Source organism: Acinonyx jubatus, chromosome D3 (assembly GCF_027475565.1).
Source record: "Acinonyx jubatus isolate Ajub_Pintada_27869175 chromosome D3, VMU_Ajub_asm_v1.0, whole genome shotgun sequence".
NCBI classification, from domain to species: Eukaryota; Metazoa; Chordata; class Mammalia; order Carnivora; family Felidae; genus Acinonyx; species Acinonyx jubatus.
The window spans coordinates 34,679,270-35,826,605 of record NC_069392.1 but is presented as its reverse complement, the minus strand read 5'-3'; the positions used below and the strand labels follow the sequence as shown (position 1 = coordinate 35,826,605).

At 41.9% G+C, this 1,147,336-nt stretch overlaps 1 protein-coding gene and 2 long non-coding RNA genes across 8 annotated transcripts; 2 read left to right on the top strand and 1 right to left on the bottom strand.

The window, feature by feature from the left end:
* Positions 1-172,003: 172,003 nt before the first annotated feature.
* Positions 172,004-182,641, bottom strand: LOC113602191 (uncharacterized). The gene is made up of 3 exons (XR_003423553.2): positions 182,216-182,641; positions 178,305-178,504; positions 172,004-172,224 (listed from the first exon to the last, which is right to left on the bottom strand). It is a non-coding gene; the product is annotated as an uncharacterized LOC113602191 (long non-coding RNA).
* Positions 182,642-256,955: 74,314 nt separating this feature from the next.
* Positions 256,956-273,361, top strand: LOC106965558 (uncharacterized). Its single transcript, XR_001428636.3, has 4 exons — positions 256,956-258,865; positions 262,868-263,006; positions 263,422-263,562; positions 273,175-273,361. It is a non-coding gene; the product is annotated as an uncharacterized LOC106965558 (long non-coding RNA).
* A 10,875-nt stretch (positions 273,362-284,236) lies between these two features.
* Positions 284,237-1,072,011, top strand: PTPRM (protein tyrosine phosphatase receptor type M). Of its 6 annotated transcripts, XM_027068512.2 has the most exons (35): positions 284,237-284,788; positions 480,113-480,235; positions 582,058-582,329; positions 610,290-610,368; positions 630,726-630,841; positions 654,906-655,080; positions 660,980-661,273; positions 761,237-761,545; positions 767,849-767,958; positions 776,997-777,198; positions 780,200-780,302; positions 804,358-804,631; positions 805,696-805,732; positions 812,279-812,353; positions 842,279-842,411; positions 923,581-923,732; positions 928,062-928,136; positions 928,367-928,393; positions 932,490-932,501; positions 933,210-933,397; positions 970,404-970,491; positions 987,253-987,329; positions 990,072-990,108; positions 1,013,789-1,013,886; positions 1,040,211-1,040,327; positions 1,041,048-1,041,098; positions 1,045,370-1,045,524; positions 1,045,840-1,045,975; positions 1,047,921-1,048,070; positions 1,048,798-1,048,971; positions 1,049,984-1,050,115; positions 1,053,524-1,053,649; positions 1,055,584-1,055,747; positions 1,062,461-1,062,596; positions 1,071,258-1,072,011. In XM_027068512.2, exons 1-35 carry the CDS (start codon positions 284,716-284,718, stop codon positions 1,071,309-1,071,311), a joined length of 4,524 nt encoding a protein of 1,507 aa, XP_026924313.1. In that variant the 5' UTR covers positions 284,237-284,715; the 3' UTR covers positions 1,071,312-1,072,011. The 6 variants fall into 6 exon arrangements, with proteins under 6 accessions (XP_026924313.1, XP_026924315.1, XP_053061662.1 ...); XM_027068514.2 differs by lacking the exons at positions 928,367-928,393; positions 932,490-932,501 and having other exon boundaries at positions 284,238-284,788; XM_053205687.1 differs by lacking the exons at positions 812,279-812,353; positions 928,367-928,393; positions 932,490-932,501 and having other exon boundaries at positions 284,239-284,788.
* The last annotated feature ends 75,325 nt before the right edge of the window (positions 1,072,012-1,147,336 follow it).

The following is a 1,147,336-nucleotide window of genomic DNA, read 5'->3' as shown; positions in this document are numbered from 1 at the left end:
TCCGATCGGTGGAGAGCCAACAGCTCAAGTTTTGGGCCGATTTGTCTACAGAACATTGCACACAATATTGAGACTTAGGATTTGGGGTTGCTGCCAAGGCTTGTCTGACTTCTTAATACCCTTAGTTTAATTTAGTTAAAATTGTACATATTTTTTAAAACTTTTAATTAATTTATTTATTTTGAGAGACACGGAGACAGAGAGGGAAAGCATGCACGAGGAGGGGAGGGGCAGAGAGAGAGGGAGAGACAGAGAATCACAAGCAGGCTCCTTGCTGTCAGCACAGAGCTTGATGCGGGGCCCGAACTCCCAAACCGTGAGATCATGACCTGAGCCAAAACTAAGAATTGGACACTTGAGCGATTGAGCCACACAGGCGCCGCAGTTAAGCTTCTGTTTCTTAGCACTTTCTGTAGGCTGGACACTGGGCTGGGAGTTCAAGAGGACTTTTTCTACCAAGGAGCTCAGGGTCTGGTGAAACAGACAGACCCACCTGAGTTTCTACAACGTGCAGCAGATTGTGAGCCCTGCTGAACGGATATGAAAGCAAAGGCCACAGTAAGGTTGACATACTGGATGGTGTAGGCTAGACTGAGCGCCGAAGCCTCAGTAACCAAAGAACGGTGACCAAAGGACCTGACTGGGATGAGCCAGGCACACCCTCCGTTCACTGCAGTCATCTCGGCCCAATCCCGTCCCCCATCCCCCACCTGGGAAAGAGTGGCAAAGCGCTGGGGCAGCTGGTAGTACCCTCTCAGGTCCTGAGCTTAGGCAGGTTTAGTGTGGAGCTGCTCAAAGGGAGTCCACAGAATTTATTCATAGGAAAAGTGATTTTCCCAATAGACTCCAAAGTCAATTTTCCCATCCATAAAAAGGGAAGCCAGCTCCCGCGGTTATCATCAGATACCGTAGTTCCATTAGCACATTTGTGCATGAGCTCCTCTGCTGAGCCACTGCAAACAGATCTTACCCGTGTCACTGGGAGGCAGCTGAAGAGGTCCTCTCTAAACTCCCCCTCCTGCAGCACCGAGATCTGAGTGTCCCTGCCAGGCACACACAGGCGCACTCCGGTAGCCTCGCCCACATTAGCTTGCCGAGCCAAGGCTATTTAAAGACTTCAGTGGAATTCTTCTTTGACCTCATGACTCAGTGGGACATTGTGGGGCGAGCCTTCCTCCGCAGGGCAGAGCTGGGCAGATCGCTCACTGAAGCTCTTTGGCTGGAGCACAGACAGCTGTCAGACAAACACCCGCAGGTGCCAGGATCACGGCCGTTGCTGTCGGCTGCTGCAGAACCACAGGCTCCCACTGAATCCGCACGACCTTGCATTGGGAAGGGAGGCAGGCCGGGACAGCGGCTCCGCGCTTTTCCTGCTGAACCATCCTTTTATTTCCTTTCCTCGCTTTTTCGGTCACTTGATCCCACAGTAACTCTACTCCAGGGAAAGAACGGAACCCTATTTTGAAGGTGACCCAAGAGCTGATTACACCTTCTTATAAGAAAAACCTGGTATCGATTTGGTTGCCAGCTGTCATTGTTACCTTTCACAAGTATAGTAGCAAGGAGCTTTTGGGTTTTTGGTTTTTTGTTAACGCTCCGGAGGAGCATGAGGGGAGCATGAGGAAATCATGAAAGTCAGAGTAGTTGCCCAATACGCTTTAGGTATTGATTCTTTGTGAATGCTCCTTTTCATTGATAAAGGGGAGTGCTGAGCAGAAAAACCTGGTGAACGCGCTTAGTTATTCAAAGCACTAACGTGGAGGGAATTTCATACAACCTTCAGTGTCTTTGCTGTCAAATTCTGCAGTTTGCTGACTGACTGTGAAAACTTCTTGCTTATCTTTTGTAGTTCTAATATTGCCACATTCAAATAACTCCCAGGTATTTCTAAGGCTTCGGCAATCAAAGCACTGAGGACAGCTGCACCAGCTGCAAAGTGTGTTTAGCCAAAGAATACGCACTAATTGGGTGCTTGATGTGGGGCGCTGGCGGCTCGCATTCCCGATGATATTGTGGTTTTCATGTCACTTGGCTCTCGGTACGGTGCGATCTCATTGGTGTGTTCAGAAACACCTTTTGACGCTGGTACAGACAACAAGCATACAATTAAGAAAAAATCCTATGTTCACGCGAAAGTAAGACGACTTTGAAAAGACACATCTGTTGGAGAAATAATACTGCTAAATGCAGAAAACAGCTGCATATTCGAAGGAAAAATGAAGCCATTTTTCAGCTTGTTGACTTAATAAATGGTTAATAGAAGAAATGTGCTCCATTCTTGGGCTTTAGTTAATAGACTGCCTTGTCTGTAGTCACCTAAGATAGAGTGACTTTGGAACGGTGCACCTGTATTTCACAATGAAGTTGGGCTGGCCTTGGAAAGGGAAGGAGGGAATGCTGTTATTATTTGCAGGGACACATCAGCGTATACCCCTCTCTTGCGGTAATGGATTATTGCCTTTTAAGATTCCATTTCATATGCCTCAAAGCACATACTGGATATGCATTTTGGTAGCTATGCATTAAAAACAGAGGAAATTTAAAGGACTGTGGGCTGGGTCACTGGAAAACACAGGCGGGTATCAGCATCCTGAGATTACCAGGTGCATGAGGCTGGGCTGGGGTGTTTCTCTTCAGTAATATAAACGGGCTAGGGAGACTATGAACTGAGATTCTGTTACAAATGATGAGCAATAGTTCAGAAAATGGTCTCAAAACTTTAAAAAGGCAGAAATTCAACCTACTAGATTGAACTAACATGAAGGTCCTACTCGATTGTTCCATCAGTATCTACTTAAGTATCTATGTGTGCTCTACCTTATTATATCACCAAAGAATTATTTTCAGTACTGTGTAAGAAACAACATACCGAGCCTACACGGAATGTGCAACTAAGTAGCAGTACCCAGTAATTGTGATTCAGCCAAGAACACCTAAATACAACACCTTCATATATTTTAAGAAAACAAAATAAAATTCAGAGAACATGAAAGCTTATTATAAACAATAATGGGAACAATCTTGACCTTGTTGAGAAAAGAACTTTTACAAGTGTTCCTTTTAAGTTACCTGTCAAGTTATGCGTTGAATCCAAAGCATTACTAATTAAAAAAAAAAAAAAAGGACAGCATAGTAATAAAAGGGAAGCAGAGAGGGCTCATAATGAATTTGTAAGAGCTTGGGCGTCATTAGGCAAACATCACTGAAAGCTATTAGCATGAAGCTTGCTATGCAGATTTTTAAAGTAGTGTCAAAGGAATCTACTTGCAAGGAGAGAGCTTATTTTCTGCGGCTTCTGGACTCACTCCTTATTTCAGCACAAGACAGAAAATTAAAAAAATGAACTGGAGTCCATCCCCAAAGTGTCAAAGTATTTCCTGATGTTCTGGAGAGAAACATACACTGTGAAAACCACAAGACTCTTGGCTTCCATCGTACAAGATGGAGCTGCCAACGGCACATTGTATCATCGTCCATGTTCTTTGATCTCTGGAGTGTCCCAGAAGCCAGTGTGCTGGGACATGCCACTTGGGAGAAGCCTGTGTCCCTCTGTCTCCTGAATGTTACGCTGATCACTCTTACGCACGCACCTGGGGAGAGGTCCTGAAGGGGGATAGGCAAAACTCTGCACTGAAAGTTGGACGTGTCAATTGCATGGCATTTACTGAGCATCTCTGTGTCCTAAGACTGTGCAGGTGTTGGGGACGTGAGAAGGGAACAAGATCCCCACCCTCCAGGAACTCCCATGTCCAGGGGCTCAGAAGATGAGGCTGAGCTAAATAAACAGCTAAATCCTGGGAGGACCGTTTCCTTAATAGGTGCGTAAGTGAGCGCAAAGGCATGTGGGTGAGATTATAGGAGGGGCAAAGGTGTGATGTGATTGATCCAGTGTTTTGTTTTGCTTTTTCTTGATAGAAAATTTGTGAATCTCACAATTCCAGAGAGGTCTGCTTTGTAACCCCTTTGTGGCATATTTTTCTCTACCCGAATCTAAGATGTGGGGCAGCCACACAGCAGGAGAGAGGGCAAATCATGAGACTGGCAGCACCATGTGCCATGGGTTCCAGAGATACTCCCAGGCCTCTCCCTGACTTCATTATGGGAAAAAGTCTTTCCTGAGGGTTCTGGAAGGACCCAGGTTGGCAGTGGTCCTCAATACGGATTACTCGTCAGAAGCCCCCATGGGACTTCAAAAAAGAAAGCCTCAATTTTAGAGATTCTGATATAGTTGGCTTAAGTGGGGCCTGAGTTTCTTATTCTTTTTAAAGCTCAGTAGATAATTCTGTCCCTGACTCTATGCTGAGAAATGCTGATATAGGCTCTTACCTACACAGTGTGATGTGGGCCTGTTAAGCCAATCGTGGAGCCTACCCACGGAAAGAGGCCGGTAAGAGGTGAGAGATCTCTGAACCTGGCGGGAAGCCATGCTGGTGCACTGTGATGGGATTCATCTGGGCACTTGTTAAACATTTAGAATCCCAGGTCCCTTTGGTATGCCTTCAGATTCAGGGGGTCTAGGGCAGGGCCTGCCGGGTGTGGGTCTGACAAGCACTCTAGGTGATTCCTATCACATGGCAGACTGGAGAAAGCCTGGGCTAGCAGAACATGCCCCACTGGAAAATGGGAAAAGTTCTGTGATTCCAGACTCAGCTAGGACTTGGGCACTGCTGATTTTCCTGACTGACTCTGCCACCAGACTTTGCACTCTTTGCTGACTTTTATCTTTGCATCCGGGATATAGAAGATACTCGATAATGGAGTATCACATGAATGAATGAGTGAAAAAGAAAGTGAACCAGGTACACACAGACGATTTGACTTCTCTGGGCCTCAGTTTTCTATAGAGAGAAACAGTTAAATTTATTTTAAAGTGAATCACTTTAAGCTTCCTTCAGTTTTAAAATTCTGATTGTAATTTTTTTTTTTTTTTTGCTTTGTCTTCCCTCATCTAATGCCTCAGTGAATAGATGGCCAAGCTTATTATCATTGTGCAGCACCATAGAAAATACCATTTAATTCTGATTGTAGTTTGCAGACCTCTGAACTGTCTGGATTCCATCTCTAATTTTTATTGGATTGGAGGCTCAGAACAAATAGTTCTGTTTGGCTTTGTCGTTTGGTTGATTTAAAATTCCTCCTGTTTTTCTGGAAGACAAAACTATCTGTTTTCCATGAAAAAAAAAAAAAAAGGTCATCAGATCTGATTCAGTAACATGATTTGGGCACCTAGCTGAAATCTTTCCTCTTTGAAAAAAAAAAAAGCGTATGTGTTCCAAAGTGTGAGTTGAACTCCTGTGACAAAATTCACGCTTCTTCCACAGCGAAGTCTGTCCACACGTGTAGATGAGTTGAACTTGAAATTTGGTATACATTTTCAAAAGCGACTTCTGCAAATGAACCCATATAAGGCTGCAAGATAGCTCTCCCCTAGGTTTCTCTGATTCTTGGTAATGGTCCTCTCTCTGCTTCTGCCGCTTTGGTCAAAGCAACAAATTGATAATATCTATATTGTGGAAATTGGAAATTAACAACTGGAATTTGTTTTGTAACCTTGCTTGTAAGATGGTAAGTTACGATTATGTTTGATAAGAATTCTTAAATAATTTTGTTGCCATATGTACTTAAAGACTTCAAAGCATAGTTCTGGTATTATCCTCCTGGGCCAACATAGAGAAGACAAGGCTGGGGAATGTTTTCCTTCTGGAAATCACAGAAATACTCTAAACAAAGAAATCTAGCCAAGAGGGATACAAGTCTTCATTATGTTTTCTTATTTTATACTTTCTTATTGTCATGATTTAAAATGTCCACTGTAAATAACTAGAAATCTGTTTAATCTCCCAGAAATGTATATAATATGTTTGTTATAGAAAACTTTCATTGTTCATCTGACCATGTAATACGCTGGCTCTAGAAAATTGAGTTTAATCACTTAGTTTGTAAATGACCTTTCCAGGCTGTTATTATTAATTCACTACTGCAAATAGCATTTTAGTTGACCCTCTCCTGTGGCTGAAAGAGGAAACTACGCTTCTGATTGGTCAGAATGAACAGATGCAGGAGAGCCTGGGTGGCTCCTGTCAGTTGAGCATCTAACTTTGACTCATGTCTCATGAGTTCAAGTCCCACATCAGGCTCTCTGCTGTCAGCATAGAGCCCGCTTCAGATCCTCTGTCCCCCTCTCTCTCTGCCTCTCCCCTGCTTGTGCTCTCTCAAAAATAAATAAACAGTTAAAACAAATAATGAACAGATGCATTTTTTATGCCACATGAGGCCGGGTCCTTCATAGTCATCATCCATTGTGCAAAGACCCAGGATGAATTTGATGAAACCACAAGGCGTATGTGCAATAAAGTGTTGACTCAGCAGGTGTCGGGTGTTCAAACTCTGCACATTTCAAAGAAAAGCCTGGCCTTTGACCAGGTCCTGGGAAATAACCTCTAAGCCCTTGCAGTCCCCTGTTCCGATGAGTGTCTTTGTATGTATCTGGGCCACACCAGATAGTCTACGCTCACAGTATGATTTATAGTGCTGTCCTTGGTGACATGGTGTCAGTGTAACCTCTGGAGAGGCCAGAGACAGAGGAGCTAAGTCAGCCACAGGGGAGCTCCTCGCCTACATGACAACTCCCACTAAAAATCAAGCAGTCACCAAGGCTCAGGTGAGCTCTCCTGGTTGCAGATGCTCTGTCCATGTCACACACCATTGCCAGGAGAATTAAAGCACTGTCAAACAACTCCATTGGAGAGGACAGCAGGGAGCTTGTGCCTGGTCTCTCCTGGACTCTGCCGTATGCTTCCTTATCTTGGTTGATCACAAGTCAAAATCATAACCATGAGTGTGGCAGGTACATCTCTCTGGCAGAGAACTCACTTCTTTGATTGCTCTCCCTTTTTATGGGGAAATCTTGAGCACAATCATCAGACCGCTTTGGTGCCTGCCACAAGCAGGAGTTGTCTAAGAAAGCCAGCCACAGAGCACCAAAAATCCTTGCCCATCATGGATTTTCCACAAGGATGAACCTCACCAGTCCCAGGGAAGACAGCCTAGCATACCATTCCCTCCTCCAGAAAAAGGTCCCACTAACTCCTTGTCCGGGCCAGCCGGAGGGAGCTCCCACATAATTTTTAAACATTCTTGCTCCTCAAACAACTCTTTGTCAAGATATTAGGCATATCACAATATCCAGCTACTGTGTTAGGAGGTCATTGGTAGGTCGATCTCAGTTATCCAGCATAGAGCTGAGATCCCAGAGTTAATATCAGACATTTTATTCATTTATTCATAGGTGAGAGCTTTAACCATCAGATAATGAATGAGTGCATGCACGTGCACACTCACACACACATGCTATGTTAGACAATGATAAATGTATGGAGAAAGACAAAGCAGTGAGAAGGAATAGGGCTGGAGAGGTGTTTGTTAGCACATTGTCAGGCAAGTTGCAGAGAAAATCATGTTGGAACAGAGACTGTAGACAGTAAGGCAGGTGGGTATTTCAGGAGAAAATATCCCAGACAGGAGAGAAAGCATGTGGAAAGGAGAGTGTGCCCAGCGTGTCCATGAATGAAGTGGGGGCCAGGAGAACCCTGAGGTCATACTGCTGGATGGACGGCTCATGGAAGGCTTTAGCCCATTGGAAGATCTTCGGCTTTCGCTCTGAGTGAGGTGGGAAGCCATTGAAGGTTTTAAATGGAGAAACACATACTAACTTAACATTTTAGAGGCGTTACTTTGCTGGATTGAGAATACACCAAGGGGGAAGAGTACAGATTAATTTTAATGTTTTTAAACATGTGTTTATTGCTGAGAGAGCATGAGCAGGGGAGGGGCAGAGAGAGAGGGAGTCGCAAACTCTAGAGTCAGAACAAACAAAACTCAAAATTCATCTAATCTAAACTTCTTCCTCCGCACATCTTTTTTTTTTTTAAAACATTTCTTTATTTTTGAGAGAGAGAGAGAGAGAGAGACAGAATGAGCAGGGCAGGGGCAGAGAGAAAGGAGTCAAGGATCCAAGGTGGGTTCTGTGCTGACAGCAGAGAGCCTGATGCAGGGCTGGAACTCATGAACTGTGAAATCATGACCTGAGCTGACGTCAGACACTTAACTGAGCCACCTAGGCGCTCCTCCCCACGCATCTTGTAAGAAACATTTGTACTCAAACCCAGGACCTGGGGGCTCACCCATATGTATACAGTCCAGTCCATTGATTTCCTGATATGTTTCTCTTAAATATGATCCTTGCACCTTGTTCTCTATCTCAGTAAATGGCACCTCCATCCACGAGCAACCTGAGACTCATTCTACCCATGTGGCTCTCTTAATCCTTTTATCGAATCTACTACCCAGTGCTGAGATTCCACCCCCGATCCCTTTGTCCAATATCTGCTACTATCCTGTCCATGCTATCATCACGCCTCATTCTGATCTCCCTCTTTCCTTCCCTTGGCCCCCTTTTCATCCATCTACCACTCAAGCACTAAGAGGGATAACTGGATCATGGTAGGCCCCTGCTTAGTCTTTTAATATGCATTTTCAATACAATCCAAACTCCTTAATATGATCTACAAGGTCCTGCAAACTTTAGCTCCAACTATTTCTTCAGACTCATTGCCTACCCCTCTATTCTCTCACGAATGGGCACCCATGCTGGCCTTCTTTAGCTCTGGAAGGTGCGAAACACTGCCCTATCTTAGGGCTTTCAAACACACTGTTCCCTCCCTGGGGAATGATCTTGCCTGGTTACTCACCCTTCAGATTTTAGCTCAAATACACTCAGAAAAGCTTTCTCTGCCCCTTTTCTTCATGATTTTTTCTTCATAGCGCTCACCACAATTGAAATTATGTGCATGTGTGTGTGCGATCACATGCACATATCACGTGTATATGTAATTACGTGTATATACGCCCTGATGTATAATGTATATAATATCTGTATATAGTATCTCCCACCTCAGGACAATGGGAAGCATATTTGTCTCGTTTAATTGCTGTGTTACCCCACATACAACTTCCTTCCTGGCCCACACTAAGCACTTAGTACATTGTACAGAATGTATTCATGTGCAATTATTAGAAATCATTAATTTGAAATTGTGTCTTAGTTGAAATTTGTTTTATCAACCAAATGGTGTATGTGTATCCCTGATTAGGAAGTGCCTTTTCGTATAAAACAAAGTTACGCTCATTAAAAAATATCATACTTGAGAAGTAAAAAATAAACATATGAAGTGCTCATCACTTATTTAGGTTAACTTTAACATTAGCAGTGCATGCATAATTAAACTCACAGTCATGAGTTAAATAAATAAATGATTAGCTTGGGGACAGAACGGCCACCATCGGCAGTATCATCTCTGTTACTGTTTGTTTGACAGAGGACATTATCCCGTTGCTGTAGTTTAGCTACATATGTTTTCTAGCTGGTGGTACGTGGAATAAATAATAATAAAGATTAAATATGATAATAACACAGCATAAGTTACGTTCATTGAGTACTTACCACAAGTCAGGTCTATTTAATTCTGACAAGATCTCTATCTATTGGTAAGTACTCTTATTACCCCATTTTACAGGATGGAGTCTTGGGAAGCAGAAATTACTTGTCAATCTAGTAATTGAAGGAGCCAGTCATTGACTCCAAGGGTGTCTGGTGCCAGTCACTTTGCTCATAACTATTGTACTATGTTGTGTCTCAGGTACCTTGACCTGATCTCCCATCAGGATGGCATCGGGTTTGTGACAGCAACGGACCCCCTTCCTTTGCACGTAAATACCTCCCCTGAACAGCACACACCAGGGTTCTTAATTCACAACTTTGTAAGGAAAGATTGAAGTGAAGAGAGCTATGCAGTTTACTGAAGGTTAAATTTAGCTTGTAACCTGCGTGTGTATTTAAGAAAGAGATCACTAATATTCGAGCATGTCCATGGTAGTTTTTGGTATTGCTATGAATTTCCCTAATATGGCTGTGCTGAGTCCTCGTTTAGGAACTGACCTACATTGAGTAACTACGGAGTGATGTATCTCTCCTGATTAATTCCTACAACAACCCTGTTAGTTGGTTACTTTCCATTAATGAGGGAAGTGGGGCACAGAGTGTGCCCACGGTCATGTGTCAGAAGCGGCAAGCCTGGAGGAAGCTGCCTCTCCTAGCCTAGGCTGTGACTCGGTGAATGCTACCATAGGGAAGTGTCAAGATCCACTTGAACAGGAGGCGTCACTCAAGGCCATCAAGGCCATTTCCACCCTTGTGGAGAGAATTGGAAGTCACTGTGAGTCGAAGCCAGAGAAAGTAAGAGAAAGGAGGGTTGGGTGGGAGCAGAGGAAACCAGAGTCAGGCTGGACTTCACAAGCTTCCAGCACGGTGCCAGGGGTGGGTAAAGGTCTCTAAGGAGCTGGGACAGGCAGGCTGAACCCTGCCCGAGCTCATTCCCCAGCCATACAGCCAGGAGCCTTTGGGGGCAATCTCCGTGTTGCTTCTGGGAAGCCACCCTCCTTTGACATTCTGTTTCCTCTTTTCTCACCTGCACTGTCCCTGCTGTCACTGTTAGAGAGGCCCCTTCTTGTAACAAAACCAGTGTGCTCCTCCAAGATAGCTGTTAACAGTTTTGCCCTCATGGCCAACCGTTAAATCCTCCAAGGACAGACTTTGCACTTCAGCCGTATGCAGCACATCCCCCCAGTCACATTTCTCCCGGCAATGATCTTTGAGTTCTGGTGGTCAATGTCCAACCTCGTACCACCCAGGAGTCAGGATGTCTTCCCTGATGTGTGTCTTCCTCCCTAGGCTCCGGCGTGTCCACGCTCTTGTGACCACATTCCCAGACTTCCTCGGTATTTGCTGGGAAGTGAATTCTCATCTGGGGTGCATGCTGTCATTGTCCAGGCAGCCTGTCTCCTCTCCCCACAAGCATCTTCCATGTGACTCTTTGGGCTGAGGCTGGAAGCTGTCTCCCCAGGCTGAATGCCGACAGGGACAACGCTTCCAGACCTCACTCCAGGCTGGACAGAACGGTTAACTGCATGAAGCCTGCTGCAGCCCCGAGCCGCAGAGCTCCAAACACGCCGACCTATCCCGATACAAAGTCTGTCGTTTCCAATTCAAGCATTATGCAAGTGTTTTACTGATTGCTTTTTCCAATAAATGCATACAAATATTTTTACACTCTGGTTTCAGTTGTAGCAAGTCTTACAATGTTTGGCTGTGAAAATCGAAGACAGTTTAAGGCATGTTTTAGACATCAACTCAGCCCTTCAATAATGCGTTCGATACCTCTAAAAGTGACAGCAAATCAAGGATGAAATGAAACAGTAAACAGAGCGAAGGCAGATTTCACATATGGTGGCAGCTCTGTCATTTCAAGCCTCAGACGGAATGCTGGATCAAAATGCCGAATGTGATGGATGATGCTCGCACGTCCCAGATGGGTTGCTTTGGCTGCTGACATAGAGCCTGCTTTTTGCACTATGTGTTCTAAGTCAGAAGAAAAAAATATTAATGTAGGGCCAAGTTTAGTCTCATCCCATGGGGACTTCCGCGGCCCGGGATATTCTCGTGAGAGGTGCAAATCCAGGCATGCTTTTCCGTGCTCTGCCCCTCTCTGGGGGAGAACAACAGAGAACAGGAAAGAGGTCACAGCTCCACCGGGGCGCAGGGGCACGGGGGCGCCTGCCGCAAGCATCTCATGTGCTAGCCCCAACTCTCAGAGGCTGATTCTGCCCCTTCCTGCCTCCTAACAGCTGCGCTCAGCCATCTCAACCCCAAGGCACTGTCCTCTAGGGCTCGCCTCCACCCTGTTTCCTTAAGGTCTCCATGAGTTAGAGGTTCACTTCTCTGCGCACTGCTGTCTCCCCCGGTTCCATATCTGCCTCTGGCTTCCATTCAGACTCCTCTGAAGTTATTTTGCTCTGCTGGGTGCTTTTTTTTCTTTTTAGTGTTTATTTACTTTTGAGAGAGAGAGAGAGAGAGTGTGTGCATGCAAGCAGAGGACGGGCAGAGAGAGAGGGACAGAGGATCTGAAGCAGGCTCTGCCTTGACAGCAGTCAGCCTGTCGTGAGGCTCGAACTCACGAACCCTGAGATCATGACCTGAGCTGAAGTTAGATGCTCAATGACTGAGCCACCCAGGTGCCCCTGCTGGGTGCTTTTGTTGTCGAGGTCCAAGTTAGCCACTGCTTTCTCTGATCCCAGGACCCTCCCGGGGATCCCATTTCCTCTTTTCTGAGATGTCCATAGTTCTGGGATAATATGTCCCCACAGGCTGCACCTTTGAAATGCTGTTCTGGGATTCCTTGTTACGTGGTTGAAGGGGATTAGTGTCACTCACTTCTTATTCTCTTGCTGTGCTTCTAATTTCAAGAGTCATGGGGTAGAACCACCTGTCTTCCACTATATTAATCAATATAGTTAGACAAAGCTAATCCCTCTACTGTACTGGGATATCACCCAGGGGTATCCCAGCCCCTCCAGGACTGACATCACAGCATTGCCTTAGCACAGTTGTAGGTATGAGCCTGTGAGATACACTTGTCAAAAGATGGCACCTAGTTGAGTGGCCAGATCCTTCTATGCCTTGTCTTGGTGACAGTAACTCTGTGGCATTGTGAACGCCATATGGCAATGTGTGAATTACCTGGCAGAGCCCCCTACTGCCTAAAATAGTTCTAGCACGTGGTCACCAGGGTCAGTTGCCACAGAGACTGTATTATAGGAGGGACTTTCCAAGTCCGTCAAAAAGCTGGAATTCCTACTCTGAGATGAAGTAAAGCATCTCCTCTTAATTCCTTTTAAACTAAATCAGGGTCAGTAAATTATGGCCTATGCATCACATCTAGCTCACTGCCTACTTGTGTAAATAAAGTTTTATTGGAACACAGCCCCACTTGTTCCTTTGTATATTGTCTCTGGCTGCATTCACCTTACAACAGCAGAGTTGAGTCGTCGCAATATAGACCTCTGGACTGTGCCATTGAGGTTTGTTCCTTTGGGAACACTGGACTCCCTCCATGTTGTGAATACATTCACAGGATGTGATCTTTACTTCAGTAGAATTCGGTTGCTACAGTAGTTGTGAAGAAGATTAATCTGTCCCAAAGAGACAGACATCCATCTATCAATTATCCAGCAGTGGCTTGAGGAAAGAAGCTAATCAACTTCTGAGTTTTCCATTTGCCTGCACTTCTAAGGTTAATAACCACGGTGCTCCAGAACTGGTGCTCTGAATTCTATACAGAACTGAGATGATCTTTTTCTACTGTCTATTTGGTCCTACAGGTGTATTTTGTTTTATTGTGCTTCCCTTTACTGTGCTGCACAGATATTGCATATTTTTCTTTATAAACCGAAGGTTTGTGGCAACCCCACGTCGAGCAACTATATCAACACCAGTTTTCCAACAGCCTTTGCTCACTTCATGTCTCTGTGTCACATTTTTGAAATTCGCACAATATTTCAAAATTGCCATCATTATTATATTTGTTACGGTGCTCTGTGATCAGCGATCTGTGATGTTACTATTGTAATTGTTGTGGGTACCACGAACCACACCTATATAAGAACATGAACTTAAGGGTGCTTGGGTTGTTCAGTCAGTTGATTATCTGACTTCGGCTCAGGTCATGATCTCACGGTCTATGAGTTCAAGCCCCGTGTTGGGCTCCGTGCTGACAGCTCGGAGCCTAGAGCCTGCTTTGCATTCTGTGTTTCCCTCTCTCTCTCTGCCACTCCCCCACTCATGCTCTGTCTCTCTCTCTTTCTCTCTCTTTCAAAAATAAATAAACATTTAAAAAATAAAAATAATAATAATAAAAAGAACATGAACTTAATCAAATGTTATGTGTGTTCTGACTGCTCTACCGACCTGCTGGTTTCTGTTTCCCTCCCTCTCCTCAGGCCTCCCTATTCCCTAAGGCACAACAATATTGAAATTAGGCCAGTTAATAACCCTAAAATGGCCTCTACGTGTTCAAATAAGAGGAAGAGTCACACGGTCTCTCATTGTAAGTCAAAAGCTAGAAATGCTTGAGCTTAGGTGAGGAAGTCATGTCAAAAACTGAGAAAGGCTGAAAGCTAGGCCACTTGTGCCAAACAGTTCAGTCAAGTTGTGAAGGCAAAGGAAAAGTTCTGGAAGGAAATTAAAAGTACTACTCCAGTGAACACATGAGTGATAAGGACGTGAAACAGACTTACTACTGATATGGATAAAGTTTGAGTGGCCTGGATAGAAACTCAAACCAGCCACGACATTCCCTTGAGCCAAAGGCTAATCCGGAGCAGCCCCTGACTCTCTTCAAGTCTGGGAAGGCTGAGAGAGGTGAGGAAACTGCAGAAGAAAAGTTGGAAGCTGCCAGAGGTTGGTTTGTGAGGATTAAGGAAAGAGGCTATTCACATAACATCAAAGTACACGGGGAAGCAGCCAGTGCCGATGCAGAAGCTGCAGCAAATCATCCAGAAGGTCTGGCTTAGATCATTCGTAAAGGTGGCTACACTCAACAACACATTTTCAGTGAGGAAGAAACAATCTTCTGTTGAAAGAAGATGCCATCTAGGACTTTCAGAGTTAGACAGGAGAGAGAAGTCAAATCCTGGCTTCAAAGCTTCAAAGGACAGGCTGAATGTCTTGTTAGTTGCTAATTCAGCTGGTGACTTTAAGTTGAAGTCACTGCTCATTACCATTCTGGAAATCCTAGGGCCCTTAAGTATTATGCTAAATCTACTCTGCCTGTGCTCTCCAAACAGAACAACAGTGCCTGGATGACAGCACATTTGTTTACAGGATGGTTTACTGAATATTTTAAGCCCACTCTTGAGACCTACTGCTCAGGAAAAAAGATTCCTTTAAAAATGTTACTGTTCATTGACAGTGTACCTGGTCACCCAAGAGCTCTGATGGAGATGTTTGAGACGAATGTTTTCATGCCTGCGAACACAACGTCTATTCTGCAGCCCACGGATCATTTTGGCTTTCAAGTCTTGTTATTTAAGAAACACATTCTGGGGGCACCTGGGTGGCTCAGTCGGTTGAGCGTCCAACTTCGGCTCAGGTCACGATCTCACGGTCCGTGAGTTTGAGCCCCGAGTCAGGCTCTGGGCTGATGGCTCAGAGCCTGGAGCCTGCTTCCAATTCTGTGTCTCCCTCTCTCTCTGCCCCTCCCCTGTTCATGCTCTGTCTCTCTCTGTCTCAAAAATAAATAAACATTTAAAAAAAAAAAAAAAAGAAACACATTCTGCAAGGCTATAACTGCCATAGACAGATTGCCTCTGATAGATCTGGGCAAAGTCAATTGAAAACATTCTGGAAAGAGTTCACCATTCTAGACGCCATTAAGAAGATTCATGGAAATCTTGGTTCATGGAAAGAGGTCAAAATATCAACATTGCCAGGAGTTTGGAAGAAGTTGATTCCAACTCTTATGGATGACCTTGAGGGCTTCAAGACTTCAGTAGAGGAAGTCACTGCAGATGTGGTAGAAATAGCAAGAGACCTAGCATTAGAAGTGGAGCCTGCAGATGGGACTCGCTGCTGTGATCTCGTGATAATACTTTAACACATACATGAGGAGTTGCTTCTGATGGGTGAGCAAGGAAAGTGGTTTCTTGTGATGGAAGCTACTCCTAGTAAAGCTGCTGTGAAGATTGTTGAAATGACAACAAAGGACTTAGAATATTCCACAAACTTAGTTTTTAAAGCAGCAGCGTTTGAGAGGATCGACTCCAATCCTGAAAGAAGTTCTACCGAGTAAAATGCTATCAAACAGCATTGCATGGTGCAGAGAAATTGCTCATCAGAAAAAGAGCCAATCAGTGTGGCAAGCTTCAGTGCTGTCTTATTTTAAGAAATTGCCACAGCCACACCTGCCCTCATCAACCACCACCCTGATGAGTCAGCAGCCATCAGCGTGAAGGCAGGACCCTCCACCATCAAAAAGATTGCAACTCGCCAAAAGCCCAGATGATGGTTAGCCTTTCTTAGTAATGAAGTATTTTTTTAATTAAGGTATGTACATTGTTTTTTAGACATAATGTTATTGTACACTTAATAACTATAGTATAGTATAAAATAACTTCAATAGGCACTGGAGAACCTACGAATTCATTTGTCTCACTCTACTACAATACTCCTTTTATTTGCAGTAGCCTGGAACTGAACCCACAATATCTCTGAAGTGGGTTTCTACTTGTCCTGCCATCTACAATTTTCTTCTTTCCTTTCTTGCTTTATTTCTATTTATTCCCCCCCCCCCTTGTTTTACTTTCCCCGCTACTAGTTGGGAACTCCTAAAATACATTTTTTTCCTAATTAATATTTGTTGAAGTCTAAAGTAAATCTATGTCTCTACTGTCTTATACAAGGTCTTCAAAATACTTCTGATGACCTCTGTCCCTGCTTATTATGCACTGTTACTCACATTTTGTATTTTAGTACCCACGTGCATTTTGCATTTTAATCTCTTTTTAAAATAAATCACGTAAGACATTTAAATTATTTTTAATGCAGCCTATGGTTTAGTTTTGCCCCAATATTTAGCATTTTTTTTTTCATCATTCTATTGTCTAGCTCAGATTTCCCATCTGGGAATCACATTTTTTCTTTAACTAACGTGCATCCTTTCAAATTTCCTTTGGTTAGAGTATGCTAATCATTATTGGAAAATGCTATTACTTTTTATTTATCTAGAAATACCTTTGGGGCAATTGGGTGGATATTTTGGGGGGCATCTGGGTGGCTCAGTAGGTTAATAGTCGGACTCTTGATTTTGGCTCAGGTCATGATCCCAGGGTAATGGGATCAAGCCCTGCATCAGACTCCACACTCAGTTTGGAGCCTGCTTGGGATTCTCTCTCTCTCTCTCTCTCTCTCTCTCTCTCTCTCTGCTCCTCTCCCTTGCTTCTACTCTGTCAATCTCTCTCTCAAAAAAAAAAATTTTTTTTTATCTTTGTTTTTTTCCTCATTATTGGATGACATTTTTTGCCAGGTCTATCTCTAGGCTGATTGTCATTTTCTCTTAGCATGGAGTCTTTTTTCCACTGTGTCTTGTCTTCCATTGTTTTGTTTTGTTTTGTTCTGAAAAGTCAGATGTCGGTATAATTGCTGTTTCACTTTTTTTTTAAGGCAATTCATCTTTTATCTGTGACTGTTTTCATGAAATGCTTTTCTTTGCATCTGTTCTTGGACACTTTCATTATGATGTGTCTTTAGAGTTTTTATTTCCCAGGCTTGGTTGGGATTCACTAGCTTCTTCAATCTGTGAATCGATATTTTTCCTCAGTTCTAGGTAATTCTCAGCAGTTGTAAGATTGCCTCTCTCTATTCCAGCCACTCTTTCTGAAACTCCAGTTCAGAGTTTGTTAGATTTTTCACACTCTATCACAGTCTTAACCTCGTTTTCCTATTCTTCATCACTTTTTCTCACTAGGCTGAATTCTAGACAATTTCTTCAGATGTATCTCCTACTTAATGAGTTTTTCTTCAGCTAAGTCTCGATTACTTAAACAACATTCAATGCTTTTTTCATTTCAATTGTTATATTTTTAATTTCTAGATATACTACTTGGTTCTTAGTCCAATCTCCTAGATCTTTCTGTCTAATATTTTCCTTATTATTATTTTTGATCCTTTTTCTTTCCATGTCACTTAACATATTAAACATACTTATTTAAAAAAAATTTTTAACATTTATTCATTTTTGAAAGGCAGAGAGAGACAGAGCGTGAATGGGGGAGGGGCAGAGAGAGGGGGAGACACAGAATCCGAAGCAGGCTCCAGGCTCCAAACTGTCAGCACAGAGCCCGACGCGGGGCTCGAACTCACGGACCGCGAGATCATGACCTAAGCCGAAGTCAGCCACTTTACCGACTGAGCCACCCAGGCGCCCCTAAACATACTTATTTCTATAATCTGATCATTTTAATATCTAAGGTCTTATTCCAGTTCTGCTAGTTTTTTGCCAAAGGCAACAGAAATGATCATCATTGTTGTGATTTTTGACTGTGAAGCTTTATCTGAAGGAACTGGAGGAATCCCTTGAAACCTAGGATGAAGGTGGGGAAGAGATTCCTCCAGAAAGGATCTGCATTTGCTTTTGTTGGTTCTTGCCGGCCTTGCCTGCCTGAGATGGCTTTGTGCTAATGAATACAACTGAAGCTTCACTACCCAATTTGGGGCTGCATACCTGCTGGTGGGCGTATTTTTCACTACCCTACCCAAATCTGTAGGACAGGATATTTCTATAGCTATCCCCTGGAGAAAGGATTATGGGTTGACTCCCAGTTCACCCTTATCTTGAGGGTTAGCCATTTGGTTGGATTTGACATGTTTTGCAGGGCAGTGGGCAGACTTCTTTCTCCCTTTGGGCAGACCCCGGGCTTTGCCTCCTTTTCTCTTCCCCTAAAAACTATGGAGATTTAAGCTCAGGTTCATCTAGGTTTGGCAAATGCTTTGGTTTTAAATACCTGCCTCAGTGACTCCCTCCCATCTCTGAATTCCCACTTCCCAGGTCGCTGCGGCACATACAATTTTTTCTTGAGTATGACACCCAGAATTTTTATTTGTTTTACATGGGATCATCACTCAGGTTTGGCCGTGGATACTTGAGACAAAAGCCCGGAATTGAGGCCTTATGGAAATGTCAGCTGACATCTGCAGCTTTCAAGTGACTTCATGTGTGTATGACATACATTGTAAAGACAAATGTTTTTGGTAAATTTCATCAATTAAGCCTTAATAAGGTGTTTATTGTATTTGTTCTGATTATAATATTTTTAGGTGCTCATTACAGACACTAAATGAGCTGGAAAAGTATCAGTGAGAAACTTAGCATTACCCCCTTCATCTCACCATCTAGAAGTCACCACTGTTCATATTTTGTTAAATCTATTTTTTGAAAAGTTAATTTATTTATTTTTAAGAGAGAGAGAGCATGAGCAGGGGAGAGGCAGAGAGAGAGAGACAGAGACAGAGAGATAGAGACAAAGAAACAGAGAATTCCAAGCAGGCTCCATGCCGTCAGAGTGGAGCCCAATGTGGTGCCCAAACCCATAAAACCACGAGATCATGACCTGAGCCAAAATCAAGAGTCAGACACTTAACGGACTGAGCCACCCAGGTGCCCCTTAATCTACTTTTATCCAGCTTTTGGTATGCTATGCTGTCTTTAAATAGTTGAGAACACATTGTTTTAAATGCATGGCGATCATTCATTCATTTAAATGGAAGGCGATCATTCTTTTTTGAGATATAAGTCACAGGACACCATTATTTCTCTCCTCGTCTATTCTGAGGTCATAGTGGATCAGTTAACTGCTTGTAAGATATACTACATTGCTCGGTGTAATCTATCCTGGTGGGTCTAATCAAAAGAATCCACTCAGGAAACCATGAGGGAACAGTAATTGAAGAAACAGTGGAGGGAGGGGTGGTAAGGCATCCGGCTTTACCTTGCAGAAGGACTAAGACCATGCAGCAGGGGCAAGGCCATGTTTTACATGCTGTTGCAAGCTGTGTCTGAGCTCCATTTAGTAGAAAGGGTTGTATGATTGCACCTGGGACCGAAAGGATCCTTTGTACTTTACAAATAAAAATGCCTCAAAATAACAATGCGGTCACAATTACAGAAGTTTCACATTAGCTCAGACCTCTGTGGGCCTGTCTCTGAGATACAGATAGAATTGTGTCCACGTCATGCCCCATGCAAAGATCTGAGCAAGCCCATCTTGACTCGCTGTAGTAGATAAGGGCTTTTTTATCCAAGTTACTGAAAAAAGAAAAAAACTCTGAAAAGGACAAATATCCACAATTTATCTGAAATAATTTGATCTATAACCATGCTTTCCTCTTCACTGAAGTCTGGAAAAGGGCCTCCCAGAGTGAACGTAGACCCAATTTCTTAATGGGTGGAGGTGTAAGGGTACAGAAGACAGTGGAATTGGATTCCAACAGAAAAACCCAAGGTCATAGATGTGAGCAAGGCCACGGAAACCCTGAACACCTTCCTTAGACCTCAATGAGCACAAAAGATAGTGTCGTTTTGTAATTCCTTCAGCCAGAAGTCTTAGGTGAATATACACAGACTCTGTGGAGCCAAACGAAGGACGACAGTCATTATGCTTTACTGAGGGGGTGTAGGACCTCCTTCCATGACAAAAAAGCACAGTCTCTGGTGTCACAAAGATCTGAGTCCAAATGTCAGGCCAGTGGCTTCCTGACTGGGTGAACTCACAAGAGGGATTTAACATCTCATCCGCAACGTAGTGATGGTAAGATCCATCATTGCAGGGTTACTGGAAGGATTGAAAATGATCTCTCTAATGAACCTGGCATGAGATAAAAGGCAGAGATTTCACCTGGCTGTGTAAGTCCATTCCTATAGCTTCGAAAGTAGCTAACATGAGTAGGTGTTCTGTAAATAGTCATCAAATGAATGGGCAAAGCATTCAGGTGTAGAACTAATTGATCTTGGTCAAAGGTGTGTTACTGCCTTATCAAGAAGCTTTCACTGGGACCAACCTTGTTGATGCTTTCTGACTGGGGTGTCCCGACAGCTGCAAGGATGAAAGTTGTCCGTTTTCTGCGCGCCGCAGCCTCAGACATCTGGACCTTATGGCCATGCTTATTGCCTGAGACCTGACTCTGTCCGAAGGAGACCAGATGTCTGGTCCATACCAGCTCTGATGTACCTTCCCCTCCCTTTGCCCCTTCCCATTGACTTCTCAACCCGTCCATCTGATCCATCACCTCCCACATACCGCTTGTGGGAAAGAAGAACCAGATGGAAGCAAAAGGGAAGAAACGTATTTGCAGGTATGGCAGAGGAGGACATTGAAAGTTGAGCCCCACTGTGAGAAATGATCAAATAGTTTTACCAGGAGGCAGATTTAATAAATTATAGCAGTGAGTCAGTAGCGTGATGTCAGACAAATGAAATATTTAACACGATGTAATAATCCCTCCAGTAATGTTAGAATGTTTGCATTTGTTAATCTAAAGCACTCCCTGATGAGACAGCTGGATGGTGAACATGCTGGAAGACTTCTCTCTAAATCATGGCATCCCCTAGAGTCAGAGGAGGGATGTCCTCTTTCCAGGCCTGCCAGGGTGGTGGGATTTATCCCTCAATGTGGCATACTGTCTTCTAATTAACGAATAATGAGTTGAAGGACACCTAGAAGATTACTCTCCTGCTCTCTCCCCTGTGAACAGAATTTGTACATGCCTCTTGCACATGCCCTTCTCAGGTGGGGAGGCTGGTCAAGGACCTCTGCTTACCTCTCACCCTGTAATTTGGTATCTGCTGTGAATGGAGGAGACATACAATAAGTATTCCCCAGCCTGGTGCTCAGTTTTCTTGTCCACAAAACGGACCTGCTGAGGCTTAGTCAACATTCAGGTTTCTACTTAATGGCATAAAAGAAAAAAAAAGAAAAAGAAAAAGAAGAAGAGAAAGAAAAAAAGAAGCCTTTATTTAGAATTCCCAGGCTCTAAATGTCCATCAACTGATGAATGGATAAAGAAATTGTGGTTTATATACACAATGGAGTACTACATGGCAATGAGAAAGAACAAAATATGGCCCTTTGTAGCAACGTGGATGGAACTGGAGAGCGTGATGCTAAGTGAAATAAGCCATACAGAGAAAGACAGATACCATATGTTTTCACTCTTCTCTGGTTCCTGAGAAACTTAACAGAAACCCATGGGGGAGGGGAAGGAAAAAAAAAAAGAGGTTAGAGTGGGAGAGAGCCAAAGCATAAGAGACTCTTAAAAACTGAGAACAGACTGAGGGTTGATGGGGGGTGGGAGGGAGGGGAGGGTGGGTGATGGGTATTGAGGAGGGCCCCTTTAGGGATGAGCACTGGGTGTTGTATGGAAACCAATGTGACAATAAATTTCATATATTGAAAAAAAAAAAAAAAGAATTCCCAGGCTCACATAAAATAGAGTTGTTATTTCAAGACCAAACTGCTTAGATAATCAACTCACGGCACTGTTATTAATTTACGTATTAAGTAGTTGGTATCCATTTCTGGATTACTTTCATTTGTTAATTAAACAGTACCTCTAAGGGAGACAAAGACAATTGAATTGTCACTATGTCCCGGCGGCCCCCTTCGCTGACTGAGAAGTCTTTCCACAACACAATTGCAAACTCACCAAGGGCCAGATTACTGCATGTGACAGGGACAGGTGTTGCTCCGGCCACCTGTCAGTCACTGTAGGATTCCTCTGCCCGGCCCTCCCCACCTCTGCTCTGAGAGCAACACTTATGTCTCCCACTTGCAAAGGAAAACCAGGGATGTGGCTTTTGGTACAAACGATACATTGATGACTTCTTTTAAGCCTGAGGTGAATTTGGGGGTTATTGGTCAATGCAGTTAGGTCATGAAAATTATCTAATTAGCCAGACCCAGGGAGCATATACCTCCCTGTGTGGTCATTCAAGAGAGCTGTATCTGTAGTATTTCTGGTTGATAGAAGTAGAGGATGCCAATTATACAGTTTGGGGCAGTGGCCAAATATCCATCAAAGGCTGGACAATAATCGGCTCTATTATTTGCAAGCAAAGCGGGTTTGGTCACAGCTTCCAGAAGTCAAAGGCTACCAATTTTACTGGCTGCATCCCTGAAATGTTTCTATTTAGACAAAGAGCTGGCAAGGACCATATTCCCTTACTTTGCAGAAGTGGCTAAAACAGCTGTTTTAAGACGTTCTTCTGGAATGGCAGACAATGACAAACTCTCAGCTGCCCTGTGGCTTCTGGGACGCTCAAGGCATGCTGGAATTGGGAAGGCTGTAGAGCGAGCACATATATATATAGTTATTCCCTGGGACACTTGCTTGTTTGTTTGTGTATCTGTTGGCTTATTGCAAGATCCCCGGAGAAAATAAAAAAGGCTTCTTGGTAACAGTGTATCTTAGGAAAATTCTGATAACGTTATGCACAGAATTCTGGAACATTTTTACTTCTGATGCACAATTTATCCCTGATTCAACTACCCAGAACCACTAATGTTCCTTTGGGAGTGAAGGGCAGTGTTTCCCTGTTTATTATGCTACAATTTCTCAAACTCTCCCTTCCTGTATAGCAAGGTGCCCTGCTCCGTTTCTGAACCCTCAGCCCCGTGACCTTATTCTCTATCTTTTATTGGTTTCCCCTTTAGATCTCCTTGAGTATTTGATCTCTTTCCAACTGCATCTCAACAATGTAAAACAATTAGGGAATGTTCTAAAAGGAAAAGTGAGAAGTTTGATATATTTTCAAGTAGTGACATACTACTGGTAACAGGGAGAGGAAAAGGTCAATCAATATTCATTTCTGGTTTGAGAAGGATGAAGCTTGATTGTTTGAGAGGATCGCGTCTCCCATAGGTACAGGATTCACTGGGTTCTTCTCCTTAACAGGTGGTGTATGGAAGTGAGCCCGAGGGGCAGGGAAGGAATGGGGCATCCCTGGTTTGCTCCAGTAAGCCAATCAGAAAGAACTGTTACCAGATCCAGAATCCTGGGATACCCCCAAAGCTCTTTATTAACAGAGTCAACCCCAAACGCCAGCAGAGGAGTGTTCCCCGAGCTCTTTGGGAACGCAGATCTCCCGAAGGCACATCATATCCCATCATCTCCCAAGCCTCCCTGGTCCCCAAAGATATTGGGGGAAGTCAAGGATCAGGGCTCTGTTACTGGAGGTCACGTTTGATAGGTTTCCTTCTGTTGGGAGATTTCTGGGACAAGGAGAAAATACGGTCATCATTCCTACCCTTTTGGCTGGCTGGACCCCAACGGAGAGGACACTCAGCAAAGCTGGCACTTCTACTCTGTACGAGGCTGTTAGGTGCTGTCAAGTGTTTCTCTGCCATGCCATCACGATTTGGCTGTGAATAAATGCCAGAGCTAAGAGTTTGCACTTAGGATCTGTTGCTCCCAAAGTCCCTGTCTTTCCAGTAATGGGCTAAGCCCGACATGTCAAGGATCCAGGTCCCGAGGACACAGCACACGGTGAAAGAGATATTGGCCACCATTTGGGGTTTCAAGTCAATTCCTTAGAAGGGTTTATGGCTGACTTGGGGGGGGTTGTCTCACGCCCATGGACAGACCCAAAACCACTTGAGGTGAGGTCCCCCCCACCTTCCACAGGGGCAGGCAAGGGGTGGGGGGGCACAGGGAGCCCTGGCCTCAGCCAGGAAAGGAAGCAGCGTTCAGGTAGGAGCTAAAGCCCACTGGACAGGCCACACATGTTATCTTTTTTTAAGTATCCAGAAAGTTCAGGGCGCCTGGGTAGATCAGTCGGTTAAGTGTCCGGCTCTTGATTCCGGCTCAGGTCGAGATCTCACAGTTTGTGAGATCGAGCCCCATGTCAGGCTCCACACTGTCAGCTTGGGATTTTCTCTCTCCCCCTCTCTCTCTGCCCCTATCTCATTCACTCGCTCTTATTCTCGTTCTCTCAAAATAAACAAATAAACATTTAAAAAAAAGTATCCAGAAGTTTCAATAAGAACAGGCAGTAAAGCCCGGATTTCTGAGTAGTTCATTGTCACAATTAATTCTCTCACCAGGTGAAATAGTGTGAATACTTTTTGCTACTTCATTTAATCCCCCTCCTCACCTAATACCCAGAAGGTTTGAATGACCCCCATTATGCAAGGGGATAAAAGGAATCTTGAAGTTGTTGCAGGTAGATGCTAGCCCTAGAACAATGAGTGTTCCAGACAGCCCAGGGCCCCCCAGGGTAGGCCTTTCGGTGGGGTCATGGGGTGGGTGTCAGGGACAGCATTTGATGAGGGTGCTGATAATGACGGGGTGGGGGGATCTTCTCACTAACCAAGTATTCTGCTCGCTGAATGTCATCCTGGACTCCCTCGAGGGATCAGGACCAAGAGAAGCAGAGCACGAGTTTCCCCCTGGATTTTCTCTCCAAGGAGGTGCCCCAGCCACAGATAGACCAGGATGAAATACTGTTTTTTTTTTTTAAGTTTATTTATTTCTTTTGAGAGAGAGAGAGAGAGAGAGAAAATGAGAGCAGGCAAGGGGCAGAGAGAGAGAGAATCCCAAGCAGTCTCTGCACTGTCAGTCCAGAGTCCCATGTGGGGCTTGAACCCACCGACAGTGAGATCATCACCTGAGCCGAAACCAAGAGTCAGATGCTGAACCGACTAAGCCACCCAGGAGCCCTCCAGGATGAAATATTCTTATGGGGCAGTGAGCACTTTATGACATCCTTATCATTCATTCCTTTGGTCTGTTTATTGATTAGACACTTAAAACTTTCAATGTTTAGTCTTCTTGGAGCTGGTCAGTGATGCAAAAATTTTTATACTGGGGGAGGGAAATGCAAAGAAGGTTTCTCATTGTAAAACGTCATCTGATTCCATCCCCCTAAGGTCCCATTAAAATAATGATCAATTGATAAGAAAAGGATATATTCACAACCCCCTCTTGCCAGAATTTGGAAAGACTTTCCACAATCTGTAGCACTAATGTGATTCAGTGGAGAAGGTGGTAGCTGGCCCATCCCAGTGGGGCCCCCAGGAATGAGCCATCCTGCTGCCTGGGACGATGTAGCGTCCCTTTCATCCCTCCCACAGTCAGCCCCGGTTCAGACACTCTGCATCTGTACCAAACAGTTAAGTGTAATGCCTTGACCCTCTCGATGGTACTTTTTGACACAATCAAAATCTGTCTTCCTCCTCCCCAAAGAAGTACTTCTGTTCTTAGATAGGGTCAGGAAATTCTGGGGCACCTGAGGGAGAAAGCCACATTCTGGAGAGAGAGAGAGAGCACAGATAAGGCGCAGTTTAACCACAAATTAAAGATGACAGAGTCGGGCGATCCCTGTGGTAATGCATCCTGAGGGCTGTTGCTTTTTAGGTTCTCACATTTTACAAAAGGTCAGAACGTCAGGCAGTGAGGATAGGAAACATAGAGTAGATGCAAACCCCATAGACAGTGGAGAAGAATGTGCGTGTCCCCTGCTCTTACGGGGTAAAGAGGGGACAGGGCACGCAGCATGTTCATTCTCCTTCTCTTGTGTTGGTGGGAGCTCTGTGTTCTTGGACAAGGAAACAGGAAAAGGCGAGAATGCCTTTGAAAAAACCTTGCGGACCAAAGGCAGTGAACCTGTTGCCAAAATTTCACTGGAAGAAATGTCTTTCTAAACCACTAAAACATTTTAAAGAAAAATTATCATCCTTCCTAGGATGAAAACCTACGTGGTCTTTTTGAAAGCAGAACAAATGTCAAAGGGAGAGGAACCAATATGGACCCAAGACAGAATGTAAAGGAAAGGACGATAATGAAAGAAGGAAATATTACTATTACAGAGAACTAAAAATTCAAGGCTGTATTAATCCACTTGGATACAGTCAAGAGCAGAAGTGGCACCTTGGAAACAGGTCAGGAGTGAGGAAGACAAACCTGAGATGTTCTCCCAGAACCAAGAGAAAAGGGAATCATGCATAAAAACTGGGACCAATGCAGATTGGCAGGTAAAAAGGAAGGGCAGTGTGGGGGTCAAGAGCATGAGCCTCAGGGTCACAGACATGCCCTTGGAGCTCAGCCCCAGCGCTTACTGTGTGTGTGGACAGGGACTCATCTTTCATCTGCCAAACAGTGATGACAAGGGCTTCTACTCATAGTGCTGTGCTGGGGATACCACACCAACGTGTGTAAGAAATCAGCATGAAAACGGCACATGTGAGCACTCAGTGTGGTTAAAAGGAGAGAGAGGCAGGGGAGGAAAGTCATGGCTGTTCCCCACACAGAAAAGACCAAGTGGGACACATGGAATAATCATCAAAGACATAATGGGGGGAGTGGAGGATAATTCTACTGAGTCTGAGCTGAAAAGAGGTCCTGAGTGTGATTTAAAAGAGATCACCAAATGAAGGCATCAATAATATGAGATGTCATTATAACATTTCTGAATTGCTAGGCTTAGGGAACAAAATGCAACAAGCATTCAGGCAGAAAAAATAGGTTACCCATGAAAGTTCAGAAATTAGGATGGCCTCAGACAATCATTAAATACCAGAATCTGATGATGGAAGGTCGGCCATTTTGAAGGTAGGCAATTGCAAACCCAATATATACATCCTGTGAAGTTACTTTTCATATGAAGACAACAGAAAGAGATTTCTGAATATTTAAAGTTTAGGAAATAGGCATTAATGAACTACTGCTTTATTTTTTTTTTATTTTTTTTAACGATTATTCATTTTTGAGAGATGGAGAGAGACAGAGCATGGGTGGGGGAAGGGCAGTGAGAGAGGGAGACACAGAATCCGAAGCAGGTTCCAGGCTCTGAGCTGTCAGCACAGAGCCCGATGCGAGGCTCAAACCCATGGACCATAAGATCATGACCTGAGCTGAAGTTGGACACTTAACAGACTGAACCGCCCAGGCGCCCCAAAGATCTACTGCTTTAGATGTCCTCTGGCCAACCAAGAAATTAACTACTATATTGTGATATAAAAAAAACTAATAATGAACAATGAAATCTGTTAAATAGAGAACAGAATCTATACATTTGTTATAAATGTAGCTTGAAAGCATTCTGGAAATTTCTAATTTAATGTAGAATTATATTTGATAGAAAGGTAATAATTTAATAAGAGGGAACTGGTCTAAAATCCCAGACTTAATTAATAAAGTCTGGGATATAGGAGGTGATACTGAATTAAAGCAATGCTAAATTCATCATCTTATATGGGATATGGGGTCCAGAAAAGCTGCCATGTCACTGTTTTGCTCTGAAACTTAGGGAAGTACACATAAAGTAATACTTTGATAGCTTAAAAGAAAGCCCTCGTTAGATTTAAAATAAGGTAGGACTTCCAGATCTTTGGAAATAATGTAAGCAGGCAAAACCCAGTGTATTAACAAAAAACTGAAAACACAAGACTAAGCAAAAAGCCATACAAAACAGTAAATTTTTAAACATGAGGGAAGATATGCAGAACTTAATCTATAGACACAGTGCGGTTCTAACCTTACTACGTGTGTGCACCTGTGTGGGTGGAGGTCAGGCTAACATTTGTTAGTTTCTAGAAGAACATACATTGTTTTTGCATTTAGAGAAAACCAATAATATAAGAAGAACAAAAACAACAAAAGAAAAAGTGGGCCAAGATGTAGACAGGCACCCAGGACGTGGCCAGGCCAAAGCCTTGGTCACCTGGAGGTGGCCGATGGGTGCAGGGTTTTTGCAAAGGGCTTCGTGAGTGGGCAGGTCTGTTACCACCAGCCTCTGCTCCCAGCTTCTCATTTCTTTGTCAGAGAGCTTGGACTCAGGTCTTTGCTCCTGTAGATTTAAATTGTATATAAGATGCTGACTTAACTTCTATTCTTCCAATGATATGTATGCCTTAATAGGTATACGATTTAAATTGAATAACTTTCTAACGGTGGGCATCCAGGAAACAGAAAAAAACACTTGTGTGGAGCACCCTTGCTTAACCTTCTGAACCCAGGCTCACCTACCCATTTGGTGCAGGAGGCACTGTGCTTGGGCCCACTAAAGCTTAGGGGCCCATGGAAATGTTTAAATTGTGACTTCTTTTAAAAGCAGAAGCGAATCTGAATATAATAACAAACATATAATAACAGATCCAGCCAGTATGACCTTTGTCTTTTTACCAGCACAAACGTACAATATTATTTTAAATATTTTTTTTATGGAGGAAGAGGCACTTGGAGGCAAAAATGTCCAGGGTTCCTGGAAGTGATAATGCAGGCCTGTCACGAAATCACAGCACCCTGAGTTCACTGCACCCCTGAACTGACAGCTCCCCTCGGCTCATAGATCAATAAACTCATGGCACCCTGAGCTCACGGCACTCAGATCCTAGCATCTGTGAACCCACAGCACGCCTGAAATCACAGCACTCTTGGGCTGACTGCAGCTCTAGAGTCTATACACTTTAATTTGAAAGGCTGCAGTTACTAGAAGGTAAGAAGCACTCGTCCAAAGGATGTGTTCAATAATGTGAGACACACAATTTGGCAGGAAGTGAAGAGTTAGGAAGGTGTATATGGCTTAACATGTTTCATTTTTATAAATACACCATGCAGGGGCGCCTGGGTGGACCAGTCGGTTGAACGTCCAACTTCGCTCAGGTCACGATCTCACGGTCCATGAGTTCGAGCCCCGCATCGGGCTCTGTGCTGACAGCTCAGAGCCTGGAGCCTGCTTCAGATTCTGTGTCTCCCTCTCTCTCTGGCCCTCCCCCGTTCATGCTCTGTCTCTCTCTGTCTCAAAAATAAATGTTAAAAAAATTTTTTTTAATAAATAAATAAATACACCATGCATAGCAGTTACAGCACCGACTAAATTAACAAGCGTCATTTTGTATAAGCCAGAAACATCTGGGTTTACTTAAAATGGAAAAAGAAAGCCGGGATTAAAAAAAAAAAAAACCCAACATATATATTGACACAGATCTGTTTGACCATTAGTCCTGGCTTGGCAAATAATTATTGAACAAGTAGGCTTCTAGTCACCGAGGATTCAGTAGCGAATGAGACCAAGTCTTCCCCTCACAGACCTCACCTCCTCCAGGGACAGAGACAGGGCCGACAAGAAAAGAAATGCCTAACAGTGGTGTGTTCATGGGTGTTTATTATGTTATTTTGCTGTATCTCCACTATATATTATTCCGTATAGTATTAACAACTATGAAGAAAAATAAAGCCAGGTTAATGGTGTAGGTAGTAATTCAGCATGGAGGGGTTGCAGAAGGGGGCAATTTTCGACAAAGTATTCGGAGAAGACGAGGCCACATCTTTTTTGCTCTTTCTCTCCCACAGTGCTGAGGATCAAGTGGGAAGCACTATAGGCTCTGCAGATAATTTCACCAAGTCCGTGTTATCACTGTCATGAAACTATCTATTAGGACTGACACACTTTGATATTCCTTAATAATTATTTGAGATTTACCTTAAGGTACATTTCTGTCACCCCGAAAGCCTCCAATTATCATGGTAATGAAAACGTTTTATCAGCGTAGACGCTAATTTGACTTTATTGGCTTCTATTGCAAATGAGGTAGACGCATACGTGGAAGGGGAATTCTGGTTAACGGTGAGTCAGCCAGTGTCACGCGTAGCAATGCTGGTGTTCGATGTTAGGAAATTGGGTCATAAGAAAATATACTTGACCCTAAAATTTCACTGAACATTGTCCAGTCATGGACGATTCAGAAGCACCTTGTGGTGGGTCTCTGGACTCCAGTCATGTGCCAGGGAGTAGAGCGTCATGATGAATTACACGGTAGACAGCAGAGAGAGGACATGAACGCATGTGGACCAAAAAGGGGGAATTCTATTGGTGGTAGGACAGGGGAAGAATCCCGTTATCTACCAAAGTTGCGAAATCAGTTCCCCGGGAAATAAAAATGAAGCGGTAAAAAGTTGAAAAGAGAAACAGAAGGTCTGCTTTCTTACCACGGTATCAAGTTATCCTGGGGGTTATATGCATCATTGACTTTGTAAGCAGGATTGTGGCTACCATGGTCCCCTCCTTATGCCTTCCTGAGCCATGGTGCAGAGGGGCTGAGCTGGCAGGAAAACGAAGAGGCAGGGCCCCTTCTGACTGTGGATATCTGAGATCACCCGTCCTGATCACATGATAGTGAGGTGACCTTGTCCTGACGCCGCCCCAGTCTTCGGTGTTTCCTTCTGACCCCTTGACTTGATCGCCGTTGCCGATACTTTTTGTTATCTCTAGTTCACCCATGCCAGACGCATCCCCTCACACACATGCGCCCTCCAAAACTGTTTCAAGAAAGAACTTGATTTAAAACCCTTTGCTCTTTGGAGTGACACAGGTGAGTCTGTGTTTTCTTGTTTTCTGGGGTATTTGCATTTCAATCCTCACCTTTCATTTTGTTTAGAAGAGCTACAGTCTCTTGTTAAAAGGTTTTGGAAACTAATTGGGAAAGGTGGTCTTTTTTCCTCAACCTGGGAGGGGGTAACAAATAATATTCATCACCCATCCCCACTACACACTTTCAAAGCTCTTTCATAGGCACCACCTACGAAATGGCCTAAGATGGCATCTATAAGCTGTCAACCACTTCCCCTACTTTGGAGACTCTTGTAAAAACTATTCTGAGATCCCTCCTTGTTTCCAGCATCCTACGGGTCACTGATTCCATGGAACAGGTTCCCATGACCGTATTCTATCTAATCCACAACCCAAACTACTTATTTGCATGCATGAACTGTTCAGTTTCAATTTCATCTGCCAAAGACCTGGATGCCGGAGAATAGGACCCCCCCCCCACCACACACACCCCCCAGCATCCCTCTGGACACATGGTCAGTCCACCTGCTCTTAGCAGGGCCAAAAACTCTTGTGGAAACTATGACTTGGGCAGTCACGCAAATAAGCCTTCACATCACGTTGACATAGAATGTTTTGTCCACAATTGTACAACTTTGGGCATCGGTCCGCTTCAAAATACCCACGACGGCCAGGTCTGACAATGGACAGCAGGTGGCGCTCTCGATTTAGGATTCCAGCTCCTAAGCAAGGCAGAAACAAGGGGAAATTTCAGGTGTGTTTGAAAATTTATTTATATATATATATTTTTTTGTCTGCCAAGCCAGAAATGTACTCCATTTTCTTTAATAAGGTTTATTTGCTTCCTACTGTGTTACTTCAATTGGGTAATAGTCAACCTGACATTTCCCCTGGCTATGTTCTTTCCTAGAACAGAGTGTGAGGTTTGAGATTTACCAGTTTGGGAGTTGAGAGTGCAGGTCTGGCATAGACAGAAATGCTGTATGCACGTAGAAAGCTGGTTGTCCCTGCTAATAGCTCCAAGTGGCTTTGCGCAGACACTTCCTTGGCCAGGGACATGTTTACCTTGGGGGTAGAGATTGCTGCTTGTCCCTGTCTGAGGCAAGGGAGCCCAGAGGAGGGAGCTGGGAAAAGAGTTTTCCCAGAAACCTGGTGGGGTTGGGGTGACTGACAGGCAAGAAAGCATCCTGGGAACATTTCCCAGGGGTACCCCCTTGGCTTTCCAGGGAAGTACTTTTGTTCACTCCCACCAAGCATGCATCAGCATAGCCTTTGGTCAATTACAGAATAGCACTTAGGAGCACTGGTTCATTCATTCATTCATTCATTCATTCACTCATTCAGCAAATGCAAGAACTCCTATATTCCAAAAGTGCTATTTGGTCATAGCATCAGCCAGCGTCTAGTCAGGAGACAGAAACCACACCAGTTATTTTAAAAGAGAAAATGTAATATAAAAAGTTGTAAACTATGCATAAGGGCGTTAACAAGATAACTAAACAGACAAAGGGAGAAGAGCAGACACCAGAGGTGGTGGCTGCCAGCCCGGTGGCTGCGGTATCCCCCCGAAGGCTCAGAGGCACCCCGTGTTGTGTCTAAGTCTTTGGGGAGAAAATTCTGCTCGGTTGATGCTGGTCTCTGAGCTGATGTGAGAAGGGTGGTTCTGCAAGTATTATAAGAACCAAAAACTGGATTCAGCCACTGAGACAGAGAGGAATTGCCATCCTGGGAGGAAGTGTTGCTGGGGAACACTCAGAGGAAGGGGGAGCAGACAGGAGCCTCCACTACCTCTTTGCCAGCTCTCTCTCTCTCTCTCTCTCTCTCTCTCTCTCTCTCTCTCTCTAGCGCCACCCACTGGCAGAGCCTGGCGGGAGCAGGGACACTTGCATTCCCAGAACCTGCCCCACGGGGCAGGGTGTAGAGACAACAGCTGAGCCACTGGCACACGCACAGAACTTCATTCCTCCACCCCATGGACTCACCAGACGTGAGCAGGAAGTACCAGGGACCGAGGTATTGTTCTCTGTCCTGGGGCTCCAGTCCAGTGGGGAGAATGTGGTCAGTTCACTCATTTCTTTTTATTGCTCCAATGTGACATAAAAGTTCACAAAAAGTAGCATAGCTTATGAACTTTTTTTTGTTTGGAGATTCAAGTAAAATTCCCTCCACCCCGCCCCCACCATTACCTCCTTGTGTTTTTTAGCATGGTTTCACTTTTCATGAAAATTGGATACAAGAGTCAGAAAAGTATGTCAAAATGTCATCGCCGGTCTTTTGTTAAACAAGAAATGGAAATGTTGAATTGAATTAATGCACTTAAAAAAATTTTTTTTTCAATATTTATTCATTTTTGAGAGAGAGAGAGAGAGAGAGAACAGGGGTGGAGCAGAGAGAGAGGGAGCAGAATCCGAAGCAGGTTCCAGGCTCTGAGCTGTCAGCACAGAGCCCGACACGGGGCTCGAACTCACAAGCTGTGACATCATGACCTGAGCTGAAGTCAGACGCTTAACCGACTGAATCACCCAGGCGCCCCTGAATTAATGCACTTTTAAACTAGACAGAGCTACTACATCTTCAAGGGCTTTCATTATGATGGTAACATCTCTGTTGTCAGATCTAATACATTTGACAAACATTGGCATTCCCATTCTTTGTTAGGATGTTGACTTATGCAATATTTTTTTAATCAAGAAAAGTAGAGGAAAAAAAGGAAAAGAAAAGTAGAGGTGGAAGGGACTAGAGAGGTTTGGGTCCAAAGGAGAGAAAATAGAAGTGGGTGGAGAATCATTTTGAAGACTATTTGGTCACTGATGTTCATCTAGGAAATGCATTTATTTAGGACAATAAGCACTAATCAGGACTGTGTGGTGGCTGGAAGTTAGGAAGGCAGGTGGTTGGTGAAGGAAAGATACTAAACTAGAAATACTTAAGGCGGAGGTTGGACTGGGTAATATCTCTGAACAATATGTCTCCTCCTATGTTTTTTCTCAAGTTTCACAGGCCAGAAACTTGGAAACTACATCTCCCCTTCTCCCTTGCAAGAAGTATTCTCCATACGCTTTAAGTTCCACCAACGAGATGAGCTCACATGATATTTGGAAAGTGGAAGGGTGACAGGAGCCATTTCTTGTCTACCGTTGGAAGTCATGGTTGTGGTGTTGCCAGACATGAGTTATTAGTAGCTTCAGCCCGGACATCTTTTTGGCTTCCTACCTATGGAGGATCCTCTATGACACCAGCAGCAGTTGTCTGTGGGTTCTTTTTTTTTTTCTTAATGTGTATTTATTTTTTGAGAGAGAGAGAGACAGAGTGCGAGTGGGGGAGGGGCAGAGAGAGAGAGGGAGACACAGAATCCGAAGCAGGCTCCAGGCTCAGAGCTGTCAGCACAGAGCCTGACGTGGGGCTCGAACCCACAAGCTGTGAGATCATGACCTGAGCCGAAGTCAGCCACCCAGGCGCCCCAAGTTGTCTGTGGGTTCTTGACTAGGGGCCACATCTGAGAGCAATGACTCTGACAGCAAACCCGATAGGTGTGGTGGCCCCGGATTTTCTCTCCCTTGGATTCCACTGGTTTTATAAGCACCAGCTTCCCTCTATCTGATCCCTTCCTGCTTGACCTCCTAGAGGGGTCTCTGCTGCCTGAGCAAACACATACTGGTTCAGAGGTGTGGGGGGAGTACCGGCCCATCACTAGGCACATTCTACCATACAGTTATTTTCCCCCAATAAGTTCATCTTATTTCACCATGTTCACCAGCTAGGCAACTTTCAAGAGGCGCAAGAGATTATATTCTCTACATTTCTTCCTAACCAAAATTAGGTTCAGACAAATCTGATAGATTCAGAAACCTCTTGGCCCTGGTACAGAAATAAAATATCCTTCTGGTATCTTTAATACCCAGGGGATGGCTGAGGTGACTGGGAAGAAGAAATAAGTGCCTTTTTCTGCGGGTGTGAGCCAGGCAATCCATATCAGAGGCAAGGAGAGGGTGTTTTTTGCCTGCAGATGACATTAACTGAGAGTCACTTTTTATGCAGTAGATCTGACTCAAGTCCTTTATGGAATGTGAAATTTAATATTCACCCTTGGAATGAAGATTCATCTCTTTAAAAGCTGTTCACTATCTCACTCGAGGTGTTAGTACTCACATGGGATGGATTGAGATGGTTACATCAATTCTGTCTTCCCAGGGGCTCTTGATCTGTAGGAAGAGAATTTAGTCTCGGAAACTTTAAATTGTTTTGAACAGTACTTGTCGCAAATGTATTTCTTCTCTTTTCTCTATTCCCACTCTTTATCTTTTAAAAAAGATTTTAATCTGTCTTAAATATGCATCATTTTATGAGTTTAGAAGAATAACATGATTTTATAAACTGCAGACGGTTGTATGCATGCTTTAGTATCATTTCCCATTCACAATTTCTTGAACAAGTTCTTCCCTTGTAAATACTGAAAAGTAAAAGGGCCCGTGAGCATCATTCACAGTAACAGTCTGGATGGAGGCCACCTAGTCTATCCGGTCATGGCATTTCTGGAGCAAGGACCATACTGAACCATGCAGATCAAATCTTCAAGGCTATGGTCTTTTCATTTGGGTAATATAGTTGTTGTCAGAGCTGAGAGGTACTGACTGATAATACTTAGTGTCTGTTCTTCTTTCTTTCTTTTTGTTTAAGTGTTTTTATTTATCTGGGAGGAGGGGATAGGACAGAGAGAGAGGAGACACAGAATCAGAAACAGGCCCCAGGCTCTGAGCTGTCAGCACAGAGCCTAATGTGGGGCTCGAACCCATGAACCATGAGATCATGGCCTGAGCCGAAGTCAGTGCTTAACCAACTGAGCCACTCAGGCAGCTTTCTGCTCTTCTTTTCTTGGGTGTTATCACCAGGTCATCTTATCAGTTGGCCTCGATAATACTGTGAGGTAGTTAGAACAGTTAGTAGCATGCCCCCATTTGACCACATGGGAGATGCACTTTTCCCTGTAACTGTGAGAGCTCGGTGATTCAGCTTGGTGAAAAGTCAGAGTTAGTGCAGGGTCTGCTCTAGGGTGGGTGACATACTCACTGCCATGACCAATCGCTGGGTGTGGCGCTGGTGCTGTGATTCTTCGGCCAGGCTATCTGGAACCATGATTGGTGGCCCCGCCAGGAACAGGAACCGAGGCAAAGGAGTTTTCCAAAGGAAGGGGCTGCTGTTGACATCCACATCGAGTGCGGTTTTCCTGAAGCATCAACGCACTGGTGCAGCAGAATTCTTCCCGCTCATGAAGGAGATGATGAAGAGAAGGAATTATTTGACCCCACATGGATACACCCCTCTGCGCCACTCCCTACTGGCAAAATTCTGCCAGGGTGAGTAGTGGAAGTCAGTTCAGAAGCCATCCTCTTTGACAAAAACACATAGGGAGGCATCCAACGTGACCATTTCAGCCCTTGGTATTATGCCTGATTGAAGCCAATGCTGTCACTCAGTTTCAGGAACATCTGACACACCTTTTCATGCTGAGAGCTAATTGCCCTATTTTCAAACCTGGAACTGTCCCTCTTGTGATATTTTTCCAATCGCAGTGATATATTTGTCTAGCCAGCAAGCACTGCCAAAGCCATAGCTATTCTGGAGAGGAGTCAGGGTAGGTAGCAGGGGAATTATTCCGCAACACAGTAAACAAAAGGCAATTCTCTCTGAATCAAAAGTTCCAAAGCAATAGCATACTTTCCTTAATAACACATATATACTAATAAAAATGGTTTGCTATCCATTTTTAATCTTCATGAAATGAATACACTCAATCTTGGAAGTTATACAGAAACTGCTTACTACAAATAATGCAACGAATACATTACAAAAGTAATTAAGTGAGAACCCCAGTGAAGTGAAGCGGAATTCTATACCAATGCTTCTTCAGAGCCAGATAGAAAAACAAAATATTCACAGGTGAGACACAAGAAATAGAGAAATAAAGAGCAAGACAATAGGTGCCTAAAAATGAATAAAATTCATTGTAGAACATGGAGCTAGATGCCACACTTCTCTACACCTCAAAATATCATTTTTATTACCAAGGAATGAGACACAATAGGTACTCATCTTAACCTGTACTTTGTTAATTTATTAGTAATAGTTACTGATTGCTTGCTGTGTTTAAAACATCCTTTTGGCAAGAAGTATAAAGAATACAAAAAAAAAAAAGTATGAAGCATGAATCCCTGTCCTCAAGGAGAATAGAGTCTAGTCGAGAAGTAAGATTGTGTCAAGTGCACATGTAATTATAAAATTAAGTGAGGTGGGTTCTGTGTCCTATGAATAGACACCATTTTCCCCTGGAATTTAGGAGAAAAAGAAATGAAGCTATGCCTTTTTTGGAGGGGCCAATTGGCCCTGGCCTCGAAATGGGGATTCCATTAATGGAGATATGAAGGGACTGCAGGGGAGGGTATGCACAGGAAAAAGCACGGTGGTGTATGACAAACAACTGAGTATAAAGAAGGAGAAAATTCAGGTGGGAAGTTAAGGAAGAAGGAGGTAGAAAGGGAGATGGTAAAATTGCGGAAGCCTGAATGTTAGGATGATTTTCAAACTTACTCAAGAGGGAGAAGGGGTCCATTGGAATTGTTTGAGAAGGAAAGTGCTATCATCAGTGTAGTGATTTAGGAAAATTATTCTTGGTCATACAGTAGGACATTGTCATTGGAAGGGAAGAGTCTGGGCCACGGGAAGTGGTTAGCAAACTGATTTGAACTTGGAGGTTGTGTTAGTTTGCTAGGACTGCCATAAAAAATTACCCACAGACTGGGGGGCTTAAACAACAGATATTTATTTTCTCTCAGTTTTGGAGACTGGAAGTCTGAGGTCATGGCATCAGCAGAGTTGGTTTCTTCTGAAGCCTTTCTTCTTGGTTTGTAGATGGTCGTCTTCTCCCTCTGTCTTCATGTGCTCTTTCCTCTGTGTGTCTGTGTCCTTATCTCTTCTTATGAGAAAGAGTCATGTTGGGTTAGGGCCATCCTAATGACCTCATTTTACCTTAATTATCCCTTTAGAGGCCCTTCTTCCAAAAAGTCACATTCTTCAGGAATGGAAGTATGGACTTCACCATATGCATTTGCAGAGGGAGTACTCAATTCAGCTCATAACATAGGCAACGGGAGCTAGAACTGGGATGGCTTCCTTTGGCACAAAGAAGGAGAAATAAATGTAGAGCCCAGAGGAAAGTAGAACTAATAACTCTGGATGAGAGGTTGGGTGTGTGCAGAAGGAAGAAGGATGCTTGGTAGAGATTGCTTTTTCTAAAAGATAAGGGCTGGAAGGAAAGGAAGAAAATGAATAAGGATAGTGACCACAGATAAAAACTTTGTTTTTTGTGTAGAGCAGAGTTCAGCACATTTGGAGACAAAGGGGGAGAAGACGGGAGACAAAGAAGCCAAAGATGATGTAGGGAGGCATAGCAGAGAGATTAACACAAGCAAAAGAGAATTAGCTCCAGACACTTCAGGGGTTATCTTTTCCTTTTAGTTACAAGAGAAAATGGAGACAGCACAGATGATTCCAGAGATCCATTAAATGTAGAGGATGGACAACAAGGGAACTCACAACTAGTGGTCTAACTTTTTTTGGTAAAGCTCAAGGCAAAATGTTCTGAAGACATCTGGATCAGTGAATAAACTCAAGTTTTATGTTTGAGAGTCAGATATAAGTTGCTGGAGTACCAGCTCTGCTATGAGACCGTGAGATCTCCCTTACGTGTTTGCCTCTCTCTACAACAGGAATGCTAGCTCTCCTGAGTACAGCTAAGATACGTGTTTACAAACATCTTGCAAACTGGAGAATTCTCTAAAATCATTGGCTGTTATCATTATTTTATGTATTTATTATGTGAATGTGAAGACTACCCACAGATTCTTTAGAACCATCCTGGATCCAAATGGATTTCAACCTTTGGATGTCCTGGGGCCCCCTCCTCGGGCCAGACTAGGCTGAAATAGACTCACTCTCCACATATGCTGGGCAGACCCAGAACTGGGCTGGAGGCCACTTTTGACTATTGGACCTTGAACCTGATGCTTTCCTAACACGACGTACTGAAACGTCTCACCACAGCGTCCAAAGTAATTTAATGCCCATACGGTGAGATTTAACATGAAGCTAGCTGCTGGCACTTCATAAATTACTTCAGTGTCTTGCATTTTTATATACCAGTGTGTCATATTCCCTTTTAATCTAATATATCACTTCAGGATACAATGTCACTCTCAAATTTTTGAAATATTATAGAAAAGGTTCTTCACTTCTTTGGTTCATATCAATGACTTATTATTTAAAAATTGCCAGTATTACTCTAGAATTGATGAACAGGTTGGCTTCCAAAAGCTCTGTTTGAAGTCAGCTGTTTTTCCCAAGATGCAAGAATTCTTATTGTAGGAACGATATACATGTTGGTTAGGTTTCTGGGTCAACCTGCAGAAATCTATTTAGCCCGAGAAGAAATGGGATATCACAGCCTTACACCATCCTTTCCAAAGCAAGTAGAAGCTTCTTTCTCAGACACACACATCTCATTGTTCCCAGTTAGGTCATGTGTCCACTTTTAAACACTTTCTCTGGGATGGGATGTGCTCATTGACTTCAGCTGCTCAGGAGGCAGGTAGAGTAAGGTCTCCCTGGACCTAGCAGACTAGGGGCAAGGGCTGATAACTCAATTAAAAAGGAAAAGGAAGGGAGGATGGAGGCTGGATGGCTGAGAACAGCACTCCTATTCACCACTCAAGTTCTCGAGAAACAAGCAAGAAAATGCAATGTCTTCTCTCCATTTTCTTTAGAAGACCAGCCTCGACTGGGCGGATGGCTCGGAGCCTGGAGCCTGTTTCCAATTCTGTGTCTCCCTCTCTCTCTGCCCCTCCCCCGTTCATGCTCTGTCTCTCTCTGTCCCAAAAATAAATAAAAAACGTTGAAAAAAAAAATTAAAAAAAAAAAAAGAAGACCAGCCTCGAAACCTCTAACTTCCTTCTTCCTGTGTCCTGCTCTTCAGCACACCCAGGCTTTCACTGGGGCCACACTGAAACCCATGTTTTGAAGACTAGTGCACAATAAGCCATCCAGTTCCCCCGAGTTCTTCACACCATGCGTTCCTCTCTCCCATGATCCTCTACACTGGTGTTACTCTTGCCAGTTGACTGCAAGAAGGAGCTTGATAGATTAAGACATGCTGGACTGATAGGACAATGACTCAGATATTTGTGTTTTTAGGATACATGATTATTTCTACCCCCAATGCCCCAATTAATCACAGATCAGTGAAATTTCGGGCCCTATAACCAGAAAGAAATAATAAAGGGACGATTAACTGGAAGTAGAGATGACAAGCAGACCAGCAGGCCTGGGTGTCTTCCTCCACATACACCTGCCTTATTGTGCCTTCTATTTATGCGACCTTCACTTCCCCCAATTCTGGGTCCACTCACAGTGTCAAAGCTCTTAGGAGACATCTAAGAACCTGCATGACAGTGGCAGCAGGGTAAGGGTGTGTCACGTTTGATATAAGTTATGAACTCTGTCCGCATTCATTCATCAAGTAAAGGCCACTGCGTGGAGTTATAGATGAGTTACTGGATAGACACATGACAAATGATAGATACAATATACACTGTACTCCATTAGCTTTAAGTCATCATCCATTATAAGAAGCACTATTATTTCACATAACACCAAAAAAAAAAGGGAAAAATACTGCCAATCCCAAGAGCCATCAGTGTTAAAAAGGGGAAAAATGTGCATTCTAGAATTCATGGAATACAGTAGGCACATCCTTTCCAAAATTAGATTATTTTGTAACTAACTGCAGTTGGAAATAAGTAGGTAAGAGTCAGGCCAAGAAGGTGTCAAAAGAAGCTCTCATGGCAATTCAGGAGTAGCCCTGCAGATGAAGATTTGAGGAGTTAGTTTTCCTTTTTTATCAAAAGTCCAAGCAGATCTTCCCATTCCTGGGCCTTTTTGACTATCCATTCAAAAACCCATTAATAGCATCTGAGCACATGCTGCATAGAAGTCCTTGTGCTAGGACCTGTGGGGGGCACAAAGAAATATAAAAGATAGTAAAAGCCCTTATAACTTAGCTGTCTGTAACTTAGCTGAGAAGAGAAATCACACAGGGTAACAATAAAAACTTAAGAATCAGAACAGGTAGTCATATTGTATTCCAATATGGAGGGCCTGGCACCACAGCAGGGTCTTTGGACTTGAATTTGGCCTTGTGATAGGGCAAGATCTGGAGAATGGTGGTGGGTATTCTGTGCTCCACCAGCAGAGGAAGAGCACAGCGCTCAGATACGGAAACTCATCAGAGACCCCCCCTGGAGTCAGTGGGCTGCTTTACCCACTCCCCCTCCCCCCCCCGCCTCCATCAGGGAATCCACCTAGATGAACAAAGGAGTAGTTTGATTTAGTTTTCTCTGCCTACACCAAGCTTCTCTCTACAATCATCTGGCTGAAGAATCTCAGTGTGGATCTTCTGATTCAATTCTTAGCCATGCATCCTGGCTGACTAAATTCTCTTTATGCTCTTATCATCCATATCATGGAACCTACTAGTAGACCTGTTATATGGTCAGATTGGAAGCTACCAAATGGTACTTTGAGGGCACTTGCTCAAGGGGCCAGGACTCTTAAAACCCCACCATTGATGACAACTCCCTCCTAAGACTCCGAGGATCAAGGACAATGATTAGCAAATTGAGATCTGAGGAATATTTATGTTGCCTAGGTCTGTGGCCAAATCCCAGTGCAGAGCTCTAATAGGGCTGGGCTGGATCCTGGTAAACACTCATTTGTCCAGGACTGAGGTCTACGTAGCCAGTTTTCTCTCTAGCCTAAACCTCAATTTCAGATTTTACTGCTTCAAAAGACAGGGCAAATATATACATTTCTGACAGATAAGAACTGGAACAGAGAGTTTGCATTTCCTAGTAAAAGCTTATTCCTATCTTCAAGCTCAACCCACCTTAAGAAGTGGCTTTATCCACTGGGCCAGCAGGTTTCCTTCTTGACAGTGAAGTCAAGGGCACAGAGATGCCTCTCCCCTAGAGAGTCCCGGGAGTGACCCTCATTTCTAACACCCAAATGAGAATACACGGACTGGCCAAGGAATAAAACTAAAATCACATAAGGTGCTCTTTCAAATGAATATCATTTATTGAAAAGAATAAATGATTTAAAAATCGAGGCACTACAAAGACCAGGGAAAGAGGTAAAATAGTCTGTAAATTTTCATATATGTAAGCAATCAGAATGTTTCAGGTTAAGATAAAATAGAAAACTCTTTTCTTCAGAAACAAATTGGGGAGGGGAAGAGCAGAGACCTCCCAAAATACGGGAATTACTACAATAGCTCAGCACTTGGCTTTGTCCTTTGGGCCATGCAAATATGGACAACTAGGTCAGCCCCTAGCTTGAAATGCCTCCTCTCTGCCCTTTGTGCTTTCCCTATCACGTACAGCCCTCATCCCCCACTATTATGACTCAGCATCTCTGCTTTGTCTACAATGTTAAATAGTGAAAGGTCCCAGAGAATTCCTGACTTACTCTTTGTTTTAAATCCATCAACCAATTCTAGAAAATAAGGCTACCCATCATGTCATTCTATGGTAACAACAAATTATGGGTTCTTAGTCCTTAAAAAAAAAAAGATTCTAGCCAAAATTTTATTTTCCTGCTACATTAAAAACAAACAAACAAATAAAACAAATGAACAAAAACAGAACCAGCAAGACTTGCATTTTTCTGCACAAGTTTCTGGATAGCTCCGAGCTCTGCCCACTAGAAAATGCACCAAATCCCCAGCTTAGGATGGGTATGTCTGATCAGCACTGCCCTCCTTGAGGGCTGAGTACAGGAACTTAGCGGGAGCTAGATGCCTGAGTGGTTTTCCTCTTCTCTGAAGCCAAGTGCCAATCTCAAAGCCGCTGGACAAGGGAAGGGAAGAGTCATACTTTCTCTGAGCTTTCCACCTATGCCTTTATTTCCCAGCACGCGTTCTCTGACTTCCACCCACCCGCCCATTTCCCACCATTGCTCAGCCCCTGCTTTTCCCACAGCCTTTCATCCTGATGCTTCTTACTTTGGCTGACTGCATACCCACATCCACCATAGTCAGGTCAGAGGGTCATGAAAAGACTACACGTAATGGTCTTACGACGCACATGCACGTGCAGGCACACAGACACAAACATACACATACACACAAAAATATGATTTAAAAAAACATCATTAGGGATACTTTCTTTCAGAAGCAAATTCCTGGCTCTCCCCCCTGGCATTTCTGTTTGAGTTTACAGCGGATGGTGTTACAGTCAAATGCTATAAATAAGAGTCTCCAACTAAATGACACCTGCTAGAAAGTTACTTCTTTATGGGTTTCAGAATGCAGGTGGGGAGGGGGGTGGAAACGACGAAAGATAGATTTGAGCTCTTCAAACATCATTCTATTGATTTATGTATGAAAAAATATGGAATCTGTCAAGGCAAACAGCACTATGTTAAATGTAAAATGTAATACGAGCTGTGGTGGCCACTGCTGCCAATACATATATTTCAGGAAGTCAATTTACTTTTAAATGGAATTTTAACATTGGTGAAAGGAGTCACACTGAATCCCTTATTTATATGAAAACTGCCTTCAGCAGAGAAGAACAAAGCATGTGTTCCCGCAGTCCACCGGGACAGCAGAGTGAGCAAACTTCAGGAGACAGATTTGTTTTCTCAATTGTTTCTTTACATCTAGATGCAGTGAACAAAGAGAAGGGGGTGGGAAAGGGGGTGGGGGGACAGGAGGGTCCACCTCACAGGCCCGGCAGCGTCCCAGTTCCTGGGGGTCTATGACGGGTGCTTTTGGCTGGAGCTTTTCTCCAGCACAGCGTGAGTGGCCCCCTCTGTGGGACTTGGGGAGCTGTTTTTCTCAGGGCATTTGGAAGAAGGTGATGGCTATAGAAGCCACATTGCCTTGCGGAAGGACATCAGTTCTCTAAATCAACTCTGCATGAGAGCTGTGTGATCACGTGCCCATCGCTTCACCTCTCTGGGCTCAGTTTCCATTGAGTGGAGGCAGCATAACCCACGTTTTGGGGATTTGGGGAGAATTAAACAAGAAGACAAGAGGCACAGGTCCCAGTAGAACTGGTAGAAAAAAGGACTACTTCCCTTCTCTCTTCTTTCTTCCCCTGGGTGAAGTGAAGAGTTATGTCTTGCTCAAAGTCCCAGAGGAAGGTGGATGAGGCCCACCCATCTTTCTGATTCACAGGCCTCTCCCTTCCTCAGAGGCAGGAACCTAAGAGGGACTGAGACTGGTTAGCACCAATGACTCAGGTGAACTGGTTAAATCTACTCACTCAGTTAGCAGGGGCACCCATTTGTGCCGGCACAGGGAAATTTAAGAGCTTAAGTAAAAGTGTACGAATAGTAAGCCAGGAAATCTCTGTGGCCGGGCTGAAGATTACCTAAGTAAATAGCAATTCTGATGATTGCGTATTTTCAGCATCACGAAAGGATCCTCTCCCTAGGCAGGAACAGCAAGTCCTGTCTCTCCTCTGCCTTGTGGAGCAGGGGTGTGTCCTGTGTGGAAGATTATAGAACAACCTCTTCAAGAACCATCACGGAGCAAGAAGGGAGTTTAAGCTTGCCTGTCTGGTTCCCATCTGATGCCTGGTCCCAGCATCCCATGGGCGTCTCCTGTGGCTGCGGTGAGGGTTCCTGAGCTGTGTTCACATGCACCGGTCTGTCCTGAGGCCCTAGGATCTCACAGGAGAAAGCCATTCTTTCTGGTAGCCAGCTTTGGCTCCCTGACTCCTTTGGAAATGACATGAAAATGGAGTTTTATTAATATTATAATGTACAAGATAATCCACGTGAGTTAACAAGAATCCACACAGCTCATTTTGGTCCTAATTAGAATCTGGAAATAAATTCTCCACTGTGAAATCCGTATCATTTAATCATCGAGTTATGTATCCAGTCCACATTAGTGCCCAAATTGTGGTGCCTTTAATATAAACATCAATATAGAACGGATTACATGCTTCTAGTTTGAGATCATGAACAGTGATACGTGCTTTGGGAAAGATTATAAAGAAATCACTTCAGCATCCCAGATGTCCCCCAGCCCTTGCTCCGTCACCCATGTAGGCTTTGGTGAGATAAACACAAGGAAAATGGGCCTCTGCCTCCCATCATCCCAAAGCAGCTTTGACACATATATGACTATGGTTCCTCTCTCTCTCTCTCTCTCTCTTTCTCTCTCTCTCTCTCTCTCTCTCTCTCTCTCGGCATAAAAGGCAAAAAGGCAAAACAGACCCCCAAGTAATTCATTTCAGACAATACACATCTATCAGAATCACAGGGAATGTAGGATCCATTCTATCTGTCGGGTTTTTTTTTCCTTCCTTTGTAGATTGCATGTGCCTTGGTATATATTGTATTATAAGCTGATTAATTTTCTCCATTTTGGTTCTAAGACATTTAATTCAATGCGTTGTTTTGAATTTCAAAGCTCGGCCTTTATGGACAGGCAAAAACTTTGAGTTTTCACAACAGACTTCTTCTGGGCTATTATTTTCTGTCTTAATCACGGTGAAAGAAACTTCATGCCATGCGCTCTCCAACCCCACTTTCTCTCTGACCTTAGCAAATCTGAACTTGAGGCTGGAAAGACTGAAACTCAAAATCCAAACTAATGGAGATGCAGGAATGAGTGTGGTGCTGTCACTCTTCTTATACGTACTTCCCATAACCCAGCACTTATCCTGTCAAGAGAGGGACCCTCTGTTGCCGGCCCCTGAGAAGATTCCTTCCTTCGTGAGTGGTACTTGGTCTGTATCTCTCAGCTCTGTACCTACTAGTGGAGTCACTAGTCACTTAACCTTTCTCAGCCCCGATTCTCTCATCTCAAAAATGGTAATATAATTAATTGCACCTATCTTATAGGGTTGTTATAAGAATTAAATGAGGAACTCATGGAACATGCCTAACATCATGCCAGGTACATGGCAAACATTCTTACATTCTTGTCCCCTTGAAGGTCCCTCCTCCAACTGAGTCATTAGGATTCTTCTCTCTGCATCTTTTGCCCTCCTCCCCCACCACTGATTCCCACTCCAGTCTCAGGGTTGGGGTTTGAGAGTCTGGGCTGGCTGAGGGAGCAAGGGTCACTCCTTCCAAGAAAAAGATGATCTACCACAAGCAACAGCCAGTCATGAAACCAGAACAGAAGCCCCAGGTGACAGGCTAGGCAGAGAGAGTGCCCAGAGATACGGCAGGTTGTGTGGCCTGGGGACCCGAGACCAAGAGGAGTGAGACAATCCCAGAGCAAGAAGGTTTGAGTGGAGCGCAGGAAGCAGAACCTGGAGAGATTTCCAGAGCAGCTGATGTCATCTGGGGGAGCCTGACATATGGGCTGGGAAGGGGGAAGAAGCCATGCTAAGTAGGTGTGCAATGGTATCTCACTGTGATTTTGATTTGCGTTTCCCGGATGATGTTTAGCATTTTTCATGTGCTTATTGGCCATTTTATATCTTCTTGAAATGTCTTTTCAAATCCTTTGCCCATTTTTAAATTGGGCCGTCTTTTTATGTTTATGAGTATTTTTATACTTACAAGTCCCTTATCAGATACATGATTTACAAGTATTTTCACTCATCCTGTGAATTGTGTTTTCACTTTCTTGATGGTATGATTTGAAGCCAAAAGTTTTATTTTAATTTGTTTATATTTTCTTTTGCTGCTCATGCTTTTGGAGTCATGTCTAAGTAACTGTTGTCTAATGCAAGGACACAGTGATTTATGCCTATGTTTTCTTCCATGAGTTTCATAATTTGGGCTATTAAAATTAAGTCTATGATCCATTTAAAAAAATGTTTAATGTTTATTTATTTTTGAGAGAGAGACAGAGTGCAAGCGGGGGAGGGGCAGAGAGAGAGGGAGACACAGAATCTGAAACAGGCTCCAGGCTCTGAGCTGTCAGCACAGAGCCCCACACAGGGGTCATTCGTGTACCATGAGATCATGACTTGAGCTGACGTGCACACTTAACCTACTGAGCCACCCAGGTGCCCCAAGTCTATGATCCATTTTGAATTCAACTTTGTAGTAGTGGTCCCCCCTTCATTCTTTGGTGTTCTTGTTGAACCTTGTCGAAAATCAATTGACTGTGAATAGGCAGGTTTATTTCTAGACTTTGAATTCTACTTCATTTACGTTCATGTCTGTCTATTGTTGTGCCAATACCACACATCTTCGTTACTGCAACTTTGTAGTAAGTTTGAAATTGGGCAATGTGAGTCTTCAACTTTGTTCTTCTTTTTCAAGATTGTTTTGGTAATTCTGGGTTCCTTGCATTTCCATATGAATTTTAGGATCAGCTTATCAATTTCTGCAGAAAGGCAATTGGAATTATGATTGAGATGGTTTGTATCCGTAGGTCATTTTGAGAAGTATTGCCATATTCTCAAAATTAAGTCTTCCAATTCATAAACATGGGGCATCTTTCTATTTATTTAGGTATACTTGAATTTCTCTGAATAATGTAGTTTTCATTTATGTATAAGTCCTGCACTTCATTAAAGATGTATTCTTTTTGATGCAATGGTGAAGGAGATTTTCTTAATTTTACTTTTGAATTGTTTATTGTTAGCATCTAGAAATAGTTGATTTTTGTGTGTTGGTCTTATATCCTGCAATCTTGCTAAATATATTTATTAGCGTTAATAGACTTTTTGTGGATTCTTTAGGATTTTCTATATACAAGATCACATCATCAGTGAATACAGATAGATAGTTTTACTTCTTTTTTTCCAATCTTGATGTTTCTTTCTTGTTCTTACCTAATTTCTCTGGATAGAACCTCAAATATAATGCCAAATAGAAGGGGTGAGAGTGGACATTCATATCATGTTCCTAATCTCAGGGAGGAAGCATTTAGTATAATCACTATGGTTATGATTTCATAATTTTGTTAGCTATGGGTTTTATCAAGTTGAAGAGGTTCTCTTATGTTCTTAATTGGTTGATGTTTTTAATGGGAAAGGATATTGGATTTTTAAAAAATGTTTCCTCGGAATATATTGAGATAATAATGTATTTTATTGTCCTTTATTAATATGATGCATTACACTGATTGATTTTTGTATGGTGAACAAACTTGTATTCCTCGGATAAATTTCGCTTGGTCATAGTGCATAATCCTTTTTTATATGTTGCTAAATAAGATTTGCTAGTATTTTGTTGGGGATTTTGCATCTCTATTGTATGATATACTGGTTTATAGTTGTTGTTGTTTTTTTTTTCTTGTGATATCTGTGTCTGGTTTGAGTTATACTGTGTCTGGTTTGAGTTAAGGGATGTATTGGGAAATGCCCCTCCTCTTCTATTTTTTGGAAGAGTTTGTGAAGGAGTGGTATCTGTTTTTTTTTTTTAATGTTTGGTAGAGTTCAACAGTAAAGCCATCTAGTATGCTATTTTCTTTATGGGAAAATTTTTGATTACCCTTTCAGTCTTTTTACTTGTTATAGACCTATTCACATCTGTTTCTTCTTAAATCTCTTTTGGTAGTTTGTCCTCTTAGGAATTTTTATTTATTTATTATTTACTTATTTTATTTATTTATTTTTTTATTTCAATCAAGTAATAAATTAATTAATGTTAACTAGGCTTCATACCCAACACAGAGCCCAATGTGGGGCTTTAACTAGCAACTGTGAGATCAAGACCTGAGCTGAGATCAAGAGACAGACTCTTAACAGACCAAGCCACCCAGGCACCCCTCTAGGATTTTTTTAATTTAATGTAGGATACCTAATTTGTTGATTACTATTGTTCATAGTATTCCCTTATAACTGGTTTTATTTCCATAAGGTTGATAGTGATGTCTCATTTTTCATTTCTGATTTTAACATTTTGAGTCTTCTCTCCTTTTTTGTCATTCTAACTGAAGTTGTGCCGATTTTGTTGATTTTTTTTCAAAGAACTAACTTTTAGTTTCAATGATTCATTCTACTGATTTTCTATTCTTCTTTTAATTTATTTTCAGTCTAATCTTTATTTCCTCCTGTCTGTTTGATTTGAATTTAGGTGACTCTTATTTTTATAGTTTATTAAAGTATAAGGTTAGGTTAATGATCTGGTGATTCTTTGTTTTTAATATAGATATTTGCAGCTATAAATTTCCCTCTTAGCACTTCACTGAATTCAACAAATTTTCATATATTGTGTTTTCATTTTCATTCAACTTAAAGTATTTTCTAATTAATTTCTGCTGTGATTTCTTCTTTGACTCATCCATTATTAAGGATCATGTTATTTAATTTCCACATATTCATGCATTCTCCAAATTTCCTTCTATGAATGATTTCTAATTTTATTCCATTGTTGGAGAACTCAATTTATGATTCCAATAGTTTTGAATTTATTGAGGCCTCTTTTTTAGCCTGTAATATGGTCTGTCCTAGGGAATGTTTTATGCGCACTTGGCAACAATATGGAATTCTGCTTTTGTTGGGTGAAGTAGTAATATATTTGTTAGTCTAGTTGGTTTAGAGTGTTTTTCAAGTCTCCTATTTCTTTGCTGATCTTCTCCCAAGTTGTTCTGTCCACTATTGAAAATAGGGCATTGAAATCTCAAACTATTATTGCTGAATTGTTTATTTATCTCTTCAGCTCTGCTAGTTTTGTTTCATGTATTTTGGGGCTTGTTGTTAGTTGGATATGTGTTTATAATTGTTCTACCTTCCTGATGAATTGACATTTTTATTATTATAAAATGTCTTCCTTTTTCTTTATATCATAGTTTTTGTCTTAAAGTCTACTTTGCCTGACAGTAGCTCCAGCTCTCTTCTGTGTACTGTTTTATGGTATATTTTTCCAGCTTTTTACCTCTCAAATTCAGCATTTGTGATTTCGAATTTAAAGTGTGTCTCTTGGAGATCATATACAGTTAGATGAGGTTTTTATTTCCATTTTGCCAATCTTTGCTATTTGATTGAAGTGTTTCTGCCATTTACATTTAATATAATTACTATAAAATAAGATTATGTCTGTCATTTTGATATTTGGCTTCTGTGTGTTTATGTCTTTTTAATCCTCCATTACTGCCTTCTTTTGTGTTAAATAGATATTTTCTAGTGGTATCATTTTCATTCCCTTGCTGTCTAGTTTACTAGACACTTTTGAATTATTTTGTTAGTGGTTGCACAGCATAGCTCAAACTAATACTAACTTAATTTCAATAGTACACAAAATATGCTCCGATATAGCTCCATTCCTTTCCCTCCTACTTGTTATTATTGTCAAACAAATTACATCTTTATACTACCTTATAAACCAATTCAGGCATTTTTATAAATATTGACTTAAGTGGTTTTCTTTTACATCAGAAAGGAGAAAAAAGAGTTACAAACAAAAATACATTTATACTGTCTTTAAAATTTTTTTTAACGTTTATTTATTTTTAAGAGATACAGAGACAGAGTGAGAGTGGGAGAAGGGCAGAGGGAGAAAGAGACACAGAATCCGAAGCAGGCTCCAGGCTCCGAGCTGTCAACACAGAGCTCTACGTGGGCCTCAAACTCAGGAACGGCGAGATCATGACCTGAGCCAAAGTTGGATGCTTAACCGACTGAGCCACCCAGGTGCCCCTATACTGTCTTTTATATTTAACTATATTTTGAGGCTTACCAATGTTTTTTATTTCTTTGCATAGATTTGATTTTCTCTCTAGTGTTCTTTTATTTTAGTTTGTAAAATTCCTTTAGTATTTCTTGCAAAGGAGGTCAACTGGAGACAAATGTTCTGTTTTTGTTTTCTGAGAATGTCTTAACTTCTCGTTTGTTTTTAAATGATAGTTTTCCTGGACCTAGAATTCTTGGTTAACAGTTTTTTTCTCTTCAGTACCTGAGTATATCATTTCATTGACTTTTGGTCTCCATGGTTTCCAGAGAGAAGTCAGCTTTTAAACTTCTAAAAATCCCTTGTATGTGATGAATCATTTCTCTCCCACTGCATTCAAGATTCTTTTTTTTTTTTTACAACTGTGGCAAAATATACATAACGTACGATTTATCATTTTAACCATTTTTTAAGTGTATAGTTCTGTGGCATTAAGTGCATTCACATTGCTGTGCAACCATCACCAGCATACATCTCCAGAACTTTTCATCTTCCTAAACTGAAATTCTGTACCCATTAAATAATAATTCTCAACTTCCCATCTCCTCAGCCCATGGAAACCTCCATTCTACTTTCTGTCTCTATAACGTTGACTATTCCAGGTACCTCATGTAAATGGACATAATATTTTTCATTTTTTGTCTGGCTGGTTTCACTTAGCATAATGTTCTCAAGGCTTGCCCATGCTATTGCATGTGTCGGAATTTCATTCCTTTTAAAGCTAAAAAAATTTTCCAGTGTTTATATATACATCTTGTTTATCCATTCATTCATCAATGGACATTTATATTGTTTCCACCTTTTGGCTACTGTGAATAGTGCTGATATGAATATTGGTATCATGCCTTGGCTTGTGATAGTTAGACTATACTGTGACCAGGTGTGGATCTCTTTGTGTTCATTCTGCGTGGAATTTATTAAAATTCTTGAATGTGTAGATTGTTGTTTTTTTATCAAGTTTGGGAAGTTTTCAGTCATTATTTCTGCAAATATTCTTTCTGCCCTTTTCTCTCGTATCCTTCTGGGGCTTCCATTATGCATGTGTTGGTACACTTGATGGTGTCTGACAGGTCTGTGAGGCTATTCATTTATCTTCATTCTTTTTTTCTTTCTGTTTCTCAGACTGAATAATCTCAATTCACTTGTCTTTAAATTCATTGATTATTTCTCCTGTCAGTTCAAATCTACTATTGAATGCAATCATGGATTTTTCATTTAATTATTTCACTTTTTAATCCCAGAATTTCTATTTAGTTCTTTTTATAATTTTTTCTCTTTAGTGATAGTCTATATTTGGTGAGACATCAATCTCATAAATTCCTTTAATTCTTTAAACATGGGTTCCTTTAGTTTTTTGAACCTATTTATACTAACTGATTTAAAGTATTTTTCTAGTAAGTCTGTTGCCTGGACTTCCCCAAGTAAAATTTGTATTGGCTGCTTTTTTTCACCTCTGTGAGAGCCATACCTTTTAATTTATCTACCTGTCTCACTTATGTTGTAATTGGTGTTGCTGAAAATAAGACATTTAAAATAGTATAATGTGGCAACTCTAGAGATCAGACCCCTCTCTCTTTTCCAGGTGTTGTTGCTGCTGCTGTTGCTGGTTGTTTGCCTAGTGACTTTCCTGGATTAATTCTATAAAATTTGTATTCTCTGTTGTGTGTTGCCACTGAATTCTTTGTTGGTTAACTTAGTTTTTTAGTTAATGATTGGATAGAGATTTTCTTGAACAGCTTGAACCAATATGTTTCCTCAGCTTTAGCTGAAGGACTCTATGTACATGTTGAGACATGGCTTCAAAGATCCAGTGGGCCTGTTTTGGATTCTGTGTCTCCCTCTCTCTGACCCTCCCCTGTTCATGCTCTGTCTCTCCCTGTCTCAAAAATAAATAAAAATGTTTAAAAAAAAATTTTAAAAAAAACAAAAAAACAAAGATCCAGTGTTTACAACTGTGCTTTAGCCTTTACTTCCTGCTTGTCTAGAGCCTCAAGGTGAGTCAGAGGTGAGAGTTTAAAACCTTCTACTTTTTATGGGCAGGCACATAGCCCTCATATGTGTATTGTCTTTTAGACACCACAAAATTTGCTGGAACTTTTCAAAGCCCACCACAGACCTCCCATACTCAGTTCTTTTTAATTTTTTTTTGTCAGCTTCTTGTTAACCCAGAGTGCTAACAATGCTACAGGAAGTTGCAATGTTAAACAGTTGCTTTTAATTGTTTTCAACAACTTACCTGAAGATAGTGCTGTTCATACACATGGAATTCTGAGTCAGATAAAATAAAGTAAAGCAATGAGAATGGGGTTTTTCAGTGACTGGCCAAATAGGTCAAATAGTAATAATTCTCTAAGGATGGGGCTTTGAGGGATCTCCACATCTGATCTGCCTCCTCTAGTGGCTGCTAGGGTGCTGATTTTGCAGCTATCATAGTTGTGAGGCTGTTGGTCTTTAATATTATAATGATGGTAGTGAGAGGGGGATAGGATGAAGGCAAGTAAAAACACTACAAATCTTTATGTTCTCACTTAGATTTAGTTTTCTTGAATAAACTCTCTTCAGGCTGTTGTAAGCCTCTGGTTAATTTCCAGAATTCTTTTTTTTAATGTTTTTATTTATTTTTGAGAGAGAGTGCATGCAAGGGGCAGAGAGAGACAGAGACTGAGGATCTGAAGCCAACTCCGCACTATCAACACAGAGCCTGATGCGAGGCTTGAACTCACAGACGGAACTGTGAGATCATGACCTGAATCAAAGTCAGAGGCTTCACTGACTGAGCCACCCAGGGACCCCTTTTAAAAAATTTTTAAGTTTATTTGTTTGAAAGAGAGAAAGAGAGAGAGCATGAGTGGGGTAGGAGCAGAGAGAAAGAGGGAAGAGAGAGAATCCCAAGCAGGCTCTTCACTGCCAGCACAGAGCCCGATGTGAGACTCGAACTCATGAACATGACATCATGACCTGAGCCAAAATCAAGAGCTGCATGCTGGATGCCCAATCGACTGAGCCACCCAGGCACCCCTCCAGAATTCTGAAAAAGTTGATTTTTGGCAGTTATTGCAAGTGTTCTCATTGCTTTTTTGGAGGAGTGGATTTATAGGAGTCCTTATTCTACGGCCCTGAAGAATTGAATCCTGTGATGTTAGTAGAAGTCAAGCACGTAGAGAAGGTAATTAAGAGTGTTCCAGGAAGTAGGGCTGGCAGCACACAAGACTATGATCCATGAAGAGCTGTTTGGTATGGTTGAAAACAGGGGGTTTCCTTAGGAAAGCTTTGGGAAAATGAGACTGAGAATTCAGGCAGTGGCCAAAATACAAGTGCTTTCTATCCAGATTATTTACCTCTGGTTTTTAAAATTTAGGATTTTTAGATCATAATAGGGAAAAGCTGCAGTTTCAGAATAATTATTCCTTTGTTAGCTATATATCTCCAGTTGCCTACCCGTTCCTCAGCCCTTGGGCTCTATACATTACAACCTGACACCTGCCTATTTTCTCTTCCTCAGGAACAAGGGAACACTATGTAGACCTGGGCCCCACAGCCTTGGGCTTACCCCTGGGAGGAGTCTGATCCTCACGCCTTGCCTCAGAATGCCATTTCTGCCTGAAACCAGAGTGTGCTTTCTCTGGGCAAACATAAAGATGTTGTATTAGGTATACTGATGGAAGCAACAAGATTACAAACAGAAAAATAAGGAGCCATCGGTGTATGAGAGCCGGAAGAAGCTACTTCTATATTAGGCCTTTCCCTTCCTTTTATTTTCTTCCCATGAGTTCTAAAAATTCTTAACTTGATATTGATAGCATGACCACTCCACGGTCTGGCCTTCACCCTCCAGCAACAAGCCACAGTCCAGATGAGCAGATTTCTGACAAGGGGCATTTCACCTGAGACATGTAAGCTGTGAAGAGAACCTTGTGTGGGGATCAAATCTGGCTCAAATCCGTCTGATCCACCCCTGTGAGCAAGTTACTCCCACCCTTCCCATCTGGTATTACAGCTCCCTCTCTTATCAGATAGCAATGATGACCCCAGCCCCTTTCTGACCTAATGCAGACTTTTAAAAAATGACTTGGGACCACAAAGCTTTAAGCTCTCCGACAAAATGTTCCCACTTAAAGACAAGGCTCTTGCCTCATCCCTGCAAGGATGGTTTCTGGCTTAACAAAGATTTATAAATATCATGAGTTCCGGCTCTGGACTCTGCAGCTCTGTCCTGACCTTCCAGAGGGGAAGGAATGCCCTGTTATTAAGACTTCAGTCCAGGGGGCGCCTGGGTGGCGCAGTGGGTTAAGCCTCCGACTTCAGCCAGGTCATGATCTCGCGGTCCGTGAGTTCGAGCCCCGCGTCAGGCTCTGGGCTGATGGCTCGGAGCCTGGAGCCTGTTTCCGATTCTGTGTCTCCCTCTCTCTCCGCCCCTCCCCCGTTCATGCTCTGTCTCTCTCTGTCCCAAAAATAAATAAAAAACGTTGAAAAAAAAAATTTAAAAAAAAAAAAAAAGACTTCAGTCCAGACGGGGGAGGGGGCCGGCTGCGGCAGGTGGTAGGAAAGGACAGAGGTGGGGGAAGTGACCCCAGCACTGCTGCCCTGGTGCTCCAACACTTACACCACACAGACCAGGCTTGTATTCTAGAACTAGACGCAGCCCTTTAGAACCACATGGGAGAAATGCAGTCTCCTTTTATTTTTTCCATGAGAAAATAGCCCATGTTTAAAAAGAAAATTCCTGCTTAAATTTTGCTTAACCCTCAAGGAAGCTGTTTAGGAGGGCGGCTCATTAGCCCGGCCCCATGAGCTGCCAGCACCGCTAGGCAGAGTGCCATGAGCAGGCCTGCATTCTGTGTGGTGCACAGGTGGGGCGTGGGGGACAGCTTCGAGGGGACTGTGCTCCAAGCCACGGCGGGTCAACCGGGATGCTGCTGGATTGACCTGGGCTGTGAACACAGCATGGAGTGGAAGGAGCATGCCCCGTTTAGGAGGTTTACTTGACTGACTTCGTGATTTCTGGGTGTGGGGCACAGTGGGAGAAGGGAACTAAGGATGGCCCCTGGGCTCTGGTTTGACTAACCGGGTGTTGGTCCCATTTACTGAGACAGTGAACAAGCCTGAGGAGGAAGGTGATCTTGGTTTAGGCTATGCGGAAGCTGGTATTTCTTGAATATTCAAGTGCCTGGGTTCTACAAGCAGATAGATAGATATAGATATAGGTATAGATCTATAAAGAGAGAGGGAAAGAACAAAGGGTATTTGTATTGTTTCTCTTTTCTTTTTTTTAAATTAAAAAAAATTTAACGTTTATTTATTTTTGAGAGAGAGAGACAGAGCACCCGCAGGGGAAGGGCAGAGAGAGAGAGGGAGACACGGAATCTGAAGCAGGTTCCAGGCTCTGAGCTGTTGGCACAGAGCCTGATGCAGGACTTGAACTCACAAACTGAGAGATCATGACCTGAGCCGAAGCTTAACCAACTGAGCCACCCAGGCTCCCCATCTTTTCTTTCTTTTCTTCTTGTTTTTGTTTGTTTTGTTTCATTTTGTTTTTTAGAATAATCATCATAACAGCTAAGCCTTGTAGAGCTATTTCTACAGGTCAGTCACTATTTTAAGTACTTCATACGTATATAAATGCACGTGGGCCTCACCATATGATACAGTTCATACTATCATCTTGAGAGGCTGTGGGAAGACAGCCAGGACAGAGGAAGAAGTTGAGAGCTTAGTGAGGCCAAGTGGACAAGGAGGTGGAATGTAAAAGCAGATAGAGAGGGTGGCAAGGAGAACTTATCTGCAGAGACTTAATAAAAGAAAAATGTCTGTGTTTACATATATGAAGACGTGCCTTATGGTTGGCATGTCCCTGTCAAAAGAGGGACAACAAGGGAGGTGGGGTTGGGTGAAGGGCTTGCAGAGAGTGCTGAGCTATGGGACAGCCTCTGAGGACAGAGAGGGAGATGCTGAGCAGGAGACCATGTGTTTGCAGTGGCCCCCTCTGGAGCAGCCTGGGGGTACAGAGGGAAGAGACCGTGGGTTGTCTAGCCCAGATTCCATTTCTCACTCTCCTTACTAATAGAGCCCTGCTCTGCTTAGAGAGGCAATGTGACTAGCGAAAGCACTTAGGTGAATCAGCCTCCCTTATCCAGGGGTGGCCTATGACTGGCCAATGAGATGTAAGCTCAAATCCCTGGGTGGTCCTTTTAAGAAAGGGCTTTTTACAAATTTGTTTGTGAGCACACCCAACTTGCACATGCCCTTTGCCCTATATCCTTCCCCTTTTCCTGCCTGGGATGCAGTCACAGTGCTGGAGGTAGAGCAGCCATGTTGTGACCAAGAGGCAACGGGCATGAGGGCAAAAGCCCCATGTTAACAATGACTGAATGAGGAAGAAAGACCCTGTTGGGAGCACTGTTCATGTGCATATCAGCCCTGTAGATTTCTTCTATGGAGGAAAAAGTGAAACCTGTGTTTAATTAAGCCACTGATGTCAGATTCTATTACATACAACTAAAGGCAGTCTCAGCTGGTATGATAGGGAAAGCAGGTGGTGGACTTGATGTAAGAAAGGTTATATAATCAGCCATGGGGTCTAGGCTGGAGAAGGAAGGAATGAAGAGGAAAATGGCCAATGGCACACAGGGGTCCACATGTTTAGTATGAGAAGGCTGGGGCCCCGTGGGAGGATAAGAATTTGGACCTGAGTGTTGATTTCTGATGTGAGTTGTGACAGGTATGACAAGACCCCAGACAGATGGAGAAGAGACACAGGTCACTGAGGAGCTGTGGAAGCCAGAACCCACTCCCAGCAGTGCTCACAATGGGTAACCTTCTCAGGGATGCCTGAGACATTCAATCAAGATCAAAGCCATCTTGTTCCTCCTTTCAAAACTTGCTGGGTTTGTAATAACCTCATCTTGGTCCCCGAGGACGTCATCTGGCTCTGTTCTTAGCCTTCCTTTACACTTCTTTCTTTCCCCCTTCAAAGATAATTCTGGTAGCAAAGGTGTTAATGGACACTTTCCAGAAACTGTTAAGGCTCTGTCAGTAATGTCTCCCATAGGACTGCAAATACAAAACTACAGGCTCCAAAATACAGTAGCCTGGTAATAAATCATCATATCCTCTTTTCCAAAGAAAATGCCACTTCCAGGAGACATAGCCACTTTTGGTTGTTCACAAAATGATGAATGGCCCCCTGCTAAGGCAGCCATTACATAAACCAAGACAGATCTTGATGCATAATCGAGGGAGAGATTAGTGAGTTACCAGCCCCTGGTTAGTGAACGCCAGCCCCTCCTCTCTGAGCTCTGCCCTGGAGACCTCAGCCCCTCATGCCCCACTTGCACTGAACTGCCCCTTCCCTGCATGCCCTCCTTACCGTCAGCCCGCTCTTTGCTGTTCCCACAGCGTTACGAAGAGGCTAACTTGTAACCCAAACATTTATGTTCTGACAGCAGCTCCCTGTGTTTCTGTCTGCAGGGTCTCTATGGCAGTCTCGAGAATCTTCTGAAATCTCTCTTCAGACTCATTAGCTGGAAAGTGATAAAGCTCTAAGCCATAAGACTGGATGATTTGTTACCTTGGAAAACATTTCATTTTAATTCTCTAAGAAATTGCTCAGGGTGAATCTTGGAGGGGGCGGGTGGTTAGAGTGAAAACTGTGGTTGAATCTTTTCATACTCAAAACCACTTGCTGTTAAAATCATTGACTACATTTTTTTTGGAATGCTTGACTGATTGCATGCACCCTTCTCTAGAAATATTGACGGATTCTCAGGCTGTGTGTGTTCCCCAAGCACACATAACACATAATCCTTGGCAAAATTACTAAAGGAATCATTTATATGGGCTGGAAGACTGCAGCTCTGCCTGGAAAATTGCATTATTTCTTATCTCAACGACACTGCTGTCACTTTCCAAGTGGGCCTGCTGCATGGCTCCCTAGAGACCTCCCCCGGCAAGGTCGTGAGGCCGACTGCAGCCACCTCCCCAGATGGGCTGTGCATCAAGGGCGAGATGCAGAACAGACGCCCCGGTGTTCCTTCCCCTCCAGAGAATGCTTGCTCTGCCCCAGGGGACACCGAGGCCACATGGACTCTGATGCGACACTTAAGCAACAGAGAAATGGCTCACAGGGCAGGTTCAGGACTGGTGCAGGCCTGGCTTTGGTTGAATTAGTTAGCTTCTGTCTGAGCCTGACATCCACATCTAGAATACTGTTACCTACCTCATTTGATTCATAGGAGGATGAAATCCAGTCAGGCAGCTGAAGAGCCAAAAACAGTGCCTCGCACATCATAAGCGATCCATAAACAGTCACTGTCATCCTGGCACTTAACGACCAAGTTCTCTGCAAAGCTAAGACAGTCTTGCTCCTGCAGCCAACTGGAAAAACATTTGTTCCTAACGTGCACCCGAATCCTGGCTAGCTGGAAAACCAGTGATTCTCAACCACATTATGTAGCTAGAGCAGGGAAAGGAAAGAGAGAAGGAGATCTCTCAGATTTATAATACAAACAAGCAGAAACGAACCTCAACTGATTGTTCTTGAGGTTGGGGGTTTCCTAAGACGGAACCCCATCTCCAATGTGTGTGTTGTGGTGTGTGTGTGTGTGATGTGTCCCAGAGAGGGTACTGCTGGGAGATTTCTATGTTAATTAAATAAAACATGGATTTAAAATTTGAGCAACATATATACAATGGAAACATTTTATAGCCCAATGCTCTGGATTTTTTTTTTTTTTTCCAACAGGTATCTATTAAACATCCAATCAACCTTCTGAATACTTTCCAGAATAGGAAGGAAATACTTCCCATGCTTGCTGTGTTCCTTTCTGGCCTGACCTCCATGGGCACCGGGCAGAAGGCTCTGCTCACAGAAGAGTGTTGTTTGGAAAAGACCTATCAGATATTTATTGAGCACACACTGTGGGCACGGTATGACAGCAAACAGGAGACAGTGTCTACCCTGGTGGAGATAGATGTAGTGGAGAAGACAGATGCTAAGTAAACACTAAATAATGTAATTTAAGATGGTAATAGGTGTCCCTGATGAAGGGCATAAAGAGAAGTCACAGAGCAATTCCTGTATGAGGTAGGAGTGGTTGTTTTTAAATAAGACAGATGGTGATGGCCTGTCTGAAAAAGAGAATTATAGTCATGGTAATAGATGGGCAATGGGAAGATCCAAGGCAGAGAGAATAGCGTTGAACATTTAGGATAATTTTGGTTATAGGCAAAAATTTCTTCTCACCCATGCCCGGGTGGCTCAGTGGGTTGAGCATCTATCTGACTGTTGATTTCGGCTCAGGTCATGATCTCATGGTGATGAGGTCAAGCCCTGCATCTGGCTCCCTGCTGAGTGTGGAGCTTGCTTAGGATTCTCTTCCTCCCTCCCTCTGCCCCGCACACGCTCGCTCGCTCTCTCTGTCTGTCTCTCTCTCAAAAAAAATCTCAGAAAAAAAATGTCTTCAGTAATAAGGAAATCTCTCACATAACAGCAAGTCTGGAGACATTCCCAACATTGGGGATGGTTGATTCAGCGGTTTAACAATATGATGAGATCCTTTCCCTCGTGTTCAGCATGGATTTCATCCCCAGCCTGCCATCCCATAGGACTGTAAAAACAGCTGCCAGCAGCCTTATCCATCTCTTCCGTTGGCTCTCTTAGAAGTGAGGACCTTCTTCCCAGATGTCCCTCTGCTGAATTCCCCTCCCTTCTCATTAATCCAATTTGGTTTAGGCTTGTCTGATCTGATCCAATCCCTGACAAGGGGAATACAATTACCAAGAATGGTCTGGAATAATCCCCTGGAGAACCAATGTAGGAGAATTGAGGCAGTCTCTGCTCTAGGCAAAAGAACACTTGGCAAGTTTGTGTTTAAAGAAGCCCAGTGAGCTGAGGGGGAAGGGAGGAGAGGTGAACTTAGAGGGCAGATCCTTTAGGAATTTGTAGGGGAAGCTATCTCAGGGTTTATGCAGGGAGGTGATAAAATCTCATTTGCATTTAAAAAAAAAAAGAGGATGCTTAACACTCATTCCCCTGGATGGGACAGAAGAAAAACAGCCTGGAGGGGGAGAGGAGGTAGGGGCCAGAATGTGTTGCTTGCTATTTCCCTGTTAGGTGCAAGGAAAAAGATGGGTTTGACACAGGCTGGAAAGGGAGAAAATCTTCCAACTTCTCCAAAGAGGGCAGAAGTACTGAGTTAAAGAATGACACCATCATCTCCTAAACTAGGTAACCTGTAACATCAACCTAAAGCCATAATGAAGAATAACAACCTCAAGTTTTGCCAAAGTCACGAAGCCACAATTGTTCTTGGTAGACAACTGGCCCAGGACATCCATCCACATCAAAAAGGCTGATAGTCAAACCAAAGAGTTCTGGAAAGTGATGTGAAGCACATGAAGCACGTACCAAATGCCCTCAGTTTGGACCAGGAAAAGATGCTAGAATATAACAGCCATCTGAGATGCCAGCCAGTCTTCCTGCTCTGAATCAATGAGGATCTGAGTATCCGTTCCATTATCCTATGTGGACACAGTCCTTCCATGTCCTAAGTAGGCATCATATGGTGGTTTATGCACCTGGTTGAGGATCAGAGACACCTGGGAAATTGTCCAAAATCCAACTTCCCAGGCTAGACCCCAGATGTAGAGAATCCAAATCTTCGCAGGTGAGCTCAGGGATCTTTAACAAGGATCCCAGGTGATTCTGATGGTTGGTTAGAAGTGGGAGCCCTTGCACCACCAGGGAACATTCTAGAGGAGCTGTGGTCAAGAAGTCTGGCAGGGGAGGCTGTGAGACTGGAGGGCTAGAGAGATCGGGTACTGAACTGCACTGTCTACATTTAACTTAAACTCCTATTAGCCTGTTTCTGCTTTGCATCCCTTTCAGCTCTCAATTCTATGATAATGGGATTCCCTATGGAAGTAGAAATATTTGCATTACTCTATGCATGCTGGACTCCATGATAGAACACAAAAGCACCAAAGGAATTTTATAAGTCCAGTGGAAATAGGAGCGAATAAAGTCAGTGGGATAGTTTAAAACTGTGCCCCAAAGGGTTAATGAAGTTAAAACTAGCAGAAAGTTTAAAGCTGGTTTTTCAGAGGATGATTTCCCCCTCATCAGCTATTATGTCTTTTCAGACCATACTAACAAATCTGCTAGTTGGCTCTGCAGAAGCCTGGGCTCAAGGTCAACTGATGTGGTTCCAGCCTATGAACAAGCAAAGCCCTGAGTTCCTTACTGGAGATTGATGGAGCCCAAGAAACCATCCAGTTTATACCAGTTCCCAGAGCATGCCCAGAGCCCATTGCTTGACAGGTACCTCGGCCTCATAATAAGTGTTCTAATCTCCACCCAGGGAGGAACCCAAGCAGCATTCACATAACACAGGAGACGTGTATAGGCAAATTTTCTAAGTCTGTGTGCACAACCTTCTGGCAGCCTTTACCTGGGATGACAAAACTCCCCTTTCTGAAAATTCAGCCTAACCCTACATAACAGGAACCCACTCACTCCTGCCCAGGGAGTCCTGGCTTTGAAAGTTATTCCTCGTAATCTTCGCTGCAGATAAAGTTCCTTTGGTGCAACAACTACTGCTGGTGTCTGCCTGTAACTCATCAAGGAGACGACTCACTTTCCTTTGGTTACAGTTTCAGGCACTCCTGATCAGGTGCTAACTCTATAGTCAAGGTGTGACATGGATGCTCACAGGCATTATGCCACAGAGGAAGGTGTCCCCTGCATCCTTGACATCATAAAAATGTCCAACACGTATTTGAAGGAGGACCCAGTTTTCACCTTATCTACCTCCATTTTGATCTCACTCTGTACTTTATAACTGAGGAAGTTCCTCTTTCCAGCCTATTTTTCAACTCAGGCAAAAGACCCCGCCTCAAAACATCCCGGGAAGGAGACCGTGTGGTTCACCCCAAGACAATGATCGACCTGACCTTTACTGCCCAGTTGCACATGCCCACCGACCTGTGTCCCGCATTTTCCAATACAAACCTGAAAGTATTTTCAGCACTTTGGAGACAGGCTTTACAACACTAGTCTGCTGTCTTCCCCGTGTGGGCCTCATTGAAATAAAATCTTGTTCCACCACCACTCATCATTCTGAGACCAAACCTGGTCCACTTGGGACCCCAGGGCCCAGGTGCCTTTGCACCTTGTGCCCTGGTTACATTTTTTCTGGGCAAGCAACTCTTCCCTTTAAACCTAATAATGACTGCAACACGGTGCTGTGCTAGGAGCTGGACTTGTGATCTAATCCCCTATAATAATCCCAGGAGATAGGGTTATCCCATTTCGTGGAGAAACAAATGAGTCTCCTAAAGTTAATTGGCTTACCCAAAGTCACACAACAGAGGAGGATTCCAGCACAGCTGGTCTCAAGCCTCTAACCCTTGACCACGGCCACCCCTACCCCTCCACCCACTGCCTCCTGGGTGGGTGGAGCCAGGACAAGCCCAGACCCTTAATGCCAGCTCCAGGGTGATGGGGGTGATCAGTGTCCTGAGCTAGCTGCATATCTGAGGCCCTGAGAATTAGCTTGTAGTGGCATCAGGATGTCCATCTGATCTCGGGAACTGTAGGAGAGGCTCCCTTTCCTTGAAGCGCCCCCTGTGGTTTGGTGCTGGGTATTTCTCCCTTCTCCACTTTCACCACCTGCTCAGAGCTCTGAGGGCTGACCTTCTGGGGCCTGTAGGTTTGGGCCAGTGGGTGGCAGAGGCAGGAGACTGGAGAGTGGGAGGAAAGTGAGCTCAAGGGGCCCTTCTTTTCTCGGTTCTTTTACCAAAGGCCCAGTTCCTGTGGGCCAGCCCACTCCTGCAGCCACCAGTCCCTCTGCAGGCTGGGGCCCACTCCCTCCTGTGACCCTTGGGCCTGAGGGTGGCGCTCCTGTCTGCTGTTGCTGGCCCCGGGTGCCTCAGCACCTCTTCCTGGTTTCCTGAAACTGGGCTCTTTATTGTAAATCATCTGGTCAGGGAAGTCCCCTGAGTCCCCATTTAGAGTGTGATGCCTCTTTCCCGGCAAAATGCTGACAGATACGAACCTATATTCTGGATGCCTTCAGGAGGACGCTGGCAACTCCCAGGGGACCATTTCCCTGTCCTGGCAACCTAGTGCAGTTGCAGTGCATTCTGGGAAGGGCTGGGCATGAGTGTGTAGCAGCGTGAGTGTGTGAGCAGGGGTGTCGGCATGGGTGTGAAGTGTGAGTGTGTGCGTGCATAAGCAAGCATGAGTACATGTGTGGGTATGAGTGTGCGAGTGTGTGGGACTGTGTGTACAAGTGTGTGGGAATGTATGGGAGCCAGCATGAGAGTGTGTGTGAGTGTGAGTGTGTGGGTGTGTCCACACACTCCCACGGCAGTAAGTTGGTAGGATTTCCAGGCAGTCCTGTCAAGCCCCAATACCCCCTCATGCCCTGCCCAAGCCGTTGTGGGGCCACACCCTCCAGGGCTACTCCTACCAACTGGAAACCCTCTTCTCTGCCTCCCATGGCTCCCCAGTGGTGGTCCCTTGAGGCCTGTACCTGCTCCTTTAATAACCGTGACCAACCCTGGCTGATCACTCTGTTCCGGATAATATGCTCGGGGACTTTCTGTACATGTCATTCTACCTCACTAGCAAGGTAATATGGCGGCTGTCATCTCTGCCAACCAAGCACACCTTCTTCCTGCAGCCCCCTAACTCTGAATGGGGCACCCTGGCAGCATGTGGGACCATCAAATTATGTCACAGCCCTGATCCATGTTTGGTTCAGGGGTGACCTTGGGGCCCAAGCCAGCCTGATGACAGCCTTCCTCTGGGCACTTGTGACTGGTGCTGGCAGGACCCCTCTGTTCTGCCTCTCGGACCCACAGCTGGTAGGGGTGTGAGCTCTCTGTGCCTTGGTCCCGCCAGTGTGCAAGGTGCAGTAGGAGAGAACAGGGAGACATAAAGAGGGAGCAGGAAGGCCAGAGATTCAAGCCCTGGTTCATGTGTCCCCAGCTCTACCTCTGCCTTATAGCATGTGAGACAATGCCCCCATTTCTGCTTAAGCAAACTTGAACAGAGGAAGGGAACCCAACTAGTACATGGAGCTGTTATTATTTTGTCCATTTTGCAGATGAAAACACTCAAGCTCAGAGAGACCAAGTATTTGCCAAAGGCCCCACTCTGATGTGGGTCAGAGCCAGACTGGGACCCGGTGTTTGCTCACAGCCCCTGCTGTCAACACCATGGCCTTCTAACCCTCCTGGGGACAGCTCTCAGCTTCTGTCCCAGCAAATCATGTCTTCTCTGTAGGAAAATTATACCATCTTGGAAAACTGGTGAATAAAATAACAGAGGCATAGGAGTGGGGGCAGGGGTGATAGGGATCTATGGTAGGAAAGAGGAATCTGCCAGCACCCTGCATCTCAGATGACACGGCTTACAGGAGGCAAGATACACCGGGCTCCTTAAAATTTCCTGCAAAGCTTTTCTCTAAGCGGTGTGTGTTGGGGCTTCTATGGGCTTGAAAGGCAGCGAAGCACCATGCTGACCTCCCTTGATCATTTCTCTGTATGCTGAGCACTCTTCACCAGAGGAAGGAAGATGGGACCCAGCTCTCTGCCGTAGCCCCATTTGTATCATACCCTGTGAACACAAAGTGAGTGAAGAAGTAAAAGAAAAAAAGCTGGGTTTTAGACCCCAGAGCCCTTGAAAAGGCAACAAAAAGATTTAGATTATTTTCATTTTCTCAAAAATAAAAAAACTCACCACCAGTGTTTAAAATGCCATACAAAGGTGGTTTTAAATCCATCCATCAGCAGCTGCAAAAATCATGTTGGTTCACTCCAGAAAAACTGAAGGAGAATAAAATCTCCCCAAAGAAGGGATGATTTGCTTGCTCTCTATATAGACTGTTTGCTATGTCATTTAACACCTGCAAATATTTCTACTACTGAGCACTGCTGAGGTCAGATTGGATAAAACATGTTTAGATGCAATCAGATCAATTTGTATTCAGAAGACCTTCCAGGAGAAGCCCTGCTTGTTGTCCTGAGGCTGAAGCATTCCAGGGAAATGTGATGGGCCCAGGTTTGGATTTGTGGGTTTACTAGGCATTCATGCTGAGCAGAGGGGAATCTACTGTGTGTTTACGCCATCCTGACTTCCTGCGACGTGCAGAGAATCTAGGAAAATCTGTACAAAGTCTGCTTAAGCGCATAGCAAAAATGGACTCATGCATAAGGGGGAATTTTTTGTGTCTTTTGTAGTTTTCTTAGCATCCCCTGCCAAGCATTCTCTGTTCCCCACCATCACGGTGGCTTAGGAACCCATGGCTTAGGAACCCATTTGCTTGGCTTTTCCCCAACCGTAATTGCTACTTGACTTCATCCACCCAGATAGTAAGGTTGACAGGAGTGGCAGGGTCTGGGGCCTAGTACGGAAGAGCATAGTGCCCTTTATTAGTGTCTGAGTTCCTAATCTTTTTGTGCCTTCCTTTCCCCATCTATGAAGTAATGAAAGTTAACAAGGCTGCTATGAAGATTGATGGAACTAATCAAGATGAAGCAATTAGGTGCTTGGGTCATGATTAACAACCAGTAAAGGTAATTGGTAATATTACTATTTTTCTCAAAGGCCATTTTTATTATTTCCCACTTTTGCTTCAAAAACTTGTCATCGTTTCAAGGTCTTCATTCAGCTGTATCGTATTCCAAGCTATACCACTATCTCTAAATGTCCTCGACCTAATTTTTCACTTCTGTCTTAATTTGCATCCTGGAGGCCTACTAACGTCTATATGCCCTCATTCAACATTTACAGAAATTCCAGTTTGTGCCCAGCGCTGTGCTAGGTGAGGTGAAATAAAATGAGTCACAATATCTTTTTCTCCCTGGAGATAACAAAGGTCTCCCCCACTGTTCTGCTTTATTAAAAGTCACTGGTGGTCTCTGTTTCTCATTTCTGATTGATACAGTGGTCTGGAGCTGCTCTCCAGTGTAGAAAGAGATGTGCTGTGGATTATAATGGTGAAAATAAGTGAATGGATAGAAGAATTGAAGGACTGTAGCTCAGTGGATACGTCATGCCCTGTGCACGTATTCATTTCTCAGGATGGCCAGAGAATGTGACATCGGAGTTTTGGTGTTGAAGTTTAATTTGGGATTCAACTCAAGTTTACAAAGAAGCCACGATCCATAGAGGTGCATTGACTGCGTATCAAGGTTGTGGCCTTGGGTCTCGACCAGTGATCCCGGGGAAGGATGGAGGTGGCAGACCTGTCCCCTCAGGGTACATAGCACTCAGCACATGGCACTAGCTACACCTTCATGTGTCTGTCTCCCGATTAGCCTCTGGGCCCCATAAGTACAGGGCCACTGTCCTATTGACTGTGATGCTTGCAGCACTGTAAAACTAACCTTATGGACACAGAAAAGGTTGAACACACCCATTCATCTCAGAGAAACACTGCCGGCTCCTATGAAGGACAAAGGAAGTATCATTTCCTCAAAAAGATTCCATGAGAAAATAGAGCCGCCATGTTTGTTTCTTCTATCTGCTCAAGGATGGAATATGGGATTTGCCACTCACGCAAGCAAGGAACACAAACTTACATCTAACCCAATGCCTCTACAATGGAATGGGTACACCTAAGACATACAACATGATCACTGGGTGAGAGAAGAAAGGATCAGGATTTTCTATTTAACTTAACATCAGCTGTTAAACATGTATATTTTATAATGTTCATAATCTTTTACCACAATGGGGCATGTAAATAATATAGAATATATGTGTATCTACTGAGGATGCTTAACATTTATTATGGAGGCAGGTATGATACAAATGTTTGGGAAGTGTGGATCTGAATATTTATATTCAACATCTGAATTGTATGAAGGAGTATTAATAAGCATCTAAATACATGTATGATGTCAGTTGTGATTTGCCAATGGTTCTTTCCAGTCTCTGGGCAATTTCCTCTTCCTAAGATGGGTAAACATGAATTCTCTAGGTGTACAGGTAGGTGACGAGGTGGAGGATGGACCTACAGGAGGTCCCTGCATGAGTGCCAGGGATTCTCAGAACCCTTTGAAACTACACAGAACATACCCCTAGAAGATTAAAAACCACTGGTGAAATAAATATTGGGGGAAATTTTTAGGGAAGTTTTTACCAGCTAATGTAATCAAATGCGCTTAAAGACATTTTATTCTCCAGGTAATATTTATTGATTATGATGACCATTCATGTAGCAAGATTGTGCCATTGCAGGACAACTGGAACAGAAAAGCAGCCCCCTGAACTGGAGATTTTTATATGAGGGAGAAATAGGAACAAGACAAAAACGATTGGGGAATTGTGTTTTATCTTTGCCATAAATGCAATTCAATCCTAAATCACAGGTTGTAATGTTTAACACCGATCGGCATTTCTTTAGCATTTATTTATGACATTATTTTACTTTAAGAACCTTGGCCAAAGATGATATGCTTTCAATTCATTTATTTATTCAGCGTAGCAAATGGAGTCAAGGGCCTAGCAGGGTTTCTCACTCACAATGGGTTATCTTAAAATACCTGTCCCAGTGAATGCCTCCCGTCCCCCGGCTCAAGGAGCCTTATATGGAGGGCCTACTGCATGAACGTGATCCATATTCCCGGATACTGGTGTGGGTCAAAGGGCTGGGGAATCTTCTACTCAGTCCCGAGTGCCTTGTCTCCCTCTCTGTTAAAATTTCAGCAGCAAAAAATCTCACACACCATGATAAAGCCATCACGATGATGAACAATGGTCTTAATTGGTATTAAAGGATATTTATGTTGGGATGACTAAGTTAAAACCCCTAACTGATTGGAGCACTTGAGTAATAGAATCCACGGAGTCCCATTAGTATTACATTGACATATTAGCTTATCTTTGTACTTGATGGCAAGAGGATACAGATGAGAGCCTTGTACTGTAGCACATCCAGGGTAAGATTTCTGACCTTAGATTTATGTTATCTAAAGCAACAAACCCAGCTGCCTACTTCATGGTCTGAATTACAGATTTTCCATTTAGCTGGACAACATGAATCTGCTGCCACGATTATGTCTACAATTACAACTCCCTTGAGTGCCCACAGTATTCTAATGCACTTGTTTATTTTAGCCTCTGGCTTTCCCTTCAAGTAAAAGCGCCTGCTTCCTCAACCCTGGAAGGTGCCGTACCTCATTTCTTGACACTCAGCAGAGCTGTCACTGGACAGATGCCTGTGGTACTCTTGGGAGTGACTTCCTCTGCTGTTGTGCTCATCGCTGCCTTTCTCTCTTTAAAGGAGACTTTCTTTCATCAAAACTTTTCAGTCTTAGAAATAATGTGCTCAATACTCCCCCTCCGTTCAGGGAATGCACTTTCCCAGAGCAGAGCAGAGAGGAGCTTTTTAAATTTAGTAAGTATTAGCTGAGCCCTGCATTGCTTTGGGCACTAATGACTCCTACTCAGTCTTTAGAATCATGGTGTGTGTGACCAGCAATGTGTCTGCTCCAAGGTTTTCCTCCCAAACTTTCCCTCCAGTCCTGTAAGTTTGAGATATAATCTGCATCCTACATCCAGTCTCTAGTTCTGAGTCCTTTCTTTTTCCAAAATAAAAATATGACCCAGTTATGCATGTGGTTTTATGATCTTCTTTTTAAAAATGTAAAAATTTAAAAAAAGTTTTTAATGTTTATTTATTTTTGAGGAAGAGAGAGCACACGAGTGAGGAAAGAGCAGAGAGAGAGGGAGACTCAGAATCTGAAGCAGGCTCCAGGCTCTGAGCTGCCAGCACAGAGACCGACATGGGGCTCGAACCCAGGAATTGTGAGATTATGACCTGAGCCAAAGTCAGACACTTAACTGACTGAGCCATGGAGGCTCCCCACAAAATGTAAAAATTCTAACTGCAGTGGTGCTACATCTTTATTTTGAAAGTTTATATATCGCCTAAATATATGAAGTTAAGTCTTCAAAGAGTATTTCCAGACTATTTGCAATGTAGATATAAACACAAGCATTAAAATATAAATACACTCTTCAAAAGTCAAAATGAAATTGTAATATACATCTTTTTCTGGAAATTGATATTTATTTTTTTATTTAGCACACTGCGGATATTTTCCCCATTAGCAAATTACACCTACATCATTGTGGATGCACAGATCAGATATAGAATCATTTATTTAACACATCTTTCATTGTTTGATATTAGAATGTTTCCTATATTTTGCCATCATAAATAATAGTAGGATGAGCATCCTCTTAGTTGAATCTTTTATTCCTTTTTGCTATGGGAAATGTGAAACATACAAAACTAAGGATAATAGTATAACGAAACCTCACATATACATTTCCAAGTTTCAAAATTATCAATACCTTGTCAGCCTTGTTTCATTTATCTTCCTTCTACCAACACACACACACACACACACACACACACACACACACACACCCCTCTCTTTTTTTTCCTGGAGTACATAAAACAGATCTAACACTTCCTAAATTCTTTTGAAGAGATGTATAAGAAAAGACCACCAGATAAGACTGCCTTCCTTCCTCCCCTCTGTCTTGCCCACCTCTTTGAAGGGTGCCGGGTGGGGGGAAGCTGAGTGTGTATCCTTGCTTTTCTTATAAAATTAAAGCAGCAGGTGTGTTGTGCATTTGACACAAACTGTGGAATCAGAAAGATGTATGTTCCACTCTTGGTTTCCTCACTCACTGGCTTCTTGAATTTAACCAAGTTACTTAGAATTCTGAGCCCAAAGATTGGAATTATAATAACTAGCTCACAAGATTGTATTGGGAAATGAATGTGATCATAAATGTGAGCAAAAAACCAAGTGCAGTGATAGGCTTGAACAAGAAAGTATGCAATCAGTGTTAATCCCTTTCCCTTAGGAAAGCAGGTCAAGCAGAGGCTCTGGGCACCTGAGCCTTGACCATGAAGACAGTGACTCTGCAGCACCAGCATGTGTCCTCACTTGTCACCAAGCCACGAAAATATTGAGTGTATAGCAAAGCCATGCCACACCATCAGTGTGACTGTGATATCATCAGTCCATGCCAAATGGGGAAGTTAACTACGAATGACTCCAAAGGCAGTTCGTCTGACAAAACTATAGTTGGTTACATTGCATCACCCATGATTGCAGTTCCTTGGTTGAGCACCACACAGATATTAACTCCTGCTCTGCACCCTGTGAGTCTTGGCAAGTCGTGTCACATCTCTGGACCCAGTGTCCTCAGCTGTGGAACGAGGGCACTGGATTCTGCCATCCTTGAGCGTAGCCCAGTGAGGAAAACACATCTAGAACCTGAAAATGCCTGATCTCCAAGCTGGCTTGAGCCTGATTATACAATGGAATATTCACACACCTGTTTATGTATTTTGGGTTGTGTGGTTGAAAGCATAGGCTTTAGTCAGCCATCCTATGTTTAAGACTCGTTATTCACTAACTCAGTGACTCAGAGAAATTCTTTCTCTCACTAAGCTTCTGCTCCCTCAACTGGAATATAGACACAACAATGCCTGCATCACAGGGTTCTTCATTTATTTATTTGTGTACTCAGTTAATTCATTGAATGAACTAAATGCAACTGTCCTAGTTGCTGAAAGGACAGTAGTGAACAGAAGAACCAAAGTCCCTGCCTGTGTTCTTGTGGGTATGCAGAGAGCAAATGTCACATTTTTTTTTTAATTTTTAAACAATTATTTATTTATTTTGAAAGATTGAGAGCAGAGGAGGGGGTGAAGAAGAGGGAGACAGAATCCCAAGCAGGCAGGCTCCATGCTGCCAACATAGAGCCCAATGCAGGGCTCAGTCTTGCAAACCATGAGATCATGACATGAGCTGAAATCAAGAGTCAGACACTTACCCAACTGAGCCGCCTAGGTCCCCCATGTCTTTTATATAACTTATCATTCATTTAGATGTTTTAAGAATCCTAAGCTATTATAGATGTGTTTGGGGGTAGAGAAGCAAACAAAAATCAATTGTAAAATAAGTAATAAGTTAGATGGAGATAATGCTAGGGAAAATATAAAGTGGGAGGGAGGAGATATGGAGTAACAAAGGAGCAGTGAGAGAGTGAGAGAAGAGACAGTGTTGCAGGTAGCCAGAAGTAGCCAGGTAAGACCTCACCAAAAAGTTGACATTTGAGTAAAATCCCAGAGGAGATGAGGGAGCAAGCCATTGGGATATCAGGAGGAAGAGAATTCTGGAATGAGCAAATAGTAAGTACAAAGGCAGGACCATGCCCAGAATTTTTAGGAATGAAAAGGAAACCAGCATGGCAGGAACAGAGTGAGTGAGGGGGCTACAGCCGGGCAGGTAATGGGGGGGGCAGTTGATGTGGGCCCTTTAATACCATTGTAAAGCCTTTGCCTATTATTCTCCCTATGTCTGGAAGGCTTTACCAGGTTCCAAGCAGAGGCATGATATGGTCTAACTTAGCATTTTTCAAAGTTTGGTATAAGGACCTTTGGGAGTTCCTGAGACCTTTCCAGGGACCCTCTCGAATTCAAAATATTTCATAGTAATGCAAGAGATAATTTGTCCTTTTCATTCTCATCTTCTCATCAGTATACAGTGGACTTGTCTAGAGGCTACATGACAGAACCAAGTGAAAGTAGGAGCAGGTAGGAGAATCCATTTACTTTTATATTCCATTAAGATAGACATTAGTGAGATTGGCAGAATATATTTTCAAAATGTATACTGTTACTTTTCTCACTTCATTTTAGGAAAGAGTTACTTTTCATAAAATTATTTTACTTATGGTAACATGCAACAGGTTTATTATTATTTTTAAATGAATTATTTTAAGTTTTCAGCCTTAGTTTATAAAACGGTAAATATATATAGCACACCCATCAAAAGGTTTTTGGGGTCCTCCATTGTTTCCAAGGACATAAAGTGTTTTGAGGCCAAATGTATGAGAACCACTGGTCTAACACAGGTTTGAACAGGACACCACGTGTTGAGTGGAGATTGGTGGAGCAGTGTTGAGAATAGTATGGTGGGTTGACTAGGATGGGTGGGCAGGTGGAGAAACGGAAAAGTGTTTAGATTCTGGATATATTTTGAAGGTGAAACTGACAAACTGCTGATGGACCTTATGCAGATTTGAAAGAAAGAGTCAACAAGTACTTCTTGGTTTTGATCTGATCAACCAAAAGGACAGAATTGTCACTCACTGCAGTGAAGAGGACAGAGGGAAGCAGGCTTCAGGGGGTAGGTTGGGAAGGAGTTGGGGGAGATCAGGAACTCCATGTTGGACATGATTAATTTTAGATGTATGTAGATAGAGATTTCTTTTTTTTTTTTTAAGTTTTGTTTATTTTGAGAGAGAGTGAGTGAGTGAGGGAGGGGCAGAGAGAGAGAGAGAGAGAGAGAGAGAGAATCCCAAGCAGGCTCTGTGCTGCCAGCACAGATCCCAATGTGGGGCTTGAACCCACAAGCCATGAGATTGACCTGAGCCAAAACCAAGAGTCAGACGCTTAATTGACTGAGCCACTCAGGTGCCCGAAATTTCAAGTAGGTAGATGTACATGTAAGTCTGAGGTTCCAGAGAGGGATCCAGCCTAGAGATATAAATTTGGGGTGTTACCAGCATACAGATTAATTTAAAGTCACACAACTGGCTAAGTGCTCTCTGGGATAGACACAGATCTATGTCTATAGTATGGATAGACAAAGGGAGGCATCCAAAGATGCTGCAACATACAGAGATAGGAGACAAGAGAAAATAATTACAAAGGGGTCTGAGAAGGAATGGGAGAGAGAGAAGGGCTGTGGATTCCAGGTGTGTCAAGAAGGGAAAGTGGGCCATAACCTTGAGCAGTGAGTACTGACTTTGAAGTTCACAACTATGGATTATGGGTGCCTTTGATGAGAGCAGTTTCTGCAGGTGGGTTGGGTGACTGGAGTCAGAAGGTGGAAGAATGGGGGAAGTGAGGACAGACAATTCTGTGGAGTTTGCTGTTATGGGAAGGAGAGCAGTCAGGGGGTGGTGGAGGGAAAGCATAGATCAGAGAGGGCTTTTAATTTATTTTTTTGTTCGATATGGAAGGGGGAAAGGTATATTCACTTTCCGGATGAGGTAAAAGAAGTAGAAACACAGGTTTTGACGAGACCAGAAAGAGTCTGGAGGATGTTAATTTGAATTACAGGAGGGAATTCTTAGAAAGGGAGGGGATGGGGTGTGGTGAGAGGTGCAGTAGCTGACCTCGTCCAGAGCTCCAGGAGGGAGAGACAGAACAGACACAGGTGCAGGGGAATGGACGGTGTACAAATTCCATTCTCTCCCTTCTATTTCCTCAGAGAAATCAGAAGCAAGTGCATCATTGAGAGTACAGATATGGTAGAGGGTGATTCTTAAAGAAAGAATATGTGAGATAGTTATCTTGGTAATTGTAAGACCACATGATATTCTTTTGTGCTGGGCAAATGTTTGATGCTATTTATTCTTAACTGGAGACGTGGGAAGGCAATGCTATTTTTCACTGTGTCTTATGCGTCCCCAGCATAAAGGGTATTATTATTCTCTACAGGTCATACGCACACATTCAGCAGTATTTGTCTCCCTATTGACACCTTTCCAGATTTCCCATTGTACTCTTCAGGTCTATAGACATGTTGAGAGACATTGCTTTATAATGTGTGCGCTAATGTGATTTTGATGACAGATGATGAGAAATGGGTTTTCTAAGGTTCCATACCTCTGGCCCATAGTTACCCATCAAAGAGCCTGGTGGAATGAGATAAATTAAGTTGCTCTATGCAATGTCATTTGGTTTATGAAGGAAGTGACTGGCAAAGGCCACCTTGTGTGTACCTTCAGAGCTGTGGTACCTGTGGATGGAGGAGTGCCAAGAAAGGAGGGTAAGGAGGATATTAAGCCATGTGTTCTCTTTCCAGTCAATTTCTCTATTAAGTCCCAAGGGCCTTCCTCCAGCCCAGGCAGCTAGCAATAATTCATCACTGTCTTCGGAGGAAGTTGCCTTGCAGAATCAAACAAAGGCAGTAAATTCTTGGATTTTAAGTTCTAGAGACTTCTCTTTCCATGTCCCTCCTTCAAGCTTGGGAAGAGGGAAAGAGAGAGGCGAACACTGGCTGCTTCCCCCTCTGGCCCACATGGAAACGAGGACCCAGGGACAAATGGAGATCACACCAGCAGGAGATGGCAGCCATAGATCAGGAATGTGGCAAGATGGGTTCAGACCAGGAGAGTCCGTCTCAGGCTCAGAAAAGCCAGGGAGAGCTTTCACAAGTTTCCTGTGTCTTTACAGATGCCTATGGTCAGGACAAGAAAGATGCAGAGTGGAGACAGCCTGTTAGAGGGGATGATACAACTCCAGTGGATGCCTGTAGGGATCACGCCGTCAGAGTACCAGAGAGGACACTGCATGATATAGCGACTACCAGCAAAATGCAAGTCAAGTCCCAGCATCTACTACGGCTCCCTCCTAATGGACATCACAGTCCTGTGCAAATACCCCTCTACTGAGTGAGCAACCCTGAACTGAACTGACTGAATCCAAGCCTCCGGATGACCAAGTCTCTTCATTACAAAATTAATCAGGTTACAGAAAAGGAGAGAAATCAATACTTCTGCCCGCCTGCTTCACTTCTCTTTTGTTCTTCTTGCAAAGTGGAAATATTCTTTGAAGAAAGAACACATTAAGTCACTAACATTTTAGTATGAATCAGCTTGTGACAGTGGTTCTCACACATGGGAGACTTTGCTCCCGGGGGACATCTGGCAATGCCTGGAGACATTTTCGATTGTCACAGCTCGGGGACAGGGGTTGGTTCCTACTGATAGATATCTAGTGAGAAGAGACCAGGGCGGCTGCTGAACATGCTTCAGTGCACAGGCAAGATCTCTACCACAAAGAATGATCTGTCCCCAAATGTCAATAGTGCTGAGGCTTTGAAGCTCTTAATTTCTTTACTGAATCAAAAGATAGGTTCATCATAAAATGACTGAATTCCTCAGGGATGAAGGTAGTGCAGATGGACAAAGGATATAAACTCAGAAAGAGAGAGAGATAAATTTTAGTCCACTCCAGATTTTGGTGAGTGTGAGTTTCAGCACAGTAAGTTCTTATATCTAACCAAGAGAAGCAAGAAGTTCATGGCTAATTGCACCCTACTTTCAATAGTACACAAAACAAATACTCAAGCTACCGCCACGCACACAATACAATAGGCCCACTAAAAATTTGTTTCATCCCCACCTGGCATGCACAACAAATACTTTGTCTGTTAAATTTGTCCAGAGTCAGGCCTTGTTAGACTTACAGATTAGTGAAATTCTATTCTTGGAGGTTAGGGAGTTCCTTCCAATAGTCAAAGGTGAGATACACTTTATGGCTCTTTCTCATTTACCTCTACATACTGCTCAGATTCTGAGGGAGTTGATTGATTACTTTTCCTCTAAAAAGCCCGGTTTCATTGTAGCTCCAGGCAGAAAGAAATGACTCCTGCACACACATGGCCTTTCCCATGCCTTGCTTCAGCCCTCTGGCCTTCCAGAACCTGCCGCGGCCTCCAAATGGGCTTCCTGCACCCAAGAACACGAGGCTAGGAAGCAATCTCCACACCCACAGAGCTTGGTGTCTCTCCTTATGTAGTTGCAAAACAATCTGGTACAAGTGAAACCTTTTGACAATGGAGAAATTTACATGGGTCAGAGGTCACCAATCTAACATTCTTTTCCATCCCCCCTTACAGCATTCTGCACTCATGAGCTGGTCATTCTTGTCCTGGTTTTCATGATTCTGTCATTTTGGTCTAACTGAATGCTCCCTTTTGGTCTTCCTGACCTCTTCCTCTTCCTCCTGCTATTCCCACTTTTGGTCCTGATCCTCATCCTTTCCTTCACTCTCTAGAACCCACCGGAACCTCTTCGCCTCCGCCACCTCTTCCTGGCAGATAATTCCTGGATGATTGTCTGCATTCTGAATTCTCTCTTGAGGTCGAGGCCTGAATTTTCAGCTGTTTACTGGTCATATGACTCCCTCTGCCCAGTTTCATCAGATAAAATGAGGATAATAATAGTGCCTACCTCATAGGTTTATCATGAAGAATAAATGAGTTAATACTTGGCATAGAGTTAGCATTCAGAACATGTTGGCCATTATTATCACTCTTCTCTTTTCCTCGTAAGAAACCCTAACACTGCCTTAAACTTATATACACAACCAGACTTATGTTCTTCCAAAACCTTTTTATTTTTCTCTGTCCACCCTTCCAGGCACTCAACTCAACATAACCTTTAACTAGGGTGATCGCACCATTTATTGTCTAAACTGGTACACTTGTAAAGAGAGTGTTATTCATAATTATACCAGAGTGACAGGCTGAAGCCACAACTGTCCCTGGGAAACTGGAGGGGTGTGTGGGTCTTCTGTCTCTAAACCTCTTCTCTCCCCACTAGTGGGGACTTAATCCAGATCACCACTCCCTCTAATTTGGATTAGTACACTATTCTCCTCACAGAGTTCCCTCTTTCCTACCTCTCCCCTTCCATTTTATCCTGTGTGTCCTTCCCTTTCAAAACTTTCAATGTTTTCTAATGTCTTAAAGAATAGGACATTGGGGGGCTCAGTCAGTGAAGCATCAAACTTTGGCTCAGGTCATGATCTCGTGGTTATGAGTTCGAGCCCCGCGTCCAGCTCTGTGCTGACAGCTCAGAGCCTGGAGCCTGCTTCAGATTCTGTCTCCCTCTCTCTCTCTGCCCCTCCCCTACTCTCTCTCTCTCTCTCTCCCTCCCTCTGAAATATAAATAAGCATTAAAAAATAAAAAATAAATTAAAAAAAGAATAGGGCATAAATTACTTAGCTTAGAGTTCAAGGCTTTCTGGGATCTCAGCCAACACTTATGACCTTATTGCTTAGAACGAGGCCAATCAAATAGCACCATCCACTAGTGGCCCATAGATCCATCCTGAACTTCCCCTTCCCTTTCCATGCCTTTGCTCTGGAATGTTCCTCTCCTCCCCTTCCTGAAGCCATGCCTTATCCACCCTCAGAACTCATCTCCCCCAGGTTCTCCACAAAGCCCTCCTACAAGCATTTAGCATGTAAAGGGGTCTGATTTCCTAGCTACAGGTAACTGTCTCTTCTCGGAGCTGAAAGGATACTTAATTTATATCTCTTTTGTGGCACTTATCCCCTCCCAATTATGATTATCTAGATTCATGCATTTATCTCCCCTTAATAGGCCGTAAATTCCTTCAGAACAAGGAGGTGAATTCCATTTATCCAAGGAACTTGGCGCTTGACAGATGCTCATCAGATAGTTGTTGACTATGTGATACTTCCATAGGTTTTTTTGAATATTTTGTATTGCCTGCTTGTAAAAGTACAGTTACTCAATTTCCTTAGTGGTTTTGTCATTAGGTAGTTCCCACAGACTGCAGTCCCCAGAAAAGCAATTAAAGGTCCCATCCCTTTTTTTTACCTTAGGGGGTGGGGGTAAGGGAGCATGGCCTATGAGGTGCTTCGAGAACACTGGAAAGAGAATCTCACTGGTATTTATTTAAGTAAATTGTCCTGAGGTAGTGACAGTTTTGTTGGCAGATAGGCAACTGAGGCTTGGGAAGTATAATATGGCTTTGCACAGCTGTGCCAACCACATCCGGGGAGCTATTGCTGAGGCTCTGAAAGGTTTTCTCATCCGCCCCCTCCCTTTTACCTTCAGAGGAAAACTTGATGGCACCAAGAGGTGAGAGGACTCCCCCAGGGTCACAGAGAATGTGTGACAATGAGAACCCCTGGCTCCTGCCCTAGATCGTTTGCATCTTTAAAGACCAACATTCACGTAAAAGAGATGAGTCACTGCTTTGCATCTATGTGAAGCAGAAAGAAAACATTTGGAAACTATATAATCTCAGTAAATGAATGACTGTTCCTCAAGCACAGCTGTGACTGGCACGGTTGGCCTGAGAAGACAGGGGCCCCCTGGGCACGTGCTGGACTGGCTGGCTGGTCACTTCCCGTGGGTCACAAACAGGAGTCGGGGGATTGCTTACCCCAGGCTAGGCACAGAGCAGAGTGTTTTTTCCTTACACAACTCACAAGCTCCCTGTTGGAAGAGATTAAGTACTTGCCCAAAGTCAGGCAGCTGGTAAGAGGGGATTTGGGATATGAACCCAGGCAACCTAATTTTAATAGCCAGTATGCCATCTGCACTGAGAAGCTGGAGAGAAAGTTGCTGACCATGCAGGCCCGGGCCCACGGCCCAAGAGGAGAGCCTGGCTAGGCCTAAGTGGCAAGCACACTCACCTCTCTGAAGTGCATTGAGGTATAGGCACACTCCCTCCAGAAGCTTCTTCCTTTTGTTCACAGTATGTAATTTCTGCACATACCCACAGATAAGCAGGGCCAGTCAGTTGTGAAACTGGGACACTCCTCAAATTGTTTCTAGCCTTGCTTTTCTCTCAGTACCATCTTCTTCTAACCTATACCAGGTGACCATTGTTTTTTCTACATTTTAAAGTCTCTTCTGTCACAGCTATTAAGACCTGATATCATTTTATACTGCTTGCCTGAAATTTATTCACACTTTCATGTAACCTCTCCCAGGGATTTTGCATATTTGAGCTTTCTTGCTATCCCAGCAGAATGACTGGTGTAACTCCCCTGAAATGAGTCCTCGGCAACATTCAGGCCTGAGGGGAGATATTTGGGTGGTCATGGAGCCCTCCAGTTAGCCCTAAAATTATCCTCTGCCTAAGGCTTGCCCTGAAGGTAAACCCACTTTCCTTACTGGCACACCTGGGGGCTAGGGCTGGGACCTGGGAGACGAGAGCCTGGACCGCCTCTCAGCACCATTAAAGCAGGGCAACCATGGATCCTTCCAGCACAGGGAGAAGGCACAGCACAAGCAAGTGTCCGTCTTCACTTCCCGTGTTACATTTGTCTCCCTGAGCAGTGGTAGCAATGATCATAGACTAGTGATTCCGTTTATTAAGTACCTATTGTGTGTTGGGCACTATCCTCAGTCTGTGATGTACCTTATCTCCAAAGCTGTAACAGTTGAGTGTTTGTACTTGGGTATCAGTTATTATAAAACTTAAATATTTGCTACAAGAATAAGTGAAAAAGTATGTGTATGTGTAAATACTTGGCACAGGGACTAGTATATAAGAAGTGTTCTAGGGGCATCTGGGTGGCTCTGTCAGTTAAGCGTCCGACTTTGGCTCAGGTCATGATCTCACAGTTTGTGGGCTTGAATCCCGCATTAGGATCTGTGTTGACAGCTCACAGCCTGGAGCCTGCTTCAGATTCTGTCTCTCTCTCTCTCTCTCTCTTTCTCTCTCTCTCTCTCTGCCCCTCCCTGACTCATGCTCTGTCTCTCTGTCTCAAAAATAAATAAAATGTTTAAAAAAAAAAAGTGTTTTGTAAGTATTACCCTTTCCGAGTAGGTGTTGATATCTCCATTTTGTAAGTTTGGAACCCAGGGCAGAGAAGTCAAATGTCCAAGATTATATAGCTAGAAAGTAGAGAAGTTAGGATTTGAACCCGTAAATATCTGATTTTCTCTACTACTGATATTGACCATGTCTATTTGGTATATTGTAGCGGCTCATTGGTTGGATCTCTTGTACGATCTCAGATGAGGAATTTTCCCTTCTATTCTGATAAGGCAATATGGTAGCTGTTTTGCCATAAAAAACACTTGTATTTTCACAATAGTAATTTCACCTTTCAAAATCTTGAGATCATATTTCGAAGACCATTCATGCAAAAAACTGAACCACAAGCCCTGTTCGTTCCCAAGTCAGAGCTCTTGCACATGGTAGGAGTTAAAGGAATGGAAAGTGATGCATTTGAGGGGAGTCATCCTGGTGGTCTATATGTGCACAGAGAACAACCTATAAATTGCAAGGACAGGGTCACCTTGAAGCCCACCCAAGAAGCTACAAAAGCTATTATAGCCACTTTAGTACAAAAAAGGCTTTAGAAGGTGTTCTGATTACTGTAACCCAAGGACAACTGAGTCAGGCCCATTCCATTTCAAGTAAGTGGTGGTACTTGCTCTATTTTTATTAGTAAAGTTTGCATAAGGCTATCTAACTACCTCTCTTCTAACCTGTTCATCAATATCACACTATCCCAGAGGACGACTCTTATAGTCATATAGAGATATGAATCCGCAGTCCCTGCCACTTTTGTTATGGGTGTTGGAGCCATTAATTCACTGTGGTATACTCTAATGCACAGCTGTGGCTGGTGATTGTAAAATAATATTACTTTTCACAGTTAACTCATGACCCTCTCAGTAGGCATATGCTCAAAATAAGTATCAGTGCAGCTATATTATTTACAGCTTACACGGCTTTGATATGTCTTTGTTCATCTTGTTTTCCAGATAGCATTGACTCTGCTGAGTACAGGAGTACCTCCAGAGACAAATGCGAGGCACTCAAATCCTGTTTTCCAACTCAGTTGCAAAGGGATATTAGAGCTCATGTTATCTCCCTGAGAACATGTTCAGGCCAGACAGTATTTTGCAAGATTTGGGCTTAAGAATTTCTGGAATCATCCAAGGAAGTGCTTCTAGAAGTATATGTGTTTATATATCAGTTTTTAAAATAACTTATAATCTATTGCATACCGATACTTATTTTAAATACAATAAAAATGACTTACTAGAAAAATTAAACGAAAAAGGACATAAAAGCATAAGCCCCAAATTTAAAATATTAGATTGAGCAGAAATAAAATAACTGTCAGACTGCTACAAATATTTCTGAATGCTTACTCTCAATTTCTGGACTGGCCTCCTCATGGATCGGAGACAAATTACCGACAGGTCCCTTCCTCACACTGCAATTGAGTATATTGGTATGTGTTGGGCAATGGACCATGATGCTTCCCAAGAACCACCCCCTACCCTGCCCCGATCTGACATCCAATTGTGCTGTGTCTATCTTAAGACCCAGCCCAAGTGTAGACTATCACTTCACATTGAGCAGAGCAGTGGAGGACAAGTTCTCCTTCTGTGGCTGAACAGCCTTCAGCTCTTAAATGATGACCCTGATTGTATCAGTATGTGGTTCAAGAGCACGGCTGACTGTATCTACTCTGTTCATGAACACACAAATCACGGCTTTCCTATCTGGTCCCTTAAGAAGGAATGCCTTGCTGCTCTGATTAATTATGCATCAGTTAATTAATTTGTTGGCTTTAGTGAATTGAATCAATTATTTAAAATGGCTTTTAATTGTTAATATATGCATTTTAGCAAAAGACAAAAGCTGTTAATAGAATTCAACATGAAAACCTCCCAGGACAGGAGATGGCCTTGTAAAAATCATTAAAGTTTCCCAAACGTTTTCATGACTTCTGAAAAGCCAATGTGTCTGAGGCAAAATGGGATCCTATTCAAGGGTCCTTTTAGAAGTAGTTAGGGGCGCCTGGATGGCTCAGTCATTTGAGCGACCGACTTCGGCTCAGGTCATGATCTCACGGCTCGTGAGTTCGAGCCCTGCGTCGGGCTCTGTGCTGACAACTTGGAGCCTGGAGCCTGCTTTGGATTCTGGGTCTCCCTCTCTATCTACCCCTAACCCACTTGCATTCTGTCTCTGTCTCTCTCAAAAATAAATAAATATTTTTAAAAATAAAAAAAAAAGAAGTAGTCAACAAGGTGTGAGAATTTATCGAGAGATCATTGTCGTCCACACAACCATTGCTAAGCTCCTGCACTTAAGGGTCTCAGGAAAACCAAAAGGCTCCATGAGAGCAGAGTTACCTCTATTCGATGGTGTCAGTCCCATCTAGAGCCCAGTGTCGTGTAGCTGAGGTGTGCACTAAATGTCTGTTAATGACAAGAGTGGCCTGGAGGAGTCTGGATTCTCTCTGACTTCAGGAAAGAAGACAAGTGAGAGAGTGGAGTCTGGACAACACTGGGCTAAGGGTGGGGACAGAAGAGTTTCTTCCTGTGACATCAGGTCTTGTCATCTAGTTTAGAAGTCTGCAACCCGGAAACCAATGGCAGAAGACATCCGTATAGCTCTGCGGCTTCCTGGGGAGGGACATACATCCCTCTCCTACTTCTGCTCCTGGGTTTTCTCCATGGGAATGAGAGGAAGAGGTCATTAGGAAAGTCAAAGAAGGGGCTTGAAGCAGTTGGCAGTCCCCTTCCTGAAAGACCTCTAGCAGCAGCCACAGGGAAACTCTTCAGTGATGAGCCAAAGTAGCTCCTTGACTAAACTTCGTAGACGGCAATAGTTTTTTACTGGAAATTCAGAGCTGATCCATAAATAAGTCTTATTTAATGGACTTATTCCTGCTTTTGAAAACCTCTGTTCAGATGTCCAAAGAAGGTAATCAGGAGAATAAAATTGAGTAAGTGTATTTTCTAAACTATTTTATTTTATGAATTCATTTAACTGCTCAAACATTTGAAAGCCCCCACTCATGGGAGCGGGTCATATGCTAAGTGCTGGGTTAAAAACAGAGAACTGTCTGTGCTTTCAACGAGATGAGTCTCTGGTAACAGATATTTGGAGCAATAAATACTACAAAGAGGCAAATAGTGGGAACTGTACTTACTAATGTATCAAAATTAAACCAGGCTAGCAGAGTCATGGAGTTTTCATAGAGGGGATGAGTTTGGAAGGACAGGGTAGGAGCAATTAGCTAAGCAAAAAATCAGGTCAGAGTAGGAAGGCGTTCGACAGAGAAAGAACCTGAAGATGTGTGAAATCCCGGCACCAAGTCTATGGAGTTTTTCGGGATCAGAGTACAGCTTGGGTGGATGTCCTGACTGGATCCCACAGGTGATGAGAAGCCCTTGAATGGTATTACGATGAAGAGTGGCATGGTTTATGTCTGTGTTTAGAAAGATCATTGCAGCAGCAGTGTGGAAATGGATTGGAGAGAGGTGAAGACAGCAGAGAGATAAACTAGGACCCAGCTGAAGCAATTCAGGAAAACAAGTAATAAGAACCTCAAATAACTGACTTGTAAGGCTTAGGATGGAGACTTGGGAGTGGTAGGCTGTGGGCGGATGCTGTCATATGCCACCCAAATGTTCTGTCAATGAAGGACTTGCTGCCCTGGTTACTGGAAATGCTGTGAGCAGATCGTCTCCAGCTGCCAATCCTTCAGAGATGGTGGAGGTTGCCCAGAGCCCCTTGCCTGAGGCCACTTCCCATCCAGGTCTATCCAATGACTGAGTGAAGCAAGGGCATAAGGGCTTGGCCAGCTTGGTCCAGTTTGGGGTCACTCTCAGGGCTGTTCTGTATCCAGGGCTCCCTGCGGAATCATCCAAGGTGGTGTGCAGCTTGACTTCTCCCTCTGTCTGCTCCTGCTTCATTCTCCTCCCTTCCACGGGGCTGTTCCCAGGAACCCAGCCGACACACTAAACTCCATCTGAGTCCGCTTTCTGCAGAACCCACACTGTGACTTGATTCATAGAAAAGGCAGAGAAAAAAGTCGAGGACAATTCCAAGACGTCTAGCCTAGTTCTCTCAGATAGGATATAAAGGAAGAAGAAGAATTTTGGAAGGGAAGTGATGTATCCAGCCCAAGTGACAGCTGTCTTAACTGGTGACACCACAATGTTTGGGTGTCCTTGGCTTGAAACCCTAGACTCTTAGCTCTTCCCTTTAAACCCAATTGTCAATAAGTCCTAGCAATTATTTTCTTCATATGCACCTGTGATTCAAGTCTTCTACTTTATTGCTAATTCTTACTTCCAGCTATTCCAAGTGCCATTTTATGTCTGAACTGTCACATTAGCCTTTGAATAGAACTTCTTGACTGCTGTCCCTGCGCCCTTGATTCTAACCAGCTTTCCTAAAGCACCATTTTCAGTGTGCCACTTTCTAGCTTAACCTGCCTAACATTTAGGGCCATGTAATAGATATTGGTAAATTTATTGTTCCAGCTCATTCAATTTGATTCTACTCAAGAGACCATGCTTGAGCTCCTGCTACAACCCAGGGATGATACAAGGAGTTTGGGGGACCCAGTATGAATAAGACATAGTACCTGCGTTATACAAATTTTCAGTTTAGTAGAAGAGGCTAACAAATAATAGTGAAAATGTGATGAAAGACCAATTGAGACAGAGGTTTTTATAGAATACAAAGTAGAAAGGACTTATTTCTGTCAAAACTCTTTCTGATGTGCTATCATCTGGCTTTACCCTGCCTATCCAATCTAATTTTCCTACTCCCCCAAGTTGGTGGATTCACTCACTTCCTGTGGGTGGTGATCCTTGACTTCAGATATTCATGTCCTATGGCCTATCCTTGGCCCCCCTTCCCAGCACACACATGTTGGAGAGGGCAACTTTCTCAAACCAGCAGGTTACTGTGGAAATGATGAAGTGTAATTTCTGGAACTAGGTGTTAAGACATCATACTTTTTGTGAATGAAATATACCAGCAGGTTACTGTGGAAATGATGAAGTGTAATTTCTGGAACTAGGTGTTAAGACATCATACTTTTTGTGAATGAAATATATGATGCACTAGCTTTCAAGACACTGGGCATTAGCCATAAAGGAAAAGTCAACCTAAATTCTATACCTAATGAAAATATCTTTTAAAAATGAAGACAAAACAAAGAAATTTTTAGACACACAAAAGCTGAAAAAAATCCATCACCCTGGGAGACCCAAACTATAAGAATTAAGGAAGTTCTTCAGACAGAAGGAAAATAATGCCAGATGGAAATCTGGATCTACTCAATGGAATGAGGAACACCAGAAATGGTAATGATGAAATATGTGATCATTTTTCTTATTATTTAAACATGTTTAAAATATACTTGATTTTTAAGCAAATATCATAACAATGTGTTGTAGGTTTTATAACATGTAAAGGTAAAATAGTGAGAGCAATAGCACAAAGGCAGGCAGGGGTCATTGGAATACAAATCACAGCTCTTATAATACATGTATTATGGACTGAATATTTGTGTCCCCCTGAAATTCATATGTTGAGACCTTAAGCCCCAGTGTGATGATATTAGGAGACAGGGCCTTTGGGAAATAATTAGGTCTTGTGGGTCTGTCCTCATGAATGAGATTAGTGCCCTTATAAGAAGAGACAGGTGAGTTTGTCTCTCTCCTTCCTTTCCCATGGGGGAGCACAACAAGAAGGCCATTGGCAAATCAGGAAGAGTGTCCTTACTAGACACTGGCTACACTAACATCTTGATCTTGGACTTCCCAGGCTCCATAATTGTGAGACATAAGTGTTTGTTGCTTCAGCCCACCTAGTCTATAAGGAATCCTGGTTATAGAAGCCCAAATGATCTACAACAAAATGTGAAGTAGTGGAAAGTCACCTGAAGGCCAAGGAGGATAGGCTAATGATGTATACTCTAAGCCCTAGAACAACCACCCAAATAACAAAATAAGGAGTTAGGGCTAATAATCCAACAAAGGAGATAAAATGGAATAATAAAAATATTTTTATTTTTATATATTTTAACCCAAAAGAAGTCATAAGAAAAAGGGAAAAAAGGAAAAAATGAAAAAACAAAAGACAAATAGAAAATAAACAGCAAGATGATGGACATAGACCTAAAGACATCCATATGCACAGTAAACATTAATGATTTAAATGCCTCACTTGGAAGGCTACAATTGCCAGATTGGATTAAAAAAGTGAGACGCAACTATATGCTGGTTACAAGAAACACATTTAAATATAAACAAATAGATTAAAAATAAATAAAAGAAAAAATATTTCCCATGCTAGCATTAATGAAAAGAAATTTGTAGTACCTATATTAATTTCAGACGAAGTAGATTTCAGAACAAAGAATATTACCAAGGATAAAAAAGGTCATTTCATATTGATAAAGGGGTCAAACATCAATAAGACAATCTTCAATATGCACCTTGTAATAGAGCTTCAAAGTACATGAAGCAACAACTGTTAAAAGTACAAGGAGGGAAAAACAAATCCACAATTGCAGTCAAAGATTTCAGTATCCCTCTTTCAGTAATTGATAGAACAATTAAATAAAAAATCAGTAAGAACACAAAAGACTTGAATACAATCATGAACCAACTTTACCCAACTGACATTAATTAAAAATAGATGTATATCTAAAGATAAAACCTAAAGCTATAGAAATTCTAGAAGAGAGGAAAAAAACTAGACTTGAGTAAGACAAATATTCCCCGTATATGACACCTAAAGCATGAGCCATGAAAGAACAAATTGATTAATTAGCCTTTACTACAACTGAATTCTGCTCTTCGAATGACACTGTTTACAGAATGAAAAACGAAGCCACAGATGGAGAGAAAATATTTGCAAAGCGTGTCTGACAAAGGATTTGCATCCAGAAAATATAAGAAACCTTCCAAGCAATAATAAGAAAACTAACAACCCATAAAAAAAAATCAGCAAAAGATCTAAGGGAACATGTTATCATTAGTCATTGTAGAGATGCAAGTTAGAACTTCAGTGATATGCCACTACACAACCACTGAATGACAAAAATGAGAAGAGATTGAACATATTGTAGAAGATATGGAGAAACTAGAAATCTCATTCACTGCTTGTAAGAATGTAAAATGATACAAGCATTTTGGAAAGCAGTTTTGACTTCTTAAAAAGGTATCCACATACCTGGTGTAGGATCCAGCCATTCCACACCTAGGTATTTACCCAAGAGAAAGAAAGCATACACCCTCCATAGAATTGTATACCAATGTTCATCTGTAGCTTTATTTATTAAATTTTTTTAAAATTCTTTAATGTTTATTTTTTAGAGAGAGAGAGAGACAAAGTGTGAGCAGGGGAGGAGCAGACAGAGAGGGAGACATAGAATCTGAAGCAGTGTCCAGGCTCTGAGCTTTCAGCACAGAGCCCACTCAGAGCCCAACACAGGGCTTGAACTCACAAACCACAAGATTCATGACCAGAGCCAAAATCGGACACTTAACTGACTGAGCCACCCAGGTGCCCCTGTTCTTTGTAGCTTTATATGCAAAAGCCCAAACCACTAAATGACCCTATGTGTCCATCAACTGGTGAATGGATAAACAAAACAACAGTATATTTCTACAATGGAATACTACTCAGCAACAAAAAAGGAAGGAACCATTGATATACCAACAATATGGGCAAATCTCAAAGTAGTTATGTTGAATAAAAAAAAACAGGTGAAAAAGCACATACTGTTTGATTCTACTTACATAAAATTATAAGAACTGCCAACTAATTTATAGTGAAAGAAAGCAGATCAGGGGCGACTGGGTGGCTCAGTTGGTTAAGCATCTGACTCCAGCTGAGGTCATGATCTCATGGCTCCTGAGTTTGAGCCCTGCGTCGGGCTCTGTGCTGACAGCTTGGAGCCTGGAGCCTGCTTCATGTTCTATGTCTCCTCGCTCTCTGCCCCTCCCCCACTCATGCTGTCTGTCTCTGTCTCTCAAAAATAAATAAACATTAAAAAAATTTTTTTAAAAAGACAGCAGATCAATGGTTGGATGCAGGCAGTGGGGGGTGGGCGGGCTCACTGAGGCCCAAGGATACTCTAGGGAAGGAGGGATATGCTTACTGTCTTTATCATGGCGTATGTTTCACTAACAGATACATATATCAAAACATCAAATATTACACTTTAAATATGTATATTTTATTGTATATGAGTTATACCTGAATAAGGTGGTTTGAGAAGATAAATTGTGAAACTCACTAATGATATTATAATTTTAAAGAAATTTGACCTGGCTATGTGAGCAGCCTCCCTAAGAAACACCTAAGCGACTATTCCAGTCTTTCTCTGCCAGAAAGTGTGGCAGCGCTGAGGGGCTGGCATCAGGACTTTTTGCCCCGTTAGATTACACACCTGCCAGACCCCAGTGCCCTGACTAAGATTGCAGTAGCAGAACTGGCCCTTGTTCACAACCTTTCAACCTTCAGCCCAGCATGCAGAACCATCTTTCTCTGGATGTTTCAGGTTAGCACCGGTGACTGCGGAATTTCCCCAGAAAGCCCACATCGTTGTAACAGCTGGGCTGGGCTTCAACGGGTCCAGAGAGCCCCTCTTCTGCCTGCCCTGCAGACACACAGTTGTTCTCCTTTACTGCTATGTTCAACCCTCCTGGCATCCAGCCACCACTCTGTCATTCTAATGATGCCAAGCACCATACTGGATCACTGCCAGATACCGACAAGCTCTTCAAGGAAGGGTTATGAGCTGTGTCCTACCCATCTTGTACTCCTAGCACCAAACGTAGTTCCTGGCTCAAGGTCGGCAGTGAATAAATGTTTATTTTATGAACGAATGAACAGATGAATGTTTACCACGAATAAGACACATTTCAAGGTAATTCGAATGTAATAGTATCCACAGTATGAACAGGTTATGATCTAAATCTTAATTCTTCAGAAAGTTACTTAGGGGTGCCTGAGTGGCTCAGTTGGTTGAGTGTCTGACTCTCGTGTTCTCTTGGTCATGAGATCGAGCCCTGCATCAGGGTCCACGCAGGGCATGGAGCCTACTTGGGATTCTCTCTCTCCCTCTCTCTCTACTCCTCCCCCACTCAAACTCCTATCCTCAAAAAAAAAAAAAAATAGTTATTTAGAATTAGTGACATATTTGCCTACATCATAATGAGAGGTAACATTTACCACATGTCCACTACAGTAGGCACCTTTCTAAGCACTTGCCTCATGCATTATCTCACAGAATCTTCAAAAGCACCTGTATTCATTTGCTAGGGCTGCTGTAACAAAGTACCACACGCTGGGTGGCTTAAACAATAGATACTTATTTTTGCACCACTCTGGAGGCTAGAAGTCCAGGATCAAGGTGTAGGCAGAGACCGTTTCTTCTGAGGCCTCTCTCCTTGGTTGGCAGATCGCAATCAGCTCCCTGTGTCTTCACATAGACTTTCCTCCGTGCGTGTCTCTGTTCTGATTTCCTCTTCTTATAAGGACATCAGTTATATGGAATTAGGGCCCACCCATAGGAGCTCATTTTACTCAACTACCCCATTAAAGGCCCTCTCTCCAAATACAGTCACATTCTGAGATTCTGGGAGTTATGACTTCAACATAAGAATTCTGAGAAGACATAATTCAGCCCATAATAGTCCCTATGAGTTCCATTACAATTATTGTTCTTATTTTACTGATGAGAAAAACTGAGGCAAAGAGCAGTTGAATTGTTTAAGTTTACACCCTTAACAAATGTCAGAGCCAGGAAATTAACTGAGGTGGTCTGACTCCTCCAGAACCACATTCTTAATAATTATGCTGTACGGACTCACCATTGATCCCAATGTTCTCACCGGTGGACAGATTCACAGGCTAGCCTCAACAGCCTAATTTATCACAGTTGGAATGGACACAGTTGGACTACTACTCAGGGTATTCCAAAGACCTGAGTGCTGGGGGCCTTAAGGCATAAAAAGGAGAAGTGGAAATTGGCAGGCAGCACTCGGGGCTCCTTAAGCATAGCTCTGGGGTGTTGGTAGGGTGAGAAGTAGCCAGGACCTTTGGTGGCCACAGCCCTGTGACAATGTCAGGGGCAGAGAATTAATGGCTGTTTCTATGCAAAGGCCTCTTATTAGCCAAGCGGTTTAATTCTGAGACTGCCTATATTTACAAAAGAGACAAAATGAATAGAGCAGAAGGCATAATTAATATGCCACTGGGATCTTGAAATAATATGTGGATTGTTTTAGGGCTTTTAATTTACTTTAACTTTCTTAATGTACTGTATGTAATATACTACATAGATATATGCAATATAATTTTAAATCACTGGAGGCTTTCTTTTCTGATAGGAATTAATTTCACAGCACAGCAATATTTCTTAGACTAAATCTCTCAGACAGCAGACAGCATGGATTCCTTTTCTCCTCCACTTAAAATGCACTCAGGAAAAAAAATGCACTCAGGAACCTATTTCTCAAAACCATTTTTTCCTGGCTAGTTTGAACCCTATGCAACATTTAGGTTTGCCAATCCCAACTTTTTTTTCATCTCTATTATGACGTAATGCATGTTCTGGAAGGTATTTATGAAAGAGCCAATACAAAAGCTAAGATGTCAAGGCATATCCCCCATCCATGTAGTTTCACTTAAATATTTGGGCATGATTCTAGGCATTGGAAATGTAGCCTTCACATGTAGCCATGAGCCTTCCTCTGGCTGAGGCTGACTTTTAGTGCTGTACCACAGCTAAAGACAGGCCTCTGACCTAACTCTCCAGCGTGCAAAGCTCTTGGCCACTGATGAATGTGTTCCCCAGGGGAAACGCCCAATGCAGGGTCTGCTGAGGAGAACGTCTAGAATATGAGAAATTGTGAGTCACTGGGAAAGCTCTCTGGTCAGCGTTGGTCTAGCATCTGGCTTCTTCAAGCCCAAGGGTCCCAGGTTGGTGGATTTTAGCCTAGGTGCCCGGGCAGGCCACAACCAAGAGGCAGACAGATGAGATGGTTTATTTCTCCACCAGAAGGAAGAGTTTCATTCCATGTAAACAACCCAAATAAAGTGGAACTTTCAAGTTCTCAGTACAGCGTTCATTCCAAAGGAACACTGATCACATAGCAAAAGAAGCAATTAAAAGCAATTTTAACATCCTAATACATTTTCAAAGAGGACCAAGAAGGGATTTCACTCATAAAATTTGAGCAAAGTTGTTACAAATCCTCTTCACCATGTATCCCCCCCAAAAGCTCCACTCTACAGCACAGCAGCTGCCTCACTTGACTTCTCAAGCTCCTGCCAGAGGAGGGGTGGAGGCAACGAGCTACATTTACGATTCCAGTCTAGCCTGAAAGGTACCCTCAAATGCAGGCTGGCTTGATTCAGAGCAGAAGCCTCCAAATTCAGTGCCTTCCTCTTGCTCTGGGACATCTCTGCTGGGTTCCCAGCCTGGGTCCCCTGGAGGTGTGGGTCCCACCCATGCCCTGCACAGCCCCTCCTATGGAGCCCCACTCTTGCTGACCTTCTCTCCTTGTCAAGAGAGTGAAATCACTGGAGGCTTTATTTCCTGAAAGTAATTAATTTCACAGCATGGCAATGTTTCTTAGGCTCAATCTCTCAGGACGCAGACAGCATGGATTCCCACATGGTCAGAAACTCTCCATGGGTCCCCTGACCCCCACACCCCACATACCGCAGGATTGGTAAAGGCAACAGAACTCAATTCCCTTGTGCCCACATTTGCAATCACATCTCTTCAGGAGCACCTCCTTTCTCTGTTTTCTGAGAAATCTAGGGCCAGCAGGATGGACTCCTCCCTCCCTGCCCTCCTTTTCCCTTCCCTCCACCCTTTTCTGCCTCTCCTCCTTCCTTACACAATAATGAAGTTTGCTTAATTGGAAGTTGGTTTCGACTTTCAATTACCACATCTCTAATGTCTAATTTCATCCCCGTGGGCCATGTCACATGTTGGGCATTTTCCTGGGATACTGGCATTGTCAACGTGAGAGTTTGGTCTCTGTTGCATTATTTATAGTGACCGTTGCTGTGTGCATCTCACTGCTTCCTTCTAGATTTATTTCTCTTTTTGAAGATGTACATCCTTCATCTTTGTAGCTTAGAAGTTATCTTGCCCTTGTTCTTGAGTGATAATTTAGTTCTGTGTGGAATTCTAGGTTGACAGTGTCTTCCTTGAGCATATGGATGACATTGTCTCCATATAGTCCCTACTATATCTGATGGCAAAAGTACGCTCTCAATCTAGCTGTTATCCCTTTGTGGGTTTAGGTTTTTTCCCGCCTCTCTGGTATCTTCTAATAATTTCTCTTTTTCTTGATGATCTGCAGTTATATTTTGATTATCCTTATATAGGATAATTATATCCCTATACAGGATACTGTACCTTATACAGTATTCTGTGTTCTTTTTATTTGAAGAATTGTATATCTCTTTATTCTGAAAATCCTCAGGCATTAGGTCTTTGAATATTGGCCCTCCACCACTCCCCTCTTCTTCCCCAATAAGTAATTCCCCCACTTCTGGAATTACTTATCGATGTATGGTGGTGCTTCTCTCTCACACATCCCAACGTTTTTCCTTTTTATTTCATCTCTTAATCTCCTTGTGTTTATTCTGGGTGGATTCCTCAACATTTAATTCATTGTATTACATCTTCTTTTCTGTTGTGTCTTATGTAGACTTGATGGTATTTGTTGAGTTTTTCTTTTCCATTTTGGTAACTATGTGTTTCACTTCCTGGATCCTAATTGGTGCTTTTCCATATCTACTTACTGGTGACCACTATCTGTCAGCATTTGTATTTTTTTAAAAAAAGTTTCTCCTTTTTATACTGAAGATACTACCATACTTACTTTAAATTCTTTCAGATTTCTGGGGCACCTGGGTAGCTCAGTCAGTTGAGCATCTGACTCTTGTTTTGGGCTCAGGTCATGATCTCATGGTTTTTGAGTTCAGGTCCTGTGTCAGGCTCTATGCTGGCAGCACAGAACCTGCTGGGGTTTCTTTATCTCCCCCTCTCTCTGCCCCTCCCCAGCTCATGCTTTATCTCTCACTCTCAAAATAAATAAAATAAACATTAAAAAAATTCTTTCATGGGAATGCAAGCTGGTGCAGCCACTCTGGAAAACAGTGTGGAGTTTCCTCAAAAAACTAAAAATAGAACTACCCTACGACCCAGCAGTTGCACTACTAGGTATTTATTCAAGGGATACAGATGTGCTGTTTCGAAGGGACACATGCACCCCCATGTTTATAGCAGCACTATCAACAATAGCCAAAGTATGGAAAGAGCCCAAATGTCCACTGATGGATGAATGGATAAAGAAGATGTGGTATGTATGTATGTATGTATGTATGTATGTATGTATGTATATATACACACACACACACACACACACACACACTGGAGTATTACTCGGCAATCAAAAAGAATGAAATCTTGCCAGTTGCAACTACGTGGATGGAAGTGGAGGGTATTATGCTAAGTGAAATTAGTCAGAGAAAGACAAGTATCATACGACTTCACTCATATGAGGACTTTAAGAGACAAAACAGATGAACATAAGGGAAGGGAAACAAAAATAATATAAAAACAGGGAGGGGGACAAAGCAGAAGAGATTCATAAATATGGAGAACAAACTGAGGGTTACTGGAAGGGTTGTGGGAGGGGGGATGGGCTAAATGGTAAGGGGCACTAAGGAATCTACTTCTGAAATCATTGTTGCACTATATGCTAACTAATTTGGATGTAAATTTTTAAAAATAAAAAATAAAATTAAAATTAAAAAAAAGTCTTTTAGATTTCTCTATTATTTTCATTTCTTCAGGAATGAATTCTCCAGTTGTTGAGATTTGGGGCTTCCTTTTGTAACTTTAGTTTTCCTCATCTGTTCTGAAATGTTGAGTATAAGTTCTTCTCTTGTATCCCCTCCTCACATCTAACATTGAGGTTGCCACTTCCCAACACTGCCCACTGCCTAGTTATAATTAAGTCTTATGCTGACAGCTTGAGCCCTTATACGCAAACCTAATCCCTTTGCCAATATGTAGTTGAATATTGGAGAGCTGTTGCTGTTTCTTTTCTTCTACCTAAGCAAAAAGCTAGTTTCCACCACAGCTCCTAGCTGGAACTCATTTCAGCCTCTGTTCTTCAACAGGGAGCCCTGGAGCATCCTTGCCTGTTTGTGAGGGGGAACCCCTTTCTCCCATTGGGGATGAACTCCTGACCACTTCTGCCTATTCTGCTCCTGGTTTCTAGCAGGCCTGAGACTTCATCCCTGCCAATGGTTCTGTGTTCCCCCTTTATTCCTGGGTTATGTAGATGATTATGCTGTTTCTTGAGGACTGAGGTTGTTGTTGATTTTTTTCAGTTGATCCTTTACCAAAGTAAGCAAATGTGCTCTTAAAATTACTTTATTTCTTTTGCTGTTAATTTTTTTTTAACATTTATTCATTTTTGAGAGACAGAGTGTGAGTAGGGGAGGGGCAGAGAGAGAGACAGGGAGACAGAACCTGAAGCAGGCTCCAGACTCTGAGCTGTCAGCACAGAGGCTTGAACTCACAGATCAGGAGATCATGACCCAGGCCGAAGTTGGACGCTTCAGCCACCCAGGGACCCCCAAATTATTTTATTTCTTATAGCTTTGTGTTTGAGGTGAAATGTTGGTTTCTGCAGGAACTTGCTCCGTCTTCTTGACCACCTCCCCACAGATTCAGGCCCTGTCCTCCTCTCTAACAAGACATTCCAATGAATGAATTGGAGCTCAATTCTGCATCATTCCCATAGAGCATATATTCTTCCATTTATTTGACTTTTAATCCCCATCATTCAGCTCTGCCTGAAACTAAAGGAAAGCTGGCCCATGGGGAGAAGATGGGAGCAGGAGCAGTGTGGAGGCAACAGGCTCAGGCTTTGGCATGCCCTGATGCCAAGTGACATCTAAGCTCAGGTTTGAGTGTAAATGTGTTGTAGGCTTTTTAGGTTGTCTTCCAGTGCTGAGTCGGCATCAATGGGAAGATATGTCTATGGGTCCATCTTCTTCCTTTTCTTGGCTTGTCCCTTCTATTCCTTCGTGTCTATCAAAATACATCATTTTGGAGGATTCAGCCTCTCTTCTCCCTGTGGTCCTTCTCTTCCTCCATGCCACCAAGCCTTAATTAGATCTTCCCTCTCACCCCTAAACCTGCAGTCTATAACTTTGTAAGCCAAGATTACTTTTGCATCAAGCTCTGCCACACCACGACACCTGGTAATGTTGAAAACCTGCTTCCAGGGGCACCTGGGTGGCACAGTCGGTTAAGCGACCGACTTCAGCCAGGTCACAATCTCGCGGTCCGTGAGTTCGAGCCCCGTGTCAGGCTCTGGGCTGATGGCTTGGAGCCTGGAGCCTGTTTCCAATTCTGTGTCTCCCTCTCTCTCTGCCCCTCCCCCATTCATGCTCTGTCTCTCTCTGTCCCAAAAATAAATAAAAAACGTTGAAAAAAAAATAAATTTAAAAAAAAAAGAAAAAAAAAGAAAACCTGCTTCCAGACCTTGTCAAAAGCCAGGGAACTGGTAGGGTTAGAAAGCCTCATTGAAAACCTTTGTATCTTAATAAGAATGAATGCCATTATGTGTATGAAGGTCAAAGATAAATATTCTTTGATTGATTGCATTAAAAATGTCAACTTGGTACTAATTACAGATATTTGAAACTAACAAGGTAAGAAAGAAGAAGATTAAAGTTTTGATTCATTGGTTTTTTTTTTTTTTTTTTTATGGGCTTCCCACCAATTGTGCCTACCTACTGCATAGCACAAAAATAACCATGTATTTCACTGAATGTGCCATATTAACTTTATCATAAGTTTCATTTCATTCCTAAAATTAAAGGAGTATTTATTATGGAGAGGGACCTAAAGTTAATGATTTCTACTATGCTGCACTATGTATGCATAATATAAATGTATAAATATTTATACATGTATAAATATATATATAATATATTTTACATGTATAGATACATGTATGTATACATATATAAAATATATATACATACATGTTTGCTATAGTTTGTCATATATGTATCGGGTGTTCTGATAGTGCCGTTGTATTCTCTGCTCAAAACTATAAACATTTAGAAGAAAAAGAATTTTCCAGTGGCTCATTAAAAGCTAATCTGATAAACTAATTTTAGCAATGGACCAAATAGTTCACGGTGGCTAAGGACTTGCCACACCCAGATAATAAAGTGCATTTTAATAAAAACCCTCCAGCTGCTTATCTAAAGATTGAGCAGGAGAAGAAATTTAATTATCTATGTTAGGCTACCTTGAAGAAATGTTGTAGGATTTTTCAGTACACTTCAAGCCATGCTGCAAAGACAATTCAGACATATTTCCCTATTCATATGGATCTCGTGCTTGTCCTAAGGAAAACAATGATTACAGCATGCCAGTGAAGGTTGCGATAAAAAAAGTAGCCTTTTCAATTTTTATGTTTTGCAACTTGATAGGTGAAAAATGGAAATGAAGCCTCAATGCTTTTACCTTGCATATCTTTAATGCAATTCAACATTTTATTTAAAAAAAATTTTTTTTTAATGTTTATTTATTTTTGAGGCAGAGAGAGACAGAGCATGAACGGGGGAAGGTCAGAGAGAGAGGGAGACACAGAATCCGAAACAGGCTCCAGGCTCTGAGCGGTCAGCACAGAGCCTGACGCGGGGCTCGAACTCACGGACCACGAGATCATGACCTGCACTGAAGTCGGAGGCATAACCTACTGAGCCACCCAGGCGCCCTAGAATTCAACATTTTAATATGTCTTTGGCCATCTATGTTTCATTTTATAACTTCTCATCTCATATTCCTTGTCTGTTGTTTTTACAGGCGTTTGCTTTCGGGGGCACCTGGGTGGCTCAGTCGGTTAAGCATTCAACTCTTGGTTTTGGCTCAGGTCATGATCTCATGGTTGTGAGATGGAGCCCCAGGTAGGGGCTCCATGCTGGGTGTGGAGCCTGCCTGAGGTTCTCTCTCTCCCCCTCTCCCTGCCCCTCCCCCACTTGTGCTCTCTCTAGCTCTCTCTCGCTCTTTCTCTCATAATACATAGAATAAACTTTTTAAAAAGGGGTGCTTGTCTTCTTTTGGACTTATAAAAGCTCTTTGTATGGTAAAGGTTATTATGATATTTTAATCAATGGATAAAATCATATCATAGATGTGATATAGGTATAAAACAAATCATAGATATAAATAAAGAGGCTTCATTTTCTTATTTTATAATAACACATTTCTACTTTTGTCGGTTTGCAAGGGTGGAAATTGACTACAACTGAATGTAATACTCTCTTCATCCTGAACGTGGCCTTCCATTGTTGAATGAGCTACCTCCCCCAAAGGACTGCACATGGCGTTGTTCTTCCTCCTCTTTGATATTTAAAATTTTTATAATTTGGCCAAGATAAAAAGACTAGAAAAGAAAACAGATCAGGTTGCCACAATGAATCACCCACAAGAGATTTTTCTGCTGTGTGACTGGCATTATATTTGCATCAAGTGAGAGGTTAGGACATGTGAAGTGTTTGATTCATCAGCAAAAACAATTTCCAAATGTCATATTTATGCTGTCTTTAACTGTTAGCCAAATATGTAACGCAGCAGGACCCCGCACTTTGAAGAAACCATTCTAAGGGAATCTTAGAATCCTTCCCCAGTCCCATGGACCCTTTGCCCTTTCCGTTCCTATGCTAAATTAGTCTTTGTCATCCATCTTTGTCTTATTTGTTAGGGAATACTTCACACATCAAAAGCCCACGGGGACAAATTCAGCAAATATCAATTTGTCCCTGTTCAACTGAACCGATGAATATCACAAATGCAGTGGGAACTCCTTGTATTGTTCTTCATCCCAAATATCCTGTCCCCTCCCCACCCAGTGGTAACAGCAATCCTGGATTTGGCACCTAGTGATCCCATACTTGACTAGACTTTTGTTACGTGTGCACATACCTTTAAACGATATACAGAACTAACTGGTTTGCTTATTCTTTGAAGTGTATGTAAACAATACAATCGAATATGTCACTTTTATACTCAACATTATGTTGTTGAGATTTATCCGTATGGCTGCTTATAGCTCCAGTTCATTTCTGTCGCTGCTGTATAGTATTCCATTACGACTTCCCACTCAACTCACTGGCCTTGAAACTTGTCTCCCACATTAATTTTCCTTTATAAAGCCAGGAGATGTTCAGTGTCCCCCATTCATTTCCACCCTCATGATTTCAGACCATTTCAAGAGAGGAAACACCTCCTCCAATGTTAACCTTTCAAAATACTGTTCAATGCCTACAGGTTTTGTTGCAATTATTTTACCCTTTTGCTTTATCTGCTTTTACCTCCTCCTTGTCCTCTATCGTGGAGGTAGCAATGAAATGGAAACTGTTTTTTCTGGAAGCCCAAAGTCTTATCACTGTTCCCTCATTTGTATACAGCTGAGTGTTTAGCTACCATCAGGGCTGTAGAGTTCCCAGGCTGATTCATACTTTACTCTGACTCCAGCAACTCTGGCATCTGGCCCTTGACCTCATGACTTGCTTCCATCAGACACAAAGTTATGAAGTGTCTACAGTTTGTCATCGGGAACACAAGCCTGAGTTTTGGACTCTTTCTCTCATTTAAAATTTAAAGGAGTTTTGCTTCTTATCACTAATGAAAGGCTTTGTTTAATGTTTTAGTCTCTATCACAGAACTTCCGTCTTCTGCAAACAAGAGTCGGGGGCGGAGCGGTGGCGGTCGGGTCTTTGGTGGGGTATCATTGCTCCTTGAAAAGTGCAAGGGTGTTGCAATCAGAGAAAGCCAACTCCCATCCCACCTTGAGGCATGCTCGCTCTCAGTATAGCAAGTTACTTACCCTCTCTCAGACTACATCTCATTTAAAAAAGTAAACTTCCTTTCAGGATCTTACAGGATTAAGTATATTACATATGCAGAAAGCAGGCACCTAGAGCAGAATAAATAACTAAAGATTTGTTCATTTTCTCATTTCCTTTCTCCTGGGCTTATTCTCCTTGGAGTTCTGTTCACATACAGATAAGACCTGACTTCCTCTTCTCCCAAGTATCCAGAGTGGCTGGGAGCTAAATACGCTTGCGTCCTCATACCACTCTTTAGAAAGGGCCTCTCTTGTTTCTTAAACTTTAACTAGAAAAATTATAATAAAAACTAAAGGAAAGATAATTCCCTGTTTAGACTCAGTCCTGTATCGTACCTCATGACAGAGACAACAGAAAACAATCACTCCAATGCCAAGCTTCTGAAGTCGTCTATAACTGCTCAGACTTGGACTTCAGGGTGCACCCGTCAGCCTCCTCTCCCTAAATGGCTTTAGGCTCTCTGGAAAACCATGGCGTCTGGTCCTCCTGCTTCTAACCCTGTCCTAGCTCTTAACCAAAGATCCAGACATGTGTCCATTTCCTTCATGTTGCGCCTTATCTGGATCAATGCCCAGCTTATCTCTCATATTTACAGCACTGCACCTGCTTGTTCCTCCAGTCAGGTTCCAGAGGTGCAGGTCTCCCTAAGACTATTTAAGAAATTTTGCATATCTGAGAACATTAAGAGGATTTGTCGGTTTGTTTGTAAGTGAATGAAATTCAGCTTAAACCAGCAGAGGGGAAACCAGCATGGGCTGGGGCTTTACTGGGTCCTATAACTCTTAAGGCCAAAGGGTATGTGGAATCGGATGTGGCTGAATCCAGGGTCCCAACTATATACTTAGACCAGGCCCTCCACACCCTCTGTGTGTGAGTCTGTCTGTCTAACTTAGCTTTGCTTCCCATCGCTTGCTGGCCTCATTCTTCCCTGCCACCGACGGCTGTTGAGAAAGTGGCTGCTGTCAGCTCAAGCCCGTTCCTTTCAGTTCATAATCCTACAGAAACCGAAACCAGCCCTGATTGAATTAACATGAATTCAAGAACTCATCACAGACCATCCCACCAGGGCCATTAGGGGTTGAGATAAAGAGGGTCTAGAATAGAAAGAAGGTACTGGGTGGATGAAAAGCACCAGATAGCTTAGGGCCCAAGGCACTCAAGGCTCTATACTCTGAAAAAATAACGATAGCAATAAAAGGCAGCATAAGTGAGCATCTGAAATCAGGCCCAATGAACCTTCCTGAGCCCCTTTTCTCAGTACCTATCAGGATGGACGATGTTATTAGTGTTCAGTGAGGTTACTATTCTCCTTTCCTGAATGTCAGGGAAGAGCCCACTGCCTGCCTCCTTGAATGAACTATGGCTCCTTGGTTTACTTGGAGTAAGGAAATAGAAGTGCTGTGGGCCGCTCACGAGGGGAAGTACTCAGGATTCAGTGTGCAATTTCCCACATTTTCTTCCAGGGCAGCCACAATCAGGAAGGAATTCTTATGGTTAGAAGAAGGAATTAAAAGACCAAAACGGGCAGGGGGAGGAGCCATGATGGCAGAACAGCATGGAAGGTGTCTTGTGTCCATGAAATACAGCCAGACCAACACTAAACCATCGTGCACACCGAGAAAACTGATCTGAGGATTAACGCAACAATCTGCACAACCTGAACCACAGAATTCAGCAGGTACGCGGCGCAGAGAAGTGAACTGGGGGAGAGAGAAGCCGCAAAGGGCAGGGAGCTGCTTTTTTGTGCAGAGAAAGAATGGAGATGGGGGGTGGGGGAATAGGATGGAGATGGGGGGTGGGGGAATATGGGAAAAGCACCCCCCCCAAAAAAAAACAGCTGGAGAGAAAGTGGAAAAGTGGAAGCAGCTACAGGGACTGAACTAAAAAGGGAGAAAGCAGAAAGGAGAGGGTTTAAATTCCGCTAAGACCATAAACAGGGGGAGGGCAGAGTCTGAAACTCCGCAGCTCCATACCTGGTGGTGCTCTGGTAAGACGGGCGAATCCCCAGGAGCAGAGTGGAGTCCGGGGTTCTTCAGGCCACACGGGGAGAGGCGGTTCCCCTGCTGGGAGGACACCTGGTGGAGGCTGTGTGGGTCCCCCAAAGGCAAGGCCCCAGTGGACCTGTGAGAACAACCACATTCGCTGGTGCTGGAACAAGGTCGTTAAGGGTGAAGCCTGGTGCCAGATGTGCCTTGTGATTTTCCATAGCCCCTGAAACGCTGCTGCTACACTGTCTCACGAACTTTTTCCGGGGCGGGCTGGCACCCGGCCGCAGTCTCTGGGCGTCCGCAGCAGCACGGCCCGCGAACGTTCCTGGGAGCGGCGGGCACCCGGCCGTTGCTCCGTGAGACCCTCCCGCAGACGGGCAGATTAGGTCAAAGCCGCAGTCCCTCTGAAGTAAGGGGCCGGGAAAAACAGCCATATTGGAGACAAAACTCAGGAGGGAGGTATTGCCTGGGGCTTGGTCACGGACCGTGTAAAAGCAAGGAGTGGACGGAAGGCGAAGATAAAGGACGGGTGCACGACTGCTGGTCGGGGAGAACAGAGCTCCAATATTAGAGGCTGGGGAGCTGGGTGACGCATTTTCACTGCTCCCGCGCATGTGCATACGCACCTACGCCCGCCACAGCAATCCACCCCAGTAGGCTAGTGGCGCCATCTAGTGGAGAACGGAGCCATTACGCTAAGTCCCACTTAACTGGGCCAACCTGGCTCTTCAGGAACACAAATCTCTCTGCCTGCTTAGTTTACAGACTATAAAGTGCTTCATAGTTTGACTTCTAGGGGAAAACGAAGTAATTTCAGTAGCATTTCAGTCTGTTCGCCGGTCCATCTATTCAATTTTCTTTCTTTCTTTTCTTTCTCTTTTCCTCTTTTTTGTTTCTTTTCTTTTTCTTGAATACAGAAGGAGAAAATTTTCATTTTTATTAAAAATATTTTTCTTTAATTTTTTTCTGTTTTCTTTTTTCTTTAATTAATTTTTCTTTAATTAATTTTCTACTTTTGTGTAAATTTTTTCAAATTCTATTTTACATCCACCATTTCATTTTAGTCTACTTCAGTGTATTCATTTTTTGAAATTTTCAAACGATTTCCTTTTTTTTCTTTTTTTCCTTTCCCCTTTTTTCTCTATCAAGCCCCTTTTAACACCCAGACCAAAACACACCTAGGATCTAGCATCATGTATTTGATTTTTTTGTGTGTGTATGTTTTTAATTTTTTAATTTGGATTTTTTTTAATTTTCATTTTTTTACTCATTAATTCCTTTTATCCCTTCAAAATGATGAAATGAAGGAATTCACCCCAAAATAAAGAGCAGGAAGAAAGGACAGCCAGAGATTTAACCAACACAGATACAAGCAAGATGTCTGAACGAGAATTTAGAATCACAATAATAAGAATACTAGCTGGGGTTGAAAATAGATTAGAATTCCTTTCTGTGGAGATAAAAGAAGTAAAACTAGTCAGGATGAAATAAAAATAACTGAGCTGCAATCTCAAGTGGGATGCCACGGCAGCAAGGATGGTTGAGGCAGAGCAGAGAATCAGTGATATAGAGAACAAACTTATGAAGAATAATGAAGCAGAAAAAAAGAGGGAGATTATGGCAAAAGAGCACAATTTAAGAATTAGAGAAATTAGTCACTCATTAAAAAGGAACAACATCAGACTCATAGGGGTCCCAGAAGAGGAAGAGAGAGAAAACAGGGGTAGAAGGGTTATGTGAGCAAATCATAGTAGAAAACTTTCCTAACCTGGGGAAAGACACAGACATCAAAATTCAGGAACCACAGAGGACCCCCATTAGATTCAACAAATACCGACCATCAACAAGGCATACCATAGTCAAATGCACAAAATACTCACGCAAGGAGAGAATCATGAAAGCAGCAAGGGAAAATAGTCCCTAACCTACAAGGGAAGACAGATCAGGTTTGGAACAGACCTATCCACAGAAACTTGGCAGACCAGAAAGGAGTGGCAGGATATATTCAGTGTGCTGAATCAGAAAAATTTGCAGCCAAGACTTTTTTATCCAGCAAGGCTGTCATTCAAAATAGACGGAGAGATAAAAAGTTTCCCAGACAAACAAAAATTAAAGGAGTTTGTGACCACTAACCCAGCCCTGCAAGAAATTTTAAGGGGGACTCTCTGAGGGGAGAAAAGATGAAAAAGAACAAACAAATAAATAAATAAATACCAAAAGCAACAAAGACTAGAAAGGACCAGAGAACACCACCAGAAACTTCAACTCTACAAGCAACATAATGGCAATAAATTCATATCTTTCAGTATTCGCTCTAAACATCAATGGACTCAATGCTCCAATCAAAAGACATAGGGTAACAGAATGGATAAGAAAACAAGATCCATCTATATGCTGTTTACAAGAGACCCACTTTAGACCTAAAGACACCTTCAGATTGAAAATAAGGGGATGGAGAACTATCTATCATGCTAATGGTCAACAAAAGAAAGCTGGGGTAGTCATGCTTATATCAGACAATCTAGACTTTAAAATAAAGACTGTATCAAGAGATGCAGAAGGGCATTATATCATAATCAAGGGGTCTATCCACCAAGAAGACCTAACAATTGTAAACATTTATGCGCCAAATGTGAGAGCACCCAAATATATAAATCAATTAATCACAAACATAAAGAAACTCATTGATAGTAACACCATAATAGCAGGGGACTTCAACACCCCACTCACGGCAATGGGCAGATCATCTAATCAAAAAATCAACAAGGAGGGGCTCCTGGGTGGCTCAGTCAGTTGAGTGTCTGACTTCAGCTGAGGTCATGATCTCACAGTTCGTGAGTTCGAGCCCCATGTCGGGCTCTGTGCCGGCAGCTCAGAGCCTGGAGCCTGCTTCGGATTCTGTCTCCCTCTCTGCCCCTCCCCTGCTCACACTCTGTCTCTCTCTCAAAAATAAATAAATATTAAAAAAAAAATCAACAAGGAAACAATGGCTTTGAATGACACACTGGACCAGATGGACTTAACAGATATACTCAGAACATTTCATCCTAAAGCAGCAGAATATACATTCTTCTCCAGTGCACATGGAATGTTCTCCAGAATAGACCACATACTGGGACACAAATCAGCCCTCAACAAGTACAAAAAGATCAAGATCATACTGTGCATATTTTCAGACCACAGCGCTATTGAAACTCGAAATCAACCACAAGAAAAAATTTGGAAAGGTAACAAATACTTGGAGACTAAAGAACATTCTACTAAAGAATGAATGGGCTAACCAAGAAGTTAAAGAGGAAATTAAAAAGTTCATGGAAACCAATGAAAATGATAACACTACAACCCAAAACCTCTGGGACACAGGAAAGGCAGTCATAGGAGGAAAGTATATAGCAATCCAGGCCTTCCTTCAAAAGGAAGAAAGATCTCAGATACACCACCTAACCTTATGCCTTAAGGAGCTGGAAAAAGAACAGCAAATAAAACCCAAAACCAGCAGAAGACAGGAAATAATAAAGAGTAGAGCAGAAATTAATGCTATCAAAACAACAACAACAACAACAAAAACAGTAGAATAGATCAATGAAACCAGAAGCTGGTTCTTTGAAAGAATTAACAAAATTGATAAACCACTAGCCAGTTTTATCAAGAAGAAAAAGGAAAGGACCCAAATAAATAAAATAAAATCAAGAATGAAAGAGGAGAGATCACAACCAACACAGCAGAAATACAAACAATAGTAAGAGAATATTATGAGCAATTATATGCCAATAAAATGAGCAATCTGGAAGAAATGGACAAATTCCTAGAAACATATACATTATCAAAACTGAAACAGGAAGAAATAGAAAATTTGAACACACCCATAACCAGTAAATCGAATTAGTAATCAAAAATCTTCCAAAAAACAAGAGTCTAGGGCCAGATGGCTTTTCAGGGCAATTCTACCAAACATTTAAGGAAGAGTTAACACCTGTTCTCTTGAAGCTATTCCAAAGAAAAGAAATGGAAGGAAATCTTCCAAACTCTTTCTATGAAGCCAGCATTACCTTGATTCCAAAACTAGACAGAGACCCCACTAAAAAGGAGAGCTATAGACCAATTTCCCTGATGAACATGGATGCAAAAATCCTCAACAAGATATTAACCAACTGGATTCAACAATACATTAAAAAAATTATTCACCACGACCAAGTGGGATTTATACCTGGGACGTAGGGCTGGTTTAATATCCGCAAAACAATCAATGTGATTCATCACATCAATAAAAGAAAGGACAAGAACCATATGATACTCTCAATAGATGCAGAGAAAGCATCTGACAAAATACAGCATCCTTTCTTGATAAAAACCCTCAGGAAAGTAGGGATAGCGGATCATACCTTGAGACATAAAAGCCATATACAAAAGACCCAAGGCTAATATCATCCTCAATGGGGAAAAACTGAGAACTTTCCCCAAAGGTCAGGAACAAGACAGGGATGTCCACTCTTGCCACTGTTATTCAACATATATTGGAAGTCTTAGCCTCTGCAATCAGACAACACAAAGAAATAAAAGGCATCCAAATCAGCCAGGAGGAGGTCAAACTTTCACTCTTTGCAGATGACATGATACTCTGTATGGAAAACCCAAAAGATTCCACCAAAAACCTGCTAGAATTAATACATGAATTCAGCAAAGTTGCAGGATATAAAATCAATGCACAGAAATCGGTTGCATTCCTATATACCAACAATGAAGCAACAGAAAGAGAAATCAAGGAGTCGATCCCATTCCCAATTGCACAAAAACCCATAAAATACCTAGGAATAAATCTAACCAAAGAGGTAAAAAATCTATACACTGAAAACTATAGAAAGCTTATGAAAGAAATTGAAGAAGACACAAAAAAATGGAAAAAGATTCCATGCTCCTGAATAGGAAGAACAAATATGGTTAAAATTTTGATACTACCCAAAGCAATCTACATATTCAAAACAATCTGTATCAAAATAACACCAGCATTCTTCACAGAGCTAGAACAAATAATCCTAAAATTTGTATGGAACCAGAAAAGACCCTGAATAGCCAAAGCAATCCTGAAAAAGAAAACCAAAGCAGGAGGCATCACAATCCCGGACTTCAAGCTATAATACAAAGCTATAATCATCAGGACAGTATGGTACTGGCACAAGAACAGACACTCAGATCAATGGAACAGAATAGAGAACCCAGAAATTGACCCACAAACATATAGCCAACTAATCTTTGATAAACCAGGAAAGAATATCCAATGGAATAAAGATAGTCTCTTCAGCAAGTGGTGCTGGGAAAACTGGACTGTGACCTGCAGAAGAATGAACCTGGACCACTTTCTTACACCATACACAAAAATAAACTCAAAATGAATGGAAAGACTTCAATGTAAGACAGGAAGCCATCAAAATCCTCGAGGAGAAAGCAGGCAAAAACCTCTTTGATCTTGGCCACAGCAACTTCTTACTCAACACGTTTCCAGAGGCAAGGAAAACAAAGGCAAAAATGAACTATTGGGACCTCATCAAAATAAAAAGATTTTGCACAGCAAAGGAAACAATCAGCAAAAGTAAAAGGCAACCAACAGAATAGGAGAAGATATTTGCAAACAACATATCAAAGGGTTAGTATCCAAAATCTATACAGAACTTACCAACTCAACACCCAAAAAACAAAGAATCCAGTGAAGAAATGGGAAAAAGACATCCATAGACACTTCTCCAAAGAAGACATCCAGATGGCCAACCGACACATGAAAAAATGTTCAACATCACTCATCATCGAGGAAATATAAGTCAAAACCACAATGAGATACCACCTTACACCTGTCAGAATGGCTAACATTAACAACTCAGGCAACAATAGACGTTGGCAAGGATGCGGAGAAAAAGGATCTCTTTTGCACTGCTGGTGGGAATGCAAGCTGGTGCAACCACTCTGGAAAATAGTCTGGAGGTTTCTCAAAAAGTTAAAAATAGAACTACCCTATGACCCAGCAATTGCACTACTAGGTATTTATCCAAGGGATACAGGTGTGCTGTTTTGAAGGGACACGTGCACCCCAATGTTTATATCAGCACTATCAACAATAGCCAAAGTATGGAAAGAGCCCAAGTGTCCATCAATGGATGAATGGATAAAGAAGATGGTGTATATATATATATATATATATATATATATATATATACACACACACAAACAATGGGGTATTATATTACTCAGCAATCCAAAAGAATGAAATCTTGCCATCTGCAATTACGTGGATGGAACTGGAGGGTATTATGCTAAGCAAAATTAGTCAGTCAGAGAAAGACAAATATCATATGACTTCATTCATATGAGGACCTTAAGACACAGACCAGATGAACATAAGGGAAGGGAAGCAAAAATAATATAAAAACAGGGAGGGGGACAAAAGATAAGAGACTCTTAAATATGGAGAACAAACAGAGGGTTACTGGAGGAGTTGTGGGAGGGGGGATGGGCTAAATGAGTAAGGGGCATTAAGGAATCTACTCCTGAAATCATTGTTGCACTATGTGCTAATTTGGATATAAATTTTAAAAATAAAATTAAATAAATAAATAAATAAATAAAGTTATGTTTAAAGTACATGAAAAAAAAAAAGAGAGAGATCAAAATGGGCTGAAATTAAAGGTCGCTGAAAGAAGAATCGTGCCCCAGATCGTTTTCCAGATCACAATGGGATCTGGAGTAAGAAAGAGACCTTTGTGTCTCAAGCCATTAAGACTTGGAGGCTGTTGCTGTAAACATTACCTATGTATCCTGAGTGTTGAAAAACTAGGTTCTACCTTTTAAAATAGTTCTGTGGACTTGAACCCTTCACTTGCTTCCTCTGAATATAAATGTAAATTTACAAACTAGTTAAGATCATTGCAGAGCAGAGCGTTAGCTAACTCTTAGGGAGAGTGACCGTCTGAAATCATGTCCAGGGTGGCAGAGACTGGCTGGACACTCATCAGTACCATTTACTTGTCCTGGCCCTCAAGAAAACATTTCCTAGCCTGACTGGCAGGGGGGCTGGGAGTGTGTGACTGAGTTCTGGCTGATGGAATGTGGGCAGAACGGTATCCTTACCTTCCAGGCTAGTCAAAGAGTATCATGAGTGACCTTTCTGGCTTTCTTCTCTCTTTCCCATTTGTGAGGCCCAGATATAAGGACTCAGTAACCCAATCTGTGGATTATCATTTAAGGAGAAACTGGAAGGTGCTGTCCTTGAAAATCACCTAACCCACACGGTAAAACCTCACCTACCCTAAATAATGCTCCAAGTAAGAACTGTGTCAAAGCACTGGACCCCCAAGTGTGAGAAGGTAGGCCGGGAGTTTCCATGATTAAAGTGAGGAGCGTGCAGCCGCCATTGTAGTCTGAGGGCCTGAGAGAGGACCAATATTCCAAACCCCTGGCTTTGATTCAATGATGAATGAACTCAATGGAGTGGATACCGACTTTGAGCAAGGCCCTCCAAAATCAAAATGGAGCACACTCCCAAACTAGTACCTCCAAATTTGGTGTTTGCTTGCCTGTTTTGCTTGGGCTTCGAGGAGCACCTGTATTCATCTGGTCTGTGCTCAGAGGACTGTCCAGAGTGTTCTTTCTCCTGAGGGAGGTTCTTTCCATGATCCAGACTGAGCCACAGCCAGCAAAGAAGTGTGGGCCCTGCCCTCTCTGCTACCCGCCCACCCGACTCTCATTCAATATACCCATTTCGCTTTCTCTCCCCTTTGTCGTGCCTGGATGCAGTAATCAACGATTAAAATAGTATTAAACAATATTTAATTTTATTAATGTATTATTATGTTTTTAATGTTTATTTATTTGGGGAGGGGAAGAGGCAGAGATAGAGGGAGACACGGAATCCAGAGCAGGCTCCAGGCTCTGAGCGCTCAGCACAGAACCTGATGCAGGTCTCGAACCCACGAACTGTGAGATCATGACCTGGGCCGAAGTCGGACGCTTAACTGACTGAGCCACCCAGGTGCCCCCAAAGTATTAAACGATATTTTAAAAGGCCTTTGATCAGGTTCTAGATTTACCCTTAAATACTCCTGGGGAGAACACACCTGTTACAAAGGAAAGTTTAAAAGCTTTAATTAGGGTTTTGAAGTTCAAACCTAAGACGTGCCATATATATCCACCGGGGATTTCACCCGCATGTGTCCAAATACAAAACGTCTGCGTGTTCCAATATACCATGTTACAGTTGAAACAGGACTTGCCTTTAGGTCAGTATGCGTCAGATGTCGTGCTATGTGCTTCACACGATGGGCTGGCTGTTATTAACACCAGTGAAATTCCTTCCCAAGTGACACAATCAGTCCTTGATCTGTAGCCTGAGTTCAGAGTCACTTGTAACTGCCCCGTGCTACTATTTGCTTCTCTGCTGTCCAGATTTTGTTTCTTTCAGAGTTGATGAAAGCCACCAAGACCAGAAGGCTTTCCTCCTACAAACTGACCCCAGGTGCGGCAGGGTGGTCGGCTGGACAGGCAGTGCCAGTGTCTAGGGTAACACAAGATGTGATGGGGAGGCAGGGATGGAAAGCATGAATGAGACAGAAACAACCCAGAAGTGCTTGAATCCGCGATTATTCGACTTCTGCGAGGGTAGCATTCAAGAATAATGAAGCATGCCTCTCATCCGGTTTATTGCAGAATCAGTAATTTAGTAAACACAAAACAAAGCTGCTGAAAGATGACTTTAAAGCAGTTTGTTTCATGGGGCATAAAGGGTGATTTGGGGGCAAGCATGAAAACTGTTATCCTGAAGCAATGATAGACGTAAGTGACCTCAGAGAAGCTCAAGTTAGCAGCGGACTTTGCCCAAGAAGTTTGAGGTGTGGAGGGCACAGTCTATTCTTTTCGACCACAATGCTCCTTTGCCCTTTTCCGCACTGGAAGAGAAGGAAAAACGTCTAGAGCTACTCCTTACGTCTGCATTCCTCTGCCTGCTGCGTTGGGGGTTATTATAAGGACAATAGAGCAACACCCCACAGCTGTGCTGTGGTTGAGCAAGCAGTGTTCAGACTTCCGGGACAAGAGAGACACTCAGTTAAAGATCTCATCACACGAACCGCTGACAAGTACTGACCTTAGTCTCCATGTGAGGCTTGCTGCAAAGTGCTTTCCAGCGTGATGTCACGTAAGCCCCGCCACCACCCTCAAGGGTGGGCACTTTGATTGTCCGCATCCCACAGATAGGGAAATTGTAGGTCAGCTCCTAAGTGGCAAAGAGGGGGCCTGAGACATGTCGTTTGAGCCTAAACACAGAGCCACAGGCCCGGGCTGCAGGGACCGGGTGCCAGATTGTCAGGCCAGAGGGCCCTGCCCTCCCTGTGCTGTGTTTGAGCAGGCCTCTCCATGGCCCAGCGTGGCCTCGGTCTTTCATCTGTGGGTCCCTTGGGGAGATTAGGTTAGCCCCCAGGTAGGAAGGGCAGCGACCCAAGAAGGGCACGACCTAACAGGCTGTGGTGCTACTGGGCCACATGCCATGGCACTCAGCCCTCTCATTTCAGCTGCTGCTGTGGGTGATGGGTTTTTTTTTTTTTCGATGCTGTTGGTGGGGCCATTGCATCGTTCCCCTCCTCCATTCTCAGGGTTTTCTCCAAAGAACAAGGCAGCCCAGAAGTGGGGGGCGGGTGGTGGGAGGTTGAGGCAGCCTTTACCCAACAAGATAGGAAATCAGTGAGCAGAAAGAAGGAAATAGAAGGAAGATTCTGTAGCATGTTCTGTATGTTCCTTAGTAGATCCCTGGGAGACCAACCCATTACCCGCAGGTTAGGCACCTCGACAGTGGTCACCGTGCAGCTTTCATTTGCCCCCACAGTACTCTCCCCACTTCTTAATCCTGTTCCTGACATCACCCAACAAACTCCCTGCACCCCAGCTAAGCCCAGAGGTACTAAGGATACAGCCGTTCCACGGTCACAAACACAGTGAAGAAATCACAAGAATGGGGTCCAACCTGCTCCCTGCACAGTCGCCTCCAGGACCCCACGCAACCCCTGCAGCCGCTCTGCAGGTGGGTTCCCTGAACATACATGCTAAGATGGAGTGTGGAGGACAAGATGTGGATTGTGAATGGGCATCTGTGAAAGGAAGGGCAGAGCAGGACTGGGGACCAGTGTAATTCAGCCCCTACAAAGCCTGGCTCCAGCCAGCAGGCTCTGCAGCAAACAATTGAGTCGTCCTGCATTGGACCTTTACCCCCCCCCAGGCTCTCTGAGTCATGGGAAGGGCATGACCTTGGATGTGGGGCTGTCTGCCACTGGGAAGCAAATTCTTCCCAGAGCGGGGACCTGGTGGCCATCTCCCCATCTGCCACACTGCAGGATGGTGTTGTTTACTCGTGGACTGGTCTGTACCCCGACGTGCAGGGAGAGAATGAGGGCAGTGACTTAATGCTGTTTTGTCTTCAACAACCAGCACATTGCCTGAGCCAAGGGGACGGCCAATAGCTCTTAAAGGATTTAATATTAAATATCAATGAATGAAAAAGCTCCTAGTACATTCTTCATTTTGCAGGAAGAAAGAGCTGCAGCCCAGAATGATGAAGTGACCTGCCCAAGGTCACACAGCATGGGGGGGCGGGGGCGCTGAACAGCCTCTAATGCACATATTTGATTCCAATTCCCTTACTCCCTTTCACTGCTCCCAGACACCTGGACCAATAATATAATATGTTTTCTCATTTTGATTCTCTGCTGGACACAAACAGCCAGGCAGATTTACAGCCATATTAAAAATAATAATGAAGGAAAAATCCAGAACCACTAACTCCTATGAGCCCCAGGGCTGGAAGACACAATGATAAGGCTCCATACCCAGAAAGGAGGAGGAGGGGAGAGGGTGAGTTCGACGTCGCCATGTGTGTGTTGAATGGAGCCAATCGCCATATTTCTTGAAAGGCAATCTCAAGCTCTACTTTTAAAACAGGCTGCTCTAGATCAAGTCTACATACTTACATATGATCTTGCCTCTGGGCTGATGAAATGATGCACTTTCTCCGCCACCTTCCCAAGCCTGGGGAGGTACATTCAAAGGAGGGCAGGTCCTTTGGGACAAAGTTATAGCAGGGCTAGGGATGGCCAGGGATCAAGAAGGCTGGTGTGTTCATCCACTGGAGTGCTCCAGTATGGGGCTCCATGCCGAGGCACAGGGATGTGCTTTTGCGGTGTCCCAACCATTTAGAGATGGAACCCATGCTGTTGTACGGACTCGGTCTCTCACAGACTCTGCTGGAGCCCAAACCCCAAACACTGCCTTATCAAGCCACCAGCTGCCATTCCAGGGGAATCTGGTGATTAGTTCCTAAGTTTGGCCATCTGCAGGATGTAAGAAGAATAGAAGGAAGCTGGGGTCTTGGCAGCCACATTTATAATTAGCAATGTGATGATTTTCAGGGTGCTCTCTGAATGGAACTTAAACATTCGTGCAGCACCACCGCATTGTGATCGGGCGCTTGATAATTACAGCGGTTTGTATAGAGCCAAGCACCTATTCCTACAAAATAGCTGCCCTGTATGACTTGCTCATCAAGTTTAGCTACGTTACCATGACAGGCAGGCAGGAAAGCTCGTAAGTCAGTGGCATGAAAGGGCACTTGGCATATTTTCCATGCTGACATCTTATGTCCCTTATATTTATGCACTTGTTCTTCTGTGTCACCAGTCAAACTCCATTTCCCTGAAATATTTCTGAATCTTGGAGGCAGGTGGGGGCGGGGGGAAGAAGCTGGAGTAAAGCTGGATCCTTTTATCTCTCTGGGAAGCAACCCTCAGAGAAGTTTGCAAGCCTTAGACACCACACTGCGTGGAGGCCATGGGCTACCTGTCGGGTCTCTTCACATACCAGTCCTAAAAAAGACGGCATTTGGAAACAAGTCCACTAGGGTCAAAAGGAGGCCTGTGAGGCCATTACAGTGTCTCTCATGGCCAGCCTTGTCCCTGGCTGTGCAGGACGCATCGACAGGTTCTCATTTTGTCCCTGTTAAGGCATTTTCAGACAGGCGTTGGGTGTGGCTTCCACTGAGGCCAGGGAGACGCAGGTAGGCTGTGAGAACACCTTTGTAGCGATGCGTTGATCTAGGTGTCCGGCGAGGCTGTGAAGATGACAGATAATCACACCCAGGCACACAAATGCAGGCACACCTTCTCCTTTAATGAGGAGATGCAAGAAAGCATTAAGGTCAGTGAGAGTGTGGAGAATCTCAGGGTGTGGAGGGAGGAGGGGGACAAACAGGGGAGGAGACTGGCCAGCAGGAACTCCATCCTCCTCCAGAGGGAGTGTCCAGCTCACTCCAGGGAAACCTGAGGGTCAAGTTCGCACCTGCCCTGGGCTGTGCTCCCAGCCCTTGTCTGTGCATCAGGGGACCCTCCTGTCTGCTTCCCCTTGGAGGGCTTTCCACCTGGGCTCCCTCATCCACCTCATTAATGTCACGTAAATATCACACTGACCACTTTCTCCACGTGATTTGTTCTGCAGCAAAACACTGCAAGGGAGTCAATTAAAGCTGAACTGAGATGGGAAAGGCCTGGGCAGACAGGCAGCTAAACAGCAAATTGTTGTCACCGGGGAGTGGGGGGAGGGGGAAGCAGCGTACCCCACGCTGTGCCACCCGGAAATGCTGGCCTTTGGGTGCCAGCGGGGCCTGGTAGCTGCTGCCAGGCCAGCCTCCATCAGGGCACAGCAACACCCCCCAGAAAAGTGACCCAGCGCCGACTCTGGTGGGAGTGCATCCCGACAACAGGGAAAAGTCATGGACTTTGGGGAAAAGACGTCATTTTCTCCCAGCAGCTGGGGTATGTGTGCGGGGTGGGGGGAGGGATTCAGAAAGACAGGCACAGCCAGACATGGCCAGCGTTTAGAACAAACATCTTATGGGTTGTTTAAATTAGAGACAGTCACAGATAAAGACATATTTCATCCAGCTGTTTGCTCAGGACTTAGCCCTAATTCTATCTCAAACGCTGTTCATTGTTTAAAGTCTTTATATTCAGAAGTTGTTCCCAAGCTTATCTGCAGGGGAAGAAGCAGAATGCTGATAGCATTTGTGAGCTGTGCTGGCTGGGCTGGGTCTCAGGAAAAGAATGAGATCAATGCTGGAGTGGGAGGGCGCCACCCCCACCCCCCACCCCAACTCAGTGACCGGATTTTGTGCAGAGGCGAGACCTCAAGCGACCCTGCAACTCCAGGCTGCCCCCACGGTCCCGCTGAGCCAGGGGCCAGGGAAGCTGCGACCACCAAGGCCTTTTCCGGAGCCAGGTCCTGGCACTGAGGCCAGGTGGAGGAAGAGGAAGAGGAGTGGTTTCCCGTCTCTGCATATCTCTCCCAAAGTAGGGCCTGCTGGCCCCGGGGGCAGGAAAAAGATGGCCTTCTCTGATAGGAATGCTGTTTAATTGTTTGGAACAATAGATTAGAGTCTTGGTAAAGGCATTATTTGAACTCAACTATTTTGTCGCGTTATGAGAAGGGTTATTATGTGATCCTGATCTGATTAGTGTGGAACTGAGCTAAGTGATAGATGAAGCAATTGCTTTTCTGCAACACCAAAATTACAACCAGCTTGGATTTAATCTTTGCAGGCATTTGCTGGGATTTCTGAAACAGTTGAGGTCAAAGTGCAAGATACTATATTAAGAAGAGAGGGATAAAATAAATTTGTGGATGAGAACCTCATCCCTCTATATCCGCAAAACAGCTCGCATAGGAAGGGCCCCAGCAGCCCACAGGTGTATGCAAGCAGAACACATTGCCTGCTGAGCCAGGCCAAAAAGCTGAACAGGAAGACAAATGTGGGAGTAAGAACGTAGCTGTAGAAGGAGCCCAGGAGTGAGAGCAGTCCTTCATTTTTCCAAATGAGGAAACAGAGGTGAAAGGTCTGGCCCCAAGGCCACCAAGCTTATCCAGGCCCAGCCAGGTCCCAGGCCCACTTCTCACTCACAGTACTGTGTTCAGGGAAAAGTCGAGGAACAGGGGTTCTTGAAGGCTGGTTCTGTTCCCAGGGTTGTGCCTCATTGGGTGTGGGCGAACTTGGTGAAAGAGAGGAGGTGGGGGCGGGGGGTGGGGGAGACTGAATTGGTGGTCCAATTGCGAAGGTTCATTGGAGGTGAAGACGACGAGGAGATCAAATGGAAGAGTGTGAGGATAAGGAACGAAGTCAGGAGAGGTCAGAGAGGGCACAGGGCTGGGAAGAGGGGGCTGGCAGCATGCTGGTTCATAGTGGGTCGCCTGAGGTTATCACCTGAGTGACAGGCCTAGATTCTATCCCGTCACGTATGGCCACGGTGAGGGCACTGTAGCCCATCATGAAACAGCATCATTTAACCTCTTTGTAAAAGACTGTTGGAGACGTGAAGCAAATCCAGTTGTTAAAGTAAAAAACAAATTACCTACTATTCCTATATAAATTGCATACCTGTCTGAAGGGGCACCTGAAGGGCCCAGGAGCTGATCTGTGAGGTGGAGAATGATTAGGGGATTATTCTTCTTCCCCTAGGAAAAAAACATTTGCTCAACAGAAGCCAGCTGAATATGTGTTTATGCCCCATGAATATTCATGATGGATAAATCCTAGCTGAGATAGGTATGTGAAATCAGTCTCCAACGATGACAGAACTCTAAAGTGGAAGGTCTCAAACTCCCATGCCTACCTGGAACTAGGCAGAAATAATAATAAGTAGAAAACAGGCTTATTTCATAAGGAGTCTATTTTGGTTATCAATTGCCACATAGCAAACCACACCCAGGGCTTAAAGACTTAAAGTGATGGTTTATTATTATCTCTCCTATTTCCATGGGTTGACTTGACTCAAAGTCCCAGAATGTTACTTCCTTATTTTACTGGTCAAGCAAATCACTAAGTTCAGCCTCAGATTCAAGGACACTATCTTTGTTTCTTACTCTCTGCATGCTTGCATCTGAACTTCTTTTCTTGATGTCCAATCTCTCTCTCTCTCTCTCCAAGCTTGCATTCACCAGCCAGGCACCACTCTATGAAGACAACTAGCTCCCAGGACCCCCTGTTCCTCAGCTTGCTTTTACTTTTCTGTGAGCATCGTACTGGGATCAGAAAAACTGAGTCTGTGGCCAGATTGGGCTGTAGATCATCGGGGTGGCCTCCCAGCAAGACATTTCACCTGGGTTTGCTCATCTGTAAACCCCAACCGTTGTCAAGGGTTGACAGGTCATGTGACAGAAAAGCCTTCGGGAAGACAATGCCACAGAGGCCATCTTTGGTGAAACAATCCACCGCGGGGTCTTAAATTGTATTCTTTCCAAGTGAATTCACCTTGCTTTGCACATCAACTGCATCGACGTATTTTGTACAAATAAGAACTGTACTCTTACTTTTCTTGAAATACACAACCTCCGTGTCTAGTTTCTCCTTTTCCTTCTTTTGATAGAGAGGTAGTTCAATAAATATTCCACTTTTTTCTTTAACACATCTAGGATAAAAAAAAATGACAGAGCAAACACGATGACAAATGGCAAATAAAACGATTGCAGGGAGATTCTAGGGAGTAGTAGGGACTGTGGTGAAGTGACGTGTGCGTGTCCCCCCTACCAGAGCGGTGGGCACTCAGCTGTGGCTGATTATTATCGGGTGAGAAAGAGTGTTGATTATATTGCCTATAATTTACTCTGAAACACTTCAGCACATTCTGCGTGATACATATGTGTATACAATTTAATTTCAATCTATGCCTTAGGTGCAGTTAGTTAACATTTGAAGTGCCCTTCAAATTAGAAATCCGTACTCCAGGGCTGGTTAGTTACCATTTGAAAGACCCTAATCAGAGGTCTATATTCCAGACACAAACACTTCAAGTATTGCTATTCGAGTCTGCACCACATGGTTCACGAATAATCCTAAGGTGACTCTACCTCCTGGTGTCGCTGGTTTACAGCTGATGTTGGGGCATGATTGCACACGGTGCGTGTTCCCATCTTGGCCTCTGCAACTCCAGGATCCCATCAGCACCACTGATATCAGGGGCCCCGTTTGCATGACCATATCGCCTGTAGTCATACCTGGCCTGCAAATGAGAGCAACTCTAGAACTTTCCACAGATGCAGGCACTCCCTTCATACTGCTCAATGCCATGGTGAAGGGAGTGTCTTCCGACCCTCCTGCGGTAGCTGTGGGTATGGGCTGATGTGCAGCTCACATGTGGTAAATCCAGTTCCAAATTCCTATCTCTCTAAATCCTTGGATTCCCTCTTCTACATTATGCCAGGGATACTCTGGCATCTCAACTTCATTAAATGTAGGCCACTGTTGAGTCCCAGCTTCAGTTCACCAAAGAAGTCCATTGTTACAGCCACCTCCAAAGGCAGGAACCAACACATGAAATCCAAAAACCAGTAAATGTGCCGATAGCAATGGGTCTGTTTCTGTCTGCTGTTATATTCCTCCCTGCCTAGCCTATTGTCCTTGGAATGCACTCTCACATTTGTTCCTCAGGTTTCCATGGATATACATTAGAAGAGTATTGCAATCCTTTTGGCGTATAACCTATTTCTCCCTGGGCCATACTATGTGCCATACGGCTTACTAGCATTGCATCTCCCATTACTAAACACACAGTAATTTGTATAGGAAAAGTTTAATATAAAGAATTAGTCACAGGAGACTAGGACAACGGGAATTGGTGAGAGTTAAGGAAAATTCCAAAGAACTGCAGAATTGCAGGTATTTGGTGCAGCCCTGACCCTAAGGCTGAGATATAGCACCCAGGAAAGAGACATAGCCTCTCACGTCCCAGGCTTGAGTTCCAGGCCTCCTTGAAGGAAAGGATGTGGCAGTGGTTCACTGATGTCTGAGCAAGCAATCACTGTGGTGCCATGTCAATGGAACTTGCTGGAATTCTGCACATGCTGGGGGAAGCTGTCCATGAGGAGCTGTTTTGCCTCAGAACTTTGCTACATGCTGGGAGGGGATTCTTTAGGGCAGCCACACACAGAGAGGTGACTCCCCGGTGACACTCAACTACACAGTTGCTCAAGGCAACTTGGGGGAAGTTGCTGGCCACTGGGCATTGCTGGCCACCATGTGCCACTGACCCAGCTTCTGGAGAAATTCCATGTGCAAAACCCTGGAGAGGACACACCTCCTCCCCCAGTGTCCCTCCAGCGTTATGTACTGACAAAGCATCACCGCACCGCAGCTGACTAAGGAGAAACATTCACAAGGTTCACCTGTATTCTAGAAAAGCAGGCAGGGAAGGATGGATTTGAAGACAAGTTTCAATAAACTGAGAAATGGAACAATCACTTTCACACTTGCAAGAGTCCTAGTTTAGACAGTAAATTTTGTTATTACCCTGATCTTATTATTATTATTATTATTTCTTACAAATAATGTCTTATAAATGTAACGAGTAAATTGTATGCATGCTCTTCCGTCCTTCCGTGAATGGGCTTACAGAATCTCACAAGCCCTATAGCCCAACATTTTAGGGGTAATACCTTCTGTCTGCATCTGTTTGATTCTTTGCCTCATAATTTATTGCGTTACAATCTTGCCTAAGCTCATCAGAAGGGGAGGTGAATCTACTATTAGAATACTGTGTCATTTTGGTCTCAGAGTGCCTCAGAGAAAAGAGTTGGAACCTCGTGCATGCTCACTAATCAATGTTTACATTTTACAGCTTAGTTTTGCTTACCATAGGGTCCAGTGTCATCAAATCTTCCAGATTTAAAAAAAAATTTTTTTTAACGTTTATCTATTTTTGAGACAGAGAGAGACAGAGCATAACGGGGGAGGGTCAGAGAGAGAGGGAGACACAGAATCCAAAACAGTCTCCAGGCTCTGAGCCATCAGCACAGAGCCCGACACGGGGCTCAAACTCACGGACCACGAGATCATGACCTGAGCCAAAGTCAGATGCTTAACCGACTGAGCCACCCAGGCACCCCAAATCTTCCAGATTTTAAAGAAACACCACAAAGCTGGATTTTTGTGCGTATCTCCAAGTTGGTAAACATTGGCAAGTGAATTCAGCCCATGTTGTTAGCTGAATAAAATCCACATCGGTATAACCACGTGTAGTTTACTTAACCTCTCTGTGGTTCCATTTCTTTATCCGTCAGATGAGGCTAATAATAATACTACTTCATAGGGCTCTTATGACAAACATGAGTATATACTTAACATTCAACAGGGACTAGGCAATGATAAGCACTATGTGCGTTGACAATTAAAAAATAAATACGCACATCTCTGCCAGTCGCATATCCAGGAGTTGCCCACTTTTGACCTGTCCTTCCCAGGTTTCCATGTTGCTCATTCATATCGTTCCGTCAGCCTGACCTAGCTGATCTATGGAGGGGGCAGAAGAAAGACTTGCGATAAAAAATACAGTGAAGGAAGTGACTTTTCCAATGAGCTGGAAAAGTGTACACACGGGAAGGAATCTTCAGAACTCACTCTTCCCAACATGACTGCCTTCTCTTCCCTTCTGTTGTTCCTCTGTCACGAGGCTAAACGCAAATATGTGCACTGCCACGGCCAGACACTCGGAGTTGACTCAGTCCAGTTCTGGGCACAGGGTAGGTGCTCAATGAAAGTGTTGACTTATCTGGACATAGTAAACACATATGCTCATGCGAGCTCAAATGCCAGATGCTTCATCTGGAAACCGTCTTCCCCTGGTAGAAATGTCGGCCCAACCCTTTGGCATGAAAGCCCCAGAAATCAGTTTAGTATTTCTATTTGAGCCTGGCCCACTGGTTAAAACCTTGAAGCTCTAATCAAGGCTTTTAATCTTTCCTCCATAGCAGCCGGAGTGGTTACCTTAGGAACAGAAAGGTCAGAACCTTGAGCACAGGCAGAAGACTGTGGCTTCTTTAGAAGCCTTATTACTTCTCCCTTTTCTCATTCCTTTTGTCTCTGAGAACTGAAGAAAGGTAGAAAGAGGTGAGAGAGAGAAAAAGCAGATTTGCTACAAGGACGCTTGGTATTAGTGAAGAAAGGAATTATCAGAGGAGGCAGGACATCTCTGAGCAAGGCTTTTGGGTCTTCTTAAAAAAAGGTTTGTTTATTTATTGAGAGAGAGAGAGAGAGAGAGAACGAACATAGAAAAAGGGTAGAGGGAGAGGGAGAGAGAGAGAATCCCAAGCAGGCTCCATGCTGTCAGAGCAGAGTCCGACATGGGGCTCGATCTCATGACCTGAGAGATCATGAGCTGAGCTGAAATCAAGAGTGAGATGTTTAACCAATTGAGCCACTCAGGCGCCCCAAGGCTTTTGGCTGTTAACAAGATGGGTAGGAAGTAGGACTAGTCAACCTCTTGGGGGAAGCCATGCATGGAGTGGCTCCATCGTCTCAAAGCCTTTGTGTGCTCACACGGGTATAGCTGTGATATGCGCAGTGGTCACCAGAAGACTAGAATACCTGCTATGTCTTCTCCAGCTTCCCATGGGGTGACTCCACCCCACCCCCCATGCCCCAGGATTGCAGGCAGTTTTCCTCCGGGCACTGTTTCAGGCCCCAAATGATGCATAACATTTTGAGCCAATGACTTTCTCCGCTAACATATTTGGTAGCAAACAGAAATACAGGTCTCACTTCTAATCTTCATACTCAATAGTCAATCCTTAAATGCTTGCACAGCACTCCTGAACCAGAGGCAAAGTCAATAAAAAGGGGTTTTGGCTAGGGACAGGGAGGGATCTCTTATGAAAGGGAGGCCTTTTCCTAAAAACCTTCCTGCCACCACTGACCCCCAATCTTGAAAGGACCCAAGAAGCCTTTTATTCACAAGACACAACTGGCCTTCTAGTTCCAGATCCTCAGAGGAAAAGTGATCATTTCCCGGAAGGGAAAGGATCCCTGAAATTCAGTCCCTCCAATGCGTTAATAATACAAAGCCAGTGGGACCATTTCATTCACGTTGGAGAAAATTCCCAGGAGAAAGCATTCATAATATCAAATTTTAACTCAGTGTCAACTCTACAAAGCATGTTGATTCAAAGCCTGGATTTTAAGTCAGTCTGCCTGGAGTTGCATGATGGCTCTACCACGTTTTAATAGTGAATAAACTTCCCTCTTCTATACCTTGGTCCCTTATCTTTGGAATAAAGACATTAATAGTACCTCCAATATAAGATTCTGGTGATAATTACACGAAACAACAGACATACAAACATAAGCTTAGGGCAGTGCCTGGCACACAGCAGGTGCTCCTTAAGTGTTGCCTATCGCTATTGTTGCTGCCACAGCTCCCATTTTCTATTTTTTATTTGAGTAAGGTGAACCGGTTTGCATAGGGCATAAAACTGTGGGTCTATATAGAGGTATTGGCTTGAGCAGCAAAATATGGAGTTTAAAGTAAAATAGAAAAGATAGAGGAAAGGGACCTATAATACCGTTGAAAACCCCTGAACTGGATTCAAAAAGATGCATGCATGTTTTTAGAGAACAAATATGTTGACTGGGTGCTTAAAACTGGGAATTTCAAGCTATGCTGGGAATGAAAAGATGAACAAAATGCAGGGTCTACTTCCCTCCAGAAGCTCATCACCTCATATGGAGATTCACGGGTAAATGGGCCATTAAAGCACAGCACAATATGCCATTGCTATTATGTGGTATAAAATGGGAGGTGCCAGCTTGTGAACAATGATATCTCAGCTCCTTTCAGGTTGGGGGCGGTGCTCAGCTGTAGGAGGGCATCAGGGAAAGTTCTCACTTGTAGGAAGTTCCTCCCTCTATCTCTAAGTCTATGATGGATTTTATCTCTGGTTCAGGAATGCTGTGTAAGCATTGTATGAGCAGTATCCTGGAAAGGTATTTTGAACAATCTTTGAGCAGAAGGAGCTTCTTAAAGGAAATGGCATCTAAGCCACAAATCAAAGGTGAATTTGAATTAGGCGTAGAGTGGGGAAGATTTTTCTGGGCAGGGAAAGAAATCTATGCAGATGGCCAACAAGAGACAGGGTGGTTTAAGGAAATGTGAGTGGTTCAATATGGTCAGGTGGTTGGAGCTGCAAGGATTAATGAGAAGAATCAGACCACCAAGGGTCTCCTTTTTTTTTTTTTAATTAAAAAAATTTTTTTTTAATTTGAGAGAGAGAGAGAATGCATGAGCAGGAGAAAGGGGCAGAGGGAGACAGAGAATCTTAAGCAGACTCCACACTCAGCACAGAGCCTGACATGGGACTCTATCCCACGACCCTGGGATCATGAGCTGAGCCGAAATCGAGTGGTTACTCAGCAGACTGAGCCCTTGAGGTGCCCTCCACCAAGGGTCTTCTAAGCCATGTCATATAGCTTGACTCTTGTTTGAAAGTGGTAGGGATCCAGCGAAGGTGGTGTGACATTTAAATGTCACTTTATTGCTCTGGGAGAATGGATGTGAGGCGCCAGACAGAGGCCTCCTGCAGCAGTCCAGGTTAGCGGAGAATGGTAGCCTGCCACATGGTGATGGAGTCAGAATGGAGAATGATGGAGTGATCTGAGAGGATGTTTATAAGTCAGAACCAAAAAGACCTGGCAACGTAATGGAGATGGACTGGGAGCAAAGGAAAACGAAGGGCTAAGGCAGGCAGCCTTAGGTAGCCTTGGCAGATGAGCAGATGGCTTTCTCAAATAAGGAAAAAGAAAGAACAGACTTGGAGGGAAACAATATGGGTTTCGAGGATGTTCTACAAGTGCTTATGGACATCCAAGGAGAGATGAGCCATTGGATATATGACTCTGAAGTGCGAGAGTTCTGAGAAATCTCACACACACACACACACACACACACACACACGCATGGCTTTGTTCCCATGGCTCCATGAAATGTTGTCATCAAGGCCATTGGGAGAAATCAGTTGGGATTTCGATTGTTGGGTGAGTACCTCTTCCTTCCAAAACCACTTCTTCAAAGGGACTATGGTGGTCCAGAGGATGGATAGTCTTTCTCAGGGATCCGGTTTCTTATCCCCATACCCATCTGATGGACAGCCCCATAGTTCGTAAAGCTATCATCCCACAACTAGTCACCGTTCAAAGCAGAGAACTGCCCTTCTGGGACAGGATGGGGACACCACCCGTGCCCAGTGGTGACGCGTTCCGGCAGTAGGTGACCCCACGTGGGACAGACCCCCCCCTCAGTCCTGGCCGCTCCTTCTTTGTCTTTAAGGGATGAATCAGCTCCAGTAGGGCTCCCCGTACGATCCCCCATAACTGCAGCCCGGGCTGATTAGCTTCCTCAGCCAGCATTAAAGCATGTTAAATGTTTGAGGGAATGATCTCTTTGCTGCTTAAAGCTCACTCCCACCAAGCACGCTCCAGGAGTCCAGGGGAAAAAGAAGTCCCTTGCCATCCACCAGATGTGTTTATTGCAGGAGGAAGAGAAGCCTAAGCAATTCTCCCCAAGTGGTCAGAATCTTAACAAGGGTGGTAATTCCCTTCACATTCGGATCCGGCATTAACCGCATCCATAAACTAAATCTAAAAACAGCAGAAATATAATAAAAAGATATTTATGGAGGCAATGTATGAGAGGTAATAGTGAAGAGACTCCCTCCCCCTCGTCAGTCCCAGAGCTCTGTGGTCCTGAGTAACTGGCAACCCTCCATCCTCGTAAACTCCAAGCACTGCTGAGTTCCCAGCACATGGCCTGCTCCTCCGGGGCCGTGGGTTCCTCACAGAAAGGCCCAGCATGCATTCATTGCATTGAAACAGAAAATGAAAGAGGTCTTTTGCTTTCGTCCTAAAGCAGAAAGCTGCCCCCGAGTTTATGGGAAATTACCATTGTTGTGGGTGTTCTAAAGTTTTCATTTAATTAAAGAGCAAAATTTCAGATCTGCTCATGGGGCGGGGGGGGGGGGGGGGGGCGCGGAGGCCATCCCCAGGCCAAAAGGACGGCCACCTGCTGTGAGGCATGCAAAGCCAGAGGCTTGGAGGTGAGGGTGTTGTCTGGGGGGCAGCAACGGTTTCCGAACGAAATCCTGGAGAACAGTTGATGGTGAGGAAGGGCAGGGCGCTGGCAGAAGTGGGGGAGAAAGGAACACAATGCTTTACGTTCAAATTACACCTTTTGTTCCAGATTTCAAAGCTCTGCACGTTATCAATGAAACCTGGAGCATCATCCGAGGTCAGCATCCTCACCCCATTTCACAGATGGGCATGGAGGCCCTGTGAGTGACAAGAGCAGCCACACCAGCAGGAGAGCTCTGAATAGAACATCTCCTCCCCCTCCCCGGACGCAGACTGCTTCCCTCTCTTCTGAGTGAGTTGGAGCCAAACCTCAGACTGGAACAGGAGCAAAGTCAACTCAGCCTTTCCTCCCTTCCCTGCTTCGGAGGGGGCTGGGGCTCACCCCAGGGCTCCTGCTTCTGCTGGGCTGAAGGGGTCCTTGGAACCAGACCTCGGAGAGTCAGGGCTCCCATCTGCTCTTTGTGGACATTTAATATCTCGGGGTGATTTCCGCAGAGAACAGTTTATTCCAGGCCCAGGCTGGATGCTCCTTTTACAGATGTGCAGGGGCTGTGTGCTCTCTGTGTTCCTGGCCATTACTCTCCCACCCTCGAAGAGACTCGGATGAGAAGCAGATCAGGTGGCTTCTGTGGGTCGGTGGCTTAGAAATGATGAGGGGGTGGCAGAAACACAAAGTAGGATCCTCATCTTGAATCCCGCACCGGCGCCAGCTGGTAATTTGCTTCTGTGGAACTTTGGTTTCAGAGAGGATGATTCCATTTGAAAAGGACTTGGTGTTTTCCCATCATGCTGATGAAATTGACTTCCCTGGATGGTAGGACGCCTGCAAATTTGAAAACAGGAAAGCATTTTGCTTTGCTGCAATTCACTTTTTGGTTAAATAATATTCAAAGAGGTAGGGAGTTAAAACTCATTTTGTCATTTTCCAGTCCTGAGGGAAAAAAGAAAAGAAAGAAAGGGGTAGCAAAATATGTAAAATAATGCAATAGTAAGAGCCCAAATGCTGGTCTTGGCTACCTCCCATTTTCTAAGGAAACTTCAAGCAGCCACTTAATAAACCCAGAGTCTAAAATAGACTCTGATTTTGACACTGTCAATTTGTGTGGAAAGTGATGAGAAACAGAAATCATAGCAAAGCTATTAGGGCAGTAATTATAGAAACATTTGAAGTTCTGTAAGAATGATTCAGAAGCCCTGTAAGGAGTCGTGGGCGGCTGTCCACTGCCGTGCTGGAGGCTGTTGGATCATCAGTTGTTTTTCCCTCTTTCTCTTTTGTTTTCCAAACGTAGAGGTCAAATGCAGAGCAGCAAAGCAGGCAAAAAAACACATGTTTCAGTTTGGGGTGGGGGGATCCTATCCCCTGTTTGTCTCTCTCCTTCCTGCCCCCCCTCTGTCGATTTCCCTCTTACTCTCTGTAAATTTTACCTCCCCCTCCCACCTTTCAGTCATTCCTGTCTTCAGATATTTGCCTTTCTTCTTGATTTACTAACATAGTATATATCTCAGCTTTTCTCTGGACTGATGATGTTCTGGCTAAATAAAATAGATATAGATGTAGATAGAGATATAGATATATAGATTGATATATCTATAACTATAATATCTATTGATATAGATATCTATAGATCTATAGATATATAGTGACATAGATAACTATATATAGATTGATATATCTATAACTATAATATCTATATCAATAGATCTATATCTATAGATATCTATATCTATAACTATATCTATAGATCTCTATATCTATAGAGATCTATAGATATCTATATCTATAGGTCTATATCTATCTATAGATATATCTATAACTATAATATCTATATCAATAGATCTATATCTATAGATCTATATCTATATTGATATAGATACTATAGTTATAGATATATCAATCTATATATCTATATCTCTATATCAATGTATGCTGGGATGTTATGATGTCTCTCTAAAGCCAGCAGAATTTTTCTCCATCTTAGAAGATATAGAGACATATAGGGAGAAACGCATCTGCAGACTGCTGCCACATCAGGGAGCATCACTTCAAGGAGATTTCAGCTGTGATAAAATCGCAAAACAATAACACTGTGTGGACCTTGCCTCCCAAGCTGTTATAACCCGAAGAACAGAGGCACCGACAACAAAGCTGCTGGGCTCCTTCACGACCACCACACACTGGACTCTCCAAACGATGCGTCTGGAATGAAATGAATTAACAAGTAAATAGGAAGGCTGAGGATGGTGGGAGGGATTGAGAATGAAAGCTTCCAAAGGCATATCTACACTTGGTTGAGACTCTTGGTCTCGAGATAGGACATGATGCTTCTGCACGAAGATCTTTCACAGAATAGCAGTGTCTGTGATGCACATGTAGATGAGAAGGGCCTGATGGAAACAGTTCCAGGACCTTGTCAAGCCTCTAGGAGAGGAATTCGCAGACTGTGCCCTTAGTTTGGGCATGCCACAAATAATCTCCGGGACAAAGATTCAAGTGCAATTAGCTTATCTGGGATGGTACCCAGGAAGCACCTATAGGACAAGGAAGCAGGACAGAAAGGAAAGGTAGCAAACAGGGGGCAACGTAGTTCCCACAGTGGGTGCCTTGGACTCCACCTTGCTGTGGAAATGCGGGAACCAGGGTAGAAAATGCACTTCTAGGGGCGCCTAGGTGGCTCAGTCGGTTGAGCTCCGGCTTCGGCTCAGGTCATGATCTCACAGTTCGTGGGTTCGAGCCACACATCAGGCTCTGCGCTGATAGCTCGGAGCCTGGAGCCTGCTTCAGAGTCTGTGTCTCCCTCTGTCTCTCTGCCCCTCCCCTGCTTGTGCTCTGCCTCTGTCTCTCCAAAATAAATAAACGTTAAAAAAAATTTTTTTTAATAAAAAAAAGAAAGAAAGAAAATGCACTTGTGGATGTACCCAATAGGATACAAGGGCTCCAAGGACATATGTATCCCATGACACTTTGGCTTCTATTCTGGATGAACAAAGGTCACCCTGGAGGTCAGTGAATGCCTTTAGGGCAAGATGTGTAGCTGCAGGCAGCTGGAAGCCCCGCCCACCCAAGTTTTGAGGGCAGTAGGTGTGGGCGGGGCACTCACTGGCAGCCCTGCCACAGCCTGAGATGGTCCCTCGTAATTTCTAATTTCTTTGTTACAACAACTTATTAAATAAAATCTAGAGTCACGTGGCTCTTTGGTTGGCAATGATTGTAAATGGTGATCCCAAATTATGGAGATGGGGAATACTCAGAATTTAGAAGATTTAGTCGCTGGGGAGACTCGGTGGCTCAGTCAGCTAAACTTCCGACTTTGACTTAGGTCATGATCTCACGGCTGGTGAGTTCAAGCCCCGAGTCAGGCTCTCTGCTGCCAGCACAGAGCCTGCTTCACTTCCTCTGTCCACCTCTCTCTTTCTCTGTCCCTCCCCTACTTGCACTCTCACTCTCTCAATAAATAAATAAATAATAATTAAATTAATTAATTAATTTAAAAAAAAGATTTAGTGGTTGAATGGTCCATGGAGGGGAGAGCCTCACCTGAGAGGGGCTTTGAGTCTAAGTGTTCCTGTTCCTGTGCATTATTCCATAGGTCCTACAGAAAAAGAGCCACTTACCAATTGCATGTACATTCATTCTTGTGCATCCCTTTCTTCTCAGCACACTTTGAACCGGTATTTGGTGAATAGTTAAGTGTACCCAATAAATGACTGGTAAGTGAATCAATGAATGAGTACTGAGTCATAGCTCTCTAATGAAAAGCCTAGTCCTTGACAATTTGGCAGTGACTTACCTGGAGATTTATGGTAATTTGGTATAACCAGGGTGACATAGGATAGCAACAACCATTAGCATTGGGCTATTATGTCCATCAGTCATGAGGACAAGCCTATGAGGGTGGGGGTAATGTTGACCTTGCTCACCATTGACTTTCTAGGGTCTTGCAATCAGGTTTGTTGGATGAAATGAATGAATGAATGAACAACCGATGTGAAGTCACAGGATGGTTTGGTTGCCAAGAGTGCAGATGTGGGAGTTAGGTTGCCTGGGTTCAAATCCCACCTCTGTCCCTTCCTAGCTCCATGATTTTGAGCAGAGTATTTAAATTCTTGGCGCCTTACTTTCCCCTTCTATAAATGAAGTCAACTGTAGTATCTCTCCCACAGGACTGTTGTAAGGATTAAATTATTTAATGCATTTAAAGCATTTAGAACAGTGTCTAGAGAATAGTAAGCCTCATAAGAAGTTGGCTGTTATTATGGAAGATCAGAGTCTCCTGAACACCAAGAATTATTTTCCCAAAAATGATAATATGACCAATGTGGCCATTGCCTTAATAAATTCTAAGTCCTACTTTTATCGTCTGCAGAACTTTGAGATTTCAGAGCAGAACCCTAGGCAAATGAGTTTCTGCAACTTCAAAACATTTGAAAAATGCAACCCTTATCAAAATCCCAATGACTTTTTTTCAGAAATAGGAAAAATCCATTTCAAAAGTCATACAAATTTTAAGGGACCCTGAGTAGCCAAGACAATTTTGAAAAAGAACAAAGTTGGGGGCCTCACATTTCCTGATTTTAAAACTTATTACAAGCTTACAGTAATCAAAACTGTGTGGTGCTGGCATAAAGACAGACAGTCCAATGGAATAAAATGGAGAGCCCAGAAATAAACCCTTTCATATATGGTCAAATGATTTTTGAGGAAGGTGTCATTCAATGGGGGAAAGGATGGTCTTTTCAAGAAATGCTGTTGGAAAAACTAGATATCCACATGTAGAAGAACAAAGTTGGTCCCTTACCTTATGCCATATATAAAAATTAACTCAAAATGGATAAAAGACCTAAACATGAGAGTTAAGTTATAAAACTCTTAGAAGAAAATGTAGGAGAAAAGCTTCAAATATTGAATTTCACAGTCATTTCTTGGATATGACACCAAAAGCACAGTCAACAAAAGTAAAATGTAATACATTGGACTATATCTAAATTAAGAACATCTCATGTTAAGAACATCTCATGCCTCAAAGGTAGCAATCAAGAGTGAAAAGGCAACCTGTGGAAAGGGAGGAGATATTTACAAATCATACATGTGATAAGAGACTAATATACAAAATATATAAAGAACTCCTACAACAAAGAGCAACAACAAAAACTCAAATAACTTAATTTAAAAGTGGGCAAATAACTTGAACAGACATTTCTCCAAAAAAGATACACAGATGGTCAATGAATACATGAAAAGATGCTTGACATTATTAGTAATTAGCAAGTGCAAACCCAAACCTCAATGAGATGCCACCTCATACCCATTAGGATGATTACCATCAAAAATGAAAAAAGACAGAAAATAACAAGGTTTGGGGAGAATGTAGAGAAAATGAAACCCTTATGCGCTGCTGGTGGGAATGTAAAATGGTATGGGAAACAATATGGCAGATCCTCAAAAAAAAAACCAAAGAAAACTAAGCATAGAATTATCATATGATCCATAAATTCCAGTTCTGAGTAGATACCCCAAGTAATTGAAAACATTCTTGAAGAGATTATCTGTACAACTATGTTCATAGCATTATTCACAATACTGAAAAGGTAGAAGTAACCCAACTATCCATTGATTGGTGAATGGATAAACAAAATGTAGTCTACATGCACAACAGATTATTATTCAGCCTTAAAAAGGAAGGAAAGGGGGCGCCTGGATGGCTCAGTCGGCTAAGCGTCCGACTTCAACTCAGGTCACGATCTCGCGGTCCGTGAGTTCGAGCCCCGCGTCGGGCTCTGGGCTGACGGCTCAGAGCCTGGAGCCTGCTTCCGATTCTGTGTCTCCCTCTCTCTCTCTGCCCCTCCCCCGTTCGTGCTCTCTCTCTGTCTCAAAAACAAATAAATGTTAAAAAAGTTTTTTTTTTTTTTAAAAAGGAAGGAAAGTCTAACTCATGCTACAACATGGATGAGTCTGGAGGACACTATACTAAGTGAAATAAGCCAGTCACAAAAAGATGAATACTTTATGATTCCATTTATATGAGGTACCTAGAGAGGTCAAATTCAGAGACAGAAGGTAGAAGGGCGGATGCCAGGGGCCAAAGGCAGTGGGGAATTGGGAGTTGTTATTTAATGGGACTAGAGTTTAAGTTTGGGAAGATGAAGAAAGTTCTAGAGACTATTTTTACAGTGATATGTATATACTTAACCCTATGGAGCTGTTCAGTTAAAAATGGTTAAGGTGATAAGCTTTATGTTATGTGTTTTTTATTTAAAAACTTTAAAACACACACAAAACTGAAAAATACAGGGATAGAAAGCTAGACCGGGTATCAGGAGATTTGAGTCCCTATCTTGACTTTGCTTAGTGCATACCTTAGCTAAAACATGTGAGAAGCAGTATTAGAAAAGCATTTGGAACATTTTTTTAAAAGATGGTATTGTTATTAACGATCATCAGCATAATTACATTATTAAAACACTGTACTATCAAGACAAATGTTTTTTTTTCCTTGACGGATTTTAGGCAAAAACAGATGATAGAGAAGGTATCCTGTTGGTTCAGATTAACACCCTAATAGAAGAAAGAGGGCAAACCTGAAAATGGCAGTAATTTACTTAAAAGCAATTCTAAAAGCAAAAAATAATAATAGTAGCAGTAAATCTGTGACACAGACTTCATTTGCTATTAGGAGTGAATTTGGATGGGTCTTGGAGCCTTCTACCATAAATCAAAACTAATTTGAGTTTGGATGATTTTCTTTTTCATATGGTGTATTTAACTCTTATCAGATGGATATATGGCCAAATAAGTAATGACATGTGCACAGTAAATTAAGCTAAAGTCATTTTCTTCCTTTAGGGATTTAATGTGGGTAAAGCATCATACAGGGATGATTTCTTCAGACACTCACCCCTGTCAGAGACTGCGGGAGACCCGAGTTATTAACATAGCATAAAAGAAGGAATTTGGTCCTTTTACCCACGTGCTCCCCCTGAGCCCTGTTAAGTGGACTCCAGTGTGCCCCTATGTAATGGGCTTGTTGCTAGGTAACAGACACAGGGACCCCAGAAAGCATTTCCTCGGGGCTGTATATATTTTCTACTGAAGCCCCGGCTTCTGCAGTCTGGAAACTGTTTCCATTACTCATTGTCTCTGTCGCTCTTCTTCCCATTTGTTTTTGTTTACAGATCCCAATTTAACAAATGAGTTCATACATCTTATGCCATTAAACAGCTGTGTAAAATAGAGACCCGACTTTAATGGTACTGGTTTACTCCAACAGGTAATTTAATAAAGAGCATTTGGCCACTGGTATTTGTCCCCGCTTTGTTCAAAGAAAAGTGTTAGGAAAAGCATGCAACCATATTAAAATGTTTCATTACAATGGAAGGCAATACAAACCAAATACGGGTTTGACTGACTAAATAAATAAATAAATAAATAAAATAGCTATTTCAGAGCACAAATGTTTGGGGGCAAGTGGAAATATTTGAAAATGTATCAGGCATTAAATAATATTCAGGAATATTGTTCAGATGTTAGATGTGGAAATTGCATCGTGGTTATGTAGGAGAATGTCATTTTCTGGAAGATGGTGCAAACGGTACAAAATCCCATAATATCTGCAAACTGCTTTAAAATGATTCTGCAAAAAATATAGATGAAGCAAGTATGACAACATATCAACAATTATTAGATCCGGATGGTGTGATACACGGATGTTCATTGCCCTAGTCTTTATATTTTTAGATGTTTGGAACGTTTTTTATATAAGCAATTCATAATAAAAACAAACAAACAGACCCGCAGCTACCACGGGTGGAAGATGGTGTGACATGGAAGGTCCATTTTTTTCTGCTCCTGAAAAGAATGAGACGAATTGTAAAGGTGGTGGAGTAGCAATCTAGTAGGAAAGGGCTGGGGGAGGCTGGGAGAGAAAAGTTGCAGGCCAAGTACGCATGAAGTGAAGCGGCCACTAAAAAATCCCCAGTGTTGAGCGAACAATGACTTTGGCATTGCATTTGAAAACGTTCATGTTTCTGAAATGTAACTCCCTCCTCTATGAAACACAGCCATTCAGCAAGTTGTGCTCTACTCAAAATGGCTTGTGAGGGTGAAAAATGAGTCCAGTGTCAACTTCTATGTTGTAGAAAGAGTCAATGGGGCTGCCCATAGACTTGCCCATTTCCATGGAAGCTGGAGCCAGGGGTGATCATGAGAATCAAGATCCTTGAGAATTCATGGAAACCTTTGGAAAGGGTTTGAACTTCTACGGAGAATGGAATCTGACTTGATGCAATCTCATCTAAATCTCAGGGGCTCAGCTTGCGTTGGGGCAATAAAACTGAATCTTTCCTGAAGTCTCAGAAAATTGAAATAAAGTGCTATATTGGGGCATCTGTGTGGTTCAGTCAGTTAAGCGTCTGACTCTTGAATTTGGCTCACGTCACAATCCCAGGGTCATGGGATCAAGCCCTGCATTGGACTCCTTGCTAAGCGTGGAGCCTGCTTGAGATTCTCTCTCTCTCCCCCTCTCTCTTTCTCTCTGCCCTCCCCACCCCCACTTGGGTGCTCTTTCTCCCTCTAAAAAATAAAAATAAATAACAAAGAATTATATTATCCCATTTGCAACAATGTAGAACATACATTAATTTATCAATTCATCAGATCATAAAAATAAATATTTTTATTTATATATTTTTATAATATATAATATATGAAATATATATTTATATTTAAATATAAATCACACACACACACACACACACACACACACACACACACACACATATATATATATATATATGATGATGCCACCGGGGTGGACCTGAGCAACAGGCGGACTGAGTTATTAACTGACATGGGGAAGACCACGGGAAGAACAGGACTGGGGAGAATAGAAGATCAGCATCTGGATGTTTTAAGTGTGAGGTACTATTTGACATCTAGGGGCAATGTTCACAAGGTGGATGGACATATGAGTCAGGCATTTATGGGGGAAGTCTGAGGTAGAAACATAAATTTGGAGTGTGTGTGTGTGTATGTGTGTGTGTGTGTGTGCATGTTTGATTATAACTATTTTAAAGGTACCCAGGATTTGTTTAAATCAGGTATGGTGAGACATGCAGGTGTGGAAATGACTATCACGAAGGAAAAAATTTGTTATACTCACAACTCTCTAGAATCAGGAGGCACAGCACCATGAGGAAGAACCAAGCTGAGGTGGAGGCACAGAGAGAGAGAGACAGAGACAGAGACAGAGACAGAGAGAGAAATTGCAGGCAAGAACCTTTGTTGTGGGGGCGTCTGGGTGGCTCAGTCGGATAAATGTCCAACTTCAGCTCAGGTCACAATCTCACGGCATGTGGGTTGAAGCCCTGTGTAGGGCTCTGTGCTGACAGCTTGGAGCCGGGAGCCTGCTTCGGATTCTGTGTCTCCCTCTCTCTCTCTGCACTCTCTTGCTCCCTCTCAAAAATAGATACACACTAAAAAAATTTTTTTAAATAAAAAATAAATTAAAAAAAAGAACATTTATTGTGATTTTCATGGAAAGGGGTGGATAAGACGGGGTAAGCAGGGTAAGATAGCACCAGCTAGTTGGAATATTTCAGCAGGCTCCGAGCATGGGAGCTGTAGCTGTAGGTCTGGGCACCTGCCCCTGGGATGATTAGGGTGGGTGGATAGCGGTTCTGGATTGGTTAGTTTGTATTAAAAGGCAAGCTCATGGGCAGGCGAATTGTTTACTATCTCTAGGACTTGGCTAGCCATGAGAGGAGCAGACCCTTCAGGGCCAGCAAGGTCCTAGATGTCAAAGCAGCAGCATGCAGAAAATAAAAACCATGATTATTATTAACAACATTTAAAGTCCTGAGAGTGGAAAAGATCACAAAGGGTTGGAGCCCTGGGCATGCTGCACAAGAGGTCAGCAAGATGAAAAGGGTCTAGCTAAGAACACTGATAAAAGAGAAAAAAAGAAGCCAGCAGAGAGTTTGAAGAGAAACCAGCAGAATGTGGTATCCAAAAGTCAAGTGAATAGTTTCTAGGAGGAGGGAGTGAGAAACTGTGCCAAACGCTTCTGATCGTCCAAGTAAACAGGGGGGGTCATTGACATTTGCAAGGGCAGTTCTGGTGTAGCAGTGAGGACAAAAGCTCAAATGAATCAGATTTAAAAGAGAATAGGAGGGAGGGAGGGAGACAGAGTATCTGTCACTCTTTTGTGGTGTTTTTCTGTAAAGGGAACACAGAAATGAAGTAGAGCCTGGAGTGGGGTCAATAGAAATTCCTTTCTTTCTTTTTCTTTCTCTTTCTTTTCTTTCTTTCTTTCTTTCTTTCTGTTTTTTCTTTCTCTTTTTCTTTCTTTCGTTCTCTTTCTCTTTTTTCTTTCTTTCTTTCTTTCTTCTTTCTTTCTTTCTTTCTTTCTTTCTTTCTTTCTTTCTTTCTTTCTTTCTTCTTTCTTTCTTTCTTTCATATGGGAAGGAAAACTGCATGTGATTAAAGGAACAGGAGAAGGAAGATCCTGGCGCTTTGCCCCCACATAGACAAGAGAGGCCCAAGAGGAGGGTCCAGCCTTGGATGGGAGCATGGACAGTTTAGTGGTAGGGACAGGGTAAGGAGGGGCACACAGGCCAGCTGGCGGCCACTCTGAAGATGCGGTATGCTTCTTGTGGCTTCTGCTTTCTCAGTGTCACCATGATTAGCTGGAAGCTTATTCTTTTCCCTGATGCTGATTTGATGGTCTTCCTTAACTGCATGGGATTCATTTGGAGTGAGACAGGTATCCCATCTCCTTTCTTTATTGTTGGCATGGCATTGTAAAAGAAAGAAATTGAAAGGAAGAAATGCAGACCTAGAAATACAGCAACATAAACTAGACAAGTATAATCCTGATTAAACTGCTCATACATCTTGTGAACAAGCGTATGTGGGAAGAGAAAGATCTGGATGTGATAACCATAAACATTTTAATGCTTCTTGCCATAAGCCAAAAGTTAGTTACTTCCCAGAATATTCTAAAGGTAAAATGGGAGAAAAAACCCCCAAAAAATAAAAAACTGTGGATTCAGCACTTGACTACATCAGGAAAAGCTTAACAGCCTCCCAGGGAGTTCCTAAGAAGTGGTTTAGGAGGAAGATACACATGCACACATACCCTCTGTACTTAACATGCTTAACCTCTCAAATCCCTGACAGATCACAGTCTTGGGAATTACGTTCCTGGGACGGGGATGACTTTATTCAGGCAGCTTATGCTTCTGACCTTGCAGTTGTTATGTGCCAGTCACAATGACATGTCCTCTGCTTTCCTCTTATAAATAAAGGCAATTTACTCATCAGCTGTCAAACAGTGCCCAAAGACACCTATTTTTTTTTTCTTTTTTCCCCGTGTTTGTAATGGGATCCTCTAAGTAGGTGGGGTAGAATTCATGGAGATGATGGGATTCAGAGCCTATGAGAAATCCTAATGTGCTCCCACTGCCTGTAAAGATAATCTTTGAGAGCTGCCTGTCCAGTGCTGCCGGTGCATCTGGCCACATGCCCTGGGCACCGTGGGCCGTGGTGCTACCTGCTGATTTTCCCAGAGATCTTTGGGGGAAGCTGGGCCTCATCAGTGCTGTTCTCCATCCAACTCACCCAACCAAGGGTTTACGGGCAGTGACACGGGCGACAGCTTTCCTCATCCAATGAATCCCCCCACCACTTCCAAGAACTTACCTGCTTTTCAGATGCTCTGTGAGCATTTCTTCCCTTCCCTCGTGTGAATATTTGACATTCAAATTCTAATTGACTCACCTGGGTCTTACAAGTCATTTAACCTTTAATTAACCCATTTGCTGCCCAGGAGGCAGCCATTTTCAAGCCAAAGTTTCTCACCTGGATCATGCCTGTCTCGTGCAGAGACAAATCACAGTTAGCCCTATCACCAGCAGAGATCTGGCAGACACAGGTTTTATTTGTACAGAAGGCCCCTCTGTTCTCTTTCTGCTGGTCACAACTCTTCTTTTTCCAGGCGTCCTTCTCCATGACAAAAAATGTATCAGAGTTTAGAAAAAGAAGGTTCCCGCATCTGGAGTCCTCTGAGGTCCTGATTTAAACCACGGGTAGACTTTACTGTCTCCCCTTTCTTCCCTTGGAAACAGAATCCACAGTGTGCAGCAGGGAAGGGAGTTGTTAGTATTTTCCAATGGGGATAGCCAACATTGTTTCCTGGTTCTCCTTTTCTGGGTGTGGATTACAGATCAATTTTTATTCAGGCACAGAAACTCTTGATTTATGTCACTAATAAGTATGTGCATTGTGTTGCAGCCAGTGTGAACTGCTCAGAATACGTGATGTGCCGGTTGTAAATTGATGACCATATATTGTAGATCATGGGGAGCTTGGAAGAAGGAGACAACAGTGTGACTCAAATTCATGTTATATAGCCTGGCCTTGGTATGCAAATCCCAGTTTGAGTGGTCAGGGTTTCTTAGGGTAATCCAAGTTACTGGGCACATCATCTCCATCCATTTTTTGATTTCACTAAGAACACACAGACCCTTTTTCACTTTGTCATGAGTCTTGCTTATGAATCAAACTCCATATTAAGAACCCTGATCTCACAAATGAGGAATTGCTCCATTATCTGCCAGTCTTATGGGGAAACAAAGGTGCCAGGGCATTAAGAGGGAAACTTCAAACACCACATGAATAAACTTGGACTTCCTACAGGCAGGTACAATGCCTGTCCCCCAGCTCCAAAGAAAAACGTGTCATTTCCACATGAGAAATAACAAAGGCACCTGGAAATCCAGCAAAGCCCCAGCACATGGACGTTATTCCCTTCCTCCAGCCTTTTTTCGTAGTTCGCTTGCTTTCGCTAATCAAGATCTCACAGGAATGTGTTAATGGTTCAGTCTTGTTAATTGCTTCATCGGGCTGCTTTTCAGAAGAATTTGCAACAGTCCTTGAAATGGAACACAATTAATGGAAAGTCACAAGAAACATTAACGAGGTCGAGATGCCTTTGCATCCATACTGAAATTCTGAGACCCCCTGGAACTTCATGTTTGTCCAGACAGCTCAGTAATAGAGCTTTGCACGAAGAATGGCATGAGATGAGCGCTTGCGGGCTCCCATAAGCTGTAGGAGAGGTGGTCCTTGAAGTGATTACAGGCTGGCCTTTGCATGATTGCTAGAGTTGTCTTGGAGTGATTTTTAAAGTTTATATCAATGACAGTTTTCCCCAGAAAACAGGCGGCATTGCAAGCCTGGTTGTCCTTTCACACTGTGCGCCCAATAGAGACGATCCCACCTTTTCTCAAGTTCTGAATCATGAGGTTAAATAGCACAATAAAATACAAGCGTGGCACTCCACCAGGACTGTCAGCTGAGATAGAAAACCTGATTAGCAGCAAATTTGGCACCTGAGACTTCTGTAAATGGGATGAATTGCCAAAGGCGTGTCTCGCTGAGAGAACATTGCCTTTCCATTCGGTTACAGCAGAAGTATGTGTTGCTAGATATGCAGCATTAATTGTTTTCTTGGGAAGCTGCAGTCTAAATATAATTTTTAGTACGTGCCTTTGTAAGAGGCATTTTATGTAGCTGGATCTATAGATCATAGTTCACTATTTTATTAAATGGTCAAACTTTTAAAGAAATTGTGCCATGTTTACAAATTATCTGTACTAGCAAAAACCATACAGGGCATGCTTAGGTTAATTACTACCAGAAAGATTCTGCAGGTCTTGACATATTTTCAATTTCAATAAGAAAAACTCCACATTGCTAGGAGTGTTATGCCAATAACTAATTTCTTTAGATGAAAATATATTGCTACGTAACACTCAGCTGTCAAGATGGATGGTTTAAGTCTGTAACGACACGGCTTACTTAGAAAAGTAGGAATTTTGCATGAAAAGTTCTGGAAGACACGAACAAGGTCAACTAACTCATTCCCCCGACTCTGTTTATCACCATAGCGACTATATCTCAAACGTTTATGTTTCTCGTTTCCTTATAAAGTGAAATACGAGGCCAAGGTGATTACCACATCTGGTAAAGGATAGCAATGGAGTTCACAATTAAAAGTGTAGCACTAAGTGTATCTGATACAGCATTTTTGTCACTGCTCTTAAAAAATGACACACTTTGTCACCTACCTTCCCTGAGACTTAAGGTCTGCTACAGATGTGTCAGGGGCCATTACAGGACGCAGCTGGGGAGAGCACACAAATTGTCCCTGGGTCTCCCGCTTGTCATTTTCAAAAGAGCAGCTCCACATTTATCTCCCCAGGATATCTCCCCCTCTTAATCCCAGAGTTTAAGAAGGACGCGTTGTGCTATTTAAAAGAGTTCGAAAACAACTGGGTTATTTTCATCTATTTAATACCAATTAGACATTAAAGGATATAACAGGAAAAATATTTTCAAACAAGGAAACCTATTCATGACATATTGTTAAATTCAAAACCAGTAAAAAAAAAAGTGTGATCATCATAAGTCCTTTTCGCAAATATGCTCACATTTACACACACACGCAAAAAGATGATAAGGCAAAAAATCTAAGTCAGAGTGAGAGCTGAGTATTAGGGAGAAGAGAATTTGTATTTTATTATGTTTTCTGTTCAGTGTTTCTGTAGCTTTTTGTTTTGAAAGAATTCTAGATTCACAGGAAGTTGCAAAAATAGTACAGAGAGGTCCTTTACCCCAATGTTGACATCAATAGAAACAGAGTGATAGCAACAATATCAAAGCCAGGAAATTAACATTGGTACAACCCACAGACCTTATTCAGATGTCTCCAATTTTGCATGTATGTGTGCACTCTCTGTCCCTTAAAGTTTTCTTTGCTCTAAAGTCTGTTTCATCTCATGTTAATTTCCTCTCCTGCCTAGGATACTTTAACATGTCCTCTATATATATATTGAGAACAACATGAGACACTGTTATAATTTTTTGCTTCAGTCGACTAACATAATTTAGAGAATTTGAGAGAAGTATAATTTGTAATATTTACCCTCATGTTTGTTTTCTACTCTTCTTTCTTCTTTCTTCTTGTTCCATGTTCCTGTCTTTTATCATTTCCTTTTTGCTCAAAGAAGCTTTGAAAGAAAAAAGTTTTGCCAGAGATGTCTGCTCTCCCTTAGCCACAACTTCAGTGCTCTGCACAATTTTGTACTCTGTCCTCCTCTGCAACGTATCAGCTGCCATCTTGGAACAGTGATGGAAACTAGGGATAGCCAAGGTCTGCAGCGGGGATATGAAGACACCTCAAAGCACTCCACTGCTTCCTGACCTACATCAGATTAGGACCAAGAACAAAGGGCTTTCTCTTCAGGGTGGTGTCAGTATTAATGCCAAAGATAACCCTCTGTATAAAAATGACAGCTCCAAAAGCCACCAGCTGCTCTGTCCAGGGAGCAGTCAATAGTGATATGAGGAAATTAGGTATTTATTAGATCTCAGAAGATCCAAGTTCCAAGTCCTGTTCTGACACAGTGCGTGATCTTGTGTGACCTCTTTGAGTCTGCATCTTCCCATCTTTAAAATGGAAACAATGAGTATCTATTTATGTGGTTGTTACGAGCTGAACTTGGTCAGTATTTCAAGACCCTAATTTCTCTATCTGTAAAATGGAGTTAATTATGCCCACCCCTCCTAACCCGCTTTGGGTGAGTTCTCCAAAGGGAACACTTTGGATCATAGAACTCCGGACAAATGAGAAACAGCGTTATGGTCTTTAGTCCTCATGCCAACTTTTCCAGAGTCGGGGTAGTCAGAGTCCTCAGGTGATCATTTTTAGGTAGGTTCATCAAACTGATCCAGTAAGGGGCCTACAGTTAATATTTTGGGCTGAGTGGGTTACAACTATTCAACTCTGCTGTTGTAGCATGAAAGCAGTCATAGACAATACATAAATGAATGAGTATGGCTGTTTTCCAATATAACTTTATTCATTCATACTCACTGAAATTTGAATTTCATACAGTGTTCACAGGTCATAAAATGTTATTTCTCATTTGATTTCTTTTTGAACATTCAAAAACTGCAACAAAAAAAACTCCTAGGGGGAAAGTCATACGAAAGCAGGTGGAAGACTGGGTTGGCCCATGGGCCATAGTTTGCTAATCTCTGTTCTAAAGAAATTCCCCTGTTACTGATCAGATCTCTAGAATAGCAAAGTCTCTCTCAAGGGTCATTTAAAGATATGGACATGAAAATTGGGAATTCCAATGACTTCATGGGAAGAACAGTTTTAGAACTTGTACAAAGGGGTCATTTGGGGCAAAGGAATATTGAGCAATCGTTGATTACACTTTTGAAGGTATTGATTAAATAGCATTCTTAGGGCCAAGCATAATGGATGAAAGAAGGATGTTCACTGAAATCCCATCTGTCAGAAAGTAGGAGAAATAGGATCTCAATTGCTTTTAGGAGAAAAATATCTTTGGGCAGGAACCTCAAGTAAGTCACTAGGAACATGCTTTTATGCATTGTTAAAAGAATACTGCCATTGAATCATTTGATATCAACCTGGATTATTTTGGCTGAAGACACTAGTCATTGACCAGAATCTTTTCTAAGCCTGCACACCTGAAAATTTTTTTTTGTTTGTTTTCTATTTATTTTTGTTCGGTTGGTTGGCTAGTTGTTTTATAGCCGCTACTGAATGTATTCTGCTGCAATTTTCAATAAGAGCCCTGGCTTTTTGAGGCCTCTTAATACCTTTGTTAGGAAAAAAAAATAGCGTGTTAGTATAAAACCAAAATAAAAAGTAGATTAAAAAAACGCATATCTGCATTTGCATCTCCTCAGATTTCAATCATTGCAATGTGTTATTTTTTTATTCTTCATTTATTTTGCTTTGTTTCAAGAAGTCATTGTGAAATAAACCCCATCTGTTAGAAAATTACCTTAAGTCTCTCCGTCTGTACTCCAGACCTGCTCTTCTCAGTGGCCCATGGAGCAATGAGTGCTTTTGTGCTTTGGGGTAAGCTGAAGGCTACAAAGCTTGCTGACATCCACAGTGAGCTCCGTGGTCATAAATCCACTGGATGTTTTCAGTCCTCATTTTGCATGGCCTGTCTCCTGTATTTTCCAGTCTGGGCCACTCCCTCCTTCTCCGGCTTCCATGAGGCCATACCTTTTTCTCAATCCTTTTTGCCCACTCACTGCCCATCACCCAGCTATTAATGTAGGAGTTCCTCAAGGCTGGGCTTTCCCCTTCACTGTATATGCAGTCTCTACTCTGGGGCCATCTCATCAATAACTTTGACATTAGTAGCAACTATCCACCAATGACCCACAGCTCTATAGGTCTTCGGGCAAGACCTCTCTTCTTTGCCCCAGACCTAGCAATCTGATCTATTCTGTGTCTCTCTTTGGATTCTCAAAAGTGTCTCAAATTCATTCTGTCTAAAACTGAATGAATGACGAAATCTATCACCACTACTGCAACCTCTATCTTCTTGCGGTCACCTCTCGCAGTGAACAGCATGAGCACCCATCCTCCAGGGCAGTCCAGAAAGGTAGGAGTTCTCTTTGAAGAGCTCCTTTTCTTATGTTCCTCCAGATCTAAGCTGTTATGGAGGACCATGGACCTTACATTCTAAATGCCACTCAATCCAGCATCTCCTCCCCATTTCCACGGCTACGAGGGAGTAGCACCCTACCATGCACCCCATGCTGGCCTCTCATGAGCATGCTTGCTCTTCCCTAGTCCATTCCCCAAACGCCGACAAAAACCATCTCTAAAAATGCAAACCCGCTCCTTTCGATGCCCCCTGCAACATGCATACACGCAGCAACCATCAGAAAGAACCATTCAGTAGTTTCTTGTTTCCCTTGCTCTGGACTAAATTCCTTCATTTGGTTTTAGCTCTGCACAATCTGGTCCCTGCCTACGTCACCAGGCTCTTCTCTGCTAATGTTGCTCCTACCTTTGTCCTTCACACATGCTGGGCTCTCAGGGTACACTTCCTTACTCCCTTCTTTACCCACTTACTTGCTTCTCCTCCTCGTTCTCATGGTCTTAGTTCAAACAGCAACATTGCAGTGGAATCTCTTCTGATTTCCAGTTTAGGTCTTAGACAGCTCTCTCTCTCTCTATTTTTTTTTTTTCTCAGCAGTTATTATGTTTGTGATTACACACTGATTTGTGTAATCATTTGGTTAATTTCTATTCCCTCATTAGACTGTAAGCTCCAAGAGAACAGAGACATGGTAGCTTCGCTCACCATTGTATCCAAAGAGGCATGGTGCCTGGCATGTGGAAGGCTCTGGGGAAGCGTCCCATGAAAAGAAGGAGGGAGAAGGGGAAGAGGGGAGAGTAGGAGTGAAGGTAATGAGGGAGGGAAGGAGACAGAGAGGGAGCAGAGTAAAATAAAGAACAAATCATCCCTAGAAATGGTGTTCAGGGAACCACACCATCACCCAAACTCCATATAAAATCCCTTTTTTGGGGGTGCCTGGGTGGCTCAGTCGGTTGAGCGTCCGACTTCAGCTCAGGTCACGATCTCTCAGTCCATGAGTTCGAGCCCCGCATCGGGCTCTGGGCTGATGGCTCAGAGCCTGGAGCCTGCTTCTGATTCTGTGCCTCCCTCTCTCTCTGTCCCTCCCCCGTTCATGCTTTGTCTCTCTCTGTCTCAAAAATAAATAAACGTTAAAAAAAATTTTTTTTAAATCCCTTTTTTGTACTACAAAGAGGAGCTGCACATGCCCGCATGTCTACTGTGGAAACCCTCCCCACCTGGGCCCCGCAGGCTTAGAGAGGTTTGTCCCTTTCACCGTGAAAAGCTCCATCTACTAGGACTGTGCTCATGGCATTTCTCAGCCCTTTCATTGTGTCACTCTGGTGGAGACAGAAAGTACAAGACTTGTACCCCTTTACAGCAAACCTGGTGTCCCTGAGATTCTGGAAAGACAGAAGATGAATAGACGTGTCACTACTTCTCACCAGGAGAGTCATCTTGAGGCCTAAGGGAAGTTCTTATTAGAAAATGTCAGGCAGCAGAGAGATGGAATGATTTACTGTACGTGAAAAATGCTGAGGAAATCCTCCAACAAGAGCCTTTGCAAGAATTATTTAGAATTGGAAGATAAAAAATACATATTCTGGAGGGAAAATAATTTTTTTAGTACCTGGTAAACAAAATTTGCTATTGCACTTTGATAATAGTCTCGGTAGCCCCCTTTCTAGGAAGATTTGCTATAAACTGTGGACCTGAATATATGCATGAGGCCAGAGGCCTTGAGATAGCAGGTGCAACATCTCCTCTTTGTCTTGATCAGGGTTTAGGACTCAGGGTTGAAAAATTGAATTCATTTTCTGGCCTTATAAATATTAAAATGCAGTTTTTAATAGAACCTGAGATCTCCTTCATCTGCATCCCTCTCCAATTGGTCTGTGTGTTTCTACATGAAGGATTGTCCCTGGTTTCTTCCATGAAGACTAGAGAGGCAGTCCCGAAGGCAGTACACAAGTTCACACAAAATAAGTGCTTCTGGGAAAAGGGAGGTTTAAAGTTAGAGAATCTTAGGAAAGCAGGATTAGGAATCTTAGGAAAGCTGCGTGTGTAGGTTTGAGACACTCAGGGAGACATCGGGGCCAAAAGAGGCTGAGAGTGAGACGAAGGAAGCCAGAATGTGACAGGCATGAAGGGAGATGCTCTCCTCACCAGCCTGCTTGTCGTGGTTTGTTTTATTAAGACAAAAACAAAACAAAACAAAACAAAACAAAAACAAAACCCCACAGTTTTAGGTTCAGAGCAAAATTGAGCAGAAGGTACAGCAATTTCTCGGGGCGCCTGGGTGGCTCAGTCGTTTAAGCTCCGACTTCAGCTCAGGTCATGATCTCACGGTTTGTGGGATCGAGGCCCACATCGGGCTCTGTGGTGACAGCTCAGAGCCTGGAGCCTGCTTCGGATTTTGTGTCTCCCTCTCTCTCTGTCCCTCCCCTGCTCATGCTCTGTCTCTCTCTCTCAAAAATAAATAAACATTTTTTTTTAAAGTTAAAAAAAAGAAGGTGCAGCAATTTCTCATATAACTTCCCACCCCGTCCCCTCCCCACATACACAGCCTCTCTCATTATCAACATCCCCCACCACAGTGGTGCACGTGTTGCACATGATGAACATACATGGACCCATTATCACTTGACGTCAGGGTTCGCTCCTGGAGTCGCACATTCAGTCTATGGGTTTGGACAAACGTATGCCATGCATCCACCCTACAACGTTTACACTACCCTAACCATCTCTGTGCCCCACTGTACATCCTTTTCCCAGACCTGGCCTTTTCTTCCTCTAATCAAAACTAGAGCCCCAACGTTGATCTAATTAACCACACATGAGAGAGAGTAAACTTGGTTTGTCCCCTACAAAAATAGGTCCTCTAGAGATTTTTTTTCTTCTTTTGAGGTTGAAGGATAAAGCAACTTAGTGCCAAACAACTTACTAGTTCATATGTTGAATTTTCCAGTTAATCATATCTCTTTGGGAAAGGAAGGCATGCCAAGCGGCTCCTGGTCGCTGGCCTTTTTCAATAGGAATCAAGGCTGGAACGTGCCTTTGCTTTCATCCTCTTAGCAGAAACTTAGTAATTATTTGTGACTACATCTAAAGCCCCGAATAGATTTCATCTCCTTTTTTAGTTGATGCCGGAAAGCTGAAATATGGAGCTCTTGCTGCCAGTCGTGTCTTATGTTTTCAGAATTATCCAAAGATGTAAGTCCATGATATTATGAACTTCCTAACACAGAGTTTTGTCTGTAGTTAGTTTTCATTATTAATTTAACAAATGGGAACCACTGGAAGCAAGACTGCAATCATGTGTTGTTGCCCTGATTTGCTAAGTGACTACTCTTTAAAGCATTAATTGAAAGATAATAATTATATTTTAAAACTAACAATCAGCCAAATGGGGTTCATTCCTAAAGTGCCAAATGCAAAGGTGTTCAGTATAATAGAAACCATTAGTACAATTCATCATGTTAGAGACAAAAGACAGAAATGACCTGTTAACAGATGCCAAGAAGCCAGCTCCTAAATTCTTCCTTTTCTGAAACATTGTGGTTACATGTACACATATAAAAATTAGAAACAGCAAGCATAATGGTAAGAAAAAAACACCCTTTGAATTACAGTGAGAATCGATTTAGGATTTGCAGATTTCTTTTGACATTAATTTAAACATGCTGACAAGGGGGCACCTGGGTGGCTCAGTCGGTTGAGCGTCCGACTTCGGCTCAGGTCATGATCTCACAGTCTGTGGGTTCGAGCCCCACGTCGGGCTCTGTGCTGACAGCTCGGAGCCCGGAGCCTGCTTCGGATTTTGTGTGTCTCTCTCTCTCTCTGACCCTCCCCCATTCATGCTCTGTCTCTCTCTGTCTCAAAAATAAATAAACATTAAAAAAAATTAAAAAAATAAACATGCTGACAAAAAAAAGTGAAATAAGAGGTATTAACAATGGAAAGAAGGAAGCAAAACTGTTGTTATTTTTTGATGACACACTTTTACATATTGAAAACCTGGGATCAACATATGAACAAAAATTGGGAAGAATAAGAAACCTTGTAAGGTGCTGACTTACAAAAAAATATTGAAAAATAAGATATTAAAAGGAATGATGTCATTCTCCCTAACTTAATCTCTAAATTCAATATGGATAATTCCCGTATACTTCCAAACAGGATGACATTATTGAACAAGATGGTTCCTTATTTTAGCCGGAAAAAAAAAATGCATGAAGTTCACCATAAAATGTCTGAAAATAAGAGGTAGTGGTTAGCCAGGATATGTGGGAATATAGTGTATTGCCTGGTTGACATCTGTATTAATGGGAGAATATTTGATTATACAGTAAAGAAAAACAATATATATCCAATAAACACATGAAAAAAGTTCAAAGTCAGTACTAACGAAGCAGATACAAATTAAAACAGTTGATGGGAGTGTAACGTGATACAATTTTCTAAAGGCACTTTAACAAGATAACCTCAAGGTGTTTCGATCACTATCATACTTCCCCGGAAGCCTCATGGAGGAGAAGTACTGTCACATCAGCTAGGTGTGGTCCCTGACTACTCCCTGTTGCAACATGCAGCATCCAATCTGAAAGGAAGTCATGTTACTTCTACCTTCCAATTATACCCAGAATTGTCCCACATCCCACCACTTCCTCCTCTTCCACACTGGTCCAGGTACTATGATATATCACCTGAATTATTGTGATACCCTTCTGGCGGATCACTGTGTTTTATGAAGTTACACACATGCTTCCATATTTATTTTCAGCACTATGATCAGGAGGGTTCTTTTAAAGGACAAATCAGATCACACTGCTCCCTGTCTCTATACTCTGAAGCATCTTAGCTCACCAAGATGGAAAAAAAAAAATTGAGTCCTTAAAATGGCCTATAAGGCCCTCAAGACCTGGTAACCAACCCCAGTTCATCCAGCTCAGCCTCTGTGACCTTACATCTCCTTACACTCACCTGCTTACTCATTTTGTTCCAGCCAAATTGGCCTTGTCACTGCTCCTCGAGCAGGCTGCGCAGGTGCTCACCTCAGGCCCTTTGCACTGGCTGTGCCTCTGCCTGGAAACTGTGTGGTTCCCCCTCAAGTCTTTCTAGTCTCTGCTTAAATGTCACCAGCTCAGTGAGGCTTATCCTGGTCACTCCCCACTTTCCCACACCTCTTCAACCTGTTCTGTATTTTTTTTTGACACCTATGTATCATTTTCTAACTGACTAATCCATTTTCAATCTGTGTTTATTATAGTCTGTCTCCACTGGATTATAAATTTCATAATGGCAGAGATTTTTGCTTTGTTCACATAGATCTGGCCCCAGCATACAAGCAGCTACTCAGGAATATTTGTTGCATGAATTGCTGAACAATGTTTGCCAGAAGCCTTCCTGCCTGGTAAGGTGTAAATAAAGCACTATAATAATCAGATGGAACTCCTAGAAGCATGGTGCTGTCTGACAGGCTCCAGGAAAGCTGGGGAAGGCACGAAGGAAATGGTTGATGTTTTCCTCTTCAGTTCTAGGTAGTTATCTGTCATGTCTTCCAAAAGATTCTCTGGCTGATTACACACTCACACCAACCTCCTACCAATAATAATAATAATAATAATAATAATAATAATACAATCAGAACTATAACATGCAATTAGTCCCTTACATTTATATCCCTTTTCACAACTCACTATGATTTTACACTATCTTACAGGATCCTAATGAGAATTTGTAAGTTACGTAGGCAAGGTAGAGGGCAACTATGTGATGGATTAAAAATACTACTTTATACCTTGAGTCTACTTCTAGTTTTTGATTACTATTATCATCTTTGTTTTGGATTCACTGTATAAGAGGTTAAATTATACTGAAAGGATATTATGTAAGGTAAAAATGGTTGATGATGCTTCAGAAATTCTCCAGAACAAATGGATAATGGTGGAGAGCTTTGTATTTGTCATTTTTGCCACAGATAATTTGTTCAAAGCTGAGAATTTATATTTGATTTCAAAGCTACTTAAAAGCTCCAAAGAAGATTATTTTTTGACTTATTTTGAAAGTCCACTTTCTGAAAGCAGCCACAAACTCGTGAAAGTTTTACAGAAACCTTAAAGATGATTAGAAGTCTGAGAAGGCTTGACTTGTAAGTGGCCCCATGGGTTTGGAGAGGCTACGTCAGGGGCCAGGCTGAAGGGGGAAGCAGAGAGGGAGAGTGGGGGGCTTTTTGTTCCATAGAGACCACCACTGACAGACCTGCCAGCCCCCTGGAGTTCTGAGGCTGTCCTTACAAGCTTCAAAATAAGCATAAATGTCGCCATTTTGTTTTATTCTCTAGATGTCCTACAACAGGGGAGGACGTCTCCTATTTGCTAAATTTGCTAAAATTTATGAGGCTATTTCTCAAAAAAGGCTTTCAGGTAGACTTTCTGAATTTTCCTCAGCATGGGAGATTAAAGTTAGAAGACCAATTTACTCATTTTTATTTCTGAGTCTAATGCATTAGCAAACTAATCTCAGGATTGTGAGTTTACGGTTGCGAGTTTATGGCACAGCAAAAGCAGTTGGATTAAAATGGATCCTGGTATTTTAATCATTCAAACATTTGAATCCAGTTGGTGCCTCTAATCCCCTTGGTCACCAAGGAATGTGCACCTTGTAAGTAAAAGCTGCTTTTGGCAAAGAACTATTTTCAGATCTATATGTATTTGATCTTTGATAAGAGGAGAGATGGGGAATTTGGAAATGGGGCATGGAGAAGGTAGAAATGAATTATGTTTTCAAGAAACATTTGAAGTGGCAAACTTGGGAGGAAATTATCCTGGTTCAGGCCAAAGATGTGAAATGTCAGTGTGTGCACATGAGGTGTGTGTATGTGTGTGTGGGTGTATGTGTGTATGTGCATGTGCTGAGAGTATTATCAATGAAAAACTGGTGTTTTATTTGTTTAACCTTCAGAATCAACTGATTAATCACAAATGATCTGTTGAGAATCTCTGAGAAAAATATTTGCCATTAATTACCACATGCTTAACATTTAACAGAACTCACAACCTAACTGTATATAATGTTAGAAAAATAAAGGTAGCCAAATTCCAACTTGATGAATCGAATGATGTTCGAGTGTCTTCCTGTGGCCTACTGGACACTGGGTATGGCATGGCTGAACTGGAGCCACCCTCACACTGAGCCATCACAGTTGGAGACGTACCTATACCCACACATGCCCTGGTCATTTTCAGTTTAGATTCTAGTTCAGCCATGGAACTTTCACAAATGGAGTTCTAAAGGTTCTCCAAACCTCCAGAGTGTTTATCTAGCTGAGACCACCCTGCATAACACAAGAACATAAAGGGACCCTGCTGGAGAGGGCTAGGCAGAGGTTGAGCAACACAGATGGGAGTAATAAGTTAAGGAGGCAATCAGTATTTTGTAGTGCATATCCAAGCCAAAACTTCAGGTAAGTTCATTGGAATGCCAAGGAAATGCATAGGCATACATAGTCATGAGGGCTTTAAGACAAGAAGAGGCCATTCCCAACAGACAAGAAATAGTCTTTTCTGGAACCTGCAGTGCTGGTGGCACACAGAAAGATGGAAGAACTTATATGGGACCACAGCAATGACACTGAAGCCACAAAGACCCATGATCTCTGGGTTATGGGCACAGAACCAGGGTTCCAAGGAACCCAGTCTGAAATCCCTTTTTTTTAGATAATCTATGAAGTTCCTCTGGCTATCTCTGCACTGTGAGACTTTAAATAGTACTTTCTGGTTATTAAACACAGTTCTTAAATTTATGTTACAATTTACAAAGGAACGGCATCTAAATGAATGACTGGCCCTTTATATCTCTAATGTTTCCCCATAAAACATGGAACCCAGGCTCCATTGACGTACCTGCATGTTTACTTAATGGCTACCAAAATTCAAGCCAGACGACAAAAAACAAATACTTGTTAGCCTCTGCATCTTGGAGGCTATAAAACAAAGAGAGTTGAGGGGTTCATGGCTTTTGAAAAAACTTATTTTCACAGCCGCTGTAATAGTGCTTCCATACACAATAAATATCCCCATGATAAACCACGACTACATATGTTGCCTCCTTTAATCCCCAGACAGCTGGATAAGGTAGGTGATAATATGTTTCCCCTGTTACAGATGTTTAGTATGAGGCACCAAGGAGTGGAGTCACTTGCCAGAGGCCCACAGCTGGAAAGGACAAGAGCTTGATACTGAGCCCAGACCATGTGATCGCATATCGAGCGGCTGCCTTCCTGCATCGTTCACCCCCTTGCCTTACAGTCTGATTTCCCAAACTCAGAAATGCCTCCTGAGGCTTGAAATCTTTAACACAGACAAGTGTTAAAACAAGTTCCAAATGTCTTGTCAATGCTAATTTCCACCCAAAATGTATGTCCTCCTATACTTGTGTGTTTCAACAACTGAGAACATAACTTTCCAGTATACTTCAGACCATTTGGGTAAATAAATTATGGATTCTCAAGAAGATTAGCAATGTGCCTTTTATGTGCCGTATGCTAGTCTAGAGGCTGGGCCTACAAGGGTAAATTGTTCCCTGTTTTTGAAGAATATAGGTGTGGAGATGGAGGCTGAACATGCCATGTCAGCACCATGCGCCAGGTGCTGTGAGAGCAGTTTGCGCAAGGTGCAATGGTCTCACAGAAGGAGGTACCAAACCCAGGTGTTGAAAGGAGAGGCGGCATTAAAGTTGAGCATCAGAGTACAGTAGGAACAGGTCAGGATGAAGAAGGAAAACACTTGGAGGGGGCGGTGTGGCTGAAAAAGGAGGTTCTTGAAGGAAACACCATAAAGAAAAGGTCCCAAGCAGGAAAAGCCAAGGTTTTTGCTGGAAATGATGAAGATGTGGACGCTGCTGGAGCTTAAAGGGTTTTCAGGTATCATCCTAAGTGTTAAATCCTCACAGGTGCCTTTCCAACCACCAAGCCATTTAAGTCCGTTTGTTACGGAAACTGGTCTGGATCACCCGGCAGAGGAACCAAGCGGCACTCGGAGATCTTGGAAGGCAGTAGGTTCATTTTGCACCGGTGGGCTCAGAGGAGATCATTCTCCAGAGGGCTGAGACCAGAGCATAAACAGAAGGAACAATTTATAGTCTGTTACTTCCGCATTCCTCATTAGTTGCGCGACAAGCAGGGTGGGAAGAAGAACCTGGAAGGGGAGTCTTCGGGCAGGGACTGAGTTTCCCTATCAGTCCTGTTGACCATCTTGTAACAGATTTTTCTCTGTCATGTTCCCCTCCTATTCCATGTCAGAACATCGTTTTCAGCTCTTTGTGATGTACGAATTTCCATGTGTTTGTGCATCAGCTTTATTTCCCTCCCTCTGGACTGTGAAATGTATGATGGCAGAGACCAGTTTGTTTTGGTGCCCTATGGGAAGCCCATGCCCACCTCGGCCCCTGTATGCAGCAGGTATCTGCTAAATACTGGGCCGTTCTGCAACCGGACAGGCAGTTGAAGAGGTTGGCAGGTAGAACTGCTTCCAGCCTGAGACATTAGCAAGAAGACAGAGAGAGAGGTCAATGCCATGACACATGGTAACCTGAACCTTGGGTATGGCCACTAGAGAACATGGCTGGAAACTCTGTCTCAATCTCAGTTTGTGAGATCCTCAACAGCTGCTGGGAGGATGGTTTTCTCTGAGATCGTGCGACATCTGAATGTGCATTCATCTGTAAAGTTGCACAAAGGTGAAATCCATACTCAGGTATGGCCCTGAGTTAAGACCCAGCTGCACAGAATGCAGAGCACACTTGCAATCTCTGTCCTTGGTGAGCTGATGTCCAAGGATAAATCAATGTCATGTACCAAGTCATGATGCCCTGAATGTCAAACGCCCCAACTCAAGAATCTCTTTACTTTGAGCCAAATATTAGTAAAATGGCTATCTTTATGAAAAGTAAGCCATGAACACACATAACTCTATTCAAAAATAAATGAATACCAGCAGAGCTAGATCAAACAAGCCTAAAATTTGTATGGAACCACAAAAGACCCATAATAACCAGAACAATCTGGAAAAAGAAAAACAAAAGGGGAGGCATCATGATTCTGGTGTTCAAGCTATATTACAAAACTGTAGTCATCAAGACAGTGTCTACTAGCAAAAAACAGACACATAGATCAGTGGAACAGAACTAAAAACCCAGAAATGGACCCACAGAAGTAACGGAAGTAACAGACTATATTGTCAACTCATATTTGACAAAGCAGGAAAGACTATCCAATGGAAAAAAGACAGACTCTTCAACAAATGGTGTTGGGAAAACTGGGTGGTGACATGCAGAAGAATGAACCTGGACCACTTTCTTACACCATCCACAAAAACAAATTCAAAATGGATGAAATACTTCAATGTGAGAAAGGAAACCATCAAAATCCTAGAGGAGGACACAGGCAGCAACCTCTTTGACCTCGGCTGGAGCAATTTCTTATTAGACACATCACCAAAAGCAAGGGAGACAAAAGCAAACATGAACTATTGGGACTTCATCAAGATAAAAAGCACACCGAAGGAAGCAGTCTACCAAATTAAAATGCAGCCTACAGAATGAGAGAAGATATTTGCAAACAACATATCTGATAAAGGGATAGTATCCAATATCTATAAAGAACTTATCGAACTCAGCACCCAAACAACAACAACAACAACAAAGAACCCGTTAAGAAATGGGCAGAAGACATGAACAGACACTTTTCCAAAGAAGACATCCAGATGGCTAACAAACATGAAAAGATGCTCAACATCACTCATCATCAGGGAAATACAAATCAAAACCACATTGAGATACCACCTCACACCAGTCAGAGTGGCTAAAATTAACCACACAAGAAACAACAGGTGTTAGGGTGTGGAGAAAGGGAAACCCTCTTGCACTGCTGGAGGGAATGCAAACTGGTGCAGCCGCTCTGGAGAACGGTATGAAAGTTCCTTAAAAAAACTAAAAATAGAACCACCCTATTATCTAGCAATTATACTATCAGGTATTTACCCAGAAGATATAAAAATACAGAGTTGAAGGGGTACATGCACCCCAATGTTTATAGCAGCACTATCAACAATGGCCAAACTATGGAGAGAGACCAAATGTCCATTGACCGATTAATGGATAATGAAGATATGGTGTATATATGTATATATATAATGGAATATTCTCAGCCATCAAAATAATGAAATCTTGCCATTTGCAAGGACATGGATGGAGCTAGAATGTATCATGCTAAGTGAAATAAGTCAGAGAAAGACAAATATCACATGATTTCACTCATATATGGAATTTAAGACAATACAGATGAATATATAGGAAGGGATGGGAAAAGAGAAAAAAGGGAAACAAACCACAAGAGACTCTGAATGATAGAGAACAAACTAAGGGGTTGATGGAGGGAGGTGGGTGCGGGATGGGCTAGATGGGTGATGGGTATTATGGAGGGCACTTATTGTGATGAGCACTAGGCATTGTATGTAAGTGATGAATCACTGAATTCTACTCCTGAAACCAATGTTGCATTGTATATGCACAAACTAAAATGTAAAAAATAAATAAATAAGCAAAATTATTTTTTAAGAAATGAATGACAATACTTCATCCGAAGACAGAATTTATAAAACTTCCAGGTGAGTGAAGAGTGGCCTGGAGCAAAGCCCCCTTGCCGGAGGAGAAGCCCTGAAATCCTGGTTCCACCCTCTCTGTGACTCTGAACAAGTTGTGTCACCTGCTGGCCTCATTTTCTCACCCGTAAATCAAGTGATGGGTTCAGCTGAACTTTCTGGCCTTTGTAGATGTAATCAACACCTTACGAGTACAAAGGCTTTTCTCACATTTTACTTCTGAGCTCGCAATAGTTTTGTAAAACATCATAATCTGAGATCACGTCATTTGGTAATATCATATGAAATTTACTGTTTGCAATTCTGCCGAAGTACAGTGTGATCATATAGGCAGCACCCTTGTATTGGAGCTTGTCCGTCCTTTATGAAACACTAAATTCTACACCTTTATGCTCTCAGCCATCTCTTAAAATCACTGGCAAAATGTAGTTAACGCTCAGACACACAAGTCTGAGCTTATAAAAGAACTCATAAAAAACATGCTGAAATAATTCCAAAATGAAATATAAAATTGCTCCTAACTCCTGAGAAAAGAGAGGCCCAAGGCCCGAGCTTTCGAAATGTCCCTACTCTCCCGTGCAAGTGTATTCCCACACACGTCTGCACACCCCATCGTACGTTTCCTAAGGATGGAGACTTTCCCCTGTGTCCTTGAGCCAGCTCCCTCCTGCCTCTGCAGAGACCTTGCTTTATTATTTATCCCACTCTCCCTCCTGATGTATCTTCATCTTTATCAACTGTCTGTCGAACAGTTCCCTCTACTCAATCTATAAACATCCCAGCTCTCACTTTCTGAATATGCTGTATTTCATCAATTCTAAGACATACATTTTTCACATTTAACATCTCTGAAATCAGAATGTTTCTTACAATGAAGGACTCTTACAGTTCTTAAGAAGGATTTTTTTTTTCTTTCTTGGAACATAAAATGGGGATGTGCCTTACAACTGATGACATTTTAAATCGGATGCACAAAGCCCTTCTTGGTCCCCTCATAACACCTGCCTTGGGTTAGGCTCTTTGAGACGGTCCTTTGGGTATCCTTTGGATATCTTAGTTAATGAGGATTTAGTATAAGGCGCCATAGACAGAGGAAATAATCCCAGCAGTGTGCCAGCCAGGAGCACTGGAAGGTTGTGGCTCATTGGCGAACAGCAGGTACTCTAATGATTCAAGACAGCGCAGATGGTCCAGAAGCAGCCCTGGTGCCAGCTCATGATTCAGCTGCCCTGTCTTTTCTTCTAGAAAGTCGGCCTCACATTCAAGATCCCTAAGAGTAAAGATAAAGTCAGTTCGGCCAGTCACTACCTGTGCCATCAGGAAGACCCTTTTGCCAGGCTAATGACAGCTTGTATAGATTAGACACCCACCCATTCCAGATTGAATTAGGTGTGGCCAGAAGAGAGACAAGAGGTGGCACCCTACAGATATGTAACTGCTCAGAAGAAGCTGTGGGTTAGGACATGTTCAGAAGCTAACAGGTTTATCTACACACGTCCCTCTAGCTTATACTCTATTTTCAGATTCCCTTTTCATTCCCAGTTTTTAAAAAGAGTGGTCTAAACTTGCTGGTCCCAGCTCCAGTCTTCAACCTGATTCAATCAGGTTTCCCTCCCAATACCTCTGCACAAACTGCTCTGGTTGTGCTGGTCCTCAACCTGACCCTGTGTTTGATTTTCCCAAGGAACTGGTCTCTATCATACCAGTCACTGGGGCTGCCGCAGACGCCAAGGTAATCCTATTGATGGCCCCCTGGGACTCCCTTCCTCAGGCTATACACCCATCCACTATGGATTCCCCACACTGACTGCTAAGGGCTCAGAGCAAAGTTCGCTCCAGAGAACAGCCCTGAGCTGATGGGAACGCACAGGTGACCCCTGGCTGATGCTGTGGGGGCTGGTCATGCTCCAGAGTGTCATATGGGGTCAGGTTGAGGCCAGATGCTAACTAACCCCTCATCTACCCTTTGTTGCTTCCCCTGCTGGTCCTTTGCCCCTCACTTCTTATAGGTTTTCTCTAAAAACAATCCTTCAATAAATCACAAGCCCAAGAATGTCCACCTCAGGCTGTTGAGAGAGAGTCAACTAAGACACCTCGTGCCTTGCAAATCTCTGCTGCATGGACTTCCTTATTTCCGTGTTCCCCTCCTGCCCCATGTCCCTTAATCCTTAGTGTCTCTTATAGTGGCAGGCTCAACCCTCCCCTTCTCTCACACCACAGCAGTGGTCCCCAAACCAGCAGACCTGACCCCCTATCTAAATAGCAACCATTTCATATCACTGCCTTTACTATCCTGAAGCAAAGTTCATAGATAACATCACTGCCTTCTACAAGTCTCATTTGCTGATAAGTGCAACTGTGTGTGTGTGTGTGTGTGTGTGTGTGTGTGTGTGTGTGTATGTGTGTGCGTATAAGCATCAGTAAATGTCAAATAAGATTTGAATGTAAACATATGACTTGAATGTAAATGTAATTTTATCAGTTCCTTATCAAAATTCAGAAAATACTTTGGGGGCACCTGGGTGACTCAGTCAGTTAAGCCTCTGACTTCAGCTCAGGCCATGATCTCACTGAGTTCAAGCTCCGTATCGGGCTCTCCGCTGCCAGTGCAGAGGCTGCTTCTGATCTTCTATCTCCCTCTCTCTGCCCCTGCCCTGCTCTCTCTCTCTCCCAAAAATCAACAAACACTTAAAAATTTTTTTAGAGATTCAGAAAATATGTTTTTAGAAAATGCTTTGAAATATGAGAAACCAAAATGTAAATTAGAAATTAAAAATAGTATGGTAGTGGGGCGCCTGGGTGGCTTAGTCGGTTAAGCATCCAACTTCAGCTCAGGTCGTGATCTCGCGGTCCGTGAGTTCCAGCCCCGCGTCGGGCTCTGTGCTGACAGCTCGGAGACTGAAGCCTGCTTCGGATTCTGTGTCTCCCTCTCTCTCTGCCCCTCCCCTGTTCATGCTCTGTCTTTCTCTGTCTCAAAAATAAAATAAGACATTAAAAAAAAATCAATAGTATAGTAGTGAAGAACAAGAGTTCTGGAACCAGACTGCCAGGGTTTGAATTCCATAAATTTTATTTTAATAGCTGTGTGGTCTTATGCAAGTTGCTTAACGTTTCTGCACCTCGATTTCCTGTTTACCTACTTGAAAGAGCTTTGTAAGAAGCAAATTAAAAAAAAAACATTTATGGGGCGCCTCGGTGGATCAGTAGGTTAAGTGTCCAACTTTGGCTCAGGTTATGTTCTCACTATTCGTGAGTTCGAGCCCCACATTGGGCTCTGTGCTGTCAGCACAGAGCCTGCTTTGGATCCGCTGTTCCCCTCTCTTTCTGCCTCTCTCTCTCTCAAAAGTAAATAAACACTAAAAAACAAAAACAACATATTTACGTATGCCTGGCATAATGTGAGTTTCAATGTATGTTTTGACACTAAATCATATTTTCTTTTGTTTTAGCAATGTTGACAACCTCTTATTTTTTTTAAGATTTTATTTTTAAGTAATCTCTACACCTAACATGGGGCTCAAACTCACGACCCAGAGATCAAGAGTCACATGCTCTACCAATGGAGCTAGCCAGGTGCCCCGATAACCTCTTCTTTTTCCACAACAAGGCCGGATGGTAAATAGTTCAGGCTTTGTGGACCATATACAATCTCTGTCATACGTTTTCCTTTTTTTTTTTTTTTTTTACTACTATCCTTTAGAAATGGAAAAGTTGGCTGTGAGCCTTAGCCTGGCGACTCTGTTTCAGTTAAAGACCACGCATAGGTAACATGCAAAGAAAAGATTCCATGTGCACGTACCGTTTTCATTCTTGTCAAACCTGTACAAACAGTTAAACGTAAAGAAAAGTAAGGAGAGAAACATGATACTCATGTACTCTTCATCCAGTAATATAAATGTTAAGTTATGGATATTTACTTTGCTTTTCCTCTTTTCCTGACCACACGGAGCAATACTCACAAGTTACTGTGTACCCTCCCCATCTGTGGCAAGTCACCAAAATCGGTGACGTTTTCTTCTTGGACCTGAGGTTAAATACAGTCCCCAGACTTCCATGCAGTTAGGTGTGAGCACGTGACTGCATTCTGGACACTGGAACCTGGGTGTCAGTGATTATGTCACTTCGAGGCCCAGGTCGTGACTTGAAGATGTGCCTTGCACATGGTCCTTTTCCCTACCTGTCACCTGAAGATGAAGGGACCAAGAGCCACAAGATGGAAATGGCCAGGGTTCTTGAACGGCCGTGAGGAACTAGGAATAACAGCAGTAGATTGTGACATTAACTAGAATAAATAAACATTGATTGTGTTAAAGCCATCAAAATTTCAGGGCTTATCTGTTAGAGCAGCTGGCCTTCTATGAATTTCAACATGATCCATGGTTTCATAATTTTACTAAATGTGCATTTATCCATATATATAATATATGGCACCACTTTATGCTTCAAACATTTAAACAAATGGCAAAAAAAATAGTATGTAGCATTCTACAGTTTGCTTTTTTTTTTTCGCTCAACAGTATGTCTTTAACATCCATCCCCATGGGTAAACACTCATACTTTATCAAAGTTAGTTATTTACGCAGTTCATTTTTTTTTTTAAATCTTTTTTTTTCAACGTTTATTTATTTTTGGGACAGAGGGAGACAGAGCATGAACGGGCGAGGGGCAGAGAGAGAGGGAGACACAGAATTGGAAACAGGCTCCAGGCTCTGAGCCATCAAGCCCAGAGCCCGACGCAGGGCTCGAACTCACGGACCGCGAGATCATGACCTGGCTGAAGTCGGACGCTTAACTGACTGCGCCACCCAGGCGCCCCTAGTTACTCAGTTTAAATAAGCTCTCTTAAGTCTATAAAAAAGAATTGCAATGTTTTAATTAATATTAAAAACGATAATGTGTTCAAATCTCCAAAAGGCTTTATTTTTTTTTAATGTTTCTATTTATTTTTGAGAGACAGAGCGCGAGTGGGGGAGGGGCAGAGAGAGGGAGACTCAAAATCTGAAGCAGACTCGAACTCACAAATCGTGAGATCATGACCTGAGCCAAAGCAGGACACTTAACCGACTGAGCCACCCAGGCGCCCCTCCAAAAGGTTTTAAATTGTTTTCAGCTAGCCTGGGATAAGCCCTCAGTAAGCTCTTGAAGTCCTTTGGCAAGGTCACTTGTTTTATATTGCATTCCCCCGTATCTCCTTTTACATCCTTTCCCCCAAACCCTGCTGGTTAAAGAAGACAAGCAAAGCCGTGAGGAGCTGGGCAGAGAGACATGAAGAGCCAGCATTTGGAGGCAGAAGCATGAATTCAAACTCCAAGCACCAGCTAGTTCTGTGACCTGGGGTATGTTGCCTGACCACTCAGCCACTCAATATATATTCCTCTCTAAATTCAGGGCATACAGTGAACATTCACCAAATGGCACCACTCTAGCCCCCTTAGAAGAAAAATGTGATTCTATTACACGTAGTTAATATAAAACTACCACTCTGGGCACACAAGCTTACCGAAGGCAGCCACGCTGAGTACCCTGACAGACTGTTTTCTGGGTCTTTCCTCCATGTCTCTCCATCGTGCATTCATTTGGTGTCCCCTGGGATCCATTTACAGCTACTAAATATTACGGGGTTTGGTTTTCAACTGGGAAGCAAAAATTAAAAATTTCAAACATTGGCCAGTTTGCGATTTTTTCCGAGGGGATATTCAAAAATCATGTCTCCCGTTAGTGAATTTTCGCAGTGGTGCGTGGGACCCAGGTCCCCGGGCCTCACTGCTGTCCTGAATCAGTGACACACCTTAATTGTTCCTCTGAAGAATCCTTATTGACTTGAACCCAACCTCTTATTACAAATGCCTCACGCATGGTTTTTCTTTCTCAGTGATGAGTGCTTTTTCTACTTCTTTCCTTCTCCAGGTTAAATCTCTAAGTTCCTCCTATAACATTTTCATCCCTCTTTACACCTCCAGATGTGAGAGTCTGATTCTGATTTGTTGTCAACTGAGATGTCGCTGAAATGTTAGCACCTGCTCTTACTCTGTTCGGTATTAGTGGTCTCTTAAAACCAGATCTGTACATCAAAACTCTGTTGTTTTTTTGTTTTGGTTTGGTTTTCTGAGTTTTTTTTTTCAGAGGGGGTTAGGAACACATAATTTTATTATTAAAAAAAATAAATAAAACATCATTTCACAGTCATACCACTAATGGCACGGAGTTTGGCCTTGACCAGGTCCTTCGAGTCCAAAGACATGCTATTTCCTCCAGGCTCCACTCCTTCCCTGAGCAATGCTCTACAGTTCCTAAAGGGGCATTTGCTCATGTCCACAGTGTGATATGTTTATTCCCATAATAAAAGAATACGCTTTTATTCAAGCTAGCAGGATCATGGAATTTAAAAGTGGGTGGCGTCTCTAGAAGTCAAGGACCGAAATGTCAACCCAGCAAGTTTCCTATTAATGAGGCTGTTACATCATTCCTTATTGACTATGAGCTTTACATATATTGTATTGTCTTAATAACTTCACGAGGTAGGTAATATTCTCCCCTAAGGATGAGGAAACAGTTTGAGTAAAGGCAACATGTGTGCCCAAGGTCAGATAGGTAGCAGAGTTTGATGCGTATCCACGTGCGTCTGACTTCAGAGTTCTCAACCCCATTCTGCCTCTCTTAAACACCGGCACACATAACACAGTGCTGTGTTAGGACGTTTGCCACAGTCTGTAACATTTGTCCCCTTTCTGATCTCCATTCCACTCTCAGGCACATCCCTACTTACTTTCCTTCTTTATGTACACAGCTGAAATATACATATGGGGGAATTACATACAATATTACCTTATATTATGGAAATATACAAGATCAAAGGGAAAACTAAACCACCACACAAAGAATCAGTGATAATCCCAGAGGAAGGGCTTCAGAGAGAGAAAAATCTAGCTTGTTTGCCTAATTTCTGATCATTTAATTACTTACTGTCCTGGATTCTCATGTGTCATACTTATAAATAGGACAGCTTCTACAGAGAAAGACAACAGGTGAGCGAGGACAGAAGGAAAGACGTCTTGGGGGGGGCAGAAGCGATGGGTGCCCTGGTCAGTACATGCCAGGTGAGTGAGACCCTCTTGCTGGCCCAGCCCATTCCAGCACTGCTTCTGCATGTGGGCAGCATCTGTCCCAGAGGAAATTCTGTTATTTAAGGACCCAACAGACTGAGCAAAAGGCCTAATTGGTCTGACTTACTCTTCCCCATGTGCAAGTCCACCCATTCCATTTAATGTCTTAAACGTGTAATTCTTTCCTTTTGTATCACAGGAGCAGCACCATACAATTTCCATGGCATTTCAAGAGAAATATTTCAGTTTTTGCGTTGCTTTGACTCTGTGCCTTCCACACCAGCCCAATCCAGGATTCAAGAGATAGTATCAGGTTTAGGAGCATCAGGTTGCATGAAAATAGGGCACTACATTTAGACGTTGTCCCCGGAGACGCTGGAGACGGATGTGAAATGGCATGCCTAAAGATAGACGTTAATTGACGAACTTGAGATAGTTGACCAGGACTGTAGATTAATTATCTGGTGTGAGGGAGAAAGGGAGACTACTGGATAGCTGTGTATTTTTAGATATCAGGTCAAATGGAAAATAAGTAAAGGAAAGTAGTAAGCTCTTAAAAGTTATTTCTTTTTTGTTCCTATAGACTGAGGTGGACACTCTGGTCAGCAAAGAGGTAAAAAGATAGGGCTCCTTCCTTCTCACATCAATGGAGATAAGTTTCCAGCCCTTTCCAGGGTAGGAAAGGGAAGAGTCTTGAATTAAATTCATCTTTCTCACACCGTCTTACCGTTTTAAATGTACTGATACTCAGAAATCATTCATTTCCCATGTCACGGAGATAGGTGGTTTTCCTCTCTTAAAACTACCTACGATAATCTTTTTTTAAAGTTCTTTTTATTTATTTTGAGAGAGGGAGGAGGGAGAGAGAGAGAGAGAGAGAGTATGAGTGGGGGAGGGGCAGAGAGAGAGGGAGAGAGAGAATTCCAAGCAGGCTCTGCCATGTCAGTGCAAAGCCAGACTTGGGGCTCGATGCCACAAACCGAGAGATCATGACCTGAGCTGAAACCAAGACTCAGGCATTTAACCAACTGAGCTCCGTGGGTGCCCCCTACCTTAGGATAATCTTACAAACAGTAATAGAGTCTATTTTACTCATTACATAACAAGAGAAATAATAAGATAGAAGCTTTTCTCAGAGGATCCCTAGCACAGTTTCCTTAAACTTAACTTTATGAATAAAGTATACATGTACAAAAACGGAGTCTGTCTAAATGTGCAATTCCACGAGTTTTGATGGTTATGTACACCTGAGAAGCCACCACCACAAGGAAGATACAGACCATTTCTGTCACCTCCAACAGATTCTTCCTGCGCCTTTATTGTTTCTCCCTCCCTCCCCCAGCAGCCAAACACAGCCGCTTGTTTCCCCCACAATTATTTTTAAGCCAGGCATTGGTACCCACTTCCGGTGAGGAGTACAAAATGGACACAGGGCCATAAAGAACTTTGGGGATTATTGTGAAAGGCTTCTAGTGCCTACATCGTTCACAAGTGCTGATTCAGTAAAGGTTGGGGAGAGCTCCAGATACTTTGTGTTTTCATAATGCCGGGTTGGACAGATAGGGCAGAAGTCAAGCAGTAGCTCCGGGCATCTGAGGAAAGAGCTACTGTGGGGAGACCAGACACACCCTCTTTTCTCTCTGATACACCAGTCAATGCAAATTTGATAGCTGCATGTGTTAGCATAAGTGTGTGTTCTAGGGGGTGGGGAAGAACGCTGGGCTACGTCAGGTGGTTTCTACCCGTGTGGTTTCAGATAAGTAATTCCACTTCCCCAGTCTCTTTCACTTTACCAGTAAAGTGAGGAGGTAAGGACCGAACGATCTCTAAACATTCCTGTGTCATTCTCTCCCTAGAAAGTCATATCCCAGCAATGGAACTTCTGCCCCGGTGTATACCACCTGTACATACATTGTATAGGCCTTCGATAAATATCCCAGAGAACAGATACTGTGTCTTTTTAATTTTCCTAATGCTAAGTCAGACAGACAGGGCCAATTTGTAGACCCAGAGAACAATCACTACTCTTAAGCACCTTGAAACTATTTCTATATAAATTGTTGTAAACCTTTTCAATGGTTGGGATGATGGTGATAGGATAAAGCAGCTTACTAAGAGGACATTCCCCCAGATTTTGTAAAATAATTTTGATCGACAAATCCATGTTCCATTGTCAACAAGGCCTTTAAAACACCAGTGACTGTGGATTGTTGTAAGTCAATTTAAGCAATTGGAATGAACGCAGAGAATGGAAATTTTGCTTAAGAAATATTTGTTAGCATTCCTTATGTCTTGGAGAAATTCTCCCTTAACTGGGGCTGCCTGGGACAAACATTAGTTCAATTGTCTTTCTTGGCTCTTTTTAACCTTTATTTTAATGATTCTATCACTATGACCTTGCTTTGAAAATTAAGAGGAAAATGCATAAAAAGTAAACAACATTAATGTCTCTGTATCTTGTTGAAAATCCTATTTTTTTCCTGAAGGAAGTATTATGTTTACTTTTTCTGTAAGGCTGCAATATTTTAACTCTGCTGCTGGGTCACTTTTATTTCAAGAGGCTTTGAAACCAATTAATACCAAAAAAAAATTACAATTTTCTAAGACTTATTTTAGCAACTAGAAGAAAAATATATAAAATAGATTTAAACCCTTTCAGAATATCCAACAGCAAACAGATGACCCATAGAAGCAATTGTAATACTGTTTCAAGAGAGTATATAACTAAAGTTATAACTAAAGTTATAGCACCTGTTTTCTTTTAATAAGAAAAAATATTCAGAGAAGGGGCGATTCAAACTTGAAAAGCACTTTTCTGCCTTTTCAGAGATATTCCTACATTATTTTTTAATTCTTGCAGTTTCTAACTTTGGAGACGTAAATCTTGCAAATGTACAACTCGACTGGGGGCGTCTGACCCAGTCTGTGAATTATATCACTTTTGTCTTCTCTTTATGGTTATCCTCTGCTATCTCACATGAAAACTCAAGGAAGTCCACTTTGCCACTCACTGTTATAAAATATTTAATGGAATGAAACTTGAATCTTTTAACTGTGATGAAATTCGTGGATTTTTGGCAGCAACTTTTTTTTTTTTAATTTTTTTTTTTTCAAACGTTTATTTTTGGGACAGAGAGAGACAGAGCATGAACGGGGGAGGGGCAGAGAGAGAGGGAGACACAGAATCGGAAACAGGCTCCAGGCTCTGAGCCATCAGCCCAGAGCCCGACGCGGGGCTCGAACTCACGGACCGCGAGATCGTGACCTGGCTGAAGTCGGACGCTTAACCGACTGCGCCACCCAGGCGCCCCTGGCAGCAACTTTAATGGAGCCAAAAGAAGACACAGGAATTTTTCACAGCCTCAGTCTAAATCAAATCTAAATGACATATATATTTTTAAAATTTAAATCATTCAGCAAACTGATGACAATGACAAAAATCTATTTTAATGGCAAAGTTAAATATTTTCTTTTAAATTTTTTTTTTAACATTTATTCATTTTTGAGAGACAGAGCATGAGCGGGGACGGAGCAGAGAGAGGAGACACAAAATCTGAAGCAGGATCCAAGCTCTGAGCTGTCAGCACGGAGCCTGACATGGGGCTCGAACCCACGAACCGTGAGATCATGACCTGAGCGAAGCTGGACACTTAACCAACTGAGCCACCCAGGAGCCCCAAAGTTGAATATTTTCTAACATCATTTTGGAACATGAAAATAATTTCTGAACCTCAATGAAAATGATACTCATTTGATTTACACATCATTTATACAAATCTACAGATTTTATTTTGTTATTATCTCATTTAAAAGTTCATGGATATATCATCCTTTAAAGCTAACTCTATGGTTTTATTTTTAAAGAGTCATATTGGTATAAATTATGCTCATGCCACAAAGAGTCATATTGGTGTAAATTATGCTCATGCCACAAAGTTGTATATTAATTCAGAGACTCAAACAGGTATGTGTAATGTATGCGTGTATATGGATATAATGTAATGTTGCTATGTATATATACACCCTACATAGAGCTTATAAAGTTTCATACAAAGACATTTTAATGGTGTATATACATTCTTTTGTGTGCTTTTTGAAATCTCTCCCTGGTGGTAGGCAGAACTATTTCTCCAGGACTGTGGAGTATATTGGAAATTTTTGGTTAAATTCTTACTTGTCCATCAATTCATTTTAGAGGAGCTCAATTTCTTTCAAATCCTGAGTTTATAAGCCTCTGCTAATTTGCATAGCTGTTCATGCAATCTTAAATGTGAAAAAGATTAACAGTAGTGAATTGGAACTTACTGAAAGAGGGGTCAGCAACTTTGGTTGGTTCATTACCCACGGGATGTGGGAAGGCGATGTCTCAGGTGTCGGGTCTCTAACTCACACCTCTTATCGCTGCGATTTGTTGGAGGCAGACAATGGGCTCAGCCCGCACCAGCCAGCATGCTCCAAGTCCGGGAGCAGAAACACCAACAATGCCTTTATTCACACACTTCTACACACTAAGTAGGGGCAAAGACACACTAAAGGTCAAGAGGGGCTGTAGCTATCAAGACAGATGGGCTCAAGTGCCACACTGAAGCCAAAAACTTGTAGCCGCCACAACAGCAGTGATCAGGACGGATCATCTCACTGGCGGGGCCTTCCTGCCCTGCCGTGACAGTCTCTGTGCTGTGGGGCCACGGCGAGCGGTGTTGAAGACTGTAAGGTTCTAGACACAATCTCAGTCCATCAGGTCCTTGGCCACGGGGGATGAATATTTGAAGCGATATTATTTTAAGCTTGGGAGTCGCAGTTGGTTAAGCGTTGGACTCTTGATTTCGGCTGGGGTCATGATCTCACGGTTCGTGAGATCGAGCCCGGGTCAAGTTCTACACTGACAGTGAGGAGCCTGCTTGGGATTCTCTCTCTCTCCTCTCTCTGACGATCCTCTCTCTCTCTCTCTCTCTCGCTTTCTCAAAACAAATAAATAAATAAACTTTAGAATTAATGTCAAGAAAGAGCAGGGATTCATTACACATCAGGAAACTTATCCTGAGGGTGGTCACCTCCTCTGAACAGTGTGCCTGGACAAACAGGATTTCAGCCTCCTGGAAACCATGTTCCATCCATGATGACGCAAATCGATTAGATTCTTTGTAGAACTGTTTATTGACTGCATGCTATAAAATGTGAATATTTATTGAGTACTCAGTATAAAGTGCGATCTCCATGAGCTTTTTTTTTTTTTTTTTTTTTTTTTTGCAGGGGGCGGTGTGTATGATTTGCACAACACCTGGCTTGTCACTGGCATTCAGTAAATACGTGTTGGATGAGTGATTGTTTGAAACACTGTCTATGGGCTCTAATACTTTACATACATTATTTTGCTTAAATTTCAACAAGTCAAATTACACAGATATTATGTACACCCCAGTGTACAGATGTGAAAACTCGTCACAGAGAAGTTAATTTGCCCAAGATCCTACAGCCAGAGACGAGAGCCTTAGAATTCAAGCCCTAGAAGAGTGTTTGCAGAGTATGGACTCACAAACATAGGTACATCGGCTCTCATCTTAGTAAGTCATATGTGACATTTATTTTATACCAAAACATAACCAACCTTATTCTGCCCCCAATATTTCATGACTAGACTGGTTTCTCTGTATCTGGAATGTTTACTATAAATGTTCTGACCCATCAGAAATATCGCCTTTCAGGTATGCCTTTCTTCTCTGCCTGCCCTTTTAACTGTCTTTGTCTGGGTCTCCAGTGAAGTTTGAATTGACCAATGTGAGGAAGTTAGCTTATAAAAGGCAAGTAATGACAGACTTCAGAGATGGCCAAATTTTCCACGCTGTGGGGAGTCCTTACTCTTACCTGGATCACAGACTTGTACTAATGACAGAAGATGAGTCACTTTTCTTTCAGAGTCTTTGAATGGGGCTGGCTCTGAAGGCGAATGCTAGATTGGAAGCCCTGGAGAAACAAGTTTCTTCCGTTTGTTCTCACATGGGGACCGTGTGGCCAGGGCCACAGTCTGTTACAACTAATGAGCCCAAACCCTACCCGGGAGTGCTCACTGGAAGAAAGGGCGAATGGCCAGGGCTCCCATGGCTGCTTCCTCCTGAGCCTATGGTGGCGGACAATAGCTTTTGTATCACCAGGCACTTGAATTAGGAGCTGGACTGAGACCATACGGGCAGCAGAGTGGCTATAAAGCAATGTGATTACTTCTGGCTATGATAGGACTGGGCCATGTGAGCCACAAGTGATAAACTCTATAACCCATGAGTGCTTCTCAATTTTATCCATTTTCCATATGAGGGTATGATTAGCTTTAAAAATTTTTTTTCTTAAAGGATTACCTTCACATGAAGATTGTCTTCTTCAAAGTTTTATAACAGTCTCATTTGCAGTAAACTTCATTTATGTTCTGGGAGTGAGGCTTGGATTTGCAAGCAAAATAACGCAGAGTACCAAAGAAGGAAAGGATTATAATCTACCTCCAGGGCTTTTTATTTATTTATTCATTTTTTAATATGAAATTTATTGTCAAATTGGTTTTCATACAACAACCAGTGCTCATCCCAACAGGTGCCGTCCTCAATGCCCATCACCCACCTTCCCCTCCCTCCCACCCCCTATCAACCCTCAGTTTGTTCTCAGTTTTTAAGAGTCTCTTATGCTTTGGCTCTCTCCCTCTCAGGGCTTTTTAAAGTAATAGTCAAGATATACAGAAAGAGGAACAGGTTATTTTCACCTACAGAATTCATGCCCCACTGGAAACAATATGAACTGGGCACTCACACCAGCAACAGCTATTTGTATTTTGGACATGTCCAATGCATAGAGATTAGAGAAGAAAAATGTATTACAATTTACCAATCCATAACCATGAAAACAAAGTACTCTGTCTGAAAGTCAGCCTGAACTATTCTCCTCTATCTTATTTCACCCAACGATCAAAAAAATCAGGAGAGTAATTTAGAAAGTTAAGCTAGAGAAGGGCTAAAGTTTATTCATGGCCTCATGAAATAAATATTACAGGATACAGGGACAAAGAATCATGTGTGAGCTCTAATCAAGATGTGATTGTTGGTGGACCCGAGAGGATAGGCTGTCTTGAAAAGGCAGTATTAGATGTGTGGGGGGCACCTGAGTGGTTTTCTGAGGAGAGGGTCCATAACTTCATCAGGCTTGCCTGGATGGTTATAATATATTAGCTTAGGAATCACTGCTCTAGCAAAGTGTTGAATCTTTCATGCTATGACAACACTTACCTGTGAGGCATCTGGCTGGGATGTCTGAATGTGATGTTTAGATTCTAGCAGTGCCTCCAACTTCTTCCAGTAAGAGTCAGACCTGGAACCGGGGTGAGCTACACCGTGGGAGTAAAGTAATACCAGACAAGGCAACGCAAGTAAACTTCTCAGGGCGTTGTTTAAATTTTTTTTTTTTAACGTTTATTTATTTTTGAGAGAGAGAGACAGAGCATGAACGGGGGAGGGTCAGAGAGAGAGGGAGACACAGAATCTGAAACAGGCTCCAGGCTCTGAGCAGTCGGCACAGAGCCTGACACGGGGCTCGAACTCACGGACCGCAAGATCGTGACCTGAGCCGAAGTCGGACGCTCAACTGACTGAGCCACCCAAGCGCCCCGTCTCAGGGCGTTGTTAAGCCCACAGAAGAAAAATGGTTGTGGCCCTAAAAAAAGTTGATTTCGCTCACTTGATGAGCAGGTCCCCCTCAGAGGTATCTCCAGGTGTCATTCTGACCCTGTCCTGCACACTAGAGCAAAGCAGAGGAGGGTGAGAATTAATTTTTTTCTCTCGGCACTACCCTCGCTCTTCCTGGTCCCAACTCCTGTGACCCCTCTGTCTATGGATGAATGGACACACCAAATGTATGTCTATACAACGAACTTTAAAAGGAAGGTACCTCTGAGACATGCTGCAACGTAGATGACCATGGCAGACATTATGCCAAAAGTAGTAAGTCAGACATAAAAAGACAGATGCTGTATGGTTCCACATATATGAGGCATCTAAAATAATCAAAATTATAGGGACAGTAAGGATAAGGGTGGTTACCAGGGGGTGGAGGGAGAGGGGAATGGGGAATTACTGCTTAGTAGGCACAGTTTCAGTTGAACAAGGCGAAAAGAGTTCTGGAAATGGATGGGAATTATGGCGGCACAACTCTGTGAATGGACTTCCTACCACTGAACTGTAGACTTAAAACAGTCAAGATGGCAAATTTTATTGTCTTGTGTATTTTATCACACAGCCACATGGAATTGGAAAAACAAACAAAAAACGAAACCGTGGGGCCACCTGAAAACCATCACATCAGAACTCCAGAGGACAGGGCCTATACATTTTGTTAAAGCTCCCTGACACGATCATGACATACAACTAAGGTTGCAAAGTACTGGTTGAGAGCAGGATTTCTCAGCGTGGCACTATTACCATGCTGGATCCAATAATTCTTTGTTGTGGAGGAAGCAGGCTGTCCTGTGTGTGGAGGATATTGAACAGCATCCCCGGTTTGTGCCCGCTTGATATTCGAAGAACCCTCCCTCTACCACCACTGGGTTGTAACAAAACTGTCAGGCAATGCTAAATGCCCACTCGGAGGGGCATGGGCTGAGGCATAAAATCCCGTGGCTGAGAAAGAGAAAAGCTAGTATTGCTAAAGGGGCAAGTAATTTTCTCAGTTCTTGCCTGGCCTCTGCACTTTGAGAGGGGAAATTTTTGTCCCCTGAGACTGGGTTCCTAGTGGACCAGTGGACCTTCTTTGGTTGTACAAGCACCCAAGTCTGCTCCCCTCCTGCAGTATAGTGTACAGGGAAGGTTCAGGGCAGGACTAAGAGATCTGACAGAACAAGTATTCTCACATTTTCCTGGGAGAATGAGGGTTGTTTTGTTTTGTTGCGATTTGCTTTGTCTGCGTTAAAAGCTGGGAATGTGACTTTTTCTTTTTTCTGGTTCAACTTTCACTTGGGATTAAAAGGCCTCAGGATTAGCAGATCATTAAAACATGGAGAAGGTAAAAGGCAATGTGTGTGTGTGGGGGGGGAGAGAGAGAGAGAGAGAGAAAATTTGGGGGTACACATCAGTTAATTCTTCTGAAAATAATCTCACCATATATCGTAGCATTTATTTAATTTAAAAAAAAATTTAATGTTTATTTTTGAGAGACGGAGAGTGATAGAGTGTTAGCAGGGGAGGGGCAGAGAGAGAGGGAGACACAGAATCTTGAAGCAGGATCCATGCTCTGAGCTGTCAGCACAGAGCCTGACCTAGGGCCCGAACCCACGAACGGCGAAATCATGACCTGAGCTGAAGTCAGATGCTTAACTGACTGAGCCACCCAGGCACCCCATATGTATCACAGTATTTAATCCTCACTAAAACACCATAAGGGAAATACTTATAATTTGATAGGAGAGAAACGGAGGCTCATAGATACTAAATAGCATGTAAATATATCGCATCTAAACGATCGAAAGGTTGTAGATGGTGTGTCTGGAGCTCAACCCAGATCTGTCAGATTCCAAAGCCTGCTGTTTCATTCATCATAGCACGCTGCAGTGGTTCCCTTTATCCAGGAACTTTTCATCCACGGTCTGGACAGTGTGTTGGCATCTCGTCTGCCTGTCCCACTACCATTTGCTTCACCAACGTGGAGATGTAACACCCATTAAAACAGATTCGCTACCGAGGCATGCCAACAGGCAGCTTCCAGGGAAGGGCCTTGACTGCATGCACACAGAGGAGCAGTGGCCATTAGCTCTACAGGGATCGGATGGTATTTTCTGCTTAGAACCTATAGCCAATCTGATAGACAGATCTTGCAAGGGCACAGGCATCAGTGACCATGACCGTGCATCCATTTTGTATCCCCCAAAGCGTCCCAGCATCTGATGGCACACACAGGACTCTAACGGAACCGAGCAGCCATCTATCATTTAATCCATCCATTTGGCAGTACTTTCTCCTCCAAGAGCAAAAAGACCATCTTAGGTATGTGTGCGAGTTGCTGACACTGAGAGTAAACCGTCCCCGTGAGAGCTCTGGAGCACCCTGAGACCCACCCGTCTGGAGCAAAAGCACCACATTTGCAGACGCCTGTGGTTTGCCTAATTACATTTTCACAAACCCTCAGAAACCAGTGAGCGCTTCAGCTGCACCTTGTGCGTAGTCTAATGAGGTTTCTGAACCTGATGTTATGAAATTGTCACAGGTTATTTGTCAGGAAGCGGCTGCCTCATGAATCTAGCAGACTTAAAATTCGGGGTGCCCACATTTTAATAACAATTCTTTGCAATTGTAAAAATACCACAGGACTTCAATTACATGCAACAAGCAAGTATTCTCTGAGCATTGATTTCAAACGCACCTGAGTTTCTCAGGTCTGTTTGTTCCCTTGAGCATCCTGGAGGGATTGAAAAGAGACAGCCACTGCTACCCACGTCCTTAAATTTGAGAAAGAAAGAATGGTTTCCTAATGAAAATAGAGATCTTAACTTGAAATGAATTGATCAATATTGATTTCCTTTCCTTGTAGATGGATTAACTACCCTATGCTCTGAGGTTTGCCCTTTCCACAAATTATTGTATTCTTATCATGGTCACTGCATTCATTCCTTTTAAAGTGTATTTAATGTAAGTATCATCATCCCTTGGTTATTAAGGGATTGATGATCTGGTGGGTGGATTATTCTTGCCCTTGGCTGGCGGGTTATGTTTCCTCCTTTCTTTCTTTTTTGGGCTCCTTGCTTCGCAACCCCGCTGTTGCTAATTATGAGTTCTCTACACCAACTGGAGCGGTGCCACAGCATCACCTGTCTGCCCAGGCTCAATAACACCCCTGTGGCCAGGGGAGCCTCCCATCAGCGATGCCTCCAGACCTCATCTCAGAGCCAGGAACCGCAGTATTGGCACCTCTTCCCCACTAGCGGGTGGGGTTTGGAAATAAACTTGTGTCATGCTTTGTCCTAAGACCACACTCACTGCCTGGGGTTTTTGAACATTCGCTGTTTACAAAGCCCTCAGTGCAGAACTTCTCCAGTCTTTGTGGGGGAAGGGTTATCTCATTGTCCATACTCCTTCTACAGGAATCTCCTGGGTACTCAGTGCTTTGCTGTCCTGCTCTAGGGATAGCCCAGCCTGTATGCCAGAGGATAATTAAGTTAAATTAGTAATACATGTTCACTATACAGAATTTGGAAAATGCACGAATAAACACACACACGAAATCAGTGTAATGGCATGACCCGGTGATAACCCCAGTTTTCAATCTCTGTATATATGCCTATGTCTACTTTATGAAAAGGGATTGTATCATAATACTGTTTTATTAACTGATTTTCAATTAACATGTCTTATTATTATTTTCACGTGACATGAAACACGATGCCAGGTGACTGCCAAGTTGTGCATCGTGTGACGGTATCCTTACATCCTTAACACATCTCCTACGGCAGCCTGCTTAGGCTGATTTCTTTTTTTATTACAAGGAGCGTGCAATATAAAAAAATTATCAAGGATACTTGTGCACGTCTAGTTATTTCCCAACGATGTACTTCCAGAAGGGGAATTGCTGCATGAAAAAGGAAGTACATTTTAAATGAGGGCTCTCTTCTTGACCTGATCCTACCAGTCCTGCTTCCCAGGCCTGGGTGTTCCTCGTCCTGTGTTTGCAGCTCTGATGCTCAGACTCCCCTCAGCAGAATTACGTGCAGATTCCTGGATGCCCTACCCCCATCACAGGCATTGCCCAGGAACAGGACGGCCGTGAGCCCACCACCCAACCTCACACGGTCACCCTGTTGGGTTAAAAGTACTGGGGATTTGTTTCGATCAGGTAGAACTGGACATAAGACACAGAAATGATCTGTCATGAAGGAAGAAGTTTCAACTCCCAGATGCCTGGAGCCAGCACACACACTGAGCCAGGCAGGGCCACATGAGAAGTACCAGGTCCATCAGGAGACAGAAATGAAGAGGGGAGAGCATGACCTAGAGCCTGTGTGGGGTTTTCCAGGAAGGGAATGGGCAAGGCAGGGTAGGTAGACTGAGTCAACTTACGGTTGGGGAGTTTGAATAATTCCAACGGGCTCTGGGCTATGCAGGGGTGATTTCTAGTTTTCTGGTCCTGGAGTAACTCAGGGCAGGGGCGATATGATCACGACCTCCTTTGGAAATAGGGAAATAGTTGTTTACTAGAATTGAATGAGAATTTTGCCTACCTCTCCAGACCTGATTATACCCCCACGCCCCCAAATTTCCCAGCCACTGGCACCAGGGCTTGGCTTCTAGCAATGCCCACGAAGGTCTCCTGACACCCACAAGGGGCCCCAACGGAGCCTTCCTCTGGCAGAACAGCCATGACTCGGCTGGATTCACCTCTGTGTCAGTTCACCCCCCATTAGGTGCAAAAAAGCTAAACTAGCCAAGCCCAAAGCACGTTTGCTTCAGTCCTGTGCTCCATATAGAGAGGTCTCCTGGGGTAGGAGCTGAAATTCTTGGCAAGATAATATTTATGAATTAGCTGTGAATTTCAAATATCCCTGCATCCATATCACTTCATTAGTATGGAATCAAAAATTCTAATTATGGAGTAAATGTTTTTTCAAAAGGGAGAGAAAAAGAATTTTCGCCATAATCTTTGTTATTTCTCTTGTATAGGAAAATCTAAAATTGGACCGAAAGGAAACGGGACTATGAGCTTTCAGCATTCTCCCTGTGACTGGATTATACTACATATTATTATTTCTATTCATAGTTTACATTGCTTTTGTAGAGCTGTTATTACTGGAAACAAAAACACAACAATAACCCTTTGAAATCTTTTCCAGCAAGTTCTCGAAATAGGTAGGCATCTTCCCATCTCATTTCAATTCTTTTCTGAGAGGTCAGCTAATTTTACCTATTAAAACCATTGATATTTAAATCCCCTATTTTCTTTACTGTTTAGTTACTTGCCAGGAAATTGTCAAATCTCATCTTGAGCACTTAGGTGAAAATGTCCTTAATCTGTTGTCCAGGAGGCAACTGTTCTCTGTCATCCCACTGGGGAGATGGCGGCACCTTTGCCCTCATCGTGGGCAGCCCCTGTTCTTCCGGCCTCACCGGCGTCCCTCCAGGTGTGTGAGGGAACTGAAAATTTCCTGTGTAATTGGCCTGTGGCCTCTGTGCCCTTCCTCAGCGCGACAGCCCCAGGCCTGGGAGAGACATCAATAATAGCACAGCTGCAGGGAAGTTTGCTCCTCATTAGCCTTTGCAGAGCTGCAGGGCTCAAGCACCAGCCCTTTCCATGGACTGGCAACAGGTGAACGGACCTCACAGCCTGCAGCAACCTTGGCGCTTTGATAGAACTCCTCGAGCGCGTTCACGGTGCTCACATACGTGCCAGGCCGTCCTGGCATTTCAGTGGCATAGACCACATAGGCATGGCTTTCCTCTCGAAGGCCCTAGACATCTACTGCTTGCTCCGTTCCAGGCATGAGGGCTGGGTGCTGGGCTGGAGCCATCCCCGTGGCTCCCCTCCCACCCCCTGCATGTAAATCAGCGCCCCCACCCCCCACCCCGCCGGGAGCAGCGGAGCAGCAGACTCGTTTTTAAGCAGTCTCTTGAAGCTGGGTTTGATGTAGCAATGTCCTTGTCAGAGATGGGTTTCTCTTGTCCCTTTGTATATCAGTGAAAAAATCCTCGAACAGTAGCCCCGAGAAAAGCTTTTCTTTCCCCTCGCCCCTGCCAATGTTCCTGCGGATCGCGGATATTTCTTCTGAGGCCTGCCGCAGTTCACGGGGGCCCTCGCAGCCAGCCGGCTCTCTCTGTTCCTTTGATGGCCACGTGAATGTAGATTCCTGTCTATTTCAGCTGCGCTTCCTCCCTCCCTCATTTAGACGGTTCCTAAAATGTTAACTGCTGAACTCCAGCCAGCATGAAGCCGTTTCATTCCGCTTCAGCCAGACCCCAAATACTAAAGCTCCCGCAAAGACATTCAAGCCGTGTTTTAGAAACAAGAGAAAGAAACACAAGTTTTAGAAGACTTTGCGGGAGCGAAATTTCGAGCTTGGCAACGTCAGGTTTCACTCGCGTTTAGAACAGGTTGCGACATAATACAAACTGGATTCAACTACAGAAAATGGTACAAAAAGTCGCAGACATGCCATTATTCAGTGTTTTTAAAACGGCATGGAGAGGGCTTTTAGCAGGATTTCCCCCTGCTTATAAAATGTGTACGCTCACGCCAAGAGGAAAAATGTAAGAGCAGATTACATCTTCTGTCTGATGTGACAGTCCCTTTCTTTACTGCCTTCGTGCTCTTTGGCTCTGCAAACACCAGCAACATCATGTCAACTGCTTGTTCTACAGTGAAAAATGCTCCGCACAGATCTCACTTGTAAACAGGTAATCAATCTCCCATGTGGGCAAAAAGGGGGTGACCTCCCAAATCTATACAAGCTTGTCTCTCTGTCTCCTTTGAAAGAATCTGTGTACTCAAATCTCCGGTGCTTGTCTGCAGCGTGCGTGGAAAGACATGCACATGGAAACGGAACATATATGATCCAAACATGTTGTGATAAAACCAAGTGATATTCGGGGGACTGAGCCCCGGCAGGAAGGAGGGAGAAAGCTCTTCCTGGGGAAGTGGTTTGCGGAAACATGTTGCTTCCTGTCCTGTGGTTTGGGAGCAAAACCTGGATTGCAGGAGGAAGCCTCCTTTTTTGGAGCTCGCTTGTCTGTCGGTCTTGCAGTGCAGAATAATTTCTGTTATTTGCTTTTTGGGGAACGGAGCATCAAAGGCTGGGACACGTGGCTTTTTGCAGGCGTCTCTGGAAGGGAGGGGCTGGCCAGGGCTCTTTCCTTCTTTGTCATCTTTGCTACCCAGCCAGGATGGCGCACAAATCCTTTCTGATCTTAAATCCTTATTATTTTATATTTTGGTTAGACTCTGGCTAGTTTCTGTCCTCCCAAGGAAACAGCTCTAAGGAAGTATGTATCCATGCCTCCAGGAAGTAAAGCAGGAACTTGCATTTTGGACAAAGGGTTTGAATATGAAAAGAAAAAGAGAAACAAAACGCAAACACATATTTTCTAAAGCCACGTGGTTGTGATGATCTCCATTATTGTAGCATATTCCACTTGTTTTCTTTGTCTCTATACGGTACTAATAATAAATGTGTTAGAGAATGGTGTCACTTTTTAAGATTGACTTAAAATTTTTCAAATTTAACAAACGATCAACATTTAAGTAATTGGATGAAACTAGTGGTACGAATGTTGTCAGATGGAAAGCTTGTAGTTAAATAAACATGGTTTTTTCTAGGCAGTTTAGTAAAGGGCATTATTTCTAACCCAGGAAATTGTAGCCATTCACATTTCATGGCCATATCGCTGTGCACAGTTAGCTCTCTGGCCTAGTGCATATTATAGCGTGCCCAGTTAGTGAGTTGGACTCTTCAGAGCTTGGAAATGAACATTCTCAGGGTGCCTGGGTGGGTCAGTCATTTGAGGATCCAGCTTGGTTTCAACTCAGGTCATGATCTCGCGGTGAGTTCAAGCCCGGCGTTGGGCTCTATGCTGACAGCGTGGAGCCTGCTTGGGATTCTCTCTCTGTCTCCCTCTCTCTCTCTGCCCCTCCCCTGCTCACATGCTTTCTGTCTCTCTCAAAATAAGTAAGCATTAAAAAGAAATTTTAAATGCTGCTTTAAACGGCAGCTTTGCTTGGCTGAACATGGAGCCCCCATCAGGGCCTGGAGACAAGCTCAGAGGGCATCAAGGTACAATTTGCAGCAAGATTAAGAGCTTCAATTATGTACCAATTATACTTCAATAAGAAAAATGATAACAGAATGATAACAGAATAGAAATACGTAAAGGCTAAATGATGTTTGACTTACAAGAACGAACACCTGGAAGCTGGGATAATTTTAAGTTCTTAAACTCACAGAAATCAAACTGAAATCATCCAATTGTTTATTTGAAGGTATAATCGTATCAGCGTAGTTTGTTACAGTTGTTAAAATTCAGCAAGTCTTCTTTTGTGTGTTGTCAAAACAACCGGAATAACAAACAGTACTACACAGTTAAGTGTCTTATGTCTTCTGTGTGTTTGTATCATTTTGTTGTGTTCTTACAGATGTGGGCAGAGCACATACACCCAGAATACAGTTTGTTCTAATGATGTAATTTTCTAGCTTTTTTTTTAATGTTTATTTATTTTTGAGAGAGAGAGAGAGAGGCAGAGCGGGGGGGTGGGTGGGAAAGAGACAGAGACACAGAATCCAAAGCAGGCTCCAGGCTCTGAGCTGTCAGCACAGAGCCCGATGTGGGGTTCAGACTCACGAGCCATGAGATCAGGACCTGAGCCAAAGTCAGACGCTTAACCGACTGAGCCACCCAGGCGCCCCCTAATGATTTAATTTTAATTTTATTTTTTATAATTGTTTTTGATGTTTATTTACTCTTGAAGGAGAAAGAGAGACAGAGCATGAGCGGGGAAGGGGCAGAGAGAGAGGGAGACACAGAATCCGAAACGGGCTCCAGGCTCTGAGCTGTCAGCACAGAGCCCGACGTGGGGCTCGAACACACAGACCGTGAGATCATGACCTGAGCTGAAGTCGGTAGCTTAACCGACTGAGCCACCGAAGCGCCCCTAATGATTTAATTTTAAAAAGAAGAGTTTCAGAATGTTCGGCAACGGTAGGATAGACTTTCACTTACCAACTTCTTCATGTCACCCGTCAGCCCCCTTTCTTGTTTCCCGACTTGGTCTAAATTTGGAACGGTATAAAGACAAAGGAGAGAAACAAAAGCAGTGTGTCTAATAATGGGATTGTATTTTGACAAGTTAATTCTCCACAGACATCTGGGCTGCCAGTCTACCTGCTACCTTGGCTTCATTTCACAATACACTCTTAAGAGCTACTTACCAGGAACATCCTTTTTGAAGACAAAACAGAGTGTCATCTTCCATCAGAAGAAGGAAATACCTGCCTCTCAAAGATACTCTCTGTGTGGACAAAGTAGCTACATCCCGTGTTTAAAATATCAGACGGGATTAGGAAATTAAGAACTTCTTAGCCACACAAGAGACAATGTGATTGGGAACGGCTTCACAATGCTTAATTTTCGGCGGCCTAAATGGAATTTAAACTGCATGCAATAAATCAGTGACACCTTTGATTCATTATAGATAATCAAGAGGAAGCTCCTCTGATTATCAGTGCTAACGGATTCATAGCTCCTCATTTTCTTCAAATGCCACGATCGGTCAAAAGACGGGACTGGCCAGTGGCGGAGCTGGGGACAAGCGTTAGCTGGTGGGTCACGGCCACCGTTGGTCAAGCGTCCAGTGGGATCTAGGTGCTTTAGATTGATTTGCTGCAGCTCAACGGGGTGGTGGTCATAACCCCCAAAACATGGACTGACTACGTTTGAGGCAGGATGACCTGGCCTGTTATTCACCTTCTCTGTGAAATGAGGGTGACGATGGTACCTACCTCCTAGGCTTTGATGAAACCTGTCCACTCAGCCTAGGGCCTCGCACAGTCTGCTCTCAGAATAAGTAATCTAGTCACCACAGAAGGGGAAACTGCGGTTCAGAGGGACTAAGGCACTTCCGAAAACTGCTCAGGCAGTAGTCAGCAGAGTTTAGACAGAATCCAATCCTTTCTGAGCCCAAAGCCAGAACTGTGAGCCCCTGGAGCCTTGATCCCTGAGGGCTGCGGGCCCTTTCTCATCTTTTTCAGGTATTCACACCGCTGCTTTCCAGACTCAGTGCACCTTCTCCTTGAGAAAGAACTTGATGGAAACTCCTGCAGATAGAGGCCAGCGATTTTCATATTGGGGGCAGGCAGCCTCTTATTTGGGGGTTAGGTTTTAGGTTGCTGGGTTTTTTTTCTCCCTGAAGAAGCTCTAAATTATTACACTTGGAGCTGGACTGTCTTTTCCACATAGAAACCTAGCTTTTGTGTTTGTCTGGTTCTGTTTGTTTTGACCAATGCGGGGCATGAACTAAGCAGTGTGCCATCTCTCTCAAAAATAAATAAACATTAAAAAAAAAAAAAAGCTAACAGACGGGCCAGGCCTCGGCCCTAAATGAGAACACACAGCCCCTGTATCAGAAAGACCATGGACAAGGTCACCTGCTAACAGGCTTTCCGAATATGAGACTTATCTCTGGAGAGAGTCAGCACAAACAGGGGGTCTGCAAGCTGGCAGTTCCCTGGGCGTGAGATTAGTACCCTGAATGGAACAGCCTCACCTTTCCCACGAATTCATTTCCTCTTCCTGGCCTTGACTGGAAGCACCAGCAGCTCCAATCATGGAGAAGGAAGATTTCCAAGGCCATGATTATAATGTCCTTGACATGGAGAGAGGTTTCTGGTTCTTTCCCTTTGAAGGTCAGTCCCGTTGGTTTATTTACTCATTGGACTCATAGATGGGTCACCCTGATGGCAAGTCCTGTAAAGAAAGATATAGGAAGGTTGCAAAGAAAACATTAGTTCAAAACACTAGACTCTTATTGAGCCCCTGCCCTGCGTAGAGCGAGAGCTAAGAACAGAGGTGCCCGAGTGAGGAAGCTCATGAGGGACTTACATCAATACATCCAGGGAGAGAAGGGGTCAGATGCCGTGAGAAATAAGCGAGAAAGAATTTTGCAAAGTGTTTTTCAAAAGTGTCTGAATTTATAAGGAGAGATGGTCGTACGGAGGAAGAACTGGAAACAGGTTCCTGGAGAGATGGCAGGTGATGAGACGGGCCACAGGGGCCCAGCCTAAGCCCAGCCTGAAGATCACTGCTCCCAGGAGCAGACCGCCTGCTGCCATCTGATTGCAAGCTAGGGCCCAGACACCTCCCCACCCACCCTCGTGCAGGCCCATCCTCCACATCACGGAGAAACCCCGGTAGACACTGACCCTGGGGCCTTCCTAGGGCACATCCCTAGAAACCCCTTCATCCTACCTGCCGAGTCCTTTCTGCAGGCTCCTATAGACTTTTACTGAAAGGTAGCTTTTCCTGCAATGTTATTTTTGCCTTTAAAAGTTCAAGGCTCTGCTAAGCTTCCCGCTCATTTTCCTCCGGGAAGCTGCACAGAATAGCATAAATACTTTTTCTCGTCTACTCTAAGATACTTCTCCACCTCCTCCCATGTTCATGTATTCACATCTCCAAAAGCAGGACGTGCCTAGGTTGATAGCAGTTTCACAATTCGAACTGGCGGCAACTTTTAAAATCAGTGGTACACGTCGCTCCTCATCAGGGAAACACAAATCAAAACCACACTCAGATATCACCTCACGCCAGTCAGAGTGGCTAAAATGAACAAATCAGGAGACTATAGATGCTGGCGAGGATGTGGAGAAACGGGAACCCTCTTGCACTGTTGGGGGGAATGCAAACTGGTGTAGCCGCTCTGGAAAACAGTGTGGAGGTTCCTCAAAAAATTAAGAATAGATCTACCGTATGACCCAGCAGTAGCACTGCTAGGAATTTACCCAAGGGATAAAGGAGTGCTGATGCATAGGGGCACTTGGACTCCAATGTTTATAGCAGCACTTTCAACAACAGCCAAATTATGGAAAGAGCCTAAATGTCCATCAACTGATGAATGGATAAAGAAATTGTGGTTTATATACACAATGGAATACTACTTGGCAATGAGAAAGAATGAAATTGGGCCTTTTGTAGCAACGTGGATGGAACTGGAGAGTGTGATGCTAAGTGAAATAAGTCATACAGAGAAAGACAGATACCATATGTTTTCATTCTTATGTGGATCCTGAGAAACTTAACAGAAGAGGGGGAGGGGAAGGGGAAAAAACAGTTAGAGAGGGAGAGAGCCAAACCATAAGAGACTCTTAAAAACTGAGAATAAACTGAGGGTTGATGGGGGGTGGGAGGGAGAGGAGGGGTGGGTGATGGGCATTGAGGAGGGCACCTGTTGGGAGGAGCACTGGGTGTTGTATGGAAACCAACTTGACAATAAATTTCATATTAAAAAATAAATAAATAAAATCAGTGGTACATAGGATAATGACACATTCTACAATTAGCGGCATCTTCGATTTAATCAAATACAGCCCATCTGTAGATGCAAAGTAGTGCCTGGGCACAGGGGCAGCACCCCGTATCCCTGGGACAGAGCATCCAGACCCGAACATAGCTGTGGAGTCAGGGAGCTGTGCTGCCTCCCCCACCCCCCACCCAAAGATACGAGAACCTCTGCATGGCAACCAATATTTCCTCTTGTTTCCAGAGCAATCGTGAGCATGCGAGTCAAAAGACTTTCGCAGCTCTCATCATACAAAGGGGGAAGGCTGCAGTCTAGACATAGACGATAATTACTATTATTATTTAAAGTCACTGAACCTCCTGACTTGCAGAAAAGAGCAAAGAGGCTCATATATGTCAAAAGCCCTATTATGGTCCCCAGTAAACACCCCCCTGTTTCATGTGACATCTATTCCACCCTTTGTGAGAGGTGCTGATAAAAGAAGCTACCAGAATCTCATAGAAGTTTGTGGTTGATATAACCCGAAGACAGTATTTCTTTAGTAAGCTTTTTTTTTTTTTTAAGTGCTCTCAATTTAGTTTACTCTAAGGTCAATTGAAGTCTTGAAATAACCGTGCAAGGCAGCCCACCATGCTGACATGAACAAAGAACTTGTCAGTATTTCATTACATTTGTGCAATTGTCAACAGATCCCACATAATGCCCCTGCTTTTGTAGTTTAAGAAATACAACATATGATTCCTACTTAGATCTATGTTGGTCAGGGCACAACGTTTGGAAAACAACCATAAGACTGTGGCAGCGTATATAAACATTGCAAACTGCTTTTGAAAACAATTCGGCTTCCAACATTTTCCATTTAGCTGCTTTTAAGCGTGTTGATGAATGTGTTTTCTCTTCTTGCTGACATCTGTCTCCTTCTGCTTCTCTCAACTGCAAACGTAGCTCCCTTCATGGGAGGACTGAGGATCCCCGGGTGGAGGTCTGTGAGACCCCCGAGTGGAGCTGGTTCCCATCATACCATTTGGCTCATTTCCGCCATGGCATCTCTTCCCAGCCATGGCTGACCCCACTGGTCTCCCCCTGCAGGGAAGGCCACCCTCATCTCCCCAGGACCATCCAAATCTACAATGACACATAAGTCCATCTTTGGGGACTACACAGTAGTCGTACTCCTGCCAGGGTGCTCTGGTTCTGATACTGAGGTTCGACTTGGCCCAGGTCCCAGGGCTCTTACCCCACCTCCCACTCTTATACGTGGATGCTGGGTTCCCGGTGAGCTGTCTCATTGCCTCTGACTCCTGAAAGGACCTTGTCTTTCCCACCTCCCCTCCCAAGGCCCGAATCTCTCTTTCCTGAGCCCCAGCTGGGTGGTGGAGACCGCTCCCTCATACAGACCTGCTCGATGCCGTTGACTTTGCTGCCTCACCTCCTTGAGGATGACGTGCCCTGCGTCCCGCCATTACTGTTTTTCTCTGCTTCTTGGGACCCGTTGCTGTGTTGTGTATGTCATCTCAAACCAGAGTCCTTTGACTGGGCACTGCGTTTCCTTCAGTTGCCACCAATATTACAGCAACTCTGTGGATGCATGCTAACCTGCTATATCTATGCTTTTTTTTTTTTTTTTTTTGGTAGCACCTGGTGCTGGGTCTGTCCTTCGGCCCCTGTCCCCAGTCTTCTCATCAGCAGTGTGGGTCAGACCAAGGGTAGCCAGAATGCATTGATGGCAAAAGGAGGAAACTGAGGCAGGTGTGTGTGTGCTGTATGAGGGAGCTGACAGAAGATCAAGCTAGATGGGCAAGACCATCCCATGAAAGGAAGGCAAGATCAAAGTAGGCCCCGTTCTAGAGGGTTGGAGTAACAGATGCGCACCCAAGGGACGCAATTACTGAAAAGAAGGCTACAAGGTACCATTTAGTTGGAACCTTAGCAAAAAACCAGTCATAGAAACCAAAATGTCATATCAGAAAAGGATCAACACCTCTGTTCAACGCACTCTGAACCTCATGAGTTCTTGACCAAGGCCTTCTTATGCTACGCCATTAGTAAGAGGTGGTGTTTGCCCCAGGAGCTGAGAAAGTGACTATCTGAAACACCACACTGCTGTCTGCTTTTGCTCTGGTCTAGTAATTCCCAGCTTGCATTCCACAGAACAGTACCTTCATGAGATGATATAGGTGCTCCAACTGAACTCATTTCCATGGAGATGTCTGGGAAATGCTATGCTCATCAGTCGTGTGGTGTTTGTGTAGTCTCTCTGCCTGATTATGACATTGCCCGCACATCACTTCAGGTGACTTCCGGGGGTGTGGTTCCTTATGGTCTATGATTTAAGGGTTTCTAGAATCTGGAATCCCATTCACATTCATGTCTTATGAGTTTCTAATTTCAGGTATCAATTTGTGTCCCCACAATGTTACAGAAGTGTAACATTTTGATTTCTTTGATTTCCTATTTGAAATGGTAACTACATAGCCTGTTTATGAGCGCGTAAATGGGTAAACCATTCCGGAGAGCAATTTGGTGGTATTTAGTGAATTTGAAAACGCCCATAACATTTTGCTATGGACTGAATTGTGTCTGCAGCCACTTCCAAATTCATATGTTGAGGCTCTAACCACTAATGTGATTGATTGTAGCTGGAGATAGGGTCTTCGGGAGGTGACTGACCAAGGCCTTCTAAGAGAAGGAGAGGGAGCCTGAGAGATCTCTCTCATGTGAAAACACAGCAAGAAGATGGCTATCTGCAAGGCAGGAAGAGAGCTCTGACCAGAAAGTGACCATGCTGGCCTGATCTCCTAATTCCAGTATCCAGAACTTCGAGAAAATAAATTTCCACTGCTTGGGCCTCTCCCAGTCTGCAGTATTTTATTATGACAGGCTGAGCAGACTAAGACACCTCTAATATAGAAACTCAGAAATTCAAGAAATCCAAGGAGTCGTGTCAAAATGGAAATCCAACTAATTATTCATAAATAGAGGAATAAAAGAATAAATTGTCTTACACTAATACAGTATCATACCATAAAGCAGTAAGAAATAGCTAATCTCCTAATCTGCAGGTATTATGTGACTATATTATGGAGTGAAAAAGTCACGTTGCACATGAACATGTCAAATATGATTGCATTTGTAAAAACTTTAGAAACACAAAGCATTTTAAATATATAAATATGCTTATGTAGTGGAATACAAAACTGTGGTGGAAAGGATATTCACCAACTTTGAAACAGTGATTCACTCTGAGATGGGAGGGAAATGAGAAAGGTAAGGGTATCATGAAGGCCCTCAGGTGTATTTGTATTCTGTTTAGTTTTTAATACGTGAGTTAATCCATCCCTGTTTCCTTCCATCTACTCCTGAGCTCAATTCAATCCATATTTTGCCCTGACCACAACACTGAAACAGCTCTTGTGAAGATATCCAATCACTTCTGTGTTGACATTTCTGTTTGAATTTTACTTGACTTCAGCAGGATTGACTCCTCCCTTCTTTTTACACATTTTTAAAAAATGTTTATTTATTTTTGAGCGAGAGAGACAGAGTGTGAGCAGGGGAGGGGCAGACAGAGAGGGAGACACAGAATCCGAAGCAGGCTCCAGGCTCTGAGCTGTCAGCACAGAGCCCAATGCGGGGCTCGAACTCATGAAACATGAGATCATGACGTGAGCTGAAGTTGGATGCCTAACCGACTGAGTCACCCAGGCTCCCCAAACCCCTCCCTTCTTGATATCGTTCTGTCACTTGACTTCTGATATTACTTGATTCTTTTTCAAGCTTCCGTCTTAGCCCCTCAGCCAACAGTAGAATGCCCATTCATCATTCCTGGCTTTCTTCTACTTTACCTAGCATGTATCTCCAAGTATTCTCATGCCATCTACATGTTAATGCCTCCCCAAGGCATACGTCTTTCCTTGAGCTCTTCACTTGTATCTGCTATCAACCTGACATTCTGACTTGGATGTTTACTAAGTATCTCAAACTTAATGTATTTTGAACTGAACTTCAGGAACAGCATGCACCCCCAAACCTCTTTATCTCCTGGTGTTCTTGATCTCATACGTGCCCCTATGTCATTCCATTCTTCATGTCGAGGGGTCGTACTTGATTCCTCTCTTCAACTCACTCCACCAATGCATCACCAAGTCTGGTTGGCACCACCTTAACTTTTCCCCGTCTCCACCATTTCTTGTCTGGATTGCGTTAGTCAACCCTCCACTGGTTATCTCTGCTTTCCCTCTTGCTTGCTTGCCACTCTCCACAAGCAGATTAAGGAATAATTTTTGTTTATGACTGTCTGTGGATATTAAATATTTCATAATAACATTCTGTAATGTAAAACCAACAGCAACCCCCAAACCCCCACATCTATACCCATATACCCACACAGCAGCTTAAAAGATAGAATATTTCAAACGAGTGAAAGCCTTTGGATAGTCCTCTCTCATTTTTCTCCCTTTCATCACCATCAAAGGTAAGCGTGCAGCTGAATTTTGTGTTTGTCATTCACATATAGTTCTATATATTGTTATCTTTGTTTTTGATTTTCTTTTCTTTTTCTTTTTTTAGAGAGAGAGAGAGAGAGAAAGCATGCAAGTGGGGGAGAGGGGCAGAGGGAGAGGGAGAATCTCAAGTAGGTTCCATGCTGAGTGTTGTGGGGCTCGATCCCACAACCCCAGGATCATGACCTGAGTCTAAACCTACTGAGCCACCCAGGCTTCCTGTGTTTGATTTTCTAAACAACATAAATTTTTTGTGTATTTTGGGATGCCATAGTGGCTCAGTCGGTTAAGCGTCCGACTTCAGCTCAGGTCATGATCTCACCGTTTGTGAGTTCAAGCCCCACATCGGGCTCTGTGCTGACAGCTCAGAGATAAAATAAACATTAAATAAAATTTTTTTAAAAATTGTATATATTTAAACTTTATTTATGAGTATCATATTAGCTATATTTTTCTACAGTTTCTTTCTTTCCACAGTATGCTTATGAGATTAAGCCATTTTGACATTTTGATACTGATGACTCTTATTTATTCATTTTTTACCACTGTATAGCATTCCAAATATATAAGATAATTTATCCATTTTTCTGTGGATATTCGTTTCTTTTACATTATTTCAAACAATCCTATCTATTGCTATTGACTGAATGTCTCGCCCAATATCCGTATGTGGAAAGCTAATCCCCAAGGTGATGTTATTTGGAGGTGGGGCCTTTGGTAGACAACTAGGTCATAAGGGTGGAGTCATCATGAATGTGATTAATGTTCTTTTAAAAAAGACCCCAGGGAGCTCCCCGTCCCTTCTTCCATGTAAAGATACAGCAAGAAGTCAGTGTCTGCAACCAGAAAAGGTCTCACCAGAACCTGACCGGGCAGGCACCCTGATCTCCAACTTCCGGCCTCCAGAACTGTGAAAAATAAGTACCTGTTTACAAGCCACAATGTCTAGGATGCTTTGTTACAGTGGCCCAAACATCCTCTCCTGCTTTCTTATGTCAGCCAAACCTGAGGCACCTGCTGTGAACATACTTAAGATTTTCCCTGCATCACATGCGAGAATTTATCTAAGGTACATCTTCTATGGTGGAATTTCTGGATTGAAGAGAATCAAAATCTTTAGCTTTTCTTGATCTTACCAAACAATTCTCCAAAATATGTTTCACCAATTTATTATCCCCCAGCAGCGTGTGAGTTCCTATTGCTCTATATCCTTTCCAACACTTTATATTGTAAGTCTAATAATTTTTAACAGTCGGATGGGTGTGAAGTAGTTTCTTGTACCTTTTTAAGTCTAAGTACCAGTCACAGGGAAGCATCTTTTCCCGCTTATTAACTTCTATTTTCCTTTTCATATCTTCAACCCATTTTTCTACTGACTTTTTTCCTTCCTGTTGATTTTTAGGAAAAATATTTCTATATTCTACATACTCATCACTGGTTGGTTTTATGGTTGTAGACTCATTTTTTAAATTATGTTTTTTGATAATGGGTTTTTTAAAAATTTTAATGCAGTGCGATTTATACATCTTCTCTGTTATGATTTGCTTTTCGTGTCTTGTTTAAGAAAGCCTGCCCTGGGGCACCTGGGTGGCCAGTCGGTTAAGCGTCCGACTTCAGCCAGGTCACGATCTCGCGGTCCGTGAGTTCGAGCCCCGCGTCGGGCTCTGGGCTGATGGCTCAGAGCCTGGAGCCTGTTTCCGATTCTGTGTCTCCCTCTCTCTCCGCCCCTCCCCCGTTCATGCTCTGTCTCTCTCTGTCCCCAAAATAAATAAACGTTGAAAAAAAAAATTAAAAAAAAAAAAAAAAAGAAAGCCTGCCCTTCCCTGGCCTTTTGCCAAATGTCAATCATATCACATTGATGTCCTGCTCAAAATCCCGCACTGACCACCCTCACCATGAATATGAAGTCCAATTTCCCTCCTTGCCTACTTCTCTGACGTTGCTGCCCCACCACTCCCTTGCTCCGTCCTTGCTGCCTTCTCTTTGCTCCTCAAACATGGCAAGCCCATTCCCGTTTCTCCCTTCTTTTTACTTCCGGTTGCCTCCATGGATCTCTGCCTGCCAAGTAACATGGCTGGTTTCTTCTTATCACTTGGGTCTCAGTTTGGAGATCACCTCAGGGAGACCCCCTTTGACCCAAGGGTCTAAAGCTCCTCTGCCATCTCCTTCTAGAACATTCCTCCCATTTTATGTTTCTACGGCACTGTTGAGTATGAAATCACCGTGTGTATTTATCTCCGTGGTGAGTTGTCTGTCGGCTCCGCTGGTAGGTGAGCGTCTATACCACAGGGGCTTTGTCATCTGCTCCCCTCTGTACCTTCAATCATAGTGCAGTGACTAACATACTCAAATCTCTGGAGAACTACCTGTCAGCGAGTAAATAAACAGAGAAGACATGTGAGAAATCCTTACCAAAAAATTGGGAAAGCAGGGGTCTGTAGAAGTGATAGATGATAGATATGAGGTACTGACCAAGAGACCCAAGATATGTGTAACTCTTACTTCTGAAGAACATGCCAGAATAAATTGAACAAAAGCAATGAAAGATGTAATGAATTTTTAAAAAGTGTTTCTGAAGAAAAGGAGGAGATGAATCTTCCTGTATCCTAGTCTATTCTTAACACAGCTGCCGGAATGTTCCTTTTACAGCACAAGGCAGATCAAGTTCTTCTTTGACTCAAAATCCTGCAGTGGCTTTCATGTCACTCATGTCAAACTAACCCCAGGGTCCTGTGGGATAGAGCCTCCAGGACTCTTTAACATCCCCTCTCTCTCCTCCCCTCCCTTCTTTGCCACTGCCACCAGGAAGGCCTCCTTGATGCTTCCCCTCCACTCTCCCTCTCCCTCTGCTTGGTCTGTCATCCTCCAGGATAACAACATGGCTCTCACCTTCATCTCCTTCAAGTCTTAGCTCAAATGTGGCTTTCCAGTCAGGCCTACCTGAACCAACCTATTTAAAATTGCAGCCCACCTCTATCCTGCAGGCCCTTTACACTCTTCCAGAGCACTGATGCCCCTTCAAAACACTATTATACCCTCTTTATATTATGTTTACTGATCGGCTTTCTCCATGAGAATATCATCTCTGTAAGGGTGTGTGTGTGTGTGTGTGTGTGTGTGTGTGTGTGTCTGTTTTGTTCACTGACATATCCACAGCACACAGTAGGTGCTTAATATCTACTTGCTGAATGAATGCATTCATTCATTCACAAACCTGCGTCCTGGGGGAAAAATGGTACAGAATGGACAACACTGAGACACATTTGGATAAGTTTACAGAACCCCAATTTCAAAAAGAATCCTATGGAGATCCAGGCAGGAGAAGAAAACACATTACGGGGGAGGAGAAGGAGAGAAGAGGAACATCGGCTTTTCCCCCACCATCAGTGCCAGCAGAGTGGGCAATGCCTACTGCATTCTGAAGCAGAGAGAGCACGGCACCCGTATTGTACAAGAAGCCACGTTGTTCTTTGTGTATAAAGGCAGTGCACTCTCTCAACCAGCCAAGAACCCACAGGAACTGGAACGGCCTGGCCATCACTTTCTTTTCTTTCTTTTTAAAAAACATATCTAATTGGCTTCATTAAACGATTCATGAATTGGGCAGCATCCCATCTAGCGAGTAGAGTGGTGCTCCAAGGACTTGTACAAAATGGAAGGTTTTTATAGAAGGAGGGTGGGGCAAGGAAGCTATTAGCAAAAGGAAAGGACTGTTTCGGACAAGGCTGCTTTCTCTTAAGGGAAAGGCAAGGGGTCTTATCATGCCGATGACCTCATCTTTCGTGGGGGGCAGATGGAGAGGACCCAAGTGGCAGACTCATTGGCATTGGTTGAAAAATTCCTGACCGATCAATTAAGACCACATTTCTGGGGGGAGGTCCAGACTGCAATTAGCTGATACATTAAGCCCTGGCTTGAGAAGTCAGTCTCAGTGACACCGTTTTGGGCCTGTCAGCCACCACTGTCTGAACTACTCTGTTGAGAATTGCACGTAGGAAGGAAAGACCACATTGTTTGCTCGGTGATGTCTCTGTTCCCTTAGAGTGGTTGTATCACTCTAGCCTGGGACTCCAGGGCTATCATTTATTGAGTGAGTGATTGCTATGGGTCAGGACGTTTCACTGGGACTTCCTACCCAATGAAAACCTCACACTCTCATTTATGAGAAAGATAGCCCCGTTTTATACACGAGAAACCCAAAGCAGAGAGGGGTGAAGCTATCCCCCCAGGGTATGCAGTAGCAGAACCAGGATTCAGTGCTACATAGCATTATCAAAACTAACCTTGTACCCACCAAACTTTGGGGTGGACACTACCTTCTGGCCTCCTCATAAAGCTGAGACCCCCATCGTGCAAAAATAGATTCCAAATATCTACTTCTTCAATTTCAAACTGCTCAAGAAAATGTTAGAAAGCAGAATCCCTTCCCAGAAATAATACGGAGAGGATTAGGACTTTCCATCCAGAAAAGAAAATACAAATACAGGACCTCATGAACATAATTTAAAATGGTTTTTTTTTAAATTTTGTTTAACGTTTTTATTTATTTTTGAGACAGAGAGAGACAGAGCATGAACGGGGGAGGGGCAGAGAGAGAGGGAGACACAGAATTGGAAGCAGGCTCCAGGCTCTGAGTCATCAGCCCAGAGCCCGACGCGGGGCTCGAACTCATGGACCGTGAGATAGTGACCCGGGCTGAAGTCGGATGCTTAACCGACTGAGCCACCCAGGCGCCCCTTAAATTTTTTTTTTAACATTTATTTATTTTTGAGACAGAGACAGAACATGAATGGGGGAGGGGCAGAGAGAGAGGGAGACACAGAATCGGAAGCAGGCTCCAGGCTCTGAGCCATCAGCCCAGAGCCCGACGCGGGGCTCCAACTCACGGACCGTGAGATCGTGACCTGAGCTGAAGTCGGACGCTTAACCGACTGAGCCACCCAGGCGCCCCTCATGAACATAATTTTAAATGTTGTGAGTGTCGTAGATAAAGTTGATGCACGTTAAAACTTGAGAACAAATGAGATACAGTGATATAGTCAGTTATAGTCAAGAATACTATATTTTAAACTTCAAAGTACCTAAAAGACTAAATCTTAAGTATTCCTACCACACACACACACACACAAAACAGCAAATAATTCTGTGACCTGATAAAGGTGCTACTAATGCTATGGTGGGAATCGTACCAAATCAACATGTTGTGCACTGTAAACTTACACACTGGTAAATGTCAATTCTATTTCAACGTAAAACAAAAAAGAGGGGCGGTACTCAACAGTCCATGATAAACCTGTATAACCCTTACCCAAAAAGTGAGAGTGGCAGGAAATATATATAGGGGCAAGCTCTTTGGACAAGTTGAGGAAACTATTGCCCTAACTGACTATTTCCCAGGTGTGTGTGAAATTCTCAGCAGGAGGACTTTGCAGTCAGAAAGACCTGTACTAAATATTCTTATTTAATACATCTTTTCCCTCACCCCACATGCTTGCTGTTAGAAGAGAGCAATAATTTCTTTCACTCTCCTCTCATGACTGACTTCATTTAATTTATAAGGAATTATTTATTTACATCATTTCTGTTGCTAGTTGATAAAGAAATATTGCATCTTTTAGGAAATGGTTGGGAGCCCAGACAACAAAACAATAAAGAAAACAGAAATATAGCAGAAATGAAATAGAAGTAATTAGACTTGAATCTGACATCCCTTTCTTTAGCTAACACAATACATTAGTACAAAAGGGAGAGTAATAGTTTTTCATTCACTTTAATATTTATGATCATTATGAAAAATCACATAATTATATTTAGGGAAATCCCTGGTTTCAGCCAGTGTATAAAAAAGGTTTTTACCTGAGCTGCATTACACTGGTCCATTTCTGAGCAAGTCATTTTTCTGCACGACAAAAAATATTTTTGAAAAAAAAATGTTACAAGCATTTTAAATTTATATATTTTCAAATAATGATGCAATATTTGCCACTGTTCCCAAATACTCTCTCATTACTTCTGCATCACCAAACAATATCCTTTTGGGAGTTAAGATTTCAGAAATTACTGGTACGTTCTGGAGTAACTTGTCACTTGTTGCCCTTTAAACACATTTTGTTGTTGAGTAAGACACTATGGAATTTGGTTTATTTTTACTTCCCTTAACTGGAACTGTATTATGAAATGAGGTTTGCTTATTACCTCTTACCATTATTTTTTGTTAACTTAGAATTTTGGAAACTATTATTTAAAATATTATTTTTAAATTTCTGAAAAATTGTAAGCTTATGAATTGTAGTGTAAGCAGCCTAACAAAAATGAAATAGGAGGTATTATTCCTCAGCTGAGGAACTCCACGTCTCATGCCTGAGAAGGACAAAGGGAAACAAGGAGGAAGCTGAGCCTGGAGCTCAGAGCCGCCATTGTGGACTCTAGCCGGCTCTTGTCAAGCCCCTCAATCCCAGATTGATCTCCTCATCTCCTCTCTCCAAGCATAGCCATCAGGATGGGTACAGCAGAAGCAGCCCTTTTTGAGGGCTTGAAGGGCTCTGAGGGCCCTATGACCCATGACCAGTGCAGATGTTTGGACCAATTAAGGCATCTCACTCATGTGCCCCACCATTTCTCATTCCCCATCATCCTTGCAACACAAGGGGCCTAGAGTCAGAGCAGGAATAAGCTAAGTTTGGTGGCCACCTCATGGTGCTCTAGAGCTGCACTCTCTGATAAAGTAGCCACTAGCCACTGTGGTTTTTCAAATTTAAAGTAATTAAATATAGATAAAACTTAAAACTCAGTTCCTCAGTCTAACTATTTCACATACTCTATGGTCATACGGGGCTAGTGGCTGCCATATTGAATAGTATCAAGTAGCTCCACGCAGAAGATCATAGAAGAGCAGAAGGTCATCCCAGTCATTGCAGAAAGTCCTCGTGGACAGAAAGTATTATATGTCTTACAGCTGATGATTTTGGGTAAGGAGTGCTGCTAGGTTGGTCTCAATGGAAGAAAGCCCTATCTGTTGTGACTCTGTCACCAATCTGGCTGTGGATTGGGGTAAGTCATCTCCTTACTTAATGCTTTCTGGAACTAGATTTTGGTTCATGATAGAAGAAGGGCAGCCTCACATGGCACATGGGTCCTAGATCACTTGTTTCTGCATTGGCTTTTTATAGCATTAGTTTTATTGAACTGTGGTTTTGTATCATGTCTTCCACTTATGTAAGGACAATCATATAAAATTCAATACTGCATTCATTTCAGGGATATTTTTTAATATTTAAAAATTATATTACATAATTTTATCTTTATGAGACCCAATGGGGAAGTTTCTCTCCGGCCTCAGGACCAGGACAAAATGTGCTCCTTGTAAACAGCTAGTGGGCATTTAGGTTTTAAAACAATGTGAAGATTGTAACTAATCTCATTTTCCCTTTCGTTTCACTGCAAGGAGGCTCAAAGCAGTAACATTATAAGCAATTAGGTTGCATTTGATGGTATTCATTCCTCTTTCCTAGTTGTATCTCTAATAAAAGCTCTTTTCAAACCATCAAAATATTTGGGAGAATGAATAGGAATTGGAATAAATTATTTTGTTAGGTGGGGGAAATAAATGTTTAGAACCTCCAAGCCCTCAAATACATAAGCATATGTATATGTATATTTGAAATATGTATATTTGAAATATGTATATTTGAAATATGTATATTTGAAATATGTATATTTGAAAGGCATAACCCGAAGTCCATGCTAAGAGAATCCATCTGTTGGGAAGATAGCCTTACAAAACTGTGTTGTAAGCAGACTTGACCTTAGATTTGGAAGTTTGATAGATACATATTTCTGGAATATAGCAAAAACCTAAAAGAAATTAGCGTGCCTGAATTTATCAACTCTAATGTTCTGAAGACTGAAAAGTGAAAATATATCACTTTGGTTTTAAGCAGAGGGTTTTGTTGTTCTGGTTAAAAAATGTTTTTGAATGCTTCTAAAACTGTTGCATTAAAAGAGTTCTCACCCGGGGCGCCTGGGTGGCTCAGTCGGTTGAGTGTCCGACTTCAGCTCAGGTCACGATCTCACGGTTCGTGAGTTCGAGCCCCGCGTCGGGCTCTGGGCTGATGGTTCAGAGCCTGGAGCCTGCTTCCGATTCTGTGCCTCCCTCTCTCTCTGCTCCTCCCCGTTCATGCTCTGTCTCTCTCTGTCTCAAAAATAAATAAACTTAAAAAAAAAAAAAGAGTTCTCACCCTTCTTGCACTAAGCATGATCTAAGAATACACTACTTATTCCTAAATTAAGACATAAAAAACAATACTGAGTATTATTTTTATTAAACATCTGAGAGTCTTTTCATATTTATAACAGAAATGAATGATCGCTAATATATCTGTGTCTTCTTAATCGTTGTGCCAAGTAACGGAGGATTAAATAATAATAAAGGATGTTTACTGAGAATTTAGTATGTGCCATGCGTTCTAGATTAGTGAACTATGGGTAAGGTGCCACTTATGCTCTCATTATACAATAAATAGATGAAATGTGGGGGCTAACTTCTCTGGGTCCACAGCCCCTCAGTAATAGATGGGACTCCTGTCTGAGACTGACTGCTTAGCTATGACTCCATGTAGTCGGCAGCAGAGTGTAAATGACCTGACTACAAGTTAAAGGTGGAGTTGAGAAAATCTGAGAGAGAGGATCCCGTTCTCACCAACCTTATACCCAGAAAACCCTTCTGAGCTCCTTCTCCACTGCCTAGAATGAATGAGAGTGAACCAAAGGCATGCACACAAAGACCCAGGACAGGGGAGCCAAGGGTGGCTCAGTGGGTTGAGAGTCGGACTTCAGCTCAGGTCATTGTCTCTCAGTTCATGAGTTTGTGCCCTGGGTCGGGCTCTGTGCTGACAGCTCAGAGCCTGGAGCCTGCTTTGGATTCTGTGTCTCCCTCTCTCTCTGCCCCTCCCCCATTCATGCTCTGTCTGTCTCTCTCTCTCAAAACTAATCAACATTTTAAAAAACTAAAAAAAAAAAAGACCCAGGACGGATGGCTACCCAAATAACTAGAAGAAACATTTCTGACCTGGCTTCTTATCATCTACTGTTGAAGAGAGAACAACACGTGATTAATTTCCCTTACACGTGATTAATTTGTTTATCGCATATGTAATAATAATCATTCTGATTATCCAAGTATTCTGACACGAGATAGTTGCCACCCTGAGCAGGCTCAGTTTTCCTATCTCTCCACTTCCAATTCTATTAAACATGGACGGATAAAAGGATTTCTTATCAAAGTACCTTAGTATTTGATGGTGAATGCAACAAACAAATGCTGAACCGCTTTTGTTTCCAGCTTAAAAGGCAAGAAATTTTCCAGGGAAACTTCTATCCACATGTAAAGACCTAATCCAAGTGCAGCTTCTACAACATAATTAAGAAATCATATTTGAGGGCAACTTTTTATCATTCAAAAATAATAAATGCTAACAACTGCCTGGACATCTCTCTACCGATTGTGGTCCACTTCATCTTAGAAGATGCCTCAGTTATCCACTGAATAAACACAGGCATGTTCATTTTCAGGTGACCCATCTTCCTTTTCAAGTTGAGTAGAAGTGGTTGGGGTGTTAGTCAATTTTTCTATCCGTGTACCAGTATCATACGATCTTAATTACCATCGTTTTGTAAGACGTCCTTGCTAATCTAATGGAAAAGTCAATCCCCCACTCCCACTCCAGTCTCTTTTAGTGTTCCTCTACTCTTCTTGGGACTTTACCCTTCCATACATATTTTATTTTCTTAAGGATAGCAAAATTGACTAACAGAACGAAAGTGCCTAGAAACAGCCTCAAATGTATAGAAACTGATATATGACAGTATTGCAGATCACTGGAGAAAGAATGGGCAATTCAATACATGGTTATCCATATGGGGGAAAAAAAAAGTGGATGGGGTAGGGGGAGGATGGGTCAGATCCTTTTTAATTCAGTGTTTGGGAACTAGAGCATCTCAGCCTGAAGGGGGCTCTGTGGGCTGCCCCAAACTTCAATGCAGCCCGAGGGGATGGGACCACCTCTTCGAGAAGGAAGGATGCCAGGCTGGACTCGCCCAAGCCCTGAGTGCTGGCAGCTGCCTCTTACCGTATAAAGGTTCTTGCTGGCCTGCAGGACCGCCGGGTAAGCAGCCCCGGAGGAGCTATAATTCAAGCATGTTTATGATACTATCCAGCTCTCTTGGGATCTTCCCCCACCATATTTAGACTTTGGCTTCTATAATTCATTCCAAGTGAAAGCCGAGCAATTGCCTGCATTTTGGTCTGAGATTGCATTTGCTGTTATAAATCTCGGTGATCCATTATTGTCTGTAAATATATAGATAACTAGTTTAGATACATGTATTTGATTAACATCTGCTGGGCTCCCTTCACGTCTGTTACTTTAGCATTCCCTCGTGAAAGTGAAGGAAAATAGTGTTCCCTGGGCTCCCTTCTCTCTCTTGCTCTCCAGAGGGGGGAAGAACTTGTCTTTAGTTGACCAGCTACCAGCTACCAGCCGATGTAATTCCCAAACCCCTCATCAACCAGCTACCTCCCACCTCACCCTACACCTCATTGCTCAGAGACAGGTGTGCTGAAGCATACCCTGAACTTCCCATGCATTCCAGCTTTGCAAAGTCTGGCAGTTTTGCCATAGAGCAAGGCATGATTGAGTGATGAGCCAACGTTAACAAGAAATACTTCCAGGGGGAACTTGTATGGGTCCTAAGAGGACCCTCTCAGAGAGTTTGCTATAGAAGGGCCCTCGGCAGACTTGGATGGTTCTTTCCATCCAAGCAGGCAGATCAAAAGCAAAATGATCAAACAGAGTCTTAACAAAGACATCGCGCCCGAGTGTGGTGAAGTGTGAATTTGGGAGCTCTGCTTATGTTCCAACTCCTTGGGGAGTCAGGTACAAAGGCAAATTTTATTGCAGTAATGAAAAAAGCCATTGATTTACATGATACTGGCAATGCATCTAGCCAGATGAAAGAACTCACACAAAACAAGAACTAACACGCTCTCCCCCCTATCTCCTCACTCCTCCTCCTTTCGGGAATGTGAGTTTGGGAGAAAACCCAAAATTATGATTTGCGCATAAGGCTGATAGCACCGGGCAAACATCGGATGCTGCCTGGTCCCACCCCTGGATTCATCCTGCTGGTCATCAATACGGACAGAGTGGCAGGAGGAAGGCCTCTTGCCAACTCTAGCTGTCCTGTCTCGCCCTGGTCCTATGTTCCATTTTTGACAATTACCTGGATAAAGATATAATAGGCATGGAGAGTGTAAATTTCCTGCTTTCCCTGCCTGGCATCTGAACCCCCTTCTTATGTTAGGGGAATTGCTTCCATAACAAGCCCTGATGGGAGGCAGAGCTCACCTCCAATACTAGGTCCTGAAAGTACCAGATACTTGCATTCCCATCTTGGGTGCAGGTAGGTAAGCTAGGCCGAGCCACTCAGGCTAATGCACCCCTAGTTTTGAGCCAGAGCATGGGAACTCAGAGAAGTGACAGAGGCAAATCCTTTCTGGTGGCAGGAGATGGGCCGTGGCAGCAGCCTCTGGGTTTCTGGGCAGCACTGGCACACCACGGGGCCTGTGTCCACGATCCAAGGCCACGGGCCAGGCAGGCTGGGCCACCCAGGCATAAGAACAGTGACATCCTCCATAGTCGGGTTTTGCCCCCTGGTTTGTGATGGCATCTTTCTTGGTGCTCAGACTACTCTTTCTCTGCCATGGCCCCAGTTTCCGTGGCCTTCCCAGTGAACCTGTGAGCCACCCTCCATCTTGGCAATCAACCATTTCTCTACTTACCTCAGCCAGAGTTGACTTTGTTGCTCGCAACTGAGAACATTGGCTGGTAGCATGCTTTTTAAATCTGCCAAAGGCATGAAGCTGGAAGGAAAGCAATCTATTGGATGACAGAATGAAGATTAAAAAGATTGTCGGGACTGAAACCTAAAAGGGTGATCTCAAACAGGAATAAATGCATGTGCCCTGACGTTGGACCCAAGAGCCAACTCTGAGATCAGATTTGAGCAGTACTTCTCTGGCCTGAGTTGGAAAATACACTTTCAGGAAACAAAGGGACCCCCTTCAGGGTTGATCTGAGTTGTTTTTTTTGTTTTGTTTTGTTTTGTTTTGTTTTGTTTTATTTTGTTATTGCGTTGCTACTCAAATATAAAGAAACATAAAATTAGGTATGAAGTCCTTATGATCATGGCTCATTTACAGTTATGAAACCAAAACAAATTTACAAATTAATTACAAGGAGAACTACAAAAGCAATAACATTCAAATTAACATCATTAATTTCATGGGAGAGATGATGATGTTTTGCTGAAACTGGATCATTGCTCGCCACATGGCTCTGGTACCAACTGCTGTGGCACAGGAGGTTTCGAAATGGGGGAGGCCTGTCTGCAGGCTTCTAAGCCAGGAATCCACTGAGCCCAGGGCATCCTCATATTCATCACATTTCTTCGTCTTCCTAATTTTCGACAAGGGTGTTCTGTCCTTAGAGCTGGGCTTTTATCTTGCTGCTCTGACTTGCACTGAAATTCCTTCTTCCCTCAAATGAATCCCTCCTTAACTGAGTCTTAATGCCCTGGGATGGAACTCACTGGCCCATCATGAAGTCAATGTTGGCTCCTGATCAAACCAACCGAGGCCAGGAGACAAGATCCAGTGGTGCTAAGACGATGGCCGCCTCAGCATTCAGAAGGATGGGGAGGGGGGGTTGCAATACAGAGCTGGACACCAACTTCAGAGAGTAATATGCCACGAAGAAGTCCTACATTTTTACTCTAGAACTAATGCCACGGGAATTCTGATGCATGGCCATTAGGAGACATGCAAGAGGATCTTCGCTGAAGCATTGTTTGTGGGGGCAGGGTGTTGGAGATGACCTGGTTCCCGTTGCTGGGAAGGCAATTCACAGCAGATATGCACCATGGTCTACTGTGTGACAGTTAGAATCAATGGAAGTCCTGCTCACCAACAAATGAGACAAAAGCCATTTGAGGGCCAATGATAATGATGTCCCTGAACATTAATGCTTAATGAGTGTTTACATCACCAATCTGTGCCCAAGGTAAAAAAGAAGAAAAAAAAAAAAAAAAAAAGAAGGGAAAGAAGAGAAGAAGAGGAAGAAGGAGGAGGTAAGAAGGAAGAAAGAGTTCTAGATACTCCAGGTATCTGCCACACATACAAATTACAGAGATTCTTTCTAAAATCTTATTTCACAGAACAAGAAAACGTATTTTCAAAGTTTCCATTAGCAATTCTGGCTTTAAAAGGCAACAGGAATATTATTTGAACCCTAATTAGGAACAGCTCTTTGCTGTAAAAGATGTAGCCTGACTGAGAAGAAGGTATCATGGATAGATAAAGATTGGGAGAGTGTCAAACTTTTCAGATTAAAACATTTTTTCTTGATTCATAAAAATTACATTTAAATCCCCCCCTCCCCCATAAAAAGAACAGCTATTTGGACTTTAGCAGTGCCTACCAAAAGCCTGCCTAACTTCCCACAAATCTACATCTTAAAAAGTAACCCAGCTGTTACTCTTTGATGTGTCCAAATGCAAGTCTACCAACCCTGATTTGAACATAATGAACATGAAGCTATTGTTTATTGCATAATAAGTTCACACACAGCTTTATCTTTTCAAACCCGAATAGGCTGTGCTATTTCAGTTACATCTGAGAGAGACACTCTAGTCATGATTCATAAAAACATTTCATTAACTGATGGTAGATCTTGTCGCTTTGGGGGTGGGGGGGGGGACTGAGACGTGCACTCCTGACCTGAAAATCCTTCCGTACAGATGGAGTGACATACCAAGTGTCACAATGGGTGGCTAGTAAGAGATGCTAAAAAAGTGACATTTCTTTCTAACCAGACATCAAACACATATTCAATAAGGAAATGACGTCCATAGTCATCTTGGGATCGATGAAAATCTTTTAAGACTTTGCAGAGAAGTTTTAAAAATAATGGCTTTGTGTACACAAGAATCACCACTGGTTGATACTTAATGCCAAGGCATAAAAATAAGCTTGTTATGGTTTGGCACTGAATCGAGGTTTCATCTTAAATTAAATCATAGCGATAAGGTCCCTATTCTCAATATGCAAATAAATTGTATGACATCTTTCAGCTGCATGCAACAGCTACTGTCTTAAAACTATCTTCTGTGAGGTCCCATACTAGGTAAAGTCCCCATTTATGTAACTATCTGTCATATTATTCACGGCATAAATAGTTTGCTTCAATATCTATGTGCTGTTCCAATGTCCCAGTTGCTTGCAATTAGGCAGAACCAATTTTTCTGGTCAAAAGGCTGTGAGTAGGAGTGATGAGAGTCACATCTGATCTAAGGAACTTAAGACCTGTTGTATGGAGCTCACCTGTGAGTCATTAGAGCGTCTGTCAGCCTGGGTCTCTGAGAAACCATGACGGGCAAGCTCCTCACTGGGTAAGGAGGGTGGATGAGAAAGAAACCCCTGTTCTGTTAAGACACCGAGATATGAGGGATATTTGATTATTGCAGCATAACCTGGTCTATACTGACCAATATTCAAATTGAATGGCTTAATTAACAAATAACCTAATTTATCCCATCTTGGGAGAAACAAAACAAAATTTAAAAGATAACTGGCATTGGAAAGTTAAGTGACAATTTTTTAAAAAATACAGAAGAGGGGGCCCTGAGTGGCCCAGTTGGTTCAGCATCCAACTCTTGATTTCGACTCAGGTCACGATCTCACAGTTTGTGGGTTTGAGCCCTGCATGAGACTCCTCATTGACAGTCACGAGCCTGCTTGGGATTCTCTCTCTCTGCCCCTCCTTTGCTCTCTCTCTCTCTCTCACTCTCAAAAATAAATAAATTTAAATAACACAGAAGAAAAAATTCTTGAGGTGCCTAAGTGAACAGTGAGTAAGGGCTCCAAGTTCAAAAGAGGTGTCACTGGGCTGCAGGGCTGGAGTAAGATTAATAAAATAAGGTGGGCTTTAAGCTAAGCCTTGTAATTTAGGCCAAATTTGGAGAGGCTGGAGCAAGAATGTGAGTAAGGATCTGCAGTTAAGCATGGACCTTCAGGGGTCCCTTGGTGGCTCGGTAGGTTGAGCATCTGACTTCGGCTCAGGTCATGATATTATGGTTCATGAGCTCAAGCCCCACATTGGGCTCTGTGCTGACAGCTCAGAGCCTGGAGCCTGCTTCAGATTCTGTGTTTCCCTCGCTCTGCCTCTCCTCCACTCATACTCTGTCTCTCTCTCTCTCCCTCAAAACTAATTAAACATTAAAAAAAAACAAAACAAAAAAAAACAGACCTGCAGTAGTCCAAAGAGAGTGGAAAGAGAGCTTCTGTTAGAAGAATAACTGGAAATAATGTTTGAAGATATTTTAATATCATAATGTGAAGCCCACTGAAAACTGAGCTAAGGATTTTGTACTTATATTAAAGGCAACAGAGAATATTTGGCTTTTCGAATATTAAGCTGAAAACAGAGTGAGAGAGAGAGTGGGGTTCACTTTCAACGGTAAGTGAAATTTAGGAGCTTAAACTGACATTAACGTTCAGGGCAGATGTGAGGACTGGACTGGACTCCCACCTGGAAGTTGGGAGAAGGTTCCCTGGGGTTATGGTAATGAAAATAGAAGGCAAGACAAGACATGAAAGTCATCATGAAGAATCTATAGATATTAGTGACTTAGCAGATGCAAGAAGAAGGGTGACTATCAAGTCATTCATTCATTCATTCATTTATTCATCATCAAATACATAGTACCCCCCACAAGTCAGACGCTATTCCTTGGAGGGAATGTGGGGTTTACAGGACAATTTAATGAGAAATATGATAGCATTCTTTTATACTGATAGGCGTGGTCTACTAGAGGAGGAAATTTGACAGCGCAAGAGTAAGAAGAAATAATTACAGCAGAAAACTCCTTGAATAGGTAGAAGGCAATAGGATCCAGAGAACTACTGGAGGCCGTGTTAAAGAAGACAATTTTATCTTATAATTTGAGGGATTATTTCAGTTTTATTTGTTTCCTGTGTCAAGTTAATAATGGAGTCTCTGAATGTTACCTCTACTTTCTATTTTTGACTAAGCTGAATTTGTATCTATGCTTCTTGTTGGCAACTATGATGAAAAAATTTAATGCTTTAAATGCTTTAGAATGCCTGTTTTAGAATAGTGGTGGGGAGATGATGTGGGAGAGTGAAGAACACTTTTCAGGGATATCAATGTCCTTTGATTGGTGATATACAGAAATTGGATGATTGATCTAGTTGTCCAGTGGAGTGCTTCCAAGGAAGCCAAAACATTGCTTTACACATACCACACCACCTTAAAAAACCTCAGTCACTGTCAGTATGTAATGGTTTTGTTTTAATTGTGAAACTCCTCAGTTTATCTACCAATGCCTCTTCCAATCTTAGTTGTACAACTTCGGACATATTCCAATTTCCTCATTTGTAAGATGGGGGTAGTAATACTTCCCTGACCAAAGGTAGGTGCTCACCGAATGCAATATTAGGCCAGCTGTTATCGACTTATAGGACATTCATTCCAACTCTTTCCCTTTGGGGAGAAACCATGTTGTTTTGATAGTACTAATTCTACTTCCAGCTCTCTCTTTCTCTTTTAGGAAGAAAGCATCTGGAAGTCACCTTGAATCCATAAGGGGAGTCAATCTTAAGATAAAGCTGAGAAAGACCGAAGAGAGGTAGGAAGGAACCAGATCTATGATGACATGTTTGAGTTACTAGGATCAAGCCAACATTTAAGTCAGTTATAAGAATTAATTTTCATTGTTTTAGCCCATATGAGTTGGATTTTCTATTACCTATGTCTTGAGGGAAATAAAGAAACAAATACAGACTCAAAGTATACAGTAAGATTTTGTCATTTACCAACAGCTGAATGCCAGAGGGCAGGAGGTAGCCTTCTCCAGGCAGACCCAAGGAGACCATTACCCTCTATTTCCTTGACTCGCTGTTAGATTAGAAGTCTATATTCACAAGTATGGCGGGAGGTGAGTAGTGGTGAAGGGCAATAGGTTTTTTCGGTCATAGTAACTCCTAAGAATAGCTCATTATGGCAAAGGGTCATAACATAGCAAAGTGTGTGATTTTGAATAGAAGGCAATCAACTTGGAGAGCTCGTTACACAATGCTGATGAACACCCTGGGCAAAGGAATCACAATTCTGTCCAAGAAGTTTAACACCCAAGGCTCTTCGTGTGTTCAGGCTTTAAACTTTTCTCAAACTATGTGCTGCCTAACTCTGTCTGTAACGGGGATGATAATAACAATAAAAGGTTCTAATTGATACACAGAATAAAGTCCAAACTCTTTCATCCATCTTCCCTGTGACAGCCACTGGGAAGGATGCTGGGGGAAAATAATGAGCAAGATGAGAATGTCTCTGTTCTCATGGAGCTTACGCTGCAGTGGAAGACACAGACATTTACATTCAAAGACTTACAAATCCAGGAATCATACACACAAACAAAATATCAGACCAGTGGGAGAGCTATAAAGGAAAGACATATGCTGTGATAGCACCTAAGTGGTGAGTGACGGCCCTAATGTTCCCTGACACACTCTCCTATGAATGGTGGTAGTGGCTTGTTACCCATGCTTTGTCTCTTATCCTTCACCAACTATTTGAGTAACTTGTCACTGATGATTTCATTAACTGTTAACGTCGTTATTGGATTGTCAGTAGGAACCTTCAGGTAAATCATGAGTAAGTCAATTTAAGTACCTGTGAGCAACTCTTTTTTTCCCCCCCTTGAGAGGGTTAATGTCTAATAGCACTTGGTTAATTTTTATTTATTCAGTGGTTAAAATATGGAAGTATTGGTAAGCGATGAAGAAACAGGCCTACTTCTGCAAAATCAGAGAAGACGTAAACTGATACAACCAGTTTCAAGGACTATTTGGCAATAGCAAAATTATGTGTATAAACTTCAAATGTATATTTTGTAACACAAAATTTCCATTTCTAGGACACTCCCCTACACAAATATTGATGGGTATACACAAAGGTTCTTGTATACAGGTGCCCATTGCATCATTGCCTTTAGCAGCTAGGTATTAAGCACAACTGAAATGCCCATCTATATAGAAACAGGTAATTTATAGAACATCTATATGGTAAAATACTGTGTAGTTTTTAAAAAGAATGACAATTTTTGTAGAGGGATATAGATCTCCATGGAATATTGGGTAAGAAAAGCAAATCATAGAACTGTATCTTGTGAGTTTTCATTTTTGTAAAAAGTAACTAGAAGCATGTTTATCTGTGCATGTATATATGTAAGAAAGACCCGTGAAGATAACAGCTACCTCTAGGATGGGAGGATGTTAAGGGAACCTTAATTTTTCACTGCAATCTTCAGATGATTTACACTACTACTAAAAGATTTCTTTAAAGACTGGAAAACAATAGTTACTTGCTTAAGCATGTTCTGGGGGTTCTGGAGGCTCTAGCCAGCATAATAAAAAAAATTTAAAGCAATTAAATATACAAACATTAAAAAAGAAGGCAAAGACCTGTACATTTGTGATAAAATGAACATCAATTGGCAATTTTATTTTTATTTATTTATTTATTTATTTATTTATTTATTTATTTATTTATTTATTTTAAACGTTTTATTTATTTTTGAGACCGAGAGAGACAGAGCATGAACGGGGGAGGGTCAGAGAGAGGGGGAGACACAGAATCTGAAACAGGCTCCAGGCTCTGAGCTTTAGTACAGAGCCCGACGCGGGGCTTGAACTCACGGACCGCGAGATCCTGACCTGAGCTGAAGTCGGACGCTTAACCGACTGAGCCACCCAGGTGCCCCTCAATTGGCAATTTTAAATGGAATCAATGGGAAAGTAGTTCAATGGTAGCCACTTACTAAACACCCACCCACCCACCCACACACGTAAGTAAACCATGAGTATGCATATATGCACACATAATCACATTATGCATATAATCATATATGCATACATACTTTATATATGCATATATACTCATACATATAATCATATATGCACGCATACATGCATGCATTATCACACACTAATGCAAAACTTTTAAAATCTATTGGCCAGAAGAGGAAGGAAGAGAGGTGGAACCAGGCTTGCAATCCTGCCCAATACACCCGAAACCACACTGAAAAGTCAGTAAATCCCTGAAAAGTCTCACAAATGTCTCCAGATCTAGAGAGAAGGAAACAGTCTCATAAATCATTTTCTTTTTTTTGACTGAAGAATTACTAAAACACCTGCTGGGATGAAATTGGCAGATGTGGAGCAGACATGGGAGGACATGGCACAATGCTAATCCTCAGCCTGATACATAGTAGGGGAAAGTCCTAAATCTGAAACATGGTTTTTTAATAGCATAATGATGCTGAATGGTTAGCATCATTACTTTTCTGAATTCCAGAGAAAAATTTTCTAAAACAATGTATGTTGAGACAAGGACATATTTATAGAAAAGCTAACGATTCTTTGTGGGTTCACTGCAGTTCCTTTGTTCTATTATATTCAGGTAAAATTTGTTAGTGTCAGGCGTTGTGCGGGGTGAAGATAGGAGTTAGAGTCAAAAAGAATTTTTGCAGTTTAAGGCTTTATTGGGAACTAAGGTTCCGGGCGAGGTTCCGTGACTCAAGGAGGGAGTCAGGAAAATCGCGCCCGGGTATGGTGGGATAGGGTATTTAAGCTGTAGCAGTTCCGGGTTTAGTGCTCGGGTGGGTCTTTCTCTCGTGCCATGTTGTGCTGTCGCTCGGTAATTGGTTGACCTTCAGTTCCTTCTGGAGAGCCGCTTGGGGCTTTCCCTTCGATTGTGCTGGCGCTCGGTGATTGGTTTACCTTCAGTTTGTTCCGGCGCGCTGGCGAGAGGGCCGCCCCCTTCCAGGGACATCCTAACATTCCAACCTCTTATTGGTGATAATGGGCGATGGATCTGCTCTGGCTGCTTCCTGCGGTGTAAGGGCGAGGCCATAGTATGTGGGGTCTGAGGTTGGAATGCGGGAATAGGGCCGGACCACCATCTGATGAAATGCGACCTGGGAAACTTCCTGAATTTGTTTCCGTACGAAACGGAGAAAACAAGGTAAGAACATATTATACAGATAGCAACTAGTGGGGTGACTATGGGGAGGAGCCAAGTTAAGAGGAGCGATTGCCACCAGGAGGTTAGGGGGTCTGAGGATCCTGGGCGGGTGGATAGAGTTTTTTGGATTTCCTTTAGGTGTTCTATATTGGTTTCAACTAAGCCTGATTCATTGAGGTAGTAGCAACATTCTTCCCTCAGGAACAGGCATGTTCCCCCTTTTTCTGCTGTTAGGAGATCTAAGGCTTGTCGGTTTTCTAGAGCGACCTGTGATAGGGACTTGATCTTCCTTTGTAAGGCAGATAGGGAGGTTGCTGAGGCTTCTATTGTGATTTGGAGCCTATCTGACATGTCCCTGGAGGAGGTAATGGAGTGTGCAAGGGAGCTGGTCCCAACCCCATAGGGACGTGGCTAGGGATAGTCCGACCATTAGTGGGAGGAAAAAGGCTCATTTTTGGAGACGGAATTCGAGGAGTTGATGGAGTTCTTCCTGTCCGTATAGGGTGAGTTGGGGGATAATGGCGACTGGGAGACAGATAAAAGCATTTTTGGGCATTTGTTTATAAGCTGTGCCATTAACACCAATAGAATCCCCCTGGGGGAGGGTCGTGGCTAGGCATAGGCAGGGGGGAGGGGCAAGTTGGGGAGGCATGAGAGTAGCAGCATATTGGGTGAGACGTGTTGCTTTGAGGGGTCTCAGTGAGGATAGGAATCTGTAGAGAGATTTGACTTCTGGGGTGGTTGATGGAGTTAGTGGTGTTGGGAAAGGGGGTGGGTAATGGGACAGCTATTACTGGATCCCGCTGAAGTGATGCACAAAGAAAGCAGTGTGACAGGTTGGTTAAGCCTGAGTGGTTGAGCAGGATCGCTCCTTGTCTGATTAATGTAAGCCATGAGAAGGGATGTTGTGCAGGGGGTGTCTGTAGTTGTGTGTTGAGCTGGTCTTCTTGGTCCGTGATTACTTGGGTAAGATCTTTAAGGTTGGAGAGGGAAGGAGACACAGAGGGCTCATAGGTTCGATAGATGGTTGAAGAGGAGATGGGGTTAGAGAAATGGCTGTTTTGATACAGTTTGCCCTTTATTCCGGTTTGCCAGCGGGTATCCCATGGATCAGGGACAGTAAGGGTAAAGTTGCCATTTTTTAAGCAGAAGTGGACCGTCCTTGGTCCTGTGAAGCAGTATAGGTTGAGCCAGTGTATGTTACAATAGTGATGGGGCATCCTCCATATTGGTTGGGGGAGGTTTGGGAGCATATTTTGTTGGTTCGGTCATATAAAAAGCAAATGTCGGGAGTAATCCGCGTAGAGGCTTGGAGGGTGTTGAAAGAGGGGAATTTAAAGGTGACTTGATTTAGGCACCCAACAATGGGGCAAGGGATAGAGGATATGACAGAGGTGTGTCCATTAAAAGTTTCGGATAGGTAAAAAATCCACCTATAGGAAGGTTGTGAGGGCATAAGGGGGATGATGTTAACAAGGAGTAACAAGGGAAGTATCATCATGATATATAAGTATGGTTAGTAAAAAGGTAAAGAAGGAGATTTCGACGGGGGAGAAATCGGAGAGTTCCCTGAAGCCAACAGTCAGAGACCCAGGAGAGAAATAAGGGGAGGGTGATGGGGTCGGATGAGTGGGAGAGTTGCAGCTCGTGTAATATTGTGAGTGTGAAGGTGGAAAACCGAGGGGAAGGGTCCGTCATGAAGGGGCCTGTCGGGTTAGTTTGAGGGTGAGGGGGCCGGTTGGTTGGGAGGTCCATGACTCTTCTGGTATAGGGGGTAAAGGGGGGGCCCGTTTGAGGTCGGAGGTGTGAACCCACGGGGTGTGGCCCAATAATTTAGCAGCCATGGGGGTTGTGAGTATGACTGTGTAGGGACCCTCCCACCGGGGCGCAAGGCTTGGTTTTTGTCTTACTTGAAGGAGCACTGAGTCTCCTGGGTTTACAGATAGTGAGGGAGAGGAGAGATCGATGGGAGCTGGTAGAGTGAGGTCAGCGTACTGTCGAATCAGGTGTCGGAGCAGGCTGAGGTAAGGGAGATAGGCAGCCAAAGGAGGAGGATCTTTTGGTAGGGGTTGGGGTAACAGGAAGGGTCGCCTGTATAGGAGTTCAAATGGGCTGAGGCCTGTGGGTCCTCGGGGAGCGGCTCGGAGTCGGGTGAGTGCTATAGGTAGGAGCTGAGGCCAAGAAAGCCGAGTCTCTATGGGGAGTTTAGTGAGATGGTCTTTTATGAGGCCATTGGCCCTTTCAACCTTACCCGAGGACTGGGGGTGGTGTGGTAAGTGGAGTTTCCAAGTAATACCCAAAGCCTTGGAGACCTGTTGGGTGACTGCTGAGATGAAAGCGGGCCCGTTGTCAGACTGTATCCTTCCCGGTAGACCAAAGCAGGGAATGATGTCCTTGAGTAGGATCTCAGCCACTGTGGAGGCCCCTTCAGATGAGGTGGGGAAGGCTTCTATCCACCCTGTAAAGGTGTCAATTATAGTAAGGAGATACCGTAATTTTTTGTGTTTTGGCATGTGAGTGAAATGTAGTTGCCAGTCTTCGCCTGGGAGATGGCCCCGCATCTGATGAGTGGGGCCTGGGCGCCTCATTCTCCCTTGGGGACTGACTGCGGCGCATGTGGTGCATTGTTCGTGTTTTGGCCATCAGCTGTCGTAGGTGGGGGTGGTACATAATGGGCTCAAGGAAGCGGAAGGTGGCCTCCGGCCCAATGTGTAGGGTTTTGTGGATTTTTGTTAGTAGGGAAGGGACTAGACTATTTGGGAGGGCCAGTTGGAGGCCCAGCATTATCCAGCCTGCGTTGGTGTGGGCATCGAGATGGGCCATGTATTGTTTTTGTTCATCTGGAGTATAATCGGGAGTTGTATCTTCGGTGAGGATGACCATAGGAACTGGGTCAAGAGAGAGAGCTGTTTGTCTGGCAGTGTTGTCTGCCTTGTGAATTCCTATAGCTATCTCTGTGGTTAGGGGTTGACGGCCCTTGCAGTGGACAATGGCCACTTCCTGTGGGAGTTTGAGGGCCTCAACGAGTTTCGCCATGAGTGGCCTGTTGATGACGGGGGTACCCCTTCGTTGTGAGGAATCCTCTTTCTTCCCATAAGTGGGAGTGTGTGTGTGCAATAAGGAAAGCGTATTTTGAGTCTGTGTATATTGTGACCCTTTTGTTTCTGGACAGTTGGGGAGCCCTAATGAGGGCTGTGAGTTCAGCCTTCTGGGATGTGGTTCCTGTGGGTAGTGTCTGGGTCTCTAGAGTTTGGTTTAATGTAACTACAGCATACGCTGCTCGTCGGTGGCCCTTGCAGTCAACTAGTGAGCTGCCGTCTACAAATAGAGTGAGATCAGGGGAAGTGAGGGGAAGGGCCTTTAAGTTAGATGAAGGTTTGGAGAGAATATCTACAAGTTCAGTGCAGGAGTAGAAGGGTGGCTGTGAAGTGTCTTTAGGGTTGATTTGTGGAAGTAGCGTGGCAGGATTGAGTCTGGGGGGGAGTTGGAGAGATATTTCAGGATTTTCAATAAAGAGCAGATGGAACAATTGTACACGTGATGGGGAGAGGTGTGCCAGGGCCTTATGTGTAAGGAGATCAGATAGACGGTGCTATGAAAGTACCATTAGGGGGCAGTGTAGGGTGAGTTTGAGTGCGTCTTGGGTTAGAGTGGCTGCTGCTGCAAGTGCTCTGAGGCAGGGTTGCCACCCCCTGATGGTAGGGTCCAGTTGTTTAGAAAGGTAGACGACAGCTTGTAACTTAGGGCCACACGGTTGGGTTAGGAGCCCTGTTGCAATTCCAGCCCTCTCATCTGTGTATAAGAGGAAAGGCTTTGAAACATTAGGGAGGGAAAGGACCGGCTGAGTGACTAGAGATGTGACCAGCCGTTGGAAGGCCCTTGCGACCGATCCCGGGCTGGAGAGTGGGCCTTGGGGGGTTTCTTTGGCTGCTTTGTATAGGGGAGCTGCGTGTATAGCAAAGTTAGGGATCCAGTGTCGGAAGAAGCCTACTAGACCCAGGAAGGAGAGGATTTCGTCTGCATTGGTAGGTGGGGACAGGGTCTGGAGGGCTTGGAGGCGATCTTGGGTTAGGGCCTTGGTAGTAGGTGTGAGTGAGACTCCCAGGAATGTGACTGCATTAGTCCAGATTTGGGCTTTGTGTGGGGAGACTCGATACCCCAGGTTAGCCAGGAAATTTAGGATTTGGACTGTATCTTGTTTGGTGTGGTCGAAAGAGGTTCCACATAATAGAAGGTCATCTACGTACTGTAGTAGAGTACAGTGACTGGAGAGTGGGGCTTTGAGGCGATCCCTGGCCAAGGCCTGCCCAAAGAGATGGGGACTATCATGAAATCCTTGGGGAAGTACCGTCCGTGTGAGTTGGCAGGCCAGAGAAGTGACTGGATCTTGCCATGTGAAGGTGAAGAGGAATTGGGATTCAGGATGTAAGGGAATGGTGAAAAAGGCATCTTTGAGATCAAGCATTGTAAAATGGGTCACGGATGGGGGGATTTGGGAGAGGAGGGTATATGGGTTGGGCACTACTGGATGGATGGGAATTACAGCTTCATTGCTTATTCGGAGGTCTTGAACTAGTCTATATGAGCCATTTGGCTTTTTTACAGGCAAGATTGGGGTGTTGCGGGGGAATGACATGGGATTAGAAGGCCCTCCTTGAGTAGGCGATCGATGATGGGCTTCAGGCCTAGTCGGTGGGTGTGGGAGATTGAGTATTGGGGTCTAGACGGGAATTGTGATGGGTTTTTGAGTCTAATGAGGACAGGTTGGTGATGAGTGGCGATTGTTGGGGTGGATGTATCCCATACGATTGGGTCTATTGGGAGGTCTGGGTGTGGGTTAAGGCTGTGGTCTGTGTCGTCCGTGATAACAGCCAGTAGATGAGTGGGGGAGGGAGAGGAGCAAATAGCTGGTAAATGTATAGAGGCTCCTAATTTACGGAGGATGTCTCGGCCCAACAGGGGGATGGGGCAGGAGGGGATGACTAGGAAGGAGTGGGAGAAGTGGAGGCCATCCAGGCAGCAGGTGAGTACCCGTGTGCATGGGGGAATGGAGGGGGTGCCATTTATGCCCATGACCGAAACGGAGGATGGCGTGGTGGGGCCGGAATAGCTCAGCAGGACGGAATAGGTAGCCCCCGTGCCCAACAGAAAGGAGATGGACTTACCCGCTACCTGGAGTTTTACCCTGGGCTCAGCGTGGGTCACCGGAGTTACTGAGTCTGGGCCTCGTCAGTTGTCGTCCTCCATCTCCAGCAGTTGGAAGGCAGAGTCCAATCCGGGTGAAGCCTCGTCACGTGGAGGCATTGCGAGTCTGTCGTCCCTTGGGTTAGGACAATCGGATTTCCAGTGGCCCATTTGTTGGCACAGTGGGCATGGACTGGTAGGCTTTTTGGGATGGGGACACTGACGAGACCAATGGCCTTCTTGGCCACATTTAAAACAAGGCCCCGGAGGGGGCCGTGGTCCAGAGGGCTTTACTGCGGCTGGCCTCAGGGCAGCTACCAAGGCTTGGGTTTGTAATTGTACCTTTTGTTGGAGACGGGCCTGTCGCTGTTGTTCTTGAGCTTCCTCTCGGCCATTAAAAACTTTAAAAGCCATCTTTACCAGGTCGGCCATAGGGGTTTGAGGGCCGTCTTTGGCCCTTTTTAGTTTTCTTCGAATATCAGGGGCTGATTGGGAAATAAAATAGGTGGCCAATACCGTGGCCCCGGCAGAGGTGGTAAGGTCTAGTCTGGTATATTGGGTAAGTGCCTCTGTGAGCTGGCTAAGGAAGGCTGCGGGGCTTTCACGGGGGTCTTGTATTATTAAAGTTTGTTAAAATTTACTGATTTGTTTGAGGTTGCCCTCATGTCTGCTAGTAGGCATTGGATCATCTGGTCCCGGCCCCGGTGACCATTGCCTGCATGTTGGCCGTTCCAATTGGGATCCGCCGCCAGGACCGCATCAGCTCCTACGGGCATAGTGGGGTCGGTCATGTGGGTTTGGTCTGCATGTTCTCTGGCTGCAGCCTGGATGCGCTCCCTCTCCTCAGGGGTGAGGGTAGAGGTGAGGATCACATGAATGTCATGCCATGTGAGACTGTAGGCTTGGGCGGGGGATTGGAATTCCTTAATGTATTGGGTGGGGTCTGCTGAGAATGACCCTAGTCGCTTTTCAATGGTAGACAAGTCTTGGAGGGAGAAGGGGACGTGAACGCGAACCAGGCCTTCAGGCCCTGCCACCTCACGGAGAAGATGGCCGCTGGGGGTAAGATGGCCGTTGGGGTCTGTTCGCTGGGAGGGGCCTGAGTTCGGGATGATATGGGAGGCGAGGGCGGGACGGCTGGAAGTTTGGGGTATGGAGGGGGGCGAGGGCCGGTGGGTGGCGTGGCTAGATCCTCTAACGGGTGGGAGATCGGAGAAGTTGGTGAGGTGGGGTCATCGGGAGGTTGTGGGCGGGCAAGGAGCACACATGCAGAGGGGCAGGAGGAACATAGGTGGGGGCGAGACCTGAGGTCCCAAAAGGCCACAACATAGGGTATTTCTCCCCATTTCCCCAGCCGATGGCAGAAATTGTCCAGATCGGTTAAGATTTGGTATTGTAAAGACCCCTCAGGTGGCCATTGAGAATCATTATCTAATTTGTACTGAGGCCAGACTACAGTGCAAAGGCAGACGAGTCGGTTACGACGAGGTTCGCCTTGTAAGCCTAGGAGCCGGAAGTTTTTTAACAGCATTGGACGGGGGTAAGAGATCGAGGCGGTTTAGACTCGTTACTCCCCATTGGCGTGGCAAGGCGAGGCGTCCCTCGAGTTTCGATAAGGGGGCCTTGAGGCGTGCGGAGGAGAGGAGACTGACTTGGGAGACGTCTCTCGTGGGTGTCAGCCGTAGCCGGAAGGGGGGAAGGAGGGGTCTGTCCTACTTACCGGCTCCTGTAGGCTCTTGAGAGTAGGGTGGTTGGCATCTGGCTTGGTGAGGAGGGGGGAGTTCAGCCGAGGGAGGCGAGCTACCACCTCCTCCCGGGTTTCGGCACCAAATGTTAGTGTCAGGCGTTGTGCGGGGTAAAGACAGGAGTTAGAGTCAAAAAGAATTTTTGCAGTTTAAGGCTTTATTGGGAACTAAGGTTCCGGGCGAGGTTCCGTGACTCAAGGAGGGAGTCAGAGAAATCGTGCCCGGGTATGGTGGGGTAGGGTTTTTAAGCTGTAGCAGTTCCGGGTTTAGTGCTCGGGTGGGTCTTTCTCTCCTGCCATGTTGTGCTGTCGCTCGGTAATTGGTTGACCTTCAGTTCCTTCTGGAGAGCCGCTCGGGGCTTTCCTTTGGATTGTGCTGGCGCTCAGTGATTGGTTGACCTTCAGTTTGTTCCGGCGCGCTGCTTGGGGCTCTCCATTGGGTTGTGCTGGCGCTCGGTGATTGGTTGCCCTTCAGTTTCTTCCGGCGCGCTGGCGATGTTTCTTCCTGTGTGCTGGCGAGAGGGCCGTCCCCTTCCAGGGACATCCTAACAAAATTAAGAGTACTATTTGTATTAACAGCATTTTCCCAACTGCCCACCATTCTGAGCACACGCATGGACAGGTGTCTACAACAATGTTCACTGAATGGCATTCAGCAGTACTTTTAGGACTTAAGATAGCATTTTACATTTCACCTTCATACTTTTCCCACATTATGAGTTGTTTATAATGATCGTGTGTCACTTATACACAATTAGTGCAATCAGTAAAAGAAAAATTTCCTCTCTCTTTGAGCGCAGTACACTTTGGGTTTTCTCTCCTCTTACAAAAAATATATATATTGGTCTGGTCTATTTTACAGGCCCCCTATAATCATTTTGTAAAGTCACATTACGTTCTTTTTTTTTTTTTCTTCTTACATAATTTTCAATTATCAATTACTATAGTACACTGCTGAGAGATAGTATACTATCTAGATAAGATGAGTAGATAAGAGGACAGACTCTGGGGCCTGACTACCTGTGTCCACTGGACTTACTCTGACCTTGGGCACGTACTTCGTTTCTTCAATTTCCTATTTGCTATGAACAATATCTACCTCACAAAATTAAGGAAGTCTCCCTGTGCAGAGGAAACGTTCACAACAGTTCTCTGTGTTTACCATTGCAATGCTTTCTCTATTTTATTTTTATTTTAATAATATAAGCAAAATACGTTCACTTTAGAAAAGAAGTAAATCTCAACTAAGCAAAAAGGACAAAAAAAAAAAGATTTCAATCCCTTTACCTAGAAATAATTATATCTCATTGTGGTACTTATGTATTTACTTATACCTTTATCTTAGTTTCCTTGTGTTGTGATTCAGGAAAAAAGAAAAACTAGAAAGTACTTTTTCTTTCACATTTTCTTCAGGAAATTACCTTTTGACTAGGTATTAAAGGCACACAGTCGAAAAGTCAAAAGGTACAACAGGGTCTGTCTACACTGGAAGGTAAGTCTCCCTCCATCTCCAGCCACCACCCAGTTCTCCTCTCCGGAGGGAACAGATATGAACGAATGAATAAGTGAGTGAATGAATGAATACACTTTTTTGCTTCTAATACTTTCCTAATGGATTTTTTAAATGTTTATTTATTTATTTTGAAAGAGAGAGAGAGAGAGAATGAACAGGGGAGGGGCAGAGAAAGAGGGAGAGAGAGAATCCTAAGCAGTCTCCATGTATCAGCGCAAAGCCCTACGCACAGCTCAATCCCAAAAACCATGAGATCATGACCCGATCTGAAATTAAGAGTTAGCTGTTCTACCAACTGAACCACCCAGGTGCCCCGTCCTAATGGATTTTTAAAATTGAAGTATAATTAACATACTTCAGGTTTCAGGTGCACATCATAGTGATTAGATATTTTCATACATTACAAAATGGTCTTCGCAATAAGTCTAGTTACCATCTGTCACCATCTGTCACAAAATTACTACAATATTATTAACTACTTTCCCTGTGTTGTGAATTTCATCCCATGACTTACTTTATAACTGAAAATTTGTACCTCTCAAGCCCCTTCACCTATTTTGCCCAGCCCCACAACTCTTCCCCCTGTTCTGGTACCCACCAGTTTGTTCTCTAGGTCTATGAGTTTGTTTCTGTTTTGGTTGTTGTTTTTTTTTTTTTTTTTTTTTTTTTTTTTTTTTTAATTCCATATGTAAGTGAAATCATATGGTATTTGTCTTTCTCTGTCTGACTTATTTCACTTAGCGGAACACCCTCTAGGTCCATAAATGTTGTTGCAAATAGAAAGATTTCATTCTTTTTTATGGCTGAGTAATTTTCCTTTATATACATAGAATATATATCATGTATATATTGTAATATATAATATATATTGCTTCCATGTCTTGGCAATTATAAATAATGCTGCAATAAACATAGAGGTACATCTATCTCTTCAAACTGGTGTTTTCATTTTCATTTGGCTAAATACCCAGAAGTGGAATTGTTGAATCATATGACATTTCTATTTTTAATTTTTTGAGGAACCTCCACACTATTTTCCAAAGTGTCTGCGCTGACTTATATTCCCACCACCAGAACACAAGTGTTCTTCTTTCTCTATATCCTTGTCAACCCTTGTTATTTCTTATCTTTTTGTTTCTAGCCATTCTGATGGGTGTAAGGTGATGTCTCATTGTGGTTTTGATTTGCTTTTCCCTGATGATGAGTGATGTTGAACAGCTTTCCATGTGTCTGTTAGCCATCTGGATGTCTTCTTTGACAAAATGTCTGTTCAAGTCTTCTGCACGATTTTAATCAGGTTGTTCATTTTTTTGATAGTAAGTTGTATAAATTCCTTATATATTTTGAATATTAGTCTTTATTGGATGTATGAATTGCAAATATCTTCTCCCATTTGGTAGGCAGAAATTTGTTGTTGTTGATGGTTTCCTTCACTGTGCCTAATGAATTTGTTTTTAATCACACTCATTTCTTCATGGAGAGGGCAGAGGAAGCAGTTTCATTTACCCACGGTCAACCACAGTCCAGAAGCAGATGATCCTCCTTCTGACATATCACCAGGTCAATAGCAGCCTAACGCTGTGTCACATGCCCACATCATTCACCTCACTTCCTGTCATCATGAAGGCATGTTGTCATCTCACATCATCACAAGAAGAAGGATGAATACAGGACAATAAGTTATTTTGAAAGAGAGAGAGGACCACATTCACATATTATTGTTGTATATTGTTATAGTTGCTCTGTTTTACATTGTTGTGGTTAACCTCTTACTGCGCCTAATCTATAAATTAAACTTTATCATAGATATGTACAATTAACCCTTGAACAATGCCAGCTTGAACTCTGTGGGTCCACTTATACACAGATTTTTTTTTTTTCAGTAAATACAGTCCAGTACATATAAATGTATTTTCTCTTCCTTCTGAATTTCTTAATCCCATTTTCTTTTTTCTAGCTTTACTTTGTTATAAGAATACAGTAAATAATATGTGTAAAATAGACAACGTGTGTTAAGACCTTTATGTTGTTGGCAAGCCTTCCAGTCAATAGTAGGCTATTCCTAGTTAAGTTTTTGGGAAGTCTAAAGTTATATGCAGATTTCCAACTGTGCAGGGGTCAGCCCTCCTGATCCCCCATGTTGGTGAAGGGTCAACTGAATGGGGTTTGGTACCATCTGCAGTTTCAGTCATCAACTGGAGGTCAAGGGATGGACCCCCTGCAGCTAAGCATGACTACTATATCTGACCAGTTCTTTCCTTTGCCTTCTCATGAATATTTGAGAAATTCAGGAGAGATCTTTGGCTTCCCCAGGCACAGTCTAAAAAGGAGTGGCTGCTCGCTCTAACCTAGGGCCTTCCCAGATCATCCCTCCCTTATGATTTGGGGGAGATTGCTAGCCACAAATCTCCTCCACGTCCTCTCCAGACAGGATTTCAGGGTGGCACAGCCAGTGAACCCTCCTCCCCTAAAAGATACAAAGTTCTGAATCCATTGTTCTTTTATCAACCCTTAATGTGGAGTTTCTTTCTTATTGTAAAAGTAATAAATGCTCATTCATTTAAAAAACTGGCAGAAAACGTATCACAATATGAAAAATAAAAATAAATGTCTGAATATGTGTACATTCTACCATTTATAGCATTGGGGTTCATTTTTAAATATTAATATGGCTACTGAGCTACTAATTGAAAAGATACTAAAGCAAACAAAACAGGAGAGTTTACACCACATCTCAAAGTCACAATACAAAGAAGGGGGCGGTGAAAATGTCTTAAATGAGGATAGCCATTATTTTACTCATTTTAATAAGCAAGATTCTAATGTGATATTTGGGCTAACTCAAGATTCCCTTACCCCGCGTCCTTTCTTGACCAGGATGGAAGCATTTGAGAGTGATAAATATACTCCTTGAGGGTTGAATTTTAAAGCATATCAGCTGTGCCAAATAATTATCATATGTGAAGCCTAGTCTCATTGCATTGTTGGCATGTGGTTTGCTGAGCTCCTTTGTAGAAGTTAGACAAGATGCTTGCCCCGCCTTTCTTTCTGTGACTCAACCTCTTTCTATTAGACAAATCAGAAACTAAGATTGTCACTTCACAGAGAGAGGGAAGACAAGGAAGTCAAGCCGCCAGGGTAATTCAGATTCTGTGTGAGGACCGTGACTACGTGTGGCTAGGGGCTGGTTTTCCAAACAACTCAGTCGTCTTTTACAGCTACTCTAACTTAATAGCTCAATCAAGATAAAATGTTGTGAACATTTATAATAACAAGCCGGCCTCACTTATTTTTTGGAGTCAGGTAACTCTTATTTGTTCACTATAAACAACTATTTTTTTAATCCGTGTTTATGTTATGCATAATAATGACCTGAACGCTTTCACATCGTTTCAAATGAAATATTCTGGGTTTTCTCCCAACCAGTCCAAAATAGTGAGATTTTTACTGCATCCAGTGTTCCAGGAAAATGCCTTTTTTTTCCTTGTAGTTCTTATATACATTTTTAATTACACACGGTATGTGTCCATTGTAGGGGAAAAAATGGGAAAAATAGCTATGTTTTAAAATATAAGATTTGGAGGTCTGAACTTGAGCCAGAGGTGAGAAATAAAGTGAAGATATCTAACAGAGATATTAAAATGAAATTTGAGTTAGTTTACCAAGACTTAGGTATTTAGAAAGCACAGATTTATCAGACACCTTTATTTTACTTTAAAATGATTTAATGTAGGGGCGGCTGGCTGGCTCCGTCAGTGGAGCCTATGACTCTTGATCTCAGGGTTGTGAGTTCAGGCCCCACAGGTGGCATGGAGTTACTTAAAATTTTTAAAAATATTAATAAATAATATGATTTCATGTTGACTGTTATCATCAAAGTTGCTCCTATTTTTTTCCTCTACTAACCAAATAAAGATGTTGACTAATTCATCCCATAGGCTGAACTATACCCAGTTAGTCAGAAGCAAGTGAGTTTTAATTCCATTTATAAAATATGCAAGGGAAAACATTCCTACTTTGCCCAAATAATCTGTTACTGTATTTCCTTCCTGCCCTGAATAGCTCTACCATGAAGAAGCTTTTCATTACAGTTCATTTAAATCTCTTAAGCCACATCTTCACCCCATTTCTTGTGGGAATCAAATGTATTTGAATCTATTGCCTGTGACTTTCACTTCTGTCTGGGCATTTGTCTCAGTTTCTGGACTATTTTGGCTTTTCCTTGCCTGTAATCCACTTGTGTTTATTTGTTTGACAGAAACGACTGTTGGAGTCGTGTGCTTGTAAACACATAACCACACATTCTACTTCCAAGCCCAATTTCTGAAATTGCTGGTAAAAATTTGTAAAACCTTGTAAAAATTCCACAAGAAATACACAAATACATTCTTACCGTAGAAGATACACTTCCTCTCACCACATTGATTTCCTAAGCCATTTACTGTCTATACTTTCCACCCAGTTCCTACACATTGTCAGCCTGTTTTGATTTTTTCCCCCCTAAGACTTAAGCAGGATTTATTTTCTCTGTCTGTATAACAGTAGAATACAGATCTATAGAATCAAAATAAAGTTCATCATCAGTAGATAAAAGGTTTTTATGTCCTCCCATGGAGGCTGGATACTCACATCTAGTAGCTGTTACTTGACCCAGACCTGCTGAGTCATACCAATGGTCCACTGTCTTCAGTGTCCAGTCTCTGATAATTGAACCAGGACTCAGACAGAAGAGCTTGGTAGATATCCTTAGCAAAACCCCACCTTAGCCCCCCACCCCTCAAAAAGCACGATTTAGCTTCAGTTACCCTTCACTTCATTGAAATAGTGTTTCTCTCCATTAACTAGCTGAGTGACTTTGGGAGCATCACCTAACCTTGGGGGCCTCATTTTATTATGTACAAATAGGGACACTTGGGTGGCTCAGTCAGCTAAGCATCTGACTTCGGCTCAGGTCATGATCTGACAGTTTGTGAGTTCGAGCCCCGCATTGGGCTCAGAGCCTGGAGCCTGCTTCAGATTCTATGTCTCTCCCTCTCTGCCCTTCCCCCACTCATGCTGTGTCTCTCTCAAAAAGTAAAGAAACAGTAAAAAAATTTTTATTATGTATAAATAAATCAGGTAGTCAGAGGATGCCATTTCTAAATTTTCTCCCTGCTTCTAAAATTCTTTTATGTCCTTTACTTATCTCAAATGAGAGGCTAAAAATAAGATAATGATATTGGTAACAATGATATTGGTAACAATAACTTATAAAAACATAGCATGTATTTTTCCCTAAGGAATTTTCACTTTGTTTCCCTATTGAAAATATTGATCAAGAGATCTTGACATCAGCAATCTAGAAATGATTCCTATGCTGGGGTCGGAGTGAACCAAGGAGTCTGAGAGGACAAGTCACTGAGAGGACAACAACCAAAGGGCAGACTGGATTCCAGTTTGAGAAGAGAAGCAAAAGTTCAAAGTTAAGAAAAATTTGTCAAAAGTCAAGTTCTGCAGAGGAGGCGAGGCCATAAAAGGGAGAGAAAGTCACGTTTCAAAAACGATCAGAAATAGACTGGGTATCAGAGTGGGAATAAAGATAGTGTCATGGTGGACCATATGAGGCTTTTCACATTCTATACTGGTTATCTATTGCTATATAACAAATTACCCTAAAATTAGCTGCTTGAAACAACAAACATTTATCTTCTCATGTGCCTTCTCAGGGTCAGGGAACTGAAATGACTTAGCTGGATTTTGTGGCTCAGGGTCTCTCATGAGGTTGCAATCAAACTGTTGTCTAGGACTACAGTCTCTGAATTCTCTGAATTCTTGACCAGGGCCAGAGGATCCGCTTCCAGGCTCACTCACATGGCATTGGCAGGTGGCTTCCTCTCCACCTGGGCTTCTCCATGGGGTTTCTTACAACAGGATTCCCCCAAGCCAAGTGATCTGAGTCAGATGCCCAGTCAGAGGGCAAGAAAGAGATCAAAATGAAACAGTAGTGTCTTAATAATGTAATGTCAGAAATGGCAGACAATCACTTCCGCCATATTGTTCTGGTCACAAACACCAACCCCAGTACAACAGAAAGAGAACCACATGGGGGTGTGAAGGCCAGGATCGCTGGGACCATCTTAAGGGTTGGCTGCCAGAAGTCCCATGCTGCAGCCTATCTGTTTGGGGATAGCTTTTTATGGTGTCAAGGGAGAAAAACTCAGAGTGGACTTAATAGATGAACAAAAGCTTCACAGTGTTAGGAGCTAAGCTCAGGCTCAAAGGTAACCAATGCTAGGGGCTGCCAAATGAGGGGAGGTGGACAGGACTATAGGAATGAAAAGAGCTAACAGAATACAGTAGAAGTTGTCACACTTCTTGTGGAAAGGTCTGGATAGAAAAGATCCCAAGCTTCATGGGCCCTACAGTCTCTGGTGGCAATTACTCAGCTTTGTGTTTGTGGTGTGAAAGCAGCCATAAACAACGTATAAAGGGATGAGTGCGGATGTGTTCCAATAAAACTTTCTTTGAGGACACTGAAATTTGAATTTCATATAATTTTCATGTGTCACAAAATATTATTATTTAGATTCTTTTTAATCATTTAACACTGTAAAAGTCATTCTTAACCCGTATGTCCTACCAAAAGAGACCGTGAGCCAGATTTGGCCAGTGGCCCTTGGTTTGTGGATCCAGAATGAATGTAGGCTAAGCATGATCTGACTGAAACATGAGTAATATGGCAAAGTGCTATTTTTTGATAAAAGTTTTAATCCTAGTAATATGCTGAATACCTAATGTGCCTCCTCAAGTAGTTCAAACTCAAAATATGTAAGATCCCCTAAAAATGTTCATTAGCGCCCTTAAACTCCTGCTGTTTTAGTTAGTAATGTTGGAGGAAATGGAACCAAAACCGGACATGGAGGAGACCAAGGTTTAATTAAAAACTCATCTCATCTGTTTCGTTCATTTATTTTCTTTCTGAAATTCCATACAAAACAAACAAAGACGGGGCGCCTGGGTGGCGCAGTCGGTTAAGCGTCCGACTTCAGCCAGGTCACGATCTCGCGGTCTGTGAGTTCGAGCCCCGCGTCAGGCTCTGGGCTGATGGCTCAGAGCCTGGAGCCTGTTTCCGATTCTGTGTCTCCCTCTCTCTCTGCCCCTCCCCCGTTCATGCTCTGCCTCTCTCTGTCCCAAAAATAAATAAACGTTGAAAAAAAAATTAAAAACAAAACAAACAAAGACACAAACAAACAGAAAAAACAAAGACAAGCAAAAACCCAGACTCTCAAATACAGAGAACAAAGTGGTAGTTACCAGAGAGGGAGTGGGGCGATGGGGGGATGGGTGAAGTAGGTAAAAGGAATTAAGAGTACACTTACCATAATAAGCCCTGAGTAACGTATAGAATTGTTCCATCACTATATTGTACACCCAAAACTAACATAACACTGTATGTTAATTATACTTCAATAAAAAAGAAAAAAAAACATCACATCATCTTTTAAAAATGAAAATCCAGTAACTGCTATGTAAATATTTCATTTGATCACATTTATTTGTTGCAGATCTTTTCCCCATATTTTAATAAAATAAAAATAATTTAAGAAATAATTAGAGTGATGTATGCAATTTAAGCCAAATTTATTTCCCTAGGATAAGCAAAGAGTCATAGGAATTTGAGATCAAGAACTAATCTTTAAAGCACTGAATTTTTGAAACCAATGTGATTCCCAAACAATAGACACTTTGAATTCATGAACCAATGATAACAGGATAGCAGGACCATTCACTGAACATTTCCAAGTGTGCTATGATGGCTTAGGAGAAAGTTAGTGCTAATGTCTGAACTCTTGCTCTTCTGAATTTTATTTTATCTTTTATAAATACGAGGAATACAATAAGAAAAGTTATTGTGCATATTATTTGAATTTTCCAAATTGGAAAAAGAAATTGAATTGGTCTGTTTCCTTTGATGATTACTTAGATTTCATTTTGAAAACATGCTGAATGCAGGTCCCTTTAATACAATAATAGACAATAAACCATCTGTTGGGTAGTATCTTCCTAACGACCAGTGGCCTCAGAGCACGGAGCCCTCTCTACCATTCCCAGGGCAACTCATCTGAGAAGAAAAGACCTTGAACTGGCTAAATTGCCACAAAGCTATGCCACCCCATTTCTCAGTCTCCTTCATTCATTCTTCCCTCCTTGATCCATCCATTCAAACAACTACTGTTGTTTTCCCAGCCCTGGGCTCCACATAAAAGAGCTTCTCTCCAGTGCAAATCTGACCTAATCTCAGCAAGGCTACAGAGCCCTCATCTCTAATAAGACTTTTCTCACTTATGTAGTCAGAGAAACTCAATTCATCTGTTTGCTTTGATGTCACCTATAATAAAAGTCAGTGCCTTCTTCATTGACTTAATCTTTGTTGTTTTTAAATGTTCCTAGTCAAAACTAGGAAAAGCCCAATAGCACATTCTTATACTGATTCATAAATGAACCTAGTATTTATATGCCTAACCTAGTACATATATGCTTACCAACTAATAAACTGTAGCATTAAATTAGGGGGGAAACAGAAACAGGAAAAAAAAATCTTTTTTTAAAAAAAAAAGATTTTATTTTTAAGTAATCTCTCTACCCAATGTGGGGCTTAAACTTACAAACCCAAGATCAAGAGTCACATGCTCTACTGACTGAGCTTGCCAGGCGGCCCCAGAAACAGTGCTTTAACAATTCTTTTACCCTAATCAGGGTGTCGCATAATAAAAAAAAAAAAAAAACGTCTCAGTTAGCTGGACAGCATTCTTAGTTCAGAGAATCTGTACTTTTAAGTGGACAAAAGGACTGTCTGGGTATGCTGCCTGGTACTATTCTCACTTCTCACATCCAGCGAGCCAGCGTGATATGTCAAAGACGTGAGAAAACGTGCCGAGCTAGAATTGAGGACTCTGCTCTTAAAATTGTACAAGCATTGTCAGTTATCAGAAGGAGTTATTTTAGTTGGAGAGGCTATTGGAATGCCCTAAGGAAATCTTCTGATTCTTTGTTGATTTAATTTGGTCAGGAGATACACTGCTCTGTGAACCACTGACTCGACTTCATTCTTACGAGGTGGAGCAATTAGATAGAAAGAAAAGAAATGTACTCTTTGAAGGAAAGACCATGAAAAGGGACACTCCCTTGCTCGAACTCCTAACAATCCATTAGAGATCAAATGAAAGTTGGCATCTTTTATAATATCGGAGCGGGGATGGAGTGTGAGAAGACAAACACCTCTGGGTCATCGCTGCCTACCAGGCCCTCCATTTTCCCACGCGAGCCTGTGCGGCCATTAGCCCAATGTCCTCCAGCTCATTCCTCTTTCTGCCACATTCTGACCTCTGGAAAATTAGGTCCGTTAGTACTTTGGGACATTTGTCCTAATGATAGTTCTGAACTGATTTAGATAAGGAAGAATGCATATAATTTTAAACAATTTCTTTTATCATGCATGATATATTTATCCATCGTCATAACTGAATGAGAAGAAGAAAGGGCGTTCGTCATCAAGTGAGGAAAGAAATATTTTCACCATTAGCAAAAAAGCTGTATATTTGGTAAGCACCTAACTGCATATCAAAGAGACTTACACATCTTGTTTCTTGTCTTTGAGGAGCTGCCCATTCTGAGAGGAAATCATGTAAATGAAACAGGAACTTTGGCATAAAGGTAATAAACCAATTCATGAATATGCAGTGCCTTATTTACATCAACTCCAAGTCAAAAATGATTTAAAGATAGGGATTATGAATAGCAGTCTATCTGGGGTAGGACTGGGGAGCTTGGGGGTACAATTTCAATTCTAGTCAAGAGGGAGAAGTTTTAAACTCTTTATAATCAATACAGAATTTTCCTTGACTGTGTACCTAAAACAGCAAACTATGATTCGAAATGATGACCCGAGAAAAGGGTCATCATAGTTTCTTCTTAGAGTCAAAGAGAAGACAGAGTCCCCTTCTTTTGCTCAGAGAGGGCCTACTCTTGCACCTGGGGAACTCACCTGTGTGTACTCACAGACCCGAGGCTGAAAGCCTGAGGCTTTCAGTGTCTTAGACTGGATTTGGGCACAGTAGTTTACTCTGGGGGTGACCCTCAGAAGCAGAAGTGAGGGGAAAAAAGTGGGCAAGACAGGAGGAGCAAGCCACTATGGGGTGTGCTATTGATTGCTTCTCTGGACTTTTAAGGCTCAGCCTTATTGTAGGAAATGCCCTGAAGCCCCATGCGGAAAGTAAGTCTAAGTCATAGCACCCAAAGATGGGAGGCTGGTCTATTCATTTACGACAAAGAAGCCAAGAATACACAATAGAAATGATAGTCTCTTCGATAAATGGTGTTGGGAGCACAGAGCCTGCCTTGGATCCTCTGTCCCCCTATCTACCTTCCCCTCCCCTGCTTATGCTCTCTTTCTCTCTCAAAACCAAATAAATGTCAAAAAAAAGTTAGGGCTGCCTGGGTGGCTCAGTTGGTTGAGCGTCCAGCTTCCGCTCAGGTCATGATCCCGCAGTTCACAAGTTTGATCCCCATGCTTCCATGCTTCATCTGGAGCCTGCTTCAGATTCTGTGTCTTCCTCTCTCTCTCTGCCCCTTCCCCACTTGTGCTCTGTCTCTCTGTCCCTCAAAAAATAAATAAGCATTAAAAAATGATGCTGGGAAAACTGAAGGGCCACATGCAAAAAGCCGAAACTGGACCATCTTACACCATACACAGAAATAAATTCAAAATGAATTACAGACTTGAACGTTAAGACCTGAAACCATAAAATTTCCAGAAGAAAACATAGGGGGTAAACTCCTTGACATGGATCTTGGAAATGATCTTAAGAATTTGACACCAAAAGCCAAAACAACAAAAGCAAAAAAAAAAAAAAAAAAAAAAAAGAGGATTACTTCAAACTAAAAAGCTTCTGCACAGCAAATTTAATTATCAACAAAATGAAAGGCAAACTACTGAATAGGAGAAAATATTTGCAAATCATATATCTGATAAGGGGTTACTATTCAAAATGCATATAGCACTCATACAACTCAATAGTCAAAAAGCAAAACAAAACAAAATAAAACCCAAATAATTCAACTGAGGAAGTGAATAGATGTTTTCCAAAGAAGACATACAGATGGCCAACAGACACAAGAAAAGATGCCCAACATCACTAATCACCGGGGAAATGCAAATCAAAATGACAGTATTACTTCATACCTGTTAGAATGGCTACAGCCAAAAACAAGAGATAACAGGAGTTGGAGAAAATGGAGCCCAGGAGCACTGTTGGTGGGGATGTAAACTGAGGCAGCCACTATGGAAAATAGTATGAAGGTTTCTCAAAGAAATTAAAAATAGAACTATCAAATGATGCAGGAGTTCACTTCTGGGTATATACCTGAAGGAAATGAAAACAGAGCCTCAAAGAGATATCTGCACTCCTGTGTTCATTGCAGTGTTATTTACGACAGCCAAGATATGGAAATAACCTAAGAATCTATCAATGGAGGAATAATGAAGATGTCACACACACACACACACACACACACACACACACACACACACACACAGACAGTGGAATATTATGCAGCCATAAAAAGGAGGAAATTCATTTGCAACAACATGGATGGGCCTTGAGAGCATTATGCTAAATGAAATGTCAGAGAAAGATAAATATAGAAACAGATTGGTGGTGGCCGGAAATGGGCAGGGGTTTGGGGGGAAGGTGAGAGAAATGGATGAAAGTGGGAAAAAGGTACAAACTTCCAATTATAAGATAAATAAGTCCTGGGCATGTAACGTATAGCCTGGTGGCTATAGTTAACAATACTGTATTGCGTATTTGAAAGTTGCTAAGAGAATCAATCTTAAAAATTTTTTATCACAAGAAAAAAAAAGTGTATGTTCGGTGATGGATGTTAAACTTACTGTGGTAATCATTTCACTACATGTGAAATCAAATCATTGTGTTGTATCTCAAATCATTATGTTGTAAATCTAAAACCACTATAATGTTACATGTCCTTTATATCTCAATAAAAGTTGAAGAAAAGCAAACATAGGAGGCTGGGCATTATCAATTAGGTTCTATCTTCTGTTACTCTGGGGTGGCTTCTGAAGGCATTAAATCCCTCGAGTTTTCCAGCTACGACGTCCCCACCTGAGTGAGCTCGCGCAGCTTCAGAGAGAGTTCTGAGGTAGAGAGAGTTCTAAAAGGTGCTTGAGACAGGACCCTGCAGCATAGATCGAACTGTCCACTGCTCCTGTGGCGAGAATCGGAGGCAGGAGGTGGGGTATGATAACGAGCACCACTCATGTCTGCTGGCCAATCTCTTGCAGCTGTCAGATCTTGTCATGTCCACAGTGGACCAACTGAGTCGGACTCGCCCATCCTGGAGCACTTACGTGATGCCCCAGTGAATTCCCTGAATTCCAGATATGCGTCTCCCTGTCACATTGCAGCAGCAACAAGCAGCTTTTCATGATAATCAGAACTGATTTCTCCTGCCGGTACGGGAACTCCTTCCTTGCCTGGTAGTCTCCCATCTTGAGACCAAAATGCCCAGGCCGCCGACTTGCTACAGTTTAGCTTCCATGGAAGCTTTACTGTGCTCAGGTCAAAGCAATCATCTGGAACCAGAATTTTCAATCCGTTAGAACTTAGAGTCACAGGACTGACGGGTGCTGATGGTGGTGGTGAGAAGGGCAATCCTACTTTTATCCCTTCGTCCCTGGACCCATGAAGTCTGGCTATTAGAGACACAGCACTCTGCACCAGCCAGCAGTTCATCCTGAAGGACAGAATCCCCAAGCTCATGCCTTTTTGAAACCTTGAATAAGCCATCCCAACGTTCTTACTGCTTCCAGGTAATGGGAGAACCCACTGTATGGGTGGGACAATGGGTGCCCTTTGTCATACTTCCTTTGCCATAAAATGGGTCTTTTGGTGCAAGACAATGTTAATCTGGGGTCCCATGCCTATAAATGAAGCACTCTGTAAGCACTCAGACCACTGCACTCACAGACGCACAGCAGGTGTGGAGTGGAAACCCATATCCAGGATTGCTGTCAGTTCCAATAGGAAAAGATCGCTCCTCCTTCCAGAATGGACTGTGTCCAGTGTAATTTACTTGCCGTCAAGTGGCTGGCCATTCAAACATATCAAAAATAGAGCTCCTGATATTCTCTCTCAAACCTGCTTTTCCTTGATTTTCCCCATAGTAACTTATGGCAACTCTATCCTTCTGGTTGTTCAGGCTAAAAACTTTGGGAACACCCTGGACTCCTCTCTTTTTCTCACATTCTACTGCTGATGCACTAGCAAATCATGTTGGCTCAGCTTTCAGAATATATCCAGAATATGGCTTCTCCTTCCCCATTTTACCTCCCACTCCAAATTTACCTCTGTCAACTTTTATCTGGATTATTGGAATAGTCCTTAACTGGTCTTCCTGCTTCTGTTTCTAGCCCCATGAAGTCTATTCTCAACGTGTCATCTCAACCCAATCAACCCTGTTAAAACACAATCATATTATGTCATTCCTCAGTTCAAAACTTTCCAACGGCTCCCAGTCTCAATCAGAGAAAAAGTCAAAGTCCTTACAAGGGCCCATGTATTCCCTATGTGATCTGAGTCTCTGTGGCAGACAGACTCCCAGGGGTCCTCATGCCTTTGTGTGTCCATGCCTTTGTGTGATCCCCTCCCTTTGACTGCTGGTGGGAGCTGTGACTGGCTTCCCCCCAACAGAATACAGCAAAGGTGTCAGATGTCACTCCCGTGATTACATTTATGTAACTTTATGTAGCACTCCTCTGCTAGCAGACTCTCTCACTCTCCTGCTGGCCTTAAATAAGCAAGCTACCATGTTGTGACCTGTCTATAGAGTAGGCCATCTGGTAGAGAATTCTATGCAGCTTCCAAAACTGAGAGTGGGCTCTGCTGAGGCCCAACAAGAAACCCCTACAGCTCTCAGTCTTACAGCTGCAAGGGAATGAATTCCAACAACCTGAGTGAGCTTGAAAGTGGATCCCTCCCTAGTTGAGTCTTCAGATGAGAACACGGCCCCACTGCCACCTTGACTAGAGCCTTGTGAGACCTCAGCAGAGGACGTTAGGCTGAGAATGGACTCCTGGCCCAAGAAAACTGTAAGCTAATAAATGGGTGTTGTTTTGAGCCTCAAAGTCTGTGGTCATTTGTTAGCAGCAACAGGTAACAAACGTAGTCCTGTTACTTTTCTGAACACATCCCCTCCTACTGTCCCCATCATACACTCTGCTTGAGCTACTTAGTCTTCTTTGTTGTGTCTCGCACGAGCCAGGTACGTGCCCATCACAAGACCTTTGCGTGTGAAGTGTTCCTCAGCTTGGGATGTTCTTCCCTAAGATGTACACATAGCTCTTTGTCCTCACACACTTCTTGTTTTCACATAAAAGCCATCTTCTCAGTAGGCCAGCTTATCTAAAACTTTACAACCTTCCCTCATCCCGTAACTTCCTTCCCTACTTTATGTTTTCTCCTTGGAATTCATCTGTAACTCCATGCTATAGCTTACTCTATACTTTAATGCTTTATCCTACTTACTGTTTTTTCTCTCTCCCTAGAACGATAGCTCCACGAGGACTGGGATCTTTGTGGTTTTGCTATATTCACCCCACAGAGAATCCAGTGTGTGTGGCGGTGTGATTCCTTTCTGCCACGCTAACTCACTCTGCAGCAGGTACAGATTTAGAACATATCTGGGTTTAGCCAGGGTTGGCGTATGATGAGAAGACAGAAGGGCAGCAGGGCAGACAGGCCGTGTGTTTTCTGAGGAGCGGTGACGCGACAAGATCAAGCGTAGGAGGGAAGGAGGGACATTCAGGAAGTGGTGTGTAATTTGAGGTTTCATTAACATCCGGGAATTCCTGGGCTGGGATTACTAGATATGCAGGAGACTAGGAGGTGATGTTTGGAGAGGTGGCGTTTGAAACTGAGATGGTGGAAATGCGCTGGGTAATAAGGTCTAGGACGTGGCTTTGTGATTGGGTGGCTGAGATGAGGTGGAATAAGAGATCAGCGGCTGCGAAAGAGTCAGGAACTGAGAGACCAGTGTGTTGGGTGGATGGTGTCTGAAATTCTGAAGTCTCCAAGAATGGTGTGAGGGTTGAGAGAGAAGTGACTTAAGTGTTCAAGCCACTGAAGAATAAGGCACATAACAGAGAGATTGGCAATTCCTAGCTGTGATTTAGGACAACTGCAAGAGGGAGAAACCACCTTCGCCTGAAAGCTGAGGCAAACAGGAGTCCTGTGGGGGGTAGCCAGGTTTTTGTTAGATCAGGGATTGGAAAGCTACCACCCTTGGGCCAAGTCTGGCCTGCCCCTGGCTTTGTACATAAAGTTTTATTGGAACACTTTGTTGACGTATTTTCTCCAACTGTTTTTGCACTAGAATGGCAAAGTTAAGTAGTTGCAACAAAGACTGTATGGCCCGCAAAGCCTAAAATAGGTACTTCCTGGCCCTACACAGGAAATGTTTGAGTTAGAGCAAGAAGAGGAATGGAATGTTCTGGTACACTAGGACTTTGTTGATAATGGACTATGAATTTCAAAGGGAACTTTGGGAATCATTTAGGAGGAGGGAGAAAGGTGGAAGATGAGGTCAGATGAGGGCATTTTAGGGCAACCTGGCCAGTGATGGTGATCTTGAGGCTTAGGCTTCGGATGGTGACTGAGGCAGCCAGGGAGGTGAGAAGGTGCGATGAGCTGGATCTCCAGCACACCCCAGGCTGGGGACTCCCATGCATGGAGGTGCTGAAGCAGCTCTGGGAGCCTGCAGCCACTGAAGACCTTGGAAGCTTGATTTGCCTTCGGCTGATGCTTGGGAGCCCGCAGCAGTAAACATCTCTGGGCTCTGGGCTTGCTAGCATCTGATCTGGGGTCATCCCGCACAGCACAGGCACTACCAAATTCCTGAACGTGTTCCTGGAACACAGAGGAAGGGGTGGAAGGAAGGAGAGAGGGGAAGAGAGAGAGAGAGAAAGAGCACGCAAGCAGAGCAGGCAGGCAAACCAACAAGCCATATAAATAAAAGTTAAAATGACAACTCTGGGTTACATCTATTAGTTCTAGAAATTCATAAGCCAGATCAAATGCTAGCTGGCATGGATTTCATATTAAAAAGTCTCTTTATGACCTGAGACAATCAAAGTAAGGAATCTTATTATCATCAGTGCTAGGACCTCTTCCAGGACCTAAAAGATCCATGGCTCAGCGACAGCAAGATACAACGTGTATCTTACTCTCCTTTAATCTATTATCCCTCTAATCAACTACCTGGAGCCCTAGACTGATTAGGGTGCTCTTTTAAAACCTACCCAGACTCTTAACTGTGTCAGAACTCTTGCAGGATAAATGAGTAACACATGGCCGCTGGCTAGCCCTGGCAGAACTGCTTTCCCGCTGTTAACTACAACTTCTACCTGTCTCAGCCACAGGCAACCTTTCCCACCTTCCATCCGAATAATGATGGGGGAAGGCATTGCTTCTGTGTCAGCCCCATTGCGCGGAGAAGTCCACGCTCTACTGCTTTGAGTCCTCTTTTCTGGCTTCCCATGAGGATGCACGGTTTTGTTACACGCCCCCCCTGCCCCCCCCGAGAAACTTAACCCAAATTCCCAGTAGGGAACCGCCAATTCTAGAAGATTCCACCAGTTAATGACTGCATTTTAATACATTTCCGTCTTCATAAGAGTAGAACGGCCCCCTCCCTTCCCTCGCAGTCCCGGAGCTGTCTGCTGGATTCGCACACTTAAATATTTCTCAGCTTTGCTGCCTTTAGCAAAGCTTTCTCCCCTACAAACTTGCTCAGAGCAAAGGGCCACTGAGCCAGGAAAAATAAAAACAAGATTCTGGAAAGATTTAATAGAAATTTTCAGCCGGGTTGATCGGGTTTCGTCATAGAATGCCTGACATTCCTCAGGGAAACCTAATTTAAAGGCAGAGAGTGAAGTCACTCTGAGAGCCGCAAATTCTGAGAGCCAAAAATGACATCTAAAAATCATATTTGTAAATGTACCCGGAGGCTATGGCGTGATGGGCACCCTTAGGAGCAGGGCCCTAGGCATCTGCCTGTGCCTCCGGCTGCTTATGTTGATTGACCAGAAATAGCAACAGCAAGTTTTCACCTAGGTTTCTACCATCATTCCCCCCAGCTACAAATGTTACTCCCAACCCAAGGATCAAAGTGATTTCTCTTACAGGGAACGTCTTCCATCCCCTTCATGGGCAAGTCCACATTTTGCTACAGTGCACGGTCTGTTCTCTTTGGAGCCAATGAATTTCTGTTATCATTCTTACAGCGGCCGTCTCCTGTGTTATTATATTTACTTTTCTTTGCTTCTTCGTGTCTGTGTGCTCTCTCTATCTTTCCTGCCCATTCCTACCCGTTCCTTTGGGCCTGTTCCTACCTAGGAGAGGAGCAATTAATTCTAACAGAATGTGTAATATTCTAGGGAGAGGAAACGGGAAACAGGATAATATAGTCACTTGGTATGTTCTGAGACCTATGAGCAGTTTACTGTGGCTGAAGCAAAGATATGTGCAACATGGGTCAGACTGTGAACCTTTATCCTACAGGCAGAGGTCAGTCATGACACATTCCCTGCCAGTGACATAACTAGGTCAACACTGTAGAATAATCTCTGTATTAACGAGGTCTCTAATAGTTATTTGTGGTTGCATATTAACAAATCATTCCAAGATGTAGACACTGAACATAACAAAAAATTTGCTATTTTATAGTTTCCGTGGGTGAGGAATCCAGCCCAACCTGACTGAATGCCTCTCTTCAGAGTCTCTCCCAAGGCTGCAATCAAGGGGTCAGCCAGGATGGCAGCCTTCTCAAGCCTCAACGAGGGGAGGATCCAATTCCAAGGTAACTCAAGTGGTTGTTTGGAGGACTCAATTCCTCACTGGCTGGCTATTGCTTGGGGGCCTACCTTAGTTCCTTGACACTTCTATCTGGGTTTTTCTATGGGATACCCACTTTCTGTGGGTTTCTCCACAGAGCGCCTCAAAATATGGCAGCTGGCTCCATCAGCATGAGAAACTGAGAGAACAAGTAAGACTTGTTCTCTTTTTGCAACCTAATCTCAGAAGGGATATCATGTTATTTTTGATGTGTTCTGTTCATCAGTAGGAAGTCACTAGGTCGAAACTCTCCTCAAAGGGAAAGGATTACACAAGGACATGAACACCAAGAGGTGGAAATCACTGGAACTCATAAAAAAATAAGAAGGGAACCAGGAGACCATAGTGTCCAGAATCCAAGAAGAAGATTTCAAAAAGTAGGAAGTTATACATAGCATAGAGGTGTCAATGCTCTCTAGCCAAAGCCTGCCAGGAACCTACTTGTAGTCGAACAAATTGGGTGTATTACTTGTTGCAGGAGGGAAGGCACACACCATGGGGAACCATGGGGTGTCTCAGCAAAATGTTGTTAGAAGCTATATTGGCTCTGGACTTTGGATGAATGATTGGGGTGGGGGGAGTCTAAGGAAGCAGGGGCTCACTGTGGACTGGTTGGTGTCAGAGAGTAGGGTCAATTCTATGATCATGTATCTCAACGAGTCTTATCTACAGGGAGGAAGAACTAGAAGGAGGATAAAGTTGTAATCGGTCAAGAAGCCATCACTCATTTTGGCTGAGAGAGGGGATGGTTGGCATTTTGTGGTGGCACAGTTACCTTGCTATTGTCTCTTCTGAAAATTATGACGTGGCCTTGTTGGGGCTCATTTTACCATGGTCTAAGGGTGGCATTGTATGAGGTCACTGTTCTCTAAGACCATTTATGTCCAATAGGAGGATAACATGACCTAGCCATGAGTGCCAAGCCAGCTTCAGAATGTCAGGGGAAGACAAGCAGTGGTTAAGAACATGGCTCTGGAACCAGACTACCCGGATTCAAGTCTGGACTTCACCGCTTACTAGCTCTGTGACCCGGGTCCATTGGTAAACCTCCTCCGTGTACTTTAATTTTTCCCCCTTAGAGTAGAAATTGTAATAGTGTCTATCTCATTAGCTTGTTACAAGGATACATGAATTAATATACATGTAAAATATTTAGAACAAAATGGGCATGTGACAACTATCTCCATGCTGATTATCATTATCATCCATGACCCTTGAAGGAGCAATGTTGTTAGAGTAGTAGAAGGCAGAAGCCAGACTGCCATGATCAAAGATAAATGGTAGTTGATGGAGTAAGGTCATCATGTGCCAGACAGCCCTTCAAGAGGAATCATGACAGGAAGATCTGGAAATAGTGCAGTAAGGGGAAGGAAATTGGTTTATCCAAGGTCAGTATACAATAGTGCCTCTCAAAGAGTGTTAGAAATGCAAAATCTCGTGCCCTCCAGGGGATTCTTTTATTTCAATACCTTTGTGGAAGTGTAACTGACATAAAGTAAATCGCACCTATTTAAAATCTAAAATTTGGTAAGTTTTGACATAGGCACACGTCATCAAACCATTACCGGATCAATCAATAATGAACATCTTCATCACCCCTTGGTAATCCACTCCCTTCTGTCCCCCGGCCCCCCATCACTATCCCCCCGTGGTTCTGATGCTGACATGTGAGAACCACAGGGGATGTGAAACAAATTCTGTTATGAAAGGGACCTAGAGTTATGGCTCAAAAAATAGTAATAAAGATGAAATCCTAACAGTGAGGAAAGGAAGGAAATGGGAGACACGTGTTGAGATCAGAGTCTGGGAAAGGCAGAGGAGGCCTGCCAGCCCCAAGGCTGCGAACAGGGCATTTGCTGAGCTCTTTCACTGGACCAGGAGCACAGGGAGCAGTGAGGACATTCAAGGAGCTTTTCAAAGGCCACCACTCATGCGCTTCTGCTAGGAGAGTGTTTCAACTCCAGGTCTCTGATCATGGCACACCCCTGCTTGAAACCATTCAGTAGATTCTCTTTTCAACAAGGTGCAGTAAAAACAAATAGGTAAACAAACAACAACAAAACTTCAGCCTGACTTTCAAGACTTCATGCAATCTGGCGCTCCTACTACCTGGCGCTTTATTCTACTGGACTGTCCATCACTTCCTGTGAACAGCAAAGGAAAATACATCACGAACCAGCGTAGTGCAGCTTTAAGAATGGCAAGGCTTCAAGTTGGTATTTTGAAATAGGGTACCCATTAGGTTTCTCAAACTGAACTATGCAGGTACCACTCACTTTATCTCCTCGTAATGCCTGCTGTGCATGATCTACAACCATCTGTTCTCAGGAACTGAAGATGGTAAATCACTTCCCCACATTTGTTAGGAGACAAAACGTTCCCCATCTTGACTTCATGTGGACAAGTTCTGAAAGTGACAAAGTCAGGAAACACTGATTCATGCTCCGTCTCCCGGAGCTAATCTAGATCTCTACAATCTTAAGTATTTCCCCCTCCGTCTCGTAGGCCCAGTCTTAGTTTTAATACAGTCATTTCCGTCCTTATTATAATCTGATACACGGTGTTCATTTTGCAAGTCTAAGTCAATGGACTAACTATTCGCTCAATGGGCTAGTAAAATGGAGGAATGGTATGTTACCCCACGCCTCTGTCTGATTGCTCCAAGTCTAAATGTACCTCCGACTAGCAATACTCACTGCCCCCACTGTTTTGCCCTCCCCAGCCGCAGGCAGGCTGCTGCCGATCTCCTCTGGTGCCTCTTCTTCTCACTTCTCCCTTTTCTTCTTTACTTTCGATCTATTTCACGCTGACATTCTCCTTTGATCCATGTATGCTTTATAGACCCTTTGTCTCTGTTCTTGTACTCAACTTCTGTCTGTGTTATGTGCTTCAATTTCAAATCACCAGGAACATAAGCTGCATATCACTGTTTTCCTCCTTTAGTTACAAAAGCAAAGAGAAAATAACAAGGAACTCATCTTTCTCCCTGAGTGAAGCCTCATTCATGCAGTTAGTCAGTGGGTCTGTTGCTCAACACCAGCTGGAGTGAACACTGGACACGATCATCTTAATGAGGGAATTTCTGATGCAAATGAAAAGCATATGCTTGCGGGAAATAGCCTGGAAAAAACATGGCAAGATACCCATCAGTAGGAAAATCAAACTTAGTAACAGTATTCTCGTTGTTTTGATATCATGACAATACTCGGCTTTCCACAGAATCCTAGAATTTGTCCTTGAGACGATGACTTTGGAGTTCTCACTCCAAATGGGACATATCTTTGATTTGGGTCATTCATAAGCAGTGAGAGATTCAGCTAGCTGAAGTCAGAACAGCTCTTCGGCAAGAATGCCGCTAGAAGGCAGCCTCATGGTGAAGGATTCTGCCGTTCTTTGCAGGTCACTGTGTCTGTATCTATCTGTTTCTCCCATTGTTGTGAGGAGCATCCATGGCTGTAGAAGGCATAAACTATCCGAAATGAAGAAATGAACACATAACCAGAAATGTGAGTGTACATATAAGAGCGGCTTAACAAATGTCACAGACCAGCTTGGAGAGCAATGATCCACTATTCGTTCCTAGAAAAGCATTAAGCTCTTTCCCACTAGCCCTATTCTCTTTTGAACTCTTTTATCAACTTGTCACTGTCCCTGATTACATATGCAGCCTGCAGAACCTAGAACGAATGATCGTCCAGGCTCTTACTTGTTCCAACGACCAGAAAAGTCTTTTCAAAACAAAAAACACTTATTTATCTCTTCAAACCCCAGGGAAAACTGACAGTTTGACAGCCAATCAAGCTTAAAAGGCAAATGTGCTTCGCCTAAGAGGGAAAGGTGATGGCACATTTTGCACATGCGGAAATGCAGACTGAAGCCTATCAGGGAACCGGAAGTAAAACTTGAAGACTTAATATTAATGCCTCCTGAGTAGATCTTCATAACATGACCTCAGTATTTCATTTGATATGAATTCCCTGAATAACAAATATATCCAACTTCATATTGCAATTCAAAATTTATTTTCCAAACCCAAATAGAAATAATCTTTAATATCCATGCTATTACCTTTCAATAAAAATAAAGGTATTTTTCCTTATGCATTTGTTAATCAGAACATTTTAAAACCTAGCTGATTTTTAAAAAATGTATAATTTCATAATATAATATAAAAGCAGTGTCAGTAAAAAATACCTCATCTTTATTATGACATTGACATTTTTCTTCATGAAGAGAAGTAAGATAAAGCCAATACTATTTTAGCCTTCCTCCCTTATGAACTCAATGAATTCATAAAGATAAATACCATAAACAAACATTAGTGATCATGCAGTATATATTGCAAGGGATTTCATTTTGATCTGACAGGAGGTTTGGTTTCACAATATTTTAAAAATTATTATAAAATTTCAGAGGTTTTTTTGTTTTTAATTTTAGCTTTTCAGCTGATATAACATTTTCTTTCTCTATTATTCATGAGCTTTCTTCCTTTCTTCTTTTTTTATTCTCTGAACTACACTTGTTTTCTGAGACTGGATCTCTACCAACCATGTATAAATCTACTTTCTATGTTTCTCCCCATTCTCAATTGTAATGGATCCTTGAATTGTAGCCCTTTGGGAAATAAGATTCAACGGTCCATAATCTCAAGTAGTCTTCATGATATTCTGAAGCAAACACATGACAAATTGTCAAATCTGGAGGTGATAAAGGGAATACTTGCAATAGCCCCATTTGAGCTGTTATAGACTTCAAAGTGTTTTGCAGGAATCCAAAGATACCCCCAACACGGAATGCCAGTGATGTGATTTTACATGAGCTGTACCATTGCTCAGAGCTATGGCTTCGTCACATAATAAGTGGATATGAGGACTAGAGCATGAGTAGAACTTGAAACCACCCAGCCAGAGTAGGAAAATTGTATCAGCAGTTCGAATACACCAAAGTACAAACTTTAGATGTTGGTATAACATCAGCAGAAACCTGAATTGGTGGGAAAGAAGTGGTATTAATTGTACTGTTGGAAAAAAACAATCTGGTGACACTGGAGTAAGGAAAAGGCACTTATGGAGTGTTATTATGGTTCACAAAGATTCTTGAGAATTTGCCATTATGAATAAATAACCAACCAGCATTGCTTTTGAGAGGACCCAGGAGCAACAGTGAGTCATTATTTATTTAAAAATACCCCCAGGAGTTGGGTAAATTGAAAAGGATAAGAGGATAGTGAGGATTCTGGACCACAGGAAAAAGATAGTATTAAATCAGCTCTCCTCATCATCTGTTGCAGTGTTCTTGATTCTACCTGGTATAAAGGAGGAAGCTGATCCCTAGTGGCATCACAGGAAAATAAGGTATGATCAAAAAAGTCTTTATAAAGCAGTTAATAATTACAAAAGACTAAAATAAAAGTTGTTGGCTAGAAGAGGCTTCCAAGATCCTTTCTGTCTTTTGTGAGGAAACAGGGGTAAAGGGAAGGCTAACTATCATTTATTAAACACTTACCATGAAAAGACAACCATTTAAAGCCTCTGCAAATGGTCCTAAGGGCAAAGAGCAAATGAACAAAACATCGATGCAAGAAAATCTATGAAACTTTGCTAAGAAAGATGAGAGTCTGTGCTGTGTGAACCAAGACTCTTCTCCCTTCTGTCTCCCTGCTTAGCAAGGCGACTTCACTCTAGTCTGCTGCAGCCAAGAATGCAGGGCTGTCTCTCCCGGAAGCTCCCAGTAGGAGAGTTTTCTTACCAAGAGGAGCAGAACCTCAGTATTTCTCATTCCCCATCCTCTCACTGCCTGCTGCTGAGGCTAGATCCTAGACAAGTGTGGTCAGGAAGTAGGGATTCCCTTCCTGTTCACAGCTCTAACGCATGGGATGGAAGCTGTATCTTAGTCACAGCTCACTGAGAATTCTGGAGCCCTGATAGCTCTTGCTTCACCTTGTGGCTCCATGAAAGAAGAAACAAGCCAAGAGAAGTTCAGGCCGCTGCCCCTCTCTGCACACTTCTCAGTTCACCCAGCACTCAGCTCCTGGAGCAGCAGAATCAGAGAGAAGATTGTCGTAATCCCCACTTCAAGTTTCAGAACCCTATTTTAGGGATATTACGTAGGGGGGAGAAAAGCAGGCTGTAAAACCCATATGTCTCAATCTCTTCCTAAATATATTGACTTCATTTGCAACAAAGATGGAAAAGTTTAAGCCTAAACTGCTCCCAAGAACAGTGGAAGTTGTAGTAAAAGACACTGGAAAGAAGATTCAAACTACTAGCAAAATTGTTATGCCATAGGGCATTGTTGAAAGCACGATAGCAATGAATCAGCAATTACTAAAGGTAAACAACTGGGTGTGGTCAGGGAAATGGGTAATAGAGCCTTATCAAAACCACTGCAATTCTAGTGTCACTTTATAAATTAAGATGTATATGGTAAACCCTGGAGCAACTCCTGAAACTCAAGAAATATAGTGACAAATGAAAGTGCTACACTACAAAATGAAAGGAAGCAGTAGAGGAGGGCTAGAGGAAGAAAAAGACACAAAACATAAAAACAAACAAACAAAAATGGCAGACATGAATCCATTTATATCAATAATAATGTTAAATGTAAATGGATTAAAGAATCCAATCAAAAGTCAGAGATTGCCAGACTCAATTTTAAAAAGTATGATCAGGAGCACCTGGGTGGCTCAGTCAGTTAAGTGCCTGACTTCGTCTCAGGTCATGATTTCACGGTTCATGGGTTTGAACCCTGTGTAGGGCTCTGTGCTGGCAGCTCAGAGCCTGGAGTCTACTTCGGATTCTGTACCTTCCTCTCTCTCTACCCCTCCCTTGCTCATGCTCTGTCTCTCTCTGTCTCTCAAAAATAAACAAATGTTAAAATTAAAAAAAAAAATTAAAAAGCATGATCAAACTATATGTTAACCATAAGATATAAATTTTAGTTTAGTTTAGTTTAGTTATTTTGAGAGAGAGAGAGAGTGAGCATGAGCAGGGGAGGGCAGAGAGAGGAAGAGAGAGAGACTCCAAAGCAGGATCTGCACTGTCAGCACAGAGCCTGACATGGAGCTTGATCTCACAAAGTGCAAGATCATGACCTGAGCCAAAATCAAGAGTTGGACTGACTAAGCCACCCGGGTGCCCCTAGGATGTACATTTTAGACTCAAAGATACAAATAAATTGAAGTAAAAGGATAGAAAAAGAAATACCATGCAAAAAACAATCACAAGAAAGATGGAGTGACAATACTGAGCAATTAACTTTAAAATAAGAACAATGTTGCTAGAGATAAACGTGGACATTTTATAATGATATGTATGAATCAGGAAGAAATATAAAATATATATATATATATATATATATATATATATATATATGTATATATATATATATATGCACCTAAAACAGAGACCCAAAATATATGAACCAACAATTGACATAATTGAAAAAAGAGACAATTCAACAGCAATAGTTGGAGATTTTAATATCTTACTTTCAATAATGGATAGGAAATTAGACTGAAGATCAACAAGGAGATAGAAGACTTGAACATGTCTTGTTCATGTCAAGAAATCTTGAACAAGACTTCTTTATAGAATACTATAAACTATCTAGACCTAATGGACATTTTTCATAATCCCACCCAATAACAACAAAATATGCATTCTTCTCAAGTGCACATAAGATATTCTCCAAGATAAACTATATGCTAGGCTATAAAACAGGTATTGTAATCATTTGGGACATAAGATTCAACAGTTCACAATCTCAGATAATATTCTGAAGTAAAAACAAGGCAAATTGAAGGATAGAAATAATACAAAGTATATAAATGTAATAAAATGCAAAGAATCACAATCCAATCACAATCCAATCACAATGAAATAATATTGAAAGTAATAGCAGGAAAATATTAGGGAAACTCACAAATATGTGGAAATTAAGCAACACACTTCTAAATAACCAATGGGCCAAAGAAGAAATCACAAGGAAAATCAGAAAACACTTTGAGATTAATGGAAATGGAGATACAACATATCAGAACTAACAGAATGCATCTAGAGCACAGTTTAAAGGGAAATTTATAGTTGTAAATGCTTATAGTAAAAAAGAAAACAGATTTCAAATCATGACCTTAACCTTCACCTTAAGACACTGGGAAAAAAAAGAGAAAACTAAAGCAAAGAGGAAATAATAGAAATTAAAGCAGAAATTAACAAAATGGAGAGTAGAAAAACAAAGGGGAAAATCAATGAAAGCAAAAAGCTGGTTCCTTGAAAAGGTTAACAAAATTGACAAACATTTAGGTAGATTAACCAAGAAAAAAAAAAGCAAGCACTCAAATTATTAGAATCAGAAATAAAAGAGAAGACACTACTATTGACCTTACAGAATTGTTTTAATGGATCATAAAGTAATACTATGAATGGTAGTATGGCAACAAATTAGATAAACCAACTAAATTTGGACAAATTTGGACAAATTCCTTGAAAGATACAAACTATTCAAACTGACTTTAAAAAAAGATAGACAATTTGAATAAACCTATTGCAAGTGAAGGGATTTAATTGATAATTAAATACTACCCACAAAGAAAGGCTCATACCCAGCAGCAACCTCACTGCTGAATTCTACCAAACATTTAAAGAATTATTATGAATTCTCAACAAACTCTTCTCAAAAGTAGAGAACACTTCCCAAATCATATTATGAGGCCAATATTACCTGATACCAAAACCAAGCTAAGGAATCACAGGAAAACAAAAAACCTATATGTCTTATGAATATGGACACAAAAATCCCAGCAAACTGAGTACAGCAGCACATAAAAAGAATTATACACCATGACCAAGTAGGATTTAACCCAAGGATGTGAGGTTGATTTAACATCTGAAAATCAGTTGACATGATACATCGTATCAATAAAAATTAAAAACTCACATGATCATGTCAATAGTTGCAGAAAAAGCATTTGACAGAAATTCACCATTTTATGATAAAAATACTTGATAAACTAGGAATAGAAGGGAATTTTCTCAACATGATAAAGACCATATATGAAAAACCCACATCATCCTTAATGGTGAAAGATTGGATCTTTTCTCCTATGTCAGTAATAGGACGAGATGTCTGCTCTTGCCACTTCTATTCAACATTATACCTGAAATTCTCATTAGGTAAGAGAAAGAAAGAAATAATCTAGATTGAAAAGGAAGACATAAACTATCTTTACTTGCAGTCAACATAATCTTGTATACAAAAAAAACAAATCCTAAGAAATCCACTAAAAAACAAAGTAAAACAAAAAAACAGTGAAATGGTTCTGCAAGGTTTCAGGATTCAAGAGCAATATACAAACATTGATTGTATTTCTGTTCACTTAACCAATCTGAAATGAAATGAAGAAAACAATTCCACTTATAACAATAGCGTTATAAAAAAATATTTTGGGATAAATTTAACAAAAGAAAAGCAAGAGTTATATTCTGAAAACTATAAAATGTTGTTGAAAGAAATTAAAAATCTAAATACTTGGAAAAACACCCTGTGTTCATGGATTGGAAGACAATATTGTCAGATGACAACTCTCCTCAAACTGATCTGCAAATTCAGTGCAATCCCAATCAGAATCCCAGGTGACTTCTTAGTAGAAATTGACAAGCTGATTCTAAAATTGATACGGAATTGCAAGAGACTCAGAATAGCAAAACAAACAAACAAACAAACAACAAAAACCTTGAAAAAGAAAAACAAATTAAGAAGGCTCACACTTTGCAATTTCAAAACTTACTACAAGGCAATGTTAATCAAGCTAGTATGGTACTAACACAGGAGTAAACACATAGATTAATGGGGTAAAAATGAGAGTCTAGAAGTAAACCCATACATTTGTTGTCAATTGATTTTCAACAAGGGTGCCAAGATAATCTGATGAGGAGAAAAATGTCTTTTTACAAATGATGCTAGGGACACTGGATACTCATATAAAAAGGATGAAATTGGACCTTTACATCACACCATATATAGGGATTAACTCAAAATGGATCAAAAGACTAATTGTAAGAGTTAAAACTATAAAACTCTCAGAAGAAAACGTACGGACAGATCTTCATGACCTTAGATTGGCAGACGATTCTTAGATATGACACCAAAAGCATGAGCAACAAACAAAAACATAAATCAACTGGGCTTAATCAAATACAAAAATTTTCGTGCTTCAAAGGATTTTATCAAAAAAGTGAAAAGAAAACCAACAAAATGGAAGAAAATATTTACAAAGTATATATCTGATAAAGAACTTATATCCAGGATATATGATTAATCCTTATAATTCAATAACAAAAAGACAAATAACCCTATTTAAAAATGGACAAAGTATCTGAATGGACATTTCTTCAAGGAAGAATGGCCAATAAGCACATAGAAAGATATTTGATGTATTGATCATCAGGGAAATGCAAATTAAGAGTACATACAATGAGAGACCCCTCTGAACCCACTAAGATGGCTGGAATCAAAAGTCAGATGACAAGTGGTGACAAGGATGTGAAGATATTGGAGCTGTGGGGGAGGAGAAATTGTTCTCTCCCCTTGTAGATTCTTTTGGCTGGCCTATTAATTAAATTGACACAAGACCAATTAACAGAGGAGAAAAACAAATTTAATTTTGTAAGTATGGGAGCCTCACATAGACATGAGGGGTTCAAAGACAATGAGGCAATTAAGGTTTATAGGCCATCCTGAGCTAAGGAGAAGGGTAAAGAGGTCTGGGGCTTCAAAGGCAAGGAAGACAATTCACAGGAAGATGGGAAGGGCAAATGTTTGGCAAGCAAATATTTGCCGTGCCCTGCAGAGACAATGGGACACAGAAAGGAATTTAACAAACAGGCCCTATGGAGCTCCTCCAGCTTAAGGTACTCTTTTTTTTTTTTTAATGTTTATTTATTTTTTAGAAGGAGAGAGAGACAGAGCACGAGTGGGGGAGGAGCAGAGAGAAGGAGACACAGAATCCGAAGCAGGCTCTAGGCTGCGAGCTATCAGTACAGAGCCTGAGGTGGGGCTCGAACCCACAAACCATGAGATCATGACCTGAGCTGAAGTCAGATGCTTAATATACCAAGGCACCCCTAGCATATACTCTTTGCAGTTACCTGCGGTGATAGCTCTCTTCCTGAACAAAGCCCTCTATCTAAATTCTCTTAGGCAATTAAAAGGGAGGTTAAAAGCTCTTCCTGAGCCCTTTGGGCCTTGATTGTCTTCTGCTCAAAATAATCCACATGCCAAAGTGGCACATTCTTGGGCGACTTGTTCCAAACCCCTTAAGAACGTTTGCATATTGCCAGTGAGAATGTGAAGCGGTACGACCTTTTTGGAAAGTGGTCAGGCAGTTTTTTCAACTATTCAATGTAGAGTTAGCGTATGACCCAGCCATCCCACTCCTTAGGTATATATCTAAGAGAAATAAAGCATATGTTCACAAAAAAACTTTTACACAGTGTTTATGGTAGTGTTACTCATCATAGCCAAGAGGTAGAAACAACCCAACATTTGAATGGATACATGGAGAACAGTTAAACAACATGTGGTATATCCATACAATGAAATATTCTTTTGCCTGATTAAAGTACCCATACGTGCTGTAATTTAGATGCATCTTGATTAAACTATGCCAAGTGGAAGAATACAGAGACACAAAAAAGACCACATATTACATGATTCCATTCTTAAGAAATGACTAGAACAGGAAGATCTGTAGGCACAGGCAGTAGATTAGGTATTGCTGAGGACAGAGCATAAGGATAAGAGAATACATGAGCTGGGAAGGGGCAGAGAGAGAGGGAGACACAGAATCCGAAGCAGGCTCCAGGCTCCAAGCTGTCAGCACAGAGCCTGACACGGGGCTCGAACACACAAACTGTGAGATCGTGACCTGGGCCAAAGTCAGACTCTTAACCAACTGAGCCACCCAGGCACCCCTACACTAACAATTTGTGCCTAACAGTATATCATTTCTAGGTTCCCATTTCTCAGGTGAGGAAACGGAGGCTTAATATGTTTAAGTCTGAAAGTCACACTGTGAGGAAGTAGAAGAGAGGCCAGTAGAACAGGAAAAATGACTCCCAGTTCACTGTTGGAATTGATATTTACTGGATTTGATTATGAAGTGAAGTTAACTGCTTTTGCCTATATTATACCATTTAACTCTTGAAAAGCCTGCTTTCCTCATTTTAGTAATAGGGAAACTGATATCCACAGAAAGTATGTAAACTGGCAAAGTTTCAAAGCCGTTCTTTTTACTGAATTGCCATATTTATTCCAGCTCATCAGAGCAAAAAGTCACCTGCCTCCATGACAGTCAGCAGAAAGTGGCTGAGACCCAAATATACCAACCCTCTGAGCATAATGTTCATATTAAATGACAACTTTTAATTACCTGCAAAAGAAAGAATAGATCCAAGCCTAGAAAAAAAAATACACCTTATACAGTTAAAACGATGTCATCAGGGACATCATTTTATTTATTTACTCAATTTACTTATTTATGAGTTTTGGTCTCAGCTTGATAGGCCACATAAATGCAAAGGCCACGCTCCTAAAAGCCACAGTTTTCAAATGACTAATGTGATTCTAGAGTCACGTGTGTTAAGCCTGCTTTCTATCACCACTTATTTATTTAGCTGAATTACAGATCACTTCAAAAGTCCACTAAGGGTGAAATAATCCCTTATTGGGAATAAGGGAATTGTACAAAATCAGTACTTCTAAAGAGAATAAAATGCTTTCTAAGAAGATTTGTCTTCCGAGAGTTTTGAAATTCAGGCCTACTGAGCCAACACGCATCTGCCAGCAGGACCCACCTGGTCAGCATCCTTGCAGCTTTCTAGAGTTTTCCTAAGAAGGGCCCAAAGAACGATAAGCAGGGCCTAAGGCTTCGAAAATAAGCGGGTGATGGACAACAGGAAACTACTTCTGGGATAGGAGGAAGGATATCCAGCAGGGGCTTCTTCATCAGATTATACTCCCTCCTCCCTCCCCAGCCTGAGAAATGAGCAAAGAGGCTGACAGAGCTGAATCCTCTAGGAAGAGGACAGAAAATCTGCATGGAACAGCAGAGAAGCTGCAAACTCTACTTGGTTTTGCTTAAAGTAGGTCTTAGGCAAGAATTCTTATTGTCCCACGGTTATGTTCAAGGTATAAAAGCATTGGTTTCTGTGTAAAGATAAAATATCCTCTGTTTCTATAGAAGAGTGTAAGAACTATATTTAAGGGCCACCAGTCAGGAAAATCTTTTTGTGACACCATGGGTGGCCTGCAAAAGTAGATTTTGTGGGAGCAGCCTTCCTCGTATGCAAAATATTTTTTTACATCATTGACTCAACAAGGTACTTATTCTCTTTAAGATTCTTGGAATGCCAAATGCAATACAATCTTTTGAGAAGAGGTGAGAAAAACCTCAGGAGAGCTGATTAAATACCTGTGCAAGTATTGTCTGAGAGATATAGGGTCATTGGGCATTTTCCCAGAAAAGTCAGTCCTCCCACTGCTGGCTCGTCAGATTCCCAACCTTAGACTTTTAGAGAATTCCAACTAATGCAAGTGCAAAAAAATCTTTAAGACCCTAAAAGCTTTTGGAAAAAAGTGACAGCCTGCTAAAGTTAAGCAAAACTCAAATAAAGGTTATCCGTTCTCAGTGTGTTGGTAACAGAAGCAATCAGCTTTTCTAAAACAAAGAGATGCCTGCTTCATTAGAGCCCATACAAAATGCCTTTCCCGAGCATGTCTTCTCTTGGCTTCAGCTTCCAGCCGCAATCTTGAATAACTTTGAAGATGTGCGAGGGAGTGTTTCAGGTATCCATTACTCTTGGTGGGAAAGGAAGGCCTGAAAATAGACAAGGAAAGTCTGCTTGGCTTCTTCCCTCCCTCTCCCAGCTCTGTTGCTGTTTTCTGCAAATGCTTTACCATAGCTTATCTAGACAGGAGCTGACACGGGCCACTGATTCACTCTGGGTTGAAAAAGTGACCTCTTGAGGATAGTAATCTCTTTAGTCTGTGATTGTACAATTGTGACTCACTCTTTCTGTAACACCAAAAAAAAAAAAAGTCAACTTAGAAACAAACATATGTGAAAGTTGTCAGTAATAAACTTCAAAGGTGGTCAGTTTTGTTTTTGTTTTTGTTTTTTTAAATTTATAGCATTAGATGGATGAACATAGTGTGATGTAACTTCCAGCTAAATGTCATTGCCCTCCCAACTCATCCTAGCTTCAGCTTTGGCTTCCTCTTTCTGGTTGGACAAAGATTAGAGTGAGGGTAGGATCATGTTCCCAGGTCTCTTGTCCACATTTCCTGACATTCTTTGGCCTTATGGACCCATGGAGGGACTTCCATCAGAGTTGAGCTCCTGGCCTCTCCCACCTTCACCTCCATGGGAAGACTTGTCACACCTCGCTGGATAGCTTGAGGGAAAGATTGACATGCTCAGGTCAGGCCCCTCTGGACTCCCTTCAGGGTCTGCCTGTCCACTGAATGGGTTAACCTGCACCTTCACATCCCAGGCTGCTCTGCTTCTTTGGGGGAGGCCAAGAGCATGGGAGGGACCTGTGTTTGGCAGGTGCTTGAGTGAGTTTAATTCTGGGGTTATTTAGAGTTAAGAAGCCTGTTGTAGGCACACATCTAAGTGGCATCCCCATAGCCCCTTAACCCCTCCAATCCAGTATTTATTTGTGATAATACTGATTTTTTTAAATCTCCTGCCACAGTCAAATCCATAGAGACAGGAAGTAGAATGGTGGCGGCTAAGGCCTGTGCCTGAGGGCGAATATGAAGTTATTATTTAATGGATATGTGGTTTTGGGTTTGCAGGATGAAATGGATTCTAGAGATGGCTGATTGTAATGGCTACACAACAAAATGAATGCACTTAGGTAGGTAAATTTTATGTTATGTGTATTTTGTGTTATGTTATGTATTTTATGTTTATGTTATGTTATATATTTTAACACAGTAAAATAAATGGAAAAAACAAGTTCCTTCCAGTTTCTTTGCCTATGTCCCCCAGGACTGGACACATCATACACTTAACTTTCAGTGACTTACAGGAACCAGAAGCTGGAAATGTTACAAAGGACACTTCATCCCCCTTTGATGAGGGGACTTCTATTCTTTTTTTAAGTTATTTTTATTCTATGAGGGGACTTCTCCCCACTTTCTCACCCACTCCTTTCCTTGAGAGGAAAGATGACTTTCCCTGCTAGGCAAGCTCTCACTCACCCTCAGATCCAGCTGGCCTGGAGAAGGCTCCTGTGGAAGTCTTTCCATCTCTACAGGAGATGTTTCAGGGTGTCCAGATTTTCCTTGAACTGGATGGGTTACTTGAATTCTAAAATGAAATACCAGGAAGCCAATTGGATTGACTATTATGCTGCATTCTTCAACCTAACTTTTTTTTTCTTTTAATTTTTTTGTTACATTTATTTATTTTTGAGAGACAGAGCATGAGCAGGGGAGGGGCAGAGAGAGAGGGAGACACAGAATCGGAAGCAGGCTTCAGGCTCTGAGTTGTCAGCACAGAGCCCGACGCAGGGCTCAAACCCATGAACCCTGAGGTCATGACGTGAGCCGAAGTCGGACACTTAACTGACTGAGCCACCCAGGCGTCCCTCTTCAACCTAGCTTTTACGAATTTGTTCATTAGCCAAATATTCATTGACTACTTATGTGTTCCAACTCTTCTGAGCACTTGGGACAGAGTGATGAAGCTATTATTTTTATCTCTATCTGTCCAGTTCCTGGGTATTAATGCTTCATTAGGGAAGGAAAACAAAACTGGGGAAGGAAAGAAAAATGTTCAATCCATTATGTATTGAACCCCTTAAGCCTCTACAATTAACATATTCTTTGTTTAATGTAGAATTGATTAATATTTGTTTATTCAATATATATTGAGTCCCTGTGATAAGTAAGTCACTGAGATGAACAACAGTCTTTGTGAAGCTCCAAGTCTAGTAGGGAAAAAAGAAACACCAGTGAGTACATTCAATACATTATAACTGATGGATAGTGTGGTATGAGCAGAAACAGGACTGTAAATAGCATATTCTTATTTTAAGTATTTCAATATGGAATACATATCAAATTCTCAATATACCCTTAACTGAAAGCAGTAATCCCCACCACCTTCTTTTTAAAATTCTGGCAAATGCGAGAAATAAGAAATTTAGAAAGGAAGACTAAGGGTAACAGCGAAAACAACAACAAAACCCCAAAAGCTTTACCTAAAATTAAGACAGAGTCAGATATTATCATGCTTAGAGGTTAGTGCAAACAGGAATCAACACAAAATGGGTACGATTAGCCATCTGCAGGAATCATGGCAGGAAATAAGCCACACAAGAGATGATTCACAAATGTATTGCTAGCAAGTCAAGGGTGTTTTCTACATATCACCAGGGGTCTTAGCATGCTTCCCTAAAAGGGAAGCCATCAATTTAAAATGTAACTAGTAGAAGATTAGTAGTAATTTAAGAAATCGCAAACTGTCATAAGGAAATGATAGAGGATTTGGATGACAGATAAAAAAGTATGAAAATGAATAGTACAGTAGAATTTGTCAGTGTGTCCTCACAATCTCTAGGGAAGGAATCTTGCTGATTCTAAAGGCTAGTAAGGGATATCTTAGCAATATTCCTAGGACCGAGGAGAGCAATTTGTCTCATTTGGTAGTTGGATAACCCCTAATTGCAGCTGAGTCTGTTCTTTATGCTATGTTCACTAATTAACTTGCTGATCCAACTGTTGGCCAAGCACAAACTCCCATTGAACTGGCCCAGTAGTCAGGCACAAATGACTACTAACGGTCATCCTGTTAGATATTATCCTCAAGGTAAATTAATGAATGGATATGCTCATGGCTAAACCACTTAGTGAGTTGGATTTAGGGGACTCACTAAGACTCTAGAGCCTGCTCATCTTAGATCACTAATAAAATTAATGTACATTCTACATGTGTCGCTCTCATTCAGATTCAGGGATATTAGCCATGAGACATAAACAACTAGTATGTCTGTCTGTCTGTCATTCTTTTCCTAATCCCCTCAACTTTGTTCATTTTCCATCCACTCAGGCCTGAAATCATAAAAACTTTCTTTGAATTATCTCCATCATAGTCTAACAATAATCCCATCCAATTAATTTTTCCTTCTTATTCTTCCTTTCACCTAAGTCTGGGCCTTGAAGATATCACAATTATGTGGTGACAAAGTATTTCCAAGTACAAATTGATGTGATTACACACGCCCCACTCCTATTCCACCTCAGTCACTCATTTACTCCCTAAGAGCCCCCCCCCCCCCAGATGAGCGTTAGACAGGCACCCATTGCCACTGTGGACTTAACGCAGAACCAGCAAAAGTGGAAAGTCATTATTCTTAATTTCAAAACCTGATACTGATAGATTCAATCCACATGTGTGACTTTCCCACCTAGTCTAAAGAAAGAATCTCCAAGCTGGAAAAGAAGGCAATCAAAGGAGGGACTACCAGAAAAAAAGAAATAAATACAAGTGTAAGAGTGGTGCCCTGCTTCTGCCCCCTCACGACGAGGCCTGAGAAAGGACACTGCCAATCCTCTTATTTATGTTTGGGGACCCATGCAAAGAAAGTTGTTCTGTTCGAGTAGGGCTGGGAGATAGCAGACAGTAAGAGTGGGGACAAATTCCCCTCTTCCTCCTCTCATGCTGCCATCATTAAGAAGAACCTGCCAGGTGAAAATGGTGACATGGATGCATTTAGATGCTAGCCGGAGACAGTCTACCTAGTGTCATGAGCTGGAGTGGTGTGGATGGTATCAGAAATCTCCCATGGCCCTCTAGTTCTGAACACTGAGATCGTCTAAGACAGGGACCTGCAAAGGTCCTCACCATCTGAATAAGGGCACATCTCAGAAGGAAGATTCTGTGTGGACAGTCTCTGCTCCCAGTGTCTGTCCCATGCCTATGTAGAGGACCACAAGATGAGTGAAATCGTGAACAGGCTTCACCATAGTGTGGAGAAAGTTAAATGGAACATCTCTTTTGTCTACCTTCCCACTCCTTTCACCCTATCCTGAAATGATGGAGTTAAACACCCTGAAAAAAAAAAAAAACACAGAATAAGACTTGTTTTACCTGGAAGTGACTCGAGTAAATTTTATCCAGCAAGAAAAATGGAGCTGAGCTCCAGAAATTAAAATGAATTATAGAAAATGAAGACAGTTATGGGTCTTGTTTTTGTTGTTGCACACTTGACTAAGACCTTTAGAATTTGTACCTGCTACTTTCATATTACTAAAATATCTTTTTAATAAGTTCCCTGCCTCTATCTTACATACCACTGTCAAATTAATCTTCCTAAATGCCTACTTTAACAGTGCACTTGATGACTTCCTATTGCTTTCAGGATGAAGTCCAAGCTCCTCATCCCTGAGGCATTGTGAAAGGCCCCACACCATCTGCTTCCCAACTACTTTTGAACATTTTACCTCCTGCCATTTTCAGTAGGAATCCTCTGTTCCCAGAAAGCCACCCCTCTGACTTCCAGCCTCAATGCCTTTGTTCAACATCTTCTCTTACCACCTTCATCACATCTAAAGTGTTCTCCCTGCTTCTTTTATAGAAATCTCAACTTACTTCATAATTTGCTTAAAAAATTGTTTTTACAGTCCATCCTTGCAGTTTTCTGAACACATCTATCCATTTGCATTCTACTACATGGTAAGAAAAGTAGTGATGAGTTGCCAGGGGAAATGAGAGGAATACCTCAAGATGGGGCTATCAGAGAATGCTTCCTAGAAAGTGTGCATATATGTTGGGTCATAAAGGCAGGTAAGATTTATATATATAGGGATGGCAAAGATGGGGGAAAAGCAGTCTATAGGAAGAGATAAAATTATAGGCAAAGATATTTTCCATACATTTAGGGATTATTGAGTGGTTGAATCAAGCGCAAGCTTGATTTTCTTAACTCCTAAAAGTTATTTTCTTAACTCCTAAAATATTTATTGTCCGTTCCACAAGTTTAGTATGTAACTGATATCTCTGTCTATACCATATCACCTCTCTCTATATACCACATTTTGTAGGTTATGTATCAACCTACCTATTGGAATGTCCAGGTACACGTACATGACTTGTCTCCAAGTAGGAAAACATTGCTTGGCATGTTTGGGATGTCTTATCACAGATAATTTCTGATGAGTATCACCACCTTAACCAATGATAATACATGAAAAGTAAAGGAAACTTGGAATCTGTGTCTGAGCACTGACCTCTCAGTAGCACTAATTGTCATTTATTTCTCATTTAGAATTTCTAGGAAATGAAATATCTAAGGTGTCAGATGTATAGATAGTCAGAATTAACAATGATAATTACAGAATCTGGAGGTAATAAAAGCAACTAGAGAGAAGATAGTGGACATGGAAGAGAGAACAAGATGATCCAACATGAGTATAACTGGTTATATAGATACAGAAAACTAAAACAAACAAAACAAAATAAGATGGTGCAAACATATAACAAAGATTTTTCTAAGTGAATTATTCAATAGAACTTGTGATACACAATATCACTGCTGACAGAGTCAGTTCTTCTGGGAAGAATGTTGGGCCCCTAACGTTACAAATTGAAGAATTGAAACTTTTTCCCCCCATGGAAAAAATAAATACCAGCTAAATTCTTTTAGGTTTAGTTCAAGTAAGTTTTGAGTTGAATGAGCTTTTGTAGGCTGATTTAGGTGCAGAATCAATGTTTTTAGAATAGTTTCTATGTGGATATATGTTCTGAGTGTCAAAGTCCTTAGAAATAGACTTCTAGAACATAAGTCACTTTTTCATTTGGAAGCTATCTATATTTCTTTTGTAATGGCTTCAGAGCCTAGCATAAAATTATATGTAGAACAGGAATCTAGTAAATACCTGTTGGGGGAAAAAAAATGAATGTATGCAGGTGCTTAATTCTGAATTCACTGGGTGAGACTAGTAATGGTTTGTGTACTGGATGGGAAATGCTCACATTCTTCAAATGATAATTATGAGAAATCACAAGCACAAAATACCTACTACATACTAGAAATTTTAATAAATCTTATCATAACAGGTCAGAAATAATTGTCTCCTCTTGGAAGCCACTGATGGGACAAAACTTTGACATGGATCTGCAGAGTGAAAGGAATGATTCAAAGGACTCTGGAAGTAAAATGCATCTGGGAATCCACAACATTTGTTTCATTTATTCATTCATTCATTTGCATACATTTATGTATATTCTTTCATCTATTTATCCAGCCTATGTATTAGTTTTCTACCACGACAGTAACCAATATCACAAATTTAGTATTTTAATATAACACTATATAACATATAGTACCTTACAATTATGTAGGTTAGAAGTACAGGTGAAAATCAAAGTATCACCTGCCTAGGATCTCATGTGGAAGCTCAGAAAAGAATCTTGTAAACTTATAAACCCATTCAGGTTGTTGCCAGAATCCAGTTCCTTACAGATGTAGAGTGAGGTTTTCACTTTCTTTCTCACGGCCAGCTGGAGATTTCCCTTAGCTCCTAGATATCCGTCTCTGATCCTTGCTTATGGCCTTCTACATATAGGAACCAACAACTGGGCAGTCATCCTTCTCATACTTGGAATCTCTCCGACTTCCTGTTACCAGGATAATTCAGGAAATGGTCCACACCATCTTAGGGTTCATAATCGGCATTATATCTGCAAAGTCCCTGTGAATGTAACACATTCACATCCAGGGTGTGAACTTCTCTGGAGGGCCATTCTGCTTACCAAAGCCAACAGTAATTATTTTTGCTATGGACCTTTTCTATTTTCAATAAATTCTATCTCAATGAATGGAGGAGGAGGGCTGCTCAGTAACCTTGTCGAAGCCCTGCCGAGAAGTGACCTCTTAGCCACAGGTTTCATGAACAACCTCACATTTTAGCCATTAAAAACAAAACAAAACAAAAAACAAAACTCATTTCCAACCCTGAACTATGTTAGTAGTTTTCTACTGGTTATTTAAAAAATTATCAAAGTGTATTTTTTAGCTTATAGAATCATAAATAGCCGACAGAAATTGCACACAAATATATAATAAGGATGTGACTTGTGTAACTAATTATTGCTAAATCTTCTACCTTGTGGGGAAGTGGGGATTCTCATACACTGCTACTGAAAGGTAAATTTCTGGAGTGTGATTTGGCAACATATAGAAAAGCCCCCAAATATGTATAGTCTTTAACACATAAATTGTCATTCCAGGAATTTCTCTGAAAGAAATAACAATGGAGGGGCACCTGGCTGTCTCAGTCAGTAGAATGTGTGACTCTTGATCTCAGGGTCTTGAGTTCAAGCCCCATATTGGGTGTAGAGATTACTTAAAAGATAAAAAATCTTAAAAACGTATATTTAAAAAAAAGAAATAACAGCAGCTATGGATAAAGCTTTCACTACAAATATAGTCAAATGAACATATATGAATGTAAAGTAAAAAAATAACGATATAAATATATAAGAAAATGGTTACAAATTATGCTTCTTCCATACAATGAAATGATGTCTTATGACAAAACTCGTTGACAGGTTTGGAGATCTGACTTCACAGGGAACCTGTGTCCCCAAATCAGGCCAAACCTGGGAGAGCTAGATAGGGCCCAAATTTTTCCTTGCCCAATAAACAAAAGAAGAAATATCTACATGGTGAATCTGGGCCAAGTTCTAGTATAAATCAAGAAGCATAATTTCCCTTATCCCTGGTGGGACATAGTTGTGGTGAAAGACCTTGGACCATAACAGGTCTTGAAAACTCCAGAACATCACAGGCAACCTGCCCAAGTTTCGTGAGGGAGAAGCCAGACCGGGAGAGACTTTGTCGTCATGATTCCTACAAGGACCAACAATTGAGAACCCGGCAGGTAGGAGTATAATTCTATGCAGGCTCCCTGGAACTTTTAGATGCAATCCTAGGGCAGGGAAAAATCATGAATTGACTGAGATTAGTTTCTGCTACCAGTAGAATGAGAAATAAAAGTTAAGGTGAATTATGGAAAATACATTGCATTTCTTGCATATCTGAGATTTCTACACACAACACATGAACAAAGACTGGAAGCAGATATTCTATAACAGTGATGGTAGCTATCACTCTAGGTGTTATCATTATGAGTGATATTGACTTTATTGTTTGGAATTTTCATTTGTAAAAATAATGGAATATGTGTGGGTCTCAAATGTGGAAGAAATAATATAATTCTTTATTTTCTCATATACTCTAATAGAAGCATCAGCCCTATCTAGCACGGGCTCTACCTCAAATAGTCTGGAGCAACCCCCATGTTGAATCAAGCTTCTGAGCCTTATGCTACGTAAATGTGTATATATGTGTGTGTGTAGAGGAGGGCCCCCCATCATCATGCAGTTTTCTGTCCATGCTGTTTCCATGTGTGTCATCCACTGTCACCCACCCCATAGTTCCTAGAATTTAAAAAAAAAAACACAAAAAAACCTTTTTTTCCCCCAAAATTAAAGTTTATTTATTTATCTTGAGAGAGAGACAGAAAGCATGAGCGGGTAACGGGCAGAGAGAGAGGGAGAGAGAGAATCCCAAGCAGGCTCTGCACTGTCAGTGTGGAGCCGAATGTGGGGCTTGAACTCACAAACTGTAAGATCATGACCTGAGTTGAAACCAAGAGCTGGATGCTTAACTAACTGAGCCACCCAGGCACCCCTTCTTATAACCCTTTTTAATTCTGTAAGGACAGCAGTGATGTCCCTTTTTTCATTACTAATTTTGGTAGTTTAAGTTCTTTCTTTCTTTCTTTCTTTCTTTCTTTCTTTCTTTCTTTCTTTCTTTCTTTCTTTCTTTCTTTTTCTTTCTTGTCTTCTTCCTTCCTTCCTTCCTTTTTTTTTGTCAGTCTTGATAAAGGTTTGTCAATTTTATTGATCTTTTCAAAAAAGTAACTACTGGTTTGTTGATTTTCACAATTATTCTTCTATATTCTATTTCATTCATTTCTGTGCTAATCTTTATTATTTTCTTCCTTGTATTTGTTTTGGGTATAGTTTTTTCTTCTTTTTCCAGTGTCTTAAGGTGAAAACTTAGGTCATTGATTTGAAGTCTTTCTTTCGTTTCAAATATAGGTGTTTACAGCTATAAATTTCTCTTTAAGCACTGTTTTGACTATATGCCATAAGTTCGATGTTAACTTAAATCAAGTTAGTTTTAACACTAACTCGGTTTCAATAAAATTGAGAGAAACTGGCTCAAATATATCTGTATTCCTTTTCCCTTCCTTTGTGCTATAATTGGCATATAAATTACATCTTTATGCATTATAAATCCAGCAACACAATTTTGTAAATATTGTTTATGGAGTTGTTTTTTGAATCAGATAGAAGAAAAGAGTTACAAAAAATACACTTATATTGCCTCTTATATTTACCTATACAATTACACTTACTCACGCTCTTTATTTCTTCGTGTGGATTCAAAGAAATGTTGAGTGCCTTTCCACTTCAGCCTGTATGGCATCCTTTATTATTTCTTGCAGGGCAGGAAGTTGTCTACTAGCAACAAATTTTCGGTTTTTGTTTGTCTGAAGATATGTTAATTTCACCTTCATTTTTGATGCATAGTGTTGCTGGATATAAGATTGCATTGACAATCTTTTTCTATCAGCACATAAATATATTTTCCAAGGGCTTTCTGGTTTCTATAGTTTCTGATGAGAAGACAGCCCTTAATCACATTGAGGATCCGTCGTACATTATGAGTCATTTTTCTCTGGCTCTTTTCGAGATTCTCACGTTTGTCTTTGTCTTTCAACAATTTGACCAGGTATCTATGTATAGAGCTCCTTGAATTTATCAAGTCTGAATTTACTGAGCTTTATTGATGTGAAGGTTAGCTTTTAAATCAAACTTTGGAAATTTTCAGCAATTATTTCTTCAAATATTCTTTCTGCCCCATTTCTCTTTCTTCTCTTTCTGAGATTCTTATTATGCATTGTAGTACATTTCTTGCTGTATCACAGGTCTCTCAAGCTCTGTTAACTTTTCTGCCTTCTATTTTCTCTCTGTCCCTCAGACTGTACAATATCAATAGACATATCTTTAGGTTCACTGATTCTTCTTCCAGTTCAAATTTACTGTAGAAACCCTCTAATGGATTTTTAATTTTATTTGTTGTATTTTTAAACTCCAGGGTTTCTGTTTGGTTCTTTTGATAATTTCTTTGTATTGTTATTCTCTATGTACTGACATATAGTTGTCATACATTACATTAATTCTTTAGATTTTGTTTCCTTTAGTTCTTTGAACATACTTACTGTAACTGATTTAAAGTCTTTGTCTAGTAAGGTCAACATCTAGGCCCTCTCAGGGGCAGTCCTGTTGACTGCTTTATTTTCTATGTACAGCCACACCTTCCTGTTTCTTTTCCTGTTTTATAATTTTCTATCAACACCTGCATATTTTATATACTATAATCTGGTAACTCTGGAAATAAGCTATCCCCCCCACTCCCAGCAGAATTTCATGTTGTTACAAAGCGTTTTTTGTTGTACTTGTCATTGTTGTTTTTTCTACTTGTTTGTTTAATGACTTTCCTGGACTAATTCTGTATTCCTTGTGAGGCACAGCCACTGAAATCTCTACTCAATTAGTTTAGTGCTCAGGTGATGTTGGTCAGAAACTTTCTCAGCCAATTGGCTTGAAACAATTGGTTTGCACCAACAGATTTTCCACCCTTTCATGAGGGGCTCTCTGTGTGTGTGTGTGTCTTTTGAGAACACCTCCACCAGTCTTCTGCTTATGCAAAGCCTCAAGAACCACAGGCTAAAGACTACCATTCTCTCAGATCTTTGCTAGACATGGCTCACAGCCCTACCCCTGTGTGTGGCCTTCAACATCCCCAAGGGCATGACAAAGTGTTTCAAAGCCCCTTTGGACATCTCATTCCCCAGAACGGCCTTTTCACTTTTTTGCCAACTCTTGTCTGCCCCAACTATGAAGTATCACAGCCTCATGTAGAGGTGATATTAGACAATTACTGATGGTTATTTTTGAAAATTGCTCTTGGGGTTCTGTGTCAGGTAAAATAACGGCAACACCCTGTGAATAGGGCTTTTCCAGGAAGCTGACAGACAAGTCAAAAAGGGAGAAAACTATGAGAATAGGACTTTATGAGGGGCTTCAAATCCAGTGTGCTTCCCCTGGGGCCTATAAGGCAGCTCGTTTTTGAGGTTATTGTGGAGTTGGGGAGATGAAAGAACAACACAGTTCAGCTTTTGAATTTAAAGTCTGACCGTTTATACCTTGACACACACACACACACACACACACACACACACACCCCGTTTATGTTTCCAACATTGACATCAGAAAAATACAAAGACAGATGGTGACTTAAATATCCCTATCCATTTGTTAAGGCCTACCTCAAGTGACCCCTTTTGGTTTTCTCATCAATTCTGTCTTCCCTCTGCTAATTTAAATTCTCCTTCCTTTTGCTTGGTCATACCCTTTTCATTTCACTTTTCAACCTGTGTTACTCTTATTTGTATGTGTCTTCCCAGTATTTGCACATATTGTAGGAACGAAAAAGAAAGGAGCAAATGGACACAATCACCTCCAAAAAGTGATAACATTCAAGAATAAGGTAAGAGGAAACCCTTCGGATTTTATTTATTTATTTATTTATCTATCTATCTATCTATCTATCTATCTATTTATTTTGATGATAATGCTTTTACAGTTTTAAAAAGATAACAGCTCTGTCTCTATGAAGAAACCATATGGTAAGAAGACCGCTCAGTAGTAGAGGGTTGGTTATAAGCATTCCTGGAAATGAGGCCTAATTTAGGTATGCCTACTATGTAAAGACTTACTCCTAGCCAGTTGGACAAAGGGAGAAAGGAAAGGAGGTAAAGAAGTGTGGACAGGGAAAAACGAAAAACCTGAAGCATGATTAAGTAGATCTATAGGTGGTACATTAGTGGTCCTCCCTGTTACCCATGGCTAGAACAGGCCTTGACAGTGTGTGCATCCTAAAGGAGGCATCATTCTGCAGTCAAGGGCACCCATATGGGTTATAGACTCAGCTCCTGGGAAGAAACAAAGGCCCTCTGTAAGGCCAGTCTTAGAACTCTGAGCCTATTTCGGTAACAAAGAATTTCACCTAAAATTACAAAAGATGACTTAATATGGAAGTGTGTCTTTTATAGATGTGGTATATGTGGAAGCCAAGTTTAGTCTCTTTTGATATTTAAACTGAATAGAAGTTTCTCTTTGGAACCATGCCACACTTGGAGCTTTATCTCCATGCTGCGGTGAACTCTTATTTCACATTAGAGGTCTACTGGTTTGCAGCCCGATCGAATGGAAAGGAATAGATTCTGAGTCAGAATATAAAGGATGTAAGAACAATGTAAAAAAATGGCCAAAGTGGGTTAAAAATTCTATGCCGTTCTCTTCAAGTCTAAGTCTTTTAGTTCTGATTAAAAAGATCACAGAGAATGAATTACTTAGATCCCTTCCTAAGGGGCTTGCTAGCTTAGAGACCACACTGATAAAAACCAGGAAGATTAACTACACTCCATTTCTGATATGTGGCCCAGACTCCCTTTGGGTGAATGATGGAGTCAGGCTTTGGTTACAAAGATCACCGACTAAGATTTTTCAGGTGTGGACAGGTAAGAATAAGCAAGAATAATGTACATGATGTATCCAATTGTGATCTTTCTTTATGTATGTAACTCTATGAAAATAATGATATAAATATGTATACTTGTTTATATTAATTTATTGGAATAAAAGTGGGAAAACATTAAAAAATACTCACACCAAGGCAGAGTAAATTTTATAATCATCAAACTTTGATCAATACATTTAATAGAAATTTATTTTTCTCATCATGACTAACTAGAAAATAAACTCTCCAATCAGTTTGAGTTTCCATTTTTGCTCAGAACCTTTCAGTGCACCTGGGTGGCTCAGTTGGTTAAGCTTCTGACTGTTGATTTCAGCTCAGGTCATGATCATGGTTTGTGAGTTCAAGCCCCGAATTGGGCTCTGCCCTGATAGTGTGAAGCCTGCTTGGGATTCTGTCTCTGCCTTTCTCTCTGTCTCTGTCTCTGTCAAAAATAAATAAACTTAAAAAATCAAAAAAGTTTTCCATTCTGCTCAGTCATTACATACACTGGAAGACTTTAGAGCAATAGGATATAAACAATTGTCACTTTGGGGGCACATGGTTGACTCAGTCAGTTAAGCATCTGACTTCAGCTCAGTTCATGATCTCACAGTTTGTGGGTTTGAGCCCCACATCGGGCTCTGTGCTGACAGCTCAGAGCCTGGAGCCTGCTTCAGATTCTGTGTCTCCCTCCCTCTCTGCCCCTCCCCTGCTTGGGCTCTGTCTCTCTTTCTCTCTCAAAAATGAATAAACTTAAACAAATTTTTTTTAAATAAATAAAAAGAAAAAAAATTGTCATTTTGGTCTATTGTGGCTTCAAGTAACAAAGCCTATTTTATTTGCTAACTTTAATTACTGTGGATGGTTTCTTATCTGTGCTTGCCACTGGCTAATCTTGTCCTTCTTGTCATGGTCTCAGATGACACTGGCTGACATTCAGAAGACATTGGATATCTTCTCTTCTAGGGCTTGGAATTTTTCTACCCAGCTAAGAAGGCAACAACCCCAAGATCCCTCCATGGAAATGGTACTGTCCTTCTGCTTGGCTTGCTTACTTGGTAACTGTATGAGTGTATCACTTATTCACTGGAAACGGACTTAACCATGGCAATTGCTTTGTTAAATCCTAAGTTCCCATATTTTACAATCATTCACAGTGCTTTACAGAATCCCTTTTTATCTAAGGGAGTTTTGCCCTGCCCTTTTCCCCTTTGAACCATATTTGTATTATTTAACCTTAGAGATAACATACTTATGAATATTCTACCCTCTCAAACTCACATTCACTTGTGAATTCCAGACACTTTGGGCTACAGTTGGAATGTCTCTATGTCCATGATATTAATTCCTCACCATTCAAAGGGCTCTTTCATCTCAGTCTCAACTGGGCTCTTAGCAGTAAAGTCAGACTCTTAGAAGAGCCAAGTGAAAATGTAAATTGGTGTTCTTTTAGTTAACATCATTCTTGCTTCCCATTGATGTAAGCCTTCCATCTGGGTACTAGAATACAACAGTTTTTGGTGAGGACTGGAAGTGAGTCAAAAGGATGGCCTGTTGGCCAAACGATGGAAAAAAAAAAAAAAAGATGATTGGGAAAATGGGTATAAATTTCTAAGGTAGTGTCTCCCCTCCCACCAAAAAAATAAATGCTGCAAATGTTAGTTAAGTAAGGGACAATTGCATTTATTGTATGAATATAAAACTTTATAATACTTTATTGTTAAAAGTGCAAACCATAATCTGAGCTCTCAGTAAGCCATAATCACTGCTCACAGATCACCCACAACAAATATAATAATGATGAAAAAGTTTGAGGTATGAGAACTACCAAAACGTGACACAGACACACAAAGTGAGCAAATGCTATCCGGGCAAAAAAATGCTGCAAACAGACTTGCTGGAGGCAGGGTTCCCACAAGCCTTCAGTCTTTAAAAAACACAATATCTGCAAAGCATAGAAAGGCAAAACACAAGAAATGAGGTATGCCTGTTTTTCATATTGTGAATATACTTGTTAAATATGAAAATGTTAGGCACTATGCTTAGGGAAAAAGAAGAAATTGAAAACTGCTCATAAAAAAAAGAAAATTGCTCACAATCCCGTCACTTGTAAAATTTGGGGTGCTGGCCTATTTATTTCCAGAATGCATGGTATTCACAGTTGAAACATCGTGATACTCAACAGGGTGCAAATTATAAATATTAGGTAGATAACATTTCTCATTAAGGAGTTTCTAGCTTCCATTATTTGAATTTTAGCAAACATTTAAATTATGTCTATAAAAGTCTTCTTTCTGTATTCCACCTCTGTGTCTCCCTAAGTCCCTAAAGCCCAGTAAAATGTAGTCATTTTAGATATGGTTTATGTTTGAAATGACGACAGCTCTGAATACAAACAGATATTCATCAGCTAACAGTGGTTGGCAATCAAATGCTTATGAGGGCCTGGCAATTAATTCCTAAAATTTCCTGGGCAAAGATGTAGTAATACAAACCCCCAAACTTGCCCAAGCTGGCCACAATTTCCCCAAATGGCCCAAGGGCAAATTCAGAGTTGCCATAGTATTGCTCACTAGGGGAGATGCTGGCTCACAGGCAGAGGAACAAATGAACGCAGGGGCTAATCTGTGCCCTAAGTGAGGACATCTCTTCCCCATGGATCAAACAATGCCAGTTTTCCTCTGCCCTCCAGCAAAATTACACAAAGGGAAATTATGCCTGACTTATCCACAAGAGTTTTTGAGAGTAAATAATGAAAAGGCTAAGGGAAAATTAATAGATTCAGTTAATTTAAACCTTCAAAATAAAATCTGGCTGTTTCAAAAGAAAGGCAAATGAGCCATCTCAGATTGGGGAGACTGATACTCTGTCCTAGCAAAGAAATTTCGTTAGTGTTGAAAACAGTTTGGGAATAAATAAGCTGGCAGAGCTCTGCATGGTTCAGCACTGAAACTGATCTTACTTTAAATTTTACAAAGTTTCAAAAAGGTGGAAATATGGTAAAATGTCTAAAGGTGCACTTGACATCAGGCTCTCCTATGAATCAACTTGCTAAGCCAAATGGAAATAAGAGGTAGATCTTTTGAAGCTGAAATGAGTCATTGGGAGAGCTTCAGTCAGGGTGAGGAAGGACAAATTATAGGAATAGTGACCTAAACTGTGCTGCTCAGGTTACAGATTTATCAGGGAACTCCATTAGAATCTTATTTCGTGCTGTGCACCCTGTTAGATGCTTCCACACACTGTTTTAAAAATAATTCTCAAAATAGATCCTGCACAATTATGTATTCTCATTTTACATATAAAGAAATTGGGATTAGGACAGTGTAAGTCATGTAGCCAAGGTCAGAGAGCTAATAAGAGGCCCAGCCATCCTTGAACTGTCTTCATAGGCCTGTCAGTTTTAATCCCCAAAGAGGTGTGGAAAGTATCATAGACTTCACACCACATACTCTGGAACAAGCTCCTACTCTAGCAAACACTGTTGATACAGTTTTTTAGACACAATCTGAAGGAATATTTGAAAGCAAATAAATCTTAATCTTAATATCATAGTATTTTTCTATATGGAGTATAATATGTGTGATCGTAATGCACATCTCTTCCAAAAAAGATATGTTGGAGCTGGAGAAGGTCCAGTGATTGGCAGGAAAAACAAATCTGCTCTTAGGAAGTGATGTCTGTTCAACTAAGTGTATCTGTGATTGTATGCTGCTTAACAACATAATCACAGCAACAAAATAAGTTCAAGGGCACTGTTATAATAGTCTTTCATATAAATATTAATTTGCACCTCCTTCTGTCTTCTCTTTTCAAACCTGAAATGGATATCTGCTGTTTTTGGCCTCCTTTCCCCAACTAGTGTCTATTTGCAGATATGCTTTGCTTTTGAGCAGTCTTCCCCTCCTCCTGCACTTGGAGTTCATTTGCCCATGTTCTAAGCACAAAAGGGATGACCCAGACTGACTTGTCCGTTCTCAGTGATTGGCTCCGTTTGTTGTGTGACTCAGGATGGTCAAATCAAAGTGAACCTGTTGTATTAGTTTCCTGCATCCGCTCTAAAGGATTCCCACAAACCTGGTGAAAACAACAGAAAACTCACTCACAGTTCCTCTGAAATCTATCTCACTAAGGCCAAAATTAAGGTGTCAGCTGGGCAATGCTCTCTCTGGAGGCTCTAGGGGAGAATCTGCTCCTTGCCTCTTCCGGCTTCTGGCGGCTGCCGACATTCCTAGACGTGTGGTCACATCACCTCCATTTCTACCTCCATGGTCACATTACTTTTCCTCTTCTGTGTGTGCAAAGTCTCCCTCTACCTTCTTCTTCTAAGGACATTTGTGATTGCATTTAAAGTACACCTGGAAAATTCAGGGTAATTTCCCATGTCAAGATTCATGGGACACCTGGGTGGCTCAGTTGGCTAAGTATCCATGTCTTGATTTCAGCTCAGGTCATGATCTCACAGTCATGGTATTGAGCCTGGCATCAGGCTCCACACTGAGCGTGGAGCCTTCTTGGGATGCTCTCTTTCTCTCTCTCTCTGCTCCTCCCCCACTTGCTTGTGTGTGTGTGTGTGTGTGTGTGTGTGTGTGTGTGTGTGCACTCTCTCTCTCAAAAAAAAAAGAAATTTTATTTATTAAAAAAAAATTTTTTTTTACATTTATTTATTTTTGAGAAACAGAATGAGACAACGTGTGAGTGGGGAAGGGGCAGAGAAAGGAGGAGACACAGAATCTGAAGCAGGCTCCAGGCTCTGAGCAAGCGGTCAGCACAGAGCCCGACGCGGGGCTTGAACCCACGAACTGTGAGATCATGACCTGAGCTGAAGTCGGACGCTCAACTGACTGAGTCACCCAGGCGCCCCAAGAAATTTTAACATAATCATATTTGCAAAGACTTTTTTTCCATTATAAAATAGTATTTCCTGGTCTCAGGAATTAGGACCTTTTATCTTTGGGTGGCCATTGTTCAGCCTACTACAGCTGGGCAGAAGTAATGAAAGGAAACGTCATTTTTATTCTGGACTCAGGCGCTGAGTGTATGATCCTGCAGACATATTGCCACCAAGGGAATACCTGCCTGAGAAGGACCAGAAGGAGAAAGTGGAGCCCAATACAGAAGGAGTGGGGACCTAACGATATACTTTCAGGTGTCTCTCAGGGTCTCAGGTAGGCCAGCCTCTTGACATCAAGTTATTTGAGCTAGTAAATTCCCTTTTTGCTTAAGCCAGATTTTTTAAAATTTTGCCTAGAGAAGGACTAGCATAAATTGCATCTCCACTATTAAAGTGTATCTTCCAGAAAAATACCTCGCATTAGGCCCATTTCATAATCACAGGGGATTGGAAAATTTCTACTTAAACCCAATATTTTGGAATACATGTGCGTGCCTTTTAGGAACACTGACTCTGAGCGGAAGGTAGAATCAAGTTGTTCCTGAGTGCTGTCGGGTTTTGTTTTGTTTTGTTTTTTTTTTTTACTTTTTCCATTGTTCAGAAATGCTTCTTATTCTCTCCTTTCATGCTGTTTTTCTTTCCACATCACCTGACTCCCACTCGATTTCTTTTCCTTTCTCACTTCAAAGGTTTCCTAATTGAAATGTGCCTAAGCAATTGAAATGTGGTACCTCAGTGAATTACTGTCAGACACCGTAACCTTTCGACCAGTTAGAATCTTGTTGTGAGAGGAGACCGTGTACGTTGGTGAAAGTTTAGAAAAAAGAATCGTAAGTAATTTCACACTGGTAAAGTTCTATAGGATAAGAAGATAATTTTTAAAAAATTAAAAAAGTATCCATTGACGACTTAATTTACCTTTTGTATTTGTTCTACCTATTGACAATGAATATTTGTGATATAAAATATTCTGAGCATATACGGTAAAATATATGTTGCAGGGACAGAGATTTGGAATAATGTGAAGCAATGTAGCTTTCAAGATTTAATTTTTAGAAGATGGCCTTTAAAAAGTTTCTTCCAGCATTGCTACTGACAAGATGGAGGAATCTGGGCTAGGCAGGTAGACGTGTGGCAGGTTTGTGACCAGGTGAAAACTAGATTAAGGGGGCTCACCACCAATGTTTATCCAGAGGGGGGGTCGCTAGGCTGTTTTTCATTTGATGTGTTAATTAATAACTTAAATCAGGCTAGAATGGTATATTTGTCAAGTTCAAGTGTGACATGTGTTAGGGTCAGGCGTAAGGCAGGGTAAAGATAGGAGTCAGAGGCTAAAAAATGTTAGCAGTCAAAGGCTTTATTTGGGAACTAAGGTCTCGGGCGAGGTTCCGTGACTCAGGGAGAGAGAGAGAGAGAGGAGTCAGGGAAGTCGCCCCCAGGTGTGGTGGGGTGGGGTTTTTAAGCTGCAGCGGTTCCGGGTTTAGGTCCGGGTGGGCCTTTTTCGTGTCAGGTCGTGCTGTCCCTGGGTGATTGGTTGACCTCCAATTCGTTCTGGCACGCTGCTAGGGGCTTTTCATTGGGTTGCGCTGGCAAGATGGCCGTCCCCTCTACTGTGGTTCCAAGGACATCCTAACAACATGAACTGGGAGAACAAAGATTATATATTGAATGACCGAATCCAAAATGAAACCGACAAGCTGGATCTTGAACTAAATCTAATGAAACCAATTTGAAGTGGCCTCTACTGTAGATTAACATGTAGCTTCACAAACCCAAGATGAGGAAACTATGGACTAACAGCACTTTCTTAAAAAACAAGCAAACAAACAACTTAATTTTGGTTAATTTCTTGATCGACATGAGCCAAAAATGTGAAAAAGTTACCCTGAGAGTTAACTGAATCATGGTTTTTGGACAGATCAGCAGAGTCCAGGCCTGCAGGAACGACCTTGGACCTCATCTCCAGAGTGGTCACTGTACTTGCAGTGAGACTCAAGTAAAGGATGTTTGGTCCAAAAAAACAGTGACCTGGTGATGAATGGCAGGAAACCATGCCATTTGAGGCAGTACTGAAAGAACAAGGACGTTTAGTGAGAAAAATTAGAATTCTCAAATCTTAAAGTGTGTTTTCAAAATTTTAAACTATACGGGTTTCCAGGCCCCATTGTCAGAAATTTGGATTCAGTAGTGAGGTGAGAGCCTTCACGAATCTTTTCAAACCTCTCCCAGGCAACAATCAGACAGATTAATTCTTAAAACTCAGATTCTAGGACTTCCGGACTATCTTCTAACTTCCTTTATGCTCCTAAGAATTTTCGCTTCCTGAACTGTACATGTACTTAAAAATATTCCTTACAATGGATCTCTCCTTAAATATACATAATGTGTTTACTTTTTGCCAAATACCAAGTTAGATTCCAGGGGATTGCTACAGTTTCTCACACCCTGCCCTGACCCCCAAACCTCTACTCACTTGAGGAACTTTAGAAAATACCACACCCAGCAAGCAGCCCTGGAGACTGAAAATACCAGGTGGGGCCTGAGAATCTGTCATTTCCGGAAAGCTTCAATGATACATAGAATGTCACATTCAGTGAGCCCTTTCATTTGCTAAAGAACTTTGTCTTTTGTAAATGGACAGGTTTTATTTCAGGCCCTGCTTAGGTATCAACAAAGGCTAAAAGGTTAACCAACACCATTTGGTTAATGAGTTACAGTTCTTTTTTTTTTTTTTTTTCATTTTTTTAAATGTTTATTTTATTTTTGAGAGTGAGAGAGAGCTTGAGCGGGGGAGGGGCAGAGAGAGAGGGGGAGACACAGAATCCAAAGCAGGCTCCAGGCTCTGAGCTGTCAGCACAGAGCCCGACGCGGGGCTGGAACTCACCAACTGCAAGATCATGACCTAAGCGGAAGCTCAACCAACTGAGCCACCCAGGCGGCCCAAATCAGTTCCACATTTCCATATGTGGTGGGTGTCCACCGACCCTCTACACATCTGCATGTGGCACAGAAGGATCTGGGGGATCAGATCTATCATTTGTGCCCTTTAGTTGGTCCTCAGGATTTCACGTGTGTCAACCCCATTACTGCTGATGTGAGTTATATGCACTCAGCTAGGGAAGAGATCCTTGATAATTGTGGGATTCTGTGTTTGAAAAGCAAAGTCACATTTACTGTTTCAGACTTTTGTGAAGCCTTCCTGGCAGCCTTATTAATTTGCTCTTATTTTGGTAATCACTGTTCTTTCGTCTGAGTGGTTATTTTAAAATGGGAAAGGAACCTAAATTAGTATTTTACATCTTAAGACATACATTTGCATCCGTCATAAACTTTAATTTATACTTTGGCCAAATAATTTTAACAGTTGCTATAAAATCAGTTATTTAATAATAGTTTTTACTACCATATTGAATGCAGCAGGAGACAAGCTTAATAGCCTCGTGTCCACAACAAATTTCTAGCTATTATTCGTACATCCCACATGCCTTTGACAACTCCACAGACTAGTCAAATTCCCACTGATTGCATTATTTGAATCTTGGTAAAAACCAGTTTACCATGTGCACACAGTTTTTTAGTGACTACATCTGTTTTCCAACCTCAATTTCTTTTGCTTTCTCAGAGTTACATCATTATAAAAAGTACTGTTATTTTCAATAGAATAATTTTCCATAATCATATATGTGCCCCTTAATAGGACATCTGGAATTCAATTCTAAAGCACAAAGAGGATAATGTGTGTAAATGAAATACACTTAACATTTATATTTATATTAGTAAACATAAGAGAAGATTTCTTCAAGGGGGTTAAAATTAAAAAAGCACACTTTAGACACATGCCAGGACAGTTCAGTCAGAAATTTTACATTGGGCAATTTAAGGAAAAAAAAAAAAAGGTAAAATAAGAAAGTATAACAGTGTAACACTAACTTGATCTCTGTTTTTGGCAACTGGCTCTTTAAAATTATGTTCATTTGCTCAAAAGCATAAATACAATTTAAAGTGACTTATCCAAACCTGAGATAACTTTATCTGAATTTAAGAAACTCGAAAATTACTAAATCCAATTAAGGGACATACTCAACTTATTTAATTCGTATCTTCCAGAACACATAACACACAGTGCAGTTCTTGACATGTGGAGACAGAGTACAATATATGAGTGAATAAATGTAAGAACTTGTCAAAAAGTTAAGACTTTTTGAACTTGGATTGTAGGTTTAGCTGACACACTTTTTTTTTCATTGATACAATGACCCTTTATTTTTTAATTTATTTAATTCAATACGTACTGATTGAATACTCATTATAGGTGTTTAGGATACAGCAGAGATTTACTGTTTTTCCTAGGATTATCCATTAATTGGTTAATTAATATTGACGTGTAGTTGACACACAATGCTACATTAGCTTCAAGTGCACAACACAGTGACCCAACAACTACATGTCATTCCATGCCCACCACAAGTGTCACCATCGTCCACCCTCAATTTATTATATTTCCTAGGCTGTACTTTTCATCTCCACAACTTATTTATTTTATTACTGGAAGTTTGTGTCTCTTAGTCCCCTTTTCCTGTTTTACCCATCCCCATCCCCACCATGCCTGCCCCTCTGGCAACCACCAGTTTGTTCTCTATTTATGAGTCTGTTTCTCTTTATTCATTTTTTAGATTCTACATATAAGTGAAATCATATGCTCTTTGTCCTTCTCTGTCTGACTTATTTCACTTAGCATAATACCCTCTAGGTTCTTCATGTTGTCCCAAATGAGAAGCTCTCATTTTTTTTTTTTTTATGGCTGAGTAATATCCCATAGTGTATATATACAGCACATCTTCTTTATCTACTCTTCTGTCAGTGGATACTTGTGTTGCTTCCATATCTTGGCTATTTTAAAAAATGCTGCAGTAAACATAAGGGTGTATATATCTTTTTTTTTTAATGTTTTTATTTATTTTTGAGACAGAGAGAGACAGAGCATGAGCAGGGGAGGGGCAGAGAGAGAGGGAGACACAGAATCCGAAGCAGGCTCCAGGCTCTGAGCTGTCAGCACAGAGCCCGACGCGGGGCTCGAACTTACAGACCATGAGATCATGACCTGAGCCGAAGTTGGACGCTCAACCGACTTAGCCACCCAGGCGCCCCTATATCTTTTTGAGTTAGAGTTTTCATTTTCTTCGGATAAACACCCAATAGTGGAAATACTGGATTATATGGTATTTCTGTTTTTAATTTTTTGAGGAATCTCCATACTGTTTTTTCACAGTGGCTGTATTAATCTACATTCCCACCAATGGTGCCTGAGGGTTCCTTTTTCTCCACATCCTCTCCAACACTTGTTATTTCTTGTCTTTTTGATTCCAGCCATTCTGACAGGTGTAAGGTGATATCTCATTGTGGTTTCGATCTGCATTTCTCTGATTAGTGATATTGAGCATCTTTTCATGTATCTTTTGGCATTTGTATATCTCCTTTGGAAAAAAAGTCTATTCAGATCCTCTACCCATTTTCAACCAGATTATTAGTGGTTTTTTTGGTGTTATTTATATATTTTGGATACTAACCCCTTATCAGATACATCATTTACAAATATCTTCTCCCATTCAGTAGGTTACCTTTTTATTTTGTTAATCGTTTCCTTTGCTGTGCTTTTTATTTTGGTATAGTCCCACTAGTTTCTCTTTGTCTTTGTTTCCCTTGCCTGAAATGACATATAAGAAACATGTTGCTAAGGCCAATGTCAAGCTGGCATCAATTCTTGACAAATGAAATACTTTTCAATCTTTGAAAATTTGCCATGCCTCAAAATAGTGCGTGGAAACAAATGAAGACCAACCAAATGAGAATAAAGCGTATTTATTAAGATCTTGCTGTAGCAAGAGTGGCAGGTACCATCACTTGTGTTTGCCCAGGACACAAAGGCGGGTAGAGGACAGGGAAAGCTTTATGGTGGGAAGAAGACATGGCTTCAGGTTTGCCCTGCTTGGAGAATCATGGCATGGGGGAGCCGTAAGCAGACCAACTAGAAGAGAGGCATCCTTTGTGATTGGTTAGGAGTGCGAATTTGGCTTTCACTGGTTGGTCCTAGTTGGAAGCAGGAATAAAAACTAGAACAGCTGTCAGTTATTAATCAAGTTCTGGCCATTTGGAGCCTGATTTTCTACAAGGCTGAATTATAGCAGGTTGGCTCCCTGGGCTGGTTACTGTAGGTCATGGGTTGGTTTCCTAGACTGGCTGCTACAGGTTGTGGGTCAGAGTTCTGTTTTTATATTTGGTCTGGCCACTGCCCATTTGTAAATTCAGTGTCTCAAATGCTTAGAAATGGGGCAAATTGTATATTCCAATGAACAAGAACAAATTAGGGTTGAGAAACTATAATGTTTTCCCCTATAACAAAAATATAGTTTGGCAGTTTAGCTGAGTTTAAGGAATTGAGTTTATAGTTGTGTTATAGTTCCATATGCACAAAATCTGTAATGATGAGCACATTATGACAACACACACACACACACACACACACACACACACTTCCTCTTCTTAGGGGCAATTGCGTTCAACTCTTGGCCATTTCTTTTGATATTGATCTTCACATATCTAAATATCATGTTTCCATACTGCTAATTTAAGACTTTGCTATTGATTGTCCACCTTGGAAGATAAACATTCAGCTCTCTGTCATCATTACCTCTCACAACCACCACCCCTTTACCCCTACATGGTGGAACCACTACACTTCTGTGCTCCCATTCTCTCAACACACTTATGTCCTCATTTTGGTCAGATAAGTGTTTATTGTTCTGATCATCTAATTTCTATCGCTAGTTTATTCCAAACCCTACTTACCAATATCTAAATCTCCTCTCAGTATGTTTAAACACATTATTCTATTAATTTCATCTTCCTGGAGACACCTCTTACGGACCTGCTGACTCCATCCAGTCTTCCTTGGTCTTCCTCACAGCTGTCATCCTGAGATCTCCCTACATTATAGTCCTGAGAATTCTCTTTCTTGTGTTGAATCTCGTGTATCTCAAATGCTATGCCCTTTTGATGCTTGGTTTGCTGTCAGTAGTTTCCTTAGAAGGAGTTTATTGTTCTGAAACTTTGCATATTTGAACAAGTTTTAATTTCACCCTCACACTTCATTGTAGTATGGCCAGGAACGCAATTCCAGACAGGAAATAATTCCCTTGCAGAATTTTGACAGCTTTGTTCTATTGTTTTCTAGCCTTTTGAGTGCTTACTGAGAGGTTGAAGTCATTCTGTTTCACAATCCATTTCCTGAAGCCATTTTTTCCTTCTCTGGAAGCTTGTGGTATCTGTCCTTTGTCTCACTGTTCTGGAATTGCACCACCATGTGCCTTTGTCTAGGTCTATTTTCCTCCATTATGCTTGGCACTCAAAGGGCTCTTTGAATCTGGAGAGCTGTGTCCTTCATTTCTGAGAAACTTTCTGGCTTTCTTTGCCGAGGATTTCTTTCCCACAGTTTTCTCTTTTCTTTCCCTTTGGAACTTCATTTTCTGGATGATAAATGTTCCTCACCTAATACATTTCCTTTATTTCATCTCTTTGTCTTTCTGTCGTTCTTCCATAGGAATTAAATCTGTTCTCCTTTCACAAGTGGGTTCATCAGCTTTATTTCCCATCCTTCTTATTGAATCTTTAATTTCGGCTATTGTAGTTTTAATTTCCAGGAATTCATTTTTGTCCTCTGGATATTCCTTTTATATGGTAGCATCCTGTTCTTATTTGAAAGAGGCTCTATCTCATTGCTCTAAGAATGTTAGCAGTAGCTTTTTTTTAAGTTTTTATGTCTTTCTCCAATAACTGGTGTTGGTGTTTTCTGTTTATTATTGTTTTCGGTTAATATGATGTTTCATATTAGAGATTTTCCTCAGCTTTCTGGTAGTCTCTGGTTCTCTGCTCATATTTAAAAGCGGGCATTCGATTCACTGCTTTGTGGGCCTTTAGCTGCAGTGGGGGTGGGGGGTGAGGGGTAGTCTCAGCCTTGTAACAAATGTGCTCCTTTGTTGCGTGGTGGAAAGCCTTCCCCCTACCCCCTTTCATCACGAAACCCAAAAACGGCTCTGCAGCACCATCTGGATGACTTGGCCAAACTAAATCTCCCATCCAAGTACTAACCAGGCCCGACCCGGCTTAGCTTCCGAGATCAGACGAGATCGGGCGCGTTCAAGGTGGTATGGCCGTAGACTGGCCAAACTAAATCTCATGAATCTTCCTCACCTTTTTTTTTTTTAACCTTAATATTTAAATAACTTTTAGTTATTTTCAGCCAAAAAAAAAAAAAAAAAGTGGGGCATTTGATTCCCCCTTAGTGCCTCTGGGAAAGGATTTTTAACATCAGTACATGTGCTGTGGGTCCTGGGGTGGCCTCACAGCCCTCCGCTCAGCAACAGGGTCTTGCTAATTGGGTTGTCACTGGATGAAAGTGCTTGGGATTTAAAAGTTATTATCCCCTGGCTTTGCCCAACCTCAGTGACTTACTTGCAAGACTGACAGTGAAATGAACCATATAAATCCTGGGGGAAAAATAAATAAATAAAAGTGGGGCATTATTTTAGGATTGCAAACTGTACCTCAGTAGAGCTCTAAACTGGCAAAAGAAAAAGAAGGGGGGTTATGAAGCTGACAGGAAGTTCCAAGAATGTGGGTGAAGCTTGTCACCTTTAGTTAGCTACTGTATGGTTTCATTGTGGGAACCCCAAAGTCAGAATAACCCCAGGAATTATCTCTTGGTCTGGTCAGAGTCCTCAAAGAATCTTTCCACCTTCTATCTGGAGAGTACAAGCCTCGTTGTCCATGTTCTGGAAGCTGAATGGGAAAAATGGGTTTCAAAATTCATGCCCTACACTGCCGCATAAGCTCTGTCTTCAACATGGTAATTCCCACCCTTAGCTGTACCTGATGTCCCCAAGCAGTGCAGACACTGACTGTCATGACTTTGCCAGAGCATTAACCTTTAGCCTTTAGCCAGAGCAGATCAGCTGGCTACGTGAGGAAAGGATGACGTGGGTAGGTGGCTGTCAGCTCCATTTAAACCAACTTAACCAATCCTTCTGTTTGCAGCCCACTTTACCCCACTTCTTGAAGCCATTGGGTCTTTAGTGGTACAGATTGGGGTGGTTCTTGGGTTTCTCAAATGCCAGCTTACGATTTGTTTTCCCTTGTCCTGCTGGCTAAGTTGCCGGCCTTCTTCCTGCTTCCCCACTTTCAAAATTTAGTTGCCATTGCTTGTTCTCCCATTTATTGTCTTTGTGGCTTAATCCCATTTTCTTTCCCTTTTGCCTATGTCTATTATGATTATCATTATTTGGGGCTTTCGGGAAGAGGCAAAAGTAAAAGTGTGAGTTTGATATAACAGCTTTGACCCAAAGCACTGATAAATTTGTTGGCCTTACTGCTCTCAATATGTTTTCCTATAAAAAGGAAATGAGATACAGGCTCGTGATACCATTTATAAGATACAATAATTTTCATCTGTATACCACTTTACACCATATAAAGTTTTCACGTGAATCTCACTTCATTCGCCTGATACTTTCATGAGTCAGTTAAGGCAGATATTGTTGGTCCTTTTACCTAAATGGAAACCTAGGATTGGGGCTCCTGGGTGGCTCAGTCGGTTGATTCAGCTTGATTCCGGCTCAGGTCATGACGTCGTGGTTTGTGGGATCGAACCCCACATTGGGCTCTGTGCTGACTGTGTGGAGACTGCTTGGGATTCTCTCTCTCTCTCCCCCTCTCCCCCCCCCCCCACCTCTCTGCCCCTCCCCTTACTCACACTCTCTCTGTTTCTCTCTCAAAATAAAAATAAACATTAAAAAAAAAAACCCAGAAACCTAGGATGGTGGAGGTGCACGTGCCCAGGGGTCACCCTGCCAGCAAGGGGTGGCATTAGATGCAGAGCTTCTGTGTGCCACAGGGCCTAATGGAGCTGTTTGAATGAACAGAGGACAAGGAGAGCAAGGGAGCACCAGAGTTATTCTGGAAGCTGAAAATGTCCACATAATTTGACAAAAATGACAGTATTTGACAAGAATAAGAGATCCCAGCTTCTGTCAAGCCAACGGTTTAAAAAATCCCAGGTAAATCGATGGTTAGGGAAACAGAATGAAGCCTGGAAATTTAATCAAGATTTCAAGACACCCAATTGGATTCCCTGGTGAGGATGCATGTGACATAAGCCGTTATCTACGCACAAAGCCTTATTTCTTAAGGTTAAATACTGATTTTCTTAGTTGTCCTCTGGGAATCTTAGTACCTTCATGACCATTCTTCTATATTAAAGTAGCACCAAAACCTAAAGTGAACAGACAACATCAACTAGGATCTCTCTTTTCTGCTGAGGAAAAAATACAGGTAACTTTGGAATCTATCATCCTTCGTTGCTTTCTAATTCTGTTATTTTTTATCTTCAGCCCCTTATTCAATCAACTAACAAAGACCCATGGAGTACCCCGGTGGGGGCCCCAAAGAAGATGCAAAGAAGAAAAACACAATCTTTGCCCTGAAGGAGTCGTCATCTTTTGAGGAAACAAAACATCATGTCATAGTTATACTGTAGTGAGCTCAAGCTCTCAAACCCAATAAAATATGGGATATTCACATCCTGTCAAAATTTGTTATTGAAAACAATTCATTCATTCATTCATTCACTTCCTCAACAAAATTGAAGTACTTTCCTGGGTAGCTACTCAGTGACTATGGCTGACCCACTTAGATTAGTGCCATGTTAAATTTGGGGCGTCTCTGCTCTCAGAGCAGAGCTGTGGCAGGAAGGGGTTGGCTCTCCACCTCCTGTTCTCTTTGACATGAATTTTCACAGTATATCTTCCTCCTCTCTGAGGTGACACCATTCTGCCCTCTTAGTAGGGTTTGTAGTGGTGTGGCAAGGAGAAAAGGCAAGGAGAAAACTCTGCTTATTGGGAGTATAAAGAATATCATCCCTCCAACCTTGCCAAATGAATGAAGCATTTTGAAGGAAACAACGTGCTACGTAAAAAGATAAGAGGAGAGACCTGTATTTATTGGGGTGGTTAGAGAATTGTTTTCCACAGAGAAGGCGGTAACTGGAACCTGAAGGCTCAGGTATAACCAACCATATAAAAGTACGGTTCCCAGGCAGAAAGAACCATAAAATAATAGCAAAGGAATAGTATAAGTCATGTCCTTGAAGTTGTTAATTAGGATAGATGTGCAGGTGGGGCATGAGCTGGGACTTTTGGGTGGTATTAGGGGTCAGTCCACTCAACAACCATTCCCAAACATTCTACCCTGCCTTCCTCCACCAGAGAGCCTGGAAAACTCAAAGCTAAAATTCCCAGCCACCATGGAAGTGAGGGCTGGCCATATAACACCATTTTTACTGACAGGCAATAGGAGGAAGTCATTTAGGGGGCCCGCCCTTCCCAAATAAAATCCAAAAGTCCACAAGAAGAAGTCATCTGATCTGGCGCCTTTCCTTTCTTTCTGCCTGGAATGCAGAGGGGGCCACTTATGTTTTGCAAGGCTGAGAATGAGCAGTAAAGACAGGAGGAATCTGGGTCCTCGATGGCATGGTGATGTGGCTGTACCACCGGAGCTGTCTACCCCCATGTGAGAAACTATACAATGGCAACTTATTTTATTAGCATTTTCTAAGAGGTTGACTTGAATTTATAGTTAATCCTCTTAAGAGCTTAAAAAAGTGAGCACCATTGTTATTCCAGCTTTCAGATGAGCACACTGAACCATAGAAAGGTTGAAAAATGTACCCAAGATACTCAGTGAGTGCAGAAGTTGGACTTGACCTCAGGCAGTGTGCTACTCAAACCTCTACCTTTAGCCATTGTTCTATATGCCAGTGTTGGCTGGGTTCTCTGTTACCTACCGATGATTGCAATCCTGACTCTATTTATTATCTTTGAGGAAGAGATGACACTTAGACGGAAGCTTTTAGATCATCATATAAACAAAGATAGGTACAGCAGCCAAAGAATGGCAAGTTAGACAACAGTTTGACGATGAATTCATTTATCTATCTATTTATTTATTTTTGATAATGAATTTATGGTAGGAAAAGAGACACAGATGAAGATGGAAATGCAACAGAGTGGTCAGGAAAAGGACCTCAGGAAATCAGAATATTTGCCTACAAATCGCAGCACTGCTAGTTAGTAGCTGAACAACCGTGGTCTACTTGTATTGTCTTATCTGCATGAGATCTAAGTCATTCTATGTTTAAAAAATTTTTTTAAAAACATTTTTTATTTATTTTTGAGAGACGGAGACCGAGTGCCAGCAGGGATGGGGTAGAGTGCGAGGGAGACACAGAATCTGAAGCAGCTTCAGGCTCTGAGCTATTTTTAGCACCGAGCCCAATGTGGGCTTGAACTCATGAACCTCGAGATCATGACCTGAGCAGAAGTTGGATAGATGTTTAACAGACTGAGCCACCCAGGTGCCCCTAAGTCGTTCTATTAAAAAAAATTTTTTTTTTAATATTTATTTTTGAGAGACAGAGTGAGAAGGGGAGGAGCAGAGAGAGAGGGAGACAGAGAATCTGAAGCAGGCTCCAGGCTGTGAGCTGTCAGCCCCGAGCCAGTCGTGAGCTCAAAGTCACGAACTCCAAGATCATGACCTGAGCTGAGGTTGGACACTCAACTGACTGAGCCACCCAGGCACCCCTAATCATTCCATTTCTAATGCTCAGCTTCCTCATCTCTACAACGGGCATAACAAACATACATGTGTTTCAGAGTTTCGATGCCCTGGCAAAATACTTTTTTCATAGTAAGCCTCCAGTAAATGTTAGCCCCCAAATCACACTGAAATAAGTTTGAATGTTTTCCTCTAAGGCTTGTCTCAACTTGACAGTAATGACTGTCTAGAAATCTTCAATTCAAATGCAACATTTGGAAACTTTAAAATATCTAAGATGAAGAGAAAGAAAAGATGATCTTTTCTTTGATGTTCGCAGTGAAATGTTTTTTTCATATTCTACGGGAAACTCAGCCTTGTTACAGATCACAGGGCCTAGGACTCCATTGTTGCAATAATTTAATCTGAGGTAGGACTGACAACGTAGCGTCACATTTCTTAATAGTATTAGTCAAGCAGAGCTTTAAGGAACATACCTATTGACTTCAAAGGATTTGTTTTAAAGAAAGCGAAATAAAAAGGAAATAAGAATCCACGGGGACAGGACACAGGACCATGATTGCCACCCCAAGTTTTGGAAAATCTCACTAACCTCCAAACTGTGTTCTGAGAAAAACAGTTGTTTTATACAAAGGCACAAGAACTAATATCACACATGAGTTCAAAGCCTCTGGGGGAAAAAAAAAGAGGGACACAAAGTCACTCTCTCCTTTAACGAACCCCCACGTGGAAAGTAGCTGCTGCGGGTGAGCTGGTGCCTGTGCCTTTGAACTGACCGTGATTCAGACAGCAAAGTGTCATTTCACGCTCTCCGAGTGAGCTAGCAGACCTCTGAAACTTCTCAGCTCCGAGAAGAGATTACAGAAAGCATTTTCTTCCAGGACTTCTTGACTTAGACATAAGAAGTAGAGTGACTGTCGAGTGACCACCAGGGGACTGCGATGAAATGTTTGCAGATCAGTTTCCTTCTTTGTCTTTTTCCATATCTAAGGAACCAGCCTGACAACCACCCCTGATGTGTGGGTGGGAGGGTGGTTACTGTGTTTGTAATGTTGTCTGTGCCGCCGGTCTGTAGAGCCCAGCTACCAGACAGGAAAAAGCCAGCGGCTGGCTCCCTTGTCCCGGAGGGAGGGGCAGGGCTGACAGGCTATTCTGGTCAGAGGAGTGCTTCGTGGGCAGACAGTTGTCTCCCCTCAAGCAGGATGCAGGAGCGGAAGGAAAGGGTACCGCATGACCTGTTTCCCCAGAGTGTGCCTCAGGGTAAAGTATCCCTACTGTCCTGCCCGCACAGGGCAGGAAAGTCGCCCTGAGCTGTGTCCCACACCGTATACGAAACAACACGCAGAGGCCACAGAGACCAGACTGTCCCTTCCTGTATCTGCTATTCCTGGGACCTCCAGGTTGGCCCTGGCTGTAAAAATGCTATCTTCTAGAACATTGAGACGGCCATGGAGGGTCCACCTTGCTACGGACCCCATGACGAAGGAGGGAGGAGTTTGTCAAGAACATCAACCTGCCGACCTCTTTGACATAAAATAGCAAAAAGGTAAACGTTCCAATCAGAAATAGGTTAAAAAAAATATGACTTATTTGCAAATCGTGAACTTTTGGCCTCAGATGGTAAAACAGAGTAGAAGGGCTACCAACGAGACTTGAAGCCCAGTCACGGAGGGCCCCGTTTATAAAGGATGTTTGTGCACACTGACATTTACTCCCTTACAGTGCAGTAGGGTATTCAGGACAGAAACTGTTCTCATTTTGCGGATAAGCACACAGGAAGGGCCTGCCATGATACACGGAGTAGTTTTATTGCACATAGTCAGCTCTTGGATCTATCAGCTAGGAAGCTCAAAGAAGACTCTGATAAGCAGGGACAGGAATATCTGTTGAAGGTCTTCCCAGCTAACTGGTCTCTGGGCCTGGTTAGATGCTTCTACCCTATCTCCAGCTGCACAGAACCCCAGCATAGAACTCCCTGCCTACTAGACTCTCTTTAGTATTTGATCTTAAACGTCAGTGGTTATTAACAACATCTTATACGTCACTAATAAGGCGGCAGGGACTGTATTAAACACTTCACATTATTATACCATTGAATTCTTATAACTCTGCGAGATGGGCACAATTATTACCTTCATTTTACCGATAAGGAAGCGGAAACAGAGAGGTTAAATGACTTGCTCAATGTCACACAGACTAACAGTGTGAGGGTTAAGATTTTTAAAAAGAATATGCAAATGTACTGCCCTAGTATCAACATTTCAGGAGATTAATTTATATTCCGAGGGTATTGTGGGCAAAGCAAAGAATGAAAACCTATTACTTCTCCCCTTTTAATTAGGCCATGAGAAGGAATTCCTGGGGCATCTAAAAATTCATCCTAGTGATTTAAGCCTTTATACAAAAGTGGCTTTGAACTATGCTTGGATGAGCTTTGCCTTTTGTCAGTGACAGGTTCTGACCTCAGGTGGGATATAAACAGCTACAAAAAAGGGCACCTGCCCTCGTTCTTTTTTCTTCTGTTCAGGTGAGAACAGGGCTTCACTGGTGAAAGTTTAAATGACCTGGTTTCTTCTGACCCCTGCGAAAAACTAATGATTTTCATCCTATTCTCTCCAGTTTCGGGTATAGCAGCACCAACACCCCCCCGCCCCCCCCCCCCCCCCGCCGGCCCCTTATCTTCTGGGAATGGGAATATCTTCCAAGAACCCCCAGTGCATGCCTGAAGCCACAGTTGGTCCTGATCCCTACGTATACCATGTTTTTTTTCTCTATGTATACATACCTATGTTAAAAATTCCATTTATAGGGGTGCCTGGGTAGTTCAGCCAGTTGGGCTTCTGACTCTTGGTTTCAGCTCAGGTCATGATCTCATGGTTTCGTGGGTTCGAGCTCCGCATCAGGCTGTGCGCTGGCAGCATGGAGCCTTTGGATTCTCTCCTCTCTCTGCTCCTGCCTTGCTCATGCTGTCACTGTCTCTCTCAGAATAAATAAACTTCAAAAAATTTTAAAAATCCATTTATAAATTAGGCATAGTAAGAGATTAACAACAAAACCCAATAATAGCAGGGCAACAACTATAACAATATACTGTCATAAAAGTAATGTGAATGTGGTCTCTGTCTCAAAGTATCTTTTTAAAAAATATTTTTAATGTTTGTTTATTTTTGAGAGAGAGAGAGAAAGAGAGAGTGCACAAGTGAGGGAGGGACAGAGAGAAAGGGAGACACAGAATCTGAAGCAGGCTCCAGGCTTTGAGCTGTCAGCACAGAGCCCAACATGGGGCTCCAACTCACAGACTGTGAAATCATGACCTAAGCCGAAGTGGGACGCTTAACCGACTGAGCCACCCAGGCGCCCCTCTCAAAATGCCTTATGGTGCCACCCTTCTTGTGATGCTGTGAGATGAGAAAATGCCTGCGTGACAGAATGAAGTGAGGAAAGGGCATGGGAATGTGGTGCAGTGTTAGGCTGCTACTGACCATCTGACCGTATGTCAGAAGAAGGATCATCTGCTTCTGCTGGGGCCGTGGGGTGGGGGGGCGGTTTGACCGTGACAACTGGAATGATGGAGAGAAACCAGGGATAAGGGGGGACTTCTGTATATACATTCATAAGTGAGCACACCTGCGAAGTGAAGTCCCGGGTGAAAAGTTGTGTCTGCTCCTCTCCCGTCTGAAAAGAAGTAGAGTGTGTGCAGCACAGGGCTCTGCAATGTGATGCTCACTTCAAGCCTTGTTTAACCAGAGATCAATGCAATAAGTGATCAGGGTCAGTGCCTCCGAGTTCACACAGAGCTTTCACATGTAATACCATTTCTACGAGCCAGGAGACAGAAAGTAACTAATTTAAAGCACGCAGGTGGGCCTCCATGAAAGTGGACTCCAAATTCTGAGCTGCTTTCTCCTTCTCTGAGTCCCTCTCTTCCACCTTCCTTCCCTCCGTCCATTCTTCCTCCCTCCCTTCTTTCATCCCTCCCTCTTTCCTTCCTTTCATTTTTTTTTCAAGGACATGCTATCTTTGATCAATGAAAGAGAACACAGCACACCATTGTGGAAACCTGTACAAGCATGCTTATTTACATTTCCTATTATTTCAAAATACTTTCATAATCTAAATGCATCTCTAAAAATGGGAATTAATCATTGTAGTAAAGCCCACAAATGAGAATATGAGTAATAGAAACAATGTCAGTCTTCTCCTTTTCTGTGAGGTCTGATAGCCCCAATTAAGTGACCCTGGGGAGTATTTAAATGATTCTGTCCAGGATTTTTGGCCAGTGTGGCCACTTTGGATGGATTAGGAACTTTCTGCATGTGGTTGACCTCCAGATTCAGCATAACATTTCAGATAGGTAGGCATGAGTTGGGACAAGATAAGTTTTCTTTTTTTTAATATACATTTGACTTTGGTGGGGTTTGGACACGTCTCATGTTATCGTTGCTAAAGACATCATCACTGTATAAGGATGGTTGGCCGTTTTCCCTGTAGACCCGGCAAAGTGAGCTCCTGCCCCGGGCTGTGCACCTCACAGGGCCCTGAGTATCACAACGTGTACAAATGAATTTATTAAGGGACACATGGTCACCTCGGTCGCTAGGAATCTGGTGCTCGGTGCTGAGAGGGCATAAAACAAAACCCTAAACATCCAATCTCAAAATGAACTTCTGTTCAGGCCCCAGAAAAACATCACAACTGTGTCCCATGGCCTTGAAACAGCACTGTGAAGGTTTTTGGTGTGCCCTAACATGGCAGATGGACAGTCCTACTGGTGGAGACATTTAGTTAAAAGTCAAATTAATTCCAAATCAAGTCCTTTCTCTCAGATAGCAAGTATATTCATCTAAAATAATGAGTAGCATTTCCAGGGAGTGCCAACCATCAATTTTCTTGCTTCTTCTCATGTTCTAATCCACGGTTCTGGAAAGACTCACACATTAGCATAGTATTTGCAAATAGTTGAACATGGTGATTGAGGAACGTGTCGCAAAATTAAATAATATCGCTATTAAAATGGTAGACATGTAGTTATAACATATGTGAAACATGATACTGATTCTTTACATTGACATATGGGGGATGTTGAATGCTAGAATTGCCACAAGTTTTCCATTTTAGTAAGAAATTTAATAAGGTATAATTGCATTTTTAAATATGAAGTAAAAATTTTAAGCTTTTTCTGATAAATTTTTATTTAAATATCAGCATTCTGATCAGCATCTCTAGTTTGTATTTTAATTCTCATAACTTTGAGCCATTTGGGAGAAAAGAACTTTCAACAATTACACGACAGTAATTTTATTTTTCTGATTTGGAAATTTTAATTTACACTTTTGATGAAAATATATACTCAAGTTTTGTATAATTCAAATACACTAATCTTTTAGCATTGTTGTCTAATAGACCTTTCTGTGATAATGAAAATGTTCTATATCGGTGCTATCCAATTCTGTGGCCACTAGCCATATGTGGCCACTGAGCACTTGTGTCACTGAAGAACAAAACTGAGATGTGGCTAGGTTCTACATACAGAACAGCATAGGATCAGATCATTGCTGACACTGGAACACAACTTATGTGACAATCCTTTTGTTTGTTTTTTAATGTTTATTTATTTTTTAAAGAGAGAGAGAGAGAGAGAGTACAAGTAGGGGAGAGTCAGAGAGAGAGGGAGAGACACAGAATTCGAAGCAGGCTCCAGGCTCCAAGCTGTCAGCACAGAGCCCGACACCGGGCTTGGACTCACGGGCTGCGAGATCATGACCTGAGCCTAAGTGGGACGCTTATCCAACTGAGCCACCCAAGTGCCCCTGTGACAATCTTGATTATAGCAACATATTAGTGATTTTACTAAAATAAAGGGGAAAATCAATTTTATAAGGTAAATATATAATAATGTATGAATCACCTATGCTTTTACCACTTATCCAATCACCAGAAAATCTAGATATACACAATGACATATTTAGATGTCTTTGATAATCATTTTGCTGACTTTTGTCATATAAAAACTATAGATTTTCTTATCTTTCAATACTGTTGTTGAATTTGTCAGGATAGGAAGATACGACATACATATAATTACGTGCTAGCTAGATTAATAGCTTTGCAATATTTAGTATGATGTGTCTCCATTTATACTTTTGCTCCAAGCCCAGGAATATTAGGGGCTGGCTTGAAAGCCCTAACTCTAGACCAGCCGTTCTGCAAATGTCACTACTGTCCCCAGAGAGCCGTGAGTATCCTGTGGCGTGACTAAAATAAAAAATCTCTCCTGCTGAAAAAAGTGAAAGCAAATGTCCCACTGGGAGGATTCCTACAGCATCCCTTCCTCGGGGAAAGTCTAATCCATTCATTTCCAACAGAGGCCTTCTATTTGGGCTCAAAGTTGCTTTGGCGAGTTACCTATCCCTAAGAGGGAGCAAATAACCTGTTGTCAAGAATTGGAAAGGGAAGGAGCGGCTGGTGTAAAACCCCTGTCAGCTGTTTGCCATGCGGATTGCAGGCTAATAAGGATAGAATCAGAGTATCATTGTAATGTTTAGGAAACAGACATAATGGAACTTCACTGACCCTCCCACCAAGCTTTAAGGAACAGGAAGAAGGGACAGGGTGTCCTCAGGTTACCAGGGTAGAAGCAGCTGGAATCTCTGCAGGGTTTTCTCTCTTCTGGTACAAGGAAAAGTTGTAAGTGCAGCTGCCTTCCAATCCACCACCAAGCCATCTTCCACATTTCTTGCCCCTTGGGGGTGTTCCACTCTGAGGCTGTTCCACACTTTCCTCCTGAGGTCTCCAGGGCGTTGAGTCCCACTTGCCCACAGTAGTACCCTGCTCATTAATACACCGGCATTGGCTTATTTTACTTTATTTTTCCCTCTTGTCTCACTTTCCAATTCCTTTTGGACTGCTTCCTGGGATGACTTTCCCAGTAGGTACCACTTGTACGTACATCCTTACCTCCAAGGTCTGTTTCTGGGGGAGCCCAGCCTAAGGAAGGACAACCTCCAGCATGCACCAGAGTGCCTGGCATACAGTATAGCCTTAATAGATATTTGCAGAAAGAATTAACATAGTTTGCAAATGAAATCCTACACGAATATTAACTTCACCCACTTTAAAGAAGTTACTCAGAAGGAAAGCAACTAGATTGGCTTTTACCTCCTTATTTGGAAGCTCCACGTACCTACTAGCAGAAAAGTTCCATTGGAAAGCACATTACCATTCAAAACCGGCAAATTTGGGCTCCCTCACATGCACACATGACCTTAGTAAACGGAAAGCCCAGGTTGCAGACTGGGCCATCCTCACTTGCTGATCCTCTGAGGTATGCGACTCCCTTCTTTGATACTTCACCGTTCATTTTGCAATAAAGATAAGGCTCAACAAGTGCCTATTTGTGAGAGGTAGCAAGATGATGTGAAGTCATATTAAGAAGTAAATGATTAACACAGAGCCTTTTAAAGAGCACTCCTGATAAGGATCCACTAAGTGGAGTTCCTGAAGAAAGGGGAGTTTTGGGTTGGGACACCAAAAGCACAAGTCCTCTCCTCCCTAAATTTACCCCAAAGAGGTCCTTGTCTGTCGATGGGGTCCATGGGAGGCCAAGTGGAGGTCTGCATGGGGTCGATGTACTTTTGGGGCCTTTATAAACACGCACCAGGTGGAAGCAGCGCAGGGGCGCTCTGAGGCGCACCTGCCTCATGGGTTTGCCTTTTTGCCAGTGTCATTGCCCTTGCTAGAACACCGCGTTACTTTCCTTAGTTACTTTGGTTTCTAATGCAACCTCGTCCCAAGCCCCTTTACTGCGTTTACTTAGCAAGGAGTGGCGTCTCAGGCTGCTTGGTGCTGCTGGCTCAGCGTGCTTGTTCTGAGGGAGATACAAGAACCACATTCCCCCCGCTCCCCTTGGTAATGTTACAAAGCGAACCTCTTGACTGAAAAACCGAAAGCTTTGGGATTAATAAATCATCCCAGGCACAAAATGGTGAGTGAAATATTCCAAGACATGGTGTGATTAATTTACCCACGCCTCCTCCTCACCCGTTCCCAAACACTCTGCACCTCCATCAGAAACCACGGGTTATGTCCAAAGCCTCGTTTCGGCGAGACCCCCGCCTTCGGTGCATCGCCCGCGGCTCGCTCCGGCCCACGCGGGGCTGCCTAGCGGCTGCGGGGGCTCCGGGGACGGGCGCGCGTGTCCCGCGAGGCGGGCCGGGCTGGCTGGCGCGCGGCAGGCTCGCGGCGCTCGCGGCTCCCGCTCCGCGCCCAGAGCCCGCCAACTTCCCTCCGTCCGCGGCCCCTCGGAGCCTCCCGGATCTGCCGGCTCGCTCGTCTTCCCCCCCGCGGCGGCCGGGAGCGCGGGCCCTGCGACGCCGGGGCGCAGCCGGCCCCGTTCCGCAACACTGCTGCCGTCCGGCCCCGGGCGGCGGGGACGGAGCTTGCCTCGCCGCGCCCACGGGGCCGCAGGCCGCTAGTCCCGCCCGCCGCTCGCACAAACTACTAGCGGCTCACGACCCGGGACAAACTTCTGGCTGAGGCGCAACCCTCGCACAGTCGGTCACCCTTCCGGAAGCCAGGCACAGAGCACAAGACGCGGCTGGGGAGAGGAGGGAGAGAGAGAGAGGGTGGAAACAGTGTCGTCGCTCCTCTCCGCGCGGGTGACGCTGCACCGGCGGCGGCGGCGGCCGCCCCCAGCCGAGCGCCCTCCCGGAGGCGCCGCGGCCGCCGAGCGCAGGGGCGCGGGCCGGCGGGGCTGGGCGCTCACGCCCTCTAGCGGGCCGCGGCGGCGCCGGGCGGCCGTGACGTGGGCGCTCCCTTCAGCCGGCCTGCGGGGCACCGCCAGTCAGTCGGGGAGCAAGAGCCCCGCGCGGAGCCGGCGCGGGCTCGGCCATCCGCGCACCGCCGCCCCCGGCGCTGGGCTCGTGGCTGGCGGCGGAGAGGGGGCGGGCAGGACGCACGCGCCCACCGCCACGGCCGCGGCCGGCGGCTCAGGTCCCGAGCAGGGGAAGCGGAGCGGCGGCGGGTGCAGGCGCCGGAACGGAGGGCGGATTTTGGCTCCGCGGGCGCGCCCTCCGCTCCCTCTCGCAGCCGCTCTGGACGCCGAGTGGGGCAGGCGGCGGCGGCGGAGGACCCAGGACCCCGACCCCCGGAGCTGCTAGAGTTCGGACTTCTGCAACTGTTGGCACTTCGGGGCTCCGGCTCTGTTTTTGGCTGTTTACCTTTCTCTTCTGGCTGCCTGGAAACCCAAGCTCCCGTCCGCCCTCCGCCCTCGCGCGCCCACCCAGCGCCGCCTGGGAGCGGCCCGGCGCACACTCGGCAACATGAGGAGACTTGGGACTTGCCTGGCGACTTTGGCCGGACTTTTGCTAACTGCGGCAGGGGAGACATTTTCAGGTAAGCGGGACCGTTTGTGCCGCCGCCGGGGACGCGCGGGCCGGAGCGGGGGCCTGGGACGCCGGCAGCTCCCGGCGGGGAGAGCCCGAGGCGGGCGGCGGGTCCGGGTTGGGGGCGCGGTGGGCAGACACAGCTGCTGCCCGTTAGCCGGCGCTGGGCGAGGGGCCGGCGGGGATCGCAGGCATCGGCGATTCGGACGGCCGGAGAGAGCGTGCCCCGAGCACTAGCCTCGAAGCGGGGACCCCCTCCTCGCCCTCACCCCTCTGGGGCCTGGGCTCGTGCTCTGGCGAACCGCTGCCACTGCGAGTCCTTGGCCGGCTCGTAAAAGAACAGCAGAAAACTTTGCTTGAAGTTCGGCGTTGCAGCCCGGGGCCGCCGGGCGTGGGCGCTGCGCGATCCCTACGACCCGGAGCAGCGGCCGGGCCTGATTGCCGGTCCCCGGCTGCGCCCGTGGCGATCGTCCAGACCCGGTAGCAGCTCCGGTGGTGGCGACCGCCCGGCGCCCTGCGGTCCCTGCTGCCGCCCCCCAAGTCCCTCTCGCCCGGTGACCCCCGGCTCATCCAGACGGTTGCGCAGCAGCTCCGGAGAGCCTAGGCGGGCGTTCGTCGTCGGTCCCAGCGGGAGGACCCGGCAGCCCGGGAGGGAGAGGCCAGGATCCCAGGCCCCGGGCCAACGCGGCCTTGCGCCCTCAGGGCCCCATCTACCCGCCTTCGGCCCCCAGCGGAGCGCCGAGGCCAGTGGCAACTTGTTAACCCAGCCGCGCCGCCGAGGGTCCCAGGTGGGAAGGAAAGGGACTGTGCGTGCAAGTGTGTGTGTGAGTGTGCGCGCGCGTGGGTCTCCTAGCGCGGCCGGGGGCGTGCCGAGCCGGGAGGGGCCCCTCGCCGAGAGGACCTGTAGACTCCAGGCGTGTGTGTGTTGCGGGGGGGGGGGGGTGGTCAGGCGTGGGGCCCAACGCCGCGCAGTGTTAGGGGGTTTATCTCTAGGTTGCCATCAATACCTGGAGCACACACGTGGGTGGATGGGCCAGACTCGTGCACATTTGCACACTTTCTCATGTGTATTAGTTTCATTAAGGTCCACGTACAATGGTGGCTCTGGGCTTCTTGTTTTTAGTTAAATAAAAACCCCGCTATTTGAGCGTAAACTTGGGTTGCATAATAGGTTTGTGTCATTATTAGGGAGGAATGAATAAGTTGGACCTTTTAAAAGAATTTTTGGTGAAGGAGCTTTTCACTGACAGTAAAACGCGTATTCTAACCATCGGAGAGGTTTGGCTGTCTAGTCTGTGGAAACGTACAGTTTTACTTTTTTTGGAGTCCTGGGTTCACAGAGGCACAGATGCCTGTGTCCCGTGTGTTGCTGAGCTACAGGACCCTTGACCACAGTTGGCCGGAGAGCTGAGAATGAGATCGTGGTTGGCAGATTGCTCTGTGCTGTGAAATCCAAACTGTCAACTTCAATAAAGAAGTACCCTTTCCCTAAGTTTAATATATCCTTAACTGTCTAGTAATTGCACGTGCTCCAGAGGGCTTAAAATGATACACTGCTGTCTGATATAAAATTGATGCAGATTTTGGCCTTATTAGCGAATTATGGAGTTAGACTCACCAGTTTTAGAGCCTTGTAACTCATTAGTGTTAGAAGCCAAATATGAGGGCCTTAGTGATGGTTTTCTCCTTATTAAGATTCATAAGTCCCTGCCTGGGATTTGTTAAAAGTTAAGCCTGTCGAATAGCGTTTGGGTGGATTTTTAAGTTGTGTGCAAGGGGATGGAAACAAATATTTATGTAGCTTATTTGAAGCATCACTCATTCATCATTAAAAAAGGACTTCAGCATTAGATAGTACTGGCCTGTGTCCTTGTTAAGGCTGATTTAAACTGTCAAACCCCAAGAAACTTTGACTAAAATTTAGCCATATTTTTTTTTCAGAGGAAATAATATCATTCTGTTTGTGGGTGTGCTTACCTTTTGTTTGGAAAGCCAGAGTTATTCTAGTGTGTTAGTGGCTAAAGGGGAAAGGAAGGGCAATATCCAAGAGACTGCTTGGAAATGTTGAAATTCTAAATATTTGAAGTTGGTAAATTTTGTGTGTGTGGCGATCAGGTATGTTGCCATGCATTATGGTTTTTTCTCTCCACTTTGCATTTTAGGTGGTATAGGCATGAGGCACTTAATGCTTTGGAAAAGTGAGTTTCTTTGTGTATGCTGGGAAAGTTATGAGCGACAGTGATGCTTATTTCTTTTTAGGATTCTTCTGGAAATTGTAATAATTGGCTGCTTTTTTCCCCTGACACACCTTATGTGATAATCAGTTTTAGAGGTAGAGGAGATAGATTGTAAGCTCCTTGAAGGCAAAGTCAGTATTTTTTTTCCTTCTTGGTTCCCCATAAAACCCTTAACATGAAGCCTTAGATCTAACAGGCAATCACAATTTTTAGACTAGAACACTAACGTGAATGCTGACCATTTGCAAACAGTCGCTTTGTATCTGAATTAACTGACACAGAAGGGAGGGAGAGGAATGATTGTAGGAAGTTAGACTTGACTGACATTTCTCTGCCTTTGAAATGAGTATTTTCCAGAAGGGGTTCTCCTTAGCTCACCCAATGGCTTAAATGACGAGATTTTGTGTGAATGGTGGCGGGTTTTTTGTGTGACTAAGATTTATACACACGGGACGTTGCTCTTCCCTTTCTGCAGTGCTCATAATCTCGTGTCCTCTTCAGGAAGGACTGGAATTTATATATTTATTAATTAATCATTTCTAGAGGTGGACTATAGGGAATTTGGAGTACAGAGATCAGAAATAGAATGCTAAACTTACTGGAAGAAAAAAAGAATTCAGTGTGTGGTTCATGTGGGCTTTATGTACTATAAACATGCCATTTAAAAAATGGTTTTCCATCTTTACAATTTCTAATTTGTTAATATTCTTGGAATTTCTAATGCCAGTATTCTTGTTGGAGGCTCACTTTCCTGCCTTCTAGGCTTTTAATGGTCATTAAAAATAACTTGTTGGGGCGCCTGGGTGGCTCAGTTGGTTAAGCGTCTGACTTCGGCCTGGGTCATGATCTCACAGTTTGCGAGATAGAGCCCTGCGTCAGGCTCTGTGCTGACAGCTTGGAGCCTGGAGCCTGCTTTGGATTCTGTGTCTCTCTCTCTCTGTCTCTGCACCTCCCAGCTCATGCTCGCACTCTGTCTCTGTCAAAAATAAATAAACTTAAAAAAAAAATATTGTAAAAAGGAACACAAGTCAGCCTCAAGAAAGTTAAGTCATTTTACTTTTGTTTGAAATTCTCCTTTTTCATGTGAGAAGCCAAATAGCTGGCAGGTCATTCTTCTTTGACCCAATGTCTTAAAAGCCGAATTGTAATATATTTAATACAACAGAGTATTTAGTGTTACATTATAATGGGGCTGGTGTGTTAAGTTCTCTTAAAACTCTGGTTTGCAGAGATAGAAATACAAGCAGATCTGGCCCTTTGTTTCTACCACAGTATTTGGAATAAATTAAACCTTACCATATCTTTGTGAATTTGGGACTCTTGTGGAAAAGTTTATTTTAAGAATACTCTTTAAAGGCTATTTGTGGGAAAAACAGCCAACATCTGAATAAAAAGTCTATAGTTTAGTCGGCAGTCCTGTACCAATGTTTCATTTCTTAGTTTTGGACTTTGGTGAGGGTTATGTCGGATGTAAACATTAGGAGAGGCAGGTGAAGCGTTGTACTTGGAAGCTGTACTATTTTTTGCAGCTTTCTTGTAAGTCTAAGCTTATTTTAAAATACAAAATATTAAGGTACACTTTATAAAGAGTGGGAATAGATTTGTTGAGCATTGTGACTTATTTTTCTTTTTCAGGTAACTATAGTCGTGACACTTTATATTTTTATGGTGCTTTAACTAGATTGATAATTCGTGTGATGGAAATACTTCAAATTTAAATCAGTGAGCATGAAAGAAATATGCGTAGAAAATTACTATAACATTTTTAGTGTTATGTGTATGTAAAGAAGTATTTACTGCTTGAGCGTAATAAATTGTGCCGATCTGGAAAATTACAGGTTTTAGTCTTTCATGTTTCCAACGGGTTATTATACAGTTTTTCAGAAGTGAAGTTACTTACATATCATGATGTATGGGTAAGTATGTATATAACTTGTGTAATAATGAAAGTTCTGAAAGAACTTTCCTTAATGGACAAATAATCCAATTTGTGTCTTCAGATTATATAAACACTGGATGAAAGAAGCAAAGCCTTTACTTTTGGCAAAAGTTGGTTTTAGAATTTAAATATTTCTGTGGCAATTCTGTAAAAGTTGATGGCTTATTCAAATTTTTCCACGATGGTTCCATAACAATTTTAGTAACATTCCAAGAACCGATAGGTTGTATGTGTCTGTTTTGGTAGAGGAATCGTGTTTTGGATTAAGTATTGTTTCCTTTCAGTTTTCATTTCAGGTTTTATCAAGTTTTCTAGAATGAGCATGTATTATCTGAATCTCCTAAGACTTAGCTTTCAGCGAGGGGTCAGGCACGTTGATAAGTAGTTACATATTTGTTCAGCAGTATAACATTTTTCTTGAGGGTGGTGTCTACCATCCCAGGCTTTTTAGTTTAATCTTGAGCTTCTTGGCTTTGAAGACCGACGTTCCCACCAACTTTCTTACAGTTTCGTCTCTCAGTTGCTTATCATCTCCACGAACGTAACACATTAATAAGCTCATTTTGTAAGTGAGCAAAGGTTTCATTACTAACGTGTTTCAGACTCAGTAGTGAAACATTTAAAAAGATCCAAAATAATAGAAGCCTCCCATCATAAGAGGGTGCAGCTTCTCGGGTTCCTAAAATCTTGCTGTGGTTTCCAGTGTAGTGGCCAGAAAGCCTGAGCTTCTTCTGTGGCTCTGAAAAACCCAACAGAGAAAAGTAAGTAGGGGCTGGTGTTGGGCGGGGAGCAGGAAAGCATTGGTCACCAACCTTGGGAGTCTGTAGTGCCCCCGCCATTGAGTAGAAGTGTGTAAGAGACAAATGAAAGAAGAAAACAGGCGTGAGAAGAAAAGTGTTGTGTGCTCAGACATCAGTGACATTAGTTCTGGAGGTCCTAGCAGAGGAGGGTCGCTGCCCTTACACCCTCCTTGCTCTTAAGGATGGAACCTGTGGAAAGGAAAGGAAAGGTAATCAAAAGAGTGACAGGTAGGTCGTTCTTACATCCTGCACCTCTGCAGCTTTAGGTGGCCTTGGGGAGGGCCTGGGGGTATTGAGCCAAGTGTTGATGGCAAGCCGAGTTTAAATCTGCACTTCTTAAAACTTGGTGTGCCCCAGGAGCACCTGCAGTGGCCCTTCCCAGTGTTAATTTCTAGGGCTGAGCTATGGCGATTGTAAGGTGGAAGGTTCATGGAGGGTCTCACAGCGTCTCACCACGTAATCCTGGTTTGTGGCCACGTTTTGGGACATGTTGATCTAAAAAAGCAGTTCTTAAAGTGCTGTCCTTGGACCAGCAGCGTGAGAGCATCCCTTTGGAACTTGTGAAACATGCCCGACTCTTGGCCGCACCCAGACCTGCTGAATCTGAAACTGGAGGAGGGTTTCAGGCTGCTGTCTGTGTTGCAGGAAGCCCTTGAGAGTGTTCAGATGCTTGTAAGAACTACTTTTCCCGAAGAGCCAGGATCCTCATTTTGCAATGTCAGCCTACCTTGACAAGAGTTGAAAGAGAACCATGGGTAAAAATAGAAGTCACGTTCATGCACTTATTGGCCTCCTGATGAACACAGCCAAAATTATGAACAGGCTGACGTGACTGCGCTATGTTTCTCAGCCTCTTAGGTGAAACCGCCAGTGTGACATTTCAAATGATAGTCTTATCTGGGGAAGATCTTGGAGCCAGCCAGTTGTTAAAACTTAAATGAAAAAGTTTTCTGTAATTTTACTTATCCCAACATAAAGTTTTAATTAAACTTTGTGGTAATGATTAGCCACTGGAAATTTTTCTGGGTGGATATTGTGTATAGAAGGTATTTGTTGGTTTGTTGTAGTAAGTGCACAGCCCAATGTGTCTGTAAAATAATGCCTTTCGTTCAAGTAAATATTGAGCACTTCCTGTTTGTAAAGCCCCTTGACAGGGGAGCATTGGGAGGGGTGGTAGTGGGGAAAGATAAGAAACATACAGTTATGATGCTTTGTCCATTTATGAGAAGTTTCCAAACCCACTGAAATAGAATAGAAACAGTTCTGTCTTTGGAGAGCACTGGAAATTAATGTACGTGAAATCTGGAGTTTCAATGTGGAAATCAAAGGAAACTGTGCCTTTGGAAATGAACTCAACTTCCAGATAGAAAAAGGGTTTTCATTACCCTTCTCTTCAGGGTACCGCCAGTGCACATCCGAAAATAGAGCTGATTTCTGTTTTCCGCAAAAGACAGACATCGCCGTCTCTGTCATTTAACACCCCAGGTAACTAAAAGCGCTCGGCACGTTACTTAACAGATTTATCTTGACAGTGTTGTCACCAGACTTTCCGAGAATCAAGGTGCCGAGTGCTCCCCACAAGGCGGGCTGGCCTCCTGCTTCCTGCTCCTCCTGCTTGTGATCCGGAGCTGATCACTAGGTGTAGCTACATCCTTAGACCCACCTGCCTGAGCCGGGAGAGGCCCAGCCTTACCCACCTGAGGCTTCCTGCTCTCATTTACTTACAGCTGAAGGAAGGATGCTGTTTAGTGCACCTTCCTCTGCCTGTCCGCGCGTCTTACTCTTTTCTATAAGCTTAAACTCTTTCACGGACGTTTTGGTTCCAGTAGTTGTAATCTTTAGTTTGTTGTGGTGCAGCCCTGACCCAAAGGCAACTTTAAACCGGTCTGTGATCCTCTTTCTCGTTTTTCTCTTTTGCTGTATCATATGTTGCTGCTATTCTATATATAGCAGCGGGGCTAGAAGAAGTAGTGTATGTCTGCCAAGTAAGAGTTCGTCTTCACCTGTGGCTGTGCTCCATCAGGCCTTTGAGCAGTAGCCCAGAAAGAGGCAGTGGGGGTGTAGAGCCAGGGGCAGGTGTGTATCATCGGTGGGAAGTGGCTGTGGGCTGTTGCTTACTTAGCCTGCGAGAGATTACTTCTGTGGCATTGCGGTTTAGGTTTATAGTTGGGGAAGTCCTTACAGTTTGCACTGGAAATCTGATCCAGTTAATTTTCCTGCTTACAACGCGGAAGACTAATGAGTCATTAAACACTTTTTATATGAAGCTCAAGTGTTGGAAGCAAGGGGAAGGCGGAGGATAGGATGGAAGGCAGGGTCACTCACTTTATATCTGGGGCTGATGGGGCGGGGGCGTGACCTCGAAGGCCAGAGAGCAGTGATTGCAGCATGTGAGGGAGAAGATGAATGAGAGCAGAGTTGTCAGGGACTTGTCAGAACAGATGAGTTTTTGGCATCTCCCTTGGAGGAAAAGGCCACCGTTTAACAGAGTGATTTATTTCAAAATGCAACAGCCTAAGCAGAAGCAAAGCATTTACTTTTTATGGGCGGCAAAGCATAAAAGCTTATAGAGCATCAGTTTGTTTTCAGATGGGTGAATATTCATTTTGATCTCTTTCCTAGTCAATATGCAGAAAGCAGATTTATTGCACTGAAGGAGGAGAATGTGTTTTAATTTGCATCACCGTGGAAGGCAGAGACCCCATTCCTTCTCCCCAGCTTCTAGCTGTGGAATCCAAGCAGGTTCACAGGAAGGCTGCTAACAGCAGGTGACAGGGAATTGGACCACACCCAATTGGCAGTCGGTGTTCCATGGATCCTATTAGATCTCTTTTCTCAGTTGGAGTGTCTTGAGCTACTTTAAATCATGTCTCAACCACATGCTTGAGATGAACTCATTGTACATTCTCTGGATACAAAATTATAAAGTAGCCTAAAGCATTACCTTTAAAATAAATTATACTGATAATATATAAAATAAAAATCAAATCACTGAGCAATGTTTAGCATGTATTAATGTGTATCAATCACTTAATATATTTGTGGAATGAATATGGAAATGAATTAAATTCTCTTGGGGAAGAAAAATATAAAATGACTTATACTTAGTACGTGTTTTTTTTTTTTCCTATCAAGTTTAGCTTTTTTGAGCATCTGGCATAACTTTAATAATAGGCCAGGCTATGGATTTCGTGTTTGGTACCCTTAGCAACTTATAGGCATGTAGATAGTATTTAGTTGCTAGGTTTAGAGGAGAAAGTGTTACTTTTTGTTACCTGCATATATGAAAGTTAAACTGTAATTTTATCATGTATAATATAAATGTATTAATCAGGTACTGTTCTACAGCAGAAGTTTGCTAAAAATGGAATTTATCATATGGTAGGTTTATCGTGACTCTAGGAGGATTTGATTTTAGTCACTGGTAAATTAAAAGAACCGTGGTCTCACCAGTAAGAAGGTTCCATAACAGGGTGTCATGTATATTATCTCTGCTGGTTTTATTTCTGGTACCCAATGAAATTAATTATACTTAGAGCCCACTTTCGCACATTAACATCCAGCTCGTCTTCAGTAGAGTCGGCATGCTCTGGTTCCTTTTTCATTCGGTATGGTATACACTCAGGTGATGAAACTTCATAAAACGAGGTCACCTTGACAACAGTCTCATAAACTGTGTTCTTTGCTTCCTTGACTTTTGAAATCTAGACCACTGAATATGGTGTGAGATCTCCATAATTACCCACTGGTATTATGGCCTGTGTGTGTGTTATGGGAGTTCTTGCCCTATTTTCTCAGTCAGTTACCATTTTCGTCCTGTTTGCCTGGGTTTTCAGGGAGCCCCTCCTTGTCTTCCAGCAGGGGGTCACTGTGCAAGCATGTCCTGTGTTGCTGACCCTCAGAAGGTTTGGAGTGGGGGGGGTGTGGGGGGCCTGCCTGGCTGTGGAGGGCCTTTGACAGCTGGAGGGTGTTGAGGCTTTGACGTCAGCTGTGGGTTCTTGGGGTTTGGAAAGAAGGGCAGTTCTCCCTCCCCCCGGCCCGGCAGATCAGGTGTTCCTGATTTTGGAACAAGGCTTCTGAATTGCCTTGTGGCCTTGGGTATGCTGTTGAATTTTTCTGAGTCTTAGTTTTCTTTCTGGACAAGTACCTTGCAGGATTATCATAAAGACTAACCAATGCCATGACATTAGGAGGGCTCTTGAGGTGACAGGGTTGTGTCTGTTTAGTCATGAGGAAGAGAGGAGATTGGTCAGTTCTGCACCGTCCATGTCCATTGTGGGTTTAACCATGTGAACCCACTGTTCTTGTAAGTCAGAAACGGTAGACTATTGACAGTTTCATATAGTTCAAACTAATAGGTTCCCTTTCTGGGTCCAAGGGGTTGATAGTGGTCATACCTGGAAGCTGTAAAAGTGACATGTATGTCAGTGTGGTTATACACATATATATGTTATAAATACGTGGCCAATATTCTGTTTTAAAAGGAAAAAAAAGCTGAAAGTAGCAAAGTGATCACCTCGAATTGGAACCATGCAAAGCCGACACTACTCAATAGCATGGAAGGTGGTACTCCACCTGTGTTCAAGTCACATGAGGCTCCTAGACTCATATTCCTGGCCCCACAGACCCACTGAGTCAGAATCTGTGGAACGGGGCCACAGAAACTGGTGGAGAAACATCTCAGATAATCTTGATGCTTGTAAAAGTCAAAAGACTACTAGTAAGAAAATAGCAGTGGCTCACAGACCATGCCCTTTGGAGAACTTCTCACATCTTCTCCAGTTAGTGTTAAGAAATCATCTAACGATCATCACATGGATTTTTAGACCAAATTATCAATTGACTGAAGAGTATTTCTTTTATGAAGCAGAGGCTTTCTGATGTCAGAAGAAAACATGAATTATGAAACAAGGCATTTTATAGAAACTTGGCTGTTTTGTACCCTTCTTTCAACTTGGTGACCTCTAGTAAATGTGCTGTCAGTCTGGAATTTTTAGGATATAATAAAAGAATAAAGACATTTCAGGGTAATCAGAACACAGTGACTTTACATCTTCAGATTTGCAGCTCTGAGCCGCATTTTGAGATGACTCACTCATAGAAGAGAATGAGACAAGATGGCATTGGGAATAATATTTTCCAGCACTTATTCCTTTATATCATGTTCATTGAAACATGGACACTGTAGAATAATTGGTCTTAGGGGCCCCATAAGGGGGCCAAAAGCTTGGCATTTTGATTGTAGTAATTCCTAAAAGACTCACAAACCTCAAAATGGGAATACCAGTCTGCTAAAGGCACTTGAAATTTCTACCAGCTCATCATTTTGACCAAGGAAGAAAGGTGCTTGTTGAAATGTCATGTCTGGGAGAGGTGGCTCATTAAGTCATCTTAATATGACATCCCCAACTAGCTGTCACCTTGATAAGTTGACATCCTTAGATGTCAGATTTCTTACTCGTTAAATGAAGACATTCGATTCAAGGATCTATAAGGTCTCTCCAATCACTTAGACTATGAGGATTGTCATCTTAGTTCACATTAATTTGTCAGATAGCATGGTGTTAAAAGAGTGAGACCTGGATCAATGGGGTATTTTTGGTAGATGAGGATGGGAGAAATGTCTAGAACATTGGGTCCAATCTAAAAGAGTACCTGATACAGCATGAAGTTGCTTGTTAGAAGGAAGTTGGAGGAATGTCTGAATGATTTTAGATGCTTCCCACATTTGCTGTAGCTGCCTCTGCACAAATGAAGCTCATTCTTTTCCTCCATGCAGAGAATGTATTTGCCATTCATAGGTGCCACCAAAGGCTTTGCTGCAACCAGACTGAAGTCTGTGATTTTCTGCTTAAATTGTGGCAACAGAGATAAGCCTCATTTCGGGGACTTGGAATTGATAGTAATAAGTGATAGTCGTGTATTGAGCACTAATTATGTGCTAGGTACCGTGCCGAGAGAATATGATATTTTCAAACCCATTGCTGCACAGTAGCTAATAAAAGCTTGGCTGAGAGCAGGGATGAGAGCTTTGGGAGGTAAAGCCGTCTCCGTTTCTAACAGAGCGGGTCATCTGGGTATAGGGTATGTGCACCATACATCCTCTCTCCCCATACACACAGGTGCAGAGTGGCCTTTTCCTGATTTAGCTTTGATTTGATGCTATCCATCTGTAGCGAGGTGTGCTCTATGCAAAAGTGTTTCTGATGGAGTATCGTTTCAACATGTTCTGATGTTTCAGGACATGCTGTGGAATCTTTATAATGGCCTTCTGGGGAGATTTCCTCCTGGGTCTTAGTTCCAGGAAAAGGTGTGACTCTTCTGTGCACTTAGTTTCTTCTTGTGGACATAGAATTGTATAACCCATCAAGTTTTCCTCTTTATGTTGGCTGTTAGAAAGCCAGATTCAAATGTGTGTTCTATGATGGCAAGGACATTTTTGAACGGGAAAACCTCAGTTAAAGCTGGCCTTCATCGGGGCGCCTGGGTGGCTCGGTTGGTTGAGCGTCCGACTTCGGCTCGGGTCATGATCTCACGGTCCGTGGGTTCGAGCCCCGCGTCGGGCTCTGTGCTGACAGCTCGGGGCCTGGAGCCTGTTTCGGATTCTGTGTCTCCCTCTCTCTCTGCCCCTCCCCTGTTCATGCTCTGTCTCTCTCTGTGTCAAAAGTAAATAAACGTTAAAAAAAAAAAAAAAGCCGGCCTTCATCAAACGGGGAATTTGTTGGCCCTCGTGACAGAGAAGGCTGTGTGAAGGCTCAACACAGCCGTTGGGGTTCTGAGCCTTCTTCTGTAAACATCTTTCCTCTTTATGTGGTGTTTCTAAGGGGTTATAGGCTGAATCCTCCAGCTCTAAGCCTAGTGGGAAGAGAGATTCTGTACCCTCAAAGTACAGACCACTTCTGCTAGCGGGCTCACGGAGTCAGCTCATATCACCTGTTTCCACTTTAACCTCATGCTCTGTTTGACCTGCCCACTGGACCAGGCATGTGGCCAACTCACATGGACCACATAGACCAAGAGTGAGGAAATGGAAGTTTCTCCATGGAGAAATGGGTTCTGTGACCAGTTGAAGAGAGTGGATGCTGGGTGGGCAAAAAGCGGTAAAATGCCCAGAGTGACATTCTGTGCAATAGAACCTTGTATCCGATTTCTTTTTCTGACCTGATACTTAATCTCCTGTTCACTTTTCTCACTTCATTCTAACGTATCTTGCTGTATTTTATGTGCCATTATAAATGCACTAAGTCTTTGGAACTAAGTGATGGTAACAAAGTAAATGAGTTCCAAATCTTAACATCAGGGTCAGTTCAAATGCAACTTTGGTGTGTGTGCATTTCTTTTACTTCCTAGTGACACCATAGAACACATTCAAAGCTCACTCACTGAAGAACACAGGTAGGAAGATGGTAGGGGTGGTTATTATAGCCCAGTGTAGTACTTCTCCAACTTATTTTTTAAAGCATCAGAATATTTCCATTAAGCAAAATTTTACATAGGTGGAAAAGCATAACAATATTTTGGTTACACAAAATTTTATATGAGAAGATTAAAACAAAAGATTCCCCAACTTGGGAAGCAAGGTATAAAGGGTGGTTATTGCTGTGTAACAAAGCTCCCCAAAACTTGGTAGCTTAAAGCAACAAGTTTTCTGGGTTTTTTTTTTTTTTTCTGTTTTTTATGTTTTATGGGGGGAAAGTCTGGTGAACTAAACTGGGATTGGTATACTTTATGTAAATGTCTTTACTTAGGTGACCTTGGCTGGGCTCTCTTGCTGTTTTGGGGGTTGGTTGACTATAGGCTGCTGTAGGGTAGCCTTGGCTGAAGCAACTGCTCTCTCCTCCTTTATTTTCCAGCACGCAGAGTTTCCAAAGAGAGTGGAAATGTGCCAAGGCCTTTTGGCTTATGCTTGGGAAGGGCACGTTGTCCGTTTTACCTTGTTCTTCTGGTCAAAGCCAGGCCAGCCTAGAGCAAGGGTAGGGAAATAGACCTCAGTCGTTGGTGTATGGGCTGCAGGACCACATTGTAAATAGGGTGGATACAAGGAGAGGTGGAGAATTAGGCCCCACATAGGGTCTGCCAGGCCCCAGTGCCTGTGCTTTGAGATGCCTCTGCTTTGTAGAGCATAGTTGGGAAATCACTGGCAGCATGAGAAAAAAGGAATTTAAGACTGAAAGATCTGTATTCAGGGTCCACCCTGACACTGTCATCTGAAAGGGAAGCTGTTTAATCCCAGTGAACTCAGTCCCTTGTCTGTAATTAGGGTCATTCAGTGGCATTCTGATTCATAGGTTTGCCTCTAAGATCAAATATGATAATGGGCTGTATAAAAAGAAACTTTTACAAACTGTTGTACCTCAGGGTATTCTGAAGGTGATCATAGACCTATTAAGCCTGAGTTCTCATCCTGGCTGTGTCATTTATCAGTTGTGAAAGTCACGGTGCCTCTCGGAGCCAGTTTCTTTATCTGTAAAGGGGATGACATCTGCCTCCTTGGTCATCCTTTGGAAAACATAGTGCCTGGTCCGTAAAGAGCTGTTGTCATTGTCCTTAGAGCCCTAGGACCACAGAATAACCTTCAGTCATTGTCTTGTGTGTTTCCTTTCTGTCTGCAAACCCCAAAGGGTGTGGTTCCCCCAGCTCCAGGTTTTCTTCCATTTGTAATCCAACTCATAAAGCAGCTATTTCCTCTGGCTTCCCAAGGGCCAGGGCAAAGAAAATAGGAACATTGCATGCCACCTACGTGTGGGTCCTTTACATGTTATTTGCTACCAAAGCAGTCCTCTAAGGTGCAAAGGGTGGCACTGTCATACTGCGGTTTACGGAACTGCGGCCCTAACGTGTTAAGGTGTAGCCCAGACGGTGGATACAGCACTGTGGACCCCAAAGGGCTCCATTCCTCCAGTGCCTCTTAAGACCAAACCTTGTGCTCTTCTCCTCGCCTGCTGGGCCCAAAGCACGTGGCATAATTTCCAAGTGTGCTTAACCTGTTTGGTACAGTTTCTCATTTTGATCTTAAAAACAGTTGTGAAGTTGGCTTAGCTTGCAGTGCACTGTGGCTATTTTTCAGCCCTCTGAAATAGTAAATTAGAAGAAAAAGTACTTGGCTCCTAAGTAACTGGAATGAAACCAATTGATTTAGAGACACTATCCATATTTTTCACCAGCAGAGGAGGGCAGAATGTTGTCTTCTCTGGGGTTTCAAATCCTCTGAATTATGTTTTTATAATTTTTTTGTGTTTTGTGGGGAGGAGTGTTAAATCCTTTGTAAATCTCTCATCTGTGTGTGTTAGCAGTCTCAGGGGCAAAGTGCCACTAAGGTCAGCGACAATTAATTTTTAGACCTTTCCCTGCAAGTGGAGGTGGGCCGGCCTTTGGAGATTGATGTTAATTACCTTCTGTGGAACAAATTGCATTTTCTTTTGAGGTTGGACAAAGACAAAAGAAGCAAATAGATCCATATTTGAAGGACCTTTTTTTTTTATTCTGAGAGAGACAGAATGTGAGTGCGGTGGGGGCAGAGAGGGAGAGAGAATCCCAAGCAGGCTCTGCACTATCAGCACAGAGCCCGATGAGGGGCTCAAACTCAGGAACCATGAAATCATGACCTGAGCTGAAGTGAGATGCTTAATGGACTGAACCACCCAGGCACCCCAGTATTTGAAAGATTTAAAAGCATCTAATGAGTTGGGTCTTACTGTAGTCACCATGAGAAAGAACTCTTTGGTATATAATATTTTACAATGATTATGTGCATTGCTTAAATCACTTTTTTTTCAACATTGTTAGAGATAATTACACCAAAATAGAGTGACTAAATATTAAAAGAATATTAGCATCCTTCACAGTGATTTAAAAAAGTTCTGGGGCGCCTGGGTGGCTCAGTCAGTTAAGCATCCAACTTGGGCTCACGGTTCATGGGTTTGAGTCCTGCGTCCAGCTCTTTGCCGACAGCTCAGAGCCTGGAGCCTGCTTCAGGTTCTGTGTCTCCCTCTCTCTCTCTGCCCCTCCCCCACTCATGCTCTGGCCTTTTCTGATTCTCTCATAAATGAATAAACATTAAAAAAATTCTAAAAATATTAAACAATTCTGGATTTAGATTTTTCACCAAAATCATTTGTGAAATGATGATGACTGTAACAGATGCATATTTATTTCATTTTATTCTTACTTTGGGCAGCTCTCTGAGCAGCTGGAGGTGAAACGAGGTGGTGTGGTCATTGTTAAGGATGAGAGAGATCCTGGGAACGGACCTCGGGGCTCTAATGTTGGCTCCTGCTCTCGTGTGGCATGTGATTTGGGTCTGCTCTTCTAATTGTGACTCAAGTCACAGTAGAATAAAATGGATATTAAAATAACTGCTTAGGGGCGCCTGGGTGGCTCAGTCGGTTGAGCATCCGACTTCGGCTCAGGTCATGATCTCACAGTTTGTGGGTTTGAGCCCCGCATCAGGCTCTGTGCTGACAACTCAGAGCCTGGAGCCTGTTTCAGATTCTGTGTCTCCCTCTCTCTCTGACCCTCCCTCGTTCATGCTCTGTCTCTCTCTGTCTCAAAAATAAATAAACAATAAAAAAAACTGCTTAAAGTGCCTACAGAGATTGCGAGGATCCAATGAAATAATTTAAAAACCTGCTTTCTCACCCGTGAAGTCCTGGCCACGGCCAGCTGCCTTTGCCAGACACACCCTTGTTTGGCTTTGTTTCCGAGTTTCCGCTGGAGTTGGGACGCTGTGTGGGGCTGACCTGTGTTCCTCCCCTTGCCCCTGTGGCCCTCCTGCTAGGCCTGCTTTTGGTGAAACAGAAAAGCTACCAGCCACCAGGTGATTGTTCTCTGTCTCTTTATAAATGGGAAATTGCTATTAAGTTGGCTTTTTGTTTTTTCCTCCTGGGGTGCTTTCGGAATGCATATTGTTTTTTCTGTGCTGGACCCAAGGTTATTCTTTCATGCTTCAGTTCTATAGATTAAAATCAAGCACAGGGGTGAAAAATCCTCAAAGACTGGAGGTATTTGCAGGGCGCATTCTTTTCCAAAGAATAACTACGATATATAAATAATTACCTAGGACTAAGAGTGAGAATGAGGCAGGATGAAGTCTTCCATAGCAAGTGGCTGTGCCTTCTGTGCCAGAGGACTGATGGGTGAGCTCCGTGTTGGGGCCCTGGGATGTGCTAGGTACTGAGGATATGAGCATGTCCAAGATGAGGGTTGGCTCACAGGAGCTTACAGGAAAGCTCGAGGGGCACACAGGCAAGTTGAAGGCAGGCCTGGCGAGGGAGCTCACAGCTGAGCGTGCAGAAAGAAGGAAGGACCTTGAGCAAGAGCTCTCCAGTGGTCAGCTCACACGGTCCAGGGTTGCAGGTTTCCAGTGGAAACCAGGCACTGCCCCAGAGGCCTGCGGGCACTATTCAGGGTACTGTTCAGAGGGATGGGAGATGGTACTATTCAGGGTACTATTCAGAGGGATGGGAGAGGGGTGACCTCTAAGTATTGTCTTTAAACGTTTTGAAGTTTTTTTTTCTCTTAGGTGGGACACCTCCTAAGCAGGTGTTTTTTTGTTTTTAATTGAAGTGTAATTGACATACAATATTTCATTAGTTTCAGGTGTACAATGTATAGTGATTTGACATTTATATATATTATGCAGTGATGACCATAATAAGTCTAGTTATTGCCTGCAAATGAATTTTTGAGGCAGTGGAGATGCAGAAGGGGAGAGGCCTGGGAAATTGGAAAGAGGAACAGGCTTCATAGTTGTTTTTTTTTTGTTTTTTCTTTGAATTAGAAGATCATGTTGTTGGTGACTTGGCATCTTTCCCTTCAGTCTCCATGCAGTAGATCTTATTTGCTGCTGTATTTAAGGATGAGCTTGTATAGGATGAGAGTTTGGCCAGACATAGGAAAAGTATGGGGTGTTGGGGGAAAATTTGGCTTGTTATTCCCATGCCTGATGTCATGGCCCCAGGCTTTCTCTTTTTCTTGTTCCTCGTGCTCCATATTCATCTTGTATAGTAGGTGGGTTTTAAGAGACAGTGGTGAACTAAACAGGTATCCATATCCCACTGGACCATCACCACTCCTACTGTATTAGAATTATCAGAGGACAGGTACTTGGCATCCTACTTCTCCTCTGAAGGGTGTGGGCAGGACAGTGACTATTGACAGAAAGAAATGGTAAGTGAAAGTTTAACCACTACCATGTCTGTGTCAGGCATTGGTTGGTGCTCTATGTACTTCATTTCTACTCAGCACAGCAGTACTTAAGGGTAGAAGTATTAGAACAAAAGGAAAAGTAATGCTTATTGACTAAATGTCTAGGCATTATTTTATGTACTTTTTTATAAGTATTACCTAATTTAATACTGATAACCACCTAAATTACCCCCATTTTACAAGCCAGGAAATAAACTCAGAGGCTAAGCAAAGTGCCCGAGCTCAGACAAACTGCAAGGGCAAAGCTGGAGCCTGAACTTGAAGCTGCTAAGCCACAGTGACCGCCAGTTCTTTGTATCAGACACAGTTAGAAGCACTCTGCACACACCATGAACTTGAAATGCTTCTTTTCATGACCCAGGGTTGAAGGATGGATGCTCCAGATGAACAGGGCATTAGGTCCTGAATTGCAGAGTGAACGGACAGAGGAAAATGCCAACTCTTGGGACACTTAGGCTGGCCCCAAGTGGGAGGATGACTCAAAACAGAGTCAACAGATGGGTTTACTCATTATGGAGACTATGTTAAAACATAGCCAACAGAACTGTTAGAGTCAGGAACAAAAGAAGGGATAGGTACTGCTTACTGAGATCTTGGTCTAGAGAAATGGTTTCCTTGAGCCAGGAGCCAATGCTGGTAAGTTCCAGGATCTGTGGGCCACTGACCCTGGGTAGTCTTCTGACTTCACGCTTGTGTCTCCAGTCAAGTGATTTAAAAAAATTGGACAATTCCTTGAAAATTGATAAGTTCACATCTGAAATTTTTCATCATAAATTTATACAATTGAGAAGGAGGGAATTTAGGCTCTATGGTAAATATTGACATTTTAATAGAAAACAACAGTCTTTTAAAGCATCCTTCAGAAACAGCATCAGAATACCAAAGAGATTTGATTCTCTCCATTGTCCATTTAAAAATACATGAACAAGCTTGTATTTAATTGAGAGACATTTTACATGCTTAATTTTTCTTCTTTAACTGCTATTTACATTTTATTTCCCCATAGAATCTTATCCTATTACAACATGTTTAAGCTTGAGAGTCTTTTAGTGATTACTTATCAAACTTCTCTGCAACAAAAATGTGTATAAATTGAGATTTTAATTCTGTCTTTAATTTTATGGGACCATAAAGCAGTAAGTGCTAAATTTTATCTAGTTGAATTGTCACTCTCAAATTATTTGGGTACAATTGAATCATGGTTGAAATTTATTGGAATAGTATTTTAGATATCAGCTGGATTTTAAAAAATAGTTAATGTAGCTGTGGATAGACATTATTTACCATTAAATGGGGTTAAACCTAAATTCTGTTTTCAGTTTTCATTTTTATAAATCTGTGTTGAGAATTCTTTCATATAAATAGGTAGAAAGGACTAGAGAATTGCTCTATCTGTTCCACTTTGAATTCTTTTCAAGTTATATGCCAAGATCCCCATTGAGTTATAGCATTAGAAATTATTTGTAATGACCAGTGTGATTACTTTCATTCTTGACCATATTCAAAGCAAAAAATTGGAAACCAACTATTCAGTAAGGGATTGTTTTTCCAGTTATGCACCTTCTCCTTTGCTGGTGAGTAATCCAAGCAGACTGCCTAAACCAAGATTTATCACTACCTATTAATTACACCTGTTATTTTTATTTAAAAAAATTTTTTTTTAACGTTTTATTTATTTTTGAGACAGAGACAGAGCATGAACAGGGGAGGGTCAGAGAGAGGGAGACACAGAATCTGAAACAGGCTCCAGGCTCTGAGCTGTCAGCACAGAGCCCGATGCGGGGCTCGAACTCACGGACTGAGAGATCATGACCTGAGCTGAAGTCGGACGCTGAGCCGACTGAGCCACCCAGGTGCCCCATACCTGTTATTTTTAACCTAAAGCCACCTTGTTTAACCCAGAAATACAGAACTATCCAGAAATATTGTGAAAATAAAAATTAATATAAATTTTAACGTATTTTAGCCAATGTATGCTTTAAATATACATATACATACACTTACATACCTTATGTACATAGACATATATATATATATAAATACACATATACATATATACACACACATTTTTGTCAAACCTTAGAGGTGAAGATTTAGGCTAATCACTAAGTGAAAAATATCTATTATATGATTTGGTTTGCACAGCGGTCCTCATCAAAGCTGTCAGTCACATCAGCTTTACTTTTTATGAGAAAAGGTCTTAGTTTTTAATTTCAAATAAGTGTTAATTTGCATTTTGAGGAAAAATTTAAAAAACAGTAAAAAGAAATATGACAGGTTATTAAAAGCAGTTTAGTCAAGTTTAAAATGATGCAGATTCAATGGAGTTAATTATATTTTATAGTAGGTATGTTGCTTGAACCATGGCAAATCTATTCTGTTTCACATTAACTTACAGGAATGTAATATCATGGGCACCTAAAATTATAAGGTATTACAGAGTGAGGATTATAATGAAGACACCTTCTGGTTTTCTGGTAAATATGTGTGAAGGTCTGTATTGAACTTCGTGTTTGACTTCTGAGAACAATTAAATAATCACGGACATACTTCCAGAAATAACTATATCAGTTTCTAAAGAGCGCAGAATCCAACTTTTCCTATGTCTTTAATAAAAGAAATGCTACTCAAAGTAAATGGGCACAGCAGCAGATTGACCTAGGACATTTTTGTTAACATGAGATAGAGAATATTAAATATTTTATAAGATGAAAGTTGATTTTCATTGGACACATTACCCATAAATGAATGTTTGATAAAGTGGATTTTAATTATATTACTGTAAAGTGCACACTGAATCTAAAGTAAGCCTCACGTATTTTTAGTTGTGAATTTTGTCCTGTAGAATGTGAACATTTTGGAAAGCAGTGCCATTCTTTTTAAAAGAATCCATGTCAGTACATCCGTATTTTCAGTTGTTGGATGCTTCTTTTATTTCCAGCTGATGTCATGTTTGAGTGTGAGTGTATATGCTAAAAAAAGAATCATTACATTGAGGTACATTTAAAAGTGATTTTGGGGCATTTAATATTTACCAATGTCATCCTTCTTATAATTTCACCAATTCTTCAGCTGTGAAATGAGTTCTTTACGGTCAAGGGAAGGAAGATGTGTGGTTGTTAACTTGTGTAATATATCTGATTTTATAACATTCCACAAGGGCTAAAATATTCTATCTCTAGTACATTGTTTCGCCCTTAAATGAAATATGGATATGACAGGAAAAGGCACGAAGCCCCACAGTGAGTGTCTGGTGTTTGATTAATCATTAAAGAATGCTTCCTTGAGAGCAATAGCTCACGTTGTATCTTTGATGCCATGGATGTTTTTTTATACTCTCGGGACACGCCTTCCTTTTGTAAGGTGTGAGGTCTGTTGGGAAAGGGCAGACAGGAAAAGAGAACCTATCTGAAGCTAGGATGGAAATTGGTGCCCTTTTCCCTTCCTGTGGCTGCTGGGTGGCTCTGTTGGGACTTTTACACTGACCGTGGAACTGAGTGGGCCCCTATGGCCAGGGGTCTGTAGCCTTTTTCTTTCCAGATAGAGACCTACATTAAAAAAGAAAAAAAGTTAATTTTTTAGAGCAGTTTTAGGTTCCCGGCCAAATTATGAAGAGGAAGGTACCAGAGATTTCCCATACGCCCCTACCCCCACGCATGCATAGCCTCTCTCATAATCAACATCCCCCACCACTCGGTACATTTGTTACAATCGATGAACCTGTACTGACAGTTTATTATCACTCAAGGTCCATAGTGTATATTAGAGTTCTCTCTTAGTGTTGTACATTCTGTGGGTTGGACAAATGTATAATGACATCTATCCACCATTAGAATGTCATGCAGAGTGTTTTTACTGCCCTAAAAATCCTCTGTGCTCAGCCTGTTTAACTCTCCCTTCTCCCCCAACACGAAAAGGCAGAAAGCAAGCTGGTAAACTCTGCTTTATATTAACTCAGTTCTGGTTTTGAATCAGTCTGTGACTTTGACAAATATCTTATGTCTCTCTGCCTCAACTACCCCTTCTGAGGTCGAAACAGGTCATTAGGACTTAAAAATAATTTACATGTTAGGAATCATTAATAGTGATATGAAAACTGGGGTGCCTGGGTGGCTTAGTCGGTTAAGCATCCCACTTCGGCTCAGGTCATGATCTCACAGTCCGTAGGTTTGAGCCCTGCATCCGGCTCTGTGCTGACAGCTTAGAGCCTGGAGCCTGCTTCAGATTCTGTGTCTCCCTCTCTTTTTGCCCCTCTCCCGCTCACACTCTGTCTCTCGCACTCTCAAAAATAAATAAACAATAAAAAAAATAAAAAAAATAATCCTATGAAAACCAGGCAATGGAATAAACTCCTCATTTGCCCTGAAGGAATCAATGTGACCTGAAAGAATCTTGCAAAAAAACAAAAAACAAAACAAAATAACAACAACAAAAACAAAACACAAGAAAACAAGAAAATTTGTTTCCCGTTATGTAACTAAGTCTTCCAGACGATCGGTACTTTCCAGCTGAATTCTTACCTTGTTTCAGGAAGCAGAATCTGAGGAAACAAGCAGCACAGAGAGTTGTAGAGATGCTTAAAATGGTCTCCAAGGCACTTTATTATTTGAGATTTTCTGTACACTCGGTGTGGTCTTTCTGATGGTTTCTTTAATGGGAAGTGGGTGACAATTATCTTATTACATGGATCTTGAAGCACAGGTTAAATGGTTTCTTCAGGCCCCAGAGAAAGCCAGAGCTCAGGTTCCCCTGTGAGTTCTAAAGTGAGGCAATCTTTTGTAATGTACTACTTAGGAAAATGATGAAGCACATTATTATCCCTTTACTAATATTCAGTGACATTTCTCCTTTAAATTTCTTTCAGACAGTACAACACTAGCACCTTGTGAGCATTTGAGCAATTGTCATACATAAGGATATTTAGAATGTGCTTTGAGTGGGACTGAAAAAGATGGCAAGATGGTGGGTTATCCAAGGTCAACCCACTGGCCTGCAGTTGTGTCCAGAGTGATGGGTCATCTGTAGTAGAGCGTGCACACCTGGAGTGTGGAAAGATGATGCCTTGGGATGCAGAAAACATGGAGCCTTTTAAAAATGTGATAAATCCATACTAAGGAAATAAAAGTGGGCATGCAGAGAATCCCCTGCATGCAGAGATACCTATATTATCTACAGTAGCGAAAAATGGGAAAAACCTGACTATCCAACAAGAGTGAGAGGAGTAAGTCATGGTATCTTCATGTAATAGAATGCCATACAGCCACCAAGAATGATGACAAAGAGTATTTAAGGATGTCAGATGATCACAATATGGTGACATGAGAGAAAAACGAGTGACAAAAATCATGTGTATAGGAGGATGCCAATTTATTTAATGATTTTTAAATGCTTATTAAAAAAATCTATGGAAATGTGTAAAATACAAGCCAAAATATTAATAGTAGTTATTTTTGGATAGCAGATTTATTGATATTTTTGCTTTATTTTAATTTTTCTACATTTGCCAGATTTCCTTCTGTGTGTTCGTATATCCAATCTTATGTATGATGAGAGAAAGTGACTTACAATAGTTGTTGTGTAAGAGTTGAATCCATGGGTATTTAACTCACTAAAGCACTGTGATGATTTTGTGAGAGTGATGATCATCCCCCACTTCTAGAAACCGAACAGGGAAAGAGGAAAGTTCTCAGGTTGGCACAATTTACCTCCATTCGTCTTTGCTCTGAGAGGTATAAAACACAAAACACATAAATGTAGATGTGAAAACGCTTGTGCCACAGTGTAATTTTTTAAAAACAGCTTGTACCCTTAGCCAGTTGTTTTCTAATCCTCATTTGGCTGGCTCTTCCTCTGGAATTGTTTCTTTGCTAGAGTGTTAATGGATTGGTTAATTTGTGAGCAACACTCCTAATTGTATTAAATCTCTACAACCTTATTAAGCATTTGTGCAGAATTAGATCAGAGAGCTTAGGGAAGCAGCGTGCCAGTGGTTGAGGGAAGGGAGGGAAGGAGGGAGGGCTGAGGGAGGCTAACAAGGGTATCTGTGCTCTGAGCACCCCCCTAAAAAATAAAACAACACAGATTGAAAACCCCACTGCTGAAAGTTCGGAAGTATTCTAAAGCACATAAAACAGCTTTCTTGCTGTATGTTTAAACACCATTAATGACAGAGAGAGAGAAATAGACACTGAGAAAGGGAGAGCCAACTTGTTTTCATTTAGATCTGTTAGGATGTACTTTGGGGGAAAAGAAATGATCAAGAATTAACAAAAATCTCAAAGGAGCTAGATTTAAATTCTGGTGGCCTGTGTTTATATTTAGACACCAGGCCACAGGTATTTGTGCTTAGAGAGAGAAACAATGTCAGAAAATATAGTTGTACCATGTCTGTTTTGAAAACTAAAGATAATAGCCTGAAACGTACTGAGTTTTAAAAACCACTGCTGGCTGCTGCTTTCTTCTGCAAGTAGGGTGCATGAATTCAGCCCCACCGCGCCCTCCCCCCCCCCCCCCCCCGCCCACGAGTGCTTACTGTACCTTCCAGCAGTGAGGATGGAGAGTGGATGAGGAAGCATTAACACTGACCTCTGGGGGCTCTGTGTGTCCCATAGCTTATATGTACTTACGGGTGTTTCTTTCCCAGAAATGTTTACAGTTTATTACTCAGCATTATTGCAACCATAATGGAACTGGAAGTGAAGAATTTTAGCAGCCTGTTGTTTGATTTAAAGTTACTGATTCCTAGGGTGCCTGGGTGGCCCATTCGTTGAAGCATCTGACTTTGGTTCAGGTCATGATCTCGTGGTTCTTGACCGTCCAACTTCAGCTCAGGTCATGATCTCACCATTTGTGGGTTCGAGCCCTGTGTCGGGCTCTGTGCTGACAGCTCAGAGCCTGGAGCCTGCTTCGGATTCTGTGTCTCCCTCTCTTTCTGCTCTTCCCCTGCTCACACTCTGTTTCTTTCTCTGTCAAAAATAAACATTAAAAAAAATTATAGTTACTGATTCCTTGTATTGTGTATGTTAGCACTTTTGGAGTAAGAACTACTGATAGACCATTAAGGATAAAAAACTATTCAAGCCCTGAACCACTCAGAATTTTTACTTTCTTAATAGTTCTGCTATACCTCGCTAAGATTGTCTTTTTTGTTGTCATTGTTTTAGATCATACAGTTCCATGGGTTTTAAGAGGCACCTGGGAAATAGAAAAATAAAGGCTGTAATTAATTTTTGAGCTTTTACACAATTGTGTTTGTGCAAGCAACGTGGGCCTGAAGGGTCAGTAAGATAGGAGGGAAAGAGCGGAGTAGGTGATAATTGCCTTCTCTACTCTCGGAGAGCTTCACTTCATCATGGGTTCCATATGCCGCATCGGGCAATTTGTGGAGGTATCCCAAGGGTGTCCCCCAACTTTCCTGTCCTCTTCTAAGCAGGGTCTGCTGTTTTTGCTGCCGTGAATGCTGTGTGGGTGGCCCTGCCCCTTATTGCCAGAGGCACAGACCAGTGTGGTGGCCTGGCCCTGCTCCTCTCCTCTTGTAATGTCCCACCTGTTGTCGTGTTTCCTGCTCCTGAGCTGGCAGGCTGCTGCCCCCCTGAGGTGGGGAGCCCCACACTCAGTTCCTGGCTCACAGGGGCCTTCACTGGGTCAGACACCTCACAGGCCCCTTCACTGGGGCTGTTGGTGAATTGGCCTGACCTTTATAGTCAATGGGGGCCTAGAATGGGGGAGTCTAAAGATTGGAGTACGTGGTATAAAACAGGGGTTTAGTTAATAAGTAAAAGGTGGTAAAATGTGTGTGTTTGTGGGGGGCAAAGGGAATTGAAGTGAGATAAAATTGCCCTTTGCTTTGGAACCTTCTAGACGGCTCTCCATATTTGTGAGAGGTGAGAGAGGAATATGGCTTCTATCATCACCCGGACTTGACCATTTTCTAGACAGATGCAGCAGGTTCCTTCTCCGTGCAGGTTTTCTAGGTCCTTGTAATGATGTAAACACATTTCATATAATTTTTCAGCCAGTTAAGTAGATAGGATGCTTCCTGGAATAAAATCTGTGGCAAGGAAAGTGGCAACTGACTGCTTAGTTAATAATTGCTGGCGTGGAGTGTTCTGTTACTTTGCTTTTCTCCCCTTAATTGGTTGAGTATTAATAAACTCATGGTTTGTTTCAAGGGCACAGCTAGTTTTTAATGGTCTTACAGAAATTTCAGGAAGAAAGCTAAGGAATTAACATAATAAATAATTATTGCTTCCAGAGTTTTTTGTTGTTAAGATAATAAAATGTTAAAAAGCAAGCCACTTGAGCAGAAACTAATTGCCCTGACAGGCACCACACAGGCGGCATTCACAGCGAAGCAGCCCTTCCCTCAATGTCAGCCAGATTTGCGTCCCACGTAAATGTTTCCTCACCTTATAGAAATGTACTTTTCCTATCAACAGCAGAGAATGAAACTCCAGGCTTCTAATTGATCTTGGCTGACGTTAGATTTCGTGCCCAAGTTGAAGGCAAGAGGCAGAGGGTCTCCCCACCCCCCACCGCCATGTACATGACCACAGGCAAATCTCTCCATTAATGTCAAATTGCATCTGTGTGTCTCATTGTCGCTGCCACATGTCAGTCATTAATGCATTAGCAATCACTTAAGTCCACTTTCTACCCACTCGTTCCCTGCTGGAGGAAACCACATTGCAGGAATTTTACTTTGCAAGCCTTTCACCTTGAACCTTTGTATTAATGACATAAAGAGCTTATTCAGATATAGTGCTTTACACATAATAACTTGCTTGTGCCTGTTCTACTGGTTGTGAATCTTAACAGCTTGGCGAGGAAGGCCATATACTCACAAATCTTGGAGATCAAGATTCAGAAAACCTACCTAGGTACCTATGTAGCTTATCTAGGGATTCGTGGTAAGTGAGAGTGGAGCTGGGATTTGAACACAGACCTTCTTCAGTCGGGCGTACTAATCTTTTTCCTTTTTCCAGAGCTCCTTGAGGATAGCATTAAGTCTTAACTTTGTCTCTCTCTCTTTTTTTTTTTTTTTTAGGGCAAGCCTTAAAGTTTTTGTTTAAACGTTTACTTATTTTTGAGAGACAGAGCTAGAACATGAGTGGGAGGGCAGGGCAGAGAGAGAGGGAAACACAAAATCTGAAGCAGGCTTGAGGTCATCAGCACAGTTCGACGCGGGGCTCGAACTCACAAACTGTGAGATCATGACCTGAGCCAAAGTCAGCCCCTTAACCAGCTGAGCTACCCAGGTGCCCCATTAACTTCGTCTCTCTGTAACACCCCCTCCCACCTTTTCCTCAGTTTTTTATTTTAGGTGGATATTAGGGAATCAGTAGACATTTTAATTTTTTAACTTAATTTATTTTTGTAATTTACATCCAAGTTAGCATGTAGTGCCACAATGGTTTCAGGACTAGATTCCTTAATGTCCCTTACCCATTTAGCCTGTCCCCCCTCCCACAACCCCTCTCTTATCTTTTGTCCCCCTCCCTGTTTTTATATCCTTTTTGTTTCCCTTCCCTTATGTTTATCTGTTTTGTCTCTTAAAGTCCTCCTATGAGTGAAGTCATATGATTTTTGTCTTTCTCTGACTAATTTCACTTAGCATGATACCCTCCAGTTCCATCCATGTATTTGCAAATGGCAAGATTTCATTCTTTTTGATTGCCGAGTAATACTCCATTTTGTGTGTGTGTGTGTGTGTGTGTGTGTGTGTGTGTGTGTGTGTGTATCACATTTTTATTCATTCATCCATCGATGAAAATTTGGCCTCTTTCCATACTTTGGCTATTGTTGATAGTGCTGCTGTAAACATTGGGGGGTGCATGTGCCCCTTCAAAACAGCACACCTGTATCCCTTGGATAAATACCTAGTAGTGCAATTGCTGGGTCATAGGGTAGTTCTATTTTTAATTTTTTGAGTATGGAGATACTGTTTTCCAGAGTGGCTGCACCAGTTTACATTCCCACCAGCAGTGCAAAAGAGATCCAGTAGACATTTTTGATTGGCAAAAGAAAAAAAAAATCAAATGTATAGAAGAAAGAGTAAACCCAGTTTCATTTAAATTACTTGAAGCGAGGCATAAAAGGGTAAGAGAAATACTAAAACAAGAGTATAAAAGAAAGGTGTATATACCATTAGATCCCGGTTTTAAGCTACCTGTCAGTTACGGGAAGAGGGAAAAAGAATTCCTATTTGCCGCTCCTAGGTTTCCTCCGAAGGCTCTATGTCAGCAGGTTGAATGATGTGATGGGGGATGTTCTGCCCATGAACAGTTTTGGTGTCTTTGTAGCCGCAAAGTACATGCAGCTGTTTTGTTTTTTTTCCATCTGACCTCCAAATTGAAAGAAAACCTCCAAACTGAAACAGCTCAGTGAAGGCAACTCTATGGGAGTGAAGATGCTGTATAGCTACTTTGATTTAAGGACAGAAATCAGTGTCCACACCTAGCAGGGGGAAAAAAAAAGTGCTTGTTTCTCACATTGTCATCCTTGAAGCCCACTTCTCTGAACCGAATTTTGACAGTCCCGGGCACAGCAGTCCTGTCACGGTGCCTTGGAGTTCTAGGGTCTTTCCACTGTCTGAATGGCTTGTTCAAGGACATCAGCCAGGCTGGACGTGGGCGGGAGCCAGGGTTCTCTTCAGGCGCAGCCAGCACTTGGTTGTGATCCCAGAGCTCCCCATGGATGATGATGGCAGAGATGGTTTTTGCCTGGAGGATTTTGGAGCAGGTGGTGCCCTGGCAGTCACCATGGCTGTAGAAAAACCTCAGGAAGATGCCCATCAAGTGTTGAAACCTAAGCAACATTGGTGCCTTCCTGATGCGCCTCTGAGGAGGAAATTGGCTGCCAAGAGCCCCTTTGGAGTGAAACAGATTGACCTGAGTATGGAATGGCATTTTTATTGGGTACTTAAGTGTCTGTCAAGCTGTGATTTCTGTTCTGGTCTAGTTAATGTTCATCCGCTTTTGGGGGGACAGTAATTAAGGGAAGGAACATCAGTTCATGATAGCCTCATCTTGGGAAAATGCAGCCTTGCAAGGGAGGCTTGGCATGTCAGATACATTTTATACAGTCTCAGGTGGTTACATTAATAGAAGAATGTGCTGGTAGCACAGACACTTAAGTAACAATGTGGCTCTGTCCCCCTTTTTAATATGTATACTGTCAGTAGCAGATGGAGATCTTTTCCTGGATTATTTTATGACTCCTTCTGGTCCGTATTCAGGTCTTTGTCTTGCTCTGCCGTTCATCTGTGAAAATTCGGATTTGGTGTACGTCTTCTGTCCCGAGGCCCCTTGAGGCTGAAGCACAGTATAGTCTTCACATCAATATAAGAATAAAACATTTCTGAAGTTTTGCAGTTTTTGTTTTTTCCTTTTCCCCCCAAATTAATTCTGTCCTAAAAAATTAATCCCACGAGATTGGTAATAGTGCTCACATTTTAGAAATAGGGAAATATGGTTAGGCCTGGCGTGGCTAGTAACTAGCATATCCCAGGATGTGAACACTGGCTTTTAGGGTCCACATTCAGTCTTCTTCCCATGGCTCCACAGGGGCACCCATCTGGAATAGGAGTATGTGATTCATTTAAAAACAACAACAACAAACCCAGTTGTTTGTATTTTAGAGTGTGTGAGCTGGGGGAGAGGGGTAGGGAGGGAGGGAGAGAGAGAGAGAGAGGGAGAGAGAGAGAGAAAATGAATGAATGAATGAATGAATGAATCTTAAGCAGGCTTCACGCTCGGCACAGAGCCCAAGGCGGGGCTCAATCCCACAACCCTGGGATCGTGACCTAAGCTGAAATCAAGAGCCGAACACTCAACCGACTTGGCCCTCAGGTGTCCTGGAATATGTGATTCTTCATGCCTGTTTTGGAGGTGGTCTGAGCAAGAGAGTAGTATGTTTCTTTGAATGAAGCTAATCTAACTCGTGAGAAAATTGAGACTTAATTATCCTTATGTTTTAATGAGCAATCTGTCTTCTCATACCCAGAACTCCATGGCTTTTACTTACCTTTCCTTTTAGTCCATGAATGCTAATACTTGCTAAGTATTGGGGATTAAAGGGTGAGCAGACAGGCCTGGCCAGTGGAGGGGGGCACACAAGTGTAGGTCAAATGCCATAGCAAGATGATTGCTACAAAGAACGTCACACAGGAAACTGGGAGCTTATAAAATGGGAAAGGCTTGAGCTAATCAGGGAAGGCTTCATTGAAAAAGTGACTTTTGCGATGATTATTCTTATTGCCATAATGAGAATGCATCAAAGAAAATATCACAGAAAAATTTCCCCCAGTTGTCTGTTTGATAGAGACTAGGAGAATAAATACATGGTAAAATGCCAAAATCAACTTTTTTTACTTTTAAAAGGATTAAAGATATTGAAATGGAGACCCAAAAGTGAACAAGGCAAATTGAAATGTAATAAATTAGTTTTAGAGTTACTTAAAAATATATATATATTATATATTCTTTCTAGGTTTCTCGTTATTGAATGCATTTTCAGTGAATATTTAGCCCCAAATTGGGACTAAATATATAAACTTGATTAATGTGGGTGAGTTTGTTAAAAAAAAAAAACAAACAAAAAAAACTACTGGTAAATGTTGCTCAGTTAAAATCTCATTTGCCATTTTTAGACAACGACCTAATTTATTTTGGAGGTAACTGCTTAGATTACTGTGTTTTTTTCTATCCATAAACTTTTTTCAAGGTGTTATGTCCTCTCACCAATTAAGTAGGAGGGTGTTCCTTAATCAGTCCAGTGAACGTTCTTGCCATTCAGGTGCCTAGTTTATAATTTAGTTGTTTTAAGTTAAACTTGGTCATTCTGTGTCCCCAATGGATATGGGGCCTGTCAGACACTCATTTCTCTGATAAGTGAGTTTCATAAGTTACAGCATTGTGTAGCTTACTTTTTATCCTAAAACCTCTTTAGCAGAAATGCCTTGTACAGATAGCCTTTTAAATGAATTTGGGCATATATTTTGAATTCAAATCTTCTAGGAAGATTTTAGTAGAAACACTTCTTTACAGTTTATTTTTTACTCTTTATTTATTGTATAGTTTCTTCCTTAAGCTCATTTTTAAAAAAAAAATGTTACTTTTTTTTTTCATGGAGACAGTTTGGAGAATAGTAACAATATAAAGAAGAAAAGTAAGTTTATCATGCTGCCACTCATCATTACTATACTTCAGTCTATTTCCTGTTTATTTGTAATTCATGCGTGTTTAAAAAACTGTAAGTCCTGTATATAGAATTCCATCTTTTTCTCTCTTAAACTTAAATTGTTACCTTAAATTAAATTAACCGTAAATAATCTTAAACTGTATTTTCCTTCATCCATAAAATGTAAGAAGACAATTGAGAGCATATTTCCTTGGCTGCCTAGTCCTCCTTGCTAGAGAAGAACATGCTTGTGACACAGTTTTTTTGTGAGCTGAATATTGTTTCCAAGCTACAGATATTATGTATAATGGTAACTTGTGCTGTGGTTAACATTTTTGTACACATGTCTACTCTTTGCACGTGCCTTATTTTTTACATGGGATAGTGACCATTAATGTATTCATAGATTTCTTGACAAACTGTCCTCCAGAAAGGTTGTCTCCCCTTCACTTCACAGCCCCAAAACACCCCAGAAGTATTTTAGTCTTTGCCAAATGTTTGCCAAAAGACGGTGTTCTTTGGAAATGTATTTGAAAAAAATATTGGTAAGTTTTATTGGCCACTTGTGTTTATTTATTGACTTGTCCTTTGGTTTTTTTTTTCTACTAGTGTCATCATCTTATTGTTTTGTTAAAATTCTTTCTGGAATGTCACTTACCTTTCTCTACAAAGTATATTTGGCCCTTGAACAACTTGGGTTCGAACTGTGTGGGGTTACTTATACACAGAGTTTTTGATGAATACCGTTCAGTACTGTAAATGTATTTTCTTTCGCTTATGATTTCCTTATTAACAATTTTTCTCTAGCCTCCTTTGTTGTAAGAATATAGTATATAATACATGTAATACACAGAATATCTGTTACTCAACTTGTTTACGCTATTAGCAAGGCTTGTAGTTAGGTTGTTGGGACATTGAAAGTTATACATGATTCTCGGCTGCCTGGGAGGGGGTCAGCACCCCAAGTCTCCTGTTGTTAGACTCAACTATATTTTCCCCTGTTTTCTTCATTTATCTTTTAATTCATAGCATTTTCTTTTCTTTCTTTTTTTAAGTTTTATTTGTTTTGAGAGAGAGAGAGAGACTTGAGAGTTGGGGAGGGGCAGAGGGGGAGGGAGAGAAAGAGAATCCCAAGCAGGCTCCAGCACGGAGCCCAATGTGGGGCTCAAACTCATGAAACTGTGAGACGATGCCCTGAGCTAAAACCAAGAGTCGGATGCTTAACTGACTGAGCCACCCAGGTGCCCTGGATTCATAGCTTTTCTTAACACAGAGAAACTGAACTGTGTGCATGTGTGGTCAAGGGAGGGTGAAGAACTGCTTTGTGGTCAGTAGCAGAGGCCTGGGGTCACTGATGGAGAGGCGTGAAGTGGGCTGGCAGGAAGCTGTCTTTCCTTTCTTGGCCATTTCCTCTGTCTCAGATGTGGATGCTAATCATTTCTTCATCCCTCCTATGATTATTGTAATTGGAGGTAATTTTTGTCCCAAATGGGCAGACTAATGAGTTACTCTAGTCGGTTGTTAGGCTTTTTTGGTGGGACAATGCAGGTAGGATGAAATTAGATGCAGGGCACTGGCTGCTGTCATAACCCAGAGGTCGTCTGAAGTTTCTTAGAGGGTTAGTTATTTTTTTGTGCTCACGTTTCCGGCTTCCTCTCCCAGTCCTTTCTCCGCTACACTGCAGTGGCCAGACAGGAAGGGGAGGACCATCAGTGGATTACAGTGTGTCCGGTGGGCCTAGATGATGCATAATTCAAGTTTCTAGTATTAGCCTGTATTACAGATGTTTTATAAAATGCTGGTTTAGATGTACATAAGCACTAGATTTTCTGCAAAGATTTCAGAAACCACACTATTTAAAAAAGAATGCAGATTTGCAAAGAATAAAAAGGTGATGATGGGAGAAAAGTTTCTTCCCTAAAACTGTCCAGATATGGCTACTTTAGGATTACGTGTCAAGAATATTTATAATAAACACATACCAATATTAATGTATACTGAAATGCTCAAAACCTGGAACCATGCATTGCATTTCTCAAAATGGGGTATTTTACATTTTGAAGATGACCTTTATACAAGGATCCCTTTTGAAATTAACAAGAAAATTTAGATAACATTAGATCAGACTCTTCAATGAGACAAAGGCTCCTCTTTTATTTTTATTTTTATTTAAAAAAAATTTTTTTTTCAACGTTTATTTATTTTTGGGACAGAGAGAGACAGAGCATGAACGGGGGAGGGGCAGAGAGAGAGGGAGACACAGAATCGGAAACAGGCTCCAGGCTCTGAGCCATCAGCCCAGAGCCCGACGCGGGGCTCAAACTCACGGACTGCGAGATCGTGACCTGGCTGAAGTCGGACGCTTAACCGACTGCGCCACCCAGGCGCCCCAAGGCTCCTCTTTTAAAAATTCTACTTATATAAAACTAAAACAAAATTAAATCCTTTTGAACTTGATCAGAATATATAGATTGGTTGGCATTTCTTGTGTTTGAGCCCAGAATTACCCAGAAAAATCTTTGGTTTCCCAAAATTCAAAATGTTTATTATTGACAGCTAAGTAATATCTTCTGGTAAACAGTGTGGTTCCGAATTATGATCTTATGTTTAACTAACTGAAGTCTGAGTTAAGTGCTTGTGATTGTGTTTGAACTTACACATACTCTCATAAGAATGAACACAAAGCATAATTGTGAAGTTAAGATAAATGTGTGTGGTATTCATTAGATTATCTCTACTGATCATGTCTACGTTTGTTTATGGATCATCCACTATATGCTCAATTCAGTTGCTTAGTTCTTGGGTGAGGCGGGAAGAAATTAGGTACTCAGAATTTTCCAGAATTAAGTAACATTATCTTTTAAGCGGATACAAAATAGTGCTAATCTTGTGTCCTTTTATAACAGGGTTCCCAGCCATTGTTGAGTTTTGCTGTATTAATAGCATTGTTGATGTCAGCACTTTCTTGGGAGAAGTGTTTTTTGCTTATTCAACCTTTGCCTCGTGTTAGATTTTTTTTCTGCTAAACATTGTGTTATCTTAGTGGTTTTGTTGTTGTTGTTGATGATGATGAATGGCTTTTTGGCCTGAAAATCCAATTTTGAATGTTTTCTTTCTTCTTTCTTTGGTTTTGTTTTGTTTTGTTTTGTTTTGTTTTAAAGCAGCATAGAAGAGTTAACAAGCAACTATGTGTCCCTTGGCACAGTAGCTAATTTAATGTGATTTATACATACTTACTTAGCAGTAAAGTCTTATTCCTTAAGGATATAAACCTTTTATTCCTTGTAGGGACACTTGATTTGTTGGAACTCTGTACATGTTAAAGTGTTCCCAAATTTTAGACCAAATAAAAATATTCTGCTCATTCTAATTTTTGCCATTCCAAAATGCAGTGGCCTTCCATACCTTGTGTAGTTTGATCAAGTGTTTAGAGTTTCTTGGTTGCAACCTGAGGAGTTTAACTCAGCTATTGTTGAGGGAGGTCATTCTTCTGCTGCTATTAAGTTTTGTTAAGAGCTGTTGAGGAAAAAAGAACTTTGATGCCTTAATTAGCAAATTAGATGTACTCATTGTGTTTTGTTTTGCGATCTAAGATACATACATTTATTTATTTATTTATTTATTTATTTATTTATTTATTTATGTATTAACTTGTCTTATGTTTTATTTTTTTAAATTTACATCCAAATTAGTTAGCATATAGTGCAACAATGATTTCAGGAGTAGATTCCTTAGTGCCCCTTACCCATTTAGCCCATCCACCCTTCCATACCCTCTCCAGCAACCCTGTGTTTGTTCTCCATATTTAAGAGTCTTTTATGTTTCCCCCTCCATGTTTTTATATTATTTTAATTTTTTTAATTTAATTTTCCATTTTTTAAAATTTACATCTAAATTAGTTAGCATATAGTGCAACAATGATTTCAGAAGTAGATTCCTTGATGTCCCTTACCCATTTAGCCCATCCCCCCTCCCACAGCTCCTCCAGTTTGGTCTCCATATTTATGAGTCTCTTCTGTTTTGTCCCCCTCCCCGTTTTTATATTACTTTTTGTTTCCCTTCCCTTATGTTCATCTGTTTTGTCTCTTAAAGTCCTCGTATGAGTGAAGTCATATGATTTTTGTCTTTCTCTAATTTCACTTAGCATAATACCCTCCAGTTCCATTCACGTAGTTGCAAATGCCAAGATTTCATTCTTTTTGATTGACGAGTAATACTCCATTGTATATACATACCACATCTTCTTTATCCATTCATCCATCGATGGACATTTGGGCTCTTTCCATGCTTTGGTTATTGTTGATAGTGCTGCTATAAACATTGGGGTGCATGTGTCCCTTCGAAACAGCACACCCATATCCCTTGGATAAATGCCTAGTAGTGCAGTTGCTGGGTCATAAGGTAGTTCTATTTTTAATTTTTTGAGGAACCTCCAGACTGTTTTCCAGAGTGGCTGCACCAGCTTGCATTCCCACCAGCAGTGCAAAAGAGATCCTCTTTCTCCGCATCCTCGCCAACATCTGTTGTTGCCTGAGTTGTTAATGTTAGCCATTCTGACAGGTGTGAGGTGGTATCTCATTGTGGTTTTGATTTCTGTTTCCCTGATGATGAGTGAAGTGGAGCATTTTTTCATGTGTCGGTTGGCCATCTGGATGTCATCTTTGGGGAAGTGTCTATTCATGTCTTTTGCCCATTTCTTCACTGGATTATTTATTTTTTGGGTGTTGAGTTTGAGAAGTTCTTTATAGATTTTGGATACTAACCTCTTATCTGATATGTCGTTGGCAAATATCTTCTCCCAATCTGTCGGTTGCCTTTTAGTTTTGCTGATTGTTTCCTTTGCAGTGCAGAAGCTTTTTATTTTGATGAGGTCCCAGTAGTCCATTTTTGCTTTTGTTTTGCTTGCCTCCGAAGACATGTTGAGTAAGAAATTGCTGCGGGCAAGATCAAAGAGGTTTTTGCCTGCTTTCTCCTTGAGGATTTTGATGGCTTCCTGTCTTACATTGAGGTCTTTCATCCACTTTGAGTTTATTTTTGTGTATGGTGTAAGAAAGTGGTCCAGGTTCATTTTGCTGCATGTCCCCATCCATTTTTTCCCAGCATCACTCGCTAAAGCGACTGTCTTTATTCCATTGGATATTCTTTCCTGCTTCATCAAAGATTAGTTGACCATATGTTTGTGGGCCCATTTCTGGGTTCTCTATTCTGTTCCATTGATCTGAGTGTCTGTTCTTGTGCCAGTACCAAGATACATATTTTTAATTGCCACAGGGCAGTGTTCAAACTTGAAATTAAAAAAAAAATGGCTCTACTCCTAGGCAGATCGAATGTGTAATTAAGAGCTGACATGTTATAGAGCGTAGATTGTACTAGGAGAATTAATGCAAGCCTACTTAGTCTCAAATGATTCTGCAGTTTGTACAACTGCAAGTTTAATAAGCAGTGCAATACGGAAATTCCACTGTTTAATAAGGGCCCTTCCATCCTGTGCCTGGACCATGGCTACAGTGGTCCCATTTGCCACAGTTGAGTTTCTCCAACCTTAGGGTTCACAGTATCCTCTGGTGGGGGTGGGGATAGCTGAAGCACGGAGAGCTGGGCCATGCTGAACAGTTTTGATTCAGGATGCTGGAATGGGACCTAGAAATCTGCAATTAAAAAGAAAAAGCATTTCAGGTGCTCTTAAAGCCCTCTTAAGAGAAAGCAAAGGCGTTTTTGTGATCCAAGGTTGGCTTGGCCTCCTTTCCCATCACCTTTGGTGAATTTCACAGGGCACTCAGAAAGATGGCTGTGCTGTTCCTGATGTGCCTTTGGCTTCCACCTCTCAGCCTGTTCTCTCACCCAAGTTCTGGTGTAAGGTCCACCCCACCTCCCTCCTGGCCATCACCTCCCCGTCCACAGTCTAATTTCATGTCACTGCTTTTCTGTACTGTACAAGATACACCATACCTGGGTGTGACATCAGCCACCCTCTCATCTGTGTTCACGTTGTGCTTTAGCCACATCTCCTGTCCCCTTTGACATTTGTCGCAGTGGCTAAAAGCAGGACTTCGGGGCTTGAGTGCCTGGGTTTAAAACCTGGTTCCTCCCTTCTAGCTGTTTGATGAAGGGTAAGTTACTTAACCTCTCTGGCCCTTAGACTCCTCCCATGCATTGTGGGAGAATAGTGGCCACCTCACTGTCCATGGCGAGGATCAAATGAAATAATGAATATGTAGGACTCAGGACATGGACTGTTAAGTAAGAAGCATGCAGCAAAGGTCACGCATTGTCTTCCTGATGGTCTCTAATGTTATTTCAAATGCAAATACTGTTCCTGGCTTGATCCCGGTCAGACCTGAGCAGCCTGTGGCTGTAGAACACATGTCTTCAGGACCCCCTTGGAGCCTCTCTAAAGGACATTAATTCCCTTGTTCCTAAAGCAGTCTCCGTGCCAAGCCCTGCCCTTCCTCTGGGTCCTCATAAGCTGCAGGGCTGAGCACCTGTGGCAGCTGCCGGCCAGGTACACTGTGTCTACACCCAGGACGCTCCTCCTGCTCCCCTGACATGTGCCTGCAGCTTCCACAAGCTGCACTTGACTCTCCTGGGGCCTCCTGGTGCTGCCTCAGAGAAAACTGTACCTCCATCTGCAGTGAGCACAGCTTGCCTAGGAATGAGCTCATCCCAGGAATCAGAGCCTAACTGCACATCTGGAAAAGGCAGTAGTCGTCCACAGGAGGGGAGCCGTGAAGAGCCCCTCTGCATCGACAGAGCCTCTACTCCTGAGTTACCTGGCTCTGCCTTGCAAGCGAACAGATGTCACATTCCTCCCTCTTCAAAAAAACTGCCCAAAGTGGCCAAATGATCATTTTCCAGGACTGTAGAGGTTGTACATGGTTTCACAGATCTTGGGCCCACACTGCAATCAGCTCTTCCTCCCCCTTGGCATTTTCTGCAAGAAGTATAATTCGCATTGTGGAAATTTCTCTTCCCCCCTTTTACTTCTTGCTAAACAAATCACTGTGTATTCTTGGGTATGTTAGTTTCCTGAGGCTCTTGTGACAAATTCCCACAAATTTGGTGATTTGAGACAACAGAAACTTATTCTCTTTGTTCTGGAGGCCAGAGGTCTGAGTTCGAGGTGGCTGCCTCAATTCAGCAGGGTCACGCTCCTTCCAGAGGCCCTGGAGGACGGGCTGTTTCATCCAGGCCTGTCCCCTCGCTCTGTGCTGTGACAGTCCTTGGCTTGGCATCGCTCCTGTCCCTGCCCCTGCCTCTTCACCTGGCCTCCTCTTCTGTGTTTCTTCTCTCCTGCGAATCGCTCTTAAGGACCCTCATTATTGGATATAGGGCCCACCTGAGCAATCTAGTTACGTTTCCATCTCAAGATCTTTAATTATATCAGAAAAGACCCTTTTTTTCAAGCAAGGCAATATTTATAAGGTCCAGGGTTTAGGATTTGCTATCTTTGGGTGGCCATTAATCAGCCTAGAACATACCGGGTGATAAGTGTTGACATGATCACGTGTTGTTGCATTATACCAGTTTCCTAAGCTATTTGTAATTTTGGTAATCTGGTTGCTGCCCTGAAATTTTCACAGTTGAGGGAGAGAGAATAATAACAATTACAGAAACAGAAGAGTTTTTGAGCCCTTGCCATGTTGTGCCAAGTGCTGTGATATGCACCAGCTTACAATGCCCTGGGAGAAAGGTTCTACCAGTATCCCTGTTTTCCCTGATGAGGTGACAGACATGTGGGTTGGTTCAGTAACTTGCTAACGTCTGCTTTTCTAGTTGGTAGCAGAGACAGCAGTATACTCCTGGTGGCCACCTTCAGAGTTTGCTTTCAAAGACTGTCGGAGCTGCAGAGAGGTGGCTGCACGTCAGGGCTGGGGAGAGGGGCTTCATGTCCTAGTTTCCACCATTAATATGGCGATAGGACCACGAGCAAGTTACTCTACCTTTAGGAACTTGATTTTCAGTCTTCCCCAGTAAAAGGACTTTGAATAGGGAACTGATAAAGGGGGAAAAAATCAAAAGAAAGCCAGTGAGAGGCTTTGGAGAAGGGCTTTATTGGCTTAGGTTGAGCTGAACATTAGATGTTTGGGTTATCTGGGAAATTTGTGACAAAGCTTCTGCAAAAAGCACTGTATAAACTATTAGGCACTGTATAAATGTTAAATGATACTGTTATTCAGTTAGCCCCATTTCCCCTTGTACTGTGACCTTGGCACCTTCAAATGAACTTGTTGGAATAAAAAAATGCTTGTTAACGCTTCAGTGAGTTTAAATATATACGTCAGTGTTTGACATTAAACATCTCAGGAGAAAATGATAAGGTATTAGGAGAATATTTAAGAACGATTTCTTTGGAATTATTTTTATAATCTTTGTTGACTTTTAACTTTATGGTAAAGAAATAACTGGAGTTTCCCTTAACTGTAGAATTTGTTTAGTCTCAATCCACGACAAAACTCTGAAAATACCTTCTTGCTGCTCCAATATATAGGAGAATCACTTGGCATCTTTCTGGATGTGTCTGGTTGACTGTTGAGCTAACTTTTGCTGGGGGCTCCTGCCTGTTAACATCTGCCAGGCCTTTGGCTGTCTGGCACTGGCTTTTCCTCCCAGCCTGGATGGGAATCAGTGAGCTCTGGAGAGTCTGCTGGACGGGCCCTGAGCAGGGCAGAACCTCGGAGTTCCCTCTCCCTCCCTGCTTGGCTGTAGGACAGAAATCTACCCATACTCTCTGTTCCTCTGGCTCTATTTATTTCTACTGCCCGTTAGTAGCTTCGGCTTTAAAATGGACAAACCTCCTGCTCCCCTGGTTCAGAATCAGTGGTTTTTATCCTTTAAGGGATCTTGCTGGGAAACACACAGTGGCCTGTTGAGTTTCTGCCGAGCCCGCGGGCTCACAATGAAGCATTGATCCCCGTGGCTGAGCGGCACGCACACTTGTGCAGCTCAGTGCGAGCTCCGGGCAGAAAGTACCGTCAGTGGGTGTTTAGATCTGACACGTTGGCTTTTGTCTCTGGCTAAACCAGGGGCTTGCTTCCCCTTCACCCCCACACTTTATGATGTGGTGACTAGCTGCCGTAGAGATTTTCGATGCCAATATAACCATTTATGAAATCATCATCCAATGCGCTGATTGTTTTTTTCCCTCATCCAATAAGTGATTTCCAGTTGATGTATTGATCAGTGTAGTTGCTGTGAATTGAGCCCGATCCATTTCTTCTCTTTTTTGAGATTACTAAAATTGCCTCTCTGTTGGGGAGGTGGGGGGGGGGGGAACCGAAAAACGATCCAGGTTGCCAATGAGTTGTTCCAATTCTTTTCATGCCGAGCAAGTCGCCATGCTAAATTTGGGACCTCAGGAGACAGATTTAGGATCCGGAGAGTTAAGAGTGAGACATGGTAGCTGCCTGGCCGCATGCCAGATACCAAGAGGTAAGGCTGGATGGAGGTTCCTGAAGGGGTCTGGGCATAGCTGCTGCTCTGTTAGAACAGAACGAACAAAACCACCCCAACTTGATTCAAGTGGCATATGTGCTAAAATCTAGAAAACCCAGATTCTCTGGTGTGGGAGATCCCTTGGAGTGCCCGGCTTTAGAGGTAGCACCTGGAAATACTCCTTTCAATTCACATTATTCTGAAGTAGGCTCCTTAGGGGCCACAGGGGGAAATTTGCAAGTGGTGTTTGTTTAGGGAGATGTGAGGTGTTGATGGGGATGCCAAATGTATGAATATTGAAGGAATGTGTGCACTCAGGAGGAGGAAATAAAAGGATTTAAAAATTTTATTTTGACATCACCATCCTGTGAAATGCGTGGTCTGGCAGTAACTGTAAATGAAGATAGAGGCAGTAGAGGGTTTGGTTCCTGTAAGATGCCCAAGCGGCGGCTGGTTCACCTGTTGCCACATACATTTCCCTGGGAATATGGGGCGGGGGGATGGCAGCTTAGCAAGCAGGCACAGCTTCCTTCAGCTGTAGTTGGGAGACACATATTTCTTCCACGTTTGTTTTGGTTGGAATGATAAAACAGTCCTAATAGTCTCATACTTTCTCGGTGGAAATACCCAGTAACACACACTACCCAGGAATGTAAATTTTCAGTGTTCAATTTACATTACATTAAAGCTTTCCTAGGCCCCTAACATAGAGTTTTGGCTTTTCTCTTTGGGTGCTGACACTTTGGTGCAATTTGGACTATTGAGAAAAACTTCCAGTGCAACACAGATTAATTTTTAATGTGATCAGCTAAGTCATTTTTTACTCACTACAATATTAATAAATATTATGTAGCCAAAAGGCTTGTGCTTATATAAAATTTCAGTGGTAACGTCTCAGAAATTAGCTATATTCATCACCTTCTCATTTATTTTTTATTTTTTGGAAATCAGCAAAAATGTCACACATACCACCCTCCCCCACACGCCTTATTTTGGTAGTGTGCTTTCATAGCACAAAGTCTTAGAAAAAAAGGAGATGTTTTTCTTCGTCGCACATCAATGTTGTTTTCTCCAGTAGAATCCAAGGGAGGCAGGGTGACGGTTTGTCTTTTCAAGACTTTGCCGTGTATCGAGCCAAATCTTCGTGGTTCTTCTAAGGATTGGTTCCTCGGTTACTCTGCAGAAGTCAGTTGTGTGGACTGTATTGTGGTTAACGTTGCATAGCTCGTTCTGATGTCCTCTCTCCTGGACAGCTTCAGTTTTGCATAGGTTGTGACGTACGAGCCATCGTGTATCAGCTCTGAGGCCTGTGGCAGTGATTTGGGGAAGGGTCCGCTGTGTTGCCAGCCCAGCTCCCCAGGGCTTACCTGGCTACAGACAGAGGGATCATGTGAGCTCAGTCGGTGTGTTGGGTCTGGTTCTCATCCTGGGACGAGCCTTTGCAGAACAGAATAGATAGGGTTTGGAACCAGGGGAGTGCTCCTGGGGATGAGCAAGGCCCGGGAAGTGAGGAAGGCAGGAAGTGCTTCTGGAGCCCCCCAGAACAGTCATTCTCTTCTCCTGTCCTCTGGATGGAGCAAGGCAGGGAGGGGGTGGGCCCTTAGCGCCTCCCACGACTGCAGGGTGGCCACCTTGCTACCTGCTACCTGCCTTGCCACCTTCCTAGCCTTGTTGCTACCTAGCTACTTGCCCTCTCTCTGGACTGAGACTGAGACTGAAACTGTCCCTAAAATTCTCAAGGATATAATGGCCTGCACTGGATGTTTCGGAGAAGGCTCTTCTGGGTAATAGTGTTGGGGCTGGAGAATTCAGTGGTTGCCATCCCTGGTTCCTGCACACAGTTGATTTAGGGGGCCTTTTGGGTCCACACAGCTTCAGAAAGAAGAGGCCCTCTCTCCGTGGTTGCCTCGGGGTCCATCACCCACCTTCCTTGAAGGACACAGATCAGCCCCACTCTTTTTTTCTTTTTCCCCTTTTTTGAATTGTTGAGTTCACCCAAGGGTTACAATTCCTATGCATCCTTCAGGCACACAGTCATGCATACCACACGCTAGCAGAGTGTGGTAATATTTTACAGTACCTACTTTGTGGACACGGGCAAGTTTGTATTGGTTTAGAGCATGAATTGGCTATTTGGATGCTCCTCCCCTTCCATATCTTTCTAGTTCCTAAGCTTTTTCTCTAGATCCAGACCCTGGCTTTAGTTGAGGGATGGGTGTTTTGTTTTTACTTTTTTAAAGCTTATGTATTTATTTTGAGAGAGAGAGAGGAGAGAGGAGAGAGAGAGAGGAGACAGAGAATCCCAAGCAGGCTCTGCGTTGTCAACGCAGGGCCTGACGTGGGGCTTGAACTCACAAACCACAAGACCATGATCTGAACTGAAGTGAAGAGTTGGGTGCTTAACCCACTGAGCCACCCAGGTGCCCCTGTTTTGTTTTTAAGATTTTCAGTCTGCCCCAGAGATGCTGGAGGAAGCTCCCTTGTTAGTTTCTGATCCCTGGATTCCCTCAGAAGCAGATTTTTCTGACCTTGGCCTTGGTGTCTCTGCATACTCCCTTCACCCCCTTTTGATTGAAACTTCTCTGCCGGAGGTCCCCTAACCTGCCAGCTTATCCAGTGACTCTCTGAGTTTAACTTCAGCTCTGTCCCTCACCTCCCTTTCTGCTGCTCGCAGACACTCAGGTGGCTTCCCTTGGGGGTTCCTAACCCACACCTGGGGTTTTCCACTTGGACTTCACCAGGGGCCTCTGGCAGGTGGAGAGGGGGCTGAGTGTGTACCTGCCCTCGGTGCAGTGTTGCACAGGTGCCGTTGCATTCAGTGTTCACACCAGCTCCTGAGGGGAGACGCTGCCATTCCCACCACTGTATGGCTGCAGAAACTGAGGTTTGGAGCTACAAGGAATGAGGATCCCTTACTCGTATTTCCTACAGAAATTCTCGCTGCAACCAGTTGATGCTTCCTTTCTTTGCTCATTGCACGTGGAAGAGCCTGGGGATAAATCGTGGTGAGAGTGATGGGCTCCGGTGTGCCGAGCTGTCTCCTCTGGGTGCATCTTCCAGCTGGGGGAGGCAGCCTGTCGTGGGGCATAGGCCACAGCTTACTCTCTGGAGCCAGATTTCTGGTCCCCCGAATTGTTGTGTGGTGTCATGCAAATTGTCCAACCTCTCTGTGCTTCACAATTAGGGATAGTGGTTAAATAAATGAAGCATTTGAATATTATCCTAATAGTCTCCTACCAGAAAGTGAGCAAACATCCCTTCTGCATGTACCGGCTTGATCTGGTAGAGGATAGGGTTGTGGGGCCTTCTCTGTGATCGCCTCTGGGCTGTGAAGTTTCAAGTTGCTGACTGCCTGCTGAATGCTAAGAGGTCACTTTCCTAAAATAGGAATCCCAGATGCCATAGGTAAGCTGCCTGTTCCTCTTCCAGCAGTCCTCAGAGAACTGGTCATCCCCTCTACATATAGCAGAGTCCTGAAGATGCCACAGCAGCGCCCCCACCCACCCCCGCCACAACCTCAAACGTGATTTTCTTCTGCCCGCAGTCTGATATTTAATCCCGAATGGCCTGAGGGTAGAGGGGTGGAAAGCAGCTTAGTAACTGGCTTATTTCCCTGCTAGCCTAGCTGCCCATATGCTGGCCTTTTAGGGACATTGGACCCTCTTGCTCTGCAGGATCTCTCTCCCACCTGTTCCAGTAATGAATGAAACCATCAAGCCTTGCACAGAGCTCCTGAGACAGGCATCACATCAGCTGATACTCACATCAAAGGAATGAGCATCCCCTTTGCTTCTGAGTAGTATGTTTTAGAGACGGCAGGGTAGGAGGACCATGAGAATATTGAGATAAAATGGAAGTGAGAGGCAGGGATAGTCCGGAGAGATGAAGAATCATTTTTCCTGATTCAAGTTTTATTTCAGGCTGGCATGCTTCTGCACACTCCCGACATCATACCCATTTAAATACAGCTTGTTTCAGATAAGAAAGGTTTCTACTATTTTTTTTTTTTTTACATTCCATTTTTATGAAAAATTTTAGAGTTCTAGGCAAAAGGCGCCCTTGTTGATTTGTGAGATTACATTAAGAAACTGCTGTGCTGGTTATCTGATTTTTTTTTCCCCCCATTGAAGCTCCACAGTGATCTCTGGAATTAATGTCAATGAGCTTTTGAGGTTTCTAAAATGAGAGTGGGAAGGACCTGGCTCTTTGTCATCCCCGATTAGGTGACTGAAGTTGGTGTGTGGTTATCTGGAGTCCAAATTTCCTTTGGATTTTCCATGTAACCCCTTAAGCTTTGGGAACAAAGCACTAAATTTTCCCCTGTGGGGCTGTTCCCATCTTTGTGGCCCGTTCTTGAGCCATTGCAGGTTTGGGGATGAACTGAAGCAGTTGCATTCAGCTGCTTTCAACTATCTTGGAGGAGGTGAAAAATTGCAGTAATGTTATCTGCTCTGAAACAGCTTTGAAAACTTTTAGATGAACTCCCTTGGGAACCAGGGTAGGGGTGTGGGAGTGGGGGTGGTCTGATTAAAGAGGAGCCTCTCCCAGTTAGAACAGATGTAAGATGTAAAGAAAGAGAGCAACTCCAGTAACATCTGGAAAATGCTGAAGTGCAGACTCGTCCCCATGCACCCTGGAAAGTCGGCCTATCAGAAGCAGTGGAGACAGATGTCAAGGTTAGCTGTCTGGGATGCCCTTTGTCATTCCTGTTCTCTCCCCCAGGGTATGTTTATGCTATTATTAAATGATTACACACATACTTGTTCATTCCTTCTTAGCATATATTTTCTGGTTAATGCCGTTGAAAGCTAAAAATAAGTCTGTAGTCCTTAGAGTTCCTGAGATTTTTCTGCCCCACTCTCTTCTAAGATTTTGGTCTTCCAGAAATGTAGTGAATGTTGACCTCACGTTCTTTTTTCCACTTGGTGTAAATGATGAGAGATTCTTGATGATGAAATGGACTTCTCAGCTCACGAAGAAGCCACAACCTGTGTGGGGACCGGTGCCCAAGTAGGTCCTGGGTGATGCGTTGCCTCCTACTACTGCCATTGGCTGCCGGTTACCTTGGGCCACTGTCTCCCCTTGCGGAGACTCAGCGTACTCTGGTAGAATGATGGCGGAATAGCAGTGCAGGCCAAAAAACTGCCCTCCCCCTTCAATAGTGGAGGATGTGCTGTCTTCAGTTTTGTATGGAAGCTCAGTTTAGAAAAATGTGTGTACATGGAACTAGTAGTCCTTGTGTGTCACCTTCCCTCAGTTCTTATCGTGGTCCCTCAGGCCCTACCTCCGGTTGAAGGAAAACCCAATTTTTGATCTTTTGGAATCAGAGGTCCCCCCTCCCTCCCGCCCCAACCCTGGGGGATTTCTGGGATTTCTAATTATCACCCAGATGTGGCCATTAGCCTTCAATTAGGGAAAATACTTCCTCACAAGTAGAAAAGTAGTTCCGGGGCATTTCTAGTGGTTTGGGGGACACTGGCCTCACTAGATGGTGAAAATTTTACTAAGAATGACTGTTAGCAGGATACTTCCCATGGTGCTTGTGGGAGAATGATGACGACTTTGTTTCCCTGGGGAGGCCCTACACAAATGGCTTACACTTCTTTGTTAGTATTGGGGGTTGGGAGACATTTTCATGCAAGTGATGATTACAGACATCAACAGGGAGACCCCTTAGAGGGACATAGGGGGACGTGGAAGGCGTGAGACACATTCTGTAGGACAGTTGGAAACCTTGATAAGGTAGATGGTCATTTTAGGGAGTGTCTCTTAAAGACTCCTTGAACTGAAGAATTTCTTATACTAACCTAGAAATTAGGGCAAACTGACACGTTTGATAGAAATTACGGGGCTTTGCGCAGTCGTTCTAAATGGGGTTCCCAAGCTTGAGTTCCTGTGATAGGTCTCGGTGAAAGTTCAACATGATTTGTAAACTTTATATTGATGCTCTAAAAGTGTGTTTTATCAGTGGTAAAGTCTTGAAGTTTTTCTAGTTTTTTAAGTTAGTGTTTCTCAAGCCAGGGTTCCCAAGAACCCTTTAGTAGGACATTTTTTGGGTCCTTGATATCTTCAGAAGGTTTCTAAACCTTATTCAAATTTCAGAAGCACTGACTTTGAGGGATATTGAGGTAACTAATGCCACAGATTACGTGGATTTCTCTCATATCTGTTTGGAATTGCTCTCTCTTCCTTCCTTCCTTCCTTCCTTCCTTCCTTCCTTCCTTCCTTCCCTCCTTCCTTCCTTCCTTCCTCCTTCCTTCCTTCCTTCCTTCCTTCCTCCTTCCTTCCTTCCTTCTTCCTTCCTTCCTTCCTTCCTTCTTCCTTCCTTCCTCCTTCCTTCCTCCTTCCTTCCTTCCTTCCTTCCTTCCTTCCTTCCTTCCTTCCTCTTTTTCAGGAGACAGAGAAAGTAAAGGGAACTAATGTGCACTGTGTGTGTGTGTGTGTCTCAGTCACAGAATGGTCTACTCTGTGCTACAATTTACTTTTGCTTTTTGTTCTGAGGAAATGTCCAAAACGTATATGGAACCTATAGTTGAAGTGCTGGTCAGGTTGCAGGGACCTTAAGGACAGGCGATCCTTATGCTGCTTGGAAAGTCCTCACTGACTCCCTTTGCACTGCATTGGATAATTTATGTCTGGGTTCTGGCCTTTAATCTTTCTGGTCCATTGCACTTTCCACTATTTCCCAGCTTCTCTAAACCGTGCCTGTCAGGCCTGTCCCACAAAACCACCTTGATTCTGTCTACCTTGGAACCTTGGTTCCTATCAAACCCCTCATTTAAAATGTCTCCTCTTCCATCCAAATCCCGACCATACCTTGACGTTTGTACCAACCCGTAGCTCTGTGATGAGTGGGAGAGAGGCTACGATGTAATCGTCACGTTCATGCCAGGTCCTGCAGAATTGGATACGCTAGGAGGAGACGCTCATGCGACCCTTCTTGTGGCCCTCACTCATTTCCATTGTCCCTTCCGTTGTGACCTCGGGGGTGCTTTAATTCTTCCAGTGTGGTATGGACGAGGCTGGACCACCTCAAAAATGCTTAATAAAATAACATGCAACTAGTTAATTGGGTTAACAAATTAGAATATACTCAGCTCAACTGGGAGGTTCCCTTCAAGTGTGTTTGCCTCTCAGACTCCCGCCCTGCCGCCATATCTGTCCTCAAGAGAGCAGGCCCTGGACGGTGACAGACATTGCTTTCCCATCTGGCTAAGGAAACCGGCGTCCTCTCTGTGACGTTACCTTTTTTGCTAGTGGTGGCCACTATAATATTTATGCTCTTTAGGGGAGCTGTCATCCCAAATATGTAAGAAAGTAACTTTACTTATGGCCTTAAGGGACAATTAAGGAGTCTCAAAGTTGGGTCTATAATATAAGCTATATCTAATGTATATATTGGATCTCTATATAAAAACCTATAAATAAGTAAGTATAAATATTTGGTCTGTATGTAATCTATAAATTAAGATAAACTCTTAAGGGCTAGATGCAGTTTAACCCTTAATTATATATTGTCCTACTCACTTCTGTTTCATTCAGGAGGCACTCAATAAACAATGCTTGCAGCTGATGCTGACCTAGCCACCTTGTGTCTTCCAAGAGGTTGAATCTCCCCCGAGAGCTGGGACCATGTTGCCCGTGCAGTTATTGATTAGGAAATAAATGCTTGGTTGCTTTCAGTGTAACAAAGAGGTGACCCTATTTGATTAATCTCCTGGGATGGACGATTACCATTGTCAGCTCCCACAGGGCTAACCCATAATTTTTTCACTTGAAGCAGGTAGATAAATTGTAGTGTTGCTTAGGTGGAACAGGCCCTGTGGAGTGGAAATCTGAATTTTCCCTGGTAACATCGATAGCTTTATTTGGATTGCTGCATGGTTGTTGGAAAAAAGAAGGCAACGCATGTGTGCTTTTGTGGGAGTCTGCTGGACCCAGCTCTCCAGCGGTGAAAGCAGCAGTGGAGAAAAACCTCTACCCATCCTAGAAAAGTTTAGGGTAAGATGCAGAACCAGAGAATGTGTGTTCAGTAGATCCAAATCAAACCTCCTAATTGTGCAAATGATTTAAGGGTTATTGCGGAAATTTACGTAAACTGCCAACTCAGCGTAAAACAGCACAAACATGAGGCAAAACTGGCGTTGCCATAGTAATAAAGTACACACAGGGTAATGAGCCTGTGGGATATGCAAGGCGATAGTTAAAACACATCTGGAATGCTGGTTTCAGAAACAGAAAAAGATGCTAGAAGTTTGATTCTGTGTGATCAAAGATCATTTCAAAGCTAAGGAACTGAAGGAATATTAAAGAACCCGGAATGTTCGCGTTTGAGGTGATTAGGGCTTCTTGTAAGCTTAGAAGTAGGGAGCGCATGGTAAGTGATCCTAAAAAGAACAAAATAGCTTGTTGTTACTCTGAAGGGTTGTCTTCCTTCCTGTTTAGAGAAAATTGGATCATTTATAGGCAATTGATCCGGTTAATAATCTGAATTTTATCAGACCCAACCAAATCATCTGGATGAATTTTTCCTGCCTTCCCCTGCCTACTGTGAAAGACTAGTTCAGTATACCTCTCATTTTTCATTTAGAAATTGTCAGCTGCTGTTGACAAACAGATAATGAGCTTGACACAGGATCAATATTGCATCAGTCGCGTTTATCCCATAATGTGGCATCTGCATGCATGGGAACACATAGATAAACTCATTTTAACAACTGTTTTTAGAAGTTCATTCAAATATTTAAGAGGGTTGATCAGTTTTTCACTGTTTTGCACTTTGTGATGAGGCGAGTTGAGGCTTTAACTCAAACACTACTTGTCCACCCGCCCTTGCCAACACACAGCATTATAATAAAATTGGCAAATTGCCTATTTCTCCATTTTAAAATTTCAGGTTGATGTTCCAGGAGGTTAACACTGAGTATTTTAGGGAATGTTATCTTCAAAATTCCTCGTTGCTTAACTCTAATAATTTTTCAGTGTGGGCAATTGGTTTGATGTCACTTTAAAGAAAAAAACAACCTCCTCATTTTAAATACACCGAATTATCATTTCATTGCAACAGTAGAAATAATTTGGGAACTCGAAGGGGGAAAGATTCACCCATGCTCTTATCACTAATAGAAGTGCAGCGATCGTGAGTTATTTTCGTTCTGGTTTTTTTTTTTTTTTTTGGGAGCACAGTTTGTTTCACATACTCCGTTCTTCCCTTTTATTTGTTCTTCATGTGCTTGTTCAACACTTAGCGAGTGGAAGTCAAATGCAGAGAGGTGACCCTGGCCCTGCTGGTTGTCTGTGACTGCCCCTTCACATACAGACAGAGTGACTGCCTTGGCTTTGAGGGTCAGGAGCTGGTACAGGGGGAGAGAGGCCAGCCCTTCTAATGTGCAAGGGTGAGGGGCCAAAAATGTAAGACCACTCGGGAACAGGTGGCCCTCCCCCAAGGCATCGTCACTGCGTGAAGGGTGCTCTGAAGGATTCTGTTTCCTGTGGCGGTGCTCTTGGGAGATTTGTTTGCATCACGTAATCTTGACTTGTAACCATTTCACTGTATGCCTAAAATGCCACCTATGTATTGATATTTTCCATGTGTATGTTTTCTGTGAAAACCTTGCAGCTGTAAAACCTAATTGGCATAGCCAGGCCTCACCATCAAACCAGGTCAGCCAAATATGACTTCGCTTTCTTCGGAGAAGTTCTGACTTTGTTTTTTTTCACATCACAGATGCCTCTGTCCACGCTCTCAGGTGTGCATTCTGATTCTGAAATAGAAAATGAGCCTGGGGACTCTGTGAGCACATTCTGCCCCCTCCGTCTCTGATGTTCTCTTTCCTTTGCGCTCCAGTGACATCCCACAGGTGGCATGGGGGGGGGCGGTGATGAGGAGACAGGCACCGCTGTAAGTTGAGGGTGCAGGAGAGCCTGTTTTGGGGAGCAGTTGGGTTGCAGTGAGAGAAGTTACGAGCAGAGTGGGGGGAAGGGGGTGGGGGAGTGCAGACCATGGGCAGATGTGGCGGAGATAGGCCAGCATTAGGAAGGGCTCATCTGAAACGGATTCCCTTGTCCAGCTCAGAGTATCTTTCAGAAAGGCTTTGACTGCTCCCCTTCCTGCGAAGCAGAGGGACCTTCCTTTGAAGGATCTCTGCGCTCCTCTGATAAACAAAACTCTCCACAGGTTGCTTATTTGTGGAGCAGGAAGTAGTTTGAGACGACCTGATCCTTTTAGAATCAGCCTTTACTCTTCAAGCCTCGTCCCTTTATTTCAGCTAGCATTGGAAAACTGCAGTTCATTGAAGACCTGCCGTTAAATGTACTAGAAAAGTCTCTGTCCTTAAGAAGCTTCTAGTCGGTGAAATTGCTTACAGCACAAATTAAAATCCACCAACAGCACCGCCACAGTAAAAAGTAAGAGGACACTCAGAGTTTTCCAGGTGGGCATTTTATTTTTTTTATTTTAATGTTTTTTAAATTTGTTTTTGAGACACAGAGACAGAGCATGAGCAGGGGAGGGGCAGAGAGAGAGGGAGACACAGAATCCGAAGCAGGCTCCAGGCTCTGAGCCGTCAGCACAGAGCCTGATGCAGGGCTCGAACCCACAGAGTGTGAGATCGTGACCTGAGCTGAAGTCAGACGCCCAACCGACTGAGCCACCCAGGTGCCCCTCCAGGTGGGCATTTTAAAGAGGAGTCTCTGATGTGTGTGGCTGCAGGAGGGACAGCAGTGTTCCCTGGGGGAAGGTGATGAAGGGGCAGGCCTGTGTCCAAAGCAGCAAGGAATTTTCTTGCAGCACATTCCATCGGTGGAATGGGCTGGTTTCTCTTATCCGTTATGTGGGATGTGGTAACAGGTTTTACATGAGAAAAAAGTTGATTGTTGTTGTGAGAGACGTGTTTGAAACAGGCCTGAAAAGGTTGCTTTATTGAAGTCCTGGGTGCCGGATGTGCACCTTGACCCTCTAAGATTGTGATGGTTTACAGAATATCCCAAACACACTCCCCCATGGAGCCCTGGTGTCCCTTGGGACGCACTCCGGAGTGTGCCGGAGTGACAGATGGGCGGGTGCCTGCTGCCAGTTGCCGTCCACAGGCAAGCCTCGTGGGCCCTCGTGTTGTGTGCATGGAGGGAGTGAGCCCTGGAGCCTTTTCTTTAAAAAAAAAATTTTTTTTTATTACTTATTTCTGATAGAGACAGAGCACAAGTGGGGGAGGGGCAGAGAGGAGACCCAGAATCCGAAGCGGGCTCTGGGCTCTGAGCCAGCAGCACAGAGCCCGACACCGGGCTCGAACTCAAGGACTGTGAGATCATGACCTGAGCCGAAGTCGGTCGGACGTTTGACCGACTGAGCCACACAGGCGCCCCCCTGGAGCCTTTTCTTAAAGCCAGGCGTGTGCTTTGATGAAACAGGGAGCCAAAGGAAGACTTTATGTAACAGAATGAAGCAGGGTTTTGGACCGAGGCCCAAACCGTGTCACCATTTGCATCTTGCCATCTCAATGCAGTGAGGCTTGGCGGAAGTAGAGCCTCCGTGCTGGACCCGAAGAGCCGTGTCTCACATCCGAGGGGACAAGGAAGAGAGCAGAAGGCCCGCGCCTGCTGTCTTGTCCGGCGCAGCCAGAGGATGAAGGAGCGGGGCCAGTTCTCTCTTCTTTGCAGGAAGCTTTCCCTTACAAGTCCCTGGCAGGAAGGGACTTCGTGAAACCCTCCGGGGATTCCTGTGTAGGGCTGTGGCTTCTGCTATAGGCCTGCCTAGTAACACCCTTCCTCGCACGGTACATATCCACAGGCCTGACCCACGCTAACAGCCCCAGAGCCTCGGGGATTGTTTGCTGATGTCTTTTGGTTATCTAGACTCTGGCTGAGTTCAGCTGAAGAACCACCTTTGATCTGGTTCTCAGGAAGGCCCCGTGAGGCTCTGCAGAGCTTCGGGTCCCAGCCTGAGCAGTGCGTGGGTGGCGGGTCCCTCCCACCTTGGGCCCCCTTTCCTCTTTTCTCCAGTCCCGGGGCTGGCCTCCTGGACGTGCTCTAGAGCCAGCGGCCAGTTTGTGCTTGGTCTCCTCCCGCTGTCCCTTCCTGCCTGCCGTCCCAGGACAGCAGAGCTGCTGGTGGCTTCTGGGGAGAGAGAGGACTTACGGGAGGCCCAAGGCGACCCGCCCGTTCTCACCACTCACATGGCCAAGTTGTTCCCGGTGTCTCTTGTTTGTCTGGCCTGCTTTCCTGGCCTGTGCCCAAGACGCGGATTTCTTAGTGTTAACACATGTGAGTGGCTGGGCTGTCCTGGGCTGTCTGACTTTGTTCTCGCCATCGGCACCTTCTTGATCAAAAGAAGTGCAGAGAGGGAGGTTCGGTATTCACAAAAAGCAGATGGGAACTTAATGTATTTGAGTAGATGCTTTAGAAATAGTTCACAGCTGAATGGGGTCTCTCTCCAGTGTAAGTAGGACTCTGTCCCACATCAGGTGGGGCTGGTTTGAAAGGCACCCAGCCGTGTCGGTGGGCGTGTGGAGGTTATGGTTCCTGGCACAGGTCTTCAAAGGGGGATGTTACAGTTTTCAGGTGAGTTTGGAAAAGGAAATGTGGGAACCTTGAAGTGATGGGACACATATTTTTATTTGTAGGTTGAAAAATTAAAATCCTCTACCTTCAAGTCCTTGCTTAAATGTCACCTCTTCCCTGAAGCCTCCCTGGATTCTTCCTGACTCGAACGAATATTGCTTTGCTCGATGATTTTCCAGTGCCCCAAAATATATGACCACCACGCACTGCAGAACTTACTGCTTTTGTTTAAATGACTTTCTCCTCCATGAGTCTGTAAGCTCTTCGAAGGCATAACTTCCCTTTTTCCGTTCTGTTTCCCTGGAGAAAAATTAGACACTCAACAAAGATTTATTGAATGGAATCAAAATCTATCAGATAGTATTTCTCTTTCTGTTTTGCGGAAAAAGATGTAGTTTTCCTGAGTAAATTTAGAAGTTGTTTGCTTACATGCAAAAAGAGAGGCCTTAATCAGAAAACTAATTTTAAAGAGGGTTTGCATCGAGCTTGAGCACTGGGAATAGACAGAAATACATAATATGTATTTCACTATAAGCCTTTCGTGAGAAGACAATAATCGTTAACCACATGAGTTAGTGTTGCGGAATGTCTGGGAAGTGGGAGGTTCAGGAATGCTGCCTCGTTGAATAAATTGTGAACATTTCTGGTTTCAATTTGGTTTACCTACTCTTGGTCTGCAAGATCTGGAACGCCGCCCTGGACTTTTGGTTCTGTGTGAATTGGCTCGGAGGAGGAGGAATGTTAGAAGTAGCTGCAGGAATTATGAGTTTCAGGGATCACGAGAAGTCAGTGGACTGGAATCTGTGTTCCAAGATGTTGCCTTGAGTCTGACTGGTTGCTGACAGCCCTGCACTGGAAATATTCTTCCACTGCTAATAAAAATGTTTTATTTTCACATGCAGCTTGCTAATAATGTAGCCCCAAATCCTAAAACAAATCACAACCTCCCCCTGCTCCCCCTCCCCCTGCCACAGAACAAAACAAAACAAAACAAGAACAACCCACAAGAGCTTTCTGGAAGTGATTACTTAATAGTTCACATTTCATAGACAGTTGAGCAAAACACTACGGTAAAGAAAATGTTATCTTTCTTTCCCTGAGGGAAGAGAGGCGGGCTAACAAGTTTAAATATAGAAGGGTATTGCCATCAAGTATGTTTTCATGCCTCTGTCTTTCCCTTCCCTTTTTCCATTACTGCCCCTTCTCTTTTCCTGATTTATTGACTATTCATGCTACTTGAATAATGCATGTTTAGGGTATCCCCCCCACCTTCACTCTGATTTAACACATTTTTAGAACCTCTGTTTAACATATTAATAAAATTAGCTTTAGTAGGAGTCCTAAATCTGGGCTGTAACACCTAGATTGAGTGATCAAGTTGGCTAGGGAGTGTGCCTGGGGCATTGGTGTTTTTGCTTTTGATTATCCTTCTCAGGTTCTTTTACCTGAAAACATATCCTCTTTGCTGGCACCTGTCAAGTGCACTGTGCCCACGCACGGACCTTCACCCCTTCGCTTCTGTACAGCATGTTGGATAGCAAAGAGTCAACAGGATAGGATCGGCTAGCTGGGAGAAGGCGTGTTTCCTAGCGGAAAGATCAATTCTCAGCGACAAGGATAATACAGTTTAAATAATGACAATCGTAGCTCTTTAACTTCAGAAGCTCATTTACCTTCTCAGTTAGTTTAGTTTGGCCTAATGTCCGAATTAGTTTGCCACATTAAAATAGATTAAGGGGAGAAGAGTCCCCAAATGTGGTAAATCAGTAGGAAAAACCAGATTAGGATTAAAAATATATCTTGAATAATGAGGTGACCTTATCAAATAGGAAGTCTCTGTAGTTAGGATATTATTGACAAAGTCTCAGGTTTTTATTAGGGTGCTTCTGAATCTTTTGGTCAGGAATAATAAGCACTCACTTCATATTTTCATTGCCCTTATATGGCAAAGCTAGAAGGTGCCCTTCTGTAGTAAAATGCTAAACTGTTAGAAGCAAACCCAATATAAAAGGCTGTAAAAGAAAAAGGAAGTTATGATGTGTATTTGATTGTTGACCTACAGAATACCTGGAAATAAAAAACACGAAAGTACTTGCTCTAACATGATTTGAAAATGCTTTTTTTCACACTAATATGTATGGACTTCTGAAGGGTGCCTTCCAGTTGTTGGCTGGGCAACAGGTGTGTCCTAACATAAGCCATCTTTAAAGCACCAGTCAAGAATAGAGGATGGAGACGCCTAGGTGCCTCAGTCAGTTGAGCGTCCCACTCTTGATTTTGGCTCAGGTCATGATCTCGCAGTTGGTGGGCTCGAGTTCAAGCCCGGCATTGGGCTCTGCTCTGACGGTGCGGAGACTGCTTGGGATTCTGTTTCCCTCTCTCTCTGCCCCTTCCCCTTAAACATGAGCACACTCTCGCTCCCTCTCTCTCTCTCTCTCTCAGAAATAAACATTAAAATAAAAAGAATAACGGATGTACGTTTGGAGAAAATAGTGTCCCGGTGTCATAAGAGGTATACGGAGGTTTGCACAGAAGGAACCATTATTAAATAGACAATGTGTCATTACTGTTTTTTTTTTTTAATTCAAGAGTCCAGGAGGTACCAACTATGTTTTACTTCACAACAGAAGAAATATAGAAGCTATTCCTCCAAATGACTGACAAAAGAAACTGATTTTGTGGGGAGTGATACCAAGGTAACGTCACCAGTAGAGAAGAGCTTGGTTAGCGGGTCCCAAAATGTAAGAAGATAACTTGGGAGATTCATCATTGGTGGTTCACTTGATAATCTTGTTCCAAGGTTTTCCATGAAGGAACTGTTATCTTGATGTGTGCACAGGTGTGTTTGTGGGTCATGATCATGGTGAAGGAAGCATTGGACATTATAGAGCAAATGTACCGGTTTTCCAAATAGCTCTCTACTGAAGTAGGTAGGTTGGTTCTGAAAAGTTTTACAAGCACATAAATTACCAAAGGCTGAAAACAAAACAACGTGAAAAAACCAATCCAAAAATCAATCCCAAACCTTTATACTCCATCCACATCAATGATGTCTCAAAATCAGACAGTAAGGATGTCAGTTCTACAACATCTCTTTTCATTTTTCTTTTCATAGTTTAGTGTAACCTTTGATTTACATTCAAACTAAATGTTTGGTGCCAGCTAAAACAAACGGACCTGGAACTGTTCATTTTGAATCCCTTCAAAAAAGCTCGTGTAAGGCATCGTTGTGATCAGACGTCACCCCTGTGCCATTAAAATGGATGCTCCCCAAAATACGGTAGCTGGCTAACCAGCTCCATAGACCTTGTTAAGCCTTTTCCGTTCTGCAGAGGCAATAGCTCTGCAATACAGAAGTGATTGCATTAAATCCTTGGCTGGCAATTTTGTGTGGGATTGGGTATTGAAATGCAGCAAAGCAAATAATGAAGGCATATGTTTACCTATAATTCTTTTTACCTTGGGAGAAGGATTAAATAGGAACAGTTTGGTTGTTGTCAAATTCTTAACAGTTGCTTTCAAGCATGAAACAGTCCCTCGGCTCTCGGAGGATTTACTTAGCAGTTTGAATAGAGAGGTCTTTACCGCTAATGGAACTGAGATGGCAGGCTTAAGCAATGGGGTGCTTTATAGCGTCTTTAGCCACTTGAGAAGATGTAACATCAAATAGCGGCAACCATCCTGGTCTCCATTGGTGTTTAGGAAGTTGTGCAAAATTGGTGAATAAATAATTCAGGGTTGCATGAATGTCTGGATGCCAAAAGTGTTGAGAGTATCTAAAAGCTTGATTCACGGAAGGTTTAGTTCTGGGAGAAGCTCAGCGCCTACTTGAGCTTGGCCCCAGGGAACATTTACAGACGATGACATTTTCTAAGGAAGAAAGAATTTTCACTTGGGATTGACTGAGCTTTGTAAAGAAACATTTCACTGGGGACTCCAATCCTGGAAAAGTGTTATTCATAAAAAAAGAATATTTTATTTTCAGTACAGATGGTTGGCAGTTACTGCTTGTGTTTGTATGCATGTGTGTGTGTGTTTAAAATACAAGATAGCGACGATTACTTGGAGTCTTAAGTAACTGTTTAAGCTCTGTGCTATTTAAGGGTTAGCTTTCAGAAAACAGTTGTTGAAGAGGTGGGAGAGAGTCACCGATTGTCTAGTGGTAGCCAGTCAAAGCTTCTGCCTCGCACTCTCTAGTCATTCTGTTCCCCAGCCAGGGACCATGGTGGCGACGTTTCTCGAATATATTTTCTACTGAACAGGTGGAAAGCAGGTCTTGGGGACCTCCTGGAAGCATGGATGTTCACAGATATTCTGACGCTCTCTCTTGGCCTGGAAGACTATATTTTCTGTCCATTTGACCATATGTGGCCATGTGACTGACTGGCCAATTCAGTGTCAACTTCTGGGCAGAAGCACTAAGAGCCAGCGTGCGTTTCACCATTCCTGTGCCCACTGCTATGGCATCTTACCCTACATTGGCTCTAGGGTGAGGGTGACTTGGAAAGAGCCCCCAGCCGACCTGCAGTGAGCATGGAGTATGGACGAGAAGTGACCCCTGGTATTTTGTGATTGTTACTGCACTGGAACTCAGCCTACCCTGACTAACATACACCACAAGGTACTAGATTCTTCTTGAGGACGAGACGGGGCTCAAGGGCCCGTTAGTATTTCAATGGCAGTGAGTAAAGCAAGGCCCGTGCTGACATGTTGAGTGGTAAGTGAGGAACAGACAAACCTTGCTTCCTGCACAAGAACAGCTTCCATGGGGGGAATTGGCCTTTCTCTTTAGTTTCTTTTTTTTTCCCCCTGTCATGGGTCACCTCCAACGATCTTGTTCTTCTTCTTCCCTCTACCAGTTGGAGGAGAAGACCCCCAGTGAACTCTCATGGGACTGTGACTGAGCTTTGTCAGTCTGTGATGTGCTGTCCGGTGGAATCTGACAGGGCACAGATTGCCGAGATAGGCCTGGCTGACGTGTCCCCTGGGGGCTGCACTGCGGCTGCGCCCCAGATAAATAGGGTGGTTACAGAGAGGCAAGCCCAAGAGGGGCTGGCAGCCCACGAGCCGGGGGCAAGAGAGAGAGCAGGCCCCCCACCTCAGTATTGAGTAGGAGGGCGCGCTCCCAGTGGTGGGTGAGGCCCTTAGCGAAAGCTGGACGCTTTACCCTGAGCGAGTCAAGAGTTAAATGCTTGATGAGGCCTGGCTTTGTGTGTGTCTGTGTGTGTTGAGAGAGAGAAAAAGAGAGCAAAGAAAAAAAAAAGGGTTGTTGAAACAAGCCTAAGTTCGGCCAACTTCTTCTCTGAACCCCAAATCCCTCCAAGATATTTTTTCCAGGCATAAGAGGAAAAATCATTTTGTAAAACTTTCCATTTCTGATTTTTCTGTGATTCTGGGCAGTCACTTGTATAAAATTTTTATACCTTTAACATTTTTTTTTTAAAGATCCTCAGTATGTTAGGCTTGCTTATTTTTAATGCTATTTGAATTTCTGGAAATTATTGTTTTTCCATTTTTCTTTTTGATGTAAGGGGATATTTTATTGGGGTGTTATTTTACAATTTAGGGACTTTAAAATGGTTTTGCTTTTAGTGTAAATCTTAACTTTTTTGGAAAAATGTATATTTTGTCAAAAATCACTTTGTATTTTTAACCTTTTTCCTGACTGTATGAATCCTGTATTGTTGGTCTAGGAAAAACTAGAAGATGCCAGAAAGTATCAACAATAAAATAAAACATAATCGAATGACTCAAAGAAGCAGGATTAACAGTTTGTTGTATTTTTTCTGGATGTGTGTGTGTGTGTGTGTGTGTGTGTGTGTGTGTGTGTCCATCCATGTGTGCTCCCGTGCACAATAGTGAATATGTTATGGATGCGATTTTTGCAACTTATTTTTTTCAGAGGTGAAGTCATCACTACTTTTCCATGCTGAGAAATCATTCTTGAAAATATTATTAAATTTTTTTAAGGTTTCTTTATTTATATTAGAGACAGAGGTAGGGGGAAGGTGGGGCAGAAGAGGGAGAGAGAGAATCCCAAGCAGGCTCTGTGCTGTCAGTGTTCTCAGTCTCACAAATCGTGAGATCGTGACCTGAGCTGGAATCAGGAGTCAGACGCTCAACAGACTGAGCCACCCGGGTGCCCTGAAAATACGATGTTTAATAGCTGCATGTGACTTTAATAATATTCTGCAGCTTATGTATTCTCCCTTCTTTTAGTATTGGGCATTTGGGTTGTTAGCAGTATTTCACTATCAACAGTGCTACATCGAGGGTCTTTGTTTCCATGTTTTTGTGAGGCTTAAGAGTTTAGGTAAGAGACAATTAAGGCCTAGAGTAATAAAAATAGCTCCTATTCGTAAGTTCCTCACAGCCAACACGCACTAGACCCTTTATAGGCCTCAGGGACAACGATACGAAGTGAATGGCATTGTTTCTCCCAAAGACACAGTCAGACCAATCCAGTGCCCACAAATGGTAGGCCACAGACATGCACCCAGGACTTCCCAGGTGAAGCCCCAACTCTTCAGTGCTCCTCTGTCCCCGCTTGGGCATGCCTGGGGAACAGGGGGACCGAGAGGCGAGAGAAGAGTGATGAGGATTTTATGGGAAATGTCATGGCTAAACAAAAACCTGCCAATGTTGGAAGATCTGAAACCGGCTCAGACATGAATGTACTGGAAAGTATCCTACCAACCCTCCTTCCCCAGCTTCTGGCATTTCAGATTAAAAAAACAAGGCCTTGTGATTTTTCTGAGACCACACAAGTATTTATAGGTGCGAGCAGGACCATACCCTCCCCTGTTGGTCTCCCACATTCTTCCCTTGCACTGCCCGAGACTCTCTGGGCCCTAAAGAATGACGAGCTAGGAGTCCTAATTGTCTATTCATGAGGAGGTCAGATTGCATCTTGCAAGGGACTTTTGCCCATGTTCCCAGTTTGAAAGCAGCCAGTATCTATTGAAGTACAAGGGTAGCAGTACTGTTGACCTGCTAGGTTGGAATCCCAGCTCTGACATTTCCCAGCTGTGTGGCTTGGGCAAGTTACTGACTTCTCTGTGCCTCCATTTCCTCTTCCGTAAAGTGGAGACAAGAATAGTATCTACTGCACAGGGTTGTTTTGACGACACTAGAGAGCGTATGCAGGGCTCCTAGAACTGGCCGGTGCCCAGTGAGCACTGTGTGCAGGTGAACGGCTGCTGTCTGAGGAACCAGCCATGATGATGCCTGTGCCATAACCTCCTTTGGCTAAGATTTTCTTTTCTTTTTTTAAATTTTTTTTTAATGTTTATTTATTTTTGAGAGAGTGAGAGCGAGAAGGGTGAGCAGGAGTGGGGGAGGAGCAAAGAGAGAGGGAGATAAAACTCAAAGCAGGCTCCAGGCTCTGAGCTGTCAGCACAGAGCCTGATGTGAGGCTTGAACTCATGAACTGTGAGATCATGACCTGAGCTGAAGTCAGATGCTCAACTGACTGAGCCACCCAGGTGCCCCATTCGGCTGAGAATTTCAAGGGTCTAGATGGAATCTTTTTTTTTGCCTCTAAAAAACTTTATAGAAACTTTATAGGAGCTTGCAATATACCTATAGCTGCCATTGAGAGTATATATTTAAGGGGAGTAATGAGGTAAAAGTGTGTGAAAAAAGCTTTAGAAGGCTAAGAAAACTCCCAAGTTCAAATATCTTTTTAAGCAGGCAGTAGAATGTAATCTCAACTATGTTTCCTTTGTTTCCTTATTTGCAAGTTATTGGGAAAAAAATTAAAAACAACCTAATAGCATGTCCAGAAGTCAGAGAATTTCAGATTTCCTGATTTGTTTTCACCTACTAGTTATTTTCCAGCTCTTAACACAGTGAATGCAAATAGATGTTTTTTTTTTTTTTTAATGTTTATTCTTTGAGAGAGAGAGAGAGAGAGAGAGAGAGCTAGAGCGCATGAGTCAGGAAGGGGCAGAGAGAGAGACACAGATTCTGAAGCAGGCTCCAGGCTCTGAGCTGTTACGACAGCACAGAGCCCGACGAGGGGCTCAAAGTCACAGACTGGGAGATCATGACCTGAGCCAAAGTTGGACGCTTAACCGACTGAGCCACCCAGGTGCCCCCAAATAGATGTTTTTAAAGTCCCACACTACTTAAATCGGTTTTGCTATTTTTGTCTTAACAATGAAGAAGGAATAGGGCCTAATACTTGCCCTGTGGTGAAATTATATTGTGAGGTAAGAGAATAGAAAATCCAGCTTCCATTATTACTTTTTGTGCCTTCTTGAATGAAAACATTGGGAAGTAGCAGAGGTTCCACAATCATCAAGATGCACTTAGTCTGTCCTTGTCAGTCACTGGAGAGGTTATGGTGAGGCCACAATGGTCAGTGTGAAGGTCACTGGCAGTCACAGGCCTGGGTTTGAAACCCATATCCACAAGTGTGCAGCTGAGGGACCTGGGACAGGTCACCTCCATGCCTCCCAGCTTCATCTTGTCTTTCTTTTCTTTTCTTCTCTCATTTTTTTTTTTTCCCGTAACATAGAGAAAATACTTTGTACTGCAAAGATTGAACGGGTTAATATTTGTGAGATAGCTTAACGCAGAGGCTCCCCTGATTTCACACCCTTTTTACTCTGATAATGTTCACTAGGGGTAGCCAAAGGAAAGGCTGCACATAGATCAAGCTTAATTCTTATCAGGACTGTGTCCTAGATTTGTTTTTTAAAATAGATTATTTTCTGATACTGGCTAATCAGGTGCTATTACATAGGAAATGGCATGCCCTCTGTGGGACAAGCACTCCTCTTTGGGAAAGATCTTTGTTCCCGCCTCCATTTAAAAGGTTTAATCTTTGGACTCTGGCAGGGTCCATACAGGCCTGACATAGAGACTTCAGGTGGAGAGAAAAGTATGTTTCGCTGTCTTGTACATAGCGACCTAAAAACCGCTATCAGAATTGTCTTCGGTGAGTTCACCTGTCAGTCTGTGGGTGGATGGCCAGAAGCACATGTTGGGGCCAGAATTTGCTCAGAGAATGGGAGCAAGCATAGAGGTAACTTCTACTAGCACAACCCCCACAGGACCCCCATCCCTGTAATGAAGCTGGTGACTTCATGAACAGAAGAGGCCCGCTAGTCATGAAGTTGTGGCATGCTCGCCCAGGGTCTAAGCCTGACCTGTGTTACTGCAGCTTTCACACGTGGGTTATACTTGTGAGGTTTTGGACAAGCTCTTATCTCAGTCTGATTATATCTCCCATTAGGAAGGCTGCCCCTTACTTGGGGTAGGCCTCATAACTCTGTGTTGGTGGCTTAGTGTCCTTCTTGTCTACAGAGGAAATTCCCTGGTCTCCTCCTATTCTGGTGGCTCCAAGATGATGCACAATAAAATGGTGGTGGAATTAGGATTCCTTTTGGAAGCTGTTGTCTCCATCTGATGCTGTTTGTGCCCACCTCCTGACCCCACTCACTGATTGGTGAGTCACTCCGTCCTCACTTTGGGCAGGATGTGTTCTCTTTTCAGGTTTTGAACACCAAACATCACGGTGCTCTTGGGCCTCAAACATTGGCCTCTCCCTCATCAGCGTCATGGCTCCCTCCCTGGAAGACTTGGTTAAGCCAAGAAGCTGAGCAGGATAGTCGCTTACATTTCACTAATGTGGGCCGGGTGTCCTGTCCTAGGCCATCCTGTCTTTGGCCTCCTAGCCCCTGGAGGGAGATTCTGTCTGCCTAGAGCACTGGCCTCTTCCACTGCACAGCCATCTGTTGGGTGATGGTCTTTGTCTTAGTGTTTTAGGGCTGTACTGTGGGCTTTGGGGTATCATGCTTCTGTGGACATCTTCAGGAGACAGATAACCCAAGGGGCCTGTGGTGATGTTCAGTCCACTCCAGCAAGTATCTAGGAAGTACCCGCTCCCTGCCCAGCCCCATGCTAGATCCTAAGGTAATATGAAGATGAGGCCTCTGGTGTATACCAGGGGCACCAGAGTCCAGGTACTTGGGCCATGCTTACCTTAAATGCTATTCTAAATAGTTCAGGTGGGAAGTTTTTGTGGTATGGAGTAGAATTGAACATGAGCCCAGTTATTTTCCCTCTGAAAGGACCAGCAAGGTGACCAACAGAACAGATTAGTTAGGAAGCAGGTTGTTTGTGGCCATGCTTGAACAGAGTTCTGTTTATTCCTAATAAGGGGCCCTGTGGAAATGGAAATCCTAGTCTGGGTAGCTCTCCTTTTGAAAACAAAAAAGCCATCTTATTTTTCCTAAAATAGTTTGGAGAATTTTCAAATGGCCATATGATAAATGTACTAAATATACTTAGTATATATCAGTAATGATATAAAAAATATATATGTTGGGATACATATTCTATGAGCCACTATTAGGTTTCTGTATACCAAATTGGATTTTCTTAAGTGTCTGAGGCAGTTGCTGTTTTTCACCTTAGTATTAAAACATGAAGATAATTCAGAAACAAAAAATGTTAAGTAGTTTAATGATTTGATTTAAAATTAATGCAACCGATTTAATGTATTTCCGCTATTCCCTAGTGTCCCATTGCTGCATGGTGGATACTGTCTTGGAAATGAGATTTGAAAAAGATAATATAGCTTTCTGAGCATTGCAAATAAGGTACAGAATCTTGATTCTAAATCATATATTTCTTATTCTATTTTATTTAAACGCATGAGACATTTGAATCACTGTATGATACGTCAAAACCATTAGTTGCCATTTTAAGCGTCACTTAAACAATATACTTTAATTTAAACTAAAAGGACACTACATTAGAATTCTTTTCCATCTTCCGTCTATTGTTTTTTTCAGCTATCTTCAAAATTACATATTTTCTTCTTTTAAATTCTGCTTTTGCCCACGACTGTTAATGATTCAGTCATTCAAGAAACAATTGAATGCCCACTCTGTGTCAGGTGCAGTTCTGAAAGCTAGCAGTGCTAAACAAAATTGACACGAGCCCTGTCTTCAGGGAGCTTACATTCTATTTATGTATGTTTCTGTGTGACAGGCAGCGGGCTTGGTGCTTTCCTTGCATGAGCTATTTTAATCTTTATATTGACCCAAAGAGGAAGGCACTGCTGCCATTTCAATTTAACATATGAGGAAGCTGAGACTTGGTGCGGTTTGCAATCTTGAGCCTCATAAGTGACGGGCTAGGTTTCTAGCATGTGTCCGTTTTCCCCACTGCTGGTTTCATGACCAATGTCTGGTTGAGAGAGACCTTTTGAACCTCTGAGTTAGCTTCCATGGGAAGATGACCTGGAACCATTTTAATTTGGCTTTAGGAACTATACTTAAAAATGGGGGTAGGGGCACCTGGGTGGCTCAGTCAGTTAAGTGTCCAACGTCGGCTCAGGCCATGATCTCACGGTTCTGTGGGTTTGAGCCCTGCATCAGGCTTTGTGCTGACAGTTCAGAGCCTGGAGCCTGCTTCTGATTCTGTGTCTCCCTCTCTCTCTGCCCCTCCCCCGCTCGCACTTTGCGTCTCTCTCTAACAAAAATGAATAGACGTTAAAAAAATAAAAATGGGAGTAGACTACGGACTCTGGGCTGTAATGTACCAATGAGTTCATCAGTTGGATCCAGTGTACCACTCTGGTGGGGGATGTTGATATGGGAGAGGTTATCTATGTATGGAGGCAGAGGGGGTACATGGGAAATCTCTGAAACTTCCCTGCAATTTTGCTATGAAACTAAAAGTGCTCTAACAATTTAAAGTCTTTTAAAAAAAATAGTAGCTGCATGGAAGCAGCTTCACAAGGAAACCATCAAGATGGTGGAGTGCTAGCATGTCCTAGGAGGAGATTTTAAGGAATTATTGAACTAGACCAATGGGTAGAAGGTTCAAGGAGGCAGGTTTCAGGCCAACATAAGGAAGAGCTGCCTAACCTGTCCATAGGAGGAGTGGCTTGCCTCATTAATGGTGATCTTGGCCCCATGGATGTGGTCAGGAGGATTCAGGTGTTTCCAGGGATAATTGTTCATATCAGGTCCCTGTACCTGCTCAATAGAATCACATGGCTGTTGTTGAAAACTTGTATTCTGGCTACTCTGAGATGTTTGGGTTCCTTAGGCTTAGGGTAGGGCCCGATCATCTGAAGTTTTTTTTAATGTTTATTTTGATGGGCGGGAGGAGAGTGCAGAAACAGGGGAAGGGCAGTGAGAGAAGGAGGGAGAGAGAGAATCCCAAGCAGGCTCTACAATGTCAGCACAAAGCCTGATGCGGGGCTTGAACCCATGAACCGTGAGATTGTGACCTGAGCCGAAATCAAGAGTTGGACGCTTAACCAGCTGAGCCACCCAGGTGCCCCCTGATCATCTGTATTCTTAACCAACGTAACAGGTGATCCATTTGCGGGGTAAGGAGTGGTGGTGGTGGTGGTGCTGTAGCAAAGGGCACTGATGTATGAGAGCCCTTTTCTGGGGAGAGTATGGAATATTTTAGAAACTAAAAGGCCAGCCTGTCTGTAACACAGAGAGAATAGGGTGAGCTGTATCAGAAATTGTGGAGATGTAGCGGGGAGCCCAGAAGTGGGGGAGTCTGCTGAGCCATGTGAGATATCTCAGGCGTAATCGGAAACCACTTGCGCCAAGAGCAACATAGGCTAACAAGATTATGTGTGTGTGTGTGTGTGTGTGTGTGTGTGTGCGTGCGCACACATACACACAATGTTTTTAAAGATCACTCAGGCTGTGAAGAGAATGGATTTAGAAGTGTGGTGGAGAGGGCAACGGTGGACTGTGGTAGATAGGTTCATGAGCGATGTCAGTATTCCAGGTGAGTGACAATGGAGCTAAAATCCGCAGGATTTGGTGATAGATTGGATAACATTGGTGAGGGAAAGGGGAGAATTCAGGGTGGAGGGAGATGCCATGTACTCACTGAGGGAACACGGGAGGAAGACCAGGGCCGTGGGAATGTTTTGAATGCATGGAAGTCGAGGCGTGGGAGACAGCCACTCTGAGATGGCCACTGGGAACTCAGGAGGGGAGCCCAGGTGACTGAAGCCAGGGGGTGGATGAAATGTCTAAGGAGCAAGAAGAGTGGTAGGAGAGGATCCAGGGAGAGGTATAGGCCCTCCTGACGTTGGACGCCTGGTGGAGGAAGAGGAAATACAGGAAGCCCAGGGAAGAGAGGACGTTCCAAGATGGCGAGGTGGTCCAGTCAGGAGGGAAGATGGGGCTTGAGATGAACAGCCTTTGGCAGCTGGCCTGGAGCGGCCAGGAATTTTGCTGTGCTGGAGGCTGTAGTCAGCTGCAGGGGCGAGAGACCCACAGCAATGGCAGATGATTCTCCTGAGAGGTGGGGTTGCAAGGAGCAGCGGAGAAGTAGGACAGTTGCTCGGAGGAAATGTGGAAGGGAGTTTTGAGACATTTAAAAAAGTGGAACAGACTTGTAACTTGTTGGCTGATTTATTTTAGAATTGCATGTGAGGGGATGAGAGAAAAAAATTTGGAGTGATGCTTTTCAAGTTTTGTCTTTGTTATTTTAAAAATGCTTTCTATCGTGAACTCTGGAGAAATCCTTGAGAGGATGATGGATTTCCATGGCCAGTCTCTTAACACAAGTGACCCTTGTGGAGGGACTTTTTCGAGACTGAGGCTTTGGTTTTCTCTCCTTGAGATAAGATAAAAACACTGTTAATGCCACATTTTGTTTTATCTAGGAAGGGGAGGATGGTTCCAGATGTATGCTGCAGCACTAATATGAGCCAGTGGTTTTGTGCCGGGGCCCGAGGTCAGCCCACTTTACGTGCTGCGTGGAGGTGGGAGCCCACATCCAGGACCTGATTTTCCTCTTTAATTGGGTATCACATTAAATTTGGGAGCCTCAGGGACCACCATTCAGAACCATTTTCCCTCATACCGATTTGCATTTCTGGTCTACAAGTCCATGTCCCATTTCATTTAAAACAAACGTAAGTCTTTAATTAAGAAGGTTTTAAAGTCATGAGATTACAAAGTAATCTTGAATCCAATCCTTGGAATTTTAACCAAATCACCCAATATCTTTAAGCTCAGAGGCCTTTCAGCTTTAAATTGAAACTGAATCCCACCGAGAAAATATAACCCAGTCTCATCAGAACCTGTGCTAATTTCCTTCTTTGTTTTTACCCTTCCTTTCTTAAATAATCAATAAACTTGATTTTCTACAGCAGTGATTCTCAACTTTAGTAACTGTGATACGATATATTTCTTCCTACTAACTTGGCTGTAATTGCACATTTGTATTCAAATGGGCAGGGAATTAACTAACACAAAGCTGACTTTTAAATTTCATAATACACCAGGGGATTCGTTGGGGTGCTTTGGAGGATTATCGAGTCCAGTTTGGGAGTAGATAATGGTCCAGAGATACGGAACCATTTCCTAAGCCGATGGGTGATTTCACTGATACCTTTCCCTGGACTTTTCCTGGGGATTGTTCTGGTTCCGCATACCCATCAGGGGTGAGGTAGTAATAGTAGCTGTGGATCTTAATGACATTTTTCCCAATTTTATTAAGGTGTAATTGACAAATAAGCATTGCGTGTACTTAGAGCATACATATATATGCGCATTCGATATACAAGTTCATCGTGAAATGATTACCACAATCAAGCTAATTATAATACATCTATCACCTCACATAGTTCCTATTTATTTTTTTGTGTGGTGAGAATGTTTAAAATCTATTGTCAACGAAGTCCAAGTGTGCCATGCAGTATTATGAATTATAGTCATCATGCTGTGCGTTAGATGTCTGTAACTTACGCATCTTTCCTAACTGAAATTTTGTACCCTTTGACCCATACGTCTCCATTTCCACCCCCCCCCCCCCTCCAGCTTTTGGCAACCACCATTGTCCTCTCTGCCTCTGTGAGCTTGCCTTTTTCAGATTCCACATATAAGTGAGATCATGCAGTCTTTTGTCTTTCCGTGCCTGGCTTATTTCACTTAGGATAATGTCCTCCAGGTTCTGGATGTTAATGAAATTTGATTGTCAATATATCCTGTGCTGATCGTGCTCACTCCAGTTACACAAAGTCACAAGGTGCATTTGGTAAAAACCCAAATGTCAAATGCGAATCTATCAGTTTACGACGAGAATGCGGTATACAGCATTCTCTGAAAGGCACACATCGTACCCAGATCTAAACAACCTAAGGGGAAGCCAAGTCAGAAGGTTGGTTGTGTATAACATGGAGGCATAATGTCAATGGCCGGTTGTCATCAAACTATTTGACTAGCGTATCCATTTCCACTGTAGTGACGCACTTATGGCAGGAACCAGACCGTGGTGTTTTCTGAATCCGTGGCTGTTCTGTTTTTCTAGCAGTGCTCCACTAGACATTTTATATGCAAAGGCGTGAAGTGATAGCCTTATTTTATAGAAGAGCCAAGTGAAGCTCAGGGAGGTTGTCTAATTGGCTTAAAAGTTGCACTGATGGAGCACCTGGGTGGCTTAGTCCATTATGTGTCTGACTCTTGATTTCGGCTCAGATCATGATCTCATGGTCATGAGATCGAGCCCCACATTGGGCTGTCTGCTTAAGATCCTCTCTCTGTCTCTGCCTCACTCACACACTCTGTCTCTCTCAAAAAAAAAAAAATTGTAATAATAACAGTGGTCATAATTATAACTGGATCTCATGTTTAATTCCAGTGGCTGTGTTTCTACTCACTGTGCTCATACCGTTAACATTTGGGTGGCCCTTAGGTCTTAAGTGGCACAAATCTAAGCAACACCCATGTGTCAGCGCTGGATGGCCTTTTCGTGCCCCAAGCATCTGGTTCACTTTGCTGAGGCATTTCTAAGACAGGGTGGCCACATCTGTTCTAATTAGGGACGTGTGAAATCTAGCCATCAACTCTGTCTGAAGTCTGGATGGGGTGAATACAGCAGATAAATGGTCTTGGGCAAATTATCCTGATTTAAGGATGGTATTTGGGAAGGAGTTGTAGAGATGAGAGAGAGTTTTAATGGTCTCTCACCACAGCTATGTGCTGTTTACTGTTGGAATTAGCGTGACTGATTAGTACAGTGCTCTGAAAAGCTGTGAAAACATCTAAAAAAAATTCAGCAATTGCCTTGGTGCCCTAAATAGTCTTATGTCAGCAATTAGCATTAACAGTCTTTCATTAATCCATCAGATTTCTGATGCTGCACATCCCAAAGCAGGAGATAATAGAGAATCCTCAGGATTAGCCATCGATGCATCACACTACAGTGTGTCATTACAGTGGTGGTGTTGAGACAGCACTTGGAAGCAGAAAAATGGGGGAGGCAGTAATTCTCTGAAAGCAGCAGCGCGTTCCTTTTCTTCATTCAGTTCCGAGTGCGACATAACATGGCGATGACTAAGCAGTAGTCTGTATGGTGAACTCTTACACTCTGTGCAGGTGAGTGGGCTTCTTGTTGTCTTCATGAGACATTCTTGTAAAAACAAGACATTCCAAGTGCCTCCTGGAAAGAGCAGTATTGCTGCTAAATGCAGAGCGGTTCAGATGGTGCCACTATTACTTGCTGACACGGGCTTTCCGTCACGTATTTCATGAACATATTCTATTTTAGCGGCATCGTCCACGTTCTCGTTCTTACTTTCATCCCTTTTTGGTGGACTGTGTATGAGAATATCTCGGCAAATATTCTGCCTCTTTTCTGGTTTCTTGAGTCCCCACCCTTGTTCCTGGCATGGCGCTTTACCTTCTACTTGACTTTCCTTTCTTGTCAACTCTCCCCCGCCTCCCTTCGCTCTGCTCAGAACTGCTCGTATCGTGCCCTGTTTGTTCCTGCGTCTCAGCCTCCATCAAAGCTGAGTAGAGCGTGTGGGCATTGGAGTTTGACAAATCCGACCTGCTGTATATCGTGCTGGCAGAGTGAGCAGACGCCACGCACGTGGAACTCTGGATTCTCCCATCTTTCTTTCTAGATGGTTGTCCTGCTTCTCTCTCATCTCAGTAAATGATGATGCCCTTCGTCTGGTTCGCAGGCTAAATAAGCAGGTTGCAGTCATCCTTGTTTCCTTTGTTTCTCGCATACCCACCTTCAACCTGTTAGCAGATCCAGTTGACTCTACCTTTGGAACGTTCCCAACCACCTCCCCTGCCGTTAGGTGGGTCTTCTTGGTGTGATTCTTCTCCTGGATTATTACATTACTCGCTGACCTTCTGGTTTCCATGTTGCCCCCATGATGGTCTTAGATACTTTCGAAACGTGAATCCATTTATGGAACCTTCGATGACTTCCCATTTCACTTGGCATATTACAGAATCCTTGTCAAGGCCCCATAGGAGCCATATGACCTGCTCCCAGCACTTCCCTGATTTCATCTCTGAGGCTTAGCCCTCAATCCCTTCTCTGTCACATGGCCCAACTACCTTGCACACCCTCACACACTTCGTCCTTCGAGCCTGTTCTTGCTGTTCCCTGCCTGGAATCCACATCCTCCACTTTCCCCAATTCCTTCTGGCCAAATGTCAACCCATATTAAAATACTACCCTTATACATCAAATTACTGTGTTGTTATTTATTTTTTAGATGTCTGTCCTCCATGAGAATGTTTGTGCCATAAAGAACAGCATTTTATTCCCATTTTGTTTGCTGCTACATCTGTCTCTACTGTCCCCCTCCCCGTGTGTCCCCTCTCCAGTTTGAGAGATGCAGACCAGTAAAACAGAGTTCCAACTCCTTATGGTGGCATTCAGTCTTCTCCACAGGGCCTAGTTCCCTATTTAATTCAGGCCATTACTGTTAGGACATCCACAGGAACCCTCCTTATACCTGAAGGTTCACCTGCCCCCAGGTTTGCTTGTCTGCCTTTGCCTTGAGTGAGGACAGCAGATGCAGGAAAGTTCTCTCCTCATTTTTACCTGTGAATGACTTATCCCTTATCTTTAAGGCTGAACTCACTTGCCACCCATTGAAAAATGTCTTAGATTCTTCCCGATAAAAATGTCTCTCTCTCGCTCCTCTGAATTTGGCTGCCACTTACATAGCATAGATCACATTGGGCCTTGCATAAGCTGTTTTGAACCTTTCTCCTCATTATCCTTGAAAACTCCTTGATGATGGATTTATTTTCATTTCCTTTTTGATTGTTGTATTCCTGCTTATCACCTTATACGCTGTGTTTATCCAGCTTACTTACTGAAACAGCTCCAAGTTCATATTTCAAATGATCTCAATTAGTGTGGGAATTGTATGAATTATTTACTTGAACAAGAAATAACATGCATATAATAAATTGGAATGTGTTATTTTCATACTAAATGCCTCTAAGATAATAAACAATGAATTATTAATGTGCACACAGGCATATGTCTTATTCTATTTTTTTGTTTTTAAAATGTAAAAAAAAAAAGCTAAATTGGTCTTAATAGGGTCCTATTAGGGTGTTTTTAGGATTTCAGGGAAAATGAGTATTTTTAATTAAAACAGAATCAGTAATTAAAAAGAAAAAACTTTACATTGCATTGAGCCCTCTAAAATTTTGCCATGTATGTATTTGAAACGTATGCTCCTAATGAATATTGGAGTGGGGCCCCTGGCTGGCTCAGTCGGTTAAGCGTCCAACTTCATCTCAGGTCAGGATCTCACAGTTTGTGGGTCAAGCCCCACATTGGGCTCTGTGCTGACAGCTCGGAGCCTGGAGCCTGTTTCAGATTCTGTGTCTCCCTAGCTCTCTGCTCCTCCCGCAATTGCCCTCTGTCTCTGTCTCTCTCTCTCTGTCTCAAAGATAAATAAAACATTAAAAAATTTTTAAGGAAGAATATTGGAGTGAATGTTGTATACATGTTAGAGTTTTAAATATGTTTTACAAATTGTAGAAATATAAAATGGACTTCTGTTTATCTTAAGATCAACATTTATTTATTTTCTAATAGTTAATGTTATTCTGACTTTAATGTCTAAGGCAATTTGACAGTGCAGGGCTCAAATCTCATTTTCTTCCTGTCTGTTGTTTCCCCCCACACCCCTTTCTCCAGATAAGTAGTACTTCATGATTTAATGCACTAATATTTTGTGTAAAGGGCTTAGCATGGTACTCTATGCTTAATACATAGTAAACACTTAAGAAAAATTAGCTTTTATTATTCATAAAGAACTGACCTTCCCTTTTCGGACACCTTCTTGACTTGTCGTTCATCATACATTGCCTTATGTCATACTTATTTTTATATGTCTTTTCTAGCTAACTGTATTTTAAGATTGTAGAGAATTTTGTACATTGTAAGGGATTGATAAATTATTTATCCACTGAATAAATAATGAGCTTGTGAACATTCTTTTAAAATGTAAGTAGCTTTGATTGTTTGATGTTCCATAACATTGAGCCCAAACATGGTGGAAATGCTACAGCACAGACAAGTTAATTCCTAAATGATCCCAGAAAAGCCACTGGAGACAGAAGGAGCCCCTGGGGACTAACCAGAAGTCACATTTGCCTGTCTATGGCTTCCTTGCTGAGGCAGTTCTACTAAATTAACAGGGGATATATTACAGTGTTCAGAGACCTCTAAGGCACCGTAAAACCCACAGAATGCCCACTTCAACTAAATTTGATAGAGTTACCCATTTGGTTAAGATTAGTTACTCAGTTTATTTATGGTTAATGACTCATTTGGTTTCCATTTGTTAGAGAGAGGTAGGAAAGGCAATGGAGAGAATGTTGGGGACTGTGCACAGCAGACAAGTGCTTCTATTTTCTGACTGTGTAGTCACACGAGAAAGAGGGCCTTTCAAAAGCTTTTGCCTGGTGCCTCACATTTAGGATGAGAGCAGTTGGTCTTTAAGAGCTGGGACCTTGCTTGTGACAGGTTCTGCTTTGTGGTAAAGTCTGCAGGACTTGGAATATAGTAGGACTTGGAATAGAGTAGGCATTCAAGGAATATTTGGATGGCTGGGTGACAGGTGGAGGAAGTTGTCCCACACTTTGGAGATGGCTCAATTTTAAGCCTCATTTGGATCTCCCAAGGCTCTGTGTTTTGCCGGAAGGTTAAATCATTTTCAGATCAATGAATGGAATTGATCATTACATCATCATTGTATGATACCATTTACTTTCAAACAAAACAAGTCTTCCTTGTCATGATTATATTCATTTTATTTATTCCCTCAATGATGCTAAAACTGTGTGTGTCTCAGAGAGTTGGAGGTCATTCTTCTGGGCAGTGGTGGGACTAACCTACATGAGATGCATTTTCTTGAGATGCTTACAGCCTCGGAGGAGACGAGGGCTGCTCACATCGGCGTCCTGATGGGACAGAAGGCCTGCTACCTGCTGAGGGCCTTAGGAGGAGGGAGGCATGATGTACAGCTGGAGAAATCCGAAGAACTTCAGAGAACTTGCATTTTGAACAAGGCTTTGAAGGAGACTTTGGATGTAAAGAAATGGATGAGGTCAGAGATTTATGGAAAGGGCATTGCGGTGAGAGATAGTCGCAGGCATAGTAGTTAGTAACTGTGTGATCATGTCTATGAAGTTATGGGATTAAAGGTTTCATGTATTTGCTTATGTGTATGTATGGAAGGAAACGATGTGCTTTGTCAAATTGAAGATAAATTTGATTCTTCCCCTTTTATCTTCTTTTGATATAGGACATATTTCAGAATGAAAATTTTGTTTAGTTTTTTTTCTGTACTTTTACTATTTTATTTTTTTTAAGTATTGGGGTTGTTGGTAATCAAAATAAAAAAGGAAACATAATCTCCTGTTGTGCTATGTTGGACAAATGTTATGTTGGGCAATGTCCCTGATAGAGGTGAGGAAGTTGAAATTTACGTTTATGAGTACGCACCACCTCTTGTCCTCATTCACTTACTCATTCATTCATCAAATATTTATTAAGCACCTGCTGTGTGTCAGGCACTATCTAGAGCTTGCTTGCCTTATAGTACGTTTTATATTCTTTTTCTTTATTCTACTCCATTAACCTTTCCTTGGGGAGTATAGTAGATTCTTAATAATCATCAAATAAGTGCATATTGAGAAGTCTCAGAAGGGAATTAGGACATTGACGAACCAGATGGACTTGTTGAAAATGCCATTACAGTTTTGGGACTGGAGTGCAAATATTAAGTACTGTGTTCCATAGAGCTTTGCTAGAAGGGAATGCATTCACTGCTTTTGCTTTGCATTAATTTAGCACATGAGTCCATAAGTGAAGCAGAGCAGTGTTCAAAAATATAGTTTTGTGTTTTGACCCAGCCTCACCATCGAATGGGGTTTTGGTAGTTATTTAACCATGAAGGACTTTTTTGTTGTTGGTGGTGGTTTTTTTGTTTTTAACCAGGAGAACAGATATTTAAAGTTCTTTACACATTTGTTAATGCTAAAATGTCTTTACCCCATTTTAGCTCTTCTCTGATTTGAAGATAAGTGGAAAACAAGTCAGTCAACCAAACAGAAAACTAAATATTGATTAGTTAAAACCTCACAGGATATGTGTTCCTTCCACTCTACCCCTAAACACCCAGTTAATCACATTCATTGCAGAGACCCAGCAAAGCCGGATTAGTCAAACAAGGTCCAGAGTAAAATGTCTCGTGAAGAGCATTATATCTATAAGCGGAAACTCTTTTGGAAGACAGAAGTTGCAGGTTAATAATTTTGGCTTTATGTGATTAATCGCTTCATTTAAAAATTTATGCTTAATAGTTTGGGCTAGGGCTTGAGGTTCTTGGAATTGGAGAAAGACTGTGTGTGAGTACAATTAACAGTTTCAAAGTCTGTTAAAGAGAACTATCTATGTTTCTGCCTGCCCTGTGTTGTATAAAGTTCTCAGAGGCGTTATGATTTCCTAAACATTGTTCCAATGATATGTGTTTGCCAGCATCCACCTTTTGTGTCTATTCCAGTCTTTTAATGATCTTAAGTTCATTTTTATTGGTTGACAATGTTATGTAGATTGTCCTTGGAGGCAAAATCACGAAGTGCTACATTACAGTATTAAGTTATTTAAATTAGAATTGTAGTGTTAATCCATTTGTTATGTGAGTATTATTAGGTTGATTCTTATGTTAATTTTAGATTTATCAACAGATATGCTTGTGTCTGCCAATTATTAATTTTTTTCTTGATTCAGCAATAATTTGTGTAGTCCAAAATGCATATGCGTTTCTCATAGTCTTTTAGAAAATGATTTTCTTTAGATTTAATCACTTGGTACAAGACATATTTCATTAATAACACTTCTATAGTTAATTAAATATGAAACTTTTCTACAGGCAATGATCGTTATAAACTCTTTTCTCACAGCAGAAAAGTTGATCTTCTTAAATAAAGTTAACCATGTTTGTTTCTCTAAAACTGTAGTATTTTACCTTGTATTAAGTTTTCTTGGTTTCCAGGTGATGCATTTAAACTAGGTATCTCATTTCCACTTTTTAATACCTTTTTTTTTTTTAGGATTTATTTATTTATTTATTATTTTGAGAGACACAGAGGGGCAGAGCGTGAGCAGAGGATGGGGAGAGAGAGAGAGAGACACACACACACAGAATTTGAAGCAGGCTCCAGGCTCTGAGCTGTTTATTAGCACAGAGCCAGATGCAGGGCTCGAACTCACGAACTGCGAGACCATGGCCTGAGCTGAAGTCAGACGCTCAACCGACTTAGCCATCCAGGTGCCCCTTATTTCCACTTTCAAAGCATGTTTTTCTGATTTGATCGACTTTTACTATTCTAAATGCTTTTGTTCTTACGTATGTTGAGCAAGCAGATATACTGTCTTTATGTTTTGGAACATGCTGTTTCTTGCTATTTCCATCGACTCATTTCCTGTGAACAAATAGAATGGCTTTACATAAGTTTTCTTGTCCAGCAAGAATATATCTGTGCTTGCCAACTTACCCCGAGAAGGCTGCTACACCTTAACAGGCAGAGTAGGGAAACAGCCTTGTTACTAAGCTTTATTTTACTTGTAACCAAATACAAGCTACTAAGTCATTCAAAGGAAGTGAATAACTAGTCTTTTCCGGGTAATTTATTTGGTGTGAATAGTGGTGACAGAGGTGGTCTGTAGTGAAGGATGGATGATAGAATGGAGTAATAATTGGCCGGGACAGATATTGCCCTAAGAAAAGGAGAATGATACTTAAAAGAAGTTTCCTCTATTTTAGAAGGTCAAAAAAAATGTCATACACTTTATTGTATCGACAAGTAGCACTTGGGGTCTATCTTCTGCATCAGCACAGGCAGGCAGTTTGAAAACCAGAACTTGCTACAGATAGCAACTTTTCCCCCTGTCCACCTGAAGGACTAATAATTACAAATATCTATACTAGTCCAAAGTATCAGATAATTACATAATTTGAAACAAATAATTACATGAAAGGAGCTTTAGAGATGATCTCATTGGGAGGAGTTTTGGGAGAATGAAGAAAAGTAGAGGTTCAAGAAAGCTTAATTACACAGATTGTCATGTATTAGGATGCTTTCAGTTGCAAGGACAGAATCTCCAGTTGAAACTAGCTTAAGCAAACTTTAAAATAAAAAGGAGGCATTGATTTATGTGACTGAGAAGCCGAGAAGTGGGTTTGGGGCCTAAGCAGCATTGCCAGGATGCATGCTTCCATTCATGCAGGCATTTGCTCAATCCCCTCAATGACAAAAGGACATTACAAACTAGTACACAATTGTGCGTCTTCTTTGTGTTTCCTACACCAGGTCCCTGAGCCAGTTGTGAATTTTGTTAAGAGTGGCAATGGAGCCTGTTCAGATTAGCCATCCCAATAAGAAAGGAGTGCAGTTTTCTCCTAATATTGTGGCTGTATTTAAAATAGCAGGAAACAACCTGATTGTCCTGCCTTGGGTCCTGTGCAGCTCTCCTAGCCCATTGCTGTGGCTGGGTGTTCGGTGTCACACTTTAAGGTCATGACCCCATGCCTGAAGATGTGATGGGGAGAGGGGGACATGTGGTGACAGCTCCACTAGAACCACATGGAAGGGGACAAACAGGTCTCTGAAAAAGGAATCAGGTGACCTAGAATAATCGTACAATTGCTGGTGGAGTCTGGCCTTTGGGCTTCCAAGCTAGCGTCATTTCCATCAAAACCTTAATACGTTGATCTAGGGTGGATGGATGGATTAGAAGGATACCTAACCCTTAGTTGAGAAGATTGTCTACTTTTTCTCACCCAGAAGTGTGGGTTCCAAAGCCTTGACTTTAAGCCAGTAGAAGTGTATAGCTACAGACTTTTGGAGGTCAGGGCATTTATAAAACAAATTCGTTGTCGGGGCGCCTGGGTGGCTCAGTCGGGTAAGTGTCCGACTTCAGCTCAGGTCATGATCTTACGGGTCGTGGGTTCGAGCCCCGCGTCGGGCTCTGTGCTGACAGCTCAGAGCCTGGAGCCTGTTTTCGATTCTGTGTCTCCCTCTCTCTCTGCCCCTCCCCTGCTTGTGCGCGTGCTCTCTCTCTCTCAAAAATAAACATTAAAAAATTTAAAAAAATTCGTTGTCAATAATGGGATAAGTGTAGACCAGATTAAAGCATAAATCTATTAAAACGGTTAGAAGTTATATGTGTGTGTGTGTTTTAACGAGAATGAAATAACTTCTGAGAGCATGTAAATCATGATCTGTTCCACATGAAGTTTTCTTTAGCCTCTCCCTCCTTGTCTCAGAGCAAACCTGACCGTGGCTCTATGTGTCCCACCTGGGGCTGTGGTCCTGGCCCTTTCACGGAACACATCCTTACTTGCTCCGGCCAACGCATGCCTTCCTTTTCTGGGGGCCTGTTTTCATCGTCTGGACCACTTTCTGTTCATTTCAGTAGATGCTCTTTTTTCCCTTGCCAGATTTTAAGTGCCTTGAGAGCGGGGCCCATCTTGAGGTTTTCTGTGTTCCTGTTTTCCCAAGGATAGTGCTGAGTATGAAGTAGGAGGTTCGTGAATATTTGTTGCATTTTTGATTTGATTTGTTGTTGGAAGCATCTTTTACATTCAAGGGCCTATGCTAGGCTCAATTATATTTAACTAGTTCTTCATTTCCTTAGTCATATAAAAGTTCCTATGCTATTAACCCACAGAGAAATATGAATTGCATGGGAGAGAGGTTGCCTAAGTATAATAGATAGGTAAGTTTCCTCTCAGCCAATAGATTTTGTCTTTTTATATTAAATAGTAAGTAGGTACGTGCTTATTACGTGTATGTATTGAAGTTTTACATTTGATTTTTCCTAATTATCCTTGGTGAGTTTTTATAAATATGATCATAAATGTTCCATAGTATCAGGAAAGAAAGGAAGAGACCAGAAAAGGTTTATGTCATTCAAAACTGCATAAGATATCAAGATATGATTGCTGTCACATAACAGAATGTTTCTCTCGCTTAATACTATGTTCATATCTTCCAGATATTAATGACAAAAAATGTATATCCTTTAATTATACCCCATATGTAAAACCAGAGGGATAGCATGAATCCTAAGAAGAGGGTAATTACCCAACCCTGTATTTCTGTATTAGATGGATAACTGTAATCACTACTCTTTCTTACAGGATTTGTTATCATACTGAGAACATAATGATTAATCAAAGGTAACTGTAGAATGGAAGACTTTTATTTATAGGCTTCAATTGGCATCCGAGAACAGGGCAGTAAAAAATAGGTGAAAATTTTATTGAATACTGACTGTGGGTCCAGTACCGTGCCTTATATAGATTCTGATTCATCTTCCCTTCTGTCCATGAAGTGAGTACTATTACAGATAATACTCCACTTTAGAGATGAGGAAACTAGGGCTTTGATAGGTCAGTAAATCATCTAATGCAGGTCCAGGTCTGACCACATGCCCTTGGGTACCATGGGGTGTGGAGGATACATGCTGGAGCACTGTCTACATGAGATGCATATGGAAGGGCAGACGTCTGACTTCCCAGCCACCCGTTCGTTCTTCTGCCTGCAGAGGAATGTCCATGGCAGACATTTCCCCAAATATCCTAGAACTTAAAAGCAAGTAGCTGTATGAGGCTTATTGACTTATGGTTCTGCGAAAAAAAGAAAATTGGACATTTGTTTCAGAGAAAAATTGTACCAAAGTAGAGAGTGCCTTTAAATTGTATCGACTTTCAAGAAGTGTTTTAGGCAGGGAGAGGTACCCGTTTTTTTGTTTTTGTTTTTCCCCGAGAAATGCTCCACAGTGTTGTGCCCTGGGAGGAATGGAATATACATTAACCTCCTTCCAGAGAACTTATTTGTTCCCTTTTAGAGACAAGATCAGGTCTTAAAAGTTGGGCAGACTTCACATCTAATTATTCTACTGTTGTTACAATTCCCTATCCTAGTCCTAAACCCCTTAGAGCTTTTATTACAGTGGTTGGTGGCATTAGCCTGTCAACAGCTGGATGAGACAGAAGTTGGAAAATGGACTTTTTGAGGTCAGGAAGCTAAGCAACCAGAAGAACCAATTTGTCAACTTAAATCATCTTGGGAATGGAAAAAGTTATTCCACAGAGTGGGAAATAAAAGACAGCAATGAGCTTCTGTTTTTTTTTTTTTTCCTTCTTTTTCCAGTTTGTACGTTTTTGTTCACAGCAGCATCAAGTCTGGATAACAGAGTGTTTAAATGTTGACTTTATTTGTGAGAGTCCCTGGTATGTGGTCACTATACATGCTAATGTGAACATTTATTATGAAAACTGGGTGATTTTTGCCCTTCTGGCTTAATTACCTGTGGCCACATCATCTTGCCAACATTTGAAAGCAAAAGGGACTTGAGACTTCAGGCATAGCCTCTCATTTCACTGTTTTATTACTTAACAACAACAACAACAACAACAACAAAAAACCTTCCATCTTTGTATTATCTATCTTCTGTTATTGAGATATTGATTTTTTTCCATATCTAGGATGACAACATGTGGGGAATGAACTTCACTTGCTGATTTGATAAAACTTACTCTTTTACAATATTTTGGAATATATTTAATATAGTATCCTATAAAATTTAAATAGAGGCTTCTCTTAAAATAGATATTCTTTAGGCTTTGTTGTAAGAGCAAAGTCAGATTCCTTTATGAAACCATGAGATGGGGGTGATCATGACATGAAAACTCATGTCCTCTCACGGGGTATTGGCAGGGTGTTCCCTTTCCATTACTCGTGCTTTTTGTCCCCTTTAGTATAATACTTTGTAAAATGAAACTTTATATATTGGCATGGCACGAGGTAAAAAGCATTATTGGAAAACCTCTGTTTCTTTACATGATTCAAAGCTACATTTCTTTACTTTTAGTGTGAATCCGTATTTTTCAGGTTATTTCAACGAACTGTGAAATCCAAATTACAGTTTCTTTAAATAGTAAAGCAAATATGGAATTTTAAAATAATCTGAGCATTTTTTTTGGCAGCTCAAAGAAAAGTTTTACATTTTTCGTCAGATTATCTCTTTGTCTGCCATTGCATCTGTATATCTAAGCAAAATTCATGAATGGATAATCTATGGATTAGTTTCAAAATATCATTCTATTATGAAAACAATTTAATATTGATAAGAGCAAGTTAAAAAAAAGTTAAAAGCCAAGAAAGCTTGTAGTAACCATAAATATGCAGCACCGATTTAAATGTAATAATTGCATAGGAATTTGTTTTTAGACAAATTTCTTGCACACAAGTATAACTTATTATAATAATAATGTTTTTCTCTTAAAAGTTTCATATAATTGAAATGCCATAAATAGAATATTTTGTGACACTTTGGGGTTTTTACTTACTAAAGATGCTCTGAGATCACTTCTTTTGCAAAGTAATGAATGAGCTTTAAAAATAAATAACCCTGTTACTTGTGTTTATAGATTTCGATAGTTATATACTAGATTATCCTTTCTAGAGTGAAGTACCCTTGTATTCATTTTATTTCCAAATCAGAAAATCTTTACTATGAAAACATTTAAAAATAACACAGTTGACCAACTAATACTCTCTCTTACTTCAGTAAAACTTCCTAAATAATGTCCACTCTGGGCCATGTACATAGCATTGTATATCTAGAAGAATCAGCTGTATATGTTCTCAATCCTGTTTATGCCAATTGTGTTTGCAGTTTAATTAATTGGCAAAATTACCCTGTCAAGGAAGTTGATGAAAGTTGAGTCGGGGATGGAGAGAGAGTTGACCTACAAACATTTAGATGGATTTTTTTGGGAAACACTAAAGGCAAGCTGCTTTAGAAAAAGAAAAAAAAATGCTGTTGCACTAAGGTAAGCAAGTCAGCTGAAAAAAAATTAGAAAAAAGATTGGCGGAAATCTAAACTGGAAATCTGAGAAGGAGCATTCATGGTTGAGGTCAGTGCAAGAGAGAGGAGTGGGGAACTCTGATCAGCGGATCCATACTCTGAGAAAAGACTGGCCATACACGAGATTAGAGAATTATATGCATTTATAGCATTCAAGTTTGAAATACATTGTTTAATTAATTTATAATTTTTTTAAATCTCGTTTTGAAACTGCTTTCCAATTAACTAAAAGAACTAATCATTCCTTTGGGTTGAACAAGAGGCTTTCCACACTAATGATTGTCTATTAAATATCCAGTATACGTTTGCTTTCTTTCAGTTAATGTGTCCACATAAAACTTTTGTCACCTCTTTTAAACTGGTGTGTATCTTCTGTGACATTACGGTGGTTAAATAGAAAAAAGATTTTGTTACTCCCTAAAACTCTTCAAATACTTACATGATTAAACTTTGGAGTAGTTTTGCAGAAAGGTTCTGTTTTTAAGTGAAACCCAGAAAGTATTTAATTAAAATGAAAGCCAGTTTTTAATCTAATTCTGTAAAATCTAATGTTAAGTCAGCAGCCTCATTTGCCGCTATTTGTTAGGGAGTAGTTCAGTGTCACGTGCACTTGTATGCCTATGATTCAATTGTGTTTCAGTTCTAATTGTGTAACCATGTCCACAATTCAAGGAGAACCCTTAGTGTTGAGACATGAAATTGACCCATGACCCACCTATTTTATCAAAGTGGTTAAGCTTTGCTTTTTGTTTGATTGGATCATGTCTAGACATTAAAAAATAAAAGATACTTTGAGAGGGCCTATGAAGTAAAAGTTAAAGCCATGTTAGTGGTAGAATGCTGAAATACATCTTGGTTGTTATAAAGCTTTAAAAGCACAAATGCTAATACCAGCTGTATAGTCTCAAAGGCAATAAATGCATGAGATTTCTTCTGTGCCGCTAAGGAATCCTGCTCATTTTGGCTGTCAGTACAATAATAATTCAATATACAACATAGATAAAGACCATCCCACAGTGCTGTTCTGTTCTGGATTTATAACGCCTGCGGAAATTAAAAGCAAAAGTCCATTTAGTGAGCGACATTGTAGAGGAATAGACTGTTTAGCTGCCCAGATAAGCCTGAGAGGGCAGTGTCTCTTTTGTGAATTTGCTAAGATCCAGAGCCTGGCCTTTGGTCTTTGGAGAAGCAGATGCCAGGTTTTCTCATTTCACCAGGATTGAGTCTTACCCAAACTAGAGTCATACTGGTATTTTATTATTTATAAAGAACTGGGCACTCACAGCCTTTAACCAGGACAGCCTTTCTTTGTTGGTGAGCTCTGTGGGGAACCCTTTAAATCACACTGTTCTCGGTGGGCCTGGAAGCAGGGGATGGAACGTACTGGAAGGCTTAGGTTTCTTTTGTAAACATACGCCCAGCTTTTTAAACTGGGGTCAAATTAACGTTGACAGTAATGCATTCTTGTCCCCTCCTGCATCCTACACTTGCTGATAAGCTGTGCAGGCCCGAGTCCTTTCCTTACAGAGCTTGCCGTCTGGGGGAAGCCATCTTGAATACATCCCGAGACAGTGAGCGTGTGAGATGCAGGGATCAAACCATGTCTGGGGGCCTTGAGGACCTGACAGCCATCTGAGACCAGAAAGAAATGAGGGCTTACTCACATGGAATGAAGGGCAAAGAGCACAGGAGGGAGAGAAGCCCTGTGTACAGAGGCCCTGAGTTGGGGAGAGAGGGAGCTCCAAGGAAAGTGGAAAAGGACAGTGCTGTGAGTGAGGTGAGTTCAGGAAGGGGGAGCCAGGGGGCTTCAGAGCCAGCATCCGCTGTCTACCTGGGTGACCCTGGCCCTGCCTCACTGCCTGCTGGGTGCCCCCACTTCCTCCATGGCTGTCCCCTGTGCCCGAGTGAGGACTGCCGTCTTCCTTCTGCTGTCACTTTCATTAGAGGGGATCCCATTCAGCGATGTGGGTGGCCACAGTTGTCAGTGACACGGTCATTGTTTTTTCACACTCGGATCTCCTCTGCATAGAACTTGGCTGTGAGTGGGAATCTGAAGCGGGAGGCAGGTTTCAGCAGCTCTATCGTGGTTCTGAGAAGTGTCTCCCTGTTCTGATGAGGGAGGTGGCACTGCTTTCTTCAGCTTCCCTGTAAGATCCTTATTTTTTGTTTCTTCTTTTTTTTTTTTTTAACGTTTATTTATTTTTGAGACAGAGAGAGACAGAGCATGAACGGGGGAGGGTCAGAGAGAGGGAGACACAGAATCTGAAACAGGCTCCAGGCTCCGAGCTGTCAGCACAGAGCCCGACGCGGGGCTTGAACTCACAGACCACGAGATCGTGACCTGAGCCGAAGTCGGCCGCTCAACCGACTGAGCCACCCAGGCGCCCCTGTTTCTTTTTTTTTTTTAATTTTATGTTTTTCATCGTAATAAGTTTACTCGTTAATCCTCATCCCCTATTCCCCCCCCCCCCCATTTCTGGGAACCATCAGTTCTCTATAGTTAAGAGTCTGTTTTCTGGTTTGCCTCTCTGGTTTTTTTGTTTTGTTTTGTTTTTTCCTTCTATGTTCATCTCTTTTGTTTCTTAAATTCCACATATGAGTGAAGTCATATGGTATTTGTCCTTTTCTGAGTGACTTATTTCGTTTAGCATTATACTCTCTAGCAAGATTGCAAATGGCAAGATTTCATTCTTTTTTATGGCTGAATAATATCCCATATATATATATAAATATATATATATAAATATGTATATGTATATGGCTGAATAATATCCCATATATATTTACATATATAAATATGTATATAAATATGTGTGTGTGTGTGTATATATATATATATATATATATATATATATATGGCACATCTTCTTTATCCATTCATTAGTTGATAGACACTTGGGCTGCTTCCATAGTTTGGCTATTTTAAATAATGAGGTAGTGTTTTTATACTTTTTGGGTAAATAATAATGCAGTTACTAGACTGTAGGGTAGTTCCAACATTCATTTCTTGAGGAAGCCTCTTGGAGTCTGTCTCTTACTACATTGGAATCTGGCAAGTGGTGATTAAGGACACTGGCTTCTTTGACTTTGAAGTCAAAGTGTGGCCATAGAGGTGGTCATATAGAATAGACCAGGTGTTTTCAGACTTTAGAGTGCACCACAATTACTAGGAGGACTTGTTAAAACACAGATTCCTGGGCCTACCCCCAACCCCCAAATTTAGGGTAGGACTTAATAATTTACATTTCTAACAGGTTCTCAGGTGGTGGTGGTGGTCTCTCGCCCACACTTAGAGAACCATTGATTCTCTAAGATAGATAGGTATGTCCGAATGTTTTGGAAGCTAATTCGATGATACTCTTGGAATAAAAGGTGGATTTCAATCTCCTTAAATTAGCCCTATACATTTTTTTCTATAAATAAAGGGATAAAAAAAAACAACAACATCTTGATTGTGTATTTGGTCCCTTGCTGAAATAGCATAGACATTACAGATTTTCCCCAAACTGTAATTTATTATGGTTTTTGGCAGGAAAACTTAAAAATTAATAGGAAGCTTAGAGGTCTTAGTTTAAAAATCTTTAATTTTTGGATTAAAGATCTTTAACAGTTTATCTGAAATGGGCAATGATATTTTTCTTTACCCTTGTCTGTGACTGACCCATATACGCTCATGACCAAACAGAAGCTCTTTTTGTATAGCACTACAATGATAAAGAGATCCATGATCCAGACAAGACTAAAACACCTGACAACATCCCATTTATTCATTCAACATTTGAACCATAAAAAGTTGAAGGAACTTTATAAACAACACTTGGGTCTTTTCAGTAAGTGGTACTGAAAAAATCAGACATCCACATGCTAAAAAACGAATCTAGACACTGACTTTATACCTTTCATAGTAATGAACTCACTGTGGGTCATAGACCTAAATATAAAATGCAAAACTATAAAACTCCTAGAAGATCCCATTGGAGAAAATGTAGGTGACCTTGGATTTGGTGATACCTTTTTAGATACAATAACAGAAGAACGATCCACGAAATGAAAGGTTGATACGTTGGTCTTCTTTTCAAATTAAAAACTTCTGTTCTGCAGAACAACATTCTTTTAAGAGAATGAAAAGACAAGCTACAGGCTAGGGGCAGGTATTTGCAAAACACGTATCTGATAAAGGACTAGCATCCAAAGTATACAAAGAACTCTAAAAACTCAACCATAAGAAAACAAACAATCCAGTGGAAAAGTGGGAAAAGATCTGAATTGACACCTGACCATGGAAGATACTAAGATGGAAAATGAGTATTTGAAAAGATGCTTGGACAATATAATATGTCACTAAGGGATTGCAAATTAAAACAGCAGAGGTACCATCACACGCCTATCGGAATGGCTCAGGTACAAAATAATGCCAAAGGCTATCAGGGTTGTGGAACAACAGGAAATCTCCTACGTTGCTGGCAGGAATGCAAAATGGTGCAACCACTGTGGAAGCCAGTCTGGCAGTTCCTCACAAAGCTGAACAGTCGTATCAAATGACTCCGCCGTTGTGCCCCTCGGTGTGAGTTGGCAACCTACGGCTGTACAAACTCATGCATGACTATTCATACCAGCTTTATTATTCATAATTGCTGAATTATGGAAATTGGAAACAACCAAGGTATCCTTCAGTAGATGAATGGATAAAGAAACTGTCGTGATTTATATAACATAATACTATTCAGCAATAAATGCATGTTCCTTAAGTGCATATTACTCTACGTTCCATATAATTCCAATTATTTGACATTCTGGAAGAGGCAACCTTATAGAGGCAGTAAAACAATTAATATTACCTTATGTGCATTAAGACAATGACTATCCAAAAAAAAAAACACAAATCAAAATAAAATAGCAAGTGTTGGTAAGGATGTGAAGAAATTGGAGCCCTTGTGCACTATTGGTGTGGATATAAAATGGTGTGACTATTATGAAAAACAGTATGGAGGTTCCTCAAAAAGCTAAAAGTAGAATTACTATATGATGCAGGAATCCCACTTCTGGGTATATACCTAAAAGAGTTGATTAGGGTCTTGAAGAGATATTTGTACACTATTGTTCATAGCAGCGTTATTCAAAATACATAAAAAGGTAGAAGCAACTCAAGTGACCGTTGATAGATGAATGGGTAAACAGAATGGTATATACATAAAATGAAATATTCAGTTTTAAAAAAGGAAGGAAATTCTAACACATGCTACAACATGGATAGACCTTGAAAACATTATACTGGGTGAAATAAACCAGACACAAAAAGAAGAATACTGTATAATTCCACCTATATGAGAGACGTAGAGTAGTCAGATTCATAGAGACAAAAGGTAGAATAGTGAGGCTCCTGAGTGGCTTGGTTAAGCATCTGACTTTGATTTCAGCTCAGGTCATGATCCCAGGGTCATGAGGTCAAGCCTTTCATGAGGTCACGCCATGCTGGGCGTGGAGCCTGCTTGTGATTCTGTCTTTCCCTCTCCCTGCGCCCCTCTCCCCGCTTGCTCTCTCTCTCTCTCTCTCTCTCTCTCTCTCTCAAAAAAAAAAAAAAAGAAAAGTAGAATAGTAGTTGCCAGGGCCTAGGGGGAGAAGGGAAGGAATGGGAAGTTATTGCTTAATGGGTGTAGAGTCTCAGTTTTGTAAAGTGAAAAGAATTCTGGGGTTATATTATGTATATTTGATCATAATTTAAACAAAGACAAAAAAAGATCAGTGGTTACTAGGGGTTGGGAATGGGGGGAGAAATGACTGGGGATTTTTAGGGCAGTGAGACTGTCCTAATGGTGGATGTATGACATTATGCATGTGACAAAACCCACAGACCTGTGTAACACAAAGTGAATGCTAGGGTTAACTTTGGACTCAGTTAATAATAGTGTATTAGTATTAGTTCCTCAGTTGTAACAAATGTACCACACCAGTGCAAGGTGTAATAATGGGGGGAAACTCAGGGTGGAGGACAGGAGAGGAAACAGATACATATTCTCTGTATTTTCTGCTCAATCTGTAACCCTAAACCTGCTGTAAAAAGTAAAGTCTATTAATTAAAACAGCAATAAGCACACTGAAAAAAAATCACGTGGGCCTAAAGAACAAAATAGTACAATTAGGCTAGTTTTTGAAATAACTCACATACTGGAAGTAATCTGAGTAAAACCAGCTACCTGAGATAATTGAATCATTAATATGGGGTATTATTAAATATACTCCCTTCTCGTTTCCCTTCCCTACCAGCCCCATTACCACATTGAAGAATTCAGTGCTACAGTGGAAAGAGAACAAATTCTTTGTTTTGTTAGCAGAAGTGCTAATCAGGAACATGATTGATGAAAATACCTTAACATACATTAAGAACCTTTTTGGAGGTGTACTCATTCTGTTCTCTGGCCATTTGGTCATCTGCCTTCTCCCTGCCCACCCCCCACCCCCAGATGATTGGGTTCTTCTGTATTCCTTTTTCTCTGAGAGAAGGAGGAAAAGTTTTTGGTTTTTTCCTGTTTCCTTAGGGAGGGGATTCCCTTGTGAAAGAAGTTTTCTCTTCTGTCCAACAGTTTTTCTCCTTGTGAGGGGAGTAGTCTGATTGTGGTAGCAACAGCTTTATCTTGTGGGACATCTTGTGGTCTTGCCCCGGGGCTTTGACTACTCCCCAGAGAATGTGGACTGTCCTAACTCCGTGTTCCTTCCATTTCCATTGGGAATCTTTCTGCTTCTTACTGGCCCGACTTTTTCTGTCACAGGGTGGCCTGCCCTCCCTCCCTCCCTCCCTCCTTTCTTTTCTTTTCTTTTCTTTTCTTTTCTTTTCTTTTCTTTTCTTTTCTTTTCTTTTCTTCTTTAAAATTTTTTAATGTTTATTTTTGAGAGAGAGAGAGAGAGAGAGAGAGAGAGAGAGAGAGAATGAGCAGGACAGGGGCAGACAGAGAGGGAGACACAGAACGTGAAGCAGGCTCCAGACCCTGAGCTGTCATCAAAGAGCCCGATGCGGGGCTTGAACCCACGAACCGTGAGATCATGACCTGAGCTGAAGTAGGATGCTTAACTGACTGAGTTTACCCAGACGCCCCTATGGGGTGGCCCTTTCTGCCAAGTTTGATTTTTAACCTTTTTTTTAAAACCACCTTATTGTTGTAAATTTTGTTTATTTTTGAAACATAGATTTTATGGATGATTCTGGAAGCCTTCAATTTCCATTCCTCTTGTTTCATATAAACCATATAACAGAGAGGTTTTTGTTGTTGTTTTAAAACAAGAGCTGACTAGTTAATTCATGAATTCTAAACATTAGGATTCTTAATCGAACAAAAGATTTCTAGGAGATAGTTGTGTCCCTGTCCATTTACCGTTCCATTAAAAGATGCTGAAAATTACCCTTCTTACCCTCTGAGTGTCTCCCAAATTGTCGGCTCGGTTTGAAGTCCAGGGTCCTTGTGCGCTATTTCTGGATCTCCCATTGACAGCATCCAGATGATAGTGAAACCCATAAACTGACAGTTTAGGGCAGGCATGCTGTTGCCGTAGGCAGTCAGAGAAGGCAGCCCTCTCCATCCTTCCGACTTAGGACATTCATTCCTCCTGAGGTGGCTTGTCCTTTCTGGTGATGGATTGAGGGAGACAGGCAGCACATGGGCAGACAAACACCCTGCCTGGGCATTTGGTGCCATTTAACAGTTTCTTCCTGCTCTTGACATTTTCATTTCCCTCTTTCACCCCGCTCATCACTAACTGTTTGCATCTTCTTTTCTTTACACAGCAGTAATACAGAATGACAGAATACACATATGAGCTCCATTACTCATTTCATATGCTAGGTTCTGGTCAGATTACACAGTGGGTTTTACATGAGCTTGGCCGTGACAGGAGCATTACAGTTTTAATTATATGCTGGCCTTGTGCAGGGTATCCTTCACGATGGACTGAAATTTTCATGAAGCAGTCCTGCTCAAAAAAGCAGCCATGAAACAAAAAGGTGTTGCATTTGTGTTTTGTTCACGCCAGCTTGGGCTTGCGTGTTTATCAGGAAGCCTCTTTCCCAGGAAAGAACAATGACGATTTTTAGTCGTATTCCTTTGGGAACACATCTCTACCTTTGGGAAGAGGACCCTGATGGCTGCTGTTTATCCTTGAATGCTGTACTGAGCTGCGGGGTGACTCAAATGTAGCTACACAGGATTTGCCTCTTTATCTCCAGAACGATTCCTAGGAGGCCTGAGTGTCTATTTAAAACTTTGAGACCTTCTGAAAAAGGTAGCTTTCTTTCTTAAACATATACACTTAAAAAGTACATCAGCTTAGTGCAGAGGATGGCAGAAATGCTCAGTGATTTAGGCAGATGTTTTTCAGGGATTTATGTTTCAGACTTGGATTGAATCAATGGGCCTCTCTACTTCCCTATTTCTTTAAAAATTTTTTTAATGTTTATTTATTTTGAGAGAGAGAGGAATAGAGAGCCAACAGGGAAGGGGCAGAGAGAGAGGGAGGGAGAGAATCCCAGGCAGGCTCCAGGATGTCAGCATGGAGCCCGACTGGGGCTCAAATCCACGAACTGTGAGATCATGACCGGAGCCGAGATCAAGAGTCAGACGCTTAACCAACTGAGCCACCCAGGCACCCCAATCTACTTCCTTATTTCTGACATCCCCATCACCAGTTTTAGTAGGTTTGCACACTTACTGTTGTCTCGAGTGCTTGTTTTCTCCTCCCTTGTAAAGACTTTATATTGGTAGGATGGGAGGTTGGACCTGAAGTATGAGAAGACTTACAGGGAAAGTGGAGCACACAGTGTCTTACTCATTGTGGGTCCTCAGTTTCTTATTTGATTCACTTAACGAAGAGCTGAAGGCATGAGAATGTGCTGTTTATCTCATGTGAAGTTTTCCTCTAAATAGATGGAACAGTGACTATCCACAGAAGCTGTATCTTCTCTCTCTTTTGGCTACCTTGCTTTGGTTTCCAGGAGTTTTTGCATTGGTTACCTCTCTGGCTTTGTCTCCTTCCCTTCTTATTCTCTGTGCTTCGGTTACCATGATGACATTTCTAGTCTTTAACCCTCTAATTTTGTGTCTGCCTCAGGGCCTTTGTACTTCCTGTCTTTCTGCTTGGAGCTTTGCCTATAGCTCTTCAGATGGCCAGTGTTTCTATACACAAATCTCCATTCAAATGGCACTTGGTTGCTAATGAGGTGACCTTATTTAAAGGTGACCTTATTTAAAATTGCAAGTACACACATACATACTCCCTATCCCCTCCTTTGCTTTACTTTTTCCACAGCCTCTTTTCCATCTTACGTATTAAATATTTTCTTTATTTTGTTTGTCTCTTGGTAGAATGTGAGTCCACGAATTCAGGCATCTCTGCTCTTTCCCTTCTCCAAACTGACTTCTGAATTCTCAGGGTCTAGAACAATGCTTGGCACTGAGGAAACTAATAAATATTTATTGACTGAGTGAATACATGGTGGCCCTCCCTGACCGCCCTGTCTACAGCATCATTTCCCTTACCTCCGTTCGTTTTCTGCCTACGACCTGAAGTTGTCTTGTTTGTTTATTTGTTTCCTTACCTGTCACCTGTCTCTCCTTCCTCTAAGTGAAGAGAAATTTCCAAGTGAGGAAGGGCCTTGGTTACTTAGCTGACATTCCAGAACCTACAGTAGTGCTTGGCGGTCAGTAGCTACTCAGTAAATGGCAGGCGGGTCACCGATCGGTTATTCTTCCTGTTCTCCCATCTTCCTCGTGTGGCACTTTCACGTCCGTTCTTCACAGAGCAGCCTCGTGGAATAATCTTTTTCACATTTGGGATGCGTGGATTTTTTTCTGACCTTGTGGTACTCTGTGGACAGTGAAAACCCAGGTGTGGATAGGTGAATGGAGACGCCCTGTACCAAAGAAAATGACTCAGTCTTTGCAGACTGCCTTATTCTCAGGAAGAAGCCTTAGATTGTTCCAGAAGGTCAATGATTTTGACTCTTTTGCCTCATTTTAAAGTTGTCTGTCACGTTTCCTCATTTTGTGGGGTTCAGAGGGGTCTTTAGACAGCGTGGCTGGAAGAGTTTTTTCTCCACCCAGCTTTCTAGAGGGTGTCAGTAGACCCCAGAAGGTGCTGCACTTGGATGCAAGAGAGCAGGTAACAGAGAGCCCATAGAAGGGAGGCTTATAAGGAGAAGCCCCAGAGCTTTCGCAGGGATGTCCAGGGACAGGCAGAATTCTTTTTTTTTTTTCTTTTCTTTTTACTGTTTATTTTTGAGGGAGAGAGAGACAGAGTGTGAGTAGGGGAGGGGCAGAGAGAGAGGTAGACAGAGAATCTGAAGCAGGCTCCAGGCTCTGGGGTGTCAGCACAGAGCCCAACGCAGGGCTCGAACTCATGAACTGCAAGATCATGACCCGAGCGGAAGTCAGATGCTTAACCGACTTAGCCACCCAGGTGCCCCAGTTCAGGCAGAATTCTTAAGCCCAATGTTAGATTTATCCAAACACCTGGAAACCTAACCTTGCCAGGTACACAGCTCAAGGAGAGCCTGAGTTCTGTCCTACCCTTGAGGAGAGCCCGCTGGCTTTGCTGAGACCACAGAAGAGTCATTTTCTAACATGCCCAGGTCAGCTTCATGGTGGGATGAATCACTGGGGCAACAGGAGAAAATCTGTACAGGAAAACAGACGGTCTTTGCACAGGGCAGAGGCACGAGGAGGCAAAGGGAGAGATCTGTTCCAGAAACGATTGATGCTTTTGCAATGGTTTTATTTTTAAAAAGCTGTTTTTCTTTTCATGAGAAATGAAAAGATGTGGCACCAATGTGGCTTTTCGAAGCTCTCATTACAGATGTGGTTCAGTTTCTGAATTCGTCCAAGAGAAAAGAAGACCCGAGATTGGCAGTTGGTTCTGTCTCTTGCATCAGCTTCATCTGTGGGCCATTCATGACGCTCATGTGGGATTCTTGCCAACGAGATCTTGGCCCGGACTGAGTTCTCAGTAGGGAAAGGTCGGGAAGAGTCCTTGGAAAGGCAGTGACAACGAATGTGCCAAGAAGAGGGAGAAATGTGTCTCTCGCCAGTTTCCAGGCTAGTAAATGGAAACATAACCCGTACTTGGTCAGAAGAATGTCTTTCACCCAACCATTCATGAGAATGAAGTCATGGATAGAATTGAGCTGGGTGGTCCAGAAAGATCCCATAATCCTGTGGAAAGGTGAGCGTGTTCCTACTGCAGATTTGTAGCTCCTGCTACATGGAAAACCACTTACACTGCCAGCATCTGGTACTCCTGGTAGACTCCTGCTGTATACCTTCTTTGTTCTAGTTGGATAAATACTGAGTGGCGTCTGAGGATGAGGGGCAATGTGGCGTCATGGAAAACGTGTGAATAATGCTCATTACTGTCGTTAATGGTTTTGTTATGAAGTGGCAATATATACTTTGCCAAGCATGTTAACGTATATAATCTTAATAAAAGGTTAATGCTAAGGACCATGTCCTATTCATGTTTTCACTTCCTTTAATGGCCAGGAATACTTTGCATTTGGTAGACGTGTTGTCCGTGTTTGCAAAATAAATGCATTATGTCCTCTGCTCCTCCCTGTGGGACTGTGCAACGGGCAGGGTGATCACAGGCCAAGACGCTGTATTCTGGGGGGTAAGTGAATGGTGAGCGTGAGGAAAGGCAGTGTGGTCTGCGGGGTGCTGACCTGGTGCCCTCTTCCCAGAACCACCACGCCACTAATGGCCATGGGGAAGGACCACAGCCTTCCCAGGCACACTGCCCATCAGTAGGCATGCACTGCACACCTTCCAACTACTCCTCCCTCAGTGTTTTAAGCTAGTAAAGTTTTCCTGTACTGGTCACCTGCTTATGCATGGCCCCATCTAAAGATAAAATTTGCTCAGAATGGGATCTCAGTTCATTGAGCAAGCAAGTATTTACCGGGCAACTGCTAGGTGTGAGGCACTGCTCTAGGTACTGGGGACACAGCCGTGAGGAATACACTCTCAAAATCACTTCCTTCACAGAGCATGTGTGTGCATGCCTGTGGCAGGGGCAGGAGTCAGGAGGTAGACAGCCAAACGAGAGTGTTCCAGTTAGCTTTTGCTGCACAACTGTCACTCTCAGACTCAGCAACTAAAAAGCCTAACAGCCATTTCTCTTGCTCTGGAATCTGCAGTTTGGGCGGGGGCTCTTGGGGAAGGCTCGTCTCGGCTTCAGGGGGCATCTGTTGGGGCAGTTCACATGAAGGCTGCAGCAGGCCCAAGGCATAATGAAAACCAGGAACCCCTTGTTGGAAGAACAGAAAAAAGGGCTGTTAAAGGTATTAAAATACAGAACATTTTTTCCTCCTTTCTCTGGACTCTTTCTGAACATGTCATGGTGTTCTCTATTTGCTTTGTGATGATGAGTTTCCTCGGACTTGGGAATACTTGCTGAGCAGTGCAAACCCTCACCAGCAGCTGGGGGCCTTGCCTTGTCACTCAGCACATGCAGCCCACCAGCTTCCAGCTCTGGGATGAGTGCCTCATGTCCCAGCCCAGGGTGGGGAAGTCAAGGCAGGCTTTCCCCCTTCTCTTGGGCCCACCGATCGCAACCTGTGGTGCACTGGTGGTGCTCAGGGGAGTTTAGCCTCCATGCAGGATGTGCTTGGTCCCTGGATTGAGGGTGGAAGAGGCCTTGTCTGCATCAAGTCACTTGTCATAGGCACCACGGCCGCCAGTTCAGGATGGGGATGGCTTCTGCCGTGCTGTACCTTGAAACATCACAGGATGCCCTCCCTGTGTTTGCACCCAGGCCCCTGCCTGGGGCACAGGAGGCAGCGGTCACTGGGTGGGGGTGGGCAGGGGAGCCAGTGGTTGGGGAAACGGGCACCCGTGAACCTGTCCCACAGATGAAGGACCCCAAAGGGGTCAAGGCTCCAGGTCCCCAGCTCATGTTCCATTGTCCCATCAGGTTTCACATGCAGAATACAGATTCAAAAGTAAAATTGTTAGGAAGTTCAAGACTGAGCCCAGAGCGTTAAACCCCAAGTGCAAGCCCTGGTGAGCACAGGTCCCTGTGTGACTGTGTGGGCACCACATCCACAGGCTTGGGCCCCAGTAGGTGCTTTCAGGTGACTCACTCCTGGTGGACGAGTTGGTGCTGGCTCTCAGCTGGACTTTCTCCATATGAGCTTTCTTCATGTGGCTTGACCTTCTTTGCAGCATGGTGGCTGGAATCCAAGAACAAGTATCCCAAGAGAGCCGGGCGGAAGCTACATTGCATTTTATGGTCTAGTTTTGGAAATCACAGAGAGCCGCTTCTACCACACTGTGTTAGTGGAGGCCATCGCAAAGGCCCACCCAGGTTCAAGGGAGAGCATATAGACTCCACCTCTTGATAGGGGAATGGCAGGGTTCTACAGGAACATGTGGGTCTGGATGTATTGTTGGAGCTCTATTTTTAGTAGACAACCTGCCACAGTAAGATTGTATGTGAGATGGGGAGAAATGCTGTGGGAAAAAAAATAGGCAGAGAAAGGCAGCAAAGGAGCATTGGTGGGGGTGGGTGGTTTGTACCAGTAAATAGTGTGGTCAGGTAAGGCCTCCCTGACCTTTGAACAAAGTTAGAGATGGATCCATGCAGATTGTCTGGGGAAAGAATATGCCAGACAGAAGAGAGAGCCTGGCTAGGGTGAATTATGAAAGCAGAGAGGCAGAATCAAAGTGAGGGTGGAGGAAACTAGCAGGAGGGGGGTTCAGAAATGGAACAGGGACAAATCATTTCCAGTCTTGTAGGACATTGTATGGCTTTTACTTGCACATGGGAAGCCATTGAAGAGTTTTGAGCCATGGTGTCATATGGTCTGACTTACCTTTTAAAAGAACCACTCTGTCAGTCTGGCTGCTTTTTATAGACTAGACTGTACCGGGACAAAGGTGGAAACAGAGTGACCCATTAGGAAACTATTGAAATGTTCAATGCAAGAGTTGATAGTTGCTTGAATTAGTTGGTAACAATGGAGGTAAAAAGGAGTGATCAATCTCTGGATATATATTTAAAGGTAGAAACAGTAGAACTTGGTGACAGATTGCTGATTTCACTTAGGAGTAGATGAGGTCAAGAGTGACTCCATTGTCTGGCGTGAGCAGGTAGATTGATGTTGTTGCCATTAACTGAGCTGTGGAAGACCATGGGAAGAACAGGTTTGGGAGATGATGTGTGATGGGGAATATTAAGAGTTTGGCTTGGGCATTTTAAATTTGACAGGTCAAACAGGTATTTAAGTGGAGACACTGAGTATGCAATTAGACCTATAGGCTGGTGTCTGTGAGAGAGGTCTAAGTTGGAGATAAAATTTTTGTAGCTTCACCAAGATAGCAATAAGAGAGTGAATGTATTTCCTGGGAGGAGTCCCCTCATGCATGTAGCTACTTTGCCATTGAAGGTGAATTTTCTTTTTACCTTTAAATTTTTTTTTAATGTTTATTTTTGAGAGAGAGAGTGAGACAGAATGTGAGAGGGGAAGGGCCAGAGAGAGGGAGACACAGAATCCAAAGCAAGCTCCAGGCTCTGAGCTGTCAGCACAGAGCCTGATGCGGGGCTTGAACTCATGGACCTCAAACTCATGGACTGCGAGATCATGACCTGAGCTGAAGTCGGATGCCCAACCGACTGAGCCACCCAGGGTTCCCTCTTTTTACCTTTAGACTGATGAGTAAGTAGGTGCTATTATCACCTTTCCTCAACCTCTATGTTTGGATAGATAGAAAAGACTTTCAGTCAGCCAGCTAATTTTCCCAACTAATTTTCCAACTAATTGTTGGTGTTCCCATGTATGTATGTATATGTATTACATTCTCAGAATCTCAACCAATGGGCTTTCCTTTGAGATATTGGACATTTATGAATTTATTTTAGCTGATCTAGATTTTTAAGATGTTTAGAGTTTCATTTTAATAGTTATTTGTTTGCATTTTATTTACTAACTTGTACATTTGATCAGACATACTATGTAGAACTTGGCTTCTGCCTTAATAGTGTTTCAAAGTTGGGAGACCAAATTATCCCTCCTGCTGTCTTCCAGCAATCTGCTTCTTTTTGAAGGTATCATAATTTAAAAGTGCATTTAAATTAGGATCTTTGTAGTTTTTCCTTGGATGCGTATGCTTAGCCTTCCCATACTCGAATCAGGGTTTTATAGAGCAGATTTATTTAACTTTTGCTAATAATCTGTGAACATAGGTGGCAAATATTCTATTAGATTCAAACAATGAGGTTAATTGATGGAAATGGTGTGTTTTGATCTTAGGAGAAAGACATGCCATAAGATATTTCAAATATATATCATTAAGATACATTTCATTAAATCAAGAGTGTTTTGATTTAAAACACCTGAAGAGGCAAAGCTACTAATGAAAGTTTGCTTAAAAAATGCCTATTCCTGGATTCAACTTTCCTTTTGTCTCTTTTTCACCCTTTGCCCCTGAGTATATATATTGCCTTCCTCCCCTTTGATTTCTTGTTTCTTTTCTCTTTCTTTACCTTCTGGTCCCTTCCCTTCCCAGAACAACAACTGGATTCTTGCTTGCACGGGGGAAATGGAAAAGTAGATGGGAGGGAAAACCCAAGCGAGACCAATAATACTGCTCCTATCTGTATTGCCTGTGCCTTCCCCTGTAACTACCCGAACAGGCTAGGGTTAGCAGGGTGTGTTCTTGCTAGGATAAACACTGGGGCAGCCTTGCGCTTTGGTCAATAATTCTATTTTAGTTTAATTAAGGGAGAGGCTCCTGTGCCCACATAATCTTCAGAACACTTTGTCCTAGCTCTCAGGATTGTCATACAGATTTAATTCCATCCTCTGTAGTTCTAGGCTGAATCTTCTGGATACCCAGCAGATGGTTTTTCTCTGGTCCTACACTCATCTGTCTTATATCTTGGGAATATGGTCTTCAGACCAGGGCCCTGGTGTTTTGGGCTAAGCCTTCTTGTTTTTATTTATCTTCCTCAACCAACTCCCCCCCCCCCCCCCCACCACTATAACCAATATAAACAATTTGCATGGCGGTTTTCTAAAGGCTGCTAAACCTTATTGTGTTTGGAGATTCCAAGGCAATTGGTAGACTTTTTGAGGGAGTGGGTGGGTGTTGGGGGGGGGTAGGTGAGAAGGTATTCAGAGCAAGTCAAAAGCCAGGGACTAATTATTTTATTTTAGGGGTGGCCTGAGAGACTCCTAGGGGAAACGAGTCCGCCGTTCCAGGCCACAGTTCAGGTACACACTAATTGTTTTGTTATTGAAGCACATTTTTAGTAAACAATACCAGGGGCCAACTCTATTAATATGCTCAGCTGAGAGGGAATTTAGCAGCCACTTGACTGATAATGATGCCGAGCATTTTCAGGTGTTAGAATTTCATTAAGACTATGTGTTGTCTCTCACCGTACCATTTACATTTGGTGTCAGGTATTTCAAATTAATCACGAGCATAATTAATAGTTGTCGTAATTAGATTACCATTTTGTGATGCTCTGTAACGTAACAGAGTATGTGAAGGAGAAAAGAGAAGGACCACTCAGTATTCTTCGCTATGGGAAACTTATCTAAAAACAGGTCACCTCTGAGGATTAATGTATTGGTGTTTCATTCCACCTGGGCTTATTGTCACAGCTAAAAATGGAGACAATTTTAATGGGAAGTGGAACTCTCTGAGGTCCTTTCATCCCAAGCCGCCAAGACTGAATTGTTTTAGGAGGACATTATTGTAACAATGGTTTTAGTAGGTTACTTTTGATAGCTGTAGAGAAACCAGGAAGCACATATATGGTTTCACCTTCCTGATAAGCTTAATTGAGCTAAGGATTAGTGTGCATAATCTAACCAAAAGGAGGAAATTTGGTATTTTAGAACTTTAATGAATTCTCGAACATATTTCAGACAATTTTAAATAGCTTTTTGAATATCTCTTGTTAACCTAAAGAGACACTTAGTTAACTATCCCTAGACTAATAGGAAAAGGACGTTTGCATGGAAGTCACTTTTCAGCCATAGTTTACCCTAGAATGATTTCGAATGATTGTATAATGAGGGCAAAAAGTTGCAGGGCTACATATAAACTGCATGCTACTTAATAAATTATTCATGTTAGCCCAAAGGTATAATTATTCAGTGAAGTGAGAACTAAGAAAATTAGTTCTGTATTAATGTTTATTTATACAGATAATTTTTTTTTTCTTTACATGGTCACATTTTCCTGCTAGAGGTAATCTAAAGGCAATCCACACAAAATGTTAAATCTGGCTGGAATTCCCAGGGTCATTTGTGTTCATCTTTTTCTATTTCTATTGTTATTATCATTTGTTTGCCTTTAGAGAAAATTTTTCTTTCCTAAAAAAGGGAAAATAAAACTGTCCTTAAAACATCCTTTTTTTTTAATGTTTGTGTATTTTTAAGAGAGGGAGAAAGAGAGAGAGGGCATGACTTGGGGAGGGCTAGAGAGAGAGGGAGACACGGAATCCGAAGCAGGCTCCCGGCCCTGAGCTGTCAGCACAGAGCCTGACGCGGGGCTCGAACTCACCAACTGTGAGTCAGAACGACACCGTTTTTCTGTCCTGGGCAAGATGGGCTTTCCCCCACGTCTCTCACTCTATGGCTCTCCTCCCTCAGACCAGATCAGAAAGCATGATTCTTATTTTTCATTGTCTTAGTTGCTGGTATTTGGCTTCTAATTGCCACACTACTTAACACATTTTCGTTGAATAGTCTCTGCTTCTACTACCCTTGACCCCTACAACATCCAGAATAATAGGGTGGTTGGTTCAGAGAGGACTCAGAGCAAATCATTCTTTTGCTTAAACTCTTCTGGCAGATTCGCATCTCAGAATGAAAACTGAAGTCCTCCCAGTGGCTCCCAAATCCTGCCTGGTCTGTCCCTGTTCCCTCTGTGCCCTGTCACTCAGCCTCCCACCCAGCTGACAGCTGCCACACTGGCCTCCTTTCTGTATGTGGACATGTCAGCCGCACTTCCCCACATGGCTGTCTCTAACCACCCGCTCCCCCGCCCCGCCCCCGCGTATGCACCCTCCACTCGCTTCCTTATGTTTAGAGGGCTTTGTGTAAACCCCACCTTCTGAGCCTCTCAGTATAGCTACTGCACCCTCAGTCCCAAGCCTTCCTGATCTTTAACCCACTCTGCATCTTTTCTGCTTACCATTCATTAGCTTCTAGAAGTCTACATAATTAACTCTTGTTACATTCCTTGTTTATTATCTGTCTACCTGCTTAAACAGAGGATCTCCGTCTCTCTCGTTTGATTGTTTGTGCCAGATGTCTTAGAACAGTGCCTGGCACACATTAGGAGCTCTGCTCTTTAAGTATTTGTTGGATGAATGAATGTATGTGTATCCTGAAACTCTTCCATGAAAATGCCACATCTGCTGCCCCCAACGTATTTTGGAGAGTGCCCAAGCGCCATGTTGTGAGTGCCCTATGACCTACAGGAGTTTCTAGTTGTAGAAATCTCGGGAAGCCAGGGCAGGAAGATGGGAAGCAATGGAAGCAGTGGACAGCTTGAGTAGGCTTAGTGCTAGAATTTAGCATAGCCCATTTCCCCACCCCTTTGTGGTGACTAATCCCATGGAAAGAAGGCCTCTGTTTGGCCGCAGTCCTGTAGGATGAGAACCACACGTGTAGCTTGGGTGTTGCGTGGGTGGCCTGATTTGTGCCAATGTCCTGTTTGCATTCAACCTGAGAGAATTTCATGAATTCCTCAGGTGTCTGCCATTCCCATACCTGTTTGGATCCCAGCATTTGTAGAGCAGTGGTGATTGCCATAGCTCCCCTGATCTATGAAGTCTGTGCTTGCTTCCCAGAACACTGGATCACTGTTTGCCTAGAAAGGTTCCCAGCAGGAAGAGCAAAGTGGAGGACATTTTTGCAAGAGTTAAATGTCAGAAATGAGGCTGAAGGAGAGGAGCTGAATCTTTTGTTCCAGTAAAACCTTCCTGATGGACAGCTGTGCTGTTTCTTCCCGCTGCAACACCCACAGGAGAGTTAGGGAGACCATGCACGTTATCTTATACCTTCTTTTAATCTAATAGATGGTTGAATTGTCTCATTGACTACTTCAACATTAGTCTATAAAACCCACACTGTCCAGTAGAAATATAATGTGAACCACAATTAAAAGTAACATTTTCTAGTAGTCACATTTAAAAAAGTTAAAAGCTTTACTATAGTTTAATCATATATTTTAATGTTTTATTTAACCTGAATGTCCAAAATATGATAATTTGAACCTGTCATCATTATAAAATTGATTAATGTTAACTAAGCTTTCAAAATGTGGTGTGTATTTTATATTTATATCTCATTGTGGACTAGCCACCCTTCAGGTATCAAGAGACATGTGTGGCTGGAGACTATTATATTGGATGGTGTACCTGTAAAGAGTTTGTGATAAGGGGCGCCTGGATGGCTCAGTCACTTGGGCGTCTGACTTCGGCTCAGGTTGTAATCTCATGGCTTGTGGGTTCCAGCCCCGTGTCGGGCTCTGTGCCAACGGCTTGGAGCCTGGAGCCTGCTTCAGATTCTTTGTCTCCCTCTCTCTCTGCCCCTCTCCTACTCATGTTCTGTCTCTGTCTCTCTCAAAAATAAATAAACATTAAAAAATAATTTAAAAAAAAGTTTGCGATAAGATAAATAGCTTACTATGTATAGATTTTTCTCTCACTCTCCCACTTTCTCTCTTTAAAAACTTTGCTCAAACTATATTTTCAGCCTCTGAAAAGAATTATGTAGTAGCATGCTTGATGTTATGAAGTCAAACTGTGGAACAGAGAAGATGTGTATTCCTCTGTAGCTGATCATGAACATAGTTATTAGCAGTTGTCTTTCACCTTAATCGATTGGTGAATCAAGTAGCAAAGATATATCCAGTAGAAGCAGAGAAAGCAAGAACTGTGATCTATAAAAGCATTCGTGTAACATTCATGTAGCAGTCTGGTCTGTGTTTCTGTTTGGGTACATGAGACTTTATAGAGGTCTGGCTGAAGAAATCATGTGCTGTTCTTTGCATATGGCAATATCGTTATCATTTCAAGACTGAGCTGAAGCTTGTATAGAATAGTTCTATCTTGGACCTCTTCCAAGGAATTTTAGCTATTAAGCACCCTAAATGAATTCTGAAGATTGTATTCTAAGGATGCGTCGTGGTATGATGAGTAACTTGATTGGTTATTGTAATACACACTGAGAATCCTACGGTGATCTTGAGAAAGATGATGAAGAAGGGAAATCTTCCATCAGGAATAAGGACATTACATATTTGCTCTCAATCTTCTGAGAAAACCAAAGGGGATGCCCTTTAGATTTAAAACAAAACATCTGTTGCTCGAAGATGTTAAAATGCAATAGAAAATCTTCAATGTTGGAGTGGATCTCTGGGTCTTAGCTCCCTATTACATCAGGTCCTCTAGTTGGTTCTCTTCTGTAATCACTTTGCCCCTACTTGTGCTGTTTGCCTCTCCCCACCCCCGATTCAGAGAGACAGGTAATTATATACACACTAGCTAAATGTCTGGTAGAATCTCCGGGAAAAACTGAGTTGACTTGCGTGGAACTGAATTTAAAACCACTTGATGGAATATTGCTTCAGTCTCTGAACACTTGTCAGGTTGCATTTCCTGCCTTGCCTCCATTAGCAGGACATGTGCTTTGGTCCTGAGAGAGCTGCTTTGCCCAGACCTCCCCCCCACCACCTCGCCCCTTCCTTCTGACTATGTAACTCTGGCTTCTGAGGGGTCATAATTTAGCAGCTCTTCATTTTGTCACTCTCAATTAGAAAAAAATATATGATAGCCTATCTGAACCTTTTTATACCTAGACAACTGTCTTTGTACAAAGTAAGTGTTTACATTATGAGATAGAGGAATGTTTCACTGTTGTGTAAATGAGGTATATCATAATATGGAATATATAGCAGTTATTTCTAAAGTATTCTCCCAAAAGAAAGTAATGGGTTTAGAGAAACTCAGTGACCATTTCTAAGTGAATGCTATGTGGTTGGCTATTGTGCTAGATCATGGTTTTACATTTGAGGTTGTACTAGCTAGACATTTGAAAGTCCTTATGATTGCTGTAGTTTAATTTTGTTCTGATTTTAAAAAAAGGAACAAATAAATAAAAAACTTACAACATAAATGGAGACAAGCTTAGAATTTTATATTGGCTGGTATTCCAAAATACACAAATAGGGGAGATTGTAAAAGCTTCATTCGTACCTGGCAAGGTGAAGAGAGGAAGGTCGTCATCTGTAATCATCACTGTTAAGTTTTAGATGTAATTTCTCAGGGAAGAACCTACCCTCCTTAAAGCACTCAGCCTGAATTTATTCAGGATTAAGTTAAATGAAAGTTAATCCATGGCATTGGTAAGGATCATAATTTTCCAAGCATATCTTTCAAGAATCCATTTTTTAAAATGAAGTTCAGGTTCAATAAGTATTGGAATCTGTGGCCACTGAAATGGGGGGAGCCTTTTCTCATGGGGATTGTTATTAAGTAGAAAGCAAAATGTATATTTATGACTTCATATAAGGTAACATAGTAAAATACAGCAAAAATAATTTGTCTTTTAGAAATGAGTTCAGGCTTTGGAAGTATTCTGAATATTCAGAATTGAAGGCTAAGCATTTTTTTTTTTCATGATTTGATCAACTTAATAAGACTTTTGGGATAGTTAGGATTTGTTTGGCTTTACTAAAAAATGTTTATTTGGGCTTAGTTTAAACTGTTTAAAAATTAAACAAAGACTTAGTTAAAGATGGTGGAGCAGAGGCATTTTTATTCCATTTTTCTGTGTGAAGCTCCCAAAAGGAACAAAGAGAATGGAAATACAAATAAGAAAATACTGTCTCCTGCTAAATAGCTACAACCCCCAATCACAACCTATAAGGAATATCTGCCAAATGTAGCAAAATTTGGACCAAAGAAGAGAAGCTGGTGTGAGCTTACATAATCCTCAAATTTTGGGCAGGATACAGATTTCTCAAAGACTCGGGCCTATACAATTAAATGGCTTCACTAAAATGATAAGATAGGAGAGGTGGGACTCTTGAGGTAGCAGCTTTGTTGAAGCTGATTGAGGAGAAGAGCCAATAGGTAGCATTAGGCACGTTGTACACTGAACAATTCTAGGGACTCCATTAACATCAAAGTCTAGGTGAACCGAGTCTGTTGGGGTGAGTGCCCAAACTGTGTGCCTACTTTGGTCACCATGGTGCCCATGTGTCACCTTAATGTGTAGTATCCTAAAAGTGGGGGACTGCTCAGTGTGAGACTGGAAGAGGGGTCAGGTAGTGGTGGTCATGAGATCACCACACAGAGAGAGCCTGTGACGTGAGGGGCTTCTCTCTAATTTACAATGACTCTCTTGCCTAAGCTGAGTCACGTCGAAAGCTTGAGTATGAAGTATTCCCAGGGTACAAAGATGTTGTTAGCAGAGGGGAGAGATTGTTGGAAGTCCATTCTGGATTTGAAGCTTGCTCCTCTTTTCTGTTCCTGTTTGGCAAGCTGGTTGTCTTCATCTCAGCACAGATGCTTTCTGGTTAGTACCACACGTTGGCAAGAGAGTACAAACTTGTAGAAGAAAGGACCACAGACAAAGGCAGAGGAAGAGTATATATCAGAAGGCAAATTATCTCGCAAACAGAAGACACATTCTGACTCCTAGTCCTTCTTGGTCTCAAGGAAGAATAATAACTGGGTTTTCTACAAAACAAACAAAACATTTAAGGAAAAGATACCTAGAATGAAAGAAAGACAGAAACTGAGCTGATCAGCCTTGGTAAAGAAATGAGAGAGAAAAATTAAACCATTTGAAAGATGAAAGTCACATTAGAAACTACAAAACATAATAAACACCAGTAAAATCAAGGGATATACTGGTCAGACTTGAGAGCCTCTTACGAAAAAGCAAAACAAAAAAACAAAACACAAAAAGTAAAGGAAAAAGCTGAGATAAAAATGATTTCCCTGAAGATAAAACACTGAAAGACAAAAGATGATCACATATTCACATATTTGCTTATTTTTCAAAGGTGAATAAAATGGGAACAAAAAATATTCAAAGGCATAATAAAAGAAGATGTCACTGGTAAAAAAGAAAGATTGTATGTGGAAGCCAGAAGGGCACGCTGTTTCCCAGGAAAAAACCTAGGAAACATGGGTGAGAAGAAACGTACCTCTGAGTGGTCAAGGACATTATGGGGAGTGGGACTGGGGAGACTGCTGGCATTGGCATCACCGAGGGCTGTGGTGAAAGCGGTACCAGGTACTAGGAGGACAGTCTGGCAGAAGCTGGAATAAGCTGGGGGAGTAGGGAGCTGAAGGCGAGGAAGCAGAGAAGAACATAGGCCCATCTTTTAAGAAATTCGTCATGAAGGAAAAGGGAATATGAATGTACCTACAAGGGACGTGGGATTGAGGGAGGGTGTTTTTAAGATGGGAGAGGCTTGCAAATATTTAAATACTCTTAGAGGAGAGGAAAGCGGTTTTCAGCTTTGCACACGGGAGGCATGTGGAATCTTCCAAAAAATACTGATGTTGGGTCGCACCCACAGAGGTTCCCCTGTGATTTGTATGGGGCATGGCTGACCTTGGGGTTAAAAAAAAATGTTTATTTATTTTTGACAGAGAGAGAGCCAGCGAGCAAGAGCCAGGGAAGGGCAAAGAGAAAGGGAGACCGAAGATCTGAGGCAGGCTCTGAGCTGGCCGTGCAGAGCCCGACACGGGGCTCAAACTCATGATCATGATGTGAGCAGAAAGAAGTCTGACACTTAACCAGCTGAGCCACCCAGGCTCCCCTGATGTTGAGATTTTTAAAAGCTGCCCAGGTGATTCTAAGGAGTAGCTGAATTTGAAAACTATTCTCATGAAAGTTGAAACAGCGTCCCAAGAAGATGGGAGGGAAATTGATCCTAAGCTTGGTAGAGGAATTATCCCCAAATAAGAGTCGAATTTCCTCTTCTATTGTGGCTGCAGGAAATGGTGGAAGCCCTTTCAGTCAGATGGGAGCTAATGGGATTTCAGCTCTGGCTTCTGTTTTCTCTGTGAAGGGGCGGAAGGTGGGGGAGCATGCTGGGAGGAAGATGGGAAGGTTCTGAGGGGAGGAGCAAATGTGCAGCAGTGGTATGGAGAACAGGAGAGAACAAGGTGGGGGGGGCGGGGCACCCAAACCCTTGGCCAACAGTGTTGAGAGGCTGAAGTTCGAGGTCATAGACTTACACAGGCACTTCCTTCTCTTTCCTAGGCACACGTAAGGCAGAACACAGATGATGGAGCAGTAAGTTTTCTAGCAAAGAGTAGAGAAGTTAGTTACTCGGGAGGTTTTCTAATTTTCTGCATAACATAGAGCATCAGACACTGGTGGAAGTAAAATAAATAAAGAAAAACAATGCATTAGATTAAATTCCGTCTAAATGCCCTTCAGGAGGCTTTTCATTCTGTTTCTGTGGATACCACAGAAATGAAGGAAAACATCATTTTGATCAGTTAAATGGAAAGAAATGACTTTTCGTTCTAGTGGTTCAGAAACACAAGTAGGAAGTGCTGAAGGTCCTTACCTTCTCCCTAGAGTGACGCTTTCGTTCTAGAACCTAGTGTGTGGTTTGCAGTAGAGAGCGTGTTGGAACTATAGTAATTAAGTGTTGAAACAATGTGCACACTCAAGCTGTATCTAGAAATTCGCTTTTAGTGAACTTGGCAGAAGACATAAACTAAATCAGTTTTAATAAAACCATCTTGCTTTGTAAATACTGCAAATTGAAATGTGTTCTTGTTAGGTGTTGCTGGCGGGGTTCTTAGAGTACAGATTTTCATTTTACCTTAAGGCCTTCATTCTTTTAGTGTTTTAAAACACTATTTCAGTTGTGCTGGTAGTTTGCATTTTAAATCATCTCACACAACTTGCTAGAAGTTGTCCTCGATGCTGAGGACATTGTGACATTTTAAAGGAAAACTGAAAAACACTGGATGTGTGAGTGCCCTCATCCACAGAGCATACTGAAAGAACACTGGGGCTGACGTTCATGAAGAGCCCATGGAGAGCCCCATGCATTATGAAGAAAATAAAAGTGTACATAAAAATTAAATCCAGAGCATACAGTCTAAAACATCTCTGGAAGTTTACTGATGTCACAGCTTCTTTTCATTCCACTGTTGAGGACAGAATGAACATTGACTGCTTGGACATGTTTGCAGAACAGTTTCCTGATCCTCTTATCACTTGGTGAAGAATACAGATACTGTTTACCCTGCGTCTGACCCTTCTCCACATGCTAACTTTTGCAGATACCCAGGATTACACGAAACTCGGCGGCTGATGGAAAAAAACTTTTGTTTGCTCTTACATTCACTAGATTTTTTTAAATTGTGAAATTGCTATCGACGTGAGGCATCAAGGGAGGAAGACTTAATTCAGACTTGGCTCATGTTCTCAAGAAGTTTAGTGTAAGCTTCTAGAAGCCCAGGGAAGCAGGGACATTTTCTTTGGCTTACTTTTTCAGTGTTTCCATAGCATTCTTGGCTGTTAGAAAACCGAAATCATTTATTGCTGGGATTGTTGGAAAAATTGTCGTGTCTCCTGATTATCTTCCTTAGTGACAGGTTAGTAGACAGATAACCTCTTAGTTACCTCAGAACCCTGGCATTAAGAAAATAAAAGTTTGGGGGTTCCTGGATGGCTCAGTTGGTTGAACGTCCTACTTTGGCTCAGGTCATGATCTTGTGGTCTGTTGAGTTTGAGCCTCATGTTGAGCTCCCTACTGTCAGCACAGAGCCTGCTTCAGATTCTCTGTCTCCCTCTCTCTCTGCTCCTCCCCTGCTTATGCTCGCTCGCTCTCTCTCTCTCTCTCTCTCTCTCTCTCAAAAATAAATAAAAAATTAAAAAAAAAAAAGAAAATAGAAGTTTGGTGCCTGCTCACAGTTCCATCTGTGGGGCCGTAGTCTTCCCTGTGTCCTGTGTTTTGGTGAATTTGAACTTCATATCTCATCCTTGTGCTTTAGCCCAGACTTACACTGTATCTAGTTTGCAAAGGTCAGCTATAAAGGATTAATATGTAGCCGAAATCAGCATTACTGGCTTTCATATCTAGAGTGTCATCTTCCCACCCCTCATGAAAATTTTATGTCTCAAAATAGTTGATGTCCCATCTGGGCAAGTTTTCCATCAGCTGGAGGGTGATTCTAGCCGTGTGTGTGTGTGTGTGTGTGTGTGTGTGTGTGTGTGTGTATGTGTAGGGTTAGAATGTTAAGAGGATCCCCCCAAATCTAAAGATTTAACTGCGTAATTCTTACTGACAAGTGCTTTACAGACTTGAATGTGGCCAATTATTTAAAACAATATGAATGAGATGATTTTTGTTAAGTCCTGAGAATATGAAAATATTTTTTAAAAAGTGCTTTTTTAGTTCTTTGACAGGCACTTAAAGGTCCTTGAACTGATTATTATTATTATTATTTTTGGGCTTTGCACAGTTTTGCCTGTGAATTCACTGATAAGTCAAGTGTAGGGACAGCTATAGAAATGATTCGGGAATTTAATTTCGAATTTAATGACTGGCATTTTGTCTTTACTTAAAAAGCTGATACTTTTCTAGACAGACTACATTTAATATCCTATTCATCCCAAATACTGTCCTCTTTTACTATGATCTTTCTCTTTCCGGTTTCATAAACCAGTTGTGTAAAACCCGCATGTTGTTTCTAGAATTGCCCCAAGGCAGCCAATGATTACACATTCCTTACAGTTTGTAAAACCCCACCGGATTCTTCCCCCAAGACAGGCTTTTGGAATTGTTTGGAAGCTAATAAGTTCCCTTGTGCAAGGGAACTACTTTACTTTTTCAGCAGGAATGTTGGACGCTTGCAACCAAAAATGACTAGTGGTTACTGGCTTAAGAGCTGTGTGTTTAGGCAGGTATAGCAAAACAGTAAGTTTTAAGATCTACGTGTAGGGATGGGACCCACCAGAACTTACCTTGAGCAAGATAAGCAGATGGACCCCAGTTGAAAAGGGAGTTGATGAGAGGCGTGCCTTTTTTAGAAGGCCTTTCTCTCTCTCTGGTTGATTAATATCTCTCTCCACACCCCCCCCCCCCCCGACCCGACACTAATTCCATTAAGACAGAGGCTGCTCTGTTTCTGATCACCATGTGGCAGAGTTCCTGGGACATGTGACTTGGCTCATTTCTTGGAGTAAAATGCAAAGTCCTCTGCTGCATGAGCAGGCCCACTGCCTGCCTCATGCCTACTCTTTGAGCACCATGGTCTTCTTTGGGAGTCCTCTGCTGCCATTTCTCCTGCCTGAAATGCTCTGCTCCCTCTTCCTTATATCTCTGCTCAAATGCTACCTTTTCAGAGAGGACAGCCCCACCGCCCATATAAAACAAAGCAGCTCCTTCTCCCATCAATCGACATTCCCTGTGCCCTACTCTGACTTATTTTTCTCTGAGGGGGCTTATCACTCAACCTATTACATATCTGTCTCTTTATTGTGCGTCCAGCCCAAGCAGAACGTGACCTCCAAACAGATAGGGTCCATGTGTACTTGGTTATTAGCTGAAGGAGAGAATGAGGGAGTCGAGGTTCTCAGTGTGGATTTGGGGAATGAACAACTGAGTGAGGAGGAAGTGGTGCTTATGGCACATCAGTGGGGAAGGACTTCAGACATTGTCCCTTAGAAAGCAGGTGGTGATTGTGCTGGGTGGAGGAAGATTCCCATCCCTGAAGAGGGGTCCTCTTGAGGAAAAGGGGTGGTTAGCCAGTCATCGTTCAATGGTCATGGGCAAGGTGACTGTACATCTTTTTTCTTGGGAGAATCTTGGCCTACACCTATTTTCTAGCTTAATATTTCATAGCACCCTTTTTCATCCTCAGAAGTTTTCCTTGTTGGATTATAAGATACACAGATGTTCCCTGACTTATGATGGTTCCACTTATGATTTTTTTTTGACTTTGTGATGGTGTGAAAGTGATACATATTCAGTAGAAACTGTACCTTGAATTTGGAATTTTGATCTTTCCCCAGGCTATCTGTATGCAGGATGACATTTTCGTATGCTGGGCAGTGGCAGGGAACCTCGGCTCCCAGTTAGCCATGCTATCGTGAGGATAAACAACCGATACACCTACCACTATTCTGTACCCATACATCCATTCTGTTTGTCACTTTCAGTTCAGTGTTCAGTTAATTACAGGGGATGTTCAATGCTTTATTATAAAATAGACTTTGTGCCAGATGATTGTGCCCAACTAAAGGCTAATGTAGGTGTTCTGAGCACATTTAAGGTGGGCTAGGCTGATCTGTGATGTTCAGTAGGTTATGTGTTTTACATGCATTTTTTTTTTTAACCTATGCTATTAACAACTTAAGATGGGTTTATTGGGATGTTAGCACATCGTAGATCAAGGAAGATCTATATGGGTCATCTTACTTGAGAGATTTGATTGCATTCAGGGATGCGGTTCTGTAGATGAGAACACAAAAGTGGGAAGCAGTAAGAGAAGCAACACTGGGGACACAAGCAGGTTTCATCCTTGACTGAAGAAGGCCCTGGGGGAGTGACAAGGTTTTCCTTCAAAGAACCACTGAGCCGGTGCAGTTCTGGACCAGCAAATGCTATCACGTTGTCTGTGAGGTCCTGTAGAAGTCAAGTCAGCAGTGACTCAAGAACAGTAGTGGTCTGAGTTGATTCTAGCTGTCCACGTGGTCCATGCAAGCCAACCCTCTCACTCCCCCACCCCCTGCCATCCTGAAAGCCCCCACCCTGGCCAGCTTTTACCTCTAGGAGACTGGAATAATTTGGTGGTGGTGGTAGCCTGCTGATAGGAAGATTGTGCCATTAAATGAAGAAACTAACAGTATGATTAGGGGTACATCCTGAGTTTGGTGAACAGTCGATACCAGGAAGTTATTTAAAAAGAATATCACATGGGTGACACTTTTGTAGGTAGCAGTTAATATTTAACTAAAACATTATATTTGTATATGTCCACATATAGTGTATGCAGTGTATCAATCTAAACTTTATCCTAAACCTTTCAACTCTTCTGATTTTTATTACAAAATAATTTAGACTTGCTATTAAAACAGTTAAGTCATGTTTCTCTTTAAAACTCAGTTTTTTAAGGTTTTCAGTGTGAACACTTGGGCTTATATCTCTTTACATATTTTCTGTGCTTAGGCAAAAGTATATAAAAATGTACATATATAAAGAACACTTCTCTGTTTTATTTCAAAGATATGGAATTATGTCACACCCAATACTTATCAAAGTCCTTTTCACTTAACATTTCAAAACATCTTTGCAGGTCAATACATATCGATCTCCTCCATTCTTTTTTAATTGTAGCTTAATATTCTATATATGGATATATCATCATTGATTCAATCATGTCCCTGTGATGTACTTTCAAGCTATTTCTTTGTTTGCTGTTATGAATACTTTTTAAACAAAAGATACCTATCTGTATCTGTCCTTAAATGCTGATGCTTTTATTTCTGTGGACTAGACTCCTGAGAGCAGGATTGCTGAGTCAGAGAGTATGTGCATTTTAAATTTTAACTGCCATCACCAGGTACTTCCCCAAAGGATGTATAATTCATCCTCCCAGTAGCAATAGGGGTCATACCTGTTTTTTCCTACTTTTGCCAGCAGTAGATGCTCACATTTTTTTATTTTTTCTAATCCTTCAGGTAAAAACTAAGATTATCTTTACTTTTGCTCTTTATTTTTGAGTATGTATTTTATCATATAGTCAAGTGTTGCTTTCTGTATCTCCAAGATGACTGCATTAGACTTTATCAGCCGGAAATGATATGGTCACATATCATAACAGACATTTCACTAAAGAAGATACACAGATGGGAAATAAACATATGAAAAGATGCTTAACATCATATGTCATCAGGGAAATGTAAATGAAAATAACAATGAGATACCACTGTATACCTATTAAAATGGTCAAAATCCAAAAGTCTAACAGCATCAAATGCTGATGAGAATGTAGAGTAACAGGAACTCCCATTCAGTGCACATGGGAAAGCAAAATGGTACTGGTACTTTGGAAGACAATTTGGTGGTTTCTTACAAAACTAAATATACTCTTACCGTACCATCTAGCAATCACACCCCTTGTGAAAGGATTTGAAAACTTAGGTCCACATAAAAACCTGTGCTTGGATGTTTATAGCAGCTTTATTCATAATTGCCAAAACTTAGAAGTAACCAAGATGTCCTTCAGTAGATGAGTGCATAAATAAACTATGGTGCATCCAGACAGTGGATTATTATTCAGAGCTAAAAAGAAATGAACTATCAAGCCATGAAGTAACAGGTGGGAAACTTAAATATATATTACTAAATGAAAGAAGCCAATCTAAAAAAGGCTATATTACTATACGGTTCCAACTATATGACACTCTGCTAAAGGCAAAACTATGGAGGGATCATAGTATTTCCCAGAGTTGGAGGGTGGAGGGAGGGATGAATAGGCAGAACACAGAGGATTTTTAGGTCAGTGAAAATATTCTTCATGATATTACAATGATGGACACATATTATTATACTTTGCCCAAACCCATAGAATTTACAACACCCGAGAGTGAATTGTAATGTAACCTATAGACTTTGGGTGATTATGATTTGTCAGTGTGGGTTCATCCTGGAGAAAATATGTAGCACTCTGGCAGGGGATGTTAATAATATGCATATGTGGGGCATCAGGAAATATATGGGAGATTTTTGTACCTTCCTCTCAATTTTGCTGTAAACCTAAAATTGCTCTAAAAAAATAAAATCTTTGATTAAAAACACATGGAGAACTGTGATCCATTAATTTGTCATGTAATTTTTAACTTAATAGATAACTCTGGCAATGTGCTTTATTTACCCATTATCGACGTGTAATTTAGTGGAAGCTATGCATTCTAAATATTTCAAGTGTAAAGGAATCAATTGTGATGAAGAGGAAGAGGTTAATGAGCCACGCTATGGTGGAATTTCTATCCCTTAAACCAAAGGCAACTATGTGAATAGCAGCTTGCTTACAGCAGCGTGCTATATTCAAGGTGGCGGGTTTCTGTCTCCAAGGGCCTTGTTGTATTGTGAAAACTTCATCGATTGACGCTTGAATTGTTGCCGCACAACAAATATATTGTTGTCTGGTAGTGATGAAGGGAATTGTGTTACTGCACATCATGCTTGTGAGGGATGACATTTTCGAGGAGACATAGGAAAAATATTCCTACATGTTAGAACTGTTGTATACTTCCTCTGTCCAAATGCAGATAGACAAGGGACTAATACATTGGGAAATGCTTCTTTACGGTGTTACCTGGGAAACTGGGCATTTTTTGCTCGCATAGAGAAAAATGAACAAATATCTATTGTCTTACAGCTTTATGGTATAAGTACTCCTTGAAAATAATGGATTGTATCCTTCTTTTTGGTCCTCATAACTTGTGCCAGCCATGACCTCACCTGACTATGTGCCGTGCAAGGTGTCACTCTTCCTTCTTTTACCCCTGCAGAATTCCATGTCTGCTCTGGGTGGCTGGTTCAGCATTTGGCTCAATCCATAGTGAACCCTCCCAGCCCCTGGGAGGTAATCATTTCCCCTGTTCTCAAGTGGTTGCAGACATACTTGAATCTTGGATTCCAACATGGAATGTTTGGGTCAAGGGGAAATACGAGTGAACTGAATGCAGAGGTCATCTTTCAGCTCAGAGGAAAGAGGACACTGTGCTTAGGAAATCTTTAACTTTATTAAGGTTAACATGCATAGAAAAGCAGTAATTTGTCTTGAGGTTTTCCCCCCTTTTTGTAATGTAGTTCTTCTTAAAATGTGCATCTCAGAATTGGCTCAATAATGATGGATAACCTTAATGAGTCCTTCTTATCAACTGTTATGCATTATCTCACTTAATCCTCAGATAATTCTGAGAAGGTTCTCAGGTTATCCTTTTTGTTGTTGAAGAAATTGAGATTTAGTGGTGTTTAAAGTATCTCACCAATAGGGCAGTCCAAGATGGTGGCATGGGGAGACTCTGAACTCACTTCTTCCCCTAGACACAGAATCTACATCTACATATACAGCAGCTCCTCCTGAAGAAGAACCAAGGGCTAATTGAATAGCTTCTGCATAACAAATGACAGAGGGACCACATAGAGAAGAGTAGGAAAGATGGAGAAATGTTAATAATGATAATGATGGGAACCCTACCCCTGACACGGCAACCTTTGGTAAGGAGGAATATCACCGAAGGGCTCACTGCAGACTTGCCCAGCCTGGGGCATAGAGAAAAAACAGTGGCGTAAAGGGCAACTAGAATTTAAGTGAAGGAAATCCAGTAACTCTTCAGTATTTGCCAAATTGGAGAGTAACTGCTGGAACTGTCTCTGGGGTTAAAGGCTCTGGTGAGTGCCATTTTTTATGTTCCCTCTCCACCTTGATAGCGCCAATGGGAACAGGGTCCAGGTGTTCTGGCTAGCCTGTTAGGACAACCCCAGTGCACCCAAGGCCCCCAGGCTCTGTCTGCTCCAGTTCCAGCCATCCTGAGGCAGCCTCAGGCAGCAGGTTCTGAGACCTTACCCCTCACTGTCACTTGCATGGCTTGTGTCCAATACCATTCCAATTGGACTGCCAAAACCACCAGGAACATGCAGTGTATACAAGGGATGCTCCTGTATAAGGCCCCAACTTCAAGACTGGGAGAGGTAGCTTATTCATAGCAACAAACACAGAAAGTCAGACAAAGTGAAGAAACAGGAATATATTCCAAATGAAAGAACAAGAAAAAAACCCCAGGCCAAAAAACCCCTAATGAAATGGAGATAAGTAATCTATCTGATAAAGAGTTCAAAGCCATGGTCATAAAGATGCTCACCAAACTTGGGAGAAAAATGGAGGAAAATGAAAAAAACACAGTGAGAACTTAAAGAGAAAATATAAGAGCGAGACTTAAGAGATGAAGTATACAATAACTAGAATGAAAAATACACTAGAGGGAATCAGCAGTAGGTTAGATAATACAGAAGAATGGATCAGCAACCTTCATGACAGAATAACAGAAATGATCCAATCCAGAACAGCAAAAATAAAAAAGAAATTAAAAACATGAGGGTAGTTTAAGGTACCTCTAGAACAGCATCAGGTGTACTAACATTCACATTATTGGGATCCCAGAAAGAGAAGAGAGAAAGGGGGCAGAACATTTATTTGAAGAAATAATGGCTGAAAACTTCCCTAACCTGGGGAAGGAATTGCAGAGAGCCCCAAACAAGATTAACCCTAAGAAATCCACACCAAGACATATTATAATTAAAATGACATAAATTAAAGAGAAAGAGAGAACCTTAAAAGCAGCAAGAGAAAAATAGTCACATACATGGGAAACACTGTAAGACTATCAGCTGATTTTTAAGAAGAAACTTTCCAGGCCAGAAGGGGGTGGCAGGATATTTATAGCACTGAAAAGGAAAAACTTAGAACCAAGAATACTCTACCCAGCAAGATTATCATTCACATTTGGAGGCGAGATAAAGAGTTTGCCAGACAAACAAAACTAGAAGGAATTCATCACCACTAGATTAGCCTTACAGAAAACACAAAATAAACAAAAATGTTAAATTGTCTTCTTTAAGCAGAAAAACAGGGGCCATTACTTGAAATAAGAAAATATATGAAAGAAGAAAATCTCACTGGTAAAGGAAAATATATAGTAAGGCAGGGATTAGCCACTTAAAAAGCTAATACGAAGGTTAAAAGACAAAAATAATGAAATCAACTATAACTTACCTAAAAGTAGGTAAGGGGTACACAAAATAAAAAGATATAGGGTGCCTGCATAGCTCAGTTGGTTAAGTGTCCTACTGTTGGTTTTGGCTCAGGTCATGATCTCATGGTTGCGAGTTCAAGCCCCACATCAGGCTCTGCACTGACAATGTGGAGCCTGCTTGGGCTTCTGTCTCTTTCTTTCTCTCTCTCTGTCTCTCTTTCTCTTCCTCGCTCTTTGCCCCTCCCCCACTCATGCTCTGTTTCTTTCTCAAAAGGAGGTGTAATGTATGACATCACAAACGAAACAAGACAAGGGAGTAGAAATGTAATGTTTTTAGAATATATTTGAAGTTAAGTGACTATCAGCTTAAAATAGACTGCTGTCTGTCTATCTATCTAGATAGACAGTAACTTCAGGGTAACCACAAACCAAAATCCTCTAATACTTACACAACTGCTTTACACCATAAAAAGAAATAAATTCAAAATGGATAAAGAACTTATAGGCAGTGAGCTCTTTGACATCAGTGGTGTGTGTATTTATATTTATGTGTTTGTGGGTATGTGTGTGTGTATACATATACAAATATATATATATATATATATACGTATGTATATATATATTTTATTCTTTGGACCAGTTTCCTCAGGCTCAGCCATGGGCAACAGAAGCTAAAATAAACAAATGGGTTTACATCAAACTAAAAAGCTTTTGCACAGTGAAGGAAACTATCAACAAAACAAAAAGGCAACCTACTGAATAGGAGAAGATATTTGCAAATTGGATATCTGATAGGGATTAATACCCAAAGTATTTTAATAACCTGTACAACTTAATATAAAAAACCCCAAACAACTCAATTAAAACATCAGCACCGGACTTGGATTATTTCCATAGAAAACATACAGATGGCTTTGGAGGGGTAGGGGTTGGTATAATTGGTGGAAGGGATTAAGAGGTATGAACTTCCAGTTATAAAATAAATAAGTCATGAGGATGTAGTACAGCATAGGGAATGCAGTCAATAATATTGTAATAATTTTGTATAGTGACAGATGGCAACCACACTTATCATGGGGATCATTTTGTAATGGGTAAAAATATCAAATCACTATGATATACACCTAAAACTAATAGGATATTGTATATCAATTATACTTCAATAAAAAATGAAAGTAGCTCGCCACAGTTAATCACCACTAGAAAGTAGAGGGTCTGTCTGCCTACAAAGCCCACATTTTATAGGACTTTGCGGAAAGCATTTTTTCTTAATGAGCAAGTTTGCAATTATTGGTTAATGGGCAAGTGGAGCCTATTGGCATGTGCCATCAAGTTTTCTCCTTATAATTTTGTTTTTAGCATCAATTTGATGCCTCTCTCTCTGCTCAGTAACTCTCTCACCTACTGTGTTTGGAAATTAAAATAGTGTTATATTCTTAAAAAGAAATCTTATTCACATCCAGAAGTGCTCCCAAACGCACTACTGGTTTACCTACTAAATATTGTTAATTTTCATTGCCTTCCAGATGACTGGAACCACTTCACTAGCCACGTTACCTGCTTGATTGTTGGTAACTTTTCTTTTAATAACAACTCTGAAGTTTTTACATTCATTTAACAGTAATTTTACATTTTTAATTAGGTACTAAAAACGTGGTCCTCTCATACGTATGGCTGGAGGTGAGTATATTTCTGGTTTACGTGCGCATATGTACAGATGGAGGACCCTAGAAGAGAAGACCCTAGAAGTCTCTTCTTGTTGTTCATCATGCACTGGCAATGGCCGTAGAGGGGAGTGTGTAAAAATAACAGAGCAAAACGTTCATCAGAACTGGTATTTATAATTGTGCCTGAACCTAGTGAGCGCTATGCAAGTGCTTTGTGAGTGTTAATTTATTTCACCTCTACCATCTTATGAGTGGTACTGTGATCCCCATTTTCCAGAAATTATATACCATTCTCAAGACCACTCAACTAGGAAGGGCTGGGATTCCAATGCAGTTGGTCAGATTCATGAGTTCCAGTTCATAACTCATAGGTTGGATTTTAGCCTTATCCTGGTTCACATGTATTTAAATATTCTGGCTGGAGAGTATCTCAGGTAGAGCTATATCAAGGGAATACCTAAGAAGATACATGAAATACCTTTATAAAGTGGCATTAAAAGCATACTAACTGGCAGTTTTTTAAAAAGTTTATTGATTTATTTTGAGAGAAAGAGCACAAGAGTGCATAAGAGAGTGAGGGAGATAGAGAATCCCAAGCAGGCTCTGCATTGTCAGCACAGAGCCCGATGTGGGGCTTGAACTCAAAAGCTGTGAGATCATGATCTGAGCTGAAGTCAGATGTTTAACCAACTGAGCCACCTAGGTGCCCCTAAGTGGCAATTTTATTTAGAATCATTGAGCTGTGGGGGTGTATGTCATCAACATTACAAAGTTTCCTGAAAAAACAGGAATAAAGAAAAGCTTGTAGCATCTTAAATTTTACTCAGTTTTGTTCCCTGACTTTTATTAGGCTGGACTTGATTTATTCCAGCTTTCTCAGGATATGGGACAATTGTTATATGACTAGTACACTGTCTTTTTGGCTTGCATGTGACAGTAGAAAGTATTTAACCAGCTCTGTTTGTAAGGTGCCAAAAGACAAAACCATAAAACACCCATGGTGGTGTAATTGTAGGGTTGATGAGATGTATGACCTCTTCAAGTTACTTCTCAAATGCATCTTACAAATCAAACATTATTTTTAAGAAATCACAAATACTTTTTTCACAAATAATTTGCTCAGGGGATTAGTTGGGGGATTGTTTAGGAGTTTTAATTTTAAGTAGTACCTTTGTGAAGATATCTTTTCCTTCTGTCTCAGGGTTTGTGAGGTGTGAGTGTTGTTGGCCAGGGGGCCCTGGGACTGAAGCCTCCTCTTGGGTTTCTTTAGTGTCCTTGTGATTTAGTTTCCTGCAGTAGTTTTTGGGTGAGCATAATTTGGGATGCATTTAACCTTCAAAATCCAGTTTGGAGAACACTTTGTTTCTTGTGTACTTTCACCTCCTGTTCTGTAGCTTTGAACTTCTATGCAACCTAATATTTGTGGGGCCAACTTTCTTTTTGTGTGAAATGAGGATGCACCCTCTGCCATTAGGACTATCCTGCAAATTCATTGAAGACCCCTTGTGACATCCCCTGCACTGAATTGTCACTCGTTAATTGTGGCTGTCCTTTCCCTTCCATCTTCCCCTTTGGTGACTTATTGGGCATGGGAGGTTGGTAGAGGATCTTATTGGGCATGGGAGGTTGGCAAAGGAACTTGGAGGATAATTGCCCAAAGACACTTTATTTTCTCTGGGAAAACACCAGAAGCCCTGGTGCGAGAAGTAATTTCAGCTGACCAAGAGTTTCCTGATTGAGAGATCTATTCACTTTCTATTGTTGCATGACAAGTGGCCATAGATGTAGCAGATTAAGACAACATGTACTGAGTAGCTCACATTTCTAGAAGTCAGAAGGCTGGGCTGGCTTTGTATGCTTGGGACACCACAAGGCCAAAATCAAGGTGTCCCTGGCTGAGTGCTTATCTGGAGGCTGTGGGGAAGAATTCACTTCTGTGTTCATTGCTGGTGGAGCCCAGTTGCTTGTGGCTATGGTCCGAGGACCCCATATCCTTGCTGGTGTTCAGCAGGAGGTTGTTCTCAGCTTGTCTAAAGCTATTTGCATCCTTCTCATAGCCCCTCCATCTTTAGGGCCAGCAAGGGTGCATCCAGTCAAATCTTTCTGAGTTCCCCCTTTGGCTACCAGCCTGAGACAGCTCCCACTTTTGAGAGCTCAAGATTAGATCAGCCCTGGAGGTGAGAATGTCTCACTCTTAAGGTACACTATGCCATATAATAATATGGCATAAACACGTCACCATAATTATAAGTATGCACATAATGATAAGCATAATAATGAAATCACAGGAGTGATATGCCATTTTCACAAGTTCTACAAGGTATGGAATCTAGGGGTGCATTTTTAGAAATCCACCCACCATAAGGGGTATCTCAGAATGCCTCCAAGTGCTCCTAGCTCTGTCTGAACCCTGCTGGAACAAGCCTGTGTGGCCCAGCAAGCATCTTCTATCAGTAGGACTGGCTAATTGCATTTGACTTTAAGGGGTTTGTGGGCAGAATTTTCAGCTAAAGTATGATCGTTATCTTGATGCCTCAAAGGGCATTAGAGATCCCTAACAATGATTGTGAAGGTATTAGAAGAAGAGAGAGTATTGTTCAAGTCTTTCCAAACTGTTTATATCCAGACTCTTAATGTGTTTTATAGGTGAGACAGAGATGTATTATAGGTCAGTTCACTGCTCGCTTTATTGTGCGAATGAGTCTGCAGAACTAGGTCACTTGTGGTTTTTACCAATATAATTGAGATAATAATAGGTCATAAGTTGGAAGGCCCATTATATAAACGGGCAAATGTAGCATTACTGTGTTGATCAGTTACCAAGTCCTGAGGCAACTTGGCAACAGCAAAGCCCTTAGAAGCAGTTCTCCTAAGGCTATTGATTTTTTTAAATTTACCTCCTAAGGCCTCCTCAGGGCCACTGAGCAAGGTCAGGCAATAATTCGTCTCTTGGAGGGGCACCTGATGGCTAAAATCGAGTCAGCATCCATTACTTTATCATAGAGATAATCTCACAAAAGAGCACCTGTATCAGAATTCTTTGGTTGCAAGCAATAAACTTGGACCAAAGTTAATTTAAAGCAGAAAAGGAATTTATAGTAAGGACATGGGGAAGCTCACAGAATCCAGTGGCAGGCCAAAAAAGCTGGGCTCAAGATGATGGCTGTCAGGAGCAATCCAGAGTAGTTTTAGGGAACAAGATTTATTACCTAACCACTGCCCTGTCTTTTCAGGGCATTGCTGCAGACAACAAGATGGAGTCCTTTTCTCTCTCTAGGCACCACACTAATCAAGACTCCAAGCACTGAAGAGAATGTTCCATGGACCTTTCTCCAGAAAGGCAGGGACTCCAAGTCTGCTCCCACTGATGGAGGGAGGCATACCTTAAAGGGACTCAGGGTGCAGTTACGAGGCATGAAGGGAGGAGATGCTGGGGAAAAATCCTAAAATAAAAAGCAGACCTTCTACTCAAATCTTTTTTCTTAAAATGCCTTCTCAAAAACTATTCTAAAAAAATTTTTTGAGTAGTGATTAAAAAACACACACTTCTGCCTTAAACAAGACAGCCTTTTATTGCTACACAATTGCTGTCTTCAATCATGGAAACCCAAAAGCCCCCAAAAGCCAATGTTAAATTAGAATATTTCAGGCAAATTCCTTTATTTGCATAATATCAATGAAATCCTTTGACTAGGTAGATAAGAAAGGACCATTTAGCATATGACAATGAAAACCTGTGGCAAAAAACCCCACAAAATCTGCAAGCAAATAACACAGAAGCAAAAAATCAGTGTTTGTTGTCCTGGAGTCATGTTAACTGATTATTTATTTGTAAAATGAATACAAACTACAAAAATAATCCCCGTTCTATTTGTTGCCTGATAATAGCTTTTAAAATGAACAACATTTGTGTCTAACATAAAAAACCCTCTGTGTCTGACAATTTATGGGTAAGTGATCATGTTGTAATAGCATTGTATCAAAAGCTGCTTTTCTTTATAAACCCTTATATTTAATCCCTCCAACCAGCCAACAAGCTACATGCTTCCTAGGGAATTAATTTCAGATTGAAGATAAAAAAAGAGGCCAAAGTTAATGACATCAAAGAGAAAGCTCCTGAAAGAAGTAATAGTTTCAAAGATTTTGACTGTTTTATAAAACAAATATAAGCTGCTATAGGCAGAAATGGTGTAAAAATAAGGTTATTGCTTCTGACTTATTCAAAATGATTTTTTCTAGTTTATAGCCTCAACTAATCTTGTGATAAATGTTTTAAAGTAAAATTTTAATGTGTGCATTGGGAATGCACAAACTGACCAGTTTTACTATTATATTGCAAAAACTTTTAAATATTGATAATGTAATTTTGACAAGAGCAAATCATTACTTTTGATAGCATAGAATTTTTATACTTGAAGTATGAAATTTCTAAATGGATAAATAGGCAAGAGAGGGTTCATTGGTGAGTTAGATAAAACCCAAGATTTAATTGTGTTCTGACGAGGAAATAAAATAATGGCAAAAAACTACCAATGTAAATTAAAAAAAAATCACTTTGGTGAATGTTCTGTATTTTAAATAAAAGCCTTTCCATGTAATGACTTATACCTATCGTGTAATTGAAGCCGCACATTATTTACACATTTAATTTTATTTTGATTTACTCTAATTTATCTGATATCAGCAGCCTGTTAGATGATAATTTAAAAATCCGCTGCTACCGTAATTGCTTTAGGAAACCTTCCTAATGATAATTTTATTCCCTAGAATAATTTAACTTTCCATTTAAAATGCACATCTAAACACGATAAAGTATGTATTGGCAACAGAAGATGTTTATGTTCATGTAGAATGATAATTTCCATTAAGGACAACAAGCAATACTATGCTTCATATTTTATGGGAATGGAGGTGGACTAAAACTACTTTTTATTACATGTACCTTCTATGTTTGTATGTAGCATAACAAAGGAACTATAAGATTTTAAAACATTAAAAGAAATTCCCTAGAAGGGTGTTCGTGGAGGCACTCTCATATTATGACATCATATTTTATCAGCCCTTGCATATACTCCAGCTAAAGCTACTTCCCCAGCCTGGTAGCACTTTTGAAGACCTGTGTCTGGTTCTTTCCTGGAAAGATGGACAGAACTGGTTCTTTCTCAGAAGCCATGATGCCATGTTTCCAAATCTGTGCCCCACACCTGAGAGACGCTACCCTCTCTGGCCCATAACAGTGGCTCCCCCGCAGGGTGCTTTATTCCACAGGGAGGAAATGCTAGAGAAATCTTTGAATGTACCATCACTAGAAGGAAGGTGAGGGAATGATGGAGACTCTCCAAAGGAAAAATGGTGATGGAAATACAGAGATACTCTTTCCAGAAGATCTCTGGGGATGCTTTCCCTCAAGCTTCTGAGGCTGCTGAGTGTCTTCTGCCAATCATTGAAGGCCTGACACTTCTAGCTTAGTTCCTGCAAATGTTGATTGCAGGGTGTTGGGGAAAAATAAATCCCAGATGATGGCATTCAGGAGAATTCCAGTGTTCATGTGTGATGAAGCAATGTGAGTTGTAGAGGAAGGTTGAGAAGACTTTATGCCTGAGGTGTCAACTGAAGCAGATGCTTCCAGACTTAAGGAAGACAGCAGTCCAAACACTTTTAAGCCATGAGGATTTGTTGTAGGGTGATAACAGTTGCCCCTTGGGCATCTTTCCCTGTGCTTTTTACTTGTATTGGAGCACCAGGGCAGGCAATAATCATTGGAGGGAATTGCTCACAAGAACTGTGACTTTCATACATGTATTCAAGTGGTGTCAACTCATGTTGATGGAACCCAACCAAAGGCAGAGCCCATGTAGGTTGCCCCCTGAGCACGGTAGAAGGGTAGAGAAGGTGGGGGGTAGGTTTAGTAGACAGTGGAGAATATGGAGCACAGACTGTATGTAAAAGTGGGAAGTGTGCAAATTTACCTACTATTCCATGTTATGATGAATAGTTTAAAGCATGATAAATTATACATGAAGTTTACAGATAATATTTAGTTTATAAAACCTCAATCTTGTTTCTCATTCTTCTGCATGTGGGTGGGTAAACAGAGGAATTCATCATATGGTATTTTTCTTGACACTCCAAAGCACTTCCAGAGGTGTAAGGATACCGAAAACACAGACTCTAAACACAGGGGTAGAAGTCTGTCGATACTCCTCTCTGTAGAGAAGAGGAGTGTTTACTTACCTAACCATGGAGACACTGAGCCATGATAACTTTTCATCTTCCTTTTCTGGCATCATATATATATATATATATATATATATATATACACACACACACACACACACACACATATGTATATATACATATATATTCATATACATGCGTATACGTATATATATGTATACGTATATATGTGTATATATATATTTTAAATAATTTATTTTCAAGTTAGCTAACATACAGTGTATACAGTGTGCTCTTGGCTTCGGGAATAGATTCCCGCGATTCACCACTTACGTACAATACCCAGTGCTCATCCCAACAAGGGCCTTCCTCAATGACCATCACCCACTTTCCCACCCCCTTCCGCCCTCATTTTGTTCTCCGTATTTAAGATCTCTTATGGGCATTATATTTTTAAAAGATAGGAAGTTACTAGAATTTGTGCCATCGGAGGCTTTATAAATGAAAAGGAATTTTGTAAACAAACTAGGACCATAACATGAAGTTTTGAGTGGAGAACTGAAGCCTTTGAGGGGGAGATAGATATAAACCCCATATCTGGGGCTCAAGATGTTGCTACCTACCTCTCCTCTTTTTGTGTGGTGACCCTGATTGTTTGCTTTGTATCTTGTTCATCTGTAGAGTATTTCTTGCCTCTAGTATTCATGGGCATATTGCTAACTCAGCATTTTCATATACTGCTCAGAATATTCTGGATTACTTCAAACTTCACAGGTGCTCTAGAGAAGCATTTTTAATTTGGGAAACAAGATAGCAAGTGTGCCCAACATAGCGCAAGGGAGAAACGTTCTTTAGAAAATTATTTAGCTGTTATAAGAAAACAACTCAGGATGTGATAGAATGGTATTAAAGTTCTAGAAGAACATTTTTGTCATGCAGAATCACTCCTGAATAATAAAATTTTATATGTATCTTTTAAATATGCGATAATAAAAATATGACCCTTAAAATATGTTACAGAGGTAACAAAGCTAGTGAGGAATTATGCAGGAAAGTCTTGTACTGCATGTGGATTGAATCAAAAATACTAATACCATATGCTAATAAATACAGTTACTGTTTTAGGAGTAAAGACTATTACAGAAGATGGGGACCATATGTTATCTTTATCCTAGAAAGAAAATGTTATAAAATATGCTTTTAATTTAACTCAAATATAATTTGTGTGCTAAATCTGATATTGAAGCTAAGTAGAGAAATTTTAAAGTAAAATGCATATGCTGTTCAGCTTCTTAAATCGTGGTAATCTGTAGATGCATTCTTGCGTTGCATTAATTTAGGTAATTGTAGGTAAAAGTAGAGTGTGTTCAACATCTGAGATCTATGAGTTCTCTTCCTTTGCTGCAGAGAGATGTAAAATAGATTAAAGGGCACAAACTTGTGCCATACATGTTGGATAAGTTGTTAAATAATTGTTTAAAAAAAGGTGTGTGTGTGTGTGTGTGTGTTTGTTTGAGTGTGTGTGTTTTATCAAAGTGAGGCTGATGTGGTTTCCTTGGAGGCTATTTTGACTTTCATCTTAAGTCAAAGCAAGTGCAGTAATAGTGTTTGTACTTTTAATACTTTCCTTATAGTGCACTTGTATCAGAATTTTCTTGATAAATGTAAACACACAGTGAGGGAGTCATATGTTATCTTGATCTCATTTTACTTCCCTTGGGAGGTCCAGGTGAGTAGAGATCACATATTAAGTACACTGAGGGTCATAATCATCTAATTCATATATTGCAGATGGTGAATGGGGGAAAAAGTTTCTGGAGAAAAATATAAAACTCTGAAACTCCCTTTTTAAATTGTTCATGCCGTTGTATTTTTTTGAAATATAATTGACATCAATATCCTGTTAGTTTCAGGTGTATATCATAGTGATTTAATGTTTTATACACTGTGAAATGATCCCCACTGTAAGTCTTGTTACCATCTATCACCATACAAGATTATTATAATATTATTGACTATATTTCCCATGCTGTAAATTACATTCCTGTGACTTATTTATTTCGTGATTGGAATTTTGTACCTCTTAATCCCCTTCACCTATTTTGCCCATCCCAAACTCCCTACCCACCTTGGTAACGAATCGTTTGTGTCCTGCATCTATGAGCCTGTTTCTATGAGCCTGCATCTATGAGCCTGTATAGTTTAATTAATTTATTTTTGTCTTGTTTTTTAGATTGCTCATATAAAGTCATATGAACCTGTTTTTTTCTTATTTATTTCACTTAGCACGATACCCTCTATGTCCATCCTAGAGGCAAGATGGCAAGATTTCATTATTTTCTTATGACTAATATTCCACTATGTATATATTTATATACATTACATCTTCTTTATCCATTTATCACACTTAGGTTGCTTCCATGTCTTAGCTATTGTAAATAATGCTTCAGTTAACATAGGGGCACATAATATTTCTTCAAATTGATGTTTTCATCTTCTTTAGATAAATACCCAGAATTGGAGTTGCTGGATCATATGGTAGTTTTATTTTAAATTTTTTTTGAGGAAACTGCATACTACTTTTCCTAGTGGCTATATCAGTTGACATTCACCAACAGTATACAAGGGTTCTATTTTCCACATCCTTACTAACACTTGTTTTTTTCATGTTGTTTTGATAATAGCCAATCTAATAGGTGTGAGGTGGTGATTCTCATTGTGGTTTTGATTTGCATTTTCCTGATAACGAGTGATATTGAGCATCTTTTCATGTGTCTTTTGGCCACCTGTATGTCTTCTTTGGAAAAAATGTCTATTCAAGTCTTTGGCCCATTTTTAAATCTAATTGCTTGTTTCTTTGATATTTAATTATATGTTTTTTTATATATACGTTGATATTAACCCCTTATCTGATGCATGATTTACAGATATCTTCTTCTATTCATCAGGTTGCCTTTTTGTTTTGTTGGTAGTTTCCATCACTGTACAAAAGCTGTGATAGAAAAAAAGCTGTTTGATAAAATCCCATTTGTTTATTTTAGTGTTTGTTGCCCTTGCATGAGGAAACTGGTCCAAAAAGATATTGCTAAGATTGATGTCAAAGAATTTACTGCTTGTGTTTTCTTCTAATATTATGGTTTCAAGTCTTATATTCAGGTCTTTAATCCATTTTGAATATTTACATTTGTATATGCTATAAGGTAGTGGTCCCGTTCTTTTGCATGTAGCTGTTCAGTTTTCTCAACATCATTTATTAAAGAGACTATCTCCCCCATCATATATTCTTGCCTCCTTTGTCAAAGATTAATTGACCAAATATGTATGGGTTTACTTCTGGGCTCTCTGTTCTATTCCATTGATCTATGTGTCTGTTTTTGTGCCATTGCCATACTGTTTTGATTACTATAGATTTATAGTGTAGATTGAAATCAGGGAGCATGATGTCTTCAACTTTGTTATTTTTTCCTCAAGATTGCTTTGGTTATTTGGGGTCTTTTGTGGTCCCATACATTTTAGGATTCTTTGTTTTACTTCTCTGAAAAATGCCATTGGTATTTTGATGGGGATTGCAATGAATATATAGGTTGCTTTGGGAAGTATGGAGATTTTGACAGCATTAATTCTTCCAGTCCATGATCATGGAATATCTTTCAACTTACTTGTGTTGTCTCCAGTTTCTTTCAAGAATATTATATAGTTTTCAGAGTACAGGTCTTGTACCTCCTTGGTTGAATTTATTCCTGGATATTTTATGCCTTTTGATGCAGTTAGAATGGGAGTTTTAAAATTTCTGTAGCTGATAGCTCATTATTATGGTATGGAAACGAGCAGTTTCTCTATGTTAATGTTGTATCCTGTGACTTTAGTGAATTTATTTATTAGTTTTAATAGCTGTTTGGTAGAATATTTAGGATTTTCTATATGTAGTATCATGTCATATGCAAATAGTGAGAGTTTTACTTCTTCCTTTCCAATCTGGGTGCCTCTTATTTATTTTTCTTGCTTAATTGCTGTGGCTAGGACTTACAGTACTATATTTAATAAAAATGGTAAAAGTGGACATCCTTATCTTGTTCCTGATCTTAGAGAAAAGGCTTTGAGTTTTACCGTGGAGTATGATGTGAACTATCATGCTGTCCTCTTCTTTAAGTATAAAACACTGCTTTATAATTCTCAGATAGTATGAATAAAATATCATGATAATAGTAACTTTCCTAATCATAGGTAAGTAATAAATATGGTGTAGATTTTCACCTAAGTATGTTTGCTAGAATCAGGCTTAAATGAGCCAATATGTTATTAAATTAACGTGTGTGTGTGTGTGTGTGTGTGTGTGTGTGTGTGTGTGTGTGTGTATGGTAAGCTTCTGGGAGAACTAATCATTGAAAAATAATAGATTTTTAAAAGAGAATGGCAAATTGAAAGAGAATCGGTATAATTTTTAGAGGGAGAAAAATTGTTTCTCCAATTCATTCCAGTGATGGACCCAGCATGACTGAGTTCACTCAGACTTTCAGTGGGAATCAGAAAGTGCTTACATTCAGCTCTCTCTGTTCTTGCTCATCAGACACTGACCAGTTTCCACTTTTTATTCTTATTATAGTCTTACTTGAATAATTCATAAGCACCAGTTATGAAATGACATAACCCTAAAACGACACAATCGAAGGTATAAGTTGATAATATCCTGAGATATTTTGCAATTGAAACCACAAATTAATAATATCCTGCGATTTTTTTTTTAGGTTTACTTGCTAACAAGTGAATGTTTTTTTTAGTGTTGAATGTTCATTCTATTCTATTTTTAGATTTAAAATATACATTTTCAAAAATTACAAATGCTGTATAACTTAAATTGATTTTAAATCTTTGAAGATAATTTTGTTTTTCTGTTATACTTTGATATAAATTTAATAAGCATATAATATTCAATAAATTAACATTGTAAGAGGTTTGATCTAAAGTAACCAAACTTTTTGTGTATGAAGCTGAAATTAGTTTCTCAGTCTAGTCCGCATTCAACACCGACTAAACAGCTATTTCCTCAGTGCTTATAATTGGCAGGCTATTTTGTTAGGTACCATGAGGGATAAAGAATGAATTGGACTGATATTCTGTTCTTTTGTAGCTTACACCTAGCATGTGAGATAGATTAAGTAGTAAGATTTTATAATTTAAAGTAATAAATTCCAGAAAAGAGTTAAAGATGCATTCACTCACTGAACACACCTAATGAGAATTTATTAGGTGTAAGCACTGTACTAGACATACAGTAATCATATAAAAGGCTATATAAAAGGTTTTGAGAAAATGAGACATGATGGGTGACCTTAGGCGAGCTCATCCCTCAGCGCCTGCGTAGGGAGTGTAGGAAAGGAAAGGTGCCAAATTCCACGGTGCACGGATTGCAGTAGCCAATTACATGGGCAGGATAGCTGGGATGGGAGGAACGCAGAGGACAGGGAAGTTGTTAAGTATGCTTGGGGTAGGAAATGCCTAAAGAAGGCCTGGACAGGTATTCAGAAAAGTTGCTTAGGGTCACATTTTGGAAGAAAGAAGGGGGAAATAACCATAGTAAGGAATTCAGACTTCAAAGGCAATGAGGAGCTACTGGAAGCTTTTAAGCAGTGACTCAATCTGAGTAAGATCAATCTGAAAACAGGTTGGACCATGGAATTGGTGCATTGAGGAGAAGTTAAACAAGAGGGAGCTGAGTGGTACGTGTACCTGAGCTCTGGGCAGAATGACCTCTGACCGTGAAAGATTGGAGTCCCGCTGCTGGAAAGAGGTCTCAGGTCTCACGCCCAACCATATGGAGTGCCTGTGCCCCCCCCCCCCCCAACTGCTGCTGCAGTGCCACAGATCCACCTGGCCCTTCGACCTACGGCAGAAACCTTCTCCCACTCCACTTATCCTTCTCTTTGAGGCAGCTTTTTGGATTTTTTTTCCCCACCCAGGAAAACTGCTAGTCTCCTCCTACAGGGGAAATGCTCCACAAACACTTATAAAATCCAAATCCTCCCTCCTCTGGCTCTCCTTATGACCTCCCACACCCTTTTTCATTGACTTGATCTTAGATCTGAAAATAACCAGGCAGATCTGTTCATTTTGTGGATTATTTCTCTGGGCAGGTCTTCTGGAGTTATTGGTCAGTCCCTTGGGACTTTGTGATTTCCTGGTTTGTAACTATGTGTCACCCGGCTGGACGGCATGGAGAACATTTATGTTAACTTATGTTTGGGCTACCTGACAGCACAGGGATGCCACCACCAGCGGTATGACTGTCCTTTGCAGACTGCAAAGCCTTTTCTCATAAATTATCCCCTTTGATTCTTCCAACAACCTACCTCTGGGGCAGGTGATGCTACTGAGCTTAGTTGAGAGTTGACACAGCTACTGTGAGAGATCGTGACATGCCTGAGGGTTCACGGTAAGTGATGAGGTGGCAGTTTTTTGTACAGAGTGCAGAACCTGAGAGGTCACGACACAGAACTTACGGAGCAGGAGCACTGAAATACAAGCACACTTTCATTGCATTTCTAAGCACCAGACTTTGTGCTAAGCAAATGACTTATGTGCTCACCTAAGCTTCACAACAGTCCATATTGTAGAGATAAGGAAACAATTTGTCCTGGGTTAAAAGGTGTCAGCGCCTCACCTAGCCCTCCCACAGTGCAGCCAACAATTCCAGTGCAGCGTGGTGCTTCACCCCACGCTCTGTGACCACACACTGCTGTGTGTTGTTTCCGTGTAGTGGCGAGGAGCGAAGGGGACTGGCACAGACCAGCAGCTGTGTTGTGAGGTGTCCGTACCTGAGCGAGTTGAGTGAGCAATACACACGTGAACTTGACATTTAACAATGATCTGCTGAAAACTTCATAGGCAAATGTCAGAAAAGAAGCAAGCAGTGAGACCTGCTGTATGAATTTACGTTCTTTGTCAGTTGATGTTCCTGGCTTTATTCTTTTTTTTTTTTTTTAATTTTTTAAATGTTTATTTAGTTTTGAGAGAGAGAGCGACAGACAGACAGAATGCGAGCAGGGGAGGGGCAGAGAGAGAGGGAGACACAGAATCCGAAGCAGGCTCCCAGGCTCAGAGCTGTCAGCACAGAGCCCGATGCAGGGCTCGAACTCCCGAACCATGAGATCATGACTCGAGCCAAAGTCAGACACTCAACCGACTGAGCCACCCAGGCACCCCCGGCTTGATTCTTATGTATTTCACTCATTAAAGTTGTAATTAGTAGTAAGTCTATTTTAATTTTTTTAAAAATAATTTTCATAGTTCATATCAGTGCTTTATACTCAGTGCATTTACTGAATAATGTACATTCCTAAAAAGGGCTTATTAAAAAAAGGGGGCTTATTTACCTTGAAGCTGATAAATGTATTATCTTTTATCATTGCACTACAACGAGCCCAATTAAATCATTGTCAAATAGCTCTACTTAGCTATCTTTCACATTCAGGTATCTTAACTTAGGCATATATACTGTATGAAGAGATGATTATATTGATACTTCGTTTGATGGTCATGGATGAGCAGAAATCAGAGAAGGATCCATATGCCACTTGGGTACAATCAAGATCTCTTTTATTAATAGCTTTAGAAATTAATGTCATTCAGTAGCAAATCCTGATAGGTGAACTCTCTATGACATAAGCTCCCAGAGGTCAGACATCTCTGTTATGATTCCTATCCGGAAAGCACATGGAAGTAGATACAGATTCACAGTAGCCTTCAGGTCACAGGTGGCTCCCAGCATGGAGCAGAAGGCTGCATTTCTATAATTAACTTGTTTGGAGTGGTTTCTGTAGAAAAATTGTACTTAAAAAAATTTTTTTTAACGTTTATTTATTATTGAGAGACAGAGAGAGAGAGCATGAGCAGGGGAGGGGCCTAGAGATGGGGAGACACACAGAATGTGAAGCAGGCTCCAGGCTCTGAGCTGTCAGCACAGAGCCTGACGTGGGGCTCGAACTCACAGACCGTGAGATCAGGACCTGAGCTGAAGTTGGACACTCAACCGACTGAGCCACCCAGGTGCCCCGAAAAATTTTACTTTAAACCATGGTTGGGTTCCGAGGGCAGCTCCAGAGCTTATATTTAACGACTGTGTATTCTTCCATATTAGTATTATTTATATATTATATAATATTATATATTATTTATATTATGACATTTGGTGCATTATTTTATACCTGCTTTTCTTTGTCTGTATTGCTTACTGGGCTCAGAGTTCCCTATGAGCAGGGACGGTTTGTCTCAGAAAGTGCTCAGGCCTATTCCTGACACATGATTCATTATGATTTTTTTTTTTTTTGTACTGATTGCAAGTCTGGCATTTTATTCCAGTGAACTACATGTATAAATGTTTTCAAGAGAGAAATCTATTCAGAATTCAAGTCTGGAAGCCACACAGTACTCCTGGAATAGGTGAATTGAGATTATCTCCAAGCAATATAGTTCAGTATTTTAAAATTACCGTTGTTACCTAAGCTTCATTAATTCTGACTGCCTTGATAAACCCTTCAGGAGAGGCCTAACATTTCTTCAGCTGCACTGTGATCAGAAATGAAGGGTTAGTACTGAGCTTTAGGACAGGCTTTGTTTAAATCTGTAATTCTTTTCTAATCCAAAGTGAAATTAAGTTATGATTATATGTTGGGTTCTTTGTTTTCTGGAATTTTAATGGAATGTGAATAATGCTATTTACGATAGATCTCAAAAGCCTGGCCCTATGACCCAGAAAAATACTTACCTTTTTTTCACTTTGGGATGGGTATTTCCTAGATACCATCTGAATTAAGTAATTTTAAAAGATAATTGTTTAGTATAGATGTTTTGATTGTACATTTTTGTATTTTAAGACCTTTAATTACTTTGGCCATATTTGGGAAAATATGAAAATCAGGGTGCTTTTATATTTGGAAATATTGGAAGCAAAAATTTAAACAAATTTTGTGTTGAACATATGGGAACAATATGGGAGTTTTTGAACAGTGCCTTAAATAAGAACTTGAATTGGGTTATATGCTTATATTTTGAAATTTAAGTCTCTATTGGACTGGACCCCTTTCTGACTGCAAGCCCCTGGAGGAGAGATCCTGTCTTAAGTTTTCTTTTTATCCAAAATGACTTTCACAGAGCCAGGCACATAATAGGATGTTTGTAATAACATAATTTGATGTTTGTAGAATGAACAAATTATGAAAAACTGACTCAGGCTTGTTAAACTCTACATTAAGTATTATTTTGCCTTCTCTCTCTGGGAAACTATACTTCATGCAGTTCCAACGTTATATCAAAATCTCTGATACTACCTTTGATTAAGCCTAAGAAGTATTAAATAGCTTTAAAAAGTCAGAGTGTAGATAGCAGAATGTTTTAATCGGAGCAGAAAATGTATTTCTATAATGGCATTATTAAGGACCACCAGCATATTCATTTTGAATCATTATGTGGAAACAATTGGGTAATTAGAAACTTTTAAGTGATTGGGAAGCCAGCCATGATTATCCTTGGATTTCATGGATGAGTGCCACTAGTCATAAAGTCCTAGCTTTCTCTAGTATTGCTGGTGAAAACCAAATTATCTTCGGTTTTCTAATCATGCTGGGAGCATGCTATCCCTGTGTCCACCTGAAGACATGAATTACCTGGTAATTGAGGAAAAATGCCATGATCCTCTAGAAGTGACATTATTGCATAGTATATATGCATGAGAGAATGGGGTGGGAGAAGGTAGATTTTTCCTTCCTCCATTAACTTTTCAGCAAGAAAGAGAGTTGGAGAACAAAATCATGAACGTTACAGAGGAATATGAAGAATAATGATTTCCTGGAATTGGTTTGCTTACACTTGGGGAGTAGTTTTTCCGGGGCCTTGAGTTCACACCAGTGTCTTATCAAGTATGCATTGCCCAGAACGAGTACAAATACTGTCGGGGCTCACTCTGAAGATGACTGTGTGGCGGGCTGACATGGGCTGCAGACCAGCTTGCCTTGACCTTGCTTCTTGTATTCTGCTGTGAGGGAAACTTCCATGAATTTACACGTGACTTACATGAATGCGGGGTTTTTATTGTTGTTTTATGAATGTGTTCCCATAACTGTTTTAATAGCTAACACTGGAGGGGTTACTACTTGCTGAGCACCCCATCTGCATGATCTGTTCCAATTCCTGCCCATCCTTTGAAGGCAGGAGCTTCATCTTCCACTTTGACATACACCTCAGTTGTTGGGAGTAACTCGTCTACAGTCCCACAGCCAATTTGTGGCAGAACTAAGATTGGAAACTAGGCAGTCAGATCCCAGAGACTAAACTGTCCTACTGTTTTCTCATGACCTCCTGTTTTAGGACTGTTAAAAGGCTAATGAACAGAAATAAACAGAAACACACACGGCACATTGGTAGCCAGCACTATATCTGTAACATTTAACTTAATCCACTCCTTCTCCCCAAAAACGTATTGACTCTCCACCATGTGTGATGTTGTGTGGAAAACATGAAGACGAATCCCCCACACGCTCTCTGTTCAGGGAGGGAGTAGGGTATAATAGAGGCAATCTAGAAAATCACTAAAGAACTCTAATTCAAAGTGGAAAATACATGCTTTTTAAAGGCTATAATGAGAGAGTAATTGTGCTTATGGAGAATCCAGAAAGGTGTTGTGGAGGAAGTGGAATTTGCACTGGATTCTGGAAGGCCAGGTGGGCTGTCACAGATGCAGCCTAGGGCTGTGGGGTGCAGGGTGGGCCTACAGAAGGTGGGACAAGTATGAATAAATACAGGGAAGGGAGAGATGGGACTGGTATTTTCAGAAGTGGGAAGTGTAGCTTGAAGCGTAGTGCATTGTAGAGAGAGATTTGGTGGTACCGGTCTTAGAAAGCCACAGGACCCCAGGTTGGCTGGCGTTCAGAGGCAGCGCAGTATCACAGAAAGCCTTGGCGTTGATTTGTTTTAGGCGTGGCTGGTCCCCACTGTGCCAGTCTCGTGATTGAGTCTCGTGATCGAGATCGAGAGTAGCCCGAGTGATCCCGGAAGCCTGATAGCTTGCTTCTGGGGGGTCCGGTATTCCCGGGGCTTGTAATGACCCCTCTGTTTATATCATTTTCCCTTTCTGTTGTCAACTTCCCTTAAATTTGAGGACTCCCCAGCCCCAGAACATAGGAAGGATGTGTGTTCTAGTCTTAATAATTCCATGTGTCGCATGTTTCTGTAGTCACTTTCCATTCTGTGAAATATGAGAAAAGGATGGTCGTTAATGACAGTTGTTCCTCATGATGGAGACTGCTTTGGGAGACACTTAACTTTGATTTTGATTAGGTGTGGACAGTTAATAGTGGCAAGCATGGGAAACTCCTTTCCATAACAGTATTAAATATAAGGAGAAGGAACAGGATATAAGAATGTGTTCATGAAATGTTACATGGATGTGGTAAGTTTTAAAGGTCAGAATGTATACATTTAAGACGGTATTTTAAAAACTGAGGTTAAAGAACAGCTTTAAAGAGGGGTGCCTGGGTGGCTCAAGTAGTTGAGCGACTGATTCTCGATCTCGGCTTGGGTCATGATCTCACGGTTCTTGGGTTCAAGCCCCGCATCTGGCTCTGCGCTGATGATGCGGAGCCTGCTTGGGATTCTGTCTCTCCTTCTCTCTGACCCTCAGCCGCTTCTGGTCTCTCTGTCTCTCTCAAATACATACATACATATATGCATACATACATAACTTTAAAAAATAGCTTAAAGAAAAAAGAAATTGCTGCAAAGCTTTATTGAAGGCCTATGGAGAGTAGCCCTGTGCTGAGTTTTTCTCAGGCTTTGTCTCATGCAATTCTGACAGTAGCCCTGAGCTGGAAGGGCTGTCGTTATCCCCATTTTGCAGATGAGAAAACAGAAGCTTAGAGTTTGGTTGACTTGACCAATGTGCTGGAAGTGCTAGCATGTGGCAGAGATGGGGCTTGAACCCAAGGCAACCTTCCTCCAGAAGCTGCTGTTCTCTAGCTAACCTTCCCTATAGATGGACAGTCAGAGCTGCTCATCACAGCAGTAAAATCCTCTAGCAAAGCATACAAACCAAAAATGAGTCCCAGGTCCTTGAGTTATTCCTGGTATAAAAAGGTAATTTTTAGGGGTGCCTGGATGGCTCAGTTGGTTAAGTGTCTGACTCTTGGTTTCGGCTCAGGTCATGATCTCACGGTTCGTGAGTTCGAGCCCCGCATTGGGTTCTGTGTTGTCAGTGCAAAGCCTGCTTGGGATTCTCTCTCTCCCTGTCTCTCTCTGCACCTCTCTCACTTGCTCTCTTTGTCTCTCTCAAAATGAATAAATAAACTGAAAGACAAAGGTAATATTTTTAAATGTTTATGTATTTTGGAGAGAGAGAGAGACAGACAGACAGACAGACAGACTGTGAGTGTGGGAGGGGCAGAGAGAGAGGGAGACCCAGAATCAGAAGCAGGCTCCAGGCTCTGAGCTGTCAGCACAGAGCCCGGTGTGGCGCTCCAGCTCGCAAACGGCGAGATCATGACCTGAAGTCAGATGCTTCCCCTTAAGTCTGAGCCGCCTGGGCACCACCCCCCCAAAAAGCTAATTTTTAAATGTCAGATTGATTTTGGTAACACTTTGCTCCTTACTGTCGTTGGCCATGTTTACATAAGTGCGGTGATGTACTGGGCATGGTTCCCGATAGGCTGCCACACAGTCTTTTGTGCTACGCTACCATGCACCAGTCGATGGCACTTAATGCTTAGAGGGGCCGTGCGAGGGCTGGTGGGTGGGTACCCTGCCTTGCGGTCGCCTCTGAAAGTTTTGAGTGCAATCAGCAGTCCATGCTACTCAGGAGGTTTAGGACAGTTTACTTGAGGTTTCTGCACATCATCGTGTAAGTTTTAAGCTTTAAAAATGTCCTTGTCTGTCTTTGACATACCTAGACAGAGGTGTCTGATGCCATGCTGCTTAGTAAGGTAGTTCAGGTGGTGTGGCTCACAATTTGTGGCCAAGCTCCCATCTGAATGCAGTTTTCTCTTTCTACTATCTTCAGTGAAGCTAATGGGCTTTGACAGGAGTATTGACACTCCCCCCATGATGGTTTGAGGATAAGTAGATAAAATTTTTGCTTAAACTCCTTAATGTAAAATTAGTTCGTTATAAAAGTTCCTTTCCCTGTGCCTCAGTGACACTGACAGCCTTATTAATACTTTCCAATATTCTAATGTCAGCAGCCATTTAATATCAATTTAATCATTTTAATGGTTAATGTTGGCTTTTTAGCATGATCATTTAAATGTCCCAAAAGATTGGGTTTATTATTCCTCACCAAGTAGATTCATTTTAAAGTCAAGAAAATCACATTACTTACAACATCAGACATACCTTTTCAGGGATTTTTCTTTAAATCATTCTAATTTATTGTTCTGACACTGAGTTATAGATCTATTTTGACTTACTTCATTTCTTAATAGGATCACAAAAAGGTTTTTTTTGCAAATTAAGCCATCACAAAATGAAAACAATCTCATGTTCCCCCCCGCCCCGATTCTAGCAGTACTCTTAGAAGTTTAGCACATAGTATCTCAATTTAAGTTTTCCTAGGAACAGGTTTGCAAAGTAGATATCTTTTCATGTACAATAGCCTGTTTTACCTGTGCCACAGATAATTGTTGGAATCAGGTTTATCACTTTACTGACATATTTTGATGTACTAATTCATAGGAATGTGTAAATGTTTCATTATTATAGATGTTGAAGTGTGCTATGTAAGAATCAAGGGGCGCCTGGGTGGCTCAGTCGGTTGGGCGACCGACTTCGGCTCAGGTCATGATCTCAGAGTCGTGAGTTCGAGCCCCGCATCGGGCTCTGTGCTGACAGCTCAGAGCCTGGAACCTGTTTCAGATTCTGTGTCTCCCTCTCTCTCTGCCCCTCCCCTGTTCATGCTCTGTCTCTCTCTGTCTCAAAAATAAATAAACGTTAAAAAAAAAAAGAATCATCAAAAACTTCTAATGGCATGTGTGCTTTCATAGTTACCAGTTCATACTGGTCATCCTATCGCTGGGTCTTTGTTATGCACGTTTCTATGCAGAGCCCATTCATGGGGCTGTCTTTACTGCGCAGGCTTTATACTTGCAGATGATCCATAGAAACACAAACAAGGAATTGTAACAGCAGTATTTCATTCCTAAAGCTGAATGATGGCAGGCATAATGACTGTGACTAACATCTGGAGTGGTTTATTAAAGGGAAACCTGCCAAGATTGTTAGCATATACCAAACAGCACTATCCATATGTGCCATTTCATCACTATTGAACGTTGGGGTGTGTTAGTATGAAGGGAAAACGAATTCGATCCAGCAAAGTATCACTACTAACACATTATCTTTCCAGAGCCGATTTTGGTTTAGCTCGTTGGAGCAGTTTGCCAGAGATTTTTAAGATCCTGACCATCACTCATCTGGAGAGGTTCTAAACATACAGGTACTTGGTTACTTGGTCTTACCAGAATTAAAATGTACCCCTTCATTGAACTCCTGCTGAGTTCTTGTTCTATAAATGTCCTCCAAATTCTAAAAAGAATGAAAGATTATCATTTACAAATACATACAATTAGCAGATATTGAGGACCTACTACATGTTCAGTCTTATTGGAAGCTTGGTACACACACTGAAGGAGTTTAATAGGGACCTTGTCCAGGGGGGTCAAGGAAGAGCACTGTGGTGCCATTGCCAAATTTCTTGGAGTCATACTGACTTCCTCTTCACTTTTTTCATTATCGTGTAGCTCTGTAGCTGAATAGAGGGTATTAAGTCAGTGGGTTGGTCCTTATCAAACTATAAAAGGTTCAGTTCTTATGAATACTATACTTGTAATAATCTGGCGAGTCAGTTTTATTTAAATAATAATCTAGGGAGGCTACCCTAATCTGGCGTGGTAATATCCTCATTAGGCCTAGTAGAGGGTATTAAGGCCATCTACATTCTGTCCATGGGAATGGAGGGAGACGACGCAGATCTTCAAGAATCGTATTTGGGTAGTTTTTCTTAGAATGGAGAAAACGTTGTTCCCCAGAAAGGGTTTCCCCTTTGTTCCATTCATTGCTAGGTGCTGCCGAAGACCGGAAGAGAAGTGAGCGAGAACATCGCCATCTTTTGGTTCCATCGTAATCGGGGTGATTGTGTTAGTAAACAAGATGTGCAGATAGTTCATGAGTTGCATGGTGGAGGTGCTTGCAAGTATGGAGGGAGCACTGCAGGAGAGACGAGTGGTTTAATGTGCTCGTTGGACAAACTTAGTCTCTCGCAAAATCTCATCACCTCTCCTTGAAACGAGCACAGCAAACGCCCTCCCAAACCGCCTATGTGGTCTGTCATTCCCTCACCCTGTGCTGCTACTCTTTACAGTTTGCATTGAATAGGAGTTCCTCTCCCCACAGAAGTCCTGCTGCTGCTCTAACCTCCCCACCCTCCCCCGTCTGGGTCTCTCTTCTCTAGAACCCTACGGCTGCAGCCCCAGGGCAGCCCCCTTCCTAGCTGGGACTTTGAAGTCAGCTCTAACTGGTCTTTTGCTATCGGTCTCCCTTTGCCCCATGCCATCTGCCATCTTGCTGTCATTCATGCAGTGCGTATGTCATCCGTTCCATAAACACCAGACTTCTTGGGAAGACCCCCATGGCCTTCTTCCATTCTTCCCACATTCTCACAGCAGGCTGTGATGTTCACTCTTCTGAGGCTTTCACTCTGCCTTTTATTCTACCCAAAGGGCTCTTCCCCCTTTGTCCTGTGGATTCCTTGTCAGCCTTCAAAAGGAAGGTCAGGCCTTACACATTTTCGTTTCTAAGTGATGGAGCTTCCTCCTTCAGGGTCTCGTGCTCCTTCGATACCCCAGGGATGCACATCTCCCATAGCATTTCAACTTTCTGTCTCCTCCGTATTCTGTGAGCTGCTTGAGGGTAGGGATTTGTCTTAGTCAGCTGTGCATTCCCAGGGCCTCACACACTGTAGGTGTACAACTGGTGTTTTGGAGTAAACCTGACTGAGGTGCTAATTGAACGTGCCCTTGAAGGAGTAAAATTTGTTAGTGAGGAATACGGATTAATATGCATTCACCATTAGACAAACTCAGGCAGATACCTCACTTTTAAAAATGTGTTTTAGCAGCATAGACATCCTGGAGGGATATTGAAAGGCCTGGCCTGCATGAAGCCTGCAGGGAGAGATGGGGCATTTGCCACCGTTGTGTTTCTGTGACATTACAAGTCTATGTCTTAAATGTGTGCGGTTTTAAATAATCAGTTACATAGCAGTGTTGATTTGAAGCTTTTAACCCATTTCTTAGATATTTGGCTTATTTGATTTCCAGTCATTCTTATTTCTGAATTGTGATTTTGCAGCTTTAGAAGGCACCAATCACCAATGCTTTAGTGGCTCCCATGTGTGTGCACATGTGCACGCCCACATGCACAACACACATATGCACAACATACATCTGTAGCTGGAGAAGGTTGCTAAGGTCCTCTGATCCCATATGTCACCCTGAAGACAGGTACACCATTGGTAAATATGCACAATTGAAGAGGTACCAACTTGGGAATTACAGCCTCTGGTAATGCGAGTGTCTGCAGTTGTTGTGGGCATTTCGCCATTCCTAATACTGGCCATCTTTTCTGTCTTCTTTTCTTGCTTTCTGCTGCTTCCTTTCCCACCTTTTCTCTTCCTCTGCTCTTGCCTTTGCTTGTCCTTGCTAGTGACTTCCCCCACCCCCTCCAACACGTACATACTGTTTATTGCTTCCTGGTGAGCTCCTAGTTGAGAAGACTCCTGGTAAGCAGACAAGTCAGGCCAGAAATGATGCTATGACACAATCCTATGTGCAGGAGGACTTTAGGAGGCTCACTTATTGAGGCTCAAAATTGTGGAATGTACAAATGTGTCCAGAGCACTGACTCAAGACTGTGTCTACCACTGAATTTTTGTTCTTGAGGTAGGTGGGTGGAAGGGAGTTTATTTGCAGTTTTGGGTTTAATAGTGAATTTGAACATCAGCTGAACATTTATTGTTCATTTGTATTCCTTCTTTTTAATACCATTTGCCCATTTTTTCTGTGTGTCTGCTTTCGTTTTACTAACAGAAAAAGCATTAGGATTCCTGACAAAGAACTATTTACTTGGCGTATCCCTTGTATCTGTAAGTAGCTAGGTACATGAGATGGCTGGAGCAAGATGTTGCTGGGGAGAGTTGAGAATAAAATAGGGATCTTTGAATTTCTGAGCATCCTGCTTTGTTGATGTTTAGAAGTCAACTTCAGAGCTGAGGTGGAAAATATCTCTATATTCTGTTTTTTCTGTTTCCACTGAATATTAATAGCATGAGTCCACCCTTCCTCTTAAATGGCCCTGGAGGTGACATTTTGTTTGCTTGGTGTTTTATTTTGTTTTGTGTTGGTTTGGTTTTGCATTGCTTTTTTCTGTAATCGCTTTCCAGAGACATACATTCTGGCTCAAATTACTCATTATCCTAATCCCAGGATTTTCCTGTTTTACCTAGTTCCATGCAGTAAATCTTATAATTCATACAAATACCTTATCCATCCAGCATGATGATAGAAGGAAAGATATTATAAGTAAAATTTTCTTGGATGATTGAAACTTATTAAATACAAAATTTTACATTTTAACTATTTTATGGGAATATTGCTGAAAATATATTACCTGTATCAGACTACTAACATCTTAATACCATCATTATTTTCTGGTAGGTATATATCCAGGAGTAGGATTAATGAGTCATACAGTATGCATGTGCTAAGCTTCAGTAGACACAATAAAATAGTTTTCCAATGTTAATGTGTCAATTTCCAGTCCTTCAAGAGTGTTAGAGTGTTTTGGTTTTTCCACATGCTCACCAATACTTGGTCTGTCATTTTTATTTTACATATTCTGGTGACTGTGGGGTATTGTCATGTTGTGGTGCTGGCTTACAATTCCTTGATGACTGAGGAAGTTTATCACCTTTTAATGTATAATTAGCCATTTTAGCCATTTGAATATCTTTATATGAAGGGTCTGTTCAAGTCTTTTGCCCATATTTCCTTTGGATATCCTGTCTTCTAAATACTACTTTGTAGTAGTTTTTCTAAATTCTCTATGCTGTATTGGATATATTTAATGAAAATATATTTTTTCATTTGCTGTGTTTCATCCTTACTCTCTTAATGATGTCTTTTGATAAACAGAAGCTTTTGATTTTAAGAGTCTAATGATTAAAGTTGTTTCTTTAATAGTTAACATTTTCAGTGGCCTCTTTAAAATTTTTCTTGCCTGTACAAAAGTCACTAAGATATTCTCCTATGTTTTCCTTTAAATATGTTCTTATCTTTCACATTTATATTTTAGTTCTTATAGAATTGATTTTTGTGAATTGAGTGAGGGAAAGTCAATCTACCTTTCTTCCATATCCAGTTGACACAGCACCATTTATTGAAACAAGACAATCCTTTTCCCCATTGCACTGAAGTGTCATTGTGATAAATCACTCTATTGTGTTGCTTTCATTGTGGAATACTATAAGGACTTGTAGAATTTTGTACCTTTCACAAGTTTGTTTATGAAAATCTGTATGTTACGATATGCCATCAGAGGGAGTTGATGTGGAAGGTCCCTTATATTTCCTTGCTAATAGAAAAAAATAAAAATATTTTATAAAGATAAATATTTGTCTGAGATTGAAAATAAGGAAAGACAATCTGTAGGTGCCAAAAATGAAGTAAGGAATCTTGGTGGTGAAAATAATCCACATGACTGATAAAGATAACTAGACCAGATAAACCCTTTATATGCTGGAGGCTTTTTTGTTTTTAACCGTTTGTTTATTTTTGAGAGAGAGAGAGAGAGAGAGAGAGAGCGAGCACACACACAAGTGGGGGAGGGGCAGAGAGAGAGAGGGAGAGCCAGAGTCCGAAGCAGTCTCCAGGCTCCGAGCTGTCAGCACAGAACCTAATGTGGGACTTGAACCCAAGAACTATGATATCCTGACCTGATCTGAAGGTGGACGCTGAACCGACTGAGCCACCCAGGCACCCCTATGTGTTTGAGTTTAAATGTCTGACAGAACCAAGTGAATATGAACAAGAATTAGGCTTCCTGCATAAACTGAACAGCCTGGAAAGGGTGGCAAAATTCTACCTGCTGGCTAAAGGATGAGGCATAGAAACTGAAGTCTTAAGACAACAGATGTAAACAAGACAAGTTATGGGGATTAGATATTCTAGATTGTGCAATATATGCATTTGAAACGGAATTCTTCTAATGACTCTGGGGAAGCCCTGAACTAAGAAACCCATATGAAATCTAACTAAGTACTCTTTTGTGACATTGAGCTGAGGTAAAAGTGACCATGGGATCATTCCACAGGAATGCTTCTCAGGACTGTAAAAGAAAATAATTTGTAATTAAGATGGTAAAACTATACAAAGCTTTTCAGGTAGAAATGGAGAATGTTAAGGGCTTTCAAAGAGAATGGGCAGATTATTGGCAAGGGAATAGAAGAGTGACTATAGATTGAATAATAATAGATTATACCAGACATTGGAATTGAAAGTGCTAAGAGAAAATGTGTTAACCTATAATTTTATACCCAGCTAAATTATCACTCAGACTTAAGGATGAAATTAATACATTTTTGACTTGAACAGGAATACAAGATAATTAAAAAAATACAAATAGGGAATGAAAACAAATAATTAATGTTACTCATAATTACAGAGATAAATATTAAAATAACAATTTTTTACCTACTCACTCCATCAAACTGAGATAGAGAAGAATCATGTTGACAAGGCTCTAGGGACATTTAACTGCCTCACACTTCACTGATAAGTTTACATTGCTACATTTTTTAGAGAACAAGACAGCAAAGACCTTAAATTGTACAAGGTCTTTTAACCTGCAGTTTTACTTTAGGAATATATTCTAAGGAAGTCATTTAAATCATATTTATTTAGCTACATAGTTTTCATACCAGTGTTCTTAAAAGTTCAGGGTTGAAAATAAATGTCCAACATGGGATGATTATTAAATCTGTAATAACAGAATACTGTATAATCACTAAAAACAACATTTCAGTGATATGGCAACTGATATAAAAATACATTAAAATAAATACACTAAATGAAAAAACTATAAAATGTTAATAGCATGATCTCTTTTTATAAATGCATATAATTTACACCTAAAATATTTGAAGATACATCAATATATCAACATGTATATTTACTTCTATATGTAGCTCAAAAGTTTTTTTTAACATTTATTTTTTATTTTAGAGAGAGAGAGAGAGAGAGAGAAAGCATGAGTGGGGGAGGGGTAGAGGGAGAGGGAGACACAGAATCCAATCCTCTGAGCTGTCAGCATAGAGCCTGACGTGGGACACAAACTCACCAACCTGTGACATCATGACCTGAGCTGACATTGGACACTTAACCGACTGAGCCACTCAGGTACCTTATCACTCAAAGTTTTAACAGTGGTTGTACTTTGGTTTTTAGTATTGTGTAGTTTTTTTTTTTAACTTTTTATTTTAACGTTTATTTATTTTTGGGACAGAGAGAGACAGAGCATGAACGGGGGAGGGGCAGAGAGAGAGGGAGACACAGAATCGGAAACAGGCTCCAGGCTCTGAGCCATCAGCCCAGAGCCTGACGCGGGGCTCGAACTCACGGACCGCGAGATCGTGACCTGGCTGAAGTCGGACGCTTAACCGACTGCGCCACCCAGGCGCCCTTGTATTGTGTAGTTTTAAAACATGTTCATTTGTCTCTGTTTTAATAATTTTTCAGAGTTATATTATTTTGTAGAAGGAAAAGAAGAAAGAAATTTCACTTTGGAGGAAACACAAAAAACATCGTGAGCATTATAATGTAATACTTAACATACACAGCAGCTTCATAGAACTGGTGATCATCAGAGTCCAATGAGCTGTGGCCAGTTCATAGTTTTTTCATTGATTATAAGGATTAAGATGAAGTTATTTCTGCATTTTAAATTCCAGTAAATAATTTTAATTTTTTAAATTAAAATTTCTTTGGGGTGCCTTGGTGGCTCAGTCAGTTGAATGTCTGACTTCAGCTCAGGTCATGATCTCATGGTTCGTGGGTTCGAGTCCTGTGTCGGGCTCTGTGCTGACAGCTCAGAGCCTGAAATCTGCTTCAGCTTCTGTGTCTCCCTCTCTCTCTGCTCCTCCCCTGTTCACACTCTGTCTCTCTCTCAAAGATAAATAAAGATTGAATAATTTTTTACATTAAAATTTCTTTAAAAACTCAAAGGTTAAAGGGACACCGTATTATTTAACATACAGAGAGTGTATGAATATTATTTTTCTTATTTTGTTCAGTAGTTCTCTTCACGATTCTCTACTCCTGTAATTGTTTTTATACATTTTCTTTTTCTGTCTAGATAGCCAAGGGACATTACTTTGGGCTCAGATCATCTGCGAATGACACATAGTGATCATCTGTTACAGGCAAGAGGGTGTGAGAGATGTCAAGAATAAGGCAATAATGAGGGTTTGTGTGTGCCAAAACTTTTTCATTGAGATTTAAAAATAGCTTAAGAGAGGTGCCTTTTCAAATAGAAGATAACTTTAAAAGGATTGGAAGCCAAGATTCTGATACGGAAGAACAGACTGTCCCAGTGGAACACAATGCAAACTATACCCTTGTTCTTGCCAAAAGGAAAGTTGCTTCCACCTATGTAAAAGAGATTATCCTGAAAATAGATACTGCACATACTGAGAATTTTGAGACTACCGGGGATGAGACATGAGTGGAAACAGAAAAAAATTATATGAATTATTAGCCATCTAGCTTTTAAACTTTTCCTAGGAAATTTTTGAGGCTAGCCATGTAAAAATCCTTCAAGATTTGGGAGTGGGGGAGGAAGGGAGTTGAACAAAGACAAAAAATTTGACCTTTACAGCAGCAAGTTTTAAATCATTGATATTTGGTGACTCTTGATGCCTGAATTCCTTTTGGAGATAATTGTGGAATCAGTTTTAAAACGTACCTCATATCTGAGACAGCATTTGTAAGCTCATTATAGAAGAATTATATAGTTCTATATAATTTTATTAGTTACTTGAGGCCCTTTCCTTTTAACTTTGTATTATGCAACTTAAAATCATGAAGGAAAGAAAAAAATATTTTATTAATCACCTGCAGGCTCTTTTTAAATGACTTAAGGGAACTTTTCCCCTGGGTCTTTAAGCAAAATGTAAATGAACATCCAGTGCCAGCTACCTAAAAATATATTGTGTAATTCTTTACAAGATGTGTCCCACATTCTCTTGTGTTAGCTGTGGTTTAGAGAGAGAACAGAACAGGTGGAGTTCATACTTTAAAAAAAAATTTTTTTTAACGTTTATTTATTTTTGAGAGAGAGAGACAGAGCATGAATGGGACACCCAGAATCCGAAGCAGGCTCTAGGCTCTGAGCTGACAACACAGAGCCTGACACGGGGTGCGAACCCACGAACCGTGAGATCATGGCCTGAGCCGAAGTCGGACGCTTAACCCACTGAGCCACCCAGGTGCCCCAAGTGGAGTTCAAACTTGATTGGGAAAGCCAAAACTATTTCTGGCTCTACCAATAACTGGATGTGTGGCTTAGAAAATCATTTAATCTCCTTGAGTTCAATTTTTCTGTCTATTATGTGAGAGGGTTGAATGTATTAGCAGGTGATCTTCAAAGTCCTTGCTACTACAGTATTCTATTTGTGTGTTCAGACACAATGATTCCAAAAGTTGATACTCTATCTGTTGACTTTTCCGGCATTCTAGCAAGAATTACTTCAGCACTAGAATATTGCAGAATCTGCTATTTAAAAGTGTTTTCGATGATTTATACTCATCTGCTTTATTCAGCTCGTGATTTGGCTTTCAGAAAGCATACAGAAAGGTTTTTAAAGAAAATGAATATCGGACTATAGAAATATACATTAAACAGGGGATTAAGAATATATATTTTTGGTAGTATATCTGACTTTTACAATATCATATTGAAAGCCTTAATTGTAACCAAATAATGTTTTCCAGTCTGTGTTTAACTATACATCAACTCAGTGGACGATTCATAAAGAGTATAATTGACAGCTGGTAAAACCCTTGCAAAAATGAATCAGCTTTTAACTCATATTAAATTATCCTTTTCTAAAAGACTGAAAACTATAATCAAGTTCTTTCTGTGTAATTTGCTATAGATTACTACTTTAAGAAAATAACATCTTTTGTTAAGAAGGCTTTTCTATTATTGGCTTATGGTATCCCCTACTCCCACTGAATTAAAGCTTTCAACCTGCTGCTAGATGCCCTGAGCTTCTCACCTGAACATTTTTACAATGAGAGCATAATGAATGTTGAAACTGGCATAGATTATTTAAAATAGCCTTAGATTAGCTCTCTATTGCTGCTCTTGACCTACCCAGAAAGAAAAGAAACAAGTCCTTTAGTACAGAGATGGAATTGCTGTCAAATGCTTTAAAGCTTAAATTGTACAGATGAAGCCTGTAGCTTCCCATTGTTGCTTTCTGTTTATTTCTTGAGTTCACTTATTAGATGAGAAAATATGAATACTCTGACAATTATAATTTACTCATTGTGTATTATAAACAGCAGAAAACAATGTAATAATTGGTATATGGAAGGAACAGGAGCTTAAAATTGCTCATTTATATGCATTTATCAAAAATAATACTAAACTTTGTGGGTGAACATCCTGTAAATAGAGTGTTAAAAATGCAGCCAAGGTTTCTGCCTTCACAGAGACTTTGGGATTTTGGTCAAGACGTTTATTTTTATTATTTTTATAGATGCTGAGGGCTTTTAACAAAATTCAGCACCTGTTCCTAACTTTACAAAAACATTAAGAAAAAACAACACCCACAACTCAATAAAAGAGGAAGTGGTAGACCATTCTATAATGTTAGTTAAACGTTAGCTAAAATATTTAGATCAGCATCTTTATTAAAATTGAAATGTGAGAATCATTCCCAGTAGCCCCCAAACAAGACGAGGATTACAGCATCGTTCACTCTGTTTAACTTTATATTGGGGGAATTAGTCAATGAAATCAGACAGGAAAGATAATTAGAGGCATAAGAATTGTACAAGAAGGAATGAAGACTATTTCTTTGCAGGTGATACCCGGAAAATCCAGAAGAATCAGTGAGGAAACTAACACAAACAATAAAGAATTCAGGAAGGTACCAGGATGTAAGATTAGCTTACGAAACTCAAACATTAATTGACCAGAAGGTAAAATGATAGAGAATATCCTATTTATGACAGCAACAACAATAACAAGGAAATAAAATACTTGGTAGTAAAATTAAGTATATGTGTGTGTGTGTGTGTGTGTGTGTGTGTGTGTGTGTACACACACACACACACACACACACACAAATCTGTATAAGGAAAACTGCAAAACTGTCTTGGAAGGTTTAAAGTGGACTTGAGCAACAAATAGGTAGTCATAACTGTGTTCTTGGATTTGATTACTCAACGTGATAAAGATGTCATTTATCTTTAGGTTAATCCATTTAATGCAATCAGTAAAAGTGATGGATTTTTACTTTGAGCTTAACAATTTGATTCTCATGTTCATACAGAAAGTAAACATGCGAGAATATTTAGAAAAACATGAAAGAAGAATCACGGGGGGGAGGGGTTGCTTTATCTGCTATTCGCATATCCTCAGGAAGGAAATAGTGCCATGCTAACGCATCAGGTGGCCATTAGGGGGAAAAAAATCCAGAAATAGACCCAAGGGCATACAGAAATCCAGTACAATGAAAGTAGATTCTCCGACCAGTGGGAAAGATAGAGTATAAAAAAATAGATTTTATTTACTGTTTCATTTTTAATAGTGGTAAAATATACATACAATTTACCATCTTAGCCATTTTTATATATACAATTCAGTAATGTAAAGTATATTCACATTGTTGTGTAACCAATCTCTAGAACTCCTGTCATCTTGCAAAATTGAAACTCTATACCTATTAAGCAACATCTCCTCGTCCCCCCAACCCCAGCCCCTGTAACCACCATTTTTCTTTTTTATCTCTATGAATTTGACTACTCTGGGTACCTTATATAAGTGGAATCATTCAGTATTTGTCCTTTCATAACTGGCTTACTTCACTTAGCATAATGGCCTCAAGGTTCATCCATGTTATAGCATGTATGAGAATTTCCTTTCCTTTTAAAGATGAATGGTATTTTATTGTATGTATAGACCACATTTTGTTTATACATCCATCTTTGGACCCTTGGGTTGCTTCCACCTTTTGGCTATTGTGAATAATGCTGCAGTGAACATGGGTGCAAAACATTTATTTGAGACCCTGATTTCAGTTTTTTGGGGGTGTATACCTAGAAGTGGAATTGAAGGATCATATAGTAATTCTATTTTTATTTTTTTGAGGACCCATCATATTGTTTTAAGCAACAGTCACTCTTGTCCCTCTTGTCAAAAATCATTTGATTCTATATGTGAAAGTTGATTTCTGGGCTGTTTATTCTATTCCATTGTTGTATAGACCTTATTTTTTTGTGTAGTTTAGGTTTATAGAAATAATTGAACAAAAAGTACAGAGAGTGCCCATATATCCTCTCTCCCCCTAGTTTCCCCTGTTTTTCACATTTTATATCAGTGTGGTACATTTGTTGTAATTGATGAGCCAATATGATAGATTACTATTAACTTAAGTGCATTGTTCACATTAAGATCCACACTTTGTGTTGTACATTTTATAGGTTGTGACAAATGTACAATGACGTGGGTCCTGCATAGTAGTAGCCTATAGAATAATGGTTTATCTGCCCTAAAAATCTCCTGTGCTCTACCTATTAATCCCTCCCTTCCTTGCCTCCCCACTGGCAATCACTCATTTTTGTCATCTCCATGGTTTTTCCATTTTTAGAATGTCGTATAGTTGGAATCATCTAGCATATAGCCTCTTCAAATTGGCTTGTTTCATTTAGCAGTATATGCATTTGAAGTTCTTCCACGTCTTTTGGTGGTTTGATAGTTCATTTCTTTTTATTGGAAAAGATAGAGTTTTAATAAGTGGTGTTGTGACAAATGGATAATCATCTAGAATACATAGAATAGGGTTCATATTACACAGCATACAGCAGAGTACATTTCATTTGGATCAGGGATCTAATTGTAGGAAAAATTTAAAAAAGGAAAAAGAAAGAAAAATCAAGGGGAAAAAATGAAGCCGGACAAATACTAAGATGAAACATGGGTGAATTCATTTATAAATTGTATATAAGGAAAGCTTTTCTATGACTCAGAAGCCAGATGGAGTAAAAGAAAAGATTGATAAATTTATAACAACATAAAAAAATTAAAGAAAAATTTCCATGATAAAAACCACTATAAGCAAAATCAAAAGAGAAATGACACCCTGGGAAAGAAATACCTGCAACATGTCAGAAATAAAGGAACAGTCTCCATCATATTAAAGAATTTTTTTTAAAAGTCAAAGAAGAGACCAAAACTCAGGAGATAAATGGATAAAAGACATGAACAGACAGTTCATGTAAATGGTTATGGAAATGGCTTGTGCCTATGTGAAGATGTTCAAGTTCACTCAGAAAAAGAGAAGTGCAAATTAAAGCAACATTTACACTGAAATACCATTTCTTATTCAATAGACTGGCGAAAATTCAAAATCTTGAACAAATTCTATCAGCGGAGCTGAGCTAAAACAGGCTCTGGTGTGAGTGCAAGATGGTGCCCACTTTGCGGAGAGATATTTGCTAAAGTCTAAGAGAATCGCATTCTTGGCTCTGTCCTTGCCCCTTCCCTCCTGCCCACTTATGTTACAATATACTGTGGAATTCCCCCTCCCCCCCACCCTTGGACTTTGGTGGTTTCCTCTGCCTACTGTCATGGCAGGCTGGATGGAAATGCCTGGGAATTAATATTCTCTGGGACAGGCTGTCAACCAGTGTGTCCCGAGCACTGATGTAATTCCTCAGGTGAGATTATTTTGCAGCCTGTTCTATGCACCATTTCCTAGCGTTTCCCTTCAGGATTAAGCACCTGTCTCTGCTAGGACAGCAGGCTCAACAGAGCATCCCTGCTTGCCTGCATTTGTTTCCTGGTCACAAGGTCTGCTTCTGAAGAACCCAAAGAAAGACTGTATTACGTACATGCAGCTGCCCTTGGACCCAGCAATCCAAGGCCTTAGAGTTCACCCTGAAAATGAATCTCCTCAAAGTGAAACAACATACACTCAAGATTACTCACTATGGCATTATTTGTATTAACAAATTAAATGCCCAACCCTGGAAGTCTGACTGAATGAACCACGGTACATATATGAAATGGAATATTCTGGAGTCATTAGAAGTAAAGCTGAAGGTCTCTCTGGACTGCTATGGAGTGGTTTTCAGGAAATATAGATGAGGGAAAAGAAAAAGTAAAGAGAATATGTAGATTATGCTACCTTTTATGCAAGAAAGACGTGTATTTGCTGACTTTTGTAGAAAAAGTACAAATAAAAAAAAGTGGAACAATGTTTCTCAAGACATGGGCATGAGGCAACAAAGGACAGTGATCCCTGACAGGACTGAACACTGGAGGCAAGCCTTCTCCTGGTCTCTCCTGACTTATGGGGAGAATTTCCAGACCACAGTGCAGGAAAGGGCAGTCTGGAACCTGGTGGAGTCCTTGAGGAGACAGGGATAGGAGTCTGCAGAGACCAAGGTGGCTGGTGTTCATAGCACAGAGCATTGGACAGGAGAGAGCCACCCAGAGAGGGCACCCTGAAGATAAACAGTGTGCCCTTCCACTGTGCATCAGCCCAGTGCGTGCAGGTGAGGAAACTTGTCCAGTCTGGTAAAGGAACCATCAGGAAGGATTGGTAGGAACAGTGCCTAGGTGCCCACACAGCGCCGGGAGCAGTGCTTGTCCTCCTCAACCAGACAGAGAAACCTTCTGGACTCAGAAGTGGGGAAACATTAAACCTAGACTGAGGTCCATTTTAGACACATTTAACACAAATCATTAATGCAAGAAACTCTTTCCAGAACAAATTATGGAAGGGTATAGGAGTGTTTATGTAGTTTTGATTTTGGAAAGATGTAATGTTTTAAATATTCAAATTCAAAGTTAAGTTCAAAGGAATAATAAGAGTGAACCAGAAAATTAAGATCAGACAAATGAACCTGATGATGACATAAACACACAAAAGGTGAATTTGAAAGTGAAAATTATTTAACTTTGGGATCCAAATGCTATATTTCTCTACAGGAAAAACCACCTAACTGCAAAGAGATCTTGAACTCTCCTTAGTGGTATTGATGTACTCTAGTAATGTCCTCTTTTAAAAAATATGTATTTTTTTGTACATATGTGTACAAAATATATGTATTTTTTTATAAACTCCTGGAGTTTATGAAAAGTGTGACCCTTCAGAGTCAGGTATTGTTCCTTGCACATAGCTGTTCCTCAGTACATATCTGTTGAATGGATATATCCGTGTGTGTGTGTGTGTGTGTGTGTGTGTGTGTGTGTGTGTATGTATGTGTATATATACATGTACATATATACATATACACATATGTGTGTATATATTTGTTGTTGTTAAGGAGCTATTATGTTAGGAATTACAGATAAAATGACAATCATGATAGTTTCTATTGTTGGAGAAGTGTGCCTTTAACTTTTTTTCCCACTTAAATTTTAAAATAAAAAAAAAAATAGTGGAAATACTGACCCAGTAAAGCCGAATTTAAATTAGACCAAGCCGACAAGAAACCTGCCCCTCTGCATGTCGTGACTGTTGTAAAAGGGAGTTGGATTCACTTACGTCATCATTACACCTGTTGATGCTGGTACATTGCATTATCCCTGTCACAGGTTTTTTTGATATTGATTTTGATCAATGACTTGATCTTGACTGTAACAATTTTTCAGAATCCAGCTGTGCACTTTTATTATATTTGAACTCCATTATGGGTACACAGTATTTATACAATCCCCCATGGCCAGAGCACATACACTGAGGTCAAGTTAACAGTAAGAGTGAAGGCAGCTGTTTAATGTGAAGACAGAGAGACTAGCAAAAATAAAGAAAGTGGTATTAAATGTTTGTTGGCTGTTCCTGGTATATACATATATTTGAAGTAAACTTAAAAATTTTTAGGGTAATGGGACTCTAGCTCTTATTTTAAACTACTTACTGCTATTGTAGTGTTATTGAAGAGTAAGTGTTGAATTAAAATATTCGGTTCTTATTCATTACATTGACTGGTAGTATTTTAGAGTTGCGTTTCACTCTAGATTTAAACAGATCCAGATGATTTTTCTCAGTTGTGGGCATTCTGTGGTAGCTACTTTGGAAGTTTACTCAGCTCCTCTCTGAACTTGCTGTCTTTAGCAGTGAGATAGACCGTTCTGATTATTGACTACATCTAAATGATGGACTGTCATACTTCATTCTGTCTCATTCTTCTGAGCATTGATGTTTAGGTCTGCTTTCTGAAAAGCATTTTCTTTTCTTTCTTTTCTTTCTTTTTTTTTTTAAAACAGCTTTATTGACATATAATTCACACACCATACAATTTACTGATTTTAAAGTATACAATTCATTGGTTTTTGTATATAGAAAGACTTGTAAAACCATCACTATGATCTTATTTTAGAGCATTTTCATCACCCATTAGCAGTGAAACCCCATTTCCACCCCTCAACCTCAGTCCTCGGCAATTACTAATGTACTTTGCTTATTTCGGACATTTCATGTAAATGGAATCCTATAATACACAGTCTTTTGTGACTCCTTTCTTTTACTTAGTATAATGTTTTCTAGTTTCATCCATATTGTAGTATATATCAGTATTTTATTCCTTTTTATGGCTTAAAAATTCCTTGTGTGAATATGCCACATTTTATATATCCATTTATCAATTGATAGACTTCTGGGTCATTCTCTCTTTTTGGCTCTTCATGAATAATATTGCTATGAATACTGGCATATAAGATTTTGTATGCATGTATGTTTTCATTTCTCTCAGTTATTTGCCTAGAAGCAGAATTTCTTGGTCCTATGATAACTCTGTGTTTATATTTTTAAAAAACTGCCCAACTTTTCCAAAGGAACTGCACCATTTTCACTCCCACCTTCAGGGCATGAGGGCTCCATTTTCTCCACATCTTCTCCAGTGCTCGTTATTGTCCATCTTTTTGATTTTTGCTATCCTAATGGGTGAGAAGTGGTACTCACTGTGCATTTGAGTTGCATTTCCCACAGCTAATAATGTTGAGTGTCTTTTCATGTACTTGTTAGCCATTTGTATATCTTTTTTTAAAACATCCGTTTATTTTGCGAAAGAATGGGGAAGTGTGCTTACAAGCAGGGGAGGGGCAGAGAGAGAGGGAGACAGAGGACATGAAGTGGGCTATGCACTGACAGCAAAGAGCCCAATGTGGGGCTTGAACTCAGGAAGCATGAGATCATGACCTGAGCTGAAGTTGAACGCTTAACTGACTGAGCCACCCAGGCACCCCTGCATATCTTTTGAGAATTGTCTCTTCAGATCTTTTGCCCATTTTTACTTGGGTTGTTTATTTCCTCTTGAGTTTTAAGAGTTCTTTATGTATTCTGGATATCAGTCTCTTATTAGCTACATGATTTGAAAATATTTTCTCCCATTCTGTGGGCTGTTGAGAGTACCATTTTGTTTTTAATTTTTTAGCTCTCATAGCCCTTCAAATACTTAAAGATGACTCATCTGTGACTTGCACAGTGCTGACACCTAAAAGGTTTCAGCTGAGGTTTATGAGTAAATCATGTATCTTCACTCCTCTTGTCAGCCCTCTCACCACACTAAATGTACTTCATTTCCTCAGTTGAGTCTCAGAATCCTGCCATCTCTCACGAAGCATGGGGATAGCCATTCTCTGGAAGTCTGCTAATTTGTCCTTGTTCCTTGTCCCTGACTGAAGAGTGATGCTCTGAACCAGATTTCTAATTTTTTTTTATTGTTTTTTTAATTGTTCTTTTATTTTTTGAGAGAGAGACAGAGAGCAATCTGGGGAGGGACAGAGAGAGAGAGAGAGAGAGAGAGAGAGAGAGAATGAATCTGAAGCGGGTTCCAGGCTCTAAGCTGTTAGCGCAGAGCCTCATGTGGGGCTTGAACTCCTGAACTGTAAGATCATGACCTCAGCGAAGTCAGATGCTTAACTGACTGAGCCACCCAGGTGTCCTATCTGAACCAGATTTCTAATGCAGCATCACTGGTGAAGGTACACCGGGACCATCACCTCCTTTGAAGCTGACACCACTTTTCTATTTCTGTTTTCTATTTTCTACTTTTTAATGCAACTCTGTTATTATTACTATTATTATTATTATTGCAAATAAATGAGCTGTAATAGTCTACCTTGAAATAGCAGATCTACACGATGCAAAGCTTGCCTTTAGGTTAAGAAGAATCAGTATATGAGTAACGAACAGAGGGCATCAGCCTTGGTTGCATTTCATATGACAAGACCTGGGTTTTTCAGTTAACCCATTAGCTATAATCTATTGGTAGGACAAAGCTTTGCTTTGGTTTTATTTTGTTTTGTTGTTGTTGGTTTTATTTTTAATGAAGAGCTTCATATAAGCTAGAGCTATCAAAAAATGGAATGAGTTATTTGAAAAATACAGAGTTCGCTGTTGGTGACAGTATGTGAGCAGAGGCTGGATACACATTGACCAGGGATATGATAGAATGGACTCTTGAACAGAAGGGACTATGAACTTAGTAACTTTTAAGACAAGCCTCTTTCTCCTCTAATTCTGTTACACGTCAAAGATACTTATGAGAAAGTTCAATTCGTTTTGTGTTTGTGTGAAATCTGGATTGTATTTTCAATTTATTTTTTCATTGGACACTTTTAGCCTCAAAAAATTGCTTTTATTTTCCTTCTAAAATCTTTAGGCTTATAAGGAAGGTATTCTGTCTTTGGTACTAATCCTTAATGAATTTACGTGTATACTCAGATAAGTTTTGCTTAGTTGGGTATTCTTACTTTTTTTTTTGTTAAGTTTCACAGCTGTATTTAGTATAGTCTTTTGAGAGACAGCCAAGTAGCTGATTTTTTTTGTAGCAAGCCAATAGCATGTCAAATTTGAATTTATGTTGGAAAGCTGTTTTGCAGGCACAGAAGTCCAAATAAACAGCCAAATTACCATTTCTCCCCAATTTGGATGTGGGAAAGTGAGTATGTGTTTGGCTTTTATTTCTAGAATAACTTGAGAATGGATAAATAGGTTTTCCTGTGTGCTGTTAAACATTTGCAATTCTGCAGCAAACCCAAATGTGAGAAATTTAACCCCAAAGAATTATGTTAAGTGGTTGAAAAATATCTATTACTTAAGTTCATCTACTGTGTGCCAAGTGTTTTACAAATGCTGTCTTTTATAAATGTAATCCCTGAAATAGCACTGTAGGCATTAGAATCATTTCGGTTATGGGCGCTTAAATCAAGGGCATCAGGTTAGGGTAGTTTGGTCAAGGTCACAGTATCAGTAAGCATGAGTGACTATTGGGGATTAGAATCCAAAGACCGGTGTCTTTTGTTTTGAGACTTCTCCACATTCTTCCAGTTTCAGTTCATAATAGGAGGTGATCTTTAACATTCAGATATTTTGATATTTAAAGATATTACTTCTGAGTTATATTACAGTATTTCAGTGGGTTTAATTATTCTGTTTTTTTTTTCATGACTATTGAGCATCCGGAATAGCAGTATTTCTCTATTTCAGTTGATGGAAACAGGAATAGTTTTTCTGTACCCTGAACTGCTTCTGAATGCCACCTCAATTTAAATGTATATTCATAGGTAAAAAAAAAAAAAAAACCAAAGGATCATCAGGAAACTACCTATTGATTGTTTTTGAAAGATAATTTCCCTTCAGGTTTCTATATGGGGTATTCTTGAATGGGATGCCTTAACCTTTGTTGTACAGCAGAGAAATGGAGGAACTTAATATGGCTTAACTTTTCCTCAGAGGACTTTGCAAGGATGCTTGTGTGTCCCTGATTCTAAGAAGTAGATGATCAACACTGGGTAGGTTACAGAATTATGCTCGAGGCTAGGCCCTGGGTGTACTGTTATCTGTAATTAAGTTTATTATCTGAATAATTACAATTGTTCTTTAATTTTCTGCTATAAGCAGAACTTCTATTGTACTTGAAAAGAACATCTTTTGTAGTAAGTCTGAAGGAAAAGCAAACAGTAAAAAAGTTTCAAAAGAATATGGTCAAGGTACAGTTCCCGCCAGAAGCAAGTTGTACCATACATTGAAGTAAAGCAATTAAAAATGACCTTGGGACTCTTAGTTTTACTTTCCCTACTGTTTGTTCTAAAACTGTTCTAGGTGTTTTCTCCTTATTGTCCCAAAGCACACATTTGAATTTGTTATTTAAATTATTATCCCAAGCAGCTGCTTTGATTTTTTTTTAGATAACCTGTAACTTTGCAGGTTTTTAAAACCTCTAATCATAAAGAGTCATATAAAGCTCATCTGATTTTATATCCTAGTCTCTTTTTTATCTTAATGATAAAATAGTGAACTAAAATCAAGCCTTGGACCTTGAAGTTATCTCTTGTGTACTTAGTGAAAAATAGATACTCTAAACATACTTTAATGCTTATATGAAATGCCTGTCAAGTGTCAAATATTTATGGAAGAATATTCTGCTTTGACTGTAAATCTTTACTATGCCTACAACCTCACTATAACATTAGGTTAAAGTTTGTCTGTGTTTGTGTGTGTGTGTGTGTGTGTGTGTGTACATACATACATACATAGTTGTGGAGGATCCCATTATTATAAATATTTGGCATTTATGTAGTAAGATCTGTTTTGTAAGGACCAAAAAAGTCGACTCAGTATTATGCTGAAACACGTAACTTTAAGGATTATTCCCAGGTTTTTGAGAGTATGTCACCACGGGATGATCGATGCTAGAAATCAACCATGTTATGGTCACATTTCTTCTGTTGAGCATTTATTTAAAATTTTTTTTAATGTTTACTTATTTTGAGATTGAGAGAGTGGGGGGAAGGGCAGAGAGAGAGGGAGGGAGAGAGAGAATCCTAAGCAGACTCCATTGTGTCAGCAGAGCCCAGTGTGGGGCTCGATCTCACAAACTGTGAGATCATGACCTGAACAGAAACCAAGAATTGGATGCTTAACTGACTGAGTCACCTAGGTGCCCCCTCTGTTGAGCATTGAAAACAAATTTTTTTGAGAAATTTGGTACATAAATTATTTTCTTGAGCTGTTTGAGTATTAAACTGCCAGTCATTTCTATGTTAGTTCCTACATTACCTTCCCACATTATAAATTCATGTTTTTATATGGCAGAGAAGTATCTGTATTCCCTTACACCATGCAAATTTGAAATGTAAATGTGCTTAGTACCTACCAACTAAATAAACACCTGTATTGTTACTGAAAGTCCAAATGATTATTTTTTGGATTATATACCATTTAGTTCTATAGTCCCCTTCCTTTAAATTTAGACCAGGTAATTAAAAGTCATTTATCTGTTATTGTTGTATTACTCAGGAAACATAAAGTGCAAAATTTCTGTACCCGTACCTCATAGTAAATTCTTTCCCTAAAGGTGAATAATCATGGAATGAGAAACATTTTTTTTTTTTTTTTGCCCTTGGGGGCAGGGCTAGGGTTGCTTGGAAAGCTTACTTAGAAGTTCAAAATCCTGCCAATGTGTTGAGACAGTTTCGCTTCACTGACATCTTGATTGCACTTCACATCACACAAAATACCGAGGGACTGATTCTGTAAGGTTTCTGGCCTTCCCCTTTATCATAATTGTGTTGTGTCACATTGGTCTGATGGAGATAGATTCAGAACAGTTGTTGATTGGAAGCTCTTGATGAAGACAGGGAGTTCAAACACAGGCTCTGCCTGGAGATTCAGCTGCGAACATCACTCATCTATCATAATTTAACAAATGGAAAAGATCAAGACAACCTGCCATCCATCATATCTATTTAACTGTACTCCAGAGTGGATTAAATTGTATTTAACAACTTTTATCTTACAGGATTTACGTACTCTGAAAGGGACTAACACTTCTTCATCATGGTTTTGCTTTCTGTTTTATCACTGGGAGAGTTTGAAATTTGTTCCAAAACATTCAAAATCTAGTAAATTCTTTTCAAAGTCTTTATGGCCCTCAATTTTCCCCCCAATTCTGTTTTTAACAGAGTATCAATTTAGTAGAACAGCGATCAAAATGCATTCTTAGGCTACAATGGTATAAAAATAGTCACTTATTCTTAAATAGCATTGCTCTGAATTGGAATAAGCTTGGTTAGTATTGCAAAGTATTAATTTGGAGCCCTTAAAGAAACTTTAAGAGGTATCACTTCAGGACCACAGAGAACTAGAGTTTAAAGAGCACCTAACGATCTCATCCAGTGCCTTTAGTTCACAGTTAAGAAGACTGGGAGGTAAATAGTGTCACAGGCTTGTCTAGATCATCTGCAGTAGTGCTGGGATATGGATGCAGATTTTCCAGTTTCCAGGGATAGATTTTCTTTTCACCCCCCACCCCCCATACCTCTTCATTTATTGAGTCTACATGGATTCTGTGAACCTCAAGTCTTATCGGTATCCTTGGGGATTTAAGGGCGAGCAGAAGGAGGATCGTGGTGAGAAGTAATGTAACTGACTAAAAACTTGGTGCCATGAACGTTGAGTTAAAGAGGAAAGATGTGGGGTAAAGAAAGGGAAGGGAGAAAACTCCTTGTTCTTGATTCTGTCCAGCTTATCTAATTAACACTTGTGAGCCGATGAAAAATTTATAGACTTTGCTAATGGAATTGTTGTGTGTTGGCCTCTTGGAGGATTTCTACATTTGCAGAGGCAAAGACCAAATACTAAAGTGTTCCTTTTAAAGAACAAGCAAATCCAATAAGAAAACATTTTCTAACATCTTGATGGAAATTATTGGTAGAAAACATTGTTTTAGTTAGGATTGGATCTAACTCAAGGTGATGGAAAACACAAAATAAGCATGATGTGAGCAAATACAACTATATTTTATCTTTTAAGTGAAAGGAATGCAGAAATAAGTAGACCGTGCCTGGTATGGCAGCCTCCTCCGTTCTCTTCCCTCTACGAGCCTAACATGGCAACTCAGGGCTCAAGATGACTGCTCAGGCTCCAGTCATCACATGCAAATTTTAGGTAGCATGAAGGAGTAGGTCATGAGGAAGAGAAGCAGGGAGAGCGGGAAAGGGCCAATGTGAGGCAGGTTATAAGTTGATTTCTGGGAGCAGCCACATAATACTTCCACTTATATTCATTTTCATTAGTCAGAACCGATATAAGAATACATTCTCCTGCGAGGAGGACCGGAAAATTTAGACTGGTTTTGGAAAATTCTAGGTGGCAAGAAGTCTGGCTCCATCAGGATTGCGTTACTGTACTCGGTTTTGGTAAATTACAATATTTGAATTTGGCAGTTCGGTCTGCCATTTTTTTTTTTTTATTGGCTTAAGTTTATAGTGCCATGTGGAGACTTTGCCATTGGTGTCCAGTGGTGCCATTTAAAGTTCTCCATCTCACATTCTGTCTATAGAGTCCATGTTCAGAGGCAATTCATTCTCCCGTGGCCAGTCCATCTTTGTTTCAAGAGCCTAAAAAATGAAAAGTACTTTGTAAATGCCCAAGAACCTTCTATCAAGGCTTTTTGGGGAACACATGTATTTATTTTTCAGTTGTCTTTGATTGTCTCTTACTTGAAATGAGTAGTACAACTCAATGAAAAGTCAGACCCTGGGAAGGATTTCTATGTCCATGCCCTCCCAGTAGTAACAGCCCATCACTAATAGACCTATATGCATACAAGGTACAGGGCTATCGACATAGAGGAAGAGTCTCTTTGAAGCTTTGATTTGTTGTAAAGTATATTTGCAGACTTCTTTTCTCCCCAGCTAGACCCTTGGTTCTTCTTCCTCTGGACTCATGCACCACCTTCTGAATGCCTTCTCCAGCCTCCCCCATAGGCTTAACCTTGCTCTATCCTTGAGAGAGGAGGTTCAGAGCAGCTCAAACCAGTAGGGGACAATTGCTTCTTTAATCTGCCTCATCTACAGAAACTCGTGGGGAACATATACACAGTGTGTACTCTTGGGTCCCATATCTGAACCACTGAATCAGAATCTCCGGGTATGAAGCTTGTAGGTTAGTTTCCAAAGCTTTTCCAGGGCTCCTTAGGCAGCCAGCTTCCTGCTGTGTGTTTAGGGACCTTTGCGCTACAACAAAGGCATTAGACATAAACCTCCTCCCCCAAAAGAAAAATGCTATCCACAGTAAACATTGATACCTATGAAAGGCTTGAAATTCCCAATCCTATGTTCCACACTTCTATCTAAACCCAAATGAAGCACAGTCCAGCTGATGGGCTCAGAGGAGAAATGATTAGTATTGATGTCAGGCACCATGGACACAACGTGGGTGCCCCAAATTGGCATGTGTCGGGGCAGCATGGTTTGGGGAGGTATTGGGAAAGGAGTTAATAGGAAAAGAAGAAACAAGGTAGTACATTGTTTCTGTACAAATTAAATGAGTTTGCAGTAGAAATACATCCCATTCACCCATTCGCTTTAAATTAGGTTTTGGCTTATCTCATAAATCTGGAATATGTTTATATAATTGTGATTTATGTACACTTAAGAGTTTAATTTTAATAGTTAAGTTGCTAATAGCATTCTACTAAATCAGGAGTATTGTGTATTTCTGTAAACAGATAAAAATTTGGGGGGTAAGGGCACACAAATCTGGATTCTAGTAGAGTCGATACTTGAAATTTATCAGAGTTGTACTTTTTTTCTTAAGAATTAAAACAGACTCCAGATGCACTGTATCTGTGAATTAGAAAAGGGGAGAAAATGGGATGGAATTCTCCTACTGCTTGAAAAAGCCTTGCTGGTATCAGTGTTTTAGGAGGTATTGTGACATTGCTCAAGTTCAATTAAAAATAGTCTATGGTCGCCCCATTGGCATACTGGGGAAAAAAAAAACACCTTAATTCTCTGAAGACTGATGGTTCCAAACTCATTAGAACATAAGATTACCTGTCTTCCTCTGGGTATTTATTTTTGCTTCAGCTTGAGCTCCTGTCTTAGCTGCATTGCCACTTTATAGCACGGACAGCTCATGTTCCATGGCAAGGGCCACAAACCCAGATGACTCCTCAGGCAAGAGACAAGTGACATTAGTGAGTGAAGCAGGCCAGATGTAAGAGGGGCCACCCCTGCTCAGCTCCAGGTGGGTATATAGGTCTAGGTTTGCCAGATCTTCTGAGTTTTGATAAAAGCCCCACGTGTGGCATTTTTAAACTGAAATTTCCTGATCTCTCTGTGCTGACAAGTAATTCAAATGAAATGTAATAAAGAGCACTGGGTATTCAACATGTTGTGAGCAAAGTCAGACCTGAATGTGGCCTTTAGGCCACCCGTTTGCTTTTTTGCTGTCCTGTGGTGGAAAGTTTAATTTGACCCCAAAGATTAGATAAGACTCCAGACCTCATATTCAGCCAATATACAGCTAATGTCTAAAATGGTACCATATCTGTGGATTTGTTGATAAGGAGCTGCAACCTGATGCTCCTGGGGAGCTTTGTGTGTGATTGACATGGGGTCCTGTACCAGCCCCTTGTGGGTCCAGCCTGTCCCGGATAATTTCTCTTCCCTCGCCCCCATCCAGTGTACCCTTTAGGCCAATGTAGACCCAGGTGGGGGGATGTGGCATTTCCAGTGGGTTGATCATTAGATGCACTGAAAAGCAGATCCCTGGTGCCCAATAGGCCCTTTGCTTCCCCAGCCCCAGGTGATGGCTGTTGGCATACCCCAGTGTAGCCCTTTGTGGCCTGTTGTGGGCGCTGTGGCTTCCCCAGTGACCATGCTCATCAACAATTCAGAGTTCTCATAAAAAGCTTTCTCAGTGTATTTTGCCTTTCATTTAGAATAATCCTTTTCCTTGGACACATATTTCTGGTTTTCATCCCTTTATATTAATGATGCTTTTCTCTTGATTCGTAGACCATTTTCCTTTTGCTGTCTCCTCAACCTTATGATAATGTGGGGAATGCACACTTCTGCTTAGAATGTTCTTCTTGCTTCTACCACCTATGCTGGTATAGTCAGTTCTGCTTTGATTTTCTACAACTATGAAGTAATGTCTTCTTCCTTGAATTTTTAAAGGAAGAGGGTTCATCTGAATGTCTCAGAGAATTTATTACTCTATGTTGCCTGTCCTGTATTGACACTTAGGAGAAAGTCTTTGGTCTTTCCTAAATTCTAAGGCTGCCCTGTCTAATATGTTAGCTGCTACATTTGGTATTCAAATTTAAATGAATAAAAAGTAAAATTAAAAATTCACTTCCTCAGTGACACTAGCCACATTTCAAGTGCTCCCTAGCCACATGTGGCTGGTAAATCCAGTGTTGGGACAGTTTGGAACACTTTCATCTTCAGAGAAGTTTCGATAGAAACAAGGCCGCTCTCAACTCTTTGAGAGCTTTGTCTGGTTTTCTCTACCCCACCCGCAGCTCCAGCCATGAAGTATCATGTCTGCAGCCATCCCTCTTTTTACTGGGGTTGCAGGGGAAGCAGTGTGGGGTATTGGCAAGTGTGTAGACTGGTGTTGAACTGCCTGGCTTTGTGAACTGAAGCGAGGTGCTAACCTCTCGTAGCCTCACTTTCTTCATTGGTAAATGGAAATACTCATAATACATAGAATGCGTTGTGTTGTCTTGAACACAAAATGAGATGCTTCATGAAAAGCTCTTAGCCTAGCGGTGGCCATATAGTAGGTGTTCTGTGAATGTTTTTTGCATACAGGACGTATTCAGTGGGCATGACTCCCAAGAGCTCATACCTCCCCATTTTGGCCATGCTCAAGCAGCAGCAAGGTGGACAGCCATCTGCTCTGGAGCCGAGGGGCGGCATCAGTTTTACTGAAGATGGGGAGACCCCGTTCTACCTGTTGCCGTGCCTGCCTTACTCCAAAGCGAACGTTTGTCACTGCCACAGAACCAGGTCTCCCAGACCAGAGCATTTTAAAACACTGACAGCAAGAAATTAATTCTGCCGTGCACCATTTCCTTTGTGCTTTTTAATAAAACATTGTATTTGTCGGTCACTAATACTTTCAGTTAATGAAAACACACAAAAATGGCTCTGTTTCCTGTATGGCTTCTGTGAAGCGTTCAAGGTGGTCATTTTTGACCAGAATGTTATAACTCTTAATAAGTGGCTTGACCTTTGAGGCCTGGGAAACTAAATCTTAAGGGGTTTTCATCTCACCAAGGTGCCTGTGCCTCTGATGAGATTGGTTTCATCTTTCAGGGCTCTACTTTGAAAGAAACCGTGAATTCCTTTAGTATAAATGAAACCTTATCCCTGGCTTCCCCTGAACAGATGCAGGGGAAATCAGCCTCTCAGTCCTGTAATTGCTTTCATCAGTTCTCAAAGGCAACAGCCAAATTACAGATCCCAGGGGAGGAAGTTTTCCTGCAGGGAAGTTCCTGTTTACTGGAATGGCTGTGCCCCCATTTGTCAAGAGCTATTGTTATTCTGATGTGCCACATTCTATTCTTCCCTGCTCTATAAAAAAAAACATGACATCCTTTACAGCCTGATGACTTATGTTATTAACACATTATTCCCCTCTGTAGCTTCCTAGAGTTTGAAGGAAGACCAGATATGGGCGTGTGGGAAGCGATGGAAGGATGTTTTCCAATATCTAAAACTAAAGGTGATCAACTTGGAAGTTTCTGGAAGAAGGTGATACGTGATAGCACATGTGAATCCTACATACAGTTTTCATCTGTCCATTTTTAAAGCATTATGTACATTTAAAATGGCAGAATGTAAGTTGCAGTGAGTGAGAAATAAGTTGGATATTTCTAACAACTTCAAAAAATAATCAGAATTGTGGGTAAATGGATGTAAAAATGGGCTTTGAATTTATGTTCTTATGTGGTGCCTAAGGTCCTGGGATTTTCCCACTGATTGTGTAAAATGGTTGAGTGCCTGGATTTTTCCTGTCCAGCGATGGGTCTTTCCATTCATCGGTCATCTGTAGCCGGGGCACAGGGGTGCAAGAGCACCTGACTGTGGGGTTCCAAACAGACCAAGTTCAGCTACTCGCTGCTGACAAAATCCAAAGGCAGAGAAATGAGTGGTGGTAGAACAAGAAAGGAATTTATTTCAGTGAGGCCAACATCAGGAAGGCAGCAGACTAGCGTCTCAAAGGCTGTCTCCAAAGTGCCGAAAGTACTTCCAGATTTATATAAGTGAAATGTGGACAGAGGTGGGTGGGCACAGGCAGGTAGGGAGTGAAGGTCTGTCAAATTGGTCATTGTCTTAAGATCAATTACACGTGGTCTGCTGGCTCAGCAGCCCCTATTACAGGAGGGGTTAGTATAGGTTCCCTTCAGGGGATGTTTGCCCGCAGGGTCTTTTGCTGAGTTAAGAGATAATCTGGACAGAAGAACTTTATCAGTTAGAAAGTACAGACTGAGGTCCAGATGGAGGTACTGGAAGACCTCTTTCACATCCATTCACCCAACTCTCTGCTCATCATTTGTGTTTAAGATACTGTATTAGGAGGTTAGATGGATAAAAAGATGCATATTTGGGAAACAAAGTTTGATCTTTTTTAAAGAACTGCTTTGGAAAACAGACTCAAATATAGAGAACAAACAGATGGTTACCAGAGGGGAGGGGATAGGATGGGGATTAAGAAGAATACATGTGTTGGGGCGCCTGGGTGGCTCAGTCTGTTGAGCACCTGACTTCGGCTCAGGTCATGATCTCACGGTTCCTGAGTTCGAGCCCTGCATAGGGCTCTGTGCTAACAGCTCAAGGGCCTGGAGCCTGCTTTGGATTCTGTGTCTCCCTCTCTCTGCCCCTCCCCTGCTCACACTCTGTCTTTCTCTCAAAAATAAATAAAGATTAAAAAAAAAAAGAGTACATGTATCATGATGAGCACCGAGTGATGTATAGAATTGTTGAATCATTTTATTGTACACCTGAAACTAATATAACACTGCATGTTAATTATACTTGAATTAAAAAACAACTATTAAAAAAATAAAGAGCTGCTTTGGTTTGAAGGAGACCCTGGGATTCTGTGTAGCAGATCTGAGTTTAAGCACTGAACAAGACTCTGAGGCATAATTGAATTTTTTTAAAATATAATTTATTGTCAAATTGGCCTATATACAACACACAGTGCTCATCCCAACAGGTGCCCTCCTCAATGCCCATCACCCACTTTCCCCTCTCCCCCACCCCCATCAACCCTCAGTTTGTTCTCTGTATTTAAGAGTCTCTTGTGGTTTGCCTCCCTCCCTCTCTATTTGTAACTATTTTTTTTTCCTTTCGCTTCCCCCACGGTCTTCTGTTAAGTTTCTCAAGATCCACATATGAGTGAAAACATATGATATCTTTCTCTGACTGACTTATTTCACTTAGCACAATACCCTCCAGTTCCATCCATGTTGCTGCAAATGGCATGATTTTATTCTTTCTCATTGCCAAGTAGAATTCTATCAGATGGGAGTGTAAAAAATAGATAGAGATAGATTATGGTAAGCTTAAAATTATAAAACTGTTAATAATTTCTGCTGAAAGTACAAATTTAACCAGAAAATTAGAAATTAATTTGTATATGCGGTGCCTGGGTGACTCAAGTCAGTTAGGTGTCTGACTCGGCTCAGGTCATGATCTCACGGTTCATGAGTTCAAGCCCTACGTCGGGCTCTGTGCTGACAGCTCAGAGCCTGGAGCCTGCTTCAGGTTCGGTGTCTCTCCCTCTCTTTGCCCCTCCCATGCTCATGCTCTATCTCTGTCTCTCTCAATAATAAATAAAAAAAAAACATTAAAAAATATTGAATTATTACCTACTAGGCAATGTTCTAGGCCTTTGGGATATATTTTAATAGGGGAAACAAAGTAGAAACATAAACATTACAAATAAGCCAACTATGTAGATCTAAGTTCTATGGGAGGAAACAGACCTGTGTGAAAGGACTGAGGGAACAGGAGGAGAAACAGGGAGCAGACTACAGGACTTCACTTTTACATAAGACTATCCAAAGTACAGTTGATAATTACTCCACCTCACTCCCCCTCTATTCATCATAAGGACATGCTTTACAGACTAATTGAGCCTTTTTTTCACCCGCAAATTCAGTTTCCTGACACCTTTAAATGCTTCAAACAAAAACCTCAGCACTCAGGATTACAATGTACAGGAAAACAAATAGACTAATTATTCCTTTGCAACAGAATCTGGTATCCTCCACACTGTGGCCTTTATGAGCCCAAAAGCTGCAGAGAAATATGGTCCGATTTTTCGAACCTGATTTAACTTATTTTTTTAAACAAAGCCTTTTAAAGAAGCTCTACTGAGTAATTCTTGAAAATATATAGTCTAGCTTAGGCTTTAAAAAGGATTTCCCCAGTCAGTCTAAATAACATAAATCCAAGTGTGATGCTTTCTCCCTAATTGCAGAAAAATCTAAGTCAGAAGCCTGATTTCATGGTAATCATTGCCATTTGTTTGATGAATTTTACAGTTATTTCAGAATACCCACGAAGCCTCTCAGATAAGAACACACTAAGCCCAGAATAAGAGCTATTGAATAATGTATTCCTGCTTTTATGTAAACAAAAGTATATTAATTTTGATAGCTTCTATGGATATTCTTAATCTACAACTTAAAAGAGGAACCTACATTTCTATATAAACGAGTTTACAAACCAAAACGTATGTAATAATTTATAGTACGTATAAATTCCCTTTTTGTTTGATGTCCAAAATATTTAAGGGAAAATTCACTGACATTAGCCAGCTGCACATTTAATCCTATAGAGGGAAAGCCCTGTCCACCTCCTAAATAAGGCAGGAGTTCTGTTTGTCTAGTTCGTTTAAATACTGGATTTTAGCCAGCCTTTCCCTTTTTATTTTATGAATATAATATTATTCAAAATTCATCATGTAATTGTCTCTATTTCTACCACTCTGGTACTCACAGCAATCACTCAGTAAATATTTAGGAACAAATTGACAACTCAATGACATTAGTTAGGACAGAAGAATTTCTTAGACTGATGTCAAAGATTCCATTTAAAAATGCAGTGGAGGGGCACCTGGGTGGCTTAGTCAGTTGAGCTTCTGACTCTTGATTTTGGCTCAGGTCATGATCCCAGGGTCGTGGGACTGAGTCCTGTGTCACTCTCACTCTCGCTCTCTTCCTGCCCCTCTCCCCCAACTTGCTCGCTCTCTCTAAAATAAAATAATAAAAAATAGATAAATAAAAATGCAATGGAGCTAAATATAAGAATATTTACAGTCATTTATGTAGTATGATGCATTGCACCAAACCATTTTTTACATGCATTATTCCATGATATCTTCACAATGGTGTAGTATGTTTGATAAGACAGGTATTACAATTCCCATTGTTGTTGGTGATAAAAATTAGGCAAGGAATACTTAAGTGACAATTCGTAGTCACACAGGAGGTAATACTGAATTGGATATTTGTACTCTTTTCCTTTCTACTCTGAACAACTTAAGAACTAAGCACTGGACTCTAATCATTCCAACCTAGATTTTAATGATTACAGTTAAGGAACATGTCGGTTAACATTTTTGCCCCTCTCTTTTCTCGTCAGTCAAATGGGAATATGATCACTGGTTTCACTGCATTGTCATCAGAATTATATCAGAAAAATCACATATAGCATTGTGACTGGTATCCAGGTAGTAAGCACATCTTCTCCTATATAAATCTGTGGAACTTAATTTCTAATTTTTTAAATCTTTATTCATTTTTGAGAGAGAGAGAGAGAGAGAGAGAGAGAGAGAGAGAGAGTAAGTGGGGGACCGGCAGAGAGAGAAGGAGACACAGAATCCGAAGCAGGTTCCAGGCTCTGAGCTGTCAGCACAGAGCCCAGTGCAGGGCTCAAACTCACGGAGCATTAGATCAGGACCTGAGCTGAAGTCGGCTGCTTAACAGACTGAGCCACCCAGGTGCCCCTAATTCAATATTTTTTGAATGAATAAATGAACCAATCGCTAGGGTCTTTATCTTCACAGTCCTCAGTTTATCTGTCTAAAAAATGAGGACAATATTGGCCACCTCCAGACATTTTCCCAGAGAAACTATGAGGATAGCTCTGATCATAGATAGTACCTTAGTTTCAACTGAAATGTGATGGTATCTCAAAATGTCATTTGTTTGAAGTTCGAATTTACTTTGCCATAGGAAAGAAACAAAACCCAATGTATTTAGATTCTGAACTCCAGTAGAAAGAGCATCAGGAGGGTGGGATTTTGAAGTCAGAAGACTAGCTCAGAACCCCCCACCATGCCATTTTCTGAGTTTCTTTATTGCTTAAGTCATATTAAGGATCAAATCAGAGAAAGTACAATAAGTAAGTAGTGGTTAAGAGACTCAGCTCTATGGGGCAGCTGGGTGGCTCAGTCAGTTGAGCATCCAGCTTCGGCTCTGGTTCTGATCTCACAGTTGGTGGGTTCAATCCCGGTGTCAGGCTCTGTGCTGAAAGCTCAGAGCCTGGAGCCTGCTTCAGATTCTGTGTCTTTCTTTCTGCCCCTTCCTTGTTCGTGCGCGGTCTCTGTTTATTTATAAGTTTATAAATAAACTCATAAAAAAAAAAAGAGAGAGAGACTCAGCTCTAAAGTTCTACTAAACTGTTCTCAAATCCTGACTTAGTCTTTTGGTAGCTGATGAGCCTGGGTAGATTATCAAAACTGTTTAAACATTCATCTTCTCTGATAGAAAATGTCAGTAATAAGTAGTACTTTCTATAGTTGTTGTAAGGATGGAAATAAAAGTTTATCACCCCATAAGTTAGTGGCAATAGAACTAAATTGTTTTAGGCCAACCCTTTTGCTAAGAACAATTAGAGAACTGGACTCTCTCTCTCTCTGTCTCTCTCTCTCTCTCTCTCTCTCTCTGTATATATATATATATATATATATATATATATATATATATATATATATATATATATATATATATACAGCTATCTTTTTGACATTAGCAAAGGTCTGCTAAAGAGTAGTTGTATGATCCAGGAGGCCTAGATCTGTGAGCCCAGCATTTAGGGCCACTTTTCTCCTCAAGACTGAGTGTCACAGCCTCTCAGACTGTGCTTTCATAATTGACAATAGATATTAAAGAGTATAGCTTACAGGAGACTGACAGTTGGGATAGGGCAACTAGATTGAAACTTAGGGCCTGCCAGAGAAAAGGTAAATACACCAGGCTTTGAGATCCCAAAAGCTACATCCTAGGTGTTAGGGTGAGTAGGAAATAGACCAGCTCAAAATCTTTTTGTTTTAAATGTTTTTTAATGCTTATTTATTTTTGAGAAAGAGTGCGAGCTGAGGACGGGCAGAGAGAGAGGGAGACCCAGAATCTGAAGCGGGCTCCAGGCTCTGAGCTGTCAGCACAGTGCTGGACGCAGGGCTCAAACTCACAAACTGCAAGATCATGACCTGAGCCAAAGTCAGACACTTAACCGACTGAGCCACCCAGGCGCCCCAGCTCAAGTCATCTTAATCTTAATCCAGGTGGTCTGGAATGGCTAGTACCCCAAACCTATCTTCCGTCAGAAGCCCATCAGAAATAAGCAGGCATATGAAGAGATGGCAAACCGATGACCGAAAACCAAGAGCAAATAAAGACAGTAGAAACAGATCTACAGGGTATCTCAAATCAAAATAGGAGTTGAGGTATATGTGTTTTAAAAGAACTATGATTTTATATGTTAGAAGAATTAAAAGACAAGTTTCAGAACTGACATCAGTTACATAAGATTCTAAAGTTGAAAAGGGTAATAATAGCTAAAATTAAAAACCCAGTAGATTAAATACATGAATGAAAAAGTAGTTAAAAGACAGAATAAAATAGCCAGACTGATGAAAAGAGAGACAAAAGATAAAAGATACAGAAAAGAACCTAAGAGATATATGGACGTGGTGGATACATATGACTTAGATGGAACTAGTAGCCCAGAAAAAGCGGAAAGAAGAATGGAATAGAAGCAACGTTTGAAGAGATGATGCTTGGGAATTTCCCAAATTGGTAGAAGATATCTCATAAAGATTGGGGGAAATTACCTCAACAAGGTAAACACAAGGGACACTATATCTAGGGGCATCAAGGTCAAATTGCTGAAAATCAAAGACAAAGAGAAAATCCTAGAAGCAGCCAGAGGAAGAAAGACATAAGATCTTCAAAGAAGCAACAATAAGAATTTGAGTTGATTTCTCAACAGAAACAGTGGCATCCAGAAGACGGTGACATGATATTTTTGAAATCCTGAAATAATTCTGCCAATCTAGAGTTCTGTATTCAGTGATGACAGGCTTCAAAAGCGAGGGCATAATTCAGATATTTTCAGACATAAATTTTTATCAGCTCACTACATTCTTTAGACCCTAAAATGGGTCCACAGAGCAGTATTTTAAATCATAGAACCTTACCACCACATACTGTGGTCTTTGCGTAAAACAGTGTGCTGAGTTCCAACTTGGGATACCTAGAACACCTCTTCCCTCTGTCTTTTTACCCCATTATAGCCTTGACAGTAGGGCGAGGCTCCCTCCCCACATTTCTGGTGAATGTCTAATGACTATTTCCATGGAGAGCTTGTTCTAGCAAGGGAGTGAGAAGGGGGGTGGAAAGGCATTAGGGGCTGTATATGCGTCTTCAAGGGACAGAGAGAAGATCATGAAGACCTCTGTGACTCCAGGGTCTCTTACAGGCATGAACCCTCAATTGAAATAGTCACATGTGGCTAGTAGTTCTGAATTGAATGGCCCCACTCCACACAGTGGCTATGTGTGGAAATGCTGTGCACAAATTCCCCTTAGTTGTCTTTAGGGGAGGGAAGTGCCCTTATCTCCCCTCCATCCTCCTTCATGGACTGTGAATGTGCTGGGTGGGGCCCCATCCCAACAGTGCAGATCTAGACTATCCCTTCAGACTGTGAAATCACAGGCTGGAGGGAATTCAGTGTCTCTGGGGATATCATAGAACACAGTTCCCATATCAACCCTAGACTACTCACACAGACTTCATCTGTTTGGGAAGGAAATATTCTGGGGTCTTGTTTAACCCACTGCCATTTGGATTTCCTGCCCTTTTTGATGAATCAAATCCTAATTGATACAAGGAGGCAAAAGCCAAGTGTAGCTTCCCAGCCTCATTAGTGATGGTGATAGCTTAATATTTTATGCCACCCAAAATCCTTGCTGTCACCATTAAAATGAACCCCCTTCCAAACAGAAGGCAGAGTTCTTGACCTCAAGACCCCTAGCCTTCTGTTCCCATGATTGGAGAGGGTGCCATTAAGGATGTCCCTTTCTTCCCTCCCCTGTCAGAATTAACCTCCAACATTGATGAGACATCTTGGAAACTTCTGTTCAGTGAAAAGTTTAAAGCAATTTGCCCGTGTTTCACTCTAGGATAGTTTTAGAATTCCTCCATTGATATTTCCTGATTATAGCCTAAGTGGTCTAAGTTTGCTCAGGGTGAGACTGCTTGCATCTGAGGAGCAGTCTTACTTCGTGTGACATGCTTTGAAGGTCTACTAGCTGCTGTAAGGTTTGCCTTTGGGGTTACCTGCCCAGATGGCCTTGTTAAGAACCAGGGAGCTCTTTAGGAACAGGACTGGGATATGGCCAAGTGAACCACCGTTTGAAGGGGGTCCACGGGAGGGGGCAGAACGGTTCTTTTCTCCCTTACTCCCATTAAAGCACCATTTTAGCTGGCAGGATCACCACCCACTGTTTTTGTTGACAGCACTACTGCAAGCTGTGTGTGCTAAAAACCACCATTTTTTTTGTCAAGCTGTTTTGACAGGGATTCGGTCTTTAAATAGTAATTGCTCATTAATTGCATTTCCGGCTACAATCCACAACCTGCCCGGTCTCCTTGTATACTTTGGCATATCCAGAGATGTAAGCCAATAATAATTTTATTTTAACTGAGATTCTGGGTGTGTTTGAAGAAAATTCCTTGGGGCCACGTGGGAAATGCATGTCTTGCCTGCGGTAGGACTTGGAGCCCTATTTAAGTGTAATTACAGTCTGACCCTATTTGCTCCTAATAGCCTGAGCTGTCGTAATGGGCTGGCATATGGTTTGTGCTTACAGGGTCACAGGCAGGAAGATGGGGCTTGCTGGGAGAGTCACTTACTTTAACGATGATTTACCTGAAGCTCGTGCTTTGTGGTTTATAAAGCATAGATATATAGTCTCAGTCTCCATGTTAGGGATATTAACAACAGTGATGACGACGACGACAACAACAACAACCACCACCACCACCACCACCACCACCATGAAAACTTTTGCAGAAATCCCTAAGGTTAAAGGATCCTGTTTTTAAGTGAAGCTGTTTGTCTGGTGAGGCCAGATCTGTCTGTGCTTGGTCAAGCACTGAAAAATTTCATTTAAAGCAAGTCGGATAAGAGCCTCTGTTTGCAGATGGCTTAAGAAGGCTGGTATCTAGTGTTATAATGTCAATTAATGTCGGTTAACTGCTGCTTTTTTGACTTCTTAAGCAAGGTTCGTGTTCCCTTTAGCTTTTAAGACCTGGTATTCGACTTGATAAGGGTTTCCACATAAATCCCCCAATACATAATCTCTTTCAAGGTTTTGCCAAGAAAATTGGAATTACAGGATAGTTTTGTGACCAAAGGATATTTTTTCTCTGTTATCATTTTAATAACTGTAAAAGGAAATACCATGGGGATGCGTTTAGTTCTGATAGGCTAAATTTAAATTTATATCTTTTGTTTGCTTTTAAATTCTGTTGTTTTATTTTTTTAATTTTTTAAAAATGTTTATTTTAAATTTTGAGAGAGACTGAGAGAGAGAGAGAATCCCAAGCAGGCTCTGGACCGATGCAGGGCTCGAACTCAGGAGCCGTGAGATCATGACCTGACCTGAAATCCAGAGTTGGACCCTTAACTGACTGAACCACCCAGGTGCCCTTGTTGTTTTGCCCCCCAACTTTTTTTTAAAAAAATTCAAATGATTTCTAAGCCTCTTAGTGAAATGAGCTTGTTAGAGTCTATTTTTTAACAGACCATCTTTTACATGCCAAATCTAACTCCAAAACATTTGGTGGATTTAAGCGTTTCTTCATTTTGAAGCCGCCCATGTGCTCATTGGTGATGGCTCCTCTCTCTTTTGTTCTGGTTCATACTGTGCAGCTCCTGATGGAGTACTATTTGTCACATCAGTCTCTGCTCAGGTGTCCAAAATGGCTTGTCCCTGGCCATTACAGTAAATACAACTTTTCTGTTTGACATGTAGGACCCCCCCCAGTACCCTAACACCTGACATTCTTACCTCAACTGTGCCACACCCTCATTTTATCCTACCCACCTCTTGGTCACTTCTGGAACAGTTCTTTTCTCCACAAATCTGGATAAAATGTGTGCCATGACCAGTTTATTTCAATCCGATTTCTTCATTTTTGGACAAGTACATGTCCACCTAGAATTACCTCCTTCACAGTCTCTGCTCGCAATAAAGCTGAACTCCAGCTGAACTCCCAGCATAACTGAGCCTTTCGGTGTCCAGGGTTGAGCATGCACAGCCAGAAGTGATCAAGATAGAAGCAAGTCCCTTTGGGATAGAAACAAAGATAGTTTCTTCTTGGTTCTTAGGGTGGAGTAGAGTTTGCCAGCCTGTGTACCCCAAATGGGTTCGGGGTGTAACTTTCCCTGCAGAAGGACAGAGAGTGAGATGTATACATATTTGTTTTCTGTATGTGCTGTGACGTGAGGAAGACTGGGTGCCCTACGGTCAAGACCAATATCAGTCTGTCCCCAGCTAACCTACTGAGCCTGTATGTATGTATCCTATTGGTTCTGTTTCTCTGGAGAACTCTGACTATATGGCAATTTATTATATGGAATTGGCTCACATGATTATGGAGGCTGACACATCCCATGATTTGTCACCAATAAGCTGGAGACACAGGAGAATTGGTGGTGAAGTCCTGAGTACCAGAGGCTAATGATGTAAGTCTCAGTCCAAGGGCAGGAGAAGGCTGATATTTCAGCTCATGCAGTGAGCCAGAGAGAGCAAGTTTTCCATTCTTCCACCTTCTTGTTCTATTCAGGCCCTCAATGGATTGGATGATGCCCATCCATTCTGGAGAAAGCCGTCTGCATTACTCAGTCGACGGATTCAAATGCTAGTTTCTACTGGAAACACCATCACAGATGTACCCAGATGGAATGTGTAGCCAAATATCTGGGTGCCTCGTGATCCAGACAAGTTGACACAAGATAAACCATCATAGCCACTATGGCTGCCTCCAGAGGGGAAGAATCAGGAGGGAGGTGGTGTTCTCTCCCTTCTTTGAACTCCTTTGGTGTGGATTATCCTTTGCCCAGAGCATCACCTCTGTTTTATTTTGTTTCTTCACAGGATCATGAATCTCTCAAACAGAGACCTTTAAAGAAAAGGCAAGTCTTGTTCACTAGGTGGTAGGTTCTCGCAATTAACCATTGAGCTCCATGAGGGCAGATACTGCTTCCATTGTGTTTACCACCATATTGCAGAGTACACAGCCCAGCACATACCAGGGGCCTGTGCATATTTGTAGAATGAATGACTTTTCCATCTGCTATTTACCAAGCCTAATAGCATCTTTTTTTGGATTGTTTTCCTCCCTCCAGTTCCCCCTCCAACACACACACACACACGCACGTGCGCGCACACACACACACACACACACACACACACACACTCACACACACTCAAATGAATTCCATGTTTTTGGTGTTGACTCCTATTGAAAATCTCATCTTGTAAGGATTAGCCAAGTTTCCTGCCTAAGTTAGTAAACGCAGTTGAATTCTGCTGAATGCATTTTTGTATTTTCTGGATCTTGTAAGATTTGTGGTGTGACTTTGACGCCACTTATGCTTGGACTATGAGACATTCTAGGAAAGTACATATGATAGGCCATGAATACTTCTTTAGAAAAAATATTTCTGTGATTTCTACAAGTGGGAAACATGAAGGTAATGGTTGATTTTAGGATTTATTAATTTGGACGTGAACTTATGAGCCATGGAAACAGCACTCTAGAAAACTACCTTCTCAGCTCAGATTTCTTTTGGTTTCTTAGTTGTGGCCACTTGGCAAAGAATGTGTTTTCTCAGTTCATTAGTTACTCTGATGGATGCTCTTGGCTTAAAATCTATTTTGCTTATTATTTTTTTGCGGGGGGGGGGAGTAAATATTCTTAAATTTCTAACTCCTATTTAAAGGAAAAAGCCATGGGGCACTTGGGTGGCTCAGTCAGTTGAGTGTCTGACTCTTGATTTTGGCTCCGGTCATGATCCCAGGGACTGGGATCGAGCCCTACGTTGGGCTCCACACTGAGTGTGGAGCCTGCTTGGGTCTCTCTCTCTCTCTTTCTCTCGCTCTCGCTCTCCCTATACCCTCTGCCCTGCTTGTGTTCTCTCTCTCTCTCCATAAATAAGTAAATGACCAAGACATAGAAGGATAGATTACAAATCTTTGGGTGAGTAGGGTACCTAAGCCAGTTTGGAAGGGGATACAGATATTTTTCTAGCCATATAAATTTGATTGAAACCGTCCGGAAAAATCAGTAATTTTGTAAAACATCTCTTGAGAGGTAACCAGTGATCTCTGTATCCCATCCTGTATTTGTGAGGGGAAAAAAAATTGAGGTGGTTAAGTTTTGAAGGCAGGCACATCTTGTTTTGATGCTAGTTACTGTTAACTTGCTTATCTCAAGAAGCTTATCTCTGCGAGCTGTAGTTTGCTCATCAGTTACATGAGCACAATAATTCCTGGTAAGGTTGTTGAGTATGAATACTAAGTATGGTATGATAAGTAAGGGCTACATAGTAGGTGATCAGTTAAGTATCAGATTTTCTTGTCATTCCGTATATGTAATGTAACCAGGGTTTGAATCAACAAAATGAGCCATTTCATAAATGACTGCAGAGTAGCTTTGCCATACTACCTTTGAGAAGTTTCAAATGGTTAAATTTGCTTCTTTTTAAAATGCCATTTTTTATTCTTGTTCCTATCATTTGGTTTTGGCCCTCTTTGCTAATGTTTTTGGTGGAATCATACCATTTTCTGTTGGCTTAATTTATAACTCTATTTTCTTTTTTGGCTGTATGCATACTATTTCATTTCGGGACCCATTACACTGTTGGATTTTTGGCTTCACTCACCCTTTTCCCCCTTTCTCCTCTTTGGCTCACCTCCTCCTATTTCATTTTGGCATCGCTGACATAACCGTTCACGCGTATGCTGTCATTCTGCCCAACACATCTTTAATGGTGCAGTATTCCTTTTTATTCTTTTTTATTTTTCAAAATGACAAGCTTGTATTTCAAGTGTGTGAAAATGCTCTAGAACTTCTTGTTGAATATAGATTAGTTGACATTTTAAATGTTAACCACTGTTGTAGAGTTGGGTTTTAGTTTTCTGTTTCTTCTCTGCCCTTTTCGTCATGTACCTCCTAGTTTCTGTCATCAACAAAGGATTATTGAGAATCCTCGAGTTTGTAGCCCTGTGCTGGATCTTCCATGGAGCAAGTGTAAAGAGACCCTGTACAGTCACCCTCCATTCCGTGTGTTCTTATTTTATGAAGAATTTCAGAGAATACGAATTGTCATCTTCGAGGTGCTTGAATCTAAAACAAACATGGACGCGTAGTCCAAGCAAATATTTGAATGAAGGTATGTGTAAACAGTAAACAAGTAGATACGAGCGTCATTTACTGTAGACCAGACTTCTGGCTCCCAAGACGTTACCTGCCTTCACTGTCTTCATTTTCTCTCACTGTTGAGATGTCAGCCTCCCTTCCACATCACCTCGAATAATTGCTAGGCAGTTGTGCCACTTGGAAATGAGGTAACAGGTCCTTTAATTGGACTGGCAGTTGCACTGCTTGTGATGGCATCTTTCTAGCACTGCTGCTTTATTCTCTTCATGATCTGTTCTCTTGAGAGATAAGCAGCAGGGGGTAGATAGCAAGGGTTGGGGGGGATCTCCGGACAAGTCGGATACAGGACCCACCTCCCTGTGAAGGGGCCAAAGGGAGATGGGGAGTCCCTCTGTCTTCTCTCTAGTAGCTGGAATGTGGTTCAGTGACCACATGCAGCCAACGAGGAGCTTAAATGCAGGAAATGTGAACTTTAAGGCAATGACCAGTGGGACCAGTGAGTGATGATTCACTGTGTGGCTTTTGCAGAGCAGAGTAACATGAGAGTCCAGTATTCCTGAGCAGACTGACTCTCTCTCTGTCTCTGTCTCTGTCTCTCTCTCTCTCTCTCTGTCTCTCTCTCTCTCTCTCTCCTCCCTAGATCCCTGCAAAGCATGTTTCTCCAATCTACCATTTATTATTTACCCTTCTGATGAATTGCTCTTCTATTTAGATTACCCAGGCTTCATGATATTTGGAGCCAAGAATCTGAACATAATCATCAGACAAATCAAACAACTAGTGTAGTAGAGGGACATGTCCCCACTACAGGGAGGAGTAGAATGATCAGGGGCATCTGGGTGGCTCAGTCCATTGAGCGTCTGACTTCAGCTGAGGTCGTGATCTTACGGTTCGTCAGTTTGAGCCCTGCGTCGGGCTCTGCGCTGACAGCTCAAAGCCTGGAGCCTGCTTCAGATTCTGTGTCTCCTTCTCTCTCTGCCCCTGTCTGCCCCTGCTTGTGTTCTCTCTCTCTCTCTCAAAACTAACTAACTAACTAAATAAGCAAACAAACATTAAAAACAACAAAAGAAGAATGATCAGTGAAAATTGGACTGACAATAAAAGGACCAGCCAGAAGGAGCCAAGGTGGATCTATTAGTGGTGAGAATGGAAAGTTGTGGCTGAACATCAGAGAAGTTAGCAAAGAAACAAACAAGTATGGTTTTCATCTCCTAGGTCCTTCGAGGAGCTGGATGTTGTAGTCTGTTCAGTCCACATGGTTCTTTTCATAGTGAGAAGAAGGACCAGAAATGAGAGGAATAAAGAAATGGCAACACACCCTTTTAGGGCACGGATAAGGATCGTCTGCCCCCTGCAGCAAGGGGAACGTGTCTGGTCCACACGGAGGAGTAATTGGAATGCTTAGTAGCTGATTGAATTTGGGTCCAAAGCAAAAATAGGATGTGAAGACAGTGCAAGAGTTTTGTGCCCTGTATGTCACTTGGCTTTTAAACTGAGGCGAAATAAAATGAGATGAGAACAGTCTGCCCTCATTTCTTCGTTTTCTTAAATACTGTTGGTCCAGTGTGTGACCGGACCTTTTATATAGAAAGTCCTGCCTTCAAAAAGTGATGCGATACAATTAATTATGTTTGTGCTCTTCTACATATTTATTTTTTTATTTTGTGGTCCCTTTTCAATTGTCAGCTGCTCTCTATGTGGGAGGCAAGAGTAAGAGGCAAGGTAGGAGTTTCAAGAACATGGAGTTTTGCTCTGATCATAGCCTTTTCAACACAAGCCTTGCCCTCCCTCTGGAGTTTCATTTGGACAACTTTGTTCCAGTTTGGATTCTTCGTAAGGTCCATCTTCATTTCCTCTGTTCCTATCAGATCCCTATGTTTCCTTGAACTTCTTGACCAAACACCATTGTTTTCTTCCTGCTGGGTGGAACAGTAGATGCTGTTCCAGTTTCAGTATTAATTTCCTTTCTGGTATGGTACTTCTGAGCTGGAGTGCATTAGCATTTCTTTTCAATTTTGAAGGGAGATTTGATCTCTCAGCACCCTGCTTCAGTGTCTACGCTTTAGTGATGGTTCATTGTGGCTGCTTTACTTGTAAGGGCAGGTTTCTGATGTAAATGGAAAAGCAAACAAGCAGTTAATTTTGCATGCCCCTGTATTTTGCCGTAAACATGCCTACCTCAGTGTATTGCTTCTCTAAGCGCTCCTGCTTAACATGCTTCAGTTTGTAAAGGATCGGTTTGTTCGGCAGAATTATTGGTAGTTGATGGTGGGAGTGAATTTTCTCTGGTATCTACTTGAGGAAATAAATCTCACTTCTCTTTTGCCTTCCCTTCATTAACTCCATATTGTTGCCATCAAATCTTTATTTAATAGGTATGTAAAGGATCTTCGGTGGTGTTAATATGTCAATGCTGTTTGGGGATAAAATTCAAGGATGACATCCAACGTGTCTGTTGTAGTAAAGATGCAATTTACTTATGTAGTAAATGCGGAAGGAGCATCCATGGAATAGTCACTTTACTGTAATTGTGTACAACAATTTTACTGTAAGGAAAGCCTGCGTCTTGCCATTATCCACTTCTTCACTGTAAGCAAGTCAGATCAGTATTCTGACCTCTTCCCTTGTCTGTAACATGGGATGCCTTTTTTGCCCTCCTTTGTCACCAGGCTGCTGTGGGTGACCATATCGGAGCGTGAATGTCGCAATGTGATAATCTCATTCCTGGCACTATCCTGCTCTGGTTTGCCTTTGCAGCCTAATTCAGCCCTTCTTCATATTATTCATGCTGAAATGAGCCTTGATTCCATGCCTTCTTATGGTGTATGTTTCTCCCCTTCTCCCCTTTGTGTTGATGCTCTCTTGAATCTCTGTCTGCCCCCTCAAAACTTGACCAGTCCTCCCAGCCACACCTGAAACGCCTTCTCCCCTGTGAATTCACCCTTTTTCTTCCTAATCTGAAATAGTCTTTTAGTAATCTCTGGTACCACGTGTCCTCATCACAGGGCTGAACTAGAGTTGGTTACATATGTGTTGCTAAGTATACTAAAATTGAGGATTGGGACCCTCTGTTCCTTCTTCTTGTTTCTTTTCTTTTCTTTTCTTTTCTTTTCTTTTCTTTTCTTTTCTTTTCTTTTCTTTTCTTTTCTTTCTTTTTTCTTTCCTCTTTCTTTCTTTCTTTCTTTCTTTCTTTCTTTTCTTTTCTTTTTCTTTCTTTCTTTCCTCCCTCCCTCCTTCCTTCCTTCCTTCCTTCCTTCCTTCCTTCCTTCCTTCCTTCCTTCCTTCCTTCCTTTCTTCTTTTCTTTCATCCATCTGTTACTACACTGAACAGTGTATGGGTCCTGACTTACTGGATGGTGACCGGAGTGCTTTTGATAAATCAGGCAGCCCCCACCACTGTCTGCCTCATTCTCCTCCTTGCATAACGCTTTGGAGGATCTCCAGTTTCTTTTTGGCATTGCCCTTGGACATGGCTCAGGTATAGCAGTGTAAGTCACATACTACAAGTAGCTAAGGAGCAGCCACCCTGGATGGCCAGGCATCGCTTCTTGCATTAAGCCCAGGGTGCTCACCATGTAGTCTGTGAGACCACTGAACCCCATACTGAGTGAGAAGAGGGACGATCTCATTCATGGGAGAATTATGAGCTGATAACACAGGAACAGAGAGGACACCTAGTCCATTCTGCGGCAGTGGGTCTTATGGACAGGTGAACAAGACTTTTCTGGGCAGTTGGCTAGGAAGTGGATTGCAGATGTACACAAGAGCCCAAGAGCCTGGTGTGCATGGAAGCGGGGGTGGCTGTGAGCAGAGCGTGCAGAGAGGGTGGAGATGCCCTTTGGTCAGGGGGAGATGACAGAGGCTGGGCTCCTCAGGAGACAGGTAAGCGAGTACTGGGGAGGATCTGTTTCAGAACCAGTTGATAACATGAGAGGAGAGGAAAGTGACTAGAGTAGAAGATGGGACTTGCCTTCAACCAGCAACAGAATCACCGGGAAGCACCTAAATAGAGCCCCAGCCTCTCCCTCAGCAATTGCTTCCATAGGTCTAGGGCAGGGCTCAAGACCTGTGTTTTAAGAAATAATCTGGTGATTCTGATACAGGTAGTCATCGAACTGCCTTTCGAGTAAATGAATTGTTGTTAAGAACTTTGTAAACTCAAGGAATTATAAAATTTGCATGCGCGCGCGCACACACACACACACACGCACACACACACACACACACACACACACACACACTTGTTCTGGAGGACAGATCATGAATAGCTTTGTTCAGATTCTCAAAAGTATCCATAAACTCCCAAACGTTTAAGAATCACCACCGAGCTAGGAGGAAAGCTTATGTGCTTTTCTTAACCTGGTACAAAATGAGAACAATGCTATGGCAGAGATACTAGAGATTGGTACCCCTTAAAAAAATGTTTTGTGATACAGGGATAGTTGGTATTTTCAGGAGCCCTACTGTAAACACATGGGGAAAAGTGCAGACTTGCCCAATTTGCAAATTGGGACTTATGTTTGGATTAATATCTCAGTGTCTCAAGAAGATAGTGTTTGGTCGATCCAGAGATTTAACAGTTTATCTGTAATAGGGTTTTTTTTCAAAAGACTTTTTTTTTTCTGACCTAATTAAATCTTCTGGTTTCCCCTGGGTTTTATTTTTTAATTTTGAAGTTAGCAGTATATAAAGTTCAGTATAATGAAGGTCTTTATTGAGAATTATTAGTAATGGTGCCAACTTTGCTCTCCTGTGGTTAAAGTCCTATCTGCATTTCTAAGATAAACATCTTTTTGAAATTTATGGAGCATATGAGAAAAAATGGATACTGATGCACTTGGATTTTACTGTTCACCCAAGCTTTGTGTCAGTAAGCGTGCTGCTAAAAATGTTGCCCTCTCCCTCATTTCCTCCTAAACCAGTGGTGATTTGGGAATATTGTTTATCCTGCCAAGATCAGTACTGCAAAGGGACGCAATGACTCTGGCGGGGGGCTCTGATCAGAGATATGCTTCCCAGTGAGGGCTGAGGCTGGGCAAGGCACTGGTAACTACAGCTTATTCTTAGCAGTGTGGTTTGGGTCCCAGAGCCCACATTTGATCATTGGCTTAAATATTACAGAGATAAAGTTGGAAGAGATAAACTGTGAACTTTCCTCTAGGCAAATTTCTGCCGCTATGAAGGGTTACTAATTCTTAAGCCTAGTCAATATTATATTGATCCACAAAGTTTTTTCTCAATTTATGGGGTACCCAGTGCTAGGTTAGATGTTGTTAAACATATGTGTCCAATATGGCCAAAGGCCAACAACAATAAGCTTACTGAAGGAGAGTCCCCTAAGAAAGATCCAGGCTAGGTTTAACCAAGTGTAAAATTACACACTCAGATGCTTAAAACCAACTATATACTGACACTTTGATTAATCCCAGCAACCATGGCTTCTTATAACAAACGTTTTATAAAAAATAATAATAAATTAAAAAGACCTTCCTGAGGGGCACCTGGGTGGCTCAGTTGGTTGAGTGACTTTAGCTCTGGTCATGATCTCACGGTCTGTGAGTTCAAGCCCTGCATCGGGCTCTGTGCTGACAGCTCAGAGCCTGGAGCCTGCTTGATATTCTGTGTCCCGCCTTCTCTCTGTTCCTTTCCCCGCTTGTGCTCTGTCTCAAAAATAAATAAACACTAAAAAAAATTTTAAAAAATCTTCCTGAGAAGCAGAGTTCTCTAGTTTCTTGGCTTTATATTACAGTTAGGCCAATGAATAGTTTCTCCATATTATGGAGTCACTGAATTTGATATTAGCTTTTTTTGAACCTGTTCCCCTTTGACTTTTCCTGTGTTTAATGCCCTTAAGTGATCTCTACCAAATTGGAAATATTTAACATCTAGTTATTTGTATGTGTGGATTGTTTGCATGGGCCTGAACATGGTCTAAATAAATATTTTTATTGGAGTAGATGTGGTTACAGGGCTGGTGGTGTGAATCCATTCCCGTATAGCTTTTGTTTGAGTTTTAGATTTTGAGCCTCTTTCTTATAGACTTTGAAAAAAACATAAACTGATTCAGATACTTTAAAAAATATTTTTTAATGTTTATTCTTGAGGGACAGAGACAGAGTGTGAGTGGGGGAGGGGCAGAGAGAGAGGGAGACACAGAATCCGAAGCAGGCTCTAGGCTCTGAGCTGTCAGCACAGAGCCTTACGTGGGGCTCGAACTCAAGAGCCGCGAGATCATGACCTGAGCCACCCAGATGCCCCTTGATTCAGATACTTTTAGACATGAGTAAGCAGCTGCTGAGGAGTGGGGCAGGTTGAGAAGAGCTTCTGTTAGATATTCTAATATCCTCCTGATAGATGGGATGTAGATCTTTTTGGGGTTGATTCGGATGTCCGTGATCACCCCCCCCCCCCCCCCACAACATCAGTTCCAGCTCACACAGATTTGAGAAGAGCAGGTGCCTGGTCCTGTGAATTTGTGTTCTCTGCTTTTCCTAGGCCGGGAACCTGGCCAGTCATCATGCAGATGTTCATACCTTTTTAGTTCTTCACCACCTCTACCTTGAACCTTCTCTTCTCTCTTTAAAGTTGAGCTCTGCTATCCTTTTTGCCTATATTGTGTAACATTATTTTTCTTAGGTTTTATATTATAATCAGACCCCTTCCCAACCACATACCTAGATACACACCAACAGATTTTAACCTCCATCATGTTCCTGATAAAGAAGTATTAGATTTAGGAGAAGAGAGAAAAAAAATAATAGAATGTATAATCTTAGAATTTGAAAATCTTACCTTAGAGATCATTTAAATCTGAAGTTGTCAAATACTGTTAAATATTAACTTTTTATGGTACAGTTCTCTTATTGCCCATGGAACACCAACATTTAAAGTAAAGGAATATTGAATATATCAGGTTGAAGCAGGGTTTTAGGAAGGCCGGCTGTGGACTCACCTTTGCAATCTAAGGGAGTCTAAGGGTTCTGAGAGGCACACTGAAGAACCAATGATCTGGTTTATCTGTGCTATTTTATATAGATTAGAAGTGAGGACCAGAAAGGAAAGGGAGCCAATATTTACTGATTTACTGGACAGATAATAAGGAGGATACGTAACTGGATAGGTTGGTAGGTAGGCAAATAGATGGTATAGATGTGTATATATATAAATAAACACGGACATATATACAAAGCTTAATTCTTATAATATTCCAGAAAGTAGATGGTTTTGCATATGAACCGAGGAGGAAAGCTTCTAAATGGATAGGGTTGTTACTTACCTCAGGTCTTTTTGGTGGTTAATCTACTTTCTGCCCATTGTATCTCCACATTGCCAGCTGGTTGCCTCGCTCAAAACCACACACAGGCTAGGGCAGGACTGGGACCCAGACATTCTGCTTCCTGGTCCAGGGTTATTTCCTCAGACCACTTGTTGTCTTTAGTCAGTGGCAAAAATAATACCTGCTAAAAAGGGAAATAGAATATTGAGTAAATAAAAAATGTCAGAAAGAAAGGCGCTTCAATTGTTTTGTCTTTCAGAAGGATTAATATTCTTAGTTCCCTATATTTTAGCAACTAATTGGTCACGTAAAATGACTGGAAGGAAAGCTGATTCATAGCCATTTTTGCATTATATAAGTGTTGCTCTTAGCTTAGAGAATGCAGCTTCCTAGTTTAAAAAATGATACAATGAACTATTCTTCAAAGTTTACTTTCATCATGGCCTGCGAATTGAAGTTTGATATTGAGTCCTTATTCACTACTGTTACATTTCATAAGTGTGAAAGATATATGGCATGTAATCATTAGCATTCTTTTTATGTTTGAAACATAAAATCAAAAACAACCGACTGAGGCATTAAACCAGAGTTCCAGTATGATACACAGAAAATCCGTATGCTTTTTGTTGACTTATGCTGAGGTCTGCCAAATAACAGCCTTATTATGCAGATTCTCAGAATAACAGGCCATGGATATTTTAGATTCTCACATCTAGTTGCTGACTCTCTGGTTTTCTTTTTATCTGGACCATTTAGGGACAGGAGGCCTTCAGGATGAGTTTTTGGTCTTTCTCTTGGCTCCTGTAGCATTTTTCATATTTCTCCTTTTGAACAACTTCCTGTCCCCCAAGTTGCCTTCCCTGAGGACAAGAGCTTCTTTTTCATCCGCTTTGTACTTGTTTTTAACACCCTCTCCCTTCCTCTCTTCCTCTGCCTGGCACATGAGTTGTCTGTTGAGAGGAATTGGGCTGACAGGGAGGGAGGGAGGAGGGAGAGAAGGAGATGCCATGAGTAAGATCAAAAAGTCAAGAAAGAGCTCTAGAATCAGAATTTCTTCTTCCCCTGGTGCAGTGAGAATGTTGAGTGAATAGAATCCATTAGTATTTTTTTTCTTCAGTGTTCCTTTCCAATAAAAATACAGCAGTAAATGGTTTTTGTGCTTACCTTTGTTATAGAAAACTCCACAAAAATTCCATTAAATCCAGCAGGTATTTAATGAGTATCAGGCATCTCTCTAGGACTGAGGATACAGAGGTGAAGAGAACATTGCTCAGACCCACGGAGCTCAGAACACAGCAGAGACAACAAACTTGCCCACAGTCGTGTTGCCATGTGGGGTAATAAAGATACCTGGAAGACTTACATATTTTGCAGTCGTGGTACATTGGAAGGAGTGCTTGATTTTATCTGTGAAAAGGAATCCGAAGCAGGTACCCAGGAGAGGTAGCGTCTGAGCTGGCATTTGAAAAGCGAAGAGGAGTGTGCCAGCCAGACTCTGGAATAGGTGCAGAGATGGTGTCCCAGACATGTGACATGTGGGCAACACGGTCCTTAGAGTTAATCTACAGATGGTCAGGAATTACTGGAGCATACTATTACAGGGAAATGGTGGCAAAAAATGAAGATAAAGGAGTACGCACACACACACACACACACAGTTCAAATCCAGGAAATCTCATATGTCACCTGATAACATTTGAATAGTATCCCATGGGCAGTCAGGGGCCCATGAATAATTTTAAGTAGGGAGAGACCATGTTTTGGCTGTGTGTTTTATAAAAGGTCAGCTTGCTGGTCATGTGTGGGATATACCGGGACAGGTTAGAGTCTAAATGTGAGGGGATGAGTCAAGGTCAGGGAGGACATGAGCTGAAACTAAGGTTGCAGTATGATGGGAGTAGTGGAATTGGCAAGAAAAAGATCTGAGAAGGTGTTTGGGGGGGGGGGTAAGGTATTGGGCAGAGAGGTGGTTGAGTCACATTCTTGGCTTGAACCTCTGATTTGTGGTGACATCAGCCCCCATAGGCAGTATCCACAAAAAGATGTCTGGCACCTTAATTTCCTGTTTCAGCCAGCACATACCAAACTTGGCCATGGCTTTCTTTGAGGTACATCATCTTGTTAACAGTGACTATGCTTTCAAGTGCCCCACCGAGTTCAACCTGCACCGTTTCCCTAGGAGATAAGTAATAAATTGTTCAAAAGAATCATATCTTCTGTAGGACATAAATCCTCAGGGAGTTGCCTAAGGTCGGAATTTACCCTTGAAAATCCTATAGGGAACTTCTGAGTTGAAGACTGTTGTACTCTTTCTCAGTAAGCCTAACAGAGCCGGTCTCCAACCTTTGCCACGGGAATAGATGCTGTTTCCTCACTTGAGCACCAAATTGGAGGAGACTTGGCATTTGGACTCCTGTTGTATCAAAAAATGCAAACCTTTGGACAGGAGAATTATGCCAAACCCATTGTGATATGCCCTTTAAGAAAGACATGAGGAATGAAGGAACAGTGGCTGGCAGGTGGGGTGGGGGGTGCCAGTTCCTAGTTCTTTCTTCACACTCATTGGCATATGAGTGTTAGGCCCTTGAACTAAATAGAAAACTTCTCTATTTAAATCCCCCCATTTTCATCATTGACATCATACACATTAATTGCTCCCACGATGTGAGATTTGCATCTCCCTTTTTCATACATAGAGTATGACACACAGTCTGTGACTTGTCTGAAGCTAGAACAAGTAGTTGACAGATCCAGGGCTTAACGTATCCTGGGTCTCAGATTCCAATTAAATGGAGTCAATCTTACAAGTTACCAATTTTTGTTATAGAATAATTACTCCTAATGATAGGAAATTGGAATGAATGTTTTGCCAAGAGGATATAGGAAATTATATTTACTTTTTCCTTATAATTTGATTCTACCCAATGAGCGTGATATGTAGAAAAAAATGTTCATTGAGGGAAATACGTTTAGTTGAGTTTAGGTTAATCAGCATCCAGTGAAAATAAACAATTGGTTGCCTGTTTTAAGCTGAATAACATGGCTTGGCTATAGTGCATTTGGGTGAATTCAGGAATTTATTTTATCGGCTTTCCCAGATAATGATTTTGTGCTAATAAAATCATCAAGAGATGGATTTATAAATCATACTAAACTGGCAGGAGCGCTACTGGGCATAAAATGAAACGCTGTTTTTTTATTAATTTCCTGGGTTTCTCTGACCAACAACCAGGATCATTTTCTACTTAGGATATCTGCTTCTGTTGAGCAGTTACACTTAGGAGAAAAATTACAGATCGGGGGTTTCTTAGCATGAAATTAGAGCATGGAATTCAGCACTTTGATCAAGCAGTGTTATTCTGTTGCCCTTATTCACCTGAGAGATATTTATGACTAAAAGGAGTTATTTAGAGCAGTGATCTCCAAAAGGCTTTCTCTCCACCCTTTGAGGTGTATAGTACAATCCCTTGGTGCATGGAAGAAAATATTTGAACTTCAATTTATATTTACTTTGTAGTTTGCACTTGAAAAGGTCAGTTATGTGTGTGTCCATAATAATCTACATTATATAATTTATAAATAGGAAAACATAGGATGGTTGTGCCTTTTTAAAAAAACTGATAATACCTTCTTAAAAATGTTTGAAGCCACTGATCTGAAGCAGTTTTCTAAAAATGGGCCAATGATTAGATTATTCTGGGAATTTTTTTAAAAGTGCCGATTCCCAGGGCTGCTCCCAGAAGAGTCTGGTTAAATAGGTCGGTCTGGAACAGTGGTTATCAGACATTAGTAGGCACCAGAATCACCTGGAGGTCTGGCTTGTTAAAACACAAGACTCCAGGGGCACCTGGGTGGCTCAGTTGGTTAAGCATCAGACTCTTGGTTTCAGCTCAGGTCAGGAACTCGTGGTTTCATGGGTTCAAGCCCCAGAGCTCTGTGCTGGCAGTGTGGAGCCTGCTTGGGATTCTCTGTCTCTCTCCCTCTCTCCCTCCCTCCCTCCCTCCCTCTCCTTCTTCCTCTCCCTCTCCTTCCTGCCCCTCTCCCTCTCCTTCCTCTCCCTCTCTCTCCCTCCCTCTCTCTCTTCCCCTCCCACACTCATGCTGTCTCTTTCGAAATAAATAAATACACTTAAAAATAAAAAAATCACAGGACTCCACCCCAAAGTTTCTCATTTAGTAGGTTGGGGGCAGGGCCTAAGAATCTGCATTTCTAACAGGATCCCGGGTGGTACTGCTGGTCCAGGGGCCACTCTGAGAACCATTGCTCCAGTGTGGGACTCAGGACCCATGCAACTCCAAAGATGAAGTGATAAATACTGGTCTAGATTTGACCGTCTTCTCCCCTAGATGGTTCCTGCAGATACCCTATCATTTCCTTCCTTCCTTCCTTCCTTCCTTCCTTCCTTCCTTCCTTCCTTCCTTCCTTCCTTCCTTCTTCTTCTTTCTTTCTTTCTTTCTTTCTTTCTTTCTTTCTTTCTTTCTTTCTTTCTTTCTCTCATTGCTGTTGCTATGATAGAGGCAGACAGCTGTTTTTCACACTATAGTTTTCAATATTGGTGTGGACAGTAAGAGGACCAGTGTTAGATTCAGGTAAACTTGGATTCATAGGGAGTGGTTTAATTAAATCCTGTAGCAACTCTATAAAGTTATTCATTGATAAGTGGGAAACTGAGACAGATCCCTAATGATTTGGATGTGTCTATACAATATTTGGGAATAGAAATGATACTGGTACCCATTGGGGTAAAAAAAAAGAATTTAAGATCAATAAGAAAAATGCTTTGTTGTTTGTTGCGATCAGGCCTTTTTAAAAATTAGGAATCAATAGATGGATATGAAATGAAGTATACAGTAAGTATAATAAGCCATAGACACTTTAAGAGCAAGACAGCTCATTTCCTTTGAATTATATAAAATATATCCTTTGGCAAATAGCACTTTTTACAATAGAGCTTAGCATTAGCCATTTAAATGCCTGTGCAATGTGTAAAAACTACTTGCTGGATTAAATTATGTAGAAGAGCATTTCTATAATGCTTAGTGTCTGATTCACTAACCGTCACCGGGGCACTCAAAGTTTAAGAGGCTTCATATACTTGTATTGTTTGGCAGGCAATTAAATGTAGATGTCACTGGGATTGATTTATAAGAAGAAAGCAGTGGCTTCACTATGTTGCTGCAGGTTTGTTTCTTTAACTCTTAAAACAATTATGTATATTACAGCTCACTTTCTGTTTATCGTTTGAAGTGTATTAATTTCTAGCCATTTACCTGACAGTTTTAAATTTGAAATAAGTGGATAGGACCACCTGAGATTACACGTATTTTAGGAAAATAGAACATATAACATTAATTTTCTTTGTGGGGTGCATTAGCACTAGTTTTCGATTCGCCCGCTCTGTAGAGAGACCCATTTAATACTTTATGCATTTGGTAAAGGCTGCCTTAAATGGGGTCATTCTGTATTTAGAACAAATGAGAAAAATGTTCCAGAAATCTCCTCAAGGAGTATTGCCATCTTTTCACAAAATAACTTTAAATGGACTGTAATTATACAAGAACTTGATTGCTAGAATATATGAGTCAATTTAACCTGTTAAAGGCAGAACAATTCAAAATGTGTGTATATCTTAGAAGTAAGTTTATGAAATTAACATTTGATTGTCCTCTACTGGCTTCTTAGAGGAGCTTATTTGCAATGCAGTTCATGCAACAATCATTATATAAATATTACACATTGTTTACTTATTGAGGTGCATTCAGAGTAAAAATGTGCAGATTGGAAAGAATATGACCTTTGGACTCAGACATTGGGTGAACTGCTGGCCTTACATTGAACTCTGTGTGACTTTGGGCAAGATAATTGACCACTCCAAACTCCCATTTGTAAAAACTGGGATGTATCAATGAATTTCCAGGCAGGAGACAGAAACCACACAGTAATTTGAACAGGAAGAGTCTCATATAAAGAATAATTAAGTAGGGGCACCTGGGTGGCTCAGTTGGTTGAGTGCCAGACTCTTGATTTCCGTTCAGGTCATGATCTCACGGTTCATGAGATCCAGCCCTGAATAGGGCTCTGAGTGGACAGTATGGAGCCTGCTTGGGATTCTTTCTCTCTCCTCCTCTCTCTCTGCTTCTCTCCTGCCTATGCTCTCTCTCTCTCTCAAAAAATAAATAAGCTTTAAAAAAAAAGAATAGTTAACTATAACAGTGGATTGGAATATAGGAGATTGGCTAGTACGAAGTAAAGTGAGCCTTAAGAATAAAGGAATAGTAGATATGAGAGGCAGGCACTGGTCCAGGGAAGTAAGAGAGGAGTCAAGGAGGAGATCCTTCTAGAGCTGACATCCAGGGCTCAGTGGATGGTAGGGAAGTTGCTGTGGGGCCACACGGATGAAACCTGGAAAAAATGGGTCCTCTAGAGTAGCAGGGGAAGCTGTTCATGGGGGCATTCTTCTGGTGGGGGGCACTCCCCTCAGAACTGCAGCAGGGTGCTGGGGTAAGTTCCTATCTGCAGGGTACTGCCTACCACCGTGCACCAGTCGAGCTGGACACTGGGAAGCCTCCTGCGTCGTGGGCCTGGTGCTGGAGAAACCTTGTGTGCTGAGGGGCCTTCCCTGGAGCCCTGCAAGCCCCCCCCCCACTGCCCCGCCTTCCTCTCGGAGTGCCTCTTCAGAACCCTCTACTGTTAAAGCTCTCTGTCTTACCCACAGGGATAGGAATGTAGTTAGAGAGCTTGGATATAGTTCTGCAGAGCAAGAGATGAGAAGTGAATTTAGAACTGAGAGGTATTAGATTGATAGCTGGCATAAAGGATATCAATGCTTGCCTTTAGGGGTTTTAAGATTAAGTAATACATGTAAACATATGCATGGTTTTGTTACGTAACAGTTTCTTTGAATTGAGACAAATGTCTCCTAGTGATTGTGCAGAGCAAATGAGATAATGACTGTGTATTGCCTTATGCAGAATCTGACTGGCATGGCAGATGTCCACAAAATGGTAGCTGTTAATACCAGAGAACTTTGTAGATCACAGGTTGTACTCTGCCTTAGTAGGGTTCTCATGTGGTGGTGTTGATTAGTAACTTCAAGCAAAATAAATAGTCCTAGGTAATGGTTCTCCTTCCCAAACCTTAAAGACGCCAGGTAGCAACCTTTGAAGACCTTGAAGTCAGGTTAGTAGATCTGGACCAGCCTTTTACAAAACCAGATAGAACAGAGATGATATGTATCAATGTAACTCAGAGATAAATTTGGTTTGCAAAATGTACATGTATGTGTGCTGGGTCAACATGTCATGACCCATGTGGGTTACTGTGTATAGAATTGTGGAATCATTATATTGTACATGTGAAACTAATATAATACTGTATGCTAACTATACTTCAATTATAAAATACTGCTATAAACGATGGGCACTAACTCTTGTCAATTTATTTTCTTTTGTCTGCTCTCCAGGCCTGGCACTTTTGTAGGACATAGGTGGTCATATGAGAGATCTTTTGAGGTTTCCTTTGGGGAAAAAGTGGACCATCCTCTCCTTTAGAGCTTATGTCTTAATGATATCATACTATTCTTGGATCTACTGAGTAATTCTTTATTACTCCAAAGGAAAGAAGAAAGATAAATTCCCTTCAATATGCAAACACAGTATTTTATTTTCATAGATCAAGAATGACCTTTATAGACAACTAGTCTTGCTATCTAATTATTGCCCCCAAAAGAGTTCGACTTTTCTAAAGCAAAAACCATAATTTGTGGAGACTTAATTAACATTTAACCAACTTATAGTTTTCAGCCATAATAAAAAATGAACATGTTCACTGATTTAGTCATATTTGTAGCTTATTCATCTTGGAATACACCAGGATGGGGCTGGGTGCTTTGTGGGGGCTATATTGAGATTGTTTTCATTGATTAAGTGGATATTACCTTGCGCTTCTTTTAAATGTGTCCAGCCAAAATTGTTGCAGCCAAATTCTGCATAGAATTTTGGGGAATTCATTACCCATTTTTCTAAAAAGCATTTATTGGGTGCCTACCATGTGCCACTTCTAGAGATTACCAAGATGACTAAGAGTTACAACCAAAGTTACTTATCAGCAGAATTCCTACTGCCTTTCATGCACCTTTCTTTTAGAGAGAGAGAGAGAGAGAGAGAGAGAGAGAGAGAGAGAGAGAGAGAAGGAGGGAAAGATCTGGGAGAGGGGGGAAGGGACAGAGAGGGGAAGGGAGAGGGAGAGAGGAAGAGGGAGATGGAGAGAGAGACAGAGTGTGAATGATGACAACCAGCACCCCACCTGGCTTGCATCACCTTTCCTCCATCTTGCACATGACTTTTGGTTTAGTACTGATTTCCCTCTGCAAAAGGAAAATGATTTAATTTGATCTGATAGAGGAATATGGTCCAGCCATGAGCTTTTGGGCATTAGTCCAAGTAAAGACAGTTCCCGGGAGACCTTGGCAAGTCCCTTGCTGGCCACATCCTCCTACGTTCCTGTACAGAAACCGTGTTTTTCTGAAAATCGAGGATATTTATTTTTGGAAGAGCTTCATTTCATTGCATTTTGGGAGACGTTGCTTCCTTATCACATTCTTCATTGTCCCCAGAGCATTTACTTGAAAAATCTATCAGCTCTCTCTTCTTTGCTCTTACATGTCTCCACGGAGGAGCCCACAGGAGTGTGCCTGCATGAATGCTCACGGCTCTTCACCTTCCAAGGACACACACTTCTTAATTTCCAATTAAATATTCCAGTTATTTGTAATGAAATGAACCCATGAGGGTCATTGTTATAAGAAGGACTTCAGAACTAATGATAAACAGGTACTGGTTGAACATGCCTGACCGCATGATACACATTTGCTCTCTTATTGAATCACCAGAAATGCCATGTGAAAGATGTGTCATCTGCATTTTATAGGTGGAGAAACCAGGATTCAGAGATTTCTCTAAGTGATTTGTCTACAGTCACAAATCTAGTAGTGTAAGAAGAGGGATGGGCCAGATGTTTGACCCCGTTTGCTTCCCCACTGCACAGAGCTGCCTTGAAAACCAAAATTTAATTGTTGTCTCCTTAATTGATTAGTTTAATTCAGATGTAAACACCTTAATCTCATCTCATTTTAGCTCAATAAACTACCTTTGCTATTTTTAGGGTCTCAAATCTGTTGGATGAAGCCAGTGGTGGCTCTGAAAATTGGTGTGTGGGGGATATATCTTGGGGCAATAGGAAATTCATACTGTATCCCATTTTCCAATGGTTTGATAATCGTACATGGGTCCAGAAAGAACCATATCATACATTTTATGTTTCCTTTCAAGTGATAAAAACAGCTTTATGTAATGGGAAAGTATATCTTTGCACCAGGTTTTTGTATCAGCCTTTGGGGTTTGCTATCAGCCATGCATGCTTTTGCCTTTATATTTGGTTATATCTTCAGTGCCAATGGTGGTTTTGTAAACCAGGTCTTTAACCAGCTTCGAGTTGTTTTGTGGATGCCGATAGCTATGTTTCACTGTTCAAGATTGCACTGCAGGACTTTCATCAAAGTGCTATCTGTGTTTCCAAGGGGGGACCCCGTTTCTGTCAAAATTCATGGTGGTTTCTTTCTGTCTGAATATTATTAGTGTTACTGCTGTGTGAGCTTATTCCTACAGTACCGAAGCTATTTTCTACATCAGAATTAGGGTTTGCAACCAAGGGAAAATATTTCTCCTAGATGTTTGCATAGTCTTCTAACATTTCTTACCCCAAATTGGAAAGTTGTTAGTATTATGTGCTCTTAACCAAATCCACTTTGTTTCTGAACTTGTTAAAGCTGAGTAGGAGGGAAGTATAAATTACCAGTTGTTGTCAAGGTGAAATATTAAGTTAGTGCTGTATCTTTGTAATGAGTTTCTGTTTTCAGTGGAATGTTTAATTGACCAGTTCTGTGAAAGTTTCACAGAAGACAGTTTCCAGGGTCACTAATTTCACTGTCATGCCTGAAGCTAACAACTAAGACAAAGCTAGAAAGCTGGGAGAGACCTAAAGCAGTCTGAGGTCCCTTGACTCTGCCCTGTTTAACATTTTTTAATCAGTGATTTGGAGGCAGACATAGAACGTGTGCTTATCAAGTTTGCAGATAATCCCAGTCTAGGTAGGATGACTAATACCTGAATGGTAAAATCAGGATTCTAAAAGCTCTTAACAGGCTGGAGTGAGGCATGGAAAACAATGAGATGGGATTTAGTAAGGATCCATGTACAGCCCTGAGTTCAAATTCGGGAAGTCTTATTGCAAGAGAGGGGAAATAGCTCAACAGCAGTGGTATGAAAAAAACATACGGGACTTTAGGCTTGCAGAAGCTCGGAATGGACCGCCACTCTGCCTTGACTGTTGAAAGAGCACGAGGTCCAGGGAAGCAGCCAGTTGAATTCTGGCTCCAGTACTGGGAGTCATTGTTCTGGATGAGTGCTGATAACTCTGGGACTAGCCAGAGAACACCGGCCAGGGCAGTGAAAATCTGAAAGCCTTCTGGTAGGAGGAACTGAGGGGAGCAAAACATGTTTTGCCTGGAGAAGTGAAGACTTAGAACATGACAGCTCTTTTCAAATAATCAGCTTTCCTGTGTGAGAGCGGAGACCTTTTTTCCTATTTCTTCACAGGGTACAGCTAAGATCAATGAGTATACATTTGAAGAAGCAGAGTTTGGGCCTTTTTAAAGTGGGGGGTTTGTCTACAAGGTAGGGATGCTTTTCTAAATTTCCTGAGTGCCTCACCGGTTCAAAGCTGTTGATCTGTCTAGAAGCTTGTAGACTTGACATAAGCATTTGGATGGAAGTTGGCCCCAGGTGACCTCTAACATCTGTCTTTACCTCTGAGTTTGTACAATTGCTATTTTATTTATTGTCTTGCTGCCAGACATAGTATTATTGCACTGCAGACATGGTGCAATAATGTTCTTATTTTTGTGTTGCCTTGACCAGAGCCCTAATTCTCCTCATTGGCAAGTAATTGTAAGTAATACTTTTAATGAATATAACTAATAGCGTTATATAACGGACATTAGAATTTTTATAGTAATTAATATGACCAGTAAAATCACTCCCTTTTGCAACGTGAAACATTGGTGAAAAGATTTGATACCGTACCAATTCAAAGTAACAGGAGACATTGAAGAGGATGTGGGCGGGACTGAAAATCATCAGTGTGCCCCACGATGCTGAAAGAGCTGAACTGCTTTGTAAAATTGCATTTGCTTTTATTCTTTCTTTCTTTAAGTAGCTTCATTTCTAGCACCAGAAGTAAGCAGATGTTTACCGCATGGTTAGTTTTGAACTTATTCTTGCTGTTAAAAAGCGTGTGGACTGTAAGCAAATTTATAATCTGTTTTACTTTTGAGGCCTCAAATCTCCAAAGTGTTAAAGTGAAACCTATTTTTACCTTAGGTTTAGAATAATCCTTAGAGAGTATGTTTTGCAAGCTATGTTCATGGTCTCTACTGTATTTTTTCCCCCTGACATTGTGCCAGTATTGCGGTGAAAGCCTTTCTCTTTTCATTTTTTTTGGACACATCATGATGTGTTTTTATTGAAAACACATTGAATGCCTAGGGCAACCCTATTAAAGTTTTGAACATAAGATCAATTATTCCAAATTCCTGCAAATCTGGAAAATATGAATTATAAATTTGCTCAGGTCTAAACTTTCAATTGGATTATATGAACACTGGATTCTTTGGAGGGAGAACAGTACAGTGTAGCAGTACTGGCAAGGCATGGTTAATATTCTCGATTAACAGTCAGCACTTAGGGCACAGTAGGGTCAAGTTCCATTGTACCTGAGCACAAAGGTCAAATCAAATTTGGTTCAGTATCAAGTAGGTTTACAGTGACCTGCAATCATCATAGCTTGTTCCAGAGGTCTGTTTGGTGCTCACATCGCTTTTCATTCTTTTACATTTTAGGTGGTTGCCTCTTTGATGAGCCACATAGCACATGTGGATATAGTCAGGCCGAAGATGATGACTTCAACTGGGAGCAAGTGAACACCTTGACCAAACCAACTTCTGATCCGTGGATGCCCTCAGGTTTGCATGTAGTTTTAAATTTTCTTTTTTAAAACTGAGAAATTAAATTTTCTTTTTAAAATCAAAGCTTCACAGGAGTCTTAATCACAGTAAATAATCCTTGGGTATTGGTGGAATGAGTGGGGATGTTGGTCTTTGAGTGTGGCACTTCAAGGTGATTAACTGGTACATTCCCATTGTACCATAGTCCAATTAAGAGGACCAGTGATGATGTACAAAGAGTTTACCTTTGTATCTCTTCCTTTCAAGTTTAATTAAAGTTTACTTCCTTTATCTTTGGGTGCACCTGAGCTAGATTAATGGGAATTCCCCAGTTGATCCTTTTCCAAGAAGTAGATATGGGAAATAGATGGATGCCTCTTCTGGCAAGTGTATCTAGTGGATGGAACTCTAGCTGGGAAATCCAAACAACAAAGTCTCCTTCACAAATGGGAGACCTTGGGGAATAACTTAAATCTTGTCGCCTCAGGGGCTCACTTGGCACCAAAGATAAAATGGTGATGCACACATGTGGATACTTTTTCTCTGGAAGAAGTGCTTAATAAATTTTCCCATGAGTGAAAGACATTTGTTCCATGGAACACCAACAAGAATTCAACTTCCTGTTTTGAAGGAAGAGTAGGGAGTTGGTGACGAGTGAATGTTAATCACATTGAACTTGATCATTTTAATGACCACCCTTTTCAGGTGGTGTGTTGGACATCCTTCTAAAAGGTTAGATTTGCTGATTTATGTTACAAAGGGGTGATGAGTATGCTGGATTCAGGATTCAAAATGCAAAACATTGTTCTGATTTGGATTTTAGATAAAACACATTTTTGGACTCTTGGTAACTGTAAAGTTCTTCAGTAATACACCCAGATGGAGCAATAATTGCATTGAGTAGGTCATCTTATAAAGGTAGCTTTTCAACAGGAAGTAGAGTTTCATGTTGTTCTTCATTACGCATTAACAGGATGCCCACCATGTTCTTGCCCTCTCCTTCGCACGTTTAACTTCTTATAACTTCAAAGAAGGGGACACGGAGCTTCTCAGCTCTATGGCTTTGCTGGACTTCAAACGATTCTAGCTCTTGGTTATGTCCCCTCCGCTGACATTCTCCTTTCCTGTGTCTCTTTTTCTCTTGTACGTGTGTATGCTTTTGAATATGACTTGTGTTTGAAACAGTGGTACTTGATTTGTTTTTACAAATTTCAGCTTTTGCTCTCATGCTGGCCAGTGAGTGGGGAGGCAGCACTTCTTGTGCAGGGATGGCCTTCCCTAAACAGGCTTTTCACCCCAGAAGGCCTTTTGGGCATTGCCTGTTCTCTCCTGAGGATCTAGCCTGTGTCCAGAGAGTTGGGGGATGGCTGAGGCCATGAGAGGGTGCTCAGATTTAGTCCTGGGAGAGTTCTCCACAAGAGTGACTCGGGCTTTTCTCATTATCTTCTAATATGGTTTTAAAAAAAGTTGTAATTTTTCACATTAGGCAGTAGAGGTAATTATTGTGGTCCTTTAGTTTGAAGATGGTCTTGGAAAAATTGACTTTTACAAAGGAGCCCCAATATTGCAGTATCTCTTTCAGCCTTCACTGGTTCTGTTTTTGTTACATGATGACCTACACCCTTCTATAAAGGGAGGGAGAGGTATCATTTCTTGCCATCATCTTGTCCTTCAGTTCTTTCTGATTTCCCACAGTAGAATCTCAGGCCAAGATGTCCAAGTTCTAAATGTAGAAAGGATGGGTTCCTAGCCTAGGCCATTATAAAAATGGTAATAAAGATCAAAGACCAGTTGTATCCTGGAACAATTGGTTGGATAAATGAAAGAACAAAGAGGAAGCAACTTTGCAAACTTCTGGCTTTTCAAAGCTCTTCTGCCTTTGGAAGAATGAAATGGGGGCATTTATACATTCTGCTTGAATTTATTCTGCTTCCACTGACTAATGGAATACTTAGTCCTTTGTCACTTGAGATCTCTGAAGGTTATGCCTTCCAGCTTGTTTGTCAGTTCCATCTGATTTTTGATAGTTACAAATGTGTGCCCTCAACGGCCATCCCCAAACAGAGTGCAGGTCACTGTGGCGATACTTGGGTGGTTGGGTGTCTGCGGGCCTCTGACAATGTCAGTGGGCATGGGTCCAGATGAGATTTTTGAACATTGGTAGTTATTCCATCAGGCTAACTAAGTTTTTGCTATAACATAGGATGGTATTTTTTCCCTCCTGTTCATTAAATGAACTTTAGCCATTAAAAAAAAATTCCTTTGAGCACTTTGAGTATATGCTAATCATGATGCTGATTACTGTGGGGGATGAGAGATTATAAGAAATGAGTCTTTCTCTCTAGGAACTTAGGTGGTTGGGAAAGAGAGTTACAAAAATACAATTAGGGAACAATCTAATTGTATTTTTATATAATTGAGTGTTGTATAGACTCGCAGCGTTTTAAGAGCAGCAAGCCCTTATGGACTGGTGCTCCGCTGACCTATCTGCCTAAGGTGAGAAGTTAAATTCTTAATGAAATTTTATCGTTAGAAATTAGGAAACATCATCGTACAAACTTTGCATATAGTGTCCTAAGGTATGGATTTTAAAACAGAGTTTCCCATGTGTTCAGACCTTACAGCCATGACCTGCTTTAAATGCTATTTAAGTTGCAAGGGTTTCTTCTCCTCCTTTTGCTTTAATGTGTATAACATGACTTATCTATTTCAAAAACAAATTCCAAGGCTGGCTCTCTTACACTAAAACAAAATTAGTTTTATGAATTTGTCAGTGTAAGTGGGTGGCAAAATCAGATACAACCAAAGCTTCCTGAGGGTTAATTTCTTTAACCTTTGACTCAAAATATTATTGGGCTGGGGGCACCTGGGTGGCTCGGTCGGTTAAGCATCTGACTTGCTTTCGGCCCAGGTCACGATCTCATGGTTCCTGAGTTCAAGCTCCATGTCGGGCTCTGCACTGACAGTGCAGAGCCTGCTTGAGATTCTCTCTCCCTCTCTCTCTGCCTTTACCCCCTCCTACTTGCTCTCTATTTCTGTCTCAAAACAAATAAAAATAAACTTTCAAAAAAAAAGATTAAAAAAATATTATTGGGTTTTTTCTCACATGTGTATTTGCGTGTGTTCCCTCGTGCATAGCCTGGTTCTGCGATGCCTTAGACCGGAGGTTGGCCATACTATGTCCCACAGGCCGGATCCAGCCTCCTGCCAATTTTTGCATGGCTCGAAGGCCGAGAACGGTTTTTATTTTTTTCAATGGTTGAAAAAAAGATCAAGATAATAATAATATTTTGTGACATGTGAAATTCAAATTTCTGCATCCATAAACAAAGTTTTACTGGCACACAGCCTTGCCTACTTGTTACATATAGCGTGTGACTGGTTTCAAGCGACAATGGCAGAGCCCAGAACGGACACTGTGACAGACACTGACTGTAGGGCTCACAAAGCCTAGATGTTTACTGTCTGTCTGGTCCATTATGGAAGAATTTTGCTGACCCCTGTCTCAGACCATTTTGACATCAGCCTGTAATTGTTGCTTTGGACTCAGTTTATATTGTTACTGTTTTCTGTATTCCTGTTATAATTACTCACAACCAAGTACTATTTCACATTTTCTTTTACTTTCAGGTGATATAGTTTCCAAATATTGGGCCGTTAGAATCAGTCAGAAAAAAACCTATCATGATGAGGGGTTTTCTCTATCTTTCTCGTAAATTTGCTTTCTTTTTAAAAACCGTTGAGATTTTCTTTATTGTTTAATGTCATCATCCTTGTGGGCCTATTGTGATTCTAATAAGCAAATAATCCATCAAGCTGGTTTTTAAAATTATGACCACAAAAGGCTACAATTTGTACTTTACATTTGCTCTAGTTAAAATTTTACTTTTTCTGGGTCTTTTTTTGACATTGATACTCCAGTGTATGTAGGGTTTGTTTCTCTGTATCTTCACATGTGAGGTTATTTTTAGCCATATTAAAAAAAAATTTAAATACAGTCTGGAGCTTTATATAAGCTGACTTGATAACTACTCTAAGGCTGTGACATTGGTCCTGGAAATACATATTTAGGGCAAATAAATACCAAATGCCATTTAACTTTTTATATTTGAAGCTAATGCTTACGTTACAGATTATACTTTTGCAGCTAGCTCTGAGCCAATTTGTTTGATGGTGAAACTATGCCACTCATAGGTTCTCTTTACTGGTGAGTGTGAGGTTCATTTCCTATGGATTGGTCTCCACTGGCAATGGGCAACTTTCTTCAACTTTATCATAAGGATTACTGCTTTGAGTGCAAGAGCCTTTGATTCAGTAACCAAATAATAACCTGGTACATTTTGTTAGCCCTGTTGTATTCTGTCACTCTCTGTACTGCGGCACATTGTATTATCAGAGTAGATTAAGACGTATTGATTAAGAAGTGTTTTTTTCATACAAAAATGCCTGCACAGTTCGACAGTATTTGATGTGTTTATATTTTATTAAAGGATAATAGTTGCACCTTCATGCTCCAGTTCTATAAAATGGATATTTAAGAAGTTCTATATCTGATGTCTAAGAAAATGCAACTTTATTTCATATAAAGCATTAAAACAACCAATCTATCCATAATATTAAAAATGTAATCGTAGCTTGTAAACATGGCCATTTGATACTAATAATATTGATGTTTATTTATACCTGACTTGGTCCCTTTAAGAAATCATAACTCTAGGGGCGCCTGGGTGGCTAATTCGGTTAAGTATCTGACTCTTGGTTTCTGCTCAGGTCATGATGTCCTGGCTTTGTGGGTTCAAGCCCTGCATCGGGCTCTGTGCTGACAGTGCGTAGCCTGCTTGGGATTCTCTCTCTCTCCTTCTCCCTCTCCCTCTCCCTCTCCCTCTCCCTCTCCCTCTCCCTCTCCCTCTCCCTCTCCCTCTCCCTCTCTTTCTCTGCCCCTCCCCTGCTCTCACTGTCTCCGTCTTTATCAAAATAAATAAATAAACTTAAGAAAAACCATAACTCTACCAGGGCTGTAATTAAGTGAATTTGGTTTCCAGTGCCAGGAAAACTTGACACATTTTCCAGGTGGTGTAGCACGTGACCAGGGGAAGCTCATATAGCCTTCCACACTTAGTTTATATATTGCACACTGGGAATGGTGGTGTTTCTGATCTTCGTGGAGATGCTGTGACTAAGGATTGCGTCATTCCTGCGGGTGCCCCTGTGAAAGGCAGAGAGACGGAAGTGCCGGACGGAGGGGCAGTATGCATTCTAGTGTGATGACCCAGAAAATAGAAAAAATGACTACATCTGTTTATGTGGAGTCAGTTTCACATTTGGGAAAGATGACGGATTGACAGACAAAGGAAGTGAAGTTTCCTCTTTGGGTGCATTCGTCAGGCATATTTACCTCTTGCTAGGGAAGTCTTCCGCACGTATTTGCACTTCAGGGCTTATGCAAGGTTTAGTGAGTGATGAAGAGGAGACTGTGGGGTTGAAAAGGCATTTTTCCTCCTTAAATTTCAGTGTGTATCTAGTGAGTAGTATTTTTGGCACAGAATATTCAGACAGTTGTCTAATTATCTCATTCATTCTTTGAATCTGTCAACATTCAACAAATATTTACTTAACACCTGCGATGTGCTAGGCATTGTTATTCATCACGTTGGGATTCATCACTCAGCAAGCCAAGTAGAGACCCCTCCCTGGTGTCCCTTTCAGCCTCAGTCTGGTAAGATCCTTCTTGGATTGCTCAAAGATTATATCCTATAAGACCACGATTTCCCTCATTTATCAATGACTTTCTGGAATTGAATACTTAAAAGGTAATACAAAATTCAGTTCATCAGACTCGGCACACTATATAGCATCAAATTTAGCTTTCTTGTATACTTTGTCCCTTAGGAAAAAAAAAACAAAAGCAAAAAAAAAATCTGTATTGGAGGCAAGGGGCAGGCAGTACCCTCTGATCATTCTCCTTTATCAAACAAAGAAATCGTGTACCTGTGAATGACTCAGCAGTTGACAAAGTTTGCTTCCTTGCTGTCTGTCTTTGATCCTCATGATGACCTTGGAAGATCCAGAAGCATTTATCTCTATTTTATACCTTAGGAGACTGCAGTTCAGAGAAGGCATTTTTGCTTATTTGTTTTTGTTTTTTAAAGTTTATTTATTTTTGAGAGAGAGAAAGCCCAAGTTGAGAGAGAGAGGGGGAGAGAGAATCCCAAGCAGTCTCCACACTGTCAACACAGCCCGTTGTGGGGCTCGGACCCACAAACTGTGGGATCATGACCCAAGCTGAATTCGGACACTTAACAGACTGAGCCCTCCGGGCACCCCTGAAGTTCAGAGAAGTTAAACCTGCTTCAGGCTTACAGATCAGAGAGCCAGCCCCCCGTTTTGCTCTCCCGCGCACCGTGGAGCAGTCTTCCCACATGAGCACATGCATCTAGTGAGGGGATAGATGGTCTTCATCCCAGATGGAAACTTTCTGGATCTTCTGAAAATGGACATGAAGGCTTATCCAATGTGAGGGCTGCCAGCCGCACCGGGTCAGCTGTCACTTCTGTCACTTTGTAGTTCCTGACCTTGGGCACGTTCTTAAGCTCTCAATTTCCCAGCCTCCTCATTTGTAAATTCGTAGTAATATGTGTTTGTAGAGTAACTGCCATGGGCCTGGCTGTCTGAGCTGGAGCTGCAGGACAGAGTCCCCTTACTGATTGCATCCTGTGGAGGAGGAAGGCAGGAGCTAATAAATAGAGACACACACTGATGTGGGCACGTGCTAAGGGCTGGAGAGAAAAGCTACTCCAGGATCAGGGTCTTCCAATTGATGGGAGCAGCTGATAGTACCAGCCTCTCTGCGGGGGCTGATCTGGAAGCAGAGACTGGGATCCTTTTAAGGACAAGGAGAACATGGAGGCTGAGTGATCTGGGCAGAGAGAAGAGCAGGAGCCATGACTGGGGGCAGAGGTGAGCTCTGCTGGATGGAGCGGGGTGGTCAGTCTTACAGGATTCCGAAGGCTGTGGAAAGGTGTTTAGAACCTGCTTCGTAGGGTTGTTGACCAGGTGAGACAAGATGACCCACTTTACGAACTTAGTCTCATATCTGGCCTAGCACGACACGTAAGAAATTTCCTTGTTTTATGATTGTTAAGTAATTCTTCAGGAGCAATTTGGTATGAATTCATCCCGTAGCTTAATTTGGATTTCTGAGCAAAGTGGGCAATCAGACCAAGTTTTTATTTTCTCTTCTAAATGGTATCGAATAAGAAGCAGTAGATATACACCTTCATATAATCTTCTTTTTTTTTTTTTGACAGAGAGAGAGAGAGAGAGAGAGAGAGAGAGAGAGAGAGAGAATCTTAAGCAGGCTCCACAGCCGGCACAGAGCCTGACACTGGGCTTGATCTCATAACCGTGAGATCATGACCTGAGCTGAAATCAAGAGTCAGATGCTTAAGCAACTGAGCCACCCTGCCCCCTGCCCCCATATAATTTTTGACTGAATTAAAAAAGCAAGCTGAAAGAAATCCATTAAAATATTGTCAGTATTTATTTCAGGATGGGAGGATGGGGGTAATTGCCTTATGTTTCTAATTTTTTTTAGGGGTGGTCATTGAATTGGCATCCTTTGAGTTGATTCTGAATATTCTGAATATTTCCAGTCACAGAACTCAGAAAAGAAAAACAGTTTTGCTGTCCTTGGGAACCTGATTCAGATGCCCCATAGAGGGGTGCCTGCCTGCCATCCAGACGTAAGATAGTCATTGATGGACACTCCTTCCTACATTTTACTCAGATTGCCTTGGTGAAGCTTGGGATGGCTTTCTGGTGAGCTTTTTTTTTTTTTTTTTTTTTAAGTTTTCTTAATGTTTATTTATTTTTGAGAGACAGAGAGAAACAGAACATGAGTGGGGGAGGGGCAGAGAGAGGGGGAGACACACAACCTGAAGCAGGCTCCAGGCTCAGAGCTGTCAGCACAGAGACCAATATGGCGCTCAAACTCACGGACTACAAGATCATGACCTGGGCTGAAGTCAGACACTTCAACCGAGTGAGCCACCCAAGGCACCCAGTTAGCTTTTAAACAGTAAATGATGAGACACAGTGAGAGAAATTGGACTGGACTTGTATTCTCGCAGTAGTTTCTAAATTATAAAATTTAGAAAAAATGACTTTAGAATGTAATAAAAAAATACCCCTTTCAGATCAGTGATCTGAATGGAGAGTTCTTAGTTAAACAGATGGGGCTCTGGGTAGCCTCACTTTAACATGGGTGCAAACAACATAAAATTTACCATGTCAACCATTTTTAAGGGTTCCTTGGCATTAAGTACACTCACCTTGTTGTACAACTATCTCCTCCCTCCATCTCCAGAACCTTTTTTTTTTTTTTTTTCATCTTCCCAAACCAAGACTCTGCACCCATTAAACACTCCCTCCCCATTCCCTCCTCTGCCCAGGCCCTGGCTACCACTATACTTCCTGTCTCTGAATTTGACTACTTTGGGTCCCTCATATAATTGGAATCATATAGTATTTGTCCTTTTGTGTCTTGGCTTACGTTGCTTGATGTACTGTTTTCAGTGATTCTGTTTTTATACGCATAGACTTTCAAGTTCAGAGCGGTCTTTTTTTTTTCCTTTTTTAAGTGTCTTGATTTTTTTTTTTTACGTCTATTTATTTTTGAGACAGAGAGAGACAGAGCATGAACAGGGGAGGGTCAGAGAGAGAGGGAGACACAGAATCCGAAACAGGCTCCAGGCTCTGAGCACAGAGCCCAATGCGGGGCTCGAACCCATGGACTGCGAGATCATGACCTGAGCCGAAGTCAGACGCCCAACCGACTGAGCCACCCAGGCGCCCTTAAGTGTCTTGATCTTTAATGAGCATTTCATGAGGGCCAGGGGCCATTGTATTATGTATGATCGCTAATTTCAATCATTTATATTCAGTGTTCAACAAATGTCCTCCTTTAAATTTGTTCTAAATTCTTGTCTTGGCTGATTGGAAACTGCTACAAAACCAAGAACAGTGGCTAGCTATTTTTTTTTTTAATATTTGCTGAAAAAGATACAAAGGAACCTGTATTTATAAATATGTGTTTTCAAAATACCTTTACTTCTTGCTCGATTTCCCATAAAATTGTACAAGACGACATCATAAGAGTTATGTGAAGCTGAGTAATGGAATGAATAGGCAGGCCAGTCATGAGAGGTATTGTAAATCTCTCAGAATCTGGGGGCGCCTGGGCGGCTCATTCGGTTAGGTGACTGACTTTGGCTCAGGTCATGGTCTCGTGGTGAGTTCCAGCCCCGCCTCGGGCTCCATGCTGACAGCTCGGAGCCTGGAGCCTGCTTCCGATTCTGTGTCTCCCTCTCTCTCTGCCCCTCCCCTGCTCATGCTCTGTCTCTCAAAAGTAAATAAACATTTACAAAAAAATGCAAAAACAATCTCTCAGAATCTGAGTAGAGGAGGGATTCATGAAGTGAGGTTCACATGGGGCAGTAGCGCGATGGGGCAGTTACTACAGCCAGCCTGAGAAAGTCATAGCGAGGAGGTGATCATCTGTCATGCATCGTGTGTTCTGTGTGCAAGGCCCCCTGGAGCTGGGCACAGCCGAATTGTTGGAAAAGAGCTCCGCTCTGGCAGAAGAGCCAAAAGGCGGGCCAGGGGGCTTTGATGTGAGACTCTGGGACCCTGTAGGTCTTTGGAGCACACATTCCTCACTGGCCTGCAGGGGGTGGTGGGGTAGGGCTGGGCTGATTTGAAAACGGTTTCTCTAGAGACCAGAGAGCCTGAGGCCTGAGGGAGACTGGCCACTGGGTCTGGGGCTGCCAAGCAGCCGCTCTGCTTTACGGAGGGCGGGAACTTTGGGTCATATGGGTTGGGTGTGGGCCACTGATATACTAGCTTGCATAGCCACTGGTAGGTTAAGGTTGCCCTTGTGCAGCACGGTGGGGGGGGGGGGGGTAGCGAGAAGCTTGGAAATTCTGTGTGGCCCAACCGCCCTGGTTCCCCCCAGTCTCCTCTTGCTTATGGAGTCACAGACACAGGCTCCTGTGAAGTGCCTCCGAGACCTTCCGTGATTGAAGGAATCAAATAGAGGAATAAATTCTCATTTTTTTTTTAAAGTGTATTTATGTATTTTGAGAGAGAGGCGGGAAGGGGAAGAGAGAAAGGGGAAGAGAGAAAGGGGGAGAGAGAATCCCAAGCAATCTCTGCTCTGTCAACACAGGGCCCAATGCGGCTCACAGTTCATGAGATCGTGACCTGAGCCGAAACCAAGAGTCAGAAGCTTAACAGACTGAGCCAGCCAGGTGCCCCGAAGAGATGAATACATTTAAATAAGAAATGGTTGAGCTTGAATTATTCCTTTTACCTGAAGACCAGGAAGAAATGGAAGGCCTCTTTTGGAGCCACAGTTGTGTCTGAGGCCCTGAGCTGTAAGTTCTGGGCCCTGAGGGTACAGCTGTGAACAATGCCCAGTGCTCCAGGAGGCGTCGAAGTGGCGTGGCCAGTGCTCTGGTGGGGCCGGGCCTCTGCCCAGACAGAGCCTGGTAGGTGAGGGTGAGCAGAAGGCCCCCAGGAGGAGGTGCTCCGAGAGGGGCCATGAGAGCATGAGGAGTGAGGCCAGAGCAGGTGGGCATGCTGGGCGGAAGGAACATCCTGTGCTGAGGCAGTGAGTGGAGTTTGGGCAGCAAATGCACTCAGGAGGCTGCTCAGGAAGCTTCAGAGCATCAGGGAACAAGCTACATCATAGCCTGGAGGGAGAAAGGCACTCAAAGGCTGTCCCGAGCTGGTGAAGATGCGAAGCAGAGAGGCAGTTTGTTGATTGTTGAATGTGCGTGTGCACACGTGTGTGTGTTGGTAGAGTGTGCAAATGTGGGAACATGTTAACAGTCGTTAAGTCTGTGTCCAGTGTATGTAAGTATTTACTGTACTACTTTTTCAACTGTTCTGCAGTTTTCTAAGGAAAGATTGCTGTGTATGTGGGGACACAAGGGGCATCGGCGTGAAGTACCCCAACTCGGTGCCATGCCAAAGCCATCATTGTACAGATGCAATTTAGGCAGAATGCTGTCCTGTCAAATCACATTGAAGATATTTATATTTGTATTTTAGAAAACTAAGTTGACCCATGTCTTCCCTTTCGGAGCTTATCAGGATGATTCCTTGGTCTCTATTGGAGAGGTTTAGAGGAGCCGATGCACTGATTGAGAGTGACTAACTTCAGGGATGTAATTTTAGGACTCTCTAAAATAGGACACACGCTCTACGCTGTGGTCTTATGCCTCAGTGAGTGTACTAAGTATAAAGATCTTTATCCTATTGGTAGATATTTTGGTGGCTAGCTGAAACTTTGCAAGAAGATGCACAAGGAATTATTAATTTTATTTTTGGATACATGCCTGCATTCATTTGTATCCTGTCCATAATATAGGGCTGAATACAGAAAAAATCATACAGCATTTTCTTGGCAAATTCCATGAAATGATTGTGCAGATCATTATTTTAAATAAGTGGCCTTTAATGCATAGTTGGCTGATACTTTATTCTGGAGATTGTGATAAATTATATCTTAAAGTGATGTTTAAAAGCTTAATGGTTGACAGAGAAATAAATATGGCTATTTAATTCATTGTCTGCTGGACAATCATGATACCTCTCTCTGGTGGGTGGACAGATTGAGACAACTGATAATGTCTACACGACTATAGCAGTAGTCTTAAATAGGACATCACTGGAAATGAGTCTTTCAAATGGCCCGTCCTTATTCGTATGCTTTATGTTGTCTGATATGGGTTTGTTTCTTAATTTTATTTTCCCTCGTTCCTTTTAGGGAACTTGAAAGAGACATCTTTTGTATTTACTCCATTACCCATAGACAACGTACAAAATATTGGAATCCTTGGCATCAGACTTGGAGACATAGACGGGTTTCGATTCAGTGCATTTTAAAGCCGATAGACACAAGTGACGTTTCTGGTAGTCATTCTGGGAAATTATGAAATACCTCTTATAGCCATTCCTTTTCATGCTGTTTTCTCCTTCCATCTCTGTTGACTGTGATGCTCATCCTGTTAAACACACATCTTGTGGAAATGGAAATGGAGTCACCTCCCCAGTTGTGCTTTATAAACACAACGTGCCTTAGTTCCTCCTGATGGTCCTGGCTCACTGTGGAGTGACAGGCTGCAATTTGCCAGCAGGTCAGCGACTGAGCTGATGACAAGTGACCTTTCTAACACTGCAATCAATGCTTGTTATTTGGAAAACAAAATGATACAGTTTGTATTTTTCAGGAGATGGGTCATTGGGTCAGCCCACCATTGACATGTGGATTTGTTACTTGGGCTGGGTGAGTCAGTTCAGACAGGAATGTTAATTTATTTGAATTGATCTTGGTCTTGCTCTTATGAAACAGTGTTGGGCATTTGTTAGTGGCACGAATTCTTAAAAATAATTGGTTTTACACATCAGTCAAAGACTTTTGGAAAGCCTGTTTTACGCAATGGCATCATATACCAGCTTAGGCAAATATACCATAATATGTTTTGTTTGGATTTAATGTTTCTTGGTTGTCTTGAAAGAAAATCTTAAATATGTGAACTCATATGTGTCATATTTAAATACTCTTTCTCCATGTGTTTCCTGAAACGTGTTTCATGAGGCCCCATCAGTACATAGTCGTGAGGCTGAATAATTTCTGGAAAAGATGCTGGGAAGGTATTAGCTGCCCGAAGAGATAGCCTTGTGGTAGTGTTGTTGAATAACTGCTTTCGGCTTTCACCCTCTAGATACATGGGAGGGTTGTGTGTTTCTGTCCCCTTTGATTTAGATGTGGCTACACCTGATTTGGCTGGTGAAATGTGAGTAGAAGTGACATGTGTCACTTTCAGGCAGAGCTTCAGCAGCCAGTATGAGATTCCCCATGTTCTCTTTCCTTTATCCTGCCTTGCTAATTGTGGAAGCATTGGGATGCTTTTAGCCTGGGTGCCTGAGGGAGGAAATGTAGCAGTGACTTCTCCTCCCCACATATACGTGCACGCACACACTCACTCAGCTGACTCCAGGGGGGCATGTGCCTGAGGGAGACAGAAACTTCTTTGTGTTCTGCCACTGAGATTTTGGAGTTGTGTGTTGAGTGGTTCTCAACCTCTCTGGTCTTAGGGACCCTTGACATTCTTACATAATATTTTTTTGAAGTATTTAAAGAGCTTTTGTTCATGTGGGTATTTTCTGTTTATATTTTCTGGATTAGAGATTAAAGCTGGATTAGAAATTTTGACAGCAGTGCATAAGCATACATTCCGTTAGCCATCGGAGCAGTGATGGACATGTGTTAGTAATTGAGAACGAAATGAGGATAATGAAGTAAAATAATGTCATATTATTATTGTGAAAGCTGCTTTGACCTTGTGGATTCCTTGGGAGGATCTCAGGGATTTCAGGGTCCCTGGAAGACACTTTGAGAATCATTGGCCTAGACCATCTTAAGTGAAATGCCTACCTTGGCAATTTAGAATTAAAGGCTCTCAGAGGACTCTGGGAGGAAAACAAGAAGGGAAAATGATTGTGGAAATATTGCCAAAAAGATATCTCTGAGTGTTAAAACTCACTTTTTCTTTTTGAATAAAGACAGTATAACTACTTCATCCTTATTACTGCAAGGCATTTATTCGTTATACCAAAAAATACCCATTTAAAATAAAATACTCCCTCCCCCCCCCCCCCAATCACATTGTACAAAGCCACGTAACTGTGAGTCTTACAAGTTCTCTGAAGGTCTAGTTTCTGAAATGTCATGCTCTAGAAAAATTTGAAAGTAGGATTAATATCATATATTTGAAATTGTTTGGGTGGAGGCATTCTGGACCACAGAAGGTTGGATAAAGTGAATTATTTAAACTTAATTGTATGTAGGGAAGTTATATAAAATCATTGGTAATGCTACTTCTGAGATTTGTAACTGTGGAACTGTCATATTTATTGTCATGATAAAATAATTTCAACTCCTTTTATTATGAAATGTGCAGTGACAAAGTGATATCAAGATGGCTGAACATTATTCAGGGATACTTGGAAATTGTGCTTGATAGAAACTACATATGAACTGATAACAAATCCTGCAGGTGAACCTACCAGTCCTATATCTCCCTGATATCAGTACCCACATTTATGTAAGATAACACATTTATTTCCAAAGATATGAGTTCTGACAGCATTTGCTAATATTTAAAAGGCATGATAGATAAACATTTTCTGAGTTGAGTGTTAACATAGCCACGGGAACAGTTATCAGGGGAGTTCGGTGATCTTTATAGATTTGTTCATCTATTATAGATAGTTAATACTTAAGCTTTAGGAAGAAGACAGAAACAGATGACCTTACTGGCTCTTTCTAGCCCTAGGAACTTTTCTTGTTCGAGTAAATACTCATGAAGCACCTGCTGTGGGCAGGCACTGTTTTTGTATCCTAGAAGATCAAGACCATCATGGATGACCTAAGAGCAAGGAGGCGATGTTCTTTTTTATTTTTTAATTTTTATTTTTTTTAATTTACATCCAAGTTAGTTAGCATATAGTGCAACAATGATTTCAGGGTAGATTCCTTAATGCCCCTTACCCATTTAGCCCATTTCCCCCTCCCACAACCCCTCCAGTAACCCTCTGTTTGTTCTCCATATTTAAGAGTCTCGTATGTTTTGTCCCCCTCCCTGTTTTTATATTCTTTTTGCTTCCCTTCCCTTGTGTTCATATGTTCTGTGCCTTAAAGTCCTCATATGAGTGAAGTCATATGCTATTTGTCTTTCTCTACTTTCGCTTAGCATAATACCCTCTAGTTCCATCCACATAGTTGCAAATGGCAAGATTTCATTCTTTTTGATTGCCGAGTAATACTCCATTGCATATATATACCACATCTTCTTTATCCATTCATCCAGTGATGGACATTTGGGCTCTTTCCATACTTTGGCTATTGTTGATAGTGCTGCTATAAACATGGGGGTGCATGTGCCCCTTTGAAACAGCATACCTGTATCCCTTGGATAAATGCCTAGTAGTGCAATTGCTGGGTCGTAGGGTAGTTCTATTTTTAATTTTTTGAGGAACCTCCATACTGTTTTCCAGAGTGGCTGCACCAGTTTGCATTCCCACCGGCAGTGCAAAAGAGATCAAGGAGGCGATGGTTTACTTGAAAGACCAAGTATTAAAATAGAATAAAGCACTGACCAGAAGAAAAGAAAATTAAATTTATGAAGTGGCAAAGACTCACTAAGGATTAATTTCATCTACTAATTGCCTACCTGTTATTGTGCCTTCTGAAGCCTGGGACTCTAGAAAGTCCCTATTCTTTGGAGTCCCCCACAGGCTGGGAACACTTCAACAAGGCTTCCTGAGAAGATTTGATAGATGTAATCAAGAGCCGGAAGTGGCCATCTGCCCACTTGTTGTAGCTGGCATCCATAGCCGCCCCCATTAGGTTGAAGATGCAGGCTTCTTCCTTCAGTAGAATTGTATGAAGGGAGGGGCTGCCTTCACTGAGCCCTTCACAGAGAGAATGTCTTTATTAAATGCCTGCATTTGGCTCATGCCTTGTTTTCCCTGCCACTGAAAAGAGAAATGGCATGTTTCAATTCAACCTTTAAGTAACAGAAGTATATAGTTGTGATTGGTGTGACCAGTCACACTTTGTTGCGCCTGCCACAGGATAGTATTTTCTTTTCTTATTTAATTTGTCTGATAAGATTTTCAGTAAGCATTTTCAAGTCAAGTCGCACATCTAATTTGGGTAATTCCTTATGTCCTCCAGCAGATGGAGACGTGTAATTCGTTGCTTTTTTAATTGGATGGGCTGCTCTTGCCCCAGGTGACATTGCTCCACTTCTCTACTTAAGATGCAGGGTCAGATTTTGCAAATGAGCTAATGAATACGCCCTCTGCACTTCTATTCCTCCCCTCTTTTGGCCCGGTTAAGAGTTCTTATTTATTTTTGCATTTCATAAGATCTTCATCATTACTGACCTTCCCCAGTGGCCTTTAATGACATGTCCATGGCAAAGCAAAGAGCAGAGAGCCCCCAGAGCTTCAGGGGAGCAGATTTAAATCCTCTGTGATCCTTTCACACCACAGCCTACCCCGTGTTTTGAGTCAGAGTAAATCCCAGAGGTCAGATCTTTTTTCAGGCAGCAGGGTAAACTTTGGTTCCAGATTTTCTGAGGGCAGCGTAGAGGGTAGAGAGAGGCTGTCCTCATTTGCCTCTACATACCCACTCGCCCAAAGAGAGGAATTTTGAAACAGTATTAGTTTCAAGGGATCTTCTGATTTAAGTGATTTTTTTTTCCTCTTTCTTACTTAATTAACTTACTCGTTTAGTTCAGGTGGGTCAAAGAAGAGATCTCTAAGACTTCATTCTTGACAAATTCAGCAAAACCTTTCAAAAATATATTAATTATCTTGAAGCCCTTTAGAGTCTCCATTTGTTGCATTTCCTGCCGTTCTTGCTATTTCTACTAATAATGGGGGAAATTACTGTTTTTCAAGTTCTAAGACTGGTACTTTCTAACTTGATGAACATTCTTCCAATTCATTAACAAAAAAGAAAGGTAACACCCTGAGGGAATTCATAGGATAGCTGCTCACCCTTAAGAAATGGCAATGAAAATTGGTTCCCAAAAAATAAACACAGAAAACAACTCACCAACCACCCGAATGATAATTAAAAAAAACCCAACAAAACCCAATTGTGACCAAAAGCATTGTTCTTTAAGGAGCTAGTAATTTATCATATTTTTGTAATATTAGGCTTTCTCTGTAATTTGAAGATGCAGTTTATAAATAGGTTGTTTTCCAAGCTAAGTAATTACATTCATGGAAGACATTTTCACTTACTTTGTAAGTCTTTGTAAGAGCAAATGAAATGATTATTCCACAAATGTCTATTGACTTATTGAATGAATTCTGAGAATAGGATACATCCAAATTCAATAGGTCCTGTGATCTAGATCCTTGTTTTGAGATTAAAGAGCTTTCTAAAGAAAATGAAGCTCTTTGTTTTTTGCTAAGAATTCATTGAGGACAAAAAATGTACTAGACATTGGACAAATAAATCCCCAAATTTCGGTGCCTTAACACTGTAGACCCTGATTTTCCATTCGTGTAGCAGTCGAGGGTGGTTCCAGGTCGGAAGTCTCCGGGTTGGGAATGCCCTTCCTCACAGACGTCCGTGTTGCAAAGGACGCTGCCATCTTTAGCATGTGTTCTCCAGGATTACCCTCAAGTGCACATCTTGGTGGCAAAGGAGAAAGTCCGTGGAGGATTGATGTGGGAGGCTGCCGTGGACCAGATTCAGAAGTAGAGAGAACAAAGTCATGTGCAGGTTGCAGGGAGTAGAGTTTGGTTGGATGCCCCGGAGGAAGAAGAAAAGAACATTTAGTGACTGGCTCGCGGCCTCTGCCATTCTTGTCCTTAGAGGATTTTATTTAACAAAAGCCCAAAGTCCTGGTGAATTATTACAAGAGAAAATTACTTGAAATTGAAAATAATGATGATTTTTTTCTTTAACATGAAAGCCATCTTTAAAAATCCAGTTAATTGACCAAAATAAGTTTTGAGAATTCACTTTAATTTGTGGTGTGCTGATATAAAAGCCAGGGAAGAATTAATCTGTAACTTGTAGATATTGTACACCTAGAGCCTTTCCTAAGCTTTCTGTCACTAAACCATGCCCTAATATTTCTATAAAACAGATATTCTTTTACCTTAACTCTGAGAAGATAATTTTCCAGATATAGCCAAGATATATGAGCATATATTGCTACTTAATTCAGTAAAGTAAATATCATTGAATAAATGTCAGCTTTTCCAGGGAAATCACTGCATATAATCTCTCTGGATAATATATTTATCAAAAAATCAATACTAAGGGTAAACAGATTTTTAATACATCTTAAGGAGCTTCCTAATAAACCAGAATGCCAACCCATAATTTAAAGCTATTGATACCAATAGGTATTTACAGATGACATCATCATAATTTGTATAGATTATTCTTCATGGTGGTCTGATGCAATATATTAAACTCAGTTTTAACCTTGGGCCTGGGAGAAGTGGTTTATTGTAGAGGCTAGTGAAGACCACTCTGGCTTCTCTTTCTAGGTAGGAAAACTCTAGAGGGTGAAGAGCACACAGCACTTATACTGTCTTCCATTCTGTTTTGTTCTTTTCAGTGCTGTGTGGTTTGACTTCTCCTACTGTCCCTCTGACATCCGTGCTCATCTTTCTGGGGCTCATACCTCTCATTATATGAAACATGTATTTCTCAAACTTCTGGTGCCTACTGATTATATGACTGACACATAATACATATTTTTAAAGAAAGATCAATTGCAAATTTTAAAATAAATTTTGAAAGGTCGTATTTTAAATTGAGAAAAATAAAAACAGTTTCTTTCCCAAGAGAGAATTTTTTAACATTATTTTCAAGATATCTACAGTGCTGGACCTTGAGATTTCACCCTGCAGGCTATATACAAGGATGACGTTAAAGGAACATCCACAACTAAAAGATGGAAATTTGGATATTTTAACTTGGAGATGATAATAAATAGGCTCCCACACCACAATTTGGCTGTATTAAGCTTTAGAAAATATTTGTTTTATTCTACTGAAATATTAGGCTTGGGTTTTCATTCTGTTCTGTTATATGCCCAATAGGAAAATTACTGTTAGCTTATTACTTCAAGCTTTCTGACTTTAGCACATTCTAACTGTGTGACCTTGTTGAAATTACTTGGCCTCTGTGAACCTCAGTTTTTTTCATCTGTAAAATGTAGAAATGAAAACTCATGTCATAATGTTGTTGTAAGAATTAAATGTGAGAGGGGTGCCTGGGTGGCTCTGTCAGTTGAGCATCCGATTTCGGCTCAGGTCATGATCTCACATTCATGGGTTCGAGACCCATGTTGGGCCCTGTGCTGACAGCTCAGAGCCTGGAGCTGCTTTGGATTCTGTGTCTCCCTCTCTGTCTCTGTCCCTCCCCTGCTCATGCTCTTGTCTCTCAAAAAATAAAAATAAAACATTAAAAAAATTTAAAAAAGAAACGTGAGAGAATACGTACAGAGCTTAGAACAATGTCTAGTGCAGAGTTCAATTACTCATTTTCTTCTTTCATGGAGGGTGCTTTTGTTGTTGTGCCTCAAGATCAGGCAGATTTCCTTTTTGTTTTCTTTTAAAAGTTTTAGATTTACTTTCCTCCTAAATATCTTACACTTAAGTTTATTATGTATGCAGGGTAATAATGGTGTGAGGTAAGGGTCTATGTGGATTATGATTATGATTATTTGCACATGTAAATCCAAAAGTCCCAGTCCCATTTGTTGAAAAGACCATCTGTTATAAATTTAGTTGTTCCCCCAAATCCATGTGTTGAAGGCCTAACCCCCAAATGTAACTGTACTTGGAGATTAGGTCTTTAAAGAGGTGATTAGGTTAATATGAGGCCCGTTAGGGTGAGCTTTAGTCCAATGTGACTGGTGGTCTGGAAAGAGGAAAATATACCGGCGATGTGAGTACACAGAGGAAAGGCCATATGAAGATATGTGAGAAGATACAGTGAGAAGAGAGCTATTTGCAAGCCAGGGAGAGGACTCAGAATAAAGCACCCTGCTGCACCTTCATGTTAGACATCCAAATCCTGGAACAATGAGAAAGTACATTTTTGCTGTGGTATTTTTTTGTGGAAGCTATGTTTGTTGTTGTTGTTGTTGTTTTTGTTTGTTTGTTTTTTTTTTATGGCAGCATTAGCAAACTAATATACCATTCTTTCTCCATCGAATTATCTTGGTACCTCTGTGGGTTTATTTTTATCTCCCAGTTGTAGAGTGAGGAGCTGTTCAAAATATTGAATGTGTTGCTGAAATACACAACTTGAGTTGGCCATATGAACTCACAGACTACCTTTCTTGACATTGTCTGTGACCATCTCAGACATTTCATTGCAGCAAGCGATTCTCTTTCTCTTTCTCCATGCATAGTGTGCTGGAAATTTAGCTAGAGTGTGGTCATTTCCCCATTTGTTTCTTTTATTCAATAGTGAATCAATATCAGGAGGCTTATGATTTGAGTCCACCTGAGTGTGGTAAGTGTCATGGGGTGAGGGTGGAGGGACAGGCAGGACAGGAGGGCCATCGGCCCAAGCCTCACACTTAGACTCTCAACATTATCCTCAAAAAAGGATAAGCTTTCAGGCACAGAGACACAAGGTGGACAGTAGAATGTGTTGATCATATGGCCAAGTCTGTGTCTCACTGCTGGATCACACTGCGTATGATGTACCAGGAGTTAGTATTTTTGATCCATTTCATTGTATGATGAATAGTGTAACTCTATTGCATTATAATATTTTGAGTCTTTAAAGTGTTCCTATGTTAAATATTTAAAACAACACCCTTTAAAGTTGTATGTTGGCATCTCTGCATTTTTAATGTGCCAGCGATTTCAAAAATAGCATTGGCATGAGACTCCTTGACCCCCAGTTGCCCTGTGCCAACTGTTGCCCAGGAATAAATCAGGGTGTGGGGTGGTAGCCAGGTGCGGCTCTGAGCTCCTCTGATGGAAGCCTGGCTAGAGCGCCAGTAGGGTGACCTCAGAGCACTTTTCGAAGTCTCCATCATGCCTTTCAAACAAGAAGCGAAATGCTCTACTCCTGTCAAAACACCAAAAATGTAGGGCAGTTCTCCCTTCTAGCCCCACATGTTCTAAGAGCTGATTCACAGACTACATTCAGTGGTTCTCTCCTGGGAGATGCTGTGGAAAGCAGTTGTCATTTTCTATTGTATGACTTTGATTTTCTGTTGCCATTGTATTTTGTTATTAGATTGGTGGCCAGCAGTGTCATTTGGTGCAGGAATTCTGCCAGGAGACTCTTCTGCTTTCTCTCTGCACATAATATGGTTCATCAACCTTGCAGCTGGCTTCAGGAGGCTCTCAAAGTGTGATTTGTACATGTATTTTTTGTTCCCTTTGAGAACAGTTTTGAATGGTGCCTCTGTAACTGAGGGTCTTCCCTTTCTTTCATGACAACATTCTTGAGGTTTGTAGAGGAAATTAATGTGCTTGTTTTGGAAAATCCCTATTGGATTACCCAGAGTTGCCACTTTGAAAATGTTGCCAACTTTTTGTTGAGCCACTGTTTATGAAAGTTTTGGGACGGTCCATTTACTGAGAACTGGGGCAAATGCATTGCACACAGGACCAGTTGAGTCTACGTTGACATACTTCCCATCTTTCCCCCTATTTGCACTTGATCTATATTGGCAAACTGTATGATACCATCACTCTTTTAGGTGCTCTGGTACCAGTACATACTAACTTGTGTTGTATATTTGCATTGTGGGTTTTTATTTTTATTTTTTTAATGTTTAATTATTTTTAAGAGAGAGTGAGACAGACAGACAGAATCTGAAGTAGGTTCCAGGCTCTGAGCTGTCAGCACAGAGCCCGATGTGGGGCTCAAACTCACAAACTGTAAGATCATGACTTGAGCTGAAGTCGGATGCTTAACCGACTGAGCCACCCAGGCGCCCCGCATTGTGTTTTTTTTTTTCCACCAAGATATTATTATTTTGAACTGTCAAATTTGCTACTACCTTTGTCATTACTTTTCATTTTAATAAACCAGTTTTGAAAACTGAATTTTTGATTGCAAATTTGAGCTAAAGCACCACCCAGTAGTAAGAAAGATGTTAGACTTAACAGGTGCAATTAGTAGCAAGACAATGGTATAAATGCACATCAACCACTGTGACCTGCGAACCTCGCTGAACTTGGTAGAGATGAGCCAGCTTAGTGCTTGTGGGTGACAGGTGCATGTAATCATCATTCAAGTCACAGGCTGTGGATCAGGTCCCTCTGAGTTGAGAGGGAAGAGGAACATACACATGCATAACCTTTTAGATTTAGCAAAAAGGCTTCCATGCCTGCGTGTACCTTGACTACATGGCTCAGGAAGGGCAGATGGGAGCTGACTAATCTAGGTGAAGGGAAGTCAGAGCTCACTTCACTTACCCCTGGAGGTCTCAGCAAGGACAGTGGGGAGGGTCACCGACCAAATGGAGTGTTTCTGATACACTGGATCATTCCTAGGAGAGAGGGTCAGGCCAAAGGCCATTGCCTCTCATGGGGCTAATGGGTGTAGTTAGTTACTCTTATTTCAGCAGAGCCTAGGCGTCTCTGGTGCTGTCGTCAACCTCCTGTCAAGTCAAAGTATCCAAAGCTAAACTTCTATTATCACCATAACCTGTGATTACAGGTTTCCACCTGGTGACCATCTCCAGGGGTCTTTGTTACAGAGCCTGAGAATGCCACCCTCAAGGGGAATGTTCTTGTGCTCCCCCGCTGGGTACACCTGTATAGTGCGTATATAACTTTTAGGAGCCAGACAGTGATAAGTATCCTAACAGGATGACTGTGAACAACATCCTTATTCTTCTATTTCAAATCTGTGGAATGTGTGTAAATAAAATGGCTTCAGCCCCCTTTCCTCTGCAATTGCCATATTGCCCGGGGACCCCTTTGGTGGACCACCCACTAGAGATCACCAGATAGAGTTAAATGTTTTATGAGGCTGACTGTGAAGGAGACAGTTGCCACCACTCATCTCTGTTTCTTTTCCGCGGAGTCACTAGGCTTCTAGGTCTCTAAAAAGAAGATGGAAATGCCTTCTATTCTAATAGAGTGTTGGGTGTGGGCTTGAAAATCAGTGCAGGTGGCCTCTGCTCTCCTTGCTGTCCTGAACCACTTGCCGGTGCCTGGCCTTGCTTGTCTCCAGTACCTTTGCTGCTCAAGACACGCTCCTCCCCTGATGTCCCTCTGGTGTTTGCTCCCCGTGCTGTGTGCTTCTGCTGCTTCCTGCTGAAATTTCTGGGGTACTGCTCCTCTTTCGCTTGTGTGTAGTGCTCTCTCCCTAAGACCCAGGGTGTGCCCCCACTCAGAGCAGTCCCATCTTTGGCCTTTAGGTTTGTTTGTTTAACATGCAGTGGCCCTCTATAATTGAAGATGACAGCTTTGAGAAGAATTAATTATGCAGATTGTGCGCTGTGGCTTAACAGCTACTTAGATGCATGTGAACTATTGTAGGTTTTTAGGCTATTGTCTGGTGCCTTGGAAAGTACTTAATTGAGCATAACCCTCACTTTCTCTGGTCTCCCCATCTGTGGGAACACCATCAAGGAGAGCGCATGTGATCCCAGGAGCAGCAGAAACCCTGGGAACTAAGCCCCCAGAAGCAAGCTTTTTCCTGGCCCCAGAAGCCTGCCTTTTTCCTGGCAAGGGCCTGGTGGCTTCAGCGGTGGTCTGGGCAGTCCAGAGGGTTCTTTAGCCACAGTCTTGGAAGGGGCTAATCTCAAGTTCAAGGTGTATTGCTGCTGTCACTATAGCTGCCCCTGCCGCTGACCCCTCCTTCACACTGAGGAATCTTAGCTCTGCCTCTGGGATTTGATTTTGGTCTTGATTTGCCTTCAGATGTCCTATGCTCCTTTCATTAAAGCAGAGGAGGATCTCCCATTCAATTTAAGACTCGAATTAGACTCGTCCTATTGTCTGCTGGTTATAGTTAGCCTAGGCTTAGAACTCCCTTGAGTGACAGAAGTGCATGAGTTTGTGATGTGCTGTCTTAGCATAAGAGGGCAAATAAAATACCCACGAAGATTGATAGTTTAAAAAAAAATCAGGGATTGATTGCACAACAATGTGGATGTATTTAACACCACTGAACTGTATGTATACTTAAAAATGGCAAAGATGGTAAATTTCATGTATGTATAATTTATCACAATTAAAAATCTTAATTATGTAAAAAAATCATCTCAAAGTCTTTTCCAGGCTTTCAGTGATTAGGGATGAATTAGAATCCAGAAACATATTTATTAATCTTCTCAGTAGGCTAAAATCTGCTTCTCTAAGCCCAGGCAACCAATATGCATTTTAACAGTTCAATTTTTCTACCATTTGCTCATAATAATTTTGATATTTTTTGTTAGTAAGAATTTATGAAATAATACAGTATTTCATAAATATTGTTCTTTTATCATCAGTAAGCTTTTGGCCTCTAGTTATAAATATTTAGGGTATATTTTTCTTTGCAATCAGACTTCTATTTTTAGTAGCCTACTAGACACATACTTCAGACTCAGGATGTTCAATATTGCATTTATGTTTATGGCTTGATTTTGCCAATCTCTAGTAAATTTACCGAAAACACCTTCTGCTCAAGAAAACAAAGTGTTAAAAGTGAATATTTCAAGTACCCATTTTGGTGTTGGATTTATAAAATTAGTGGAATGTGAATGAACCATAGAGCATTTGGCAATATTTTGTTTTAATAGGCATGTTTAAAGAACTTCCTTGCTTGTGCTTAAGTTCTAGTATTCTTTAAAAATTTTTACTGTGGTAAAATATATTCACAGTGTTGCACAACCATCACAACTTTATAATTCCAGAACATTCTCAATACCCCAGATGGAAACACTGTTTATTATCACTTTCCATCCTCCTCCCCAAACCCCCACCAACCCCTGCCCCTGGAAACCACTTATTTCCTTTCTGTCACTAACGATTTGCCTATTCTGGCCATTTCACACAAATGGATAATATTATTTTTGAAACAAAATTTAAATTAGTCTTAACATAGTTAAACCTGTTCTCTATTTTGTGTGTGTGTGTGTGTGTGTGTGTGTGTGTTATGTGATTGTGATATTTTTTTTTTCAACGTTTATTTATTTTTGGGACAGAGAGAGACAGAGCATGAACGGGGGAGGGGCAGAGAGAGAGGGAGACACAGAATCGGAAACAGGCTCCAGGCTCTGAGCCATCAGCCCAGAGCCTGACGCGGGGCTCGAACTCACGGACCGCGAGATCATGACCTGGCTGAAGTCGGACGCTTAACCGACTGCGCCACCCAGGCGCCCCTGTGATTGTGATATTTAAAAAAAATCTTTTTTTTTGTTAAGTTTATTTATTTTGAGAGAGACAGAGATAGCACAAATGGGGGAGGGGCAGAGAGAGAGGGAGACAGAGAATCCCGGACAGGCTCTTCACTGTCAGCATGGCTCCTGATGCGGGGCTCAAACCTATGAAACCGTGAGATCATGACCTGAGCCGAAACCAAGAGTCGATGTTTAACTGACAGAGCCCCAATGATATTTTTAAAAAATCTTAATGTCTAGCAGCCTTGGGTTGGCTATACTCTGTAGGAGGCATTCCTATGTTAGAAGACTCTAAAGCCATTAAAGGAGGCTATAGATATCTACTTACTGACATTAAAACTGCATATAATATGAACTAAGGGAAAAATCAGATTACAAAATTATGTGGTGTGATTGCATTCTATAAAATGACAGGACCAAAGACAGCATCTGGAAGGATATAACCAGGGTATTGACAATGATAGCTGAAGTAGATAGTTTGAGTTTTCTTTATGACCTTTCCATAGGTCCTTATTTTTTGATTTGTGTGAACATTGACTTAAATGAGAAATAATGGCTTATCTGTTACCTTAATCAGCACTAAAATGATGAGTGTAAGACTTCTTAGTATTTTAAAAATCTAACCAAAGCGTGTTAATGTTCTTTTAATCAATTACACTAGACACAAATTCGTTGCCCATACAATTTTGAAAATGAAAATATTGCAAGTGCATTAGTATTGGATCCTTTAGCCTATCATCACAGAATGCAGTTGTGGCAAAATCAGTGTTTGAATTTTTAAAAACGTTTTTAAGAGAGCTCTATAGATTAGCTCAACTAATGTAATTCCCAGAAAAGGGCAGACAACTCAACCAAGCGGTAAAATAAAGGAGTTAGACGAGATATTTCAAAGCCCTTTCATCCTGCAGTTATGTGGTATAGTGATTTTAGTGCTCATGTTACCCGTTCTTGTAGCTGTAAAAAAAGAGCATCTAAATATATGCCTTGTGCAGTAGTCATAAACCTGGCAAAATGATTGAATTAAAAGAAAGACTAGCCTATTAAATGATCCCTTTATGTTATTGTGATGGAGAATGCAACATCTTTTCAGAGACATATTTAAGATGAAATCATCAGTTTTAGTCTAGAACTGCTCATGTCCATTATTTGTCTTTAAGCTTATGATAGATGTTCTCAGATCCTCTACACATCAGGGTATAGAAGAAATTATAACCGTGTCTTAGACTAGTTTAAATTGCCATGTTCTAATGTGAATTGTTTTCATTATATAATACTTGGCAATCATTAATAAGATCGGACATATTTCAGGCTTTTCATAGCTTCACATTCTGTGCCTCTGGTTTGCCTTTCTAAACACCTGCACTTCAGACAGTTTTTGACCATGTGTTTCCCATGATACATGATGATCATTCATGGTTATTTTATGTGTATTTTAACCACTTCCAATTTCTAAGGAAATTCAAGGAAAAGTACGCAGTATTTGATATGACTGGGTGTAGGATCTTCCATATTTATGTGCTTCGTTGAAGTTTTGGTTTTTGTAAAGCATTTCTATTGTGAACTATATCATATACATACCAGAAAGTGAGTAAAATATGAGTGTACAATTAAATAGTTTTGATGCTGACATCTGCTTAATCATTACCCAGGTCAAGAAGCAGAACACTGTCCATATCAAAGAAGCCCCCAGGGTTCAATCAAATGACATCCTGAGGCAGGGAGACCCATTGGGGTCGGGGGCGCGGGACTGGGATGTTTCCGCAGAAGCTGAGTCAGGTGCCAGGTGAGGGGGCGCGGCCGGCAGACCCCAGACTCAGGTTCACGCCAGGGCTCAGAAGGCGGCGGTCTTGCCTCAAGGAGGAGCTTATGAAGCGGGGGTGAGTGTGGCTATAGCCCTGAAGGCCCTCGCTCCGCATTACCACCACCCTTCCGTTTAAGGGGCTGCACAGCATGTTTGGGAAGGACCGGGGACTCTAGTCTGATGTGGCTTCTCTCTACCCCACCAGCTTCTTGAGCAGTTGCAGATCGGGCACCTAAACTGTTTCCTTGTTTGGGAAATAGAATTAACTGTCTTCCGGATTGCGTGGGGTTGTAGTGGGGATTCAGGGATGGGATCAGAAAAAACAGCCCTGTGTTGGGTGGTCCCTGAACCTAGTTGTTTGCTAGGTCTGGCACGTTGCAAGTACTGGGCGCTTAGGGCGCGCCTTACAAAGTCAGAAATTGAAGGTAGAGAAGGATGTACTTCAGTGTTGGTTGAGCACGTGCCACGCGTTTATATATTCTGCGAGGACCATTCTCATCACCACTTCAGGGCTTCATGGGGTGGGGAAATGGTGCATCGGCATTTGTGGGGTGGCCACTGCAGGAATTCGTATTCGTGCTTCCTCAGTTCAGATCTGCTGGTCTTTCTGGGCTTCTCCAGGCAGAACTTAAAGCTTTTCCTGTGAGCACCCTTGGCACCTTCCTTACAATTCTTACTCCATTGGATGTAATTTGAGCGTAAGAACAGTTACCTTTGTACATCCAAGGCCTACACTTGTGCTTTCTGTGGTCACTCCCCAGACTTTGTTATAAGAAGGGAACTGGGGAGATCCAGGAACGCAAGAGACATGGACTTTCTCAGGTCTGGAATGGTGGTCCTTCATGGAATAAAAGCATCTTGGCACAGGGTAGAGAGTGCTGGAGTGGGAGGCAGGGCACTGATTTTTAAGTTTGGTTATGCCACTGTCTTTACAAACCTGGGCAAGGCCAGATTTGTCTTCACCTGGAAGGGTCATCTGAGCCCTTCAGATTTCTAGTGTCTTCTGGAAGTGTTAGGAAATTGTTCTGATTCTTGGGTCTTGGGAGGTGCTTTGGGCAGGAAGTAGTCCTCTCCTCGCTTTCCACTTATCCTTACTTGCTTTTCCTCCTTTGATGGAATATTTGCACTTCTATTACACGCTATGTCAGATTAGAGTTACTTGGTTTCACTCACATTGAGTCTCTGGGATGCAGCTTTACCATTAGCCTTCCAAAAGGATGTTTTATTGCCTTTAATGCTCGATTCTGGTGAAAGTTTAAGAATTTGGTCCTGAGCACTTGGGTGACTCAGTTGGTTAAGCATCCAACTTTGGATCAGGTCGTGATCTCGGGGTTCGTGAGTTTGAGCCCCACCTCGGGCTCTGTGCTGACAGCTCAGAGCCTGGCACCTGCTTGGGATTCTGTGTCTCCCTCTCTCTGCCCTTCCCGTACTCATACTTTGTCTCTGTCTCTTAAAAATAAGCGTTTAGAAATTAAAAAGAAAATTAAACAGAAGCCCCCAATTACCCCTTCCCCACCATAGTGCTTTCCTCCCCCCAGATGTAACCAATACCTTTTGTTTTATATTAATAACTTCATTGCTTTTATAAAAATAATTTTAACACTTACTCAATTTTAGTTTCACTGGCTTTTGAACTTGGTCAAAATGGAATCATACTCTCTGTATTAGCTTGCATCTTCATTCTTTTTCTCAGTATTGTTCAAAATTCATGATTGTTGTGTGTAACTGCGTTAATTCCCTTACATTGCATAGTGTGTGACTGTACCTCATTCTGCTTGTCTGTTTTACTCCTCTTGGACCTTTGGGTTTTTTTTCTGTTTTCAGGCTGCCATGAAACAGTGCTGCCATGAATATTCTTGTGTATATGTCCTAATGAACAAAATCACACGGAGACTGAAATTAAGTATACAGGATGTGTGACTTTTTTTTTATTTTCATGACTGACACACTTTTTTTCAGCATGACTGTATGAATACACCCTCTCAGTAACAACCTATGAGAGTTCCTCTTGGGCCACATCTTTCTAATGGTGAATATTGTCCATTTAAATTGTCAGCTTTAATGACCAAGATGATAGGTATGCAACAGAATTTTACTGTGGTTAAAATTTGTATTTCCCTTATTACCGGTTACATTCACAATTTTATTCTTGCAGCCATTTGGAGTTCCTCTTTTGTGAATCTCTTTTCTCGCTGGTTTATACTATTTTCCTAAATATTCTGTGTAAATCCTCTGTTAGTTGTGTGTTAGCCATCTCCTCTCATTCTGTGGCTTTTCACTCTCTTCATGATGTCCTTTAGTGAATAGAAGTCTTTCCTTAGTCAAATTTACTCATTCTTTCTTTCATAAGGAAAACGACGTTTTGTGTACTATTTAAGAAATCCTTCGGTATAACAAGGTCTATAGGATATTCTTCTATATTATGTTTAAAAACGTATTTATTTTGTTCTTTTGTTGTTTAATCTACATAGACTTTATTTTTGTGCATGATTTGAGGTAAGGGTCAAATTCTATTGTTTCCTCCCTTCCTCTCTCTTTCTCTTCTTTCCTTCCTGCTGGCTTCCAATATGGAAACCCACTTTCTCCAACACCATTATTTAAAAGACCGTTCTTTCTTCTCTGTTCTGCACTGCTACCTTTGTCATAAATTAACATCAGAGTGTAACTATCCACATATCTGTAGTTGTGTATCCAGGCTTTCTATTCTGTTCCACTGGTCAGCTTGTCCATTCCTGTACCAATGACTATAGGCTTGACTCCTATGATTGTGTGCTGTGTTTTCATATCTGCTGGACCAAGTCCTACTTTGTCTTTTTTCAAGTACTTTAAGGATATTTTAGATACCATTGGCATTTCCATTCATATTTTAATACCAGCTTGTCAAGTTCTACAAAAATACTTGTTGAGATTTTGATTGGAGTTGTGTGAAATCTATAGATCAGTTTGGGAGAGATTTATTATCTCAAATAAATAATTTCTTTTAATCAAAAAGCATGATGTGATATCTTCACTTAGTTAGGTCTTCTTATTTTTGCTCAGTGGAGTTTTATAATAACCTTGGAGAGACCTTGAACAGCTTTGGTTAGAGTTGTTCTTGGTACCTGATTTTTTTTTTTTTGATGCTGTTATAAATGTTATATTTAAAATTTTTACTTTTTAACTGTTGGTGGCACATAGAAATATATTTCTTTTCCATATGTTGACCTGGTGTCTATCTCCTTTGTTAAATTCACTTATTAATTCTAGAAGTTTTTCTGTATATTCTTTTGGATTTTCTATATACATAGCATCCTTATCTCATTCCTGATCTTAAAAAGGAAGGATTGCAATGCATCTTTATTAATCCATGATTAAATCAGTGGTGTTTGTGGAGACTCCCCTAGTGCTGTCCTCATCTGTGATTGGGCAACATTCCATGGAAGTAGCTGTCAATGTGGGATGATGCTACCCTGACCCAAATCTCTTAAGGAGTATGGGATATTTGGACTTGTGCTTTTTACAAATATGAGTCTAACCTAATCCCAAACTGATAAATTCATCCCAGTTATCCCAAATCCTTAAAATTAATTGTGCGTCCTATTACTATGACGATAAGCTATTTAAATCCCAAATTGAAAGCATTAAATATCCCTCCCCCCGTAAATTCCAGCAGTTACTTTCTGTAAGCAGGTGAACCCAAGATCATAAACCACATTTATATGGCATTGTCCAGTAGAACTTTCTGTGATGGTGGAATTGTTTTATGTCTAGCCACTAGCCACATATGGCTGCTGAGCACTTGAAACTTGGCTAGTGCAACTGGAGAACTGATTGGTTTTTTCATTAATTAAAATTAAAATTTAGATAGCCAGATGTAGCTAATGGTAACTATGGGACTGTGCAGAAGAGAACACACATTTAGAAATACTGTTTTTCTTCTCTTAAATTTGGCAGCTTTTGGCCAGAAAAAACTTCTTATTTCTCCCGCTCTCATCTTTCTGAGACTTTCTTTTACCTTCTCCAGCTTTAGGCAGCTTTTAAGCCTCCTTTTTTGGCCTCGTTTCCTGAGGATCCTTGCAGTGGGTAGCATGTCCTGGCCACGCATTTCTTTTTCTTACTCGGCTTATTTGGGATCCTGCTGCTTCCTCATGGTATTACCTGCAAAAGGGATTAAGTGTGCTGTCTCTGTCCTTAGGGCCACTGGATTAGGGAATTGTATTATTCACCCAGTAAAGTATTTCAGAATTTTCAAAGGGCATGGGGACGGTGGAGATGAGCTCACATCACCTGGGTGAATCACTGAAGCTACAAAGGTTGGACATAGCATTGGCCACTGAGGATTACCACTGAGATGATAGGGACGAAGGGGCAAACTCGGTGCAAGAGAGACCCCGTATATTCTTTAGCAGCAGCATCAGAGTTCATCATTTCTGCCTGGTTTTCTGACATTTGTATATAACAGCCCACTGCTATTATCACAGATGTACAGCATTTAATATATATCGCAATTTGAAAAGATTTGTGGACTAATCTGAGCACTTGGTGACCACTGATGTCACTCTTGAAACCAACCTCCTGGTACATTGCATTTGTCAGTAATCAGAAAGCTGGTCTGTTTCAATTCTAGAGAAAATACTACATCTCTTCATTGATTCATTCCTTGATTACATCATTTGCTCAGATAATTATTGAAAAGCTATCATGTATCAGGCACTCTACTAGGCAGTGTATATTCAAGAGTAAACAAATGCTCAAGGGAATTACAATTTATTGAGGGATATAGACAAGTACGGAGGTAATTCCAGTTGTTTACTGGCAGTTAGAATTATAGAAAACCAGTGCCGGGAAAACCAGGTGTTACGGAGGCACAGAAGAAGGATACCTAATAGTGGGTTGTTTAGACAGTGCTTCAAAAAGGAAGGGGTGTCTAATTTGAGACTGGAAGGGTGGTAAAGATTTACAGTGAGAGAGTGTGGGGAGGCAGAATGTTCTAGACAGATAAATTAGTTTCCCGTTGTTGCTATAACAAATTACTGCAAATTCTGTAAATTAAAAAAGGAAAAATTATCTTCTAGTTCTGGAGGCTGGAAGTCCAGGAATGGATCTCACTGGGATAAAATCAAGGGTCAGCAGCCCTGCATTCCTTCTTGGAGGTTCTAGAGGAGAATCTGTTTCCTTGCTTTTTCTAGCTTCTCAAGGCTGCCTGCTTTTTTTTGGGGGGGGGAGGGAGGGGTGTGGGGGGGCTTGTGGGTCTTCTTCTGTCTTCAAAGTTAGCAGCCGAGCATTTTTGCATACCTAACTCTGACTTCCTTTCTGCCCTGCCATTTGTAAGAAAGGACTCCTGTGATTACCTTGGGCCTTTCCGATCATCCAGGATCACCTCCCTATGTCTAGGCCAGTTTATTAGCAACCTTAATTCCATCTGCAACCTCAATTCCCATTTTCCATGTAATTTAAATATTCCCACAGTCTGGGGGTTAGGGGATTAGGAGATCTGGGGATTAGGGCATGGACATTATTGGAGGTGAGGGGAAGGTGTTATTCTATTATAGGAAAGAAAAGAACATGGCATATTTGAAGAGCCAAAAGAAAGTCAGAATGACTAAAAGCTTACTTACCTCTGTGAGGGAGCAAATAACAAGAGAAAGGACTGGAGAAGAAAGTCATGAAACATGATTGAATTTCACCCTAAGGAAAACGAGGAACCATTAAAGAGTGACATAATCAGATTTGAGTGGTTGAAAACTTTATCTGTTTACACGCGGAGCCTCTTAACTCATACATAACACATGCCTACTTCATGGACTATAAATTGAAACTAATTAATTCATTAATTTATTTTTTTTTAATTTTTTTTCAACGTTTATTTATTTTTGGGACAGAGAGAGACAGAGCATGAACGGGGGAGGGGCAGAGAGAGAGGGAGACACAGAATCGGAAACAGGCTCCAGGCTCTGAGCCATCAGCCCAGAGCCCGACGCGGGGCTCGAACTCACGGACCGCGAGATCGTGACCTGGCTGAAGTCGGACACTTAACCGACAGCGCCACCCAGGCGCCCCGAAACTAATTAATTTAAAATTATCAAAGCTTAATCTGAAATCTGAAATAGTAGAAAAAATGTGTATTATCAGAACACTGAAACCACAGTTCTGAAAAGGCAAGATGACAGTCTCTTCAAAACACTGATCACTATTCGGATCAGGACTTTTTCATCTAGTGAATATTCAACACAGGTGGACCCAAAGTACACAGGAAGATTACTGAGTTAAGTAAGTGAAATTTCCAAGGATACTTCTTCAGGCATAACTGGGTCCAGGAGCTCAAATAACACCATTCCTGCTCCCCTCTGTGTTGGCTTCCTCATCCATCAGAGTAGGCTCTTGCCTTGTGGAGACAAGAAGTCTAACGAGAGCTCCAGGCTGTAACGCCACTGGATCAGTCACCACAAAACTAAGGGTTGGCCAAGGATTCAGGTGAAAGTTCTAGAATTAAGTCTCATTGGACCACTTCGAGTTCTGTGCTCATTCCTGAACTAATCACTCTGGCCTGGAAGATGTGAAATATGAACTGAGCAGACCAGGTAAACAGTTGTCTTCTCTGATATTTAGGCAATGGTATTTAGAAAGTTTGCTTCTGAAAGTAACAGTATGTTTTGAGAGTTGTGCTGAGCTTTGTAACCAAATTTCGATTAAAACTGCTCAGATGGGCGCCTCGTCTAAATGTCTTTGTCACATGTTATCATCAGTATGGCTCCGAAATCTATTATATTTTTGCTAGTGTCTGATTGCTCTGTATAGCTGGACCTGGATTTGAGATCTTAAGAAAGATGTACATGTCTGTGTTCTGCAGAATTATGATTTAAAATCAGCACAAAGGCGTTTGGTAATTGACATCATTTGCCTGACTTTGAAAATGGAAATATTTAATTAAACTTCATACAAAAATGAAATAAAATCATGCTTTTATTTTAGATCACTTTCTTCCCTTAAGCAACTGACTGTCTCTTTCAGTCTCTGTCAGCAGATTTAATCTCACTTCCAATAAATCCTTTTCAGTCACATTATCTTCATTTAAATACAGATGTGCTTTAGGATAATTCCCATGTTCTTTATACGTCGAGCATGTAATGACATCCAGCTCCCAGCATTTCTGTCATTTGTGCTTTAACATTTGTAAATGGGCTATCTCTACTTTGTTAAGGGCGCAATTGTATATTGAGCAAATGGGAAATATATTAGCGTGTGGTTATTTCTCTGATTGGTTTTCTTTATGTTAAAAGTGACAGAAACGCTTGAAATCGCTCTCCGTCTTTATTATCTTCTGTTCTCAGGCACTGCCATTCCCGACTCAGTCTTCACCAACGTTTCTATGAAGATGACTTAGAAAAACATATCTCCAAATCCGACACCATCCTCCACATCCAGCTTTGTTCTTAACATTTATCTGTGGGTACCACTTTTGTATAAACCTAACATCTCTAAAACTGACCTCCTTCTCTCCGATTTCGCTGTCGAACTCGCTGTCGAAATCCCTGAGGCTCGCCGTTTTTTCCTTCAGTTTCTGTTCATTTCTTTCCAGAATGAAAGTTACCGACCTATTCAGTTTCTCATAAGATTTCTGAACCTCCTCAGTAATGTGAACTACTTCCGTCTCTGTTTCTTTCACTTCAATCTTGGTACGATTGAGATAAAAACTTTCTTAAAAACTGTTAAAGTTCAAGGAGTTTTGAGAATTGAAAGGCGCTTTTGCCAGCAGGTTTAGAAGCAATTTTTCTTCCCTTCCTAACCCTTGGGGATTGAGTTGTTTGTTTGATACTTATTTGTTCTATGTGCGGCTGGCTGTCTTATCTTTCAGTGTGGACTGTAAGTTCTCAGAGGGCAGAAAGCATAGTTAATGCTTTGTGGTGTAACGTATGTACAGAACCAAGTACTGATCTTTGTAAAAGGTTGATGCTCAGTAAATTTCATCATAAGATTATAAAAGAGAGTTTTGATGGGGTGCCTGGGTGGCTCAGTTGGTTAAGTGTCCGACTTTGGCTCAGGTCATGATCTCACGACTCGTGAGTTTGAGCCCCATGTAGGGCTCTGTGCTGACAGTGTGGAACCTGAAGCCTGCTTCAGATTCTGTCTCTCTCTCTCTCTGCCCCTCCCCCGTGTCTGTCTGTCTGTCTTCTCTCTCTCAAAACTAAATAAACACCAAAAAATAAAAATAAAAAAAATAAAAGAGAGTTTTGAGGTTAGTTGAGAGGCTTGTCTTTCTTCAAGATGGCAGAACCAGTTGATGGGAGTAGCCTTCTCCATTCCTAAAGCAAAGGAAGTTCTAGAAATACATGAAATTTTTCATATTCAAAAGATTTTAAAAATACATTCTCAAGGTAAGTCTTGGAAAAGTGGTATCTTAGGTGCTGTGAATGAAGAGAAGAGCCACAGCATTGAACTGCAAGGGAGGACTTGAGCAGATGTGTGCTTTAGGGTCTAGAATTTTCGGTGGAAGCTTCAGATTTAGGAAATGGGCTTAGACATGGGCAGGGAAGTCCCAGTGGAAAAACCCTTAACTCAATCCATGCTGGAAATTGGACCCCCACATTGTCCTTTCATGTTTGGTGAGCAAAGTTTTCATCATATGGAAGCTCCAGGCTCAGGAATGAACGTGAAATTTGGTCTGCAAATCAGTGAACCTGTAGAACCCCAGCAGGGATACCTCTATAACCTAAGAACTCCATGGGACCTCCATGGGGAAAACAAATTCTTAATTATTACAAGCTCACAGGTGAATATCATAAACATATCTGAAAATCCACTGTCATGAGGTATAGCCAGCAGGTACAACAAATAAGATCAAACTAATCAATTACATAAAGAGCTCACCAAACTCCATACCCGAAACACAAATAATCCAGTGAAGAAATGGGCAGAAAACATGAATAGGCACTTCTCTAAAGAAGACATCCAGATGGCCAACAGGCACATGAAAAGATGGTCAGCGTTGCTCCTCATCAGGGAAATACAAATCAAAACCACACTCAGATATCACCTCATGCCAGTCAGAGTGGCTAAAATGAACAAAACAGGAGACTGTAGATGCTGGCGAGGATGTGGAGAAACGGGAACCCTCTTGCACTGTTGGTGGGAATACAAACTGGTGCAGCTGCTCTGGAAAACAGTGTGGAGGTTCCTCAGAAAATTAAAAATAGATCTACCCTATGACCCAGCAGTAGCACTGCTAGGAATTTACCCAAGGGATACAGGAGTACTGATGCAGAGGGGCACTTGTACCCCAATGTTTATAGCAGCACTCTCAACAATAGCCAAATTATGGAAAGAGCTTAAATGTCCATCAACTGATGAATGGATAAAGAAATTGTGGTTTATATACACAATGGAATACTACATGGCAATGAGAAAGAATGAAATGTGGCCTTTTGTAGCAACATGGATGGAACTGGAGAGTGTTATGCTAAGTGAAATAAGTCATACAAGAAGGACAGACTGCATAGGTTTTCACTCTTGTGTAGATCCTGAGAAACTTAACAGAAGACCATGGGGGAGGGGAAGAAAAAAAATGGTTAGAGAGGGAGGGAGCCAAAACATAAGAGACTCCTAGAAACTGAGAACAAACTGAGGGTTGATGGGGGGTGGGAGGGAGGGGTGGGTGGGTGATGGGTATTGAGGGCACCTGTTGGGATGAGCATTGGGTGTTGTATGGAAACCAATTTGACAATAAATTTCATAATAAAAAAAAAACTAATCAATTACAGATAATAAACACTAAAGGAATACAATCTGTGAGGCACAATGAAAGTGTTTAAACAGAAATCACAGGCTACTTTGGGGAAGGATAATCTAGAAATAAAGATAGAGCCATTTAGTTTTTAAAAATCCTCAATATATTGGTTCAAGAATGGGCCAAACACAGCAAGGAGAAGATTAGCATACTGGAGATGGGTCTGAGACCCCATCACTGTTGATTTGTGTAGAGCTGGGCTGTGACCAGACACTGTGGCTGCTCAATCCATAGATGGTGCTGCTCAGGGTTAATCATTCTTCACTCATTTGCCCCCTTTTCGGTGGGCATGGGTCACAGGTCCAGAACTCCATGCTTCATTGCTTTTTTTTGCCCCCTTTCCTTTAAGTTAAGGTGATCTTATGTTTGTTTACTTGTGTCTGTGGAGGTGGAAGTGGTAACCCTTGTTCATCAGGAATGGGGCTACCATGTTGGTAAGACGATATGGTACGTAAAATTGTTCCAGTGATTGAGGGGAGAGCACCTACGTGAACAGGGTTGCCTTCTGGAGGATGGAACACTTCTTTCTTCTTTTCTCCTTTTCCCCAGCTGCAGTGTTCTCTGCCAGGTATTTATTGTCCTCACGACTCTCCCCTCCCCCCCCCCCCCCCCCCCAGCTTGAGATAGCTGCAAGTAGAATGTAACCCACCGTGGATACCTGGGCAGTGCTCCTTCTTCTGGGAGGTCTTGCTTTGGGAGGCATGCGCATCACGAGATAAGCAATTTTCTTTCTGTATTCCCAGCTTTTTCTCCTTTGATAAACCTGCTTCCAAGTGTTCATATTTTTTCCCACAGATTCCAGTTTTCAGAGTCAAAATTGTGAGTGGTGTCATTATTTTTCTTGTGGTGCTGACATAGAGTAGATTTTTTTTTAAAAACCTGCTGAAATGTCTTCTTTAGGAAAGATGATTTCCTTTTATCCTGACTATGGAATGTTGGTAGCAGAAATGGGAAACAGAACACTTGGGGCACCTGGAGAGCTCCGTCGGTTAGGCGTCCGACTTCAGCTCAGGTCATGATCTCATGGTTCGTGGGTTCAAGCCCCGCATTGGGCTCCGTGCTCACGGCTCAGAGCCTGGAGCCTGTTTCAGATTCTGTGTGTGTCTCTTTCTCTACTCCTCCCCCTTCCCTGCTCATGCTCTGTCTCTATGTCTCTCTCAAAAATAAATAAACGTTAAAAAAATTTTACAAAAAGAAATGAGAAACAGAAAAATTAAACTTTTTATAAGTTTACTTGACTAAAGTTAACCTAACGTTAATACATGGTATTAGGAGGTCATATGACTCTTTCATTGTCACCTTAAAAGCATCAGCAACAACACCTGATAACTATAGGTTTTTAAAAAGCTTGTTTGCTACCCATCCACATATCCATGTGTCTGTTCTCCCCTCCTGTGTTATGTATTGCACCGTCAAGGATTTTTTGATGTCTAATTAAATTATGACTCAAACATCAGAAAGGCACCTGAAAAATAAAAAGTTATCTGTGCCTGCAAAGTGGTTGCTTGCATTTCTTCTTTGCCATTGTAATCTTATTTTTGTCGTATTTAAAACCCAAGAAGCTTCCTGTCCAAATGAGTGCACCACCATGTTGATAAATGAAAAAATAAATACAGCGTAATCTTCTAGGACCGATCATTGATTTTTGGTGGTTTTATGTGTTTGCGGAAATAGGCATATATGAATATATGTAATGTTTTACTTTATTTTTATACTTGATTCTGTGGGTAGAGTCTATGCAATTTTACCATTTATTACATGGGTGTAGGGTATGCCTCACATGATTACTCTGGAGGCACAGACGTAGCCTTTTATTTACTTATTTTTGCTCTCAGATTCTTAACATTGTTTTCCAAGCTTGAAAATAAAGTAGTAAATCTTTTCAGTTATCCCAGGAAAGACACGTTTTCCTGTGTCCCATTGTCTTAGGCATGTTAATAAAATTCTGCCGTCTGTCTGTCATTGCGGGTTGGGAGGAGCTTCTGTGAACATACTGAAGGCATTTCCCAAACCTCACATGTGACAGTATTTCTTTCTTTCTCTCTGTTTCATCAAGTCTGTGATCTAGAAACAAAATTGACAGAGTAGAATTTAATTTCCCCTTCTTATGACTTCACACACTCTTTTGAAGAAACAGAGAAGTGTGATAAAGTGGCTGAAAAGCTGTCAGCCGAAGGCAGAGAGGGGCAGTGGGGGTGGGGGTGCCGGCCTTGGTGGACCCCTGTCCTTGACCGCAGAGACGCAGTTGCGTGACGGGGTTGGTGGGGTGGGGGACAGATTTTACTCCTCAGGAGACTCTGGGCGATGGTTCCTGGACAAAGTCTGTGTCTTACTTCGTTGAAATGGATGAAGCAAACCACATATAAAAGCGTAGCCTGCATCTTTTAAGGCAGTTCTACCTTTATGAGGTTTACAGCAAAGAGTTGTGCTAAGTTTTAAATTCTTCACTGGAGTCAGGTAGAAAGTGAACCTGAATTTGGTGACGTCCTTTAGACTTTTTCCTGCTGTGCTCAGTCTTACTGTTTGAGGAAGGACCAAGGTTGAATTGTTGAAATTGCATGGGCAGTATTGGAAGATTTCAGCTACCCTTGAAGAAAGTTTTTGGATGTACAATTAAGCTCTGAATATGAGAAATGAAGAATTTTTTGAATAACATTTGGTTAGCTTTTTTCCAGTATTCCATTATAACTGTCTCCTGAATTTCCTCCAAAATGTAAATCTCCAATGTACTATAAATTAAAAGGGAATAGACTGAGAAGGAAGATATTCACCTCTAATTTGTAGTATTTTTCCTGATTGGAAGGAATAGAAGCAATACAGAGAATCCCAGACTTAAATAATAAATGTATGTATATAATATAATTATAATAATGACCAATTAGAGTCCCCTGCTCTAAGTCTGCTGTGGTGCTAAGTTTTCATGTGCAGTAAACTCTTAGTAATCATTGCCCATGTTGGACAGTTAGGGACCCTAGACTTAGGAAGAGGCGCGAAAGCTGGTGTCAGCCCGCGGAACTGGCAGGTGTTCTGTGGGCACTGATGAAGCACTCAGCAAGTTTGCCCTTTCTCTTCCTTCCCACTCCCTTCTGTGGACAGCTGCTGGCCCTGCTCTGTGCACACCTGCTCTTAGCCTCATTGTCGCCCTTCCTGGGTTGGGGCAGGGTGCACAGAGAGGGGTAACCCTGTACCTGCAGCTCCTCTGTCTTTGTTGTGGCCACTGCTCTCCCACGGTTACTAGGCCCTGTCTTCTTTATATATATATATATATATATATATATATATTTTTTTTTTTTAATGTTCATTTATTTTTGAGAGAGAGAGACAGACAGATGGAGCGCGAGCCGAGGAGGTACAGAGAGAGAGAGGGAGACAGAATCCAAAGCAGAATCCTGTGCATTGGCTTTGCACAGGATGCTGGGAAGACTCAAAAATCAATGTCTGCATGATGGTTGCAACCAGGTTGGGGCTGCAGTGTATGAGCGGGTCACCGAAGGGAGGGGCACAGGGTCTGGCTTCTCTACGATGATGTTACACCAGCCAGACAGGCATCTGGGAGCTTCATGTGGAAGGTACAGTGGGTCAGTCAGGATCTGTATCCTGAACACTTGAAAGAGTTTATGTAAGCAGGGTGATTTTGCACATCTGTGGTAGAGAGGTCCCAGATAGCTTCATCTCATGGATTCCTTTTTGCAAAATTTATATCCAGCTTATGTCTTTGGGCTGAATGTGAACCCTGGTTCTGTAACCTTTTGTATGATAGTTCATGTCTGTCAAGGCCCTTGCCCCACTGATTCCTAATCAAGAAAAAGTAAATCGAATCCAGTTTCAGTTTAATGTATTTTCATTACTAAACCTAGCTCTGTGATGCCATTATTAGAAAAATGAGATATTGTTGAGTGACTGCCACTTACTCCTCCAGTCCCCAGCTCCTCTGTGGCCATCACTCACTTTCTTTAAGGCTTGCTTTTTCCCTTATTTGAGCTTTTCAGGTGACTTTGAACAGGTTTTAAATTATGTCAATAAGGCTGTAGGTTCTATTGGGTCTATTTTGTGCTGTTATTGGCCCCCGCTGTTTTTTTTTTTTTTTTTATCTTTCCCCTTCCATAAGCAGGAGTATTTCTTATAAGCTGCTTTTCTTTTTCCAGCCCAGGTACCTAGAAACAGCCCCATTAGTGTATGTGGGACTGAAAGAGAAGAACGCTCATTCACAGTGGGAAGTGAGACTCTTAAATCTTAAGCTCCATGGGTTTAGTTCAGGAGGGACATAATCTGCCCCAGGCATCTCCTGCAACTATTTATAAAAAGGTGTACCCTTTCCTTAGGGGACGGAATATGATGGACTGTCACAGCACTGTATGAAAATAAGACTCTACAAAGTAGTATTGGAGAGCTGTGTATGCAGTCCAGAATTGAAAAGTTCCAGCTGCCAACTTTACCCCTGAATGTAGAAAACCAGGACTTGGAAAAGATTTTTTTTTTTTTTTTCATTTACAGTGATACTTATTCAAAGTACATCTGCTTACGAAGGAGGAGTTGGGTGTCGATGGTCTAGCCCTTTGGAGAGTGAGCCCTAAGTACCACTACATGGTGTGTAAAGGGGGTGTGAAATGATAAGGAATGGCAGGAGCACAGGGATGTGTAGTAAAACGTGTCAGTCTGAGGTGGGACTAGAGCAGAGAGAAGGGCATTGCTCTGTTGTTGCTTGTTTACACTGTTTCTGCAACTAACACTGCTTTAGCCACCTCTCCTGTTAGACATTGTGCTGATGAATTAACCCCTGTGACTTATATATGACTGCAGATTATGTTCATTTTGGTGAGGTTTCCCTTCAAGAGGGCCTTTTAGAGAATTTCCTGTTAAGACAAACATATGCCAAGACTACATTCCTATAGTTTTGCTTGAGAATGAAAGTAGGAGAGAGTAAGGACCAGTGAGGATGAGGCAACAGAGAGAGAAGGAGAGAGAGAAAAAGAGAGGAATGTGAATTAGAATACAGTAGAAACACGTTAGCATGTGATGACTTCAAAGTGGAGTATCGCAGCAGAAACTTTACAGAGATTGACAAAGGTAAAAAGCTTGGATTCAGTAGCCAGTAAGACCATTTCTCAAAGATAGAGTCAGTCGTTCATTTCTGGGCTCTCCTTCCATGCTGTAGTTTAAATACAACATTTTTGGTAGCCACACATCAAATATTTAGGTGTTTAACACAGAGGACCTGGCTCCAGGGAGCTTCTTATCCAGATATGAGCCATTGTTCCCTTAATCCTGTTTGGAATTCCATGAGCCCTCTTGACTGAGGACATGTGCCTTCAACTCTGCACGTTTTTCTTCTATTCTTTCGTTGGTCTTTTCTGTTACGTTCTATGTTTTCTTCTTTCAAAATTCATACTGGACGTTATCACTAATGCTGACAAGTATAGAACAGAGTGCCAAGTGAGTGATATGTATAGTTTCCTTTTTGGTTTCTTCTTTAACCATGGTTTATTTTTAAAAATTTTTTTTAATGTTTATTTATTTTTGAGACAGAGACAGAGCATGAATGGGGGAGGGTCAGAGAGAGAGGGAGACACAGAATCCAAAGCAGGCTCCAGGCTCTGAGCTGTCAGCACAGAGCCCGATGTGGGGCTCAAAATCACGGACTGTGAGATCATGACCTGAGCCAAAGTCGGACGCTTAACCGACTGAGCCACCCAAGCGCCCAGAACCATGGGTTATTTTTGAAGTGTGTTAGTGTGATAGAAACATACAAGTATTTGGAGATTTTCCTTATATTTTTATGTTATTAATTAAAAATTTAATTCCACTGTGGTCAGAAAAAATTGTCAGTATTATTTGAGTCCTTTTTACGTGTATTGAAGTTTATTTCTAGTCCAAAATATGTACTGCCTTGGAAAATGCATTTGGAAAGAATATGTGTTTTGCTGTTTGGATATAATGTTCTATAAATGGCAATTAGGTCAAGTTGGTTAATAATGGTTTTCAAATCTTATCTTTACTGATTTTCTGTCTACCTGTTCTGTTAATTACTGAGCAAGAGATATTGAAATCCCTGATTATAATTGTGGATTTGTTTATTTCTTCTTGTAGTTCTGTCATTTTTTTCTTTATATATGTGGATGCTCTATTATGGTGTGCACAAATGTTTCGGATTTTTATATTCTCTTGATGAGTTGGTCATTTTATAATTGTGAAATGACTTTCTTTATCCTTAGTAATATTTCATATTTTGTAATCTATCTTGTAGCCATTCCATAGGTGCATGTTTTTTCCACCATTTTACTTTTAGACTACCTGTATCTTTGTATTCGAAGTGCCTTTCTTGTAGGCACCATAGAGTTGGCACCATATAGTATACAGTCTTTTAATCAGCATATTTAGACCATTTACATGTAATGTAATTATTGATATGGCTAGGCTTAAATCTGTGATCTTGTTATTTGTATTACGTTTATCATATCTGTTTTTGTTGATTTTCCTGTCTTGTCCTGCCTCCTTTTATATTATTTTTTACAATTCTATTTTATCTTCTTTGAAGCTTCTTAGGCATAACTATGATAGTACTCATACAGTATATGAATTTAACATCACAGGCTGCCTTCAAGTGACCTTATACCACCTTAAGTACAGTGTAAGAGCCTTCAATAGTGAATTTCCATTTCTTGACACCGAGTCTTTATACTGTCATCATCGTACATTTTCTTTTACATATTTTATAAACCCCACAAATACCTTGTTTTACCTTTAACTTTATACAGTTTCTTACTTTATATAATCTTTTATTTTGAAGAGATTTAAAATGATAAGTAAAAAATGTTATGTATTTATCCATGTAGTTATCATTTCTGGTGTTCTTCATTCCTGTGTATAGAACCATATTCCCATCTGGTATCTTTTTTTTCTGCCTAGAGTACTGTATTCACTTATTACAGTGTGTATTCGTGGGTAATGAGTTATTTCAGCTTTCATATGTCTGAAAATGTCTTTATTTTACCTTCATTATTTTTTAAAGATGTTTTTGCTGGATATAGAATTCTAGTTTGACAGTTTTACTCTCAATATTTTAAAGATGCTGCTGCACTTTCTTTCTCTTGTGCCATGTTTGATGGGAAATCAGCTTTCATCTTGACCTTTGGTTCTCTACTGTAAATATTATATCTTTTTTTCTCCTCTGGCTGCTTTTAAGATTTTTATGTTTATCACTATTTTGTTGCAATTTGTTGATGATGTACCTTGACATAGTTTATGATTATTTTTGTCAGATTTCTTCTGCTTGAGCTTCATGAGCTTGTTGGATCTGTGCGTTTACAGTTTTCATCAGACTTGGAAACTTTTTCTGTTATTCCTTGAAATAGTTTTGCTCTCTGCTCTTCTTTCTCTTTTTCCTTGGGAATACCAATTATATATTTATTATGCCTTTTGTGTTCTGTTGCCATGTCTTCAAGTTCACTCATCTTTTATTCTGAAATGTCTAATTCATAGTTATTCCAACCCAGTGTAGTTTCCATCTCATACATTGTGAGTTTCATCTCTAGAATTTCTTCCTTTTTTTAATGTCTTCCATGTCTCTACTTAACTTCTTAAACACATAGAATATAGTTATAATAAGTATTTTAATGTCCTTGTGTACTAGTTCTAATATCTAAGTTTTGGGTTCATATGAGTTGATTAATTTATCACCTCATGATGGGTCCTATTTTCCTGTTCTTTGGATACTTGATAACTTGATTGAATGCCAGACACCGTGAACCTTACATTTTTAGGTACTAGATAGATTTGTATTCCTATAAATATTGCTCTGCTTTGTTATGGGATATGTTAAGTTATTTGGCAACAATTTGATTTTTTAAATGATGTTTTTAATGTTTATTTTTGAGAAAGAGAGAGACAGAGCACGAGTTGAGGGAGGGGCAGAGAGAGAGAGAGGGAGACACAGAATCTGGAGCAGGCTCCAGGCTTTGAGCTGTTAGCACAGAGCCTGACATGGGACTTGAACTCATGAACCATGAGATTGTGACCTGAGCTGAAGTTGGATCCTTAACCGACTGAGCCACCCAGGTGCCCCAACAATTTGATTTTTTAAAATCTTGCCCTTAAGACTTGTTAGGCAGAACTGAAGCAGTGTGCTGTCTAGGGTTAATTATTCTACATTAGTAAGGCAAGAACCTCCTGAGTCTGGACAATACTCTGTGAATTAAGAGGTTTTTCAGAATGGCCAGGGGGAACATGCACTATTCCTGGACCACTATGGACATCGTCAGCTCTAATCCTTTTGGATAATTCGTTTTCCATACTTCGGTTGTTTCCTTATGGGTTTGTGTTGACAAGTGCTCAACTAAAATACTCGAAGAGAATGTGGATCCCCAGAGCTTACTCTCTTTCTGTGCAGCTCTCTTGTCTCTGATATTTTGTCTTACGAACTCTAGCCACCTTGACCTCTCTGAACTCTCTCTGCTCAGTCCCTTCGGTCCAGGGAATCTGCTAGGCTCTGCCTGAATTCCTTCTACCTGCGTACATACTGGAGTCTCTCTCAAGGGAATAAATTGGGGTAATTTTAGACTTCATCTCACTTGCTTCCCATCTTTCAAGCATAGTTGTCCTTGATTCCCTGGAGTCTTATGTCTTACAAGCTGTTGTTTTGTATATTTTGTATACATTTTATTTGTTTCACATGAGATGGTTAATTTGGACCCCATTACTTCATCTCTGTGGCAAGTGGAGTTCCTTCCGTTTGTAGTGTGTTTCAGATTTTGAACATGGAACCCTTTTTCCAAAGAGTCTTTAATTGGACTAGCATTGCCTTTAGAAAATGCCACTGTAATAAGAGAGAACGTTATTTCCTGTTAAGTAAGCAATATTTCTCTGGAGTGGTAATCCTTAGAAGCTGAGTCTCAGTGTTAGCATAAAGAGTTGACATAAAGATTCTCCAGTCTAGTTGTCTTCAAACTAGAGAAAGGTTTTTAAACAATAATGTACTCCCTTTGTGCATTTATAAATTGGCATGCAAAGTTTTTCATCATAAGTTGCAATATGGGTAATTGATGTAATTCCAATAAATTATAAAATTGATGTTCAGATAAAATGTTTTAATTATTCTTTTAGATATATCACCTGGAATCTAAATACCATAGTAATTTTAAACCCATTATTTTCATTTTAAATCATGAAGTTCTCTTTTAACACCGAAAATTTTACATCATTCTTCTTTCTTGTTGCCATCATATTTTTATTCCACTTTCCCCACCGAATTTGTTTTAAATTATGTGTGTTTGCTTCTATAACACATTTATTGATCATTCTCCTTTATTTGTATCTAAAATAAACATAAAAATTAAATTAACGTTGTAAAATAATTTCTCATGACATTCAAGTTCTATGTTTTAAAACCCAATTCTTCCGGATTCAGTTGTCATTACAATGATCTGTAGCACACAATTGATCCAAACAACATAAATATATAAAGGACTGATGAATAACATTTCAGCATAATGACTGAAATTTTATTTGACATGCATCATCTCTTTGAGAAGAGAGGGTCTTTTATTTTTTCTAGTTTATTTACCTGGACAATAATTGCTTATTGATGGAATACAATCAGGCCAATAGATCGTATTGATAATCCAAGGTAAATTTAACATTACAGACACATGCAGTGGTAACTCCTGAAATATTCACATATTGTATGAAATAAGTGGGTATAAATATAATGACATATCACTTCAATACATCATGCGTTTGAAGTTTTGTAAATTTCGGAGGCAACTGTAATTTTTGCATGGGGGGTGGATATACAGTGGCAGTTGGTACCACGTTGGGCTACTTTTGTATTGCTCTTTGGTAGTAATTGACAGTTTGACCACTATATGCACCTAAAACTCACACAATAGCTAAAATGTAAGCTACGGCTTTTATTGCAACAAAAGGATTCCTAGCTTTGTGAAGGATTTTAAATGACTCAATTTACAAAATGATTTCTCTGCTGTTTTTCATATCTACTCTGTGATATAATGCATACCTCTGTAGGGATGCACTTTGGCTGTTCTGTTGTCCTGTAACAGTATGATGGATAGAACCATCTCTGGTAGGATGATTGGGGTCACACTGTAAAATTGGACTTGTCTTTGCACCATGTGATTCGTAGAAGTCATGGAATTCGAGCACAGGTCCAGGGCAACCTGTCACGCGCTTCTCTGAGCGGCGTTAATCTCCCTGCTGGTGTTCACTTGGAATGAGTTGCAGAGAAGCCGGCAGGGACTGAGGCTACTGACCTCTCTATCTGAACGCTTAAGGATGAAAAAGGCTTCAAGCTGGAAAGGAATGGTCTACCGAGCAGATGTTACAGGTGGAAAATGGTGTCTGTTCTGAACCTCATACTGGCAGGTCAAATTGGCCTAGGAATTTTACAAGTTCTTTCCCCCTTCCCATAGGATGAAATTAGTTTACTTGTATCTTGGTCAACACCCTCTTGGGAGGAAGTTTTCATCTAATGTTGTCAGGGAAAGATGTAACTTAATTTCTGGGGGCATAGGATTCTGTACAACAGCACTGTTTCTCCTAAACTAACTTGGGTTTTTTTTTTTTTAAGAGACTCGGGGTGAAGAGTAGTTCAGATATTGCTTCTCAGTGAGAGCTTTAAAGTTTATCTAACTGCGTTCACTTTCTTCATTCCATCCTTCGAGAGCGATTTTGACTCCTTCCTAAGGTAAAATTCACCCCTCCCTTCTTTGTGCCTCATCTTCCCAGGCACAGACTGACATCTTAGTGCCTAGGACACTTAATTGAACTGTAATGTATCTTGGGGACTCTGGGGTTTTATTTATCTTTGCATCTACCATAGAGCTTGGCACATAGTGGATTCTGGGAGCGAATAAATGAAGAGGCCCTAAGCACCTCTGAATCCTTGCTTGCACTTTGTAGGTGTGATACCTTGGGGGCAGTTACCTACCTCTCTGGAGCAGGTTTCTCCACCTCACAATGGAAATAATAATCATAAACTCTGCACACAAGAGTTGCGGTCAAAATGAAATGTCCAAGAAGCACTTACTCCGTGTGTGTGCCTGTGAATGCCCTTAACATGAACTGCCATCCTTAGTGTTAGGGATGGTGTTGAGGGCGGGAATGCACGCGACTACGGTTCTGACTTCTGTGCCAGGTACGCAGAGAGTGAGCCGGCTCCTGCCACGGGGAATTCACAGTCCAGGAGAGTGACACGTGCAACTCGTGGGGGAATCACAGCTGGTGGAAGGGTTTTATTAGGAGCCCAGGAAGACTGAGGAGCAAAAGGCTTATTTCTTTTTAAGGTTAGGGTTAAGAAAGTTTCTCTGGAGAGATCAGGCCTGGGCAGTGATCTGAGGAAAGAATATCAAAGTTTCTCTAGACGGTCAGTGAGGCAGAGCAGAGATCATAAGCTTGAGGGATTTCAAGTGGTTTAGCGATTTAGGGGGTGACATTGGAAAGGGGAGATGGGGCGCACCTGGGTGGCTCAGTCGGTTAAGCATCCTGACTTCAGCTCAGGTCACAGTTCGTAAGTTCGAGCCATGTGTTGGGCTCTGCACTGACAGTGCGGAGCCTACTTGGCATTCTCTCTCTCCCCCCTCTCTCTCTGCCCCACCCCAACTCATCCTTTCTCTCTCTGTGTCCCACAAAATAAATAAAAAAACTTAAAAAAAAAAAAAGGAAAGGGGAGAGGGGAGGAAAGAGGGAAGCAAGCCCCTCTGCAAAAGGCAGCCAGGAGCCGCAGAAGAGTTTTATGAAAGTGTGGTAGTTCATGGTCAGATATTAATTTATGAAAAATTAATACCAGATGAGTCCCCAAATCTGTTGGTGAAATATATTGCTGATTTATACTTGCTGTTGCACCTTAAACTAGCATGAGGCAGTACAGGATCTTCCTGGAGAAAAAGTGGGTGGATCTCCTTTGGTATGTCCACTACCCTTTCCCCCCACATTAGCCACATCCACCCGGATGAGCTCCCTGCTGTGTTTCCTGAGCCCTGACTGTGCAGGATCTGCTCCAGGAAAAAATGAAATGTTGTGTCTGGATTCTAGCTACTTCAGTTCACTCCTGTCAGTTGGTGTCACCAACCAAACCCAAAGTAGTCATGTTAGAATGTGGCCTTAGAATTCAGACAGGAATCCCCAAAGCTACTCACTATACAGTTTAACGTGCTTCGCTTTTATTTTTGTGCGATTCCTGGGGGAAGAATACTTAGAGTCTGTCTGCAACAGATACTGATCTTGAATGTAGAGGAAATTATGATGACAGAGCCCCCAGGTCTCCTGCTAGAAACTGGCTCCTGCAAGGCATCCCCCAGAACTCTTGCCCTGGGAAGCCCCACTGAGCAGAAACATTCCCGTCAAAGACTCCAGTCTTCTCATGCTGCCAGGCTGCTGATCCGCTGTACATAGCCTCTTCCATCTGTGGTTCTTGCTGCAGGTTCCCTGCGGCCTGGGGGGAAGGGCAAATGCTTTCCCCTTGGCTCCTCTGTCTTGGGTATTGGTTCGCCCTTCCTGTTGTTTCTTGGTGGCACGGAGACCAGGCTGCCATTTACAACATGACTTTGCCGGAGGTTCTGCTTCGGTGGAGGGATGTGCAGCATGGGGGGCATGCAGCAGGTCAAGACCTACTCGTGGCGGGCTCCTGCTGGCTGTAGCCTGCCTTTAGTGACAGTGGCCAGCTTCCCTCCCACAACCGCGAGCCCTCCACAAATCAGCTTACCTCCTCCTCCCGGTCCCAACTGAGGGGATTATTGACTCTAGAAAAGAGAAGGTCTTCTATCTCTACATTTCCTGCTAGGACTGATCTCAGTCTATGCGATGGGCAGAAAACCCATGCAGTAGTAGCCGCCTTCTCCCCTGGGACCATGGTCTGACTTTGTGGCCCCAGCAGGGCAATTCCATGATAACTCAGCTATGGACAAACTGCCTACAGTCTAGATTCTTTGGAGTTCAACAACACAGTATTGAACGCAGTATTCACAGTATATATGAAATATACAACAGTCTAGCTACAAGTTGGACTTTTCTTTTTCATACTGTATCACTTAGGATTTAGGAAAAATGCCATATGACATACAAAGAAGGCCTTCTTGTTATTCAGTGGATTAATGTGTTAAAGCAGCCTATGTGAGGTGGCTGTGTAAAGCAGTCCTTTCCTTATTTATGGGACAGATGGATAGAGATAAGATCATAAATGTGTCTGTTTGAGATGTGATTCTACTTGTATTTCCTTTCTTCATCAAGTAATTTGTTTCACTTATATTTAATGGTAACACCCTATCCATATGATCATATTTAAACTGTATTTTCTCTATGAATTTTAATATAATTTTTTTTATCCCCATCCAGTTTCATTGTAGGCATATATATCTAGAGCTATTGAGGCAAACAGACAAACAAACAAAAAGTGCTTCAGAATGCCTGTCCTGGGCTATAATACGGAAGTATTCTCTTCTTTCATTGAGATGGGTTTGAGTCATAATAATCTCTAGCTATAATATTTTGACTTCTAGGTACGCTTGGGTGGCTCAGTCAGTTAAGCATCTGACTTTGGCTCAGGTCGTGATCTCATGGTTCATGTGTTCGATACCCACATTGAACTCTGTGCTGACAGCTCGGAGCCTGGAGCCTGCTTCAGATTCTGTGTCTCCCGCTCTCTCTTCCCCTCCCCCGCTCGTGCTCTGTCTCTCTCAAAAATAAAGAATAAAAATTGGAAAAATTAAAAAAAAAAAAAGAAACCCTAACACTTTGATTTATAGTGACCAAAAAAAGCAACATTAGTAATTGTGTTTAACAGTTTCCGTTCTGAATGCTACTTTATATGCTATGTACTTATAGAACTATATCTATAATTTTGCCAATAGATAGGTTAGCCGAAGAATGTTGCCTGTGACATAAAGGCATACACAAGTAAGTATTTCTAGGTGAGGGTAAGTAGCTGAAGCTGATGATTTGATGTGGTCTATGGGCGAGATAGAATCGTCACCTCCAGCTTATCCTTTATTGTCATGTTTTAAAAAAATGAACAAAGTCTTCATGGGATACTTTTTGTCATTACCCTTACATCTAAGTCTCTCAAGGCTATGAACCTCAAACTGTCAATTGTAATGGCCTCAAATCCCTTTTGCACTGAAGAAGGATGTAAATAAATAAAATGGCCAAATCCAACTCCATCTCTTAATTTTCAGGCCCCGCCTGCTGAAATGCTCGGCCTCCTGAGGCTTCCCTGACATTGCACTCTTGAGCTTGTGTTTTGGCATCCTTCTCAAGTCTCTTCAGGCTCCTTTTCCCTCACCTGCCCTCAGCACATAGAAGTTTCCAGAACTCGTGGGGCTCCTGGGTGGCTCAGTCAGTTAAGCGTCCAGTTTAGGCTCAGGTCATGATCTCGCGGTTTGTGAGTTCGAGCCCTGCATCAGTCTCTGTTCTGACAGTTTGGAGCCTGGAGCCTGCTTCTGATTCTGTGTCTCCCTATCGCTCTGCTCCTCTGTATCTCTCTCTCTCTCTCTCTCTCTCTCTCTCTCTCTCTCTCTCTCTCAAAAATAAACATTAAAAAAAATAAAAATAAATAAAAAAGAATTTTCCAGAACTTGTATCCTAGGTTGTTTTCACACCACCTCTCACACTCTTTCCTGCAGCAGTTCTGTGCGGTGGTCCAGACTTGACTTGACAGAGACAGTTGTGTGTGTGTGTCTCTGGGCCATCCTGTTGCAACGTAGATTGTCTAGCTGCATCTCTGGCTTTAACCCACCAGATGCATGCAGATGCATAACCCCCAAGGTAATCAAGAAATTCTGTAGACTTTGTCCAATGTCCACTGGGTGATAAAACGGCCCCTGGTTAAGGACCACTGTCCTCTGTCCCTCACATTTGTAGTATCCATTCCATTTTTGATACCTTATTCAGGCTTTGATATTTTGACGGGAGCACCCAAAGCTCCCCCTGCACAGAACCACGCTTGCCTCCCTTCTCTGCAAAGACACAGAATGGAGGAAGCTTACAGGGTAGTGTTTACCCACTTGAAGACAGTATGGAAACTTCATGAATACAGACTGAGAAAACAGAAGCATCTCCTGTAGGAGCAGAAGAAGGATAATAACTGTGTTTCACATACGTTCAGTTCCATGGACAGAAGGGTGCTGCTATGGAAAGTCTGTGTCCCTCCTACCCCCAGACTCATATGCTGCTACTATAATCCACAGTGTGATGGTATTTGGAGATGGGGCTTTGGGAGGTAATTAGGTTTAGATGAGGTCATGAAGATAGAGCCCCCGTGATGGGATTAGTGCACTTATAAGGAGATGAAGGGAGCAGAAATCATCACACCCTCCTACTGCCATGTGAGAATATAGGAGGAAAGTGTCCCTCTGCAAACTAGGAAGAAGACCTCACCAGGAACTAAAATGGCCAGCACCTTGATCTTGGACTTCCCAGCCTTCAGAACTGTAAGAAATAAATGCCTGTTGTTTAAGTCACCCAGTCTATGGTATTTGTGTGACAGCAGCCTGAGCTGACTAAGACAGATGTCCATGGGGGTGGCCCCCAGCAGGCTATTGTAAATTCAAGCTTGGAGCAAAGGGGCCCTGAGCCCAGACCCCCCCAGTCAGGCCTGCTGGCTGATCATTTTGTATTGGCTTCACCCACTGGTCTGCAGGAGAGTCTCAGCAGTAAATTTCCCCGAGCCCTCCCTCTATGACATCTGCCATCCACACTCGTGACCACTTCCATGTCACCCATCAGACAAATTCCTGTCTTCGTGTACGTGTCACAGGGTTTCCCAATTCTGCTTCCCTGAGGTCAGGCCATAGCTATTCTCCTATGAGCATGACCTAGACCCTGCTGTGGGTTGGCCCCACTTTCCTGTGCAGCACTTACGTGCACAATGTCAGTTTACAGAATAAGCTCTCTAGAGGAAGTATGATTTCTCACTGATGTGTAAGGCATTGCCAGTCTGGAGGACTGCTCACCAGTCACGGTGGAAACATATGAACAACCATGGTGGTCTGATGGTCCTTCCTAACCAGTCCAACAGCAGTTGGAAGCTGTTGCAGTTTTTTGGTGGTGATTATTTTGTTTTGATTTTTGCCCAATAGCATTCTCTTTATTTCAGAGAAGAGATTCTTTAGTACTTTTTTAAAAAAAGTTTACTTTATCGTTTGTTTTTTCTGCATAATTTTCAGGGTTTCTTCTCATTTCCTTTTTTCCCCTTTCCTTTCAGTAACTAGTAAGACCAGTCCTGTTAGCAAGGTACAGGTTTTTTTGTTTTTTTTAATCTTATTTTTGAGAGAGACCGAGACAGAGACAGAGACAGGGTGCGAGCAGAGGAGGAACAGAGAGAGAGGGAGACATAGAATCCGAAGCAGGCTTCAGGCTCCGAGCTGTCAGCACAGAGACCGACGCAGGGCTCGAACTCACAAACCGCACAGTCATGACCTGAGCTGAAGTCGGATGCGTATCCGACTGAGCCACCCAGGCGCCCCTCAAGGTACATTTTAAAATTCACTTGTACGTTATATTTTCCTTAACTAAAGTTAACAGCTTTGCCTTGCTATTTATTATAAAACAAAACACAACCTCAGATGTGGATCTCCCTGTCTCTTGGGAGGTGGTGAAAGGAGAAAGACCTCATTCTATCAGCATGTTTTGCCCAAACTGGCTGAGGACATGTTAGGTACCTGCTTTCAGGTGAACGGACCCCGGCCCAGGAGCTTTTGGGGAGGACTATGCTACTGAAGCAGGCTCTGGTTGCCTGCTGGGGCTCCCGGGTGAAACAGATCGCTACTGTGCTTTCCAGACTTGAGTTTTTCTTCATGGAGTATTGCCAAATGCTTAAACGTGTCTGTCTGTCTGTTTGAAAGATACAGAGATATTGATCTTCTCTTGCTTCAGTTGATATAAGGCTTAGTGCCATTTCACATGCAGTGGTTAGCAGTACTGCTGGGAGCAGGGGTCTCTGCCCAGCTATTAAAAGAGGAAATTGGCTACGAGGGGGTGGCAAAGAGACAGATACTGAAATAAATGGCTTTTCTTTTCTAATTTCGTTGCAGTTTATCCCGAACAGAATAGGAACTGATCGCTAAAGCCCTGGTTCCCAAACTGTGTGCCAAGGCATCGTGGAACACTGCAACAAATATAAAGGGGTATGGTGGGATGTTTACATTGTCAAGAGAAACACAATAAGATCAGTTGGACACCATGCAAACAAGGTAGTTCTTTTGGCCAAAGGGTACCATGAAAAGGAAATCACGGAAATACCAAGAGCACCACAAACTGAGAAATCTTGGGAACCATGGAGGCCCCGAGGCCCTTTAGAGCCAGGTGTTGAGAGGGATGGCAGAGTGATCGGAAGGAGGATGAGGGAAGAGGAGAAAATGCAGATTTGGAAGTTGAGTAATTGGGTCAAAATGACTCTAATTTAAGAGGCTTTCTGGTTGGCTGGTGACCACTGATAGGTATAGTGGTCTGGACTGGAGCCTCTTTACGCTCTGTCTGCTGTGTCTGAGACCTGATACTTCTGTCCCTGCTGGTCACTGCAACCTAAACCCCTCAGACCAAGCACTTCACCTCTTTATTCTTAGCCCAACATTTGTTCACTCACTAAGTATTTATTAGCTATTACCTATGTGGGGCGATAACAGTAAGCGCGGAACAGATGGGAATCCCTGATGTCTTGAAGCTTACATTTTTCTGGGATAATATTTAATAGGATGTTATTGGTGCTTACCATGAGCCAGGCATTGTTCTAAAAGATTTGCATACATTAACTCATTTAATCCTCACAAAACTCGTTTCAAAAGTGTAATTACTGTTGCCATTTACACGTGGGTGGCGTAAGGGTGACTTTCAGACCGCTTTGCCCCTCTTCCTCATTGGACTCCATCGTCACTAACTCGGTGGCAGTCAGGCTAAACAACAGCATCGAGAACCAGAATGAAACCTGGTCCATCAATCTGTTCACATGTATCACCATGGGATGCTCTGATAGCAGGTATGAGCCTGCTCGGTATTGCCTTACAGCAAACTATACACTTTACACTGGCCCGAAAACGTTCTGAGTGTATCCTCCTCTGCACGTGTGACACTTACAGTTCGCACTTAATGGAAGCTGCATTAGCAAACTATTAAGCCTCTTCGTGGGCATGTCCCCTGTTCATGTGCCTTTCTAGGGCTTACTCTAAACACAGCATTCTGGGATGGATGTAAAACCCACGTCCAAGCTTCTACCCAAGCTTCTACTTCTGATCAGAACGATGAGTGTCTTACTTGTCAGTTGTTACCTGGTGAAGTCCAGCGCCGTGACTCCAGAAACATAACCTGGACGTTCTACAATGGTTTCTTTCCATATGTTGCTGCGCTCAGTCAGTCATTTTCTTGAAAAGCAGAAGTCAGCAGAAACTAAGAAGTTAAGGAGGTTGGAGAGTTGATGGTGACATCAAATGAGATTTCCATGAAACAAACAAAGCTCAGGCTGTTGTTCTCTTTCCCATAATGAAAATGTGACTTGCTCCTCTTTGAAAATACAGAAAGTTTTATGGCAAAATAGGAGTAACACCAACCATGTCATCCAAAGAAAACATCCAAACATTACTTTTGGCATATTTTCTTTTACCTTTTTTTTTTTTCTCAGCCATGATCTGCTTCCTTTCATAAAAGCTTATTGCGCATTGACTGTATGCAGGGCATCGTGGTTGCATTTGGGTGCATAAGCATGTGTTCCCCATTAATATAGATGTAAAGAAATGCAAATTATTAAAACAAACAGACCCAATCTTAAAAACAAACAAACCCAATACTTCTCCTCAACTACACACCCCCCTCTTTTTTCCTCACAGCCATGAACGTGATTTCATTAAAGATAGCTATGGCTTATAGCCCTTCTCAAATTTTCATTGAAATTCACCTAATGTCAGAGGCAAAAGAAAATGTGTCGTGTCTTTACCCCTTTGCTATAATACTTCCTATAGCTGTGCTCTGGCTTACAAATCTCTGTCCTCTAGAGCGAATTGAGTTTAGGGACTATGGCTTATCCATCTCTTTACCCTTGGAAAGTGGTAAGTGTTGAACAATAAATGTATGCATCTCCTTTCTGCTAGAGCCTTGCCCTAGGGCATCAGTGGTCTTGGTTGGGCACAATCACTGAATACGAAGGAGCACGTCAACTTTCATGACAGAAACCAAAGGGGAACAAACCCCTCACTGAGCCTCCAGGGAATCTGCATGCCTTCTTATCAGGGCCCATCTGCATGGTTGTACATGTGCCCATGGCAGCGCATGCTTATCCATAACGGACACATGTGTCTTGAGATTATCAGGAAACGTGGTTTCCTCCTGATTGTGGATACTGATTGCGGATCAGTCACCTGCCAACAAATCAATAGACATAATCCACTTGTGTTATACAGGGTGCTTTTCCAGATGCATCGGGGTTATAGAGAGGAGCCAGATAGATTCTATGACCACAGGCCATTTATAATCCAGAGCAGTGTGACAATGGCTGGCACATCCTGGCATGTGATCTGAATCATTTGGGAAGTCTTAAGAAAATTGTGCTTGTGGAAGTATGTGTATGTGTCTGTAACATTTATACTTGATCCCACTTCATGCTTACTCAAATCAAATAGGTGCAGGGATCTGGAATTTTAAAGCTTCTCTCGTGGTTGTAATGAGCAACAAGGTTTAGGGACTACTGAGTTAGAATCCTTAACACCAAGAAAATTTTGTGACAGGGGAAATTGAAACCTGAAACAAACCTGCAACAAAACTGTAAAGCCCTTAGAGCAGGGCCGTGTCTGATGTTTACTCATATGTGTAGCATCTGGCCTGGATCCCTTCCTGTAGCTGGGAAGGCACTTCATTCATGAGTTCTTTGGAGCTGGGTTGAGGGTGATAGAAGTGTATCCTGCCATACATGTGGTGGGGAAGAGGCTATGTTGTTGTAGGCTGAAATAAGAAATAAGCAGGATGATGGGAGTGAAAAGATTATTCCAGTGCAATGGAGAAATAGTGCTGTGGAAGCCATCTAGGAACCGGCTGTTCTGGTACTGTAGTTGATCTGATACGTGCTCCTTGTAGTTCGTGTTTTGAAAAGATAAATGAAGTAACAGGCACGAGTAATATTTGTAAAAGGAACAACAATTAGGTAAATGAATGATGGAATTCTAGGAGTACTGCAATAAGGAAGCACTTTTCTTTTCTTTTCTGTCTGGCTCCAGTAAATTCCAGCAATCCTTGTTCAGTGCTGCGCAGTCCCACGATACCAAAGACGTGCGTGGACTGTCAAGACCAAACTGTATTTTGAAATCAAACTGAAATAACTTTCATATTATCTGCATTTGGATTATCTGTACCCTTTTTATTATAAATAATGAAAACCTGAATATAGGTGATGATGATAATAGTGATATCTTTGCAATGATGTGTATGGTTCAAAGCTCTTCTGTGTGGAGAGGAACAAACAAAATAATATATATAAATGTTAGACAGCTTTGTGAATAATATTTTCAGGACACCTGAAAACATGAGTACATAATAATTATATATTTGCCTGCCTTAGAATTCAAGATGACACTCTCTTCACATTCAAGATAACAATAGATGCATATTTTATTTCGAGGAAAATGCTAGTATATTCCACCTTAGCTAATGAGGGTATTTGTATTCCAGAGGTGGGTGGCCAAAACTAAATTTCTAATGTAAAGTGGCATTTTTATAGTGTAGGTGTGTAGATACATAGAATATCAATTGAAAAATTATATGTATAAGTAGCCAAAACACACGTTTGTATTATGTTATTGAAATGTTAAAATCTTGGCTGTGAGATCACTCTTAAAGACATGTCAGTGTGACATGTAAATCTCAAACTCATAAAGGATCTACAAGAGCATTTGCAAGACCCTTGAGTATATGTAATTGCGGGTCTTATGACACGGACGTCTTTCAGTGGGTCATAGAGAGGAAGAGTAGAGACTTCCATGTGGTACTTAGAAATTCTTTTTTTAAAAATTTTTAGTGGAACTAGATTGCTCCTTCTTGGGAGAGAACTACCCAGCCATCATTCTTTCCCCCTTGAGAATTCATATTGATCTTCTTTCTGTTTATTTGTCTTTGTATTTATCTCTTCTGTCTTCATTTTGGTGTGGGACATTTTGAGTATTGATTATCTTTATTATTTACGTTCAGGTGGTAATTAAATAATCATTTAACAAATACTGTCTTGTACCTTGTAGAATGGATGTTCTGGTTATTCTGGACCTAAATGGGATGCCTCCATTTTTTCAAATGTTGTGAGTTAAATCTCGTAACATAGTTTGATCTGCTTTATGGATCTGATAAGTGTAATAGTACAGAATGTAGCAAATGATGTGTTTTGCTTCCCTGTATCCATTTCCCTTCTTTTCGGTAACGCAACCCACATATCCTTTGGCCCCCAACTGTCTTACTGCTGACCGTGTACTTCTAGTGGGGCTCCGCTCCAGCTGCAGGAGTGGGACATGTCACACAGGGCTGGCCACAGCCTCAGTTTCCCCCAGCCATAAAGGTCGCTTGAGACATGGGAGTCCAACTTCAGTATTGCAAATCAATGTAATCGCATCTCGACAACTACCACTTATTTAGAGACAGAGTTCATTCGGTTAGAGTGAATCATGAGACTTATGTCATAGTTGTTGGAAGACAGGCTGTTTCCCACATAGTTGTGGGAAAACTGGAAGTGGAACCAGTGGAATCCTTGAGTAGGTAAGATATAGGCCCATTGTGCTTGCCAGTTGTTCTGACTGAGACTAGAACAGAGATTTCAGCCGGAGGCGTCATTTGAAGTGTTTGAGTCCTTTTCACCCAGCATCTGGGAGCATTTTTATCCTTGCATCTGTTAGTTACATGAACCTATGTATTGATTTGGGTTCTGTCACTCCTGAGCAGAGTAGACACTGCATTTTGTTTGTTTTTCAGGTAAGATGTGGAGTATATCCTGAATCTTTCAGCTCTCTACTTAAAAATTTCAACGACAGCGATAGGATTTGTAAGGGATTGACTTGATTGTTCCAGAATAGTGTTTAGGCAAAATTGTGGGATGAGGTGGGGGAGAGTTTAAGTTTCTTGAAGGTTCTAGAAAATAACAATCTTCAATCTTACTGCACTTACTTTTGAGGAAAATACATATCCCTTTCATTTTCAACAAGGGCTGGATTGCAGTGGTCAACTATTGATTATCTGTTCTAGGAAGTGGGGCTGTGGTCTTAAATATTGCCAAAGGTTATTTATATTTTACTTTATAATAAAATCCTTGGGGAGCAACTCTGCCCTCCTTCTCGTGCTGGTCTTATACCAAAACAAAAGTGTATTTATTTTCTGACCATACCAATTAACATTCCAGGCAGGATTACTGATTGGCGGAAGAAGGCTTCCTGAGTTTTGAATTTTGTCCTGTACAATTTACAAGGAAAAAAGAAATTTACATGTGATTAGTCAAGAAATAAGTTATATTACTTGTTAGAGGGCATGTGCATATATAGTCATCAAGCAAATCCTTCCTTTGAAGGTGTATCTTGAAGCTTTTGGGAAAGACATCTGGGGTCTAGGAGAATCACTTCGTAGGTCTACCTCCAAAAGTCAACAGGGAAAATAATCTGCATTTTTCACTGTTCTGGCAGAGTCTAGGCTGGAAAAGCCATTGGCAATGTGTCCATTCTTTCCAGGCATGATTCAGCTTTCCATTCAGACTTCAGAGCTTGCTGCAGCAAGAAATTGACAAATGGTCAGAAATATGCCTTCAGTGACGAGCCTCTGTGATGTGTTTTGTTCAAACGATGAATTGGCTTTATGTAGAGTAAAAGCCATTAGAAACATATGGTACAACAGTTGGCTGCAGAATTTGTTTGTTTTGTTGTAATTCCAGAAGCTGCTACTGTTTGGCTTTGACATGCCCTTGAAAATTCAAGATGCTTTGGTCAATGTGTTCGTTGCATTAAACTTCATATAAATTTTATTGGGACTTCTGGTGTGTAAGACAGGCTTCACTTCTTTGTTTTTAATTTCATGTTGATCTGAGGTGAAAGGACAAGATCCAGTTTGTAAAGTACAAGGAAAGTAATTGGAGAAGCTACATGAAGAAATCAGGCTTGTTATTTTATAGTCATATGGCATTAGTTTAAGTTTCTTGAGTGAAAAAGCCGATCATATAGAAGGGATTTCTATCAACGCTGAAGCTCAGGTTGAATTGTAAGTGATCATAATATAACTCAGACTGTGTAATTCAGAAAGACCTAGGGATTATTCTGGAGCTTCTCTTCTGCTTAATGCTTCTTTACAAGAACAGAATAGTTGTATTTTTAACTTTAGGTCAGTCAGATTAGGATACTTGGGCTCAAGTCATTGCTTAACGAGAGGCCTGGTCAGCACTTGATTATTCAGAGAGCAATTTGCAGATTATCTGGCACCAGAGTTGGTTGAAATACTCTGACAGGAATATAATCATGAAAAGAAAGTGACTTAATGCTGTTGATGCCGTGAATGGCCTTTGCTGGGTGATTTGAGAATTCTAAGGATGCCAAATTGAACCTTAGATTCAGAAAGTTTGAAAAATGAGCCCCTTGGCTTGGGAGTGAGAGATGGGGTTAGAAAAATAAAACTATTTAACTTACACTTTGAAATTCCTATCCTGTGGGCATAGAAGGATATTTGCACTGCATTGTTTTTGTTTTTTTTTCTCTTTACTACCCTAGGTCAATTTAAACTATTTCTGATGTTACCGGAGTATGTACTATTTAATCTTTGTAGAACCCGAGGAAGAGTCACCGTAATAAGTATTTGACACATTTAAGTGCCGACACTTTGGGCTTACCTTTATTTTAAGACCCCCCTGCTTTTCCCTCAAATGAATGGTGTACTCTCCTAATGTTCAAAATGGAGTTATGACAAACATAAATTGGCTTTTCTTGCTGAGTCCTAATTCAGAGAGTGAGTTGCTGTGACAAGCGTGAATGTAGGGTCTAGTTTCCGAGCAGATGAGGGCACCCAGGGCTGAAGAGGATGATGATCTGGTCCTGCTTCCTCAGAAACGTCCAGCAGAAACGTCCCTTTCTTTTTTCCTTTAGAGACACTTTCACATAAAGATGGGGTGAAGCATGAGGCTACTGCAAAAGTAATTTGTAAGTAATAACCAAGGGACACAGGGGTGCTCTTTATAATTATGTAAGAACAATGGGTATAAACCAGGGCTGACCAGGCCATGCCATGGTTATCCCAGTACTAATTAGCATGCATTGAGCCTTTGTGATCTGCCCAGCATTGTGCTAGGGACCTATGGGTATTATCTCACTGAACCCCAGTGAGAAACCCAATCAGGTAGGTACTATATTTTATCTCTGTGATGGTTAATGTGGTATGCCAACCTGGCTAGACCCGGGTACCCAGTTGTTTGGTTGAACTCAGGCCTAGATGTTGCTCTGAAGGTATTTTTAGATGTGATTCACGTTTAAATCAGAGGACTTCCAATAAGGATTAGCAGTTAAATCAGTGGCATTTGAGTAAAGCAGATAACGTTTCATAAGATGGGTGGGCGTCATCCCATCAATTGAAGGTTTTAGAAGACTGAGTTTTAGGGCCCCATGTGGCTTAGTCCAGTGAGCTTATGACTTCAGCTCAGGTCATGACCTCTGGGTTCATGAGGTTGAGCCTAGCTTCGGGCTGTCTGCTGTCAGTACAGAGCCTGCTTCGGATCCTCTCTCTCCCTCTCTCTCTGCCTCTCTCCCGCTCATACTCGGGTGCACGTGCGTGCTCACTCACTCTCTCTCTCTCTCAAAAATAAACAAACATTAAAATTAAATAGTAGTAAAAGACTGGAGTTTCTTGAAGCAGGAATTTACTTCAAGACTGTAACCTAGAAACCTTGCCTGAGTTTCCAGCCTGCTGCCATGTGGAATTTGGACTTGCTGTCCTTAGCAATCGCCTGAGACAATTCCTTAAAATCTCTGTCTCTCTGACATACTCTATCATATAACTGATATGTAGTATTGCTTTCGTTTCTCTAGAGAACCCTGACTCCTGCAATCCTGATTTACAGGTGAAACAAAGGCACGGGGAGGTTAATTAACTTATCGAGAGGCAAGTCACACAGCTCATAAATGGAAAAGATGAGATTTTGAATCTAGGTTTTTGGATTCCAGGGCTCAAGCTCTTTACCATTAAGGCCTGTTGCCTCTTATCAATCCAAGCCTTGGTGATAGTTTTGTATTGGTATGACCCTTGGGCACTGGTACTTCTGGTCTAGACTATGCCTTCTTCAGTTGCTGTCCTGCAAAGTTTGGTCTGGGCCTATGAAAGAATATCCCTGTGCATTTTTTGAATTTATGATAAGTGTTTGAGCAGAAGGCTTCCTCCACACCTATCAATAGATTGTCCCTGTCATCATTAATTTGTGCTAATTCAGACATAGGCTGGCATTTTTTAAGCCTGTGAGAATGAGGAACTCTCTGAAATTAATACTGTGCTAGGCATAAAAAATACTGAAACTTTTATTTTTATATTACATTGAGAGGCACATTTTCATATGGAATTTACAATCAACATTCATAGTTTGAGTCACAGGAATATGTGTGGCTCCAAACAACAATCGTTATTATCTTTCAGAGGTTCTGTGTGTCAGGAATTCAGGCAGGGCACAGTAGGAATGGCGGATCTCTGCTCCGCAATGTCTGGGGCTTCAGTGGGGGGTCTCAAAGGCCAGGGCCTGGAGTCAGCTGGAGGTTTGCTCACTCACGTGTCTAGCAGTCGATGGTGGTCAGCTGGGGACCTTGCTGTGGCTGCTGGCTAGGGCACCCACGTATGGCCTCCTCACATGACCTGGGATTCCTCACCACATGGTGACCAGGTTGGACAGGCGAGCATCTTTTGGGGGGAAAGGTGGGGACTGCACTGCGCTTTATCACGTCACACAGAATCACTTCCACCACAGCTGCAAAGGCCTTCCAAGTTGAAATGGAGGGAACATAGACCCCACCTTTCAGCAGAGGCGTGTCAACATCACCTTTTAGGAAGAGTGCGTGAAACAGATATATACTGGTGTAGCCGTCGTTGGAAAATGCAGTCTGCCCAGCATCCTCTGACCATAACCATCCCTATCACATCCCTCCCACATGCAAAGTACACTCACCTCCACTGCCAGGAACTAAAATCTCATTTCATAAAAGCATGGGCTCCAAGTCCAAGATCTCACCCTCTAAATCAGGCTCAGGTGCAGAGGAACTGCCTCTGGTGAGGTTTCGTATAGCTCCTCAAATCCAGATCTCTTCAGACTGAAGATCTGTGAACTAAGAAGACAAGTTATCTGCATCCCCTCCCACCCTCAACGTGCAACAGTGGGCAGCCATGGGGGAGTTGCCGTAGAGGGCCTTCTGTTGAAAAAGGGCTGGAAGGGAAAACACACAGGAGTTGCCAATTCACAGAAATTCAGAAACAGCCTGCCGTGCCATGCAGCTCCTTGATTAGGACTCAGTCCTACCATCTAGAAATGATTCTCCGTGACTTTTGGCTTCTGTCTCAGTCATTCTTCCTCTTCCATAAGAAGTGGCCAACTTTTTGGAGTATGTTTCCCAACCTGATATCTGCTTGGAGTAGATGGAGTATTCAGTGGTCTCTTTCATTAGAACTGTCTCTATTTTAATCTGAGCTGTCAGTGTTTCTATCAGTCCTATTTTCTTGAAAAAAAACCTGGTGGGTTTCTCCTGAATTTAATTAGGGTTCACTTATTTGGAGGAAAAAACACACCCATCACTTTGAGCTAAGCCCTCGAGCTTCTGATGAGGAATGTCACCCTCTGGACATTTAGAGACGGATGGCACTCTGAAATGGACAGGATCCGTGAGGCATGCCATTAAGAGCCTTAGCCTCTTGTAGAATGGCACAGTTCTCTGCGGCCCTGGATTACTCTCTCTGAGCTTCTATTTAAGGACAGGTGCACCCTTGGCTTCATTACTGAAAGTTGTTTGCTGGGTGGAATTCATTATCGTCCATCCTAGAAGAGCATTATCCTAGAAAAGTGTGAGCTTCGGAAATTGCTCTTTCTTGAAACCGCAATTAGAACGTGACCAGCCATGTTCAGAATTGTTGTAGGACCTTGCACTGTGTACGTCTCAGATGAATGTGCAGTACTTCTGTGAACTTTATGAAAACATGACAAATGTCCAGACCTGGATGCTTTCACCTACGTTAGGTGGTATATTCCATCACTTTTTTATGAAATGATGGACTTTGACTTGTATTCTCACTCACGTGTAAAGCATCTCATCTTCTCATGAGCACACGGGTCCTGCAGGATTTTCTTATCAACGCTTTTCTTTTGTGAAAAATTTTCAGTACCCTATAACCTAAATATCTATGGGATAAATGAAATAGCCTGATTAGCAATATCTTTCTATTGCTCTTGATTTCTCTTTTTTACAGTTGTAAGCAAAACTCTCTTTTCCTGGAAATTTGGCTGGACCTTTTTATATCTGCCCCTCATCTTTCAATAGTGGAAATTTAGAAACAAAAGTTTCTTTTCCTTCTTTCTAGAATCCCTGTGGTGTTCCCAGTGTCTGTAGACACGGCCTACTGTTGCAGACTGGGCTCCTTGGGATCCATATTAGCGTGCCGGATATCCCTTAAGAGGTGCTGTTGGGATCAGAGTCTGGGGAAGGGAAAGGAAAAAGCAGCTTTACTTCTCTCCCTGCCCAGTCCTGCAATGCATTCTCAGCAGAGGTCTCAGCAGACCTCGTCTGAAGCCTCAGCCAAACCCATCTTTAACCCCTGAAGCTCTCATGGCCTTTCAGAGTGGTCCTGAATTGGGGGCAAGGAGGCTGAATCTTTATACCCTAGTGTTGACCAGTCATTGGATGTGGGTCACCTTGGACAAGGTAACTCTTCTCCATCCAAGGCAGTATTAGAGACCAACAGCTAATGGCCAGCAGTGTTCAGTATTCAGTCCTAGGGGTGAGGAGGGATCTGGGCAGCCTATCCGTGCCTACTATACACACTTGAAACAGAATGAGGTGGGGGAAGGCCAGATGAATTATTTGTATTTGGTAGTCGTTAGATCTCTCATGAGATAGAACACATGATCTGTTCAATGTTGATTTGTTTGGTTTTATTACTAAATCAAGAATTATTCTTACATCATTGTGCAGCAAAGAAAACAATGACTTACTTTCCACAGGAATTATAGGTAACGGGAAGCACCTTTGATGGTCTCCCATCATTCCTACAACTAGTAAAAACTGTTTTCTCCAGGATGTTAGGGTATCATTATAGCAACAAACAGTCTATGCTGTGCCCTCTTCCTTATCTGGGACTACGGGAGCCCCCCCACCCCACGCGTCTACATACATAGCAATAACTGGTGTGTAACGTGATTATAATGCTTAGTTACAACGTTGCTATTCCTGGTTTCTGTGTCCTTGTCCCACAGTGGATTGGAAAGCTTGGGCCATGTTTTATTAACCTTGTCTCATCTGCCTAGCCAGGTGCCCAGCACTCGAAGGCACTCACAAATGCTTCCTGACTGAGTCCTGCATGCTGTAGCTGCCATAAGGCATTGTCTCACTTTCCATCTTGCCTTTGAAACTCCACTCAGCCATTCTGAGTAGTTGCTGTCTGCTCCTAATTCTAATCCCTAATCTTACAGGGGTTTCTGGGCCTGTAGCTAATGTTGGTTCCTCTTCTGAACACTTGCCTTTTCCCTTATTTCAACTCTATTTCCGCTGCTCTCTAATATATCTGGAATTAATCTGCCTTCTCTGTGCAATCTCTCTACCAATTTCAGAGTCTCACTTTATTTTCATGGACAGAACACCAAGCAGGTCGATGAGTCTCAGAAGGATTTAATTTGTAGCTATTTATCTAGTTGTTGCTTCTTGACTGGCAGAGTGGTATTTAGTGTTGGATGTAGAAGGGTGTTCCAGTCTCCTTGCTTGATTGTAGTTTCCCAATCTCAAATCTAGCTTAATCCTAAAGGGGAATTTATTGGCTTATATAGTTGAGAGTGGGGGAGGTAGAGAATGGCCTCAGGCACAGTTGGATTCAGGAGCTCAAACAATGCCAGCCAGGCTCTCTCTCCTTTTCTGTAGCTCAGTTCAACTCCCCGATGCTATGGCTTTATTCTCTGGCAGAGTTTCTCTCTGTGGTATGAGAGACGACTAATGATGACCTCAAGCTTATCTCTCTAAAACTCAAGACTGGAAAACGAAAAGGGCCACCTTTCTTCCTCTCAGCGTTCATATTACACATTTCATGGAGAGGATCACATACCCAAATCCAAACAATGCCCTCAGTGTTACTAGGCAATGGAGAATTCTTACTTGCCAGCCTGAGGCATCTGGTCATCTTGATGGACAGACTGACACAGACTATGTGCATTTGGAGAGTCTTCTCCAAGGAGGGCATGATGGGCAAACACACGTGTCATCTGTCACCAAAGAGGGAGAGTGGCTACTCGCATAGAGAGAGTTCTTTCAAGCAAGAAATGGACGAAGTGAAAATAGACAAGCGTTTGATATCACAAGTCCCTCACGTTGATGACTTAATGAGTCAGGATTTCAAATACATTACTTTTCAAAAATTGTAGCCATGGGTTTCCCTCGCTTGTATTTTTACATTTACCTCTTTTTACAGGAGTTTGTCTGCTCCTTGCATCCCCTCCCCACTTGGCACCGTGCCCCGCCTGTAGGAGGTACCACATAGTCATCTGCTGGATACACTGGACTGGGGATCAAGTTTTAATTTGCATCCGTACTTAAATAAGTAGATTCTTTCAGAGCCAGACTGGCCCGGCAGCTCTGAGAGATTGTATGTTTCTGTGGTCAGATGAACCATTGAGAAAAATGCTTGATGTAGTTTCATCATGCGGGTTGTCATGATGCTGATCACCTTTTCTTCTTCAGTAACAGGCAAACCTCCATATTTCGCGTGGAAAAAAGATGCAGTTTACTGTTATTGAATGCCTTTGTTTTCACTAAGTTCTGAGTTACAAGGAGTTGCTTAAAAACAAAAAATAAAGAGAATAAACCCACTGCTTCTGAAATGAAATATTTTCGTTTTCGTTTAAAACGGTGATAATTTATTATATGAAGTAGCACATTAACTTCTGGAAGTTATATTGCTTTCATTGTAAATGTGGCAAATTTCCTTACAAATAAACTCTCAAGTATATTTCAGCCTCAGTTCTGGTTTAGGAATTTGAAAGTTCTCAGTTCTTTTCCTCTCCAGTGTCACAGGGGAGCATATGGCTGATTTGGCTGGTTCTTAGGTGGCATCTGCCTCATTAATATGTATATATACATTCTTTGTAGAATATATTGCACCCAGAATGATTCTGACTTTCCCTCTTACTGGGAAATAGATTTTCCTCCAGTGGCCGACTGTGATGTTTTGCTCATTTCACTTTGGGTGAAATCCATATGTCTGTGATTGTGGGCAGAAAGTCTCGTCGATTTCAGTGGGGATCCAAAGTGTTTCAGGTTATCAAAAAAGTGCTCCTCTCAGAAAAAGTCTGATGTGTGTTTTAATGACGTTCTCCCTGTGCCTCCCTCATGTACCCCATGCTCATTCCTGCCCTTGCCATCTTTATTAAGCAAAGAGAAGGAATCCTAGATTTGTCTGTTTTAGAGCTGTAGACATGAAAAGCACAGTTGAAATATTCAGATCTGGTAAATCTCTAAAAATGTAAAAATCTAGCTCCAATTCTTGAGTAGGAAATGAGGGAAGATGCTGACTGATGCATTCCTCTGGGCCGCCTGTCACCAACTACAAGGTGGGTTTTGAGCTTTTAGTCTGTATCTCAGTTTAAATGAAATGAATGGAATTGGGCTGTTAATATGTTCCTTTGTGGCTATGAAATGTAGACTTTTTGAAAACACCTTAAAATAGTGAAGTACAGGTGGAAACTCTGGGGGAATAACTTAAAAGAACAGAGTGGCCAGGCTGCAGAAATCGCAATGCAATGTGACTTTACTCAGCAAACGTTGGGAGCCAAATATGGAAGCAAAAGGGAGCCATCAGAAGTAGCCAACTTAAGAGAGAAACTTCCAGTAAAAACCAAGGAACTGCCTTTACAAATGCATCGTATGAAAGAAAGATGCTACTTATGTTAATATTTGTTTTAATAATAATAATTGTAAGTTTGCGGATGTCTCTTCAGTTTTTACTACATATGATGGAATGTACTTTCTTAAATATTTCCAAGTGCTTTCTTTATATCCTCACAGCTACCTGTGTTCCAGGGAGTAAAATCATCCCTATTTGGCAAATAGTGAAATGGATATACACTTTCAGTAACTTCTCCAGGGCCTGAGGTTTGATCCCAGGCAATCTGCAGATGTGAGTAGTTCACATACCCTTGCATCATCTGGAATAAGGTCTTGCATTATATATGCCTGTTTACAACAGTTTGTCGCAAGGTGTATTTTAAAAGATACGCAGTTTGGGAGAAAATGAAGTGAGAACTTAAGATTCTGGGCTTTGTTCTTGAGCTTTTAAGTGACAGTGTAGGAATTCTATTTCCAGCAGTGGCAGTCAGCTTGTTTGGCCCGTTCTTCATCTAGAACAGCTGGACACTCTGGAAGGATTGAAGGATATTCATTTGAAAGCATTGATATTTGTTAAAAAAAAAAATTTTTTTTTTTAAACATTTATTCATTTTTGAAAGGCAGAGAGAGACAGAGCGCCAGTGGGGGAGGGGCATAGAGAGAGGGAGACACAGAAACAGAAGCCGGCTCCAGGCTCCGAGCTGTCAGCACAGGGCCTGACGCGGGGCTCGAACTCACAGAGCGTGAGATCATGACTGGAGCCAAAGTTGGCCGCTTAACCGAATGAGCCACCCAGGCGCCAGGAAAGCGTTGAGATTTGTAAGACCACAAGGATTTGTGGGCTGACATTCCAGGGAAGGTGCCCCCAAAAGGTGAGCCTAGTATTTGGTGCCACTTTCCTCATTCAGGCATTTGTGGAATTAAAAATGTCATCTGGAGGCTGAGGAGTAGATTGGAGCCTGTGGAAAACTAAGAAGCTTTGGAATTCAGGTCCTGCCTGATAAACAGCCCGGCTTTGAGTTGGGGTCCCAACAGGTTTTGCTGAGAGAATAGGGATGAACCTGAAGAAGGCTAGTTTTCAGGGTGACTGCAGTCTTGGAATGATATAATCTGTTCCTAAACCATCCATCTGCCAGAAGCAAAAGTAAATGCTCTCTGGAGAAAGGGACCATCCACTGGACTCTCAAATTTTCTCTGTAATCTGTCGTTTACAGTGCTATTCAATTAAAAATAGCCAGGTACCCCAAAACGTAGGATTCAACTAGAAATCAATAAGGCAGGAATCATAGAGGTAGAAAATATTAGGGTTATTTAACTTAAATATGGCATTAATCAAAGGACTTTAAGATAATACTGATTAAATTATTGAGGGACTTGAATGGCAATATGGAAAAATGTCAGAGAACTGATTCTATAAAAAGCCCATCACATGGGGATTCTACCCTGAAAATTGATAAATAATTTTATAATACATTTTATAAATTTATAAATGTATAAATTTTATAGATAAAATTTAATCTTATAAATACTTTTATAAATTTTATAAATAAAATTTAATTTTGTAAATAAATTTATAAAATTCATAATAAAAACCCAGTGGGCTGATTTAACAGAAGATTGTTCATAGCCGAAAGAACCAATGACCCAGAATTTGGACAGAGAAAATATTTAGCCTGGAGTTCAGAGAAGAAAAAAAGGAAGGAAACACAAGACATGGCAAATAGAAGGTCTAGTATGCATCATTGGATCCCAGAAAGGACGGACACAAACAGGGGCAAAAATAATATTTAAGTAGGTAACAACAGAAGTTTTTCCAAGACTGACAAACAACATCAAGCCACAAATGTAGAATTACAAACCTAGCATGAGAAATGCTAAGAAAATTTAAGCACATGTTAGTCAAACTGCTAAAAACCAAAGACAAGAGAAGGTCTTTAAAGCAGCCAGAGAAGAAAGATGCGTCCCCTTCAAAAGAGCAGTAGTAGAACTGACAGCTGCCTCCCAACAGAAATGAGAAGAGCTAAAAGTCCATGAAATGGCACCTGTAAGGTACTGAGAGAAAATATCTACAAACATGAAATTCTCCTTCTAAGGAAGGTGAAACCAAGTTATTTTTATGCAAAGCATAGAATAGAAGGCTGAGGAAATTAGTTACCAGCACAATGGCACTAAAGGTATGCTAAGGGGGAGGAGGGTTTTTTAGGCAAAAGAAAAATGATCCTAGGTGAAGCAGGAAGGTGCACAAAGCAGTGAGGAATCATGGCAAGGGTAAATCTGAGCTTAAATCTGAATAAAAACGGATGTGAAAAACAAAAATAATTGTACCTTTCTGGGTCTCACCTAGAGATTTAAAATGCATGGCGGCTATAGCATATAAGTCAGGAAAAATACAATGGAATTAGAAGTATTTTAAACTTCTGGCATTTTTGGGAAGTGGTGTCAGTACAAATTGATGTTGAGCCTCAGTAGTTCAGGGCGCCATATTGTAATCTCTGGGGTAATCATGAAAAGCATAGAGAAAAAAAAATGTAAATAAAACCAGACTGGACACTCCAATAATAAAAACCCTAAATGTAGAAGGGGGAAATGAAAGGGAGAAAAAGGAACAAAGAACACATGGCTGAATGAAAGTTCAAGCCCCAAAACAGTTCAAATCATATTAATATGCACAAAGTAGTTCTCTGCCAAGGCAAAGTTTGTCAGCTTGGATAAAAAGGACAGGGGTAAGAAGAAGCCTATTTGCCACTTACAAATGCCATATGTTACATAAAAAGGTAAAGAAAGGGCGAAAATAAATGTGCATCCTCTAAACCAAAGAAAAGCTGACATACTAACTTGAAATCAGAAAACAAGTTGACTTAAGGCAAGAGGCATTAGTAGCAATAGGAAATTCCACGGTGATGGAAGATTGAACATAACCAGAAAATAGAACCCTTTTAAATGTTATCTACCTAGTAGCTCAACTTCAAAATTTATGAAAGCGTATTACCTAGTCTTCTGGCAGCTTGACTGTAAAGAATAGGATTTGTCCAAGGCAGAGCAGGTAGCTGGCTGGGCATTGGGAAATACTGACACTGACTCCATCTTTATGAAGCTTTGAGTCCGTGTCATTGGACTTGGACACCTAGGGCTAGTTGTCTGTCACCTCAGGTGTGTAGCTGAGGAAATGGGACATAGGGCTTGATGTAAGGTGAGGGAGAACAGACTTGGCCCGCTTCTCCCAGGGGTTGAACTTGGTGCTCCACGGACCACACCCGGGAGTGCCAGGTAATGTCCAGAATTGGTAGTATGACTATTTGCTTTTGTGCGTTAGTGGAAATCTTACTAGACGTACATTGGCTCCAGAAGTAGCTGGATAAAATGAAAGAATCCAGGAAGAGTGAGAAGCCCACCTTCCCTATTATTTGGTGTTTCACAGTGCATCAGAAATGTGAATGTAAAGAAAATCACAGTAGGTTTTTGAATCTCTTCTTCATTTTGTTTCCCATATTCCTGTTAATCATTGCCTAAAGAAAGCATCCTCATTGACTAGAAATGATGGAGGCATGTGTGTGCCTTTGGAAGGGAAATATAGAAATTGAAAAAAAAAAGTATTCTTGAAAGAGCTTAAAATAATATTCTTTACCAAGCTGATTCTCATTAGAACTGCTGTTGTCCACCAAGATAAACAGCTTCAATCAGGGAGCAGTTTTTTCTAATCAGGTTTACAGCTTTGAACTTCAATGAAAACTGATTTTCTAAATTGTCAGTCAGTGGGATTACGTTTTCAGTCTGGTTGTCTCTTCGTTCAAAGAAGCCTGGCTAATGAGAGCAGGTGTTGGAGAGAAAATGAGCCATAAAATTATCTTTCTCTATCTGTTGGACCTAGACTGCTGAATTGGCTATTTGTTGAGATGCATTTCAGGATTTCCCCCTGAAGTTCTACAGAACAGAAATTTGAAGCAATATTAGTTTTTATATACCATAAGAGAATGAAAGAAAATAATTCCTTTAGCTAAAGGAGATGATAGATGTAGTTGCTTTTTAAAGAAATCATCTACCATTTTCCAGTAAATGTCATTCTTTTTTTTACCATGTGACCTCTGGTATTCTTACTGCTGAAATATAGGAGAAATAAGAGCATATTAGGGAAAGAATTCTATGAACTTCCAGTTCTGGTCTCGTACCTCTTTTTATCCAATCTCGGCTAAAGCAGAAATAATGAGGATCCGGTATGTTACTCCTCTACATTTCTGCAAAGGTCCCTCTTAACTTTTGTAGGAATCAAGTGAATTTTCTATGTAAAATTTTGACAGGTCTTGTCCAAAAAATGTAGTGTGGAAAATGTAATGGAGCCTAATTTCATTTTACTTGAAACTCCATTACGGAAGGAAAATTTGTGGTATGAGACACTGGCCACTACTTGAAAATTCAGGTAGCACACCAGAACTGTTCTTTTGCTTGCCTCCCAGACTTAAAATACTACTTAAAGATGAATCTAATATCTAGGAGTACACATACGAGTTTCTTAGCATTTGGTCATGTCTGAGGCATGGAGTTAAAGGTTTAAGAGAGTGAAAGACTTTTTAGTTTTACTTTTTACACGTTAGAAGTGTTAGAATTTTGTACCCTCATGTGTTATTTTTAAGAAGGGGTTTTTGGGGCTCTTGGGTGGCTCAGTTGGTTAAGCAACTGACACTTTTTTCTTTTTAAATTTAATTTACATCCCAAGTGAGTTAGCTTATAGTCCAACAATGATTTCAGGGGTAAATTCTTTAATGCCCCTTACCCAGTTAGCTCACCCCCACTCCCACAACCCCTCCAGTAACTCTCTGTTCTCCATATTTAAGAGTCTCTTAGGTTTTGTCCCCTTCCCTGTTTTTATATTATTTTTGCTTCCCTTCCCTTGTGTTCGTCTGTTCTGTAAGCATCTGACTCTTGGTTTCAGCTCAGGTCATGGTCACCCTGTTCGTGGGTTTGAGCCCCATGTCGAGCTCCATGGTGGCAGTGCGGAGCCTGCTTGGGATTCTGTCTCTCCCTCTCTCTCTGCTCCTCCTGTGTGTGCACTGTCTCTCTCAAAATAAGTAAATTAAAAAAAAAAAGATTGGGTTCTTAATGACTGAGACATTTTTGGTATAAACATTATATAAGGAGTATGGAAGAGAAGCTTCATTTTCTTTTACTTTGTTCAGAAGACCAGATTTTGATCTTTATTGGACAGATTTGTTTCCTGAGAAATAAGTTTCACTAGGGAACCATTTTACATACATATACCTGGAGGGTAGGTAGTAATATCCCCTGTCTTCAGGCATTAGCCCACCCACCAACCTTGTAGACAGATGATGACTTTATGTTGGAAAGTTGCCAGGGGAAAATTTATGGCTTTATTTGCTATGAGGATATTCTTACATATATATATATATACATACATATATATATACATATATATCATATATATATGTATATATATATGTAAGATATATATGTATATCTTACCTATATATACATTTAATGTATATGTATATATATGTATATATACACACACACACACACATATACATATACATATATTTCAACAGACTCATGCTACAATGTTCATTTCCTTTCTCTCTCCCCAGTGGAGAAAATTATTAGCCTCTATGTACATGGCCTCTTAAGTTGTTAAAATGCCGTATATCAGGGTCTTCGCTTAAAGGTCAGCTGTACTGCCTCTTTTCTCCTGAAATCTCTGATTGCAATTAAAATATAAGCATAAGGAGTGATGTCACCAAGAAGGCAGAATAGCTCATTCCTGACTCCCCCCCACCTCCACCATAAGAAGAGCAACAACTGTTCAAGGACAAGGCACCAATGAGAGAATCCGAGAACACAGGGGTGAGACTGGAGCACCTTGCACCACAGAGACCAAGACAGGCTGCATTAGAAGAATAAGAGCAGTGGCTACACATTCATCATATTGCTCCTTCCCCAGGACAATGAGCACCATGCACAGAAGTCTCCCCTGAGCCTGAAGCTTCTCTAGTGAGAAGAAAGAACTCAGCGAGACAATCAGCCCCCTGCCAGCATTGTAGAAGCATTTACTCTGATCTGGCCCCACAGGAATTGCAGGGAAACCTGGGGGGCTCAACCACTGGTATCTGACTGTGATAAAGAAGTGGGGGGGGGGCGCTGTGCTACCACCAGCATACAGATCATGGCACACCAAGTTCATACCTGTAGGGCCCCAGTGGTAGTTCTAGCCAACAAATTTGTTCACCTAGCAGAAGCAAATCAGGAGTGCGTTGCGACTAGGGAACTTGTTGGGGTATAGATCTGTCTTATTTGGATCTCCAGTGATGAGTTTTGCCGGCCCTAGAGCTTGGTTGCCCATGCGCATGCCAAGGGCTGAATCATAGCCCCACCCCCTGTGAAGGGGCTGGTGACAACTTCTAGAAACTGTGTGGCCTGGCCCAGTGGTGCTTGAGCCAATAGGCAGGAAGGCAGAGCTGATCTCCAGAACAAAGATTGTGCTGGGTGCAGAGGCTTACCCTACAATGCAAAGGAAGGGGTAGCCAAGGCTTAGGGTAGCTCCCAGTCCTTCCCAACAGGAAATCGAGAATTGGGAAATTGAGAGTAGTTCAGGGCAGACCCCTCTCCTTCTGGCCCAGGCAGGGGGGCTGAGACAGCACACCACCTGCTGTGGGTCCCAGGCCCACCTGACCAGAAGGGCTATTGAAAACCCTATGCAGCCTGTGGCCTTTGGGCAGAGAGAAGCTTGGGCACAGCCAGTAGTTCGTGGGGCAAAGCTGTGGTGCTGTTTGGTCGGAGAACTTAGGCTGGTGGTCTGTTTGACTTAAGACAGACACAAAGAGCTCCAGTAGCTTTAGAGTTGCTTTTCCTGCTGCACTTGGGCAGGGAATCTAATTTGTATATCTGTTCCTCTCTGAATATAGCCAGTCTCACCAGGAAACCTAACCAGAGTACAGGAGAAGCTGTGTAGCCTGTTCAAGAGCCCTACAATGTGCACTGACACTTGAACAGGCAGCATAGTTTGTGGCTTGCCCCATCCACAGAGCAAAACCAGTGGCCTCACCTGGCCAGCAAATTCATATACTCTGGTCTGATTCAGGTCCCCACTGAACTATACAGCCCCTGGGGCCTGGTCTGCCACTCTGCCAGGGCAGGGAAGCTAATTCCTGGCTCCATCTATTACTAAATGGAGTACCCAGTCCCAACCAACTAGTAAGCCTGACCAGAAACTCTGGGCATTGTAGCCTCACTTGGGAAAGGCACTAAGCCAGTAGTCCTGTCCAGCTGTTCTCAGCCTGCAGCACATCCCCCTATTCCCATCCTTAGAGCTCAGACAGTTGCCTCACCCAAAACTAGACCATAAAATAGCAGGTCTCACCTGCCCAAGGACTTTACCAGCAGACACACTCAGAAACCCAGGCTGAGCTGACTGGTGAAGAACTGTCTCTGCCAAAGAAAAACTATAAAGTCTGGAAGATGAGCCTGATTACCCAAAGCACAGATACCAATGTAAAGAATCAAAGATCACAAAAAAATTAGGTAAAAACAGTATCACTAAAGGAAACTAATAAAGCTCCAATAACTGACCTGAAAGAAATGGAGATCTATGAACTGTCAGACAAAGACTTCAGAATAATCCCCTTGAGGAAGTTTAGTGAACTACAAGAAAACAGACACAGACAATGAAATTAAATTAGGGGAAAAACACATGAAGAAAATAAGAAGTTTGATCAGCAGATAGCAACCATGAATAACAAACAAAAATCTTACAGTTAAAAAGAAAAACAATAACTGAACTGGGGAATTCAATGGAGAATTTCAAAAGTAGACTTCACCTTGCAGAAGAGAGAACCAGTGACTGGAGGACACGACATTTTAAATTACAAATATGAGGAGCAAAAAGAAAAAAGAAACAAAAAGAATGAAGAAAGCCTATAGGAATTTCAGGACACAATGCAGAGGAATAATATTTGCAATATTAGAATTCCAGATGGAAACAAAAACATGAACTTGAAAAGGTATATGCACTCCCATGTTCATAGCAGCATTATCTACAATAGCCAAGATATGAAAGTGACCTAAGTGTCCATCAATGGATGAATGGATAAAGAGGTTGTGGTACAATGGAATATTACTCAGCAATAATAAAAAAAAAAACCAGGGAAATTATACCATTTGCAACAGCATGGATGGAACTTGAAGGCATTTTGCTAAGTGAAAAAAGTCAGATGCAGACAAATACTGTATGATCTCACTTCTGTGTGGAATCTGAAAAAAAAAACCCACTAAAAACAAACTCAAGAAAAAGAGATCAAACTTGTGGTTACCTGAGGCAGAGGGTAGGGGGAAGAAGAAATGGAGAAAGGTGGTTGAAAGATACAAACTTGGGGTGTGAGACAAATACTAGGGATGAAATATACAGAATGATGACTGTAGCTAACACTGTTGTGTGATGTATGGGAAAGTTGGTAAGAGAGTGAATATTAAAGTTCTCATCACAAGGGAAAAAATAGTTCAGCTGTACTGAGCAGTGTCCCAGACATTATGTGATGTGTGTAGCAAACAGTGATTAATGAGACATGGTGTCATACAGTGTTGTCGGCATGGGACTGAGGTTTTGTGGCTTCGGAAACATTGCCTGATTCACATCTGTACTTAGCACGCCTCTGTCTTAGGGGATTCCTTCCCACCTACCAAGCTTCTCCCTGCCCCTTTTCTTTCATCCCTTCCATGCTTAGGGCATGGGACCCACATAAAGATGGAAGGTGACCAGCCATGATACAATAGACACAAAGACTCAAAAACCGACTTGCCCTTGGATCCCATCTCTACCCCTTTGTGGCTGAATAATTTGGGGCAATGTTCTTCTTCTCACTAAATCTTACAATATCATTTGTGAAATGGAAATAATACCAAACTCACCTTGCAGCGTCTTCTGACTATGTGAGGTTTTTTTGGTCTGTAAACAAGAATGGATCAGCTTCTTAGTAACTGAGCTCCCAAAAGACTTGTATCAAGTTGAATTCCAATTTATTATTTTGCAATGAAAAAAAAGATAGCCACCAATCAGAGAGGACACTAGTTTCCTCCGGCTAGCACACTAACTACCTGGAGGGACATTTGGGTAATCTAGCAAACACAGAATCAGAGTAAGAATTAATGGCATAATTCAGATGTTTAACGTTGCCTGGGAATGTGGCTGAAAGCGTCATCCTCACAGTGAGTAGGGCGCAATGGAACAGTCACAGACTTGGGAATTCGATATACCTGGATGTGGGTACTGCTGGCCTTGGTGAACCAGAGTAAGTTATTCACCAGTTCTCAGCTTCTGCAAAAGGGGTGTAATACCGCTCATTGGCTTGGTTTAATTATTAAATCGTTCAATGTGTATAAAGCCCTACAGGTGCTACACATCCTCATCCCGCTTTCAAATATCGAGTCATAGTGGATACCTGATTAGCGAAGTTAATATAATCCAATATTCTGGATTCCCTTTTACTTTCCACAGGAATGGAAAAGTTTCCGGGTCCCTGCTCTGTTCTTATTTGTGTCTGTTTATATCATGCTGGTCTTGAAAACAATATATTTGTCCTGATAACAAAGGTTTACCAAGAAAAGATCGTCATATGTTATACATACACACTCAGAGGTATGTGATACAGCGGTAGTAATGAGTCTAAAAGTGGAAATTAATAAGTCTGTTAAGTAATGCCTATTAAGTATTGGACCAATTTAGAAAGTCATTCAAGTGTCATTTATCTGTCCAAACTGCAGCTAGCTGTTACATTTTCAGGGGAGCAAGGGCAATATCTATTCCTGCATAGGCAACACTTATCTCAAACAAGTCTGATATGTAAGTAACTCACAAAGAGGAGCATTATCTCCAGCAGACCTCCCCTTGCCTTTGCTCCTAAGGCCACTTTTTGGAAAACCTGTGGGTCCAGATACTTTCACAGTTCTCTCCTCTTTCTTTCCTTTTCACTTTTCAAGCTCAGATGCCCTCTCTTTTAGGAAACCCTTCTTGACTTCTGCAGAGAGAATGAGTTTATGGCTTCTCTGTGCTCTGAGAGAACCATGGGAGGCCTCCGTGGTGAGTGAGTAGAGGCACATGGCAGGCAGGTTGACAGATGGCAGTTCTTAACAGGTAGGCTGGGCCCCGTTTGAAAGGTCCTTTGTGCCACGATAAAGATGTTGGGCTTAATCTCACAAGCAGCTAGGAGACCAGGTTTTTAAGCCTTGCAATAAAGTGACCAGATGCAGTGTTTAAAAATTGTGTTAAAATAAGCAGCCCAGGAGACACTGGCACTGTGATCTAATAGGTGTGCTAATAGGTAGTCTTGCTATACAGCTGGGACAGCAACTTCAGGGAATCTGCATGTAGGAAAATGTTCATGCAAGGACTGAAAATTATAGGAAAGAATTATTACAGGGGGCACCCGGATGGCTCAGTTGGTTAAGTGTCCGACTCTTGATTTTGGCTCAGGTCATGGTCTCATAGTTTGTGGGCTCAAGGCCCACGTCAGACTCTGCTGACAGCGTGGAGCCTGCTTGGGATTCTCTCTCTCTCCCTCTCTCTCTCCCCCTCTCCCTGCTCGCACACTGTCTCTCAAAATAAATAAACATTATATAAAAAAAGAAGTATTACAACAAATGCACAATTAATTTGCTGAAAGAGGAATGAGGTTCTATGTGTGTTTGCATTTCACTTTGGGGTACCTGTGGCTGGAAACACGGGCCTTTGGCAGGAAAGCTCCGTCTCCCCCATTTGGTCTTCAGGCAGGTGACCTCACTGCCCGCTCTCCTCTGGGCTGTTCATCCTCCTCCTGGGACTCCGTCACATTACCTTTCAAATAGTAGGCCTACTCTTTGGCTTGCATATAGCTGCTTCCACAGTCGATTTGTGTGTGTCAATATAGCACTAAAACAATGCCCTTGAACACAGACATTGGGGGTGTGGGCAGGAGTCAAGCTAAGATTACATCATACTGTGCATTCTTTAAAGCTGTAGACAGAAATAGAGAAGCAGATGACAGGATCCTCACAAACATGGAGCAGAGAGAAGGGGCTTACTTATTTTAATCTCTCTCTCTCTCTCTTTTGTAAAACTGCTTCTAGAAGAGAAAGAGAGGGTGAATCTTCCATTTGACTCTTTCTGACTTTTCACGTTCTAGGGCTTCTTCTCCTTGGTTCTTAGTACTCCAAATATTAAATCAAATCCCATTAGGCTTAGTTCATCTTAGAGTTTATTATGAATTTGATGTCGGCTTTACTTTTCTTATCAAATATGGTAAATAAAAATGAGGTACAAGAGAAGGTCACAGTACAGATTATGTCACCAATGCCAGTTTGACCTGTGACACTTAGCAACTGCAAAATTAAGACCTTGTGGTGGCCTGTTTTTATTATGGTGATGGGAGTTACCAATATAACATGATCTTATCTATCTATTTATTTATTTATAATTTTTTTTAACTTTATTTATTTTTGAGGTGGGGGGGTAGGGTGCAGACACACACACACGCACGCGCGCGCGCGCACACACACACACACACACACACACACACACACACAGAATCCAAAGCAGGCTCTAGGCTCTGAGCTGTCAGCACAGAGCCCGACGGAGGGCTCGAACTCATGGACCTCAAGATCATGACCTGAGCCAAAGTTGGGTGCTTAACCGACTGAACCACCCAGGTACCCCTGATCTAGTTTATTTTAATAAAAGTGTTGATACATGTAAAATACTTAGCACAATGCCTAGAAATGTTTTAGAGGGAAATCGTGGTGTAAGAAAAGGAACTATAGTTATTATAATGGGGAATCACGCGATCCTTGTAGGCTAGCTTCATGCATTCCACACACTAGATGAAGCTTGTGACATGGTTAGCTAGGCACCTGTGAGGTGCTTGATGGTGTGTTGAGATGCGGAGGATACCTCTGAACAAGTCCTCCTGGAGCTGACATTCCAGTGGACAAGTGGCCAATCAATCTTCAATCAAGAGAGGAACAATTTGGGATTTAATTTACTTGTGCTAATCATGTGACTACTTTAAAATACTGCATCATTTGATTAGAGAAGGGAGTCCCTGGGGTATATAATTGCTGAAGCCCTCTCCAAAGTGCAGGAAATGTGAAATCCGGGCTTCCAGGTGAGATTTGAACAGTTTCACCTAACTCACAACTGGAATAGCACTAATCAAGGGAGAACACCTCCACTGAGGTTCCATGTCCTGTGTAAGCCTCTGCAGTGCGAATTCTAAGTGGTTCATGTATGGGTATTTAATAAAAACTGAAGCTGAAGCCACGTTTATTTTTTTATGTTTTATTTATTTATATTTGAGAGAGAGAGAGAGAGCGAGCAAACATACACACGAGTGGGGGAGGGCGAGAGAGAGAGAGAGAGAGAGAGAGAGAGAGAGAGAGAGAGAGAGAGAGAGAATCTGAAGCAGCCTTCAGACTCTGAGCTATCAGCACAGAGCCCGACATGGGGCTCGAACCCACGAACCATGAGATCATGACCTGAGCCAAAGTCAGATGCTTAACTGACTGAACCACCCAAGCACCCCTGAAGCCAAATGTTTAATGTCTACATTAGATATGCATCTATGTACAGGTATTTGATATGTATGTTAATGTACACATTGTGCTGGACCCGGGTTTTGCCATCTTCCAGGCACCTCCTGGTCCCGCTTTTCTGATACACTTCACTGGTATCCCTCCAGGGAGATTGCCTGGTATCTGCTGCATTCTCTAGACACAGAGGACAGATTCTACCTGATGCTTCATAGTGGCAGCCATGCCATCATGGTGCCTCCCTGGGCCAGCCTGGCCTGCTACCATGCCTGTCCGATGTCACTCGTGATCACGAGCCACCACTTTCACCTCACGCATCTGGGCTTGCCTGTGCCTCTAAGGTTCAATGTTCCCTGTGACCCACTGATGCTCCCTGCACCCCTGAGTCTCATAGTAGATGCCACTTCTGCAGTGGGCATCAGCCACAAGAGGAGCAGGGGACCAATTCGAAATATGGGGGGTTGGTGCCCATCAGGCAGATGTTGACCATTGGAGGAGACCAGAGCTAGGGAGGAAATTCTCTCCCCATGACAGGCTGTCTTCTGCAGATTCAGGGGTTTTTACAGCTATTGGGCCTGTGGAGCGCGTGCAAACTGTCTAGGCCCGTGACCAGCCAGCTCCCTTCTCTTGCTCTCCCCCGTGCCTTTCCCTCTCACTCCTGCCTTCCTCACTGCCTTCCCATACAAGCCAGCAAGCCTTCTAAGGCCCTGTGTTTTGGGACCTCAGGCTGAAGTAGAGGTGGAGGACCAGTGGGTTGGGGGTTCATATTTGAGAAAGCTTGTGGAGAATTTTCTCATCTTTGCTGAACTGTATTTCTACCAGATTTCTTCATTTTTCCTCTTTTAATTTGGGAGGGATAAAACAGATTCAGATAAACAGACGGGTTTATGTGGTCAGGTCTGTCTCCTTCAGCCATGGATTCTAGGCAAAGACCCGGTACATACGATTTGGGAAACCCCGCCGCTAAAATCAGAGAATGCCTGGCTTTGCCACATGAGAATCACCTGCTCAGCCTCTCCCCTCACTGTTTTGGCTTGTCCGTGTTGTCCTTCTAGAATACTCGTGTGTAGCAGAAACAAGGTTTACTTACCTTGCAGGGAAATTATTTGAGATATATATTAAAGAGGAATAATTTTATTTCACATGTAAGGATTTGCACCAAATTTACCCCAGGATTGTGATGCCCTTCAGCACAGTAAGCCTACTGTTGACTGGATCTCAGCTTGTCAGTCTTTATTTTATAGGCCATCACCTGCCCTCTGGTTCCTGCCCTTTGGTTACTGCCCCTGCCATTTCCAAGGAGGTATACCAATCAGTGCTCTCAGTTGCCTCCCACTGGATTCCTTATTCTTGTGATTCTCTAGGTCAGATGGCAAACACAACTTTTAAACGGAGATGGAGGCAAACTAAAATACAGAGAACAAACTGAGGGTTGATAGGGGTGGGGAGTTGTGGGGCAGAGAAAATGGGAGATGGGCACTGAGGAGGGCACTTGTTGGGATGAGCACTGGGTGTGGTAGGTAAGTGATGAATCACAGGAATCTACTCTTGAAGCCAAGACTACATGGTATACATTGTATGTTAGGTAACGTGACAATAAATTATTAAAAAAAAAAAAGTCTTCCTCTGAGAGGTGCCTGGGTGGCTCAGTCGGTTAAGCATCCAACTCTTGATTTCGGCTTGGATCATGATCTCGTATGGGTTTGAGCCCTGTGTGGGGTTTCTGTGCTTATGGTGTGGAGCCTGCTTGGGATTCATATTCATCCTCTCTCTCTCTCTCTCTCTCTCTCTCTCTCTCCGTCTGTCTGTCTCTCTCTCAAAATGAATAAAATAAACTTAAAAAAAAAGTCCTCCTCTGAGAAAGAAGCCATTTCTGATCTGACCTCCTGCCTACCCCATCCCTCCTACTTACCCTGTATCTTTGTCCTACCCCTTTGTGCTTACCCTGAACATCCTACATGCATGCCATATTCCTACTATGCCTCAAACATGTCTGCATTTTGCTACAGGATGACACAGGGCTCCCTGAGACCCAGGTTCTCATCCCAGTCTGCAGTGAATCTGGCTCCTTGCTCAATGTCTAGACCATTAGTAAATGCATTCAGAGTGACTGAATATATGATTTCTTGGCCTCTCAGCCTTCCCTGCAAGGTTTTCTTTTTTTAACTGGAAGTTGGAAGTTTAGTAAATGCCCTAAAATTTTTTCTGCTTTGTGCTTTTAAGTTTCTAAGTAAACAGAATCATGATTAAAACGAAACACACTCAGTATTTATAGTAATGTGAAAACTAAGTGAGGCTAACCATTTTTCACTGAGGATTTTCATGTCTTTAATATTTGAATGCAGTCTGGCTTATTGCAGCAGGCTTTCGCAAGTGACAGTGTAATATTTTAAAATATTTATACTTGCACCTAATAAGCATTTTCCACAGCTTATTTTGGAAAAATTGAAATGAGCTTAAAACTACAAAATATACGCAGAGCGACTCTAAAAATCGTCACACGTTGAAGGCTTCTGTTTAACTCCTGTGTGGAGGGAATAGTGGATTCTCCTTCTGAGGATGTGGTCTGTTTTGGGAGGTCAAGACTCAGCTGGGCATACAGATCTAGTGTGTGTGTGTGTGTGTGTGTGTGTGTGTGTGTACACGCGCGCCTGTGTCTATCTGTATCTGTGTTAGTGAGAGAGAGAGAACCTTCATATATCCAGGAAGCTCAAGTGTTGTTGGAGACAGCAGTACCTACCAGGAAAAAACAAACCAAAAAACAAAGCAGACAGGAATTTGTAGGCTATATGTCTGATTGAATATTGGGGAGAAAATCTCTCCTCCAGGTTTATATTATGTTTAGGGGCCTGAAATACTATGTTTTTGGAAAACATCTTTAAAGTGCAGATGGTCTTAAGGGAAGGGGAATCACAAAGAGGTGAATGCTTAGAACATGAGTTTGTAATTGCTTCTATGCTGTGGACAGCCTCAGCAGCTGGTGAGCCCCTTCTCACAGTTCCGAATGCATCAAATAAATCTGTATGGTTACAATGGAACCAATTAAATTGAAATGAACGAATCCAAATCCTTAAAAACATCCTGTGGTATAATAAGAATGTCTTTATATATCATTGCACTGATCTGAATACACCTATCAACTCTGGTAATTTCAAAGTAGTTAGTATAACTACTTTGGTCATATGATAGGAGAAATCTCCATGCTTTTCTATCTGATGATAAAGTCACAGTGCTGCTAATATGATTATGGTTTATTGCTTATACTATGTTTAAAGGAAATGCCAAAATCAGAAGGTATTAAATATTAAAATGTAATTTTGTTCTCATGCAAGTGCAAGGACCCTCTGAATTTTAGCCATAGGCTCCTCCCAAGGATGACTCTGATATTAGTTGAAGAAATTTTTTTAAGTTTATTTATTTTGAGAGAGAGAGAGAGAGAGAGAGAAAGAGAACATGGGGGAGGGGCAGAGAGAGAGAGAGAGAGAGAGAGTCCCAAGCAGGCTCCACACTGTCAGTGCAGAGCCCAATGAAGGGTTCGAATTCACAAATAGTGAGATCTTGACCTGAGCCAAAGTCGGACACTTAACCGACTGAGTCGCCCAGGTGCCCCTAGTTGAAGAAATTCTTAAGTAAATGAATGGAGGGACATGGAGGTGGAGGGTAGGAGATGTAAAATGGGGTGAGGAAGGTGAACTTGACACTTCTGTTGGGGTTCGTTGTGCTAAGACTATCAATGATATCCCTGTGCTCTTGAAGAAGCTAAGTGCAGTTCCTCAGTAATGGGACCAAGTCTCTGGATCATTGCACCTTCATTTGCATTTAAGAGGAAATCACCCCCCTTTCATTGATACAGAATCATGTTATCCCCATCAGCAGGCCTCCCTATGCAGCCTGCTGGGGTAAATTACCTGGGGATTAGAGAGGCAGACCCTATGACCTCTCTTAAGTCGATTAGGTTTCAGAAATCACCGGAGAAACTTTGGCCAGAAAAAAATGCAACATGTACATACCTGTTCATTTCTATGGAGGAGGGAGGGAAATTTCTATAGAAACTCTGTAGAGCTTCCCATAGTCATACTTATCTTTCCGCCATTAGGTTTGGATGGGAAAAATTTGGCGATAGCATTAGTCATCAGAATCTCACCACCCTTTCACTTCAGTGCTTGCCTTTTTTTTTTTTTTTTTTTAGGTATAAAAAGGTAATATAAATTACAGGTTTGATTTAATTGACCTCAGTTTGGTGGCTTCATGTGGGTAGATAAATGATGAGGATTTACATGTTTTAGATTTTAAGCTTCCTTAGGAAAGAAATGATCTTGTTGGTCCTAAAGTAGCCCGTAAGTGGCAGGTATTAAACCAAAGGCTTTTTTAGGAGTGCTGATTTCTCTGAGCATGTTCTAATGCAAACATTTATTGGATGCTTTCTGTGGTTTAAGTGCAGCCAACAGATTGGTTATCCTACCACGGGTAACATTTCATGGTTGTAGATCTAGAATCTCTTTTAGTTCAAATCTCACAGATACCTGATAGAATCAGTGAGTGGCCTGGAGGGCATCTGTTTATCCGTTCAGGGTTTCTGTTTTGGTATCCTCACTCTCTAGGACTTAATTTTTCGCGTTGCTGATAAATAACTTGGTGCTTTTCATTTCACTGCCTGTGAATGACTATATATAAAGTCAGATAGATCATTTTAAATATAAAACCAACAGAGTGATTTTTATTTGAATGTATTATAAAACCATTTAAGTTGGGTTTTTTTTTTTTCTGAAGCATTTTTAAGTATTCTTTTCTTTAGTTCAGTTTTCTCCTCTGGGTGTGGGAAGTCATTCTGCCTAATGCAAAGGTTTAAAGATGCTCTCTAAAATGCTCTCCGAAAGAACTGCCTCTCTGGCAGTTAACTCTCACGGGGGTAAAGTACCTTTCAAACCCCTCACAGTGATGTTTAGTTTGAAAGTATCTGACCTGTTTGTGTGCCAGGTGGGAGTTCAACTCCCTGGAAGACCACTTAAGGCAGCAATGCAGCTCTTGAAAGAAGTTTTATAAAAGCAAAGCACCAAGGTGTAAAGAACAAAGCGTTTAATGTGAGCCACTATTACTTCTGGAAGAGCTCAGTTGCTGTCCTGGAAAGACACACTGTGATTTCTAAAACCACTGCAGAAATGCTGCTCCTCGTGGGGTCAAAAATCGCATCTTGATTTCAGTTGTTGAATGCTGGTTAATCCTTGCACAGTCTGCACAGCCAAGAAAGTGAATTGCAAGGATCCTTCCATCTTTCAAGATAAGGAAGACTGTTATTTCTGTTTTTGTGGTGCTTTAAAATTTCCCGGTGACAGTCCAGTTTAGTTCTTAAACGACCCTGACCGTAATGCTCAAGTTACATTAGTCATTCTTTTCTGTAGTGGCTTCTCTACTGCTTAGTACTTGGAGTGTATCTCTGACATACACTTGTGACTTTGCATTCAGATTATTTGCTTATGTGGCTGCCTACTCTTTTAGACTTGACGCTTCCAAAGGGCCATGGACATGTCTTCCTCATACTCAGTATCAGTGCCAGTTATCTGTAGGGGCCTCACAAATGTTTGTTGAATGAACTAATGCAGAGCCCCTATACCATTTTCTTTCCTCCAGTGCTCTGGCTAACTGTACATCCAGGGAGACTCAGCTTGTTCGTGAGAGCCATCAATAACACCCACCTCTCTGAGTTCACTTTGCACCCTTTTTCTCTGTGCCCCGAATGATTGTTGGAATAGCTCCATCACTGCTGACACCATTGCCAGACCTAATTCTTGGCCCACTCTGCTGGACTTAAGAATGGGGCTTCAGTCATTACTCAACTTTGAATTCCATGATGCCTACTACAGTGCCTCGCGCGTAGTAGTTACTCAGGACATGTTTATAGATTTCAGAAGTGAAAGAAGATAAGCTTGTAATTATAGACTGGTAAGACCTTGAACGCCTTCCTCAGAAATTCAGAAGAGAATGGAGGTACTTGCAAAATGCCGAAAGTGTGGTGTTTCTCTTCCTAGCATGTTAATTATATACATGATAAACAGGAAAAATTAAAGAAAAAAATATTCCTACTGGTAAGATACAGGGATTGATTTTAAAATACATCTATTTCAGGGCGCCTGGGTGGCTCAGTTGGTTAAGCGTCTGACTTCAGCTCAGGTCATGATCTCACAGTTCGTGGGTTCGAGGCCCGCTACGCTGACCGCTGAGAGCCCGGATCCTGCTTCGGATTCTGTGTCTCCCTCTTTCTCTGCCCCTCCCCCACTCACACTCTGTCTCTTTCTCAATAATAAATAAAACATTAAAAAAGAAATTAAAATAAATCCATTGAATTTTTGTTTCTAATGTATTCCGGAAGTTAATTCGGCAGCTAACAGAGTGCATTCCTTATACCAGGTAATATGCAAGGTTGGGCATATAGAAGTATAAAATGTGCTATTTTCCTTTTTGTCAGGTAGCATTCAGTTGTCAGCATAATATGGAATCTGTTCATCTACCTCATTTGGGCTGAGAATCATACTGGAAACCCTCAGCTTCTTAGCCTCTCGGTATCCACTCACACATAAAAAATCTGTGGTTGTAACTTGAAATGTCCCTTTTATCCTTCCCCTTCTCCAATATGATTGGTCTGCTACTCCTAATATTTCACCTATATGTTAACATAAAAAAGTTATAGTATTGTGCACTTACATTCATTTCACTTTGTAATTCTATTCAGTGTGTCTATGTCTGCGTGGTCTGTTTCTTCATCTGGATTAAGAGCAATGCCTGTGTGAGTTATTCACAAAAATATTGGTTAAATGAAAGAGACCTTGGTCTTGAATAGAAATACCTAAGATAATCAACATTTCTTTCCATGTCATTAACAGCACCGTGTGAATGTATGACTTGTACGGTGATAAATGCTGGGAATGATTCTCATGGTGACTTTTGACATAACATGTGAATGGGGGACTCTTTGTTGAAGAAGACGATGGAGTGTACTTAGGACCATCAAGTACCTTTAGGATTCTGACCCCCCAGACTCTTTCCGCACTTAGCAGATGATGTTTGCCTTCTCTAGGGTTGTGTAAAAGAAGGAAAGTGGACATCTGTTTCGAATGATTTGACCTTAAATCACACTTATAAGTAAAGCCACATGAGTGTTATTGTATCCTTTTATTGCATTAGGAAGCAACAAGAATAAACAGTATCCTCTGGGTTTCTGAAGAGCTCCAGGGGTTGATCTAATTGTTTATACTATATTAAATGTCTTATTTAAAATTCATATTTTCCAGTAAACCTTGGTAGTTTTCAAAGAAATAGATTTTATTCTTATCTCCTTATTTTGCATTTGGTGCTTACCTCTTTGGTTACTTGAGAAAAAAATAATAGAACTAGTTTTGGCTCCAAACGTCATCTTAAGCATGGTGGGTTTTAATTTCTGTTCTTAAGTAAGAGAATAGCTCCTGTGGTTTGGACTCATTTTATGTTTTAAAAGTTACAATTCGAAGCTGAAGCTAACCCTAGTAGCTTCTAGTGTATTTTGAAGTTGTTGTTCCTCTATTTGTAATTTTCTCCAGAGAGCAGGCACCACAGATATTTGGTTACCTGACTTTGCAATGTGCTATGAAATCTTGCATACATGTTGGGTTAAAAACATCAGCCCTAGAATCAGACTGATTGGATTAAAATCCTGATTTTTCTGTGCGGCCTGGGGAAGATTTTAGCCCTTCTGAATGTAAAGTAATGATAATACTCTCCTCAATGCGTTGTTGAGGGAATCAAATAAAAGAACAGGTATGGAGAACTTAGTAGAGTGAGTGACACATAGCACACATGCGGTAGAGATTCAGAGACAACAGCGGTTCTAATGGGAAGACGAAGTCAGGATCGCTGTCTCACTTAGAACAGAGAAGGCCAGGAGACCGCTTCCTCTGGGCTCAAACCCTCTGTGCCATTAGCCAGTCTACTGTTAGTCTGAAGTAACAGGGCCACTTTATGTAAACCACTGACCATTATTATTAATAAATAAAACATTCCTATTGTCACGTCTAGAACAATTGTTTAGTATTTATATCCAATAAATCAAAACATTGGAAAATTAGGGGTGCCTGGGTGGCCTAGTCGGTTAAGTGTCCAAATTTGGCTCAGGTCATGATCTCGTGGTTTGTGGGTTTGAGTCCCACATTGGGCTCCACGCTGACAGCTCAGAGCCTGGAGACTGCTTAGGATTCTGTGTCTCTGTCTCTTTCTGCCCCTTCCCTACACACGCTCTTTCTCTCTCAAAAATAAACAAACATTTAAAAATTTTTTTAAAAAGTTTAAAAAGTATAATTCCATTTGGCCAGCAACTTGGGCCAGCAGGCTCCTATTCTACAGAAATTAATTCATATGGATTCATATGGATGGCTATTGTAGTATACTTTGTAGCAGTGGGTACTAAAAACATGGAGCAGGGTCCATATGTCCATATTGGCCTAAAGAGCGGCCCGTGTTATATTATTGACTAAAGGACAAAGCCAACTGCAGGGGAACATGTCAGGTTACTATCTTTGAAAAACCTAGGAAAAGGCTAAAGAAAATACTCTCCTCCGGTATGTAAATATACGTTTGTATGTATAAAATAGAGTTTTGAAGGAAATACACCATTGCCTTACTGGGATAAATGTGTGGCCATTTAAGATATTGTGAGCTTTTTCCTTTAAACTTTTTTTATCGTTTAAAACTTTAAAGATGAAAATGTTCATAATACACAGGGCAGAAATCATATTTCTGTGTAGTCCTCACCTAGATTCAACCAGCTTTGTTAGCTTTTGCTGCATAATACACTGTCTCCAAACTTGGTATCTTAAAATAATACCCGTAGCTGACAATTCTGTGGGTCAACAATTTGGGCTTGGCGCGGTTGAGTGGTTCTGCTGATCTGAGGGCTGTGCGTGGCTGTTCTTGGCTGGGCTCCTTTACGCATCAGCAGTAAGCTGTAAGGTTAACTGGGACCTGGGTGGGAAAACGTATGTCTGCTTCCAGGGTCCCTCTCCTCCAGCAGGCTTGCTGGGACTTGTTTACCTGGTAGTGAGCAAGTTTTCCTTTTCCCTTAGATCCTTAAGTTTCTCAGAATTGGACTTTACTTCTTTATACACACACACACACACACACACACACACACACACACACGTATATACACATACTATATATATACTACATATGATATATAGATGCATTGACTCAAGGGGATATAATGTTCTTCCTAAAATTATCTAACTTAAAATAAAAAAAAGGTAAAATAAATAAAAAAATAACTTAAGGTACTGATTCATAAACTGAGAGGCAACATGGTACCATGCTCAAGAGCACAGAGTTTGAGTCACTTTGCTTTGGGTCACATCTCACATCTACCATTTAACTAGCTGCATGACCTTGAACAAGTTACTTAACCTCTGTACACCTCAGCTATCTTATCTTCAGAGTTAATGTATGTACAGCACTTAGGAGAATGCCTGGTACATAGTAAATAGTATATATATGTTAGCTCTTATTACTCCTATTAATAGCTAATATATATACCCACGTAACTATTTGAAAGTTTTTAATAATTAATTTCGTAAATGCGATCGACCACTTCTGCAATCACCGCTAATTATTGTAGGTAGCATTTTACTCTTGTAATAAAAAAAAACGTACATTTATAACTCAGTGGACTTGGTAAAACGCTAACATTTAATCACATTAGATTTTTCACCTTGAGTTAAATCTGGAATGACTATGTATATTTGAAAATTAATGTTTAGATATTGAAAACAAATCCGAATGCCATAGCGGGTTTGTATTGCTGACCTTGTTATGTTGAACAGATATGGATGGTGGCGGACTGTGCAATCCCGCGGTTGTTGATACGTGTAACTACAGGGGTGCCAGCAATTACCTTGAAGTAGGCCTTCGGCTGTCTCATCTTCCTAAGCTAAGGCCAGATACATTGGGATGAAAACTGGAGGCAAGGCCAGATTTTGGCACATGCCTGCTATGCGTCAGGCGCTCTGCTCAGAAGGATTCTATGTGAATTATCTCATTGAATCACTGAACAGCTTCTTTGAAATGGGTACAGTTTTATCCTTACTTCCTAGGCTACAAAACTGAGGCATAGTGGAGTTAGCTAACTTGCTCTGTGGCATCGAGGACATGGCTGAGTCAAGATCCAAGTGTAGGCTCTGTGGCTGCAGAGCTCAGTTCTTCCCACCGAGCTCAGGGAGCCCCTGTGTGCTGTCCTGCACGATATGAGCACTTAACCCACACTGGCCCACCTGGCCCTCAGAACGTCTTCCTTTTTTACATTATGCACGAGTCATCTCAGGTTTAGAGTACTTTCCATAAGGTCACGTAAGGCTAAGTAAGATGTGTAGGTGAGATTTCTCTTCTAGCCTGATCTTAGAGGGGCAAAGAGCACGACTCTCTTTGCAGTCTTTCCTGTTGGAATTTTATAATAAATGACAGTGTTTCCTTTCTGAACACCTGCAGGGGCTTCACCCGAACCTTACAAACGTTTGGTTTTGAAAGTTTTATATGTCCAAGACGCCTACGTTTAAAATTATGTCAGACATTTGCTTTAAGTTTCTTGATTTAATCGTGAGGATGACTGTTTTCCCAAGACATCTCTTCACTAATTATATTTTTGCTAATGCAAATTGCCTTTTCATATCATTTGCTATTTATTTATTGGTATCTTGATGTTGTGTCTGATTAATTGATCCCACAGATTCCTTAAATTCCAGGCTTCTATTTAGATCATTTATAAATTCGATATTCTATCAGCCGTTTAATGTGGAGGTCAATTTCATTTCCTCTACTGACTAACCTTGTCCAGTTTTGATAACTCCTTCTCTCTGCCCTCTGATCAGGCAGTGCGTGTCACTGCTTGGCTCTGGCTTCTGACCAGAAACATCTTGAGCAAAATCTTTGGTTTCTTCTTCCGGATTATGGGGAATTCTCAATCATCAATGCTAGCAGAACCCTTGGAGTGTTTTGCAGAAATATTTTCTACGGCAAACAATGGTTTAGCTAACTTCTTCTGAGCACCCCTAGCAGGTTTCTGTTAAATCAAAAATGTCAAAGGTGATGAATTTTTAAAACAGTTAAGTTTGGTTCATATTTAATAGAGAAGCTAACTGTAGCATTTCTTCTTAAAGCAAGACCATTTAGCTGCTAGCCTGTCACCAGATACACATGTGAAGAAAAAGTTGTCTCAAAATCAACAGTAATTTAGGGGCAAAAAACAAGCAGAAGCTTACATTGTGATGGTTTGTGTCATTCTGAGATTTAGAACAAAAATGAACTGGTTTCTAAAGATGTCAGTCAATAAAAAACATGACGAATGGGGAATTAAGCAGTCTCTTAAGAAAGTTCTCAACGGTAAGTATACCTGTCACTTCTCCATTGTACTTGTGGCTCATTTTCTAAGATACAGTCATTAGCGTCAGCAGCTAGTAAAAAGGTTGTGTTTGCTTTACTCTGTGTTTGTTTTTTACTTACAAATTATAAAGCACTCACATAGTATTTTCCAGCTAAGTCTCTGAAGCCGTTTGGATGACATACTGTAACATGAATTAGTTCTCAATAAAACTTCACTCTTCTTACGAAAAGAGACCACATTCCTCCTCTGGATGGAACCCCCAGGGTTTCTTCCATTTCCCATGAGCCTCTTCCTCCCTGCTTTGCCTCGTATGGTAACTGTGTCTCAAAATTCTTGTTTGGCAGTTCTAAGTCCACGAATCTTACAGACCCTTGGGTTATGGTTATGTAGATATTGGTAAGTTTAATGGATCAGATTTGTTAATTCTGTGGGATTTTTGTCTGTCTGTGCTAACTACAGAATATCTAAAATATTTTAGATTACAGCTAAGCTGTGAGGTTCTTGCTGGAGGAATTGTTATTGTTATTGTTATTGTTCATAGTCCTCAAAATGCCCAGTCTATAGTGGGCGCTCATGTGTATCCCACTATGGCTGAAAGTGACCAGGTAAGGCAAATGAATTTATTTTGGTCAGATCAGCATTTTTATGAATAATCAATCATAATAATACCCATTCATTATGCTGTGAATCGCTTAACTGACAATTGTATATCTTTTGGGTATTTAAAATAAATATCTTGAAGGGCGGCCTGGGTGGCTCAGTCGGTTAAGCGTCCGACTTCAGCTCAGGTCATGGTCTTGTGGTTCGTGAGTTCAAGCCCAGGTTGGGCTCTGTGCTGACAGCTGGGAGCCTGCAGCCCACTTCGGATTTTGCGTCTCCCTCCCTCTCTGCCCCTCCCCCACTCACACTCTATCTCTCTCAAAACTAAAATAAAACATTAAAAGAATAATTAAAAAATTTAAAATAAATATCTTGAAGCAAGTGTTCTATGTGCATTTTCACTATATGCTATGCTTGTAATTCTGCTTATTATGCAAGAGTATGCTATGCTTTAGCTATGCTTATTGTTAACTTTATAGCACCTAGATTGATGTGGGATTCCCTTGCGGGGGTGGGGGGGAGCTAGAGAGGGCCGTGTGCTAGCCGGTCTGACTCGTAAGAAGGCCCCTGCCACACAAGCCTGTCACCTCCTCTCCCAGCGAGAGCACCAAGTAGGGTAGTCGGTCCGCCGGTTTGCTGGGACTTCTCTGTCGTCGGGTGTTACTTCCTTACCATCTTTCCATATTTTCACCAGCCCATGCGGTCCGTGGCAAAAATTCGTGCGGCTCACAAATGGTTTGCCATTTGTAATACTTGAGAAACCAAGAGAAAGGCAAGGCGAGAGAGGGCAAAATAGAAAGGCAGCTATGACATTTGGTGAAAAGACAATTATTTTTCAATTAAAAGCTTATTCTCCAGTAGTTGCGAGATAAGTATTTCACGTTTGTACCAGGATGGAGTCTTTGAAAGGGACACAGAAGAGGCAGGAGCTGAAGAACGCTGCTTGGCATCCGGTCCATAGACTATGGATGTGGCTGCGGCTGTGGTTTCTTCAGGCCGAAATGGGTGCTAATAAGTATTTTTCAAGTGATGGTGGCACCTCCCCACAGAGGCTTTGTTCCCTTTGAGCTTTGCTCCCTGAGTTCATTTACTTCTCCACAGGCTTTCAACTTCCTTATTTCACGAGGTTTCTCACCGGAAACGATATATTCTTTATGACCATTGTTAGTACTGGCTGAGGGAGCAGGAGGGGGATGTCAGCTGGTATTTTGATATTTGAAGGACGAGGTCGAATTTAAAATCGCAAATGAAAACTGAAAAGCTGCCTTACGAAGGAGGCGGAGCACAGTTGAGATCTTGTTGGTTTTGGTTATTGAGAAAAGAGTTGTGTGCGGTGTGACCTTGAAGCGTCCGCATGCTGTGAAGTCAGCGGTGGGCTGCACCCAGCATTCATTTACTCATGTACACTGTAGAATGAAGCAGAGGAGGACAGGAAAGATGAGTATAATACACACACACACGATAAGAAAGACAGTGACACACATTTCTTCGTGGAAGTTTTGTGTGTGTGTGTGTGTGTGTGTATGTAGGTAAACGTATGTAGGCACACGTAGCATCAGATGCAGTGTATTTGGTACAATGATGAGTCAATATGCTTGAAGAATATTGGCTTTAGAGCATTGCATTTAGCGCTTGAATGTAAAAAATTCAGATGCCCTTTAGCTCAATCAGATGCTGTTGGCGGACCCTTTGGCAAGTTCACTGTTCTCTGTGTTGCTGCGGGTGTTTACTGTTGTGAGGATTTAATGCGGTGGAATAGACGTAGCACCTGGCCTAGGCACTGGGTGGCACATTTTATGTCCCTGCATTCTCCTGTTCTCCTTAAGAACCGCCAAAATATGTTCTTGGAGGCGTTCTCTTCCTCTCCTCCTTGCCTCAAAGCTGGCTCTTTTCTCAATTCAGCCTTAGGGTGTCTTCTCATTTCCCATGATCCTGTTTGTTCCCTTCTCCACTTGCTTCTCCTTCTCCCTTTGTGTTTTCTTCTACCAATGTCTTTCATAGCCAAAGGGCTGGGCTTGATCGCCTTTATCTTTGAGTTAAGAGACCAGAAAATTTTCTTTTTCTTCCATTCTCTCAGGTTGCCTGTTCTCAGTCTTTTTCTTCCCTGTTGAGAATAAAATGTACACTTTGGTACTTTGGTACCCAGAATGTTATACCGTTTAAACTTGAAGCCTATGCCACTTGGTGGGTCTACACATCAGAGCTAGGCCATGTAGTGTTCCTGCCCATGACCAATATGGAAATTGAGAGTAAGTCTTTAGAAAATTTTATAGGAATTTGACAGAGTGATTTCACATTTATTTATTTAACCCAGCAACAAATTTGGGTTTGCATTTTGCATGTTTTTTATTTCTTCTTTTTTAGGAAACCATATTTATTGCATTTTAGATAAATTTGATCTGAGGTGCATCAGGTATTTTTAAAAAAATGACCCTTCGTCATGGGTTATTTGAGAAGCACTGCTCTAGATAGCTGAATTGTTACAACTGGTATGTATAATAGGTCGGAAGAAGATCATGAGATAATGGCCTTGTAAACTAGAGTCAGTATGTGTACTAGCAAAGGTGGAACTTGTGAACTTTCTATTTAGCTTTTGGATTTTAAGCCTATAAATTTGAAGATGCCATAGAGAAAAAAAAAATGAAGACAAAACAGCCAGAGAAAGAGAGAGGCCAATGGTCTGTGTCCTTTTACTAAAATTAAGAGGTTTAAGAAGTGAATCTTATAATGACTTTTAAGTTTGCAAGAGCGGACAGTTTTTCTTTCTTGCCTTCATTGGGGAAGAAAGATTTTTCTCCTGCCCTTCAAGTGTTTTTTTGGCTGGCCTAAGAACTAAATTGACATGAGACAGATTAGCAGGAGAAAATAAAACTTAATTACATGTGCACGGGGGGTTCCATATGAATTTGAGGGTCACAGGCAGTCAGGAAACTGAGGCTTATATGCTCTCCAGAGCTGAGGAGAAAGGAGTAGGCATGTGAGAAGTCAAAGGGAAGAAAAACAATTCACAGGAAGATGAATGTTTGCGGGGTCATGCAGAAACAATGAGACATAGCGAGGAATTTTAAGAAATGGACTTTTCTAAGGGCTTCCCTTTCTACCACACCTACTTCATATTATAGTATAACCATCTGTGGTGATGTCTCCCTTCCTGGAGAAGCTCATCTATCTAAATTCTTTTAGGCAATTAGAGGGAAGTTCAGAGTCTATTCCTGAGCCTTCCATTTCTTAAAAATAATCAGCCAAAAATAATCCATATGTCATAGGGACACACTTTGTGGTGGCAAGTTTTGCTCCTCCACAGAACCTTCTAGGTTCTTTGGCTGGTCTAATAATTAGATTAATATAAAACAGATTAACAGATTAACAGGAGAAAACGAACAGAACTTTAATATCGTGTATACTTCCTTTGTACATGGGAGAGACCCTTGAAAGGAAATGGCTGAAGCCATCGTCTTAAATACTATCTTCAGCTAAAGTCCGAGGATGTTGGAGGTGGCAAGTCTGGGAAGGAAAAGCATAATCAACAAGGGTAAGGTTGTTATGTAAAATGTTAGGTCTTTGCCTTCTTCATTGACAAGAGTTTCTAGAAATTTTGTCATCCCCCTCTTCTTGATACAGAAAGGGACACACTGTTACAAATGGACCTTCCCCTTGTAAGTGTCTTTTGCACCAGGGTAACTCCTACTCAGTTTTGAGAGCTTCCCCCTGTGTGCTGTTTCTTAAGAAGAACCAGCTCAAAATAATCCCTGTGCCAAAGAGACACATTTTAAGGGGGAAAATCTGCTCCCTATCAGGTTCATAAAACACTGCTTCTCTGCCAGCCAAAGTATTTAATAACACACGTAATTCTCTTCCTGCTGGACAACGGAAACCACTCCCTTTTTTGTTGACGCACAAAGTTTCTGAAACGTAAGAGAATTCACGCGGCTTCCTCAGCCTTTAAAACTCTAGAGCCTCTACCACACCAATGCAAATTTTAATGATGGGGTAGAAAGGAATAACTAATTATATGTAGCTTTTGCTGCTGTCACAAACAATGATGGAAGATAGTCCAATCAAAAGCATTTGCCGGTGGTTGTGATTAAGCTAAATTTAATTCACCCAAGGATTCAAGAATATTGTATGTTCTCATAACAGAGTTTTCCTTTTCAGAGAAACCAAAATCCTTACTCTTAAAGACTTTCAAAGCGTGCTTTAAAAACTGCCCCTTTTGAAGCTGCCTCCCTTATGTGGAACTCTTTCCATTTGCAGGCGATGTTATATTCTCTGCTTCCACACTTGTGACTTAAGGGTGTTTTGTTATTCGAACACAAACAGAGCTCCTATGCTAATTTGAATTCTGATTTCTTTTATTTATTTGCCCAGTTGGAGTGTTTTTTGTAGGGGAAAAAATGAGGTAAGAAAGTACCTACAGAGGGAGACCCAATTAGTCTTTGAAAATGCATTTCCTCACAGTCAAAACATTGAAGCAGGAGGTGAAAATTAAACATTCAGCCATAGAGGGATATTTTTCGAAACAGGCTTAATAGCCTAAAATTGAATATAAATGCTCTGGATCCTTTAAACGTGGGCGAGTTGACTTGACTTTCATATATGATAGGTGATAAATTCCAACACTTAAAAGGCATCTCATCCCTCCCGCCTGCCATTTTCTGTATGTACAAGTGTGAATTTACCCCTAGGATTCTGGGTTTTCCAGATTGTGCTAAACCTGAGTGTTGGTACTTTCTTCAGTAAATTCAGAAGACAATAGGGCAGCACTGTCAGGAAATGCTTGTGTTGCTAAAATGTTATCTTCTCTACTTCATTCTTTTTGATCACTGAGTAATATTCTATTGTACAATTACACCACATCTTTTTTATCTACTCATCAGTCTGTGGACATTTGGGCTCTTTCCATAATTGAGCTATTGTTGATAACGCTGCTATAAACATCGGGGTACATGTGTCCCTTTGCATCAGCAATTTTGTGTTCTTTGGATAGATACCTAGTCGTGCAATTGCTGGGTCTTAGGGTAGCTCTATTTTTAATTTTTTGAGAAACTTCCATACTGTTTTCCAGAGTGGCTGCACCAGTTTGCATTCCCACCAACAGTGCAAAAGTGTTCCCCTTTCTCTGCATCCTCACTGGCATCTGTTGTTTCCTGAGTTGTTGATTTTAGCCATTCTGACAGGTATGAGATAGTATCTTACTGTGGTTTTGATTTGTATTTCCCTGATGATGAGTGATGTTGAGCATCCTTTCATGTGTCTGTTAGCCATCCGTATGTCTTCTTCGGAAAAGTATCTATTCATGTCTTTTACCCATTTCTTCAGTGGATTATATTTTATGGGTATTGAGTTTGATAAGTTCTTTATAGATTTTGGATGCTGACCCTTTATCTGATACATCATTTGCAAATATCTTTTCCCATTCCGTTGGTTGCCTTTTAGTTTTGCTGATTGTTTCCTTTCCTGTGTAGAAGAAGCTTTTTATCTTGATGAGGTCCCATTAGTTCATTTTTGCTTTTGTTTCCCTTGCCTCTGGAGACCTGTCTAGTAAGAAGTTGCTGTGGCCAAGGTCAAAGAGGTTGCTGCCTGTGTTCTCCTCTGGGATTTTGATGGTTTTGGGTCTCATATTTAGGTGTTTCATCCATTTTGAGTTTATTTTTGTATATGGTGTAAGAAAGTGGTCCAGTTTCACTCTTCTGCATGTCGCTGTCCAGTTTTCCCAGTGACATTTGCCGAAGAGACTTTTTTCCATTGGATACTCTTTCCTGCTTTGTCGAAGATTAGTTTACCATACATTTGTGGGTCCATTTTGGGGTTCTGTATTCTGTTCCACTGGTCTGTGTGTCTGTTCTTGTGACAGTACTATACTACTTGATGATTACAGCTTTGTAATACAGCTTGAAGTCTGGAACTGTGGTGCCTCCAGCTTTGGTTTTCTTTTCCAACTTCACTTTGGCTATTTGGGGTCTTTTGTGGGTCCACACAAATTTCAGGATTGTTTGTTCTAGCTCTGTGAAGAATGCTGGTGTTATTTTGATAGGGATTGCATAGAATGTGTAATTTGCTTTGGGTGGTATAGACATTTTAACAATATTTGTTCTTTCCATCCGTGAGCATGGAATGTTTCTCCATTTCTTTGTGTCTTCTTTAATTTCTTGCATAAGATTTCTAATCTTACCTCTTTGATTAGGTTTATTCCTAGGAATCTGATGGTTTTTGGTGCAGTTGTAAATGGGATTGATTTCGCTTTATGCTGTTTCATTATTGGTGTATAGAAATGCAACCGATTTCTGTACGTTGATTTTATGTCCTGCGATTTCGGTGTATTTATGTATCAGTTCTAGCAGTTTTTTGGTGGAGTCTTCCGGGTTTCCCGCATAGAGTATCATGTCATCTGTGAAGAGTGAAAGTTGACTTCTTCTTTGCTGATTTGGATGCCTCTTATTTCTTTTTGTGGTCCGATTGTCTTCTTCATCAGTCAGTGTTATTTTCTTTTCAAACTCAAGATGGGAGCAGAAGCTTCACAGTTTCTTCTTTTGCTCTTTGCAGATTTATCAAAAGCTTCACAGCGTGGAGAATGGCTCTTGAAACCACTGAACTTCTTGCCATTTCTTCCCCTGAGTGAAGGCACTTGTGTGGGGTTGTAGCTCTGTTTAAAGGTCATCATGGAGGCCTTTATTTAGATCCCTCTAAAACCTTAATATCCTGCAGAAAGTCACACAGGAATCCAAAGGACTTCTGTGTTACATGGATGTCATTCCTCGATTTGCTAATCCTGTTTGAGCTCATCTGCACTACAGAAGCACACTGTGTAACAAAACACACTATTTTCTGGCTCAGAAAGATTAAAAAGAAGAAAGGGATATAAAAGTTAGGATCATTTGAGTATTTGTAACTTAAAACACCTGAATTTCACCTTGACCTCAAGTTAAAAAGTTCTATATACATTAGACAGCTCCAAAAGCTGATGGCACATTTTGTGCTGGAATGGAGTATGATGGGAGATGGGCTGCACAGCGAGGAAGATAGTATTTGGGGGATTCCAGGTGAGTCCCTGAACGCTAATGGTAGAAAACTATCCAGTTTATACCAAGGTGTAAAAAAGAGACTTCTCTGTTCAGCTTCATCCAGGCATACAAGCTAGATGTTGCAGGATACGGAGGCACACACACTTTTGCCATTCTTTGCCTGTTGCCATGTTTACCACCCATGGCCACCCAAATTTCACTGATGGTGACTCTGCAAGCAACAATTTTCTTGGCGGTGTGGTAGTACTAAAGGTTTGAGTGATTCAGCATTGGCCTTAAGGCCAGGTCACGGTCAGCCCTGTCAGTAGAAATATACACAGCAACTGTGTTGCAGGCAACAGAGCCCGGTGTGATAAAATATGGAATCAATCTGCTTCTATTTATTAGAGGAGAAAAGTACGATTTTTAACTTATGTTATAAACCCCAACAGCCAGCTTTAGATTTGTGATGGGGTTGGTCAGCCCTGCGTATTTTGAAGATTTTTTTTTTTTGTACATTTTGTAGAATATAGCTAACCCAGATCATTTCAATGATATTCTCTTGCTGCTTGTTCCTTTTCTGCGCCCCCAACTCATTCTTAAATCACATTTGCAGCTCTTCCTTAATACTGGAATGTATGTTCCATAGATAACCCTTCCCTTGTGGCCTGGCTTTCATATTTCCAGGTGCGTAACATTCATCTCCTGAAAAATTGCTCTGTTTTCAAAGAGCGACTATAATTTTCCTTCACTGTCGTGAAGGGGTTTGTTTTCTTCATGTATGCTCAAACGGCACATGAAGAAACATGGGCTTATTGGAGTGTAACAGGGTGAATAATGGGTTGGAAACTCAGAGGCTCAAAGTTTTGGTTTGGCCACTAACTCATCCTGAAACCTGGATAAAACTACTTCCTAATCTCTCTGTCACTCAGTTTCTGTTTATCATTAATACCATTAACCCTACCTAACTCCCTTTATGGGGTGGCGAGGTTAGGGTAACAGCCATCAGCAAACATTGTCCAATATTGATCCCTTAACTAGCCTATTAATTTATAAAGGATATACCTACATGTATGTTTTTTATTCAGTCCTTAAAATAATTCTCTTGGAAAGGTGGTCTTCTCCATTTGCCGTTTAGGAAATCACAGCTTGTCGACAAGATAAAAATTTCACACTTTCTCTAGTAGTGGATGTATGTTTATAGATATCTGCTGGGTATATACTAAAGTAAACCCACACAAACATACAAACACACATCTTCTTGAAAATTATGATTCACAGTGAGGGAAGTTTTTAAAAGGTATACTCAACGGGGGGGTGGGGGTGGGGAGGGTGGGAATAGTCTCCTTACTCAGTAGAAATCATGAGTCCAGTCACATGTGACTAGCATTTCTTTTTTCATCCTTATGCTCCAGATTTAGGTGTTCTTTCCCCTCAGAGTTTCAATACAGTTTTCTTCTCTGCCTAAAAGACTTTATAATGCCCTGTTTTCCCTTTTATCTTAGAACATTTTGCTTTTATTTTTCTTTATGTACTATATAATATTCATATCATTATTTTAATTGCCATTTCTGTTGACCTTAGACATGGGGCGGGCCAAGTGACACAGTTGATGCCAGGGTATCTGAATAGCTTGAATCCATGTGGAAACTCTTCAGCAGTCATGGGCAGGCTAGTGCTGTATATATAAAGGTACAAATTGCTCATGGAGATGTCTGACAATGACCATCCTCCGATTGCAATGATGATTACATCCGTATGCTCAGTCATACCAGTCATGAAAACACCGCCCGCATCAAGGAGTCAGCTGTTACAGCAACTGGGCAGGGGTGGTGGTGCTGAACTGGAAGAGAGATACATTGATGGCAAGGAGTGTCACAGGGCCAGTAAAGTTTTCTAAGATTCCGCAAATCGGACCAATCTGCTTCTGTAGGTTGCACGAGAATATTAAAGTGGCTACAATCACCAAATGGTGGCACCATTCTAGAATAGCGTTGTCCCGTAGCACCTTCTGAGATGGTGGAAAAGCTCAGTATCTATGCTTCCCAACGTGGTAGCAACCAGCCAGATGTGCCTATTCAGCACTTGAAATGTGGCTAGTGTGGCCAAGGATCTAAGCTTTTAATATTATGGAATTTAAGTTAATTTTAATGTAAATAGCCATCTGTGGCTAGTGACTACCAGATGATCAGTGCAGGTCAGCGAATTAATGCCTAGTTTTGTTACTTAGAAGGCTAACTGCAGTAACTTCAAGGAAACTTCCCATTCACTCATCATTTTTTTGTTGTTGTTTGTTTTAAATGTTTATTTATTTTTGAGAGGGAGAGACAGGGAGAGACAGAGCACGAGCAGGGGAGGGGCTGAGAGGGAGGGAGATACAGAATCTGAAGCAGGCTCCAGGCTCGGAGCTGTTAGCATGAAGCCTGATGCGGGGCTTGAACTCACAAATTATGTGATCATGACCTGAGCTGAAGTCTGCTGCTTAACCTACTGAGCCACCCAGGTGCCCCACCCACCGCCATTCACGGATCTTGAGAATGCTTTAGGGTAAAAAGATATGAAAGGGATGGGACTCTCAAAGCTTAAGTAAGACACATGGCATTTCAGTGTCAACCCATGTAAATGACAGTGGCTTGGAGAAATGGCCAGAAAGTAGTATTTCAGGTTGTAACTCTCCTTTGATTTTCTTTTTGCAGGTTCTTTCATGTTGGTGAACACATCTGGGAGACCTGAGGGGCAGAGGGCCCACCTTCTCTTACCTCAGCTCAAAGAAAATGACACCCACTGTATTGATTTTCACTATTTTGTATCCAGCAAGAGTAATGCTGCTCCTGGGTTACTCAATGTCTACGTGAAGGTCAACAACGGAGCTTTGGGGAATCCTATCTGGAATATATCTGGAGACCCTACCCGCACATGGAACAGGGCAGAACTGGCCATTAGTACTTTCTGGCCGAATTTTTATCAGGTATGCTCTTTGTTTGCATTTCCTGTTTTGATGCATCTTCTGAAATAGTTTTTTTTTATATTCATATAAACAAAGAATGTATAAGAAGTGTAGGTATTTTTTATACCAATGTTAGGAAAGCTTGTGCTATTTGATAAGGGAGTATATTCAGTCTTTGTACATTACCTTGAGAAATGAGTAAAAAAACACCTTTCAACTTTGTTTATGCAGACATTTTAAGAAATTAAAAGCAAAATCAAGGCAAAAAAGTTGTTTTTAGTAGCCTGCAGCAGGGCAGGAAGCACTATCTGCAAGCGCTATATTAAGTTAGCCATATCTGACCCATGGAGACGTAGCACTTGATTCTAGAAGAGGAAGCCCTATTGCTCATGAGTTACTGGCAGGAGCAAACGAGTCATTGAGAAGTGAGCCTCATGGGCCAGCTAGCAAGGGGCAGCTTCCTGTTCTCATCCCTGTAAGCAACGGGAAGAAGATAACTTGTGTAGGCTCAGTCCTGTCATGGAGCAGCTGCTGTCCTGTTATTTGGGATGTTCTGTTAAGACCCACATTACCCACTTGGAATTCTCAGTCAAAGTAAGTACATGGTGGAGGCAGAGACAGTTAAAAAGTGGTACCAAAGTGGACCTGATGTCATGTCCCTGCTATCAGAGAGTGACTTGTGTCACAAGAGCATCCTGACTCAGGATTAAAGGTGGGAAATTAGTGACAAGGACATTGGTGCTCCTTTTTTTTTCCCCCCTTTTGTCCATAGCACCTTCAAAAAATAACTTGGGGTCCCTGGGCAGCTCAATCAGTTGAGCATCCGAATTGGGCTCAGGTCATTATCTTGCAGTTCGTGGGTTTGAGCTCCGTGAGCCTAGAGCCTGCTTCAGATTCTGTGTCTCCCTCCCTCTCTGCCCCTCCCCTGCTTGCACTCTGTCTCTCAAAAGTGAATAAACATTAACAAATTTTTTTTAAAATAACTTGATATTGAGAACACTCAATTTCACGCTAAGAAGATTCATTAAGAGGATTGAGATATTTTGCTTTTCTCTTTCTTAATTCCTTTGGCTTGCTCAAGAGCCAGCTGGAACATGTATCCAAGGTCCTCTCTCATTTAATTGAGGTGCTTGGCTAGACTCAGGGAAGGGAAAACTGAGTCCTCTCCAGGTCTGCTTGTCTTCCGAATGGCTTTCAACGTTGTACCTAATGTGTCTCTGTACCCTTTACCTACAATAATTTCTAGAATTTAATGAATGATAAATAAATGTGTTTTGAGTAGTATGCATGTAAATTGTTAAATAGTACACAGGTAAATTGTTAAAAATCTTTCAAAAGGACACTTAAGCAATACATTATAAAAGTTAAAAATTTAGATAGATCTGGGGCATCTGGGTAGCTCAATCAGTTAAGCATCTGACTTTGGCTCAGGTCATGATCTCATGGTTCGTGAGTTCGAGCCCCATGTCGGGCTCTGCACTGACAGTTCAGAGCCTGGAATCTGCTTCAGATTCTATGTCTCCCTCTCTCTCTGCCCCTCACCCACTCGCACTCTGTCTCTCTCTCTTTCTTGCTCTCAAAAATAAACATTAAAAAAAAAATTAAAACACAATTTAGAAAGATCTAAATTTGACAATCTACTGTTAGGAATTCATCCGAAGGAAATAACAGAGAATGGTTGCAAATTATTAATTACAAGAATACTCATGGCAGTTTATTTATAATAATGAAAAATCAGAAACAGTATTATTTCCAACATTAGATGTTTAGTTAATTTATGTTGCCTCAATACTAAAATGCATTTTGCAACAATTAAGAATAATGTTATGGAAAACCATATAGTGACCTATTTAAGCCTATGTTGTTAAGTGGGAAAAGTGGTATAAAACAGTAAATTTCACAGTTTAAATTTTATATATTATATATTTTTTAATTTTAAAAATACATAATAATATATATATGTTTATATGTTATATACTTATATATTCTATATAATACTTATATATATGTTTATATAAATACATATATATATAATTATACATATACAAAATAAAGACTAAAGTATATGCTGAAATAAATATATTAAAAAGTGGTATCTCCTTGGCTAGTAGGGTAACAGGTGATTTCAACTTTTTTTCTTTCTACCATCTGTCATATTCTAAATTTTCTTCGATGTATATTTTACTGCCTTTATTTATAAAACCCCAAAAAATAAAATATAGTTTTTCTTCCATAGGGAAAATATCCTATTTAACAAATAAAATTTAGTTTATAAATATATTAGTAGTCAGTCATATAATTAACAAAATATGGCCTCTGGGACAAAGTTTCTTCTTGCATAGTATTAAAATCGAAACAGAGTGGGGGGCCCAGTCCGTTAAGCATCCAAGTTTGGCTCAGGTCATAATCTCATAGTTCATGAGTTCAAGCCCCATGTCGGGCTCTGCACTGACTGCTTAGGGTCTAGAGCTTGCTTCAGATTCTGTCTCCCTCTTTCTCTGCCCCTCCCCTACTTGTGCTCTCTCTTTCTCTCTCAAAGATGAATACGTAAACATTTAAAAAATTATTAAAAAATAAATACATAAAATGGAAGTAGGGGAAGTGGGTTTGGCTAAGCTAGGCTTCAAAAGACTTTTTATATAATGGACTAGGCTAGGAGGCTACATGTTGTTAGAAATTTCTTTTGTAGGAGACCTTCCCAAAGTAGAGAAGGTATAGGTCTGTGATGTTCCCACTGCCTCCCTGGAACCTGCACTAGTTTCTGACTTAGTCTCTAGGCATCTGCTGGACTGGGGCCAGAGGACAATCTTCCAGGCAAGACCAGAAGGTATTCTGCTCATCTGTGCTCTGGTCTTCTTCTCTTTCATGTCAGCACTGCCACCCAGAATCTCTAGGAGTGAACTCTCTTGGGCCCCTGACAGCCTCCAGAATCTAATGCATTGCTATAGTTTTGACATGGGTTGCAATGCATATATTAAAGTTTTATTTTGTCTTTATCTAAGCTTGGGCAGCTATGACAAATATAGACTGGGTGCCGCCAATGATAGACATTCTTTTCTCAGAGTTGCGGGGCCTGGAAGTCCTGTAGGATTCTCATGGATTCAGTTCCTGGAGAGGGCCCTTTTCCTGCCTTATAGATGGTGCCTTCTTGTCTTCTCATGGTGTGCTCAGTGGCTTTCCTCTGTGTGTGCATCTGGAGAGAAAGAGCTCTTGTCTCCCTTATTCTTATTAGGACACTAATTATTGGGGCTCCACCTTCATGACCTCATCTAAACCTAATTACCTCTCTAAAGCTCCATGTCCAAATGCCATCATGTTGGGATCAGGGCTTCAACATATGAAATGGTGGGGCAGGGGGTAGACAGAACATTCAGTCCATAACAGCCTTGGTGCACCTAGCTCAGACAGTTGGAATTAAAGGAATTATTGAGTTTAATGGTCTTAGAAGATCAGCCTTTAAAAAAGGATTATGGAACTATAGTGAAAGTGAGGTGGTCCTATATATCAGGCCATTGTGATTTTCAATGGATTCTTCCTTTCTTGAGTTCTTTTTTTTTTAATTTTTTTCAACGTTTTTTATTTATTTTTGGGACAGAGAGAGACAGAGCATGAATGGGGGAGGGGCAGAGAGAGAGGGAGACACAGAATCGGAAACAGGCTCCAGGCTCTGAGCCATCAGCCCAGAGCCCGACGCAGGGCTCGGACTCACGGACCGCGAGATCGTGACCTGGCTGAAGTCGGACGCTTAACCGACTGCGCCACCCAGGCGCCCGAGTTCTTTTAAGTAAAATACGTCACCTCCCCAATTGTGAACCTCTGACCCCACCCCCCAAGTCTATCTACTTTCCACTGTCACCTCTCTTACATTACTGAGCAGTACCTAACATACCAAATCCAATCAGAACCTAATTCTCACTCTAGCTCTTTCGTTCACTGGTTGATTCATCAGGAATAGCTTTCTGCTTTGGATTTAAAAGTGGACTGGTAGTGGTGCCCAGGTGGCTCCATCAGTTGAGCATCTGACTCTTGATTTTGACTTAGGTCATGATCCCAGAGCCATGGGATCAAGCCCTGCATCAGGCTCTGCACTGAGCATGGAGCTTGCTTAAGATTTTCTCTTCCTCTCCATCTGCCCCTCTCCCCTGCTTGCTCTCTAAAATTAAAAAAAATAAAATACATTTAAAAGTGGATTTGTAAAGATTTTTTTTTAATGTTTATTTTTGAGAGACAGAGACAGAGAGAGAGACAGAGCACTAGTGGGGGAGGGGCAGAGAGAGAGGGAGACACAGAATCCAAAGCAGGCTCCAGTCTCTGAGCTGTCAACACAGAGCCTGGTGCGGGGCTCCAACTCATGAACCAGGAGATCATGACCTGAGCTGAAGTCAGATGCTCAACCGACTGAGCCACCCAGGTGCCCCTGTAAAGGTTCTTTAATACGGCATTGCTAACTTTTTAAGAATCAGCTGATCAACATCTGTAAAGGGTTTAGAGCCACTGAAAGTACACTTGTTGATTTAATTTCTAAGCACTCCAACCAAGCATTAGTTTTTAAAGTTTTAAAGGCATAGTGAAAGTAGTACTTCCTTCATATGTCTCCTTTATCTGCTGGGCAGTAAACACACTGGAATCATTACTCTGATAGCAACACAAGCTATCAGGTAAGTGGTACTCTGTAGGTGATCCAAGAGAGATATCAGGAGGAAACTTCCCAAACACAGAGCATTAGGCCTTACAATCACCCTGTGAGACCTGAATGATGCTTCCCAGTTGAGACGAGAAAGACAAATTGTGTAACAAAGGTGAATAAGAAGGAAAACACCTACCAAATCCTTTTTCCACCCCTGGTGGCCCAAGGTGTCAGCTTAACTGGAGACGATCAGAAAAAAACTAGAGAAAGAAGCTGTCCGTGCTGGCAGCATTGCCCAGAGGAGGAGCTTCCTGGCACATTATGGCCCCCAGTCCACTGGACAGCACACATTCATTGAGGAGATGGCTGTCATACCCTGATGCTCTTAAAAATGGGAATCCTGCATCAGCCCATCTGCTTTTGGACTAATTTCCCAGATATATTTATCTATAAGAAGTTCTGTGCTGGTCTGAAGATGTGAGTATGCTCTGTGGGACTATAGTTGACCCTTGAATGACATGGAGGTTAGGGACGCCAGCCTCCCATGCACTGGAAAATTCATGTATAACTTTTGACTCCTTCAAAACTTCTCTAATCAATTCTTGATCAGAAGCCTTACCAATAATGTAAACAGTTGATTGGCACATATTTTGCATGTTATGTGTATTATAAGCTCTATTCTTACAATACAATAAGCTAGAGAAAATGTTATTAAGAAAATAATAAAGATTTCAGGTCCCACATTTAGGTCTTTAATCCATTTTGAGGGTTTTTTGGGTATATGGTATTAGAAAGTGGACCAGTTTTACTTATTTATTTTTGCATGTAGCTTTCCAGCTTTCCTGGCACCATTCGTTAAAAAGACTTTCACCATTATATATTCCTCCCTACTTTGCTGTAGATTAATTGACCATATAGGCGTGGTTTATTTCTGGACTTTCTATCCCATTCCATTCATCTCTGTCTCTGTTTTTGTGCCAGTACCATACTGTTTTCGTTACTATAGCTTTGTAATACAGCTTGAAATCTGGGATTGTGGTACCTCCAGCTTTGATCTTTCTCAAGATTGCTTTGTGGGGTCTTTTGTGGTCCCATACAATTTTAGTATTATTTGTATTCGTTTTGTGAAAAATGCTGCTGGTACTTTGATAAGGACTGCATAAGTCCTTTGATAAGGACTGCATTGATCTGTAGACTGCTTTGGGTAATAAGGACATTTTAACAATGTTAATTCCAACAATCCATGAGCATGGGATATCTTTCCATTTGTTTGGGGCATCTTCAATTTTTTTCATCAGTGTCTTCTAGTTTTCAGAGTGCAGGATTTCACTTTAGAAAGGAAGTATGTTTGTAGTGCTGTTTCATAGTTATTGAAAAAAATGCAGGTGTAAGCAGACTCACACAGGTCATACCTGTGTTGTTCAGGGGTCAACTGTATTATGTTTTTAATTGCAAAGTATGAGAAATATTTTTCTGATGTTGTGTACATGCATGTGTCTGACAGTTTGCTTATGTACATGGTTTGTAAGAGTCAGTATCCAAATAATGCATTCTTAGGGTACAGATAGGCCATTTCTGGGCCCAAAAGCTGAGGACAAGATAGTACCCTATATTTTCTGAAGGAAGGGGTATCCCCTGAGAGACCCTCTCTCAGTGCACAGGGACTCTGCTTTCCCCAGACATCACTTCTATGTTAGAGAATTTAGGCTGCAGGAATACGTTACAGAGATCTAAAACGTTAGTATAAAGTGAACATATACATGAAAAGTTAGCATATTAAAATATTTTATATTCCTACAGCACTTTATTTCTAAAAGTTGCTTTTTTCCCCACTGTATTAAGTAGTTTTGATATAATGAGTTAAGATCGATGAATTAACTTTAAAGGAATTTCATAGTGCTTAGGAATGGGCAGCATCATAGAGTGAAGTAAAAGAACGTATGCTTTGGGTCAAACAGAACTGCATTTGAATATCAGCCCTGTTTACTTGTAAGTTTGGGCAAGTGACTTAAACTTTTAGAACCTCACTAATGATGAGACTCAATATAAAGACTGTGCAGGGAGTGAAGATGAATGGAAGAGCACATTGAGGATGTGCTAGCCTTTCCATAAATGGTGGTAGTTTGTTGAGATTAAGAATTGTGGTAGACAGAAAAACAGAAACAGCTAATATTTGAGTGCTTTTTCTCCCTGCTAAGTCACTCCTTACATGTGTTAAGTGGAATGGCAGAAGGTACTCAAAGAAGAAGTGTTACAGGAACAAATCCTTCCATGAAACTAGGTGAAATAAAATGAACCAGGTTTCTTTCCCCCAGAACATTCCAGAACTTGCTGTCATACAAAAATGCAAGGTGAGGCTTCCTGAGTGTTCCTGGTATCAGCCTGCTCTGGAATCTGTCCCATGCTCCAGATGACCATCTTGGGGACTGCTCCACTGGGCTCCTTCCCTCTGTCCCGTCCTTTACTCTCCTTGTTGTCAAGAATGCCCATTTCTCACTGGGCTTTGGCCACTCCAGACTAGTCATTTCTCAACTTGGTCAGAGTCTGAGTTTTGGGGAGGTTTTCGCTAAAACTAGACACAGCTGCCCTTTTTCCTTTTGCTAAACAGTAAATTTCCGTGGGCATCCCTTGCTTTCCTAGTCTTTCCCCTAACATTATCTTTACTAGGTGTTTATAGAGTTTCAAAATGTTTCCTAGCAAAGTATTCTCACCATAGCGCTCATTCCATGTGCCTTTTCCTATTTATAGGAGAGTAGTATTCTACAGGTACAGATCACAATGGTAAGCTGCATGGAATACAGCTAATTGTAGGTTAATTGCTGTTCATGAAAACATGAATTGTCAAGTATTTGGTGATTAACACATATTTAATTTCTTAATTACTGTTTGTCCTCATTGCTGCTACTTGCAACGTGCTCCTGTGTTGGGTGGCAGCAGGTAAGGACTGCCGGCTACCTGCTTTCATGTGGGCACCTGGGCTGGAGGACCACTTCCTTTGATTTAGACATTGACTTCCTGCCATGTTAAGAATAGTATTTTCCTCTCACAAGCACCCTCTTGCTTTATTGTGCTAATGAAAAAAACAGAGAGAGAGAGAGAGAGAAGGGGGTGGGGAAGGATTTCCCTTTGATTCTGTATCTTTCTCTTCTGTCATCTCTTTCCCACCCTTCAAATTTCTGGAGGCTATGTATTGATTTCTCGGGGTTCCTAACCCCTGCCTGCACCCAGAGATGCCTGGGGAATCACCTACTCACCACCTTCTCCCTACTTTTAGAATACAGTGATAATGAATCCAGTCAGAGGCAACGAAAGCAGTGATCTTTAAGACAAATGGTTGCTTTGAAGAGAAAAAAAAAAAGCATAGATGGCTTTGAAGTCCCCTTCCCCATGCCTCTCAATAAAGGGGTTGGGGTGGGGGCAGGTGGGTGGTGACAAGAGGTAATGTGGTGACCAAGTCAGAATGATGACAGTCCTACTGTTTGTCTAGAGCCTCCCAGTTAAAACAAATTCTGAGATATACTGAAGGGTCCCGGGAGAAGATGATGCATGGATTCCATCTAAGACCAGCTCTAAATTCTCTGTGCAGTGAGGACACAAAGTATCTTGCACTTTGGGAGAGGCTAATCCAAGATTGGCCCTTTACCAGTCAGACATCTTTCCTGGTAAATGAGGAGCTGAGGGAGTAGGAATAACTGGATCATTTCATCTTTTTCACACTGAACTCCAACCTCTGTTTCCTACCCAGCTGCCTTGGATTATTTGCTGTGTTTGCCTTCAGCCCACGTATTTTGCTAGAAAGTCGCAGAAAGCGACTCTGAGTAGCATCGGCTCTATCTACGTTTATTGCACATGTTACTCATCGATCTGTCACAGACACTAACTCAGGAAATGAATGGGTGAGCGCTGGAGCACTGCTGTGGCCAGCTGCTCTATCCCAGGAAACCCCGAAGGGGCTGGACAAATTGAGAGCATAGTCCCTGGCTGGGTTTGCCAGCGCTGTTGCCCGACAAACTTGGATAAACTACTCATGAGAGAAGCCAATAACTCAAGAGACAAAGACTTGGAAAAGAGAAAGGGAGAAATTTAGTTCAGGGGCTGGCGTCCTGGGGAAGTGGCAGGCTCAAACCTTAACAACGCACCTATCTGCTCACAAGACGGACACCTAGAGTTTTACAGGGAGGAAATCTGGGGCTACATGCAAGAGAGCAGGGAAAGAGCATGTGATCACGGGTGGGGGTTGGTATGTGTTCAGTGTGTGATCGTGGCCAAGGAAGGGGACAGGTGGGATATGGTTTTCTAGCATTCTGCTACTATCAAGGTTTTTCTGGTCTGGCAGTTGGAATATCCCAGTCATTGCAAAATGTTTTCGTCAGTGCCTCAAAAAAGTTTGATAAGAAATAAGAAGAGTAGGGTAGACCAAAAGAAGTGGATTCTGGGGAAGATGGTGGAGTAGGAGGATTCTAAGCTCACCATGTCGTATGGGTACAGCTAAATAAAACCTAAATTAGTGTAAATAACCCAGAAAATGACTTGACAACTGGCAGAACAGGCTCTCCATAGCTAACTGTGGAGAACACATCAAAAACAGAGTTCTCCAAATTGGCTCCAGTCTCCCATAAGCACCCTTGCACAAACCTTGCTAGCACTGTGTGCCCCACCCTTGCATTCTCCTGTGGACTCTTGCATTCTCCCTTTAACCTGCCCTTGGCAGGAGTCCATCCTAAGCAATGCCATAAGCATGGCATTGTGCAGGGAGCCCTGGCAGGGGCTCATGCCACTCCAAAGTGATTCCTGACTTGGGGAGAGGGGAAGATAACCAAACACACATCAATTCAGCCGTGGCCCCAGCAGTGGGCCAAGGGCAGACGTGGTTTGACTGCAGGTCCTGCCCACCAATGAAATCCTTTCAGGGGACAGTGCAGGGGAGAACACCTTGGCATTTGGTACAACTGTAGCTCTGGCAAACGTCTGGTCTGACCCAATTCAAGTCCGAGGAGGCCCCAGACTGGTCCCTTAACAAAGCAGACACCAAACCCTGCCCACAGCAGGCAAAGAAAGCCATTGCAGATGACTGGACTGAAAACAAACGCAACTCAGTTGCAACAGTAGGGCACACGCAACACAAATAGGAGACGTTCCTAATGTGCCAGGTTCTGGTGAACAGGGGATATTGCACTGAAGAGCACTACAGGGCTTCTTTTTTATAAAGCCACTATTTTCAAGAACAGGAGACATAGCTGACTTTCTGAAAACAGACACAGAGTTGGACAAAATGAGGAGTCAGAGAAGCATCTCCCAAATGAAAGAACAGGACAAAATTGCAAGACAGCTAAATGAAATGGAGATAAGTGGTATGCCTGATAGAGAAAATTTCAAGTAATGATCTTAAAGATACTCACTGGGTATACTCTCTCTCTTTGAGAAAGGAGTGGTGACATTCAGTAAGACCCTCAACAAGGGGATAGAAAATATAAAAAAGAACCAATCAGAGCTGAAGAAATCAATAACTGAAATTAAAAATATGATAGAAGGAATAAATGGTAGACTAGAGGAAGCAGAAGAACACATCAGTGAGCTGGAATGGAAGGCAATCAAACTGAACAGGAGAAAGAAAATAGATAAAAAATGAGACTAGGATTCTGTGCTCTTTGATTGGAAGAATTAATATTGTTAAAATGTCTATATTGCCCTCAGCAATCTACAGATTCAATGCAGTCCCTATCAAAATGGCAACAGCATTTTTCAGAACTAGAACAAACAATCATAAAATTTGTGTGGAACTACAAAAGACCCCAAACAGCCAAAGCAATCTTGAAAAAGAAAACCAAAGCTGGAGTTATCATAATCCCAGATTTCAAGTTATGCTACAAAGCTGTAGTAATCAAAACAGTATGGTACTGGCACAAAAATAGACACATAGATCAATAGAAAAGAATAGAAATCCCAGAAAAAACCCCCCATGATTATATGGGCAATTAATCTTTGACAAAGGAGGCAAGAATATGCAATAGGAAAAAAGTCTCTTCAACAAATGGTGTTGGGGAAACTGGACAGCTACATGCAAAAAAATGAAACTGGACCACTTTCTTACACCAGTCACAAAAATAAATTCAAAATGGATTAAGGACCTAAATGTGAGACCTAAAACCATAAAAGTCGTAGAAGAGAGCACAGACAATGATTTCTCTTACATTGGCCATAAAAACATTTTTTTAGATCTGTCTCCCAAGGCAAAGGAAACAAAAGCAAAAATAAACTAAATAAAATCTTGCACAGCAAAGGAAAGAAACAACAACAACAAAAATAAACCCAAAGACAATCTACTGAATTGGGAGAAGATAATTGCAAGTGATATATCCAATAAGAGGTTAATATCAGAAATATATTAAAAACTTACACAACTCCTTCTCTCTCTCTCTCTCTCTCTCTCTCTCTCTCTCTCTCTCTCTCTCACACACACACACACACACACACACACACCAAATAATCTAATTAAAAAATAAACAAGCGGCACCTGGGTGGCTCAGTCAGTTAAGCATCTGACTCTTGGTTTCAGCTCAGGTCAAGATCTCACTCATGGGTTTGAGCCCCACATTAGGCTCTGTGCTAAGTGTGGAGTCTGCTTGGGATTCTCTCTCTGTCCTTCCCCTACCCTGCTCCCTCTCTCTCTCTCTCTCTCTCAAAATAAACAAACTTTTTAAAAAAATGAGCAGGAGACATGAAGAGACGTTCCTCCAAAGAAGATATTCAGATAGCCAACAGACATATGAAAAGATGCTCAACATCACCACCATCCATCAGGGAAATGCAAAACAGACCCACCTGTCAGAATGGCTAAGATCAAAAACACAAGAAACAACGAGTGTTGGCGATGATGTGGAGAAAAAGGAACCCTCGTGCACTGTTGGTGGAAATATAGAATGATATAGTCACTGTAGAGAACAGTATGTAGTTTCCTTAAAAAATTAAAAATAGAATGACCATACAGTCCAGTAATTCCACTGCCAGGTATTTACACAAAAGAAACAAACAAAAAACTAATTCATAAAGATATATGCACCTCTATGTTTATTGCAGCATTATTTACAATAGCCAAGATACAGAAGCAACCCAAGCGTCCATCCATTGATGAATGGATAAAGAAGATGTGGCATGCATATATAAAAATATATACATATATACATATATATATATATATCCAATAAGAGGTTAATATCCAAAACCTATTTAAAAAAAAAAGTATACAACCCAACACACACAAAAAACAATAATCTAATTAAAAAATAAACAGAAGGGGCACTTGGGTGACTCAGTTAAGCATCTGACTCTTGGTTTTAGCTCAGGTCATGATCTCACTTGTGGGTTTGAGCCCTGCATTAGGCTCTGCGCTAAGTGTGGGAAGTATATGTATATGTATATGTATATGTATATGTATATGTATATGTATACACACACACACACACACACAAGACAAATACCATATGATTTCATTAATATGTCAAATTGGTATTCATTTAATTAAAAAAACAGACTCTTAACTATAGAGAACAAACTGGTGGTTGCCAAAGGAAAAGTCAGTGTAGGGATGGGTGCAATAGGTGTGGGGAATTAAGAGGTACACTTAACATGAGTAATATATCAGATTTTTGAATCACTCACTATAATGTACACCTGAAACTAATATAACAATGTATGTTAATTATACTGGAATCAAAAAATAATATAAATTAAAAAAAATAAGAACAGTGGGATTCAGTTACAGCATGAGTCAGGAGGTCTGTTTCTGGGTTTAACTGTTGGGATCTAAAGTTAAGCAAGAGGGCTTGCTAACAGATCTCCACCGTCAATATTTCCTTCCATTTTTATGGGAGTATGACCGCCATTCTCCAACTGGCTACTTCCTGCCGGATAGGGGAGATGAAGTGCTTTTGGTTTTGGTTTTGTTTTTGTTTCAGTGGAAGAAATGTACCTGTTTCTGTGTTAATTGTTTCTGACTCATTAAAGAGTGTGAATTGAAAGAATGTAGCAATAGGTACACATCACAGGAAGTCTGAATCCCAAATAGAACCCTGCTACTTGAGAGTACAGTGGTCAAGCCCATTTTGATTATTTCTTTGAGGACAGATTCTACACCTGTCGGTATCCATGAAAATCAACGTGAAAAACAATCTCTGATTCTTTCCCCTATTCCATCCAAGGAAAGGGTATGCTGGCCCATGGTTATTGTAACCATGTACCTTGCTGTCTAATTTTCTTGATGCTTGTTTCCACCTCTGATGAAGCATTAATATAGGCACAGCAAGATGGATGAACAATGACATAAATTCCCCCTTGCTCAGCTAGGATATACAGTTATCCAGGATGACTTTAGTATGGGAATCTGATGACTTATGATCATTAGCCATGGTGGTTAGAATCTGGGACAAGTTGTAAAAACGCATGATGATGCACAGCAACCTTCCCCCCACCTGCCACCATGGCAACAATGTATAGCCAAGGAAGTATTCATCTCCATCAGGGATGTTGCCTGGGAGGTCATGATCTAGTCTGGTAAATACCTGTGGGGGACTGGCCCAATGCTTAAGTTTCTTGAGCAGGATGAAAGGAGAAGGCAGTCACCAAGGTGGCCAGAAGATAATGTATAGTGGTAGAAGAATTTGTAACACAGTCCATGGCCCAGGGGACTCCATTTAATTTTCAAATAAAAACACATCCAGCCAGAGCACGATGACAAAAGGTGGGAGAATCAGCTCACCCAAAGGGCAACTTGTCCCATCCAGCCTCTGCCCAGCCGACCCTGGCTGTGAATGTCATCCATAGCTGGAAAAGAAACACAGCGTTGTTTACACATAGGGGGTTGGTCCTTCATGTGGTATCTAATTGGGAAGTATACTCCCGGTTTTGTCCTTTGAAAATTACTTCCTTTAGTACATTAATTAGAGGGACTGTAAGACATGCGGGTACCTTGTGATCATCTTGGGAAAAATCTAACTATTCTAACCCTATACATTATTGTCCAGGCCTTAACGATTGGAAACCAGTTGCCTTCATGGACTCCTGAGGTATTGTAAACAGGGGGGACCAATGGGCCTCCATGGTCCAATACTGACTGGGCTTTTAGACACATCCAACAATTGACAGCACATGTAGTTGAGGCCAAAGCGTGGGTTACCCCAACTAGTCCATTATCTTTCCAACCTAGGGAGAAAGAAGACATGGTTCGTACAGAGCACAGAAGAAACATGTTGTTATGGGTTCTTTTCTCTAAAGAGATATTTTAAGTCTTGGATAGGTGACTTTCCCAGTAGAACAGCTTGGTGATCTCTTCTGTCTTCTCCTTTTCTTTTTTTTTCCCTAATGTTTATTTATTTTTGAGAGAGAGAGAGAGAGAGAGAGAGAGAGAGAGAGAGAGAGAGAGAACGAACTTGAGCAGGGCAGGGGCAGAGAGAGAGGGAGACACGGAATCTGAAGCAGGTTCCAGGCTCTGAACTGTCAGCCCAGAGCCTGATGTGGGGCTTGAACTCATGAACCGTGATGTCATGACCTGAGCCGAAGCTGGACGCTTAACCGACTGAGCCACCCAGGTCCCCCTTCTTATCTTTGTATGGGCACCATTTAACTCTAGTGTGATGTATCCATAGCTTCACTTTGTCCCATTTCAAGGGGAATGGGGGACTAGTAGGACATCATAAGGTCCAGTCCATTTTTCAGTTAATTCTTGGTCAGGTCCATGTTCATTCCAAGTCTTTAATAAGATCTTATCCTCAGGTTGAGACGGATGCAGTGGTTCTTGAAGCAAGAAGGCCGTCCTAGTGGAAGTAAACTAATGAATCATGGTTAATATTTGGTTCAAGCGTTAAATTCTGTTTAATTTTTCTTTGGCCCCCTTCTGGGTAGAGGGGGCGAAACTCAAGAGGCCAGGAATGGTCTCCCGTATCCAATTTCATAGGCGCTCAATCCAAGCCCACTTTGAGGTGCCCTCATGCAGAGAAGGCAAGCGGCAGTACCCTATCTCATCTTAAATGAGTTTCTCGACACAGCTTTGTGATGGTCCTTTTCAAAGTATGGTTCATTTTCTCCATTTTTTCCCATTGACTATGGGCTGTGAGAAATGGACTTCCTTGTTTCATATGCTTTTCCTCCCTAAAGCTAAACACCTTAAAAGCAATGTGCACCAGCTAAGAAGAGTTCACACCTACCGCTCCCTCGACCTTTTGCAGCTTCTTTCCTATATTAGGGGCACTTCATCCCATAAAGGTCAAATTAACCATTTTCAGATTTTCAAAAGCCCCAGGATCCTCACTGGGAATATTTTTGATAGGCTTGGTAAATCCTCTCCAGAAACTCAGATGGATCAGCATTTAATTTCTGTTGAATTTCCTTGACTTTATTAGGACATTTTTGCTTTGGGACCCTTCACTTTAGTTCCGTAAACATATATCTTAGCAGTGGTTCAGAAGAACCATTCCTTCGGCAACATTCAGTCCCAGCCAGGTTTGGCCACCAGGATTGCCCCTGCTGGTAAGGGGGTAATACCTGGATTTTCATCAGTCAGATGCTGAGCCTCCTCATGGGCTTTATTAATCAGTCACTGCGGGTTGCTCATTGTCTATAGAATACTTAAGAGTCTGCGTATCTGGGGTACCTGGGTGGTTCAGTCAGTTAAGCGTCCAAGTCTTGATATCAGCTCAGGTCATGATCTCACGGCCGTGAGTTCGAGCCCCGCGTCGGGCTCTGCACTGATAATGCGGAGCCTGCTTGGGGATTCTGTGTCTCCCTCTCTCTCTGCCCCTCCCAACTCATGCTCACTCACTCTCTCTCTCTCTCAAAATAAATAAATTTTTAAAAAAGGGTCTGCATATCTGCCTAAGGAGGCTTATCAATGACAAAAATAGTGGCAAACGATTTCAGATGTTTTCTGAGGATCCTCTCTACAAGTATGGTTTGAATTTTTCCAATTTAAAAGGTCTGAAGTAGAGAAAGGACTGTATGTCCAATAATATCTGGCAGACTGTCTCTGGGGATTCATCCCTACGGGATAAGGCTGCAAAGGAAACGTCCTGTTTCATATCGGGGGGTCTCCTGACCACATTTGGTGTCTTAGCAGGTCTTAAAAGGGAGGGCCATTCTTGCCCCTTGAGGGCATAAGTAGGAAGAGGAGAAACTAGGGCAGAGGGGGCTCCATCCACATTTGGGGTAGGTAGAATTCCAGGGCAGGGGTCCAAAGATTGTAACAAGGTGTGTTCCTCATTCTGTTTTTCCTCATTTGACCTGCTGTCCTCACACACTTTAACCTGTCTTTCTTTGCATCATGAGCTTTATGTGCTGAATCTCTGTTACCTACCAGCATAAAAGCCTGAACATATAAGAATGTCATTTCATTTCCCAGATCTTTGACAAAATAATTCTAATTGGAGGATAGTATGGTAATTTTCAGACCCACTCAAAGGCCGATCTTTTTTCTGATTCTAGTATGTATATGTACGTGAGCCATGCAGTGATGCAGTAAGAAAATCATCTTCCTACTCATCGGCTTATAGCCATATGTGGACCGTGCCGCCAAAGCGCACCACAAGGGACTGTCAGAGGGGATGGAAGTAGCATTTCCCACCCCCAAAAGAGAAGAAAGGAAGGAATGGGAAGTGAAAGAAACCGAACCAAACAGAGTACTCTTCCGTATTCCTGCATAGGGGAGCCAAATTCCTTGGTGAGATGAAGTTGGGACTCCTAGACTTATAACCACATTTTTGCACCACTGGGTACCAAGTGTTAGACAGTTTCGCTCCCAAATAGAAATGGGAAACTGATCAGTACTGCTGCAACTTACCCAGAATACTGAAGCTCAGTGCTTCCCAAAGTTATTTCTCTTTTCGAACCGCACATGAAGCAGAATACCCGTCAGCAAGGGTAGGATAGGGACCTTTCCCTGCAAGTGGCCCCAACAGCTGCTGGGACTTTACCTTTTCTACCCCTCCAAGGCAGTCTAAGCAGCGGCAGGGGCCGAGGCACCTGCCTGGTCAGGAGTCTGTGAAGACAATCACGCGCTGAAGCTGCATGCCCTTCCTGGCTGGCTTGCCAAAAACTGTTATCCACCTGTCACAGCCCCTAACTCAGGAAAGAATGGGTGAGCCCTCATGGCCGCCCTGGCCAACTCCTCCCACCCCACCCGAGGAATCCCCAGGAAATTGAACAGCTGGAAGCACAGCTCCTAGCTGGGTGCGCCCACATTGTTCCCGAACAAACTCAGGTAAACTGGCCACAAGAGGAGAGAAGAGTTTGGAAAACCCTAGGGTGCTGGCAGCTGGGGTGGTAGCAGGCTCAGGCATTAACAATCCACTTCTCCCCAGGAAGGTGGATATGGAGGGTTTTACAGGGGTGGATACATTGCACCTTGCACGTAGAGAGCATGATGATGGTGTGTTTAGCAACACCCCCCTCCATCCTTCCTACCTCTTGTATGTCCTCTTCTTTATATGTAGCTGTGGAATGTCTGTTCTGCCAGTCTTCTGTTGTTTTCTGAGATATTTATACCGATGAGGGTGTTATCTAGTTGTATCTGTGGGACAAAGTGACCTTATGGTCCTCCTACTCTGCTGCCTTTATTGGAGGTCCCTGTCCTCTGCATTTTTTGCTTAAAGATGAACTGTGTTACAAGAAATCAGTGGGAGCACACTTGGCTGTCACTTTAGTAGGGACCTAGAGCTGCATTTGGGAAGTGTAGCAATTCACGTGTGTTCAAAACTTACCATATTCTGTTTCATTCTCAACTTGTGCTTATGATTTGATGATCAAGGATAGGTACTTGTTCTGGGTCCCCATCTCAAACTTCTTTGTGGTCTGTTGCTTCTTGTTCATCTTGCCCTTTTCCTTATAACTTTCCTATTTTTCCCCCTCAACCTTAGTTTTCTTCCACATCTTGTTTTATAGAAGGAGTACTTGAGCTATGATTAGAAAAGATTTGAAAAGAACACTAGTTCTTTCTAAATGTGAAAGGGAAAACAAAAAGTGAGGAAAGCCATGTTTATTGGTTGAAAAGCAGATGAAGTCATGTAAGAATGACTTAAATTAGCATGACAAAGCCCCCAGTAATTCACTCCAGTGAGACCCCTGCTGTCCTTTGAATACCTTTAACTTTGGGAAAGTGGGCTTTTACTTTACTCTGATAATATGTCCATATAAACAAGTATTTCACTATTTTGTTCCTGATTTTTTAAGGTCACATACGTTGCAGTTTGGCTTTGGCTTTTTGTCGTTATGGAGAGTTTTATTATGTATGTTTTAGTGAATGAGTATGGTCCACCTTTGCCTTTTATTTAAATCGAGGACAGAAAGGATCTCCCAGGTTTTGGGTGGGAGGACAGACGTACAGTGTTTCATCCCATTTGTCCTGGGGAATTGACAAATGGCTTCCACCAACACATTTTCCGTGGTGAGTGTTTGTGTTGGTAAGCAAACCCCTTTCCTTTGCTCACACATAGCAAGGAAAAGTGGCAGCATGGAAATCTAATTTTGCCCTTCACTGAAGCAGGGAGGATAGGGGAGGCTGCGGTGTTAAACTGCTTTCGTCTCTTGTTTGGAAGGCATCTGAAGGATAGCCTCATGTCAAGCCCCTCGCAGGTCACCCTCCAGGATGCCTTTTCATGAGCCAGTGAAAGAGCCTTAGTTAGTGGTTTAACTGACAGTTTCCTACCTGAGAGCAAATGGCTTTTCCCAAAGGCTCCAAAAACAATGGGGATCCAACACCATGTCTCCTGAGAGGTTATTTGTTGAGGTATTGAAAGGATATCGATTCTCTTTATTCTACATTTCTTTACATCCCATTTCTTACATCTACATTTCTTTACCATTTGGGAAGCATCGGTAAAAATGAGCATTTTGTCCTTCCTGTGCCCGAGTACGTTAATAGAAATGAGGGCACAATGTGAATCCAGGCACGCTAATGCAGTTGATTTCCATTCATGGTTGTTATGTTCTGTGAAGTCACAGTGAGTGAGTACTGAATTAGTGAACACTGAACTCTTGGTTGCTTCCATGGGAAATAAGGGATTAGTCCTGAGACCCTCTGGTCACAGCATTTGCATCAACTGATCAACACATAACCTTGTTTTAGGAGTCTTTCTGTTAAAGACTCCTTACTTAATGTACATTGTTGGGTTTTAAAAAAAATTTTTTTTAATGTTTTATTTATTTTTGAGACAGAGAGAGGCAGAGCATGAGCAGGGGAGGGGCAGAGAGAGAGGGAGACACAGAATCCAAAGCAAGCTCCGGGCTCTGACCTGTCAGCACAGAGCCTGACGTGGGGCTCGAACTCACAAACCGTGAGATCATGACCTGAGCCGAAGTTGGATGCTTAACCAACTGAGCCACCCAGGTGCCCCTCATTGTTGTTTTTTAACACTGAACAGCCAAAATGATGACTTGTGCCCAGATGAAAGTTCCCTAACACATGTATTTTCACGGTAAGTCAGCTTAAGCCTTGTGTGCATAGGAATGCTAGACGACCCCTCAGCACTGCGCTTGGGCACCGTTATAAATAGCAACATCACCAATAAAAGGCACAAAAATATGAAAAAAGTGGCACTAAGTAGATTGGGACAAGGACACTTGTTTATGGTGTGAGAACCGAATCAAAAAGCAGAGCATTGCCTTGACTGACCTCAGCTGGGATGTGGGGCTTGAGCTATTCAAATTTTTGTCACTGTGTGCATATCCACAAATGACCAAGAAAGCTTTGCAAGTATTGATTTGGGGGTTTCAAATAAATTCATGAGTAGGCAAATTCACAAGTACAGAATCTGCAAATAAGGAGGATTAATTATATTTTTTGTCCAACCAAATCCAAAAAAGAGGAGGACAGAGATATAAGATTAAATACTGTGTGCTGGTAAAATTCTTCCAGAATAAGCTAGCATGACTTTGTGATCAACCACTTTAGCTTTCAGCTTTTCAAATAATCACAGTTTAGATGGAAAAGACATTTTTCCTAAAATTGTATGTATCTCAGTAAATACAAAGACATTTCACCAAAATATAGCTCATGCCAAAGAACATTGTATAGAATGCTGAGGGTCAGGTTTTAATATGAAAGTGTTCTACATTCTCAGTAGTTCAGTTGCTTTGTAGAAGATTTGACTGCTAAAATAGTTGGATTTTATTTTATTTTTAATTTGATTTAATTTTTTATTCAGTGTTTTGAGGTCTATAAAGTAATCAATTTTTAAAAATTTGTTTAATGTTTATTCTTTTTTTAAAAACTTTTTTCTTAATGTTTATGTATTTTTGAAAGACAGAGACAGAATGCGAGTGGGTTAGGTGCAGAGAGAGAGGGAGACACAGAATCTGAAGCAGGCTCCAGGTTCTGAGCTGTCAGCACAGAGCCCGACATGGGGCTCGAACTCACAAACTATGAGATTGTGACCTGAGCCGAAGTTGGACGCTCAACCGACTGAGCCACCCAGGCGCCCCATTAATGTTTATTCTTGAGAGAGAGAGAGAGAGAGAGAGAGAGAGAGAGAGAGAGAGAGACAGAGACAGCAAGAGAGCACGTGTGCATGACCAGGGGAGGGACAGAGAGAGAGAGGGACACAGAATCTGAAGCAGACTCCAGTCTCTGAGCTGTCAGCAAAGGGCCCGACACGGGGCTCGAACTCATGAGCCGTGGGATCATGACCTGAGCCAAAGTCGGATGCCCAACCACCTGAGCCACCCAGGTGCCCCTTAATCAGTGTCTATGGTCTTGTTTTGGTATATTGCAATTACGCTTTTTAAAAAAAAAATTGGTAATGAGTACGCCTGGGTGGCTCAGTCAGTTGAACGTCCAGCTCTTGGTTTCAGCTCAGATCATGATCCCAGGATCTTGGGATTAAGCCCCGGGTCAGGCTCTGTGCTGAGAGGGGAGACTGCTTAAGATACTCTCTCCCTCTCTCACTCTCTTTATCCCGCTCTCCCTCTCTCTCCCTCTGCCTCTCTCCCCCACTCATGTTCCCAGCCCCTGTTAAAAATAAATAGATAAATGATGAATAAATAAATAATTGAAATGGTACTATCAGCTTGAGTGGGCATTGAAATCAATACCCATGTAATACAGTTGAAGCAAGTCAAGCCAGGAGAGGGTTTCTCCCTTGCCACACAGCTGGAATGCATTGCTCCCACACAAAGTGCAGAGCATGTTGTGTTGGGATGTGACAAGCTATGCATTGCGTTGCAGTCCATGACAAGCATGCATTGATGCATGTTTTCTTGTTATCCAGGGTAATGGCAGTTGTTGGGGAGCCAAGTGGGAAAGTTTTCTCTTAAATCTGGAAGTTGGGTAGTTGTAAATATTTCAGGCCTTGTGGGCCAGATGTTCTCTGTGGCATCTACTCAACTCTGCTGTTTTTGTGTGAAGTTGCCATAGACGATACACAATTGAATGAGCATGACTGTGTTACGGTAAAACTTTATTTGTGGACACTGAAATTTCTATTTCACATAATTCTCATGTGTTGCTAAATATTATTCTTCTTTTGACTTTCACCCACAGTTGAAGACTATAAAAACCATCCTTACTAGGTTGGGGCCGATTTGGCCTGTTGACTATAGTTTGCTGACCTCTGTCTTAAGATTTATGTTGTTAAAGCTATGTCTTATAACCATTCCTTGCATCTACATTTCTAGGTCAAATAGATGATTACAAGATTCCTTACTTAAATCTGGAAGTAAAAATTTTAGAACATACACACACACACACCCATTAAAGATGTATATATTTATGTGTGTGTGAATGCATGATTATGTAGTGTGTGTGTGTGTGTGCGTGTGTGTGTGTGTGTGTAGAGAGAGGCATGTATGTATGTATAGGTTAAGCATATGTATATGTGTGTATATTCTACAGATATGTAGTCTCCCATGCCTGCTAGTTAAGGCATTCAGTAACAGGAAGTAATCAGACTGCAAAGTAAAATAGACCTAGAATTACACCCTGACTCTGCAATGTACTAATTTTGTAACCTCAGAAAAATTACTTAATTACTTTCTGAGTCAGCCTCCCCATCTCTAAAGGGGAATGTACTTACTTACCTTGTATGGGTGACTGGGGAAAATTATATAATATGCACAGAAGATACTTGGGACATAGACATGCACAGTATATAAAGTTTGTTTTTAAATTTTTTCGAAAAGAAAAGGCTTTGTGTGTTTCTTAAAGAGACCCAAACCTCACTTATAATAGAGATTGTTAAGGTAGTTTGTTGTGTTTGATAAAAGTAAGCGTGGGCACAGCTGTTCCCGCCTCTCTTACTTCCTTTTCCAGTGGCGCCATTGGCCTTCTCATGTCGCTTCCTTCCTCGGACCTCAGTCTTTTTGGCCCAGTGTGCTGGCATCTTCAGACACCCCAGGGACTCCTTCTGGGTTCTGCCTACACTTGTTATACTTCACTAGAGCTATACCTGTACTTTCAATAGCATGCTTCCTCATTTAACAAAAACAGACAAAAATATTTTTCCTTTTGAAGGTTTCTTGGTAAGGGCACTGGTTAGAAAAAAAGTACAAAATGGAAAACTTGCCAGGTAGCAAGACTTCAAGACAAGGAAACCTTTTCATGAGATTCTAAAGTCTGTTTTTAAGAAACCTATTTAAAAGACGCCTTGGGTGTTTAGCTGTGTGTTTGAACCCTCTTGTTTGTTAGAAACCACAGAGTGAATTTGTTTTTTTTTCCTTTTTAAATTTTTTTAATGTTTATTTTTGAGAGAGAGAGAGAGACAGAGAGACAGAGTGCGAGCAGGGAGGGCAGAGACAGAGGGAGACACAGAATCCAAAGCAGGCTCCAGGCTCTGAGCTGTCAGCACACGGCCCAAAGTGGGGCTCAAACTTGGGAATGGTGTTCTGGTGATCAAAACCTGAGCCGAAGTCAGAGTCTTAACCAACTGAGCCACCCAGGCGCCCCCTATGAAGGTTATTTTTAGAGACACTATTAAGTCAGTGTGGGAACCTGCCAAGTTTTAGAAGTTTACCTTCCAGAATTTCTAATTAACTGAAAGGAGAAGTCCATTGTTCTCTTGGTATATTTGCACTTGGATGCTTTGTGGTACTCCAGCTAGAAGACCAAAGGGGGCAAATAAAGTTTCAGAAATAAGCCGAAGATTCTTTTGTTGTGGCCTCCCCTGGCAAGTCGTCTTGCTGGGAATCTCGCTTGCTGCTGAACACTCACTCACCGCCTCCGGTCTAGCAGAGACACTTGTAAGTCCTTTCTGGGACAGCTGTGAGTTTAACGAGCAGGCTGAAAAATTGGGTAGAAGGTTGCCTTGGCTGGATCCGAGGCATCCTGGTTGGTTTGGTAATGAGGAGGTGACAGTTCTATGGTGGAGAAAGATCATAGTCCTAATAGCCCCTTATTGTTCCACCTGTTACTTGGCTCCTGTCTTGTTCTTGTCTGTGTTCCTTATTTTTTGTGGAACTAAAGCTTGAATTCCATAAAATTGTCTAGTTTGGTTTTTTTTTTGGATCCCTCTCAGAGCTGACAGTAAATATCCTATTAATAGTTGGACAGTAAGACTCCGAATCATTGAGTGTAAAACTTTTGAGGGTCATCATAAATTCTATTGAAGTGATGGGTGAGAAACCAGATTCAGAGGTTTTAGGGTGACTTATCGAGATGTCTAATTTCTTCTCCTCTTTCCTTTCTTAGGGCCATGGTGCTGTATTGGTTTAAATGAAATATTGTACGTTAAATTTTAGCACATAAACTTCAAAAATAGATCCACATGAGCATGTTTTACATGTACATTCTATTCTAAGAGTTAACATATCCCTTTAAAAATACAGATCATTCTCTTTTTATAAGAAGCTTCAACTCTTATAGTTGATAATGTGAAAATACAATTTTTGGTAAGAAGGACAATTTTGCATCTGTTCTGTTCATGGTGCTTATCACAGTACTTATGCCAGTGCCTGGAGTAAAAAGGACACTCAGTGGGGACTTGAATGAGTGAGTGAATGAATGAGTGAGAGGGAGGGAGGGAAGAGGGAAGGGGGATCAGCTGGGAGAAGGGAAGGCTGGATGAACAGTTCTTTTTTTTTAGTTTTTAAAAATTTTTTATTTGTTTTTGAGGGAAAGACACAGAGTGTGAGCCGGGGAAGGGCAGAGAGAGAGGGAGACACAGAATCGGAAGCAGGCTCCAGGCTCTGAGCTGTCAGCACAGAGCCCTGTGTGGGTCTTGAACCCACAAGCTGTGGGTTCATGACCTGAGCCAAAGTCAGTCAGTCAACCAAATGAGCCACCCAGGTGCCCCTGGATGAACATTTCTGGTTTGGGCTTTCAAAATACCCTTTTTGTGACCAGAGCCATGGAGTTCTTGGGTAGCTGATGGTCAGGGACATTGGTCTGTGCAGTGGCCATTCTGAGCAGAGCAGCTGGCTGCTTCAGTACTGCCTGCTGTTGCTGCCTCCTGCCAGGCAGGATAGGACCGTTTCGCAGGGGCCCAGCTTTGAGGGCGTCCGGAGGGCTTTCTCCCCTACTTGCTCTCAGTGTTGATCTGCTTTTTGTTCCCTCGACTGTCGTCTAGACTTTAGCACAGAGAGAAGTAGGCCAGATCCCATTGTAATAATGTGCATGCATCTCTGCCTCTCTCCGGGTCGTCAGTGGAAAAAAGACACACTTACGAACAGGACAACGTTTTATTTCATTTCTGTTCTACTTTGGGCCTCTCCTCTCCCGTGTGTTTTGTATTTCAGTGCGTTGGCATTGTAGCCCGGTGTCGTCTAGTCTCGCGGGTGTTTCTGGGATGACTTCTTGTCTAGGGAGCCCCTCGAGCCTTTCCATTTTGGGCTCTGCTGATGGCTTTCTCCATTTTCACATCCATCGCACACACATAAATAATGCAGTCGTAGGGTGGAAGTGTTTGTTCAGGCAATGTGTAGTAGCAAAAACAGCATGATACATGATGTCCGGAATCAGAAAGACTGAGTTTTTAACAATTATCTTTTATCTGAATCTCTTAGTTCTTCCTTAAAGAATTTTCACACAAACTAACAAATAAGAGAACGGAGTGGTAGCTATTCAGTGTATGTAGCACATCCTGTGTAATTTACAGTTACTTTTTTTTTGTGGAAATCATTGTGGAATCAGATGCGATAACAAGAAATAATACATGGGGCTCCTGGATGGCTCAGTCAGTTAGTTAAGCGTCTGACTTCATGGATCGTGATCTCGTGGTCCGTGAGTTTGAGCCCCGTGCTGGGCTCGGTGCTGACAGTTCGGAGCGTGGATCCTGCTTCGGATTCTGTGTCTCCCTCTCTCTCTGCCCCTCCCCTGCTCATGCTGTGTCTGTCTCTCTCTCTCAAAAATAAATAATAAACATTACAAATTTTTATGAAAAAAAAAACAACAAGAAATGATACAGATTCCTGTATACGTAGTACCCAGTTTCCTCCAATGGTAACATTTTGCAAACCAAAAGTATGATATCACAACCAGGATAGTGACATTGTTGAAATCTACAGAGCTTTTCCAGATTTCTTCTTTTACATGGACTTGGACATGCATGGGTGTGTAGTTCTGTATATTTTTTCACTGTTTTAGTAAAATGCAAGTAACAGAATTTATCATTTTAATCATGTTGAAGTGTATAGGTCAGGGGTATTAAATACCTTCTCGATGTTGTGCAGCCAACACCACCATCCATCTCCAGAACTCTTTTCTGCTTGTGCACCCACGAAACAGTCACTTGCCATCCCTCTCTCCCAGCCCTGACAACTACCATTCTACTTCCTGTCTACTTCCAGGTAACTTGTACGTGGGATCTTACTGGTATCTGTCCTTCTGCGGCCGACTCATTTCACCTCCATGATGTTCTCCAGGTTTCTCCATGTCATAACGTGTACAGGAATTTCCTTCATTTGTAGGATTGAGTAATACTCCATTGTATGTATTGACCCCGTTTTGCTTATCCATTCATCTGTCAATGGATACTTGGTGGCTTCCATGTTTTAGCTATTGGAAATAAAGCTGCTATGAGCTGTACAGTTATTTATAATGTTTATTTTTGAGAGAGAAAGAGCACACGTTTGAGTGGGGGAGGGGCAGAGAGGGAGCTTGGGGGAGGGGAGAGAGAGAGAGAGAGAGAGAGGGAGAGAGGGAGGGAGGGAGACAGAGGATCCGAAGCAGGCTCTGCACTGACAGCACAGAGCCTGATGTAGGGCTCAAACTCATGAGCTGTGAGATCATGACCCGAGCTGAAGTTGGACACAGGCGCCCCTGAACTATGTACAGTTTTGTTGCCTAAGTAGGTTTCTGCATCTGCCACCACAGTGAAGACCTTAAAGGTCACAACATCACAGGGATTACTCACATTGTCCTTTTGTGACGACTCTCCCATCCCTCCTCCCACTATCCCTCAGCCCTGGCAGCCACTAATCTGCCCTCCCTTCAAAAGCTTTGAAGTCACATACGTGGACTCATCAGCATTATTAGATTCATCCAAGTTTTGGGTGCATCAGTAGTTATTTCCTTGTTATTGTTGAGTAGTATTCCATGCTGCGGATGTACCACAGTCTGTTTTATCACGTACCACTTGACTGCATCTGGGCTGTGTCCAGTTTTTGGTTACTATGAATAAAGCTTCTCATTTTGTATTGGTTTTTATGAGAATGAAAATTTTAATTTTTCCAAGAAGTGCAGTTACTGGGATGTTTTAAGACTTAGCATATGTACCTTGCATGAGCCACGGTTTCTTTGCTGATGCAGGTATGTGTAAATGGAGGTTTAAGTGAGGTCATGTGGACCTTTTTAATCAGAGGCTGACAACAGACAACTTTAAACAATCGTAGTAAGAACATCGATAGCTTCTTACCAGTTCTTTCTTTCTCCTTTAGCCTCAATTTCTCTGAAGTGGTTCTACCATCTCAAAAATGTCATTCGTTCTGAAAACTTAACAGCATGTTGCCCTTCTTTTCTTGCCTCACCTTTCCCACAATCAAAAAGTTGCCAAAGACCTCTTGGTTTGACTACTATAGAGATTTTTATATCATTGTCCTCTTAATTCATACCTCTGCCATCTGAATTTCAGTGGGTGTAACCTCTTAATGGTGTTATTTTTGATGCTTATTTATTTATTTTTGAGAGGGGGGAGGGAGGAGGACAGAGAGAGAGGGGAAAAGAATCCCAAGCAGGTTCTGTGCTGTCAGTGCAGAGCCTGATGCGGGGCCCGATCCCACAGACTGTGAGATCATCACCTGAGCTGAAATGGATGCTTAACTGACTGAGCCACCCAGGGGCCCAAGCATCTTTATATTGTTAATATAGTGTCTTCTTTTGTATCTCTGCTCTGTGAATGGAGCTTCTGTAACCCAGTCACAGCTCATCTTTATAGCTATAGGTCCCAATGCTCCTCTTCATGGTTCTGGTCATGTCCAGCTCAGGGCCTTTGCACATACCCTGGAAGAAGCCTTACTGTCTTTCTTCACTCATATTCAGATCTTAGCTGAAGTGCTACCACCTCATGGGAGGTCCTCTTGGTACATGTTACTCTAATACCCTGTACTTTTTTTTTTCACAGCACTTACAGTGTTTTTTTCATTTTAGATGTATAAAACCTAGGGCCCCACACGGTTCAGTGTGGTCATAGAATCCCCTCAAAGGAGTTGACCAGAAAATGTGTTATCTTAAAGCAATTTAAATCTTAAAAAAAATTTTTTTTAATGTTTATTTTTGAGACAGAGAGAGAGCATGAACGGGGGAGGGTCAGAGAGAAAGGGAGACACAGAATCCGAAACAGGCTCCAGTCTCTGAGCTGTCAGCCCAGAGCCCAACGTGGGGCTTGAACTCACAGACCGTGAGATCATGACCTGAGCCGAAGTCGGACGCTTAACCAGCTGAGCCACCCAGGAACCCCAAAGCAATTTAAATCTTAACATTGTCTCTGGTAAATGATTTTAAGCCTCTGTCTTCTAAACATGGGCTCTTAACCGTGGTATTACCTCCCTTACGAGGTGAATCCTTGATGTGGGATGCTGTCTGTCCCATCCCTTCTCAATAACCCCCCTGAAAACTGGGTTTGTGTCTTATTTATCTTTGTCATCTTAGAACCTGAAATGTTGCCTGGCAGATATTAGGTGCTCCACTAATATTTGTTGGAAGCATGGGTGGATGGATGGATGGATGGATGGATGGGTGGAAGGAAGGAAGGAAGGAAGGAAGGAAGGAAGGAAGGAAGGAAGGAAGGAAAAGAAAATAAAGAAAGAGAGAAAGAAAGGAAGAAGGAAAAGAAAGAAAGAAAGAAAGAAAGACAGACAGACAGACTACGTGTCTTATGTGTCAGCACACTTGGTAAAACTCTGACCAAATGTGTGAATAATATAAATCTTGCTTAATTTTCCAGGTGATTTTTGAAGTGATAACTTCTGGACATCAAGGCTACCTCGCTATTGATGAAGTGAAGGTGTTAGGACATCCATGTAGTAAGTTGCCTCAACTCTTGCACATTTGGGTTCAATGTTGGGGGCACTTTTATGCTCCAGATTAAGAGAAGACACTAAAACCTGAGGAGACGTGATGCGAAACGAGTTCCCCGACAAGTCTTTAGGCATTGCTTTGCCAGCCCAGAAGTCCAAAAACATCCATTTTGTGTGTCATTCATTGTATCTAAGCCCCTCTGAAATGACGATCAGGACTGGAGGCTAATGGGCCACTTTGGTCGACTCAGACATCCTTGCAAAGATTTTTAGATTTCCCTTTTAAACGGTAGCACCAGGTTAAACATTGAGAATCTGTGCATTTTGTTTCTATGTCTAGTGCATTACTCGTATACTTTTAAACAATATGGCTCCAAAAAGGCCTGGGACCCATCAAATGCAAGAAATCTACCTAAACCATTTGGGGACCCCAGAAATAGTCTGGTCCTCATCTTTTAAAAATTAATACTTTAAAAAAGTCCCATGGGTGACAAACACACACTTTTCCTTTTACCGCTCAGTATGAACAGCTATTAACAGGCTGTCATATTTATGTCTGAACTGTTGTCCTTAAATCAATAAAATATGGCACATAGCCAGTCCCGTTTCTCCCTTGTCTCTCCTTGGGGGGAGGGGGGTGTCACAGGGACAAGCTGCTGCCCCCTCCATCTCTAAGGTTCATATTCCACCAGCAGCAGAAACAGATGTAGCTGATTAAAGCAGAAAAGCTTTGCATAGAAAGGGAATTGGTGGCAAATAGAATCACGGGGAACATGGATCTAGGCTCCAGGAGTGGGTAGAGATTCAAAGGGAGGCTCTGTAGCCAGAGCCATGCTGGCACCTATGTCTGAGGGGCCATCCATGGGGGTAAGGGTGCTGCAACCTGCTCTCTGACCGTTGCCACCTGCCTCAACATTTGTCACTGTCTCTACGCCTTTCTCCCCTCAGCCTTGGTCTCAAAACCCTGAGTGGGACTGTCAAAGTTGGCCAGCTAGATCATGTGCTCATTCCCTTGCTGGAAATCAGGGTCATCTAGGAAAGCACACTGTGGCTTTTTCACCTTCTATCCTGGGGGTCAGGCCAAGACTCCTACGAAGAAACCTACAATGGAGACTTTTCCACCCCCAGATGAGTGGTTTCAGAGCTGAGGATCCAAAATGCTGAAAACCTCTGTGTGTGTGCATGCATGTGGGTGTGCTTTTTCCCACAGTCAGTGTGTAGTTCATAAAAAGTAAGAAAGTAATGTTTGCCCTTTTGTAAATTCTAATGAATCGTATCCAACCATATAAATTACTCTGTATTTTTTCCCCACTTAGCATTATGTTCTTTAGGTCAACCTGTGATATTCTATCAGATGAATATACTGCGCTCTGTTTTTCTGTTTTTCCATGAACATTTAGTTTCTTTGCTCCCGTTTTTTTTCTCCGACAAACATGGCTGCAGTGATGATCCATGTATGTGCCTCTGGGTACAATGTGCAAGGGCCTTGGTAGGATACATTCTTAGAAGCAGAATTCCTGGAATGTAGAATAGAAACACTTTTAGTTTTACTCGATGCTGCCAAATTGCTATGAAAAGTCTGCACCAGTTTATATTCCCACCAGCAGTGCATGGGAGTTTTATTTTCCCTCTCTCCTTGCCCAAAGTTGATCTTGTCAGACTTTAAATCTTTTGGCTATGTGAGGGATGGCAGCCTGCTTTATTTTTAGGGTCTCCTCAGCATTAAAGAGAGACTGGCTGGTTCATACATTCCTGGATTTCTGCTGATGGTCCTTACCCAAACTCATGAGAAAATGGTTATATCTACAATGACATTAAAGATCTAAACACTTGCAGGAGTGTCTCTGCTTTTATTGCGTGGATTGAAGAGATCATGAGATCATTCCCTGTAGTAGTTACAGAGAGCCTTCATGGTTGTTATCTGATGAGGGTATCGGAACACAGTCATCTGATTTCATCCAGAGGGATTTGCTCTCTCTGAGATTTTTATCCTGGTGCTCAGAGCATGCCACAACACCAGAGTTCAAACACTGCAGTCACGTCGTTCCTTACTGAAGCAGACATTACTTTTGTGACACATTACATTTGCCTTTCTTCCGTCAGCAAGATTGGTGAGTTCAAGAAGAATTTCCCCACCCCCCACTTTTTTTTTTCTCAAAAGGCAGGAAAACGAATGATGCTGTACCTGATTGGAACAGCAGGGAAAATTTAGGAAGTGGAATATAATTACCTGAGTTGGAACTTAGCCAGATCCATGGAGTAATAGCCTTGGGCTTAGAAAAATGCCATGGGATCTTCTAATGTGCACAATTGATCCTGTCTCAGATTCACCTCTTACCAGGAGGTTAAAGAAAATAGATACAGTAATGCTGCACACCTACTATGTGCTGAGCACTCCCTGTCACTCAGGGCAAACTTCACCCCAAGGCAGATGTTATTGCTGCCCTGTTGCAGGTGCAGTGGATGAGGCCAAGTTTGCAGGGGTCTGTCTTGTTTTGTATCTTGGGGTTTGTTCTACATCTGGCCATTGGCCAGCAAAGAGCTCCTAAAATGTGGCTCTTCCCATTCTGCAGAAAACGAATTGCTCACTGTCTTCAGTAAGATAGAAAGTCTCAATGCTTGTCCTTCTATCAGAACCTTCCCCAAATGTGTTTCCTGCAGTTTTGTTCATTCCTTCCGAGCCCAGGTGCCTGTAGTCGTAGAAATGGTGTTTATGGTTTCGCCTTTGGAGAATACTGGTGCTAATACCTAATTGGCTTTGCAAACTGCTCTTAAGAGACACAGAATTGCAAAACGGGCTCTGTACCAAGGTGATGTATGGTACAACAGCATTTTGAACTGTAAGCTTTAAATGGTTTTGATGATGGCCCTTCTGTAGTTATTTTTTCCTGAATCTCTAGGTTTATGGGGAAAACATGCAAATAAAGATTTTAAAGAAGGCAGTAGCTTGGTCTTAAAATGTAAAGCTTTGCAGATAATATTTTAAGGGCTTTCCTATCAAGATTTCTAAATAATAATCAATTTTTTGAAATCGTGGTGGTCATTAGATTTAAATCACAAAGGAGCATAAATATTTCATATCCAAAATTATGCTTTCCAAAGAGATGCAAAACTGCTGAACTTTATTTATTTACTTCACTCTAAAGGCTCCTGTTTGGATTCATATAGGTTTATGAGTAGGCATTTCAACATTTTTTAAAAGTACTTGTTCTGTTAAGAGTATACAGTTGCTCATAAAATTGATTTTAATGTAGTGACAATAAAATGCAGGCTCAGCATGAAATGTGGATATGGCTGTGCAGAATCAGCAGCTCGATGGCTTAAGACCACTTCTAATGAACACAGATAATTTTTGTATTTGGTATTCACGCTAAAAATATATTTCGAATTTGGTTCAATAATCCTAGTAGGAGCACCTATCAGCTTCATAATGTTGTCTCCTGTTTTTACGTAAGTTATAAGCTCTGCATGTCTGGGTATTTCTGTTATTACCTTGTAGTGCCCGTATATACTTTTATGCCTTTACGAGCCGTGCTGCATTTTAACAGGTTTATGGAGATATATTTCACCTGTCCTACAGTTCATCTGCTTAAAGTGTATGTTCAGTGTTTTTAGTAAATCCACAGAGTTGTGTAACCATCACCACAATCAATTTTAGGGTATTTTCATCACCCAGAAAGAAACCCTGCACCCACTGTTAAGTCAGTCTCCATTTTCCTTGGCCTCTACCCCCAGCCCTAGGCAGTTACTAATCTACTTTCTGTCTCTATAGATTTGCTTGCTTTCCTGTATTTCATTTAAGTGGAATCATACAATGCATGGTCTTTTTTGTCTGGCTTCTTTCACTTAGCACAACATTTCACGGTGCCTGTGTGTTACAGAACATTTCAGTACTTCTCCTTCTTAAAGCTGAGAAACTTTCCATTGTATGACACACCATATGTTCTGTACCTATTCGTCAACAGAGGGACATTCGACTTTCTAATTTGGGGCTATTGGGAATAATACCGTGGCAAACATTTCTGTTACAGGCTTTCAGTTCTTTTGGCTATATATTTAAGACGAGGATTACTGGGTCATGTAATAACTCTATGGTTAGCATTGTGGATAACAGTGAAATTGTTTATCAAATTGGCTGCACCATTTTACAGTCCGAGGAGCAGTGAATTCTTGCCAATATCTGTTATTTGTGTTTTATTTTTCACCCTGGTGACTTTGGGGTGATAAGTCTTTATGGTTTTGATTCTGTAATGGCTAATCTTGTTAAGCATCTTTTTGGGTGTTTATTGGCCACTTATATACCTTTTTAAAGAAATGACAACTTAGATTCTTTGCCATTTCTAATTGACTTATTTATCTTTTTTCTTATTTTATTGAGAAATAATGGGAGATACATTACTATAAAAGTTTAAGGTATCAGCATGGTGGTTTGGTTTACATATATCATCACATGATTACCATAATAAGTTTGGTTAACATCCATCATTTCATATAAATACAAAAAGAAGAAAGAAAAAAAACCCCAATATTTCCTCCTTGTGATGAGAACTCTCAGGATCTACTCTTTTAACAACTTTGCTGTCTCACACAGTGTGTATTCCTGTTGTCCATTACATTCCAAGTACTTACCTATAACTGGAAGTCTGTGCCTTTTGAACACCTTGCTCCATTTCCCTCTGATCTCCTTTCCCATGAGTTTGTTTTCTTGTTTGTTTTGTTTTAGATTCCGCATGTAAGTGAAATCACAAGGTATTTGTCTTTCTCTGTCTGACCTATTTCACTTAGCATAATGCCCTTGGGGTCCATCTGTGTTGTTGCAAATGAGGAATTTCCTTGTTTTTTTTTTGTTTTTTGTTTTTTAATGGCTGAATAGCATTCTATTGTACATATATTCTACACCTTCAATTGATAAATACTCAAGTTGTTTCCATGTCATGGCTGTTGTAAAGAAAACTGCTCTGAACGTGAAGGTGCAGATACCTTTTCCATTAGTGTTTTCAGTACCTTTGGATAAACTGGTAGAAGTGAGATTCTAGATCATGTGAGAGTTCTATTTTTAATTTTTTGAGGATCTTCCATACTGTTTTCCACAGTGGCTGCTCCAGTTCACAGTCCCATCAGCAGTGCACAAGGGTTTCCTTTTCCCCAGATCCTCCCCAGTATTTGTTATCTTTTACCTTTTTGATGATGGTCATTCTAACAGGTGTGAGGTGATACCTCATTATGGTTTTAATTTGCATTTCCCCAATGGCTATGATGATGAGCATCTTTTCATGTACCTGTTGACCTTCAATAGGTCTTTTTTGGAGAAATGTCTATTCAGGTCCTTAGCCCATTTTTTAATTAGGTGGGGTTTTTTTGTTTTTTGTTTTTTTTGTTTTTTTTTTTTTTTTTTTTTGCTCAAGTTATATGAGTTTTTTATATATTTAGGATATTAAACCCATGTCAGATAGATGGTTTACACACATATTTCCCATTCTACAAGTTTCTCATTTCACTTTGTTGATAGTTTATTTTGCTGTGCGGAAGATTTTAGTTTGATATAGACCCACTTGTTAACTTTTTATTCTTTTACCTGTACTTCGGGAGTCATGTTTAAGAAATTATTACCAAGACCCATGCCGAGGAGCTGTATTCCTTTGCTTCCTTCCAGGAGTTTCATGGTTTCATCTCACATTTCAGTCTTTAACCCATTTCAAGTTAATTTTTGTGAGTGGTGTAAGATATGGGTCCAATTTCATTCTTTTACATATGAATATCCACTTATCCCAGCTCCATTTGTTGAAAAGACTGTCTTTTCTTCATTGAGTTGAAAAGACTGTCTTTTTTCCATTGAGTATGCTTGACTTCCTTTGTAAAGATTAGTTGACTGTATGCTGGGGTATTTTTCTGGGCTCTTGATTCTGTTCCATTGGTCTGTTTGTCCATTTCTATGCCAGTATCATGCTGTTTTGATGACTGGTTCATAGTTTAGCTTGAAATCAGGAAACGTGGTGCCTCTTGCTTTGTTCTTCTTTCTCAGGATTTCTTTGGATATTCAGGGTCCTTTGTGATTCCATAAACATTTTAGGAGTGTTTTTTCTACTCCTGTAAAAGATGCCATTGGAATCTCAGTAGGGATTGCATTGAATCTATAGATGACTGTTGGTAGTATTGGCATTTTAAAAATATTAATTCTTTCAATCCATGTACATGAAATTTCCATTTATTTGTGTCTTTTTTTTAATGTTTATTTATTTTTGAGAGAGACAGAGACAGAATGAGAATGGGTTAGGGGCAGAGACAGAGGGAGACACAGAATCTGAAGCAGGCTCCAGGCTCTGAGCTGTCAGCACAGAGCTCGACGCGGGGCTTGAACTCATGAGCTGTGAGATCATGACCTGAGCCGAAGTCAGACTGAGCCACCCAGGCGCCCCTATTTGTGTCTTTTAAGTTTTTTTTAATCAATGTTCTGTTTTCAGCACATAGATCTTTTACCTCCCTAGCTAAATTTATTCCCAAGTATTGATGCTATCATAAATGAGATTGATTGCTTTATTTATTTTTTAGAAATTTGCTGTCAGTACATGGAAGTTCTGCTCATCTTTATATGTTTATTTTGTAATCTGGGACTTTACAGAATTCTTTGATTAGATATAATAGTTTTCTGATTGAGTCTTTAGATTTTTTTTCTGTATAAAATTATGTTACCTGCAAATAGAGGTAATTTTGTTTCTTTCTTTCCAATTCTGATAACTTCTATTTATTTTTCTTGTCTGACTGCCCTAGCTAGGACTTCTAGAACAATGTTGAATAGGAGTGGTAAAAGTGGCAACCTTGTCTTGTTCTGATTTTAGAGGAAAAACTTTCAACATTTTACTATTCAGTGTGGTAGTATGTGTGGATTTGTCATTTGTGACTTTTACTGTGCTATGTTCCTTCTGTGTATAATTTGTTCATAGTTTTTATCATGGATGGATACTGGATTTTGTGCAGTGCTTTATCTGCATCTCTTGAGATGGTTATATGATTCTTTTCATTCTATTAATGTGATACATTAATGTGATACAATCATTGATTTGCCTATGTTGAACCATCCTTGCATCCCAGGAATAAATTCTACTTGATCGTGATGCATGATCCTTTTAATGTGCTGCTGAATTGGTTTGCTAGTATTTTATTGAGGATTTTTACATCTATATTCATCAGGAATATGGGCCTACTTTGTTTTGGTTGTTTGTTTGTTTGTTTGTTAGTAGTGTTATTTTCTAGTTTCAGTATCAGAATAATGCTGGACTCATAAAATGAGTTTGGGAGTATTTCTTCCTCTTCAATTTTGTGGAAGAGTTTGAGAGGGATTGATGCTAATTCTTCTTTAAATGTTTGGCAAAATTCACTGGTGAAGTCATCTGGTCCTGTTACTGGGTTGGGGGATTTTTTGATTACTGATTCATCTCCTTACTTATAATTGGTCTATTCAGATTTTCTATTTCTTCCTGACTTTCTCTCGATAAGCTGTCTAAGAATTTCTCAGTTTCTTAAAAGTTATTTGGTTTGTTGGCAGGTAGTTGCTCTTACTAGCCTCCTAAGACCCTTTGAATTTCTACCATATCAGTTATAAGGTCTCCTATTTCATTTATAATTTGTTGATTTGGGTCTTCCTCCCGCCCCCCCCCCCCCCCGCCTTGGTTAGTCTACCTAAGGGTTTGTCAATTTTATATTTTGAAAGAAGCTGCTCTTAGTTTAGCTAATCTTTTCTAATGTTTTCTGTCCTTTACTTCTACTCTAATCTTTGTTATTTCCGTTTTTCTCCTAACTTTGGGCTCAGTTTGTTCTTTTTTAGTTCTTTAAGATGTAGAGTTAGGTTGTATATTTAGGATCTTTATTGCGTCTTAATGTAGGTATTTATTGCTGTGAACTTTCCTCTTAGAATGACTTTTGCCGCATCCCACAAGTTCTGGTATTTTGTGTTTACCTTTTTGTCTAAAGAAACTTTTTTTTTCTTCTTTAATGTCTTCTTTGGTCCATTTGTTATTTAGGAGAGAGTAGTTTAATTTCCACGTGTTCATAAATTTTCCAGTTTTCCTCTTGTTATTGATCTCTAATTTCATGTTTTTGTGGTCAGAAAGATTTTTGGCACCATTTCAGTCTTGTTAAATTTGCTAAGACTTGTTTTGTGGCCAACTATATGGTCTCTCCTAGAAAGTATTCCGTGTGTGCTTGGGAAGAATGTGCATTCTGCTGTTGTTGGCTAGAGTTTTTTATATGTGTTCGTTAGGTCCATTTGGTCTAGAGTGTCGTTCAAGTCTGCCTTTGGGTGCTTCACCACTGTGTATGTAAATTGTATCTTCTTGATGTGTTAGACCCCTTTGTCATTACATAATGACTTTCTTTGTCTCTTTTTACCATTTTTAGTTTAAAGTCTATTTTGTCTAAGTATAGCCACCTCTGCTGCATTTTTGTTTTGTTTTTGTTTTTGTTTTTGTGGTTGCCATTTCGTTGAAATGTCTTTTTCCATCCCCTCACTCTCAGCCTATGTGTGTCTTTAAGGCTAAGGTGCATCTCTTGGAGGCAGCACATTGTTGGTTCTTTCTTTCTTTCTTTCTTTCTTTCTTTCTTTCTTTCTTTCTTCGGATGTTTTATGTCTTTTGAGCCATTTACATATAAAGCAACTATGGATAGGAAAGGACTCACTATTTCCTTTTTGTTAATGTCTTTCTGGTTGTAGATCCATTGTTCTTTTTTTCTGATTTTGGTGTCTTGTGTGTGTGTGTGTGTTGATGTTTTTGGTTTCAGTATATTTTGACTTCTTTTTCTTGTTCTTTCATGAAACTACTAACATTTTTTTCTATATAATTCCCATGAGGCTTACATAAAATATCTTAAACTTATAACACCTTATTTTATATTGATAACAACTTAACTTTAATGGAATTTTGAAACTTTACACTTTTACTTCTCCTCCCCCTCACATTTTAGGTTATTGTTGTTACAATTTATATATTTTTATATCGTGTAACTAATAAAAGATCATTCTATTTACAGTTATTTTTACTATGTTCATTTTTTCATAACTTTTAGAGTTGTAAGTGAATTATGTACTACTATTACCATATTATTGCAAAATCTAACAATGAGTATAAATTTACCATTATCAGTGAGATTTACTCTACCATTTATGTTTTCATGATGTTAATTAGCCTTTTTTTACTTCCATTCAAAGAACACCCTTTCGCATTTCTTTTTCTTCTCTTTTCTTTTTTTTATTACAGTGTAGTTGACATACAATGGTCTGTTAGTTTCAGGTGTACAACATAGTGATTTGATAATTCTGTACATTATGTAGTGCTCACAGTAAGGTGTAGTTACCATCTGTAGCCATACAAAATTATTTAAAAATATTATTGATGATATTCCTAATGCTGTACTTTTCATTCCTATGACTTTATTTTTTCATTGCTATGATTTTATTTTATAACTGCAAGTTTGTACCTCTTAATCTATTTCACCCATCCCCCCACTCTCCTTTAGCAACCACCAGTTTGTTTTCTGTATTTATGAGTCTGTTTCTATTTTGTATGTTTACTTATTTATTTGTTTTGTTTTTTTTGATTCCACATAATATGTGAAATCGTATGGAATTTGTCTTTTTTTTGTCTGACTTATTTCACTTAGCGTAATACTCTGTGTACCAATGTGTATTGTCACAGATGGCAATATTTCATTTTTTTATGGCTGAGTAATATTCTGTTCCATTATGGAATAGAACATTTTCTTTATCCATTCATCTACCTATAGACACTTACTTTGCTTCCATATCTTGGCTATTGTAAATAATGGTACAGTAAACATAAGGTGCCTCTATCTTTACAGATTTATGTTTTTGTTTTCTTTAGGTCAATACCCAACGGTGACATTACTGGATTTTATGGTATTCCTATTTTAATTTTTGAGGAAACTCCATACTTCTTCCCATAATGTCTCCACCAATTAACATTCCCAACAATAATGTACAAGGGTTGCCTTTCCTCCACATCCTTGCCAACCCTTGTTATTTTTTGTCTTATTGATACTAGCCATTCTGACTGATGTGAGATAGTATCTCACTGTGGTTTTGATTTGTGTTTCCCTGATGATGAGTTATGTTGAACATCTTTTCATGTGTTTGTTGGCCATCTGTATGTCTTCTATGAAAAATGCCTATTCAGGTCCTCTGCCTATTTTTAAATCAGATTATTAGTTTGTTTTGTTTTGTTTTGTTTTGTTTTGTTTCATTTTGATGTTGAGTTGTATGACTTTCTTACATATTTTGAATACAACCCTTATTCGATATAACGTTTTCAAATATCTTCTTTCATTTAGTAGGTTAATTTTTAGTTCTGTTGGTGGTCTCCTTTGCTGTACAAAAGTTTTTTAGTTTGATGTGGTCCATTTGGTATTATTGTGAGGTAGTTCTGGTGATAACGAACTCTTTTTGTTGTTCAGGGAAGTCTTTTATCCCTCCTTCATTTCTGAAGGACAGCTTCACCAGGCGTAGAATTCTGGATTGGCGGTTATTTTCTTTCAATATTTTGAGTATGTCAACCATGCTCTTTTGGCCTCAAAAGTTCATGTTGAGAAATCATCCACTAGTCTTATGGGGGTTTCCTTGTATGTGACTTCTGACTTTTCTCTTGCTGTTCTTAATGTTTTTAATTGTTTTTTAATTTTTACAGTAAGTTTTAATAGGTCTTGGTGTAGCCTATTTGAGTTCAACCTATTTGGTATCTCTTGGACTTCATGCATCTAAATGTTTTTTTCTTATCCCAGGTTTGGGAAGTTGACAGCCATTACTGCTTTAAATACACTTTCTGTCTCTTTTTCTTTTCTTTCCCTTCTAAAATTCCCATGATATGAATATTGTTTTTTTCATTGTGCCCTATAAGCCCTGTAGCTTTCTTCACTCTTTTTTTCCCCCTCTAATTGTGTAATTTCAATGTCCTATTCTATAGGTCACTTATTTCTAATGTATGGTAGAATCTACTTTATAAGGAAGCTCCTGTCCTCTGGTATAGGGAGGGTACCTATCACAGTAGAATTTTATGGCCTATTTCAGGGGCAAAGGGTGTGGGAATATCAGAGTGATCTCTTTACTACTGCCATTTTCATATACTTTTTCATCTTAAAATATCAATATGCCATTTCATGAACTCTGTCATCCATTAGATTATCATGTGGTTTTGTCTTTTATTTGGTTGGTAGGGTGCCTTATACTGATTGATTCTGGATGTTATATCAACCTAGAATTCCTAGGATAAATCTCACTTGGTTATGGTGTATGGTCTTTTTTATATGTTGTCATATAACACATTAAGTGCAAAGTGATTTGCATATATGATACCTTGAATTCTAAATTCTAAAAATTACACAGAATCGTGCTCCATTATTTTTCTTCCAATTCAAAAACATAACAATATAATGAAAAAGATTGAAAACAAAAACCCACCTGCCATGTATTACATGAAGTGAATATAATGAACCTAGGATAGTGCTGCACATTCTAAGAGACCAATGAAAGTTAGCTGTTATTATCGTTCCTGTTTTTAGGCACTGCATCCTGATGGGCCCACTAGAATACGTTAGCTGCAGATTAAATTCTAAAATCATTGATTTCTTACAATTTATCAATGTCTGTCTTAAAACTAAAAGAAGAAAAATGTTTGCAGAATGTACTGTTTTTCAGTGTGGGCAGTACCATTCTGTTCTTAGCACTAGCTTCCTTGTTTGAGGACAAGTACACAGAGAAAGGAGCTGACTACTTTGTCTGGCATTTTGGGAATGCCTCCAGTTCATTTCAACCTATGTCATTACATTAAAATGCAAATGAAAATAAAAAAGGGTTAGGACCCAGTCCTCTTTTGCCCCACTTCAGTTTGCACTTTGATCTCGCAAATTACCGTTCTTTGATTTTGTTGTTAGCATTTTGGTGCAGACTTTGAAGGATCAATAATATGAAACATGTACAAAAAGAGTTGCATCTTGGTCAATAATTTCTGGCTTTGGGATCAAAGGCTGATTTGAGGTCAATTAATACATGAAAACCTCTGTTCTTTTAAAAACTGCTTTCTTAATAATAAGCAACAGAATATGGCAGAGATGAGAAAATAGGAGAGTTGTATTAAAACTCCTGTTTGATATTCATGGAAGATATTTCGTTTCTAGAAATCCTGCAGATTTTAGAAGAAAGCTGGCATAGCATTTTGAAAGGGTATCCGGGAGACGAATGGGCCTATAAATTTGGAGAGAGAGAGAGAATTTTTCTTTTTGAATATGGGATACATTGAAAATTTCTACTCTAATGGTGCTATACCTGGTGTTACAATTAAGATAGTTTGGCAGGATTCAGAGCATACAGCTCAGCATGGGAGCAAAACTTGTCTGGCTGCAGAGACTTTTTTTCTTGGGATCTTTTCCAGTTTCCAGTGTAGATTAGTTATTTTAAACAGTAATGAACATTTTTGAGGGTACCAGGCACACAGAATACCTTCCTGGCATCATCTTGTTTAATCTTTTCCCCATCCTTATGTAATAGGTACTTTTTAAAAATAAAATCCCTGTTTTAAAAATCGTGTGTGTGTGTGTGTGTGTGTGTGTGTGTGTGTGTGTGTGTCCATTAAGGCTTGGGTTGAGGAACTTTTGCTTCTGTTCAGAGGTAATAAGGGGCTAAAATAATGATGCTTGAATGCTTGAACACACATGGCATAAATCCAAATCTTAAGAAAGATTGGCCTTCCCAATCGAAAACAGTTCTAGAATTCCTATCACTGGACAGGGAGAATCCAGACATCTTAAAACTTTGGAAATATTATATAGGCCTTTAACATTTATTGAAAAAATTAAAAATGCCATTATTAGAAATTTTGACTTTCATGTTCTTGGAAGAACTGATCTGGAAAATAGAATTCCACAGTTCCTTTGTCTTGTGCACCCTGTTGGATGAGTTACTATCTTCCACTTAGGTCAATTAATTATGTTTAATCTGAGAAGGATAAGTTTCTTATAAAAGTGTTTATGCTTAATGAGTTTGCATGTGTTCATCTGGTTTCCATTTGAGTTGTGGCTTTTATTATCTTAGCCAGATTATTTTTTCTGGCAGTCCTTTTCTCAACCAAGCAATGCTCTTTCCCAAACTAAGGACAGTCAACCCTTTCCAGAGAAGGGCCCTCCCAAAATACAGTTTGGACAGAGGCATAAATTCCTTGGACTTTTAACCTTACCATGTGAGTAATACGCACTGGCAGTCTTTCAGAAAGCTGTTTTGAAGACCAAAACAATTCTAAAGGAAAAGTGATCACCTTTGATCCAAAGATCATATCTTTGGCCCCCAAATTAAAAATCTAAGTTATATCCTAACAAACAGCCCACTGGAGGCAGTAAGTATTAGCAGATTGTATTGATAAATGAGTTTTTCTGTGTTTTTGTTTTTGGTGCAGTTAGCCATTGCTGGAAACAGGGCCCTTAGGAAAGTAGGTTTCCAAGTGTGGACTTCCAGTGGATGAACAGATCAATGGCAGAACTAGTGACAATTGTGATATTCAGATTATTGTTATGAAGTTAACTCATAGAGCAGAGTACATATAGTTCATAAGTTTCTCAAGACAGATTACAGAAACTAACACTTAGTATTTTTGAGGGGGCGGCGAAAAGAGCACTTTTGTGTACCCTTCTGGTAGAGATGCAAATTGGTACATGCTTTAAGGAAAGCGGTTTGGCAATTTGTGTCAGAAGCCTTTTTAAACTGCATTTCTTTTGTCTTATTAAATTCAGATTCTAAAAATTTATGCTAAGGGAGAAACAGAAAGTATATATGATGATTTAATTATGAAAAGTTTTATCTTGGCATTATGTATAGGAAACCAAAATGTTCAACAGTACAGGATGATCCAGTAAGCTTTTGTCTGTCTGGGCCGTATGTATCAGGACTTCTCAGCCTTGACCATATTGACCTTGTGGTCAATATTGACCTTTTTTGTGGGGGTTGTTTTGTGCATTACAGGATGTTCAACACCATCCATGGTCTCTTTTCACTAGATACCTGTAGTACCCCTACCATCTTGATCTCTGTTGTGACAAACAAAATGTCTCTGGACATTATCAGATGTTCCCTGGTGGGTGGGGGGTGGGGATTGCCCCAGTTGAGAATGATTGATGTATATCAAGCAGAATTTCAAATAGTTTTAGATGAATATTTAACAAGGGAAAATGCTGATGACATTTTGTTAATTTTTTAAGTGTATGGTTACTTCAAAAGGGGAGAAAGAGACCAATAGACCATATTAGATGGAGTTCAGTTTTCATAATGGCAAGGGGTTGTTCTGATAGTGAAATGCAAAGCCAGAGTTCCCACCAGAGACCTCAGAGCAACCCATGAATAACATAGCTACTCATAATATGCTCCCAGGATTCTATCAGGTGCTAGAAGCTTCCTTTTTGGTTCCAATGGAATTTTTTTTTAACTTTCATTTAACCCCCTCACCACTCCTACCCCATTTTTAACTGTTCTCATGATTTGGCTTTTAATTTGTCTTTTTCCCCAGTGCAATAAATAATCTTTATGAACCTTCCTGAATTCACTCTTAGCCTGGGTCAATCAAAGGTCAGTTTCCAGCCTTCCTCAGATTGCCCAGGCTTTAGGTCAACATGCTATATGTCTCCTCAACAAGTTACTGGACACGTTACATTAAAAAAACAAAAACAAAAACAAAACACTAGTGTGCAGAAATGCATGCATATTTTAAAAGTTGCTTCTTAGAGATAAATTCATGTATGATTAAAAAATTAAATACTTCTCTATTTTTAATATTTATTGTTCAAAATATTTCCTAAAAGTGAAAAATAAGTTATTTAAATCACAAATCCTAGGAAGAAATTGAATTGGTTGCCAATATATCGGACATTCTTTAAATATATTAGCCATATTAGGAGGCAGAATATGTAAATTAAGTTGGTCCAGGTTAGGTGTTTTTGGAGGCCATTCAGATTTGGGGAAGAATGAGTTATATTATTTCTCAGGCAGTTTGGAAACATATTATGTGTTTAAAAAAGGAAAAAGAAAACTGTATGATATCCCACCCTTGGTGTTCCAAAAGAACTCTCCTGCCATGCTAAATAAGGAATAAAATTCAAAATTTCAAGATTTGAAATTCATTCTCTGAAAATTATTTTAGTTCATGGGAAACCTATTCTTCAAACTAAATGTATATTCAAACTGAGTGTATTTTATCTTTCCCCTTGCACCACTCAGAAGGTATAGAAGCCTTTGAAGGGCTGAAAATCTGTAATGATTATAGCAGGAAGAGAAATGTTACATGTGAAAGAGACTCTTCCTTGCACTTCTACATCTGTAGGAGGAAAAGTGGGTGGTGGTGGGTGCCTGGGTAGCTCAATCAGTTAAGCATCTGACTTCAGCTTAGGTCATAATCTCACGGCTTGTTAGTTCTAGCCCCGCATCAGGTTCTGTGCAGATGGCTCAGAGCCTGGAGCCTGCTTCAGATTTCGTCTCCCCTCTCTTTCTGCCTCTCCCCTGCTTGCTGTCTATCTCTCTTTCTCTCTCAAAAATAAATAAAAGAAGAAAAAAATTTTTTAAAAAAGTGGGCAGTGGGCTCTGTTGGTCCCACACACCTTGACTGGCCCTTCTGGTTGAGAAATTGTAGTGCACTCACTGGTAGTGCATAAGAAAAACCAGAGAGATTTGGAGAAATTTGGAGGCATTGGGGAGTGGGGAGGGACAAAAAGGAGAGAGGAAGGAGTCATAGGTAGGGTGCAGGGTACGAATCCAAGGTCTAGGACATATATGAGTAACACGTGGAGATTTTGCAATGGACATTTTAAATGTTTAATTTTTAGTAGCTTACCCATGCAAGGATATACCAGCGATGGTACTCAAAATACTTCGCAGACTTTCAGGACAGGCTTGAAACTGATCCTAGGCTTAACCAAGGGGGTGGGGGGTAAAACTACAGAAGAGCAGTTCAGGTGTAGTATCCCTTTAATGCAAGTTATCGTGAAAGATGGCGACACACTCAAAAACCTTGTCTTAGGGACCCAACTTACCACAGTGGCCTACAGCAAAAGGTGAGCAGAGTAGGAGACCATGAGAGGGACAGGAGAGGGCAATATTAGTGAGACGTCCTGCTATCTGAATGTGCAACATAATCTGTCTTTAACAATCCACGGGAATATGAAAGTGGGGGTGCTCAGTGTGTGTGGGAGCCAGCTTGGGAGATTTTCTCAAAGGAGCCATCACAGTTCTAAATTATCCTTCGTAAAGGCATGCCCACAAGAAAGGAAGCAGACAGAGTGAGCCCCACACTGGTGGGGCATGTAGGCATCAGAGATTTGAAAAGGGGCATGTCAGCTGACTGAACAATTCCAGTGAGAGGAGGGATCAAATAGGAAGAGGAGAGAGGCCAAAACCAAAACTGGACAGAAGAACTTCCAGCCCAAGAGGCACCTTCCAAACAAGGAAGCCTGGGATTCTAACCCAGATTCAGGGAGTATACTCATTCTAAATATGGTTCAAACCATAAGCCTTTTTACAGTTTATCCATGGACGCAAGAGTTGTTGTCTCCAAAGAGGGCGCAGAAGATGCAGCCCTCATACCCAAAATATCCAAGGACAAAGAAAGGAAGGTCCCCGTTGCTGCAGGTGAAGCGCTACTAGGGCAATGGGGGAAGAGATTACAATGGCGACTGTAAGACGCCAGTCGCAAATGGGGTGCCCAGTCTACCTACCTCTCTGCCCAGCCAACTGCAAACCCTGTCTCCACATATGGCTCCCACACTAGCCAGCTCATACCATGTTCTGTCAGTCTCAGTGTTAGAAAACTCTTCTTTACTCTTAGGGAGCATGGCTGTCCGGAGTTTCTGCATACTGGATCCATCTCATAAAATCGGAAGTCAGCTATCATTCTCAATTGCCCCTACTTCTCCTGTGACCCAGTTTTTCAGTCACTGGACTGAAGGTTCTGATTTAAAACACACACACACACACACACACACACACACACACACACACACACACACACAATCTGTTCCTAGGACAATAGTTCCCTGTAGTATTTCTTAGCCTCTGTGCACACGTGGCTTGTGAGTTTTCATGTTGGTGTGACCCCATCAGTGGATCTGGCTCCAACACTCAGCTGACCAAGGGGGAGTACATGGCTGTTGTTGTTTTCCTTGGTGTGGATGCCCTCCGTCTGGGGTGTGGTCAGGTTTGACTCTGGAGGGGCCTGCCTGCCCTTGTGGGGGCACCCAGTTAACTGGAGTGGCTCCCAGGCTCCCCAAAATGGAGAACTTTTCTTTGCGGCTAGCAGGAGTGTAGCTCAGTGATCTGGTCACAGGTTCCTCGTTTTGAAAAGCCTCACGTTAACTCCGTCGGAGCAGGCGGCACCTACCAGTACATACCCTCGGAAAAGGGGAGTGAGCAGAGTTCTAAATCTGAGACAAATCGACATTTAGGGTAGAGCCCAAAGAAGAATGAACAAAGGAAAAAGCTGAAGGAAAAGAGTTTTGAAAGTAGAATTTTGAAAGTTTTTTGAGGAAGTTTTGGAAAAAAATCACTGTGGCCGAAAGCATTTTCCCTTGGGAGACGAGTCAGGAAGAGGAAGGAAAGAAGGCCGATGGGCCTCTTAGGGGCCTGCTGATAAACTGAGGAGAGCAGTTTCTATAGACAGGCTGAGGCTGTGTGACTGGCAGACCCCTTGAACAAAGGGCTCCACCAACGTCTCGGGAAGGTTGACAGGAAATGGATCTAACAGCTACCTCAGGAGCCGGCAGGGCAGTTGTGTGTGTGTGTGTGTGTGTGTGTGTGTGTGTGTGAGATTAAAGGCTGCAAAGCATAACCCTTTCGGATGAGCTACCTTCGAAACCCTGTGAAGTAGCTAAAATCTGCTCTACACACACCAGCGAACAGAAGAGTTACTACTTCCATATTTTTCTTCTTTTTTTCGAATGCTTTGTATGTGGTGTAGTTTGATGTCCATGTAGCTAGGGGCAATGTGCTTAGAATTATTTTACAGGCGAAAAACAGTTCAAAAAGTTTCCAGGTGAGGACAGATGTACCATAATGGATGTGTTGTGTTGGCTTCGAAGTAGAATATTCCATTTGCTTATATGATTTCTTGACAAGCAAAGAGCTTTCTGGCTTTCAATGTAGTCCTATTAATTTAGTCAGATCTCAAATTCTTAATGATCCCTGTTAATATTGGGAACCACTAATGTAGGTAAATCCAAAATAATTGTTACAATTTTGTGTAGCAAAGTTTGTTCGTTTGTGTCAGAGGTGAGGTTGGGAGAGAAGAATTCTACAGAAGTTGAAATCACAAGTAAATAATTTTATTTTATGTTTGTATGTTTTAAAGTTTATTTATTTTGAGAGAAAGAGAGAGAGAAAATAGGGGAGGGGCAGAGAGGAAGGGAGAGAGAACCCCTAACAGGTTCCACGCTGTCAGCGCCGTGCCTGACACGGGGCTCAAACTCATGAACTGTGAGATCCTGACTGAGCTGATCGTGACAAGAGTTGCACGCTTAACTGACTGAGCCACCCTGGCGCCCCGCACGTAAACAATTTTAAAGAATGTAAATTCAGTTTCACTGAATAATACAAACTCAATTTAAATAATATGAAAGAAGCCAACGTGTCAACAGTGAGGCAGGGAGGCACTCTCAGTGGGAGAGCATGGGGGGCGCAGACGCAGGTGGGAGGCTCGCAGAGGCAGTGCCATAGTGGGCTGTGCGTGGGCTTTGGAACTGTTCGCTCTCTGGTTCTGACACTCGGTAGGCAAGTACCCATGAGATCTCCCATCTGCAAAATGGAAAAGAATACCTACCTCATGGAACGCTTGTGCATATTCCGTGGGAAATGTTCTGGTCCGTGATGCTCAAAACATGTTACCTTTTTCCATTTGCTAAAACCAAAGTTCTTTCAGCTTTTTGGGAACAGAGTAGTACTAGAAGAGAAATTTGTCTTAGGGACTTTTTACAGAGGTCTTTAAAAACCATGGCATCGTGTTATTCTTGGTCAAGGATAATTTAAGGTAGTGAAAAATAGGTCAGAGGACGTTAAATTAATGTATTAGAAACAATAACAATGGTTATACTGCTCTTTTAGAAGTTATTTAGGACATTTTGCATGCTAAGCAGCATGAATGCAGTTTTCAAATTACTGGTGGCCTCCACATTAGTAAAATGGGCTTTTTCCTTGTGCGTTATTGATATTAAAATGCATTTCTCTTTGTTCTTGAGTAGTAACCCACTTCCATTCTTAATTTTGTTCTGCACAGGCTAATATTAGTGCTAGTTTATCATGTTTGGGCTCTCAGTAGTGGGGCACGACTCTTTGAATGTGTCTAGACATGGCCTAAAGACACAATGACCATGGGGAAAAGCTGGCATAATAAGTTTATTCTGGTTATTGTCCAGAATATTTATCCATCCCTCCCAGAAATACCAGCATCCTGTTCTCTTCCTTTTCTACCCCCTAACCTCCCCCTTCCCAGACCCTTGCTTTTATACTGTCATTGCTGTGATAAGAGACTTTTTCCTAACAAAAATAGAAGATACCATAAAATGCAATTCCTGGCCTGTCATTGCAGTTCCTTAACACACGCGTTTAGTGTGTTGCAGAAATTTGGTCTGGGCTTCTCAGATCAAATAGAATTATCCTTTATTCAGAGGGCTGTCTCCCATGGACACTGTATGAGACTTGATGTTGTTTAGCATTTGGAATCATTCTTTTCTCTTGAATTGGGAGTAAGAATCAGCAGAAACTGCCGTGCTGTGGCAGTCCCAACCTAATTCCACAGAGTCCGTCTATGGGGATAGTATTTTTGGTAGTTGGGAAGTATTACATAGGGAATACTGCATACCAATTAGTTGTATTAAAATATATATTACGCACAGCTTTGTACTCGGCTCAAAAAGTTTCCTTGACAACATCATTTAACTTCTTACTGTTCTTTTCATGTTGCTAGTATAAATATCTAATATGTTTTTGTTCAAAACATCAACTAGGCTTCAGTGTAATCTTTATTAATACAGATTTGTTATTACAAGAAGACTGCTGAGTTATGATAATTTGCACAGCAGGAACAATAAAATATCCTCTGTCTTCTTGGTTCTATCCCAGAATGCTTGGCTTCTCTGTTCTTTCAGAGCACACCAAAACCTTCCATGATACCCTTTACAATCATAATGAAATCTCAAAAGCATTCTTATAAGCAAAAGCCGTGTGTTTTCAAAGGTAAACAAAATGGGAAGGCCCAAAATTGCAAATAGATTCAAAAAGTCACAGATAAGTTACAAATGTCCTCTTTTAATGCCTTTAATTCTCTCTGTTCATGTAGCCCGAACTCCCCACTTCCTGCGGATTCAGAATGTGGAAGTCAATGCCGGCCAGTTTGCCACCTTCCAGTGCAGTGCCATCGGCCGGACTGTGGCGGGCGACAGGCTCTGGTTGCAGGTATGGTAACTCGCTCTCTCCTCCAGAGGCAGGAGTACACGCCCCCTGGGAAGGGCCCGGGGGTCCGGGTCAGTGTCACATTGCTGATAGAAGGTTGATGCCCTGAGTTGTCTCTGTTCCTTTCCTTCTTTATTAATAAGTTATCAGATTACTAAGAATTCTAGATAACCGAACTGTTCTTCGCAGACCTTTAAAACATTTTTCTGTATTTTTTCCCTTCGCTTCTGCTTAGCCATCTTGCTTTGAAGATCTGGTTGTCAAAGTACTTTCAGAGCAGGATATTAAAGTACCAGATATAGAGCTCTTCCCTACCCTTCCTCTGGAGAAATACCCAGAGCATCGCTTACATGTGCGAGTGTACACACACGCTTGTAGGCCTTTTTATAATTTGAATTTCCACAAGGGGAAAAGCCTCAGCTTAGAAATTAACAACATATCTTCTGCTATTAAGTGTTTAAGCATACGTTTTTAGCGTAGTCATAACTTGTGTGTCTTGTTTTCCAATCCTTCAAATTCCCCCATATGTATTTTGCGTGGCAGATAGTTTCATGGATTTGTCCATGGTCATGGGAATTCTGAGAGAATGCGTGGGATTAAGTGACTTGTCCCCTCTAACCAGAATGCCACCCGCTTCTTTAGGCTCTGAGTTTGATTCCCTTAACCTGTGGCATTCTCCAATTTCATTCTTGTTTCTTTCTTTTATGCACTGATCTGCAGGATGCTCACTCTTTACCGGGACTAGTGTTGATTCCCGCCCACCCCTCTTTCCTTATGGATCCTGTAGTTGACTTTGTTTTGGTTTGATTAATTATATACTTATTTTAGTTTGCTGCTGAGCTAACTTCATGATTTAACCCCTTTGTGTATCTGTTCCATTCCATCATGGCTTCCACTTCATGCATGCCGACCTTTCGTCTGTGCGTATGACCTCTCCTCCTCTCTTCCCTCTTCTTCAGTGTCACAGTGACTGTGCCATGTCACATTTGCATGACACTCTATAACTTTGAAATCCCTCTTACCTTTTTGTCATCACAAGTGAAATAAATGGTCGTTTTTATTCCTCCACTTCTGGGGAAAATGGAAGGTGGCCACGTCCTCTCCCCGTATTCAACAACATGGTGACAACTGGGGAATACGTTCTGGAGGATTCTTCAATAGTCTTGGACCCTCTGCATGATTCCTCACCCTTCTACCTTGATGTCATTGTTTTCTCATCTGCTACTCTCCCTGCGAGAACATCCCTGGCCAGGAAGTAGGAATGTAAGCAGAGGACTGAGATTGCATGCACCAAATTCATCTTTACCATTTTCTTCTCTCTAAAAGTTTGTACTTGCTACTGTAAGAGATGTTGCAGCCCATGAGAACTGTGCTCAACCCTGATCGTCAGTATTTGACTTTGCTTCTTCCTTTATATCCCACTTCCCATTTCTTTTAGAATCTTGATGTGAGAGACTGAAAATTATTTTTCTTAGTTAGCGGTTGTTTGGTATTTAACTCCATCAAGATGGTCTGTGTATGGTAATTGATGAGACAGACATTTTTAATTGGCATTTTCCACAATGCATTAGCTGCCTCCTAAAAATGACACTATCCTGTCATCTTTGATTAATCTCTAGAAATCTTAATTTTTCATGGAAAATAGTTTGGGGCTCCTGATATTTGTGTTAATGTTACTTCAGAGAACACAATATAAAATCTAAGCTCTGGCCTCAACAGAGTCTTAGATATTCCTAAGAATTTACAGGCACATTGAGGATACAATTTACTTTTTTTGTTTTTGCAAATGTCCTGGGTTTGGGATGCCCTTGGTTCAACTTCAGCATTGCCTTGGGCATTGGGGATCTGTAACTACTTTCTTCTACAGAGTGGGAGACTTTTTAAAAGAGAATCTGTCACATAATAGGGAGAGAGCTAGCTGTTGTTTTGAAAAACAGGTCTAAATGCAGCGTCTGAGCCCTCACTCCATGAGAGTCACATGGGGAGTTTTTAAAAACTTCCTGATCTACATCAGGATTCTGATTTAATTGGTCTGCGGTAGGGCCCTGCATTTGGGGCTCCCCAGGTGATTCCAGTGTGTGCCCAGGGTTGACGATCACCAGTCTGAAGCAAAGCGCAACACATGTTCCAAATCAGGAAAGAAAAAGCCAAAACCTAATGTTGTATAACTGGTATCTGTATTCAGCCTCGATCTGACTGTCATGTTGAATTTCCCATGTCCCCAGACTCTTGTTTTTGTTCTATTAAATTTGATCATTAGTGTTGATAAATTGTTTTTACAATCCATCCACTAATGCCTTCCATCATCTGTTACCCAGCCTTTCCTTGCCCTTCTTGGCATCGGTGACCACCTGTTGCCCTGTGGCTTTCCACATGGTCATGCCCTAAAGGGCATGATGCACACAGAGGTGTTGTGACTTTGAAATTCTCAGTGAATCTTAGTCTCTCCTGGACATGGCATGCTATTTGGTTTGTGAATCTTTGTGATGTGAGAATAATTTTACTGCTGAATGATTTATTTCCTCTGGTTGCATAGGCATCTTGTAGGGAGGTGTTTACTTTATTAATAACTGAGGAAATAAGACCAGTGTCCTTCACTTGCAAGAATGGTTTCTATTAAACTGTATTTGTGTAGAGTGGCTTCCAGCGGTAAGGAGGATTTACAGCACGTGATGGTTTCATGGAGCCCTCCTGCCCTCCTCTTGCCCATGCCCTGGCCTTTGCCTCGGGTCATTCAGTAGAAGTTGTGGGGAGAAGTAAACCTGGAATCATGGACCAGGTCTTTCTATTCTAGAGGTACGAATATGGGCATGTCTTCATTACCCCATTGCTATAACAGTTTCAAAAATGCTTGTCTGCATACAAAGTCACTCACATCCTCAAAGAAACGCTGAGATCCAGGCAGAAAAATGAATGAGAAAAATATTTTAGCTCTTTTTTCCTGTAATTTGAATCTTCTCAATGGTAAGTCAAGGTTTTGAACTGAATAATACATTTTTTCACTGGGGAACATTGATATTTTGGAGTATAATCATTTGTAATAATTTGGTTTACTTGTATTACCATATTTTGAGTTCTACCATAGGCATTTACATAGAATTTCATCCCTGTATCCCATGGTCTTCGACTTCTTTTATAGATGGGTTTGGGGTACAGGATTGTGCAGGGTCACCAAAGTAAGTGGCATGGCTGGGGCTAGTACCTCTGTTTCTTTTACCTCACCACTGCTTGCTTCCACCAACCTATGCCATCTTCCCATATCCCAGTGCTAGGTGAATAGGTAATATGTACTTAGCACCCTGTTGGAAGAATTTGGATGTGACTGACCTTGCATGATTAACATCAGGGAGCCACCATGACCTCCCCCCGCCCAAAATGCATATGTATTACATGTCCATATCGATCCACCTCTATGAAAAATGGCCAGTGGCTTGATTGTTTAAAATACAGATTAAATATGATCACTGTCAGAGCCTTTCACAAAAACACGGTACACATAAATCTGATGATGACACTAATGAAGAAATGTTTATGATTAACAGATGTGTCCCATCTGCTTACATTTTCTCCCATCTCAACTGTGGGCTGCAGGTTATTGTCATCATAGAATTGGGTGTTCTAGAATACAGAATAGCAAAGTAAAGCACAGTTCACAAGCATCAATTAGTATAGAAGCAAAAGACTTCCTACTTTCCAGACAATGAACAGTAGGAAGACCGCATCTACAAAACTGTTTTTTTTTTTTTGTAGTTCAAAAGTGATGTGCAGTGCATTTGTCGAAGATGCTTGCTATATGCTATCAGATACAGCAATCTATGCATACAGCAGGGACTGTAACTGTGGGAGATACTCAGATGAAATGTATGTGTAAAATCATTCAAGCACCCAAACACGACAGTATTGCCCGTTACTATCAACATTCTGATCACTGCGGAGTCTACCATTTGAACATATCGTGGAGTATATGTAGATATAGAATACAGAGAAGAGAAAATGGGATTTTATATGTTCTTTTTTTAAGTTTATTTATTTAGAGAGAGAGAGCGAGAGCACGCGTGCACAAGCAGGGAAGGGGCAGAGAAAGAGGGGGACAGAGAATAGCAAGCAGGGTCTGACAGCAGGGAGCCCAGCGTGAGCCGTGAGATCATGACCTGAGCTGAAATCAAGAGCTTGCTGCTCAACCAAATGAGCCACCCAGGTGCCCCTAGATGTTCTTCTGTTTTACTTACATGCTATGCTGACAGGCAATTTCTGACATACGTGTTTTTTATGTAGTCCTAAAAAAACCCTTATGATTGTATGATTGTATTAAGATTACTGTGGTTCTTTCTTAAGTATTTTATTTTAATTGATTTTTCTTTATTTTATTTATTTATTTTGAGAGAGAAAAGAGAGTGGCATGGGGGACGGACAGAGTGAGAGAGAGAGAGAGAGAGAGAGAGAGAATCCCAAGCAGGCTCTGCTCTGTCAGCACGAGCCCAGCATGGGTCTCAGTCTCAGGAACTGTGAGATCATAACCTGAGCCGAAATCAGGGGTCTGATTAACCGACTGAGCCACCCAGGTGCCCCTTAGATATTTAAATTTTTATTTTCCTACATAATACTGTTTCTCCTGAGATTAGTATTTATAACCTTTTTAAAATTTTCAATAAATAGATAAAGATGATCACCAAGGCTAATACTGATGGTCACAAATGTGAAGATGGGTTGTGCACCTTCTTTTGTAGGGAACACAGACCACCTTGCCCTCTTCCCCTGAATCTCTGTAGTTTGGGAATTTTTGTAATTTTTGTTATTTAATTCATTTTTGATACATTATGGAGGCTCCTCCAAATTCCTTCCCCTTCTTACTCAGTGTCTTCGTTGGTTTGGGCTGTTGTAACAAACTACCACCGGCTGGGTGGTTTAACCAACATACATTTCTCCCACATCTAGAGACTAGAAGTCCAAGATTAGGGGACCATCATGGTCAAGTTTCAGTGAGGGCTGGCTCCCTGGTTTACAGACATCCTTCTTACTACATCCTCACATGTGGAGAGAAAGCTCTCAGCATCCCCTTTTCTGGACACCACTTCCATCATGGAGACTTCACTCTGATGACCTCATCCAAACCTAATCACTTCCCCGAGACCCCACCTCAATAGCATCACATTGGTGATTAGGTTTCAGCCTATGAATTTTGGAGAGACACAAATGTTTGGTCTGTAGCCTTTGGCTCCCACATCAAATTCAGAAGTGGGTGGGAAATGAAAGCAGTTCAGCCTCTAGGACAAATGGCAGAAATCAGGGAGGCAGTGTAGATGTCTTCTTAACAGTAGATAATATGGCAGCTCTGATCAAGCCAGGAAGTGACATGTACACGTTAGGTGAATAGTCCCTGGCAAAGGAAACCTGGAAAATAATAATTCTCTGTCAACAGATCTTAGGGGCCCCTATCCTTTTTCAGGAGCTTACTTTTTAGAATCACAGAATTACGTTAACATCAGAATGTGGAACAGTCTTCAAATTAAATTCCTTATTTTATAAATGAGAAAATGAAAACTCAGAAAAGGTAGGAAACTTTACCACTATCATATATTAGGTATTTATTATGATGTGTATTAAATACAATTTCACTTGCTGGTAAAGGTCAATTATAAACCTAAAAATATTTACAAATTAGTAAGTTTCATCATGTGGACATTTTTCTTCATTGAGTACTTGTCTTTCTAATAATAGTGTTTTGTTTTGTTTTGCTTTAACCAAATATGTTCAGGTTAACTGTGAAAAATATCTGTGTTAACTTTGGGACCATCATAGTGCAACATAATTGAGTTTTACTTTTTTAGCACATAGAACTTAGTGTTTGTTAGAAGTAAGGCACCAGAATAACATTTTTAAATGATTTCATAAAATAACATCTGTTCAGGGGTGCATAGGTGGGGTCAGTTGGTTAAGCATCCAACCCTTGATTTTGGCTCAGGTCATGATGTCTCAGTTTGTGGGATCAAGCCCTGCGTCAGGCTCTGTGCTGACAATGCGGACCCTGCTTGGGACTCTCTGTCTCCCCCGCTCTCTCTCTGCCCCTTCCACTTCTCCCTCTCTCTCTCTCAAAATAAGTAAACATTTAAAAAAACACAAAAATACGAGTTTTAAAAAAACACACATCTGTTTGTAGAAATATAAAAGGAAATTGGATGGTGTTACTATGATGTACTATATTAAAAACATTGGTTGCAAGGTAGCACCTAGAATTGTACCTATCATATAAAAAATGCTCAGTAGAAACCTGCTCATGGCACTTGGCTTACTGACTGCCTGAACAAATCATGTGTCTCCTCCAGGTGAGTCTAAGAGATCCATCGTTGGACCAGCAAAACAGGCACAAAAAACAGGCGCAAAATCGTTCTGAGATGCTTGTTATATGGGAATGATTCGTCTCCAAGGGATGGTTTTGAAAAGAGAAGGGACATATAGAACCTAGTGGTGTCCCTTTTGCTGATTTTTCAGAGTATGCTTCAATTATCATGCAGCGTTAGAGTAATTTTGGAAACAAATGTGGTTAATATATCATCTTTCCTAAACCTTCATTTCTTATACGTTTCCCCTAGGTGTTTTTTTATTCTGTTGTAAAATTTTGTTTTCTGATTCACCCCTTAGGAAAAAAAATCCTTGTCCCAAGACCTTAGTTAAAGGTAATAGAAATATACCTCTCAAGGATCATGTGTTTGAGCCCTCACTATGACAATAGAGCTGTGTCATAGAAATTGATGGATGAACCCACCGCCTTCTTTTCTTTCTTTGTTTCCTTCTTTTTTCTTTTTTTGGTGTGGAATGTAATTCAATGTGAGCTCTAAATTTGGGAAGACTGAATTTCTAAAAATAATGTTCACTTAGGATTAAAACTTTTTTAGTTGTTGGCCTAGAGATTTTTTTTTCTTTTGAGAGTTTGATACATAATTCCACTTAACTGGGTATGAGTTACCCAATTGTGAAAATAGTATTTTTCACCAGCTTAATAAATTTGTCACATTTTGCTCAGCTAGATTGTTAGACCTTTGGGTTTTGTTTGTTTGTTTTTGTTATTTTGTTTTGAGAGAAAAGAGAAAATCTAGATTTTTGTAACTTAAAATGGTTTTCAAGAGGATACGTCCTCTGACCTACTACAGAATTTGATTTGATAATGAATAAATTATAAATTACATTACTAGCATTTATATTACTGACTTCAACAGATGTGTTTGATTTTTTTTTAATGTTTATTTATTTTTGAGAGAGAAAGAGAGAGAGACTGCAAGCAGGGAAGGGGCAGAGAGAGAGGGAGACACAGAATCTGAAGCAGACTACGGGCTCTGAGCTGTCAGCACAGAGCCTGACGCAGGGATTGAACTCACAGACTGCAAGATCATGACCTGAGCCAAAGTCAGACACTTAACTGCATGAGCCACCCAAAGCCCCTCAATGGATGTGTTTGAAATAAAGGAATTACAACGCCATTTACTGAGTGAACATTGCTGTGTGCAGGTACTCTGCTAGGCTATGTACATGTACTTTTTTTCTCTGAACTGTTCCCTGGGAGCGCTCTCTTATATGCTCATAGAAGAAGAAACAGGATTGGAAAGTTTTAGTAATTTTTCCAGTAGCACATTGGTAGTAACAAGAGCTAGGATTTGAAACAGACCATCTAATTCCAGAATGTACGTCTTTAACTATAATGTCTCTTGCATAGTACAAAGACCCAAACATTTCCTTGTGGATTCATAAACATCATGTGGTAATTCAAGTGATGGCTTTTATCAGAATTTACAATTAAAATTGTATTCATATGTGTGGATGTTACCTTCACTTTTGTGTTAGGGAATGTGTATGTTTGGTCAACCCTTCTTGGTGGCTTTTAGTTTCCTTTATAAATTGTGAGGGAAAAAATCAGAACTGTGTATCAGACCAATTTTGCTGTTATATATAAAAGCCATAAAATGATTTGAAAAGAAGTAAAATTATGGTTCCCTTGGCAAGCTTAACTTGGCTATTTTATACCATATATATTAAAGCATAAATTTCACATCACTTACCATCATAGAAAATAACAGGAATGCACAAAGATGACTATCTTCAGTTGCTATAGGAACCATTTGCTCCTTAAAACTTTGAGTGGTTGAAATTATATCCATTATTGTTTTAGGTGAATCTCTCTCTCTCTCTCTCTCTCTCTCTCTCTCTACACACACACACACACACACACACACACACACACACACACACACATATATAGTACAATACAAAACATTCAGCCTGAGACCACCAAAAACCTTCAAAGCATATGCCCTATGTTTTAATTTAGTGTGATTTGGGATTAGCTGAATTTAAAGGTAAAGGCTTATTTTACATTAAAACAGTATGACTTACCTAGAGCGATTCCAGGAGGCGTTAATTAATAAATTTTATTTTGTGATATTACCCAACTCAATGAAAAGAGATGTAAACTGCTGTTGCCTCGAGAAGGATGCCTCAGAAAAAGCTGGAGTAGCAGTTGGAGAGCTTTGTCTTCCACTGCAATCCAAAGGTCTCCGGGCCAGGATGGGAAGTTGTGCTTTGAAAACTGCAGGTCAGGATGGTTCAGTTTGGAGGGCAGAAGAGAAAGGCATCAGCTGGTCCCCTTAAGGATTGCTTACTTTGGACTCAAGAGCCATAAATCCCATGAAAGCAATTTTCTGTTGCTTTTCTCATATTCATCAAACGGGTCATTTGTTTCTTTGGCTTCTAAGAATCCACAGCTCTGTCATGAGAAGAGAAGACAGGAATGGCTGTGCTCCGGAATTTCTGTGATTGAGGGCTGAGAATACTAATGTCCTGCCTTTCTATCTCGTTTTTACTGATCCAGGCCTTGGACTGAGGGTCCTGGAGAGTTTGGACACTATTAGGATCTCTAGTTTTTTCCTATTCTGTCTCTTTTGGAAGGAGTGGGAAACATGGAAATGTTTTATGTAGGAGGTTTATACATCTGCCTTAGGTGGCCTTCTGGAAAGTCCTAGAAGATTCCAGTCTTGTAATCTGGAATCATGTACAGAGGAAAGAAAGAGAGAAGTTTCCTTAACTCCTTCCTTGAGATGGAAAGAAAATTTGGCAACTTTGGGTGGGCTTTGATTTGAAAAACTTCTTTCAGACTGTAGAAGGGAAACAGAACAGAGCATGCTGCATTTAGTCTAGTTGTGAGTCAGTGTGAGACAAGACCACGACATCTCTGACCGGCACAGTGGCAGCCAGGCAGTTCCTACAGAGTGTGAACTTTGAAATCGTAGTGCAGATTGTTACTCTCTTCTGTCTCTCTCCTACTTATTAAACTGCCATCCTTCCTTCCCTTCATTCAAAAGAAAAGAGATTGGCTGTTGTCCAAGCGTAATAAAATTGTTTGTCTCTGTTATAAGAAGTGGTGTCCACTAAACACAAAGGACAAGTGACTAATTAATGGAATTTCTGTTTATTCTTAAGATTTGGAAACCCATGATTACTTTCCCTCAAGAAATGTATATTACACACTTTCCATGTGCTGGGCATATGCTCATTAGTTATGCAAATAGGCCATCTCACCTGGGTTATGGCTTCCCTTTGTCAAAGTGCATTTTCTCTTCTTCTGTTGGTGGTACCTTGATCATATAAATGGCTTGATGCATTTGCAGGCGGTGGATGGCGTCTAGACAAAATAGTTCTACAGCACTGGAATATTTATAAGCCGGCAGCAAAATCATCTGTTTTCCTGGGGAAATAATCATGGTTAAAATAGTTGTTTAGAAATACAGAAATAAGAGATTATTTTCTAATTGCTTCTTTGAAGAAAAGTTTATTTTTACTTTTGTAGATATTGTGAATATGTATAGAGGTAGAGAGATAATGTAGCAAACTTAATACACTCAGCGTCCAGCTTCACCACCTAACAATAGGTGGCCAATTGCTGACTTTCTGTTTCCACCTGCTCCCCTTCTGATTGTTTTGAAGCAATCCCAGTCATTGTATCATTTAACTTGTAAATGTTTCTCTAAAACAGGGGCTGGCAAACATTTTCTGTAAAGGGCCAGATAGCAAATTTTGCCAGCCAGCCAGCCAGTCTTTGGTACAGCTGCTCAGCTCTGCTCTTGTAGCAGGAAGGCAACCACAGACAACACGTCCATGAACGAGTGTGGCTGTTTTCAGTGCAGCTCTCTGTACAGACATTGGAATTTGCATTTCATGTGATTTTCGTTGTCAGAAAATATTATTCTTGCTTTTGTGTTTTTAATCATTAAAAAATGTACAAACCATTCTTAGCTTTTAAGCTGTACAAAACAGGTAACAGGCTGGATTTAGCCTCAGACCCCTGCTCTTAAAGATAAGAGCCCTTAAAATAATAATGATAGACACCGATTGTGCCCTGGAAAAACAGCCAGTGTTCAGATTTCCTTGACTGTCTTATAACCTTATTTCTTTTAGCAATCTGTTTGCATCGTGATAGCAGTATAGTTGACACTTTACAATGGCACAATGAGTCTCTTAAGTCCATTTTATCTTTAGGTTCTCCATCCATTTCCCTGTTTGTGATGGTAGTGGTTGTTGCTGAAACTGTGTTTGTCCTATACGGTTTCCCATATTTTGGGTTTTGCTTGCTGCCCTCTGGGAGTGACAGCTAATGTGTTCTTCAGTTGTGTTTCTTGCAAATTAGGTCCCTTTTTGTGATGTTATCAGCCAATGATGACCATTTCTACATTCATTAATTCATCAAGGGTTGCAGACTGGTTCTGTGATATCCTCCCTTCTTGGTTCAGTAGCTAAAACACTTCTAAGAAGAAAAGCTCTCCCATATCAAATATTTGGTTACCCTACTATGTAAATGATAAAGGGAAGATGGTATAAACGCTTGATATTTTGTCTTTTTCCAGCAAGCTTTCAAAAATAATGATGCAGTTCACTGGCATCACCAAAAAGTGACCAAGGGGGTTATTAGTAATACTGTTGCTGTCACCAACATCATGGGCATTGTCATCACCACCATTGTCGTCACTGTCATTGTCCTGAACTTATGGATTTAAACATATTCGATGTGTTCTGATCTATCTTACGTATTATCTTTATTGCTGCTCAAAGAAGTAGGGCTTACTCAGGGTAGGTGACCCCTGTTGTGGGCCATGTCAGATGGCTTTCTTACTTTCTGACAATATATTCCAGGCCTATATTTTACATTTTCCACCTCGATGACCTAGAATTAGCTATTTCTCCAGGGATCCTTGGTTCTTGTTTACTGGGAACTGATCATTAGAAATTACAATCTGAGCATAAGAGGTACTCATTATCACACTCTTTTGTTTCTGGATCTTCGCATTGGGCTCATTTTGGGTATATACATATGCACACACACATACACTTAAGAACATGTCCTGAGATCGTATTGACAATTTCAATTGAAATTCCAAACCATGAGGCTTTTAGCCTCCTTTATCTTGCATCTTTAGCTTCTTTCAGCTATGTTTTCAGAAAGAGTTGTGTACTGTACGGCATATTGATTGGGAAAAGTAATGTTCTTAGCCATCCATATTGAGGACTAGCCCCGTCTTTTAGATCATGAATGATGATGCAGGCCCTGCCGTCTTCCTCATATTATAGAGCCATTATTACAGCTTTAGAATTAAAAGTCAATCCCATGCCTTGCAAACCCAAACCTTGAAACTAACAGGAAATGTCAGTCAGTGTCACGCCTCTTAGTTTCCCGTGGCTGGGTTAATCCAGGCAACAGCTGGATATTTGACTTTAAGACTTATAATTTCATTGGTTTCTAACTACTGCAGTTACTGTGTATATCCTATATTATTTGGATGAACTTCTCTATAAAATTTAAGTAACATTATTGAAATATTACAAATATATAATGAAATGGACTACATCTATCAGAATGAGATTATAAATTTCTGTAATCAAATTTTTACTTGAAAATGACTATAAGACGATCACATTTTTGAAGAATATGCAGCTTTGGATATCTCCATGTTACTTTGGCTATCCGTATATTTTTTTAGCCAATTTAAGTATACTTGTCGATGTATATTCATAGTATATGGTAATAAAAGTAAGAACTTATGGTTCTTCTATTCCAAATTGGTGAATATTTGGGTTAGCTTGGTTATGGCCTAGAAATCAAAGGTCAACAGTACCTTAGTTATTAAAATTAAAAAAAATGGGCTCCAGAAGGTAGAATTTTTGAGTTACTCAATTATTATTGGATTTAGATTACATAAAATGTTTTCAACACAATTATCCCAGGCCCTGCTGATAGTATTATGAACCCAGTGGTAAGAATTTCAGTCAGTATCATACAAATGAGCACATTTGCAAGTGGGATAATACAATTTTCCCTGTTGGATAAATGAAGGTGCATTTCATCCCCACATGTATGGCTAAGGAAGGGTGACTGGCCAGTATCTCTTCCAGGCTTGTGCGCTCAGAACGCCTTCAGAATGCCTGGGATTGAATAATCTGATCCAAATGCTGCTAACGTCCCAGACCTCAATTTCTTTCAATCATTGCTCTGATTATGGCAAAACTATTTCCAAGAGACTTAATATGTATCTTTTTGATGGTAAATTACTGCTCATTTAGAAGTCCTACAGTGAGTCCCTTGCATAAAGAAGGTTGTAAGCCTAATTTAAAGGACTGTCAGTACTTTTTTTTTTTCTGTAGCATGCTCAAATTGAAATACACGCAAGTTTAAAGATACTCTTGCTTTTATACAAAGCTGGATTTAACCCCCTAAGATCATTTCCTCTCAGACATGGCCATTATGGTTGTTTCATTAAGGTAACAAAAGATGGGTCGGCAATTTCCTTAATAACCCTGGACGTGTAGGTGCCAGGCTGTGCATTAGGTATGGGCCTTTGTTCCTGACAATCATGTCCAAGGTTCTCTTTCGCTACGAGCTCTAATATTCTACAGAGCAATCTGGATTCCCATCTTGGTGATGCCACATTGTCCTGCTGTAATGCTTTTGAGAACATGGAGGGCCAGTCCTTGGTAGGGCAGCCTCTTCCTAACTCGGGGAGAATTCAGAGAAAACTTCTGGCAAATTTTCTGTCTCTACCTAGTGTACATTTTCATCATTTCAGTCTGCCAGAATAGCAGAAAGTTTCCCATAGGCTCTGAGATGCTCAGGATTACCGGAGGTTGTGAACACATTGTCCTATCTGGCCATTCCTGTCATGGAGAAGGACACATGGGAAAAGGAATCCCATGCCTTTTTCTGTCACTCTGTATCAGAGAAGAGAGGGCCGTTATTCCCCATTCTTCCCTGTTTATTTCTGACCTGAGGAAGCGTATCTGTGGATCAAAAAGCATCTTAAAAATCAACTTTTTCAGTCACCCATTCAATGCCTAAGTCCCTTTGATATAGCCATCAACCTTCCCTTGGATGCACCAGGCATGGTTTTTGTACTAGAGATATTATAGAATTAAGATCTCTGCCTCTGTGGGGCTTGTATTGTAGTAGGGGGTGAAAACAATGATCTCTGCCTCTGTGGGACTTGTAGTCTAGTAGGGGATGAAGATAGTGATCTCTGCCTCTGTAGAACTTATATTCTGGTGGGGGTAGGGGGAGACAATGATCCCTGCCACCATGGGACTTGTATTCCAGTAGGGAGAGATAGACAATGACCGTGATAAGTAAGCTATGTAATATGTAAGAAAGTGCTCAGTAGCATTAATAGAAGCAGCTAGGCAGGACACAGGGCATCAGCCGTGCCATGCAGGAGAGGTTTCAGTTTTAAATCTGGGGCCCAGGTAGGCCTCCTTGGAAATGTACTTGAGCAGGACTAGAAGGAGATGAAGGTGTGGGCTATGGGGATAAGTTGGGGAGGGCCTTCAGGAGGACCAAGGCAGAGAGACCTCAGGGGAGGAGCGTGCCTGGGTGGGAAAGAGCACAGAGCCCGGTGTGGCTGGAGCCCAGGTATCCAGCAGACTTGTGGGGAGTCATGGCAGAGTGGTATCAGAGTGTGTGGGGGGGGATGGGTAGGACTGGTTGTGTACATTCTCGGAGGTCACTGTTATTCCAAAATCTAAAATGGAAAGTTCTCCATATCTAATTTAGTAGCAAAACTTGCCCAGTTTTGTAATTTGCTTGCTGATAAAACCTGACCTGAAACTTTTTAAAAATTGTTTTTAACGTTTATTTATTTTTGAGACAGAGAGAGACAGAGCATGAATGGGGGAGGGTCAGAGAGAGAGGGAGACACAGAATCCGAAACAGGCTCCAGGCTCTGAGCGGTCAGCACAGAGCCTAACGCGGGGCTCGAACTCACGGACTGCGAGATCATGACCTGAGCGGAAGTCGAACGCTTAACCGACTGAGCCACCCAGGCGCCCCTGACCTGAAACTTTTTAATGGTTTGTTTTTGGTCCTTATAGTCACATGTTTTGATGAAGAAATATCAATGTCCTGCAGCATCACATACGACTCTTCTGGGCATCCCATAATATACAGTATGGAAACCTTTTTAAAATTAAAAATAAATATGGGGTGCCTGGCTGGCACAGTCAGTTAAGCTCCAGACTTCAGCTCAGGTCATGATCTCACAGTTTGTGGGTTCGAGATCCGCATTGGGCTCTGTGCTGACAGCTCAGAGCCTGGAGTCTGCTTTGGATTCTGTGTCTCCTCCTCTCTCTGCCCCTCCCCCACTCGCCCTCTGTCTCTCTCAAAAAGAAATAAACATTAAAAAATGAAAAAAATGAAAAATCTGAATTCTGGACCACATTTTACCCAAAGAGTTTCATATAGGTCATAGAGCCCCATGGCCGTGACATTCCAAGGCAGTGCCTGCGTTGCACGTCTGGGCTTTCAATTTTGGAAGGCGGCTGTCCTCTTCCTCTTGGGTCCTCTGTTTCCAGGTGCTCACCAGCTCCTTACCTGTGGAGATAAGTGCTGTACCTTCCTCTGTGTAAGCCTACTTCTCGTATGCTCCAGAAAACGGGGTGCCCAGAATGCTGTCTCCTGGGGGTATCTCCTGGCACCGCCTCTCCAGACGCTTTATTTCTATTAATACGACTGAGAGCGGAATTAAGTTTGACAAAAATCTACTTCACAGTCTTCATATACATCGTACAGTGATGAAGGTGGTCCAAAATCACGTCTCTAATTACCCACTTGTAAAGTCAAGGATGTACAAGATTGGCTTACATTTATTTTGATTGATATTTGTCTTGTTAATTTAAATTCATTGCTAGGCTTTGTAGATATCTTTTTCCTTTATCCCATTTTATTCATTCACGCGCTGGTTAGTTGTCACCTGTGCATGTGACAAAGATACCTGTGACTCTGTCAACGACATTAATAGACGTGTTGGAGTAGGAGTCAAGGATGTAACCTGTGCCAAGGCTCCAGAAACACGCTTCAGCACCCATGCTGACAAGCAGCCAAAGACTCCGGCCATTCATAGGCTTCTAGTCCATCCAGCCCTCTTGGCATCTGTCCCACATCGCTCTCCTCTTGTCTACAGAGATGTCACAGGCGATGCCGCCTGGTGCCTTGCCAACAGCTGTAAACACTCTGTCTTCCTCCTTTCTAACAACCCAAGAAATAGGATTTGACACTAACAAAGTGAAGGGTGAGCACTGTCTCCTCCTCCCCCCATCCCCGATATCTCAGGACATTCTCTCATGTCTCCTCCATCAACCCAGCTGTGAATTGCTTCTTCATGCATGTTATCAATCATTGAGCTAATATAGAACCTAAAGTTATGGTGGGACCTGACAGAGTTTTTTCAGCTTCAGGAAACAAGGAGACTGCTATTAAAACGTAAGTGTCAGAATTTCAAAGGAGACAAATAAATATCGTCCAAGAAGTGGGTCTTTCCTTCCTGTGTGAGTTACAACTCTTTCTCCAGTGTGGGCATTTGGTCTGCTCTCATTTCTGTGCCTCTGCTGCCTCTGTCCCCGCCATCTTTGATCCTTTCTTCTGCTATGTGCCCTCTTTCTTCTGTCACCTCACCCAGCTTCTCTCCACTCCTTTATTTTTATTTTTATTTATTTTTAATTTTTTTTAATGTTTTTATTTATTTTTGAGACACAGAGAGACAGATCATGAGCAGGGGAGGGACAGAGAGAGAGGGAGACATAGAATCCGAAGCGGGCTCCAGGCTCTGAGCTGTCAGCACAGAGCCCGACGCGGGGCTCGAACTCATGGACTGTGAAATCATGACCTGAGCTGAAGCTGGACAGTTAACCGACTGAGCCACCCAGGTGCCCCAACACTCCTTTATTTTTAAATGTTTATTTATTTTGAGAGAGAGAGAGAGAGAGAGAGAGAGAGAGAAAGAGAGAGAGGGACGGAAGGAGGGAGAGGGAGCAGGGGAGGGGCAGAGAGAGAGGGAGAGAGAGAATCTCAAGCGGGCTCTGGGCTGTCAATGCAGAGCCTGCTGTGGGGCCCGATCTCATGAGCTGTGACTGAGATCTCATGACCTGAGCCGAAATCCAGAGTTGGACACTTAACTGACTGAGCTACCCAGGCACCCCTCTCTACTCTTTTTGACTGTGTTTACACTACAGCACCCCCCACCCTCCTTATTCACAGTTTCAGTTACCTGTAGTCAACTGTGGTCCAGAAACAGATGATCCTCCTCCTGACATACACTGAGGTCAGTAGCAGCCTAATGCTGTGTCACATACCCCTGTCATTCCCCTCTCCTCATCCCATCACGTGGGCATTTTGTCACGTCACAGCCTCACAAGAAGGGTGAGTACGGTACAACATTAGACTGTATTCACGTTTTTACTCCAGTATATTGCTATAATTGTTCTGTTATTAGTCATTGTTGTTAATCTCATACTGTGCCTAATTTATAAGCCAGATTTTATTATGGGTGTGTATGTATGTGTAGGGGAAAGGTAGTGTTTACAGGGTTCAGCACCTACCCGGGTTTCTGGCCTGTGCTGGGTTCTTGGAACACAGCCTCTGGAGATGAGGGGGGATGACTGAATCCGCCCCTGCTTCTCTCCCTTGTACATCTCACTTTTCCTTCTTTTTTACTTGTATTGTTTCCATCTTCACACCTTTGTTCTCCTATTGCTCCCCTGCCTCATTTAGGCTTTTGGGGTCTGTTTTCTGCTCATTTGGTTCATGTTACGTGATGCCTGAATATTTGCCAGACTTCAGGCAGCTGTTCCAGACATTTTCACAGTGGAATTTTCTGCTTGTGTGAAATTACTGATGATGCCACAAATTTAAATGAGATGCATCAATCTGAGTGATTAATCTTAAAGATATTTAAATATTGCCATGCATCCCTAATTCTAAGTATACATTTTAGTAGTTCTACATGCTCTTCAGTTAAATTATCTTAAGCACACTTAATCTTATTTAGTCTGGTTTATTTGTTCCATTTTTAGAAATATCCACTTGTGGATATTGAAGATGTGAATTTCAAGGAATATCGTTGCCTTTTGGAAAGAGGTCAGTATACACTGCACCTCAGAATATTACAGAGAATTTATCATTCTTGAAAATATTAAAAATGGGATTCATTTTAATTTTACAATGCTATCTAGGAAGAGAGTAACTTAATTTGTACTGTGGAAGGCCTGCAGTACCACAAAAATAAATATGATTTTTTTCTGAATATTTGATCTTTTACCCAAGATAAGTGGAGAGGTTTTTTTCCCCCCTACTTTATACTGTTTTGGAAATATTGTAAGAAAAGATCAGGGATTCAGGCCTGTTTGATCTGTTTGTAATATCTGAAAGGAGATAGAAAATAGCTTGATTTTAGGAGCCATTTGAACTCACTCTCATTAAAAAACAATTCTTGTAAATAGATATTAACTCTCTGTAAAGCCTTTTGTGTTATTTATAAAAAAAAAAACTTTAAATTTTTCATTCTCTTTAAACCTACAATTTTGGGAATAGAGATTGCCTAAACATCATTTATAATAGTGAAATATGTGAATAATTTAAATGTATAGTGATAAAGAAATATATAAATAAATAATAGCTATACCCATAAAGTGGGAAACATTAAAAGGCATGTTTTTGAAGCCGTCTAAGGGTGTAAAAAAGTCTGTAGATATCACAGAGATAAACCACACACATATGACCACCATTTCGTATTTTATTTGATTAAAATAATGTGTCAGAAAAAGTAAACTAAAATACCCTGAAATATGTACAATATTTATCTTTAAGTGATCAGATTATCTACAGTTTTTAAATGTCTGGTTTTTTTTTATTTTTTGTATTTAAAAACGTTTCTGTAGTAAGCATTAGGTTTTATTTTTATTTTTTTAAAGCTATCTTTGATTTTTTAAAATATTTATTGTCAAATTGGCTTACATACCACACCCAGTGCTTGTCCCAACAAGTGCCCTCTTCAGTGCCCATCATCCATTATCCCCTCTCCCCCCAAAATAGTTACAAATATTAGATTTTAAAAATCCATTTCTCTTTTTATCATCTTTAAGAATATTATTTTTAGATCCCACACATGAGTGAAATCATATGGTACTTGTCTTTCTCTATCTGACTTATTTCACTTAGCATAATACCCTCTAGGTCTGTCCATGCTATTGCAAATGCCTTGCCCTTTTTTAATCGGATTGTTTGTTTCTTGTTGTTGCTGTTGGGTTAAAGCACTTCTTTACATATTCAAGATCTCAATCCCTATCTTATGTATGACTTGTAAATATTTTCTCCCATTCCATATTGTTTTAATCTCTTAATAGTGTCCTTTGACGTACAAAATTTTTTGTTTTTAATTTTGATAAAGTCTAGTTCATTTTTCCTTTTGTTGCCTGTGATTTTGGTATTATATTTAAGAAATCTATTCTGAATCTAACCTCATGAAGTTTCCCCCCCTATGTTTTCTAATAAGATACTTACAGTTTTAGATCTTAATTTTAAGTATTTGATCTATTTAATTTTTGTGTGCAGGGAAAGATACCAGTCCAGCTTTAGTCTTTTGTCTTGTGGATACCCAGTTTTCCTAACACCAATTATTAAGAAAACTATTGTTTCCCCTTTGAGTGGTCTTGGCACCCTTGTTGAAAATCAACTGACTGTATGTGTATGGGTTTGTTTCTGGGCTCTCTATTTCATTGGTCTGTGTCTGTCCTTATGCCAGCGCCACACTATGCTTTTGATTATTGTAGCTTTGTCCTAAGTTTTGAAGTTGAGAAGTGTGAGTCTTTTAACTTATTTTGTTTTGTCTACGGTAATGACTTGTGAATGGAGCTTTTGCTAGCCCCTAAGACCTAAACCTATCTGAAGGATTTGTTTATAGCTCTGACAAATCAGGATGCATGACTATTGTACATCTTTGAAAAGCCACAGGTTTTTTTTTTTTTTTTCATTATCCTGATGGTCACTGTATTCATGCCCTATTGCTTCTCTAACAAATTACCACAGATGTAATGGCTGTATTTATCTTATGGTTCTGGAGGTCAAAAGTCCTAATATAAAGTGATGGCAAGACTGGTTTCTCCTGGAGGGTGAAGAATCTGTTCCCTTTCTTGTGTAGCTTCAGGTTTTGGCTCATGATCCCTTCCTCCATCTTCAAAGCCCATCACTCCAGCCTTTGTTTCTGTGGTCACATTTCCTTCTTCTGCATTCGGCCCTACCTTCCTCCTGCCTTGTAGTTCCATTGGGCCCATCTGGATAATTTAGTATAATAGTCCCATCTCCAGATTCTTATTTTAATTACATCTGCAAACTTCCTTTTCTGATGTGTAGAGAGCATATTCACACATTCTGAGAACTAGGCAGTAGACCTCTTTGGGGACAATTACTCTACCACAGTCATGATGAATGGTCAGTGTTGCTGACTGAGGGACACACAGAATCTCTAAAATATCTTTATTTTCCGTATTGGTCTCCCTTATAAATAAAGACTAGTTGTCCAGTTTTAGGATCTGGGATATAAATCTGTTAGTTTAGCAACCTCATATTTCTATTCTGCCTATGGAACATTTTTTTCCACTGGGGTTATGATTTTTAGAGTCAGCAAATATTTATTGAGTTGTATTTCTCATGCACTCATGTACACGAAATGAATGAGATCTGATTCTTGACCTTGAGGACATTATATTCTGCTAGAAGAGGAAGATGTTACTAAAGTATAATAACACACTGTTTGTCGATTTGATTTCCTAAATGTCTTTAGAATCCTTCCTTCCTCTCTCTCATCCCTCTTTTTGTCATTTGTTACTGTGATTTCTAAACAAAATTACCAATTTCCCTTGACATCAGTTGGGGTCCCACATTCTTTCCTTCAGTCTGTTACTGTACCCGTAGATGTGTTCATGTCACCCCTTTACCTAAAATCTTTCCATTTCTGGCATCAGGATGAACTATAATCCTCAATTCTTTGGTATGGCCTGTGTTGTGCTCATCTTTCTGGCTTCATCACCTGTCATTCCAGCTGCATTTTTTCTAGCTGCACGGGATCAGTTGTACTTCCTCTGTTGTGCCCTGCTCTCTTGGCTGTTGACTTTTGCAAAGCTCTTCTCACTCACTGGGCTCCATTTCTCCTCCTTTCCTTCCTGAGAAACTCCTGTGCATACTCTAGCCTGGCCTCTGGTAGTGCTTTCTAGAATGCTGACCCAGCCTTCACAGCCTTCACCAGTGTGGTTCCCTTTTTCTGAGTTTGCTGTGTTTTGCTGTTCATTGCTCTTTACTAGAATCATTGCCTTGCTTGTCTGTTTTTCTAGCCAGACTGTAAATTCAGTTAGGTAAAGGACTCTTCTTTTAACTCCATGCTCCCCCTATACGATACAGTGCCTGCCTCATAAAAGAGTTTTACTAAGTGTTGGTTGAATGGGTGCTTGGATCCATATACATTTGAAGTATTTAATACAAAATGACCTGCAGATTTGAGCAAGAGAGATGATTTGATATGGATCCTAAGCTAAAATGATTACTAGTTAGCACTTGGTTTCTCCTTGCTATGTACTATTTCTCTTGAAGAAACTAAATCTGTTTCTGTATGATTTCAGGATGTGGGATTCAAAAAGAAAGCCGCTGTCCTGAGAATTCATGTATTAGAGTTGTAAGGTTGTTCGTTTGAAGCTGTTTATATTAAAGAATAAATCTGTGGCGTGAAGACAACTAGGAAGTAAAACTCTTCTCGACATATGTATAAATCCAAAAAGGAGGTTTTCCTAAACTTGAGCGCTCTCAGTATAGCCTTGAATAGCTGTGAGTGATCAATAAGTATATACTTTAAAATTCTTTTGAATGAACCTTCTTTTGAAAGAGGCTTATTCTAGTAGGAAAAGTACTCCAGGGTTACCGTCGAAGTATATTCTGACAAGATTCATGCCACAAGCGAGGAAATAAATAAGTAGATAGCCCTTTTTGTTGCTGTTATTAATAAATACAGATAGGAACTCTGCCTTTCTTTAGGTCTTAATTTTTTTTTTTCAAAACTGGAGATTAGATTTTGTTTGGTTTGGGTTTTGGTTTGGAAAAAGACAAACTGAATTTTATAGAGTTAGTAGATCTAAGGGTAATCCTAGTGGTAGAATGTGATTATTTCTTTGCGAAGAAGGATGGGAGGCTGTATAGAATACAGAGAGGAATGCCTTCCCCCGTTGTATTAATTAATAATGCTAGATCGATTTTATTGTGTTTTGTTTTCCTAACTTCTTGGTGCCCTCCATCAGACCAAATTCAGGGGATTAGTAAAAACCAGGACATGCATAAGACATGTAACATATATATGGAACTTCATATTCTGATTTATAACTTTTTAAGCTATTAACAAAGCTGTTTTGACAGGTAATACGAAAGGTGAGGTTGGTGGAACTCTTCTTCCCCACTCCTGATGTTTCCTTCCCAATGGCAGGAACTGTACCAGTGCAGCACTCTGATGCCTTTTCCCTGCCCAAGCAAGAGCTGCCTGGGAAGGAAGCTGTGAGCATGCAGAGCCCAGCCCCTTCTTTGGGAGCTAACCCCCTGTAGGAGCCCTGTTCTTCCATCCTGTGAGTTTTACAGCAGCACCCAACATACGGGAGGCCTTGTGGTTTTCTAAGGTGGCCTGTGGCTGGGTGAGTGAGTCTGTTTAATTCTGTGCTTCACTATTAGCAAGCCCATTGTTAACTGCACATCAGCCATATTCTGCAATACCAGGTTCATTAGTAATAAAAGTGGTATTTTGACAGCCTGTCCACCTTCCTCCTTGAACTCATCACTCAATTAGTCCAGAATTCGGGTGGGGATGTGTGATGCCAGTCATGAAGCCAGTGTCCTTGTATATATCTTTGGATTCTCACAACTGCCCTGCAAGTGAGTTGTATCATCTTGTTGCAGATGAGGGAAGGGAAGCTCTGAGAAGGTAAATCACTTTAAAGGTAGCCAGGGCACCCTGGTCAGTCTAACTTCCAAATTCATATCCATTAGGGCATACTGCCAAAGAAAAAAATCATAGCTAAAAGCCTTTAAAAGACTTTGCATAATATAAATCACAGAGTAATATAGATGAGTTTTATTATGTGTAGCCTAGCATTTTCATACTCCTACATAAAAACACTTTAATATAGCCTGCAAGTCCCTGAATGCACGGGGGTTTCCTTCCCTCCCCTGTTCCACTGGCTGCCTTAACCTCTTCCAAAGCTTTCATTTCTTTCTAACCATCTCGGGCTTCCTGCATAGTTTCCTCTGATTAGAATGCTTTCTCTCTCCCACCATCCCCCTTTGCCTGGTTAGCTCCTCCTTTCCCTTCACATCTCAGCTCACTTCTTCAGACTGGCCTCCCACAACCACCATATCTAAAGATGGTGATTTCTGCCAGTCATCTGATCTGTCCCTTACCCACCACTGGCCATCATTCGTGATTCTGTATTCATTTCCAGTCTCTTCTACTTCCCTCTAACTAAACTGCTGTGGGCATCACCAGCCACTCTTCTGTCACTCACCACTGTGAGCCTAGTGTCTTCACACAGTTGATAGCACCTGGTTGGCACCCAAAATGAGTTCTGGGTAAACAGATGGACAGAGTGCTTGGCATCATGCTTTAGCTGTGACGTCTGTGCCCACTGTTTTTTACTCAATCTTTGCAAATAACATATTCGAGATAGCCTCTTTCCTGATAATTGTAACTCACTGTTATAGAACTGAAATGCTTGGGGTGCCTGGGTGTCTCAGTCAGTTACACATCCGACTTCAGTTCAGTTCATGATCTCATGGTTCATGAGTTCAGGCCCCACGTTGGGCTATCAGCTGTTAGAACCTGCTTCAGATCTTCTGTCTCTTTCTCTGCACCTCCCTAGCTCGTGCTCTCAGTCTCTTTCAAAAATAAATAAAAACATTAAAAAAAAAAGAACTGAAATACTGTAGCCTTCTTTTGAAGCTTTAAACTATAGGAAGCATAGAATGGATTTCCAAAGGTGCGTAACTAAAGACGTGCTTAATGTGCTGGGGGTTGGTGTAAGACAAGGTTGGTGCACTAAGGGAACATGCTTTATGTGGTTTTGAGACTATGGGATAAAGGGAGAAGCTTGTCTTGTAGCACTCAGGTAATATTAAGCATGTATTTGTTTTTTGTATGTCCTTGAAGAACATAATAAAGCTTAGAATAGTCCATCAGACCTGTTCGGTAAGCAATATGCTAATACCTACTTATGTTTTTAATGTCCTTCTTAATAAATTGTTTATTTGTTCGTGTATAAAATGAGGGCAGCAATAGGGTGGTGTGTGAATTAATTTCATTTTCTAGCCAAGCATAAAAACATAGGATAAAGTGTTATGTAAAGTCCAAGTGGTGATCGTTTGGGAGTGAAACAAAGAATTTTTCCATATGCATTCTTTTTCTCCTCCTGGTGACTTCATTCAACATAATTAATATCTTGAAGGGGCAAATGTAAGACATCTCTGCACACTTCATTTTGCATCCCTCAATCTCAAAAGTGTTGACCATGGCAGAATTTCAGTTTTCTGGCCAGCTGTTTTCCTGGAATTAGGGCCCATGGGTAATAAACAACTAAACCAAGATCCACATGGAAATAACATGGATAATATGCTATCAGGTGTCTTTGTGTTTCCATATGACAGCTGATATTGTTTCTTTTTGTCCCTCCTCCCCCAATTACACAGGGCATCGATGTACGAGATGCTCCTCTCAAGGAAATAAAGGTGACTAGTTCCCGGCGATTCATAGCTTCATTTAATGTTGTGAATACAACAAAACGGGACGCTGGAAAGTATCGCTGCATGATTCGCACCGAAGGAGGTGTTGGAATATCAAACTATGCAGAATTGGTAGTTAAAGGTATTTAACGTCTTTTTATATCCCTGAATAGTCTATTAAAATAGACATGTCAGATGGTTGTGAGTTCATTATTTGTTTAAAGCTCAAACTTCTCCTTGTCTGTTTCCAAACAGTAGCTTGGTGACAGGTTACATTGATGGATTGCATTTTAAGTACAAATTTTGCACGTGCACAATATTTTTGAAAAATGCATTTTATTTATGTTGGTTTAGTTGCATACAAAGCAGAGACTGTGCTCTTGGCAAGTTCTTCTGCCGACTCTGTATACAGAGATTACAACCTATAAATTTTTTTTTAAGGAATGAAATTTTTTTTACTGATAGAAAATCACTTAAAATGCAAATATTCACCAGCCAGCATGTTTATGATAGCAGGGTGGTTAATAAAATGAAGCAATGCCAGTATAAAAATGCTCAGTCATATCACACAAGCCATATTGATAATACTGAGTTAACATTCATAATGTTGCAGTTATGTTCCATTACTATATTTTGCATGACTGAAAAATTGAGTCATTATATTCAGGAAAGGGCAGTCTGAGGGGGGGGAAAGAGGGGAAATAAGTTTCTTCTGCTGGTCTAATGCTTTTTTCGTGGGCTGGGGAGTTTATGATATTAAAGTTGCTGGGGCTGTTCTTGGTCTCAGACAGAATAATTTGGAGTTCTAGAGGTACTACAAGACATTTTTTAAGATAATTTCTGGCTGGCCATTGCTGTTTTGTCCTAGGAGAACAGAATGATGCCCGCTTTTGACATTTTTTCCCCTGCATTTGTTAAATATGAAACATAAAACTGATCTCTTTTGGATGGGTTAGTACTTTTTATCAGCAAATTTCTCTGCGCAAGTGGTTTTAAAGACTATAGGGTTCAAACCCCAGAACTAGCTATGCGGGCATGGGCCAGTGGCTTACCCTCTCTGTGTTTCTGTTGCCTCATGTATAAAATAGACATCAATAATGTCACCTGCATCATATGGCGATTAGGAAGGTCAAGTGCAAAAAGCATATGAATGGCACTTAGAACAGGTACATAGTGAGAAGCCAGCACCTGTTAGGGCCTTGACGGGGAGGAGGAGGAGGGCAAGGTGATTCTTACCCTCTGCTCCTGTATGTCAGTGATGCATGTTTAGAGATGCTTGTCATTACCACCTTTCTGAATTTTAAAACATATAAATGTCTGCCCAGCTATTCTCTCCCCCCCCCCACCACACCCATATTGAATGAAAATCTCTGGGGACATAGCCTCTGTTATAAAATCTGTGCGTGATTTTGGCATATGCTTCTGTTGTAAAATCACTGCTGCCAATATTAGTCACTCCTGGCTTATGAGAGAAATGTTTATTGGCGAGGCTCCCCCCAGGCAGTATTAATCTGCAGCAACGACTAATGTTCTGCACATCGAAATATCTACTCCACTAATATATTTTGCCATGTCAGATTCTTACGAATTTTGGTTTATGGTGAAACTTTGGCTGACCTGGCTAGTATTTGAGTTTAAGTTTATTTTATTTATTTATTTGTTTGTATGTTTATTTATTTATTTGAATGTCTATTTATTTTGGGGAGAGAGAGAGAGAGAGACAGCACGAGTGGGGGAAGGGCAGAGAGAGAGGAAGACCGGACCCAAAGCAGGCTCCAGGCTCTGCTCTGACAACAGAGAGCCCGATGCGGGGCTTGAAATCACAAACCATGAGATCGTGACCTGAGCCAAAGTCAGACATTTAACCAACCGAGTCACCCAGGCCACCCTGAGTTTAGGCTTAATAGCTTTAAGAAAACAAATTCTTCAGAGTAATGCACACCCTACTTTGTAGAAGGCTCTTTGAGAAGCGAGGAGTCACAATGTAGAAATGGACACCATTTACCAACAAATCCAGTAAAGCAGCAGCCTCAGTGTTCCATGGCTGAGCTCTTTATCATCATTATTATTACTTAATGTTCATCTGGGCTTAGCTCTTTGTGACTATGTTCCGTTTTCTTATTGACAGTTGCTGCAGCGTTTCACTATGACCAGCCATGTTCTTGAGGCATCTGCTTTATCAACAGTATAACATAAATCTAGTAACCTCGCTAAAAATTGCCCCTGTGGAAAAGTTCATTTGTTTGGTGGCATAAGTAAATCATAAATTTCTAGTCTTCCATAGCAAACATGAACACAAAAAATGAATGGGTTCTTATTCATATTGATGCAGCACATTTTCCTGTCAGGACGAGGAGCAGTAGCTTGGCTCATTGTGATAAAAATGTCCAGGCACCTCTTTCTGTCTCTGCACACAGTCAAAGCCAGGGATTATTGGCTTGCAGTTGTGGCTCAAATCTGAAATTGACTTTTCCTCCATTTGTAATTTTTTAAATGTTTATGTTTCTATTTTGAGAGAGAGAGAGAGAGAGAGAGAGAGAGAGAGAGAGAGAGAAAGAGGCGCACATGAGTGGGGTAGGGGCAGAGAGAGAGAGAGAGAGAGAGAGAGAGAATCCTAGGCAGCCTCCGCACTGTCAGCACAGAGCCCAACACAGGGCTCAGTCCCATGAACCATGAGATCATGACCTGAGCTGAAATCAAGACTAATCAAGAGCTGGACGCTTACCCAATTGAGCCACCTAGTTGCCCCTCCATTTATAATTTTACAGCCATATTTTTCATATATTTTATTTTTTAATGAGATAACATGCTGAATTTTACTAGCATGTTACACTTAATAAAGTATTCACTTGAGATAATTACTTTGAAATAATGCAATGACATTTTTAGGCCACCAGTATATAATTTAACTTTTTTATATGCCTGTAGTATTTGGAGTAGTGATTTCCTAAAAATGGGAAAAACTAAACTCCATAGAGTTCGTAACTTACTTACTTTCTTTCTTTCTTTCTTTCTTTCTTTCTTTCTTTCTTTCTTTCTTTCTTTCTTTCTTTTCTTCTCTCTCTCTCTCTGTCTCTCTTTCTCTCTCTTAATTTTTTTTGAGTTTGTAACTTTCTTGAGATCATGCACTGATTTGGCACCAACCCCCCCAAATGAAACCCAAGTCATTTTTTATCTTCTTTCCTATCTTATTCATGCCTGCCACTGCTTTTGAAATCTGGAACATGAAAAAGAAATATTTAATAGAGTCTCCATAATTTGTGTGTATGCATCTATACCAATATTATTTAATTATGTGAGAGATATATTAGGGATTCACATGCATATCTATTAGCTGTATGTTTATGTATCTGTATGTGCATAAATTCTTTCATTGCTGGCTTGGTTCGAAATTACAGTTGACCCTTGAACAATCAAGAGTTAGAGGCACGGACCCCTGCATAGTTGAAAATCTACATACAACTTTTGACTTCCCAGAAACTTAACCAATAGCCTGTTGTTGACTGGAAGCCTTACCCATAACATAAACAGTCAATTAACACACATTTCGTATATGTATTATATCTGTATTCTTACAATAAAGTAACCTAGAGAAAAGAAAATGTTATTAAGAAAATCACAAGGAAGAGAAAATACATTTACAGGATTGGAAAAAGTCCGCATATAAGTGGGCTTATGCAGTTCACACTGTGTTCGTCAAGGCTCAACTCTTTTGATCATAATTTTCACTGTCAATTGGTCACGTATTTTAAATTGCTTTTTATCACTTGGTATAGATTGAATTCCTTCCTCCCTCCCTCCCTTTCTCCTTTCCTTCCTTCCTTCCCTTTGGGGAAATGTATTCAAAATTTATATATTGACTTATTCTGGGACTGATTCTTCCAGCAAACCCACAAGTATTTTGGGATGTCTGTTGCAATTGTTTGCAGGTTCTAGTTGAATCTTTCATTTGATTTCACATATTTGGTACTTTTCTTCATGGGGAATTAATAGAGAAAATATTCTCAGGTCAAACAAGCACTAAAGTTTTGTCTATTTTAGGACACTATTAATAATATCCTAAACGAATGGGTGTGCTCAACTAACCTTCGTGGCCTTGCCCCTGAGTTGTAGTTTGAATGGCAGCTCAGCAACCCTTGCTAGCATTTGTGACTTCAAAATAATTAACTGCTCTTTCAGCCTGGCTACATCACTGCCTTAGGATATACTATAAAAGGCCCATTTCATGTCTCGGTTCAAGGAATCGCCTAATGATATAAATTGATGTTAAATCACGATGAGTTGAGTAAGAACTGTTTAAAGAAATGAAGAGCTAGCACAAAGTTGTAGTTTATGAACAATAGGAACATAGTTTAGTAAGTTTACATGAATTTTATAGTCCTCCAAATACGATTCATCCTTTAGTGTCTATTTTGACTCGGTGTAATGAGATTTCCCAGGTATTTTAGAAAGCCGATATGACTCATCATACTCCATCCACCAAAGAGAACTGATGTTGCTGTTTATATTAGATTAGTTTAGGCATCTACCAGGTGTCATCTCAAGGGCCAAGGTCAGGTGGTCCTGGCTGCCCTGAGATCCCTTTCAGCAGGAAATACCATCATGGTCAATTGGCTGTGTCTGCTGTTGGAGATGACAGAATTTGCATCATTCAAGCTAGCATAAGCCAGTAGTGGAATATAGCAGACTTTATTTTTTGTGCACTCATGAGCTAAATGAGGAGTTGAAATATACACACTCACACACACACACATACACACAGGCACAAACCACCTGTGGAAACATTCTTGAAAACAAAATTAGATCTTACATTTCTTCTTGGATAGAGATTCACTAAGATAGAAATACATTATTTTGTGCATTACCTCCTTTCTCAGTATCATGTGTGGCACCACTTCTAGTGACATTGGGCACAGAGGATGCCTTCATTTGGTGCCTGGCAAGCCACTCAACCAGCACCTCACTAATAAACTCGGAATGCTATTAAAAAAAAAATTACCTACTTCTCCCTTTTTAGACAATGATCTAGAAAGAGTCCATCTCTGATTTTAAAGAATGAACGAGATTTTTTTTTGGCTTTAAAGAGTATTAACTATTGATTGCCTAGAATTTTTACCAAATTGAGCACAGCTTGCACTTTGCCTTAGAGCTTTTCTTTCTACTCTCTGCTTGAATCAGACTCATTCCTGAAGGTTCCTTGAACAGCAGCAGTGGCAGGCAGGCTTTACTGCCCAGACTTCTTACTCCTCCTGTGGCTGAATGAGTCCATTGTGGTGGATTTTTGGGAAACAGGTCACCCTGGAAATGCATTTATGCCGAGATAAACTATAATTTCGGCCGTGTTTTCAAACTGATGATATCTTTGGGATATAAATATAGGGAAACTGAATTTAATATTCTAGATAACTGGCACCTTTGATGATTTCAAAGACATTCTCAGTAAGGAAGTTGGCAGTAGAGTGCCTCATGGAGCTTAAGTACTACCACTGAGAGAGCTTTTTAGCAAGTTACTTTTAGTGGGGAAAAAAATCCTTTGGCACCTTTGTAGGTGTGTGAGAAAAATGAGTTGTGTCCTAAAACAACCTGGGGGTATACCTCCTTGAGCGATCTTAGGTTTTAAAGATGGTTTACTTCACAAATTGGAACATTATGAAAAGCTGCACCAGTACACTTCTTAAAAATAACCTAAACCAAACTATTCTCATCAGTTCACTCCCGAAGTATTCATGGCTTCTGTACGTTAATACATGATGCACGTTTAGCTATTTGAAGTTTTTTTAAGCTTATTTATTTTGAGTGAGAGAGAGAGCAAGCGGGGGAGGGACAGAGGACAGGGAGAGAGAGAATCCCAAGCAGGTTCCACGCTGTCAGCGCAGAGCTCGACAGGGGGCTCCATCTTACAAAGGGTGAGGTCATGATCTGAGCCGAAACCAAGAGCCATGGGCTCAAGCGACTGAGCCGGCCAGGCGCCGCACACATTTAGCTCTTTTAAAACCGAAGAGCCAAGTGTCTGAAAGATAGCTCTGTGGTTTGCCTTTCAGAACCACCTGTTCCCATCGCTCCTCCCCAGCTCGCCTCCGTGGGGGCAACCTACCTGTGGATCCAACTCAATGCCAACTCCATCAATGGGGACGGGCCCATTGTTGCCCGAGAGGTGGAATACTGCACGGCAAGCGGGAGCTGGAATGACCGGCAGCCAGTGGATTCCACGAGTTACAAAATCGGGCACCTGGACCCGGATACCGAGTATGAGATCAGCGTGCTGCTCACCAGACCCGGGGAGGGCGGCACTGGGTCTCCTGGGCCAGCTCTCCGGACAAGAACAAAGTGTGCCGGTGAGTAAGGGAGACCTGGGACTCCTTGTTACTGCCTTTCTGGTGTTGACCTACAGCACGGTGTTTATCAGGTATTAACCTGCTCCCCAGCTCTGTCAGCATCCTCCGCAGGGACAAATAATTCCCTTTGCCCGGGAACAGTAACCCAACAGGACTTTGGGACCTCAAGGCTTGGTATTTCCAGGCAGCCTTCACCTCCTTTCTTTCCTTTTCCCTATTTTTTTTTTATTTACACCTTCCTGTATCATCTAGTTTGTATAGGCATTCTCCCTAAGGTTGACGTAAACTGTCTGCTTTGATGATGTCTGCTCATAGGTCACATCCTCTCACCCTGGCCCCCTTGTTTTATGTTTACAGTTAATGCGCTTTTAGCCTGGAGGGGCACCGGAATAATAGATTCCATCTTAGTGATAGCTTTAAAGCTGTGTTTTTATTGATGGATATTTAATGGAGGGGCTGCTTGCCAATGACGTGGGGCCCATTTGTAAAATAAGCAAGGGTGATTTGTGGGCTGCGTGCACTCTTCAAGTTTAGATTATAAAGTTCTAATTGACTGTGCCGAGCCCATTCTGCAGCTTAACTAAAGTGGGGTTGATGGAGGGAGAGATGTAGAGTCTTAGAAAAATCAAAACCCGAAGAAAGCTCCCATGAGAAGGTGTAGTGCTTTCTGTGTGGCTACTTTCTGCCAGGGAAGGGGAGAGAAATAATACATGGGGATACTCAAGTGTTCTTTCCTCATTTAGATGAAGAATCCCTATATTGAACTGTGGGTTGTGGTGAGGAAATGCAATAAATTTTTATGGAATTAATTGAGTCCTCAGATAACATTCTTTAAGTAGACACATCAGTATGTTTCGTTTCTTTTTTTAACTTTTGAAGGTACTCAGAGCACAGTCTGACCCTGGCTGGTAGGAGAAATGATTAAATCTGAACAGGTGTAGATGTTTCAGTATTTTTTCTTTATACTGTGGAGTGGGTACTGTTTCCACAAGTTCAGAACTTTATGGAAGAATTCTGTATTTGTGTTGTTGTTGTGGTTTTTTAAAATTTCATTAGAAAAGGGAACAGCTACTTCCCCCCCCCCCCCCGGGATACATGATGGGCCTGTTCTAGCCAACTGAGTGTCCCCCATCGGGTGCTCAAGCCACCTGCCATGCAGAGTCTCTGGAGTAAACAGCAGTTCTGGACGGGCCCTTCACACAGCCCTGGCTGATGGCTCCAAGGAGAAAGGAGTTTGAAAACCCATTCTCTTCCTCACTTCTCCAAATGATGGCGTCTCCTCTTTTTAGTTGAATAAAACTGCCCTTCTTTTTTTTGTGAAACAATTTCTTGTATTGTCTTATCATCTGTTGCAGGGCAACCAGTGGCCATGTATAACACTGTCTATATCATTTCGCAGTAGAGGCATTGCTCTCAAATCTGTTATTGATTTGAGAACTGCCTTGTGAAGTCTGCAGGGCAGATACTGTCACCCCCTTTTACGGGTGGGGAAATGGGAGCCCACAAGGACCCGCTCCCCTCCAAGCATGCTCCTCCGTTCGCAGTACGTTTAGTATGATTTCACCTCAGTGTGATTTTAAGGAATCCTATTTTGAGCATGGCAATATATAGTCTCCCTCTCTGTCCAAAATAAAGGGTAGAATTCCATTGTCTAGACCGGAGAGATGATACCATCTGTTCCATTCTCGTCACTGACAACCCCGCCTACGTAATGTTTCCAGTCCTGTTCTTCCTTCCAGATTTTGTCTTTTCTCTTGGTTTTCTGCCTGTTTCAGCTATTGACACAATTGTTCTGTACATTTCCCCTGAATATAATGCTTGTATTTTTTTTTTTTACTGCTGCCTGATGTGTACATGTATAACTCTCAAAGAGACGGCGTGCCTTTTAGAACACCTTGTCAGTCCTTTTGAAGAGATTAAAACCAATTTTGAATTGATATGTGCATGCCAACACTCTGCCTTAAAAGGTTTTAAACCTCACTTAAGCAAGGAAGCCTGATGATAAAGCATGCTTTTTCATCTTACTGTTTGCAACCTCAGGTTCAACTACTCTGTCAATGTCATGTGCTGGTGTTGAACATGGTTGAAAGACCTGTAGTTGGACAAGTCGGTCTTGGGAAATAGAAGTATGTTAGGTCAGAGAGTCAAAGCTAGAAATGAGAGGGGGAGGCATGATAGGTGGGCGAGGAAAGTGAAGTCCAATTTCTCTTTACTGTATGAAGAAATACAGGTTCACCCTTTCTTGACCTGAGGCTTTTGAGAAAATGGGAAGAAAAGGCTGGTGGCCGTGGCTGATAAGCAGTGGGATGTCGTGGAAGGCAGGACTGAGTTACAAGGCAGGATACAGGTGCTGCAGACTATAGACTGAAAAGTGTGGTACGGTCCCAGACTGTCACTCGGATGGTTTGTGGGCATTTGGGGCTCCCAAGGAGCGAGTCATGGAGCTTATAAGCGGGGGTGGGGTGGGGAGGCTTTAAGCGTGCCACCAAGTAGATGGAAAATGTCCGTGGCCGGGCTTGAACACGAACACTGAATGAATCTGATAGGGTGATGTGTGGTAGGAATAGTTGCACATTTCATCCTGTATGGTTTAAATCCCAACAGTACTACTGTAGAATTAGAGTAATAAAATTTAGCAGCAGAATATACAAAAAAAGAGATTGAGGACTTGGATTAAATGTGTGGGAATCCATAATATGACCCATACCACTCTATAATGCTATTTCCTCAGCCCTATCCCCCACCAAAAACAAAACAAAACAAAACCTACTATAATTTTAGGTTGCATTAAGAAAGCCAAACACCCATGTTGAAGGAGGTGATATCTTAACGTACCGGTGCTAGGTTGCCTCACTGTAATTATCACACTTATTTCTGATCCCTGAGTTTTAAGCAAGAGAGCACGAAATGGACTGTACTCCAGGGATAGCACCCAGGTTAGGAAAGTTTCTGGAACCTTGCTCTACCAATGAGGAATGATGGAAAGAATTTAGAAAGGTGGTGGAGAAGAACAGAGGGCCTGTGCAAATTTGACAAGAACTGAATCATGAATGGTGAGTTTGCAACGGCTGATCCCTTCAAGCAGAACCTGACATTGTAGAAGGTGATTTCTGTATTCAGAAAAGGATTGAACTGGTTGACCCTGCAGATCTCTTCAACATGAAGATTCTGTGATTCTTGCATTGTTCTCTTTCTAATGAGATGGTCCATCGTATGTTTTTATCCTGAAAGTCTTTGACTTTCACTTTTATTTTATCTGTGTCCAGATATTCCCTTCTCATGCTTGTCAAGTCCTGTTCTGCAGACTAGTGGAGGTCTGTGATGACATTTACAAAAATCTAAGCTCAAAGGGGGAAAATACTGCATTTTTAGCACTGCTAAGTAAATTAAATTTGAAGAGATGACTCTTATTTTGAGATACGGCACCTGGTTTTTGTGTTAAAATATCCTTTTTATGAAATGATAATGCTGGAAGTTACTCAAGCCATAGTTAGTAGTCGAAAATGGAGGCTCTGGGACCAGGCTGCCAGGGTTTGAGTTCTGGCTCTGCCCGGAGCTATACACGTGACCGTGGGAAAACTGCTTACCTTCTGTGCACTTTCAATGCCTTATCCATCAAATGGGGATGATAATAAAAATATATATCTTGGGGGTGCCTGGGTGGCTCAGTCGGTTAAGCGTCCGACTTCAGCTCAGGTCATGATCTCACAGCCTGTAAGTTCGAGCCCCGCATCAGGCTCTGTGCTGACAGTTTCTGATTCTGTGTATCCCTGTCTCTCTGCCCTTCCCCTGCTCATGCTCAGTCTCTCTCTCTCAAAAAATATATAAACATTAAAAAAATTTTTAAATATATATCTTGTAGTATGGCCATGAAGCCTTCACGAGCTAATGTGTCTAAGGTATCTAGAGTAGAAGCTTACATATAGCAAATGGTCAATAAAAGTCAACTGCCATTTAAAATAAAAGTCTTTAAACATTTCTAATCAAAATAATTAGATGTTAACAACCTGATTTTGTTGCCCTGGATGTTTTACAAATAATTACTTACCTGGTAAATTGAAAATCTGAGGACCCGTTTTATATAACGGGCTCATAGAATTCTCAGCCTTAGAGCACTGCGTTCATGACAAACGTCATTTCTCTCATTTCTTCTATGAAATCTGTTTCTTTTGGACAAGTTTTCAGTTTTCATTTCTGTGCCACACCACTGAGACCTGTCCTGTCGTGTTTTGGTGACACCCATGAAAATGTATTTGACTTCTTGCATTAAAACGGCAAGATCGGTATTTATTGTCCTTCTCTGGGCAATGGAATTGATTTTCATGTGCGGCTAGTAGACACAATCTCATTACCTGGTCAGATTTCTTTCAAGAATTGTAGCACGCTTCTAGAGCTCTTGCTCCTTGTGTTTCTCAGAATTATTTTCAAATATATGCACAGGCTCTGTGCGTGTGACCTCGATCAAATCACTTAGCTTCTCTGGTTCTGTCTCCTTATCTTTAAATAAGGGCCATGACACCTGCTCTGACTGTATCAGAGGTGTTTATGAAAATCAGGTTAGATCTTATCTGTAAAGGTATTTTACAAATGATAAATATATTCTGCTTATACAGTGTAGGGTATTTTTAAAAAAATGATTACGATAAGGAGCAAGTTTCAAGATTTATACACATACCCACGTATCTTCCAGTTTTGCTGTTCAGCTATAGTTGGGTAACCTCGGAGAATTGAAATTACTTCAGTATATCCAGTTAAGCAAAATATAATTTAGTTTGTGTTTTCTACTATCTCTTGTATTCTTATAATTATGTACAGCTAGATCCCATAAGCCATTAATTGGTAGCTCCTTGAAAAAGAGAAATGGGAGATGCTGTTAGATTAATTTTCACAGTGGACTTTTTATGTTTTATTTTGGAATCTTGATTTTATGTATCCTGGTTATTGTTTAACTGTGGCTGAGTGACTTGCTAATAGCTGGCCCCAGGAGTTAAAGAAGGATGGTGGTAAACTAATGACCTAACAATTAAGATCGGTAAGAGTGGGGAAAAAAGCAAAAGGAAAAACAAGCTGAACCGAAATATGTTCTTTAGAATTAACGTAACGAAGCATCTGGAAAAAAGAACGATTGTGCCTTAAAAAAAATGTATTCGTGAAATATTTATTGAACACCCAGATTTGCAAGGCTCTGAGGGTAGAGCAGCTGGACAAGGTCTACCCTCCGAGCTGATCTCTTTGGGGTATGTGAGGGAGGAAATGTGCAGTCAATAAACAAATATATATACATACATATATACTATCGTAAATGCTGCACAGAAAGACAGAGGAGCTAGAGAATGGAGGGAAGCAGGAGATTTTTTTATTAGAGTATCTTTTATTTTTAATTGTGGTAAAATCACATTCCATAAAATTTGCCATCTTAACCATCTCTAAGTGTATGGTTCAATAATGCTGAGTACATTCGATCTCTAGAACTGATTCCTTTTGCAAAACTGAAACTCTGTAGCCATACAAATTCCCCAACCCCTGTCGCCAGGCCTCACCAACTACCACTCTACTTCCTACCTCCATGAATGTAACTACTAGGTGCCTCACGTAAGTGGAATCATGTAAAATTTGCCCTTTTGTTACTGGCTTATTCCATTGGCGTTATGTCCTTAAGGTCCATTCATATTATAGCATGTGTGATTGGACCTTTTTAATTAACCTGATAATTGTATTGTTTATACTTAGTTTATGTGACTTTTTGTAAACTATTTTGAGACTTTAAGCACCAACTTGGGCTTTTAATGAAATTCATAATGCTCAGTGTATTAATTTTTTAATGTTTATTTTTTTGAGAGAGAGACCAAGCATGAGTGGGGAAGGACAGAGAGAGAGAGGGAGAGACACACATGAAGCAGGCTCCAGGCTCTGAGCTGTCAGCACAGAGCCCATCGTGGGGCTCGAACCCATGAACCACAAGATCATGACCTGAGTGCTCAATGTATTAAAAAACACTTCATCTTTATGACTCATGGAAGCCTTGCCTACTAAAGCAGGTAGTACTGTTGTGCTTCCAGAGAGTCAAAGTACAAATAAGTACTCTAGAAGTACTGTCGCAGATGGTACAGCCGTCCTGTCAGCCGTTGACCTTCTGTTTGTCAAGAATAGAGTGATACAAGAAATTTTAGATTGTTTTTTACAATGTACCATTCTTTTAAACTAGTAAAGGTGGGTACCTTTTATGCCTCTTTGCATAGAGGTGTATATTTGTTCTGTGTATACCTCATTGGAACCTTTACATCATTGTAATAGAAACTTCAGAGTGCCTGGGTGGCTCAGTCTGTTGAGTGTCCCACTTCGGCTCAGGTAATGATCTCACAGTTTGTGAGTTCGAGCACTGAATTGGGCTCTCCGCTGTCAGCATGGAGCCCACTTGGGATCTTCTGTCTTCCTCTCTCTCTCTCTCTCTCTGCCTCTTCCCTGCTTGCTTGCTCTCTCTCTCTCAAAAATAAATAAACTTTAAAAAAAAAAAGAAACTCCAAACATATGTTACATTAAAATTTCTTTTTGGTCTGCTCAGTTACTTCCATAACATGTAATTAAAGCCCTCTTATCTTCAGTGACACGAGACGTGGGCCATGTTTCCCATGTGCTTTTGGGTCCCTACCCCTTCAGATACTCTATGGTCTGGGACAGATTGAGTTTGTGCCCAACCCACTGTGGAATATTTTCATGTATCTCCTGTTCTTTGTGACAGCAGTTGTTCTGTTGCATGAGAACAAATATATTTGTGTATATTGTTCTCGTGTGTCCTTGCCATGGGCTTTGATGAACACATGTATACGTGAGCAAGGGCTCAGAGGCCCTGACCATGGAAATGCTCTGTGGAACTACAGGGCTGGAGTTTCATGTGGTTTTTCAACACACACCCTGAGGACGTCTCTTAGTGTACTTTTATAGTAGTACCTTCTGTCCTCCCTGCTCTTGTCTAAATCTCACGAGATTTTGGTTAATATTGGTTTTGAAATGTTAATCCCCGGGTTTGCTAAATGTGACACTGGAGAGAGTGGTTTTATTTTTATTCATTTTTAATTTTTTCAAAGTTTATTTATTTTGAGAGCAGGGGAGGGTCAGAGAGAGAGGGAGAGAGAGAGTATCTCAAGCAGTCTCCATACTGTCAGTGCAGAGCCTGATGCAGGGCTTGAACTCATAAACCATGAGATGACCTGAACCAAAATCAAGAGTCAGACGCTTAACTGAGCCACCAGGCACCCCAAGACTGGTTTTAAATACACCTGAATGAGATTCACATATGGGAAAAGAGGAGTGATAGCTTCTCAGCAAGCGGGCCTTACATGATGCCCAGACTGTGTGATACTTGCATTCCACTGAAGGCCAGCATCTCTGTGTCTTAGTTCTACTTGTGGGAGAAAAAGAATCATTCTGGTTGCAGTGGGGCTGATCTGAAATTATACCCTGCCAAGGGTTGCCTGGGTGACTCAGTTGGTTAAGCGTTGACACTTGATTTCAGCTCAGGTCCTGATCTCACCTCACGGCTCATGAGTTCGAGCTCCACAATGGGCTAGTGTGGAGCCTGCTTGAGATTTTCTCTCTGTCCCTCCTCTGCTTGTGCTCTCTCTCAATAATAATAATAATACCCCTGCCAAAACCTGATTTGTTTTCTTCCTGTATCAAGGATAGCCTAATTTGTCTTTTCCGTACAAAACTGTCACAAATATGAATTTGGACTTACACGGTTGACCCATGGGCCCTTATGAGCAGGAGGGAGCCTCTCTAAGATCTAACAATGGCTGCTATTCATGGGAAATACAGGCCAGAGACCTCACTGAATGGAACATAATTTATTTTTAATTTAAGTTTATTTACTAGGGGAAAAAGTAGTGTTCTAGTTCTACTTCTGAAACAGCTCTGCCAAAGGGCATCATGTTTTTAATGCATTTCCAACACATGAAACCATTAAGAACCTTTTTTAATTATAAACATTAAAAGGGCATACGAAGTAGTTTCCCTATGAGGCTCTAGATATAAATACATTGCATTAAGTAGCATCCTTGCATTTGGGCAGAGGACAGACTCATCGTGGCAATGCTGCATCTTCTTTTTTTTTTAATTATAATATAATCAGCAGGTGTGTACAGGTCTTTATGCCCAGAGGCTGCATAGTAACCTCCACCTCAGATCCTGCTGCCTTTAAAGACTGGGTCAGCACTTTCCCTGTGTGTGAACCCACGGGCATGTGGCATCGCCACCCAGGCACCCCTCTTTCACCTTAAAGTCTGACTGACTCGGGTAGTTCTGATACTAATAGCTAAAAACAGCTCAACAAATTACTTCTCTGTTCTGGACCTAGCCTTCCAGGTAATTCTAGTCGCTGGCACCTTCTTCTTCATAGCACTGCCAGGAGAACGAAATGGGCTAATGTATGAAAAACGACTAGCCGAATACTTTGGTCACATGGCACGCCCTGAATTCGAAGTAGGCTTGCTAGCGGATTCTGATCAGTTTATAAAATTCACAAACTTGTCACCACCTGAGGATAGTACTACCATGGCAGAACCCTCCAGTAGGACTGTTAAGCCGAGCAGGTTGGGGTTTATTTGGCACACCTACATCAAGTTGCAGTTTGCTGTAAGTAACACAAAACATGCATGTATGTCCTCAAGCTAATGTCAAAAAATGATTACGTGTTCACTGGAATCTGGGAGAATGTTGCATTTGGACTCTTTCAAGTGTCGTCAGGGTAGAAAACCGCGTACGGCCCAGAGTCACTGGAGGGTAGCAAAGAAAATAGGGTAACTTTGAACTTCACGTGCGAGACATCGTTACTCCGTGATAGTCGGTGTGTTGCTATTATTAGTCGTGACTTGAGGAATGTTCTGACACTTTAAATCTTTGAAGAGTACTGCCCCCGACCCTGTCACCTCTAAGTTGGCCCAGAACACGCCAAGCTTGACAACCACAGTTTGATTAGAGCAACAAGGCAGCCTGTGGAGTATGAGTGTTTTGGGGGGACATCTTTCCTTTTGCCCTTGAGCCACAGACCTCAGGTAGTTTGGGGATCCTTATTGAATGAGATCGGAGATGAGGGTTCTGATGCTCTGGATGGAAGGAACTCAGGTACACAGGAAAAATCTTCCACTGTGAAGACTTTCTGAGACAGGCTAACCTGTGTTCTATGCCCCTGACCCAAGAGCAGAAAGATCTAGTCTCAGAATGGCTTTTATCTTCAGAACATCCTAGGAAAAGTTCACTCATTCTTAACTTCCCAGGTATACCACGTGTTTGTACCTGAGCCCTCAGATGCAGCATGTCCAAAACCAAGGTCAGGCGTTGGGAAATACAGTAGACGGATTTCATCTTTGACCTCATACTCCTGTGTGCCTCTACCCATCCTTCCCTAGGCATGCCCAGATTCATTCCTCTCTTATCGAACCAGCTGTCAGCATATTTGTCCCCGTTGATGTGGACAGATAACTCATCAGAGTACATTCTATGGCATTTGGCCTCCAATTAGAACTTGCCTGCTCTGTTCTGTAAGGATAAGGCTGTTCGTGTGGTTAAAAACTAAGTTAATAAGTAAAATACGTGAGAACTAAGACCTGCACAGTCATAACAACAATTATGAAACCTTGATGATATGTCAAGATTTTAGTTTACGAGGGTCAACCATGCTCCTTTGCTTGTTTTTTTGTAAATATTTTTTATAAATTTTAAGAACATAAAGAACTGGTAATTACATCACATATTAGAATAAATTGCGAGGGAATAGATAACTTTAAAAATGAATAATGCATATCAGCTAGATTAAAACCACAAATACAAGAAATTTTATTAGGAAGTATGGTTATACCTTTTCTTAAAATAAGAATGATAATAGAACTGTTTGATATCAAAATTGCTGATCTTCCAACCATGTTATTACACTTGTAGAAGGAATAATATAAGTAATAGAACTATTCAGATAAAATATTTCTATTGACCAAGTAGCAGCTCTTCTTCTATATAGATCTAAAAAAGTGACTGTAGACACAGATTTCCAGTAGGCATTGAAAACCCTCTCTAGCTTAAATTAGCAATAGAAAAGATACAGATGTTAATATATATTTCTGCTAAATACTATATATTGCTGTTTCACTATTCGTGAGATAGACTATATTGCTTTTAAGTTGGATCATGAATCATCAAAAGTAACATTTTATTTGTTAATGTCTGTATCTTTTTGTCTCTTTTAATTACTGAAGTAATAAGTGCCATATAAGGCGGCAAATAATACAGAAGTTAATAGATGCTCACATCTTTCTTTCAGTTTCTTTCCTGGGGATAATACTTAAGTGTTTTCCTTGCACATCTCTCTTTATGCCCGTATAGGCATATAAATGTCAGTATATGTCCCAGATCTGTTCCTTACTGCTCATTCTATCAGAATGAGATCATATTGTACATGGTATTCTGCAATTTTATTTCACATTTGTCAATAGTTACTAAACATCTCTCCAGTTGCTAGAGTCTAGTACTATATATATATATATATATATATATATATATATATATATATATATAATTGAATTCTGAGGAGTAGCTATTTATTTTTCTGGAATATGGGTACTTTAATTACTCAGCTCTCCTCCCTTTTCTTTTTTTATGTGAGCTCTACGCCTACTTGAACTCACGATCATGAGATCAAGAATTGCATGCTCTACCCACTGATCCAGCCAGACACCCCTCAGCTCTCCTTTTTTTGATGGGTAGGGAGGTCATTGTTTTCTATTAAAATGAATATGTCAATAAATATTTGTACATATATTTCCTTATATTAAAATATTTTTATTTTAGGTTACAGTTTTAAGGTAGGACTGGTGGGACAAAGATAGATGCATTGAAGATTTTAGGAGATGTTGTCAGATTACTCTCCGGAAGGTTCTAGCATCAGCAATGTGTGACAGTTGATTTCTGAATGTACTTTTGAGCAGTGAATATTAATCTCTTAAATTTTGTTTTTATTAGCTCAGATATGGCACATCACTATTTTAATTTGCATTTCACTTTTTCTCGTGTTTCTAATTGACTTTTTATATTACTTCATCATGAACTTACCTATTTCTATCCTTAGGATACTTTTCCAGTTGTTCCCTTTTCATTTGGTAGGAGTGTTTTATATAGTAGGATTGTTAACCATTTGTCCTGTATTTTTTGAATATTTTCCCTCATTCTACTATTTGCCTTTTGACTTTATTCATGGTATATTTTATTAAAGAGAAATGTTTAAATTTATGTAGTTAAATCTATCAGTCTTACCCTCCAGGGCTATCCATATACTTTAATATATGATAAAACTGTCATTAGAATTTAAATCAATCCAAATGGAAGTGAATTTATTATCAGTAGATAGCCAGATATGAAGTAACATTTGCTAATTAAACTCTTATTTTTCCCTGTGGCTACTCACTTTCCAGTCTTGTTTTAGAAGTTATTTTCCCACATTGTCTTTGAATATTTTAAAGAGTTTTTACACTTAGATCTTCAGTCTGTGAAATTCTGGTCAGAAAGTCTTGCGAGGAAGACTACAGGACTGGGGAGTCTTCTGGGAAGGGTTCCTTTGCTCTTTAATTATGTACAAGGAAAAATGATCTTTTCTCACCTTTGCTATGGGATGCTATATGATGTGGTATCCAGGAATGCAGCAGGTATCAATTGACCACCAGGAAATCAGCTGAAAGGATACTGAGTAGGAAAGCTGAGTAGACATAATCAAAATACTCTCCATCCCTCATTTTAGTTTGTTTCATTTATGTATTCATTTATTAATTTATTTGACAAATACTTATTAAGACTCCATGATTTGACAGGTATCCTCTAGGCTTTGGGAGAAGCCCAAAATGGTGAGAAAAACAAATGAATACATTGCCCTCATGGATGTAACTTTCTAATTCAGAAAGTCTCCCATTGGTTTTTTGGGGCGCCTGGGTGGCTCAGTCAGTTGAGCGTCCGTCCAACTTCAGCTCAGGTCATGATCTCATGGTTCTTGAGTTTGAGACCCTGGTTGGGATCTGTGCTGACAGCTCAGAGCCTGGAGTCTGCTTTGGATTCTGTGTCTCCATCTCTCTCTGTCCCTTCCCTGCTCATGCTCATGCTCTGTCTCTCTCTCTCTCTCTCTCTCTCTCTCTTAAAAGTAAATAAACATTTAAAAATAAAAATAAAATCTGCCATTGGTTTTCAATGCATGCACATATTTAAGTGAAGCAAGGCTTGCATAGATTACCCGAACAGTGTAGGGAGGAGGTTCTGACAGTAACCATAAACATCAGGGCAGACTTTACAAATAAATCATTATCGGGGTGCTTTGTGCTGCAAGTAACATAAAGCCAGTTCATATAAATTAATAAGGAAACTTACGAACTTGTAGTAACAGGAAATCCATAGATAAATCAGTCACACTTTACAGGTTGTTGATTTGATTTCTCAGTAGTATTACCCGGGACATGAGTTCTTTCCAAATCTCCCTTGCATTGGTTTCACCCCAAGGCTGGTCTTCTTCATGGTCATAAGAAGGCCTTTAGAAGCAACTAGGAAAATATGCTTTATTCAAATCTGTCAGAAGGGGAAGAGAAACATTTCCCCAAATTTAGAATATCATTCCTTTCTTTCAATCTATTAGGCCAGTAAGGACTAATAATAATTGCCAGGAGATTTTTGTGAAATAGTTGGCTTAGTGTCCTTATTCTCAAACTTTAATGTAGTTTAGTGATGTTAATGTATATCAGAATCACCTGGAAGCCTTGTTAAAAGGCAGATCTCCAGGTCCCATCCCAGAGTTTATGATTCAATAGGTTTGGGGTCAGGCTCAGCAATGTATATTTCTAACAGATTCCCAGAGGGTGCTAATGTTGCCGGTTGAGAATTGCTGATTTGGAGGAATGCAGATATACCCTTGTATCACACACCTGTTAAAACTCAGGACACTGACAAAACCTCTCGCTGGTGCGGATGTAGAGCAAGAGAAACTCTCAGTCGTTGCCAGTGGGAATGCAGAACAGTACAGCCACTTTGCAAGACAGCTTGGCAACTTCTTACCAAATGAAATACACTCCTGTTGTGCAATCCAGCAATAGGTCTTCTTGGTATTTACTCAGAGGAGTTGAAAACTTATAACCGCCCCCAAACCCTCACCTGGATGTTTACAGTAGCTTTGTTTATAATTGCCAAAACTTGGAGGCTACCAAGATGTTCTTCAGGAAGACACTAAAGAAACTGGCACATCAAGACAATGGAATATTATTCGTTGCTAAAAAGAAATGAGCTATCAAGCCATGAAAAGACATGGAGGAAATGTAAACACATATTACTAAGTGAAAAGTCCAATTGTAAAGGCTATGTGTGTATACTTCCAAGTATATGACATTCTGGAAAAGGCAAAATTGTGGAGACGGCGAAAAGTTCAGTGGTTGCCAAGGTTTAAAGGGGAGAGACGGATGAATAGGTGGGGTGCAGAGGATTTTTAGGGCAGTGAAAATACCCTTCATGATTCTGTAATGGTGACTACATGTCACTATACGTTTTTCCAAACCCAGAGAATGTACCACACAGAGAGTGAACCCTGATGTATACTATGGACTCTGGCTGATAATGATGTGTCAATGTAGGATCACCAGTTGTGACAAACATACCACTGTGGTGGGGGAAGGAGATATTGGGGGAAACCGCACATGTGTGGGGAGGCAGGCGTATATGGGAAATCTGCTCAGTTTTGGCTATAAACCTAAAACTGGTTTAAAAATAAAAAAGGTATATTCTTGGGTCTAGAGATGGGACGAGCTATCCCTGAGCCACAGGGCATGGAGAACAAAAGCTGAATGAAATTAGAGATTTGGGGAGCTAATGGGAAGAATGAAGGAGAATAAATGCTGGATAAGAACCAACAGGGTACTTTATGCAAGTTGATGAATTGAATGCGGTATTTATAGTCAAATTACTATTGAGAAATTTGGCAAGGTTTATTTCTTATCTTGAATAAATATTAAGTACGATCTGTGAATCAGAATTGATATCTGCAGAGAACCTTGCTTTTAATTTAAAAAAACACCTTGATTTTACTAGGGATGCTAGAAAAGTTTACTATAGGGATTAATTGGAAATCCATTCTTTATACTCAGTGTGGATCTAACCTTGAGGTCAGTTATAATGGGAGAAATTTATGTTACCTGAATTGTTTAGAAGATGTTGGGATGCAATTTGCCCTGGGCCTCTCATGCTTCTACATATCTTCCCAGCAGAGACACCAGTGCCCTTTGTCCTGGGCTGTATTTTCAAGGATGTTTGGACAGGGAACAGCCTTGAAAGACAGAATTAGTGCCTCCCGCTGGAGCAGAGAACACGCTATATTACTGTTCAGTATAATAAAGATAATATCTCTCTCTGGAGCAAAGGGCAGACATGTTTCCTTACACACGTAATAAAAGATTTGGATTCCCTACACCATGGTTCTTCAGATGTAACAAAAACCTATTGCAAGTGTACCATGACTTGGACCCTGGGACTTTGGGGGCATGGGGAGCCCACAGGAGCCAGAAGCTCATGTCACTTCCTGTGCCATTCGTAATAAAGTCCTTTGTCTCTGACCTAGGAATCTCACATCTTCTGTCTATAGAACTGGGACAGGTAACTTGTTAATTTGGAAGTTGGGTAAAATCTCAGCCCCTTTGCAGTTCCTGACAGAATGTACCTAAGAAGAAAAAAAGATTCAATTCTTAGTAACTCATTTGACTCCTACATTTTGTTGAGTGGGAAGTTAAAACCTGGATATCTGAAGCAACTTGCACACGTGCACCACGAGTCTGTTTGCACAAGTGCACATGGATTCTGTTCACAAAAGTGCACAGCGAGCCTGTTTGCACAAGTGAAGCGAGTCTGTTTGCACAGGTACACATCAGTCTATTTGCACAAGCACACAGTCTGTTTCACAACTGCAATGAGTCTGTTTACAAAAGTACACAGAGAGCCTGTTTGCACAAGTGCAGTGAGTCTCCTTGCACACGTGCGAGTCTTTGCACAAGCGCACAGTGGGTCTGTTTGCTCAAGTGCAAAGCAAGTCTATTTAATAAGTGCACAGCAAGTCTATTTACACAAGTGCACAGCGAGCCCATTTGTGCAAGTGCACAGCAAATCTGTGGCTGCGGAAGCAAGCTTGTGGCTTGAGGTGCACTCTGCCTTTTGCCTCACTACAAAACCCAGCTCCAGAGTCAAGCCTACAGCCCTGGTTCAGAGTTGATTTAAAGATGTGATAGGACATAAAAATCTCTCATTTCAAGATAGAAGCAGATGAAATTGACATAAACTGTGTGGGGTAGTTAGTTGTATATAGCATACAGATAGAAACTGACAGGATTATTCAGCACTAAGAGCTACTTGAAGGAATAAAAGATAATTATCTGCCAGGGTCATTGAGCTGTAAATCTAAGAACTACAATGCAAGATTAGGCGACCTTCTCTATTACTTCTCAATTTGTGTGTTTGCTTGTTGCTGCAATTCTGAGGCCGGGTGTCAGTTTGTTTTAATTTATAAAGTGGAACTCTGACCATCAGGTATTACACATGTCTTCTAGCCTAAAGGATCTATAGGTGATCACATTAAATGTCGCATCCTCACATTAGCAAACTTGACCTGCTCATTTATTAGGTGTACATTGGTAATACTTCTTTTTTTTTGGGGGGGGGGTTGTTTTGAAATATCAGTATGTATCTTTTGTGCTTTAAAAAGAATTTCTTTATAGCACTATGAAATCATAACTCTTGTTCTATATCTCATCAATATTATATCTTACCTGTAGAGCATCCTGATCAAATCTCAGCTTTAATTATTTAAAAGGTTTATATCATAAGGGTAAGGTTGAGATATTAACTATCATGAAGGGTCTGTAAGCAGGGGACAGAGGAATCTTTCATATCAATTCCAATACTGCTTCATAATTTTTTAAAAACGAAGGCACATCCTTCTCTCCAAATGGGCTATAGCACCTTTTAAAAAGCAATGCTTCACTATGTGAGGCTGACAGAACATGGCTGTAGGTACTACCCCTGTGTTTTCACTGAGCCATAGGCCTGTGGCAAAGAAAATTGAATGTTACCTGAGTGACCTATCTGTAAGCTGGGTCTTTAATTTCATTGTGACTATCGAAGCTCTCAATGTAGCCAAGGTGAAAACAGAAGTGAGGGCAGAGCAGTGATTTCTGCAGATGATCTGTGTCCAGCCATCAGAAGAAATCATTGACCCTCTGTTGTAGTTTTCTTTCCTGACCACCTTTGTCTAACCCGCCTAAGCATATAAAACATACATATGTTCTATTCTAGGATAGCATCCTGCAGTTTCTCAGAATGACTTTAAAATAAATCAGCAACATAGATTACTCTGTATACAAAATTATTGGAGATTGGGAAGCAGAAATATCCAGCAGTTAGCAATTTATAATTCCTTCTGATAAGGTCATCAGTTGGGCACCTTGGAAGCATTTTAATAATAGTTTTGGAAAAGTATACCTGAGTTACTCTTTTGGAAAGATTATGAATCGAGGTGTTCCATTTGAGATGAATAGTTAACATGTTACATAAAGTATTTATTAGTCCAAATGAAAAACGTTTAGATGAAACCTTCTTCTCCCAAAGAGAACATAGAGCCCTTAATGCGTGTGCGTTACTTCTCTTTTTTCCAGCAGTTTATGCTCAGAAAGTGGTATCGCTTTGAATAATTAATAGCAGAAATGAAGTATGAAGTAAAAAATGAGGATGGGAAGGCACAGGCCCCGGCGTCTTGGTGCTGTGACTCCTGGTCCCTTGTCATGGCGAAGTCGGCCGGCAGCGCACAGAGAGGGTACACAGGGGAGGCCGGGAGGGGGTCTCAGGAGGGTGTGGGATGGGTTGCGCTGGCATGTCAGTTGAAGCGGCTTTGGACCCATTTCCTCTTCCCGGCTGAGATGGACTTCAGGGCAGGGCCAGCTCATCCACATGTGGGTTTGGTCAGTCCCAGGGTGCGTGCAGGTCCCCCGCCCTGTCCTCAGCCCAGCCCGGAGGGGCTCCAGACGCTGCCTGCTGGACATGCTGCTGCCTCCGCGGGTGCTGGACACCCCGCTTGCATTACCTGCGTATCTGCAACTCCTCATCCCCGAAGTGCAACCAAGCATCTCGCTCTTGCCCGGCAGCCTTCTCCTCCCAGGCAAATATTTTACTGCCAGTGTCTCTCGGCTCAGTAGTAATCCTGCATACCCACTCGTTCTGGCCAGAAAAGTATGACTCACCCTTGACTCTTTCCACTGCTCTGCCTCCTATGTGGAATCAATCGCCAAATCCCCCCACCCCCATTCTTTTTCCTAAAAATGTGGGTGTTCGCGCAGTTTATCTGCAACGCCACTGCGCGGCCTCAGCCACACCCCTGGCTCACAGTGTTTCCCTCCACTTCAGCATCACAAGCTCCTTTTGTTCCCCTCCGGAATTTCTCTCTCCTGTAATCAGAGCTCTTTAAAACTGCAAATGTAGGGGCGCCTGGGTGGCTCAGTCGGTTAAGTGTCCGACTCTTGGTTTCCGCTCAGGTCATGATCTCACGGTTTGTGAGTTCAAGCCCTGCGTGGGGCTCTGCGCTGACAGTGCGGAGCCTGGTTGGAATTCTCTGTCTCTCCCTTTCTCTCTGCCCCCTCCCCCATTTATCTCAAAATAAATAAGTCAACTTTAAAAATAAAAATAAAGCTGCAAATGTAACGATACCAGGTCTACACAGAAAGACAGGGAAGTAAGTACAGGCTCCTCACCATGCTACGGCCCTGAGCGCTCCTGTCCCCTCCAGTGCTTCAGTCTCCATTCCTGTCCTCACAGGCCAACACACCGGGTGCTGGCTTCGTGTGTTGGTCTGTCTCCGTCCACCAGAGTGTAAGCGCGGGGAGGCCAGGGCTTTTTTTTTTTTTTTTTTATCATCTTGCAGTGCTTGGGGCATCGAAGGCACGTGAGGAATGGGAGTGAACAGCTGGCCTAGGTCCCCCTGCCATCCGGCTCTGGCCTTCCCTGGCCCTCAGCCCTCCCCAGTGTCCCCTCTGTCGTCTCCCCTTCCCATTTATAGTACTTCTTTCTCTCCATTCAAGCTGCTCTTTCCTGCCTGAGAAGCGCCGTGAAGGTGGTGCCCCCACCGCCAGGCTCCCCGACTGTTGCCCCTGTGTATCTGCCCGTCAGACCTCTGTTCACAGATCCCTTCCTCAGGGAGGCTTTCCCTAAGCTCTCTCTGGGCGAGGGAGACATGCATTCCCCCACAGCCAGTTTTCAAACCTCCAGTCTCTCTGCTACACGAGAAGCCTCCAGGTTTCAAGAACAGTATCTGTCGTATTCACTGATGTACACGCAGCACCTGCCCAGTGTGCATGTTCAGCAAATACTTAGTGAATGAATCCGTGTCATTTAGAGTCTGGATTAGCATCTAACGAGTGGTGAGTGATGAGTTTTTTTCCTCGAAGGAGCCACTTACATCCGTCAAAGTGGAGGGCAGGCGGGCCAATACCCAGGTCCCCACCAACCTTTCTCTGCCTGAACTGATCTCCCAGCTGATGCCTGTGACCCCCAGGCTGCCTCCTGAGGGGTTCCTGCCACGTGATATAGCACCTGTGCCCAAAGGGGTGTTGCATGTATGGAATTTTCTCCAGAGGTGGTTGGAGCTGGGAGCTTTAGCAAAGCCTGCGAGGGACTTCGCACTCAGGGCTCCAGGCACCTGACCAGCCCCTCCCCGACAGCTTCTGTGTCAGTCACATTGGACCTTTACCGCTTCCCAGAGCACAGTGGTTCTCTGTCACATCTCCACACCATTTCACGTGCCATTCCCTTTTCCAGAAATTCCTTTCTCCTCTGCTTGCTGAACACTTAGCATATCCTTTGTATAAAGAGACTATGAGGCCTTGTCATTTCTACCACACAAACCAGCACCCTGCCCCTGTGCTGTGTCATACTTTGAACCTATCTTTATTAGGGCGCTTGAGTCTCCTGTACTCCAGATATGTTTCCTGTCCCTGGCTCCTTCATTAGTCTGTAGGATAAAGAAGACAAAAACATAGGCTTACGTGTCTCCGTCTCGTGTCTCCATATCGTCTCAGTTCCCCGGCATGCACAAGGTGCTCAAGAACGTGCGGGACATTTAGTGCTGTCTAGGTCAGGCCACTTTCTCCTTTTCACACATTTTCCCGTCTTCCCTGCCACCAGCCTTTTTGGAGAAAATAATCTGTGGAAGGTCATTATCAAGTTCTATCAGCACGTATTTAATGTGTGTTTAGCTGCTTTACTGTCACATAAAAACGTGTGGTAGTAAAATAAAGTAATAAAGCTGTCGATAAAAGCTCCACTTCCACTCAATATTTAATGCTAAAGAGCAAGAGACATTTGAGATATCCACCCATAATAGTAAATCGGCATTATCAAGGTTGGTAGGTGATCAATTTGCCTTGAAATACTGTTAACTTGACAAATAAAAATGTAAATTTTTATAGCGTGGCCTAGCAAGCAGTGTGTTTCAGCAGTCCTTATGGAATAGTCTCCAAATAACGCCAGGTATGAAGTAGCTTCATGCCATGAGGCCACGTCGTGGTTTTAAAGGGCAGTGAGGACTGCAATCACAGTCATGGAAGAATCAAGAAAAATGCCACCCCCTCAGTACCCGTCACTAGTGCATTATAATTTATAAGGCACGGTACATCCATTTTTTTGCCTGATCCCCCAAATGACTGTGAGGTAGTAACAGTGTCCTTATTTTTCAAATCAGGAAGCTGATGTCTCAAGAGGTTAAGTGATATTCAGAGGCCACATAAAACCTGGATACAGTTCCCTATGTGTCTGGCTCCAAAGAGGGTTCTTATCTGTTAGGGCATAGCTACTTCACTGCTAGGGAACTAAAATTTTCAGATTGAAACAAATTTAATTTTTTTTAATGTTTTTTTTTTCTTAGAGAGACACACACACAGAGCGTGAGCAGTGGAGGGGCAGAGAGAGAGAGAGAGAGGGAGACACAGAATCAGAAGCTGGCTCCAGGCTCTGATCTGTCAGCACAGAGCCTGACGTGGGGGCTTGAACTCACGCTGAGATCATGGCCTGAGCTGAAGTCAGATGCTTAACCAACTGAGCCACCCAGGTGCCCCCAGATTGAAACAAATTTAGAAAATATGTAGAAAATCTACCATCGCGAAGAGTAACTTGACATAGTGTTCGGACTAGGTGAACTCTGGAATAGTTGTTGTCCTAACCACCATGCAGGGAAAAGGAATTGGAATACAGATGTGAGTTCTTTCAGAGTCGGGGATACATTTCTAGAAACGTCATTCCATTGTCCCTGATGGTCTGAAACTTTCAGAATTCACAGGAAAGTAAACCTTTATTTCAAAATTATTCTTTGAAGTTGGAAGATAAAAGGAGAGCTGTCTGAGGCCCAATGCTCAAATAGAGGGGCTACAAACATTTTAAAAAATTGTGGAGAGCTTATCAGAATTTGAAATGAAGGTGATAACAGATCCCCTATAGTTCAAGTCCTCAGTACTGTGTAACAGGGTTTAAAGCAGCTTAGCTCCGTCTGACACACACAGAATCAAAGCCTTTTGTAGGGTTTTTGAAATGCGTTTTCATTCTCTCTGGAAAGAGAAAAGCAGATTCCTGACTTTTTTGCACCTGGTTGCCTAGGAATATTTTCTATTCAGTGGTTCTGGCCCATTCTTAGAGCAACAGAGAAACACAATGGCACTTATTCAAATCTGTCATTGCCAGCCATCACCTGGCAGTGTTTCCCAATTCTTCTGTGTGCCAGAAAGAGCCAGTATTGTCTCAGTGCAGATTGGAAGCTCAAACCCACCACTGGGAGCAGGGGACGCACATCTCCAGCCAAGGCCCCCTGCGTGAAGGAGCTGTGGTTTGTTAGAGATTCAGCAACCGGGCGGGGGTTAGCGTTAACCCTGCATCAGTAAGCAAAGGGGGTTAAGTGTGGAGTGGGACGGTCAAAATTGAGCAAACGTTTCTGAACTTGGATAATACCTTCATACACAGTAATTACTAGTGTTGTTCTGAATAGGTGTTTGGGGCTGAATCGCCTTCCCCCCACATTCATATATTGAAGTCCTAACTTCCCGTTTTCAGAATGTGACTGTTTTGGGAGATGGGGATTTTAAAGAAGTAATTAAATTAAAGTGAGGTCATTAGGTTGGGTCCTAATCCAATATGACTGGTGTCCTTATAAGAAGAGGCCATTAGGACACAAACATGAGGGGTGTGGGAGACGGCCGTCTGCAAGCCAGAGACAGAGCCTTCAGAAGAAACCAATTCTGTTGATACCCTGATCTTAGCGGGCATTTCCGGTTTCCAGGCTCCAGGACTGTGAGAAAATCAATTCCTGTTGTTCAGACCACCCAGTCTGGGGGAATTGGCTATGATAGCCCTAGGAAACTGATATGGTAGATAACTCCAACGTTCAGACAGTCAGTTAAACACAACTTTCAAGCTGTAACTACACCCCCAAGTCTATATTTCCCTACTTGCCACAGTGTGCCTCTGGAGAAACGTGTGTAAAAGTTTACGTAAGCCCTTGTTAGGTTGTGTTTGAAGACGGGTTTATAAGGATTATTCTTACATTATAATTAGAAGAAGGGTGACTCCCTTGTGATTATGTGAGCCGGATGAAGCTGTCTAAGCCACTGGTAAAGAAACAAGGCGAGAAATATTTACTATGTCTAATTGTTCTTAAATTTTTAATAGCATAAGCTGTCACTTCAAAATACTTACTATGTAACAGACGTGAAAATCAGTGACGGGGAACAACAGTCCTGAGTGTTTCTTGGCAGTGTTCTTGTCATTCCACTGTGTAACCAATTTGCAGTGAGCAGAGGGCAGACCTGCAGCCAGCGGCTGTCCGTGATTCTGGACTCACGGGCAGGGAGTGGGGACTCCCGGTCTCCAGGACAGAGTGAGGGCTGATGCCGAAATGGACCTGGGTGATGTTTTGATTTCTATTGTACCTGGTCTAGAAAAACCCACAAAGGGGCACCTGGGTGGCTTAGTAGGTTAAGTGTCCAACTCTTGATTTCAGCTCAGCTAGTGATCTTATGGTTTGTGGGTTCAAGCCCCACATTGGGCTCTGCGCTGATGGTGCGGAGCCTGCTTGGGATTCTCTGTCTCCCTGTCTCTCTGCCCCTCCCCTGCTTGCATTCTGTGTCTCTCTCAAGATAAGTAAGTAAACATTTGAGAAGAAAAAAAGAAAAACCCATGAAAAGCGGTTGCATTTAACGCTCTTGTTAATATCATGCTAATTTTTAAAACATATCATTAAAGATTAAAGTGTTTTATTATGATTCATTTATTTTCGTTCACAATGCTTATTATTTTTGAAGTTTTAAGTAAAAAAAAAAAAAAAAACCTTTTACTCTCCTTTGATGTCCTCAAAAGCAAATACATATTTGAAAGTAAAATTATTTAGAGATCCTTCCAATAACCTAAAAATTTTAGTGAAATAGATGTAATCCTTTTATAAGTTTGTAGTTTGAATAGACTGAATAAAATTTTTCTAGATTTGATTAAAAGTCCTAGGAATCCCTAGTAAGGGCTATTAATTTTTTTATTGTGGTAATATTCACATAATATTTACCATTTTAACTATCCTCAAGTTTACAACTCAGTGGCATTAAGTACATTCACAATATTGCCTAATTGTCACCACTGTCTATACCTACAATACTGCTATCATCCCCAACACATTTTCATCATCCCCAAAACATTTTCATCATCCCCAGCTAATTTCTACTTCTCTCTTCTCACAGCCACTGGTAACCTCCATTCTATTTTCTGACCCTTTGATTGTGCCTGTTTGATCCTTCATATGAGTGGGATCATACAGTACTTATTCCTACATGTCTGACTTATTTCAGCATAGTGTTTGAAAGGTCCGTCTGTGTTGTGACATATATCAAAATTTTACTCATTTTATGGTTAAATAATATTCCGTTGTATTCATAGTTCATTGTATTCATTGTATTCATCATTCATTGTATTCCGTTGTATTCAATATTCCGTTGTTTATCTGTTCACCTGTTGATGGGCATTTGGGTTCTTTCCAACACTGCCCTGAACATTCATGTACAAGAGTCTGTTCAGATTCTAAGGAGTTTTGAGACGTGTTGGCTTTAGGCCCCATGAAATTTTAGGCTGAGTTCAGTGGAGGCATGGGGAAGTTCAACCACAGAGTAAATAACTATTGCGAACACGTGAAGGTTAGAGAACATGGTGCCTTTTCTAGATGTTTATATATGCCTTGCCTACTGCATTCATATGTATCCAATTGATATTTATTGGGTTTGCATAAGTTGAAATTATGTGTGTGGTTGTGTGTGGGCTAAGTATGTACCGTGTTTAGTTGTCTAGGTGTTTCACTGCAGCCAGTTTATCTGAGATTATAGTCTAACATAGGAAGCTCACGTGTAGGCAGTCTACAGTGATCACCTAGACAGAGGGGTACCTTTCTCCTACACACACTTTTTTATAAGTTGTCTTTTTCCTCTCAAGAATATGCTCTATGTTCATGTCAGCCCATTTCCATGTGTATAAATAAATGATGGAGGGGCCTTGGGGCAGGGGTACGGGTGGACTGCAGGAAGCTTGTCTCGGTGTGCCAGGTTTTACAGGTGACGGTGTTTTTAATGGTTTCTTACATGAATGATTGTTGCAGCTAATGGAGACCTCATGGAAATGATTCAGATAAAGCTCATAGTCTGCTTGAAGCTTACTGACCCAGTATAATTGAGTGTACTTCAGTGGAATCGGTGAATTTATATTCTTAGAGTTAACATAAATGTATTGAAATTGAGAATGAAAAAACCATGAATGGTGTTCCTAATTTGCTTTTCTACATATGCCCTGACTTCTAGGGAAGTATTATGAAAGAATTGGGGATAGTGAAAAAAATTCTCTTTACAAACCCTTCTCACCCTGCCCTCTTTTTTTTTTTTTTATGTTTATTTATTTTTGAGAGAGACGGAGACAGAATGCAAGTGGGTTAGGGGCAGAGAGAGAGGGCGACACAGAATCCGAAGCAGGCTCCAGGCTCTGAGCTGTCAGCACAGAGCCCGACACGGGGCTCAAACTCACGAGCTGTGAGATCATGACCTGAGCTGAAGTCGGACGCTGAACCGACTGAGCCACCCAGGCGACCCTCACCCTACCCTCTTTTAAAGTCTGTTCGTCACCGTTCTTTAATTGACAGGTAAAGCACATAGAGGCTGTAGACTTTATTCCAGCGATGCTGTGCTTTTAAAGTGCTTGAGGACTGTGGTGACTTTGGCGGTAACGTCAATGCAATTGCTGTTGTTTGTGACTGGAAAATAGCTCATGATTGGGGAGGGAAGAAAAGAAAGGAAGGACCGAAGGAAGAACGGAAGGGAGGGAGGGGACAAAAACAAATCTAAGGCAGTCTTCAGAAGTAACTGTAAAGTGAAACAAATACTTGTTTGCAAGGCAGTAGCACATAATCGAACCCAGGGTCTTGCTTTCATTAACATCCTTGTGGCAAAGACTTTACCTTAAGGCAAGGAACTAGCTGCCCCACGTGGATTTCTATTTCTCAGTAGCAACCAGTTCTAGCAACTTCACATAGACTGTCTTTGGTTTGGTTCTGTTGTAAACTAATGAGATGTTAGATGCCTAACTCAGGAGATCTTGTTTCCATTAATAACTATTTGACACTAATGTTTTTTGCTGATGATCCACGTGGTTCCTGACTCCCAGGAAAACATGAGCAGTGAAATGTTATGAAGGCTCGTGTGTAGGAAGCCCATAACTTAACAGAAATTATGTAGGAAATAACCCACCAGATATATAGGTGATGTTTCAGGTTCTCAAGATGAACAAACTCTTTAGAAGTATGTTTGGCCAAATGTCTGGGCATCCTGCGGTCCGGTCAAGTTTGACACGTGAAATTACCATCATAATCATGAATGCCAGAAACACACATTCAATTTGTAAATAGTTGAAAATTGTGCAGATTTTAGGCAAAAATCTATATGAGTAAATATATTTATTAAAGTGACATATGTATGTTATTAATCAAATCCATTTGTGCCACTCTCTCTGATTTGTTATAGCCTTACTATGCATCGATTAAAAAATGTGTTTGGATTTTTACAAGTATATTTGAATAACAGGATTCCTATTTCTTATGAGAGCCCCAATTCACATTTTTATGCAATAATAATCATCAGTCTGGGACAGAGCCTTAGTTAGGCAAAGATATAATCACCCTCTATAACTCAGCTGGAAATAGGATGCTTACAAATAAATGTTTATGTTTATGGGCATTCGTCTAAGGATCTTTGACCTGCCTTTTAAGACCAGGTTTTTGACAGAAACATAGAGTTGTACCTTACAAAGGCTGTCTCACTCATTGCAAACTATACATCATGGAGCCATAGGAAGAGAGAAGAAAACAATCCATTCTGGATGGCAGCATACGCTACATGTTCCAGTATATGAAGTCAACAGAGCAGTCAGCTTTTACAACAGCTAACATTCCGCGTTGCTTTTCCGAAGACTTACTCACCTTCTTCAGGGGTGGCAGGCACTTGAATCAACGTCTCGAGTCAGGACGCAGCAGATGGCTTCAACACACCTGAAGAATGGTGGCTGGAATACATTGGAGAGCCACGTGGTGGGCCCCACAGAAACGAAACACCTTTTCCAAGCTCTTCAGTGAAAACTGACGTTTCAAAGCAAGCTGAAAGTGTCCGACCTGAGGCAGAAGAGTGAGCGACGGAAGCTTTAGAGAGCCGTGTGGTATGTTTGATTCAGCACGTGTCCTGAGCTCAACAGCCCTATAGCTGCATCCGTCCTGACTTCTCGTGACGGCATTGGCGCCGGAATGAGCCATCACAACTGTCCGCTGAGTAGGGCTGGCGATTTTCATTCCCACGTCTTCTCTGAGGGGACAAAGTTGTAAGCCTCCCAGGAACTCCAGGCTGGAGCTCTGGTTCCGCCTGGGGGTGCCAGTTGCATTGCTGCCAAACCACCTCCTCGACTTTGAATGACCAGAACCATAGCAATAGTGGAGTGTGTGTGAGCGTGTGTGTGTCTGACCTGAACGGTTTTCTGGAAGTTCTACTGGAAATGAACAATAATCACCTGAGAGACTCGACTCAGGCAATACTTCTGTGCTGACAGAAGTCTGGATGAAAGATGTGGTTTTTGATTTGCCTCTCTACCAGTCTTCACACACACTGACTTGTGACTTCAGAGGGCTATCCTCAGATATATATTCCAGAATTAGAAATCATTAAGACACTATTCCAAGAAGCCCATAGTCAAGTCTGCATTGCTCAAGAGCCACACACCCCTTTCTCCACACGGACCTTTTCTCAGTGAAAAGCCAGGCAGGGTTCCTGCCTGAACCCCAGCGGCAAGTTGGCCTGATGAGGTCACTGATGTCAGGTGACTGTCAAGACATGTGGAAAACCTGTAGGCAGAAGGCTTTAAGGATGGCCTTCCTGAACAAATAGTATCTACTAATGTTAACACATACATTTCCGTCTCTAGCTCAGAGGTCACTGTCAGTGCCTGTTGTGCATTATAATTGACGTTTTCCTTTCCTCGAGCACTGCTGTCTCAGCTAATGTCATCAAGGTTCAGAATTTAAAAAGAGTTATTGTTAAATGTTGAAAACTACTCTTGATTACTTTGGCCCTCAATGGACCACATGGGATGGATAATAGGAAAATTTCAGGTCATCTGTCCACTCAGATTCAAGCTCTATTTAGATTTATGAGGCCCTACCCCAAGGCAATAAAACCACACACCTAGGATGTGTGGCTAATAGACATTTAGGTGTCTGAGTGCTGGGTACACATATATACATATAGTTTCTGTCTTCTTTTCTTATGTGAGCTTGGTTTCTAAAAACCTTGGGAACACTGAAAAGGAAGCATTGAGAAGGGAATGAATATCCTGCCTTCAGAGTGATACGTTCAGGGAGCAGAGCAGGCAGTTCCTTAGCAGGTGTGACCTTGACCCAAACATAGACTGCCTCCTTAGCACCCACCAGCACCTGCTGTTGATTGGTAGGAATTGGAGCCAGTGGCAGAAATGACACAACATTAGGTCATCGGATGCCTGATGCGGGATAAAAAGTGCTGGTAAAAAAGAGATGTGGCTGGGAGGCACTGGGTGTAGGTTTCTCTGTTCTTGTGAGGACCAGCCCTAGAATACTATGCAGGGGTTCTCGAAGTGTGGTCCCGTGACCAGCAGCTATAGCATAATGTGAGAACTTACTAGAAATGCATATTCTCAGGCCCCTGGCACAGAGGCATTGACTCAGAAACTCTGGGCGATTGGGCCCACCAGTCTTGTACTAGCAAGTCCTTACCGTGATTCTGAGATGTTCTAACGTTTGAGACCCAGTAAGTAAGCACTTCCCAAAATAGGTGAGATGAAGTGAATTTCATCTTTCCGTGATTGCAATCCTCAGGCTGCTGTGAGGGGTAAAAAATGTTCATGCCTCCCTGCTTGCCAACACTACCAGCAACTCCGGAGACTGTTGGGTAGGGGAGTGTGTTTTAATTCCAAATTTTCCTCTTCTATTAAAAACCAAAATACGAAGGACTATCCTCTAAAAGTTGTCTCCTGGGATCAAAAAGTAAAATGAAATTGGGGCCCCTGGGTGGCTCAGTCGGTGGAGCATCTGACTTCGGCTCAGGTCATGATCTCGCGGTGCATGAGTTCGAGCTCCGCATCGGGCTCTCTGCTGACAGCTGGGAGCCTGGAGCCTGATTCAGATTTTATGTCTCCCCCTCTCTCTGCCCCTCCCCCACTCACACTCTGCCACTCTCTCAAAAATAAATAAACATTAAATTAAAAAAAATTTTTTTTAATGTTTCTTTTTGAGACAGAGACAGAGCACGAGTGGGGGAGGGGCAGAGAGAGAGGGAGACACAGAATCTGAAACAGGCTCCAGGCTCTGAGCTGCCAGCACAGAGCCCGGTGCGGGGCTCCAACCCACGAACCATGAGATCATGACCCGAGCCAAAGTCGGACGCTTAACCGACTGAGCCACCCAGGCACCCCTAAAAATTTCTTTTAAACCTAAAAAAAATGTACAAAATAGTCTGACATTTGCTTTGGAGCATTGATTATTCAGAGTGCTTCTCACTTGCACATGGTTTCTACACTTGCAGAAGGTCTCCTCTGAGCTTCTTAATCTGCTCAATGAGGGACAGACCAGACCCTTCCCTCCTGCCATCTTGAAGATTACAGAGGCGAAGCGAGAGGTAAACTTCCGCTAAACTGTCAGAGCTGTGGCTCAGAGCTCTAAACTAAACCTCTGGGAGTTAGTTCCACAGCTTTATTCAGTACACATTTGAGGACCTATGACATACAAGGTGACCTTGATTATGTTCTCCTTGTGCTGCCTCTTGGCCTTTTGCCTGTGACCATTCTATTTAAGGAAACTTATGGGGAAAAAAAAAAGAAATATTCACTTTCCTTTTCTTCCCCGTGGGAACACCAAGTTCAGCCACTCATTTCCTGCCAGAAGCTCCCAGACTACAATAATAGTTCTTGGCAAATGGGAGCTGAGTGAATTCTTCCAGACTTGAAAAGCACTTCCTTTAACTTTTCTGATGGCCAGGTGTTGCCTGTATAGAAGTTGCCTACCTCTGGAAAAATGGAAATTCTTTCTTCAGGGACTGACCTGTTAACCTCCGTGAGCCCCATGTTGCCTGAAGAGCGAGTGACAGTGGGGGAGTCTCAGCTGTGCATTGAATTTCTCTAATCCAAATCAGTTTCTCCGATTTGACGGTGAATTGAGAATTGTTTTGAAGGCTAAAAGTGATTTGAGCTTTAAATTGGAAACAGCCTGTCATTTAGAGTGAGGGTTGAGAGGTTGCATGTTATATAAGCCCCTTGTTTTAAAATAATGAAGGAGATGCATAGAATCACTGTAATTTTGTAGTTCGTGGATTTTCCCTGTTCTTATGTAAATTTTGTGTGTGTGTGTGTGTGTGTGTGTCTGCGTGTCTGCATGGGAGTAGTGTCTATCTTGTAGGAAATTGGATAGAAAAATTGCTCAGGCAATTCATATTGATAACATTTGGCACTAGTTAGCATATTTTGACTGGCTGTTTGCCTGCGTAGCTAGTGGACTTAAAAAACACAGTAAGTCAGTAAAAGATGTCTTCACAGGCTTGGAACTGAGTACTACAAAGATGGGGTGGGTGTGACTCTGAGTTAGTATCCTTTCCAACCCCCAGTAATTCAGTTTAGAAGATGGCTGACTTCCAACATGACAGAAGAAAGTCAGAATGAGGGGAAGAGAAACTTACAGCACCAGGGCAAGACGAGACACCTTAACCACTAATTGCCATAGATTTGACAAATCCAGAAGGAACAGTGAGGAAAGGTCATGACTCATGGCATAAGTCAGAATAAACCCAGAATCATATGAAAAAACTCAGCCTACTTTTACAGGAAGCATGAATTTGTTTTTGTTTACTCAAGGATTGTACGCATTGATGATGCTTTTCCCTTAACTGGTTCCCCCTTAGCCTTGCTTTTCAGTGAAGAATATTTTCGCGGTGCATTTAAATAATGGCAAAATTTGCATTTCGGTAGACTCCAGCTGTCTGGTTATGTAAATGATGAGCATACACTGTGTTGTATTTTCCGAAATCATGTTTGCGACTTGTATAGCTGAATGTTAAATTTATTTCAGAGCTTCTTAAAAGGATGGTCTATTGGGTATGGCTGGTGAGTTGCGGGACAATATACCTAAAGGCAGGGTAACAAAGCTGTGGAACAGGTACACCTCAATTAAGGAATCCCCTTTGATAGCCGTATCAACTATGTTACAAATAAACAAAATCCTCTCAGGAGGAGCTACCAATTTAATAGCTGCATAACTAAAAGAGCTTCCTGTACTGAATCTTTATCTTGTTAAAGCAAACAGGCTCACTTTGGACAAAGTCATATCTGGGAGGTTTTTCCTCTCTGGCTCTAGCCTCCTCACATACAAATATTGCTTTACCTTGATACATGGCTGTATACATTTCAGATGCTTTTACAGAAGTCATTCCAGTTCCCAGAGAAATGGTCGTGGTTGGTATAATTCCCATTGTATAGATGGATAAAGTGTGGTTCCACAAATTGAAGACTACCCCTGAATTTTACTAATGAATGGGGGACATAGATTTGCATCCAGAATTCCTGCCACCACTGTCAATGGTATTTGTCATCGTAGAAAAGTGACATCAGGTCTAGCCTCGCCTGTTTTAGAAGCCTAATAGTTCCCGGGGTGCCTGCTTTTTTGCACCCCCTGATTACAGTTATCAAGTTGTATTGACATTATTGTATTATAATTATTGTGCAGCTGGAACTCATTTATACTTAAGCACTGCCCCAATCCATCTTTTATATTATAAGCCTTTTAATTTCTCTTTTTAATTTTTTAATGTTTATTTTAGAGAGAGAGGGAGTGGGAGAGAGGATCCAGAGCAGGCTTCAGGCTCTGTGCTGACAGCAGAGAGCCTGATACAGAGCTCAAACTCATGAACCACGAGATTATGACCTGAGCCGAAGTCAGACACTTAACCGACTGAGCCACCCAGGTGCCCCAGCCTTTTTAAATTTTTTTTTTTACATGTATTTATTTTTGAGAGACAGAGGAAGACAGAGCACAAGTGGGGGAAGGGCAGAGAGAGAGAATGAGACACAGAATCTGAAGCAGGCTCCAGGCTCCAAGCTGTCTGCACAGAGCCCTATGTGGGGCTCGAACTCACAAACCTTGAGATCGTGATCTGAGCCAAAGTCAGACGCCCGACCGACTGAGCCACCCAGGCGCCCCTTTAATTTCTAATTTTGAGACAAGTGGCTTTTTTTCCTTACCAAAGTGATTTCAGGAGCTCCAACGGACAAACCTCTACTGGAGATGGGGATATCTTTCTGAGTGTCCCTCCCTCCACTGGATCTGTGGAGCTCTACCTGTAAGTGGGAACCGAGTTTACTTGGTTTTAAGGTGACTTAAGTGTGCAAAACATACGAAGGATTGTGATCTCTTCCTCTTCTGATGCTTGCCTGTGGCCGTTGAAGGCCTGAATAAGGGTTTGTTGGAAGGATGAACTTGAGACCCTGCGAACCAGCTCCTGCTGGCCTGCTGCCAACTGGCACAGGTTTACGTGTGGTTTGATTATCAATTAGAAAACTCTGTTTTTGCGCGGCTAATCACTACCACTGTGTGAATTCCTAGCCCATGCCCTCTGTGCCGTGTAAACATTTATAAACACTTTGAAGAGATGCCAGAGAAATTTCAACTTCTTTACGAAACTTTATTTTACAAAGAATATAAACTCTATAATAACTGTGCGTGTTGTGTGGGGAGAGCTCATAGCCCTGATCGGTGTTTTTGTGAGTGAGGCCCTCGTGAGTTGCCGTGGTCCTGTCGGCACAATGAATGTTTAGCAGAAAACATTGGCATATTACATTATGAGGCTCCCTGTCTGGCCTTCCTATTCTTGATTAATCACAAATATATTAGAAAGTCCTTGCATCAAAAAGATCGTGGTAGGTAGAGGGCAAAAGTACATGTGGTGAAGGCAAGTTCCTGTCCTGCTTCTCTTATCTGTTGGTTTTTCTGATAGTGGAAACTGGTATGTTCCTGGCCCTGTTTTCAAAAGATGAGAGCTAAATCTAGTAAGTACTTGTATTCCTTTAAATTACTTTTAAAAATGTTTTTAATGTTTATTTAATTTTGAGAGAGAGAGAGAGAGAGAGAGAGACAGACAGACTGTGAGCAGAGGAGGGCACAGAGAGAGGGAGACAGAATCTGAAGCAGGCTCCAGGCTCTGAGCTGTCAGCACAGAGCCCGATGCGGGGCTTGAACCCATGAACCATGAGATCACGACCTGCGCCAATGTCAGGTGCTTAACCCACTGAGCCACCCAGGTGCCCCTGGACTCTCTTCTCCAGTCCAGAGGGTCTGAAGCCTTATTTCAGGAAACTGATCCCAGTTAGATAACTTACATTATTTTGTTCTCAAAACACTTTATGAGTTTAATTTCTATTTCAGTTCTTTGCAGGGTATTTGTGAACTTCACCCCAGTGGAAAAACTGGATCCCAACCCTTCCCTCCAAAAATTAAATAATGTCACTCTAACCAGATGACTGTGTATTAAATTCCATAAGAACCAGGACACTGAACAAAAATGTATTTGCCCTTCTGTCCTCTGCACGATTACCCTTGACCACAACCAATGTGCTGACTCCAAATCTCAGGCGCAGGACCTAGGATTCTGCATTTTCACAAGAGAGTAATTCTTATGACCGGGCAAGTTTGGACCATGGGACTAATTTCATGGACAAATACTTATTACACAAATACTACCTTTCATTTTCCCTACTAACTTATGCTGAAAAGCACTTGATGCAGAATTCTGTCTCTATTACCGGGACATCCTTGAGTGAGTCAGGTAAATAGCTGATCTCTTTTTCAGGCAAAATGAAAACACAGCAAAGTCAAGTGACTTACCTCAGGGTCCCCTGGAAGCCATCAGGTGAGAATGGAACCAAGAGGGCCTTTGTGACCTATGCTCATTCTGATTTAATAGATAAGGAAAAACTGGAATTAGTCAAATGTTTGAGACGCCGTGGTTGAGGTCCTGTATTGTGGAGCATGAAGAGAGCTAACAGTATAGAATAGTGGTGTGGGCCCCAGTGTTTGAGATTCAACGTGAAATTGTCACTGACCACCAGGAATCTTAGTTGTAACCATTGAAAGTTACCACTGAGTGGAAAACTGTAGATAACGTGATTTCATACAGTGTGAATTGTTTCTGGTGTTAGATTGTTAGGGATTTGTTAGAAGAGGAATCGATCCTGGTTCTTTTTATTAATTTGAATCCCCCTCAGTAATAGCCTTCTGATGCCTAAGCTGCTGGGTGCCTTCCCCCATGTGTGGATGTCCTCACTTTTAAAGTGACAGCACATCTTTGCTTCTTTATTAGAGTCTATGTAATATCTAAGAAACATGTCTGTGGGAATTATCGCTGCACTACATATGAGGGATTAGCAGGTGGCTTTGTCTGAAGAATGGAAAATCAACTGAAGTGGCTTTGTATTAGAGACAGTGCCTGCTTAATCACATGATAATGTGGTTACTCTGCTTCTAGGCAATCTCAGGCCCTCCTCCTCCTCCTCGCCCTGAAATTGCAGAGTACGTGTGCAGTGGGAGGTCGGCAGTTCAGTGCTCTGCTATACAGAATAAATTTCGGCAAAATCGATAAACAGCCGCTGACAGGACTAACTATGGAAAAATTACAGGCTGACGAAGAAGGTTGGTGAAAGGTTAGATCTTTCAGCTTAAAAATCTTAAGAGAAAAGCCCCCTTTTTGATTTAGAATTTTAACTAAAATGTCTTTACTTATTGTTTTTAGGGGTAGATAATTAGAGAATAAGAGAAGAAAGTGTTGCCTATCCTAGCACTCGAATGCCTTGGTTCGAAACTTAAATAACTGGTAATGTTATTTCTTTGTATTGGGGGTGACTTAGGGTTTAATAATGTGGTTGGTTGACAGAAAAAAAAATAACAGATTGTTCTCTTTGATTTCATGTGATTTTTTTTTCTTTCCCCTGAAGTTTTGGAGGCTTGCTAAAACAAAAGCATTGTTGCCAAATGCCCCGACTTGTTCATGCTCAACTCCATGGAAACCAGCAAGTGCTTAGAGATCCATGCTGCTGTCACTCCCTTCTTCTGCCTTAGTTTTTGTGTATGTTATTCAGCAGGCACTGGGAATACAAAAAGGTAGCAGAGTTAAATCCTACCCACTCAGAGTTTAAAGTCTGGAGGGAAAAGCAAAGGCTAAAAAATTAAATGCTTAATAAGAATGTCAGGAGGCTTCAAGCCAGGGATGAATGGCAGTGTACCACCCATAGGTCCCACGGGTTTGCACTCTAGCCCCGCAGAGGCGATGTTTGGGTTAGCAGTGGTCCCAGGAGAAGGCTTTGAGCTTGGAAAGGCAGGCGGTATGTGGAGAGGTATCCGATAAATGGGGGGGTGGGGAGAGCAAGGACCTTTCCACACAAGGCAACATCCACAACAGCCTTCCTCATTTATAAATGGATCTTGTGTCCTAGGTGGGTTTTCATGGCAAAGTATGTAAAGCATAGAGAATGATATCTGGCACGTAAGGTGCTCAGTGAGTATTAACTGTCATTTTGAAAGATTCTGGTTAAAAGATGAGACATCATGAGACCATAAATGAAGCAGCTATATTTCTTCGGCTTCTGTAACTTTTATTGTTTATCATCATCATCACCATCATCATCATCCCTGGAACCTAGGGTCACTAGGTAGTAGGGTCCCTTACCTGCTCTAGTTAGAATCCCGGTTTGCCACCAAATAGCTAAGAAACCAAATCAATCCCCCTGGCTTTAAGCTTTACTTTTCTGCTACGGAAAGCATGTCATTTGGACTGAATGACATCACTGCACCTTCCACTTTGAAACAGAGCAATTCACTTTGCTGTAACGAATGAGGGAAACTGGGACTGGGGACAGGAGAGTTAAACTATGTGGCCAGTTTCCTGACTTCTATCTTTCACTTAAACTGTAATACCTATTTGAATGTAAACTCACTTTGCACTCCTACTAATAGTAAAGCACTAAATTATTTGGGAATGAAATTTCAAGAACAGGTATACGGATGAGAGTTTGTTGGGCATTTCTTACACATAAATATCTGTTGCATCCTGAAACCCACAAAAGTGAAAAATCAGAGACTGTCTATTCTGAGGAATGTTTTATGGCAGATGTGATGCCCATAATAGCATGTAATGCAGAGACTAGAGGACATTCTAGACTAAGTGACTTTATAGGGTTTTATTGTTCTTAAGATGATTCCTGTTCTCTTCCTTTTTTTTGATGCTATTACCAAATTTGTTTTCCTAAAATCTCTTTGGTCAAGTCAGTTTCCTGCTCGAAAGTCTTCAGTAACTTTTGTGTCACAGGTTAAGTACAAAGTAATGGGCTTTCTTATCTGGGTTCACCTTCTTTTAAGTGTTATCTCTTACTGTTTTCCTTTATGGAATTTCTGTTCCTACCGGCATCATTAACACACAGACCTCAAATATGTTCTGACTTTTTCATACCATTCTGGCTTTGTTGGCAGCAGGCTCCCAGCCTAGCCAGACTCTTTGCGTCACAAAAGACTCAGCTCCAGAAAGAGGATTCACCATGTTGAAAAGAGCAGGAGTGGAGAAGGAAATATTGAAATGTTCATATTCTGCTTCTCCCTAGGGTATATGACAGTAGGCAGAAGGGGCAGGCAAACACTGAGGGTCAAAGAAATTGTAGACTCATTGGAGATGGAGAGAGGTTGGGATTGGGGAGGATAGGATCTAAACTAAAGATGTTGGATTATTTGTGTTTTGGGTGTGGAGTTTGGTGAAAGAATGAAATCTGGCCATTTGCAGCAACATGGATGGAACTGGAGGGTGTTATCCTAAGTGAAATAAGTCAGGCAGAGAAAGATACCGTATGTTTTCACTCATGTGGATCTTGAGAAACTTAACAGAAGACCATGGGGGAAAGGAAGGGGAAAAAAAAGTTACAGAGAGGGAGGGAGGCAAACCATAAGAGACTCTTAAATACTGAGAACAAACTGAGGGTTGATGGGGGGGTAGGGGAGAGGGGAAAGTGGGTGATGGGCATTGAGGAGGGCACTTGTTGGGATGAGCACTGGGTGTTGTATGGAAACCAATTTGACAATAAAATCTATTGAAAAAATAAATGAAAAAAATAAACTAAAGATGTTTGGTGGAGCATAATTTGAGGATAAAGATGTCTCTGGAATCAAAGATCAAAAAATAGAGAGAGGGAGGGGATTGGGGATCTCTGAGCCAGATTAACCTTTCATGTGGCTCATACGCATACAGAGATTATAGGCTGGAGGAGATGAAGGGCAGGGGAAAGCTGTGAGCTGGAGGTGAGACTCCACTGGGAAGATGTTTGATGCCATGGGAGTAATTTGTCAACATTATCTTCAATGTGAGAAAACTGGTATTAAAAAAAGAAAAATCCAGAAGAGAGAGGCCCTATAGTGCCCAACCTAGGATCCTTTCCCATAATGCAGGATACTTAGGAAGAGGAAAGTATTTTGATTTAGGAAAATCCAAATTAGAATAAAGGGAGTGCCTGCTTCCAAAGAAACAGATTTTCCAGAAAGGACTAGAATATTGAGCAAAATAGGGGAATATTGGGGCTTGCAGAGCAGTGTAGGGCTTCATCGGGTTGAAGCTATACGAGGAAAGATGGAAAAGAGCAGATCATGTCCACTTCAGGCTGGAAGGGAGATAGACAAATGTTGGCAGCAGAAAACCACAGCAGGAACATCGATGATCCAAACCCCTGGACTTGGGCTTGCCTGCTGGCAGGCCACTGGGAAGCAGGCAAGTCTTTCCTTATACGGGAGAGACTGTCTGGGACACATTTTCTGATGATCAGTTCTTCACGGCCAACCATCTGCAGCTTTTAGCCCCAGTAAAAAAACAAACAAACAAACAAACAAACAAAAAACAACTCTTGCATGGTTTCACTTCATACCAGTAAGTTTCTTTTAACCCATTTTTAGACTCAATGAAAGATCCAATAATTTCCAGTGAGTTGTGCTTCTAATGCTTTGGTCTGAGTCACTCTTTGCCCAAAGCCAACTATTGTAACCTGGAGGGACTTTTGCAGAATTATGAAACCTGTTTCAACAATCCCCTTAAATGCTCCTTCCACCTTAACTTTCAAATGCGAAGGCGTGCTTAACCATTAGTAAATAATTGCTTCAGGAAATTGTTTCAGGTAATATGCAGGACTTGTGGTGGCTAATGAACTAAACGGTAATACCAAGAACAAAGTTTAAACTATTATGTTTATGGGGCCACTGGGTAGTTCAATCGTTTAAGCATCTGACTCTTGATTTTGGGTCATGATCTCACAGTTTGTGAGTTTGAACCTTACATTGGGCTCCATGCTGACAGTGTGGAGCTTGCTTGGGATTCTTTCTCCCCCTCTCTCTGACTCTCCCCAACTGGTGCCCTCTCTCTCTCTCCAAAACAAATAAACTTTAAAAAAATAATTAAAAAAATAAAAATAAAGTATTACGTTTGTAACACAACTAACAACAATTTAATGTTTAACTATTGGTCTTTGCAGACATACCTCCTTCACCATTAAAAGAAGAAATTTACATTTATGAGTAACTCATCTTAAAATCATTTCTAGTAAAATGACCAAATTATAGTTACAAGAATAAGTATGAAATGAAAGATACTCTTGTACATTTTTTTTCTTTCTCATATTTCACCTTCCCTCTCTTAGAGAAGAAAATCAGTATTTGTTGTGCTGTATTTTCTTTTCTGTATTTCTGACTACTCTCCAGTGGATCAGTCTGTGGGATCACAGTTGCCTTGAGTGAAGAGATATGACCGTAAGGTAACGTTAATCTGTGAAACTCACAGCACGATAGCAAGTTCTCATCTCTTTCAAAATGGTAATTAGACCTCTGGTAGTTTATTGTTTTAGACACAAAGTTTTCTTTATTGATTCCATACAACTCTGGGAAATAGTACATCTGTTTTTATTTCAAACTTAAGGGTTATTATAGAAATCTTTTTGTTTGTTTCTTGAAGCTCTAAAGGATATGTTTCTGTGATAAATTGACGAGTTGTGGAGAATTTCTTGAGAATGGTTACTTTGCTTCTACCAAGATGTCCTCTGACATTCCACAGCCTTCCAATGATATCATTTGTGTTCTTTGCATGAACACCTCTGTTGTATTTGGAAATACTCTCTGTTGACAAAGGGAATCGCAATTCATTGAATATTGTGGCTCTCAAATAGGAAGTATGTTTTTGTTTCACCCAGAGTATAGATGAGTGGGAAATGCAGGGAAAGAGCTAGACCACTCAAGGGCGATCAGTGGAAGGCTCCAGCCTGCTCTTTGGGGGTGGGGCGGGTGAAGGACTAAGAGTGGAAGCATTCACCAGTCATAGCCCTTCCCTGCAGGGCATACCTTGATGCATACCTTGATATAAGCACTATTCTTAGTACATTCATGTTTAGAAGGACTGGTTCAGTTTTCAACAGCATGAAAACTTTCAGAAAGCAGTATGAAAATAATATTAAATAACAGCTGTTTTTTTTTTTTTTTTATTTGTAGCAACCAAAATTCTAGATTTTAGTCTCCTTAGTTTAGAAAATACCTGCCCCTGGGTGGCTCAGTCCATTAAGCATCTGATTTCAGCTCAGGTCATGATCTCGCGGTTCATTGGTTTGAGCCCCGTGTTGGGCTCTGTGCTGACAGCTCGGAGCCTGGAGCCTGTTTCAGATTCTGTGTCTCCCCCTTTTTCTGCCCCTCCCCCACTCATGCTAGGTCTCTCTCTCTCTCAAAAATGAATAAACGTTAAAAAAATAATAAAAAAAAAAGAAAGAAAGAAAACACCCGCCCCTTATGCACCTCCCTTTGTTTACGTTCCTGACAGAGGAATGCCATTTGTTCCAGCCACTAGTTCAATGCCCACATGTCCCTTTAGGGAAGAAAATCTACTTGGGCTTCTACAAGGTTTTTCTGCAGTTTCAAAAATCTCAAACTGTAGGAGTTATATCACTTTGCTTATAGAGATAATACTTCTTAGCATTAAGAATGTCGGTCTTTTTAGAGAAAGGTACAGATATGTTATAGGCACAGAGTTCTTTTACATCCATTAGTGAAAATTATGTTTACACATGCCATCTCGAAATTCAAGGTTTTGTCATAAACAACAAATTCAATTTAAAATGAAAAAGAAAAAACAAAGGTTTTAGTATCAGTTCTAGTTTTCCTCTTCTTTAACATAGGCAATGTAAGAAGGATGATATTTTATTTTGGTGTAGATTATTTAATTGGATTTTGAGGAGATTCAGTAACTTTTTACCTGTTAGAATATAAGAAATTAATAAGGGACCATGTACGTGTATATATATATGTATATATAATATATATAGTATATATATGTGTATGTATATATAATATATATAATATATATCTATATACTATTACATGATATTTTTAAAGCTTGATTATGTAAATTCCTGGTGATAGATAAATTATATATGTATATAATTTTTAATTAAGAAAGCCAAAGATTCACTTATTTTAATAATTAAGCTATCTCTTGACTGGAAATTTTATTTTTTATTATTTGTGATTCCAAAGATTTTTTGTTTTGTTTTGAAAAATTGACATTCTCCTGAATGAGTGAATTATTTAAAAACATATTTTCTGTCTACATTTTTTTTAGTTGGTTTCTTGAAGAAAGCAAACATTTGTATACACACACACTTAAGGAAAAAAGAGCAAGTGTTACAACATAATTAGAACTGTTAGGATAATTGCCTTTTATGGACACATTATGCTTCAGTTGTTTACTGCTAAATGAAATGTTAAAGTGGGTACTAGACTAAAGAATAATGCACAGAATACATCTAAATACAAAAGACATTGTGTTTTGTTTGAAAATTTGTAGACAGGTCTAAATTAATAATTAAGAACATATATATTATATTAATACATATTAAGAATATATATATAAGAATATGTATAACAGAATATATATATGTATATATGTATACATATACGTATGTATATATATATATATACACACACGTATATGTATACATATATATATATATATATATATATATATATGCGTGCTTATATGCATTCAGCAAATACACTGAAACAAGTCTATACTTAGTGTCAAAACTTAGTGGTAGAAAACAAAATAACAAATGTGTTACTTTGTTAAGTAACAAAACTTCAATTGAGTATATTTTAAAGATCTGATTGGCATTATTGAATGGCTCCTGAATCAGGCAACATCCGGAGACTCTAGCAGATAGAGAGGAGCTCCAAAGGGTTACAGAAAGGGAAAGGTTTTCAAAGGCTGAGAGGGAAGAGAAACAGAGACAGTCGTTTTGGGCAAAGTCCCCCTTCTGAGGGAAAAGGTGATTATCAGCTGGTAACCCTTAGTGCTGACCAGGAAACTCCACATTCCCGTGTTAAAGGTCACATTTCTGGGAGAAGCTGAAGTCATAGCCAGGGCAGGTCAGGTATTAAGTTTTTGGTGGGATTTAGCACAAGGGGGGAAGGGGTAGAGTGAAGGAGAGGGAGAGAGAGAATCCCAAGCAGGCTCCACTTGTTGTCATAGCCGAGACCGACGTGGGGCTCGATCTCATGAACTGTAACATCATGACCTGAGCAGAAATCCAGAGTCAGACGCCTAACTGACTCAGCCACCAGGGTGCTGGCTGCTGTCTCCTTTTTAACAACTCTCCCATTATGATCAGACTCTCACCCTGAGAAGTGTGATCAAAACGTAAGACCTTAGCATTGCTCTCAGCTACTGCTCTGCAGTATCTGTAACTTTTTGTGAAATGTTGTTGATCCTTTGTGTGGTATTCCTAGGTCATGTCTTTTTTTTTTTCTTTAATCCCTGTGAGCTTCACAGACCATGACTTCAGGTTCACACTCTCCAGGTCATTCATTCTCTTTGTTCCTTTTCTGATGTTCTTCTCTAAAGAGGGAGATTATTCGCATGGTGGATTGCATGCTTGGTGGTAAAAACGCCAGTGGAGGAGTCTCCTTTTTAAGCCAAGAGGCATGCTCAGTGATCTTATGGAACTGAGTTTCATACTCCCTGGAAGTGTTGATCCAAGTACGGCAGGTGGTGTTGGCCACAGCACAGACACCTTGCTCAGCTAAAAGGTAATCAAGGGCTTTTCAGTCATCAACAACAACTTTGGCAAGAGTCTAAGAATCTTTGTAGGGCAGCTACTGTCTTACCTGTGTAATTTGCAATATCTTGGAAGTATGGCCCTGCCAAAGAAAGCAAATCCTGAGTCATGTGACCGTGTCCTGTAAATCCAGGGGAGCCAACCAGTGAGATGTCTGATTTTGCTTGTGCAATATTAGGGGCACAGGTGGGTAACCTCAGCATTGCCCAGCGGGGCAACAACTCTCCAGGCATGTATAGGCCCCAGGAGAGTGAAATCCATCAGACAGACAAGGCCTGTGAAGGCACAGACCTCTTCCTATTAAGGTGGCCCTGTGGGTGGATTCATTCTCAGGAATTGTTGCATTTTCCCACTCAAGCCAGGGATCAGTTAGGTTTACTCTGAGCCTGAAATAAAAAGTTGTTTTAAAGTCCAGAGGTTATCCCCATTAGTAATGGCCTGTACTATATGAATAATGATGTTACATTTGCAAGCCAGTGCCAGAACAAAGGTAGGAAAAGGAAGAAGAAAAGGTTTCATGCTGGAGTGTGGAATGTTAATCCAGTGTCTTAAGAGCAAGCAGTCTATCTTGCTATCAGCTACTTCTCTCCCTTGTCAATTTGATATGGAAGTGTCTAGCAATTGTGTAAGACCAGATGTCAGGTGGGACCTCTTTTAGCTGTGAGATATACATCCAAGGTTCAAGTCCTTGAAGTTTGGCTGCTATCTGGGTCATGAAGATGATGACCTGTGACAGTCCCTTTTAAGGAGACTTAATTGTAGCCTTTGTTCTTAGTGATTCCAAATCAGAAGGGTAGGAGAAAATTGGAAATGTTAGTTGGGAGAGTTGTAGTTGCATACTTGAGGAAACAAGAAGAATTCAGGACTCAGTCCAGTTTACAGGTATATAACAAAACCTCAAAGAGGCAATTAACAGGATCAGACTCTAATGTAGACAAAGGTGCAAACACAATTTTTGTCTCTACACATCATCTCCATTTTTTACTAAAGATAGTCACAGTAAAACTAATTCATTTGTATTAAACTTGGCTGATTATTTACAAAACTGGCAAGAATAGTGATTGACCATATAAACTCTTTTCAAGACTGCCTTGCTGAAGCCTTGTAAACAAATTACCAGACTAGTTTTTTCTAAGCAGTTTTAAAGCTATGTGATCATATCTGAGTCTATGTACGTCTCGCTCAGCTATGACAATCCAGCTAAAACATTGGTAATATAACTTGTATCTCCAGTTGTGTCCTGTTACAAGGAGAACAGATTCTCTCTAAACTTATGCAAATAGCTAAGTGTGTTGCCATGAAAAGAATACGCAAGAGTTTCCAAATTTTGGAGGGATCAGGTAGGGAAAAAAAGTAAATGTTTCATCTTTGTTTACAATGATATATTTTACCAAATTGCTGTAAGTTATAGATAGCTTAAGAAAAAAGGCCTCCTTAAATCTGGAAAAGCAGACGTCAGAAAACCAGCAGAGTTCAAACAAGAAGTCATAAAAATTATAATTGTCCTCCTCAGTTTATTCAGTCCCATGTTATTTGTGTTCTGCTTGAGTAGTCCACTTTTTCCACTGGCTCCAGAAATTCTCACCCAGTTCACTTTTATTATCTTAAGGTAACCAGAAACCTGCATTTGTCAAAAGTCTTGTCCATGAATCTCCCTGAAGATGAAGTAATTTTTGCAGACACTTTTGTAAACAATGTTTATCATTAGAGTTCTGATAAGAGTTCATTATAATAGAATTAACAAGGAAATTTGGTTATTTCCATAACATACAGCATTGTAAGATAGTAACTGGAATCTTAACTGATTTAACATTATACCAGGACATATCAGATTTCCAGAAATTTCACATAATTTCTGGAACACTTAGAACACCCATCTATACAACATAAAGAAAGCTTAGCATTACTTTTCAACAGTGTCTGTCATGTAATTTAACATACCTAATGCCCCTGATCAGTTTCACATCTCCCTTTTTATAAAGAGAGAGAACAAATCCTTTTGAGATATTACAGGGTCCTTTCAGGAAATTTCAGCGTTAGTTCAAGGTCAAAAAGACTTCATTTAGAATTTGATTTGGGGGAAGTTTGTCAAAAATATCAAAAGGTGTGGACACTTGATCAGATTGGATCACAGGTCATTGTGAAAAAAATGCTTAGTTTTCCATTTAACCAAAGTGACATTAAGACTTTGCAGCAAATACAGAAAGTGAAATAGTTGTAAAAACCCTTAGCTTTTTTTAACTTTGAAAAGACTGTGTTATTTTCTTTAAAGTAATCAAAGACCTAATAAAGACAAAACATAGAATTTTTGTGTTTCTAGGCAGATAACATTAAAGGTAAGGAAAAACCCTTTCTTACAGTTTCTTATTAAGAGTAGACCAGTAATCCAATAAAACTTTGTACTTTTAAGAAAGAAAAAAAAATTCTAGTTTTGTACCAGTATACTTTAGATAATAAATCTCATTCTTAAATAAATTCATTTTAATCTTAGCCAGTTTAACCACACATCAGAAATCCTTTTCAATGATTCCTTTTTCACAAACCAAACCTTCTACAAAGGTTTCTTTTTTTACATTCCTTTGTTTTTACATTCTTTTTTTTTTTTACATTCAGATTTTGTTTTATGCTTTCCCTCAAAATCTCCTACCTTTCTTTTTTCTTTTTTTTTTACATTCAGATTTTGTTTTATGCTTTCCCTTAAAATAATCATCCTTGCATTTCATTTCTCCTGCCTTCTACCAAAAACACTGGGGCACCTGCGTGGCTCAGTTGGTTGAATGTCTGACTTTGGCTCAGGTCGTGATCAAATGGTTTGTGAGTTCGAGCACCACATTGGGCTCTGTGCTGTCAGTGCAGAGTCGGCTTTGGATCCTCTGTCCCCGCCTCTCTCTGCCCCTTTCCCATTCACATTTTCTCTCTTTCAAAAACAAATGAACATTAAAAAAAATTTTTTTTAAAGAAGCACACGCCTCTTCTTACATATGGAGATGTTTTCCTTATTATTTCTAGTAGCTTTAATCACATATGTTGATTAGAATTCATAGCCCTTAGAAACTAAGAAGTAAACAATTGAGAACTGCCTTTTATAGTACCGCTGTGTGAATTGGCAGACTTATAAATATGACCTCTAAAAATGTGTTCGTAGAAAATTTCTCAGTGTGGCATAAAACTTGTTTACTGATAGACTTACATGTCTTTAGTTCCTCTGTAAAAGGAAGCCAAAGATGCATAAATCCATGTTCAGTAATTAATGTTTCAGTATTTTATCATATTTGGAAATTATCTGATGTTCAGTAAATTTAACGTAACTCATCACTTAGCAAAACTTTTCGGTTCCAGGTTACCAAAAAGATTTGGGAAAACTATTTAAAAAGTTTGCCTAAAAATTTTTATCCTGCTTATATCTATTCAGTGTATTTGTTCTTTTTTCTTTTTTTCTTTGTTCATTTTGTTTGTTCTTAATTATTTTTAGATTACCCACAAAAGCTTCATGAGATGAAATCAGCCAAATAATCCCAAGCTATTATTTTGTTGACCTTTTGTAACAGAGATAGCATGAATTTATTTGATTAGTAAGCCCAGGTAGGGGGAAACTGTAAAGATATACCTGTTTTTACTAAATCAACAAGCCTAATTTAGCTGTAATACTGAATATCCTCCCAGATCATCTGAATCTGAATAGCATTTTGGTTAATGTCTGTTATATTTCTGAGATTGAGAAATGCTTAATTTATCATGTGCTTATTTTTTAAGTAAATTAAATGGTGCTCATAACAAATTAATTTTAGCAATACCATTCAGAGGTAGAAAATGCCACACATTTATAATCGATATATACATGCATAAACATAAGAATACAGACCTTATAGCTTTTGTTTTAAAATTTTTAGCCATAAGATGGATATGATAATGTAAAATTCACCCATTTATTAAGGAACAGTTAGGTCCATACTGTTTTTCTGGCAGATGGAACAAGTTAAGGTTACCTGCTTGGATGACTAAAGTATTTTCTACTAATGTGCGTGGAGAAGACACATGATTTTTCATTTGTGTAACTTCAAATAAACTTTCACCCTATAGTTCTATTTTAGATAACAGTTACCTCCCTGAGGTTTGTACTTCTAATATTTTCATCTCAAAGGCACTGGGAAAGAAAGCAAGTTCCCCCAAGAAGGATTTTGGTTTCTTAAGGCCAGTAATTAACAAGGGATTAGAGATAAAGAGGGGAGGTTTTGGGGTTGGTAGAATGAATGCGTGAACTTTGAATTACCTCTAGAACTGCATCTCTGGTTTTGCCATGATTTGTAAGATAAGGGCAGTTGCTTTTAATTTCTCAAAGCATTAGGATATAGCGTGGGTATCTCAGGACTTACTATATTGGAATGTTTTTCATTTCCTCAGGTGCATTTAACTTAGCAGAGAAGGCCTTTAGTTGGCCTTTCTTTGGCTTCCATCAGTTTTTTTCAGGACCCCATTGGAAGGTCCTGAGGAGGGTTTGAAGGGGAGACCATACCTCTGATATTTACTAGGATTTGGCAAAGTTTTTATTTGTTTGTTTTTTAAACTTTAGTCTTCCCCCTGGCTGTTTAAGAGACTAACATAGCAGTTTACCAGAAAGTTCCTTAGAATCTCATCATATCTGAGAGGGGCTCAAACATCCTCCTTTGAAGGCAGATATGGGGGTGTCTGTGAGGCCATTATCTTGGCTGACTTCTGTGTACACTTACATAAAGATTCAACTGAAGATAACTAGAATGAGTGCTCAGATAAAGGCCGGAGGAAGTGGTTGGAACAGCCTCAGTCTTAGAGTCTCTTGTTATGGAGTCCTCTTGTCTTTAATTTGTCATTACCCTTTATGACAAATCTTCCAATGAAGCTATTTTGGAAATTTGAAACCCTTTTAGAAGTTTCTGCATACCAATGAAAACAGGTATCCCATTCTGTTTAATTTGGGAACCCTGACTTTTTAAGCCCACTTTTTAAATGATCTCATGTAATTGGAACATTCCTCATAATGGCCGTTGTCACTTCCCTGAGGGTTGGCAGCAGTTTAGTAGGACCCTTAGCCGGAGTTAGCCCATATATTGTTCTGCCGTGTGTGGGGGCCTGCAACCTGATGGTTCCCAAGCCAGGCTTTCAGGACACTGTAAGATTTTACCCTTTTAATAGACATTTATGGCTTCCTGGACTGTAGTTCTTAGACATAAAATAAGCAGATGTGCCAGAAGGTGGTGTGCTTGACTCTTTAGAAATTAAAGATGTATTTTATTTTATTTTATTTTATTTTATTTTATTTTATTTTATTTTATTTATTTTATTTTATTTTATTTATTTTATTTTATTTATTTTATTTATTCATGGTGTACCTCACTGTATAGAAATTTTTTTTTAAGCTTGGTGGGTGACCTTGTGTCCATCTAACCGATCCCATGACCAGCTTATCCTAACACCGGACAGAGTCTTAGGTTAGGTGGCAAGTACTCCAGCAGCTCTTAAACACTCAGCCCGTGCCCATCGATTTCTGTGGCAAAGCCTCTGAGGTTTCCATTAGCAATCAGCCTAGAGCCGTGTGCATGATGATTCCAACCAGCAGTAACCGAGGAAAGAAAACTGGGGACACCAGCTAAGGGCTGGGGAAGGGATTGAACCAGCAGACATCACAGCACATGGACTTATTGCACATACATGGAGAACCGCAGCTGCCAGCAGCGGTTCAAAGCCTGGAATCTGAGGACAGAACCAAGGCGTGGGATTTAGGAGTCAGCTGCAGAACGGCCAGTGGTCGGCTGTGTACCCACCACCAGCGATCCCCACGGAATCTTGGACTGTGGAAAGGGTTGAGCCAGCAGACCTGAGCAAACAGGGGCTACAGCTAGAGCCGGGGGGTGAGGGGGTGGCGAGTGGTCACATGGTTGGGGAACTGCACACTGCCACTAACGGTCTCCCCGTGGATCTTGGGACAGAATTAAGGACTGAGGATTTCCACCCAAAAAGCCGGGAGTGGCAGACTGAAAAGCCACTTAGATCAGGAGCTCAACTCAAAGGGAGCAGAGCTCAGAACCTAGAGGGAACTTACCAGGACCCTAGAGAACAGTGAGGAAGACAGTGAACTCCCCACACCAGTGCTTCTCGTTGTCTTTAAAGCTGCTGGAAGTCTCCTTTGGTCCCATCACTGCCACCAAATCTGTTAAATATCAACAATTTGGTTGAGTATATTTTAAAGATCTGATTGGCACTATTGAATGATTCATAAATCCGACAGCAGCCACCCCCTCTAGCAAATAGGAAGGAGCTCCAGAGGGCTACAGAAAGAAAGAAATTTTTAAAGACAAAGAAGGAATGGAAACAAGGAAATTATGAGCAAAAGATGAATTGTTTTGGGCAAGGCCATCTTCCTAAGGGAAACAAAAGGGGCTCTACCCAGGAAACTCCAGGTGGGCAGGTTAAAGGTCACATTTCTGGGAGAAACTAAAGCTGCAGTTAGGTTAAGTCTTGGTGGGGTTTAGTGTAAGTGACTCCGTTTTGGGCCCACCATCTCCTTTTTAACAATCCTCTGTAATGGGTCATAGTAAGTTCCCTGTAGGTTCTGAGCTCTCCTCCCTTTGAGTTGAGTTCCTGATCTGATTGGCTTTTCAGTCTGCCATTCCCGGCTTTTTGGGTGGAAATCCTCAGTCCTTAATTCTGCCCCAAGATCCACGGGGGGACTGTTAGTGCCAGTGTGCAGTGTCCTTTCCACTGCTTTCCAGTAATGCATTGCTGTGAATCCAGAGGAGTTTGCCAATTACAGAATTTATTTTTCAAGCTCCACTACTTAACTGGTGCCTCAGAGAAAAGGGCTCTGCTCATCCCTGCCCCTCACTTTCGATGTCTGGGAGTGTTGTCTGCGTTCATCAGCAGAACTTATTCTTAACAAGCTCACTGAATTTCAGAAATTAGTGAATCTACACTTGTGCATGTAGTTCAGTGAGCCTACTGCTGACTCAGCCAAAGTAAGAAAGGGCGCGACACTTCTACATGACGACAAATACAGGGGCGGGTACCGATCATTCAACATTGACCCCAATTTCTTGCCTAACACAAAGGTCCTCTCCAAAGAACAGGTATAAGACAAAATGAAAAATTGCTGCTCACAGTATTTCTGTAATTTATTTTATTTTATTTTAAAGCTGACAGAATAAATATGCTTTCCAAGCCCTGGTTGTTTTGTTTTTTGCTTTTTGTTTTTTGTTTTTGTATTAAATGGGATTTTCTCATTTTTTTAATGTTTAATACTTAATTCAAAATGTGAAACAAAGCTTCAAATTCAACAAAGAAAAATGTCCCTAATGCTTTGAATAACTCATTAGGACTTGAATCTCTGGCAACCTAATCACTGTAATTGACAACCTAGCTTACTTTGATCGAGTTCATGGTAGCCCCCTTTATCCACAGGGAATGTGTTCCAAGTCCTCCAGTGAATGTCTGAAACCCAGTGTATGCTGTTTTTTTCCTATACATACATATTTATGAGTAAGTTTAATTTATAAATTAAGCACACTAAGAAGTTAATAACAACAGTAATAGAACAATTATAACAATACACTGTCATAAAAGTTATGTCATATGGTTTCTCTTTCTAAATAACTCACTGTATTGTACTCATCCTTCTTATGATGTTGTTGTGAGGTGATTAAATGCCTACGTGATTGTGATAAAGCGAGGCAAATGACATAAGCATGTAACACAGCATTAGGCTAACACTGACCTTCTGACAATACGTCAAAAGGAGGATCATCTTCTGGACCTCGGCTGACCACGGGGAACTGAAACCACAAAAAGCAAAATCATGGAAAAGGGGGATCTGTACTTGACTTAGTGTGATAGTTCTAAAAAGTGATTTAGAGCAAATCCCTTCCATGGGATTTGTGACAAGAATGTTTAAATACTTAAGTGGCAGAAAAGGAAATGATCTTTATGTAGATGCTCCTAAGCTTTGAAAGAAGATTGTTACTAATTATTTTCAAGATAATATATACTTGAACATGCATCATTTTAAAGCCTTTTAAATTGGAATTATAGTTGAAATGCCACCCCCATTTTTCCAAAATCCCCATAACTTTTTAGGTGCCTCGAGATAGGAAGAATTTGAATTTACCACAACCAGCCTTGCAATGAATACTAAAGCTAGTTGTAAAATATCCTAAGGTAGATAAGTATAATCAATTAACAAAAGATAGTGCGTAAAATATCTTCTAAGATGTGTAGCCTGGGGTTGCCTGGATGGCTCAGTCGGTTGAAAGTCCAAAAAGACTCTTGATTTCGGCTCAGGTCACGATTCCAGGGATCGAGCCCCACATTGGGCTCTGCACTGAGTGTGGAGCCTGCTTAAGATTCTCCCTCTCTCTCCCTCAACCCCCTGCTGCTCACACATGCACATGCTCTCCCTTTCTCTTTCTCTACAATTAGGAAAAAAAAAAAAGAATAGCCTATTAACTAGGATCCTTTGTGTGTGTGTGTGTGTGTGTGTGTGTGTGTGTGTGTGTGTGAACACTGAAATGAGATATCAGAGCAAATCTGAGGTGGTCCTGAAGTACTGTTACTATGAGAAGAACTCATCGGTGGAGGTGCTAGATGGTTGGACAGGGAAAGAGGAGAGAACTAGAATTCTGCTGATTGATTGAAGTAGAGAGACGGTTGGGTTTTTGCCCTTGAGTGTTTGATGTAAACACCCTAATTTTCCTCAATTAAAAAAAACACTTTAAGGAAAGTGTTAGAGCATTATCAGTTCCCTCTATAAGCAGATTCTTTCTGGTGCATTCAAAAGGTAATGATTTCTGACGAGAGGAGAGTTGACAACAGCATATAATTAATGCAGCTGTTGATACCATTTCATCACTAGAAAGGGACACTTATTTTTAAAACAACATTTCTGGGGCTCCTGGGTGTTAAGTATCTGTTCGACTCTTGATTTCAACTCAGGTCATTATCTCACAGTTTGTGAGTTTGAGCCCCGTATTGGGCTCCACACTCACAACACAGAGCCTGCTTGGGATCCTCTCTTCTCTCTCTCTGTCTCTCTTTCTTTATGTCAACATAAAGAAACTTTAAAAATAAATAAAATTAAAATAAAACAACATCTTTGTCCATATAAATAATCTGAAAACAATGACACATTTCTTTTGTTTGTTTGTTTGTTTGTTTCTTTCTTTCTTTTTTTTTTTTTGAGAGAGTGGGGCTGGAGAGACAGAGGGAGAGGGAGAGAGAGAATCTTAAGCAGGCTCCATGCTCCACATGGAGGCTGATGCGGAGATGCTGAGATGTGGAGCTTACCTTGGGGCTGGATCTTAGGACCCTGAGATCATGACCTGAGCCTAAATCATGTGTTAGATATTTAACGACTGAGCCACCCAGGTGCCCCAATCACACATTTACTTTTTTTTTTTTAAAGTTTTATTTATTTTGGGAGACAGCAGTCAGGAGAGGGGCAGAGAGAGAGGGAGACAGAATCCCAAGAATAATACTGTTCTGGCTGACAGCACAGAGCCAGATGCGGGACTCGAACACAGTGAATAGTGAGATCATGACCTGAGCCGAAACCAAGAGTCAGGCTTAACTAACTGTGAGCCACCCAGGTGCCCCGCCAATCACACATTTTAAACCAAGAGTGCAAGTGAGGGTTTTAGGTTAGGATCCTGCTTCTCTTAACTTTCCTCCATCTATGTGGCTGGCCAGTATTCATGCATAAGTAGATATGGTTACTTCCCTGCTACTCATGGTTACACGGTCGCTACCACAGTCACGGTGAAGATTTTGTATGTTACTTTTGTGAATGGATACATTCATCTCTAATGAATTTTTTCCCTACTCTGTTCATCTATAAATTAGACACCAGTTGGGTACATTCTGTTTCCTGCTGAATATTATTATTTTTTTAATTAAAAAAAATTTTTTTTGGAATGCTTATTTTTGAGAGAGAGAGAGAGGGAGGGAGAAAGACAGAGTATGAGTGGGGAAGCGGCAGAGAGAGAGGGAGACACAGAACTGGAAGAAGGCCCCAAACTCTGAGCCATCAGCACAGAGCATGACTCGGGGCTTAAACTCATGACCTGTGAGATCATGACCTGAGCTGAAGTTGGACGCTTAACCGACTAAGCCACCCAGGCGCCCCTGTTTCCTGCTGATTTCTGAGAGTATTCTCTTCAAGCATGTTTGTAATTAAAGTGGAGCAAATAAGTGATTATACAGACCATGTACTTATCATTTCCAGTGTTTCACACAGTATACAACATTTCATCTTCCAAAACACACACACACACACACACACACACACACACACACACACACACACACACGTAGGATTCTTTATACTAATATAGCAAAACATAATTTTCAAAGTGTATTTTCAGTTATGCTCTGGCGTCAGGAAAACAGTTTACCAGAAACCAGTATCATTGGCCCATTTTACGGTGACATGCCTGAGGTGCGTATAACACCTTTACGTGGCCATTGGAGCCCTGACTAGACCCAAGAATCTTGCAGCTCAAGGGGTCACTGTACTGCATTTGCCATGCATCCGTAGCTAACCTATCTGAGAAACAAAGAGGGAAGTGTTCTGGGGGAGGGGGTGTGTGTACCGAGATAAAATATGCCTGGTCCCACCTCTCAAGGGGTATACAACCTTAGGAAGGATAGACATATAAATTACCAGGGAGCAAATGAAAAATGCTTGCTCAATAGAGGAACTACTAGGGGCGCCTGGGTGGCTCAGTCGGTTGGGTGGCCGACTTTAGCTCAGGTCATGATCTCGCGGTCCGTGAGTTCGAGCCCCGCGTCGGGCTCTGTGCTGGCAGCTCGGAGCCTGGAGCCTGTTTTGGATTCTGTGTCTCCCTCTCTCTGACCCTCCCCCATTCATGCTCTGTCTCTCTCTGTCTCAAAAATAAATAAACGTTAAAAAAAATTTTTAAAAAAATAGAGGAACTACTAAAACATGACATGACCCAAGCGGAGCCAATGCCCAAGCCCATAGAGTGGCAGCAAAGACTGACCTGAGGAGGAAGGATGTCTTTCTGCCAAGCCTTAAAGCATGATTAAGATTGTGTTCTTGATAAATAAGAAAAGTGGGTGCATATTCCAGCCTGAAGAAATGACCTTCACAGAGGCATAGAGGGGTTAATGTACGTTTTATTTTTGTTTTGAAGTATCGAGGTGAATCCATTAAGCGAAATGGATGTGTCATATATTGAGAGCTTACAGCCTGACCTTGATGTGTGTGTTTTTCTTAAATAATTGTTATTTTTACTAAGGGCCCACCTTAAAGATTGGTTTCTTGATCAAATCCAACTAAAATAGGAGCCTGATTGTCACTAATGCTAGGAGTCATTGGGGAATCTATAGGAACTTTTCTAAATGGCAGTTTTTTGTTTTCCATGCATTTGTAAAAAGAGGAAACGATATCGCGAACCCAGTTTGAGCAGAGACACAGGTTGTTTTGTGGTCATTTGCTTGCTTCTCTCACTGTCACAGAGCATTAGACTTATCCTCCAGGCAGACACAGACATCTGCTCCTGATAAACAGGAAAGGAGACATTTATCAAAATAACTTCATTCTTCCTAAGAATTCTTTAAGGAAAGGAAAAATAATTAACTACCATATCAGGGGATCGACTCCTTAAAGAGGGACAAAATATTTGAGGGTCAATTGCTGGATAAATTTATTTTCCTTTCTCATGTAAAATTGTTGTGACATGTTAAAAATAATTTATGTAATTATAGGAGGAAATTGGATTTTCTTTCAACTGTAATGTATGAGTGTGTGGTCATCAGATTGGATATATACTGAATATTATGCTGGAAACTGATGATTCAGAATGGTATAGTTGACATTTGGTTTCATTAAAGATTAATAGTTGCTTGGCCTTGTATGCGTATCACAAAAAGCCAGATTTAGTGGCTAGGGCTCTGGATTATGTATTAGGTGGCAAGACTTCCCATCCAAACCGCCACTCACACGCTGACATTCTGCTCACCGCTGCTCATTTTAATTTTCTCGCTCATAATAACAATGGTTACAACATCCAAAACTAGCGTACCCAGATAAATGGTGAAGATTAATAAGGTAACGTCCGTGACAGGCTTTAAACTTTGTAGAAACGTACTGAATAAAAACACAATAGAAAAGCCTTCCGGAGAGCATATCATCAGTCCTCTTCATTCTTTATAGGAGAAGCACACTTACTCTTGACTGTACAGTATAAATTCCCTCTGTAAAAATGAATGAGGGAAGGAAGTGCGGTAGAAGGCAAAGGTTTGCCTTTGGAGTGAATTTGTGACTCGTTCTTTGCATGACTTGGGACAAGTGACTTAATTTGGTGGCGCCTGTTTTCATCCTCTATGACTAGAGATAACATGCATCACTCAGACTTAGAAGAAGTAATTGAGGTTAATTAATTTGTTATATTTAGTATCATTCCCAATCAGAAAACTCTACCTAAATTTCTCTCTTCAGTTTGGACCCACATGGGAAAACACATAAAAGATATTATCCTTTAACAAAATTGTTAACAAAATGGTAGACCATAGTGTGGTTTGGTTGTACTTGAATTTGGCCCTTTTTGTCTGTGGTTTCTCCATCCCTCTGTACCTTATTCAATATTTTTAAGCTATGCAGCAGTGGAAAAGAAAACACATTTTATCCCCTCTGCTTTTTCTTATCCCTTGTTGACTGTCGTGGAATTAAATAAGGAGGATTAGAGATCATGTTTTACTTTTGGAAGGCCGACTTGAAGTTTATTATATATCTAAACATTGAGCTGTTGAGATTGTTCTTGTGACTTAAATCCCTGTGACTCAAAGTCACTGAAGAAAAGATTCTCTCAAGAGACTTGATTATTATTTAATAAGGGAACACTATTACTTTTTTCCAATAATCTAGGGTAGTGAGAATTAATGCTATAAAAATCTTACCAAGGAGAAGCCTTAAAGATGAGTTTTAATATATAGGAATAATTTATAATTAACTGTTGATACTAACCCTCATTAGTTTTTTAAAAAAAATTTTAACATTCATTTTTGAGAGGCAGAGAGAGAGGGTAAGCAGGGGGAGGGGCAGAGAGAGAGGGAGAACAGAATCAGAAGCAGGCTCCAGGCTCTGAGCTCTCAGGACAGAGCCTGACGCGGGGCTCGAACCCATGAACTGTGAGATCATGACCTGAGCTGAAGTCGGACGCTTAACAGACTGAGCCACCGGGGCGCCCCTGTTAGCTTTTTTCATTGAAGTCTTTCTGGGAAAAAATGTCTGAAGTATCTGTGTTCATTACTCTCCACATCACTAAGCCACATCCTACCCATCTTTTTTATGTGCCTATGCCAAAGTCGTCCCAGTCCTCTGTCCAAGTAACCGTTCATTTAATTTGAATCACATTAGTAGGATTCTCATTGTGTGTGGGTTCACGTGGCTTTGTGGCTTGAGGGAAGAGAGAGAGAGAGAGAGAGCCAAGGCACAGTCTTTTTAGCATTACTATGAACTATGTCTGAAGGATAATGCATGTGATCAAAAAGAATTTTTCTGGTCCTGTGAATATTCAAACTTCGAGGGGAAAAAAAACTGGAAGAGTTAAGCAATGCTCCATATTATTGGTTTTTTTTTTTTAATGACATTTAAGCAAGGTGAAAATACTTTTGAAAATATTTCTAGATCCCCTGAGAATTTTAAGGACCATTATGGAACACTAAGCATTCTCTGTGCTACATAGGATTGTGGGTATCTTTGCTTAATCAGCTGAACCATTTCTTGGCCTCTTAGTGCATTTCCAGCCCAATTATGGTATATTTATATTGTGCTGCAAGCTATTCTTCCAGGATTTTTTCTTCCACTTTTGTTGGACAGATTTGTTCATTGGTGGTATTAAAAGAAAAAGATGACAATCATCCAACGTGGTAAACACCGATTTTGCATATTGTTTCTGTGTAGCAGATGAGCACAGAATCCGAATGTGCTCAGCAAAGTATTATTTGGACTAGTTCTGTACAGGACTATGATTTTTTTAAAGCTCTGGTACTTGTGATCACCGAAGCTTCCTGGGCATCATTCCAGTGGTGTTCTCTGAGCTTTCGTTTCCATTGCAGTAATGGGACTTGGTAATAACTAAGTAAATTCTGCTAATAAATATGTGGCTATCCTGGCCAGAAACACCTGTCAGGAGGGCTTAGAGAAAAGTTGTTATGTTATGGCAGTCTTCTAAGTAGCAATACCTCATGTCCATCCTGCTCCATGCCGTGTTGGAAAACTGCACTGGGCAATAAGAAATATTTATTTTCTGGGGCCCCTGGGTGGCTCAGTCGGTTAAGCATCCGACTTCGGCTCCGGTCATGATGTCACAGTTCATGGGTTTAAGCCCCGCGTCAGGCTCTGTGCTGACAGCTCAGGGCCTGGAACCTGCTTCGGATTCTGTGTCTCCCTCTCTGCCCCTCTCCTGCTCAAGCTCTGTCTCTCAAAAGTAAATAAATGTTGAAAAAAATTAAAAAAAATCTTTCTGTCCATAGTGACAGTCCTTGATCTAGGCCTTGGTTCATTTGAGGTGGCTGCTTCACGCAGTCTTACAGGAGCTGTGGAATACTAGTTAAGCTACTTTGGCTCTGAGTTACAAAACCCAAGTGATAAGTGCTTAAGCAGAGAAGAGACATAGGTGGTAAGAATACAGACATGCCCCACAGGGAAGACTGATCCAGGACCCGTAACCTGTGTGGAATGTAAATTAATACTCTCCCTGTGTCATGCATCTCTGCTTTCTGTCTTCATTTTTCTTCTCTCTGAGGGCCATTGTCTCCTTTCCTGGAGGTCTTATAGAAGATTAAGAGACTGTCCACAGCTCCCAAATTGTGCCCCTAGGGACAAGGGTGCTTTCAATAAAGTTAAGTCTGCGACTTACCTCTGTGGTAGAGAGGACCCGTTAGAAAGACTAATCGTGAACTTGGCAAAAACCCCTAAAGCCATCCGCATATGCTGATATGTTGTTCCTAGCATTTCTCTTTCTATCACTATACATTGGCAAGAGTGTGGTACTGAGCTGTCTGGGGTATGCCATGCAAAGGAAAAAAAAAGAACCTTGGGAAGCATTTTTTTAAAAAATTTCTGTGAGGCCTGAGTTTTGCTCATTATACTCCGCACATAGTTCCTCTCATTTTATGGCTCATGGCACATCTCTCTTGAATCTGAATCTTGGAGGGATTTTTAGACATCCTCCTCTCACCTCAGCCACAGCCTTCTGTACAGAAACCACGACGGAGTCCATCCACCGCTACTAAAGTACACAAATGGGTGAGACGTTTGCACCTTATGTTAGTATCAGGTGGCTCTGAGCTGCCCTCCACTCAATCCCAAGTCTGTCTCTCTATAGCTTCCTCCCAAGGTTCACATTCTCCATGTGGAACAATGTAAAATCAGTTGTATCCTTCAGCCATAGGAATGATCTCCCAATTCCTTAATATGTAAGAAATCCCACTGCCGTTCATCTAAAGATGTTTAAGTGCCTAACCTTTCCTGGGCATCGTGTAAGTGCTGTGGATATGAAATGCTTGGCGAATGTTTAACTTAGAAACTGGGCAAGCTCCTGAGGGAATGGGAGAAGATAGAAGAGAAATAGAAGCTTCTGAATGCGGTCTCAGCCCCAGGATGATAGGGTATCATCATTATTTAGAGCTACCCAGCAGTTTACAAAGTCTGCAACACAGGAATGAGAAGTCAGAAGATGGGAGGCTGACACAGGAACCAGGGCCTGCTGTCTGAAGGTAATGAGAAGACAAGGGTCAAGGGGTTGTGAGTTAACAGTGACAGTCATTCATGGGATGAACAGACCCCCACCCCCCCACCCCCCATCTAGAAGGGAAAGAAGAAAAAGGAAGGAAGGAAAGGGGTGAAGAGCCTGAGAGAAATGGACAAACAGAAGAAACTGAAGATTCTATCCAGGTCGAATTTGGAGGATATGTTAATTCCAGGTAATAAAAATGTACTTATGTGTTCCTAGGAACATGGATTGCTGAAATCATATACTAATGTAAAAGATCTGTAGTATCATCTTATCGATTTTAAAACAGACCACACTTATCGTATTATCTATATTTAACTTAAGATAATAATAGGTATAGTTTTTATTTTAAGTACGGTTGGTATATGTGAGTTTGCATTCACAATTTGACGCAAAGGATTTTATTCTAAGAACCCACTAAATTTGTTTTTATAGTTCATTGCAGTAAATTGGTATATAAACGAACAGTTTTAGAGCTGTCTGCTGTTTTTCCTCAGAATTAAACTAAATGATGTGAAGAGTCTTAGAAAATTAGAAAATTAAATGAAAAACTTCAGCAGTCTGACATCATCAAGATGGGGACATAAGCCATTCATGACTTAAGTCCCCCTCATGAGAAGACCAGCTATCAACTATTCATAGACAAGACACCATTTTGAAAATCTTAGAACCTGGGTGTGAAACTGAAGCACCCCCCCACCCAGACCACACTACTGAGAAGGATCACATGGGAGAAAGATGATAGTCTGACCAAATACCCCTGCCCCAGGCCAGCACAGACCCTCACCAAGAGGGCCTCCCTGGGCATATGGTTTCTCCAGTAGAAAAAAGAGAACCAAGATGGACATGTAGCTTTCCCAGCATTATGAGATGCTCCCTGGTAGGCCAATTTGGATATCAGGGATCACTGAGTGTATCTGCAGAGCTCATCTGCTGGGGATCAGATGGAGCTTACAGCAACCAGCACTCAGTTCTTGGCGGACCGCATCCCTGCTTGCAGCAGCACCCATGCAGAAATCCTAGCCAGTGGCTACAGCCATCTATAGAATTGAGCTGGTGGCCCTGTCTGGCCAAGGGACCCACTTGGAAGTGCTGCCTGGTTTGGATCCCCAGCCAATGGGCCATACTGGCTGTGGAGCCCATCCTATGTTCCAAGGTAGAGAAGTAAACTTACAGTTGAGCTTGGTATTCTCTCTGGGAAGCATGGCCACAGGAAATGTAGACCACAGCCTACAGTAGGATAGTATAGGCACAGCCTATGGCCCTGCCTTCTTACCGACCGCAGTACAGTAGTACTAGAGTACTAGCCTAGCCTATAGTACTACCCAGCCATGGAGCACAGCCCACAACACCACCCAGTACCAGAGCCCATCCTGGGGCTCCCCCCGATTGCTGAATATAGCCTGGAACCTCACACAGGCAGGATCCCAGCCAGTGAACCCACACAAACATGGAGCATAACCTGTGGCCCAGCCCAACCAGACAACCTGGACAGGGACCCCAACTGACTGCAGACCACAGTCTCCAGACTCACCCAACTACAGGGAATACAAAAGGCCGCTCTTGAAAAGAGAGCACAGCTAGTGACCTCACCCAACAACGGAGCACAGCCAGTGGCCTACCCAATCACAAAGTCCAGCCTGCAACCCCACCCGACCTCAGCATGGCCTTATTACAGACCACAGCCTGAGTTACTGTCTGACTTCAAAACCTGGCTTGTAGTTCTACATGAACACAATTCCAGCCAGTGGCACCATTTGGTTGGAAATCACAGCCTGAGGCCCCATATGCCCACAAGCAATTATGAAGTACGGCCCACAGTCCTGCCCCATCATGGAGTCCATCTAGAGGCATTGTCCTGCCAGGGAACACAGCCTGTAAACCTGCCCAAACAGAAGTTATTTCAGAGTCCAGCTAGCAGCCCCACCTGACCCATGGGAGCCCCACCCACAGCGAGAGGCAACTCAGCAGTCCCACTTGAATGTGGAGCAGAACCAGCAGACCCACCCAACCACAGAGCCCTGCCAGTGACACCATCACCCCATGACCTTGGAGCATGGACAGTGGCCTCATTCAACTAAAGATATCAATCACAAGCCTTCCTACTTAATGGATGATACCAGCTGGTCCTTCTAGTACCCCAAGCTCAGCTGACCTATGAAGGTCTTTCTTTGTTGATGTGAACCTGTGAAGTCTAGAAAAGAAAACCACTCCCCAAATGGGCAGATACCAAAGCAAGGAAACAGGGATCGCCATCAGGTAAATATGATGTCTCCAAAAGAAACTAATAATGCTGCGATAACGGACTCTAAAGAAATGGACATCTGTGAACTGTATAACAGAAGATTATGAATAAGGAGTCAAAGCATAATGTCATAAAAGTCCTCAAATCACAGAGGAAGACAAAGACAGGAAGTGAGGAGCCAAAGATCTACAAAATATTCAGAAAACAGTTAATAAAATGGTAATAGCAAGTACTTTCCTGTCAATAATCACTTTAAACATAAATGAATTAAATTCTCGAAACACAAGACAGAATGGCTAAATGGATTAAAAAAAAAACAAGATCCAAAGACATATTGCCTACACGAGTTAGGCTTTAAGGAATATATAGACTGAGAAAGAAGTGATGGACAAAGACATTCCAAACAAATGGTAACCAAAAGAAAGCAAAAATAGCTATATTTAGACTTTATACTAAAAATGATCACAAGAGACAATATCATTATATAATGATAAAGTAATTAATATATCAAGAAGATATTTATGGTAAGTATCAACGCACCCAGCATTGGAAAACCTAAATATGTAAAGCAAATACTAACAGAATTAATAGGAAAAATGAATGCCAATACAATAATAGTTGAAATTGTCAGTACCCTACTCTCAATAATGAGTGGATCATATAGAGATTCAACAAGGAAAAAACAGATTTGCACAACACTATAAACAATGGACCCAACAGACATATACGGAGCCTTCCATCTAAAAGCATAATACCCTTCCTTCTCAAGTGCACACAGAACTCTTTCTCCAATCATATTTTAGCCCACAAAACAAAAGTCAACAAATGCAAGAAGATAGAAATTATATAAAGTATCTTTTCCAGCCACAGTGGTATGATACTGGAAATCAATAATTGAAGGAATGATAGAAAATTCACCAGTATGTAGAAATTCAACAGCACATTCCAGAACAACCAGTGGATGAAAGAGGAAGAAATCAAAGGTAAGAAAATAATATTTTGAGACAAAAACACAACATGGCAAAACTTATGGGATAGCAAAAGCAGTTCTAAGAGGAAAGTCTATAGTTAAAAACTCATACATCAAGAAAAAAGAAAGATCTCAAATGAAGAACCTAACATTATGCCCCAAGGGACTAGAAAAAGAAGAACAAACTAAGCCCAAAATTATGAGAAGGAAGGAAGAAAATAGATGAGAGCAGGAATAAATGAAACAGAGAATAGTAAAAAAATAGAGAAGATTAACAAAATTGAGGGTTGATTTTTTTGAAAAGATAAGCAAAACTGACAAACCTTTAGCTTGACTAAAGAAGAAAAAATAGTCAAATAAGTGAATTCAGAAATGAAAGAGTAGACATAACAAACAATATGACGGAAATACAAAGGTTCACCGGAGACCACTGTGAACACTAATATGCCAACATATTGGACAGTCTAGAAGTAATGGATAAATTTGTGAAAACATACAAAGTTTTGTGGGGTTTTTTTTTGGGGGGGGGGAGAGAGAGAGAAACAGAGCATGTGTGCAACAGGGGAGGAGCAGAGGGAGAGGGACAGAATCTTGAAGAGCAGGCTGCATACCCAGCACAAAGCCTGATGCAGGACTCCATCTCACGAGTGTGAGATCGTGACCGGAGCTAAAGTCAAGAGTTGGGCACTTAACCAATTGAGCCATCCAGGTGTCCCCAAAACTATACGATATTAATGGAAGAACTGGAAGAAGCATAAGTAAATAGAAATATATACTGTTTTTGTGAATTAGAAGAAATAATATTGATATGATATCCATACTATACCCAGAGCCATCTGTAGATTCAGTTCAACTGCTGTCAATGGCATCTTTTACAGACATAGGAAAAGCAATCCTAAAATTCATATAGAACTACAAACGACTGTGAGCAGCCAAAGCAATCTTGAGAAAGAAGAACAAAACTGAAGGCCTCACATTTCCTGATTTCATACTATGTTTAAAAAACTACAGTAATCAAAACAGCATGGTACTGGCATAAAAATAGACACGTAGACCAATAGAGCAGAATCAAGAGCCCAGAAATAAACCACCACAAATGTGGTCAGTTAATGTTTGACAAGAGAGCCAAGGGTACTCAATGGATTAAAGGTTGTGTCTTTTAATAAATGGTGATGGAAGAGCTAGAGTTCACATGCAAAAGAATGAAATTGGGCTCCTTTCTTATGCCACTAACAAAAATTAACTAGAAATGGATTAAAGACTTAAGTAACACCGGAACCATAAAATTCCTAGGAAAAAGCATATTGCAAAAGCTCCTTGACTTTGGTTTCAAAAATCTTTTTGTTTTGTTTTGTTTTATTTTTTGGAATGACACCAAAGGCAAAAGCAATGAAAACAAACAAGTAGAACTACATCAAACTAAAAAGCTTCTGCACAGAAAAAAGAGCCATCGATAAAATGAAAAGACAACCCTATGGAATATGAGCAAATATTTGCAAGTATCTGATAAGGGATTAATATCCAAAATATATAAGGAACTCACCACGTAATAGCAAAAATACAAATAATATTATTTAAAAATGGGCAGGGGTGCCTGGGGGGCTCAGTTGGTAAAAGGTCTGATTCTTGATTTTGCTCAGGTCATGATCTCACAGTTTGCTGGGACGGAGCCCTGCATGGGACTTCATGCTGGCAGCATGGAGCCTGCTTGGGATTCTCTCTCTGCCTCTCTCTCTGTTCCTTCCCTGCCAGTATGTGCTCTCTCTCTCCCAAAATGGATAAGGAAACGTTAAAAAAAAATTAGAAAAAAAAAATAAAAAATGGGCAAAAGACCTGAAAAAACATTTTTCCAAAGAAGATATACAAATGGTCAACACGTACAGGAAAAGATGATCCACAACGCTAGTCATCAGGGAAATATAAATCAAAACCATCATGAAATATGACTTCTTACCTGTTAGGATGGCTGTTATCAAAAAGACAAGAGCTATCACTTGCTGGCAGCACAGTGGAGAAAAGGGAACTCTCGTGCACTGTTGGTGGGGTTGTAAATTGGTACAGCCACTGTGGAAAACAGTAGAAAGCTTCCACCAAATTTTTAAAAAGAACAACCATATGATCCACCAGTCCCACTGCTGGGTATATATTTGAAGGAAATTAAATCAGGATCTCGAAGAGATATCTACATTCTCGTGTGCATCGCAGCATAATTTGCACTAACCAAGACCCAGATACAACCTAAATGTCCACCTGTGGATGAATAGATAAAGAAGCTGTGGCATATGTGTGTGTGTGTGTGTGTGTGTGTGTGTGTGTGTGTGTATACACGATGGAATATTATTCTCCCATTAAAATGAAGGAAATCTTGTTATTTGCAACAACATGGATGAACCCCAAGGCCGTTAAGCTAAGTGAAATACGTCCGACCGAGAAAGAAAGACAAACAATGCATCATGTTACTTATATGTGAAATCTAAAAATAAAAAAAAAAAAAACAACTCCTAGAAATAGTAGATTGTCGGTTACTAGGTGCAGGGGAAGTTTGGAGGTGGGGGATAGTTGAAGGTGGTCGTCAAAGCGTACAAACTTCTGATTCAAACATGATTTAGTTCTGGAGATTTAATGTACAGCATAGTGACTATAGTTAACAGTGCTGTCCTGTGTACTGGAAAGTTGCTAAGAGAGTAAGCATAAAAGTTCTCACCACACACCCTAAAGTAGTAACCGCGTGAGGTGATGGATGTGTTGACTAATTTTATTAAAGTAATCACTTAGCAATATATATTTCTATCACATCACACAGTACTCCTTCAATTTACACAGCGTTATATGTCAATTGTATCAACAATAAAGGTGGAAAAAAGTTCAGTGTTAGGCAAGTTTTGTTATCCTCAAAGAAGAAGGCTTTAAGTTTATTAAGAATGGCTGGAATTGAACAGTTTTTAATGCTTATTTATTTTTGAGAGAAAGAGAGAGAGAGAAGGTGAGTGCCCATGCGAGTAGGGCAGAGGCAGAGAGAGAGGGAGGGAGAGAATTCCAAGCAGGCTCCACACTGTCAGCGCAGAGCCCCACGCAGGGCTCGATTTCACAAACCATGAGATTGTGACCTGAGCCTAAATCAAGAGTTGGATGCTTAACCGACTGAGCCACCCCAGAGCCCCTGGAGTTGGACATTTTAAAAATTGTAGTGGATAATGTGCAAAGTGAAAAATGGGTAATTAATTATTTACCAGTTTATAATGGTAAATTATCAGCATACATACATGCATACATACATATGCACACAGGTGTGAATCTACAAATGAAGTTTTCTGGACTTTGGGTTTATCCTCTTTGGTGAAGGCATTTTTCTATTATTTTAATCAATAGAATGAGAGCAAAGTCAGTAATCAATATGACTGCTTCAACTTATCATGTATTTATTGATCAGTGGCCTACATGCATGCCTTTATATTGGCCCTGTGGGTTCATATAAAAAAAATAGTAGAAGCTGCTGTATGTGCATTAGAAAGTCTCATCTGTGGATTATGAGGGCAGAAGTGATTTTACATATCTGCTATGAGATAAGCTCTGTTTTTATCTTTATTTCCTCATTGTTAATTTCCAGCTTTTTTTAGTATTAGTGACCCTATCCATTAATTTGAACTTTATTAGTTGATTTTCCCTTTCATTTTAGGTGACTATTTCAATTAAATATTCAGATGTCAAATTCCTGACAGCCTTACTGTCATTCTTGGCTGTCATTCTCGTTGTCCCATGGCGTATGGTCATTCTGCCTAAGACAGCTATCAGACTAGAATATGGTGGCAGTTTCCTCACTGATAGACAAGGTAACCATTGACTTTGTAATCCAGACTCAGATATGTGTGGCTACTAATAATTATTCCAGAATAACAGGCTCAAACCTGGGACCATCCATTGTAAACCAGGACATATGGGTGCTCTACTTAACAGGTAACTAGGTTTCAGCAAATCACTTTTGTACTTAAGACTGCACTGGACAAACTTGGAGACCTGTGTCCTACTTCACACGCAAAACTATGGGGTACAAGTGGCACCTTGCTAACATAGTGATTTTAACGAATGATAAGTAATAATTCTATCTTATATTCAAAATACTTTTATGGAGGGGAGACGGTGTGGCTCAGTTAAGCATCTGACTCTTGATTTCGGCTCAGCTCATGATCTCATAGGGTTTCGTGAGTTTGAGCCCTGTGTCCAGCTCTGTGCTGGGAGTGCACTGCCTGCTTGGGATTGTCTCTCTCTCCCTCCCTCTCTGCCCCTCCTCCACTTGTGCTGTTTCTGTCTGTATCCAAATAAATAAACTTTAAATACATTTTTTTTATGGAATAGAATCCCAAGTCTGCATATTTTTAAGATAAAATTTTGAGTCCAGGGAAGCACCATGTTTGCGACAAGTTGGTTCTTCCAGCCTCCTCAGATCTCTCTGTTCTTTCTTCCTTTGTGAGCAGTACTTTTGTCTAAATGTTTGAAAAGAACTGACTTAAGTGATCTCAAATTTTGAAGATGAGAAAAACTGTTCTGAAAACATCTGGACACTTCTGGATCTCCTTTAACCTCTACTAGGGACATAAAGGTTGTAACTGGAGGGATGGGAAGACCACCTCTTGAAACTCTCTCTTGAAACTCTGCCTAAAATGCAACAAGAAGTTTCCTCTTTTGAGTTAATCATTGCCATTTTCTTTAAGTTTCTGCAAAAGGAAACACTCAGAGAAGGTATTCGTTGATCCTTTCAACAAATACTTCTGTGTATGTATTTGCTGTGTCTGGGCATCATATGATATGAAGTATTTTACAACTGCATAAACATAAGAAATTAATTATTCCAACAGCTGGCCCCAGACTAGGGAAGGGACTTCGTTGGGGAAAACACCTTGGTAAACTGCCTGGTTGGGCATGGAACCCAAGGCCGTGGGTTTTCAGGTGCCAAGGAAATGATAGCTAACCCATTCCAAGTAAAAACAGGGATTTGAGATGGGAGGAGGGAGGAGAGACAGAGATGAGCTTCAGGATAATAAAGAACCAAAGGATGTATCCTTATTAATATTTATTTCTCTACAACATGGGTCTTTTATAAAATCGTTCTTTTTATTCCCCCAAGAACTTCCACAAGACCTGTTATCCATGTAAATGCCTGTGTGAAAAAGATTTTCAGCAGAGAACACAGGAGAAAAGATGTTTGTTTAGTGAGTGTCTGTCAGCACCAGTGCCCTTGGAAACAATCACAAGATTCATTGACAGAAGGAATTTACCAAGAGCTCAGAGCCAAAACGAAGAGAAAATATATTCCTACCTACTGAAGAATCTTCAGAGAAATTGCTAACAACAGACACAGGGCCCCCTTAGACTAGAGTACTGTGTTGAAGAACATTTCTTTGGTATTGCAGAGGCAGGGTCTCTCGGCACACCTCCGGGTTACAAGTTTGTAACATTATTTTTGCTTCCTTGTACGGTAGGTACATTCTGGGAATGGTATAGCCAAGAGATGGGGAGATTTAGGGAAGAGAAACCAGATGGTATCAAACATCAGCTTCTTTTTCCATTTGCTTAGACATAGCCAAGTCTTTGAGTCTTTTCCCAATACCCGATGTGTGTTAGAACTCTAAGTTGTATGGTATAGAGGAATTTAAACAATATTGGGAGTGCTGCATGGTGAAATAAGAATATGCTAAGTACAAAAAACTTAGGATTCAAGATCACACACATTATTAAGAGTCTCAAGAAAAGTAAAATGAACAATAACAGTAGTTATGTTTACTTAATTTCATTCTAGCTTCTTAGTGTATTATTTTAGTTCTAATATTTGCAAATTTTGGTATGCTTAAAATAAATGAAAGCATGTCATTTAAAATATGACTTATGTGGTCTTCACTGAATAAAGAGCTTGTATTACAAGCTACCTGGTGATATATTTAGAAACAAACTATTTCCCCATCAAATAATCTTTTAAGGGGCACCGGGGTGGCTCGGCCGGTTAAGCCTCCGACTTCAGCTCAGGTCATGATCTCACAGTCTGTAGGTTCAAGCCCCACATCAGGCTTTGTGCTGACAGCTCTGAGCCTGGAGCCTGCTTCAGATTCTGTGCCTCCCTCTCTCTGCGCCTTCCCTACTTGTGCTCTCTCTCTCTCTGTCTCAAGAATAAATAATAAATATTTTAAAAATAATAATCTTCTAAAAATATGGATGCCAAATCCCCCAAATTATTGATATTTAATGGTACACAAATTTTCATTGGTACTAACTTCCCATCTTGTGTATTATGATTATGAAATAGAAGGCCTTTGTCTGAGTTTGATAATACTCAATTTCTTCATCAAAAAACAAAATTCTCTTCTAACAAAACATTGTACAATATTGTTAAAGTTGATCAAGTCTTGATCTATCCATTTATGGATTAGTCTTTTAGAATTTGAGTGACATAGAATTTAATCTGTTTTGTGATCTTAATATAAATACATTGGGCGGACTTATTTTGTGTTCCTGGTTATATTCAGTTTTTATGTAGAGAGGTGGCTTGATAATTATCTTATAATCTAAAATAAGAAATTTATCCCTTCAGAAAATGGAGGTCGCTACATCTTTGGCATATGAGAGTTACTAGGATTTTATATTCCTCTGGAATATATTTTGTATGGAAATGTGTACATTTGTGAGGTAATAACCTTTGTGAGTCATTTTGTGGGTCAAATAAATTTCTATTTATTCAGATTCTGCTCATTTCTGCTAACATATTTCATAGCCAAATATATACATGTATAAAAATATCTGTTTATTAGACATTAAAGAGACTTGCCACATAGCAAAATAAATAATAATATCAAAATAGAAAAACAAAAACACAAATCAACGTAAAACTGGAAGGAGATTGGGGCGCCGGGCTGGCTCAGTCAGTGGAGCGTGAAAATCTTGATTTGGGGGTTGTAAATTTGAAGCCCACGTCGGGTGTGGAGATTACTCTAAAATTGAATCTTTTAAAAAAAATGGAAGGAGCTTAAGTTTTAAAAATTTGGATTTAAAAGAGGAATTAATTTCTGAATTGATATGGAAAACTTGACAAATGGAACCAAGGGTAAAGTGATAGGTTTACTATAGTTTTAGGAAGACAGTTGATTAGACACAAAGAAAGTTCTTCTATTTGGAAACATTGTTAATAAAAAAATCTTCGGGCTTTCAAGCACCTGGGTGGCTCATTTGGTTGAGTGTCCAACTCTGGATTTCAGCTCAAGTTATGTTCCCAGGGTTATGGGATCATACATGATCCCATCCTGCAAGCCCTACATCCTACTCTGTGCTGAGCATGGAGCCTGCTTAAGATTCTCTCTCTCTCTCTCTCTCTCTCTCTCTCTCTCTCTCTCTCTGTTCCTCTTCCCCCTTGTGCTCTTTCTCTCTTAAAAAAAAATCTTAGGAAATATTAGGGTTTCTTTCCATCTGTCCACCACTTGCTCTTCTTCCAGTCCCATCTGTTCCCCTCTCTCTCTTTCCCAACTCCCATTCCTTCCTCTTCCTTCTCTGTTTTGTTTTGTTTTTAATTTTTTAAAATATTTATTTATTTTTGAGAGAGAGAGAGAGAAAGAGAGGGGGGTGAGGGACAGAGAGGGAGACACAGTATCCGAAGCAGGCTCTAGGCTCTGAGCTGTCAGCACAGAGCCCGATGCAGAGCTCGAACTCACGAACCGTGAGATCATGACCTGAGTCACAGTTGGACAGTTAACTGACGGAGCCCCCCAGGCGACCCCCTCATCCTTCTATGTTACCTTGTACCACTGCCCACTGCTTGGTTGTCTTCATCCTGCTTGATAAGGCCATTTTTTCTTTCTTTCTAAACAGATTCCAATCTGATTATCTCTTCTGATTATCATTCTTAGATGGAGAAATCGCTAATCTGATAATCTTGTCTTTTTGTTTTGTTTTGCTTTGGTTTTTGGAGAGTACCCAGTAGATCCTAGCATAATATTTGGCACTTAGTATCACTATAGGAAAATGTATTCATGAATATAGATACAACATGTGCATGTTTATATTTATAGATAGTTCCTTCAACGTGTTTTTAATTTATGGGCATGATAGGGGCGTCTGGGTGGCGCAGTCGGTTAAGCGTCCGACTTCAGCCAGGTCACGATCTCGCGGTCCGTGAGTTCGAGCCCCGCGTCGGGCTCTGGGCTGATGGCTGGGAGCCTGGAGCCTGCTTCCGATTCTGTGTCTCCCTCTCTCTCTGCCCCTCCCCCGTTCATGCTCTGTCTCTCTATGTCCCAAAAATAAATAAACGTTGAAAAAAAAATTTAATTTATGGGCATGATCAACTTGTCCATTAAAACCATATATACACTATTATCTGTGCTGCCTCCTAGACCCCTACTTAGCAGTTCCTTTATTCAATAAATTATTCATTAATTAAACTAGTATTTATATAGTACCTACTGTATCAGACACTGGAGTTACTCATTGTAATAGTCTAGGTAAAAGATGGTAGCTTTGTGATGTTGGAATAGACGTCCATCCATGGAATGGACATTTCTTTCTTAGGAAAGAAAACACAGAACTTGAATTGCATACATGGGGAAGGGAGAGGGAATAAGGGAGGTATGAAAGTTGACTTCTTTATTTCTAGCATATTCAACTAATTGAATGCCAATGGTTTTTTACCAAGAGTATATAATGGAGGGAGACAAAGTGTGCAAAGATTATGAGTTCAGTCTTGAAAATGAGCCCCCTTCATTAGGCCTTTTAATAATTTGGCAGTAACATCTCCAGTGGTGAAACATTTCAATTCAGGCCCGTTGATTTTTAGTTCTAGAACATTGTGATCCACCTAAACGCTCCAGAAAAATGAAATTGCAGATTCTGTATTCTCTTTTCCTCCGAAGCTCTGGGCTGGGCTTCCTTGTACAAAGGATTGTGCATGTGTTTCCTAAATGGAGTCTGCAGTACCTTCCTCTCTGATTTCAGTTTTTTAGTTTCCTTCACCTCAAGTCCACCTTGACCTCCTTGATGATTTTATCAGGCTCGGAGTGTCCCTCCCAGCTTTGCTTGCTTGGCCACCATCTGTCTATTGTTCTACTCTTGGCTCCCATGTGACCTTCTTTGGGAAGCCTTCCTTGCATTGACCCCCTACCACTCTTCCCTCATGTCCCATTTCAGAATTCATTCTTCCTTCTCTGCACTCTTTCGTACCTTGAATATACTTGTCATTGCCCTGATATGTTGTTTTGTAACTCTTACAGGTTTAAATGTCCCTTTCCACCACTGAATGTGAGCTCCTTGAAAGTAGGGATTATGTCTTCCTCCATTTTGTGTCTCGAGCATCCACATAGTGCCTGACACACAGTAAAGCCTCAGTAAATAGTTCTTGAATTAAATGTTTTCCTCCCGTGGGTTCCTGATATCCAAGGGATGAAGTTCAAGTCTGAGTGCAGCCCTGGGTAATCTGATCTTCCCCGTGATTGAGGCAGTCTGTATACCTGGTCCTGGTCCTTCACCCAGACACGCTAACCTCACATCAAGCTTTTGCCAGTGATGTTGTCCTTACCTAGAATGCCTTCTTTCTTCGAATAACCAGTTCAGACCATCTCTTCCTTTAAGTGAGAGCCAAGATACCAATCATCTTTGTAAGCTGTAAAGCCAGTTCCAGCCTGTATTATGTCTGTCTTCTTAGAATAGTACAATGTGGACATTATGTACCATCTTCAGCCACGTGTTCCATGTATATTAGATTCATACCGACCACAAAAACACACACAGTTTTATATTCCTAGCAGCACTGAACACAGTGGTGGGTCTAATGGTTAGGTATTCAGTAATTATTGCTGTATGTAGAATAGAATGGAAAGTGATTTGCGGGCCTAGAACCTGATCCATTGACTACCCAAAGTCGCTTCTAAATAACTGTTTAGGGGCGCCTGGGTGGCTCAGTCGGTTGGGCGGCCGACTTCGGCTCAGGTCAAGATCTCGCGGTCCATGAGTTCGAGCCCCGCGTCGGGCTCTGTGCTGACAGCTCGGAGCCTGGAGCCTGTTTCAGATTCTGTGTCTCCCTCTCTCTGACCCTCCCCCGTTCATGCTCTGTCTCTCTCTGTCTCAAAAATAAATAAACGTTAAAAAAAAAACCTGTTTAATAATTCTCCCCTTGCCACGTTTCCTTAAAAGTGAGAATTTACTCAAAACCTCATGTACAGAATACTGTATATGAGTGTCCATGGTGTTTCTGTACCACACATACCTGTAGTAATAGGTTAGCATGCTGACCCTGGGGTTCTGTTAAAGGTCATATGTCTATTTTAAAATAATAAATTTTGAAAAAGTAGGTCCTTTTAATTCCATTATTGAAAACCTCTTCTGTCTCCTCTCGATAGAACACAGAGGGAATTCCTAAGTGAGGTGTCCCTTCCCCAAAAGTATGAAAAATAGTTTCAACCTTATGAATAAGATGAGGACAAGATGAGGTGATTCAGAGAAAATTCTTAATCTAATAACAACACATAGTAGGTCCTCAATATAATTGTTGAATGGTGAATGAAATGATTAAATCTTGGTAAATCTGTATATGTTTTATATACAATGTAATAAATTCTGTGTCACCCTTTTTCAAAACACAGACTTTCTACTTCTAACGTTGGAATAGGTTACCTGCAAACTACCCAGTCTTTTGTTCCTATATTGCAATAAGGAAACTTGCATTTCCTATCTTTGGGTTCTTTTCCTTTCTTTTCTTTTGAAAGAGTTTATGCTTTGTACGTATTTTCATTCTTTCCTTGGATAACAGCGGCCATTTCATCAGATCTTTGAGGAACTTAAACAATTGCTTAGCATGTATTTCTGTCTTCCCAATTTTTTAGTAAGTTTCAAGCAATGTAGGCTGTCCAGTAGTCAACATTCTAGTTAGCACATGTTGATCACACTCTTAAATCCTCACCCACTTGGAGATAACTGATATAACCTACTGGAAATTAAGGCTGTAAATTTTCAGGTAGGGATTTCAGTGTTGCTGCAATCAATACTTTGCAGATAGTGCTAACAGTTTTTCCTATGAAATATGTTGGCTAGTGGGTAGAAAATCAATGCCTGGGAATGAAAAACAGGTGTCAAGTTTGATAGGAACATCATGCATTTGATGTTTGGAGGCCAGAGGGTCCTGTCAACAAACACAGCAGTAATTCTGTCAGATACAATATGCGTGGAATTAATGAAAATGCCAGAAACAAAGCAGTCTGGACAGCAAGCCAGTTCTGCAAAAAGTCAGGGCAAAAAAAAAGTCTTCCTCTTGCATCCGTAGTGAGCACGTTCTAGAAAGACGATGTAGGAGAGTTACAGGGGAGGCACATTTGCGGTGCTGCAGGCTCTGATACAAAGAGGAAAATTAGGCAGAGGAGGAAGAGGTGGGCCTTACCATCAAAGGGACTGTAACAAGCATCTGGCAGGTGTGTGGAGATGTGGACAGTGAAGTTGACAGAGTGCCGTGGTTGAATTCAGGAGTTGCAGGTCTTTTTCTTTTCTAGTCTTTTCTAGGCTAACCAGTCTTGGTCTCATTCTGGAAATGATGAGGGCCTGAGTTAGCCAAGAAGATAGAAGGAGCGAGAGAGAAATGACTGATGACACGTTTATTACGTACGAAACACACCAGCTACATAATCATTGATGTCCTGCAGTAAAAAGAAAAAAAAAGGGGGGGGGGAAGATTCAGCTATTCAGTATTAGGGAACTGTTTGTCAATTTGATAAATGAAGGGGAAAATTTTAATATTTTTAAAAGAATAAAATTGTCTGTTACTTTTCTTCATAGTATTCTCTTATTGGAAAATGTAGAAGCAGCCCTTGAAAAATAATTAAAACTGGGGCACCTGGTGGCTCAGTCGGTTAAGTGTCCGATTTGGCTCAGGTCATGATCTCATGGTCCGAGAGTTCGAGACCATGTCCGGCTCAGTGCTAACAGCTCAGAGCCTGGAGCCTGCTTCGGATTCTGTGTCTCCTTCTCTCCCTCTGCCCCTCCCGCACTTGTGCGGTCGCTCTCTCTCCCTCTGAAAAATAAACATTAAAAAATATTAAAAATAATAAATTACTAAAATTAATTAAAATGATTATGAGAGACCAGTAAAATACATAGTTACAAAATAAAATCTATAAAAATCACGAATTCTGGAGCTACATTGCCTGAATTCAAATCGTGGCTCTGATGTTTATCTGTTGGTTATATAATCTTGGACAAGTCACTTAATATTCACACTTCAGTTTCCTCATCTGTGAATACATTATTATATTTAAAGCCTTGGAACAGTGCCTGCCACATGGTTAGTACAATATAAATGTTTGCTTTTACTGTCGTTTTCACTGCGATTCCCAGCTTTCCCATAATCTTGGAATAAAATGTAATAAAGAAGATGCCATTTACAGCCCTACTAAAAAGTATGCAATGCCTAGGACAAAAGCTAACAAGAAATGCTGTAATAAATGGAGGAAATCTTCATATTTTAAAGATGTCAGTTCTCCCAAAAGTAACTTTTAAATTTAATATAATTTCAGCTAAAATCCCAATAGCTTGTAGGGACTTGCAAAATACTTTTAAAGTTTATCTGGAGGATTATAGACATAGGAAACACATCCAAAAACTTTTGAAACAGAAGCATTCATGAGAGAGTGATATGACCCACACATATTAAAACATGTTATATAGGTATTGTAATAAAAATAATTACATTTCAGTGGGACAAAAACTAGGAAGTACAAACATATTAAATTTATGAAAGTAGCATTTCAAAGCTAAATAAATTTCTTAAATCTTTACTAATTTTCCAGGCTCTCAGAATGTACTTAGGAGGAAAAATCTTTTGTGCCTCAGATAATGGCTTCTTCAAGATGTTTGAGGATTTCTTCTTTTCAGATTCAATTTTGATGTTTATTACTGAGGCAGCATCCCATTATTTTTCTGTTGCTGATTGAACATCTCAAGTGTGAGACTATGTTTAGTCAACCGAAGTTATTAAAAAATACCCATTTCAGGGGCATCTGGGTGGCTCAGTTGGTTAAGCATCTGACTTCGGCTCAGGTCATGATCTCATAGTTCGTTGAGTTCGAGCCCCGCATCAGGCTCTGTGCTGACAGTTCAGAGCCTGGAGCCTGCTTCAGATGCTGTGTCTCCATTTATCACTGCCCCTCCCCGACTTGTGCTCTGTCTCTCAAAAATAAATAGATGTAAAAAATTTTTAAAAATACCCATTTCACTTGATTTACTACATTTCTCATTTTGAGAGATGAGTTAAGTGTATATGTAAATAAAGCAGTCTGAATTCTCCACTCTTATAGACATAGATCTTCCTCAACTTACAATGGGAGTCATGTCCAGATAAACCTCTCGTAGTTTGAAAATACCATAAATAGAAAATGCATTTAATACGCCTAAGCTACTGAATATCACAGTTTAGCCTCGCCTACCTTAAACGTGCTCAGAATGCTTACACTAGCCTACAGCTGGGCAAAGTCCTCTGACACAAAGCCTATTTTTACAATCAAGTGTTGAATAGCTCATGTAATTGATTGAATACTGCACTGAAAGTGACAAACAGAAGGGCCGTAAGTCTATCAGTGTTTAACCCTGGTGATCTCATGGCTGACTGGGAGCTGACGCCACTGCCCAACATCACGGGAGAGTATCTACTGCATATCCCGAGCTTAGGAAGAAATTAAAATTCCAAGTTCAAAGTAAGGTTTTTACTGAATGTGTATAGCTTTCCCGCATGGTAAAGTTGAAACATCTTAGGTCAAACCATCGTTAAGTCAGGGACAGTCAGTGTGCCTCCTATAATAGTATTGCAGATCTTTCTAGGTTCTAATTCTCTGATGACTTTTTTCTCAATCCAATTCAGAGTGGCAAAACTTTTAAATGAACGATGTTTTTTTGGGTTAAGTCTGTGGTGCTTTTTATTCTTTTTTTAATTTTTTTAATGTTTTTATTTATTTTTGAGACAGAGAGACAGAGCATAAGCAGGGGAGGGGCAGAGAGGGCGGGAGACACAGAATCCGAAGCAGGCTCCAGGCTCTGAGCTGCCAGCACAGAGCCTGACGCGGAGCTCGAACTCACAGACTGTGAGATCATGACCTGAGCCGAAGATGGATGCTCAACTGACTGAGCCATTCAGGCGCCCCCTGCAGTGCTTTTTAAAAGCTGAGTGTGAACTACTTGTAGCAGTGCACTTCCAATCTAAGCGAGAGGAGGTCTGGAAGAGCGACTGCACCTGCTAGAAAAGCCCACATGCCCAAAAGGTTATCTGGAACAGTCCTGAGTTAGAGCTGCATTGTTTTATGTTAGCTCTGGGTCACTGATGTTTACTCTTAATACTTTTGCACTTTTCTTCCCCCTCTCATGTGTTGCCATTGAAAGAACACGGAAAGAATTTGTACTTTGGAGATTCTTACTCTGTACTGAAACTATTTATGTATGACTGATGTAATGGACTCTGAGCTCCTTATGATTCATGACAATATGCTCATATGCCGTTCGTTGAATGACTGAAGATTTCCCCCCAAATGCTGCTTGTGAATCTTCAGATAGAATGAGAGGTGTAGCTACCTCTGCCTTCCCCCCTGACTCTAATAACATCTCTGTAATTTAGAATGAGGTTTGTTGTCACGTTAATCAAATTTTCATTGGTTTGAGGAGGAGGGAAACAGCTGCATGGGTTGATGAATGCAGGAAGCCTACAGTTTTAAAAATATATACTGGCTTTCTGGGATTTTCCCCCTTCTGCAGTTAGCTTCTCGAATTTTTAGCAGGTAACCATATTTCTAATCATAATATTGTCACAGTATTAGTAGGTTTTCCAGTGTTCATTTACTCAACCAAGTCTTTTTTTATCAGGAGAGTCTCCCTGTTTCCCCCCTTTTAATTCTGTGAAACTGGAAAGTGATTACAGTTATACACATAGCCAGAATTAGGGTATTTGCTAGAGTTAGTTCTAACAATGTAATCGGTGGTAAAACACGTCCTTGTAACACCTTGAAAAGGTCTTAATATTAATAAAGAGCTGCAACTACCTTCCTTAGTTTATTTTTTTACCAGAATTATGTTAGAGAAAACCGGATACATTTTATGATTTCATGCAACTCAGAATTACCAAATTCATAATTCTGTGAGTAGATTTTTAATACCTGTATTATTAGAACACACTGGATTTATTGTCTAGAAGCCAACCTTTGAAGTTAATAAAATGCAGTTGTCAGTGTTGCAAATACCCGTTAAATCTTGTATATTATTTTGTATGCATATAAACCATTCGTGAGGAAATGAAGCTTCATCAGAAATTCCGGGAACTTTTAAAGATTACTGTATTTCTCTCCTCAACAATTTGATACTTGTCCAATTCTGCTTCCTTATTTACATTAAAGGAGGGTTGATCTTAATCTTTTATTTCCACAAAGTTTCAAGTACAATTTTAGAATTACTCCTTTAATATTTAATTAATAGTTTTGCTTTAAAAAAAATATATATATATGTATGTATAACTGCTTGGAATACTGCTTAGAACATAAATATTCAAAAACGGTTGATATTCTCTTTAACACTGTTATTTAAACTGTGGTACTTGGCACATATTTAAACATGGTTAGATCTATATTGTTTTCCACGGTAGATACTCAGAGGTAGTGTGCAGTTTAGAAAAAGCTAGAAGAGCTGAGCCTGGGTGGCTCAGTTGGTTAAGCATCTGACTCTTGATTTCAGCTCAGGTTATGACGTCAAGGTTCATGAGTTTAAGCTCCGCAAGGGACTCTGCACTGACAGTGCAGAGCCTGCTTGGGATTTTCTCTTTCTCCCTCTCTCTCTGCCCCTCCCACACTTGCACTATCTCTCTCTCTCTCTCTCTCTCTCTCTCTCTCTCTCTCTCAAAATAAATAAATAAACTTAAGAAATAAAAGAAGGGGTGCCTGGGTGGCTCTGTTGGTTGAGAGTCCCAACTCTTGATCTTGGCTCAGGTCATAATCTCAAGGTTCATGAGTTTGAGCCCCACATTGGGCTCCATACTGACAACACGGAGCTTGCTCAAGATTCCCTCTCTTTCTTTCTCTCTCTGCTTCTCCCTCTCTCCCAAAGTAAGTAAATTAATTTTTAAAAAAAAATAAATAAAATCTAGAAGAGGCCTTGAGATTTCCTAGAGTTGTGGATACGCATACTCTGGTCAAAAAATGAAAAAAAACAGGGGCACCTGGATGACTCAGTCGGTTAAGCGTCTGACTTCAGCTCGGATCATGATCTCACAGCTTGTGAGTTCTAGCCCCGCGTGGGGCTGTGTGCTGACAGCTCAGAGCCTGGAGTCTGCTTCAGATTCTCTGTCTCCCTCTCTCTCTGCCCCTCCCCTACTCACACTCTGTCTTTCTCTTTCCTTCAAAAAAATAAATGAACATTTGAAAAAAACAAAGCAAAATGAAGGCCCCAATAGAAGAAGAAAAATATTTTGGATATATTGTCAACTGGACATATTACAAGGGGATAGAAGAAGTTAGGGTTAATAATTGAATCTTTTTTCATTCACAGCTTTACCGAAGAAGTAAGAATTTTCATGAGATGGCAAAAATTGAAAGCTTTAGTGGATAATTTCCTCATAAGTTGAGGGTTGGGTGCGTAGAGTGTGGGTGCCTCTCCCTCACTGACCATTTCTTTCCCATGTACAGCTTCCCTGGGCTCTGACATGCCTCCCACCTCTCCAGCTCAGGGCAGCTTCCTCTTGTCCTTAGCACCCTAGGGAGCGAGGTGGTAGTATCATTCCTACCCACTGCAATCCCTTCTTTTAGCTTTGGCCTCATGGGTAACCCATCCCAAGCTTCAGAACTGCAGCAGGACCTCTAGGAGGGTGCATAATCGCCCATGAGAAGTATGCTGTCTGGCATACTTTCTCTGAATGTGTACCATGTGTTTGGATGTGTGGCAGCCAGGCATGAACTTGCTCGCCTCATTTTCGGCCAGATAGTGTTTGCATTCGTAATTATTTTTTGGTACTTGGGTGATTCCCCAAAGGGAGAGCCAGCCACTCCTACTTCCTGTACTATGATTTGGTACAAATAGGTATAAGGTTGCCTCAGGCTAGCAGTCTGTGCTACCATTAAAATGATTTAGGAAGTCAACCAAGAGTTGACTTGGAGTTGACAGGATATACATCATGGTCATTGGTAGTGATAGAGTTTAAAAGAAAAGAACCACAGGTCTTTTTTTTTTTCTTTTAAGTTTTTATTTAAATTCCAGTTAACATACAGTGTAGTTTTAATTTCAGGTGTACAATATAGTGATTCCACACATATACAACACCCAGTGCTCATCACAAGTGCCCTCCTTAATCCCCATTCCCTTTTTCACCCATCCCCCCACCAGAAAAGAACCACAGGTTGTTTTGAGTGATACAGGTTTTCATAGGGGGAGGCAGGAAAAGAGTTAAGAGTCAGTCAAAAAGTAAAAGCGAATTTCTTTTCATGTGTTACCTTTTAATCTTAAGTTTTTCAGTTTTCACCGCTGTGCTCTGCTCTGCCCTGTTGCCACATGTTTATAACAGTGAACCACAATTGTGTGGCAGGAGAGCTATTTCTGTTCATTCTGGGCCTGAATGCAATGAGCAGTTCAAAGTTTCTTTCACCAGTTGATCTGACGAATATCGTTCATTTATCAATTCCCGCATCTGAGAGTTAATTTGCCATTGCTGATTTCATTCTACATCCCTTGGCTCAGCTTGATTCTACATATCAGAATATATCCATTTAGAAAAACATTAACTCCGCTAGGCGGCCATGAACCATTGATCGATAACATTTCTTTAGCATAGATTTATATGGCCTTGTAGTCTTGTCACTTTGGTTCAGTGCAATCTTGTCTTCTCGACTTAGCTAACATTGCTGGGGATAATGACTTTGAATTAATGCAGTTGTGTTAGCGGCTGGAAACTGACTGTCCTGCTACATCTTCTTCAGACTGATGTATGAAATAGCATATCCCATTTATTTGTGTACAACATTATAAACCACATCTGTGCCTCTGCTCTCCTGGCAAGGCTGGAGCAGCTGAAACCTGAGAAGATTTATACGGTGGTTTATCATCTTACCAGGTGATTTTCATGGCAACCTTCAAAGCTTAAACCAGGAGCTTAAAGTATTGCTCAGGTGTGGCTCATGGATTGGCTTAACTAATGCCTTGGACATCAGTTTACTCTTTCAGCCATTTGGGGCGATACGAACACACATACGACACTAGAGATGGGTCTTTGAATTTACTTAGGGGCATCTTAGGGTATGACCTTAAGTTAAATAGCCTGCATTGAAATGCCTTTGTTGTGACCAACTTAAAAGTGGCCCGGCATATATATCATTTTTAATACAGTGTGGTTATGTTTTTTGCCTTCTAAAATGTGTAGGTTGAAGTTCTTCATTATGTTTATGCACCTCTTAAGCCCAGGACCTCTTTTTTTTTAATGTTTATTTTTGAGAGACAGAGTGTGAGCAGGGCAGGGGCAGAGAGAGAGGGAGACACCCAACCGAAAGCAGGCTCCAGGCTCCGAGCTGTCAGTGCAGAGCCTGACATGGGGCTTGAACCCACGAACATGAGATCATGACCTGAGTCGAGGTCAGACACTTAACTGACTGAGCCACCCAGGTGCCCCTTCAGCCCAGGACCTCTTATGAAGACCCTGTCATTGTGCCATTATTAAGTTCAGTTTTGGCTGGTATTCTGCACCCCTGCAAGTCTCTGGCTTGAGACGGAGGGTAATTGTCAGCCTCGTTACTTTTTGTTGACTGAGATATGTACCACAGTATCTGGGGTATAATTGAGGCAAATTGTCTCTGACATAAGGGTGAAGTGAAAAGTATATGTCTGTAGTCTTTTATCTTTCGTTTAGCAGCTAGACACATGTTTCCTTCATGCAAAGGAAAGAAAATCACAAGAACCCATGCTTGTCTCTCTTTAGAACTCTCTAGAATTAGCTTGTCATGAAATGTAAAACTAATGTGCAGTTGTAAAAACTGCTGCCAGCTTTTTGCTCACTACTGCCTGATGGCTAAGTAGATTTGGAAATGAAAGGGGTTATTATAAAGTGATTACTGAATAGCTAGGTATGTCATTTTAAACAAGCAGCTAAAATCCCTCTGTTAGACATTCAGGCTGTATGTAGTCTTGTTTTGTATCATTCATATTTAAGACATGATTTTGATTGTGGAGGAGTAATCAAGCACTAGGGGTAATTTAAGAAAAAAAATATACTGGGTGATATTTCCTTTCATTCCTTATTAAAATACATTAGAATTTAAATGAGGCATTCTCTAAAATGTGTAACTATTAAGTATGTACCAAATATAAAAATCCAAATACCAGTTGACTCTAGTTCAGAGCTGAAAATTCTTCACTCGATTAAAAACTTACCTTCTTTTAAAACTCAAGTAAAACCTATTGTAAACTAATATATTGAAAAGGACATGTATCAAAGAATGAATGGTTTAAAAATTATAACTCTTAATATCTTATTACTGTGGGTTTCATATGGGAGTGTAAATGCCTTGAGGTATCTTCAAAGGAAAACCTAAAATCAAAACAAAATGAAGTTCAGCTAATGGGGTCTTTTCCTTTATTTCTCTCGTCCTTGTAAATGCTTTTCCTTGGAACCGCCATCTATGTTACTGGCTTGAACAGTCACATAACCTCCTGCCCTTTAACCTTGACCTTGAACTTCAGGTTTACCCTAAGTGCCATGCTGTGGACACTGTGGACTTCTGTGGACACTGTACAGGCAGAAAACAGATGCATCACGACCCAAGCCCTTCCCCCTTTGTCACTGTCCTGGAAAGACTGCCTTCGGTTTGAGTGATTTTCTTATTTGTGTATTTCCTGTCTCTTGTCCCATCCTTCTTTCCCATCCCTGACCATCTAATCAACTACATTTCATGGTTTGTGTTTCCAAGACGTGTTTCTCAGGTGGCCATTCTCCTGGTACAGGCTGAGCTTACCATTGCCAATAAAGTCCGCCTGTGGGACCTCTGACCTTGCACCCTTCCCCCTCCAGTCCATCCTCTGCTGGCCACAGGCTGGTCACCCATGTCTGCTTCACAGGCTCATCAGAGCTCCACTCCCTGTAGCAGGTCCCCTTATTCTTCACCGTCTCCAGGACCTTGAGTGACCTCATGGCTAGGACATGCAGCTCATCACCTCGTCACTTTGTTCAGGCTGCTTTATCAACTTGTTCTACCCTAGTAATAAGTGAGCAGATCAGATCTCAACTTATACTTCATGTCAAGCAACTGGATGCCTGTCTTACTGCAGTGCCTGACCCTGTCTCTTATTAATATGCCTCATATTTTCCTGGATCCCATTCTGTACCCAGGACTTTGCTAGTCAATGATAGAATTTCCCAATGTTAACTTGACACTTCTGTTTTAGTCTGCAATATAGACATGGCATGTGATCACCCGACATTGTGTCTTCATTTATCTGTGGTCCACTCTACCTGGATTATCTCTGCTTTCTATTATTTGGTCCTATACTAATGTCTTTTTTTTTTTTTAATTTTTTTTCAACGTTTATTATTTATTTTTGGGACAGAGAGAGACAGAGCATGAACGGGGGAGGGGCAGAGAGAGAGGGAGACACAGAATCGGAAACAGGCTCCAGGCTCTGAGCCATCAGCCCAGGGCCTGACGCGGGGCTCGAACTCACGGACCGCGAGATCGTGACCTGGCTGAAGTCGGACGCTTAACCGACTGTGCCACCCAAGCACCCCTGGTCCTATACTAATGTCTTGATAAAATATGCTTGCTATTGTGTTTTACATTAGAAGTAAGCTCTGTGTATAGTATGTTGATTTTCTTTTTTCCTTTTTTTTTTTTAGTTATGTTATATAGTTTGTTTGTTTGTTTATTTATTTATTTATTTATTTTACATTATCTATGTTTGGGGAATGGCTATTCTCTACTCCTGATGCTTCCATAGAGGGGAAAGGACTTGGTCCCTGGCCCTTGCCTGTCCTTCCTTTTAGCAAAGATAAATCCAGACACTAAAGTGGTAAAGACAGATTTTAATCATAAATGTACTGTTGCAATAGGGAAAAGAATCCAGCATGAATTAAACTCAACTTGGATTTGCTTCGAGATAATTGTGCCTTTAAAGGGAGAATGGAAGGGGTTGAGCAGGGGTTTAGTTGAGTCAGGGAAGCAAACATTTACAAAAATCTGGAAGGGTATGTTGGTCCATATGACACCCATATGGTTTGCCAACTGGTACTTATCCAGGTTAGGTTGGTCCCCTCCCCCAGAGGCTGGGACACAGGAGTCCTGTCTTCAGGTGTCACTGGAACAACCATCAGTTCTTTGGGCAGCCTTGAGTCTTCTCAGACAGGCACTTTAAGGGAGACAGGTTACCTAGGGATGCAGCCTTGAGTGTTTGTTCAAGTCTTTACAGGCCAAGGTGAAGCCTAGGGGAGGAAGAGCTCAGGGGAGCCTGGCTGGAGTTTGGTCACAAAATCTTTGTCCCTCTCACTGCTTTCCATGTGAGAAGAGGTGACTCAGAATGAGGACTTTTGAAAAAGGAAGTGAGAATATTTGGTCAACTTCTTCTGGATGTGGTCCTGAGGACACAGATATTCTTTTCTACAACCACCGATGAACTGACCTCCCCTAGGTTGGGGTTAAGAGTGTTTGGATCTCCCAGGGATGGAAGGGGGATGTGTGAATTTAATTCACAAAGCAGACTCCTAACTACAGAGAACAAACCGGTGGTTGCCAGAGGGGAGACGGTTGGTGGGATGGATGAAATAGATAAAGGGGATCAAGAGTACATTTATTTTGATGAACACTGAGAATTGTTGAATCATTATAATGCACATCTAAACTAATATCACACTCTGTTAATTGTACTTCAATGAAAAAAAAAAGAATGGGTTCGGTACACAACTGCAGTAATCAAGACAGTGTGGCATTGGCATAAGGAAAGACAGATCATTGTGATGGAATTGAGAGTTTAGATAACCCGTTGTTACATTTATAGTCAGTTTATTTTCTTTTTTTTAATACTTCATTTTTTTTAGGTCTATTTATTTATTATTGAGAGAGAGAGAGAGAGAGCGAGAGAGAGCAAGCACATGAGCAGGGGAGGGACAGAGAGAGAGAGGGAGAGAGAGAATCCCAAGTAGGGTCCATGTTGTCAGTGAGGTTTTTTTGATATGACAGTGAAAGCACAAGTGATGAAAGAAAAAATGTACTGGACATCATGAAATTTAAAATGTTTGTGTTTTAAAGGGCACCATCAAGAAAATGAAAAGACAATGTGCAGAAAGGGCAAAACTTTTTGTAAATCATGTCTGATAAAAGACTGGCATCTAGAATATATAAGGAACTCTTAGAACTCAATAAGAAGACAAGCCACTTAAAAATGGCCCAAAGATTTGCACAGACATTTCTCTAAAGAGGATATACAGATGACCAGTAAGCACAAGAAAAAGTGCTTAACATCATTAGCCAATAGAAAAATGAGAACCAAAACCATATGAGATACTACTTCATTGCTGTAAGAAAAAGGTAAAATAAAAAGGTGTATAAACATGTATACATACATACACACACACACACACACACACACCCCACATCTTTTATTCTTATTTATTTAAATTCCAGTTAACATATAGCCACTCTGGAAAACAGTATGGAGGTTCCTCAAAAAGTTAAAAATAGAACTACCCTATGATGCAGAAATTACATGACTAGATATTTACTCAAAGAATACAAAACATACTAATTCAAAGGGATACATGCATCCCTATGTTTATAGCAGCATTATCTATAATAGCCAAACTCCCCAAGTGCCCATTGACTGATGAATGGATAAAGAAGATGTGGGGTGTGTGTGTGTGTGTGTGTGCGTGCGTGTTACGAAATAGTACTCAGCCATAAAAAGAATGAAACCTTGCCATTTGCAATGACATGGATGATGTCTTTCCATTTTTTAAATCAGAAAATTGAGCTTTCTCATATTCCCTGATCCTTACTATGTGAAAAGTTTAGAAAAATAGCATTGCAAAGTCATAAAGGTGGGAAAATGGCATAACCCCACACAAAAACTTCTAGGGTAGCTAAAGTGCTAATAAGAGAGCAAAATCTGAAGAGATTTCAGCAGAAAAGTAAACTACATTTTATAAAAAGAACACTTTTTTTGAGTTTTTTGTTTAAGGGAACAGAAATCATTTCCAATTAGGTTATTTGGTTTCTTTCTTCTTACCTCTTTAAAATAAAAGAAACTGGTTCGTTTCTTTTCATGGTAGTTCCTCTGCCTGCCCTGCAATTACAATCCTGAGTAGGATGTTGGCAACCTGCAGTCCTTCTAGAACTGTGTGTTCTACCTTCTCGTTATTCCAGGTGTCCGTAGAAGATTAGAAGGATGGAAAACAGATTTTTAATTACAACCTTATCAATCATATGTGACTCTAAATTGGAGAAAGCTTTTTTTTTTTCCCCAAACAAGTTTTTGGTAAAAGCTAAGATGAATCCTAGGATAGTGATCAATCTAGCATAGTGGAGTGGTCTTTTGTGGAACCATTTGCCCAGACTCATAAACAACCTCAAACAGAAAACTATGCAATCATAAACAATCAGAAACACCAAATAGGAGTCTCAGAACAGGTAAAAATGTTTTAAATAATATGTATCTGCTTAGTAGTAACTAGAGAGGATGGTTCCTATTGGTGGAACTAAAATTGTATATGATTGACTTTTTTCCAACACGAATCACATTATTTCTGTAACCAAGAGTGAATGGTTGGGGTACTCTTTTGCTCTGGGTAAAACAGCACATCTAAACTCCCAAAGCTTTTTGTGGGCCTCACAGATTGATAAGGGTCAGAAGAGGTCAAAACCCATTCCAAACCAATTTTTGACAGTTCTGTAAAACTCTGTGGAAATAATTTTGCCTCCTCCTATTTTATGTAGTCTGAAATAAATACCAAGGAAGTCTTTTACTGCAGATTCATTTTTATTTCATACAAGAGTGTTCTTGTAAAGTTCATCTATAGGATGAATTGTAGTTTGTTCATTCCAGCTGCATCAAAACAATTGAAGATTCTAATTTTGCTGTAGACCGATAATGTTCCTTCTATCGGGATGAACTTGACACTTTGGAAATGTCACCAGGGAGCTCAGGCCAAAATATTGACAAGGTCAGGGATTAGTGGAAGCCATATTTATGGCATGACTTCTTTAAAGCAATAAAGTGAAACAGAGATACAAGTCAACACACAGAACTCGGAAGGGCTTTTTTGTAGAACATCAGTAAATACTTAAGAGAGGGAGCTGTTCCCTGGATTGACTTAGGAAAACAAAGTAACTGAGCTGGATGCCTATCATTTACTATTCTGTGTTAGTATCCTTTTATCAAATGTGTTGATTAGCAAATAGGTGTCTTATAAGGATAAAGCCTTCTTACTAGATGTGAGAGCAGTATTGAACAAACTTGGTTGTTATGGAACACAATAAAACATAATCAACATATGAATGGTAGAGTTTTGACCGTGTGGGTCTATGAATGTCTGTGAGTTTTTATTTTAACTAAGAAGAAATAGTCGTAAAAGGGTAAAAGGGATTGATTTTCAACACGTTTGAAAAGAATTAAGTTTGGAAGGATACTTTTTGGCAGATAAAAAGGTGACTATTACTGAGGACAGAGATATTTAATTTTGGAGGGAGAACCTATTTGGATTACAGCATATAGATTTGCCTGAATGGTGCATAAAGCAGGAATGATTCTTTTAAGTTTATTTGTTTGTTTTTTTACAGAAAGGCAGACAGGGAGAGAGAGAATCCCAAGCAGGCTCTGCACTGTCAGTATGGAGCCTGATGCGGGGCTTGAACTCGTGAACCATGAGATCATGACCTGAGCCAAAATCAAGAGTTGGATGCTTGACTGACTGAGCCACCTAGGTGCCCCAGAAAGTGGGAATCTGATAGTTGTGAGTGACTAATGAAAACATTTTGATTTTGGCTCATATGAGAAGAGAGCAGCAATTAGAAGTCCTCTGATTGATTCAGATGAACTGTCACATATGAAAGGCATCCTGGCAGTGCATGAGGAGCAGATAAGATTAGGGAGAAATAACTAGAATCGTACCTTTGTGAAAATGCAATTTTAGTGCTTTACGTGTATATATGAATATTGAAGTCTGATAAAGGCGTCAGTGGTATTAATTGGCTGAAAAAAAATCCACATACCTCTGTCAATATGCTACCTCACAGCACATTTATTTCTGTAGACCTGGTGTATCATAAGTTTTGAAATTTTTCACTAAAATGTCTTCCCTAAGAACTTTTAATATGTGTAGCATCTGATATGTATATATATATAGATAAATATCAGGTAGAAAGCGTATCTTTTTGATCATGTAACTTGCACATTTTGACTACCACGCGCGCGCACACACACACACACACACACACGCTGATTCAAACAAGGCCACAGCATACAGGTGTGCAAGCCCTGAATTGTGTAAACACACAGTGCCAATTCATAGCATAAGCTGCATAAATGTGCGTATTTTTTTGTGGCAGCTTTCCGGCTGATGACAAAAAGTGCTTTGAGGAAGAGGCGCTCTCTCTAATTTTCACAAAGATACCATATGGGCTAGCCATGGCCTTGGGCAGTTACCTTCCCCCGTGCTCTCCCTTACTGTGGCAGTCCCAAATTCAGTTTTAAACCTCCCTGTGAGTATCCGAGAATGAAAGAGAGTGAGGTTCAGAAGTTTGGGCAGGGGGAATGAATGTAACACCTGAACCATAAGTGTCAAAGCGCGGTGAGCACAGGCTTGAGACACAGCTTGCAGGACCCAAAGGTCAGGTTTCAGGGATGAAGGCCTTCTGCTGTGAAGCTGATGACACTTTGTGGGAAGAAGGCTTTGTGATGCTTCTCAAGTCAGAGGTCCCCATCCAGGGTGCCAGGATGTCTATCCAGGATGGTTAAATATTTTTTCAGGTTTATTTAGTAATTTTGAGAGAGAGAGAGAGAGAGAGAGAGAGAGAGAGGCAGGAACAGAGAGAGAGAGACAGAGAATCCCAAGCAGGCTTCATGCTGTTGGCACAGAGCCTGATGTGGGGCTCGAACTTACCAACTGTGAGACCATGACCTGAGCCAAAATCAAGAGTCAGATGCTCAACCAAATGAGCTACCCATGCACCCCCAGAATGGCTAAACCTTTAATGAGATATTATCTTGCCTCTCTCACGTCTGCTTAGTAATAACCATAGTCTTCCACCCATGAGAACCAAAGATCCACTATTCTCCAGAAAAGAAATTTCAGAGAGCCAACAACGTTTCCAGAATATTCATGGCTTCTCTATAGTAATCTTTTTTGAAGTTATAATATAACATTTGATAGAAACCAAAGAATATATGCAACCTGCATAAATTGTGTGGCATAAGAACAATGGACACCTCAGCTTAAAAGCAGAACATCCCTAGAAACTCTGCATCTAATCTAACTGCATGCTTCTTCCCATTGCATCCATCTGCCTCCAGGTCAGAGGTGACTGGTGTCCTGAGTTTTCATGTCAAGTCTTCCTTTGCTCCTGTCTTACTTGGTTTGGTTGTTTTATCACATCTGTATGTATGCTTAAACAATTGTATTTTGCTTTTTTTTTTCAGTTTTATAAAACTATATCCCAGTGGTCTTCTGTGACTTGAGTTTTGTACCAGTTCTGTACTTCTAAGGTTCATTTTTGCTTTTTTTCATTTTCTCTACCATGTAACTTTCTTTTTTTCTTTTTAATTGTTTTAACGTTTTTTTTTTTTTTTAATTTATTTTTGAGACAGAGAGAGACAGAGCATGAGCAGGGGAGAGGCAGAGAGAGAGGGAGACACAGAATCTGAAGCAGGCTCCAGGCTCTGAGCTGTCAGCACAGAGTCCGATGCGGGGCTCAAACTCACAAACTGTGAGATCATGACCTGGGCTGAAAGTCTGACGCTTAACCGACTGAGCCACTGAGGTGCCCAACCATGTAATTTTCCATTGTATGAGTATTTGACTGTTTTCTGGTCAGTAGATAATTGGGTTTCCACACTTTCCTTTCTTATTCCTTTGTCAACAGTGCTGCTAAAAAACCCTTTTCTGTAGGCGTTTCCTGGTGCCCATAGGGAACAATGACTCCAGGGATGTGTCTTTCAAACTCTTTTGCCACAATGTCAAATGGATTTTACATTGTATTGCAGTTACACAGACTCCTGTGAATTTGCAACAAAAAATTTGCACAATACAGCCCTCACCTTTGGACCTGAAATTCGTTCTTTGGTTTTCTTCCCTATTCTCTTTCTTTAAAACAAATGTGAGTTTAAGACCTACGGACCCAGCCTTCACTCTGAAAAATAATCTGAATAAGAGCTTCTTAAGCTGTATCATGCAAAGGCAGATTCCACTCTGGGAGGTGAGAGGTGGGCCTGGACATCTGCGTTTCTAATGAGCCTCCATGTTGTGGCCCTGTTTGCTGGTGTGAGAGCCATACTTTAGGTAGCAGAGTTCTAGGCCTGTTTCCCAGACTTCTCTGGGGATAAGACTCACCTGGGCTGCTTCATCAAGATGCAGATTGTGTAGGTTCAATACAAGATCACCAAATCAGAATCTCTGAGGAAAGACCTAAGAAGCCTGATATTTTAAAAGTGTTTCAGAATGTTCTTATTATCAGAGAAGTTTTAAAGTGTTACTCTGGGACGTATACCTGAATCTGTAACTGCTAGGTTGCAGGGCATTCAAATATCTATCTTATGAGATGATACCAGGCATTCTGTAGCTGTCCCATGTCACATTCTCATTAGTGGTATGTGTGTAAACCTATATCTTGCCAACGGTTAGTATGACTAGACTTCTCAATTTCTGCTAATCTGCTTGGTATAAAATGGAACCTTGCTACAACCTTCAATAATTTGCTTTTCTCAGGTAAATATGAAGCTTGAACATATTTTAAACATTTTATTTCAAGTTTGTTTATTTATTTTGAGAGAGACAGAACACAGCACGAGTCAGGGGAGGGCAGAGAGAGAAAGGGAGACATAGGATCCCCAGCAGGGTTCATGCTGTCAGCCCAGAGACCTGTGTGGGGCTCGAACTCGTGAAACTGTGAGATCATGACCTGAGCCGAAACCAAGAGTCCAATGCTTAACCCACTGAGCCACCCAGGCGCCCCTGAAGCTTGAACATATTTTTATGTTAATGGTCTATTTTTTCCTCTTCTGTGAAACTCGTGTTCTTAGTTTCCACCCATTTTTCTTTTGAGTTACCACCTTTTTCTTGTGATCTCTGGACATTCTGTCTGTATCCTGGATATATGTCCTTTGTTAAATGGTTGCCAAGATCTTCTGCCCAGTGGCGTACCTTTTCACTTTTCTATGAAATGCCTATTTATATCTTTTGTCCTTGGTCTATTTGGTTGGTTTTCTTTTCTTTTTCTTTTTTTTTTTTTTTACAAGAATAAGATGATGTCTTAGCTTTTTTATGGTACAGCTTAATAAACATACGTTCTTGATTTTAATGTGGTGTAAACAGTTAAGCTTTTCATTGACACTTGGTGCTTTCTTGTTTCTTATTTTAAAAGCATCTCCTCACCCTGAGATCAGAAGGATAACCACCCACATACTTTAGCATACATTTTACATTCGGTTTTTCATCTTTAAGCTTTTAATTTCAGGAAGAATTGATTTTTGTGTGGTGTGGGGTGACGAATAGGAATCTCCTTTCATTATTTTTTTTTCTGATGTGGATACACAGGTTCCCCAGTACTAACTGTCCTTATTCCAGGAGTCAGAATAAGGATTTCCGCCTCTATCGAGACACCTGGGTGGCTAAGCCAGTTGAGCTTCCAACTCTTGATTTCAGCGCAATCTCACGGTTTGTGGGTTCGAGCCCCATGTCGGGATCTGCGCTGACAACACAGAGCTTGCTTGGGATCCCCCCCCCCACCCCGCCCCTATCCCTCTCCTCTCTCTCTCTCTCTCTCTCTCTCTCTTTTTCAGAATAAAACAAACATTAAACAACTTTTTCTACCTCTGTCCTATCAGCTGCCTTCTAGGCAGAATGCAGAATATTGCCTGTTCTTTCGGCAATACCTTAAATAACTTAAATAACTCTTGCCATCTAATTGGACAAGTTTCTCTACTCCGTTCTTGGTCAGGAGTGTTATGGCTCTTTGGGGGCCTTGGCTGTGTATTTGGTTTTGAATCAACTCATCAAGTTTCTCAAAACCCTAATTAGGTTTTGATCGGAATTGCATGGATTCCAGTGAGTATGTCAGGGAGAGCTGATACTTTTACAATGTTGAGTCTGCCTGTTCATGAACATGATCTAGCTCCGCGGTTATTTTGAGTCCCATGAATGCTTTTCAACAGAATTTTGGATTTTTATTATTCTCTTGGAAGATTTGTTCCTGAGTCACCTATATATTTTGGTCCTTTTGTGAATATTGTCTTTTGTAAAATTGGTGATTCAGTTTGTTATTAATATGTAGAAATACAAAGGGTTTTTTAATATTTATTTATTTTGGGGGAGAGCACAAGTGGGGAAGGAACAGAGAGAGGGAGACAGAGGATCTGAGGTGGACTCTGCCCTGAGAGGTTGCCAGCAGCGAGCCCAATGTGGGGCTCGAACTCATGAACCTCCAGATCATGACCTGAGCCGAAGTCGCACACTCAAGCAACTGAGCCACCCAGGTGCCCCTATGAAGGATTTTAACTCTAATTGTATATTTAGACACCTTGCTAAACATTTGCTGTTCATATAATTTGTAGATCTTATATGTGTGCTGACATTTATGTTGTGTATAACTTGAGTTTTGTTTTCTTCCCTTTCAAATTCTATTTTATTTTTATTATTAAAAGAGAGAATCTTAAGCAGGCTCCACGCTGTGCAGAGCGCAGGGTTTGATGCCATTGATGCAGGGCTCAATCCCACGACCCCCGAATCATGACCTGAGCCGAAATCAGGAGCCAGACATTCAACTGACTGAACTACCCAGGCATGCTCCCTTTCAAATTTTATACCTTTTATTTCTTTTTAAAAAAATTTTTTTTACATTTATTTTTGAGAGACAGAGTGAGACAAAGTGAGAGTGGGGGAGGGGCAGAGACAGAGGGAAACACAGGATCAGAAGCAGGCTCCAGGCTCTGAGCTGTCAGCACAGAGCCCAACACGGGGCTTGAACCCACAGACCATGAGATCATGACCTGAGCTGAAGTTGGACACTCAACTGACTGAGCCACCCAGACGCCCCTATACCTTTTATTTCTTACTACATTGGCTAGAACCTTCAGGAAAATATTCAGGAGACTCAGTGATAGCTTGCATCTTTGTGTGGTTCCTTTGTGTGTTACCATTCAGAACAATACTTGCTGATGCAGGCATGTGAAATTTCATTCTGTTCTTAATTTGCTAATTTTCCTTCTAGTGAGTGGACATTTTGACAAATACACTTCTCGGCATTTGTTAAAACTATCGTATGGTCTTTCTTCCTTAATTTGTTAATGTGATGAATTACATTTATAGACATTTTATGTTAAACCATCCTAATTAATCTAACTTGGTCATGCAGTATTATCATTTTTACTTATACGGTGGATTTGAATATTTTGTCCATAATTTACTCATTGATGCATGAATGAAATATGTTGCTCATACACATTATCCTTGTTTGGTTTTGTATTAAGATATCAAATGCTTCGTACACTCTAAGGCTATCTATCTTATGGCTGCGTAAGAATTTACAGTTCTTTTTATCTTTTTGATGAATGTTTTCTTCTTTTGATGAATTAAAACTTTTGTCATTATGTAATGATTCTCTGTGTCCCTTACTGCACCTATTCTGTGATTCTTATGGTCAGTATTTGCCAATCACCTTTTTTTTTTAATAGGATTGTACTTTCAGATTTCCATGTACAAGTGTCTTCGATTTATTCCTTCTAAACAACATATAGCGAGGTATTGATTTTACATTGACTGTAACTCTTTGGATGTTTTAATTGACAAGTTTCCATTTACATTTACTGTGATTTGTGATGTATCTGGACATGTTTCCACCAACAAGTAGAATTGCTCGTATAGGTATTTGACTTATTTGTTTTTCCTATGAATGTATGAGGTTTTTAAAAATTATTATTCTTTATAGTTGCAAAAGGTCACCTACTGCTATTTTTGTTGTGGTTGACTGTAGAAAATTTATCCTGCATACTTTAAAAAAGCCTATAATTAATAACTTAAACCCCCACGTTCCCAGTGATGTAAGGATCTTGTACTCTTCCGACGCTGAGCATTGCCTCTCTGTCTACACTACTCTTATTGTTAGTAGTTTAATTCCATGCTATTTTTAAAACCTCTCACATCAGACATTATTATTAGTTTACAAATACAAATTTAGATATTTTTCCTCATCTCATTTCTCCTAGCATCTCAGACTTTCCTTCAAACATCGTTTTTTTTCTTCCTGAAGTTTGTCCTTGAATGTAGGTTATTTGTAGTAAACTTACTCAGTTTTGATTCTTGGAAATCACCCTTTGACCTTTACTTATTGAAAGACAATTTTGCTAGATATACAGTTGTAAGTTGGCATGTTTTCTCTCAGCACTTTGGACATATTGTTCCCATTTATGGATGTGTTGAGAAACCTCCTGTCAACCTAATTGCTATTACTTTGTAAGTGATACGTCTTTTCTCTCCAGATATTTTTAAGATCTTCTCGTTGATTTTGGTGTCTGTAGTCAAACTACATGATGTCTAAGTGTGTACCTACTTTGTGCATGTTATACTTTCTTTATATTTTCATTGATGTCTTCTGTCAGTTCTGGAAATTTCTGACATTATATCTTCAGGTAGTGTGCCTCTCCTTCTATTGTCTCTGTTCTCCTCCCGGGGAGATTAGAAATGAGTCAGCCTCTCATATTCTGTTCTGCATCTCTCTTTTCTATTTTCTACTGCTTTCCTGTTTCTGGTTCTCTGTGCTGCACTCTGGATATTCTTCTCTGATATATCTTCTAGTTCATTAATTTTCTCTTAAGCTGTGTCCAATCTTGTTGTTTTATTCATCCTTTGAGTTTTTGTTGTATTTTAATCTTTTATTTCTAAAAGTTATATTTAGTTGTTTTCACAATCCAGCTGGTTGCTTTTCATGGTGGCATGCTTATTTTTGTGATTACATTTTTAAATTTGGAAGTGGTACTCCCATTTTATATTCTTCATCTACATCGACATCTGTTGTTTCCTGTTTCTGCTGACTCACTGTGGCAGTTTTCTGGGGAATTTTGGTGATCTCCACTAATGAGCTCATATTTGGCTGGTCTTTATCTTTGAAAACCGTATTGAGGAATGATTTTGTTCCGAGAACATTTGTGTTTTTGTCTCCTGGAATCCAAGTGGTAGTACTGACTATCGACTACTACTGTTGACTTGAGCTACTTCCAAGTATCTGAGATTAACCTGGAGCCCTCAGGTTTAGCTTCCCTATGCTGCCCCTGGCCCAAGGGTTATTCTTTAGATTGCAGAGAGGAGGTAGGCAGCTCTCATGTTATTTTATTGTCGACAGGGAACACGGTGTGAGGTGCCACTGAAGATACATTACATTCTTTGCAATTAAAAAAATATATATGCTGGATCTAGTTGTGTGGAAGTGAAAGAGTCCTTCATAGTAAATGATGTGCCATTTTGTTGTCATCAGAAAAATTAACAATTATTTTATGGATATATTATCCATCAGTTCATTAATTTATCTAGTTCTCTATGTGGTGAGTTTGAATTTTTTATTTTGCTTTGGGCAGATCCACATAATATGATGTGATGAATGGTTATTGGGAGAGACTCTTAACATAAACACGTGCCATGCAGAGTTGCTATCGCTGAAGGAAGATAGTTCTGTACATAATACATTTCCATTTCAAAGATTATATCCTATAAATGAGACAGCTCCTAAAATGGTCCCATAGTAGACTTTGCTTATTTACATTTTACTGGAACCAATACCAATAATTCAAGATCTCGCCTCAGGAATGGGCTTTAGCTTTTTAGCCTTGAAATAGAATCTCGCTGAGGGGAAAGGAACGTCTGAATGTTGTTTTACTTTTGGAGAGCAATTCGGCATTATCTAGTACACTTGAAGATGTACAAACTCTACAGGCCAAGAGTCCCACATTTTATGTTTACTCAAGGGAAATGGTGGCTAAGGAACATGTGTGCGAGGATGTTCCTTGTACGGTGCTTGTAACAGAGAAAAAGTAGACTCACCCTATCTGTTCTCAATGGAAGGACCTATAAGTAAGCTATGGCTTGTTTAATAGAATTCTATACACCAGTTAAAATTATAACTAGATTTATATTTTTAAACTTGGCTAACATTGAATGAATTTTCAAGCTGCAAAGAATGGCAGCATTTATGTAAAGTTGTAATCATCCCAGATATATGTAAGGAAAGTATAAAAACATGTCTGGGAATGAAACATAATAACCTTGGGATTGCTTGCAGGAAAGTGGCAAGAATTTATATCAGTAGTATTTTATTTCTTTCGTAAAAACTGATCTGAGGCAAAACACAAAAACACATTTGGTATTAGTAGGTGCGCAGGTGATTGTTTTACTTAGGACTTTTCAATGCTTTTCCAAGGTTTTATTACTTAAAATTTCAGCGACCTTAAATTAACGCCAATGAAAAGAATACTCATGCTTAACAGAATAACGTCTTTCAAGCATTGTGGGACTTCTGGCCTTATTCTGTGCAGTTAATCAATGCAGGCAGAATAAAATATGACAAAGGCTATTGCTATTGAGTGCCTTGTCAATGCATAAATTTCTTTTCTTCAGAAGTTGTCAACAGTAAATTGTTCACTGCCTCTTTTTTCCACCTGCCTTTCAACAAACTTTGCTTAAGAACGTTACACTAAAAAAAAATTGTTTAAAAAATATTACCCTGAAAGATTTGGTGAAATTATCCTCAAAGCATGCACGTTGGGTGATTAACCAAACACCTGAGATAGATAGATTATAGGTAGATAGTTTTTTTTGTTTTGTTTTGTTTTGTTTTTTTTTTTTTTTAGTGTGCAAACCAAACACTAAGCAAAGCATCTTCCCACTCTGCTCTTTCAAGTATCGCCTGACACCACTAGAGAATTCTCCCCCAGGCTGTAAGTGGTTGCTCCTAGTTAGAGTGTGTGTATGCAGCCTCGGGCTCCTTCCTGAGGGTCTCACCTTCGAGTAGTCACTTTGTCATGCAAGAATCCTTCACATTTTCCTTACAATGTGAATAGGAATTTCGGCTTTCTCCTGGGAGGGAAATGAAAACTATCAATAAAAGTGGTAGGTGGATAGTACATTTTCCAGCAACATGGGCCAGTCGATTACATACCTTTATCACTTAGGCCAAGTTCAAACCCACACTTGGAAAGCACATGGGACATTGTGAAGAATATGTCCGTCCTAGACCAAGGAAGGAAGGAGAATGTTTGATTATGTGCGACCTTAGCACTGCTATACTTCCATTCATTTGTTCAGTGAGCCTGTTTTTTCATCTCTTAAATCAGTATGATGTTTGAAATTTAGGGTTTTTTGTGTTTGGCAAGAAACTATTCTTTCTATGTAGCATTGTGTGAAATATTTCAGAAAAATAGACAATTTTCAAGTACATTTCTTGATTTTAATTATGATACAATCCAAAAACAATTCACATGATACCTGTGAAAAGTTTTATGGGGGAAAAGACTATTCATATGGTGACTTTTAACTTCTACAATTACATCTCAGATATATAGATGCCTGTAAGGTAGCATAAATTAAATTTAATAAATTTTATGAATTAAATTTTCAACTTCACTGACAAGGGACACTTTTTAAACTCTGGAAAACATTGACTGACTCAAAGACTATATTTATGTCACTTGAAAACAGTGCCGTGTGCCTGGAATCTTTGCTTCTGAGGAATATCGAGTGCTTGGGTAAGCCAATATAATATTAATTAAACAGGTATTTGCTCTGATTTAACTGGCTAGTAAAGAAAGCTGTTGCATTATTATTTTGTCTCCCTTTGTGTGACTGACAAGGCAGAAACACAGTAGCTGAAGGTGCCAAAGGGGACCTACCATGCCATTCCGGTTGTTACCGCTTTTATTGTAATAGACCTCTGGATAGTTCATGAAGAGGAAGAAAAGAGAAACCTGTTAGCGGGAGCATTGGTTGTAATCTATGTATTTGATTGTCAATGACAGGATCCTAAAATTACACCCAAATATCTCTCACAGGTTCTGAAATTGAGTTTCTGAAAAAGCACCGTAGTTGTAATAGAAGTAAAGAGCAGAGTTCCAGAGAAATGAGCTGTGAATTGAACCTGCAGTGGAAATTGATCCTCCCAGTCAGTTTCTGCCCTTATTCGTAGGAAAACAGGACTGAGTGTAGAAGGAGCCAGGATCACTGATTAAATAGGATGCTAAAGTGCCGGAGGCTAGTACTGGGCTTGCTGGTCCCCCAGGTCAGGACTGTGACTGTCAGACTTCTCTGCATGAAACCTGGCTGGAACTGGCAGAAAGAGAACAGAATGAAAAATGCTGCCGCCAGCCTGGGAAGCGGTAAGAACTCCCTGACTAAGCTTCAGGCATGACAGCCATTGCTCTCCTCAGGGAGGCTGTTCTAGTCTCTTATCGTGAGTCACTGGGCCCAGGTTGGGCCGCCTGGCCTCATGATTCACGCCAGTGGGGCCCGTCATGAGACCCATTCCAGTGTGGGCCAAGGGTGTGAGTGTGAAGAAGAACGGCCTTGGAAGTGACTCGCATCCCCAGTAGCACCTCCAGGATCATGAGGAAACAGAAGCAAATATCTGCCTAGTGGTCCTGTGAATATAATTAATTACCCTGTTATCTAACCCTAAGAGATTTATTTTGTGCACATATAATGGTAGTAATATATTCCAAGTGTTTTTGGCAGTGCTCACATTCTGCTCCTAGAAATGCAGTATGAGTTGTAATTAGCCGACTGAAATTACACATTTCTGGTTATGAAGTTGCCATTTACTGCCTACGGTGTGATATATTTCTACAACAATGCCCTTCAAAGTCTGCAGCGATCATCAGTATAACTCACTGGAGTAAATGTCCCCATGGAATGCCTCATTCACACTTAGCAGCGCGCTAATCGAAATGGTTCCAGCAGACGCGTTGAAGATAAAGGTTCTATAAAACACTAACTTAAGATGTAACCATTATACACCATTTCTGGATCAGAGCTTGATTTTCAGAATGGCAGAAGAAACGAAAAAAAAGCAATAAAATCAGGCCATTTGCTTAGCATGACTTGAAAGGATTGTCAGATTCCCTTAGTCCTTGTACTTATCCTGTCAACGTTACCCTCAAAAAAGAATGTCATCACAGGTAGTTGGCAACTCACAGCGTTCAGTTTATGTTACCAGCTCACATTTTCCCATCTCACTTAACTAATTCTTACCTTCTGGCCCTGGTGAGAGAAATGACAGCTCTCCATCTAAGGTGGACCTCGTTGCCTGCGTTGTGGTATTTTTTTCTAAGTTTACTTATTTATTTTGAGAGAGAAAGTGTGTGTGTGAGCAGGGTGGGCAGGAGGCAGAGAGGGAGAGAGAGGGGACGTCCCAGTCAGGCTCCACACCATCAATGCAGGAGATTTTGATCCCACAAACCACGAGATCATGACCTGAGCCAAGATCAAGAGTTGGGCACTCAACTGACTGAGCTACCCAGGAGCCTCTGCATCATGGTATTGATTCAATTTCTCTCTTAAGTTTTCCACTAGTGGAGAAGTCAGGGGATGGCTGGAATGGAGCGATAAAGTGACATTCATCCCTGCCCCCTGTTGATATGATGTGCCCCTGCCATTTTGGCGTGGACATATTAGGAGACACAACAGCATTATACTCGAGGCAAAGGCCCAAGAGAACATAAATGGTGATATCTTGTTTGTAACAGCTTCTGTAAGATAGTGTTGTTCTAGTGGTGAACCAGAATCTTGAAGATTCAAGCCAATGAGCACACGCCTCTTTGCATCTAAGGTTTAGACCTCAAACAGCCTCTGTCTCTAGTCTGCTAGTTACCCCTTTTGACAGTAGCAACTCTGGAACCTTGGCCACAGATGTGGTTGTTTTGTGCTAGGCTTAGCTGTTTTCTTTGACAAATTTATGGGAAGTTTGAGACATGATTTTACCATGATGGAATTTTTAGAGGTATTAACAGAGGGGAAGCCAGCATGCATTTCAAGAAAACTTGACCAGTAAGTAGACTGAACCCTTGGCTTTTTTATTCCTGGAACTTAGTCCACGCCTGTATTTTCTTGACTAAGAACTTGGTCCATGTGTGTATTTTCTTGACTAAGAAATGATGCAGGCCTGTTTATGTAATAGAAAGTAGTTTTTTTTTTTATGGAAATTAAGTTAGAACTGCATTGTTTAAACTAATATCTGAAACATTTAGTCATTTTATTAGTAAGTAGAATTGATGAAAACCTTGGGAAAATGCTTTAGAACAGTTCTCTTGGATACCTGTGATTAATAAGGAAAGGGGCAAAGAGATGTTTGTTAATCTGTTTATGTATAAGGGATCTGGAGCATATTAAAAGTTTTGTAAACATTCAACTAACAAAGCATTATATAAAATTAGACATTTCCTTTACGTTGCAAAACGTCATGAGACTGGAAAAAACTGTCAATGTTATTTACAAATAACTTATTTATGATATTTCCCCTAATACTAGCAATTTAAATATAAGACATTGATTTAGTAGTAAGGTGCATTCCATGAGGATGCCACTCAGGATTCTCTGGGGGAGTTTTTGTCTCACTCGTCCTTGGTTCCTAGAATTACTATAGGACAGAGTAGCACGATGATCATTATTAACCTCATTTTATGGTTTGAGCAGATATCTGGCTGATAAATCCCATCTTGCACATATAAAACCAAGGTATTATTTCTGTTGAAGTGTTTTCATTTGTTGGAGGTCACCGGAAAGGAAGTAGTTAGTAGTTCTAGGTTCTCCCTACGTCCTAAGTGATGGAGAAAACAAGGAATTTATGCACAAACGGAAATCAAGAAATGAACTTCAATGTTAGTCCAGACAAATCTCCAATAACCACAAAGTATAGATAGAGTTTTCTGGCAAAGCTGAAATGGGGAACATGGCGTAGACCCCTCTTCTATGGAATTAGAAAGAGAAGAGGAAAGAATCTTCACAAGCACTTTTGTTCAAAGATTAAATGCATGCGATCTTTATTATATTTTACAGTCTGTGGTCATGTTTTAGGTGGGTTTGGGGATATCTTGAACATTCTAATTTAAATCTAATAATTTCTTTATTTTGGTAGATACTCTGCAGTGGAGAGTTAAAGGAACACGGTTCGTTGTCAGACATATATGAATTCAAGAGCCATAGTGAAACCTTGAACCAAGTTCTTGGACCCACCTTGGCTGCAATTTTTTTCATCTGTATATTGGGAAGAATAGCACTTGATTCACAGGATTGCTTTGAGGAATAGAGACTGTATAGAAAGCAAGTCACACAGAATAAGTGCACATACAGTAAATAGCTATTATTTCTCAAGTTTTCATGCTGATTTTCCCTTACCAATCATGGATCTCTTTACATTCATGTGTGATGACCACAATTCAGGAAAACAAAAAGTCAGAATATGTGGAGTAAGTATATTTATGGATAGTCCAAAACAGAGAATTTTAGATGAGCAAATCCACGAAAGGTAAACTGCTTAGAAAAGTGTATAGCAAATAGTAAGTGCTCAATAAATGTTATGTATCTTTTTTACATGTATTCATTTTATTGAGAGACAGAGGGAGAACACAAGCAGGGGAGGGAGGGGCAGAGAGAGAGAGAGAGGGAGACACAGAATCTGAAGCAGGCTCCAGGTTCTGAGCTGCCAGCACAGAGCCCAACACAGGGCTTGAACCTACAAACCATGAGCTCATGACCTGAGCCAAAGTCGGATGCTTAATGGAATGAGCCACCCAGGGACCCCATGTTTATTTTTAAAGTTTGTTTTTTTGAGAGAGAGAGAGAGAGAGAGAGAGCATGAGCAGGGGAGGGGCAGAGAGGGAAGGAGAGAGAGAATCCCAAGCTAACAGCAAGGAGCCTGACATGGGGCTTGATCTCTCGAACCGTAAGAAATCAAGAGTTAGATGTTTAACCATCTGAGCCACCCAGGCACCCCAAATATTATGTATTTAGTACTGTGGTTTTCATCATCATCTCATGAACAAGTTAAAGCTTTCTCTGTATATATTCTTTCTTTTAAAACTTTTAAAATACTTATATAGTCCCTGCAAATCATTTAGATTTCTAAGTTTGAAACTCTGTATCTGGAGCTTGGGCTCAGCAGTAATATGAAGACATTGTCAGGGATAGGAAAGAACTACTTGTAGAGTAATTGCATGAAATTCTATGCAAATCAAAACGCAGAAAAGGCCTGGAGTCCTGTTCTGAGGTTTATGCTCTCTAATCGTTAGGTTATTTCATGCTGAATTCTCAAGCTTTTTCTCTTATGTTTTCCAATTACATAATTGTAAATTAATTTTAAAAGATAAAACATATTTGTCAATTCACATTGAGATTGGTTTCATGTGTCAGAGCCTCAGAGGAGAAGAGCCTTAAAGAAAAGCACTGTATTTCCCTCTAATGAAAATTTTGGAAGTTGTCAGTTCAGGGATAGAATGGTGACTCAGTGATTATTAGAAACTCTGGGTCCTTCATCATTGCTTTGAATGGTTAATGTTTATGTGCCTCATGGCCCATCCTGTTGGCATGAGCGAAAAACATCATATCCTCAATCCAGCAAACAGGAAGGAAGAAGGAGAAAAGATGGTGAGCTCCTTTTAAGGACACCTCCCAGAAACCGTTCTTGATCTCATCTTGTATGCCAGTCACCAGAATTTAGACACAGAGCCACACCTCACAGCAGAAGCCACTGAAGATTCTGCTCTTTATTCTGGGTGGCTTTATGCCCAGTTACGATTTAGGGATTTCGTTATCATGGAAGAGACCAGATATTCGGGACAACTAAGACTCTGTGTGACATCTGGGCTTCACTGACCTCTTACAATTCATTTCTCTTCTGTTTTCTTGTTCCTCCTTTTCTTTTATGTATTAGATCCCATGCGTGGCCCAAGAAAACTGGAAGTGGTGGAAGTCAAGTCTCGACAAATCACCATCCGCTGGGAGCCATTCGGATATAATGTAACTCGCTGCCATAGCTATAATCTCACGGTCCACTACTGTTACCAAGTGGGAGGGCAGGAGCAAGTGCGAGAAGAAGTAAGCTGGGACACAGATAATTCACACCCTCAACATACGATCACTAACCTCTCACCATACACCAACGTCAGTGTGAAACTCATCCTCATGAATCCCGAGGGACGGAAAGAAAGTCAAGAACTCATAGTACAGACAGATGAAGACTGTAAGTACTTTTAAATGATATGTTTACATGAAATACATATCCTTTCAAAGAAACAGCCCGTTACTTCTTTTAGGTTGAGATCTCTGTAATGAAAGTGAAGGAATGAGTTACTGTGTTGAAAAATATAAATGTGTATCTGTGCCTCTGAATTTAAGCACCGATGTAAAAGGGTAAAGGAGTAAAGATACAGAAGTTTATTTTAATTCTTTATGCATCGTACAGTTGCCTTTCTATATGTAATTATCCTACATTGCTCTAAATAGTTCTTCATTCAAATTTTATTATCACGCTAGACTTAAGAGTTGTTGTTTGGGTAGGAGATTATATGAAATGCTTATTTAAATATATTTACATGGCATTCTGAAACATATTTCATAGTTCAGATAAAAATTCACAAAATAGAGGCTGCCCTTGCTTTTCAGCACAGTGCTGAGAAATTACCTCATTAGGTTGCTGGCCATGGAATAGATGATACTTTCCCATAGGACCAATACTATAATTGGATATTACCTCAATAAACAAAGATTTAACAAATAGGCAGTGCATGTCACTAGCAACTCATCAAAGAAAGCAAATACAGAGTTGCAGTAAACCTCTAAAATAATTTAACATAGTAAAATTATCCATTGAATCCCAGAGCATGGACACAAATGAGCTTTTACATTGATTATACAGGGGACCCTCGCGCACAATAACATGTACATATGGCACATAAAATATGGTGGTAGCATATCATATATTTGGCCTAAAATTTCTTTGCCAGGCATCAGCATAAGATGGCAAGGAACTTGAGAAGCCCATTAAGTGAATACACTTACTTATTCCTGGGCAAAAGATATTTCACTTTTTTCCTTTTTCTTCATGCAACTGATTATGCAGTGATCCTTGATCACCGATTATGGGAACTGGCCAGAGTAAATGATGAGCTCATCCCACAGATTTCTCTTTTCTTTTCTGTAGCCCCATCCAAGCCCTGCCTGTGCTGGTTGCTTTCAAATAGTTGTCTCACTGCAGTTATTTTTGTCAGGAATATTAGCTTCCTTCAGGTCACCCAATCAGGGCTGAGACTTGGGGCCCCGTCTCTGTTTCTCCGAGTTCTTGGCCATCTTCCAGAAAAGTGGAATAAGATGTCAACATTATCAGTTGGCCACCTCTGACCCCCACCTCCATATTTCTATGCTTAGTTTGGTTCTAACTCCTGTTGTTTCTACTTCCAAAATACTAACTTGTTCTTTTCTCTCAATTTCCACTACCTATATCCGGATCCTCGTTATTGCATGCTGAAATTTCTTTTCTTTTTTAATTTTTTTTTAATGTTTTTGTTTTATTTTTGAGACAGAGAGAGACAGAGCATGATCAGGGGAGGGGCAGAGAGAGAGGGAGACCCAGATTCCAAAGCAGGCTCCAGGCTCTGAGCTGTCAGCACAGAACCCAATATGGGGCTCGAACCCACGAGCTGTGAGATCATGACCTGAGCAGAAGTCAGACACTTAACTGACTGAACCACCCAGGGGCCCCTAATTTTTTTTTTAATGTTTATTTATTATTGAGAGACAGAGCGTGAGCAGGGGAGGGGCAGAGAGAGAGGGAGGCACAGAATCTAAAGCAGGTTCCAGGCTCTGAGCTGTCAGCACAGAGCCCGACGTGGGGCTTGAACTCATGGACTGTGAGATCATGACCTGAGCTGAAGTCGGAGGCTTAACCGACTGAGCCACCCAGGCGCCCCTACATGCTGAAATTTCTAACCTTCCTTGGTGGTTCCAGCTTTTGCCCATTCTAATGTTGCCTACTCAGCCACAAAACATGTTTAAAATACTCCTGCATCTCTGTTATTTCTCCTCCTTCGTTTCTGATTTTATTTAGTTGAGTCCTCTCTCTTTGACATCAGCTGTGGAGACATTTTTCTAGGTATGTCTCCTCTGGCAAGGTAAAAGAAAAGGAAAATTGAACTGTTGGGACTGCATCAAAATAAACAGCTTTTGCATAGCAAAGGAAATAATCAAAACATCAAAAAGGCAACCTACTGAATGGGAGAAGATATTTGCAGATGATATAGCTGACAGAGGTTAATATCAAACATATACAAAGAACATATACAATTCAGTGCCAGGAAAACAAATAATCCAATATAAAAACAGGCAAAAGACCTGAAGAGACATTTTTCCAAAGAAGACACACAGATGGCCAATAGACACATGAAGAGATGCTCAACATCACTCATCATCAGAGAAATGCAAGTTAAAACCACAATGAGATGTCACCTTATACCTGTCAAAATGACTAAAATCAAAAACACAAGAAATAACAAGTGTTGGTAAGGATGTGGAGAAAAAGGAACTCTGTGCGCTGTTGGTGGGAACATATACCGGTACAGCCACTGTGGAAAACATTATGGGGTTTCCTCAAGAAATTAAAAATAGAATTAACATATGATCCAGTAAATCTACTACTGAGTATTAATCCAAAAAATTGAAAACACATATTTGCCTTGATACCACGAGAAGACTGATGATGATGTCATAATAAACACTTTCAAGGTCAAGAGGAAGAGACTAAGTAGAGTTTTCACTGGCATGGCCCATTTTACTTCAGCTTCTGATTGATGAATATTACCATCTTAAATTCTGGACTCTGAATTTTCTTAGAACCTATCAGTGTTATAACTTCTTAAATGTGTTGGTTTTCTTTATTTCTGCATAGTTTCACATCAGTTCCTTCAACCTGAGATAAACAATTATTTTCATATTTATGTATTATTTAGAGTTTGGATGGTAGAGGTGAACTTAGTCCAACTTCCTCATTTTAGACATGAGGAAACTGAGGCCCAAAGAGGTTCAGTGAATTGTCCAAAATTGTACACTTTAATTACTGAAAAGTCTTGGGGTGCCTGGGTGGCTCAGTCGGTTAAGTGTCTAACTTTTGATTTTGGCTCAGGTCGGGATCCCAGAGTTATGAGATTGAGTCCCACATTGGGCTCTGTGCTGGATGTGGAATCTGCTTGAGATTCTCTCTCTCCCTCTTCCTCTGCCCCTCCTCCCTCAAAAATAATACATAAATAAATAATTACTGAAAAGTCTTAAATCATAACCCAGTCCTCACGTCTGAATCTGAATCTGTATCTTTTTTTTTCTGCCAAGCTATACTTAGCTGTGTTTAAAATAACTATAAAATCTTACATCTACCTCAGTAGCCCCTCAACTAAAAAAAATGTGTACTACCTATGAGTCCTTTTGAAATTCTAGGCAGCCTTTCCAACCTTGGACATCTTACCAACCCTTAAAGGTCTATTCATATCCTCCCACAATCTAAAACATTCTCTAACCCCCTTTTTAAACTGTATTGAGATGTTTATCCATTCATGAGTTGATGAACATTTGGGTTGTTTCCACTTGAGCTATTATGAAAATGCTATTAATATTTATATATTAATATTCATGATTTTATTTTAATATTCATGTATAATTTTTTGAGTAATATATGTTTTCAGTTCTCTTGAGTATGTACCTAGGAGTGGAATTCACACAGTACATTTATCTGTGTGTATCTGTTTGAAGAGCTGCTAGGTTGTTTTCAAAGGAGCTGTATGATTTTATATTCCCTTCAACATGAGGGTTTCAGTTTCTTCACATTCTCAGCAATGTTTATTATTTGCCTTTGGATTATCCCATTTTAATGGTGTGAAATACTATGTCATTGTGGTTTTGATCTGCATTTTCTGGCTGGCTACTGATGTTGAGCATCTTTTCATGTGCTTATTGGCCAGTTGTGTATCTTTTTTGGCAAAGTATACAGACCCTTTGCCCATTTTTAAATGGATTATTTGTTTTCTTACTGGGTTTTAATAGTTCTTTATGTATTTAAGATACAAGTCTCTTGCCAGATAAATGATTTGCAAAAATTTTCTCCTATTCAGTGTGTTGCCTTTTCACTTTCTTGATAATGCCACTGGAAGCACAAAGGCTTTCATTCTGATGATGTACTTTATCTACTTTTCTTGTGTATGTGTGCTTTTGGTGTCATGTCCAAGAAACTGTGGCCTAATCCAAGGTCATGAATATTGACACCTGTGTTTCGTTCTAAGCGTTTTTTAGTTTTAGCTCATACATTTATCTCTTTAATCTATTTTGATGTAAACTTTATATATGGTGTGAGGTAAGAATCCAACTTCATTTTTTTGCATACGGATATCCAGTTGTCCCAGCACCATTTGTTGAAAAGGTTATTATCTCCCAATTAAATTTTCCTGGCACCCTTCATGAATACCACCTGACTGCAAATGTAGAGATTTGTTGTTGTATTCTCAATTCTCTTCCACTAATCTGTACGCTTATCTTTATGTCAGTACCACACTGTCATGATATAATAGCTTTGTAATAAGTTTTGAGAAGTGTGAGGCCTCTCCTACCACTCTTTGATTACTCACACTGTCACCAAAAAAATTTGATCATGCACCTTCAAATATATGTAGGAATACTACAGGTATACTAGTTTTTAAATAGGATAAACACACCAATACACTAAATTATATATAATATAAAGCATATGTGCAAAAAAGGAATTTAAATGAAGAGGAGATAAATAATATTTTTAAGCAATATTAAATGTTATTTTATAGAAAATTGGCAGGTAAATTTCCACCTTCCCTTATGCCCATTAGATTTTTTTTTTTTTTTGAAAACTAGTTAGTTCAGGTTTTTAAAAAAGTCACACCTGGGGCGCCTGGGTGGCGCAGTTGGTTAAGCGTCCGACTTCAGCCAGGTCACGATCTCACGGTCCGTGAGTTCGAGCCCCGCGTCAGGCTCTGGGCTGATGGCTCAGAGCCTGGAGCCTGTTTCCGATTCTGTGTCTCCCTCTCTCTCTGCCCCTCCCCCATTCATGCTCTGTCTCTCTCTGTCCCAAAAAATAAATAAATGTTGAAAAAAAATGTTTTTTAAAATAAAAAATAAAAATAAAAAAAAATAAAATAAAAAAGTCACACCAAAGGGGCACCTGGATGGCTTAGTTGGTTAAGTGTCCTGCTCTTGATTTCAACTCGGTCATCATCTCACAGTTTGTGATATTGAATCTCATATTGGGCTCTGTGCTGACAGTGTGGAGCCTGCTTGGTATTCTCCCCCTCTCTCTCTGTCCCTTCTCCTCTCTCTCTCTCTCTCTCTCTCTCTCTCTCTCTGTCTGTCTCAAAATAAATAAACATTTTTTACAATGGCATCAAAATTCCCAGTTTTTGTAATCATTAATACATAAAATATTTTTAAAAAATATTTATTACATATTATTTCATCTATATCACATCATTTTAAAACATGTATTTTGTGCATATGTAACACATTAAAGATCAGTACAGCAGTTCATATCTATTTTTCTTTCACATGCTTTTGTTCCTCAATAATATAAAATATATAAAAATATAAAATTATAAATATAAAATCCATCCATGATAATGTACATAGCTGCCATTTATTTTCAGTCTTTTTTTGTATCATATTGTATGACTAAAACATTCTTTCCTACCATTTGGTTTGTCTCCAATTTATTATTTTTATTAAAAAATGCTCTGTTGGGCACCAGGGTGGCTCAGTCGGTTAAGCTCCTGACTCTTGATTTTGGCTCAGGTCATGATCTCAGGATTCGTGAGATTGAGCCCTGAGTTGGACTCTGTGCTGACAAGGCGGAGCCTGCTTGGGATTCTATCTCTCCTCTCTCTGCCTTCTTTCCTGCTCTGCATGCATGAGTGCTCTCGCTCTCTCTCTCTTTCTTTTTCTCTCTCTCCCTCTCTCCCCCTCTCTCTCAAAAGAAATAAAATAAACATTTAAAAAATGCTGTATTGACAATAAGTGTATGTCTCCTGGTGTATATGTGCAAGAATATTACTCGGAAATATACCTAGAAGTGGGTCACATGATACATGCCTCTTTAACTTTACTAAGTACTACCATTACCAAATTGTTTTCCAAAGTGGCTGTACCAATTTCCACTCTCACAAGCAGTGTGTGGGAATTATTATTGCTCTGTATTTTTCCTGATTTCTGAAGAACACAAAAGTTCATTTCAAAGGTAATTACTGATCTTTGTGTAATTGATTTATGTTTTAAAGAAAAAAAATGATGGAATTATTTTCTTTATAAAGACAGTGCTAAAACCATTTAAATGGTTTTAAATTTCGTATTTTTAAAAGAAAACTGAATGTATCTGTGGCCTATTAAACCTTATGTCTCAATTGAGAGTTAAAAATCTAATATATCTAGAAAAATCTAATTTTGAGGGGGGTCACTCAAACTTTTATTGATTTCCCCCCCCTTCTAGTGCCAGGCGCTGTTCCCACTGAATCCATCCAAGGAAGTACTTTTGAAGAGAAGATATTTCTTCAGTGGCGGGAACCGATTCAAACATATGGTGTCATCACATTATATGAGGTAGTATACACATTCATTAGTAATTTAATTTTTATTATAATTTCCATGTAGCTAGACTGTCTAGTATTTTTAAAAACGCATAATGGCATCATGTCTTTTAAGAAGTTTATTGTCTTTGATAGTTATAATGGTTACTGCATAGAAGCAAAAAAAAAACACTGATTTTTTTCAAATAATGTATCATTTCAGGGTGTATATTTATAATGCTTTGGATGTTTCTGGACTATATGCTATTATATGTAAAGACACAACATAATATTTTAAAAAAATAACCTGTATTAAAAACAATAAGTATTTTGTAACGAGCATTGATTAGGAGGCAACCCCATCCTGCTAGCTATAAAATATTTTACTACTGAATTATAGAAGAACGGTGATTATCCAATTAGCAAAGTCGATAGACATTGTCTCAGGGATAACAATTAAATAATGTCTTTTGGTTCTTAGTATTAGCAAAACATCCTTTCGGCTTCCGTGGCATAGTTTTGTCTACTGAGGCATATCAAATGGTTGAATGGTAGAGAGCAGAGAAGAATTTGATGAATTGTTCAAGAAAAAAATAACAGCAGTGACGGGGTGACAGTCATCATCACATCTGTACGAGCATCATTTCGCTGTGCCTATTGTCATAGAAACAAGCAGGTGCATTTTTTTAAAGCTAGCATGCATTTGAATGCAAATGTAACAAAATTATATGTTGTTAGGTTTCTAAAAATCGCGACTGTTCCTCTGGTGGAGCCTCTGCTTGAATACCTTTCAGAACTCCTGACAAAAGCCTGAGCAGATTAGCTGTCAGACAGTAATCACTGGTAAACCCCTCCCTGACCCAACGAGCCTCACATTTATGTTGCCTTATACCTTTTGGAAATTGGTATTGAAATGCAAAAATTAATAACAATAATAATGTTTTTAATTGAAAGCTAAACAAAGTAAGAGAAAAGGAAAAGTTGATTTTTATGTTAAGTTATTGATGCTGTTCATTGGTTGCTTCGTTGTGAAAGAATTCAGCATTAGGAACATCGATGGCTCAGCCTTTTGAGAGCTAAGTTTTATAATCAAATCAGACAAGTTCATATTTTTTTTTTCTCAATGATCAGAATCTTTCAGTTAATATTTTTTGGCCCCAGGACCATTTTCTGGCCTCAGTTTTAGAAATTCCTACCTAAGAGTAACAGAATATTTTATGAGAAAAGATAACAGCCTTTGAATCAATGTTAAGTTCCAAGAAATAAGTCTATCTGTCCCAGAAGCCACATGTTCCTATCTAGACAAACAGAAAATAATAGCCAGATCCTTTCTTTCTGATCCCACTGAGCATACATCTTTGTGTAAAAAGTAACTTTAACATGAAAACAATAGGAAAAATAATTCAAAAGAAGAAGCTATTAATCTCTCTGAATTCAGCAGCCAGGGTCTCCCAGCTGAACACGGATCTAAATGCTGTTATAATGGGGATACGTGAATGTGTCATAAATCAGGGTTTTAAACATCAGATATAGTTAAGTAGCACAGGCTGGTTCATTTTTCTAGGTACCAAAGGGAAAATGTCAAATGTGTATGTTTTCTGACCACCAAATCTTTCTCTGTCTTTCCCCCATGCTTTCCAGAAGTAGGAAAGGGTGTTTCTGTTCTCAAAATAGGGCTTACATGGTGTCTCATGAGGAAGCTCTTCTTTAGTCAAGATGTACTTCCTGTGCCAGAGTCAGTGATAGGCACGGCTTCCTCCTGGAGCTAAGGACTGTTGTTGAATGTTCCTCGGAGGACCAGAGGCTCTGGGGACTGACATCATGCTAAGGAAATGGAACAGTTGTCCAGAAAAACAAAAACAAAAACAAACAAACAAAAAAACCCAGCGATCTTAGGAACAGTAAGTTCTGTCATAGAAACACATTTGACTATAGGTAAAAACCAGAAGGCAAGGTAAATTATCCTCATTGGAAAAAACTTAGTAACAAATGATACAGATGTTTCCTTAGGGCAGGGAGTATGCTTGGATCCTTTTTGCAGAAAAGAAGAGAAAACAGGTTGAATGCAGTAGATGTTGTACATGAATATGCTGTGGGTTCAGGTTATTTTCAGGTTCTCTCCTTACCTCTCATGAAAGATACACCAAACCATTAATGATCAGAAAATGTCAACATCATCGTTTTCTGCCAGACGTTTTGGCAATTGACAGCATGAAAACACTCTTCTGATCTTACTCTTTGCCTCTCCGTTTTATTCCCCTAAGGTCCATCTTCAATGTTCTCGAACTAGCCTTTCCTCTCTCTTCTCCCCACCTTTGTTTAGGCTTTAGCCCTTCACATCCCTTACTTTTTGATCAGCCCTTTATTTTTATCAGTCATCTGCCCGAGACCTAGACTGACATTTACAGCCTTCCTCAACAGCAATCAAAATTTTTATTTTATTAAATTAGAAATGTAATATCACTCTCTGAAGGAATATTTTAAGTACAGAAGTATTCAAAATAGTATCCTTGCTTCTTCCTTGCACTTTACAGAGGTAACAGCTGTTAACAACTAGGTCATGTCCTTCCAAAATGTTATGAGGTAGAAATTATAGTGCAAATTCACTTATGAATAGAGATCAATAAAATTTAATAAATATTCACAAATCCAGCATTTTTTACAAGAATAATATGCCATATAAGACATCTACCTCACACCATACAAAAAAAACTCCTACCAAATGGAGTCATGTTCTAAACACAAAAGTTAAACTACCAGAACACGTTAGGAAAAATAAGGATGATATTTCTATAATATATCTTACTGTGCTTGACAATAAAACCAGAAAGTTCTATTTTAAAAGATTGACAGATTTACCTATATAAATATTTAAAGTTGTAAATGACAAAAGATACCACTCGGAAAGTCTAAATACAGACAGAAGACTTGAGGAAATTATTTTCAACATTTATAACCGTCGATGGGCTGTTGGCTGCAATGTATAGACTTGATACAGATTGATAAGAAATAGACAAAGCATTCCATTAGAAAAACTGGACAAAGAATAAGAGGAGACAACTCATAGGAAAAAAAAAATCCAAGTAGCATGTAAGCATGTGAAAAGGTACCTACCCAATCTTACTAATGATTCAGAAATGAAATAAGTGCTACAAAAAGTTTAAGTCTGTATAATATCAAGGGTTAAACAGTGATGTGGGGAAATGCATATGTGTTTAGACTGTTGGCGGGAACATGCATCTCTTACGTAGATAATTTGGGAGAACCTTTCAAAATGTAAACATTGCATATCAAGTCTATTTCTAGAACTTTCAGCCAGTAATACGCCCAAGTACACAGTACTCGGGGATATATACACGTCCAAGCATTTTCTTTAAATGGCTCTCAATTGCCTAGTGAGTAAACGCCAGACTCCTGGTCATGAGAGTAACGCATCTACAAACTTTGAAATACACACACACACACACACACACATATACATACACACACACACACACACACACACACACACACACACATATCTTTCTATCTCTCTGGAGATACACAGCATATATATATATATATCATTGACATACTGTATTTGTCTTGGATATTTTCTTTTTCACCCCCCCCCCCCCACACACACACACACACTTCTCTCTCTTTCTCCCTCTCTTTCTATAGAGAGAGGTGAACCAACAAAAGGACTCTTAGCTGTAGAGAACAAGCAGATGGTTACCACAGGGGACATGGGAAGGGGGATGGGTGAAATAGCTGATGGGGATTAAGGAAGGCACTTGTGATGAGCACAGGGTGATGTATGGAATTATGAATCACTAAATTCTACACCTGAAAGTAATATTACACTGTTTAGTAACTAACTAGAATTAACATAAAAACTTAATTCCAATACACACGCACGCGCGTGTGTGTATGTGTATTTCGAACCTGAGGCCATAAACCAATCTAATGTGTGAAGAGTATAAAGTGCAGTGTTGTATGGGTATGTAGGAAACAAAGTAGAATGGTCTGGGCTTGTCAAATGATTGAAGTATTGACGAATCAAGAGTTGAAGACATGTCCAAATCCCTAGCCTGGATAACTGGGCTCAACTAATCACTACTGACTAAGATAGGTAATAGAATAGAAAGAAGTAGAATTTAAGGGCCCTGTTAAGAAGTTTGGTTTTAATATTCAAGGCCTTCCATGATCTAATTCCAATTTACATTTATTACCGTATCTCCCATTATTTTTTTCCTGGAATTTCTGGAATTTAATGAGCTATGTATGTGGAATTTTAATCCATCACACCTTCTTTCTATCATTTCCTTCTGTCTTCCTGATACTGTCCCCTCTTCTCTCCTCCTCTGGGACTTCTGCTTATATTTCAGTTTTTCATTCAAATATTATACTTTTCCCTGAAATATTCTAGGTTCTTTTCTCCCCCCCCCCACCCCCCCAAATCAGATTTAATTATTCCTTCTTCTGATTGCTTGTCTCTCCATTAAAAGACTGTATTTAACCCTGGCTGAAATTCCAATCAACTCACCCTTCCTAGAAGATTTTGAATCCCCTCCTGGTCAAAGATGGCATGTTATTCCATTTTGTTTTTCTATGAATCTTGTAGTTTAGGACCTGAGACCACAAGTAGAGGAGGGGAAGACAATTTGGGAATATTTCAGGCACCTACATACAAATCGGAAATCATCCAATACAAGCTGCCATTGACCCCCATCTCACCTAACTCTAACCCCCCACCTGTGTTATTTGCATTCCCTTTTGACTTGGGGGAATTGTATAAAATTGCCTAGACCCAACATGGAACATCAGTGTTTTTCATAGAGGCTGCACGAAAATTGCCTTATCCCTCAGCCACAGTGCAAGTGTGGAAGCAATCCCAGGCATTCCTTCTGGGAGTTTCCTGCTGCTTTACTACAGTCTGCTAGTTAATAGAACTTCATAAACATGAGTTGAATAAACAATAAACAAATGAAAAAAAAAACACATGCCAAAAGGACATGGTATGATACGTTTGGGTGTGAGTGTAGAGTTGTTTTTTTGGCGTCCGTTAAAGTAATTGCTTGGATAAATGTATATGGAGCATCCACTCTATGGTAGGAGTGGATTCTAGAGTTGACTGCTCCTGTTCCTGAAGAGCTGGTTTTTTATTCCTGGTATTCAAACTCCCAGAGCTCTGGATGGCTTTGAGGGGGATCGATGACCTTTCTGACATTTTGTGTCCGCATATATACAACATACTTACTTGTTAGGAAGAAGATCCATAATTTTTAGGAGTGCATGAGTTAGTGTGCATGGGTGGGGGAGAGAGGATCTATGAGTATTAGCAATTTCTCAAACGGCTGTGCCTGAAAGACTGTTACTAAGCCCCATCTAGCTTATCCTGTTGACCATGGCCATAGGTGAGTACAGTGGAACGATGGGTCCTTTGATAAAGCATTTACTTTCTGTGCTGTAGTCAGTGTGGGGGCAGCCACATCCTACTCGCGGTCGTGTGCGCATTTATGTGAGTGCATGCACACACCTCTTCTCCCCAGGAGTCTTCTTGGGAAAATATCTACTGAGTGCCAAATATTTACTCATCACCGTGGGCTCAGAAAGAAGAAGAAGACATCAATCACTCCTCAGAAAGAAGATACAATTACATGAAAAGTTCCAATTCCGTTGGCATATTTAAATCATGATTTAATACTACAGAAGAGCTGTGACAGTGCTCCATGATGTATGGCCAAATGAACTTATGAATGCAGTGACAACATCAGGCATTCAGCTGGTCCAGTGATTGTTAGGCCAGATTTTGGAAGGCTTTCCAGAGAAGTAAAATGGGAACTTTAACTTTAACCATGGGCGGGCAGACATGTTTTGCTCCAATCTCGCCTGAATTCCCAGTGTCTTTGAAAGCATTTCTTTCTTAAGACCCCTTTCCCCCCCTTTTTTTTCCTTTTGATTTCAGTAACAGCTCTCTCTGTTGGCCTTTCTGGCTCATTTGTTGGTTTCTCCTCCTCCACCATTGATTACATTAAATATCAGTGTTCTCCCTAAAATCCTTTCCCCAACGACCTCATCCCTTCCTAAATAATACTATTTCAATGCTGATCACCCCCACATCTCTATTTCCAGGCCAAACATCTCAAATCCCAGCTTATACAATGCATGGTATGGCCACAAGCCAGCAGTTCGTTTCCCCTCATTCATTCCATCCCATTTCAGTAAAGGCGGGGCCATCTTTTGCTTAAGCCCAAAATGTGGACACTGTCCTTGACACTATCCTTCATAGTGTCCGCATCCAGTCTGTCACGGAGTTCTGCCCATTTTCACTCTCCAGTATGCCAGTTCTCTTCATTCACTGCGCTCTTCACGATGCTCACCTTAGTCCCAGCCACTGCACTAGCACAGGAACTAGAGGTTTCCCTCGCGGTCTCTGCAGAAGCTCCCAGTGGCCTCCCTACTACCATTACTGCTTCCTTCCAGCAGACCACTTCTCCCCTTGGCCGCTAACACGGTCTTCTCCTAAGGGCAGTCAGATCATTTTGTTTGCATGCTTAAAAATGTTCAAAGGCTCCCCCGTGTGTGCATCCATCCTTCTTATCTTAGGGTACAGAGCGCTGCATGTTATGGCATCTGTCCACTCCTCCAGCCACTGATTGAGGGACCACGCTCACCTCACCTGCTGGGCCACAGCCACACGGACCTTCTTTCTGTCCATTGACTGTGCACAGAATGCTCCTGCTTCATGGCCTTAGTTCATGCTATTCGTTTCCAAACTCTTGGCACAGCTGGCTCTCTCACAAGTTCAAGTCTCCTCAGATTAACTGTCATCCCCTCAGTGGCCCCTTCCCCAGTGGTTCTTGGTGGCTGTGCATGTATCCCTCCCCGCCCCCAATATTCTTTATCTTAGCACCGTGTTTGTCTCATCTACTGAATTGCAGTTTTTTTTTAATTATTAATTTACATACTGCATCTCTCCCAGCTCCACCCACTGAAGTCCAGTTTCTTAACCACCTGAGGGCAGGACCTGTGTCCACCTGCTGACCGTGGTGCTCGCGATGTCAGTGCTATTCCATCAATATTGGAATGGAATGAGTGAATCAGAGTAGGTAGAGAAAACGGGTCACAGATAGCCCTGTCACATTCCAGGCAGGTGAAAGTTTATGAGGAAAAACAGCGCCAGAAAAGCCCAGTGTTTGTGGTACAGTAAATCTTTATCCCCCGACCAGGACAGAAGGTAATATAATATCATGGTGTCGAGTATGCAGAAATAAGTTTGAAGAAGAAGATGTCGGTGGGTCTTAGACCCAAAGGTAGGGAGTTTGGACTTTGTCCCATATATGATTGTGTACCACTAAACTTTTTGGTAAGGCAATGAAATGAACAAGGAGATGTACCTAGCCCTGACGGGTGGTGCTAGTCCTCGTTTTAATTATAGTGTATCTTAATTGTTAAATTGCTTCTCTACTTGTCTACCAGACTGTTACCTCCCCCGGGTCTGGTACCGTGTCCCAATCACCAAGTGAGATCCCAGCTCAGAGTACAGGGCTTGGTGCACCAGAGATATACAATGAATAGGTTTTGAATGGGTGAATGAATGAATGAACTTTGGGGAGTGAATATGCCATCAGAGCTTAGAGCTGCCCTCTCTGAACTACCTTTTTCTCGAGAAGTGTCAGAACGAGGACCAAGTAAGCAACTAAGCACACAGGGGTGACAGCGCTAAAGTCCGTCCCACAGCAGCTGGTGGTAGACAGGGTCTTGTCTCTTATAAGGGAAGTCTGCTAAAGGGTTAACAACAGATATGCCACCTGACTCTGAGACTGGCATGCACCGCGGTGATTAATATATACAGCAAACATTTTCTTGCCAAAGCTGAGATGATTCAATCTAAATATTCTTCCAGAGAGGTCTCCTTAATTATAATGACATGGTATAAATATAAGAAGAAAGAATGTCAATTATCACTTTGTATAATAACAGTGTTAGTGTTCATGCACATAAATTATAAGTAAGTTTACCTATTTAAAAGCAAGGAAAAGTGCTCGGTTTTGCAATTTAAAACTTTTGAATATGCCACATTTAAAAATTATGTCATTATAACCAGTAGGAGTTAGTAATCACCACTAAAATGCGTGTTCGTGAATAGGTGATGAACTACTTATAGTGAAATTCTTTTAAAAATCACTTGAAAGGACAGATTTAAAGACACCTATGTTATATTTATTTTCATGCATTCCAGACTCATCCAATGTGCTTTGAACAGCTGTTAGTTACATGGCATAGATATGAAAGCTTTTAGAGTGGCTCAGCCTGAAATGGCAGCTCCTAGTCGTGCATGGTGATTTAAATTTAAATTTTAGTTAATTAAGATTAAATAAGATCAAATTTTCAGGTCTTCAGTCTCACTAGCCACATTTCAATCCACCTGTGACTGGTGGCTACTGTCCTGAATAGTGCAGAGTAGAACTTCCCTATCATGCAGAAAGTTCTCTTGGACAGGGTTGCTCTAAAGAAAAGAAGTAAATAGGACCCGTCACAAGCACCACAGTCATACCATCAAGAGCTGCTGACATGTGTCTGGGATTTATTTTGAGAGCAGATATCTTTGCCCACATTGATGAACACATTTAAAAGTGCCCTTAGTTTCCAGTAGACAATAATCCTATTCAGTGCTAAATCAAACTGGCCACTGGCTGAGAGAGGAGGCCTTCCCCTTGTAAGGTCCTCATCTGTTTGAGCTAGTTGTACACTTTGTGATGTTGTTTGAAGCCAACTGTAATGTAGTTTTCCAAAGTGACATTTTGAAAGCAAACAACTTCAAGGTATTAGCTTAAACCTGAACTCATCCTTTATGTTCTAATCTACTGGCGTTCAGTTCCACTGTCTATAAAAGTAATAACTCATAACAGTTTTGGCTGAATTCCTGCGCCCCTTCACCGGATCCAGGATTTGAAGAGTCTGAGTGAGTAGAAGAGCTTATCATAAAGCATCTGACAGTGCATACATCACAAGGGTTTACTGGATAAAGATGTGATCCCGGTCCATCTGCTCCAGATATGTTATCACATTCTTATTCTCTTGCAGATCACCTACAAAGCTGTCAGTTCCTTTGACCCAGAAATAGACTTATCCAATCAAAGTGGAAGAGTTTCAAAACTGGGAAATGAAACCCATTTTCTATTCTTTGGACTGTATCCGGGGACCACGTACTCCTTTACTATCCGAGCTAGCACAGCTAAGGGATTTGGACCTCCAGCAACAAATCAGTTTACCACCAAAATATCAGGTATTATATATACATTCATGAGTTATGTCTTTTATCGGAAGTAGCATTTTTGTACTTTTTCATTCCCATTGTCAAGGACACAAAGCTCATACCATCTTACACATTGTATTCAGATTCCCACTTTGGTACGTATGAAAATCAGATTCCTGGAATTGAATGAAATACTGCAAATACTTATAATTTGGGAGCTTAAGATCCTCCTGCATTAGGAAGCAGCCATGTTTTATCAGTTTGCATCGGAGAACGGGAGCATGGGCGATGGTTCTGGTCTGTATGCTCCTACCCCCTTCACAGTACAAGTTACCAGAGCAGCCGTGGTGGAAAGATCTCTGCAATGAGCTGTGAACGACTGAGCGCTCAGCAGATAGACAGCATTATATGGAGTCTGCTTCCAGAAGGGACCTTCCTTGGGACCTTCACCCTTAGTAGTTGCCCATTCTTTGCAACGACAGAGGGGTGGCACCAGGCACTTACAGCCTCCAGCTTTTTGCTGGTAGAGACTCAATTATGCCATCCAACCAAAGACATAATTTGAGAAGAATTTCTGGGCATGTGCAACTGTGCAGAAAATGTCTTTGTGCTTCAGACTAGAGGAAATGGAGTTGCCATCTGCTCTGGGATTTGTAACAGCAATAAACACAATTCCACGGACATTCCCTTTTTCCATTCTTTTCCCCTTTGGGTATGAGTGGGGGAAGTATTTGAGTTTTGGCTTTGCCTGTTTTGGTTGGGGGTAGATGAGCAGGGGGCAGGTGAGGGAAGTAACTCTTTCAGTCAGTCAGTGTTAGCTAAATAATATTTAGCCTGATTTTCACATATACTGCCCCTCATTTCTAGTTCTTGGAAAGTTTTTTGCTTAGAATCGGAGACCGGGAATTGCTTACAGCTCGAGTACTAAGCATTATTAGGTTTGGACATTGGTTTTAAGCAGCTATAACTTATGGGGAAATTTTTGATCATGTGAGATTTTATTTCTAAGCACAAACTTGACTTGAAGTTTAATATATGTTGATATTTCATAGAAAGCATCAGGTGATAACAATATGGGGAGTTGAAAGAAGAGGAAGAAGTCTTTGGGAGGTTAGGAAAATGGCATAGTTTATAGAGCTGAGCAAGTAGAGAAACCACTAGATTTGGAATCAGAAAATATGGTTTCTGGTTGTAATTTTCCATGTGCTCCTTCTCTGATCTTGATTAAGTGCATTGATACTTGGATGTAATTAAGATGATATCACTGCTGCTTGAATTTATATGGAGAATAAGGTGGGAATGTGTGTAAATATATGTATCTCCAGGCCCCTGCCCCCCCCTTTTGGTAATTTTCCCCTATGGAAACTGTATTTCAAAGATTATTAACTTTTTTTAATGTTTATTTTTTGAGAGAGAGAGAGAGAGAGAGAGAGAGAGAGAGAGAGAGAGAAGGGGAGAGGAGAGGCAGAGAGGGAGACACAGAATCTGAAGCAGGCTCCAGGCTCCGAGCTGTCAGTACAGAGCCTGACGTGGGGCTCGAACCCAAAAACTGTGACATCATGACCTGAGCCAAAGTTGGACACTTAACCAACTGAGTCACCCAGGCACCCCTTAAAGATCATTATCTTAAAGAGGATGTTCTTTTAGAAAAAATAATTCATTTTTTGCTACTTTTGTTATATAAAAATTCTGGTTGATACGAGTCTGACCGCTGTTAGCCCAGCAAGTTCATACAGTTCTATCCAGAAACAAAGACAGTTGACATTTTAGTTAGCCTGCAGACTCATCAAGAATAACTATTTGATTTTTATAGTTCAAAGAAAATTACAGTTTATGGGCCCCAATTTTCTACGTTCGTGGACCTCAAATAGAGAACTATTCTCTATACAAAATGTAATTCTGTGTTATGAATCGGAGTTAATTTTTAATAGAATTGGAGTTAATTTTTAATGCTGAGAAAATCCAATAAATGGAAATGAGATATAACCCATGTCTTTTACATAAAAGCTTTTTATATGTAAGAGATTTTTAAAACTGTATTTAAAAAAAATTGATCTCTAGCGTTCTCATCAGGTACCTACATCTGTGGGTCTTAAAAAGACTGTGTGCCCTCCCACATCACAGGCTTCATGAAATGATTTCTCTTGTCCATGGCGATGACAAAATTACTGAAGAGCTCTGTCGTTATCTTCTCATAATAAGACTGAACAATCTAGAAAACAAAGAATGCCAGGAAATGGAAATAGGATTCACATGGAGTGGAGAAAAAGAACTAACATTTGTAGAATTATATTTGCCTGGCTCTCTTTATTATCTCTTTGAATTCCCATGATAACCCTAGAGGGTAATTTCTCCTGTTTGGAAAGAAGAGTAAACTGAAGCTCCAGAGATAATTGACGTGCCTCAGTTCTTGTGCTGATTAAAACAAAACAGCAAAAAGTCCAACCGAGGCCTCTCTTACTTCAGTTCCCGTGTCTTCTCCACCTGCTGCTCTCCCTGAGAGCCCACTAGTGGTCACTGATTTCAGCAAGCCTCCGTGGCTCCTGTAGTCCTCTGCAGATCCCTGGATGGATCTCTGGCCCACGCAGCCTTCCACCTTGACTCAGATGGGAGAGCTATAATGTTCAGTCTTATGATCCTAGTGCTTGTTTCTTAAATTTGCATTTAAAGTCATTTTTAAAGAAAAGCATTCCTACCAACAAGTACACAGATTCTAAGCCCACAGCTCGCTGACTACATCCATTCAGCGAGAATGCAAATCAAGACATAATATTAACTAACACCGCCCGAGCCCCCTCACGCTCCCGCCCAACTTAAACGCAACATGAAAGAAGTCAACATATATTGGTTCTAGAAGTGCTTCCTCGTATTGTGTGTAGGGCATGTATGTAAAGGCTGCCCGTCGTTGGTTCGTAGCTGCAATTTAAGTGCACTGTGCTCTTCATGTTCTTTGGAAATGGAACTAGGAAGGAAACTGAAAAGATCAACCAGAAATATAATGAGTCTCCCATCTCACACATTCTTTCCCCAGCACCCTCTATGCCGGCTTATGAACTGGAGACCCCTTTGAATCAAACGGACAACACAGTGACAGTCATGCTGAAACCTGCACACAGCCGGGGCGCACCTGTCAGGTACTGAGCAGAGGAGGGGTGGGCTGGCTCTAGAGAGATAGGAACTAAAATCAAATTGACTAATTTCTTGAACGTGTTTTCTGGGGTTTTGCTACAAACATCAGTCAGCTTGTAAAGCCAGTATCTTTATTAGCTCTAATTAGATTAGAAAGGGAAAGTGCTTTGAACTGGGGTGACCAAGTATTGTGTATGGAGTTTGATTCAGATGCAAGTGCATTGTTCTTTGAAGATAAGGAACAAAAGCCTTAGTCTGTGGAGAGGTGGCTGTACTTCTAAAAAGTAATTGCTTGCTGAAATTTAGTTACCCAAGGGCAGATGACATTTTTATCCTGAGCTCTACTCCTTAAATGGACGTTTGTGGGTTTTCTGCTTGTTTGTTTGTTTACTTGGGGTTTTAAGTCACTTAACTTATGGTAAATGGGCTAATTTGTCCATTGGATAAGTGGTATATAGTTGTTTTTTAAAAGAAGCAGATGATTGGAAAGAGCATTGTGAAGTCTTTATTTGAACGTATTTATTACCAACAGGTAGGCCCCATTTCTCATTCCATGATGATTTATACAGCTGAGATATTACCAAGTGTAACTTGTACAGTGAATGAATAAAATAAATTTATTCTTCCTAGGAGGGAGCAAAGGAATGCCTGAATAACTCTTGAGTATGAACTTGTCATAAGCTCATTAATCTATATAAAAGAAATTTCTACTTGTTTCGGTGGGATTTAGATATTCTGTACTATCAGAATAGATCCCCTTCAAAATAACCTATTATTTTGAAGAACATACTCCAAGGAAACATTTACATTCCCATTTAAGGCTATGTAGGGATTATTTGCCATAATCTTTTTGTAGAGTTTTAGTCCATTAACCTTTTGAAACCCAGCTCTTTTGGATCACATTTTCACTACAATATCAGAGGACAGTCAGTTGGACTTCTTTCTACCTGATCAGATATGTGCAAGTTTCAATTCACGGAGTCAAGAGTAAAAACAGAATAGCGTTAATTGATGGTAAAGTCAGATTAGGGTAGAACCACAGAAATTTGCATTTGAAAAATCTACATAATTTTAGTCTATTCTGTTGTTGAGTTACTCAACATAGTAGTAGTTCACGTAAGGGATTTAGGACTACCATTCCTAAATGCAGTTTGTGAGAACACCTTGAAGTAAGTGAATGCTTTCTTACGAATTTAAGATACTATTACTGCTAGAAAAGTATAGCCACCGACACTACCTTGGCCCTTTGGGTTGACTTGAGTGCAGTGTTGTTGCGTGCCCCATTCTGAATGACCCAAGCCACACGCTCATTAGATGGTTGGCTGAGATCCAGGTGTACCTATGGCTGTGAGTCAGACTTGGTTTCACTCCGGAAAGCTGAAGTGTTATTAAATGATAAATTGATGCTCTGGCCATGGCCTTGAGAGTGTCATTTTCTTGTGACCAATTTAACAGGGGCCCAGACTCAGTACTGTGGGCTTTTAGGTCAGGGGTCAATGTTCTCCAGAAACATCATGATAAAATGAAAGGGTAGAGGCCACTCACTTTCAATGCCTCCAAATGGAAGGAATCTGAAATCCTAACCATTTCTCCAAAACAGCTAGTTATTTCCGATTCTACTTTATTCTCACATAAACTCCTTTTCATTTTCTATTCTTCTCGCCTCTTTCCTTCAAACCCTTTCAGTCAGATTTTCATCCACGTCTCTCTGTTGATCTTTCTGAGTTTTCAAATAATATTCCTTTGGGCAATCTATATCAGCCCCCTCCCCAATTCTCCTTTCCTTATTTTTTTTTTAAGTGCTTCTTGCATTCCAAACTACTATTCGTGTTTTCTATCATATGCCTTGTTGTTTTCGTTCACACCTTTCTAGTTGTTTTTGGAGACTCTGGAGCCCTAAATAGTTAATTGGAGATATCCTCAGGCTCTTTTTTATTATGTTATAAAAATGCACATTCAAATGCTTATCCAAGTGTCCAAAATATCTGGCTTCACCACAGTTTTATATCATTTCATGAGGGCCAGTCTCTGACTCGGCTGAGATTTCAGTTTATGTTAGCACACCCTCCTCCACAGCTGTCTTGATGCTCTATTTCCAAGCTCATCATTGATTAGACATCATCTTGTTATTGGCTACACATTCCTTGAATTTGCCAGGGTCACTTTTCATTCTGTCTCTATTATATCTTCTTCCACAACGTTAGCATCTTGAAATTAATAAATGTACTGTCTATGTTCATCATCTAAATCTATGCTAGATTCAGAATCAGTTCTTATGGGATACTATTAAGTAAACATTACAGGCAAACCCACTACAGATACGACCTTAAGTGAAAGGATGCTTCTCTTATCTTAAATGGGTTAGTCTGATTGGCACAAATTTGAGAAGGGAAATTATCTCGACCTCACCTGTCAAAAAGTTGTTTGTTTTGTTTTGTTTTGTTGCAGAAAAGTGAATATTCTCTCCAAGGGATTTGGTATTATAGTACAACATAATGGGACTGATTATCTATTGAGTCAATGGAAGACCAATATCTAGAAAGACTAGTTTGGAAAAAATATCCATAATACTCTCAAACTAAATGGGGTATATGAAAATTTTCAATTTCATTTAATGCTTAGAGAAATAAGAACTCTGATTAGGGAATCATAGGGACCTAAAATATAAAGCCATAATGTAGATTAAAACATTTGAACACATCTGGAAATTTGCAAAATGCACATGTAATCAAACTGCAATACAAGAAAGCTTTTCCCAAATGATAAGATAAATACTAGAAGAAGGAGGGAAATGAAAGTGAACATCTGTTTGCTTTCCTGGATTTTGCACAGTATTATGTGCTCAAAAATACTGTCATTGTGCGATTTCCAAAACCAATTCTTTCAATTGATTTGAGTTTTCTTTAATCCATAATCATTGGTGTTAAAAATTCAGTCCTACTTCATTTATGCACTTCACTAAGTAAGATGGTTCTGCATTAATTCCACTACAAGCACTCGTTTTGCTTAATGCAGATTCTTAAAATTGCACTAAACTCTCCATGTAAACGATTGTTGTCTTTTTATTGATCAACACATCAGCTCTGTCACATAAAATTATTTAAATCCCGAGATGGCCAGGAAGAGCACAAATTCCATCATTCCAACTAGTAAACTAGCACCTGGGACAGAATTTTAATGTCTGTTCATGGATTCAGTTTTTTTTTTTTTCTTTAATAAGACAAGGAAAAGCTTAATTTTCTTTGACTCATTTAGAATCACCTCATTTCTCTCTCTTCTCTCCACTGTTCATTACATGCAGACACAATCCAACAGAGAAAATCCTCGTAATTTGCCAGCAAAATAGCAGCCCTAAATAAAGGATGAGTTTTACACAAACTGTGTGCTTTTCTTGCACTAACAAATATGCTCTCTGTGATTTTACTCTTGTGATATATATCTGCTATGTGCAATATCCCTCATTAATGATGTTTTATACGTTCTAATGGTCTACAGCATGAGACTCCATCACATGGTTGAGCCTTGGGTGATGGTGTTTTCAAATGGCTCTCATTTTTGTTCTTTAGGCATTGTTGCTTCAATTTATTCATAAATGTGTGGGAGCTATATGTCTTCTTAATTAAAACTCAGCGCTTGAATATGTTAATTAAACGTTCGGATATTCATTTCAGTAAAATGTTAGAAAATTGCCATTTTAAGTACTCATTCTTTGATTCATTCATTCAGGAGAAACTACCAAGTGGGGAAAACATCTATTACAGTTGTCTGTCCATGGGGATGGGAGGTGGGCAGTCATTGCAGCAACAACCAAAACATTAAAACTGATGGCTGAAACATGCGAATACACACCTTGTTCTTCTAACAAAGCTAGTCCTAATTATTTTAATGCTGTAATTTTCTTGTCATTGGTAACTTCTTATACTATGGTGGTCTTTGCAATGAACGCTTCCTCGACAGTTATAGCTAAAAAGCAATTTGTAAAAAAAAATAATAACAAATAATAAATAAAAATAAATAAGAACAAAAGCAATTTGTGACGAGTTCCCATTGCTAAGAATCAGGGCCGCAATCTTAAAGCAAATAGGAACTTCACTGCATTATGAATGGGGAAGAGATGAGGGCATAAGGAAGGAATGAAAGAAATATTTTGCCTTATTTTTTTAAAGCATGGGTCCTGGCAAGTAAGATTCAAATGAGATAGGAAATAGTTTCTGCTAGTAGAAGACAGGCATACATGTTTTATTCATCCACAATACTTATGATTTTTTTTTGAAAAAAAAAAACCGTACCATATGAAAACTTCAGCTTCATACATAAATCGAGAATTTATTTACTTTTATATAATGTGGCCAGATTTTCATTAACTAGATTTCACCTTGAATTCATTATCCTGGGAGACTTTACCAATATGTGATGTTTTCATTTATCTCCTGTCATTTTTTCCTGATGCTGCTTTGTCTTAGGTAGTTAGCGAGCAAAACGTGCACGGATCTTAGTGCTTCATTGTTAACTTCTAGTATTGCTTGATTTACCCAAACTATTCATCAAATATTCTTTTGAAACAAATCAGACAAATAATTAAAAATGTATTAAAGGATGCTATTTTTTCTCATAACTGAGCTTTTTTTCCTTGAAAACTCTGTGCTGTGTTCTTAGAAAAAGGTGAAGGACAGGTTTTCATTCCATTGAGGATAAATAGTCAGTAAAGCAATTGTATGGGTTTTAAGAAAATTTGTTACACTTCCTAGAAATGTCTGATTTGATCCTCGAGCTGTATGGAAAATGAGATTTATTCTTCTTTGTGGCCATCAGCTTGCACTCATGTTCCCAGCTGGTTGTCACATAGAAGTTTTTCTTAAAGGGATTCGGCAAGAGAGTGTCAGGGAGTCTGTGAAAACTGCCACCTCAGATGGACAGAGACACGGATCTTTTGACAGTAAAAGCAGGGAAAGAGATCATTATGACTAATGAATGATAGGAGATAATCATGCATTTTGTTTTAAGAAGTTTCTTATGTTAGAGCGGCACCTGGGTGGCTTAGTCAGTTAAGTGTCGAGCTCTTGATTGCGGCTCAGGTCATGATCACACGGCTCGTGAGTTTGAGCCCCATGTCAGGCTCCATGCTGACAGAACAGATCCTGCTTGGGATTTTCTCTCTGTCTGCTCTCCCCAGCTCTCATGCATTCTCTCTCTCTCTCTCACTCAAAATAAATAAATAAACTTAAAAAAAAAATGTTTCCTATATTAGAAATTATACGTGTTGGCATACAATTAATTATAGTTTAGAAAGTTTTATATTAGGATGTAAAGACCAAAGACCAATTCAAAAAAAAAAGGCCTTTTTTTAAGATAGCAACAATCCATTTGATTGTCTGCTATCAGTAAGTCCAAGGAAAGACATTTTTACTCTATGAACACCACCTGCTTGGGCATCTCGTTTTCTTCTGCTTCATGCAAGGAGCCTTTGAGCAAATCAACATGATGATGTTCTTGTGAGGATTAATGGAAGTAGTGTTTAAAAAAAAAAAAACAACACTCCAAACTGTATTTCACACATACTAATGCCATATAAGTGTTTTTCTACTGCAGTACTTCCAAACTGTGTCAGTAGATGGTTTGTGGTGTGTCCCCCGCCCCTCCCCCCCCCCCCACATACCCACATAGGACAAACTCTGGTTCGCTAGCTTTTCCTTTGTTTGTGTCATTTTTTTTCAAATCTAATATCTTAATTTTACATGAAAAATAAATTAAGGATTTAACAATTGTCTCTATCAATAAAGTCATAAATAATAGCATTACGATAAATCCTGGTATCTCTACTACATGTTAAATTTTGGTTATATCTGGCTACCTATTTATGTATGCATTTGCAAGTCTTTGGGAATTGATATTATAAATAGGTAATGAACTCTTCCCTGCTCCAGTTCTGTCGTACAAGTCTTTAAAAAGGTTATATGTTTCCCTGTTGGCCTCTGAATCATTACCTAATTATGGTTATGGCCAGCTCTACTGAATAAAGTTAACTATAGAACAAAAGGAAATGGGTCTTCTATTTATAACCATCCTGAAAGTGAAATTCACAATATGGCACCAATGGAGAGTCATTAAGACATGGAACTTGCTTGGCCCAATGGTGTCTAATGTTCTGTTCACCTTTGAAGAATCTGATTCTTCTTCCCCTTCCTTAAAAAAAGAAAAAAATACTTGTGATTCAAGTACCATTTTATGGTACAATCATTAGGATTATGTTAGAATATGTTAGAATTTATTCCCTAGATTCTAAAACTTATCTTTTTTATTCAGAATAGAGTTGTCCAAGAATTTGATCTTGGGTCAGAGGAACCAGTTAAATAGTGATTTGCAGATACATTTTTTTAATTATTTATTCCCCCAAATTGTATCCCTTTTCTTGTTGGAATGACTATTATTTTGAGAAAGGAAAAACTATAATGTAAAACCTCACAATGCAGTTTACCTTAAGTTCCAAAGCTTCTGTAATATAAATTTAAAAGTAGCTTCATATTAAATTAGCCTATTATAAATCCATGTATAATTTCCATATCTAAACAACGCTTTGCCCTACATTAATTAGAAACTACTGAATCTATCAATAATTGATCAAGATCATTGTGGACGAAAACATAAGATACTTTCAGGTGTCATGCCTGTTAGGCAGGCAGAATCACTCTTTCCTCCTCTGGCATATTCTAAAAAAGAAAGAGTAATATTCAAGTAATTACTCTGTTTTATGTGTCACATAAATCGTGGACCTAACTTTTAAAATGAGCCGCAGGATATAGGGAAAGGACATACTCTGAAGTTAAATAAACGTAATTTCAAATCCCAGCTCTCTTAACAACTACCTGTGTGACTATGTGACTACGTGACTATGACTATGTGACTACATTTCTTAACATCTGTGAGCCTCGGGTCTCTCATCATTGCAGAGCAAAGTAATATCACCTTATCTCAGGGAGTTGTTAGGATTATAGTTATTAAGCGCTCACTAGGTTCCAGGCACTTTACTGAGTACTGGGAACACGGAGGAACCTGTTAGGGGCTCTTTTCTTCAGGAGTTAGCAATCTAGATACGACCAGTGTGTCCTCTCTCCCCCTACTGCAGGGATAAGTACTGGCACAGTGAGCCCAAGGGGAGGGGTTGTACACAGGAGGGTCAGGTAAGGCTTCAGAGGAACGAGCTCTGGAGCCCAGCAGCTGAATCTTGCAGCTGGATATTGCCCAAGGTTGGTCATGTATGTATGTCATGGGGAGGTATTTGCAGGGCGGGGTAAGTGTATGGCAGGGAATAAATAAGGGGCAAGACAGATGAATTCCACAAGGCCAGGGAGGACTGAGCAAGTTGGCCTCATCTGGGAATGGGAAGGGTGTTACAGCTACAGTGGAGGATGGGGAGGTTGGGGAGCCACAAGGGAGATAGGGGCTAGATTGGGCACCCTTATGCTCCACGCCCAGGAGTAGAGATGTAGCCTTCAGGCAGTGAGTGGCAAGGGAGAAAAATGTAAGGAAGATCAGCCCTGCAATGGGGGATGGGATTAGCCAGGGAAGGAACATAGGAGAGCTTCCCAGCAAGTGCAGCTGGTGGATGTGCTGAGCCCTCCCGCTGTTCCTTTGACTGGGCCCAGTTAAGACATAGCTCACCTTTAGGCATGAAGGGAAGGGGTCTGGTAAGTGCCACATGCCAATTTTTATTAGAGACAGGATTTAAAGGAATCAAAAACATTTAGTCCTTTTTAGAGGAAAAAGCGTTATTAACTAGCCAAAGCAATTGGTGATATGAACTGTTTAGAGTATTGTTAAAGTAGACACTAGGATACTAGAAATTTAAAGCCAATCTTGGCAGTGACTATCTAGTAACTTCCTGGAAATTGCTAATTGTATGAATATTTTTAAATATCGATTTTCATAAGCAGTAGAATGTGGCATTATTAATCCCAGTTGCTGAGAAGTTTCTGGATCTTTCTTAGTGGGTGGCCGTGGCTAGTTCTCGGCTGGGAACAGGGAAGACCCGAATGTTTGATCATGTGATAACTCATTTCTGCTATGCCCAAAGGAACCCATGCTTGTCTCTCAAAAGATAGGTGCCTGAGATTGGAACTACAGATTACATGAAAGCCTTTGAATGTCACGTACAGTAGTGGCCAAAAGCTATTCATGCTGTCTCCCAAAGGTGAGAGGAAGTAGTTGAGCACATTCCCCGCTCCAGACTGACCACCCGCCCGGAAACCATCCATCAGGGTGACAGAGGCAGGCATACAGGTTGATCTCATCTTCCACTGACCGTTGAGAAAGGGACATGATGTGTCTTTCCCCCATCTATCTGGTCCATCTAAATGTTAACAGTGAAATCATTGACAAGTAGTCTTAGTTGCATACGCAGAACACCAAAAGGTTGCAAATGACTTGAACGGAACACTGCATCCCCTTAGTTATGAATCACAAAGCTGCCATGCCATTTGCTCTCAGGAGCTGCTGGTCTTCCTAATCACAGTTATTGATTCCAGGGAATTTAAGGGATGAATTTCTACAGGTGTTGCGAGGAGCTAAGACTGATAGCCTTGGGGAGTGAGGATCTTGGAGACTCTGACAAAGACTAATTGATTTGAATATAGATGCCTCCCTTTTGCTTTTTGAAGGTGCTAAAATGACATATAGTTGAGAGAGAAGATCCCAGGTTCTCGAAGAGGCTGATCGAGTCACGTATGGGGCAGAGAGAGAAAGCCAACCGGGAGTGCTGCTTATAGCCACTTGCTTTCAGAGCTGAGGAGGGACCCAGAGACGATCTGACCACTTTCCTCATGTGACGGCACTTCCTATTTTGGGAGCATAGCCATATAAGGAACAATGTCTTGCATCATCCTCTTCAGCAGAAACATTTCATCAATCAGCACTTATAAATACCTTCACTATAATTGTGTATGGTGAGAACATCAAAGCACACGAAAATATTGACATGCCTTCTGTTGCATCAAAAATGATTTTATTAAGTGTATTATTATATGGTGCCTGAAGGTCACCTGTATTTGGTTTTCAGCTACTTAATTACCACTCAGTTCCTCAACCTGTTTGGTAGCAGAATGATAGGGAGCAATGTGAGTTTTCCTGTATCACCACATCCCTTTTGTGTTGTTCTGTGTCCCAGGCATTCAGCTTCTCTGCTTTGCCCTGAAAGTGTTTTCCTGACCAGTGTCAATGCTGTGCTTTCTGCTCAATGAGAAGTGATAAGCGTTCTCTGCAATTATTCGTCTCAAGTTAAAATTCTTGCCAGTTCTAGCCTTGCAAAGTGTTATAGGAAATCTCACGGTTGACCTTTGGCCATTATTTGTTCATTCTTCCTTCTTTCACCGAATATCTACTGATCAAGCCGGATAGAAAAGTCCAGAGTACTCAAAGAGCATCAAACAGAGGACAAAATCTCAACAGGGGATCAGGATATGCTCTTTAAGCTGAAACGCAAAAGAGAAGTAGGAGGTGGCCAGTGGGGGGTTAGATACAGGTGTAGGTCCACCCAGAAGAGGAACAACCTGTAGAAAAGCCTGGAACATGAGAAAGTAAAGAGATGTAAACAGTGGTCATCTTAGTAAACACAATTAAAAACACACACCTATAGAAGAATGAGGTTTGACCAGCACTCAGGAGTATTAATTAGATTTATGCATTTAATGCTGAAAGTGAGCATTTTCCTAGGGTAATCATTATGTAAAATATATGTAAATGTAATAGAAAATGCAAAATGATCACAAAATGATTTTCATAATTTAGTTCCTGAATATCATTCAGTACCTCAAACCTAATTAAGTGTGCAATAAATGTTTATTGAATTGAACCTCATCTTCTTCTTGTTGAGCAAAAGTAATTATCACTGAAACTTTCATAGATAAGAAGCCAAAGGACTGAAATCTCCTTTTAACTGGTTGGACGTATCAGGAAGGAGAAGGATTTTAAATTTATATTTTCATCCCTAAATAAAAGTTAAATACCATGTCCCATCCGTATAGCACAGAAGCATGAAAGAATACCCTATCTTTACCCTTGAATCAATTCGTTGTTTTTTTTTTTTTAACTAGAAGAGAAATTCAGAAAAGCCACTTTCAAATAAGCCATTACTCCAAATTCACATTCCATCAGGACGGTCCCTATAATCTTGCACATCTGCACTGACTCCTTTGGACGCTATCCTGCCATCACTTCTCAAGGTCACTGACACCTCCTTTTCTCTTTTACTCATCACTGCCTCAGCTCATACTTTTGCCTTTCTCGGCTCTCCAGTTCCCACTGCACAGTGTGGCTGCAGGGGTCTTTGGCTCTTTGGCTTCAAAATCCATCAGGGTTTCACCACTGCCCTCAGGATAGTTCCAGACTTTGTTTAATGTGGAAGGTGTCTATCATCCAGTCCCTTCCTGGGTCAGCCTCCCCTTCAGGCCATCCTCCGGCTGAAAAGATGTAAATATACGCTCAGCACTGAGAATATGCCAGGTACCTTTGATGTATTTTTAGCGTAGAATCTTCTTCCTTCTTCCCTCTTGTGCCCACCTGCCACCCTCAACACACATAAATCACGGGACTGTAGGATTTTTAGTGGGGCAGAGATATGATTGCATTTGCACATTTGGCCACAGAGGAAGGAAAATGGGCCCATGAGGCATCCTGGCGGAAAGTTACCAGGTCACCCGGTGGGTGTTTCGGTGCCATGACTCCCACCAAACACAGAGGTTATTGGGTGGAAGGAGGCTGGCAGGTGCCTACACGCGCAGTTTTCTCCAAATGACCGAAGTTTTACTTAGAGTGAGTGGAATATGGTATTTCTAAATGTAAATCATTCATAGGACTTCATCTAATTAAAAGAACACTCGGGGCACCCGTGTGGCTCCATTGGTTAAGCGTCCAACCTCGGCTCAGTCATGATTTCGCGGTTTGTGGGTTCGAGCCCTGCATCGGGCTCTGCGCTGACAGCTCGGAGCCCGGAGCCTGCTTCCGATTCTGTGTCTCCCTCTCTTTCTCTGCCCCTCCCCTGCTTGCACTATGTCTTTCTCTCAAAAATAAACGTTAAGAAATGTTTTCTTTTTTAATTAAAAGAACACTCAGCATGGACCAGAAGCCTTGGGTTTGTGAGTTTGGGGCATCCTGTGAACTTTCGAATCTTTCTTCGGTTCTAACATTGGAGTCCATCACATGCTCCGCCTGTCTCACAGCATTGTCATGAAGACTGATACAGGCAACAGCTCTTTGTAAACTTAAGTGCTCAAAAACGGTAAAACTATGGGGGCACCTTGGTGGCTCATTCGGTTAAGTACCTGACTTCAGCTCAGGTGATGACCTCTCAGTTTGTGAGTTTGGGCCCCACATGGGGCTGTCTGCTGTCAGTGCAAAGCCCACTTCATAGCCTCTGTTTCCCTCTCTCTGCCCCTCCCCTACTGGTGTATGTGTGCTTGCTCTCTCTCTCTCTCAAAACTAACATCAAAAAAATTTTGTTTTAAAGGGGTAAAGCTGGAGTGCCTGGGTGGCTCAGTCAGTAAAGTGTCCGACTTTGGCTCAGGTCATGATGTCACGGCTTGTGCATTCGAGCCCCACGTCAGACTCTGCTGACAGCTCAGAGCCTGGAACCTGCTTCCAATTCTGTGTCCCTCTCTCCCTCTGCCCCTCCCCCGCTCATGGTCTGTCTCTCTCTCTCTCTCTCTCTCTCTCTCTCTCTCTCTCAAGAATAAATTTAAAAAAATAAAATAAAGGGGTAAAAGCTATGATATTAGTATTTGCTTAACAAAGCATGTTGGCTAGATTGCTATTTAGTCTTGTTTCCTTTATATCATGCTTTTAGTAATAAAACTTCAAATCAATGTATGTATGTGCTTATATTTTTGAGAGAGCATGCACACAAGTGCGGGAGAGGGGCAGAGGGACAGAAAGGGAGAATCTTAAGCAGGCTCCATTCTCAGCTCAGAGCCCAACATGGGGCTCGATCCCATGACCCTGGGATTATGACCTGAGTTGAAATCAATAGACGCTCAACTGACTGAGGCACCCAGGCGCCCCGTAAACTTCAAATTTCTAAGCATCACTTCCCTTTAACTTTTATGCCCATATACTGTGATTATCACTTGAATAGGATCTATGTTCTAAAGGTAACCCATATTCTGACAGTAATTTTATGGAAGCTGTAAGAACTGTGTGTGTGGTATTAATAATACACATTCATTCTGTAAAAGCATCGAAGTTTCAGAAGACCCTTGGTTCCATCAACCACTATTGGTTAGAGTAGTTACAAATAATAGCTCTTTCCTGGGAAGGAGGGCACAAAGGTGTTCAGAATCGTAAACAATGCCGCCAACCACAGTGTGCAGTTTGATGGTCCTGGGTTTACATCCCGGTGCTTATTTGTGCCGTAACCTTAGACAAGTTGATGTAACTTTTTTGAGTCTCATGCTCCTTCCTCATCAATTAGATGTGAGTAAGAACCTACCTCAGAGGACATGAGAGAATTAATGACAGTCAGCAAAAGCACTCAGGGTGGTATCAGCACAGATGTTATCTGCTCAACATAGGAAAGCTTTACTTATTTATTATTGATGTGATTCTGGCCTCTACTGATGGCGATAACAATAACTAGATAACCTGGTGGCCCCTTTTCTTCTGCCCACATCTTGGGAAATTTGCCAGGTCCTACTGTGATATTCCTGAACCTCAGTTATGATCTGAGCAGTATGTCCTACAGGAAAAATAGTTATGATAATAAAAACGAATAATCATTGAGACTTGGAATGAGTAGCTCTAATGCATCAGGCCGATGCTTGGTCCTTTATGAGGTGATTCCTAATCGTCAAGAGCAGACTTTTTGTCAGATGCCAGCATCCTTGTGCACGGGAAGAAGTGAGGTCTGTGGAGGTGAACAGCCAGCACTCTCCCCTGCACAGCATCACATGACCAGCGAAGCCATGTGAACTTCAGGCACCTGCTTCCTCCCAGGAGTCCCCCCACCCCCCCCGCCCCCGTCCCCTCGTCAGCCCTCAGACATCTTCCCTGCAGATTCTTTCTGGAACCAGACTGGTTACACCTTCCTTTGCATGGATGAACCACTCCACAAATTAATATCCTGTCTTCATTGTCTCTTCTAGCGTTAAGAAACATTAATTACACCTTTAACTTTAAATTATGATCATCAGAATCTTTGGGGTTTATCCTTGTTACTTAATTTTAGGAGGGTTTTTTTTTCTTACCGTTTTCTTCTTCTTCTTTTTTTTTTTTTTTTTTTTGGTGAAGCCCAACTCCATTACAATTTACTCAGTGTTTACTTTTTTTTTAATGTTTATTTATTCTTGAGAGAGAGACAGAGACAGAGCATGAGTGAGGGAGGGGCAGCGAGTAAGAGGGAGACACAGAATCCGAAGCAGGCTCCAGGCCTCTGAGCCGTCAGCAAAGAGCCCCATGCGGGGCTCGAACTCACAAGTTGTGAGATTGTGACTTGAGCTGAAGTCGGAGGCTTAACCAGCTGAGCCACCCAGGCGCCCTTGATTTACTCAGTGTTTAACGGTACAGTTTCAAACACTTGAAGGACATGGATTAAACAAATTTGCTTTAGTGTATTGGATCATTGTAATCAAATTAATCCGTCTTTTTTTGTTGTGCATGTTCTCCTTCAGTTCCCCATTCTTAATAGTCTCCAGAGAATCAAGAAAAAATATACCATTTCTTTTAAAATGCTTATTAGTGGCTTTTTAATTGTTCCCTTTTATTTACTGAAGAAATGAGAACTGCAGGACCATCATAAACCCTCTGGGCTAAATGTTCTTCTGCCAGTGTTTGAACTTTTTGAAAGACTCTATCTGGTGCTAAAATTGTTTTAGAAAAAGAGTTCTAAATATCTGACTTCCTACCTAATTTGTTATTTCTTTTTTCATCGGGATACCCATAGTCACAAAGACCAAAATGTCATTCACTGGTAAAACTTCAATTTTTTATTACTATATTGGCTTGGGTTTTTTTTTATTACTTATTATAGCTGAGTTGCAACAGTGTGTGTTAACAAAAGGTGCTAAATCTCTTATTACCACCGCTACCATCCTTCCCCCACATGATTTTAGGTGAATTTTATTGTATTAAAAAATAATACTCTGGATTCCTTTACTGCCGGGAAACAAAGATCATTTTTATTAATGTTGCTTCTAGGATGACAATGTCAGTCATCTCTTTGAAAATTCATTTTGGAAACTAAGTTTGTTCTTCAAGAACCCTTGAAAAGAAGCTTTAAAAATGGCAGGGGAAGATAATAATAATAGAGTAGATGAATTTGAGCATTTATACAATGAAACTTAATTTAACTTTCCCTCAAACTCCATTTCAAACTTGCTTTTGTGCATGAAAATATAGTGCGCAGCTTTCCTCCCCCTATTTTTCAAATGTTCTTCTCTTCAGCATAATCTCCTCTGAAGGATTCTGTGTATTAGATCAGAGCGCCAGTCTTATTACCGGGGCCTCCAGGGCAGGTGCACCAGCGAGCCCCTCCCCCGTGCTCAGCTAGGCCTTCTTCAGAGAGAGGCAGCCTGTGGACAGGGACAGCCGGAGAGGGTTCTCAGGCCCAAACTCTGCAGCCACGCCCCCCGCCAAAGCACAGCAACGCCCACCTGGAGTTACTTTGATTTGACCTGCGTGATGAAAATGGATATCAATTGCAGTCCTAAATTTAAGACATTGTGCATCTTGTGACCTGAGGAGTGATTATACAGGGCAGGAAGAGTACTTGCAAATTTGCCTGACAGTGATTTGGAGAAAGGTAGAATGGAACAGAGCGCAGGACTGTGTGCCCATGGGCGTCTTCACCCTCCCGCCCCCAGAGAGCAGAGACCGCTAGGTGCTTGGCCCTCACCTCAGGCATCACTGGAGGCTGTGGGAGTCAAGACGAGGAACGCTGCTCGTCGTCACACCCTAAGGTGCACTTTTGCCAGGAGCTGGGCAGTATTGAAATTGTAAGGAAAGCCCTGTCACTCTGGGGGTTGCTCTTGAGGTAACTTGGGGAACCCTTGGGGCACACCGGCCAGGACTTCAGGAGGTATCGGGGCTGGGCACAGCCCACTCCCTGCAGTCTTCTGTACTCTGGATGTAGAGTCCTTGTGGGCTCTTGGAAGCTGTTGCAGGCAGTCATTAGTGAGTGTGCTGGGAAAGCTTGTTGGAACTTTGTTTGCACAAGTGGTTGGAGAGAATGGGGACTGTGTAGGGAATCTAAAGACATTAGCGTTTCTGTTCCCATCCCTTTATGTTTAATTTGGGAGACAGCTGGTGGCCCTAGGCAGTACCGCCGTATTTGGGTGTTAGCGGTGGGAGTGTTTGGGCGCTAGGTCCAGCCCGGATGTCCTCCATGAAGCAGATGCTCTAAGAGCTGGGCATAAACATTGTCACTCCTTCCCTGTGTCCCGTTACGCTAGGGTTTGTGTACGTGCTATGTGTGTGTGTGTGTTACGTACAAACCCATGTCAGGTGCCTGTCACAGCAGTTCTTTGTTGGAGCGACCTATTTCTGACGCCCTTAGGCTGGTCTTCAAGGACAAGGGCAGTGAGTGACCAGTTCCTCCTTTTCTTCTTCCCCTGTGCCTGGCACAGTGCTTGACACATGATAAATATTGTGAAAATGGAGGGTGGAGGGCATGGAAATGAAATAATTTTCTTCTCATGTATTGATGTGGAGAGTCGCCTGATCTTGTGTCAGGGGTCATAAGATGTCAGAACTTGAAAGGACCTTCCTGGTCAGTCGGTGATTTAGTGGCAAAGCTGGACCCAGTTGCCTGTGGTGTGGAGACTCTCAGTTCATTGTTCTCTCAAGGGTACCCCCTTTGGTTCACCTGCCTTGTTGATGGTGGCATTTCTGTTCCAGCTTACCTAGGCTGCAGTCTTAGGACTTCGAGGGACTGAAAGATTCTGAATTGAGTATAATACAAACATGCAGTAATGAAAACATTTAGTGTGGCTTTGGTGGCATTCAGTTTCCATTTTTATTCAAATCACTAGTGCTCTTTAAGAAAACACACTTTAATAGTAGTAGCTGACCTTGAATTATAATTTTTATAATCATATGTTTGTTATGAAATTGCGATGATTCGATTATGATTAGCTTAGGGCAAATAAAATCTGCAAAGGAAAACGGCTTCATTTGTTAAAACGGGGAGAACTCCGTCTTAAAGAGGTTCCATCTAGGACTCATTTACTTGAAATGTGGTGCCTGTTGTGAAGATTAATAACAGGTGGCCTTTTACAGAGCTGCTCAGCCTGAGTCTAATGTTTTAGTTTTTACTTTATTATCCCAAACCTCCATAACTAAACGATTTTTTCTTCCTGTCCTTTGTGCACGATATGGAACTGTAATCGACTTCATATTTCTCACCCAACCTTTCAGCTGTAATTAATATTTTATTGTATCAGATTTTATCACTGACTGGCAGAGCAGCAGGGTCCTGGACCTGCTCGGGCACACTTGAACATGCACGATGCACGCATGCACACACGCGCACACGCACCCACAGAACAACGGTAACTTGCAGATGCGAGGCTCGCTCCTTATGATGAATCTTGGCTGAGAACATAAAATATATTTGTGGTGCCCGCAAATATCCCAAAGCAATTTATGGCCAATCTTACCTAGAAGAGAGCAGGACAAAGAGAAATTAAAGTCGCTAACGTAGAATATTCAACCCCCTGATCTATTGAGGCTGCGAGGCATGTTACACAGTGCCCACCGTCTGTGCACAACTAGGTGCCAGTCGGCATTTCTGATTTAGTGAACAGCGCCGTGTTAGGTCAGCTACTTGCATTACGAGTGTTATGTGAAGGTCTCTGAAGAATCCTAGTCATGATGATCAACACATGGGGCATAGTGAACTGACCTTTTTTCCCCCTAACTTTTAACTGATGACAGTATTTTTAAAACTTAGTTTAGTTGTACTAGGCTGTTTGAATGATTAGGGTGTCATTCCAGTTAAGTGCTGACAGGTTTACGAAAAGAGAAGGACCAAACCAAGAACAGGGAGAAAATAAATTCTGTGTTATTGCGTGGCAATAAACTTTAATCACACATTTATATTACGTGCTTTGCATAGAATTTATACTTTCCTTTTCCATCGCCCTCCCACCCTCAAAAAAAATAATCTTCAGGAAGATAGTACTGCTAGTCTGTATTCTTTTTTTGTACATACAGAAGAGATGGTCTTACCAAAAATTGCAAATTAAACTAAAAGGCACTATGAGGTACCATGAAATGAACAATATTCGAAGTCTAAGTCTGAAATGATCAGAAGTGCAGACTTTAAAAGATTGGCAAAAGCAACAATGAAATGGATCGTTAACTTCTCTCCCTCTCTCCCCTTTCCCTCACCCTCTGTTCTGTTATCCAGTTCTATAACCCTCCAATATTTTATGCTGATAAGAAATAGAATAAGTGGATAAGAAAAATGGACTTACAGCTAAGGGTTTAATCTTGAAATGAATTAAGACCCAAATTTTAAAGTCAATTTCAACTCTACAGCAGGCTTCTCCTCAACGTCTTCAAAGTTAGAAAACACCAAACGTATCTCATCACGTTTGAACTTTCAGGTTTAACAGAATACACGAAAGATGTTCTGATGTTCTTTTCTAGGTTATACGTCGTCGTGTGCCAGTCTGTATAAATGCAGATTCCTTATTCTCCTTATAAAAGCCTTAGAGTGTTGTTGTAGAAAAGCCTCGCATAAATGAAACTTTAAATTAAATTTCATTCCAGAAGAAAGTTATGATCTAGTGATGCCACATTTTTGGCAGAATCATCTTCACTGTGGATCATGCCTTCAGATTGCAAAAGCGATAGGAAGATTTTATGTAACTTTAAATTCCAGAAGAGTGGGATAAGGATAGGCATGGTGTGACTTTAATAAACAAAAGGAGCATGAGTAATACATTAAAAGGATAATAGAATTTTAAGTCGGCCCACTAAGCTAGAAACTTCTGCTTGGTTTTCGATCCTTGAGAACTTGCTTTGTTAAATCTTTTTAGAAAAACCATTCAAAGAGTAAGATTTTCAAAGCTACTCTTTGAGATTACAATTGGGGTTGCACAGATTTTATGAAATTCACTAGTGAAATGATGATATTGGCACCGATGAAAAGCCTATCAGCCAGAGAGTTCTGTTGAGGTGCCATTGACCTAGGTGCCAATAATGTGTTAATTTCCATCAGCGAGACAGCAATGTGTGGCAATTGGGCAGCAGATAGGATTTAGCTATTTTTCATTAGCGCTTGGACGTTGATAAAGGGGAATAGAAAAGAGCTGCTTGACCTTTCAGTGCTTAAATTATTAAAGAGCAAATAGATTTGAGGTCTGGATGCTTGCAAATCTAATTTCTCTTGTGGAGCCAGGATGAAAAGACATTTTGGGTTTGAAATTGCTCTAGTCAACTTAGTTCTTCCTTTAATATATCTGAAGATGACTAGATGGTAACCATTTAAAAAGTAATATGAGTGGAGTGGAGTATGTAACATAACAGATCTATTGGCTATTGGCTAAAATGGGGGTCCACTAACTGAAGAGTGTGATGCTAAGTGAAATAAGCCATACAGAGAAAGACAGATACCATATGGTTTCACTCTTATGTGGATCCTGAGAAGCTTAACAGAAACCCATGGGGGAGGGGAAGGAAAAAAAAAAAAAGAGGTTTGAGTGGGAGAGAGCCAAAGCATAAGAGACTCTTAAAAACTGTGAACAAACTGAGGGTTGATGGGGGGTGGGAGGGAGGGTGGGTGATGGGTATTGAGGAGGGCACCTTTTGGGATGAGCACTGGGTGTTGTATGGAAACCAATTTGACAATAAATTTCATATATTGAAAAAAAATGGGGGTCCACTAAATGATCATTTAATTCTCAAGTTTTCATCTAACCCTCATAAAATTCCTGCTTGGAAAAATCAATTTTTTTTTTTTTTTTGCCCATATTCACTTAGAGGGTATTTAAATTACAAAACAAAATTTTCTCTCCTTAGGGAACGTGAAACATTGAATTGTTCAAGTTAAAGTACTGCCAGGCACATAGTAGGTGCTCAAGAACATTCCTTGAGTTAATAAATGAGTAAATGCACACACAACACTCACAACACAACACACGCACACCAGAGTTGGGGAAAAGATGGATGGGAAGTGAGAGGTGAAGGTTTGAGAAGAGGGTAGGAAAACAGAGAGGCAGCTTTTGATTCTCTCAGGGCTCATTATTCAATTCTGAGTTATCCTGAATAAACTTACAATCTACCCCGCATTCTCTCATCATAAAGCCTGTTTCTTGATCATTTCTTCTTCTGTTAGCTCTTGGATATTCAAGAAATGAATGCAAAATAAACTTAGTATTAAATTTTAGAAAAACAGAGCATATTTGTGTTACCGGTGTATTTCTTCCCTACTACTATATATAATGCATATAAACTAGAAATTACTTCTGGATTATATTATGCTCCAAAAATATGTATCTCATGGCCCACTTCATTCCAAGTGTGCTGAGACACAGAGATGACTAAACTGTAGACCTTTTCCTCCAGGAACTTGAGGTTTTTGGAAGTGTTGATAAATAGACACAAATGATTATTAGTCTTTACAAGAAGTATGTTTTTGTGAGTGTGGAGCAGAGCAAGAGTACATCACAATCGGGGAGCAGATCATGAGCCCCCGACAGAGGGTTATGAGAGGGACTCACTCTTTTTATGAGGTAGGGTCAGTCCTTTTATGAATTAGGGTCATCTGCTGAGAGCAGCAGAGTATTTCAGGGTGTTGGGAGAACACCATTTCAGTAACAAACTTGGGTCCAGGCCAGGGCAAAGGAATAGAGGACAAGGTGTTTGTGATAGAATTCAACATGGTGGCACTCGGACAGTCTGGAAGCGACGGTGCTAGTCTTTCAGAGGAGTTAGACATGAAAAATGAGTGATCACTGTCACCGATGGCACCGAGGTTCCTGGTTGGGATCGAGAGCTGAACAGGACACGAGTCGGGTGCTGGCCTCCCTGCAAAGTCCAGGGATGTCCTCCCTGGAAGTTATTAATGACTCGGAGAGAGATGGGAGAATGAACTGAGGTCAAAGGTGTAATTTCCATCTGTAGCCCCATTGATGTGATAAAAGAGAAAGAATCTCTCTAACAATACTGAAATTGATGATGGGAAGTAGGTGGGAACCAGTTTGTATGTCGGTTGTAACCGCAAAAGCGGGGCAAGATGCCTGTGGCATAGACGGTTCAAATGAGCACCTTAACCAGGGCTTGTAACAGGTCATGCTACTACTACTGCCTTGTCTGATGGTCATGAGACCACGTCCGCTACCTCATCAGCTGTGAGCCCCGGATGGAATGGGCGCTTCACCTCCGAACCTCAGTTGTTGCATCATCAAAAGGGGAAAGCAAAGCCTGCGTGTGCCAGACTCCCCGCCTAGCACTTCCTGTATGGAATAGTTTCTGCAACTTTTTTTTCTTCACGTGTATCTTCGCATTTCCACTTTGTCTGGTATACAGGTTTTCCAGAGTTGTTTCTAAGGTGAAATTTTGAAAATAGTGTCATGTAGCAAACAATTCGGAAAAGCTGATAAAAGGGAGCCAGTGTTAAACATCATTTTATTTAATGGAGAGTCCCTTTGGAAAGCAGTTAATTATTCTTTTGCTTTATCCATTTTTTTGAGAGTAGCTCTTGCATGCTGACTAAAATGCTGACTAAAAGTATAAAATGCACCTTATAGATCCATCTAACTCATTTCATTGGGGAAAAAAAAAACCAAATTAAGACCCAAAGGAGTTAATTTAAAACCCCAGTTGTTAGCAGAATTCAGATAAGAGCATAGATCAATGCACATGCCACTCTCCCCCCAGCCCTACAAATGGCGTTTCAAGAGAACAGTCACATTTTCTCAGTGCTGTATGTATTTAGTGGCAGACTAGGTTAAACTTCTTCATGAATCAGCTGTTGTCTGCATTGTGCTATCTTTTGCTTTGACCTTGACCCCTTACTCTTGCTATTGTATGACCTGATACTCTGCTTTAATATTTGCTACATATCCAACTACTCCAAAACTCAGCAGCTTAGAAGAACATTTCTATTTTGCGGCGATTGTGTGGGCCAGCAGAGGGTTGGCTGGGCAGTTCCTGCTTGGCGTCTCAGGATGGCCATCATCTGAAGGCTCCGCCTTCAGAGCCTTCCAAGACGGTCCACGCACATGGCTGTCAGTGATGCCAGTTGTTGCCTGGGAGTTCTTCGGGACTGCAGGGCAGAGTGCCTGCAGGTGGCCTCTCCGGTGTGACAGGTTCAGGGTCATTGGACCATTTTCGTGGTGGCTGGCTTCTTCTCCCAGAAAGCTAGCTCTCCTGGGGAACCTGGCTGAAGATGCATAGCCTTCTCTGACCAGCACCTTGAGAGTTACCGATGACCCCTTGGTTACATTCTTTTCGTTGTATGTAGTCATTAAGGTTGGCCAAGCCCATTCTTTTGTTGTTGTTGTCGTTGGACACCTAAGCACTTTATTTTTTTATTTTTATTTTTAATATAATTTATTGTCCAATTGGCTAACATACAGTGTGTAAGGTATGCTCATGGATTCTGGGGTAGTTTCCCATGGTTCATCACTTACATACAACACCCAGTGCTCATCCCAGCAAACGCCCTCCTCAATGCCCATCACCCATTTTCCCCTCCCCCCACCCCCCCCCCCACCCCCCCCATCCACCCTCAGTTTGTTCTCTGTATTTAAGAGTCTCTTACGGTTTGTCTCCCTCCCTCTCTGTAACTATTTTTTCCCCTTCCCTTCCCCCATGGTCTTCTGTTAAGTTTCTCAAGTTCCACATGTGTGTGAAAACATGATATCTGTCGTTCTCTGACTGACTTTTTTCACTCGGAATAATACCTTCCAGTTCCATCCATGTTGCTGCAAATGGCAGGATTTCATTCTAGATGGGAGAAGTGTCAGAATTTGCAGATATATTTTAAATTCGCCACATCTAACTATACACATAAGAAGTCAGGGAGAAGGGGGCAGGAAATCCAAGTCCACTTTATCTCCATATGTGTTCTTGTCTTCCCTAGAGGAAGATGCTTCCTACGTGCGTCCTTTCATGTCAGACCCATCATGCACTGAGAATTACATCCGATTCGGTGGAGCAACTTAACATAACCAATAGAAAGTCTCTGATGTTAGGAGGTTAGGAAGCAAGAGTCATATTTCTTGTTTTTATTTATTTATGTTTACACCACACTCAGAATTCGCATTATCATTACACTGTGAACCTACTGTACCACCTGTCTACTGAGCAATCATTCTGAGGTTCTACAACAATTGATTTTTCTTTGGGCAAGATTACAAACCGAACAGCAGCTGCTGGATTGCATTCCTGTAGTAGAATGTGCTAAGTGGTTATACTCCCAGAAATAGGTGATTTCACTGAATGCACATTCAGAGGACACAAGGGCGAGACCCAAAGAGGGGCCTCCCCAGGCCGCTGGGGATGGTAGGCTCCTCTCACCGGTTCTTCTTCAGCATTAAGGAGTCCCAGTGTGAGCAACTCTAGGATTGCAACATCGTTCCAGAGAGAGTCCCGGTGCTTTTCTGATACAGTGAGAAAAAGATGCATTTCCTTGCCAATCTATTCTGGATTCAGCTCTTGAAAGCTGCTGGCAAGAGTTAGTTTTTCTCAGTATCAGAAACTCTTTTTCCCCACCCAGACTACACAAATGTTCATCATGCCCTTAAAATATATATCTTCACAGAAACACCCGTCTCTTCAAAGTTGGTCTCATTCTCCTGTGGTTACTTCGAAATTCAGACATTGGTAGGGGGCAGGGAGGAAGGCGGGTAGGTGCTGGAACTCCTGTCCATACAGGCATCTACAGAGGATGCCATCCCCATCTAATCTTTATATGTAATTCAAATAACCCAGTTCAGGATCCAAGGCCTTGGCATCTAAAATTCCAGTCTGTTTTCTCAGATCTTCTTATGTCCTCTCTTTCCACTGATCTGATATGGTGAGGGGCAAAAGAATGTAGGAGAATATGGGTCATTAAACCTTGCTTAACGTGAATCGTTACATACTGTGTTTTGTGACTTGTTAAAATGTCACATGCCTTCCTTCAGATGTCATTGAAGAAAATAATACGTTGCCTTTTTAATTTTTTTTTTAATTTTTTAATGTTCACTTGGTTTTGAGAGAGAGAGAGAGCGCAAAAACGAGCTAAGCAGGGGAGGGGCAGAGGGAGAGGGAGACACAGAATCCGAAGCAGGCTCTTGAGCTATCAGCACAGAGCCCTGCATGTGGCTCGAACTCACGAAGCATGAGATCATAACCTGAGCTGAAGTCAGATGCTCAACCGGCTGAGCCACCCAGGCGCCCCTACATTGCCTTTTTAAAAATAAACTTACAGTTAATATAATCTCATTTGTTAGGTAAACTGAGTTAATTTTCTATAAATTCATCTTCAGTTACATGTGAGAAAAACATTATTTTAGTGTCTGCCTCACATAAATAGCAGAGATTGTTATACATGTGTATAAATTGTAGTTCTGGTGAACTTTGTTTCCCCTCAACCACATTGTATTATTGGGGGTGAGAGAGCTATTTTTTTTAAGATTTTTAACTTTTTTATTTTTGAGAGAGAAGGCATGCTCACAAGCAGGGGAGGGGTAGAGGGAGAGAGAGAGAGAGAGAGACAGACAGAGAGAGAGAGAGAGAGAGAGAATCTTAAGCAGGCTCTACACCCAGCGTGGAGCCCAATGTGGGGCTCAGTCCCACCACCCTGGGATCTTGACCTGAGCCAAAATCAAGAGTCAGACGCTCAACTGACCGAGCCATCCAGGCGCCCCTGGGGTGAGAGAGTTCTGTGGGAGAATATTAAGCCCCTTCCTTCTCTTTCATTGAACAAGTGTTAAGGGAGGATCTGTTATGTATGTAGTACTTCTTACTGACTAAATCCAGTGCATTCTTTATTTTGGATATCCTGCGGGTCCATGCAGTTGAAATCAAAGGGAATCAGCTCAATCATCATAAAATATCACTGACAATACTTTTTTTCCTCCCTAGTGTCTATCAAGTAGTTGTTGAGGAAGAACGACCTCGAAGAACTAAAAAGACAACCGAAATCTTAAAGTGTTACCCCGTGCCAATTCACTTCCAGAATGCATCAATTCTGAACTCACAGTATTACTTTGCTGCAGAATTCCCAGCAAACAGTCTCCAAGCTGCTCAGCCTTTTACTATTGGTGATAATAAGACATACAACGGATACTGGAACACTCCCCTACTCCCCCATAAAAGCTACAGAATTTATTTCCAAGCTGCTAGTAGAGCCAATGGGGTAAGTTTTATAGCTGGCTGTTTACCTAGGCTATTTAGGGTTATTAATGTGAACATAGATTAAGGACGATAGTGGTAAGAAATAAAGTCATGCTTTTGTGTGTGTGTTTACTTGGAACAAATGTACGTGGTTTTTTTTTCTTTGTAAACTTATTTTCACCTAGAGAAATTTATGGAAGGAAATGAATAAATTGGTATTTGTTTTGGTAGGGAGAATATGTTGTCAGCGTGATGGTTTTTATTTTCAGTTTTTACTTGGTACCAAAAGTTGGCTAGCAATTCTGCTTCGCTTACTATTTTACAGGGAAGTAGTATAGCTACAACACATACATTCAGCTCATTTAAAATTTTGTGAGATACACAACATCTGTCTTTCTAGCATCTTCTGTCCCATTTCTTTGGTTTCAGAAGAGTTTATGCTTCCTATTGCTGTAACTAAATTAGGTATCTTTTTTTTTTTTTTTTTGAGAGAGAGAGAGAGAGAGAGAGAGAGGGAAAGCAGCTTTAGAAAGATTAGATGAAAGCAAAATAAAAACTATGGAGTCGTTCCTGAATTCTTTCCCCCTTTCTGTTCAGACCGACCCAGAACTCTGGTAAGATATTAAAATCTCCTTAGAAAGAAATGGGAGTTTTCTGGACACCATGATGGTTTCCCTCCTTCACAGCATGGGTCTAAGTATCATTGACTCGACTTTTGCCAGTGAAAAGGGGGGAAATCCAGGACCCAGAGTTCTTCTCCAGTAGTATCTGCACAGAGTGAGCAAGGGTCTGGAGAAGACAGGGCCCCCAGGAAGAGACATTGTGTGTGTAGCTCCTCATTTGTCACCCGCTCCAGAAATGCCCATGGCCACCAGCTCCAGAGCCAGAAAATGTATCTGAGCATGGTACAAGGTGTGATCATCGTGTGAGCATGTATCTAAGTGCAATTCATCATTGTGTGATTAACACCACACTCGGAACAATGAGCTCTTTTCTTATCAGCATTTAAATAGAACTACAGATATTTTTATTTGTTTTAAATAAAGCACGAATAGTGACTTTTTCCCCCCTCTTTATTTGACACAGGAAACCAAAATAGACTGTGTCCGAGTGGCCACAAAAGGTAGGTTGAAATTGTGGGATGCTCTCCCAGTTTATGTCCTTTAAATTTTTAGATGGTATTTCAGAACTTCTTGTAAGGTTAACTTCGTTGAAATAAGCGTGTCTATCTGTGGGTGCATGTATTAGAGTCTTAGCAGTTAATACTATTTCATGCCAATACTTTTTTTAAATAAGGAGTCGTGTTACTGCGTTCCAAGGAGTTTTCAGTGGTTAGCCTTTTCGAAATTCTTTAAAATAAAATTAATGTTTATGTGCTTTCGGTACATGTTTTTTAAACCATAGTAGCATATGCAGTAGTCCTGTGACTAATGAATCTTCATATGCAAAGTAGGAAAATACTGCCTGCTGTTTTTAAGCAAGTACCTAGTGATAAGAGCTCTCCCAAAAGGAGTCTGCATGGGCTTTTTTCACGGAACACGGGGCAATTAAACCCAGTAACTGGGTGATTTTAGTGGAATTTCTGTTTCCCAGGCCTGGTTAAAATCCTGGGAAAATGTGATCAAGGACAAGATGTAGAAGTGGCTGGGGTTGAACCGTCGTAAGCTCACCACACACAGCCTCCTAAAGAACCAAGTACGGTTGTATGTGCACACACGAGCTGTGATGTCATCTTGTTCACCTTGGAGTGTGATCTTAACCAGGGCATGGGAAATGTATGAGACAATGCTTTGAGAAAGATAAAATCCCACATTAAAATGAGGCATTATAAATTAACACCTGTAGTTAAGTATACCCTCTCAGACCATCACAAGTGACCCATGACCATGAACTTATCATGTGTGACTCAATTTAGAAATGATGGCACGAAGGCATCCTTGGGTCTGTCACACTAGATGTAGTCAGGCCAGAGACAGTCACCTGAGTTCTGTTGGGTAGAAATACCTTGTTATTTCATTGTTTCCCTTGCAGGGAGTATAGTTTGATATATCATGGGCATCCATCTGCATGTTCAAAATTCACATTGAATTCTAATTTCATGAAGATCCAGGACCTTTTTATTCCGTTAGCTCCACAAATATTTCTTGGTTTCATGGTCTGTGCCAAACACTGCCAGGTGCTCATGGGCTCATGTTCTAGTTCTAAGAATCTATTTGTGTTGATTTTGAAACATTTGGTTTTGTAGTATCATATTTGTCTTGATTAAGTGCCTTTATTTCTAGGGATAAATTAACAATAAATGAAATTACAGAGATTGGTGTATTTCATAAACTGTAATATGATCTTAGCTATTAATTACTAAGGATTATGAAGCCCTTGAATGAGGTATCAATGCTCTTAGGCCTCCATCCAGACCACCACCCGTGCTCCAGTTGTTGTACTGAATTCGCCTTACCTTCAAGGTCTGAAAGAGTAAATCCGCTTCCGCAGTGCCTAATTTATAATGCCTTCCACTGAAATCGCAGCTAAAATGTTTGAAAGCACTTTCATACCTGTCTCACCTAGTTCTTCACCATTACTGTGAGAAAGGAGGCAGGTATTTCTGTTTTTATTTTTTAAATGAAGAAAATGCATATTTCTAGAGGTGAATTGACTTACCAGAGTCACTCAGCTGATAATCTGTGGGTCAAGGCTTAATCCCGAACCTTTGAACTCCTACCCACAGTGTTTCCTCTGTATTTCACGGCTTTTCACCCAGCAGATCCTCAGACCAACTATAGTATTGCATTGTATAAGTATCTGCTCTCCCCTTTATTAAAATTGAGTCCCTGCCTAATTCACTCTGAAAGCAATGAAATTTGTCATCACGTTCATTTACATAGCTAAATAATTATATAAATAACACCCTCGTAGATATGGAAATCTGACGTTGGCTGTTTTCACAATAGATTGAATTAGATGGTGATTTGGATCATTTTCTTCCATCAGCTAGATTTAATCAATATTGTAACTTGTTTTTCAATTCACCAAAGGATGATTAGGCAATCGGATGACCTGATTGACTGAATATTCCCCACTCATATTTTCTAAGTCATTTGCAAACGTTTATTTAGCCACAAACTCTATCCAAATAAACTCTATTGGGGAAAGAGGGAAACCAGTGTTAATAGTCATTATGTAACATTGTCCTTCCATTCGTAAAAGCTTAGTATAGGAGGTAACCTTGGGAGATATTCTCCTTGCAGGTTAAATCTGCACTGTCTGGTCTTATTTTATTCTATTATGTTCTACGTGTACAGATTCAGTGAACTTCCTTTATAGCGCAGTCTAATGTTTCACCACTGCTACAGTCAGATAATTTTTCTTTATTCATGCTAAAAGCTCTTTCAGTGGTGCAGGAAGCCATTCCATCTTGACTACGTAGTCAAAACAGAGAAATAGGCAGTTCTGATAACTTTATTGGTTCCCTGCAGGAAGGATGCTTGCAATTGAAAAAAGTTCAAACTTTCTGGGTTTTGGCCACATATTGCTGACAGTGTGGTGGCTTAATTGCATTTTCAGGCACGAAGCCACACTCCTAAGCAGCGTTTTGAATTTACAGAGATGTTGATGTTCTCATGAAACAACTGTTGACAAGTATCTTTATAGAGAAAGTATGGAGGTGGATTTGTTTTCACAGGAAGCTAGTTTGTAATTTCAAGTATGGGTATGTCTCTTAAAGATATATTTCATACTCTTTATAAATTTAATGTTGTGATTATTTTAATCCTATTCCAAGGGTATATTTTGACACTAATATAAAGCCTTATAAAAATTAGACATGGGGGAGAAACCTAAGGTATGTTCTTACCTATCTCCAAATGTGTGGGGGATTGCCTGTATTTTCCTGTATCCTTTCATTTATATATCTAGATTCCTCATAGGTATATGTGACTGTATTTTGATTGTTGGCTATAGGCAAACTCATCACAGAATATTCTGTCTCTTCAGTTAAAAGATAAAGACACCATACAGCTATAGGATATGCATAATGTTTGGATGTTACCCTCAACCTGTATGGTGGAGTTAACAGAATAGCTTTTAACTGTTTTTAGATCCTCTTAGTTTTATTTTGATTTTTAATCACATTCACATTTTTATAGTTGGATTCTTTTCAAGACCACCTGGTCCGACTGTGTCTTAGCAGTTAGTATATGGGTTTTCTTTGACTTTTGCATACCTAACGGCTGCCTCGCGGTCAGTAGAAGGGCTAAAACTCCTTTTATGCTAGTTCTGGAAGGCCTTGTTGATTATCAATTCTAAATGGACAGGATACACTTAAATATCAAAACCTTTCTTGTTAGTAAATTAGATTTCTCATATTAAATGAGGCACATTCTTTCTAATTGATACAGTAATCAACTTAAACGGCATATTTTGCATCGATCTTCCATACAATAATATTTTCCATAACACGATGCCAGTAATCTTTCTCCTAGACAGTATAGTCATTTGGCATCTTCCTTGTTACACATTCATTTTAAAACATTTGTGAGCGCCTACTAAAAGTTAGGCATAGTATAATCTGTGAGACTTCTTAGGTACATAAATATATCACTTTTAAGTTTTTGAGGATTTTGAGTTTGTAAACGTTTGGGGGTTTTTTTGTTGTTGTTGTCTGTTTGTTTTTAGTGCTTGGGGGCTGGAGTCAGATGTGTGTACTTATTCCTTTCTTTGCTATGATTTGGCTGACGGTAGGGTAACTAGAAATCAAAACAAAAACCTCATGAAAACACATGCTAAATTCTTTCCAAAAGCATTATAGGAGTTACACTGTAAGTCTTAAACAGAAAGAATACAAACTATTATTCTAGTGTCATATTTTAAGGTGAATTTTTTGTGCAAAATACGCTTCACTGTTTTTAAGCTCAGTAATTTATTTAACTTACATTTGTACTCCAATGCGCATATACTTTGCTGGAAGACCTTCAGAAAACTTTGAAGGACTTCCATTGTCCCAATACAGTTTCTAACTAGACTCAGAAATTTGAATGTTTCTTTTTTTAATCACTAGGCTCTTTGAGAAGTTTCTCTACACTGTTTTCCTGTTCACGGTTTTGTTCAAAGAAATACCATCGTTTCTAGGCCACAATGCTCACAGAACGAAAGCACACTGATAAAAGAGCTGAAAAGAATGTTGACATGCACAGCTAATTAAGATTCCTTTTAATTGTTCATATTCAATACACGAGAAAACAAATTGTATAGTAAGACCACTCATCTATGCAAATCTGCTATCATTTAGCTATGGATTTAGAAATAGAAATATAGATATGATCTACATTTGTCATTCAACATTTTAGAGAGAAAGTATTTTCTTTGCTTGATCTGAAATGGTCTTCCTAATATACATCATGAATATAGCCAGGCCCCGAGAAGTTACCAAGGAAAAGAAACCTGTTTAACTTTGTTCGACGCTATGTTTCCCAAATATTTGACCCAAACTCAATTTTCCAAGGAACACGAAAGTCACGCAAAAGAGTTTGGTAAATACTGGTTCATCAGATTCCACAAGACCCCACTGCATGCAACTGAAATGGTACTTTGTAAGTCTGATATACTTTTTACTCTTCCATACATACTTTTGGACCCAAAAGAGACCCTGAATTTATCAACTATTAGATACTGTCTTCATAGCATAGGATTGGAATATCTGACTTTATTTTACCAAATTTCGCAATATTCTCTTTCGTAATACAAGGTAATTGACCTTTTAAGACAGAGGGTAGCAAATTTTTATGTAAAGGGAAGATGGTAAATATGTTAGGCTCTGTGAGCCATGTGATTTCTGCCACAGCTACTCAGCTCTACCATTGCTGTGCAAGAGCAGCCGTGGGTGATGTGTGCACAATTAAGTCTGACTGTGTTCCAATAAAACTTTATTTGCAAAAGTAGGCGGTGGCCTGGCTGACTCCTATTTTAAGGAAATTTGTAGCAGACTCAAGTTTTGTCCTTGTAACTAAAAATAATAGTCACAAATGAACACTTTACCATGCAGAACCTAGAGATCATATAAAAATCCCTCCTGATACCTATCATGTACTTTTTCTATGGGGGCTTTGAACCTCTGACTGCAATTTGCCCTTCATTTAGTTGTGAAGACATGGCTGCCCAACCACGCCATTTTCAAGTAACTTTGCGTCCATGTTGTTTACCTTTTTCAGTATTGGATAGGTGCTCTGTTTCTGATAAGACAATATAGTTTTTTCTCAAAAAGCAGAGTAGGTCACATTCTCCTGTGAGTAACAGGACACCACACAGGAACTTTGGTTGAACAACAGTCTGTGACCCAGCAAATGTTTTATGTATAAACTTGGTACCGACCCTGTAACAAGGCTTAGAAATAACATTTTACTGTTTACAGTGTGCCATCTCAGTATGCAAAACTGCATACTCTGTCCTATAGAGAAAATTATCTCCGTAGTACCCTGGGGTTTCTCCACTTTCTGACCCAACTGATAGTTTATTCATCTCACTTAGCAAGACTAGAAAGTTTTCATTAATAACGTGTGAAAAACGATTATCCCACTCTTGAACCCAGTTGCTACAATTGTCTAGTTACAAGAAGCAGCACCGTTTGAATGGTGCAGAGGGATATTTCAAAATATTATGCAGCAGCAGTTTTGGGTTTAATTGTCTGCAGATGGTAGATGATCTATTTTCCTTACTCGCTGCCACATTTCTAATAGCACCCAGGCTGTTCCATGTAAATTAGTAATCTTTCATGTAAGCCTGTCCTTAATTTTCCAATATTTTTTCTTTGCATCATTTTCCAGCTGTATCATGTTAGAACTGACATTTTAATTTTCTATTTTTTTCCCCGATATCTGTGTGTCATGAATGTTAACCATTTAAACACAACTGCTGAGCTGTGCAGCCAAACCAAGAAGCTCGACTGGTCTGCCTCCAGAATCTTAATCGTGTCTGTGGTCACATGTTAACCATGACGACTACAGCAAGGGCAGTTACTAGTTTTTGGTTTTTGAACCGACCAATGCTTTGAGGTGCATTTTTCCCCAGTCCCTTAATGTGACAAAATAAGGTTCCTAAATGGAAACATTCTCCGCGAAAGTTAGTTATCAGAGAAATCCCTCTGTAGAAAAATGTCTCTAATGAAAGAAGATCATGTTCTCCACAAAGGTGATTTTAGCAAGAAGAGAAAATATTGTGACTTCAGCAGCAGAATTTTAAGTAACCTAATAAATTTTCAAAGCCTAAAGTTTGGATCATCAGAATTAGCAGCGAATCACTTATACACCACACTCAACAGCACTTGGAAACACTGTTCAGTCTAGAGCCTTATTTAGAGCGTATGTTTTGTTTTTACTACCCGCCCCCCCCACCCCACATCTTCGGTTGACCTACCCAAAATATCAGCCAAAGCTTGCAACTGTGTCATAGTTAGAAATCTAACTGCCTGACAAAAACTTGTTTAAGGGAAAAGAATCCAGAAAATTCAACACTTTGCTATGTTTTTTTTTTTCTTTTTTCTTTTCTTCTCTTTTTGTTGTTGTTGGAACAAAGTTGAGACAATGTGATATACTGATCGAGATTCTCCTTGCTAGCCTAGCTTCAGTCTGGCTTTTTCTTCCCTCATGCATGCTGACCTGGGAATCTTCCTTTGCCATAGCTGCGATAATCGTGACTCAGCTTACAACACCTTACATTCGCATCGCCCCTGCCGCAGGCGACGACCAGCTGACAGGTCAGATGTTCAAGTATAGATGAGTCATCTTGCCCATTTCCTGCTCATTTTTCTCAGCTTTGTTTCCCCTCTACATTTCCTCCTCTGCTTAAGGCTTGTTTACAATGTGTCAGGCTCTTGGTACAGACCTGTGCCCGCATTAAATGAAGTGATGTGCTTGGCCTCTTCTGTGTGTGCACATTGATACCCATGCATTAAGCACAATGCCACTGCATGTTCTCATTGTGTGTTTGTCTGTCGGTGTGTTCCTTTCCAGCCTAATGTTGTACAGAATGAAATTTGCTGGACTTGCGATAGCAATGCCATCAAACAGGATTTCCATCAGAGTACATAAAGATGTATGCCCAGTTATGCAGATTCACCTAGAAAGGCCCTGTGGTGTCAGGGTGAGCGAGCTTTACTTCCCACCTCGTAGAGTCTCGTGTGCACGCGCACGGAGCCATACACAGTCCTGAGATGAAGCCACCCAGAGCCGTTTGGGGTGACGCTGTTCAAACAGCTTTGTGTGTACGTACAACTGGAGCAGAGCTGTCTACGTTCCTTATAGAGCCTTGTTTCGAAGTGTTTATATAGAGCAGTGGTACATCTGCCAGTCAAATGCATTGAATAACTTAGGGAAGTTTTTAGAAAATCGAATGGCTTAGAGTCATGGAGTTAAACTGTGTGCTTCTATATAGAAGAAGCAGCACACAGAAAGAGAACGTAGCCAAGAGAAATTAGCTTGTCCGTTCCGTACTCTCTCTAAAGGTGTATGGACATCAGCATAAACTCCTGTAGGAAAAGAGTCCAGTAAATGACTCCAGATGGAAGGTGAGTGGTCAGAGAACCCCAGGAGACAAATTTTTGTCCTGCAGTAAAAGCAAGCCATTGTCAAGATTTCTAACATAATTGCGTGGGCAGGATTCAAATTCTGGTTTCAGAGACATCATCAGCATTGTAGTTTATGGCATGTAGTATAGGCATGGTTAAAACTCAGCTGTTTTCCATAGAATTTCCACTCCAGCAATTGTTTTGAGTGTATGAAACAAGGGAATATAACTCTAACGTTTAAGAAAGTAAAAAAGTATAGCTCAACTCATGGTAAGAATTCACAAATGTTTACGTTGTCCTGTGAGCTTGTTATTTTGGAAAAATAAAAGCAACTGAGACTCAGCAAATTCACAGACTGATTTTTGGAAGGTAACGAAATGGAGGCTAATTCTACTTCTTTCCCTACTGGAATTCCACACATATTTTCAGTCCTCTGTTTCGGGGCCTAAAAGCTATAAGGTTATTATTGATAGTTCTGCTTCTCTTTGTTTTCAAGGTTCTTCTAAGCATATTTCTTTTACGGGTTGAAGTTCTGCTTCTTACAGACCCTTTCTTATCCTGAACTTCTGAAGTTCTCTTCCCAACAGTAGAAGTACTTATGGAGTAGTGTAGCATCTTTCTTAAGTCCTCTGTTTTAAAACCTTCGTATTTAAGGACTGGCCCATGGCCCATGGTCGGGTTAGGTGTCCATCTTGAAAGTAACCTTCAAGTCTGACTACCAGCTGAGTCTGAACTGGCCCTATGGTTGTAGCAAACCAATAAAAATGGCCCCACTATCCGAAAACAAGTGCTTATGGGCAATGCAGTTCAGTAGCCCCCTTCTAAGGCTTTAGCTGTATCTACAACCTTCATATTAAGCATGCTGTTTACTAGGCAGTGAAGTAAGTGAAACTTCTGAACATAGATTTCTCTCCAAAACTTGCATAAGTAAGAAGATAGCTCATAAATCAGCCTCCTTCACAGTGCTTTCAGATCCCGGGTATCTTGTTATTTGGGAACTAGTCTGTGAAGGACACATACATTGCTCGAGTGTATGGCCGCCATTCTTTTAAGGGCTGCAGGCGATCTCCATCATTTACTTTGGTTTATTAGGGATTAAAATGATGGAGTGTTAGAATAAGCCTCAAAAAAAAAAAAAAAAAAACAGTAAAAAAAAAAAAAACCCAAAAAACTACTCCTGATCTTTTTTTAGTATTTACTGCTTGTTTTAATGATGGGTAATCTTACCCAGATGAATTCAAAATCAAGTAATATTTCTTTTGCATTTTCCATTTGCATCAGCCATCAACTGTGATAGCAGTAACACTGTCTTTTTAAATAGATTTATTCATGAGTCATACTGCAAGCTTGAGACTTAATGCATTCAATCACTTAGCTGACATTTATTGAGCACCCTCTGTGTGCCAAGATATAGATCTACTAAGTCTTATAAAGAGTTTCACTTTGTGTGGTTGCCCAGGCTCTTGGCCTCAGGCATTTTGCATCAGTCACATCAAAACCTACGTACCCACATGTTCTTAGGAATGAAAAATCACTATCATGCTGGTCATTTAGCAGTTAGGAAAGGACAATAGTTTGGTAACTAATGGGCAGACAGGACATGTATTTCAAAACCTTTCTCATCGTGTGCAGCAGCTTAGGAAATGGTCAGTGGGACGATTCTGAACATTGCACATCTGTGACCGATTGGCCAGTTGTGGTTTTGTTTATTAGATCAATATGGTGCCTTCCAGAAGCCAACAGGAGATGTGTGAGGGATACATTGTGAAGTGCCCTCAGCAGTGTTTTTGTTCATTTTGTTTTAATTGTGCTGACCTCCTACTCCTACAAGTGCTGTTCAAGGCTGTACTTACACTAGGAAGCTCTGATGAGATTGTCCTCCACAGCATAGTTCCTTTGTCCCAGAATGTGGCACATGCCGCTTGGGCTTTCCTTGGCCCAGATGGGACCTCACTCGCTCGTCTAACACCAAAGTAAACAAGCATCCTGGTGACCTGGTGTCCATGCCAGGACTTCCGGACACAGCAAAATGCTCGTGAATACTAGCTGATCTGATTCACTGAACGAAGGCAGATCAGGCTGCAGAATGCTGGTGTGTCTGATGAGCAGGCCTGTCATTGCACTGGGGAGTGTTTCTGAAATGTTTTGTCTTCAGTCAACGGTGAACTACATCATTATCCAATATACACACATACACATACACAGAAGTTTAACTGAAGAGAAAGCATTGGAAACCTCACTGCCAAGACTACATGCTGAATAAGACGCTCTCTGATTCGTTCCATTCTGTTCCATTTCATTCTATTTCATTCTTTAAAAAAATTCCAGTCACTACCTACTAAACTGATTTCATGTCCCACTATTGGGTTGCAACCCACAGATTTTAAAAAATGCTTTATTAAACCACTGGATATAGGAGATTATGAAAGGAAACGATATATAACTGGAATAAAGGTCCCATCTACCTCAAAAGCACTCTAAAGAGTGCACATAGAAAAAGTTCTAGAAATTGGAAATGGTTCTGGTTTCTACTCTGTTCCCTTTACTATGTGATTAATTGTCTGTAATATAGAAGTGCTTTAGGAAGAAAATTGAAAGCTGTACATGCTAGAAATTTCTCTTAAAGATTTTTTAGTTAATTTTATAAATATCTCTAGGCTGTTTATTTTATATTAAGATATTTCTGTTTATGATTTAATAACCCAGCTAGCTCTGAAATGCTGTGGAGAATGTTTTCCTTAAACAAATTTTTTATCATCCAATTTGGTTAACCCATACATCTAATATGATAAGATCTGTATCCTAGAATATTTATAAACAAAGTGGCTTCTGGGATTCAAGTACAAATCAGGTATATCAGAGCATGTAGAATTACTTGCTAGATATAATTAGTACCAAAAAAAAATAGAGAACTAGCCAAAGACTATTCCCACAAAGTTCCAAGTTTTAAAAAAGAGATATGTAGCATATCTGTATTGTCAAAGATAAATACAGCTGGACATTAAAGCTATAAAAACAGATTTTATTCAGTAACTCCTGACTATAGGGGATAGAGATGGGCTCCATTTTGATTTGTGCAGAGTGGACTGACTTTTTTTTTTAAGTTTATTTATTTTGAGAGAGAGAGTTGAGGGGGGAGCAAGCAGAAGAGAGGCAGAGAGAGAGGGAGAGAGAATGCCAAACAGGCTCCGTTCTGTCAGTGCAGAGCTGAAGTGGGGCTCAAACTTATGAACCATGAGATCATGACCTGAGTGGAAATCAAGAGTGGGACGCTTAACCAACTGAGCCACCCAGGCTCCCTGAGGGGCTGGCATTTTAAAGGGAGAATGAAGGGGAGATGTGAGCAGGGGCTCAGTAGAGTCAGTGTAGTGAAAAATTATAAAAAGCAGGAAGGGTGTATTGGTCCAGGAGGCACCCATCTGGTTGGCCAACTGGCGCTTATCAATGTCAAGCTGCTTCCCTCTCCTCCACCCCCAGGGCTGGGACACAGGAGCCCTGTGTTCAGGTGTCACTGGAACAAACCATCATTTCTTCGGGCAGCCTTCAGTTTTCTCAGGCAGGCACTTTAAGGGACATGGGTCACCTAAGGGTGCAGCCTTGAGCAGTTAGAAAACCATCAGACTTGTTTGCTCAAGTCTTACAGGCCAAGGTGAGGCCTAGGGGAGGAAGGGCTTAGAGGAGCCTGGCTGGCATTTGGTCAGAGAGAGAATCTGTGCCAATGTCATCTTTGCCAATTTGGTCACAGAGAGAATCTTTGCAAAGCGATCATGAAATAAATCCCAAGGAATTTCTTTTTCTCCCTAATGTGGCTCTTAAAGCAAGAGTTTTAGGGGTGCCTGGGTGGCTCAGTCAGTTAAGCGGCCAACTTTGGCTCAGGTCATGATCTCACAGTTTGTGGGTTCGAGCCCCGCGTTGGGCTCTGTGCTGACAGCTTGCTCAGAGCCTGGAGCCTGCTTTGGATTCTGTGTCTCCCTCTCTCTCGGACCCTTCCCTGCTCATGCTTTGTCTCTTTCTGTCTCAAAAATATATACAACATAAAAAAAATTAAAGCAAATAGAGTTGTTTTTTTTTTAATGTAAAATATAAAACATGGAAGTCACTGAACTAGATCCCCGCTGAGGAAGTCAAGCAACTGAGCATATACAGAGAAGCTCCTGTGTTTTGGACCCTGTGCTAGAAACCTCCACAGGCATTATTTCGCTAAGGCCTCACAATGGCCACCTGAGAGAACATCATCACACTTTTCAGTTGAGAAAAAGAAGCTCAAAGGCATTAGATTCAAGTACACAGGCCTCAGAGCACTGATACGCAGGGAAGTCAGGGACAGAACTCTGATCCCAGCCTTTGTGACTTGAGCCCTGGGCTCCTTTGACCTCAGTGTCTGTTTGAACTTCTCCCTTTTTGCCCCGTGTTCTCCTCTCTCCCCTCCTGAGCCCTTCAGGCCTCACCTGCTCCCCCACCCCCAGCCCTGACACCCGATGCAGCCCTTTAAGTTGGGTTCTCACTGACACCTGGGCCCTCCTGGCCCCTTGCTCTCTTGTCCCCACCACACATCACACTAACCCCAGCCTGAGAAAATCTCATTACCTGCTTTCTTGGCTCCTGGTTTCATACTTCCGGGTGTTATTTGACAACCAGCAGAGGTTAATTCAACTAGAGGTATGTTGAATCCCGCCTTGACATGTTCTGCTGATCAGTGAATGTCCCCTGCACATGCAATGCGCTCCCACCCAGCAGTTCCCTCAGCCTGAGCCCTAAGCTGGCTTGGTCAGGCCTCCCCTCCCATCGCTGTGCCCACTCTCCTGGGTGGGCAGCTCTTTGCCAACCATGACACTTTAGGCCTGCCCTTTACCCCTGGGGGTCCTAGCCATTGGGTCACAGAGAAGGACACCTTTTCCTTAGGAACAGAAACCAAAACTGAGGTTCACCAGCAACAGCCCAAGGAAATTTCTCAGACTCTCGCTGAGGAGCGGGCCTATGGCAAATACCATCTTTGCAGAACACAAGTGTGTCCCTCCATCTTTACAAAGAATGAAGGAGGGTGCTAAATTCTGTATGTCTCAGCCTATGGGTTTTGAGCTCAAGTCAAGGGCTGACTCAGATGGAAGCCTAAGTGAGGACCTAAGTTTGGTGGTGGCTGTGTGGGGGGAGGTACAATGGAAAAAAAAGGTGACGATCTCAAATCCCCTGTTCCACAAATGCTCATTAATTGGTTGCCGGAGACCATCAGGGGTGGAAACCTTATAAATTATCTGGTCAAGTGGTTCTCACACAGTGCTCTGTGGGGTTCCACGGGAAAGCCTCAGGGAGCTACTTCACATGCAGGCCTCTGGGCTGGGCAGCAACTTATTTAAAAATCGTTATGCATAGGGGCGTCTGGGTGGCTCAGTCCGTTAAATGTCCGACTTTGGCTCGGGTCATGATCTCACAGTTTGTGAGTTCGAGCCCTGCATCGGGCTCTGTGCTGACAGCTCAGAGCCTGGAGCCTGCTTTGGATTCTGCATCTCATTCTCTCTCTGCCCCTCTCCAACATGTGCTCTGTCACTCAAAAATAAATAAAAATGTGAAAAAAAATTTTTTTTTCTTAAACCATTATGGGTAGCATAACTGTTGGGCAGGTGAAGAATTAAACTGCTCGGGTTCACATCTCAGCTGTGTCGCCTACCAGCAGATTGACCTTAGGCAAGTTTCTTTGAATTTCTGTACCTCAGTTTGCTCATGTGTAAAGTGGGAGCCACAGCTTTACCCACAGTGAAGTTGTCAGAATTACGTCCGCAAGTAAAGTACTTAGTACACACTCCGTAAATGTTAGCTATTATCGTTTCTCTACCTTAACACGTTGTTTTAAAGTATGGGAATGATGAACACCCTTTTATTCCTTCATTGATGCACCGAGCATGTATTTCCTGAGTAACTGCTATATGTCAGGCACTGAGTGAGGCTCTTGAGATATGTCAGTGAACAAAGCATATAAAAACTCAGATATACTAAAAACGTTTACTCTAAGTCTAGACTGACCTCATCCCCAGCCCCTATGATAGCCGTCTTTCTCTCTATGTAAATATATACAAATATATACAGATTTTTTTTCCCCACTACCGTGTATTTACTTAACTCTGTCACTTGCATTTTGCACTTACTAAGTAAAGTACACTTATTAGGCTTCTCCTTCAGGCCAATATATATCAATCTAGGACATTCTGTTACCTAGTTGTTCCTCTGTAGGGATAGGTGAAGATCTAGTCACCCAGTCCCTTGTTAATGGGAATTCAGATTTTCACCACTTTTAGATTTTTTCCTACTCACAGCAACAACCACCAGAAACTGGAATACATAACCTTCTGTTACATGTTCTTTCCATTGTCACTTTATTGCTTTTTTTAATGTGTATTTATTTATTTTGAGAGAGAGAGAGAGAGAGAGAGCTGAGGAGGGGCAGAGACAGAGAGAGGGAGAGAGAATCCCAAGCAAGCTCCACGCTGTCAGCGCAGAGCCCGACGCGGGGCTCAAACTCACAAACGGTGAGATCGCCACCTGAGCCGAAATCAGACACTTAACTGGCTGAGCCACCCGGGGGGGCCCTGTAACTTTATTTCATCATGATTCTCAAATATGGGTCAAAGGGCAAGTTTGTTTTATATGTAGGGCCATATTCCTTTCCTTCCCAATTGTAGCAATTCATTCCCCCATTCTCCCGCTAAGGGCCTGCTAAGTGCTCCCCTGCACTGGATGTCTACCACACCATGTTTCCTGTATGGTGCTCTAACGTCTCCTGACGTTTCCTGAAGCTGGTTATCTTCGCCTGTGTTTACTGGCCATGTGCACTTCTTCTGTATCTGTTCATACTTATTCCTGTCAATCACCGTTTTTTTTTTTTTAATATTTTTAATGTTTATTTATTTTTGAGAGGGAGAGAGACAGAGTGCAGGCAGGAGAGTTGGGTGGAGAGAAAGGGGGACACAGACTCTGAAGCAGGCTCCAGGCTCTGAGCTGTCCGCACAGAGCCTGACGCGGGGCTCGAACTCACAAATCGTGAGGTTATGGCCTGAGCTGAAGTCAGACGCTTAACCGACGCTTAGCCTGGGCAGAGCCACCCAGGTGCCCTGCAATCAGTGTTCTTTTGACTTTACTGTGTCTTTTGGCATAAAGAAATTCTCATTTTCAGCTAATGAATATGTTCCCGTTTTCCTCTATTTCTCCAAGGTTTTTGTTTTGCTGGAGAAGGTATTCACATCTCTGATTATTCAGCCATTCACCTGAATTTTAGCTCTTGAATCCGTCTAGAAACTACCACCGATATAGTGTGCTGTATTGCCAATGGAGAGGGCTAGCTTTTCCAGATAGACAACAGCTAGACCGGCTCTTATTATTAAATAAACAATTATTTTCTCACAGCAGTGAAATGCTGTATTGTCATATATTACGATACATGTATATGCACTATGTTATGGTCCTCTTTGGGTCTTCCTACATTATTAGCATAACTTTATTATACTGGTTTTTTAGGATAGTTTCTTATGTGATAAAAGTGAAATTCTCTCCATCTTCTTTGTCAAGAATCCCTCACATCCCTCCTTGTCTGCTTATCAGTCCTTCCAATGGCCTGGAGTCCTTACAGCCTTAAATGATGGCCCCACTCCTCTGATTCACTCTCTACCTTCTTTCCTCTGCCTTATTCCACACCAGCTACCCTGACCTCCCTGTGGTTCTTTGGCCACATCAGCCATGCTCCTTTCCTTGACCTTTTGCTCCCAGTTTCCCCTTGCTTGGGAATATTCTTCCCCACATATCCACTTGACCCTGCCTCCTGTAGTCCTGGCTCAAATCTACCTTCTCCACGAGGTCTGCCATGAATACTTAACCCGTCTTCATGCTGCAGCCTTCCATGAGACCTTTCCCCATCCTTTCCATACAGTCTTCTCCCCCTTAGGCTGCTGCTTTCTTCCTTTTTCCAGCACTTCTCACTTTACATGCTCTGTCTTCCTTCCCCTCCTACAATATAAGCCCCCTAAGGGCAGACATCTTCATCTGCCGTGTTCTGATTTATATTCCCGTGCACCCCAGGCAGTTGGGTTCCAAAAATGCCACTGAACTCCTCATTGGAATCTTATCAAATCTATGTGTTACCACAACTTTAGGAGTATGATCGATTTCTCCCATCAATTTCAAATCTTGTTATAAGACTGGTAATACAAATTTGGAGTTTTCTGTAAGGGCCAGCCTTGTCAGGTCTCCCTCTAAAATGTATTCTAGGTTCGATGATGTCTCACCTTCTCGTGGCCACCACACCAGCCGGGACCAGTGCAAACGTGTCTTAACTATTCTCATGGCTCCCTGTTGACTCATTTGCCACATGGCAGCCGGACTGACTTTTGGAAATGAAGTCCCTTTCCATCACTTCTCTTCTTAATGTCCTTGGATAGCTTCCTACTGCACTAGCATCAACTTCAGAAGTTGTCGCCCAGCAAAGGGTCCCGCACGGTCTGGCCCCTCTGACACCTGGCCCTCATCTTCTGTCTCTTCCCATGCTCAGTGCTGGTCTCCTTTCTCTTCAAAGCAGCATGCCAGATCCTGCTCTGGTAGTTTGCATTCCCTCCACCCTCTGCTGAAACTCTTCCCCTAGTCTTCGTATTTTCAGCTTCTTCGCAACATTCAGGATTCAGTGTAGACATATTTTGCCCCCAAAAGTCTCCCTAGACCAGCGTCTTGAAGTCAGTGCCTTGTTGGCCCCCAGACCACTGTCCTACTCATCACTCTGCTTCATTTTTAATTTTTTAATGTTTATTTTTGAGAGAGAGGCAGACAGAGTGTGAGCAGGGGACGGGCAGAGAGAGAGGGAGACACAGAATCCGAAGCAGGCTCCAGGTTCTGAGCTGTCAGCACAGAGCCTGATGTGGGGCTCGAACCCGCAGACGGCAAGATCATGACCTGAGCTGAAGTCGGAGGCTCAATCGACTGAGCCACTCAGGCGCCCCTCTGCTTCTTTTTGAAGTGCCCTGCTGACTGTGTGTCTCCTCCTGGAGCCCAGGCAGGCAGGGCTTCGTCTCTTTGTCTTGTTACCGATGTAGCTGCACGGGCACCTAGCGGGTGGTCCACTGTATTTACCAGATGACTGAACAGTTGGTGACCTTTCTTGTTAAACTTATTCCCAGGTGTTCTGTAGCTTTCATTATATCATTAGTAAATTTTGAAAAATTTTGATGAGGATACGAATTTTTAGAATCTTTTTATTTTGCCTACTCTTGACTGATTTTATGTTAGTTGCAAAATTCATGTCTTCTTTAGAATATATACATATATATGTGTATATATTTGAGTCAGTAGACCATTATACTGCAAATAAAACAAACCCATGGTTTTTCAACCCATTTTTATTTTTGTTTTTTTTTTTTCGTGTTTATTTATTTTGAGAGAGAGAGAAAGCAAGGCCATGTGTGTGTATGGGGAAGGAGCAGAGAGAGAGAGAGAAAGAGAGAATCCCAAGCAGGCTCTCTGCTAACAGCACAGAGCTTGAACCCACAAACATCAGATCATGACTTGAGCTGAAGTCAGAGATGCTTAACTTACTGAGCCACGCAGGTGCCCCTCAACCCATTTTGAAAAAGCACAATTTTAACCAACCATTTATTTTAGCAAGAACCATAAGAAAGTTTTAATGTTCATTTTATTGTTTTCGAGAGTGGCCTACTCACTCGCACCAGCATCATCTGTTTCTTCCAGCTCCCCAGATCTCATCTGACCACTTTTCTACCTCCGCCTGTCAGACGCAGCCAGTAGGTCTTGGGTAATCTTTAGGAGCAATAAGCTGGGACAGACCTCAGTGCAAGTAGAACATCATCTGCCCTTCTGTGGACCCAGGTTCTCTATTTATAAAATGAAGACATAACTAAAATCAGATTTCAGCCGCACTGAGTAGCACAGAGGACCGGATGCAGCTTGAAGATGGTGTGTTTGTTTACTGAACTTGAGCTTAATCTGGGGCAGAAACAGCGAGTGCAAAGGTCCTGTGGTGAGAGGTAGCATGACCAAAATTGAAACATTGCCAAAAAGGCCATCATGGCGGGAGAGCAGAGAGTGAGACGAATGTGTGGTGAGCGGTCAGGTCGTACAGACAATCAGAGGCCACGCTCCTCTGGCTAGGCACACTAGAAACGTTGGAGGGCAGATGAAATTAGGCCAAAAGACTGGAGTAACACTCTAAGAAATGGAGGAACGTCTGCCAGCCTAGAGAAAAAAGTATAGTGAGTAGAAATGGATTGAGCATGCATAGAAGAGCTAAATGCCAGAAAATTGGTGCAGCCTAAGTGCCAGCTCTGGGGTCCTGATGATCCTCGATCAGCATCGAAGAGTGCACGATAGGGAATTTAAGGGACAGGTTCAAACATATCAAAGGAACACTTTAAGTACCTTAGAGATGGAATGCTTTCATTCAGCCTCTTGCCTGAGTGATCCACTTTATTCATTTTGAGAGCTATTTACCAGGGTATTCGTATGAATTAAAACTGACAAAGAACATAAAGGGTAATAAAACTCAGCAATGCTGTTTGAATATATGGTCACTCGGATAAAATCTCACCACTGTTAGCTGCAGACAGTTATATTTTGCCCTTTTAAGAGTTCAGTCATTAGATTCATAAAGTGTTGTCTTGGAGAGAGTTCATTTTGTCTACTAGGAAATATGTGCAGAAATGTTTTTATCTACTACTACAGGGGCTGTATTTCATTTATCTTGGTATCTTCCACAACCTGCCACTCAGTGCTGGGCACCTGAAAGACCCTCAGAGACCAGCTATAAATGTCAGATGGAATGAATTCATTTGTAGAAGATAAAATTCCCTTAAAGGCATGAACTGATTTCCACACCCCTTTTTTTAAGAAAAATAGTATCTGCATCACAGAGGAGCTCCCAACTGTGACTCAGGGAGGTGTGGGCTAGACCGGTCGCATGGACGTCCCGTGGTCACGTAGACATTCGTGGTCATAGACCAAGTGTCACATAGACATTCATGGTCATAGACCAGGGTCACATAGACATTCTGTGTTCAGACATGCAGGTCCATCCCAATGGAACTGTTACAGCTTTGCCATCATTGAAATATTCAGCTTTAGGGACATAGGCTCTGCACTGCTCCAAACATGTTCACTGTCCATACTTTAGAAGAGAAGTGTCACCCATTCATCCCTTACATGAAGATCTCCTTTGCCCCTGGGGAAGCTTGATGTGTAATTAGCTCTGTGTTAAGAGATGCAGAGAATTCAGAGAAGTGTTATGTGTACTCTTTGCTCTCAAGAAAGGATCTTTGTTAAAACCAACATCAACAGTTGACTAGACATTCTGCGTCAACAAAATCCACCAATTTCTTGAACCATTTGTAACAATGATAAATGCGTAATGAAGTTAGCATGTATTTAGTTGTGCTCTAAAACATACTATCTATGTGATACCAGAGTCCTTCTCAGTGTCCGGAGCTTTGGATAAATATCTTGAGAGAATTTGGGGTAAAAATAAAGGGAAGATAATGCCTCCATTAGGCTTCCTTGTAAATAAAAATAGCCAACCTCTTCATTTAAGCTGATAATCTATTTATAGGAAACAGTGGCTGAATTAGAACAAACATTTTCCAATTAATTACATATCCTGATTTTTCAGGCGCATTATCATATCAATATGGGTGATTAGTAATTCACAGGCTGCCTCATGTTAGGCAATTTTTCTTAAACAATGAAGGACGCATCAGCGCTATATATTTTGGCCATGGAGGCCAACAGAGAAAGTTAGCGAGATGAGAATTTGGTTGGAATTTCGGCATCTCTTAAAAGGGTTGCTTGAGGATTCTAAAAATTTCCCTTTCAGCTACAAAGGATGTAAAGTGAGGGGAAATTTTTATTCTCTCTGCAACACCAGCTGAATGCATTTTAATGGGCTGTAGTGTCACTGGTGATTTATTACCCCTTTTTGTTCTTTTATGTGTTATATTTGTCATTTTGCTATGGCAGTTTCATCTATAAAACAGTATAGTTACAAGAAAATGGTGAGGGGATACAGGACTGCCATGGGACAGTCTGTTCCTTTTTCCTTGTCATTTTGGGGAAGGAAATACTGAGTCAAATGTCAAGCATTTAATTTCAGAAATAATACATTTTAAAAGATGTATATTGCACCAAAACAGTATTGTTTTCCATTTTTGCTACATAAACTTAAGAATTTCTGTGTAACGGTTTTCAATATAAAAGAACTTCAGTTTTAAATATCCTTTTGCATTTTCCCTTCTATCAGCAGGATGATAAAGGAAAATAAAACAATGTATTTAACTTTTATTTGCTTAAGGCATAGAGCTTTCTGGCCTGAAAAGCACAAATTGAAAAATGTTATATTTTAGGAAATCTACCTTTTAATTTCACTATTAATCTGGTGCATTGTACATGGCCAACATGGATGCTGCAAGTGAAGTTTCAAGCTCAAAAGAAACCAAGTTTTTGGGAAAAGACTCAGCATAGTGGGGGAAAAATAAGATTTTTGCGTGAAAGATATTATGTTTATCCGTTAAATTATTCTTACCTTTTTAAGTATGGGAAGATGTTATTTAAATTTTATAGTAAAATTAAGCTAGTTCATCCTTGATAGTAGTAAATGTGGAAAGGACCTGGATATTTTTAAAATATTTATCAAAATTGAATGGCACTATCTGCTTCTCTAGGTCATTCTCTTCACCCTAGTGCCCAGCATGGAACTGGATACATAGTAGCTATTCAGAACTATCTACTTGTTGGTAGATACCTTCCTTCATGACATCCTTCCTTTCATCCCTTGCTTTAAAAAAAAAAATGTCATGGGTGACTCAATCGGTTAAGCACCCGCTTCAGCTCCGGTCATAATCTCATGGTTCATGAGTTCGAGACCCACGTCAGGCTCTGCTGACAGCTCAGAGCCTGGAGCCTGTTTCAGATTTTGTGTCGTCCTCTCTGTCTGCCCCTCCCCCCCCAAAATAAATGAAAAACATTTTTAAAAATTAAAAAATTAAAAAAAAAAAGTCACTACAATTTAGAATATAAGGCATCAAGATTAATTGTGACAGTTTTATGTCTAAGAAATCCTTCAATTTCATTCAAAAATTTGTAGGCAAAGGACCATGCTCTGCTGTTTTGGTTGGCTTTAGACTAGTCTCCTTCATAAATGAGTATTTTTAGAATCCTGTGAAATACTTAGTATTTGTGAGAGACTTTCTTTTCTTTTTTTTTTTTTTAAAGTATTTATGGGTATGATCCCATATACGTAATCGGGATGGGAAGGAGTCAGAAATTCCTTCATGACTGTGACCCAGCAAGATGTAGAAGAATCAACAGATCAAGAAAATATCAAGGATAGATCTAGAATAAACAAATTTCCCCTTTTAGAGAAAGAATTCTTATTTCACTTGCTTTACTGACCTTGTAAATGAGTCAGGGGACAGTCAGGATGGGCAAGTGAAAAGAGAAAAGGCACAGTCCCTTCAACAAGATTGCCTCATTTCATCTTCCCTCTTGATAGTATCAGTCAATGCTAGACAGGGTCCTCAGCGACTCTAGTGGACTGAGAGGGAGGCCTCTTTTTATTTTTTTTTTTCATTTTTTTAAATGTTTATTTATTTTTTGAGAGACAGAGCACGAGCAGGGGAAGGGCAGAGAGGGAGGGAGATACAGAATCCAAAGCAGGCTCCAGGCTCTGAGCTGTCAGCACAGACCCCAACGTGGGGTTCGAACCCACGAACCCCGAGATCATGACCTGAGACGAAATCAGAGGCCTAATCAACTGAGCTATGCAGGCACCCCTGAGAGGGAGGCTTCTTAAAATTCCAACATGTGACAATCCGCCCCCCCACCTCACCCCAACACTCACGCTACTTTTAGAATTGTCATCTTCATTACCAAGGTGAAAGGATCTTGGGTAATAATCTGATTCGTACTCAAACCATGGCATTTCTAGCTTAGCCACCATATATTCTTTTTTCTTTTCTTTTACTTTTTTTTTTTTTAAACACAGAACACATTTACTTTTTATTTGGAAATGATGTCAAACTTTAAGTTGCAAAAATAAAAATATCACAGAGAATACTGGATATCCTTTATCAGATTTCCCTCTTATAAACATTTTACTCTATTGGCTGTATCATTTGCTCTCTCTGCATGCGTGCGTGCCTGCACACACGCGCATACGTCAATTTTTTTTTTTTATGAAGGATTCAAGGACAACTGACATATGTCATGATCCTTCACCTCCTAAATATCTCAGTGCATATTTCCTAAGGATAGGCATATTCTATTATGTAATCATAGTAAAGTGATCAACTTGATGAATTCACATTAATTCAGTACTTTACTGTTCTTATTCCCATTTGTCAGTTAACCTAACATGCCCTTTGTACATTTCCCTCCTCCACTATAGGATCTAGTCTAGGTAGGTCAGTTATGTCATTTGGTTTTCATGCCTGGTCAGCCTCCTTTAGTGTAACCATCATATATTCTTTATTTTTTTTTTAATTTTTTTTCAACGTTTATTTATTTTTGGGACAGAGAGAGACAGAGCATGAACGGGGGAGGGGCAGAGAGAGAGGGAGACACAGAATCGGAAACAGGCTCCAGGCTCTGAGCCATCAGCCCAGAGCCTGACGCGGGGCTCGAACTCACAGACCGCGAGATCGTGACCCGGCTGAAGTCGGACGCTCAACCGACTGCGCCACCCAGGCGCCCCATCATATATTCTTAACCATGTGGCCATTCTCTCTCCAGGAAAGCTGTCCTAAGGACAGGGGGAAGAGAGGTTGCTCTCCTTTACAGAATTGTATTTGTCTGGCCGCTTTCCCATCTCATGTACTTGTCGAATGTGAATCTATGACATCATGAAGATATAGGGCCAAGGGAGTCTTACTTTACTTGATAAATCATTCAAAACAATATTTTTGTTAAAAATCAACATGTCATGAAGTAAAATGCAACATTTGCATGCTTTTTTATCTTTATTTTTTGAAAAGATTGAACAACAGACTTCAAAGAAATTTCATGCCAGTAGTAGGGCTGCTTAGGATAAACCTCCGGTTTGCAATGGTCCTTGTCCTCTCTCGTCTGCCCAGTGAGTACAAGTGAGAGAAAGGTGTAAGAATTACGCGTCCCTTTGACCAGCTCATGGGGAACAGTGAGTTGAGGGCCCTCAGGTTTAGATTCCAAGATCATTTTCAAAATCCCACGATTTCCTAGGGCAGTTTTCAGACATATCCGACAGGAATCTGGGCCTAACGAGTCTCTGTATCGGATTTTAGTAGAGTGGTTCACCCAGGAACTCTGGATCTCAATGCACATAATTTAGAAAGAATTTGTTTTATTTTCCTCGTGTTTGTCTGTTACACTTACTTTAGATAGAAGTTAATGAATCCAAAGTCCAGGTTTCCTGGACAAATCTCTTGAAGTCTAAATCTCAGCTTCCCTATCTGCATAACAGAGAGATTACTTTTCTTAGCTTCTTGGTAGGTTTTGGGAGAATGAATACAATGACAGATAGAAAGGACCTGCACAAAGCTGGCTCAGGGTAAAGAGGAGGAATTGGCCATTGCTAGCAACTTCTTTGGTAGCTTTGCTCTTATCCCAATAGAAGGTTGTTTTATGGCTCTCTGATCCTTCAAGAGAACTAGGTCATTAACCTGGGCCACCGCCACTCCCAAATTTGAGGGCTGCAGCCCTTCTGAAAGGTGCAAATGTGAACTTATGGGAAAATGAATGGATTTCTTGATGCTGCGGAGGGTGTTATTTACATGAGCACCATGCACATACTGTGGTCTCCAGGAGCACTGGAGCGTGAGAGGAACGTTATTATTCTATCATATGTCAAGGCTTGTAACGAGTCCCCCACAGATGATATTCTCCATTTGCCTATCTTTGGGATATAAACTGCATCAGCATGACCCAGGCTATTATCTTGCTAGTGGCAATAATGGTGATGATGATAATGATGAAAACGTTACCACATTTTCAAAGACAACTACTTTATTTGAAGCAGGAATAGCCCAAAGCAGTGTATAACCTATTCTGCTCTTCCCTGTGCCATAGAATAAAATGCCAGACTCCCTTTGTCATCCTGGCCATTTGGAGTTCCTTTGTTCCTCACTGTCCTTGGTGTATATGTGGACACCTTTCTCTGATTTGCCCTTCAGTTACATCAGTTCTCAAGGGAGCACGAGAGGATGCACTTTAATAGCACTCCATTAAGAAGGCTTCTAGATTATCTCATTGAGTAACTTTTTTAGACATTGAATATGAAGTTGGAAAAATACACAGTAGTTCATAAGGGAATGAGAAGCAATGCGAGTTTTCTTCCACATGTTGTTTTCCTTTAGGAGAGTAAATAACTATCCCTGAGAAACAATCTTTGTAAGTAAGCCTGGCACTTGTCTCGCAGTTAATAAATGGCACCTGTTCAGCACATCTATCAGTATCTCTGATGAGTTTTTCCATTTACTCCTAGTAAATATTCAAGCAGTACATCACTTCAGCAATGTAATTGATGTTCAGTCTAATTTACTTATTGGTGTTGCTAATGATGCAATTATTAATTGTGGTTTATTATTAATTATAACAGCTTCCTCAGTTGGTGCTCTTGGTCAGAACATATACTGGCATATCAGTTATTACTTGGGGTTTCGCCTGTCTTTGCAGGGTTTAATTTTACCTTTCTACCCAAGATTATATATGACTTCACAGTAAACATGATAAACAAAATTACCTTTGATATTGCCAATCTAGTGGATTCTCCTTTTATGTCTTTTAATAATTTCTTTAGATACTGGTGTATATTTATGTACAAATACGTGCATGCACACATGTATAGAGACCTCGTCAAAGTGGGTTACATGTGTCTTTTAGACAGTTTAGGGGATTAATAAAGAGAATTTTCAGATTTCTACCTTGTTTCTTCCTTGGTTTTTTTTTAACAAGGAAGTTAAAAAATACTCCCAGAGCATGGTCATAGAAATGACATAACCATTTTATTAAATCAAATTATTCTTAACAGTTTAAATCATGTTAGCATGATCTTATTATAAGCTTCTCTTTTTTTTTCTTTCTAAAAAGGCCCAGACCGTTGTCATTATTCTCCAGCAGAAATTTTGGCCAGTTGAAAGACTTCTAAAACAAATTCCATATATGATGGTGAAAAATGGTCTATAGCTACTTAATCATTACGAATATTGAGTTCATAACACTTTATTCTTGACAGATACTCATTTCCTGTCTCTCTGATATGTACCCAGTTAACTTTCTCGTCATTGATGGATATATATTTCACTGCTTTGGCACTGAAAATATAACATTTTGTCACTAGTATTTATTTCCATGCTCTTTTTATTCTATTAATCGCATTTTATCATTGATGAAAGTTTGGCCAGTAAATTTACTGGCTTCTTCCGTGTACTGTCTGTTTCTTGGTGTGCTCAGTGGAACCAGCATTCAGACATGTTCCTTCTTTCTCTGGATATTGTCTGGACGCCCGTGTAAGGTTATCTGAAGATCGCTACAGATGCGTTTTATCTTCCTAATCGCCCTGCTACATGCTGGAGATCAGTAGAGGAAAGACCACAAAATTAGGCCTGTTGTCATCTTTACTTAATTATACTTCCATTTTTGTCTCTTGTTTCTTTCTTTTTATATCCATCGTGCTACCTAAGAACATAAATGGGAAAAGAATAGGTAGATTATGAAAAGAGCACAATTTCAGAATGCGATTAATCATGACAGATCTTCCATTCAGCACATGTATTCTCACATGTACTGTGGATACTTAATAAGATATTGGGCCAGGTCAGATGAGGGCCAAAAAGCCAAAAAAGCTTTGTCTCAAGGCCCTGATGTTAGCAGATGATAGAAGGAATTTGCCAAAATGACTGAACTGAGGGTAAAAATAAGTTCTATGCAAGAAGGGTAAAGCAAGGTTCTATAGCGGTACCGTGGGATGGGGAGTACTTCCTACAAAGCAATCGAGAACAATATTTGGGCTGGGTGGCCTTTGAAAAATGGGCACAGTTGGAACCTATCAAAAGTGAATAGGGGGATGTTTCCATGGAGAAGGAGCAGCAGGAGCCCTGAGAAGGGGAAATGTTGGATGTATGGAGAAAACTGAACATGTCCATTGGGTTGGAACATAGATAAAGGAAAGTGAAAAGAAGAAGGATATATAGTTAGGAAAGGGGGTTGGAGCTAGCTCATGGAAGGCCTTGATTGCCTTTTGAAAGAAGCATTAGGAAACTCTTGGGTTTCTTGTTGTGTTTTTAAATGAAAGAGTGACCTGATTAGAGCAGTTCTTTGGGAAGACCAATATAGCTGCAGTGTGTAAAAGAGACTGGAAGGGATGTCTACCTGGGAGTCAAGTACAAAAGTCCAGAAGGGAAATAAGCCAGGTTCATGGTGACAGGAATGAAGAAGAGATAAAGAGAGTATAGCTTTTTTTTTCTTTTTTTTTTTACTTTTTATAGATTGGGTTGGGGGGTGAGAACTGACCTGTCTCATGTCAGGTAACTATTCTTCAACCCAAGGATAGGAATGAATGAACGCTCCTTTGTAATACATTTCATTTTTATGTGCTGAGGCTCCAGATGCCCTTTTATGGACAACCAAAAGTCATTTAACTGGCTCTGACTTTTATTGAGTACATGCTACATTCTAGGCACTAAGAATATAGAGAAGAAAAGACGCAGCTTTTCTCTGTAAAAACGAGAGCTCCCATGCTTGTTTAAACCTACGTGTTCAAAAATATCCTGCATACAGACATAGGTCCCATGTGGTCACTACTCTCTTTATAAATACCAGCTGTAGGTTTTAAGACATTCATTCAGTAAAGACTTACTAAGTGACCACTGTGTTAAAAGCATTGTGCTAATCGCCAGAAGTCAAAGGTGGGTAAGAAATACTCCTTTACTCTTGAAAAGCTCCAGTGGAAGACTGCATCAGGGCACCTGCTGGTCTCCTCCTTGGTTAGATAAATGATCTTAATTCCCTGTCTCTTTTTGCATGGTCCTTCTTTTCTACCCTGTTGATCACTGGTGCTTCTTTTCTTCAATTCCTTTTTAGCGTCTCTACCTTGACCAGTGCACTGTGTTCTGGCAGGGTCATGTGCTTGCCACTTCTCTGGGGCATTTTCAAAATCACACGGACTGTATTACCACGCCTTTCTTTTCTGCACTTAGGCCCAGGATGCCCATGTCCTCATATATTTATCTTCCTCTTCTTGCAGGATTTTAATTTCCTTATTGCATTGTTCTGCACTTCGGTAGTATGTGTTCATTCTTTTCTGAGGTTCTCCTCTTTACAGCTGATCAAGATAATTTTCAACTTGAGTCTTATGATTCAGAGTGTTAGCAGGAGTCGCCCAAGTTTTCCGTGTTACTGGGAAAAGTTGCGATGTAGTGAAGCAGGCATAGTCTCACAGACTTGCCTGGACCCAGTGCCCCTCACTTCTCACTGTCTGAGGACAAGCTACTTATCCTGATCGCTCCAGCTGCCTTAGTTTCTTCATGTATAAAATGGTATTGATTACACTTCATGATATAATATTAAATAAAGTTATATAAGATACCTGGTATATCTTATATAAAGTAGGACTTCAAAAAGGTCAGCTGTAGCACTTGGGCAATCAGTTGGCATACCTTAAATTCCTTTACAATTAGCAATATCATTTAATCTCTACTTCCTATGGCTACTCCTAAGACTAGTGTTTGATTCCATGAGTTTGTCTTTTTTTTTTTTTTATGCTTATTTATTTTGAGAAAGAGAGAGAGAGAGCAAGCAGGGGAGGGACAGAGAGAGAGAGACAGAATCCCAAGCAAGCTCCATGCTGTCAGCACAAGGCCCAACATGGGGCCTGATCTCACAAATCATGAGATCATGATCTGAGCCCAAATCAAGAGTCAGACCCTTAACCGACTGAGCCACCCAGATGCCTCCATAAGTTAGCCTTTTAATTGTGTCAAAAGATCATTTAAAATAGTGCACCGGGGCGCCTGGTGGCTCAGGTGGTTAAGATTCTGACTTTGGCTCAGGTCATGATCTCATGGCTCAGGGTGAGTTTGAGCCCCACATCGGGCTCTGTGCTGACAGCTCAGCCTGGAGCCCGCTTCAGATTCTGTGTCTTCCTCTCTTTGCCCCTCCCTCACCTCAAGAATAAACAAACATTAAAAATTTAAAAAAAATAAAATAGTGCACTGAAAGTTGCTGACAAAGTGAGACATGAATATATTGGGAGGTGTTTTTAAAATCAAAACCCAATTAAATATTTTTCCCTTTTTGCCATTGTCTGTGAATACCTTCCTCACCAAATATTTAGGACCGATGAGGCTCTTAAGTGGAATTTTTCTTCATGTTGTATAGGGAATCACCTAGGGTGGTACATATAGATTCCTAGGTCCTACCCCAGACCTTTGATCCTGAGTCCCTGGAGAATCCAGCCATCTGCATGTTTCAGAAACACTTCCAAATGTTCTTAAACTCTCTATACATGGAGAACTTCTGTTCTATAAAATATTGAACAGAATGGCACAATTAATAGAAGCCTCTTTATTAAGGAACTTCATTGTTTAAGGAAAAGTTATATGCTTACTAAATGAGTATACTGGGGGGCAGATTATGTGACCCAAATCTCTCCTAAGAGCCCAAGGATCCTCATTATGTTTCTGAGGGTCACCTTTGGTGCAGGTAGCTTACTGGCCATGTGCAAAGCCCCTCACGTTCTGCGTGCAGTGCGCTAGACTCTGTACATTTTTTGAATCTCAGAAATAATGATTTCTTCTAGCAACCACGTAGGATTTATTAAGTATACTTATTTTTTTTATAAAATAGTGAATGACCAATTTTAGGCAGCAGCAAAAGCTACAAAGGGTTTGGGTAAACAGCTACTACTTTGTGCAGGAAGCTATGAGGATTCTTTCTCCCACAGGAATGATTTTTAAGGGCTAAAAACATAAGCTAGATCATGACCCTAGACACATCGTCTGGAGGAAAATTTGAGGGACAGCACATTTTTATTTTAATGCCTTTAAAGTTTGGTTTCAACCAAAGCGGGCTCTTAACAGGTGCATCCTCAAAAACACCCACTCACGTTCCCTTTATGGATTATCCACTTTGTCTGAAAAGTGAACACAGTTGATACCTTATAATTGACAAGTTGTGTCCTCATTTTATTACTTGACCATGGTTTGAGAAATGCAAATGGAAAAAATAAAGCTATTTCATCAGAATAGGAACAGCACTAATAATTCTCTTGAAACTTTTAGTGCCCAGATAGTAAGTGATAAGGCTTTGATAGATCATCTTACCCACAGGGTGTTGGCCACATCAATAAATGAAAGCAGTAACTGTCAGGAAATTAGAACAAAAATAAAAAAGTAGATTAATTTTTTAGAGACAGTATATATCAAACAATCCCGTAGCTCAGTTTTATATGAGAAATTATATTTCTGAGTATTACTTGTAAGCCATGCATGTTCTGCATGCCCTACGGTGGAAATTAGGGACAAAGGAAGAGTTATAAATTCAAAAGCATAATCAGGTTACAAATAATACATAAAGTGTGAAGGGAGATTATTCCAGAGTAGTGATTGACTCTATATTCCCAGGAAGAAAAACAACGATATGTAATTTAAATGAAAAATCTTGGAGATGCTTCGCGATTATGTATAATGTTAAGGTACAGCTGAGAAAAATGAAAAACAGACTGCAAGGAATTCTAATTCTCTGAGCAACAAGATGTGAATGAACTGCCTCGCAGTCATGTTTAAAGCCGGGATGTTGCTATTTTTAAGAAAAAGAAAAGAAATCTACCTCCACAAAAGGTGAAAACCAAACCCCTATGAAAAGTAGTTAAAATAGCTTCCGAAGTCCGTGAAGTCCTAAAAGTGCCAGCACAGAGTGGCTGTGGCTTCCTCAGTTGACATTTTAGAGTATCTTTGGGGACCCAAGTGCTCTGAAGCACGCTTGGGGGGACAGTCATCTCCCATGTTTCCACAGCTGCCATTTTATTTTCTACTTTTGTTTTGCCTCCTGTCTCCTCTTGAAAGGCAGCCCCACCTCCTCGGTTTCTCTTGCCAACGGTTCCTATAGTTGCTGCCCCCAACTTTTTTCTCCCCTTTCCCTCCAAATGCCAAGAGTGGTAATTTGGTATTTGGTTTGCCACCGAAACCATTCACATGTGGTGGGAATGGAGCATTTGGTGGCTTAGATTCCATTTAAACATTGAACCCACACACACGTTTTCCCTGGCAGGAAGCCGACCGCATATTTTCCATAAATGGCACCAGCATCCACCCCGTGCTGGGCATCTGAGACCTGAGCGCACCAGTGTGCGGCCAGCAGGGTGCCCTCTGTGAGTCCCTTGTGCCCTGTCAGTTCCACTCGCCCCTTTACCTCAGACGTGTGAGGCAGTAGCCTTTCCAATGGTCCCTGAAAGCCCGACCTTTCCTTTCTTCCATGAGCCTGCGTAGAACTGCCCACTTCCTCTTCTCAAGGCACAGCTCTGTTATGTTCTGCAGCTTCTTGTTTCTTAAATTCAGTACAGGCTGTTCTAGACAGTAAGCAAAGCCAGTAAGCAAACCATAAAGCCTCAGTTTCTCAAGCCTGTCCTCCACTGCTCCCCAACCTGCACCCGGGCTTCAGCCCAGCCAAGTGCGTATCTGATCACAGAGATATCTTTGTGCCCTCCACCTCTCTGTCTTGGCTTACGAGGCCTTTCTTTGGAATCCAACCCGTCCTTTGAGCCCATTCATATTACAGCCTCTGGCAAGGAGCCTTTCCAAGCCTTCCTATCCACTCCGCCCCCCCCCCCCCCCCCCCCCCGTTGGGTTCTGTAGCTCACTCATGGCAGTTCACGAGGCTTCTGGTATTGTATGCTGAAGAATGAGGTACCAGCCTTCTTACTCACCTTGAATTCCCCTGCAGATCCTAGTCATGGTACTTTGAGCATAAAAGGTAGTCAGGAAGGAGTTGTTAATTTGCAGATTGTGAAAACCAAGTTTAGCTTTATCACAGGAGTTGGATTGCTCCAGCAAGTGTCCATTCCAGGAATGTTTCCACCATGAATTTCTGACCACTTGTCCTGCCCCTCCCCACCTTTGGGATATAATTCCGAGTAGTGTCATCCTCTGCGTTTTTCTCTTCCTCTTCCTCTTCTTCATTCTAGTTATGAGGAGTGAGGAGGGAGCCCTAGAGCTCTGTGCTCCTGGATAAACCCACAGCCTCTACCCCAAGCCTTACATCTCCCCATCACCCTCTGCCTTGAGACCCTCAGGATTCATCTCATGATGCCTCTTTCTCGGCAAGCCCAGGTATCTAGCTCTCCCTTCTTCCCCTAGACCTTCACCCCCATACCACTCAGTGCATCCCTGCCTCTTTCCTCTCTCTGTTTTCAGAACCCTTCAGTGTGCTCTGGGACTCAAGGTTAGTCACCGGCCAGTCCCATATATCTGCAGCCTCATCCGTTCTCCTTACCACTGCTACCGGCAACTATTTCAAAACGTATGCTCTCTCCCCACTTTACCTACACCTCCTCCCTCATCCGCAGCCATACCTGACCATCTTGCTTCTGCTGCTGGGAAAACAAAGCAATCAGAAGAGGCCATTCAAATGTCCTGCCCCTGGACCACCCACATCCGCTCACCCCCAGACCTCTGTGCCCGTGCTTGCCATTCTTCCTGTTTGTCTGGGTGAAGCGTCTGCCCGGTGGCTGAAGCCAGTCCCTCCCTTGGGCACTGAGGCCCATCCCTTCCTGCCCCTTCAAGCTCTGGTGGTCTTCCTTTCTCCCCTGCCTCATCAAAATTTCCCTGTTGGGTCATAAGCATTCAAAAATGCTGTACATTTTCCCGTCTTAAAAAACAAACAGGGGTGCCTGGGTGGCTCAGTCGGTTAAGCGTCTGACTTCGGCTCAGGTCATGATCTCACAGTTTGTGGGTTCGAGCCCCACTTTGGGCTCTGTGCTGATAGCTCAGAGCCTGGAGCCTGCTTCAGATTCTGTGTCTTCCTCTCTTTCTGCCCCTCTCCTGCTCATTCTCTCTCTCCCTCTCTCTCTCTCTCAAAAATAAACATTAAAAATTAAAAAAAAAAACTACATTCTTCTCTGGCTTGTCCACACTGGTGCTCCCTCTGTGTGAATTCTCACTGACCTCTTCCTTGCTGGTTTCCATCCCTTGTCAATTGGCTGCTCCTTGTCGTCTCCATTACTGGTTCCTCCTTGTGACCTGTCCCCCCAATTCCCCTCCTAAGTGCCCTCATTCAGTCTTACAGCTTTACATGCCATCTTTTTGTTGACAACTCCAACATTTATGCCCTTATCTACCTGGATCTCTCTCTCCCCTTTGTTGCCAGCTGACTACATGATGTCTCTTTTGGATGGCTGATGCCTCAAAACTAGCCCCAAACCAAATCCCTCATTTCCCCACCTACCTCTCCAAACTGCTCCTCTCAGTCTCCTACATTTTCAGTCAAGGGCAACTCCATCTTACTCGGGTCAGAAACCTGGATGTCTTACCAGCACAGTCTGCTTCGCGTTCATGGGCAAACACCGAAGACTCCACTGTCAACATACACCTCAAGGTTGACCGTGTCTTACCACCTCCACTGCTACAGTCTTATTCCAAACCATCCTAATCTCTTGCGTGGATCATTGCAATAGCCTCGTAACTGATCTTCCTGTGCCCACCATTGACCCCTGTGCTCTATTCTAAACCCCTCTCCCAGCATGATCCTGTTAAAACAAGCCAGGTCACATCACCCCAGCACTCACAATCCTCCCATAGCTCCTATCTCATGCGGGGAAAAAACCAAGTCCCCTCAGGGATCTGTGGAGGTGCCCCCAACTCTGCCAGTGTGTCCACTGCAGACCCACCTCGGTATTTCACAGTCTCGTCTTGTACCTTTTAACTTTTTCTTCCTGCCTAGAATGCTCCTCCTCCCTGCTTGTCAGTAGAGCTCACTCCCTTCCCTCTTTCAAGTCTCTGCTCAAATGTTGTTTTCTCAGTCATTCTTTCTCCGATTTCCTGTCTCGGTCGGAGCTGAGTAGCACCTGCCCGACCCTCACAGTCCCCACCCCGAAGAGCGTGCTTCTCTGGAGACTGGTCCTGATTAACATCCTGCAGACAGTATTTGTTTCCATCCGGGTCTGCCCTTCCCCACAAGAGTATAACTTCCATGAGGACAGAGGCTTTTATTATACCCATTTGTTCACTGTTACATCCCTAAAACAGCGCATGGCATCGTTGAGGTACTCAATAAATACTTAGTTAATAAATGAAGGATATTGCCGATTTTCTCCCACATTGAAGGACAGCCTAGCACTAGTCCCCATGATGCAGATATTGCGGGGAGCTAAGCTGGCCCTGGGCTATTCCTATTCTTCACTCTTGCTATGAGGAAGGCTTCCTGTTTTCTCAAGGTGAGGCAGTCCCAGTGCTGTGGGCCACGCGATCAGTAACTCCAGGCAGCAGTGGTGGCTTTCATGGCCTTCTGGGCTGGCATCCTTGGGTCTTCTGGAAAAATTTCTGCAGCCAGTTCGGTAGTCCAAATTGGGCCCAAACCTCAAACCAGTGGCTGAGTACATCGTGTTCTCAGCCTGGCATGCTGCTGTTATTTAACATCGGACGCTGGGCCAAGACTCACTGTTTTCGGCTAAGTTGAAAACCAACCAAATATTGCATGGGATAAAATAATCCCCTTTCTTATAAGATTTCTCCCATTAAGTGTTTTATCTGAAACCTTAAATAATGCACGTCTACTGGAATACCACCCTTTATCATTTTCTTGGCCATTAAACAAAACACAGAAAACCCAGAGCTATCACAAGGAGTCAGTAGAGTGGGCATCTGTGAAGATTATGCTCTACGATTTTAGCAGCCTGTCACCTTCAATCTCTGAAATATTTAGCTTATTCATCATTTTAATGAATACGTTCAAGCCTAGATAATGCCCCCTGTTAAATGCATACATTAGAATTTATTCCCTTCAAAAGGATCTAAACATGCAGTCAGTAAACTAACTCTAAAGGGAACACACAGTGGAAGAGAAAAAAATGCTTTTCCACGAAGAATTAGAATTGATACTGAAAAAAAAAAAAGAATGAAAGTTCATACCATTAGAATCTTGGCAAGAAAATAACAAGACAGAGGGGAAAATATTATGAAAACAACTCTTTTGCCAAGCAGTTTGTAAATTATACTGTTAAATTCATAGATTTGGGGGGGGGGGTGGGAAGAAGCTATCCGTTGCAACCACATTCTGTCACAAATTATTCTCTGTCCCAGGCTGACAGCTCACAACCACATGGTTCCAAAAAAACAAAAGTGGAGAAAAGAACATCCTGTGGAAAGGGATCGTAAAGATCTCCATTTCAGGCAAGACCGAAAGGGCAGGGCAGGCAGCCAAAGGCAGGAATGGCAGACACCCAGCGTGAACTTGAGATTCACGATGCACACCTCTGTGAGATTACCTCAGCCTGGTGACTCATGTCATCCCAACTCGTATGCACGTTGATGCTTCCCGGATCAGTCCCCAACCCAGACATTCCAATCATCCCCTTCACTCTGGCACTGTCACAATGATCTGGTGGCCATGCCCTGTTGCGGGCAAAGGGAGGGTCGCTCCCAGACAGCTCAGGGCAGCCCTCCTCTCCTTTTCTGAGATGCTCTCCCATTTTGCGTGATTGCCGCCATAATCTCATTGCAACTGTGTCCTGCGGAGATGGAACATTTCATTTTCTTGACCTGCAATGTGAAATGAGTTAAAAGTAGGTGCTAAAGAATGATAATATGGAGCTTATGCTAGCTGCATAGCAATGGGCTTGTCTGCTTTCCAAAGGGAATGAAAGGCAGCGAGGGAGTCTCTTTTCCTGTCCTAAAGATGTGTAGAGTATTCACCAGTTCTCATGGAGCAGGCCAAAGTGTTGGCTAAAGTCAAACACAACCAGTTGTTTAATTAACAGAAACAAACATGACCGTTGACAAGACAAACTCTTCCCTTACTGAGTGTTTACAATGTATGGGTTGTATCCGTGTTGTTTTTTTATACTTCAGTATTTTAGGCTAAATAAAGTTTTTCTAAATCTCTTTCCCAAGTGCTGTATTTACTGGCATAATTTAGTTACAAAGAAACTCAGCCAGTCAGTTATTTAGAAAATATATTTGGAGCGTTTGAAATCTATTAACTACTGAGGTAAATAGAATGGCTCCCAATATGCCAACATTTGGTAGAATAAACCAATTTCATTTTATTGTTTTAAAGTTAAATTTTTTTAATTGAACAAAAAAGCCAAAATTCAAAAGCATGGCACCCTTTTTCCCTCTTGTGAATTTTATGTGTTATTTATTTTTACACGGATTTTTAAAAATTTTCATCTTTTTATAACGTACATATTTTATCTTTAAATCTTTCCTGGCAATTTATTTAATATTACAATATCCTGCAAACCCACTGCTTGGCTGTATGTTCCAGTGACATATTGGAGGGGTATACTTAAGATGTAATTACACTAAAAAGTAGTAAGCATTATTAGTTTTAAGGTTTATCTGGATAACTAGTTTGAGGGATACCCATTCAAACAAGAGAGCAGGACATCCCCCTGAAGTTGTCAGAAAGAAAAATGACCTGAAACAGGCTATGCAGAAGGGTTTGTATCTGATAAGGAGTGATTTTTACATCACGCCTGCTCTCATTACAATTGTCACTTTGATCGCAAAGCATGTGTGGATGGAAACTTATCTTCTGCCTTGTGTCTATCCCCAGTCTTGACTAGCTTCATCTGTCTGATGGCCACAGCTGGGTTCAAGATGCAGAATCTCTTATAAAATCTTAATATGAATACCTTTTGAAAGAAACATAGTTTATATGTTTCCAATGGAAACAGATGGAAAGCTCTAGCTAGACACTCCCTGTTTCCCTGTGTCGACTCATCTTAGAATAAGCCCAGCCTGCAATGCACCAGACACAGGGAGGGCTAAGTTTTTCCAAGAATCAGGTGAAGCGTGAACGGGAAACCCAGTGAAAGGGTAGAGGGGGGCGATATCAATATTCAGTTTCAATTACGTGTTTTTTTTTTTTTAAACCAAGGAACACAAGAAGAAAATTCTAAGGTGAGAGACTTGGCCATAAAATTCCTGCTTTCAGAATGATCTGTCCTGACCACGTGGTGAGGACAGTGGCTTGATGGCTAAGATGCTCAGCACTGTCACATTCTGATTAAGAGAGTAGAAGCCCTTAAAAAAAAAATGGATTCTGCGTAGTGAGTTGAACATTACATTCCTAGTATTTTCTCGTCCTGAACTCGTTTAGCTGAGGAAATGGATATTTCATCAGACATGGATTTGACATTCCATCGCCTTATGCCATAAACAGGACAAACGTTTGGGAAATGGGAAAGCAGGCGAGCTAAGACAGTAGTCACTGGAAGGCTCTGGTTATCTCATTTAAACAGATATTAAATGTGAGTGCCAGTAGTGTGATCATCAGCTGCTTCCCACTTTGTGCATAAATTGCTTAGAAGGAGTCTTTTGCCTACCAGATGTGACCTAGATTTAGAATTCCAAAGGCAGGGGAAAAATCTCTATTGTGTTAAAAAAAAAACAATTGCTGGTAAAATGCATGGAAAATGAGCTTATCTCACTTTTCCAGGTGTTTGGGCTAATATGTTATAGAATTACTGCTTCACTTATGAAAAATAATTGAGGAAAATGTTCCAGCAAATCAAATTTGGATAAAGGCTTAGGATAGCTATTGTGTTGTTAGCAAGTTTTAAAACGGCAGAAAGGGCAGGGAGCCAATAGAGATAATAAAAATATAAAAAACTGTTTGAGAAGAGTCTCTTCTAAAAGGGTCAGAGCTGGGGGTGCTACCCAACTTCTGTTATGGCTTAGTAAAATATTGAAGAACAATATGAACAGTTACCCTCCTTTCAGTGCATATGAAAGCTGTTGAAAAAAAATCAAAAGCTTGTCTGTCTGCTGGCTCTGATAAGTCGTATTACCCTGTTAAATGCAGCGATTTTTTGTTTGTTTGTTTTTAAAACATAACATCTTTATTCTCTTACCCACCGTCTGTCCTTTTTCATTTCCTTTTCATCTTTAGGAGCTGCCACCCCGAAGCCAGTTCCAGAACCCGAGAAGGAAACAGACCACACGGTCAAAATTGCTGGAGTCATTGCTGGCATCTTGCTGTTCGTCATTATATTCCTTGGAGTTGTGTTGGTAATGAAGAAAAGGTGAGCTCCCAGCTGTTGCCAGAGTTGTGGTTCTACCCCATCGTCTGCCAGTTTGCTTTGCGTGTGTGGGTGGTTTTCATGGCTAAGACACATCTGTGACTCTGTTGGTATTTTTCATCATATAGCGTTGAAGGTTATGAGGCAAAATTTAGAGTAATGGCTGTGGAGTTGTATGAATATGCAAAGTATATCATGCCAAGGTAACCTAAGACCGTGTCTTCCCACACGTTGGTACGTAAAGCTCTACAAAATCTTTAAAAACATCTATCTGTCAGGGAATTTTTATTACCGATTACTGACGTACTAATGTAGTGGATGGTCTCAAGGACATGAGAAAGAAGAGATTTCCTTCTCATTATAATGAAGATAATGGTGAATTTATCAAGCCCATGTTTCGTGTAGGCACCATGGTAGGGGCTTAATCGGCACAACACCCCATGACAAAGGGACTCTTAGAAAACAGCCTGATAGGAGCCCAGGCCATGGTGTGACTGAAAATAAGAGCTAAAACTCATTAAATGTTGTCACATGGCTCTGTCTAGCTGGGGGGTCGTGTGGGGGAGGAGAAAATGTGGCTATAGCCGTTGTGGCTATAATAAGCAATCCTCACCTCCCACACTTAAAAAATATACTGTGTCTATTGTATATAGAAATGAGTAAAAACTTAATGATACAGTGTTCAATTTATGCAAAAATTATCAACATAAAAATATGTGGTAAGCAGTAGCATAAATTTTCCCCTCCAGAGATACTACTAGGTCTTAATCCTTTTCTCTGTAGTTTAAAAACAATTATAGACTGGAAGTAAGTCATGGATAGTAGGAGGTGAGGATGGAGAGGTCAGCAAAGCAAGGTCTTGAAAATCTTGTCTGTCATCTAAGGAGGCTGGTCTTGGTCCTGAGATCCACTGGTGGCCTTTAAGCAGGCGGTAATGTGATGTAATTTTTGTCTTAGAAAGATCACTCTGATGTTAGGGTTGAGCACCATGAGGAAGGAAAAGAGCTCAAGTCAGGAAGACCTGTTGGATGAGGAGGGGGCAGCTTTAGAATTATTAGGTGGTAAGTTGTAGTAGCCATTTGAAGGCAGAAGCCCAGAGAAAAAGAGCAATTATAGAAAGAGCCTCGTTACTGACTTAGACAACTTAGGGAAGATGTTCCCAACTCAGAAAATGCGGAGTATGGGAAGTAGACATAGGCAGGGCACGAAGTTTGGAGAGGTAGGCATGTCACTTTTTCAGTTCACTGTTCCTATTAAGGTTAGTAGAAATGTCCGCAGGACAGTTGGCTGTGCTGGTGTGGACTCGGAATAACAATTTCCATAGTCAAGTCAGCACCCTATGCCGGGCTGAAGCCCTGGATTTGGATGAGATCCCTCAGTGTCATTGTAGAGTGAGAAGGAAGTTAAGGATGAAGGGTAAACCTTGGGGAACCCAGTATCTAAGGGGTGAGTTCTTTATCTATCTATCTATCTATCTATCTATCTATTTTTTAAAAATTTTGTATTACATTTATTTTTGAGAGCCAGAGTGAGGCAGAGCATGAGTGCGGGAGGGGCAGAGAGAGAAGGAGACACAAACTCCGAAGCAGGCTCCAGGCTCTGAGCAAGTGTTCAGCACAGAACCCGATGCGGGACTAGAACCCACGAACCATGAGATCATGGCCTGAGCCGAAGTCGGACACTTAACCGACTGGGCCACCCAGGCACCCCTCTATCTATCTATCTGTACACACACACACACACATATGCATCTTTTCTTGCTCTGTCCTTTGTCTTATGTTTACTGTTCTACATAGGCCTCAGGACAAACCATCACTCTGTCTCAGCTGCACACATTACTAATGAGTCCCCATAGTTTGCCACTTCTTTCCCACTTGCTTTACATCCTCAATTTCTTTCTCTCTTTTTCCACCCGTCATTTAATTTCTCCTCTTATTTTTCTTCCCATTTTTTTGTCTTGTGATGAGAACTTTTAAGAGCTACTCTCTTAGGAACTTTAAAATATGCAACCTGGGATTATTAACTATGGTCGCCATGTTGTACATTATGTCCCATGACTTATTAGTTTTATAATGGAAGTCTCCTCATTTTTAATTCTTTCTTTTTTCTTTTCATTTCACTTCCCTGTAACTTCCTTCTCTTTATCCTTCTTCTTCTCTAGCTATTTATCTCTTTATTTCTTTCTCCTGTCCATTTTCTCTTTTTTTATTTCTTCTTCTCTTACCTCTCCATCACCTCTTATGCATTTTTCTCCCAGATGTTTTGCATTGCCCCCCCACCTCAGTGTTCATTCAGAAGACTTATCTTTGCTACCAGTGATTAATCCTGTTTTTTTTTTAAATATTATTCACTATAAAATCAAAGTAATACTAGGCCTTTCCATGCCTGGATATTCAAACTAAACATTCTGAAGGGATTTATTTTTAGTTGAGGGAATATGTTGCATTTCTGTGTCATCTGGCAAGCTCTCTATGAGGAATAGCCTGAAACTACTAATCCAGTTGCCCTTGTGACCTTAGCTAAATGTCATTTCATCCTCCAAGGGTCTATTTCTGCTGGATTAATTCATTATTCTACCTAGGTCTCTCAGGTAGTCATGGAGGTTATGTTATAAATTATGCATTTGAAGAGATTGCCTCCGGTAACATATGGTCTTGATACAACATTAGACTAAATACCAATAACTCATATCAAATTTACATGATTATTTACTAGGTAATGATCTTAAAAAGGTTGTTTTCATATCATGTGCCACTTTTGTATTTGTTTTTTCTGAAATACAGAATGTGCTCTCTGTGGGGTAAATTTACCAATATATCATTCCTATAAATATAAAACTTGCAAGATTTAGACCTGAATAGTCATGTCATATTTAATAGGAATTCTGACAAATTCTAAGTGTTCAGGGTTTTTCTCCAAAATTTTAGTCTAAATTTTAAGTTGTATTTTTAAATAGTTAAAACATGATATTTTATCTATCTATCTAGGGAGAGAGAGCACACATGTGAGCAGGGGAGGGACAGAGAGAGAGAATCCCAAGCAGGCTCTACTCTATCAGCATGAGCCCAATGCGTGGCTTGATCTCATAAACTGCAACAAGATCATGGCTTGAGCCGAAATCAAACGTCAGACATTTAACCAACTGAGCCACCCAGGCGCCCCTAAAACAACGTGTTAACGATGGATAGGTTGCAGATGTACCATTGGTAGGGAATAAGCCACACTTTTTGGTTAGAAGAACACTGAATTGTTTTTGTTTTTGTTTTTGTTTTTGTTTTTGTTTTATTGAGGTCTGCCATATGACATTGTATTAGTTTCAGGTGTATAACATCATGATTCAACATTTGTATATACTGTGAACTGATCAGCACAATGAATTTAGTTAATGTCCCTCTCACATTGTTACAAAATTTCTTTTCTTGTGGTAAAGACTTTCAAGATCTCCTCTCAGCAACTTTGAAATATATGCTACAGTATTATTAACTAGGCCTGGACATTACTTCCCCCGACTTACTTATTCTATAGCTGGAAATGCATACCTTTGACCCCCTTCACCCGCTCTGCTCACCTCCCACCACACCCAGAAGAACACCTAATTTAGACTTGCAATCCCTAGGTCTTTATTTTAAGTTTGTGATTCTGAGCTTCTCTGGGCCTTGGAGTCCTCATTTGTGAATTGAGAGCATAACATGGGATAATCTCTGTAGTTCCTCCCACTTCCAGTCAATTGGTCAGGTGTTCCATATGTAGTGGCCTATGGTGACACTGTACGTTTGCTATTCTGGAAATACAGTGGGTGGCTTATTGCCATATTTCATTATTTAAACATACTCCATAGTTCTTCCAAAGACTGTCTTTGTTCAGTTGGCTCAAGTCTAGAAGTGTTACTTGGTGAAGAGCTTATCTCTTAGCCCCGTGTCCTGCTGTCACACAACAGGCACTCAATTAAAAGGAAGGAGCAGGGAGGGGAATGAAAATGGGGAAGGAGAGAGAGGGAAGGAAAAGAACTGCCTCAGGTGCAGTTAAAGCCTGATGCTAATCGGAGTCGGAGTCCTTCCTGCATGGGCGAGTTAGTCCACGTTGCTTCTGCCCTCAGCGCTCAGCCACAGCCCGTGCAAATATGTGCCATTGGTCATAAAGACAGACTGGGCCCAGGAGAAAGGGTGCTGAAACAAACTCATCAATATTTCTGGAAATACAATTGGAAGTCTGTCCTGCTGAGGAAAAGTCAGTAGTTACCGTCTGTGTTTATCAGCACACCAGGCCAGATGGGCCTGAGCCCCTGGGAGGTGGGGGACAGCAAATTTAATTAGGAGGCATTGCCAATTATTAGCTTAGCTCAGATCATATTGCTTTCTGAAGGGTGGGCCTTTTATAAAAAGTGGTTGCTGGGGCGCTGGGGTGGCTCAGTTGGTTAAGCCTCCAACTCTTGGTTTCAGCCCAGGTCATGATCTCACAGTTTCTGAGTTCGAACCCCGCCTCCAGCTCTGCACTAACAGCACAGAGCCTGCTTGCAATTCTCTCTCTCTCTCTCTCTCTCTCTCTCTCTCTCTCTCTCTCCCTCTCTTTCAAAATAAATAAACTTAAAAAAAAGTAGTTGCTGAAGGTAGGCCCTAATACATAAAATCCATTCGATTCATGCTAACTCATGGAATTCTTTCACATCGAGGCAATAATGACTGAAAACTGAGATAACCATCAGTTTTATTTGGCTATAATGTTTTACAAACTTACCACAAATGAATGACTAATTGTTAACTTGTTTATGAATATTAATTTATTGGAACCTTACCTGGACTAATGTACTATGAAACCACCTTTGCCTTGAAAGCTGTTAGCAAAACCTTTACGTTTATTTTTTATTTTATCCTATAAGCAAAGCAATTTCTTATTTTCTCTTTCGCAAAAATATGTGTTCTTCGGAGGGTGCAGTGTTTTGATGCAGCAAATGTTGATAAAGGGTAGAAGATGGATATGAAATTAAAGTTTCATACAGGGTCATATGACAATGTAGAGGTGACCCTTGAGCAACACTGGGGTTTGGAGCACTGACCGCCCCTCCCCCCTCCCCCCCCACCCCCCGCTGTCAAAAACTCATATAAATTTGAGCTCCCTCAAAACTTAACTACTGCTAGCCTACTGTCAGTTGACAACATAGTCAATCAACACATATTTTTTATGTCATATGTTCTATATACTGTATTCTTACAATAAAGTAAGCTCGAGAAAAGAATGTTATTTGGTAAATCATGAGGAAGAGAATATACATTTACACGACAGTACTGAAAAAAACAATCCGTGTGGACCCACACAACTCAACCCTGTGTTGTTCAAAGGTCAATTGTATTTTCAAAATTAATATGAAGTAAGTTGAGTAGGAGATACTTAGTATTTATCATTTTTCATCCGTGTATAATTAAATATATTTCTATAAATGAAAATACCTGCATTTTCAACATTTTTCATAGGGAATAATTTATCTCAATAACATGTTTGACAGAATTTAGCATACAAACACCATCCATTTTTACCCTGCTTAATTATATTTACTATTGTTTCTAAAGTTGATACAGATCTTTTAGAAATCTGAGAACATTTATATTAATTACGGTAATATTCCTGTCTCAGCTATTGAGGTAAGTAGAAATTATAGAAGTTGTGGCTATATGAAAATAATTAAGGAAATATGCACTCTTAGTCAAAGTAGCAAATGTTAGCTATTCAACGACAACAACACCTGTTTTAGGTAAATGTAACTGTTTTAATCCTGAAGCACTCTACCTCTATCTCTTTCCAGAACATATTTTAACAAGTGTACATTTTGCAAATGCAGCACATGTCATTAAATATTTAGAGCCCATTCTATTATATTTAAACAATACTGATACTGAGAAAGAAATCTCAATAAAAAATAGGAAGTATTTCTGAAGACACCATGAAACAAAAAAGATAAGAGAGAAAATTTGATGAAAGCTCTATTTTCAAAGGGATGCCTGCAGCATGAGGCTGGAGGCAAGTTGACATTATCTATAGCTCTTCTGCTATACTTGTTTACATATGAGATAGGAATTCTTTCCCTCTATAGCTCAGTGTGAGTCGTATGTGGAAAATGTCTTAAGTCTGGATGCTCTATTGTTTCAAAATCACACTTTCTGAAACTACATTGAGAAAGTTTCTTTGTGATTATCATTTAGAATATGTGTACTTGATATGCAGCTGTATAAATAACCAGATGCTGGGACTTTCTGCTCCAGCACAAGCTTTGGCATGCATGAGACAGGATATCTGGGTACACAAAGAAGGATGCGTATGTCATCCTAATCTGTCAATCAGCTAATGTCCTTCAGTTTTCTAGATGATAACTGGATGGGCTTGTGGTACAGAGGTAAGTTAAACAAACTGACCTTTCTCAAGGCCTCCTCTAACGTGGACTTTATGTGATTATTCTAATAGCTCCTATATTAGACACTATTTCTGGACTCAACTAAATGGTTTGACTATGTTCTATTACCTTCCATTAAGGGTTCTTTGGGAGCTCTTTATACGGAAGATTTTATTTTAAACAGGAGGGTGGGGAATATAGGCACTCATTTTTTTTATTTTATTTTTATTTTATAGGAGAAAAGTGTCAGAATGGTAAGGGGCAGCCACTGGGCTTTCGAACCTTAACAGATCTGGTTTGCATCCCAGCTCCTACTTGGTTGGCAGTGTAAATGCGGATGAGTTACTTACCATCTCTGAACTTTTGCAATGGGAAATGTGGTGATGAGGCTACTGTGTACTTCACAGGGGAGCATGAAGATTAAATAAGATAACTCATATACATAGCTGGTGCTGGATAAATAATAGCATAGGGGCCCAGAAGGTTGGGAGATTGTTCAAGGTGATGCAGGTAATACAGGGCAGAGCCTGGCATAAATCAAATGTATCTGGTTGTTAACCACCCTGCTCCACTGCTTACGGCCACAGCATTAAACTCAGAGATGCCTCCTGCTCTGTTCAAACTCAGGTACTGTCCGGATCCATTAGTTGGAAACACAGTGTAGTCATCAGCTTACCACAGTTAACCATCACTCTAAGTCTACAAAGATTTGAAATCTGCCAGCATGCTTTGGAAAACAGCTAACTAAAAGCTTTTTCCTCTTTCTCCTTTATAGAAGTATTTTTTAAATCCTTTCAAGTGTGTGTATTTTGTGTCCTTTTTGGAACGGTAGGTTTCCTTCGGGTAACTCACAATAGTTGAGGGTGCTGTATCCTCGTCTGGTTTAGTGACTGAGAGAACTTTGTTAAGTTTTATAGTAAGCCGTGAAGGAAGGGAGTGTTACACTCCAGGCCTTCCTCATCAGAGACCAACTCTAGAGTCTGAGAGCAGAGTGGAGTTACCAGCCATCTCTAGGCACAGCCACCTACCTATATCACACCTTGACCCTGTGGCTTCTAAGCTGTGTGACCGTGGGCAAGCCACTTGGCTTTGTGTCCCTCGGTCTCCCGCAGGTATACCAAGGGCAAAATAAGAGTACTTACCTCGTAGGAGTATTAGGAGAAGAAAATGAGTTTCTACTGTCAAAGTGCTGGCCCCAATAAATATTACCTATGTTGACAATATACATAATCTGCTACCTCAGTATATGAGCCGTAGCTGACCCTAGGTTCAATGTGCATTGCACGCATGCCTCAAAGTTTTTGTTTCCATACTCAAGAGACGAGGCAGGACAAAAGGCTGTCTCTCCTGTAGAGGGAGTCCACCTCTCCTTTGCCCATGGAGAACATGGGTCTTTAACTGTGAGGATAGCAAGGAACACAGCTACTACAAGGAAGGCAGCTCACGGTTCCTGTAGTTGGAGGCCAGGCCTTGGGGCAGGTGCTACAGCTGCAAGCACGAGGGAAAACCACTCTTGGGCCAAACTCACCCAGCAGTGTGCTTTCTGCACAGGTCACTGCTCACTCAAGGGGAGGGATGAACTATGGCTTACAGGGAAGGAAGTAAGCCAGAGTCCTGGGGCATCGATACGACTGCTCTTGGGGAGTTCCCTCTAAGCCCCAAATTCTCCAGAGCGGTCATGGTCTTGGCAGTCAGCACAAATACTTTGTGTATCCAGACCTATGAGACCCAGATCCAATAAGGGGCCGAGCAGTCCTCCTCCGGGGTCAGAACAAAACGGCAGCATTTCTCTCTGTGGTGTGCTCAGCAGTGTCACACATCTATTTGGAGTCCCTGCACCTGCCTTAGATCCTGCTCAGCCAACTACCTCAACTCCCACAGGTCAAGATCAACCTCTGGAACTATCTGGAGTGTGGACCCTCATGCCTTGTTACTCGGCACCAGCTCCCCACCTGCACACATTGAGCGGGGTTCTTAGCAGCCATCTCAGGGTACAGTTGTCCTGCTGATTTGTATTGTTAGTGCCTGTAACTTTCTAACACAGCTCATTTTTATCCTATACTCATTAGCATAGCTTCTTAAAACTTGTTCTTTTGGTCTGTCTTACCTCTAAAGCTTAAGTCTAACAGTACCTAAGAGGGTGTTAAGAGGGAGGTGATATTTACCACCAAAATTGACCATTCTCCACAGGTGATCTCCCCAGATGATGTGCGTTGTATGCATTGATATTTCCAGCTCAGTCCCACCCAGGCTCTCCCTGTTTTGTAAAGAGTGTATGTCTCCATTTACGTGGACATGACTTCACTTTCCAGTTTGTAGACTGGGAAATGCCCAGGGTGTGAAAGCTGAGGATGACTTTAAATCTGTCATCTTGGTTAGCGAATCCAAGAATTCAAACTTGATAAGATCATTTCTTCAGGGCGCCTGGGTAGCTCAGTCGGTTGAGCGTCCAACTCTTGATTTCAGTTCAGGTCATGATCCCAGGATCGTGGGATCAAGCCCCGCATTGGTCTCCCCACTGAGTGTGGAGCCTGCTTAAGATTCTAGATTCTCTCTCTCTCACTCCCTCTGCCCCTCTTCCTCTCATTCTCTCTCTCTTACAAATAAATAAATAAATAGATAAATAAATAAATAAATAATCAATTCTTTCTGTTTTTGTTTTATATTGGTGACTGAAACAGTAATGAAAAAGAGTATAGGAGAAATATGTATATACATATAAATATATACATATATATATGTTTAAAATTGGCCGTTGTCTAACCTGCTTCTTTAGGCAACATTTGTGATCCCTCTTCTTCTAACATAGATCTAAATTTCTTTTTAACAAGGAAAGGAGTTATATCTGAAATCTTTGACTTATGTTCATTTATAGAAAATTACATATAGTTAAATTTTAAAGAGGATAGAGAGGGACCACTATACTAATGAGGAGAACAATGCTTTCTCCCTCCCTCCATCCCTCCCTCCCTCCCTCCATCCCTCCCTCCCTCCCTCCATCCTTCTCTCTCTCTCTCACTCTCTCTCACTCTCTCTCTCTTAGCAGATCTCAGCATTCCAGATGCAATAGTCTATTAAACAGTGTATTGAGGTGAATAGGAAAGGCATGGTTTTGCCCAATGCCCTTGCCTTTAAGGTGCCCAGGGCTTCACTAGATCCATTGGAAGTAGTTGTTGTTGTTTTTTTTCATATATGCTGTTTCCCCATCGACACTGCTGTGGTAGAACTGAAGTGAAGCTATTTTTATGGCTTTTACTGCAACAAGCAAAACTTGACTTATTTATTAAATTCAACATACTTCTATTTGTTTGTGAAAACAACACAAAGCATAAAATTGGCAAAAATGTAGCCCTGGTTATCGTGTCTAAGAATGGCCCATTTTATCACTCAGGCGTAAGAGCAGGCATGAACACAACTCCCGGACGTTAATTATGTTCCCCAGGCGACTTGAAGCAGCACCTGCCTGAACACCAGAATTCCAATTTGGACGCTAGGATTTGGTGCTCTCGTTACTCACCCCCTCATTACAGCACTCACATACATTTCCTTGCATGCAGACTCTTGAGTTACCTGGGTCTCCTCTCTCTTTTCTGTTAGATTACAGCATATTAAAAGCTGTGATGTGATTTTTTTTTCTAACCATTTCTGGCACTCTGCTCTCATGCCCTTCAGGGTGTTTTGCAGGTAGTAGGCATGTAGGTTATTTAGCAATTACAGACAAAAACTCTTCTTTAATGCAAGCCCTTCACTGCAACACTGGACTTTGAATTGCTTTGGCTTCTTATTTATTTGGGAGATGTATGTTTTATAATAGCATAAGATATTTTGCGGGGCACCTGAGTAGCTCAGTTGGTTAAGACCAGGCTCAGGTCATGGTCTCACAGTTCATGGGATCAAGCCCTGCATCCTTGGGCTTCAATGCTAACAACTGAGAGCCTGCCCGGGATCCTCTCTCTTTGCCCCCCCCCCCCCCCCCGTCTGTCTGTCTGTGTGTCTGTCTCTCTCTCTCTCAAAATAAATAAATAAAACATTCTTTTAAAAAGATTATTTTTTAAGTTTTCTGGTGGACAGATTCCCTATTTTGAATAGCGTGATTTTTTAAAGTTTGTGTAACAATTACAGTAAAACCTTGGATTATGAGTCCCTTGTTCTGCGAGTGTTCTGCAAGGTGAGCAAATATTTCTAATAAATTTTAACTTGATAAATGAGTGATGTCTTGCAATGCGAGTAGTACATGATGCGAAACGTCACATGATCACAACTGAGCCAATAGTTCTTGAAATTTGCTTTGATATAGGAACGCTTTGGATTACAAATGTGTTTCTAGAATGAATTACACTCGCAAACCAAGGTTTCACTGTATTTACATTGTTAATTTAATATATTGAAACAGTTTCAATGAATAGGAATAGATTTAAATTGAGATACAGCTCAATTAAAAGAAAAATGGGTTCATAACTATGATTTACTTAAATCATTATTTATGTTTAAACCACCTCTGAAATATTTCTTATAAAGTGTGTACTCCTTTGGATAGTTTTCACAACCAACATCAATTTAGATAAAAATCATCATATTCAAAAAATGAATAAACAGCCTCAGGATGAGTTTTTTTTTTTTACACGTGAGCATAGGCCCTAAATAAATGAAAACATCCAGTTTGTCAGGTCTTCCTTTCAGTGGGTTTACGATGGAAATGTTCAGACTCCTGTCTTCAGTAGCTACGCCTGGGCTTTCTGAAATTCATTCGGGTTTTCTCATTTCCAGCCCTTTGGCCACTAATAGCTCTTTCCACCAAAGGAAATTGTTCCTTTGAGTGTGTGCTGATTGGAGTGTATGATAAACATTGGTTCACTGTCCTCATGTCAGAAAGAAAACATTAACAGAAACAAAATCAGGAAAAAGCCATTTACCCAACAGCTCAGTGTAAGGGTATAGTTACTGGGAACTATCAAAATGGCCTGTATTTTTTTTCCCCGCTTTGCCTAAAAGCCTGGGTCATGGATCCAGAGTCTGAGCTCAGTCATTGAAGAAATCAGCCACTCCTAAGAGAATAGGTCAGTTATCAGTGCCTAATTCTTGGGTACAGCCTTAACCTTTACTTAAAAGGAAGAGAGAGCAATCTCAGAAATATTTAAGATGTGTTTTTAAATGTTTATTTATTTTTGAGAGAGAGAGAGAGAGGATCCAAAGTCGGCTCTGCGCTAACAGCAGTGAGCCCAGTGTGGGGCTTCAACTCTTAAACCGTGAGATCATGACCTGAGCTGAAGTTAAACCCTTCATCGACTGAGCCACCCAGGTGACCCATAAATATATTAAGATTTTGAAAATGAAGTGCTGACATAGTATTAACTGAAATTCTTTGCTCAGTGACTATCATGTGGGAGTAGTATTACTCCCTTAGGGGACACTTGGAAATTCATGAGGGTGTCTTTGTTGAGAATTGCTTAATTGAACTTGCGTCTGTTGGTTGTATAGTTTTGCAGATAGAATACTTGAGATTTTTCTTTTATGATTTGTCAAGCTAGAGTTGACTCAGAATTCTGGTCTTAAAAGTGGCAGTAGGTACAGTTTAAGGGTCAAATCAGAACTGCCTGTGGGGCCTGTAAAGGTGACCCAGGTGAGGGGCGCCTGGATGGCTCACTGGATTGAGTGTCTGACTTCGGCTCAGGTCATGATCTCAGGGTTCATGAGATTAAGCCCCGCGTCTGGCTCCATGCTGGTAGTGCAGAGTCTGCATGGGATTCTCTCTCTCTCCTCTTGCTCTGCCCCTCCCCAACTCGTGCTTTCTCTTTCTCTCAAAATAGGTAAATAAACTTAAAAAAAAAAAAAAAAAGACCCAGGTGAGTAAAGGTGAGGCCCCGGTGGAGAGCGTATCTCAAGAAGGCCTCTGCCATTCAGTTTCGGTCAGGTACACTATGCTGTCACAGATCTTCCTGTCCCCTCCACTCAGGGAAGCAAGAAATCTCAATTGGTTTTATTAAATCTTGTAATGTTTTTTATTATTGGCCATCAGTCAATTTTTAAATTTAAATTTTGGCCAAATAAAATGGGTCTCTAGTCACCAATCTGTGATTCCTAATTCTATTTTAAGATAAACCAAGCAAGGCACAGTTACACAACCACATTTTACAATTTTCCATCACCTATGTTTCTGGCTATAGGTTTTGTCTTATACCAGACAAGGACAATAGACTCCTCACGCATGCCTCTTCTCTGCCCAGCTTCTCATTAATACCTGTGATGCCCTCATATAGCAAAACTGGCCTGCAAAGCATTTTGTAAATTGGTGGTTCATACTCGGAAACACACAACAACTTGAGCTTCACTTAGCTTGTGGGTGATGTTGCCAGGTGGCTTAGATTAAGTGTGCCTCCAGTTTATAACTGGGGCATGTCCCCGCTTTCTTCACTTAGAGATACTGTTGACTCCTGTCTCTCTTTCTAGTCCAGGTTTGAGATCTTTGGACTGTAGATGAACTTCCGGTAGTAATCTCTATTCTAGCGTTTTCACTGATAAGATGTCACCTTAATCATCTTTCTGCTCCTTTAAAACAATTCCCCCAGGGGTGTCTGGGTGGCTCAGTCGGTTGAGTGTCTGACTTCAGCTCAGGGCATGATCTCACAGTCCGTGGGTTCAAGCCCCGCATCGGGCTCTGTGCTGACAGCTCAGATCCTGGGGCCTGCTTTGGATTCTGTGTCTCCCTATCTCTCTGCCCTGTCCAGCTCATGCTCTGTCTCTGTCTCTCTCTCTCAAAAATAAATAAACATTAAAAAAAATTCCCCCAGTGTAGAAGAGGGGACTAGGCTACGCTCAGCAATGCTTATCTTTGTGGATGGGCTCTTGGGAGGGAAGCCAGCCCACACCAGCAAGGCCTTCCTGCCTAAGGTGACTTCCTGATGGACTGTGCCCTGGGTGCTTGGGTTCTTCTGCTGCTTAGTCTAGCCTGGGTGACAAAGCCAGCAAAAATTGGAGATCACGTGAGAACAGGGGCTCTGTGGCCCTATAACACTATGGCTATTGATTTCCTTATGCTGAGCTTGAGGAGTAATATTTACCAATCTGTAGTAATCTGAGAATAGAAAGAGTATATCTCTCTATATTTCCTTTCTCCCCACCCCAGCGCGCGCGCACACACACACACACACACACACACACACACACACCTTTATAACCTGTCTTTAAGAAAGAGAATCCAAATTTAAACAGTTTCCAGTGCCCTGCAGCTTTGAGCTGCCCGTGTGTCCAATCCACAGCATGGTGACCCCGCTTCGTCTTGACAGCAGGCTACAGTTATGAAAATGGTCTGCTGCTTTTATCTGTGGCAAATTCCAGAGCCCTCGGAGCACATCTAACAGACGTGCCCCACAGCCCTGCCACCCCATCCTCAGCCAGCAGCTAGCACCTCCTGAAGAGCCCACAGCAGCCTACGAGTCAAGTCACGACCATGATGCGGCTCATTCATCAGCCCGGACCAACCCACTTTCATTCCTTGGCAGGGAATTGCTCAGGTACCTGAACTCCACCAGCTTCGCTTCAAGAACAATTTAATTTTCTACACCCTAATTGCTGTGCTGGTTCATGGACTCAGATGATACATCCCTTTGGGTCTCCAGACAGTTTCTAACTCTTGTCCCCAAACTTCTCCCTTAATTCTGAAACTGATTTTTTTTTTAAAGTGGAACTTCGGCAAGTCTAGCTTATTGAGTGTCCCCTCAAGTCGCGACATAGTTACCAGTATTGCAGTGGTGAGGTCGAGGCTCTGTCACTCCACCGTCAGTCTGAAGTGCCCCTCTGCTGTCCACAGCTGATACCAGATTGTTAGCGATAACTCCCAAGGGAAGTGTGCCAAGCACAGAGGCCCGGACAACGTTTTAACAAAGAAATGCAGCCTAAATGATTCGTTCTTATTCTGTGCACCCTTTTACTTTTTTGATCACCACTGCTGGGAAGAACAACAGGGGAACAAAATTTAACTGAAGTTGTAAGTTGCTAAGTGAAATGATAAATCATTATGTGAAGGGAGAAGCCGATTAGAGGAAGAATGTGACTGATTAATGAACATCATTAACAAGTTCAGTTTCAAAGGTCAAAATTATAGATCTGATTATGTGCAATGTGACACTCTTTATTGATGTTCAGGTCCTTTTGCTAACAGAGCTAAAGGACATTACCAACAATTACTTTAATACCATGTGTTCTATGACTTACGAAGTTTTGAATTCTCAGATATGTTTTAATTAGTGTCCTGACCAGAGCATTAGCTCTAGCATTTTCAGTTTAAATTGAGGGCACTCAGCAATCATTTCTCTTTCAGAACTTACGTTGCTGATTTTACCGATAATATGTAAAGAACCCACAACAATGACATTGGAGTTCTGAACAAGTAACAAATCAAGTTAAACTAAGGTAAATGAAATAGCCATAATGAAGACCCATAAAGTAAGAGAGAAACTAAGAAGGGGTCCCTGGGTAGCTCAGTCGATTGAGCCTCCGATTCTTGATTTTGACTCGGGTCATGATTCCAGGGTGTGGGATCAAGCCTCGCGTCCAGCTCCACACTGAGTGTGGAGCCTGCTTGGGATTCTCTCTCTCTCTCCCTCTGCCCTTCCCCTACGTGCTCTCTCTCTCTCTCAAATAAAAGTATTTTTAAAATATTTTTTTAAAAAGAGAGAGAAACTAAGAATTTAGAAAACAAAATTTGTGGATTCTGAAATGTTTTTTACTGTGATAACTTGAGCCCACTTGACGAAGTCTCTTCCTGAGGTAATTTTGTGACTTGGCAAACACTATCTGTTGAACTGATTTCTCTAGCAACAGGCAATCCCTTTTTGAGTTGTGCATGAAATGGAAAATGTACTACACTGGGATCCAGAAATGCAGCAGCACTTTTATTTATTGTATTTATTTATAAAAACATCTTCCTGGTATATACTCAAAAGAATTGAAAGAATTGAAATCGAACAGATATTTTTACACCCATATGGTTCATAGCAGCATTATTCACAATACCCAAATAGGTGGAAACAACCCAAATGTCCACCAGTGGATAAATGGATAAACAAACAGTGGTATACACATACAGTGGGATATTATTCAGCCTTAAAAAGGAAGGAAATTCTGATCCAGGCTAAAACAGGGATGAACCTTGACGCCATTTTGCTAATGGATGAACCTTGAGGCCATTTTGCTAAGTGAAATTAACCAGTCACAGAAGGACAAATACTGTCTGATTCCAGTTATATGAGGTATCTAGGGTGGTCACATTCCTAGTACAGTGGTTGCCAGGGGCTGAGGGGAGGCAGAAAGGGGGTCACTGTTTAAAGGGTGCAAAGTTAAGTTTGGGACAATGAAAAAGTTCTGGAGATGGATGGGGCTGATGGTTCCGCAATGATACAAGGGCACGTGACACCGCTGCACTGTGCACTTGAAAATGGTTAAGTTAGAAAATCTTGTGTTATAGATGTTTGACCACAGTACAAAATGTTTTACTGTTCAGTGGTGGACAGAATGATGTTTAGGCAGGTCTTGCACTCAGCTCTGCCCTCATCAATCAACGCTCAGCCTCAGAGCACTAGCCCAGCCTACAATATTGCAGACGGGGCTTGTAATGGACTGTCGGCCTTGTGGGCTGTCAGGCCTGGGCTGTCCAGGACCGTTTCTTTGTGCAGCTCATGCCAAGCGAATACTGATGCTGCTGGTGCATGGCTATCTGAGTCTAGGAGGACCGCAGGAAGACATCAAGCCATATTCAAAGAGTGCAGCCTGAAGTATCCCAGAAGTTTTACTAACAGTGGTGACAGTGAGAAAACCATAGGTGCCTCTGAAAACCACCTCCTGAATTGGTACCAGCATACCCGTGAAGCAAGGCAGGCTGGCCATCAACCTGGAACCAGCCAGGACACGTGTGCCCAGATCACTGCTGATGCACTGAATATAGTCCCAAGTGAAGAAAACAGTCTGTCCCTCTGTATTATCTTTAGACACCAAAGAATGAAATACAGGTAGTGCTAGGTCGGTGGCTTACACGACTGGCAGTTGTTTCCTTTTCTTTACGAGTGATGGTGGCTACGGCAAAGATCGTCTACAAACAGAATGTGACTGTGTCCAGCATTCTAGAAGCTAGCAGTGCTTCAAATCAAACTCACATTGCACCCCACGTGCAGGCCTCAGACTTTGTATAATTTCAGTCTCATGGATTTGGTTTAAAAAAATAAAACGAAATCAATTCAGTATATGCTGCCTAAAACTTACGACTAGGGTTCCTCTTGGTTGAATGAAGCCTCAATTCGTGGATCCTGTGTTATCCTCTGGTTTGACTATTTGTAAGAGCCTTTTTATATGGAGCAGACCGGTGGCCCTGAGTTGACTGGAGATTCTCTGAGGGCAGGAACTATGGTTTAATTATCTCCTATAACCCAGCCTACAGAACTGTTTGTGGGTCATTGAAAAAGTGAGTAACAGCAGGTCCTATCATACGTGAGCCCCCTTGTCCTCTTCCCACCCGTATGGCCCATCCGTACAGCCTCTAAAAGAGCCATGGCAGACTCTACACTCACTTCCTGCCATTGCTCAGGGAAGGAGCAAAGCCTGTTCTTGCTTTCCACTCTCTTCTTCCTGCAAAACTCCTTAGCCTGAACCCCTTTTAGTAACTGGAGTCAGCATGAAGAAGACAGAGCCCTACCCATGGGATTTTTCTCGACCATCTTATTTTGAGACACTATATGTTTGTATATATGATATGCAACATCTGTGAGAAACTTTGTACACAGCCCATCTTCCCTGGAAACAAGTTTATTAACCAAAAGAGATGATAATGACCCCAAGAAAGATAAAAGCAATTTACCTTCAAATATGTAAATTACTAGTAACACACCCATGAGTGAACGTAGCTTAATCCTTCCAAATAGTTATTCCATCCATATTGTTACTTACATAATAATAATGACAACAACGGTGATGATAGCAATGATTATTAACCAACGTGTGATAAGTTATTTATGAGTATTGGCACCGTTAGGCCTGTAACAGCTCTGTGACATATGGACCGGGACCCTGTTTTTACAGTCCAGGAAGCTGACACAGAGAAAAGTAAGTTGTTTAAAGTAGCAAGGTCAGTAAGCCACAGAACCAAGAGGCGAAGTCAGGCCACCTGTCTCCAGAGCTGTCATTCTGAACCATGATGGCTCTTTCATCGAAATGGAATAGAGATAGGAAAAGATGGACCCTGTACCTACCCATAGAGCTGGAAAGAAGCCACAAGAGAATCCCATGACCTATATTGGCCAGTATTCCCGTATTTCTCACCTCACACATTTTGCAACAGAAGAAAATCGCACCGCATGTGAAAGAGGAACCCTGCAGAGCCAGGTGGGCAGTCTTGAAGCTGCCCCTAGACGTGAGCTCCTGTCGGGAAGCAGAGAGGGCACCCGTGCCCCTGGGGCTCCTTCAGAAGCCTTCGATGCATCAGGCATCTCCGCAGCCTTGAAATGCACAGCCAAAGAGAATGGCCCTCTTCATGCACAACTAATTTCCAAGCCCCATGGTACCCACGTTGTGAAAATGCAAGGTGATTTGGCAGTCTGTCTCACCCAAATGCAGGGACTACTTGGTATGGAAATCCTGACAATTCACCCACCTCCAGCCCATACATACGACATTAAGTCCATGACTCATGACGAACAAGGCTTGTTTTTTGCCGTGTATACACCACATTGCCCCAGAGAGCCAGGCTCGCTGCTTCTCAGCCTTGCCCTGATCAGCTGGCTCACCATTAGGACTCCGAAGTCCATAATTGTACCATTTGCAACCCACAGAAAAGCCTGGAACTTGAAACTTCCAGCAGTCCCCTTGCCTTTTCTCACATGTGGACGTGTTAGATTTTGAGAGGAGAAGGCAAGGCTTCTGGAGAGGAGAAGCCGGGCTGTGGACGGAACATACTCTGGCTTCTTTGTTTCATCTCTGCTGGGCCTCCTCTTGAGGAGGACTCACTTGCTAGAGTTAGCGGAGGCACCTGTGACCTCAGGTTCAGTGTTCGCGGAGGCACCTGTGACCTCAAGTTCAGTGGTAGCGGAGGCACCCGTGACCTCAAGTTCAGTGTCCTGGCCGAAAAGGTGCCATGCGGTGTGAGGTTTGAACTGTAGCAAGACAGATACAGGCTCTCAGCGCAGGCCGGCGGACGCTTCCTTCAGAAACAGGTGCTCCAGCAGCTCTTTATTTTTATTTATTTTTTTGTCTTTGCTGACCTAATGTGGCATCTGACGCCGAGATAAACGTTACCTTCCAATGATGTAGGGAAATGGGACGTTAAGCCTTTGAAGTGACTTACACCTTGCCCCTTGGGCGGCACTGGGCTCTAACCTGCTTTTCCTACCAGCCCTCCTGCCCTTCCTTGCTGGTTCCCAGCTGTAACTATTCCCATCTGCATTCTCTTCTGCCGGGCAGGAAACAGTCTCAGGTTCCCAGCGCCAGACAGCGCAGAGTATGTTTCTAGCACTCAGTTAAAAATATTTACTGGCATCTCTATGCTGTTGTTTCAACATGGTATTATAGTATTTATCTTCGTCTGAAAGGTATTTCCTGAGGGCTATTAACTATTTTTAAATGAATTTGATGAGGGGATATTTTCATCTTTGATCACGTCTAAATCTCCATTTTATGCCAAACTGTTTTTTTTTTTTTAATGTTTGTTTATTTTGAGAGAGAGACAGAGCATGAGCAGGGGAGGGGGAGAGAGGGAGACACAGAATCCGAAGCAGGCTCCAGGATCTGAGCCGTCAGTACAGAGCCCGACGCAGGGCTCGAACTCATGAACCATGAGATCATGACCTGAGTTGAAGTTGGATGCTTAACCGACTGAGCCACCCAGGCGCCCCTAAACTGTTTGGTTTTCACATTAAACCTGGCAGCCCCAGACTGCCTTATGGCTAAGACCAAGTAATAGGAAACTATGGTAAGGTCTTCATAACATGTTTTGTAATCCTTACAAAATGTACTTTGAAATATCATAAAAACAAATGTGTAGGCTACGTTTAGTGCATGCGGTACTCTTAGTTTTAATTTTTTTTCCCTCTCACTTGCAAATTCGCTGAATTTGGTAATTTGCAGACTGTTTCTTCTTCATTAGTGAGAAAAATAAGTTAGCTCCATAGTCATTTTTCTTAAAATAACTATTTTCTAAAGTTCCCTTTACAAGTAGAATCAACACTCAATTATTTGTGTTAATGGAGGAGGGAAAAGATCCAGATAAAACAATAGATAATCATAAATTGTTTATATAAGGGGAAAGTGCTGAATTGGACAGAACAAAGCTGATTTGTGGGCCACTTACCCCTCTCATAGTAACACCGATCTACATAATGACAAATCTCATCACGTTGGAACCCCCCCCCCCCAAGTAGAGCTTGATGTTGTACCTCCCACCTCACTGTCATACAGATCCCCTGTCACCACAGGTAGTTTATAGACAGGGACATTTGCTTACCCATAATCCAGATTCACTTCAATATCATACATGTAAGCTCTGCCGAGTCTCCATGGAAGAAGTTAAATAAAATATATTGCATTCCTGTTTGACTTTGGAATTAAATTTCTCTATAAATATCGCATCAACCCCCTTAGAGATAGTTTCCTTTAAGAAATATTGTCAGCATGTGGAAGGAAAATGAAGCCTAAGAAGGATAAATGTCATTGACCTATCACAGTGAGAAACACAGGAGACAAGTGTCCCATTTTCCCCTACCATTTTCTGTTCATTATTTTTTCTCCCTTCCCCAGAAAAATTAATTTAGAAAGTCCTGCTGTGGTATATGACAGGCACATGTTAGCAGTGGCCGCCCCAAAAGTCACATCTGCAAAAATAACCATGTTGAAGGCCATTATCGCTTATCAAATTAATAAGACAAAAACTTTTCGTGTGTTGAGGGGGTGAGGGAAGGGTAAACATAATGGATTTATTTAGAACTACCTCCCTGCTGCTGAGTGCATTCTCTGAACACTTTATAAAGTGTATCTCCATGTAATTTTCCCACATAGCAGAAATGTAGACCTAGAAACAACATTAGCAACAACGAAGAAGAAACATATCTTAACTGCCTAACCTATAGCTATCATGAGATTCCATATAATTTACAGGATTGGTAAAAATTTCACCCAGGGCAGGAATTTAGTGTGGCACATGCATGTACTTTTATTTAGTCTTGCAGAATGATATGGATTGATTGCGAATGTGCCTTTTTTTCCTGCAAAACTTATATATTCACATAGGCTGAACGGATACTAATTCCCTGAAATGTGAATTTTTTGTTGTTGAATCCATTCTTTGTTTTCTGTAAGTGCTTATTCCTGAAACAACAGTGTAAGTAATTTGGAAACATGATTTAGTATGCAAGTATTCGCTTTACATTACTATCAGTTGGAATGCATTTAATACACAAGATTGTTCAAACTAAATGATGCATAGAATTTCCAGAGCCACAAGGAGCCTTGGAGCTCATCCCTTCCTAACCTCTCATTTTATAGATGAAAAAACAGAAGCTCAGATAAGTTAAATGCTTTGGTGGGTAGGGGGGAAGGGAAATCCACAGCTGTGAATCCCAATTTGCAATTTCTGCAGATTGCTTTAATGTGACTTTTCTGGGGACTGCTTCACTGAATGATGTCAGCTATGCTAATTTCATGACATGTCACTGACAATGCAGGGGCCACAAGATTAATTTGAAAACGTCTGTATTTTTCTAGTGCAGCTAGGTGAGCTCCACTAAGCAGGAAGTCTTAATCTGTGACAGGCCCCAGATGCCTGGAGAAAGTGCTCAGCCCAGAAAAGCTCGAGCGGTGATTGATGGCTGTGCCAGCCACACAATTACAGTCAGTTACAGTGTCGGCTCCCTCAAACTACCACGCAGTAAATTCGTATGCGGGCTGAGCATCCGTTGTTCTCAAAGCTTCGGTTGACCGTTTCCTCTGTGCGACAAACATTTAACATTAAACTCACGAAAAAAGTAGCCGCCCTCAAAAGTACCAACTGGCAGTCTTGGGGCTAACGCTAGTTTGTTTGGGGCCCTTAAAAGTGATACGCAATGATTTGCCTACCTTTTCATTCATGATCACAAATCAAAGTTGAGACTCGTGGCCCAGGGTAAGGGGGAGAAGCTCATGGAAGCAGACGATTACAGGAAGATTCCTGACAAATTAATCTCTGGGCCGATCTGGGTACTTCAATCGTGTCCATCCTGGCATTTCTATTATAACTGGGGTAGAAAGCCTTTCCATCCCTCCCGACAGCCATCAAAGGCATCCACACTTCTAGACTTTTCAAGGGCCAACTACAATTGAAGGTGGTGTGGACAGGCCGCTGATTGCCAAGACTGGTCCAGAATGAACCTGCTCATCTATTCTGACTTCTGAGTCACTCAGTCACTTTGCTCAGGGCTAAGAAAGAAGTGGAAGGTCCTGGGGCTACAGGAGGGCCAAAACACTCACCTTCCCAAGAAAAGTTTCGACATGAAATTCCTGGACAATTAAGGCGAAACAAAAACTGTTCATTCCAGACCTAAATAACCTTTTCTTGCTAAAAACTTTTTTTTTTTAAGTTTCAGTGTTTACTGTCTGAGAGAGGCTTATGAAGGCTATGCTTCCTGCATCTAGAATGTGCAGAAAGTCTACAGCTATAAATGTCTCTGCAGCAAACGGGCTGTGCGGTGTGCTGCAAACCCAGCCTGCTAGGTAATTTATGTTGCTTAGGGACTGTAGTTTTCTAATAGATTGAACTGTTAGTTTTCAGGAGGATTTAATGAAATATTGAACCAGATGCCACTGGTCTGCCATGGATGTGAGACTATGAGAAATGAGGAAATGTTGCTTGGTAAACAGCTCAGTCCTCTGTGAGGGGGGGAATATGTTGGGGCCTCAGTGAAAGCGAATCGCAGGCAAGAGAAGACATGGCAGGTTTCGTATAAATGTGTCTGCACCCATGTCCTGTGCTCGTTTAGAATAATAGGAGGCTGTGTCTAGCCCAGGGCCCTTTGGATTTTCCAGAAAAATTGTCTGAATCTGGAGGTGGGGACTAGGGGCTGAAGTTTTTCTGGGTCATTATTGTTGTCCAGTGTTAATCCTCTGAATAGCCCTATAATTCCTCTGGATATGTTTTTGCTGGATTCCTATTTTCAATAGTATTATCAGATAATGGACATCAGGATTGAACTAGCAGAGTGTTGCAAAGGAAACAGTCTCCTTAGAATGAAATTCTTATGTGTCATTTTGAGGGCCCTGACAATTAGATTCCTTCTTAATGCTTTAGGACTCCTACCTTTTTTTTCTTTTTTTTTAACCAATGTCAGAGCAAGAGATTGTTTCTCAAAGAAAAACAAAATCTTTGGGGTGCCTGGGTGGCTTGGCCGTTTAAGCGTCCCACTTCAGCTCAGGTCATGATCTCACAGTTCGTGGGTTCAAGCCCCGCGTTGGGCTCTGTGCTCACAGCTCAGAGCCTGGAGTCTCCTTCAGATTCTGTATCTCCCTCTCTCTCTGCCCCTCCCCACCTTGTCAAAAAGTAAATGAACGTTAAAAAAAAATTAAAAGAAGAAAAAGAAATCTTCAGCTTGTGAGTTCAAATGTTTATTTTTCTCTTTAGAAAAGACAATTATTAGATTTTTTCTCTATAAGTAATTACTTCAACTTTAAACACTTTTTTGAGCATCATCCAGTTTTTTTCACTTAAGAAGTGGTTCTTTTTTATTTTTTCATTTCTTTTCCTTTTCTAGAAAAAAATATGTTTCAGGTGTACAGCATAATGATTCGACATTTATATACATTACAAAATGCTCACCATGGTGAATTTAGTTACCATCTGTCACCAAAGTTATTAAGATGTTATTGACTATGTTCCCTGTGCTGTGCTTTTTATCCCCTTGGCTTGTTTATTTTACAACTGAAGGTTTGGACCTCTGTATCCCTTTTCCTAATAAGACAACCTTCTAGTTGTCCTTTTTTGCAGAGCTTTTCTGTTTCTGCGTTGCCTATCCTAACCAGCGCCTAAGAGCACTCCGCAGAGAGCCACACGCGATAAGAAGGGTCCTAGAATAGTTCTGTGTTAAGTTTGCAAATGTACGTGCCAATTAAAACAAAATTTGTGTGTGTAAAGATGGATAGTCAAGCCCACAAAGATTCATGTCCATGGGGACATTCTCTGTCTAAATAACTAAAGGTTCCGTGTAACCTAGATTAACTTTTAACAAAATGAAATTAAAAGGCATCAGCTTCCTCTAAATACTTTTTTTGGATAGGAGTTGACGACGTCGTGGGGAAATCTTGTTTATGTAATCCTTTCTAGTCCCGGGACAGTCCTTAGTAGTTGATCCTAGAAAAGAGGTTGAAAGCTAAGGGAAAGAAGGTATTTCTTGTCATGTTAAAACCACAGACTGCATAGATTTATTTGTACCCATTATAGGACAGCAGTTGTCTTTCCGGATCATTCAAGGGAATCCTACTGGATAAAAAATGTTAAGGTGCTTCTGAAAATGATTAAGCTCACCCGGGTTTGGACGAACAGGCATTCATGTGTGTCCAGGGGACTGGATTTTAGTCTCAGCAGGGCCACTAAGTCACCATGACCTCTGGCAAATTGTAGGACCTCTTTTGCTCTCTGTTGGATCTGGTCAAGAACGGCAGATAATGCTTCTCGTTCCTTAGCACGACTGATAACTGATTGGAGAACATTAGCAGCTCTGATCTTCACAACAAAGAAATAGGTTAAACAAAGACACAAATAGCTCCTATGAGAACTCTAGTCCAATTGTGTTCATTTCCATGACTCTCACTTCAGTCTGTCAGATCTGTAGCCACAGATGAATAGGGAAACTTGTTTCCTGTTCTATAAAGTCCCCATTTTGGCTACAAATAAAGTTTGGAACTTCTTGAATATACTCTCCATGCACCAGCTCTTGCCCTCAGCTACTCCTTTTAGAGAAATAAGGACTCCTCAGTGTTCTAGCCTCACACACGTCATGTCATTGGCTTAAGGGAAAACATAAAATAATAAACAAAGATTGACAAATACGTTTTCAGATATTTTCCCTCACGCCACTCATTTACATGATGAATAATGGCAAGTAGTGTAAACAAACCCAACTACTCCTGCGTAACATTTCAAGTTTAGACCCGTTTCTTACCTCGGGTTAACCCATTTCCTGCAACACATGGAAGATATAGATCATCCAGTCTGTTTTATGGTCTTACTGCCATTCACAGCCAATTGGTAGCTGGCTCTTTGGCACATTGGGAAACTCGGCATTATACAGATCAGAGCTGTTTCAGGGCACAGAACTGTGTTCCTTAATGTGTGGCCGGAGGACACCTTTGCCTCAGACTCACCTTGGAGATTATGAGAGTGAATACTTCTGGGTCATAACCTCTGACATACTGGATCAGAATAGAGGGTGGAGGGAAAGTGTATGACATGTTTTCAGGTGATACGGAAATCCTTACTGCCCTAGAGGGTTGAGCCAGCTTCCAATATTCCTTGTGTGTGAAGGAATTATGGGGAAAGTTCTGTCAGAGTGTTGGCTTAAGCCCCACAAGAACAAGGTGCTTAGCCTCAGGATAGCCAATGGAAGTGGAAGGGAAATCTCAAGGGAACCTTATTCTGTGGCTCTGATTTTCCTGGTACTGTGTGACTGTTCTCTGCTGATCTTGAATGGGGCCCGGATGGACTCACCAGACACTATCATTAATTGTATCTGAGCGTGATGGTACAGAAAACAAAGCTATGTGTGTATGTGGACACACAAGCACACAGACTTTTTTCTCAGTTTATGATATACTTGTTTTATCATTCTTACTAAGGAATTGTGCTCAGTGCAGGGTTTAAGAGAGGTCAGGTGACACACGGATTCATTCAGTGACTACTTGAGTGTGTGCTTATTCAAGGCACTAAGCTAGGGGTCGTGGGAACAACACATATCAGACTAACCCAAGAATCTCAAGAACGTTATATCTGATAGGAAACAGAAGCCGCATACATAAAGATAATATTAGACTGAAAATGTTAAAATGCCATACGATATATAGATAAAGTCTCTGCAAGTTCAGAAGGAGAATTTCCTTTCAGGTGCAGGAATTATAAAAACTTTAGGAGGAAGTGGCAATTAGGTTGAAATTTTCAGATTTACAAAATGTAAAACAGTACGTGTTGGAGTATTATCATTATTAATAATTATCATTTTCGGGGCACCTGGGTGGCTCAGTCAGTTAAGCGTCCGACTCTTGATTTCTGCTCAGATCATGATCTCAGGGTCATGAGTCCAAGCTCCGCGTTGGGCTCGGTGCTGACAGTGCGGAGCCTGCTTGGATTTCTCTTTCCCTCTGTGCCCCTCCCCCGTTCATGCTTGCTCACTCATGCTCTCTCTCTCTCTCTTTCTCTCTCTCTCTTGCAATGATAATAATAATTATCATTTTCATAATGTTTCATAGCACTTGCTGTAACAGAGTGCCTAGTTTGCTCCTTCATGTTGTATGTGTGCAGAGTGATCAAAACAAGTCAGGTCATAAGAGAATTGCTTTCCATCAGGGGACGTCAATCCATTTACCAAGCAAGCAAAATGAGTGTGATTTGGGAAGTGAACTTAAAGATCAAAGCAAAGCCAAGTGGGTTTGGGATTGTGCAACATAAGAATGGGTAATACAGTTAACTTGATAGAAGAAGCTATCGACATATCAGAAGTGTGATCCCAACAGAGTGTAGAGAACTCTTTTAGTTCAGAAATAGTAAGGCAGTAAGAAGAGCGGAAAAATACCTAAGGAGAAAGTACAATTTGCCGTCCCTTTTTAAAATAAAAAAAAAAAAAAATGAATTGCTACATGAGTAAGAATGAGCGTGCTTTCTTATCAAAAATAGGTTTGTCCTTATGATTGCCTGTTACTGTTTGAATCATAACTTCCAACTGCTGCTTTCATTCAAAAGAAGCCATTAAACTCACATACTTCTTGAATGTGCCCAGTGTGTGAAAGCTTTAATTAAATCTACAAGGAGAGCCTTAAAAGAACAAGAATCAAATTAATTGCAACATGGGCCACGCATTTGTTTCTCTGACAGGCCCTGTGCTTTGGAGAGAACGCAATCTGGGTGCCTTTATCTGAATTAGTAAACTCAATATCACTTTCCATTAGCATGGCCGCTCTGCACCATGCATCTTGTCCCTGACACTGTTTACATGTTAATGCCCTCCCAAATAGAGTCTGTTCCAACTGGTTTGCAGTAGGGTTCCAAAGCAGTAAATCCATGAGGTGGAATAAGCAGTCTACGGCTCTCTGCATTACTGGCTTTTGTGCGGTCCTCTCTGGATTGAGCTTCATAATTAGACTGCAGAGTAATTAAGGCAAATTCAGCACATGCAAATAGGGCAAAAGGATTTGCTGCTAATTACGGTTGTTACACCATCGTCAAGAAAAATTAATTTGTAATATTATTCTCTGGCTTTTCAGTGACCTAAAATCTGAAGTAATGAAGTGATGTTTTGTGCTCAAGCAGGATTTCTACAACTGGAGTTAATAAATATTTGTCCCATGAGAAATTAGAAATAAAAGTTATATATTTGAAATTTTACCCCCCCCCTAAAAAAAGCCTCCAGAATTCCTATAAAAACTTCAATGTATAATCACTCTGTCTTTATTTTTGTGTTGCTTTTGGAAGATACTGTTTTTTACTATGCCAATATAATAGTATAATCACACTAGCAATCTGTAAATACCCACATACCACACCAACTTGTGACATTTGCAATTGGGAGTTTAATTAGTGTATAATTTTCTTGTTTTAAGGTCTTGACCTATTAATACATTGGGCCAAATGTTGAAAGCCAGCGAACTGTGACTGGTTATATTCAGCTTCCGTGAAGGAACTAATAGCCTTAAGCAAGGTGGCCTGGTTTAGCATGCTGAATGAAACAGGTATCTGAAGGTAATTTTTTTTTTTGGCTGCACATAGTTTAGAATTAGAATTGCAGGGATTTCCACTTTGAAACGTTGCATATTTTAGTGTGGATTGTTTCACAGGCAGAGAATTACATTTTCTCACTGAAAATGTAAAGCAGATTTATTTGTGAGCTGTCTGCCCTTGCTGCTACGTGTTTTCTTACTTGCTTCTCGTTTCTGTAATGCCAAAGACCAAAAGACAAGCATGTGTTATTTCTATGACTGAGAAAGGGGGAAGCAGCATTTTTAAGAGTTTGGAGCTCTGCATGTTAATTAAGAGAGGCAATATTCACAGCGTTTTAAATATTAAAGACTTAGTCCATCCAGGGTCAAATTGGGAAATTTAAAAATTTATGAGCTTATATTGTTAATAGTTTCCTAAGGGCAAATTCATCCCGTATTTTGAGCAATTAATGAATTGCTTCTTGTATGGCAGTATAATAGAGAGAAAGAGTACAGTTAGACATAATCTAGAAGTTCTTTTTGGAAACAAGCTAACAAGGGAGGCTGTGTAATCTCTATCCAGTGCGGTCTCTAAAAATAGGTTGGATAACCATCTATCTTGAGAGATTTCAGAGTGATGTGCCTGGAGGCAGGGAGTTAGATCTGGAGACTTCTTAAGGCCCTTCCATTTTGTAATTCCCATAATTCTTCTGCAAATATAAATACAGACAACATGATTTTCTTTGTTCTGGTTGTCACGGTGTGAAAAAAAAATCTCAAAATGAGTACTCCCATTATAGAATGTTGCTGTCAATTATTAAGCTTAACACCAATAATAATAAAGGGAACCAAAGTGCACATCATCACCAACAGGATGGTAATTTGTGATGTCTTTTGAACTTCCAAATGACTATTGCATGAAGGGCTGAGAGAAAGGTCATGCGAAGATTAGCTTCAGACATACCCCATTGTTACTCAAGAAGGATTTTGCTCTGATTAGCAAAATACCAATGGCCAGTCAGGGGAAAAAAGATCAAGGCCAGTAACCTTCCGAAAGGGAAGTCAGCCCCAGTAAGGAACAAGAGCTGCTGTCATCTCTAAGGACTGCAAACCCACACAGAATTGATTCAGAATATCCTGCACTATAGCTGGAAAGCCTTGTTGACGGCTTTAGTTCTAATTATTTGTGGATCAGATTGAACAGAAATACATCTGTTTCTTTCCCATCTTTTCTTCTTACCCTTTCTCCTGTCTGTCCTTTCTTTGTACATATGGTGATTTCTTCATTATTTTTTTTACTTCTTTTTGTGTTTTTTCTTCCAACTCCGTATTCTCCCACCTTTCTGAGGAGTTGTGTTTTCTTTTTACTCATTCAAGTACCTATAGGCTTTGGGAACAAGCAAAATTATTATAAGTTTTGGGGTATTTTTTACCTTTTTAAAAGTATGAAAAGCAGGGTGCCTGGGTGGCTCAGTCAATTAAGCATCTGACTCTTGATCTCTGCTCGGGTCTTGATCTCAAGGTCGTGAGTTCAAGCTCCATATTGGGGTTTCACACTGGGCATGGAGCCTACTTAAAAAGATAAAAATAAACAAATGCATGAAAAGCTTTCTTAGACTCACAGTATTTGCCTTCTCAGCCCATCATCCACTCAACAAAATAAGCGGTTTCTTTAGCATTTCTTTACAAAGTTTTCCATGCCTCTTGATTTATGTATTCATTCAACAAATTGAGAGTCCATTGCATGCCGGACACTGTTCTAGACATTGGGAATATAACAGTGAGCAAAATAAATGGAAATCTTGACCTCTCTGGCAATTCAAAAATTGCGTCAGGAATTTTGCAATAATGAGCAAGTTATTGGGGGAGGAAAGCGTAAGAGTTAAGAGTGCTTTTGTCTTTCTCCATCTGTACCCCAATCTTCTTCATTTTGGATGCTGTTGGTTAAGTGATCACAGTCTGCTAAGACCAGCCCATGGCAGTGACCAAGACGAAGACGCATTAGAGCTTCTTGAGGACTGGGAAGGAACACAGGGACCAAGAGGGGAAGCAGGAGGAGCAGGCGTCCTCTGGCAGGGCTGCTCCCCGCTGAGCCTGTCACAAGAAGGCAGAGACTTCTGTGAAAGGGATGTAGGTAGGAGCAGCACGAACGACCAGAGCTGAGCCGTGCCTCACTAGAAGATGTGGGGGCCTCGCAGAGGATCAGAGCGAGCGCTTTGTCCTTCCCAAGTGCACGAAAGCCGGGGCTGATGCACTGAAAGGCAATGAGGCTGAACCGGACTAAGTGGAGAAGGCAAATGACCTAGTGCAAGAAAGGTGACTGCCTTGGGCAGCTGCGATTCTGCCTGAGTTAGTTATTTTCTGCTGCTCGTGCATCTTAGAAAAGTAAAATCGCATTAGGAAATCTCTCCATTGGCTACTCCCCATGACCTTTGGCTGACTCAGACAAACCCAGGGCCCCTGAGGGAAGGTGAACCCGCCTCGGCTTTTCCCCAGGTTACTAGTTCAGGACCCACTTCTCTTCGTCAGAGCCGCCAACGTTGCAAACGTAGCTCTTGTTGCCGGGCATCCTAAAAGTAGTTCAGCGTGTTAATACTTCTTAAAAAAGAAAAAAAACTGCAAATCAAAGGGAGCTTGTTCTTTTAAAATGTTTTGATTCAGTTTTAGAATGAAAAGGAGCAGCACTAGTTTGGGGGCTTTAATTATAATGGGTCTCTGGCTCACCTTACCAGCTGCCTTTGATATTTTCAGTTCTTATTCTAATTTAATTATGTTTCCTGTGCCGTGATTACATCATGAAAGGAAGTCCCTCAGATTGTTCACTGCAGAACAGAATTGAATGGGGGTGTGGATGTATTTATAGTTGCTGAATATATTAAAGAATCACATTTATCACTTTTATTTTTTTTCATTTTTTTAATGTTTATTTTTGAGAGAGAGAGAGAGAGACAGCTTGAGCAGGGGAGGAGCAGAGAGAGAGGGAGACACAGAATCCAAAGCAGGCTTCAGGCTCTGAGCTGTCAGCACAGAGCCCGACACGGGGCTCGAACTCACAAACCATGAGATCATGACGTGAGCCGAAGTCAGACACCCAACCAACTGAGCCACCCAGGAGCCCCAATCTCATTTACTTGAAAGAAGTTTTCACCTCCAAGGCAGGGCTAAGGCTCTAAGATACTGTTTTAGCTAAGCTTTAGTGTATTTTAAATATTTTAGAGGTAAAGAGACCTGTTAGGAACACTGGACAGTTACAGTTAGAGTACCCTTTTCTCTTGAACTCCCTTGTTGCTAAATTTACTTCCAAATGAGAACCATCTGAGGAAACTTTTAGATACACAGATGTCTAGCCCCTACCTTATGCTGCCCCAAATAGAGAATAAGCAGAGAACTTTATTTTTTTAAAAGCATCACAGGTAATCCTATTTGGAAACTGTTATACTCTACTCAAAAGGACATGCTAGAGGAATAAAATAATGAATCAAATGATAGCATTGATAGCTTTCTTGTCTTTGGAAAGCTAATCCATGTCTATTATAAAATATTCAATCACAGCAGAAAAGCACCAAGAAAACAGGAAAATAACTTCCTATCTTCCCCCCCCATCATCATTCTGATGATCATCTTTTCATACATTTCCGTGTGTGTGTGTGTGTAGCTCATTATTTTCATGGTGGGTCACAAACATCTTGCCACACCAACAGTTGGTTGTATTTAACAGTTTCATCTTTCATCTATTTATTAAATTTTTGAGTTTATTTATTTTGAGAGGCAGAGAGAGAGAGAGAGAGAGAGAGAGCGAGCACAAGGGGGGGAAGGGGCATAGTGAGAGGGAGAGAGCCCGACGTGTCTCTCAAACTCACAAACTACGAGATCATGACATGAGCCAAAATCAAGAGTTGGCCTGAGCCACTCAGGTGCCCCTGTTTTGTAGTTTGATATTTAATAGTTTGATCTTACTCGATGACCACTCTCATGTGTGGCCTTTAGAATTCCCTCGAAAATCGCTCACTCAGTATTTTTGGTGCCTTTAATGATAACAACAACAGTAAGGGAAGTCGCAGTGGGGCAGTAATAGCAAATGCTTCCGTAAAACTGTATGCTGGGCACCATTCTTTTTTTTTTTTAATGTTTATTTATTTTTGAGACAGAGAGAGACAGAGCATGAACGGGGGAGGGGCAGAGAGAGGGAGACACAGAATCTGAAACAGGCTCCAGGCTCTGAGCTGTCAGCACAGAGCCCGACGCCGGGCTCGAACTCACGGACCGCGAGATCATGACCTGAGCTGAAGTCGGCCACTTAACCGACTGAGCCACCCAGGCGCCCCTGCTGGGCACCGTTCTAAGGTGGTTATGTAATTAACATGTTTAGTCCCCTCAAACTCTGTCTTTACCCCATTTTACAGCTGAGGAAACGTAGGTACATGTGCAAAGTCATACAGTTAACCAGTGATGGCCATAGCATTTGAACTGAAGCCAGCCAACTCCAGAATGTTTGTTTCACCGCCATATTGCACTCAGTGGGCCAGGCACAATGCAAGGTGAAGTACAGTGGTAACCTAAGGCAGCCTCAAGCCTACCTTCCTGGGCCTCACACTGTAGTTGAAAAGACCAGGTATTAATAAAATATTCACAGAGTGAATGTGAAAATGCTCTATGACTGGTATACCAGAAGGTGAGGCACAGGGTATTCTGTCTATATAACCTCTTAACAGGGGCAGTGACTTAGCATGGTCAGAGAAGCCTTCTCTCAGGAAGAGACACCCGTGAAATCTACAGGTTGAAAGGAGTTAATTAGATGAAGTTAAAGGTAGAGCATTCTAAGCGGTGGAAACATCTGCCATGGACCCTGGGTCAAGAGGGAATATGCCAAGTCCGAGTAACCAGGAAGAGGTCAGGGAGAGAAGGCTTCTCAGGGAGGGAGGCAGAGCTTGTCAGGCAAGGAGGCTGGGGAGGCACGCTGGAACTAGACCACAGGATGTCTTCTAGGTCAGGGGGTAGAGTTTGGGAGGAACAGAAGGAACAGAAGCTGCTGTTGTGTTTGAAGTCAGAGCGTGATGTGAACAGGTTTGTATTTTCAAAGCTCTCTGGTGACAGTGTGGAGAGCAGACTGGAGTGGGGCCAGGCTGGCTTCAAGAGACGTGTAGGGAAGCAGTTGCAAAAGAAAACGGAAGCCTAGACCAGTTGGCAATGAGGAGAGGGAGAAGAGTGGACAGATTTAAGAGGTGAAATTAACAGGAGTTGGATAGAAGGCAGCTAGGGGGAGGCATTCGCAGAAAGAATGGCAGTGCTGTGCACCAAGCTGGCCAGAATACGGCAGCTTGAACTTGAAGCCAAACACCAGGTGTGGCATCTGCACCCACCTGGAGAGCATGTGGACTTCGGGTCGGTTGTCATGAGAATCACACACATTTCTTTATGAGCTGTTTTACCCTTGAAGAGCAGCTCTCCTGTGGGCATTGAACAGTACATCATGCTTCATTCCATTTGCCTCTTGGAGATTTGTATGCAGATGGCAATTTCAGATGCTTATATCTAATATTATATTTCTTTCTGTGTCTTTCCAGCCATTCTTGAAACTATACAAGCTTTCCATCCCATGAGCCTAAAAATAGATTTCGTTCCGTAAACAGAAGAAACAGTGTCAGAAAGTGTAGGTTCCTAAATCCAAAAATAAATTAAACTTGCTAACATTAATTATTTCTCAGATATTGACGGAGAGGTGGAAAGGAAATGTTCAGCACAGTGTCTCATTTTTAAAAAGGTAGAACAAAACAAATCCAGAAGGCACACAGTTACAGCATAAAGCTAGCCATGGCTGTGCATAAAATTTGAATACTGTGTAGTCAGAGGATGGCTCCTTCTGCGCTTTATACAAAGGATGCACACAGCTGGAATTTTTACAGTCCTTTATTATAACAGGAGCCAACATTTTCCTGCCCGCTATAACACTGAACCAACTCATAACTTTGAAGCAAACTCTGTAGGAGATATTTAAGTGAATAATGCTGTTCTATAATAAAGAGGGTGCCTAATGCTTCCTGTGTATAACAGTCAGCGCATTACCATAATGTTAAAGAAAATGTCCGTCTTCAGGATCTGTCCCAGGTCGTCACGGTTTGCATATATAGTGTTTGCGTTGAGCTCTTGAAAGACAGTGACCGAGGAATGCTCTATTTGTTGAAATTTGGCAACACAAATGATTTCACAGGAAAGACCATTAAGTGGATGGTCTTTACTGCGCAATTTCTCTTGGTTACACTACAGCCAGTTTAACGGACAACATGTAATTTTCTTAAAAATGAGGGAGTGTGGGACGCCTGGGTGGCTCAGTCGGTTAAGCGGCCGACTTCGGCTCGGGTCATGATCTCACGGTCCGTGAGTTCGAGCCCCACGCCGGGCTCTGTGTTGACAGCTCAGAGCCTGGAGCCTGTTTCAGATGCTGTGTCTCCCTCTCTCTGACCCTCCCCCGTTCATGCTCTGTCTCTCTCTCTGTCTCAAAAATAAATAAACGTTAAAAAAAAATTAAAAAAAAATGAGGGAGTGTGCATCAGAGACACCCGGAGAGCTTCTTGTCTTCGATCCAAAGATTCAGACTCCACCCCAGACCTACTAAGAATCTTCCGGGGTGATGCACAAACGTGTTTGAACGTTTATAACATAAAAAAAAAGTGACACCTCTCCCAGTTAAAAGCCATTGGATTAATAAAAGTAGTCATGGCCACAGTCAACTAATTTTTCAGAAAATGCCTTTCTAAAGATTACTGGGTCTATATCATTTTGGTTTTATTCATTCAAAGACCTAGGGATTCAAAGGGAAATGGAGAAAGCATCTCTTGTTTTTTAGAGCGATCAGCTCGTATCAGGGGTGGTTACTGGTATTTCTAAGTGTAAAGACAAGGACATACTAACTCTGCAGCACATCAGTGTGGACAGTATCTTGAAAAGCTAAACTATTTCTGCTAAGTCAGCCAGTTTTCTTATTGGACCGTCAGCCCAAAGTGAGACAATGACAAAGAAATTTTTGAGAACTATGTATCTGTGCCTGGGATTGGCATTCTTCAGAGCCGGTATGTGAAACCTTCGTTTTATTCCTTCCTTGAAGTGGAGTAGAGGGAATGTAACCCACTGCATGAGACATGCGGAGGTGGTCACTGCCCATGGGTCACCTCTTCAGCTGCCCTGACCCCAGAGAGATCACAGGGTGGCTCATCACCCAGACACTTTAACTTTTCGTAATCTTTATTTATTTATTTTGAGAGAGGGAGAGAGTGGAGGGAGTGACAGAGAGGGAGGGAGAAAGAACCCCAAGCAGGCTCCATGCTGTCAAACACAGACCCTGATGCAGCGTTCAAAGGTAAGAGCCGTGAGATCCTGACCTGAGCCGAAATCAAAAGTCAGATGCTTAACCAACTGAGCCACCCGGGCGCCCCACCAAGACACTTAAAGAATCATCTTTTAAGACACAATGAGATACTACTTTTTAAAATTTCTTACAGTGTTTTTATTTTTGAGAGAGCACAAGCAGGGGAGGGGCAGAGAGAGAGGGAGACACAGAGTCCGAAGCAGGCTCCAGGTTCTGAGCTGTCTGCACAGAGCCCAGCACGGGGCTCGAACTCCCAAACTGTGAGATCATGACCTGAGCCAGAGTCGGACACTTAACCAACGCTTAACCGTCACCCAGGTGCCCCACAATGAGATATTATTAGTAAACTTAATTTATTGGCATATAAGTTGGCTGTATTATAAATTGTTATCAGTATGTCCCTCTTTTATAGCTGCTTTTTTACTTTTAATTATTTACTTAAAAATTAAAATTAATAATACCACATTTGAAACACATAATACCGTGTTAGACTAGGTTTGCCTTATCTCATTTTTTTCAAGTGATAGCACAGTTCCAGCCACTAACATGCTTTTCTAATCTTTGCTCTAGACTTCTTTGCATTTCAAAAACACAAAGATAATACAGTATATTTAACAGTAACTAAGGGGCGCCTGGGTGGCTCAGTCAATTGAACCAGTTGGTTGAGCCACCAACTCTTGATTTCAGCTCAGGTCATGATTTCACAAAGCATGAGATCAAGCCCGGTGTTGGGCTCTGTGCTGGAAGCTTGGAGCCTGCTTAAGATTCTCTCTGTCTCTCAAAATAAATAAATAAACAAACATTAAAAGAAAGAATCAGTAACTAAAATATATTTGAATGTTTTATATTTTAGTCTGTTTGGAAATAATAAATCCAAGTTCTGCTTATAGGTAGTAATTTCATATAAAATGCAGTTAATGTACAGGTAAGTTAGATTTCAAATATGTAGATATCAAAGGTAACATACAAAATGATGGCTTTATTGAGGGCAGATAGTTTTACTTCCAGTGAATATATATGGAAAAATGTGGAAAACTACTTAGTCATGGCAGATTTTTTTTCCTAACAACCAGACTTAATTTCCTTTTCATGAAAAAAAAATTGTGTGCGGTCGTGAAAATGTCACATGGAATAAGTCGTACCTTAACTGCTGTAGGCTGGCATAGAAAACACTAATGCCTTCTTTTTTTTTTTTTAATTTTTTAAATGTTTATTTATTTTTGACAGAGAAAGAGAGATAGAGTATGAGCAGGGGAGGGGCAGAGAGAGAGGGAGACACAGAATCTGAAGCAGGATCCAGGCTCTGAGCTGTCAGCACACAGCCCGATGCGGGGCTCGAACTCACAGACTGTGAGATCATGACCTGAGCTGAAGTTGGATGCTCAACTGACTGAGCCACCCAGGCACCCCTATTTTTTTTCTATTTTTTTTATTTAATTTTTTTTAAAGACTAATGTCTTCTTAAGTGGACACCTACTAAAAACAGGATTAGGAAAGCAAGCTGGCCTCTGGAGAGGTGTGCATTTGCCATGGAAGGACTTACCAGGGAGGCTGCAGTGAGACTGAGACTGTTTCCAGCTCTGCCAGCCAGCTACGGTGGTCACCGAGTTCACCTGCCTCCCTGGCTTTGGTAGGATGCTCTTCGGGTTGATAGCTCTTAGAGTAGGCTGTGCCACTTGATACTGAACCAGTGTGCCTGGAGGTTGAGTTTAAGATTAAGGTGGGTAGAACACAGGAGGATGTCCAAATGCATATCCAGTGTTTTCACCGTAAACATCTTTGCTGCAAGCATTTTTGCTGCCAGGATTTTCGTCACATAACTGATTGGCCATCAGACATTTTTGCTGTAACAGATAATATCAGGGCGCCTGGGTGGTTCAGTCAGTTGAAGCATCCGACTTTGACTCAGGTCATGATCTCGCTGTTCTTAAGTTCAGGCTCTGCATCAGGCTCTGTGCTATCAGCAGAGAGCCCCTTCAGATCCTCTGGCCCCTCCCCAGCTCATTCTCTCTCTCTCTCTCTCTCTCTCTCTCTCTCTCTCTGAAAAATGAACATCTAATAAATAAATAAATAAATAAATAAATAAATAAATAAATAAATAAATAAAATAGGGTAAGATAAAATCATGAAAAATAAAAGAAGGACATTTCATTAAATGAAATTAGAAAAATGAACGACAAAACCAAAAAGACTGGCAAAATACACAACATTTGAATACTGTTTGTGTTTGAAATGTATACAGATTCATGGCAATCCTGTGCAAATACCTGATTTTATTTTGCGGATTGTACCTTAGCACTTGTCCTCAAAGTCTTTCCTTCATGGTGTTAGACAGTTTGTTTGGTTTTTTTGGTTTGCTGGTCCATCTCCTCATTCATCATTGCACTTCTGTTTTCACTGAAATTTCTTCCTTTGTTACACGAGATACCAGTTTCCAGATGCTAGGATGCATATTTGTAACTGGGCTTTGCACTGCACTGCGAAAGCTTTCTTCGCTGTTGTTTGTTCTTGGCGTATTGTCACATGTCCGTTGATAGACATTCCCCAAGCTCTGTGGAAAACGTGGGTTCAGACGTCTGCGCCACTGTGTAGACCATTACGATAGCTGTTTATGTAATGGAAAAATGGGAGTGCTGCATCAACAGTGAAATAAAAGCAAATGGTCAACCGGCTGATGAAACCAACAGTCAAGGCAAACTGCCAGCCAGTTATGTTTTTTTATCTTTTATGGCAAAATTGCTTTAAGGCCAATTAGTTATGCAGCAAAAACTGCTTACAGCAAAGACGCTCATGGCGAAACTCCCTAGAACCATCTGAATGGCCCATCTTATTGAAAAGCTTTGAGAAACTATGGAGCCACCCACTACAGCAGTACACATCTATAAAAGCAATGGAGAAACACTGCCCCGAACAGAAGTACCATGGGGTGACAGCCAGAGAAGGAGACAAAGGAAAATCTATAGACGGATTCCAGCTAATAAGTGAAGAAGGGACGATAGTATTAGAATGCCACCTTTTTGAAAAGGTCAGTGAAATATGAGGCTCAAGTGATTGTGTATGGAGTGATACATTCTGAGTAAGAAAGAAAGGGGAATAAGTAAATATATGTGTGTGTTTGTATTAGCACAGCGCACAGCGCACACGCACACACACACACACACCGTGTGTACATGCACATGCACGTACACATCATTGTTACATAGTATAAGCCCAAAACACCTGAAAATGGTTACCTGTGTGGATAGGTGAATTGGAATGCCGCAAAGGGTATAAAAGGTAATGAGCAAGAAACTTTTCTGAGTATAATTTTTATATAGTCTTTACTTTTGACTCATGTAACTGTTTTGCATAGTCCAAAAAACTTAATTAATTAAAAATATGAAACAGACTAGTCCTGAGATTGAATGTAGATGGAAACAGATGAGCTAAGCATATATCAAATCAATAATTCTACCATCCACAGAAAAAAATGAATTCAAGTAACTTTGAAGGCAACTGTGGCTGTATATTCTTAGATATATTCTGAGGACAAAAAGATCTGAAATGAAATCTTACACTTTTTTAGTAGATTTATTTTTCATAGTAATACTGCTATTGTTATTTTAAAAATTTCTATATATAGGAGGATAAAGCAAAGAAGCCAATGTATGAATATGATTAGGACCAAAGTTTTCCCTGCAAGACAAAAGAAGCAAATACTTAATAAGAAAAAACAGGAAAATCTCTGTGAATTTGAGTTGGAAATATTAGTATGATGTCATATTAGTATGATGTCATAATTTAAATATATACGATCTATAATGCATACAACATATCACACGTTCCATTTGCTCAAGTGAGCTAGTCACCATGAAACTCCAGTTGCAATGGCCATCCATAACACCGAGATCTTAATTTCTAACTTCTGTTCCCCCCCAAAAACTAGGGCTTCTCAGAGAAGCGACTATTTCCAGGTCTAGGTCAAGGAAAAACCAGGTGAGCCTGTAGCATCTTCTGCCAGGAAGCAAGGTTCTATTCAACAAGTAATGGGATAATGTCAGAAGGACACTGGCGCCAGTTTGAAAGGCCTGGCATAGGCCAAGTTCGGGACAGTCTGAACATCCGAAAGAATAATGGCAGTAGTTGATGATAACACGTCACAGTTTTTATTTTTTTTTAATGTTTTATTTACTTTTAAGACAGAGAGAGACAGAGCATGAGTGGGGATGGGGCAGAGAGAGACAGAGACACAGAGTATGAAGCAGGCTCTAGGCTCTGAGCTGTGAGCACAGAGCCCGATGTGGGGCTCGAACTCACAAACCGCGAGGTCATGACCTGAGCCGAAGTCGGATGCTCAGCCGACTGAGCCACCCAGGCACTCCTATGTCACAGTTTTTAAAATTCATGTATCTTTAGTACACTTTTAAAAATTAAAAAAAAAATACAAAGGAGTAGAGAGAAAGGGACAAGGGAAGTTTTTCTTTACAGAGTAATACCTGTGAATAAATGTGGATGTGAGAGGAGTTACAAGATCACCATTCTACAAAACCCAATGTGATAATTGAGTGAGATGAGAGTCATCAGTGCTTGTTAAAAAGACTGGAGGAGAGAGACTCTGGGAGTCAGAATAGCCACACGATCTTAAATTGTCACCCTATAGATGGAACTGAGCCTCTACAATGGAAAGATCTGGTGGTCAATGGCCCACTCATCAGATTTAGCAAAGACAGTAGTGGCACCATTTAACATTACGTGCTTCCTAACGTGATGCGATTAGAAGGGCTCAGAATCAACTGTGTAGCAGTTATGGTATAAACATTTAATCCGGAAACAATCAGAAATATCTCTCTAGAAGGAGAGACATTGTGCAATACAACTAGCCTGGATGCTTCAAAAACTGTGTTTTTTTAAAAGGGGAAATAAAAAACATCAGGTAGACTGTTCCAGATTAAAGGAGGCTAAAGAGATAAGACCAAAAGCAGTGTTTGAGCCTGGATACAGAGTTTTCCTAAAAAGGCATTTGGGGGACAGTTGGGGATATTGAAATGATACAGACTGCATATTAAATGACATTATAGAATCAGTATTTTTCTCAGTTGTGATAGTGGGATTGTGGTAATTAATATAGGAGATGCATGCTGGAGTGGTACTTAGGGATTTAAGTAATATCCAAAACTACCAAATGCTTCTGGGGAAAAAAAAACCATATAAGATATATAGATGATCACAGATATTGAAAAAGAGAGAGAAAGCAAATGTTCAGAACTATTGAATCTGGGGTGAAGGATATTCAGATGTATATTGTACTATTCTTTTGCCTTTACTGTAGACTTGAGAATTTTCAAGGTAAAAAGTTGTGGGGGAAGAAGGCCATAAGTAGTACATTCATACAGCTGCATTTTTCCTTCCCGTTGCTTAGAAGTTGATCTTGTATTATTTGTATTCTTTCCGGTTTTATGCTTTTCCGGTCTAAAAGTCAAGTCAACAAAAGGTGTGTACCTCCCAAACCCCTTTAAAAAATATGACCAGATGACAGGACAAGGGTTTCCTTCTCCAGGTGAATTATGGGGAGCTGCAATGAGCATAAGCAGCACCCCACCCCCACACCCACCCCCGCCCTGGGGCCCGTGGCCAGCTGCCCTCCCCAGTGTGTCCTCTTATGCAGACTCGGGTGCTTTTGTCATGGGGCCCGGCGTGTGGGGAGCAGGGAATGGAGACCAGCAGTGCACAGCCTTCTGCTTTGATTAAGATGCAGGATGGCAGGGACAGACAGAGGGCTTCCTGCGTTAGAAACACGGGCTGCGTGCCAAGGTGTAGAGGGAGGCTCCTGCACTGACTCCATTCCAAGCTCACTGGCTGTGGGGGCAGGGCCCTCAGCCTGTGGCCACTCTCTGCGTCTTGGCCTGTCTTACAAAAGTGCTGGTTTTTAAATTGTTTCAGACATACCACGTCTTAAATTTTGAATTCTCGTGGGTGCCGTATTAAGAAAAGGCACCAGGCCATACTGATCTGGTACATCTGGTTCGCACCGATGCCGAATAATCTTCTCTTTGGGACACTCTGTAATGTCACAGCCCTACAAAGGTCCTCTTTGTTACACAAGGACATTTGTGAAACCAAGCAACAACTTTTATTTCCAGCTATTCCACCTCCTAACCTCTCCCCCTTATTTTACACGTCTAAACACCACAGTTGAAAATAGGTTTAGAATATTCGATTCAGCACTAAAACTCCTGTGTCCTCTCCTTTCCCTCGTCTTTCTGGCCTTGTCCCCAAACCTCCTCTGGCACTTTCTGTCTGTTTTCGAGGCAGCATGCATCCGTAACAGTCAGACAGCCAACGTAATAAGCGATGGTGACCAACGTGATAGACTTACCCTGTTTGCCAACAGTGTTTTCACGTCATCGGTGGAGGAAGTGTGAGAAAATTGTTCAGAACAAAGAGATAACATGCGGAAAACAAGAAAAATTTAAATAGCAACGTTCTATCTGTCTCCAGAAAGTTCTGTCTGTGGAAGTTCATTCGTAAAGAAACCAGGGCCCTATATGAGCAAGAGCGGAGCATGATGGCTCCAGCATGGAAACAGACCAGCCCTTTACCAGTAGGAACGTCCTGATCGGTCTGTGGTAGCAATGGGTGTTCCTTCATTAGGCCGTATTTATTGTTGTGATTGCAGGAGTAGCGGCATGATTTATGATGTAGGCCTCTGGAAATGATGTGAGCAGGAAATAGTAAAGCCACGGCTGCCTTCATCTGACATATCCTGTCTGTTCAAAGCAAATGTAGAAATCCACTGCTCAATGACATTTTTGTGCTGCTTTTTTATTTTTCTTGCTTTTGAAATACCGTGTTGTTCAATGCAGTCCTGTCTGGAAATGCCACGTGCTCAGGATGAAATAGTGTCGGTCAAGCCAAGACTTGGGCTGTGTTTCTCGGTTTCATCCGATCTGAGCTGCAAGGGCCCTTTTTATCACAGGGAGGGTCAGGCATACAAATCCTTCTTCTCAGGAGACAGAGATCTCCTGGGAGGACCGCCTTTCCGGCACCTGAGATTCCGGCTGCCCAGGGACAGGACTCTGGTCTCTGGCACAAGTGTCTATTTTGCTTTGTGACTCCCTCACATGTGAAATCGCTATAAAGTTAGTGAGGGATGACTGCCCTGGAGCAGGGCTCAGCAGCTGTTGTGCCACAGAGAGGCTCCACCAGCACCTCACCAGCTATCTGTTCTGAATGGGCCGTGCGATGGTAGGGGAAAAATGTAAAATCCGTCTTGACATCGCTGGAGAAAAAGTGAAAAGGGCACATTTGAGTCTTTACCTAAGCTTGAGCGATTTCGTGTTACTTGCTCGTGTTCCTTTCCAGTTAAGTACTTTGTCCGTGGCAGACGAGGGGGAAAGACTTCAGGACGTAGAGTTACAAACTCCTCTGTTTGCATCGAGTTAGCTGTCCTCCAGAGTCCACTCTGTTGTTCGGGTGGATGGCACTGGTGGTCGGGGAGGCTTGTGGGATCACCTTGCACCAGCACCTCGTAAGGACTCTGGGATGAGGCCTTCCATGTGAGTCCTTCCCACGGTGTGTAGGGAAGCCTGCCTTCGGGTACTCGGCTCAGTCAAAGGTCTTTACCACAAACGTAGCCAAAGCCGTCAGGTCCCATCTCTTTTTTCAGGTAAAGCTTCACCCCTCTGTTCTGGAATGCTCTGACTGTGCCCAGGTGCCGGTAGAAGGAAGTGCAATGAGCAGTGCTTATCTCCTGGGAGAAAAGTGCTCGGTCGATACAAGGGAATGTCAGTCACACGGGGGGACGACACCTCAGCACACTGGTTTCTGCAGTGCTCAGAAAGAGTCCAGTTTGCACGTGACGTTTGCCTAGAATGTTCAGCTGTCTAGGACGCGTGTCCAGTATGAGGGTTGACAGGAAAATCCTCACTGTAGTTGCCTTTCATACTGTTTTTCATCTTTGACAGCAATTATGGTGAGAAAGACCATGAGGTTATGTCAGAAAGCAGTTTGGGGAAACTTGTCCGTTGGAGGGACTCCAGCACTGATATTTGTAAATGGTGTGTGATGTTGCCGTGTTTCCATGAACTCGGGTTAGAAGCCACTGTCCTTCTGAACCATGACATCACTCAGAGAACACTCAGGGACCGCCACGGGCCCTCAGAGATTCAGAATTGCATGAGGCACGTGGTGGGACAAAACCTGTCTCACACCTTGGACAACAATCTGACCTGAGTGTATGCAAACAGGCAAACAGGAGGGCCATTAATAACTCTAAATTTCGATTGCCTTTAAGTAGTTGATTGGAAGCATGGTAGGTAGAGAGGCAAATAAATACCCATGCCCATGCCAAGTGCTTTGAGGTAAGGACAGTATTTGATTCTGGTTTGTTTTGAGAGATTAGAATAGTTTGTACCCACAGCAAGTGCTCAAAACTATTGGTTGACCGGGGCACCGGGATGGCTCAGTCAGTTAAGCATCTGACTTCGGCCCAGGTCACGATATCGCAGTTTGTGAGTTCGAGCCCTGCGTCGAACTCGCTGCTGTCAGCACAGACCCTGCTTCAGATCCTCTCTCTCCCTCTCTCTGTATGCCCCTCCCCTCTGTCTCAAAAATAAATAAACATTAAAAAAAAACCCTCTGTGTTGACTCTTCGAGTGAATATCAAGGCAGTAGATAACATTGCGTTCATGGTCTTTGTTAGCTCAGGCCAGTGTTCCATCTAACAAGGCAAATCCTTCAAGGTTCTTATGTATTGTTTTAATAATAATACTCCTACCTACCCAGCGTATGTTTCAATGGAAGATAGGGTGTTCCACAGATGCTGTGTCATTAAGCTAGGCATCTATGGAGTATAACTGATAATCACTCAGCTGACTGTTCATATAACTCGTAATGTGGTCAGCAACACTTAAATTGCTGGAAGGAGGTATTTACAATGAAAGGATGGGAGAACTAAAAAGAAACTGTTGCTTTCTATCACTTTGTGGAATTTCATGAGCCCCTACTCTGGCACTTTAGTGTTGTTCATAGGACAGGGTGAAGAGAAGCAGAATTAGGAAGTTGCTTAGGAGTAAGCTTTTCTGTTTGTTGGGAGCTGGTACTGAACATTCATAAATTTATAATCTGCATTATGTTCCAGCAATATGTTAATGCTGAGTTCATAAGATTAATCAGGCCACATGCTGTCCTGTGGTTTCACTAATATAGTTCTGAGTTATATCAGCATTTTCTCTTTCACACCACACACAAAAAGCCTTACGGAGCAGTATGTAAGCAGTCCTAACAGGCAAACGTTCAGACATAATTAAAGATGAAGTTTAGCTTTTCTGTTATGGTTGGTGAACAAGATAATGTTCTCTAACTGTAGGACAGGAAAATAGGGCCAAGGTGGTTGGCTGCCAAACACATTCTCATTGAAACTTCACGCAGGACTTCACCAGTTGCTGGAAGCTCATTCCAGCAATTCCAGCCTCTAAGGGATTCCCTAAGAAGCCTGGTAGAACAAGAACGTTCCAAGTCCGTTGGGTGGAAACAGGTCAGCCCTGCTCTTTGCCCCCATTTTTCTACGTGTACTCTGCTTCTGGAATTTTCAGTCACTGGATACCCACTGGAAGATCAGGTCCTTTGGTTAGACTGCAAATTAGGGAGATATGAGCTTTCGTTCCATTAACGGAAAATTTTGCCCCCGATGGTTAGAAATTGGATCTTAATTTTAAACTGAAGTTGTGTCTTCTTAATTAAAGACATTCCCCCAATTTATAACAAAATAAACCAGCTGCAATAATCATTCGTTCAGCAGATGTTTCCTGAGCACCTACTTGGGCTTGGAACTGTGTTAGTGCTGGTTCAACAGTGGTGAGACCAACAGTCTATACATTAAGTAGCCGGAGGGGTTATGTCTTCTGGATAAGGAAGCAAGTGCTTTCTGCCTTGGCTTTGCGGCTGTCACCACCTTGACAGCCTGCTTCCTCATCATCTCTGTTGAATACAACACTGCCTGCCCAGTTACTTGCGCTGAAATACTGACAGCCTCTGAAAATGCCAGATTCCAGAATCAATTATAAACACAGCATTAAGTTGATGTATTTACCCAGGGTGGCTGGACTGACTTGTCCAAACTTATCAATTGTTATTGGGTTGTGTAGGGATGATAAGCAAAAGAGGATCTGAGGTGCCTGTGTCAGAACCTGCCTGGAGGAACAGGAAGCTAGCCCTACCTCTGCCCCCAGAGATCAGGCAGCATTGGAAAGAGAGGTTTGATCGGACCTGCTCCAGTTCCAGCCATCTTACCCTCTCCCTCCCCCAGCTGCATACTCTCTTGATTATTTTTTATATAATAATGATGATAATCCCACTTTTCCAACCCTCCCATGCAGTGCCTACTGGTCACAATTTTAAATATTATACAAGTGTGTTTTACAATAAATATTTTGAAGCCGTGTTCAAAAGAGGAGATGCCTCTCTGTGCTGCGTTATGTTTACCATATTTTGTTTATTCTGGATCCAATATGAACCCAAAGAAGACTGAATAATGTCCATTCAGTAATTAAGCACGTCTACTCTTTTGCCGACCTTTTAGCTCATATCCAGGAATCTGTATGCAAACACACACACACACACACACACACACACACACCCACCATAAACCACAGGCGTGTCTATATCTTGAATAGCCCTGCCCTTTAAAATGCATGTTTCATTTCAGTCAAACTTAGAATTCTTCCTTCATGCCTTCATTTATTCTCCTCTTATTTTTTTGGAAATGATAAGAAATCGGCAGACTTCTTCCTGAACTCGCGATGTTTAGCAAGCTGCTGGTAATTTATGTCACCTGTCCACCGTATCAGATCCCTGTCTCCTAACAGCCTTTTATTTCTTCAGGGATTCAAGAGCATCATCCTATTATTTTAAGTATTTTTCTCCTTTACACTGTCTCTGCTGTGCTATTGTTCCCCTTCTCCTAGGCAATCACCTTATCTTAATAAAATAGAACTAAAGCTGCACCTAATTCCAGGAGGCCTTCCTATTTATATCTGAAAAACCTCCCCGTCTCGCTCGCCACTTGTCTCCCTTCCTGTACACCGGTCCCCGCACGCGTTCCTCCGCCTGCCTGAGGGACTCTCTCACCTCTGTCCGCACGCAGCTGTGATTACTTTCCCATTCATCACCCCCAAAAATGAGTTTGCACTTACTTCATTTGCAAATACGAAATATAGGTATTTGTTTACAGTGAATTAAACTGAATGCATATCTGTGTAATTACCGTGAGTTTAGATTATTTTAGGGAAAGGCAGAGAGGGACTCCCATCCGATGCAGTTATGTGGTGCAGTGCCTAGTATAACACTGTTCTTAGATCTTGAAGGCCACATAATGTAACTGGTACTGTATATATTCAATTTGTAATGTTCCTTTGCTCTTTACAATAACTGGAACTAAGAAAAGTGTGGCACAAACTTCTATGGAGTGAATTCCTCAATATATGTCATGTTCAAAAAAAAAACAGATTCCAGGAAGTTTTTATAAAACAAACTGATTTGGGGGCATCTGGGTGGCTCGGTCGGGTATGCGTCCGACTTCGGCTCAGGTCATGATCTCACAGTTCAACGGTTCGAGTCCCACATTGGGCTCTGTGCTGACAGCTCAGAGCCTGGAGCCTGCTTCGGATTCTGTGTCACCCTCTCTCTGTCCCTCTGCCGCTTACACTCTTTGTCTCTCCCTCTCAAAAAATAAACAAACATGAAAAAAATTGTTCTAAAGAAAAAAATATTTGTATTCTTCAAAAAGGTCAGCGTGGTGAAAGGAAAAAATTCAGGCGACTGTTCTAGATTAAAGAGACTAAAGAAACATGACAGTAAATGTGGTGCATGATTCTTGATTGATTCTAAGCAAAAAAACAAAAACAAAAAAATACAACTATAAAGGACGTTGGTGGGATGATTTGGAAGATTTGAATATGCATATATATTAGATAATATTTTTGTATCATTGTTAGATCTCTTCAGAGTGATGATACTATAGTTTTGTAAAATTCCTTGTTCTTAGGTGATACATGCTGAAGTATTAGGGTATATTGTCCTAATGTCTTCAACCAATTTACAAATGGTTCAGCAAAATAAGTGTATATATGTACCTACATGTGTACATATATGCTTATACATATGTTCTTACACAGACATTTTTGTCATTCTTTATTTTTTTTAAATGAGGGAAAGATAGGTTTCTAAGTGAACTTTCCTGATGATAAATACGAGAATTTTTTTTTTGTATGGAATAAAGGGTATGGGCAGTGGGGGAGGCGAGCATATCTGAGACCTTCTCTTTCAAGGAGTGGGTGGAAAACCCATCTTACTGGCCTTCCCCTGCATCCTCCATACTGTGGATCATTCCACCCCTGCAGACTTTTTTTTTTAAGTTTATTTATTTATTTTTGAGAGAGAGCACACACGCAAGAGAGCATGAGTGGGGGAGGGGCAGAGAGAGGGAGAGAGAATCCCAAGTGGGCTCTGTGCTGTCAGCACAGTGCCCGATGTGGGGCTCAAACCCACAAACCTTGAGATCATGACCTGAGCTGAAATCAACAGTTGGGCACTTAACCCACTGAGCCACCCAGGCGCCCCTGCGTACGTGCAGACTTAAACCAAACTGCCAGCTAACTGTAAGAGGTTCTTCTCTATTTCTTAACAAAATGAACCCAAGAAATTGAAATCACTTGATGCCAAATCCTCCAAAAAGAGTTGCCAACTTTTGCCGTGTCGTGCTCTTGCTTTAAGTGGAAAGGAGGGGGGATGGGTGAGCTGCACTATTGTTCGCCCCTTACTTTCTCGGACTTTCAGAAGAGCAGCCCCCCAAACGGGACACTCTTTGTCATCACTTTTCATACTTTGGGGTGTAGCCTGCCCTTCTCCGTGTGTGTTTTATTGTGTGGGAAGGTGAATGGGCTCTTCACATTTTGAAATTAAACTGGCTTGTTTTCTTTGTAAATTCCCCTAATTGTTTAGTAAAGTAATCCGGTGGGATTTTTTTCACTGGTATATAAACAAAAGGAAGATTCGTTTGGGAAGCATAATGCCATCTTAGAAAACACCAAAGGAAAAAAAAAGGGAGAGAAGAAAACTGAAGCTTATGTCTTGGTGTTAGTTACAGCTTTAGGGAGGAAATTCGGGGAAATGGCCCACAGCCTGCTAACTGCCTCCGTGCAGGGCAGCACTAATGGGCCAGGGTGAAGGGCATGTGGCAGGAGGGCCATTTGCCTGTACTCTGCTTCACTTAAGAGTTGTCCAAAGCTGCATTTGGACTTCATACAGAAAATGACTAGATTGAGAGCTCTTCTTCATAAGTAATCCTTATGTGGTAACTTTAAAAAAAGTAACACTTCCCATCATGAAACTAGATTTTTTTTTTTTTTTTTTTTTTTTTTTAAGATTTTACGTCCTCTTGTTTTCTCTCTCATGTGTCCGGTTTTGTCACTCTTCTGCCCAGAGTGTGGAAAGAATTTCAGTTATCAGCATGTACCGCATTCTGTCCGCATTCTATTTGTCTCATAGGCATTTGCAAACATAAAGTGATATTCTACTGTGTACGTTGCGGTTAAGTGTTTAGATTTTTTTTTTTTTTTTTTTTGTAGCGCTGCTCTTACATTGTTATCAGCCAAAATATTGTATGGCTAAATGATTGGAGTTCATTGAATTTGCTTGATAGTTAGACAACATTCTAGCCTTGGGAACAAGCTGTATGTTCATCATAAAAAAAATTAAGAATGCAATCAAAAGTTCAAAGCTGAAATATTAAACGACTTAGTGGAAAGCTTTAAGAACTATGCACTTAGTCTGCAAAGAAACCATCATTTCTCAATGCTACCAATTCCATTCTTGTCCATGAAGGAAAATATATCAAGCGTGGCTATTTGATACTAAATACAAATTCCATTAGGTCACCTTTTTTTTTCTCTAAACATCCTGTTTTTCCTACATGCATGAATGGCCTTAGGTTATGTTTATATTTCGGTTTTAGAAATGTTTACCAAACACGCATATGGTTTCCATTATTAGGAATAAACTAAGTTCTTTGGATTTGATTTCTTTATTATATGTTTAATTAGTTATGTACTTTATAACTTGAAATATTTTGGCATTTTAGAATACAGCAATATGCTATATTTCTGTGATCCATACATAGTTCTATTTGGAATGATATGTTATGCCTGAGTTATAAAAATAATTTGACACATCCACTCTATTCAGTGGATATCATGTCTGCCAAAAATATTACCATTTACACATTGCTAGCTTTCATACATAATTACTTACTTGTTCATCTCAGGACATAATGTCAGCTTGTACTGTGTAACATAAAATAATCTCATCTAGATGCATAACAAATTTCTATTATCCAAGAGTTGTTTCTATTTGATGATATTTTCCTTCTTCGGGAAAATATATTTCAGTGAGAGGGAAATTACAACATTTTTTAAATCAGTGCTATTTTTTTTTTTTGGCATGACATTATGTTTGAGTGTCCAGAGATTAGGCTCACTGTTGTTGAGTGTGTCAATGTGCTGAAATCAGTGCAGTGTAAGAAATGGTGTTTTACCTCATTCCTCTCAGAAGACATCCTATATATTGAAAGGTAATTAATTAAATAAGATAGGATGAGGCGAGGATGCTGGTCGCTTTGGAGGTCAGAGATAAATGAGGTCACCAGGGACCAAAAGATTAGATGTGTCCGGCAGGGCACTGAGCCTTGAAGGATGGGAGAGATTAGGTGTTATGGGGGTAGAGTGCAAATGCTACAAGAGATGAATGGAGGGAGGGCAGTGGAGGCCACAAAGACTCCTTTCCAAGCTGAATATTTTGTGAGCAACAAATGGCTGGTAATCTTACTGCAATCCATTCACATCCATGAGTGACATACTTAGACTTCAATAGGAAACTGATGTATAGAAAGGAAATGCAAGTGATTAGTATATGTACTAAAAGCTGTTCAACTTCATTAATAAGCAAGGATATACAAATGTACAAAGTAACATACTCTATTTTTTTTTTTAGTATTTTTATGTTTATTCACTTTTGAGAGACAGAGAGAGACAGAGTGTGAGTAGGGGAGGGCAGAGAGAAAGGGAGACACAGAATCCGAAGCAGGATACAGGCTCTGAGCTGTCAGCACAGAGCCTGACACAGGACTCGAACCCACGAACCGTGAGATCATGATCTGAGCCGAAGTCGAACGCTCAACCGACTGAGCCACCCAGGCGCCCCTCTGTATTTTTCATATAAAATTGACAACTGCTTGAAATTTTTTTTTTACTGTTTATTCATTTATTTTGGGAGAGGGAGAGAGCGGGAGCATAGGTGTGCAAGAGGGGGAGGGACAGAGAGAGAGAGAGAGAGCGAATCCCAAGCATGTTCCACACCATCAGCACAGAGCCCGACGTGAGGCTCCACCTCATGAATCACGAGATCATGACCTGAGCCAATATCAGGAGTTGGACACTCAGCCAACTGAGCCAGCCAAGAGCCCCAACAGCTACTTTTAAAATCCAACAGGGTATAGTGCAAAGAGCATCCTCATTCATTTTCTGGCAAGAGTAGAAATTGGTACAAAAGTCTTTTAAAGTAATTTATAGTTTGCATCAGTACTATTTTAAATGGGAATTCCAATTAATCCAATGCTGCTTGGAATTTCTTCCAAGGGAATTTTTAGAGTTAGAGATAAAGATGCTCATCACAGGATTACATATGACCGTGAACAATTTGGAAGCTACTTAAATTTCTAATCACAGCATGAATGAATGTTATTTTATTAAATATCATTAAGTCATTAAAACCTATGCTTTCAAAATAATTTTAGTGACATGTGGAAGTCATAGAAATAACTGGAACAGTAATATGCAAATTTTATTTTAAAAAGGGGTGCCTGGCTGGCTCAGTTGGCTAAACATCCAAATTCAGCTCAGATCATGATCTCGTAGTCCGTGGGTTCGAGTCCTGCATCAGGCTCTGTGCTGATAGTGAGAAGCCTGGAGCCTGCTTCGAGTTCTGTGTGTCTCTCTCTCTCTGTGCCCTCCCCTATTCATGCTGGGTCTCTCTCTTCTCTCTTTCTCTCTCTCTCACTCACTCCTCTCACTTTCTCTCTCCCTTCCTCCCTCCCTCCCTCTCTCTCTTCCCCTCTCTCTCAAAAATGAATAAACATTGAAAAAAACACATTTTTTAATAAATATGCTAAGGGGCACCTGGGTGGCTCAGTCAGTTAAGTGTCCAACTTCAGCTCAGCTCATGATCTCACAGTTCTTGAGTTTGAGCCCCACATCAGGCTCTCTGTTATCTGCACCAGAGCCTGCTTTGGATCCTCTAAACCCATCTCTCTTTCTGCCCCTCCCCCACTTGTTCCCTTTTTCTCTCTCTCTCTCTCAGAATAAGTAAATACCTTAAAAAAATAACATAAGATATGTTAAAAAATACTGAATTAAAATATCACAAACTGTTAGCAGTTATTATACTGAGTGGTAAAATTATGAGTGATTTGTATTTTCTTTAATCTTCTACTTTCTGTATCCGGTTTAATGAAAATTATCTTTAGAAAAAGTATAGTAAACTTTCATCTATTTTAGCAATTTATTGAAACAGAACCAATAATATAGTTAGGGCAAAGTCCCAAAGAGATGATTTTATAAATCAGTAAATGCCAGTATTATCCCTGGACCAGCTAATGAAATGAAGTTGCTGAATAAAAAGTGTGTGTGTGTGTGTGTGCTGATGTGAAGAACAGTGTTCAGATGGAGACTGTGTTGAGGAAGGTCTGGGTATTGTCCACAGTTTGGGGGCTAAAGAGGCACTTAGAAGGGAGTTGACATACCCAGGGCCAAAAATGTGAATGGGAGTTGGAATAGCATAAGAATCAATGCACACAATTATCAAGAAACAGCATTGTTTAAAATAATGAAAACTTTATAGAGAATAGAGAGCTGTAATGGCACCCATCTTGTTTAGTAAGGGGAGAAATTATTCTAGAAACTTGCAGTCATGTATTTGTACACAATTATTTTCAAATGACTTTGTAACTCCCAAGAACTAAATGCCCTTTTCAGAGTCATTTTTTGCCCCCCCCCCCCACACTTGGCCTGAGCTGCCAATATGTCAACATGTCACCATCATATCTCATCAGTTTGACAGCATCGGTGACTGGTGAAGTGATTCAGGCCTATATTTCAGATACAATGGTTGCTTCTAAATACTTACCATCAAGGGGCGCCTGGGTGGCGCAGTCGGTTAAGCGTCCGACTTGAGCCAGGTCGCGATCTCACAGACCGTGAGTTCGAGCCCCGCGTCAGGCTCTGGGCTGATGGCTAATGGCTCAGAGCCTGGAGCCTGTTTCCGATTCTGTGTCTCCCTCTCTCTCTGCCCCTCCCCCGTTCATGCTCTGTCTCTCTCTGTCCCAAAAATAAATAAACGTTGGAAAAAAAAATAAATTAAATACTTACCATCAAATATCAGCAAAATCCTAGATGAGACATAAGTGAAAATCCCTTTGGGGGCTCTTGGTTGAAATTCTACCACTTACTGCAGCCACTCTGGAAAACAGTATGGAGGTTCCTCAAAAAAATTAAAAATAGAACTACCCTATGACAGTTGCACTCCTGGGTATTTATCCAAATGATACAAAAATGCTAATTCAAAGGGGAACATTCCTCCCCCAGTGTTTATAGCAGCACTATCAACAATAGCTAAATTATGGAAAGAGCCCCAATGTCCATCACCTGGCAAATGAATAAAAAAGAAGTGGTATGCAATGGAATACTACTCAGCAATCAAAAAGAATGAAATCTTGCCATTTGCAACAACGTGGATGGGACTAGAATATACCAAGCTAAGCAAAGTAAGTCAGAGAAGGACAGATATCATGATTTCACTCATATGTGGAATTTTTGAAAAAACAAAAAAGTTTAGCAATTTGAAAGGTATGCATTTGGTCAACAAATATTTTTAAGTTAGATATTATGTCTAAAGTCTTTAAGCGTCCATGGGAGGAAAAACAGGAAATACCAGGTTCAGAGGAAGTGAGCAAGGAGTTAGAAACCAAAGGTACCACAAATGTTAGACACTGTCAGCAATCACAATCACAGACCCGGGGTCTTTTCAAACTCATGCCCTTCCTGACCTCATGCATGCCCATGTACATGTGCAGCTATGCCATTCAGTATACAATACATTTGGGGTGCAAGTGAGTCATTTTAATCCTACAGTAAACACACTCAACGTTGGCAAGGACATGTGTAGATGCTGAATTATGTGTTCTTTACTCATTTAACAAATAGCAAGTGAGCAGCTAGAACGAGCCAGGAAGTGTTCTAAGCTCTGCAGAACAGAACTAACCAATTCCTTCTCTTGTAGAGCTTGCTTTCTGATGAGAGATTATAGACCATAAAGAAAATAAGTAACTTACCTGTATTCTCAAGAACATAAAGCTGGGAAGGTAGATGGGGAGGGGAGAGGAAATAAGTTGGAAGAGATTAGACATAGATAGAGAGTGGCCAGAGAAGGCCTCCATTTTGAGCACATGACTGAAGAGGGAGAGTAGGTGAGCCCAGATGTCAGGGGAAAGAGAGTTCAGGCAGAGGAAGGAACTGGAAGCCCAGTGAGGCTGCAACAGAAGGGGCAAGAGGAAGAATTTTTGGGGACAAGATCTGAGAGCCAATGCACAAGCTGGTGGAATCATGAAGGGCATAGCAGGTGTTGTAAAGACCTTAGCTTTTATTAATTTTGAAAAAAGGAGTGATACTCCATTTTTGTTTGAAAACAGAAGCACTTTCTAGATATGTCTTCAGTTTCTTTTAAAAAGCTAAATGTGGCTGCTATGTTATGAATAGACCATGACAGTGTGGACATTTTAACAATGTTAATTCTTCCAGTCTATGAACATGGAATGTCTTTCCATTTATTTGTCTCTGCTTTCCTTTCTTTCATCAGTGTTTTGTAGTTCCCAGTATAAAAGTCTTTCACTGTCTTTGTTAGGTTTACTCCTAAGTATTTACTCCCCATACCTCAGAATGTGACCTTACATGGAAATAGGATCCTTGTGTAGGTGATCAAATTAAAATGAGGCCATTGGGGTGGGCCCTAATCTAGTATGACTGGCGTCTGTATAAAAAGGGGAACTATGGGCACAGACACATATAGTGGAAAGACAAGGTGGACAGACACAGGGAGGAGGCCCTGGGAAAACAGAGGCAGAGACCGGAGTGGTGTGGCAATCCAGTACTGAGTTTTTTGATGTGATGGACGAGGTGGGGGGCCTAGTGGCTGAGTGCATGAGGGAGCCATTGTCATGACTGGCTGTGGGATATGACCTGGATCAGAAGAGAAGTGAGGACATGAGAAGATATGAAGACCTTGTTGACAGAACGGGTAGAGAATTTTTTTTTAAAGAAAAAAAGAAACTGTCATCTCAAACAAATCACAGTCCAGTAAAGAAAAGAGTCTTAAGAACAAAACAATTAGTGCTATGAAAGAGGACCATGGAAGAGGCAATGGGAATATTCCCAGCGGAGGAAAGGTCACCTCTGCCAAGGGGAGGGAGACCAGGAGCAACTTCAGAAAGGAAATTATAAACAAGGAATGGAAATGTGACAGATGGATGGGTGAGGAACGAGCAGGTACAAGGAGAGAACGTCATGTGCAAATGTGATCCCCAGGATGACAATGATTGTGTGGACTGCAGATAATGCATTCATTAACACACCTAGGAACGACTTTCTTCGCTCTCCAGGATTACGAATAATAGCTACTGTATTTCTTAATTATAAATGTAACGCTTCCTGTCACTCCCTAGTATGTGTGTGTTTATGTGTATAGTTTCTTATATGTAATTTATAGATAAAAACTTACTGTATGAATTCTATATAAGATTTTTAATTGGCATGCACATCTTATAAATACAAAGGAAAAATACATTGCTTCCCTTTCCCCCTCTGTCCAACAGCTGTCTTCATTCCAGCTTCCTTTCTCTGACCTCCTGAATGTTCTTGCTAGCCACTTTCAGGCCAGTCTCTCGTCTTCTGGCCTTCAGGCTATTCTGTCTGCCAATATTCCAGAAGGCCAACTTGAAGATACAACACGCAAACTCTACTACGTTTAGTTTGGGTTTCAAATGGCAGCAAGCAAGAATCTCCTGTCCCTTTCCAGGTCCCTCTAGCCAGACTAAGAATCACATTGACAAGAGATAGCATAACAGGAGAAAATCAAATTTAGTTTCATACGTATGGAGAGTCCACACAGACATGGACATTCCAAAGACAGTCAGGCAAAATGAGGTTATTTTGAAACATAGATGTTTTCTTAAATGCTTGAGACATGACCTAATGCGGTAAGGCCTCAGTATAGTAAAGCTCAACAGGCCACAGAGGGTAACCTTAACATGAGTGAGTCCTCTGGGATCTATAGCGTCCTGATTACAGTGTTCTGAAACCTCACACCCAAGATGGTAAAGGATGCTGTACCCAGTCATCACTACTCCTGACTAATTATAAACCTAAAGAAACCCCACCTATCAAAACCCCTATGGGCAAGGTAAGTTTTATTGGAAAGGGGGGCTCAACACAGTTCCTGGGGTAGAACCATGTTTGGGTTTGGGGAAACAAAGAGAGCAGGTGCTCTATGACTGGAGCACGTTCACCCAAAGTGGCATGTTTGCAGCAGTTGTTTATAGGACCCTGTTGATAAGATGATAAATAGGTTATAGAAACTCAGAGGGAGACGGTTGTCAGAGTTCCACCTTTATCATTCATTCATTTTCTCAGCTAATGTTTGTTGGACATCTATACTGTCGTAGGGGCTGGGACTGCAGTAGTGAACAAGTTAGAGAAACTTGCATTCTAGTGGCGGCAACATAAAACAAATGAGTGTGTGAGAGAAATACGTAGCATGCAGAAAACTGAAAGGTGATTAACAGGATAAAAAAAAAAATGACTGATGATTACTCTTGGCCTCATACGAGCTTTAATGCCGAGGAGGCTGTGTTCAACATGAAATATTCAGCACGGTCGGATTCACACTCACCTACCATTCTGTGGCCAGGACTTTGACAAGAGATTTCATAAAATGGATTCCTGGTCAGCATGCTTCTGATAGTTCACAAATGGCAGGTCATCAACAAGAGTCCTGGGATTCAGCTATTTGTACTACTCTTGACTGGGTTAAACTTTGAAATGGAGAGTAGTCATGTAACACTCTAAATCCAGGCCCAGATGATGGTGGAGACCGAAAGAATTCCCAAAGCCACTGGGATTCTCCCCCATTTAAAATACCAGCCCCTCCCCAGAGAGTGTTTGTGGTGGTGGCACTTTCTCCGTCAGGAGCCAGGATCCTATGAGCCCAGCCTTTCATGAAAGGCATACAGAAACCCTTAGTAATTCAGAAAGTTGGTCTTCCTGTGATCACTGAATGACATTACAACCCCTGAAGTCCCATAAGAAAGGGTCTGCTTTTTTTTATGTTTATTTATTTTTGAGAGAGACAGAGACAGAGACAGAGCGTGAACAGGGGTGGAGCAGAGAGATAGGGAGACAGAATCAGAAGCAGGCTCCAGGCTCCGAGCTGTCAGCACAGAGCCCAACGCGGGGCTCGAACTCACAAACCACAAGATCATGACCTGAGCCGAAGCTGGACTCTTAACCGACTGAGCCACCCACGTGCCCCAGAAGGGGTCTACTTCTGTTTGGTGGTGCATTTGTAAGGATACAGTGACACCATGAATCAGCAATAACATTAGGTAGCAGAACCACAGCTTTGAAAGTTGGAGTGATAGTTGTTTCCAATTTTGTTTATTAAACTGTGGTTAAAATATTTGGTTATTACCCAAGCTTTATGACACAAAAGTACAGGATTGCCTTAAAGAACTTACCAAACTCAACACCCAAAAAACAAATAATCCAATGAAGAAATGGGCAAGAGACATGAATAGATACTTCTCCAAAGAAGACATCCATATGGCCAACTGACACATTAAAAAATTCTCATCACTCATCATCAGGGAAATACAAATCAAAACCACAATGAGATACCACCTTACACCTGTCACAATGGCTAACATTAACAACTCAGGCAACAACAGATGTTGGTGAGGATGCGGAGAAAGGATCTCTTTTGCATTGTTGGTGGCAGTGGAAGCTGGTGCAGCCACTCTGGAAAACAGTGTGGAGGTTCCTCAAAAAACTAAAAATAGAACTACCCTACAACCCAGCAATTGCATTACTAGGTGTTTATCCAGGGATATACGTGTGCTGTTTCGAAGAGACATATGCACCCCAATGTTTATAGCAGCACTACCAACAATATCCAACGTATGGAAAGAGCCCAAATGTCCATCGCTGAATGAATGGATAAAGAAGATGTGGTATATATATATATATATATATATATATATATATATATATATATATATATACACATATATACATATACACACACAACGGAGTATCACTCGGCTATCAAAAAGAATGAGATCTTCTCATTTGCAACTATGTGGATGGAACTGGAGGGTATTATGCTAAGCGAAATTAGAGAAAGACAAATATCATATGACTTCATTCATATGAGGACTTTAAGAGACAAAACAGATGAACGTAAGGGAAGGAAGCAAAAATAATATAAAAACAGGGAGGGGGACAGAAGATAAGAGACTCTTAAATCTGGAGAACAAACAGAGGGTTGCTGGACGGGTTGTGGGAGGGGGGACAGGCTAAATGGGTAAGGGGCATTAAGGAATCTACTCCTGAAATCACTGTTGCACCATATGCTAACTAATTTGGATATAAATTTTTAAAAATACAGACTGCATTAAGTGATAATTTTGTATTTTTTAGCACTCTGTTTTCTTTTTCTTTCAGTTGATCCTTTTTTTAAATCTTCAGTGACTCTGTATTTTTAATCTTTTAAATCCAGACTTCAGTTGAGTCTTCAATGGTTTATTTGTACTTTTCCTACAAAATTCAGACCATCTTTGTTAATGACTTAAATAGATACATGTGTAGGATCAAACTTGATACTCTTTGACTAGTACCATTTGACCACTTCATTAACCCTAGCAACTAGAATGAAATTTGAAACTTAATGTTCTTTTAAAGTATACCTTTATGGTTAAGGAACAAGATTGAGAAGCAGTAGGAACAGGTGACCTATGATCCTTAAGAGTTATATCTCTATTCTGTAACACAATAAAGATTGAAGCCCCACACAAACAGGCCATGAATTGCATAAATATTTTTAAATAGTAATAACCAGTATTAGGCAATATTTGTCATTTACCATGTCTTTCTTGGCAGGAACTTTTCAGGATCTGCCACTCCCAAAATTTCATGAAGATGCTTGTAAAAGTATTTTCCCTAATTCCTGAGAATATGCATAGTAAGAGCCATTGTCCCATTGTTGGGCATCACACACAATTGTTCAAAGCCTTTCTGATTTTAAGACTCAATTATTCCCTCCTTATTTTAATTCTTTCCTCTATCCTTACCTCCCACTTGTTATCTGGTTCCCTGAGATGCAGGGTAACTTGGCTGCTTTGAATAAAAAAAGCTTGGAATAACCTTTATGTAACCTACAACGTAGTTCCCATGACCTCCTCCCCACCAATGATAGCCATGGTTACTTAGCCTCTGCTAAAACACATGCCAGGGTGCCCCCTCACAGAGAGCGCAGTTCTGTGGCCCTGCTTTCTTCCTCATTTTCCTTCATGTTGATTGGTTTTATTGCAAAAACCTCTATTTCTGCTCCATTTTTACCTTGCCTTGGTTTTCTATTTCTGACCCTAAATCTCTCTCTCTCTCTCTCTCTTTTTTTAAAACTTATCCCAAGGGGCGCCTGGGTGGCTCGGTCGGTTGGGCGTCCGACTTCGGCTCAGGTCATGATCTCACGGTCCGTGAGTTCAAGCCCTGCGTCGGGCTCTGTGCTGACAGCTCGGAGCCTGGAGCCCGTTTCAGATTCTGTGTCTCCCTCTCTCTCTGCCCCTCCCCTGTTCATGCTCTGTCTCTCTGTGTCTCAAAAATAAATAAACGTTAAAAAAATTAAAAAAAAAAAACTTATCCCAATAGGATTGTCTGGCTATTCATATCCACTGTATCGTAAATTCTCCCAATGACCTCAGGTATTTGGAGATAGACATTTTAGGTGAACTAAAATTTTGCATAAAGAGAATTTGTGGTTGAAAGGCTATCACTTAATTCATTTCAATAAATAAATAAGTTATTTCTAGAACCACAGGTCATATCTACACATAACAGCAATAACAGTTCAGATCTATAAAACCTCACAATATCCTGTACAGTGAAGAAAACACATCCTGCTGATTCCTTTTTTCTGCTACTCTTTCTCTGATTCAGTGTGATTGTGTTGATAGTCTACCTGTTTTAGTTTGTTTTCACTCATTTTTCATGGTTTTTTTGTGTGTGAGGGAGGTTGTTTTGTGTTGTATTTTTTCCTGAAAGACCAAATCTCTCATTTGGTTTCTCTCTTTCAAAATTTTGTTTTTAGATACAAAGCATTTTAATTTTTTGCCCAACTGGTTCACAAACTGTGCCTGAGTCATAAGGTGACATGTTATTTCCACAGGCATGCCTAAGCACTTTGAAAGAAATTACAGGCACTTCATAGAAATGGCTGCTCTCTCTCTCTCTCTCTCTCTCTTTTTTACAAAGAACTGGCAAAGATTTTTATTTTAAATGCATAAACCAATATGCTGTTGATATTCATCAGGAGTTATCAAGTAACTCTTTCAATACAGCGAAGATGGGATGCTTTGGAGAATAACCGACTTCTCTCTGGAAAATCGATTAGAAGGGCCCTTGCGTACGTACACCCTGGGAGAAAGGAAATAGAAGTGTTTCGCTCTAGAGCTGAGTTGTTTATGGAAACGGCCTTGTGTGGACTGTTTGACTCTTAGGCCATTTGGAAACCTTCTTCCTTGGCAATATATGTATCTCTTTCATTTAATACTTTGGCAAGGTTAATAATATTTACACATACTTTACTCTGTGTTGTGAGATGTTAGTATAACTTGGGACATGCTGGCTTGTCGTTTTCTAAAGTGAATCAGTTTATCTTTGGTTTAGCCTGAAATTGCACCAGAGAGTACGCTTCCTCCTGGGATCTGAATGTAAAATAACTGAAGCAGATTGAAGTTGGCAGTGACTAATGAAGTCTTGTGCAGAAGTTGGCAAGCCAGTGGGTTTCCGCATATCAGGGAGGAAGAGCGGGAGAAGCCTGAGCCTCTTGGAGATCCAGGCATTTCTTCCTTTCCCTCTGAGCTGGGCTATGATGGGGGAGGGGGGCTTAAATATTCCTCCTACATTCTTTCTAAAGACATCAAATTCATAGTATACAAATTTGTTACATTACTGATAATTCCCAGCTAGCTTCCTTGTTTAATGAGCCATTTTAGCTGCCTGAAGGTATTCTACATACAATAATTTTAATCAGTCACATAAAATTTATGAAGCTGAGATCCCAGGGAAAATTAGCATGAATTAGAATAGTGTTTCTCCGAGAACTCCTTCGGCAGGCTGGCCACCTTGTTCTACCTTTGGTGTTCTGGAAAGGGCTCTGTGTTGGTGAGGAACATCATAGCGACCACCTTGCTCATTCCTGAGTCTCCTGAAGCACAAGGGTGGCCTTGTTATTTGGTTTCGTATGTGGTCAGTATCTGCATATATTTCCATATATCCTTTACACACACACACACCTTTACTTTAGAAAATATCAGAGTAATTTCTCTGTTTCTCTCTTGAAATGCTTTATTTTTGTGGCTCTTTTCTCAAAGCTACCAAATGGTTTCAGGAATCCATAGTATCACGTTGCATTTACTAGATTACACATACACAATTTGCTTGGTGCTTTTAGAAATATGCTTTGAAAGAAATTGGTGTGCCTTCGGTTCATCTCTCACAGCCCATGCCCACACGGAGAGCAAGATTTGTGTTTTCCAGCTCATTAAACTGACAGCAGAAATTAGTTTGTGGTATTAAAAACTAAAAAGTTAAATTACAGCTACACGTGTCCTTTATGCAATGGGGCGTGTGGAAGATGTTTGATTTTAATGTTTGCTATAATGGAGAATTTAAATTACAATGTTTGTCAAATCTCTAATCTTTGTTACAGAGTGGAATATTAATTACGCTTTTAACTATGAGAGGTAAATAAAATGAGCATCCACTGCACGCCCAGGGGTAAATTGCAGATTACCGACAACGTGACATAATGCACTAAATGTCAGTTTTGTCAAACAAATTTAGAGGAACAGTTAAACTATTAGCTTCCTGTTGTTCCAGGGCTTTTCTTGCAGCAAGCGACTGTTTTGAGCAGCAGGGACACTGTGCCTTATGGAAGACTAAGGGAGTTAAATTGAATAAGCAAGATGAATGAGGAGACAGCACCACAGACGCACTCAATTAGTTCATAACTGTCTATTAAACTTCTCTGGGTGGTTGCGAATAAACAGATTAACTGCTGCACTTTTACGGGGGACTTGGGGAGCCATGGCAAAGGGGCAGTATGGTGCTCAACGCAAAGAAAAATTTTCCGATTCTTCTTTTTCTCCGTCTTCCGTGTTCGTGATTTTGTACATGAAGCGGCGGTAGTGGCTGCCAGAGCCTTCTGTGGGCTTAAAGGAAAAGGGTTGAGGAGCAGAACAGGAGCAGTCAAGGAGCAACACACACCCCGGTACTTCTCTTGGCTGTTCTCGCGTGCAACAGTGGCATAATGCCCTCCAAAGAATATATAGAAATTCAGGCCGCTGTGAACCTGTCCTTGGGAAAAGAGGAATGACTCATGGCTCTTAGAATGCAGGAAGAGGAGAAACCGTCCATAAATGATCAAAGCCAGGGTTTCCTTTCTCATGCTGAGAAGTGTGGAAGGGGTGCTGAGCAGTGGGGCTCCTTCCCTCATCACAGCAATATGGAGCCTCACAGGATGTTTGAAGTCAACCTTGCTTCCAGTGAAGGCACGCATTCTCATTTCAGTTTTACGCATTCTCCAATTTTCTGATGCTCAGCTTGTGAGCATTACCAGCTCACAATGCTTGTGGAAGCGTTACACGGTACGGTCATTAGATTGCTATCAAGAAGAACTGCGAAACTTAACATGAAATTATTAAAGAAACAGTGTGGATTAAAGGCAGAGGGAGGGAAGAACAAGACCAAGAAAGCGTGGGAAAGTAATGAATTCAGAAACTTTAAAGTGGTTCTGCTGTTTCTGAACCCATGTCCTTCAAATATGCATACCAACTTCCTTTTTTGGCCATTCAGACATTACATAATGCAAGCCATTTATCGGAATCCTTTTATCTAGCACAGGGCAGTCATAAAATACTCCTGTTTTCATTACACACACACACACACGCACGCATGCGTGCACACACGCGCACTCACGCACACACACAAAGGGATCCATTTTTCACTTTCTCTTGAAAAAGCTAAGAAATTTACACCAAATGTTCCCCTTGGCCACGTTGCAACATTCCCCATGGAGACCTGTCCCATTAGAAGTAACTGTCAACAGAGAATCAGGGAAAAAAACACAAAGTATAGTAAATGGGTCCACTAAATCCACATCATTTTTTTGAGTTAGGAAAGCTATAGTTTCTCCTGAATAAGATGCATTTGGGGAAAAGAGCTAAGACTTAATCTAGCTCTTGGATATCTCTTTTGACACCTGTGACCATAATTACTGGTTCAGTTTATAACAGGAGTGTTTTCTTGATCATCCCTTGAGTTACCTATCCAAAGATCATTAATATTTGTAATACCTGATTTTATTTTGGATCAAATTTAAGCATTTATGTGCTGATGGATGTTATTAAACACTACATCACCTTTATAGTCATTAATGAGAACCATCAGAATGAAAGTTTGCTCATCAAATACTGCACCAAACCCTTAGGATAGTACAAAGTGAGAATAATCAGGTGAAGTAATAGTCAAGTGATGGCCCTTGGAAAACTGAGGCATTTTGCTTACCATGAACTTGAACTCTTTTTCCTCTGTTTTTTTTTTCGCCCCTTAGCTATTGCTGATTTGAGAGGATGTTTATTGTGTAAACTGCTATCAGGAGAATTTGTCATAGCAGAGTAGGATAGGAATAGACACAAAGAAAAGCTTTATCCAAATGATAATCCAGAGTGTATTCCCTCATTTTCCTGTGTGCCCTGATACTTTTTGGAGGCTATATTAAACACGCTTTATTGGCTATTGCCTCGGCTTTTCCCACATGCCCATCTATCCTAGCAGCTGCGAGTTTCTCCAAAGCAAGGACTATCATCTTCACCCCATACATACCCTAAGCTGCTAGCACCTCTCACAGAGGTTGCCCATAAAATGCTGAATGAATGAATACTGGGAAAGAGAGAAAGACATCTCTTATGGATACCCAGATATCCGAGAAGAAACAGCAGTGTTGTATAAATAGCATTCAGCTGTTAGAAAAGGATGTGGTCTCATTTCCCTTCCTATCTGTCGAGTTTTTAGCAAGTATTACTAAGGGTGCTTTACATGTGTTCTCACTTAACCCCTCTAATCACCCTGGAAAGGAGGTGGTATGCTCTTCCCATTGGATATGGGGAGACCCAGACAAAATTTCTATGTCTTTCATACAGAAAGCCTCCGGCCAAGTATGTGCAGGAGGGGAGGAGGGGGCTCTCCTCTGGTTGCTGCTCTTTGCTCAGTAAAATAAGAAGTATTCATCTGGGGGCACCTGGGTAGCTCAGTTGGTTAAGCATCCGACTTCAGCTCAGGTCACGATCTCACAGTTTGTGGGTTCAAGCCCCATGTTGGGCTCTGTGCTGACCATTCAGAGCCTGGACCTGCTTCTGGTTCTGTGTCTCTCTTTCTCTCTGCCTCTCCCCTGCTTGCACTCTGTCTCTCCCTGTCTCTCAAAAATAAACAAATGCTCAAGAAAAGTCTTTTTAAAAAGAAGTATTCATCTGACAGGAGAGGGAGAGGTAATGGAGGTATGAGGTGATAAGAGAAAATGGAAAGTTCATTTTCCTAAAATATAATCCCTAATATATTATTTCCTGCTCAGCATAACTCTTCTTGTCTCAGAATTATTTGTCAACTTCTCAGCTTCACCTCCAAAGCCTTCCACAGAGTGACACCAGGACTGCACCATAGGCAGCTCATACCTTATGTATCTTTTTTCTGAAAGTCGTTTGGCTAATTATGAATAAGCTCTGACATGCATAGCTAGATGCAGCAATTGTGAGAATTGATTCTTGTATCTTGTCAGAATGAAATGTCAACAGGGCTTCGTATCAGTGGCCTAGAGTTGATGGATAGAAATTCAACCAGTCTTTCCAGTGGATAGTTTAGCAAAAGGTTTTTAACCCTATTAATCTTAATATGTGAGTGTCAAATACTACAGATCCTTTTTGCACACATTTTGTAGTTCTAAACATCATTGGCAAGTGACGTAGTGAGGATCCTCCTTGCCTCAGTGAGGAGACCCTTCACAGAAGAACACGGCCTGGCACAACTCCCAAGCAATCCAAACTTACATGACTAAAAAAAGAAATCTGCATGTGACGGGCCCCATCTTTGCTGTTTCCCCCACCCCCAGCAGCCTTAACGATCAAACTGCTCAAGACAACGCCTCATACGATTGGGAATTATGTCAAACGTCAATGCACGTCTGCTGTCATGCCATTTAATATGGAGGGGAACAAACAGTGGTTTTAGAAATGAAACAAAGTCACCAATCTCTTCTCTGTATATATAGTATGTGCAAGAGAAGTTTTCAAATACCTTCTACCCAGTGCCTGTACCCATTTAACTCTTTTGATGTGAGTGAAGACCACCATCGCATGACACAGACAAGTCGTTATGTTTGAATTAGTTGCGGGTTCAGAGGGGGATGGTAGAGTTTTTCTCTTTGCATCGGAAATCAAAAGAAAATGCAGTACCTGCTGGGTACATATCCCCTGAAAGTTGCCAACACTGTCCACGAGACAGCTCCCAGATAAAAAGATGTCTTCTTTAATGATTAAACCCAATTTTTCTAAAATGCTAATTAGTTAGAGAAAGATAATTTGAAAGTCTGTTGTTACACATTGCAGGAAATGTCTTTCATGTCTGTGTTATTTGCTCCAAAGAATCACACAGCTTTCACCTGATTAGGGTTCAGTTTCTCTCTTTTTACTTAAGTCCTGTGACTCTTCAATCACAGGAAAAGGGGAAAGATAGTCAGTGAGAAGGAGAACGCCCTTTCAAGACAAAATGCTCAATTAAAAGGAAATTTAGTTTCCTTATTTCAAAAATCAGGCTTATTGTTACTTTTTGAACTCTGCGTTAGAAGCAGTCCATTCACCGACTTCATATGGCATGTGCATCTCAGTTCTTATTTCTATGAATTTCCATTAAAACATGGAAAAATCAAAACGCCTGTATGAAAGTTCATTCTGATTATGAGCTTGTCAAGCTAGAGGTCTTGGTCAAAATGTGTTAGAAACAATGAAGTAAAGTAATGGAGGCCTGGATTTTGTCCTGGTCACTTACATACATGATTCTTCTCATACATGATTCTTCATTCAGAACATAGAATAATATTTTGTACTCTACCTTATTTGTTTGTTGAGTAAACCATTCATCCTATAGAATTTCTCACATTGTGAACTTGGCTGATGCATTCTTGTAGTGTCATTTAACATGTCCTTTTATTATCTGTATTTTCTATTAACTGGGGCAAGAGCTAGACTCTTCATTAGATTCAGATTTCTTATTTTGGTAAGAGTTGTTCATAGGTGATGCTTTGTACTTCCTAGTACCTTGCATCAGGAAGTGCATAATACTCAGATTGATTAGTGGGTGGTGGTTTTGTCAACCGGATCCATCCATTATAAAGTTCCACATCGGCTGTCACTTAATGGTTTTTTAAGCTACTGATGATGATTGCCTAGATCTATTATTTTATTAGGGATTTCAAAATGGTGACACCCTAATTCTTTCATTCCATCTGTATTTATTAAGTACCATTCTCTACTTAACTATTTGCTTACCTTAAAATACAGTTCATACAGGAACTTGAGATAAATGTTTTGTTTCTTCCCTTTATTTTCCAATTTCAGAATGAATTGGTGCCATAACAACTTTATACATTGGCCAACAATATCACGATGGGCTCAGACATGTTAACATGTTTGATATTTGGGAATAGTTTACAGTAATGCGTGTTTGGGTGTTCAAAGTATCTAATCTTTGGTCAGTAGGAGCCCCTTCGGGTTGTCCTTGTGTTCTTTTGACATTACTCCAGAAATCTTTGAGAGCTTCCCTATTTCCTGGCACCACTGAAGGTTCTCAGTGCTTCTTGTGCATTGTCTTCCCCATGACTGGAACCAGCCATTGCTTCCAGAAACTCTGGTTTCTTTTAGTAAGAAATGGCAGTTAGAGACCACAATCTGGCTGCAAAGGGTGATCACTGAAGCAAGACAGCCATGCTTCTGGACCTACAGCAACTACTTTCACCGGCATCTTTTACCCTGTTGTCAGCTTATCTTTCTGCCATATGCGACAAGCCAGCATCTAACCCATCCCCTTTGTCTTTGTCACTAGGAAGAAAAAGGTCCTTAGTATGTAATAGAATATAGATATTCTCCTCTATGACCTCAGGTAGGGAACACTTCAAAACTGTAATAGACATAATTGATACACTTGAATATATCAGAATTATAAACTGTTGTAAACCAAAAACACCATAAATAAAATTGAAAAATAAGCTATAGATTTGGAAAAAATGTTAATATTTATATATCAAAGTATGTACTAGTGGCCTAAATATAAAAAACATCTGGACGTCAATAAGAAAAGACAACCCAAATAGAAAAATGGATATAAAATACACATAGGCATTTTATAGATAGCAACATATAGCTAAGTAATATTTGAAAGATAATCAGCCTCCCACACAATCAAGTATATGGAAATCAACACAATATGAGATACCATTTTTATACCCATCAGATTAGCAAACACTTTTGTAAGTATGTTGGAAAACACAATTTGTTAAAAATACTAACTCAGAACAACTTTGGTGATACTTTTAAGATTTCATTTTAATTTTGAAAAAAGTTCCCTTTGTTTCCCATTATCCCCCCTACACACACACACACACACACACACACACAGCATGTGAAGGCCAGATTATTTGCTTTTCACATTTTTATTAACAAGTAAGAACTTTGCACTACCAGCATACCAAAATACTATAAGAAATCTATTTTGTTTTGCCTTTATCTATAAGAAAGAGAAACTTACAAATTCAGAATCACAGGTAAAAATTTTTAAGTGTGATTTTTATATTTTTTTCATGAAGGAAGGAATATTTTTGACCAAAAAGTGATCATTTCGGATATGTTCATGAGAAACTGTAGGCGTGGGTTGGGAAGAATGATTGATAAATATGTTTTAGAAAAGCCAAACGGTCAGTCAAATGTCCACATAAATGCCTGTAATATTAAATATTGAATATTTAATAATTTAATAATATTTATAATATTAAAATTCTGAGCACCGATTAACTGCAGCTATATTAGCCTCCTATTGGTGCTATAACACATCGCTACAAGCTTGGTGACTAAAACAACACAATTTATTATCTCTAGTTCTGTAAGTTAGAAGTCTGACAGATTTCCTTGGCCTCAAATCAAGGTGTTAGCATGACTGCATTCCCTCTGGAGACTCTAAGGGAGGATCTCTTTCTTTGCTTTTTTCAACTTCTAGAAACCACTCAATTATTTGGCTTGTGACGCCTTCCTTCAAAGCCAGCAAAGGTGGGTTGTGTCTTTTTCATACCACATCTTTGACCTATTATTCTGCCACTTAAGAAGCCCCATGATTACATCAGGCCACCTAGATAATTTAGGATAATATCTTTATCATACAATTAGCTGATTAGCAACCTCAATTTCATCTGCAACCTTAATTCTCTTTTGCCATGTAGTGTAACACATATTCATAGGTCTCGAGATTAAGAGGTAGACATCTTCAAGGGGCCATATTCTGCCTAGTGAATGACCTCTGGATCCAAGCACAAGGGGACATCCCTTTGTGGGTGAAAGCTAATGCTTCTAGAATAATCTCTTTTAGTTGCTCTGTTCCATGATGATTGCTAGAGCCCCTAAAGAAAGAGGTTGTATTTGTTCCAAGATAAATTAACCAGCAGCTATATTTTAAACTTGAAATAGAATGATTTTGTTCAAAACTTCCATCCTATTTGTTTATGAGCTTCTTGGATACTTAGTTCTGTATATCCAAGGGGTCATCTGGATTTTATGGTATTATCACTGCTTGAATTAGAATACAGAACATGCAGTCTTCTTTTTCATTGGTCTCCAGTCTCCCTATGTGTGGACAGCAACAACTTGCTCTGTTTTTGTTAGACACAGGCACTCCAATTTCTTAGTGAGCTTAACAAATTTCATCAAGAAGAAACTGGAGGTATCATTCCAATGTGACATGCATTAAAAATTCCTTTCTCACTTGTACTTACAGTCTGATACAGGATCAACAGGACACCAATTTAGTCTCGCTGCAGAGTGACATTTTTGAAACCATTGAATTTCAAGTTAATGTGCACACATGGAATTTGGCAACATAAGCTGCCTAGGAGTAGGGACCCGCCATCACTAATGTCACTTTATTCCCATTTTGCTCTATTGTGGATTGTGCCCGTCTCATATTTTCTGTGCCGTGGCTGGTTCCATTCCCTCTGGATCCATATTGCCCTGATATGAGGAATAAAACTAAACAAAATATTACTAAGGATGACAGATACTGCATCCATTATTTTTACTACTGACTTTTTTTAGTGTTTAAAAATCTTGGGCTGGTTTGGGAAATTACCTTAGGTGCTCATATGAGCTGTGAGTTACTCCCAAGAGGAGGATATGTTTGTCAAGAGGGCACTGTCTGCAGGTGGATTTTGGAGAGAAGAATATGTGTGTGTGTGTGTGTGTGTGTGTGTGTGTGTGTGTGTGTGTGTGTGTGTGTTGGTCCTTGCTACAGCATGTGGTCAGAGCAATTCAGCTTAAATCATGAGTCAAATGATTACAAGACAGGAGCTCTCACTGTCCAGGCACAAGAGCCAAATATAGAATGAGGGGCACATGGGGGCCTGAGAGGCTCCCAAGGAATTTCTCTTTGGTGGGAAAGAAAACCTAGGGAAGGGGGAAAGGTGCCTGAGCACATAGATGAAAATGGAGGAGAGTGATAATAAAGTGCATTTCAGGATTGACCCTTTTCCTCCCAGGTGGGTATAGGAATAATGTTAAATTCAAATTATTTTTGGAACGTTGTGTTTTTTTAATTCCTTGTCACCACTTAGAAAAAGGTAAAACATCTACACCCACAAACTGGCTGTGTATTTCTTATTTTTTTAATATAATTTATTGTCAGATTGGCTAACATACAGTGTGTAAAGTGTGCTCTAGGTTTTTGGAGTAGATTCCCATGGTTCATCGCTTACATACAATACCCAATGCTCATCCCAACAATTGCGTTTCTCAATGCCCATCACCCATTTTTCCCTTTCTCCTACCCCCCCCCCCATCAACCCTCAGTTTGTTCTCTGTATTTAAGAGTCTCTTATGGTTTGCCTCCTTCCCTTTCTGTTTGTAACTATTTTTTCCCATTCCCTTACCCCATGGTCTTCTGTTAAGTTTCTCAAGATCTACATATGAGTGAAAACATGATATCTGTCTTTCTCTGACTGCCTGACTTCACTGAGCATAATACCTTCTAGTTGTTTATAGCAGCACTTTACTGCTGCTGTTAACTGCTGATAAACCCAATCTGGATGAATCTCAAAATTACGCAGAGTATAAGTCAGACACTATAGAGTACAATCTGCATGGTTCCATTTATATCAAATGTAACCTACTGGTTGGTGACCATGTAAGCAATTACCAATATAGAGCAGTGGTTGCCTGGGGCTATGGACGAAGGATACTAGGCATCTTCTGGGAGTGATGGTTTCAAGGGCAAATATGCTGCCAAACCTCACTGAATCATACACTTTAAACGGATGCAGTTTAGTGCATGTAAGTTAATTCTTAAAAAAGCTGATAAGAGAGGGGAAAAAAGAGATGTGGTTTATATATACAATGGAATACTACTTGGCAATGAGAAAGAATGAAATGATGCCATTTGCAGCAACATGAACTGGCTGTGTATTTCAAGCCATGAGAAATACATGTCATCTGCAGGCTCTAACCGATGTACCTTCAAAGTCTTACGTGTGTGTCAGAGTTTCTCTCTCTCTATCATTCTCACACCACACACACACACACACACACACACACACACACACACACACACACACATTTATGGTCTTCCTGTATTTTGTATGATCAGGAAATAAGGTATCATGATTAATCAGATACTCAGAATTTTAGGAACAAGTAGAAATATTTGTTGAGTGCCTACCACATGTCAGAGACAGTTCTAGGACAGGAAATATAGAGCAAAGCCCTGTTCTCATGCAGCTGACACTAACATTGGCCAAGTAACATAGTAAAATACCTGTTGGCTGAGTTATGAAAACAATGGCTCCCAAACCATATATGGGTGATGCTTTCTCATCAGATGTTCCTTTGAAATTCAAGGGTGGGGGAAACTTTACTTTTCATCAGCTGAACCTCTATTGTTCAGAAGCTTTAGGTACTCAGGCCCAATTCAGAAAATAGCAGCTTCTTCTATTCATAACTTTGTTAATCCCCAAAATAGTGTTGAGTATGTGAGAATATTGAAATTGGTTTTGTTCCCACATGTTTTAATGCCTTTCATTGTAATAAATAACATTAGAATTCCAATTCCTTTATTTGTTATAACTCACGCTAATGACTGTCATCACAGTCATACAAAAGATGTATGTCATGATTTTGAAGTGATCCGAGATTGTAATTCATGTAATCTCAAGTTAGTTTAGAGGAAAGTCATTTTTTTCCGAATACGTCCTATTCAATGTCTAAATTTGGAAGAGAAAGACTAATTTTTTTTATTAAATTTGTATACTAGAACTCTGTTCTTTGAGCCTCTTCAACATGAAATACACAGGGTTATGCGCGTGTGTGTGTGTGTGTGTGTGTGTGTGTGTACAAAGAGAGATTCTGGCAGCTACTTGCCTACAAGATTGCCATTGTTTTTCACTTCTCTTGCTAGTGCGTGTTCCTTTGCAGATGCCCTGACTTGCCAGTGAGGCATTCCAGGACATCTTCATCACTAGGTCACCTGAAATAAAGCTGTGGCCTAAAGGGATGTGTTAGTACAATTTGTCCCCACTTCTCAGTTGCAGGGTAGGAAGACAAGCATCTCAGCCCTCCTCTGTCTTCCTTTTGCCACATCAGCCATCATTTTATCTCATCACACAGTCAAGCGGTAAACTCTGAAAGAGACCCAACGAAATCTTGACTTGTCCTACCATGAAACTGTATTCTTTGTGATAAACACACACCATGTTTACTAGTCAGTATTTACTGGTCAGTGAAAACTAGGAGGCAGCCGGGCAGATAGTGTGTTTTACGTAATGTGTCTGTAAGAGACAGAACGAGTGCATTTCTAAAATGATGATACAGTTAGCAGTGATGATAAAAGAACACTCTTACCTCAGTCAATAACTATTAAAGTCCCAACCGGCAGGGTCAATAGCCATTGTTTTTGGCATCCAGATTTAAGCATCTGATAAATTTTCGTCAGTGATGCCAATGACACTCTCATGGAGATGATTTTACCTCAACATGGGAAAACAATGACAGGTGTCTGGAGTTCTCTAGCCATGTGACCTTGGGAAACTTCATCCCACTGTGCCTCAGTTTCCATCTCTCTGAGATAGGAGTGATAATAGTAACTTCCTCACTGGGCTGTTGTAGGCACAAACAGAAGTTAATGAACGTAAAGTTCCTGGTGTATCTGAAGTTCTACATGAGTTTTTATAATTATTGTCGTTGTTTTTCTATTAGTCTTTGTAGTGCTAGTTCTTTTGAATTAAAATAATTAAATGTCAGACCACTGTTGTTTTTTCCCTTAAAATTTTACCTTTAAAAACAACATTATCTGGTAATTCTCTCAGATCCATCTTAAAGGAGATAGCCCCTTTTTCACTTAGGTTTATTCAGCTGAATCTTAGCAATTTGGTATAATGTATGCATTCTTTGACTCAGCCAATATCTATTTCAACCCTACTGTGAGAAAAATTAAATACTTCTTCTCGGTTCCAGCCTCCGCCCCAGTCCTTAATTAAGTCAGAGCACACAGTTAATTGTAGAAGCCAGGACCAGAAAGCCATTTGCCTCTTCATTCTTATGTCTATATACAGTTTGAAAATCCTCAAGTTTTGCCATCGCAGTAGACTTCTAACTGACAAATAATTTTAAAGTGAAGACACCTTTTCTATAGCCAACCACTGATCTTCAGGTCAGTGCTACTAAGTCATTTCTCAATCACTATCTTTGTTGATATAACCCAACATGGCAGGATCCCTAACAGGGGTGAGGAGGCAGCAGCCATGCTCTTTGGTGAACCACGTCCTATCACCCTGAGTCTCGATAAACAGAATGACTAGAATCCCTATGGAGGTTGAGCCTTGGATTCCTTTCCCTTGAATTTGCTTGGTACTCATGACAATATGTCCTTCCAACCCGATCCTCTCACAATTTCCACTCTGTTCAGTTTCAGAGAGGAGAGGGGAGGAAGAGTTCTTTCTGCTTCCTTTCATTTGTTTGTTTTTTTAATTTTTTTTAACGTTTATTTTTGAGAGACAGAGCACAAGTAAGGGAGGGGCAGAGAGAGAGGCAGACATAGAATCTGAAGCAGTCTCCAGGCTCTTAACTGTTAGCCCAGAGCCCAGTGTGGGGCTCGAACCCATGAACTGTGAGATCGTGGCCTGAACGGAAATCAGACACTTAACCCACTGAGCCACCCAGGCGCCCCTGCTTCCTTTCCCACCATCCTGCACTTGGGTCCTGATTGGCAGCCATTGTGTAAGACACCAACGCTAAAGAGTTCATTCTTCACCATGCTTCTTTACCAGTTCTGATTCATAACCATCACAAAGTTAATAACTTGCCAAGAAGTTTTCTCCCATTTCTTTCACCCCCATCCCATGTTTTTTTTACACCAAGAAACATAAGAGAATTCATGGAATGTAATGAACATGAAGTACCCCACATTTAATATGAGTTCATCTCAGCACTTCTTTCCTTCCCCACCTTTATTCAAGTTTGGAAATTTAGGGCTATAACTTTTTCCCCCCTCTGATTTTATTGTAGGCATTATTGTAATTTTTTATTTTTAGTGCACTTCTAGGTTTACAGCAAAATTGGGCAGTAAGTGCAGAGTTCCTTTATACCCTCTGCCCCATATACACAACCCTTCCTCACTCCCAACACCCTGCACTATGTTGGCACCCTTCAGACAACTGATAAACCTACATTGACAAAGGCCAATATGTGGCCTTTCCAGATTGACAATTCTTTCACTTCATAACGTTCATTTGTTTCCTCCGTGTCTTTTTATAGCTCGACAGCTCATGTCTTTTTGGTGCCGAATAACATTCCATTGTCTGGATGTGGCACAGCATGTATTTATCCATTCGCGTACTGAGAGTCATTGTGGTCGCTGCCAAGTTTTGGCATTTATGAGTAAAGCTGCTATAAACATCTGTGTGCAGATTTTTGTGTGTACGTAAGTTTTCAACTCTTTTGGGTGTGATTCCTGGCTCATATGATAAGAGTATGTTCAGTTTTGTTAGAAACTGCCAAACTACCTTCCAAAGTGGCTGTACCAATTTGCACTCCCACCAGCCATGTGTGAGAGTTCCTGTGGCTCCACATCCCTGTCAGCGTTTGGTGTTGTCAGCGTTCTGGGTTTTGACCATTCAAATAGGTTCGTAATCATATCTTGTTACTTTAATTTGCAACTCCCTGATGACGTATGATGTGGAGCATCTTTTCTTTTTCTTTTAATGTTTTTTACTTATTTTTGAGACAGAGCACACGAGTGGGGGAGGGACGGGGTGGGCAGAAGATTTGATGTGGGCTCTTTGCTGTCAGCACCGGGCCCAGTGTGGGACTTGAACTCATGGGCCCTGAGATCATGACCTGAGCTGAAAGCTCAACCCCACCCAGCCACCCCTAGAGCATCTTTCCATATGCTTATTTGCCATCTGTTAGTCTTCTTTGGTGAGGCGTCTGTTAAGGTCTTTTAAGAATTTTTTAATCAGATTGTTTTCTTGTTGTTGCCTTCTAAGTGTCCTTTGTATATTTAGATTTAGATCTTTATTCCTTTCTAATATTTGCATTCAATGCCAGAAATTTCCCTCTAATCACTGCTTTTGCTACATCCAACAAATTTTGATAAGTTGTGTTTACATTTTCATGTACTTTAAAATATTTTTTATTTTTTATTTGTATTTATTTATTTATTTTTAATATGAAATTTATTGCCAAATTGGTTTCCATACAACACCCAGTGCTCATCCCAACAGGTGCCCTCCTCAAAACCCATCACCCACCCTCCCCTCCCTCCCACCCCCCATCAACCCTCAGTTTGTTCTGTTTTCAAGAGTCTATTATGGTTTGGCTCCCTCCCTCTCTAACTTTTTTTTTTCCTTCCCCTCCCCCATGGTCTTCTGTTAAGTTTCTCAGGATCCACATAAGAGTGAAACCATATGGTATCTGTATTTCTCTATATGACTTATTTCACTTACCATAACACTCTCCAGTTCCATCCACGATGCTACAAAAGGCCATATTTCATTCTTTCTCATTGCCACGTAGTATTCCATTGTGTATATAAATCACAATTTCTTTATCCATTCATCAGTTGATGGACATTTAGGCTCTTTCCATAATTTGGCTATTGTTGAGAGTGCTGCTATAAACATTGGGGTACAAGTGCCCCTAGGCATCAGCACTCCTGTATCCCTTGGGTAAATATTTTTTTTAATGTCTCCTGAGATTTCTTCTTTGAGCCATGTGTTGAAAAGAGTGTTGTTTCATTTCTATTCATTGTGGGACTGTCCAGCTAACTTCTCTTACTGATGCTTAATTTAGGTCCACTGTGGTCTCAGAGTAAACACTGCATAATTTCTATTCTTTTGAATTTATCATGGTGTGTTTTATGACCCAGAATATGTTCTATCTTTGTGAATGTTCTCTGTGAACTTGAGAAGAATGTGTATCCTAACATTGTCAACTGAAGTATTCAATAGCTGTCAGTTATATCAAGTTGATTGATGATGCTATTGAGTTCAACTATGTCCTTACTGATTTTCTGCCTTCTGGATCTGTCCATTTCTGATAGAGGGGTGTTGAAGTCTCCAACTGTGATAGTGGATTCATCTATTTCTCTTTGCCAGTCTGTCAGTTTTTGCATCACGTGGGTTGACGCTCTGTTGTTAGGCACATTAAGGATTAGGTCTTCTTGGATGAGTGACTTCTTTATCATTGTGTAATGCCCTTCTTTACTTCCGATAACTTTCTTTGCTCTGACGTTGCTCTGTCTGAAATTAACGTAGCTATCCCTGCTTTCTTTCGATTGATATTAATATTGTATATTTTTCTCCATCCGTTTACTTTTAATTTGTATGTATCTTTATTTTTAAAGTGAGTTTCTTGTAGACAACATATTATTTTGGTCTTGTTTTGTGACCATTCTGATGGTTTCTGTCTTTTAATTGGTGTTGGGACCATTAATACATAAAACGATCATTGATATTGTTGAATTATTTTCTACCATGTTTGTTATGCTTTCTATCCATTGCCCTTCTTCCTATTTTTGTTTTTCAGTCTTTTTTTCTGACTTTGTGGTTTTAATTGAGCATTTTATATTGTTCCATTTTATTTCCTTTCTGTGTTTTTTTTTACTTTTTTAGTATTAGCCTATACTTAGCAATATACATTTACTACTAATCCAACTCTACCTTCACATGACATTATTCTGCATCACAGATAGCGTAATTTTAGATAGTTCATTTTACTTAAACTATCATCAATTATATTGTTGCCATTATTATGTTGAAGAAACTGTTATTTACTGGATCAGTTAAGAATAAGAAAATAACAGTTTTTATTTTACTTTCATTTATTCTTTCTCTAGGCCTCTTCCTTTTTCATGTTGATCTGAATTTCTGATCTATACCATTTTCCTTCTTTCTGAAGAACTCCATTTAAAAATTCTTGCAAGGCAGATCTACTGACAACAAATTCCCTCAATTTTTGTCTGAGAAAATCTTTGTTTTTCCTTCACTTTGAAAGGATAATTTCACAGGGTACAGACAGAATTCTAGGTTGTTGGGGTTTTTTTTCTCTCACTATTTTAAATATGTCACTTTTCTATCTTCTTGGTTCATGGTTTCTGAGGAGAATTCAGATACAATTCTTATTTTTGCTCCTGTGTAAGTAAGCTGTTTTCTCCCCTGTGTCTTCTTTCAAGATTTTTTTCTCTATCTTTGAAGTATTTTCAGTTTGAATATGATATGCCTCGGTGTAGATTTGTTGGTATCTATCCTTTTTGGTATACTCTGAGCTTCTCCGATTTATTCCAGTGTCTGACATAATTTGGGGGAATTCTCCATCACTGTTGCTTCAAATATTGTTTCCATTCCTTTCTTCTTATTCTGGTTTCTCACTACATGTATGTTACACCTTTTGTAGTTGTTCCATAGTTTGGGGGTATTCTATCTTTTTTCAGTCTTTTTTTCCTTTACTGTTCAGTTTTAGAAATTTCTAGTGTCATATCTTTCATCTCAGAGATTCTTTCCTCAACCATGTCTACTCTCCTAATGATCCCATCAAATGCATTGTTTGCATTTGTTACAGATTTTTTTTTATCTCTAGCATTTATTTTTATATTTTTACTTAGAATTCCCATCTCTGCTTATGTTATCCATCTGTTCTGGTATGTTGTCTACTTTTTCCGTTAGAGCCCTTGGCATATTAATCGTAGTTATTGTAAATACCTTATCTGATCATTCCAACATCCCTGCCATCTGAGTCTTAGTCCAGTGCTTGGTCTGTCTCTTCTGTGTTTTTTGCCTTTTAATATGCCTTGTAATTTTTTACTGACATCCAGACTTGATGTACTGGATAAAAGGAACTGCTGTAAATAGATCTTTAGTAATGTAATAGTGGTTACTGGGGGAGGGAAGGCATTCTATAGATCTATGATTAGGTCTTAGTCTTTTAGTGAATTTGTGCTTCTAGGCTGTGACCTTCTCTAGTGCTTCTCAGTAACCCACCACCGGGTGGGACAGGATGGCTGTAGGGAGCTGGAGTTGGAGATTTCTTTTCCCCCAGATAGGTTAGGCTTTGATAAAACCCCAACAGGTTAGGCTCTAGTAATTCTTCCTCTCGAGGGCGATCTTTTTCAAGAAGCACAGAAATGCTCTGCTCTGGGTGTATTTCTTTTTTTTTTTTTTTTTTTTAATTTTTAACGTTTTATTTATTTTTGAGACAAAGAGAGACAGAGCATGAACGGGGGAGGGGCAGAGAGAGAGGGAGACACAGAATCTGAAGCAGGCTCCAGGCTCTGAGCCATCAGCCCAGAGCCCGACGCGGGGCTCGAACTCACGGACCGCGAGATCGTGACCTGAGCTGAGGTGGGACGCTTAACCGACTGAGCCACCCAGGCGCCCCTCTGGGTGTATTTCAAAGTGGCTGCTTTCCGTCTCCTTCTGCTGGAAGCTTAGGGGTTTTTTCCTCCAATCTTTACCTTGATGATCTGGTAGGGCTCTTAGGGATACAACTCACAAAAGTGTGGGTACCTAAGACTAGACACCCCTCTAGAGTTTTTAAGTCTCAGACTTGTCCACCTGAGCCTCATTAATTCATTAATTATGGCTTAAGCTTTCCTACTCTGGTGCTGGTTCTCACAGAGCTCTCTGCTCATCAGTTTCTGTTCTGGTGGGTTAGGTTTCTTTGTATTCACCTGTTTGTCTCTGTGGTTTTGGGAGCCACAGTTTGTCCTGTAACCTCAATTATCTGACAAAAAGCTAAGAAGAGTTGTTGATTTTCAGTTTGTTCAGCTTTTTACTTGTTAGAACAGACTGATGACTTCCAAGCTCTTTACATGTTGGACTGTAAACAAGTCTTCTCTCTAATTTTTTATGATCATTTTTTAGATGTTGTTAGAAATTTGTTATTATTATTATGGGCCTTTGAGATTAATGGAACTACATTTGGAGATTGGAGATTAAAAATATTTTAGGCAACAATCTGTTAAAAATCAAAATGGGAAATAAATTTCCTTGTGTCTTTAAATAAGATTGCAGAGAAAAGTCCTTTCACTTTAGGGGTTTCCCTGCACAAAACACTTTATTTCATTATGTTCACAAAGTTTTTCTGACAGTTTTAGAAGTTTTCACTTAAAAAAAACCCAGATCTGAAACACAAAGCTTAAAAGAGAAATAGAAAAAAGAGGAAAAAAACTTCCATTTATCCACAGTCATTTCCAAGCCTCAGTTCTAAATCCAACCTTCCTCAGCAATCTGTAATTATGGACCACAGCATTTAGCTGTCTATGTATAAGAAAAAATGAAAATCCCAAGCAATAACTCAAAACCTCCATAACCAAGCAAGCTACTTTTGATACGTAGGTTGTAGAAAATAACACTGTGGTACAATAATGATTAATTCCATTAACAAGCATATTGAACACCATCTCTTTGTGTAATTGGCTAGGTGCCGGTAAGTTAATCTTACTTTTCCAAAGCATTATATTTACTTATGAGAAGATAGAGTATTCATACAAGTTGGTATTAATTTTAATGTAACTTGTAAGGAAATGTAATGAAATCCTTCACTAGAAATAACATATTGTTCTGGAATGGGTGTCTTTGGGGTCAAGGGATCTGGGGTGCCATCTGTGACATTTGGATAAGTCACCTTACTTCTCTGAGGCCCCTCTCCTTCATGTGTAAATTAGGAAGTAAGAGCTCTTACAGGATTACTAGGATCAGATGAGATAACATTTGTAAAGTACTGTCACACACTTTCTATTGGGCATTATATGTTAGTTCCACTCCCTTCCATTCTAATACGTATATAAGTGCTCCTACATTAATGGAGAGCAGAAGTATTCTTTTGTTGGGGCCACACTGTGCTTTAATTTTCGAATTTGAATGATTTGACAACATTTAAAAAATTAAAGGAGTCCACATAAAATCTGGATTTCTGTTTTTTCCCAAAATTTACAGTGTCTGGGACCTCCATGGAGGATCCATCTGCTAGAGCTTAAGGGCATTGTGAGCCGGGTTTTGAAAAAGGTTCATGAACAGAGTATGTGCTTAATATAAACTTAAAGCTGTGGGTCTCTGACAGGACCTCTGATTCGAGCTGGCTCTCATGGGTCCTTAATGGGTTTCCTTTGTGCTTAAAGATGATCAGCAGTGAAGTACGTAGCTTGACGTCACTGACATTCATCCACACAGATGGAGGATTAGCAAGGAGATAGATCTTTTCCAGTCCAAAGCTTAGCTTTTATTGGTGCACACATCCCCCAACCCCCTTCACCACCAGAAGCACATTCGCTGTCATTTCTAACCTATAAGGATTAGGTTAGAACACAAACAAGAAAAGACAGAGGGAAGGTTGGTGAACTTGGTAATGCCCTTCTTCATAGGCAGAACGAAACAGACTATTGAGGCAGGTATCTGCATAAATCAGTCCAAAACAAATCAAAGACATTCCAGCATAAAGGGGATGTTTTGTAAAGGGAATGTTTTGCCTGAATTATGGAGCTAATTATCTCAGTCCTCCACTTCAGTGTTCCTGGGGGGACCTGGCTTAAGAATGCTTTCCCAATGAGCTTCCAGATTCAGAAGTGCAGAGAAAATGTGTTATTGTACCCGCCGCTGCGGAACCTGAACCCGGTTGCTGCCTCTGTCCAGAACACCTGTTGAGAACAACCAAGCTCAGACTGGCATGGCAGGCTAGAAAATAAGGCGGGGGGTGGGGGGTAGGGTGGGCTTCAGAGAAGGCCATCACGGTCTGCACGCTGGCAAGAGAAGAATGCCAGCTCCCAGAGAAGCCACTCCGGGTTGCTTTTTAAAATCTTTACAACTTTAACGCTGTCATAGAAGTTATAGATGATTTTCATTTTTCTGTTTAAAATGGATCTTTTCCTCCCACAACTTTTAGTCATAAAAAGGGCAACTTATTAATGCAACCCTTCTGCCTTCAAAGTATGAAATTAAAAGATTATTATAACTACAGGCAAGAAAGCATTTGGATTATGTGGCATTTGGAAATGACAATAAAGATTATCCATATGGTCTAATGTTGTCAATGTCTTACATTGCATTAGCAATCACCTAATATGGGCGTGATTTTGATTATGTGACTCATTTTAAATTCTGCTGTGTCCTAGGTCAATCAGAGTCAAGATGATTTACTAGAAATAGCTGCCATTTTCTTTTGTAAATGCTGCTGAGTGCTTAGGCGGAATTAGAATATTTTAGGACGTAATATCTTTGGCATTATAGTGCAATAGTCTTAAACCTTCTCACTTTATACCTTTCTCTTAAGCATCTCTCATTCTATTCTTGGCTGTCCCAGGTACATAAAACAACCTCCGGTAGTAAGAACTGTAAAAATTTGCTTCATCTTTTTATTTGTATGTCACTTCCCTTACGTTTTTATGGCTTTGTCCAGGTATCTGTAACTTGAGATTATGAGTTTTTGACGGTCACTGAGCAGGATGCAGAGGCCAGAATTAAACCGTGTCTCTAAAATAACGGGAAATCTCTCTAACTTCCTTGACCTTTTTGTATTCTCTTCCATGGAGGGAGGGACATAGGGACTTACTCCTTTGCTAAACTCTCCACGGGACACCAACACCTTGAAATTTCCATTACCCTTTGCTCTGTTGACCTGCCTGGATGAGGAACTAGTCTGGAGTCATGGGGAATTTAGTCATGTCACAGCCATCTGAGAAGTCAGGATATGCCATCCGATGCACCCGAGGCCTGAGCTCCCCTGCCCTGGGTAGGCTGTGTGTCATGCCTTCTCCCTTTCTGCACATCACCCAGTTGCACTCCTCTCTTCATTCCTTGCCTACTTTTGTTTTTTACAATACGCCTCCTAGATCCGTCCCTGGATTATTTCAGTTTTGTTTGGCAGATATTTACTAGGAGATCTACTCTTTGACACTGAATGTAGAAAAAAATATAGTAAAAAGTAACTCTAGAAGCTTCTCAGTAAAATAGATTATGATTGTATTGTGCTAGGGCCATTGGTCATTTTAATTTAGCGTATAGCAGGAGCACAGAAAGTAATATTTTTAGGCTGTATATTCCTGATGTCACTGTGGGTTTTTTGAGGACAGGCAGAGGATGTTTTTCATCTCTGTGTCCGTGCAGTTGGCAGAGAACCTGACATCTAAAAGCCACCATAAATAGATGTTTTGAATGAATACCAATAACTCCATAGAAGTTATTCCTGCACTCAATACACATGTCAAGGCCCCATCTTCCATTCACATTGCATGTCTATATAATGAACTCTTTGTCCTAAGGAAACTAGCCAAGAAGCGGAAGGAGACAATGAGCAGCACCCGGCAGGAGATGACCGTGATGGTGAACTCAATGGACAAGAGCTATGCCGAGCAAGGCACCAACTGCGACGAGGCGTTCTCGTTCATGGACACGCACAATCTGAACGGGAGATGTAAGTACCTACATTTCTTAGCTTCTAATACATTTCTGTGGTTCTTCAGGATACTGGATAGTCCTGGGCAATTAAAAAAACAAACAAAAAAATAAAACTCCCTGAAGAATCCTTATGCCCTGTTGGTTTCCCCATCCCCTTAAGTGATTCTGAAAACTTCTCTGGGAGCGCTGGATTGCCTAGGAACGGATGATACTGCGAAGATGGTAGGACCAGAGCAGGGAGCACAGGTAGCCACAATTAAGTTTCTGTAAAGCCTCAGAGAGCATTAATGAGAAGGCTTTTTTTTTCTTGAAGGAGAAGGCACCTGCTTCTCATCAACCTTTTTGTTGTTGAGTTCCTGTTCGTAAGCTAGCCAGGTGTGGAATTGCACAGTGAAGCCTGTTCTAAAACAGTTCGCTAAATTGAGTAACAAGTTAGTTGTTTATTTGTTTAGCTGACAGGTTCTGCCTTTATTATAGGGCTATTAGCGGCAATTAATAAGTTAAACTGTATTTGCGCTTCACAAGTCTTCCATCTCACACCAGGTGGGTAAACCGAGTTTCAGCTAATACCTTCCCGTACTACCACCTGTGATCCAGGTACAAGGCATGATTTTAGAAAGCTACCAATCAGATTGAGTATATGAAGAACAAAAAGGAGCAGTTGTTGTGTCCCTGGTGATCTTCTCAGAGACCAGAAGTAAGTCCCACGTTGGATGCCTGATTCTGTAGTGCACAGCCATGCTGGGTTCAAGGTTAGAGGTTTCTTTCCTGTGTGAAATCCATGCCCACCGACTGCTGCTGATGCTGGCTGCAAAATTCAGCAAGAGGATGGAACAAAAATGCAGCTATCACCGTGCAGAAAGGCTGGAACCGTGACTGGGAAGCACAGAATTGGGGTCTCAGGGGCTGGGGAGCAGGGAGAGGCCTTATACCAGCGTGGACAATGTATGCCGCGTCCTGACCACCCACTTGGCCTGTTCTTTTTCTGCAGCTCCCAGGCGCCTCCCCCCATCTCCCAGCCCCTTCTCCAGTCACTGTGCGGTCAGTGTCCACCTCTCCCACACTTTGCCTTTCTCCTACATTCAGTGAGGCTCCAGAGACTTCTGCCGCTGACTGCTTTCTGTTTATGGTGGCTGTAGTTGCCTACCTCTTCCTACTTAGAGGCACTACATTTGTTCTTCTACATGCACACCTTGCCCAGTGGAGCAAGGGTTCAGCAAGCATGTCTGTCAGCTGTCACCCCAGTGGGGACGGTGGCGCTCCTCACCCTCGGTCATTGCTCTTTGCCCTTTGGTGTCATTTTCAGTGCAGGTGACATAATCTATAGTACTCCAGTATCCCAGAAACTACATCCCCTTTTTTCATAGAATCTTCTCTTTTTTTTTGTATCAAATAGTTTATATATATATACACGTACATATATATATATACATGTATATGTATATGTATATACGTGTATATATATATGTATATACGTGTATATATATATGTATGTGTATTGCATTCAGTGACCAAATAAAAACAATTTATGATGCACTCTTGTAGGCTGGGATGGGAAGAGTCCCGCCTACCACCAACAGGGTCTGAATCCTGGTAGTAGTGATCATTTCTTCAATGTCATTATGAAAGAGGCCACACAGAAAGGTGTTCTCACTTTCTAGGATAACCCATTAATGTTCCAAATTTCCTATTTCATGGTGAAACTCCTCACGCATAAATTTACTAGGAATTACCTGCCCAGAGTGGAAACCTACATGAGTAGTTTCTAGGCTTTTGAAGTTTGAACAACAGGGGATATATTTGCCTCTGGACAGGAAATTTAATTTGGCAGTTACTTTTCAAAAAGTGAGAGTATCTGTAGAAATCCAAAAATGCTCAGGCGAAGAGGCAGCAGCAGAAACCAGCATCAGCTTCCATGGCTCATCTGCCATGAGCCATTATTTTGTGCCTCCTGTCAATAAAGCCAGTGGAGGAGGAAACACAGCAGTAGGCGTTCCATTTGTCCCCCACTCTTTGAGAAATGACAAGGTGCCATCGAATCCCCAACCATCAGGAGTGACCCTGACAGCAGACTTTATCATAGTGCTGTCTTAGTGCCTTCAAAATAAAAGGCGAGCTGCTGAGGGAGGAAATGTGCAGGAGAGGGGTTCATTAGACCCCTAGGCTTCCAGCCCCAAACCAATTGCAAGTCTGGGTACGTCTGACATCTTTTAGGGTCATGAGGCAAGTAGCTCTTAGAAATGAGACACTGAAAAAAAATGAAATTGGAAAATTTAAAAATAAGCACAAGAATATTTATGAGAATGGGGGATCTGTCCACCAAAGCAAATGGGAGTTGTACCATCTTCTTTTAAATTTTTTTCTTAGTGTTTATTTATTTTTGAGAGACAGAAAGGTACAGCGTGAGTGGGGGAGGGGCAGAGAGAGAGGGAGACAGAGTGTGAGCAGGGGAGGGGTAGAGAGAGAGAGGGAGACAGAATCCGAAGCCGTCCCCAGGCTCTGAGCTGTCAGCACAGAGCCCCACACCAGGCTTGAACTCACAAACCGTGAGGTCATGACCTGAGCTGAAGTTGAACACTCAACCAACTGAGTCACCCAGGTGCCCCTGTACCATCTTCTTTTAATATGTTATGCCAGGGGGAAAATAAATGTGTATGGTGGGATTGGGCTTAATTTTTACAAAAGACAAGAGTATTTAAAATACATTTTTTTAAAAAGTGAAAATAAACACGGCTATTTTGTATCTGCTTTGCGCATGTTTACCAATGACATAAAAATGTCTGCAGGTAATAGGCGTTCTTCTCGCTGACCCTAGCACATTTTATAAGTACTCAGGTTTTTTGTTCTTATTTTCATCAGTTGCTCTCTTTTTTCCTGGCAGTTTACCATAAACATGCATTATAAATATGATACCTCTTTAATTTAGAAAAATATCTTATAAATGACAGGCAGTCTGGATTCTGGTTCTTGGTCTGTCATTTATTAATTCTACATTTTAAAAATATAAACAGAAGTTGAAAAACACCGTCATGAAGGAACTGCTTTAGGAGAGCTAAAATATATTAACGTGTCAGCAGAATAAAGATAACACACAGGTTTTTAGTACTGTATTTAGTACTGTGTTCAGTACTGTATTTAGTACTGTGTTTAGTACCTAAACACAGGTTTTTAGTACTTCTTCCCATAATAAAATGATGTAACTGGGTATTAGTGTCCTGATCCAAAACTTTAGCATCAAATAAATCATATAACTACATCAGAAAGTTAAGATTTAGATTTACGTTTAACCAGCTTAAACACTTGAGCACAGTCAAATCATTTATCTTTACACTTTAATGAAATTAAAGTGATTGTCGGGGCGTCCAACTTCAGCCAGGTCACGATCTCGCGGTCCGTGAGTTCGAGCCCGGCATCAGGCTCTGGGCTGATGGCTCAGAGCCTGGAGCCTGTTTCCGATTCTGTGTCTCCCTCTCTCTGCTCCTCCCCCGTTCATGCTCTGTCTCTCTCTGTCCCAAAAATAAATAAACGTTGAAAAATAAATAAATAAATAAAGTGATTGTAAAGCACTAATCAATTAAGATGTTGAAGAGAGTTCACAAACTACTTTTAGAAAAGGAAATATCCACTTTAAATGAAATCAGATAAATTGGATGGGATTGACTTCCCCTCTCCATAACAGGGAGAGAGAAGAGTTCTAAGAGTTAAATCCTGAATCTTTCAGAGGAAAGTTTCAAAGAAAAATAAGCATTTTTTATAAAGATTTAAAAGACTAATAGCGTGATATACAGGCATGCAGCTTTCATCTTAAATATAGTGCACATGAAACATCACCTTTATTTTTCATAAACCAGGTCATAACTTTGTGGAAAGTTCTCAGAATATCCAAAATAGGAGGAAGGAGAGGAGTTAGCAAACTGCAAAAATTGACATTAAAATTCTTCAAAAGCCACGTGTAGACACCTTCTCATACCCTTAGTTTAAAAAAAGAAAAAAAAAAAAAAACAACTTGGTGTGATGCTAGAATTCTACAAGCAAAGGCTAGAAGTCAAAATAAAAGTCTAATGAATTTCTCGATTCAAAATGGCGGCAGAGGTTATGGGGGTTTTTCCTCATTTGTGGGGTAAGAAAACCTTTTAAGCAATAAAAGGGTACCTGCCTCTAAAATACAAGTGATTCCCTGGAGACAGCAGGGAATGATAAGATTGACCACATAGGCTTCAGTAGATGTCTGGCGTTTCTTCAGTCAAGTCTCTACCAGTATGGTGTCCTTCTGAGTGACCTTGGAGGGCTGTGTTTTCAGGCTTTGCCTCCTGCGACTGCTGACTAGTTCTTCTCTCCTTTACAGCTGTGTCTTCACCATCATCCTTCACAATGAAAACGAATACACTGAGCACATCGGTGCCCAATTCCTACTACCCAGGTAACAGATTCTTCCACTGTTGCATCCGTGCATAACCCCTTAGCAATCAGTATCAGTCCACGCTCTCACTTTGCTGTCCATGATGCTTTAGGAGCTTAATATGTGTGATGTGTTGTAACCCGATGCTTTCTATGGCTTTCTGCGGGAAAAGTGGGGGGCCTTTCATCAGTCATTTACTGTTCTCTCTCTTTTTACTTTCTCTGCATTGACCTGCTTATGATGTATGACAGACCCATTTGTGCCAACTGCAATTTTAGGTGAGAACATTTCCCTTTATCACAGTTTATTGCAGGAGTAATTTACAAAGTCAGTGGCCACTCTGTAGGAGCCTGGAGTTCTAGTCTATATGATGCAGTGATTGTAAGCAGGACAAGGGGGTGGCGGGTGGCCTGGGGGGAGGGCAGAGATAATAAAAAGACTTTCTCCAAACAGTCTCCATTGATAAGAAGGGTTAGCCTCATGTTATGTTGGAAATGATACCAAAAGACTCAAATGAACGATCCCAGCTCTAGTATTTTCCCTTGCTGTGTTCAGAACTTCAAGTCAGATTTGATCCCAAGGAAAAACAAGTATGTCATCACTCAGCTGTGTATTTCTAAGAGCTGAATTCTGTAATATGAGGTCGTAAAAGTAAAAATCACTTCTTATTTTCACTTATCACTAAGCACTAAAAACTTCAGTTTCAAAAATAGCATTTTTTCTGATTATGCCATATGTTATGCAGAAAAATGATCACAGTCGAGTTTTGGCCCCCTACCCCTCCTCCACGCCACTCACGGCCCCCGCCCCAGCATTCCAAAGTGTCTGTCACATGCTGGAATTTCAAAGGAGCTGATGTTCTCAGCAGCAAAGTGACAAGATGGCACTTTATAATCACATGGTGTATTATGTGTCAGATGTCACGAGAAATGAAATAAAATGTTAGCCCAGTGGGGCAGAATGCAGTGAAAATATGAGCTGTTCCCAGCCAGGAGCTGCAAAAAAAAAAAATCCCGTTTGTCCCATGTAAGAGGGTTTTGGAGAAATGGCATTACCTGGCTATAACCACACCAACATGAGCTGCTATTGCATTTGAGATGCATAAATAACCCAAGTGTATCACAGCTGTGTTCTCTTTCTACTACTAACCTTACCGAAAAGGAGCACAACACAAACAACTTCAAGGTATATACCAATTCACCGTAGCAAGACTTTCATCCACAGCTGTTCGACTTTCTGCTTCCTAATTCTCTTTACAAGGGTTGATATCTTTGCAACACAGTTTTTCCCCCTGTGCTTCTCTTTTCTCTGAGTTGTTACGATTTTCGCATAGAGGGTCATTTGTTTTCCTTACGGTGTTTTCTGGGCTTAAGCAAGTTTGTGGCCTGAGTTCCATAGGAACTCAGACAGAAGTTTGAGAACGGACATAAACCCAAATTTTTGAATTTGCATCATTTTGAGGGCTAACAAACAGAGCTCACCAACCCCCCTCCCCCCCCCTTAGAGTGCCAGCTATATGGGGAGAAGGCTGCATTTTTATTCTTTTCATACGTAAGGGGCACAAGCTAATTTTAGGCACCCGAACAATGTAATCTACATGCAGATGACATTTGCAGAATCTTTCCAGAAGCAAAGATTTGCGATTTCTTTGTGTGCCGTGGCATTCATCCTGCAGCTCCTCCAGTAGACGTTCTGACCTTGGGGGAGCTGGAGTAGGGAGGGCTGAGCTGTGCACCGTCAGAGGGAAGAAAATGTTCAGATTGCACAGCAGGATTAAGATAAGCTTATTAAACAAATATCATTTTTTAAAGTCGCTGCTTTGTTATTACAAACACTAATGACATCTTTTAAACTTGGTTAGGCTTCTCTACCAAAAGGGAATCACTTGAACAGACAATTCAAGTAGCAAACATGATGTACATTTGTGAAAAGTAAGTCAGCCAGATTGACAAGTAAGTGTGATCACGTCTGGCTTACGTATGTACCAACGCAGCACACGGCAGTGCTTGCGAACTGTTCCCCCCACGAGTTTGGTGCAAATGTGAGTCTGTATATCCCATAGTAAGCATTAATGAGGTTATCCCTTGACACCATGGGAAGAAGATAAGCTGTACATCTACTCTGGCACATTTGGGGAACAACGCTATTGCAATTTACAATTAAGACGAGCAAATGCTCACAAAATTTTTGTGACTTGGAGCTTGGCACCCTAAGATCCTCTGTTATCTCCACCTTTTATTCTTATGTGCTAAGGTGCCCAGCTTAATGTACAGAGTTTTAGTACGCCTTTACATCATTGTCTTGCCAAGACAAAAAGAGAGACAGAGAGAGAGTAAGGGAGAGAGAGGGAGAGAGATTGATAGGTAGCTATGTAGACAGATAGATAGATAATGATTGATAGATATAGGTCTTTCTCGGTAAATAAATGCTAATAGATACTGATCTCAGGATAAGTAGATATAATAGCACTCAGAAACATAGCACTCATTTCAATTCTAGTTCTTTCAGCTGGTTTGTTGAGAATTCAAGATAATCTATTAAAGGATATAGGTAGAATTAATTCCCAGTTCTTCAGAAACCATCAGAACTGTTAGTGAGAAGCTGTGTTCCTGATTTCCTCTTAGGCAAAATTTGTAACTGAAAAACATTGTTAGTGGATAATTTTTAGGCAAACACAGGAAATCATGACAAATGATATATATGTTATCAGTGATCATTCTTTTTAAAAATCACTAATTAAATCGCTAATTTTAATCACGAATCACTAATTTTGGTGGAATCAAAAATTTCTAATAGGGTAGGTGACCCAGTTTCATAACACATATGGCACGAGAAACCTTCTATTCCCCCCTTGATATCTATGTACTCGATAATAGCACTCATTTCTTAGATGGCCTCGGTAGCGTTTAAATGCATAAAGATGGGTCCGCACGCTAGTTATGAGGCCGAGATCATAATGCAGCGGGGGTGGGGGCGGGGTGGTGACGAGCATAATGGTAACAGTGGTTGTCGCTCTGGGAATTAAACCGTCCAAGAATGCCTGGCCCTAGGACCAGAGTTGTGTGGGAAGTTTAGAAGGTCAGTCCACAATGGAGGCCATTTAATTATGTTCCTCCCAAAAGGTCCAGAACTGAGAGGAGAGATGCACAGGGGGGAAACTAATTAATGTTCCATTTATTTTAGTATAAAGAACAGGACTTCCTGCTGGAGTGGCTAAAAGCTCCACGGGCTCAGTACTTCAGCAGGGACCCTGCACCCCCTTGATGAGCTTGGCAGTCGCCAGCAAGCAAATGTGATGTGAAAACATCCCGGCTTACTCGCGGCTGTCCTAATAAAATGGGAACATCTGAGTGGCTACATTTCAAAGCAAATCCAAATGAGAGACCAACTCATAAAATCAACTTACCACCCTTTTTTATTTTGTCTTTGTGTCTTTAGCCACCTTGTAGTGACCCAGGTGCCATTTCAGCAACAGCAACATAACTACACTTGTGTCCCACCTTTCATACCATGCATCCCCAGGTGCTTTGCGATGCAGATAGTACTGAGGTTTGAAAACCAGGCCCAGCTAACCGAGTGTCCTTGAGCTAAATTTCCTTTGGAGCTGAATCTCTCAGTTAAAAAAAATTAAAAAGGAAAGAAAGAAAGAAAGAATACCCATGGCTGAATTCCCTATATGGACAAACAATCTGGTAATTTTTTTAAAAAATGAACATACCCGTTTTTTATGGATGTTTTAATTCTTTATACCTGAACTCAATTTTGATTTAACATTCTCGTTTTAAGTGAAGGGAGCATTGTATTTTGTGAGACACATCCTCAGTCACAAAACGGCTAAAGGGATTCAGCACTATAATGAGCTAACCTGTAGCACGTCCAACTCTTAATCTAATAGCACCTTCCTGCGTAAGACTTTTTTTTTTTTTTCCAAAGCTACAATTTCTGCAGTTCATTAATCTAATTTGCTAGGAGTCTTCCGTTAAAATATAGCCTCTTTAGGCTTATTTGACCAAATTTTGACATTAGTTTTGTCGTACCATTTGGTTTGACCTGTTCGAGGAATTTAAATGAGAAAATGTGTCAAGTACAAATAAGACTTTTATCTAGTCGTTACTTAGTTCATGGGGGATAAAAAAGCGATTATGATACTGTTTTAGCCTCCTTTTTTTTATTGAGTGTTTAAATAAGACACCCCCATCCTAACGTGATGGGAGACTTGAGGCTTTGACCTCTGATCACCTACGAAGAGAAAGCTTAACTATAAAAGTAAAGCACAGAATTAAAACGACCTGTAATTATTCACACAGTACTATTGCTTATGCCCTGTTTCCTTTTTCTCCTCCTCTTTTCTCCTGATATGTACCTTCTTAAAAGTGCCAATAAATGGTAAGTTCCCCCATTCGCCCACGGAAAAGGTGTGGAGGGATCGGGAGTGTGTGTCTTATCTGTAGATTCGGACAAAGCCAGCTGGTTCTGCTGCGTGCCGGCCTGCATGTTAGCTCTTGTAGAACATTCCATGTGTGATGTGCTGGTCCACAGTCTTCTGTCAAGCTTTCCGTCACTGGCGCATGCAAGGGACCCATCAGACCCAGTTCCGTTTTCAATTTCTGCTTTCCTTGGATTTCATGTGTCAAGTTCATGTTTTCATCGCTAGCTTTATAAGCCAACCCATTCTGTGCACTTTTATTTTGCTCACGGAACATTTGTACGGAGTTTGTTTACTTCATCATACAAACTGGTCAACGGATCTTTGGAAGAATAAATACAAGGCTGGCTTCGCGCCAGGCCTTGGTGAAGTTTCAGGCTGAAACTTCCATAAACCTCAGCACCCAAAGGCTGAAGGGTTCCTCCCAACTAGCTTTGTGAAAGCGATATATCGTTTGGACTGCTTTGTAAAAACGGAGATCTCTGCCTCATGCCTATCAGTATCGCCAATCCCATTCAGGTTTCTAAACATTTAACTTTCCTCTTTGGCTGGGCCACCACCGTAGGGACTGGTGGCCGTAGGTGGAAGGGATGGCACCAGCAGCTTCTTCGCGTTCTCGGGGGCCCCGCTGGGCCTCCCTCACGCCCTTCATGGCCTTCTCTTCCCAGACGAAAGCCACACGATGGCCAGCGACACCAGCAGCCTGGTGCAGTCCCATACTTACAAGAAGCGCGAGCCGGCCGACGTGCCCTACCAGACCGGGCAGCTTCACCCCGCCATCCGCGTGGCAGACCTGCTCCAACACATCACGCAGATGAAGTGTGCCGAGGGTTACGGCTTCAAGGAGGAATACGAGGTGAGAGCCAGCTCCGCGCGCGGGGCTCCTTCTTGGCCCCCCGGGCCTGCTGCCAGGCACTGTGCTCCCCACTGCTGCAGCGGGGCAACGGGACCCTGTATTTCATCCAGACACCCGTTTCGACCTGGCAAGGAGACTTACTGCTGGGAAGGTAATGTACGTAAAATGCAGAGAGGAGGGAGGATCCCTTTCCCTTATTCCCCAGAAGCGCAGCAAGAACAGAGGCCTGTCAGGGTCTCTCCCCCCATTCGTGATTATCCTTCTTGGCTTTTTGTGTGATTAAGAATGATGTGAAGTCCTAATGCTGTTTTGGTGGCTGTCCGGGAAGAAACTGTCCCCTTAACACAATTACAGGCCAACTAGTGATGTCATGTGTTGGAGATGAGACCACAGTGAAGGGACTGGCTCGTGTCACGGCTGTGACAGCTATTGTCCCTCCAGCCCAGAGAGCATGTGGCTGTAGCGGGATCTAGGGCAGGCAGCTTTCGGGAGCATCTCCAGGCATGGTGATGTGCTCCTACCTTACCTGAAATGCAGGGCTCTCTTTACCACCTCCGTCGTTAGCTAATTCCTTCCGTTGGCAAGTCATTCAGGAACCGGAGGCAATTAACTGATCTGAAGAAATCTGTTTCAAAGAGGCGTACCATCACTGGAGTGTGTGTTGGGCAGGGCGGGGGGGGGGGGGGGGTGGGGGGTGGTGGCTGGTGAGGGGGAGGACTTCTCTGTGTACCTTAGTGAGTAAAATTAGTTCACACTCATTGGTGAAGAAAAAGTAGCAGCATACATACAATAAAAACAAGGTTATATATACATCGTAGCTTTTTACGTTTTAGAATGTGTTTCCGGTACTGCCTTTACCTAACCACCTCAAAGCTGCAAAACATTTTGTCTGGAATTAAGAGTATTTTAGGGGCACCTGGGTGGCTCAGTGGGTTGAGCGTCTGTCTCTTGATTTTGGCTCAGGTCGTGATCCCAGAGTCATGGGACCAAGCCCCGCGTTGGAGTTCAGCACAGAGCCTGCTTAAGATGCTTTCTTTCCCCCTCTGCCCCTCTCCCTCAGTCTCGCACTCTCTCTCTCTAAGATAAAAATAAAAAGAGTATTTTAAAAATCACTTCCTCCCGCTCTTACCCTACAAGTTTCAAACTCTGCTTCTTTCTCCTCTCAGGGACCTCATGATACTTCCTTTCATGCCCCAGATGCTGCGTTGTCTTGAGTTTAGCTCCGTTTCTCAGCTGAGTTGCCAAAGATTTCATTACAGCTGCCAGAGCTGCCCCACTGCTCTGCTTCTTTAAGACTGGCTCTTTAGGCCAATGCGGACAAATGGACAGACACACACGCTCCGCTCTACTGACAAGGGCATCCTCGTGTGTTCCCAGTGACCACGGCTCAGAAGGCTGCTGAGCCACAGAGACTAATGCAAACCAGGCCTTGAGGGTTGGATTTCAGTCCAGGCAGTAGTTTCAGATAAAGTTCTGCATTTTAGCAACCCTGAAATTCTTACATCTACCTTTAACAATTTAACTTCTAACTCGGTGAAACTGACTGCCTTTGCATATTTCCTCATGCACTTTTAAAGGCTAGCTTAGGAATTAATAGGATTAAGAATAAGGCTTCCAAAAGCATTAATATCTTATGAAAGACAAAATTAGGTTAGGGAGAAAATAGAAGCCTAACAAACAGAGATAATGTCTCAGTTCTCTCCAATATTCTGAATGCATACGTTGCTCAAATGTTTATTAAAGATGTTAAAGTCAAAGAGATTAGTTATAGGCTCAAATAACAATTCATAAAATAACCTGAGTCCAGTTTTTCATGAACTGTATCAAAATACCTCGAGACTTCCTTTAACACACTGTAGATGATGCCTATTTGAAAGTGCACAAAAAAATCATTTCCCATTCATATTTCCTGAAGAAATATGATTTATAAGTGCAAACTAAAACAGCAGATACTCATTTTAAACCTATTAAAATTGAGGATTTATTAAGGATTGCTACACTCTGAAATAAAATGTTGTATTAATTAATTACATTTCAAAGAACTTTTTTTTTCTCTACATTCAGTGGATCAGAGAAGACTGCTGAAAAGTAACGTATATGTATACCAGATCATCCCACTGCACACCTTAAACTTACACAATGTTACCTGTCAACTATATCTCAATAAACTGGGGGTAGAGATGCTTTCAAATACTTTTAAACACCCAAACCATTACCAGTTGGTTGGGTTCTTTTAAAGAAGGAAAGAAGAAGAAAGGGAAGAAAATTTAAAAGAACCTACACTAGCGAGGGAAGCAGGAACAAACAGGAAGGTATTATGGGGAGAGTTGCAAAATGGAGAGTTCTCTTGGGGATAATCCTAGCACTCTGTAACTTTCAGGTTAAGTCTCCCCACCTCCCGCTGCCACCATGGGGCGGCGCGGGATGGGGGTGGGGTGCTGACATAGGAGAGGGGGCCGTGGCAGGACACGCACAAGGCATGTGACACTTGTGCAGGGGTACCCATATGCGGGGTGCTGCAGGGACGAGGGTCACCCCCCGGGTGTCCCACCTGAAGTCCTGCCCTGGCCACCCTTCCTGGTGCATCGCTGAATCCCATGCCCTCATGTTTTTAGAGGCACAACTGAACAGACAGGAATCAACAGGGCAGGGCAAGGCCCCGGTTACAGTTACCTTGCTTTACTTTCTCAATCCTCAGGGGACATTTACTCTAGCGTGAACCTGGAAAACCTTTAAGCGTGTATTTTTCTGAGTTTATTTGGCTTTTAGAACTCTAATGCAACACACCTCTGTCAACCACATGGTCAAGTATGCATTCTTTCGTTTTATCGACTCCGAAAGTCAGGAGTGCCCTGTGTGCCTGGTGTGGTGTCAACTCTCACAGATTGAGTCCTGAGAGGCTATGGTTTGGGACACAGGCTCTGGTGCCGGACTGCCTGTATTCCAGCCCAGCTCTGCTTCTTTTTGGCTGTGTGACCTCGGGCAAGCTACGTAACCTCTCTGGGGCTTTAGTTTCCTCATCCATAAAATGGAATAACTATAGTGTCAACCCCATAAGCTTGTTGTGGGGATTAACTCATTTAGCACCATAAGTACTAGAATTGAATCCGGCACTTAGTTGAAGGTTTAACTAGTAAAAGAGAAACATACTAACTTATAGTAAGATCCAAGAGAAGACTTCACACAATGGGCTTTACAGGGAGACTGTGTCATTTTTGTGGCTTCGGTCCATCTCTGTCATTTCTTGTGGTCAGCACTCTGAGGATAGAATGAACCAATCACTTTGTGGCACAGTACATTTTCACTTCATCTATAGCACTAGGTGGATTCCTTATCATGTTTGAGGTATCATCAAAAGTTCCCATTAAATGGGGGCACTTGGATGGCTCAGTCAGTTAAGTGTCCGACTCCTGGTTTCGGCTCAGATCATGATCTCACGGTTTCTTGAATTCAATCCCCACAATGGGCTCTGTGCTGACAGCGCAGAGCCTGCTTGGGATTCTCTCTTTCCCTCTCTCTCTGCCCCTTCCCTGCTCACACTGTCTCTGTCTCTCTCAAATAAATAAACTTTACACTTGATCTTAGCCAAAAGGCCGAGAAGCGATCAAATAAATAAACTTTAAAAAAAGTTCCCATTAAAAAGTAACTTAAGGAAGTAGGTAGGTTTGATTCTATGGACAAAGACTTGGAGAAAATAAGTATTTCAAAATATATGCTGTCACCTTTTGTTGCTTAAAGAGTATTTTCATATCAAAATTAGGAAAGTCCTAGGGAATGGTGTGACTACAGACCACAAAATGCTCTTTATTTTTAAAAAAAGTTTCTGGTGGTGTCTTTGGCAGCCAAAGATGGAGGAGGGGCGGTTAATTCAACAAGTTGCTGCACTCATTAATTCACCAGCGTGTACTAAGCCAGTGCTGTGAATCTGCTGCTGCTGGGTGCTGGGGAGGTGGAAAACTTTCTGCCCTGCCAACGGGAAGCTCACTGCGCTGGAGGAAGCAGCCATGCAGGGACCGTGGCGCGGCCATCAGGTTAAACCCCACAAAATAGATTTGCAACAGTTCTTTCATTGACATGGGGGCACGCTGCTGAGCCTAGGGGTACCAGGCTGGGCTAGAATGACTCTTTCTTCAAAAAGTGAGTGGGAGTTCAATGTTTATAGCAGCACTCTCAACAATAGCAAAATTATGGAAAGAGCCCAAATGTCCATCAACTGATGAATGGATAAAGAAGATGTGTATATACATACACAATGGAATACTACTTGGTGATGAAAAACCATGAAATCTTACCATTTGCAACAACATGGGTGGAACTGAGGAGTATTATGCTAAGTAAAATAAGTCAGAGAAAGACAGATATCATGATTTCATTCATAGGTGGAATTTGAGAAACTTAATAGAAGACCATAGGGGAAGGGAAGGAAAAATAAGATACAAACAGAGATGGAGGCAAACCATAAGGGAATCTTAAATACAGAGAACACACTGAGGGTTGATGGAGGAGAGGGGTGGGGGGGAGGGAGAAATGGGTGATGGGTACTGAGGAGGGCATTTGTTGGGATGAACATTGGGTGTTGTATATAAGTGATAAATCACAGGAATCTACCCCTGAAGTCAAGGTTACACTGTGTGTGAGCTAACTTGACAGTAAATAAATTTAAAAGGAAGGAAGGGAGGGAGGGAGGAAGGAAGGAAGGAAGGAAGGAAGGGAGGAAGGAAGGAAGGAAGAAAAGAAGGAAGGGAGGAAGGAAGGAAGGAAGGGAAGAAGGAAGGGAGGAAGGAAGGAAAGAAGGAAGGAAGGGAGGGAGGGAGGAAGGAAGGAAGGAAGGGAGGGAGGAAGGAAGGAAGGGAGAGTTAACTAAGAAAAAGTGGAAGAGGGAGACTCCAGGTGGACACAAAAGCAAGACAAAGTGGCATACTCAGAAATGGCAATTAGTGCCATGAACCCGAATCCCAGGAAGGGCTAGGGGTCTGATCACAAAGCGTCCCACCAAGAAGCTTGATTGAACGTCACTCTGAAAGCCGTGAGAAGCAAAGAAACACTCGGGTAACATGAGTCTCTCCGGTGTTTGGATGGAGACTCATTTCTGCACTATTTAGCACAACCTAGTTTGTAAACCTTATTTGTACGAGGCACACAGGAATTGCTTGAAAGATAATAATCAGTACCAGGAAAAGTAAAGGAGAGAGGGAAACTATTTACAGAAAATGTAACATGAACTACAACGCCCTGTTCCCATTCAAAAAGATGCTATGGAATGCTTGGCTTCAGGACTCACTGAAGCAATGAATGACGATACCTCTCTGGGGATAAAACGTCAAGAAAGTGTTCAATTGCAGCTTTGACTCAACAAAATGAATCCGTTTGTCTTTCTGGTTTTCTTCAACCCACGTATATTGGGGAAGACCAGCGATGTACGTTGTAAAATAGTTTTGAAATAGTGACCTGCTCTCTGTTGACACTGTTTCAACCAATTCGCCTTTATCTTTTCCAAGACAGCAATGTCTGAAAATCGTCCTAAACATGAGGAGGATTCATTACTGTTCAAGTAGCTGACAGAAGTGTGTCCAAACAACAGGGAAAACATGTGGTGGGGGATGAGACCGAGCAGCACTGAGCGCAAATTTTATATTTGATTTTGTTCTAACAAGATCGTCATATGGTGTATCTCACCAGGGAAATGCAGTAATTTGATTCAAAAGAAACTCAGACATGAATCCCAATAAAAAAGTAAACATGCTGAATTGGACAGAAAATGGCAGGTTGTCATCACAGAGCGGATCAGGGATCTCGGGAGAAAGACCGAGCAGAAAGGGCAAGTTTGTTTACATTGCTGCCGAAGAGGAACTGTTCTTTTTCCCAGCAAGCAAAGAGCCGTCTGCGCTCACCCCTCGGGGGAAAATCTGTGGGTTTTCTGTGCCAAAAATAGGAGAAAGGAGATAGCTGTGCACAAGGATCACGAGGTAGGACTGAGCCATCCTGCCCCTGCAGACGTGGGGCTTTAGCAGCTGGAGTCAAGGTGACTCTGCTGTTCCTCCCTGAACCTACAGGCCCCATCCTAGACATGGCTTTCCTGGGCCCTGTCACTTACTGAGCTAGCAGCATGCTCCTTACTGACACAGAGAGCCTCCCTGGGGACCCTGTGGGGTTGGAGAGCAAATTTCTATCCCTTTGGGGATCCAAGCAGGAAGGACATTAACCTTATGGAGGACGACAGTCATTTAATTCTGAAAGAGCACATTTTGCTATCATTATAAAATTAAGATAAAGGAAGGACAGCAATTTAAAACTACTCCCAGATAGGGCGTCCTGAAAAACACAGATGGTACTGTTTCGTTAGCTAATAATCAATATTGCTCTGGGGCACCAAAATTTATTTTCCAATTACTGGAGCTAAAACTTATAAACCTAAGTAACTCTTTGCAGCCTGCTCTGGAAATGAAAATCAGTGTGTACATATATATCTAAATCTGTTTAGGAAACTATTATTCTCACCCCCACCTACCTCTCTCCTATATATTTCTCAAGTGTACGAGCACTGGTTTTTAATTTTATAATTGAACATGGAAAATGTTTTTCAGCTCAATTGAAACTGAGAAATTGAAGATGTTATGCTAAAATCTACAGGCTGAAGTACAGCCTATGCATTTATCTCCTTATAACGCTTAAAACCGAAATGTATGGATTGGATATTTTCCCCTCTCATCCTTCCCCCACCCCCTTTTTTCTAACTAAAATAGCTGATTTTGTTACGTGGAAGCACAACGTTAACATTTGATGCTTTTGTTCCAAGTTGTGGCCAAGTTCAGAAGGAAGTCTCATTAAACATCTCAGTTGCGGGGCACCTGGGTGGCGCAGTCGGTTAAGCGTCCGACTTCAGCCAGGTCACGATCTCGCGATCCGTGAGTTCCAGCCCCGCGTCGGGCTGTGGGCTGATGGCTCAGAACCTGGAGCCTGTTTCCGATTCTGTGTCTCCCTCTCTCTCTGCCCCTCCCCCGTTCATGCTCTGTCTCTCTCTGTCCCAAAAATGAATAAACGTTGAAAAAAAAAAATTAAAAAAAAAAAATCTCAGTTGCCCTTCAAAGTCCGTTTTTTGCTAACTAGCCTCCCACCTCAGGGAAGCCAAAGAAACCTAAAAGAAAACCACCCCATGAAAACCACCCATAGCCTGTGGACATTGTGGTTATAATTCCTTGATCAGGTTTAGATGTCCCTTAGATTGGAGGCGCCCTTGGCTGGGAAGACAGATGTGGATCCTTTGAGGGGACAACCAAAGAGTGGGGGAGAACAGCCCTCCCTGGTGGTGCCTGTCTCTCCCCTGCTGGAGGTTGGTTGGCATAGGGAGAATTGTACATACTTCTAGAAAAGTTTTAAGACCAGTGCGCATCAGCGTCTTTGTTGGGTTTTGAAAACAGAGGCAGGGGCAGGTGGAATAAAAGCTACTGTGTGTTACTTAGCTGATAGAACCATTGCCTGGCACGGCTGGTCCGTGCTTCTGTGCGCAGTCCAGGGTGGAGGCACCCCCTCCCCGCTCACCTCCAGCCATGCACTTTTCAGATGTGCTTTTCAGTTCCCATTTCATATTCGGAGGCACCAGCTGAGTCAATCAATTGCCACAATCAGTGCAGGTTATTTTCTGTTCCACAGGATACAAAACAAACAAAGCAAAACCATTGAAAGCTTAAGGATGGGGAGTCGGGGGAAGCATTGGCAAGCACTGTAAATGCATTAAGAATCACAACAGCTGTGCCTCCGATGGCTGTAGCAGCCAAGTGAGTTTTGACATGTTTTTTGCTTTAATTATTACGGTGATGCTCAGCCGGTCCACAAGAAAATGATAAAAAACTTCTATCTGAAATTCTGAAGCTGCTTCAAGCTATTTGGGACAAGAGGACTGCATGTGTTTATAGATCCTGTCTTAATAGATAAAAGTTTCTGCGTACTTTTAAATAATGCAATAGGGAGGGTTGATTTTAGTGGGAGTACTTGGTTTATTTTCTTCTAAACCGTGACTCGAAAAGGGTCTGTTCTATTTGTCGCATGCTTCATGTTGCCACACTTGCTTTCAGGACCTCGTATGTGTAAGCTGGTTTCTTTAATTCAGTTGGCTTTTTCCCGTACCCCTGATAATATCATGTACAAGCTCAAACTTCAGAAAATTTGACTAAAAATTGTTATTTCCTGTGATTCTGCCTCACCGCTCCCCCATGAACGTTGATGGTGGTAGACATTTGCCAGTTTTGTTAGAAGCGCCTCTGGTCAACTGTCTGGTTTCCCATTTGGAAGCGCGTTGTTAGAATTTTCTTTTCTACCCTGGGAGAAGTTGAGTACTTTTCCCACTTGTTAACATGCTTTTAGTGTCAGATGCCATTAGGTACAGGACCCGTCCCAGAAGGGGCTGTAAATGTGCATGTGTCCTAGCTCTCACTGACCTCATGGGTGTCAGAATCAGTTGGATGGAGTCACCACCCACTAACTCGGTCTAGCTCGGTCGTCATTGCCCACTCCCTCACCCTCATGTCCACATCAGCAGGTTACAAGTCCTGAATGCTTACCCTCCCCACCATTCCGACATCCAGCCCTTCTTCTCCAACCCCACTGCCTGGTCCTCATGTCTTGTGTGAGCCATCACAAGAGTCCCCTAACTTGTCTCTCTTCTTCTCTCCTCTGTGGTCAATATTCTTTGTAAAACACACGTGTTATCACATTTGATGCTCAAAACTGTGCTGTGGGTTCCCTCCATAAATTAGAAACCCCTCAGAGTACTAGTAGGACCTCCACGACATGACGTCAGCCTGCATTTCAGGCTTTAATTTTACCTGCAGGCACTTGCCACCATGTGCCTTACGATCATTTCTCACACTCCCAAGTACTTTCATGTCTCTGGGTGGTGCTTCACCTTGTGGCCCCTGCTTAGAGTGACTTCCAGCTCCTTCTTCATGTACCTGATGCCCTCAGACCCAATTCAGATATTACCTCCTCCTGGCACTTTCCTGGATCTCCCAATCAGAAACAACCAGACCCTCCATAGTCTCCTATCTCTGAGCTCAAGTAACATAGTAGGTAACATACTAATTGATAATACAGTGGGCAATATATTAACTGATAATGTGGCAGGCTATATATTAATCGACTTATTCAATGGATAGTTGACAAATACTGCTAAATGGAAGTTACATTATATTTGCTAAATTGATTTCTGTGTGTTTAAACACATACACCCTTAGAAGGGAAGATTAAATTAAGGGTGGATAAAATTATGACAAAATAGGGGTGCCTGGGTGGCTCAGTCGGTTAAGCGTCCGACTTCAGCTCAAGTCATGATCTCACAGTTCGCGGGTTCGAGCCCCGCGTCAGGCTCTGTGCTGACAGCTCAGAACCTGGAGCCGGCTTCAGATTCTGTGTCTCCCTCTCTCTGTTCCTTCTCCGCTCGCACTCTGTCTCTCTCTCTCTCAAAAATAAATAAAGATTAAAAAATAATTAAAAATAAATAAATAGAAACAATGTAGGATTATTTAGGTGACACTTTAACATTACTATTCCAAGAGAGATACTGTATATCATCATACAAAGTTTCAGAGCTCATAAAAGCAATTTGTGTTTCCATGGACATATTTCATCTGGGAGCAAGGTTTTGAGGGGTAGACTTTTCATAAAGTCTTACTTGCTCTTAGCGTTTTGATGATGATGTTGATGGTACCTCCCTCTAATACCTAATGTGTTCAGTACCATACAGAGATTCACGTGCACACACACATCCACGCGCGCGTGCGCGTGCACAGGGATATTTCTAACCACAAAGCTATTACATTATTATACCCATTGTACAGATGAGGAAATGATGTCAAAAGGCCATGCTGCTATTGAATGGTAGAATTTATCCCATGTCTGTTGACTTTAAAGCCTGTGTTCTTTCCATTGTGCCAATCCCTTCCTCCTGCAACACCACAGAGCTACAAACCTATGGAAATTAACCTTGTGTTTTATTGCTATGACTTGTGATTTCATGGCAGGAGTGTTATTTTTCCTCTCTGTGGTTTTGTTTGCTTTGAAGTGTTCTGTCCTTTGGCAGAGGACCCATCCAGCCCTGGGGTCCCTTTGTCAGTGCCAACGCTGATACGTTTCAGCATTTCGGCAGCAGCAGATGCTACCCATTAATCTCGCTCAGTGCCCAGATCTGAGAGTGAGGTCACTCCAACATTGCTCTTCTCCTGCTCTAGTTTTTTGTTGTCAGGAAAATACAGGAGACTCATCCTGTAGATACCAGCCAGCCTGGCTCATTGGAAATTCACCAGGACCAGTTATAAGCTAAAATCAAGCTAAAGTCTTGGAGCGCATGGATTCTATATGCTGCTTCCCTCGATTATTACTGCCAACCAACCCAGTAGAGGGAAGAAGGGAGGGAGAAAATGAATGTGTGAACTTGAGCTGTGTGTGAAAGCCCAAGGTCTTCTAAAAGATCCCTTCTGAAAGGTGTTAAATTTCTTTTCAATGAGATGATACAACACAAGGATGACAGTGTTGTTAACTGGATTTCTGACCTTCAGGCGGAACCAACACCTTTAAGCTTTGACTGAATGATACAAAAAATAACTAGCTGGAAAATCAATCATTTTTTCCAAACAGTACTGCTGTGTAGTAGAAAGGACAATAGATTGGCAAGCAGAAGACTTGGGTCCCCAGTCTTCAACCTGTCATGTCGCTGAAGAGTCTACTGAGACAGACCCTAATGCCGGACCCTTGAGCAAATCACTCAGCTTCCCTGAAGCAGCCCAGTCAGTTGTGAACACCAAGTGCTCACTAATGTGATATTAGTGATCCCCTCAGGGATGCCAGACTTCCCGCTTGGTTGACATGTTTCCACGGATGGGATTTTTTCCAGCGGGCACACTGAGAGCCACAGCCTGGCGGTCACTGCTGTGTAGAATGCCAGCACTCAGGATCCACAGGTCGTTCTCTGGCTCTCCCTTGCCAACGGTGAATTTATTCACTTTTCCGAATGGGGTGGTTTCCTTCCCGATACGAACTTTCTATCTTTTCCTCCCCTCCATTCCTCCAACTCAACCCCTTCCCAGTCTCACTTCTAAACCCCATCCCATCTCCAAAACACTAAGAACTCTGGCATGAGAGGATATGCTAATACTATCAGTACACTATTTTTGTATGAAGCCGTCACAATGTCTGAAATGTGTTTACAATCGTAATTCCAATCTATCTTTAATCCCCACTGTCCCAGTGTTTAAGGATCATGAATAATAAGGAAATCCACAGAGTAAATGTTTTGAATTACTTAATTTATTCCACAGTTCATGTGGTATAAACTCACATTATTGTTACATGTATTATTCAGACCAAAATATAATATTGAATGAGAGCCCATAATCTTTTTGACCTGCCGTATCACTAAAAAGAAAGTAAAAGTGCTAACTTCTCTGGTTTCTTCTTTTGAATCTTTTGAAATAAAAGAAGTTCTACATCCATATTGAAATTCACCCATATTACTCAGTATCTTATGCATTTAAAAAACTTCTCACTCCTTTTATCTTTTATTGTTTCCCTTTAGGGATACATGGAAAATCTTTTATCTGTTTACTTTTGGGAAATTATACAAGAGATACTGAACAATTATAATGTAGTCAGTGTTAATTATAAATATGCAGTATGTGTTTTTATATGTATTGTATTTATGTGCTTTGGGTAATGATGTGTTTTCCAGTTCTAAGGCCAAAGTATTTCACTTGGCTGATCACTACATGTATTTTAAGCTTACTTCTTGAAACATGAAGAGAATAGACTATAAATCCAATTAACATAATTTATCTGCCTAAAGAGTACACTTTTATTTTTTTCTCCATTTTAATGATGAAAAACATTTGGAGGGGACACACGAACAAAATATGCTTTTAAAGGTTTCCAGGTCCCGATTTTATTGTTATTGTTGGTTTCCTTTAAAAGCAACACATAATTTTTGAAAGAAATTTGGAAATGTAAAAAAAAAAATAATAAAAATCACCCATAAACCCACTATTAATTTTCAGTACATTTTCATCCAATATTTTAATGCATTAAAATCATTATGTAGTTTCATACCATGTTTTCCCACTTCATATTGTATTACAAATGTTTCCTATGTCTTTGTCTTGAACACTGCTCTGAGTTATTCTATGCATTTACTGCCATTGTTTTCTATAGATAGATTCCCATAAATGGAATTACTGGTTCAAAGTGTATAAGGTGCCGGGCACCTAGGTGGCTCCCTTGGTTAAGCATCTGAATCTTGATTTTTGGCTCAGGTCATGATCTCCACAGTTTATGAGATCAAGCTCTGCACCAGGCTCCTTGCTGGGTACGGAAGAGCCTACTCGGAATTCTCTTTCTCTTTCTCTCTCTGCCCCTCCCCCAAGTGCGCGCGCATTCTCTCTCTGTCTCTCTGTCTCTCACTCTGTCTCTGTCTCTGTCTCTCTCTCAAAATAAACTTAAAAAAAAAAGTGTATAAGGTGTGGGGCACCTGGGTGGCTCAGTTGGTTGAGTTTCTGACTTTAGCTTAGGTCATGATCTCACGGTTTGTTAGTTCGAGCCCTGCGTCGATCTGTGTGCTGACAGCTCAGAACCTGGAGGCTGCTTTACTTTCTGTGTGTGTGTGTGTCTCTCTCTCTGTCCCTCCCCCACTCACACTCTGTCTCTCTCTTAAAAATAAATAAACATTAAATTTTTTTTAAACGTGTATAAGGTGCTTAAGGTTCTTAATACATATTGACAACTTGCTTTCCAGAAAGGTTTGTACCAAATCACATTAATCATCAATAGTCTCCTTCAAGAATGCTTGAAGAATGCTTACTTCAACCCACCTGCATTACAATGAGCAATAGTCAGTTTCATTTTATTTTATTTTTATTTTCTCGAGCCTGACGTGGGGGGCTCAAACTCACAAACCATGAGATCATGACCTGAGCTGAAATCAAGAGTCAGACACTTAACCGACTAAGCCACCCAGGCATCCCAATCAGTTTTTATTTAAAACAAATTTTTTTTAATATTTATTCATTATTGAGAGACAGAGCATGAGCAGGGGAGGGGCAGAGAGAGAGAGACAGACAGACACACAGAATCTGCAGCAGTCTCCAGGCTCTGAGCTGTCAGGGAGGCTTGACGCAGGGCTCGAACCCATGAACCACGAGATCATGACCTGAGCCGAAGGCAGACACCTAACTGACTGAGCCACCCAGGCACCCCAGTCAGTTTTTATTTTTAATCCTTGCCAGTTTGACAAGTGAAAAAAGAGTATCTCATTATTGTTCCATTTGAAACTACATATGTCTTCATATGTTTACTGGCCATTTGAGAATTTTCTTTTGTGAATTGTTCATATCCTTTTGCCTCTTTTTTTCACCACCGTGTTCAAGTCTTAGTTACTGACTTGTAGGAGCTCTACTATGGCCTACCTTGTTCTTCTTTACAAATGTGTTGGCAGTCCTTAGGCTTTGTGCTTCCATAATCAGCAAATCACCTTGTCCATGAAAAATGTGGACGTTTATACAGTTGGCTTCATGAAGAACTCTGTGTAATTTTGTTTGGAATTGCATGGGATCTATTTGTCGATCTTGGGAGAATTGAACTCTTGGCAATACTAGATTTTCCTATTTATTAATATGGTTTGTATCTCTGTTTATTTGGGTCTTTTATATTTTTTAGTAAAGTTTCAAAAAGTTCTCCATAAAATCTTTTACATCTGTTAGTTGTCTGTACTTTTTTGTTATGGCAGTAGTATAGTATCTTTTAAAGTTACATTTTCTTTTAATTGCAAGTATATAGAGTATATGCATAAATATATAGAGGTGTATGTGGGTGTGTATATATGTTTATGTATACAAACACAGCCAAACACACACACACACACACACACACACACACACACACACTATTGCCTTTTGTATATTGCTTCTGTGATTTTTCAACTATCTTTATTTCAATCATTTGTCTGTAGATTATTCCAGAATTTTCTGTGCGGAAATCATGCCAACTCTCATTAATAACCATGTTTCTTTTTAGTCCTTATACATCTTATCTATTTTTTTTCTTGTTTATAAAGCTGACTAGCATATTCAGTACAACATTGAATAAAGCTTAGGTTGGTAAGCATCATTGTCTCGGTCCTGATTTTAAGAGGAAATTCTTGTGATGATTAATAATTAGTTGTGATTAGGTTAAGGATATTGCCTTCCATCCCTGATTCATTATTATTTACCATAGATAAATATTGAATTTGATAGAATGTCTTTCAGCATTTATTGAGATCTAAAATAATTACTTGATTTCTTTAATATGTTAGTGTGATGAGTTCGTTAATATAATTAATATCCTAATATTAACCAACTCTTCATTCATGGAATAAATCTAACTTGGCCATGATCCGTATGAAACATTGCTAAACACTGTTCGCTAGGGATTTTTGCGTCTGTGTTCACAAATAAGACTAACCCCTTATTTATCCTTCTTCAATTTCCGTTTTTACATTTTAGAATGAAGAGTATAGCTACTTTTTTAAATGAATGGGCTAGCACTCCGTATTTTTTTTGAAAGATTCAAATTATCTTTAAAATATTTTTTTAAGTTTATTTATTTATTTTGAGAGAGAATGTGAACAGAGGAGGGGCAGAGAGACAGGGAGAGAGAGAATCCCAAGCATGCTCTACACTGTCCGCGCAGAGCCCAACATAGGGCTCAAACTCCTACACCGGGAGATCATGACCTGAGCCAAAATCATGAGTTGGATGCTTAATCGACTGAGCCACCTAGGCATCCGCAAATTATCTTTAGAAGTAGCCTGTAGTAGTGACTAGATTCGGCATTTTCCTCTTGGTAAAATTTTAATTAATTTTTCAATAGTTATAGTTAATACATTCATAGGAATTTGTGCATTTTGTCTAACTTTGTTATGTAGAGGCATGTATCTGTTAATATTTTATGATCTTTTTAATTTGTACTCTTGTTCCTTTTTTTCTTTTTTCATTATTAACGTTTATTTGCACCTTCTGTTTTTCTTGTTTCTTGAATATTCTTGCCAGAGATTTGTTAGTTTTATTATTAGCCTTTTCAAAGTACTAACTTTTGGCTTTGTTGATTTTGGATATTGCATTTTTAAGGATTTCCTCTGTTCCTGCTCTTTATTAATTTCCTTCTACTTTCTTTGAGTTTATTTTGCTTTTATTCTTAAACAGTGTGAAACACATAAATTTTCTATCTTTTTTCTAATGTAAGCGTTTATTTAAGGCTATCATTTTTTCCTGAAGAGTTGAGTACTGTGATCATCGAGTATTATCCCTTTAATTTTTTTAAATTTTCATTACCATTTCTTCTTTGACTCATAAGTTATTTAGAGCATGTGGGTGCATGAGTATGTGTTTTATTTATCAGTGCACAGGAAATCTTTTTTGTTGTCTTTTTATTAATGATTCATAACTTAATTGCGCTATGGTCGGAGGAAATTCATCGAAATTTGTGGACACTATTTAGAACGTTACACGTGGTTGATTTTCTTAACTATTTTATGTATTTTAACAACAGCATTGAGTGCAGTGCTCTGTACAGTCTTCAGGTCAAACCTTTTGGAAATTTTGTTCACATTTTCTGTACACTTACTAGCTTTTCGCCTGTGCAATCTATTAGCTACTGAAAGAGGCATGGTAAAAGAAGGCATGTATTTTGCAGCTAAGCTCTCTCATAAATACAAGTTTAGAACTGTAGTCTCTTCCAAGTGAATTGAACATTTCATCATTAGTCTGTGATGTTACTGTCTTTCATAATACATTTGTCCTTACAGTTTATTTTGTCTGATTTCAATAGAAGTATGCCAGCTTCCTTCTAATTAGCATTTTCCTGTATATATCTTCAACCTTTCTATTTAAATAGCATAGAGCTGTATTTTATTATGTCAACCCAGCCTTACGCTTTTACCTTTACACTCAATCAGTTTACCACTTAGTACAGCTTTAATTTGTTGTGCACCCTGATCTATATGCGAATTCCTTTCCATCACCTTGTTTTGTGAGTTACGTTTGTTGTACTTCGTCTTACACATCTTACCCCCCATCAGCTTTCTTTGCCTAGCTTTAATTCACTGCAATTTTATTTGTCTCATTCTATTTTTACTCTACTAGTTTGAAAATTACATACTGTCTTCTCGTTTTATTAGTCACTATAGAAATTTGAGCATGCATATTTAAGTTTCAAAATCTAGGTTGCATGTAATCGTTTAACCTTATCCTCATCGATCTCTTTCTTCTCCTCTAAATATCTCATGGTAAGGAAATTCCTGACAACCAAGATTACCTGGGATTTGGAGCATCTCCAGGTAGTATTTCTTTAATTTGTGCATTCATGCCCCCAGCAGGTGTTTACTAAGGACCCTCAAAGCTAGCCCCGAGGGTGAAAGAGATGAATAGATCTGGGTTTCTGTACTTAAAGACAGTTCCTTTTTGTTTTTCCCTCTAGGAGTACCCAGGCACCTACCCTGGACTGCATATCTTCCTTATATCCTACAACCATGTTTTCAGCCTGGTTGTCACATAGTTCCAATGGCTGCAGGTTGCAAGGTGGCACGAGACAATTGCACATAGCAATATTGGCCGTGCCTCCCTTACGTCCTAGGCCTCTGCTAGCCTTTGCTGTTAGGTACTGATGACAACTGTCACACTTGGCCGCCATCATATATTTTTTTCCATTATCAGAGGTGCTTTCTGCAGGAGCCTCATACGGCATTTCTCTCATCCGAGAGCAGACTCCTGACCTCTGTGCCCGCTGGTTTTGTTCCTCGCCTTTCCACGTAGGACATGCGTGTGAAACGAAGTGAACGGTCCTCATTTTCCTTTATCACATGGATCGCTCCTGTCTTGATCATTTGTGTGAGCACCTTGCCAGCACAGTTTCCCTCTGTGGTTGCAAGGGTTTTGAAAAAAGGGATTATATGTTCCACCCCATGTGCTCAGTTACCCTTTCCCTTATGCCTCCCTGGGGCGCACCATTCATCTTCCTCTCTCTCGTCACTGCCCCCAGCCAGGACCGCAGCCTGGGCCACAGTCCCCCACTGCAACTGCCATCCCTCCACCTCTTCCATCCACTGCTCAGATCCTTGTCTACAAGCTCTCATTTTCTAACAAAATCGTCCTAGTGGGAACATCTTTATGGTCAGAGGCTGGAGGGAATCAGCAGCTGCAATAGTAATAGCAGGTGTATGTGGGTCTGTCACTCTTCGTGTTTGCGACTCGTGACTGCCTGTGTTTAAACAAAGCTGCACTCACGGTTCTTTCTTTTTTTTTTTTTTTATTTCTTTTTTTCTTTTTGAGAGAGAGAGAGAAATAGAGCATGAGTGGGGGACGGCCAGAGAGAGAGGTAGACACAGAATCTGAAGCAAGCTCCAGGCTCTGAGCTGGACGCGGGACTCGAACTCACAAACCATGAGATCATGACCCAAGCCGAAGTCGGCACTTAACCGACTGAGCCCCCCAGGCGCCCCATGGCTTCCTGTATTTAAACGGAATGCAGCTTGCACCCTAAGTCTGATGAGCAGCTAGGAGGAAAAAATGGAGCTGGATAAACTATTTAAACTGAATGGAAAAGTACTTTGCTGAAGAGCCCCATATAGTTTGCCCATTTTCCTTTGCCCTTCGGAAATTCCTCCGGACGTTAGTTTTGACTGCTGGCATTAGGTCCGGTAATGTTTCATTTCATCACCCAGCACTTGCACGGCACGGTGACTGACCCACTCCCAGTGTGCCTGTAACCAGTGTCACTGTGCTCGGAACACCAGTGTCACTGGCAGGTGGATCTGGCTGCCATTGCTCACTGTCAGGCAGCTCCGTGCTTCGTTGGGGAGTAAATCTTTCGTGGAGCCTTCCGTGGTTTATGCTTTATTCAGCGTCTCGATGTCCGATTGCTTGTCCAAATTTTTGTTTATAGCTTGGCACAGATCTTATTAATATTATTGACCTCTTCAACATTTTAGAGAGCATAGGGTGGGTTGGAGAACATGGAATTTGATCTATTTTGCACTAAATAAAAATTTTTAATTTATGTATTTGAGTTCAGCCATGATGACTGCATTGGTCAGATAATTTTAATGCTTTTTTTTTAAATGCCAATATTTGACATCAGTCTTCCCATAAAATAAACAAGTGATTCTCTATAATTGCTTTTCCAGTGCTTTCCCCATTTGATTCTTTCCAATAGGTTTCCCTCCAAAATTGTTTGAGTAGTGGCTGTCATGATTCTTGTGAACTGGCAATTATGTCAAAACAATCTAATCAGTGCTTGAGCTGTGCTGGCATTGCTCTCGGAAGGCCATTTTTCACTGTGACATTCCTCTATGCATTTGGTAAATAATTAGACCTATAAACACTTTTCCCACAAGGACCCTCACAAATACCATTAGACATTCAGAACCTTGGGGACAGAACTTATGCACCATTATAAGTGCCAGAACACCCTGTTAAGCAAAGTTAGAAAACTTAAGGCAAGGGTAAATAATGGTCTAGAAGTTCTCTGTCCTCAGGAAATACTCTTGCAAGAGCTTGCATACATTATTAATCAAGGAAGAATTCGTTGGGATTTTGATTGCATCAGATGCCATTCCAGCATCACGTGTTGAAGGCTCACTTGCAGGGTCTCCCCTTAATTTATGGGACATACGTGATCATCCTTCAGCCCACAGTCATTGTGGAAAGCATATTTCTTCTCCATCTGCAACCAGTAGACGCTGGAAGAAAGTGACTGCTTAAAAAATTAGTAGTAGATTTTAAAACTGTGGTTAAGTGGCTAATAAAAATCAAAGCATCCTCTTTCAGATACGTCCGCTTGATTTATGAGGAGGTTAATAATAAGACTCTAATGGTTCCAAGAGGTTCTCATGTGTTCAGACCTTTGCAGGAAAGCAAATACGAAAGCAGGTAAGTAGAGAAATGGTTCTGATGTTTAGGTGAGGCTTGAATGAGGGCAGAATGTCTTCAGACCTCTCATCTCCCGGCATCCTCCGGTGCTGCCTTTTGCATGAGGGCGCTGAGATGTTTGTCCTTCTGGCACACCCCTCAAACCCTCCAACTCCTCATTTACAGAGGGAATTGATGTCTCCATCATAGAGCTGTCATGAGAACGGTGCTTGGTATACACATTTCTGTGAAAGCACAAATAGATTTTTTTTTTTTTTACTGTGTTCCAAAACTGGGTCCCTCCATTCTTGGGTCACTGCCAGAACCGCCTGGTCACCATCCCTAATTGAGTTAGTTGACAAGTCTTCGCTGTCTTGAATAATATGTCACCCGCTGAGATATTATTCACTCCCTCATGCTTAGCAACCTCCAGTGTCTGAGGCGCTAGGTGGTTCCGACCCCCCATCCGTGAGCTTTGCCCCACCTCTCCTAGTAGCCTTTGTTCTGTAGTAAAAATCGTCCACTCAGGTCAGATCACCTCCTCCCTTTCCCACATTGCCGCAGCTCTGTCTTCGTAGCTGGCATCACTTGCCTCTGCTCAAAGCCCACTTCTGTCTCCCTTCTCCCTTCCCAGATTCTTCTGGTTGGTTCTCTGAGGACCAGCTGGAGTCCCATCTCTGTGACGCCTTCCCCCACCCACCCATCAAGACCTCACAGATCTCTCCTTTCTCCAAACCTTTACCACAAGTGAGAGTCTGGGCCCTGTAATTTAGCCTCTGTTTTCTGCTCTGCCCTGTTTGTTCTGTTTCATGAGTGTTAACACCTGAGCTGTATCTTCCCCAAGGATGAGGCCTTCTCCTTTTTGGTGTGTGTCTGCAGTGTCCAGCACTCTGCATAGCACGTGGTAGCCACAGTGGTTGACTGTTCAGGGCAAGGAACTCTTCACGATCATACGATCGTCTTTTGTCAACACAGGCCCGTGATGCTGAAGTTTACCGACCTAATCAATATAATTTCATGGTTTTAGAAATCATTAGAACCAGGTAGTGGGCATCTTCATGGTGGTGGTAAAACTAATCAACATTTTTATCATAATAGCAACTAACGTTAGTTGAGCATCAGCCATGGGCCAGGCAACGGACCAGGCATTTCCATGTATTATCTTACTTAGAGCTCCCCACACCCTCCTCGCTATGGACATGGGGAACCCAAGGCGTAGAGAGTTCCATCTCTTACCCGTGTTGCAGCACTCATGGTAAGTGTGGAATTTGAAGCCAGCACAGCTTGCCCTAGGGCCCATGCCAGCTTCTGACTACAGGAAGGAAGTAGAATCTCCTTCACCATCTCCCACATACTCTGGGCCTGTAAAACCTGAAGGGGTGGAGAAAAGGAGATAGTTAGAAAAGGGATTCTGTGTGCATCAGATACCCAGAATACTTGGCAACCTTCTTTTATTTTTTTAAAATATTTTTTAAATGTGTCTTTATTTTTGAGAGAGCACAGGGGAGCGGAGAGTGAGAGAGGGGGACAGAGGATCTGAAGTGGGCTCTGTGCTGACAGCAGAGAGCCCACTGGGGGCTTAAACTCACAAATTGTGAGCTCACAACCCGAGCCAAAATCGAAAATCAGATGCTTAACTGACTGGGCCATCCAAGCACCGCTTGGCAACCTTCTTTCAATTGTGAGTGGCAGGTCGCGATTTCCTAAAATATAAGCAAAAGGGAAGAAATGTTAGAAATTAAGTTTACACGACTGCATGACTGTAGGGTATTGATTTAAGAATTTTTATCTTGCAAACTGATCTTGTTTTATTTGTTATGTGTAGACACTTTGCACTTTATTTGAAAGTGTTGCAAGTCAGACTGGAGTGTAGACTTGGCCCAGTCAACACCAAAGAGGCAATGTAGGAAAAGGCTAAAGACAGGGAAGTGGGTTCATCCTTTGGTGCTGGCCGCCAGTGGATGCGTGTCCCACTCAAAATGCTGTAATGCTTTTTCCAGTAAAGACAGTATGTGTGATCAAGTAAAGGAATGGTGGAAAGTAGACATGGAAATTATTTGTCAATGTTCAGTATAGAAACACATTTCAAAAGCCCATCTCCCAATTATACAAACTTTCAGAATCTAACTAATTAAAATTCTCCAGGGTAAATGCAAAGCTTTCATTGATCAAGATTTTTAACAGCTTGCTGTTTTACCTGTGTGTGTGTGTGTGTGTGTGTGCGCGTGCACACACATACGTGTTTTTGTATTTTTTAAGTTCTCTTGGCATGGTGACCTGAAAAGTGTTCCACTGATTATCACAGGTATGCTACTAGAAGAACTACAGCTTTTAAAATCTTTTCTAGCACCGTGATTGCTTTTAAAGTATTCATATAACAATGATTCAAGTGGAAAAGCCAATATATTTTGTGTGCCTGTAACTTCACATGAGTAGGAAGAAAAGTAGGATATGAAAAGAAAAAACTGGGGCGCCCGGGTGGCTTAGTTGGTTAAGTGTCTGACTCTTGATTTCAGCTCAGGTCATGATCTCATGGTTCCTGAGATCGAGCCCCTTGAGACTGAGGTTCGAGACCGAGCCTGCTTGGGATTCCCTCCTCTTCTCTTTCTGTCCCTCCCCCACACATGCTCTCCCTCTCTCTCAAAATAAATAAACTTTAAAAAAAAATTAAAAACTATGGAAAAACGTGAAGATGTCTGCACAGTGGGATTTTGGTTTCTTAATATAAAATACTTGGTTTTGGCATTCTGAATGGGTCGGACCCCATTATCTCTTTTTTGGCCATCCTCCTATATATGCTTAATACACACTCCATCTGCAGTCTGAGAAACCACCTAAATCAATGTCCAGTGGACCTAATGTTAGAAAGGCCTGGCGTCTTTGTAAAGATAATATTTATATAGCAGCCAAAGCTTCCTAAAAATTTTTATTTGGGGAGCAATGCAAAACCAAAAACACCTGCTATCTCCTGGGCTGAACTTTTGTCATATTTTACAGCAGCTAATTTCACTTGACTGCACAGTTCTAATGAAGGACGTTGTAGGATAAAAAGGAAGAGCTGAAATGCATATCTTCAATGCCCTTGCAGATCTGATAAACTGCCATATTTCCCTCAGCTTATGCAAAACAGAAAGTGAAGAGGCATATTGCAGAAAACTAAATTATACATAAAGTCATTAAACCTCCACCTTCACTTCTGATCGAGGGATTGCTGCTGTCGTGAGAGCAGAGGCAAAATGAAAAAATAAATAAATGAAAGACCTGATCACGTTGTACGTTTCAGTGGAAATGTAATTGCTTAGAAGTTCGTTTGAAGTTCTCGGGTATGTGCAGAAAAGCCGCTGAAAATAAGAAAAGGGCCATGCCGCACCACATCCTGCCGAACTCTGAATACAACCCTCACACACGAGTACGGGATGTAAGGCACAGGCTTACTGTTGACGCACCTGCTCAAAGCTGTCTATCTTGATCGGTCCCAAACTCTATCTGTTGAGATGTTCACTCCTTTTCTTGACCTGGTTTTCCACCCGGAGACGAATTTATGCAGATGATATACACTGCGTACTCCTCTTTTCAAAGGGTTTTGCAGCTGCCTCGTTTGAAAACATGTCTACATAGGCACACTCTTTAGGAAGGTTGTGAAATCGCCTTTTTCAAAGAAGATATATCCTGGAAAATGTTCTCATCTGTCAAGGATGATCTAAATGTGAGCATTTTGTAAGGATGGCCATGCAGTAATGACCTCTCGTGGGTCATCTTCTGCCACTAGGAATATGAAATGGAAAAGTTGGCACACGCAAGACTTCATAGCTTTGAGACCCGACGTAACAGGCAGATCTGGAGAAAGCAAGAAGACCATTTTCTGACTTGCTTAATTAACTGCCAGGACCCTTTGGCATCCCCGTATAGTTCTTAATTAAGTCTAGCTGCCGGAGTTGCCCAACGTGACAAAATAAGCCTCACCTGACGAGTGGGCTAATAGCCATGATAAGCGGACCACATTGCCTTTCACTTGACGCTGTGTTTTGAAGGTTGTGGCAGTGGGGTGTGTCTGCCTCTGTGAGTAGGTCTGTTTTAATCAACACATCGCAGGATTGTGGTATTGGGAACAGGACGTCTCCCTGCTTGCGTGCCCTATGGCTTGACTAAGAAATCAGGGACAACAGACCTCCAAAAAATTAAGACTATGCATGCTCACTCTGGGAGAGATGTTCAGAGAAGCAGAAATTGCATGGGCGTGTCCAGCACTCAGCATCAGCCCACAGAAGGAGAACTGTCTGCCAGAACCAGATTTTCTCAGTTTCCTACGCTGAGGTGACTTATCTTCCCAAAGCATTCCACCTGCTTTACTCCAACCCGGTGTGCACCGAGCTAGCTTGAGCGTAACAAGTGGTTTTCCAGGCAGTGTCGTTACACATGGCACCGTGGCTGGAACCGACACGTGGAAAGAGAATATCCCCATCTTGAACTAGTACATTGGAATTCTGGGTTACACACCAGAATCACTTCATTTTGATATCTTTGCCTCCATAACTGGCAACAATTCATATCGAAGCGTGCCAGGTATTTTAGAATGCCAAGGCTGCCACCACAAAATACCACTGGCTTCAACAACAGGTATTTATTTTCTCGCGGCTCTGGAGGCTGGAAGTCCAAAGTCAAGGTGCCAGAAGACTTGTTTTCCTCTGAGGCCTCCCTTCTTGGCTTGCAAATAGCCACCCTCTTGATGCCTCTTCATATGGTCATCCCTCTGTAAAAATGCCCTCTTCTTATAAGGACACCAGTCATCTTGAATTATGGCCCACCCGTATGACCTCATTTTAAAGTAACTGCTCCTTTAATGGCCCTGCCTCCAAATATAGTCACATTCTGAAGTGCTGGGGATTAGAGCTTCAAGATGTGAATTGCTTGGGGGTGAGGGGTGCACAGTTCAGCTCATGACACTGATAGGATCACATGTCTTATTCAGGAAGTCTGAGAGATCTTGAAATTTGAGACCCAACCAAGGGGATTCCCTTGAGAGTTTGCTCCAAGGAATCCTCCAGCAACTCCTGCCCATCAGCCCCATTGGTTTGTCCCTATAAATCCTAACTTGAGCTCTCCAATATGGTGGCTACTATCCACACATAAATTATTTTAAATTAAAATTCAAAATTCAATTCCTCAGTCACCCTGACCTTGTTGCAAGTGCTCAGTAACCACAAGTGGCTGGTGACCATTGTATTGGATAGCACGGATGTAGAATATTTCCATCATCATGGGACCACCATGATCTTCTACATCTGGTAGCACCTTGCTCACTAGCTTTGGTAGTCATTAAGGAAACCCTGCAGCCTACAGCCACCTGCTCTGTACCCAGCTCTGTGCTAAGTAGGTTAAAAGTGGAGACACGGACCCTCTCTTCAGCAACACATAATCTGATTGTGGTGATAAAACAATAAAAGGTTATATATCAGATCAGTAAAGAAAAGTTAAGTAGCACATACTCATAACTACAATAGAATTTTGGAAGGGAAAAAAAAATCATTAGGAACCAGAGAAGAAAACTCATGGAAGAGGTGGGTTTGAGCTGAGTTACAACAGATCAACTTTTCAAGGCAAGACAAGGAAAGGAAGGACCCCCTCCTAGAGCAGCATCATATCCCACAGAATTGGGACATGGGAAGACACTGACAACAGCTGTTATGGTGCCCTCTTCTTGGACCTGCATTAACGTTGCTTTGGTTTCCTCCTTTTTAGCTTAGCTTCTTAGCTTCTCTTGTTTCTCTCTCAGCCTTTCCTGTCATTCATTAGTACAGACTTGGGCTCTGGCACATCCTGGCAGGTCCACAATGATATCCTCCATTCTGCTGTCTGTCCCCGGAACCGCTCTGTCTGCCTCACCCACAGTAGAATGCATGCTGCAGAGATTACCTTCATGACTGCCAAATCGATTGAGGGTGACACTTTCTGTAAGCAATCTGAACTATCCAGTACCGTGGCCACTAGCCATTTGTGCCATTGAGCACTCTTGGTGTGGTTAGGGTGACTGGGAACTGGGCAGTAGGTTTGGAATCCCTCTGGGTTGTTCAGGGAGCTTGGCTGAGCCATAAACCGAGAATCAACAATGTCTTAAAGAACATCGGTATTCTTGTGGACAATAGTACGTCTGAGATGTTATGGGTAAAGAACCTACAATAGTATTTGGAACATAGCAAGTGTGCTGCACTATCTTGTGCTATTATTAATGTCATCTATTCTGTTCTTACCATTATCCGTTCTTATTAATACTACTGAATGGATAGTTTATTGTGATTTCACTAGAAGAATACTTATGTAATCAAAATCTTCTAAGCCAAAGTTTCTTCCTTGTCACACGTCTTGGCAAATATTCAGATTCCCTTTCAGGAATTTTCTTTGCTGCAACAACAGTCTCTGGATATTGTGTGAAAGTTCATTCTGTTTTATGATGGGGATGGTAACAGGTCTCCTGAGGGCATTAGGTCTTTGTTGTTTGCATTTTGAAACTGACCCTCAAATTTACTTTAATTTGCTTTCAAGTCTCTTGCCTTCTCTAAAGTACTTTAAGGCAGTACTTCTAATGACATGAAACATCGTATTTTTAGTTCAATCCCAAACCTTGTAGGCTTAAATAAAAAAAAAAATTGAACCATGTGCCCCCAAGGTTTTAATCTAATATCTGGTTCCCTGAATATGGGCCAAGACTTCATTTTTTAAAGCATCAGCAGATTCTAAATACAACTTTTGGCAACTTCCTTTTAGCATCTGACCTTGATTCACTTAAACTAATTGTTGTCCTTTCAGCAGATTGTAATTCTAAAAAACAACAACAACAAAAGCTATATATACTATAGGACGTTAGAGGGATTTTGAAAATTCATACAGTGCCCTCCATCTGAACTGTGCCTTTTCAGTATTGCTTTCTCAGTCATGATGGTAATTTATTTAAAACTAGATAGGAGCATATAATTTTGTAAACGTTTTTAAGAAGCAGGCCTCAAAAATCTTAAATTCAAATTTATGACATAGGAATCTTCTGATTTGTAATTGTCACCTCTTGATTAATTAGTGCTTATGGAGCTGCTCCTATGTGGGAGGGACATGCTCAGTGCTGAGGATATGCAGAGGCTCAGTCCTCCCCTGTGAGGCTCATGGTCAGGTTAGAGACCTGTGCTCTGTGCTTTTCTGTTAAAGCTCTACATGTTACATACATTAATACTGGCAACATGACAGTTGTATGGCACTTCATGTGTACAAGCTCCTTACATGTTCTTTTTCTTGAAATTCATTGGTTTTAATATTAAAAGCCATCCTGTTAAGTAATTTAAATTGTTATAGTATTCCTACTATATAAACTGAAAATCACATTCAGTACCTGACCTGTGATCACATTAGGAATCAGTCAGAGCTGGGACTTCAACCCAAGTCTTCTAGTCTTGGATCCTATACTCTTTCCTCTTCTACACCCTGTGTTGTGAGCCAAGATCGACGGTGAGTTCAGATTTCTCCCCAGGCATGAGATGCAAGCAACGAATGGTGTACAAGGTGCCTTTCTAGGAGGTCTACTCACAGCACTGAATTACAAGGTGAGAAAATGATTTCCTGTCCAGGTAGTTCTTCAGTCCTGAATTATCAGTGAGCTTTGATTTGGAGCTAGAGTGTCTGCTCCATCTCTCTCAACCCAACAAAGAATCAGAAGACATCCAAGCAGTATTGCCAGGCTGAAATTAACCCCACTGTTTGGTTTTTATTCTATTTCCTTTTTCTATTATCTTTACCTGCAGTGAGTATCTTGGCTTTCCATTTACTGTAATGATATGAAATTTCATTTCCAAATAAGTGTACTGTCTTTACATATATGGGTTAAATTTAAATCCCTAAATAAATTAGAGGAAAGTGGTCAGGGCGAGGGAAATCGTGAAGGTGGTACACAGTGACTCAAATTCCTAAGAACTTGTGGATTGCGGCTAGCCAGCATCCCTTGCCTTACGGATTCTTGTTTCTTTTTTTTTTTAATAAATGTTTATTTATTTTTGAGAGAGAGCATGAGTGAGTGGGGGAGGGGCAGGGCAAGAGGGAGAGAGAGAGAATCCTAAGCCGGCTCCCCGCTGTCAGTGTGGAGCCCGACATGGGGCTCGAACTCACGAGCCGTGAGATCATGACCTGAGCCAAGATTAAGAGCCACATGCTTAACCGACTGAGCCACCCAGGCAGCCCCAAGATTCTTGTTTCATCTTTGTGTTCTCCTACTTGCAACTTCCCAATCCCAAAGTATCTTGATGAAATGACAACAGTTTGTAAGGAGTACAGTCAGATGAACAAAGAATTCCACCCAAGGTCTATGGTAGGGTGATTGTAACCAATAACGTTTGATCTGTTCTGAAAGATGAAGTAGCTGTTTGAGGATTCCCCATGGAGGCTGTGAGTGGCTCCGTCTCTCAGGGCAGGAGAGTGAGGGGTGGTGGTCAGCAACTCCTGGAAATTTCTACCATGCCAGGATCTCTGTTCTGTGCCTGGTGCAGGCTCATTGTTTTGACTCTGTTTGGAATCTCCTCCTCACGCCCATCGACTAGGGCTGAAAGCTAAGACTTTCCTCACCAGCAGTAGTCTGCGGACCTCTAAAGTGATAGTGTCCCCAATCTTCGATAAGAAATGATGTTTGATAAAACATCAGCCAGTAAAGGAAAACAGCTAGGACTCTAATTTCATCATGGGTTATAATTTTCAATAAAAATGTTTGCTTTTAAGGGTAGAAATTGAACTTTTGACAGCGTAAATTAAAATGCAATTATTCTCCACTAAACTACGTGAAAAGGTATTTCTAACCTTGATTTCCAAATTTCTAAAGTAATTCTCCCTTCTAAATTTTTTATCTTTAATCGCCTATGACTTAGGTACTGCAGGAAGAGCCTGGGAATTGTTCTGATAGATTTTGTAAATTAATAGATGTCAAAAAGAGCCACAAACCTCTCATTAAAGTTTCTTTTCCTGCTACGCTTATTCATTTCCAAATCTGTCATATCTAAAAATGTATCCTTAGACTTTCAGTTACATTTGATGGAGTTTACGTGCCGTGATTTCTGAGGTGAGGACGTTTTTAAACTTACAGCTCTCCAAGAAACACCATGGAAAGGACGTTCAATTTTTTTTTTAAGAGGGGGCAAGAACAAAACAGTAATCCCCCCACTTCTGCGTACTTCGTAGAATCCATGGAGGAAAAATACAGACCCCCTGGAGGGAAAAAAAAATGGGAAGGATTATTGTCAGAGAGACAGTAACAAAAATAGCAGCAGAGTCAGTTTAAGGATTTGTTGCCATCAAAGCCTGAAGCTTTCATATGAGAACATGAGCAGTAATTGCCAGCACCCTGATTGAGCGTTCACTGTGCATTAAGCGTGTTGCACATGTGGAGTCTGTCAGTCCTTATGACTGCCATGTTGTCAGTAGGGAGACATGGCTGGGGTTTCAAACAAGAAAGTGCCACGTGCCCAAGTGTGTTTTAAAAACTCACTCTGGAGGAAGTGTATAAACTCGTGGGCCGCAAAAGCAGCCAGGCAAGAAGCTCCTTCTGTAATCATGCAGGCAAGAGATAAGTCGAACTCAACTTTTCTGACTGTCTCAGAAGGAAAGGAGCCAGCTAGACTTCTCCAGAAGCAACTATTTGTTCTCTCAGTGTCTTAGAAATTCCTTTTTCCCAAAAGGGGCTCTTACTCATCTCTGAAGATCTGGGTACCTTTAGCCCAGGCTTCCTGACAAATCACTCTTTCTGACACTCTTTCTGATTTCCTGACAAACCACAAAGGCAGGTGCGGAGGTAGAGGAAATTACAGTTCTGGAGAGGTATTAACACCTCAAACCCTGGCAAGATCTGCATCTGAGAGGAAATGAAAATTGCTCTCTCTCTGAACTGTGGGTGGCAATCCTGGAGGAAGGACTCCGGCCCAGAGTGATTTAGAGAAACTACAAAACAGTTGAACCCGGGGTGCCTGGGTGGCGCAGTCGGTTAAGTGTCCGACTTCAGCTCAGGTCACGATCTCGCGGTCCGTAAGTTCGAGCCCCGTGTCGGGCTCTGGGCTGATGGCTCAGAGCCTGGAGCCTGCTTCCGATTCTGTGTCTCCCTCTCTCTCTGCCCCTCCCCCGTTCATGCTCTGTCTCTCTCTGTCTCAAAAATAAATAAATGTTAAAAAAAATTTTTTTTTAAAAAAACAGTTGAACCCGGTGCTTTCACCGGCTTTTAAAATAAAGCAGTCCTCTTGTTGGTGCTGCTGTGACAGGGCACTCACTGGCATCACTGTTTTGACACTCCATCCAATTACCGTGGCGTCCTTGCACTTGCGCGGGTAATACAGTGAGGACAGGGCCAGGTCCCAGTTCCAGAATCTTTGCAAAATTGATTGATCTTATGATGTCCCCCATGACCAAGAGATAGGCAATGCCGAACTCAAAGACGTAGACTTTGGCCAACTTGTATATACTGAATTAAACAGTGCTATAAAATCCGTGTGCCATGCCTGTCCTCCCTGCATGTAAGCAGCAAAGCACCCATCAGGACCATCTAGAAAAATCTACGTGCAAAAGCAGCCCTGGAGTTTTCAAACTGAGAAAGGTCATCCTCGTGGTTGACCCTTGAGAGCCGTTTTGAGGGCAAGTGCCCGGGAATCAGGGACTCCCCAAAACTCTAAGTGGCCTCTGCATCATCAGTGTGTGCGAGCTTTGTCATGTGTGCGGGAGGACAGGCGTCCATCCCAGAGAAGCCATCCCACACCGGAGGGGTCGCTGGGCACTGCTAAGAACGTAGAACTTCATCATTAAGCACTCTTCCGGAGTTCACAGAGAAGAAGGATGCAGGACACAAAAGGGCTGAGCATCCGCAAACAGCTACACTCTGCCTCTTAAAATTAATGCTCAACAGCAACTCACTCTAGATACATCAAAGTAGCCCCCCTTTTAAAGCCACGATGGGGCGCCTGGGTGGCTCAGTCGGTTAAGCATCACACTTCATCTCAGGTCATGATCTCATGGCTTCATGGGTTTGGGCCCCTCATCGGGCTCTGTGCTGACAGCTCAGAGCCTGGAGCCTGCTTCAGATTCTGTGTCTCCCTCTCTCTCTGCCCCCACCCCTGGCTCACTCTCTCTCTCTCTCTCCCTCTCTCTCTCTCTCTCTCTCTCTCTCTCTCTCTGTCTCTCTCTCTCTCTCTCTCTCTGTCTCTCTCTGTCTCTCTCTCTCTGTCTCAAAAATAAATAAACATTCAAAAAGAAATTTTTAACCTGTGTTACCTGCCTCAGTCTCTGTAATTCCATGGGCTGTTGGCCCCGCCCACTGAAGGTTCAGCAAGAGCCACTGCTGTGCAGCTAACATTGTCCCCACTTTTCCTCCGTCACTCAATTCAAGAGTGGTACTTCTCTCTGATCAGTGGTGTTCAGATTGTTTTCTGCTTCCATACACTTGAGGGATATGTCACATCATTAGCAGGAGCTTACTACCGCAGTGATTCTGAAGGTGGAAAGAAAGGAGCTTTGGCATTAGGCCCATTTCAAGAAAAGCAGGTAGACTGAGGATCCCTCCAGAGTGCACATGGCTTCACATCTCCTGAGGAAATTGCTGCGTGGATGGCGCAGAGCTGTGTGTAATCGAAGAGGCTTATTCCACAAAGAACGGAAACTAGAAATGCTTGGTGGCTTATGACCCACGACCAGAGTGACTTCAGACTGCTGCGTGCACAGTGCAATGCAGTGGGCACAAAGCCACGTGTTCTTGCCAGCTTTGTGGCCAGCGAGGGGCATCACAGGGTTCAAAGCTGGGGTCCAGGTCCTAGCTTCTGCTTGCTGACTGTTTCTGGGCATGGAAACATCATATAATATTTTCAGGCTGCAAACCTCAATTCCGTTGTCAAAAGAGAAAGAGACGTTAGGTAAAGAAAGGCAGTATGACTATTGCCAAGATCATCGCATGCCTGGATCCTCTTGCAAAATAGAAAAATTCTGCAAAATTGAGAATTGGACTCTGTTTCAGTGAAACATGGCCATTTGAAGCGCTGAGAGTGATTAGCCTCTTCTTTAAAAATGCCAAGCGGTGTTCACATTTAGATTTCAGGTGGTTTAGCCATAACACAGTTTGTGTGTCTAGATTTGGGCTTTTACCCTGCCCCAACCTCATTTGCCCATAATGCATCACATGCTCCCTCCGGCTGCCTCTGTCCAGGACACAGGAGAATGGCTGTGACTGCAGACCACACGGGAGCACATCTTGGGGCCACCTTCCCATCACCACTCCACTCTGAGCCATCAGGCAATTTTAGGTGTCTTCAGCTGCTTTCGTATGATAGCAATAAATGGTTTACATGTTTACATGGCTCTAATAAAATGCAGCGCCTGGAAGAAGCAGAAGAAGTATGTGCAGAAAACAAAGAAAGTGCAGAGACTTTGCATGCCCCAGCAAGTCCATCTTCCTTCTTTCAGGGTGACGGCTTTAGTCATTTTATGTGCCCGGTTTTATTCATATGAGAAAGGGAGGAAAAATTCCATTTCAGAAGCTTTCTGAAAAAAACTTGACCCTGCACTGCCTGAAAACATGCTGTACATTATGCACAGCCTTGACCTGCATCCCTTTCTTCCTGGCAGCTTTTCAGTTGAATAGGATTTTTTTTTCTCCTTTTTTAATATCTGGGAGCTGTGGCGTTTGTAACAGACTGCATCATTTTGGAGTAACGTTCTCTTGAGGTGGGCAACTGAGATGTATAATTATATCTCATGGAAAATGATAGTGGTATGTGGGGTGGGGGAGGAGGTTATTGAATCACAAAGACATGCTCCCCATTCAGAAAAAAATGACTGTATGCGGGATGTTCAATTTCCTTCTGCTCTCTGCCCATGGAGAGCACAGCATCTTAGAGTGGAGAAGTCATTGGTATTCACTGGAGCTTGCCTGGTTTCATTTTTATTGTTTCTGAGACTTATTACTCTTTCAGAGTGGTTCCCAGGTTTGCTGCCTTTTTCTCAGTATATATGAGCTAAGGTAGTCAGAGGAAACACTTTAATTACATTGTAAGTAGAGCCAAAGCATAAGTATATTTATGAAAATTCTAACAGAAGGTGCAGTGAGACCATTAACTTAAATCTCCAAAATACATAAAATGTTTTTTCGTAATAAAAAGTCCATTGTTGGCGTGTTAAATTGTATGTGCATATTAAAAATCTGTGCTAAACACTAAATATTGCCTAAATGTCCATACTGTATTTTAAATTCCTCCTATAAAAAAGTGTCCTGGGAATGTGGACCGTCATCGTCGGTCTCCCAAGCTTGTCCTTATGTGGCTGTCCCACTGTCTCTCACCGGACCGCTTTTTCAAAAGCACACCTGCGCCTTGGTTAAATTTGATTTTAATGAACCTGCTCGTAACCGTCAAGCAAATAGTATGAGACGAGAGATCAAGGAGTTGGAGTTTGTACTTGAACTTGAACATAACAGTTGGTCTCGGATACAGGGAAACATAAGGGGCGGTAAGCAGAGAACCCCCTCCCCCGCCCCCAAACAGACGCCAGACATTGGCATGTGCTCAGGAATCCTCTGATTCCTTCAAGGAACAGAGTTCTATTTTCTCAGCACCAGGAGGGTTCAAAACCTCGTTGGCTTTACTTTCAACTGATAGGAGCAGCCCTTAGTAGATACCACGTGAAATACATGGGGACTACTCACCTCCCGAAAGATACTTGGTTCAGAGTAGAGGTCTTCTCAAAGCAGTCAATTTATGTAATTTTAAAGGGACACATAACTTTTGACCTTCCTGAAGACGAGAAAAAAAGAAAAAGGATAGCTGAAGAACCTTGCCCAGATTAAAAAAAAAAAATCCACAGAAGAAAATCATATGAAATGTGGGTTGATTTGCTTAATTTATTAGAAGATATTTAAGTACCTCTCTGAGTTCGTGGACGCTAACTAAACTTACAGCAGGAATCACTTCACAAGATTTGTACCTCACACCATTACGCTGTACTCCTTAAACTTACACAGTGCTGTATGTCAAGTGCATCTCAGTAAAACTGGAGAAAATGTATTTAAAAGTCAAAAGTTAAGTGAAATAGGACTTGATAGAATGATTGCATCGCAAAATTACTTCATTTCCCTCGGGTGTATTTCACTGGTAGGTTTATTGGGGACTATTGGTCCATCTCATGGTCTGAAAAAAAAAGGGGTGCGTCTCAGTGGTCAAAAAGGCTCGGGCTCTTGGGAGAATGAGGAGTCTGTGTCAGGCCTCGCTATGGACCAGATGAGATGCAATATTCTAGAGCCTTGATGAACTGCATTCCTGCTTTGATTATGATTCTTACTTAGAATTCCCAAACCAGGAAAGCAGGGGCTCACAGTGTGGAAGACCTATATATCATGTCAAAGTTTCTTGGAACGCCCAATGGCCCTAGAGCTATAGATAAAGTTTTATTTTCTAACTAGAAATTGAAACAGGTGATGTATGCTAACAAAAAGCCATAGCATTTAAAACTGGGTCCATCTTAGGAAATAAAAAATCATCATCACCATTGACAAAAGGAAACAGAAGCCAAGTTAGTCAATCCAGAAAGCCCTTTTTTCCTCTCTCTGTACTCCCCATAGGTATATTTCTTACTTTCTAAGCCAAAGACAAGGACCTGTGGTTCTAATAATTGCAGATGTATTCAGGGGGAGATTGGCTATATAAATGGAATCAGAACTCTTCCAGAAAACGCAAGACTGGTCACAATGTCCATAAGGAGTCAGGACGCAGTGGATAACACTAGTCACCTCATCTTTTTCATGGAGCAGCACTTTTTGTTGTGTTTTGTTTCACCTTCAAGAAAATAATACACTTGTCTGCTTAAAAGTAATTCATATAATTCCTGGATAGGAAGGTGAAGAGGCTTATTGCAAGAATGCCCTCCCATTTCTGCTCGCCTGCTGCTGCTTCCCTGCCATGATCACATTATCCTACAAGATCAGAAAATTTCTGTTTTTGTAAGAGTGAATGAAGTTTACTTGACATCTCTTCTATTCTCTTGTTGTAAACCTTCATTTAGAGACAAGGAGATGTGATCAAGATGTAGAAAGCAATCATTGGCCACAGATATTGAAAGAGGGTTTCAAGTCCTTGTCGGGGGAGGTGTGGAACAGAAAAATCCGTGGATTAAGAGTCAAAAACCATTGAGGCCTGACCCAGGCCTGTGTGTTATGAGCTGGTTGTGTTCTTTCTACATCTCACGTCCCTCAACTTGCGAGCAGGGAAACATCCCTCCGTGCCTGACCGCTCTCCTGAGCTTTAGTTGAGACAGTGGACTCGTTCGTTCTACAAGCACTTAATAAGTACACAATAGTAAGTGCTTGGAAGTGGGCCCCAAGTGGGCTTGGACTTGGGCCCCACCTTAGGAAAACATGCCGTGAGCTACATGCCATGATCAAATGAAGGGGATCGGTTATCGTTTCATTGTTTGTTTCTGTCTGCTTCCTGGCCACCAGTTACCTGAAAACATGAGGTTAAAATAACTGTTTTTAAAAGCAAGGGCTATCGGAAGGCCTGTGATTGTCACAAATGCTAAAGAAATAGCTGTGATGTGCCCGCCTTCCCCACAGGAGAACATCTTCTTGTTAGAAAGGGAAGGGATTCATGTGGCTTTGCCTCAGGTGACCTAGGAGCATTATTTTTACTACTTGTACAAGTACCTGTCCCCCTCGTACACTGCTTATACTTCCCTCTCTCTCTCTTTCTGCCTCTCTCTCTCTTTCTCTGTGTGTGTGTGTGCACGCGGGTGTGCCCAACACACACACGCACACACATACATGCACACATGCCCTAGGATAGTGTTCACCAGAGGCCATAGACTCTCCTGGAAGACTTTTCCCTTCTTCATCTTCCTACAAAAAAACAAAACCTGAAAACTTTTAGATGGGCGGAAAAGGCAAAGGGGATTGAAATTGGCAATTACATCATGACAAACTCAAAGTAGAGGGCAGTCAGATAATAGTTATTACTCAACTGTAAAATAATTGTCATTCATAGGGTAACAAAGACACTATTCAGAAAAAGAGTCTGACTCTAAAAGCCCTGAAGCTATTTTTAAATGCGTATTTCATAGCAGAATAGAAGTTACATGTCTGAATAAATCCTTTATCATATGATAGCCTTGTTCCTGAGGGAATTAACTAGTGATTTTCATTGCTAGTATTTCTATTGACTTAATTTATTAATAACCTGAAAATGTTTTTCCTTGTAATTTGTCCTACATCATGTGGTATTCACCCTTCAATTAACAATGTATGCTGTGACTCTGTTAATAGAACTATAGGTAATAGGACGTCTGATCCTCATCTGCCGCCATGTTGTTTCAAAATGATAAATAGAATGTTAGAACTATTACGGTAATAAGGTGTCAAGGACGATCGTGACTAAGGTACCTTAAATTAAGACAGGCAATTTGAAACTGTGATGCTTATGTTCGCAGTGTTGTTTTTTCACTGTTGCGTGTTACAAAATGGAGTGTCCCTGCTTCTTTGTTGTATGGAGGGACTGATACCAGTGGTTCAGTGCTGGGATAGGGCTCTTTTCCAGCCAGTCTCCGGTGGTCAATGAGCTATTTGGTTAACAGCAGGATCAGTACACATCAAGAAAAGGCGTGGACTTCACACACGGTACATAGGCAGGTTTCCCAGGTATTTGAGCCCCTCGCACACTTAAGCTACACAAGTAAAGCTTCATCCATCACCAAACACTGTGATCGCTCATTCACTTAATAGCCAATTATTGGATTCCTGCCATGAGGCAGAGGTTGTGCACAGACAGCAATGAAACCACGCAGTCCCTGCCCTCAGGGAGTTTATAGTCTGGCGGCAGATACAGTAGGATGAGCTGCACACCATCCACTTCGTGGTCAGGTCTGTGCAACGCGCCAGGAGGTGAGGCTCCCTCATGGGGCCTCTGAGCAGGTGGGTCTTACCCCCTGCAGCAATACTAATGCAGTTTTACTAATGAGCCAGAACTGGACCCATAGAAAGTGATACTAAGTAGGTCCCATTGAACCACAGACTGATCACTAAATATTGGTAATGGTCGGAAATGGACAAGATGGCCAAACACTGTAAGGAGGACCGATGAGGAGTTTCAGTTCTAAAGAGAGAACTTGAAAAGCCACCCTGGGCATGTTTGAGGGTGTGAGTTCCTGAAACCACATCCTCTGGCCCTGAAGCATCTCAGAATGGTGCTCTCATCCATCCGCTCTACCTTTCTATCTTCTCCCTCCTCCTCTCCTCTTCTTTCCCAGTCGGTACCAAGAAGGAAGTGGAAGAGTAGCTGTGGCAAAGAGAAGAAATCAGTTTGACTAACCGCTTCTTACTTCTGTCCTTCTTCCCCTTCCCTCTCTATACACTTGGCTACACAAGGATAAAAGGGAAGGTGAACTGAAGTGGAAATACAAGTCTCGGACTTTTTTTCACTTTGTCAACTGATACCAAAGGATATATTCGTTATCATTTGAACAGGAAAAATATATATCTGACTAATAACATGAAGACTAAAGACCCTGGGCATAATAATGCCAAATCCTTAAATAAATGGACATCTAAGCTCCATTAAAAAGGAAGAGAAAACTCTGGCAGGATTTATTACGGGATTTTAGCCTTGAAGGCATGAAGTCATAGCTTACCCACCTTGACAGTTTTAACCAAAAATCACCTTCTTTCAGTTAGCGATTGGGAAGAAAAACGACATCTTTGCATCTCTGAAGAGAATAATGAGAAATGGTACTATAATTAAGACATTGAGGGACATGTTCATTCTTTTTCTGTATTAAATTGATTAAAGTCGGATAGGGTGAACTCGACCGTTTTAATGGCTTGTGCGATAAACTGTGAATTCACACTTCAGCCCCCATCCATGTATGTAATGTAGCAAGTAAAGGAAAACAAAAAGTTAACGTATTTAATCCATTCTCTCTTTCCTGTGAACATCCTTTTCCCTTCTTGACCCTTGCTGTACATTTTTAAAGAACATCCTCCATCATTAAGATCCTGTGTTTACTGCACCAAATTGTAATTCTCCGTGTCACTTTTCTCTTTCTTCCAGAGCTTCTTTGAAGGGCAGTCTGCACCATGGGACTCCGCTAAGAAAGATGAGAACAGAATGAAGAACAGATATGGGAATATCATTGCATGTAAGTGTTGACAGCGTGATTGTGCTGTGGTATAACTTTCTTTTCGCATCTGCTAAGGTTGACCACCAGCCTCACGCAGTGAGAATTTACAGTGCAATTACCGCCTTCATCCTTCTGGAAAAGCCGGTGTAATGCTTGTATTCAAGAAAGGGAAAACTACCTAAATACCCCCACTCCGTCAATGTGTCTTGCTGTGGGGCTAGTTTTACTTTCAGATTTAAGGTTTGGGTGATGTAGGTAATGTGAAAATGCTGAGGAAGAAAATGCATTTTAGGAGTAAGCATAATAGTCTAATGTTTCCCAGCTGCTACATGAGGATGAATGGAAATAATGATGTGCAACAAGCCTTAATGCACAGGGCTCAGAGTTCTCAGCAAGCATTAACTCATTAATCCTCCAGGCACTTGGGTTAGGTAGGTCAGTAATAGCCTCGTTTTAAGGACAGGAAACCGAAACTCACAAGTTAAATGATAGTCCCCATATCGCAACACTCATTAGCAAAAGAGTGAGGATTCTATCTCAGAAATTCCCAGTTCCTGTGAAGCTGAATGTTGCAAATCCATAATGCCTCAGACGGTGTTTAAATGGAGCCCAGCCTCATTAATGTGCCGTAACGATGCTGAGATGCGTGGTGGATTGATGAGTTTCCTTCTCCCAGGGCTGGAGCCATCCATCCCCTGCATTAAACTGCTCCAAGTCACACAGGACCGCCTCAACGTACTGAGAAGTACTAACAGAATTAATGCTATTTCTGAAGATACGTAAATTCAAACAAACAAACGATGTGAAAATAGAACTGGAGAGCGTGTAGCGCGTGCCTTGCTGCTACCGAAAGAACCAACTGGAAACGTTTGCACAGTCCAGGGAACAATGCATTAGCTTTATTGATTGTGAAAGTACAGGGACATTGTATGCATCTAAGTTAACGTTTCTTGGAAGGACAGGAGAGACCGCCCAATAGAAGTTTCTGTGACTGTAGAAGTCTTCTGTGTCTACGCTCTATGAACCAGTAGCCACACGCCACATGGACACTTGAAATGTGGCTGGGGCCACTGAGGAACTGAGACTTAAATTGTATTTAACTTTAATCTTCTTGAATTTAAATAGTACACGAGACTGGCGGCTCCCATATCGGACAGTGCAGAGCAACGGTGTGTGTGTTTTATTGTGGGAAAGGAGGGGGTGGGGTTTACACATAATAGGAACGAAGCATCCCGAGTGTGCATGAGCTGGCTCTGTTCTCCCTCTGGCCACTCATAAGTCCCAACCACCGGTTTTGCGGGTGACACGTGCTAGCTTCGAGCGTTCTGTCTGTTCATTTACTCCGTGCTTCCAGTGGTCCTGTCAGAGTCCTTTTTAGGGAGAAGATGTTTCCAATAGACCCAAGGCTTCATTGCCCTTCAGGGGATTCAGTCAACACTTAGGGAGCACCAGACACCGGACCCACAGTGAGGATTCCCAGGTGACAGGGATGATGTCCCCACCCGCAGGACAGGGTAGACCAGGCAGGTAACAAGAGCCCTGTGACACCAGTACCCTGCAGTGACACGGCAATGTGCCGGAGCCATGGGTGTGGTGATGTCAAGGCTCAGGGAAGAAAAACATTATTTCTTGCCATGGGAAGAATCGCTTGACCATTATAGATCCTTCCAAGTTCCTTCATATTCTCAGGGAGCCGCTAAAGCTTTGTACTGTTCAAAGAATGCAGATTTCTCATAATGGCTCTCGGGGTTCTCTCCAGGAATTCCTTCAGCTCTACAACAAGCTCAAAGGAGGAGTCACAAGATCAAATAGGGAGTTCATAGCATGCTCTAGGCCTCCCTCCATGCCAGGTGGAAGGGGGTGTCAGTGAGCCTATGTCCTGCCGTCCCCACAATATCCCAGATGTGGGCCACCTGCTGTGCATCCAGAAGGCTGTGTCAGTGAGTGTGAGTATAGGTGTGCTCAGCTGGCTGCTGTCCAGTATAACTTTGAACCTGCTCCTTCCTGAGGCAGAGCTTAATAGCTGCACTTGGTGGGCATTTGAGGAATAGTTTTGAATGATCAATGAAAAAAAGAATAAACGCGAACACTTGTTGAGCACTTCGTACATGCTCGACACGGCTCTAAGCACTTCCCACGCATTAACTCATGTGAACTCACTTCCTGTGACGATACCATGAAACGGGTAATGTGACTGTATCCGTTTTACAGATGAGGCAGTTGAGTGAAAGGTTAGGTTAATAACACATGGAGGCAGGATTCCAATCCAGGAGCATCTCTTATAACCACTGTCCGGTGCATGGTTAGATGGTTGGTCCCCTCTGGCTTCCTACCGTTTTGAAGTTTTCTCCATTAGCATCATGGTCTGTAAGGGGCCAGTGTGGGTGACAAGAGGCAGCTTCAGGAGGCTTTAGCCCCTCTCCCCGGTCTCCCCAGGCCACCCCAAATAAATATACCAACTAAGTAAAAGCTGGGTACCTGCCGTCCAAAGGTAGTTTCAAGCTGTTCCTCCAGCCCCCAGGCTGACCCCTGCAGACCCCGTAGAGAAATTCCAGAACTGCCACTGTTGAGGGTCTTCTGAGAAGCTCTTTTTTTATGCTTTCGTGTCTGTTGTCTAAGAAGGATAGTGGGGACAGGGTCTAATGGATGTATCCATTGTCCGTCTATTCTCATTAGTTGTCACCTAGCTCTGAATGAGCTCTGAGGGGAACAGGATGTCAGAGGACATTTAATAACAGGCCAAGTGTGAGGAAGGCAGTAGCTGACATGGCTGTCCGCATCCTGCCTGGTCTAGGGGACCGCTCGCTGGAGGGCACTGGCCAGCACGTTGGAATATGGGGTGGGAAGGGAAACAGAACAAAGGATAAGCATGGCCTAACCTGCCTCCCAACATTATTGAAATAAAAATTTATAGTCTTCTATAAAATCAGTACTTACCCAAATCCTGCTTACATAGGCACTCATATCAGTAGTTTCTTTATAGGCTTGGGGAAGAGTATTACCACCCACCCTGCACCCTAAGAAATGATATAATTGTTGAAAAGTTGGTTTTACGGATAAAGAAGTCTGCTTCCTAGCGCCCAGGCCCTGGGAATGACCACTGACTATGATGAGGAACTGAGGGTTCCGTCAACGCATCTTAGAAATTCTCGTTAGTGCTTTTCAGAGAACATAAGAAATGTTCTTAATGATCACATTCATTGTTTTGTAACATCGTTTGCATATAAAATGGTTTTAATGGTGCTTAAAAATTGTTGATTGGCTTTTGCTCTTAAGTTAAACTTTTTCCTTATTTACACTGTAAATTTGCTGGGCTAGTCCTTTTCAAATATAAACAAATACCCCTTTCACCATACCACAAAAACAGCCGTGGCAATTTTCTCCACGGTTCCCACTTATAATTAACTCTGAGCTTAAGATACACACCAAATCTCCAGGCTAAGGGGGCCCCTTGGAGCCTGGGGTCCTCTTTTCTGGGGACTGGCAGTTGAAGATAAGGAGCCAGAATCTGCAGGCCCTTCTGAGGCTCCCTCCTCCCTTTCTGTGGTCCTTTCAACAAAGACATATTGGTCTGCCATGGGCCAGGCTCTGTGCCAAGCTAAAGGAACTCTTTCAACAGATATTATTGAGTGCTTGTTATATGCCAGGCACTATCCTAGGTGTCAGAGACAGAGCAGGGAACAGAACAAAATTCCTTGCTTGTACAGCACCTGACATTCTTATGGGGGCAGCAGAAAAAGTCACTAAGTAAACTGTATAATATGAATAATAGAAAGCGACGTGTGTAACAGAGGAAGTAGGGCAGGGGAAGGAGACACGTTAGGGCAGAGGTTGTAGTTTTTACCTTGTGGTCAAGAAAGACCTCTCTGAGAGGATAAGATGGAAGCCAGGGCCTGAGACAGGTAAGGAGGGGAGCCAGGTGCAGGCAGAGGCCCTGAAGAGGCAGGCCTGCCTCAGTATGGTGCGGTGCGGTGCTGGGAATGGCAAGGAGGCCAGTGTCACTGGAGCAGGGGGAGGGGGAGCCAGGGGAAAGATAGAAATGTGAAGAACTGGCATTTTCCAGGGAAGGCAGGGGAGGAGAGACTTAAGTGATTATACAAAGGAATTAAACGATTATACAAATTAATGAAATAATGTTAAGGGCCACGAAGGAGAGGGACAAGGTACCATGAGACTCTGTTGTGTGAGGATTGACTTGTTGAGGCAGTGGGGAAATGCTTCCCGGAGGATGTGAAATGGAGAGCCACTGAATGAAGTGTTCGAGCAAGGGGATGTTGCCGACAGGGGTGCATCACATGAACAGATCTTCCACACGAGGGGACCCCTTGAGTCTGAGGCCCTGAAGGAAGGGCAGGTGGCCGGAGGTGGGCAGGGTGAGAGTGGGGGTCAGGCCAGTGAGGGGTAGAGGGAGATGGAAGCCAGACCTGTAGGGCCTTCTAGGGAAGATTCAGGATTTTAATGTTTGTTATAAAAGCAATGGGAAACCTCATCAAAGGGTGTTTTGAGGAGAGGGGTGAGGATTGTTCATCAAATTTGCATTTGAGAAATTTAATCTGACTGCAAAGTAAAAAATGAATTTGAAGGGGACCCTGGTTAAGAGATTTTCTCAGTAGCCCAAGTGAGAAGCAATGATAATGTGGACTAGAAAGAAGAGAAATCAAGGGACTCCAGACAAGTAATTGATCAAATGGAATGGACAGGATGTGGGGTGAGGGAGATAGAGGAGTCAGAGATATTTCTGTTTCTGACTCACAGGAGGATGGATGGATGGTTGGATGGACAGATGGATGGATGGATGGAGGATGGATGGATGGACGGACAGATGGACAAGTGGAAAGATGGGCCATTTACTCCAGTGGGTTACACTGAAAGAGAAGCACATTTGGCGGGGAGCTCAGGGATAGGCATGATGTTGGCAGTAGCAAGGAAAGTATATGAATTGAATCTGGGGATCTGGGGATACACTGAGATGCCTGCAAAACATTCAAATGAGATGTCCAGTAGCCAGTTGTATGGACTGCTCTGGAATCCAAAGGACATGGGTCTGGGCCCAAATATAAACTAGTGAATCTTGGAGCATAGAATGGTGGCTGAAACCACTGGCATGATAAGATTATCTGTGGAGCAAGCAAGGAGGACATGGAGAGCCTAGGACGCAGCCTGGAGGAGCTTCAATAATGGGAAATAGTGAGGCTGAGGCAAGGCTGCCTAATGTGTAGAAAGGAGCATTGTCTCCTTTAGAGACAATGAGGGTATCAGGAGCGTCCTGTTGAAGACTCCAGTGCAGTGAAGACTGATGTAGCAACATGAGAATTACTCATGAAATTAGCAAACGGTGCTTTGAATGGAGTGGGCAGGGGGTGAGGAGGCAATGAGTTGAGGACATGACAGGAGGGGCAACAACTCCATGAAGGGGGTCCCTTCTGAGCTTTGGTTCTCATCCTCACTGTGTTCCCCGTGCCCTCTTGCCCCATTTTCCTGGCTCATAGTGGGGTATCTGAGAGAAGAGTGAAACGTGTGACCCCATCTATTCCACCCAATTCTTTCAACAAGTAACCCAATCTTGATGCTCATGCTGAAGACCACTCTTCCGGGGTTTTGTTCCACAGTAATGTGCTTCTTTCTGCCAGATGAGCCTCTCCCACAGTAGCTTCTGATGAATCCACTCCTGTCATGATCCAGTTTAGGAATAAAGGCAGGTGAAGGGAGGATGGTGGGAACAAGGGGTTAGTTGGATAAGATGGGCCGGCATGGAGAGCCTTTGACATTAACATTTAGATGGATGAGAATCAGGGTGAAACAAATTGACACACCATGTTTAGGAAAGCAGAGAGAAAAATCTAGAAGAATTGGGCAAAAGAAGAGTCAGGGGGGTCCTACCAGGATGCTGAAGATTAAAGACTGAGCGTGTCTGATAGAGGACCTAGGTGAAAACAGGACACGGGCAAGACTAAGTAACACATAAAACCAACAGCAAGAGCAAAGATGCACATTGAGTCACCTACCACTAAACTCGAAGGTTCCTTATTTGTTTGGTGCTCAGAGCTGGCATGGCCTGAGCGTCCAGGTGCTGGGCACAAGTAGGGACACCATTCTGGCGTACAGGTCACGCAGGGGTAGGGCGCTGAGCCCTTCCCATCCGTCACTGGTCCCTCCTGCATCTTGCACCTTGAAACCAATGCAGCAGCGGTCCTTGGCAAGAATGTAACCACAGGAGGAGCAAAGCCATTATTTGCAGCCATCAGTTGTAATTAAAATTAATTTTGAGTCTCCTCTCAGAGGGCAAATGTTACTTAAATCATTGTGATTCTGATTTACCTTAAATATGTCATCAAGATTTAGCAGAAAGAGAGAAGTGGTTGGAGGTGAAATATTATCAATGACACACTCCACTTCCGCTGCTATAGTGATATCTCATTACTTACGAGTTACAACTGCAAGGCTATTACCCATATCCATTGTGTTTAAAATGAAAATGTTAAAATATTTGAAGCTACTTAGAAGTGTTTTAAATATAATGCGATGTGACAAAAGGGCATAATTAACCGCTTTTAGGGGCTTAGAATAAAGCATGGAGACCTGCTTTAAATGTCAATTACCCCACCTCTAATGTATGAATGCACACATACATAAATGCATGCGTACACACATCCGTAAACACACACACGTATACATAAGCGTATGTACATGGGGAAAAGCACCAGCAGATTATAATTTTTCAGTAATGAGCAGTGGTTTGTTATGCTTTATACCAGGTCTTTATGTGCCTATTTCTTACCCAAAAAAAATTATTTTTGCCCTATTTCTTACGGTAAAGGCTTTTTTGAAAGGAATAAGAGGAATTAACAAGGCCTTTATGCAGACTTTCTCAGAATGTCAGTTTGCTCCCTTTTGTGATGGGCTAACATTGAGTTGTGATTATAATATAAACATTAGTTGGGTTTTGATCATATTCCAGTCATCCATGGCTAAATAGGTACTTTTTTTCCCCAATTAGAAAGGCAATTCATACACATTCAAGAAAAATTACACAGTAACAAAAAGTTGGGAAAATTGCTCAGAACCTCACCAAGTTCAAACCCTACTAATATTTTTTTGTTTCCTTCATCTCTTTCTATTCTCTGCCTTGAATTCGTTGGCTTTATTTTTTAAAGAAAAATAAGTTTATTGTTTCATTGCTGATTATAAAGACAGTATAGAGGCGCCTGGGTGGCTCAGTCAGTTAAGCGTCCAACTTCTGCTCAGGTCATGATCCCACCCTTGTGGGTTCGAGCCCCACGTCAGTCTCTGTGCTGACAGCTCAGAGCCTGGAGCCTGCTTCATATTCTGTGTCTCCCTCTCTCTCTGCTCCTCCCCTGGTCGCACACACACACTCTCTCTGTCTCTCTCTCTCAAAAATAAATAAACATAAAAAAATTAATAAAAAGACAGTATAAACTGTGTACACAAAGGGGTACACAAAATCATCAAGATGAAAATAAATATCACTCCAAATTTTCCCACCCTGCAGAAATCCCACCCACCCTTCACTTATCCCACCAAGCGTTTCTGCACACATGCAAATTATTTCATATAAACAGACTCTTACAAGACACGTTGCTTTGTAACCCACTCTACTTCACTCCGCAGTCTGTCACAGAGATCTTTCCAGGTAAGGAAATTAAAGCTATAGTAATACTTTTTAATGATTGTATCACATTCCATTGTTTTAGAAGACTGTTGCTCCACAGCCCTTTGGGAGCTTCCTGGGTTAATCTGAAACCACTCCCATACACAGAGGGCAGGGAGCGACCACAGAAGAGGAAGGACACTCTAGTATGGTAGCTGGGAGTTTTAACAAGTAAAGGGAACTTACCTCCAAGGCTCGTCTTGGACGGCAGCAAGGCAAGTGGATCCTTGCATCCCTCTGCCAAATCTGAAAGGTTTATGAAGAGGCCTTACTAGTCACATATACTGAGCAAATGTTCTCAGCACCATATCACTGTCTCAAAGCTATGTCCTTGGAGTAGCCTCTGGGAGCAGGAAAGACAAGCAGAACCCACATTCCGAGGGGGAGATGGGTGAGGAACTTCAAGTGCCCAGGTCCAACTCATGGGTCATCCACTGATCACATCTTTTCAGTGATGTTTCCCAACAGAGACCACTGTTGATCAGTTCCCTGTTGATATCCCTGAATGGTTTCAACTAGGTGAGGACAGAATGAATTGTGTTTTAGAAAAGCAGCTCACAGCATGAATTCACTAGAGAAGGAAAGTCTGGAGGCAAAAGTGAAATATTGCATGTAAAATATTATCAAGTCTTGAATTAAATTATCGGCAACAATGATACAAGTGACAGCTTGCTTTTACTTAGTTCTTACTATGTGCCAAACACTTATCAATGCATTACTGATATTAACTCAGTTCTCACAAAAACTCTACATGGTAGGCACTATTTTTATTTCCATCTTACAATTAAAGGAACTAAGACACAGAGAGGTTAAATAACTTGTCCGAAGTCACACAACTAGAAAGTGCCAGAATTGGGATTCAAACCCAGGGATTCTGACTCCAAAGCCTGTGATCCTACCCCCCATGCTACACTGCGCAGAAATAAGGATGGAAAACAAAAGTTACTATCCCTGATGAACTTAGATGCAAAAATCCTCAAAAAATATTAACAAATCAAAGTCAGCAATATAGTAGAAGGATAAATACATCATACTCAAGTGAGGTTTATTCCAAGAAGGCAAAGATGGCTCCATATCTACAAATCAATCAGTGTGACACCCCCCATTAACAAAATGAAGGATGAAAATCATGTAATCATCTCAAAACATACAGAAAAAGCATTTGACAATATTCAGTGTCCTTTTATGATAAAAACTCTCAACAAAGTGGGTATAGAGGGAACATACCACAACATAATAAAGTCCGGATATGACAAGCCCACAGCTAACATAATGGTGAAAAGCCCACTCCATGGTGAAAAACTGAAAAATTTTCTTCTAAGATCAGGAACAAGACAAAGATGCCCACCCACTCTTGCCACTTTTATTCAACAAAATATTAACAGTTTAAGCCACAGCAGTTAACAAGAAAAAGAAATAAAAATAAAAGGCATCCGAATTGGAAAGGAAAGAGTAAAATTCTCACTGTTTGTGGATAACATGATTTCATGTATAGAAAACCCTAAAGATTCCACCAAAAAAACACATTAGAATAAATGAATACAATTTTCAGGGTACAAAATCAAAATACAAAAATCTTTAGCACTTCTTTTTTTTTAAATGTTTATTTATTTTGAGAGAGAAAATGAACAAGTGAGGGGGCTTGCAAAGACAGAGGGAGACACTGAATCTGAAACAGACTCCAGGCTCTGAGCTGTCAGCACAGAGCTGAACCTAGAGCTCAAACCCATAAGCTGTGAGATCGTGGCCTGAGCCAAAGTCGGATGCCTAACCAATTGAGCCACCCACCTGCCCCTTGCATTTCTATACACTAACAACAAACTCTCAGAAAGAGAAATTAAGAGAACAATCACATTTATAATTACATTAAAAAGATTAAAATATCTAGGAATAAATGTAACCAAGGAGGAAAAAGACCTATACTCTAAGACATTGATGAAAGAAATTGAAGACACAAATAAATGGAAAGATAGTCCATGCTCATGGATTAGAAGAATTATTATTGTTAAAATGTCCATGCTACCCAAAGCAATGTATAGATTCAGTGCAATTCCTATCAAAATTCCAATGGCATTTCTTTACAAAAATAGAACAAACAATTCTAAAATTTGTATGAGACTAGAAAAGACCTTGAATAACCAAAGCAGTCTTGAGAAAGAAAAAGCTAGAGGCATCACAATGCATGATAAACTACATTACAAAGTGATAGTAATCAAAACAGTATGGTATTGGCATAAAAACAGACATATAGATCAATGAAACAGAATAGGGATCCCAGAAATAAGCCCACATGTATATGGTCAATTAATTTACAACAAAAGAGGCAAGAATATACAATGGGAAAAGAAGAGTCTCTTCAATAAATGGTGTTTATATTTATTAACTTGGCAACCATATGCCAAAGAATGAAAGTAGTCTACTATGTTACACAAGATACAAAAGTTAACTCAAAATGAACTGAAGACCTGAATGTAATACCTGAAACCATTAAACTCCTAGAAGAAAACGTAGGTGCTAAGCTCCTTGACATTGGTCTTGGTGATGATTTTTTGGGTCTGACTCTAAAAGCCAAGCCAACAAAAGCATAAAAGTAAGCAAATGGGACTACTATCAGAATAAAAATCTTCTGCACGGCAAAGGAAACCATCAACAAAATGAAAAGGCAACCTATTGAATGAGAGAAACTATGAGCAAATCATACATCGGATAAGGGGTTAATATCCAAAACATACAAATAACTCATATAACCCAACAGCAAATAAAACAATCCAATTTAAAAATGGGCAGCAGACATGAATAAATATTTCTTCTAAAGAAGACATACAGATGGCCAGCAAGCACATGAAAAATGTTCAACATCACTAGTCATCAGAGAAATGCAAATCAAAACCACAATAAGATATCACCCCACACCCGTGAGAATGGCTGTTATCAAAAAGACAGGAAATAGCAAGTGTTGGCAAGCTATGAGAAAGGGGGCCCCTTGTGTCCTGTTGGTAGGAATGTAAGTTAGCAGCCACTATGGAAACATTATGGAGCCTGCCTCCTCAAGAAAGTAAAAGTAGAACTACCATATGATCTAGCAATCGCATTACTGGATATTTATCTAAAGAAAAAAAAACACTAGGGGCACGTGGGTGGCTCAGTCGGTTAAGTGTACAACTTTGGCTCAGGTCATGATCTCAGTCCATGAGTTCGAGCCCCGCATCGGGCTCTGTGCTGACAGCTCAGAGCCCGGAACCTGCTTCAGATTCTGTGCCTCCCTCTCTCTCTGCCCCTCCCCTGCTCACGCTCTGTCTCTCTCTGTCTCTCAATAATAAATAAACATTACAAAAAAATTAGGGGTGCCTGGGTGGCTCAGTCAGTTGAGCATCTGACTTCTGCTCAAGTCATGATCTCACAGTTCATGGGTTCGAGCCCCACATTGGGCTCTGTGCTGACAGCTCAGAGCCTGGACCCTGCTTCGGATTCTGTGTCTCCCTCTCTCTGCCCCTCCCCTGCTCATGCTCTTTATCTCTCTCTCTCAAAAATAAATAAACATTAAAAAAAAAAAAAGAAAACAAAAATGCTAATTTGAAGACATATGCCCTCCTATGTCCTTGCAGCATTATTTACAATGGCTAAGATATGAAAACAACCTAAGTGTCCATTGTAGATGAATAGATAATGATGATGTGAGATAGATTAGATAGAGGATAGATAGATAGATAATGGAATACTATTCAGTCATAAAAAAGAATGAAATCTTGCCATTTGTGACAACATGGGTGGAATTAAAGGATATTATTCCAAGTGAAATGAGTTATACAGAGAAAGACAGATGATGATTTCACTTATATCTGGAATCTAAAAAACAACCAAACAAAGCAAAACAAAGCAAAAATTGACCCATACAGAGAACAAACTCTGAATCACCAGAGGGGAGGAGGCGGGGGGAAAGACAAAATAGGTGAAGGAGATTAATGAGGCATATAGTCTTCAAGTTATAAAATAAATTAAGACGGGAATACAAGGTACAGCCTAAGGACTATAAGCAATAATATTATGATGAGAGATGGTAGCTTGAGTCATTATGGCGAGAATGTTGTATATAAATATCGAATCACTATATTGTACACCTGAAACTAATACAATATTGGGGTTGCTAGAAGGAGGGGGGTTGGAGGTAGGTGAAATGGAGGAAGAAGGTCAAGTGATACAAACTTCCAACTATTAAGTAAGCAAGGCCTGGGGATGTAATAATGTAAGCACGATGATTACAGTCAGCAATATTGTCGTATATATATGATAGTTGCCAAAAGAGTAAATCCTAAAGTCTTCATCACGATAAAAAAAAAAAAATGTTTAACTTTGTATGGTGCCAGATGTTAACTGGACTTATTGTGGTAGTTGTCTTACAACATATACAAATATCAAATCATTCTGTTGTACACCTGAAACTAGCATGTTATAAGTCAATCATACCTTGATTTAGGAAAATATTTTTTAAATAAAAAGATAAGTTGCTGACTAGATGCCAGGGGACTAAGTTGTAGGAGCTGTTTAGGCATATCTGTCCTGTTTCCAAACCTTTTTTCCTATTTCCTCTTTAAAACTAGTTCAAGCTCATCTTCCCCAAAGATTGGCTGCTTTCAGTGCGCAGTTTTCCCCTGCTCTGCTGACCTCCAAACAAGCATCCTGGGCTCTTTATGGTTCGAATTGCTAAGCAATAACGATGTCACTTGTATTCACATGAGAGGGATAATTCCTTTTTGATGGAAACTGTCCTATGGTCCATGCACTTGGACGCATACTTCTCACGTGGTCTTCCTAACAATCCTGTGAAGGTAGCCCATCATCAACCTCTTCTTATAGATGAAGCGCGGCGAGGTTCAGAATTTATCTAAGTTCATGCTTCAGGGGAGTAGTACATCCAGTATTCAAATCAAGGTCTCTGGGCCACCTAAGCTAAACACTACACAGTGTCAACATGAAATGGCTTTGGAATAACCAAGGAGAAAACGCCCATACCAGGAGAGAAACAAGGATGGTAATTTATAACTCTAAAGCTCAGGTCTTTTCTACCTTACTAGACTCTGTCTCCTGAAATACCAAGTCCTTATAGTCTTGACTCCTTGGCCTTCATGAATAGTTGACCTTTTGTCAGCCACAAATCCCATTGGATTTTTCGAAATTTTATATCCAAACAGGATTCTCCAAACGTCTTCCTTTCAACGCAAATGGTAGTTTGTGGTACTGAGAAAGGCCCTCTCCCAGCTGGTCAGCCTCCAAAACAAAGTAGGGATAGGGGCTCAACCAGTGGGCAGTGGTTATCTCTGTGGATCCCTTGTCTAAGAGCCTCCCATATTTATCACATGCTGGAAATGTCCTATAGGCATTTCTTCATTGTCATTTGATACTATTTCACCTCAGGAGTGCCCTAGGAGAAGGAATTGAGTTTTCCTAAAAGAATGTTTGCTATATGATAGCCTTCTTAATTGGCTTGTGATTTAAGGTGAATGAGATTTCAAGAAAAGATGGCAGTGAACCTCCATGTACTGACTTGTTTGCCCCTCAACAGTCTATATTTATTGTTTTCCTAGCCAACTGAGAGCTTGATCTAAAAGAGGATACCTGAGAATCACCGTCTCTTTCACGGAGGCATTTTCAGATATCCAGCAGGAGTTTAGGGAAGGCTCTCCTGACTGGAGGGACGTATCAACTTTCTTCTTGTGCCTTCACTATCACTGACTCAGTATGAGTGATAGTGAGACCTTTCTTCTCATTTTATTGCTGCTGTTGAGGGAAGGTGATTTTCTCATTGGCATGCCAGAAGGCAAAGGATTACTTTGATAAGGGCTGACCCAGTATAGCCAAGAGGGTAATCATGCCATGCCCAGCCTAATCTGGCTGGGCAGAATTCATGTTCTTTTGTTCTTCTCCACAGCCAACTCCTTCGTCTGAGATATTAAGCCCATTCCCACTGCTAAAACATCTCTCTCCCTGCCTTAAGATACACTGACTTATCCATACTTGCACATTTTATCACTGAAAGAAAAAATACCTCCTAAACCTCATTTCAGTAATTCTTAAACCATCTCCTGAGTACACATTAATAATGTCTGACAGTTGTCCTCTAGCGGCAAGCTCTCGAGGCACGGCCACCACCGCCTTTATTTCATCAGGGAAAAGGAAGAAGCAGGGGAACTCCCAAGGGCTCAAGACTATAAGTCCCACCTTGCGACGTGCTGTTTCTCAGGACATCCAGGCTTAGAGTGGAACTTGGAGACATATTCTACAAGGGAGGGGTGGAGAAGGTGGACCCCCCCCCTTTTTTAAAAAATATGGTAAAATACACATGACATGAAATTTACCATATTAACGATTTGTAAGTGTCCAGTTCAGTGGCATTGAGTTCATTCACATTGTTATGCAACCATCACCACCCATTGCCAGAACTTTTTCATCTTCCCAAACTGCAAGTCTATACCTACTCAACACTAACTCCGTACTCCCCACCTCCCTGCGCCCCCTGGCAATCACCGTTATTTCTTTCTCTATGAATTTGACTATGTTAAATATCTAATATAAGTGGAATCATGTAGTATTTACCCTTTTGTGTTGGGCGTATTTCACATAGCATAATACCCTCAAGGTGGACTATTTTATTTTATTTTTAATTTTTATTTATTTTTGAGAGAGACAGACAGACAGACAGAATGCAAGCAGGGGAGGGGCAGAGAGAGAGGGAAACACAGAATCCGAAGCAGGCTCCAGGCTCTGAGCTGTCAGCACAGAGCCCGATGAGGGGCTCGAACTCACAAATTCTGAGACCATGACCTGAGCCGAAGTCGGACACATAACCGACTGAGCCACCCAGGTGCCCCTGGACTCTTTTAGTTTTAAATAGTGAAATATAGGTACAGAACAGGGCATACAGCATCCAAATACAGTTTAATAGGTGGTTGTAAAGCAAACATTCAGGACCATTCTAGTACTCCAGACAGCCCCCGTGAACCTCGCCTGACCACAACTTGCCCCTTCTTCCATTGAGGCAGTGACCATCAAGACATGGTATTCATTAGTGAGGTGAAGAGTTCCATGCGTTATGCTCACCTGCTGTGTGTTAGGGCCACTGCATGTGGTTGTGCATTGCAGACAGTGCTGTGAAGAGAGGCCCCGGGGCTCGGCACTGTGGCCTCGGGGAAAGGTGCTCATAGGGTTATTCGGAATGAATACCATGAGGTCTCTGACCCCAAAAGGTCATAACCTAGTAGAATCAACTTTCGAATGAAGAAAGGATACTACCATGCACATAAAGAGAAATAAAAACAATCTCAGTCTGCCTAGGAAATACGCTGTACATATGTCTTGTGGGTTTCCCCATCAGGAGGAGAGTAAAGCGATTAAATCTAGAGAAATAGCTGCCAAGTTAAAAATTAAAATAAAATAAAATAAAACAAAACAAAACAAAACAAAATAGTGAGGGAGGGAGGGAGGTAACCAAGCGAACAGTAGGAGATGATGGGGAAACTCTTTATTTCAAAGGCTCTGTTTATGGGAGATGAGAGTGCAGTCTTATCAGAGATTGAAGTCCCCATGTAGAACATTCCAGAACAATTTGAGAGGCCCAGGGGTGATAAATCACAGGGAATGGGCGGCATTCATCCTGAGATTCTAAGAGAAATAAAGTGTGAAAGAGGGGCGATTCTGACAAGGAGATACAATAGATCCTAAGACAGTGCTGCTTCTGAAGATTGGGAGGCTCTAATGTGATGCCTGCCTTTTTAAAAAAAACTGCCCAGGGAAAGTCAAGCAGTACGGGGAGGCAGACCTAATCTCCCTTCAGAGGAGCTGACTTAAAGCCTGATGTGTGTAGAACAGCCATGATTCAGGTCTATTGGAGCATCTTTCATTCGGGAGGCTCAAATGGCTTTACTGCCTGAATTACTTACAGCCCTGCTGTAGCTGTGTGTGAGCACTGGCTCTCCTAATGCAAAAGCCGGGACAATCCACACATACCCAGCACCCCAATGACTCGCCTCCCCCATTGCCACCTGCAAAAATATGTATAGGGGACCTCTGGTTTAAGCAAAGTGTACTCTGAGAAATTGGATCTTAGTGCAGGTCACCATGAGGGAAACTTGGCCTGCATGTGGGTCCATTTCTGGGTTGTTACCATCTGTGTGGGCATCAGCGGTACAGATCGTGAGAACCGTCTGCATGTCTGTTCCACAGCACATGACAAGGGCAACAACTGACATTTATCCATCACTTACTATATACCAGGTGGTTTTCTAATCTTCTTTTCTATTTTGTTTTAATGGTCACAATGATCCCATGAGGCAGGCACTGTTAATCCCCATTCTACAGATGAGAAAACTAAACCACAGGGAGAGCTAGTAACTTGTCCCAAATCACAAGTGTGGAGATTCTGACCCACATGCCTGACTCTGGACCTCACACACATGGTGCAGAGAGTGGTGTAGGGAATTCAGGGACGACAACTGAGGTTAGGTCCATGTTCGCACCTCCAGAGGGCTGGGCCGTGGTTTATAGCCATCATTTGTCAAGGCGGGTGCCATAGGAAGCCTTCAAAATCTCAGGGTTAGTTTGTGATTTAGTGAACTTGCTCTACGTTCAGTCCAAGAAATAATTCTGTTGTGATTCATAGGACTCCATGTAGAAGTTTCAAACCTCTACCCACGCAGCGTGTCTGTAAATGGTCAAAGAATAACTTCACGATATTTGCTGCAAAATGCAAATAATTATAAATCCTTCCCAGCTTCAAGAGCAAAATAGGAAGTGTAATAGGTGTGTAGTGTTTAATTCTTTGTTTATCGGTAAAGCAGCATGGATGTGAATGATCTCTATGTAATGTGCTTGCATTCTGGGGCTCTAAGCAGCCCAACAGATTGCTTTTAATTCATTGTTTGCTTGGGGCACCTGGGTGGCTCAGTCATTTAAGCATCCAACTTTGGCTCAGGTCATGATCTCACAGTTTGTGCGTTGGAGCCTGCCGGCTAAGGATCCTGTGTCTCCCTCTCTGTCTGCCCCTCCCCTGCTCATGCAGGGAGGTTTGTTTTCATTAAAACATTTTAAAAAATCATCGTTTCATTTTCCCTTTGCAGATGATCATTCGCGGGTGAGACTACAGACCATAGAAGGAGATACCAACTCCGACTACATCAATGGAAATTATATCGATGTATGTATTTTGAAACCGTCAGTAAACCCAACTGTTCTGCCACGTTCCACATCGTGTGTCTGCTATGGTACTGGTGGGCACTCACTGCTCCAAATCCAGAAGCAAACACATTAACGTTACTTCACAGCCTGCAGAACTTTACGGTGGAGACATGGCCACTCCTGTTCTCAAGTCGGCCTACTGGCTGCTGAACTCCTCTGTGACATTCCGTGTCTTCCGTGCTGCTGTGGACCAAGGATAGCGTTTCCATGTTTTTGTCAACAACTTAGATTATTTGACACTTTAAAAGAAATCTGTTTACATATCAATAAGATAAAACTCTCTTAATTCCTAATTCGATGATTTGCGATCTCTCGTCGTTAACTGCACTTTTAAGTTGCCTTCAAAGTAGTCTGCAGCTGTTTAACCAGGACATCGAATGCACACAAGACATGTCATTAAATATGTAGGCTGTTTAATTATTGAAGACTGCTTCTTTGTTCATCCTGCATCATGTTAACTTAATGTCTTACATTAGAATAAATTCCTGAGGAGACAGCATGTTTTCAGTTGAAAGAATGAATGAACTCAAAAGTAGCCTGAAAATGAAGGGAAAGTCACTGTTGCCTTCAAGGCTCAGGTTCACGTGAAACAGACCTTTGCTGCCTTGCAGTTCCCAGGGCACGCTGTGCTTGCCTTGGCCATCACACTGCCTTCTAGTCCATTAGTACTTCCACGGACAGGCTTTAACCACACACGTGAGTTCTTTCATCTTCTTACTTGAGTATAATTCAGATGCTATTAAAAGTACTAGCATCACAATCTCTAAGAGTTACCTAAAAAATAAACATAAGGAGGTTATTTATAGTACTGCTTGGAAAGGTTGTGACACTTTGGTGATGGATCTGAGGGTAGGGCCTACAGGACTGTCTGAAGAGTAATTCCGTATCCCATTCCTCGAATGAAGCCCCCTACACTGCTACATTGGATGATGGTCCAGAACACACACGGCCCAAGTTAGATATCTTTTTCTGTTAAAGCCAAGTTCCTTCCTAAAATACATTGCACTTATTCCTTTATCTGGTAGATGTTTAGTGAGTCCCTTGTGGGAGAATTCAGAGGTGGCCACGACCTGTTGCCTTCTCCCCAAGACTTCAGAGTTTAGAAGCTGACGTAAGAAATGTCTTCTCTGTAACACTCCTTCCCTTGGGAGATTCCAGGGGAATCCTGTTCATGCTCCAGTCCCAGCTCCTAGAGCCCCTGGGGGCTCTTGAGCACAGGGGCTGTATCCTGTGCATCTTGTACCCCCTGCGCCTGGCACAGCCCTGAAACTCTGTAAGCACTTAATAAGTGTTTGATGAATCACTGCCTGAAGGAGTAAATGTAATCAGATTAGGTTTTGTGGTAGAAGTGATTTTAACTTAGCTTTAAAGAATGGGCAGGTAGAGCTACAGAGGAGGGAAGACATAAAAGTAATGAAAATACCAGATTAATTAGTTTTAATTTTAACAGAGAAAAGAGTCAATATTCAGGGCCCTTTTATTCACTTAGTCAATAAGATTTTATTGAGCCACCTGTTGTATTATATGTCAGTTGCTGTTGTACGTATTAGAGTGTTAACTGTGTGGGATTGAGACCACAAACAAAAACAATGGACTGAGAAATGACCACTGCGTTTAGCAACATAGGTCATTCGTGGACTGTGTGGATTATTTCCGTTTCATAGATGAGCTCCTCCTATCTCCTAGCGCCTTGCTAGAACTGACATATGGAGCCGCACATCAGACAGGGTCTTGCTTTGTGAAACTTATCAGCTGGCAAGACATGAGTGATTATCCTCATAATCCTATTTAATATCTGTCAGGAGTCTATACCCACAGCAGGTCAGTTGTATAAAAGAATGTGTTTGCTTTTGCTGTTCATTATCAATGACTAGTTTTAAAAGCAAAAAAAAAAAAAAAAATCTACCAGATACACATTGAAATGGTCTGAGAAATCTGTATTTCCTCTCCAAGTTTCTCCTGTTTCCCATCTGGCTTCAGGCACAGTATATTAGGTAATCTCGGGGAACAGAAATGGAAAATATTAAGGTCCGTGGCGATATTATGTTACCTGTGTGTAATTTTCTCTAAATTGGTTTTATCTTCCCCAGATATTGATCCTGTGACGTTCTTTGTTCCCTTCTGTATTTGGTCTCAATTTTCATCTTTTCCCCTCCTCACAGGGTCACGATAAAAGGAAGGGGCCTTGCAGAATTTCTGCCTCGTTGCATTTCTGGCCCTTGCCACGGCAGCGTGTCATGGCATTAGCAGTGTTTAAGAATGATGTTCAGTATGACTATTGATGTAGCTGCCTATACCGGTAGAACAGGATGTGTGTTAAAGCCTTGGCACGTTGCCAATAGCATCCCGAACACACATGAAATCCTAGTGCACATTCCCAGCCTGTTTGCAATCAAATAAGAGTCGTGGTCGTGTTATTTCAGAGAATCCATAAGTTGTTAGTGTTGATTGCTCACCCATCGTCTCATAGCCAGCGTATGATTAAGTTACTCCCACCCCATGTGTGAGCCACAGAACTGTTAGCTTTGATCCACCTTTGCTTTTTACGAGGCACTAAGCGGTACTGGGTCTGGCCATTTCACTTTCAACCGGTGCGGTTGTTGGTATTTGTATGTGCATTCATTTTGGCAAACTTAGTGGGTGACTTCTGTGCTGCTTACCGTTTTAAGGTTGTCAAATATTCTTTCTTATTTATTTTTAGGGTTATCATCGACCCAATCATTATATCGCTACCCAAGGTAAGTCTGCTAGAGCCTTGATGCCTTTCTTTGGTTGTTTGTCTACTCTCTGTCATTTCGTCCCTATGTCATCCTCCAGAATGATATTCCCCACTGCTCTAGCCCCATTTATTGCAGTTCTAGTCATCAACACATACACCCTTGTTTTCCCATCAGAATGTGATCATTTAGTTAGAACCTGATGTTGTGATCTTTAGAAGTGTATTCATCAATTCATTATTGGATTAATTCTGTCTGCCTTCAGAGCGAATCTGACATCTTCATAACTAGGCATATAGATAATCACTAAATAAATCTGTGCTGAGTACAGTCTATACAAAGACCTGTGCCAATTGCTGCCGGGAGTGCAAGCTGAATTCATCAATTACTGTCTCTCACATCGGTTGTGGTTTGATGGGGAAGGTACGGGATGACCTGTACATTATGACAAGCAACACCAGTTAGAAATTTATGCGAGAGGTGCAGAGAAAATGTTAGGGAAACTTGGAGAAGAAAGAAGTTACTTTCAGATGGGATGATCCATAAACTGCTTTGTGGTAAAGGTGAGTTTGGGAGGAAAACTTCTAAATGGCCGAGACATCATGAGCAAAGATCTGAAAGTAGGAAATCAGTACTCCCAGGTGAAAAGCACTTGGTGGATCACTTTGGCTAAAGGAAACAAGAAGAAACCTAGAGGAAAATGTTGGAGAAGCTCATGGCAAGAGCTTTTGTGATGTCTTTCCAGGACACTGACTATGGAGAATGAGGATTGTGAGAGGGCTGAGGTTGTTGGGAACGAGGCATCGTAAGGGATGAGTTATTGCATCCGTTGAATGAACTGAAGAAATGCCGAGAATCAGGAAGGACCCAGTTAGGGTTGAGAGCATGCATTCTCTTCATTTTGTTATTTTATCATTGTTTCCAGTATTGCATCATATCCCAGAAACAGGAGCCGGGAAATCACAAGGATATGACTTGCCAATGGTCAGGGATTGGCAGGTGGTGCCCAACAGAATATCAAGGATCAAGAGAATAAAGGATGGCAAGAACATTGTGGAAAGTCTAGGTTTGGAGGCAGGAGAGTTGGAGGTGTCTGATGGACCATGAGGAGAGAGAAGTAGCTAAAGACTGAGGTCAGGTTCAGTTAATGAGCCATAGGTTGTAGCCAGTGGGCAGAATTCCAACACTTAGGGCAACACTATCCAGCATAACTTTCTATAATGGTGGAAACCTTCTGTATCTGTGCTGGTCTATATGGTAGCAACTAATAGACACTCAAAAATTATCTACTGGTGGAAATCTTCTGTATCTTCACTGGTCAAATCGGTAGCTACACGTAGACACTCTAAAATTTATCTACTGCTGGAAATCTGTATCTGCACTGGTCAATATGGTAGCCACTAATACATACTCAAAAAGTATCTACTATGAATGAAGAACCGAATTTTAGATTTTAATATGGATTTAAATAGCTTCATTTGGCTATTCCCTACTGGCTGTTTTAGACAGCAGGGCTCTGGTTTAGAAAAGCTCCAAGTATGGCTGAAATGGAGCCACTGTGGGACCTTGTCCTAATCCCGACAGCCTTGGCCAGTACCTGGGTGGCACCATACATACAGTCCGCAGTCTCATGTCACCATTTTCGATTCTGTGTCTGGGTCTAGGTGACCTACTTAACCTTCAATATGTTTCCTTCCCTGAAATGAAGTCAGTAATGGCTCCTTCCAAGGTCACTTGGCTAGTCAGAAGAAAGGTCACATGGGGAGTGGCCAGCTTGAACTGGCAGGAGACAGACCTTTACATAGGAATTGCTAAGGAGTTGCAATACCTGGCACGAACTCCCACCTGATGGGACAGAACAAGAACGTGTGTCCAGGGGCTCTGAGTCCAGTCCTGGTTGCCTTCTGTATACCCTCCTGCTTTTAAGCTTAGTCCATTGATGCTTTTAGAGGAACCCTTTGTTAGTTCCTTAAATCCCTACTAATGGATTCCAGAATATTCCAAAGTAAGGATCATAACAGATCTGATTTAGTAAACGTGCTGATAATTTGGAACTAACAGTGTTTATAAATATATGCAAAAATTTGATCCTAAAATATACAAAACACTACTGAGTTCTTGATTCTCAGCCCACGTTTCTATAAAAAACGTGAATGTAAAGTTAAATCTTATTTGAATTTTCAGAGTCAAGGACCTCTACATTAATGTTACTCAACAGCTAGCCAACGTAGAGATTGAAACCCCCAAAGTCCTACATGTGGCCCCTCACCTGGCATTCCTTTGCTCTTCCTCTCTGCCCCTCTCTCTCTCTGAGGGAGATCATTCTTGCAGAAAACTACCATTAGAGAAGCCACTTCCTGGTACCTTCGGAATTAGTTGGCATCATACTTAATTGCTCAGTAGCCCTCTTCAGGAGCATTCAACCCATCAAGTATTAATGAGTAAATATATTTGCTGGCGGCTAAGAAATGGCAAATGTAATCGCTTTGCAGTAGACCACCCAAGTGCCCTTAATGGAGAAGGATGGTATATGATGCCCTGTTTACCAGAGCATGGCACCTTTGCCAGTGCGGGGTGATCTACAGATTGCACTTTGAAAACTGGCAATACTTACATCACTGCTGTTGGCTCAGGGCGAGGGGCAGAAATGAACAAATGTTTTTAGTCTAACATTCAATCAAGACAGTACGCATCATATTAAGAGTAATGTATTCAGACCATGATGTTTAGGTTAGAAAGTTAGAGGCTTTCTTCTAGTATATTACACAAACATAATGTAACTGATAGCCTCAGATTGCCACTAATAAAGATTTCTGATCCTCTGCAGTAATTGGCAAGGACAGTTAGAACATGCCTATGGATCGCCTTCATAAAAAAAAAAGAAGGAAGGAAGGAAGGAAGGAAGGAAGGAAGGAAGGAAGGAAGGAAGGAAGGAAGGAAGGAAGACGCACAAGCGTCTGATTCTAAGAATCCAACAAAATGGATGATAAAGTCTAACAAGCAGATGCAATTTTAAAAACTCTCCTTGTTCTTTTTTTCCTATTGTGTGCTGATATAATTCTTTAAAACCTGTTCATAGCAGGAACCCATGAAACTACATGAATGTTCCAATTTAGCGACAACCAGTTTTATTCCCATGAGTTTAAAATATGTAGATTTTCACCAAGTCCCTTCAATCTAGAAGACATGTCATGAATTTATCTCTTCGATCTCTTCCTCCCCTGCTTCCACTTTATTGATTTTTGTACCAGTAACTGACTTTGACCTTTGATGATAACGGTATTGTTTCTGCAAAGTGAAGGGACCACAAAAAAGCCAGATCTGTGGCTTTTTTCAGTATGTTCTTCCTGTCCCCACTCCGTTTAATTGTTTTCCATCTGCGACTAATATATTAATGACCCAGTATTGACTTCATCAGATCTGCCTGACAATCCATTAATATAATTGTAACATTCAGGATCTATGGTTTGGCATACCAGGAATCAGAAGAGTAAGTCATGTCTGTTACTGTATGTCTGTACTCAAGGCCAAGGCAGAGTTGGGATTTCAAAAGCAGGGTTGTCAGTGAGGGGCAGATGAGCACACGGGTAGGTAGGATTACCCAGAACTGATCATATTTCACTATCAAAGGATACCCCATGGAGACCACAGTGTGGGCCATGAGCTGGAGGAAGCTTTACACATTTAGAATTGCTCCTGCAAAATGATTCAGGAGAACACCTGCCAGCTATGTGGTATGCAAATGAGGGAGGCCTGGAGAAGTATCTTTTTATTATTGTTTGGTTTTATTTTTAAAAATTTTTTTTCATGTTTATTTATTTTTGAGAGAGAGAGAGAGTGCGCGCAATCAAGGGAGGGGCAGAAAGAGACGCAGACACGGAATCTGAAGCAGGCTTCAGGCTCTGGGCTGTCAGCACAGAGCCTGACACCGGGCTCGAACTCACAAACCATGAGATCATGACCTGAGCCGAAGTCAGACGCTTAACCAGTTGAGCCACCCAGGCACCCCTGGTTTTATTTTTAAAACTGACTTCAAGACTCTTGCTTTAGAAACTCAGGAAAGATGATGTCAGGTAGTTGGGGAAGGAAATGCTGTCAGTCTGTGATGGATATGGCCTGTCCCTCTTCCTCACTACCCGGCTCATCTGTGGGCTGGAGGTGTATCCAAATATCAGAGGATCCTGCCAGAAGAACCTGCCTGTAATTCCTTCAGGGGAGCCGACAGGCATCATGAAATCTGGGGAGCACCTCCTAGTCATGTGGTGGTGCACTAGCACTTGGCTGGGATTTCTGGGAGCCAGAGAAAGGAGAAAGGGCATCAGTGGGGTGAGTGGGGGAGGCAGGTCTTCAGTCATACTTGAAGAAGTTTCCTTTGTCAGAGGAAGAGGACAGGATGAGCAGGTAGGCTACCAAGGTCAGGGAGGAGCACGGAGCCCTGGCAGAGAGCACGAGGGAGACCTGACCGTGGATAGAAAGGGTCTTCACCTCCATGGCATCTTGGGTCTCCTTGGTCGCTTCTTGAAATGGATCTTCTCTCAGGAAGAACTCCCACATACACACAATTTTACATAGACATGCAGGTGTTCACAAACCATTAAATCCAGCCTGAAAAAAAAAATCCGTACGCCCGAGATTAAAAAAAAAAGCCCTGAGTTACAAGCGTAAGAAAGAATGACAAGTAAGGTGAGGACATTGGTTAAAAGGCTGGGAATGAGGAGTATTATGTAATGAAATGAAGGGCAGAGAAAGGAAAGGGGGGTGAAAGCAGTGCTTTAAGATTAGTTAGTATGGAATTAGCCTGCAGAGAAAACTGGAAACAAAGGGAACAGTTAGGGGTAGAAACAAATGACTCAGACAACAATAAGGGCCGTGTTGCAATTGTAGCTTTTATTTTAGTCAACAATCTAAGTTGCATACAACTAAAACATCTTTTCTAATATCAAATATATTGTAGTGTCAAAACTGTTGACTTTTAAGTGTGTTCCTTCTCATTTAATAAAAAGTGATAAATACATATCAGTAGTTTTGCTTCATATAATACAGTTAGAAACTCAGCATTTTCATTTGTCCTTTCATTCAATAAATATTAAGTGCCTATTAAGTATAGGCTTTGTGGTATAACTAATTTTCTGTCCTCTAATTTAGGTATTACTCGTCTCATTTCACAAATAGAGGAAAGAGGGCCCTGGGGAGAAGCAGGGGTTGAAAACAGAACTCACATGTCATTGAGTGCCTGCAGTGAGCCCACAAGGGTCCTGGCTGTTTTTCCTCCTTTTCGAGCTGCATAATACCGTGTGATTCTTGCCCTCAAGAAGAGGCTCAGGGCTTGTGCTCTTTCTCACGTACTGAAGCTCACCCCTCATAATCGAGAACCTTCCTTCTAAGTTATGATGCTCCCCCTCCCCCAAAAAAGTAAATTTCCTATGATACAGTCATATCTGAAAATATCTCTTCATTAGAACTGTCTTCTTAGATGTCCTGAAATAGGACACTGAGAGTCCAGAGTCTCCCTGTTCCCCAGCAGGCCTCTGGGCACCTGTTTGAAGACCCACTAGCCCAGGAGCTAACACTGATGGTGAGAGAAAGAGACTCTACGTGGCAGCAAGATCAAGGCTGAGATCAGAGCTCCAGTGGGGTAGCCAAGCCTGTCAAATTAGCACAATCCCGGACAAAATAAATGATAAACTGGGGGTCAAGGGACCTATACTCAAGAAGAGTAAAATGCATGGATTTTAACAACCTGAAGTTAGCACATCTTTTGTTCACAGAGACTCTGGATGCTCAGTGTCATATTTCAGGATGCCAGTCACACTGGCATAGACCACAAGAACTGATACAGAAAACCAGTTACCGGATAGTTATTTACCATGAGAGATACCACTGTCCATCAGACAGAACTGTGTTGCAGGCCAGCTAAAGAGGAAGATGCCTTGGCAGAAGGTTACCTCGTGTCCTGGCATCAGAAGAAGGGCCACAGAGTTCATTTGTTGATTCAACAGGCACATACCCACTGCCTGGAGAGCTGGCACCAAGCAGATGCCCAGTGAGAATACAAGAATGAGTGAGTGAGGGAAGGAATGAATGAACAAATGAATTGGGAGTCACTGGGCCAGACACCAGTTAGGCAGTAGAACATTCCAACCAGGCAAGAAGGACATCTCATGTCAGCCTGGCACAGCTTCTACTGACCTGGGTGGATTTGGGGACCATGATCTCCAACGTCCGCGACTCTTTCTTTCCAGAGTTACAACTGGTCAACTCCAGTTCTCATGAACACTTTTTCTTCCAATGTGCCAGCCAATCAAGGCAGTGTTTCTGGAGATAGTCCATTCTGTTAAACAACTTAGCTTCTCTCTGCCCTGACCCTACTTCTGCATATCCCACCTTCCATAAGCACTTTATATAATCAATTTTATTTGTCCGTGATTATTATTTACTGATAATTTGAAAAAGAGAAGCCTAAAAATAATGTCCTTCAGAGACTGAGCTAGGAGCAAACTTCTACATGAAAATAACCAAAATGTGGAGAACGAAGGTTTAGAGCAGAAACAGCACCCAATCTTCAACTGCCGCACTACAGTTGAAGCTTTGCTCTAGTGACTTCCTTCTGTTTGCCATTGATCTGTTTTTCTTCTACATTTCTGCCACATACTCCATGTGGTCTGAACATTTTAAATAAGGATTCTCAGAAAGATAAATATGGTTTCTGTTTTCCCAATTCCAAATTCTCCCTCCAGCCTCTGAAGCAGTCAGTAATGGTGCTTAGAATAGGTATACTTAACTCTCCTTGGCAACTCATACGTGGGGCAGAGACTTCCCAGTGTTGATGCAAGTTCTACACTATGAATAAGCTCTCGTCTCCTGCATTCTGGCCTCCAGATGGAGATGAACCCTTGAAATGATTTCACAGTACCATTGAAAGAGGGAAAAAAATGTTTTAATCAAAAGCTAAGCCTTCAGTAAGCAACTGTGGTTTTTATTCTTTCAAATACCAGTGTGTACATTTCCTGACATTGCTCTGCCCAGCTAAGCTGTTCCCATATTGCCAATGAGTTGTAGACTTACTATATCCTCTTTGAGGCTGATTTAAAAGTATTACCTGGTAAAGTGGAGGATTCTCTAGTTGTCAATTTGAAATAGGGAGGCTTTGAGGATGTGTCATTTATACCTAGGCAAACAGTGACCACTCATGAGGTCTACATATTCCATATTCCCAGTGCCAAATTCTCCATGCAGGGTCCACTGCATGTTACTCTCCATGCATAGTTTTCCAAGGGAAAATGAACAATTGCAATTAACAGCCTATCTACAAACTTCCTTTGAAACTATAATTTTTCTTCACCAGATTAATTTCAACAGAGACTGGCCAATTAGCCAAAAGGTCAGTCCATAGACATTTCTCACCCTATGCTCTTAATAAACTCGCTCATTAGTAGTGAGAACGTTTAAAGACAGGTTGCAAATTAAAAGATAAAACCAAAAATAGATTGCAGTAGGTGACATCCACCCTATTGTTATAGATGCCTTATTGCAAACAGGTCCCTCGAGTAATGGAACATAAATTAACACAGAATAATTTGAAGAAAAATGATGCTGCTGTCAAGCAAGCCCTCAGTTTTGGATTGTTTCAAATGCCTTTTAAATCTATAAGAATAATTTACAGGTGTTGAGGTAGAAAATTCTAGAATCTTACCAAGCTGATAGAAACTCTAAAAGTCTTGAAACCCAGCTCCCCTGTTTTGTCATTGAAACAGACCTTAAAGCAAAACTTGATGTAAGTCACTTTCATCCATATTGTCCCAATGAGTCATGTATACAAAAGTATTTGCAAACTGTGTGGATTGACGTTCATATTTACATAGATTTACATGCAGATTTACATGCAGATGACATACATTTACATGCAGTGTCCAACATGGGAGAAACCTAATGTGTTTCTGATCTCCTGAGGGCCTTTTTGTTCAATAGCGAAGAAACAATAGGAGGTCACATCTCTCTTCCAGGATCAGCCCTTTGAAAATATAGAGCTCTGGCTGAATACCCAGGGCTGCAGGCCCTGGTGCTGCCTTCCTGGGCCTGCAACATCATGGACCCTTTCAAAGCAAAGACATTGCTCTCAGACCTAATTTATCCAAAATTGTACAAATATTTCTGTGAACCTACCAAGTGTCTGCCTCACAACCGTGTTGGGAATACAGCAGTGACCTCAGGAATTACATAGTGCAGGTGTATAAATAAACAACCGTCGCTACTCTGTGATTTTGTAAGAACACCAGGTTTGGGAACGATTTTAGGCTATTTCTCTCCCTCACCCATCCTCCATAGCAGGTGAAAAAGTGAGACCCAGTGCAGAAGTGGAACCACTTTCCTGTCACGATCAGGTTCCTGTATCACACAGCGACACAGTTTTGAAGAAGTTTGCAGCAGACAATTTAGGAAGTTTCTGGCCATCACAAGTTGCTTTTGTTTCTTGCCTTCTTACTCAAAAGGATGCTTCTGGAAATTTCTTCATGCAGTGCCCCATGCTGCCATTGAAAATTTGAGATTGCCTACACTGAGCTATGTCTAGGGAATCAACTTCTCTCTATTTTATTCATTTATTAGAGTTACTCTCTTTTTTCTTAAATAAAAGCAGATCCCACTTGTATACTGAGAAAAGCTTAATTAAAGGATTTAGAGACTAATGAAAGCTTTTATTTCTCTGCCAGTGGCCCCTGAAGCATATGAACATAGGTTTTTCCCTTTGCTTTATGTCTCCTTGACAGAAGGCAGCCAGATCCTGTGGGTCACCAAACCCCTCCATTCTGAGGGCCGCCATTCTTCTTTTTTCTCCTTGATTGCCTTCTCTCTGTTCCCCTCTTCACAGAATGAACAAGTACTCAAGATGAGTTTATGAGGGTTCTCTTTGGAGACAGGCCTGATGAATGCTCTGTGACTCAGCCAGCAAGAGGCTCTTGTGGTGTGAACATCTGTCATGTTCCTCCCTTCTGAGGCTACAAGCACTTTCTCATGCGCCTCTTCCCAGCTCTTCAGGCAATATGGCCATACAAGCCCTCCCAGGGATCAAGGACCGAAGGTAGTGGGGCCTCTATTTCTGCAGTGTAGAGCGCATTATTGCCACACGCTGCCTACCAACCCTTTCATTCTTTTCTATATAAGAGTTTCTCTTTGGAGGCCTAATCTTTACCCCTGTCACTCAGATCTGATTTGTCTGCCTTTAGCGTTCAGCTTTCCCTGTCAGGAATGATAGCAGCCTTTGCCTTCCCATTCACAGTGGTACTACCGGGAGCCGAAAATGTTTATGCACCTGCTAGGAAGGCATGGTTCTTAGAGGAGGGCTGGCTGTCATCCCAAAAGAACAAAATCCACATAATGGTTCCATCTAGGTAAATGGAGTTTCCAGAAATGCTTTGGAGCATTTTAGTTTTAGGTACAAGTCACGCTAAGAGTCACCCCCTTGCTGGTTTTATTCACACATATTCCTTTGCTTATGCAGTATGGCCACAATCAGATCTTTGAAACTGGGGTCCTAAAATTCCTTCCATATACTAACAAACACTTTTTATGTCAGTAACTAGGACAAGACTTCTCCCGTCCAAGAGGCAGTGGAAAAGAGAGGCTAACGAGCGTGGATACCAGAGTTTGGCTGGCTAGGCTCAGATGCCAGCTTTGCGAGCAACCATTCAATAAATATGAGCTATGATTCTTATCTTATCATTATCATTACATGAATTCCAAGAGACACATTTTCAGTAACACATAGGCAGTTCAGGTTTAACCCAGGAATAGTGTGTACCCATATAGTTTTCGTAAAAATGAATAATTCTACATGAATTAATGCTTCCTTCCAGAAGGATGTCTCAAAGGGAACCACTTATATTTTCACCAATATCCTGCATCCTCCCCAAAGTGCAAAGAGTATCATCATCTTTAAACAAAAGACAGACATGGGTTGGAAAGACAATAAGCTGTATCACAAGCTTGGAGAAATCTATTTTCCTTCCATTGTTGAAGTCTTGCAGAAATTGAGCAGCTCCAATAGCAGCAAAGGACACCAGCCTTGGTGTTCTGAAGGCTTCCCTGAAGCACACAGAGGGTCAGATTGTAATCAGTGAAAACAGCCATATTGCAAAGGCCAGACAGGTTTCTTCGCAACAGGCTTTGTCCAGACCACGTTCTGAGATAAGAATACATAAGGATATTTAGAGAGGAGTTTTGTAAGGCTGAGAAACTCCTGGAGAACAATGGGGCTGAGAAATGATCTCGTGGAAGAGAGAATAACAATGACAGAAGAGCAGAGGGGGGAAATAAAGGGAAAGATGGGTGCTCTTGGCCTGCGTCAACCTGTGCGTTGGGTGGGGCTGGTTAGACGGGTACCACCTTCTGCTTGGCTAGGGGTTAACCGGATGCCTAAAAGTGGTCAGTTACAGGGGCGCCTGGGTGGCGCAGCCGGTTAAGCGTCCGACTTCAGCCAGGTCACGATCTCGCGGTCCGTGAGTTCGAGCGCCGCGTCGGGCTCTGGGCTGATGGCTCAGAGCCTGGAGCCTGTTTCCGATTCTGTGTCTCCCTCTCTCTCTGCCCCTCCCCCGTTCGTGCTCTGTCTCTCTCTGTCCCAAAAATAAATAAATGTTGAAAAAAAAATTTTAAAAAAAAAAAAAAGTGGTCAGTTACAATCTGCACCGAAGAGCCAGGAGCAGTGTGGAGCTGAAGCAAAAGGAATTCCTGCAGACTACTTCTGAGATCCATTTCACACAGCAAATTCCCAGGAAATGCAGGTGTCCCCAAGCATTGTGTGTCAGCTTAGGAAAAGGACTGAGGAGTCCATAGTTAATGGGTGTCCAATGAGTTTAAAGAATTACTGTTCTTTTTAAATTATATAACAGTATCATTGTTATGCTCTTTAATATTTTTTAAGTTTATTTATTTGTGAGAGAGACAGAGACCACGTAAGCAGGGGAGGGGCAGAGAGAGAGAGGGAGAGAGAGAATACCAAGCAACGTACAACCTGTCAGCACAGAGCCTGATGGGGGCCTCGAACTCATGAAACCGTGAGATCATGAGCTGAGCCAAAACCAAGAGTCAGGACGCTTAACCGACTGAGCCTCAGGCACCCCATGGTTATATTCTTTAAAATATAGGGAGATACCCAGTGAAATATTTATATGCAGACAAGAAACCGTAAACACTACACTCGCAAATAATCCTTCCCATGGCTTCAGGTAAAGGTGACTTCTACCCTGACCCACACCCAAAGCCTCACTACTTACCCAGGGGAAAGCAAACAGGATATTCAATATTTTCACCAATAATTTATTAACACGTTTCCAAAACAAAATTCCTAGCAACACAGTCAGACCAACCTTATTCCACTTAGGTTTGACATATAGACAGATTTTTTTTTCTACGCTTGCTTCACATTTAGAACACTTCGATCACTTTCGAAACCTTTTTAGTTTTGAGTTTGTGTGCCAGCATTTTTATAGAGAAAAATATGTTGGTATTTTTTTCTTTAGCAAAACCCAAGATTGTAATTTAAGTCATCATATGGCCTAGGTGGTATGAGAGAAGCCAACGTTATTCTTTAAACTTGATTTGGGATTTTAGCATTCCACAAATTTATCTAAATGGTTAAAAGTGTGTACATGCTTGTGTGTCGAAAATAACTTATTTGAAGACTCCCAAGGGTGATCGTATGGATTTTTTTTCGAAATGCTTTATTTAGGTTAATTTTGACACGTGTGGCTTTTATTAAGGAAAGAAAAGTTCTAAAAATATTATGACAAACTTAGGTGACAAAGCCACTATTTTCATTTATTTCCTTATTTCCAGGTCTTAAAATTCCTGGTAGGGGAAAAGGAAGAAAGCACTCAGAATACCTGACTCATTTTGTTTTCAGTTTCCTTTTTTTGAAAAAAAAGTGCTTCTTTATTTTTGCTGTGACTTGTGACATAATTAAGACTGGTGTGGAAATGCAGGAATTGTATCCTAGCAGGGATAAATTAAGGAAAACCACAATAAAAACTGTGAAGGTATGTAAAAATTTACAACAGAAAAGAAAGGAACTGTAATAATGACCAAAGAAGGTAGGACGGACTCATACTGCAACTGAGAATACTAGACAATATGATATGAAAAATGGGAAGGTAGAGATTAGAATTTTAAAATACCAAGTGCCTTGTATTTCTTAGGAAGAAAATTGGGACCGATTAAATGTATCTCTTTGTTAAGACATAGCAAAGAGTATCTACTGAGCCATTCGTTGTACTTTTTGTTGTTAAATATTTCATAACTCTTTAAACCGAATAAGTGAGTAAGACAAAAGACACATTACTAACCAAAAATAAAGAGATGATGGTGGAAGGTTTATGACCCACAGACAGAGGCTTCCCGGGCTGTTTTAGAATCTGCATGCGGCCTGTCCATTAGGGTTTGGTTTGTACCAATTTTCTCTTAGTTAAACCCGACGTGACCTTTTGGGGTCCAGTCAGGATGGCATATGTTCTAGTAATGCACCTGGAAGCCAACATTCCACGACGCTTATCATCTAGGGAAAGCCCCGAATATTTGCACAGTTAATGTTGGCACACTCTCTGATTTCAGCCTGAAAGGCCAATTTTAGGGAATGGGATGGTTGCTCATGGATATGGCAGGAAGCGTGTGCCTCATTTTAGGTTGTAAGAGGAGCACGCACCTGTGAGCCAATCTAGAAGAAACAGGGTAATTGGCAAGCAGCTGCTAACCTGAGTGGGCCAGGCAAAGGGGAAAGACCCACAGTGGGGAAGCCTCCTCCAGGGTAAGAAGGGATCTATCTTTGTGCGAGAACCACCGAAATCAGTAGCTGCGCACGCTATTTAACAGCGTGATTTAAGTCATCGCTTTTGACACTACTTCTAAAAAGGTGTACTTTATGCCAATTTTCTCTTTTGCTGTCACTAAGTGAAAATTCCAGTAGGCTGGTGAACATTCCGAACCCTGTAATTCTGGGCGTAGAGAATGCTTCCCGTAAGAGCTATCCTTGGAAATCCTATTTTATCATTGCTACCAGTTATATTTTTGAATTTAGTTAAAGAAAGTATTCCCAAGTTTTCCCCATCACACAACAGTCCTCAGCGTTTGCTCCTAATTTCTTCATTGATTTCTGTTGTTGCTTTAAAACGGTAATATCTGGGAGGGGGCGATATTCTTAGCAATTCAGGAAAATGAGCAAATCACATCTCATGCACCCAGCCGTCTCAACTTCGGTTTCCACTTTCTGCAGCTGAAACCAAAAATTATTCATAAAAATTCCATGATTTTAACATAAGTAGCCTCAGGGGAGAGCAAATGCACCTATCAAGTAAGTATTGTTAAGGATTATTAATGCAGAAGCTGACTGTTTTCTGTGTCACCATTATCGTTTTTGTGATACACGAGGCAGATTCAGTCCGTAACACATGGTGGCATATTTTACCTTTTACATTTCACTACGGCTACAAATGAAAAGCTACTCAATGTAAAATTATAGATGTATTACAGAACTATCATACTGAAAAATCACATAAAGTTTTCTAATAAAAACTTATTCAGAAACCACTGAAGGGACATCTAATGCTCTGAATGTTGAATAACTGACTCCATAATACTTATTCTAGATTATTGCCAGCAGCAACAATAACAATAATGGATCAAAAATTTAGGACCACTTTTATTTATGAGCAAGAGCTTTAAAATAAATGCATAAATCCTAGGCTTGTCTTTTTCCACATTCGTATTCCACCTTCGGTGGCCGTCTGTCCTAATGGAATGAACTGGATGCTGAAGGACTTGACGGAGCCCAAGCCAGGCCAGTGACCAAAGCAAGGGCTCCTCGGTTTTCTGCAGCCACTTTGCCCTTAGGTTCCCTGCCCTCTCCCTCTGTACTTCCACCATTCGGTGTGTACCCCACACCAGACACAGCCCCCCTCCCACGCCCAGGACCAGTCATGTCACATAGGTAGAGAACTGATGTTCACAAACGAGCCTTCCACCCCGGTCTGTTGAGGTCATTCTGAAATTTAAAAAGTGCAGGGCGCCCGGGTGGCTCAGTCATTTAAGCATCCAGTACTTGATTTTAGCTCAGGTCATGGTCTCACGGTTCATGGGATGGAGCCTCACGTTGGGCTCTGTGCTGACAGTGTGGAGCATGCTTGGGGTTCTCTCTCTCCCCCTCTCTGTCTCTCTCTGTCTCTCTCTCTCTCTCTCTCTCTGTCCCTCCCCCACTCACGCCCTGTCTCCCTCTCTGTCAAAAATAAATAAACTTTTTTTTTTTTAAATGCAATTGTATTGACCTGAGTTGGAATCCCAGCTTCAAAGGCGCCCAGGTGGCTCCGTCGGTTAGCATCCGACTTCTGCTCAGGTCATGATCTTGTGGTTCGTGAGTTCAAGCCCCATGTCGTGCTTTGTGCTGACAGCTCAGAGCCTGGAGCCTGCTTCCAATTCTGTGTCTCCCTCTCTCCGCGACCCCCCTATCATGCTCTGTCTCTCTCTCTCTCTCTCTCTCTCTCTCTCTCAAAAATACCTAAAAACAAACAAACAAATAGGCACTTATTCTCCTAAGCCTGGTTCTCATCTTAAAATAGAAAAGTATGCAGTTGCAGAGATGCGTAAACGAGACAGTACACATAAGACACACCTGGCCCGAGGGGCTCATCACTGCCCCTCATTTAATTGTTCACTATCTTTGTCATCCTGCTTCCCAAGTCCCCTTTACTTTCCAGCCCAAGGCCCTCAGCTCCTTTGCACCAGGGACAGCAAGAATCCAGCTCAGTGTTGTCCACAACCGCCCTCCAAGGGCAGCCCGTCTCCCCGGTCTGATTCAGATGGGATCCCCGTCTCTGCACTAGGTCACCTTGAGTGTGCCAGCTGCGCAAGGCCATCCGGAGGCCGGTCACCCTGCCCACCACTGTTCTGACCTCCCTACCCCCATACTCCACACGCTGCAGAGGAATCACCCTGTGGAGCCATGCCACCACTGTCTTTGGGATTCCAGACATTTCCACACTGCCTGGACATTTCCACTGCTGGTCTCTGCCAGCCACCGACATGTCCAGGGAGCCATCCTTGGAACAGTTCAACATTTTTTGATACACCTAGACTAAGATATTTAAAATGTGCCTTTCTCATTACTCGTTGGGTTACCTCTCTATTTACTCTGTTTGCTGTTCAGATTCGACATAGTCGTGTTTCTTGAGAGTTTTTGTTCAGTAAATAAAACAGGTCCCTCCACAATGGGCACACATCTGTCTGCCTGCTGCGGGAGAGCTGAGCGGCTCCCTCTGGACTTGACCTTCTGGTAGTTGGACTCCCTACTTGTTAAAAGGAGATAGTATTAAATGTTTTCTAAGATGAAATGAGGACTGATGTAATTAGAATAAACATTTTATGATATGTGATAAATATATTTTGACTGCTTTATAGACTTAAGCATATCTAACCTGAAAGAAAACACATGAAACCTCCAACCATGGGTTTCATCCAGAAAAATACGGCACTCAAGCCAGACATTCCACTTCCAATGTATTTTTAAAAAAAATTTTTTTTAACGTTTATTTATTTTTGAGACAGAGAGAGAGCATGAACGGGGGAGGGGCAGAGAAAGGGAGACAGAATCCAAAACAGGCTCCAGGCTCCAAGCTGTCAGCACAGAGCCCGACGCGGGGCTCGAACTCACGGACCGCGAGATCGTGACCTGAGCCGAAGTCGGCCGCTCAACCGACTGAGCCACCCAGGCGCCCCATTCCACTTCCATTTAAAAGAATAAGTGTTACCAGCCTCTACTGCTTTCAAGTGTTCTGAATTCAGAGCATCCCAACATGTACCGAATTACTCCGATTTTTTTTTCATTTTTTAAATGTTTATTTATTTTAGAGAGAGAGAGCGAGCGAGAGTGGGGGAGGGGCAGAGGGAGAGAGGGAGGCACAGAATCTGAAGCAGTCTCCAGGCTCTGAACTGTCAGCAGAGTGCCTAGCACGTGGCTCAGACTCCCGAGTCATGAGATCACAACCTGAGCTGAAGTCAGACGCTTAACCGACTAGGCCACCCAGGCGCCCCACCCCGACTTCTACTATGATCAAATACAGGTTTCAATGGCATTGTTTAACAAATAAAGTTTTCTCTTTATTTAAAAAAAATACTCCATTTCTAACGTCAAGTTTCACCCATAACAGAAATTTGTTTCAGACAAAGGGGGCAGGAAGCCCTGTGATTTTTCAGAGTCAGTATTTCAGTCAGTTGCTTTGTTTCAGACCTGAGCAGCGCCCCACAGTAGTCTTTGAGATGGGTAAGAGTTTTGTCAAGTGCAAGAAAGCCCGTTGTGCATGGGGGCTCCTTCTCGGGGAGATCAGTGTTGATGGCGTCCGTATAGACTTAAGTATCTAGAAATGAATCCTTTTAAAACTAATCATGTACCCCATGGAAAATCTCCATGTGTCTCCAGAAGTGTGCATAGCTCAGTTTGAAATGCAAGTATCTTAGGATTCTTACTTTACTTCCCTTTAAATGAGAATGTAATATGTCCTTGACTTTTCTCTACCTTCTACAACTACAAGCTTCTTGAAAGTAGGGGCTATTCTTCTGTAATTCACCTTGGCACCCCTTCTACACCTCGAAGAGTGCCTGGCACACAGCAGGCTGGGTGCTCACCTATAGATACAGGCTGCATGCTCACATTCCCACCAGGGGCCAGCAAGGGGGTGTGAATGAGGGAAGCAAGCTAGGTATGAGACCATTGGGCACAGAGAAACTGTGACCCGAATGGGCAGGTCCGCGTTCACAGACCTCCAAGGAAGACGTACATGAAGAACAGACTGGCCTCAAATTGACTGTAAATGTTTGAAGAAACAGGGAACCATGGTTTGGGTCTCGGAACACTTGCCTGACGAGGTGACCTTCAGTGGGCCAAGCCGAGACGGATAGCAATCGGAGGAGGGCTTCTGCACTGCCAATGCTCCCGACTGCTGGCAGCTCAGGACCTAGGAGAAGTAGGGGCAATGGAGAAGGGGACTGCGGCTGGCCATAGTCAAGAAGTTGGATTTGATGCTGTGGCAGGGGGACCCATGGGAGGCTGGAAGGCAGGAATCACCCTGATTAAAATTATGCGTGTTTGAAGAGGTATTTTCAGGTGGTCGACGTGGGTTTTCTTCTGTGATCCTCCTGACGGGATCATGATGACTGCGCGCACGCCCCTGTCGGTTAGAACCCTTCTGAGTCACTTTTGACATTGCCACGGAGGCAGCGTCACACAGTGGGGTAAGGCCTCACATGTCAGCTCTGCAACCCACGAGTCATGTGCCCTCAGACAATCTGCCTGACTTCCCCGGGGCTCCTCTCCTTCCAGTAACATGCACCTGTTACACTGGAGTGCAGTCTTTTTAATGACTTACTACACGTTAAACTACTTCAAACGGGACCTGAGAAACAGCAGGTGCCCAAAAGAGGTTCGGTATTAGTCTGTTCATGACGGGATCACATTTTGAATTTGTACTATCGTTCTTCCCTTCAAAAAACTCCAATATGCCACTGTGAGCTTAAGGACCTTGATTTCTTGGCAGTTCTGGTTAACACAGAAAACACACCATATAGAAATTAGAACATGAAGAAAAGGGATACAAGTCTTCTCTCAAGATTTGAAATGACGATTTTTTTAGTATCGCTCACTTTCCATGAACTGAAGAACTCACCTTACTCAACAGAGCCCACCTTGAATGTCTCATTGGTGCTTGTCATTGCTTTTAATTTTTTTTTTTTTATTGTGCTCTCGTCCCTCCTGACCTTTTTGTTGTTGTTGTTGTTGTTGTTGTTCCTTCCGGTGTCGGTGGTGGTAGGAATGGCCCCTGCACACATTTTCTTCCCAGCAGAGGTCCACGTGAGTCCACCATTGTGGGGGAAACAACGTATTATCGGCCTGATATTCTTGAAATTTTGATACCTTCCCTTGCACGCTTGAGTCCCTAGGGGGGCAACTGCTGGGAAGAACTTTCTTGCCTATTGTGCAAACATCTGCAAAATGCAGCCACAGCAATCTCAGAGGCTCCCACCCAGACACAAACTGCGGAAATCAGATCCTGGGGCTGTCGGTCACAGCCGTTGGTCCCTTGAGTGACGGAGGTTTTCCACAGTCCTTTGCCTAACTCTGTAGATTCCTTGTCTTAGGAGTTTAGTTGTTTGTCCACCCTGGAAGCAATCCCCAGTGACCTTTCTATATTTGTCCTCGTGGTAAGGGCATGTGCCACACCAGCTTCTGGGAGACAGACATCAGAGGCAGAGGAATGCTGACTCTCCCCTGGTGTTCCGCCCTAAATCTCAGCTCTGTCAGGGCACAGGTGCCAGGGATAACCACCTTGAATCCCGGGCATTTATCTGAAGGCTCATGGTGACCAGGGTCACTCAGACCCCACCAGGAGCTACCAAAATCAAAGGGAGTGGATCTTGGTATCAGTAAAGCCTGTCCTGTGCTGGACTCTGGCATGCTTTTTGATTTTTGTTAGAAGACATGTATCTCTGAGTCATAATTTATTCGTGTCTCGGGAAATAATTTGAAATACATTATTCAGTATAATTGGAATAATTTCAAAAAGAAAAGAAAAACAGGACTGATCAATTTTGCATTAAAAACCTTAAATTCCGGGGTGCCTGGGTGGCTCAGTCGGTTAAGCGTCCAACTTAGGCTCAGGTCATGATCTCGCGGTCCGTGAGTTCGAGCCCCACGTCAGGCTCTGTGCTGACCACTCAGAGCCTGGAACCTGTTTCAGATTCTGTGTCTCCCTCTCTCTGTCTCTCTCTGACCCTCCCCCATTCATGCTCTGTCTCTGTCTCAAAAATAAATAAACGTTAAAAAAAATTTTTTTTTAAAAACCTTAAATTCAGGTGCCTTCCTTCTTCCTTTAGTCCCCTTCCCCTCCAAAAAAAAGCATGAAAACACAAACCAAGATTTGAATGAACATTCATGAAAATATCTTGCATCATTAGTCAAGAGGACAAAACTCTTCAGTGCCCACCCCGAACAGTTTTGTTGGTGAACCTCCATGGTCACCAGATCAGGGAGGTCATGTGGTGTGTCAGAAAGGGGGCTGCTCTCAAATGACAGCACAGTGGCACACACGCGAAGGGGAGAAGAGACCAGGAAACCAAGCCAAAACTACACCGGGGGAGATGGGGACCCTCTCCTTGCATGTTTTTTTCTTCCTGGGACCAACTCAGAATAATCTTTGTATTCAAATTCATTTTCAGGGGCGCCTGGGTGGCGCAGCTGGTTAAGCGTCCGACTTTAGCCAGGTCACGATCTCGCAGTCCGTGAGTTCGAGCCCCGTGTCAGGCTCTGGGCTGATGGCTCGGAGCCTGGCGCCTGTTTCCGATTCTGTGTCTCCCTCTCTCTCTGCCCCTCCCCCGTTCATGCTCTGTCTCTCTCTGTCCCAAAAATAAATAAAAATGTTGAAAAAAGAATTTTTTTAAAAACAAATTTATTTTCAGATACTAGCCCAAACTGTTACAGTTCCTCTGGATACTGATTCTAATTTTAGCATTGAAAAGAACATCACCTATTTCATTTTTCTAGCCCAGTCTTTTTTTTAGTCTAATTTTTCTATCCTAATTGTTTTTTTTTTTTTTAGTCTATCCCAATCTTTTTTTTTAAGGCAGCAAGTAAGAAAATCATCAAGAATACCATTTATATAATCACCCAAGCGAACCACTAATGCTTATAAATGCCCTTGATTTTAAAGTTAACCCATGTGTAGTTATGTAAACATTAAAAACTCCTATCACCTTCATAGCCTCTGAGCCCCCTTTGTGAAGTGATACAGCCATGTTCCTAGACGACATTTTATGTACGAAGTTCCTTCAAAATCAGAGAGAAATGGGATTCCTCCATTCAAATTGCTGGTACCCAGAGTTAGACTAATTAGTAGATTCAAAACAAATCTTCGGTGTTCCGCAGTTCACCTCCTCCATATGAGACCACCTGATAGGTCAGAAGGTAGAGCCGAATGTTCCTGATGCTCTGGATCCGTGGTTCTCCACCAGGAGAGATTTGAAAATACACCCAGACCTAACCTCACCCCAGACCAATTAAATCAGTCTTTTGGGTTAGGATCTCAGAATTTTTTTTGAATTTTTTTTAATGTTTATTTATTTTTGAGCTAGAGGGAGACAGAGAATGAGTGGGGGAGAGGCAAAGAGAGAGGGAGACACAGAATTGAATCAGGCTCCAGGCCCTGAGCTGTCAGCACAGAGCCCGACACGGGGCTTGAACTCACGAGCTGTGAGATCATGACCTGAGCTGAAGTCAGACGTTTACCCACTGAGCCACCCAAGCTTCCCAGAGCTCAGAAATTTTTAAACATTGCTTAAACATTTTTAAACATTAAAAAAAAATTTTAACATTAAACATAATGTTTTTTAACATATTTTTTAAACATGTTTTTTTAACATAAAAACAGATTTTTAAACATTAAATTTAAACATTTAAATATTTTGGGAGAGAGCACAGGGGAGGGGCAGAGAGAGAGGAAGTGAGAGAGAATCCCAGGCAGGTTCCATGCTGTCAGTGCAGAGGGGACACAGGACTCAAACTTACAAACCATGAGATTATGACCTGAGCCGATAACCAAGAGTCGGACACCCAGCCGACTGAGTCACCCAGGCACCTCGGATCTCAGAATTTTTTTTTTTCAACGTTTATTTATTTTTGGGACAGAGAGAGACAGAGCATGAACGGGGGAGGGGCAGAGAGAGAGGGAGACACAGAATCGGAAACAGGCTCCAGGCTCTGAGCCATCAGCACAGAGCCTGACGCGGGGCTCGAACTCACGGACCGTGAGATCGTGACCTGGCTGAAGTCGGACGCTCAACCGACTGAGCCACCCAGGCGCCCCAAGGATCTCAGAATTTTTTAAAAGCTACACAATAATCGTAACCTGCAGCTAGAGTTGAGAACCACTGCCCTCAGTAGGGAACAGTTACTGGAGGCCAGGACGGCACTCTGGTTACCTAGGGAAATGGACTGAGTTAAGTTGAGAGGCAAAGCCTTGAGTCTGGGAAACAGAGGAGGGACTTGGTTGGTGGTTGGGAGCAGTAGTCCAGTCACAGCACTCTGAGGCCTGCCTGATCACTGCTCTCACACATTCCGAAGAGCCCCTTGCAAAAGATGCCCCCTTTCAATGAACTGGAAAGGAGTGAAGCCGATGTGCTTTCCAGCTTCTATAGTCTCCAAAATAGAAGTCGAGGAAGGAAATCATGTAAATATGATCTATTAATATTCCTTAATCCTGAGATACGTTTTAGTATGTTTAATAGTAAATAATACAATCTATACATAAGCATATAGGCTCACTTCTTGATTCACTTATTCACTGAGCTCCTGCTATGTCCCAGGTGTTCCATAAGGCACTAAGGAAATTGTAGTAAAACCACAGCCACAGCCATGTTTCCCTCCAGGGGGATCTTAAATAATCACAAGGGAGTCTAAAGCTCAGAAAGGGGAAGTGAGCTGCACTTGGGAACTGGCCCACAGCCTGGAATATCTCTGGAGTGACTCCTGTTGGGTACGGAAGGGAGACGTGGCTTTTCTTCTGCAGGCACATGCCATCCACAATGCTGGAACATCTGATTCATCCACCACAGCCATGGTCATCAGAACTCTTTCTGCAACTTGCAGACTAGGTGGCTCAGGCCCGTGTATCTAGTGAAGGAAGCAGAAAGTGCCTGGGCTGCCTCTTTGCGGAGGGGGAGGGGAGTCATGTTGGGAAGGCTATCTGTGTATACAAAGATAGACTCAGGGTATATTTGTTCTTGTGAATAAGTGACAAGCGGTTCAGGACACAATGAATGCTCCTGTCCACAGGCTACAAACGTAGTGATGGATGGGATCCAGTGTTTATGTGTCCCCTCTGTAACCTTAGATTGAAGTCGTTGAAATCCTCAGCCCATACCTCAGGAGAATGGCACGTGCGTGGGCTGAAATGGCAGGGCACAGCTTCATGAGAGGTGGCGGGCCTGGACCCATCAGGGGACAAGACACAGAGACATCAGGAGGTGGAGTCAGTTTTCCTGGGAAGGGTGAGCGTGTAGTCGGAGCAGCAAGGAGGAATGATAGAAGCTTGTGTTGTAGACAGAAGGCAAGGAGGTTTTGATGGTGAAACTGAAGAAGAAAAATTACCCAAGAACCAGCTGATAATCGGTCAAGATGAATGGGAGGTACCTGAAGGGGGGCCCCCGGCTGTGCCACCATTACTCAGTGTCCAAGCCTTAGCCAAGGAAGGACCACTTATAAATATCTTTGAACACACCTTGTCTTCGTGTTCATGCTTTGCTATTTATAAAATGCCTAGGTATGCATTAACTCCACGACTCCTCAAAATAACCCTGAGATGTGTCATTGAAATCAGTATGTAGATCAAGCAAGATGAAAACACTGAAGCTTACAGTGGCTAACTTGTCCAAAATCACACAGCCAGTGAAAAGGTAGAGGCAGATCTCAAAGTCAGATATTTGAGTTCCAGATCCAGTAATCTGCATTGTCAAGATCCTATAGTACAACCGGGTCCTGGTCCCAGCATGTGCCTGACCATTTGTATGATTCCCCACGTATCATGTGGCTCTTGTGCCTTTGAGGTTGTGCTCCTCTCGTTTCCTTGCATTTCTTATTCTTTTTTTTTTTTAATTTTTTTTTCAACGTTTATTTATTTTTGGGACAGAGAGAGACAGAGCATGAATGGGGGAGGGGCAGAGAGAGAGGGAGACACAGAATCGGAAACAGGCTCCAGGCTCCGAGCCATCAGCCCAGAGCCTGACGCGGGGCTCGAACTCACGGACCGCGAGATCGTGACCTGGCTGAAGTCGGACGCTCAACCGACTGCGCCACCCAGGCGCCCCTCTCCTTGTTCTTTAAAGATTTGTACTGTTACGCTTACACCCTCAGACATGCATGAGCATCAAGTAGAGATTAGGGTTTTTGCAAATCTGGTTTCGAAGAAATGTTATATTCCAACTTCCTGTACCTGCTTCTATAGAACTGGCATTTTGTAATGCCCGCCTCCCCCCTCCCCTTTTTCCCGGGTCCATAAGAAAGAGCTTTGGAATACTCAGATCCCAGGAGTTGAGCAAGGAGGTACTGATCACGTTCAGTGACAGGAAGTACATCTGCTTAAAAGTCTAATTTCTCTCTCACTTTTGGAAGTCAGGTGAAAAAAAAAAGGATTAATTTGACAGATGGCACAGAATAAGAAAAATATTAGAAACAAGAAGAGGCCATTTTTCCTACAGAGGCTCATTTCATTCTATATACCATTTCCCTGGGATATCTGCCAATTGTTAGCAGGAAGAGTGATGTTATCCATTTTTTAAAATTTCACTCTTGAGTATTATGGAGATAAATAGCTAAATGATGGAGAAATAACTTTCTTTCACAGCAGTCGTTTAAGAGAGGTAAAAAGAGCTCAAATGCAGAGACGTTTGATGACATGCGAAAATTCAACCATGTATGAAAAATTCAGTATCTCTGGAGGTGCTGTTTGAGCAAGGGCACCCATCAACACTAGCATCGGTCCTAGAAAGGAGAGCTAAGTCCATCTATAAAAGTGAGGGGACTGCATGCGAGCCTTGCTAGGTTTATTTGCAAGCCCCAGAAATTAGCCAGTTGCAAACTTACAAAGAGAAAAAAAAAAGTCTGTGTTCTGTTTTGCTGCAGGACCAATGCAGGAGACCATCTATGACTTCTGGAGGATGGTGTGGCACGAAAACACCGCAAGCATCATAATGGTGACCAACCTCGTGGAAGTGGGAAGGGTAAGTCGGCCGTCCGCCTCCACGGCCACATGTTCCTTGCTCAGTTGGTAACGTGGAGTAAGGCCAGAATAGGCTTTTGAAGTATTGTGTGTACTTTAGCAAACGTTAACTACGACACCTCCTCCTGTCGCTTGCTGCACTTGCTTATAAATTATCAGTAAACATAGACTGAATTGCTTTCATTTGTTGCGATAGCAACAGACAGGCAAGGCACTCAGGATTTAAAAGCAGTTGTTATCTGGCTATATTGAGCACATGAAAACACCTCTAAGCGCGAGAACACTTGTTGCTGGGTGTCAAAACACAATGGGTGCTGCATTAGACGCGACTGCATTCCCTAGCTCCGGAACGTCGACTCTGAAAACAGAGTAAGCCACTGGATGCAGTCCTGAGCTTGGCATTCCAGCATCTCCTCCTGCTTAGATTTTACTTTCCTGCCTCTCTGTTTCTGAACCTGCCAAATAGAGATCGTCGTCTTCCCCCTGAAGTCTTGTATGACTTTATCTGTAGGAACTGGTCACGAGAGCTGTTTTTATCAAAGCGGGAAATACTTAAGCAGTTATAACCTAGGTAGTGGTACGCTATAGGATTATTTCCAAAGTGAAATTTATAAAGGAGAAATACACAGGGTGCAATTGCTTTGTTTTATAAGAGTGTCAATTCCATGGCTCTGCTCAACTCAAGAATCCGTTAGTTCTTTTTTTTTTTTAAGTAAAAGTTTATAATTTATTATGTACTTTGATTTGCATGTGTCATCTCATTAATTGTCACTTTAACGTTGTGAAGTAAGTTGGTATAACTGCCTAGGTTTTTTTTAATTTATTTATTTAAATTCAAGTTAGTTACATACAGTATAGTATTGGTTTCAGTAGAACCCAGTGATTTGTCACTTACATGTAATACCCAGAGCTCATCCCAAGTGTTCTCCTTAATGGCCATCACCCATTTAGCCCATCCCCCCACCCACCTCCCCTCCAGCAACCCTCAGTTTGTTCTCTGTACTCAAGAGTGTCTTATGGTTTGCCACCCTCTCTGTTTTTATCTTAGTTTTCCTTCCCTTCCCCTATGTTCATCTGTTGTGTTTCTCAAATTCCACATAAGTGAAGTCATATTATATTTGTCTTCCTCTGACTTATTTCGCTTAGCATAATACACTCTAGTTCCATGCACATTGTTGCAAATGGTAAGGTTTCATTCTTTTTGATCCCTGAGTAGTATTCCATTATATATATAAACCACATCTACTTCATCCATTCATCAGTGGATGGACACTTAGGCTCTCTCCATAACTTGGCTGTTGTTGCTAGTGCTGCTATAAACATCGTGGTGCATGTGCCCCTTCAGTTTATTTTGAGAGAGGGGGTGGGGAGGGGCAGAAAGAGAGGGAGAGAGAGAATCCCAAGCAGGTTCCACACTACCAGCACAGAGCCTGACACAGGGCTCGATCCCATGACCCTGGAATCACAACCCAAGGTGAAAGAGACAGATGCTTAATCCACTCAGCCAACCCATTACTTCATAGAAAAGGTTGACATTGTGAGATTGACCCTCAGCAGCAAAGGTAGCCTGGAGATTAGCCTAGAAGTGAAATACTGGGGCAGAAACCATAAAGGGGTTGTTGCTTAAGATTCTTGGTCAGCCTTAAAAAAGAAGGAAACCCTGCCATTTACAACATGGATGAACCTGGAGAACATCATATAAGCCAGTCACAGAATACATGATTCTACTTCGATGAATTATCCAAAAGAGTCAAATTCATATAAGCAGAGAAATGCCATAGTGGTTGCCAAGGGCTGGGAAGAGGGAGAAATGGGGAGTTGATGTTCAATGGGTACAAAGTTTTGGTTACGCTAGATAAATAAGTTCTGGAGGTCTGCTATGCAAAATAGTGCTTATACAGTTAACAATACAGTTTTGTGCACTTAATTTGTTCAGATGGTAGATCTTACATTAAGTGTTCTTACTACAAAAACAAAGAAAAAGGGACATAGGAAACTTGGAGAGGCATTGGATATGTCTTATCTTGGAAATAGTGATGATACCACGTGTATGCATATGTTGAAACTCATCAAGTTGTGCACATAAACATTGTATATTGGGGGCACCTGGGTGGCTCAGTAGGTTGACCATTCCACTCTTGATTTCAAATGAGGTCATGATCCCTGGGTTGTGGGATCAAGCCTCGTGTCATCAGGCTCCACACTCAGTGTCATCAGGCTCCACACTGCGTGAGATTCTCTCTTTCTCTCTCTCTCTCTTCCCTGCTCATACTTTTTTTCAAAAAAATAAATACTTTTTAAAAAATAAAAATAATTATTTTTTAATGTTTTTATTTATTTCTGAGAGAGAGAAAGAGAGCGCGCGAGTGGGAGAGGGGCAGAGAGAGACACAGAATCCGAAGCAGGCTCCAGGCTCTGAGCTGTCAGCACAGAGCCTGACGCAGGGCTCGAACTCATGAGCTGTGAGATCATGACCTGAGCTGAAGTCGGAGGCTCAAGCAACCACGCCACCCAGGTGCCCAAAAATAAAAATAACTTTTAAAAAATAAACATTGTATATTGTAATCATGTATCAGTTATACTCCAGTAAAGCTGTTTCCAAAAAAAAAAAAAAAAAGGATTTTCAGAAGTATCAGGAGGTGCAAATCAAGAAGAGAGACATTCAGAAGTGGGAGGTACTTTCAATTTTCACAAAAATAGCAAACTAAATAACCTGAAAACCCTCCTCCTACAAACATCTAGAAATTCTAGATAAAATATAAATATATATTTTAATAACTTTGTATATTATATGTAAATCATATGTAAATATGTATGTTAAAAATATTTGGCTTAGCTTTCGAGAAAGGAAACTACTAGAAACCAGAAGAGTGAGAGCTAGAGGCCAGACGGAGAGCGGAAACTGCCACTGTTCTTTGGAGGCTGGGCAGGTGGGGTGCGTCAGTCTTGGAGGGAGGGTGGGGGACCTCAGACTTCATGATTTCGGATCTTGGGTTTTACACCCACCCAAAAACAGGAGATCACGTGTTAGGCCTGTGCAATACGAGGAATTTGAACTCGAGATTGCCACCTGACACCTAAGCTCACAAAAGGTAGGCACTCAGAGAAGGGACAGTGGAGGGGGACGCAGAGGGAGGTGGAAGAGGGAAGCCAGCTGGGCACCGGAACAGGGAAGTGAGAAAGAGACAAATCAGTCTTCACTGAGGATCTAGAGGAGAAAGCATTTCCCCCAACTCATGGGTCAAAGCAAAATGCCCTGATATGAATCAGAACTTACTGAGAACTATGAATCATAGTGTCATAGAGTAAACTTGTAGGATGCAGATAAAATGGTACCTAAAAGGGTGTATGTGTTTTTAAGTGTCATTAGAAAAGAAGAAAGACCAAGCATCTAAATCAAAAAGATATGTGTTGGGGCGCCTGGGTGGCTCATTCGGTTAAGCATCCGACTTCGGCCCACAATCTCATGGTTCGTGAGTTCGAGCCCTGCGTCAGGCTCTGTGCTGATGGCTTGGAGCTTGGAGCCTGCTTTGGATTCTGTGTCTCCTTCTCTCTCTGCCCCTTCCCCGCTCACGCTTTGTCTCACTCTGTTTCTCAAAAATAAATATAAATGTACAAAAAAAATTAATAAAAATATGTGGAGAACAGAATACAACTAAAGAAAAAAGGAAATAATAGAACAGAAAATTATTAAATTAAAAGCAAAGAAACAATCATGAAAATCAACAGAATCAAAAGGGTTTTGTGAAAAGATTCACAAAATAGACAAACATTTGGCAATCTGAAGTACAAGAAAAAAAGCCAAGAACTCTCAATATTTGAAATAGGAAAAAGATTCTTTTATCATAATAGATAATATGAATAGCTAACAAACTTGAAAAATTAGAGAAGTTGGGTAATTTTCTTAACAAGTATGATTTTCCAAAACTGATTCAAAATGGGACAAAAATTACGGGGCACCTGGGTGGCTCAGTCAGTTAAGCGTCCAACTTCGGCTCAGGTCATCATCTCATGGCTTGTGAGTTCAAGCCCTGTGTCGGGCTCCAAGGTAACAGCTCCAAGCCTGGAGCCTGTTTACAATTCTGTGTCTCCCTCTCTCTCTCTGCCCCTCCCCCATTCATCTCTGTCTCTCTGTCTCTCTCAAAAATAAATGAACGTTAAAAATTTTTTCTTAAAAAGTCTGAGTAGACATTAATTAAAAAGTAAACAGGGCGCCTGGGTGGCGCAGTCGGTTAAGCGTCCGACTTCAGCCAGGTCACGATCTCACGGTCCGGGAGTTTGAGCCCCGCGTCAGGCTCTGGGCTGATGGCTCAGAGCCTGGAGCCTGTTTCCGATTCTGTGTCTCCCTCTCTCCCTGCCCCTCCCCCGTTCATGCTCTGTCTCTCTCTGTCCCAAAAATAAATAAACGTTGAAAAAAAAATTAAAAAAAAAAAAGTAAACAATGGTTAAAAATTGACTCAGGGAAAAGCACCAGTCCCCAAAGTATTAACAGGTGTGTTCTACTAAATATTCAAGGAATAGATAATTCAAATCTTATGAAAATTATTCGAAGGGAAGAGAAAAGGAAGACTTCTCCCCCACTTTAAGAGACTTGTATAACCTTGATATCAAAACCAGACGAGGACATAGGAAAATAGAAAATTATGGGTGCCACAGATTGGGAAGAGAGAAATAGACCAACAGATCAAAATAGCCCAGATGTTGACTATAGCCATATGTAGGAAAATGTGTAAATAGTGGGGAAAGCACGAGCTTTTCAATACACTGAGCTAGGAAATTTGCTTATCGGTGTGGACAAAAGAAAAAAATCATAAAACACCAAAAACAAATGCCAAATAAAAAACAAAATGTAGGGTCACCTGGGTGGCTCAGTCGGTTGAGCGTCGGACTTTGTCTCAAGTCATGATCTCGCGGTCTGTGAGTTCGAGCCCCATGTCGGGCTCTGTGCTGACAGCTCAGAGCCTGGAGCCTGCTTCGGATTCTGTGTGCGTCTCTCTCTCTCTCTGCCCGTCCCCGCTCATGCTCCGTCTCTGTCTCTCTCTTTCAAAAATAAATAACATTAAAAAAAATTTTTTAAACCCAAAATGTAGCTTTAAATTAAGCTTTAAACCTTGTAGAAGAAAATATGAAAGAAAATATTTATGACCTTTTTTTAAAAGAATGTTTCAACGATACCTAAAGCTCAATGTGTTAAGAAGAGAATGGGGAAATTTGACCGTATAAAAATGTAAAACTTTCTCTACGTAAAGGATATAAAGTGACAAGACACTGGGTAGACGCTCTGAGACCATTATGTAAAGTATAAAAACATACAAAGCAGTATTTTATGTACTGAAAATACAAAAACTGTTTATTGTCTCTCAGTTCCCTCTGCTGGGAGACAGGGCAGGGGAGCTGGCTTAGAGACTGCTCCCATGTACCTGGGCTCACCATGTACCTGGCCTAAAAGGGGCCACCCCATGTCTCTGCCACCCACCTTTCACCTGGGCAGTGGGGATATCACAGCACCTGCTTCCTAGGGTTCTTGTAAAGATTAAGTGAGTTTCGACATGTCAGGTGGTTAGAGAACTTCCCGCCCCATTCTAAGGACTTCATAAACATAGGTATTCGTGACACCCTTACCTTTCCACCAACAAACCTAAGACCTATAGTGATGTCTATATTTACGTTTTTTGTCTCATTCTTTTCCTATGAAAGCAGTAATGACTACTGAAAAAAAAAAAAAAGTTCAACACCACCAGAATTTTTGGTCTCTGCCTTCTGGCACTCAGTAACTGCCCAAAGAAATGAATGAGGGAGGTTTCTTCTACCTTAGTGTCGGAGAGCAGTTAGCCTACGCTAGGTTAATGTGAAACAGCCAAGCTACAGATTTCCTGTTTTCATGAACTTGGGTTTCTTTCCCTGAAATGTATGATGGATTCGGAATCCTTCATTTCACAAATATTTGCTGACTGCTTGTGCCTGATAAGAAAAGATCTGCGGACTGCTGTCACAGCCTTGAAAGGTATTCACCCCCTCAGAGTCTACATATTTGCATCAGAGCCCACTGAAAATAATCCCAAGGTAAATTAGTCTGAAAAGTAGATCATTTTAAAATAACCAGTACTACGGGTTTTAAGAAAATGATAAATAAAGGCATACATGGTCTTTTCTCGCCTAATTGAAATTCCCAAGGTTACTCTCCTCTGGACACAGTGACTGAAGAAGTGAGTAAGTTTCATATAACCCTTTTACTTTAAGGAGGGATGAGGACAGTATAGTTCTTTGGCAGAAAGGTCAAAAGAAGACCGTGCCGTGAAATTACTACAATGACAAAAGGCAAAACAAAACCGCTCACACACTAAAGCCCACTGTCTCATGGACATGGCCCACGTTTCAGGGAGCTAGTTTTCATTCTGAGTTACCTGGCTTTGGAGAAATAAAAAATAAAGGCCCTGAGGTGATGGTCTGTTCCTTCCATCAGGCACTTGGACCCATCCCATTCAGGGCAGTCACTGTTGGTTTTCTTGATGGAAACAATTCCTTCGGATAAGTAACCATGGAAATTCCAGCGAAAAGTATGCAGCTAAAAGGGGGGAGGGTGACTGGGTTTCAGATTAACCCATAAATGGAAGCCCACAGAAGTAAAGAAACCCATCATTTTAGGTCTGGTAAGTTTATTTAAAAAAAAAAAAAATCCTTCCACATCCTTATGAGGTTTGTAGGGATGCAGTTAGCCCTGAAGAATCCTCACCTTGTTACCATCAGCCCGGTGGATCGGTCTGTCTTCAGTTAGTAATGAATTTAATGGCACCTGTCCTTGAAATGTCAGGTGTGATTTGGGGGGGTTTTGACAAGAGGTCACATTCCCTCCGGGAAAAGGCACTGCCCTTTATTCCAAGCCACTTCCCGTTGTTAATCCTGCACATTTGTTTAGAGATTACTTCCCCATTCTCCATGCTTAAAAACAGCAACAACAAACCACCGAAGAAATCAAAATGACACGGTTTTTAAGGGCCACCACTACCTACTTAACATGTTTACCGCACATGGTGTGTCCTTCATGAATTAGGCATGAGCTAAGCGGATGCCTATTTGTTTACACAGACTTGCTGCTGATTCATTAAGTCAGAGCTGGGAACCCGCTTTCCCCTGATTTTTGCCCTGAAGCGCTCTGCATTAGGCGGCTGTAATTGCCGGTGCTGGAGCCTCTGGGAAGCCCTCCCGGTTGCCACACCTGGTGCAGAAGACACTTACGCTGCACTTCCCTCCATCGGGGTCCCCGGTACATCTGCCAGGACCTGTCATTATCTGAGACTTCCTTGTCACCGCCATGCATCCCCTTTCAGCCGGTGTGTTCTGGGGAGGGACCCTTGTCAGTTTGCCTGGCACCTGCCGACGGCTGCACACCTGGCATTTCAATTGCTCTGGAATGTGCTGTGATTGTTTTCCCTCTTTAATGAACCCACCTGAGGGACATTTCGCTTTTTATCCAGTCGCCTGTTTCCCAGGCATTCCCATTTACATCGTTTGTGTGGAGATTCGGAAACTCTGTTGTGCTGTTGGGCTAATCCATCTGCCAAAAGTCTTATAACCAAATCTGCGGGACTCCCAAAGGAGATTTTTGCGCTGGTAATTTAAGCTAATGATTTCTAAACATATTTAGTCAGTTTTATGAAGACCTCATTAGAATGTGACTGTTTATTAAAAATCCAAATGAGGTCTGATAGTCATATAGGAAAATTATTTTTGAGTTGCTCTGAATAGTTCTGATAACAGGTGATAAAGGGTTTTGGGACTAAGGGAAGTGAAGGCCAGAGGTGTTAGCCTCTCTCAATATAGAGGATGCACAGAACCACCTAAATGGATGCTTTAAAGATTATTATCAAACCAAAGACGCTGACCTCTGATTTCTTTCGTAACATTTGTCACTAAAAGAATAACAAAAGAAAGAAGTGTAAGATGAGCGCTTCATGTCAGAATTAACTTTCTAATTCACATGCAAGGAAGGTATATTAAGATTCCAAGTGCCCCCGGTCATGTACAACAAAGAACATCTGCTTCTCTCCACAAGTCACCAGATTTAGGATCAACGAACGAAGCAAGAGAGAGGCAAGGTTGCCCCTTTATAAAACGTGGAAATATTGCTTACTAGTAAGAATAACATAGGTAATGCCTAAAGGTACAAAATACCAACAATATTTGTATAAAATCTCTGGAGTTCTTCCAAGACATCAAACTCATACCTGAAAGGGAAGAGACAAGTTCTTTTTATAGACATAACTAAAATTTTTCTGTCTTGAACTCTCACCATTGCCTTTTATAGATTTTTTTAATGAACTGGATATTTAAGATGGATATTTTATGACCTGGATAATTATAGTACTAGCCTTTGATTAATTTATACTCGTTCAACAAACCTTCCTCTCCATTTCGATTTACCATCAACCATGTCAAAGATCGTATTAATGTAGCTGATTTAAGCCTTACCTCCCTCTGTAACTTTAACAAAAACTAGGGGGAAAAGAGGTAGTTGGCACTGTAGTATGTGATGATTCCCACCCAGGCACTGCCACACTTCACATCACCTACCCCCAGCATATCACCCAGGAGGCAAAGGACTGAGCTATCAGCAGGAGGAGAGGGACCCTCTATAGACCCCTCCATAGACCCCTCCATGCCAGCCAGCTCCTCCAGGAAGGATGCTTCCCTATCTGCCCCACTGAGCCTTTGAGGTTTTCTCTGCCCAAAGATTTTCTCAGTTCCCCTCTTTAAAAGTTAGAAAATTCATGAAAGAGCCCAGTTTGTCTTGTTCACAAATTAAACCCAAAGGTTGACTTTCTACTCCCTTTTCAGCCCAGCATCTCCAACATTTAATGATATATTTACCATATCTATGGCTTTAAGAAATACAAAGATGTTTATGATGCACTTGTCCTCAAGGAACAGGCAACCACTGTAGAGAAAACACAGAGGGGCGCCTGGGTGGCTCAGTCGGTTAAGTGTTCGACTTCAGCTCAGGTCATGATCTCGCAGTCTGTGAGTTCGAGCCCTATGTCGGGATCTGTGCTGACAACTCGGAGCCTGGAGCCTGCTTTGGATTCTGTGTCTCCCTCTCTCTCTGCCCCTCCCCTGCATGCACTCTGTCTCTCAAAAATAAATAAACATTTAAAAAGAATTTTTAAAAAAGGAAAACACGGAGAAAGGGAGTAGATGGCAAGATGGGAAGGAGCGAGTAGTCTGACACAGCTGTGAGATCTGATGGGGAAGTACAGCTGAGTCTGGAGGGCTAGTTGTGGCCTTCCAAGGCAGAGGCAAAGGTAGACGCAGGAAGTGAGTGCTGTGTTTGTTGTAACAGAAGGCACCGAGCTGGTGAATCGTGTGTTCTAATTAGTGCTTTTGAAAGGTAGTTCTAGCAGCCACTGCAGAAAGGTGACCGAAGGCATGGAGACAAAGTCAGGTTGGAGCAAGACTTTCAGACTCTCAGTGAGAGATGATGTGCACTTGAGTTGTGGCCGTGGCATTGGGAATTTATGGGAGACACACAATTTGGGTGTTATTTGGGGATGCTAATAAGGGAAAAGAACTGAATTGTGCAACAAGGTTTCTGCCATTGTGACTTAGAATGCTATAAAGAATATTGACCAAGAATGAGTATGTATCCCTTCTCTCTGCCTCAGCCCCCCAAAAAGAAAAGCAAGTTTAGGAAGAAACTAGCATGATTCATATTGGACATGCTGACTTTGAGATGCTGAATGAACAATGTGGGGCTTTCCAGAAAGTTCTGGAGGGATACATGTGCTGAAGACATAGAGACTATTAAATGCGTGATTCTCTCTTCGTTTACGGAGTATCTACTGTGTGCTAGGCTTTGGACTAGACAAAGGATAACAAGATGGAAAGACATGACATGATCTAAGAGCTAGAAAGACCGGCAAACAAAAAGTTATAATGCAAAGTGATAACCACTGTAACAAAAGCGTGGCATTCGTGGGCAAAAAAAACAGGGAGAAGAGAAGGACTAAAGACAGAGTACCAGTGAATATCTGTATCTCAGGGCAGACAGGGAAAGAGGGACTCAGAATGGAGACTGAAAATGACGTATGAGAGAAATAAGGTAAGAACCAAGAGACTCCACAATCGTGACTAAGAGATGATACAGTTTCAACGAGAAGGAGAAGGTAAGCAGTGTTGACAAAAGCTGCAGAGAGGCCAGGTACCTCTAGGGAAAGGTAGGTCAGCAAAATATATTGAGCACCTATTCTGTGCCAAGCATTCTGCTAAATGACTGAACAAGCCTTATTTCTTTGAATTATCATGGCCACCCTATGAGATACATAGAAAGATTTCTATTTTCAAAGTTAGCAAACTAAGGCTCAGTGAGGTTAAATAATTTGGCTAAGGCCACAGAGCTGGAATGTCTAGAATGTCTCACTCCAAAGGCCATGCTCTCTCCACAATTCCACAAGGCCCCTGCTCCCTGTCTTTGGTACGTAGCTTGTTCTTGGAGACGTAAATCAAAGAAAGGAGATGGAACAGCACCTAGAGGTGAGAAAAGGTCAGGATATGACTATAATGGGGAGAGCACCCATGTGGGCAGGCACTGGTGGTGGTGATGCGGTGGACATGAGCAGAGTTGGAAGTCTGAAAAGAAGATGTAATTGGAAACAAAGATGAAAGGTACAGGTAAAGAAAGGGGCAAGGGGACAGAGGAAAATCACTGACAAGGTGGAGGGGGGAGGGTTCCTTCAGGGAACAAGCCAGTGCAGGATACCTGTCAATGTACGTAGACACAAGAGGCCAGAGCTACAAAGATACGTTAAGCATGTCCACAGGAATGAGGAGGCAAACATGGGGACCCAATTCTATGACAGAGGTTTCAGAATGCTCGGGTAGTTCATACAAGAGTCACCTCCCATCAGACTGGAAGGTGACGTTGGAGGGGTTTGCTAATAAATGCTTCCCGGAGGAATGTGGTGTATGGAGCTGAGTGCAGGGCAGCAACTAGGGTTTAATCAGCAAGGGAAGAAAGGAAGGGAAGAAAGGGTGCTCTAGGCAGAGACATAGATTCCCTTAGTTTCCCCAGGGGAGACTGCGGAGATGTGTTCAAAATGAACATGGCAAGAATGCACGCTTTATCACAGAGAGCTGGGTGTGCACTTGAGGAGTGGGAAGCAGAGAGCCAGCCCCTGAAGGACTGAGTGACAGAATGACATGGAAAAGGGGACATAGTGGAGGTTCTGCAGAAGGAGAGTATGGAAGGCAGAAAAAAATAGCCATTGAATGTAACAAGGAAAAGTCTTTGGTAACCTTCTGCCTGAGTAGCTTCAGAGGGAAGACCCATCAGAGCCCTTCAATTATATGCAACAGAAAGCAACTCAGGCTCATTTAAGCCAAAGGGAAATTTACTGGAAGAACATTAGGAGCTCAGCACGTTCATGTGAAGAATACGGCTTGCAAACAGACAGGAAACAAGGCACCAACTCCAGAGAGCCAGTGAGTGGAGGGGCCTCATGGCCAGTCTGGTCAAGGTGCCGGCACGGAGAGGACGCGTGCCGACAACTTCCGGCCCGTTTTCACTGTGCTCAGGATTCACATTACAGGGACCAGAGCATCTGACTCCTCCAGGTTGGTTCATATGCTCATCCCTCGCTGGCCAGGGCCCCTAAATGGCAAGCCACCCCGTAGGGAGGAAGAAGTTCCCCAGAAGGAAGTCAAGAACACATTAGAGAGCATGAGTGGGTGAAACAGAGGTTGAGTGACCTAATGACCTATAGGCACAACAGACAGGGAGGACGGAAGGCAGTCTGCAGAGTCAAGGCCACGGCAGAAAACGAGAACACACAGACGGAGTGGGAGCTCGTCAGAGGCTTAGCTGAGAAGGGGAGAGAGAGAAATATGGCAGCACACAGAGGACCATTGAACAATCAAAGGCTATTTTAAAGGTGGAAGGCCTTTGAAAGTATTATGAGTTGAGGAAAGAATCGGGAGAGGGAGAGAAACTGAACATCAGCACGTGGACAGCCAAGGGAGTTTTCTCCCCGAGGGGGCAGGAAGCAGGGCATCCAGAGCGCTGGTCTTCAGTTCATCCTTATGAGAGGTGACAGCGTTTCCTCTGAGCCAGGAGAACAGAGACAGATGAGGGTGCATTTAAATAAACGGAACCAAAACATAAAGAGAAAACTTGAACCAGCACCCTCTCCTGATGGTGTCCGTTTTCCCCGGTGACGATAGGAGCAAGGCCCTGGGCTGAGAGACTTAAGGAAGTTGGACAAATCACTATTTTAGGGAGGCCCAGGAACGCCGGGGAAGGGGGGCAGCCTGGAGTAGGAGCTGGCATGTTCCTGTCTTAGGAAGAAGGTACAAATCGGGGAGGGTGTCAGCAAGATGAGGTCGGTGGCAGCAGGACCAAGCTGCACGGGAATCTGGGGCGGCCGGGAGCCAGAGGCCTCGCAGAACTGACAGAGGGGAACACTAGGGCCTTGGGGGCATCTCTCAGGGACTAAACCAAGCGGGTTCTCACCACCTGGCCTTAGTTTACGCATCCTCGCAATGAACAGAAATGGGCCCAGTGACCTCTAAAATTCCGTGTTTATATGAGGAACGTTTGTATGTTTCTTGTTTACGTTCTGGCTGGAGACCCATTTGAATAACAGATGGCATCTGCAGCTCAGATCTGTTTTAATGCCCGTGGCCTCCAGACCTCCCTGGCGCTCACTGCCTCCTCTCTGAACACCAGCAGCGGGGAGGAAAGTGTGGAGTCTGGATTCTCAAAAGGGAATGAATTCAGTAGAAGGACAGGAGGGTCGCTTCCTCAGGACAGAGCTGTCCACTCCTATTTATTCCGCACTAGTATACATGAATTTTGTAGGTCTGGAGCAGAACACTGCAGTGGGTGATTAAGTACCAACGGGACGAATTCTGTCGGTGTTCTATGTATATTTAATTTGTGCAGACCGTAAAGATGCTCGGTTTATAATTTATAAACTTTCTTTTCAAAATGATCTAATCTGACTACAGTAAATTAGGATTTTGAGAGAAGGTACTCTTTTCGAAAGTTCTCAAAAATGTCTATAACGATGCCTTGGGTTAGCAACTGGCACAATCAAGCAGTCTTCCCTTCCACACACATTTCTGACCAGCAGCACCACATCTGTCTCCTTGCATGCCGCAGGAAGGGAGAATGTGGCTCCTTTGGAGAACTCTTGCAGTCATCTAATAGAGATATCTATGTACACCCCATCATGTTCTGTGTAGCTGCAAGTATGACTTTTGCATCTGGAAAACTATCTCCTTATGCATGCAAATAGTTATCTTACTCTCCCCAGATCCGTTAGAGAACCCTGATTGTTACTTAAGGCCCATCAACCCAGTTTGGATAGCCAATTTATTTAATTGAAAGGTAAACTGTGGTATAAAGGACATGCAAAAATGGATACAGTTGTAAAGTAAATTCATTTCACTAGGAGACACTTCATTGACTACTAAATTGAGTGACAATTTTGAAAAATGTGAGACTAAAGGAAACAGATACTCTCACAATAAAGCAAGGAGAAAACCACGTAACTTTATTCTTCAATCTTAGTGAAGGTTTATTATGTCCTTTTTAAAATTTTTTTTAATGTTAATTTATTTTTGAGAGCAAGAGAAAGAGGACGCATGAGTGGCGGAGGGGGAGAGAGAGGGAGACACAGAATCTGAAGCAGGCTCTGGGCTCTGAACTGTCAGCACAGAGACCAATGCAGGGCTCGAAGTCACAAACTGTTGAGATCATGACCTGAGCCAAAGTCGGCCACTTAACCAACTGAGCCACCCAGGCACCCCATGTTTTAAATTAAATTCTAAGTACTGCATTTTAGGGCTTAAAGTAATGAAGTTTTTTATGTAAAATATGATACCTCTAATGCTAACCCCAACTTCCAGAAAATTTCTAATAGCGTGCCTGTAAATAAATATGCGTGTTTATATGAGCGTGTGTGTGTGTGTGTGTGTGTGTGTGTGTGTAATACCTACTTTTTTTTTTAAGACTGGCTATTGCCCTCCTCCACATTTGCTCACTTGGGTAACTAGACTAGACCTCTTTCAGAACTGCCACAATCCCTGTACCTGATCCAAGTTTCTTCCCAAATATATTCGTATCTCTCTCTTTCCTTCTACCATCCTCTCTCTCTCTCTCTCTCTCTCTCTCTCTCTCTCTCTCTCTCTGCCTCCCTCCTTCCCTTACTTGCACATCCTTACCTCAGTTTCAGAAATGCTCTCTGCCTTATTGGGAACAACCAGCTGTCATTCGTTCTAAGTGCCGACCATTGTGTCTTCTGGATTCTGTATGCATTGTCGCAGCGAATTAATGAATTTCCTGTGGGGAAGACAGGATCAGGCTCTTATCTTTTTCACACACCTCCTGTTTCTCTGATGGTACCCACGGCAGAAATCTTAACCCCTTGGAGTCTTTGTCCATCTCTCCTGTGTCTCTTCTGGGACAATTCCTTAACGTGCAGGTATCAGATGACCTCTCAACCTGCTGTAGGTGAGGGCCAGAAAAACAGGAGGGAAGATCCCCGCCTTTCAGACATTTACAATCCAGGGGCGGCTGGGTGGCTCAGCTGGTTAAGTGTCCAACTTTAGCTCAGGTCATGATCTCACGGTTTGTGAGTTCAAGCCCTGCATGGGCGGCCCTGGGCTGAGAGCTCAGAGCTTGGATCCTGCTTTGGATTCTGTGTCTCCTCTTTCTGTCCCTTCCCCGCTAGCACTCTCTCTTTCTCTCTCTTTCTTAAAAATAAAAATAAAAAAAATTTTTTAAAGGTTTAAAAAAAAGACATTTACAATCCAATATTAAAGGCAAATCACACAGTTGCACACAAGAGAGAACAGCACACCTTTGGGTACCATTTTGCCCTCCCCCACCAGACCCCAGGCCTCTGTGAGCAAAGACTAGCCTATCTCATCTGTGAGTCCCAAAAGGCCAGACACATAGAAAGTACTAGAAAATAGTCAGTAAATGTTTTTGAAGAAGTGGAAGAATAGTTACAAAAGAATATAAGCTAATGCAAAATAACCTATTTGGTACAAGGGAGATTTCTCTTTCTTGATCTCCTTCCCTTGATTTCTTCCATGTTGGGAGAACAGGCTGAAATCTTAAGTCACACATGTGCGTACAACACGCTCATTATGGACGTGAATGAAGTTCACTGCAGCTCTGTTGGTTATGACAGAAGTAAATCTACATTCAGCCCACCTAATGAACCCTTTTGCATTAAGTTCTTAACAGTTCGTCCTAATCCATTATGTCCCTTTCAATAAAAAAAAAAAAAGGCGAAGTGAGTTTTTTACCCGGCTGATGATGAGTTATAAATCAGGCTTTGGAGCCAATGCTTTACCCGCTCTGAGTTATCTGATGCGTTCCTATCAGCCATCTCCAATATTGCCACAGTGACAGGATATTATAGGATGAAAGCAAATTTGCAGGTCTGAATAACAAGTGTTTCTCCAAATACACTCTCCTGGCTCCCTGGGTAACTGCCAGCTGCGTGCAGTTCAGCTCTTTCAGTGTGGCCAAACCCATGGAGATGACTTTGTCGGAGTGCTGGCTTTTATGGTCATTACTGTCAAGCCCTGTCGCTTGCTGAACTGGCAGGTCCTGGAAAATCCTCGTGTTCATCTGTGTCGGTCCTTCCACCATATTCTCTGTTTTACCGGGCTGGCCTTAGACCCTCTCTCGTCTCACTCTGTTACGAACTTTATCTGCAGTTGTCTCCGGGGTGCATGGAGGTGGTCACCTGCCCTAGCGTCTATAAAATGCTTAAGAGTGTGGAGGCCCCGAGTGTGTAGCAGATGGACAGTGCACCTGGGACAAGAGCATCCTAGTCTGAGGCTTTTATAGCGCAGCCCCGGTCACATTTGTACCTGCACAGGCAGCATACAGCTGTAGTTTGTTGGCAGTGTAATTGCATGAAATACGGGATGATCTCAAGGCTGCAATAGGCCTCCACCTTTGTTCTGCTCACATGAGCACTCGGAAATTGGTTTTTCCCCTACTTTGCACACTGCAGGTATATGCTATTCTTGAATAATTTGTTGAAACCCACAGTAAATGGTGTCCTATCTGGAATGCAAAAAGTTTTTCCCACGTCTACTTTTTCGACCTGCTAACTTCATCTTCTGAGGCCTTGCTCTGCCTTTTAAGGCTTGGGGTTATCTGGCCAAGTAAATATGTGAGTAAATGCTGGGGGCCTCCCAGAGAAGAGGGCCAAAGACGCGAAATAGTTCAGTGAATGGTTTTGTGACTATGCATAACTTCATTCTTTGGGGGTTTACCTCTCTTAGCTTCAGACTCTCTACCTTGAAATAGAAACAGAACCCTTACCACTTAAAATTATAGAAGGACAGAGAATTTTTCTTCTAGAAAAGCATGGTACGTTCATGATCTCACCAATGATAGATTCATTTCTGATGTTACAGGGTAGAGAGTCCAAAAACAAGAGTGAGTTTGTAGACGTTTCAATCCTTTCAACTGGTTGAATCACCTATTTCCCAAATTTACGATACACTTATATAATGTACAGTCAAGAATTAGGCAGGTGCCTAAATTCTTCAAAGTCCCTTGCTCTGTTTAGCAATTCCTGTGATGACCTAAGGAAGAGTGCAAAGGAACAGATGAAGATATTGAGGCCCCCAGGGAGGCCGGTGACTCACAGAAGATCCTCTTTCGTGCTTCCTTCACCCTTCGAGCTATTTACCTTCCCAAAGAGATTCATTGGAACAAGAGTATATCCCAGAGTATCTCAGAGTTATTTACCCCAGATCCATGCTTCTGAAATTAAAACTCATTGTCTTCCTTATCCTGGCATAGACTAGAGAGTGCGAGCTGTTGTTATCAATAGAGCACCCGGTGTGTTAGACTATGAGCTATTCCCTTTTTAGTAATAGAGGTGTTGACACAATGGTAAGAGGGCACAATGCCAACCCCCACTAAGAGCTAGTGGAGATTCCTCACAGGCTTACCAATGTGGTGGGTCTCTAGACCCTCACCATGGCTCTGTGATACAGGCATTGTGCTGTCCCCATTTCCCAGATTAATAAACTAAAGACTTCAGATGTTAAGAAACTGGCCCAAAGTTCCACAGCTGGTAACTGTCAGTTCACGACTGGAACTCCAGAACCACACTCTTGACCACTAATGCAATGTGGCTTCCAAAGAAACTCATTCTAGAATCATGTAATTGGATCATTCTCAAACTTGAGATCATTTTAACAGTCGTGTAATCTACTTACCTTCTTCCGCAAATAAGGAAACTGAGGACCAGGATGTTCCTGTGACTTTCACAGGGTCACACAGCTAGATTGTAATACAGCTAGAATTAGCCCCAAGCCCTCCTGCATGCCAACCGGGCCTCTTGCCATTACACTATGCTGTGTCATCATTAAATATATTTTTCAAGAGAGGTTAGAAAAGCCTTTTTTATCAGTGGTCCTTAAAAATAAAATGTTAGATACCTCTGCCTAACAGAATGTGTATATGGGTGTGTTTTCAAGAACATTTCTGGTCTGTAACTAATCCCAAGAGGTCACATCCTGGGAGCCTAGGAGAGGCATCTAGCCAAGTCCCTGAGCTCACCTGCTCTAGGAACCCTGAGGTGCATCCGTTACAGTGATCACCCCATCTGGCTTCTGCAGGCCGCTGTCCGCTGTCTACCCAGCGGCTGGTGACAGAGATGCGTGACATGTGAACCTGGGCAATCACCTGTCCCTAGCTCCCCTGTACCCAACCCACTCATACATGCATCCCAATGTCTGGCTTGCACTCTGCGCTTAGCAGTCCACCCTGCACGGCAGCTGGCTCGGCTGCACAGAGCCCCGAGGTGGTTCCAGTGATTATGCACGCTCACACAAAGGGACTAAGTACCCTTTAAAAATGTGGGTCCTGCAGAAATCCATTTTCTGCATTCTCCTCCGCTGCTCGAATACACACCTTCTATCCCTACACCATTTCTGTTATTTTAAATCATCGCACCAAAGTTAGCCAGGACAGTGTCAGAACAACTGGAGACCATGAAACGGGAACTGTCCTTACTGCTGTTGGGAGAATCCCATCCTTCCAGGGAACCACCACCCCCTCCCGCCAGCCCGACAGGGACTCCGGACCACTCAGGCTTCCTGGAGATGCCTCTGCCAACTTTCACCATTTAGAACGCCTTCCCTAGTCCGTCCACCCATGGAAACTGAACTTCATCTTTCTGTTCTCATCTGTGATGTAGTCTCCCTTGTACAGGTTTGAATCTCTTCCTTTAGAATTAATATTCTTTCCTCTGACTGCCAATAGCAGTTTTTATTTGTTAATTTTCACAAATACTCACTTGTGCCAAGCATGTTCTCAGAGCTTTACAAACAAGAATCTAGTTAATCTTGATAAAACTTTATTATTATCCCCATTTTACAAAGGGAGAAACGGAGCCACAGAGAGGTTTGGTAACATGCCAACGGTCACACAGCCGAAAAAACGAGGCCAAGCTTTGAACCCAAACAGTTGGCTCTGGGGAATGTATCCATGACTACTAAGCTTGCCTCTCATTCTGCTGTGAGTCAGAGTCAGATTTGTAATTTACATACCTGTGTCTTCACAAGCATTAGAACCGTAGCTCATTCCTCTCTTTACCCCAGCGATGCCTGGTTTGGGTTCTGCTCATCATGGGCTTTTGAGGCTGTCTGGATGATTGGCAGGACAGCCTAGATGCCACTGTCGTGAGCTCAGACACAGGCTTGGCTACATCGAAGGCACAGTGTCGACCACCTAAATTTCTAAGTCCATCTTTTCATATCTCCAAGCTTCAGATTATGTATTCATAAAATAGAGATAATGCTACGGCCCCACAAAATTAGTGCAAGGTGGCATGCAATCAGATCATTCTAGAACTTAGAATGATGGTAACCTCCGTATGGTCTAGCCAGAGCTCTTTTTGCGACTCGCACCAAGTCAACAGTTAGAAAACCTTATGAACTGAGAAGTCCCTTGTAGATCTAAATTGTTACCCTGGTACAAATGAAGACTCCCAATGAGAGACAAAAATATGGATTCTTTTTCTCAAAAAATATATCAGATTTCACTCTAAGAAATATCGCCTCGGGAGATACATAGATATAAATATAGATGCAGATGTAGATATAGATACGCACGTGATGTTATCATTGCTTAAAAGGTTTCTGAAACTCATCTTTCAGAATGATCTTTAGAGTATGTGACCCGCTCTTTCTGTTGTCCTTAGCAGTGGGGAATGTCCCTCCTAGGGCGGGAGGACTTACATTTGGGGAATAGCTAAAAGTCAAAGCCAGATCTACTGAATAAGATGAGGACAAGCCTTCTGGATATATGTAGAGCTGATGCTTACTGGTCTAGCTGGACTCTAGATCTAGGACGCTATTCATCCACATGAAGTAGAGAGAAAAGGGACAAGACAGATTCCTCAGGTGGTCCACAAGTGGACATTTAAAATGCCACAAGAGTCACATCAGCCCATGCGTTTCTTTGCAGTTGGTGAAAACAAACGTTACGGACATGGGTGTGGCCTTGTGCGTCATTGTAGGCAGTGTATGTAACATTAATTAATCGGTGTGGTTGGCAAACCAGATAGAAAGCCAGAAGCTTTACGGGTGGGGAGGGGAGTTCAACAGGAGCTTGAAGGCGTGAAAGGGGGATTTACTCAGGCTGTGAAGTGCTTTTCTCAAATTCAAACTTTCCCGACCTCCAGAAGTTCACGATATAGTGCCAGTTTCCAAACGGTTTTCAAGGATGTTGCCCAAGGGAAGCCCTAGGGCCATAGGAAGCAGGTCTGGAACTAGGAACTAGGAACTAGAGACCCTCTTATGAGCCAGGTACTTGTGCAAAGTATTGATATGTATTATCTCAGGTGATCTTCCCAACCTCCCTAAGAAATCAGTGCTATTGTCTTCTTTTCCACGGGAGACAACTGGGGCTCCCAGAGCGTAAGTCACTGGCTACGACACCACAAGCTCACTGGCAAGAAAAATAAAGCTTGTCTATATGTCTCTATGACTCCATCACACGGAGACCTAAGCAATCTGTATTTTCAGGGTATTTAAATGAATGAATGTTTTTATTGCTGCGAGAGCACTATATAAAATTGGGGGAGGGGTCATAATAAATCTGTTCTCTTGGGATCTTGGCTGCCAGCTGTTCTTGGCTGGGGCTCTTTTTGGTAACTGTGCTTGTAGCAGTGTTCGAGCTCTTGCTATCCCAGATCTCTATCAGAGCTGTACTCAGCTGGCCCTGAACATAGGACTGTGGTCGTTCTGTCTTTGGATGGCTCTTTTGTTGTTGGGTTTTTTTTTAAAAAAAAAAAAAAAAGGCTGTTGAAAACCTCTTGACAAATGAAAACTTTAAACAGTAACTTTTTCTTTTTCTTTTTCTTCTCTTCTACCCCTTTACAGATGTGTTTATTAGATCACACTATGGTGCCCCCAGTTTAAGAGCTCACATTCAATTCCGTAAGCCTTCTTACTCATGAGTTTCTTAGCAAAACGAGTCCTGGGACCCATGCACAGTGCACGTAAATAGACCTTCCCATTCTGCCCCAGGCTCCTTCCTGCCAGCTGCTAGGGTTGGTGATACAGAAGGCACCAGCAGAAACACAGCAGTTTGTGATCCTGGATAAAAATGAGCAATGGTTTCTGTTCTTCCCTCCAGCCCCCAGCACCCGCGCAGCATACCCTCTCTTGCTCCTTGATGAGGCAAGGTAGCTAAAATTATTGCTTTCCACTTGGTATCAGTTCCTGAAGCCAGACCTGGCAGAAATTATAATCCACTTTGAGTTCCCTCCGCGCAGAGAGCCTTGAACCTGGGGCCAGCGCCTGGGTCTGCAGCCTCTCCCTCGCCTGCCGCCCATCTAGCTCATTTCCTGGAGCAAGTCCCTAGCCCTCCCTGTGCCTGCCTTTCTTCTGTTTCTTTATTTTCGGACAGGAGAAATGGAAGGAATGAAGAGGACAGGAGGAAGGCCGGCCCTGACCCGTGCTGGCTCTCTCTCTCTGGCCAGTCGATTGCCCTCCCTGAGCCATTCTGTGCAGCCACAGTCAGGAGAACGCAGTGATTTCCAGTGCTGAAATCCAAGCATGAAAGCCTTCTGTGCGGCAGCTGTAATGGTCTTGAAAATGAGTGTTTGGAAGCTGGCTCTCTCTGGGACTCCTCCCAGCACTATTGGATAGGAATCTCCTCCCTGCAAATCACAGACACCATTTCCTAAATTCTGTTGAGAGTTCATCAGACCACCCTCGTGGAAGACTGGACTGCTCCCCAATCCTCCTGGTCCCCAGAATATTGTTTGCAGGGAAAGAACAGCAAAGGAAGCACTGGAATCTCTACTGGTTTTGTTTTCCCCTCAGAAACCAGGCACACATGTCAAAGCGTTTTCCTTCTTCCTTCTCTGGAGAACCCACTTCACCTCTGTAGACTTTTTGTGGACTTCTTGCCCTCTGAAGTCCCGTGATCACCTGTAGTCCAGATCACAAAATTATCACTTAATAATGAAAAGGGCTGCCTGGGTGGCTCAGTCAGTTGAGTGTCCGACTCTTGATTTCGGCTCACGGTTCGTGAGTTCAAGCCCTACGTTGGGCTCTGTGCTGACCGTGCAGAGCCTGCTTGGGATCCTCTGTCTCTCCTCTCTCTCTGCCTCTCTCTCTCTTTCTCTCTCTCTCTCCAAAATAAATAAATAAACTTTAAAAGAAGAAGAAGAAGAAAAGAAGAATATCCATTATTTGAATGAAACATCACTGGAACAGATGTTTTAACTACATTGTATCCCTTAATACAGTGGTTGCCAAACTTCTCTGCACTTGGGAGTCGCCTGGGAAGCTACAAGGAACTAATGCCTCTGTCTCACCCCAGAAATAATGATTTAATTGGCACAGAGCACGGCCTGGGCTCTGGAATTTAATAACCACCCTCTAAAGTGATTCTAATGTGCAGACAAATTTGGCAATCCCGCCCTTAATCTTCGAATGACTGACATAGGAACTGAAATCATCCCCTCTTTACAGACGAAGAGCCAAAGGTGGAGCAAACTTGAGTCCTTAGCCAGCCCCATATCAGCCTTAATGAGAGCCAGACTCTGCAGTCAACTTGCCTGTTGTCCGAATCGGGCTACTCGGTGTGTGGTCCACAGGCCGGCAGCACCACCTGGGAGCTGGTCTGAAATGCAAATTCTGGGGCCCCACACTGCATCAGAAACTGGGGTGGCGCCCTGCTTGTTTTAACAAGCCCTCCAGGGCATTCCATTGCCTGCTGAAGTTTGAGAACCTGCTCAAGAGATGTCAGGATGCCCCGTCGGTAATGGTAATGCGCTGCCAGCCTAAGGAGCATAAAACCCCTAGGGGTCCTTTGACTTGACGGTATATGGGATCATCTGGGCTGCTGGTTGAAAATGATCAGCTTCGAAGATTTTTTTTCTTTATCTTAGGCAGTTAGAAATGCCGGAACTATTCTGCTTTCTGTCCTGTTTCATGTTTGTGAATTTTAAAGCCAACAAAGACACGCCCACATCATCTTGGAGGCAGAGATTTCCTCCTGCACCCCCGCAGCTCTCCCTGGTGATGGGCAGGCAGCAGCGCCCAGAGGCTGATGCCTGGTTGATAACCCGGTGGAACCAGTCCTGGGGCGCCCAGGTAATTAGACGAGCCTGATCAGAGCCTTGCTTTCCACGATGGAGACTGTTGCCTTCCATAATCGGAGTGCATGGGAGGCACAGCCTGTCCTAGAAGCTGGGCAGGTAGCGCCTGCTGCAAAAGGCAGCCAAGCCTGGCGAGAGATCAGAGGAAAGAAGCATCTGGTTCTGCGGTCCCTGGGCTCCAACAGGTGCCCCTCAAACCATTGGGCCTAACATCTCTGTATGCAGACCCTAGAGGCCAGGAGGTGACTCAGGCCCCAGAGTTCCCCAGGCATGGAAAGGCTGCATCTAGAAAAGCATACCTTCCTCTTACCTTTTTTTTTTTTTTTTTTTTTTTGGTAGCAAAATAATAACTTGACACCAGTCCAAGCAGTGAAAAAGACACTAAAAGGAACCCAATTTAGAAAGGTTTTTAGTAGGCTAAAAACAGATGTGGCAAGCCATTTCAGGATATTGCGGGAGATGAGATGGAGAGGGCGGGATTCGAAATGGCTCGTGGGCCTCTTCTGGGCCCGCCCAGCCAGGTGGCTCCGCACAGGACAAAGCTCTGCCCGTAATGCCTTCTGGAAGGAAGCAACCCCAAGGCTTCCTTTCTGCTAGTCACGGGTGGTGTGATGCATGTGGCGCGGAGTTAGCGTGGGGAGCACTCAGAGCTGCCGGGGTCTCTCACGGGTCACCTGGAAGGCAGCGGCACTTGTCCCTGGGGGGCGCCGCTGTAGCCAGAGCCCCAGGGCCACCTCCTGGCCCCCAGGACCGCTTCCTGCCGCAGACGCGTGGGGCTCCCCGGCTGCATCTGACCGGTGGGGGCGGGGGGAGAGGGGGATGGAGGCACAGGGGATGTGGAGGGGAGAGCAGGCAGAGCCCGCCACAGAGGGCGCATAGGGGTGACATTCCCTGTGGAACCCCAGCTCGCCCGAGGGAATCGGAAGAACGGTCCCAAAAAGAAACGCTAAGCCTTCAGTACATTGCAGGGGCTTTTGGTGTCCCCGCCTCCAAGGTGTTGAAGCCCCTGGCACCCGTATCTGTTGAAAATCTTTAGATGGGGAGGATAAGGGACTAAAATGCAAGATGACCTTGCGATATGTCCTACATCGATTGCATTCAAACAAGGCGTCTTTATTAGATAAGATACACCCAGTACACATAGGATGCAGGTGTGAGTGTTTTTATTCTCTTGTAATTTTCAGAGAAATACGTAGGTATTTTTTTTAATTATACGTTCATAACATCAAAAACTTTAATTTTAGAAGTGCACATACATACTCCATTTGTAGCTATCCACTGCGTTCGGCTTGCGTAACTGGAATCACAAAAGGGTAAAGCAAGTCTCCCAATATAGAAGGGACCCCCCCCCCGTACATACCTTATAAGTGTCTTTGTTCATTAGCACTATGAAGCACTGTGAAGTAATTGTGTGTTCAGTATGCGAAATTAGGGTTGCCGTCAAATTAGACATCACCGCAAATATGCATGGTCTGCCCAGATTCACTTTACGTGTAGGAGAGGAACTGGAGAAATTATCCCTGTTATTCTGGAGTATTTTAAATGCAGCAAAGCCATCATAATGTAAATCTTTGGCATATTATATATAAGCCATAATACTTATATCTATAGTTTATAAAGTCACAGATAATGTTTCCAGGAGGAAAAAAAAAAGACTCCCAAAGAAGACTAAAAATTTAATGAGGACAGGGACTGTCTTTGCCTTAACACTCCACTGTGTCCCCAGCCCCGAACATGTCTGGCTTACATCTTGCCAAGTAAAGCTAATAAAGCTTACGTAGAACTGAACTGAATCAGCTGCCAGAAAGTTTCCTGAGGAAGCAGCTAAGATAATGACCACTCCTGTCCCGCACTTGAAACATGAGTATACCAAGGTGCTTGGCATTCTGGAAAAGGCCATCTCAGCCCACACTTCTGTTTGTAAACTCTCCCAATCTGGGATTTTCCTTCCTACGCTGATCCTATGATTTGCTCCATGAGATCAATTCTACATGGATCTAGTTTAGCACGTAGGGGATACAATGGCAGATTTTGCAGGACTTGCAAAAATAAGCAATTGAACACCCTTTGCACGCTTTATCAGAGGATCAAGAAGAGAGAGAGGTCCGGGAGCTCACATCTTTAGAGGAAACACTTTGAAGGGGTGTGGCATTTGAGATGTACTCTGAAGAATGGATAGAATCTTCAGCTGGGAGGGTACGAATGGGAGGATAGTCCAAGCAGAAGGAATGGGATGAGTAGCTGGGATCTGGGCAAACCATTTGTCTTTAGACATCAAACATATGGTGGTAAAAAGGACAGTAGTAAAAGATATAGCAGAAAATGTTCATTGTGGCCAAATAAATAAAAGGTCCTTACATACCGGGCTAAATTTCATTTCTGTTTAAGTTCACGGGCAGTCATTGGAAATAGAAGTTTCTTGAGCAGAGCGAGTGAATGCCACTGGGATTACACTTTGGAAAGGTTCTTCTGGGTTGGTATGGGGAGAGTGTCCACGTAGGAAGTACCAGAGCCTGAACTAAGATTGTGACAGAGGGAACAAAAAGTCAGAAAACATATTGGAGAGAGAATTCAAAAATCCTCTTAGACTTGGCCGTTGGTTTTGGAGAAGGAATAGGCAGGTTTTGTGCCTGGGTAACTACAGAAATCATAGTGTCGTTGACCTGGGGAGTCAGTGGAGGACAGCTGATGGGGGACCAGGGATCCTCTTTTGGACACGTTGCCTTTGTGGCGGTGCTGGCAGGACCTCCATGGGAAATGCCCACAAAACAAGTTTGAAATTGAATTCAGTACTTGGAGAAACAGGGCCAGAGGTACAGAAGTCATCCACGAAGGAACAGCGACAGGAATGGATAAAAGCTGTCGGGAATTCAGGACAGAATTGCAAAAGGCTAAGGACAGAGCTCCAGGGACAGCCCCCTTGGCCTGGCCCAGCCTCCTGCTCTTCTTCCAGGCTTCCATGAGCTCTGGGAGAGCTACAGGATGAAAAATCAATTTCTAGAAGGGGCCAAGTCCAACAAATTTCTTCCACCTGAAATATCTTTAGATTACAGGCTTCTGGTAATATGGAAAGACGGCTCATATTTTACCAAGTTTTGGATATAGAATTTACTTAGATTAAAATGAATGTGTAATTTTAACTTGGGAAAACCACATAGTGACTTTCTTCTTCAGGAAAAAGAAAAATCTCTAATCTTTACAGTCGGCTCTTTCCTGCGCACGCCTCCTCAAAAATGTTCAGGCAACTTCTGACCTAGAAGGAATTTTAAATTCAGAGGAGCTAAAAAATGTTGTAAACTACCTTTTACCGTTTATTTTTCCAGGCGCTTCCCTGAATAGAGATAAACAGGAAATTAATGGTCACGGTACCTGGGATATTTGCAGTATAAATATAACTTGTTAACTTTAGATGATCTTCCTAGGCTTTACTACTCTTAGAACTCAAACTTCGTTTTCTTCTGGGGTAAGAAAAGAAGCACAGGTGATCTAAAAAAAATAAACCTTGTTCTTAGGTGGACAACTTAACTTTTGTTTTCCTGTGCAAATTTTATCCCCTACGTCATACTGTGGCCCATCATTTGGGGAACTCCAAAAAAGAAAACAGAACAGGAAAAAAAAAAAAAAAAAAAGGAAGACAACCCTAAAGCCTTCATTTCCTTTGTGTTTTCTAAAGGTCAAATGCTGCAAATACTGGCCAGATGACACAGAGATATATAAAGACATTAAAGTGACCCTAATAGAAACAGAACTACTGGCAGAATATGTGATAAGAACGTTTGCTGTTGAAAAGGTAAGTTTTCACACTACTTTGAAAAGCTATGGTCAGATGTTAGTGGTGCTAGCCTCATTAACTTCTCTAGGATAATTTATACCTGGTCACACCTGAATGCAGGTAGGCTCTATCTAGTGATTTCTCAAGATTGCATCTTGCCTTTGGATTCTATAATAGCTCAGTTCCATCTTTGAAGCGAATCATGCCCATTTCATAAGAATCTATGTTTTGCTACCAAATCAAAAGATAACGCCGATCTGTCTCCCTCTTCCATTTAACCTGGTTGATATTGTTCGGCCCATCGCTCTTTCTTTGTTCACAGTTTGATAAATGTCCTTCATGTCGTACGTCCATATGGGTTTCCCAGTAGTGAGTTAGTATCAGTGCTGAGACACAGGTCCTAACCCCTCCTGGAACCACCCCCCCTGCTGCCCCGCCCCCCTGCTTCCTTGAGGCTTTTCAAGCCTACAGTTCCGTGTCGACTGTTGGATCTTCCAAGCGGAAGTGACCTACCTGGAAACATAAGTAGACGTGGGACGTGTTGCATGAACCAGCCCCTTCATTCATCCTCACTGTCATACTGGTTTTAGCCTTTGTACTTGCTGGTGTTGGGTCGTGAATGCTGTGCTATGGCTCCACTCTGCCTCATCCCATGTGCATGGATGGGGCCTCTTCTCTGGGAAGCACTGTAGGGCATAACAGGGAATTTCCTTATTCCCCCTCTTTCTGCTGACATAGGGAGGGGCCGGAAGTGAAGCAAACTGCAGTCCATCCACAGAAGTGGCACAGGTAGGCTGTGGGGAGAGTGGAGGTGATGTGGCTGAGAAACATTCTGCCTTCCAGTCCTCATCTTGCCTTTGGTGAAGGGGATACACAGTTTTGTCTCGGAGGTCCGCAGACTCCTCCATCAAGAGCTGGTTGTCCCTAACCGAGCCCTGCGCCGGAAGTAACAGTTTTGTCACGGATTTGTTCAGTGAAAGTTTGTTCTGATTTAATAACAGCAGGTGGCCTGGGAGGACCTGGGCTAAAAGTACACCGCTGGGCAGTTGGCCCTTGGCCTTCCTCCTTACTCTAATTTTCGTCGCATCTAAGTGCACTTTTTAGATTAACGAGACCCTTTTTGGAAAATCAAGGAAATTGCCACATCTGCTTTTTGGCTAATTTACCCTGATGTTTTGAACTACCCATCCCGGTTTTCAAATCCGTATTTGTCATAGAATCACAAGGCTGAAAAGACTTTAGTTTATTTTAATCTGTTTCTCATACTATTTAGCATTTTCTTTTTCTTAGCCTGTCTTTTTTAATAAGCAGGCAGGAGGCTTGGAGACTTCAAAGAATGTGGAGTTCTGGTTGACTCAGTTCTTCAAGTTCTGAACCTCACGCTTTGATGTCGGGGTTTTTTTTTTTTTTCCTTCTTAGGCAGGGTCGGAAAAAAAAACATGGAGGATTTTTGTATGGCTCTTGGCAAGAGCGCTCATGAATAACTGCATTAAAACAGATAGTGATAAAAGACCCTCGATATTTTTTTCTTAAAAAAAAAAATCACCCAAAGCCATCACTTAAACATGGAGCTCTTTGAACAATAGTGGGCTCTCTAATAAGCTGAAAATGCATCTCTGTTGCTGAAGGAAAGGTTTGTTTGTTTCTTTGCTCTTTTTTTAACCTCTTATTGTACTCCCCTACATTCCCAGCTGCACAGAAATGTTTCTGAAATACCCAGTTATTTTCGTCATCAGACAACCAGCAGAGAATCAGTGGAAGGAAGGGAAGGATGAGGAGCTTATTAAGGATTTGGGAGAAATCAAAATGACATGTTAGTGATTTTCTAACTGGGCAATTGAAATCGTTAAGGAAAACAAATCATTAGTACTTCTGTGGATCATTTCTTGTAGATTTTAAACTTTCTCATTAGAAGAGAAAGAAGAAGAAGAAGGAAAAAAAAAACAGTCAAGCATGTACTTTGAGAGGCCTGCAGTTCTGATTCTATTTTGAGAGTATTTTGCATCAAGGGACCCAAGGTGAAAAATGGATCTGGGCTCTACTCTGCAAAACTAGCAGACAATTGCAATTTGAAACTGAAGAGTTCTCGTTATGCATGGGATTGCCATCTTTCCTTTCTCCTGCAGCTGATGACTCAAAGCTAAATAGATTTTAAATAACAGAGTTGCCATTCTGTCAGGAGGAAGACAGCTCAAAAGTCTCGTGGATCTAGGCTGCCGGGTGAATCTATGCCCTGCCCTGACCATCCTGGCAGAAAGGAGGTTGACAATGGCCACCAAAGTCTCTCTACCCGGGAGATGCCTGGAACTCAGAGAAGGCAGTAGGAATACTGCCCTGCTGTTTGACCTGCTACACGCAGAACATGTAGTTGGTGATTCATTCATTCCACAAATATTTCTTAAGCACCCCCTTTGGGCTAGGCACTATTACGTCTTGGGTTCTTCCTTCCTATTGTATTTATGTGGAAAAGGAAGTAAATATCATTTATATTTTATGTAACATTAATCCTTGTTATAACGAAAAGTAAACAAAAAATATAACTGATACAAAGTTGGGATATTGAGGCTGCCATCAGTGATCACCTTTGGTAATTTTTCCCCCCAAAATATATTACAAAGCAGCAAATGGAGAAATTGCCACGTCGATCAACAAGAATGAGAGCTGGCTCAGAAGCAATCACCTTTGCTAATCTTGTCAATAGTAAACATATTAGAGGGTAGAGGTTTATTTAAGGAAAATGTTTTCTGTATCCAAGAAACCAGCATTTGCCTGGCTCAGAAAATGAGTCATAGATCAGTGGGGGGCCCATCTCCTGATGGCTGGGGTTCCAGACTTGGAGGATGCTGGAGCTGAAATTTAGCAAAGTTAGGAAGAGAAGATCTCAAAAACTAAAAACAAACCGTGTATGGGAGAAATAAAGGCCCTCTTGTCCTCTTTGGAATAAATACATGTATATTATAGGCTTTCCCATTTCATGGGACCACCCCTGCCCCAGTTGTCACATGTAAAGCCCAAGGGGCCTTTCTAAGGAGTTTGGTGGGTGATACAGGCTCAACCATTTGTCTTCTGGTAGAGATTTGGGGACTGGTGCAGATTACATGGTTTCAGTAATAAGAGATGTAGGCTCCCAACCACCGAGTGATACTACTCTGGAGCCACAGGGCATATTTAGATTTTTTTTTTTTAACGTTTATTCATTTTTGAGAGACAGAGACAGAACATGAGCGGGGAAGGGGCAGAGAGAGGGAGACACAGAATCTGCAGCAGGATCCAGGCTCTGACAGCACAGAGCCCGACGCAAGGCTCGAACTCACAAACTGCGAGATCACGACCTGAGCCGAAGTCGGACGCTCAACCGACTGAGCCACCCACGCGCTCCAAGTCACAGGGCATATTCAGTAGATGACATTGTTGATTTTCATTTCTGAATCCCTGATGGTTTAATTAATTCCTTAATGCTTAAACTCCATTAAAGAATAGCATAATTTTCAAAGAGAAGTAAAGCTTCAGCATTTGTGGGTTATTAAACTGAGACATGGGAACACCTTGACAGCATACAAGTCTTCTTTTAAAACCTGTAATTGCTTGCCTCTTCTAGTCTTTCCGAACACATTAGAAATTCTGAATTTCTTCTCTGCTTGCTAAGTATGTGTGAACAATGACCAATGGTGAATATGACAAGGTTAGTGGGTATTTAATGTTAAGATACAAGAAAACGAAACTCAGGGCCCAACACAGAGATGGTATTCAGTAAGTGGTCATCAACTAAGAGGCGAGGTCATCAAGAGACCTCGTCTCTTATTTGATCCTGGATTTACAATCCAGCCTTGATTCTGGAAGCAATTTTTGTTTTCAAAACAGATTTTTGTTGGGGCGCCTGGGTGGCTCCGTAGGTTGAGCGTCCGACTTCTGCTCAGGTCATGATCTCACGGCTCGTGAGTTCGAGCCCCGTGTCGGGTTCTGTCCTGACAGCTCAGAGCCTGGAGCCTGCTTCTGATTCTGTGTCTCCCTCTCTCTCTGCCCCTAACCCACTCGCATTCTGTCTCTGTCTCTCTCAAAAATAAATAAACATTAAAAAAAAAAACACAAAAAACAGATTTTTGTTTTACAACAGAACCTTAATATGTAGGTTCATAGTTAGAAAAAATTGATGCATCTAAATCAACTTTATTATTTTCAAAACAAGAGTAAATTAAAAAAAAAAAGACACTTAGAGTCTTTTTCTTTCTGTCTCCCTTCAGTTCACTTGGAGTCGACCCACCTTTTTCAGTTTACTGATCTAACATAGAATTGCAGCCAAAATGCCTCTTGATTTCCAGACACCCTCCCTGTTTCCCACAAGCCAACTGTCATGGCCACTCGAAGGCAGGAGGCGCTGTCTTCACATCTCCGTGACCCCAGCATCTTGAGTCATGCCTGAAGCATTTCATTCACTCAGATTGTTGGTGATTGGATGCGTGGATTAAATGTTTGCCCCAGTCAGAAACCTCACAAACTTGAGGTGCAAATGGAAATGAGTTCTCTGGCCTATCCAGTTGGAAAGTGGTCCTCGCTCATTCTTCCAGTGACGTTCTCTGTGCACCCACAGCGGCGGGCACCCGGTACAAAGACATACCAGCACACAGAAGAGCTAAACAAACCTCCTGCATTCAGGAGGTGGTCTTGAGCACACAAGTACCTTTGGTGTCCTTCAGGTCCCTGCTCTGTGCCTGTCTATCCCTGTGGACTTGCACTTCACACCGTAGTGACACAAACTGTGAACAGAGCCTACTTTGTAGAAAGGAATTTCAAGGAACCAGAGATGCACCCATCTGCTGTGGTTGCACCTGTAAATTAGCGCCTTCCCCAAACATCACCTCCCTTTCACCCCCACGAGCATCCCCCTGCCTACAATAAGGCTTTCCAGGTGTGTGTTACAGCTAAGAATGACCTTCTTCCCCACAAGGCACAGCTTCCTGGCCCCAGGCCCACTGACTGTTTAAGGGTACCGGACGCTCCCAGTCGCTCACCATTTGTCTTCCTTTGTTCTCTTCCTTGCTGTGCTGACCGACTGACGGCAGAGAGGTGTTCATGAAATCCGAGAGATCAGACAGTTTCACTTCACTGGCTGGCCAGATCACGGGGTCCCCTATCATGCCACAGGGCTTCTGGGGTTCGTCCGGCAGGTCAAATCCAAGAGCCCACCCAACGCAGGCCCGTTGGTGGTGCACTGCAGGTAAGCCGAGCGCCCGGAGCCTCTCCGGGGGAGTGCAGTGGGCAGCCCGTGGGGTCCCCTTTGGGGTGATGACAATGTTTTTGGAACTTGATAGAGGTGGTGGTCGGAACTACACTTGATCTTAGCCAAAAGGCCGAGAAGCGATGGTCGGAACTGAATAGAGGTGATACATTGTGAGGGTGCTAAATGCCACGGATCTGTACTCCTTCCCGTGGTTCATTTCATGTTATGTGACTTCCACCATAGTAAAGATGTAAAAGAAGGAGAAGCACGGGATCCCTTTTCCTCAGCTGACAGAGCCCTCTTTTCACTCAGTGCTGGTGCGGGGAGGACCGGCTGCTTCATCGTCATCGATATCATGTTGGACATGGCGGAAAGGGAAGGCGTGGTAGACATCTATAACTGCGTCCGGGAGCTGCGGTCACGGAGAGTGAACATGGTACAGACAGAGGTACGGCTGCGCCCCGCCCATCCTCGGGGTCTGGTCCCCCGTGCCTCCTGCACCCCACCTCCCAGAGCCGAGGGGGGAAGAAACTCCGGCAATTCTGTCTCCAAAAGTCCCCGTAAGAAAAAGTCATACACCTGGCGCTCTCTTTCCTCCCTCCCTTCCTTCTTTTTCTTCTTTCATAAACAAAAAAGGCCAGGGCTTCTCCCGGGGAACAGAATCTGCAGCCAGAAGCCTAAATTAGCCCCCACTTCTGTATCAAGGGCCCCAGTAGAGTCTCTACATTAAGCTTCAGGGATTCAGTACTATTTCTTTTTATTATGTCTTTTAAACTAGCTGGTAACCAGAGCAAGACCACTCCTGAGAATAGCCAGGCATTTGCCAAATGGCTTAAGGGTAATCTCTGTACATTTCATTCCTCTCCTACTGTCCCTAAAAATTCTGCCCAGTGGCTTGGCATCATGGGAGTTTGCGTGTTTTGTAGAAATACTCTATACTGACTGGGACTTCAATAAATTAGAATTCAAGGTGTGTCAGGAATTTAAGTGTTTGAGAGAAAGAATTCATAGTCTTAGTTGATATTTGCTTGTTTTAAGTAGGCATTACACCCACAGTAGACCAGAATGAAGAATAAATAAGATTCCCTTCCATTTAGATATTGCATTAAAGTTTACAAAAGCCACCCGTTTAAAGTTTACAAAAACCTAATTCCTTTTTCAAATAGCCTAAATAAAAATAGCAAAAACTCTAAATGCTTTCATGGTCTTTTTTTTCTTTAGTAGAGGGATTCCTAGCTTTAGAGATAATAATGTATTTTTTAATGGATTTTACAACTGATTAAATGTTGCCACATCCCCTGTCTCTCTTGATCCGTTTCTGAGGTGTTGTTTTTGAGAATTAAGAGTCCTAGTTATTGGGGCGCCTAGGTGGCTCAGTCAGTTGAATGTCAGACTTCAGCTCAGGTCATGATCTCATGGTTCATGGGTTCGAGCCCCACATTGGGCTCTGTACTGACAGCTCAGAGTCTGGAGCCTGCTTCAGATTCTGTGTCTCCCTCTCTTTGCCCCTTCCCAGCTTCTGTGCTTTCTCTCTCTCTCTCTCTCTCTCTCTCTCTCTCTCTCTCTCTCTCTCTCCCCCCCCCCAGAAATAAACATAAAAAAGAGTCCTAGTTCTTGATAGAAATTAAAGTAAAAAATAAACTCTTTTCACATCTCACGTAATTAAAGATGAATAATAAATATTGTAAAACTTTGCTGATTTATTATAGGGAACGTCAGTGCCCATTCAGAATTAGAGTTTGTAAGCTGTGGACTTGTACATACATCAAAAACTCTTCTCGGGACACACAAAGACTTTTGTCATTATCACATTAATGTTTCAAAACAAGTAGTTTTAAGTGCTCAGAACTATTTATTTTTCAATAGTGCTACCAAGTCGTCCTGGACCTTCTTTGCACTGTTGATTTGGTTAGCAAATTCCTCCTTTCATTATATACAGGTAAGAATCTGCTCATTTGCTCACCTGAAATACTGAGTTCTAAACTCGTGGAATCAGAATTACAGAGGTAGTTAAGCCACAGCTACTCTGGCATGATCGTGCTTGCTCCGGTATTTATCAGTGTCTGAGCGGCTCTGATCAGTCTGTTTCATGCTTCTGTGTTGAGCCCTTGTGTCTCTTCTTCCTGTGACGCTCCACACATGGCCAGTCAGTAACATGTTGGCCATCCCACGTGGGCATCAGCACTGCTGGTCCCGGGACCCCCCCCCCCCCCCGCCCCCGGTCACGGAGCAGTCAGGTCCTTACACCTGGTGTCCCTGTGCCAGGAATGCATTGTCCATGATGGACCACTGTCGCATTATCTTGTCCGTGGGGGGCTATCCTCCCTTCCTCTCTAGTTCTCCTGACCTACCTTGGTTTCTCCATTCCTAACTAATCCCCTTTGCTTCTCCAGGAGCAGTATGTGTTTATCCATGATGCCATCCTGGAAGCCTGTCTTTGTGGAGACACCTCCGTCCCTGCTTCCCAAGTTAGGTCTCTGTATTATGACATGAACAAATTGGATCCACAGACTAACTCCAGCCAGATTAAAGAGGAGTTCCGGGTAAGTCATGCGAAAGGGAGAGGCAGATGCCTATGACTTTGCTCCTTCAGAGGTATCTCAAAGTCAAGTCTGGGACCCTTGAGCCAACACAGAGCTTCCCACCCTCAGCATTATGGACATTTGGGGCTGGGTAATTCCTTGTTGCGGGTGCTGTCCTATAGGATGTTTAGCAGAACCCGTGGCTTCTACCCACTGGGTGCCAGGAGACCTCCACCACACCAGTCGTGACAACCAGAAACGTGTGCAGACATTGCTAGTGGCCCCTGGGAGCAAAGTGAGCCGGTTGAGAACCCCTGGTCTAGCGATCTCTCCCCTTTGCCAGGCGGTCCTACAGGGTAACGTGGGTGCAGCCAAACCAGGCAAGATGCGCTCGCGGCGCTTGCTGGGCAAGAGTTCTTTGTGGCCGTCCTCATATCCACGTCCAGTCCAAGTGTACCTGACTCTAAGTCAAACCGTATCCAACCTCTTACTCCCAAGCACCCAGATGTCTCGCCCTAGTCAGAGCAGACGGCACGTACTCCAGCAGATTCATGGTGGCCCTTATATCTGATGGGTGCTGTCTGTGGACCAGATCCAAGGGGAGAGAAGAGAAGTAAACACCGAACTGTCTGACTAGGGGGCAGGGAGCGTCTGTGTGGTAGTCAGCTGCAGGAAACTTGAAGTCTGAAGGTGAGACGGTGTGCCGTCCAGCGTTCGCTTCCCCATGTGCCTGTGTGCTGTCGTGTAGACCCTGAACATGGTGACGCCCACACTGCGGGTGGAAGACTGCAGCATCGCGCTTCTGCCCCGGAACCATGAGAAGAACCGCTGCATGGACATCCTGCCCCCGGACCGCTGCCTGCCTTTCCTCATCACCATCGACGGGGAGAGTAGCAACTACATCAACGCGGCCCTCATGGACGTAAGCCTGCCTGCCCTGCCCCAAAGGAAACGGGAAGCCGCTCCTCAAGGGCAGCATGGCCGAGCGGGGCCTGGGTCTTCTCCTTCGACTCGTTGGCCCTCGTTTGCTTGCTTACAAGACACACGCTGTTTTCCCAACAGCACATTTCAGATTCCACGTATGTTTCTGCGTCGGGGGCGACATCCTCGGTCTCTCGGAGACCACCAGCCGGGAAGTACTGACAAATGAAACATGCCCCAGGTACTCTCTGAGCACTTAAATTTTTAACCCGCTGGCCGGAGAGCAAGAGACAGCTATTAAGTCTCTAAGGCAGTGAAGTGGGATAATACGGTTTGCAGCATTATTTTCATTCCCTTTCCTCCTAATTTAGGCAGTAATTAACATGGGGGAAAAATGGTCTGTCGGGATAGATAGCACACAACTCATTACTTCCTGTCAGTCTGTTTACTTCTAACTGAATGAACATTTGCGATTCAACTGATGGGAAAAGTAAATGGATATTTGCGGGGCTAATATGGAAACTCTAATTCCACGGGTGCGATAGCAGTAAAAAGGTACTTAAACTCACTTGAAGCTCTCCAGAGCTGTAAAAGCCATGTGGACCCCTTCTGTGGCAGGAATAAGTAACACCGTCACATGTATAAATGACACTCGAACAGATTTTAGGAAAAGTAGAAGTATTTTAATTGTGCATATTTTGTAAAGTAAACGTTCTGCATTAAAATAATCACGGATAGGGCCGATATTGCCTTTCTAGCAGATACAGCAAAAAAATTATAAGAGATACTTATTATGTTTTCTGGGTATCAAAGTGAGAATATGTTGTCATTATCATTCCACAAATAAGTTTATATTTAGTCTGTTTTGGTGTTGACAGTGATGCTAGGATTCAGCAGCTGTTAAATGTGTCCGGTGTCCTGTGTCACAAGCCTCCACGTGCACAAGATAACGGAAGCTTCCTCCCTTCACACTTTCCTGGGTATATCTGGATCTTTCTTGTTTGCGTTTGCAGAGCTATAAACAGCCTTCGGCTTTTATAGTCACCCAGCATCCTTTGCCAAACACGGTGAAAGACTTCTGGAGACTGGTCCTGGATTATCACTGCACGTCTGTGGTTATGCTAAATGATGTGGATCCTGCCCAGGTAAGACTCAAGCCCAGGGTCAAATTTCTGTTCGTTCTGCTTGCACACTGCGAAGCACAGGCCCCCGTGCCAGCTCGCAAACACCAGGTGAGGGTTGGGAGCGGGAGCTGAAACACAAACGTCAAAAGCAGACGGAATTAGGGACGGGACCAAAAGTTGTCGGAAACTGAAAAACCAGATAGAGATCATAGATGGTGGAAGTGACAGGGAAAGACAGGGTCAGAAATTCGCTGTTCCCCGAGGATGGAAATTCCAAGTAGAGAGAGATACAGGTAATGGGCGGAGTCAGAGCTGCTGGGGGTGGGGATATCGTAACACCTGCAACCAAGCGGAGGCAGCAAAGCAGGGAGCACAGCAGCACGAGCCCAGATCTTAGCCCCGGGAGGATCCGTGTACTTCCTGGCAAGGCTCACCTGGAGCCTGCAGGTGGAGATCGTCATGGCAGGGTGACGGTGATTTTAAGGGACGAAAATGACTTTTGTCAACACTTGGGTAAAGATATTAAAAAGAAACAAAACCGGGACTCGAACATAAGAGAAGCTCAGAATGATACATGGGGCTTTCCCATAGCTGTTTTCCTTATACACCATAAGAGAAAGAACAGGACAGTAACGACTGGGTACTAGTAATGGGGTCAGAAACATTCCCTTAAAGGGACTTGTCAGGCGAGCATTGGCACAGTGTCCCTTTAGGAGCTGAATTTATCCTGTTCGGGTACAGCGACACCAGTCTCCCACTTAACCACCGTGACAGAGGGCATTATGGGACCTGTGGACTTCTCGTGTTTTAAGAATAAACGTGTTCTGAAACGGAATTAATTTTCTATCTGGTAGAGACCAGCTTAAAAAAGAAAAAAAAGAGGTCAGAAGTATTTTGGCATCCAAACTGGACAAGAATTTTCCTTCCTAAAATCCATTTTATTGTCATCAATCGGCCATAAATTCCACGGACACTCATTTCGATCCTGTAATGTTTTTAATTGTGTGTGAGGCCCTACACTATATTGTTAGGGTTCTCACCTGAGAGCTAGTGGATGAAATAATAACGATCATCCTTGTCCTTATCTAGTCCTTTTTGCTTAAGAAGCTTAAATATTTCAGAAGCCTTCCACAGTGATCCCCTCCCAAAGAGAGAATGCAGCCACTTTTTAAAGACAAGCAGACCACAGTTCAGGGAACTTCAAAGACCCAACTCAAAATAGCACCAGGGATCCTGATCTTCTAACTCACAATGCCACGGCTTAAATTTCACTAATTCAAGATTCAGTGAAAGAGTGTTACAGGACAAGGGACTATTCCCTCTTCAGAATCATTCTTTTCCCCCTAATGTGAATCCTGACATGTGGTGATAAACTTGGGGGGGGGGGGGTTCCTATTAGTGAACCAGACATGAGTAATTTCCACAAGTTCTTCTTGAACGACTGTATTGGAATTCTGAAGCTGCATGCTAAGCTCGAACTGTCTGGATTCAAACCAAGCCTCGGCCGACCCTGGTAGGGGAGACAAAGAGTCCAGTTCCGCTCGGCAGGCAGAGCTGATTTTCAGAGTGAGAAGAAGGGGCTCCTGGGACATAGTCATTTAGAGAACACTAAACTGAGCATTTGAACTTAAAGTCTTTGCAGTCGTACGAGAATAGCACTCAACTATTTTAAGTATTTATAGGTCCGGTTCATGGACGTGTTATGCACCATTTAAGCCATTTTCTACACGGTTTACTTGGGCTGAGTGCAGAATGTATTGTGCCAAGAACCACGCGCCGGCCCGGGCCATTCATGTTTCTCTGGTGTGAGTGATGAGCTCTGATCAGGGCTTGAACCGAGAGAGCAAGCAGAAAGTAAAGCTAACTCAGTCCGAAGGAAGAAATGGGCAGAACAGTTCAAATGTGCATGTTAGGACTTTTACTACCATCTCGGCTTCCCATCACGATACTCGTTAATTTTCGCAGTGGTTACCCTTGGGTACAAAGAGAAACTAAGCATCAGCATGCTATCATTTGACACGGCAGTTTTAGAATCTGTCACCAGCAAGTGCTGGGGAGGAAGGGAGCATTTTACAGAAGCCTTAGTTTAAAATAAATAAATGTGATTTTTAAAATACTGCAGACGCAGCTAAGGTAGGAAGTACGCTTAGGTAACCGACGCTCACTCTCGATCGTAAAGTTCAAGCCTTCACCTTATTTGTAATAGAGACTGCGCTGCCATTGCCCCACTGTGAACTGAAAACTATCTTGCGGTCTTGGGCGTTCATCAACCTTCGCAACCTTTGACGATGAGCTTTTAGATACTTTGGAAAATAAAAGTCATCCAAACAAGGAAATTCGATGAGTGGATGCTCCTTTTGTGGTACATCATTCTGCTTAAAATGAGATACGTTTTTCATCTGCGCTTGGCCCAGTTGAAACCACTTGTAAAATATTGAAGTAATTGCCTCTGGGCTCCCCACAAGCCATTTGTCCTTCATGTAAATCCGAAAGATAAAAGTTTAACTCTGCTCCCCGAAACATCACTGGATACCAAGTCCCAAAAGAAGTTTAATTCCAGACTTTAAAGGCCTAGTAGCGTCTCAAGGCTTTAGGAAAGGTCTGTGAGAGGGAAACGTCACGGGAGGTGGTCTCTCCACCTATCTGCAAGCTTAACACTTCTGTGGGGTCATAGCAAACGAAGGTGCCTCTTTCATAAGCTCCCCTTCCCAGCATCCCTCCTTCCATGCTAACTTGTGTGCCACATTCACACAAAGTTCTAGTTACCTGGTGTCACTAATACCTGGCCCTTGAGACTCTAGGAAATTTGTGATTTTAACTAAAACCACCTCTAGATAAAACAGCAAAGCATTGACTCTTCTTATATCAGGTTTTCTAGATCTGAGCTGGGAGGGGTTGGACCAGAGCATGAACATGCAACCCAACACTGTTATCAGTATCTTGTCACTGAATGGCCCTATTCCCAAAAGTGATTACAAGTTACAAAGCAAGCCCACGTGGGGGAGGATGGAGATATGGGTGTTAACAGGTGTGTGCACCTTCTCAAGTATCTTAGCTCTTGTAATGGCAGCCAGTGGCATCTCCCCAGGGCCTGACAAAAGTTCCTTTATGAATGCAGAAGAGATCTTACAACGGGATGCGTTGAACAGCATCCATGTGGCCTCTTTGGAAAGTAGAATGGTTCGTGGCTTAAAGATACTTTCTGAGAAAACGAAGAAGGAAGTACTAGGAGGACAGGTGGAGCTGAGGAATCAGCCAACAAGAAAGTCCTCAAGTCTACTTCCTGGGAGGAAAAGAGAGAAAGGAAAGAAAATAAAGTGCATCAAAGAAGTGTTAAGAATTAGCGAATGTCAGTAGTGACTTCATCCGAACTGTTAGGAGTCAGTTTATTCCTATAATTAACCTCGTGTTTCTGTGTTTTGAATTCAGTTGTGTCCGCAGTACTGGCCAGAGAATGGAGTTCACAGACATGGCCCCATCCAAGTGGAATTTGTTTCTGCTGACTTAGAAGAAGACATCATCAGCAGGATATTCCGTATTTATAATGCAGCCAGAGTAAGAATCGCAGCCAACCTCACTTAGGTTCTGGTTTCATTATTTTCTCATTCACCAAACATTTAGAGTGCCCACTTGGTCAGTCACCATTTAGGAGTTTGGAATACATTCTAGGTGTTTGTGAACAAGACAAAGCTCCCTGACATTATGGAGCTTACATTCTAATGAGAGAAAACAGACAATAAATAATAGATATAACAGATATTATAATACAGTATGTTAGAAGCAATAAGTGCTATAGGGAAAAAATGGAGAGGTAGAAAGCACTTGGGCCCAGAGAGAGAGCAAGTCTCTGTCTTTATATAGAGGTGCTGTGTGAGCAAAGACCCAACCAAAGTGAGGGAGAAGCCATGCAGATCTCTTTGGAGACTGCTTTACAGGCAGAAGCGATGGTCAGTGCAAAGGCCCTGGGGTAGGGCCTTGTCTGGTGAGGTCCAGCAACAGTGAGGAGGCTGGTATGGCTGAAGCACAGTAAGCCAAGGTGAGACTAGCTGATGGAGTTATCCACCTTGAAGGAAAGTGGCCAAAGTGTTGGGGGGGGGGGGGGCGGTGGGAGACAGAGACTGCATAGGGCCTCACAGGCCACTTCTAGGATTTGGGCTTTTGCTCTAAAGGAAATAAGGAGCCGTTACAGGGTTTTGAGTAGAGAAGAATCCCATGATATAATTTACCTTTAAAAAGAGCACTGTACCTTCTGTGTTGAGAACAGACCCATCAGGAAGCCATTATCATAATCCAAGTAAGAAGTGACAACAAGATGAAGGCAGTCACTGGAGGTACCCGAGACAGAGAGATGCCGATATATCCCGACAGCAGAGCCAACAGGATTTGGGAATAGGCTGAATCCCAGGGAATAAGGAGTGGATCTCAAGATTTGGGTCCTGAGAAATGGACCACTGGAACTGACATTAACCAAGCTGGGAAGGCTGTGGGGATAATGGGACTGTTTGGGGTAGGGGGACACGCATTAGAGAGAAGGTCCAGAAACATGCCAGGTTTGAGATGATGATCAGGTACCTAAGAGGAAGTGTCAAATAGGCCCAGATCTATGAGGGGGGACATTTAGAAGAGGCCCAACCCAGAGATGTTGGTGACTTTGATGACGTTGACTTTGTTGATGACTTTGACAACTCACTGGAGTTTTGAAAGACTGCATAAACTCATCAGGTGAGAGGGAGAGAAGACAGGGGGCCCAAGGACTGAGCCTGGGGTGTCCATCAGCAAGAGGTCTGGGAGGAAGGGAGACTGAGACAGAAGGCAGAGAGTGGAGAAAGGCCAGCTGGGTGAAGAAAGTGTCAGCGAGCAAGACCAGTCACCCGTGTCAGAGGTGCTAAAGGCTGCAGGAGATGTGATCCAAGTGATTTAACCACAGCCAGATTAAAACCGCTGCCACTTCTCTAACACTTTCTTTGAATACTCCAGTTCCATTTAATTATGACTAAAGATAGGTTGACTATTGATATCTTAGCAAGACTCACACCAATACACAAAACCATGTTGTGTTTGCAAGAAACGCCATGTAACCTCTATCACCCTGAGCTCACACACACCTCCAGATTATAAATTATTCTCTCCCCTCCAATTCCCTGCAATTAAAGTAAAGCCATGTTACCCCTTACTGCCCAGTGAGGTCAGTGTTCACATTGGACGTTATTTGTCACTTGGCTTTTGCAAAACTGTAAGCATTCTGCTTCGCTTTCATTTGTCTGGCCTGTCATTTAAAACACCTGTTTTTTTTATAACGGCTCGGGGTTACAACGCCCAACGCTTCAGGCCAGTGGAAGCTTCCTTCATTATTTATAGGCCAGCCTCTCCCTTAGTAATGGCCTGCTTTGCTGAGAAGTCCAAGCAGGTGGGCTCAGCCTGCTGGAATCCCACCAGTAAATGATGCCTGTGTCCTTTCACCTCCTTGACTGTTGCCTGATTCCCCGCAGCCCCAAGATGGATACCGGATGGTGCAGCAATTCCAGTTCCTGGGCTGGCCCATGTACAGGGACACGCCGGTGTCCAAGCGCTCCTTCTTGAAGCTCATTCGCCAGGTGGACAAGTGGCAGGAGGAATACAACGGGGGCGAAGGCCGCACGGTTGTGCACTGCTTGTAAGTGCTAAGGAGGGCTCTGCCCCTAAGAAGGGCCAGGCCAGCGTTCCGCTGTCCGCCCCCCCATGGTTCACCATCCCTTGCCTCTCTATAAACGGAGAAGAAATAAGCAGGTCTGGATGAGTGGAGATGATCTGCCTCCTCGTTAAGAATTCGGTTTGCTTTCCAGAAAACAATATATGCACATTTTGCATTGGGATAGGGTGTCACTGCTATAAAAATAAGCCCTGACCTTGTGGTCATCCGCCCCCCCCCCCCCTTAAAAAGAAACACCTGGGTGGATTCACTGGGCCCCTACCAGCTCCTGAGAGTCCACTGGTAAGTTTAGGGAGTTTTCTGAGCTGGTAAACTGTTGGTGACTTGCAATCAACCCCAGTGGAAGTATCTACGACACTGACGTCAGCAGATGTTACAGATCAGGCCCCCCCCCACACCCCGCCCAGATTCGGCAAAACTGGTGGTGGCAAACAGCAGGTGTATCAGCACACTAGCTGGTAATTCTATAGGAAATCATGCCAGAGGCTTCGAAGGAACTGTCTTTCAAAGGAATTGTCTTTGAAGAGAATTTTGTTTATGTCTTGGTTTTTGCCTGAGAATATAAATATGTGTGTGTGTGTGTGTGTGTGCGTGTGTGTGTGTGTGTATAGGGAAGATTTGGCTAGAGCCCATATCTCCAAAGTGTGGTCTCTAGACCAGCAGTTCTAGGGGGTGCTCAAATGGGAAGACCTCTGCTACAGAGCATTGAATCCCATTTGTGACTGCACATTGAGGATCATTTGGGGAGACTTTTATAACACAAAAACAGGGACGTCTGGGTGGCTCAGTCGGTTAAGCATCCGACTCTGGCTTAGGTCATGATCTCAGGGTTCATGAATTCGAGCCCCACATCGGTCTCTGTGCTGACAGCTCAGAGCCTGGAACCTGCTTTGAATTCTGTGTGTCCCTCTCTCTCTGCCCCTTCCCCACTCATGCTCTGTCTCTCTCTGTCAAAAATAAATAAATGTAAAAAAAATTTTTAATCAATGAAACAAACAAACAAAAAACCATGCCCAGGCCATACCCAAAGCAATCACATCAAAATCCCTAAGGATGGGCCCCAGACAGCTGTGTTTTTTCAGACTGCCAGATTATTTCAGTGTGTGGCCAAGGTTGAGAGCCACTGAAAAGAGACTGCCTTGCTTTTCAGAGCACCATCACCTGCATTTTCTCATTGGTGATGATATGTAGCTAATCAGCCAGCTGGGATTGGCTTAATGGAGCAGGCAATTAGAAAGTCATGGCAGTTAGGGAAGGTATTTAGAGAATTTGTGGAAACTTATAAGCTTATGTCTCTTTTCAAGGGAGTATCATTACAAGCCCACAGTATGATCTCTCCCAAACGGAAGGGGAAACAAGGTTTAACTCTGGGAAGACCAACCCTAGTTAAAATGACAAGCTTGCCTAAGGACCCCGGTTACTCTCCCCTCAAGGCCTGTATCTCATGCCGTGCCCCTCCCCCCAGGGGCCCAGGAGGGTCCATGACACCCCAGAACTCTGCCCTGCTTCCCAGGAGTCAAAAAGTGGCAGAGTTTCATCCTACAGAAACTGATATGCCCTTGGAAAGAGTCTTATGAGCCTGTTCACACTTACCCTTGACCAGAGCCTCCAATCCTTTGTCCTGCCCGCTTACTTTTCCCTTCCTTCTCCTGGATCCAGCTCATTAAAAAACATCTCTACCAAGAAAATGCCAAGGAGGATTGAGTCACAGCTCACATCCCCCAATTTATTTCTTCTAAATGCAGATAGAGCTTCTGATCAGAATATGATCAGAGGGTCACCATTGTGAGTTGATACAGTCCCACCAGGGAAAACTGACATTTTAGTTAGGGTTTGTATTATTTCCATTAGGTTTTTTGAAAAACTCAAAACAGTCTGCAGACACCCATTTCTGTGTCTGGAGTCGGCCAGTATCTGGAACTAGGAGTATAATGCGTACACGGCACCCGCTTTGATTAGTAGCTTTCTAACAGGGGCCAGTGCCACAACCCAAAGGGCTAAGTCACACCAGGGGAAGTTGAGGCACCAGGACAGGCCTGAGGGGAAGATACAAAGACCCCTTAAATCACTGCACCTCATAGACAGCCACCCACTATACTCTCCCAAGGCCCAGCTGTGGCCCCAAAACTAAGCAATTGCATTGCCCTTCTCCATGATGTCTACAGCGGGCTGTTCCTTATAGTGCATGGCGGCAGGCATCCCATTGTTTCTGCCCTCTTGCCAGCCCAAAGAACCTTGATCTTTCCTTGGGAAACATTCTTCCCAGTCCTGAAGTCCCCTTGGTTCTCATGGGGCTGCCTCTGGCGCTCTTGGCATCCCGGTGGGCATGAGACCCATGCCTGGTAAGAATGTGTATTGTTTCGATTTATAAATCTAAATGAAGATTGTTTTAGTTGTGAGAAACAAAGTTCAGTTGAATTCGTATCTTCCAACATAGCCCAGGAAAGAATGCTTTGAACCACAAAAGCTCTCTGCTGTTCATTTCTGAGGTAAGAATATTGTATTCAGCATAATGTAGTGCTTCCTAATGGCTGTGGGCAGAGCAGTCCCTGCCCGAAACAGACCTCCACATGCTACAAGTGGAATGGTTCCTTGAGCCATGCATATACTCACAGTGAGCAAACAGGGTTGTTGTTTTTTCTTCATACGTCTTCCAGCTCATAAAGCCAGAAGAAATGGATAGAATTAAGATACCATTTTGTAACCCTTCATGAAAATACGGGTGTAGACAATGGTCATCAAGAACTATTGAAAGCATCAGGTGAAAAGCTGGTGGGGGAAAAGCAGTGTGGCTAACAGTGCGAAGACAGAAAGTAGGCTAATGGAGCAGAAGAGAAAATCCAGGAATGGAGCCACACCTCAGGGTCACCTGATTTACAACTAAGACCCCACAGTACTACGGGGAACAGCCTGCATACCTGGTCTCCCTCCTCATGCTACATACAGAAATCATTTCTAGATGGATCATGGACCAACATGTGAAAAGGAAAACAATGAAACTTCCAGGAGAAAATCTTCATGACCATGAGGTAACCAAAGATGATGATACCCAAGACAGAACACAAGCCATGAAAGAGAATATTAAAAAATTGGACTTCATTAAAGTTAAGCATTTCGGTTCATCAAAAGACACCAAGGAGACTGAAAAAGCAAGACAGCATGGGCAAAGAGTTTTGTGATACATGCATCTGACAAAGGAGTCAGAGCCAGAATGCCTAAGAACTACTGCAAGCAAAGAAGCAAAGATAGACCCAGTTGTTTGAGCAAAAGACTTGACAAGAGCTTCATTTTTTTAAACAAAGAATATGCACATAGCCAATAAACAGAGAAAGGTACTCAGCATCATTCATTTCCAGGATAATACATATTAAAACCAGGACCAGACGCCCCCTGCACGCTCAGCGGAATGGGTGACATTTAAAAGACAAACAAGGGCGCCTGGGTGGCTCAGTCGGTTGAGCGTCCGACTTGGACTCAGGTCATGATCTCACGGTTTGTGGGTTCGAGCCCCGCGTTGGGCTCTGTGCTAACAGCTCAGAGCCTGGAGCCTGCTTCCGATTTTGGGTCTCCCTCTCTCTCTCTGTCTCTGCCCTCTCCCCTGTTCATGCGGTCTCTCTCTCTCAAAAATAAACATTAATATAAATTGAAAAAAATAATAAAATAAAAAATAAAAGACAAACAAGTAAATGATAATACCAAGTGTTGGTGACGATGCAGAGCAAATGGAACACCCCCTACACTGCTGGCAGGAAGGACAGATGGCATGGAGATTGGGATCTGTTTGACGGCAATACCAAATGCTAAAGATAAATACATTCTCTGAGCTCTTCCCCTCCCAAGTACACGACTGCAGAAATGAGTCATTTATGCACCATGAGACATTTTTAGAGCAGATGGACTCATAATGTTGAAAATTAGAAACAGCCCAAATATTCCTCAGCTGTTAGGTGATTAAAATTATACAGTAGTAGATCCATTCAGCGGAATTGTTCTCAGCAATATAAAAGAAGAAGCCAGTGGTGCAACATGGATGATTCTCACAGAGATAGTATTAAGTGAAATAAGCCAGACTCAAAAGAGTATATACTGTATATTCCCTTTATACAAAATTTGAAAACAGACCGAAGACATTTACAATGCCAGGAGTGAGAACAGAGATCATCTTTGGGGAATTGATGGTATTGATGACGAGGGAGTCTGAAGGAGGTCTGGGGGGGAGGGGGGGTAGCGCTGATCCCGGTCTGTGTCTTGATCTGAGTGGTGGTTACGTGGAACATGAATTTGGAAATTAACTAAGATATGTACTACCATGTGTGGTACATATCATTACTGTTAATTGTAGGTCTGTTATACTTAATTTAAAAAAAAAAAAACTGATTTTGAACTTAATGTACCAAACTGACATTCTAACACAATGATCCATCTTAAAATCACAAAACAAAGAACAACGTGATATCTTGTGCCTGCTTCCTTAAAAAGTATGCTTATAAGGTATCCTGTCTTAAAAAAAAATTAATTCTTAGGAAGCTGTGGACCTAACTCCTAATTTATAGAATATAAGGATTAGAAAGAAACATGTTAAATGATTCACAGAGATGCAATGAATGAGAACAACTGAGAATATGGGGCTCTCTACAGGAAAGATGACCCATTTCCTCCACAAATAAATTCCCCAGAAAAAAAGAACAAAGAGGGACCTATAGATTAAAATGAACTCTCAAGCTGTATCAACCAATTACTTTGCTTGGATGTGTATTTGAAGAAATCAACTGGAAGAAAATTTGTGAAACAGTCTGGGAAATTGGAACAATAATTAGAAATTCAACTATCTATTGACACAGTAATATTATCTTAGGTGTAATAATGATACTGTGTTTATTTTTCTTTCAATCCATTAGCTCCTTGGAGAAGTGGTTGATCTCAGAGCTGGTGCAGGGAAGATGTAAGATGAGTTTGGAACACCTTGTGGTCCCAGAGAGTAAGAAAGTACTCAAAAAATAATGGAGGCCTGATGGAGCTCCTAATGGCCAAAGCCAGAACAATTTCAGCAACAAAAATAAATATTGATACTATTGGATTTTAGCTCATTGAACAAAATTAACATGTGTAAGTCTAAAGTGACGTAAATAGGGGCACCTGGGTGGCTCAGTCAGTTAAGCATCCGACTTTGGCTCAGGTCATGATCTTACAGTTCATGAGTTCCAGCCCGGTGTTGGGCTCTGTGCTAACAGCTCAGTGCCTGGAGCCTGCTTCAGATTCTGTGTCTCCCTCTCTCTGCCTTCCTCCACTTGCTCTCTCTCTCTCTCTCTCTCTCTCTCTCTCTCTTTCTCTCTCAAAAGTAAATAAACATTAAAAAAATTTTAAGGAAAAAATAAAGTGACATAGATAAAAAGATAAAAGATATAAGCAAATACATTAGCCAAATAGTGGAGAAGAGACAGCACTCTCTCACAGAATGTTGAAGGAGACAGGGAAGTAGAAAATCAAAACCACAATGATCATTGTTGCAGACAGGATCCACCAATGGATCCTCAACAAGTGGGTGAAACTTTGAGAAGAACTGAGATATTTGCAGAATCCCAAAGTATCTCCCAAGATATTAACTACTAAGAGAAAGATAACGACTACATAGGAAAACATTTCTCAGGCACCGTCTTAAAAAGTGATGAAGGTCAACATCACCAGCAAAATAAGCCATTCAGCATCCTGAATCCCTGGAAGGATGAACAGCCCCTCTGTGGTTCTCTGGCCAAAATGCATAACTTCATTCCCAATCATGAGAAGGGGACATAGTTCTACATTTCCACATTCTACAATTTGTATTTTGTAATGACTTCTCAAATTGTAGCTGGGCACCATGGCCACTTTCTACATCTACATTCTAATTTTTTTTTATTCTACAAAAAAACTGACCAGTACTCTTCAAAAGTGTCGAGGTCAAGAAAAAAAAGGAATGATTGACAGGTAGCAGAGACTAAGGAGCCAGGACAAGTCAATGCAAGGTGGGGTCTGGGATTGGACCCTGGACTAGAAAAAGGTCATTGGTGACATTTGACTAAGGCCTATAGTTGAGGTAATAGTATTGCACCAGTGGTAACTTCCTGGTTCTGATCCCATACTATGATTTTGTAAGATGTTCGCATCAGGGGAGGTGGGTATGCCAGGGAACCCTCCGTGCTGTTTTTACGATGATTCTGCACATTTAAAATTAGTTCAAAATGAAAAGTTTCATTCAGAAAGAGCTCCTGTGTTTTAGAGATTAATAATGAAATAATAGTGGACTTCTGTAAGGCCAAGTCCATCTTTGAACACTCATCACCAGCTTTCCTGGCAGATAGCAGATAAGGTGTGTGTTCGCTGGAAATTTCCTGCAGTGGGCCCTTTCAGTAAAAACTGGTAAATTTTTATGAGATTGTATAACTGAGATCTGAGGTGAAGCTAGGAGAGCAGAATGTGCCAGTTTCTCATCACCTCCAGTGAGGTGACCCATGGGCCCAGTGCTAAGACTCATTAACTCCATTTGCTTTAATTAAAATAATTGGCCCTGGTGGAGTGATCGCCTGGCCTCTGAGGCTTTCACCACTGCCTGCTCTCCAGGGTTCAGGAGGCACATGAGGATGCAGCGTGAGAGCAAATGCTCTCAGACCTCTTGGACCATCTGATTTCTCTTCCGGTAGGAACGGGGGAGGCCGCAGCGGGACGTTCTGCGCCATCAGCATCGTCTGTGAGATGCTCCGGCACCAGAGGACGGTCGACGTCTTCCACGCCGTGAAGACGCTGAGGAACAACAAGCCCAACATGGTGGACCTCCTGGTAGGACCCTTCCTCTGTCCCGCAGAATGGGGTATTTTCCTGGTTGGCTAGCGCAAGACAGCTCTCCCCCTCCCAGTTTGCGCTGACACTGATTCACGGGGGGGGGGAGGGGGGGGAAGGATGCTCGTTTTCAGAAACATAATGTGATCTCTGGGCTGGCGAGGGCTTTTCTCCCCTCTTCCTCTCTCCCTGGGCTTTTCATGGGAAGGCTTCATCTCCACACACTGGAAATGGGGAAGTCGTTGAAACTCACAAGCGAACATCCTTATTAGTTCCCGTTCCTGGCAGTGCCTTCCACGTGCCTAAGCACTTCGTCTTCATGGAGAAGAATCCTACTACACGAAATGCCAGATTTTCAAATTATATATTTTATAAATAGCTTCATCACCTAACATTGGTCAAAGCTGTGAATTTCAGTTTGGCACCCAGAATGTTGCAGTTAATTTTGGTGGCCATATCTGAGAAGAGGATGAAGGAGCTGAGAAACAAAGGACTATGTGCAGCTATTTTCTTAGAGTATTTCAGGAAATCTCTTTCTTGTGTGCAGCTATTGAAATGCCAACCACCGAGACTGGAGAACAGTAGAATAACGTCAAGGAAGAAGCTTTTAGATTAGTCATTTGTACCTCTGTCAGTGGAAGGAGGAGCTGAACGAAACAGTAGGACTGATCCCAGAGTTGGAGAATGGCCTGGGGTGCGGAGGGGGAGGAAGGGATGGCTGGTGCCAACATGCCTGGGAAGCCCGCGTTTCCCGGCCCACAGTACTGCAGCAGTGGGCTTCAACTTTAAAATATAATAAAGGCACCGAAGAGCTAGTCGAGATTCAAGGTAAAGGTGAAGAAGTAGGGGCACCTGGGTGGCCCAGTCGGTTAAGCGTCCGACTTTGGCTCAGGCCATGATCCCGCAGTTTGTGGGTTCGAGCCCCGCGTTGGGTTCTGTGCTGACAGCTCGGAGCCTGGAGCCTGCTTCAGATTCTGGGTCTCCCTGTCTCACTGCTCCTCCCCTGCTCACACTCTGTCTCACTCTATATCAAAAAACGAACACTAAAAACTAGATAGATAGATCGGTAGCGTTGAGGAAGTAGCCATGGTTTCTGGTCATCACAGCAGTGCCCCAGGCTGGGTAATGATAGCGACTGATGCTGACTGACTCCTAGGACACGTCCGACTCCCACAGGTCACTCTGCAGAGGCGTCTGCTTCCTGCAGGTACGTGTATCCTGCTTGATGGGCTGTTCCGCGTCCAAGAAGCACTTGTTGCCTGAGGAATTTGGTAGAGGGGCGCCTGTTTGGCCAAGTGCAGACTCCCAAACCATCAGCAGTTAGCACCTTGGCTTCTGTGGAGAAAGGACTGCGTCCCGCAAACTGCTGCCCTCTCCTCTCCTCCCTACTGGAGACCCATGAACACCCAAATTCGAATCTCAGCTCTGCTACTAATTCAAGTCAAGGGACCTCAGACAAATTAACTTGGCAATTTAGGTCCCCTCGGGCAGGTCACTTAACTTCCCTGAGCCCAAGTTATGGAAACCAGGGATAAGGTTGGCTTATGGAGGTGATCCTGTGAGCCAACATATATGAAAGTGTTTTTGGAAAACTGCAAAAACTGCAAAGGTGAGACAGTGGTTCTCAAGAGTGCAGGTGTCCACAGGGCATCCCGCAGCCAGCAGGCATGTATTAGCGTGGGGACAGGAGGGGAGGGGGCAGTGAGCAGCTGGCATTCACATGGTGCTTAATATGTGCCAGACCCCATGCTCGGTGCCTTATATGGAGGCACAGATTTCATGTGGATGGGCTGACAGACTGGCTGGCCTGTCCCCTGTGCAGGCTTCACTAGAAACAGCCCCTCCCAGAGGCAGAGAACTATCTCACTCCCTGGCACCACCCATGGGAATTTTAAAGAGTTGTACCACCATGGAATTCTCAATCTTCTGGGCTGGGGGCCACTGAGATAGGGCAGTTGGGCAGTCAGAGGAGGCCTGAATTTGGGATGGATAAGAAGGTTGGCAGAAAATGGAAGCCAACGCCTAAATTAAAATAGTGCGACCTCATTGGCACTTAACCGCCCAGACTGAGGGACAGACTTGTAGCTTCTAGACTTTTGTTGGAACTTGGGCAAAGCTGACCTTGATGAAAAAAATATATATCATTTGCCTCTCACTACAGCCTGAATTAAGCAGGTCATTAGTAATAGACCCTTCCAGGCCTTTCCGCTAATGGCCCTGGCTGCAGCTTTCATCACTCACGAATTTTTATGTGCAGAAACAATGTGGCTTTTTCCAAATCAGTGGTGCAGACTAAACGATGGAGGTGATTCTCTGTGAACTGAATGGACATCTAGGTGGTTGGACCAGCAGGGAGCCCTCTCTTCTATAATAATTTAGGTGTTTCTGTGATGATGTGTTACTCTAATAGAGAAAATAGGATCTTCAGATGCCCAAACTTCTGAGGGTCAGTCACAGTTTGAGGATAAGGTCAGTGGCTGAGAAATATAAGGAGAGTTTTCAATTTCCTGGAAGAATGTCTGATAAATTTGTCACAGTGACTGTTAGCAAAATAATAGATACTATCTGGTGACCAGAGAAAAAAATGTCACCGTGCTCTTTTCAGTAGGCTTGAAGTTTCCTGAATTAAAGGACTCCTGTCACTTGTTTGTTTTTGCTTATAAGTACAATTTCTATTAGTTTGTTACTCATATGTGTATGTTGGCTAATTAATTCAGGTCGGAGAGATTAAACCCAATATAATTTCATTGGGCATAAAAGACCATCTGAGACCTGAGTTTCTCCTAAACACAAAATGTTATACCAGCAGCTGAAAATCCCAAGAGTACTGAGTCTTCCTGGCTGCCTTTTCTTAGAATGATGAAGTGGGTTCCAAAACTCCTGGGGTGCACTTCTGTCCTGGCTGGGGAGGCAGAGGGGATAGGGTTGCGGAGGGCCGTGGTCTGGGCCCCACTGGATGTGCTCAGTTGGTGAGGTGGGGGGATGGGGGAAAGGGCTTCCTCCTACCTTCTACTTGCCTGGTTAGATTCAGATGGAATCCCCAACCCCTGAGCTCCTTTGAAATTTCAGGAAAATTCAGGCTGCTTCAACAAACATCTCCTCTCTCACCTGTGTCCTCACTCAGCTTTGGAAGTTTCCAGGGCTCTGTTTTAACAGAGAAACAGCCTTTAGGGAACAGATCTTTCCTAAAGAAACATATTCTCCCCTGGGAGGTGGTGGGAACTTTGGCCAATGTGATGAGATCTGACATACATATGCATTGTAGAATGGTTACCAAGATCAAGGTAATTAACACATCCATCGCTCCACTAAGGTAACATACTTGATTTGTGTGTGTCTTTAGTGAGAATCCTTAACATCTATTCTCAGCAACTTTCAAATATACAATACCGTATCATTAAGTATAGTCATGGTGCTACACACTAGATTCTCAGAACTTATAACTGAAAATTTGTACCCCTGGCCAACATCACCTCATTCCCCCACCCCCAGCTCCTGGCAGTCACCGTTCTATTCTGTTTCTATGAATTGACTTTTTTTTTAATTTTTATTTTTTAATTGACATCTAAGTTAGCATATAGTGCAACAATGATTTCAGGAGTAGATTCCTTAATGCCCCTTACCCATTTAGCCCATTCCCCCCTCCCCTAGCCCCCTCCAGTAACCCTCTGTTTGTTCTCCATATTTAAGAGTCTCTTACGATTTTGTTCCCCTCCCTGTTTTTACATTATTTTTGCTTCCTTTCCCTTATGTTCATCTGTTTTGTATCTTAAAACCCTCATATGAGTGAAATTTGACTTTCTTTAATGAGAGCTTTAAAGGATTCTGAGCCCTGGGCCCACCCCAGAGACCATGATTCAGTTGATCTGGGGTCTGGCTGTGGCAGCAGGATGTTAAAAGCGTCCCAGGTAATTTTAATGTGTAGTAAGGTTAAGAAACTTAGTGCCCAGTCTAGGATGGCTCTCAGCCAGGACTGCACATTGGAATCGCCTGAGGTGCTGTCACAAATGCCAAGGCCCAGGCCATGCCCCAGACCAACTATGGCAGATGGAGCCCAAGGCGAGTGAGCTCGATGGGCTGCAGGGGAGACCAGGGCTCAGCAGGGTGAACAGGCCATCCCTTTCCTCATGCCGGCTGCTGGGCAGCTCCAAACCTACCTCCAGCCCTCCGGCCCTCCTGCTCAGACGCAGTCCTCTGCCAGCATCTCTCAACATCTGTAATTTAGAGCTGGCTACCAGACTCAGCCCCACCTGCCCCTTCTGTATGCTAAAATAATATTCGGTATAAGGCACTCCCTGCAAGATGGCATGCGCTTAGGGCCTGCAGCTCTCCCTCTCATGCAGAGGACACAATGAGTCTAATAACTTCTGCATATACACTGCCTCCAGAGGTCTACCTGTGACCTGTGAAACAGACAGGCTATTTGAAGGGGTGGGGGGAGGATGTGTGGGGAGTGGGGGAGAGGGGTACGTGTATAGGTATATGTGTGTGTGTGAGTGGGGGGGTGTCGCAGGTACAGGTGTGTGGGTGGCTATGTATGTGGGTGTATGTATCTGTGAGTGCGTGTGCATGTATAGGGGTGTGTGTGCATGTAGGGGGTGTAGGCGTGGATGTATGCACATGTGTAGAGGTGTGTGGGGTGTGTGCATGTGCATATGCATGTGTAGGGTGGATGTGTGTGTATGTGTAAGGGGGTGTATGTATGGGTGGGTAGATATATTTATGTATATGTGGGTGTGTGTGCATGTGTGGAGGTGTGGGTGTGCATGTGTAGGGGTGGATGTGGGGGGTGTGGAGGTGTGGATCTGTATGCATGTGTAGGGGTGTGGGGGTAGATGTTTGTGCATATGTAAGAGGATGATGGTATATACATGTGGGCATATGTATATGTGGGGGGGTGTGCGTGTGCATGTGGGGGGGGCGTGGGTGTGTGTGTAGGTGTAGGTGTATATGCATGTATAGGGGTGTGGGGGTGGGTATATGTCAGTATATGTGTCTGTGGGTGTGGCTGGGGGTGTCAGTGTCAGAGTGGAGGATGTAGGCCCCAGATGGGGAGTCAGAGAGGCACAAGGCCCATCTCTGGAGACACTGGGAGGCATTCCACTTTCCCTGGCCCAGCCACACAGCCCCTGGAGAAGCAGCCACTCTGCCTGAGTCCTCCCATGGCAAGTCTTCCTGCAGTCTCAAGGAAGTAATCTCCGTGTCCCCACCCCTGCCCTAGACTCTGACCTCCTTGAGTCAGGGGCTGGCTGCCCCCTCAGTACCAGCAGAACTCCTGGAGGGGCCCAGGACAGAGCTGAGTGACAGCACGTTTCTTCCCTGCACCTGGACGCTCCCCCCTCCTGAGCTCCCCTCGCTGCTCTTAGAACCTGGGGAGGCCATGGCTACCCACTGATGAGTCTCAACAGCAAACCAGGCACAAACCACCATGCGTGGGAAGAACGTTCTTTGAGGGAAGAACGTTCTCCCTACATTTTTAAAGGCATAAATGAGAGGAATGACCCATTCCGCCTGTTGTCAGACACACCCCTGTCTCCTCAAGGGGTCTCCTTGGCTGGGAACCTCCCGGAAACATTGAAGCAGACGGCTCCACCCATGAATGTTGGCACCCTGGGGACCAACTGACCCTCCAAGCGAGGACATGGGTAAAAGGGTTTTTCCAGACCGTAGGACCTATTAGCACGGGACCCAGATGAAACGGTGAAATTTGTTTTAGGTTCAAAAAGCAAGTGTATCAGGGGGAAGGGTTACCCCAGGTGAGCCTGCCTGCAGACTGCTCTCTGAATCTTCTCAGGCAGGCAGCGTGGGCTACTGGAGGTTCCCAGAGGGACCACAGGGCCCCTAGTTCCTCAGACACAACACAGGGCAGCACGCCCTGACACGGCTACAGCTCGAGCCCTTCAGGGAGCCCCCCGCGCAAAGCCACTTGGCAGGCCTCATGGTCTCATGACGCCCTCAGTGAATGAGCAGAGCGGGGACACGGGGGGCTTTTAAAACATAACCTCACTCTTAGGTGCTCCTTTAGATTTCACTTTCTCCCTCTTCATGAGAACAGGACGGTAGGTCTGCAACAAAAGTGGGGTCAAGGGCTTTGGAAGGGAATAGCTGGCTGCCCAGGTTACGGTCCTGCACGAGGATAACCCCAGCTCCTGTTAATGCCCAAAGCCAGTTAATGTCACTCACATCAGGAGAACTTGGGACCAAGGCAGAAATGTTTTTTTCCCCCCTGAGGCACAGGGGTAGCTCGTGCAGCTTAATTATACCGTTCAGAAGCAAGTGAGCTGAGAGAAGAAACGGCAGAAGACAGGCCTGTACCTGGCGATCAAGGGTAATCAGTTTCCAACACAGGAGGATTTCAGGCATTTCCTGAGGTGTTTGGGGGAGGGCATGCAACAATTTATGGTCTTTCTTCTCAGCCCCCCTTATTTTTCTGATTCAGAAACCAGTCATCACAGAATCTCTTGGGATTGACAGTGTGCTTAGGAGGGACAAGATAGATGATAGCAAATTCATTTTGAAAATTATAGTCATGCCTAGGACAGGGCTTCCAACAAAGCAGCCCCTTAGTGATGAAGCCCAAAACCCGAAAGGGGTCGTGGCCTGAGGCCAGGAGCTACCTTACCCTCTAAATGCATGTTCGTATGTTAAAAGGATGGTTTCTAGTGGGCACTAAAATTGCACAACCAGGTTTATGCAAAACCATGTTTATGCAATAAGTAATTGGATCTCTCAGATTTCCATGAAAAACATGGTCTCTGAAGGAGACAGGAGAACAGGACTGAGCACTCACGTCGGCTCAGTGATCTGACCACCTGGCCTTTTAGAGTTTTGAAACGCCAATGATTTCTTTCAACTCTTTTGAAAATAAAAGTGTCAGATCCTGGAATATGAATCAGCTTTGGTGCAGCCATATTTCCAGCTCTCTTGGGCATCTACCTAGGAGTGGAACCGCAGGGTCAGAGGGGAACTCTTCTGTTGAACCTTTTGATGACCTACCGGACGGTTTTCCAAAGGGGCTGCACCACCTCACATTCCCACCAGCATGCCAGTGTCTCCATCCTCACCGACGCTTGTTCTTGTCCGTGTCTTTTAATCGTAGCCATCCGGGTGGGTGTTACTGCGATTGACGTATTAAGCTTGGGGCACCATCAGTATATTGACATGGTCTGTTTGCTTCCTGTCTTCCCCTTCAGACTGTAAACTCCTGAAGGACGGAAGCTGCATCTTAAAATCCCTAGTCTCTAGCCTTCGGGGTGCACTGTGCTGCTAAAGCCCATACTGTGTCGTCATTTACACATACAGCCAACATTTGACACCCCCAGCTGTGTGTCAGGTTCTGTGCTAAGGACTCGTGTGTTACACACAAGGGGACAAAGTATGGCTCTGGTCTTCAGATAGGTTGGACGAGTGGGGCCTTTGGAGAACAAAATGCAGGTGAATACAAAGCTTCCATGACTAATTAATTAGACATATATCCAAAAAATGGAGACTTAGTTTGAATCAATTTGGCAAACCCAAAAATAAGAGATCCATTTCTTTGGTCGCGGCGTTGTGTCAGGCAGTGAGACAGTGGTGTGCCCTCTTACAACTTGTGAAAGTGAATCTCCTTACTGAGGTGGGAAGAGAGCCTTCTAGTTGCTGAGCCTCTCTGTCCCAGACACTGCACTGCTGCGGGATGGCAGGTGGAAGCATGCTCAACCCCTGTGTCCCTCTGCTTGGCTCAGAGGCCACACCCGGGTGAGCGTCCATCATACAACCACAGGTGCAGAATGCCGCGTCCTCCGCCTGAGACCCTCCCTGGGCCAGGACCTCACGCGGGCCTTCCTCAGGCCAAGGTCCATGATGTGAGAAAGCTGTGCTCCAGAAAAAGGACTTCACTGCCTGATTAACAACTGCTATGTGGTTCCCAGAGGTTATCAAACACTTGCCCCCTGGGTCTTTCCTTATCCTGTTCTTCTACCTGGTATGCCTGTTTTAACCCCCCATTGGGAATTAGCAGTTTGTTACCTGCTACCTCTTGGAAGATCTTCCCTGGGAAGTTCTGCTCCCTCCTCCACTGCACCCATGTTGGGGTACCACTCACAGGCCCTGCTCAGCTCCATGCCATGTGTTGTCCTTGGGTACCAGTCTCAACCTCTTCATTGGACCATAGACTTCTCAAAGTCAGGGACCAGGTCAAGGTGCTTGGGACTTAAGAGGTGCTTGATAAATTCTCTATGGAAGACATCCTGACTGAAAGTTGAAGGTATAGTTGGGCCAGGAGTGAAGACACATTTATTTGTTGAGACCCCTAGTATGAGCAGATCACAAAGATGTTTCTTCCCCCAGACCTCATTTGTTTTTCCTTCTACCTCTTGATTTTCCCATACTTTGTAAACGTTTATATGGGGACAAACCTGTATGTGTGTTCCAGTTGCCTAGAACTTTCCAGGAATTCTAGTGAACATAGATGTCAAAATACCTTGCATCAGGGCTTGTGCAGAACATCTCCAGACAATGGATATGTTTGCAGCTCACAGCCGTGACTTTCTGATTCATGTCTGATTCAAATCCTTCCCAGTTTGCTTTCTTTCCATTAAAACCCTAATCTGGCATAATTGCTTTAATGGACCCAGCATTTGGGAATCGCAGAGCTGACATCTTCTCACTTCTGCTTTCCAGGATCAGTACAAGTTCTGCTACGAGGTGGCCCTGGAATACTTGAATTCTGGCTGACGGCATAAACAGTTCTGCAAACCAACCCTTTCATCCCACAAAGCCAAGACGTTCCATGGTATTTGTGTAGATGAGATGAAGACTTCTCACTATGCTTATTTTGCTTTGCATAATTGGCTCTTTTTAAGAGCCCAAGAAAGCGTTTATAAAACTGCTTTGCACTGCCCAATTCCCAGCAATGCTGCTGCCTGACAGAAACACACACACACAGCAGAGTCGTCAAATACTGTCTTAGGCATCGGCTTGTTAGAGCAGCGTAGACATCTGGTAAATCGAAGAGCACAATTATATTCTTATGAAGGAAATTTGTACCTTTGGGGTATTATTTTGTGGCCCGTGAACCCTTTGTTATTGTTACAGCTGAGTGTACATTTTTGTTTTGTGGAGAATGCTACCTGGCATTATGATAATATATTATTTTAGTTAATATTTGTATTTTAACATGTTGCATAATATAAGCTTATGTACCTTTCCAAGACTAACAGATAAACGTATAATGAACAAAGATATGTTGTATGAGTTGTTGTTTCTATCAGATTTGTATTGTTTCCAAGGGAAAAGCTTGGGAGGAAGTCAATTCAAAAATGCAAAGCTCGACGATCAGATTCATGGATCCAAAGCTTTTCCCTTTGTTTATATTGTAAATATTTTTGATTTCATCAAATTATTTATTCATTAAAAGAAATTTTTGTGAAGCACAGTGAGTGACAATCATTTTTATGAAGCGCAGGAATGGATTGACTGTATGATGTGACCTTGTGTGAATTCTTTCTCAATAAATAAAGACCCATGACCAGTCTTGCTGTATTCCTGGTGTCCCAGCGCCCCAGTGGTGGGGGCAGCTCCCGTCACCCCAGACCCCTGGCACAGAGATGGGGTCTGCTGGCCTGGAGCAGGTAGAGTTGGGGTTTTTGAGAGAGAAATTCTGGCAATGAGATATCCTAGCCCATCCTGGGGTCCTCCCTGGGGCTTAGGAAACACAAGCCACAGGGCAGCCCGACCCCTAACCTGCTGGGCATATTGTTGAAGAGTGTGCTGGGTGGATGCTAGGGCTGTGACTTGATGACCAGGGCAACCTCTTCCTTTTTCTGTTTCACCTCAGCAGGGGCAACTTCTGCCCTCTCCAGGCCTCATTTAAACCTGAAACTTGCTGAGAGAACACTTTTTGAAGGCTGAAGGGATCAGAGCGCAGTTAAGCAGGATACAAAGCTCAACAAGACAGTTCCTGCCAGAGGGAAAGATCACACAGGACAGCCTGCTCCTCGCTCCTCGAGGGCGCTGCCTGACCTCTGAAGGAGGAGGCTATGCTGTGCACTTACAATAGGAGTTCCAACCGAGTTGCAGGCCATGTTAAATGATTTCCAACAGATGATGAGGATGAACTTTTACCAAACACCCAATTACACATCTGAAAACTGTGCAGGGCGCCTTCCCAAGAGGCAGCAGGTGTTCCCCGAGAGAGTAATGGAGCCATCTTATAGCTGGAGAGACTAAGGTCGGAAGAGATTAAATAATTTGTCCACTGTCACCCCAGGTGGCCAGTGCCAGGTGCTTCCAGGGCCTGGGGGAGGCAGAGGGCAGCAGCAGGAGCACAGATACCCTTGTTACAGTGCACAGTGTAGGAAATGCCCCTCCTGCTGAGACCAGGAGATGGGAGCCATCGCCCACTCCAGAAAGTGGGGAGACTTGAGGGTGGTAATTCCTGCCCGCTCGGGGGATCATCGTGACTAAGGACAAGAGCAGAGGTTGTCCACCAAGAGGACTGAGTTTGACACCTGCACTGCTTTGCTGTGTTGCAAGTACACGATCCATACTGTCCTGACGGGAGGGATTTCCCAGCGCCCCTGAAGGGGGTGGACCCCACACATGTGCAGGAAGAGCAGGTCCGCGCGGAGCTAGGGATCCAGACCAAATGCCTCACTGCTGGGCTTCTCCCAGACCATGTGCTCTCAGCATCCCTGTGCACTTCTGTCTGATATGCTCCCAAAATGTTGAAAACTGCTCTTTGTGTACCTCTTCAACATGTCTTCTCCAGGATACAAGACTAGGGATGAATACATATGAAAAGGTGTCCCCGTTGTGTGCCAGCTGGCCTGTGATAGGAGGGGAAGCGTGGCACCCTCAGTTCTCTTCTACAAAGTCATGGCTTGGGTCTTCATCCACTTAGGTGGGGTGAGAAGAGATGCTCAACATGGCACTGAACTGGCCTGAGATTTGTGAGTCTCACAATGCAAAACCCATTTCCTCGTCAATCCCTGTATCATCAAACTTGATCTCCTATTGAAGCCAATAGTTTCCTCTAGACTTCTGAATATCTTGGATTTTATCTTTCCCTTGGTTTCACCTCTTAGCAGAAATAGTGATAGAAGAAAAGGGACATTTTGTGGCTTTTTCTGATTTCCCATGAGACCTTGCAGCATGGCTGAGAGTCGTTTCTTTCAGTACACAGAGTTAATTCTCTGCCCCTGGCCAACAAAAGAAGCTAACCCCCCAGCCAAGCATCCCTTCTCTTTCTTCTCTCAGTATTCTGGATCCTCCTCCACAGAGTCATCCTCAGCTTCTCAGACCCGTCAATGCTTGTGACAGCTGGGACTTCTGACATGGTCCCATTCAGGGACTACATCTTAACAGCCTTCCATGTGCATGTTATGGTGGCTTTGCACTATGTTCACTTGGCTTCACTGTGCTGTGTTTCCCGGATTGCCATTCTCTATGCACTCTCAGCCGAGCCTCGGGGGTCATTTTGTGCAAGAGGCAGAAGGCAGAAATGAGGCAGCAGCTGTATGGCTTTTACACTCAGAAGCAGCTGCTGCCATGTGCCAAGAAGGTGAAGCAGCAGGTAAGTGACAGTGTGGATGAGCCGCCCACCAGCACTCCCCCTGCTGTCCTTCTAGCTTTTGCTCATGGTTTGGATCCAAACTCATACCTATATTTAGGTTTTGTGAAGACATCCCAGTTCCAGGTGCCAAAATCAACATTAGTTATCTACTGCTAAACAAACACATTGCTAGAAATACCAATAGCTACTTACTATCTCATGCAGTTTCTATGGGGCAGAAATTCAGGAGTGGCTTAGCTGGATGATTCTGGCTCTAAGGTCACTCATGAAGTGACTGTCCAAATGTTGAGTCAGGGCTGCAGATACTTCCCAGATACAAGGGGAAGTATCCTTCCCTATCCTTGCCATCCCTAGTCTTGTATCCTGGAAGCAGGGGGAGTAGAGGACCCACTTCCAAGATGGCTCACTCATGCACCTGGCAAGTTGGTGCTGGTTGCTGGCAGGAAGCCTCAGGAAGGGGATATACAAGGGCATAAATCCCAGGATGTGAGAATCCTTGGGGGCCATCTGAGAGGTTGGCCACCACCTGCCAGCCTGCTTCAGACCTCCCACATCCTCTGGCACCTCTACTTATGCAGGCTGGTTAGCTGCAACATAGAAAATCTTATCCCTGGAATGCCTAGCCTGCCAACCAAGCTCACTACTCTCCTATGCTGTCCTCTCCATGCAGCTATACATTTTTGTCCCACCAGCTTCTACTATTGATATAACCTCTAGTCATTTTCACTGCTCTAAGGAACCTTTATTCAAGGGTCAGTAAACACCCGCCATGGCCTGGATTAACATAAGGCTCTCTTTCCTCCACTCCCAAGGAAATGGCCCCATCTGAAACTCTCCCAAGAAGAGGTAAGTCATTCTTCCACATTTCAAATATGTGGTCAGTTTCTCTAATTGCCCTTCAAACTTGACTTGAGCCAAATGATAACCACATCCTGTGGTTTATCACTTTGAACTACCCCTCTGAAATCTTAAATAAACATGCCAAATTCTGATCCCAACATCTTCAACTGCTAGGTTCTCTTTGCCTAATTCCTACCATCCTTGTGCTTTGAATTTTTGAAGCCCTCCAGTCCATTTTCTGAGTATGACCTGTCCCCTTCTTACCTTCTTTCCCAATACAACTTAAGCCTCATCCAGTTTTGCCAACACCCTCAATACTCTTGACTCCTTATAGTTCCATCATTTCTATCCTACAAAAGGTCAGTTTTAGGGAAACTCATCCAGGACCTTCAATCCCAGACAAGCTAAAGTAACAAAGATTACTGCACTGCCCTCCTAAACAACTAATACTGGGGAAAATATACTTATTTTTATTGTTTTTTGGGGAACCTGGGTGGCTCAGTCAGTTAAGCGTCTGACTTCAGATCTTGATCTCATGGTTCATGGGTCTGAGCCCCGTAACAGGCTCTATGCTGACAGCTCAGAACCCAGATCCTGCTTCAGATCCTGTGTCTCCCTTTCTCTCTGCCCCTCCCCTGCTTGCTCTCTCTCTCAAAAATAGGATGGCGGCGTAGGAGGCCGCTGGGCTCACCGCGTCCTGCTGATCACTTAGATTCCACCTACACCTGCCTAAATAACCCAGAAAACTGCCAGAAGCCTAGCAGAACGGAGTCTCCGGAGCCAAGCGCAGACGAGAGGCCCACAGAAGAGGGTAGGAAGGGCAGAGAGGCGGTGCGCGCTCCACGGACTGGCGGGAGGGAGCCGGGGCGGAGGGGCAGCCTGCCGGCCAAGCAGAGCCCCCGAGTCTGGCTGGCAAAAGCAGAGGGGCCTGACGGAGTGTGGTATGACAGCAAGCGGGACTTAGCATCTGGGAGGTCGTAAGTTAACAGCTCTGCTCGGAAAGCGGGAAGGCTGGAGGACAAAGGGAGGGAGAGTTGCTGAGCCCCGGGACCACAGAGCTCAGTTTGGCGGGGAACAAAGGCGCTCGCTAGTGCCATCTCCCTCGCCCATCCCCCAGCCAAAATCCCAAAGGGAACCAACCAGTTCCTGCCAGGGAACTTGCTTGCATCACGCAAACACCCAAGCTGTGCTTCTGTGGATCCGTCCCTCCGGCGGGTCTGACTCCCTCCCAGTGCCACAGGGCGCCTCCTGAAGCGGATCTCAGAAGGAAAAGCGAGCTGAGCCTGCCCCTCCCGCCCCTGTGCACCTTGCCGATCCGCCCCAGCTAATACGCCAGATCCCCAGCACCACAAGCCTGGCAGTGTGCAAGTAGCCCAGACGGGCCACGCCACCCCACCCCACAGTGAATCCCGCCGCTAGGAGAGGGGAAGAGAAGGCACACACCAGTCCGACTGTGGCCCCAGCGGTGGGCTGGGGGCAGACATCAGGTCTGACTGCGGCCCCGCCCACCAACATCAGTTATACACCACAGCACAGGGGAAGTGCCCCACAGTCCCGCACCACTCCAGGGACTATCCAAAATGACCAAACGGAAGAATTCCCCTCAGAAGTACGTCCAGGAAATAACAACAGCTAACGAACTGACCAAAAATGATTTAAACAATATAACAGAAAGTGAATTTAGAATAACAGTCATAAAATTAATCACTGGGCTTGAAAACAGTATAAAGGACAGCAGGGAATCTCTTGCTACAGAGATCAAGGGACTAAGGAACAGCCAGGAGGAGCTAAAAAATGCTAAAAATGAACTGCAAAATAAAATGGAGACAACTACGGCTCGGATTGAAGACGCAGAGGAGAGAATAGGTGAACTAGAAGATAAAATTATGGAAAAAGAAGCTGAGAAAAAGATAAAAAAAATCCAGGAGTATGAGGGGAAAATTAGAGAACTAAGTGATGCAATAAAGAGAAATAATATACGCATAATTGGTATTCCAGAGGAGGAAGAGAGAGGGAAAGGTGCTGAAGGTGTACTTGAACAAATAATGGCTGAAAACTTCCCGGATCTGGGGAAGGGAAAAGGCATTGAAATCCAAGAGGCACAGAGAACTCCCTTCAGACGTAACTTGAATCGATCTTCTGCATGACATATCATAGTGAAACTGGCAAAATACAAGGATAAAGAGAAAACTGTGAAAGCAGCTAGAGATAAACGTGCCGTAACATATAAAGGGAGACCTATAAGACTCGTGACCGATCTTTCTACTGAAACTTGGCAGGCCAGAAAGGAATGGCACGAGATCTTCCATGTGATGAACAGAAAAAATGTGCAGCCGAGAATCCTTCATCCAGCAAGTCTGTCATTTAGAATAGAAGGAGAGATAAAGGTCTTCCCAAACAAACAAAAACTGAAGGAATCCATCACCACTAAACCAGCCCTACAAGAGATCCTAAGGGGGATCCTGTGAGACAAAGTACCAGAGACATCGCTACAAGCATGAAACCTATGGACATCACAATGACTCTAAACCCATATCTTTCTATAATAACACTGAATGTAAATGGACTAAATGTGCCAACCAAAAGACAGAAGGTATCAGAATGGATAAAAAAACAAGACCCATCTATTTGCTGTCTACAAGAGACTCATTTTAGACCTGAGGACACCTTCAGATTGAGAGTGAGGGGATGGAGAACTATTTATCATGCCACTGGAAGTCAGAAGAAAGCTGGAGTAGCCATACTTATATCAGACAAACTAGACTTTAAAAGCTGTAACAAGAGATGAAGAAGGGCATTATATAATAATCACAGGGTCTATCCATCAGGAAGAGCTGACAATTACAAATGTCTATGTGCCAAATACGGGAGGCCCCAAATATATAAAACAATTACTCACAAACATAAGCAACCTTATTGATAAGAATGTGGTAATTGCAGGGGACTTTAACACTCCCCTTACAGAAATGGATAGATCATCTAGACACACGGTCAATAAAGAAACAAGGGCCCTGAATGATACATTGGATCACATGGACTTGACAGATATATTTAGAACTCTGCATCCCAAAGCAACAGAATATACTTTCTTCTCGAGTGCACATGGAACATTCTCCAAGATAGATCACATACTGGGTCACAAAACAGCCCTTCATAAGTATACAAGAATTGAAATTATACCATGCATACTTTCAGACCACAATGCTATGAAGCTTGAAATCAACCACAGGAAAAAGTCTGGAAAACCTCCAAAAGCATGGAGGTTAAAGAACACCCTACTAAAGAATGAGTGGGTCAACCAGGCAATTAGAGAAAAAATTTAAAAATATATGGAAACAAACAAAGATGAAAATACAACAATCCAAATGCTTTGGGATGCAGCAAAGGCAGTCCTGAGAGGAAAATACATTGCAATCCAGGCCTATCTCAAGAAACAAGAAAAATCCCAAATACAAAATCTAACAGCACACCTAAAGCAGAACAGCAAAGACAGCCTAACTCTAGCAGAAGAAGAGAAATAATAAAGATCAGAGCAGAAATAAACAATATAGAATCTAAAAAAAACTGTAGAGCAGATCAACGAAACCAAGAGTTGGTTTTTTGAAAAAATAAACAAAATTGATAAACCTCTAGCTAGGCTTCTCAAAAAGAAAAGGGAGATGACCCAAATAGATAAAATCACGAATAAAAATGGAATTATCACAACCAATCCCTCAGAGATACAAGCAATTCTCAGGGAATACTATGAACAATTATATGCCAACAAACTGGACAACCTGGAAGAAATGGACAAATTCCTAAACACCCACACTCTTCCAAAACTCAATCAGGAGGAAATAGAAATCTTGAACAGACCCATAACAAGCGAAGAAATTGAATCAGTCATCAAAAATTTCCCAACAAATAAGAGTCCAGGACCAGATGGCTTCCCAGGGGAGTTCTACCAGACGTTTAAAGCAGAGATAATACCTATCCTTCTCAAGCTATTCCAAAAAATAGAAAGGGAAGGAAAACTTCCAGACTCATTCTATGAAGCCAGCATTACTTTGATTCCTAAACCAGACAGAGACCCAGTAAAAAAAGAGAACTACAGGCCAATATCCCTGATGAATATGGATGCAAAAATTCTCAATAAGATACTAGCAAATTGAATTCAACAGCATATAAAAAGAATTATTTACCATGATCAAGTGGGATTCATTCCTGGGATGCAGGGCTGGTTCAACATTCACAAATCAATCAACGTGATACATCACAGTAATAAAAGAAAAGAACCATATGATCCTGTCAATCGATGCAGAAAAGGCCTCTGACAAAATTCAGCAACATTTAATAAAAACCCTCGAGAAAGTAGGGATAGAAGGAACATACTTAAAGATCATAAAAGCCATTTATGAAAAGCCCACAGCTAACATCATCCTCAATGGGGAAAAACTGAGAGTTTTTTTCCCTGAGATCAGGAACATGACACGGATGTCCACTCTCACCACTGTTGTTTAACATAGTGTTGGAAGTTCTAGCATCAGCAATCAGACAACAAAAGAAAATCAAAGGCATCAAAATTGGCAAAGATGAAGTTAAGCTTTCACTTTTTGCAGATGACATGATATTATACATGGAAAATCCGATAGACTCCACCAGAAGTCTGCTAGACCTGATACATGAATTTAGCAAAGTTGCAGGATACAAAATCAACGCACAGAAATCAGTTGCATTCTTATACATTAACAATGAAGCAACAGAAAGACAAATAAAGAAACTGATCCCATTCACAATTGCACCAAGAAGCATAAAATACCTAGGAATAAATCTAACCAAAGATGTAAAAGATCTGTATGCTGAAAACTATAGAAAGCTTATGAAGGAAATTGAAGAAGATATAAAGAAATGGAAAGACATTCCCTCCTCATGGATTGGAAGAATAAACATTGTCAAAATGTCAATACTACCCAAAGCTATCTACACATTCAATGCAATCCCAATCAAAATTGCACCAGCATTCTTCTCGAAACTAGAACAAGCAATCCTAAAATTCATAAGGAACCACCAAAGGCCCTGAATAGCCAAAGTAATTTTGAAGAAGAAGACCAAAGCAGGAGGCATCACAATCCCAGACTTTAGCCTCTACTACAAAGCTGTAATCATCAAGACAGCATGGGATTGGCACAAAAACAGACACATACACCAACTGGATAGAATAGAAACCCCAGAACTAGACCCACAAATGTATGGCCAACTAATCTTTGACAAAGCAGGAAAGAATATCCAATTTAAAAAAGACAGTCTCTTTAACAAATGGTGCTGGGAGAACTGGACAGCAACATGCAGAAGGATGAAACTAGACCACTTTCTCACACCATTCACGAAAATAAACTCAAAATGGATAAAGGACCTGAATGTGAGACAGGAAACCATCAAAACCCTAGAGGAGAAAGCAGGAAAAGACCTCTCTGACTTCAGCTGTAGTAATTTCTTACTTGACACATCCCCAAAGGCAAGGGAATTAAAAGCAAAAATGAACTACTGGGACCTTATGAAGATAAAAAGCTTCTGCACAGCAAAGGAAACAACCAACAAAACTAAAAGGCGACCAACAGAATGGGAAAAGATATTTGCAAATGACGTATCAGACAAAGGGCTAGTATCCAAATCCTATAAAGAGCTCACCAAACTCCACACCTGAAAAACAAATAATCCAGTGAAGAAATGGGCAGAAAACATGAATAGACACTTCTCTAAAGAAGACATCCAGACGGCCAACAGGCACATGAAAAGATGCTCAACGTCGCTCCTCATCAGGGAAATACAAATCAAAACCACACTCAGATATCACCTCACGCCAGTCAGAGTGGCCAAAATGAACAAATCAGGAGACTATAGATGCTGGAGAAGATGTGGAGAAACGGGAACCCTCTTACACTGTTGGTGGGAATGCAAATTGGTGCAGCCACTCTGGAAAACAGTGTGGAGGTTCCTCAAAGAATTAAAAATAGACCTACCCTATGACCCAGCAATAGCACTGCTAGGAATTTACCCAAGGGATACAGGAGTACTGATGCATAGGGTCACTTGTACCCCAATGTTTATAGCAGCACTCTCAACAATAGCCAAATTATGGAAAGAGCCTACATGTCCATCAACTGACGAATGGATAAAGAAATTGTGGTTTATATACACAATGGAGTACTACGTGGCAATGAGAAAGAATGAAATATGGCCCTTTGTAGCAATGTGGGTGGAACTGGAGAGTATGATGCTAAGTGAAATAAGCCATACAGAGAAAGACAGATCCCATATGTGTTCACTCTTATGTGGATCCTGAGAAACTTAACAGAAACCCATGGGGGAAGGGAAGGAAAAAAAAAAAAAGAGGGTAGAGTGGGAGAGAACCAAAGCATAAGAGACTCTTAAAAACTGAGAACAAACTGAGGGCTGATGGGGGGTGGGAGGGAGGGGAGGGTGGGTGATGGGTATTGAGGAGGGCACCTTTTGGGATGAGCACTGGGTATGGAAACCAATTTGACAATAAACTTCACATATTGAAAAATAAATAAATAAATAAACAAACAAACAAACAAACATTTAAAAAATTTAATGTTTCTCAAGACACTGGACATCAAGTAGTAAAGGAAACAGAATATAAATTAAATGAACCCTAGAATTGTACCAATTTACACTCTGAAGAGAATTTCGAGATAATGGTGCAGGGCAGGGGAATCCAGTGTAGCCCAGTGGTTTTCCTTTGAAAAAGAGTTCTCTAATTTGAACTGAGAGTTTGAAAAAAATCAAAGGTGGTTAGAGTTGGCAGGGCAGCAGAGATGAGAGAGCTGTATAGAGTTCTGAACATCTGCAGATTTCCCTCATCAAGTCTTCCACTAAGTACTAATCAGGAGAAGCATGTAAGAAAATTATCTGAGGCCAAAGAAAGAACTACCATAATCATTAGAGGTAACAATAGTCAGAGTTCACATAAGGCCAGATTAGCTCCTGTTCCCGCTGGATAGAGAACCCAGAAAGATTTTGCCTCGGTAAATGGGGCAAAATTATCTCTAGACTAAACACAGCTGTAATCCTGCCTAGCAAAGAAAAAACTGAAAGGATCAAACTTTTTCTAAGTAACTTAACTGCATCATAGAACAAAGTTCGACAATAGTTACTAGAATACGAAAATATCCAGTACCCAAGGAAATAGAATTAACAGTATCTGGCATGCAATCCAAAATTACTAGGAAGACAGAGAAGGAAAACATGACACACACACAAAAAAAAGAGGGAAAAATCAATCAGTTGAAACTGACCCAAAAATAACAGATGATGGAATTAGTAGACCAGTACATTAAAGCCATTATTTTATATTATTCCAGGTTATCACAAAGCTAGAAAAAATATTTAGCATATTTAAGCAAAAACATGAAAGATGTAAAAAAGACACAAACAGAACTTCAAGAGATGAAAACTACAAAGCCTGGGATAAAAAAATAGATTAGTGGGGTTAATATCAGATTAGAATGTAGAAGAAGAAATTAGTGAACTTGAAGACATCAATAGAAACCGTTCAAAATAAAAAAAGAAAGAAAAAATTGAACAAAAATGAACAGTGCATCAATGAACTATTGGAGTCTCCCCAGAGTGGGGGAAAAGAGGGACATAAAAAATATTTGAAGAAATAAGGACCAAAATTTTCCAAATTTGATGGAAATTATAAAGGCACAGATTCTAGCAGTAGAATAAACTTCAAGCAGTAGAAACATAAAGAAAACTACACCACGGTACATCAAAATCAAATTGCTAAAAACTAATGACAGAGAGAAAATCTTAAAAGTAACCAGCAACAAAATACACTGCAAGCAGAGAAAGTTATGAATTTCAGCAGACTTCTTTTTGGACACAACAAAAGCCAGAAAATAGAGCAATAATTTAAAGTACTGAATGGATTTAAAAACTGTCAACCTAGAATTCTATACCCAGCAAGACTATTTACCAAAACAAAGGTAAAATAAAGACACTTTTTGACATACAAAAGCTGAAAATATTCATATCAGAAGACTCATGAATATAAGAAATGAAGCAAATGTCTCAGGTGGAAATCTGCATCTATGGAAAGAAATGAAGAACATTGGAAAGAATAATGGCTAAACGCAAAAGGCTCTTTTTGTTATTATTTAAATATCTTTAAAAGATAATGGACTGTTTACATTTGTTTAATAATAACAAGGTAATGTGTGATTTATAACGGGTAGAAAGTTAAGGTATGACAACAATCACATAAAGGCAGAGAGGGGAGAAATGGAGGTATACTGCTGTAAGATTCTTCTAGAATACCCAAAGTGGTAGAATATCTACCTTCAAGAATCTTAAAGGTAAACAGTGATAAGTAAGTTAAAGATGCTTTAGTAAAGTTACTATAAACCCTGCAGCAACCACTAACATCACACAACAAGAGTTATGGCTACTAAACCAACGAAGGAGATAAAAATTCAATCATAAAAAAGACTCAATTAATCCAAAAGAAGGCAGAACAAGACCAAAAAAACTGAAACAAAGAACAGATGGGACAAATAGAAAACAAAGAGCAAGATGGTAGATTTAAACTACACTATATCAATAATCACATTAAAATGTAAATGGGCTAAATGCCCCAATTAAAAGTCAGAGATTGTCACAGACTGGATAAGAAAGCAAGACCCAACTATATGCCGCCTACAAGAAACCCACTATGAACATAAACAAAGAAACCTATCCATCTGCTTTCTGTAATACACCCAAGCTGCTAAAGCTGCAGAAAAAAAATTACACAAATGGGCATATTATTGCTGTTGTAAATTCTCAAGATCCTTCTTTTCCTTCTAACTCTCCATGGCAGATAGTTTGAGACTTTCTGTACTCAAGCCACCTGTGGGGCAACAATGCCTTTATAATCTAATTCACAGGAAAAATAAATGGGTCGCCTCACAGCCATAAGTGTATTTATCTCTACATCCATCCTTGCTTCCTTTTTACCAAATTCATAGAAATAATCCTTCAAGAGATAGGTTCTGAGGGCTCAGGACAGCGGATGGATGGTGGGTTTGCTTCCTCTCCGTTCCTGGGAGCTCCTTCTCATTGCCTCCATGTCTGACATCCTGTTCCCCCAGGTGCTTCATTAGGAAACATGAGCTTGTCAGACTATCTCCTAAGTAGCTCTCATATCCATCATCCCCCTGCCCACCACCACCAAAACGAACACAACACTCTTCTAAGCACCTCTTGTCTGGCCTCTATGATGGCCTACAAATTCCTCTCTGGTGTTTGATCATGGCCCTTCCAATCCACTCCCTAAGCTTCATCCAGAGCATCTTCTAGAAAGCCAAAGTGATCCTATCACACCCACCACCTCTGCTTAACTTCCCTGCCCACCCACTGCATTATATTCGAGGTAAAGCTGTGGCTCTTCAATCCACCTCACGCGACCTAGTCACCTCATCCCCTGCAGCCTTTCTGGTCCTCTGGGCCACCGTCTTCTTTCACAACCTCCTACACCTCAGGTCAAAACGCTCGCACATGCTCTTCCCTCAGCCTTGAAAGCCACTCCCTCCTGTGACTCCTCTCCTGGGCCCAACCTTCAGCTTCAGCTTTGTTTTAAATGTTTCTCCCTCCATGGAGCCGGAGGGCTCAGACTACAAATTCGAGGGATTCAAGAAGCTTCATCCTAGTTTTCAAATCAACTTATATCTGACTCCAGCCCCCATCATGCCAGACCAGATAGAAATTAGATCTCAATCTTTCTTGCGGCTTTTATTCGACTCACCCCCCAAATTTTACAGAATCCCCAGTCTTAGTAGTCAAGATCCCCCCACCATTTGCCCAGATGACAACCAGGAAGACCTCATCCAATCCATGTGATCATCAGGCCATGTCAACCTCTCTGAACCATAGGACACAGCGGGCAGCCAGACGTCAAGGGTCACATCTCCAGGAGTATCACACAGCCAGCCCTTCTGGGGTCTTGCCACCACCTTGGTTTGCAACCACGGATGGCTGCATAGCCTCCTGCACCGAATCTCCAAGAATCTGCAGCTCTCTCTCCCCACCCAGTCTTGAGACATCGTTCCTCTGGGTGCTGGTTCTCCCAGTTCCTCTGCACCCCCCATCCCACCCCCAGGACACCCAGAACAAATCCCTTCAATTGGGAGGGTCTCACAGGCAACTTTTACTCTACTCCCACCCACAAGGATACCCCGTGGCCAGGGTTGGAGCACCTCAGTCCCTGCTTCCATGGGGAAAGAGAAAGAAACCGGAACTCCAACAGGAAGGAAACCCAAATTCAAAAGATATCCTGCCTCATTCCAGAAAGCCCTGCCCTGGCCCTGCAGACTAGATTGCTCCATCTCTCAGGACTCTGCCATCTCCTTCGTAACCCTCTGTGACCCTCTCTACCCATTCGATGTGTGCATTGCACACCAGACAGGAGCTCCAGGGCAAGCCACGTCATGCTTGATGAGACTGGTAGGATCAGTAGTAGATAAAGGAGTCGCTCCGCCCTTTGGAATACACAGGCAAGTCCTGTATACTTGGAGACAATGTTTTGGGACTTGACAAACTCTGAAACATTTAAAAAAAAACAAAACAAAACCCAAAACCAAAAATAAAACCCCACAAATATTTGCCCTTACTGGAGAAACTGCTAGAAAGCCCGGCTTGCCTGCGCTAGAAGGAAAGGCATTGGTATTGATCTTGGTCCTGACAGAAGGGGAAAAAGGGAAAGCAGAGAGAAGTATGCATGTTCTGAAGTAGAGAAGTTAAAACTCAGGCAATTAGCAGACAATGTGTCTGTTTTCACCCTGTTTCAGTTCCAGCTAATGGCATGTAAATGACGATGGTGATTCAGCATGTTTCAGCCCCGTGTCACACGCTCTGCGAGGAAATCTGAGCGTGCGGGGCCATCTGCACAGGCTGTCGTGTTCCACGTCCAAGATAACAACCTTAGCTTCGTCCCCCGCTGTCGTGATGAGAGGGCCCTGTGGTGGCTTTACAAATAGGTAAATATCAGATTCTCTGATAGCCTCCCCGCAAAAGGTGGCATCGAATTCCCCTCATCTTGAGACTGTTTCTTACGAACGGGAGAAAGTGGAAGGGAAAGTGTGACTTCTGAGGTGAGGTCCTGAAAAGGCACTACAAGGTCCTCACCCCCTCCCTGACCACTCATCTTGGGGGAAGCCAGCTGCCCCAAGGAACACCTATTTGGAGAGCCCAGCAGGTAAGGAGCAGAGGCCTCCAACCAACAGCAGTGAGGGACTGCGTCCTCAGCCAACAATTTCCAGATTAAGTGGAAAAAGGATTTTCCAGCCCCAAATAAGGCTTCAGATGACTGCACCCCAGCCTATACCTCATGGGAGACACTGAGCTGGAAACGGTCACCTAAGCCTCCCCTAGATCCCTGACCCTCAGAAACTGTGTAAGATAATAAGTATTTGTTATTTTTAGCTTAGGTTTTTAAGGATAATTCAGTACCTCTGATGTAGGTTCCAATTTGGGTACCTAATAGAAGCTTCCAGAAAAATGTCTAACCTAGAAATGTAGGTTAGACCTATACCTAGGTCAATGCTCTTAATTATCCTCTGGGTTCTGGAACCTTCTACCCAGGTGTTGTATCCCAAAGTGTGGCACAGAAACCATAGCTGGTTCATGAGGTGATTGTAGCTGGTGTAAAGATACACATTTATTTTTATAATGTTTCTGAATTTACTATGTATTAGTAAAGTACTGATTTTCCATTTTCATTGCTGATGGATTTCTTAGTGTCTGAGGGGCATCATGCACAGAAAGGAATGCCCACTACTACTTGTAACTTAGGCAGTGGCCCAACTATTAATCTTAGGAATTTATTAGACAATTAGCATTCTTTTAGATATTAAACAACCAACATTGCCCTAAATATTTACAATTACTTACTACTAACAAATAAAAAATTATGGATTTAACAAAATGAATGTTCCTAATCAATTAAAAACCTAGATTACAAACTTAACCCAGCACTTTTAGACAGTTAATTAAAATCTTGAATCTAACATATTAATTCCCTTTAATATTCGAAGACTTTTTTTTTTAATTTTTTAACGTTGATTTATTTTTGAGAGAGAGAGAGAGAGAGAGAGAGCATGGGCTGGGGAAGGGAAGAGAGGGAGGGAAACACAGAATCAAAAGCAGGCTCCAGGCTCCAAGCTATCAGCACAGAGCCCAACGTGGACCTCAAACTCACAAACTGAGAGATCATGACCTGAGCCGAAGTCGGTCACTTAACCAACTGAGCCACCCAGGGGCCCCTCAAAGATTCTTTAAATGCAAATCGTCACACAAGAAATGTAAAACTACACAACTGACAAATGCCCTTACAGCAAATGAGGTTATTACAATGATATTGATACTGTGGCTTTAATTTGTTTTCTTTGTTGATGCTTACTCTTATCCTTACACATTCCCAGCATCACACGCTTTACGTTGTCCTAGGATTCTGATAACTCTATCAGTTCAATAACTGGTATTTTACACCTTTCTAGGATTCTAAAATGTGCCAGACCCCACAGTAAGAGAATATGGCTTTGATGCCACTGGGAGATGGCAGACATTGTGCTGGCAACCCATTGATTGTTGGTCAATGCACGGTCATACGGGCCAAGTTCATTCAAACCTGAGCCACTGGTCATCAGAGTGAGTTTCTTTTTAATGCAAGGTAGCTGTACATGTTCTATCATGGGACGTTTCGCTTCCTATCTTCCCTGACGATGTTGACTCTGAGACTCGAAGTCTTTTCCAGTGATGAACTGGTCTCTAGGTTTTGTATGTGGCATCTACTTATTGTGCAATAATTAAGATTTGTTAGTCTGGGCTCACCCCTAATTGGAAGCTCAGGGACATATGCCTTATTAGTATCTCGTTATAATTAACGGAGTTATCCAGAGGCTTCATTCCTTGAGAAAAAAGGGAGTAAGTCTGGGGTTCGCTTTTTCTTCTTTTAAGGACATTTGGCTAATTTGTTATCTGGGAATGCATGTTTGGATATTCTTTAATTGGTTACTACGTAGGATCACTAAAGCTGGCCTATGGCTACTTCACCTTCCACTTGCTCTCTTGTCCATGGCACAATTCCTTTTTACACTGGGCTTATTGTAGTGACTCACCAGTTTCAAGTCACTCCTTCCTGCTGGTCCACATCTATATCTGACAAATAAACACAGGCTCCCCAACAAAACAGGATATCCACAGAGACCACAGGTAACACTTTCCCTATTAAACACACCCTTTCTTGGAATAACTCCGTTTTTTTACACTGTATATTACCTATCCTAATGCTTTTTATCCTTGCTCCAAAACATGCATGCCACCCTCAATTTAATCATTTTCTTTTCATTGGAGAAGGGTGTTAGAAACCAAAATCTGGGCCCCACGAGTGTGCAGGAGCCTGCCAATGTTGGAAGAAATGCTGTTTCTGTTGATGTGGTTGGGACATTTTTCCCAAAATAACTTCCTATGATATTTCTTAAATCCATGCATTCACATGATGATTCCAAATTTAGTGTTTTGTCATGTTACTTGATCTGTCTAATAACATATGATTCCATCAGTCACCGAGACTGTGGGGCACCCGGGTGGCTCAGTCGGTTAAGTGTCCAACTCAGCTTCAGCTTAGGTCAGGATCTCACGGTTTCGTGGGTACAGGCTCCACAAAGCCTGCTTGGAATTCTCTCTCTCCCTCTCCTTCCCCCACTCATGCTGTCTCTGTCTCTCAAAATAAATAAATAAACTTAAAAAAAAAAAAAAGACTGTCCCCAAGATTGATGTACTACAGGGTTATACAGCTTCCTTTTAAAATATATTCAAGGGGCGCCTGGGTGGCGCAGTCGGTTAAGCGTCTGACTTCAGCCAGGTCACGATCTCGCGGTCCGTGAGTTCGAGCCCCGCGTCGGGCTCTGGGCTGATGGCTCAGAGCCTGGAGCCTGTTTCCGATTCTGTGTCTCCCTCTCTCTGCCCCTCCCCCGTTCATGCTCTGTCTCTCTCTGTCCCAAAAATAAATAAACGTTGAAAAAAAAAATAAAATATATTCAACATTAAAAACTGAGGCAGTTAAAAAAAATACATTGTAAATAATATCACTGGGATGAGACCAACACCCTGAGTGTCGATTGTGAATGAGTGAAGCTCTGAAGTTGTCCACTGGTCTGTCCGCGTGTGAGTTCCCCACCCCAGCACGGTGGATTAGGCTTGTACGCCTGCCCCAGAGAAGCATCACAGATCAGGAGCTTTCAAACAACAGAAATGTGTATTGTCTCAGTTCTGTGAGCTAGAAGTACAAAAATCAAGGTATTGGCAGGGCCACACTTCCTAGGAAACCTGTAAGGAAGGATCTTCCCTGCCTCCTTGGCTTGCAATTCTAGCATTCCAAGATCTGTGTCTGACACCACATGGCCATCTTCTCTAGCGTGTCTGTGTGCCTCTCTCTTCTTATAAAGATACTACTCATATTAGAGTAAGGCTCGATCTTATACCAGTATGACTTCATCTTAACCCATTACATCTTCAGTGGCCCCTATTTCCAAGTAAGGTCACATTCACAGGTCCTAGGGGTTATGACTTCAACATATCATTCAAGGGACACAGGTCAACCCATAGCAAAAGGCCTAACTGGAAGCATAGCTCAGATATCTCCTGAGGAACATTCTAGCCTGGCCTTTCACTCAAGGTGACCAAGAGCAGAGGCTAGGACTTAGAGGCTGGAGACAGTGGTGCCCCAAATATAGAGGGCACATGGCCCCATGTGGGCCCAGGGCTCACCAAACAGACCTCAAACTTGCTCCTTGTGGTCAACAGTACACAATCTTAACCAGAAGGGTGGTTGGTTGATCAGAATTAAAGTTGGCAGTGGAGAGGTAGTTTGGAAGAAAGGAGAATGATCTTATTGATGACTTAAAGTTTCTTAAACTGTAAGTAAATTGAGGAGATTGGGCCAATTCCGTTTTCCAATTTTGTTCCAGGGAGTAATCTTGGGCCCCTGTACAGAAAGGTGAACAGCATGACCCGCAACAGCTCTGCTTTTGTTTCTTTTACCATTTGTACAACTGCCTACTCTGTGCCCAAATCAAGGTTTGGTTCCTTATACATATTGTTTATCTTTTCTTTTTGTTGGTGCATATATGTAACCTCAACTTTACCCTTTTAAATATTTTTTAAAGTTTATTTGAGTGTGTGTGTGTGTGTGTGTGTGTGTGAGAGAGAGAGAGAGAGAGAGAGAGAGAGAGAGAGAGAGAGAAAAGAGAGAGAGAGAGCAGGGGAGGGGCAGAGAGAGAATCCCAAGCAGGTGCTGTCAGCACGATCCCTACACAGGGCTCGAACCCACAAACCGTGAGATAGTGACCTGAGCCAAAATCAAGAGTCAGACACTTAATCGAATGAGTTACCCAGGGGCCCCTTAACCATTTTTAAGTGTACAGATTAGTGGCATTAAGTATATTTACACTGCTGTGCAACCATCACCACCCTGGATGAGGGTGGTCGAAATGGGTGAGGGAGGTCAAAAAGAACAAATTTCTGCTGATAAGCTAAGTAAGTCATGGGGATGTAACGTACAGCACAGTGACTGTAGTGAACAATACTATATTGTACTATTGAAAGTTGCTGAGAGTAGATCTTACAAGTATGCATCATAAGAAAAAAATAATAACTATACGTAGTGATGGACGTTAACTAAACTTATTATGGTGATCATTTTGCAATATATACATCATTATGTGATACACCTGCAACTAATACAATGTTATATTTCAATTTTAGCACAATAGGAAAAAATTATCTGAATTTACAGAAGTTAAAAAAAAAAACCCAACTGGGACACCTGGGTGGCTCAGTCGGTTAAGCATCTGACTCTTGGTTTCGGCTCAGGTCATGATCTTACAGTTCATGGGTTGGAGCCTGTGTAGGGCTCCATGCTGACAGCACCTGCTTGAGACTCTCTCTCTCCCTCTCTCTCTGCCCCTCCCCTGTGTGCTTTCTCTCTCTCAAAATAAATAAACTTTAAAAAAAACCCAACCAAACAGAAAATGGTTAAAATGATACATTTTGTCTGGTATAGTTTTACACAATAATACCAAAAAAATTTTTTCTTCCTCTTTCCTTTCCAGGTAAAGCCTCCAGGTACAGAAGTCCCCCAGGCTGGGGAGCCTGCTGGGCTCATACTCTGCCTCTTGCTTACACTGAACCATCCCTCTTGGCCTCTCCACCACACTGCCCCCTCGGTCCCAGGGCCAATCACAGCCTTTGCCTCTGCAGGTCCTCAAGGGTTCTGTGGGCTTGAATTTCCTCTCTGCATGGAGCCCCCATTGGTTTTTAGGTTTGCCTTTGTAGGATTTCAAGTAGGAATCAGAGTGTTTATATTTTTCATAGCAGCATGAAGTGACAAATGCAAATGACTGGCAAGAACCTGGCTGGGACACGTGCATGTGGAAACCTCCAGACCCTCATGACCAGTTCCAGATCCTTCCAGCTCACCGCAGCCTGCAGCACCCCTGGGGCCCTCACTGAGTGCCTCAGGGGGATCTCACCCTTCAGGAAACATCCATGTCAGGCAGCATATGGAAACGTCAGCCCAAGAGAGGCTAGATAGTAGCTCTTACGACAAATACTCCCCATCTGCCGGGACTTCTCTTCCACGTATCTTCTCTTTACAAGATGCCTGTCTCTGACCCTGCCTTGAACCTCCAGCTCTTGCTACTGTGCTAGTGCTGAGCTGGAACCCACTAAATCATAGATGTAGCTTAACAGAGCCCTTTCAATATGATTGGATAATCATGTGCTGTGGGGCGGGGAACACTGAACCATTGAACCCCCTCACCTTTTCCTTTAAGAGAAATGGTGTGGCCACCTCAATGCTATTGAGTTGTAAGAATCTGATGCACTATTTACGTCATGAGTCATCCTAGAAACCCAATGTCATTGGATGTTTGCTGAGTGTATTTATAAAAAGAACAAGACAGGAGGAGCCAAGATGGCGGAACAACATGGAAATTTTCTGTGTCTCACATCCATGAAATACAGCCAGACCAACACTCAGCCATCCTGCATACCTAGAAAACTGATCTGAGGATTAACACAACAACCTACACAGCCTGAACCTCAGAATTCAGCAGGTACGTGGCGTGGAGAGCTGAACTAGGGGAGCGAGAAGCCGTGGCGAGCGGGAGGTGATTTTGCAGGCGGAGAGAGGACGGAGATGGCCGGGGGGGGGGGGGGGGAAGAATATGGGAAAAGCGCCCCTCCCCAAAAGCAGCTGGAGAGAAAGTGGATAATTGGAAACAGTCGCAGGGACTAAACTAAAAAAAGGAGAAAGGAGAGGGTTTAAATTCCATTAGGACCGTAAACAAGGGGAGCGCAAAGGCTGCAACTCTGCAGCTCGATACCTGGCGGTGTTCTGGTGGGACGGGCGAATCCCCAGGAGCAGAGTGGGGTCCTGGAAGTTCTCAGGACACATGGGGAAAAGTGGTTCCACTGGTGAAAGTACATTTGGTAGAGACTGTTGAAGCCACCTGGTCCCAGCAGACCCCAGAAAATGGCTACATTCGCTGGTGCTGGAACAAGGTCGTTAAGGGTGAAGCCTGGTGCCAGATGTGTGTTGTGATTTTCCATAATCCCTGAAACGCTGCTGCTACACTATCTCATGAACTTTTTCTGGGGCGGGCTGGCACCTGGCCACAGTCTTGGGGCACCAGCAGCAGGGTCCCACAAGCATTCCTTGGTGCAGCCAACATTCAGCAATTGCTCGGTGAGACCCTCCCGCAGAGGGGCGGAAGGGGTCAAAGCCGCAGTCCTTCAGAAGTACGGCGCCGGGGAAAACAGCTGCATCTGAGACAAAACTTGGGAGAGAGGTATGGCCTGGGGCCTGGTCACGGAGAGTGAAAAAGTGGGGAGTGGACGAAAGCTGAAGACAGACAACGGGTGCACAATTGCTGATCAGGGAGAACAGAGTTCGGATACTAGAGATTAGGTAGGGGGGCAACGCCATTTTCACTGCTCCCACGCATACACATACGCACCTAGAGTGCCACAACACTCCACCCCAGTAGGTTGGCAGCACCATCTAGTGGAGAACGGAGCCGTTCTCTGGTGCAGCCACTCTGGAAAACAGTATGGAGGTCCCCCCAAAAATTAAAAGTAGAACTACCCTATGACACAGCAATTGCACTACTAGGCATTTATCCAAGGGATATAGGTGTGCTGTTTCAAAGGGGCACATGCACCCCCATGTTTATAGCAGCACTATCAACAATAGCCAAAGTATGGAAAGAGCCCAAATGTCCATCGATGGATGAATGGATAAAGAAGATGTGGTATCTATATACAACGGAGTATTACTTGGCAATCCAAAAGAATGAAATCTTGCCATTTGCAACTATGTGGATGGAACTTGAGGGTATTATGCTAAATGAAATTAGTCAGAGAAAGACACAAATCATATGACTTCACTCAAATGAGGACTTTAAGAGACAAAACAGATGAACATAAGGGAAGGGAAACAAAAATAATATAAAAACAGGGAGGGGGATAAAACATAAGAGGCTTAAATATGGAGAACTAACTGAGGGTTGCTGGAGGGGTCGCGGGAGGGGTGGATGGGCTAAATGAGTAAGGGACACTAAGGAATCTACTCCTGAAATCATTATTTCACCATATCCTAACTAATTTGGATGTAAGTCTAAAAATAAAAAAATAAAATAAAATAAAAACAATTGGTTTGATCTCCAAATAAATAATAAAAAGAACAAGACAGCCTTTCACACCACTTACTCTTCTCCTAGGAGAGCAGAGACTCTATTCCACAGCCCCCCATGTCCCCTGTCTGATCGAAATGAAACTAAACTTGCCACCGTCCACTGGGGGCTGCCTGGCTGGCCACTTCCTGGCCTGCATTCCCCCACATGCGGGGAGGCAGGGTCCTTCCCATTTTTCCCACAAGGATGTGGTATGGAACAAAATGAAATAGGAAGGCTTGGTAAACATTAAAAGAGGCACCTAGCGGCGCCTAGGTGGCTCAGTCTGCAAAGTGGCAGAGGTCATGATCTCACAGTTGTGAGATCGAGCCCCTCATCGGGCTCCAGGCTGGGTGTGGAGCCTGCTTAAGACTTTCTCTCTGCCCCTCTCATGCTTGAGCGTGCGTTGCGCACACACTCTCTCTCAAATAAATAAACAAACAAAAAATAAAGCATTAAAAAAAAGAGCCACGTGAATGTAAACCGCAGCTGATAAGGTTATCAGACATAAGGATCTACAGAAAGATTTTCACACAGAAAGAAGTAAAAGTTGCGGTAAATAAAATTTTCGTTTACAGAACTACAGTGGGCGGACATATTGCGGCATCTGGACAGCCATCCAGCATGGACTCTGGGCTCTTCCAACTGTTCCCACGAATGAGATGGGCCCCCCAGGCCTGAGAGCTCAGAGAGCAGCCGGCTGGGCCCGTAAACAGAGATAACACCACAATGGAGCCACAGATGCACTGCTTGGCATCTGTAGAGGCTTTCTCTTGGTTCATTAAAGCAACATTAAGATGCCCCTTTATCCCTCTATGTTCATATAAATAATAGAATGAAAATGTAATTACCATAGCAACTTAATTAAGAACATCCCTGAAAGTTGCCCCCTTGCTCCTGATGTACAAAAGACTGGATTTGGGGCCCTTTGTCTGCACCAGATCTGTGGTGGACAGCACCTTTATTCCCCAAAAATGCCCCCAGGAAGCTGGTTTTACCAGCCCGGTTTTGCAGGTGCAGAAACTGATCGTGGGGAAGGGGTGTGGCTTCCCTGAGGCTGCACCATCGCCAAGGGGCCATAGCAGGACTTGAACTCAGGTCAGCTGCATGCATGTGTCCCCCGGGCCCTCCCTGGAGGGTCTGGGGCTCTGGAGCCAGCTTCCTAGGTTCAAGCCATGGCCACTCGGCTCTTTGGCTGTTTGATCTTGGGCAGATCTCTCTGTCTTAATTTCCGCATCCAGACAACTCAATCAGATGCTTCCTGGCAACTGGTATGTTTTGAGAAGCTACATGGGCTCTTTCCTTCCCTTCTTTCCCCCCGTCATTGAACACGAACTGCTGTCTTACGACTAGCCTAGCCTTGGCAGTCTTACCCCAGGGCATTTCCACAGAGGTGTCTCCTTTCACCTGCTCCCACGTGGGACACAGTGGATTTGCAGCTAATTCACAGGATGAAGAAAAAGGCAGCTAAGAGCAGCGAGCCTGTAAACACATGAGGAGTGCCAGGGAAAGAGCTTTCACTGCAGCCTGAGTCAGACAGTGGACTTGGAGAGCAGACCAGACTGCAAGCTTCCTGGGAGCCCTGGCTCCCCGGGCCATGCCCAGTCATGCAAGGATGGAAGCGCCCTGAGTGGGAGCAGAGTCAAAGCCCGCTCTGGGCCAGCTCAGACCCTGGCACATACAATAGGCGGAGGTGTGCCCACACGCTCCTGAGCCTCTGATCTACCCAGAGTTCTCTGGCCACCTGGAAAGAGCTTAGAAACAGGCTTCACTCTGACGCTCAGCTTTGCCCTCTCAGATCACAGCCTGGCAGCACAGAGGGGCCCTCTTGGATTTGAAAGACTCATTGGCAGTTTCACCTTCTGCACCTGATGTGCCCTGGTTTCCCACCACACCCACCTTGCCCGGCACCCACTCCTCATTCCTCCCTGAACCTGGCAAAGGATGGAAGTGTGGGGTCCTGTGGGAGCCCTGGGACGGAGACTCCTCCAGTGGGGAGGCTGAGGGCGGTCCCTCCTCTTCCCTGTCCCCACAGGCCAAAAGAGCACAGCTCCTGGGAGGCAAGGAATCCCTTCCCTGGCCTTGGCCATGGCACCTGAGAATGGCTCTTTTGAGAAAGTGGTCCCCATGCATGCACTGAATGAGGACGGTGGGCCCAGTCTAGAGGTGGGGGTTGGGGGAGCCATCTCTAGGTGGACATGCAAGGGGTCCTTTTCTGAGAGTTCAGTCCTAGAGTGCAGCTAGCATGAGGGAGCACCCTGGCATCCCTGGGTGAGCAGGCGATTGCTGCTTCAGGATGGCATTTGGGGCCCACTCGGCACCCCCAGAGAGTATGAGCTGACAACCTGAGAGATCAGCCTAGTCCTCCCTCAGGAAGTAACGCCAGAAGACCCAGCACCCCAGGTAGGATTCCACCCCGCAGGTACCTCTGTCCCAGAGCCAGGCCAGCAAGGGAGGCTGTGAGTTCCTGGGGGCTGGCTGCAGCCTGGCAAGGGAGTGTGCAACTTGCGGGCCATGTGAGGGCTTCTGCATCTGGGTCACCAGATCCCAGATCCTGAGACCTAATAGCCCCTGGCTGGTTGGTGGGCTGAAGAGAGGTTCTCCTGGTGCTGGAAACCAATTAGATCAGGGTTTTTGCAACCCAAGTGCTGGTTCTTCCTCCCTGACCGGAGACAGAATGCTGGGGTCCCGCTCACCTGCTGGCTTTAACGAGGGTGGGTGTCCCCTCGCCCAAGTCTCCCCGTCTTCTGGATGCAGCCCTCCATCTATTTCATAAAACACCAATTTATTGGATATTACCCTCATTTTAAATTATACATATCCATTTAAACATAACTCACCTTTCTCTTTCCAATCCCATTAGCTTCTAAAAGCATTAGCAAATTGTCACACGTTTAAATGACCGTGTAATAGGTATTGGTTTTAATTGTCAGTACTTAAGTGGCCATTATAACAAAGTGTTTTGCTTCATAAGTCAGGCAAGCCCCTCACTCTCCAAGGAAAGATGCTTGATACATAGCTGCTGAAAAGCTTGGAGTCCGATTTGCAACACGTACACACATACAGGATGCTGGCATTTTGACATTGGCCTCGAGAGCCTTATTTCATTTTTTTTTTTGTTGTGGTAAAATATACATAATGTAAAGTTGATCATTTTCACCATTTTAAGTTCACTTCTGTGGCACGAAGTACATTCACATTATGTGCAACCATCACCATTATCCACCTTCAGAATTTTTTCAGCCCATATCGAAACTCTGCGCCCATTGGACACCGACTCCCCTTATTTCCCTTCCCTCAGCCCCTGACACCCACTGCTCTACTTTCTGTCTCTGTGGATTTGGCTACTCTAGGTCCTACATGTAAGCGGAATCATACAGAATTTGTCCTTTCACGACTGGCTTATCCCACTTAGCAAATGTCCTCAAGGTCCATCCACGTTGGAGTCTGTGTCACCATCTCCTCTCAAAGGCTGAATAATGTCCTCGTGTAGGTACAGACCACATTTTGTTCATCCATCCCTCTGTTGATGGACATTGGGCTGTTTCCACCTTTTAGCTGTGGTAAATAATGCTGGGATTGGCCTAGTGGGTCTTAGTTTCATGCTACAGCCCTATGTTTTCCTTTTTCTTCCTCATGTGAAGTTTATGCTTCCCTGTGACTAACGGTGGACTCTGTCATGGCCCCTCGGTAAATTCTGTTAACCTGCCAAAGCCACAGAGTTCTGGCATCAATGTCAGAGAGAAGATAACAAGATCAAATGAGCCTTCCTATATACAAATGAGTTTTTAACCATTTGGGGGGTCACCAACCCATTTGAGAATCTAAAAAGTTTAAACACTCTCTCATTCAAAACACACACACACACTCCCACTAACATTACATTTTTCATGTCCATGGACACCCTGAGGCCCATCCTTAGACCACAGGTTTATTTCTGCTACAGATAATTAATTTCTTCCCCCAAAAGTTATACATCAAAGATTTATATGGTTGAAATGCTGAGTAAAGCAAATAATCACTTCTGGCTTGACAATTATATATAAAGCTGAACGTCTGTATTTGGAACTTTCCAAACATGGAACACCACAGCAGAAAGATGACCTTGGGGATTTACAACTCATCTCTAAGACCTGGGAGGTTGAATGCAGAACACACGTTCCCGTCCCAGACACAGAGGAGGTCAGGGACAGCAGGGACGGAGAAAGAAGGGCGGGGGAGGAAAGCTTACCCCTCACGCATTCTGACTGGAGTCTTGCCCCATGCCTGCCCCTCCCCTTCTGGTCACCGGCAGCGTTGGCCATAGGGCCCCATGCTAACCCCCCACATAGGCACAAGCATTTTCCCACTTTCCCAAGGAATCAGGCAGGGAGTCGGAGCCCTTAGTTTCCAATTCAACTGCTCTCCCAGTTTCCATGCCCCCAGAAGGGGCTTCAGCGGGCATGGAACACCGTGCCCCTAAGGGCAGAGCCAGCTGAACAGACCGTGGCTGCAGGTACTTCCCAGCTTAGTCAGCCAGTATCTGATCTGAGGAGGGGGTGTCTCCTAAAAATTGGCCGTGTCTGAACGGGAAGTCCAAGGTCCTCCTGGGTTTAACACCGAGCTGGTGGCTGAGCCAATACCAATGCCAACACGTGCTGGAGGATTTGTGCCCTGTTATCCGGGCATCTTTATGGAAGGTGATTGGCACATGAGAAATGGGTCCTCAGGTGTGCATATCTGGGACAGAGCCGGGTGTGTGTGTGTGTGTGTGTGTGTGTGTGTGTGTGTTGGGGGGTGAAGTGGAAAGAGGACCACACAGTGTTTTGTGTCTGGTCCCCATGGAGGGCAGGGCTACAAAACAAAACCTAAAGACCTCTTGTCCTGGAACACTTGTGGCACTCTTCCTAGATGCTCCACAGAGCAAGTGACAGGGACAATCTGCTTTTTTCTTGGCCGGGGAATCCTGAGGGCTATATCCTCATGTGCCCTTGAAGGATTTGTGCTTTGGTAGAAAATGGCCACCATATTGGGGCAGGGTTGAAACCAGCTCTTGGGGGACCCACCTGGGCAGCAGGGGCAGACGTGATAGGAGCCATTCTCCTCCCTTCCCCAAAACCTTAGAACCTCTTGGTCAACCAACACAGAACCCTAATGGCACATCAAAGTCACCTCTGGGGAGCTTCTAAACCATTCTGATGCAGGGAGCCCCATTCCAGAACTATTACATATATACATAAAAGAATCTCTGGGGATGTGGCCTGGGCATAGGTCATTTTTCAAGTCCCCAGGTGACTCTAATGTGGAGGCTAGACCCATTGACAGCCTTTCCACTTTTATTTCCATGAGCTCTCCTGACTTTGGTAATGCACGCTTATATGACAGTCATACCGAGCCAATTCGATAATGCACATTATAGGATTCAGATAGGGACGTTTCTCACAACACTGTCAGGCAAGTGACAGGTATGACAACCTTCATCCCATGGTCGTCACTTTGAGTTATTGGCGTTATTGGTACTACACCCAGTGAGTTTAATTGCTATTTAAAAATATTCTCAAAAATATTATGCTGTGATTTGGCCTTGAAATGAGAAAATACCGTGTATGTGATGAGCATGGGCACAGAGCAGTGGGGCGTGAATTTGATGTTAGTGAAGTAAATATTTCACATTGCAATTTCATGTTTTCTTGCAAGGCAATGACCAAGTGACTTAACAAAGGAAGGCACTCTCAAAGGGTGATCCGTGAGAACAAACTGCTGATCCCCATTAAAATGTAGCTGGAGGCCAGGAGATCACCAAACCCTAGAAATACCTTTATAAGAAATGTTATTCTCTCCTGCCCTTTAAGGCCTAGTCACCATGGGAAACAGCCTATGCCCTGAACCCAAAAGGGATTCCATGTTGTTGAATGTTGAATGTTGATGCTGAATGCGGAGAAGTTTTAGAAACACTCTAACCAGGGCCATCTGGGTGGTGCAGTCAGTTAAGTGTCCAACTTTGGTTCAGGTCATGATTTCAAGGTCCATGAACTTGAGCCTCACATCGGGCTCTGTGCTGACAGCTTGGAGCCTGGAACCTGCTTCGGATTCTGTCCACCCCACCCCACCCCTCCCCTGCTTGCACTCTGTCTCTCTTTCTCTGTCTCTCAAAAATAAATAAACATTAAAAATAATAATAAAAAAATACTCTAACCAATGTATTTCACTGATTTGCCTAATTTTAAGCACAAGAGTGACATATGATAAAAAAAAAATCTATGTCTATGAAGTCCAAATGAGCTCTTAGAATAAGTATAAAGAAAAATTTGCAGTGCTAAAAAAGCCAAGTGTCTGTTATTGGCAGTTTTTCTTACTCAGAGATCCACAAAATGGGTGTATCTTAGAATCAATGGTTTCTTCGTTTTTATGAAATGGGATATTTTACTAGCAGGTACAAATTCCCTCAGGTTTGACCTGCCATTTGCATGGCCATCTGGACTCCAGTACTGTGGCTCTCCTCTGCATTCCCCAAGCTTGTCAGGTCTCAGAGATCTTCTCTGTAGCCGATTCCTGCTCTCAGGTACATCTCACCTCGCCCCGACCACGGGGGGAGGGGGGGGAGCAGGGAGAGAGAACCCCCAAGCAGGACCCATGCCACTGGCACAGAGCCCAAAGTGGGGCTCGAACCCACAAAACCTTGAGATCATGACCTGAGGTGTGAACCCAAGAATTGAGGCCCAACAGACAAAGCCACCCAGGCACCCCTCCTGCTGTTTCTTTCTTAAAGTGTCTCTTTCTGAGTCACTCTAGCCTATTTCCACCACACAGCCATGCACCTGTCTCCAAAATGAGGGACAGTAAGATACGGTGATTGAAAGCATGGATTCAATCCAAGCTCTTCCCTCATAAATCGGTGATCTTACACGTGGTACTTCACTTTGCCTGTCAGCCAGACTGCCTTCATCTGTAAGAGAAGAAAACTAATCACCATGCCATGGTGCTGACGGGGGGATTAAATGAGATCACGTGTCCATTGCAGACTCCCCGCGCCCTCCCCCCCCCCCACACTTCAGGACACTTGCTCCCCGGCATCTTTTCTAAATGTGGCAACCATGGTGCTGGGTGTGATTGACCAGGTCAGGACTTGATTGCCTTAATCCCAATCATGGGACCTAGGACAGGTGACCTAGATTAGTCCAATCAGAGTGAAGCTCAGGACTTGGATGGTTTGGGGAAGAGAAATGTTCTTTTGTTCTGAGGGTATAGGTTCTGAGTCCTGTAACCCTGAGAGCCATTGGCTACCAAGGAAGCCTTCCTGAAGAAGAGGCTGATCGTGGAAGGGGGCAGGGTAGGGAAAGAGCCCATTACAGGCACATCTGATCCCTACACTATTTTAGTTATGTGAGCCATGAAGTTCCTTTTACTCAAACAAATTTCAGGGTGCCTGGGTGGCTCTGCCGGCCAAGTATCTGACTTTGGCTCAGGTCATGATCTCACAGTTTGTGAGTTCAAGCCCCTCATTGGGCTCTGTGCTGACAGCTCAGAGCCTGGAGCCTGCTTTGGATTCTGTGCCTCCCTCTCTATCTGCCCCTCCCCTGCTCACTGTCTCTCTCTCAAAAATAAACACTAAAAAATTTTTAAACAGTGGGGAGGAGCCAAGAAGGCGGAACAGCATGGAAGTTTTTTGTGTGTCTCACGTCCATGAAATACAGCCAGACCAACACTAAACCATCTTACACACCTAGAAAACTGATTGGAGGATTAACACAAGAATCTGCACCACCTGAGCCACAGAATTCAGCAGGTACACGGCGCGCAGAGGTGAATTTGGGGAGCGAGAAGCTGCAGAAGATAGGCAACCGCTTTTGCGGGCGGAGAGAGGACGGAGACTGGGGAGGGGGGAGAATACGGGAAAAGCACCCCTCCGCAAAAGCAGCTGGAGAGAAAGTGGAAAATTGGAAACAGCCACAGGGAGTAAACTAAAAAGGGAGAAAGGAGAGGGTTTAAATTCCATTAAGACCGTAAACAAGGGGAGCGCAAAGGCTGCAACTCTGCAGCTCCCTACCTGGCTGTGCTCTGGTGGGAAGGGCGAATCCCCAGGAAGAGTGGGGTCCGGGAGGTTCTTGGGCCACACGGGGAAAAGCGGTTCCACTGCTGGAAGTACATTTGGTAGAGACTGTTGAAGCCACCTGGTCCCAGCCAACCCCGGAAGGCGGCCACATTCGCTGGTGCTGGGGCAAGGTCGTTAAGGGTGAAGCCAGGTGCCAGATGTGTGTTGTGATTTTCCATAATCCCTGAAATGCAGCTGGTACACCGTCTCACAAACTTTTTCTGGGGCGGGCTGGTACCTGGCTGCAGTCTCGGGGCACCGGCAGCAGCAGGGTCCAGCAGGCATTCCTGGGTGCAGCCGGCATTCGGCCGTTGCTCGGTGAGACCCTTCCACAGAGGCGCGGAATGGGTCAAAGCCACAGTCCTTCAGAAGTAAGGGGCCGGGGAAAACAGCCGCATCTGAGACAAAACTCGGGAGAGAGGTACTGCCTGGGGCCTGGTCATGGAGAGTGAAAAAGCAGGGAGTGGACGAAAGCTGAAGTCGGAGGACGGGTGCACGATTGCCGATCCAGACCAGACTGGGTAGCTGACTGGCGCCATTTTCACCAATCCCGCGCATGCGCATACGCACCTACGAGCCCCGCAACAATCCACCCCAATAGGCTAGCAGCGCCATCTGGTGGAGAGCGGAGCTGTTACACTGAGCCCCACCCAACTGGGCCAACTTTGCTCTTCAAGAACACAAGTCTCACTGCTGGTTTAATTTATGGACTATTAAGAGCTACATAGACTGACTTCTAGGGGAAAACGAAATAATTTAGGTCGTACTTCAATCTGTTAACAGGTTCATCTATTCCATTTTCTTTCCTCCTTTTTCCTTTTCCATTTTCACTTTTACAATTCTTGAACACAGAAAAAATTCATTTTTATTTTCAATTTTTATTAAAAATATCTTTCTTTAATTTTTATTACTATATTTTTTACTTTTGTGTAATTTTTTCAAATTCTGCTTTACTTCCATCATTTTATTTTAGTCTACTTCCATCATTTTATTTTAAAGTATTCACCTTTTCAAATTTTCAAACGATTTCTTTTTTTCTTTTTTTATCTTTTTTTCTTTTTCTCTCTTTTCTTTTTTCTTAAATACAGAAAATGAAAAATTCATATTCATTTTTAATTTTTATTAAACATATTTTTCTTTAGTTTTTTTCTACTATATTCTTTACTTTGGTGTATATTTTTTCAAATTCTATTTTACCCCCATCATTTCATTTTAGTCTATTTCAGTGTATTCATTTTTTCGAATTCTCAAACGATTTCCTTTTTTTTTCTTTTTCTCCGCCCCCCCTCTTTTCCTCTAATCTGTCAAACCACTTTCAACACTCAGACCAAAACACACCTAGGATCTAGCATCATCTATTCGATTTTTGTGTGTGGGTGTTTAATTTTTAATGTTAATTTTTTTAATTTCAATTTTTCTACCTCATTAATTTCCTTTTCTCCGTTCAAAATGACAAAAGAAGGAATCCACCCCAAAAGAAAGAGCACAAAGAAATGACAGCCAGGGATTTAACCAACACACACACAAGCAAGACGTCTGAACCAGAATTTAGAAACACGATGATAAGAATACTAGCTGGAGTCAAAAATAGATTAGAATCCCTTTCTGCAGAGATAAAAGAAGTAAAAAATAGCCAGAATGAAATTAAAAATGCTATAACTGAGCTGCAATCATGGATGCAGTGGCGGCAAGGATGGACAAGGCAGAACAGAGAATCAGCAATATAGAGGACAAACTTACAGAGAATTACGAAGCAGACAAAAAGAGGGAGATTAAGGCAAAAGAGCATGATTTAAGAATTAGAGAAGTCAGTAAATCATTAAAAAGGAACAACATCAGAATCATAGGGGTCCCAGAAGAGGAAGAGAGAGAAATAGGGGTACAAGGGTTACGTGAGCAAATCATAGCAGAAAATTTTCCTAACCTGGGGAAAGACACAGACATCAAAATCCAGGAAGCACAGAGGACCCCCATTAGATTCAACAAAAACAGACCATCAACAAGGCATATCACAGTCAAATTCAGAAAATACTCAGGCAAGGAGAGAATCATGAAAGCAGCAGGGGGAAAAATTCCCTAACCTACAAGGGAAGACAGATTAGGTTTTCAGCAGACCTATCACAGAAACTTGGCAAACCAGGAAGGAGTGGCAGGATATATTCAGTGTGCTGAATCAGAAAAATATGCAGCCAAGACTTTTTTATCCAGCAAGGCTGTCATTCAAAATAGACGGAGAGATAAAAAGTTTCTCAGACAAACAAAAATTAAATGAGTTTGTGACCGCTAACTCAGCCCTGCAAGAAATTTTGAGGGAGACTCTCTGAGGGGAGAAAAGATGAAAAAACAAAACAAAACAAATAAATAAAGACCAAAAGCAACAAAGACTAGAAAGGACCAGAGAACACCACCAGAAACTCCAACTCTGCAAGCCACATAATGGCAATAAATTCACATCTTTCAGTACTCACTCTACACGTCAATGGACTCGATGCTCCAATCAAAAGACATAGGGTAACAGAATGGATAAGAAAACAAAATCCATCTATATGCTGTTTACAAGAGACCCACTTTAGACTTAAAGACACCTTCAGATTGAAAGTAAGGGGATGGAGAACCATCTATCATGCTAATGGTCAACAAAAGAAAGCCAGAGTAGCCATACTTATATCAGACAATCTAGACTTTAAAATAAAGACTGTATCAAGAGTTGCAGAAGGGCATTATATCATAATCAAGCGGCCTATCCACAAAAAGGCCTAACAATTGTAAACATTTATTCACTAAATGTGAAAGCACCCAAATATATAAATCAATTAATCACAAACATAAAGAAACTCATCGATAGTAATACCATAATAGTAGGAGACTTCAACACCCTACTCACGGCAATGGGCAAATCATCTAATCAAAAAATCAACAAGGAAACATGGGTTTGAGTGACACACTGGACCAGATGGACTTAACAGATATATTCAGAACATTTGATCCTAAAGCAACGGAATATACATTCTTCTCCAGTGCACATGGAATGCTCTCCATAATAGACCATATACTGGGACACAAATCAGCCCTAAGTAAGTACAAAAAGATTGAGATCATACTGTGCATATTTTCAGACCACAACGCTATGAAACTCTAAATCAACCACAAGGAAAAATTTGGAAAGGTAACAAATACTTGGAAACTGAAGAATATCCTACTAAAGAATGAATGGGCTAACCAAGAAGTTAAAGAGGAAATTAAAAAGTATATGGAAGCGTGTGAAAATGATAACACCACAACCCAAAACCTCTGGGATGCAGCAAAGGCGGTCATAAGAGGAAAGTACATAGCAATCCAGGCCTTCCTAAAGAAGAAAGAAAGGTCTCAGATACAGAACCTAACCTTACGCCTTAAGGAGCTGGAAAAAGAAGAGCAAATAAAACCCCAAACCAGCAGAGGACAGGAAATACTAAAGATTAGAGCAGAAATTAGTACTATCAAAACAAAAAAAACAAAAAACAAAAAACAAAACAAAACAAAAAAAACAGTAGAACAGATCAATGAAACCAGAAGCTGGTTCTTTGAAAGAATTAACAAAATTGATAAACCACTAGCCAGTGTGATCAAAAAGAAAAAGTAAAGGACCCAAATAAATAAAATCAAGAATGAAAGAGGAGAGATCACAACCAACACAACAGAAATAAAAAAAAATACTAAGAGAATATTATGAGCAATTATATGCCAATAAAATGGGCAATCTGGAAGAAATGGACAAATTCCTAGAAACATACACACTACCAAAAGTGAAACAGGAAGAAATAGAAAATTTGAACATACCCATAACCAGTAAGGAAATCAAATTAGTAATCAAAATCTGTCAAAAAAACAAGAGTCCAGGGCCAGATGGCTTTCCAGGGAAATTCTACCAAACATTTAAGGAAGAGTTAATACCTTGAACCTGTTCCAAAAACTAGAAATGGAGAAAAACTTCCAAACTCTTTCTATGAAGCCAGCATTACCTTGATTCCCAAACCAGAGACCCCACTAAAAAGGAGAACTATAGACCAATCTCCCTGATGAACATGGATGCAAAAATCCTCAACAAGATATTAGCCAACTGGATCCAACAATACATTAAAAAAAAATATTCACCACGACCAAGAGGGGTTTATACCTGGAATGCAGGGCTAGTTCAATATCTGCAAAACAATTAACATGATTCATCATATCAATAAAAGAAAGGACAAGAACCATATGATCCTCTCAATAGATGCACAGAAAGCATTAGACAAAATACAGCATCCTTTCTTGACAAAAACCCTCAAGAAAGTAGGGATAGAAGGATCATACTTCAAGATCATAAAAGCCATGTATGAACGACCCAAGGTTAATATCATCCTCATGGGGGAAAAACTGAGAGCTTTCCCCCTGAGGTCAGGAACAAGACAGGGATGTCCACTCTCGCCAATGTTATTCAACATAGTATTGGAAGTCTTAGCCTCTGCAATCAGACAACACAAAGAAATAAAAGGCATCCAAATCAGCCAGGATGAGGTCAAACTTTCACTCTTCGCAGATGACATGATACTCTATATGGAAAACCTAAAAGATTCCACCAAAAACTGCTAGAATTAATACATGAATTCAGCAAAGTTGCAGGATATAAAATCAACGCACAGAGATCAGTTGCATTCCTATACACCAACAATGAAGCGACAGAAAGAGAAATCAAGGAATCGATCCCATTTACAGTTGCACAAAAAAAACATAAAATACCTAGGAATAAATGTAACAAAAGAGGTGAAAAATCTATACACTGAAAACTATAGAAAGCTTATGAAAGAAATTGAAGAAGACACACACAAAAAAAAAAATGGGAAAAGATTCCATACTCCTGGATAGGAAGAACAAATATTGTTAAAATGTTGATACTACCCCAAACAATCTACATATTCAATGCAATCCCTATCAAAATATCACCAGCATTCTTCACAGAGCTAGAACAAATAATCCTAAAATTTGTATGGAACGAGAAAAGACCCTGAATAGCCAAAGCAATCTTGAAAAAGAAAACCAAAGCAGGAGACATCACAATCCCAGATTTCAAGCTAATCTACAAAGCTGTAATCATCAAGACAGTACGGTACTGGCACAAGAAAAGACACTCAGATCAATGGAACAGAATGGAGAACCCAGAAATGGACCCACAAACACACGGCCAACTAATCTTTGACAAAGCAGGAAAGAATATCCAATGGAATAAAGACAGTCTCTTCAGCAAGTGGTGCTGGGAAAACTAGACAGCGACATGCAGAAGAATGAACCTGGACCACTTCCTTACACCATACACAAAAATAAACTCAAAATGGATGAAAGACCTCAACGTAAGACAGGAAGCCATCAAAATCCTCGAGGAGAAAGCAGGCAAAAACCTCTTTGACCTTGGCCGCAACAACTTCTTACTCAACACGTCTCCTGAGGCAAGGGAAACAAAAGCAAAAATGAACTACTGGGCCCTCATCAAAATAAAAACTTCTGCACAGCAAAGGAAATAATCAGCAAAACTAAAAGGCAACCGACAGAACAGGAGAAGATATTTGCAAATGACATATCAGATAGAGGCTTAGTATTAAAAATCTATACAGAACTTATCAAACTCAACACCCAAAAAACAAATAATCCAGTGAAATGGGCAAAAGACATGAATAGACACTTCTCTAAGGAAGACATCCAGATGGCCGACCAACACATGAAAAAAATGCTCCACATCACTCATCATCCGGGAAATACAAATCAAAACCACAATGAGATACCACCTTACACCTGTCAGAATGGTTAACATTAACAACTCAGGCAACAACAGATGTTGGTCAGGATGTGGAGAAAGAGGATCTCTTTTGCATTGTTGGTGGGAATGCAAGCTGGTGCAGCCACTCTGGAAAACAGTATGGAGGTTCCCCAAAAAACTAAAAACAGAACAACCCTATGACCCAGCAATTGCACTACTAGGCATTTATCCAAGGGATACAGGTGTGCTGTTTCGAAGGGACACATGCACCCCCATGTTTATAGCAGCACTATCAACAATAGCCAAAGTATGGAAAGGGCCCAAATGTCCATCGGTGGATGAATGGACAAAGAAGATGTGATATATACATACAATGGAGTATTACTTGACAATCCAAAAGAATGAAATCTTGCCATTTGCAGCTACGTGGATGGAACTGGAGGGTATTATGCTAAATGAAATTAGTCAGAGAAAGACACAAATCATATGACTTCACTCATATGAGGACTTTAAGAGACAAAACAGATGAACAGAAGGGAAGGGAAACAAAAATATAAAAACAGGGAGGAGGAAAAAACAGAAGAGACTGATAAATATGGAGAACAAACAGAGGGTTGCTGGAGAGGTTGTGGGAGGGGGGATGGGCAAAATGGGTAAGGGGCATTAAGGTATCTACTCCTGAAATCGTTTCACTATATGCTAACTAATTTGGATGTAAATTTTAAAAAATAAAAAATAAAATAAAAAAGTAAATAAAAACGAAAAATGAAAAAAATGTTTAAACAAATTTCAAGTGTGTTTTCTGTCATTTGCAACCAAAAACATTCAGATTCAGGTATGAAACGTACCTAAAGAGTAATTGATCAATGGTAGCTATTGTTATTAACTCAGAGTTTTGTGGGTTTTTTTTTTAAGTTTATTTATTTTGAGAGAGACAGAGCAAGCAGGGCAGGAGCAGAGATTGAGAGAGAGAGAGAGAGAGAGAGAGAGAGGAGAGACAGAGGATCCAAAGTGGGCTCTATGCTGACAATGCAGAGATTGTGGGCTAGATGTGGGCTAGAACTCACGAACCCACTGAAATCATGACCTGAGCTGACATCAGATGCTTAACTGACTGAGCCACGCAGGTGCCCCTCAACTCAGAGTTTAAAACAGATGCTGTGAATGAGGGTGAGTCTCCCCGACTCCTTCCCCCTCCCTTGTCCTCTCTTCTAACTTTTCTGCAGCAATATGGCTGTTACTCAAAGTGAACCTTCTTTCCCTAACAACAGCTGAGCCTCTGTGCCTGCTCCAGGATTTTGCCTGTAAGTCATCACCACAAGGCCCGTAGCCTCCCCTCTGCCAACCAGGATGCTCCTGGGCTCCACACTGGAAGTCAGTGACTCAGGGCACATCCTCTTCCTACGAGGCTGGGGTCAGGGAAGAAAGGTCATATGCAGGGTCCAGTCCCCATACAAATCCTGCCTGCCACCCAAGGCGATCATGTGTCCCACCTCTTCCGGGGGTCCTCGAGCCCACTCAGGCCATCACCTCTGGCTCCTCTCAACTCAGAGCACTTGCCATTGGCCAGGTGTTTCCACATCCGCCCATGTGCTGCTCACACATCACTGGCATTGCTACCACGGTGTCCATATGTAGGTGCTTTGTGGGGACTCCTTAAAGTTGGGGGCGTGCTGACCTCATTTTTAATTTCCTGAAGAGCCTAGTAGGATGTTTAGCACATAACCAGCACCCGGTGTCTTTTGGATAATTGATTGTGAGTCTCATTAAATGAACCTCTTGGGGCGCCTGGGTGGCTCAGTCGGTTAAGCGGCCGACTTCGGCTCAGGTCATGATCTCGCGGTCCGTGAGTTCGAGCCCCGCGTCGGGCTCTGTGCTGACAGTTCAGAGCCTGGAGCCTGTTTCAGATTCTGTGTCTCCCTCTCTCTGACCCTCCCCCGTTCATGCTCTGTCTCTCTCTGTCTCAAAAATAAATAAACGTTAAAAAAAAATTTTAAAAAAATAAATGAACCTCTTTATATCACTCTCCATGTTAGATATATAGATACATTAGATGAAGAACTACTACCTGTAGCTATAGATCTATTTATATGATTATGTATATTTCTATAGTAATATAAAACACTGGCTCCAAACCTCATTTATCCCTTAAACTGAGCACAAGAAATAGGAAGCCTCTGTTCTTCCATGAAGCCCCACAGACTCTGAACTGGACAACTCAAGCCATCATTGGGCTGGACGAGCAGAAGCCTGGGCCTTTATGTCCCAGTAAAGGAAGGTGTTGTCTTCTTGGAGAAGTGTGGCCTCCAGACCTTCTGGAGTGATCCTTGTCTGCCTGGGGTCTGTCCTCCTTAGAAAGAGAGAACCTCCCACAAACTTCCTCTTTCCTTCCCCTTTTCCTTCCTCTACTCGGCCCTCCCACTCCCCACGAGGAGGCCGAGCGGAGTGGCAGAGGCAGACATCTGTGCCCCTAAACAGACATCAAGCACCAGGACATCCCCATAGCAGCAGCCAGTGCCTCCTGGCCCAGCCTGCCATCCTGGGGGTGACACATGAGCGGCGCCCTCCTCGGTCATAAACTTGCCTGCTCGGATAGACTAATTACAGCAACAGAGTCCGCGTCACCCAGTTGTCACAACACCACTGGTGTGATTTGCAATCCAGTTCCTCAGGGTGGGGAGAGCGAGCTGGGGGGGGGGGGGGGGGGGAGGGGATCCCCCGGCAAGAGCAGGAACCAAGGACAGGCTGCAAGGATCAACTCTTCCATCAACAGGCACGAAACGTGCTCATAACTTTATCACTGTACCCAGGGCTCTGCTCTGATTCCTATCTTCCTCGCGGTTAATGGCATTTTAGCCCTACTGATGCCACATAACACGCTTCATCCATCCAGAGGGAGACTCCTCCCGCCCAGAGCGCGAAAGCCGATTTGTAAATACAGAATGATGGATTTTGTCAGGAAATTTATATCGGAATGAGGCAATAACTTTCCCACACAAATTAATGCATCTTAGCAGATGTTTAATTCTCGAATGTCCTGTTTTGAATATATATTACCTGATAATGTATATACACTGAAAGTATTTTTTTTTATTTCTACTCATTAAATCGCAATCAAACCAGTAAACGTCTCCAACTACAGAGGCGCAGAAATTCCGCTGCCCTTCTCATCACACAGCAGCAGTTTACTGTGGTGCAAAGTAAATGAACTGCCAATACAATTTAAAAAGAACAACAATAACAAAGCCTAGGTTGTCCTGCATTTACGTATGGAGTGCTGCCATGGCTGGGGGCTTGGGGGCAGCGCCTGGTTTGAATTCTACCTCCGCTGGGAATTCTACCTCCGCTGCTTCCTGAATGATCACCTCCCTGCAACTCTGTTTCTCCCTCTGCGGAATGGGGATAATCATCATGCAACTTACAGGGTCGTGCAAAGGATTCAGTGAAATGAATATGTGTATTTAGAACTCTTCCTGGCAAGCTTCTGCACAGCAAAGGAAACAACTAAAGGCAACCAACGGAATGGGAAAAGATATTTGCAAATGACATATTGGACAAAGGGCTGGTATCCAAAATCTATAAAGAGCTCACCAACCTCCACACCCGAAAAACAAATAACCCAGTGAAGAAATGGGCAGAAAGCATGAATAGACACTTCTCTAAAGAAGACATCCAGATGGCCAACAGGCACATGAAAAGATGCTCAACCTCACTCCTCATCAGGGAAATACAAATCAAAACCACACTCAGATATCACCTCACGCCAGTCAGAGTGGCCAAAATGAACGAATCAGGAGACTATAGATGCTGGAGAGAATGTGGAGAAACGGGAACCCTCTTGCACTGTTGGTGGGAATGCAAATTTGTGCAGCCACTCTGGAAAACAGTGGGGAGGTTCCTCAAAAAATTAAAAACAGACCTACCCTATGACCCAGCAATAGCACTGCTAGGAATTTACCCAAGGGATACAGGAGTACTGATGCATAGGGGCACTTGTACCCCAATGTTTATAGCAGCACTCTCAACAATAGCCAAATTATGGAAAGAGCCTAAATGTCCATCAACTGATGAATGGATAAAGAAATTGTGGTTTATATACACAATGGAATACTACGTGGCAATGAGAAAAAATGAAATATGGCCTTTTGTAGCAACGTGGATGGAACTGGAGAGTATGATGCTAAGTGAAATAAGCCATACAGAGAAAGACAGATCCCATATGTGTTCACTCTTATGTGGATCCTGAGAAACTTAACAGAAGACCATGGGGGAGGGGAAGGAAAAAAAAAAAGAGGCTAGAGTGGGAGAGAGCCAAAGCATAAGAGACTCTTAAAAACTGAGAACAAACTGAGGGCTGATGGGGGGTGGGAGGGAAGGGAAGGTGGGTGATGGGTATTAAGGAGGGCACCTTTTGGGATGAGCACTGGGTGTTGTATGGAAACCAATTTGACAATAAATTGCATATATTGAAAAAAAATTAAAAAATAAAAGAACTCTGCCTGGCATTATGCATTTGCTCTTACTGTTATATTGTATTTTTTTAAAATTTTTTAATGTTTATTTTATTTTTGAGAGAGACAGTATAAGCAGGGGAGGGGTCGGGGGGGGGGGGTACAGAGGATCCAAAGCAGGCTCTGTGCTGACAGCACAGAGCCTGACATGGGGCTCCACCACGCGAACTGTGAGATCCTGACCTGAACTGAAGTCAGGTCCTCGACTAACTGAGCCACCCAGGCGCCCCATCTGATTATTATATTTTAAATGACACTAAAGGAAGAAGGAAGCTAGGAAAATACTTTGTCCTGTATCAGGTGTTAGGAATGCCAGCATCTGTTTCCAGCCTTCTGCTCCCTAGTGTGACTCCTGAGAAGCAGACCCTGGGTTTCCCCAAGCGCAGGTTTGGACACACATCCTCATCTCGAAGGTGCGGGGCCCACGACCAGCTACGAGTGCTCTCTGAAGCGCCCGCAGCTGACTGGGAGCGAGGAACAAGAGACCACACTTGGCCTCTCCCTTCAGCCTTGGGCGGCCAGAAATGGGGCTCGTGGATGCTCCCCAGCAGGGCAGAGAATGCCAGCTCAGTGTGGTCCCCAGGGTTTCCGTCAGTCATTTTGCTCTGGATCTTCCTTCCCCAGCACTCCTGTCCCGGCTCTCTGCTCTTTATCTCCTCTCCTCTTCTGAGAACACATCATTGTATGTGCTTTTCTTTCCTTGCTGCCATTTCTGACCTTCAGTTTTGTGTTCTTCGCTCTTCTGGCTTTTCTGATGACCTTCCTGGGCAGCTCACTCCCAGAGCTTTACTTCTGGAGGAGTTGTCTAACATGGTCTGGCATGGGCACTCCCGGGGGGGGAGGGGGGTGTAGAATGAAAGCACGGACTGTTGGACTGAGAAGACCTCAGGGCCCCCGGGGGGCCGCGAGGGGAGCAAGGCCCCATGTGGTCAACCCTATCTCCCACACGGCCTGGCTGGGAGGACGACCCAGCTCCTTCTCCAGCCCAGGATCCCTCCACCCACCATGGAGATGGACTGGGTTGGACTGGGGGATGGGCAGAGAGACCTTTAGAAGCTGACCTTTGAGTGTGTGCTCTGTGCGAGGCATGGCGTAAGCTGCCTTGAGACAAGAAGGCCTGGAATCCTGCAAGCCTACCCAGGTAACAGTAACAATGGCTGACACTGGTGCGAGGCCTGCTATGTGCTGCGGGTCTGAGTTCTTTACTGTACTAACTATTGAATCTTCACAAACCATATTACATAGGTCCTTTTATAACCCTCACTTTATAGGTGAGGAAACTGAGCATAGGAAGTCTAAGGAATGTGCCCAGGGAGCACGGGTCGCCAATGACAACAGAGCCAGAGTTCGGTTTCAGGCAGTCAAGGCCAGACCATGCACACTTAGCCCCCAGTAGCCAATGGGATGATTTCTGCCCCCTTGGGTTAACACATTGGGAAACTGAAGTTCAGAGAGACTGAGTAACTTACCCGAAGTCACAGAGCTAGGTAGAAATGTCAGGTCCCCACCCAGGCATGTCTGAACGTCAAGACCATGCTGTTGACCACTGCATTTCTGATTCAAGAGCTTCCTAGAACATCCTGGTCACCAGACAGACCTGCCTGTACCTCCTGTACACCTAGGCAAGCTGAAACCCTTACCCAGGTCTGTGCTGTGGGGGGTTTGTCTATCCCCTCCCTCCCACCCTTTAGAGTGACTTTCTAAAAATTCTGTCTCTGATAATACTCTACTACTACTTGAAATTTGCTAACAGACTAATCCTAAAGGGTCCCACCACGCACACACAAAGGTAACTATGTGAGGTGATAGAAATGTTAATTAGCTTGATTGTGGTAATCGTTTCATGATGTGTACATATAGCAGAGCATCACGTCGTGCACTATGAATATGTACAATTTTTATTTGTCAATCATACCTCAATCAAGCTGGAAGGAATAAAAGAACCAGTTGAAATTAGAAGCTGAAAAAAAAGAATTTCCATCTCTCTCTGGTGCCTGGGACTGACCAAGGCCGATGGTGTGGTCCGGGCAGGGCTCCCTAAGCCTGGATTTGGTGGGTCCTACCTGAGTCCCAGCAGCCAAAAGTACCTACTTAGAAACTGTCTAAGCCTCCTCTGGTGGGTGCGGCCAGCGGAGGCCATCCACGCCGTGTGGGGGGACAGGTGCACCCTGAACAGATTCCACAAGGGACCCCGTAGCTACACCTTCCTGGAAAACGTCTAAGTCTCCATCTGGTGCCTGGGACCAGTCAGGGCAGCAGGACCGTCCAGGCAGGATGCTCAAGCCCCCTGGGACCCCATCTCCACTTCCCTTTCTGGGTACGCTCTGACCCTCTATCCTATGCGGGGGTTCGCCAGGTGCCCCAAGGAGTTCTAGAACTGGAGCCTGCAGGGTTCCCCCATGCCTTTGGGCCAGACGCCTGGGCCAACAATGGAGATCACTCCTGCTGGCCTGCATGGTATTTTTGTGTGGGATTGTGCGAACGGGCTGCCAGCTAGTTCTGAGCGACTCTCTCACATGGGGTGCAGGAAGAGTTCCAATTCTAGGACAGTGACAGTCTACCACCCATCCTTGGGCCTGAACTTCACCTTGAACTGTTTTCCTGTGCACTGCCACTTCTGGACTACAGCAGCCAAAGGGGCAGGGGCAGCTGCAAGCATCTTTCACCATACCATCTACCCCCACCGCTGGCACCCAGGTGCCCCCCCCACCGCCGCAGGGGCCCCCTGGGTGCCCACACCCTCTCCCCAGCACTTCAGAGACTGCTACTCTGCAGCCAGTGCACCCTTCTGATCTGCATCCTCTCCTGCCCCCATCAATGTAGTGACATCTTGCCCTCCTGCTTGGTCTTGTGCTGTGTGTGCCACATGAGGGACAAGTGTTCCTCGCAGGACGGGACTGATCTTCTCGCTCTGGGGGGTGGGGGTGGGGGGGGAGCTGGCTAACATCCCTGGTGCGGTTGTTACAGACTGCGTGTTTTCCCCCTAAATCCATATATTTCAATCCTCCCCCCTCCCCCCGAGGGGGTGTTAGGAGGTGGAGCCTTTGGGAGGTGCTTAGGTCAGGAGGGTGGAGCCCTCGTGAATGGGATTAGTGTTCTTACGAAGGAGAGCCCAGAGCTCTCCCACCCTCTTGCCGCCACTTGAGGACACAAGGAGAAGTCAACATCTGCAACCCAGAATAGAGCCCTCACCAGAACCGGGCCACACTGGTGCTCTGCTCTCGGATTTCCTGCCTCTCAAACTGTGAAAATAAATGTCTGCCTTTTATGAGCCACACTGCCTGCGGCACTTTGTCATAGCAGCTCCCCAGAAGGACTAAGAACTAAGATAGCAGTCAACATTGACAGGGATCGCGTTCTAGGGATTTAGGATTTCTGCCTGAATAGGTCAAGAGAGACACGGTTGGAAGGCGGTATTCTTGGTACAGGAGTCAGCTTGAGCTGCCGTGACAAAGTGCCACTGTCTAAGGGCTCAAACAACAGAAGTGTATTATCTCACAATTCTTGAGACTGGAAGTACAAGACCAAGGTACTCCCTCTGAGGGTTTCGAGGGGAAAACCTGTTCCAGGCCGCTCTCCTTGGTTCGCTCATCAAGGGCTGTCTTCAAGTTCATGTGGCGTTCTCTTTGTATGCAAATCTGTCACCAAATTCCACCTTTTTCCTAAGGACACCAGTCAAGTTGTGGTACAGCCTGCCATGGTAGCTTCACTTTAACTTGGTAAATACCATATCTCCAAATAAAGTTATATTCGGAGGTGCTGGGGTGAGGGCTTCCACATACGAATTTGCAGGGGGACGCAATCCAGCCCATAGCACATGGGTGGTGGAGGGACATGGCTCCGAGGGACGGTGCAGCAGCATCACAGGAATGATCTTAGGGGGCCACAAGGGCAAGGAGGTCTCCATTGTGCCAGCAAACAGGTGCCCAGAACCATGGCATTGTGACTTGTGGGTGCATGGCTGCTTTTGCTCAAAATGGGCTATGACATGCGCCAGGAATGGAGACTTGACAAGAAAGAATGTGAAGAGATAGTACCTGGACACCACAAAGAATCCTAACACTAGACAGCGAATAAGGAAGTATTTCCTCCCACCCATTAATCCAAATGTCCAACAATCAGTCACTAAACCTCACACGGGCTTGAGTTTTTAGTATGTTTTAAGTAGAATTATTTATATAGACAGAGACCCCATAAAAAACATTTTCCCAGGACCCTCCCATCCAAGGGGTGGTTATTTCTGGGAAAGACGGCTGCTGGCCTGGCCTCTGCTCTTGGTCCTAGCAGCCACCTCCCTGAGTCCCCTCTCCTACCAGGTATGTGGTGCTCATTCATCGTCAATGAGATTGCACCGCAGCATTACTGTCCACCTTAGTGACATCCAGGTCCCCCCCCCCCCCTTAGGGTTCCTTCTATACTCTCCCAGGAACAAATCTTAGCCTCCACAGAAAGCTTCCCTCAGTGAGGGGTGTCCGGTTGCCCATATGACCTCACCCTTGTTCTCTAATTCAAAGGTCCTTTGACATGTTACCCAGGAACTGATTCTGCAACTTGTGCCTCAGGGGTTCCGTTTCAGCCCCGTGTGCTATGGCATACATCTCAGCTCTGAGACTCCTGCCCAAACTTCTCAGAGTGTCCCCTTCCTCCAACAGGTAGGGACAGAGCTGCTGTTGCTAGAGGACCTGCTCAGTGCCCAGTGCCTTTGCACACGTTCCCTCACAAGAACCTGGGCTTTGTACACGAGCACTTGCTCCAGGCAATGCGGCTGTTATGTGACAGAGGCAGGAGCTAATGCAGGCATCGCTGGGGCTGGTGCAGTATCTAACCGTGGAAGGGGTGCTCAGTAAAGGTTTGAAGGGCATGAGCAGATCCAGGTTTTTGGCGACATGAAGCTTATACAATGTGGGGGGTTCGCTTGAAGAAAAAGAATGAAACTTACAGTTACAAAAAAGGGCTTTGGAAGGGACCCATGCAGGCCAGAAACCCTGAGGCTTTGACGTCAATAGCTTTACAGTGAATCTGCTGCTGAGTCAATCAATAAATGAGTAGGTGAATGAATAAATGAAGTGCAAAGGTGTATACTTGCCGGGCCCACAGCACCTAAAAAAGTACCCAGCCCCAGCTCCTTTATCTACGGTTGTAGAAACTGAAGCCCAGAGGAAGTAACTTTCCCAAGAACAGACAGCTAGTCGGTCTCAGCAAGGTGAAGTGAGGCTACCCTATGTCATCATGACTGTGGCCTGGTGTTGTTCAACCCAGATCAATAGTCTTTACTCTGCCACTGATTCCGTCCCTTCCCTGGGAATCGTTGGTCCTCGTCTGGCAACACGGCCTACTTCTCCAAATTAGGACTTCTCCAAGAGGTGCAACATCAAGGGGCCATTCCCGGTGAGGTCTTTGTGAACGGATTCCCCGGAGTTATGAGGTACTTAAGCTGGATGGCCCTACACAGCAGCCCTGATCCCACTAGTGATCTTGACCTCCTCCTGGACGGGAAGAGGAAAAGTGCCTCTGCCTTTCCCATATCTCACTCCTCTTGACTTGTGTGAATTCAAGTAACTTAGTTGTATACCAGTTATCAACTTACTGCCTCTCAGTTCCAAATTCGAAATGTACTGCCCTACTCTGCAAAAAATGGAGGTGGGACCTGCAAAATATTTCCAGGGTCAGCGGGTGCAATGCTACTCTTTGTCCGTAGAGGGCGCTGGACTGGACGGAAGGGGCTAAAGAAGGCGTTTTCTCTCCGGTTCTGTGTGCACCGGTGGCGAGGCCGCTGGAGCAGGCAGCTTCTCCAGGACAGGCCTCTGCCAGTCCGAAGGCCAGCAAGAGCAGCCATCCTCAGGATGCTGGAGAGCAACCTTGCTGCAAGTTGTGAGATGCAGCCCGTCGTTGGGGACAGCTTCCCCAGTATCTCAGAAGGCAGATTTCCATCTGCTGGGGAAGCACCTCAGTCACATCTCCAGCCACCTGTGAGCTGCGACCATGCCCTCTACCCCCAACGAGGGCTGAATCTCAACTCCTCGCGGGGTGAGGGCCTCCTCCACAGGTGTTCTTTCTCAGCCCTTGGGGTGTGGCTGCCTCCTGTGTCTGTGATCTTTGAAGTTCTCTTTGCTTCTTCCCAGCCATTCTCCCATTACTTCAGTCCCCTGTAGTAGTTAATGATTCTTTCCATTCAGCCTTCAAATCTCTGTGTCTTTCCTGTCCCCTGGCTGGATCCTGACTGACTGTCTTTATGGGAGTTGCTGAGTTCCGAAGCCAAGGGCCTGGGGTGTCTGGCCTCTCTAAAGCCCTGAAGAGCTGCAGGCTTAACCAACCCAGCTGAACTGCTGGGACAAAATCCTGCCTGGGTGCTGTGCTGCCCCAGACTAATGTGACACAATGTGACAGTTAGGACAAACGCCTGCACACCCACCCCAGGCAAGCATGATACAGATGAACCCTGTCACAAGTGCATGTACAGGACGTGTGTTTATATAATCCAAATAGGAAAAGGGATACACTGAAAACACATTTACAGATGGGCTCTGTACAACCAAGTTTAAGGATTAAACTCAACATTCAATCTGTCCTGAGGCCTCAATCTCCCTGAAACATATGTTTGACACAGGCAGTGGGCAGCTCAGAGCCAGAGTGAATGGGCCATGAACATGAGAGCTGGAGAGCCACAGTCAGCCCCGCCAGATATGTGGCCGGAATCTTGCCACAGGCCACAAAAATGTTTACCTGTTTGCTCACAAAGGAGGAGCAAGGAAGATCTTATAAATGGATGGAAGGACAAGGAGGGAGTGGGGTTGTAGGAGAGGGTGTACCCTCTGGCTGTGCCCAGAGACAGACCCGGCGCCCGGTTATGACGAAGAGGGCAGGGTCCTGACACTTTGCCCAGATGTAGACATCACAGATTTTTAAAGGCCTCAGACTTTTTAATTTCACCCCCTCCCTTACCCATTTTACAGATGAGGAAACTGAAGCCTAAAAATCTGAAGGAGTTTGAGAGAAATCCAACTGCAGTCCTGCAGAGCTCACATGAGGAGGGGGTGGTCTGGCATTTCTCAGAGTGGTTGTGGAGACCCCAAACAATGACCATGAAAGAGACCTTCGAACAATCATAAAACACGTGCACCCCTCCCCCCCTGCAATCCTACAGGGCATAGTCCCATTCATCCAACTGCAAAATAAATAAAAATCAAAAAATAGGTTTAAAATTTTATTTCTTTTTTTTTGTTGTTGTTAATGTTTGTTCACTTTTGAGAGGCAGAGACAGAGCACGAACAGGGGAGAGGCAGAGAGGGAGAGGGACGCAGAATCCGAAGCAGGCTCCAGGCTCCGAGCTGTCAGCACAGAGCCCGACACAGGGCTCAAACTCATGAACGGTGAGATCGTGACCTGAGCCAAAGTCGGCTGCTCAACTGACTGAGCCACCCAGGTGCCTCTTAAAAATTTCTTAAATATAATAATCACATTTTAGCTGGCCCCTTTATAACCGATATAGAGCTATTTTTAATTTTATTTATTTGTTTTGAGACAGAGAGAGAGAGTGCATAAGCAGGGGAGGGACAGAAAGAGGGAGACAGAGAATCCCAAGCAGGCTCCATGTTGTCAGCACAGAGCCCAAATCAGGGCTTGATCTCATGAACCATGAGAAACCAGGAGGAACAGAAGCCTGCAAACATTCATGAACTTGGAAGTGGATCCTTCAGTCCCACAGTCTGGCCAACAGAATTTGTCCATACACTTTCCTAGTCTGTTCAGGCAGCTGTAACAAAATACCACAGGCTGGGTGACTTATAAATAACTATTTCTCCAAGTCCTGGAGGCTGAAAGTCCAAGATTAGATACCTGTATGCTCAGGAGAGAGCCCTGTCCGGGTCGTAGACTTCCTGTTGTGTGCTCACAGCAGGGGCGGGAGAGGGAGCTCTCTGGGGTCTCTTATATTAGGGTACTAACCCCATCCATGAGGGTTCCACCATCATGAGCTAATCATCCCCCAGAAGCCCCACCTCCTGAGACCATCACCCTGGCAGTTGGTTTTAACATATGAATTTTGAATCAGAGTACACACTTTAACTTTGTCAATCTGATAGGTGAGAAATAGTATATATATTGTATATATGTATATATATACTATATATATATACAGTATATATTAATATATATATTAATGTTTATTTATTTTTGAGAGAGAAAGCGTGAGTGGGGGAGGCGCAGAGTGGGGGGTGGGGACAGAGAATCCAAGGCAGGCTCTGTGCTTACAGCAGTGAGCCTGATATGGAGCTCGACCTCATAAACTTTGAGATCGTGACCTGAGCGGAAGTGAGATGCTCAAATGACAAAGCCACCCAGGTGCCCCAGGAAATAGTATATTTTAATTCATTTTAATTTGCCCTCCTGTTATTAAGAGCTATGTTAAACTGTCATACACGTATTTAAGGAACATCATTACATATTTTTGTGACTATTCATGTCTTTGCTCATTTTTTCTATCATATGTATATGGAGAAGCAATTCTTCATCTGTGCTATATGTTGAAAATATTTTCTCCCAGATTTTTATTTTCTGTGGATATGCAAAGGTTTTTATTTTTATGTGGTTGAACTTACCAATCTTTCCTTTTAGTTCGCTTTGCTTTTGAGTGATAGACAGCTTTTCCCTTTACCCGGGTTATAGGTTATAGAGGAATTCGTCCATGTCTTCCTCTGGTTATTGCGTGATTTCACTGCTTACATTTGGACCCCTAACCCCATTTCTTTTTGTGGATGGTGTGAAATATGGATCTCATTTTTTTAATCTTTTTCCAAATGTTAACCAGTTGTCCCAGCATCATTTACCAGTAAGTTCACCTTTGTCCCAGTGATTTAAGATGCCACCCTTACCACATACAAGATTTTTCACACATAGTTGGGTCTATTTCTGGTCTTTCTGATCTATTCCACAGCTTTTTTTTTTGTCTACTCATGCACCAGTATAATCATTTGAATTATAAAGGTTTCATAGAATGTTTTAATGTCTGATAGGGTTGGTTCTCTTCATACATTTCTTTTTTTAACATTCTGGCTGTCCCCGCGTGTTTATTTTTTCATATAAGCTTTAGTGTCAACTTGGCTGGATTTTGTTTTTTATTTTATTTTTAACTTTTTTAATGTTTTATTTTCTTTTTTAAGAGAGAAGGAGAGACAGAGTGCAAGCTGGGGAGGGGCAGAGACGGCGGGAGACACCGAATCCGAAGCAGGCTCCAGGCTCTGAGCTGTCAGCACAGAGCCCGATGCGGGGCTCGAACTCATGGACCGTGAGATCATGACTTGAGCAGAAGTCAGACGCTTAACCGACTGAGCCACCCAGGCATCCCCAGCTTGGCTGGGTTTGAAAAGCTTGTTGGTATTTTATTGGGATTGTATTAAATTTATAAATTAAAATAGAACTGACAGCTTTATATTGCTGAGTTGTCCAAGCCCAGAACAAGGGTTATCTTAATATTTGTTCTGGAGGCAGAAGCCTGTGTTAGATCTCAACTCTTTCATATTATTTTTATGTTAAAATCACCACATTATGTTGAAAGGGCTCTGCTTCTTTTCCTGTGTGATGTTCTTTTCTTTGTTCTTTTAGCTTTTAATTTTCTTTTGGTATTTAGGAAGGCTTAACATTTGCACTAGTGGCTGCCTTTTGCATTCACACCTTTTTAACTGCCACTAGTTTCCAGTTATTTGATTTTGTTTTGTCTCCTACTAATTGCCTATTCGACAATCAGTGAAATTATTTTGCTTTCTTCCTTTCTGCTCCCTTCTCTTCCACTTTTGATAGGATATGTATAACACATAACATATAACCTATAGCATAGGAAATACTATTCTCCGGCCCTCATTCTGACTTACTGGAGTCATGGACCTACAATTATACCAATGAGGTGCTCACTGTAAGTCCTTTTGTTCAAGTTTTTCCCTTCAGTTCCTTTTTTGCCAGGGGTGGAGGGTCGGTGGGGTAGTGGTGCTGCTTTAACTTGACGCTTTGCCAATAAGCCTTTAAAGCACCTGCAAATAGAAGAAAAGGAACTTGGCCTCGGTGGTGGTGGAGGGGAGGTGATGGAGGAAGCAAAGCCAAGGCCAGGTTAGTTGCTGATACGGACAGGAAGGGAGCTGGCAGGCAATGTCACCTGAGACCCAACCGCTCTGCAAAGCGACCATCAGGAACACCGCACAGGCATCAAAACACGAAACTAAACTAAAAACAAAGACAAACTGCAACCTGGCCAACTTGTAAACAAGGAAAGCATTTCACAGGTTCCAATTTCAACGGATGGAAACACCCTGAGGTTATTTTTGTCAGTCCAGCCCTGATTTAAAAGTACAGCTGGCATAAATACGCAAGCCGCAGCTGTTGACATCCTGAGCAAGTCTTGCGAGAAGCAAATCCCCAAGCCTCAGTGTCCCCAAGATGCCACAGGAGGAAGATCCCTTCTCTCTCGAATTCCGCCTCACTTCTCTTCTTCCCTCACTCCTGGAATATTCCTTGTTTTACATTTGCCGCATACAGTCCTGGCTGCTGCACATTCAGACATGGGGAGACCGCAAGGGGGAGGCAAATTCTCCGAGGGTGCTGCAGGCCCCTTGGACATCCTTCTGGGTTGTCCCTAAGACTCTAGTCACTTCTTCAAAGGCACCACCCTGTGCCACGAGTCTTGTCGTTTTTGCATGGACATTTTCCAAGGCTGCCTCGGGCCCATAGGGGAGTGTGACGAATTTCCAGTGCAGTTGCACGCAGTCGTGGTTTCGGAGGTCCGGCTGGTGCTCGTGAAGGAAGCCAGAGTCCTGCGATGTTCTTTGGGATTGGACGTTTTCACATGGTAATTTCCTAGCAGGAAGCAGGGAACTTGGCCACTTGCTGGATCCAAACAGAGACTAGACTCCCAGTTTATTGTAAAAGGAAGTAACTCCAGAACAGCCAGAGGGCAGAGGTGCTGGGAGCAAGGATGGGGATGGGGCAGAGCTGGTGTGCTCTCTGAGGGTGCCACTCTCCCCACACCTCCCCATGGTCACCACCCAGTTCTTGACCGGATGGAGCTCCTCGGCTCATGGATTCTTCCAGAAGGCCTCACAGCTGGAGCATCCCCTGCGTTCTTGTTTGTTTAAAACGTTTTCCACATCCTTCATACTTGAAGAATGGGTTGGCTTGATAGATCTTTGATTCATATTTTCCATGTATAATACATGTATTTCCAGTATTTTTTTTTAAATACTGCTTACTTGTTGCCTTACTTGTTTGTCATTTTTGGGAACTCTGATGCAAGTCTTCTTCTCCTGCTTGTGTAAATTATGCTATCTTTTTCTTAGAAGCCTTGATTTTTTTTTTTTTTTTAAATCTTACGTTTGAATAATTTCCCTAAGACACTGTCTCAGGGTTGGTTACTCTTGGCCATTTTCCCCGGGTACTAAGTGGGTCCTTTTAATATGTAGATTCAAGGTTCCCTTTATTTCTGGAAAGTTTTCTTGCTTTATAATTTTCAATGTTAGCTTTGTTCCATTGTTTGTTTGTTTGTTTGTTTTTCTTCTTCATGGTTTCCCATCACGTATGTTGTTTTTCGTCTGCCTCTCTTGCACTCTGGTTGCTTTCTCTCTGAGCATTTTTTGCCTTTTTCTGTATACGATTATCATTCTCTCAGCCACTTTCCTCCCTTTCTTCAACGCTGTTTATTAAATTTTCATTTGAGCGTATTCTCCCTTACATACCTTACAGCTTCTTTTTCATTTCCGAGGTCATTTTGTCTTTTCTTTCCTTTTCTTCCCTGAGATCAATCATCTCTCTTTTCCTTTCTTATTTTTCTCTGCTTCTGGGTTTAGCGTTTGAATTTCCGCTTCAAGGCGGGACCTTGTATTCTAAAATGCTTGCTTGATGAAATTTAAGTCAGTTTCAGGGGCTTTGTTATACCTTTATCTTCTGCTTTGTAATCATTTGGGGGAAGTAGATTTTTCTCAGCTAAAGGGGTCTTTGGCTTCAAGTCGTGTGACACATAGTCAGTCTGTTTTCCAAGTTCACTCTGCTGCGCGACTTACGAGACTCCTCGCTGGAGGGCACCTCTTGTGTCGCTATGCCACGGTATGGTTTCGTGGATGGATGGCTCTTTTGGAAGGGGAATAGGGGAGGGATTGTGTGATGGTTTCTTTGCTCCCCTCTTGCCCGGAGCCCTAAAACCTTTTCTTCCTCTGACTTCTTTCCTCCATACCACCCACTCTCCAAAGGGTACATCTCCCTTCCTTTATAGCTTCCCCCCACCCCAGCCCCCAAAGCAATGCTTTTTTGAAGCCTGTCCCTTCTGGTCATGTTTGCTCACTGGGCATTCCTGCTCTTCAGAAGGACTCTTTTTGGGAAATTTAGGTCAATTTTAATTCTACCCCTAGGTTCCCTCTTCCCTCTTCCATTCTGTTTTTCCCAGAGTACTCTTGTCTCCCACCGTCTTGAGGTGGGAGCATGAAAAGTAGCTAAGGTTGGACATTTACTTTTCTGCTCTCGGGTTCTAGAATTCTCTGTGCTCCTGTTGTGCTGAGAGCTGGCCTGCATTGCTCTTCTGAAGGCTGCTCTCCGTTGACTTTTGGAGGATATGTTGGGAGATTCAGATTTACGCAACTGCCATTACTTCAGCCACCCAGAATCTTTGCTATATTTTTAGTTAACATTAAAGAAAAAAATTTACTTGATTTTTTTTTAGTTTAAAAGCCTATCGGCAAAATGAGATGCACTATGATTTTCAACTTTTTGGAGGCTCTGGGTTGTCTTCAGTTCCAACATAACTATGCAGATTCAATAAAATCTCTCAAAATGTGGTATCTTTGTCTGGAGAAAGGGGAACCTGCGTGCACTGTTGTTAAGAATGCAAACTGGTGCGGTCCCTCTGGAAAACAGTGTGGAGGTTCCTCAACGAGTTAAAAATAGAAGTACCCTTCAATCCAGCAATCACACTGCTACATATTTACCCAAAGAATATAAAAAACTAATCCAAAGGGATACATGCACTCTAATGTTTATAGCAGAATTATCTATAATAGCCAAATTACAGAAACAGTCCAAGTGTCCAGCGACTGATGAATGGATAAAGAAGTTGTAGTATATATATATATATATATATATATATATAATATATATAATATACACATATATGTATATATACAATATATATACATATATGTGTATATATATTACATACACACATATATTATATATATTATATATGTATATAATATATATAATGTATATAATATATATGTATATAATATATTATATACACACATATATATTATATATATGTATATATATAAATATTTCTCAGCCATAAAGAAGAAGAAAATATTGGGCGCCTGGGTGGCTCAGTCAGTTCAGCATCTGACTCTTGATTTCGGCTCAGTTCATGATCCCAGGGGCATGGGATTGAGCCCCATGTTGGGCTCTGTGCTGAGTTTGGAGCCTGCTTGGGATTCACTCTCTCCCTCTCTGCCCCTCCCCCACTTGCACATGCTCTCTCTCTCTCTCTCTCTCTCTGAAATCAAAATTTTTAAAAATGTTTTTAAAAGAATAAAATTCCCATTTGCAATGACATGGATGGAGCTAGAGAGCATAATGCTAAATGACATAAGTCAATCAGAGAAAGACAAATATGTGAATTCACTCCTATGTGGAATTTAAGAAACAAAGTGGACAAGCAAAAGGGGGAGAAAGAGAGACACAAACCAAGAAACAATTCTTAACTATAGAGAACGGACATGATTTGTTGGTTCCAGAGGGCTGTGGGGAGATGGGTGAAACAGGTGATGGGGGTTAAGGAGGGCACTTGCTGTGATGAGCACCGGGTGATGTATGGAAGTGTTGAATCGCTATATTGTACACCTGAAACTTACATTACACGGTATGTTAACAAACATGAATTAAAAAAAAAAAAACTTAAAAATAAATAAATAAATGAATAAAATAGAGGAATTGATGATTTAAAAAAAAAAAAAGTGACGTCCTTGGAGGGAAAAACCATGTGTCCCCGGTGGTATTATTGTCAGGAACTTCTGGGGTGACCCCTCCTGGCTCTGAAATGCCATCGTTCTGATCACACCACAGTGAAACTGACGGAAGGTGTCACCGGAGCCAAAAAGGCGAATAAATATGGTCCCTCAGGAGGCCTACCCCACCCAGCATGGAGCCCCCAGTGTCCGCTGTTTACAGCCCTCTCCGGGTGTCTGTCTGGGGTGTTCCTGTTCACATAGGCACCAAATTATAATTCACCAACATCCTGGCATTTGTCCCAATGAAAGAAAGAAAGACGCTGAGTCTGTGACCAAGTGCAGCAAACAAATATGCGACTTCTTTGCCACTTTTTCTCCTCACCACTAACAGAGCAACATTTGTCTACCAGACAGACAAATGGACAGAAGTGCATGCACAAAGACACACAGACCCAGAGGTTTGCTGAGCTCCAGCTGTGCCGGCAGTGTGGCCGGCTCTCCCCTCAGTCCCCTTCAAGGGCAGTGGAGACCTGAGATCTGACAGTCCTCATCAAAGGAAGTGACTGGCAGTTGTCAGTGCCGCTTCTGTGTCCCACAGAGCTGAGCTCCTGCTCACGGAGCTGCACAAAGGTCAGGCCCTCAGGACCACTCAGGGCTTCTATCAGCCAACATACCCTCCAGGGGCCAGGGCCACTCTCTTTATAAGAGGACATTGGTCCTCACAGAGCCATCCTGCACTGATAAAGGGAGTATGAGGTGGAAATTAAACTCTGTAAACATTAGGAACAAGTGGTGACCATTAGGGACAGAGTGTGGGGGTGGTTCGCGATGAGCAGTAGGCTGGCCCCCCCTTGTCCCCTCTCTGTGGACCTGACCTCATGCTATATCCTTTCCCATTTCCAATAAGCTGCAAAGGGCGGGGTTCCCCAAGCACGGGAAAAAGAAGGAAATTACAATATGGAAGATCTTTTCTCTCTTTTCTGCAATTTTTCTGCAGTTCCAAAGATCTCTCTTGTACAAAAAAAAAAAAAAAAAAGTCTTCTGTCTGCCAAGATTTCTACTTATCACATATGAAAGGGTATCGTCTTCTACACATTTTGAAATGTCTTAAAAATGGGTATCAAAGAGTCCGAGGCCCATTAATCTAAATTGCTCTAACACTTAGAGAAGAATAAAAGGCACTTTCTAAAATCTGCAAATGAGTGTAACCTACAAAATTACAGATTAAATGCTGAGAGAAAAAAAAAAGAAGGCTTAAGTTGTTGGCTTGGAACAAGCATTTTAAAGGGAAAGAGAAATATTACTTCAATATTTTAAAATCGTGTTTTGAAATAGAAGAGAAAAAGAAAGGGATGTATGTACTTAGACACAACGGAAAGGGACAGGGAAAAAAAAAAATCTAGTCCAGCTCAGATTGGTCGCCATTAAATTTCCTTCGATAAAATTTCCCAAGGAGAAATCAGCTCCATAGACAGACTATTTTTACCACCTTTGCAGAAACCCTTACACATGAATCTGAACTACCAAGTCATTTCCTCCCCATAGAAAAAGACAGAGTTCTCAAAGTTTAGACCAGAATTCTCAATGGATGCAATTGGTAGAAAAGAGGTCATCCTACTTTTCCGTCTCTCCCATTTAAATTTATTAGCCGGTACTCTGATAGTAAAAATAGAACGAAGGGCCTATAATATTTGATAGTCTTGATTTTGCAGCCCCAGCCAGGATGAGAAAGCCATAATAATGTAATAACACCTTAAATTTACATCCTGCGTATCTCCATAGAACTAATGGAGCTTTACCAGGCAATTTTCAGATCTAATTAATCCTATCATCATCCCTGACAGGTAAATTCTGCAGAGACCGGGTCTGCAGGGCCCTCCCCCCTCACCAGGTGATGAAGTGTCATGGAGGAGGAAAACCAACTTTGCATGCCTGCTACGTGCCAGGCTCGGCACTCAGCCCTTTGCATTTTGTCTGTCATTTAATCCTGTGTCATCCCTATGGGGTTGACATACGGGTAGGTTGTAAACCCCCCCACAATTCTCCACCCTTCCTGTAAAGAAGCAGAGTCCAGTTCCCCATCCCTTGAATCTGGTCAGCCATGTTACTCACGTTGGCAAATGGAATGTTAGTAAAGGGGATATAAGCAGAGGCTTCAAAAGCGGGGAGGCACACTCAGGCTTCTTAGAACATTATGCCCATGTAAACAAACCCTGACCAGTCTGAGAGGCATGTAGCCCAGTCACCTCTGTCACATTTGGCCACCACACATGAATGAGGCCATCCTGGGCCCACCAGCATACAGACAACCTGTCAGCTGACCTTACACACATGTACAAGCCCAGCTGAGATTAGCCAATTCAACCTAAACCAGAAGACCCATCCATCAACATTGTGAGCCTAAATAAATGGTTTTTTACCCATGACATTAAAAAACAATCAATAATAAAGGCACCTGAGTAGCTCAGTCGGTTAAGCGTCTGACTTTGGCTCAGGTCATGATCCCGCGTCGGGCTCTGTGCTGACAGCTCAGAGCCTGGAGCCTGCTTTGGATTCCGTTATCTCCCTCTTTCTCTGCCCCTCCCCTGCTTGTGCTCTGTCTCTTTCTCTCTCTCTCTCTCTCAAAAATAAATAAACATTAGAAAACAATCAATAATCAATTTACAGCATTGCTATCCCCAGTTTACAGAACAGAAGACTTGGGCTCAAAAAGAATTGGTAATTTTCCCAAGGTCTTCAAAGTCAGGACTGTCCGGTTGCAATGCACATAGCAGAACCTATGTGCATGCTATGGAAGGAAAGTTGAGAAAGCTCCATATGTTAAGCTTGAACATGCAAATATTTAAACATTATGGTTATCCTCAAAGATTCCGAAAACAGTTGAAAAGAAGACGAAGTAGGCATATATTTTGCAGGGCCAAGGAATAGAATCTTTCAAAAAAAGCAACAATCTAAGTCAAAAAGAGAAAGAGAACAGTGACATCCAGAGTTACTTACAATAGAATATCTGACCACAGAAAGAAATCCATTAGAGTCCACGTGACAACCCCAGAGCAGCAATTTCCTCTTTGGGGATGATGTTGGCTTAGAGGGGAGAAAGATACCCTTCCCTACTCCAGGGTTCCAGAGAGACATGAGGCTTCAGACCTTCTTTGAGTGTCTGAACAATTCAGTCATTGTGTGTAAAGCCCCGGGCACTTGAAAAGAAATTTGGCCAAAAGGGAAATGCACATCACACCTGAGGTGGTCGCTTACCTGAAATGTCTAGTCACCCACTTCCTTTGGTCTTTGGGCAGCGGGAACTTCTGTATTGCACAGGTGAAGTCTGGCCACATGTCAAATGACAAGTTGGGCTGAAATCTTGGTCTTTTCAATCATAGGGGAACTTTGGGATTTTTTTTTTAATTTGTTAATGTTTATTTATATTTGAGAGAGAGAGAGAGAGCGTGCACGCTTGAGGGAGGTAGGGGCAGAGAGACAGAGACAGAATCCAAAGCAAGCTCCAGGCTCCGAGCTGCAAGCTGTCAGCACAGAGCCCGATGCGGGGCTCAAACTTACCAGCAGTGAAATCATGACCTGAGCCCAAGTCGGACACTTAAGCAACTGAGCCACCCAGGCACCCTGATTTTTTTTTTAGTGTTTATTTATATATTTTGAAAGAGAGTGAGAGAGAGGGCGAAGTAGCCTGGGAGGGCAAAGAGAGAGGGAGAGAGAATCTCAAGTAGGCTCTACACAGTCAGCACAGAGCCTGACGTGGAGCTTGAACTCACGAACTGTGAGATCGTGACCTGAGCCAAACTCAAGGGTCCAATGCTTAGCTGACTGAGCCACTCAGGCGCCCCAATTATAGGAGAACCTTGTAAAATCTGCCCCCACTGATTACAGGCAGAAATGCAGTTCCTGTCATCACAGGCTGCTATGCTGTAAGGGTTCATCCCCCCTTTTGTTTGTCTAAATCCATTCAGCATGGGTTTCCGCAGAACAGAAGTCACCAGACTTACCCCGGTGTGGATGGATTTGGGCTCGCCTCTCAGGAGGAGGGTAGTGCTCAGCCTGACCTCCCGTCCATGGGTCTCTGCTTTTCATAAGAGGCCACCCAACACCTCTGTGCGATACCTCATCAACGCTCTTCAGTGATGGCGGTTTCAGTGACCGGGTGATCTACAAATCTTTTATGTTCGCTTGTATCACTATGCTTGAATATAATTCTGTGTTACACACAGTGTTACTTTTTGGTGAGGAAGAATTATACAATGATTCAAAAGAATTATAATTGTCAAGCATAAACCTGACGATATAGGAAACATAAATAAAACACACCTCCCTAGACTGTGTTGAGAATTTTGGAGAAAAAAAAAAAAAGCAACATAACTGCAAGGAAAACTCCTTTAGGAGAAAATGATTGTCACTCATAGTATTGTGTTCTGAACACTGGATGGTAGTTTGTGGAGGAATTTCACACCTACAGAAATCCTATTAACGTATGATTCAGCCACTAAGAGGGCTTGAAGTTTCCTTTTAATCAGTTTGTTCAACTGTTTTTTCTTTTTTCTTTTCCCCTAAAGTTCATTTGTTTATTTTGAGAGAGAAAGAAGGAGAGAGAGAGAATCCCAAGCAGGCTCCACACTGTCAGCATGGAGCCGTGTATGTGGCTCGAACTCACAAACCCTGAGATCATGACCTGAGCCAAAATCAAGCCGAGATCATGACGCTTAACTGCTTAACCCTCTGGCCATCCAGGCGCCCCAACGGTTTTATCTTTGAAGGTTACTTCCTTAAAGAAAGACATTTGTCTTTGGCCAAAAGACAGTCACTTGAACTACTTCAGATTAAGAGTTTGTTGGGGCACGTGGGTGGCTCGGTAGGTTAAGCATCCGACTTCGGCTCAGGTCATGATCTCGCGGCCCGTGGGTTCGAGCCCCACGTCAGGCTCTGTGCTGACAGCTCAGAGCCTGGAGCCTGTTTCAGATTCTGTGTCTCCCTCTTTCTCTGACCCTCCCCTGTTCATGCTCTCTCTCTGTCTCAAAAATAAATAAATGTTAAAAAAAAATTTTAAAAAGAAGAGTTTGTTTTGTTTTATTTTTGGACCCTGCCCATCAATGGCCCTGGACATCTTCTGTGGACTTGAGCCTGTGTTTGATGCTCATGGATGCTTGAGTGAGCTGGTATGTTTGGTGTTAAGGAAGTTTACAGGGAGATTTCCCACCCCAACAACCCCCCCCCCCAGCTTTCTGATATGATCATCAACATATAAGCCTGTGCCATTGGGAGAGAAAACTAGAACAAAGCACACAAAGCGGCTCAGAGAAGAGTGTTCTGTTCCCCCAGAAGCTGCTCTTCCCCACTCCTCATAGTGGGGTCCTGCAGACCCCAACCCTACCCCAGATGTATATAGAAGACCGATGAGTGTGATACTGAAAAGGCATTACTTTTGGTGATGGTGATAAACAGCATGGAGAGTCACTTAGAAACTAAATTATGGAACAAAAGCATAATCCTAACAATCCTCTGTACTGTTTTTAGCTACCAGTGGTAGTAAAATAGCCATCACTACTGTTAGATCCTTGTCAGGGTCTCAGAGCTGCCCCTCTCACATTGCGGTATGACAGCAGCAGGGTTTGGAACACTGACTGTCATTTCTGTTTATTGCTTATGGCCTTTAATGCCAGGAAGAAGCTGCTACTGAGTTTCTCCCCTAGATGACTGTCATTTAGACCTGGTGGTTCATGACTTCTCCCTTTTTCCTGTTGTTCTTCCAAGGCAGGTAGAGTCTCTTCACCTGTGGTTCTTCTCCTTAAGCCAAAACTCCGACCCCATTCTCCTCATCCTTCTTCTGGGTTCAAAGTGAAAGACCTCCACACATCATACGATGGCAGCTGTGCCCTTTCTGAGAGAGATGTGGGTTGGTCCAGCTCCAAGGCCACAAGCAACAGCTGAGAGGAGGGAGGAGGAGGAGGAGGGCATTCAGAGACAATGTCAACAGGAAGATCTAGCTTAATTTTTTTTTAATTTTTTTTAACGTTTATTTATTTTTGAGACAGAGAGAGACAGCATGAACGGGGGAGGGTCAGAGAGAGAGGGAGACACAGAATCTGAAACAGGCTCCAGGCTCTGAGCGGTCAGCACAGAGCCCGACGCGGGGCTCGAACTCACGGACCGCGAGATCATGACCTGAGCCCAAGTCGGACGCTCAACCGACTGAGCCACCCAGGCGCCCCAGGAAGATCTAGCTTTAGAATGAAAAAGGCAAATAGATGATAAACATTTGGGACAGGAAGTGAAAATGAGTGTCGGTCTCAGGGACTTCCTCATTCCAAAAGAAGATGGGAGAAATTCTATACGCATGCTGTCCTTAGCTCAGTACACATGCAGCAAGAGTTGTTGTAACGTAAAGATTAGAAAAAAGGTTTCCTGGAAAGAGACATTGGGGGGAGAGAGGAGGTACTTTCTTCTCTCACATCTAGTTTTCATGAAGAACCCCTAGAGAGCTTAAGTTCAGGGCTGCCTTATATGCTTGTGTGGGTTGACCTGTACCAAAACACCTGGTCAACAGGTAAGTGGGAGTTACAATCAAGACCTGTCCCCTCACCACGTCTTGCACACCCTGCTATAGAAGTGGCATCTTCCAGGAGGTAAGACCTCTTCTCAATTGCCACACCCATGCACACACGCACACTCACATTTATACTCACCTGGGACTAAAGTCCTACAGGAAGAGATAGGCTAGGAGCTATTTGCCCATGACCAGGTCCAGGTCAAATAGTGAACCTGGCTCAGGCAATGGTGTGCTCTGGAGGGTTGAGGAGATCCCAAAGAAAAAGGCTGGATGTGGCCACTGGATGCCCAAAACCTGGGGGAGCTTTCTAAGGGCACACAAGGGAAGAAAGTAAAGTTACCTTAGCAGGTATGGTTCCAACAAGTTCTATCCCACAGCAGCAGGCTGCAGTAACGGACAAGCATTCGTCCCCACGTGGAGAAGCACGAAGGCACAACAATATACTGGTTTTCATCACATTAACAAATATTCCAGAAACAGTAGTATTCAAAGCTTGTGAAGGAGAAGTGAGATCCTTGCATGTATAGAAAGAAAAATTTTTAATGACCCAAATGTCTAACATTAGTACAGAAAAATTAATTTCTGTAATTCCAGTTGAGTATTTATAGGCATTAAAATTGTGTTTATAAAACACTTTTAAGGCCTAAAACCATATTAAGTGAAAAAAGGTGGAGTTCTAACAATAGATGGACAAAAAGACCAGAAGAAAATATAGCAAAATGTAAATGGTGTTTCTCTCTGGGTGATGGGATTTTGGGGGGACTTTCGTTCCTTTATACTTCATCATATTTCCCACAATAGATATTCTTCTTCTTTTTTTTTTTAACATTTATATATTTTTGAGAGACAGAGAGAGACAGAGTGTGAGGTGAGGAGAGACAGAGAGACAGGGAGACACAGAATCTGAAACAGGCTCCAGGCTCTGAGCAGTTGGCACAGAGCCTAACACGAGGCTCGAGCCCATGAACCACAAGATCATGACCTGAGTCAAAGTCATGACTGAGTTAACCGACTGAGCCAGCTTAACCGACTTCACTGACTAAGGCAGCCACATGCCTGGACGTGTATTCTTCTAATGAAAGAAAGAAGAAAAAATTTCAGAGTGAAAAGCTTCATGGCCTGCTGACCGATGGCCTGGTGGCCTGGTTAGCTGGATGCCAGTGCCGATGGGGCTGTGGTGTGTAAGGCATGTGGCCAGGCATGCATGTGACATTTTGGACCCAGTTATGCCTGACAGAGAGGCTTAGGTCTGAGCATTGTGGCCGCTGGCAGAAGCCTATCCTGGCTGGCACAGGGTCATGACTGCAAGCAGCTGACATGGGGGTCAAGGCTTTAGATGGGCCAAGACACGTTGGATGACAGCCAAACCTCAGATTCCAACTGTGTCCCTACCTTAAATGCTCAGGCTTGTCACAACTTATCTGAAAGACTGATCATAGAGGATCCTGAGCAAATGCAGACTTTGCTCGGGAATGTCTGGGCTGGAGCCTGAGATACTTCCTTTTCTATCAAGCTTCTAGGTGACAGAGACACTGCCCATCTGAAGACCACCTCCAAGTGGCATGGCTCTAAAGCAGTTTCTCAAACTTCAGCCCACATGGGACTCCCCCAGGCAGTTTGTTAGACACAGACAGCTGGGCCCACACCAACATTCCAACCTTCTATCTAGGTCTGGGCAAGGCTGAGTAATCTGCATTTCTGACAAGCTCCCGTTGATGCTGTGGTCCACGTCTCAGGGAGCACCCCCAACCCTCCGTTCTCAGGCACCTTGCTCCTCAAAAAGTGTCCAAGAATCAGGAGCAGCAGCACTCGGAAGCCTGCCAGAACCGTGAATAACCAGACCTACCGAACTATAGTCTGCATTTTCACAAGACCCTGGGTGATTTTATGCACCTTGGAGTTTGGGACACTGATCCGGAGGGGAGTCTCAGAGTTGAGTGAGAGCATTTTCCAAATGATCAGTTGGGGGCCCTGCCCCTCCCAGCCATCCACGCTCTCGGTGAACGAGGCATTCCTCCAGGACAAGCTGAGCTGCCCCCTGTTCTCCTTATCATGGTCACATGGCTGATGACCTGCCCACAAGGGACAGCTTCGGCCCTCAGCTCATTGCCTTGAGTGGTGCTGACCGTGTCCCTCGGAAGAAAAACATCTCAGTTGCCATGGAATCCTTACATCATTCCCTTAAATCAGAACTCCTTGCCCAGATAAGTGGAAGTGACCAGTGGAAAAGATTTTTCAGGTAAGGGAGACAGTGCATGAATGCAACAAGGAATTCTGGGAGCAGCTAGAAACTTAACTTATCAGTTGCTGGAAGGAATGTAAGACTGCTTGAGATTCTTGGTTGTGGGACTTCAGGACTAAGAGTGAGAGAGGCAGTTCTCTTGTTTGGGGAACTTCAAAGCCATGCTGTGCTATAAAGAATTGTGAAATCATTTCACCGGAATGATTTTCCTGGAAAATATCCTGGCCTGATTTCTTTTTACTGTACCCCAAATTTGGGGGGGGGGGCGGGAAATGCCCTTTCTCAAGAAGGTAGACTATTGGAAAAGAAAGAAACAAATGTTTTACTTATAGGAGACATTTATTTACTAAGGTATTTTCCTTAGCCCTGAGCAGAATAAGATTTTCTCTTGGCTTGAATTTAAATGCAGTGTATGTTGTCATATTTCCTACTAGTTGAAGGTGTTTTTCTGTTTTTTGTTTTATTTTTAATCTGACAGGAGGATAGGGAGGGAAGCTATTCACCAGTGGCTATTTGAAGTTTAGTGATTGCCCAGGAAGGAAAAAAAAAAAAACCCACAACAAAATACTCTAATGTTATTTTTGAGCAGTGAATATTTTTCACTCTGCTAAGAAATTACTGCAATTTGACACATGAAATCTAAGGCATAGATAAGTGTGATCTTGAAAAATTGTCTTTTGTTGGCTTGATGGTAACAAAAAATAATCATGTCGATGCTGGAAGCATTTCCCCATGGTTTAGTGAAAATGCATCCTGTGAAGCAGAAAACTTTATACCACTTTCTCCACACTGTTACAACAGGAAAGTGGGGCTGACTGCTAGAAATGATGGGGGTGGCCAACCTGCCTGTCGGGTAAGGCAGATCATGGTTATCACTTCTCGAAAGAAAATTATTTCAAATGTCTTCAAATCTGAAGATGAATTACACGGTCTGACATACTTAAAATTCTGCCTTTTTATGAGAGATATCGAATTACCCAATTAGTGTTCTTTTTCTGGTTTTATTTTCAAGAAGAATCCATTTGTCTTCCATGTAATACTGAACACATTTGAATAACTGTGTGTGTGTGTGTGTGTGTGTGTGTGTGTGTGTATTTAAGTTTTCACATACCAATGGACATACTAAGTACAGGGGCGCCTGAGTGGCTCCATCGGTTAAACATCCGACTTCAGCTCAGGTCATGATCTCACGGTTTGGGGGTTCAAGCCCCGTGTTGGGCTCTGTGCTGACAACTCAGAGCCTGGAGCCTGCTTCGGATTCTGTGTGTGTGTCTCTCTCTCTCTGCCCCTCCCCAACTCACGCTCTGTCTCTCTCTCTCTCCTTCAAAAATAAATGAACAATTTAAAAAAATTTTTAAGGAAATACTAAGTACAAATCTCTGAATGTAACTTCTGCCTTTGATAACTCTCCCATGCAAATTACTGATGTTCAGGGTCACTGTATACACTGGCATTCTCCAGAGGTGACATAATAATGATTTTTGATCCTGCACCCCTGGACCTCAGAGCTGAAGTGAATGATGAGGAACCAACTTTGAGGATGGTCTCTCTGCATCCTAGATCTGAAGGTAAAGGACACAACATCCCCTTTTAGACTTGGAGAACTTTGATGCGAGCGTAGTTATGCGTGTGAGTGTGGTGAGAAGGGGTGTTTCTGTCTAGTTTTTTTTTTCCTATCGCTAAGAAATTTTGTGTTATTTTATTTTTAATTTTTTTTTATTTGAGTTTAGTCGACACACAATGTTGCATTAGTTTCAGGTGTACAACATAGTGATTCAACTCCTCTTATAGGTTGTGCTGTGCTCACCAGAAGCATATCTACCGTGTGTCACAGTAAAACATGATTACAATATCATTGCCCATGTTTCCTATGCTGTGCCTTTTATTCCTGTGACTTATTCATTCCATAACTGGACCCCTGGGTCTCCCCCTCCCCTTCACCCATTTTGCCCATCCCCCCACGGCCTCCCCTCTGGCCACCATTAGTTTGTTCTCGATATTTATAGGTCTGATTCTGCTTTTTGTTCGTTGATTCGTTTGTTTTGTTGTTTAGATTCCACATATGGCAGCCTGAGTGTCCACTGATAGACAAACGGAGAAGGAAGATGGGGTATACACACACACGCGCACACACACACACACACACACATACACACACACCCTGGGATATTACGTGCCATGACAAAGCACAAGCTGCTGCTGTTTCTGACACCATGGGTGGACTTAGGAAGTATTACACTAAATGAAATAAATCAGACCAAAAGAGATAAATTTTTGTCCAGTTTTCCTGCACAGAGCCAGTTCCTGGGAAAGTAAGCTCCCCACAGTGCCGGGTTGGAGCCTGGCTTGGCGAGAAAGGAAGCACTGCATGAGTATGTTCCTGTGACGCAGGCCCGAAAAGCGGACATTTGAATCCTGTCTTGGCTCCTTGAACAGTGCTCTAAACTCCTGGCAACCCTCAAGCATCAGAATGAAAACATCTCACGAACTGCTCTTCTGTTCTTTGCCGTATTATCGACTCCATTCCATTTGGAAATAATGTCTGAGAAAATCTCAAGCCTTCCCACTTCCTGTTAGATGAATTTAGCAAGTGTCCCTAAGCAATGGAAGAAACAGTCTCCAGAAAGCTGCTGGGTTGTGAGTAGAGAGCCGGTCGGGGGCCACGTGTATGATGATGGGGCATTATCGAGCTGTTGGGTTTCGTTTTCTGAGACAGAAAGAGGAGTAGAAATAGTCCATTCAACTTTTGTAATTTCAGAAAAATACGTGAGATAAATGAAGCAAAAAGTTTTCATGCATTTCCTCTCCATACTGTGATCAGGGAAAAGTAACAGGACAGTCGTGAGAGGGAGAAATCAGGAGAGGAGCACAAACAAAAAAGGAGTAAACACAGATGTGGAGAAACACTCGGACCGGGACCCAGAAAGAAGAAGATGGACGCACACAAAAGTGGGGTTGCCAGAATTTACTGCCCACAAAAATAAACAAAAACTGGTTTCACTCGGTCCTGACAGTGAAAACACAGATGTGACCGTCTTCTCTCTCCGTCACGACAGGAAAGCTGGCACCACCAGCTCTCTCCGACCCTCTGGAACCCAGTTAGGGTCTCCGTCAGGGGCAAGACGGTTGGTGCCAGAATGTATAAGCTGCTAAATTTTGAACAAATTATCAAAAAGAAGTCATTACTCACTGTGTGGGGATAAAAAGAGAGCTTCGACACTGACACAGCACTAGTACGTAGATATAAAGAAAATTAGATAAAAGGAAGATCTTTCCTCCTTTCAAGTGGCCTTAACCTTCTTTTTCCAGAAGGATCCGGAGCCTCCAGTTTCTGTAAACAGATTAAGAAACCACACGTGCACAAACGTGCCTAGGACTCAAGTGAAGACATTTCAAGCATGGATTCCCTCAGGAAGGAATTTTAATAGTTTACCTATGCAAAGAGTGCTTTTAGATCCTGTGAAAGCATTTTGAGGACCGGGATCCATTGGGTATGTGATTTCTGGGGTGCCTGGAAGGCCATAGGCTCCCAAATGTTCCTGGAGCTGACATTCCCCTGGTCCTGCATGCTGACCAGTCCACCGTGGCCAGTCCACTCCTCCATGTTCAAAATAGAACCCCTGGCTTTTCCCCTCTGGATGCCCTTTAAGATACAGAATGTTCTCATTGAGAGATGTCTTCCTTCAACTTAGACTACTTCGACCTCTCATTAAAAAATTTTTTTTCAAGTTTTATTTATTTTTGAGAGAGAGAGAGCATGAATTGGGGAGAGGCAGAAAGAGAGGGAGACACAGAATCTGAACCAGGCTCCAGGCTCTGAGCTGTCAATACAGAGCCTGATGCGGGGCTCGAACTCACAGACTGTGAGATCATGACCTAAGCTGAAGTCAGACGCTTGACCAACTGGGCCACCCAGGCACCCCAGACCTCTCATTTCAAATTGTAGCCAACCAGGAGTAGAGTCCCACCGTCAGCCACATGGGAGGGAACTCTCTGAGAACAGACATGTGAGGGAGCTGGGAGAGGACCTGGGAGGGCACCCAGCTCACAGGTCTCCCCTGCATGCGTTTTGCCTGTTTCCCCTCTCTAACGCGACTCTGCACTTGGGCCTAGCTTACTCGAAGAGCAGGGACAGAGTGACTATGTTTTTGAGTGGGACCGCAAGCAATGAAAACTGGCTGGCCTCCTTGGTCAGTCCCCTTGATTCAGTTCCCGACTTTAAGGCCCGCCTACTGCTGTAGAAAAAGGAACTTGCAGGGGCACCCACGTGACTCAGTCAGTTGAGCATCTGACTCTTGGTTTCAACTCAGGTTGTGGGATCCAGCCCTATGCCAGGCTCTGCACTCAATCGCTCGTGATCTCTCTCTCTCTCTCTCTCTCTCTCTCTCTCTCCCTTTCTCTCTAAAAAAAAAAAAAAAGAGAGAGAGAGAGAAAGAAGGGAAAAGGAACTTACAGAGACCCAAATGGTTCATCCAAAGCAGCGACTCTGCAGTCTTGGGCGTGCTAGGTCCCACTGGGATGATGGCAAAAGAAGGCAATAGTGGCCCAGGAGCCCTGGGGATCCCTGAGGATCCCCCCCTGAGGATGACAGGGGGAGAAGGAATAGTAGGGTCCCTCAACAGGGCAAGCAGTCCAGGAGGGGAGACACAGCTGGAATGTAGGGTGTGGGGGAACACATTTGCTTCTGTTATTGCCTCCCCCCTGCTGGCTGCTTGGGGATGTCCCTTAACCTCAGCATCTCTACCCAGGAATCTGTAAAATGGGGATTATGATTCAGCCACATAGCCAACCCACCCAGCCACTGATGGCCGCACAGAGCTTTAAAATCGCCAAGGGCAACGTTCGAAGTACCAAGCAGGCCGTGCCAGATGGCTCAGCTGATTGAGTGCTGAACTCTCGATTTCGGCGCAGGTCATGGTGTCCCAGTTCCTGAGATGGGGCCCCTCATGGGGCCCTGTACTGGCAGTGCAGAGCCTGCTTGGGGTTCTCTCTCCCTCCTTCTCTCTCGCTCTCTCTCAAAATAAATAAATAAACCTTTAAAACAAAAGAGTTATTTAAAGTACCAACCAGGATGTTTCTCTAGTGAAAGCGGAGCCAGCTTTGAAGATGAAGTGTGGTGTTTCCTGATTGGCTGAGGGGTGTTCCGGGTGACAGTGCCTGAGACGTAAGGGTGGGGACAGAGAGCAGGGGCAGTGGTGGGGAAGACCAGCGGAGGTCCACTCCTGAGGAGATGCAGCTGTTTCCCTGGGTTTACGTCCTGATTAGCATTCTAATGTGCTTGTGTTAATGGTGGCCCCGAGGGTCAGATTAATCAAAGAGAAAAGCATTTCTCTTTCAATTGCAATTACAACCATTATTTATGTTATTGAAATCAATCAATCACTATTGATGGCCTTTACTATTTTTATATCACTTTGGGGGACCCAGACAAACAATCTCCAGTCCCTCCCAGGGTTGGTAGGTGGGAACGTTCTCCTCACAAGGTAATGGGAGAAGGAGGGCCGTGTGGTTATTAAAATTTTAACATGCAATTTCTGTGTAAAGCAACATGTGATTTATGTTCTTATATTCTCTTGGCCAAGAGCTTAGGCATTTTTTAATAGACTTGTATCCGAGACATCAGTCATCCACATCAGCACCAGACTGGGGCGTGTGCCAAAGGAGACTGGCTAATATGACGTGACCATTATGCTCATTGGGGGTATAGGAACTACAAACAGACCATGGTTTCCAATCCCCCTACGGAAGTACCTGTGTGTAAATTGCAGAAGCATCCACCCTGGTCTCTGCTAGTTTTAATGTGTAGCAGCACTTTTTTCCTTAGCCCGACAGAAAATGGATTAAGTTTGCCAATGTGGTGAAAATCATATTCACATTTTAAGCAAGACAGCTTCGCGATGGGGAGTTTCGAATACCTTCCGATAGACGGGACTTTCTAAACATGTATTTATTTCTAGCACCCTATTTTATTCTTTTTTGTTCTCGCAGCTGGGCCAAGCAGTCATTAGGGAACCACATAACAGAGTAGAAAGAGCAAGGCTTTCGGCATCAGAATGGGGAGTGTTGGAGTGTTTGGTGGGCCACTGTTTAGTTACATGGAACAGGGGACATCCAGGTCGACTTTGCAGTAGGACTCCACGGGGCGGGAAGACAGGGCAACCAACTCATCCCGATGAGCCTGGGCTTTCTCAGCTTTAGCACTTAGAGTCCCTCACTCAAACCAGGGAAAGCAGGGAGGGCTGGTCACCCCGCAAATGATGGAGTGAGGAGGGCATTCCAAGAAAAGCAGTGGATGAATGTGCAGTTCATCCCAAAGTCTTCCCGCACGGGGAGAGCTGGGGGGGAGCTGGTCAGCGGCAGGTGGTGTAGGAGGTGAGACAAACCTAGATGGCCCATGCTCTCAGGGGTGGACAATGGCTGGAGACTGGGAGAAGGAGAGGGCTAGGACAGTCGTGCGTGTTGGCGCCTCCCTCTGGCCATGTGTGGAGGGTGCACCGGGGAGGCCAGGCTGATTCAGGTAAGTCAGGATGGTGACACCTTAAATGAAGCTCTGGAAGGGTCAGTGAGAAAAAGATGACTTCCATTGGAATGCTTTGGGGAAAAAAAACAAAAAACAAAAAACAAAAGCTCGCTGGAATCAGCAGAAGCAACAGCTACGATCGATTGATTGGCCCACATCAGGGAAAGTGGGGCTAATGGAGGTTCTGGCTTCATTCTACCTGTGGGGTCCTCCTGGTCTGCCCTCCTGCCAGCCTCCACCTCACCAGTACCTAAGCAGCTGGGATGCCGATGCTATAGCCGGTTCGGGCCTCAGCCACTCTGCCCCATCCCCAGGGGGAATGAACATCCCTGCAGTGGCTCACTTTTTTTTTTTTTAATTTTTTTTTTTAACATTTATTTATTTTTGAGACAGAGAGAGACAGAGCATGAACGGGGGAGGGGCAGAGAGAGAGGGAGACACAGAATCGGAAGCAGGCTCCAGGCTCCGAGCCATCAGCCCAGAGCCTGATGCGGGGCTCAAACTCAGGGACCGTGAGATTGTGACCTGAGCTGAAGTCGGATGCTCAACTGACTGAGCCACCCAGGCGCCCCGTGGCTCACTCTTTAGAGCAAGGAAAATCCTCCCCCTCAGGGGCCCCCCAAAACTTCCCCTGTGGGGAGTCCTGTGGCCATTCCTGAACCAATGCCAGTGTCCGGGTTCCTGGCCCGCCCCTTGGTCATCTAGGGGGCTTTCCCTGAAGTTTGGGGCCTGTCCGGTGTCAGGGTGGAAACCTAAACGGAACCGGGCACTCTGAGAAGAGCAAATGGGCACCAGCATGGCACCCCCAGACAAAGAAGTGGTGCAGGGAAGAATGGAGGACATAAGCCATCAGTTGGAAAGCGGGCCTGTGGGGTTCTGGCTACCCTCCAACAATTCAGCTGTGCAGTGAGTCAGGTCCGGACTTAGGCATTGCCAGCCCTTGCCCTGGCCCTTTCCTTAGGCCTCCGGGGGCGAGGTTGACATCCCAAAAGCTGTCTCTGCAGGAAACCCATCCAGAGAGAAGACAGGGACAGAAGGAAGGCAAACCTGGACCAGGACAACTGAGGAACTGTGTCTCCCCCTGCCAACCAGTTCACACAGAGGGTGCTCAGAACCTACCCCTTCCTGAGGCCAGGAAGGCAAAAGAGGGAGTCCTGGGAATCCCTGCATGTTTTACAAAAGCTCAAAGGGAAACTGCCTCTAAGGTTTCGCATGGGGCCCTTCGGGCTGTAGATGGTTCACTCGTAGCCCCAATGTTGGAAGCTCCTATCAGGAAGAACACGGGCTCCTTGTAGCCTAGTGGGTATCTCGTCCAGATGTGTTGACTTTTCCCCTGCAGATTTCTCCAGAAATCTCTCACCCAGCCCCCAGGCCCTAGATCTCACAGCTGGTAAAAGTCCAATCCCAGAAGCCTCCCCCCCCCCCCCCCCCCCCCCCCCCCCCCCGCTCCACCCGCTGCTATAAACACGTAGTGGTGATGAGTCTCTGCCACCAGCAGGGGATGTCACTGGACCAGCTGAACCAAGCCCACCCAGAAAACAACGTTCCCAGCCCATGGCCGGGAATCTTTGTGGGTAAAGACTAAGCTTCAATAGAGGATATCGCCCACCCAGGATGCTGCCTCTAGTCCCCAGAATGGGATGAGGGCTGATGGAGCCCTCTGTGCATACTGCCGTCATGCTTCCCATTATATTGAAATCGTGTCTCAGTGTCTGTCTACCCTTCTCGCCAACCGGGAGGTTTCGAGGACCAATCTCTGGCAAAGCACCGTGGCTGAAATTGAGCAGATTCTCAGTGTGTTGAACTGAACTGTATCCATAGAAAGCAAATCCTGTGTTCATGAATGTCAAGCCTGTCACCTACTCATTTGGTTCCCCGGCTTTCTTTCAGTTAAGAATATGAATGATCCACTGAAAATTAGATCAACGGCAGGATCGATAATCGCCTCACGAAACAATTTATCCTTTGTCCATCCACATATGCCCAGACACCACAGGCCTTTCGGCCTTAGCCTCAGGGTCACTTTATTAACCGTACAGATAAAAGGATTTCTTGGCTCTCAGATCCTATTTGACTTTTAAAGCCCCTACCAGGATTCCTAGCAGAGCAAAATACATTTTTCTGTGTTTTTTTTTTTTTCTTGGAACATGTCACGTTTTTCTGTTAAGCCAAGAGCTTCCTCGGGATTGTTGATGGTCTAGTGCTGACACCTGGAAGTGTTTCTCTGCTTCCCCTTCAGAACATGGTAACAAGAACCAAAACCTCTGTGCCAGATAAATCCCCTCCCCATCCCTGTGTTAGCTCTGCTCTAAAACTCGGCCGTTCACAGAACAGCATTGTCTAAAGTCTCTGCAATCTGGTGCATCGGCCATCACAATTGCAAGCAATTCTGCCCTGATTGCTATAACCTAGATGACCATGCTTTTCGCTGTACAGGGAGAAGCTAATGAGATGGAGAGCTTCCTTGGATGTGAACCTACTGGCCCACTGCCTAACGCGCCATGGCAGGGACCTCTGGGAGCCCACCTCCCGGATTGCCGATGTGCCTGGTTGCAGCAGAACATGCTGATGTGTCTATCGATTGCAATACGATGGAAGTGGACTGTAAAATAGAGCAGCAGGTGAACGGAGGCCCTGCAGGGAAACAACTAAATGGTTCCTCCCAGCACACTCGATATTAGCATTATCGCTAGAATAGCCTCTTCTCAATAACAAGGCAGTTATCTGCCCAGACTGCACATTAGGAACACGGTGCCATGAAACCAGGCGGGGAGAGTGACAGTCACTGGCCTGGGATGCAGCTTTCCGCTCACAGGCACCGGAAGCAAAGCTTTAGGCTTGGAAACCTGTGTCAGGGAGCAGAGTTACGTTTTATTCTTAGAAACGATTCGCCTCGTGGCCGCTGGTTGCATGCTTGTTAGTGTTCTTAAGGTGAGTCCAGATTGTGGGAGGAGCTGGTGACAAGTTCTCCTCTGAACTTGTTCTTTCTAATTCGAAGGGGAGGGGATCAAATAAACTGGAAACGGGACACTGGTGATTTGTCTCTCCGTGAGGTCCAAACACTGTCAAAAGAAAAGAAGGGATAACAAGAGCCTGGACAGACAACGTGCGGGGTCTCCAGAAAAGATTAGAAGCTTCTAGAAGCACATCGCCACCTGGCTGTCCCTGAAAGAGGCAGGCAGGATATCGACCCTGATAGTGGGTCCCAATCTTGATATATGACGGAATCACAGCCATGTTTTCCTTGTTACCAGATTTGACATGTCTTCTTATCCAACCTAGTTGTCTGTTGGGATCAGGGCTAACATTAAATCAAGCAAATAGGAGGGGGAGAAAAATGCTCTGCTCTGCCCTGAATCTTTCTGGGAAAAAAAAAAAAGAGCCACCAAAACCACTTTCTCCACCCTATTTGCTGAATCCCAGGATGCTCAGTGTGAATGCAAACCTAATACTTATCCTTCTCACATTTCTGTCTGCTGGGTTATGAGCCGAATAAAATACCTGGGGAAAGAGGAACCACTTCCACATCTGTGGCCAGCTGCCATCCCAAAGTTCTTGTCACTTTTACCTGGCAATAGAGCCCACATACCAACCGACTCTCCCCAAAGCACACAGCGTCTCCCCGAGACAGCCTTTGGTTTCCATATGCTCAGCTCTGCACTTTTGGCCACCACTCTGGAAGCTGTCACCAGAAAAAAAGTGGGTTCAGCCTTGTCATCTGGGAAGAAGAAGGAATGTGATATTCTGTGGCCAGATACAAAAGAAATCAACCCCACAATATAGAACCTGGTGCAGAAACTGAGCGACAACAGGGCTTTTCCCCGGGCTGTCCTCCGAACCGAGAGCAGAACTCCTGCCATGATCTCTAAAGAGACCAGCTGCCGGCACTTGTGATTTTTAAAAGGGGGCGCACACCTTGACGCTACGCTCATTAGATCTAGCGTTTGGCAGAGGATCTGGGGAGCTCTGCTCTCTGCCTAGCTTTGGAGTCCTCATTGTACCAGCCTTCTTCCAAGTTCCAGAATGCTGTTCTCCACTGCTGATGAGGGGTACCCCTCATAAAGGGGTCCCCCCCTTTATCCGTGTTTTTGCTTTCTGTGGTTTCAGTTACGCACGGTCAACCTCCATCCAGAAGCAGATGATGCTCCTTCTGACAGATTGTCAGAAGGTCAATAGCAGCCTAACGCTATGTCACACGCCTACATCACTCACCTCACTTTGTCTCATCATGTAAGCATTTTCGCATCTCATATCGTCAGAGAAGAAGGGTGAATACAGCACAATAAGATATTTTGAAAGAGGGACCGCATTCGCATCACTTTTATTGTAATGTATTGTTATAATTGTGCTGATCTTATTATTGTTGTTCATCTCTTACTGTGCCTAATTTATAAATTAAACTTTATCATAGGTGTGTATGTATGGGAGAAACATAGTATATAGAGGGTTCTGTACATTCTGCAGCTCCAGGCACCCACTGGGGGTCTTGGAACATCCCCTGCAGATAAAGGGGGACAACTGTACTTTGATCTGTGGACTGACTGTTGCTCTGCTGGGTAGTTCCCTGGGAAGGATATCTGAGTTCTGGGAGCCAGGCTGGACATGGGACTTGCAAACACTGGTAAGGTCACCTCACCCGGAGCTCTCTCATGGCCATTATTATCTCAGCACACTGCGATCTGCCCTGTAATCACAACAGAGATGGGTTTTTCTGTGCATGACACTTCTGAGCTGCAAAATTGAGACCCACACAAAACCTGTCTGGAGCACCATCAAAACTAGACGCACACTTTTTGAAATGAGTATACTTAGTTTGATGGGTCCCTAACCGTTAGTTTGATGGGCCCGTACTTTGTGCAAAATGCTGAGTTGGGTACTCAGTGGGTTGACTCTCTGAGTCCTGCCGAGGCACTAAGGATCAGGTACAGGGCTAAGCCATTGACACTGGAGGATGACACTGACAGGGTGACATAGAAATTAACACATGGATGACAAGAGCATGGAGTGATGGCTTCTTAGTGGGTCTCCCCTGTGTTCCTGTGCTTAGCAGCCAACTGCAACATTATAGCTGGCTATGGGGTGCCCTCCGGGAAGCAATGAAACCTATCACTCTTACATGAGGCAAAATCCTTTTTCAGGAAATAAAATCCTGTTGGCCTTGGTTATCAGGTGAACCTGCAGAACCAATAAATATTTGTTGTATGAATTAGTGAATTGTTAATCCTTCACTCCTACATCCAGCCGGGAACTGCTCCAAATACTGGCCTTGCCCTCAGCAAACACATGCTTACTTTTATAAAGTGTGGCGGGGTCTAGGGATTATTCAGAAGTGCCTTCACACAGCAGCCAGAGTGATGCTGGAGCCGGCATCTCCCAGGTTGGGGAGCTGATATTTAAGTATGCATGAGTTTTGTGAGCCACGGGTGAACCGTTGGTACACGGTACCACGGAAACCCACAAATGCTGCACACCAGGGTCATCTTATCTTATTGTGTATTTTTGTGTGTCCGTGTATGAGCACATCACCGGTTCAGCCACTTAGCTTTTCAAAGCCCGTTTCCTCGTGTGTTAATCTAGATAATGACACCGGTTTCTCGGGTTTGCTGGGAGGGTTAAGTGAGAAAACACACATCAAGCATGTACTACAGTGGCTGGCACAAGGGCAGGTCACATTAAATGGTAGCCCGTTAGTCTATGTACATGATGGGACCCGCCCGTTCCCATAGTCTAAAAACTGCTTTAGACCATAGTGATTGCCAAACACCCTGTTCTCCCCCAGAAGGAAAAATACCACTATTCTAGTGGATCTGTGCCATCTTCTGGGACTTGCCACGCTTGGGAAGTCTTTCCATCTCTGAACAGACCGCATGGATAATTCCCAGGACGAGGACGGCCAGCTCGAGAGTTCCCACCAGCAGAACCGAGGGATC

Bases quoted from the DNA above. Each gene is read 5' to 3' on its own strand.
- PTPRM (XM_027068512.2), top strand. From the start codon at position 284,716: ATGAGGAGACTTGGGACTTGCCTGGCGACTTTGGCCGGACTTTTGCTA. The intron at 777,199-780,199 runs GTATTATATATA...TTCTTTCCCCAG, and splicing joins GTTTACCACCAAAATATCAG to CACCCTCTATGCCGGCTTAT. The intron at 804,632-805,695 runs GTAAGTTTTATA...TATTTGACACAG, and splicing joins CTGCTAGTAGAGCCAATGGG to GAAACCAAAATAGACTGTGT.